Source organism: Andrena cerasifolii, chromosome 1 (genome assembly GCF_050908995.1).
Source record: "Andrena cerasifolii isolate SP2316 chromosome 1, iyAndCera1_principal, whole genome shotgun sequence".
NCBI classification, from domain to species: Eukaryota; Metazoa; Arthropoda; class Insecta; order Hymenoptera; family Andrenidae; genus Andrena; species Andrena cerasifolii.
The window spans coordinates 20845050-21977881 of NC_135118.1; the positions used below are offsets into that span (position 1 = coordinate 20845050).

At 39.5% G+C, this 1132832-nt stretch overlaps 35 protein-coding genes, 2 long non-coding RNA genes and 2 other non-coding genes across 96 annotated transcripts; 18 read left to right on the forward strand and 21 right to left on the reverse strand.

The window, feature by feature from the left end:
* Positions 1–9213: 9213 nt before the first annotated feature.
* LOC143368279 (uncharacterized) lies at positions 9214–10513 on the reverse strand. The gene is made up of 2 exons (XR_013085195.1): positions 9391–10513; positions 9214–9358 (listed from the first exon to the last, which is right to left on the reverse strand). It is a non-coding gene; the product is annotated as an uncharacterized LOC143368279 (long non-coding RNA).
* A 4982-nt stretch (positions 10514–15495) lies between these two features.
* LOC143378235 (uncharacterized) lies at positions 15496–19636 on the reverse strand. Its single transcript, XM_076829991.1, has 4 exons — positions 19483–19636; positions 17957–18185; positions 17012–17320; positions 15496–16935 (listed from the first exon to the last, which is right to left on the reverse strand). Exons 1-4 carry the CDS (start codon positions 19574–19576, stop codon positions 16134–16136), a joined length of 1434 nt encoding a protein of 477 aa, XP_076686106.1. The 5' UTR covers positions 19577–19636; the 3' UTR covers positions 15496–16133.
* A 12916-nt stretch (positions 19637–32552) lies between these two features.
* Positions 32553–193546, forward strand: LOC143378317 (uncharacterized). 5 transcript variants are annotated; one of them, XR_013088186.1, is made up of 8 exons: positions 32553–32931; positions 47712–47807; positions 179122–179199; positions 181762–181943; positions 182833–183031; positions 184108–184214; positions 185979–191391; positions 191595–193546. XR_013088186.1 is itself a non-coding variant. In XM_076830017.1 (7 exons), the coding sequence occupies exons 2-7, from the start codon at positions 47765–47767 to the stop codon at positions 186102–186104; spliced, it is 735 nt and encodes a 244-aa protein (XP_076686132.1). In that variant the 5' UTR covers positions 32553–32931; positions 47712–47764; the 3' UTR covers positions 186105–193546. The 5 variants fall into 5 exon arrangements, 4 of the variants coding, with proteins under 4 accessions (XP_076686132.1, XP_076686134.1, XP_076686135.1 ...); XM_076830017.1 differs by having other exon boundaries at positions 185979–193546; XM_076830019.1 differs by lacking the exons at positions 32553–32931; positions 47712–47807 and adding an exon at positions 162822–162939 and having other exon boundaries at positions 185979–193546.
* Positions 56496–139201, reverse strand: LOC143378049 (uncharacterized). Of its 2 annotated transcripts, none has more exons than XM_076829897.1 (5): positions 138858–139201; positions 66680–66927; positions 62425–65011; positions 61359–61536; positions 56496–58868 (listed from the first exon to the last, which is right to left on the reverse strand). In XM_076829897.1, the coding sequence occupies exons 2-5, from the start codon at positions 66921–66923 to the stop codon at positions 58599–58601; spliced, it is 3279 nt and encodes a 1092-aa protein (XP_076686012.1). In that variant the 5' UTR covers positions 66924–66927; positions 138858–139201; the 3' UTR covers positions 56496–58598. The 2 variants fall into 2 exon arrangements, with proteins under 2 accessions (XP_076686012.1, XP_076686013.1); XM_076829898.1 differs by lacking the exon at positions 138858–139201 and adding an exon at positions 69637–70038.
* A 2409-nt stretch (positions 193547–195955) lies between the features above and the next one.
* Positions 195956–198146, forward strand: LOC143369539 (dnaJ homolog subfamily C member 8). The gene is made up of 6 exons (XM_076813613.1): positions 195956–196090; positions 196439–196597; positions 196675–196741; positions 196805–196899; positions 196967–197106; positions 197196–198146. Exons 1-6 carry the CDS (start codon positions 196013–196015, stop codon positions 197428–197430), a joined length of 774 nt encoding a protein of 257 aa, XP_076669728.1. The 5' UTR covers positions 195956–196012; the 3' UTR covers positions 197431–198146.
* A 6310-nt stretch (positions 198147–204456) lies between these two features.
* Positions 204457–268605, forward strand: LOC143378009 (uncharacterized). 3 transcript variants are annotated; one of them, XM_076829888.1, is made up of 19 exons: positions 204465–204925; positions 219650–219889; positions 220939–221069; positions 221152–221794; positions 222470–223286; positions 223696–223773; positions 223866–224071; positions 224471–224706; positions 233518–233939; positions 236150–241937; positions 242098–242496; positions 258581–258735; positions 259195–259382; positions 259487–259516; positions 261296–261398; positions 261497–261658; positions 263990–264222; positions 265162–265373; positions 265517–268605. In XM_076829888.1, the coding sequence occupies exons 1-19, from the start codon at positions 204864–204866 to the stop codon at positions 265669–265671; spliced, it is 10260 nt and encodes a 3419-aa protein (XP_076686003.1). In that variant the 5' UTR covers positions 204465–204863; the 3' UTR covers positions 265672–268605. The 3 variants fall into 3 exon arrangements, with proteins under 3 accessions (XP_076686007.1, XP_076686003.1, XP_076686006.1); XM_076829892.1 differs by lacking the exons at positions 265162–265373; positions 265517–268605 and adding an exon at positions 264705–264753 and having other exon boundaries at positions 204457–204925; XM_076829891.1 differs by lacking the exon at positions 259487–259516 and having other exon boundaries at positions 204468–204925.
* LOC143378310 (leucine-rich melanocyte differentiation-associated protein) lies at positions 268593–271536 on the reverse strand. The gene is made up of 4 exons (XM_076830015.1): positions 271385–271536; positions 271054–271281; positions 269575–269953; positions 268593–268944 (listed from the first exon to the last, which is right to left on the reverse strand). Exons 1-4 carry the CDS (start codon positions 271442–271444, stop codon positions 268865–268867), a joined length of 747 nt encoding a protein of 248 aa, XP_076686130.1. The 5' UTR covers positions 271445–271536; the 3' UTR covers positions 268593–268864.
* A 29-nt stretch (positions 271537–271565) lies between these two features.
* Positions 271566–271637, forward strand: Trnap-agg (transfer RNA proline (anticodon AGG)). The gene has a single exon. It is a non-coding gene; the product is annotated as a tRNA-Pro (tRNA).
* Positions 271638–271747: 110 nt separating this feature from the next.
* On the reverse strand, positions 271748–273500 carry LOC143378270 (non-homologous end-joining factor 1). 2 transcript variants are annotated; one of them, XM_076830010.1, is made up of 4 exons: positions 272857–273500; positions 272437–272755; positions 272203–272359; positions 271748–272128 (listed from the first exon to the last, which is right to left on the reverse strand). In XM_076830010.1, the coding sequence occupies exons 1-4, from the start codon at positions 273028–273030 to the stop codon at positions 271879–271881; spliced, it is 900 nt and encodes a 299-aa protein (XP_076686125.1). In that variant the 5' UTR covers positions 273031–273500; the 3' UTR covers positions 271748–271878. The 2 variants fall into 2 exon arrangements, with proteins under 2 accessions (XP_076686125.1, XP_076686121.1); XM_076830006.1 differs by having other exon boundaries at positions 271748–272131.
* A 1444-nt stretch (positions 273501–274944) lies between these two features.
* LOC143378253 (uncharacterized) lies at positions 274945–276559 on the reverse strand. Its single transcript, XM_076829999.1, has 4 exons — positions 276273–276559; positions 275908–276157; positions 275578–275755; positions 274945–275458 (listed from the first exon to the last, which is right to left on the reverse strand). The coding sequence occupies exons 1-4, from the start codon at positions 276557–276559 to the stop codon at positions 275040–275042; spliced, it is 1134 nt and encodes a 377-aa protein (XP_076686114.1). The 3' UTR covers positions 274945–275039.
* Positions 276560–280128: 3569 nt separating this feature from the next.
* Positions 280129–319162, forward strand: Cad96ca (tyrosine kinase receptor Cad96Ca). The gene is made up of 8 exons (XM_076829980.1): positions 280129–281188; positions 304932–305182; positions 307393–307505; positions 311388–311805; positions 314036–314212; positions 314424–314774; positions 316080–316385; positions 317335–319162. The coding sequence occupies exons 1-8, from the start codon at positions 281134–281136 to the stop codon at positions 317569–317571; spliced, it is 1908 nt and encodes a 635-aa protein (XP_076686095.1). The 5' UTR covers positions 280129–281133; the 3' UTR covers positions 317572–319162.
* A 2853-nt stretch (positions 319163–322015) lies between these two features.
* Positions 322016–325504, forward strand: Qm (geranylgeranyl pyrophosphate synthase quemao). Of its 2 annotated transcripts, XM_076830002.1 has the most exons (7): positions 322020–322514; positions 322893–323047; positions 323454–323598; positions 323666–323786; positions 323896–324035; positions 324093–324195; positions 324292–325504. In XM_076830002.1, exons 1-7 carry the CDS (start codon positions 322443–322445, stop codon positions 324522–324524), a joined length of 969 nt encoding a protein of 322 aa, XP_076686117.1. In that variant the 5' UTR covers positions 322020–322442; the 3' UTR covers positions 324525–325504. The 2 variants fall into 2 exon arrangements, with proteins under 2 accessions (XP_076686115.1, XP_076686117.1); XM_076830000.1 differs by having other exon boundaries at positions 322016–322514; positions 324093–325504.
* Positions 325505–327282: 1778 nt separating this feature from the next.
* On the reverse strand, positions 327283–423317 carry LOC143378331 (uncharacterized). 4 transcript variants are annotated; one of them, XR_013088237.1, is made up of 7 exons: positions 423042–423317; positions 350156–350216; positions 341443–341514; positions 336055–336194; positions 334522–334673; positions 329390–330270; positions 327283–327974 (listed from the first exon to the last, which is right to left on the reverse strand). XR_013088237.1 is itself a non-coding variant. In XM_076830022.1 (6 exons), the coding sequence occupies exons 1-6, from the start codon at positions 423163–423165 to the stop codon at positions 330199–330201; spliced, it is 621 nt and encodes a 206-aa protein (XP_076686137.1). In that variant the 5' UTR covers positions 423166–423317; the 3' UTR covers positions 327283–330198. The 4 variants fall into 4 exon arrangements, 3 of the variants coding, with proteins under 3 accessions (XP_076686137.1, XP_076686139.1, XP_076686138.1); XM_076830022.1 differs by having other exon boundaries at positions 327283–330270; XM_076830023.1 differs by lacking the exons at positions 327283–327974; positions 329390–330270 and adding an exon at positions 331016–331495.
* Positions 423318–423768: 451 nt separating this feature from the next.
* Positions 423769–426680, reverse strand: LOC143369565 (uncharacterized). 4 transcript variants are annotated; one of them, XM_076813690.1, is made up of 6 exons: positions 426308–426680; positions 425654–426122; positions 425242–425573; positions 424925–425163; positions 424673–424841; positions 423769–424603 (listed from the first exon to the last, which is right to left on the reverse strand). In XM_076813690.1, exons 1-6 carry the CDS (start codon positions 426334–426336, stop codon positions 424360–424362), a joined length of 1482 nt encoding a protein of 493 aa, XP_076669805.1. In that variant the 5' UTR covers positions 426337–426680; the 3' UTR covers positions 423769–424359. The 4 variants fall into 4 exon arrangements, with proteins under 4 accessions (XP_076669805.1, XP_076669796.1, XP_076669786.1 ...); XM_076813681.1 differs by having other exon boundaries at positions 424673–424805; positions 426484–426677; XM_076813671.1 differs by having other exon boundaries at positions 424673–424805; positions 424925–425133; positions 426308–426677.
* A 1392-nt stretch (positions 426681–428072) lies between these two features.
* LOC143369629 (uncharacterized) lies at positions 428073–434783 on the reverse strand. The gene is made up of 12 exons (XM_076813812.1): positions 432426–434783; positions 432211–432357; positions 432050–432138; positions 431723–431956; positions 431485–431635; positions 431071–431283; positions 430789–430999; positions 430520–430713; positions 430192–430451; positions 429213–429396; positions 428782–429057; positions 428073–428708 (listed from the first exon to the last, which is right to left on the reverse strand). Exons 1-12 carry the CDS (start codon positions 434631–434633, stop codon positions 428328–428330), a joined length of 4548 nt encoding a protein of 1515 aa, XP_076669927.1. The 5' UTR covers positions 434634–434783; the 3' UTR covers positions 428073–428327.
* Positions 434784–435563: 780 nt separating this feature from the next.
* Polr1f (RNA polymerase I subunit F) lies at positions 435564–438246 on the forward strand. Its single transcript, XM_076813929.1, has 4 exons — positions 435564–435872; positions 436049–436191; positions 436262–436457; positions 436542–438246. Exons 1-4 carry the CDS (start codon positions 435682–435684, stop codon positions 438166–438168), a joined length of 2157 nt encoding a protein of 718 aa, XP_076670044.1. The 5' UTR covers positions 435564–435681; the 3' UTR covers positions 438169–438246.
* Positions 438247–441880: 3634 nt separating this feature from the next.
* On the reverse strand, positions 441881–513865 carry Cyc (basic helix-loop-helix ARNT-like protein cyc). Of its 8 annotated transcripts, none has more exons than XM_076813865.1 (15): positions 513721–513859; positions 494649–494708; positions 466845–467294; positions 463624–463695; positions 460105–460342; positions 452293–452385; positions 451741–451858; positions 448757–448939; positions 446330–446570; positions 445540–445678; positions 445084–445202; positions 444912–444994; positions 444612–444772; positions 443533–443683; positions 441881–443055 (listed from the first exon to the last, which is right to left on the reverse strand). In XM_076813865.1, the coding sequence occupies exons 3-15, from the start codon at positions 467027–467029 to the stop codon at positions 442871–442873; spliced, it is 1968 nt and encodes a 655-aa protein (XP_076669980.1). In that variant the 5' UTR covers positions 467030–467294; positions 494649–494708; positions 513721–513859; the 3' UTR covers positions 441881–442870. The 8 variants fall into 8 exon arrangements, with proteins under 8 accessions (XP_076669980.1, XP_076669989.1, XP_076669962.1 ...); XM_076813874.1 differs by lacking the exon at positions 513721–513859 and adding an exon at positions 513629–513695; XM_076813847.1 differs by lacking the exons at positions 494649–494708; positions 513721–513859 and adding exons at positions 478112–478601; positions 486522–486656 and having other exon boundaries at positions 443533–443677.
* Positions 513866–513929: 64 nt separating this feature from the next.
* Positions 513930–515770, forward strand: LOC143369755 (uncharacterized). The gene is made up of 3 exons (XR_013085478.1): positions 513930–514117; positions 515010–515336; positions 515509–515770. It is a non-coding gene; the product is annotated as an uncharacterized LOC143369755 (long non-coding RNA).
* Positions 515754–524506, reverse strand: LOC143369720 (uncharacterized). Of its 4 annotated transcripts, none has more exons than XM_076814025.1 (9): positions 524355–524506; positions 519960–520296; positions 519430–519611; positions 517566–517676; positions 517395–517491; positions 516485–516532; positions 516209–516416; positions 515975–516137; positions 515754–515906 (listed from the first exon to the last, which is right to left on the reverse strand). In XM_076814025.1, exons 2-9 carry the CDS (start codon positions 520292–520294, stop codon positions 515887–515889), a joined length of 1164 nt encoding a protein of 387 aa, XP_076670140.1. In that variant the 5' UTR covers positions 520295–520296; positions 524355–524506; the 3' UTR covers positions 515754–515886. The 4 variants fall into 4 exon arrangements, with proteins under 4 accessions (XP_076670140.1, XP_076670151.1, XP_076670132.1 ...); XM_076814036.1 differs by lacking the exon at positions 524355–524506 and adding an exon at positions 520404–521157 and having other exon boundaries at positions 519960–520314; XM_076814017.1 differs by lacking the exon at positions 524355–524506 and adding an exon at positions 520404–521155.
* A 1289-nt stretch (positions 524507–525795) lies between these two features.
* LOC143369747 (nitric oxide synthase-interacting protein homolog) lies at positions 525796–527090 on the reverse strand. The gene is made up of 5 exons (XM_076814089.1): positions 526835–527090; positions 526656–526767; positions 526194–526594; positions 526010–526118; positions 525796–525943 (listed from the first exon to the last, which is right to left on the reverse strand). The coding sequence occupies exons 1-5, from the start codon at positions 527008–527010 to the stop codon at positions 525872–525874; spliced, it is 870 nt and encodes a 289-aa protein (XP_076670204.1). The 5' UTR covers positions 527011–527090; the 3' UTR covers positions 525796–525871.
* Positions 527091–527946: 856 nt separating this feature from the next.
* Positions 527947–529188, reverse strand: LOC143378610 (uncharacterized). Its single transcript, XM_076830451.1, has 2 exons — positions 528984–529188; positions 527947–528622 (listed from the first exon to the last, which is right to left on the reverse strand). Exon 2 carries the CDS (start codon positions 528618–528620, stop codon positions 528168–528170), a length of 453 nt encoding a protein of 150 aa, XP_076686566.1. The 5' UTR covers positions 528621–528622; positions 528984–529188; the 3' UTR covers positions 527947–528167.
* A 435-nt stretch (positions 529189–529623) lies between these two features.
* LOC143369733 (adenosine receptor A1) lies at positions 529624–727149 on the reverse strand. 3 transcript variants are annotated; one of them, XM_076814076.1, is made up of 7 exons: positions 727041–727149; positions 722677–723031; positions 620003–620037; positions 560336–560598; positions 554615–554831; positions 544608–545118; positions 529624–530414 (listed from the first exon to the last, which is right to left on the reverse strand). In XM_076814076.1, exons 4-7 carry the CDS (start codon positions 560589–560591, stop codon positions 530358–530360), a joined length of 1041 nt encoding a protein of 346 aa, XP_076670191.1. In that variant the 5' UTR covers positions 560592–560598; positions 620003–620037; positions 722677–723031; positions 727041–727149; the 3' UTR covers positions 529624–530357. The 3 variants fall into 3 exon arrangements, with proteins under 3 accessions (XP_076670191.1, XP_076670174.1, XP_076670182.1); XM_076814059.1 differs by lacking the exon at positions 529624–530414 and having other exon boundaries at positions 543800–545118; XM_076814067.1 differs by lacking the exons at positions 529624–530414; positions 727041–727149 and having other exon boundaries at positions 543800–545118; positions 722677–723311.
* LOC143369598 (uncharacterized) lies at positions 712068–739230 on the forward strand. Of its 3 annotated transcripts, XM_076813758.1 has the most exons (10): positions 728056–728698; positions 729865–730039; positions 730693–730810; positions 730905–731049; positions 731163–731250; positions 731564–731936; positions 732257–736780; positions 737019–737103; positions 737301–737527; positions 737641–739230. In XM_076813758.1, exons 1-7 carry the CDS (start codon positions 728638–728640, stop codon positions 736175–736177), a joined length of 4881 nt encoding a protein of 1626 aa, XP_076669873.1. In that variant the 5' UTR covers positions 728056–728637; the 3' UTR covers positions 736178–736780; positions 737019–737103; positions 737301–737527; positions 737641–739230. The 3 variants fall into 3 exon arrangements, with proteins under 3 accessions (XP_076669881.1, XP_076669873.1, XP_076669865.1); XM_076813766.1 differs by lacking the exon at positions 728056–728698 and adding an exon at positions 712068–713654 and having other exon boundaries at positions 737301–739230; XM_076813750.1 differs by having other exon boundaries at positions 737301–739230.
* Positions 739231–739803: 573 nt separating this feature from the next.
* On the reverse strand, positions 739804–751978 carry LOC143369635 (uncharacterized). The gene is given in 10 exon segments (XM_076813825.1): positions 739804–743928; positions 744074–746498; positions 746501–749408; positions 749463–749829; positions 749911–749998; positions 750092–750236; positions 750317–750434; positions 750506–750749; positions 750887–750995; positions 751841–751978. Coding segments are annotated over 8 exon segments (4122 nt in total). The 5' UTR covers positions 750975–750995; positions 751841–751978; the 3' UTR covers positions 739804–743928; positions 744074–746334.
* Positions 751979–751993: 15 nt separating this feature from the next.
* On the forward strand, positions 751994–760736 carry Wcy (WW domain-containing adapter protein with coiled-coil wacky). Of its 6 annotated transcripts, XM_076813943.1 has the most exons (13): positions 752637–752994; positions 753131–753164; positions 755221–755461; positions 756440–756525; positions 756946–757026; positions 757463–757661; positions 757796–758137; positions 758222–758445; positions 759388–759529; positions 759626–759849; positions 759943–760070; positions 760193–760272; positions 760506–760736. In XM_076813943.1, the coding sequence occupies exons 1-12, from the start codon at positions 752819–752821 to the stop codon at positions 760269–760271; spliced, it is 1956 nt and encodes a 651-aa protein (XP_076670058.1). In that variant the 5' UTR covers positions 752637–752818; the 3' UTR covers position 760272; positions 760506–760736. The 6 variants fall into 6 exon arrangements, with proteins under 6 accessions (XP_076670098.1, XP_076670075.1, XP_076670067.1 ...); XM_076813983.1 differs by lacking the exon at positions 752637–752994 and adding an exon at positions 751994–752129 and having other exon boundaries at positions 760193–760736; XM_076813960.1 differs by having other exon boundaries at positions 752614–752994; positions 757796–758056; positions 760193–760736.
* A 697-nt stretch (positions 760737–761433) lies between these two features.
* Positions 761434–774206, reverse strand: LOC143369614 (uncharacterized). 3 transcript variants are annotated; one of them, XM_076813789.1, is made up of 9 exons: positions 774032–774206; positions 770706–770939; positions 770331–770637; positions 769992–770209; positions 769529–769914; positions 766741–769443; positions 766164–766707; positions 765926–766047; positions 761434–765840 (listed from the first exon to the last, which is right to left on the reverse strand). In XM_076813789.1, exons 1-9 carry the CDS (start codon positions 774170–774172, stop codon positions 765780–765782), a joined length of 4716 nt encoding a protein of 1571 aa, XP_076669904.1. In that variant the 5' UTR covers positions 774173–774206; the 3' UTR covers positions 761434–765779. The 3 variants fall into 3 exon arrangements, with proteins under 3 accessions (XP_076669904.1, XP_076669895.1, XP_076669913.1); XM_076813780.1 differs by having other exon boundaries at positions 766164–769443; positions 774032–774160; XM_076813798.1 differs by lacking the exon at positions 774032–774206 and adding an exon at positions 772655–772936 and having other exon boundaries at positions 766164–769443.
* On the forward strand, positions 773155–839446 carry LOC143369675 (uncharacterized). Its single transcript, XM_076813913.1, has 13 exons — positions 773155–773246; positions 791058–791329; positions 791417–791734; positions 809433–809669; positions 820299–820511; positions 827069–827301; positions 828492–828703; positions 829632–829846; positions 830742–830945; positions 831033–831149; positions 832178–832462; positions 832876–833374; positions 838006–839446. Exons 3-13 carry the CDS (start codon positions 791683–791685, stop codon positions 838400–838402), a joined length of 2664 nt encoding a protein of 887 aa, XP_076670028.1. The 5' UTR covers positions 773155–773246; positions 791058–791329; positions 791417–791682; the 3' UTR covers positions 838403–839446.
* Positions 839236–842391, reverse strand: LOC143369708 (putative serine protease K12H4.7). Of its 2 annotated transcripts, none has more exons than XM_076813996.1 (9): positions 842263–842391; positions 841412–841652; positions 841161–841342; positions 840846–841081; positions 840640–840775; positions 840251–840567; positions 840050–840182; positions 839802–839971; positions 839236–839713 (listed from the first exon to the last, which is right to left on the reverse strand). In XM_076813996.1, exons 2-9 carry the CDS (start codon positions 841610–841612, stop codon positions 839598–839600), a joined length of 1491 nt encoding a protein of 496 aa, XP_076670111.1. In that variant the 5' UTR covers positions 841613–841652; positions 842263–842391; the 3' UTR covers positions 839236–839597. The 2 variants fall into 2 exon arrangements, with proteins under 2 accessions (XP_076670111.1, XP_076670121.1); XM_076814006.1 differs by lacking the exon at positions 842263–842391 and adding an exon at positions 842138–842155.
* Positions 842392–843360: 969 nt separating this feature from the next.
* Art7 (arginine methyltransferase 7) lies at positions 843361–846481 on the forward strand. Of its 2 annotated transcripts, none has more exons than XM_076814117.1 (10): positions 843361–843406; positions 843658–843838; positions 843918–844067; positions 844152–844373; positions 844450–844682; positions 844747–844876; positions 844934–845160; positions 845236–845794; positions 845852–846012; positions 846090–846481. In XM_076814117.1, the coding sequence occupies exons 2-10, from the start codon at positions 843665–843667 to the stop codon at positions 846346–846348; spliced, it is 2115 nt and encodes a 704-aa protein (XP_076670232.1). In that variant the 5' UTR covers positions 843361–843406; positions 843658–843664; the 3' UTR covers positions 846349–846481. The 2 variants fall into 2 exon arrangements, with proteins under 2 accessions (XP_076670232.1, XP_076670222.1); XM_076814107.1 differs by having other exon boundaries at positions 843378–843562.
* Dtwd2 (DTW domain containing 2) lies at positions 846404–847947 on the reverse strand. Of its 3 annotated transcripts, none has more exons than XM_076814129.1 (5): positions 847610–847947; positions 847278–847439; positions 847026–847206; positions 846756–846958; positions 846404–846691 (listed from the first exon to the last, which is right to left on the reverse strand). In XM_076814129.1, the coding sequence occupies exons 1-5, from the start codon at positions 847777–847779 to the stop codon at positions 846562–846564; spliced, it is 846 nt and encodes a 281-aa protein (XP_076670244.1). In that variant the 5' UTR covers positions 847780–847947; the 3' UTR covers positions 846404–846561. The 3 variants fall into 3 exon arrangements, with proteins under 3 accessions (XP_076670244.1, XP_076670253.1, XP_076670261.1); XM_076814138.1 differs by lacking the exon at positions 847610–847947 and adding an exon at positions 847507–847558; XM_076814146.1 differs by lacking the exon at positions 847610–847947 and adding an exon at positions 847507–847530 and having other exon boundaries at positions 847278–847462.
* A 69042-nt stretch (positions 847948–916989) lies between these two features.
* Positions 916990–918590, forward strand: Emc (Basic helix-loop-helix domain-containing extra-macrochaetae). The gene is made up of 2 exons (XM_076815246.1): positions 916990–917479; positions 917520–918590. Exon 1 carries the CDS (start codon positions 916990–916992, stop codon positions 917371–917373), a length of 384 nt encoding a protein of 127 aa, XP_076671361.1. The 3' UTR covers positions 917374–917479; positions 917520–918590.
* Positions 918591–920760: 2170 nt separating this feature from the next.
* On the reverse strand, positions 920761–925425 carry Psa (puromycin-sensitive aminopeptidase). Of its 2 annotated transcripts, none has more exons than XM_076814856.1 (4): positions 925117–925425; positions 924147–924391; positions 923895–924042; positions 920761–923591 (listed from the first exon to the last, which is right to left on the reverse strand). In XM_076814856.1, exons 1-4 carry the CDS (start codon positions 925243–925245, stop codon positions 921513–921515), a joined length of 2601 nt encoding a protein of 866 aa, XP_076670971.1. In that variant the 5' UTR covers positions 925246–925425; the 3' UTR covers positions 920761–921512. The 2 variants fall into 2 exon arrangements, with proteins under 2 accessions (XP_076670971.1, XP_076670961.1); XM_076814846.1 differs by lacking the exon at positions 923895–924042 and adding an exon at positions 923689–923839 and having other exon boundaries at positions 925117–925422.
* Positions 925426–926104: 679 nt separating this feature from the next.
* LOC143378406 (5S ribosomal RNA) lies at positions 926105–926225 on the reverse strand. Its single transcript, XR_013088265.1, has one exon. It is a non-coding gene; the product is annotated as a 5S ribosomal RNA (ribosomal RNA).
* A 913-nt stretch (positions 926226–927138) lies between these two features.
* On the forward strand, positions 927139–935627 carry Eip63e (cyclin dependent kinase Eip63E). Of its 9 annotated transcripts, none has more exons than XM_076814956.1 (7): positions 927139–927282; positions 930987–931076; positions 931615–931743; positions 932192–932415; positions 932504–932889; positions 932965–933509; positions 933774–935627. In XM_076814956.1, the coding sequence occupies exons 1-7, from the start codon at positions 927216–927218 to the stop codon at positions 933899–933901; spliced, it is 1569 nt and encodes a 522-aa protein (XP_076671071.1). In that variant the 5' UTR covers positions 927139–927215; the 3' UTR covers positions 933902–935627. The 9 variants fall into 9 exon arrangements, with proteins under 9 accessions (XP_076671071.1, XP_076671098.1, XP_076671108.1 ...); XM_076814983.1 differs by having other exon boundaries at positions 927144–927212; XM_076814993.1 differs by having other exon boundaries at positions 927279–927301.
* A 733-nt stretch (positions 935628–936360) lies between these two features.
* LOC143370129 (RAB11-binding protein RELCH homolog) lies at positions 936361–942495 on the forward strand. Of its 4 annotated transcripts, none has more exons than XM_076814824.1 (16): positions 936361–936687; positions 936948–937148; positions 937253–937411; positions 937496–937842; positions 937915–938028; positions 938109–938353; positions 938424–938734; positions 938808–939094; positions 939158–939485; positions 939572–939725; positions 939789–939912; positions 939981–940251; positions 940344–940479; positions 940563–940762; positions 941027–941094; positions 941172–942495. In XM_076814824.1, the coding sequence occupies exons 1-16, from the start codon at positions 936636–936638 to the stop codon at positions 941280–941282; spliced, it is 3108 nt and encodes a 1035-aa protein (XP_076670939.1). In that variant the 5' UTR covers positions 936361–936635; the 3' UTR covers positions 941283–942495. The 4 variants fall into 4 exon arrangements, with proteins under 4 accessions (XP_076670939.1, XP_076670927.1, XP_076670919.1 ...); XM_076814804.1 differs by having other exon boundaries at positions 936363–936687; positions 940833–941094; XM_076814812.1 differs by lacking the exon at positions 937253–937411 and having other exon boundaries at positions 940833–941094.
* Positions 941754–980546, reverse strand: Lpcat (lysophosphatidylcholine acyltransferase). Of its 3 annotated transcripts, XR_013085578.1 has the most exons (12): positions 980042–980546; positions 964414–964559; positions 955802–956019; positions 948369–948481; positions 948058–948212; positions 947115–947252; positions 945772–945897; positions 945528–945675; positions 944334–944432; positions 944114–944258; positions 943024–944042; positions 941754–942800 (listed from the first exon to the last, which is right to left on the reverse strand). XR_013085578.1 is itself a non-coding variant. In XM_076815037.1 (11 exons), exons 1-11 carry the CDS (start codon positions 980165–980167, stop codon positions 943957–943959), a joined length of 1497 nt encoding a protein of 498 aa, XP_076671152.1. In that variant the 5' UTR covers positions 980168–980546; the 3' UTR covers positions 941754–943956. The 3 variants fall into 3 exon arrangements, 2 of the variants coding, with proteins under 2 accessions (XP_076671152.1, XP_076671139.1); XM_076815037.1 differs by lacking the exon at positions 955802–956019 and adding an exon at positions 952025–952239 and having other exon boundaries at positions 941754–944042; XM_076815024.1 differs by having other exon boundaries at positions 941754–944042.
* A 1890-nt stretch (positions 980547–982436) lies between these two features.
* LOC143378698 (uncharacterized) lies at positions 982437–983696 on the forward strand. Its single transcript, XM_076830617.1, has 5 exons — positions 982437–982665; positions 982808–982943; positions 983158–983315; positions 983401–983513; positions 983584–983696. The coding sequence occupies exons 1-5, from the start codon at positions 982520–982522 to the stop codon at positions 983628–983630; spliced, it is 600 nt and encodes a 199-aa protein (XP_076686732.1). The 5' UTR covers positions 982437–982519; the 3' UTR covers positions 983631–983696.
* A 2265-nt stretch (positions 983697–985961) lies between these two features.
* LOC143370153 (sodium-dependent neutral amino acid transporter B(0)AT3) lies at positions 985962–994581 on the forward strand. 4 transcript variants are annotated; one of them, XM_076814886.1, is made up of 15 exons: positions 985997–986024; positions 986698–986838; positions 987763–988033; positions 988608–988809; positions 988934–989049; positions 989126–989233; positions 989877–989960; positions 990033–990194; positions 990300–990410; positions 990496–990697; positions 990773–990975; positions 991047–991248; positions 991326–991485; positions 991916–992179; positions 992825–994581. In XM_076814886.1, exons 3-15 carry the CDS (start codon positions 987848–987850, stop codon positions 993018–993020), a joined length of 2196 nt encoding a protein of 731 aa, XP_076671001.1. In that variant the 5' UTR covers positions 985997–986024; positions 986698–986838; positions 987763–987847; the 3' UTR covers positions 993021–994581. The 4 variants fall into 4 exon arrangements, with proteins under 4 accessions (XP_076670984.1, XP_076670993.1, XP_076671001.1 ...); XM_076814896.1 differs by having other exon boundaries at positions 987766–988033; XM_076814869.1 differs by lacking the exon at positions 986698–986838 and having other exon boundaries at positions 985962–986024.
* Positions 994582–1026215: 31634 nt separating this feature from the next.
* LOC143370282 (uncharacterized) lies at positions 1026216–1087469 on the forward strand. Its single transcript, XM_076815208.1, has 6 exons — positions 1026216–1026651; positions 1060831–1060960; positions 1067089–1067231; positions 1073645–1073786; positions 1080138–1080252; positions 1081983–1087469. Exons 1-6 carry the CDS (start codon positions 1026588–1026590, stop codon positions 1082097–1082099), a joined length of 711 nt encoding a protein of 236 aa, XP_076671323.1. The 5' UTR covers positions 1026216–1026587; the 3' UTR covers positions 1082100–1087469.
* Positions 1087470–1132832: the final 45363 nt, after the last annotated feature.

A 1132832-nucleotide genomic window follows, 5' to 3' on the forward strand; every position in this document is an offset into this window, starting at 1 on the left:
ACGGCTGAAAGGTGCATTGTTGTGGCACACGTGCGTACAGAGTGATCCAAAAGGGGGATCGAAGAATTCAGGGGCACGTAACGCTCGTAGTAATACAAAAAAGTTCGCAATCGATCTACGACACATCAAGTCTCGTTGATATTCTTGATCTTCGAATCTCAACTCTCTAGATTTTTTATGGCGATAAGTGGAGACTAGTTCCATCGTTCCAAACTTACATTATATTATATTGTTCTCTAGAGTACTATATATCGTTAGAAAAATTACATTTCCGATACATCGATAAAATTCAACAATGGTTACTTATTTTTTCTCACACGGCAACATCGAAACTTTAATTCGCGAATTTAAACTTCAAACTTCTGAACGCGACTTAAAACAAGCGTTGTCCACGATCTGTTCCTCAAAATTTATATAAAATAACTTCATACTTTCCTTCTATTCCCGCCACTTCAGCTTTTTCAGGCAGGACTTTTTCTACAATGATTACGAAATATCGGGAAGGCAATAAATTAACTAAGAATGCAAAATGTACCAAAAACTATACATTTAAAAAATAAGATGTTGTTGTATTAAAGTAGTTTTATTTTACTTTCCTCTGAAAAGTACTATATTTTCTCACACTGTGCATAGAGCATTATATTTTCCTGAAAAACGTTGGCAACCCTAAGTAGTTACAACGGCGAATGCAGGATTTCTACGAAGATCTCCAACCTGTATTAAGACAGAAGCTGAACACATGGAAACACTTTTCGAGAATACCGAAGTGAAAATTAGGCTGGAACGCCAATTTAAAAAAAAAATAGCCTTGCATCCATTAAGATTAATCTGCTGGAACCATGCCGGCTGTACAGTTCCGTTGCAATATTCCTCCAACCACTGAGCGCCCCTAAATTGCTCGACGCCTTTTCTGGAGCAGCCTGTATGCACGCGAAACGAGCGCAGGACTTGCCCGTGGACTTTTCCACAAAAGAAACGTAAACTTTTTCGTTCGAATGAGGTCTGGGTGAGTTCAATGCCTCTACCTCTCTCTTTTCATTCGTGGAACAGACGGCGGTGGTTGTATGCTCGGTCGACTATCGAGTAATACGTACACTTCGATAGCTCGACGATTACTCATGTCCGGGCGAGGCGATTAACGCGAAACAGAAAGCAATTCGACCTCGGCCGGAACCAAACTCAAGGACCAATTATCCAGCGACTGGTAGCAATCGTTTTGCGATCCAACATCGATGATGGATATCTAACGTCCGATTCGTTTCGCAGCTGGGCCAGCTATCGCTACGTACTACTCTATCCCAATTCCATCGATTTCCTTCACCTCGATCGCTCTGTATCCTCTTTTCAATGCCTTTAAGCATATCGATTCACTTCAGGAAGAACAACAAAGCGCTGCGAACGATTTAACCCTTCGTGGTCGTCACTCCTTCTTGTAATTACAAATTAGTCACACGAGGTTCGTTGCACCGCAACGACGTTTTTGAGTTACCATTTTAAGATTCTCGAATCATTTAACTTTTCAGTGATAACTGTACACTCCTCGTGGTCTAATAGCTTTTTTTCTAGAAATATAAATTTTGATACGATGAGATTTGTGGTTGAGAAAATAGTTTTGGGAATAAGAGTTTTTTTTTGTTAAAATTCACTGAAGTTTTAAATGTTCATATTAAGATTTAAAAATTTACAGAAATATTGGCAAGGGAAAAAATTGTCTGGGGCAGGATACACCCCGTGTGAACGCGAGGCGTTAAATTACGAACCCTTGCTTGGTCGCATAGTAGACAGACATCCTGTTACATATGTAGTACTACATTTGACACGCTTCTAAATATATTATAATATATTTGAATAAATTAATATATTATGATTAAGAAAGAAAGCAAGTTGCCTCGACTACTGTGGAGGCATTCTCAAATAACCAGTTGACTCGTGTTCTCCAGTTAATAGATCGATCAGCTCGGTGATAAATTGCGTTTCCCGATTCCTGAAATTTCGTCGTGTCATGAACATGTGTACGCTCGCTGACTAGTATCGTTTTACTAGGAAAAAACCACGTGTAGTAAAACTATCTCGGCGATTTCACGCCACGGGATATCATCTCTCGGATTCTTCGTAATCCTTACACGGAGGAATATGCAGCGAGCCAACAACCGGATAGATGTAAGTGAATCTCTGATACCTCGCGATCGTAGATGACATTTGCATCGTCTTTTCCATCCTGCTATATTTAGATGTCTGCGATCTTGCGAGTCCACATTGATTCATCACTTCGCCACCGCCGCCTCAGTCAATCAACACCGTATCACTTCTAGGGATGGGATCAAGTTCAATATGTACTCACGCATCCGCGTCAATTGCAGTACAAAAGTTGCACTTAGTAGATTCGAATACTACTCGTAAGAGGAGCCGTTCCATTCTACGCACTTCCAAAGTACTTAGGTTATACCAGCTTCGAACCTCAGAAAGAGTACCTGCAGGGTTCGGGAATGTACTTCCAAGTACTTCGACGTTTGAAAGAATCGAATCTCGTAAAAGTATCTAATAGAATTCGAACCCTGAAAGGCGAAAGAGAAAACTCCTGGTTAAAATACTCGTGGAAGGTTCGAATCTACTTGATCAGGATTCGATTATACTTGAAAGTACCGTTAATGTTTGTCAAAGTACCTACTTATAGAGAGTTCGAGCCTATCTCGACGAGGTTTGAGACTACTTAAAAGTTCCTACCTACTGTTTTTCTTTTTCCAAGTAGAGGAAAGTTGGGATAGTTGATTGCAGTTTTGCTTTTTTTATTAAAATACTAATAATGGTCTGCTTTGTTTGTATTTAGTTATTTAAGGTGTGATTCTTAGAGTATTCACAATGTACTTGTACAAATTTGAGAGCTGAAAACTAATTTTAATGACTGAATTCAAACATTTTTTGGCAATGACGTTATGCACACGTATCCCTCTCTGAAGGGGAGACTTGATCAAAAGGTTAGGGAGACTTGATCAGTGAACTTTAAGAATAAATAACACAGTAACTTTCTAAAAAAGATTTATTATCTTAGTCAATAAAATTAAATAAAGGAAATATCATAATAAGAAAGTAAACTATAACTAACTTCGAAGAATTACTGAATAAATAAAAGCGAAAAATTAAACTCTATGACATACAGCAACATAAATGCATTCTTAAAATACATTTCACGTAAATATCATCTGATTAAGAAAAGATGACGAAGAAAAGATTTTCCTTATCACTTTCTTTGCCGAATTTTTCTGTTTCATTAGCCGTTCTATGGTTCTTCTTTTTTATACTTACAATATTATAACAATTTACCGAATGTCCTTACTGACAAATTGTAAAGGATCCATGGAAAAAAAATAAAAAAAATGGTTCTTTTTGGGTCATTTTCAGCTGTCCAAGTATCCCACCTCGCACACTGATCAAGTATCCCTCAATGCACTCGATTTGAAAAAGATGAAAAATGAAACTTACCTTAAATATTTATATCAATCAATAAATAGCATTAATATACCAGAAATTGCTGTTTTCATTTAACATATTTCAAATCGTTGAAAATGCAACATTCACTCGAAAAGGACGAAGAACAATGCGACCGAAATATTTTTGGCTGCAAATACGATCGAAGCTTCTAACAACATATTCTACGTTCCCGAAAGAAAACTGCAACGTGGAGTGTTGCGGCAATGTAAACATTTCCACGATATCGCGACAGCAGGCACAAATTTCCAACATACTAATTAAAAAACTGATGCCATAATATATCCCCGCTGATCAACAATCCCCATCAACTATCCCCTAATCGTGAACTGTTCGAAACTATCCAGTCAGATTCGACCCTACTTCCAACGTGCTTCATCCTATCGCTAAATTCACTTCCACCGGGCTTGTTTATAAACAAAAGGCATCTCCCTTCTTCGTGCTCGAAACAACCGCACGGTCGATACTGCGTGTATGTACAATCGAAGTCGGACCTCTAGGTTCTACAGCGCGGGAAATTGCCATGGGATTGACGGGCCAACAACGAGCGTGCCGATGGCACGAGAGCCACTCTGTCAGGGCACTGAGAGAGGATTTTAATAATCACGAGGGCTCGGGATCGCGGTGTTCGTGCGCCGACGACCACGGAACATTCGAAAACGATCCACGCTAGCTGCCGTGGTGTCCGTCGTATGCACACGCCCACGTACGTGCTTACCTGTCGCTAAATTGCGCGCACCTCAAATTTCACTTGCTCGTTCTGCGTTACTTAATACGCAGAGCCGCCGCGGAGATATGATACAGAGATAAGGCGTTGCCCGCAGAAGGTACCGATCAATGCTCCCGAAGTTGGTGGCCTCCGCGTGAAACACTTGTCGCACGCCTGAGGGGCAGCTATGCAATTCAGCTCGGCCCACGTTCCATCGCAGTGACCCGCGGTCTCACCTGTCCCGATTCGTTCCCAATGTTTGTCCTTGGCTCCGCGTTTATCCGATCGATTCGTGACTCGTCGACACTGGGCTACGACAAGGAAGTTCTTTCACTCTTACGCCTGTTTCGGCGGCATTGCCACCGCCACGCACGAACATACCAGCGCCCGCTTTTGGGTTAAGGTAGTCCTCGGGTTCGTTTCTTAGTCGCAGATATCCCGCCTGCCACTCAGCCAGAACGCTTCCTACATATTTAGGCACCTGCTCGAAGCCTTGGGGAGGTAAACAAGGAACTCGGCTCGTTGGTCTAGCAAAAAGGCCAATAATTGTCCGCAGCTTCTTGCAACGTCTCCTTGACACGGTGATTCTCAATTTAACCAGCATCCCGTGGTAATATCGACAGACCCCGCTCCCTCCCCCGCACCTGATTCATTTTTGCAACGCGTTCGAGTGGCTGTACTCCGTCGGAGGGCCATTCAACGAGTTCAAGGAACGCTCATCCTAGTTCCAGTCGCTCATTGTTTCGTACGTGTGCAATTAATTGAAAAGCGCCGAAGCGTGATCGTTTTCTCGTTATATCGATAGTAATCGCGGTCTGGCGTATTCGCCGAGCCCCGGTGAATCAGTCAGAACTTATTCGCGACTGTTACACCAGCGGGAGTAAGGAGGGACTCGCTCGTTGCCGTCGAACCGGCCGGGAGTTGCCCCGAGGAGATTCCTCGGGGGAGGATAATGCTTTCGGGCTTCTGGGTCGAGAAAGTGACCGCGTAATGTTTGATAGTGAAAATGAAGGTCGAGCGAGGTAAGCGGAGAAGCGAGGCTCCCTGCCGCGGGAAAGCCTTCCCAAGCGTTTCCATGATTCGACGATAATTCCAGCCGTGGGCGGGTTGAGCTGCTGGAATGTCGCCGCATTTTATGGTCGAGATGCCCCGAGACTCGTCATAATTCATACCGATCCTCCGAGGGATCTCCGAGCTCCGCGGGCCACTTATTCCGGATAAGCGGACGTAGCCAAGATTTCTGGCCCGCCGCGACGTTCGGACGGGAACGCGGCGTTCCTCGCCTGCGCTGCGCTTACGAAACCGACCGACTGCTCTTGGGACGAGACATAATCGCCGGCTCAAACCGGGGGGAGGGAATGGGAGAAGAAAGAGGCGAAGTGATTTACACGATTATCTTTGGGTCTTGATCCGTGAATCGCTTATTTTCAACTTGGCTCGCCGATAGCGCAGTCGATAGATCCTTGCGTCTAAGTCGACGCGATACACCAATCCAGACTTGCCACGATTATAAAAAAGACGGATACATTGCACCGTGAAACTGTTTCGAAAGGGGGAATACATTAGCAGCAGCGATGTTAAAATCAGTGACTAATATGTTGATCAATATTGCGATAGGTTTTTGTTAGGAGTGAAAACCTGGAGGTAAAAGGCGTGCAAATATATGTATATCGCACGTAGACATTTTAATCCTTGATTCGGAAACAAAGAGGTCTAACAGCTGCACCGCGTTCTCTTCGCGCGACGTGATTAATGGAACGACGGACTTTAGGAAACTGTCCTTCGCTCTGCCTCCTGTGCAAATCCTACCGATCGATCCAATAAAAATATTTTCTAATGCCAGTTCCTACTGGGTAACAGCCCACTGTTTCCCTCCGCTGTGTAATTAAATTGAATATTTTATTGGGCACCTTTGAGTGCAGCAATATCATATGTTAAAGAAACTTGTTAGAGGCACGCGAGCAGCAGAAATTATTGCTTCGAACTAAGTGTTAACGACACACCATTTGAATATAAACTAATTCGTTGGTATCACTCAATTAATTTTATTACACCTGGAACTCGCCTCTTGTAAATGAATTCTCTCGATCATAGGCAGATTTTTCAAGCGCGTGGCTTGTGTAGGTGTATGCCACTGCTGATAGTTCCCGTTCCCCTGCATTTTAAGCAGATTTTTGTAGATTTTATTGCGGTACAGATTAAGGCCCATAACGTAGTTCGTCGGTATTGATTTTTTATGGATAATGTCTGTGTAAGGCAGAGTTGACAAGTAAGGACAAGCGGCGTGCAATAGGTACACGGCAAAGCTCCGCGCTGCTCGTACGGTGCGCCCCGGGTATCAGGATTGTGATATAACGAGGCACGCGTGCTACGTGTGCTTGGCGACCTTGCATGCATCTCGAATGAAATCCAAGACAGTGAGTTGCAAATTGATCATTAATTATTGTAATTATTTAGAATGTATGTAACCGCCGAGCGTTGCGGCATAGTAAACGCGACCGAGTGCCGAGTTGAAAGGTTTTGTGACTGTTGTGCGCGGAGCTGATCGACGGAATCCTGTTATCAATGCTTCTGATTATCTGCCGCTCGAATGTACGAACCTCTAACGACTGCAACTCCAATCGTATTCAATCTCCAGCGAGGCTGCAGGAAAATAACACTTTCGCAGCAGTCCAGGGATGGGAAAGGTTTTTATTTCAATAAAAATTTCGAATAAAGAATATAAGTTAATAAAATTATTCGTCGTGCGTCGAGCAAAGTTAACCCGGGTTAAGGAATGCGCGCCAGAAAATTATTTCACGTCGAATAGAGTTAAGGGGTTATGCCTACCTGCAAGGTCTGAAAACACAAGTATTTTCGGGATTTTTTTTAAAACACTCGAAGACTTTTTTTTAAATAAACCTTTATGTAATCGAAAGTGTACATGTTAAACTACTTGTGGTAATTTTTGCGATGGAAAATATACATAAATAAAAAAAAAATATATGCGATCTCTTGGCAGCGATATTTTTTTGTTAGTAGTTTGCGGTGAACATTCTAATTCTGACCTGGTTCATCTGGAATAAAAAATTCGCGGGAATTTAGTTAGTATATTAGATTATCTTGTCCTTAATCTTTATTATCCCAAGATATTAATTTGCTACAAAATGGCAACTTCTCATAGGAAAAGTAGCGATTTTTACCACAGAATCGCGCTCATGTTTCATCATTTTCCATCTGTAAAATAACAACTACCCAACGGAAATGAAAAACCCACGATTAAGGACAAGCTAATCTAATATACTGACTAAATTTGGTCGAATTTTTTATTTCTGATGAACCAGGTTGTAGCTATAGTGATCACCGTAATAAAAAAAAGCGTTGTCGGGAGATCGCTTATAATTCCATTATTTATTTAGTTATCGCATTGCAAAAAAAAAACCACAAGAACTTTAAAATATATACTTTCGAATATACTACCGTTAATTAAAAAGAAGTCTTCAAATTGAAGAAAAAAAATTCCGAATATACTTGCGTTTTCAGACCTTACAGGTAGGCATAACCCCTTAATGTTAAAGTTAAAGTAACTTTTAATCGATCCGTTATTTAAATAACTTTCTATTTAGTTGATGCCCAACTCCACAGCAGTCCACTGAAAGTGGAAGAATGAATTATTGATCGAAATCAGTTGCATCAAGAAATTCGAACGTCGATCCAGCAAACCAGCAGTTAAATGATCTTTCTGAATTTAATAATATTCCCCGACATATTTAACACAGTCCCCAATGGAATCTTCTCAGGCAAATGTGGCGGTCGGATTTTCCCCGGGAATCTTTTCAAACCGCTTCTCACCTGAGCAGGTCATTCACTTCCTTCTAGAGAATCCCGTGGTTTCAGTTAAATGGCCATCTTCCTCCACGGGTATTTCCGTCTTGCTATCTTCATCGAAAGATACCGTACAGGATCGCCAGTGATAAAAGATACGTGATTTCGTCGCGATGTGTGGAAATGACGCAACGAGCCGCAATTTTAAAACGGATGAATCGCAAGAAAATAATAACCGATTCCTGGAAATCCGTTTAGCTGGCAGAAGGAATTGCATCCGAGCGGTTAATCATAATGATCGAGATTCATCGGTCAGGTGAATTCGCTCGGTGCAGGTAATTGCTCTTTCCACGTATCCTCGGGATTCCGTCGCATCCGTCGTTACATTTTCATTAAAGCGCATTCAATGGACCTGTTGTGCAGCACGCGGTTAAAACAAAGGGTACAATTTTATACTGGACCCCTGGTTTTTGCGGGTAGATATACAGCGTTCTCGGCTCTGCCAAGGTGAACCGTCACAACAATCCCTGACGATTCTCTTCACCCGCTGGTAGTACGCTACTGGTGGCAACGGACTCTTCAAGGATCAAAAATTCTAACATGTACATATGTACGTATACACGGCTCAACGAGTTTACGGGGATCCCGAAGAAAAGGATCGGGACAAATGCCCCGAGTAACTGGGATGTAAACGAGTTCCGATGTTGTTCTTTGACGAACGTCGCGATTCTCTGCTTTTGCTTTATTCGCACTAACAAGGGGAGGACACCATGTGGTAGACATTGGTTTTGATGAGCCTTGGCACGATGGATCTATGTCGAAAATAAGTAAATAAGTGGCCGAGCGTTTCTTCCAGTGGGTCTTAATAATAGAGATATTTACATGGAAATTATTAACAATTTCATAGTGGCCGTGGGGTTGTAGTGGGTAAATATCCCACAACTACCCTGGCGCCCGCGGGGAATTCCCTTCTGGAGGCGTCAGGGTGCCTTTTGATGATATCTTCGCGTTAAAAAAAAAAATTATAAATTATTTTTTTATAATTTTTTTTTAACTTGGGGTAATCTTCAAAAGGCACCCCGACTCCTCCGGAGGGGGATCCCCGCGGGCGCCAGGGTAGTTGTGGGATTTTTACCCACTAAAACCCCACGGCCATTATGAAATTTTTAATAATTTCATATAATTAATTTTATAAAATGTAGTAAATAAGAAAATTTGTCTATTATAGTGTCAATTTTTAATATTTATCTAGTTGCAATAAACTCAATTAACGTACTTCAAATTAACATTATTTAATAAGTAGAGAACCGATGTGAAACCGTGTACAAACTAATAAATACACTTCCATTTTTAATAATCCTTCGTTGCCAACAGATTATTATTTTATGCACCGAGTAACGCTGCTTAACAACATATCGCTCATTTGCTGCAACAACAACGTAACTCAAAGTTCACGATTTTTGGGGAAACGGGTTCAAAAGTTTTGTTAGACGACAGCCGCTTTTTCTATATTAATAACTCGAAAGCTACAAATTTTGAGTTGTTTCGTTGTTGCAGCACATGAGCGATATGGTTTACGGGGAAAATTGTAGGAAAAGCGTAGAAGCTATTAACTCGAGACGCTGCAAAACTGTGCCACATGTAAAGGTGCCACGTATGGGTGACTGCGGGCTGTCACGATGAATTGGCGCGTCACGTGTAACGCGTGGCAGCGAACGTGTTATACATTGGTTCAGAGCGACTCGAAGTATTTTGAAGTATTTTAGGGAATCGGCAGTCATTGTTTTAGAATTAGGAAAAGTGGGTACGTTGGTAGAAGAGTTGTATTGCGAAGGGTTCGAAGGAGAAAGAAAATCTGCAGAGAAGGGTGCCAAAGATGAGAGCATTAAAATCTTATCAACTCACCCCCTTTTAATGCTTTTACGTTGCGATGAAAAAGCAAAAGTAGGACTACAGCTCGTTATGATACTTCATGGAGAACACGTTCCATGAATGTAATCGAAAGCGTTGCGAAATGGAACGCAATACTTTTCTGTACTAAGAAAAATGGTAGTGGAACGTTCAGATTATCCTGCAATTAAAACATAGACGACGTGTATACTGCGATCCTATAGAACCTTGAGGTGTTAAACATTTTTCCATGGGATTGAATTCTTCAACGTCATACTGCTGGTGAACAGACTACGCGAAGGTCCACGAAAATGCCACGGCGCGCACAATTATTTGCTGGTGAAGCATCCCATTCGTACCATTATATTAAGGAGTCATTCTACTTTGATCGGCCGAAAAATGAAGCTATTTGTAAAGATTTTTTCTCAGTAAATACAACGTATAATGAAATGAATCTTTTTGGTATTTTTTAAGCTACTCTTATATTGTACAAAAAAAATTAAAAAGAATTTTTACAATTTGTTTTAATTGTTGTTTTACAACGTCAACATGGCACCTAAAAAAGGAGGTATGTTCACGGCGTAGGTGATTTCCCGACTCAGGCTTATCCGCAACAAAAAATTCCAAAAGATTCTTAATCTGTATGAGTGTCGCCTAGCTCAATTAACAACTTTTGTCGAGAAGTAACCGAGATAATTCTCATGGAACATCCGAGTATAAATTCCTTTGGGTGTTTTGTCAAATTTTTTCCCCAAATTCCCTTACTTTTCAACAAAAATTGTTATTTGAGCTAGGGTCTATAGCGACACTCATACAGATTAAGAATCTTTTGGAATTTTTTCTTTCGGATAAGCCTGAGCCGGAAAATCACCTACGCCATGAACATACCTCCTTTTTTAGGTGCCATATTGGCACTGTAAAAAAACAATTAAAACAACTTGCAAAAATTCTTTTTAATTTTTTTTTAATAATATAAGAGTAGCTCAATCAGTACTGAAAAAAATTATTTCATTACATATAGCCTTTACTGAGAAACATATCTTTAAAAAGACCTTAATTTTTCGGCTGTTGTAAGTAGAATGACCCCTTATGCACAGACAATAGCACGAAAGGAAAAGGAGCAGAATGCAATATTCTCTTGTACGTGGATGAATAAGTGTGTCGACGCTTGCACCTCATTAACGACCCGCGTTACTAATAACACGTCTGCCACACTGCCAGCACCAGATTTAGATGCTTTATTACGTTGCTTATGATTTCCAAGTATCCACAAACGACACGTTCAAGGAAGCAGACATACCGATAATCGTTCGATCTGCCATTAATAATCTTCAAGGACCCGCGCTATGTATTTGGATTACGGCAGAAAATACTCGGCGCGGTAATAAAAACCATCTTGCAATAAATAGAAAGAGTTGACAACTATCCGCAGCGATGATAGCGATCCTAAAGTGTAACTCGCAGTCGAAGCGCGTCTCAACACTCTCAGCGACGTGTAGGAACAGGAGGAAGGCGGCACGAGCATCTTCATTAACCGGGGATCTCTTTGTCACCGAATCAATTACAGGATTATATATCATTCAGGCGCAGTCATCGATCACCATTATGTCCGCGTCTCGCGCCCGATAGATGATTAATGCTTTCGTGGACCCGTTTCAAAGTATAAATAACGATTTGTCTAAACAGATGTGCGGCGTGCAAGTAACCACCTATTTATGGGAGATCGAGTGCCTAACCGGGATAAGAGAATTCAAGGTCTGCCAGGGGCCTGCTCGCACAGTTGCTGGACAGGTTTGCCCACAGCCACGGACCAACCTGTCGCGAAATCACGTGCATCAACGGAGGAAAAGGAGGAAAGAGAAAATATCGCGATAATGGACAGCCGCCGTGCATTATCGTTATCGATCGGCGGCAGGGGATAAATCAATTATGTAACCCGTCGATCGTTACCGTCGATCAACGTTGAATTATTCGCGAAACGAGCCTCCTCGCAATTGCACAAATTGATCTTATCGTTCCCTTTAATCGATCTGTGAAACGAGCAATTGGCTCTTAATAATCCTTACAGCCGTGCGTGCCTCACACTTTTGCGCATGCATCGGTACGTGCACGCGCTCGTATCTTTCCTTCGTTAAAAATACTTGCGCACAAGGGGAGCAATTAACGTCGCTTAGATTTAAGCGAATCAGGATCTGCGCCCAGCTTCTTCGCCAGGATGCTCCGACACGTGGACAGACCCAGTGCGGCCTTGCGCGTTGTTCGTTTGAATTCTAAAGCAGGCTTGTTGATCAGGGTGGTGCCAGCGAAGCCACTCGTTCTGGATTAAAATCGACAGTGATCGAACTCGCTGACGAGGAAACGGGCAGGTGGTATTTCTGAATGGGAACGTTGACGTCTTCGTTTCGGCCAGACTTCCTGCCTCGTTTCCACGAAGGCGATGATAATGTGTCCGTAAGAAGGCCACGTTCGCGGGAATCGACATTTATATCAAAATACATATGTTTGCAATAGGGCCTCTGGTTATCGGCGACTGTCTGGCGAATTGGCCTTTTACTGCGAACCGGAACAGGAAGCACCATTGAAGCGTGCAACCACAGAGCCGAGGGTAACAAAAAAAATCGGCAAATAACGAGGTTCTTTAACTGGTGTCCTTCGGGGAACACCACAAAAGCGACATAAATCTTACTTATTACACGCTTCTTGTAATGTCCCGCCTTTTTTCTTCCAACGAATAATGCATGTTAACCGATCGATAAATCCTGCGAAGTTAGCCTGACGGGCACTTTGGCGTCTCGGCGATTCCAGCGGAATCCTATTTCAAATCTAAACACCTGCCTGATTGTAATCCCGGTGAATCTGAGCTGTTTGACTCGGCTCCTGGTATTCAATGCTCGCTTCTCAGAAATCGAGCCAGGCGAGTTAGTCAGAGAGTACACGGCGCAGGTGATAGCCTCAAGCCAGCGGCTGTTAACATAACCGATGGTCGGCGGAGATCGTTATCCAAAGGAACATGCCTGCCGTGACGCGCGGCCGTCCGAGAATCGTACGTCAATCAGAGGCCGCATCGATATTTCTACGCATTTGTCCCAATAGTGATAGCGAGCACGCGCTGATTGGGGGATAAAAATTGCCTAGAAGCTATCGGTGGAAAAAGTCGCCGGCACAATGGCTCGCTTCCGCGTGACCGTGTGATTCAAATCAATTAACGTTGGGAAGCTTGATTACTAATTGCACAACGATTTACACGGCGATAAGGCGTTTCCATGCCAAACCACGGGAATACTGCTAATAGCCTCACTTTGACGTAGGCTCGTCTAACGTTCGTTTTGCACGAAGGTCGTGGTTGGAGCCCATCGCGTAATTGTCGCGGCGATAAGCAGCGCGAGGGATACACGACGGCTAGCAACTCACAAGGGGAGGGCACCATGTGGTAGGCACCGATTTTGATGAGCCTTGGCAGGATGGATCTATGTCGAAAATAAGTAAATAGGTGTCCGAGCGTTTCTGCTAATAGATCTTAATAATAGAGATATTTACATGTAAATTATTAAAAATTTCGTAATGGCCGTGGGGTTTTAGTGGGTAAAAATCCTACACTACCCTGGCGCCCCCAGGGGATTCCTCTCTGAAGGAGTCGGGGTGCCTTTTGAAGATTTCCCCAAGTTAACAAAACAAATTTATAAAAACAGTAATTTATAAAACAAATTTATATAGTTTTTTTTTAACTGTGATAACATAAAAGTAATTGGAGACATCTTCAAAAGGCATCCCGACTCTTTCAGAGGAGAATCCCCCGGGGACGCCAGGGTAGTATGGGATTTTTACCCACTAAAACCCCACGGCCATTATAAAATTTTTAATAATTTCCATGTAAATATCTCTATTATTAAGGTCCATTGGAAGAAAAGCTCGAATACCTATTTACTTATTTTCAACATAGATCCATCGTGCCAAGGCTCAACAAAATCGGTGTCTACCACATGGTGTCCTCCCCTTGTCAGTTGTAGATAGCTGTAGCAATTAAGCTTGTAGCAGTCAGTAAGCTATTAAGGGGGCTATTTGGGCGGTCAAACCGCTCGAAGACCAAGTATTTTTTGCGAATTAATTACAAGGGGAAGAATACAAATTGTGTCTAGTACTTTTGAGTAATGATTATTAATAATATAAACTGTAAAGAATTTTTTTTCATAATTTATACATGTATATGACGGCGCTACAGTCGTCCGATTTGTGGGGGCGTTTCTTCTGTGGTTTTCCTGATTGTGAAGAATCTGAAGTCCGGATAGATTTGAAATTTTTATGGCACGTTCAAAATACATTCCTTTCTGGAGTGTACCACAGCATAAAGTGTAAAAGCTTTGGTTTCCGCGACAAAAAGCAGCCATCTGTGCACCCCGAAAATCGACATTTATCGTACAAATCGCCTTCTCCTGGTCGCTATTTTAATAATTTTGGTTCAATTATTTTTCAGAGCTTCCCACCAAAAGTACGGGTCCTAGGAGAAAGATATTCTCAGGAAACCGTTGTATGTTTATTTTTAAGCTGAATATCAGGGCAAACTGAAAATCACTCTTTCTAAACCACTGTATAATCACCCTCGTGTTGCGCCATTCATAGAATAGATATGTAGGTAAAAAAATATTTTTTTTACTCTGCGGGATGGTAATAAACATTGCATAAGAGGAAAAGTCTGTATTTGCGTTCATCTCCTCGTAATTAATTCCGCAAAAATACTTGATTTTTCAGCGATTTCACTGCCCAGTTCCCTTAAGCTATTCATTAATGACTGGTCGTGGAAAAGTGTAGAAAATAGCGAGATAAGGTTTGTTCAGTGAATTATCGTTGACATATCAAATTTCGCTCCTTGACCGGCGAGCTATTTGCGAAAATGATTTCCCCAGTTTAAGGCGTTGATCGCGTAACGAGAAGATACGATGGATAGATTTATGACCATCGTTTGCATTGAGCAATAATCGTGTTTGCGGGCAGTGCGCGGGGAATTCGTCGGTTTCCGTTTGCTGGGGTATGTACTATCTGATCGTGTCAATGCGCACCTCGACGAGGAAAGAACCGCTGAATCTTCCACAATTGAATCAAGATAGCGGATGAATTTATAAAGTAATAACGAACGCGCGATCCGCAAGCTATTGTCGTAAAGAAGAATGTTTCTATAAATACCAAAACAATGGAGATACTTGGAGAACGTTTTCCTTTCAGCTAGCCGTGCGTCTTCTAAACGATTCTACGTGGAAAAAGATTTCCAAGCATTTTTTCGACGCGACTTCCTATTACCTGCTCGGTGGTAATTAAATTTCATTAAACCGCGCGGGATTGTTGAAGTTCTCCTGTCGGTTTAAATAACAATCGTCGCGGCACCGTTTCACGTACGCGGCAAAAAGGGAAACAGAAATTTTTAATTATCGCGTGACAATGCGGCTAATTAAGCTTCTCGGTATGTTTGAAAAACTGTGTCGAGCGCTAAGCTCGGGATTTTATGTAACCAAGGAATCGAGGAGCAAAATAGTTCACGTGCGAACGATTCTTAATAATTGCGCAATTCCAACTGAGGCGCGAACGAAGTGCAAGAGGAATTTACGACGCGTTGCTTTCGATTAATTAGTGAAATGTAATTCGATAGAATCCATTTATATTTCTACACTAATTCTATCGATCCATGACGGACCTTGTTGCAAGAATTACATGATCGTTGACTAGAATGCGGTAGCAATACACTTATTGACTACTTAGTTTAATTACAAACACGTCGATGCAGCGTGGATTTTTTACACTAATGTGATCGTTAGTATTAGTATCTGTATCCCTCTGAAATACGACGCGTGGGTCTGCTCGGACCCAGGCGCCGTCAATTGCGAAGGTTAACTACAAATTGTTATTTTCGTAAGTCACTACACCTATTTCGATATATACCGCGGATAAAAACATTAATGTGGCTCTTACTATTTGTATCTTGCTCGTACGTAGTGTTTCCTTCGAGAATTTTATTTCCTTCTTTTCTCCAGTGACGAATGACAGGCTAAGAGCGCAAGAATTTTTATAAAAAACACCCGTGTCGAGCAAGTAACAATAATTCTTGGTATTGCAAGAAGAACGAAGAATCCTGGCGAGGATTCTTGCGCCGATTCACGGAATTTAGAGGAGATTAATTCGTCGAAAAAAAGCACCTCATACCCGTCCGTCGATAAAAATCGCCAGTGCGATCTCATATTCGGCGTTCTTCCAAGAATCACGACGTACGATAGTTAATGAATCTTCTCGACACGCTACTGACTCTGTCGGGCGCCGAGTTGTCGGCCACTATTCTAGTTCTGGCGTTAGGAGCCGCTAGGTAAGAGGTCTCGTTCCTGGACCTGCCCAATGTCGTCGAGTGATCAGAGATTTTGATAGACGGGGGCGCAGGATTCGACGGTTTCGACTGCTCTTTCGATCGGAACAGCCTGAAAAGCGCTGACTCCTCTAATCTTTCTGGCAAGATTTTCAATAGTTTATTTAACGAGCCTTCGAGGAATGAGCTATCATTCGCGCGCATCTCCCCGCTGTTGTTCCCCGGACGCTGGAACTTGATGGAAAATATCGAGGCCTCCTCGGTTGTTACGATGGACGCCGAAGGAGTCGCGCCTCCTGTTGCTTCAAGCAGATCCACCAAGTCGGACTGGTTCATCGTTAAGCCACTGATCCTGACGTCGCATACTGACTTCCCATTGACAGATCGATGCTTGATCAGTGAGACCATTTCCCCCAGGCCGCCCGGATTCGAATAGGGACGATCGATCTCTGCTCTCTTCGAGCAAGCACCATCGCTCCTGTTCGAATTATCGTGCTTCCTAACGATTTCGTCATTCTGCCGTTTCGTGCCTGAAATATTGCCACTTATCCTAGTCGAGGTCGACGCGTCTACGACTCGACTCTTGCGGAGCATCGTCGAGTGATCTACTGGCAAACATTGATCGGCAGCGGGGAAGACTGGAAGATTCAATCTCTGGGTCTCGTCGGCTGTGTACTCTTTGATATCGGTCGACTTGTCGGATCTGCGAATAAAGTTTCCGCTTAAGTTTCAGCAGGGAAAGTAGGATTACAGGGACTGCTGAGGGTTTGCGCGCTAACCTGGAGCAAATCAGCGTCCTCTTCATATTCTTCAGCTTCTTCACAACAATCGATGACTTCTTCCTCCACTTCTCATCGCGCAAATATTTCCGATTCAGAACCAATCCCGGGGAAGTGCTATAATCGGGTGGAAATGATATGCTTTGATGCATCCCGGAGGCCTCGTGGCTGCTTGACCCAAGGGCTCTAGGCTTCGCTTCAATCTGCGCCTGCACCACTATCATATTTCTGCCAGACACTTCCGAGGAGGAATTTGTAATATTTTCAAGCTGGTTTCTCAGCGCGGGCGACCATATTCTCGTTGATATTCTGAAACAGTTGATTACATTAAGGGGTGATGCTCAGTCAGGCGGCCGAAAAAGGGTGGTCTTTGGAAATTTTTTACTCAAAAGCTGTACCACGTTTCTCAAAAAATCTTTCTTCCTTTTAAGGATTACATCTAGCACCGTGCATCGTAATATTTTTATTTAAAAATATTTATTAATAACTAAGTCATTTTCGCGCTACCATTTTCGTATTTTTCAATCTTAACTTTTCAATGATAATTCTATATTCGTAATGCTGTATAATAGTTTTGTTTTCTAGAAATGTAAATTTGGATAGGATGACAATTGTCAAAGAGCGATTTTCCACGGTTGTGGAAGGAAGCGATTTATTTATTTTTTCACGATAAATCCCCTTTGGAAGTAGTAAGGACGCGACGTTTGAATTCGGAAATTGCTCTTGGGGTGCGATACACTCCGTGTGACGAGTTAACTATCTATTATCATCCACTGAGTGAATGAAACTCATCAACCGCGAAATTCTATTTCGTATTTAATCCAGGTAGTATTTCATCTCATTTCGCATTTAATTATATTATTCGGATAACTGAAGGCACTTGTAGATATATACCCCTGATTAATGGAAATGGACCCCTTCGTTAATTAATAAATTCCCCCATACCTGCGTCGTTCGCGGGGTGGTTTCACAGAAACAATTTGTGCTTCTTCCGCGGGAACCGGTTCTGCTTCTTGCACAACCTGCTGTATTTCCTTAGCGTCATTCGAATCGATAGAATTCCGTCTGCAATCGTAAACATCGGAGTAGGTGTCGTTCGTGAGCTGGCTTCGATGGGGATGCGATATCTTTATATGAACCAAAGGCGTTTCTCCCTCGATCGGCTCTCCGGTATCTAAATATTCGTTCTACTTTTATTTGACCAATTAAACGTGCTTGTAAAACCAATCACCGGCATTCCCTTTACTCTTGCCGCCTTATTCGATTCATGAATAAAAACGGCAATGGTATGCCAAAAATGTCCATTCATCAGCCCATTAACAACGTCAGTACAAGGTACGCATCTGTTCAACTTGCTTCTTCATTGTATATGAAATTAAGATTAGGATTATTTATGATTCCATGGATTTTATATAAATGTGCATGGATGAGAAGCGTCATGCATAGTGTTCCTGATTTCTCGATATTTTTTGATCCTCGAGAAATCAGAAATGAGATTATATTTCTTGAGAATTCTCGAGAATTCTCGAGAAATTGAAAAAAATATTGCAAAAATTATATTTTTGGAATAACGTTGATAATATTTAGCAAAACCACAAGAAAACTTTAACTAAATTAATATTCTTGTCTAATTTATACAAAACTTGTGTAAATGAAAAAACAGATATTAAATATAATTGCTAAATTTATTTATTTAATACAAAATTTGTACAAAGCGAAACATTTCTTTTTTGGTTTTAAAATTTATTTTTAAATAGCACAATGCGTCTAATGTAGCGTCAGCGAATCTATTTTTTTTTGTAGCAAAATCTGTCACTGCTATATTTTGACGTTTTAGAAATATCTATCTTGACTGTTAAATGAAAAATGCGTCTTTTGACCCTTTTGGAAGAAATTCTGGATCGTGCAAAAATCTCTTTTCAATATTTCTTCTTTAATAGCCACAAGAAACTCATTAGGTACTTAATTCAGTATACAATTTTTCTAAATTTTTAAATAAGAATTTAACAGCACCTCCAGCAGTTGATAATATCGAATCTTCTGTACTGTGATTTTCTATTGGAATTCATATAGGTTCTGATATTATTAATAAGATGTATTATAAATTGTAGATGTGCTTATACGTTCGCGATTAACTAGTAATACATTCATTTACGAAAATAAATGAGATTTATAATATTTTTCCTAGACTTAAGTTTCTCGAGAAATAAGAAGTAAGCAATTATAAGATTTCTCGAGAACGTAACGTTATATACGTTGAGAATGTAACGGATATATATTGAAATGTTTATATATATATTTTTATATACTCGACCACGTATATTTCACACGCATTTTGTACAATATATTACAGAAAATTTTTAAGCAATGTCTTCGGTTACTTTTACAGAAATTCTTTTATTCGTGTTACTCCTTTAGCACCGCCAGGGGAATAATCACCTGTATACGCAATGTGGTTGGTTCAGACTCACCATTATTTTCCTCCCGCTTCTTGCAATAATACCGTGGCCCAACGCACGCTATGATCACGCTGATCAGTAATACCGTTCCAAAAATCGCGATCATTTTACAGTTTAAAAGGTAAACACCTGTCCTTTCGCGTCTGTAGTCAACGCACGAATGATGAATTGCTACAGGACGCCAATGTATCTCGGCATAATAGCTGGACAAAGAGAAACTGCCAAAGTCAAGCCAATAAACATTGTCTCCATGATTTGACGTATGTTTACATTGATTTCATATACAGCACCAGTTATTACAATTTTTATTGTAACACCGCACGATCCTAATTTAGTTTGTGTTAATATTTCCTCCGGCCGTCCGTTGATATTTGTGAAGTACAGTTTCGTTCGCTTTTACACCTATATCGAAAAATAATTCTTAATAATTGAAGGGTCAAAGGAAAATTAAATAAAAAAGATTTTGCATTAGAAAACACAGTACAACAGCCATCTGGACCCGTAACATTCAATAGCTGTTTCTGATAGGTTTTCGGGCCCTGAAAACGAATCCGCAACCCATTTGTCGCCATCACCCTCAGTTTTTGAGAAAATCGATTTTGAAAAAAAAATGCAAATATTCAGCTTTGAGCATCTTTTGTGTCGAAACGGTAATAGTTATCAGATTCTTCTGTACCACGTGCAAGTGGTACCTAATACTATAGTGTAGAATTTGATTTTTGACACTTACAGTGTTTTCTATCAGGACCCTTCAATTATTCTCAGGGAATTATAGGAAGGTTCCTATTGCGCAACGCTATTGAAGCTCGCGCCTAATATCTAATGCCGTAATGCAAAGGCGTAAGTAATCTTCGACAAGTGGTAATCCAAAGGATTGGATGGTTTAAAACGGCAAAAAATCGGTGACCAATTACAATAATCGTACCATTATGCAACGAACGTTCTGTGATACCTCAGCTGGAAGAATTGAATAGAATTTACGGTGCAAAAAGAACCGGCCACAAATTATTGCTTGTAAACGACTTCAAGGCACGATATTCAGTGAAGTGTAGTAAATGTACGCTTTGAGTTCCTCGACTGTTGGAAGTTTATTTCTATTGTAGGGTAAAGTAGCCGAATTTCACGACCTCTCCTAATATGAGACCCCAACTTATCTCCGCTACAGAACTCTAGAATGTCATAGCGATGCTATTTCTTTACTAAATAACGTTGTATTAGTTGTTTTGACCGCACAGAGCAAGCATGTATTTCTGAAATACGTTGCAGAAATTTTTTGAAGTAGCTTGATTAACTTACAAATACCTCTAAAGTGTATAATGATTTTCACAAATACTGTTGTGTAGTGCTTGGAATGGAGTTTAAGACTTACTTGTTCTATATCGTTAAATGATGAAGACTTAACTTCGAAGCTACTTTGCAGTTATCATGTTATTGTTTCCAAATATGAGACCCGTGAAAGTTCTACTGATGAGAGTGAAGAAGAAATTGCTCTGAATGATGAAAGTGATTAAGAAAGAAAATTATGATACAGAATGCTTGTTTTGCACAGGTCAAAAGTTTCAGGAAAAAACAAACTGGGTCTCATATTAGGCACCCATATTTTTTATCCGCGTATTTGAATGACTTTCGTTTTAATTTTATTATGAAGAAACAGAATTTTTGTTATAGTACTTTCTAGTAGGTTGCTAAAGAATACATATTCTACGTTTAAAACGTGTATCGAATTTTACTAAAAGTGTTCTCAGTCAAGTGTTATGATGTTTTTAAGAAATGGGTCTCATATTCGGCTACTTTATCCTACATGTTATTCATTAAGATGGGAAGATCACCTCCACTTGCGTGCTGTGTAAAACAAATCGCGACGAGTCTTTGCCAGGTGTGTGGTAACCAGAAGGGAAATTTTGAAATTACCTTTGGCTTAGTAGGGAAATGAGGGGGAAATAGTCGTTGCTATTACGATCAAATTGAGAAGTCGATATTACACAGTAGGTTTCTCCCTCTAAAAATGTACAAGTAAATTTCACTTTAGTCGCTTTTACCATTCATGTCAGCCAATAATATTACCGATGAGCAGTTAACACGTGACGGGGTAATTAGAACGATCACGGTATAAAATTTTATCACCCCACAGATCGAAAAGTGGCTTTAGTTTCGATGTAGTCTTGTGAGTTACCCTCGAGAGTGAATAAACTCTATTTTACACAGAATCATATACCTGGACTCCGGAGCCAGAGTGTAAAAAGTGCCATTTTACATGTTTCAGAAAGAGTGAAATTGTTTTAATATGTATATATATTACAGTTATAAATTACATTTGTAAAATTCCTCGATAAGTAGCTGATTAAATTGAATCAGCTTCTTGTATCGATGCCTTGCAGTTAATTGGCAAGCAGGGATAGGTACGTATTAAATCAAGTATGCGACCTCGTCTCATTTAATTCAGTTAACGGCCACTACCTCGTTCGTACAAGTTTATATTCGATTCATTCGCATACCAGGTACGTTGCTTCTGATACGGTTGATCGAGTCATTCCCCTTATCGTAACTGGTATTTGCACGTCTAAGTTATTCTCCTTTAAATATTGCCAAATCACTATTCTGTTCGTTCGTTAGAAGTCTACCAAGTCCGCAAGAAGGTTGATCGATAATCTTCCAGAAATTCCCTCCCACAGTACATATTAAAAAGTACTATTCAAATTCAGTTACCTTGTCAATGGCAACTCCTTTCTATAATAGATTTCCAAGAATACTGACAGCGAAGCGGAATAACGATCGTCGGTCCGATTTATGATGGTGCAACGTAGGAGAATAAGTCAAAAATGCAGAATTTCTAGACTAAACGCCCTTGCCTGATACTTTCCACGCCTACATGCGCGCCATAACTATTAAGAGGAAAATTCTACACATTTTATCCTGTCGACCTGTCACACTCTCTGAACGTCATAATTGGCAACCTTTAAGTTTTCCTCTTATGATTTCGTTCACTCCTGGACATTGGTTCCACAAGCATGTGGATTGGAAACTACTCTACCCTATAATCTATAATTTCATATAAAGTACATACGAAGTACTGTGCGTCAAGTGCAAGCAAATTTTAGACATTCTTCTGTAACCCTTAAAGCAGCGATTCCCAATCTGTGGGTCGCGCAGTGGTTTCTGGGGGGTCGCCACGGTTTTTTTTATATTTTTTATATACATATATTTTTTTATATCATTTAGAACTATATTCTGAAATATCTATCTTTACTGTGTTTTCTTAACCTTATAAATTCACCCTACAAATTTAGTTATTTGAACATTATAAAAGGGGATCGCGACTCAAAAATTGTTAGGAAACACTGCTTTAAAGCGGCCGTCCCAATAAGTCCAAGCAAAATTCAAATGGCGAAGGATGTCGAAGCGCAGAATAAACTTCACTAAAATTTTCTATCCCGTCTTTTCTAAGGGCCCGTCCATTATCGCCCTCCAATTACACGGTTTCACCATGAAACGCGTTATTCTCCAGCGCGGATCGTTATTAAGGGAAAGCAGAGCGTCGAAGGCGATCCCACCGGTGTCGATGAATCATTGAACGTGCCTTAATTAGATTACGATATTCCGAGGCTTTCGAGTTACACGGAACAAAGCCACGCGACTGCTCGAATCCTTGCATAATCGCCGGACACGCGCGCGCGTTAATAAAAGAGGAACTATAGGGAAAACGTTGATCGCCGGCCGATATCGTCGTTCGAAGATTTATAATCGATTTGGTTTAACGGCGGGCACGTTTACAGCCGGCTCATTACGAGAGCTTGAAGTGGAGAACGAGAGAATGAAGTGGAGAACGAGACACGGCTCGGGAACTGGGAGAAGGAACAGAGGAGCGTGCAATTAATTATGCTAACTGCGACCGGATGCTTGGCTATTCATGTAACATTAAAACGATGCTTAATTATTCAAGAAGTCTTTGGACTCGCAGATTACGATCGCGTATCGCAGATCATACCTTTCGTCACGTAGTCCACGGCGCGGACTGCTTTCTGTCGCGCACGCCTAGGGAACTAATTGCAAGTGGTTTAAATGGATCCTTCGATTAATCGTACGTTGCATATGCCAGTATATTGTAAAGTACACTGTAAATATGTTACGTACGTGTCCAAAGACGAGCGAATGCGACAACATATGAATTATTAAATAAACGATAGGTCTATAGGATCGAACGAAACAACAACCCGATATTAGTGATTCCAACGCCAGTAATAAATCAACATACCGGCTATCGCAGCGTCTAAGCACTCCTACCTCCTTGCTGAATGATCATTTTTATCCTTTATTTTACATAATCATCGACCTCGACGCTCATAACGCGTATCAACAACTAGCGGCCACCCGCGAGTGGGAGGATCTATATACCTAAATTCCAATGGTAAACAGGCAACCTAATTAATTATTAATTATTTGTATCGAGAATCGTCATGCACGGATTGGTAGCAGATTCGTTTGGATACTGTGCGACAGACGCACTGAATGGCCTTGCGTTTCAATAGGCAGTGACTAACCGGGCATATCTGATACTGACCCTAAGGGTACATTCCCGCGTAAGCCCTTCAGAAACGTGGGGGATTTTTTTGGAAGAAAACTGTAACGGACGAGGTAAAAAGTCTCTTTGGTATTGATTTATACATATTTTAAGAAGATAGAAAAAAAATTGTTGTCTTTTCTCCGATGTAAAGTTGAATAAATACAGTGAGTAAAAAATGTATTTGGACGGTTTTTAAAATCGCATAACTTTTTTAGAATTGGTCCAAACGACATGAGTTTTTTTTAGAAGCTAGAAGGATTAATTTGCTAAGTGACGTATTTCGCCGTTTTGAAAAAAATGCATTTGGTCGGAATAGAAAAAAAATTGTAACGGTCGTTTTTTTAACTTTTTTTTGTGAGCCTGTAATGAAAATTCAAAAAACCCGTTTGTAGATTGAAGTAAGTTACATATGTACCTAAAATTGCATAAAAATCGGTTAACGTTGCTCTGAGCTATAAACGCTTAAAGATCCCAGAATAAGGTCGAAAATCGCGAAATTCCCGAAATCAATAACTCTGACAGTGATAAACACACCGTGCACCCGATACTTCAAGATAGGCTTATTCTCATCTGAAATCGAAAATAGAAAGTGTTTCTAAAACTAATCGTTACGGCAGATTAATGAAAATTCGATGATTGGTACATGTGTTAATAAAATTGCCCTGAAGCCGGTAATTTGTTACGCTCAATAACATCAAATTGAGTGAACCAACGCTTATGAAAGTTGGTAATACGATAGCGAGTTCATTTAAGAAAGGAAACCCGAAAGAATTTTTGCAAACTCGTCAATTAGTTAGAAAGAAAACGATACAAAAAAAATGTTATCATCTTAAAAGATGTACAAATCAATTCCAAAAATACCTTTTACCCTATGTGTTACAGTTTTGTTTAAAAAAAAAAAACACCCCAATTTTTTTAAAGAATTATACGAGAATGTAGCCAAAGGGATCGCTGGTAGTTTCAACACTGTGGACTCGTAGACCATGCTTTTTCCCTTCTATCGATATGTGGCCTCCGCTTTTGCACAGTACTGAGCGCGGACTGTTCAAAGAAACGATATAGAACAAGGGCAATGTTATTGCGCCACGAGGTTTCCTGCTTACCTAAAATCTCTACAAAACCCAGCTCGCGCGAACTTCGGCGGGGGCGTTTTTCTATGGGGAGGTAATGTCTGCCTTGTATCGGCGGCGCGTGTTCTTCAGGCACGTTTATCGTCTACTTTGTCGATTCATACATCGCCACGATTCGTTAAATTGCGGCTCGAAAAAAAAGAAAGGGAAACAGTCGGTTTTGCGTGCAACGCGGTCGAGTTGAACGGCACCGTGCACAATTTCAGAATTGCTGTTCGTAATGAGCGGCGGCCGACCCATAAAGTCGTCATTACTCATATTGCAGCGACGCGAAACCAGCGTAAAAATTATACTACGCTAGACCACACCTGCGATGCAAGGCTAGATTTTTATCTCGCCGCCAGTGTACACCAATACGAGGCACTTATTTCGCCACGCCTCTATCTAACGCGTTTTTACGGGTTTCCTATCATTCTCTCTATTAATTGCCAAGAATCCCTCCGACTCTTTTCCCTCCACGATGTGCGGCTGCGAAAGGCGCATGAAATTCATAGACGCGATACGGAGTTCTGTGCAATTTATATTCAGCACGGCCAGCTTTAATTGATACCGCGATCGGCAGCGAGTGTGCGCTGGTTTTAATTACTATTTACTTCGCGGTGATCGCGGAGCATTGCGGCGCATATCCACCGGCGATTGTTCAGAACACCCTTTCGCATGGTGTCTCTTTTTTTTTTTTGCTCCCTATATCACCGTTCTACATTGTAACAGGGATATGGTTTTAACGATATCCATCATAAACCCGTCGCTCTTTCTAGTAGAGTTCCCTCACGTTCTGGTAGTTTATTATCCTGAATTTCGTTCTATGTTTAGACGCGTGACGAGCAAACGTGTTTACTGTAGAGGCTGTGGCACTTGGAATTACCACCTTGACTTACGTCAATACTAGTATCATGCATAGTTTTGACCTTACGGAAAAGTAGATCGGACATTGATTGCGTGGTCTCAAGGGTAATATAAGTTGGGCCGAGGGAAATCTTTCTAGGTGGAGGGATATCAGAGGTTCGCTAATGATCTTTGTTTTTTTTCGGAAGGAAATACAATGCACCCCCTGCGGTAGGCTTGTAGTGTACGCCGCTTTTAATGCAACAGCTGTAGGAACACGCGCGAAGAACATCGAAAGTATCTCGTTCGACGGCAATGTATCTCTCGTAAAGAGGCAAAGTTGAGTTTGAATCAGGGTTGCCACCTTATCACCATATAAATCCCGGAGTGCAACACATTCCAACTCTGAGATTCGAATATAAACCCGGAGATGAAAGAAGCAAAAAAGATTTGTTCTCCAATATCCGGAAAACAAATCTGCAAATCTTTTAAACTCAAACAATTCAGAATTTAGAAGTATCTGTTTTTTTTTTTAATTAATAACTATTATTGTATATAGTAGAGTTATATAGGTATATAAATTATTTAATATAAAATTAATCTATATTAGTTACATAACTCTACTTATTACTATAATAAAAAAAAACTTCAATATTACTAAAAAATAATATTAAATAGATTTTATGCAAATATTTGGTTTTTGGGTGTTTAATACAATATAAAATGTACTCTAATTAGTAGAATGGATTAAAAATTAATAATAAAATTAAAAATTTGAAAATCTGGAATCCGATTTCTGGAGGGTAAGCGGATTCCTAGACTTTCTAAAATGTAGTTTTTTCCCTAAAGTGGAGGTGGTCAAATTTAGTATTTTCATTTAGGAATAATTAATACAATATAAAATGTACTCTAATTAGTACCATGGATTAAAAATTAATAATAAAATTAAAAATTTGAAAATCTCTAATCCGATTTCTGGAGGGTAAGCGGATTCCTAGACTTTCTAAAATGTAGTTTTTTCCCTAAAGTGGAGGTGGTCAAATTTAGTATTTTCATTTAGGAATAATTAATACAATATAAAATGTACTGTAATTAGTACCATGGATTAAAAATTAATAATAAAATTAAAAATTTGAAAATCTCTAATCCGATTTTTGGAGAGTAAGCGGATTCCTAGACTTTCTAAAATTTAGTTTATTCCCTAAAGTGGGGGTGGTCAAATTTAGTAGTTTGATATAGGAATAATTAATACAATATAAAATGTACTCTAATTAGTAGCATGGGTTAAAAATTATTAATAAAATTAAAAATTTGGAAATCTGGAATCCGATTGGAGCCGTTGTATAATATCACAATTTCTTATTATCTCTTTTTTTTATACAACTCGGAGATTTCTCCAGTAAAACCGGAGCCTCCGGGCGAAAACCGGAGAGGTGGCAACCCTGGTTATAATTGATTGAACGGGACCAACAGCAGATGCCCTTTCAATACAAAGGAGTGAGAAAATTCGGCTGGTAAAATTTAAGCCAGTTTAACGAGGCACACTCGTGCGACTTTAAATCAGGTAAATTCATCGAAGAACGGAATGCCCGCGAGAATCGCACGTATAAAGCTTCGTCCATTCCTTCTCACCCCTTTCCCGGGATCAAGCATCGCTTTCTGGTCACGCGGCTAACCCACTTCCCAAGCTCTTAGACGTTACGTGAGCTCACCTATGTCACAGTGGACGATATATTTACGCAAAGAGCGATCCAACGTTGACAAACGGAGGAAAGCGGTCGGTCGGCTCGCCGCACTTGGAAAATGTCTTTAACTTAGTGAACGTTTCCACGCAGATTACGTATCGCGAGAAGGAATCTCTGATACACGATCGTTGCAGCTGGCGTGCACCAGAATTCACGCCTATCTGTTGAAGTTTAATGGAATAGCAATATTGCGAAATTACCACATCCTTTTTTTTTTCATTATCACAGGAAAATCACTCGCCTGCGAATCAAGGGCGAACGACATTATTATGCGCGTTTACCACACTTGGAACGATTCGTGTTATATCACGATGCCGTGTGGCAAGCACACTGCGAGGCTCGAAAAAAAAATTCGTAATTCCAGCGAGCCCGCTGGCCAGATTTAGCAAATCGGCGAGCGGGGGATGCGCCATGGGGATGTGGGTCCTTTTGCGCGGAGAATACACGGGTAGACGCGGAAGCGAGACGGATAAAAACCAGCAGGCGAAGATCGAACTACGATAATTATCGGTTCGCGATCACGTGAATAGCGCACACCCATTGGCGTGCCGCTATTTTTTCTCCGCGTATTAACAATTCAAATAGGATTGCCACAATATCACGTACCGGAGGCCTGCCTGGCTGGTGACCAATAAGATCATCGACTGTTAGAGAGAATAATCATCGGTTTGATTGCGTGTTAACTGTCCACCTAGGAGGAATTATTGCTTTCGATGACGTTTGTTAACAAATGCATATCACGATCGGACACTTCGAACGGGATGCATATGTATGGGAGGATTGAGTGCCGCACGGTCGGGGTGGGTGGCGCATCGATTCGCGATGGATCGCGTAATTACCGTTGCACGGCGAAGGGGAAAGGTAATCCAGGGGTAAGTACGAGAACCTCCCTCTCGGAAAGTCTCGGGGATGATAATCGTGACAGGGATGGAGCGAAACGGAGTGGAAAAGTAAGCGGATTCCCTTGCGGATTTATTTTATTCCTTTTCTTAGGTAATTAAGTTCTTCTGCCATCGACGTTCTGCTACTCATTAATGGATGGTGAGTAGAGCGAGGGGTGGATATTCTTGTAGTTTAACTTAAATTGAGCAGTCGAAATGGTAAACGATGTAAGTGCCAGTAGTTAAAATTTTTCAGTAGTAACAAGAAACGTATGTCTGTTCATTTTGTCACTTACAATGATGTAAGATTCATTTATCGCTATGGTGTTACAGTCGCTATTCCACCTTTACTGATTTAGAGGGGAACACAAAGATTACGGCCGTGAAGATTGCTGGCACTTTCATCGCTCTTCACCACAGCGAAATTGGCACCTACGATTTTAGCTCTATCTTCCGATAGCCATAACACACGGAATAAATTATTCTAGCGGTTATAACTTTTGCCACTATACTCCGCATGGAATTTCCATCCTTTTCCACTAAAAAATTATTTTTCATTTTTTTTTCGCACTCACATCGTTTACCATTTCAACTCCTCAATTAATTATCGACGAGTATAATGCTTTCTATCCCTTGAAAATGCCCGGTGCACGTTGTAATGGGTTTTCAGTGTATACTGCAACATAATTGCATTCTATCGAACACGGAAAAGCCTTGAGGAAGGCGTACAGATCATTCGATCCGATATTGTCTGCAGTTGACGGCTCCGGATAATATATGACGGAGTAGAACATAGCATGCGGTTTCTGCTACCTGATTCACCTACGATAATCTACATTGTGCGCTTGGAATGTATGTGCATTGATAGTCGAAAGGAAAGAGTCAGGGGATTTCCCAGAAAAGACTCTTGACACTCACGAAACAAGCGTAGTCGCCTATGCACATACGTAACGACATAATTCTTCAGCTTTCGTTTCATCGTCGCTCTGTCATCGAAAATCGGGGCTTAAGGCTGCCGTCTCACCGGGCCTTGAAGTGCGTGCGTACGCTCGCACAAGCTAGGAAAAACGTGTACGTGTAATGTAGGAATCAAACCGTTTCAACCAACTTTCGTCCTGGAATCGACAAGAAGGAAATCTTTGCGGGTATAGTTGCCTCCGGTAGACATTCGTGCAGGGTGGTCTGGTGCGTTTGAACGAGGCCCGAGCCGAGCAACATTGTACATACATTTCGCTCACCCGTCTAACCTGCCGCCTGAAGTTGCTCGGCGATGAGTCGTATCACCGATTATGCAGAAGCAGAATTTCTTTACTTTTCATCGTATCAGTAGAAAAGTGATTCTGCCGATTAAATCGATAGGAAATAATTTAAGTCGGACTACTTTGAACGAAACGGGCTTTCAATTCTGTAAATAAATTTTATGTGTAATATCGTTAATGATTATGGTTGAAATTATGCCAGGTTTGGTGTCTTTCCATCTTTCCTTCCTACACTGCCGGACTTCTTTATCTTTCATTATTGCTACGTTCAGCTGCGCTGACGCTAGACGCAGCTCTCGTGCCGTATTCCTTTAAGACTTCTCGATAGAAAGAGCGAACTCTGTGCCAACGATAGAGAGAACAGAAGATCTGGCAACTATGCGTCGAAAGTTCGTCTCCGCAGAGTGCCTAGCGATGTCACCTCTGTACAAGTTCTTTTTATCGACCGCGGTAGTTTCATAAGGGTCCGTTTGTTTACTGGGGACGCTTCGATTGATTCGGACCATAACAGAAATGAGACGGCATCCTTAATTTGGGGGAAAAAGGAACTCCAGTAGCGAAATGTATTTTAATAGAAGTTGGAGCACCGTCCCGTTATTACATTAAGGGCTTCCGTAGCACTTTAACGTAGGTGGTATCGTGGTTGAACAATATAGGTTATCCCGCTATCGCGTGATACTGGTATATACACACCTATACAATATCGTGGGCGATAATGCAAAGTTTAAATACCCCATCCCTGTTACCACAATTTCTGCCCGTGATTACTTATGCAATGTACAAGGGACGATGTCATCGCATAGTGTAATATTCACAACCGTGATACTGCTCCTAATCGCTAGCCTATTTTCAGATGCGAAGGCAGTTTACAAGTCTGTTTGTTGTAAGTGGAAAAAGAATATAGAATCGAAAGAAAGAGAAGATATCGTCTGGAGAAGACTCGGTACTCGGCTTTAGAAGGGGAGAAATAATTGTTATAATATTACTTTCATTTTAATAGAACGTTAATTACGGTTGCAATTTCACGAGCGGTCTGGAGATTCTTAATTTGTAAAGACCTAAATGGACAATTGTGTTAAAGGCTATTAATATTACCCTGCTCCTTGTATATAACTATAATTTATACCGTATTTCTTGTGAATATATACGATATTTTTACATTATTTTGATATGTAGAGTCGATCCTGGAAGAATGGTCCACGTTTTTATTAACCCTCTGCGAATTCAAAATTCGAAACTGATGCGATAAATTGCTGGATAGCCGAAAAGATGATCCCCTGGTAGTAAGTACCATTTCTGCTGTTGCGGGTTCCTAATTTTACCACAAGAGGGCAGCCAATTCTTGTAACCATAGACGAGGTATAGCATAGACCTATCACCTTATGGTTGTTCGTGTCGCCACCCAAAACTGTTTTACCGACCCATAATTTGAGGTCTGAATGTAGTGGCTTCTGCTCATGAACAGCGCCCAACTGAACAACTACTCTGAAATGTGTTGAAATCCTGAAAGGTGTGCGCGCACTTGTATACGTGTGACTTGTTTAGAGAGAGAGTTTGACATAGAGGGTAGGCTTTTGCTGCGTTATGCTTTGGTTCGGTTTGTCAACGACTTACGCGGATTTCTCTCCGAAAATCCATTTCGGGGATCAAGACACTATGGCGCACTTTTTTAAATTGTTACTCTAATAAAATCATTTGTAAATCGCGGGTTTCGAATGACTTAATGTTAGACTTCTTGAATTCTAATTCCTACCACACGCAGCGTTACAATCTGTTTCGAAGCTCCACCGGTAACGTTGCATGCGACACAAAAATGATAAGGGAGTTCTAGGTTCCCCCAAACCGGTGACAGAAAAATATATTGGTTGATAGATCTATCCTATATCTCGTCTGTGTTGTAGCAGTTTATTCGAACCGATGCATGGTCGTGTAGTCAGTGGTCGTGCAGTAAAGAAGTCCACGTTATTGTCGTGACAGGCGAGGTATAGAATAGACCAAACATCTTATTACAGGAATAGGATAGATCTATCTCGCTATGTAAGTAATTTTGTGTCACACGCTCGGGGGGAGTCCCCTTACCATTTCGCGTCACACCCTACGTTATCGATTGAGTATGAAATAAGATCACAACGCCACGAGTGGTAGGAATTAAAATTAAATCTTATGGGAAACATTTAAGCACAGACAAAGTATACCTATACCTCGTCTGTGGTGACACAAAGTTCCATAAGGTGATAGGTCTATCCTACATATACTTCGTCGATGCTAAAAACTCGCGAACAGAATGACTGTCCCTCTCGTATTAGATTACTTATATTCAACAACTATAAAATCAACACACACCCTTATCAAATATACACGTTCCGGAAATTTCTAACATCTCCTGAAATGTTGAAGACCAAAAATTCCCACCATTTCCCACCATTACAACATCTGTTACAATAGAATTCCCCTTTTATCATCGTTCAAAGTCGGTACTACCAGCGATCGGCGATCCCTCCATCGATACTAAAGCACCACAGTGACCGCACCTGTTCTCTACATTACCGCACCAGGTACGCCCCTGATTTCTTTGATCGAGGCATTGGCGTCGCTGAGCGAAAGCCCACCAGGCGCAGGATCCAGGGTCACGATCGTCCTATGGGTTGCCACTCGGCAGGAATTTAGTCGGTGCCAGTCCCGAAACGCGTTCACGTCCGAACATCCTGCGGGACACGATATCGAAAATGGCAACAGACATGTACATTTGATAGGGCAGTCCATTTCGAAGGGGAAAGCGACTCGGTTAGAGCAGGGCAGTGTGGGCATAATGTTCGGCTGACGAGGTACGCGGACATGAACGGATCAGCTTAGGGGGCCGGTCGTTGCCAGTTGATCCCTTTGAAATCCCGAATCGGAGGGCAACTGAAAGGAAGGTGGGGGGTGGTGGTGTGATATATTAGTTTCCGTTCGAGTAATTCTGTAAGCAGCCGCCAGCCTTAGGCGCGGAATAGGCGCGATGTGTGGGGAATTAGGCATTCTCGATGGCACGCCCGTAACGAATGGTCCCTCAGGATAAAGGTAAGCGATACACTTGTCGCCTGACACCACTTTTCTCACGGGCTGTCGAAATCAACAGCGAGGCACGCGACTCGATTCTCAAATTCTATGCCGGATGCTGAAGGTCTTGTGAGAATGAGGGGGTTGAATGAACGGATTGTTCGTGGCTCGAGGGTGAATTTATTAGAGAAGTCTGAGTGGTGGAATGGTGTGGAGAAACTATGATATTTTGGAGCTGCGTACTGTTTGAAAGGAATTTGTGTACTTGTTATATTTATGCGGGGAGGGCAGTATGGATATTAATATTATATACCTTGACGCCTTTAAACTGGTTGTTGGCAATGAATAAAAATGAAGAATAATTTTCATTGAAACGAGGAAAGGATGAAGCGTCTATTAAACTGTTGAAGTTTGGTTCGAAACTTTCAATCCTGATCAGAATTTTCTATTTGTGGAAAACGTGCTTGAAGGATTATTGAGGTAGAAATGTTCGTTGAAAGTTTAGTGTATGATCTTAAAGTTTTATCAGTTTAATGAAATTTGTTTGGATTTCTCGCAGACCAGAGAAACTGGAAAGCCACCTGAATTTTTATAATATTATAGAAGAAAAGAAAACGTCCACCGTAAATCTGAGGAGAGAGAACCATACTTAAATATTAATCCTTGAAAAATGGCTAAACTACTAGTATTTCATGAAGGAAATGAGTGTGGCTGCTCAAACTTTCCAAGCTTAATATCACACTGCAATATTTTACATGCGGGCTTTTTTGTGAAGGGGTTCGCATAAATAGTCTGACATTTCTTGCGAACAGTTTTCAATGCAAGATATTTTTCACACTCGATACTCGTCTCTCCTGCGTGGAATATTTAAATTTATGTTTAAAAAATTCAAAGGATCGAACAACGAACGTGGATAGTAGAAATTTCACTGTTCATCGATTTTCACGAGATGGCCAGCGTTTGTCAACCGAATCGAGCCACCAAGTGCTACTTTAAGCCCCTTTCGACTTGCCCGCCTTGCTATTAAATTCCTCCCGGACATTGACTCGGTGATTGCACGTTATCTCGTAAGAAGATGAGAACTAACTAAATTAATTCATCGATCTCGGCGGAGATCTCGCATACCTGAAACTAAAGCTTCAAACTCGATAGCCGACTTTATCTGGTTTGTTTTAATTAATAATTTCTCCCAAGTTGTGCCACGATCATCATATTAGGCCTGTCCGTTAGGCAGATAACGTAAACGGATGAAATTCTGTAATTAAATTTACAGTGAACATTGCGTAATTGAATAATGAAATAAAAAACTTTGGATGTTGTATAATTTGTCACACGGCCCTCCATCTTACTTTTTGTTATTGAAAGTTATTCATCATTGACAAATATTCCCGACTGAAATGTATTGCAATATCATTTTATTGCTAGAGTTCTGAATTTGATTTATTTTAGCGATTGCTAGTTTCAAATATATAAAATGTTATTTATGTATTTTGGTCGCCAAGGTGATTCGACTGAACTAAATTTATTTTTCAATGATCCAATTTCTTCTGCCTGAATGCACGCGTCCACTTTCTCCTTAGAGTCGAATTAGTCGAAGTACAAAGAATTTTCTTAAAATGGAACATTAAGTCTCGCAACATTTTGGACATATTTAGGAAACCGTTGTTAATCCACACAGTTTTCACTAAAAAGGGTGTTCAAAATAGCGTACACATTGGGTGGTGTAAGATTGGGGAACGTACGATTGATCTGTGCAAGCAAGAAGCAAGGTATAAAGCAGCAAGGGAAACAGATCGTATATGGTCAGACGCGCTGGGCAAAGCAGACAGAAACTATATTTCCTTCCCGTTTCATGAAAGGGCTGTATAAATTAATGGGAACTTTCAGAATGTACGCAAATTTAGCAAAGCTAGGAATTCCACTCAAGATTATTCAACACTGTAGGGGAGACCGGGGCTAGTGGACTAATTTTTAACATTTCTAATTTTTATAAATAGACCATTGGTATTTTCTTGACTTGTTGCACAGCAAAAGTTTAGAAATTTCATTAGGTATACAGGCTTAATTTTTAAAATTGTTTTAATTGAGTCTAGGTCGTAGTTTTTATTATATTTAGAGTAGTCAGACAAATAATTCAACAAACCACGGCTGTGGAGTTAGTTGACTTAACATTTACTTTTTAGTTTTAACCCTTTGGCTGCGAAAGGCGTCTATGTGCTGTCACAGTTCCATCAATATAGTATTCAAAAGGCGTACATGTATATCCCAGGACCAACAAATTTTTAAAAAAAAATTTCACTCCTACGCTGTGTAATTTTTTTATTAAGTATCATGGTGTTAGATACTGTAATTATTTTCTACTTGTTTGTTATGGTGTATTTAAAAGGCCTGAGAGTTTGAAGGGAGGATAGGGTATAAAACTGGTAGGGGTGAGTTTGGAGGGATCTGTGGTGGGGGAAGTAGATTTGAGCAGCTAAACTCTTTGTCTCGATTGCATCTTGAGGATAAAAAGTGCATTTTTTAGTGGTATTCCTATGCTTAGTCAAGTAACCCCGTCCGACACTATCAACATGTTAAGGGTCGTACGTACAAAACCTCCACGCACCGGATAAAATAAAACACCCTAAATTACAGTCAATGTATCACGTTTCCACAAAATATTCACGAAAAATCATCAAGCAATACTTAGTGGACAAAAATTCATAAATAGCCGAAAGAAAAATATTTACTTCCCGCTGATCTTTTTAGATTTTTTATTCTCACTGATAGAACACGCAAGCTTTTGTCACGGTGACACATTAAATGGCAAGCTGGTCATTCATATGCTTCAATATCGCGAATCGCAGCGTAATTTATAACATAATACAGCAATTAAAGGGAATTAGTCAACTAACCTCGTTAGTCAACTAGCCCCGGTCTCCCCTATCCTCCCACGCGTATGTTATCTTAAAATGTTTAAACCGCGTAAAAGTTTGATAGCAATTCCTACTAAAAAATTACGAATGCTATACCTCTGTTCACCACTTTACGTGACGCAGAATGTATGTTCTACATATTATTAAAAATTCATTTATATTAAGCGAAGTTTAAGAAAGAAAATTGTATCCAAAAATTTCAACAGACTTGAGGAAATACTCTCTATGTATTTATTAACCATTCTCACTGTGCCACAGTATGAATTATTCTAATTCATCGATAAAATTCCTGTCGTGATCAAAATTCCCTTCCCCCCTATTTTAGACAGTTGAGAAATCGTTGTTTCCCCGTCAGTTTTCTGACATGCAATGTCTCGTTTAGTGGAGGCACACAATCTCCAGATACTCTATTTACTACGTTGCTTTTACAGAACTTGAACGTTGGAGAAATGTTTCTTAGCGATTCCCTGCTTGTGACGGTGCCCTCCGGATTCATTTCCCCGGGACGTATGCCGGGAAGTTTCTTGCTAGAATTCTTTTAAAATTCAAGACAAGCCAGAGATGAAATCCGAATATAGCACAAATAGCTGCGTTACGAGACGCAACTGGGTATGGCTCCGGAATTTATGTATCCATGTCTAACGTAATTTGCGTAAAGCGCGAATAAAGGATAAAATTTATGATAGGAAGATTGCTATCCTACTTTCGCTCGGTATTATACAAGAGCCCTAGGGCAAGGTCTTTAAACGTGTCATTCTTACATTTTCTCACATTGCTCATGTTTACCATTGGACTCTGAATCTTTAGCGATAAAGAATTTACTTCGTGAAGGCAAATACACATCCAGAAAAGTTTCAGCAGATTTGCTGTTTTTAACAGAATTCTAGTATTTGGTATAGGTAATGAGCTTCGCACTTCATTTATAAGCACGTACAAGTACAATAATATCTTGTGTCCTATTTGGTAGGAATTTAATATATTAGAACTGTATTCTTGTAATTAATATTTTTCGACTGCTTAATTGTTTCCAGATTTAGTGCAAATACAATTGTCCTTAGACTTGCACAGGGTTGTGTAGTGCAGAAGAATATTGATAAATTTCAGTTTCGAAATAGAATTACGAGTCTATGAAATGTAATTATAATAATGGTCGATCACGATGTACACTAAATTCTCACTTGCTTGTTATTAATAATTTAATAACAATATCCACGTTGGGTTTTTAGTGAAGTTTGAAAATCCTGGAAAATTTGATTTCCTCGAGAAAATCCTTCTTCGATGAAAGTTGAAATAGAATTTTATTTAGTGAAACCCGTTTAAGGGTAGCTTGAGAAGAAATTCGCGCATCTGGCAGAGCTGTATTAGATATAGCGCAGCTTTCATCTACGTACTTCTGTAACGTGATGAGTGCCCGATATGTAACATATACGGGACACGTTATTAGCTATTCAGAAAAATGAGCAGGCATTGCTGGATATCGGGTTCCGAGGACAGTAAATGTGAAAAGCTATTCTTGCTTTCTACCATTCGCTAGATTACCGGATAATATCTGTCCTCCTTTTCGGAAGCGCATATAAAAGCTACATTTCTCAATAAAACTTGATGCCGAGTCCGTGTACTATGACTTGTGCTCGAATGCAAAACTCTGTTAGATGAAAATCGATCTCCATTCTCTAAAGAATCCTCTAATTCATTTTTAAGAGACATGTCTGATGGAAATGGCTGCTCTGCCACAGTTCTTCACATTCTTTTATAAAATTTCATTTGGGGATGGTATAATACGTGTGCTTCTTGAAGGAATCTAAATTGGATCTAAAGAAGTTAATACTTTACTAGAAAAAAAAATCTCTATTCAGCCTTTTTCCTCTACCATTCAGACAGTACTGGAAATATTTGTTGCATCACTCTCAAATTCACGTAGTACCTACGCACAATTTTCAGAGCAATATGATTCTTTGGCCAAGACAGTGAGCTACACATTTTTGCAATAATATTTTTCTAGTATAATAATAAGAGAGGTATCTGTAAGTGATAACGTGTTTACTCGAGCAAGGCAATAAATACTTCCAGCACTGTATATGCAACCCCTTAATTATTATTTATTATTCTTGATCTGTACGCATGTATTCAGATCAAGTTAATTAGTTATAGCTTCAGTATAGCCCCATGCAGCACCCAGTATAAATGCTTAAATATTTTCTGAACGAACAGTGACTTGCCTTTCACCAATCCCTCGCAATACACACCCGTAAACCACTCTTCGCTGCTTAAACCCTTGTAATTCGCATTAAGTTCACAGAAATTCGAAGCCGCTGCGAAGCTACGTTTTCAATTGGTTCGATTACACTTGCAGGGCAAGTAATAATGTCTGACAAGTGCACAGTAGCTGGCAAAGAAAGAAACCTTGCACCCACCTCGACGAAAGAGCTTTCAAGCTTCGCGTAAAATGAAAATTTAATTCGTTCCTCATTTTCTTCGAAAAAAATGTGAGAAATAATCGTAGAAAATAGGAATATCTGTTACCGTGTGGAACGAAGCTGTTTGACATGCAACAAGTTGAGCCTTGGACTTCTTCCAAAACAAAGGCTTCCTAAAGCACGGTGTGCGATGACGACATATTCGATGGAATTTAACTTTTTCTGCCTATCAACTTGGCGAGCGCTGATGCGAAGTGTACATCTGAAAAGCAAACGTGTCAGCGTGCACAGGCAAAAGCCGGGAGCGCGGCTTCAAAAGGATATTCAGGGGGTATCTTGAACACACGCGAGTTAAAATTCCCTTTTTGCACCAGAGAAGGAAAATTATTTCACGCCGCCACGTGGAAAAGCTCGGCTGAGAGTTTGGCTTCTGTCCCTATCTTATCACCGTCAGACAGATTTTTTAATCTGCAGAACCCTATAAAGCACTAAACAGTCGCGTGTTCACCGCTGTAAATCGTTATTGTTTTTGATTAAAACTAAGGATTGATCAAAGATGGAAACTGTCTGGAAAGTGAGGACCACTGACTCTAAATATTGATTTATGTAAATATGCTGATTAATGTTTCTTAATATTTAGCATAATATTTTCTTAATCACTATATTGTTGTATCTGTTTGAATTCTCATTACTACAAACAAATTATTAGCGATCTTCAACAATAGCCAAATTTATGGTTCCCTCATCTAAAATTCTAATAAGAGATAATACTGTAACTCCCAAGACAATATAAAAACATGATAAATTACCTAATGTGAAACAAAAAACAGATAAGAGGAAGATGCATAAGGTGAATGTCCCAATTTCTGCTGATTTAAGAGGCAACTCGTCATAAAGGTGTGCAAAATTTGTTTGCGATGAAAATTTGCAGAGTAATTGATTAATTCTTTAATAATAAATCAACCAATTGAAAAACTATTTAAGAAAAATATATTTCAAGATGTTTAACTATTAGTAATTTGTAATTAAATATATAAAGCTCTAAATCATGAAAAATAGCGATGTATGTATTGCCTCAAGCCCGTGCAACACTCGCGTAAATGTTTAAATAATTTAGAATTATTTTGTTGCAACTATAGTGAAAACGTGACGCATATAATAATAAGAAAAATACTAAATCAGCAGAAACGGGGACATGAGCAGAAATTTGGACATTCACCTTGTTCAAATAATTAATCATAACTTCGAACAAGTTTCGAAGCCAGTTACTATTTCACATCTTTCTTACATTTCATTAAACCATTCACGCGCCTGTATTTATGCAACCTTATTACCTTATTTTTACTCGCACAGCACGCTGCCATTATTTGACAGAAAAGACCCTGAAACACCCTGTACAACCCAAACACTACAATCACAATCCATCCAAAGTGTCCCCAGCAAAAAGGCCCCAACTTTCAAAGAGCATTCAGACGAGACAGAGGCATCATCCCCTGCCACCCTCAATTTACAGAAAGAATTCATTCCGCCGAAATATATTCCAAACATCCACACTCCACGAAGCACTCGAAAAAGCCAAAAGCGTATCATCCCTCGTCGAGCAAGCCCGAGTGCGCAGGACGTTTTCGTCGAAAAAAAACAAAAAACGAGAGCCCTCCTACGTCGAACAATAGGCGTCCACTGCTCATTAACGTTTTTCCTTGGATCTGTTTACGTCCACCGCGGAAAAGCTTCCTCTGTCCGTTTTTTACCTGCGGGGTCGTTGGCTCGAGCCCCGGGACGGTCGGGAAAAAGAGCGGTATCGGCTCGTTAAAGGGAACCAAAGCGGCACAATCATCGAGTCCTTCCATGGCGACCCTGCGCTGCGGATAGGCTACAAATTTTCGCGGGCGGGGGGTGGCGCGGTCCGGCCGCGAAACCCCATGGAGAATAGGGCGCAAAAGCGAGGCGCGCGATCGGCTTGCCCCGTCGCTATCGGGAATTTCACAATTTCCGGGCGAATCCAATAATTTCCTCGTTCGAGACGTGTTCATTCGCACGAGGAGGGGGGCCGGTTACGGCGGCGGACTTGACGAACCTAACGATGATGAAACGGATTTAAATTGTACGGCGCGCAGCTGCGCGCACAAACGTTCGTAGGATCGATTGAGAAAAATTTGTGGACGCGGATTAATGGGGGCTCGGCGCGGATACGGGGTGCACTTTCAAAGGCTTGCGCCTGGGAGGTCAATAGCGGAGGGATGAATGAACGTACTGGGTGATAAGGGCGAATGAAGGGAGTTGGCCGTTGCGGGACTGATAAGGGAATAACCTGAACTAATAATCGTGGATTCTGAGGAAGCTTGTGTAGAAAACGGGCCTCGTAAAAATATTTTATATGTAATTTCTTTTATTAACCAAGGTTCACATTGAAAGGGTGGAAACATTTTTTAACGTCGAGGCTGATAAACTTATTTGCTCGAATAAATTGGAATTTAAATTTATCCGTAGTTTGTATTCGAGGGTGCAGCTTTCACACAGAAACATAGAAGTATTAAGGTGAATGTCCCAATTTCTGCTGATTTAAGAGGTAACTCGTCATAAAGAAGGTGTACAAAATTTGCTTGCGATCAAAATTTGCGGAGTATTTGATTAATTTTTTAATAAAAAATCAATCAATTCGAAAACTATTTAAGATGGATATTTCAAGATGTTTAACTATTGGTAATTTGTAATTAAATATATAATGCTCTAAATGTCCGTATTTCAACACTCGCGTAAATGTTTAAATAATTTAGAATTATTTTGTTGCAATTATAGTACAAACGTGACGCGTATAACAATAAGAGAAATGCGAAATGAGCAGAAATGGGGACATGAGCAGAAATTGGGGTATTCACCTTATGCTAAATAAATAATTGGAGTTTTTCTAAAGATTCTTCCGTTTACATTTACTACATACTAATCTAGAATGGTAAATATTCTATCCGAGGGTAATTTTGGATTCTAAGTAGTTTCCTAGTGGAAAATTTATGACAAGGAAAGGGTTTCATTTGTTTACATACATGAGCATTTTAGTAATCGTATGAGAGACGCGAAAGAAAATGTGATTGCGCAGTGCTATTTTAATTAATGTGCGAAAGATGTCTTGGATGAAGATGTGCGTTAACAGATTAGATTTAATGTGATATTATATTTGCTCTAGTATATTTGTAACTGCAATTAGGGAACTCTAAAATAATTATTAATATTCATTTAATTTAAAGGCCTTCTTAATTTTTCCTAATTTCAAGGGAAATATTATACAATAATTCTCTATTCCAAACTGTGGTGCTTTTCTATTCGTTCGAATGACAAAGTTTCTACTCTTTTGAATTCAAAAAGTGACGCCAAAGTTGAAAAGTTCGTCGAATAAAGTTAACCCGGGTCACCTTTACGCATGGCGAATAATTATATATAAATTTTATTCGTTACTCGAAATTTTATTTGAATAACAATTTTGCCCATCTCTGCCTAAAACAGCCAGAAATTCTGTCCTCGTGCTGCGTTTGTCCGTCTCCGTGAAATGCTCGAGAATAAAATACAGGTGGTTAGCTTTTGCAGAACACTCGACAGTATTTCCAAACCAATCTACCTAAAGTCTATTATATCATGATTTCATAAACGCTTTTACTTGAAACACAATTTCTCTTCTGACAACTACAATTCACTAATGCAGTTACGAGTGCTCCGCGGGAGTGCATTTTGCTGGAATGAAAGAATTCAGGTATACATAAACGCATCGTGGAAGTATTGTACTGCGCATTGCTCGTTGCATAGGACGTTACCAATCGACTTCAATTTAGTTGGCTGCAGATCAAATAAATGCTTGTTTATTGACGTGTGATAACAAAATGTAGCAGCATAAATCAGCCAATACTATTTTATTGACAAATGAAAGAAGAGACTTTTATATTTCTGACTCAAACAGTTCTTACACAAGACCATTACTATCGTGCATTCATAAAGTGTGAAATTATCCCGATCCAGTATGCAAAAGTAGGTTTTTCTTCATAAACGTTAAAAAAGTAAACCTCCCATTCTCTCGTGCACGCCGTAGCATGAATCGAAACGTCCCCATCCAAATAAGAACACTATTTCATGGCAAATTACAAGAACAAGGAAGATGACCACTACTCAAAACGTGGGTTGTTCGTTTTTAATTCAACAACACCGCGATCCGCGGGTCCAGTCCAAAAATAACCTCTGGAAAAACCGTGTCAACGATCGGCGCGATGAAGCACCAGAATTAACCGTAGTTTAGTGTTTGCCAAGCCCTCCACAATGTCTGGTGAACGAGAAATCGATAGCGAACGTGCAAAAAAAGGTTTCGAGCCTCGAGCCTTTATCGTCGGGCCTGACGAAGTGTGCACGTATACACCGTCGAGCGATGATCGTAAAAGCAATAGTTAGCGTGGCTGAATTGATCTTCCTCCTTTTTCCTCCGCCTTCCCAATTGGCCCCGCAGAGAATCAACTTCCTATCGTTTGCTTATCCATGCGTTGCTCTACCCGCGCATTCTGAAAATTCAATATTCTCCGCGTGTCGACCAAAAGAAGAAAAAAAAAACGAATTTCGTACGTGCGTGAAATTCGATTGACGTCTCGCGACTGCCTCCCGGATTCGAGCCGAATTCATCCCGTGTAATCGTGAATATTGCGTGCCACTGGACGATTTCGATGGGGCACGTACTCTTCGTGTGGAATTTGTCTGCTTCTTGCCATTGTGATCACTAAATTTGTAGGTTCGTTAAATTTGATGATCATTAAGACTGTTGATTGAGAGAGAACAATCTTTGATGGATGCTTGCGTAGGAGTAAGGTAGGGAATGTTGAGCAGTGTATGTGTACGTTTCAAAAATAGGGGTTTATCTTTAACTCTGCCCTGCAGGGTGAAACTACCCTCGAAGCTTTAGGTCGCGAAGGGTGGTTTCTATTCCTTGCGATGACGTTGTTGAGCGAAAGATATTGGCTCTATTAATTCTAATAAATATTCTTAAGGAAAACGTCTCCATTCTTTCTTATATTGGCAAGTAAACACTGGGATTTTGAGACTGCAAAGTAACTTTTAGATACGAACTTACTGTAGTTAATTTAATATCTAAATATGCGGATAGCCTAAAAGTTGCTTTATTTAACGCTGGCTTGCAACTCGAGATGTGTCACAGAGACTCAAACAAATAATATAACGAAAAAATACAAGGCAAAAAATATTATTATTAAAACTTCTCCACGCGAAACGGCAATTCCATATGCGTCAACCTAATAATCACTCAGTTCAGTAGATGTAATTTAAAAAGTAGGCAAATTTGATTATGTCAATGAACGTTCAGTTACAGCATTAAAAAGAATATACCAACTTAGCCTGATTCTTTAATTTGTCAATTCAAGTACTTCAATTAAAACGTTATAACTTGCGAGATGAATGTCACAGACCACTGAGAATAAATTATTTTCTGCAACGCATCTATCAATCACCACAGAATTCATCTGCACCGGTTCGTTAATTAGAAGAAACTCCGAATAATATCATTATCTTTATGCCCTCTTACAGAAATCAGACGCGAAGAGACCAGAAACATGGAGATGGTAACATATATTACCCGGCCTCTTTAACGACATTTATCATGTGTGGCCGAACGTGACGAGACTGCCATCGAAGCTTGTGCTCAGACGAAATACGTGCCGTGCGTGGGATATTCCTTCACAGACGTACGAATCCCGCGAAATCTTGTTCCTCCTGTATACATTTTCGTAAGACAAGCACGGCGATGCCTAAGTAAATTTGATTCGACTGTCTTGAGCAGGGTAATTCCCAAAAAATGACGTAGAATACAAACTGATTCCCATTTGCTTCTTCGTATTGGATTTCGTTGTCATTTGCACTTTCTCGCCTGTTGGTCCTTCGAAAACTCTTTGACAGTGGTCAAAAGAACGTTTAAACTGTGGGCGATAAGAAAAATATAGTCCCCAAAGAAGAGAAGAGTCCCCATTAGAAATAATTATATCTTGAAACTGATGTCCCATCGATTAGGTGGAACGGAATTAAGGGAGGAAGCTAGTTTAGAACGCTGAAAACACGGTGATTTTTAAGAATTATTTTCTCAACAAATATAAATAGAATCTTTCCAAAACTTTAAGGGTGTTTTACTGTATACTCAGACAACAAGAAAACTTTTTTTTATTCAATAATAATTCATTTAATATTGTTTTAATTGTATATCTTCGTAGCGCCGCGCCGCCAGAGTTGTCAAATTGTGTACATCCTAGCGGATCCAATTTTTGCCCGAAATAAAAAAGCTTCCTCTTAACCGACATGAATTTATACAACGTTTCTTTTGGCCATCAATGCGCACGCAAAGCAGAAGCTTCGAATGGCATTTATTTTCCACACACGATGGTCAATTTCTTTTTTTGCTTGGTCATAAATTTTTGTTTCGTTGCAAAAAACACAAAAGCCGCAAGAATTTTACGGCGAGGGTGGAATATTTGAATTTGCCTGTGAGCGATAAAGATGTCATACCGATGCCGGCATCCAAGTGAGCGGATTCAGGTTCGTTTGAATGGTATACGGCTTACAAAGCCAGCCGAACTTAAAAATGGTATTGGCTTGTCCCTTTTACGGGTTGTATTTCCCCGAGCCTCGGTTCGCGAAAGTATCGAGTTTGGATGGGCTTTAAACTGAAGTTAGAGTTTGCAGTGTCGCGTTTCACTATCGCATTCGATCGCTGTCTGTAATGGTAACTTTTAAATTTCACCCTTCGAAGAGCGCGCTGCAAGTCCCCCTACGCGTATCGGATATTCTTGCTCTTTTTTTTTTTGCGCAGCACAGCAACGGGAGAGGCGAACGTTAATAGGATAGACTAGTCGAAAATAAATGTATCGATCAGGTTTTGTTTTTCGAGGATTATTCGGTAGGTACTTTTGCAGTGCTTGAAATGGAAATTATTAGGGTCTCGTTTTTTAAACGTGGCAGGGAACTGAAGAAATTCTAAGTGCAGGCTTAACCAGAACAGAAGATGAATTAGATGATAATGTAGGGGTTGAGAATTATGGTAATATCTTCTAACGCGAAGAAATTTGAAAATGCATAGTCTTTGAGAAGAAATGCTCAAAGGAAAGTATTGCAGGACGAATCTCTACCTTGGGAAAAGAAACGATAATTCTGGGATGCAATAAGCAACGAAATGCATCTCTTTGATCACTTCTTACTTGGAGATTAACTTTCGTTGTATCTTGCTTCGAAGAATTTCTTCTACGACTTCTTGCATGTTCCGTAAATTCTAGGATTGCAACGGTATTCACAGTACAATTTTCTTAATTTCCAGTTCTCGTTGGGGGGAGTTTTTAGCGAACTCACTCTAAGTCAGCATTTCTTGCAATCACTTAACTCGCAACTAATTTAACACCAACCTATGCGCTACATTTTCATTTTGAAAATCTCTAATTCCTCTCAACCATTCGTAACTTTGATCGTTGCAAAGTCAAAGGGCTTTCGCAAAACTCATATTGAGGACCTTGCAGCAACAGGGGTGCAACTCCATTTTTGACAGTTTTTCAGTTATGAAGTTAATATACGCAAAAAAAAAATTCTACATCATTTGGTACGCGTTTGATGCAAATTTTAAACCTGCAACCATTACTGTTTTGTGCAATATTTTTGTTTTGAGCAGCTGCAGATTTGAAAAATTCGCGAAAAATAGAAATAAAAACTTATCAACTCAATAAATACTAGTTTATTGTGTGAAAATATATATTTTTCAATTAGCGTTCTCGTTTTAATGTTAAGTCGGAGCAATTTTTAAAAATTTAACAATTCGGTGAAATTTAAACAATTTTTTCTAATGTATTCAAAGTTGGTAAAGCTGGAGCTGCACCCCTCTTGCTGCTAGCTCCTCGATTTGTGTCATTGTTTTCTGTGCGGGGCAATTATACTTTTATTTCAAACAATTTCTACAAGCTTTGACCCTCGATAATTAGATACCGCAATCGTTAAAGTCACGCGTACAGTTTTGGGGCTTTCGTTGAAATCCCTATCGAAGTGATCACAGATAAAGTCAATTGTGGTGTTGGGGCTTTTACTCTGACAGTTTCCGTGGACTGCAATGGCGAAAGTGTTCAACTGGAAGCGATTGTCTGTTCCGATAAACATCCGTTACATTCGCACGTGTAATCGTATATCCACTGATACAGTTACATGAGCGCGTAATGGAACGTAGCGAGAATCGCGAGACATTAACTGTGCTTTAATTGTGCATAATGTGTGGATTTTTATCGGGTCGGCGAAGGGGATTGGGATCTATTTTCAACGCAGAGTTTTTTTAAATGGGACTGAAATACGGCATTTAGGCATTTAGAGGCGACGAAATTTTATTCTTTTTTGTTGTGACTTTAAGTACCTAAAAGAAAGTATCCGCGGCATGTAATTATAATTTATTCATTTCTTAATCACCAAGAACCATCATCCAAATAATCGTCCCCTTTCTTCAATCATTCAACAAATTGCTCGTATGTAAATATTACATAATTTTTCAAACTTTAAAATAAATGTCTAAAACAAGTGTATACACGTGGACCAGTACTTTCCTTCGCTCCCAGCGTAGCTATAAAATACATGTATTTTCTCCTAGTCCTGTGTTACATATTTCGTTTACAAATCTCTATTTTTGCACATAGGCAAGTCAGATATTGTAAAAAAAAAATATCCTTAAAGCGGTACCCTTGATTATTTTAATTTAATTCGTTCAATTCTCATAAACCCTCAAAGCCGATCTGTCTCTTCAGAAAGACGGAATTTCCTTATCTTTTAAAATTATTAATAAAATCGTGCGGTAAATTGAAGGAAATAAATTTTTCTTTAAGTTCACCTAAGAATTTTTGCCCAGACATGACGGCAGACAATCTTGTATAACTCCGCCATTTTAAAACTTTAAGTAATAAATAATGTATGAAAATAAAGTCAAAACGTTGCCTAACATCTCCTAAGAAGATCCCAATATTTCACTGAAAAATTACCCGAGAAAGTAAATTCTAAATTTCCCCACTCTGTCAGGCCTACAAGGCGGTGTACGCCCTGAAAGCATATTATGTAGGTACGTAGGGGCAATTTCGTTGAATAGTTAGAAACATTAGCACTAACCCAGATCACGTTCCTCTTGCAAGAGGCATAACGGCTGTTCACAATTTTCTCGTTACTCTACCAATTTCCGTCCCCCGTTTGGTTGTACGTACACACGTACGTCCAGGAGTAAACCCCAAATTGAACGCAGCCGCGTTTGCGTGAGAATACACAGAAATACACGCCCTGAACCTACAAGGGCCGCGCGTTTGCGAAACGGGCGTGGTGCACGCTCAAAGGCTTTTGCACGGGGGTGTGCGGCGTGCTTGTGAAGATAGGTCGGTGTGCATAAGAGGCAGAAAGTAACCGAATGCTTTTTACAATTGAATTCCAGGCGGGAGAGGAAGAGAGTGCTTCTCACCTTAGAGAACAAAGGGGGAAGGAAATATGGGAAAGGGCGACAAGAGGGGCATCGCGCAGCGCAGCGACGGTGAGTGTTTGTTTAACGTTAATTGAACAGCGTGCAGACACGGTGCAATCGTTGCACTTCAGTAATTGCATACGATCCTCTAAGCTGGTGCTTTTCTGAATCGTGCTGCGGTCGTGCACCACCAACGAGCATTTTCAGGATTCTTTAATTGTATCCATTATTTATTTATCACCTGGATATTAATTCGTTCGCGAGTACTTAATCGGCCACTTAGATAGTTAGATAGTATTGCCACTAGTAATAAAATAAGCGGTAGAATTTTCTGGCACTCAAAGCAGAAATGTCTCTATATCGAATTTTGAATTTGGACACTCCTTAAGTCTTGAACGGCGGATAGCTTGACCGCAATAATTTCATTCGTGTACATATACCTCGGGATAAGCTTTTAAATTAGGTTTCCATCTTGTTGTCTAAATTCTCGTCTTTTTCACGAAGTAATACTAATATTAAGTAACCCATATAGTTTGATATTTAGAAAAGGGGTGAAGAACCTTTTTATTCCTGACGCGCCGAGCGGTTTTAATAGGGGAAAAAATAAAGAGAAAATTAATCATTGCAGAGTGTTATCGAGAGTGGTTTAAAAATTAACATACAATTTTATAAGAATGAACTCATAACTTGGCATACACATTGTGGTATAATAAAAGCTGGTCAAAAATATTTCAGCGTATCTAACCGCATAATAATTTTAGATTAATATACAGACCCCTATCTGTCCATGAGACGAGGGTCGAAGAATATTTAACGAGGTTGATCCTTTCATAGGCTCGCTCAACTTTCTTCGGGTGTTGTTACTTAGACAGCTAGCTCTTTTATACGTACGGCTAATTATCGCTAAGTTTTACACTCTGTAAGCTCTATATTATGTGCGTAATTGTATACTAAGGGGATTCCCGTTAATTATAATAATAATAATAAATATTCTTGAAATCAATTATTTGCAGCATCATTTTCAACATTGCTAGAATAATATACAGGGACCGGCAGAATAATCTCCTGGGTTTGAAAGGTGAATGAAGTGACATATCGTAGGTAGATACATATTCAAACTTGTACTGCACGACGCGAAAGAGCAATTGTTTTAAAAATCACACCGTACAAACGCTTGCCTATACGCCTTACACACACCTGAAGCCTCGCCCTGAAGTTTCTCATCGCTCGCTTAGTCATTTCCTGTGGTACTGCTGGCAATTGCATGTCGGATAGCGTCTTCGAGTTCCTCGGTTGTCTGCGGCTTATGTTTGAAGACTTCAGCCTTACGGTGTCCCCAGAGGAATAAATCCCCCGGCACTTCCACCCGCCACAAGCACCTCAGTACGGTGATAAGACATTGCTTGGCGGAGGAAACAAAATGGTAAACATTACTCTTTCTGATTGCAGAATACAAGTTTGAATAGTGTGTATAATACCTTCTTCATTTACCTTTCAAACCCGGGAGATTATTCTTCCGGATCCTGTACATTCTCAACGTCACAGAAACTTATACAGAAGTATTGAAATTCTTCGAGATTAAATGTACACTGAAAGCGGAAGAAAGTGACGCGGAAATTAATAACCGTTTCTACTCTACTATCTCTTCGAGTACAGATAACTTGGATTATTCGAGCACCGAACAATGAATTCATTTTTTTTTTTATCTATAATTCGTGTGTTATGTATTTCGTAAATTTTTATTTAGATAAAGGTGCAGCCCATCTCTGCTATCTGATTCTAGGAAGCACTTAGTAGCTCCCTTCTATATAGAGCTAGAAGAAATAGTCGAAGAGAAATATCGCACGATCTCCCAGAACCTATTTTTTACAAAAGAAACGATCGTGAATATGATCTTAGAAACAGGCAGCACGGTGTCTCGTAAAATAATTCGAACGCAAAGAATGTCGCCGCTGGTATGCTGCTCATAAACAACCGTTTCTCCCCTATGTATTACTCTCGAATGAAATTTCGGGGCTTAACTTAATAGACGCGAGAGTCGCCGGCAATATGTAATCTTTTTATTTTCGCGGGGGGAGCGCCTTCGTCGGTGAATTCCGCCGTTGAAACGCGGCAAGGGTAAGGGGGTGACTTAGTGCGTGCGCCAGCTTCAAGAATTACTTACACGCGCCATAACTGTCACCTTGAGAGGAGATGCTCGCAGAAAAGTAAAACAGCTAGACCGTCTAGCCAGTCTCATCCCCGAGGATCGTGTCCCGTTTACAACTTTGCGGAAAAGCGCAGTCGCCCTTCGGTGCACGCGCGAGCACGAAAATTCAGAAGAATTCGATAGCTTCGAGGAGTTTAATCTTGCGAGGAGAGCGTACGAGCTTTTAGTCCACCGAATTGGCCAAAATTTTGCACATAGACGGCCCGTTCCATGTAGGGTAAAGGACCCAATTACTGTCACCTTAAGCTACTTTACTTAAAATAACGAATAAATAAACTATAGTACATAGTATTGATTATAGGTTGAATTACATAATTCTTTTTGTGTACGACTTTACAACGTTTATTTATTCGTTATTTTAAGTAAAATAGTTTAAGGTGACAGTAATTGGTTAGGTGTCAGCAATTGGGTCGTTTACCCTACATATAACATTAACACTGTGTCAAATGCATTACTCCGAATTTTGTAATATCAAGTACATAATTGTGTGTTCTTCTAATCTTGTAAATACAAACATTATTTGTATGTACATTTGTGTGTGGGCACAGAGTGTTCAAAGAAAGGGTTATCCACGTGGAGGGCGTATAGTAGGTACTCGCTAAACTGAGTAAAAAATGCTTTAGTTAGCATAATTAAAAAAAAACAGTATTGTTGGAGACAGAGATTTTCTGTTTCAGTAATACAAGTGATTTGCTTGTGACAAAAGTGTCTATCGTATAAACTGGCTAACCCTTTCTTTAGGCACCCTATATCTATGATATATCCGGGATCACTATATGGATTACAGTTGAGTTGTCACCGCAGAACATTGCGTCGGATTTATAGGAAAATTTTTCAACACTGCGCTCTGCACGTTCAATATCTTATTATAAACATTGCACGCTAAGTATACTAAACATTTGATTGTGACTTAAAACCTGTGCGCATCTCTTTCTCCGATAGACATCAAAGAGAAAAGGAAAATAGCTTCCCCAATGCATTAGCGACAGCTGAAAATTTTACAAGCCGTTTTCGAAACAGAAAATCATCGATATTTCGAGAAACCACACTAGGAACGGGTCGCAAAGGGCGCGAGTATCAATAGTTTGTACAGCGCTGATGATTGAATCCAGGAACGTACACAGGACAAATCGAATCGATGGAGGAACAGACAAGAGCCCTCTGTCTGCGTATTTGCATCCCATTCTCCTGTACCGTATCCTGCCACTCGCTGTCCCGTTTCGTTTGTTCGCTTGTTCCTCTTTGCAGCGAGCAGTGTCCGATTTCTCGCATCCCGTGCGCGCGGCTGAGATGCTGTGCTACGGGCACACCCGCGTAGGCGATATCACGACTAGGGACCAACCACCCAGGAATTCGAATCTTGGCGTAGGCGTCGATTCCGCGCGCTTCCGTTTCGATTCCTCGCCCCGTCGCGACCCCCGAGAACGTGCGAGGAAGGGGAAGAAGGGGCGCGTTGGGTAGAATTTTGAATTGCGTCTGATCGATCGAGTGTCCGGTGTCTTCATATTTATTTACGGTTGAATATTGAGCACTCGGTGAACAGTCGTTCGCTATTTTCCTTTCAAATGGCGGGGCGAGTGAATTTAATTGGAAAATAAAGGAACTAAAGGAATTTTTTCTAAAAACTTAAAGGCTACTTTTGTAATATAATTTATAATTTATTACAGTGAAAGACTACTATTATATTATTTACAATAGCGTAATAATGCCAATGGGATCTTACGATTGTATTTATTTCAATTACCGTAAGGTGATCGTAGAAAAATTATTTACACCCTGGAAGTAACATTCCTTTGTCGCGTTGAAACAGCCAGCAGATGATCCGAGGAGAAGTGAGGTATGATAATTAGCACTTAAGGACTTGTCCCCTCTGCCCCCAGTTCTTCGTCGCGAATGTAAATGCCAGAAACTTATACTGGCTTTAGCTTTCCAGAGCGAGACCGGGGAAAATCTTAATCCAATGGAGGTACGGCTTACGCTCGATAGGTACTCCGCGAGTGCTGCTGAACCGTATAAGCGACGGGGGATACTCCCTTTTTGAATTTCTGCTTCCACTGATTCCACTCAAGCAGCTTGACCCCACCCCTCCCGCGACGCAGCTTTCCTTTTGTAAAGGAGTTCGGCTGTTAGGTAACTTTCCTTTCAGAGACACTGCCACTCGCGCCGCACGAATTATTCCGGCGGATCGAAGTTTCCAGAGTGCTCGAAATCTACGATTGCGCGGCGGATTTTTGCCCCGCGCCCCGGTCCGCGGAATTTTCAGAATTGCAGTTACGTTTAAATAGAAATTGCTTTAGGGGCTCCCAAGGAGGCAGAACAGCCTTCGCGGTAAAAATAGTTCCTTTCCAGCACTCGGTGTTCTGTCGCGTGCGTAGAATCGATGAACCTCCCTGGAGCTCCCACCTCCTCGGGTTATTTCTTGTTCCTTCATGTTCGAATTAAAGGGACGCCCGGCATGTAGGGTAAATTGAAGGGAGGTATCCTTCGAAATAGGGGTTGCAAATATATATTATGTACCGACAAATGTAGGTAGCTTCCCTTCGGTTTCAATCTTGCTAATTCCATTTGTGTAATCTCAAATAATCTCCGCGATCCCGTTGAAAATAATCCAAGCATATAAACTAAATATAAACGTTCCATAAAACCAATCCCATTTTGGATATTTGTCATTAAGAATTGCTATCCGGAATATTTGTCCGATACGTCGGGGAACTTGTTTGAATAAATTTGAATTTTTATTACCTGCTGTAACCGTACGTTGCACGAGGAAACTCAGACAACACATATTTTGAATGTTTTGCATTCGGAGTTTTAGCTTTAATCTAAACTTTCTTTACTTTCAAAAGCAAGGATAGCGAATAACGAAGGTTCGGTAATGCGAAAACTTCTTACGTGCACTTTTCTGATATAACATTCTTTTCCATTAAAAAGTCCACTAATAGCACACGACCACAGAAAAATTCATCGTATCCACGCAGAAATATTGTGAACAAGAAGCAACAGCAGAGGCTTCGACTGTCCCTTTAACAATACTAATATCGTGTTTTGTCGTTAGCTTAATAACAGCGAAGCTAGATGCTTATAAACAAGCAGGGGTAAAAAAGAGCAGGCCCCTCGCACTAAATAAGGGCTCCTAACGGGACTGAACAACCTCAAAGGGAAGTAAACGAAGATATGCTTAAAGGGTATTATCATAACTTTCGCTAAACTTCATCGGAGGTTCGCTGCGTGGATTCCGCGGCGCTGAAAGGACCGCTGTGGTCGGAATTCGACCGAGCAGGATTAGTTAACCCTGCTGCGTCCTTCGGTTCATCTGGACATCTAATACGTACAATGAAACACAACTTAGTAACTACTGCCCTTTATTTTTCTCAAAGTCAAAAAAGATTTAAAAAATATAAAAAAAACATGATTAGGTAAAGAAAGACCCGTAGGATATATCTGGGGCGAGGACACCGAAAATAGGAATAGAAGAAGTGCGAGAAGTTTGAGGAATGGATAAATAGCGAAAGAACCAAAGTTCGAAAACGTGAAGCGAAGACCACAGGATAAAGAGCAAAAGGGTTCGGGGTAGAAGGGTAAGAAGGGATGAATATATACACGAAAAAAGTTGCACCTTGAGTGTACACGTACTAAATGGACCGAAGTGGAAGACAATAGGCAAGAGTTCTCAAGCAGAAAGCAGTTTCTCTTACGTGAAGAGCAGGTGCTTCCTTTTGGACAAAACTTTTTATTTCCCGCTGAAACATAGCCCAATCGTTCTCGCGATGCTATCACGCAACGGGTTGAAGAAAATGTGTCATGTACAATAATAGAAAAGGTAACACGAAGTTTTTGGGGTGTGAAATTACTTGTCCCGTTTATTTTCAGTTGGGGAAGTTATCCCCGTTTAGACAGCTCACTAGGGCCCAAATAAATATGAGAAAGACTATGATGGACTAGATTCTAAGTTACAAGTTAATAATCCAATGCTGAGTTCATTTCTGGACCACCTACCCCTTGTCTTACAAGGCGCCACGTCGACAAAGTGGAATTCGTCCTGTCGCCAACAGAGAAGAAATGTATCGAGAATCATCCATTGTTCGATGCGCGTAGAAAACCAGCGCGTTACAAGTCCAGAAGCGTAGAAATCCGCGAAACAGCAGTGGGCGGAGAGCAATTGGAAGCGCAAAAGACTAGGGAGAGCGTGCTGCGTTGCCATGCATAAAATTCAGGGAGAAACGGAGCAGGGACGAAAGTAAAAGCTGAATGGAGGGGCAAGCGGAGGAAGTTGGGGACGTCGCGAAGGAGAGGATGAACCCAAGTTGAACGCGTATCTGGGTAGACAGGGAAGGAAAGACAATAGCCTTGGGAAGCTTGGTACAGACGGTGCCTAGACGCACCTGCCGCACGTCTCTCGTCGTCGATCCGTTATTGGGATTTCTGCACGTGCGAAACCCCCGAGAGAACGTCCCCGACCTCTGCCACCGTTCAATTATACGAAATTCTCTAAGAGGTAAATCTAATCGCATTCCATCACGCATTTTAATAACAAGATGTGCGGCTCGCTCTCAAACACGGACAACTCCTGGCAGACTTAACTTCAAATAAGTTCTCGCGCCATCATCGAAGCCTCGCTATAAACCTGCGTAGGAGGTACACGGAGGATTTAATTCTACTCTTTTAGGTAAGAGAAATTTGAGGCACAACCCCCTCTCTCGCGAATATGCCATGGAAACAACGATGAATCGAAGCATGTAAGGCCCTGTTCAGAGCGCCCGTGGCGAGTGGAGCACGCCACGTCCACCTGAATCGCCGCCAGATTACGAGTTTCGGTTCTCGTTAGGCAGCAAGATGGAGGGGTTGATGGCATTTTCGGCGTGCGACAATGCGGTTGATTGGACAGGAAACGTTCGCAAGCCCTTAGCTGCTGAATGTCCTCGTTATCGGCCATGGCTATCACGGGGAAAGAAATCGGGTGCCGCAGCCAGAGGACGGCCAGGCAAATGCGAAATGGCGGAAGTCGCGCACGTACGCCGAAGTGTAACAGCGATTTTTCCCTACCGAACGGCTGGGCTTCTTCTCTTTGTTTCTGAGGTATCACGGCTCTCGCAGGCAGCTACTTCGCGGGAACTGATTAAATGTATTATCTCCGCGGTGGCAAAAATTTCCACCACCAGCTGGGGAAGTTGCTGTAACTTTCAGCGCCGAACTGACGTGGTCTGGTCATCAAATTCCGTTGCGGTATTGCGAGAGAGTTCATAGACGCGCGGTGGTTTCGACGAGTTTTGGGTAATTTCGCGAGTTCAGTAATTACCGCCAGTCGATACAACGTGCGTTCTATGTAAATTTGCTAATTACAAAGGGTAGCGTACATTTACCAATTACGTAGGTACTTTTCAAGGCAGTTCCATAATTAAGGGAACTCAGCTGGACTGCTAAGTAGTTTGTGTAAACGGGTTCGTGTTTTTCAAACAAGTAATTTTCAAGATTCATAGAACAGCTTTGTTCTAGGACGACAAACAGTGTAGGTAGCAAGTTTTGTAGCAGGCTTCGTCTCGGTTCTTTCTATTTGAGTTTCAGTTATAATATACAAAGTTGGAGAAGGATATGGTCGAGTTTGTAGGGTACTGCTGTATATACAACAAGATAGTTACAATTTCTTATAATTTTTCCACTCAAGGGGACCTGCCGGACTAAAAGTCGATTTTTTTTATTTCATTTTTCGAATGTTCATCCTTTTATGAATACGTGTTTAAAAGGATTTGTTGAAATTCGTGAAATTCCCGAAGTTACAGGTATTTGAATAACGGCAAATGCATCTATCTCCAAAAGTTATTATTCAATTCGACTGAAACTTTTTTTATTTTGAAGAATATACTTCTGGCTAGGGGAGATACCAAAAATAAATATAAAAATTTATAATTTTCAAAGGCGTTGAAAGGGTGAAAAATATTGGGAAAAAGTGATTTCAAACTTGGTTATTTTCTAAAAAAAAATTATTTTTTATTTTTTCTGATTTCCCCCCTTAGCCAGAAGTATATTTCTCGAAACAAAAGAAGTTTCAGTCGAATCGGATAATAACTTTTGGAGACACAGGTCCCACCGATTTGGATGAATTTTTTGACGCCTTGACTTTAACGACTCCCCAGTGCCGTCAGCAATGATAAATTATAAAACAAAAAATATATTTCCATAATTTAAAACATCCTTAATACAATGCAAAAAGTCCCATTAAATTATATATAGTAGTTTTCCTTTAATTAATTCCTAAAGATCACCTATTTTGTGAGCTCGAGACCGGAACCTCCCCTTAAACCTATCGTAAATAGGTTTATAGTGTGTAAGTGAAGCATGGTCTCCACTGAAACTTATTGGATTTTTGTGGTGGATTTAATGAATTATCGAAATCGTCCTTTGCAAAAGACGAAGTGCAGACTGCTTCTGATTCTAGCTCGGGCAGCGAATATTTTCGAGTGTGCCTTTATAAGAACGTTTTCGTATTATCAAAACCCAAAGGATTGACCAATTAGTACGAAACATATACAAAAAAATAATTTCCTCAGGACTGATTTAAACATTCAGGTTTATAAAGATTTATTGCGTATATTACAGAGATAAATGTTTAATATATTACAGCGATCTAAGAATCTCAAGACTCGTCATAATCTAAGCATATATTCTTCCATTGCGCTCTAAAGTATCAAGTAGAAAAATATTAATTTTACTCTCGCTATAATTCTAGGGTAAAGCAGAAAAAAGGAATACTTGTCATGTCCATATTAGGCGTAAATTTAATACTAATACAATTGCATTCGACTAAAGTGTACCCGAAACTATTGCCGCGTAATACGTTCAGATTCACAGGATCGATCCTCGAATTGTACTTCCTTCAGACGTACCGGCACATTTGTAACTTAAATTTCATTCCACTTAACTCGAGAAAGCTTTGCACGGCGTTACGAAGATAAATATTTCACTATACTACAGCGGACGTCGAAAGCCTATCTATATATCACATGTGAAAAAGCTGCGGAAGTATATAACTCAACGACTACGTACGAATGACAAAACAAAGGGAAGAAGAAAAAAAACTTACTGGTTAATAATTCTACGTTCGTCGAAACACGTAGGGAACACGCTTAATTGCACGTGCGTCTGCAATACCTGCAGATGTCGCACTATTGTTCTCTTTCTCTTTTCCTTTCTCTCTCTCTCTCTCTCTCTCTCTCTCTCTCTCTCTCACGCACACACTCTCTCCCGTTTTCTCTTTATGGCTATATTTTTGCACACTAACTGACTTGGCACCGAAGCTGGCGATCGTCCAATACAAAACGATCAGTTACTCTCTGTTGAATATTGGCCCCCCCCTTCGGAATTGTATCAGGCCTGTAAAGCACAACGATCCCTGCTCCCCTTCGTCCTTTTCCTGCCGCGCTGCTGAAAGGATTCGGCGACCCGTTGCTCGGTGATCAAACGCTGATTACCTGGACGATGCTCGTCAGAAAATTGGCGGGAGGCTGTTACAAGACCTCGGAAAGAGAGGATCCCGGGGAAATACTGCGGGCTACGTTTCGTGGCTGACGTCGCGTCGAATGCTTGTTAGAAGCTCTGAATTCAGCGGTTCCCGAAGCGGAGAACATTGTCCACCTCTCTTCGAGGCTGAAAGCCTCGGCCGACAACGTATTCTATTATTGTATTTTATGTTCCGATATTTGGAAACAGAGATATTGAAAATCTAGCAGAAAGAATGTTTAAAAAAATAATTTTAGTTGAATTCTTTATTCGGTAGCTTCGCGAGGAGGGCGCGGTGCACTGTTTCGAGAACCGCCGACGCAATCGCTGGCTTCGTTAAATTTAAAAGGCCGTCGCGCGACGCTATCTTGGCCTAAAAATATGCGAATACAAAAATATCGAATCTGTAGTGTAACTATCTGCTTCTAAGAACACGAGAACTGCGAAGAACACAAATGGCGCTCCCTCTGCGTCGCGTCGCGGGTTCTTTTCCGTTCCTTACTTTGGAGGCAGTATTTGATTGGGGAACTTGAGTAGGCCCGCGATTTTAATAAATTTTCCGGATGTGAAAAGTTCACGGTGCAACGGATGCTGTTTTCGAAGAACCTCGACACGTCGAATTTTGATCTGTTCTGTGGTGGAAGAGAGGTACACGCGGCGTTACGTGGTATAATTGAGTCTTGAAGATGGCACACTTAAATACACACGTCCGTAATTTGTTTCTGCGGCAAGTCTTCGTGTAATACGTACTTCCATAAGTAGCACTCACTTGACTCGCGCAGAGAATGCTTGGCAGCTATTCAAATCAATTCTTATCCGGGAGAAGTTTTCAAATGACAAGTCGATTCATCCCCAGCGAGCAACTCAGCTTCCCTACCTAACAATCGAGCAGGCACAAAAACACATCCCGCTGCATAAATTTTCAGAAACCAGCCTACCAAATGAAGCATTCAGTGCGTTATTATCAGCCGATTCGCAGATCCAATTACCAAAGTTTTATTAAATCCACGACCCCCCGTGGCCCTCCTTGAAGCTTCAAGTTAAGCTTCCCCAGTAGCTGGAAGTACAATCTCCCGCGGCTGTCGTTCACTGAATCTTTCGGCGATCCACGAAATCTCGGTGCATATGGCGCGCGTCTTACAATCTACGCGATTCTCTTAAAGGTTCTCATCCGGCTCAGCCTCGGCGTAGAATTTCCTGACTTGTTCTTTGGCAGCCAGCTGGATGGAGACCCGGCACGGGTTGGGGTCCCAATTGACACCAGGGCAACCCGTTGCTTCGAAGCACGACACCAGACGAATGTTCTTCCTCGGGCAACATTGGACGACCGCCCAGACGCAGGGTGAAGGACTCTGAGCGGGTGGGCGTTGAGTAGGTGGCACAGGGAAATTGGGCACCTGCACCCCTCCACGAGTCGGATTGATACCCTGCGAAGAAGAATAAACCTGTACAGTAACTCTGCCTACTATTGCTGCTTAAACCTTCGAGTTTGAACAACAACTAGCGACGCGAAACGATAGGGGAGTAGCGGTGAACGCGTACAGGGCGAAGCGTTTAAAATTACCGCCTTCATTTACATTAATAATAGTGCTGCATGCAGAGGAAAATGGTTTAACAAGAAGCTGCGTGGCTTTGAAAGGGGCTCGGTGTGTATCAGACGAGAATTTTGGAGATAGAGTACAAATTCGAAATATATGCAGCGAATTCTAAATATTGGACATTTTTTAGCAGAGTTATACAAATGGACATATGTGTTTGTCGTCTTTGGCCAGTGAGGCTGCAATTAAACGTTAAGAGGCATACTTCCTCCAGGTGCCTCAGGTAGCACATATTATCAGGAAAATATAGTTTATCGGCCAACATTGGATCTATCTCGGGTAACCCATAATTTGCAGAATTTCGCGTATAGTTATAATGACCGAGAACGCGACTATTATACCGCCAATTATTGCCGCGCTACCACCGTTACCATCTGTCTGTAGCACAGTTATTCTTCGTTTAACGATCACCAGCTCGCATTACAAGCAGGCTGATATCGCTGTAACGATCGTCGTTTCCAAAGCTCCCATATGAAATTAGAGTGTCGGTGCAACGGTCCTGCACTATCGTGCGGCATCTAGGATGTCACTGGGCTAGGAAATAGGGGCGAAAGTGCGGTAGGGTAATGTGCAACAGTTATTGGAACTTTCGGATCGAATCTGCGTGCTAGTTGTCAATGATGACAAAGCTTTGAACAATTGCGTAAAACGTGATCGGTGTTTTCACGCGTCCCCTGCCATGCTGCATTTTGACAGTCGTTGACTGGTTGTGGTATTTTGTTTAACAGAATGTGTGCTTTCAATTATTGTTGCGAGCTGAAGAGAATGGACCTGAAAGTAATTGAGATTCTAGGTATTTTATGAAAATTTTATTGGCTCTGCAGAAATGTAGTTCAGGTGGTCGCAATAACTTGGGGTGGAAGCACCCTTTCAAAGAAATTGTGAGATTTCATATTATCGTGCGTATTTACGAATTCGTAAAGAATCTCGGAAAGCATTAAAAATTTATTTCCTCAGACTTCACCCTCAGCACAAATTCCATTCGCAAATTCTTTACCACTATGTTACAGGCCATTGAAAACCGCGAACGTTTGTATTGGACTTTTTCTATACCAAGTACAATTTCTCAGTTATGCTCGACAATGTAGAAACTCAGTTTCTTTAAGAGGGTATAGGACTATTGAAATCTTGAAGAATCGATTTTTTATTATTATTAATTCTGAATGTGAACGTTTACAACAATGTTGCGTGAAGAAATTCGAATAATTACGGGAATTATAGTCCTGAACGTAATTGAATGCACCGTCGAGTAACGGCCTCGCAGAGGTATTGGCGTAGGGGGACTACACTTTGAAGCCGTTTATCTCGAAACTACATTTTCAAACACGGTGTACATCATAACTCTTGAACGAATGAATATTTTCACTTAAAATTTTAACCGAAGCTGTAGAACTCCTTTCTCTATCGTGTGGAATTTCTGCATCAACATTGGATGTTTGTAAAAAATTTTACAAACGATTAAAGACGAATTTTTCCGTAAAAATGTGGGGAAAAATTGATTCGCGTGTAACTTTTACAATGTTTGTTTAAATTCCCCAGCAAAATTTCACACGATAACTATTAGTATAGAAATTACTCACCCCAAAGCATTTTGCTTTTAGACGATGGGTTCACCTAGGACTATGTACACCGATTACAACTGCGCGCTACGCGGGGCCATATTTAGCTTCAAATAACTTGAATAATTTTCAACATTCTGACAAATCTTTTATTTTACATTACTCGCAAAAGCTCACATAAAAAACTGTGAAAAATGTCGGTATGGTGATTATTTGGTATCTAAGTAATGCAACCGGCAAGAAACCGTCGATTTTCAGTCGTTCAACAGTCCTACACCCCCTTAAGGAAGTGTTCCCACCCCCTGACCTGTCTCACTGTCACAACAGAGCCTAGGTATGTCGCCGGTGCCGCCTAAATTACATTCCTTCGCAGCATCAAACTCTCCTGGATTTTCGAATCGCCGAACTTGTAAACATCTACAACAAGTGCCAAATACTTTATCTGATCTATCCAGCAACGAGTGCCAGACAACGATGTATCGTGCAGAAATACACTCCACAGGTGGAGTGAAGAAGCATTCCCCTCAGCTCGCGCAACCCCCAGGTGCAATCTTACTTGGCTCTCAACAGTAGGCACCCCGAGTGCCTCCTATCTGATTTCGATTCCAGCGGCAGACGTGCCACGTGTCAGGGACGGGGGAGGGCTCGAAATTATCCCCGCGACGGGGCGTGACGATAGCCCGCCGCGAAAACGGAGGCGTCGCGACTATGTGACACGCGGCGGTGAACGACGTTAACAGGGAAATGAAAGAGGGCTCACCGTGAAATCGATATCGTTGTCGAAACCAGCCCTAGATACCAGGTCGGACGGGGAGGAAGACGCTCCGTGACGCACTATTATTCTCGCGCTCACAGGCAGCGCGTTCAGTCTGGCCTCTTCCTGTCGCCTCCATTGCTCTTTCATGGCCCTGGTACGCTGCTCCCCGGCCTCCGTCGCTCTGCATGGGATAACAGAGCATTATATTATCAGCGTAGACCGAAAGAGGAAGCTCATTGTGCGCGACGCGACCAAGCTGTTTGTTTCATTAACATTGCTCGTCTCGCAACGCCGCGCTTTAACACTGCAGCCTGCCAGCCGAATGTTTGCCGCGGCCCCTTTACAAGCGGCAACCCGATGGATCTTCGGAGCTACAGGGTTACAACAAGTGACGCGCAGCAGCTGTCCCTGATGCCCAGGGATGTTGGGTGGCAGCGGAGAAGGAAATTAGTACAGAAACATTAGGCGAGTAAGATCGTTGGGAAAAAATTGTCATCGATTTTGGTTTTACCTTGTCGCAAGAGCTGTGTAGCGTCTGAAGAGGCTGGGTCTCGAAGAATTATTGCGAAATGGGTATTGTGATTTACAATTTGTTAGAGTTAAGCAAGAATTAGAATTGTTCTTGATTTATGAAGCTTTTAAGGTTTGGCGAATTATTAAAAGTTAACAGCGTGATCTTTCTTTTGTTCAGTTTTGGTTCTACGGTTAGGAATTTCCAATCTACAGGGTGGATTGCGTAAGGTATTGCGGGATGCTTTCTGGGGAACTATTCACTATCAGGCAGGGGATGAAAATTGCTGTTACACTATGGGACACACTGACTCGTTAGGTCCTTCACATATTCTAATTTCGTGGAAGTCAGATGTTCGAACTAGTGTCGATGCAAGAAGCGCTACTTACTCTTGTTTCCATTCTGGTATAAATTCACCACTGAAGGTGTCTCCGTATTTCACCACACGCGCCATGCAAACGATTAGATATTCCCAAAGCAATCTTTACCACGCTTCGAAAATCACCCAAGTGACTTCATTGCGATTTAACATTCAGTCACGCAACCTCGCTTCCTTACCTGCTCTCCTGTTGCCTCCGCCTCTCAGCCTCGACTCTCCATCTCTCCTGCTCCTGCGTTTGTCTCCCGAGGTCCACGGCTCTCCTGGACTCGTTCAAAAATAAATTGGCTGGAATAAGTCTCGTGTCTTGTCTCCTTCTGTGCTCCTCGAATCGCCTACGTTCCTCGTAGCGCGGCCTCGTCCTTCCAGCCTGACTTCTCCTAGCCTCCTCCTCTGTCACCTCTTTCGCCCTTTTCTCGGCTTCCAGCCTCGCCGCTTCCTGCCTCCTCCGTTGCTCCTCGTACCTCCTCGACTGCATCCGTCTGACCTCTTCTTCCCGCCTCAAGGCTTCCATTCTCTGCGCCTCGCGAGCCCTCTCCTCCTCGATCCTCCTTGCCTCGTCCCTTCTTCTGGCCTCGTGCACATAGTTCTGCGGGTCGATATTCGTGGGGGCTGACGGACCGTGGTTACTTCTTCCGTTTCCTGGTCCCGGATAACTCGACCGATTATTTAATCTGGCATCGTCCGCCGTTCTCCTGTACTCCAACCAATTTCTGTCGTAGGATCCGCTCGCCTTTGGCACGTGTATGGGCTGGTTCCGTCGTATATACTCCTGCAACTTGCGCTCTTCTTCCGCCCTCCTTCGGTCCTCCTCTGCCATCCTCCAGTTCCCTTCTTCCCTCTGCGGGTCCGCAGTGCCGTTCACGTTAATGGGTCGGTTACGTTGCACGTACTCCCTCAGCTTCTGCTCGCGTTCCCTTTCCTTCTGCTCCATCATCCGCCTTTCTTCGTCCACCCTGTACACTCTCGTTTCGTTTGGACTGGAGCGCACGGGATACGCCAGATTGGCAGGTGGTTCGTGTCTACTCTGCTGCCTTCTTCTCTCTTCCTCCGCGTCTTGCATCCTCTTCAGCATCCACTCCCTTCTTCTGTCTTCCAGGCTCCTTCTGTCAAGCTCCTGTTGCTGCCTCCTCTTTATCTCTTCCTCCCGTTCACGCTGCTCCTTTCTACGCGCTTCCTCCTCCTGCACTCGCCGTCTTTCTTCTTCCCTCAGACGATGTTCCTCCCGCCTCTTCAGCTCCTCCTCCCACAGCCGTTGCCTCTTCCTCTCCTCGTCGTCCGAGGAAGAAGTTCCAGGACGAGACTCGTACCTCCCGCGAGAAGCCTGCACCTCCTGCCTCCTACGCTCCTCGCCCTGCCATCGTGACCTCCTCGCCTCCTCCTCCTGCACGCGTCGCCGGTATTCTTCTTCCTGCTGCCACCTGTTTGCTGGGGTTCTTTGTGATTCTTGCTGCAATCGCCCACGCCTCTCCTTCTCCTCCCTCTCTGCCTGCTCGAGCCTCCTCTCGTACTCCTCCCTGATCCTCCCTATATCGGAATTAGTTCGATTCTCAATGTGACCTCGCCGCAGCGCCTCCTCTTGTCTCCTCCTCTCCTGCTCCTGCCTCCTCATCTCCTCGTCCTGCCTCCTCTTGTTATCATACTGCCTCCGCCGTTGGGTCTCCGTCTGTAGCTCGTCGCTCGACACTACCCCCTCGTCTTCGCCGAACCCCCAAGTCCCACGCTTCGAACGTTTTTTATCCACGTGACGCTCATCAACGCCGGCATCGTCGAGCCACAAGATCTTGCGACCTTGATTAGCCGCCGGGTTATCAGCCTCCAGAGCTTCTCGCTTCGCTTTATCGGAATGAAGGTCGCCTATCCCCGCTCCGTTCTCCCTTCGATTACCAGAAACGGGCATCGTCGACGGAACGGCCGAGTCATTGCTGACTCTCGAGTTGCCCAGGTCCCCACGGACGGGCAATTTCTCCGCTCGCTTTTTGTCGTCCCAGGACTTGCCAGCGCGGGTGGCGTCTATGTCGCCCCTGCGCTTCGGGTTCTTCGTGGTGTTCTCCAGCTTCTTTAGCTTCACCAGCTCGTCCATCTCCTCGTACTCGTCCTCTACAGCGGAGTCGTAGTTCATTTCCAGAGATACCGGCGTTATGTCCACCCAGAAGTCGACCGTGTCATCCGCCTTCTTATCCTTCCTGCCGGAGTCTATCGACCTCTTCTGCTTGTGGTTAGAGGCCTCTAAGCCCTCGCAGCCCACCTGCAGCTCTGGCACGCCACCTACGCTAAAGGGATCGTTGTTAGGAGGCACGCCAGTGCTGAAATCATCGAACGAGTTGGACTGTTTGTAGAGCATCTTAGGGCTGGTGGCTTTGTACTCCGTCGTCTTCGACTTCCAGCTCACGTGGCTGGTCTTCTTTGGCGTTTTGCTTTTGTTCTTTGTCAATAATCGCGTGACGGGCGTTGGATCCAGCAGAGGCTTCTCTCTGAGCAGGTCCAATTTGTATATCTCCACGGAGCCGGGCCCTTGATCTTGGAAGGTGTCGTCGGCCACAAAAGGATCCTCCAGCTCGGACGGGGGCTGCTCGCGAGGAGGTAATTCCGTGCCCTTTGTGTTTCTGCCATCGACCTTCTCGTCTGTGAATTCACGGCCGACGATATTACGGGACTGCTTATCTTCGGCTAGGGATGAAAAATCATCGAGGGCGCTGTTACTCATCCGTGGGAAGAGTAAGTCTCTGTCGAAGTACTTACTGTCGATGGATTGCTCCAAGGACTCTGAAAAAAATAGTGGATGGATGTTTATTGGTGGAATCTATATTAAAACGAAATTTATACGATCGTTTGACTGGTGAGAAAATGACGACTCTTTGCTTTACTTAAATTAATATTTGTGTTCGTGCGTAATTAATTAAATTATCCGAGGCCGACCTTTAGTTACCTTATTTACGCGGAACAGAATTTCTACATGTTACCTTCGGAAGTTCGACTGATTTTCGACATAGTAAAGTGATAAAATAACGACTCTTTGGTCAGGGTATTGTAATCGTAATTAAGAGATGTTCCATTACTGTCGAATTGCAATTACTCCTTTAGATATAAAAAGAAAGTTTCGCTTTTGTTCTTTCATTTAAAAATATGTATTTCCAAGGGCTAGCAAACATTGTCCGCTGCAAGCTTGCTGAAGGGCTACCTGAAGACGCGCAACCAGTGGTTTCAGTTTAAAGCGTTCTATTGAAGATTTAAGCGGTCTTGCATTTCGAGACTCAAGCTCTATTATACTCAGAATGGAACCTTAAGTTGCCAGTCGAATTCTGAACAATAGACACAAGGAGCATTTACGTCTTTAGCAGTTCCTTTTCTATGTGAGAAGATAAACACGCTTTAAACTATTTCCATTAGAATACATTTCAACAAACGAATTTTCCTAATATATAATCTGCAACGCTTTCGGAATATTTAAATTCAAATAACAATTCAGTCACCAACTTCTTTCCCACCGAAATTTATCGTCCATGGATAGACTCAACTTCCATTAACATTAAAAAAATTGTTATAAATAAATTTTCACTATATTTTCATTAACATTACAAAAAATTGTTATAAATAAATTTTCACTATATTTTCATTAGCATTACAAAAAATTGTTATAAATAAATTTTCACTATATTTTCATTAGCATTACAAAAAATTGTTATAAATAAATTTTCACTATATTTTCATTAGCATTACAAAAAATTGTTATAAATGAATTTTCATTATATTTCAATACGTATTAATCCCAGGAATATTGAATAAAATTAACGCAAGACCACAAAATTCCATAACACTTTCCTGGGACACCCTGTACATTCGAACTACTTCCAATCGCCTCACAAAGCTACCACGAATACCTACGTTTAAAAAAAAAGCATTCGAAAAATCAACCCACGATTACGCCATTAACCATTCAAGATCGTAATAAGGTTGCAAGTTTCAAGCATGCCAATTCCGCGGTCTCGGTCTGGTAACAGAGAAAGTTGAGGTTGCTATAATAAAAATCGAGTCCCGACGGGCGCCACCAGCGACGGCCCTCTAATTACCAAGAAAATTAGCGCCGTAAATTGCGTCTGATACGGCGGGCAGCATCATCTTCCCAGCGAAAGACTCGGCATTCGTTCCCGCCAATCGCCGGTCCCCGAGTTACCGTGGCTCTGATCAACTTACTGCGCTTATCCCTATCATTCCGTTACAGAACTTCATTACCCGTCCCCACGCCCTCGGTATAAACCATCTCCTAACCCATCCCGGCCCTTCCGCGCCCCTTCTCCTCGGGGCAGCTACATCAGAAACGAGCATGTTAACCAGAACGATATATTACGGCTGTCGAGCTCGGCCGCCTCTGTTTCTGTCGAGGGAGCCAGAGCGACAGAATTAAATTGCTGATGTAACGAATGCCAGACGTACCGGTGCCCGTCGTGATCGACCTTCGAGGGTAGATCGAAAGGTCGAGCGGCTGATTCTCGGCAGGATTCTGATCCCTCCAGGCCGGCCGGCCTCCGACTCTTCGATGAACTCCGTGCCGTCGCGGGGCCAAAGGGGAGTATTGATCGAGAGCAAGGCGGTAGGGGTGGAGGGTGGACGTCCCCACCACAGCCGCGTACACCGCCAGCCAGACCGTGGCCAGAACCACTGTCACCCCCGGCTGCATCCTCCTGCAATCAAACGGATGTACTTCGTTACCACTCCTTTCCCCTGTGAACTAGCGAAAGTGCACGAAGCTCGTGCCGCTCCCCGCGAATAACACGCGAAGCGTGTCCTGAGGGCGCGCTATTGTGTCTCGCGGTGAACCGACCGGGGAAGCGGGATCGTCTTTTGCTCGTATACCCACCCCGGCACGTCTCCGGGACGCGCCGCCAAGAGGGTGGTTTTTTTTAAACGTTTCCGCTTTGGAAAGAGCGTTAAAGGGCGCGCTTGGCTGCTCCGTTATTTTCCAGAAGGCGGGAAACGGGCACGGAGAGGACGTGTGAGCACTTTGCATCGAATGGAGGGCCTTATTAGGTATTCGCGTCGCGTCAAAGGTATGGGTTGGATGTTGGCGAACGACTCGAAGGGGGTAGCGGTTTAATGTCTACGATATTATACCGGCGATGCTACTGAATTTTGATGCAACACGCGGGGGTGTATATATTTACGCATGTTTCTGGATCGAGTTGCCGGAGAAGTGAGCAAGTTAAATTGTATGTCCACCAGGGGGCGAGGGTCGCCCCGTAATTCGAATAATTACTCGCGTTGCTAGAGGCTATCAGGTTTTACAAAGCAGGCCGGGTATCGATTATCGTATTTGTAAGCATCGAAAATTGTCGGCCGTTCTTCGCGGCGCTCGATTGTAATGCTGATTAAAAGGTAATTGACCGGTGAATAATTAGCGGGAATCGGCGTGCTGGGCTTGGTGAAATATTTGTGGGTTGTACTCTCCGGTAAGCTTTTCCGGAACGGGTGCAAAGAGCAATGAAATTTCGAAATCGAGGATTCGAAAGAATCGATAACGATCGTTTAATTTCTCGCTAGTTAAATAACAATTAGTCTTTTACACGTGACTTAATAATTAGTTCTCGACGTACACTTGATAATTAAAGCGAATCAGTGTTAATTAAACCTGCAATAATGAATCCTTTATCATACACTTATTATTGAAATACTGCAAACAGTGTGAATTCCGACGCTCTGCGCAATATAGACAGCGAGCTGTAGCTGCCTCATTTAAATTCCAGAATATTTATTCCCGCAGACATTTCAAACTTTTCTCTAACCACCACTCTACCTCCTCTAGCCTTCTCGCTAACAACGTTCCACTTTTCAAAATAACAGACTGACATCACAATTCTTTCAGCCCTGATAAAAGGAATTTACCCCCCATATATGAGGGTAGATTTTGCACGGTTCACTTTGCTTGAACAATGCGGTCGATTTAACAAATTTGAAGCACTTGTAAACTCGCATTTTTAGCATTCAAAGCTTTTATTTCAATTGCGTCGATATATTGTTTGTAAACAGAGCTTGCTGCACTGGGCCAGAAAAATATTTTTAAAGACAATGAATATTATAATACTTTGTATTACCTCTGAATTTTACAGTAGTGTATAAAGGGAGAGAAGAGGGGCTTCCATTATTTCTCGATCTCCCTTTTGTTTTTCTTTTAAGGGGGGACCTAGTGTAACCGGCAGAAATCAACGTCCTTTTGGGGAATTTTTTGTAAGGAAACCATTTGGAATCATCGCGTTATTTTTATATAAAATATGTTTGTTCACTTCTTGAAGTACATAATATATCCTGAAAGTTTTAAAAAAATTGCATGTATAGTTTCCTTAGAAAAAATTCCCCCAAAAGAAGGTTGATTTCTGCTGATAACACCAAGTTCTGCCTTAAGAGGTTATACCGAGTCAGGCGGCCGAAAAGAGGCAAATATTTGTGATTTTTTTTGAAGAAGTGGAAGCGTATATTTTTACAAAACTTTTTGCGCTTAAAAGAGCGTCGTTTAAAGAAAATTTGGTAATTTTTTCGTAGAAAAATATTTAAGTTTGTAATAAAATAACAAGCGACATCCAAGAAGCATTTTTAAAAATTTGGTTTTGCGGTGAGCACTGCCATTCGGAACCAGATTACCTAAAATCAAAAAACAAAAAAGATTTCCTTAGTATATTAATGTATCTTCCGCTCGACGGAGAGAATTTTCCGAAATATTAATTTAAAACAAAATGTCGGGTATTTAAAGTTGAAATCCTGATTTCTTCATGCAAAAATCACGCGAAAAAATCAGGATGTCTTTAAACAGCCGCCATTTTGTTTTAACTTAATATTTCGGAAAATTCTCTCCGTCAACCTGAGGATACATTAATATACTAACGAAATCTTTTTCGTTTTTTGATTTTAGATAATCTGGTTCCGAATGGCAGTGCTCGCCGCAAAATCAATTTTTTAAAAATGCTTCTTAGATATCGCTTGTTACTTTATTATAAACGTAAATATTTTTCCACAAAAAAATTACCAAATTTTCTTTAAACGACGCTCTTTTAAGCGCAAAAAGTTTTGTAAAAATAAACGCTTCCGCTTTTTCAAAAAAAAATTCACAAACATTCGCCTCTTTTCGGCCGCCTGACTAGGTATAACCCCTTAAGTTTATTTTAACTGACACACTGTCGCTAACTGTCGACAAGCTGTTTCAACACCGGTGCGCAGAATTTGCTTCGTCGCCGTTTTTAAGCGAACCAGTTGGGCCAGTTCCATTGAAATGTGTAAACACTCGCTTTTCAGTTGCATTGCCCCGATTTCGTTGAATCAACCCGCATTGTTCGACCACGGTGAACCGTGCAAATTCCCGTTCAAACTCAGACGCCGCGCAAGTGCCGCTTGTAGCTTCTCACCCTTCGCCCGCGGGAATTCGTGCACGCTCCGCCGATAAGAGTATCACTCGCTCCAGTGACGTCACGGAATCCACCCCCCGAGAAGCAATCGGTCGCCGGTCAGCGAGGCACGTCGCGCGTAGATCGCCCGCGCAAACTAGACACCATGACCTTCCGCTCGCATCTTGATCGCGGGCGCTCGCAACAAGATCACATTCGCTCGGCCCTATATCGATTCCGCGGCACTCGACGCGCTTCCTCCCAGAAGAAAAAACCGATCCCTCTCGCTGACTCCTCGTCGAAGCCACTCCTCTCTGCCGCCACTGTTCCCGCCAGCGAGATTCTTGCCGCTTTGTGCCTCGAGTACACCACTCTGCCGCTGACCCAGAGAAAGAGAAGCAACAATCGACCCTCGACGCGCTCGCAGGCGGGATCAAGTGATCTTGACACACTGTCGCTGCCAGCTAGCGGTGGCTAATCTTAACGGCCCAGCCTCGCCGGCGAACGATCGGCGGGATCGCAGCGCGTACACAGACCGATCGGCGGGCGACTTCCGGCAACCGACGTCACGCTGATCCTCTACGCTACAGCAACGACGCTGCCGGGAGTTCATCGGGGGTCGACGTCGATTTCGATTAATTGCCAACACGCGGCGTTATTCTCCGCCGGCGAGAACGGTCTCGCTGTTGGGGACGTCACGAGCAGGAGGAATCAGGATAGAGGTGAATTTACACAGTTCACTTTGGTGGGACAATGCGGTCGGTTCAACAAAATTGAAACAATGAAATCGAAAGGCGAATGTCGACAGGTTTCAATGAAATTGACGAAGACCCGCCTGGCTTGGAAATTGCGTCCAGGAAAATTGCACGTGTCGGTGTTGAGAAAATTCGCAGGTTACTCGTAAACTTAGTTTTAAGTTGTCTAACTGCCGTGTTATCCGTTTTTGCCGTAAATCTAATAAAGTAGTGTTCCGGTACTCTACGCAAGCCTCATCTCTGATGTCTGGTGACACCATACGCGACCTTGGTATTTAATTTTCTAGGACTTTAACGTTCCATTATCATTATCGACATATTGTTAACTCCGCGTATGGAACACTAGGTTTTATTCACCGCACCTCTAAGTTATTCTGTGGCATCACCACACTTTGGACTCTCTATAACTCCTTGGTTCGTTCTGTTCTCGAATATGGATCCGTTATTTGGGCTCCCTATTATAAATGTCACTCTGTATTAATCGAGAGTGCGCAGCACAGGTTTCTTAGACTGGCATCGTATCTTACTGAATCACCTATGTCTTTATTTTGCAATAACTATGGCTTCATGCTGTCGCGCCTTGGATTAATGAGCCTTGATCAACGCCGTGGGGTTGCGGACCTTTTATTTGTATATAAACTCATCAACCATTCTATCTCATGTCCTCAAATCCTTGAAACACTTAATTTTTATGCACCGGAGAGTTGCCTTTGAAAACATACTCTCTTCCTTCCTGAGGCACATCGAAGACTTTGCGGCTACTATAATAGTCTTAATCGACTTTTAATAACTTCGAATCGGTACTGTAACTCTGTCGACTTCTTTAATAATTCTTATAATTCCTTTAAGGGGAGGCTCCGGTCTAGAGCCCAAAAATATAGGCGATATTTAGGAATTAATTAAAGGAAAATTACTATATATAATTTAATGGGACTTTTTGCATTGTGTTGAGAATGTCTTAGATTATAGAAATCTATTTTTTGTTTTATAATTAATCTTTGCATACGGCCCTGGGTAGCCGTTAAAGTGAAGGCGTCAAAAAATTGATCCAAATCGGTGGGCGCTATATTTCCAAAAGTTATTATCCGATTCGACTGAAATCTTTTTTATTTTGAAGATTATTATTCTGTCTAGGGGGTGAGGGAATCAGAAATAAATAAAAAAATGAAATTTTTTTAGAAAATAACCAAGTTTCACTTTTTCCCAATATTTTTCATTCTTTCAACGCCTTTGAAAAATATAAATTTTTTATATATTTTTTGCTTTCTCCCCTAGCCAGAAGTATATTCTTAAAATTAAAAAAAGTTTCAGTCGAATCGGATAATAATTTTTGGAGATACAGCGCCCACCGTTTTGAGAACACTGTTTCGAGAAAAACGCGTTTAAAGTTTTACGCGAGTGCCGAGTGGCCGGGTGTTACCCATGCATTTGCCGCTACTCAAATGCCTATAACTTCGGGAATTTTACGAATTTCAACAAATCCTTTTAAACACGTATTCCTAAAAGATTGAACATTCGAAAAATGAAATAAAAAAAAATCGACATTTAGACCGGAACCTCCCCTTAATCACTCTGCTCTGACCGCTGTTCGTAGTTCCCATGCCCCTTAACTTTTACTATTATATTTGCTGCTATTATTATTACTATTATTTTTTATATCTACCTAGTTTGTCACTATCATTAATGGTTCTTTTGCGCTTACCTCTCTGCTTTTGTTTCTTTTAATTATATTGCTTTTGTACTTTCTAATTGTTTGTTCTATGCCTGTGTGACTGCGATTTGTACTCTTCATAACAAAGGGTTTATCCCGTTGATATACTTAAGTAAATAATAAATAATAACAAAGTATTGGGATATATATTCTGAAGGATTCTATATATAAATAATGTTCGATACGTTCACCGTTCAGCCTGAACATAGTACGTCATAAGTTCCGGAGCAAGTTAGAGAAGTTTTAATGTGTTTCGAATTGGAGGCGAATTAAATGCACCGAGGCGATTTCAATGTTATAAGAGGACGTTGATCGGGTAACAAGTTTTAGATTGTCTCCACAAGAATTGGTCAAGTAGATTAAGTTCACGGAATCCCATTACTAATTTACCAACTTGATGTTTATTGTCTCGAAAGTGAGTACGTTGTATGCCTTCGTTATAAATACTCCAAATGACATCGATATCGTGATTCCATAAATCTTATAAACGCAGAACCGAGGGGATACATTTTCATGAGCGAGGCTGAGGCGAGATTTGGAGTGGAACGAACGTCCTAGTGGGAAAGTGATTTGGAAAATGGTAGGAGATTAATTGGGAACAAATTTCGTCGAATATGGAAGATTATTTCCGTCAGTATTATCATCTATAACCGTGTACGACGTAGGTGAGTCGCAGAAGGTTTACAGGGAATTCGATGGAGAATGGAAATTTGGTGGAAGCTTAATTGTGTTTGAATTAATACAGACGAAATTAATGATGGAGTTCTGAAGTCATCTATTGGCTATTAAACGATATAATGTAGTTCTTCAGGGAGCCGGTACTTTTCGAAGACTAATGTCTCGTATCGCTGCTCGTTTGTTCACCAACGCATGGTTCTGGTAGAAAAAGAAAGGATTTAAAGGACCACAAATTCCGTGAAATCTGTCCTATTAGAACCACTCCTCCAGCAATCTACTGCCGGGCGATTAATCACTGTCACTGGTATTTTTGTCGCCTGGGGCGAAAGTTTCGACAGTATAATCCCCGCGTTACTTGCTTCTCGCAGAACGAGATTAAGTTGTGTAAACCCACCGTAGAAAATAAGGTACGAAAACTCCTCGAAGCTCCCGATATCCCACTGGCGATAACAATTTCGACGTAGCAGTAATTGCTTTAGTGTGTTGCGCGAAGTGCATTGCCTGTCACGTTTACAAAGGAACGAGGGACAGCTGTATTTATGTAATATTCGTGGTAATTACCGGGGATACAAGACAGCAGTTATTGGGGATGCAGCAAATAATTAAGTGCTTAATTAATCGAATAACGAGAAGCATTGAAAGAAGGGAGATTAATAATAGCGTCGAGAATAATTTATGCCTGGAATTCTCTCAATAATACATTGGATTTGCAGACTGTAGAAATATTAATTCGCGAGGTTATTGGTAATTATTGGAATTCTATAATGAATCACATAAAAACAGTGAATTTTTATATTTGCATCCTCCGTTAATTCATTTGTTCCACTATGTACAGGAAATTACGAGCAATATCGATTAATGCGAATTAAATTACATGCCTCCGGTACAAATTTTACATATTACTGAAGCATTACATACGCGTAAAAATATGATCATAAACGAACAAAATTTCCATTAAATTAAAGACGTGTATAACATTTTTCCTCGCGAATTTTTGTAATCTACTATTGCGAAAGGACTGTAGTGTAACCCCCTATAAATTAACAAACGAGTAGCACAAGAACCTCGGTAGGAAGAGCAGAATCCGTAAAGATCGTAATGTCACAAAATATAATACATCGTTTGATCAAGACCCTTGATAAGAAAGAGGAGTGCTGTAAATGATAAATGATCTTTATTACAGAAACGTGCTACGATAACTCGCCCATTTTTCAGTGGCTCTTTGCTCGTTGAAATATGAGACTCATTGGGAGTCCATTAACATTTTACCGAGAGCAGGGCAAATAATCTCAGCGATTCGCGTATCTCGGATTTTACCGCTATACGAACTTGCGGTACATCCAAGTGCCCTCTTCCTTTTGGCATCCGCACGCAATTAAATTCCACCTTAACGGTAACGGGAGTTAAGAGACTTTAAATTTTCCGAAGGGGAACGCTCAGTTAAAATGCGCAGTTGACACTGCGGTGTCACCAACGAGAGAAGAGATGTTTGAAATGAGCGTAAAAAGTTCATTAGAAATAAAAAAGCTCCATTATTCCGTAATTATATGTACATACAGACGGAAAAGATCCATCAGGAATGAACCACTGGGGAAGAGAATGCTATCGTTTCATTTAATTAATCGTTTCATTAATCCTGAGACGTTCACAAAAGTTTGGTTGTTATAATGCCATTTCCCAATATTTATTCAATTACAACCAACTCAATTACCCTATTTCAAATTAACATTATTTATTAAATAAAGAACTGATGTGCAACCACGTACAAACCGATAAAATACATTGCCTTCTTAATTAATACTTCCTTGTCAATCAATTATTATTTTATAAAAAGAGTAAAGCTTCTTAACGATCTATAGTTTAGGGGAAAACCTCTAGGAAACTACGTAGATGTTAGACGCTATAAGTGTGCATTATTTATAGTATGTATTACGTTCAGGATTTTCCCATTTTTATTTTACACACTCGTGGTAGACACAGATGCAGCAGACTCTTGTTTTATAGCTATGAATTAATTTCGTCTATAAAGGGACTCCGAAATTAGATTCTTCAGTGGAGGGCAATAATTTATATAAATTAACAGCGACGGTGCTTTCACAGTGTGACTAATTAAGAGACTGGCCACCGTGACGCTTCAAACGTCCGGGAATCTTTGGTGAACTAATTAGTTTCTCCGACGTGTCAAGCTACAGTCGGGGGGAAAAAACAGCCTAGGGAAAGAAAAACAGCGAGAAGAGTGCGCCAGGCCGTATCGCTGCCGCGGACAGAAATTTAAATCGTACAAATTGTCGCAGCCAAGGGAATTAAAGTTCCTCCGATAGAGGCGATTCACTTCAGCTACAGATGCTCGCAACTTCCCCTCGTCTTTTTTCTTATCTGCTTAACTCCGTGAAACCCTTTTCGCAGTCCTTTTTCTCCGTCCCCTTTTCTTTTCGCCTTACATTCCCGGAGGCAACGAGGCGGAACGTTACGAGCGCCGATAAACTTTCTTCTCAGATCGAACCCGAAGAAAATTGGCCTGATCGTGTTTCTCCTTCCTGGGAGTACCGTTTGCACGCTACGTCATACGGGGTGTTCCGCGGCCATGGGTAAAAGCTGAGCCGGTAATGGGATTCATGAGAAAGGAGGATAGAGCTCCGGTATAACGCGCACTTGTAGATTAATCGTTTTCGAGGTCTTTAATTTTTTGGGCACTAAGGTAGAAGTTATTAGCTTTTCCTTGTGGCATATAAATTTTCGACAGTTTCGCGAGGAGGCAATCATTTCGAAGCAAACTTGCGGCTACTGCTGAGGTTTGCAACATTTCCCTATTATTCATTGATTTTTAGAAATCGTCAAAGTATTACAGGGTTATTACAAAAGAATTGACCAATTTCAACATTTTATAAAGGGAAGAAATGTTGAAGATATTGAGACGCACGTTGAACTAGTTTGTAGGAATACTCGTGAACAGTTCTTTTCTTTATAAAATGTAGAAACTTTTAATACGTTTCTTTTTAATAACCCCGTATGTTTGTAAATAGGAATTCTAAAATAGAAATCTTTGAACACTTTTTCCAGTACACTTTTATTAGTAATAAATATGAAATACAGTTGAGTTATTCGGCTCTCGGAAAGTAACAGATCGAAATAGTGGCTATAAAAAAACCCATTCGAAAACCAATTTTCTTTATTCTCCTGTGCCTTGCATTTTATGCATTTAAAAACATTCTCCGCGAAAGAGAAATAGGTATGCACGTATTTCATGTTTTTAAATGCACGAAATAGTAGGCATGGGAGTACGAATAGAATTAATTTTGGAAGTGGTACTTTCTGTATTAATTTACTGAAAAGCAGATGCGCTGGATATTTATTGCGCGCGTGAATGTGGAAACGTGGGATTGCATTCCCTCCGATTGGAAAAGGATTTCTACTTAAAACCAGTACACCTTCAGGGTATTTTCTTTCAAAATCCATGTTTACTGAATCTTTCTTGTTTGCGTCGACAGTTTGAAATATTCTATATAAATCTGTAGAAAGTGGTGATTTATTTTGATAGCGATTTAAATAAGGTCGTTCGAAAGGATGATTGAAAGGGCGCAGCAAAGTGTCAGCTCACGTCACCGAAATGATTGGATTTCGCTGAATATTAAGCAACTCCGTTGGTTAGATTTATCGAATACTATGCATGCACAGGAGCGATTGCACCGTGTATCGGTAAATATCATGTATCAACGTCGCACCATTCGACACCTGGTCGATCGACGTGGGAATAAATTGCAGGGTAAAGAGATAATTCTAGCTTTAATATCTTCGTTCTAGAATTACAGAAGCAAGTAAAATAATATATTTGCCCTTCCATTGATACGTTGCACAAACGTATCTGCTGTGTTAAAACAATCTCTTTTGGAGCTAGAGTAGCAAAGTGAAGTCAAGGAAGCTCCAAAGAAGGAATAATTTTAAGGGGAAAAGGAACGTGCGTGGTCAGACAGAGAGTAAAAATACTTCAGTGTTACATTCTAATCCAAGGTAGCCCAACTTATTCACTCCTCGATCAACCAAACTCCTTTCCTAAACGTTGCACGTATTAGAAACAGAGCTTTGAGGTAGAAGAAAATATGATACAACGATTTCAAATAGAACGATTCATTTGATTCCACTTCTCTCTTTATTTATTTAGTTAGTTAGTTAAACGGAAGCCCTTTGATATTTACAAAAAAGAATAATACTAAGCAATGAAGCGTGGATTAGAGAAATAATTATACAAGTACATAATACATAAATAAATTAGAAGCAGAAGCACATAAAGCTGCAAACACTAAACCAAAATAAAGGAAATGGCAGCTAGTTACAAATATGATTGATAACTCTATGTCTAAATGTATGAAATGATCAGTCAAAGAACTCGAATATTTTACATACACTGTTAACACTCATACACATACGATTAATGGGATTGTATTTCTCCATTAATGTTCGATGATTGTCAATATATAAAAATGACTAGTGCCTAAGTTTCCTAGGAGGAATATATAATCTAAAAATTTGTAAAATTTGAGGACACTTAATAACGTGATTAATAAATAATCTAATAAGAAAAAACTCACAATTTATCACACAAATTTTAGATTATATTGTACGTTACCCTAAGGTGACCAACGAAAAAGAGCGAACTTATCTTCTATAGTTTCACGCAATCTTTCCGTGCGTTTGCATCGTAAACTTTTCGCGCGCGATCTTGGTTTGCCTTGGAAACAACCTGCCATTTCGTTCCTTGGTCGGCGAACAAAGAACACAAGCTCTGCCCGCATATATTTCACGGGGCGCAACTGGATTTGATTGTTACCTGAAAGATGCATATACGAAACTCACAGTCAACGACCAACGGAATAATGGCACCCACGGGTCCCACTGGGTGGGCAATAAAAATGGCACAGGGCGACTATATCGTTGTGTCATGCAGACCTTATCGATCCAGCCCATTTCCGCCTGACTTTTCGCAGATAACGTATTGAAATATTGGAGCGTTGTTTCACACCGGCCCCGGTGCCAGAGCGTACAAGGCAGCACCGGCGGGTAACCAGATTTTTTATAGCATTGAGGATAGTCCTTATTACTCTCCATGACAAATAGTCCCGAGTGACAAGTGCCCAAAATATTCCAGGCACAGAAGCATCATTTTCGGACTAGAAATTTTCCGATTTACTGTGGAATATCTGCGACGCGACAAAATCTATGGGACCACTAGAACCGGATACAAGTAGTATAGGAAGAAAAGAGTCAGCCAATCGAATTTCTGAGTGGAGTTTGGAATTTCAAGGTTTCTTGTGGAGGAAAACTACTTCAATCTTTTCTCCATTTAACCCTTCGTTGACACACCTCTTCTTTCGATCAACTTTGACACACCTGGGTGGCTCACACCCAGAACAATTTTTGAACGACTGCCATTCTTATCTGAAGAATACAATCGTCATGAAAAAAATCATGGGTCAATTTTAAGGTCTGTAGAATGTATTCCAATAGTTTTTTGATTGAAATTTCATCACAGTTTTTGTAAAAAAATCTAGATTACCATGTGTCGAGGAAACGCGAAGAAAATCTTCAAAAAATTGTAACTTTTACAAATTCTAATATTAGAAACTAAAAATCTACAGAGTTATTGTTCAGATATAATATTTTGAGACAAAAAATAGTTTGCAAGTCAGCTTTGGAATAAAAGTATTTATTTTACATATAGAAGGTACAGAGCGTCAAAATCAGCTTATGGGTGGCTCACACCCAGATTGTCAACGAAGGGTTAATGGTTTCATGTCTATATAATATTAAGTGATTCGTGGATATGTAATGGTATTTTTATAACGTTCTGATTGGGTAACCAGATTATTCAGAACCAGCAATTTAACGTTACCAGTGGTTGAAATAACTGGGGTCTATATCATTAATGTTTTGCTGTAATTGCATGTTAAGGAAATAAGAAGATATCGTTGCAAGATGATAGCGAATGCTAATGATTTACTAATTGGCGTACTGTTTCGTTCCTCTTTTCCCTAAGGCCTGAGACTTGTCCTCAGTTGGGCTTAGCAACCCCAGGGAGTCTGAGCTGCTTTATTAGTGATGTGTACTGTGGCCTTCAAACTAATAATGGATATATTCCAAATTTATATATATATAATAACTGCAAGTAGAGAATATTCCAAAGATATATTACGCGTTTAATTGTTCTCAGCCAAATCCACTTTCACTAAATACATTCATGCAAAAATATTACAGGTGCTTATTCACAAAATTTCCATATTCAATTATTATACCATTAAAATCACAACCCTTTATTTTACAATAAAACATTAATGAAATTAAATTGAAACGTACCTATTAATTTGTATAAAATCTTTATTACCTAAAAACGTCCAAAAAACTTCGATTATACAGAGTGAAGGAACATTCTTAACGAATTTATTAATTACTATCCCATGCATCGCACGGTTATCCCCCCTGCAGAAATAAATAAATGAATAATGTTGGTACCGAATGCATTAATACATAATGCAAGCCTTGAAGGATACGCAAGCATCTTCTATAGCGAAACCACATGTCACGCAGAGGGGAAAGACGTTCACGGAGCATATTTGGAGCGTAACAGTGACGCAGTTGCGAATCTGCTCATCCTTTCGCAATTCATTATGGCGTTACGGCCCCCCGAAAATGCGAATCATCGCCTCTGAGACTTGGAATACAATTACGCGTGTATATTCCTCGCAGGCGGCGGCTGTCGCCGTAACGCCGTAATTCGGTTACGCCTAACTACTTGCAAGACGATTAAGGCGCGCCAGTTTTTTATGCAGAGAATTACTAAATGCGAAGCAACCTAACTCGATCAAAAATACTGAATATACTTTCGCAAATTAATGGCTGGCGTTGTTCACTTACTGACCCGTGTGCCGAGGGTAGAGAGCCTCCAACCCTTGCCGCTGAATTATTTCACGGTTTAAGTACTACCCATGACAGATAGGGTTCCCTGATGATAGGTGGTCGATAATCGTGCACCTAGATGGGAACGTTAGGAATAAATAATGTCTGGCATCGACGTGTTGCGAGTAAGTAGCCTGAACCGACAAGTTGGGTAGATACCTAAGCAGAGTTTCATACTGAGGAATACTTAGTATTGGTAGATACTGAGTGAGCAAGTTTCTTACATAGTTGAAGGGCAATATCGTTGGCTTGTTAGCAAAACTGAATAAGTCCGCTTTTTTTGCACATTTCGGTCTTTACCAAAATAAAGATGAGGCCAAAAATTCAAGCTTATGCTTCTCGAAAACAAGACCTTCTGGGGAACTATTTTATTCCATATTTTTCCCTTACTTTTTCCACGGAGAATCATTAACGTCACGGTTGTAACGATAGTTAAGTGACAGCCGTATAAAAAAGAAAATTATCTGTAACTTAAATCAGAACAGAAACAGTTTCACGCGATATCATTTATCATTAATGGCTACTACGATTTGCGATGGAAGAATTGCCATTGGGCCGTCAGCCGATTTCATCATAAATAACTATAATTACCACCACACACGATCTTGTTAAATTATACTCGGGGAGACTAGTTTTTTTTAAAGTCCATTCATTTGTATCGCAAATTATTTTGTAGTAATACGAATTATAAACACTGTGGGTATTTTATTAGCGAAATAGAAGATGTTGTAGTTATTTTATTATCAGAGGAAAAGATATTTTGGGTATTGTATTACCGAAGAGAAGGTATTTTGGGTATTTTATTATTAAAAGAAAAGGTATGGTAGGTACATATTTTGACTAACAAAAAAGCTAGATGCAGAAATGATAATGTTTTCACGAAGGGCGCTCGCTGGAAGTAGCGCAATGCCCAAGCAGGATGTACTTGCTAGCGGAGCGATTAGCGTCGGAACTAATTGAAGGTTGACGACGGTCGGGGTGAGGAAAAAGTGTCACCTAATTAACGAGAGCGGCCGCGTCGTCGCTAATCGGTAGGCGGGTTCGCGCCTCAACTGCTAAATGAGATTACTTATTAATGGCGAACGATTTGCACTGGCTGCCAACGAGTGAGTAAGGAGGGTAACGATCTCATTCGTTTGATAATGTAATTGTCGGCTCGGACTCTGTGCCGAGCAAATAAAGGATTACGGCCCTATTGGCGGCCAGTCCCTTTTTATGAATTCATGGAACGAGCGGGAGCGAATTAACTCGATGGATGGACCGATTTTATTTGAACGTCTCCAGTGGGAAGATGCCATTGCACCAATTACCTATTTAATTTCTTACTAAAAGGGTAGTAATTCCTCGCACGTCTGTACTGTTTTTAAAATGTGTATGGAGTGGCATAACAATTTAGGAATAATGATCTCAAGAAAAAATGCACGGTGTTTGTTACTTTGAGTGTTCAAATTACATCTGGAATGTGTGCTTTCAAAACTCAAAGAGTTAGGGCCTCCTCGACAGTTTTGTGGTTTTGTGAAGATATTCACTCGACAGAGACAACTTTAGTTCAAAAACAGATAAAAATCAAGAAATATCAGTTGCTAATTGTTTATGTCTCCTGCTTTTAGTGAATCATTTTTTAATTTCAGTAAAGTGAATTATCATGTTGCAAATACCTATGAAAGATTATGCACTATTTTAAAGTTAAGCGATTATTCACGTTGCAGTAAGAAATTTATATTGAGATAATTATCACTGTGAGCATAAATACTGAAATTAAATTATTCCGAAAATTAAACTCGGAATGAGTTAAGGGTGAATGAATAATTTTTGTCAATATCATAAAAAGGCTTGTCGCATTTCTACTCCTGGAAAGCTGTAATAAATTATTTCTAGGGAAACTGAAATGATAGAACTGGAAATGTATAACCAATGAAGCCAGAAATCTTCCCCATGATGCGAGATCTACTCTACAACTTCTTTCTTCAGCAATTTCTTTGCAGTGGACGTCTGAACTTCAGATACACTATCAGCACGAAGAGCAGCGGAGATGCGATAAACTGTGGAGCGGGAAGATTCCAAAAGTACCTAATGAGATTTCATTGTCGTTTCGCAGGAAATTATCCCAAGCGCGCCATTAATTTCCTGTTATCTAGTGTCCAATGCACAATGCATCGCGGAAGCCCGTACCGAGCAGCGACAAAAATTACACTCAAGGCAGAAACATAAGAAAACAAAAGACCGTCGTTGAAGCAGTGCCTCCAACAATGCCAGCAACGATGACACATAAATTTACACTGATTCAGATTTTAATTTCCCTTTAAATTCACAGAAAAAACAATAACATAAAAACCTGCACCTCATAAATTCCAATATTTCAGTACACATTTCTATCCACTATTATTATCGCCATTATATCTCTCGGAAGTCGACGCCTGGGTCATTTTGGACCCGTATTAACTACCCTGCTAAATACACGCGTTGTGAACAATGATCTTTTTCTTAGAGACGTCGTTTTTTTTTCGATTTCTCAAGTTTTCTCTACTAGAGTAGATGCACCATTTGTGGTCACCTTAAGGTATTGCACCAGTTTCGGCCGCTTCTAAAAAACGTAATATTTCTTCGTGCAAGCAATAAATATAACCTTATATTTCTGTATACTAAACAAAATATTTATCATGTGAAATTCTTCACATAACAATGATCTGCAAGCAGTTTAAAAATAAGATAATTATGCACATGGCCAAAAACGGTGCAATGGCCAACAAACGGTACACCCACCCTATTAAGACAATCGGTAACGTTACGCTCGGGTGCAAAAATACCCAGCACAGCCGGTCGAAGGTTAAACTAACTTTAACGCGCGATTTCGTTGTGCTTTCACATCGGCTTTTATTTCCAAATCGTTGAAAGTATTGCGCGAGCATTTTCGAATGTTTTTCGGAGGTGATTTAAGCAGACCTTTTCAGCACAGAAACGGTATTTCGTCTACCTTTACGCCACTCAGTGTTAAAGAAACCATTAATTTAAATCTCCTAAATTTCTCCGAAGAATTACCAGTGTCAGGATAAAACCACCTCAAGATTATTCACAAGCTGCGTTCAAACGTACATTCTCTCTCTTCGTGACTCTATTTACTAAATCTTTTTCAACTTCCAGCCCGGCTGGATTAAACCCAAGTCTTCTACTTAATCTCAATTAAACGTTCGCCCGTTATCGCATACATCGCCCCCCGAATCTCAGCTCGCGCCGCGATAAATAAGCTGGCCAAAGGCGCGTGTGCATTGGGAACGCATTACGGCGAGCTTCCCCCGGGCTTCTGCTGCGGGCGGAGGCTCGCGAAATGCAATTTCGTATCGCAGTTTCGTCCCGTTGCAAAGTGCGCGCCGCGGGGGCGAAACACGCGCGTACAGGTCGGCGAGCGGGCGCGATTCAAGGTGGAAATTGAAATGCATGGCTCGGTCCCCCCCGCTTGGAATGGAGGTCACGCGTGTCTAGGAGGATGCAACCGCAAATTATAGGATGATTATAAATTAATGCATTAGTATCAGGACGTGGCAGGCGTCAGGGATCGAGTGTTGAGAGGCGTTATCACGTTAGACGCGAGCGAGCGAGCAAAATAATTAGAACGAGCCCGTCTGTGTAAGCTACGCTGGAAAGCCTATTTCCACCTAAACGGATCACCCTCGGGTATTAATCGTGGGCGTAGACGGTGGCCGAAGGTAACGGAGCTGCGTCGAACACGGAACGACCCTCGATTTCTTTAAATTTCATCGTGACTTGCTAATGGGAGAAGATGAGTTAAGTCGTTACTTTAAATGCCTTCGGTTCGGCTGAAGGGAGTCCAATTTTTTTTTTAACGAACCTTCATTTTTTTGTCAGAAAAGGACTATAGGTCAATCGAATCGACTTCGAAAATGTAGGGAATGTATCATAGAATATGCTCTGTTGGGATTTCTTTGCAAATGAAAATAAAACGTTTAATTCTTACACTGATTCGATAAATCAAATTATTGCAATTCTGACACTGATATGATTTTAAAGCACGAGTCACCAAACCATCGTTACATGGATGCCTACGTGATTAAGGATCCATTCTACTTTGTCGGTCAAAAAAGAGACCTATTTTTCACGATTTCTTTTCAACAACTAATGTACGAATTTTAGTGTTGTTTTTTTTTGTGAAATGTTTATTATTCCTTGCTGTATAGAATTATATTTTTCATATTTCCGAAATATAATTACAAGTTACGTCGCAATGTTTGTGCCTCAGTGAGAACGCGGGTCCTCTGCGAAAATCCTCCTCAGCCTCAAAGTGGTCCCAAAATGATAAAAGTAGAATAATTATGTCCTATAGGGACGCACGCATAAAGTGGAGTAGAATTATGGATTTACCAACAGTGGTTTCAAAATGACGGCCGTGTAAAGAAAATGTTAACCCAGATTTTTGCCTATTTTTCGATGTTTGTTTGTGGATGAAACAATAACTGTTTCTAATATATGGACGATTCTAGTCCACTTCATGCGTACACCTCTATGGGACATAATCATTATATTTTTCCTATTTTAGGACCACTTTGAGGCCGATCAGGACTTCCTCAAAGGGCCTGTGTCGTCACTGACAATGAGACACAAACATTGCAATACAAATTGTAATTATATTTTGAAAATATAAAAAACACAATTCCATACTGCAAGGAATAATAAACATTCAACAAAAAGAACATTAAAATAAAAAAATTTCGTTAAAAAAAATTCGTGAAAAATCGGCCTCTTTTTCGACCGACAAAGTAGAATGGACCCTTAACCTTAGACAGCATAAAAGTATCGAAACGGAGGTATGCTCTGAGCAACTAAAATAAATCTTTTCAATTTTTCTCCCTTTATCCTACCAACATAAATACCACAAAATTCGCTAAACTAATTCGTGGCCCTCTATACACGATCTTCCTGCATGCTCAAGGTCCCATCTTCCCAAAAACAGAGTCTCCTTTCCAACCCATTCCATTGCCCATTGCCAGAGAACCACCCCCCATCACGGCGGCACCGCAGCGTAAAGAAACAACAGCGATAGATCAGGGGAATTAAACTGATAATAGAGCATCAGCGGGCAGACAATTGAGAATAAGGTCTCCGTGACGATTGTATTGCCTGGCCGTGGGACTCATGAAAATATGGACGATGGTAGCAGAGTGTGAAATACTCGAGACATCCTCCAGCCAGCTAACAGGCGGCGGCCGCAACAAAGCGCAACGGAAATTATACAGCGACCCTTGAATATTCAAGCGGCACCGTGGGTGGGCTTCTCCGCGCGTCCACGTGGTAGCCGGGCAAGGACAACTCGCGCCGGAGCGGAAGACCCGGGAAAGCGTCGCGGCGACGCTGGAAAAATCTCGTTACAAAGACGAGGCACGTTTTACGACTGGACGGAGCCGAACAGCGCCCTGGAGCACCACGGTCAGGAACGGCCGAACCGTTTTATCATCCTCGCTTGAAACCCCCTCGCCGCGACGTTTACGAGGGCAGAAAGCTCGGCGCATTTACAGCGGTGCTTTATAAGCTCTGTTTAGCCGCGAAGCAATCGGCGTGAAACTGGCCGAGCCGCGCGCTGGTTCTTTGTATCGTTGAACGGCGATAGTATTTACGAGGGTACGCGATCGCTCTTCGAACGACGAGTCCCGCCTCTCCTCGTTGCGCAGCGAGCACGCCGCGAGGGGATCCGCGGGAAGTAGCTGCTATCACGGGAAAATAGAACTTGACGCAGGGAAGTGGGAGTCTGGATTCAAGTTAGATGAAAGCTCCCTTTGCTTTCAATATTTATTCCAACGGTGTTTGCTCGGGGCAGTGAAAGGGTACCGTGGATGAATGGGAAAAATTGTGTTGAATAATAGTGTAGTGGCAGCTGAAGGGTGTGAACATGCCACTCTATGTAGTTTTGAAAATTCCGAGCAAGACTTCAAAGGTTTTCTGTGATTTCTAGTCACTCGGAACTGCAAACCAGAAATGTCCAAATTAAGCTCCAAAGCCTCCACCGGTTTGCGTATGGAGGCTAGTTGATGGACATGGACGTGCTGTATGCAGGTCCTTCACAAACAGAATATGCCATGTGGAGAGGGTCAAAGACCCGTAAGGGGCCCCATTCGTCGACATCGCTGTTTTAACACGTTCAGGATGGTGTGACCCAAATGGTCATTTCACCGTTTTATCAATTTCTGCTTAAAAACCATACGTGTGTATATATAACCTGTGGGAAGATTAAACATCGAGTAAATCTTCAGTAAAATCGAGCCGCTTGGTCCAAAGAGCTGTTTCAGGGCATTCGGGAAAATACGCGCCGTCCTGAACGTGTCAAACAGTTCTCATGGCTACCTAATATTGCCTACTTTTTAGCGCAAAAAATAAAACTAATTCTAATAAAACTAATTCTAATTAGTGCGCAATAGAAAACTACATTCGTCAAGTTTATGAATTCATTGTCGTCACTCAATATAATTATTATTTATCTTGTCTTCTGACTAAATAGTATTTATTGCGTTGCCGATCAAAGGTGCACAACAGAACAATGCGTTCGTATTCTCAGGATTTCAATGTACGGCTTCAAGTTTTATAACAACTCTGTTTGCCGTCTGCTACTTATTGTCTACGTGAATGAAAAACCCAACTGTTTTCCCCCGAATCGGAGCTCCTGCTCCCAAAGCAAACACGCGACCTCTCGCCTCAGCAATCGAGCACGCGAGCGAAGTTTTATCGACACGGTTGTCGGATGCGTCGCGAGTGTGACTTGTCAGTTCCGTTCCCGCATTCACCGTATTGCCAGGGAAAGATGAACGGGCCAGGTACTCTCCCGGCATGAATAGACAGCCGGGCTAGATTCGAGAGGTGTGTCGAGAGGATAATGGTACATAAGGCGTTCGACTCGCGCGACGCTTGCGCCTAATGGGAATTCCAGGAACGTTGTATGGAAATTCGTAAATCGGAATTTGCACGCGAACACCTCGTACGACACTGTTCTATTAGTGGAAACGGCATTCCCTCTCTCGCTCGAGTGTACTGCCATTTCTGGTTGCAGCTAATCGGCGAATTAAATGATCCTCTCGCGAGGAGGAAACGCTTGATATCCTTGGCTATAAAGAAAAACGCAAGTAATCGCGTTACTGGATTAAATTTACGCCAGTCGATTAAAGTCCTTAACACGTCCCGTTGCCAAGTGGGCCATCGATGGCCATTTATTGGAAGTGAAACTTTCATTCAAAGGGAGAACATATTTCTCAATTCAATGTCGAAATAAAAATGCGAAGAAAGAAGCTGCAGCTATGAAGAATATAACACAGCTACTATTTTTCTATAATTGAATGTCGCGATCTACTTTTCTTATCTAGTTTTACAGTCCTACCAAAATCTGAATTTCCACTGTACCACAGAATGTTTTACAAAAAAAAATTCCTTCACTCCTCCTGTAAGGGAGACCGGGGCTAGTCTACGATCCAACCTACGTGTGTGTACATTGACGTTAACAATCGTTTTTTAAACAGTTTTCGTTTATATAGAGAAAAAGTAAATTGCTTTGATACATCGAAATTGATCGTCAAAACAACATTTCTTCATTCATTTTGTATGTGTTTTCTCAAGTTTCCGCTTACTATATATTAAATAGGAAGGACCAAAGTATATTTTGGCATATTTGTTACTAAGTAACTAATTCAAATACAAAATGAAAAAATTGAAAACAGAACAACGCATCAACTAGCCCCGCAGTGGGGTAAATTGATAGATTTTACCTTCGTCTAAATAATATTTTTTCATTCATTTTGTATGTATTTTCTCAACTTTTCATTTACAGCACATTAACGAGGAAGGACGAAAGTATATTTTAGCATATTTGTTACCAAGTAATTAATTAAAACAAAATTGAGAAACATTGAACACTGAAAAACGTATCAACTAGCCCCGGTCTCCCCTGTCTTTGATTAAGAGCCACAATAAATACCACTAAAAACACAAAGTAATTAAAAACGAAGTTAGTTCAACCAACCCACAGTCACACGCACATCTACCAAATATCGACAGCCATTTCGCTCGAAAGCTCCATTATTAATTCCCCCATCGTGTCGCCTTTTATATAACATTCATATTTCTCAATCAATGATATACGTTCCTTTCATCAAAAAAGCGCCATTGGCATCGACTAATCGGGCGTCATAAATAAATCCTTCCCATTAGCGCGCTATTTATCCGCTTAATCTGTCACTCGACTGTAACAAGGAACGTTCACAAATCACAATAAGCAGCGTCTAAACGACCGTTCCTCAACTACGATCACGTCCGTGGCCCTGAACTTCTCGGATCGCCCGTTGCTTCTCTAATTCCTTCTAATCGACGATGCTCACCTAACCAACGAGTGGAGGTTAAATATAAATCTGAACGTTAGCCGGATTCCGTGGAGGAGAGTCAAGAACCACAATCGTTTACGAGAGCATCGCCGCTCTTGAAGTTTGTATGAGCATCCCCTGAGAGATACTCAATCGCCCGTTCCATCGGCGAGCCAAATCAGCGATTTCATAAAATTACAATGATGCTCGGGTCGATAAATTCTGGGGAAGGAAAACGAACCTGACCCGGGATCGCAGTTCGACGACGGTTCACGTCGGTGATAACGAACAATTAATTGCGCGCGGTTGTATGAAACGATGTTGAATGAAATCAAATTTATTGGCCGCGCCTCGAGCCGCCTGGTTTAATTAAAATCGCCGCCTAAGCGAGACCGAAGGGTTTTGTATTAAATAATCTTGAACAGATTGTTGTATCTAGAGAGTCGGAACGGTGAAAACTGTGTGGCTAGTGGTTATTAATAAAAAAAAAAATTAGATGAAAATTGAGTGGGAGCTTCTAACTTGTCTTCGCAATTTCGAATTGTATTCCTCAAAATGACGAATGAAGGCGATGGAAATCCCGCGTTATGCCTGAAGCGACGAATGAATTATCCCGCTAGACCGCCAGAATAATTTGCGAGTCTGATTTGAATGGGAGGCTGATATTAGACTACACTTTGCCTGTTCATTCACCTCTCCCTTTAGGGGACAGCTATTTCTTTGGAACGACAAATGTATTCAGCGAAACAATGAATCCACGCGTAGCGAAACGGAGCATCGATTTTCCATTTGTGCATATAAAACAATGAGAGTAAACCTTCGCGTCGCGCCTTACAGATTTATGTCCTTTCTATTGTGAACGTAATTATTGATTGGTATAGTATACTGAGTGTCCCCTTTGTAACGAATAATGTAATAAATAATATTAACGCTTCGAGTGTCGCAGGGGTTTTGAAAAATGCGTCTTCAAGTGGGGAACGCTTCGTAGAAAATTAACTACGGGGCTGGTTTGTGTTCAAAGTGAATCATTAAGCGTTGGAAAACCCGCAGACGCCACTTGGTGTTAAAATCAAAGGTGAAGTGCATGGAAGACGATTTTTTGTAGAGATATTTTGGTACCACTATTTATAATAATAATAACTATATTAAATAAACGAAACTATAAAGTTTCTACGATACTTGCATAGAAAAGAGACACCTTGTGCGTACATTTCGAAGCATAATGGCGCAGCATTATTCCTGATTGCGTGATTATCAGAATTGATTGTAGCAAATGATAAATTGCGCAAGCACTAAAGGTTTAATCGCACGTTCTACACCAACCGTTCTTTTTTCCGTGTACAGTTTTTTGCACTGTAACTCTGTTAACAGAAATCGTTGTAAAACGTATCGAGCATGTCAACTGCACAAAGTGAAGGAGAAAATTGCGCAAGGAAATTAATTATCGACATTGCTCGCGAATGAAATGCACGAGCGGCGCATAATGGGTACGCGTACGTGCCGCGAAGAAAAATCTGTCCAGGGAAGTTGGGCAACGCTGGTTACCAGCTGGACGAAATGGGATTCTGTGTGAAATGTATTGCAAACTATTTATATCGAACTTTGTAAATACCGGTGGCAATTTTTTTTTTTAACAATAAGAGGGATTAAAATTTCCTGAAATATATTGCACAAACACTATAATAACAGAGAATCTATGTCGATGACTATTTAAATGAAAGTATGAAGATTTTCCTCTATTCAAACGTGAACTTTGTAAATATACAGACCGTTATTTAAATGTTTAACTTATCTCTATTGCTTTAATTTTCATATGTATAACAAAAATTATTTACATCTATTTGTGTAAACGTAGCTTCGTCAGTAAATAAGATATTTAATTCCTAAGAAATATGAACTTTTTAATTCGGGACGTACAAAAAAGTTGTCTCATTACCAATAGACAAGACCTAAATAACAAAAATGACTTAGGGTAACTCGGGGTAATATGCCACCGCAGGTAATATGGCACTTCTCAATAATTTTTTAAATAATGCGCACATGGCGTTACATTTGCACTAATTCCGTTCCATTTAGTGTAATTGCTAAGACGACAATAGATTTTGGCTTTTACCTTCTTTTATTGTCAGTAAATTCTGGTAAGTTATAAAAGTATCGTCTTAATCTAATTTCACACTGTAACTAGAATGCAGAAATGTATATTTGTCTGAAAAGTTCTACAAAAATTCAATAGATTATGATAAAGTATACTAACAAACAAATTTTACAACCTCTCGCACATCAGTTAACACTATGTACTTTGTGGAGAGATTACCAACCCTTCTTTTTATGGCCGTCTGGAGTAATATGCCACATGTTTGTCGGCATAATATGGCACTTGTGACGTATCATTATAACTCTTTCTATCTAATGCCATCGAATTTTTTTTTTCGTATTAGAACCATGTTTAAGAAGTATGTATGAACTTCAAACCGTGCTGCTTGGTCAGACGAAAGTTTAAAGGAAGCCATTCGAATGGTGAAGGAGGCTCGTACTACAATATAGAATAAATTCTGAGAATGTAGATATTTTTTATGACAATTCGACTGATGCAGAAAATGTGCAACTACTGTGCAATATATGAACTATATTATTACGATAAAAAAAGGACCTAAATGTGACTGGGTAAAAACTACTTGTTGCAAAAAGTGGACCCATGAAGACTGCGTAGAGATTGGAGACTGTTTAGTTTGTTAGAAATAGCTTTTTTCAAATATATTTTACGTTTCATTGAGTTCAAATATTTGCTATTAGTTACTAATAGTGTGAAGAGTTTAAAATATTGTTGATTCTAAAAAATTTGAGTGATTAGTTCGCACTTCATAGCTTGCCACTTTTGAGGACTTTTATATTTGCACGTTTCTTATTGAACTATAAAATTCACATATCTCTACTGATTGGTCAATACACCGAATTAGTTACACTTTCATATGGTTTTATCTTTTTCCCCGTATCTACTTATACTTGCGAGTTATCGCGTTTCAAAGTGGCATATTACCAGGAGTTACCCTACACTTAAAAACTGTTATCTTACGAGTCCATAGCATAGTTCCTAAATAATTTCCTCCCCATTTTAATCAGTAGTACAAGCAAACGTTGCCCCGCGAATCTCGCGAATATGCTGCATTATTGAACCGCGGAAACTTTACGATCACGATCGGCTATGAACATGACAATACGGTCGTAAAGGGTTTCAGAAGCGCATTATTCCTTCTCCAACAGAAACAGCTGTTAACGAAGCACTAACAATTACATTTCACGGTACAGGTGCTTTCCACCCGGCCGCCATGCTGCAAGTTCGGCATTTTATTTAAGTGTCCATATTACGGCGGGCATACGATACGAGCGAGCTAAATAGTTAACCGCGTTCTAATTCTAGCGCCCCACCGGGGTGAAAAGCGTCGAACCTTATCGTGCATTAACGTAATTAGCGATTAAACCCAATTAGCCGCTGATAGTGGATGGAACGGCGCGCCTTACTTTACAATAAAAGGGGGCGAGAAGTTTTGTTCCTGTCGAGCGAAAACCCGTGCTCGATGCGATAAAATTTTAGAGGCGAATACATTCAGCCCGCTTCGATCGAGCCGACTGTAATTGAATAGTTATTGGCCGAGCCTTTAAAGTATTCAACGCGCACTAAGCCAGAATGATCGCGCTTTGCCAGTTTTCGACGGCAACGAAGCGAGGGTGAGATCAGCTTGTTGATTAATTGACATGACACATATTTGTGGGAAGTGGTTATTCGCGTGATTGTAAATATAGAAAAAAAAAGCCGCGCGTGTGTTAAGAGCAGACCCGGCTGATTGCGCGTGCAAAGAGCGCGATGCAAAAAGGCACTGCAAGAGAAAGAGCGCTTAAAAGACATAAAAAAATATGAGATCAATTTTTAAATTAAAAATAAATAGCTTGTCATAATCCTACAAATATTATTTATACAGTCTTCTCTCGATATATTCCCGCGATCCGGGACTCTATCGTCGAGAATGAGACACGATTCTGCTCTCTTCATTTGCAATGTATTCGGAAATTTTTTTTGGAAAGCGTCAAACAAGAGAAACACAACACCGGGCCGGGTTAGGGGTGATTTTGTATTTTCTTTGGAGAGTGGGAGTTTCATGCTTGCCGGGTTTAATGAGGTTCGTGGAAGATTTAGAGGGACTTCGGCAAAAATTGGACTAATTTCTCCACAGTTTTAACGGGCGCCATTAATATCAACCCCGGGACCGTCTTATTCTTTCAGTCTGAAATAGCTTGAATAACAGCGCTGAAAGCTTAAATAAGTTCGCCGTGAGACATCGCGGAAACTTTTGAGAGTGGCTCCTTAACCGTAACTAGCTTTAAACAAAGGGCTTGAGTGTGAGTTAACGTTATGATTTTGGAAGTGATATAAACTCTGTGCTTGGAACAGGGTAATGTAATTACAGTATGCTTTATACAGGCTGTGCCCAGAATAATTGGGAAATATTGTAGGGGTGACTTCAGCACATCTAAATACTAATAAAAATTCATATAAACTCACACGTCCTTCGCGTTCATATCTCCTGTTTGATTTTCTTTTTGAGCTATAGCGAATTTGATTCCCAACAAACTTTACCTATCTGCTTACTTTCGTAAGATACAAATTATTGGCCAAAATAGACGCATAGACTTCGTTCCGATCACCGCAGGGGAATCGTGCCTCTCGATACATATAACCATTCTCGTTAATCCCGGTCAAGGGATCACCGTTAAGAAGCACTCTGCCCCATGCAAAAGAAAAAAAAATCGAAATCGCCTGGATACGTATATGCAGCCCCCCTGGGAAATTTTACCAAATAGGCGATGGAAACTGACGTCGCGGAACATGAGCGAAATTGTCTGTTCCCCATTATCCCAGCGCCAATGTTAGGGCGCTTACGGGCCTCTATAACGTAAGAATAACCGGCTATAGAGCATCGGTAAATGTAAATAAGGTCCGAAGCCACCGTCGACGATTATTGTCCAATCTCATTTTGCCGTGTCACGCACGGCACACGGGCCATACACGCGTATGCATAAACGTGCGGGAATAACTCTGCGTCGTCGTCTCTGGACAAAAAATCTCGAGCTTCGATTGATACGCTGTTGGAAATATTTATTGCATCACCTGCGAATGCACGTAGCGTGGTAAACAGCTGATTGGCGAAGTGGTTGGTGCAGAATTTATTTTGGTGAAGATGAATAATAAATGCCGAGTCGAGAATTGGGAAATCATGTATTTCCAATGTTACTGTAAAAGTTGGAAGACCAGTGAATCTAGGAATTTACCGGAAAATTCTAACACTCATCGCTACGAGGTGGAAAAAGCCCAAAACATCCAGCGAAACGTTCAAGCCTCGAGCTTTCACCAACAGACGCTCGTAAATGTCAGGATTTGGAGATCAACCCTGTTGGCCAAAGGCCGAAGTCCAAATATTGTATAAGGTACTTCGCACTTCCACCGCCCCGCAACGGGAAACTCCAAAATTCACCCGTCTTCGAACTTTTACAGTAACACCAACATCGACGCAGTAAGTGGCGCAAAGTTTTGTGAAAAATGCCCCTTCAAGTCGGTCGGGCCGTTCCCAGTGATTGCTTTTGCCGGGGATGTTTTGCATCACTCCCCTTTTCGATGCGTATTAGAACATGTCGATGTGAGAGCGCGACAACACCGTGCACAGGAGTTAGCTCCCTCGGCGTGAAAACACGCCGACGCCACTCGAAGTGTTTAAAGCGTTGACTGTCACGCGATTGTCCCACGTTTTCCGTTCACTTGCATTCATTTAAATGCTTCAGAAATGAGAATGTTCGACGGTTTAGCACGCGATTACATGTGCAGAGTGCTCGCAAGTTTGTCGAAATGAATAGAAGTGCATCGGTAAACATTCATGTGAAACACCCTCTACGTTGTTTCAAATTCGCCTTTTAGATCCCCGTCTATTTCGATTCGCGATTGTTTTCATAAATATGGAACGATGTTGAAACGTCCACCTACGGCTTTTATTTTGTATGAAATCGTCGTTAGCCGCTTCACGCTCTATAAAGCACTCGTTTGTTAATTAATATTCGAGAGCTTCCTCGCGACTGAATGCAGCTGTGGTATTAATCGCTTATTCACGAATTTTTGGTTATTTATTGGAGCCTCGCGACTGTGTACCACTCGTATTGTTCTTCTTTAATTCCAGCTTTCCTTGCAACGAAGTAGATACAACGTATTTATATATTTCTTATTGCCAGAACACCAAAGAATTTTAGAAATTTAAACAAAACAATAAACCTAAGAAACCAAGTTTAGCTATATTATCATAATCTAATAAAAAAAAAGTATTTGTTTGACTAGTTTATAGAAAATGTTGTAAATCCTATAATAATACAGAATTCGTGATTTTCGGTGATATTGTTTAAAAAGGAAAAACAATTGTGCAACGTTTTATTTCTCATTTCTACGACTTACGTTTTCCTTATGCTACAATATAGTCTGCTTAGAAATGGCGTGAAATGAGAGTGTAACATTACCATAAGCAGGAATTATCGCAGTTTAACGACTTCATTTAGGGAATGACTTTGTAGTTGGAAATTTTGTGGAAGCCGTAAAGATTTTCAGATAAACCCGACGATTTGGGATGCAGTTACCCGTGTATAAACATCTTTGAGCAGGAAAGCGTGACTAATAATTTTCTCATGCTCGAAGAAACGCAAGGGTTTCTTTGAGTACAAATTTTCCAGTGAATTTTCATTTGCGTTTTTCATGTCCGTTTTCTCTACACCCTTCAGTTACTCCGTTTTATTAAGTACATTCTTTCTGATCGGTTATATATGTGCAATGGGCATTGCTATTGACTGGAGAAGAGAAATCTTGTACACAGAAACCAAACTTACGTTAGTGCACGAAAATAACACGAAACTAAATCAAAGGGGCAATTACTTTTTTCTACTAAAAGTTCAAAATACAATTTCACTCCTGAAAAGAAGTATAACCTAATAACTTTTTATTTTTATGTATACAGAAAAGGCTTCGAAAACGCAAAATAATGCCGTGAAGAACATTTTTATTTCTCCTCACTTTTCGTTATTTACCGTTTAGTTACTACTCTATTTACTATTACTGGGTAAAGTTTACCACAGGGGCGCTAGTTGCGAAAATATGAAGACTGTTTGAGTGTTTGTTATAATTTTTTAAAGAACTTTAATAAACATTTTAAGATATTTCATAAATTTTCTTTGATTCTTAAAACACTGTACTTTAACATAAAAATTACAAAGTTAAAAAATATATATTCTGAAACCGTGGTTTTTACGTTTCAATTTCGGGTATTTTTGACCCGGTAGCGACAACCTGTGTTACATTATGAGGTGCGCCGGGTGAAAGGAGGGCCACCTAAGAATTTGGATACTTTGCCGGCCATTTCGGTGGCATATATGCATAAATTTTAAGTAAATAAAACTTACAACTGCAAAGAAAAAATCCCGGCCTTCTAAAGGTTACTTCTTTCCACCCTCCATCATACATTACATGTGCGTTAATTGCATAACAATAATAATAAGGGCTTTATTGCACACAGAGTGAATGACAACATGTCACAAAAAGAAAATAAATAATAAAAAGGCGGCGTACAATTTTCTGCTTTTATTAATACACCCTGAATAACCTTACCTTACGATATGAAAAATTTACAAAATTCTATCTCACGCATATACGAACAATAACAATTAATGCTACACAATCTCGTTCATCTGGAACAGACTCGCCGTCCGCTGTCAATAATTTTTAAATCGCACGCTGGACTTACATCCTAGATCCATTTAATGCTATCCTTGATTATTTCCTACCGTTTTAGTATCCTCCGTACGCCCGATGCACACGAACCGTGCACTCAATCGGCAAACCAAATTATTCAGACTTTTGCGTGACAGGTAATAGTAAGATCGCGCCGTCTCCTCCCTGAAGCCCCGCAATCGAACTTTCCGACAGTTACGAAAGTAATTTGCATTTCCTCCGAGATCTCGAACAATAGCAGAAATTGACAATCGGACCAAGTTAACCTTGCATTACGCCAGTATTTGCTACGTAGCGGCTGTCGCTAGACAATATGAGGAAAGCGATTGTTTCTTGTCTCGTAGCAGAGTTCTATAAGTTTCGCAGTTTTGAATGTCAACCTTTCGCGTAATGCGCTTTGATTTGAATAGAAGCTATAAGTAAAACTGATATTTCCAATACATACTGCAGTCGCTGTTTTTAAATAAGGCAGAGTTCAAACGAGAAGAAGTAGCTTTCATTGGATAACAGTAATCATCTACTTCGATACCTATTAGGCATTTAATTCTCAGAAAATGTTATTAAAGAATCTTTGCAACACTATTAATTAATTTGCTAATTTTCACCGTGGGTGTCGAGGAGATTCCCCGTGACTTCGAAAACTCTTTGATACCATCTACAAAAGTGAGAAAAAAAAACTCGAAAAATGAGCCTCCTAAAGCACTTCAGCATTCCGTAATATATTCGTTACTATTTTCGAGGGTACATTATGCAGCTGTTCACTTCATGTCCCTTACTCAGCCCTAAACTTAGAGCATACAAACATGAAGGGATCATGCAATGGGCTAAAATGTAGACGGCAATAGAAAGAGTGAAATATACATGGGGGACACCCTCTCTCTTTTTAACATAAAAAAAACGCTTTCGCCCCTAGCGCCAGCAAGAGAGAGGGTGTATATTCCCCCATATTTTTCTCTTTTTACCGCCGTCTACATTTTCGCCCATTGCAAGCTTCCTCCATGTTTATATGCTCTAAGGCCTTAAACCATATGCATGAAAATTTTGAAGTCCAACCAATCGCTACAATCACAAAATACTTGGTACAGGTGCCACGCAGAGACCGCACCGAATCGTATCGAGAAAGTTGCGAGAGGCGTCGGGTGGAAAAGTTACTCGAACTGCTAGCGCGTGGTCGGAAGTCGCGGCGTTTTCACGTTCCACCCGCTCCGTGTTTATGAATCCAATACATCATCCAAATCGAGCCCGACGTTCCATTCATTACCAAGGAATCACGCGAATCGGCTGGGCCCGTGTAGTTCTTCAATAATGCGATGATTTACGGCGCCGGTAAGTTGCAGCAGTCGCCAGGCGTTGTCGGCTGTTACGAGAGACTACGTCCGCGATTCGGCCGAACGTCGCGCGAACGGGGTGCGTGTCGCGCGGACGGTCTCGGCGAGAACCGTGAAACGACGCCGCGAAACAGTTTGCTGAAAGAGCACGTCGAGCATTACGCGCGAGCTGCCGTTTTCCCCGCGCAAATTATACGCCGCCTGCATCCAATTAGAATAAATCACAATTAAATCGCTGATGATCCTCCCGCGACGGACCACTCGGCGCATATTCAAGGCTGAAGAGGTTTTCGTGTCTCGCACACCGTGTAACGCGTGCCAATTCTTTAACTGTGCGTACATTTCGTTGGGCGCACTCTGAATTATGCGCGTAATTTATTTCAAACGGGGGGTAAAAGATAATGTTTGCAATTATTGGGTGGGCCTGTGGGTGTTTTAGGGAAGGGGGTAGTATGCAGGGGGTAAAATTAAGAGCGTAGAAGAATGCGTAATAGTTTAACCCTAGAACACAAAAGCTCGTCATTTCTACGACTGACGAAACTCTTGGCAGGATAATGACACGTTTTTGCGTTGTTTGTGACAAAGGGCATTAATGGGTTCAGACAACTCTGACCTGATTTCAACTTGGATATGACCTACAATAAGTACGTTTACCGTAAACTGGGGTGACTTTGCCCGCGCCGGGGTGACATTGCCCACTTTTCGGAGAAACTTTATTCTATTTTATTGTGAAGTAATTAGAACATGTGGTGCTTTGTTATTAATAGCAATAATTTCTCCAAGGTGAAACGGAAAAAACAATAGCAAATTGAATAATATGGTAATTTTTCAGTCAGAGTTAAAAAAGTGGGCAAAAGTCACCCCAGTTTACGGTACCTAAAAAAAGTAATTTTGCCATATAAGATCCCTCTCTCTCTCCCTCTCTCTCTCTCTCTCTCTTTCTCTCCCTCTCTCTCTCTCTCTCTCTCTCTCTCTCTGCAATTCATACTCTGAAAACTGAACCAGAGTTGGGCATTATCTAGATAAAAAATTATTTAAATAACGAGTCGAATAAAAGATACTTTCCCTTTAATCGTTATTCGAAGCTTCAAGTAACCCGGTTTATCTGTATTCGTTTATTCGATTTTATCCAGATATTATCTTTGCCCATCTCTGGTCTGAACCCACCTCAAGCAATTATAAACATTCAAGTTTTCTCCAAATACTTATCCGCAATCCAGAACCACTGGAATTCAAGCGACACACAAATTCAAAGACACCTAATCGATCGATCCACACAATTTGATATAATCTCACTCCGACTGAAGCACCCATCAATTATATCACCTATCTGTGTCAATTCCATTTACCTGTCACTCAAACGAAACGAAGTTACGTTTACAGGAAGGCCGGGAAAATAAGCAAAGCTGCGAATCGGCTGGCAATTACGTTCCCGCCGGAAACGCCGATTAAGCGCGAGGAATCGACAGATATTACGATCTCGTTAGGATGTCGACCCTGTCGAGACGGGTGCGGGGGGGGGCGGCGAGGCACGAGGGAAGTGATAAAAAATGCAAATAGTAATGAGGAAAGGAAGCAACGCGGCGGAGGGCAGAAACGTTTTAAGATGCCGAGTGGTAGATGGAGTGGCGGAAAAATGGCACAGAGAAGTGGACGAAGTACGGGAAACTGGCAGGGGCGGGGGGAGATGTTTGAGGGTGCAGCGGAGGAAGCTGAACGGTCAGAGGACCGCGGTGTTCGTTTTGTTATTTTTTAATTCGAAATACGTGCGGAGGGAAACGTCGGGCGAATTGATTTTATGCAAACGCAGCTGAATTCCGCGATAGCTGGCTACGTGCTCGTTTTCAATAATGCCGCGGCGAGATAGCGACGAATGCGCGATATGAATGTACTCTTCGAAATGAAAAAGCAGTTGCTCGAATAATCGGTATTTGCGGGGAAACGCGGAGACTGTGGCTGGGGTGGATCGACGAAAATGATCGGTACGGTCCAACGGCAGGTATTCGACGAATGGTTAAATAAAAGGAGATAGGGGTGCGATGCAGGTGGCTGCCGGTGATTTATGACGGATCCCTGTTGGATGACATTTCCAGGACGATAACATTCAAAACCTGCTCGGCGCTTGCTTTTTTCCGATGCTCCGAAACGATGCACGATAGGTTCGAAAACACTAATCGCTAACAGGTGAAACTGTGATTAATTAGTTTAGCTTGTGTAGATCTGTGATTTGTTTTCTTTTTGCGATGGGCCTATTCGATGTACCGAATGTAGATGATTTATCATTTTAATACGAAACTACTTAGCTGACCCGTTACGCGGTTTCACCCGGGAATTAATTTATGATGTTTCCAAAATTAAAAAGCCTAAAAAATAAAATAAACAGCCTGTAATCTTAACTAGAACGTAAGTAATGTATATTCAAAGCTTCATTGTAATCCGTTCAGCCGTTTGGGCGTGAAAAAAGGACCAGCAAACAGACAACATTTCAGTTTTCTATATTAGTAGAGATAGAGAAGTAGGGATGCATCTATGCTATTTAAAGGTGGATGAATAAATCTTAAAAATATAAATAAAAGTCCATCTGTTTCTGCCGAAGTGCGTGATAAATTTCAATCAATCGCTTGCTAGATTTTTCACGCGATTTATCGGATTTTTAACGAAATTGAAGAAGTTTTATAATTATGTAAATCTAAAGCTTGTGATATTTTCAGTGTCTCTGTAATCTCCCAAGTGGACATTCAATATATATTCGCGTGGATGAAGTGAAAGAAACCCGCTTGTTTTCGTACTGAACGTAATCTTGCAATTTTCGCAAACTTCCAACCATTCTCCCACACAATAATTTCCTCCCCATAATCCATCATAGATACGCGCCACGAATGTTGCTAAAAACTCCTTCGATACCCTGTACAAGGGTAAAAGAAGCAATCACGCGGGACCGCTTCGCGCGAAGTGCAGAAAAAAATTCATAAACATTCCTCAGCGCGCGTACCCTTTCCGCGATAAAAAGAATATTATTCCACGCGTCGCGTTCGCTTCGACCTTGCTCCGCGGTGTAAAGAACAATCTCGAACTTGCCACAAGCAGAAAAAAGCGCATTATCACAAGCCCCGACAAGAAACGCAATAACAGGAATCAACAGCGTCCTAGCCCATCAGAAGAATCATTTTCCAAGAAACTCAACCTTTGTCTCGCCACCAGTTATTGTCCAGACGAAATTTAACGGGTCGTAAATTCTGTTCCGTGTGACCATGATGGTGTACGTCCGAATGTCTTACGGCAACTAGGTGGGATTCCACTGAGGCAATTTTTTTTGGCAATGGGCAGCAAGCAACGCCGTCGCATCTTTTTTTTTCGCATGCAACACGTGCAACCACCCTCGCACGCATCGCAAGGTACCATGTTGCCGTGCGTTGCCTCCGTGGAATCACACCTTGACCGGTTTGTTGGTATGGAAGGAAAAAGAGCGCTTGTTTAACACTATGCACATAAATGGAAGATTATATGTTAAGGGGTTATGCCTAGTCAGGCGGTTGAAAAGAGGTGAATATTTGTGAATTTTTTTGACGAAGCGGAAGCGTATATTTTTACAGAACTTTTTGCGCTTAAAAGAGCAACATTTAAAGAACATTTGGTAATTTTTTCGTGGAAAAATATTTACGTTTATAACAAAATAACATGCGACATCCAAGAAGCATTTTTAAAAATTTGGTTTTGCGGCGATCATTGCCATTCGGAACCAGATTATCTAAAATCAAAAAGCAAAAAAGATTTCGTTAGTTTATTAATGTATCCTCAGGTTGACGGAGAGAATTTTCCGAAATGTTAAGTTAAAACAACATGGCAGCTATTTAAAGTTGAAATCCTGATTTTTTCCTGCAAAAATTACGCCAATATATCTGGCTTCAACCTTAGGTATGTAGGTTGTACAGTGAACAACCTTCGGCGGCGTAATCCTAGTCCTTGCGTTTCACGATCAGCGGGAGATTTCGAGGATCAAGCGGGGGTAGTAAACTCATAGTCTTTAGACTTCGAAAACATTCCGTGACTGCAAGGTGATTTCGCGAATGATAGGTGAAAGAGTTTACAATGTCCAGATGGACGTAAAAATTGAACCAAAAAGTTTCGAGAACCCAACACTTATAAATTCCTGCGTGACCACCCCGTTCACTCTACACCGCGCCCGGACAAATGGCCGCGTATTAAGGAACCACTATCAAAACAACGAACCCCGAATCGATCGGCGGCCGGCCGCGCTCGTAAGGTGCGCGCAAAGATCGCGGAATACAAAAGTCTGTCGCCGGACGATAGCGTCGAGGCGATAGTCCACTTTCCCCCGGCGTTCGATCTAAATCGCACGAGAGGAGCAGCGTATGGTACGTGAAATAACAATATTTCCCGGTCGTCGCGCGAGAACCCCATCGAAATTCAATCGGCTGTTCGGGCGAACGGCGGCGCAAATCGAGTTTGCGGCTGAACGATGGCAATAGAACACCGTAACGCGGTAACCGGGCGGGGGTTAGAACAAAAAGGGATGGACGGAGAAGTCGTTGGAAAGGGGGGCGAGACGTGGAACATTCTCGGGGGTTGACCGGGGGGGAGGTTCCTTCGACAGATCCTTGGGAAATTTTCGGCGCGAGAAACGGGTCAAGCTTTTCGACGGCGCGGTTCCGAGGAGGAGGAACCTAGCTAGCGACGTGCCACACGTGGTGCACCCCGTTTTATTTCGCTCGTAAGGGTTTTAGCAACGCGAACGGTCGTTCCCGCGCGAACTTATTATCGCGAGCCTGTCGCGTTCAACAGGCTATTAATTATACGCCTCATTGCAGCCCCTCCTCTGAAGAGCAGCGAAGGGGTAGGGGCGAGAATATGAGACCGATCTTAACAAGACGCCGGGAAGGAGGCTTTCCTAGACGACCAATTCGCCTCTCTCGCAATTCCCTTTGAGATCAGCTCCCCCGGTCATTCCTCTGTCGAGTTCGAATTTCCACTTAGATCGACCCCCCGCCCCTGCTGTGGGAAATCTCCGCTGAAAACTAGGGAATACTGACTCTCAAATGAGCTCGGGTCGAGTTTTGATTAATTCAATACGGAGTTTGGTAATTGGATGGGCATTGCCAATGGATCAGCCCGGTGAAATGTTGATTTACATTAGCACTCGACGCGCTTAGACAGTGTATTAACGTGCTGCGTGCCACGTGAACCACTGGTGGCCCATGGTATCCATCGGAAGTGAAACTTTCATTAATAGGAGGAAGGTATTTCTGCATTCATTAAATCAAAACGTAACGAAAATAGCCTTAGTTACCTTTTTCGTGACTTTTCATAGTGCGGCTAAAAATCTAAATTTCCACTTTGAAGTGGAAGCTTGAGAACGCGGTTCTAAGGATTACGTGGAAGTATGCGTAATTAACTCTTTAGCGCCGGCAGCTGAATCCCGTTGAAGGAAAAATGTCCCGTTTTCGCTTTATCGTTAAAAAATGGTCTGAATTTTTATGTATTTAAATACAATTATTCTTCAGAGGTTAAAGTGCATAAAACAAACGGGTACAGGGTTCAGGTAGGTCCAGCTTTCTCCATTGAGTAAAACTACTCTAAACATGTACTGCTTAATCTGATGCAAACTGCGAAACGGCAAAGAAAGGGAATGTATCATATATGATGCGTTCGGGGCTAAAGGGTTAACTTATGAATATGTGATCGGGCAACAGTTTTTATTTCCCTGAAGTGTATCCTATATTGGCAATTTTTCTCGGAACCTCACGCTTCATAAATCCAGCAAATCCTATTAAACAAATACGCGACGCGCGATAAGGGGGTACCGTTTCTCGAGTACACGTGGCCAGGTCTTTCGTCTACCTCCCCGTTAATGTCGTGTAACTCGACGCGAAGAACGAAGTAGCAAAGCAAATCTTTGCTGTGCACTATCTCGAGCTGACATAAAATGAGTGGCGCGGTATTAACGACAGTAACCCTGGCTGAAACTGCACGGATAGCGTATGCAAAGTAGAACATTAGCATGATGTGCCAGAACGCTAGATATATCTAGCTTGCCCCACTCCCCTATCTCTTCCCTCGCGTCTAGTTTCTCCCCCTCTCCCTCTCTCTCTCTCTCACTCCCTCCTTGCCAATGCGTCCTCCTATTCCCGAGTATTATTAATGACACGGTTCCAGAGGACAACCCCCCGCCGCCTCGTAAATGTACGTGTAAACACGTAACGAACGTTGTCGGTTTGCTGAGGGGTTCATTTGCAAACAGGAACAATCGACTAACGCTGCTGAAGAAAGATGTCTTTTGACCTTCGCCTCACTTCAATTGCATACATTAATTCGTATTACGTTGTAGATAGAACTGATATGAACGGCAAGGGGAAAAACAGGGAATGTCACGAAACAGCTTTATGCAGAAAATTGTGTTTTAATTCTTTAGTCCGCCAGTAAAGAAGCAGGGTTCAATGAATTTAATTTTCTTACATAATTTTCTTCTGAATAAATTTCTGGTTTTATATTGACAACGGAAGCTTATGCTTAGGCAACGAGTGGGGGCAGTTTTGGTGCGAAGGAAGAACATATTTTGTTCCAGTGCAGAGTGTTTCCTGTTTTTAACCAGTATAGCAAATGTTTAACGTTATCTTACGGGGGTAATTGAACTTTATACCTCTTTGTGATCTGACAGTTCTGTAGTCTCAGTTACCACCTGTAAAATATAAAAAGAATAATGGGTATTCCCAGTTTTTTGTTAATGTAATTATTAGATCGGTGCAAAAGTTCGACGGCTTTATTGAACGGACGTTTTTATTTGAAGTAAAAATACATTACAAGAATTTTTAATTGAAATATTTTCTCGTAAATGTACAAGTAGATAGGTATGGGGAAAGAATAAATAGTAGCAGCGAGCGTATGAACTTTTTCGACCACCTAATAGTATTTCTTGAAGTTTTAGTTTAATGTTAGGAATAAGGGCTTTTAGATTGAGCTGTAATTGCCTCTGGTTCATTTGTCATCGTGGTTCAACTCGGAGGCAAGCAGCTGCCACGAAATGACTTCACCCTTTGTTCTGTAATTAAGAGGGTTTAAAAAATTGCTACGCTAAAAACGACCTATTTCGAAGGTCTTCGAGCTCGTTTGTGTTCGTAGATGCGAACGGCTAGTGAACAAACGCACTGAGAACACTGGGTCTAATCAGGGAGCCTCGATGGTAATCTAACAACGGCCCCTTGTTAGGAGTTTCTTTCCACTATAGCTCCAGTAGCTAAACGAGTCTGTCTGTCACGTTTGACATTGAATAATTAGAGGGCGAAAAAATGTGTGCGTTGGGACTCATGCGAATGAAATAGTTTCCTACTAAACGTAAATATAGTCGTTGCCTATTCGTGGAGATGTATGCATACTTTTCTATCGTAAACAAATCGTACAAAATTAATATCAAACTTGTACCTTCGTATTAAATTCGATGATATAAAATTTGGAAGCTTGAAATATCAATTATTGACTCCCTCAAAACTGTTTATCTAATTCATTAATCATGATAACTTGAATATCGCTGTAAATTACTGTTCTCACAACCTAAAGCTGCGAACTTAAATTTATTATTCTTTATTAATGCATCCGAACTTGCATCAATAATCACAGGTGTGAATTGTCCCTATCCACACTGAAATTTATGAAATTTATTAATAATGATAATTCCAGTATCACTGTAAACTATTGTTTTCACAACTTAAACCTACAAACTTAAATTAACTACTCTTTATTGATACATCTGGCAATAATCACAGGCGTCAGTTTTCATTCCACGTAATTAGTAGTGACATCCTTCGATTTTCCTTTAATATCCTCAATATCATGTAAATAATCGCAAGCTTCCAGTCAGAAATATGAATTTATTTGCTGGGAACGAGTCTCTAAGTACCTCTGCATCGCGTTGCTGCGGTGACTGCACTGGTCACGGTTCTCTGAACGCCAAGCGTAATTGCCCGTAAACCGTTTCGTTCATTGATCTAAGTCGTAGACAGCAGTTACACGTCGGCCTCTTACTCTTTTTAATGAGCACGCGCCGTCTGGCTGGCGTACACGCACCCACTCGCGATTCAAAACACGTGGCATTGATGCTTGAATGCCAATGGACGGATCGATCGGTTGCGCAAAGATGACACAGAATTAAGTTGGTCAACTTGTTTGGGACACAAATACGTGTCTAAACGATTCTTCGGCGCAAAAACATTTGTAACTGGACTTGACTTGAATTTCGATTGATTCTGGACTTGAAAACTCACGTTTATTGAACATGGTATGCTTTTAAACATAATTAGCAATTCCAGGGTTGCGGTTTATCAAAACTCGTGTTGAAGGATCTTTTAAACTAACAATTTTCTTGCATCAAGTGTCGTGATACATAATCGCAAATTATATGGAAAGGGAAAAGTACAATTGCGCATGGAAAGTGAATATGTGCCTACAAATAAATGCATAATAGTATATGGATATTTTATTGAATATGATACTGCATCCTCCCACCACTTCCTTATCCGTCATGAAATTTAATAATAAGGTACCCATTCTTCTATTAGAGAATCCCTCTTGAAATTCTCTCACAGTAACTCGAGTATTATCAAGCAAATAGTAAGCGATATGAATGCGTATCCCCGTGTTCTGCATTTGAGAACAATCGAGGCATTTTGGTACCACGTTATACAATTTACCGATGATCACCAGTGGTTATACAGGTTCTATTTACCACCTTCAATGATTTCAAACAGTAAATGCATTTTGAATAAACGGACTATGTAAATGTATACAGGGCCATTATTACATTCCCTGTGTTTAATATTATTGTTATGAACATTGAATACAGCCATTTTGGTTCGTATTTGTGTAACATTCTTGTGGAGGATAATGTATGGCATAACAGAGAGGATTTACTTGTTTTTACTCTTTTTAAATTTAAGCACAAAATTTACTTATTTTTACTCTTTTTAAATTTAAGCACAAAATTTACTTATTTTTACTCTTCTTAAATTTAAGCACAAATTTTACTTATTTTTACTCTTTTTAAATTTAAGCACAAAATTTATTTATTTTTATTCTTTTTAAATTTAAGCACAATTTACTTATTTTTACTCTTTTTAAATTTAAGCACAAAATTAACTTATTTTTACTCTTTTGAAATTTAAGCACAAAAATTACTTATTTTCACTCTTTTTAAATTTAAGCAAAAAATTTATTTATTTTTACTCTTTTTAAATTTAAGCACAAAATTTACTTATTTTTACTCTTTTTAAATTTAAGCACAATTTACTTATTTTTACTGTTTTTAAATTTAAGCACAACATTTACTTGTTTTTACTCTTTTTAAATTTAAGCACAAAAATTACTTATTTTCATTCTTTTTAAATTTAAGCACAATTTACTTATTTTTACTCTTTTTAAATTTAAGCACAAAATTTACTTATTTTTACTCTTTTTAAATTTAAACACAATATCCACAAGCACGCTTTTATCGAGACATATTTATCCAAATCAAAGTATTTATTTTAAAGGCCAATAATCCTCGTTCCTATAATTACGTTATTTCAGAGGTGAATTTTTCAAATATGTAAATATTCGTTCTGTCACTCGTGATTAATGCAAATAACGTCACGCAAATTTCACTCGCATATCTTAAATTGATTCTTCATCAATACATTACAATATGCACACACGCGTTTCCCAATATTTTGCCGTAGGTATTTCAATATTAACGTGAAATATTAAAATGTTCTACATATTTAATATCACCGTAACAGGCAGCTGCAGTCCACGCAAATTTGCTGCGATTCCCGGCGGAATGTCGAATTACAGTTTCAACCGAACATTTAAAATAAACTCCTCGTAACTTTTCCATTAATGTGTCACGCAGACGTGCTGGGATTTCCCCAGCGTGACTTCTTCGCCGCGTGTGTTGGATAAGTTTCCATTGTTAATACGAATTACAAGATCCGCGACGCGACGAATACTGTAACTGGTTTCATATAACGCAATACTAAAAGCCGTGACCGATATTCTTTTGAAATTACTCGTGAATATTAGAAACGACGAAACAGAGCTACTCACTCACACCTCGTTGTAAGCCTCGCTATCATTTCCTCTGTAGTGGAGGTTCCCCACTCACTTGTGCTCACACATTTCGTTTTTCAGAAAATGGTACCTCGCGAATACTTCTGACGTATTAATTTACTGTATTAATCCACAATATTTCATAAACATTACACCCAATCACAATACCCCTTATCTCTTTAATATTCACAAAGAGAAATCCGCGCCCCAGAGTTGTAGCAAGTAATATCGAGACGTACTATGAATTAAATCACCGAAACTTAAAACAAAATAGAATAAAAATAAAAAATGAAATAAAAAGAATTGCAATACGTAACTCGGAGACTAGTGTTCCTCCCCAAGAATACTAGCAAATCGAACATCAATATAAATGGGTATTACGTTATTGGGACCAGAAGTATTCAAGATTAAATTGTCTGTGACCTAAAACCTGATTACGTGAACGCAGATAAATCAACAACTCTAATTTATTGCGGAGAGAAACGATGGCAAGACATGATCAGATACAAGTGATAAAAAGAAGTTACGCTAACCACTAGTTATAGTCACTACAGTGTAATGCCTACCTTAGATCCTCGACGATAATTTCATACAATTATTGCACGAACGTTGATGTCATGTAAGTGATTCACGTCGCTGCGGTTTAAGTGGATCTCAGATTGCCACTGAATATCAATTAACTTTAATAATGCACGCGTACGTTTTATTTAATGCTCCCAGGGGGTGGTACCATCTGCGCCATATTGTTTATGACCGTTGCAGGGACATTTCTGAGCCGATTGTACATTAGCATTCAAGTGCCCCGTAAGTTGGAATCTGCCCGGGGAAATATCGAAGTCGTTGCAATCTCGTTCGTTCGATCCTGGTTAATTATCCGGAATTACGCAACGCGGGGAATTCCGCCCCGATACCGCGACGAATTTCGGGAGACTCGCTAAAACCAGACGGTCCGCCACGAGGAAAATAATCGGATTATACGGGCGGGCACGTTTCAGAGTGACCGGTTAATTTACTCGTTACAACATTCTGATACGCATTGTCAACGTGGAAATGTGTATCCGAGCACGCCGCCCTTACACCACTTGGGGCAGCGTGGATCGCAATTAGGTGCATTTTCAAGCGATCGCGAACTCGATGAATCAATGTGAATAATCTCAGCCACAATTAGATCGTCGTGGACCCACGTGTCCAGCTCGTATTTACGCTGTTTCAATGGAGTTGGATCAGTGATAGATTGCAGCGTTGTGCGTTGGAGCAGTTCGCGGTAGAATTGTTACCTTAAGGTTACCTTCAGGCTACCTTTGACTGTGAATAGAAATTGTCAGCGAAAGTGCGATAGGGAAAGTTTTTATTCGGAAGTAGGGCTGGGAATATTTGAATAGCTATGCTGGGGTATTTCGCGAGGGGATACTGAAATGTCAGGAATATATATGCAATGTGGATGTGTTCAAATATGTAGCACGATATTACAGTTTTAGACAATTAATAGTAGGATATTATAGAATTATTAAGGACCCTTTTATACCTAACGTTGAACAATTTTCTACGTTATATGGGGGTCTGAAGTGTAATAATAATATTGCAATTTAACACATCAATCATCGATCTGAATAAACGTATATTACTCTAGATTTGAAATTTTATATTATTTTATTTGATGGATATATTCAAATACTCGGACTGCTCGAATATGTGAATAGAGAATAATTTAACGAATAGTCCCAGTTTTCATGTTTTTACTACGATTTTATCTTAAATTTTGAATTAGTCTAGGGCTCTTGTTATTTATTCAGAATTTGAATCTGATCGTAATTCGACCTGATAGCTTCAGCAACGAGTTTTCTATCGCGTCAGTATAGCTATCGCTGAACAAAGAATTTAATTCCATCATTAACTTTAAATCCTCTTCCAAGCGATACGCTTCCAAGCATTTCCCCAGTAAGCTGAACTCTGCGTCTTCATTTTGCAGACATTTAATCACAAAAACAATTTCCTAACAAGCATCAGTATCAACAGACACTAATAAATGAAAAGCAGAGCGTTACGTGTATTCCCTTTTGTAACGAAGGAAAAATGTATATCCGCCTTTATTGAGACGGAAAAGGGGGAAAGAAATTTATTTTATGCAGGAAGATTTCTGGTAGTCGGTGTTTAATTAAAGTCTTAATTAAGGGAAATGTTTGTGCCTCAAAGTGAAAGCGTTTCCAGACCCATGGTTCTATAATCTTTTTTTTTTTCATTCTGGATGCTAGTAGAATATTTTCCTGAAATATAACCACCTAACTCCTGAAATTATCCTTTACTTTAGTGTATCACATATCCAATAGATTAAAATTAAAGCACATGTATAAGAAAAAATAGAACATTTCAATTAGTAAGAAACCGAACCCCGAACCTATCCTAATTTTTTAAATGACCCTTCAGAGTGTATCACAGGTCCAATATAATATAATACAACATATTAAAAAGTTTAGAACATTTTAAATAATACTGTAAAAAAAACGGTAATGCAGTATCATGTAAAGTTTAACTGCACCACGAGATTGGATTACTGGTATGACGAACGTGACACTCTGAAATGCAATTAAAAATCGCAGTGACGTGAATCACTTACCCGACGTCAACGTTCGCGCCATAATTTCACGAAATTATTATCAGAAATTTATTGCGTGAAAAGCACATGCCGCTCGTTTCGCGTGAGACGACTGTGAATTCTCGTTAAGCTCTCGATCAATTGAGAGCGCAATCAGTGATAATATTGACGATATAGAGACGAAATGGTCCGGAATTGTATAAAACTTACCAGCGTTTCAAAATTCGCGACGACAAAAGGCATAGTTCACTGTATCAGGATATAAAAACACGAGGTGTCTAAAAAACTTTGTACAATTCGAGCAGAGGTGATTCCCTCTGATTAATAATTATCAGAAATATGTTTTCTGATAATTTAGAAAACAGATTGAATATGACAATCAGAAAAATGATTGTAATTTGAAAATAATAAACGAATTAATATACACTAATGTAATCTGTTATGAGTCTTTTATTCTTGAGAAATACAGTTTTAGAAACACGCGTGGGTACTAAACACAGTGACTTCCATTAAGCATTCCTTTCGTTAAGTATTTGTAGACAAAACGTACAAGTAGCAACTTTTAACGAAGAACGCCACGTTGTTGATAGTAAATACTGAAAACGGTATAGGTAATTAGAAGGTATGGGTACAGTGTTCAAGGTGCTCGAGATAGTTGCTCTGCTCGAAACACATTCCAGGTACTCGCAACTCTGAAGCTTCTCAAAGCCATTCGAGTCTCACTTAATTTTGATAAGCGATGTGCGACAAAAGTTTCGCTCGTTCCGAATTTCAAGCTGCTCGAATGCTTCGAGATTCGGACAGCCCCAGTTTCATTAGTGTACGATGTTAACAGTACATTCGTTTAGCAGCGTCGTGTATTCCCTAGGCTGCGCGCATGCGGTATTAGTACACGAATCATCGAAACTGTCACTGTGCGAAATAAGTGTGAAAAAAATTGCAAATTTATTAAAGAAGTCCAATGAATTATACCCTCTATGGTATTTTAAAATAAAAGCAGTGAAAAGTATTCGATGCGCACCAAATACCTATCGAACATTTTGTGATATATACTTATGAACCCCAATGTACCCATTGAAGCATGCAAGTGTATTTTAAATATTCGCATTCTTGTATGGATATTCGTTATTCACGGTGAGCAGTGAACGCTGGTCCACCTCGGGGCGGTAAATTAACAAACACGTCGACGCACACACGAATATTCGTTTGCCTCGAGCCACATGAGGTGAACCAACGGGGTAGTTTTCCAATTGTTGGAAAATATTATCCATGCAGACCCCTGTACATAGTAATTACATAAATATTTTAGAAATCAATATTGGAAGCGTGGAGAAGAATCCACGAAAAGTAAATTCTCATCTGCGTGATCACAGAATTAACAAAGCAAACAAAATTATTAATACCATTCTCCTGGAAGCTTTTAAACGAGAGAAAATACTGAATAAAACCAGGCAGCTTTCGTCCCCCAATACTTTAGATTTCTGCCTGCGGAATGTAGAAAATATGAATAACGAATCCGTGGAGATTATGCTTAACGAATATTCGTTAACACGTGTGAGGGGCCAGCATTCGAGTTTACCACTCGGCACGTTTGTCCCCGAGTCGCGATACGACGGGGTGCATCCGTCACAATAACTCCAGCATGTTCTCGATAACTCAGCAACTGTCCCCGGCGCGAAGCTGCGAAGTAACTTCTGGAGCAACTTATGTTAGATAAAGCCCAATTGACTTTACGCGTGCGCGATTGCAAACCTCGAATCCATCCATTAGCGGCACCATTGATGTGCATTTCGGAAAACGGCACCGGCGCCAATAACTGCGTGCCCTTTGGAGAACAATCGATGGAACCACGTAAATGCTAATTACAGTACTGCAGCGCGATCAATGCGGTTTTAGAGCTAAAACTTGAGATACCGGAGCCTCCGGTCCATGCGGATCGATCGTCGTTTAGATATCCGTTAAGCAATCCACAAGGTGAGATAACGAGGCCCTCGAGGCGCACGCTGCGCCATGTAAATCGATATTCCATAACACCTGACCCCGCAACAGCGACCGAGGAACCGTTGTTCACTTTCATACCTTGAATCTTTCAAGATTCTACTTAAGCAGATGGTGGGGTATAATCTTTCGCGTCTGCCTTTGGTCGCTTCAGTGCGATGTCTTCACGAGAGCGCAAGGAAGAAGGGAGTTGCTAATGAGAGTTCATGCCCGCTGGTGTTCTAGGTATACGAATTATTAAGAATAAGTGATCTAATGTCGCGAATGTCCCACGGCATTGATCGGAAGTGATGCTTGAGGAACGCAGTCTTCGAGTTGGCATTAAAGTAAACTGAGCGAAAATGGAAGCTGGAGACTACGAAGGATTTAATCGACCTTCGACTTTTCTATAATTGAATATTGTAGTAACTTTTGATCAGCTTTTAAAGTCCTACAGGGGACCTTAGATTCCACTCTAGCACTCAACATGTTGGACAAGTTCGCTGGGGTGTTACCGCTTTCCGTGCCATCATGGAAATTCAGGATTTTGGCAGTGTCATAAAAGCGATGAGAGAAGTAGATTGCGATATTCGATTATAGGAAAATAGCAGGTGTCTTATGCAGGGTGAGTCAATAAGAACTGCCATCCGGAATCACTCGTTAGTTATTGATTCTAGGAAAAATTGTTTTATATCAAATATATTGTGTTCGGTGGGGCACGTCGAGCAGAAGCGTTTTAATATTTTTATATCTTATATTTTCAGAGACGTCGAGGTGACCTTGAGATGACCTTCGAATGACAATGCCACTTTCTAGTTTCTCTATCTTGAATGATCGCTTCGCAACTGTCCTAATAATTTAACGCTGTTGATAATTCGTTGAAACTGACTTTTACTGATAAAGCAATCTAGCGAGCCCTACTGTATTTCTATCTTCAGCGTGCTTTAAGTGCGAAATAAAGTTATTTATTTCCCCGTCGAACGACGTAACTCTGCGAACATTTGTTCTACTGTCCCTTGATAAAAGTTTACCGAGGCATTGTGTTACTTCTTGCGACGTACGTACGTTGCTCCCTTGTTCTTTGCTTCGAGCGATACCATTCCTGCGCCGCGCAGTAACGGTTCGCTTTTAGTGGCTCGCCGAGTAAGGGTTTTTCGGTCAATGAAGTAGATTCCCTCGTTAAGGCGGAAGGTCGTCAAACGGAAGGGCTCCACGTGGCAGAGAAAAAAGAACGTAAGAAGGAGTCGGACGGTCGGCTCGTCGAAAAATTATTAAGGGAATTAAAATCGACTCGGTCGGAATTTGTAAGAACTTTAATCTGTCTTGGCCGAGGACGCCCAAGAATGGAGCGTGCTCCGGGAGGACGGGGCATTTAGGAGCTTCACGGAAGAAAGGATCAGCCGTTGCGTCTGCTAATTGCTCTGATAAAGATCAAATGAGAACGAACTTGAGATTGTCGTAGCATTTTGTACCTGCAACGCTCGTTTTGTGCGGGAGTAATTCCGAGTGTACCAAGGGGATGAATTTTACTCGAGCTCTTTAAATTGTAAAATTGATAACGCGATGCGATTACTTTTTGTTATTACCAATTGATAAGATTGTTCACAAACGGAGATTTGTATCTGGTGGCAAGTGGAATTTTGCGATGCCAATTTAAATTCGATCGTAGATTTTTGGTACGTGTTAATGATAATACATTGTGTTAAGGGGCACCTCCATTCAATCGAATTGTGTACTATTTTATTATCATGTGGTTGCAATAAGAAAGATGGAAATAACAATGAACAGAGAGCAGTAAAGAACACGTATCATTCACGCCATTATTAGTTATTATCACTGTTTCAGCGTTAACGAAACTTTCCTACGAGAAGGGAGATAGTTGGTTCCAATGCCATTCATGAATACTACTACATCAGTCATGACGTAAAAGTGGAATTAATGGTGCTCTTTAATTAAGCATCAAAGAAGACAGAATGGAAGGAATATGGAATAGCCCGTTGCCTTGATAGTGGCATTCCTATTAATAAACACCCAAACGAGAAATATGCTGTTGGTACCAGTTTATCTCCCTTGTAAGAAGTGACGGGATCAAGCATATTGCCAGTAGCATTGGAATCTGATGAAGTGTGCTCGAATCCTATATGAGTATTTTCATAAGCTAGATGTGTATAATAGCTTTAATAATTTAGGCTAAAAAATAATACCCACAGGGACTATCTAGCTGTACCAAAATACGTTTAAATTTCCTATGACGTAATACCACTGTTCGTTAATAGAAAAAAATTTAATATCATGAACCTTCCAAGAATATAAAAGATACGAATATGACTTCACAACGTTCAAATTAAGATTCAAGTATTACTTTCAAATAAATAAATTCAAGTATTACTTTCAAATAAGTAAATAAATTTGAAATACTCATAAACATACTTTTGAACCATGGAAGTATTTATTTCAAACTTAACTAAATCATAGAATTCGTACACGTTGCATAATTACCGAATAATATCAAACTGAACTTTGGGGATTTATATTTCTAAATTAATATATATATATATATATATATATATATGTATATATATATATATTAATTTAGAGATATATATATATCTAAATTAATAATATATTAATGATTTCTAAATTAATATATATATATATATATGTATATATTAATTTAGAAATATAAATCCCCAAAGTTCAGTTTGATATTATTCGGTAATTATGCAAAGTGTACGAATTCTATGATTTAGTTAAGTTTGAAATAAATACTTCCATGGTTCAAAAGTATGTTTATGAGTATTTCAAATTTATTTACTATATATATATATTCGTAAGTAAACCACACGATCTGTGCAATTAAACGCATATCTGTTGCACGTCCCTAAATTTAGAATGGGCGTCGAATTGATTCCGTCACAGTAATCGAAGATCAAATTTAACCAGCGAGTAATCAGCCCGTGCGGATGAGCAAATCGTTTAACGAGACCATCCGACGGTCTCGATTAGGTGATGATCTTGGACAAAACGAACGCCACGGCTGTGACGTGCAGTGATTGTAAAATCGCGTGCAGATAGGGGATGGCACGGTTTCAATTTATCGAACGTTCACTCTCAGCAAAACCTATTTCCATATTTGCGAAGAAACTGGCCGAGTATATTTGTGTCCACGGTCCGTTCAATTTTCCAAATGGACGTCAGATATCCGAGGCGAGCAGCTGTACCTCTGCTGCCATGGATTTACATCCCCATGCCCCTCGTACAGTTTCCTCTTCCGGAAACGTGTTATTCCGCCACTGACTTGTTTTGCATCCCCAGAAATCTGCTCAAATTTCGAACAGTCAACGCACAGTGCATATAATTTAGGGAAAGCAAATCGATGAAATTAAGTAAATAGTCAAATTACAGATTCTTGTCCAAAATTGACGGGGATGCACGACCCAAAATTTCAATTTTCGTATTGCTTTGGTAAGAAGTAGCGAAAATTAAGATTCAAGCTTTTATGCAGTTATTACGTCGCTGCTTTTCTAACAGAAACTCGCTGACGTGTTTGAAAAGAATTCTTGATAATTCTGTTTTCATCATGAGGCTTCTAAATGTGATTAAAACGTCCAGTGTTGATAATGATGGTGTGAATAGATAGTTGAAGAGTAACAAAAGACATTCAAAGGATTTTTAATTATTTACGCCACGCTTCAGGTAAAGTGTAAAAAAAGTAAAAAATTACGCCAAGTACATGAAATCAAATAAATCACAAAAGAATAGAAGATAATAATAATTAGAATATAAAAAATAAATGTGAAATCAAAATGAGCTGCAAGTACATAAAGGTGCTCTCCAACTGCGCTTAAGATGACACAACTACATATACACAGCTAAAATGCTGTGTTCATATCAGGTAAAGTGTATGGATTTATAAGGTTTTTGCTACTTGTAGTTGCATACCAACAAAATGTACCTACGTTTGTATTTACTGTGCAATTTTTATGTGAATTTACAGCGACCTAAACAGCCTTTTGGGAGAAATGCGCGCCTTTTAATTTAAAGTGCTCAAGTGGCTGTACGGTGCTCGAAACAAGTAGCCAGACCTTGAAGATTTACCTCCAAGCTTTCAAGCATGAAAATCATGCTGAAGAGGTCTCGACTAAGAGCGACGAATATCATTTAAAGTCGCGTGCAAACAGTATCAACGTTTTAAAACTAAAGCTGAGATCCATAAGAGACGCCTTTATCAATTTCCATGAAGCAGTAATTTAAAAATATAGTCAAAGGCAGTTATCACCTTCATTTCTGTCTATTTCCTAAGTGCGACACTAAAACATCTGAGATTATCCATGCTTATTAAAACCACACATCTCTTCACTTAAAAAGCATTTTCTATCATAATCTTCCCCACAAGAGAAAATACATTTTTACATGAAATTGAGCAATTGCCCAGTTTCTTGAAGAGTAATAAAAAATAAGTAAAATCCAAAGCATAATAGAATACTAAAAAATACTGAGAGAAAAAACGAATATGATAAACCAGATAAACAGTAACGCCAATGCAAAATAAAAGTTTTCACAATCTCGACAGTCGAGGCGTGAAACTTTTATTCTACGCGGGCAAGCTGCCTCGGTGGCGAGAAAGTGTTGCATCGAGAGTAGCGGAGTATCTAAAATATCCTTCCGTTTCGTTCTGCTTCCGTTCTATTGTTCAACGGCGGTCTGGTTGCGCGCTGAGGATCTTCGAGCGTCGTGGCGCTTAGAGAATTGCAGGGAGTATTGGTCCCCGTCGAATCTCGCACCCGTGGCGTAACGATTTCCGCGGACGTCGCTCGTTTCCGGCGTTTGAAATCCGTAACAGGCCATTAAACACTGGTAATTCTTGTGCCGGTCAGGCGAGACTAATCAAACGTGCCACAATGCCAAGGAAAAGAAAGTCTGTAAGACTTGACCTACGTATCTAGTTGTTATGCCACGAATTCTAGCGTGCTTTTGTTTATTTAATAAATATGTCGGTGCACGGCATGGTGGTTGATGAGTATTTTTAGAATAATGTACAAAGGGGGATTGTACTAGCTAAGAAATAGAAATGGAAATAAAATAGAGTTTATTAAATTGTTTGTTTGTTTTTAAAAATAGAGTTTTAATTATTAGAATAATGTACAAAGGGGGGATTGCACTAGCTAAGAAATAGAAATGGAAATAAAATAGAGTTTATTAAATTGTTTGTTTGTTTTTAAAAATAGAGTTTTAATTATTAGAATAATGTACAAAGGGGGGATTGTACTAGCTAACAAATAGAAATGGAAATAAAATAGAGTTTATTAAATTGTTTGTTTGTTTTTAAAAATAGAGTTTTAATTATTAGAATAATGTACAAAGGGGGATTGTACTAGCTAACAAATAGAAATGGAAATAAAATAGAGTTTATTAAATTGTTTGTTTGTTTTTAAAAATAGAGTTTTAATTATTAGAATAATGTACAAAGGGGGGATTGCACTAGCTAAGAAATAGAAATGGAAATAAAGTAGAGTTTATTAAATTGTTTGTTTGTTTTTAACAATAGAGTTTTATTTATTACAGTTGTAGTTTGCAGGCGTAGTGGTGCAGTTTTTGGAAAATATGAACAGAGAAAGATAACACTCACTAAGCAGTGTAATATTTATTTTTCTCAATTTTTTTGGAGTGCAAGACTCTGTATAACGAAGTCCTTTCCATAAATTAATGGATGCTGCAAACACTAGTACAAGATTAGCTTACAACACACAAAGTTTCTATAATTACATATGAGACACAACCGGCATTAATCGCTGTCGTAATTTTGTTACTATGCTGGGCAAGTGAAAGCGAGGAATAACGAAAATGTGCAAAGCTATAGGGTTAATATAAAGTAAACAAATATTGTTATTAAGTTCAAGTTAATATTTTGGTATTTCCGGAAGATTGTTTATCGTGTTCAGGGTCCATGAAGTTGGGTTCCCTCCAGAATATACATTTATACAAAATGATTCATGCGTGGAGGAATTTCGTGTTTAATCCACAAAAATATTTTTACCACAATTGTAGCCGAAACATTTGCCAACGTAGCTGGCAGAAAATATCATTTTTTCCCTTGTTTTTTTAGTTGAACTTTATTTCCTTGAAAATTTCCCTGATTGTATATTGGCTATGAAACACGTCTTTTGATATCTTTTCTACACAGATTTTTGAGATGCTTCAAAAGCAAGCACAAAGTCTGAATAACTCAGATGTGAACAAGGATGTTTACGATAAAAAATATACACACTTCCACGTTAGGAAATACTTTTCTTTATTTGAATCCTGCTGCAGAAGAGGCAATAAAGTGTCATTTTTTCTGATCAGCTAAACTCTGCTAAATTATACGCAAACATGAAAATGAAGGTAAGTCAATTAGCACGCAGAAATCGAAATGAATCGATGCCAGAAAAAATTGTTTACAACAAGGAAACCCGAGGTTCTACGATTTTTAGATACCATTCTTGCAAAAGTGTTTTCACCCTCGAAGTAACCTTGATAATTCCGTTTGAATTGAAAAAAGGCGTTCTTATGTATTTATTCAGAGCAAGCCGGTAGGTGCATCCGTAACTAAATTTGTATTCAAACTAGGAAGAACATTGAAATTCTTATCTTTTGCGAAAGAAAAGTTCGATGTATAAAAGATGTGTCCGACGTATGGCGTGTTTATACGTAAGGGGAGGTCGGAATGGAGTTCGACATTGTTTCAAAAGTGGAATAAAATATTCCTGGAAGCTCCGTGTCTGGAAATTATCGAATAAGAATGACTTCTAAACTTACATTTCTGTGAATTCGTTCAACGCCCAGGAAACAGAAAGTTTTAATAGGAATGCATAAATATCTACTGGCAGATAGACAGAATCCTCCTAAGTAGGTCGAAGCAAATGCTACAACAATAAACAATAACACTGGTTCCCTTCGTGTTTCATACTCACATTGTTTTTAAAATGCTCAAAGTGCGATACTATGAAGCAGAAGGTTGACGCAAATTTCATTCACACATTCTGCACAACGAAATACAAAAAGAATAATTCTAAGCCAGACCTTTTTTACCCATTACGCTACACTTAACCCTTCGCGGGACAGGTCGCCTGTGACCCGTGCCTGAATCTTTTGTTTCACAGTTAAAATTATACAGCTCGAGAAGTCGCGTAGCTTGAGCTACGCCCACATTTCTCTTTCTTTTAGCAATAAAATGATTGGGTGCATGCAAGGAGAAACCAGGGGTTAAATGAAACTGTTAACTTTTTTGAATAAAAGTTATTTATCGAAGTTTTAACTTTTAAATCATTTCTTTTCTGTTGCAAGTTAACTTTGTACATTAACATTTGAACTCTGTTGTAAGAGCACAGTTTTAACAGTTATTTTAGGTGCGATTAATAAAAGATCTGGAGGATCATATACTTCAGAGGTAAAATATAAAAGTTAGGAATATTTTTTTAATTGGTATTATTTAAGGAATTGGAAGCAGGATAAATATGGAAGAGAAAGGACATTGTGATTTTGATATAATTATTTTCACCGAATGGTTTAAGCTTTCAACTTCAGATCTATCTATCCTACATTTTCAGGAAATCTGTTGGATACAACTTTAACTTTTTCAAGGCAGACTAAATGTTCCTGTTTAACTAAAACTTTTATCTACTTTCAAGAAAATAAAAGTTTCTTATTTACACAAAACTATATGGAATAAAAGTTTTAGTTAACACAACATTTTATAACAGTGTTCTCAGAACAGAGAAAAATAATAGTCCTAAAATTACAGTCATTTCATAATTAATTGAACATTTTAACAGTTTCATTCGAAAAATTCACCCCTGGAAAAACGCTTTGTAGACAGTATTCCCGTCTAAACAATTATTCCGTAGCACGTGCAGGAGAAAATGTACTACGGGTCAGAATTGCCACAGCGTTCGCCTTGCACGTAGCTGTCTCATCGGGCGCCTTCCGAGGGTTAAATAAAACAAAAATACAAACTAGAGCATGTCCTGAACCAGAGTTGGCCATTAAATAAAAAAATAATAAAATAACAGTGCTAAAAAAAAGTTACTTTACTTCAGATTATTCAACGAATAAAGTTAATTTTTTTATTCGTCTAGCGTTTCAACTTGAGCGTCGAATAGATTTTCCCACATTAAGCCGGGAATCCAACGGAAAGCTATGCTATGCTATGCTATGCTATGCTATGCTATGCTATGCTATGTTTTTAAAAAAATAGCTTCAGTACATTCTTATGGAACCGTTTCCACCAAAAGCTAAGCTAAAACATAGCATAGCATAGCGTAGCATAGCATAACATAGCATAGCATAGCATAGCATAGCATAGCATAGCGTAGCATAGCATAACATAGCATAGCATAGCATAGCATAGCATAGCATAGCATAGCCTAGCTTAGCTTCCAGATGGATTCCCAGCTTTACCTTAACTTTCTTTGATGTGGAATAATTATCTGGCGCGCGTTCTAGCCACCACGGATTAACTTTATTCAACACATGAGGAATAATTTCTTCAACTTTTATTCCTAATTCAAAATTGTATTTAAATAAAAATTTCGCCCATCTCTGATCTGAACACCACCAAAGCGACCACCACGAAGAGGACCTTACATCATTCGTATCTTCATTCACCTGTTCCATTCAAACCTGCATCGATAATCAGTCAATAAACGAACGCTCTCAGAGAGTCGTTTAAAACACTCATCCCCGATATTCCGTGTGCTCGCCCCTGGCAACTTTATCCAGGCCGCCGGAGAAGTTCACTCCTGGGCCATTCGATAGCCGCTTCGATTTTTCCAAGCAAACTTCGACGGATAAAAAAAACGGGGAGAAAGTAGAGGGGAGAAGGGAGCAAGGGGGGAAATTTGGATGGAGCAGCTTCAAGCGCGTCGGATATTTATTGTCTATTTTACAGCTGGGGGGTGCGCGTTCCTCGTCGGATAAATTCGGCCGTCCATTCGAACGGACGCGAGATTGTCGATAAGCCTATCCATGGACATTAATCTGCGCGCGCGAGACCGAGCGCGCAAGGACTGAACGCCCGACCCTTGGCCCTTTCCAATTATTCCCACATTTGTTTCGAGCCGTCTCGTCCGTACACCTTCATAGGGGCCCGGGCAACTTCGCAGGACAGTTTCAACTCCTACTAGGGCGAAATTTCACCAGGAAATTCCCTGTCGCGCGGGCACCGCGTAATTTCGCGCTGGGACGATGAAGCTCATCGGAGGAGGAGGCGAGGCTATCTTATGAGTGGTGATGAGTTACAAATACTTGGGGGTAGTACTTCGAACGCGGGCTGAAGGTATTGAATGGCTTTCAACGGTGCTGGGGAACAGGAATTCACGAAAGTCCGCCGGGGATTCTTGAGTTAACTATTGGTAGACTATTGAGTAGAGGGTTAACTACTGGCGGAAATACGCCGGCGACAGTCGAAGTGTTAATACGATGGCGTGGGCCATCGATGGTACATGCAGCCTGAATGAACTCGAAGTCGATTCAATCGAAGTGATATGCGTTTTCTTGAGTTAAGGGGTTGCCTATCGTCAGGGGGTAGAAAAAGATTCGAATCTTTGGGAATTTATTTCAGAAAGTACATGCATATTTTTATGTAATGTTTTTTTTTATTCAAATGAGGGACACTTTAACAGGTTATTATATTATGTTTTGGTATAAAAATATTTAGTTATTGCACAATTACAGCTGATTTCCCGGAAGCTGTTTTTAGACCGATGACCACGATTTCTCCAAAACCGCTTCACCAATCTTTCTGAAACTTTATAGGTTTCTTCTAGACATTCAAATCTAGTCTTTAATCGGAGAATTTGTTTTTCCAATGCATAGTTTCTGTTTTATGGATGAAAAATGAGAGCTTTTTTCTACGAAAATCGATCGTTTCACTTTAAACATCTGCCATTTTTTCCCAGATTAATATTTTATTAAACGGAACGATTAAAGACTAGATAAACTATCGTACTAACTAAATCTCCTTCATTTTTTTATTTCAGATAACCCAGTTTCGAATAATGTTGGTCACCGCGAAACATATTTCTAAAAACAGCTTCAGGGAAATCAGTTGCAATTGTGCAGTAACTAAATATTTTTATACCAGAACATAATGTAATAACCTGTTAAAGTGTCCTTCATCTGAATACAAAAGCCATTGCGTAAAAATATGCATGTGCTTTCTGAAATAAATTCGCAAAGATTCGAATCTTTTTCTACCTCCTGACGGTAGGTGACCCCTTAATGTAGTTTCACCGTTGCTCCCTTTGCATTCCCAGCGTCATTTTCCCTGAATATAATGGAACGCAGTGTCACACGGCAGAGAATGGCGGAGGAGGACATATAATACGGACGAACGTTGACCAATTGTCAATTAATTCAATCTTGTTAGTGGCAGGCGAGACAATAATCGCGTGTATTCAACGGCCTGTCAATGAACACGTTGAAGAGGTTTCATGTAGCGCGCTTCAAACCATCGTTTCAGCGTCCTGTGTGTTGAATAATTGATCCTTTGTGGTATAATTCAAACTCGTCGCAGAAAAACACTTGAAAATAAACAGAGATACTTGTTAATATTTGGGGTTCAAATTAGCGCGATTAGAGTTAGACAGGAGTTTATAATATTATTTGGACCTCTCAATTTCGTGCAATACTGACGAGATTTTATTTTCCGCAATATTTCGATTATATCTGTCGCATCTGCAGATTGTTTTGTAAATCTTTTTAGACGGCTTCTAGAACAGTAGTAAATCCTCGATGCATCTCCACTTTGTATCGTCCAATTTACGGTGGAATAAGGGAATTTAATTGGCTAGTTTACGACGAGTGGAGTAATTACGTTCAGGAATCGATCAAATCGTCGCCTCTGTCTGAGAATTACAGTAATTATATAACTCTAATTAGTCGTGTACTCTGGTCGAAGCTGGAAAAATGTACCGGAGGAAAAAATTCATTGGTATAACGAGATTTATTTTTCTCGTCAACTACTTTCCAGTTTCAATCGGGCGAATGCCAGTGTTTCCGCGAAGAGCGGAGCGGATTCCCGGGGCTGATGCAACTCGGTGGGAAGGCGAGCAGGTGGAAAGAGCGACACGCTCGTCGGACGAAACACCTTTTCTAATTGGCTGGTCGTCGGTCCGTGCCAGGCAAGGCCGCCCAGGTGCAAAAACAATATTGCCGCCCATATTAATTTAATATTCATTAATTAAGAATTTCATATGCAGCGTTTACTCTTATATCTATAGACGCATAATTTTAAACAGTTATCGTGCAAAAGTGTTTCGATTACAATTATTAGTAGTAAAAAATTTGCATATATTAAACGGCTTGCGGCCGCCCCTATGTTCAGCCGCCCAGGTGCGGAGGCACCTTCTGCGCCCCCGCCAGGACTGGGCCCTGGTGACAGGCGTCGTACGCGTACAAACTTCGCAAACAGAGATGGACGGTACACCGCGAAAGTTCGAAAAAATACAGGGCGCAACACTGGGCGCGGAAATGTAAAGCCGCAAAGGTGCGTGTCCGAGAAGAAAATGTTGCTCCGGCCAAAAAACAATTGAAACGCGCCGCAACAGCCGTGTTGATGCAGCCGTGGGCGCGTGTTTAAGTCCGGCCAGTACGAGGCGTTGCCCGCGGCCGCAACAGCCACGATTCCATAGAACTGAATAGTTTTAAGATTAAACTAAGTTGTTTAAAAACTCCAGGCAATTTAACAAGAATTTATATTCAATCGTTCCTTTGAAACTTCACTTTATACAGCAATAGCGGTGACTAAAGGAGTAAACACGAAGCCCTACGCCCGCATTTGCCCCTGTTCATTTCCCAAGTAAATACAAAGTGATCTCACATTCCACCGTCTAATTGAGTCCCTATTTATCTTTCTTAAAAAGAGACCACCTCTTTGTTTCATCCCTCTGCTGTTAAAAATACAGTATTTTCTCCAAATTTAGAATTTAATTATTTTATTATAATTCACCACAAAGTAACAATTGAAGAGTCTTTGTAGTAAAAACTGTAAGTGCCAAAAATTAAATTCTGTACTATAGTATTACCATTGGAACAATTTCTGATAAAAAACATATATATATATTTAATGTTGGCACTTACAGTCTTACTACAAAAGTAAACGTGATTAAATTATCCCCACTTACTTCTCCTCATTTCTTCTCCAAATTTCCTGTAACCTTTTTTTATCAACTACTTCAAATACATTCCCCATTACGCATCACACGCATAGCACCAAGGCTGGACCAACATTAGTGACGGTTAATAAATAAACGAGCACCTAAAATGAAGCCGAACACGTGGCAGCCAGTGAAGCTTTTTCACCAACGTTTACGTAAACTGGCCTTCAGCGCCGTGGCCTTGAGGAAGGCATCTCGCTGAAGACCACAACCTTGCCACCAGGTTTTGTCCCGCTGATGTTACGTGCATATGTGCATGTATGTACCTTGGGTGACATCAAATAGCGTCGCGTTCTCGCGCAAGTTCCACCGCGGAACGCCTTATGGCATCGAGAAGTCAGACTCCACCGGCGTCGCTGGTTTGTTCAGCGTTCAGTGGCGTATGTTTTCCCAGGCAAGAAAAATAAATGAACAGTGCTCCCGGTGCTTTTCCTTGAGCCGTAATCCCTGCAGAACGAGGTCAGATCGAAGTCCAATTCGATGTTGACACGTGTGCACTATTCTGTTTTATATATGCGACGTGTCAGGTTCTTCAATGGCTCGAGCTCTGTTAATAACGAAAGGGGGAAACAGCAGCCATCTCGTTCACTTGCTTCGTTCATTGTGCAAGTTTACTTTACTGATTCATTGGCGATTAGTTCTTCACGAACGCCATCGTTTTATAGACACTCGTTAGGGTGGACACCGCGACAGTTTTGCTGGAAAGGACACTGCAACCTTGGTTGGAGAATATTTTAGTATTATATTGGCCACTGGCAATGATGCTTTTATTTATTCTGTAATTCTGAATGAAAACTTTGGTTCGAGATGGTGCAGTATTCGATAAATGCTTAAGGATGAACTTCAGTGACAATCTTAGCCAAAAGTTAATCCATTTACAAGATATTAATAAGGCTTTTTCCTGTGATAAAAACCAGTCAGAAATTCAGTTGGATTCGCTCTTATTTTTTATCTTATTTTGCTAATTTATTGAATATTTGATGATTTATCATTAACTCGTTTGATAGAATGTACCTGAAATGCAACTGCTGGAAATGAAATAATCAAACTATAATTTTCCTTTTTACTTATATGAAAAGCAGTGGAAAGTGTGTCAATGTGACGTATTTGGTGAGTGTTGATCATATATATCTTAATTATATTAATAAAAATCTAGGTTAAATAATTTGAAAACTACCGAATCAATTTTTCTAAAATTTTGCAGAGGGTTTTACTATTGCATATAGATTGATGCCTCCAATTTTCAAAGATTTTCGCTTATTTTGAATGTTACTGATGTTCATCCTTAAGCAAGTATGTTGTGGTACTGGGTTTGAGTAATTTCATGGAATGTTGTACAGCAATGAATTATTATATTTTTTCTTCTGTATAATTGTTAAATGTAATATGCTGCGTGGTGATATACGATGAAGATGCATTATCAGCAAAGATACTGAGGCATTGAGAGCAAATTTGAGTTAGTAGCAATAATGTTTTCCAATAGGCTGTACTAATCATAAAAAATAGAAAAATTCATTTTTGTTCAATGCTGGTTAGTTCGTTTTTGCTCTCAATGCCTCAATTGGAGTAACTGTCGTTCATAAACTGGATCGAAGAGTCTGTGACATTCGTGTCCAACCAATGACGACTTATTTCACTAGACGCCTGTAAGTAATTCCTGCTTATACTGTTAACGCTGAAAAAAATGTAATAGGATTTTACTGTTTCGGAAATCTTGAAATATGAAAATGTTTTAACTTACAAGGGAAATTCTACCAACATCTGATTAAGCGATGAAGCTAATGTAATCATTATAATATTGCATTGACATATTCTACTCCGAATTGAGTGCTTTAGTGCACGCATGTAGAAACTTTCGGACGGTAGAGTGTATTTTCTAACGTTTCCTAGGTCCGGTTTTGTTTAAACAACTCGAAGGAAAGTGGAAACTGTTGGCTGATCAAATATTTTTCCTCCCCCGCCAGTTCGTCCTCCCAAACGACTGGTAAGAGTGAAACCAGAAATCAGTGCTCCCGATGAGGTATCCTCGCCCCACAAAATTCAAAAGAAATCCATTTGCCGACGGAAATGAATCACGATCTGTTTTCATCAGCACGGAATTTGCGGCGTGTAATCGACGATCGTTTCGTCACAGCCAAATTTAACTTCGGGAATTATTGGAAAGCACGCGGACGCGAATAATTCACATTGCCGCGATCAACAGGCACATCTGGGCTTGCCAAAAATAAAATGCGAGTGACATCGGTTCCGCTTGCGGGGCAGCGAAGAATAATAAGCTGATGCATGGTGTGAAAAATCTCAATTAATAATAACTCATCGATTACGCTAATCTCCATTCCGCTCTATGGTGAGTCATTGATATTTCTCTCGGTGGAATTTGTAACCTTGAAGAGAGCTTCAATGATCTTTTCACTTATCATTGAGCCTGCAGCTAGATGCACAAGTGGACTAATAATTCCACGAGGAATGATTTATCAATTTACTTCAACTGATTCGGGGCAATCTTCGGGATTGTACATTTCGTATTCATTACAGTATTATTCGCAACATTTTTAATAGATCTCGTTTAAAATTGTTTCAATACTGTACTATGACTGTAAGATTCTAGTTTCTGGTACAGTGACTCGCATTAATATTGGGACACTTTTTAAAATCGTAATAACTTTTTTAGAATTGGTCCAAACGACTTGAGTTTTTTTGAGAAGCTAGAAGGATTAGTTTGCTAACTGACGCGTTTCGTCGTTTTGAAAAAAAAATGTATTTGGTTGGAATAGCGAAAAGAATAGTAAAGGTTGATTTTTAAACTATTTTTGTGAGCTTGTAATGAAAATTAAAAAAAAAAAGTTTGTAGATTGCAGTAAGTTGTATACGTGCCTAAAATTTCATCAACATCAGTTAACGTTGCTCCGAGCTACAAACGTTTAAAAATCGCAGAATAAGATCGAGAACCGCTGATTTCGGGAATTTTCGCTGATTTCGAGAATTTTCGCGATTCTCGACCTTATTATGCGATCTCTAAACGTTTGTAGCTCGGGTTTTTTTAATTTTCATTACAAGCTCACAAAAAAAAGTTTAAAATCGACCTTTACTATTCTTTTCGCTATTCTAACCAAATACATTTTTTTCAAAACAACCAAATACGTCATTTAGCAAACTAATCCTTTTAGCTTCTCAAAAAAAACTCGAGTCGTTTGGACCAATTCTAAAAAACTTATGCGATTTTAAAAAGTGTCCGAATATTAATGCGAGTCACTGTATATAATACTTTTAATACTTTTAATTTTTAACTGAATTTACCAAAGGATTTTTTCGGAAATCAAAAACGGTTCAAAATTTATAAGATTCTCTTCTGCTTCGTTACTATCGAGGCACTATTACCTCCAATAGAAGAATGTAAATCAAGAAAAAGGGGTAAGAAAATTCACCAACGTAACCTATACATAAAATATGAAAACCGTTAATTTCCAAAAAAAAAATGAAAACTTCTCCATCTGATGAAAACACCATTTTGGTTGAACCTGACTCGACATCCCTTGGACGCTAAAAATAGGCAGAGGAATGAGTTAATTTTTAACTGGGCGCTCCTGGAATTAGTTCACCGGCCCCGTTTCGACCAATCACGGTGGCACCTGGATGAATCTCAACTATAATAGTGCCGCTTATCGAACAATCGTCTGAAACGGCGAAGAATGGGCAGCCGCGACGGGACGGAAGGGAGGCGGACACGCGCGCGCCACTATCGTTCGGCAACTGTCAGACGCGCCGAGCAGTCCAGGCCTCCGTGAAAAACTTGTTTATAGAATATCAGCGACGTTCCCCAGTCACCGTTATCGCGCATTCCGGCCGCCGTTTCTCCGGTTCTCGCACGAGCCAGATCTATAATTACACAGAAACGTGCACGACGGATAGTAGTACGATCCAATACCCAAAGCGGGGAGACGCGACCGTTGTTAGGAACGCCCCAGAATAACTACATATCACCGATGCAACCAAAAGCTCGGAGGCCTCAGGACCTCCGCCACTTACAAGGGATATTCGGCTATCACTCCGATTTTTTTTTGTTAAACTATGCAGGTTTGTAGAGCACCTCAATAGAAGTATCGAGCAATTTTTCATTTGTGCCCATTTTCGACTCTTCAGGGTGAAAACACCCTCCAACGGTTAATGAGTGTTTTTTTTTCTATTTTCCAGTATATTTCGAAAACTGTAGTGGATGTAAAAAAATTGTTGCAAAGGAAATTTAATGGTTTCTTATGCTGTATAAAACTGCAAAAATCGAATTGTTTAAAATTTTCGGTGAGGAATATTTTATTGTTTAAATTATAAATTTTATACAATTCGATTAGACAGTTTTATAGAGCAGAAAGAACTGTTTAGTTTTTATTCTAATGATTTTTTTATATCTACCTTTAAGGGGTGTTTTCACCCTGAAGACCGGAAACGGGCACAAGCGAGAAATTGCCTGCACAGTTTAAAAAAAATCAGAATGTTCGGGTAACCCAACTTCCCTTGTTAGTGTGATACATGACGATATCTTATCACCTAAAAGTGACTCCCTCCTATCATCCCTCACCAACGCACCACCATTAGCAACCAAACGCAACATTTCTAGATACTTCCTGTGCACCCGGAACCCTTAGGTACTCTTGGAAATTTGTATGCACAGGGAACCACTATATAAATAAGGCCCCGATGAGTCCCAAAGGCAGAGATGGGCAGAGCTTTTATTTAAATAAAGATTTCGAGTAACGAATAAAAGTTAAAGGAATTATTTCGTCATGTGTCGAATAAAGTTAACCCGCGATAACTTTATGCGGCGAATAATTTAAAGTTAAAGTTTATTTTATCCGATCCGTTATTTAATTAATTTTTCATTTAGTTAATGCCCAACTCTGCTGAAAGGGCACTTACGAGGGGACCGCGCGAGGTGTTACACACCGATTTCCATGAAACTTCGTAGAAAAGTAGACAATTGAAAAATACTTCACCCATGTTCGGCCGTGAATGTAGACACCTAACAGTTCATAAAATATTTCACAATAAAAATCACATTTGCTCGGTGCCTTTTTGGATTCCGACTTTCGACATTTCTACACACAGGTACGATAATTACTAATTGCTACTCGAGGACCCATCCCGCGTCTTCTCCTCCGAAGTGTAGAAGCGTGTTTCATGTTTAAAATAATGTTTGTTATTTAGTTAAAACACAAGTGTTTTCCTACACGGTAACACCGTGTTGTCCGCGTTCCGCATACAGTGCCCATTGGCTACAAGGCACGCCTGTCCCGGCGATTTACTACGGCCATTATAGAGATAATTAGCTGATCGAATGGCGAGTGGAATAACGGTTGTTATCCTACGTAAATTCTAGGGAGCCTGATTGGTGAATGTCGTGACTGGTTGGTATCCGTTGTTTAATTCCTGATGATAGTTGCCCTGCTGTTACTGCCACTTTGTTGAACGATGAATTTGTAAGTGGTGATTAGTCGGTTTATTATATACCTATGCGCTTTTCGTTTCATGTGGTATTAGCGCTTTTACTGTGTACTTCTCGGTTTGAGAATCGTTCTTCGTGATTGGTGGAGAACTTAAGCGTCGATCTGGTAGCTTTAAATGTGTCGAGACTGTGAGTAGCTTGCGTTACATAAAAATGTATAGGGTAAAGGTACCGGTAGTTGACCATGTATCAGTAGTTGACAGCTTTTCAGAAAAACGTGGAAAATAAGGTTTTTAGAAGTGCAACTAACTCTTTTCAACAGCGCGCCGCGGCTCCTAATACCCACAGTTCGCCAGTTCTAAATACCTATTTTTTCATGCTTTTCTGAAAATTTGTCGGCTACTGATACGTGGTCAACTACTGGTACCTTTACCCTAAATAGGGGTTGATATATTGTTTATAGCTGCCGTTGAGGAAGTTTGTACAGGTTGGTCTGATGATACATTAAGGGGTCATGCTCAGTCAGGAGGCCGAAAAAAGGGTGGTCTTTGGAAATTTTTTACTCAAAAGCTATAACACATTTCTCAGAAAATCTTTTTTCCTTTTAAGGATTGCATCTAGTACCGTGCATCGTATTTTTTTTATTTAAAAATATTTATCAATAACTGAGTTATTGTCTATCACTCGAAGGTTCTCTAAAAAAAAGGCTTCTGCGGTGACCACTGCTGCTCGAAAGTCGATCATCTAAAATAAAAAATTCAAAAGAATTTACTTGTTATATTGTATTGTCTAGTATTTGAACGAAGGTTTTTTCGAAATATTGATTTGGGAAAAAATGGCTGGTGTTTAAAGTAAAAGTTTCAATTTTTATCATAAATCATGTCTGATTTTCGTCAATTAAAAGAAAACTAAGCATCGGATAAAAAAATCCTTTGTTCAAATACTAGATAATATAATATAATAAGTAAATTCTTTTGAATTTTTTATTTTAGACGATCGACTTTCGAGCAGCAGTGATCACCGCAGAAGCCTTTATTTTTAGAGAACCTTCGAGTGATGGACAATAACTTAGTTATTGCTAACTATTTTTAAATGAAAAAATTACAATGCACGGTACTAGATGCAATCCTTAAAAGGAAAAAAGATTTTTTGCGAAATCTGTTATAGCTTTTGAGTAAAAAATTTCCAAAGACCACCCTTTTTCGCCCTCCTGACTGAGCATGACCCTTTAATTAACACTCGCATGGAGGATATATATAAAGTCTTTTCGGACCCATCCTAAGTGTCAGGTCGCACAAATTACTTCTTTGATGACGATAAAAACTTTAGACAATAACAAAATCGAAACTTCATTTTCGTGTGTGTGAATAAAATTATTGATCGAAATGGATCCATCGTCCAATGCGCGTCAAACTATCCACCGTCCAAGTTAATTTAATAATTATATCTGAGATGGGGTTGCAATACCATTGGGTCTAAAAACGAGAAGCTAGTTTTTCGATGACACATTAATTTAGAATCGAGGAAGAAATTCGACAGCTATCGTTCCAATTAGCTGTCCCGAAGAGTCGTTAAACGTGTCTCATAGAATCGAACGAGAATTCCTGTTTACCAGCGCGGCTGTGTACGTTTCTGTGTTAAACACCTGCAGCCGTGATCCGCGGCGTGCACGCAAACACGTGTCGTAATCAAAAATTGATTTGCCGCGCGCTGCACCGCCGCACCACATATTACACCTCGGAGACATTTCGATGCATACAATAACGTACGCGTGCATCCGCGTCCGTTCACGTGCGCGCGTATAAATTGTCCAAGGGGCTGTACGTGTGTCAGCTATGGCAACCACCATATCACGCAATAGGAATCGATATTGCCCGGCAGAATTTATGGGCCCGCACTGGGCGAATCATCGATTCGTGTAATGACCTCGCGTGGCACAACTTGCCTGGTAAATGAGACGTTGCATAATACTAGACAGTCACGCATACGATGCGGAAGATTCGCAGGTACCGCGACTCCACCAAATCCTTGCCCATGAAGAGGTAGAGTGTGATATTCGAATGATTTTAATGGTTACGCGTGAATTGCTCTCTTTTTTTTAATAGGTACACAACTTGAAATTCAGCTGGATGTAGTGCACCAGATATGGGCACCACTTTTGTATTAGAATTATGGTAGAACTGGGATACTGGTGTCAGGTTAGTGCAGTGATTCCCCCCAAATGGATCGCGAAGTGTTTTCTGGAGGGTTGCAATTTTTTTTTTTAATATTTTTAAGTTAGAATTATAATCTGAAATATCTATTTTTAATGTGTTTTTTTACCTTATTAAATTTATCTTACCTTATACGGAGGGGGGGTCGCAGGTTATTTGAATATTATAAAAGGGGGTCGCGACTCAAAAAGGGTTGGAAAACACTGGGTTAGTGCAAAGGTGGTGTCTGATCACCAGAGCCCCATCTTCCAAAAAAATTATGATTTAATCCAAATACTATATTTCTTTTTATTTGCCATAATTTTCACGCCACACGCGCGTAATTTGTGATTCTGTTATCTGTACAGGGCGTTCTAGAACGTTTGCCACCTGGGCCTTTTTCCTTAAATCCACCACTGGATATATGTACATACTTGAACAGTTGGAAAGCTGTGTTACCGAAGTGGATGTTTCTCAAAAACATGAAATGCGTCTCAGAGATTGTAGTTTCTATGAGTTCAATGAGAGGAACAATGTAGAAATTACGAGGACTGTACGTGTTTGGGGAGGTGTTGCGGATGAAGAGGGTGTCAATGTTGATTTGCACCTAATTGTAACATTTGTAGATCAAGTGCATTTCGAAAGACCATTAGAAATTGAGCCGTTTATTTTGAAAGTGGCGTAAGTCCATTCATAGCCATCAAACACATATTATTTCTTAAATAGTGTTAATTATGCTAATTGGGATGATAAATTTGACACCCTTGGAAATCCAAAAACATTGTACTACTATGTTATCTGTTACCAATATTTTTAAATTTAATCCAACGCAAACCCTTCGATTCGAACATAAATGGACTTACGCCACTGTCAAAATAAACGGCTCAATTCACGAAAAATGGCCAAAGTTCCCCGAAAGAACGCTGCATTACCAAAAATCCGCGTAAATTTCTAAAACAGTCTGTCTAAAAAGATCCTACAAGCTTATCATCGCTTCAAATAATATATTCTACAACATCTTATCCACTGTCTCGATATCTCCACCTTGTTTATCCTCAGGAGCCTTGAACACGTATTTCTAATACTGAAAATCTTCAAAAGCTGGTTAAAGAGATGGAAATTCTTACAAACAAGTCGAGGATAAAGCCTACCCTGATAACGAGTGTCCATCTAAAAATTTCAGAAACAGCACGTCCACTAGCAAAACTTATCGAATCTGTTGTGCCCCTTCGCTATTATAGCGGGTTAAAATGCACCACTTATCTCACCTTAAGTCACATTGTGCCAGTCACGTACGAAAAAAAAGTAACATATCACCGTGAGATAAAAGAATTTATTATCCTACTCCTTGAACCTTTCTGCAACAGTAATTGCCTGCGCGAACATTTCCGCCTGACCAACTACATCGCGTTACACAGTGGCGTTAACTTTTAACAACATCGTACTGTTGGTGGCGTGACTTTATTCTGGAAAACTGTAAAATAAATGAGGGCGATGTTTTCCGTGTAAAAAAAAGAACATTTCAAACGGGTTGTCGTGTACATTTGCGAAAACTTTTTAGGGAACCTTGCATTTCACATGACGTTTCCGTAAAGTGAGCATTCGCTAGTTTGTAAACGGAAGCGCTTAGGATACACTGTTATTCCAAAGCTGTGTTGTACGAAAAATTTATTTCGCCACAAAATATTCCTGCCTGACGATAAATAAGTGATAATGAAAACGGTGCGGAATTATCTGCGTGAATTTTTCATCGGGGTCGATACTAATGAATTTTAATATTCCGTACCAGTTTCTCGGAAGGGTAGATCGGTATGTGTCTAATGCGTGTACCTAATTGCGCCAGTTTCGCTAATGCGAATTCCAGTGGACTCTGCAGCTGTCTTAATTATAGTTTATCGAGTGAATATCTGCAAAGTATATATCATCTCAGAACGCTTATTGTTTATTAAACGTACTGAGAAATTCGGGATTTAATTCTCATCTTTCAAATAACTCTTTCAAAAAGGTTCCTTACACAAGTTTCTCAGGTAACTATATAAATATAAAACAGTTAAAACTGGTGAAACTATTAAAACAGTTTCATAACAAAATTACTCAGCATAATGATTCATTGAAACCGTTTCTAAGACTCTAACTAAAATTAGATTAGTTTTAAATCAACCAATACAAACAGTGCATTCAAAATCCTGAATCTTAGTATCCAAACCACCGCGTCACACACATAACACCATCGATCGTTTCAGCATTTCAAACATCCATCATACGATATACTCACTGCAAGACACTTGACATACGAGAAACCCCAGGGTACATAATCCTAACAGGATTCCAATCCGTCCACCCTATTCCCATACGATCAACCGTGATCGTTGAAATTTCCCACGAAAACGGGGAACGCGTTCACAGTTAAGCCTAACTCAAGCCATCGACTTTCTATCGATCGACAGTTTCGGCGACGTCGTAAATAGTGTGAGCTTACATGGGGACGCGTATATTAATTACTCGCTTACCGATCCGACAAAATAGTCAAATTATAGACGGTGCAAAATGTGACTAAACTGTTTAGGGAATGGAAAGTCGATGGCATTAGGTATGTAGATATTAAATTACGCTCTCGCTGCACCTCACCACGCCTTGTCTCGTGTTATGCTTCCTAGGTTTCTTTTTAATGCATTTTGTCTCCTCGAGAATATTTTGTAGAAGAGAGGCGAGCTTACCCGTGGATGCTATGTCAACAAAAATGAGGACCTTGCACCATTTTCGACAATTTTTTAGTTATGACATGTAATAAACGTAAAATAAAAAAATTAAAAAGAAGAGAATTAAAACTAACTTCAAAATAATAAAAATGCACTAAAAAGTAAAAAATAATTTTTTCCCTTATTTAATCTACGACTCTCATATATTTCCAGTCGGCGCTAGATTTACACAGTGTAAATGATGAGGCGCCGACTTAAAAAATATGAGAGTCGTAGATTAAATGAGGGAAAAAATTTATTTTTACTTTTTAGTGCATTTTTATTATTTTGAACTCGGTTTTAATTCCTTTATTTTTAACTTTTTAGTTTTATATATAATGGCACTACATGCTGAGATATGCGCGTACGTACATAAAATAATAATAATTAGGTGACAATAGTCTCTATAATAATAAACCAGAACTGGCAAAATATTGGGTCAATATTGATGCAGACAAACATAAAAAAATACATACGGGTCGAATCTATAATCTCCTCCTTTTTAAAGTCGGTTAAAAATACATTGTTTGGTGCATGTTTGATGCAAATCCGATAACAGATGAACGATTTATTGCAAATTTTGAACCTGCACCCATTACTGTTTTGTGCCATACTTTTCTTCTGGACAGTTCCAGATACGAAAAATTCGCCAGAAATAAAAATAAAAGCTTATCAACTCCGTAACTACTACTTACTGTGTGAGAATATATATTTTTCAACTAGTGTTCTCTTTTTAATGTCAAGTCTAAGCAATAATTGTATAAACAGTTTTTTTTCTAATTTACTCCCAGTTGGTAGAGACGGAGCTGCACCCCTCTCGCTGCAAGGTCCTCAAATGTGAACGGAGGGCGAGATAAAAACCTGAGGTGCAGGAGAAAAGAAATTGCGTCTCGCCGCGGCGTAGTAAGAGCCTACCTTAATAGCGGCCGACCAATGTTACCCGCTGCTACCGTCTACGTCACAGTGGTAGTCACGGCTCGCCTCTTACGTTGCCGCCCGGCTATAGGCAGCCCGCGCTCGCGCACACGTGACCAACGCTCTCTCGTCCGTGGTCTCGTTAGGCTACGACTTTCGTTAATCACGATAAACGGCCGGTTGCATGTGCCATATCCCGTGGCCAATATACGCTCGTGTTCCCCGGCGTTTCAGAAGTCGTACGCCTAGGCCGGGGACCAGCGGAACGTCAGAATTCACTCTCGTTACCAAACTTTGTACCGTTCCCAGCGGCACTGAACACTATCCCGTAAGCTGTAAGATAGCCCCGGCGTTTTAGCGGCAATCCAATTTGCCGCGATCGATGCGACGGCAGCCACGCTCATGCCGGGGGCTGAACTTTCCATCCGTAACCCTGTCCTGTACGCTCAAAATCTTTTGGGAACGGGTAAACACGGCGAAGGGAGGCAACGGTCGCGCTTTAGGCTCGGCTGCAACACGCATCGCGTGACAAACAGCATCGGGGAGTTGAATTTGAGAATTGTTCCTCTATCGTAGGCGTACTCTCATGAATCTTTCATTGATCTTCGGGTCTATTGAAGTGGGTATTATTTGAATTTGGATCAGTACAGGGGGCGTAGCCAAAAATAGAGCTACTAAATAGAGAAACGAATTTCGTTATTACATCTTACGTATAGTTAAATAGACAAAGAAATCTGTACACAGTGCGGAATCGTAGTAGGCTCGCGTAGCGGCAGACCTAGCGTTGCCAGATAAGTGCTGCAAGGCACAGCGTTGCCAGAGAGGTGTTGCTAGGCGGTTAGCCGAGGGAACTGCGCGGCCGGAGACGTCTGCGTTGAGCCGAGCCGGCGTCGAGTCGAGAGACAGATTATGTGTACACCTTTTTTTGTAACGAACTCAGAATAAATATCTATTTCATTGTTTAACCCAACATAATTACTTGAGAATTTAATTTATTTTTATTTCGTAATAACTTAATTTAATTTTGGGCGAACGACTAATTTATTATTATTTTCCTGTGGGGGGGGGGGGGAAGAACCCACTCTTGGCCTATCTTAGCTACGTCCAGTACTTAGTAAATAGTGGATGGATGTGCGTAGTTGTGGGTCATCTAGGTAACCGATAAGGAATGAGTTACTTTTTTAAAAGACTAATGGGTATGGTAATCGAGTTCTTCTTTGATCATACGATCTATGTTCCGTTGAATTTACGAATGTTTTCTTTCTGAATGAGGAATTGATGAGAAAATCAATGGTTTTGGAAATATATTCTAGATATAAAGTTAATTAATGATTAGAGTGAATAATTCTTATGATATATTGTGTGCTGGGTTTCTCGTATTGTTTATTCTTCAATGCACCGACTTAATATGTTTCTGAATGTTCAGCACAGTGCAATAAAGTTGCGTATTGAAGTTAACCAGGTCGTAAAATTAACAGGAAGCGTGGAAAAGTTTAGCAGGGCTCCGATGTATCTCTGACGTTATTACGTCTTCACAGTTTCGCCCTGAGTAAAGAGAAAACTGATCGACGAGAATGTCGATTACGAACGTCTTGTATCAATCGCCCGAGTCAGATGAAATCCCTTCTCACTTTCGGAGTAGAGCTTCCCTTCGGCGCAATTCCGAAGCTTTCAACGCGATTCGAAACCTCGTTTGCGGCGAAGCTGGCGCTAGCCGAAGAAGTGCTGAGGATTCTACACGTCTTTCGAAGAATTACGAACAAGTGAAAATTTCGTTTTCACCTCGAAACAGGGGCAGAATAAAACAGAGATTGTAAATTTAATTAACTGCCACAAATAACACTGTAGGATTTTCTATAATTTCAAATAAAATTCATTCCCCTTCCTTCGATTCAATCCCTTTCCTTAGAAACCTAATTCCATTGGCATTAATACTCAACGTTCTGTCACGTACCCCAAGACTTAATTACTACCTCACGTAAATATGTCACGAAATGGTTACGAGCGATAACGTCCCTCATAAATAAGAAACAAACGAATGGCACATAATTATATATTCGCTATTTCTTATTCGCATATTCATAAGCCCCTTCGAATTATGGCAGACTGTAGTCCAAGCTATCAAAAATCTAGTAACAGATTACATTGAGTATATACATGAATAATTTCGACACGTGATTGCACACGCTCGAATCGTATGCGAGGACACAATAAAGAAACGTATGCTTGCAAGCAGAATTTAAATGGAAAATAATTAATAACACTCAAGAACGTATACATGTACACCTGACCCCACCGATTTCGTCTCCGACAAACCGCAAAGCTAACGTTGTTATTATCTTCCCGTTGTCCCGCTTATGTCACAATGAAGTAACGCTCGAAACACCGTGACGTTCGAGGTGCTTACATAACACCATTTTCTCAAAAAGAGGGACTAACACGCGTTTCGAAGATCGTCGTCAACTCTGTAATCGATGATTTCAGGAAGCTCTGCGATTGAAAGGTGTATTCTAGTAGCGAAAGAGGATGTCGCTTAATGAAAACGTGTCGATCAACATTCTGAGCGATTAGCATCTTCGTTAATTAAGCGGCAACTGTGAAGACGTAATGGCAACAAAGAAGCGATAAATTCTTTCGGCATTTTCCAGCATCTTCTATTTGCTTTCACGATTCCATTCTCTTTAATATGAAAATTTATTTCTCCGTGTCGAGTACAGCTATATCAACGCCGCATTAAATAAATCTAAAGACGAAGAAAAAACTATAACAAAAACAGCTCTTTCGCAACTTTCCAAGAACTGCCAAGTACTTACTTTGCTTCATCCGTTACGATAACAGAAACTTAGCCGACTTGCAAAGAAAATCTTAAGCACATCGTAACCAGGATATACCACCCATTCCACCAAAAGTCAATGCACCTTAAAGCTCCTCGAACTCGAGGTTTTACCATAATACACTCCAAGCGCAGTGTACGGTAACTCACGAATTTGTTAACGAAAGACAGTCACGTTCGCTCGACCACGTTACACCTGCAGCCTTATTTCTCGTATTAAGACTATATTCTATCAAGTGATGCTAATCTAGGCACGACGGGTCAAAAGCAAGGCACTGGCTTTCGCAATAACTTGTTCTCCTGAATTTATACGAACAAGCCCGTGAGTCACTGCATCTTTATAACAACTAACACTATTTAGCATAAACCATAATACAGAAGCAATAAAAAAATGAACCTACTCAAAAGCACGTACTTTTTTATCTATATATCAATCTCCTCGTCATTGCGCGATACCACCTTCCAGATAAAAAGCCCCGTTCCCCAAACAACGCATCAAATCCCATTTCCGACGTTTCGACCGACCCAAGTGGACTTCGCATCAGCGAAAGAAGATCCGCTGTGTCTGATTCCTCGTAAAATGCGCATATTCTCTTCGCCGAAGGCCGACGCCTCCACTCGTCTACGTGTACACGGCCGGAGCAACGAATTCATTCGGAATTTATTATTATAATCACTCACGCTCGAATCGGAGTAGCTCCGCTGGCACTATCGATCCTCCGCGTCGTCCCGTGGCAAATCGCATCCGCGGAGGCTCCAAGCTCGACGTATCGTTTGCTCCTGGCTCGGCGAGCACTGCGTTCGCGTTTTCGTCCGCTCGGTAGCCCTGGCCTGGCCAGAAATCGACAAGGGAAGCGAACACTACCGGCGCGCCCCGCGTCGGACACGTGGATCGTGGGATTCCGTGGCGATCGAGCTCGCGGCAACCGGTTGCAGTAGGATCGATCGCGGCCGTGGTGTCACTGGTTCGACACTGGCGAACATCCTCGCGATTTATAAAGCCTCGTCCGCTCTCTGACTTCGCTCCGTGTCGTCCGGCTCGTTATTATTCCCCTGCCAGCTGGCTGATTCCCCCGCCAGGCCAAGTGGAGCTAACATTCCACCCACCGTGTTACACGGGCGCTCGAAAGCGCGAGATCTGTTAGTCGGGCCCGCGCGGCCCGCCGCCGTCCCCTTTGATCCTTTCCGCGGAGAACCAGCGGGGCCCAGGACCTTCCGCCGATGATTTAGGATGGCATTGTTCGCCGGCGAACGGACCTCCCGCTCGAGGATCGGAAGGTAGATAGCCATTGACGTGCCTGTAAGAGAGTAAATATGCACCGAGGATATAGATTTATGTATCAACGGTTTCTTATGCTTAGTTGTGGTTTATGAAGGTGTGTGGTTTGTTGTTTAATGGCGTGGGTCGGGTAGGGCAGTTTGGGAGATGATGTTGTTGGGTGCTTGATCTTACAAGGGAACTTCGGTGACCAGAAAATTATGCTCGTTTTTTTAACTTCGCAGGTTTGTAGGGGAACTCGATAGAAGTGTTGGAAAAAAATTTCTTTCCACTAGTTTTTGGTTCTTCAGGGTGAAAACAATACTTAAAGGCTAATGTGCTTTCGGATTTTTCTGTGTATCTAGAAAATTATGGGGGATATACAAAATTATTACAATGGAAATTTAATGGTTTTTATCTTGATATATAAGGCAACAAGTATTTGCGTGTTTGTCTGTCGCCTAAAAACTTTTGAACGCTAAAGTCTGGAGTCACGGAACGTGTCCCACCTCATTGTGCCTAGCTAAACCAGATGAATGTGACTGTGTTCACATAAAAATATATATATATATTTGAAAAGTAAAATTTTTATAAAGTCAGCATCTGAATTTCGGGCGAAGCCGAGTAGTGAAGCTAGTACTTTATAAACTGGTGCCAACAAATTGTTTAAAATTTGTAGTTTAAGTCAGTGGTCACACTTTTGTGAAATTTCGCGGTGGTCACACTGGGGCGATTTTTAAATAGTTACTGTACGAACTGTATTTGTCCAATCGAGTCACAAAAATTATAGTACACGCTTTGAGCATTTTAGAATGTGGAACAGTCGCGTTTTGGTAAGAAATGAAGTGACAGCATGTAAAAAGAAAATCGGAAAGGTGTAGAGCCTTGAAAAATGAGGTTCTTTTACTAAAACAATCATAACCCTTTTATTTTTCAATTAATTCTCGAACAGATTGTGGCTGATACTAATGAGATGCAGTCCTTTTAGAATATATACAGTTTCTACGCGTTTCAAAAAGGGTATTTATTTTGAGATCTGAAGATTGTCAATTGTGCAGTAAAAAAACACGTTTAATTTAGAAAAATAACGATTTATTATTATTATAATGATTCGTATTGTTATTAAATTATTTCTTTTTATTCATAAGAAAGTAATTTAACGTTGAAAAGAATTGAATCTAGTCTTCTCAGCGCATTCGGTATACATATATATATTCTGTGTTCGTACTCATTATACACACACATAACTTGAGAAAAAAAATATCGTCACAGCCATACACATTACATATTATTGAAGTAAATTTCTCGAATTAGAATAGATTAATTTTTTTTCGGCTGGAAACCACAAATTTCCGTAAAATGTCAGGTCAATGCCATTTCAAAGCCAGAAACTTACCGGTATCAAGCTCCAAAGTTAAAACGCGGGTCTATTTGATTCACAGTGACCATGAAGGGTTAAATAAAAACACGTCCCCCAAATTTGAAACAATTTGATTACACAGTTTTATAGAGCGTAAAAATACATTCACTTTGCAGTCTACCAATTTGTTAACGATTGAGTATCGTTGCTTTTAAAACACTATCAGGTATTGGCGCCCTGATCACTTCTGGTACCTCACCGCGTCTGCAGCTGATAAACGTGACTACAACAATGTAGCCATGAATGGGAGTGTGCAGAACAAATTGTTATGCTATTACGGCGGGAAAGAAAACAGATGATACGAGTAACGTGCTCTGTGCGCGTATAATTATCAAACTTTAGAGTCGAGTTAACTCATTGTAGACGTATTTTGAAACACGATATAGCTGATGCGAGATATCTCGTCCTCGAGTAACAAGTTAATAAGAAGTGTTATTGAAGTTCAACAAAGATTTGATAAAATTACTATAATGCTGGAGCTTCAATGGGCTCCGTTTATAAAAGCTATCGAATAACTACCGAGTTGGATGTTGAACGTTGAATACCCAACGATTACTTATCATATACTATATCTCTAAAATAAAATAAAAAGTCGTGTAGTAATAAATGGAATCGTACAAGAGAAAAAATTAATAAAAAAAACTTCCTCGAAATTCAGTGGAAGTTTTTCCCACTGCAAAAAATTAAAAATGCTGCGTAAATTGCTCGATGTATTTTGCGCATTTTTATGTCTCGGAGATTTGAGGCCGCTATTTATGAATGGCGGTACGATTGCCGCCTGCAGATTGTTCCAGTGCAGACTGCAGACGTTTACACGTTGCAGTGGTTATCTCTTTTCCGACGTAAAAGAGTTCGTTGCTGCTCGTCTGTTTCCTCCCGTGCGTCATCTTGCGTGGGAAAGTTTGTTTAATAAATCTCGGTGGTAGTTATCGCAGTGCCGTCAAACTGCACGCAGTGTCCTTCAGCGCGAAATTCGCTGATATCAGTGTCGAGCACCAGGTAAATGAAGCTGTTTCAATGCGTACAGATTTGTTTCGCGTGCATTCTGTTCTTTGCTCTTGCAATGTATATTATTGTGATCGTCCGCTATTGCATACAGTTTAAATAATTAGATCCTTGAATAATACATTTCCCAAATTCCAAATGATTACGACCAGACTATGCAACAAGTATCAGAGACTGTCGATATTAAAAAATATAAATATAACAAAAGGTTTCGAAAAATTTTGTTGAAATAAGAAATTTTTTAATAAATGTCATAGAAGCAAAAACATTTCTTAATGAATTGCATAGGAACAAGAAGTGATTTAAATTTTTAATACATTTTTAAAAATTCAAACTTTTAGAATGAAATTTATAAAAATATGATTAATACCAAGGTACATTAAGATTTTTTTTTTAAATATTTTCCGAGACGAGTTTGTATTAATGCAAGACGATGCACGTTGTATACAACCACCTTTGATAAAGCAGTTCTGAGAATGTTAACAAATCATCCCACAAGGAACATGGTATCCTATGCAGCGTGCAATAAAGTAATAAAAGCGATGCTGACGCTGTTGCCATAGAGAATGCAATCTATTAGACCGCAGGGATGATATTAATGTCTAAAAGAGAATAATGCAAGGATAACAAAACCTTACGACGACAGTTTAAGGATATTATGGGGAAAGAATGGTTTCAGGAAGGCAATATGCGTTGCATTGCGTTATATTAAGAAGTGGAATCTTCGAGGATTACGAAATCGCTTTGGACATGCAATTTTTCTGCGAACTATGCTATAAAGCTATACAAATTGCAATCAAGCTCGTTGTCAGGTATTCGTATGTGGAATGAACGACAATATTGCAATCAATTTCATAATAAATAGAGATTTTACAAAGGAAAGAAAATATAAGAAGTAAATGACAGAACTAAAGAAGTAATCGCATGAAATAACGTTTTACAGCGGATGTTAAAGGAAACAATTTGCGCTTGATGGAGCCCATCGAATGCCTTTTTCAGCATTGCAGTTGATAAGAAATCGATTTAATGCTTCGACTGCATGGCATTCACCAGGCTATGGGGAATCTTTGAGAATGCTTTGTTTGCAGAGAATTGGAAGCGAAAAGAAGCATGTGAAAAGTTCAATAAAGAAAATGTAATTTTCATAGTCACATTAGGATACTCTTTATAATTAATTTTTTTTTAGGTACTTGTTCGTACAACGCTTAGTGAATGAGACATGAACCAAAATATTTAAGAACACGAGAAACGATTAATTAATGTGCCAATGTAACTTCATTTGATGTCTGTTCATTTTCGAGAAACAAGTGTTTTTATACGCGAAGGATTTTTGAGCTGTAATATTTGAAAAATAATTTATTCTTACAGAAACGTCAAAATATTAATAGAAGGGAATCGGAATGTTTGTTATGAATAGCAGAAAATATGTCCACTTTGCAGAGAACCAGATGCAAGAATATAATTCAAGATAATTCAATATAATGCACCAATCAAGCTAAATATTTTTCTCTAACATGAATATTTCCACTGCAACCCTAAAATTATTCCTGCTTCCTCCTAGCAAGCGTGGCAGGGATTCTAATTCATACAGAGAAAAAAAACTTTCAAAATTTTACCCTGACTAACTACCCTTACTCCTTTTTAAAAATTCTGAAAGGCTTTGTCTAATTTCCTAGTTAAGATATCCTCGGTTCACTTTAAGAACAGTTCGGTTTAATCTCTATTCATGTCCAGTTCAATTGCAAATTTTCTAAATTCAAAATTCGATTAAGAAATATTATATTGTTTCGAACGTTTTGTTAATGGCCTACTGGTTCATGCACGTTTTGTCTGCATTAAACCAGTAGAGTTCATCGATGTCTCGAGAAAACAAGAATATTTGAACTGAATACATAATCAGGATTGCGGAGGGTCGAGATCAACTTGTTAGAGTCAGAGTTGCGGACTATTTGATTTGGATGATAAATAACAAATAAGAATAACGAACAAGCTTTCATCCTCTACAAACGAATATGGTCTCGAGCAAATAGGCATTTCAATATCGTAGGAGGGTGAATAACTTTTCTTCAGACAATTATTTATTCTTTGTTTGCATTATTTCTTATCCACATCTTCTGTTATTCACGTAATAACATACTTAGCATTTATTATTTGCGAAAGCAATAGTTAATCAGCAGACAGGGAAGGTCAGTATTCGCATAATTTTTGAAAAGTTAGTGGATTAAATTGCTCCGTTAAATAATAATGAATAATTATGAATAATTGCTAAGTAGTTATTTAAATAAAATATTCCATTAAATCATGAATTAATTAGATACCATGCTTGCATAATTCATTGTTCACAATGAAGAATTATCCACGTGAAATATTCAAGTGAAGAGAATTCACGTGGATAAGTACCTGAAATATTTATACGAAACTGTTCGAACCTGTGGCGGATTTAAGGAAAAAGGCCCAGATGGCAAACGTTCTGAAGGGCCCATTTTTCGGGAAAATGAGAAGGTAGTTTACTAAAAAGAGGTAAGTGTACAGAAAAGTATAGAAAAAAATATAGTGCTTGGATAAAATCATTATTTTTTTTTAAATGAAGCCCTAGGGGGGCGTTCCGAGCAGGGGCGCTTTTTCGGGAAAATAAAGCGATAATTTACTAAAAACTGGCTCAGTGTAATAACACAGAAAAAAATATTGTTTCGATAAAAATATAATTTTTTTAAGGATGGAGCCCTAGGGGCAGGGGCTCAGGTGCCAGTGCTGCAGTGACCGCCCTGTTAAATCCGCCACTGATTCGAACAATGTCAATTCTGATTAAAATCAAAACACTCTCTTAACCAAGCGATAGAAGGAAAACCTGATGTTTTTGACTCTGAGAGAACCTCAACGAGGAAAGTCACGAAAATTACATTCAGTTGACAGTTAAACATGCCCAGCACTTCCAAAAATAAACGCCAACGGTTCTATTTTGTAACTCCAAGACAGTTAGTAGTTCACATTCAATTTCAATAAACATCGAGGCAAGAATATAAAAGCCACAATATCTTCCCTTCCATTGATTTCTTAAACCCGGGATGTGATTGAAATCGCAACAAAATTATTTTACACTAGAGTGCATCGTTAATTTTGTAGCAAACTTTTTAATTACGTAAAAATCAATCGATCGTTCTCGACACAGAATTTCGTGGGAATGAAGGGATAATTATTTTCCACAGTTGGAGGGGGGGGGGGGGGTTGATCGTAATTTAAATAAAGTGACTGGACACGCTTTGCTCAGTCACCGCTGGTTGGAGATGACCAGCGTTATTAATAATTCATTCATAGGTGTAAATTGAAACGCGGGCGAACGGCGATTCGCTGCAATCGGATTAATCGCTCGCTGTGCTCGGACCGGGTAAACGAAGAATTGGTAACCTCGTAATCGTGCGTGAAGCTGTCAGTAATACAGTTGCACCCTCGTTTTTTGTTTGGAAGCACGATAATCCGCGGTGACGAGCTTTTTAACGGCGGTCGATTTCGTGTGTTCTCCTTAAACCAGAGAACTCGGAAATCGATGGGGATTACAATTCAACAACTGTTTGACATCTATTAATTAGCACTGTTCTATAGTCATTGCTTGGTAGGTCAATGTAATTGTCAACATTACTGATCGTCATTTAAGCATGAATTACAAACGTTCAAGTGTTACGACCGCACGCATGAAATATTCGTGAAATTAATTGAAACCCTATGAAGAGCAATATTTCTCGTTAGGTAGAGTTATATCGCCTGGAGGTAGTAATTGGAGATAATTTCAACCGGGATTCCAACATATTACACACACACACGCAATTAACTCGAATTTAATTGAAACGAAATCTCTTTGATTTCCTCCATTCTTTAATATTCACCTGACGAGTGGATTTGAAATTTGGAACGTGTGGGGTAAACTGTATAATGATTAACACCCTAACCGAAAATCCCAATTGGAATGTCTATATTTTTTTTTATGAATTTCTTATTGAAATAAATCATCTTGAGTACCTATTAAGTCTTTTGTTTTAGAAATATTCAATGAAAAACAGGAATAGGCATAAAAGTACATTCATTAGCATACTTATAATTAATACATTTATTCTCGCAGCGTGTATCAATTATTGGCACTAAACAGCTAAAAAGAAATTATTGACTTTGTAATAATACATTCTTTATTAATAACGAAAAATAAAATAAATAAGAGATCAGACAAAAGAAATTTAATTAAGATCTAGTTAGAGTCATGTGATTCAGGATAATTGCTTAAGAAAGCCATCAATTTTTTCTTGATGCGGAATGCTTCTCTTCTATTTTACAAGTTTTCCTGAGTTTCCTGGGCTTCGACGCTCGAAACCAGCGGGGCCATACAATTTTACCCACTAAGCAGTGACGAATCTGCAGTTCCGCATGTCTAATCAGATCTCTGCGAAAATAACGTCAATCGATTCCTTATGTCTTCCCGATGAAAATGGCCCCAAAAATGATATACGTAATTCGGACCATAATTAAGGAAATTATTTATTTCTGATTTAATCCTTCTGATTTTTATTCGACGACGGACACAGATAAAGTCTCTGAATTTGAAAAGTTATTTAAATAATATTTTATTTAAATAATGCCCGTGTCTAGATACAATATAGAGAGAGTATTGTAAGGGACAGAAAATGGGAGGATAATAGTGGCTGAGAGGGATAGAAAGGAAGTTTAAAAAAAAGAAAAATGAGTTAAATTTTTAGTTTTATAAGTTGGAAGGAGTGTCACAGCGGAAGGGCGAATGAAAAATTTGTTAAACCTAATTTCTTTTCAAGGCCGTTGAGGCTGAAAGTAAATCATATACATATGTATACATTCAGTCTTATATATTTTTGCAAAAGAAGTGAACACTCCTCTCCTTCTGCGACTTGAATAAAAATTTATTTGAATAACAGTGAACTCTGATGCGAAGCTTCATCGGAAGAAAATAAACTGTTGAACGTAAGCTTCCAACCCATCGTGATTCACCATCGATGCAGAAATCCCCAACTTTATTATATATTTAAAATTCTAGCTTAGTCATGCCTCTGCATCGAAGATGCGTTGCGTTTAATAATCCAGCGAGTGGAGTTTATCCGAACCACTTTTCAATCGCGAATGGACCTGTTCCAAGAAACGTGATTAGTGACACTGATCGCTACCCAGAAATACTACAGATTATTTAGAAGCTTTTAAATACCCCTGTCGAGTGCGGTATCGCGAACGTAAAAATTCGTCCGGATTGACGCACTTTTTGATAGGCAAATGTGCTATCGACCAGCATGACAGGCTAATCTATCTGATAACTTCGTTAGTCCCTTGGGAATGGATGCTGCAATATTGCGACAAGTATATTTTTTTCCTGATTTAAATAATGCCCAGACTCCAATGGCCATTAACTAAATAAAGAATTATTTAAATGACGAACCAAATAAAAGTTACTTTAACATTTGGTGATCTGAATTTTAGAGAGAGGGATGTTACTGACTTGCACCGAATTATTATACTAAATGGTATAAGAAAATCACAAAAAAGTGTAATTTTTGTATCTGCGGGTGTGTCTGATTTTAGGGACATTCCATGCGAACTCGCACAGATTTCGGAGTAAGTTTTCGTAGATTGCTGAAATTTGAATACGTGGTAGTCTTTAGTGACATTTAAACGTACCTCAATGGATTTGTCGAAATTTTGAAAAATGTCGTTTTTACATCTGTTTGAAGTTAAGCGCTAACTTTTTTTCAATACGTTATAGCTATGGAAGTAGTAAGCTTTACTACTGTGCTTATAGAGAAGACATGGAATGGCCGCTGCGAGTACCGCGGGGCTGGGCGACGCAGCGTCAACTTTCGACAATTTTTACAGGGCCAATTTTAAAAAGTCCATATTTTTTCAAATTTGTCCATCAAGGGGAAGGATAGAACTATATTCTCCTTTTTCAGATTTTTAAAATCGCGCCCGATGTTAAAAACCTGCATTTCTTTAAAATAATTGCATAAAAATGGTTCATTTTTTTTTTTAAACTGAAATAATTTTTTCTTAAAACTTCAATGTCTTCTCGCTGTGCTGGGCGACGCAGCGTCAACTTTCGACAATTTTTACAGGGCCAATTTTAAAAAATGTCCATATCTTTTAAAATTTGTTCAACAAGAGGAAGGATAGAACTATATTCTCCTTTTTTTTAGATTCTTAAAATCGCACCCGATGTTAAAAACCTGCATGTGTTTAAAATAATTGCACCAAAATGGTTCATTTTTTTTTTAAACTGAAATAATTTTTTCTTAAAACTTCAATGTCTTCTCTATAAGCACCGTAAAGCTCATCTCCATCCGTTTACTACTCCCATAGCTATAACGTATTGAAAAAAAGTTAGCGCTTAACTTCAAACAGCTGTAAAATCGACATTTTTCAAGATTTCGAAAAATCCTTTGACGTACGTTTAAATATCACTAAAGACTACAGCATATTCAAATTTCAGCAATCTACGAAAATTACTCCGAAATCTGTCCGAGTTCGCACGGAATGTCCCTTTGATTACGTGCCTTCGATCGACTTACGACAGCCATGATGGAAATCTCAATGCGACTTATCGCCAGGTATGACGATAGAGGCACACTTGGTGAACGCCCATGACATTATTTACCGTTGACATATCTTTTAATGATATCACTGTTTAAAAGCAGCGTATATCAATGTCTGAATAGCTTCTTGTGAATTGCAAAATGTTCACGCAAGGAGAGCTGCGGGAGTTCCAGGTACAAATCCTGTTACACGAGAAAGCTCTTTCGAAGTTTACACTGTGTAAGGGAATAAGAGAATTCGGAAGTACATACTTCTTTCCCTTCGATCTAATTCGAAAATGTTCCCCTGTTTGCCGGTGCACGGAGTTGTCTGGGCTTGAATTTCGTGGTTAATTGATGGACGCGCGTTGGGATCGCCGGCTGGGTGGAAAGGCTAGGAGTGACCGCTGATTCTCAGAAACGTCTTAAAAATACGACAATTACGATTAATGGAACTTCTTGGATCGCTATAAACAAGGACTGGTGACATAAGAAGCACAGAAATGCAAAAACTTTGCAGCCAATTGGCGCGCTACTGTAATAGACGTAAACGGTTCCAATCACTTTTAGAAATTACGATATTCTGAATAACAGTAGTATCGTGATTGTAAATGTCAGTGTTGTCAACAAGCTTTCGAATGATTCCAAGGGGTAGGAATTTTGGGACTTTATAAATACCCTACGAAATTGTACAACCACTGTTATTTTAGCAGAACTTTCTATTAACCCATTCAATTTATACACAATGCTGTTTTCACTTAATTAACAAAACACATACTAACAACAATATATATATATCTTAAATTTGAAGGGAAAAAAGTTGACACGTCCAATTTTACTACCCTCTAGCATGTACAGAAACTTGCAAACAGTGCAAACGAATCACTGAAATGTTGTATTGGCAAATACTACAAATTTATAAAAAAAAAAGAGGGAGAAAAAAATTGAAAAATTTGCTGTGATACAATCGAGCGAAACAGAAGCCTGGCCAACAATTACGCGACGCTGTAACATGCATATTTCTCGTCGTCGCTCGATGCAGTCACGGGGATTCGGTTCAAGGGTGCACCATGTAAATGCGTGGCGAGGAAAGGATGGAGAAGCACGAGAAGGATGAAGTGGCTCGGGTGAAACAGGTCGTACCCGCACAGAACGCACTACTGGCGAGAGTTTAAGATGCAAGGTCGGTCTAGCCTCGTAATTGCAGTTGACATTGCATCGGCGCAATCTCGACTGGATGCACACTGACCGACCGCGTGTCAATTGTTTCACGTTCCATTGAGACGACCGTTATGATTGCTATTGGACAAGTGACACCAAACCAGGTCTGGGTTAAGGTTTATAGCGCACCACCGATCATCAGCTTGACACTGTAACTGGCGTCCACGTGTTTTCGCGCCGAGGCACTTGCATCCTGTGCACAGTTTTTGCTAATTTTAGGCAGACATTGGAAGTGTTGTCTGAGAGTCAGACTTAAAGATCGTACGAATAAATTATAGAAATTTCTAGGAATTTCATGCAAAAGTACGCGTGAAGTCGTCAAGGATGGTGTTAAGTACATTCGTTCAGCTGCGGCGAAATTGAATGATTTTAGGAATATCCTTTAAGGGTTTTATTAAAAAATTACCACGAAATACTTATTACACATGATTTATTAGTCCATAAAGTGTATGAAAAAATTTGTTTAGAATAATTTTTGTATTAAATTATTTATGATATTTTAAGTTCTTTGGACCACTGCGGATAAACGCTCTGCATATCTCCTTTAACCATCGGTGGATCTGAAAAATGAAATGATATTCTCGTAAAATAATGTTGCCATTATAGGCTGACGGGCCTTTTTTATATTTGGTTTGATTCATTTTTATGCACAATTACAGAGAAAAATTTTGCATGAAAAAATTCATTTCACTTTAAAGTGCTGTAAATTATTTTTTTTTTTTAAATTACTAAATTTGGTCCGTCAGATTATAATAGCAACATCATTTTACAAGAATATCGTTTTATTTTTCAGATGCATGTAACTTGAACATCGGATAGCAACGTCTTCGAAAATGGACTTAAAATTTATAATTGCGAGTTCCTGATAAAGCAAATTAGTAGAAAACACAGATCTAAGTGAAAGGGTCGTGGGGCCATTGATATCTTTGGAGATCAACTCACCAAATGTGTCCTTGCAACTGTATTCCTATAATGATTAACAAAAAGGAAGATGGAAGTCCCCTCATCTAAAATTCAGTGAAAGCATTAGAAAATCCGTCTACTTCATCCACCTATTCCTTCGTGGACAAAGATATGACCACCATCGTGACATGCCTACCTACAAACTTGTCGATGCGCGAATTAATGTGCTTTTCTTTTCCTTTTATCGAGCTTGCGGTTCAGAGCAACACGACGAGATCCCCAGAATTTCCTTGACGAGTTTATGCGAATTTAGTTGTTCACAAAGTGTTAGGAGAGCTTTCAGCAAACGTCTGTGCCTGTCAGAGGTTTCGGCTGCAAAGTCACCTGACGCATGGACCTGAAAACTCCTGGGCGCAAAAGCAATTTGCGGAATTTAATTAAGCTCCGTGCGTTTTTTCCCCCCAACTGCTGGCGTGCACCGTGCCCGTTCTGAGTGAAGTAGTCGTGCGTTGAAGATTTTTAGAGGAAAGATGAACTTAAGCTTGGTGGAACGCCCTAGATCGAGCATTTTCCAGTGGCGCATTTTAATGGGAATTGCTGGAATGGGATCGTTCTTGCCGCGAGAAGATCGAGAATAATGCGTTCGTTCGATGCGAACTCGCCCGGGGTGCAGTAAAACAATTGGCTGAACTAATTAGTTGGTAGGATGATCGGATATCTGATGTGGCGAATAATCGAGCGATTATGTTTTAACGCAAGAGGAATCGTGTATTATACAATACTACGTTAATAAATCTGGAATTACATGAGAGTTTAATTCGATAATCCCCATCCTTCGATGTTCCAGTTCCTCGAATATTTTATACAGCTGAAGCTTATATTTCTCGTGATGTAGCGATCATATTTCCGATATTCATTAAGGATGAACTTCAGTAAAATTAATTCAAAATAGGCGAGAATCCTTGAATATTGGAGGAATGAATTTTTCTGCGATAGTAAAACCCGTCGCAAATTTAAGAAAAAATTGATTCGGTAGTCTTTGAATTATTTAACTTTTAATTTAACGTGTATTCTTATGGGAAAACGCAATACTGAGAAATATAACTACACAATTAAGAGTAAAATATTAGGACAAAGTTTTTGAAATTTTGTGTATAGAAACATCAAGCACCGAACTGTATTGTCACAAGAATTCCGGACAATTGATTAATATCTTGGAAATTGATTAACTTTTGGCTAAGATTGTCACTGGAATTCATCCTTAAAGTCTATACTTCTCTTGATTTCCACTTTCTGCTTCGGAGCAGCTTAACACTTTGAGTGACGCAAGGTTTCGAGGCATGTCCCTTCGAGATGGACAGGCCTTTCTGAACCGAAGATGCGCAAAAGTTTTATTCAAATAAATTTCGAATAACGAATAAAAGTTAAAAAAATTATTCGTCATTTGTCGATTAAAATTGACACGTATTAATTCTCATCGAATAAAAAAATTAACTTTACTCGTCAAATAATCTGAAGTAAAAGTAACTTTTATTTGATCCGTTATTTAAGTAATTGTTTATTTAATTATTGCCCAACTCTCAAAGTGTTAAAATTGCTTTTGAATATTTCATAGCAGTTCTTAAAGAAGCTTTCTATTCCACAGGGGTGTAGGATCCGCAATCTGCGCATTGTCCAGAAGAACTAAGGAAGTAATACTTCTTAATTCTTAAGAAAGAAGAATACTGCAAAGATTCCATTTATTCGCGATGTAATACGATAGCAGTGCAAGCATGAGTAAACTGTTTTCATTTCTCTGTTTTCGTGGTGCTTCACAGCTGAAAAAACAGTCTTGCCTTCCTTAAGATGTATTTTTCACTGTTCGTGGACAGCTGGTATACACTCGAGGTACACATAAACAAGATTAAAAGGAACAGTAGTCACAGTGTCTATCGAGAAGAAACTCGAACTCCTTACGAACCCGATTCCCAAGAGGCGCGCGAATCAATTTCATTAGTTTCGCTGCGGCTGTTTTCAATATACCTAGTGCATTCACTCTATAGAAAGAGATCGCACCGAATGCAATTAAAGGTACTTTTAAAACTTCCCCCAACATAGCTTCTTTAGTTAAACATCAACAAAGAAAGGAAGGGTCGCACAGACCTCTGAAATCTTTTTACTCCCGTGTACCCCTGTACCTTCTTGTTAAAAACATATTTATGTTTCGCGTCTAAGAAATAAAAAAAATTTATATCCACTGAAGAACATTCCCCGCAGATCCTTTATTCCCTGCAAATCTGTGCGCCCCTCAAAATATTCCACAAATCTGAACTGCATTGCGCTAAAATTAATTAAAATCGCCAGCAAAAAATTGCAAATACTTTCAATAATTTTCAATTAATAATACTTTTATTTCGACCGAAATATGTTCAATTACAGATGTTATTAGTTGCTCAAATGTTATTAATAACTTTGCTAAAGAGGAAACTAGTTAGTATCCTACACCAAGCTATTAATTACGCTGACAATAGGATACGCAAATGATATTTCCTCCTACGCGCACAAGTTCCTCGCGCTTCTAATTGCGTGCAGCTTTTCAAACGTGGCATCGTATATTTCCCTCTTCGTTCCGAGAAGGAGCGTTGGTCATAATAAGGGTTTTACCAGGGGCCGTTGGGGCATGGGAGCCAGCTCGTGAACTAATCTAAAGGGTTTTTAGTGACCTCACTCTTCTTAGTATGGCAAACCCACGGATCACTGTTCCAAGATCTACGAGACCGGTGCGCGATCCACGCTCTGACATCACAATAAAAATAACGGAAGCTGATTCAACACACTCTAATCCACGCAAGACTAAATTCTCCTTATAGGTACACCTGCGGTGTTTCATATTATATCGAATTATTCACGCTGCTTTCCTCTCGACGAGCAAGAATAAAACAAAAGGGTTCGGGAAATGCGCTAACTCGACCGGCCTCGTAGTTACGCGTTTTCCTCTCCGCGAGGTCAATTAATACAGTTGCGCATGAGTAAGCGGTATTGATTTATTATCGCCTCGTTAGTCACCTGGCATTAATTTCGATTTTTATGAGGGCACAGCGAGCACACCGCGAATTTCCCGGTTCCTCTGAATCGTTTGCTTATCAGCGAGCGCGGGGAAACAGCGCGTCCTGCGTAAACCATTGCCATTGATTCGATCTCTCGGCGGCCCCCTTCGATCGAACGACTTTACACGCTCTTGTGAAAAGAACGCCAATACAATTCCCGTCTGTTCGCTGGAAAGTCTGATTGTGAGTTACGGCACTCTAGCAGAGGCGGATAATTGCGTTCGCCGCCGGAACTTCTCGCGTTAGCGCTTCTTTCGATACTGCTGCTCGCTGAAAACTACGGCAGGAAAGTGCTCGCTCGGTGGCAAGTGCGCCGTCCTACAGAGATCCAACTTCGACGACAAAAACTACATAATCACTGTAAAGGATACACATCGCAGTATCGTGTTATGTTCAATGGATAGTGGATGAGTGTGACAGGAAATGTTACCACCGAAGATCGATTAGGAAGACTGTATTTCGTAGGGTTCTTATAATCAGCTGATTCACCCGTTCTCGCGCGGTCAATTTTGTGTTGTGAATGCAATTTGAGTTCCTACATAAAGATAGGCTATAATATCGACGGCTTAGTACACAAATATTATATGTCCACTTTTTGGGAAATTTCAGTTTTCACATGCAACAAATAGTTCTGGACTATTTCTATATGCTGTATAAAAATCACATTTGCACCTGGGGGAGAACAGGGCAAAGTGAACCTGGGGGTGAAATGAGCTTTCTTAATTTATTCTTTAACAATAGAATGTGTTTACAAATTTTGGTGACGTAATAAATGTGCGTAATAGCATAATGATAATTATGCACGTTCAGATATCGAAAAATGGAAATTCATTTAAAAAATTAAAAATTAAGTTTTAGAGGCTTCCAGTTGGTTTTCTATTCTATTTAGATTTTTAGATAAATGAGTCTTAAATGTGTTATTTTAACTCCATTTTTTTTTCTGCGTGTTTGTAACAAGCTTATAAACATACATGTGCACGCGTTTGAGAAAACATTAATCCTAACATTATTAAATAATTAATTTTCCACTGAGTATACATTCGGGGCAAAGTGGCCGGGGTAAACTGAGCTGCAAAGAAAAGATGCGCTAGTGATGTGCGCAATAACTTTACCTGTCGGCTAGCTGGGAAACCACGCGGCGTGATGGAACAGAATCTAAACTAAAAAAAATGAAAAATCTGCCACAGTTTTTGACAACCATGGTTCAAAAAAAAAAAACTGACGCGCTACACACGTCATCCCAGCACGAGGGGTTAATAATTACCTCCTATATCCTTAATTAAAACTCGTATTTTATTTCAGCTCACTTTACCCCAGATAGTGGCTCACTTTACCCCATACATGGGGTAAAGTGGTCGTTTTGGCATTTTCTTTTCAAGTTGAATTTTAATATACTTTAGGTTTATTTTTAGTATTGCTGTTCGTCACTTATCAATAGTAATGTTCAGATTATATTATAAATCTATTTCCACACATTTTTATTGAAAGGCAAAACTTTTATTCGACTTCAAACTTTTTTCGCGTCACTTCACCCCGGTCTCCCCTACTTCATAAATTTCTCAAAAACAATATTTTTCTTAATTGTATGTCCCTGTAGGAAAATGGATGATGTACCTACCACTGGGTGTGTAAACCATTTTTTTCTCCAAAACGCTAAAAGTGGACATGCAATATGTGTGCACTAAGCAATCGATACAACGTGAATAAATAAAGAGCATAGGGTTTTGGATTGGTAAAACAATTGGCAGCTACAGGCAGTCAAGCTACAATATAACGACAGCCATAGTTGTACCAGTAAAACAATTGAGAATTATACAGACATTATACAACTGTACTAAATTAAACAGCCTAAAAGCTTCCCCGAGAATTGAAGCGTCGTTGAAGAAAACACTGTAAGTGCCAAAATGAAAAAAGATAAATTTTTATCGGAAAATGTTCTACGTGCCAATGGTAATACTATAGAATAAAATTTAACTTTTGCTACTTACAGTGTTTTCTACAAGGACTCTTCAATTATGCTGTACTTTAACACAATTTAACACGATTACACAAGTTAACACGACAGCTGAAAGATAAATTGCCACGGAACGAAATAAAAATTTGATTCTCGAAAGAAGAGCGGCAGAAAACAATGTCATTAAAATCCCTCTACTGTTACTTTGCAAACCGATTATTTATTATACCACCAAAATAATCCATCTTTTTGCGAAATCTGCCAGGGAACGTTTCTCCACACCTCGTTGTCCAAGGTAAATAATATGGTTACTGTGTCAGGGCACAATTTTCCACGGCTGGCCGTACATTAACAGCATTTACGAGACCCTGATATTTTCCCAAATATGCGGGACATAATTACGCAAGTGAAATTTATGGACAAGTCGTGGGGCATGGCGGCCAATGTTGAGCGAAATTGCATCAACGCGAAGTGCCTTACAGCCGAGTCCCGATAAAATTCACGAGGGTAGTAAAACGTATATGCCACAGTGTAATTGGATTGTAAATTTCGGAGCATTGTGTAAATACCTAAGACATTACCGGCAGATAAATATCTCGATGGGTGGAGGAGTCTTTCCTTAAAAATTTCGGATAATGTGACGTGATATATTAATGCCCATGGACCTATAATTGATATTAAATCTACCGCACTGTTTGAGATGTTGGCTGTGGTACAGCTTTACTCTCATACTCATATTAGTAATACGAATATTATATTCGTGATTTAGCAATGTGGACTCTAATTATAATCTTCCTTTATTTGGGGATTTTGTAGGATCATGAGTAATTAATTTGTTTCGTCCATTTGCATCGAGTGATTATCAAATATTAAATATCATTTAAAGAACTGCAAGTATAATACACGTGTAATTCCTTTGTATAATTTGCAAATATTTCACAGCTTCCAACTTTCTCTGCAGTCACAAATAATGCATCATCCAAACCTACGTCGTCCATATTTGCAAACTTTTGTCATTCTAATAAAAATTTTGTTCCCGTACCAGTAGGTAGTTTGCTTTCTTCTTCTGTCCAATACGCATGCCTGGATAATCTGAAAGAGAACAACCATTTCAGGATTAGCAAGAAGATTACAATTTTTTTTAAAAATTAATCTTTAATCATCGCAACTATTCAAGAGGGGTGATTAATAGTTGCCTCCATTTCGTTCTCCACGGAATATTTTTTTAAACATTTTCTGCAAAGAAAATTTGCCGTAATTGTTCGACACCATTACTTTCAGTTGAAGGTAATATTTCATCCCCCACGAAGTACTCCGACGTCTTAGATTTATGGACTGTGTAATCCTAGAAGGGTTCGTGGAATAATGCTTCCCTCTTCCGGTGGCATACTTGTCAACGTCCTCAAAAGGCGAGCCAAAGAGTCGCCCAATCAAAGGTAACCACACAAATTGACAAACTTCCCCCTGGCTACACGGAGCCAGCATTAAGGCAAAATCTAAAACTAAAAGTTAACCCTCTGCAGGGGTCTGTCTACCGCATCAAGAAGGTCTCGCTAAGAATTGCAACAGAATCTAAAATTTTACAGCTGAATAATATTTGCAAGTTTCTTTGGGTAGGTAATTCATCGAACAGGGTAGTTTTCCCTGCCTAGTAAATATGTTTACGTTTGCAACTGTAAATTCCTTCTAAATTACAAAGTAAATCTAAAAACTGGGCTGTCCCATACTTTCGATTAGAAATAGAGAAAACTAGCAAAGAAAAATGTTGATAAGTTTAAGGGGGTACAGGATTATTGGACAAATAAAACGATGGTTTCTTTTGTGTTGGATTGCTTAGGTACCAAGTAATCGTTATACCCGTACTTTTCACAGTTCATTATGGAAGCATTTCTAAGTAATTACCAAAAAAAGAATTGTCGGAATGTTCAAATTTGTTGAAATTATTAGGCGCTGAAGATGGTCCTCTGTAGTGCGCAGCTGTAGTCGGTGTACGTAGTATCAGGTGAACCAATCATCTGAAAGCAAAATGCTTTCGGGTGAGTAATTTATACACCAAAATCTACAGCATGGAACTTCGCTGGCGAATTTAAACAAAAATTGTGAAAGTTACACACGAAACAATTTTTTCTCCACATTTTTACGGATAAAATCGTCTTTAATTGTTTATAAAAAATTTTACAAACATCAAATGTTGATGCGGAAATTCCACGCTATAGAGGAAGGAATTCTACACTTCCAGTTAAAATTTCAAGTGCAAATATTCATTCGTTGAAAAGTTATGATGTACACGGTGATGTACGGTGTTTAAAAATGTAGTTTAGAGATAAATGGCTTCAAAGTTAAGTCCCCTACGCCAATACAGCTCTGCGAGACCGTTACTGGACGGTGCACTCAGTTACGATTAGCACTATAATTTCCGTAATTATTCGAATTTCCTCATGAAACTTTCTTGTGAATATACACAAAGGATGACACTCGCAGAATTAATAATAATAAAAAAAACGATTTTTCGAGATTTCAATAGCCCTGTACCCTCTTAAGGGGACTAGGCAGTCAGATCGTTCGAAAATCAAGTATTTTTCGAATTAATTACAAGGAGCTGAATACAAATTGTGACTAGTACTTTTGGGTAATGTTTGATAATACTACAAACAGTAAAAAAAAATTATTTATATAGGTATTTTTTTCTGGAGCCGCTGTAATTTTGCAGTGATTCTGGCCGTAAGAAATTTAATTTTAAAATATCCTCTGAAATTGATACTTTTCCCTGGCCCCCATTCTGCCCTGAACCTATTAAAAAAAATCAAAATTATAAGTATAGCGGTTTTAAAACAGCAAATTTTAAAGAAATGTGATTTTTCGCCAGGGCGAAGAACCTTTTTATTTATTTTTTTTGTCAAAATAGGAGCTTTTACAGACTTATGCTTAGGTTCAGGTCGTAACTAGACATGTTTCACATATGTGATTTTTTTTCAAATCGACTTGTACCTCCGTTTTTTCGCAATCACTGCAAAACGAAGAGGAGATATGATTCCGAGAAAAACGCGGTTTAAAGTTTCGAAAGAGGAATTAGTAAAATCCTTAATTTTGCGAACTTTAGCATAAACCAAACGGCATTTTACTCGGGAAGAGTGGTACTTTCGACAAGATCCAACAAAAATATCGAGTTTCTGCCTGCCTAGTCCCCTTAACAGTAGCTAATTCCTAATTTGCAATTGAGTATGTAATACTTCAATCCCTCAAAAAAGGAATCAAAAAATTCCTACACCTTGCACGGAAACCTGCACCAAGCAGCCTCGCGAACCGAACCCACCGAAGTGGCCTAACAACCAACACTTCCACACTCCCCGTGAATCATCAGAGCAGCGCGGCGAAGATTAATTGCTCTATCCCACAAGAAGATAATTGTCGGGGGAGCAGTAGAATAGAAGAAGGAAACGAACAATAACAATTGTTCCCAGTGAATGCCACCGGTATCGGCTGCATCGATCGCTGAGCGAGTCAAGTGTCGATCGCTCGCGACGCGCGGAACGTCGCGGAGCGGAATTTGAATGCGCGCAGTCACCGAGGGGGAAGCAGAGGCCGCTTTGTCCTTGGAGGCGGGAGCCAGTGTTAATGTGACGCGATGAATCAAGAGCAGCAGGACTCGACCTTCCTTCGGTACAGCTGTTCCTCCGTTTTCCCTAGAACTTTTTGCACGCGCCCGAGTGAGCGACGGGGAGCGCGGAAGGGCGTGTCACGCTCGCGACGGTCGGCCAGGACGCCAGCTGCTCCGCTTCTAATTACAATAAATCCGATTTTAATTACGCGACCGACCAGACGGCGCAGGCAAGTTCCAGAACGGTGGGGGTCAGGGGAGAAAAGAACTCTTTGTGCTCCACTAATGGACAGCAGAAAAAAGGAGCGCCTCGGAGGAAGAGGAGGCCTTCGCGCGAAATCGTCTGCAGTCCGCAAGGAAATATCGCTTACCCTCGGTAGTTTTCCACCCTTCGGTGATTCCGTTCAGCGTCGACGAGGATGCGAATGCCCGAGTACCAATGCAGGCTCGATAGGCGCGATCCCGCGCTGCCCACCCCGCGGCCCTTTGTTTTCATACTTTTTCCCTGATTCGTTGACGGTTTGCGCGGTCGATGAACCATGGGCGCTCTCTGAGTCGTAAATCACAGGCATTACGTGTTTTCGATTCTTCTTCCTCCTGCGGGGATCGCCATTAGCAGGATATTTGATACACGCCCACGCAGCTAGCGGCGGGATCGTTTTCATGCCTCATTACGGAGCCATGATACGGGCATCTACGGTTTCCCTCCTAATCGAAATGATCGATCTTGGATGCGTGGTATTGAAAGAGCGACGGGGGAGGATATTCTTTCCGCGGAAACTTGCGGTGAAATGTAATACGGGGGTTGCAGTGGCACTTTGAGTGGCCCGAGATTTTGAAAAATGCCGCTTCAAGTCGGGCGGGCCTACCGTTCGCCTCTGTCGGGAGAGTTTTGCATAAAGCGTTGGAAGCGAACGCCTTGGTTGGTTTCGTTTCGAAGTGAACATTCGGGGGTAATAGTTTCGGTGCTTTATATCGACGAGGATGCGCGGCAATATTAAAGGAACCTATCTTTATCGCTCGCAAGTGATAATTTCTGGCTCGCGAATTGCGACTGCTTTATCTGTCGGGAAACCCTTTTCGCGATAAAACGAAGGTCTCGTTAGAGCAGGCTGTTCCCGAACGTGGCGAACCACGAGCATAAATCGCGTAGAGCCGCGAACGTTATTAACGGTCATTTTTAACAAGGTCTCGGTATATATGCTGCTCACGTGCAGATAGGATATCGCTGGTAGCTTTACAATAATTGCAATCGCAACCGGCGAATTCCTTTCCCACATTTTTGCGGTCTCAACTATTTGAAGCACGCCTCCGAGGACACAATGAATTCATTGACTAATTAAGCCTCGTGTCGTTTAATTCTAGATCGACTGTGACTCTCGACTATAAAATTCAAGGTCCACTATGCGCTGATCGTTTGCGTGGCCGTAAAGATAACGCAGGAAAATTCCTTTCCGCGATTCAATGAGAAAATATTGCCAAAACGTGTTGTGTAAGGAATTATTAACAGACATCAGTTCGTTGGTGTAATCAAGATTCCACTGTAATCAATTTTCACAGTTAAGTGGAAGGCATGTGGTTCCAATCTAAATTCAGTAATTTTTAATAGTTTGAGAAATGATAATGTTAATTATTATCATTATCATTATCATTATCATTATCATTATCATTATCATTATCATTATCATTATCATTATCATTATCATTATCATTATCATTATCATTATCATTATCATTATCATTATCATTATCATTATCATTATCATTATCATTATCATTATCATTATCATTATCATTATCATTATCATTATCATTATCATTATCATTATCATTATCATTATCATTATCATTATCATTATCATTATCATTATCATTATCATTATCATTATCATTATCATTATCATTATCATCATCATCATTATTATTATTATTATTATTATTATTATTATTTTAAACGAGAAAAACCCTTTAGAATACATAATATAACAGGTAAATACGAAGAAAATAAACAGTCTGCGAACCACAAAACATAAAACATAAAACGCTGCAACGCAGTTGACAGATTATACAAAAAGTCGGCTAAACAGTTGATTCCGAAACGAATCTAGTGATATAGTGAATAGATCTATATCCGCGAGTGACTGATTGACCTCCTCCATGGCACCGATTATGGGATCAGCGGTATAATAGTGATAGTCTGGAACCTTCGACTTAAACTTAATGAATTACCCAGTATGTGTTTGGTTGGATGATAGCTCGAAAGAATTTTTAGCAATCATCTTTTAGCTATCGCGATGCTGCGACATCGATTGGTCTCAACGACACTCCTGCCTAACGTTCGAAAATTTCCGTGTCGTAATTTCGCGAGAAAATCGCCACGGCTTTAAGCGGGGTTATTTAAAGTTTCGAAAAGTATTGGGCGTTGCAGAACGGTGCTAAATAGGAGCTGCCGAGAATTATGAGAGATCCTGACCCGCTATTTAACGAAACAAATTAGTTACGGTTGGCAACACGAGAAACTGGAAGCTTCAAGTATCAAGAAATGTAACGAACAGTATTCTGACTTAATGTACAGTGGTGGCCAAAAAGAAACTCGAACACTGATGTTTTTGTCGCAAGATGACCTATGTCTTGTAAAGGAATTTGGCAACTTGAGAATTAAACGGAATTTAATTCTTCGGAGCTTTCAATTGATATAAATATTTTTTAGTCACTGAAACCACCTGAATTACAGCTCTCCAAAAATATAAAAATTTTGTAATTTTAAAACCTATTTAGGAATTTCTGGACGTACTTAGGAAAAGTAACTCGCAACACCAAACATTGCTATATCATTTGAACCACGTTTCTCAAAAAAATCACACTTTTTTAATCCTCCAGTTGCCAAAGTTCCCTCGTTAGTGAAATGTACGTAAGAAATTGGAGTGCATCTGAAAACGACCGCGCAATTGTTACAAAATTGTGATGTCACGTTCTTGGAAGTTATTGCGACGTCCATTGCAGTCCCTCGTGCTCTTCATTTATGGAACTTATAACTGGTAGTGATGCAAATACCGTTCAAGAACAGACGCAGGGTCCGTTTATAGGCAAACACTGCGCAATAAACGATCTATTTTTATTATCGGCACATCAGCGTGAATGTGCAACGAAGAGCGGCTCTGTTCTGTCATCGATGGAATTATCCAAAGACGCATAACGCGAACAATGCGCCCCAGCTACTTGCCCCCCTCGCAATTCAGAATAAAGCTTTGCGTCATACTGTACAGAACCGCGGGCTCGCTTAGAAACCATTCGATTTGCCTACGCCGTCAGTCTCGAACTGCGGGGCAAGTTGCCTCCTCGAGTTTCTAAATCACTTACTTACGCTTCTGCTCCATTGCCGCGGAACTTTGCTGAAGGAAGCGGCGGCGCAGCGATCGAAACTCCAGGATTCAGAACGTCACGCGGCGCGGCAAAAATCCCGCAACTTTAACGAACCTCTTACGTGCCCGTTCGTAAAGTGTGTCGAGTGCTTGCTAACACGATACAAGACGAAATATAGCATCCCTAAATGGAGCAAGGGAATATCGTAATTCGAGCAGCGGTGGAGATGGCTTGAATTGTTCCTGCTATCGATGCCAGACGTGTGCAATGATTTTCCTTCAATTACTACTTTAAATGGCAACTCGCGAACAACTTTATTAAGATGCAAGAAGAATGCAGTGGAATTATTTAGATCACATTTCAGTATTTAAGATATAAAGGTAATTATTTCAGTAGTTCAGTAGTTAAGATATAAAGGCACTCATATAAACGCATAGTACTTTGCTCGCCGGGGTGACTTTGCCCACTTTTTTTACTCTGACTGAAAAATTACCATGTGATTGAATTCGCTATTGTTTTTTTTTGTATCGTTTGACCTTGGATAAATTATTGCTATCGATTACAAAGCACCATACGTTCTAATTACTTCACAATAAAATAAAATAAAGTTTCTCCGAAAAGTGGGCAAAGCCACCCCAGTTTACGTGTACATATTAAAATTATAACTACAATTTTCCTGGCCGGTTTTGTTTGTGAAAAAGTTGGAATAACGAGGATTTTGGGGCGTAAAGTACTAATAAGAGCAATGCTGTAGGTATATCAGAGACTCCGAAATTTCAAGTACAATGGCATAACGGATGCTACGCTGGAAACACAACAATGCTACCTACGTGATATCCCAGAATTACAGAAACACCCTAATCTATGTATAAACCCCTTGACGAGGGGACAGACAATGGGCCCATGGTACCTACGCAGATGGACGGAAGATGTAGACGTAACCATAAGCGAAATCCTAACGGCTCGTGGTTTGCGCCCACGGTCCAACCATAATCCTTCTACCGAATCACGTGCTTATACATTTATAGAGATCGTCGCTGCTGAATATTAATTTCCACTCAACTGTGAAATCCTTTAAATCGTTGGGGAAAGAGCAGTTGGACCTATGTAACTTCATTTTCCCTAGGCGAGGTCCCTTCATATATGAACATATCTGAAGTAATTTATTCGGAATGGGTATGTTACCTATTATTTACGTATTTTTCGATAAATATTTTGATACATTTTATAGTTTCGTGTGCAAGAATTTAGATGTAACGAAGGAGGTACAATTCGTATATAAATGTAATATAAAATCTTGAACTGGAGCTTTGAGAAAATAGTAGTAGGTGATACATAATTGTTTTATAAATGATAACGTTATAACTTAGATAAATTCAATCAATTGGTAACGTGATTACGGATGATTTTTTAATAGTCGTCAAAGAAGGCAATTTATTTAAGGATATTCTAATTACATTTCAAATCCGTAGTATACATATACTGACCGTTCATTTCCTTCTGAGCAACCTTGAAGTTCAACTGCAACAAATGTCACTTGCTATTTTCAAATAATGCATCATCTACTCCTTTCTGCTATTTGACATTTAACTGGTAAAACATGACGTTTTGAGTAACGCAGTCGAGTTTACAACGAGGATGCAATGCTGCAGCTCACGATCACTTTTCATCGAAGTTAGAAACGCAATCTGGTTACCCAGAATATTCAAGCGAACACGGACGTGTGTCCATATTGATGAAACATGAAGGATGCATTACAGTGGTAAACAGATTCTTGATGAACGAGCTGTAAAGGCAATTCAAGTTACAACGAATATCGCAATATTTTTTATTTCACAGTGAATCATAATATTCTGCTTTCAAATCATACGTATATTGTTTTTTTGTTAAGTAATATAGTATCGAATAATTTCTATCCAAAATCAAATATTTTCCTAAGAAATCTTAGTTATAGAAAATTATGGAAATGTGTAATTGAAATTAGAATATTCCTTTTGAAAAATATTTACAATAATACAATTTTCGTAGCAATTGTAATAGAGTAATACTTATAGTAATAGAATAGAAAAATAATAAAATTTTCCTCCCTTTCAAAGAATACTTTGTAGCAAATAAGGCTAGGTTTTAACACGATACATGATTAAACTTATAACATTGTGATCAATTTCTCGTTATCTTATCCCATGCTACATTTACAACCCGTTTATCGCAATGATATTTCTAACATACACATTTCCCAGCTCGACTAAATAACAACTACCTGTAACAAGTGAAAATACCACTCATGGGTCCGGCGACAGGTAGAAGTGTCTCACGTAAACGCCCCAGTTCAATTAAGTGAATAACAAATTGAAACCTAGAATATCCACGAACCGATTAACTTTTGGATATTCGTGTTTTCCTCTTAACTTTAATTTGAGTCCACCATGATTCATGGTTTCGCTCGTGATTTTCCCTCACGAGCCTTGATAGCGACTTTCTACCTAGAATCTACCAACACCCAACATTTCTCTGGAATTCTGACGAATTAATGGAGAAATCAATATATCCCCGAAAAGATAAAGAACATTCTTTCCACAGGTGTCGAGCAACATATCGCCACGGAACGATCTCGCGGGAAACGATGCCCCGTATCAACTCTGACATTATTCGGGCTGAAAGAGAAGTATCGAGCGTGGCAATGCATTAGACACCGCTCGTTTATCGACTTCCTACACGATTCTGGTGTCTCGAGGCTGGTATCTATGCAGCCGTTTCGAATTCGTCCGATAAATCCGTGCCTTTCGCGAAACTTTCGTAACAACCAGCCGCTGAGCTATCGTTAACCAAATCCCCCAACGATAGTCCTGCATTGCGACTGTTCTGAAAATCCCCTAGTCCAGCGTACCTAGCTGCTATCATAAAAATCCAATCGTTACTTTCATCGCCTCGCGATTTGTATCGAGGTTTCCTACAAACCTGCACACTTTAAAAAAAAAAAAAAAACAATTTTCGATTTACCGGAGTTCCTTTATAAGAAGTCACTTTAAACAAATCTGAGCTTCAAGTGACAGAATTCTGTAACGTCAGTGCCTGCGCACTGTTAATGTTAACTTGATTAATTGGTAACGATGAAAAAGAAGCATTGCAGCACTCCACATATTTTCAAATTTAAATGTCCTCGCATCCTGATAGTATCCTCACATTTAATACATCGTATCTCCATAAAATCCCAAGTTATATAATATTCTACATTGCTCTGTTTAAGTTTGATGACTAAAATCTATGAATAAAATAAAATAAAAAATAGAATAAAATCATTCTTTGCACCCCGGGGAAAAGGGGCTGCGATATTTCCCATATTGGACCCGACGTGGCCATATTGTAATGTGTAATCGGTTAAATCCCGCGCGACTGCTCGAATCGCCAGTGCTCACGAGAAAACGGATATTGTCGCATCCGATCGCTGACAAACGCATCGATCGCCGTTGTAAGCAAACCCTTTAGGAGCATCGATTGCCGTGAAAGAAGATTTACGCCGGCGTAACGCGAACACGGCCGGCGCGGCTGCGAACCCACATAGATACGTCCTTTTTTTGTAGAGAGAAATAGTAAACGTCGCGTCAGCACGCCTTTTTCGAGCGCCAACTTTCCATGAAAACGCTGAGAGCTTTCTATCGGCTTAGATGGCGTTGGTTTTCATCCCCTTTTTCCCCGTTTCCTGCCTCGACACGGTCTTTTTCATTCTCTGTCACACGTGTGCACACGTATGCACACTCTACGCGTGTCCCAGGGCTCGGGGTTTGCCGCCAAGGGCGTTTTTACCCCAGCACCATGTCCCGAAGACGGGAATTAGCGAACTAGGGTCTCGACCATGCCGACCATTGCTGAGATCCTGCAGAAAGCTCGATTCGGGGAAATTTCTGGGTATTAATACGTACCGTGGCACGATGGGAATTCAGGTTTCTGGTAGGACAATGAAAGGTAACGAGAGAAGTAAACAGCAATATTCAATTATAAAAAAATATTAGCTTTATGATTTTATATTATATTGATTTTGATAGTGACTGGAGAAGTACCTGTTTCGTCTGACCATCGTGGTACGAAAATTGTTAACCTGGTAACTAGGGAAGGCGAATTAACTCCACGCACAGTGTTTCTTCGCGTTGGGATAAATAAGTTGAATCGTCGCGAAAATTGAAGGTTTGATAAAGGATTTTTTGTACTAGAGGAGTAGATAATAGTGTTCTGCTCGAAGGACTGAGTAAATGGGCACCTAGGGATAAGATAACACCATGACCTGGATGGTAGGAGCTGTAGGAAGGGTGCTGAGATAGGGATGTAATAGGGGTAGGTATCTTACGTTTTGGAAGAATGTGTAAAGGCAGTTTCAGAAGAAGATTTCTTTTGCTTTTTAAGCCTATTTAGCTCTAGGGATTTTTGAGGGGAGATATTGAACCTTCTACTAGTCACCTGGCCATTTTATTTGCTTTCCCGGGGGTAATGGTTGTGCTGCAAATTTGCAAGACATTGTGAGTTTGTTTAGAAAGACTCGATGTAGGAGCCTGCGCCCATCTTATCAGAATGCACTTTAAGAGGTGCACACTAATACCGAGCTTGCGAAAACAGTCTCCTATAAGATCTATATATGAAATTGTGATAGCACTTCTAATATCAACGAAGAAGGAAAGTGCAGCCTTTAGTATCACCTCGTCCATGGATATGCAAATGTGCACCATGACCAGCACGCTACGAACGTACAGCGTAATAACATTTGAAGATGATTCAGTATTATGGGAACCAAGGACGATAAATTTTATGCCCGACTCCCTTAGAAACTTTCTCGGAGTTTACTGAAGGGCAACAACCTCCAGGTTGTAAAAGAACATCTACGCTCCTGAAATCCTTGGATAAAATCCCACCACCGAGTTATAGGAGACAATTTGAAGTTACTACTAACTCACGACGACCCGGGGTTCGCCACTGCTCTGTTTCACGACTACGTAGATTCTTATTATTACAGTTTCAATACATAGGAAGAGCAACAAGAGAATAGTGAGGCACATCTATTACAAAATGAAAGCAGAATGATTTTGAAGAAAATATTTACGAAAATAATTTAGGGAACTCATTATCTTGAGGATAAACGAAGCAACTATAAAATGACTGAAAAGTCTTCTCCCGTTATTCTACAACCCCTGGCAATAAGTTTGGAACCAAACGCAAAAATTTCCCAGACACATTTTGTTTCTTCCATATTTTGTAGTATATAATAAACAAAATTCTTAATTATTTTTGGTGCTTTTACTTTAAATTAGACCAATTTAACGTTACCACGCGTTTCATATATATACCGTTGCATATTATACATAAAAAATATTGGTGTTTCTTGTTAATTTCGTATTTTTGCGTTTGGTTCCAAACTTATTGCCAGGGGTTGTACTTCAATTTTTTATTACATGGTTCACTTTGCAGTCACCTTTTTCCTAAGTGCATGGTATTATCCTATCTCTCTCAAGCACGCGGACACACTCTGAAACACTTTACGCTACCTTAGAAGAAAGAAAAGTATACTTAGAATTCTCGTACCTGGATCTTAGACTATCTACAAAATTTCACGATACTATGCACTTGCGTCGCGTATTTACTGGGAAATAATTTACCTGAGATTTTAGGAATTTTAATGATAAAACTGAGAGGCGTTATTTATCTCTTAATAAGGTACACGTGGTAATAAACTTAATATTCTCGCGTGAAAATGTGCTTTCCATCTTCGATATCGTCGAGGGTGACACTGAAAGGAAGAGTTATTCTGGCTATAATTTAAATAGAACCACAGATAATTATATCCAGCTTGTGGAAAAAGTTTCTATATTGTGGATTATATTGTATATTTATTCTGCAGCTTATCTCTCATTTCGCGTTAAAATATGCGGGCTACGAATGCGCTCATTGAGTTGCAAATGTTATTCACGTGTAAAATGCCCGTTAATTCACGAATGCGTGAATTCGTATTATTCAGAGAATAATGTTGGCTCAGATTCAAACACTCAGGTCACGGTTCTACGGAATTCACCGCAAAGTAATACGTAACTCCATGCCAATGTGCAACTACATACTTTGCTTCCGCCTACACAGTTATTACCAGCACGCCCTACGCCCTAACAATGAACAATAGTAATTTCCAGCAGGAAAATTTTCAGTTTTTCGCTTCGAGTAAAAATACTAGTTGAAATAGATCGTGCTTTTTTGCAACTGTTCTGAAAATATTAATATACCATTTATAAACACTTGTGATCCTATAGTGACTTCCATACAGCAAATTGGTGTTTGGATTACATATTTGCAATGGAAGTATGCCTCTTAGACACGGCACAGTTCAAATTGGAAGCATTTGTGGTTCGCAGAATTAAAAAAAAAATGATTAATTTCGAAGCCATTATAGTATATTTATTCCTATTCCAAAGTTCATTATTTAATAAGTGCAGCACTGAGAAACAGATATCTGGTGGATCGACGAGCAAATAAATTGGAGGGCAATGGGTTAATTGGCTATCGCCGTGCATTTCATAAATCATATATACACATATACCTACGAGCAACAACTTCCTATTGTATTTTTGTCATAGTTGGAATAATCCCCAAAGAAATGAAAATCTATAACGGGGTAAAGAATTAACCAAGAACCGTATTGAGAATAAGAAGGAAATAAAATTTTCTTCACCATAGAAAACAATAACCCTTCACAAAACGATAACAAAACTGTTTAACAGCGACTTAATTATCTCAAACTAATGTTCCTTCTCAAGAATTCTTTCTCGAGAATTTCTGGAGAAATTTTAAAATTTGCCTATTTTTTATTTGAGAAATACTGTTTTTCTCGAGAAACTTAAGTCTAGGAAATCGCGAAAGTATAAACACATCTACAATTTACAATAAGTCTTATTAGTAACATTAGAAACTATATGAATTACAATAGAAAATCTCAGTGGAGAAGATTCGACGTTATTTACTAGTGAAGGTGCTCTTAAATTCTTATTTAACAATTTAGAAAAATTGCATACCTACTGAATTAAGTAATGAGTTTATTGTGGCTATGAAATAAAAAATATCGAAAAGAAGAGACAAAATTATTGTATCCCTTACAAAATTTTTGCATGTGTAATCCAGAATCTCTTCGAAAAGATTCACAAGACACGTTTTGTCATTTAATATCCAAGACAGGTATATACAAAACGGCAAAACAAATTCTAAGTAGGTAGCTAGACTTTTCGGAAAATATAACAGTAACAGAAAAACTTACGAATCCTCAAAATGAAGAATTACCATTAAGAAAACAATTAGAGTTAGCAATCGCAAAAAGCCTCCAAAAATTTAGTATCAACCAAGAAAAAGATAAATTCCGGACTTTACAATATGAATTTCATATTTTTCAGTCCACTGAAAGAAGAACACCCAATTTCCCATAACTTGAACCCAACATCCACTCAAAACGAAAGAAATTTTTCTACAGCTACAAATTTTATCACAAAAAAAAGAAAAGGAACAGATTAAAAACCTACTTTAAATTAAAAAAGTGATGTTTCGCTTTGCACAAATTTTGTATTAAATAAAAATCAATTATATTTAACATCTGCTTTTTCATTTATACAAATTTTGTGCAAATTGGACAAGAGTGAACAATTAGTTAAAGTTTTCTTGTGTCTGATAAATCAACATTATTCCAAAAATATAAATTTTATAATATTGTTCTTCAATTTCTCGAGAATTCTCGAGAATTCTCAAGAAGCACGATCTAATTTCTTATTCCTCGAGAAAGAAAAATATATCGAGAAATCAGGAACACTATCTCAAACGTATTCCTAATAATTGCACATAAAAAAAGTTACCCAAACATTTTGTTCGACCAGTAAATAGTAAATATCTACAATCTCTGCATTACCCTTTCAAAAGCAGAGAAGCAAAATGCTCGAAATATATCACGCCAAAAAATCAACACCGCTAACACGCCGGCCCTTGTCGACGTTTCGCGAACACTTGAGGGTAAACAAGAGGACCAATCACGTCAGAGTGAAGTTGCTGACGCCCAGCGAAGTTACATGAAATTTCACCGCAAAATAATTGGGGACCGCGCTGTCGAATGGTTTTCGTGGCTCTGTGGAGATGCAGCAATTAGATACATGATGCGCATAGCTGTCCGTCCCCGATCGGCCTGGCACTTACACGGATCGTATGAAACCCGCAGAATTGCGGTCGATACGTTTGATCTGTGCGGCGCTATCGAATGGCGGACCACGTACCCGTATTCAAACCACTCGACTCACACGTCGGTGCTTCCAATAAAAACCACACTTTACTGATTTTCAAAGCTGCACACGCCACGGGAATAACGTTTGCACTCCACAATACTGGACAAAAGCTCGTAGATTCGGGCTGCGACTCCTTTTTTTTTTATCATCCCCGCGTAACTATACGAGTACTATTCGTAGTTTGTCCGTCGGATTGCACCCGCTATACGTTAACCTTCTATTGTCGTTGGACTTTACAGGTTCCTATGGCGTTACAGGTCATTCCGTACGTTTTTATTGGGTTTTCGATGATTTTATTCCATCAAGATGTTCATTTCGATGTAACCGGATTGGGTTTTTTAGGAAAGCTGGTTGGAGGGCTTTTCTGAAATATACCTGCTTTAGTTAATATGTCTGAATTTCGGTTGAGTGTATTGGAATTGTTTAAAAATATGCAGAATGGTGTTTGCTTTATATATTTGGATCAAGTATAACTACATACCTACATTAAACGTTTGTATAAATTTTTTTTCGGATATGCAGCGTATTTGAGAAGAAGCCTCTGCTTTGTTCGTCGAAATAGTTGCCTGAAATTTGGCGCTGTAAAAATATTCACTCATTGTTCAACCGACTCGTACGTCGCACGCTTCTATCAAGCATGTTACGTATAAGCATACGCAGTATTTAGTTAGTCAAACTTTCCTTGATAAAGGTCTAAATATTGACCGAAACGTCGGAAGACGATACTTCTTATATTTGCAAATTAGCTTTTATTCTTCTAATTGACCGAGACTGTGCGCCGAAATAATATGTTTTAAATTTTAAAAAAAAAAATTACGGTCGAAATTCCAACTTCATTATTTAAAAATATTTAGACACTGATTCTAAATACATAGGTACATGGTTTTTATGGATTTTTGATAAAAAGAAAGTCGTCTCCTTCGCAGAAGTGCTTAAGGGATGAAACACGCGGCTAATGATGAAGAATATTATGATGATGTAATATTCAATGCAAGACTCGAATAGGCATTGCTATTAAAACGAATGCTTTTTCATTAAAATCGTTTAGCAGCAGAAAATAGGAAGCCTTCTACAAATTCCATTTAACAAATTTAACACTCAAGTTTTATATATCATAATGTTTCAGTTGTTCATCGAGTTGACAAGCAAACAACTCGCAAGAAATTCGAATTAATCTTAAACCCGGAAAGTACATTCTCAAAACTCTTCGAAACAGTTTCTTTATTAGCAACTCTCACAAACGAATAATGATAACTCGAAGCCACTCGACTTTTACACAAGATTAATAACACCGCCCCAGTCTGTTCCCAATATTTGCGCATTCGTCCGAGGTACAGTGCGACAGAATTAATTTCCTCATAGAGACGATGTTATGAAGAAAGTTTCCCCACTAAGATGAAACTGCCGGGACCGCCAAAGGTCTCTGTTGTTCCCATTGTAAATGCTTCTCAATGTCTATCGAGCTGCATCTTTCTCCCCTGCTGTTCGTTTCGCGGCCGTTGCTACTTTCGACTCGTGTCTTAAGTGCAGCCTCCCCTTTAGAACAGCGGGACCTCGTATATTCCCCGTCTCCTCTGAATTCAAACGCCATGCTTCGGTTTACTCGAGAGTCCTGGTGACTCTGCCGCGCCAGTTGGTTACAGTCGCTTCACGCTCCTAACTCAATTTTAACTTCGAAAGCTCCTTTATTCCCTTAAATCCTGCAATAATATCGTCCCAGCTATCGTAGCCATCTTAGCAGTCGAATGGCTTCGAGATCATGTCAGCAGCATACCTTCTAAATCGATTATCCATTCAGAGCCTTGTCTCGTTTAATTTCCAGCTCTATCTCCACTTCAATTCATACTCGTTTTAATTGTCTCGATAATGAAGCCAGCCTATCCATTATTCTTTGTCCAACGCAAGAGCAACGGAAATCTTAATCGAAAGGTGGATAACCGATGAGAACAATGTACACTGGCCTATTCATAACTAATATTTTAATCGATTAAATCATTATTTAGGTAACTTTTTAATTAATTGATCGTTCCAGTAATAGGATCGTTATCCTGCCTTGGGATAATTGCTGTTGAAAATGGATGAATAATTAAGAGAAGTAAGGGGAATGAATAAAAAAATGAAGGTTTGCTTATAATTATGCAGTAAAAACATTATCCAAACAATAATTCAATTGAGAATATTGTCATTTCAACGACACTATATTGCAAAACGAAAAGCAAACCTTCGTTTTTTTATTCATTCCCCTTACTTCTCTTAATTATTCATCCATTTTCATCTATGTATCGCTAGAAAAACATATTTTACCCTGCGACAGGAAGTATTCGTCAACTAATGTTACATAACAATGGAAAAAAAAAAAAAAAGAAGTCAACAAACACCACTGCACACTCTCCCCAAGAAGAGAGGAAATCGTCTCGGAGAGGAAACACTTCGAGTAGTCGAAGTAATGTAACATTAATTGATGAATGCTTCCTGTCGCAGGGTAAAATATGTTTTTCTAGCGATACATAGTAAAGTTTGGCTCGTTAAAGTTCAAAGACAATACTATTTCCTTGGTAACGAATACCCGAAACAATATTACAAGCAAACAGTTGCATTCCATTGAATGCACAAGTTGTATTCAGGAGTTTCTCTTTGTGACAAGCATTATTAGTAGTCGCGTGTCGTATATGGTCAGACAAAGCGAAGTCCAACACGTATTTCCTTTATTCGCATGGCCAACAACTAGTAACTAATAATAATACGTCCTATTACCCTTAGAAATTACAATAAAATAGAAAAGTACTTCCTTCACTGTATAATCTAAATAATTAAAGGTAATTTAAAGCGTAAGAGGCAAGATTAAAAAAAAAGGTGGCTGTCGTTATGAAACCTGACGTTACTGTTTCAATTTTCAATGCAAACTTAAACCACCACAGTTTCACTGTAATATTAACTGTAACTAGTACTATATCTTCTTTCAGAAATACTCGAGTCTGCGAAACAGAGAATCAAATTCACGAGCAAACATGGAAATAAATTAAAACACAAAATGACCGCAGTATCAACCACATGTTCGGCCTTACAGCCCCATAATGCATAGATATTGTAATAAAAAATATACTTTTAGACTGCACATAGTCTACTACACTGAATATTTATTAAGAAAAATATTTATAACGAAATGAAAAATACTGAACAAACATCTCTTTAACACTACGGGTGATCGTTATCTGAATCTTTTTCAATATCATGGGAACTGTTCACTTGAGCCTACGAGGCACGTGTGCAGTGTTAGGTCTGGGTTAGCATCTAGGATCTTACACGTGAATAGAACTATAGAACGTATTTCTTTGACAAGAAAAGTTAGAAAAATGTTGACGTTAGATAAGCGATAGTCAAGTATACAGACCAACCCCTAAAGCGACTAAATGAACCAGAACGAAAAACATGAATTCCAACGAGCATTCACTTTCGGACATTTCTGATGTAAGGGTGCACGAGGTGGGCAGACGTTAAACCGTAATAAGATAAGGGCATTCGGGAACAAATGACCGCGGGAACTACCTTTATTCGTTACAAGTTCGCGCGGTTATGGGGGAAATAACAAGACGACGGGGAGGGCCGTGCTCGTGGCTCACTTTAATCGAGGTTGAACCTCGAGAGGTCAGACAACCCTCTTACGAGCATTTTTAACGATTCCCCTGCCCCTTCGGGGTTACGACTATTAGACCGAAGGCCTGGAAAATTACGTTCATCCTGGATAAATGGGATATTCCAGGCACATTTTGTCCCCTTCAGATTATTGTCCTTCAGTGAAAGTTACCACAACCCCCTTCGCCCTTGGCCGCTGTATCAGGCGATAGCTCCCTGTCTAGAGCGTAGATTCTAGAATCTAGATGAACAATTCGGGACAAATATAACAACGTTTTGAGACCATTTTACCTGACTCGTGTAATTTTTATGAGAGCCATTGTAATGGACAGATATCGCACAAAATGTTATCACTGGAGATAGTTTATTAGGATTTTATTTCGTAGAGGAATTTTATGTATAACTGACGAACACAGTTTCGAGATTTGTGGCTGTAAGAGGGATTTACTGAAAGTCGTGGGATTTTAATGAATTTTGGGGGAAACAATTTAGGGGGCTGTGGGAAAAATCAAGGAACATCTGCATTTTAAGAACTACTAGGTCATCCTAAAACGCAGTTTTTCTGTGAACTAAAATGACACTATAAGTCAACACGAGCGTTATTTATCCACTTACTATAAATACTAGCTTACGCAGGGGTGTTCAGACAGTGTTGTGTCAAAAGCTGACGAGCGTAGATTGCGTATTGAAAATCAATGGGAGTTAACAAAAGTGGAAATTTTCTCATTTAGCAGACATACGAATGTCTATACATATTAGAATTTAATTTAGCAGTGATATCGACAATTGAAACGACACTCGAAATTAATTTGATTCCCATCGATATAGCTTTCGCGAATTTCAGCATTGAACGAGGCTGGCCATCGGCGGTCATCGAAGACAGCCGAACCTCAATTCGCGCGCTTGCACTGTTTTAAATCCATTCCGAGTCGCGACTGCTTTTGCTGCGCGGTTAAGCAACTGATATCGAGCGCGATGAAACCGCCGCGTGCTCGTGAAAATAATATAATCTGCACGCGTGTGAACGACTTTCCCTTTGTGCTGAATTTGATCATGCCAGAAATTAGGTACACTCGCAGATCCTTTGCCAAACCGCTTTGATCTCGTCTTCCCGCCTTGAACGCGCTGCGTAAATTACTCGGGCGAACTGAACGCTGATTGCGGAACAATAAATTTCAACGTTTAGTTTATGCTTCATGGTGGAGGCCGAGCATGTGCTGCTTTGCATTTCGTAACTTACTGGAGAGATTACTGGACTCTATTTTAAATGTTGCTCCTTTCAAAAGTGTGTATTTGGGGAAGTAGTTGATGGATAGACGTTTCTCGTTTATAGATTCAAGGTTTAATAAGGTTTAAACAAATTATTTCAGAACTAGTCGGTTTCTTAATCGAGGCATCGAGAACTAAAACGCGCTACCCCACACTTTTTGCGAAATTAAATTAGTAGCAATAACGTATTCCAATGGACTTTACTAATCATATAAAATAAGAAAAATTTTTTTTTTTTTGGTTATTTTATCCTGTATTTTGGAAATTCGGCATGTGTAAATTAAATGATTCAGTTGTTGGGTTGGATTTGAAAGTCTGGAAAATACTTTCTTATTCTAGAAATATGTTCAGAGATACTTGAATTAGAATTCTGACAGGACAACATGCCGATCTTGATTATTTTTCATTTTCTTCCTACGCCGAATAGTTTCCAAGAAATTATTCTAGAAAATTCGTTTTCTACCCCCAAGTTTAGGGGCTGTTTTCGCCCCTCGGTATGGGCGATTGGTGATAAAAAAATCTTTAATCAGAACCGGCGTGTATGTTCCCTTGTGAGCGAAGGCACATTTTATTTTCAAATTATTAAGAGATCGACCATTAGTGTTGAAAGTCAAAGAGGGGCTTGTAGCAATTTTAGTATGAAACGGTCTGAGACGTAAATTTTCGATCAGGGAGATGGCGGGTGTGAATACGCTGGAAGTAATCAACATAAACGTGTTTCCTTCGCAAAGCCATGAAACGAGCAGCAAATTCGCTTGTTGCGTTTTGGCATCCAGCCCGACGAAACAAACGAAACTTCCATAGTGGCTGCGAGCACCGTCTGGGCCACTTGTTCTGGGAATATATGCAATTCTCTGGAAAAGAGTCAATTGCACTGAAAGGTAATAAAACTACCCAAAAGTCATGCTAATACTCTTATACTGGGTTGGAACTGAGCGCCGTACATATATAGATAATATTGTGCTTTAGCCTATAATAATATTCTGTATATTATTCAGAGACAAGTTGAATGAACTATACGAATTCGTATGAACAGGGAAAAGTAAACTTTCCAACCATATGCTTTAATACACAACAGATTTTAATTGATTAACTACTCTATTCTACAGTTGAGAACAAAGACAAATAGTGGACTTTTGATACACATACAGTGGCTCGTATTAATATTCGCACACTTTTTAAAATCGCATAACTTTTTTAGAATTGGTCCAAACAACTTGAGTTTTTTTTTTGAGAAGCTAGAAGGATTAGTTTGCTAACTGACGCGTTTCGTCGTTTTGAAAAAAAATGTATTTGGTTGCAATAGCGAAAAGAATAGTAAAGGTCGATTTTTAAACTTTTTTTGTGAGCTTGTAATGAAAATTAAAAAAAAAACGAAAGAATAAGGTCGAGAATCGCGAAAATTCCCGAAATCAGCGATTCCCGAAATCAAGTTGTTTGGACCAATTCTAAAAAAGTTATGCGATTTTAAAAAGTGTCCAAATATTAATGCGAGCCACTGTATGATTACTTCGCTATTTTTTAGTTTTCCACCTCCTACAATATCGGAAACTAGATTGCTGCATTTAGAACCTCAGCTACGTCTGCAGAAGGCCAAAGATTTTATCAAGAAAGCCTGTCGGTTTGATGAATGAACAATGTGTTAATTAAAGACGTTAATCTCCTAAGCACTGTATATTTCAGAATTTCAAAACACATTTACAACAACGAATAAAGATTACGGCGGTATTCTGACGTAACTTTGATGTGTTTCAATTTAGAATTTTCGCATCGAACGGAGCCCTCTTTATGCTCTTATTTTCGGAAGATGTGTACCAAGCAAAGAGGGTGCCGCGTCGAAGATGGGGAAACCACGTAGGGGCACCGTTCTGAATTTCAATATGTCCAAACTGTCGAAGTGCGACACGGGACAAATTCCGGATGACATGGCTCCAACGATTTCGTGATGGGACAACGTAACGTCAATGTACAGTCGGTGCACGGTCGTATTTTAAAATGTCTACCCACGTCTACGTAGCTTCCATCGGAGCACTCTCTGCGTGGAAATCAGAATTATACAAATGGTGGTTGTGGCGCCAGTTAGAAGTGAACGTGTCGAAAACGTGATATTTAATTGGCAGTTAAAATCGATGTGAATTTTAATCCATTTGGTATGCTTGACATGTGTTTTTAAAAAATTTAAAGAATTATTAAAAGATATTGGTTTTATAGATCTTTCTTTAAAAGTGGGGCGTATAGTTTTACCCTATTCCAGTTTGAAAGTTAACTTCAGAAAAGTTGAAATGGATGGATATGTTGAAATATCCAACTACCCAACTGTTTAAACATCCAACTAAAACTTGAGTATCCACGCACCCAAGTACCTAAGCTCCCAAGTACCCAAGCACCCAAGTGTCCAGCTCCTAAGTACTCAAACATGTATCCAATCCCAAATATTACGTAGATCAACGTATAACTACTGTCCTCAATGAACATATTTAATTAATGAGCATCCAACCGTGCAATTTAACAGGGAACGAAATTATCTTGACGCATGAAATCTGGTGGTGACGAAGAACGCCACCTACCTGTATAGTCACAAAAGCGTTAGAGACAGTGTGTTATCTGCCTGAAAAGCTTCGAGTTTTAAAGCCCACTTCCGTGGTCTTAAGAACGATTCTATGTTTTACGACTAAGAAGCTTTGTTCACCCTTCCCCGCTATCGCATTTTATGTCAACCAACGTAGACATCCACCGGCAGACATTTCCGCTTTTGGCGGCAACGTTTACCTCCCGGAAATATGTGCCGGATCCCCGATTCCTACTAGCGTGCTTTTATTTTACTGCTTTCTCGTTCCGCAAACAGAAAACAGGCTACATCCTTCTGCGAAATTCCAGCAAGTACTTGGAACTGTACACACGTAAAAGCAAATGCTGCGGTTACCTAAAACGAATAAATGTATGCAAATATGCGTCCGCCTGCTCTGATGCTTCCGACTCTAATAGCTTTACTTTAGTATTACTAATAAAAACTTCATTACCCTCGTCAGCTGTTAAACAAACATTTTCACTTATTATTTCGTTAAGGAACGAAACTACTTTCCCCAAAAACGCCCACAATTCCTAAAACTTTTCTTTACAGACCCAGTACACAGTTGTGAGTGACCAAACGTTTAAGATTAACATCATTATATATATATTTTTTCAAACAATTCTATTATACCTATTCGAAGAATATTCAATTAGTAATAGAGTCGATAAAATATTGCGATACTATAGTATCGCAAATTTTGCTTTCCGCTTAATTTCAATCTCATCACAAATTCGATAAGCACAGTACTCAGTTTTCTCCAGATAAATTGTGTTATACAATTATGTAATCCTTTGTTTCAGCGGGCACGAATCTCATGGGCAAATTTACACAAAGCGTTCGGAGGATTGTCCAGGATGTAAAGGACGAAGGAACTTCAAGTAAGTTTTCTTTAAACAGTAATTAGATCCGCACAATTTGTCCACAACAGAGTGTTGACATTTTCATGAAATTTAAATGGCGAAGCGTCAGCCTGGCGAGCTTTTAAGACTCAAAGAAAAACCTGCCGTTTAAGTTGTTTTGTTGGAAGTGGAACCACCGAAGCACGGCACTTGTTGGTTGAATCCTAGTGCCAGAGAATTGAGATGAAGATAACTGTTGGAAATAAGCTATTGGCTGCGGGCCAGGTAGCTGGTCGTTAGCTTCGTGAATGGAATTGAAGCAGAAGCTCTTATCCTCGATCAGTTGAGCTTAGCAATGCGTCAGAAATACCGTTTGTACCTCAAATGGTCTCTTACTAAAGAGTGAGTTCACCAACGCGAAGTCAATGCCCCTTTCTGTTTACCAAATGGATGAAAAATGTGCAACAAGATAGGTACCTGCGTAAATACACAGGTCCTTCCAATTGAAATTTACTGATCCCTTTGTCTGGATCATAGAGAGTTCGTAAATTTATTAAATATGTAAAATACATAGAGAAAATAGAGTTATTAACATTTTAACTGGTCTTCACGTCGATGACCAACGTTTAGTTTATGCTTCGTGGTGGAAACTGAGCGAGTGCTGCCTTGCATTTCGTATCTTACTGGAGAGATTACTGGACTCTATTTTAAATGTTGTTCTTTCCAAAAGTGTGTATTTGTGGATGCAGTTGATGCACAGACGCTTCACATTTATAGACCCAAGGTTTTAGAGGTTTAATAAAGTGTGGAAACAAGTATATCCTTCAACGTCAATTCCCAACCCTAACAAGCCTAATTTCTCAGCCCACATCGATTCAGCATCGTTTACTCAATTTAGTGAGTAGGTACTAAACACTCCCTACATTTCGAGCTTTTTTTTAGCTCCATACATATCTTCACTTATAATTAGACCTAAGTGACTTCTTTAATTCAACGAGAAACAGTAAATCATCCTCTGACAAAGCTCCGCCACTTCAATTTAAGGGGTGGTTCCGGTCGAGAGGCCATAAACCTAGGTGACATTTAGGAATTAATTAAAGGAAAACTAGTATATATAATTTAATGTGACTTTTTGCATTGTATTAAGGATGTCTTAGATTATAGAAATATATTTTTTGTTTTATAATTAATCATCGCAGACAGCACTGGGGAGTCGTTAAACTCGAGGCGTAAAAAAATGCATCCAAATCGGTGGAACCTGTATCTTCAAAAGTTACTAACCGATTCGACTGAAACTTTTTTTATTTTGAAGAATATACTTCTGGCTAGGGAGGAAACCAGAACAAATTACAAAAATAACATATTTTAGCAAATAACGACACTTGAAGTTTCAAATCAGTTTTTCCATATATTTTTCACCCTTTCAACGTCTTTGAAAATTATAAATTTTCAATTTTTGTATTTTTTTCTGGTTTCCCCCTAGCCAGAAGTATATTCTTCAAAATAAAAAAAAATCAGTCGAATCGGATAATAACTTTCGGAGATACAGGTCCCGCCGATTTCGAGAACACTGTTTCGAGAAAAACGCGTTTAAAGTTTTACGCGAGCGCCGAGTGGCCGGTCGTTGCCCATGCATTTTCCGTCACTCAAATGCCTATAACTTCGGGAATTTTACGAATTACAATAAATCCTTTTAAACGCGTATTCCTAAAAGGTTGAACGTTCGAATAATGAAATAAAAGAAAATCGATTTTTAGACCGGAACCTCCCCTTAAACTGAATTATTCAATACGCCTGCACTCACGCACGAAACATTGAAAGGCGCTTGTAAATCGATAAATGCATTGCAAAGTTCAAACAACCCCGTTTAAAGCGACTATTCATAAGCGCCGTGGGTTAGAAGTTTCCATGAAATTGCCGCAATACGAGACGTTACGGCATTTATTAAGCCAGCGCAAATAGCCCTTTGCCCCTGAACAAGAGCGGCTATGTCCTCCCGCTGCGCGGGTTCGTCGTGTGTCATGCGCTGTAAGAACGATAAGGGAGGGACTTTAATTAAAACTGCAAACGAATTCCCGTTGACGTGGCGGCGACATTAATTTCTCCATTAGACCGTACACGGCACAGTTCAAAGTAATAATGTCATCAAGCCAGCTGGTGAATGGACAGCGGGTGCGTTCGCACGCGTGTGCACGCGGAGATTGCGTTGCTTATTAAGTTCGAAGCTCGCCGGAGAACGGGCGACACCGCGGTTGTAGAATGCTTGAAATAATGACGATGCTTGTTACGAGATAAGACGAGCCTGATAATTATTGACCACGCTGCCGCGTTTTCCGCTAAACAACGGCGAAACATCGGGCTTTCGGGGGCGAACGTTGGTTTCCAGTGAAATTAACAATTATCCCAACGAAACTGGCGGTAGTTATTAATTATGTCATTGTCGCGATATTTCGGTGGAACACGAGGGAACGTTGTGTAATTACAATTTCGTCGCTGCATCCCTGCCAAATTAATTGGGGATTAATTAAAGCACACCAGGTGTTGCTGGGAACCTGGGTCTGATTAAAGGACTCATTGGTATTTTCGTTTCTGTCGATCCAGGTGGACAGACCAAAGAAGAGGTTATCGAGACGAACGAAAGACTGAGAATCGTGAGGATACGCCTGGATGGAAGCTATGAGATCGCGAAACGTGCCCTCGTCGAGCTCATGTGCAAATACACTAACAGCAAGCAAGTCCGAAATGTATTTCAACGCTACAACCTCTTAAAACTTATGATTAAGGTAAATGTGCTTTCCTGCTCGTACCTGGAGAAAGCTGACGACACTGTTCACTGCTATGCTAGTTCGGAGTTTGAGAAAGAAAGTGTCAGAGACAAAATTTGACGAAATTACGGATGGGATACTCCAATAATTATTTAATCCGCACTGTTTAGTGACGTATTGTGCTCGATTAAACAGAAAATCGAATAATCAAACCCCCACTGATATTCTCATTTACCAGGCTTCGATAACTGTTCAACATTAATTCTAATCCAGAGGCATGTTTGCACAGTAAGATATACATATTTGAAATATAGCTAATAATTTCACATGTTCAGTCAGTGATTAGAATCTCTCCTACAATGATTTTCATTTGTACAAAGTAGGTAATAAATTCAACAATAATTTTAAAAAAAAACGCGGTAACTTTAAGGGTTCATTCCACTCCGTCAGAGTAAATTGCCGCTGAAAAATAAATAGCTCCTTGCATACTCAAATATGCTCTGCAATTACACGAAGTTTCAGTAAAATTAGAGTTTTCGGATTGGGAACGTTTTCTTGCCCTTTACAGCCTTCTGCTAGTCCGACAAAAAGTACGGCCTTCCGAGGCTTGAAAAGAAACTCTGTTAAACCAGACAAGTCGAGTAGCGATATATATATATATATAAGTTCCTCCCAAGGTACACGTTACATCAGTCACAGCGGGCAAGAGCTTTCCAAATAAAAGCTGCGGCTCTCTTTGTCGCGGCTCGTTTCGTTGAAAGTGCCATTGCAGATGGAAAGATCGAATGGCTGAAGGTAGCCAGCCACCAAGGACACTAATTTTTCCTCCGCTTTTTCCCCGCGCTCTTATTTCATCCCTTCAGGGCCTCGCTATGTGTACAGCGTGTCTGCGGTTTTACCTTTCCAGGACGTGATTAAGTTAGAGACCCAATACTGGACGCTGGTAGATATACCGAAGCAGGAAAAACAGGAAACCGTGCCTGCCTTTGTCCTGCGCGCGTGCTCCATCATGGAAAAGACCCACAAGAGCGGGGAGGGCGTGAAAACCTCGGCACGTCTCGCCGAGGAGGCCGAGACGAAACGAGAACGCATCGAGAGACTTGAAAGTGAGTTGAAATGATTTTAGAATTCACGCTGCTCGATTGGCAGAAGCTTCTGTGTCTCACCTTGCCATCAGAAATATTTATTCTATCCTTCCGATCGGGCCTATGCGTTGTAGAATTAGGTGCAACCCTGTATATTTTGGAGCAGTCTGTATAAAAATTTCATTGCTTTATTTTATACACGGAATACTCGATCCTTTTGGAACACCAAGTTGTATATTCCTTTTAAAGCATTTATTTCCATTTGGTTTGATTTTTTTTTTGTAGGGTTTTGTTCATTTTGTGATTCGATAGAATTTGAAATGCGCAGAAATGTTATTTTGAGGGATTTGGTGGTGTTCTGTTGATTCTTCTGAATATTGGATTTCTTCGCCGCTGTCCAATCGAATTATTATTCCACATTTCGTGTGTGTTGTTTAAAGGAATCATTCAATATTTGCGATGGGGGAACGTCGAGAATAAAATTCAGGCAAACAGTACCATCTATTTATCTCACTTGAACGCACGATCTGCTCGTTGCACAAATTGCGCGGAAAAGACAGGAATCGATAGCTGTCTTGTCGCTTGGAAACTTTCCAAGCATGAATAATATATTACCGTCCATCATACACGTATGATAGGGGTAGAAGGAGATCAGTTGCGACATTGTAGCACTGGCATACAATATTATTACAGGTTTTGCAAATTTGCCTCTACACAGGAGTAACTTACTTAATTGAAAACAATCCTTGTTGGCTGCTTCGTGTACTATCAATAAATAATTACATAGTTAATAACGATCAATTATAAGCTTGCACGAAAGTGTGAGGTTGAGAGCAACTTTCTGGTTTTTTGCTAATATAGAATTTTTAGTAGGGGAAAAATTATTTTATGAATACACTTCTATTTACCTAATTCTTAAAAAGTCAATTTTTTTTTCTGCTATTTTAACATCACTTAAATAAGTTATTCCGAGTACAGCATTTACATTACTCTGGCTGGTAAGTCCTTCACCCAAAGTAGCTTCTTTTAAACCTGCTCTTGATAAATCACACCCGACAAACACAGACCAATTAATACATTTCTTTTAATGCATACAGGTATGACAACAATCCAGATCGAAGCAGAGAACACCCAAATGACTAACGATCTCTACAGACTGCTGAAAAAATACACAGGACTGAGAAATCTCATCCGAGATTTAAAGGTATTTATGATCGAGTGGGCCAAGTACAATACGATTGGTGCTCAGCTCCCGACACTCGTTGAGGCTCGATAAAGTCAGTAAACATTCCCTGAAAGCGCCTCTTGGAGTAGCGAAACCGTGATGGCTAGAAAGCTTGCTCCGCGACGCCCTCTGCATCCCTATCATCCTCTTTCTATTCACCACGATCGCATTCGTTTCTCCATTCCCCCCAGCGTCGAGGCAGATTAACCATGGAAGGACACTCGACGCAATGAAATAGTGGCCGCCATTTTTGCTCTTCAGAAAACTTATGGGAATCTTTCTCCATCGAATAAGAGGTGGCCCCAGGCGAGGAGCACTCTTTCACGCTATCTCACGGCCGCAAGAGAGTAAATCGCATTATCGCTCGAGGATTCAGGTGTTCAATATCGCGGCGTCCACCAAAGCAGGCTTTCTATCCGTCGCGGCTTAACCAGCCCCATCCCCGGCAATGGTACCGGTCGCGTCAGCAGAAAAAGTCGCCGTAAATCATGTGTATCAGATACAAAAATTCGCGGGTATTTCAGGCCAGCGATATTTAGGTCGTGGGGGAAAAAAAATAGAGCGGGAAAGGAAATACACGTATCCCGCGATGCATGCTACGAGTCGTGGTTTTTAATCCATCAGATGGGCCTTTTTTTCGACCGAGATTTATGCGGGTGGTTTTTCGGTCGGCTTGTTTTAATGCGTTACTTGGAAGGGGCTGTGCTGTACGGTGACTTATTCTTCTAACGACCATGAGGAAATGTAGGACATGCTTTTCACATGTCGAAAGAGATGAACGTAATATCTGTGGTTGTTAGGCAAATTGATATAAGCCACTTGCTTTCACTCTTGAAATATTGCAGCTTCGTGATTTCGATGGCAATTGATTGTGGACTGTTAAAGTACAATATAGGTCTGTTTTCCATTTGACTTTGCTTAATTTTTTACATTGTTATAATTGAGATGTAGGGTAAATGAATGGTATGGGGGAGAACAGGGAATGTCACAAGACAGCTTTATCGAGAGATTTAAGTATTTTGTTCCAGTGCCGAGTGGACATTATCTGTTTTTAACAATTTTAATCAGTACATATACCAAAACTTGAACCTCATCTTACGGGGGCATTTGAACTGTATAACCCTTTGCGATTCGACAATTCTGTAATCCCAGTTGCCACCAACAAAGTGTGCTATAAATCGCAAAGTCACAAAAAAATGTACATTCCTCGTTTTCTCCTTCAAATAAGAATACCAAATGGAGTACTGAAGGTAAGTTTAGACAGAACCACGCAAGTTCGGTGATCTTAAAAGTATTTCGAGCCAAGTGGAACTCAATCAGCATTGTGCTGTTATAAAACAACTGTCTACCTATAATAATACACCTCCTTGCTCACTCCTGGTTCATGCAAGTCCTTTGCATACTCCCACAGAAAAGTAGATAACATAAACTCAATTTTCCCGATCCAAGCAAACACTCAAATCTGTTAAAACTATAACTTATACCAATTTGCCACGCAGCGACAAATATTCTAACATAAACCCATTTGGCCCAAAATCAGGCGCGTTACTCCCTTCCCCGCAGAGGGTAGATCACGCGAATAACTAGAAGTAATTTATTCGAAAGCAAGCCAATTCTGCTCCCCCGACCGAAATCGAACAGAATGGTGTAGCTTGCTTCGTACAATTCCCATTCGAGAAATTAGAATGCAGGCACGTCCTCGTATCTATCGCGTTAGCGTGATTAATGCACTGTTTGCTGCAGGAGGAGTACAATAGCTCAAAGGTGTACCCAATCTTTCCTCGTTACCCGATACTAAAGGACATGATAAAGGACATAATGCACAACCCAGACTACATGGAGGTTTGTCACGAGGTGGACCAAGCATAGCGGCCGGACCCCCTCCACCGTTCGCCACGCATGACCCTGTAAAAATCTACCTATTGTACAAGGGGTCCACGCGTGGTCGCTGGTGAAGGGGGTGAAGCAGACAAACTAAATAAGCCCGTGCAGGGCGCTCTTTCGTGCGGCGATCGATCGCCGTGGGTTCGATATATATTTATTTCACACTTCTCTCTGTACGAACACCTACGCATCGGCATCCACGGCGCACTAATTAAAATAATTTACCCTATCACCTGGCTACGTTCAACCGATACCAGTTCATAAGAAACAATTAGTTACCTGCATGTTCATTATAATAATTGCGCGGATGTTACTTTCACTCGCCAACAGAACGATCTGTCGTAACACGAAGCTGTGTGAAACAGCGGGGATGTAACATTGTTGGAAGATGAAACGAGAGGGTAGAATTTCATTGGGACATTTATAATTAAGGAAGGGATTTTAGAAGTACTTCGCGTGTTGGAATGGAGCTGGGCGACGTGGTCGAATCTCTGTCGCGAAATCGACCACGGTGTTGCCTGCTATTTGGTGACGATTGAGTGGAGACATTTTGAATTCTGAGTACTTTAAGGAAAAGAGGAGGTAACAGTGGAAATTCAAGGTCTTCTTCGTACCCTGCTGCTGAGTAATATATTACGCGGCAGGAAGGGTTGTAATCCAAAGAAGACTACTTAATTCCGCGAAGTTACAATTTTAAGGGTAACGGACGGCAGAGTCGGGGAATATAATTCGAGAGGAGCACCAGGTAGCGGAGAGTAAAGCGATTCCAACATAGAAGAACCCTAGCCGATCACCTTAGTTTCTGATCTCGATCGGAATAGCCGCTTGCACGTTGAAACACAAAATACAAGGTTACGCCCGCAGCGGTTTCGCGTGAACGCTGCGCGTGTTGTAAGGTTTTTATTAAGGCAGCCGATACCGGCCTCGTAAAAGAGGAAAGAACCTGAAAACCGTAGATTTGTAAGATGTATCTCCCCTCGGCGTTATCTGTGCGCGTGTGTGCGAAACTACACCGTGTGCGTGTGCTCGTGAGGTTGAAGATTACCAAGTAAGGGAGGTAAATGTGAAAAGTCGATATTCTGCTTCCTGCTATACGATTCTCGTAATACGCGACGTCGCTGTAAGTATCGTGAACCAATATAACAGTTTGTTCAGCAAAGGAGACCTCTCTTTACCTACAAACAGGACAAACGGTAGGAGTCTAGTTAAATAATAATATCTATCCATGCACCACTTCTAAAGTCACACACACCACGACACGATTTCTGTCTCACCTATACCCGGTAAATTACTTAGCCGTAAAAATTATTAACTCGTGAATTATCGATGTTCTATGTGATAGTGTAACCGACATACTAAACGGCCCACACCGTGTCGATGCTATCGAAGGGATTGCGCTGATTGTTTTAAGTGGACGGTTAGTGTTGAATACCGAGTTGTGGGCGGCGCTGTATCGCGTCGATATTCGTGGAAAAGCGTGTAAACGAAAATTTTGGAAAGCACATGGATTTAATCGAAATTGATTTGTATTTATTGACATTCTTCTTTTTCGTATTAGTTAAGTTATTCCTTACTGAATAATTTCTCAACATAAGTCATTGCACGATTATGCAGCTCTTTTACTTTTCTCGTTCACCAATGCGAATTGATAAATAAAATTGACTGTTAAGGCAGAAAATGAAGAGAATATCCTTTCACGCAGGAAGCAGTTGATTTACAATATCCCACGCACGTTCTTTTTTTTTTAAATCCGTTAAAGAAATTGCACGTCTTCAATTAGGAATATCTACTTTGTATATTAGAACCCTGTTAGCCATAGGTCGCGCATAATATTACGAAATATTAAGACGAATACATGGATATGTACTTCAAATTGTATACGTGTTAAATTTGATGTAACAGGCATATCGTCATTGTCGCATTTGCATACGTATACTGTGGAGATGAAAATAGATGCATACATACATATGCACGTATCCATACGTATTTACATGTTAACATGAAACCGTTCGAATATACGTGAACGGTATGTTTTATAACAATACTCGCAAAGTTCCACGAAACTATAGTTGAACATGACGGTGATAGTACTCGTGTCTTTTTCTTGTGACGTATGTACGTATGTAAATAAGATGCATTCCACTTTGCTGTGTATCGTTTCAAAGGCACAAAGGATTATCTTAGTTTATGTGATGGAGAGAATCTTTGTTTTCTTCCTGACAAAGTATTAACGGATAAACTGAGAATCCTAAGTGAAATTGTTGATAAGTTTTACTCGAAACAATGTTTTAAATAACGCACATATTATAAAAAAAATACACGAAAGAATGATTGAACGGTGCAACCAGAATGGGAGAGAAGCAGAGCGTGAGGGAGCAAGGGAATGAGGACTGTGTATGGTCAGACGCACTTTCCGACCCGATATCACTGGAATTATATCTGTCTGTAACTCTTCAAATATGTATTTCTTTAAAAATTCTTAATTAACATCCTGCTGTACTCTTTTAAAAAGAGCAAAGTATGCTTTTCTATACAGCAAAGCCTCTTTACGCGACAAAGCTTAGTAAAACAATTATGCCAGTATCGTTATCACATTTTCGTGGAGCTCTTTTTAACAGAAATGAAACACGCTATATACAAATTCGAAGCATGTGTCTGCATTAGTACTCGCGGAATGAAGTCTGACAGAGAACTTTTCAAATACACCGTCTATGCTTCCACTTGCTATTAAATAATAGTAAAGGCAATTGCTGCTATTTGAAACGTTCGACTGTTTATATTATCATTGAATGTGTACCACTTCGTTATCAGACACCTGATTAAGTTAGCTGCAATGCTGGCAAAATGTTCAAACGTATTTCCAAAAAGGCGAGCAAGAGCTCATGCTGTGGAAGCTTTAAACATTACGAATCAAAAACAATATTTAATAGAGTTCGTTAAACTTGATTTTCAAATCAAAACAGAGAAACTACTATTAGCATTTCATACAATTACTCACTCGGTGTAGCGAACACGTCACTCAATTACGCACTACGAATTACAAGATCAAACAGACTTGGTATTTCGAGACGTAGGTGCGATTGGAACGACGGAAATTTATATTGAAACACGACGGTGAATAAAATCAGTGTTCGCGTGCCATTTCACAAAGCCAGGCGTTCTTCGCCGAAATGTGTATTTCGTTACGCGCCATTGTGATACCAATTCTGATTTCCGAGAAAACACTTGACAGCCTTTAAGAATCTATAGCGCGATTAATCGTTAAGACCTAGTCGTAAATATAACAAGTAACCTACCACTTAAGTACTATATAAGGAAAAAAAAAATGGCTGATGGCTCGAAATCAAAATGGAAAATATAGTGCGCGACACACATTGGAGCGTCAAGATGATCCACGTTCCTGGATCCCTTGCAATGTGTGACGATGCCGTAGTGACCCACACTGTAATCCCTTGTACTGCATATAAACCACCCTCGCACTCCAATGAAAGCACGTTACGATAAATAGCGAGGCAGATATAATAGAATCTCACATGCTGTCCACGGAAATGCTGGGTACAGGCAAACATAGAGAAGTAATATGAGAAATTCGGTCGTCGAAATGCTGACGACTAATATCGAGAAAGTAATTGATAATATACATTGCCCTTTACTAATTGATCAATCAAAGTGAAATGAACTTTCTACATTTGGGAATTAAAATTTTAAAACGGAAGGGAATATTTTTTCACGAGTGTTCATTTCAATCGCGCGAATTTGCTCTCAGTTTATCGAGACCAAAAATCGAGTGAAACGAAATCACTGGCTTGCCCGATTAACGATTAGACTGTCGCATACTCTCTGATGATTTTATATTTGTGTACGTTTTCGTCGAAGTATTTTTCCGAGAACATCAAAAGCTGAATGGAGTGGACGTTGATGGATGGAAATTTGAAAAAGGCAAAATTATATGGAGGAAAGGATGAACGATATACGTTGGAATTTTTTTTCTCTCTGCATCCAGCAAATCTACGTAAAGACACCTACTATACTGATTGTTTAGAATAGCGCTGTTGTCGTAGATATTTATCCTACCCTATAACGTGCGCGTATAAGGAAACGTGTCACATCTAAACAAACTTTCACGACACAAGGAGCAACACTATCGCTTGGTAAACAGCAAATTCTTTTCTATGAATGTTTCGTAATTTTATTGCCGTGGCGCACAGGCGATATCTTTCGTATGCTGAGCAGCTCTCTGAATAATCAAACATTTGCGTAAGTACGCTGCGAATCAAAAGACGTGTTACCGAACATTTGAAGAACAAAATTGTGTCAAAAAGTCCCGAGTATTATTTTTGTGATGTCAATTTATTACACTGTATTTATACTATTATCGACCAAAATCGTGGAAAATGAAACTAATGCCGCTATAATTTATTTTCAAAAATCAAATCGTCATAATTCTATTTACGAATAACTATACACTATACAACAAAGGTATTTACCAATTATCTTAGGACAATTCAGTCGCGAAGCCACAGTTGATATTTTTTATGCAAACAATACCTTCTTAGACCAATTATCGTACTAATCTAAGGAATACCTAAGGTATAGTTGTAAAGTAAACGTATGTGTAGCGAAAGAGTAAAGCTATAGGGGCAGTTGGGGCAGATTGATGCACATTTTTCAAGCTTAAATAACACTCGACAAATGAATATTAGTGGCACGATTTATATGCTAATTTGTTAGCAGTTTATTCTAATTTTAAAGAACGTTTGGATTTTCTATACGAAGTATGAACAAAAAATAGTTATTAACGTTTCTTTCAGAAATGAGATTTGCATCAATCTGCCCCACAGGTGGGGTACAATGATTCGTAAATTGGGGGTACATTAATACAGGACGGGGCACGTTGAATATTAATAAGGACTCCACGGTTTTTAAATTTTCTTTTATTATTTGAGAAATAAAAATCTGAAGAATAATCTGTCTCTTTTCCTCTTTGAATACTAATAACGAAAATAACGTCATCACAAGTAAGGCAACCATAATAATAAACAAAAACCAAAGATTCTTCGGAATTAAAATCAATATCTTTTCATTCAAAATTAAGAGCGTTTTTAATAGTAATTATTTAATGTAACATTTAAGTATTTGGTATTCATTGCACATAATATTTAAGTACGTAGTTCCTGACCATTTCTGCTGTAAAAATGAAAAAGAAACCGATTAGTAAAAAGGATCAAAACTTTAATTACAATACACTTTTGTACTATACGTACTATTTTTAGTACACAGTAACTTTGTATGTATCATAGTGGCCCAAAGGACACATTCTCAAAATTATTTTTTCAAATAAGTAAACAGGATCGTCAGAAAATAAATAAAATAAACATTACTAGAATCAATAATTTGCCTTTAACACCGATGATAAACCGAAACGAGCAAAACTTTAATCACAATACAGTTTCGTACTATACGCACTATTCTTAGTACACCGCAACGAAAACACGACGAAATGCTTTTGACGCGTTGTTGACTGCAGAGCGACACGCGTTATATTAAAACGATTGCTTACAAGGTGTCATCTTGTGATCATGTTTTGAACTTCTAACTATTTATAGATATCAAGACGCTATTAATATTTCATTGTGCCCCTTGCATCGAAGTGCCCCAACTCTCCCTATTCAAATGCAATGCCTTTGAATTGATGAATATAGCCAAGCGTGCTCGCCTTTTCCATGAAACTAGGAGAGTGCCAAATAGATTTCGAAAGTTTATACGTGTGTGCAAGTAAGAATATATATATATATAGCGTTATACAAAAGCATATATTTGTGAATGTTTCTGTGAAAGTTTTATATAGGGTGCTGTATGTAACATCGTCAACAGAGTTCCATCTTGCTGGACTGATCTCCGTTTATCCATCCAAATTTCGCGCGGCACTAAGCAACAGAGACACGAATAAATTATTTAAAGCTTTATCCGAAAGATTAATTTTCAAAAGGTGTTTCTCATTTTCAAGTTACATTGAACCACACTCATTGTTTGCAAATATTCTACATCGCAGATGAATTATTTTACGATGCGTAAGGGTGGAGATAATCTATCCAGCGAAATGGACAATTTATCGTGTCACGGTAAGCATAATTACGATGAACCTATACAGATTGCAGATATGAGAGATCTACCTAATGTGTTTAAAGAGTGTGCATATGCTAGACGTACTAACTGTGTTAATGTCGTATCGAAATGTATAACATTCAATGGTGCTTTGGTTTCTCGAGGTACATTGTTAAGAGAGGTCTTTGAAAATGCGATATTTCTGCAATAAATGTTTCCACGGCTAAACTTTCCTCGCGCTCTAAGCTACGCGCAACGATACGTTCATAGGCTAACGCGATTTATGCGAGCGACCGAGAAAAAGAAAAGGTCACATCGACGTGCGTTTTTTACGGAAAAAAAAAAGAAATCAGTGAAACAATTAGAAGTTTGTACGCCCGCCTGGCGCAGTTCTGTCTCCCACGGCGAGACCGTTAAATTTCTAATCCAAGCAAATCAGCGATCGTGACTAACAAGACGAAGATGGATCCCGAAATCAAAGGACCATTATCCGCTTGGTTGCATACGCGTAAGTGCACGACGATAATGCTGATCGGCCGGCAAAACGAACTTGTAGCTTTCCGCTAGAACTCAATTAATTGGATATCTTTCGGCGCTCGTGATAAGTGTGTTTGTGAATCCACAAATGGGAATTCGACCAATCTGCGTGTCTATAACCAGTAACTGTGCATACGCTGCACGGCGTACGCCTCGTCTATATGTCTAAACGACTTTTCATCCAAGTGAGATATACATATTCGCTTTATAACGATAAGCTTTTGAGTGCATATCGATAAGTTACATAGATGTAAATTTTTACGGAGAAAAAAAAAATATATACATATATAAATATATATATATATTTTGAGAGAAACTTCGTGAGGAAGTTCGCGGGAATCTTAAGGGAAGACCTTCATCGACGCTGCTCGTCCCTTGCGCGGATCGCAGGCGTCCGTCTTCGAGTAAACAGTTTCGTAAATGAATTATGATGTCCCCGTGATATTTTCCGATTAACGCGACCCACGACGCGGCGCCATGCCGTTCGGGACGTCCCCGATCCCATTATGGAAAAGATTTTTACTTTCGTATTCCACGCGTGGGATCACTGTCCATCGAATGATTCCAAGGAAGCTGGGGGGTAGAGTTTTCTAATTTCATAAGGGTTAGCGTGGCGATTCTAGGCTTCTGTTTCCCTGTCCGCGGTCACAGCGTAGCTACGATAGGCTCTTCTGTATTGTCCTTCGACGCGGTGATTGTTTTCAATTGCTATTAGAGTACCATCGTGTAGCAAGAGGTGTTTAGACGTCGTTAGAGCAGCTAGCTTTGTGTACTTCATTGCAAAACGTGCGGTTTAATAAAGCTGAGGATGTAGCGGAGGGGTTCGCAACCGAATCAATCTCACCGGTATATGTAACCGAAGAATATATCCCACAGAACTGTACTCTACGATCGATTAATTACCATTCATAATTACGCAATTTATATAGTTAATGGATGTCGGCGTACCGACTTGCCACGCCCCTACGTGCAGAATTTATTAAACGCGCACGTTCCAAAGTCGGCAGACGCCTTCGAAACGATTGAAGCAGTAATTGCTCGGCAAACGCTTCTCGGACTTCGATCGTTGGTACCATTTGTCGCTAGTTCGTGTAGAATTTATAATACATGTAGCCACGTATGATAAAAAAAAAAAGAAGAAAAGTGTCAAGCTGTTGTGATGTTTGTGTGTGTTCGTTACGGTAGAACCGTGAGGTCGGATTTGTTTAGGGATGCATAATTGTACAGCTACATTATAATCGTGTATTGTGTTGTGACAATTTCTATCGTTCCTAGTTTGAACACTCGGGAAACAGTCTTTATGGGAATCTCGCAAACGGCACTTCGTCGAATCCGCGAGAGTACAGTTAGAGAACAATGTATAGCTCAACCAATCACAAGCTTAGTTGGCAGAGTGTGATGTAATAATGTGGGAAACACCTTAAGAATAGATTCAGCACAAAAAAATAATCAAATAAGTCGATATAAATATGTGCAGAATTTTGCTCTCCTTTGAAGTTACAGTCATTGTTGAGTTCTAATAGCAATTTGCATCTGCTTACCGCCACAAGTGGCGTCAAATAATTTTTCTAACCACTTTTTTACCCTTTTGCAAGTGTTACTAAAATTAGCAGAACTAAAATTAGCAGAACTAAAATTAGCAGAGTCTTGTTTAATTAATTGACGAAGTTAGTAGTTAAATGTTATTAATTTTACTAATTTATATGAATTTATTTTATCGTTGTTTAGTACTGAATTTATTCTCACAGTGTCTCCAACATATTATATTACAGACTGTCTGCTTAATCTCCAAAATTCCAATAATTTTCAATGCTTTGAAAATGTGTCAAAAGATACAAAGTTTCTGTGCAAATTACGTTAGACGTCGAAGAAGTCGTTTCGTATCTTGAAGGCTGTTGCCTTCAACCTGCGTGCGAAAAATATACACAACACCCTCGTCCAAGAGAACCTTGATGTCCTGACTGTTTCGTGTTCAGCTAACGTTTTTGATGTTTTAATAATTACTTCGACGAAGGAGTAGAATCTTAACACCTCGCTGTTGCCCCACTTATAACTGAAATTCAGTTCAAATCTCGCGAGTATCTCAAACTACCAACATAAAGAAAATTCTTTCCAGAATTATTTCAGCGGAAAATAATTTCACAATTTATCAGAAATGAAAGAATACAAAATCCTTTACTTGTCCGGTATTGCTGTTTTTCTTTAACGAACTTCGATTTTCTGCGCGACAAAACGTTGAAAATAGCAGCTTGTGCGTTGAGATTCTATGGAGGAAAAGTAGAACATAGATGACGAATCGTGTAACGTCGATGTAAGTGAAACTATTAGTTTGCAATACGTGTTACTAGTTAAAAGATGAGCGTGACGTATGTTAGTAAGCAAGGGAAATGTTACAAGGAATATGTGTGTTTGTAATCGCGTTCCTTAAACAGACTGGCCCTCATAGTCTCCAGGAAAAGTAACGCGAATTATGTACGAACTGGTGTTCAATAGTAAAATGATTAGCCATAGACAACATAATGCTACTAGATTAGTGAAACGTAACATATGCTAGATGTTAATAGTGTCGTGCTAGTGTTTCCACCCTCCCATTTACGCATTCTATGTTCCCAGACGGAAGATAGCGAGTAGTTTATGTGTACGATGCTAGATTAGCATTAAAGGCTAGACCATAGTTCATTGATTTGAGAAAAAAAAAACATGGTTCACGCTACGATGTATATTGAATGTACGACCTTTATTTCGTCTAATAGGTACATCTTTGTTACAGCTAATGAAACTTCACTTGTTTATTGGTTGTTAAGCTTTGTTAATAAAATATTATAAAACTTTAAATGACTCTTTATTGAATTCCACCGCACTCAACTCTATTTTAATTCAACGCTTGTACGAATAGTTACTTAAAAAAAGTTGTTGATCCTCGTTTAAGTACAAGCATCGAAGATTTGTATGCTTCCAGAGCAGAGATGGGCAAAAAATTATTTAAAATAAAAATTTCTGTACAATAATTCTATTTCAAATAATTTGTTGCCCGTCTCTGTTCTACAGTCAATGAATATTTTATGAATGATTTTATTAAACTAATCAGTTGTTTATGGTATTCCATTTAGCTTTTTAAAAACTCTGATAAGACGCGTGTAGACACGCTATATTTACATTGTTCTTAATTAGTAAACAAACAATGACAATTACTGTGTTCATAACGCTGATAGGCGGCACCACTATTGATATGAAAGTTAGTAACAATCAAGATGGCTGCTACCAACTCCAATATATCCAGTGATTGTCCAACAAAGAAAGAGGACGAATTCAATGAATTTTATTCAGAAGTATGTAAACATTTAGACCGACGTCGTAACGTTGCAATACCTTCCCGCGCCCATCACTTTTCAATATAATTTTCGATTATATAATCATAAACACATACACTATGTTTTAAAGGTTAACAGACGTCAGTTTATATGCACCTAGCGAGAGGAATAAATACAATTTTCAACACGCTTAGCCACCGTTTCTTCCTTATTTAATAAGTAACACCCGATATTGTTTAAACTGTCGCAAACAAAATTCTTCTCCGCCGAGCGGTTCGAGTTATAAATAAACTTAACCTATGCGAATATACGCGCGCCTAAACACAGTTGTTTTCCTAAGCTCCTACGGTATTCTAATCTTTTCAGGTGAAAGAAATAGAGAAAAGGGATTCAGTATTAACTCCTAAGCAACAAATCGACAGACTACTTCGACCTGGATCGTCTTACTTTAATTTAAACCCTTTCGAAGTACTGCAAGTCGATCCATCCACCTCTATAGAGGAAATCAAAAAGAAATACAGACGTGTAAGTTCGCAGGCCCAGGTTCTCTTTAAGAAAATAGTCGGGGCTACGCAGTGCACTCAATTGTTTCTGTTTCGCAGATGTCAATTCTGGTACATCCTGACAAAAATCAAGATGACGCAGAGCGTGCGCAACAGGCGTTCGAAAGTACGTATTCATCGAGATCTTAGTCGTAGATAAACTGTGACTGTCGAGTGTTTTTCTTCGCAGTTGTTAATAAGGCGTGGAAAACATTGGAGAATGAGGAAACCAGGGCGAAGTGTATGGATGTCATCGAAGAGGCCAAAGCGCGCACAGATCACATGGTATAAATCAAAATATAAAACTCTTATTCGTTTGAAGAAGTACATGTAATGTCCAACAATTTGTCAGATTGCAGAGAAAAAAAAGAAACTGAAAAAAGAAGGAAAGCCCGAAGGCACGACTATGCTCGACGAAGAAACGGACGAAGGTTACAGACACGCTGTCTGGGTTATGACGATGAAACTGTTCGCCGATATGGAACGAAGAAGGTTGGTAACGATCTAAATGATAAAATGAATCTTCTCGAAAGGTAAGCCGCGCGCTTGTGTTAAATAAATTCGTTCGCTTGCCTGCACAGGAGAGAATTAGCTACGCGCGACGCGGAGCAGCGTAAGAGGAAACGAGAAGAGGAGCTATCCGCAGAAGCGCAGGCTGCGTTAGAACGTGAATGGCAAAAGAATTTCGAGGAATCGCGACAATCAAGAGTCGACAGTTGGAAAGCGTTTCAATCCGGTTCTAGTGCTACGAAACAAAAGAAAGCGAAGAAATTGAAAGCTTTCAGGCCACCGAAAACGAAAGCCGAGTCGCGATAAACAAACAATTCTTGTTCCTGGCGCCTGGCATAGATTTCTCCATTCAGCACGGTGTTTTATATTTCTTGCGAATTGAATGTAGTATCAGTAGCGTATTCTCACCGTGCGACATCAAATTTTGCTGGATTCGATAAATACTAATCGGAATTGTTCTCATTTTAAATTCGTTGATTAAAAAAATGTGATCCATAACTAGTTGGAAATACGTTGAATCAGGTGTCAAAATAGGGAGCGTGATATAAACGAATTGACGAGTAAGTTGAGCAGCAGAGAATGAAAATGAATAATGTGTGTATCTTCCATGAGTATTGTTGGTAGAATAGATACAGAGACATCTGTTCTATCGACAATAATTTGTATGCTGATGAGTGCATATGTATATGTGTGTGTGTGTGTGTGTGTGTATGTGTTCGCGCGTACATAGTTGTGATACATTTACATGGCCTGACTAAGTTAAATCTTAATGTACAACCTCGATGTGACAAATTATTTCGAAATTGTAAGAATAATAATGATCGGAATGTATGAAATGTACGGCGATCTACATTAATAGCGTACATCGCTGCATGAAAAATGTCAATTTTATAATATACAGAGGGAGCTTTGGGAAGCGGCAAGTGCGGTTATTCGGCAAGGTGAAGGACATATTAAGGAACTGTTGATATAACAAATGTTCAAATCAAATAGACAGAGAAAATATAATAATACAAATTCAAGCGTGCAGCTTTCTAATATGTCTCGAAACGTTAAACGCAATGCCATTGGTCGCTCTACAAAAGTCACTCTATATATGTATATATCTATACCTCACATTTTTATCTGAAATTTACAGTTAAATGAGGCAATAATTAAAAGAAGGAAGCTATCGGCTTTTCATGCATTTTTCAAATTATTGTGAAAAGTTCGGCATGTCCAAAAGTTCGTTCGATGAATACTAGTTATAATTTAACTTAATGAAATTTAGTGAAATACGATGTATGATAGCGAAAGTGAGTTATAAATATGTTTTCATAAATAGAACATAACCTGCGTGTATATATTCCGAGAAAAACTCGTCACTTATACATTTACGGTACGCTTGTACGAAGTGTAGACGGTCATTGTATAAGGTCCCGTCACGTAGGCATTATTCTATTTAAGAGAAAATCTTACGCGTGTCTTTTACACTCCCGCGATGCAGACAAAATCGCGTGGTCCTTCGTATTTCTTTTTTTCTACGACACCTAAGATTTCGCTTATTAATTCATTTCTTTCTACACCGACGGCCCGTTCTACTCTTAAACGCAACGCGGTAATCGTACCAGCGGCCGCCATCTTGGAACCGATGTTTTCGGTAATTTTAAACGCGCGCATTCTACGACTCAAATGTGTACATAAGATTTCCGCCGTACTTTGTTCATTTTAATCTCAAAATATGCGCATTATTTTCTGTTCTATTTTATCGGATATACCGAACGAATTGATACAACTGTTTGTTTTTTTTTTTTTCAATTTTAAAATCAATGTCACAGAAGTAACTTAACGGGCCATGTAGTCACGACTTCCGTTTTTCCAATGGGTAATCGCGTACGAAGTGTCGCACCTCGACGTACACTTGGTCCAATTGTAATTTGTAAGACTATTTCGTAAGGAGAGGAATTTCTAAGACGTAGGTATTGTCATTGCAAGTAATTTCGAATAGCGTTACTAACATATGAAAGTCAATGTCGTACAAGTGCCGATAGGAGTGAACGTTACTGAGGGTGCACGTGTAAAAGATTAAAGTCGCGAGGAAATTTTTATTATGGAGATATTAAACGGAGCAAGTGGTTGTACGAGGGGGAACTAACCTGTAGGGTTTTTTTCTATCTTTTCTTTTCTAGTTCGGTCGCAGTGGCGGATTCAGGAGCCTTTCTTGGAGGGGGCGAAATATGTAAAAGTACCTAAGTACATTTTTGCACTTCCTTTTACAAGATTTAAAATTTGCTTGTAATTTATATTTTAATATTTCTATCTGATACTATAACCTAAATAATTAAATTCACATAATTATTTATACCGAATACTACACAGTGTCATAATATTTTTTTAATTTTATTACACTTGGGGAGGGGGGGGGGGCGATCGCCCCTATCGCCCCACTCTGGATCCGCCCTTGTTCGGTCGTGAATCAAGGATTTCAACACTTACTATAGTTTCACATAGTATCGAATGTGGGTTTTCCTGCGATGCCATAAACTTCGCCAATACCGAATTCATACGTCTGCGCAATTACTAACCATCGGTTTAGGTAATACAAAATAACGCATTAAATAATACACACTGAAAAGACGACTCATTTATTTATAACACATGTATTATAATTTTAAGTGACAGGAAACAGATACCTACTCATGTCTTTTATTTGTGTATACGAGAATTCTTTTACGTTACATTGTACATATATTAATCTACAGCCACCCTGTAGTAGATAGAACTTTTTGCATAAATTCTTTAGCATTTTCTTTTATACCGACCACGATTTTTCATTCGTCCGTGCGTATGTACATCACATGCACGACTACGCCGTATTATTATTTAATATATTATAAAATTCATTTCGTATTTGTACATGAAAGCATTAACAAGTTAATGATAATTTGTATTGTTCCTTATTTAATTCGACCATTCGTTGTTCAATGTATTCGCCCTGTATGTCATGACGTCCATGGTATATAAAATGTAAATGCAGCACATATTCAGCATCCATGATTCGACAGCTTCAATCAGACTTTGCGAAAGACGTGTCAACCCTTGTGTGACAAATCTAATTAACTGTAAATCATTTCGGATTAAGTGACGCGAAAAATTCACGAGGAAAAATAAATTGAGATGTGTAAATTCCGAGATATGTGGTATGCAAATGAGGAATTAACGTTGCGTGAAAATATATTAAGATGAATTTTTTAGTCTCTCTTCATATTATACACTTAAACGAAAATTTGATAGAAATTAATCCTTCGGTTACGATTTCGTGCGTTTAATTATTTCTTTATAATTTTTCAGAAGAAAGGAACAGCGGGGATTAAATGCAAGGCAGCCGACTGCATTGTAAGTAATTTTGAAGTACATATATACATATATTTCGTTATTGTTCAAGTTTGATTGGAAATAGGCCGGTTTCTCACGATGCTAATGCTCTATTGTGCAATTGATATGTTAAACGATGGCAATAATTTAATTTATTTGAAAAATAAAGAATGTTTTTATTGGAACGCCCATGGTTTTGATATATCATTCGCAAATGAGCTGAACATTATGCAACAGAGTCTTTTATGTGTCATTTCGAAGGCACGGAAATTAAATATTCAATTTGCTAAGAACCTTGTAGCTATAGCGGCTTTCGAAGTTGCTGCACTGATCGTGAGTTACGGTCAAATGCATTTTACGTGACTGTACACTTCCATCCGGAGTGTGCACACGACATGCATACAAAAATCATTTAACTCAATCTATACATATACACCTTATTTATTTACCTAACTCGCCTCGGATATATCTTATTTTCCTTTCGACGTTATCAACGTATTAACATACTTTTTAATATTAAAAATGCATTATTCATTTATTATAATAATTTAGTTAAATTAATTATATTATCTACAAATGTATGTTGATCTCAAATAACTCAATACGTGGTACTTGTTATATCATTCATTTGCAATAAGAAGAACTTAAAGATGTTACTTTTTAACTATGCCAACAATATCTGAATGAAAATATGAATAATATCTTAACGAAAACTTTTTCTTGTTTCATTGTCTAGCGATAATTGATTTTAATTGAAGGGGATAGAAGCGATGTCTAGTAACATCGATAAATTGCCATTTGACGGATCGGAATCAGTTAGAATATTAATTTGTTTGTGCATTTGTAGTCCGCGCATGTGCAGGACAGGTGTACGGGGCGCGTCTCGTGCGCAACAGGTAGCAGTGCATTCTCGTCCTTTCAAATTTTCAATCAGGTCCTGAAGAAATCGGTTTCTCTCTGTAAGAACAATCGCACCCGATCGATTCGCGGTGAAAGACCCCGAGAGTGAAATTCCAATCGGAAGGACAATAACATATCGTACCGATGCAAGTGAACACTGTGAAAAACCGTAGGAAGTAGACGAAATGAATCTATATACACTGCCAATTATTTGCAAGCACTGTGCAGACTGTCGAAGTGTTCTCCGACATATAGATTTCGTATAATATAATTCACAATTATCATTAATCTTTCGTCTGAACAATAAAGGAAAAGTCACTGCTTCTTTTATTACCCGCGTTGCAAAAGATCGACTTAAGTTGTGATTAGCGGAAATTTATATGAGGAAGTTTGAATGGAGCGTGTAAATTATTATTCCCAAGCTCTGCAGTTTGCACCAACGTTAATGAAACAGGCCTGAGGAGTTTTTAGGAAATATGAAAGTAAAATAAAGTCCCGTATAAGACAAAACATTTTATTTCTTTCTAGCTTATATACACAAATTGTTTAAATAGTAAAGGGTGTTTTTTTGGAAACTAAGAGGATCCACTTCAATTTGTGAGGGTATTTCTTTACACTTATGAACAAAAAAAAATATTAGTAAGAAAAGTATGCTTTCGTGAAAATCGATACTTTTTTCCAACTGTCGCCATTTGATCAATTTTGCATTTTTTAAAAAAAAACATTTTGTTGTTTTTTGTGTTTCAGATAAATAGAAAAATCGTTGTTGCTGCATAGCAACTTTTGAAACGGAGCGCCTGATAATTGTATAAATAATTCTTTGAATTAATATATTTCTATGTTAACTAACAGTTTTTTCTTTTGTTTATATGTATAAAAAAAATACCATCACAATTTGAAATGGATCCTGTGTTTAGTTTCCGAGGAAAAAAAGCAAATTTACACATAAATTTGCGCTCGCCGATTGGGGTTCCCCGCTTAAGGGGTAATGCCACTCTGGAGCCCGGAAAAGCAGTCTGATTTTTAGAATTTTTTAAGGGAGTATAGTGAATGGAATTAAAAAATTGTCCGGAAGCCTTTATTGTACATACCTTGAAGTGTGATCACAATTTTTAAAAAAAATTTAATACAGAATGGCGGCGCTACAGCTCAACAAAAGAAGCATCTTCTGAAAAACAGTGTTCCGCGGCCGGAAAGATTTCTCCTTCAATTCTTGAACTGGAATAAAGAAACAAAAATGTTTAAGTTCTATATATGACTATCTCGAGAAGTACACGAGGAAACTAAAAGATACTGCTTTTGTAAGAATGGTGCAAGAATTGAACAAAACATTTCAACAATTTCGAGGTTATGGCAGTTCCGTGTTTTGTTCAATCGCGCAGCATTCTTACAAAAATCAGATTTTTTTCATTTCCTCGTGTACTTCGCGAGATAATCCTATATAGAACTAAAAAAAATCGGGTTTTTGTTCTAGGTCAAAAATTGAAGGAGAAATCTTTCCGGCCGCGGAGCACTGTTTTTCAGAAGATGCTTCTTTTGTTGAGCTGTGGCGCCGCCATTTGGTATAAATTTTTTTTTTTTAAAAAATTGTGATCATACCTCAAATTATGTACAATAAAGGCCTTCGAACAAATTTTGTATTCCACTCACTACACTCGCATAAAAAATTCTCAAAAGCAGGCTGCCTTTCCGAGCTCTACAGTGGCATTACCCCTTAAAGACGTCATTCCTACATTCAAGACGTCTTGAAGACGTCTTATGAAGTCCAAAAGACATCTTAAAGACGTAATTCTTGTACGTCATCCGGACATTTCGATCCGTACATCTTTAAGACGTCCAGATAAGGTCACGAGACGTTCAGACTAAAAAGGGACGTAAAACGAACGTCTTTAAGACGTCGTGTGCTATCTGAGTAAAGTTCATCAGTTCCGCGCAGTGCAGATCACAATGGATCCACAGGAAAAGAGCTCCGTGTCCGTGTGCCTGGTCTCCGCGTGTACATAACAGGCAACATTTTACCGTTGCATGTGTGCACAGGTGAGAGAGACCGTATCTGTGCGATTTTGCACACGGAGCTGAGATAAATATCGACCTATAAGAATCGACACATTAACGAGAGGAAACCGTTCCTCTCTGTAGTGTCACTCACACAGCTCCGAGGCAAGTGTTATTCTCTGCTCATAAACCAGGCAGATGTACGTGTTCGTATATACCTACGATCGGCTCATGAACGGGACTCAACGTGTTCGTTGAATGCGGACCGTTACACGTACAGGGGCGAGACGCCGGTGTGCGTGCCGCGCGCGCGCAGGTAGACGGAAACACGTCTGGAGCGCTCGCCATCGCGGGGAAACTCCGCAGCTGAACGCGTTTGTGCGCGGCCGAAAGAAATGCACTTGCGCATTCCTGCGCGCAACGAAGGACCACCGTCCGCACGTTGTTGACATGGCACAGCAGCGAAAAGGAAAAGGTCCTCGCGCCCGTACCTCTCTCTCACCACTAAACCATAGAAAGTGGTACGCACACAGTGGCGCGAGCCGGCTAAATCGAACACGGCCAGGACGGTATGCAAATGAAAGGGCACACCATCTACCGGAGCCGACGTGCGTACGCGAAAAAAACACGCGTGTCCATCGCCGGACACGCGTGAACGTTACCCGTGCCACAAGCGCGAGCGGTTTACACCACGAGAAACCTGTTCGCACACTCACGAGTCATCGATAAATATACACGCCCGTGCAGACGTCGTCGCGCATGCACAAATACAGGGGGAACTGTCGTGTGCACGTCAAACGTACAGGCGCGCAGCCGAAAGGTAGCGGTGCGTCGCGCTTAAACAGCGTCCCTACGATCGTCGCCAAGCAGATGTGTGAGTGCGGGCAGGTAGAAGGAGCGCGTTTCATCCGCGCGGACGGACGAGCGTCTACGAAAGCGGCAACCGGTGCACACAGGCGAGAGAAAAATGCTGGTGTGCGTGCGTACGCTCAGGTAGAAGGAAGAGAGAACAGTGGCAACAGAGGCAAAGGTGCGGCGTGACCGATCCGCCGCGACACTACACACGAGACTGCAGTGAGTCGGCCGCTGCCGTGCGTCGCTCTTCACCCGTCACTTTTCCAACGAGAGCCGCCAGTAGAAACCGCGATTCGGCCGTCGTGGATCGCCGAGGAATCCGTGGAAACCCCCCAACCTGTTGCTCTGCCCGGCTGGCCGAGGATCGACCGCAGATCAGCCCCAACATCGCGCCGCTCTCGCGGCACCACGGTTGGCGGTGTGCTATATAGCCTTGACGGGCGCCAGCCAACCTGGACACGTACTTAACTTGCACGGGTTTGCGCGCGTTCACACGTGGATCGCAGAGGTGCGCGGCATCGTTGCGTGGATTCGAACCGAGGGGAAGCATCCTCGAGCGTTCGGATGAACGGAGGTAAGCGGCACCGATATGTGACCGGTGATAGAGTGTCAACAGTGCTGGCCAGCGAAGCACCATGTCGACGACAGACGTGTTTTGCATCGCGCAACAGGGACCCGCCGCCGAAGAGGAGCAAGGGTAACGTTAAAACAGTGTTCTTCTTTTTGGGACGTTGACGTGATCGACAGAGAGCGATCCCCGGCGGGGGATAAGGGAGGATGTTGCGTGGCCGGGTGTATCACGAATGATACGAGTGATTGTTAAGATCCACCAGGAATGTTATCGTCGAGGTGTTATTCGTGCGTTGCTCGCCTCGCCAGTACGCTCTCAAAAGTGATCGCTACGAAGAGGGAGCTGTGAGTTTGATTGCTGGGAGGTATGGCCGATGGAATGTCGAATCGCCGTACTGGAATGCCATTTGGTTGGTTTGCCGGAGTTCACGAAGCATTTCGATATTTATACGAATCGATAGCGCGGTCGTTCACGGGTTTCTCGTTTTCGTCGAGCTCGACGAGTGTGTCTCTCTGGATAGATAGTTTGGGGGACATATTTCGAGGGCGAATCAACCGATGAAAATCTTATTTACTCGTACGTGTTGCGACTGTTTACGGTTTATCAAAGGGATTCGCGTTGTACTTTCTACGCAGCTCGAGGCGATGTACCTCGAGGAGCACGAACCAGCGGGAGCGACTGTCGAATACTGAATCGTCGCGTCGGGAGTAAGACGTTTGCGAGAAACCTGTTTTAGCGATACCCGAGACTTTTATGCCAGCTGAGCAATCTAAAACCCGGCGGAATAGCGGTTCAGCGTTTCTAATATGTCGAGTAATTACACCAACCAGCTGAAGCCAGCAACTTCCCCGTCCAAATAGCAATCGATGACAGCAGTCCACCTTTCAGCAGCCGCAATGCTAGGCTTATTTCCCTCGACATGTTCAGCAGAATACTACGCCAAGCTTGGAAAGTGAGCAATCTCATTTTTACTTAGCTAACTCTTTCTGGCGCCAAGCAGCGTGTAATTAGACAAATGCTCGGATGATGCACGGGTACTTTTCAACGTTACTCCATCGTGTAATTTAGCCGGTGTTCTAGTTATTACCGTAATCGCTCGTACATGTTACAATATTCCCAGTCCATCTTCTATTTACATTCAAATGCTATCCTGCGAACAATACCGCGCTTAGATCTCGACATTTTGGTGCCAAGGCTGTTAGGATATGATTTATCACGGGGGACCCGATGAAACGGGTCTGTCACGTACCGATTCCGGAAAATCATTGCCGGATTCACATCGACCTCGCGTGATCAGCAATTCCGCAGGTGGCTGCGAGCGAATAGAAAATGCGAAAAGCTTCCATATAGAGGTAGCAACACGATATTAGTCACGTTTCACGTCGGTCTCTCTCCCTCCCTCTCTCTCAATGTCAATGACTGCTCCCTCAGGGCTAGCTGTGACCCTCCGTGCGAACGAGAGCCTCGTCTTTCTGTATGTCGTAGCGTACAGCCGGAGCCGAGTGGAATGGCGCTTTCACACGGAGGTATAAGGAACCCGCGATATTTATATACATATACAGCGTCTCGATACTTTGGCCCAAGTCTCTCAGCGCGTACGATGAATTTAAGTAGGTGGAGTACATATTATAGCGATTTTCGTAACGTAGAACACGGTGGCCGTTTGGCGCGCGAATGGGCGCCCAACTTAAGGGGGGAGCCTGGTGTAGCGGATCGAAGAAATCGATTTTTTTTTTCCCAAAGCCGCAAAACGAAATTCGAAAAATTAAAGCGGGTATAGCCGGTTTTGCTACGGAGCGCCAGGCTACCACAAAACTTTAAATGCGTTTTCTCGAAACGACAGTTTCACACTTTGCGGGCAATATTACTCCAAAAATATTCAACCAATCGACTTGGCCTTGTGCACGGATATTTGTGAACATTTTCTTCACAGTACTAAGTTATTAGTATAATGATATTGTTTAAATAAATAACTTTTTTTTAGACATTTAAGGCAAAATTTCGTTGGAAACAGTGAACTTTTTATTCAAGAGGCCGCCATTTGTTCATTTTGCATAATTTAAGTTTCAAATTACTTCATTCTGTGCGTACACTCATAAACTAAAAGAAAATTGTTCGATTTTTGGTTTCAGATGAAACCAAAAGACGCTACGTTGCCCGCAGTGCAATAATTGCGTCGCCAACGGACTGGGCATAACTTTGTTATTTGCCGCTCTTTTTTAATAATTTTTTTTTTGTTATATACCTTAACCTGTTAATACAATATCCTGAAAGTTTCAGAAAGATCTATCAAATACTTTCTTTATAAAAAATTCCCGAAAAATGCCTCGATTTTCATTTAGTTACACCAGGCTCCCCCCTTAAACTCACATCTCTGCCATCATTGGCCTTTTTTTTTTAAATGGAATTTACAAATAGCAGTGGATAACTTGTGATTTAATCTGCTTTTCGCTCGCGTCGGATTATTTATTTCGTAGAGGGTCCATTCTCTTCGCAACATTCTTGAAACTTTCATGGAGAAACTCTTTATAGCTGATTAGAGGCATATGCCGATCACTTTTTCGAACACGTTATTGATAACAAGACCAGTTCGTGCTCGATACGACTTTCACCGATAAGCATCCATATGTATGTAAATATTAAGAGTCCTTAGCGATTAGAGTTTTATTTATAGTGGATAATACGAAGAAGTAAATTCTTTCCGTGGGAAGTCAGATGTAATTGTTGGTGGACCTGAAAAAAGGGAATTTTTGTGGAGAAATTAATCTATTTGAGGAACAGGTCCTTTTCTTTTTTGTTTGTAACGCGTGGTACATTTATGATCCTCGGTTCTTTCGACTACAAAACACAATTTTACGAGCGGACTTCGTTCTGCCTGCAGAGAAATCTACATACATAAGCTCGACTAAGCTCGAGGTGGTATATACTTGGAGGAACGAACCTTAAACCTTAAGGTTGACTAACGGGACTCTCGACGTCCATACATATCTATAGTGCATACAGTGATTGTCGTTTCAATTTCTGTGACCTGCAATAACCATATACACGTGGCACAGTGCGAGCAGAAAATCGCGGATTCCTGCCATCTTCTTAACCCTTAAGGGGGTATACCCGTTTGAACCCTCGGAAAATGTATACATTTTGTGGATTTTTTTACAAGTCAACGGTTTGATGCAGATTTCCCGTTTTTTAACTGTGTTTACATAGTATTATGAACTACTTATAAAAAAAGTTTCAGTTAAAAAACTATTGTTTTTCGGAAGTTACGGATACATGTCCGAAAGTCTCTCGATTTTAGACGGCTAAACGGTGGCCCTAAAAACTCGCGCTACGTTCAACCAATTTACTTCAAATTTTGCATGCAGAATCATAATAAGATTCCGCATCGTCCAACGAAGGCTTTTTTTATTTCGATTCCCCGTTTATTATTTATAAAGGAAAAAGGTGGATTTTTCTCTTAGAAAAATTTAACTTTACCTTTGATCTCTCACCATTTCTTTATTTTTCAAAATTTTCAAAATCGCCTTCGTTGGACGATGTGGAATCTTATTATGATTCTGCATGCAAAATTTGAAGTAAATTGGTTGAACGTAGCGCGAGTTTTTAGGGCCACCGTTTAGCCGTCTAAAATCGAGAGACTTTCGGACATGTATCCGTAATTTCCGAAAAACAATAGTTTTTTAACTGAAACTTTTTTTATAAGTAGTTCATAATACTATGTAAACATAGTTAAAAAACGGGAAATCTGCATCAAACCGTTGACTTGTAAAAAAATCCACAAAATGTATACATTTTCCGAGGGTTCAAACGGGTATACCCCCTTAACTGGTATACTGTTTTTGGCAAACGTGACTGGTATACTGGGGTCGTGGCAGACCCCAAATAAAAAAGGGCACAGAAATTTGTAAAGTCGACACTAGAGCAACCACTATGAATATTTTCATCTTAGGTAATGTAGAAAATAATAGAAGCGTAGAAAGTTAAACTATTATTATAAAATTAATTAGAAATTCAGTTTACCAACTTAGACAACCGAAAATTGTACATCGAACTTTGGGTGCTTGGGGTCACGAGCGACCCCAGGATACCAGTTAAGGGTTAATTTACGAATCTCATTAGCATTTTGGAAATCCTAATTTCTAGCCCCGTTAAAAGATTCGGCTTACTATAAAGACGTTGCACATGAAGCTGCAGGTGCACGTTAATCGACAACGTCTGCATAGAACGCGGAATATCGATAGGGAAACGTGTAGCACTGACAGCAGGAGAAATTGTCTGCATAACGATTTGATTTTCTTTTCCCACTTCCAGGCGGAATTCTGAACCAGCGCGCCACCGGCGGTTCTAAGCCGCAAGTGAAATTATCTCTCTAATCAACTGATTTTCAATTTACATATCGGATAAAGGCACCGGGGTACAGTGAACGACGAATATAGTATACGAAATCGTCTACGCGATGATTTCATGTTCCGCCGGAGCACAAGCCAGGCCGCGTAGAATTTCATTGAATAACACGAGACGCAATTGTTACTTACCTCTTATTATGGGTCTAATAATTAATTATTTTAATGATGGGAAAGCCATTGTTCCCCGTTGCGTGAAGTCTAAATGACAGAGTGCAATCATAAGCATGGCTTTGGAGGCAGACACGGTAGTCCGCGTTTCCGCTCTACTTTCCGTGCTAATGTATTGAAAACTTGTCATCGACTGCATTTTCATGCTTTCCTTGCGCCCTGGCGGGGGTGATATGATTGTCTACTTGCAAGGGAGCATCCCGAACCCGGAAATTCGAAAAATTCTGAAACTTTGCGAATACGTAGATATAATACCTGATATTCGAGGTTTAAATTCGTTTCCTGATTTTAAATGTAAAGCTCGGCGATATATTAAGTTACATTATGCGTCACAATAAATTTCTAGTTTCTTAATGTTAGTTAGTTTTTAATTATTTAGTTAGTTATTTATGGTTAGGCTTCTAACAGTATTGTACTGCAGCCTCGCCATTTACTTCGCTTGTCTTTATGTATTATTTTCTTCTCTGGATGTGTCAAGTAATAAAGACGAATAATAATAATAATAACGTAGGGAATTTCCTCCTCATTACAGCGCAACATTTGTTTGTTGCCCAAATTCACTCTAAGGGTGTGTAATTGACCGCTGGAAATCCGGTTATTTTCCGATTTTATGCTACAACCCGTGAACTGTAAAATAATTTTTTTCCACCAAATGATAGATCTAATTAAAAGAAGTAACTTTTGTCTTGAAACTTTTCCCCTACCGTGCACAGATTCCGAGTTACAAAATAAAATCGGAAAATAGCCGAATTTTCAGGAATTAATTTCACCCGCTTAGAGTGAATTTGGACAGCAAACAAAAATTGCGTTGTAATAAGGAGGAAATCCTCTATATATTCACAACGTTTCAGAATTTTTTGAATTTTCCGGTGCGGGATCTTCCCTTGTTAGAAGTCTGGAAGCACCGGTGTCTTAAAAGCAGAGTTGGGCAAAATGTAATCTAATTACAAATTACAAATTACCATTAAACTGTAATTGTGTAATTGATTACACATTATTTTCAGTAATCGTTGATTTAGATAGTTGGCAAGAACAAATGGTCAACTACCTAAATTAACAATTACAGCAAATAATGTGTAATTAATTACACAATTACAGTTTAATCGTAATTTGTTATTTGTAATTAGATTACATTTTGCCCAACTCTGCTTAAAAGCGAGAAGAAATATTGAATTTACCTTTAGGCACGCGTTCAGTTATACGTCAGATTATTTTGATACTTCCCACTGTGGAAAACTCTGGGCAGTGGCGTTATCGATGGGAAATAATTATCGCAGGAAATTCAATTGAAGTACAAGAGATGCGTGCGCCTGATGAACTGCATTTGCAAAAGTCGACGTAACAGGTTATCTTCGTGCACCACAACAGATAACCGGATACTCGTTTCCTCCTGAAGGTGTACCATTTACGGAAAATCGCGACAGGGCCACTCTTCCTGGTCTATCTCTAAAAGGATTTACCGTGATTAGAGGCGTACTTGTGCAACGGAGTGGTACCTTAGAGGATCATTGTCATTTTAGTAACCTTGCCTGCCTGCACATTAATACACGATGGCAAAATGCGGAGAAATTAATGGGAAGCAACGAAAAGGCTTCGTTGCTTGAAACTTCCCATTTAGTTTCGAACAATATCGCTGCCAACGAAGAATCGAAATCTGATAAAAAATTCATTTCTAGTTTCCATTTGAAGACAAATTTCGCCAGCTCTGATAGGCCTCAACTTTCAGGTTCCATTTTCCTGTTGTGAGTATCATTAAATAGTATCATTTTTCAGGATACTTGATATTTTTCTTTTTTTGGAATTTGAAATTTAATATTAAGCCTTTAGCGCCACCAAAATTTATGACCACTTATTATCTTCGGAATTTTTGGTTTCAGGATACTGTGTCGCCCTCGATAATTATAGGTGCAATTAGTTTTCGCGAGGTCGTTAACTGATTTTCTTTCGTGAGATAACCATCGATGCCCATCTAAATGGGAAAATAATGGAAAAAGCAATAAACGCAGCAGGTGTCTGCTTATACCTGGGAGTCGTCTCGAAGCAGTCACGCAAAGTGGCATTCGAAATCGCCAGCAATATTTACTCGTCATTCGTATTCCTTTAAGCGCAAATCGGGGGTTTTACTACTGCCCTATTTATAGACCATTGCCAGCTGCAACTGGTTATCTTGCGCATTCCGTCCAAGTATGTGTAAATTATTTATGCGAATTATCGTTTGAATCGCTGCACCGGTATAGAAACGCCAAAAAATTGAAGGAAACCGATAGCTTCGCCGGATCGTTTCTTTGGCATAAATTATTGAGGCATTGATACAAGCAGATACAATTACGCGATCACGCTCGCAGATTAGAGAGCTAACGCCACTTAGCGCATGCTAACAAACATATTTTTAATTGCGGTGATTAATGCGACTGGCGCTACAATGATCATATACAGGGTGGTTCTTAATTGCTTGGAATATGGAATATTTTAAAGGGAGTACTTATAACACGCAATGAGATGAAAATATTGCTGAACGTAGACTGTACAAGCTCCGCGTTTTAAAATGTAATCTAGTAGGGAAATCTTTCGATGAGAAAATGGCAAAGCGTATATCCGCCGTTTTAGCATAAGTACCTATACCTTGCCGCTTCTGCAATTTATTGTAACAGGAATGAGACATCGATGCTAATCAATTGCAGATGAGTTGCCTCACTGAGACTTAAAAAGAGAACGTAATGACCCGCAACGCCGTATCAGGTTAGAAGGCGTCATAACACGCACCTTTTTTGGATTCATTAGAACACAGAGTTTAAGGCCTGCGTGATTTATGTCCACGCAACATTTCCTCGTGTTTTCTGCTGTATATATGTAGCCTTTGAAACATCGACGTGTAATTGAGGACAAGCCTGCGCAGGTATGGCGTTGAATTGGTTACTATTAATAGGATTGTCATCATTTCGATTACAAATCTACAAAAACATGCTGTCCACACGCACGTGAACTCCTCTGCGCGGAATTATGCAATTTCTTCCCCGTGGAAACGTGAGAAATCCCCATATGAACATGCGTGTCGTGGAGGAAACGGCAAGGAGGAAAGGAAAAGGAAGTGAATCGCGAAAGGAGAAAAAGCTTTGTGTCAGGAAGGTCGCGTGTAATTCGAATTGAGAGTGTTGAGTGTGAGAAAATCTAAAGTCTGACAGCTAATAGTAAAGATAGATTTAATAAGAGAAGATTGATAAGATTCGAAGTTATTTTAAATAGAAGTTGAACACAGATTTATATCGCATTTCTAATTCGACCTTCGACTGGCAAAAACGGAGCGCGTTTATGACGACAGTTCGTGCTCCGTAATAAAATGGAGAGCATCAGATCTGCACGAAGCACTGTTTCCGGAAAATTTACCGATGATGTGAGTCGCTGCGAATGCAGCGAGGAAATAAGACGAAAGCCGAGCATAAAATTAAGAAATGTTAGAAATCGGGATGGTGATGAATTTTACGGTAATGAATCATGACACACGCGTTCGTGTCGTTCAGAGTGCAACTGAGGAAAGATATGAAAACCATAACATCATTGTTTGCCTCTTGGAGATAGTTCTTAGTAATAATTCAGAGACGAGTATTAACATCTTGTGGATATTTTAATTTACGATTTTTGTTAGAAGATAATATTTGTAATATTTGCTGAAAGATATATAGAATGCTTATGCAACTGAGAGTTTCTGTTATTTTAAATATTTTCTAAGGTTTTCCCAACAATAGATTACTAAACCTACAGATGGGGAAAAACTTGTGTATTTTGCAATAGCTTCCTCGGATTGAACTTTAAAGAGTGACAATAAAAATAGTCTCTTTTTGGTCCCACGATTTTGGAACTGAAATTTGTGCCAAATGATACCTTATGATGAGACATCAATCACAACAAATTTTCGAGTTGAGGTGACATTTAGTTTCTGAGATATGGGAGGTCAAATAAGTGAAAATTTGTTAACGCGTCAGCCCATACGCTTCGATGTGCGGACTTTTATGTCAGTCCGATAATTTAAACAATTATTTCCAAGGGTTTTGCTGACTGCTAACAACGAATTTGAACTTAGATTTTAAAACTCACAATGGTCGATTCAATATGGTGGAAGATATATTTTAAAAAAAAAAACACCCACTACACAGATATTTATATTAGGGTGGAACGAAATAAAGGGGCAAAATATTTTTTTACTATTCATGGCTTCTAATAGTGGGCAAAAGTTGCCTTTTATAAAGTTATTTAAGCTGTGAAAGTTTGATCTGGATCAACAAATTTTTCGAGGTGCCGCAATCGATTCAAAAGTCATACAATCAGTAAATATGAATTTTTGAATGGCTTGCGGCACCTAAAAAAAAATTGACCAAGATCAAACTTTCACAGCTTAAATAACATTATAAAAGGCAACTTTTGCCCACTATTATAAGTCACGAATAATAAAAAAATATTTTGCCCCTATATTTCGTTCCACCCTAATTTACATTTCTTGATTTTTATTCTTTTTTCGTGAATTTTGCAAATCTAAGTTCAAATTCGTTGTTAGCAGTCAGCAAAACCCCTGGAAATAATTGTTTAAATTATCAGACTAACATAGAAGTTAGTACATCGCAGCGCATGAGCTGACGCGTTAACGAATTTTCACTTCTTTCACCTCCCATGTCTCAGAAACTAATTGTCACCTCAACTCGAAAATTTCTTGCGATTGATGCCTCATCATAAGGTATCATTTAGCAGAAAATTCAGTTGCAAAATCGTGGGACCAAAACGAGGCTAAAAAAGGGCCTGATTTTTAGGTCACTCTTTGGATCCACCGAAACTGAAGAACCACGGACCCGCTTAGTTTTACCACCGGCGACCGATAATTCCGACGCACCGAAAGAAGCAAAATTCAATTCCCTCCTCCAACTTCCTCCCAAACGCGAGTCCCCCCGAAGCAAGTAGTGCGAACCCAGGAAAAGTGCGCCCTCCCAAGGGAAAGCTGTGCAAAATAGCCCCATTATATCGAGTATCTTGTTGCCAGTCGTTGACATCGCAGCCGGGGCATTGCTGACGTCTAATGTACGTCCAGTCACGCCCCCGCCGGCGTACGGAGCAAAAGCGAACCGAGGCGAACCGAGGCAGAGCGGCGCGTACCGAAGGGACCGACCGGAGAGATCGCGAGGAGCCGAAGTTCGCGGTGTTCCCTCGATCGGGCCGCGCGAGCAAAAGCCGCAAAACCCTCGCCGGGCGAGCTAAACACAACCGATACCTCGTCGCCGATACCTGCGCCTGTGCATGTACATCGCCACGCACACCGTCGCGTGCCCGTTGCTGCTTGCGCGCTGCGTCAGCGATAAGGAGCGCCGATTGGTCGCTTCGCCGGTTGCTTCTCCGCTCGGTTCACTAGCTGGGCCTTAAAGCGGCTGCGCGCGGTCCAGGTACGTACCTGACTCTGCAGCGTTTGCCGTCACTGCTGCGCACCACCGTCGATCGTCTTCGCCACGGCCGGGCATGGCCAGCTACCGCGGCTGCTCCTTAAGCGTTACCTCGATCGACGAAGACGGAAGTGGACGGCTAGACGCGCGCAACCGACGGCCACAACACCGGCTCTGGGCACGGGCCCCCGCGTGCCCTTAATATCGCCATCGGTAATGGTCGCGGGAAGTGACACCACCTCGTACCGCGGTCGATTTGCTCTATTCCGCGAACGAGCATCGGCTGGCTCGATACCGATCCGCGGCGGCGTAGTAGCCGCCTCGATACGGCGGGACGCTTGTCTTCGGGCCGATCGCGCAGCTTGGTCGGCGGCCGCTGCAGGGACGCGTAGGTGTACCCGCGGGGCTCGTTGTTTCGCGTGCTTTTTGACACGGCAGATCGGTGAAAGCCGACTCGGGGAGAACTCGTTCAGCTCGCGTTGACATCGTCGACTCTGTCGGGGCTCGCGCGGCATTGCCTGGTGTGACTTTGGTTACGAGTCTGGTCGGTGAACGATGAACGGTGGCTCCTGCGTACTGTCACGTGTGTTTTGTGTTGCTAATGCTTGGAGAACAGCGGGTCCACGAGTGTACGGTTAGTAAGTGGGGAACGCGAATCTTGGGATAAAAATGGTTCTTGGTAAGGTGGTTGTTGAGGTAGTTAGTTGGAGAAGCTAGATGAATACGTGGATATGGAATGGTTCTTTGTGATATTTGCATTCAAGTAATAATGTATTTTCTTGTAATCGTATCGAGGATTGTTCTGTTTTGATTGGGGTACGTGTGAAATGTTCGTATGTCCAGGTAATTTGTAAAGGTTTCGGATTGCTGAATGGGAACAGGTGATTCGTCGATCGTGGTACTGTGTAGCTATTTAATTATCACGATCACGAGCGCTGATAAAATTTGCTCTCCAAAAGAGAATACTCTGTTAATGGAATGAATAATTACAGAATTAGTACATTCTAGTCACGTAATCGTATCACAGTGCTAATTACTTCCCGAGTGGTAAGGTACAGCACTGCGACTTTATCATCATGGGATCTATCCTCAAAGATGAAGCTGTCCAACCAGCTTCGCAGTACACTCTATTTCCAGGTTCTTCTTCATAGAGGAACTCAATTCTCCGTTATGAGACAATTTTCTTTTTATCGGAAACCCCTTTTGCATTGACTCCTACGTGCATTAAGGATTCTCTTCACTGTGCTGCAATGATCGTGATTGCTTCCATCAAAATTCTTTTCAAAATTGTATTCTTCTCATTTAAGTGACTATTCCTTTTCGGTCCATTTATGTCATCATCGTTATGTTTAAAAATATAAATATTTCTGAACATCGTTCTCACAATTTTCTATAGCTTTATAAGGAGGCTCTCTGTGTCCTTGTTGAATTTTGAGTGGAATGCGAAGGAAGTCTCTTGCACAGTTAAATGTACGCAACTTTTCGTACCCTAAAGGCGGATGCGTGGGCTTGGTACGCAGCAGTTCCTACGGGTTTGCTTATACTACTGTGGCCATCGTCTTTCGCTGACCGGATGCGACTACTGTGGCCAGCCCACCATGCCATTCGATGGATTTTATATTTTAATCCTAGAAACTATTGCAACGCCATTGGTGGCTCGCCGATTATTCCCATTTCTTAGCTCAGGCATTTCTAATTATTCCGTTTTGCAGTTCTAATAAATATATTTAAATTAGATGCATTTACTCTCTTCGAATGTTACCACGCATTATGTTATCTACACAATTATTAGTAAACGTAATTTCACACAATAGTAAATTTAACTGAATTTTTTCTTGAAACGAATAAGAATTGTTTGCAATATTAAACGGTTGCATACGTAAAACATACAACGATGAAGCGTCGAATAATGCATCACATCTAATGAATAATTATAGAGACAGGTACCTGGTGTTTCCTTTCAAATATGCTCCAATGGTTAATTAATGGATTTCACAAGGCTAATGAAATTCAGATTTTTATAACAGTATGGTAGTAAGACTAATATAATTTTAATATTTCAAGGAAATATCCGCGAAATTGTATGATATTATAATAAAGTAATATACTATAAATGATTGCTTTCTATGCTCCGTGATGTGGGAATAAATGTTTGCCCGCGAACTATGTTCTCCATAGACGGAGGTTAAAGGTATGTAGGCTAACGGTATACATAAATAAAAAAACTAACGAAAGGAGTTGAAAGGAAGCTACCTTTGTTTTACATTCATTATTCCCAGTAAACGGAGATTTTCAGAGATAACTCGACATTCTGAATTTTTGAATCTGACGTCATACGTGTACAATGCGAAATTACAAACTAAATTCATAATTTTTTATTAGAAACGCAACCGTTACCAAAATTTCAATGAAATCTAATAAAACTACAGTGAAATTAATAAAATTCTGTAAAAACATAAAATTCGCATTGCGTATTCAAAAGTTGCGCTGAAGTTTAAATATAAAATTCGATTTACCAACTTCGATCACTAAAATTTAATTATTAAACGAGTTCACTTATTTCACAGAACAAAATACACACAGGGCAATGTTTCTAAATTCCAAACTGCCACCAAATAAAAATTCTAAAGCCAGGAATCCACCGGAAAGCTAAGCTACGCGATGCTATATTTTAACGTAGCTTTTTGGTAAAAACGGTTCCATAAAAATGTATCGAAGCTAATTTTCTTAAAACGTAGCATGGCCTAGCATATCATAGCATCGCATAGCTCAGCTTCCCGGTGGATTCCGGGCTTAAAACCGAAGCTGGTGCGCGCTCCGAATAAATGTTTTAGAATCAACAACTGTTGCATGCATAATAAATAATTCAGAACGGGGAGCGCAGCAGTTCCCCCGGTTAGCCTCGGAAACGAACGCGACAGTATTTGAGTGGAAATGCCGGGTGCACGCTTTAAAATTGAATGCACACCCACGAGCAAATAGTTAACACCACCGAGCGTTAAAGTTGCCATTTATGGGCGTGCAAACGCTTATGCATAATATCGTTTCTTCTTGCTGTGCCCGGTGCATACGCGTGCGAGCACGGCGCGCGGATAGCTAACGGGGGAGAGAAAGAGAGAGAAAGGAGAAAGGTATTCGAGTACTTGGTACCGGGGCTATCTAAAAGCCAAAGGAAATATCGTTCATTGTTATTCGGCCGTGTTCATTGCACCGTACAGTGTGTTGCGTTAATATGCTTTATCATTGTGCGAGCGGGAATGGAGACTAGATATACACACCCGATGGAACACCTACGAGATAGTACACTAGCGCAACGTTGGCACCAACCAGAAGGATGTAGCAATCTTTCTTGCGTGGTGCGTCGATTCTTTTTATAACAAAAGGGTCTAGATACAGCGGCTGCACGTTGCTCTGTGAGTCACTGTCATCGGGCCGAAACTCGGGGAGGCTGTCTCTTTGCCCACGGAATATCCTTTTCGCGTGTCGTTGCCGAGTGTCCGTCATCCGTTCTCCAGTGACTCGGGGACTGCTCTAACGTCGCGCAGCTCCAGCGCCGATCGCTTCGCGAGAGCTGAGGCACCGAGCGGAGGAGAGCCCGACGATTCTCCGCACAGCTTCTTCTGCTCGCCTTTGCATCCTCGCGGATCAGATGCGATCGGGCTAGTCCGTGAACGTGGAGAAGTGTGCGCGACGACGGTTTACGTAGCAGTGGCGGTAATCGTGTCGTAATAGAGAATAAGTTTGCAAACACACCGATGTTGGATCACTTTGTATCCGGTACGGTGGACTGCAACCAGTTGTTTCCTCCGCGTAAGTTTAGCAGAGCGATCGGTCGCCCCATGCAGGCAGGCGAATGCTGTAGCGAGTTCGTGCCTCGAGTCCGGCCAGCTACGGCGAAACTGTTGCCTGTCTTCAGGGATCAACGAAACGTTACGCGGGAGAGTTTCGTCTGTAAGCGACGCTTGTCGTCGGTCGTAACTCGCTCGTTCGCAACTGTTCGGCGAATAATCCGGCAGTCGTTCATCAATCGACAGCGCCTGATAAACGGCGGAGGTCGTTAATTAGCCTCTTAGCGGTCGGTGAGCAGGGAGCGATAATAATTAGGTGCGCGAGACCGCGAAACCGAGTCGACCTTTTTTTTTTCGGGATTGACACCAGTTTCCCGCGATACGGTCGTGTAAGAGGGTACGACGATCGTGATATGCAAATTGTACACGGCTATTTTCCCGGCGAACGCGACGAGCTTATTAAACGTTTCGAAATCTGCGCGGTTAAAGGGACAACGATGGTTTATCTAACAAGTGTCACTTAGAGTGAAAGCAAATGAGCGGCGTGGTTTGTTCTTCTTGTTTCTTAGATCGGGCAGTGGGTAAGGGGATCTGCGATATTAACACTTTGAGTGGCGCAAGGTTCTGAGAAGTGCCATTTAAAGTTTGTCAGGCTTTTCCGATCGATTCTGCTGGGAAAGTTTTGTAGACAGTTGAATTAGATTATTTTTTTTTGTATTTCAAAGTAAAATTTCGGGGCTGTGTAAGAATATTTTCGATGCTTTTTAAAAGCATGCATAGACGCCGGTGGAAGTTTTAAATTTGAATGGCCCACGGACGTTAAGATTTATCGTACAATCTATTTCTTCGGACGATAAATTGGAACGTGTGTGTGTTCCATGGAAAATTAACGATATTCGACGTACGTGCCGTAGGTTGTAAGGTCTCTGGGAAAACTGCGGTACGATAAGTCGCTAGGACTGCCCCCGCGAACAGATCGCTCGGAGGATCGTAACGTCGTGGAGACTTTTGAAGTCTCGTTTGGTGCAGAGTTGCACGAGGGTAACGGAAAAACTGTACGTTTTGCAGAAGACTGAAGGCTGATCTGCAATATCTGAGGAGGAGGGGACTGCTGAAGGCGTCGGGCGAAGTATCGTACCAAGGACGCAAGTGCACCAGATGCGGTGCATCGTTTGGTAGATTTTACAACACCGGTGCATCGTGCACGCGGTGCAGGCACCGAGTTTGCAGGCAGTGTCGTATCGAGGTCAGGAGCCCTACCGATAACAAAGACGTCGAATGGATCTGCAACGTTTGCTACAAGATCGCGTGAGTAGTTTTCTGCTTTTCGGGCGTAACTTTCAGAGTTTGGGTGTTTCTTAAGGGGGGAATTCTATTCTTCGCGCTAAAAACATAGGGAAATTGGGGATTTTTTTTTTAAGAAACTAGCGATTTGATTCATCTGAAATTTGGACCATATTTTGATGCATCTTTGAGGAAGCAATAGCTTTTTTATGAATTTTTTTTAATAACAAATATAGGAGTTATACACACATGATCGACCAATACGACGCGCAAAATTCGTCGTCCGCTGGTGTGCATGATGTTTATCTTTCTGGTAATCTAAAAGAGAAAAATGAAACGGCGTTTCACTGTGTACATACGTAGCCATAATTTGATGAGCCAGAAAGAAATACAAAATTTTTTTGGGGAGTGTGGAGAGTTTTTAAATTAAAAGGTCTGAAACTTTAACTTTTGCTATACACTTATGCGCCAATTTTGTTATGTAACCAAAGAAGTGTATAATTTATCGGTATTCTGGTTCATCAAAGTTTAAAGTAATGTTTGTTGGACGTATAGACTAAATTTTAAGGTAATCAGTTCATGCATAACTCCTATATTTATTATTAAATATTAATTTAAAAAATACTACAACTTCTTCATAGACGTATAAAAACATGGTCGAAATTTCAGAATATTCGAATCGCTAGTTTCTTAAAAAAAAACCCCAATTTCGCTATGTTTTTAGCCCAAAGCATAAGATTCTCCCCCTTAACTTTGTTACGATCCTTCGATCCATTTTGTATCATCATCTTTATACTGGGTGTTCCAGAACTGTATGTATGAAGTATTCTGGTTTGTAGGATTAATGAGCAGTCGATAAAAAAATTGGAATTAATATAATTTTACATAGAACAGTTTATGAATTAAAGTTTGTGTTGTATGAGATGCACGTCTCGAATACGTAGTAAAACGGAGGATCGTAATGGAATTACCTTAAGACATCTTCTTATATAATCAAGAAGAAGCTTTTTCGTCACTTACAGAATTATAGTGCAATAGGATTTCTTGGTAATTTTGAATTTTAAATATTTTAGGGAGTTACATGTCGCCACGGACAAATGGCCATTCGAAAGTCCAGTGTCTACAGGATTTATAAATGGAAAGACATCTGCGTCTCCTGTGGAAATACTGAAGCACAGTATTCGACGAGCTTGGACTATTAATGGTACGTTTGATACACGCACTTTGTTTACTTCTATCAAAAGATCTTCTTTTACTATAATATTCTACTGTACCTTTGCGCACAGGTCCACCCACACGTTGGTCAGCGGCAAGAAAGTCTCCAGAGCTGCGCATATACCGAAGTTTACCGTCCCGTCGTCAAGAGTACCGAGAGATCACTGACAAGAACGAGATCTCTAAATCCGTCGACAGAGAAGCCCTGAAGTCCGATCAAAATGACCCAGTCTGCCAAGAAGCCTGCAAGCAAGTCGAAGATCGTAATGATCCCACGAAAGAGGATCCATGCAAAGATGTAGTAACGAGAAACGAAGGGGTTTCCTCTGAAAAGTCCACGCCGCGAGTCGACATCAACGAACGAACGAACTCGAAACATACCGAAAAATTACTCGGTAAACAGGAGGAGGAAGTGCCATCGCCAGATGCCATAAAAGCGAAGAAAGGCGACCGTTCCACCGCAACGACGAGTAATAAAACGAGAACCGAAGAGCAAGAGGAGACGACAAACAGCCAGGAACAGAGTACGCCGAGAATTTCCTTGATAAAACCGCCTAGGATACTGGCCAAGTTTCTTTCACCGGACTTTAAGTCCAGCCAGGCCAAGCATGGGGAACGAAAGTCGAGTATTCCTATATTTAAAAGGAGTTCCAAAGAATTCGAGGACATCAGGAGCCCTCAAGAATCACCGAAACGTTCTCTCATCCCTCAAAGGTACTTTTCACCTGCTAGCCTCCATTTCATCTTAATTTAAATTGTGGAGGACTTGTCAGTTAAGCCAATAAGTAAATATTCAAAATTTATGAATAACCAATCCTGATTTTTCATGACTGTCTATTGCTTTTTAAGTTTCATTTTTGATGAGTATCGAAAGGTTTTTCAGAATTGTATTAGTGTATAAAACACGAAACACCGAAATGGTTGCAAAAACATATAGCAATTTAAGTACCTACCATTCGTAAGCAACAGGTTTCTGTACAAGCAAATTCTCGGTTTAAGAGGAATGCGAAAAATATGCATTCTTGAGCGATATCAGTACCTGCTTACGCTGCATGCTTTTCAACCGATTCTACGATACTGTTACGCTATGCTTCCAACATTATACTTTTAAAAACACTGTCTATAAACAACAGCTCAAATATAATAGGAACGATACTCTGAATATTTTTTTTAGAAGCTACACATCAGATATCTGAACGCTAAGACAGTTGTATAAAACAAAAGTTGGAACACGTGTCATCTCCGCATTCATATTCCTAATACTAAATATCAGATCTTAAATACAAAAATGGAGTTTCCCCACTTTTATTGCCACAAGATTCTCCACGCAAAGAATGTACCTACATAACGCAGCAGGAATCCCACTGAAACCTGTACAATGTTTTCCAGGTACAGAGGAAGCACCGACGATTTGCGGCGCAGTCGCGAGGACATAAGCCTGCCAAGCCTGATCCCGAAATTGCTCTCGCCTCGGAGCAAAGACGAGAAACTGAAGCGGCAGGATAGCAAGGACGACGTGCGCACCGCCGGCAAGTCGAGTCGAAAGGACTCGAAGGAGGAGACGAAAGGCTGGCCCGTTCAGTCGGTGAGCAAGGAGGAGGCCAAGCACGGTATTCGAATATTCCGGCGGGAGAGCAGCCGCGAGGACGTGGGCAGGGACAGCGCGAATTCAAATGCTAGCGCTGGGGCCGTGGCTGCAAAAGGAAAGCAATCGGGCAAGGAGGAGAAACAGGACAGGGCGGAGGAACGCGTGGGCGTCTCTACCACGTCGAAATCGAAGTCGGCGTTGCACGAGCCTGGCAAGACGAAGGTGCCGTGTAGGGGGAGCAGGGAGAGCCTCGATGGCAAGTCACCGAGGAACGACGAGGAAGCTTTCCTTATAGAGCAGTATGAAAGAGTGAGATCCGCGGTGGGCAGCAAGGAAGAGACGATGCTCGACGTCGCTGACGAGAAGCTGCACGAGGATCCAGAAGGGGTAAAGAAGGGCGATAAAGAGGGGAGAGAGGAGAAAGGGTTGATGGTGAAAAAGGAGGATTCGATGGTCGAGGAGGAAGAGGCACTGGAGAACGATAAGAATACACACTCCAAGGAGAACACTGAAGGCTTGCTGGAAAGTCCTGAAACGGATGTCACTGCTTTTGGAATCTACGAGCGCAGAGGTGTTGCTGACTTTGGTCATGGGAAGAAGCCTGATGACTTTCAAGTGGTTAGTAACATTATGGTGTAAAGGGTGTAGCTGATGGTAGAGGAATAATGAAGTCGAGAATCAAGGAAAGTTGTAAGAAGGAGCACGTGCTGGTTATTTGGTGAAGGCATTGAAGAAAAGAGAAAGGAGCCATGCCCATTGTAAATTGGTTTTCATTGATTAGTATAACGCAGAGCTTCTGCTTCTATTTGTTACTTAACTTCATTTTTGACTTCGCTATTTTGTCCACAAGTTCTTCGAAGTAGTATGCATACACTATTTCGTAGTATAATTTTAAGTATAAATAATTGTCTACGAAATAATGTAACACGTGTTTCATTAATCATAAAACTGGTAGTTCCAAGTGTAAAGTTTTATTGAGAAACGAAGCATGTACGGATTTTTAGTTTCACGATCGTATTTTGTTTAGGTGCGGCGAAAGTTCTCAAAAGAGGAATTTTCGAATCCCGATGACACAGACGATACGCCAAACAAACGCTGCTCCAGTGTAAGTTCTCTGATCGTTGATCAACTATATGAAGTATCCATGTGTTGTTTAAAAAAAAATTCGTTTAGTATAATTGAAATGAATGTGTACAGCACTTGTCACCTGAGGCGAGTCCACTGAGCACAAGATCATCGAGATACAGTCCAAGGGAGAGTGAAAGCGAGCCAACCCCGGCACTTCCACGAAAAACGGGGGACTCGTGTTCCGCATCTCAAAGAATCCGGGAAGCAATCACGAGAACTAGGAGGGAATCGAATAGCAGCGCGAGATACGAGAGTAGCGGTAGCGAGAGCGTAAGGTGTGTAATTTAAATCACGCGATCATTTAAAACGTGAAACTCGACGTTACGATCGTCTCCATTCAGATGGAACGCGTGAATCGAATGGTTAATTACTACCGCGATAACCGATCGCCGAAAAAGATTAACGGCGGAAGCGCCGAGTCTCCGTATAATTAAAGCTCGAATTTTAAGAAAGGAAGCGTGCACAAGAAATCTGTTCACGCTTATTAAGTCTAGTAATTTAGTAGTAGTAGAAAAGAGCTGGATGCGAACTGCTTAAAACCTGAGAAATTTAGAAATCCTCTTCTGTAAGATATGGAAAAATATCGAGTAATCTTGAACTGATCTTTCACTCCTCCGTTGGATCGTCAAATTTTTATATCGCGCATGTGATCTTTATTTGTCTCTGCGGATTAGGTTAAGCGAGACTGGTATTCACGGATACGTGGAGTTAACCAGAAAAGTAAAGTTCTTCGGTGGAAACGGAAGCGGGACCGTGCCGTCGACAATCGGATGTGACGAAGTCGTGCAACGTGATAGCGCAACGAGTGCAGGTGAAGATGACCCGCACGACGATAATCATGGAAGGACAGGTCCCGTATCTTCCCAAGGAAGGAGTATGCTTCGGAGAAGGAGGCAATTCGACGCTCAAGGTACGTCAAACTATGAATTCGTATTCATCGCATCAAACTTTCTGAAGGTTCTCGGTTTAGGAGGGGAAGTACGACAGTGAAACTGGAATTTTTCTTAAGTCGTACACTGTGCAAATTTCAAGATTGGATTAATGTCCTTTAATGAAGACATATGGTTTCATTGAATATGTAACTCGTTCCAATCACAACATATAGAGAGAATGACATAAGTACTTGTAAACACCATAAATATATTCGTTGCTGTTAAAAATATGGAAAAATATTTTAAAGGAAAATTGCGCCATTCAAGAAGCCACACCCGACAATGAAAGAAAGTAATTATTACAGTTTTTGCTTATGAATTCTGTGTTGCGAGAAATTCATTCTCCCAGGGTCAGGAGACATATTTCATCCCCTCAACAGCAATTGAAATATTGAACATGTTCAAAATAAATACGAGATACATCATATACAATTCACAACTAACGACTCGAGAAGAATACAATTCCACCATAGAACTTCCTCTTCCAAACTCTTCAATTATCATACAAACGACTTACTTATATCCCCCATAGTTTAGAAGATAATGTACCCCATGGATAAGCCATGCACGCGGCACAACTTGCAAAATCGTTGCCCGCGGATGTCGTCAGGAGCGACAGGTCACGGTGCCCCCCAAACCGTGCACGAGCCAACGGAGAAATGTGATTGGTACTAATCCTGCGTCGGCGAGCACGGGCCCCATTTACATTCTAGCTCTTTAAAAGGCACAGCCATAACTAATAGTCGTAGACATACTAATTATCGTAGGAGTGAGTAACATTTCGCTTTCGCGCGCGCTACCCCGCATTGATGCTTTATACACTCGCGTGCAAGACACTTTAAATCGCGTGCCTGGCGCGAATGTAAATGGAACTTTAATCCTTTTGTTTCGACATCGCGCCCGGCCGGGCCGCGGGCCGCCATTAATATGCAAATCGAAATGGAACGGGATAATTCGCGAATCTATGCCCTGGACTTTTTACGATATCGTAGGCACGCTTAATGAATTACGATCGTGCGCGAGATACCCGTGTAACGCTTAGATCCAGAGATAGGAACCCGAACGAAAGTAGAAAGATTATCTTCGACGCTTCGAATTAACGCGGCCCGCACCCGAGCCGTTTGTTGATCCGGCGAATAAGCGTGTTCTTCTTTGTAACGAGGCTATGAAATTGTATAACGCGGTCGCCGTTACCTTCAATCGTTTCGTACAAGCCGAGCAGTTACGTATTCATCATTTCAAACATTTTATCGCGACGAAGTTTTTTGAAACGTTTAACAATGGAGCCGATAAAATAGGACTTTAGGGACATTCTTGTCAGAAGTCATATTTCTTAAATTACTCCCAGCGATGGTTATGAAACTCGCCTTGCATAAAAGATATTTTTCTACTCTATTTTGGACCACAATGACTCAGTTTCCTTAGAAGGGTTATTTAGAGCGAAGAACATTTTTAGCTGGAAAATTAATGGTTTAAAAAAGAAACTGAAAATTGTGTTTCGTAATCCACTAAACAAATAAAATTTATGATAATACTGCGCTTTGTACTGGGAGCACACGTTACTGGTTTACCAACCAACAACGCCATACGGTTCTCAACGATAAAGCCGATCGATTATCGAAACCTTTGCCGTACCGGTGTACGCACGAAACTAGTCGGTATTCCTCGTGAAACCCGCGAACGACGGAATAGCATTATCAGCCTCGCGGGCCCAGTATCATTTCTGTATCAGCGTTCAAACACGAAATCGCCGATAAGGGAGACGTTGTGAAAAGTCTCGTGTCAGTGAACGCGTGAAAAAGTACATGTACCGAGTGTAAACACCACGAGTCGTTTCTCTCGAGTTCGCCGAGACAAAGTGAATCCCCGATTGGATTTTCCGAAATACCGTTTAAATTCATTGCGCGTCGATGGTTAGGAAAAGTATAGGATAATCGGCAGAACGGGAAAGTATCGTGGCTCGTTGCGTTTAATAGTGCAGAAAAGTACGCGCACCGAATCCACGGCTGTTTCTACGTGTTGACCGTTATCCGTGATTTCGCATGGACACACACAGAGGCGTGACCGTCGGAGTCGAGTCGAATGCAAATCGCACGTTTCACAGTGTGAGATATCCGTCCTATCTGGGAGGCACGAGCATCCTGCGAACATGGACGTGAGAAGAATATGCCAACTATTAATCACAGTCTTCGTCTCCATGTATTTTTTGCTCTTCTACGCCGCGTTCGCCGTGGTTCTTTACTTTTTGTGGATGGGCAGCCTGTCCACCGAATCCACCGAAAAAACGGAATAGAGATCGCGTGGAATTCGTCGAGGATGAAACACAGAAAGCAAGTTACCCTAAAACAGATTTAGAACTCTGGAATCCTTCTGCAAACTCATCGGGAAGAAGTAGTACGGTTAAGAGAACATAGCAAATTACTTTGACACCGCGATTCTCATTCTTTTGTTCGCGAGGTTAGAATTCGTTCCCACAGCCGAGTCATCGGTCACGATTTCTTCCATTTCCTTCTTCCGAAGATATTAAACTGAAATTACACAGTGTCGTTAACCACGGGCTCGTTACTCACAATTACATCTAAAGCAGTTGTAGTACTCAGAAAAATTATGACGATACTATATCGCATAATACGTTAGACGCCAACAGTTGCTGCTTAACCTTCGCGGAGCGGATGCAGGGTCCATTTTGACCCGTCTCGTAGTACTTACGTTCCCCATCACTTATTAGCGGCACTGCTTTAAGAAAATAACGATATTATACCGCAGCAAGTTTCATACCTACGTTAAAAGCATATTCTGAGAATTTCGCGAACAAAATTCATCCATCTCGTGCTACTTACGTCCGTCGTCGCTTATTAGCAGCACTGCTTTAAGAAAATAAACATTTTATACCGCAACAAGCTTCGTACCTACATACGGTAAAAAAGCTTATCCCGAGAATTTCGCGAACAGAATTCTGTTATGGGTCAAAATTTACGCCGTATACGTTCGTAAAGATATCCGCCGTTCGAGGGGAGAGTAACGCGTCCTGGCTTTTAATCCATTATAATTAATTAGCTGCTCTATCGACTAATGTTTCTGTCGGACGGGAGAGATAGGAGGAAACCCGGTGTCTCGATTGTTTCCTTTTGTGCGGCGCAGGTAAATTTTTGTTTTGTAATATATATAGAGGGGCAGCAGGCTGAGCGCGGGAGAAGCGGGCGAGCGAGCAGGTGAGACGAAGCGAAGCGGGGCCCAGGAAAACAGCATAGAAATAATAGTATAACAACGTTCTCTGTTTCGCTCTATAGTCCGCTTACCTGCGACGCTTATACAGGGTGTCGCGATATTTTTCGAGTTAATGCTCGCGGGGTTTCGTTTGGCGTCAGTTGCAAAATTTCAGTCTCAGCTTGACAGTTACATATTCGCTCGTTAAAAATTCGTTTTCATTTTTATCTTCGACACATTTGGTTAGTTACTATTTCTACAAACTTTGAAGTTGCCAGTTAAATTTCAAGTTTAGCTTCGCTTTGGTGGGATCATTGTTAGAATATATGGTTCAGTGTAATATCAGATTAAAAGCAATTTTTTTATGATTTTGTACAGTGGTCAGAAAGTTATTGACGTAAGTAGATGTTTTTCTCGAACCCATTGTTTGGCTTCCTCTGTACTCTTACGTAACCATTTGATCCCCGGATATTAAATTTGCCTTTTGTAGCAAAGTACACCGTGCAGCAATGGTTAATGAGGTTTTGGTAAATAGTTCTTGGAAAATTCTAATTGCTTTTCTTCTGTGGGTGGTACCTACGTCCTGTTTGTACCTGGCAACGCTACTGTAGGAATACTTTCAAAGGACTCTCTCGAGTTTTATTTCCAGCTTGCGTCCCGCAAAACTCCTACAAATTTTTCAGCTACTGTTTAGAATACACTCTTCCACTATTCATCGCAATCTTTCTAATACAATAATCCCAATGAGCTCTTCCAATATCAAAACACTCAAACTTACACCACTTTTACACCCAATATAAAAAAAAGAAACCTTCGCATATACTCTGACATTAAAGCCAATGCACAAACTAACCTCAATTCATGCCCATTATCTAAAACCCTCGCAGCCATGTCTCCCACTCCAATTCTCCGCCTCGAAACATTTTTCCTTCGCTCGCGTTTTAGTTTCAATTTTAAGTAGCTCCGACGCAAGCAAGATAGCATCGCCGCGCATTAATCGTGCCTGTTAGCCACGGGCATTGTTATCGCCGTTTTCACGGACGCCACGGGGGCATGCAGGCCCCCATTGGCCGTTTGTTGCGCGCCACCCGGTGTACACGTCATAATGCACTATAGCGACGCCACCACAGACGCTGTTCGGCCCGTAGTAAGGTAGTGACCGATGCTGTAGGATTCAGGTGTGCCTCACGGCACAGACGCTCTCAGTTTAGCGGCGGTAGCCCACGCGAATCGCCAGTGCTCCCTTTGACAGTGTCGTTTACCTCGACGGGATGACGAAAGCCGCGTCGAAAGTAACTCAGTCGCGTTGCGGCCGACCGTCGCCGCATCGAAGTTTCCCCGGTCGACGATAAAGTTCGTGAACTTGGACGCCAGGTGGGACGATAAGCAGCGATCGTCGAAGGGGAAATGATCGGTCGACAATAGTCCGAGGGGAATTACCGCCTGGAAGGCCGTAACCAGTGACACCGTTGCACCCGACTCGAGCTCGCCCGGTACGTTTCATACCAACAGCGCCGCGATAAGTGTCATTCCCTCGGAGATTCGTGAACCTGCTAAGTGGCGAGGCACTAAAAAAACAGCGAGTCTTCCGTCTGTGTTTTCTGTTGATCTCCATAGAGTGTTGCGTCTCGTTCGAGTTCCCCTTCATTTAGATCCTGTGTCTGCGTGAATCTAAATTTGATATTGGGGCTTTCTCGAGTATTTTGGGGCCAATGGTTTCCGGCGCAGACTATAGTAACGAGCTATCCAGTCAATTAGCAGGATTAGAGATTTTTTTACGGTAGATGTTACGGCATCGAAGCAGAAATAGGATTTCAGAATTTACGTACGCGGCCCCGGATCGAAACGCAGAGCGAGTGGCCGAGGATGCAAGGAACCACGAATGGTTCCTTGCCAGGCCAGCCTTTTTCGAGGATTTCTGTTTAACCGCGTTGCATGTTCTCAGGCGGATAGAGATGGAATGCGGAGATAGAGGGAATTAATTGTAACATATAAACGCGCGCGCAGAAATAATGCCGCGAGTGTGCAGCATTCTTTGTCCCTCAGAAGTAGGTTATTTTAAGTGTGCTACTGCGACCACCTGGAGAAGAAATTAATCGCGCCGAGGGAATCTAAAGTTGCCTAATTGCCTCTGGTTTCCGGTATTACGAGCTTTCTACGTTTCGGAGGAGACCTGCAACACTGGAATCGAGACAAATTTTTTCACGCAGCCACTGCTTCATAGTCGGCGAACCGTGCGATACTAAATTTAGCCCGCGATTCGCGCCAACACCTTAAACGGTCATTTACATTTCCACCGATGAGGAACGTCGTTGGTTTCTCAATTCCCGTCGCCAGCATTGGTAACGTTCGCGACCTAATGCGCTTTCCTCGTCGCCGTTTCCGTTTAAAGTCCAGGTTACTGTCTCTCCTTCATCCTCGGCTCGTTCCAACCCGCCCCCCCCCCTTTTCTTCCCTCCGCTCCCATCGGCGTGGACGCTTCGAAATGGAATCTGAACGCGACCGATCGTGAAACGTACCGTGTACACGGTCCCAGACGTAGGGAATCATACGTACGTGGACAAACGATGGCCCGTGCCATTGACCAGGTAATTCACCAGCGCGTAAAACCGGGCATAATGCGTGCTAGCTACATACACCGGGGGTTCAACTCCTCCTTATATCCGCGCCGCGCCATGTTAGCAACAGCTCCGCTGTCTTTCTTTTCTTTCGTGGACAACAAAAACGGGAATGAGTAATAATTATGAAGAAAGTTGGAGTAAAAGATGCACGAAAATACTTTTGGCTGTACTTCCGAATGGCCCCAGTGGCCGATCGACACGAGATTTGTGGGGAGGTTTGGGGAGGGTGTTTGGACCCTAAATCTAAAATTGTTGCTTCGGGAATTTATTAGTTTACGAGATATTAATAATAAACTTTTAGTATTTCTGTTGACTTCTTCCGACATTATGCATTCCACTTTCCAAATTGTTCTGGATATTAGTATAGGTTTGGGGCTAGATTAGTGCGGGGGGGGGGGGGGCTAAAGTTATGTAAGTTTTGAGATTTGAACCAGAAACCACCCTAGGGGGTGATTCTACAGGCGAAAATAAGACGAAAATATAGAATACAATTTTTTAATATCTCGCTTCGTTTTGGAGAAAATTGGCTTTGCGGAGGTAAGGGGAACGCGTCCAACTGTCCGTAGGACAAATTAGGGGAGGGCAGGATGAAACCCTGTTAGGGCTACGTATGCAGTTCAAAAAAATAATTTGTGAAAAAGAAAATTAACAATATTTTTTTATTAATATTTCGGAAACTAATAAATTCCCGAAGCTACAATTTTAGATTTAGGGTCCACACCCCCTCCCCACCCAACCCCTCAAGCCTCGTCGATCGGACACTGGGGCCATTCGGAAGTATATCCATACTTTTAGTATCTTTATTTTGGAATAGACTTTTTATACACTCGTACCACGATTTACAGACTACGGTGTATAGCATATTAGTAGTATAATAAAATAGTAGAAAACGGATGTAGGGGAGACCGGGGCTAAAAGTTCCGATTTCGATAAAACATAAAAAATGACTGGAAAATAATGCAGTTATTCTTTTCACTATTGACTAATTTCGTGTTAAATTTATTATATTTTCTGATTTTAAGCTTGTATTTAATATATTGTAATAGGTTTTCCATAGAGAGTAATTTATTTGTGGATGATCGAAGCGGAACTTCTTACCCCTATACGGGGCAAGTTGTTATCGCATCGGTGTAAGTTGTTACTAAGATATAAGAGTTGCCTTTTAATGAAATATTTCATTTTCCAATGAAATAAAACAGAATTTCATTAATAATGTTTATTTACGAAGCCTCGGACCAACAAAAATGTATTATCTTTAAAAGAAAACCAAAACGATATAATAACCATAAACATTATATTTGGTATAAAAACTATAATCTACTAATCAGTCTAAACATTGTAGTGTTTTAATAAATCACGATAGAATCATGTGGCAGATATTGAATTCTCTACCGACAGTTTTTATTTATCGTAAAGCGCAGCAGAAACAATTTATACATTTGCGGCGGAGCAAGTTTTTACGGTAACAACGTGCCCCACATGTAGCAATTTCAAAGACTATTCTGCTTACACATATATTCAAACGATAAACACTATTACACCATATTCTTAAATGTCATTCGCTCCATAAGAACGAATCAATCTATAATATCGACGTGAAATAATTGAAATAGACCACAAAATAATGATAGAAATTTTTTTACTTATCTGGTGCGCGACTAATAGGTCCTTGCTTACAACCACACAATTCGCAGTCGCGGACGCTATTACAGTGGGCGACAGAGTGGCGCGATCAACTCTCACGGAAAAAATAATTTAAAGTATAACGCTGTTTTTATTTTGAAGATAGAGCCGTCGGAACAACTTACCCCCGAAACTTTTAGCCCCGGTCTCCCCTAAATAAATGTGACCATTTTTCAGTTTTTTACTGTGATAGTAGTAGCAATAATAATAATAACACTGGTGCAGATTGTATAATTTACGAATGTTGATTATACAAAATTCGCGATCCACAATTTTTACAAATTTTAACTTTTCGTCATTTCACGAGCTTCTGTCAAGAAACAATCCTCGTGCCGCGAGTTGCAACGCTGCGACTAAGGGATTGTAATTTCACCAATTAACGATACCCCCTTATACGAGTCTCTATTTCATGGGATCACGACATGTGCAGCGGGGTAGCCTGAGTCATGCCGTCGTGCCCTCGGAGCTTTAATCGTTAACGAGCAGAATTCGCCAGCGGTTCATTAGCGGCCGCGAGTAAATACGTTCATTACCTCCGAGGGATATTGGTTTAGGATCGTAATTTGATGATGAACCCTGCGATAGGACGATTAAGCTCGCCGAGTCGACTTCAGCGAATTAATCATCTTCCCCCGTGGAATCTTAACAGTTTTCTCACGCCCGGCCAATGGAAAGCTAACCAGACATTTCTCTCATCTTAACTGCTCATCATTTTATCCAATCTCGTCGATAGTCCGTTTAAAAAGTCTCCACCACCAACATCCAAAGCTGCTCAACCTGCAGAAGCCTCGAAAAAACTCGTAAAAATTAGTGGCGGATTTAAGGAAAAAGGCGTGGGTGGCAAACGTTCTGGAAGACCCTGTATACATAACAGACTTAACAAATAAATTCTAGCGTATGTGGTATGAAAATTATGTGGGACAAACAAAAATAGTGTTTGGATGAAATTATAATTTTTTTTGAAGATGAGGCCCTGGGGGTATTTTCTGGGTAGGAGCCCAGGCAATTGCTCATCAACTACCCGTTAAATCCCCCACTAATAAGAATCCACGTCCAAGTCGTGACAAATTCTCCCGAAGTCGCGTTCGTGGAACGGAGGTGCTCCAATCGGCGTGGTCGATAAATCCACGGGCAACGATAACATCGAAATCAATCGCGATAATTGTTGTTAGATATAATAACGGCGATAAGGGGACGTTATCGGGACTTTTTCTCCCGAATCTCCGTCGATCTTATCGGCAAACGCTCTAAGTATATGTGAACTGGTGCGTTTGAAAGGTCCACGACGGAGAGGACGGTCTCACGCGAGGACTTGCTGCGCGGAGGAGCTACAGGACCTGCACGCGCTGCACGTGATCAGCCGCGGGGGTAGGCAGCACAGTCCGACGGGGATTCAGGGTCAGGATCAGCCGATAGTTGATTACAGGCGGCTGGTCTTCATCAGCTCTGACTCGTCCTCCGGCCGCGAGGAGGACGACGCTGACAGCAGCTGCTCCAGTTCCTCTTTCCCGAACGGGCTGCCGCGCGGCGGTAGTCACGCGCAGCCCCTGGAGGACTGCGACTGGGATTACTTCGAGAGCGGCCCCTTGCCTCTGCCACCCGGTCTACCGATCATCATCGGAAGGAGCAACGTCGGCAGGGACACCAGCGGCGGGCAGGATTGGAGCTGCTGCCCTGGACGTGGCTCTACTGCTTGTCGGGTACGTGGTCTACTGGAAATTGTAGAAAGTTGTAGATCTTGGGTCTTCGAACTAACGGTGGCTCTTTGTGTAGACACGAAAAGAATTCGCGAGGTATAGATAGACGCTGCGTGAATGCTTTCATTAGTCGGGCTGATAGTTCGACGAAATGTCACTTGGTTTGAGGCATTTTAAAAAAGTTGCAAATACTGAGGATTATTTAAATGATTGTGTAATATAGATAAAGTATTAATCATTGAATTGTTAAAAAGGAAATTTAGTAATTAATGACTGCTCAAGAGTTTTCTACCTGCTTATTTCAAGGAGCTAAAGAATCTTTGCTGATCTTGACACTTTTGAATGAATAGGCGGGAGCTTATAAGTATTCCTGTAATCATTGGTGACGTCACTCCTCTTCCTTTATTAAGAGTAATTCAAACAGTTGTCTTTGGTCTCTTCGTGCGGTTCGTAAATATGAACGCGTCTCAGCGACTTGGATGGGTGCACACGAATGGCAGGATGAGATGAATAGCGATGGATAATAAATTCGTATCTGATGGCTTCCTTGCAAAATTCATTCATGCGATAAACCCACATGTTTCTACTATTTGCTACGCTGAAACTCGCAATTACACTGTAAACAGGCTAGTGTTGTAATGTATGCTGTTGGTATAGCTAGGCTTATCCACCACTTAAAAGTTTCATGGCTCATTTTCAGATGCTGCTAATTGTCAGTACAAGTCTTTACCCGCGGCCATTCGAATCCATTCACCTTGTGCGACTTTTATTCTAAACTTTTATTGCATACTTTGAAGAGTATAAATAAGCCGCAGGAAGTAATGCAACAATAGTTTTCGAACATGCGGCTACGAAATTAATGGACATGTTTAATGAGCTGGAAATACAGTTACATCCCGTAGATACCCCAGAGAAAAGGTTCTAAGAAAATTCTGTTCAGTGAATCGAAATTCAGAAATTTCTCTGTGGTAAAGACTTGCATACCAATTGATTTACAGACCGATTTCAGGAATTCACATACATAACGTAATACACAAATAAAAGTTGCAAAATTAGATATTATTAGTTTCATCGAATATACTAGTCTTTAACGTGTTACTTTAAAAAACAGTTTGGAACGAATATTGTCTTTAATTGAAGCTCTTGCAAACAATCATTTTAGCGTATAGTATACAAAATTTTCTTTGTTAAACATTGCAATTTATAATTATTTCTATAATTTGATATAGCGTCGCGATTTTTCTGTATACTGCAGGTCTATACCAGTATGGATTAATTTCGTTTATTTTAACTCAATACTGCTCAATTAGTTGAGCATCGTGTGCATAAATACTTCCTATCATATATGTAATTTATGAGCGGCCAATAACGGTATAATATCACGGACTATTGGAAGCACATACTTAGCCTGGTTAAAATTATGGTCAATTTTTTGCGAACCTTACTTCATACATACGAGCATTAATTAAAATTATTTTATAAATTTTTAGTTCAGAAACAAAGTTTATATTTTTAACAAATTTTATTCGAATTGAGGAAACAAATAAAAGCACACTACTCTGTACTTTCGGAATAAAATATTTGATATTTTCAAAATAATATACCTCATGCTAGTTTAAACGAAGACATTTACCACATCTCTTTAAATCTAATCACCATTTTATAAATACTATTGCTATTTATAATACTCACATTTCTTAATATTACCTTTTTAGTACAATTTTATCTTAGTAGAGCCTTCAGAATGTGGCTTTCCTTTGCTGTTCTGGTTATAAATTAACTTTCGTTTACACTTTCAGTAACACGCAGATTCACTCGAAGTGGTCACGATTTCTCTAAGCGATCATAAATAAATTCTTTTTGCTATTTCTACCAACGATCTTCGTTACGTTTTTCTCAGTACCTACAGTAATTTAAAATAACTCTCTGCGTTTACTCAAATACAGATATCTGTTGCACACGAACATTAGTAACACTCTTCTTCCTAGGCTCTCACCTACCCCATATTCACTAAGTATTGTAGAAAATCCTCCTAAACGAACGCTAACCGTCTCAAATGGCCCGCACTGGTCGTACTGCACCTGAGTTTCCTTGATTGTTGCACCCTAGCCTGTTGGTATCTGAGACTCAAGGGAACTCCGTGCAAATTTATGTTGAACTAGTCAGAATCGAATAAGTCAAACGTACCATCCAACCACTATTCTTCTATGTAGGCCTGCGGTGGTTCCCGAGGTGCAAACGTGCTGCCTGTACCAGTGCCGATACCGGTGCCGGTCCCATATCCGGTCCCCGTTCCAGCAGCTCTGTGGACTGGCGATTTCGCAGCTGCCGCATCCTCCATGATAAGCCGCAGCAGCGATGGACACGCTGAGCCAGGAACACTGAGGCTGAGGGGCGACCCAGCCGCACCCTGGTTCGCTTGGCATCCCCGGTTCAACCAGCCCCTTCATGGGACCAGGCTCGACCCAAGGCTCACCGGCGTCTTCGATCCAGCCACCTGCACCTTCAGACCCGACCAAGTGTTAACGCCACGATTATACGGGTCGACTGTCGAAACGTCGTCGTCCATCCCCTCGACGGAGACACTGCAACAGCGTCTGGGAGGGCTGCAAATAAATCACGACGAGAAGGACGATGCCGGACCCTGCCCCGTATCGAAGCCAACGGAGAGCTTCCAGACCGAGGCTGTGCTGGACGCTGCGAACGAGTCGAAAACCGTCGAGCAGCCCTCGGCGAAGAGTCGAGGGAAATTGGACGATGGGAAGAGTCGAGGGAAATTGGACGAGGGGAAGGTGGAAAAGTGCCACGGAGACGATGACGAAACGAGCGAGACGGCAGGTGACGGGGAGGACGGCTGTCAAGATTCCGTGAGCGTGTCCTTCGAGAGCAGGAGGGGGCAGAGGATGTACCAGCACGAAGACTCTGGCAGCTCCTCGGGACGGTCTTCCGCGGACAGCAGCGACTTGGAGGACGACTCGTCCTCCCACAGGTTCTCCAGGGTGTTCGTCGTCAACGATGATTCTCTGACGAGCGATAACGACATCGAGGATAACGGGGACGAGGACGATTCTGACTCAGCTGCCGAGAACGGTATCACGTTGAAGAGAGTGACTGCGCTTCCTGAAGAAGAGCCGGTGGTTCTGCAGTACGTTCGGCTGCTGAGCGAGGACTCGAGCTTCGAGAGCCCTAGCGCGAACCGCACGGAGAACAACAGTAGGGGAAACTCTGGGGAAGAGGCGAGAGCACGGTCCGTTTTTAAAGGCGACACCGCGGAGGGTAATGATACGATGTACGAACGGAACGCGAACGTTCATGAGAAGCGGAGAGCTCGTGGAAGGAAGAATAACCTGGAAGGGAGCGACGATGACAGGGTCTGCCAGCTGCTGCAGCACCGTCTCATACCGGAGGAAATGTACATCGCGAGCGATAACGACTGTTCTGATAATCAGATCGAGCTTAAGTCCATTAAGACGTTGGATCCCGATAGCATCGAGCCGATTACTATTAGTAGTGAAAGTATCGTGACGGAGACGGAGGATACTATTGAAGAAAAATTGCTGGATAACGTGGAAGATAACAGCTCGTATATCCACGGATCGAAGTTATCGAGTCAGTTACTGTACAACAACCGCACCGCGGATGTAGTCAGTGAATCGAGGTCTCTGTCTACGGATACTTGGGACTCTAATATAATTCCAGACTCGCTGGAAATTTCCAGGCCTGACGTTTCCAGTATTGATACTTCGTGTATCGAGAATGTGTTCGAGTCTTCCAAATTTCGTGTTTCGACACCGTTGACGATCCACGGCACAGAAAACGGCACGAATCGTGATCGAACGAGTGGCGACAATAATTGCGAAAGCGGGATCGATAACACCGCCGCTTTATCGCAGATAATGGCCAACGAAACAATAGATCAGAGCAACGATAACCGCGACTTTGATATACCGACCGATTTGAATTCAAACCGGAGCGCGATGGTGAACGTGAGCGCATTCTCGGGGTCTGACAGCTTCACCAGCAACGAGACGAACGCGACCGGCAGCGAGTTGAGTAGCGACGAGCTGCACGAGTACGAAGTGACCCCGGGGGACGTGTCCTCGTGTTACGGCGGCAATGAGTTCTCAGCGGTGAACAGCGAATTATTATCGAAGCTGAACAAAAGGAACGAGGAACGGACGTCGAGACAGTCGAGCCGAGGCGACGATGCGGCGAGAAGCTTCAAGGATACCAGCTATGGCGAGGAGTCCATCGTGCACGCGCCGAACAGAACGAAATGGTCTCTGCAGTACGACAGATCGGTAGTTGAGCAACCGTCGGATAATTCGTACGGCGACGGTGTCGTAAGCGCGCGTACCGCGAGTGATTCAATGCCGATTACCGCGGACGATGATCGATCCGTCACGGGCCACGGCGGGGGGCCGGCGACAATAGAGGCCGAAGATGGCGCGGGATACAACGACCCGCCAGAGAAGCCCGGCGGGATCGAATTGAAATCGGCGGGCTGCGACGTGGGCGACATGATAACCAGCAAGATCCACGAGATGTTCAAGTGCGCGGAGAGCGCAGGTAAGGCAGAATGTGCGCATGACGGCGGCTCGCGGACGGTGAGAGGTGAGAGCGGCGCTTCTAGTCAGGTGGTAGGAGAGGTACGAGGTGGTGGTGGCGAAGGTGGTAGTGGTAGCGATGGTGGCGGTGCCGTTGGAAGCTGCGCCGAAGGGGGGGTATCGACACGGTTTCCCTCAGTCGAGCGACGCCCGTCCACTGGAAAGGAGAATGGATTCCCTCCTGCCGCGTCGACCAAGGATTCCATCACAGACGCCCCACACTTTCCCCCTACGGTCCAGGCGAGCAGTAATATCGGCAACAATAACAAGTACAGAAGCCTCGTGATGATCACCCAGGAGGCTTCGTACCAGCCGGTAAGCGTCATCACCTCGGACACCACGACCTTGCTGCAGCCGGACCAAGTGCATACGGCCAGCCAGGGCCTGGCTGGATATTTCCAGCTGGCGCTGGAGGCCGTGACCGAGCAGCCACACCGTAAAAATGGCCAGGGCCCCAGGAAGCCTCTGATGGTGAAGCGGCTGGCCAGCACGCTAGCGAGCCATTCGGAGCCGGAGGTGGACAGTGGTTTGAGTGTCGGTAGTGCGAGTGAAAGCGACGACGTATCAGTGAAGAATGCCGCTAAGGTCACCGGCAGGCTGGAGAACAGCGAGGAGATCGTGCCGAAGGAGCGCCAGGTGAACGAGCATCGCGAGGGTGCGCGAGCACGTGCCTCCTCGCTGTCCAGCGATGACAATTCGGCCGGCGGCGGTGTGGTAATCTTGGAGGAGGGATTAGCCGATGATGATTCATGGGTGGAGGAAGTTTCCCACGACGAGGATGAGCCTGGCGCTACGACGGCCACCGAGGAAAGTTCGGAGGACGAGGCGAACAATCTTGGGGATCGCGAGGAAGAGCTCAGGGGCTACCACAGGCAGGCCATCGACTTCACTCTGCACACCATCGTCGAAGAGTCCTGTGAAGAAAGCGAGGCAGAGCCTAGCCTGGCCACCGGCAGCCCATCGAAGAAACAAAGACCACCGTCCGCGTCGGAATTGGAGAAATACTTTTTCTTTGGTCTCGGAGGAGATGGCAACAACTCGAGCATGGGTTCGCGCGAGGTCGATAGCCTGTCGGAGACCTCGTCCATTTATTCCGAGGGCCTGGAGTCACTTGGGCAGGACGAGAATCCTAACAATGGACAGGGCCAGGAGAGATCGAACTCTGGCGAAGGGTTCTTGAATTCCTCGAGGTTAGAGAAGTATTTTTTGTCAGAGTTTCTCGGCTTCGATCAAGATAGACGCGACTCTGATGGCTCCGTGGGTAGTGACTCCGAAGGTAGGCCAAGTCCGGAGGCGCAGAGGAGGAAGAAACTGGTACGTGCCAGGGGCACTGGTCGGTCGCACAGTTCTTCTCTGGATAATTTACTAGCCCTGACGCAAAGTTCGCAGAACTTGAGCTCGCAGAATTCTCTGCAGGATCTCAGTCTAAATCAGGATGCTCAGGAAAGTCTGTCGGAAGGTTCTTCTACGGAGACCGATGGCGCGGACGACGGTCAAACAGCCGCCTTCGGGACGGATGGACAGTTCGACACTGTGAAACGGAAGAAGAAGAAACCCAGGAACCTGGGTACACAGAGTCCGCGTGTTCCCGATGACAGGAACAAGACACCAGAACCGAACAGGGAAATGGCTTTAGTTGGAGAAGTGGTGATCGAGAACGAAGCTGAAGCTATCGACTCCGAAGATTCCGACAGAGCGAACACACCGCAGCCAGAATATGTTTTATCGTCTTCCTCTTCACCGTCAATTACCGTTAGCACTTCAACAACTTCCACGTCGCAAGCGGACTCTTCTAGAAACATTCAAATAAGTTCGGGAGATTCATTAACGTACAATCAAAGGTCTAAGCAGCAATCGAGGGACTCGGGATTCGTGGGTAGCTGCGATGACCTTCTTCAGCATCAGAAACTGCCCGACGACGCTCAATCTAACATCGAAGCCAATCAAGAGTCTGGCAAAGATTGTTCCAGTAAAGAGAACGGCGAAAATGCTCAGGACGCAAATCAAACCTCCGTAGAAAGAACCGCCGGGGTGGAAAAGAGTAACGCGGCTAAGGTAGACCATCCCCCGAGTCACGCGACACTGCCACACTTGCCAAACGCCTCCCTCTCGAGGAAGGACAGCTTCAATAACTGGTCCAGCGACGAGGAGACGAACCTGATGATGTCGAAGATGCGACAGTTCTTCAAGACCATGGTCGCCAACACGAACGGGCAGAATCAGAGCACTGCCAACGCGAATTCGAACGGGGTGTCCCCTGCCCCGAGTCCTCGGCTGTCCGGCTACTCGTCGAAAGCCCGACTGTGCTCGCAGAACCGAACGAAACCGCCGCAGCTTGTGTATTTCGAGAACGAGCTTACCAGACTGATGAAAACTGTGCCAGGGATACGGGACGAGCAAGTGCGAGAGATCGTCGAGTACCTCAGTTCCGAGGACACGTGGTCTGACTCGTACGACAGTTCAGATTACACCAGCTCGGACCTAGAGGGGGCGGCTGGTGGCCGTCGATCAGCGCTACAGGAGCAGATCTCCCAGAGCTGTCAACAGATTATCAGCAAATTCGACACCACCTCGGCTGACACTCTGCTGGACAAAGAGAGAGAAGATAAAACCGTGCCAACCGGAATGCAGCCTCCCTGCCTCGGCAGGGACACAGCATTCGTGTACCAAAAACTGGTTCAAAGCTTCACGAAAATGGCCGGTGATGGAATCAGTTCTGACGCAAACTCGACGCCGCACAGCAGCCCGCCGTTGATCGCGAAAGTGATGCACCATATCGGTAGCCGATTGGTAGCCCTCATGCACGAGGTCTCTGAGGGTGGACCAGCTGTACAGCATCATTCTACAAGCTGGAGACGATATTCTCAGCATCATAGAACACCATCCTCGGCGTCTACCACCGAAGACGACGATTCTACCTCGGATTCGACTAATACACCTTCGTCGGCGCACCTGCAATTGCCCAGGTCCAAGTCCCACGATCCTCTCCTACTGATTAATAGTCACCCAACGATTTCTACGGGGCCGGAAGGCGAAGAACGAGAAGCTAGTGACTACGAAAGGTTCTCCTGGCGCGGAAGCTTCGAGTCGGCGCTAATGGCGGCGGACTCGAGGACGAAGCTCAGCCTTCTGGCTTGTTCCGGGGACGTCAGTGTTGGTGCTAGTGCTAGTGCTAACGCCTTGGCGATGGCCGCCAAACGTCGAAGTGCTGGGGATCTGTTGTTCAATCCAAAGAGCTTCTCGCGGGAACAGTTGGATAGGGTCAGGAGCTGCGGGTCCATTGGCGGCGGAAGTGGGGGCGCCACCAGCGGATGCGGAGGATCGGTGGAAGAGAGGATTTGGAGCAACAGGAGGAGGTCTTCCGTTCCCGATGCCAACATGAGGGGGGAATCTGGTTAGTCTCTTATTTCTTGCACACTTCTAACTTACATTTTCCATTAAAACTTTCAAGTTTTTTTTAAATAAAATTCTTCACCGTCGAAAATTCTCTCAGAAGTGCCTGAATTCCATTCAGCTCGTCGCACGTTGGTTTCTCCATGACGATACATTTACAGGAGACGAGGACACGGAAGACGAGCTCGAGTACAATGGCGAATCGCGGGCCACGACACTTCCACGCGGAATGCAGTCCGCCATCACAGCGGCAACCAACTCTCTGCCGCGTTTACCAGCGTCCACGACGCCAGCTGGTTTGACGATCGCGTCAACCACGCCTTCCTCCATGATGCACAAGGCACACAGCGTGTACCATTTCCTGCCACAGCATTCTGGCGTGAAATCGGCCAGATACCGCCCGCCTGGCTTCGCGAGGAACAGCAACGTGGCTGGCGCGATCGGCGGTCCTAAGCGCGCAGTCAGTGCCCCGGGCCTCCAGGTCTCGGGCACACAGTCTTCCGCGGGAAAACGAGATAACTCGAGGTCGAGGAGGCAGCAGGCCATGTCCCTCACGTCTGGTAAGTCACTACTCTTTTCGTATACCCTCGCTTTGCAGGTCCTCGTACCTATTGCTCGGCGCGAGCAAATCGTTAGAGAACCTCGCGTAATGAATACGCAATTGTCTGGGTAATTAAGCAAGGGTCGTGCGCAAGAAAAGTAACGCGCAAATCATTGCCCCATAAACTGGACGTTTATTCGAGATTTATCGCTCGTGAAAATGCAGTTACATTTGACCTCAGGTGTTTTAACCCATTAACAGCTGTTGTTGCATAAACGCAGCATGAAACTTTAATTTTTTTTTTAATTAGAGCAACTGCAGTGAAGAAAAATATGCGATGAAATTTTTACAGTTTTCATTTCAATGCTTCACCGGTAATGAGTTAATTCAGGGAACCTGTATTTCGGAGTGAAAATTATTTTATTTACGCGTGTGCAAGATGAACCGGCTCTCGTGACACATTCATAATTCATTAAACACGTTATTCAATCTGTTTTCGTGGCTGAAATTATCAGGAACTCGTTTGGATTGGGAAATAGTAGTAACAGGTATTCCAACGAATATAACCAAAAATTATCTTGCGCTTTCTCGAACTACGTTAACTTACGAACACTTGTCAACAATATTAAAGTCACTCGTGGCGCTTGCCGCCGTTGCAGAAAATTCATGGGACCTGAACCATCGATGGCGGGTCGTAACTATGCAGTATCGTGAAAGTTATTTGCATGCCGTTTATCAACGAAACTCGGTTTCAGAGTCCATAAGTATGGCGGCAAGTAGGCCGCGGTTCGTTAATGAACGCCTTAGACTGTTTACTGGAGTGTAACAGGTGTAACCGCATCATTACGAGATTTCCCTTCGTTTCTGCTCTTTTTTCGCCCCACTACCCCTGGCGTGCGTGCAACAATCGATACACCGGTGTAACGTTGCCTCCCGCGTATGCGTACTGCCAGACTTCCTCGGCGATCGTTTCTTGTCGTATCACCGATTACACGCAATATTAAAACGTAAACACGTGAAATTATATTATTCTTGAATTTGAACTGTAATAGTAACTACAACAATTGGCAGTGGCACTGGTGTCCGATTGAAACCCAGCTTGAATACCACATTGCAGTGGGCGTTTCGGGTGTTTTGAAGTAGGAGGGTTCGTGGAGCATAGGATTTAAACTACAGAAGGATTTAGAATAAATGAGAATAAGATTTAGCTCTAATCATGGAGTTTGGTCGTTACACCTGGGAAATTACCTTCCATGCATTAAAGCCACTGATTATTAAATTAACAGTGGAGTGGCATTAAACGGTCCCTATCAAAGCACATATAGGCTAATCGTTGCAGATTTGCTTTTACTGTGCTGTGAGTCATAAACGTGTGAGATAGCCTTAATCCAGTGCACTGTATCCAATGTATACCTAGTGCAAGAATATAATTCTTTGCATCCAATCTTTCTGCCCTTTGAAAGGCTGCCGCGATTACTTCGTCTTCCTTCCAAGTACGGCGGGCTCGCGTTCGATAGGCGCCTCGAAAGCAACGCGAAAGCGACACGATAGGAAAGCACTGGCTCTAATGAACACGTCTATATCCGTCAAATGATCGTGACGTTACCACAGATATTACACTGCACGCGCGTTTGCATTCCGATCGCGCGATAACCAAAGCCCGTGGCACGGTACGAGTTCGAGTTTTAAAGCGAAGGAACGACGCAGAAACTCTGGCTGCAAATTGCATTCCCGTCGCTCCAGATTCGGGCCCCGATCACGCGAACCGACCGCCATGCAAATTCGTACGCTCGAGACAAATTCGCCGAGTTGAATCGGGATTCGTGTCACGTGACGCGTTGCTGTTAAAATCGCCAATCTTGAAATCCTTCCTGCAGCCATTCCAATTGTCTCGATAGTTTGGTGTCGTTCGATTAGTAATCGTGGGTTACGAGGATTCCTCCTTTTTTGTTTACAAATTTCGTGTTGTATAGGTATTTACAATGAAAATTGGGTAGCTTGAAAATTCCAAAAAATCTAATACTTTGCAGAAATGTAGTTTTGGTGGTCCTAATGGTTTGTCTATTTTTTGTTCCCGCAACGGAACGGGTCCAGGGGTGGAGCCACCATTTTAAAGAAATTGTTGTAGGTTTTTATGTTATAGCACGTATCTGTGAAACCGTAAAAGATAGCGAAAAAAAGTTAAGCACAACATTTTATAATTCTCAATTACCTACAATATGGTGGTAAGGAATTTGCAAGAATTTATTTTTTTAGAATTTGCTTCCGTTGCAGCTTTCGTTTAGAGAGCTTTATTTCTGCGAAGTATCGGACTTTTTTCATTTCTGAGTTACCGAACTTGTTAGACGTCTGATTTTAATGGCGGTGGAAGAAGGACACATTCGTTTCGTAGACCGATGAAATTGTTTTTGCTGCCACTCCCCGCTGCACTCGCGACTGGCGCGGATCAATAACCGACGAGACTAACGTAATTCGTGAGTGCTTAATTAATTGTGGGTGATTATGGAGAGTGTGGCCAGACAAATGGATTCTTGGCGACGGGAATGTCTGCCGTGTCGCATATTGCACTTCTATGACAACAATTTCTGTATTGTGGATGGAATGTTATAATACTCTATCTATGAATTATTGAAACTATTGTTACAGATAAATAAATAGAATTGGCTTAGTGTGGTAAATATTGGGACGGTGATAGTTTGTGCAATGTTTTTATTTAAATCTTGCAATCGGTTCGTACTACAATAATAATAATAATAAACAATCGGAGCCGGGTGATAGCTGTAATGAAAATTCAAAACCATTTGATATGAATAAGAAAATAATTAATGCTTGAATTAATAATTAGAAATGTTTGCGAATAAATTACAGAATTAAAACAAGTGACGTAACATATGCTCAGGTAAATATTTTTATTCTCCGTACCAATTACTGTTTAACCTTCGGTTGACCACTTATTTTTCGTTCATAGTTGTCGCACTGGGTCGATTCGACCTAGCCAATTTTCAATCAGCCGCTATTTTAAAACTATCTGTTAAATTAAGTCGCACAAATTCTGAGATAGAGTTTGAATATTGTAGAATACATTTTGATGATTGAAAATTAACATTTAAAATATCATCGTGTTTAAACAGTAGTACCATTTTCAGTGACGCCTCACAGATATTTTACCTCAAAGTCAAATTGTCCATCATTTCGACCCAGTGTGACAACCGAGGATTAAGCAACTTGCAATCACTTCTTGGAACAGGCATTTTTCATTCTTCATATTCACGCCACCCAAACTACATTCCAGGAAACACTATAAGTTTTCTTTAACAGTGCACCATAAATTCGCCTTTAACAAAACTATGATTTTTAAATATACCACGCAACATGCCACATAACTCTACAAGATTTCTAACATAATAATTCCGAAAGTGCTCACATACATTCGCGAAAGATTGCTCGAAAAATGTCACGGTCACCCACCTGCGTTCCGTCGGTGAAAATACTCTGTGAAAATAACGCATTATTCTATCATGACTCGTTTTCATTGCTCCGCCCGAATCGAAACTGTGCAGAACCGACGCTGTTAAATAATCACATTCCGTTATGTAAGCGTAATCCATTGTACGTGGAGTGTGGTTAGGTAAACAGCGAGATTGCACGCCCCACCTTGCACTCGTACAATTTTTCTGTACAAGTTCGACGAACCTCCGTCGCTTCTGCCTCTTATTTCATGCTGCAACGTTTGTTATTTACACCGTAATCGCCCACCTATCTGAGGATCTGCGGGATGTATTATTCATTTCGACAAGCCAGTCGTCTGATCTATCAGACGCGATTCCTTTTCGTCAGGCTTCGTGCAGCCTCGCTGCTCGCCCGGCCCCTGCTAACTTTTCATTAGATATCTCCTATCTGTTGTCAATTAGTACAATGCCCTGTCTATTAATCGGAACGATATCAAAGCGTGTAATTCGATCTAAAAAGCAACGTCAAACGCAACATCAAAGAAGCATCGATTATTTATTTACATTTTAATGTTTCATCGGCGAAGTCACTTTAGAGTAATCAAATTTACTGCTTCTGGTCGATTCCACGTTGCTCTAATTATTGCGGTATTTCTACCTTCACTTTGAAATTGAAATTTCTGGGAATTAGAAATATGAATGGAATAGTATGTCGAGCAAATCGTGAAGCAATTTTCACCGAGCAGCAGGTTTATACGAAGCAGTGATATTTATTCGCGATAGAATGATGGTTGGAATGGAATTTAGGCTCATGAAGCCGCGAGGGAACTCGTTCTGCGAACCGTTTGGAGTTCAAATGAACTTGCCAGTAAATTGAGCTCAAATTGGATATTGATCCCATGTTGCAACCACGCCACCGGAAAGTTCACTTGTTTGAGTTTCGATTGTGGTCAAGGCCCGGTTGATTTTTACTTGTATCATAATACACTGGCGCACGTGTATCGATTTCCTGTCTCGCTGATAGTTTGGAGTGCACAGTTGCAAAACCCTTTATCAGAAGGTGTCCCAATTTTTTACACATTTTTTCGTGCCACTCTCAGTGAACGCCCGTAGATTCTCGTTAATTCAATTACGCTTCTTTTTAGACAGAAACGTTATACGAAGGATGTTTGTAAGTAAACGACAGTCTTTCTGTTCTAATTAATTATCTCTTCGCACACAGCGTTTCTACGCAAAGAGAATTTAGCTTGCAATAGAAAATTCAATTTTTAAGAAAAAAAATCTACCGAATATATGTTTAATACCCTGTTACATCATTTTTCGCGTGATGCAATCTATCATCTTCTGCACAATTATGACCAATAAGCACAGTGTTGATAAACAAATGCACTGATTCTGATTTCTCAATGACAGCAGTGCAAGGATAAATATTTATGGCTGTTGCAGCAGCTTATTTCTTCAATTGTATTGTAAACATTTCCGCAAAGTTGCGACAATAATTTACAACCGTTAACAGTTTCTGATCGAAACGATAATTATTTCTTTCCAACAAAACACTCGTCCACAGTGTTTTTGCCTAATTACGTTTACTCAATCTACGTATTGGCTAAAATTCTGCTCAGCAGAATAATAATCAATTTTGCGGCGGAGGAGTGAAATCCGCAGGTTGAGTAGAAATTAAACTGAAGAAGAAATTAAGTAGAAATTAAGCATGTTTCTGTTAGATTGTTTTCTCGGTAGCAAGGCCTGGCTGCGTTCATTCTTCTGCTCTACTAATTCGTCGGCGGCACGATGGCGGCGAACAATGAAATTTCACTTACATGTCAAAGCGGGAGAGTGAGAACACGGGAACATTTTCGTTCTGCCCATTCTGTATTTTCCTTCACGACGGCGCAACGTGAACTACACTCGCGGCACACGCACCTGTAACGGTAACAGGAGTGTGCTAGGTTCGGTTACATAAAATTACGAGTCACGAAGGAACGCGTACGTTCGACCCATGCTCCAGCTCTTTCTTCTCCTAGAATTGTGTAACAGCGAGTTTCGCTGTTTCAACCGTGGCCCCTATCTTCCTTGATCTTCGAGCGCGTTGCACTCGAAAAGCAAAGAATTATAATCCTTCGCTCGAAGTTTCCGACGTTCCAAGTCCAACGTGGAGGTAAAATACTATTTTAAAGGTGAAAATAGTTTAGGCTTGTAAATGGATGAAACGGATCGTGATAGGGAGTGAACGTTTCATAGTATCGTTGTAATATTACATCAGTATTAAAAATGTCATGGACACCGAGTCCTGTTTTCTCTTAAACAAAGGGGAGAAAATTTATTTATCACAGTTCTCGCGAAAGCTTTGCATTGGATATTCATTTTTTTGAACGGTTACAGAAATTATATTATAGTTCGAGGTAGATAGTCAAAACCTTATTCGTACGGCATTAGAATGTCCGAAGAGAATGTACCGAAAGGAACCTCCTTTACCACTACAAAATTTCAATATAAAAAACTCCACGAATTCCAATCATAAGAAATCTTCTGAATTAAACTAAGAGATTTATCTATCACACCATATTCATCACCTAAGGTTTAAGTATTTTAAGAAAATGGAAAGTATGATGAAAGGAGGAAATTTTGGAAAGCGGCAATGTTTAGGGGAGCGACAAATTTTTGGGGAGTATCAAATTTGGGAGAGCAGTAAATTTGGAGAAGCGGCAAATTTGGGGGAGCGACAAATTTTGCAGAGCGATAAATTTTGGGGATCATCACATTTGGAGAAGCGGCAAATTTGGGGGAGCGATAGATTTTAGGGCGCGGCAAATTTGGGGGAGCGACAAATTTTGCAGAGCGATAAATTTTAGGGATCATCACATTTGGAAAAGCGGCAAATTTGGAAGAGCAATAGATTTTAGGGAGCGATCAATTTTAGGGATCATCACATTTGGAGAAGCGGCAAATTTGGGGGAGCGATAGATTTTAGGGAGCGCCAAATTTTGAGAAGCGGCAAATCTGGGGGAGCGACAAATTTTGCAGAGCGATAAATTTTAGGGATCATCACATTTGGAGAAGCGGAAAATTTGGGGGAGCGATAGATTTTAGAGAGCGTCAAATTTTGAGAAGCAGAAAATTTGGGGGAGCGACAAATTTTGCAGAGCGATAAATTTTAGGGATCATCACATTTGGAGAAGCGGCAAATTTGGGGGAGCGATAGATTTTAGGGAGCGCCAAATTTTGAGAAGCGGCAAATTTGGGGGAGCGACAAATTTCGCAGAGCGATAAATTTTAGGGATCATCACATTTGGAGAAGCGGCAAATTTGGGGGAGCGATAGATTTTAGGGAGCGCCAAATTTTGAGAAGCGGCAAATTTGGGGGAGCGACAAATTTCGCAGAGCGATAAATTTTAGGGATCATCACATTTGGAGAAGCGGCAAATTTGGGGGAGCGATAGATTTTAGGGAGCGCCAAATTTTGTGAAGCGGTAAATTTGGGGGAGCGACAAATTTCGCAGAGCGATAAATTTTAGGGATCATCACATTTGGAGAAGCGGCAAATTTGGGGGAGCGATAGATTTTAGGGAGCGCCAAATTTTGAGAAGCGGCAAATTTGAGGGAGCGACAAATTTTGTTGTGCGGTAAATTTTGGAGAGCGTCAAATTTTGGGAAACAAATTAGAAAAGGTTTAAACACAGAAGCTTGATACAACATTAAAAACAATTCACTGCTTTTTCCATACAGCGAATAAGCAATAAATCATATGTGACTTGCCACAGACACTTGTTAGCCTAGGGGCGCCCGATCTCCAAATCCGCCCCTGGATCGAACCCTTCCATTCGCTCTATTTTTCACAAGAAATACAGAAAGAATAATTCAATGTCACCACTTATGAACCAATACGGAATCTTCATTCAGCTATTGGATAATTACAATCTTTTACCGCGCGCGAGTTACCACTTCAAACAAAAAAAAACTGTGGCCGCGCGGCGACGCGCTGGCTATTTTCTCAAAGTATAAATTTACTGAATCTCAATTGCAACGGTGCTCACTATCAGCAGATTCAGCGTTCGTAACATATTCAGACCTTGCTCAGCGTCTATCCCTTTTACCCTATACCAGCGTGCCTGGCATAATTCACCGCGTTCTACTTCGCTCGGTGTCTTTCGCCATACGAGACGTATCTACTGCGTGCACGCTCTCCATGCTCCCGTACGTGTGCGCGTATGGAAAAAGTGGAAGAATATTTCGGTGCGACGGGAAACGCACGGCTATCGCGACCAGCCTACTGCACGGTATTGAATTTAACCGGGTGTCGTAACGTCGGAGGCACGCTGTGCCGTTGCTCGCCCGCGTTCGCTGTTTTACAGAAGCGTAACAGGTATCCGTGGCCCAACGCTCTACGCACGCTGCTCTATCGCGATAATGCTGCGCACGTTTCGCAGCACGACTCGCGCATTATACGCGGGGCGCAGCACGCTCCTAGCATCCGAGCCACGAGCGCCTATGCCAGCAACCCTTTTTGCTCGTTACCCGTTCTCCTCCGATACGACGAAGACAGGTTTCCGTACGATGCGGGAAATTGAAACAAGCGCACTTCCGTTGCTCGATTTTGAGCCGAGCTTCCTGCGGAACAAGCGACGTTCACGGTACCTCGTCGCATAGTTGTTTTTGCTTGACTATAGGTTCCTGGGTGGTGTTTCTGGATTTATTATGTGGGAAGTGGAGATGCTATTTTATTGGGAAGGGTGAATACTTGAGGGTGCATGGAATTTGAGGTCCTCTCTATTTTCTGAGGTATAATATTTCATATATTGTTTTTTTTTGAGGAGTAGATATCTGTTTTGTTTAACAAGGGGAGGACACCGTGTGGTAGACACCGATTTTCATGAGCCTTGGCACGATGGATCTATGTCGAAAATAAGTAAATAGGTGTCCGAGCCTTTCAGACAATAGGCTTTAATATTTACAAGTAAATTATTACAAATTTCATAGTGGCTGTGGGGTTTTAGTGGGGAAAAATCCCACACTACCCTGGGGCTCCCGGGGGATTATGAAGAAGTCGGGGTGCCCTTTGAAGACTTCCCCAAGTTAAAAAGAAATTTATAAAAAAATATGTAATTTATTAAAACAAATGTATAAAGTTTTTTTTTAACGTGGAGACATCCTCGAAAGGCACCCCGACGCCTTCAGAGAGGAATCCCCCGGGGGCGTCAGGGTAGTGTGGGATTTTTCCCCATTAAAACCCCACGGCAACTATGAAATTTTTAATAATTTCCATGTAAATATCTCAATTATTAAGGCCCATTAGCAGAAACGCTCGGACACCTGTTTACTTATTTTCGACATAGATCCATCGTGCCAAAGCTCATTAAAATCGGTGTCTACCACATGGTGTCCTCCCCTTGTAAGTTAAAGGTTGAACTCTAATTATTTCTTTATTAAATTATTTTTTATTTATTTTAACAATTTCATCTCTCGCCACTATTTCCATTGTTTACATTTAGTCGTTGCTGAGACTTTTGTCTGGCGATAGAAAAGTCTCGTGTAAAATCTGATCGTGGATTCGCACCTTAATAGTTTCTATAAAGGTTGTAGAAATTTTGTCGCGCGCTTTAAGACCATTGTAAATAGAACGCAGGGTGAGCGAAAAGTCGTTAGTTTAAAAATTTAATTTCTTTGCTTTTACCGAACTATGAAAATTTATCTAAGCACACAGAAAAATACACTTAGCTGAGATTTCGATCTACATGTCGCCTCAGGCTATGCCGCATTATGTCGCATGTGACAGCTCAGTGCGAGCTCCAATCTGTTCAATACAAACTCCCTTACAATATCAATTTATTCGCCATCGCACATTTTATTCGATTTGTATAAATTTAAAGAAAAGGCTATTAATGAACGTAAATTATTACTGTCTATTTAACTATTCGTTGCTCGATAGTCCAGTAACTCCCAGCCAAAACGCAATTCAGGAATAACGATGTAATATGTAATAAATTCTGCAGTGGGCTGCAGGCAAATACTACGTAAATGTTATGTGACAAACAGGATTGATTTATAGACCAATGTTTAATGACAGTGAACCTGCCTGCGTTTACTTTGTCAATAACGTCACACGCTGACTAAGTGCATGCAGAGCAAAAGCTGCAATGGCCGTCGATAAACACGCTTAAGTCGTAATTCCTCTTCAACCGCGCGAAACTAGGCAATGCACTTTCTGTAACGCTACTCGGAAATGCGATGGACACAGTCAGTGGAGTGGTGTCGACTACTTTTAAAATGCGTGTCACTTTTTTGCGAGATCAAGAAACGTATATGCTTTGCTTAAAACAGAAGGCGCAACCTACTTCTTCGTTTTTTTCATTTGTATTTCTGGAGCTCCAACTACTCTGCTTAAGCGTAGTGATCCTCTAGGTCTAGGCAGTGATCGGAAGAACGTGTATCGTCGCTGATTGGTTGCCGCGATTTGGAGCAAAAGCGGAAGTAGACAGAGAAAGAAACTGTAAAAGAAAAAAGGACAGAAATACTGACAGAAAGAGAGAGAGAGAGAGAGAGAGAGAGAGAGAGAGAAATACTGATAGAAAGAGAGACAAAGAAATACTGATAGAAAGAGAGAGAAATACTGATAGAAAGAGAGAGAAATACTGATAGAAAGAGAAAGAAATACTGATAGAAAGAGAGAGAAATACTGATAGAAAGAGAGAGAAAGAAATACTGATAGAAAGAGAGAGAAAGAAATACTGATAGAAAGAGATAGATAAACGTTTAGATTATATTATTTCCGGTTTTGCTCCAAAATGACTGTGATTATACCAATCACTCCCTAGAGGATCACTATTTAAGGGAACTAGGCAGTCAGATCGCTCGAAAATCAGGTATTTTTTGCGAATTAATTACAAGGAGATGAATACAAATTGTGACTAGTAGTTTTAGGTAATGTTTGTTAATACTATAAACAGTAAAAAAAAATTATTTGAATAATATATACATATGTATGATAGCGGTACAGTTGCCTGATATATAGGTGTTTTTTTTCTGGAGCTGCTGTAATTTTGTAGTGATTCTGGCCGTAAGAAATTGAATTGTGAAGTATCCTCTGAAATTGATACGTTGCCCTGAACCTATTAAAAAAGAAAAAAAATAAAAATTATAAGTACAGCGGTTGTAAAGCGGCAAATTTTAAAGAAATGTGATTTTTCGCCAGGGAGAAAAACCATTTTATTATTTTTTTTTTTGCCAAAATAGGAGTTTTCACAGAATTATGCTTAGCTTCAGGTTGTAGCTAGACGTGTTTCACATATGCTGACTTTTTTTCAAATCGACTTGCACCTCCGTTTTTTCGCAATCACTGCAAAACGAACAGGAAATATGATTCCGAGAAAAACGCGTTTAAAGCTTCGAAAGAGGAATTATTATTCTACCTGCGTGCGCGCAGGAACGGTTTATGCCGCGCTCGACCTTTCCGGCTGTAAAAACCTTAATTTTGCGAACTTTAACATAAACCAAACGGCATTTTACTCGGGAAGGGTGGTACTTTCGAAAAATACAGCAAAAAATCCAGTTTCTGACTGCCTAGTCCCCTTAAGCGAACTTGACAGCGACATCTACTTTAAACGACTTATCTTTTGTATTTCAATTAAATTTATATCGAACTAGCCTTACTACTCGGCTTCGCTCGAAATTTATAATCTGATTTTATAAAACAAAATTATTTTATTTATTTATTTTTTGGGGAAAATAGTCATAATCATCTGGATTAGCTAGACATAACGAGCTGGGACACATTTCGTACCCCAGAGTTTACCTTTCGAAAGTTTTTAGGCGACAAACTCACAAACACTTTCTGCTTCATATATTAAGATCGGAACTTAAATTTAAGAAATGATAACTCCACAGAAAACACCGCACATTCTTCGGGATATTACAGCAAGCAACATCGCAATGAAAGAATCCTACTACAGGTACCTTTATCTAAAAAAAATACACTTCTTTCGCGAGTACATACTACCTCTTCTTTAAACCAAATCACGCTTCGATAGAGTAATTCGATAACAGCTAACCACCGAAGTTTATTCACGGCAAAGGGTGCTGATTCTCTCCTCGTCCGCGCTGTTTTCCATAGTTGCGGCTGTTAACCACGGCAGTGGTTAATTTAATTAGTGGTAGGCTCTCAACGGCGTTTTCTAAAGGAAAAGGCAAATTGGCGCGAGATTCACCGGCATGGCGGACCACGTTAAACGGAAATCGCGTGCTGCCTTTGTGTGCCCGAAAGACAAACTTCCTTGGTCCCTTGTTCCTTCCTCGGTTAAAAAGTATCGCTATATCCCGAGCTTCGTGCCTAGCTTACATTCAACACAGCTTGCGAACAGCTTCGATGTTTCTGTGAAACCCCTGCAGCGCCTTATGGAACGGGATCCTCTAGACCGAGCAACCCGTTGTAGAATCCAAGTACGGATGTAAAAGCGTGAAACCGCCGCGGGCAAGTCCCCTAAACGGGCCGATAAAAAATTTCTCTTGGAAACCCATTGGTACGTATCAATGTCTAGTTGAAAATGACGTTCCAATGGCCATTAAGCTGAACTCTGTAAGACTTTCGCCCACGTATGCATGTGGCTTGCTTGTATCAGCCTCCAAGTACGGTATTTCCCATGCGGGCGTGCGCTCACGCTCGCGTTCTTTCACGCACCGGTGTGCATGTGCCAGAGGTTCACCTGAATAACTCCAGTTACATTTCCCAGATACTTCTCTGCGAGGAGAATCGTCGGAATTGGAAATACTGTACGAATAGGTGCGGGCCATTCCGCCCCGAATCGGTCACTTTTGTACGCTGCCCTATTTAGTTAAAATGTCCTGTCTAACATTTTGAAACAACCGAGAAAACTGAAGTTTTATCATTTACTTTGTACCGTCCTTATTTTCCTTCATTCAAATTAAAACATGTCATTATTTCGTAACAGGCAAATATAATTTTTTGCAATAGGTGTACCGGTAGATGATGTATTATTAACGTACCAATTAATTAATTGTTTTATATAGGATATTATAAGCATTTGCAAAGGAGTTAGGTTAAATACTTTATACTGTTTATAAATCGTTACAAAGCACGTAGAGTTTTCTAACTTTACTTAAAAGGTAAAAGACGCGTGGAACTTTAAATATTTCAACATATCTCAACAAATGAAAGAATGCTAAATAGGACAGTTTAACTACGGAGGGCAGTATGTACCTCGATGTCAGGGATCTTGATGATATACTGTAGGGGTTGTCTTTAAATTACGTAAGGCTTTTTTGGGGAGGGGTCGCGAATTTCTTACGTTTTCTTACAGAGGGGGGAGGGGCGTCAGGTACCGTCTTACGTAATATTTTTCAACCCAATTTTCAATAAATACAAATTCTATCATTAATGTTCCAGAAAAGTAGATTTAGTTTAAATTTCGAGAAACCGAGTTAAATGAATTATATAAACCTTTAACAGAATTTTAATAACTGAAAAAATTGAATGTAAAAAAATATTACGTAAGGAGGGAGTTGCAATATCAAATCTTACAAATTCTTATACTTGGGGAGGGGGGAGTACGAAATCGCTAAAATTACCCTTACGTATTTTAAGGACGACCCCGTAGTCCTTGTGAAACTAGAGGGATGGGGTTAATTCTTCATTTTGCTAGTTTCGAAATTGTTAAAAAAAATATAATACCGTAGAATTTGCTGTTTTAGGAGATTTCTACTGCAACTGCTTTAACAAATGAATGTTGATCTCTGAAACTGTTACGCGTACACATTTTCTTCTTCGTCTCTTTCAATCGCAAAGGATGGGCCCCCCTTACTGAATTTTTTTCTCCCCGATAGTCATTTTTGTAACATAAAAGTAATCAAAATAGTTTCATTCTCAACTTCGATCTTAGAGTCATATTTTTAAAATATTGAAATCATCGTTTCTTTATTCTGTGGTCTTCTGCCTATTTACTAAACTTTTCTAATTGGCGGACACTTAAATTGTAACGAGAAAAGCGTGTAAAAAAAGCTTGTAATGTAATGAGAAATTTCGTAAACTATGATTTCTTTCTCAATGCACGTATTATTGTTTTATGTGGCGAGATGTGTGTTTTTTGGAAAGTCAAGTGCATCGATCGTTTTCACTGTCGCTTAGCAAGGACTATTTCAATTTTATAGTATATTTATTGTTTCACTCTGTAATAAATAATTGATGGTGTTAAACTAATCGATTATTTTTTCACATACGCAGTAAACAATCCTCAATGAGTATACACAAAATTACATGTGCCTATGTATTTCGAAAACTGTTACATAACAGCGGCAAAAGAATTTATGATTTACCAAAATAATTGGTGAATTCGAAGCATGAAATAAACGAATTACGAAAGGCATCTTTCTCACCAGAAGTTCCTACAACCATTCACCTTGACACACATTTCTCGCACTTGCTCGTAGAAATTGCATCTGAAGTGTACACACGATACTAAAAACCTCTATCCTAATCATATAATTAATATACATCGAATCGTTGTACCAGGAGACATAAATTAAGAAAAACAAATTATCCCCTTTGCATTTGTAGATGCAAAAATACAATTCGTATATTTATTCATAAACAATAAAAGATTAGTTAGAAAAAAAATCTAGAATTCCCTTTCATCACAAGCGACAGATTTTTTTTAAAAATAATTAATTCTACTTTAATCAGTTTAATCTGCTAAAAATCAATTTACACTGTTCTTATTTCTAAATTCTCAAAGAAGCATTTCAACACACGTTCATTGAAATTTTCTTCAATATTTAAATGTGTTTGTTCACGCAAACTCTGACAATTCGAGCAATTTTTTTTATAAAAACTGTCCCAATATATTTAAAATCTACTACTCTCTATAATCAGGTAACTAAAAATTCATCGAATTGGTATATTTCTTAGAAAATAAAAAACGACGTAGGTCACTTTCGCCTCCTATTAATTAACGTTCCACCAATCCAGCCGCGATTAAACATCCAACAAATTCGATATATTTTTAGCGCAGGACTTTTAAAGCGTGGGCTCGATATCATCCCTTATCGTAGTTCCGTTGAGGCGAAACCTTGAAGCAAAAATCAGCTTTATCGTTATTCTCGTTCCCCTCGGCAGATTATCAGAAACGGGCATGGAGCAAACGAACCAGTATCGCGAACGTTTCGCTTCGGCGTGCATCTCTTTCAACGGTGCTGCTATCCAAGCTTAAAAATTAAGCGAACAGCCTCCACAAGTCGGAAACTGCGCCAAATTACGTTTACCGAACCAACTGCGCTCGATAGAAGCCAGCAGAAGTGGCATTCTACGTGCTTGGACACTAAATAGAAGTGCACCGTCGCCGCGCGATTTTAATTATTTTCCAATTAACGAGACTCCTTTTCCTCGACGTGGAAAGGACGTCGACGAGGGAACCGCGGAGATCTAACGAACGAATTTTCATAAAACAAGAGTGCCACGACTGAGAAGTCCATTCGGGGCCGTCGGAGTGAAACGAACGAGCATCCGCTCGATTTCCGAACGAGAAGAAAGTGTTGCAGGGAACGTAGAACTCTGCGCAACGGTTGTCCAGCGAGAAGAGTGTACTTAGAGATCGCACACCATACTTTTTACTCGATTATCTACAGCGTTACATTCCACCTGAACAATGGGGAAAAGCGTGCACCGTTTAGCTTCCATTTGGTTCCTGAATTGTTGCCCCGCGTCTTGCTGTTGCAAGGTGCCGTGTGACGCTGCTCCCGGCGAAGACTTGTCGAAAGAGAGAATGCTGCAAAATAACGATCCTCGAGGGAAAATGATAGATGATTCAGAAACTAAAGAGCAGATAGAATTAACGCGTATGCAATCGCGGGACTGGCTGATGGGAAATGAAGTTGGTACAATGTCCGACGACGATTCCATCACGGTGGATGCGATGGGGCACAAGGGACCAAAGGAATCGCAGGAGATCACGTCGTCGTTTAATTGCATCGATCCTGGAGATAAAAGCTACTCGTCGAGTGTCACTTCAGGGCTTGCTAAACGAGCAGACAAGACGGTGCCAATGGTCTCCAAGGTGGATAGGGTGGGCACTTATACTGCCTGTGGCGAGAGGACGGACTCTGAAAGCGGTTACGAATTACCTCCTCTTATGGAGATGTTTCCCAAGTGCAGGCTGAAGAAAACAAACCGACAGAAACAGTTTAGGCTCGGTTCGAAGAACAAAGCAAGTTGGTTCATTCACAGTTTCATGATAAATGGCAACGGGCGTTAATAGTTTCGGGATGTTTTAATTTTGTATGTTGGACAAGTAGCCAAGAGAGGCAGAATTTTTTAACGATTTTGTGGAGTACTTATTAATTCAACTGAAATCTGCATTTCTCATGTATACAAATGAAATTATACGAGAATTTTTAATCGTCGAAATCTTGGAATTTTAATCGAAATGTTTGACTGTGTTACGATTCCATTGCACGCATTACAAATTCCATTATTGCTTTTCTGAGTAATGGCTGATTTATTAATACCCAGATGGTTGTATTGTGATGTTTCTTTAAATTGTTTGTTTTATTGAAGGGGGCGGAGGAACGGATGTTTTTCTGTCTAGATTTATTTAACGAGTAATTAACGTATCAGAGTGTCATTCGAGATTCCTAATCTTCCAATTGCAGATGACGGAAGCAGCTTGTCGGAAGCGTGCAGCACACCGATCATCGGCGCAGGATCACGGACAGGATCTAGTCACACAGTGATCGACGTAGATGACATGGACTCTGGGTTGCATTCTGGACACCATGCAACTCGTGCATCTTTGTCAAGCCTTGGAGTAAGTGCAGCACATGTTCAATTAATTAAAAACAAAGATAGCATTCTTTAGCCAATAACTCCAGAGAATTTATTGTCAGCTCTGAATAATCCTACAAAAGACTCTCCAATTAATGAAGAAACTTTAAGTAACAATATTTATTACACACGTGTAAGTAACGATACACAGATACCTTTATTGGAAATCATTTCATTACTAAATGAAAGCAGCAAAAAAAATTAACAAAATCCTTTACTATGCACTTCACTAATATGCAAATGAAGAAATCGAAAGTTGTACTGTGCTGTAACACTGGCAACTTTAAAACTGTCTACGTATCTCATTCAAATTTCCAAACGGACAATTATGCAGAAATATTTCGTCCCCAACGAGTTGGAGTCGTGTATTGGAAAATAGAATACAAAATAATCATCGAGTCGAGGCAATTACCCACATAAATGTTTGGTATCTATCTTTCAGGCTCGTTCGGATTCAATGGCGTCGGTTTACAGCGGTGCTGGAGAGGGACGATGCTGTCGTTCGGTTGTCGTCACTGGGGAAGTTGAATTCGCTTTGCAATACGATTACAAGCATCTAACCTTCGAGGTGCATGTAACTAAATGCAAGAATCTCGCGCCCGTTGACGTAAAGCGAAAACGTTCCGACCCGTAAGTAACGCATGAATCATTTGCCCAGGAACGGTTTGCCGAACCGATTCTATTGATCTTGTCTGATTTTCAAACTACTAATCGTTCTATTACCTCACAAATAGTTATTGCCAGTTTGTAGGAGCGATTTACACGTTAGTAGACCTCTTTCTTAAACATACACGCTAGACCTGCGCTGTTTAACTTCGCCAAAACATTTAGTCAATCACAGTATCATAGTACATACACTGCTTCTGTAGTTGAAATCGTAGCAGAGTAGAACTTCGACACTTGAGTGGAAACACAAATTTTTACTTGAAAGAGAATTTTGTCGAATTTGTTTCCTCGCGAGACACTTAGTTGTAAGCAGTTCAGATATTTAATAATGGGAGTGTACAATGGGGCCATTTTGTTGCACCAATTTTCTTCTTTTTGTAGTGGACTTTTTAATAGTTTCAAGGGAAAATCCCGAGGGGAAAACAAGGGGTGGTTTTGAAGATAGAGCGCCTTTACGCTAATAAGGGTCTGCCATCCTTGGGTGTGAAATATCATGAAATATTTTAATTTAAAAGAGTCGAGACAATTTCAAAATTAATTCAATATGGCAATTCATATATAAGTCATTGCTAATTCGTTATATGAAAAAAATTGAATTGTTTTTAAAGCTGTATCAAGATCTGTGTTTAAACCTTTTCCAATTTGATTCGTTCAAAATTTGTCGCTCCTCCAAATTTGCCGCCCCCAAAAATTTACTCCTCCCTAAAATTTGTCGCCCCTCGCCGCTTCCCAAAACTAGGTGCTCCCCAAAATTTGCAGCTTCCCAAAATTTGATGCTGCTCAAAATTTATCTCTCCCCAAAATTGACCGCTCCCCAAAATTTATCGATTCCTAAAATTTGACGATCCCCAAAATTTGCTGCTCCCTAAAATTTACCGCTTCCCAAAAGTTATCACTCCCCAAAATTTGCAGCTCCCCAAAATTTATCGCTCCTCAAAATTTTACGGTCTCCAAAATTTGCTGCTCCCTAAAATTTACCGCTCCCCAAAATTTGCCGCTCCCCAAAATATATCGCACCCCAAAATTTGCCGCTCCCCAAAATTTATCGGTTTCTAAAATTTGACGGTCCCCAAAATTTTCTGCTCCCTAAAATTTACCGCTTCCCAAAATTTATAGCTTCTCAAAATTTGATGCTCCTCAAAATTTACCGCTCCACAAAAGTTATCATTCCCCAAACTTTGCCGCTCCCCAAAATTTATCGCACTTAAAAATTTGCCACTCCCGAAATTTGCCGGTCTAGGGTACAGTCTACTTCGCCTATACTCAAATCTGTCTCTGGAGGAAACATTTTTTATTCAAATTAATACAAGTTTCGTAGAATACTAAATAGCATTAAATATCTATCTCTCTGATTACGCTGGGGATTGATTTAAGGGGCTGAAACACCCCCGCCAAATTCGCCAACTGATCTTTCTCTAATCGTTTATTCGATTCTATTTTATTTGTGTTGCACATTGAAGGTATCACTCGACAAAAAAGACTGAAACGTATGCATTAGTTTGCGCAACCAGCGCTCTGTTATTGCAACTTCTGTTCCGAAATGGTAAACACGCTTGATAAGAAGTTTCCCTCCTCGCAATCAAGCACGTCACCTTACTGATAGTACCGTATCGAATTTGCATGTATAAAAATAATCTTCCACTGTTCTATACATTCAAAAACAAAATTAGTATGTTGATGTACACAGATGAACAACCTGATTGCTCGGTGATCTTCCCTCGCATCAGTTTCTCTTCAACCTTATAAAAGCATTGCAAACGCGGACAATTCCAAATAATTCCTACATAAATGGCCCCAGTGTACATTTCTCACGTTGTTGTAATCGGAAACGCTATCCCCTGAGGAATCGTCCATTTTGACATAAGATATTCCGCCAGATACGTGAAGGTGTACCTGCTGCCTGACAAGTCGAAGAGCGGCAAGCGGAAGACGAAGGTGAAGAAGCACACGCTGAATCCCGAGTTCAACGAAACGTTGAAGGTAAAGTACCACGATTCCATACGCGAACAGTTTTGCCTGTTCCTCGCTGTTCTGCATGAGAGTTAGAGCTTGGATGGTTCGCCACCACGACGTTACAGTTCCATATGAGTCTGAGCGGCCTGGAGACCAGGACACTGTGGCTGACCGTTTGGCATTCAGACATGTTTGGACGCAACGATTTCCTCGGTGAGGTCCGAATGCCCCTGGAGAATAAGATCTTCGACGACCCTACGCCGAAGTGGTACCCGCTTCAAGAAAGAGTAAGTTCATAAACCACTGAGCTCATAGAGAATTAACCCTTCGGGTGCTGATATTAATTTGGACGCTCGGTGTACGCCTCGTGCGGGATTCCTCTAGTTGTATCTCTTAACCATAGTCGCTAAACGCCCATGGGCGTTCTCAGCACACGTATATGCGCTCACGACACCCGAAGGGTCAAGTAGTAACAAAATATTTATTATCGATGGGAGAGATATAGTGAAATTCTTTTACCAAGCGTTACGTAAGTACCTACGCTTACAAGGGGTGGGTAATATTTGAACGAGCATTTTTGAGGGATAAAAACAGTTTATATTTCTTGAGGGTGATAGTTGGACGAAAATTCTAGTATGCTAGGGGACTTTAAACTTTAAAGTGACTTCAGACATTTATGTCTCCTTTAGCATGATAGGGTTTACGTGCTTACCTGCAACCCCTGTTGCACCACAAGTAGCAACGTCTCGAGTTACCACTTGGAAGAGGAGAGATCGAATTCTGTAGGGTTACTTTGTTCCATTACGTTCTTATTTTCCTGTCTTGATTTCGTGGCACTAATAATCATAGTATTACGCTCCTCTGATTACCTTGATATAAAAAAGAATGGGATTAAGAAGTTCCAAAAGAACATTATATTTGGAAATGGATTTCTATGCAAATTACAAACCTTCATCTTTCAAAGTAGATATAATCAAGAAGATGAATATTCTTGAAACAATTTTCCATTAAAAATCTCTGCTAATATTCTAGATTTTATTTTCAACAATCGTCCTCTGCATTTAAACTCAATCTCGTAAAAAAAAAATTATATTTCGTAACTTCTCCTCGTTAGTCACTTACTCGACTTTCGCCAAACGCTGTTGTCTCTTAAACTCTGTCCTCTACAATTACATTTATTACGATTCCGGCCACTTATCTTCCTACATCTGAAAGTCTTCGCGCCTTAGTGTACCAGTCCACTATATCTCTTTCAACGACTATACTGTAGCTCGTGCTAAATATGAGAGCACGCGAGAACAGCCCGGGAGAAAGTAAGTCTTGAGTACAGACTCAATTATTCTCTGGCACATAATTAGAGCCCCCTCTGTCTGTTTTTATTTACGCGAACACGCTCGATTGACACACTTCGCGGTAGGAAAGCAATACTGCACGACCTGTTACCTCGACCGCAAGTATTTAGCGTGCCTATAGTTCTTGAATACACATGGAAGATTTAAGTTCGAGCAACAGCATGTAGGCAAACAGTAGTCTAACCCGAGTATCTGTTTCTCAAACAGAAATAATACTTTGGCTGCACTTCATCGAGATGCATTTGCATGTACAAAGAGAATTAGAATTTTCACTTGGTAATTAGTATAATATGAATCGTCTACTAAATAGCTTGCATAAAAATGTAAATAGATTCGATACTGATTACGCAATTCATTGTCCAGCGGAGATTTATTTAGCGTTAATAAAGCTACAGGATTATTCTTGTGAAGTGGTGGTCAATATAATTATTCTCAAACACGTGGAAAAATGATTCATTCGTGAATTTTTTTTTTGTAATTTAGAGCGCCAAGACTCGCGTGTTAAAATTCATTATTCAAAGTCTGAAGCACGCGATGGTCAAGTGATTTAGAAATCACATGCAGCTGATAGATTCGAGATTGAAATATTAACATTTATTGCGAAAAAGAATTTCTTGTGAAATTGAAACCTTTTTCTTTTTGTTTATGTAGCTTCCTGCAAATCGACGATTTTCCGTATTGCTCGTGCAACTGCCGTGGAAAACAACGTTGTATTTATTTATTACTACTTCCACGAGGGCCACTGTACACGGCCACTGTACACGCCCCTATCGACCTACGCCACGCGACCACTGATCACCGAATTGCCGTTCTTCAGGCGTCCTGACCCGAAGTTTCAAACATTAATAACTAAAAGACCAGGCCTCCACCGCAATTTCTTTACTCTTGATTTTCGTCTTATTTTCCCACGTAGAATCACACATTTCATTTTCCACTGGAGACCACTTAATTCGTTGCCTTATCATACCGAGACACACTCGTGACGCGAATTATCTTGCTCATTCTGGAGTAGATGTGAAATTATTGAATTCAGCGAAGAAAAACAACTCGCTAATCGTTGAATGTATTTAAGCTACGCCTCAAGTATGCAACCTGTAAAATTCTCACAAACAAGGGGTTGCAAAAGATCAATTGAGACTTGGCAATGATGTGCGCTAAATTAAGGTGCTCACAGATTCAGCGCGAGCTTTCTTGACTTAAGATAATTATATTTTATAAATTGTTATTTGAAGTGTAATTATTGTGTCGTGAAATTGTAAATTCTAGACGGAACCGTTCGACGATCCCATTGCATATAAGGGAGAGGTGATCGTCGGCTTGAAATTCGTGCCACCAGATCCAACGCAACAGGAACGCGAGCGAGAAGTGGGACAGGACCGTGGTGTCTCCAAATCGAAGAAGAGTTGGAGTCGTGGCGCGTTGCACGTACTCGTGAAGGAAGCTAGAAATTTGCAAACAAGGGCGAAGAATTCGGGCACATGTGATCCATTTTGCAAAAGGTATTCCGCCCGAAATGTGTTCTATTTTTTTTTTTTTTTTTGTAAAATGTTATAGCTGCGTTCAATGCGTAATTAACGAAAGAGATGGTTATTATATTCTCCGAGGAACGGAAATGTAACGTATCCGAGTAGATGGCAGTTCAAAAGAATCAAATTCGTGTTGGAAAGAAATTATTTTATCAGTGTTTATTAAGGAAACGTTAAAAAAATGATCAACTAATAGTTTCCTAGTGGAATTTGTAAGTCCTTGTAATAATAATTCTAAATTTTTAGGACGAATTTTGCCAATTTTAGTGATTTGTAATAGATTTTATGATCTATGATGCAAGATATCTTATTTGAGGAGATAAATTTACGGTCAGCATGACTCGATTTGAATTGTTGAGGCTTCGAATTCAATTGCAGCTTAGACAATAGGTCTTTATTAGTAGAACTATCTAGTTTTGAAATTTTAAACATGCGAAATTCTTTGTTCCCGCAAGGTCTTGCTCTTTCATTTTCAATAACGATGGATGATGTATCATAAATTCACGCAGGTATTAATAAATCCTGGGTCACACACTCTGGGTAAAAGCTTCCCATAAAAAATATAATAAAACTGACTCGAGTTTTACAACAGTTCTATAAAATGTTTCTAATGCAAGATTTCTGAATTCCACGAATTTAACACACCCATAATTTTCATTTTGAGACCTGAACAATTTTTTTGCAAAAGTGTAAGGAAACCAAAACTACATCTCCAGACAGTTCTTAAAACACTCTCAGTCACGATTTTAAATTACAATCAGCACAAGCGTATCGGTATTAAAGAAAAAAGATGTTTCATAAAATACAATTGCCGTAGTCGAGTAACGACTAATTTCCTCTTAACACTACATTACTTCTACCCGAAGAATTGCACAATGTTCCTGGGACATCAGTAGCTCTGAATCTTTCCAGCTACTTACTACCTGACAAGGGTCGCTCAGGAAAACAAAAGACTGGAGTGGTTCGCAGATCTGGTGGCTCGCCAGTATGGGGTCACACTTTCGTTTATAAAGACGTGAGTCTACAGGAACTAGCAGAACGTGGCTTGGAATTGACTGTCTGGGACCACGATCGTATAGCTAGCAACGAATTTTTGGGTGGAGTTCGATTTAACCTCGGCACAGGTACATATATTCAAATAAAGATACTCCACACACCCCATCTCTATTTTCATTCTCAATTGTTCTCATATCTTGTAAAATAACAGCTTTTAACGACAGCCATTGGAACACTATCACAACATACGTAAACCCATGAAAATTTCCAGGGAAACATTATGGTAAACCAGTGGACTGGATGGACGCTACTGGCCGGGAGCTTTCGCTTTGGCAGAGCATGCTCGAGAGGCCCAACTTCTGGGTAGAGGGTTCCGTGACCTTGAGGCCGAACTTGCATAATCACGGGAAGAACAATAGCTCTTAAGGATGCCCTAGCATCTTGGTGATTTCCTTCGTACTTAAGTGGACCTTCCGAGTCTCCGTCTAAACGAAGCTCGAAACGCTTCGGCCTAGTTTAACTTAAATTGTATATACGTGGCTGCCTTAGCGCGCCACACGGTGAATAATTTTCGAAACGCGACTTTTGAAGCGAAAATCAGTGCCTTTAGGAGCGACGCGCCGGCGTCACATCCTGTCCAGGGCACAATCGAAATTCTCGGCGACCCTACGCCCGTCGACGCGCTGTCGGAAGTGACCGTCGCGAGCACGGTAAACTACCCCCTGGGACCTCCATACCGAAGAAGTTCCGAGCAGCCGGACCTCGATTCTTAAAGTAGCACTAACTTTACGTCGAGTTTAATTTGTACATGATTCGCAACCGTTCTATCGTAGCTTTCATTCCCTTTCGACGCGTCATTCTATGGGTACACCACACCCAATCGTGTCTCTGAATCTCTATACGAAACGTTGCGTGATGCATGCTTCTCTGGAAGTCATAGTACTTAAGTATGTCTGTAACTCTTTTTGTTTCCTTCGTTCAGTTTGTTCGTTGTCTCCTCCGTTTTTTTTTATGTGTCTTTTCCTTGGCGTCTAGAGGGAAACGAAGACAGGTCCTAACTAGACGGTCGACGAAGTTAGACGCGCAAAATTCGTGCAATATGGCGGAGGGCGAAGCTCCGTTCTCTCGAATAAGTTTAACGATGGTAGGCGATTGCGTGGGGGAAACTCTTTAACGGGCGTCCGTCCAAATGCGAAGCGGGATGGCTATCGAGTATCAACCATTTGCGTTCCTCGTGGCCAAGTGTATTATCCATGGAAGAGGTAATAACGTTGATTGTACAGCCTTGCTCCGAACGTGCCAGCTTCTTGGACGAAACACTTTTCACTCGCGACGATAAGGAACATAATTGGAGAAGTACCTTCGCAGAAAAATTGTCGCACTTCATCGGATCTTTTGTTAAAGAGGAGGTACGTCGATGAAGCTACGGAAGAGAAGAGAATACGATTGGCAGAGGGAAGAAGTAAGCTCTCGTACAAGAAGCTCCAACGTTTGGAACATGGCTGACGTTGTGGACACTTACCTTTCTTGGTGAGAAAGATGCTTCCAGTGTGTACAATACTCCGAACGATTTCTCGCGTCGAGCATTGCCAGACCCATGGAACGGTGTATTTGAGAAATTAAATACAACCGGTTTCCAGTGCATATAAATATATTCATTATAGATGTTATATTTATACATTCACGTAGGATTATACATATATGTAATATGGTAAGCCACGGGGCTTTGGATCAGCTGTTATCAGCAGAGACACGCGAGCGCAGCATCGGTGTTGTTCCGCGTATCCCGCGTCACGACCGCGAAGTGCTCGCGATAAAAATTCGATAAACCACCGCTGATACGTCCAGGAAGCATCGTTCTAGGAATTTCAGTATTCGAGCGCACTGATCGCGTTACTTCCGGAATGAATCGAAAGGCCGGCGTATTCGTGCTTAACTAATTATACAGCGACGAGTCTCCGGTTATTCCATGTAAGCGTATACATAGCATGTAACATCGTGTACTTATCCGTAAGGCTCTTCCTAAATACAGGGTTAACAATCGTAGCTACAAACTGCCTTCGACGTAAGTTCTCGCGCGCACAAACGCGCGAGTCGATCGGTGGATCGCGTGAGAGGGGGACTGGGAGGCGCGTAGAAAGAGGCTTCCCGTTTGATGGTTGCGATAGGTAGTGAAACGAACATTTTTTTTTGCGCGTGAGAAAGTATTGTTGCGGGACTATGTTGTGTACGTTAAGGACCAATAATACTAAATTAATAATAAAGTCGATAATAGGAAGAAAGAGTGTGTTAAAAATTTACGACATGCGTACTTATGAGCCATTTCAGGCGAGACACTCAGTGACGCGGCAATGGAGCCCCTTTTCACACAGGCTGAGGATCGATTCGTAATACAAGTGGAGAAGGGAGCGATTTCTTGTGCGAAGATAAGTCAAAACTGTAAAACACACTTTATTAACTGAGAAGTGACTGGAAACGTTGCCCCTGTTGTGATAAGTACAACTATGCCTGTAAAGTAATTCGACTGATGTCTAATTACTGCAGTGAAATCCGTGTTAACAGGTTGAAGTCTCGAGTTAAGTTACCGTGGTTTGCGAAAATGTTGACTAGCAGAAACTTGGTGGTCCGATCGAGTGTATCCTCGTAGGCCCATGGTTCTCTAACACAGTGGTAGAGGTAAGGCACACGTATTGTCGCTATTGGCCGAGGCGTCACGTCAACGAATCGGTCAGCAGCGTGACGAAGAGAGCGAGGGGTGCAGCGTGTGCCGCTAACAACCCCTTGCCCCGCTCAGCATCCGGCCGTCAACATTTTTGCAAACCACAGTACGTCCCCAAGCGTTTGCTTTGGTAACAAACGCAGCTCGATGTTCGCTTTGCGCAAAATTCTCACAGAACTTCAAAGGGACATTTCTCAAAACCGCACGCCACTTAGAATGCTAACCTGGCTTCTGGTTAACGAACGATGACTTAACAGTACACGTGAACAGGACTCGATGCGCAAAATCCTCAGGCGAAGAATATCTATATTGTACTTTTCACTTATTTTTACCCAAGGAACTAGTAGCTCGCATCCTGGCTGTATTACGAATGCTATTAACCAGTTCTATACGCAAGAATGAGATAGATGGTAAGCTACAGAGAAAAAGAGGATTAGTGGCTCTAGCGTCCAAGCGTACATCTGAATGATAGCTGGCAAGTAATGTTTAGGCACCTAGTGTCCCGTCTGGAAGAACCTTAGCTCCGTTCGAGGCCGAGTGTCCAGCAACGCGACACCCGATCAATCTGAACGGAGTCGAATCCAACATCTATTTATATGTCACTCATCAGTGTACGTGATAATAAAAATTTTATACGTTTACACGAGTCGATCTATGCTTTATTTGATATCAAAAAGGGGACAATGGTAACAAGCATAAAGCAACGACTTACTCGAACACGCCATCGAGCGCGTACACGAGCTCCTCCGTGTCATGAAAATATTGGGCGTATAAAAAACGATTTGTGCATCAGTTTCTTAACGGTACTTACTCCACGGGCTGAACTGTTATCTTCTCGTTAGCCAGAGAAGCGCGGTCGCAGTTTACTTCCAAAGGTACTTGGACGTACTTAGTCTGCGTTCAAAGATCATTGTTCGAGATGAACCGATTCCCTTCGGAGTTCTTCCCAGAATACCGATATTTGCATTTACCGAAGGCACCTAAATCAGAAACAGATCAACTGCATTCCCGTTAACCGCGCTAATTCACTTGGGACTTCTTCTCCAGCAGTTAAACAATTTAATATCGTTAGAGCGAGTCCTAATACAAATCTAAGAGTAATTAAGAGTTGCATACAATCAGGGGATTTCCATGGAATTTTGGAGTAATCAGTCTATAAACAGAATAATGATCTTGCTTGTGAAATCTAGGGAATTCAATCCCGGGATCTTAATCCCGGCTGTTTTTTTTGGATTCCATTTTCATATTTTTCAGTTGGTCATAAAGTAATTTAGGTTTTTAAAAATTTTCGAAATTCCCGGGATAAGTTATAACTTGATATATCAAATCCCGGGAGTTTTAGAATCCAAAAAGCAGCCGGGATCCCGGGATTCAATTCCCTAGTGAAATCGCTTCTTAATTAACATTATACAGAAATGAAATTGAACATGTTCAAAAGAAATACAAATTTAGACGCGATAGTATGGGGAATATTAAAAACAAGAGAGCCATCTTTTTATACAAGTCTAAATTTGAATTGCTTAATTTTGAAAATGGAATTGATGTCTTAGCGAAGAGAAAAGTCGTACGATAACAATGAAACGTGTATAATGCGACGTTAATAATCGTACCTTTGTGATCGAGAGGGTCGCGAATCGACCTTGGCAGAGGCGTGTAGTGGATGTTGAAGAACATGTCGTCGAACTCTTCCATCGGGCTGGGCACGCACTTCGACGACGAATCTGGTATCAGTTTCACGGTCTTCGAGTACTTTCCCCGGCTTTCAGCGTCCAGTTTCTCTTGCCTGGTGACTGGACGCGAATCGAGGAAACGGAGGCTACAGGGCAACACGTGTATCGCGTAAAGCCTGTAACGATCGTAATCCTCGTCGTCCGTGGACGTTGGATTAGTTAATTGATCAGGGCATCCTGGATTGCCAAGCAGACTCACGTACTCCACGTTCGGGCAGCACTCTTGTATCGCTTGCAATGCGGTATCTATATCGGATATCTAAACAATTTCACCTTGAATAGATCGAGTAACAAAGGCAACGCGACTTAAATTTTGTAAATCGTGTAGAGAAAAGAAGTTTAATAAGGTTTGTTAAAGGCTACGCTCAAAATGCATAGTTTTACCGAGGAGGTATTACTTCTACATTCAAAAACAGAGGGAAAATGTAGAATAACATTTTTTTACTCGAGCTTTCGTTTTCGAGAAAATTGAGTTCAAAAATTCTGCAGACACGTGTGTACTTAGCTAGCAACTGAACGTTGCTAGTAACTGCTGAGTAGCTCTTGTTAGAATTTAGATAATAAATGCAATAGAATATGCAGAATGACATACCTTCTGATTGTAAAAAAAAATACAAAAAAGATCGGAAATTTTTGTTTATTCCAAAAACACACAAAATTAATCGTCTCTATTACTTCCAAAAACCACACGAACTTTCTTAAATCCCTTATAGTAGTGCTAGGAACACGTACTTTATTCGATTTACCGCAACAGTGAGTAAACGAATTATTCAAACAATTAAATTCCACGAAGGAATTTTGTTCATTGAACTCTTTCCTATATCCATATTTGAAAGCGCTCGTTTCGACACCAATAAATACGAGCATCGATTACATCATCGCGTTGACCACATTTATAACGATAACTACGAGGTGAATGACACCAGGATCACAGTGCCAATTTACATATCTGACATAAGACACCAAAAGTGTATCATGCACTCGCGTTCAGAATTTAAATTACCATCAACAACCCGTCAAACCTTACTTCCATGTGTTTCAAGAGATACAGTTACCCGCCTTACGCACACGCATTCAAACTTTAAATTTCGATGGTCCGTCGTACACGATGCGCGTCGGTAAGTATATGCTTTTGTCAGCAACTGTACTCCAGCCCGTAGAACTCGCGTCATATAACGACACGCTACTCGAGATACATGTCAAAACATACCGATTAAAACTAATCTATGGAACGTTTAATTCGTCAATTGAACATATACGTCGCCAGATTAGTTTCCTTCCATCGCTACCACTTGTAATTCACGGTAACACATTTCTTCATCATTCTGCTAAATGGATATGTAAGAAAGAAAAACAAACCTTGTTGTTGTTCACGCTGAGCGTGGTCAACATCGGCATTTGAGGCAACGTCTTAAGGTCCCGCAGTTTATTATTGTCAAGTATCAGCTCTCGTAGCCTTTCGAAGTGTTTGACGGCAGTGATGGAGGTTAGCTCGTTGTAGGAGAGATCCAGACTCGAGCAATCGTAGCCGACGACACCCACTAATCCCCCGGGTATCTTTTCCATCCGTTGCCCCGTGTACCAAACCTAGATCGGCGAAGGCACGTGTGAGAATTTGAACGCACTAGTGTAACGTTGCGACGGAGTAGACGCTCCCGAGTGGATAATAGTTCAAATACACTTTAATTACCCGTCCACATCGCACCGTCAACGCACTCCTATTAAAGTCTTGTTGGCCTCGTTCCGCCATCTTTCACGCACAACTCGATGCGATGAGAATTATCATAAAATAATAAGAGTGATAATGCCAAATCAGCAGTAGAGTCGCCATTCCATTAGATCTTCGTAAATGTAAGAACTATCAACAGCGCGGCTCGTTGGTCTAGGGGTATGATTCTCGCTTAGGGTGCGAGAGGTCCCGGGTTCAAATCCCGGACGAGCCCAGCATTTTTTTTTTCTCTCGTTCTGCTTTTTTTTCTTCTAATGTTTTAATTAAAAATGGTTTATCATATTTTCCGAGAGATGTGAAAAGTAATAAAACGAACTAGAGTGATTCTGTTTAAAATAATTATATTTTAAATATAAAGTAGAAACAGTACTTTGATTAACATCGTTCTAACTTACAGCCGTTTTCCCTGAACATTACATTTCAATGAACATATATTCTGTAACTTTTATACTGTTCTACAGTATAAAGTCGTTTAAACCTTTCTTCGCTTTTTTAATAGGTTTGTGTATCATATTTATAACTCCAATTCTGTTATTAGTTACTTTATTAGGAAACTTTTTCTTCTGACTTTTACTCCTGAACTTTGAAGTCCCTGGTTTCCTAAGCATTAAAATATCCTTGTCCACAACTTCTCGAGACCCACTATTATTGCCATCGTTGCTCAGTGTAATTACACTCTGCCCTGTTTGGTCTGTTTCATCATTGCTACTGTAATACACAATAGTACACTGCTATAAATCCTTCGATCTAAGATTTCGATAATCCTTATATTCCAGTACCTTGTAGCTTTTGTCGACGGTTCGTTGTGTTCGCGTAAATTAAGCGTATTATAAAAATTCACCATTCCTTGGAATGCACGAGCACACTCCGCTACATTGGGAACGGGAATGTCTGTTTTAAGTTGTTCTTCTTTAAAAGTTTCAGTTTCAATGTTCTCTGTGCCAATAAATAAAGTATGAAGCTTCGTATCTACATAGAGGGTAAAGCTGCTTCTCATATCAAGGAAAACGTACTTCGTATTAACTCGGCGCCTTCTGCTTTATATTCAGCAATCTCCTCATCCTTTCTCTTTATCAAATCTACCAGAATTTTGTTCTGACGGATAATTTCCAGTGATGATATACACAAAGGTTTCATTACGATTTCCCCGAAATGGTGACACGTCCCTTTTGTTAAATTCAATGAAAATTTCATTAAACCCCCTTCTAACGGAGCATGCAACTTTATTTCCTCGACGGAAGCTTCGACTATATATTGCGATATATTACTTAAAATATTTGCCACAATCTCGCTACAATTAATAGCGGCAATATTTAAAAGTGGATTTAATTTCTGAAACGCAGAGTAGTTTTATTGCGAAGATACTAATGCTAAAAAATATTTAAAAATTAATTCATTTGTACTTGCTAGTACTATATTTAATAGTTCATTACCCTGCATTTGTCTAGAATGATTTCAGTCGTCAACGTTTCCATCCATATCTCGGTGAGATTGGTCAAAAAAACTTCAGTTACCTCATCTCTTCGTGTTACAGAAATCATGTAAAAATCGTGGCCTATTTTAATATCATTCCAGACTATTCCCTGCTTATACGGGCCAGGAATCATATTTCCTGTAGCCTTTAGTTCCCTCTGGCTTGCTATTGAAATAGGCAGTACAGATTTTCACTTTAAAAAATGCATATTACAAGTGATAAGTTTCCTAACCTATAATTCGGCAACATAACCTATATTACTAAAGCAGACGGTCTCTGTTACGAGAAATAGCTTATATGCTCGATTAGGAAAGCTGCACAATTCATCGTCAAGTGTTGTTATCATAGATTGCAGATGTACAATATTATATAATGTATACTTTCGTATAAACAAAATAAAACATATCTTATGTTTTTACACAGAGTAAACTGCCGAGTAGCAGTTGATATTGAATGACAATATCAATATTTTATGTGGGCATCCATAAACATTTTGAGTAATACTAAAATATAGGACAGACTAACATTAATTTAAAATAGAAGAATCATATCATAGACGAGGTATAAAATAGACCTGTCACCTAACGCGAGTCTCGCCACGATATGTTATTAGTGTGAATATTGGAAAATACTATGAGAGCGCCATCTACTAAAGTAAGCTCTGTAATCGGGTCAATCGCATTACAGGACTGGTGTCACACAAGTATTGAAACAGTGCAATAATGTTTTTGTCATTAAATAGTCTGTTTAATTTTACAAAATCGATCATCAAACAATCGAAATTCCTAATACTGCCAATTACATGAGACAACTAACCCGATTAGAATCCTTAATTTTCGCCACCAAATTGCGTAGCGGAAATAAGAAAAGCCGATACTTTGTACCGTGGCTTCGAAACTCTTGAAACATGAAATGCTGATCCTGTTTTGTAAGTGGAATATCTTGCTTTAAGAAGTGAAGTTGAGAGAATTTTCACCAAATCTCTATTGACTATAGATAAAGAAAATACATATAAAAATATAACAATATACGAATTCTGGAGGCACGCTGTGAACGATTCTTTATTCATTGAGTTCACACCTTTTCTTATTTGGGTTTCGAGAGTTTCGAATCACGAAAAAAGGACAAAATTTTGAATTCTCGAAACACAAAAGTTTCTTGGCTTTCGAGATTTAAACGCTTCGAGAAACCCATTCGTAGTCTTTTTTTTTAAACCCATACTTTATTCATGTATTACACAAAGTTTCTAATACACTGTTGAAACATTTTTAGTAAAGTAATAATAATTCCTGTATTATTTTCTGGATACTATTTGTCTTGAAAATTGTCTTGTCGCCAACACAGAATGATTTAGCAAAAACTGGTTATTAAAGTCTTGCACAAAGTTGCTGTGAAATTGTTTACACGTTCGAATAAGGGACTAATAATTATTTGAGCCCTGTATAACTTATACACACTTCCTTCTACCAAGAGGAATTAATTAAAATTCCATACATCATCGTCTATAAAAAGCAAATTATTCCTCTAATTATTTCTACAAATATTCCTGTAATTATTCATGTACACGAAGTCCAACTAGAAACTATTTAAGCATTACGATTAATACTTTATACATGCAAGTATTAACATTTATCAAACGCATAAGCATCGAGAATAAAATAAAATTCATAGAGCATAGAAAATCATTTCAAAATCGAAGTACAAATATTACACCACTATTGATAGAATAAATGTAACTTGAAATGTTTGAATAAATCCTTCCTTCACCTTCGGTATGAAATAAAGATACGTGAAAAGAGAATTGTGTGAAAAAATGTATTATGTATGAATGTAACTAAGAATAAAGAATACAAAAGTTACATCTGCTTTCTATCACGTTTCACAATTCGAATATTAATGGCATGAAATCTTGTACTGGCTACGTTGTTAATCTGATGGCAATCAAGAAATTGTTTCTGTAAAAATTTCTCTTTTGTGTCCATCTGCAACTTAAAACCAATTATGATTTTTTTTTTTTTAAAAATATTGGATGACAATAATAAATAATTCGTTACACTATATCACTGCTTATATAACTGCACATTGGAAATATTTGCGTATCTTCATTTACATATTCATACAATATGTATAATTCATATATCACTAAATTATAATTATCAACTCATATATAATTATGAAACGAACCGTTCCTCGTGATTCGTCCGAAATAATGGTTGCTTTATTATCACATCGTTTTGATCTTGAAATTTCTCTCCAATTGGTAAAGATCATTGGGCTACACCTTTTTAAATGTTCCTTGTAATTTTTGTTGCTACCGTACCTCCGATGCTTCTCAGTGTCATCAAATTTGGTGAATGTAGATTTTAACATTTCGTTCGAAGACTTCCTTTTACTCATCATTAAATAATTGTAGATAGAAGAGGTACTGCACGATAGTGAATTCGAAGTACTCGTCCTCACGTTCTCTTCGGAATATATTGTTTGGACTTCTTTCTCGTGCTTCGATTTTAAATTTTCTTCGCACATCGTCATTTTATTTTTGTACGTTGTTCCGTTTTTTGCTGGTAGATATATGTATATGTATAAATGGGGATACGAGGAATTATAAATCGATCGATGAGCTGTCCATAAGGATAATAAATATTGATTTTATTCGAAGTAAAATAATTATGATAATTACAATGTCTACTGTATAGTTTATTTGGGACATGTTTGTCCTGGAACGGTATACTGTCAGAGTTTTTAACGATTTGTTGAGGAGTACACTGGGTCTCTGCACTACTAAATAGTCTTAATTTTAAGCAGAGATTCCCTTTACTGTCTATGTACTGAGTTGCTGTTGCGTGCTTCGCAGATATCTACGGTGTGCAATAAACGCAGTATAAATATACATTACAGCTTAAATGATTATTATAAAAAGTATTTAAAAAGACTTTCAAAAGATTTAAAGATTTTAAAAGGATTTAAAAACAATTCTATGCGTGTAACAATCTTTTTAAAAATTAAATACCAGGTTTTGGAGCAGCTGATTTTTCCTTTCATTTCTTTTCGACAGGTAATTTAAAATGTCTTTTGTGTACGTAGTTATTTTATTGGTGATGCTAGACAAATCATTGTATTCTCTTCTAAGCTGTTTAACTAATTCATTATTTGTTTCTGGGATTGATGGTTCAGGAAGATTTTTATTTAGTAGCATGCACGATACACCTACATCTTTTACCAAAACTGCATCTGGGGCTCGACCATTGTTCTTGCTACTCCTGCAGGAGAAGTATTTACAACGGGCCATTATCGTATAATTAAATACAAACATTAATTACTCGTATTTACCATGTACATTAAAAAAATTTACATAATATAAATTCCGGTATTAACCTGTAATAAGGGAACTGGCAGTTATCGTCGATCGTAGAACTGCTGGTCTCATCAAATACGTTACTTTCCATCAACAGCATCTGATCATATTCACCCTTGTTCGCGCCATTGATATAACTGCACTTTAATGCAGACATCAAGGGATCTTGATTAATGGAGGTTTTCTCTGACATTGTAGAACGAAAACTCTTAGAACGATTGGCAGAAATGATGGAGCACTTCTTCATTTGTGGTATGATGTTAACTGATGCATCTCCGCCTTCCGGGGAAGCACTAAGGGCACCCATCTCAAAGCGATGATTGTTAAATTATGTAATATTTAATAAACTAGCCAAAATGTAACGAAGTTATTCGACACTTAATTTCGTTTCGCGTTCGTCTCATAAGGAAATTATTTATCAAAATGCAATAGAACGAAGGATTAAAAGTTTCGAAGTTAACCAAGAGATAACTTTATCAATGCCAGAGAGAATTAATCATTTCATGATTTACCGAAATCCTGAATCTTCTCTGCCCCATCACCGAAAGACAGAGGCACGTATAATGCTTGTAATTCCGTTGAGTTTTGGAAGGGTCCATTACATAACGAAATCTCAAAGTTACCAATCAATTTTGAGACTTCAACGCCTGAACAAGGTTACATTTATGTCAGTTCAATTTTTCAACAACGTATGACTACGTTCCATTCGAATATAGGGAAACAATGTGACGGCTATATTCGTATTGTTCGTACCGACACGCGCGTGAAAAACTCGATTTTTCTTTCAGGGTTGTAAGGCCCGATTCATCTTGCGGGACGCGTGTAGCCGGACGATCCTATCACCCGCCAAACTAATATTCGGTGACTATGTACTTCGAAGTGTGTTAACTCTGATCCATACGATGATAAAAAATTGAGAATTTTTTATATGTTCGTGCTTGTGGTCCGAACGATGACCCGATCAAGCAGTCGAACCTTGCTATAGTAGAGCGCTGATTGAATTCTGCTCTTGTCCACCTTTTCGATGCCAAAGGTAGACAAGGTATCGAAATTTGGAGGCGCTAAAATCCCTGATTGGCCCCGCGTTCCTTGAAGAGGAGGAACCTTCCCTCTGCGATTTCGGTGGTGGAGGAGGAACCTTCTCCCTCTTGGTGACGTAGCTAAGGAAAAAGCGGACAGCTGGCTACCAAATCTCGCTAAGTTGATCGGCTGGAGCGTCTTGCTAGGGTCGCGGTTTATGACCGTATTGTCCCGCAAGGCAGCGCGGTGGTCGACGGTATTTGTCGGTTCGACGTTACCGTATATCACCCGCTGACATAGCAATCAACGGATTTTCTCAGAGCGAGGACGTTCGAGGTGTCCAAAAAAAAATGGCACGATGTCGATTGCCGCCTATTAGACATCTGACAGGCAAACATTCCCTGAAACGCTTTGAAGGTAAGCAATTGCTTGGTAATAAAGATCTTTAAATTTCCGCCTCGCTCTGAGCCCCCTTTTGTTCCCGTAAGACGGAACACGTATCGCTCGTAAATGTGCTTATAATTTAAATATACTTTGAGATGTAAATTAAAATTTGAATTGCAAACAGGAAGAACGTCTTTAAAGATTATGGACGGTGCGCGCTCTTTTCAGCTTTCTTCATGTTCTTACATCAATTTCTGCTTATACAATAATTAAAACTCGACAGATACAATTGCAATTATTCGACTGCTGCTAATAAAATTGTATATTTTTTAAATATATTATGAAATATACATTTGTACTTTTTCCACTATAAACATCATTCTCTTCTTCCTTTTTCTTAGCATTGCTTCAAGTTACCAAACGAATAACGCGAAGCTGTAGTAAGCTACGCAGATTCTGCACATCAAAGTAATTAAAAAAATTAATACTTTATTTTGTATTCCTTAAGTATACATACGTTCTCTTGTCATCCCTTAAAAAATTTAAGATTTTTTTTTGGAAACCTGTAAAAAGTAAACCAGGGTAAAAAGTCTTGTTGGTATTAACTTATATATATATTTCAGGATGGTAAAAAGAATTTTTTATTTTTCCTCGATTTTTCTTTTAAAAAAAACCTAAAATTTTCAAGAGATTACACATGAATCGCGCCTGAAACGCCTGTAGAACAGCAACCGCCTTACAGCCGTGCACGGCAAGTAGCCCAACATCCTCATACATCGTGAGGTAATTAAATAGGAACGCCTAAAGATCTCTATTACCTTTCCAAGTAGAAAAGCACGTGCGAGGAAAAGTTACAAGGTTCAAAATATAATTTTTTAAACGTCCCGCTACATATTATTAAATATCAGAGTATAGAATTTTATTATCGTAAATTGAATCGTTCGTACACTACATAGGCTTACAAGTATGATACAAATTCAACAGTATTCATTATTGCTTGTAATTTACACAGAATTATCTGAATATTTGTTTAATCAATCTTCTAAGAAACATGCTTTCAGTTATAGTTGTTAAGTATTTGTTCACGGTTCACTTAGTTCATTTGAACCTTCGATTTGGACCGACTTTGATCTTCGGGGCAATTATTTTCTACATGTATACAGTATGTATACTTCTAAGAATCTGAAGGCAAGTTAACCAATGGCGTTTTCTCACATTCTATACAACTGACAGTGAGTCAGTGGCGTAGCCTTGCATGGAACTTGAATTAATTTAAAAACTGAATACAAACCTTCAAACTGAATATTATATCACATCAAACAATGCCAGTTAGCAGTATTTTATTTATCCCAAAGTTTGTATTCGTAACGATACAAGAAAGAAGGTAATGATATACTTAAACTAACATTAATAAATTCGATTAACTGCAAACCTTTCATTACCAAATAAGCAGCAGCAAATATCACTAAATTCGCGCCATCTTCTACTGCAAATATTCAAAGTGTTAGGAACGTTACACATACAATATACATTACCTTCGTTGACACACTTCCTTTTTTGATCATCTTTGACATACCTGGGTGGCTCACACCCACAGCAATTTTTGAACGACTGCCATTCTCCTCTAAAAAATCAAAATTTTGTGAAAAAAATCATGGGTCAATTTCGAAGTCTCTAGAATGTATTCCAACAGATTTTTGATTGAAATTTTATGACCGTTTTTGTAAAAAAAAATCTAGATTACAATATGTCGAAAAAAGCGAAGAAAATCTTTAAAAAATTGTAACTTTCACAAATTTCAATATTAGAAGCTAAAAATCTACAGAGTTGTTGTTCGGATATAAGACTCTGAGAGAAAAAATAGAGTGTAAGTCGGCCTTGGAAATAACTATTTATTTTGCATATAGAAGGTACAGAGCGTCAATATCAGCTTACGGGTGGCTCACACCCAGTGTGTCAACGAAGGGTTAATAAACATTTGGGGAATATTTTAAGAGTTAGAGTTTTCCCCACCTCACGATTCTCAAAACTCTTAATGAATCTCACTTCCCGTTCGATATATTACATACCATGGAGTACCGTCGAATTTCCTTACTGTGAACCGTGAAACGATGTTCAATAATAAATTATTTACAAAATCGCTACTAGGCATTCGCTGCAAAGCTCCACGTCCCACTCACGCCACAACCACTCCTATCCAAAGTGAATCAGAAATATCAATTAATCCAGAAATATCAGTTAATCCAGAAATATAAATTAACGTGACCAAGAAATTCGAAATATCTGCCACGAAACCTGACATTTCGAAAATTCAGCTACCATTCGAAGCGATTGGAGTTAAGATAATACCTCGAATCGATTGAAAGTCGGCAAGAGAGCGGGGCAGCCGAAGTGAAGGTGCGATGACCGATCCGGAGGCTACGCCACTGGCGCGCCTTCTTTCAGTTTGATCGGCATGGCTGCCGCGCGGCACTCGTGAACGGATCGCGTCGCGAGGCACGTACAGTCGGTGGCCCGTTCGCGAGCGGTGTCGTAGCTATATCGCGGAGCTCGAAACGCGGCCAGGTTCGATCAGCGCGGTTCGCAGTATCGGTGCACGTTCGTCGAGCCGCTGCCAAGTGACGAAACCCGGACATCGATCAGCCGTGAGGAACGATCGAGAAATCGATTGACAGGCGTGCGGTGGATCGTGGTTTGGTGGCACACTAGCAGGCGGGACCAGATCAGTGATGATCTTTAGAGCCGATGGGAGGCGAAGCAAGCCGGCGATCGGCGTATCGAAGGGGTTTCTCGGAATTCACGCCGGTGACGGCTCGCCAGCCGCGTTCAGCGACGCATTCGTAATAGGTGGTGTTTCCCCGCGGAGCGTGGTCGCTCTAAAAACCTGTGCCGGTTAATTATCCGACTGGAGAGAAAGTCGACGGTGCGGCGGCGGTTCGGTGTGGCCAGCGGCCGGCCAGCGACGTACGTACACACGTCGGTTGCACGGTTTCCTAAGCTAACGAAACAGCGCCGTTCGGACCGCGTTACCGAATCGCGCGACCCACTCGGCCGCGTTAATTCGCCGGGGATCGGTGTTCGCGTGCCTTGCGCCCCACGCGGCCACCTCCGCGGATAACGAACGGGAAAATCGATTTCGAAAACGTGATCGCGGATGGAGGACGAGCCCGTGGGTTAGAATCCGTGGAATGTGCGCGTTTCGCCGGCGACTGGCTCTAACAGTGTCCGGCGGCGACGGATCGACCACGAGGGACGCGACAGATCGCAGGAGAATGACCAACCGATGCCGGGGCCAATGACAGGTGTCCGTCAACTGGAACGAACCGACGCGTGACAGTACGATAGATGTCACCGACGGGACAGGCCCTACCTGTGTTTCGGTATAGCGTGGCTCGGCCCCTGCACACCGAACCCGCGCATCGGCGGACCCAGCGCCGCCCCATTGACATTTAACGTATCGCAGATCGATGCAGCGCGATGTTTCGCAGATCGAGCTTCGTCGTTACGGCGCTGTGCCTGTGGATCGTAGTCGGTAAGAATATTTCCATGATACCTACGAGTACGATTCCGTCGCGCGTGTCTCGCCCTTGTAATTCGTAATCGATGATCTATGGAGATTAACAGTTTCTGGTTGCAAAGCTGAAAGTGTCCGTAATTGTTTGGATTTTAGAGTTAAGGAACGGATCGAAATAATACTTTCCTGAAGACATTCGCTTTGTAGCCTGGGTTGCTTCTTTAAGAGCACTGTTTCGTTTCCTGGAAAGGTAACGGGCGACGATTTCACTTGCAGAGCGATTTAGGAGAAGAGAGGGGGGGGGCTGAGTTTCAGTTCGTCGTCCATATGGGAAACTAATGCTGCGCCTTTCGTTTGATGATCGAATACTTTATGCTGCTGTTTTACGAGGGGGAGAGGATATTGAGGTATCAAGGTTTCATGGTGGCAATTAAAGTGATGGCAGGCTGGAGAGTTTTGAAAGCTATTTTGCCAGCAGCCCGTGGTATTTAATCGTATTTGTGGTTCTTTAGCAGCGGTCTTGTAGCCTACACTTTCTAATATATCCCGGAGAAAGCGTCGACGAGACTTCTTCCGATGCACGCTTCAGACAAGCGCGAAACCAGAATGTAGGGGCATGAGGAAAAATCGTCCAATATTCGCCAATTCGTCCAGGTGAAATATTCAGCGTACTTAGCGTATACATAAGATTATTTCGAAAACTACTCTGCCGTGTTAATTCGAAAGGGCGTATCTAGTCAAAAGGTGGTTCTGAGACAAATGACTTTTAGCGTTCTGTGTTATGCCACAGGTATGATATATAAATCGGATTAGGTTAAATATTAAATCTGGGTAAAAAGGTATCTAAATATTTTTGACAAACCCGTAGAATATTTTATAACCTCCAAAGGAAACGTTGGGAGGTACGTGCAAAATCAGACATCGATTTCAAATACATCCGAAATATAAACTGTTACCTATATCTTTAGTTTTAGTGCAGCTATGGCTTTCTTAATTATGGACATAAAGAAATTGCTGAAAAGTTATCAGCCATTTATAACAATTTATCACTCATTCTATTTAATATTGTGAAGTCACGTCACAGTTTGATTCACCCAAGGAGTTCAAAACTTTCTTTCTTTCTCAAACGAAATAGAATGTTCCTTTATATAGAAACTCGAAAAAAAACTCATCATTCCAATGTCTTAAACACATTCATAAAACCTCTACCTAAAAAAAACAGTATAACATCCTTCCTCTATTAATGATGCAAGGAAGTTGTTAAAAAAGTCATCTGACCCGTAACAAAAACGCCACAGTGATTTGCTTTCATTTACACGATTATTTGCAGTATCACGATACCATAATAAAACTGCCTATCCTATTTATAAATACACGCACGAACGGAAGCGCCTGTCCATAGCAAGATCGATTAAGTTTATATCTAATCAAGTGCGCACGCATCCTTAATAAGCAAAGTTAATTTTCTAACAAACTAATCCCCATTCAAAAAACTAGCAATCTTCATAAAATTTCCAATGTAATTAATTTATTAATCCAGTTGCTCCTGTATTCGCTTAACTTCCTGTAATTATAACTGCACAAAAGGAAATGAAAATTGGATCAAAACACCGATACGTGGCCGGTAATAAAATGCGAAGTGTTTATTTACATTCAATCAGAGCTGGTCGATGGAAACTGATTGACCTGCTCTGCGAGTAGCTATCGGTGTCTATTGATAACACCCTAATTTGGATAAGCGTCTCCTAATTTGGTTGGACTGTATGCTCAGCCCAGGATTACTGCGCGCCATTATCGCGTGTTGCACCTACGCGACATTCCTCCTCTGTTGCATTAACTCGCTGCCTTCGATGCAACAGATTCCGCTTGCTCGCGCGATTCCTTTCTCTTCGAAGCCGATGCTGCAAAAAACTGGCTCGCAAAAATCCCCATTTAGCGTGTCGAGCGTGCCGCCATATGGTTAAACAAGGTAGAAAGGCGCCTTCTAGGCGCGTGGAGGGAATTAATTTTAATGCGTTTAACGCACCTGAAATCCCAGTCTATGATTTGCAGGCTCATACGCGGATTTTCCAATCACGAATGCCAGCTGGCTGTGTACAGTTAAATGATACCGGCGAGAGTTACTTAAATCACGATTCCATTTTCCATATTTGGAGCTACCTAGTTAGAAACGATATCGTCTGTTTTTCAATTCGTATGATTTTCTTTTTCAAAAACGGACGCGTGCAGCGCGATTAAATACGGTTTCTAGGGTTCTACCATTTCCCGCTATTTTCAATGACTTTTGGAAATGTAATTCAAATCTGAATTAGGTGGACTTTTATTTTTTGTTACTAGATTATCTCTGTTCGAGTAATGTCGAAATGCAACGGTACCTACTCTTTAAAATTATATTCTTAACTTAACACTTTGTCTGGCGTTGGCGTCTTCCCACGCTGAGGTGTTCGCATCCTGCGCGTGGTTTTTACGTGTTTTCAAGCCGATATTTTTTAAAATCTTGCGCCACTCTAAAGGCGGGCATTCACCTGGTAGCTAACTATAAGCTAAGCTCAGCTATACTATCTTGCGATATGTCTGGCTGTGCTATAAAACATAAAAAAACATAGCATAGCTTGGCTTAGCTTTCAGGTGGATTCGCAGCTTAAGCGTCTATTGAAACTAATCTTTTAAAGTTTAGCATAGCATAGTTTAGCTTTTAGGTGGATTCCCGGCTTAAGGATATATTAAAGCTAATTTTAAAACTTAGCATAGCTTTCAGGTGGATTCCTAGCTTAAGGATATATTGAAGCTAATCTTTTAAAATTTAGTATAGCATAACTTAGCTTGTAGGTGGATTCCCGGCTTAAGGATATATTAAAGCTAATTTTTTAAAACTTAGCATAGCTCAGCATAGCTTTCAGGTGGATTCCCAGCTTAAGGATATATTGAAGCTAATCTTTTAAAATTTAGCATAGCATAATTTAGCTTGTAGGTGGATTCCCGGCTTAAGGATATATTAAGGCTAATTTTTTAAAACTTAGCATAGCTCAGCTTAGCTTTCAGGTGGATTCGCAGCTTAAGCATCTATTGAAACTAATCTTTTAAAATTTAGCATAGCTCAGCTTAGCTTTCAGTTGAATTCGCAGCTTAAGAATATATTGAAGCTAATCTTTTAAAATTTAGCATAGCATAGCATAGTATAGCATAGCATAGCTTAGCATAGCTTAGCTTTCAGCTGGATTCCCGGCTAAAGTGTCAGGATTTCTCCAACAATAGAAGCTTTCGAGCAACAAAATCATTATACCAATAAAATGGAGTCTACAGTTTCTCAACACAAATAGGAAGTCACCACAGCTGAAAGCTGAAAGCAATGACTAGAATTTCTCTTTAAGACGATGTTTCGTGGGACCGAGGCTGAAGCAGACGCCAGCCGTGTGCATACTGTATACCTGCGAAAGAAGAGGGCCAGTTAGTCGATAGCCGATAACAGTTGCGACACGATTGCGAAGATGCACGACTGAGAGTGGCCGAAGAATGTAAAGAGGAACGGAAGATCGGTAGATAAACTGGGAAGAGGGAACGCGCGGCGTCCGCCAAAGAAATTTACACGTTCTGAAACGCGTTAATAGATACACGAATGTATGCGGCGAGCAGATTCTCCACGCGGTTCCACGATACCCGTGTCTCACAAGGCAACGGTGCTTCTCTTCAAAGAAAATACGTACTGGGTGCCTCCGAACTATAGGTAGCAATTCGATCGGTTAATAGAAAAGCACAAGGTTAAGCGGGTGTTCTTGTGTAACAGCCCCAAAAGTAACTGATATCTATGATTTCTTTTTTAAAAAAATATTTTTAATTTTGGATTAAACTCTTTTGGGATATAAACAGCTGGATTTTAATTTTAGTTTTTATTTATAATACTTTTTTTCGTTGATATAAAGTAAACTTATTAAAGAAAAAATGTACACTTTTTCTTTCAAACGCTATAAATTTTTCAATTTTTCATTTTTTCCATTAAATTAGGTTCAATCTGAGAGTGAACTATCTATTTCTAAAAATTTTTTATATTTTGGCAATTGGACGACTGCAATATGTGCTACGCGTCGAAGAGGTTAACAAGATTCCACAATAATTAATAAATAATAAGAATTGGCACCCAAAAGCATTTCTGCAAGTGTAAAGATGCCTCCTCATATCCCAAAAGAGTTTAATCCAATATTAACACTAGTTTTAAAAAAAAACATAAATATCATTTTTTATCTGTTACACAAAAATTCCCACTTAATAGTTCCGTGTGTGTTTGTATACATTGAAAAATAACAGACAGTTCTGATATTTTATTCAAATAATTTCCAAGTCTGCTTCTCTAAACGGCCACTGTCACTATGCGACCGTCAAAGTGCTAAGACGCTTTCTCTTTTACGGTGTTTTTTTATTCGCATTTTGGGAGCCACTTTGTTTCCGTATTCCTGACCGACAGCACGAGCAAGGTACGTACAGGAATACGGTAGGATAGGACGATATTACGGGACTGATGGTTACGTGATAAGAAACCATTTGCGACACGAAACTCAAGATTCCGCGCGGAGCGTCGCAAAAGACGTGAAAGATAGAAGAGTAAGCAAAGGGAACAGTGTATAGAGCTACAGTTAGACACTGACATCGTTACGTTTTGCAGTGGGTAGACAAGGAATCTAATGGAATAGGCGACTTACCCACCACTATCACAATATAGACACCGTTTTCTCATTCGAACCGCGAATCAAACCTTGGAAACGCACCTTGACAAAAAGCAGACTGTCTCCGAAGAGCACTGAAACTAAAAGAAGCTACGAATTCAAATTGAAAGATTTGCTTTCGATTCCACTTCAAATATGGCGTACCGATTTTCAACTTGAAATGCGATGTTTCGACCTGCCTTTGATTACACTAATCGCTACTTGGAAGGCTAAAATTCTGTGTCACGTACCATTCTCGGTTTTCCCATTCTGCTTATTTGAGATTTAAGAAGTTCATTGGAAGCAGTGAAAAGAATAATTGTAGCGTGAAAGTACCGAGCAGGCTCGACAAATAATAGTGTTTTGATTACGGAAACAAAACATTTGACTCAAGTTACTGTTAGGCTCGGCTCGTCCTCTAGTCAGTGGTGGATTTAACGGACGGCCGATGAGCAATTGCCGCCTGGGCCCCTGCTCAGAAGGCCTCCCAGGGCCCCATCCTTAAAAAAATTATGATTTCATTCAAACTATATTTTTTTCTGTACTACTATACTGAACCCGTTTTTAGTAAACTACCTATTCACTTTCCCGGAAAGACTGGCCCCTCGCAACATTTGCTACCTGGGCCTTTTCCCTTAAATCCGCCACTGCCTATAGTCGCTATAAAGTTGACATGGTGCCCTAAATGGTATTTTCACTGTTGACGTTCTTTAAAGTAAATTTTAAATGAAACATTACAAGTTGCACTATACATGTTTTAATCTGCGAATAAAAAATCAGAGTTAGGTCATCAAGAATCTCAAATAAACGTATTATAAACAAAGGGCGCGATTTGGCAAGCTCGCCTAGGGTGCAAAAAAGGCTCAAGTTGGGCCTGGTTATTGTTATAAAAGGAATAAAAGAAGTATAAGCATCTTCTTTTTTTTTACACTATATCACTAACTTAATACATACTATATAGCCTTTCAGTATTATGTTAGTATCACTAGTCTATTCTAGCAACCCTCCACTTTATGGGACATAAATTTTAAGATATATCTCTTTCTAAGAGAACTTATTTCTCCCACCGATCAAAGTTGAAATTTTCTTTTCACCCCTACTGTACTTATGGAGAAATCTAAATTAGCCTAATTTTTCTACCGAGCGCTTTGGTACCCTCGCTCTAAAATTGTTTAAATAACGAGCGCGTTACCGATCGATATGTTTGTTCGATTGGATGAAAAGAATGCGAGGAAGGTATACCCGGCGGACGCTTGTTAATCGATGATCCAGGAATGTGTGTCCGGGAACAACTTTTCCGCGCTTTTTGCGGTATTCCCGGCTCGCGTTGCAACGGTTTTCTTTCGCGAAAGAAGGGACATGCGTGGAATTCGAGCGGAAAAATGATCCGCGTGGCAGCGCGATCAGATGAAATAGTAAGGAGGTCGGAAACTCGCCAGACGAATTAACGTTTATAACAGCGCGCCAACATAATCGGGTCGCCAGACGCCAAACAAGAACTCGTATCCAACCTTCACCGATAATCGAGCCTTGTGCCTCGATCGAGGCGCACTGCCATCAAAAGGATTGAAAAGAGTCAGGCTTTCAATGAAACTTTCACGTGTGCGCACACAAAAATTAATAATATAAATTGTGGATTAGCAATAAGTAAAAAAGGATAAAATTATTAATCATCGAGGTAAAGAAAATTAAATTTTGAAAATTAAATTTTCTTGTATTAATTGGCATTTTGTAAATTTTAATCAGCTTTTATTAAATTGCAGTGAGTTGTATTGAATTTTTACTCATTTTTAGTAAGGTTTTATGGAACCGTTCACAAGTCACTGTAATTGCATAAATACTACTTAATGCAATAATTGTATGCGTATTAATTATTGCAAATTCTTGGTAACCGAAGGTGATATAAAAAAATCATCGATTCATTTCTTCATTGTTAGACGGTAATGCTCTTCTATGCACTTACAATGAATCGATCTAAATATTGTTGCATTATGAATAATTTCGCGGGCCGCATTTGAAATTAAGAAGTTTGTATTAATCTTGCGCAATTAAGTGTTCTCGAAACGGTCTAGCCGGGTAAGCACAGGGAAAACAAAAAAAGTACCTACTACGTGCATTTTGAAGTATTCAAATATGTATGTTAAGTAGTCGGAAAAGAAACTGTAAATTTTAGGGTTGTTACCCCCATATCACCCTAACAAGAGGGGGTAGAGATCTGAAATTATTTCTCGTAGTGGTTTTTTAGGCAAAGAACGTTATTTGGTATGTATAAATACTAAAATTGATGCTGCTTGGACCGTTCTCCTTATGCTTACCCAGCTAGACTCTTTAATTATTTGTTTTAACCGGAGTTAGTGAAGTCAATAACCTGGCGTTTTACTAAACAAAACACTTTCGTTAGCGTAATCGATGATTATAGGAAGATGTTAATATAGTATGTAGGCAATGATAATTTATTATTAATTGCAGGGGCTGAGTGCTCGAATGTTTAGAATTTTATAGATCACAAATTTGTTATTAAGGAGAAATTTCTAAATTTCCATGGCCACTTGCATATTAAAACAACGGTTACCTATAAGTTTTACCGAAGGTATATAAATTTGTCGTAAACATGACGAAGAATATGATGGTTTTAAAAATAAATCTTCCTCCCTCGTATGTGAAGGTAATAATTTATTATTACTTTGTTTGAACATAATGAAGATGCGATGCACGTGTACCAAAGTACATTTATTATACTTATGCGATACATATAGCAATGCGCGTGGGACGACACTCCTTGTGCGAGCATTCATGTCACTGGGAAAGATGCATGATGGGGTGCAATAATTCAGGCGATGCTCGACTGTATACCACAACTTCATTCAACTTCCTGAACGATCGAATTTATTTATGTGATGTGACTGATGATATTCACTTTATACACTTACACTATGACATAACTTACGTAATTATAATATCCCCAATTAGCGTGGAATTTATGATTCTGAATTCTAATAAGTAAACTAAACTGAAGTAGTTTAATGGAAATTGAAACTCACAGTAGTCGTAATATTTATATAAATACAGAGTTATGGGTTTCGAATAACCTTTCTACTGCAATTTTCATTCATTATTGTAAATTGCATTCAATGAACATGTCTTTCGGAACGTAACGTTATTTGACCGAAATTAAATATTTATCCAAAGGATGTTTAAGCATGTGAAAGTGCATTTAATATCACTAACATCTGAATACTAAATATTCTCCATGCGAAACAGAGCTATTGAGCTCGAATCCCAAGAAGCTATTCACAGTTATAAAGTACCGATAAATTTGTTGCAACCTAATTCGTAAATTATGTAGAGAAGTCTCTGCTTTCGTCGTAGTAATGTTTCAAGCGACCAAATTACTGGAAAACCGATACCTTCGGCGATCGGCGGCAGTCTAAAGCCTTGAAACCTTTTCAACAGACTGCCTTGAGCGGAACCTGGCTCAGCCTATACCCGTCTGGTAACATTATACTCAGGAGCAAGTATACTTTCCGTGGTTTTACAATGTGCTTGAGTTACAATTTCATGAACTTTTTCAGACACCTTAAAGTGAAAATAAGCCCTCCTTCACCCAGTTTCACGCTACACGCATAACGTACCCAAACTTTCTAACGTAAGAACATTAAATTTCTACGACATTAACGATACTTAATAAAGAACAAATGTTCTCAAATCGAGGCTTTCTAATTAAAACGATTTTACCACTCAGATAAAGAATTCTAAACATTTCCAAAGACCAATCAAACACTTTTCAGACTTTTCTCTTCGTCGAATATAAAATCATTCCCTCTTATGCAAAAAAAAAAACAAGTTCTCGATTCTAAAATGGTGGTCAAAAGAAAGTTTAAAACTTATAGTTTTACATATCTGTATAACTAATTTAATAAGTGCTATGCTCCAAGTATTTATCACTGGCCTATTCTGCAACCCCCAAATCTATGGGATATAAATTATAAGATACAATTAATTATTTTAAATGCAACTATCTCAGTTTTGTTACCACTCACTGTCCAAACTTTCATTCGACCACTACTGCACGAATATGTGTAACATTAATTACTTTTACGATTCTAAAAACGAGGTACCAACAATTTTCAAAGAATTCTCAACTGCCTTCAACCACCGTACAGTTTGTATCTCCAATCTGTCTTTCCCATCCTGAGATGGCGCAATATGACGATATAGAGCGACGGACTGAAATACCTGCAAAGGGACCCTTTTTTCGTCAGATATTTGTTCGATACACAAAGGTTCGTTTCTCCTTTCGCCACGAGGCGGACTTTTCGTGCGTGTCGCCGTGCATGAAAGTGAAGCTCCGCGCTAAGGAATATTTAAGGACCGACGATGACCTCACCGAAGTGAAAGTTCTCCGGTTCGGTATCCTGTAGTCGTTAAACGAGCAAAAGGTAAAACGAAAAAGAAGGCGCTCGGCCTCTTTCGAATCCCCCATAAGGCCCCAGACGTATCCGCTTCCGGAAATCGACAAAGATCTTCGTTTACGTCACGACCTTGGGATATACCACGAATTCGATCCTCTCGGAAGATCAGCCTTTAGTTAACCGATTGTCAAGCCCCCTTATTAAGTAACGTTCACACAGCAACGAAATTGCTTGACGAATGGCCGCCATTAGGGTTCCCGGAAATTTGATTTTTAGTCGAGCTACTTTCTCCCAGGGTATATCTTAATGTATAAAGCAGAAAGTGTTTGTCTGTTTGTCTGTCACCTAAAAAATTTCGAAGGGTAAACTCTGGGGTCACGAAATGTGCCCCAGCTAATTATTCTGGTTTTCACAAAAAAAATTTTTTTTTTTATCAAATCAGAATTTAAATTTCGGGCGAAGCCGAGTAGTGAAACTAGTGATATATATGTATACTGTAACGCTGGTCACGGAGATAACTTTGGCACGACGTAAAATTATGCACCGCGGAAAATGGAAATGGTAGGATTTTTTTTCCCAATTTAGTTTTTAGTTGAATTCAACTTTTCTTGTTAGATGATTTTCTCGCGTTGATGTTATTAATGAGGTTTCGCAGTCTAGATTTTATCGGCACTGACAGTTTTTGTATCACCGTTTCTGTTTTACGGAGAAATGGATTATTGAACGTTTCGTGCAAACTTTCTAAAGTTGGCTGCTAACATAGTTCTGGTATTTTAACGATCTCTACATTGATATTAGGTAGAATTCTTTCGTATTTGAAATATGTCAGCCCATTGTGTTTCTATTTTCTAGTTGCTGAAAAGTGTTTGGTATTTTGCGGTGAAATTTATCGTAAGGATAAGAGATCGTAGTAGATTGCAGTGTTAAAGCGATGGAAATCGAACGGTTCACTTTTAGATCCTGTTGCGTCTCAGCTTACTTGCCGACGTAGCTCGACGTAATTCTGTATGAGTTACCTGTCGAAAAATTCACCTGTACTTCCTGTAACAAAAGATTTCTGCTCGAAATTTTTCACCACAAATTTTGGATTTATCTACCCCTAATAAATACATATTAGGTATTAACCACACAGGCATTAACTTCATACCTCGCATGTGCATATCCAGGGAACACACAAAATACAAATTTTCAAAATTCTCAAGGTGAATAAAAATTCCATTCCAATTTTACAAAACAAATTCCTACCACCTAGTATTCAAACCTAAATGATTTAAAATTTTGCACCCAAACATATATTCGCCATTTTACGTGTATTAAAATTCTTCAGTTTCTTCCCACGAGATCTACTAACCAGTTCAATTTCGATCTATAATAATAATAATTAATTTATTTCTAAGTAAACATTCAACTCTCTTTTCTGTTTAGTACTTCTTTTGAAACTATTATTTTTTTATGTTATGATTTGCATACCTTTTATTAAATAAATATATGAATAATACGATATTATATTGTTAAATAAAACTAGTACCTAATAGGTTGGTACTATTCTTTATCTTATAGTACCTTTCTTAATAAACGTTCTAAAATAACTTGTTTCCATGAAACTTTTATTATACAAATTCTACAATACCTGCTCCATGAGAACACTTTTTAAAGAAGTTCCTAAGGGTCACATTTTTTTCCATAAAAATTCCACAAGAACAGATATTTTCTTAACCCTTCGTGGTCACACCTTATAATTACAAATTGGTTATATGGGGTTCACTGCATCCCAGCGTCATTTCTGAATTACCATTTTCGTATTTTTGAATCTTTTAACTTTTGAGTGATAATCGTACATTCGTAATACTCATACAATCATGCTCCAATAGTATTTTTTTAGAAATGTAAATTTTGATATGATGAAATTTATAAAAAAAAAACATTTTTCCCGGATAAATCCTCGCTGAAAGTCTTAAAGGCGCGATATTTGGACTCGGAAATTGCTCTTGGTGTGCGATACACCCCGTGTGTCCACAAACAGCCACGAAATATATAAGTTCTAACAGAATTTATTTAAAAACAAAAGATAACTGTTTATTCCGATCCTTGATAATAAGCATCATCATTATCTTAATATATACCGCAGAAAGTGCTTGTGTGTTTGTCTGTCGCCTAATAACTTTCGAACAGTAAACTCTGGCGTCACAAAATTTGCCCCTGCTCACTATGCCTACCTAATCCAGATGAATGTGACTATTTTCACAAAAGAAAAATAAATATATAAAAAAATTTTTTTTTATAAAATCAGAATCTAAATTTTGGGCGAAGCTGCGTAGCAAAGCAAATTATGTTATAAATACAAAGAACATATACCAGGCTGGCACATTATAGCTGCTTTCAATCCTGGGCTTAATAAATAATCACGAGGCATCCCGCGCATCGCCTGCGATTTCCTTCAACCATCTGGAAGTCCATTACGAGCGCAGCTTCCATTAAGGATGTTAATAAACGAAAGTGGGCCAGGAAGCAGGCGATTCCCGACGTTTCCTAAATCTTCGTCGGAATCCGTGACAAGTCGTAATCGTCCAGTTTCAAGAAACACCGTGTCGGCGATTCCTTGCCCGTCTGCAATTAGCTAAGTGGGACGGATCGATCGGCGACAGTCTCGCTAATGGTCCCGATACCCGCGCGACACCTGACTCGCGAGCAACAAGTAGATCCTGCATTTCCGATGCCGGTGAAAAAGCCGTGATTCGATGGCGAGCGGTCAAACACGCACACAAACAGTGTCAGCCCAGTCGTTTGATCGCACTTTCATCGTCCCACTTTCTCCGTCTTGTTCGGGGCGCGTTGCCCGCTGACCACGCGCCATCTCGGCAACCTTTACGCTCGCTGAGTATTTCTCCCTCTTTCCCCGCTTTTTTTCTTTCTTTCCTTTTCACGGATATCAGAAACGGCGCGTGGAAATCGTCGGGGAAAACCAAACCGGGCTGTGACTAATTGGATGATTCAGGATTTAGAAAATCGTGATGCGGAGTGAAGCTGTTAAAGTTTCATATTACTATCAAACTTTTACAATAACTCTACCCCTTTCTTTGATTTTTTTTTGCGTTATATGGGGTGATGTAATTTAATCTGTATTCGCCTTGGTTTTTAGAGTTTCAAAAGCTTTTAAGACTTTGCTTTGCATAAGTTTTTGATACTAGTAATTTGAAAATTTCAGGGGTTAAAATGAAATTTTGCCCTGACCCCCATTCTGCCCTGAACCTATTGAAAAAGGAAAGAAATCAAAATTATAAAAATGGCCGCTGTAAAACGGCAAATTTTAAAGAAACTTGATTTTTCGCCAGGGAAAAAAGCCATTTTATTTTCTTTTGTCGAAGCAGAAGTTTTCACAGACTTAAGCGTAGGTTCAGGTCGTCACTAGACATGTTTCACGTATGCTGAATTTTTTTCAAATCGTCTTGTACCTCCGTTTTGTCGCAATCACTGCAAAACGAAGAGGAAATATGATTCGGAGAAAAAGGCGTTTAGGGGTCGAATGAAACTGTTAAAAATTTTCAATTAATTATGAAATAACTGTAATTGTATGACTATTCTCTTTTCTGCTCCGAGCAAAGTGCTATAGAATGCAGTTGTATTAACTGGAACTTTTATTCCATACGTTTTGTGTATATAAGAATCTTTTATTTTCTCGAAAGTTGAAAAAAGTTCTAGTTAAACAGGAACATTTATTCCGCCCTGAAAAAAGTTGTGACAAGTAGATTTCCTGAAAATGTGGGGTAGATAGATCTGAAGTTGAAACCTTAAACTGTTCGGTGAAAATAATTATATAAAAATCCTGCATCCAATTCCTTGAATAATGCTAATTAAAAAAATATTCCTAACTTTTATATTCTACCGTTAAGTATCTGTTCAAAAGTATAAGATCCTCCAGAACTTTTATTAATAGAATATTAATTAATTCCGTTTTAAAATACCAGTTAAAACCGAACTCCTACAACAGAGTTAACGCGTTAATGTGCAAAGTTAACTAACAAAGATAATTAACTTTTATTTACAAAAGTTAACAGTTTCATTCGGCCTCTGCTTCTTACTTACTAAACCAAAGACTCTGCATAACCCGGGGCACAGTGCCATACCCCAATTTTTATCATGGATGTGCAAAATTTTTATTTAAATAAAATTTCGGATAACTTATAAAAGTTAAAAGAATTATTCGTCGTGCGTCGAATAAAATTACCTCGGATTAACGAACGAATCACGATTTTTTTAGCTTTAATTCGATATTTGAAATTTTACTTAAATCAAAATTTCGTCTATCTCTGATTTTTGTCTTCTTCCCAATAATAAAGAAACTTCCACTGCCACATCTCTTTTCTATCCCATCACTGCTAACGCCACAAATTCGCAGCGTATCCCCGCCACAGAATAAACTAACACACGTTAAAAGAAAGATTTATTGCTCGAAAGGGCGAAAAGCATCGACCGTGCGCGTAGCTAATAAGTCAATTAGCAGGCTTCGTTGCAGCGCGGACGCTCGTTGGGCACCGATTCACGGTGGACGATTTGAAAAACGGTATTGCCGATCGCAGCCGATAGCGATGGGCGCAGCTTCGAGCGGCGCCTGGCTACCACCGTCCGTCGTCGTTGTACCGTGCCAGGCGACCTGGTTGTCGATAAATTTCATAGGTCGAACGGTCGTCGGACAAATGAACAATAAGCATAAACTGCAGCGTGGCTTTTGTTATTGCGGTCGGTGCATTACAATGCGGCCGCGACAGCGGCGCACGCCGCTTCTTTATTTCCAGGCACCGCACCACCGTCTCGAACGCTGTACAAGCGCAATAGCGGTATTGAAACCACTGCACCGTGAGAATACAGTTACGCGGTATTCCCGTGACTAATGGCCACCATTACGGCGCGGGGGTGGGGAGGACGGGGTGGCTGAGTAGGAGAACGCAATGTTATTAGAACTTCCAATAATAATGCCCTTCCCGCGAAAGGGCAATCAGAACTCTGAAGATGAGGTACCTCGCGCAGGGGTGTTCGCGACTTTGAAATTCCTTTTCAGACTCGTTCGCGACTCTTCAACAGTTTAACCTGTTGACTAGGTCACTTCTCATGTCAGTTACGTCTCCAGTGTACTAAAAATTGTGTGTTTACTATTATTACATTTAATATTATTATCATTATTTACTCCCTCTGCACGAGTGAGGTCTTGAAATCTTCGTGGTGAGTCAACTCATCCCATTCAACGCGGAGGAATTTTTTAATGACGAGTTAACTCGTCTTCTACGGTTAACGGATTAATACAGTGACTCAGAAATCTGTTCAGGAAATACTGTTAGCTTCAAGCACCCGGATTATGTCGATAGTTTCATTTTTCGTGTTGGGATTGGACAACCGAGACGACAATTTTATTGGGAACTTAAGCACGTTTTATAATTGACACTCGTCTGGAGAAACAGGGTCTATTTTGACCCAACCCCCTTACCTTTACGTGATATCACTGTTATAAGAAAATGAGAATTTTAGATGACAATAAGATCGAAGTTTGATATAGTATTCTGATAAGGGAAGATCCCCAACCTGGAAATCCAAAAATTATGAAACTTTATATATATATATATATATATATATATATATATATATATATAATTTTCATAAAGTTTCATTTTTCATTTCCAAAGTTTCATAATTTTATATAGAGATATGCATTTTTTTAAGGGAAGATTTCCAACCTGGAAATCCAAAAATTATGAAACTTTATGAAAATTATGAAACAAAAAAATGCGCAATACATATATATATATCCCCAAAGTTTCATAATTTTTGGATTTCCAGGTTGGGCATCTTCCCTTATCAGAATACTATATCAAACTTCGATCTTATTGTTATCTAAAATTCTCATTTTCTTGTAACAGTGGTATCACGTAAAGGTAAGGGGGTTGGGTCAGAATATACCCTGTTTCGCCAGGTGAGGGTTAATTATAAAACTTGCTTAAGTTCCCAATAAAATTGTCGTCTCGGTTGTCCAATCCCAAAATGAAAAATAAAGGAGGGAATTTGGACAGCAAAAAAATGCGCAATACATATCTAAGGGGTTGAATTGGCCCTTGAAAATCCGGCTATTTTACGATTTTCTGTTATAACTCGCGAAGATAACTATCAGCTCCTACCGACCTTCTTAAGTCTACATAGATTAATTTCTTCGAATTCCTTTAAATGTGTTTTCGTTCGTTTTCTGATATCTTACGCTTGCGTCTTTGTTTTTAGTAGGTGCGATACTAGTTTGCGGGAGTATGCGGCGGGTTAACCGTAGAACACAAAGGCTCGTCAATTTAACGACCGTCGTTTGTTCACTGTCGCATAGAAATGGCGTGCAGGGTATTAGGTCTTCATCTGCTCAGCGCACTCCCTGTTTCCTCCGATAAATGTTGGGAAACTAGTTTGCAACAGTAATCTCTCTCCAGCCTGTGAGAATTAGCTTCGGTCCTGTCAAAGCATGTGTCTTTGATTAACGAGACCACTGCCAGTGATTAGTGCTTCCTTTAACGCGTAGGTTTAACAGGCTACAACCTGAAATGGGAGCACTTACGAATGCTGCGGTTCCAAGTCTTTTGTTTTATTAGTATAATTACTGGAGTGCAGTGGTAGAATTTGGTCGAAGAATTTACGAACACCGTGTGTAATGTGTGTTGCTAAAAACGACAAATGAAATTTTAATGGAATAGTGACCTAAGGGGAGTTTCATCTAAACGGTATAAATTAAATGAAAACTAGTATCCACTATATTTGGAATGGAGGCAAAGAAATATTGTTAACGTAAACAATTATTTTAAGTAGACATTACAAGAAGGTTTGTGGAATCAACGCCAAAGAGGTCGCAAGTCATAATTAATGTTAATGAAGTGTAAACAAAATGTTAACAATTTTCTCATTTGTTCAACGCGTCATCGTTGCCTAATCGCATTAGCGTCTGAACACTCAGTTGGCCATGAAGCGGGAAAAATAAATGCGTGAATGTCGTTTCTCAGTTACTGCGTATTTCTCGATATTTTTAAGGCATGACTGAAAACAAACTGTATTCACAAATGTAATTTATAGGGTTACAGAGATATGAAGATTTTTCGATTTATGGATCTTCATAAAATTGCCATAAAAGCAGGTTCAGAGCCATTTTGCCAGAATCTGATTTATGCTTTTGAAACGGGATACATACTGCGAGAAAGAGAGAGAGAGAGAGAGAGAGAGAGTCAGCGAAAGTGCATAAAAATTGCTAATTTCTCAAATTACGCATAAATTTTTTATTCCACTTGATACTTCCATTTTCAATTTAGTCTAGTTCCTTAAAATACTGAATGACCCTTGGAACACCTTGCACCTAGTGTCCCTTCTCGAGAAATTTTATAATTGCTTATTTCATATTTCTCGAGAAATACTATAATTTCTCGAGAAACTTAAGTCTAGGAAAAATATTATAAATCTCATTTATTTTCGTAAATGAATGTATGACTAGTTAATCGCGAACGATTTTGTATTAAATAAGAAAAATTTACCAATTACATTTAATATCTATTTTTTCATTTACACAAGTTTTGTATAAATTAGACAGGAATAATTATTTAATTAAAGTATTCATGTGTTTTTGATAAATATTATCAACATTATTCCAAAAATATAATTTTTGCAATATGTTTTTTCAGTTTCTCGAGAATCCTCGAGAATTCTCAAGAAATATGATCTCATTTCTGATTTCTCGAGAAACAAAAAATATGGAGAAAATCAGGAACACTACTCGTATTATTACGCAAGGACCAAAACCAGAATACACAGTAAGCTCCAATAAAAAAATATCATCTGGACGTCCTTGATCAAAGATCCTTAAGCATTGATTACCATAAATTTGAATTGGATATCACTCGAGGTCTAATCTTTCACGCCTTAATTGCGAGTCGAGCTGATCCGAAGCCAGTTACAGGCGTTCGCAAATAAACGTGAGAGCGTCTTCCATCCTTCTCGCTGGCCAAGACGACGAGGAAAGTCGTCGGACGGCGTCCATAAATTTTAATCACCGGAGCTTCGAGCTACACGCGAATTTGCCAGTCGAGGCCACAGTCTTCCTCAAATCCAGATCCTAATCAGCGCTCATCGTGTAATCGTACTTGAGTTACTCCAATTAAACGGTTACCGTTTCCTGGGCGCTGCCAGCTCAACCTTTTCTCTTCCTCCTTTCTTTCATCGTTCTCGTTAACCGTTTCGATAATCCGCTATCTGCTGATTTATAACCGTCGTCGGCCATAAGTAAACGAGCCGAATCTCTGCGTGCACTCTTTGCCACGCGCAGATCTGTATCTTTGTTGCGAATTAGACGTTACGGGGTTGTAATTTCATAGTCGATGAAGGAAACAACGTATCAATGATTATTGCGACGATACTGATGTCAGGTATTATCAGCGGATTACTATCGCGGACTTAGTTGCGGCGTTTTTCGTTTGGAATGAATAGGTAAGCTTTCATTTTAAAAGCGAGTTTGCTAGCGCTTGAAACACTGTTTACTCGGAGAAGTAGGTTAATAAATAATTACTTGTTGGAAAATAGGATCTACATAAATATCTCGATCGACACCAGATTTCTGGGGAGGGGTGGGGAGGGTGTTTGGACTCTAAATTTAAAATTATTGCTCCGGGAATTTATTAGTTTACGAGATATTAATAATAAACTTTTAGTATTTCTGTTGACTTATTCCGACATTATGCATTCCACTTTCCAACTTGTTCTGGATATTAGTATTGGTTGGGGCTAGATTAATGCGGGGGGCGCGTAAAGGGATGTAAGTTTGGAGATTTGAATCTGAAACTTGAAGATGCGATCCATCTTATTATACAGGGTGGATACCTATTACTTTATTGATAGGCAATACTCTAGCTAGGGGGATGATTCTACAGGCCAAAATAAGACGAAAATATGGAATACAATTTTTTAATATCGCCCTTCGTTTTCGAGAAAATTGGCTTTGAATTTCAGCTAAATATGCATGCCATTTAGGCGCCTGAGAGGCACGCGGAGGTAAGGGGAACGCGTCCAAGCTCTCCGCAGGACAAATTGGGGGAGGGCAGGATGAAACCCCGTTAGGGCTGTGTATATGCAGTTCAAAAAAATAACAATATTTTTTTATTAATATTTCGGAAACTAATAAATTCCCGAAGCTACAATTTTAGATTTAGGGTCCACACCCCCTCCCCACCCATCCCCTCAAGCCTCGTGTCGATCGGCCACTGGGGCCATTCGGAAGAATATCCCAAAAAATATTTTACATGAAATTTAAATAGCATGAAAGGACGAATACGCCGCGAAGAATATTTTTGGCCCAGGGTCACTTTTTTCGGTGCTTTTAATGTCGACGATGATCTGGGGAATTTTTCAAGTGTAATTTTATTCAAAAATATGAGAGGCTTAATATAGCTTTTGAGAATGTCTTCTTTCTGGAATTAATCCAAGTTGCCCCAACCCCCGCAAAAATGGCAAATGCGCTCCATTGCGTTTATAATTGCTGGCTCGTGAAATAGAAGCTTGTGCAGTAAAAAACGATTTGCAAGGTACGTGGCAATAGTTGCGGAGAACGTAACGTCAACGTGTGGTGTCATTGAAATTAAATCGACGTTGCGAAACTGGCCGATAATGGTATAAGGAAACGGTCGTGTAATAAAGACTTTCTCTTATTCACACGAAAGCTCATTGGTATGCCCGCGTCGAGCAAAAGGTGAACCTTTCGGAGCGGCGAACGGTGAGCCGTAACATTAGCGAATAATTGCTGGATCTTACAGTTTATTAGCGAGCGTGCGGAACAGTCTTTAACTTTACCACTTCTATTTCGACTGCGAAGAAACGTTTCGACGAAAATTAGAGTGTCTTCCCAATCTTCATATTTCCAAACTGAAAGCTGGGGTGGTCGCTAAAATTAAATTCGATGTGCGGGAAATCCCGGACAGTTGGCTCACCAAACATGAAATGGCTATTAAAACTGATACTGATATTATTTATTTTACCAGAGTGAACCTACTGCTTTTAAAATTTTATGCTGATTCAGAGAAAGTGGGCAATATTAATTTAAGACAATATTTGCTGAAAGTAGGGTTGAAAACTGAAGTCATGACATCTGACCATCTCTCCCAGATTTATTCATTTTTCGAGTGTTTTAGGGTACGTTTATGTTGGACCTGCGATAAACAATCAGAGCGACGATAAGAGCGAAGCTTCGAAATATATTATACTGTTTTATAATGGAACTGTTTACATTGGAGCAGCGAGTAGTGCGACGCTTACTAAATAGATGACCAACGATAAAAGCGTCGAGAAAGAAATATTTATTTTTCTTCGCTATTATCGCAGCTCCAACATAAACGTACCCTTAGAAACGCTGTTATCCTTGGAGGATAGATGATCCTTACATAGCGGAGCAAAAGCCCAAAGAAACAAAATCACTGTAAGGAAAATAAGACTGAAGAAACTGGAAAATGAATTTACAATTGAAGGAGAGTCAAGTGAAAATCGTTTCAACGTCCGCCCAGCCATACCAACCAATAACGTGTGCACTTTCTATTTCTATCGCATCCGTTTATTTAATATCGGCGAGCGTGATAGCAAAGCAGTCAATTATTCGATGAATCACTGATAACTGCTTGTTCTAACTTTCTATTCGAGCGTGTTATTCTATTCGAAATTACTCTGTCCTGATAACTTAACGTGTTCCTCTTCAAATACCTACTATGCCCTTTAATTCCCAATTAATTGAACATTAGGGACATTCCATGCGAACTCGGACTGATTTCGGAGTAAGTTTTCGTAGATTGCTGAAATTTGAATGTGTTGTAGTCTTTAGTGATATTTAAACGTACCTCAAAGGATTTTTAAAAATTTTGAAAAATGTTGATTATACAGCTGTTTGAAGTTAAGTGCTACCTTTTTTCAATGCATTATAGCTATGGAAGTAGTAAACGGATCGAGATGAGCTTTACGGTGCTTATAGAGAAGACATTTAAGTTTTAAGAAATAATTATTTCAGTTTAAAAAAAAAAAATTTTAACCATTTTTGTGCAATTGTTTTAAACAAATGCTGGTTTTTAACATCGGGCGCGATTTCAAAAATCTAAAAAAAGGAGAATATAGTTCTATCCTTTCCATTGATGGACAAATTTTCAAAAATATGGACATTCTAAAATTGGCCCTGTAAAAATTGGCGAAAGTTGTATTGGCGAAAATGGTAAGTATTTGAAAAAAAACTGAAGGAGGATAACTCTTACTGTTTTTTATATCCAACATAATACGGTATCTGAATTTTTGGTGCTCGCAATATTTTCCTTGAAACGAGGGTGACTTTCAGTTTTTTTAAATTAAGTATAGTATTATGTTGGATATAAAAAACAGTAAAAGTTTTCCTCCTTCAGTTTTTTTCAAATACTTACCATTTTTTAGAATCCTGCATAAGAATATCAGGTATAGCCGCTTAGCCGCAGCGTCAACTTTCGACAATTTTTACTGGGCCAATTTCAAAATATCCATATTTTTGAATATTTGTCCATCAAGGGAAAGGATAGAACTATATTCTCCCTTTCTTTAGATTTTTAAAATTGCGCCCGATGTTAAAAACCTGCATTTGTTTAAAATAGTTGCACAAAAATGGTTAGAAATTTTTTTTTTTAAACTGAAATAATTTTTTCTTAAAACTTCAATGTATCCTCTCAGTTTGCGGTACTATAGTATTACCATTGCCGCGTAGAATATTTTCCAATAATTTTTTTTTTTAATTTTGGCACTTACAGTGCCTTCTACAAGGACCCTTCAATTAACTTCGTAATTAAAACGACAGAACAGAACTCTCTTTCTAAAGAAACATACGATATAAGCAGCTATTCGTGTTACACGTGACTATCGCGCTGGATCGATGTGCGTGATCTCGAATGCATTTATCATCCGATTTCTTGCACCTCCAGCAGAAGAGGTCGTTCGTGCGTTACCCGTGACGCAACGATATAATGTACGATTATTCGTCGAGCTGGCTGGTTTCTCGGTGGCATAAAATCCCGTTGCACCGAGTATCGGTGTTACTACTCTTTATCTGCGTTTCCAAGCTCTCAATCGGGACTTCTGAATCGGGAGCAGACTGCAATCGCAAAACGACAGGCGTACCTTGTTATTTCTGAATTATTTCGACTTCACGCTTACGAGCATGCTCAAAGACGAATGGTATATAACTAATCACGTTTAATCGGCTCATGATTGCGACTAGTCAGTGCGAGTTAATAGCAGAAAATATAATTTTTTTTAAGAATATCTACAGACTGTTATACTGTATTCTTGTTGATATTCTAATAGTTAATACGCTTCGCGTGGCTGCCACTCGTAAATAAAACGATCTCGCGAAATGAAGGTCAAACGTGAACAGCCTATGAAAGCGAGGAACAGTAATTTTATGTGAACGGTGTATAGTCGTCACGCTGGAAAAAATGTTCGCAAAACAATTTTTACCGAGTATGCACTTTGAACATGATATTAACATGTTAATTAAGGAAAACAAGTCGGTGCAAATGGTCATTTGAAAAGTCCTCCGCGTTTGCTAAACGAATTGGATTCGACGCGAGATTTTCGAAATGTCACTCGTAAAGCGGGAATATGGAAAATATTAGTATCGAAGAATATTGATATTAGGCAGTACTGGAATAAGAATTTTAGAGGCCTTAAGCGCTTAAAAGATTTTGAAGCTCCCTTATACAAGGTGACTCACATTCCTTAATCGTCAATTTTCCCGCATTCTCTCTCTCTCTCTCTCTCTCTCTCTCTCTCTCTCTCTCTCTCTCTCTGTCTGTCTCTCTATCTCTCTCTCTCTCTTTCTCTCTCTCTCTTTCTCTCTCTCTCTCTCTCTCTCTCTCTGTCTCTCTCTCTCTCTCTCTCTCTCTCTCTCTCTCTCTCTCTCTCTATCTCTCTCTATCTCTCTCTATCTCTCTATCTTTCTCTATCTCTCTCTCTCTCTCTCTCTCTCTCTCTCTCTCTCTCAATCTCTGCCTCCCCTCTTCCCATCTTTCTTTTTCTCTCTCTTGTTCGCTCCGATCCTCTCGGCGCTCATTATCATCTTTCCACTGTTTTCCTTCTTTTTTCCCTCGTTTTTCCTATAAACACTTTGCAATATTATTACAGTGTAAAAGATTTTAAAATTCGGAAAATTTCAATTGTGCCCCCTTTCCCCAGATGCCCTAAGCGCGTGCTTATTTTGTTCACTGATTAATCCAGCACCGATATTAGGAGTGCGTAAAATATTAATTGTGCAACTTTAAATATATTCAAGGATTTTCTGATGCACAAGTGACCCAATTAACAGGTTAGAGGTATAGAATCTAAGAAATTGTAAAAGAAAGCGTCGCGTCGCTAGAAGAATGCAGGCTTTTCTTTCTTCAGCTATTTCTGGTGAGTAACAGTGAAAACCTGGAGACCGTAGTTTCGAGTCGAAGCATGAAAGGTTACACTCTACTTGACGATATGAACTCGAAATCCAGGAAGGAATGCATATCAAGGCCAATCTCTCAAGCCACCCGCGGCTCTCTCTCATTATCCTTCGGTAAATCCGAAGTTAATTAGACCTCAAGCGGAAAGCCACTTCGGCCTGTTCGAACTAATCGGATTCGAAGAGATAAAATGGAAGAAAGAAACGCGAGCTTCGATTCACACGATGTTGTGAATCGTGAAGTAGAAATCACTGGCTTGTTTAAACGCCGCATCGACCACGCGATCCACGTTACTAAAGTGGCTGGAAAAATTTGTAGGATCCCGTATCTGGGAAGTTAATCGAATGTCAGGTGACAGAGAATAAACGAAATATCAGAAATAAAATGAATAGTGCAGTGATTCCCAACTTCTGGGTCGGCAAGTGGTTTTTCTTGAGGATCGCCACGGTAATTTGAGTTGACGATTTTTAACAATTATTTATTTTAATATATAATATTTATTATCATAAACGAAAGGATGGAAATATTTACTTTATATGGGGAGAGGGGGTCGCAAAGTTATTCGAATATTATAAAAGGGGATCGTGCCTGAAAAAGCGTTGGGAAACACTGGAATTTTACATAGATATTTGACATAAAAAATTTTTTGGGAAATGGTAACTTGAACAGTAAGAGTACTTTCCAAAAAAAAAATTGCCCAATAGAGCACACAATTCTCGCATTATTTCAAGCAGTTATAATCAGTAGATACTGTAATCCAATTACTCCCACAAAAATGATATTTCTTCTACCCTTATTACGAAAAGTAAGAGAGTTTCTTAATAACGTTCGAACAACTAATTTCTTAAAGAAAAATAAAGTGATACAAAAATCCAGTAACAATATTAACAGAGCCTTTACTTCTTCCAATACAGTTCACAGCGAAATATTAAAAACCGAATAAAGTAGCTACCTACTGCGAAACTCCATTCACTTCCAGATATGTTAATGTCGTCACATTCGTTTTCAACGATATCTACTTATACTTCGCATTCCCAACTTTCATCCATACTTTAGCCGTTACGTTTTACTTGAGTTCCACGATCCATTGAGAGTACAAGGGTCGAACACGAGCACCTCAGAATGGGCCGAATGCAGCCACTAAAGCGATAATTAATTCGCATCGCAGGAAGTCAATTCAGCGACAACACACCGCCCGTGATGTGGATAGACCGAAATTTGGTACTTCTGGACTCGGAGCCCGTAGGAAGTGTCGTGACTAGAGCCCGTGCCGAGGACAATGAACAGGATCAGCTAACCTACGGTCTGGAGCCTCTCGGACACAACTACAACGGGAACGACAGTCCGCAGCCGCCACTCCCTTTCCTCATTGACAATAGGACCGGCATTATCTACGTTAATGAAACGCTGAAAGGCAGGGTGAGTGACTTTTCTAATTACCCTTAATTCTTACCGCGGCTGAATCGACCACCGCGGAACAGTAGACGTTGCCTGTCCTCTTTCCCGCAACGATTTTCTTCTCTGCTGCTTGGCCATTGGCAACAGCTCGACACGTTTGCTCGTCATGCTGTACTGTTCGAATAGCGAGTTGGGAGATTCTTGATATGTAAATCAGCTGTTATCGATACATTGCGCGATGTTAATTTGTAAAAACTCTGCTGGACTGGATATAAACACCACCGTTCGAAAGTTTGGGCAAAGTCAAGTTTTCAATGGTTTAAAAAAACATAGAAGAACATGGAAAAGTTTGCGAATATATACGATATATAAATTTACCAATATCATTGCGTAATATGATGATCTGACTAGTAGCATTATACAGTCGATCCAGTCGATAATGATACAATAGTATCAGATGCAATAAATCGAAACTATAGTAGGCTTTAATTCCACTTTGCAGGTGAACCGTTGCACTTATCGAAAAAGTGAGACCCAAGGAAAATAAAACTTATTTCATCCGTTTGTTTCCCCTACCATATTTGCCTGTCTTCAACGAAACAAAAGCGACAATTCGTTCGAATTGCGTGAAGCGTACCTAAACCTCGAAATAAAACCATTTAATAGCGACTTAGAAGCTTGCAACTTTTCTTTAAAATTCTTGCAATATACAAACCTCCGGGCTTACAAACGTCCAATTGCTATTACCGTCATTAAGAATATATAGAACATTAAATTCATCATTAAACTAAAAAACATTCTTATTTTCGACATACAAATTTGAATCGGCAAGAATGAACGAAAAACATGGAACATTCACGTAGCACTCAACGTGTCAAGTACTCAAGCATTAAGTTGCGAATTCACAAATTTTCAGTGAGACTTTTCTATCACGAGGCAAAAGTCTCAAAGCAATTAAATGCAAATAATAGAATCAGCCGCGAGAGATGAGATTTTTGAAAATGTATATTGAAGCTTGTCTCACGAGAGTCTAGTTCCATGAAAAAGTTATAATTTGTCCATTAATGGAGACACATCGTGAAATTATTGTCTCATGAGATTAACGTTTCATGTGAGACACGATATTTTTGTCTAGTCGTGGATCTGCACCTTTATAGCTGCTATATAACCAGGGGTCCCATGAAACTGTTAGCTTTTATAAATAGAAGTTATTTATCGGACTTTTAAATCATTTCGTTTCTGTTTTAAGTTAACTTTGCACATTAGCACGTTAACTCTGTTGTAAGAGTTCAGTGCTCAAGTTTTAAGGATCATACACTTTTGAGCAGATATTTAAGGGTAAAACACAATAGTCAGGAATATTTTTTAATCAGTCTCATTTAAGGAATTGGAAGCAGGAAAAATATAGAAGAAAAAGCACATTGTGATTCCTATATAATTATTTTCACCGAACGGTTTAAGGTTTCAACTTCAGATCTATGTTCCCAACAACATTTTCAGGAAATCCACTTGCCACAATTTCAACTTTTTCCGAGCAAAATAAATGTTTCTGTTTAACTAGAACTTCCTTCTACTTTCAAGAAAATAAAAGTTTCTTACTTACACAAAAACATCTATCTGTATAAATAAAAATGTAAATGTTCGTTTGTTCAAATTCTTAAATCTCCGAAAGTTCCTCACCGATTGCTTTGAAATTTTTACACAACGTTGCGTTCGAATACCCGCGTATTTTTATATACCTACTATTATATTGATGTCACGCCTGTGACAGGTAAAAACATGCGTTTCTTGAGAAACAGAGCCACAGCAACGCGTGGCTGAGTACAGCTAGTATGGAATAAAAGTTTCAGTTAATACGCAGGATTTTATAACAATTTCCTCGCAACAGAAAAGATAATACTCATAAAATTACAGTTATTTAATAATTAATTCAAATTTTAACAGTTTCATTCGATCCCCGTATATAACTATACAGCTGCGCGTATCCCTGATTTCCGAGACCCGCCACGCAACGTCAGTGGTCGCCCGCTTTAAAAGCCAGACAGCACAGCGTCTGTAGCTCGTCCAGAGACTCTAACTAAAGTCTAACGAGTGAACCAGTCCCCGCTGTCGCACGGGGGCAAAGCACGCACGTATATACGCATTTCTTTCGAGAAGGATGAGATCGTAACACGAGCTGCGCGCGGCCGGTGCTCAGGGATTGAACGATGTTTCTTGCTTCTTCTTTCCAGGGAGGGCAGAACCTGTTCCTTTACGTGACCGTCTCCGACGGTCAGCTCACGACAAAGACCGAGGTCTACGTCACCATCAAGAACACTTCAGGCCCCAATGGAGGACACACGAGGTTGGTTATTCGTCGGGGACAAAATTGGTCGCGTCCGAACCATCGGGGAACAGATTCTGATCGAGCCGCCGCACCTACAGGGTGCTCCCAAACGGGAGGGCACTAGCTTCTTCAGGCTCAGGAAATGCAATTCTGAAATACGAGATTCTGGAGAACTTTCGTTTTGAAATTTATTGAAGAATTTCGTGTATTCTGTTTTTTTAATGGGAACGAGTATGGTGGTCGCTAAGTATTTTTATGGTTGAGGTAAATTGAAAGATGAAGTTTATTTAGTATCAATTGGCGTGGGAAAGAGTAATCGAGAAATGGTATGGATGAAATGGTAAGGTTTTCAAAATCTTCGTTAAATCGGGATTAATAAGATTGTGGATAACACTGGAAGGAACTCTTATAAGTGGTCAGTGTTCTAATCTAAGCAAACAATATCAATGACTTTCATTTATCACAGATTTCTTTTTTTTTTAGAAATTATTAATCAATAAATTCAGAGTATAATAAACTGTTCAATTCAGAATTGCATTTTCTACCAGGTCTCAAGCTATTTAGTTCTCTTTCATTACGTTTTTAAACTGAAACACTTTTTATATAACTGTTGGAAATTCAGTTTTCCACATTAGAAAGTACGAAACCCTACACCGTTCCTGTCTATAGGCAGAAATATTTGATTTGGCATTAAAATTCGATGATTTGATTCTATCGATATTAAAACTCTGTTCTCACGAGCCCTCGCGTTGCGGTGATCACTGCCTTCTGTAAATCGATACAGACGATCGACCCGATTATTCAAGTCGCTGTCAACGACAACTGGCTCCTACGAGTGCAAACTACTGGATGATATAAGTAAATATTCGCGAGTAGCATAAGAGCTGACCATAATGGTCGATGTCTGAAATCATTCGCTCCTACAAATCGATGTCGACGTCCAGTGGGTCATATGGGTTGGTACCGATGACCTCTCGGTTGCACGAGCACGTGATGAAAACCACTTGGTCATACGAGTTTGTATTGCAGGCCATCCTGGTGTAGTACGAGTTGATATGGACCACCATCACTTACAAGGGGAGGGCACCATGTGGTGGACACCGATTTTGGTGAGCCTTGGCACGATGGATCCATGTCGAAAATAAGTAAATAGGTGTCCGAGCGTTTTTGCCAATGGGCCTTGATAATAGAGATATTTACATTGTAAATTAATAAAAATTTTATAGTGGCCGTGGGGTTTTGGGGGGTAAAAATCCCACAACTACCCTGGCGCCCGTGGGGAATTCCCTTCTGGAGGCGTCAGGGTGCCTTTTGAAGATATTTACACGTCAAAAAAAAAAAAAAAAAAAAAAAAAAAAATTATGAATTATTACATTTTTTTATAAATTCTTTTTTTTAACTTGAAGAAATCTTCAAAAGGCACCCCGACTCCTCCAGAGGGGAATCTTCGCGGGTGCCAGGGTAGTTGTGGAATTTTTACCCACTAAAACACCACGGCCACTATGAAATTTTTAATAATTTACATGTAAATATCTTTATTATTAAGCCCCATTGGCAGAAACGCTGGGCACTTATTTACTGATTTTCGACATAGATCCATCGTGCCAAGGCTCATCAAAATCGATGTCTACCACATGGTGTCCTCCCCTTGTTAGTCATGGGGAGTAGATATCAACGACTACATATTTAGGAAAGACAAACTAAGCATTGAGGATTCCTAAGTAGTGTGAACCCGGTGTTCATTGAGACTTTCGAAAATGATCGAAGAAATAGGGATGAAAGTTAAAAGAATTAATTAAAATTTAAGTAAACGTATTATTTCAAGTAACGATACACGTTTCGATTGTAGGATCGTGAAATGATTATACCTAACTTGTAAGAGCACTCACCCGGAGAGGCTTTTAGGTGTTCGCCTCCGATTGCTATGGTTTTTTTGGATATGTTTTAGAAGACCGAAAAACAGCAAATACGTGTTTCTTTTACTTTGACCCGTTTGCATATTTAGGTGGTGAAACCATCCTTCGAAGTTCATACGAAAAGATACAAACGCAGAGTTGGATATTAACTAAATGAAAAATTATTTAAATAACGGATCAAAGAAAAGTTACTTTAACTGTATAGGTTAATCGACAAATAAAGTTAATCTTTTTATTCGCCGAGCGTTTCAATTTCAGCGTCGAATAAATTTTGCAACTTTATTCGTCGAATAAATTTTGCAACTTTATTCGTCGAATAAAGTTAACCCGGGTCAACTTTATTCGACACGTGACAAATTATTTTTTTTTTAATTTTTAATCGTTTCTCGAAATATTATTTAAATAAAAACTTGGTCCATCTCTGTAAAAAAGTGGCTGACGACAAGAACATCAGTCGTACAGTAAGTTATGGCGGAAATAAAATTTATATCAAGTTTTATTCAACACAATGTTATAATATTCTTTAAATTAACAATGGGAACTTTTTACCTCTTCTTATGAACTTTGAGGGGTAGTTTCACCCTATAAATATGCAAACGGGTCAACATAAAATAACACGAATTTTTTATTGTTCAATCCTCCAACTAACACATATCTAAAAACCAAAGCAGTCGGAGGTGGAGAATAGGGTGGTTCTTATTTACTCTTGGTGAAATTTTTTTCAAAATTTTCTTCGCGGCATCCCCTAGAATAGTTCCAAATAATAAAATAAAATCCCGTTATCCGATCGAGCTCAAGCTTTACACAGATTTTCTTTTTATTATTTGGAATTATTCTGAGGGGTGCCGCGAAGAAAATTCAAAAGTCGAAAATAAGAGCCACCCTAGTGGACACGTAAGGATCTGCTCTTCTGGACCCTCCCTGTTTCGGGACCGAAACGTCACCTGAGATCGAGACGAATCTGTAAGTGGCACGCCGGCCAGGGTTTGCATAATAAGAGCTCAGCAACATGTTCGATACACCAAGTACTGCGCCAAAATTCGTTCGGTCAAATAGAGTCCTCCTGTACATGCAAAACGACAAATGACATTTCCAATCCGTGTAAACTCCTCCACATCTTCATTCCGAAGCAAAACAGAGCAAGTAAAACCAACGACACTATCGTCAGGGACCGATCTAGGGGAGTGCAAACAGAGCAACCGCCCAGAGCGGCGGGGCAGCAAAATATGATAGACAGAGAAAATTAAAATCAATAAAAATCACTAAAAAAATGAAGCGTTTTAAGAAAGCGGTAAAAGAGTAGGTAATACATGTTTGAATTTAGTGTCAAACTTATAAATTATTTTTACTTAAATCACTCATATAATTACTATGATACTAGGGAAAGGTGTATACATATGTTAAAGATCTTTACAAAAGGCTTTGCTTAATCAACAACTCCCAGAGTACCTAAATACAAAAGTTTCATCCACAACCAACAATTATATTTTAAAATAATTAAACATCAAGAGCATCGAAAATCATTCCTTAGCTATCGTTTCACTTGCCACCCATCTCGCGTTCCCGAATTACAAGCGCTGGCTGGCGACTCGTTAAAAGATAACCGTGCCGTGGAGAAACTTTCCCGTCGCACTGTACTATCGCCAGCCTCTCCTCTGAAGATGCTCCGAAAACCTTTAAGCTCTTGGTTTTTTAACCGACCTGAGGGGTCGATCTCGCGATTGTCTGAAATAAAGGCATCGGCCCTGGAGTGCGGGGCCCAGCCAACTGGGTAGAAAGTTCCGTCGATAAATCACGAGGAACGGTGCACGACCTTTCAGGGGGGTAGGGAAGGAGGGGAGGGTGGGGGGGGGAGGCGCACGAGGTGGTTCGTTCCATTATTCATGCTCCAGTTCGTTGACGAATACCCTTTCCGACTGAGCGTACCGAAGTGGTCACCGAGCGGCTGCTTGACTCTGCTCTGATTTTTTTTCCTCATCGACAGGAGCCCGTCTCCGGGTCAACACGGTTCTGCTGGCAGAATACGGCTGCCCCTGTTCGGCCTGTCGGGCCTCCAGAACTATCCTCGGCCGGGGTTACCTCATCAGCCGGTGATACCGTCGCCGTCGGTGGCCGGCAACGCGCCGAAGACCACCAAGCTGCAGCCGGAGGAGGCGAGACGGAACGAGGGTGCTGGCGGCAGCACCACCACCGTCGTCCCCGAGCTGCGCACCGACGAGAACGAGGTCGAGGGGCCACCGCTCAGCTCGAAAATCGCACCTGCCGAGGCACCGCCTTCCCAAGACATAGCGATGACCTTGGTGCCAGTCACGGCGGTCTGCATACTCGTGGTGGGCCTCGGCATGGGCGCCTGGTCCCTGCGAAGTAAATTCTGTGGAAGCAGGAAGTCCAAGGAAGACACGGTACTTGCGATAACGTTGCAGACGATGTGGACTCACTTTTAGGGGAGAGTGACTTGTTGGTACTTACATATAGCGCGGAGCTTCCGCAGAGTCTTCCCTTCGATCAGATACGAGTTTTTGCTGGTCACTGGTTTTTCGGGGCATTCGTTGTGGGGATGTTGGAATATACAGGGTGTTTAAAAGAAGGGCTCAAGGCTTTCAGGGGCGCACAGTTCTCACCCAGTCGCGGAGTTTGTCTGAAAATATTGGTTGCCAGCGGACAAAGGGGGGCCCTCCCACAACTACGAGGCTATCGTTTAATTTTTAAAAGAAATAAATAAAATATTCAAAAAATGCATACAGTGGCGGACGAAAGAAAGTTTACAATGTTAGAAACTCGCGTCACTTTTTTAGAATTGGTCCAAACGATATGAGTTTTTTTTTTAGAAGCTAGAAGGATTAGTTTGCTAAGTGACGTCTTTCGTCGTTTTGAAAAAAAAATGGAATTGGTAGGAATAGTAAAAAAAATAGTAAATGTTATCTTTTAAACTTTTCTGTTGTTGTGAGCCTGTATATGAAAATTCAAAAAACCCGTTTGTAGATTGAAGTAAGTTGTATACGTGCCTAAAGTTTCATCAAAATCGGTTAAAGCCGGGACTCCACCGGGAAGCTAAGCTATGCTATGCGATGCTATGCTATTAGATGATGCAATTAGAAATAGCTTCAGTACATTCTTATGAAACCGTTTCCACCAAAAGCTACGTTAAAACAGTATCGCGTAGCATAGCTTCGCTTAGCTTCCCAGTGGATTCCCGGCTTTACGTTGCTGTGACAAAAAATTATCCAAATTTTTAGGTGGCCACTATAGTGGCCAGCCCGGCCCTCTAAAGTTTAAGCGTTTATAGCTCAGAGCAACGTTAACCGATTTTGATGAAATTTTAGGCACGTATGCAACTTCAATCTACAAACGGGTTTATGAATTTTCATTACAGGCTCACAAAAAAAAGTTTAAAAAACGACATTTACTATTTTTTTTTTACTATTCCGACCAATTGGATTTTTTTCAAAACGACGAAGCACGTCACTTAGCAAACTAATCCTTCTAAATTAAATTCATGCCCTTTGGACCAATTCTAAAAAAGTTATGCGATTTAAAAGTTGCAAACTTCATTTCGTCCGCCACTTTCAGTGGCGAAAAAGTACGATAAAAATTTGTGTGAAATGTATATTTATTAGTAATATTGTCTGATGTTTAAGGGGCCCCAGATGGCCCACTTGCCATCGGGCAACCTGGCACCCTGGCTAGTCCGCCACTGTTTCACCGAGAAGAGTATAAATGCTTAATCAAAATAAGTCCTAAAATCAATCCTGTCGATGAAGTAACGATTTTAGGGTTCGTGAATCGAATACTGATAGATCTTAACACTTTGAGTGACGTAACTTTTGGCGGAGTACCGTTTCAAGTCGGCCATTCCTTTCCCGGCGATCAATACCGCGGAGAAAGATTTCCTTGGGTCCTGGACAATCATTTAGAAACTTTTAAGAAAATATGAACTTGAGAACAAAACAAAACCGTGCGGCAGGTGGAAACACGCCCACGCCACCCAAAGTGTTAATACTTCGTCGCAGGAAAGAGTTTTAAGGAGAACATTCCAGCCGCCCTTAATTCCCCGACTCATTATAAACATTCAGCTGGTTGTGCACGTATGTAAAATGGTTCATCGTATTTCAAGAGGATGTATATAGGATAAATAGAACAGAAGATCAGCTATTGAATCATATCTTAGATCAGTAGCTGTTGATTTGAATATCTCGACATGATTCTGTACCCATTAGTTTCAGCGTTTTGAATCATAAAATTCAAGTGACTGCAAGGGCATCCGCAGACTTTTTCCAAAGTGGGAGGGGGGAGAGTAACTTTGAGAAACGGTCAAGTTGTCAGGCGTCGATTGGTTGCTTCTTTGATCCCATTTTGAAGCGCCAACTTAATTACAAATTTAAAATTGAAAAATATTCACTTCATCTAGTATAAACTTAATAAAGATTAGTTTTTAAAAATAAGAAATTGTTCTCAAATCGGAGGGGCAGGCCCCCGCTGCGGACGTCCATGAGCGACCAGCAAGTACATGCTTAAAAAATATAGCACCAATAAGTCACACGGAATTCACTCGGCTATGATTTATAATCTGTTAGACAGGGATTGTATTCTAAGAACTTATTAAAACAATTACGGTTTTTGGTTTCTATAAAGAAGGAACAAGCTTCAGTCAGCGTCTCGAACATATCAGACGATCCGTCTCTTGTCCTGAAAAGATGGCGTGGTCCAAAGGCTCAGAACAATCGATACGAGCCCTGGGAGAAAGAGAATCAACCTGGTGGACAAAGCAAATCAGAAGATAAATGGGAGTTCCCACGACATCGGTTGAAGGTCAGTAATTGCCTGGACCTGAAAGAGGAAATAAAAATTTTAGACACATAATTCTGCAGGAAATTTCTTCGCCTTTATTAAATTCTATGTATAGAGTTGAATAAAGCACAATGAGCATCTTTGGTATTGCTTGACACTTTGATTTCATGGTTGCTTTATTGAGAAATCAGTCTGCATCGCGCATTATCACTGCTTATTAAATTTGCCACAGGTCTTCAATATTCTTGGGGAAGGTTGCTTCGGCCAAGTTTGGAAATGCGAAGCCCTAGACATCGATGGGAAGTCTGGCGCCACGATTGTCGCCGTCAAGACTTTGAAAGAGAATGCCACGGAAAGGGAGCGGTTGGACCTAGCACAAGAGCTGAGGGTTATGAAGAATTTGGATCCGCATCCTAATGTAGTCAGGCTGTTAGGCTGCTGTACAGAACGCGAACCGATGTTCGTCATTTTAGAGTATGTAAGCGGTGGAAAGTTGCAGAGCTTCTTGAGGGCGTCCAGAGAGGAGAGGAATCATGGAGGGCCTGGGCTCACGTCCAGGGATCTGACTGGATTCGTTTATCAGGTATGGTACGATGGAATATTAAGCACAGGATAGGAAACTTAAAAATGGTTATAAAATTGTTTGCAGTTTTGCAGTTTGCACTTGCAATTCGCTGGTTGCACCAGATTAAGTACTATGTACATGTTTAGAGTGGTTTTATTCATTGAAGAGGAATGGGCCTACCTGAATCCTGTATTCATTTGTTTGGTACATTTTGACCTTTCAAAAAAAAAGGGGGAAGAAGAAAAAATTTTACATAAAAATATAAACATACAGACCATTTTTAATGGTACAAAGAAAACGGGATATTTTTTCCCCATAGGGTTAAGGGAGGTGTACACCTAGAGAGGCCTACAAACTTACGTTCTCCTAGTATTTTTTTTTTTTAGAAAGTATTAACTTTATTGCATCCGTAAATTTGTATTAATTATGTCACATCTTTGGCTATAATACTTAATTTTTGTGTTTTAAAATATTAGTCGTATAATACAGTTATAGAAGCAAAGTAGTTCCAAATGCGTCATTCTCTGCAGTGATCTGTGGCACCCACTCCTAATTAAACAAATTTTACATGAAAGGAAAAAGCAAATTAGTTTCTTAAAATATATTCACAAGTGCTGTTTCTGACGGGGCTAATTTTAAAACAGTTAATTTTTTTAAAAAATAGCAGCACTCTGAATGATACGTGCAATTTTCGGACATGAAATCTGGCCATTTTATGCATTTTATTTATCAAATAAAAAATCCGCCCGCCAAAAAAACTGCGTAAAATAGTGTACCACATAGCCACGAAAAATTGGAAATAATCGGTTGAATAGTTTTTGAATAATTGAGAGTACCGTGTTTGAAAACCAGGTTTCGCGAAAAATGCATTGATGCGTTCCTCAACGTATGGCAACACGTGAGCATACTTCATTTCTAATGTCTATATCTTCGATATTTCTACGAATTTCAGTCCCAAACTTTGGGAAAACATTATTGACATATCAAACACTGAAAACATGTAAAAAAAAGTACGATTGTTTTTTACACATCTGGGTAAAAAATGCCCCCCTTAAAATGTTACAAGAATAAAAGTTAGGAATACGATGCTGGAAAGATCATTCTCCTTGAAATCGTCTTTGAATTTCTACAGTCATCAGCATTCTTCTTATAAATAGAACCATATACCTCATTGAGCGACGAAGTCATTTATGCAAACGACGTTTTATTGAACTATTTCGAGCAGTGCGTTTTAAATCATGTAATACCATCAGACGTGGTAAATGAATGAATAACATATATCATTAATGAAAGAATCTCTGAAGGAACATTCGTATGTCGCAGATTGCCAAAGGTATGGAGTACTTGGCTTCCAAAGGCATTATACATAGAGATCTAGCAGCGAGGAACATATTGATCGACGAGAATCGCGCCTGCAAAGTCGCGGACTTCGGATTTGCTCGAGACGTGGCTGCAAATCAAATATACGAAAGGAAGTCCGAAGGGCGACTGCCAATCAGGTGGATGGCACCGGAGAGCTTGTACGACAATATATTTTCCGTGAAATCGGATATATGGAGTTTCGGTGTGCTGATTTGGGAAATCGTCACGCTAGGATCCACGCCTTATCCTGGTTTAGCCGCAGCAGAGGTACATAGTTTTATACAGCATAAAAAAATATTTAATTTTCTATATAACAATTTTTTTTATATCTACTATAGTTTTCAAGATATACTGGAAACTAGAAAATCACACATTAACCTTTAAGGGGTGTTTTCACCCCGAAGAACCGAAAATGGGGACAAACGAAAAGTTGCCTGATACTTCTATTGAGGTCCTCTATAAACTTGCGCAGCTTAAAAAAAATCGGAGTGTTCGGGGAACCGAGCTTCCCTTGTTAGATAGATTGCCCGTGAAGAATTAATAAAATTATTCCTCTGCCATTGTTTCATAAAATGAATAGCGTAAATGATATTTCGTAGGAGTTAGTAATCTCAAAAAATGACAATTTGTGAAAGTATCCTCGATATCTTTCAGCAGTCCAGCTAGTTTTATTTTAAACATTATCTGGAAAGTGAATACTATCATATTTTTAACCCTCGTACAAGGAATGCAGGATCATTCTGATCCAACTCTGACAAGGTCGATGACGATTTTACATATGTGACGGCAATGGCAAAATATAGTATAAGATGCCTAAATTGCAGTAACATTATTTGTAAAAATCATACAGGAGATGCACCTATTTTATGTACCAAATGTACCTACGTGAATATTTTTTTATGTATTTTTTTATTACGTATTTATGTGGGATTAATTCATTTTATAGTCAATTTTTTTCGCGAAACCCGTTTACTATAGAAATGTTGCTGTGGGGCAAACTGACCCTGCATTCGTCTTGCGCGGCCATATCCACCATTCGTCTTCCAAGCCTTAATAGTATTTAGTGTCAAGATAATATTTAAATGAAAACTAGCTGGACTGCGGGAAAGATACCGAGGACGTTTTGACAAATTGTTATTCTTTGAATATTTAAAGCAGATGCGTGAAGATGACGGTGGCGAATATTTGTAGGTGACGTGTGAAATTGTTGTTGCAGGTAATGCGGAGAATTAAAGAGGGATACAGGCTGGACAGGCCTGAACATTGCAAGAGAGAGCTTTATAATATTATGTATTATTGCTGGGACAAGGACCCAGCTTCCAGGCCATCGTTTAGTGAACTCGTCGGCCTAACGGAAGGTCTCTTACTCGACGAAACCGATTATATCGAATTAGATAGGTTCCCAGATCATTCGTATTACAATGTGCTGAATCTCAGTGGAGAGAAATTGTAAGCGATATACCTAAAACACCTTCGAGCTTCGACGACGATGTCCGACCTAAAGTGTGAACATTTGTCGCGATTAAAGTAACAAGCGGACTGATCAAATGAGGCATTGAGAGCGAAAACGGACTAACCCACATTTCTTTGTAAAATTCAGTTAGTGGCAATAATGTATTCCAATAGGCTGTACTAATCATATAAAATAGGAAAAATTAAATTTTTTCTCAATGTGGGTTAGTTCGTTTTTGCTCTGAATGGATCAAATTGAGTAATGAATTGGTGAAAATGTCACTTCTCAATATCCTCGCCTGATACGACTGATTTACACGGTTTCTCATCTCACAGTAATTAGCACTATGATTGGGACGACCAGAGTTGGTATGCAAATTTGCCACCTCGCTACTCAGGGGTGTCTAAATAGGTGAAAAATGGCACATGCCTTCTTTCCCCTCCATGCATTAATTTACATTTAATAGGACGAAACGAAAAGGTATTGACGAGGGAGTGATATCGATTAAACAAAAGATGATCCACGCGAGAAGAATTGGTGACCAGCTCTCTACCATTCGCATATCAACTCTGGTCGTCTCGACTCTAGGCACCATTCCATCTAAGAGCAGACCTACGCCGCGATCGATCTGCGCAGCTCCCACGGATCTAACACACGCGATTGGTCGTAGCGCTTTCCCTGCCGGTTTCCTACCGATCAACAGTATATCCCTGCGCCGAACGAGTCTACTCTTAAGTGGAATGCAGTGTAGTTCTGTAACTAAATTACGAATACTCCTGACTATACTTGTAGTTTTTTTATTATTATTAAATGCTCTTTAGTATGTATGTAAATACAAGGAATGCAATGTGCTGTAAGTTTCGTAATTTCTGAGCAGATATGTATTTTATCCTCGTAGTGGGTATTTCATAATGTGTGGCTATAATTTCGAGGGTTAGTTAGCTGTGTTTGTAACAAGATTTATTAAAACTTGAGAACAAGGTCGGATAAAACAAACATTGAAAATACTCTCTTTCATTACTCTTATATCAGATAATTTGTACCTCGAATTTATCCCCACGTACTATGAAACACCCCATATCCACTGGCGGATTTAATGGGCCCGTGGCCAAAAGGCCCCCATATCCAACTTCAAAAAAAAAATATGATGTTATCCGAACACTATATTTTTCTTTGTCCCACAATTTTCATACCACACGCGCGTAAATTTATCTTTCCCTTAAATCCGCTACCGCCCTATACCATCCAATGAACACAAGCTCCGTGCGTTTTCCATGAACAAATTAAAAGTATACTGAAAGGAATGAACGTCGTGAACTAGTCAGAGGTCGAATAAATTTTTAAGTACGAACGCATTAAATCCCAATTACAGTCGGACGTTGTTTGTATACTACAAATGGCAGCAAAGTTTACTTAAAAACTCAGAACTTCATATTAATGCAAATCGCTGAACATGAGTTAACGAAAGATTACCTTCGTTACAAATATTTTACCTATACCGATGTGAATTGTATGTATATATATATTATGTTTTTTTTTGTAAGTTATTGTATAATTATCTGTTGTAAGAATAAATCGCATTTTGCTAAAAATATAACTGTAATTGTCGCTCACGCCAGTGCAGACTGTTATGATGCAGCCTCGCGATAGCGCATGCCGGTACGTGGCCATAAAATGTCCTTTTTCTTTCAGTTTATTAACGTTGAAAAAGCTGAAATGTCAATTTATACTGCCGCTGACACGGTAACGTTGCGAGCGGGAAAACGGAATATGTAATAATTGGCAAAGTTGCGCTCGGATAGGTCGCCGAGTGTCGGCCGAGCGTCGTCCGAACGCTCACTGATTTTTCCACAGGGGCTGGAAAATTTGTGTTTTAATTATACTCGTATTTTCACAGCTATGTTTCTGCGGATGGATGTATTGATTATCATTTCGCTTTTGTTTTTATAAAGGCGAGGAGGAAAAGATATGAATTAAAATATAGTAGATATAATAGGTCGCTGGCGAACGCGCCTGCCTGCCGCGAGTCATTTGTCCGTTAATGATTAATAATGGGACAAAAGTCGCGGGTTTTGCATAAATCATCAGTTACGTGGAAATGCTTATAATTTCTTTGAAAAACGCCATCGACATTGTTTTAGCGCCCTTGAAACGTTCACCTCTCAACCTCCGAGAGTGTTTCAAAACCAAAATTAACAACAGTCAACGCGAGTGCTGGACTATAAATATATTTAAAATTTTCTTTTGGAATGACGCTTAAAAAAGTAAAACAAAAATTATCTCTATGTTCACTTATTACTTCAGAATGTGCGTTTGAAGAAGGGCCTGATTTTGGGCTGTTGAGGGTAACCTACCCCCGTAAAAGTGCTAAGTAACGATCAGTATTACTTAAAAAAAAAGATCAAATTACAGATTAAAAAGAGCACATACTTGCAGAGGGAGTATTTACATTACATTCATAAGTCAGTACGAAAAAGTTGCTTTAGTCCCGGTGCACGCGAGTGGCCTGCGTCATTTTGCAGCCGCGTGAATGTAACGTTGTGTGCCAGCAGTACATATATTTATATGGAGAGATATATAAAATATATATATTCATATTTTCCGGCAGTATTGTCGCATTGACGCGACTGCAAAATGACGCAGGCCGCTCGTGTGCACCGGGCCTTAGGGTATCGAAAAGTTATTTTTTAAAAGTTGTTTATCATATGTATATCTAAAATTGGTGTTAATATTCATTATATGTTTTGAGACGTTAGCGTGTTACATTCCCCCTGTTACAATCGCCCCGGTCTACCCTGCATATTTTCGCTTCTTCAGGTTTTAAAAATGTGGATAAAATAATAAGGTACAGAATTTTGATAGGTGTGAACAATAATAATAATAATAAAATGTAAATTTATCTAAGTCTAAGTCGCCTTTGGAGTTTGGCTCCTTTTTTAAAGACTTGAGAATAAAAATAATTATCATTGGAAATCGTGTTTTCTTAGCCTACTACATATTATTTAGTGTGCAAAGTGCGCAACCTCTAAATGAGCTGTTTATTTTGAAAGTGGCCTAAGTCCATTTGTCAATTATTTTTTGTTCATTGTAGTAACGTGTACAACTTGAAGTTAGTATTAAAAATTTATATATGAAAATTTTTTAAATATAAAATGGACTTAGGTCACTTTCAAAATAAACGGCTCAAATATTACTCAACCTTCCTAAAATGTGTCAGATATTTTTTCACACTGATAGATATCAGGGAATGAGCAAACTAACAAAGAATGTCATATTTTAATTTTCATCCTATAATATGAAACACCCTATGCAACATGCATCAGCATCTCGGTCTCCCATCTTTCCCCAGCACACCGCCCCGTGATACTTAACTTCGTGATCTAACGAGAACCGGTGTTTTCCATCACGGCTACGGCCGCTGGTGCTTAAGAATAAGTAGCGACTATGAATATCGGCCTATAACTATATCATGCGTGGAAAATGTATGCAAAACATGTGTTTAAAAATGAAACATAAAAAATTGGGGGGGGGGAGGGGGCCGAGATGAACGGATAAAACTTGGGCCCCCCAAAGTAAAATCCTGAGTGTGCCACTGGTTGTCGCAGTCACAGAACGCATCAGCACAGTCTTAATACTGGTGAGTTATTAACTGAAAATGGGTAAAATGTGGTTTCTTGGACTGCGTATTATTTTTTAGATCCGACAGGGGTGGATTTGGGAGTTTTGGGAGGGAGGGGGGTCGTAGGTCTGAGAAATAAACCAGGGACCTTTCCGACATCTTCCTGCAAAATGAAAGTGTTTTTTTTAGTAACAATTTATCATATTTTCCTTCATATTGCTAAGTCAAAATAAATATTTTTCCCTTGAGGGAGAAGCGCCCCCTCCCCCCCCTCTAAATCCGCCACTGGTTTTTACTTACAAAGGTTACCCACATAAATGCCTAAAAAGAATTACTTAATTTTGCCCTAATCAACCCCTAAGGGGGTGGTGAAAATTTGTGAAATGTGATTTCATGGATTCCTCAATATCTCTTGGGCCCGAAGCGAAGCGCGGTGGTATTTTGCTAGTCCTCCATAAATCCAGCCCAGAGTAGTGAAAACAAAAACTAACCACTTAGTAAATCGGTGGTTTAAAAAAAAAAATTTTAAAAAACTACACATCGTGCAACAACTTCGGAATAATATTTACTACCGTCCCTCACAGTCCCCCAAACGTAAAATTTATATTGTAATGCAAATAGGGAGACTTCACAGTATCTTATCAAAACTGAAAATGAATGAGGAAGTAATTGATAACTGTAATACATTCACCAGGAGTAATCCTGCCACTTAATGCGTCGAAAATAATGCCAAAATTTGCATATCGATAGGTTCGCTGCTCACGATGCAAATGTCCCGGCGGAATTAACAGGAGGGGAATAAAAGGCACCTGGGAAGACATTTTCACAGCGTACCTAACGTGCAAAAATCATTCGCACGTGCGCCTTTACGTACGTAACACTCACACATGCCTCGGTCGTCTGCATTTAAACAGCGCGCGACGGAAATCGATACTCTGAAAGCTCAGCTGCACGTATCTCCTTAACGAAGCTTCCGATTGCAAAGCCGTGATAGAGCATTCCGGATCCCTTCCGCCGCGTGGAATCTTCACGCGGTCCGGCCTGTTCAGTAATTTTAATAAAACCCGCGCATCGATATTAACTACACAGCCAGAATACTGCACGTGACTGCGTAGCAGACGACGTAACCGCAACTGGACGTTCGCTGTCACATACCTGCAATTTGTATTATTACCGGTACATCTGCTTCTCGCCTGTGTTACTGGCTAACCGCGGCAATAAGTGGCAGCGGATCAACTAAGCGGCTCCGAGTATGTCAGAACCCGCGATGGACGAGAAGAAGAACATACCTTACTCGCGGACCGGTGACAAGGAGGAAGATGAGGTTAGTTCACGGCGAATTGGGGCTACGGTTTTCGAGGTTAACGTACCTGTCAAACTGACAACGATCGAGCTCCGCGGCGTAGGGTAAACGCACCAATAAATGAACACTTAAGGCTAATGAATGAACACTATTATAAAATTATGTTTGCAGCGTGATTGACTCCACGTGCTGCAAAAATTGTTTGGATCTGAAGCAAGAAATTACAAGAAGTCTCTAATTAATTAGTTGCTTCTTTTAATAACTTATTTTACTCATTTTAATAAAAAATGTCCATTCACTGGTACGTGTTCATTTACTGGTACATCCACCCTATAATACGTTCGTTGAGAAACGACCGACCGCGCAAACGGCTGAAACGTATTATTTCTGTTCTCACAGATACTATTAGAGCCGTTTAGTTACATTCTGCAAGTGCCTGGGAAACAGATCAGGGCGAAGTTAGCGCACGCCTTCAATTACTGGTTGAATATACCGCACGATAAGCTGCGCGCTGTAGGGGACATAATACAGATTCTTCACACCTCCAGCCTCCTGTAAGTATGAGAGACGACCGAATGTAAACAGTGCGATTCCGATGAAGTATTGTTTTTAACCCTACAGTCCACACGTAAATTAAAATTACACCAATACAAACGTTGAACATCACAGGCCCGTATTCCCTAATCTAGGAATGCATGGATATTTTCGGGAAGAAGAAATTTAGACCGCGCGTAATCTATTACACTCCACCTTTATTAACGAAAATATTTAATAACGAAATGAGATATTGAAGAAATATCTCTTTAACACTACGGGCCGTCGTTACCTGAATCTTTTTCTATATCATGAGAATTGATCACTTGTGGCTGCCAGGCCCCATGCGTACACTGTGTGGTTAATAATGGTTTCACGAGACACGTTCCCGTAGCGAGCAGGAAATAATTATCCCAACGCTTGTAGGCTCGATGACATTCAGGATAATTCGGTTCTAAGAAGAGGCATTCCTGTAGCTCATAATATTTATGGAATGGCTAGTACGATAAACGCCGCCAACTATGTTCTATTTATTGCCTTAGAGAGACTAACTGCTCTGAACCATCCAGAGGTGAAGAACGTCATAAAAATATTATTTTCTCTGTTGACTTTGATTGTAATATGATCGATATTGTTAGGCGACGCAAGTGTACGTAGAACAGTTGTTAGAACTCCACAGGGGACAAGGTATGGAAATTTATTGGAGGGATAATTATATTTGCCCATCTGAACCTGCTTATAAGCAGATGACAATACGAAGTGAGTATGGAAAAAAGGCTGTGTAAACTGTACTATATACTCTGCCTCCTTAATAAGATCTTCGTTGTATTCGCAAGTGTAAAGATTACGAGCGTCGAATGTGTTGCAGAAACGGGTGGACTTTTTAATCTAGCTGTCCGTTTGATGCAGCTGTTCTCCGACTGTAAAGAAGACTTCGCGCCTTTGGCAGGGATCTTGGGGCTGTACTTTCAGATTCGCGACGATTACTGTAATTTATATCTGCAGGAGGTAAGCATTGCTCGCGAAATTCATCGACGCCGTAACGCATAACGATGGTCTTTGTAGTACGCAGAGAACAAGAGCTACTGCGAGGATCTTTCTGAAGGGAAATTCAGCTTTCCCATTATACACGCTATACAGAGTCACCCAGAAGATAGGCAGTTGATGAGTATCCTTTATCAAGATCCAGAGATAGATAATCCCGATTTAGTGTCAATCGTCTCTAAAAAAGTGCCATATTGTTCCTTCATTATTACTGGCAAAGATATTCTCAGGCAGAGAACTAAGGATATTGAGGTGAAACGGTATTGCGTTAACCTTTTAGAAAAGTTCGGATCCTTTGCCTACACGAGGACTGTGCTCCAAGAGTTGGATAAGAAAGCGCGGGACGAAGTTCAACGTTTAGGAGGAAACCCTCTGTTGCTAGAGGTTTTAAACGAATTGATGAACTGGGAGCATCAAGATGCTCAGCAGAAACCTAGGAAAGCTACATGTTAAGTTTCGTTATACTTTTCCGTGCTTTATATATGTACATATCTAACGTGTGTATGATTTATTCGTCACATACGGTTTCTGAATACTAAACATTTCATTTCCGATGCGTAACGTTCATGAGAGGAAGAAAATTGTCGGTGGTGCATTTCAGTCGCCTTATTCTATAAAAACAATAAAGTACGGATAGTACACTTTACTATAGCACTTACATAAGAAATTTGGAACGCTATTTTTTAAGGAGAATATGCAAGTAATGTTTAGTAGCCAAAACACGGCAGGCTGTTTAAAAAGTAAGATACCATCCGAGCGTTTAAGCAGAAATTTGAATGTTACCATACTATATGCTTTTACACATTCAGGCAACAGTAATTTGACTTGGGCATGCAAGAATGGAGATACGTTCAAATGTTATAAGATAATAATTTTCAGTATGTAAATATTCTCGATTATACAAAATTATACTATATTGAGAACTACTTTAATATTCTGTCGGAAATAGTACAAATTTAGGCTACTATTTTTATTACATATGAAACTTAACGTTTTAAGTGCATTCCTTATGTTTTTTTTTAAATGTATTCCGTAAAGAACCGTGTTATTGAAATTTGTGAATTACCGATGATGAGAAGCTCGACGAATTTAATTTGCGAGAATTGGTTTTCTCCTTACGCGAATGGATGGAAAGAACGCGATCGTGCCTGTAAGGGAACGGACGCTACTTGATTAAATGAGTTCCTTGAAACGATAGGCGATTGCGTCTTTGTGAAATTTTATTACCAACCACTGGTGTACAATAATTTAGTAATACGTTGTATGATATATTTAATATCCATGTTGTTTGTATCGAAACCTCTTCCTATTGATTTGTACGTCGTGTGATCATACGCTGTATGAAAATTCATAATGTGATAGAACATGTATTGTTACATATAAAACCATTTGTAATGAATATACATATATTATATGCCTGCAGTAAATCTAAACGGATCGTTTGTTATTCATTGGGTCGATCACAATCCCCTCTACTAATTTCTTCATGCACAGCACTGTATACAATTATGCAAATAATAGCGAATTCTAAATTTACTTCAGACACGCAATTATCCTTCGAGTTAAAAACTTTATATTTGAGTAATGAACGTGTTCCGCAATAGTCGCACGTTGCAAAAAATATAAAGTCTTCTAAATGGATATATTCTCTTACCTTGAAAATAAATCGTGCATTATAATGTCAGGTGCGGCACATAGATATAAATATTATATTCAGGGACAAAACTAAAAAGGGACGAGGGGGGTGCGTCTGCCCCGGGCGCCGATTTGCAGGGGATGAAAAACGAGAAATCTTCGCAGAGAAAAGACGGTTTTGATAATTTTGGAAATTTTATTCAAATTTATATATTACGTTGTTTCATTGGGAATAAATACACAGTTTATGGAGAAGTAATTAAAATTTATCTGTTTAAAATCTGTTCAGCTGTTATCAAACAGCAAACAAATTAGGGTACCTGCAATGTATTTGAAAAATACTTATAATAAACACGTTTATTATAAGTATTTTTTATGTAAAGTGTGAACCCAAAGGTGGGCAATATGAGGGGGTAAAATTTGAGGGGAGGACGCCAAACAGAATCCCCGCCCCCGGGCGCTTTGCAACCTATTTAGTTTCGTCCTTGATTATGTTTTTCGGAGGTAGTCCTTCAGTATCTAGTGTCAGAAAATTACGGCCGATTATCAGCGGTGCTGTACATGGTTGGCGCCAAAATCGAGGAAAGCTACTCGATACCGATTCAAACAAATCACTTTTATTCCCTCCCTTTCATTCGACCAAGCGAAAATATAAATAAACACGCATTCACCCAATCGTTAACAGGCGTCGTTTTACATCGACGTGTAAAAACCTATTTCGCACCGAGACACAGGAAATAATCACGCTCTTCATTGAAATCGCAAAGCTACTCGAACAGCTACTCTAGGCTCTATGTGCTATAGTTACTTTTACAATTTATTACGCTTTTATAAATTAATATTACGTTCGTAAAACCAGGTATATCTTTGGAAATATATCACATACTCTATTTACTTATACTGCCGGTCGTAAATTTGAGACTGCCTTCTTCTTCGCTGTTAAATTAAAAAAAAACGACACACGAAAAACACCAATTACCATTGAGATAGAATGTTCATTAAACGAGATGGTAATTGATTTGCATATGAAGTAGCTAATATTTCAATAAGGTGAATGTTCCAATTTCTGCTGATTTAAGAGGTAATTCGTCGTAAAGAAGGTGTAAAAAATTTGTTTGTGATGAAAATTTGCAGAGTAATTGATTAATTCTTTAATATTATTATTCAACCATATATCAACCAATTCAGAAACTATTTAAGAAAGACATTTCAAGATACTTAACTATTAGTAATTTGTAATTAAATATTTAGTGCTCTAAATGTCCGTATTTCTGCTGATGAAAAATAGCGATGTATGTATTGCCCCAAGCGCGTGCAACACTCGTGTAAATGTTTAAATAATTTAGAATTATTTTCTTGCAACTGTAGTACAAACGTAACGCATATAATACAGTAAGAAAAATACGAAATGAGCAGAAATGGAGACGAGCAGAAATTGGGACGTTCACCTTAAATAATCGGCTTATTCCACCATTCAATTGTTTGAATAGGTACCTGCATATGTATTTTTTTTAACAATGATGCTGATACTGTTAATATATATATATATATATATATATATATATATATATATATATATATCTGTCTTATAGTTTTGTGATATTAAATTAAATAAATATATGATATTCCATTTCAGGAAACGGTCAAAGTGGACTTGAAATCAGCTTAAAAATCTCCTTTGCTGCTATAAGATTTTACGTACCTACATAGAAGAAATAGTAAATTTCCTAATTTACAATTCTACGCTTCGTCGATTTTATTACCGTTTAGCAATTCTTTCAAATGGAACTTGCGAAATAATGCCCAGATTAATAATTGCTAAAGCAAGAAGTGTGCTAAAGTAAAGAAGAACACTTTTCGACGAGTTCGAAACATCATTGAAAATATTTTCCAAAAAAACACAGTGTCTTAAAAGATATACATATATATTATGTAAGTGCATCTGGTCTCTTCTTCCTTTCATCTACCTGTTTGCAGTTATTATCAGTTACACCATATTCTCATTAATTAATTCCCTTGTATGCTCCCGGATTAATCATACAAGCTAAGTTCCAACGCGATGGATTTGCATAATTAATTAAATACAGCGATTGTAATGATGTATATTTATACCTTGTTTAAACTTCACAGTTCTGAATTCATTAAAATGATTACCGAATTTAATAACCAATCAAGCCACGGCTTATTTACATTCATGGTACATAAAGTCCCTTCAACTTCAATTTTTAAACATTACACTCAACGCAAATTTGTTGCCATTAAGAGGTACTTTCTTCTAAAAGGCCAATTTTTTTGCCAGTCTTTAAAGACAATGCACAAAAAAACCACACAGTTTTCACCGATGAGCACTATCCACACGTATTTATTAACACTTCGCTTAGTTGTAAAAAAAATTCAGTCATATATAATAATAATTAATGGAGATATGGGTCATCTCGTAAAGTGTGTGCAAAAAAAAGTTGCCTCATGGTACACACGATTCCAGCTGTTCCACTGATCCAAAACAAAAAACCAAAAGGATTCTTAATCAGCAAGAGTGTGGCTATAGCCCGTAGCAGATTTTTGAGAAAAAATTAAAAATTCACAAAATGGCAGGACTTTTAATTTAAAACTCATTTTTTCCGTGTTTATTTTTCGTCTTTAAACGGCGTTAAACTGGTGAAAAAAATTATTTCGCCTTGATTCTGCTACCGACTAGAATTAAATGTTTTCTGAAGGTGTACGAAAAAGATGGACTAGTTTGGCCCACTAGAAGTTGAAATATCATGTGTACCGTCATGATAAATACCGTTTTGAGAAAAACCCCTATCTTCATTAATTATTATTATATAATAATATATATGCCTGATTTTTTTTACTACTTACTGAAATGTTAGCAAATACGCGTGGATAATGCTAATCGGTGAAACCTGTGTAGTTTTTTTGTGCACCGCCCCTAAAAAAGGCAAAAAATTAGCCTTCTAGACGAGAATACCCTCTTAAGGGGACTAGGCAGTCAGCTCGCTCGAAAATCAGGTATTTTTTGCGAATTAATTACAAGGAGATGAATACAAATTGTGACTAGTACTTTTGTGCAAAGTTTGCTAATACTATAAACAGTAAAAAAAAAATATTTGAATAATATATACATACGTATGACAGCGCTACAATTTCGCTACAAATCTTATAAAAGCCGCTGTAATTTTGCAGTGATTCTGGCCGTAAGAAATTGAATTGTGAAATATCCTCTGAAATTGATACTTTACCCAGACCCCCATTCTGCCCTGAACCTATTGAAAAAGAAAAAAACTCAAAAGTCATAAAAATGGCGGCTGTAAAACGGCAAATTTTAAAGAAACTTGATTTTTCGCCAGGGAAAAGAGCCATTTCATTTTTTTTTTGTCAAAGCAGAAGTTTTCACAGACTTACCCTTAGGTTCAGGTCGTAACTAGACATGTTTCACATATGCCGAATTTTTTTCAAATCGACTTGTACCTCCGTCTTTTCAAAAGAGGAATTAGTCTACCTGCGTGTGCGCAGAAACGGTTTATGCCGCGCTCGACCTTTTCGGCTGTAAAATCCTTAATTGTGCGAATTTTAACACAAACCAAACGGCATTTTACTCGTGAAGGGTGGTACTTTCGAAAAATACAAAACAACAACAACAAAAAATCGAATTTCTGACTGCCTAGTCTCAATGAAACACTGAACAGAAGTCTCCCAGAAAGGAGTTCTTAATCAATGAAAATAAATTCCCTTCAAACTTACGTTCGGCAGTATACGCGCTCGCAGACGGTCGCGTGGCTACATCGAGATCGCCCCCACCTCAATCACAAGACCCACTCCCATTCGCGACCTCCTTCGTGTACGGCCAGACCTTTAAAACACCTAAGATTAGAATAGAAACTTTACCTGAAGCTTTCGTACATGGAATTCCTAACGCTGGGTGTCATCGGGTCGCTACTGAACAAACGCTACAACGCTTCCGCGTACATTTATCAAAAGGAACTCTAAACGATCTAAGGCCGACTTAAACACAGCCCCCTCGGAGCAACAGTCTACAAAACTCCAACCAGCGAGCGGCCTCGGGGTCGTAGAAAATTCGAGCTGGAACGAAAAAATCGCGAGTCTCAAGGGAAGCTCTCCACTCCGCGCGTCTCCCTGCCCGCCTTTGATCCCGACCGAGCTTTCGAGACCGTTCCACGCCGGAGCGCGGGTCTCCCCCGTCGCGGAACCTACCCCGAAGAGTTCAGTGTTCCCGGAAACTTTCGCGCGAGCTTCCCAAACGCGGCCCTCTTCCCTTGCGATATTACGTCCCCGCTACCAAGTCGCCCGCGATCCTTTCGCGCGAGCCGGACGAAGCCCGAAATCTTGCCACCGGAACACCGAAACCAGTCCCGCTTCCTCCACCCGGCAGTATCAAGGACTAAGATAACGTCGCTATCTGACATGTCCTCTGTTCGGGTTCACTGTCCTCGTCGGATTCGCTCGCCCACGAGGGCTGACGCTCGTGTCATATTTCCCCGTCGCTGTCCCCCATCCGTCCCGTTGGCCCCGAGACGCCGTCATCCAGCACTTCCGTCACCTTGTACATACCATGCTCACTCTTAGAAATCTCGTCTCGTTAGGCGGTTCAACGGGGGCAGTTGCCCGGGAGGGCGGGAAAGAAACGAGGGGTCGCGTCTTGGTCATCCGAAGAATGTTCCCACGGGTAGGTAATGGGACGGGGAACTAAGAGGGAGGAGGTTGTGTCTTTTTAACCGACTTCAGAAAAGGAGGAGGTGTAGATTCGACCCGTTTGTATTTCTTTCTTTCCTTTTTTTAGAAGAAATATTAGGTACCATTTTTCACCAACAACCCCGCGAACCCTTACTCACAGATTGGAACGCAATTTTGTGGGGTTATAGAGTGAGACAACGCGAGTTTGCAGCGCTCATCGAACCAGTAAATTTTCGTTTGAAAGATTGTTTCCGTCGAATTGTACTTTAGGAGTTGCACGCGGAAAAGTGGGAGTGCCTGTTTGACTTTGACGATAGTTTGTACACCCTTAAAGGGCGATAGGGTAGGAGTGAAACGTACCGTTGTTCTTGTCTTGAGCCACTCAATGAACCCACAAAATTGCGTTGCAATCGGTGAGTAAGGGTTCGCGGTGTTCCCTTGTAAGTGTGAGATGGAAACGGAGAGCGGCTGGACACTTTGAGTGGCCTAGGGTTTTTGAAAAATTCCCCTTGAAGGGCATGCCACTCTGGATCGATGGCTTGTCCCTGTCGCCGCTGTCCCTTCGCTCATCCTCAGTCTCTCGCACTCGTCGTGGTGACTACAAAAGAAGTAGTAGGAATAAAAATGTACTTTTAATGAAACAGGGGAGCTGGATTTATAACGGGGCAACGCTGTATAAGACTCATCCTCGGTGTTGTGCCACTGTCTCGTTCGCAGAGACTCTTTTATTGTTTTAGAAAAGCATTGACGTCAAATAGCTGGAGGTGAGGAGGTCGTGGGAAGATAAACGTGATCGGCGTTGATCATAAACTGCTATTAAACTTTCCTGTGTTGATTCGCTGCGTGAGAAATGTCGTTCGGTGTGAACCGCGTTGTAACGAATTTTACTGCTGGGAAATCCAGGCAGCTGAATAAAGACGCTTCGCGAGTTCACGGAGGGGAAAGTAATTGCAGCTATGGAAAGATTGCTTCAGGAGCATTTCGCGATTCATTACCGCTTGAAAGGTACGAGAAAAATTTGCAGGTACAATGGGCATCGCGCAGTGAATCTTCAGGAGAGGAGGAGTGTGTGCTCAGCTCTTCCTTTCAGGCTGAAAAATGAAGCGTGTTTGAATCGAATTGTTACGAGGAGCAACGCGCGGATGAGAAATGATCGCCACGGAAGGTGGGGCATAACTTATGGTGCAGCCGAAAAGCAAGTGTTTCCTTATGTAAAAATAGGTCGATGATCTAGAATTAATTTCCCTCCCGCGAGACAAGCTATTCGGGAATACGTATTGCGAGGCAAATTATTTTGAAGACGCTTGTACATCGCTGTCAAGTTGTAATAATGTATTCTACGAATTTGAGAATTTCTGTGAAAGTTATAAGAACTTTTAAAAGTACAGAGTTCTTCGCAACATTTTATTATGAATTATTACGAACATTAGTTTGGAAATGTGGGCATTATTATATAGAAGCTGCAGAAAGTAAGTGCGAAGAGGGTAAGGAGGAACTCGGGGAAATAGAACCAAAAGAATATTATAAAAGAGTGATAGGAACTTCCAGGAGCGAATTTGAAGATTTGGTGCTCCTAGACTAATAATAAGCGCTTCCGCCCCTTCCGCGAAATATCATCAAATATGATAATTTAAAACAGTTGAGGCAATTTCAAAATTAATTTAATATAGTTAGTCATATCTGAATCATTGCTGATTCGCTATATGAAAGAAAAAGCGAATTGTTTTTAAAGCTGTCTCAAGCCTCTGTGTTTAAACCCTTCCTAATTTCTTTTGCTGAAAATTTGTCGCCCCCCAAAATTGTTCGCTCCCTAAAATTTGTAATGCCCCAAAAATTTTCGCTCACTAAAATTTGTTATGCCCCAAAATTTTATGGTTCCTAAAATTTGTTATGCCCCAAAATTTTATGATCCCTAAAATTTGTTATGTCCCAAAATTTGATGCTTCCTAAAATTTTCCCTTCCCCAAAACTTGCCGCTTCCCTAAATTTGCCGCCCGCCAAAATTTTTCGCTCCCTAAAATTTGTTATGCCCCAAAATTTTTCGCTCCCTAAAATTTGTTATGCCCCAAAATTTTTCGCTCCCTAAAATTTGTTATGCCCCAAAATTTTTCGCTCCCTAAAATTTGTTATGCTCCAAAATTTTTCGCTCTCTAAAATTTGTTATGCCCCAAAATTTTATGATCCCTAAAATTTGTTATGCCCCAAAATTTTATGATCCCTAAAATTTGTTATGCCCCCAAAATTTTCGCTCCCTAAAATTTGTTGTGCCTCAAAATTTTTCGCTCCCTAAAATTTGTTATGCCCCAAAAATTTATGATCCCTAAAATTTGCAGCTCCCCAAGCTTTGGGCCGCAGCTTACTTAGCCTATACCCAAATCTACCCCTGGGAACTTACGTGGGGAACAAGTATAGGATTGTGAAAATATTATTAACAAGTACATAATTAGTAGAGTCGGAGGGAATCATATTATCTGTCGGATGACCTACTACGCAGACAGGGGAGCATAAAGGTAAAACCCTCTAAATAATTGCAAAGGTTCCGAACGTTCGGGAGTATGGACAGGGCATAATTATAGTACAAAGTGCTAGGATGAGTTACAAAAGACCACAGAGAGTTCGTTTATTTACTGTGCAGCTGTGTTTTTACCTGTCCAGTGGGATGGGCGAGCTCTCGAAATCGTGCTAACGAGAACGAAAAGTTAACTTGTTACCGAGGTTTAATGGTTATATGTGTATAACCGTGGTTAGGGAACATTCAATATTGTTCCTCCACTGCAATAACAGCCAATTACTTTAACAGTTTCTGTATTATACAAGGTTATCGTTCGAAATCAGTGTTATAAAGTGCTCACAGATTCGAAGACAATTTAAAGCAGAAGGAACTATAAAAAGACCGCGAAACTTAGATAATATTCCGTTAAAAAAAATATGAGAATTTATTATTCAGAAAGATTGCGAAACTACTTAGTGCATAGGAGAAATGTGATTTAGCTTCCATTTTCTGATTTGCAAATGAGCATTCTTTATGATAAAATTATTTAATCGGGGTCCCATTGTATTATATTTATCTTTAGAGATACATATACCTAGGTGATAAAGTAAGTCAAGTAGGATATTTATTTTCATGCTTGGTCACTCTTCTGATACGCGTTTTTTAAGCGGCGGTGTTTAGCAACAAATTACCCACTGGACAGGTTAAATGTGCATGAAGCGGTTATGCCACCTTGTGACGCTCAAAACAGCACCAAATTTCTAGAATTTTTTTTATGATACTATGAGATTGAAAATTATTTCTATACCTCTTATGTTTAGGGCATGTATTAATGAATATATTATATAAATATTGCGCAGAAATATTGAAAAAAAATGGCCGAGCTATGTGTAATTCTGTCCTCATGATAATTAATTCAACACAAATCTCGAATGATCCAGAAATCAAACATGCCAGACTCCTTTTCACACAAGACACTTCTGTGGTCCTCAACTAATTTTGAATAATTTTTAATATATATATATAATAAACATAACGCTAAATTAACTAAAAAAAATAGGAAGAAATAGATCTTTAAGTACAGTCACTCACATATTTGTCCAAGGAATATTGCAACATTGGTTCGACCGCATTATGAGTGTAGCCTTATTTATTGTATTAAAATTATAGCTACTTCATGAGATTTATTAATTCAGTCATCAAGCATTAAAAGCAAGATAGTGACTTTCGCAATTAGTTATTCTTCCTAATTTATGCGAACAAACTTCTGAGTCACTGTATACTGAAAATATTATTTGCAATATGTACTTTTACATATGTTATTTAATTTCTATCTCTACTATTTTATCCTTTCTGTTTTCCTATATGTGTTTATGTTTTTTATCTTCTTGCTATTCTTCTTAATCATCTACTGGTGCAATAAAGAATTAGCATTATTATTATTATTATTTCGTGACCCCCAACAGTGTCTCGTGTGTAAAGTTTCTTGGAGTTACACGCCTCACCCCGCGCCTCAACTAAATCTTATTTTCAGCTCGACTGTATCTACCGTGTGTTACGTTTTCCGTTAATTTCGTAACATATACGTATTTAACGAAACTGCACGTTTTACCCTCGTCCACTTACCAGAACTTCCTCGAAACGATCGTAATTCTCGGGCCTCGTGTTCAGCAGGCTCTCGCCCACCGAATCCGTGGCATTGCTCATCTGGCAGGAGACGCGGCTCCCTAAAGCGCTGGATGCAATATGCAGCAAGGATAGCACTGCCAAGAGTCCGGCTGCAGATGTAAAAACAGAGCGGGATTAACAGGGAATATTTCTTTTACCCGGGAGCTATTTCGACGTTATTACTTAGTGACGAGCTACAGCGACCCGTCCGTGCGCGTATTAAATCTTTAATATGTATATTCACAGTACGAACCGTTAAAATATTAATGAGTAAAAATGGTTAACATTATATTTAATATTAAATCTCGTATTATATTAGATCACTTTTCTCTTTCTCTTGCTATTTCAATTTTTTGTATCGTAGGTATTAAATTTTGCTCCGTTTAAAACGGAAAAATATTCATGTCTGCAGGTTTCTTTTTCTCCTAAAAATAATCATATAATCATTTTTTAGGAGAAAAAGGAACCTGCAGACATGAATATTTTTCCAAAATTCTTTTACAGTTGTGTTTGGTTAATCATCAGACAACTATCCCGCACCCAGGCCAACTGAAAATTCAAATTTAAATTTTCGCCTGTATAGTATGATTATGTAATCATTTTTAAGAGAAAAAGGAATCTGCAGACATGAATATTTTTCCAATTTTTTTTTACAATTGTGTTTGGTTAATCATCAGACAACTATCCCGCACCCAGGCCAACTGAAAATTAAAAATTAAATTTTCGCCTGTATAGTATGATTATGTAATCATTTTTAGGAGAAAAAGGAATCTGCAGACATGAATATTTTTCCATTTTTTTTTACAATTGTGTTTGGTTAATCATCAGACAACTATCCCGCACCCAGGCCAACTGAAAATTAAAAATTAAATTTTCGCCTGTATAGTATGATTATGTAATCATTTTTAGGAGAAAAAGGAATCTGCAGACATGAATATTTTTCCATTTTTTTTTACAATTGTGTTTGGTTAATCATCAGACAACTATCCCGCACCCAGGCCAACTGAAAATTAAAAATTAAATTTTCGCCTGTATAGTATGATTATGTAATCATTTTTAGGAGAAAAAGGAATCTGCAGACATGAATATTTTTCCATTTTTTTTTTACAATTGTGTTTGGTTAATCAACAGACCTATATCCCGCACCCAGGCCAACTGAAAATTCAAAATAAAATTTTCGCCTGTATAGTATGATTATGTAATCATTTTTAAGAGAAAAAGGAATCTGCAGACATGAATATTTTTCCAATTTTTTTTTACAATTGTGTTTGGTTAATCATCAGACAACTATCCCGCACCCAGACCAACTGAAAATTCAAATTTAAATTTTCCCCTATATAGTATCGCTCCACCCTATTGCCTAATAGAGCAGCGAAACGAAACGCGATGGTCTCGTTTCGGTCGGTCACTTGAAACGATCACGAGGACTTGACTGCCTCGAAACGCGTATACAAAGTGTATGTGTTTAAGTTATCCAGTTTGCCAAGTTACCCGCAACGTAGGACAACCAGAGGCTGTGCGGCTTCCATGCCAAAATGCAAGATAGTGGCAGATAAAGCAGCGCTCTCCGCCAACCCCTCGTTATCGCCAGGACTCCCGACCAGCAGCACGAACAAAGAGACTCGTCGTTCCTGAAACAAAATGCACGGTTTTATCGGGCTCCCATGACGTTCGGTTCAGGCAGCGGTGGATGTTTTTTCAAATTCTCCGAATTTATTGCTACACAGCTCTACTGGAACAAAGGGTCGATAGTTTTTTAATGGGATGGATATCGTACAAAAGTTATCACCGACACGAAGTTGAACTATTGTTTCGTAGATACCACGAACCCCGAACGCCATATCGCTGCCGAAACGAATTTGGTTTGCGGTTTAACAACTACCCGGTGCGTTCACTTCGACTGATCCAAATTGGAGTGAAATTGGATTAACCAGAAATAGGACGTCGCGCAGAGTTTTTGTGGATGTTTGGAGCAGGAGACGAGGAAGCTTCCAAGAAAGTGTTCTCCTCTGCGTGGATCAGGTTTGATGAGGAAGCAGACAGAGTGATGCAGAGTTTAGGTGACGCGAGGAATGTTTTTGGGTTGAAGTGGAAATATTTGCGCTGCAGGATAGTGCTTGACTAGCAGGGCTCGGTTCGTTGCACCTGTTGAGGCTTTGTTAGGAGTAATAAGGTGTTTTAAAGTGGAAACGGGGATGTAGGTTTTAAATTGATCACGTGGCTGAGGGAAGTTGCACGCTGAACAAGCGATTTTGTACGTGTATGTATTGTTATCCAATAAGAAAGGCCTCAGTGCCAAAAGTCAATTTCAAGAAAATTATCTGTAAACGTTGCGAAGTTAGATATTTTTTATACGTAGTGAAGTTGTTGCGAAATTGTCTATAATATTTAAAAATTTGATGTATCTCCTTTGTAGTTGCATTATTACAATCGGAATTAGGTAATAAATTAATCAGTGGAATTTATTTTGATTATAGCCCTCTCAGGCTCTTCTTGCATAAAATGGAGAAATGTAGAAAAAATGTTTTTTAATATTATTTTTTATTATTTACTTAATATTTGCATAATACTTGAAGAAATATAGTCATAAAAATAGTCACAGATCGCGTCGTGTTCAGGTTGATGTATGTTTGGCTTAGATACGAGTTATAGTTGGCCAGCATCGATTCACAAAATTAAAAGATACGGGAATGAAATTTATAGGGCATATGTAGAAAAAAATTAGGAATCATGCAAAAAGGGCCTGAGTGTCCCGAGGCGGTTCTTGCATCCAATAGTACAATTGACTTGTAGCCATGTGGTCCGGATAATTCATAAAATACTAAGTAAATACTTATTTTGAATTGATTCTGGAAAATGTGGAATCCAGTGGCGACTAATACCTTAATAGTCATTGCCTAAGTACTTATTTGTACCCACATTTCTGGACAGGATTGATAAAATTTTTTTTTAAGTAATATAATGGGACTTAATAATTAACTTAATTATTGAGATATACACGATGATGAAGACAATGTTTATCTTGATGTACACAGGGAATCATTTTCTGCGAATTTTTTTCACGAATTAAATCGATTAAAGACATGCTCGTCGAAGAGTGCGTTTAAATCGTTCGCGAAGAGTTGATGTTATTTTTTTAAATTATTGTTAAATGCTGCACAGAATCATACGTTTTAGTCTTGCGTCGGGCAATATTCGAACTGACAGTTTTCAATTGCAGGCGATTTAACTGCATCGATTTGCAGCGCATCCATTGAAACGGAGATTACTATCCATTGGCATGAAAGTAAAGTGATTTGTCTACAGAACTTGTTAAAAATTGAAATTAACGAAGATCGGCAAGATTCGTGATACTTTCACACGAAATGTCATTGCATCAATACTGGTATATATTATATTTTTATATATTACGAATAGTTGTAAATTTTTTAATTTAATCCGAAAAATCTGTGCCGTTATTGTAAAATATAAAACTTGTACTTTCTGGCATTGCTGTGGGTAGTTTTAGCTTTCAAAGTATTGTAAATAAAAATTGAGCAAAAATATACAACACTTAGAATTTTGTAGATATTTCATTTTATTTAATACCCGAATGTGAAATTATTTTCTGAATGTATTCGATATGGTAAAAACGCAATGCAAATAATTGTGTTGAGATTGGATTGGATGGTCTGACAAATATTATAAATATTGTTGTAACGCATTACCCATTTGTATAATTTGTTTTACAACGCTTTTAATGGATTCATTAACCTTTCCAAGTTTATTTTTCCATGTCCGCGTATCGTGCATTTAATAAAGTTTACATGCCAGCTTGAATAAAAACCGCCGCAATGTTTAAAACGGCTAATAAAAACGAGTTAATTATAGTTCCTTAATTATACTTTTAATCCAGGCTTTCCAATGAAAGGAATGAAAAGAAGATTAAATAATACAAATTAAACGAAACTGAATTTTCTGTCGTACGTATTCCTAGCACGTTTGCTAATCAGCTTTCGCGAAATGTTTTATTTTACTGTTAAAAAAAAATTGAATTTAGTACTGAAGCGCTAAAATATTCCATACAACTGTAAATTAAAAGAAGCTACATTGCACTTAAATTGTTAACGGCATTGGTGGATATTAAAAAATATCAGAATTTGAAAAAGCGATTTCGTTCATTCGTCGCGAAATGTTCATTATCAAACCCAACTGTTTTCAGAGGTTGTTTATTAGTTAATTTACGTTATGTTCCATATAGATCGTAGCATTTTGATGGCGCGCGTTGAAAATTGTATTCAAACATCCCTATAAAATAAAATAAAATAAAAATAATGAGAAAATAAAAATAACATAGATAATTGCAATGCATCACGGCCATCTCGTGTTGTAGTGAAACTAAGCGTGAAACACATTCAACGATGCATTTGACGTTTAATTACTATTATTGGAAAGGAACAATTTGCAAGGGTTATACGTTGCGTGTTATAACTGTCTGACTTAATTATAGCCATTAATTATTACGAGATACATTTATCCAACGTCAAAATCAATTTACAATATCCCTTGTGAATTTGAATGCAATCACGTTTCAGAGGATCAAGCTCAGTCGCTTGTAAACATGAGAAAAAAATTTTGTAATAAATTTCTCTTATTTTTCTCATAAAATATTTATGATTTAAATTATAAGAATCATAGTGCAACAAATAGTCTATTCAAGTCATTTCTCCGTAGCACGTGAAGCTATTCCCGTTTCCCACATTTCTTTGTACAATAAAATACTTCATCGATATAACCATACATGGAACTGTATCCCTTTAGTACTGGTCCAAAGGAAGTGTACACTGTGAACGGTAACGAAACTAAACTAAGTTCCATTAGATAGATTGGGGGTAGTTACGCAGAAATGACAAGATATGAGTTTCCAACTTTCTTTTCACCATATGATAATTTTCTCATACAAATAATTGCTAATACAAATTTGTCATAACAACAATAACACCATCTTCTTTATACCTATTCATATCAAACACACTTCTACTCAATTCTCTTAGAGCAGGCTTTCAATATTCTACTCAACCAGCCCCACAATTTAACAGAAATCCATAAAATTTCCAAATGAAAATACATTTTACACGCAGGTGTATACAACGCCACCACTCTATATTGGAATTTTTTTTGAAGAAGCAGAAGCGTATATTTCTACAGAACTTTTCGCACTTAAAAGAGCAATATTTAAAGAACATTTGGTAATTTTTTCGTGGAAAAATATTTACGTTTATAATAAACTAACAACCGACATTCAAGAAGCATTTTTAAAAATTTGGTTTTCCGGTGAGCACTGCCATTCGGAACCAGATTATCCAAAATCAAAAAACAAAAAAGATTTCGTTAGTATATTAATGTATCCTCAGGTTGACGGAGAGAATTTTCCGAAATATTAATTTAAAACAAAATGGCGGCTATTTAAAATTGAAATCCTGATTTCTTCATGCAAAAATCACGCGGAAAAATCAGGATTTCAACTTTAAACAGCCGCTATTTTGTTTTAAATTAATATTTCGGAAAATTCCCTCCGTCAACCTGAGGATACATTAATATACAAACGAAATCTTTTTTATATTTTGATTTCAGATAATCTGGTTCCGAATGGCAGTGCTCACCGCAAAAGCAAATTTTTAAAAAGACTTCTTGGATGTGGGTAGTTATTTCATTATAAACCTAAATATTTTGCAACGAAAAAATTACCAAATGTTCTTTAAATGTTGCTCTTTTAAATGCAAAAAGTTCTGTAAGAATATATGCTTCCATTTTTTCAAAAAAAATTCACAAACATTCGCCTCTTCTCGGCCGCCTGACTAGGTATAACCCCTTAATAGCCGTGCACCAGGATTGTACCTATTACAAGTTACAAGCAGCCGCCGTGAGGAAGTCTTGTACAAGGACTGTCGTCAACAAACAGAAATCCCCCGTACACAGAAAAAGGTATCTCATTTCCATACGCCGCAATAACAGGGCCGCCAGGGGTGAGGGTTCCGGCGACTCTCTCTCGTGGTGGTTCCTTTTGATATCCTCGACAAGGGTATAAACTCCCGAAACGAGTGGTGTCGGCTGGAGATAGATCGTCAGAAGTTCACTCGGCAATAAAATCGCTCTTCCTTCGGAACTCCTTCCACCGTATTCCGTCGGGCTGTTCTCCTCTGCCTTCCCAACGGGAGGAGAGGAACGGCAGACCCTCTGACTCGGGATTGCCGATGTCCTATCGTGTTCTTGCATATTTTCCATTCGTTCCCACTTTCCGTCGAACCACTTTTTACCCGGCCGTCGAAGTTACGACCGAGCGGGAAAGAAATTGGGCCAAAGTGCGGAGGGGGTTAATTACCACCAGCAGTTTCCATCGCGCCTTTTCTTCCACATTTTTCCAACCCCGGCTTGTAAAGTTCCCGCTGGCCCCTCGGCGTTTTATAATTAATGTTATTGCTAGTAATTGTGAATTATTTCATTGAATTATGTTTATTGTTGTGGAGTGTACTGTGTGTTAATGTTCTTTTTTTAGGGATTTCTGGGGGATTGCGAGGGAATTCTTGTTTCGAATAAAAGTAATTTGCGAGGGTAGTGAATTGTCGGTCATTATAAATTTTTTAACTGCGCAGGGTTTATTGAATTTTCAATTTCAATTGAATTGTATGTGTAATTCCGGGAATTTAAAAACGGGTTCTTGAGCCATTAAATGTTTTTAAAGGAACACTGGCGCTTAGAACAGCCATTAATTAAGCCAGTTCTGTGCATTTAAATCACAGTTACTGTCAACCAATTCTATCACTCTCATATATGCATTGAAAAATATATAGATATTGTAGATGTACTTTATTGAGTGCATGACTTATTAACTATGTATACCTGACACAAATCTGCACGAACAGTGTGATGGCCCACGTGATCTCGAGGAAGAAGATCAAACCAGACGCTACTCTGAAATGGAAACACAGAAAAATTCATATTTATCATTTCTACGACTTATCAATGCACTATTATAGAATACCAATTGTAACATTAAATTGTTACTAAAATCTGTTCGACAATTTCTATTAAATACTCGGAATTTTTTTTATTATTTTTCAAAAAAAAACTTTCAGTATGAATGTAGAGTATAAAACGCGATTATTAGAAGAAGATATCGTTGGCTTGTTAGTAAAACAGATCAGGTGCATCATTCCATTCTAAAATCCTTAAGGTTTAGTGGAAGCAATTAAATAGTTTGTAAGATTTTTACAGCAATAGATTAATCTATAAAGACATCCATATGGGGGAAACCTTATGTCTTCTGCAATAGCTTTCGATTATTACCTGATTTACTGTAACAGATTAAACTTTAAATTTGCAATTCGCGAAGATTAGAAGATATGGCCGCGATCGGTTTCACCAATAAGCTAACGATAATTTCACGAAGTGATAAAAAAATCGTGATGCTTAAGTGAAATATCACTGCTTACTTCGTAAACTTCTTTTCATAATACACTTAATTTTTTTTTAGAAGAGCCAAAGTGCGTAGAAATATATTAAAATGTCAATGTAGAAACATATTACAATGTGAATTCACCTAATCCAAACCTGATAAAATCTATACCCCAAAAGGGTCTAAAACGACCCCAGACGTGAAACTCAACAGGGAATAGTTCTACAATAAATAAAAACAAATTTAAAGCTAAGGAAAGAATACAACTTCTTAGAATACGACAATTTTATTATCTCAGAAATTAGAAATCTTTTTTAAATTGAGGAAAATAATGCTGATAATTTAATTATCCAAAGAATACATACTTTGTGACAGAATTTCCATGAACACAAAACGTTTCAATGTAAACAAAAAAAGATACAACTCTTTAGCAGTGGATTTTTCTCTGCAAAAAGTACGATTTACATCCCGATTGTGTTTCCTATTAAAATGTTACCTTAATCGTTAACTATGCGAGTATCGATAAAGGCGACGGTCAGTTGGAATTAAAAAAGAAGTCGTTCGAGTTCTGCCGCTGGTAAAAAGAGCAGCTGAGCAACGCGACAGCCTGTTAGACAGATATTTCGCAGTTAATTCTGCTTTATGGTCGTCCGTAAAACGTACCGCGAGAAGGGCACTTAATTCATCTCGCAAATAAGTCTATCCCCGTGAATTGCTCGCAGCTCCGTGATTCCCGTCGCTCGGTAAAGCCAGGGCCGTTGCAAAACTGCGCTGCAATGTTTTATACCTTTCACTGCGCATCGAGAATCGTTTATTTCAGACGGGTGCCGGCACAGTGAAACGGAACAGATGCGCACGTTTCGCCCGTGGAATTTCGCAAAATTTAAGAGCCGCGTTACCCGATTTCACGCGGCTTTGAAAGTGAAGCTGAAGCTCGAACGTTTCGCGCGATATAGGATAGGGAGGGAAGCGTGAGCAACCGAGGAACGTTATCCTATTGATGGGCTTTGAAAGCGCTTCCAGTCACTTCGTACATATGATAAAAAATTCGAATCGCTACGTGCATACATGAAAAAATTTCAGTCACTTCGCTTGCAGGCAGAAAATCCAAATTACTTCATAGTTACGGCAGAAGCTGCGAATCATTTCGTACAAAGGACGAAGGAGTCGAGAGATTTCGGATATACAGTGGCTCGCATTAATATTCGGGCACTTTTTAAAATCGCATAACTTTTTTAGAATTGGTCCAAACAACTTGAGTTTTTTTGAGAAGCTAGAAGGATTAGTTTGCTAACTGACGCGTTTCGTCGTTTTGAAAAAAAATGTATTTGGTTGGAATAGCGAAAAGAATAGTAAAGGTCGATTTTTAAACTTTTTTTGTTGTGAGCTTGTAATGAAAATTAAAAAAAAACCGTTTGTAAATTACAGTAAGTTGTATACGTGCCTAAAATTTCATCAAAATCGGTTAACGGTGCTCCGAGCTACAAACGTTTAAAGATCGCAGAATAAGGTCGAGAATCGCGAAAATTCCCGAAATCAGCGATTCTTTAAAATCGACCTTTACTATTCTTTTCGCTATTCCAACCAAATACATTTTTTTTCAAAACGACGAAACGCGTCAGTTAGCAAACTAATCCTTCTAGCTTCTCAAAAAAACTCGAGTGGTTTGGACCAATTCTAAAAAAGTTATGCGATTTTAAAAAGTGTCCGAATATTAATGCGAGTCACTGTAGGTAAACAGATCAAAATCACTTCGAATGTTATTAGAGAAAGTCGAAAGATTTTGGATATAGGTAAAGAGATCCAAATCACTTCGAATGTTATCAGAGATCCTGAAAATTGAGACGAATATTTACAGTCCTCATTTTTTCCATCGTCATTTGACGATTCAAAGTATTTTGAAATATTTTTAAAGTATTTAATTCTAATCCCACGTAATTTTAATTCTAATCCCACGTGTTTATTATTCGTTCCTGCTGCGGAGGAAACAAAAGTCGTCTCAACAGTTTCGAGGTTCCTAAAGACTTTGCAAGTTCGGTAAAAAAATTTAAAGGTACAGCGAAACTTTTTACTGTCTACGTTTCAAATAATATTTTAAGTGATTCGAAGCGTTTTAAAAGCCAGCGATGTTAAAATGCTCGGGTTTTGGAAAATACTAGACCAGTGTTGAGTGTCAAATCGAGTTGGTCACGAAATTCGTCTAACACGTCCGATCCATCGATTAGAGAACTGTCTGTACCACAGCTGACGTGCCTGCGCACGATATGCAGAATAGCTACGTTGCTAGTGACACGTATTATTAAACGAGTTTGGCAAAGTAGGTATTATTATATAAAGTACGTCAGACAAACAGCTGGCTCAATATTTGAGTAAATATAATTTTACACCGCATACATAAACTCAAGATCCTTCTATTTGCATGAGCTGTCTTTCTATTTGCATGGGAAAATAAAATACTGGTCATTTCAATTTCAAAAACCGAAGGCTTCGATAAGAGTGCCAAGGCAGCAAAAAATCATTTATTATACCGAAAGATTTTATTCGTGGAATACCTGCATCGACACAAACCTATCATTAAATTCTTAGACACCGTATATTTCACGGAGGCCAGGGTTGTCGTTCGAATAATTAATCGGCACCCAAAATTAAAATTTTGTAATGCGAGTAAAAACGCTAAATGAAACTTATTACTTACTACCTGTCGTTTTCATGCTTTACTCGTTGTAGTAACAATAAGGATCCTGAAAAGCAGAAAATAATGCATCTTAATATGTCCCTCGCTCTTCCCTTACTTTCACGTTGACTTTATTATTCGGTAAAACGGTATCGAAAGGTGGCCGTTTCGTTTCAGACGCCGGAGCCTTAATTTCGCGCGATGCGCGCGCAATTTCGCGCGATATTGTCTTGGAATTTACGACACGTTTCGGGCATTTCGCGCGGATTGCATTACGCAGTTTTGCGGCAGAGGAGAAGATGTGGTAATGTCATTTGCAGTGTCCACATCTGGTCGCAGGTAAACCGAGCACGGGAAATATGTGCCAGAAGTCATGCGTGCGACCGTTCATAATTACTCGAACGACTCCCCGTGGCGGGAAGCGCGACGATTAGATCAGTGGAACGAAACGTATTCACTCGTACTACTTTAAATCCTGCGTTACAGGCACCAATATACTTATCATTTGCATTAAATTCAAGCAAAAAAAGAGGATGGTACTAATCAGTGGCGCAGTCAGGATTTAATCCTGGGGCCAGCCGAGTTGAACAGGTAAAAATATTTTCAGTGCAAATTCAATAAAATTTATTATAACACAAATTGATTTAAATAATAAAATCGAGTGTTCCCTTCTTGTTACAAACCTCTTGAATTACTTCAGTCGTGGTTACATTAATCTCCTTTTTGCGCGCCACTGGTTGGTACTCATTATACAAAGTAACAAATTGTCCCATTACTAAATGCTCTTAACAATCTGCTGCAAGCTTTTCGCGTACGTCCCAAACACACAAAAATTCCATTATCTCAGAAATATATTTTATTGCTCTAATTTAACTTTCTCCTCGCCCCCGTTAATTGTCAGCATTCAAACACACCGTTACCTCAGTCCTCGTTAATGCGGAACAATCGACTTGATTATCACGCGTAACGAGTCCCTAAAAGAACTCTTAGCCTTAATGTAGCAGATCGTCGCGTCATCAAGGAAATATTGTAGGAGCGCTATAAATCCAGTCGCGTTTCAATGCGTTCCGCGGTGTGGAATATAGAACAGCGGGCTTTATGGATGGGCACGATCGTGCGGACGGTTCAAAGAGTAAATTGAATGTTTTTACAAAGCTTCGGGGAAAAACATTTGGGGGGGGGGGGCGGGAGCGCGGCGATATCAAATTTTCTTTCAATTTTTAATCAACATGCGTGCTCCTCTTAATCTGCAACTTGCTCGCTCGATCATATTTCACGGCGCGCGGTATGCATGCAAAACACAAATTTCCATAGAGACCAGGCGGAATGCAATCTGCAGTGCCACGACGTATCTGCGAATTTGCAATTTACCGAACGCACACCACCGACCACACTTAGAATCGTAATTCTGTATTGACTTTTCTCTGCGGTGCTCCTCTGTGTTTTAGCGCGTAATAGGGCAACACAATTCATTCAATAATCTGTAACGAAGTTTGTTCGTTAAAGCGGACTCGATTATACCAATGCACTTCCCGAAATTGATTGTTTGCCTCGCGCCCGCTATTCAAGCCAGGTCTTGGAATAACGAACTCGTTGTATCCTTTTTTTTCTCACCCTTATTCACGCTTCTTCGAGGAACGATTTGGTTAATGGGGAGGAGAAGGGAGATAGTGACTGAAAGGTTGATCAACAGTGATTTGGAATCATCGTTGGGGAAAGAATTGAGATCGTGTCATATACAGTGACGGACAAAGGAAAGTTTAAAGTTGATATCCGTGCACATGAATATTAGTAACATTAGTACTAGAGTGTTTTCCTGACGTTAGTAACAGTGGCCTAGTCGGCGGGCATTCTCCCATTCTATACGATAAAAAAGTCTATTCTTTATGCGACTGTTTTTCGATATTAACAATCGAGTTGATTCGAAATATGCAGCGGACAAAAGTAAGTTTAAAAGCTTTAATATTGTCATAAATATATCATAACATCATAAACTAGTAAACATTTGTGGATCTTTCTCTTTCTTCCCTTCTATATATGTATTGATTTTAATAATCTTGCGCATCCTTAATTACACAGATAAATGGAAATAATAGAGAATCCGTCGATATTAGGCGCCTTATTGTTAGAGATAGAACAAATGGATTAACATTTAAAGACATTTTAAAAAGGTATGAAATTTCAGTGATGGAAGCTAAAAAATTTGTGATAAAAAAATATGGAACAGTCAATAATTTAATCAACTCTGGTAGACCACGGAAAACATCGCCACGAGATAATAAGATGATAATTCGGGAAGTAAAAAAGAATCCCGCCATATCTGCTCGAGCCGTGCAAGAAAATTTAAATCTTTAAAATTTAAGTCTTTCTGGTATAATTTTCCTTTTAAACTTTCTTTTGTCCGCCACTGTAAATTGTTTATTGCTAGGGAAATATTGTTCGTAATGAAATCTATTAGTTCAGATGTAGGAGAGTTTCTTCCAGTGTTTTTTACTATGCGACATTTATGTACGTTTCTTTAATAGTTTTGCATTTACTGTAATTAATAATACCAGAGTTAATTTATTAGCACATACTCTTAAGTTCAGAATTAAAAGTTGTAAGTAAAAATTGTAAGGTGAACTAAATACATGTTCATATCCTTTCCTCTAGCAACAATTTTAATTTTCAATTTTACCTTAACCCCTACATTTATTATTAAAACTTAATAAAAAAAACTACAAATCCTGCAAAGATGCATAAAAACATGGTGTAAATTTCAGATGAATCGAATTGTTAGTGTCTTCAAAAAAAAAATCCAATCGACATAAAAAAAATATTTTCTGCAAGTTTAAAGATGTCTCCTTACATTCCAAAAGAGTTTAGTCCAATATTAAGAACAGTCTTTTCCCCAAAAAATCGTAAATATCAGTTACTTTCGGGGCTGTTACACGAGAATCCCCCTTAACTGTTCCACGTACCTAAAGCGAAGTTCGACACAAAGTAACCTGTGTTACATGCATTCAAATTACAAGCAAACACAGTGAACCTCGTTTCCATCCCATTCCTCAGTTTTCACAAATTATCAAAAACAGAAAGTCAGAACCTCCCGCTTAACCGAAGAACGGGAACAAAAGCCCTCTTTTCCATCTGGAAGCAAGATCAAACAACACCACTGTAGAAGCTTCTTTCCCATCATCATCCTTTGCTGAATACCATTTCCCCAAAGCACACCCTGTATGCCCCAACAATCTCGTGGCAACGAAGGAATTATTTCCTGGGAATTTCGATCCTTTCAAAGGATACATCGAGTTCCATCCCGCGGCACGTAACCGAGCAACGCCGGCAGAAGAACGATATCCGGCGCGCAACGGAAGTAATGCAATAACGTTGAAAATGTAAAACATTTTTCTCAATTTCCTCCACCCTGCCCGACCACTATACCCTGTACGACGCATCTCAGCGGAAGAATAATGCCAGGGGGGCGATAAACTACAGCCGAAAGTAATTTTTCATCGGGGAATAAGTTCATTGGGACGCTTCGGCGACCCACGCAGTACGCACCGCGTTTTCCGGCGCGTGACCGCGGCACCGAATGCGCGCGGTGTGGACCTTCGATACAGCGCGGGGAATAAGGACAGGCAGGATAGAATATCGAAAAATTTCGATAATCGTCGTGTAACTATTGCTCCCTGGGTAATCGCATTGCGGCGGTTCCGTTGGCTAAAGGTTCCGCCTGGTCATAATCGAATCCGGCTCTGAAATTAGATTTCTCGACGGGGAATCGAATCGCGGCTCGCTTCGTCGACAGTTTTAGAAAAATAGGGGAAGCCTTCCTGTAACCGGCGATTTTTCCTCGGGTTTTCTGATTTTGCGCCCCTTACTGACATTTAATTACGTTTCCAACGAGCGAAACGATTTTCATGCCTCTCGGGGCTGTCGTCGGATCCAATGGCTTCTAGTTCCTCCGTTTCTTGATTAGGAGACCGCTGTCATCGACTGGACGAATTTGTGCCCGAAAGAAATCTCTATCACTGGTTAAGCCGGTCTCCCGATTCTGATACGACTTTGCTCTTTACTGTGGCGAAGGAAGTTTCTGAATCTCCTTGGCGGGGGGAATTATGGTATCAGTTGAGAACTTTGTATGGAATTCGCGATGAAAGATAATGTGGAGTCTGCGAAGTGATTTCCGGTCACAAGAACGTGTAATCACGATTGCCATGCACCTTTCGAGAAGTTTTCGTCAAGAATGATCGTATATCATTTTTAGCTTCAAATTACAATTTTGTAATTTTCGTAAATTCGAGACTGAGCGGGGGGAAACAGTATTCTGGGGTTGTGACGTTTTAATGAATAATAAAGAACACATTTGCTATAGATTCTTTTACAATAAAAAAATCCAGAATCGAAGAGTCCTTAAAGGGTCATGCTCAGTCAGGAGGCCGAAAAAGGGTGGACTTTGGAAATTTTTTACTCAAAAGCTACAACAGATTTCTCAAAAAATCTTTTTTCCTTTTAAGGATTGCATCTAGTACCGTGCATCGTAATTTTTTTATTTAAAAATATTCATCAGTAACTAAGTTATTGATAAATAAAAAGGCTTCTGCGGTGACCACTGCTGCTCGAAAGTCGATCATCTAAAATAAAAAATTCAAAAGAATTTACTTACTATATTATATTATCTAGTACTTGAACGAAGGATTTCTCGAAATATTGATTAGGGAAAAAATGGCTGATGTTTAAAGTAAAAGTTTGAATTTTTATCATAAATCGTGCCTGATTTTCGTCAATTAAAAGAAAACTAAGCGTCGGATAAAAAAATCCTTCGTTCAAATACTAGTTAATATAATATAATAAGTAAATTCGTTTGAATTTTTTATTTTAGATGATCGACTTTCGAGCAGTAGTGGTCACCGCAGAAGCCCTTCTTTTTTAGAGAACCTTCGAATGATGAACAATAACTTAGTTACTGATAAATATTTTTAAATAAAAAAAATACGATGCACGGTACTAGATGCAATCCTTAAAAGGAAAAAAGATTTTCTGAAAAATGTGTTATAGTTTTTGAGTAAAAAATTTCCAAAGACCACCCTTATTCGGGCTCCTGAATAAGCATGACCCCTTAATGTAGAAAACACTGTAAGTTCGTAAACTAAAAAATTCTATTTTTTCGGAAAATGTTCTACGTCCCAATGGTAATACCATAGGATGGAATTTGAGTATTGACACTTAGAGTGTTTCCTATAAGACATAATTCTTTTATACCCTGCACAGCAATGTGATCTCTCTCTCTCTCTCTCTCTCTCTCTCTTTCTCTCTCTCTCTCTCTCTCTCTCTCTCTCTCTCTCTCTCCACAGGATCTATACTATAGTATTTTCCTTTCTCAAGGCGTTTTCAAAGGGTTCGAAATGCAGCGACTAAAGAAAAGTTTTCTGAATACTTGGTCCTTTCGGAATCTGATAATTGAGTTGAATTACGGTACACGCATGTCGAATTATCCTCACGTAACGTAAAGCCCCATGACGTGTCGATGGTACGCCACATCCGCCCCGACGCCGCACACAACTGAAACAGAAAAATACCAGGCAAACGGTTCAACTAGCGGCACCAGCGATTAATTTTATAGTAATTCGACATTCCGCGATACAATCTATCAAACGATTTGTCGCTTTGTATCAACGGCGACGGGACACGATTTATGGGAAGCGCAAGCGCCGCGGATATAAGCAGAGGGATTATAAAACGACATTAATGCGCGGGAAAAGCAATTCGGAAGGAAGATTTATTGTTCACTCTCTACGCGAGGCTAATTGACTAGTGCGAATCGAAGAGGTTAATTAATGTCCTTTAAGCCTTAACCAGTGACGTCCCACTTTGTGAAGTAAACGGTGACGTGGAGTCTCGCGGACTCCTCTTTAATAATTTGACATCGACGAGACTAAAATTATTATTAACGTATACCGGAGTTGTTAGTGACTTTAGTAGGTATATATTTGAAAAAATGTTTCTGCATGTTTTGTTCGGAACCATTGAAAGTTGTCTTCATGACACGACGTATTGTAAAACAAGGTCGAATGAAAAGAAGGGAAATATAGGACAAATAATTTTGCAGTAATTTATTCTTTTTTTTTTGTTTTTGTTGTGGAAAATGTAGGGTAGTCAAGGATGATGTGTCTAATTGTTAAAGTAATATTTAAACGTCACAAAGCTGTGCATCACGTATAGGTGGTAGATTATGATGTGCAAATTTTGTAGAATTAATGATTAGTTTGATGATCGTTGTTTCGTTGTTCTATAGACGTTTCTAGTTGTTAAAGAATATATGATTTGGTAATCTTAGGGGAACTGGGAAAGTAGTGTCTAAGAGGAAGGAAATTCGTGCACCTTTGTGTCTGGTTTGCGAATGTGGTATGTTGTATTAGAAAACACAACAGCAAGCTTAAGTGATTATACCGTTCGACACTATTTTCCACCGATTGGTCACGCGAAAAGTTGAAAGAAAATCGTGTAAAGTAAACAGTGTATCATCTGATGCATATATGGCATTGTTGTGAATTATCAGTTATTAGAAGTAGATGGCATATTGTTTCAAATTTACGAATCAGTAATCAAGCGACAAACTTAATGAATTAGCAATAAATTATCCCTCGTTATAAGTCTTCTAAAGTTGTACGTAAATTTCGTGTACCTATTCAAATTGTTTCCTCTGTTTTATTTACTTCTTCCATGATTTTTAAGTTTCTGAGTATTTATTTTTCAATTAATGTATACATAATTATATATTCGTCAAAAAATAGTGTCGAACAGTATATCCTTTTCTAACGAGAATTATTGGAAACAAAAGTGCCTACTAAATATGCTTTCGTAAGTCTCTTTCAACTCCTCTTACAAGTGCACACAATTATGCGAGTCCCTAAAAAAGTTACTATTATACATTAAATATCGCACGAGTTTCATCCAAGGCCGCATTAAATAATTCCAGTAGTCCTGCAGACATCACTGGAGCAATGAAACCTTCAGGCGCAATTTAGATCCTTAAACTCGAGGCCCCATCGATGAAAGATTACCCGATCCTTCAAGATTACACGTTTCTAAAAGCAAACCTAGTTCCGTAAAATTTCCGCCAGACATATTCTAGGTACTCCCTGTACATTAATGTTTTCGAATTTCCCGAACAAAGTTTCCTTGAAATATTGCGAGGAGCTACAGCGAAACTAGTTTAAATATAAATGGAGTATTTAAAACACATCAAAAGTTTCGCAACATCCCGTAATTACAACCCAGAACTAATGATATCTCGTGGCAACAATTCAAAATTAAAAATTTATCAATAAATCGATCTGAAAAATTATTTCGCAGAGCATATCAGCGTACAGAGTGTACCATCATTATCTTAACAAAAAAAATAAATAAATCACTAGTTCCTAAGTGTGGAAGCACTATGAATTTTGAGAAACAGAGATTTATCCTCCAACAAATAAATGTCAGTAGTTACATAATGCTTTTGCGCGATAAGGTATTAAAATACGTGTGAATCAGAAGCACTGCAATCACCATTAAAAGTGTTATCTTCGAATTAGAAATATATTTGTCGTACGACGTGATTTTAATGACGATGGGTAAAAATCCTTCGAAACTTTTCGTTGCTGGTGTACATTACGTAATCCTTATTTTGCGGCGTCACGTTATTTTACGCAAGAGCCCTTAAAAGACCAGCATCGATGCTGGTCGCTGCTCCATTACTAAGGAAATAATGGAGGAACACCGTTTTCGTTTCAAAAGCGCGGAACGTGGGGGTGCCGGTGCATGGGAAGGAGCGCGTGATCGCGATAATGGTTTACCACGAATATTCCAAACGGATTTGCTGGTCTTGGGTTCGTGGTTCCCCGTACGGCGACTGATATAATCCTTTCAACAGCTGATTGCACGAAGGGTACGCTCGTGGCTGTAAACTTTACACCTACATCCGAGAGAGGTTGCGCGTAAGCGAACATGCATGGGGTTTGGATTCTAAGTAAACGACTTAGCGCCAAGGGTTTTATGCGAGCAAAGGTCGATCGCCTATGGGGAGTACCGAAAAACAACGAAGCCAACGGATACGATTTCTTGTGAAATTAACGCGACGCTCCAGACGGAGTAGGTGGTACGATTTAGAAAGTGAAGATTGCGTGTGAAAAAGTCAATTCAAACTGTGGAATAAGATTGTTTTTTTTTTGGAATGGCGAAATTTGCGGACCTATTGAAAATTTAGGAAATAATGACACGAATAAATATTATTTTTTCATGGGATAAGGGAATGCTGATGTTCAACGTGATATTTTATAGGGTGTCCCGTAAAAAATGGTGCAATTTTGGAAATTTATGATTTTAAGTAGGTACTAAAATTACTGGGAAATGTGGAATAAGATATTTCGAATTTGGAGCCTTATTATTAAGGAAAATTAGCTCTGGATATTTGTCAAGTATTCGCGCAATAGATTGTGCTGAGACTCGATACATTTAATATCATTGTATTTAGGAAGGAATATAACTTCGAAATAAAACTTCACACGCATTGTCGTGGCAGAAAGAAAATTCGAAATAGAAAGCAAAGCTAATTTCCAAGTTCCAGGGACTTCCAGCCGGGGCAGAAAGTTTTATTAAGTTCCCACGAGGAATTTAACTTGTACGCCCTAGGGATGAGACGCACATGTAAATAAAATGTAATCATCGGGCGCGTTATGATTTAAACATATATCGATTTACAATTTTCGAATAACATTGTCGTCTTGATACGTTAACGTGTTGAACAGCAAGTGGGAAGTAAAAATCTATCGAACAGAACGAAAGGAATACACGTACGTAGGTACATCACAATTCTACCTTTTTTACTAAAAGAAGTTTTCTATTTTTCTTCAAAATTAAAGTGAATCAGTTTTATAAGCATTTTACCTTCACTCCCAATTTGACTAAATAATTTGTGATGAATGTAATTGGTGTTTTAGAAATGTTCATAGAAATGCCTACATTCTTTAATATTAATAATAAAAGTTAATTAATAAAGGAACAATTTGGAAATATACGGTTTAATTATGTTCTGTTATAATTATTTTATTACACGGACTAATTAGACGTTATGTAACGTCACGGGTGATAAAGTGCCCCGTGGATGGCCACCAGATTGAATATTGAATTAGAATACAGTTTCACGTTCATTATAAAATTGAATGGTAGGACGTGCAGCTCGTCAAGCAGTGGCTATGTAACCATCCAGAAAGTGGGATGCGAAGTGGTTTTCCCTATGAATTCTTTATACCGTGCACGTGATCGCGACACAAGAATCAGATTTTCCGCTATAAAATCCACCATGACCCGCGGGAATATTTTTCGTTCTGTTTATATTTTCGGAATACAAATAGCACCGTCCAGTATCGACACTTTCCGCCGGTGAAAATAGTTCACGAATGGAGTGCACTGTAATAATTAAGCACAATGCTCTAGTTTCAGTATCACGACTAGGACCTACTTGCATAAAAATAGGTTCGCTACGAAATTAGCTGTGTCGAAATGTACGTATACATTTGCATGTATATTACTGCTCATAAGCATTTGATAATTGGTACATTTGATAAAAGAGAAAATAGCACGCGTTTCCACATGTCTGTGGTCCAACATGAATATTTCTTAGCTCATAGCAATCGTTTCATTTTAATTTGTTATCTTAAAAGTCCTCTTCGAACTGCAATACTATTATTATTATAATTATTAGATTATTATTGACAGCTGTAATTTTTCTCTATTTCAGATACAGTTGATTTTGTTGATTCAAACGTTTTCTCGGTAACAAAAGAATTATTGATTAGATACTAAGAAAAGGGGTATCAATTTGATAAGTACAAGCAGTAACCAACTACAGTGCCGGACAAAATAACCCTTTAAAACAGAATAATGTTTTTAAAATTCATCCAAACGACTTGAGTTTTCTTGAGAAGCTAGAGGGAATAGTTTACTAGGTGACGCGTTTCGCCGTTTTGAAGAAAAATTGCAATTGGCCGAAATAGCGAGGGAAATAGTGAAGGTGGCTTTTTCAATTTTTTTATCCGAGCCTGCAGTGAAAATTTAAAAATCCCGTTTGTAGATTTAAGAAAGTTGCATTACGTGCTGAAAATTTCATCGAAATCGGTAGATTCAGAAACACGCGGCAGGCATCGAAATATGTAAGAATCTTTAGATTTATTACAGTTATAGGCCGAAAACTTTGATTTCCTCCTCTTTCAACTGTTTGTAGCTCATTTCTACGTTACCCGATTTCGATGAAATTTTCAGCATGTATACAACTTACTTAAATCCACAAATGGGATTTTTAAATGTTACATACTTTTTTCCAGAACATCGGTCCGTTCCATATTTATTTCCCAGACACATTTTGTTTCTTCCATATTTAGTATTATATAATAAACAAAATTCTTAATTATTTTTGGTGCTTTTACTTTAAAGTAGACCAATTTAACATTACCACGCGTTTCATATATATACCGTTGCATATTATACATAAAAAATATTGGTGTTTCTCGTTAATTTCGTATTTTTGCGTTTGGTTCCAAACTTATTGCCAGGGGTTGTACGTTGATTTCTCCTTCCCTCAAATTGTTTCACATTTCGTTACTCCCCTCCTCGATTTTTCCATTCAATTAAGCACGCGCTTCTGTCGGTAGTATGGGAAAGCAGCGTAGAGGAAAGCCTGCCACGAAAGGTAAACGCGAAGACGTTGCGTATATGCACATACGATTATAATTCTCGAGAGCAAGACTGAAGAGGCTGGGGAAGAAGGGAAAGGTTTCAGCTCCATTAGTTTGGTTTGCCAGAAGTATACAATCCATCGAACTGGAATAACGTCACTTGTGGAATTCTATCGGCTAATCTATTAGTGAACGCGAATGAAATATTCATCTGTAGTTAGGACTATTCGAATAATTTAATATTCAGGTACTCCGTGACTACTTAATTGCTTCGAAATATCCCTCGGTAACTCGATTATTTGAACGTTCGAGTAGAATCCTAATTCGAATGTAATATCTAATTCCAATCCATGCTTCGCGTATCTCCTGCTCGAATATTAGTAAAAAAAAAAATACAATAGCCCTGCGTCTATCGTACAATGTATCCCAGCAACTAATTAGCCATATTGGAAACACGCACCTCGTATCTAGCTTATTCGCAACCACGGTTGCCAAAAGTTTCATCAGGAAGTGTGCAGTGACTCTATATTTAAATGAACTTATTTTTTTAAATTTTTTCGCAATTCCAGAATTTGGGGTTGCTCGAATTCAATGGAATGTTAAATAGATTCGTTTATTCTAATACCTTCAGAGGCAGAAATTCTTATTAAGAGGTTATTCTAATTTCAAAGAAATTAAACTATTTTTAAAGATTTATTTCATTATATGCTGTACGTAGGCATTGAGAAAACAATCTTTAATTATAGCTTCATTTCTCAGCCGATCAAAGCAGAATGACCCCTTAATATCACTCATACGAAACTGTGCAAGTTACTTACTATTCTGTGTAAATAAATCAGATTATCAGCCGCGTGTGAGTGACGTGGCGACGAAAGTATTAATAGGCTCATCAGGAACGCACCAAAGCTCGCGAATAAGCAATTCATTAATCGCCAATCATCAGTTTAAACGTCCTCGTTACCCCGTCCAAATTTTTACTCGATCCCGATGGAAAGGAAGCGAACGTGATCTGTGTCTCGTTAGCGGTCGTTCGTCAGGGCGAAATCGACGGTTCGACGATTCGATACCGCGTTCTAATTACGCCCTAATTAAAACCTGTTAATCAGCCTCGGCGCCGGTGGCAAACACGGGACGGAAGATCATTGTTCGGGGGAGGGTTTAACAAAACGCAACGGCGAGGAATTAATTCGCCCGCGCCGGACGGCACTCGTTTGCTTTGCTCCGGACGAGAATGGATTACCCGCGGCGACGGAAGAAAAACTGCAGTAAGTAGGCATTCAACGGCGGAGAGGAAATCAATGAGAACCGCCGCCGCGACTCCGCGGAGCACATCCTTTCATCGCCAGACAAACGGTCGTGCATTCACGACACCGAGTACTCTACCTTGCTGAGATATAGTGGTTAACCTGGGTAGCCACTCAAGTGGCGTGTAAAGCGATATCCCTGTGGCTGCAAACCACCAAATGTGTTTTTGCCACGTGTCCATAGCACTGCACTTATTTATTTGGTACAGTAGCGGACGAAAAAGCTACCACTTTTTTCGATCCACTCTACCTCTATTATTTTTGAATATCAACTCGAAACAACAGCATGTGCACAATATACATATTCTGATAGAGAATTGAAAACTGTATAAAACCCAGTTAAAGTTAAATCTATTTGACCAATAAACAAAATCCTTGCATACCATTAAACGCGACAACACCCTTTTAAAGCTGTTAAAAAGTTACTACGTTTGAAAGGTAATACAAAATCTGACATTTCGTGAGGGCAACTTCTGTTTTTTGGACGGCCTAAAAGAATACCAAAAGTGGTAAATGCTTTGTTGGACCTAAAAATGCGATATCACGTTCAATGTCATGATTTTTTTTTGTTAGTTACATAAATTCAATTTTAACTGGGTTTTATACAGCTTTTAATTATGCATTAGAATATGTATGTTAAAGATATACCACAGTTCCAAGTTGATATTAATAAATAACAAAAATTAAGCAAATCGAAAAAGTGGTGTCTATTTTGTCCGCTAGTGTATGTATTACTGCACACTGCAGGGGCTTGAAGTATTAAGGGGTTACGCCACCCTGAAAGTTTTGAAAACACGATTTTTTTTCTTTGCATTTTCTTATTACGTGAAGTTTTAAGAATAATTTAAGTCATTGTAGACGCAAAAATTCCCCAAAATAACCGAGTTATAGGCTTTCAACGAGGCGCGGATGTCGATATTCCGCAGCAGGTAGCGACCATTCTACTTTTCTTTTCTCCAAAACTATTTGTCCGATGGAGTTCAAACTTGGCACGCATATTTTTAATGGTATTATCTACGATGTAGCATATCAGTTTTTTCCACCCTATACCCCATTCGTATACAATTAATGGTTTAAATTCGTTTTTTCATGTGAAAAACGTATAATTTTTTTCACTTTGCTCTCATTTGTGCAATAATTTTTTTTTCTCAAATCCCTATGCTACATCGTAGGTATTTTATTAAGGAACACGAAAATCATCGGGTTTTTGATTTCAGACGAACATGTTCGTTATAATTTGTTAGGTTAGTCCCGCGTGTAACGGCGGACGAGCTTCGCGGGAGAACAAATAACTCGGTCATTTTTTAATATTTTTGTATAGTATTTATACAATATATGCACTAATACATGCTCTACCCATAAGAAGAAAAAAAATAATTTTCAACCTCATAGTATCGGTAAAAAAAATTCGTCTAGTTTAGTGCTGTTTCGAGCGCCTCAGGGTGGCGTAACCCCTTAAGGGGGTGCTCTAGTGTATCTAACCGGTTTTCAACGCCATCTTCGGGAATTTATTTAACAGAAACTATACGTTTATATTCTCTAGCGTTTTACTTGCGTATTAAGCTATGTTTGTAGTAGCACTCAGATTTTTTTCAGTTTTTTTATCGCACGTATACATAGCCGCTGGTGCAAGCTTCGTCAAAAAAGTTCTGTTTCGACCGACGACAGTGTGGGGACTGTTATAGTCATCCAAAATAAAAAAACTATGATTCACTTTTTTTTAGTATGGCTGTCGCTATGGTTGGAACCACAGACGAGTTTCTATATTTTAAAGAATGAATTGTACAGAACGAAAACAGCTAAATTTTTAACAGAAATCGAGCACATTTTCAAAACGCTGGCATTCTGCAAATTTTATTATTAGGGGGCCTCTATGATTTTTCCCTGTGGTTTTGCAGTAATTGCAAAAGCACGGAGGTTCGAATCGACTTGAAATTTGTACAGCATGTTCAAAATTCCTTTCTGCTATGAACCTCAACATTAAAGTGTAAAAACTCTAGTTTCTGAGATAAATAAAGAAACAGCTATATATGTACAATGAAAAGTGACATTTATCTTAAAAATCGCCTTCTTTTAGCGACTACTTTAATAATCTTGGTTCAATTTTGTCCGAGGTTCAGACCGAAATTACAGATTGTAAGAGAAGCATATTCCAATATCTGCATATTGTTAAACTCAGTATCAGTGCAAACCAAAGACACTTTTTCTAAAACACTGTATAATCAACCTCGCGTGGGAGCCATTTGTAAAAAAGATACGTATAAAAAAAAATTCTTTTTTTACTCCACGTGATAGTAATAAACATTGTATAAAAGGAAAAGTCTGTGCTTGCATTAATTTCCTTGCAATTAATTCGCGAAAACACTTGACTTTCGAGCGATTTGGCCTAGTCCCCTTAACGTTCGAAATGTTCTTGGTTTGTTAACAAAACACTGAAGGGCGCTACTGACTTCGCCCTCTGCTGCTCCTGGGACACCACTATGTCGCAGCAAGACATTATACAGGGCCGATCGCCTGATTGTAAGTCCCGATGCAATCACCCTCTGGAAAATGGAGGGTTTACTCGGCGACACAGACACCGAATCCAAATGAAATTCGATTTATCGGGGTTAACGGGCTGGTCTTGCGTCCCGAAGAATTGGTGATCGTTGGGATTAGTGTAAATTTGATCCCTATCAAGAGGAATTCATAAAAATGTAAAAGACCAAAGTGACGACGCTTTGGAAGAAAATACTTACTTTACGAGCTCTTGGATTACAAGAAAGTTTGTGATGCACCTACTAACGAGGGAACATCCAGAAGTTACGGAATAATAGATTTCTCACCTTCAACTTTGGCGGCTGTTCTCGCGCCTTTAACATGGATGACGGCAGTCAAGAAATTTTTTGTAACAACTGCTTTCAATCAAAGTCGCATCGTAAACTGTGATTGTCACCTGGGGATGTTCCCTTGTAAGTTAATTCTACAATGGTGTGAAAAAGAGCGTTTTCGTGTACCAAAAATTTCATAGTGATAAGGCAATTCATTTTTGACATAGATCACAAGTTTAAGGGGTATATCTAAGAGTGTGACGGCTGAAAAAAATCTTAATTTTTCGGGGATTAAAGAAGAAACAAGTACTTACCTATTGCACGTATCATTTTACGCGATTAAATTTTCTGTTTGAGCTAACTACAATTGCTGATATCAGGTCTGACATCCGAGAGGATATTGTTCTCTTTACGATGCTCCAATTCCGCTATAAGTGGAAATTTTTACTAATAATTTATATTATATTCTTGAAAGCTGATAGAATAAAACTACAAGCATGCAAAATGATACGTGCAATACTTGTTTCCTATTTTAATTCCCGAAAAAATAAGTTTTTTCGGCCGTCACACTAGGAAGACCCCTCAATAAATCCAAACAGACTTCAGACTCAATAATCTCACTATTTTAAACCAGTGGTGCAAGTCAATCGTGCTACGTGCCGGTATATAAATTACCTTGAACGTGAAATTAAATTTACTACCACGTCAGACATTTTAATGTGTCACTTTCTATTAAACATGCCTGTATATGCTATGCATATATAGAACCATAATAAAAGTAACAGGACTGGACGGTAACGATGCTCTGTTCGCAAATTTTCCACGATCAAACGCCCCCTCCCCGCAACGTGTTTCCAATATCGCGTGAATATCATGAATTTCCGATCGAGAACACTTTATCGATGTACCGTTGAAGGATGCCTATCGTAAACCTTCCGTTTCTTTGAGGGTCTCTTCGTCAACGCCGGGCTGATGGATTCCCGCGTGCACAGACATACAAATGTACATCAACGAGACCGTTTTTAAAGGATCCATCGCTCGAACCGCTGAAAAACGCCCAGCGTCGCGTCGGCTGCAACGACCGAAATTGGAAATTTAAAAACAGGGCTCGAGAGATGCCCCGCTCGATTACCGTGCACTGGGGATATTTGAGAACGGGCTGTCAGTTTCAGCGACGAGCCTGGGCCTCTTCAGACCTCGATCGAGCGAAATGGAATTACCGAAGCCCGATACGCGTACAAAAGAAAATTATCGAGCTCGATGCTGTTGTCCCTGCATTTACGAGGAAAACTTGCTTCCGCCGCGGCTCATCCCGATGCGAATTCGTCCTTGCCAAGTCTCATTAATATTTTATACCCGATTTTTTACAGAATCGTGCAAGAATACTTCTGTGACCAAATTATTCTCGTTCCAGTCGAAAAAGTGCTTTCAAACTGTGGGTATGAGGTTTTCGGGGAAGTGGAACAGATTTAGAGATACTTTTGCAAATAAAGTAGTGCTTTTAAAGGAATCACATACATAGGTATAGAATTTCGTACGATTGAATATTCTCCTCCAAAATATCGTTTGTTCAATTTCATGAAACTTTATTATATATGATGGTATAGATAGTATTATAACTTTTGGCTTCCGGGAAATGTAACAAGATGAAATATATGTGTTGACCATTTACTACCCCTATATTCCAATTCTCCTCGTTATTGTTACTACATTAATAACGTGCTTTACCGATTACTCGCCCGGTAAACATTATGATAAATATCGAAAGCATTGCTCGTTATGCGTGGTAGGTTTGCAATTGTATTTATTTATAACTGTTCTAATTATTACATTTTGTTTATCGTGCTTAACGTTTATGAAAGTATCGAGACCTACTCGTACTATTCACGTGTTCTAACCCTGTATATTATTAACGATCAATATCAAATAACAGAGCTTTTAATTCGTGCATTTATTTACTTTATTAAGAAGATTGTCTTAAAGAAATGTGAATTATAAATTTAAACGTTATTATATGTTTATAAATGGAGTGTAGTTGCACTTTTACTATTCCATATTTTTAGTTACGCATATTAAGCAAACATTAATAAGTACATAATGAAGTTGGAATTTCGACCGTAAATTTTTTTTTTTTAAATTAAAACATGATTTTGGCGCACAGTTTCGGTCAATTAAAAGAATAAAAGCTAATTTGCAAATATAAGAAGTATCATCTTCCGACGTTATTAATAAGTACAATTCAGATTAAAAGTATGCGGTCATTTACTGGGCTTCTACACGTTTTGCATTTTATAATTTTTTTTTTAAATTACGATAAGAATAAGTAATTATTTTTATAGAAATTTCAAGAAAAATAAATTTAAATGCAATTTCAACAGTTTTTGTTGTTGTTATACATAAATATAATCAAGTATTAATCTCAAAGATCCATAGATTCAACAATTCGGTCATTCACTGGTTGGTTTATCCTATTTTCTGATTAAGTATGTACTTTGATATCGAATTTCTGGGCCATTGACTGGATCTACTTTGACCCACACTCCCAACAATTTTAATTTACATTAAAAAACGATTTCTAGAGCTTCAAATATCAATTGCTTTAAAAAATAAATCACTAAACTGAACCAGTCATACCCAGTCGGCTCTTCTAGGGATAAATACCTCTACACACCGTAATAATAATTAATTCCCTATTATCTACTTGCTTTTTTAAAGCTCACCAACAGTAGGCCATTAAGCCTTGCACACCTTTAGGGTAACTCGGAGTAAAATGCTACCGCAGGTAACATGCCACTTCTCAATAATTTTTTAAATATTGCACAAATGCCGTTACCATTTGCACTAATTCTGTTCAATTTAGTGTAACTGCTAAGACGACAATAAATTTTGGCTTTCACCTTCTTTTATTTTGAATAAATCCTGGTAAATTATAAAAGTATCGTCTTGATCTAATTTCACACTGTAACTAGAATGCTGATTACACATTTCTGTGAACAGTTATACAAATAATCATTAGATTATGACAAAGTAGACTAACAAACGAATTTTACAACCTCTCGTACATCCGTTAACACTATGTACTTTATGAAGAGATTTTTAATCCTTCCTTTTATGACCGTGTGGAGTAATATGCCACATGTTTGTCGATATAATATGCCAAAAACTAATATTTTTATAACTCTTTCTATTTAATGCCATCGAGTTACTGTTTCGTATTAGAACCATGCCTAAGAAGTATGTACGAACTTCAAATCATGCTGCTTGGTCAGACGAAAGTTTAAAGGAAGCCATTCGAAAGGTGAAGGAGGCTCGTACAACAATATAGAACAAATTTTGAGAATGTAGAAAATATTTTTTAAGACAATTCGACTGATGCAGAAAATGTGCAACTACTGTGCGGTATGTGAACTATATTATTACGATAAAAAAAGAACATAAATATGACTGGGTAAAATCTACTTGTTGCAAAAAGTGGACCCATGAAGACTGCGTAGAGATTGGCGACTGTTTAGTTTGTTAGAAATAGCTTTTTTTTAAATATATTTCCGTTTCATTGAGTTCAAATATTTGTTATTAATTACTAGTGGCTTGAATAGTTTAAAATATTGTTGATTCTGAAAATTTTGAGTGATTAGTTTGCACTTCATAGCTTGTGGCATATTACCTCAGACCTTCTGGCATATTTACCCACCACTTGGGTAATATGCCACTTTCGAGGACTTTTGTATTTGTACGTTTCTCATTGAACTACAAAAGTTACATATCTTTACTTATTACTCAATATACAGAATTAGTTACACTTTCATATGGTTCTATCTATTTCCCTGTATCTACTTATACTTGTCAGATATCGCGTTTCAAAGTTAACTGCGGCATATTACCCCGAGTTACCCTACACAAAATTCACTCCTACAATAAATCCTACCCATCGTGATAAATGCCATTTTGTTCCACCTAGCTTATCTATCTGCCAAGCACGTGATTACCGATTTGTACCACTTCTTTCCACCTTAAGACCAAGCAAGAGCCGAGCAGGGACTTATAACTCACCTCCCGCATTCCATAAAATTCCCTCGAACCTTTCATCTGGCACGGAGTTCTTACACGCGCCTCATTCCTCCGTTCAGAATTAAATGTGTAATGCTCTTGGATAGCTGATAGGATGAGGGGATTCTCGCGGAAGAGGCTGCCGTTTAAAAAGCCCGAGAGATTACAAGTGCGCAGGCTCGAAGTGGCAGTGTGGGCTACATGCGATGTATTATTCAAAAGGCGAAACCGCGAAGCTTTAATAAAAGCAAAACACACGGCTGCGGTAGTTTTTAATGCGGCCGCGGGCGCACAGTTGGCGATATTCCTGTCGTCGTGGAGAAAATATTTGCCGGGAATTTTACTGTCTTTACCTGCTCCTCCGCGGATGGCGAAAAGCTTCGCCTCCTCTTCTCGACTTTGTTTCCTTGAGGGAAGACTACGAGAGGCGGAAAATCGCGGGCAAAGGAAATATTTAGTTTATATAAAAGAATTTGTCGCAGATTAACCGTCTAGTGCATACGCCTGCCTTAAGGCGGGCACCTGTTTAATCCAGGAGTTGGGCGCCTATAATTTTTTTTCTCAGAATTCTCAGTTGCCAGCCTTGAAAGTATTTCCACACCGCGCATATTAGCCTAAGAAACATGCCAATCTGACGTTTCGATTTGACAGAAATCTAGTTTGAAGTGCATTCTTGAGCTAAGCATGCTGCGAAAATTATTTGTGAAAGTAAAAAAATCAAATAAAATACTTCCCGACACCGTGCAGCTAAAAACAAATTATTGGTAAGTAGTTTGTGTAGTGATCTATCGAATGGAATATAGATTTGAAAGCAAAAAATAATTTACACCTGTGAAGTGAGGCTTGGCCGGTAGCCGCCTTAAGGCGGTATCATTTTAGTGGATCATCCTAAGTTATAGTTAGGGTGTTAGTTTATCGCCCTAATAATTGATGCGTGAAAATTTTACTTGTGCACGTTTTAGCTCTTTGTTCATGAAATTTGGTACCTATATAGGGGAAAGTGGGGTAAAACGGAACGGGTGGGTAAACGGGACACCAATGTTTCTGTTAGATAAGAGCTGCGAATGAGTTGGTATCGCGTGACATGGAACCAAAGGGTCCTCATAGCATTTTGTGATAGACCATAGACCCCTGCACACGTTATTTTGCCATTAAGAGAGTTGGAAAAATTTGCGGTATCGACGTTTCAATATTGCGTTGGACTTTCGACCACTTTTCGGTACTTGGATTTGGAAAATTAATAACGCGCTTCTTCTGTGCTTTCTTAAATTTCACAATGCACAATAAAATAATTATATCATAAATTTATATTTTTTTGAATATTTTTTCATAGTTTTTCATTAAAAATAAAGTATTTATTTTATAAAAAAAACTACATTTTTTGTGCTTGCTACATGATCCCGCCTTAAGGCGGTGACCCAGAAGGCTGCCCTGGGGAGTCCAGACTTCTTCCAAATTGAAAACAGACATCGGATTCGGCCTTTTCATCCCCGAATTAGACTAGTCTAATTTTTCCAACTGAATTAAAAATCTACGCACTAGAGGGTTAACACTGTTGGTATTGGCTTTCGGCAGAAATTATTTGAAATATAAGTAAAGAATGCAATATAGATCATTCTATTAATTTTATTCTGAAAATAGTTTGGAAATAAAATCCGACTAAATAAATTCCCACAGAATACGACTATTTTATTAAAATTACTTTGTGCTCGTTTTGCGTGTGGCACGTGATTGTTACGAAGGTGCCGGTGTCTATTCAGAAAATCCATTCGAAAGGAATTGCTCGGAATAAAAAGCAAGAAAACAGAATTGTCATTCGAGGAAGAAAATGGCTGTAATGACTATACGTGTATAATAGGCATGGGACATATAAATCTCGATGCTTTTAACGAGGCAGTACTTTAATGAGAAAGCAGTATTGTCTCCATTCCCTTCGTGCCCCAGCGCCAAAGGAAAATTCTGTAACTACCCGCGCTATCAGAAGATTTACCGAGCTTCTGTAGATGTTTGACCGTTCCCTTCTCATATTTCCCTGGTAATAGCCGAGGGAATGTTTGTCCCTCAAGTTTACGGGCCCACCCTCGGTCCCTTACCATAATTAACATTCTCGAATTCGTAGGATAAACTCAAAGGAACCTCGACAAATAAAGAAAGTCGAAAAGTTTTCTCATTCCCAGCGTCTCTTACTCACGCCAGATTTATCTATCGAACCTCCACCCAACCCTGGAATAATAGCAGATAATTTATTCAGTAATACAGCAGGGGGAGGGATCGAACAGCAGCCGCAGAGTTACATATCCCTAATGCTCCCCTTTCTTAATAATAAATCCGCCTTTATCGAACGCCACAGGGTAGGCGAATATTTCTCAATAAAGCCAAGGGAATGCGGAATCCTAGCGCCAGATTTCCCTAGTAATCCAAAGCCTTCTACCAGGGAACTTCCCCTTCCAAGGAATTCTTGTAACTTTCACGCTAAAGGCTAAAATCCAGGCTACGAAGGCCGAGTTAAAGGGGTACGAAATTTTCAAAAACTTTCCAACTCGCCTGACTTCTAACGCGAGATAAGGGCTCTTATATCATCGACCTTTAAACCGACCGACCGTTTACTCGAAATTCTTTGGACCCCGCGTGTGTACACGATGCATCATGCCGAGGCATTTGCATGGCCCCGCGATAAGGGTCGAGGTACCATTTACAACCGCGGTAATTGACATCGATACAGATTTTTATACCAGCGGAGAGGAGTCTTCAAGTGGCACCAGAGCAAAGCTTCGAACGATCATCGTGATAAATTTAAGATGTTCAACTTTCAGAGATATCGAGAGAATCTTATAGTACTTTATTTATTTTGAAACTTGGTATTAAAAGCGTAATTCTCACGTCCCTGTATTGTTGCGTAATTATTAATACTTTTAAGTGTTTTATTTTACAGGAAACTGGTCGCAGAATTGAAATAAAAATCAAAGGGGATAAAATAGAATAGAAAACTTCGATATGTTATTGAAGTACCGGGTGGGAAAAGGTGTTTAACCTTTAACGCCCTGAATCTGTTGATTCTATCGTCTCGAGTTCCTTGACTTTATCCCCCTGAAAATACGTCAGATTTAAGTGGTATAGGCCACCGACGTCGCCGTTCGATTATCAGACCAGTCGAATGCTTTCACCAGAGAGGCTACTGAGATCCGGCCATCGATCCTTTGCCACGCTCCTTCAATGGACATTTCTAAAGGCTCTGCCTGTGACACATGAATAACCATTAGCGGCGATACTTGCGCCGCAAGCATCTCCCCGTGAAAGTGTCACGCTCGAACATTTTCAAATAACCGAACGATTGTGGTACAACAGAAAGTACAGCGCGTATCAGCAATTTTTGCGCACACGAAAATCTCTGTCGCAAAAGAATACGATACTTTGACACCGACGAAGTGTGTTTTAACTTCCAAATTCCCACGGCACACTTTAAAGTTTGTAATGTTAACATTCAATTAAATTCATAGTTTAAAATTTAAATCGACTGTCTCTGTTCAACTCCCCATTTTCTCCTCAAATTTATTGTCACATCAATTAATTTCTAAGAGAGTTTGAAATTGTGCTGTCTGGTAAATTTAAATCCTAGAATCGTTTACATCGATTTGTACATCTATAGAAAATCAAATTAGCAGTATTTCAAAAAGTTTGACTATAAAAGGTTAGAGGAAGTGGAGTATATTTGGAGTACTGTTGGTAATTTGGAATACCGAAGTATCTAATAAACTACTAACGCTATCTAATTTGTAGCACCGCAGATAATAGGGGCTAATGACCTGTTAACTAATGACATTTGTGGACGAACCGCAATTTTAACATCTTCGACTTAATCTATGAAAACGTGAATCTGCAAAACTGTTTTCAGCAAGTATGCAATCGTTCATGGTTAAAATATGTCGAAACTTTAGAGTGAAACACTTTATCTACTCATTTGCATGCCCCTTCTATGGTTAGGTGTCAGTTTTGCGATAATTTCGAGAATATACAGCGTGGCATGAAATTTTAGGTTTCAATGGCATGTTGCTAATTCGGAATACCGAAGGTGAAGGTAATTTGGAATATTCCAAAGCTTAGCAATGCTTTTGTATCACGAGTAACGGCGACCGTCACGCCGGGTTGGGCCAGCGATTTATTAAACGATTTTTAAAAGATTTTATTCAGCTTCGAGCTTCTGCTTGTTTGCATGCATGTATATTTGCTTTTATGTTTGTTTGGTTCAAATATAGAAACACAATTTTCACCCACTTCCATCTATCAATAGACTTGGAACTTTGCAGAAGTACGTAGCTCAGATGACAATACAAAAATATGAAAAATAACCCCAAGTGGTTTAAAAAATTACTCAGTCATCAATAAATATAACCCATTTCAAACGATTTGAAATCAGCCTATAACTACAAATAAAACTTACAAGGGAACATCCCGAACCCGGATATACAAAAAATTCTGAAACTTCGTGAAAATGTAGAGAATTTCCCCCTGATTACAACGCAATTTTTGTTTGCTGCCCAAATTCACTCTAACGGGGTGTAATTGACCCCTGAAAATCGGGTAATTTTCCGATTTTCTGTTACATCTCGTGAACTGTAAAATAATTATTTTACCAGATAGATCTAATTAAAAGAAGTAACTTTTGTCTGGAAACTTTTTTTCTATCTCTTACATTTCGCGAGTTATAACACAAAATCGGAAAATAGCCGAATTTTCGGGGGTTAATTCCACCCCCTTCGAGTGAATTCGGGCAGCAAACAAAAATTGTGTTGCAATCAGGAGGAAATCCCCTACATATTCGCAAAGTTTCAGAATTTTTGGAATTTTCGGATTCGGGATCTTCCCTTTTAGATACTAAAAAATAAGTAATAAAAAAATATATAAAAAAATTAAGTTAAACGATTTTATTTAAAATGCACTAAATTTTTTAGTTTTTAGTGCATTTGAAATAAAATCGTTAACTTAAATATTACTTTTTATGTATTTTGTTTACCTAAGATTGTTCCTATATTGTGACTTTTCGAGAAAAAAAATCAAAATTATAAAAATGGCGGCTGTAAAACGGCAAATTTTAAGGAAACTTGATTTTTCGTCATGGAAAAGAGCCATTTTATTTTTTTTTTGTCAAAGCAAAAGTTTTCACAGACTTACCCTTAGGTTCAGGTCGTAACTAGACATGTTTCACATATGCTGAATTTTTTTCAAATCGACTTGCACCTCCGTTTTGTCGCAATCACTGCAAAACGAAGAGGAAATATGAATCCGAGAGAATCGCGTTCAAAGTTTCGAAAGAGGAATTGGTCTACCTGCATGCGCGCAGTAACAGTTTATGACGCGCTCGACCTTTTCGGCTGTAAAATCCTTAATTTTGCGAATTTTAACATAAACCAAACGGCATTTTACTCTGGAAGTACTATCGAAAAATACAACAACAGCAAAATCGAGTTTCTGACTGCCTAGTCGCCTTAACGAAATCGATACATCCTGACCAAACTTTCAGTTACTTTTTCTTTTTTTATTATTACTGAGAGTTTGCAATATACAAGTTTATTAGTTTTCCTACGATATTATGCAGTTTCATTTGCTCCCATCCTTTGCTGTACTTTTTTATTCGTCTCAAACAAACTGGTAGTCCAAATATACTGCACTTCCTCTACTGTAATAATGTTTTCCTTTAGTTTCTAAGGAAACGCACTTTCAAATACATTACGAAGGGAAGGTCGAGGAATTTCCATTTAAAGTTACACGTGATGGTAAGTCGGGGGAGAGCTCGTTGGAAAAGATTACTAATTCCGTTCACCGGTCCATGGACGTTCAGAGAACAATCCGAAAAATTGCACCTAGGCTATAAATTTGCAATGCAGAAAGCCGAGGAACGCGAAAGTCGCTTCGAGTATTTCTGGTTCGCTGGAAGTTTGTCGACGTCCGGAAAACAATTTAATATTAACGCCTTATCGATTATTCATTCCCCTCTATCGGCCGCTAATCCCGAAGATGTGCCCTGGTACGCTATCTCGCTCAGTTGCCGATTCACGGATTACGTGGCGACGGGCGACCATGGGCCAACGAACGGCGATTGCTACCAAGTGTCCACGAATGCTAACATTTCCCCCTTTTAACACCAATTCAAACAGAATCATCTGTCATCGTGTTCTATCTCAAATTAAACTTCCTTTCTTCTCGCGGTATTCATCAGCTATGTAAACTACAAGTGCTTCCATAAAAAAGAATGACTTTACGGCGTAAAAAATGAGGGTCGTCGCTGAGAATAATTCAAAGAATCAACGAAAGGGAGCGAAGAGAATTGAAGCGATTCTTATGCAGGAATTTTTAAATTGCTGAAGTTGGTGGAGGCTGACACGATACGTCATTGAGCCTAATGAATAAAGTGTGAGCAATTGCTTTTGCTTAATATTTTACTAGGCATTGCTTAAATTCATGCGAATGAAAACACAAGCATTTGCTTTATCTTGTAGGAATTCCTAAACTGCCTTGGAATTGCTTAGAGGAATCGCTTTTCCTTAATTTAGTAAGGAATTTCTTACAATCGAATGAGTAAAAGAAGCAATTGCTTTTGCTAAATAAGCAATTCCTTAAGAATTTTTAAGACTGCTGTACCCCATGCTAACATTTGCTTAAAGGACCAATTTACTTCATCAGTATGTATTAGAGAGCAAGCGTATGAATAAATGGTACATGATCATCTTTTCCCAGTGTTATTATGTAATTTTCTTGTTGTCAGTTTGTGTCATATCAATTTTTTTTCACTTCTGCTTTCATGCTACTAATTTTTTTGGCAACTTGTTTTTTGGTTACAGAAATATTAAAAAAAATTCCATAATGCTCTGTAACGGTTTGTAAAGCCATCTCTTTTTTTAAATTTTTTATTTGGGGTAATTGGGATTTATTAAACAGTACTTTATATTCTGTCAACTGTTGTATAAAAATTAACTGCTTACCAGATTCCTCGGTACCATTAATACCACTCCCGTTCTGCAAAGGCGAATGCGAGTCAGGAGCACTGAACGCGAGCGAGCAGGGGAGCCCAAGAGAGAGTGCTTATACGGTCTAGCAAAGCCAGCAATTCCTTATGATTTTTATTCATATGAACATAAGGAATTCCTTTTTCGTCTAAGTAATTGCTTTTTAAGCAATTGATTTTGCTAATAAGGAATTGCTTAGGTTTTATTCATCCGGCCCATTATCTCAAATAATCTTTTGCCTTCTCGTTCTCCGGACATCTACTGTGAAAGAGCCATTCTTAGCTGCACTACGGTAGGTGTCATGCAGAGATGGGCAAAATTTGTATTGAAATAAAAATTTCGATAACGAATAAAAGCTAAAAGAATTATTCGTCACGTACTAAATAATGTTAAACCGAGTTAGAATGACAGTTAAAGTTAATGTTGACAAATGTACTCGACGCTCAAGTTGAAAGGCTTGACGAATAAAAAAATAACTTTAGTCATCGAATCAATTCTCGTCGAGTAAAAAAATTAACTCTATTCGTCGAATAAACTAAAATTAAAGTAACTTTTATTCGATCCGATATTTAAATTATTCAGTTAATGCCCAACTCTGGTGCCATGCCTTCCATTTTGCTGTCTTCCACCACAATAAATAATCAAACTCAGAGTCCGGGAGGCTTTGATACATACTATATTCCAATCCCCACTCAGACCCAAATCACAGTTAATAAATATCGCTGAATCTATTTTCCAAACTGGCTGTGTCACCGCTCCAGACGCCGCCCGAGTACAGGCCCGCTCACGACCAACGGTCACGTACCCCCTCGAATTCAATTCGAAGCGGGCGAGAGCGCGAAGCACGAGCGGCCGGCAGCGAGGGGAAGGGAGGCAGACACGAGGATCGGAGGATGGATTTATCGTGTGTAAAGGGAAGCCGCGATGAAGAGCGGCTAAATAAAAACGCGAAAGGGGAGGAGGAGCAGAGGACGCTGCAGAGTTCGAGGGGCTCTCCACCGTGCTGCTTATTCCTTGGAAAAACAGCTAAAGTGTTTGGGAAGGAGGACGTGGCCCGTGGAAGCTGGCGTGGAATTAAGTTTTCACAAGTAAAAGCATCGAAATGGGGTAGACGGGCAAGCGGAGAAGGTGCCCGTCCCGGACAAGGGTGGAGCATAACGGCGGAGGAGTCGAACGGAAACGACACAGAGGGACGGACCTTTTTCGCGGATGCCTCTCGGTTCAATGGTGCTCGATATTCCTTCTTTTTCCTCTAATTCCTTTTTCTGTCGCAAGAACGAAGACAGATTGCCACGAACGGTCTCGTTTTCTGCGCTTCCGCGAGTTTCCCCGAGCCTGCTCTCTTTCGTTTCGCCTCCCCACAGCCCCCTCGTTCCCGCCGTTCCACGAACCTCTGCTCCCTGTCGGATCATCCGACAGACAGTTCGTTCCGTTTGTTTGCCCTTCGCCTCCCGCAAAACACGCGGCTTCTTTCCTCCGCCAACCGTCAGATCGGACAGGCCCGCGGTGTATTTAGCTGCGGACAGGATGTCTCCCGTACCCGTGGGCGAGGGTTCGCGATTCTTGAAGCGCGGTTTCAATTAGAGCGACCCTGTCACCCCTTTAGTGCTCTCTGCCAATGCAATTAGCCAGGCACACCACTTCTGCCGAGGGTATCCCTTAAAAGGACTGAAAGCGCGTGATAATTAAGATGCCGCGCCACTTCCGCGAATAATTAAGCACTGACTGCGAACAAGACGCCGGTCGATGCTCCTCCGCTTGCAAAAATTTCGCGCTCCCTTTTTCGTCGGCGCGGCGCCGACACGCGCGTCGAGTGTCCTGTTCGCGCGAGCCCGCTTGCTGCAGCCCTGCGGGTGTTGTGGGCGATTTGGACAGTGCATTGGGAAACATCACTTCAGAAAGTTTGGGACTGGAAACTTTTGAGAAATTTCGTGGGGCCCTAATTTCCCGCGCACCCTGCATGACGTTAAACCAGAGTTGGGAATTAACTAAATGAAAAATTATTTAAATAACAGGTCGAATAAAATTACTTTAACCCTAGATTATTCGACGAAAAATATTAATTTTTTTATTCGTCAAGCGCGTCAACTGGAGGGTCGAATAAAATTTTCAACTTTAAGTTTAACTTTCTTCGACGGCGAATAATTTTCTGGCGCGCGTTCTAGCCACCCAGGACGAGGTCAGGTCTCAACTCATAATTGAGATTCAGAATAAAGTTGAAGATAAAGCTAATGCTAAAGGCTAACGCTAAACAGTACTTTAAAGCTAAACCTAAACAGTACTTTAAAGCTAAAGCTAAAGCTAAAGAGTACTTTAAAGCTAAAGCTAAAGCTAAAGCTAAAGCTAAAGCTAAAGCTAAAGCTAAAGCTAAAGCTAAAGCTAAAGCTAAAGCTAAAGCTAAAGCTAAAGCTAAAGCTAAAGCTAAAGCTAAAGCTAAAGCTGAAGCTAAAGGCTAAAGCTAAACAGTACTTTAAAGCGAAAGCTAAAGCTAAAGCTAAACCTAAAGCTAAAGCTAAACAGTACTTTAAAGCTAAAGCTAAAGTTAAACAGTACTTTAAGCTAAAGCTAAAGTTAAACAGTACTTTAAGCTAAAGCTAAAGCTAAACAGTACTTTAAAGCTAAAGCTAAAGTTAAACAGTACTTTAAAGCTAAAGCTAAAGCTAAACAGTACTTTAAAGCTAAAGCTAAAGCTAAAACTAAAGCTAAAGCTAAAGCTAAAGCTAAAGCTAAAAGCTAAAGTTAAAGTTGAAAATTTTATTCGTCGCTCAAGTTGAAACGTTCGACGAATAAAAAAGTTAACTTTATTCGATACTTGACTAATAAAATTAATTTTTGTAACTTTTATTTGCTATTCGAAAATTTATTATATAAAAATTTTGCCCATCTCTGCATTAAAGTCACGTTCCTCAGAAGCTACGTTGCCATTAAAAGAAACTTGTTCAACATTTCTCCCCTACTTATTTCCAAGAGGAGCACCCTGTATAATCGTCCGAATAACGGAGATGCCACTGTGTAGGATGGGAATGTAGGTATCACGGGCGAGGAAGTCGTCGATACCGCTTATCCTCGATCCTCCGCGGTGGATTTGTCGCAATAAGCCAGACAGTGATAGTGGATGGTAGGTGGTTGCCTATCGGTAGGATCGTTTGGTCGGCGGAGCGATGCAAAAATCACTTCGCCTTGACGGTTTAAGAGGTGGTCGCTGGCGAAGCCCGTATGCGTCAAACGCAGCGCCGCGTTTTCGACGAGGGGGCCCCATCGAAATTGAATTCCCGAGTTTTCAGCCGCGGCGATTCGATTTGTTCTGCGATGTCGTGACAGGATGCGTCAAAACTCTGGGGAGCCGGCGACCGCGCCCGATTGAAACGTAGTCGATTCCGTTCGTGGCCGGGAAGGGGGAGGAAGAAGAAAAGCAGGAGGGAGAAGTAAGAAGGGAACTGGATAAAAAGAAAATTGCACCGACCGTTCCTAGGATATGATAGAGGCCACTGCCGACCAAGAAGCTGGGAGGAAAGGGTTCGTTGTCGTTTGCTTTTCTGCCACGTGTTGAATTACTGCATGGCCCGCTAATCTCCTTTGAGGGAGAGAAAATTAATCCACAGCGGGGGAATTAAATTTAAATATGAATTATGCCACTTCTATCTGTGTTTAATACTGAAATAATTACTGTGGTGTAATTACAATCAGCCGGTTTTCTTAGTCTATAACTTTGGTTTTAAATGAAACAACGTGGCGTTTCTTTTGTGGTAAAATTCATCGAGATTTATAAATTTTATGACATCAAGTTCCAAAGATAATATCCAACAAATGACTGTCATTCGAATTGGTGCAACTTTGGGCTCTTTTTACTGCATTTTTTATTGCGAAGAATTTGTATGGTTAGATTTTCGATTTCGTGTTGGATATTGCCCTTTAATTGTTGGAAAGTCTGTGGGTTATTCACATACATAAACATGTAAGCCTGCAAATAGCCTCGAAGTAAGGAGTCTTCAAACATTCGTCTAAATTTACGTTGTGTTAATTTTTCTTGAAGGTATACTCATTCATCTTTATGGACAATCAATTTCGTGAGTCTCTTCTATTGAAATGACAAAACGTCACTGACATATACCTGAAATTTAAAAAATTAGGAGCTCTTAAATTGGGGTGATGACTTTTGCGCCGCCTGTTATTACTATACTGTGCTAAATACAGTATCGCGACCGCCATAAGATTATCCCACCCCTGAAGGATAATTACTATTATATAAAGAGAGAGCCGATTTTTATGTTCGCGCAAAAGTCAAGACCAATTGAACCGATCTTCCTAAAATTTTAACACGTCATTCCTGGATAGTCTAGGACGGACATAGGCTACGTAGCATGTCTAAAAAAACGCGTTATTAATCATTAGAGGGCCGGGATTTTTTCATTGAAATTGTAAATTTTATTTACTTAAAACTTATGCATACATGCCACCCAAATGGCCGGCAAAGTATCCAAATTTTAAGGTGGCCACTATTATAGTGGCCAGCACAACCCTCTAAAGGTTAATATGGAACAAAGAAGCGCCTGGTATATGTTGCGCTGGAGGGAAAATAAATGTCCGAAATCTTCCGAAATAATATGACGAAATTAAGCTTTTTTTTCAAAATACTTAATTTCCTTAAAAGATATTAATTCTAATAAACATGAATCCCTCATGGTAATATCTCGGGCGAATCCGAGACGGGGGACGCTATAACCCTATAGAATTCTCAAAGGAATCCAAACTATTAAACAAAATACTATAACATGATACACTATCTGAACCCCCTTTAAAAAAAACCGTACTGCGAGTAGCTGTCGCTAATAACCAAGCAGTTGAATGCGACTTTAAACTAACATTTAAAAAAAGTTTGTTTACACAGCCACTAACAAGTACTGTAGTCCCTCAGTAATGAGAAAAAGGAACCTCCTTCCTCTCAAGTTTCCGTACTCAAGTGTTGCCTCTTAGTTTCTCCAATTTCGAAACAAACAATGAAGCTATCGACATAATTATCTAACTCTGTGAATGCAATAGTACTTCACGGACTTCGCGAGTCACTGTGCGTGTACATATATTCACAGGAAGGCAGCGAAGTATTGACTCTTTCAAGCTTGAAATTGTGTAGCTACGAACGCAATTTCTATGAGATATTTGTATTTACCGTAAACGAGGCGATACTTCGAAGAAGAACCGGAGTTTCCGCCAAGAAATATAATTACACTGAAATGGATCGTAATGAAGTCTAATAGCATGTTCTTATAGAAGGAAACTTTTAATTACGGAAATATCTGCAATTGGCGGAACAACTATGCTACAGAGATTTACATGACACTTCCGGAATAAAGGTTGCACGAGGTAAAAGCTGTGTTAAAACTCAGACTAGCGAAACCTTCATTATCACGGCATTATCCCCCTTGTCGCGCGAATATCATGCCCTTTCGTGCTCCTCTTTCCACCGACCTTTCTTGACAATGCACTTTGGCGCCGTTACCGGCGTCACGGCGTCAAATAATGCGGCCGACAATAAAATTAAAACTCTCCCGACCAATCGAATTCAACACGCCCCCGTGCCCTTTCAATATAAGCCCAACAAGAGGTGTCTCTCGTGCCTTTATTGCACGCTCCTGGTTTATCGAACATTTAAGAGACACGGTGCGATTAAAATATGCGGGGCCAATGCACTGTACCGTCGCAAGTGGTCTAATTGCAATAAACACTTCGTATAATAAAAGGGGAATAAAAGCGTGTGAAGTCTATTGGTTTATTTGAAGATTGGAACATTCCCACTGGCAAGGCTGACGAACGCTAACGCGTAAGTAGAAATGGCGAGTAATGGTCAGACACATCAGTCGGATCGTACATATTTAACTATTTACACATGCTCTAACAGGATCTACCCTGACAGGTATACGCTATCGGCATTTTGTCGACTAGAGTATTCAGTCAAATTGAGCATCGTTCATGATGTGACTTTTTTGTTTCGTCGATGAGCAATTAACAGTGTACTATGTGATAGTATCGTTTGAAGTAAAGAAAGTAAGTTTGTTATATGAACTTTTACCACTCCCTCAGTGGTACTAAATCTTTTTGTGACTTAATTCTCTTTGTGTGACGAAGATAATATTTATTGGTGAAGGTAAATTAATTAGAGAATTATTTGTAATTTTTAATGAAGTATTAGATTTTATTTTTCTAATACGTTTAGATTTTGTCGTTTATATTTAAATTAATTATTGGGTTTTCGCTGTGGGGAATATTTTGACGAGCATATTTTCATGGTTAAAATTAGACAGTATAATAAATTTAGGATTGTAATATTGTGTGACGTTGAGATAGCGTACCATATTATCTATGCTTTGTGTTGCATATCAGAGTTCGCCTACCATGTCCCAAAAAATTCTGATATGGAGAGTCAGAGAGAATTGCATTTAAACGAAATTTCTAGTTATTGAAGTTGAAAGTTTATTAGGTATTCTGTTCCTGCTGATTACGATTTACATTTACAATTTTGTCTAATTGTAATTTTATCTAATAAACGCGTACCAGATACATTTTTAAAATTGATTTTCCCGAAAACAAAAGCTTAGGATTGTGAAGAAATTTACAAAAATTAAAAAAAAATGAAATGAACTTTATTTATTTTCCTCAGTCTTAGTAGGATTTTATCCAAAAAGTCATCCCCTTTTCGATTATACAGCGAATTGCATCCCCCTCTATGTACTCTTCATTTTATATGTTATACATAACAGATAATAAAAACCACTCGGGGCTCGTTTTGTTAGACTAATTTTATCTAAGAAAGCGCACACGTTACGTAGAACGATGCGGCACATTCACCAGATTCCGATTCAAGAAATCGATCATTAAGAGGGCGAGGACTTTAACGAATACATCGTCTTCATTACGGTGGTCCCCATCTCAATTAACGGCGTTGAATTGCACTCGGTAATTGCAGCAATGCAGTACACTTCTGAATTTCCACTCGTCCCACAAGCATCCGCAGTATCACCACGATGACTTCGCGTAAATAGGCGGTGCTTCACGTGTGCCTGCTCGTGTAAAAAAATAAATCGTTCAGGCTCCGAGAAAGGGAGGCGTACAATTTACCTAAATAGACGCTGTTAAAAAGGCAGCGAGCATTGAGACAAGTGGAGGTAAAATGAAACTTAAACGCTGACATTTTTGGTTGCGTGTACAGTGTAATTCTGGAATCTGGTCAAAGGTGCGCCCTTTAACTACGTGAAGGGAAAAGACACTGCTGAAAAAAAATATTTCCCCGTTTCTCTTACAATGCTAATATATTAATTTTTAAAACTGTAATGGACACCACTGCTTTGTGCCACTGGTGTTGTGAAATCCCCTTGTGATTGAAAAAACGCATCACACTTTTCAAGTTTTTATAGCCATTCGATTAAATCGTTTCCACTTTTTGAAAGTACGATTACTCTGATTAAGCTCCAGTGAGAGTCATTAATATATGTTTAATAAGCAGGGTAAAGCGACACTTTTCTCAAGGCGAAGCGCAAAAAAGGAATTCTACTTGGTTAAGAATTCTACTTTGCTACTATCACTCAAAAGTTAAAAAATAAAAAAAAAACGCAAATGGTAACTCGAACTTGACGCTGGGGTGCAATGAATCCCATGTGAACATTTTATAATTATAAGGTGTGACCACGATAGGTTAAAACTTTGACGATCGTTGTACCAAATATGTGAGAATTTTTACGATTTTACGATTTCGATTTACTACTACTTTCTGTGAGCCCAAGAAATCGATTTCATTTATATTTATATTTATATTTATATTTATATTTATATTTATATTTATATTTATATTAGTATTAGTATTAGTATTAGTATTAGCATTAGCATTAGCATTAGCATTAGCATTAGCATTAGCATTAGCATTAGCATTAGCATTAGCATTAGCATTAGCATTAGCATTAGCATTAGCATTAGCATTAGCATTAGTATTAGTATTAGTATTAGTATTAGTATTAGTATTAGTATTAGTATTAGTATTAGTATTAGTATTAGTATTAGTATTAGTATTAGTATTAGTATTTGTATTTACAATGTGCTAATTTGACGGTTTTCATAAACCAATTAATAATCAGGAAAAAAATAACTTCACACGGGCGAATTGAAGCTATAATTTTTGCATCGCCACGTAAATAATTTCCTTTCTATGCCAAATCAAACACAGACGGTATTCATTTTTGCGTTCACAAAATGACTCGATACAAAATCAAGGCGTTTCGTTTGTTCAGTTCCGGGTTTCCGTTTCATATCTCGACATCTACCGTAATGTCGCGATACACTTCTTACATTGTACGATTGCTCGGCGTAATGTCCCTCTTAAGAAAATGGCCCCGCGGCTAAAGTATCCATAAAGTTATCCCTACGTGCGTATACGCGCGTGTGAGCACAGGGGCGCTAGACGGTTTACGATCAGACGCCATCGACGTATATATCTCAAGTGAACTTGCGCGAAACCGCCCGAGATATCTCACGTTTGGCTTTTAATAAAGCGCATCGAGTACATGATATAAAAATTACGACGCGTAAAAGCGTATACAGGGCCACGTTCCACGGGAGATAAACCAATAAACGTTGAGGGAGCGTGATACCCTGAAATTTTGTGGGTAGAATGCTTTCTTTCGGAATTTCAGGAGAAAGGACTTGTTAGGAATTAATATTCAGGAGGAACAATGATTTCATTCAAAATTGTCACATTCATTTACTGTGTATTCATAAACAACATGTACTGTGCCCCGATGGAAAGAAGTCGGTCGAGAAACTCTGGGCTCCGAATATCAGGTCCGAGTAGTATATCCTTATCGGCCGGCGCGACAACGTCGACGAATACAAAGTAAGCAAACAGGACACGGGCGGCGGGAGCCAATGCGAGCGAAGAACCCCTCTTGCCCCTGTGACGTTTCAACCGTCTTCTTTCCATCGGGCCGCAGTAAACTAAACTTTACAGCGACTGAATTTGAATAATTTAAGTGATTTTACGGGTAATGCAAAAATCGATTTATGTTGGAAAGCGAAAGTTTTGAATTAATAATTCAGGATGGTAGTAATTTTAAAAATCAATTTCAATGTTACGTTTCGTGTTTTAATAGGTGAAACATTTCACAGGAACTTCGCTGCGTGTAAATGATTTCGTTGAAATAAAATAGGGATGGGCAAATAGAAGAAAAAAATGGATGCACGACGTCCGCTATACGAGCCGTGACGGTGACTTTGGTGAGACAAGGGCGTGTAATTGACGTAGCAATTAATTTAATTGGACCGCTACTAGGATTCGGACGTTTTATTTTGGCGATAGTTTTTCGTCGCCGTTTTGGGCAGTCGTCGCGAAAAATCACTGATCGCGACAGATTCGTTCCTCGTCGCGACACAATGCACACGACGTCGCCCTTGTATTTGTTCAAACGATTTGGTGCGTCGGAACGAATGAAAGTTATATTACTAATGAAAATGGATTTAGTAATTCTTATTGTTTGGCGTGTAAAAAATTGTGCCAAGTGCTATTAGTATTATCAAACTTATGTTGCTATTAAATATTACTGGATATTGTTTTCTATTATTTACTATTAGCAGACGGAATGTTAAATTAATTAAGACTGTTTTCTGTAAAATGTAACTGAAAGTGATTTCTCTTTTTATAAAAAGCAACATCTAACATTTTCACGTGTGTTTCCAAGAAACTTACGTAAATGTTACGTTAAAATATTAAAGTTCGCGATGATAAAGGATTTTTATTCTATAAGTACATTGAACCTTGTAAAACTCCAGATTGTGTACTTAAATAAAATAAATATTAATGAACATTTTCTACCTGTTATTTGTAATTAGAAGTTTCTGTTAAAGAGATATTTATTTTTCAAATATAGGTAGATAATTTCTATTAAGATATTATTTTCGTAAAAATATATCCGAAGGGAATGAAAAAGAACTTGAAATAAAAGATTCAAGGACAAGATTACTTGTATTTTTCATATAAAAGAATAACAATTGAGGATCGTATGGAACCTAACCCGAAGAGTCCTGCTCCATATAAACATCTGAAATTCATGAAAACGGGCAGTCCTACTCCAGCTTCGGAAGATTGGCCGAGGATTCTGAGAGGGCGTTATACTTCGAAAACAGATTTTGCATTTAAAAAGAACAGGAATGCCGAAAATGGCACCAACCTGCGTTCATAAAAATGTAAAGCAGATTTAAAGATGGGATGGAAATCCATTTCTCAGCGTCTCAAATAACGCGCAATACTAACTTAATCCTTCAATTCTAATGTTAAATAATCGCAGAAGGCACGATGGAATTCAATCGTTCAATATTATACTTCATTGTTTAAATTTAGTTATCCTTAACATTCTTGTCTGAGCAAACATTTGACACTAAAATATAAACAACTACACTAAACTATCAAGTGCACATCACAGATGAATATAGAATACTAATTAATTAGCAGGGCTTGAAAACTGTTGTAATATCGATTTCGGTTCTCTAAACGGTTATGAAGAACCTTTATTCTGAATAACTGTTACGAAAATCCGAAATTTCCCACTATTACCTGTTTCAGTTACGGTTCCTATTTCCTTCCTCATATCGGCTCCATAACCGTTATTTTTTCGGTTCTATATCGGTTCCGAAACGCTTCCAGAATCAATTCTTGTAATCGACTTTTCCCTAATTGATATCATTAATTATTGTAGCTGCAGATTACTGTATATATGCATATTCTTTACAAAATCCTTATAGAAAAAGAAGAAACATTTATACATATCAGATATAATAAAGCGTTGAAATAAATAAATCAGCTACATATTTTTTATATTCACACACACACTATATCATTCAGAATAGGAAGTTAAAAGTTTCTCCTGTTTCTATAAGGATTTTGTAAAAAAGAAATATGAACATCTACAGCAATCTACAGCTACGATAATGAATGACATCAATTAGGGAAAAGTCGATATAAAAATTGATGCTGGAACCGTTTCGAAACCGATATAGAATCGAAAAAATAACGGTTATGGAACTGATATGAAGAGGGAAATAGGAACCGTAACCGAAACAGACAGTAGTTGGAAATTTCGGTTCTTCGTAACAGTTATTTGGAATAAAAGTTCTCCATAACCGTTTTAATCAGAACCTTCATATCACAGTTTTAAACAGTTATTTTCGGAACCGTTTCAAGCTCTGTTAATTAGAACTAGAAAAAACTCGAAATGCACTGTTATAAAATCCACCCAAAAGACTTCGCTTTATCTAATATCGAATAATATTTTCACAGGAAAAGAGCTTTCGCCGAGAAATGATTGAAACACTGGAGAGCGAAGAAAAGGTTTAAAAAAAACTTGTACCGTCAAGCTTATAAAGAGGGAAACGTGCACGAAAAGACTAAAACAATTTCGAACAAATTTTTCACTTTTATCATCGCCTGTATGCGTTGTGCGAGATTTACACGGGGCCTGTGTAGAATCGTGAAAAGTTGCTTCCGTGAGATTCATTTTAAAACGGACGCACAGTGGCTGGAAACGATACAAGAAAAACAAACTTTAATCTACCACGAAACAATGATAATGAAACGGAGAAGTTCTTCTGAAAACTTTTTCAGCTGGAATCCCGGTGAAAAGCTCAGCTCCGAACCGCTGTTCCTTCCAACTCCCCTCCCAAGCCCACGCCATTCATACTACCAGCTTCCGTTGTACTTCGAAATTAATAAATGAAATTAATCTGCTTTAGTCGAGTAGAGACTTACTTTTCAAACGAATTTAAATCAACTGACTTAGGCTTTACATCTCAATGAAGCGATGGAGCGACGAGCTATGAGCACGAATATCATAACTTAATTATTGTTCGTGTAAAGCACCCGCGTCTTGAACATTTCCTTGCGAATTTAAACTTCTAACAAGGAATACTGGGCAGCTCGAGAATTCAGGAAAATTCGAAAGTTCGGAGTAATGTTATAGTTCAAGCGATGCTAATTACATAAATTAAGATAAGTGTCTTAGATGATAGCAAGATCAGAATCGAATATCAAAGCTTATTGCGAGGTGTGAGTATGAGCAAAATGTGCGGGGCAAAATGTATCCCACAATGTCACATTTAACGTGCTTACACTGTTCCACAGCCAGCAGCTAGAGAGAGTTAACAATAAACAGCTCCGAGATATCAAGTTCGGAGTCGTAATAACTGTAAGGATCGTGTAGAAGAGAACGTTAGCCAACTGGACGTTGAATTAAGATAACAAATTAGGTTGCACGCGGTTCAGGACCCCTTAAAACCACTGTGTTGTATCTAGGCGCGGTGGTGTTTGGAACTAACAAGGGGAGGATACCGTGAGGTAGACACCGATTTTGATGAGCCTTGGCACGATGGATCTATATCGAAAATAAGTACAGTGACTCGCATTAATATTCGGACACTTTTTAAAATCGCATAACTTTTTTAGAATCGGTCCAAACAACTTGAGTTTTTTTGAGAAGCTAGAAGGATTAGTTTGCTAACTGACGCGTTTCGTCGTTTTGAAAAAATATGTATTTGGTTGGAATTGCGAAAAGAATAATAAAGGTCGATTTTTAAACTTTTTTTCGCTGATTTCGAGAATTTTCGCGATTCTCGACCTTATTCTGCGATCTTTAAACGTTTGTAGCTCGGAGCAACGATAACCGATTTTGATGAAATTTTAGGCACGTATACAACTTACTGCAATCTACAAACGGTTTTTTTTGAATTTTCATTACAAGCTTACAAAAAAAGTTTAAAAATCGACCTGTACTATTTCTTTCGCTATTGCAACCAAATACATTTTTTTTCAAAACGACCAAATACTTCATTTAGCAAACTAATCCTTCTAGTTTCTCAAAAAAAACTCAAGTCGTTTGGACCAATTTTAAAAAAGTTATGCGATTTTAAAAAGTGTCCGAATATTAATGCGAGTCACTGTAAATAGGTGTCCGAGCGTTTCTACCAATGGGCCTTAATAATAGAGATATTTACATGGTAATTATTAAAAATTTTATAGTGGCCGTGGGGTTTTAATGGGTAAAAATCCCATAGTACCCTGGCGCCCCCGGAGAATTCCCCTCTGAAGAAGTCAGGGTGCCTTTTGAAGATTTCCCCAAGTTAAAAAAAAAATATATAATTAAGAATTTATAAAGTTTTTTTTAACGTGGAGATATCTTCAAAAAGCACCCCAACGCCTTCAAAAGGGAATCTCCCGCGGACGCCAAGATAGGGTGGGGATTTTTACCCACTAAAACCCCACGGCCGCTATGAAATTTTTAATAATTTCCATGTACATATCTCTATTCTTAAGGCCCATTGGAAAAAACGCTCGGACACCTTTACTTATTTTCGACATATATTTATCGTGCCAAGGCTCATCAAAATCAGGATCTACCTCATGGTGTCCTTCCCTTGTAAAACATATTCGTGCGCATAAACGTAGGTAGTAAAACAACGCGGTAAGGAACCCTCCTCCAGGCCGCTGATTAAAAACTACGATGCACCGAGGCACGACTGCACAGATGTATATAATTTCCAAAGTACAAGCACCTTTGACAGCGGTATACACGTAAGAGTTCATGGCGTGCTACGAAGATTCTTATGACCGACTTCTTCGGACCTCAAACACGTCCCTGCGTCTACGTACACACGTAACACTCTGTAACACTCTGTTACAGATAAAAGCGAACGCGTCGCGACCGCCCTTTCCTTAGGTCACATTTATTTTGTGTACCTACGCTTCGTATTTACTTCGAGAATGGATCAGAAATTCGAGATGGGAAATGCGGGAGCTGCGTAGAGTTGAATAAGGGAACGGTGTTGGACAGATTTACCATTACGGAGATTATTATTTTATACATGACTCGTGTTGTTTATTTCAAGGATAGATTAGAAAGGAGAAATGCAAAATGCGCGAGCTTGCACGGTGGTCGAGCAAGCAACCATGGACCGATGTATTGACACGAAGATTGTGGTTTTATATAAAATGCGCGAGTCTGTACAGTGTTCAAAATGAATGAAAGAGGTTGAACAGATGGACTGATATGAATATTATTTATTATTCTATACCTACATTCAGAGACTCGCATTAATATTCGGACACTTTTTAAAATCGCATAACTTTTTTAGAATTGGTTCAAACAACTTGAGTTTTTTTGAGAAGCTAGAAGGATTAGTTTGCTAATTGACGCTTTTCGTCGTTTTGAAAAAAAATGTATTTGGTTGGAATAGCGAAAAGAATAGTAAAGGTCGATTTTTAAACTTCATCCTTATAAGCTTTATCTGTTACTCACCACCCGAACCTAGCATTACAAAATTCTTTTCCCCTAAATGGGAAATAAACGCCAATACAGGCAACTGGCAGACACAGAAGATCAACGTCGACTGTGAACTGTTTGGAAACTGAAATATGCTACTCTTCGGAAAACAAATAAAACGTGCTATTTTCGTTGCAGCGTTTGAAATGTGCTACTGCTCGTGGCGAAATGTAAATCGTGCTTGTTCTCGTGGTACATTCGAAACGTGCTTGTTATCGTCAGAAACATTGAAACGTGCTTCTTCTCGTGACAGATTGAAATGTGCTGCTCTTTGTAAGACAAATGAAACGTGCTACTTTTCGCAACGCACGTCGAATTTTACTGTTGGATCGAAGAGCGGCCTCAGGACACCCAGGCCCTTTTTGCATAAATCGTATAATTAGAGTCCACATTCCTTTCTATACATGCCCTGTAAATTTCATTGCCGTATCTTTAAAATTGACGGAGCTATAGTATATTCTGTGAATCGATGTTGATCAACTCGTATCTAAGGCAAACATTAATTAACCTGAACATCGCACGATCCATGACTATTTTTATGACTATATTTTTTCAAATATTATGCAAATATTACATAAATAATAAGAAATAATGTTGAAAAAAACAACAGTTTTTCTATATTTGTCCATTTTATGCAAGAAAGGCCTGAGAGTGGCTGTAGTTAAAATTAATTTCAGTGATTAATTTATTACATAATTCCGATTGTAATAATGCAACTACAGATTAAAATAGGTGAATAAATTAGAGAAAAAAAGAAGTAAATAAATTAGAGAAAAATAGTAAATAAATAGAGAAAAATATAGGTAAATAAATAGAGAAAAATAGGTAAATAAATATAAAAAAATTAGGTAAATAAATTAGAGGAAAAATAGGTAAATTAATAGAGAGGAAAAAATAGGTAAATAAGTAGAGAAAAAATGTAAATAAATTAGAGAAAAAAAAAGGTAAATAAGTAGAGAAAAAATGTAAATAATTTAGAGGAAAAAATAGGTAAATAAGTAAAGAAAAAATGTAAATAAATTAGAGAAAAAAATAGGTAAATAAATAACAAATTTTTAAATATTATAGACAATTTTACATCTTCACTATGTATACAAAATATCTAATTTTTTGCATCCAATAGTGCAATTCAGAAAGGGTAGGTGTAAAATATATGCAGGAGTTTGCATACTGTTCGGAAAAAGGGAAATAATGACACTATTATCGAGCACCTAACTTATATAGCACTTGGAGCTTTCAAAGTATCGAGAACTTTACTCAGCGTGAAAGTTGTTGGAGAAACCAGTATTATTTCGAGCTGTTTATGTTTCCAGAAGCGTTTAGTCTAGAATGTGCTGCACAATTTGATAGAACCCTTGTCCATGATAATTTTTTTACTATCCTGAGTCAGATAGTCGGTCCAAAAATAATAAAAATTTCCCTTTGAAACAAGAAACTAACTTTAGAAAGTGTGTTCCCGTTAGATCAATAACGACACAGAGGCTCCTTTTTTATTTTAGTTGGTGAGTGCCATCACGGTGGACGTTTTGATACACTAACGCAATAAATAGATTTTAGAAAAGGTGAATATCTCGGAAGGATTCGATTCTTAAATATTATTATTCTAATACTTTACTTTCCGAATATTAGTATTCGCTTATAGAAATTATGGAAGAGTGTTCATAGTTCCGTAATAGACTCAAGGAGGCTCATACTCTTCAAAATAATATCATGCGATTGCAAGTCATTTATCTCACAATTCCAGTAAAATAGTTTCACAAACTAAAAAATATCGTGGTTCGTTGTGTCAAATAGAAACGAAGTACCGAGTGTTGCAATTTCTCCAAAAAATATACCACAACTGAAGAAACTACAGCTGATAATGCGAAATCCTCCTTGGTCCCTGCGTAATTGTTTAAATTAACGCTTAAAAGCGACATGCAATATTTGCTTTCAGAAGCGTTAATAGCCGGCTCATCGCAGAAGGTTAAGACATTATGCAATCCGTGTTAAGCGTGGCCACGTTTATTCAAATCGTACTATGCCCAGGGAATTAATAGAAACGCCCGGGTATCTTATGCTTTAAGCAAGTTCTCCATTTCCCTTTCAGAGACTGCTCCCAAAATGTATTATTCCCTATATTCACAAAGTGCTGCCGAACTGGCGGTACAACTCGCAAGGTGTCGATTCTCCGTGTAAAAATCAATCGAAAATGTGGAGTAAAATTATTTTATAGGATGCTCTATTCTCGGTAGCAGTAAAAATAACAAATCTACAGATTAAACGAAGCTTTATGCAAAAAATAATACATTCCAGGCGAATTTATTGCAAAAGAATTAATGAAACACTGTCTATAGTTTTATCATTCATCTTTTCATGAATAAAACAACCGTATCCAAGGTTGATTGGTTCGAAAAGTGTAATAATAATATGAAAGGAGATGAAGAGAGAATGAGATCCATATAGTTGTAAATGGCGTCGACTTAGATAATTTTTTACAAGGACATGTGCGTTGCAAAAATATATTTCTGTATGGTTGGATGTTGTATCACATTTTCGAATTATTACCTCGATTAAGTCTTGCCTTAAAAATTTAATTCTTTCCACGAAATTCTTCCGAACATTACTCTTCTTGTCATATGCAACGTGGACATTGAAATTTCAATTTCTGGTAATAGTGGCGGAATGAAATGTAACATTTGTTTATGCTAGGTTTTACGCAGCATGTGCGCCGGAAACCCTGCATACGAATGATTTTCCGCAAAATTTAGCAGGACCGTTTGGTGCAGCTTGTGAGATCGATTCAGAGCGAAGCTGCGACTCCAGTTTGCGAAACGGAGAAACGCCGAATACTAGGCGATGTTTGTGCTGCAAATAGGATTAGCTGCAATGTTTCGAGTTATCAAGTATATGTTTCGATTCTGCATAAATTAATCTTCTTTACGATTTAACGCAAACTTGCGTTAAAAATCTTTTAAGAGTTTAACTGAGTTAGCACCATTAAAATGGACAAAATAGAAACACAATTGAATCTAAATATTGTTTAAGAAACGAATAATAGGTACTAGTAACGGTGAGAAGGGAGAAAAAAATGTTTTCTTTATATTTATTGTATATATTCTGTACAAGTACCTTTTGAAATGCTAGAGATTCTACTAAAAGGTGGCGTTAATTAAGCTCTGTTATTTAAACATATAAACGTTACAGTTTGAATAGATTTCACATGCGCCACTTAAGCTTTAGAATTGAAAGAAATTATAACTCGTCTTACTGTATCGTATTATTTCATCTCACAATGCTATGGAAATATATGAAGTTTTGCATATATATACGGCGAGCGTACGAGTAATGAAAACATCGTCGACACCATGGGACTGGAAGCAACATTGAGAGAATATTGAGCTGGATAGAAGAAAAAGAGAAACTTGTCCAGGCGCTACCAGGAACAATTCAACGACGAGCAACTTTTCTATTTATCCTTCGCTCCCGTATGTGAACTCTTAATGATACTGAATTATTCATGGCCATCAGCCACATTTCGCATTTACGCCACATTATTCATATTTCCTCCCTTATCTTCTTCCATATTTCCTTCTTTTCCTCGCTACGCAAATAAAATGACACTCGGAATGTCTAAGAATACTACAGCTAAACACCCTCGGTTATAGATTGATTTTTGTTATTCTATTCAGATGCACCGAGAAGCACTCGCCAAAGAAAACGGAAGGCAATGCAAGGGTCTTCTCCCGAGAGACACTTCTGAGGCTCTCGACTTGTATTTCGAACATTTTCGCACGTTCTCTATCTTTTTTTTTTAATATCTTGGAATGTACTTTGATTAAAGATACTTTTAATATATTTTTACTTTCAATGTAGACTTTGGTTCAATAATGAATTCTTTGAACGGTATAGGATTGTCGGTGACAGATATGAAATAGAATTGTATTCCTAGCCTCGTGGAAAATAATTGATCGAAATCGTGATATCACGCGTGACAGTGGCTATTAAAGTGTTCCACGCGGGCTTGCAGTAATATCACAAGTAAACTTCCATCACACAATGAATCTTTCTTCATTTTTTTTTTAATCCTGCTAAGGTGTTTCGTTCAATCAGTAACTTTCGCTAGTAACAATTTCCTTATTTATTTCTCGAGATTATAAATTATTTTAATGCGAGAACGAGAATGGGTAAAAAAAGACTCGGGAGTACAGAGGTTCAAACAGTACCTCTGCGAAATGAATAAATCGAACATACTATCAATCGCGACCTATAGAAGTGTCTCGTTTGAAAAGGCTCTCAGAGCGATTGGTGCCGATTCGAACTCGAAAAGCTCCGACAATAGCTTCGATTATCTCGCTGAGAGCCCAATGGGTTCGAAGAACAAGCGCAATATTCGGAACTAATTATAGCAAGGAAACTTTTTAATAGGCGATTTTCAATGAACTGGATATACCGCGGTGCATTGAAACTTTGATTAATTGCTTTTTGACAGATATTACTCTACGTTTTTTTTTGTAATCTACGATTCTTAGGAACGGCCAATAAATAATAAATTCAATAAGTAATAAATTCAATCTTCGACCAATACTCCTGGGTAAATCTGTGGTTACCATTTTCAGCACATATCTTCTACCCTAAACTAATTTTTTTTTTTAAAAAGTATAAAGTTCCAAACTCGTTAATGATAATTATAAAACTATGATTACCAAGTCAAACTCTTTCCCATTATTTCCTCAATTCTAAATATCTCATCAATTCTAAACAACTTTATCAATCGCTACCTTCGATCTTAGCGTTATCGAAAACTACCCCTTTCATCTGCATTTTTAACCTGCATATATCTGATTTACTACCCCACGGATAATGTCGATTCAGATCTGTTAAATTGTATATGTATGCGTATAATAATATATGACCGAATATCGTCGATCTAACTTGCATTAATTAGTTTGACTAATTACTGTCGTTTGTTCAGCAACTACCAGCGCTATCGCGCGCAAATTCTTCCGGCGCAAATTAGTCGCCACTCTCATAGAAACAAAAGGTTTTGTCCTATCCCTTCGCCGAGTCGAGTCCCTTTTCAGCGGGGTGAAATATACAGTCGGAACGAAACAAAAAAAGCGAGGTTCTTCGCGCACGACACGCGGATGAAAAGCGTGGAAAAACCGACGAAACGAGCACTTCCCATGCATTTGCATTCGAATAACTGGCACGGGATCGCTGTTCTATATTTCATTCCGGTACCACCCACGGCAGAAATTACGACTTAACGTTTAATCGTGATCTAATTGATCGACGAAATGAATAGCGGTCCGGGGATAGTATACAGGGTGATATGAAAAGGGTGAACAAATTTCGGGGCATATATTACTGGTTAAAAGCGGCATAAAATGTGTTCACAAATTAATCTCAAACAAGGTATACGCTGATCTTATAAAATTATAACAATTTTCCTCTCTTCTTCGACCCACTTCGCGAAGCTAAAAGCCGCAAAGACGTTTATAACGTCTAATTTTCAGCACTGCTGGTCCTAACAATGTTTTCGAACCAACTGACATCAATCGTATTTTGCATCATGTTACATTACACATTATTTTATAAAATAGTAAATGTACGAATAATTATTGCTTTCAAAAAGAGTGCTACCTTATTTTCTCTGTATGGAGATTTAAAATAGAAACTTCTAGAAAAGTGTGCTTATATTTTGTTTGGTGGAAATTTATAGAGCAGCGGAATTATAAAAAGATTTTATTGAGTTTAAGTGCCGCACGAATATTTTTCACACCCACTTCGATTTTGTTGGGTGTTTTACATTATCAGCTTTGTACGAATTATTTCTACGAGTATAGTCTCTGACTTAAAATAACACCTGTATTTATCTTGACCATTCCAGCACAGGACTAATTTCCAGAACTATTTCGAGTGGGTTTTTTTTTGGTTATTTTAATGAGCACCATAAGTCCCTGAAAGGTACGAAACATTTTTTCAAACGATTCTGTGTAAAGGGTAGGTATCAGCAAACTGGTGGTACAACCTGAAAGGGCTAATTCTACATGAAAAAGTAAGTGGAAAATGTGGAATAAAACTTTTCGTTTGAAGCTTAAGCGTTTTCAACATCATCTGACTAAAAATTCGCAAAACAGAGTAATAAACGTGGATCAAGCATAGATGAAACGAATGCTGCTACAAAAATAATTCGAAATTATAAAAATACGTTCTTTGAATGAATTTTGCTTTGATTACGAAAAATCGTCGGCAATCATGCAGTTGACTAACTCGACAGAAGAAAAATCGATATCGGTGGACGCGGTGCACCGATAGAAAGAAACTTATTCCATAATTTTCACTTATTTCTATGCAAACTAATATTTCTAATTATTTCTTGTTTTTTCTCCAAAACGAAGTCCTAAATTGAAAACTGTTATTTTACACTTTCCATTAATATTTTTATATAGAATCACACACTTGGTGGTCATAAGACCATTTTGGGGACACATTGTATAATTGATAACCCCGCTTTGATATCGACGCGCGCAGGCCTGAGAAGCTCCCGCGTAAAGAGCTCGGCGAATAGTCCCCTTAATCATCCAGCTCCTCGGATACTTTTCATGCCACAATACCTCGAGCATTTGCTTTTGTGTCGGGTCTTTGTCGGTAGTTAAGCATTAGACGAGGACTTGATGGATTCGATTCCCCCTCAGCAAAGAAACACGGCGTCGAATAATAATGGATTGCGTTTCCGCCTTGACTGCTTTATCCCTTAACCGCGCTTCAATTAACGACATTGCTCCTCGAGCTATTCTATGGGGCGTGCAGTCCGCAATACGTAAAGTGATGGGAAAGCACTGTCGTTGAATGGTGTTTATTACAATTTTTCAATATTCCCCCATAATTTTTAGTTTATAGTTTTCCCTACATAGAATTTAGTCATCAATTGCTCTTTTTAATTTTTGCTTGAATAATGTGGTTATCAATTGCTATTTTTTTTTTCATTTTTACTTGAGTAGTATAGCACATGCTTCATTTCAGATTGTAATTAGCTCCTTTTAGTCGCAATTTATAGTTTATAGGATTTAGTATGTGGAAAATAGTTACCAATTTCTTTTTTTTTTTAATTTTTACCTCGGTAGTGTAGCACATGTTTTATTAGAGATTTAATTAGCTGGTTTTCATTTACAAGACAGTATTATTTTAATTGATTATTGGTATATGTAAGTAATTGAAAAGCAAGGGGGGTTGTCTAGACTGCGGACGGTGTTCAAGTAATTCTAGAGTGGAGTTTTCACGAAATTGCTGCGTAATATGGCGGATCGATTTACTGAAGAGTTATCAAGATTGAAGAATTAGGTATTCGACCGTGAACGTAATGGAAAATGTTTTAAAGCTTGGATGATTTCGTGTGGGATGGTTGTGTAAGATCGAAGACGTAATTCATTTTCCCAAGGCTGTAGTTAACAGTAACATCAGATTCGGGCTTCCACAGAATTGTTTTTAACTTGTAAGCGGGATACTTGGTTAATTAGCAAAATTAAGCCGTCACTCAGAGTAAGCCCATTGTTCCTGTTCTTTGCAAGTTTCATAGAGAGAGGAGAAGGAGGAAGTATGAAAGCGAAGAAACGGTAGTCAAGGGGGATTCATTCTGACTGCGGGAACCTTTATAAATACGGAATGCAAATTATTCCGAAAGAGAAAGATTGTTAAGTAAGATTATTGTCGGGCGTGTAATGCAAAGCTTGTGGGATAAAAAGATAGTGGAGCTGAATAAAAATAATAATGTGCGACAACAGTTTCGCGAAAACAGTTTCACAACTATGAACTTTTAGATTAGAGCTTTAGATTTCTGGACCTTTGGACATTTGGACATCTGAACCTTTGGAGATATAAAGCTTTGGGCATCCACAGCTTTGGATCTCTAGACCTTTGGATTCATGAATTTATGGTTCTCTAGAACTTTGGGCATCTGAAACTTTGAATCTCTGGACCTTTAAACCACTAGTCCTTTGAATCACTGTATTCTTGGATCTCTGGATTCTTGGATCTCTGGATTCTTGGATCTCTGGATTCTTGGATCTCTGGATTCTTGGATCTCTGGATTCTTGGATCTCTGGATTCTTGGATCTCTGGATTCTTGGATCTCTGGATTCTTGGATCTCTGGATTCTTGGATCTCTGGATTCTTGGATCTCTGGATTCTTGGATCTCTGGATTCTTGGATCTCTGGATTCTTGGATCCCTGGATTCTTGGATCTCTGGACGTTAGAAACTTTGATCCCCTATCCAAATCCCCAACCCCATCCATTTACTCATTTAATCTTAAATATTTCTTATTTTTAATTTTATAAAGAAATACGAACATGTGAAGAGTTGGTCAATCTTTTCAAAGTTAAAATATAATTTCCTACCCTAGACAGACAGAACTGAGAATAGTTCCATCTATTCCAACACCCTGATAAAACATTCTAACTTCCAATATCTTATCGACGTTGATATATGTAGAATGTCTGGAGCGCAGAAAATTTTATGAAGTTATAAGAATAGACAGGACTTCGAATGTTTCATTAAAATGTGATGATAGGTAGTACTTGTAAAACATTTCAAGTTAATTACTACGACAGACAGGAGTTTGAATATTCTTGGGGTCTCTTAAGGATAATTATGGAACAGAATATTTTAATAACGCAATTCGTCTAGATATGACTTGAAATATATCCCTACCAGGTGTGCTAAAATAGAACTTTGAATACATTATGAAGCTCTCAGAATAAATAGGACCTCCAATACTCCTGTGTAGCTGCTAAGATAGATAACATGTGGAATGTTTCTGTAAGATTCTTAGTCTGTGGCTTGTTACAAGAACACAGTTAGTGGCTTGATCTTCAACGATATTATTCACGGGTGACTTGAGTGTGCTCAAGTACCTAACCAAAGTCCATCCACTTAGATGCATGTTTGCTGCAGTGTCCATCGTGGGCGAGCTCGAAATTGCAATCTTTAAAAACATTTTATAAACATATTCCCATTCCATGTTGAAAATAAAAATAATATTCAATTCCCCATAACGACAGCTAAACTTGCCATGTGCTGTGACAAAAAATCACTTTACACACTTTACAGTATCTCTCAACGTTTCACAAACATCTTACCCGCAGAAGCTAGACCTAAAAGCTTTTATTAAGCCAGTGCGCAAGTAATCTCGGTTACGATTTAAAGGCTCTAAATGTAAGTAAAGTAGAATATTTTTATTTTATAATATACTATTTCGATAATGTGCGTAAATGATCTAAATAAGTGAATGAAGCTTTCTCCTGGTTACTGAAATAAGTATCTAATTTGTCCGAAAATGAAGATCGACAAAGTACTGCACTCTTTTCTTATTGCATCAAGGAAAATCAGCTGCAGAAGGAATTAGAATTTTTTTTAGGCTTATGGTGAAGGTGCTTTCCCTGAAAGTGTATGTCAAAATTGGTTTAAGAGATTCAAAAGAGGCGATTTTGACGTTAATGAAAATCAAAGTTCCGAACGGCATCGGGAAATGCAAACAAACTACAGGTATTATTGGACGAAAGCCCTGCACAGTCATTTTATGAGCTTCAAAAACAGTTAAAGATTGATCATTTAACAGTAATCCGACGCTTACGTTCTACTCTCATTTTCTCTGTTTAATCAAATTGGAAATTCAAGACTCTTAATATGCCCAGCTCGGGTTTCACAGTGATTTTATAGTGAGGAAATATAATACAATTTAAAAGCGACAGATATCGTTGCTCTGACCCAAACAGACTGGAGTACATCCACACCCAAGGGGGCAAGGGGGAGAAGTTGCCCCCTGGCTTGAGAAAAGGTTGCTTATTTTTATAAACTAAATCTTATTAAGTTTATACTAAAGAAGTGAATATTTTTAAATATAAATTTTTAATTAAATTGTCGCTACAAAATGGGTCCAAACAACTTGACTCTTTCTCACAGTTGCCCCTCCCTGGAAAAAAAAGTCTGCGGACGCCCTTGCACGTCACAGCGTGAGCTTGCATCCTCGACTTCATCTCTAAAGGTGGGTCCACACTACTCGTGCCGCTTGCTAGGCTCGTGATGGCTACTCGTCAGGTTCGTGACCTAACCCTGAACAGTTGCAAGTACTCGCAGCAACCTAATGAGCCAGTCGAGACCATGGCTCGTATGGATCGCCCGACTTTCTGTAGATGGAAATAAGGCTGGCCTTATATCACGACGCACAGAGACGAAAATATAACGAGCGAAGGAAGAAGTAATTTCCAAAACGTAACTAGTACATGTTAAACGATAATATGAGTCAGACGAGTCGAAGAGAGCGAGATATATTGCCCGGTCTGAAGTTGCCTCGCTAACAGCGATCGAGGGGAAATCGGCTCTAAGGCTACGGCATTAAAGTTCACTGGAGGTTCGCGTACCAACTTCAGACCGTCCAATATATCTGACCCCGACCTTAGTAGGAGCACTAGCCAAGCCACGCAAGTAGTATGAACCCACCCTAACATGTCCACTAACCTACATTCCACGTATTTTTGGAACATAACCACCACCCACGACAAACCAAACCCAATTCCCAGGCGATCGACGTCATAGGGCTACTTCCCTCACTGACCAACCTAGACTCGGAAGGTTCAGAGGCATAACCCACCCTTGCCTAGGTGCTTTATCAGGTCAACTAGGGTACTGTCAGGTGTCCAACCTGACGTGGTCCTAGGGGGACCTCAGAACTCACAGAATCCTCACAATCTAGCCACTTGCATAGTCTTACCAGTAGCGAGCTAGCTCAAGTACTAAATCATCCCTAATTCCCATCCCGAGGACATGCTTTCGCGGATGAAATCTCCACGAAACAAGCTTCAGCCCCTCAGAGCAGGATTGGTAGCACAGGCAGTCGATATCTGCGAAACTCATCTCATTATTATATGAATTTAAATACACTCGACCCGATTTCGTTTATAGCCTGGCGTTTGTGCGCAATTACTGCGGTTACTGGAAGGCACGGCAAAGGCGACATCGACATGACAGTGGGGAAGGAAACAGCGGTCTTCAGACGTTACCTGGCGATCATTAAAATGAATGCCAGATCTGAGGGACATTCTTGAGGATTAAGGAAAAAACGAGACTTCAGAAGCTTTTATCTTTGGTCCCCTTTAAGTAAGATCACAGAACTATGCCCTCGACCGTCGTGTATCCGGGTCAAGCTAAGCCTGGAACACTGGGAATCTGAAAGAACGATTACTCGTGCGCGCGGCCGAAATGTGGCCACTGTCTAAAGTCTAAAGGGACATTTTAACGAGGCCTTCTGTACCCCTTTTCTCCCGTGTGCCCTTTTCAATCGGCAACGTTAGCTGTCTGGCTTCCTAAGACCCTCGCGAAAGTCTTTGTAATAATTCAGCGTGGATATAATCACTCTTATCTCGTGAATTAATGCTCGTTCGCTCGTGCCGTACTCTGAATCGTCGGTGTTTTATCATTTCTGTTTGTCTGACAGGATGCCGAGTTCTGTGCTTAACGTAATCAACTCTTTTCAGTTTCTCGTTCGAGGATTTTGTCTGGGCGAGGCAGTGAATGGTATCGTGACGAGTATGAATTGCAATTACTCTAACTTAATTGTGCCCACTTTTCACTAAGCTCTGATAAAAGTTTCGGCGGGAATACTGGAGAGCGTGTAATTCACCCTCCAACTGAATTCAGGGGAAGTTTACATTAATTGTGCAGCATTTGCTTTTAGCCATTTGCAATTTCATTTTACCTCGGATAATTCCCGATGGAAGCTGCTCCTTAACTCGAACAAACGACTCGCGGTAATTCAACGCGAGGGAAAGTATAAATTCTCCAAAACACGAGACAATTTTTCTCAACTGTATTTTCGCCTGAATAAATCACCTGCACCTAGGATAACAAAATTATGCAACAGAGTGGCGCGGTAGGGTCCAAAGAGGAAGAGGATCTAAACATAGAATACATTCTCTGCTGTCGTTTTTAAAAATAACAAGGGTAAATAAAGAATTCCCGTGTCACCCTGCTAACTATGTAATTAGTCGACGACAAACGGTCGCAGCGGAGTGAATTAATTATTAATCCAAATATTTTATCACAGCGAACACGAGCTATCACTGTATCTACTATCTTCGCATGAATCTAATTATTAAATTGTCACGTTGATTTAACCCGCTTTGCCCAATGCAGATGAATTATCTCATATATGGAGGAGTTAATTCGTCTTCCCTCGTTAACATGTCCAACACCATATTTCTCTGGGAATTACTCCGAATGCAGTCTTTTTATTTATTTATTTTCCGTCCTTATTTCATCAATTTTAGTAGACAGGATGGTGCAAAGGCGAGGTCCAGCTGCTATTAGACCTAACCTCTGTATAAGTCTCAGAGCATAACATTAGAATAAAAAAAAATAGAGAAAAATAAATAAAACTAAGCTAAAACTGAAATCAAATCCTAAAACCAAACTAATTCCAAAACTAAAAATAAAACCAGATCCTCTTGCATGTGTTAAATAAATAATCCACGATCACTTGATATGGAAGTAAATGTAAACTCTCCAAAGGATCAACTTGTAATTCCAACTAGGACTCGTGTTCGAATAAATAACCCGCACTGGTATACTAGTAGGCGTAATTCTAAAAGTGCACATAGCAATCGCTTGATCATCGTATGCAAAGCAGCTCTGTTAACTGATTCCCCGCTGGATACAGGAATAAGCGTAAATTTTTCGGAATACGCAACACACCCCTCAACTAGGGTTAACGTTGGAATGAATAGCCTGCACGGGGGTTGACAAAAGTGCATTTCGGCTAGCCTACGCCGCCAGGAGTAATTCTGAATGGGGGCAGGCAATGGTATACAGATACCACCTACTGGTTACTCTCGGCCGTTCCCGTTTCAAGAGCGGGCCCACTCGAGAACCTCGTTTATTCAAGAACGCGTTCATACGTTTGATACAGAGGGACGGGATTCGTATCCTCCGGCCCGCGCAACTTCCAGAAATTTCACCAGCCGCGAAAGTTGCCCTCTTAAGGGCCGGCCGCGATTGCTAATTTCATTGTTCGAAAGGACACTTGTGCGGGCGATGAATTTGCTTTCGACGGCTGTTGCAGGAAGCCACGCAACCAGTGCGCAAACGGGGCGAAGTGTCCTGGAATGTAATCAACGGTACAGATTTCCCTGGACGGCCAATCTAATTTGGAGATCTTGTAAATGCGACGCAGCTAGCAAATTTTCATCGTGCCTAGGCGGAGATCTCTTATTGTCCAGCCATTTTCGTGATACACGTGTTGTGGATAACTTCTTGCCATTTCTTTTTCTATTCATGTCAGAAGTTGCGGAGACCACTTTGGACATACCATAGGTATGTCACTTGTAACAATTGGTTACCTGATCATTGTGCTGTTAAATGTTGAATTGCTCTAAAATTCTCTCAAATGTGTTACTGTAAAAGTGGAATATTCTGTGTGTGGTCAGCCGCGCAATTGGAAGAATTTGCACCACCTGACAAACTGGATAATACAGCTTTATAATTCAAGTGCAAAGTATAGTTGTACTTCTGGTTGTACTGATTTGAAAACTGGTTCTAAGTTCCACGTGTTTCAAAAATAATAATTTCAAATATGTTTAACATATAATTGTATTTTTTTTTTTTTTTTTGGTTCGAGGGCCAGATTTACTCTGTGCCGTATCTCGTACACAAAGCACGCGCGCGTTATGGCAGGACCATCAAAGTACCTACCCCTTAAATGTGGAATTTAGAAGACGATATCCATTTTTTCGTGAAATATAAGTTAGACTAGGAATGCCTCATTAAAACAAAACCTCGAGCACTCTAGTATCGTCCATTGGGAATTACGGGCCTGAAACTTGTAGCTTACGCTCACCAGACCACCCCAAAAGTCTTATTTCCGGAATTGCTTATCGCCTCGTATCTGTTCCTGCCCTATTTACACAACTACGAAGTAAAGTTTCCGCCTCCCTAAACTAGTTTCGCCAAAGTACAACCGGGATCTTGATATATTCTCATTCGTTGGAACAAACTGCCCATTATATGAGAAAACTGAGACTTCTTAGGCGTGCAATCCTACCAATTCATGAAAACAGGTCAATACAACAGGAGGCACAGTTTCAGTAACCGTTGTATTAATCGCAATACAGAGAAATATTATACTGCAATTGTACTTTAATTGTGTACAATATGAATCGCTTGACTCGGGCACTATAAATTGTTCACAAACTATTCGTTGCGTGGAAAAATATTCCCCAGTAAAATCGCGTGGCATTTGGTGGGGAATGTAATGCAGCGAGGAAAGTTCGCTATTTTATTTTCTATTGGAAACTGGAGATCACGTTGAAATTACTAAATGGAGTACCGAATGTTCTATTTTGGAATTGGATTAGTGCCCAATACTGAATAAAACCACTCCCGTTGCTCGCTCAAATGTTCGTCCACCTTTTTTACACGGAACGGTACTGTTATGAGGAAATCAATTTTGCTAAACACGTTTAACAACGTGGTAGCATCAGGTCGATTGTCCTGCGCATCGTGCACAACAAGCACGTCAAGTATTGCGGAGACAGTTCCCTAATCGATGGATTGAACGTGGCGGAGGAATTTCGTGACCAGCTCGCCCCACAGAACTTATCGCCGCATGATTACCTTTGGAGAAAACTAGGGAACGATATTTATCACGAACCACCAACGTCAGCAGGAGGCACACGAGCTGCGTTCATAACTCGGCCGCGGGTACGAAGAAGACAGGAAGCTGTCTAATCTGCCTCAACTTGGAAACAATCTAATCTCCCGCAACTATCATCCGCAGAAAGTGCAAGTGTCGTTCAGACAGCCTTGGCAGGCGATTATTTCTTATTTTCTGGATAAACGACGCTTTTATTAAATGCAGGTGAAACAAGGATAAGGCAGATGTTGAGATGATTTTCCAGAGATCGAAAGTGGTTATTTTGGGTCAACGAATGTCTCGTTGCTTGCTACCCTCGTGTAGCAACAAGTTTTTAATACGTTAATTTGCTGGATACCTAATAACCTTCGACTAATTTTTAGTAGTTAAGACAGATTAAACTGCGAACGGTATTAAAAATATGGTACCTGAAATTAGAAAGAATTATATCTTATATTTATATCCCGTAGAATTCATTAGATTCGAAGGTGCCACTACAGGCCAGTGATGCAGGCATGATAATAAATGTTTAATATTAAGTTAGTTATGCCCATATAAAAATATGGAGAAACCTTATTTTGACCACCACTGTACCTGCGACCTTCCTCTCTAATTATTTAAAAATCAAATCATTAGCTGGCAAAGATCGGGATGATGAACAGTGTCGAACTGGCCAGGATGTCAGCTTGCCCGATGGCAAGTGGCCTGATGAAGTGGCTCCCCTTACACACTGTAATTACTAAAAAATATACGCTTGTTTCACAAAAATTTTAATTGTACTTTTTTCCGTTTATGTATTTTTTCAAAATTTCATTTATTTCGTATGAAAATTAAATAATAGCCTTATATTTATTGGTGGGCCCTCTTTGTCTCCTGGCAGCCAATATTTTTAGACCCAGTTAGACACTGATGATAAGTTTAACCATTTCGCAACAGTAATAAGAATTTAAAAATTGCACACGCTGCACGGGAGTGCAGAACGCGACGAGCCTTTATGCGCACGCGCAGTAACACTCTCTCAAGTTACCACTTCGAATTACCTAATTATCCTATTTAAACAATTATCACTATTACTATTTCTTTACTATTCTAAAAAGTTAATCAATGTGAAATTTTCACATTTACACTCTTTTTTACAAAGACGTATTTTTAAAAATGTTCTACGAGAATTTTTTCTAGTATTCTCGTTTCCAAAGGATATTCACGAGGCACAGAAAAAATCTCACCCAAAGTGTTATATTTTTTGGCGAGTTTTAGCCGAATGCACGGGAAAAGGAGAGAATTTCGTGGAAATGGATAGTACGCCGAATAAAATGTCGACAGTGGGCAGGGTCGAAATGGTCTTCGTTAAAAACCACCCCGGTAAGAGAGATTCAATGTCATTTGCATACTTTTTATGACGTTATCCGCGTTATCTGGCCGGTGTATATACAGTACGAACGAGAGCGTCCGATAAAATTTTCAAAACACGACGTCTACGTATCATGCACGTTAACGGTGGCGCTATATTTGCATAATTTTAATTTCGATGCATCGCTGTGGACATAGATAAAATCCCGGCCATTCGGTAATAGAGCGCAATGCCTCTGGCAATAGTAACGTGTGCATGTACGGAGACAACACAGTGCACATATGAAATCTGCATATCTTAATTCGAATGGATACCTTGCAGGGGCGTCGCGCCATTTTCTATTCGACCACGATAGGCAACTATCCTTCCCGAACGTTTGCTTCAGTATTTACGCTCAATCTTCGACTTAAATGTTAGCTGACTGAGTATAGCAAAACAAACATTTCAGGTGCACTAACGCTGAAAAGTTTGGGTACACATACCGAATTTGTATTCCAATTCAAGCACGAATTACAAAGCCCAATGTTTGCCTCCAAATTAGTTACCTTTATACATTTGCGATTTTAATGTTTAATTAACAATGCCACTGCTGTAGGGTGGTAATAAGCTTCTATCCCCTTTAAAATTATTTATAGCATAAAAATTCTGGAATTTTAAGATTCATTTTTCAGAGTTTGAATTAGATTATGTTTTGTTGTAAGGGATCACTGATGGAAGCTCTTACAGAATAGATAGAAAAGTACGCTACAAGAAAAGTTGTATATTAGTGTTAATAATGCCAAAACTATGGAAAATTCTGATCAAGGAAAATTCTGATCGTAGTTTATTGATTTTAATTGAGAGTCAGGATTAGAATTATTAGAATAAAAGTTTAAGTATACTGTTATCACCAACATGTGTACTTAAACTTCTGAAGGGTGGTGTATATTCTGTTAGGAACCTTCGTCTATTTCTCGAGCATCACGACTGGAGAATTATTGGGAATTTTATAAAGGCAGAAATACAGCGGATTTCACTAAAGTTGCTTTTGAATCGAGTCGTTCGGATGCAATAATGCGCAATGGTACGGATAACGGGGCACAGTTTGCATTCAATTTTGGGATTTTAAATCCCGTGGATAATATAAAAGGGATTTTTGGTTAAATTGTGCAGCCGTGTAGGTGATTTTTATGGAGCAGAATCTCATTGTTGAAATATTCAGTTTTCGTGGTAGAAAAAGTGAAAAGTGTGGCTTCGTATTATTTTAAGAACAAAGGGAGAACCGAGTCTGTTAAACAATATAGATTGTGTCATTGTCAGCGACAGAATAGAAGTCGATCTACAGCCCGATGCCAGAGTGTGGAGAATGTTTAATTAATCCGATTATAAAAGTTTCGCGGAGAATCTGCTAACGATATTGGCACAATTCCTCACTGATCAGCACGTAACACAAAAGTTTTAAATGAGATTCTTACCACAATTCTGCACGTGCCTAAACGATTTATCTATCAGAGTAATAATTACTGCAAACAATTTTTGAGAACGTACGAAAAATTACGAAGAGATATAATTCATACCGTGGTGGTTAGGCACGTCTGACTATACACGGTCCTCTTCTCCTTGCTTTCTTATACGCGCATTGCTACCGTACAAGCCAGTCATAGCTTTTGTGCATTACAATACGAGCATGACACCGCGAATTTTAAGAATTTCAGACAGAACTTAAAAAACAATTAGCACCAATTCCAAATTTAAACCAATAAACTTAACGTCCACTGCGAGCAGAACTAAATTTTGAACAGAACTGGCTATATTCATTTAATCAACAGTATGTGTCCCAAAATTAATTAAATGTGAATCAAATCTTTGAATACCTACTAAATTTGGAGAGATGAAATATCAAAAAGTGTATAATGAGAAATTAAAATTTAATACTAAATTATTTTCTTTAGAAAGCTTGTCGATTTTTCGTAAACTTCACGACCTAGAGAAGGAGTTTAGAGACACGAAGGAAGGATACTGCCACAGCATTGTGCGTATCATATCGCCATAAAGTTACGGGACGCTACAAAACACCACGGTAGTTAACAGTTAGAACGGCTGTAAAGTAGGCAAAGTACAGAGGAGAGTTTCTGCTGGCAGCTTTCTCAAGCTACGCTTTATACGAACAGTTAAATCCTGGTCCCTACGAGCAGCAGTCGTAACTCCATTGGTTCCGTTGAAATTGTCGACTGCCCACCCATCATCCTCAACCACAGAACAAGAAACTTTCGCGAAATTCTTGTATTATTTCCAGATAACAAGGGGGTATCTTATCGTTCTATAAGAATGGCCATTTACCAGCTTATAGCTCCACCATTGCTTACTCATTCGACCTTATAATAGCCCTCCAATCATATTACGTATCGATCACCGTGTCTGGAAAATAAGCTACTCTCATCTAAACGAGTAAAGTAAGTAAACTGTCTACGATCTCCATTTCATATATTCAATACAGGCCCTACATTTAGAAAGTAATCAATTCTGCTTCGAAGAAATAGGTTCGCAAATGCGATATAAAATTCTTTTCATACAAAACTCTGTTTTGGAAAAATGAATTTTCAGAAATATGAAAAGTGGATGTGTTATTTGATTAATCGACTAAAACTCGTCGCCACTACAACTCGATTACTAAAAAGAAGGCTTCGAACTGAATTTTCTCGCTAAATTTTTAGCAGTGCCCCGTATACATGGCACGCACTAACTATTCATAAAATTCAAACCCAATCCAGGGCGCGATCTAGGGGCGCGCAAGCAGGGCAACTGCCCATAGCGGCAAAATTGGTAGAAAGAGAAAATGGAGCTCACTAGAAACCAATAAAAAAAGTAAAACTTTTTGAAAAAGCGGTACAAAAGTAGGTGATACATTTGATTTCTGCTTTGTTACTGTTATTCTATGAACATTAATTTTCTTATAAGACAAAAGGCTTTCGTTATTCAACAAATACCTACAACAAATTTCACTCGCTGTCAAAAATTATACTTTAAGATAATTATTTACAATTAAATATAAAGGGTAGCAGAACTCATTTTTCCACAGAGCGGCGAACAAGCTCGATTGGGCCCTGACCCAATTGAACACTCGCACCTCGCGAATCTCCTTACAAGAAGCTTTACGCCACATACCAAATGTTAAGGATTCGAAAGGCGACGGGGTTTATGATGCGGACGTGCTCTCTTTGCTATTTTTGAACTTAAAATTTCATTAGCGCGATTATTGTGGCTGTTAAGCATCATAAACAGGGGAAAACTCCAAATCCCAGTTATAACGGGTCTTGGAGTTTCTCCTGGCGCTCAATAGTGATTGCCGCATCATAAACCCCCTGACAAGTCGCGCACGTGAGGGTTGTTTCTGCCGCGGGACCTTGGGGCCTGTCTCGGGGTCTCGGTACGGTGTCTCCCACTGCATTTTGTTCATTTGGAAAGGTGGGCGGAGTGTTGACAAAATCCAGAAAAACCGCCAACGTGTCACCTTAAGGACACTGATTGGAAAGCGAATATTTCCACCCTGAACGGACCTCCGTAGCAGACCAGATGGTGGGGCAAACCGAGGTTTCGTTAGAGGGTACGCGACGAAGGAAGAGCAGAACTCAGGCCACAAAAATCCGAAAAGGTTCTCGGCTCCTGTCGGCCTTGGAAACGGCCATACACGTTTTTTAATACACGTTCTTTAATACATTTTACATATTTGTCGACCATAGTAACGGTCATTTATAATAAATATTATTGGTCAAAATCAAGCGTAGTTACTGAACCAGCAGTGTATACACGTAACAATTACGCGAAAACACCAAACACAATAAGTAGGTGTTTAAGGAAAGTAGGGGGACGGACAAGTAATAACGTGTGCCTGATCAAAGATCGTGCTGGCAGCACTGCCATGAATCAAGCATTAATAGGATCCCGATTACCCGAGCTAAAGTAGATCGACTCCGACGCAGCGCGATGAAAAATGGGTGTAACGGCAGAGGAATAATTCACGGCGTATGAACCATGAAATACGGAGGCTGCCGCGGCATAGCGGGACGCTGCTCATTTATGTGGCAATGCGCGATACTACAATGCCGTACGTCACCGTACCCCGTGGTAAACAGAGGCTTCAATGACTCTTCATTTCGCCCGTGTTCGCCTAACGAAAACACGTGAAAAGATAAATCTTCCACGGTGACGTTTCTCGTAAAACGTTCCGGTGTCCTCTCGAAATAACTCGCGCGCCCGAATCATTCAGGCCCCGTTGCATTTTAATGATAATCGAGCGACGGGCAAACGGGTCGTCCGACACCGTTTACCCGACCGGCCTGGTAATCATTCTTTCAACAGTCGAAAATGCCTCCAGACACGGGGCCGAGTCGCGTTTCCGCGCTCAAATGCGACGGAGCCTGAACAAAAAAAAAAAAAGAAAAATGCAAATTAGTGGTGGTTGCGGAAACTCGATTCTATCTGCAACAGAGTTGAACAGGGTTAGTCGCGAGGAATGGACGCGAGCGCCCATTGATTTCGTTTTTGCAGCGAAACCGAACGTCCCTGAAAGTCGGAAAATTATAGAATTGATCTATGGCGGTTGGGAAAGCTATCGACTAGAAACGATAGAGATTTGCTCGAGATATTCGACCCACTGCAAGTCGTAATTTGAAATATACCTTATGATCGAAAAGTATCCGGAATTTGTCAATAAGACGAAAACGGTTCGATTATTCATCGATATTTATTTTATTCCCTTCAAAGTAATCTCCATCGCAAGCAACACACATATTCCAACGCTTTTTCCAATCTTCAAAAGACTTTTCATAGGCCGATTTTGGAATCGCCTTCAGCTCCTTCTGCGAATTCTCCTTTATCGCCTCAATCGTCTCAAAACGCTTTCCGCGAAGTGGTAACTTGAGTCGTGGGAACAGGAAAAAGTCACACGGGGCCATGTCAGGTGAATACGGAGCTTGCGGAACGGTATTAACGTTGTTTTTGGTCAAATAGTCGCGTGCAAGATGAGATGTGTGAGCCGGTGCATTGTCGTGGTGAAGAAACCACAATTTGTTTCTCCACAATTTTATTCCGGCCTCTTGCGACGAACATTCTCCCTCAAACGCTTCAGTACGCTCACATAATGCTCCTTATTTACTGTTAGGCCTGGCGGTATATATATGATTCGAGTTTGGTCTACTTCGAGTGGTTGTTTGAGAAGAATATTTTTTAATTCGAGTCCTACAATGGAAATTCACGTGGAACGTTTCAGCTGCTTCGTACCTGACAAATGTGATAAATGTTTGGTGATTTAGAAGTCGTCTAGTTCTTAACGCTGGTATCTCTAAGCAGATAAGTGTCGGACACCTTTTTGCGTAGCGACTAATAGTTCAGACATACAAAGATATTTTGCAATCTTCTAGTAATCATTGTGCTCTCCACAGAGTGAATAGATGCGAAATACCAGTCGCGTGTCGCGGGAGCGTTCTCTGGCTCACAACTAGTGTTTTAGACTGATTTGTCAAAAATAGTGCTCCGTTAACAAAGCTGAAAGAAGTAGTAAACACGGAAATACAGTGTTGTCTCTGAAATTGCACGCGTTTTCAGATTCTCTATACGCGTGAAGCTATCCCCTCTACTTCTTCCGTAGTCGCCGCACAGTCGAAATACAGAGAATCAATTAATTTTCTTCGACTGAGCGACAGAATTTGGGTATCGCATATCAAAGAAAAACCCGAAGAAGCCGAACGCCGAAGGAAAAAATGACTGCGCATCGCCCTATACCACTCGAGCGCTTGAGGAATCAAAGCAAGCCGAATAGGCTACTCGTCTCTCAAATTGCGTGCGCCCGGCCCCGACGCTCGCGTATATAGAGAGACAGAACTGTACGGCGAAATTCAAGTCACAAGCCGTAGAAGTTGTGCCTCTCACTAGTGACGCTCAAGGGCGGATCCAGAGGGGGGCGATAGGGGCGATCGCACCCCCCCAAGTGTAATAAAATTAAAAAAATATTATGACACTGTGTACCATTCGGTATAAATAATTATGTGAATTTAATTATTTAGGTTATAGTATCAGATAGAAATATTAAAATATAAATTACAAGCAAATTTTAAATCTTGTAAAAGAAACTTCAAAAATGTACTTAGGTGCTTTTACATATTTCGCCCCCTCCAAGAAAGGCTCCTGAATCCGCCACTGGTGACGTTCCAGATAGTGCTCCTTTAACGAAGATAGAAGGAGATAATGCTCGCGAGAATGTATCCAAAATACATGCAACTCGCGAGCCACCCAAGCATCTCGCGTGAAAAGGCTCCGACACTCGGCGGAAACAAACGTCACGAGTTGAAGCTTAACGTTTGAATACCGAAAGGCCTCTTTTCCTCGTCGCGTACAGGCGCGCAACACAGGGGCATTACACCTTTCCAGGGATTGTCTCGTACGTCGAGACAACTGAACCCTATACATCGAGCTTACTGGCGGAAGATCGTGTCGCTGGATTTACTGGCACGCGGTGCAAATAGCTCTTCATAGAACTGCTCTGCCCATCTTTGCACTGTTTTTCGCGACTACGCCGCCCCGCTTTTGACTAACTTCCGTATTCAAAGCTATTCTCCAGACCACTTTCGCCCAGAAAAAAGCCGGCTGCCCGGCGACGTGTCCCTCGCAACTGCTGCGCATCAGATTAGTTCCCCCCTTGAAGTTTCCTCGAAAGAAAACGGAAAGGAACAATCCACGTATCAAACTTCTTCCTCCCTCTGCTTCTGTATTGCTTTTATGGAGTACACCTTGTTTCTTTACCTTCGCAAGGCTATCGCAAACTTCCGTCCTTTCTTCTGGCTTCTGTGTGTACTTTTGGAAACTGCTCCCTAGTCGTGCCTCCGGGAATATTGAATTAGAAACTGGAGCCACACATGCACCATTATCTCCATGGATATAGGGATGTTGGAGGGATGGCTATAAATTTCTTATTGCTTTGTGTATCAACAAATTGTACAGCAGATGTAGGTACATATAATGTTCTTTTAGTTGAAGTATAATATTTTAAAATATGTGACAAATAAAAGGAGACATAATTTTCATATCGCAGAGATATTATTTCATAGAAATCGTATGTTTAGGAATTGTATCAAATTTGCCAGCAAGTAAGCCCCTTTCTGTAATGGCTCGATCCAAACACTTTTCGTAAACTCCTACTGGCGAAACAAGTATGTAATGTGCTGTGCATACACTTTTGAAGCATTCTCAGATTAAATCACATGTGAATAAAAAGTGTTTAGAGGCAATTTATTATGCAGTTCTTTACCATCAGAATTCGTCCAGCAGCCTAGGAAATGCGCGCCGCACAATTTTTTAGAACCGATACGAAACATTACGGTCACAGTCGCACGAAATTATTCCCCACACCGATAAAACGTCCTATCCGCCGTAAATCGGACTTTAAGCCTTTCCTGCTGTACCGAAGAGACGGAGGAACCGCAATAAATCTGCGCGACCCTGCGCGTCCCGTATATCAAGTTAGAATTTCAAACGAAAATCCGTCGGAATATTAGAAATTCAGCAGCACTGCGAAGTGACGTTGTTTCCGTGTCAAGTATACACTGGAGGGTTCCAAGCTATCGCTTCATGCTGCGCGGAACACTATGTAAACAGCACCCTACCGGCTAAATAGTCTTCGCAAGAAAGTTGCCTCGCGAAAATGCACAGTGAGTTCGTTAACTTGGATATTTTTTCACGAGGGGCAGTAGACACTTTTCTATTTGCGATATCTGATTAAATACCGAAAGCTGAGGTATAGGCAATAAGAGATATGGGCAATCCTAATTTTGAGAAGCCAGACCTAACCCAATTTTAATTTTAAGGGGTGAAACGTACCTGTATCATATCGACGCGCGTTACGAAGAGTAGCACGTTTCGTTTTTTTTTCTTACGGGCAACTGCATGTAGAAAAATGAAACGTGCTACTTTTCGTAACGCGCATCGATGTTATCTACATTTTACATTGCTAGTGCTAATTCACATCAAGTTCGATATTCAGCTATTGTAGCATAGCAACCACAAACATTTATTCTATGGCAAAATATTCGTGAAATGACGTTACAATGATATAAATTAATCTACTTGTTAATTTATGTGCATCATCAGTGTCTACTAACGTTCTAATAATCTCGAATGTAACTTTTTTAAAAATGGTCCAAACGACTTGAGTCTTTTTTTGAGAAGTTAGGAGGATTAGTTTACTAGGTAACGTGTTTTGTCGTTTTGAAAAAATATGCAATTCGTCGGAATAGCGAAAAAATAGTTACCCACTGCATTTTTGTTGTATTTATAAGTTCTTTTCCTTCTTTCTTTTTTTGAAAATAAGCAAAATATATCCTTCTTTCGTTTTATTAATTAAAAATTCTTGCATTTAAAGGTATGGATACGTACCAGTGGCTCAAATTATTACTTTTTTTGTCGCATCTTCTAACTTCTGGAGAGAATTAAAAAAAAACGAAACACATCGGTTTTTTCATTTTTTTACTACAATTAGTTCTTTGCATGCCCTTTAATTTGGTGTAAATTTTATCTGCTCCCGAGTGTTCCCACATGAGAAGAAATACATTAATAAAAGGAAAAATTAGACAAATCTATGCTAGAATATTATTTTTAAAAGATACTGAGCTTTGAATTCCTTCAGATTCAACTGATAGTGATGAAGATGTATAATAGGAATGAATAATTTAAACTTTATTATCAATACAAATTATTTAAAAAATTAATTTTATTTTTTTTATAATTGTTTCATATGTTTGCTATTAATTTGTGTTTAAATGTATTTTAAAAAATATATATTTTATTTGTTTTACAAAAGTATGCACGATATGATTAACTAATAAAAATTATGTTCAAAAATATATTTTAATGAATTATTTTATGTTAAAAATTAATGTTATTGTGTACAAATATGGTTAACACATCAATTACATGTAAATAACTGTATCTCAATGGAAAATTGATTTTTTTTCTTATATACTCGTTACGTTACACTGTGAGTCGTGGTTAAACGAATAGGTGAAAGCATCGCCGCGCGAAATGCTCGCCGTCCACACAAAACAAACTGTATTCTCTTATCGGTACATTATCAATTGTCAGACACATTCAGGCCGCCGCACGCGTTGCGTTCCCGAACGCGACCCGCACAAGATATAATTTGTATCGGGGCTCTGATTCCCAGTAACGTAATCACATCGAGCGCGGCCAAATTAGCCGTGGTTTACGCTTTGATACGAATAGCAAATGCGGCCTGCCATTGCCGATAAATTATCGCTGGCCTGCGTAATTACTATCTCATTTCGTCCCTCTGTGATCCCTACAATGTACTTAACTTCACCGACGCCAAATTGACAACACGCTGAAGCGAAGATAAACGCGCGTTGCTACAACACGTCACTTTCCTAATGTGAGAAATTTTCTGAAGGATCGCTTTTCAGTTTAAATAAGTATTGTGTTAAGGATTCGAAAGACTAGGGCATTTATGATGCGGACGTGGTCTCTGCTATTTTTGAGCTTAAGAATTTCATTAGCGCGATTATTGTCACTGTTAGACGTCTGGTATAATAGATAGGGGAAACTCCAAATCCCAGTTATGACGGGTACCCTTGGAGCCTCTCCTGGCGCTCAATAGCGATTGACATACAGTGACTCGCATTAATATTCGGACACTATTTAAAATCGCATAACTTTTTTAGAATTGGTCCAAACAACTTGAGTTTTTTTGAGAAGCTAGAAGGATTAGTTTGCTAACTGACGCGTTTCGTCGTTTTGAAAAAATATGTATTTGGTTGGAATAGCGAAGAGAATAGTAAAGGTCGATTTTCGCTGATTTCGGGAATTTTCGCGATTCTCGACCTTATTCTGCGATCTTTAAACGTTTGTAGCTCGGAGCAACGTTAACCAATTTTTATGTAATTTTAGGCACGTACACAACTTACTGCAATCTACAAACGGTTTTTTTTTTAATTTTCATTACAAGCTCACAAAAAAAGTGTAAAAATCGATCTTTACTATTTTTTTCGCTATTCCGACCAAATACATTTTTTTTTCAAAACGACGAAACGCGTCAGTTAGCAAACTAATCCTTCTAGCTTCTAAAAAAAACTCAAGTTGTTTGGACCAATTGTAAAAAAGTTATGCGATTTTAAAAAGTGTCCGAATATTAATGCGAGTCACTGTATCATAAACCCCCTGGACCGCCCAACGTGCCGCATTTCAAAACTGATTGGTGTACGAACATTTCCACCCTGATCGGACCTCCGTAGTAGAGGTTGGTGGTGGGACAAACCGAGGTCTCGTTAGAGGTTTCGCGGAGGAGGAAGATCAGAGCTCAACTGAGAAACGTCACAAAAAGGTTCTCGACTCTTGTCGACCAGAGCAACGGTCAATTGTGATAAACGTTATCGTTTTAATAATCGAGCATGTCACTGAACCAGCATCCATCCACGTAACAATTGCGCTCAAAGCATATTGATTGAAGTTTGATGAAATAAATAATGAGAGACGTACACTACAGGTGGAAAGTTTGAAATCAGTTTGTGAATTGGGGGGCACAAGGATTCTCTCATTCAACAAATAAGATTAAGTAATTCTTTTAACAATTATTACAATTTTAATGAACATCAACAAGTCGCTTCAAACTTTTAGTTAGTAGCGTATACTATTTTATTATTCAATGATTCCAGTTTTATGATCTTTACTTATTTTAGTTTTATTTTACTTAGTTTTCACTTATTTGTTGGGAGGAAGTATCTCGTTATAACATTCGCTGTTTCACTCCTATCAAAGTTTACTTATGATTTGGGCAAATCATATTCAGTTAATATTCGAATTATATTTTACTCGATACCCCCCTGGTTCCTGTGGTGCATTCATTACTGACATAAAAGCGGCCACCGAATGATTATTCAGACATCAGGCACGGGCGAAATCTTATTAGAATGTAGTAGAACTCCATTTACCCGAACACAGAGATAGACAAAAACGAGTTGGATAATGGAGGCTCGCAGATTCTCCCCTTTCTCGACGTCCTTTGATTCGAACAATACAAGCTAACGTTCGCAAAAATGTATTCAAAGACATTTTTCGAAAGTATATTCAAAGACATTTAATTAATATTTTAAGGGTACCTTAAAGGTGAGATTTTGTGAAGTACAATCTATAAATACTTTGCGAATTAATATCTTTTATTTTTTATTCTATTTCACCTTGATTTAAGATCACGCTGTTCTAAAATTATATAATATAATTTCCATGCTCTGGTTTGAAACATAAAATATTATGCATGACGACCTATCTGAGTAATGGTGAATTCTAACTTAACAATTACTTTCAAAAGAAGAATAGTACAAAATTTCGAATGAAAGAGTGCTATGGTGCTTTGAATGAATACGTGGATCGTTTCCAATTAACCCTATCAAATGAACCTGTGGTTAATGCATGACCTAGCAATATTCGGTGCAGAGAACCGTAGTGCTTCGTAAAAAAATGAATTGCTTTACTCCACTTTTATTTAGAAGTGCTATGGTTTTCACAAATTCGTATAAAAGGCACATGAGTTTCCAAAAAGTAAAGTTAAATGTCAAATGTTGAACGCCACGAATACATTTCAAAGCATCGATCATTCTGTTTGAATGAACAAGCCTTTGATCACCTAGACAGTGTTATTTACGCATGTAGACACAGCTCGAAAATTGCATTCTTTCACATAGCGCATACAAAATGCACACGTTTACTCTTACGTCAAAGCTGTGCAGGTTCCACGCGTTTGCATTTAGTTTGTGTCGGGGAACATACATTATTTAATTATTTGAAATGTTTTCGCGTACGTGTATGATTAAATTATCATAAATATCATTAAATCCATATCACAGTTCGCTAAAGTGTTTGTGTCAAACCGTTCGTAAAATTGAAAACAAAGCTGATTTCAAATGCATCGCCAGTATTCGGCGAACTATGTATAACGATATCGCGAGGAAATTGACGCAACAGCAATCCCCTTAACACAGGACGCGCTATAGAACTAATTAAGCCGCAACGCAAAATGCGAGTTCGTGGAACTTGTTAAATCCCAAGTTGAACAAGTTAGAAACGGAAACTAACTTTCTGTTTACTCCAAGTAAATTGTCGGTGGTGCTTCAGTCGTGCCGTATTTATTTCATTGAACTACGGGTCACTTACACGGAACTCACAACTTTCGGGGACTTCATTGGGATTTCGAAAACGTCTGACAGGATTAATAAGAACCTCTCAACACACGACAATTTTATTCAAAAACCGCCTGTGTCACACCAAAAATATCTGACTTATACGGTAACACTTTTAGAAATAAATAAAAGATATTTCATTCAAAGGATTATTTAACGATTTGCAAAGAAGATCCCTCAGTAACGATACAATCAGGGGTTGTCGGTTTAAAAAAAACGGGTTTAAAAACAGGATTTTATTTATAAATTTGTAAAATTCGAAAACTGGATTTATATACTAGAATTAACATGCAGAAATGAATTAATTATTTAATTAAAAATGTTAGCATTTTGACTTGAAATCGCCTCGGAAAAAAGCATATTGTAAGAGGTAACAGTTTACTGTAAAACTACTCTTCATGAGTTCATATTTTCAGAAAAAAGTACTAAATGGAATAAAGATTTATAATTGGGTACCACCTTTTAAAAAATTTATATTTTGTACGGATTTTAGTTATTATAATTTTTTTCTTTGGTTCTTTATAGATAGAGTATATTTTATTTTGTTATATTTTTGTAATTCCATAATATTAAAGAAACTGAATTTTCTAAAAAATAAATACAAGTATTTATTTACTATTTTAATTATATTTTTTTGTGAAAATTCGAAAACCGGTTTTTTCAAAAGTCAGTTTTTATATAAACCCTAGATACAATTCCCTAATTAATGTCAATTCGATCTAAAAAATTCTTCTGTTACTCCTGCAACGTTCAACTCGCACTCAGTTAACAGGTGACTAATGACTTAACTATCAGAAATGAAAGTAAAAAAGGTATTCCCTCATTCAGAGTGGAAATCAAAATAGAATAGAGAAGAACTGAAATTATAAAAGATATAACAGAACTATTATTATTCTATAAATAAAAGAATAACTGATATTATAAAGGATACAACAGAACTATTATCTTAATATTTAAAGCAGAAAGCTTCTAATATGTTTGTGTGTTTATCTTTCGCCTAAAAACTTTCGACCGATAAGCTCTGGGGTCACAAAATGTGCCTCAGCTCATTATGCTTGACTAATCCAGATGAATGTGAATATTTAAAAAAAAAACTAAAAAAAAATTTTTTTTATAAAATCAAAATCTAAATTCCGGGCGAAGCCGAGTATTAAGCTAGTTATTCTATAAAAAAAATATCTCAATCTAATTTTCTCATCCCCTTTTACACTCCAAGAAACTCAATTCCCACCGCGGCATTCCCACCACAATTTGTCTAACGTTTAACATCGCTTAAGCAAGCATTTACAGAAAAACAATGCAAACGTTTAACAATGGAAGCAAAACAATCTCTCGAAAGTTATTAGCTCGCTATAACTGGAGTTGCCGCACGTTGCCGCAATCTCTCCGCGCAACAACGGCTGCCAGACACGTTCTGCCGAAAAAGGGATGATAAGAAATTTTTAATAACTATGTACACAAAGCGCGGAACGTGTTTGCGGGCTGCAATATCGCACGCACAGACGCGGCGGCGCGATTTCCCAGAGAATGAAACTGTTCGGCAGTAGTAAAGCGTACCATCTCTGACCTCCTTTCAGTAGTTACGGCGCGTATGGCTCAGACAAGCGCGGCAGCTCATCTGCGTGGAAATGAAGCATCGAAAATGCGATACCATTTTTAGAAACGGGATGCCACGCACACGGGTGAGTTACGGAACAGCGTGTCACGGGATTTGCAACGTGAACCGATAGTTAGTATACTATAGGGTGCGTTAGTAATTATGGCACAAGCAGGAACAGGGTGATTCGTAGTGGAGAAATAAATTGAAAATGTGGATTTACAGTTTTCTGTGTTTACTTCGTCAATTTGTATATACATATATTGAAATTTGTCGAAACATATTGATTTCCAGAACAATCTATTTGATCTGCTTCTTCTCGAAATAAATTTTTTAACGAATTATTTATTCAACTAAAATATTAATAAAAATTTAGTCGAATAATGCCCAACTCTGTTGTATACTTTCTGCTCCTTTAACTAAGATCCCCATCTGCTTATGGGGACCTTCCGGTCTAGAGCCCAAAAGATAGGTGATCTTTAGGAATTAATTAAAGGAAAATTATTATATATGTTGCATCAAGATTTAACCCCTTCCTGCTTGTACTATGATTACTGGGACACCCGTAAACTCATTCTCAATCCACGTTGCAAAAGAATTCATTAAAAATCCCTTTAAATTACTAAGGAACTTATTGAACATTCGACGTATGTATCTAATGTTTCGTATTTCAACAATTTTAATATTTCGCTATTTCCCAATAAGGGTGTACAATCCCACAAAGGCATTCGAAGATCATTTAAAGTGGCGGATTTAGTTAGAACAATTTCCAATCCTAGAATAAAACTAAACCATCCACCGTTTGAGAAATATCGATTAAAGCTGCCAGGGATGTGATCAGTGGTCATACAGGGGGAATGGTTGTAAACTGAAAACGGGGAAGACGACCGAGATGGAGGCAGAAATGAGAGCAAATGGGTAGTGTCGGCGTCGACCAATCTACTTGCACCCCGGAGGATAAACTTTCAATTGCTGTAACTCGGTAACGAGGATAAATTGGATATTTTGTTACGGACTTGCAGTTTTGACTTCGCCTTCTCCCGCGTGACCACCGCCACTCGATACTCCATCATCGACCAGAAACTTTTTATTTATTGCACATCGGATTCCACGGCACGCTTCAGACGGCAACGCTACATTTCCTCTTGCACATTAGATTAATGAAAGTGTCCCATTCGAATCTGAGTGGCTTCTAAACCTATCTGTAATGGAACATTAACCACTGTACAGTGCATTTGATAGAAGGAAGCCTTATTACAGAACTCTAATAAGTCTACAGACCAGCATTGCGATAATCTTCCTCGTGCTCTTTATGTGTCCCTCCACGACATCGTAATATTTCACCCTCCAAATCCGACAGGGTGGCTTCCGTCGTTCGAAAAAGAGCAGTAGGTTTTGCGAAATACTTTAATAAGCTAGATAAAGAGCAACTCTACGATTTAAATTAAACGTCTGTCTGCCTCAGGTTACAAAAGATTAAGGGAGTATTCCACTGTCACATGCGATTTTTTTAATTTTTTGGATTTTTTATGGACTTGATGAAAGATTTTTATACTGAACTTTTTACTGTATATTTATTATACCTTAAACTATGAATAATTTATTTTGGGATTGCAAATATGAAATAAGAATTGCGCTACAGCCCTTGAAAACCGAGCACCTCGAAAAGAATTGCTCGATTTGTTGCCATGATTCTGGTCCTGGTTCATCCGAAATAAAAAAAAAGGATTCGGGCATGACTATCGTCGGTAGCAGATTTGGATACGAATTTCCAGAATTCTTAAAATGGCTGCAATTTGAACATAAAGTGTCGACTTTCGCGATTTTTCTTCGTCCATTTCTGGCTATAAAATTAACAAAAAATTAGAAAAGAAAAGTATTTTGGCCTAATTCTGCTGGGAACGATAACGACACATCTCCTGAAGATGTGTGCACAAGATGGGCCCAATCGGTCAAGTAGAATCTGGGATATCAAGCATTTTCTACAACACCGTTTTGAGAAAAATGCGTTTAAAGTTTTGCAAACAGTTCTAGTGGAGAAAATTCTGCTTACACCTAATATTTCCTTAAGTCCAAAAAACTCGTGAAAAAAGTAAAAAAAAATACATGTCACAGTAGAAAGCCCCCTTAAGTTAGTTAACGAATTCCCGATATTTGAAATTAATTTGCTATCACGAAACTTATCGACACAGTGGCGTAATTGAGCCTAACCTCATATTGTTGTTCTAAACAGACTTACAATCAGGCACGCGATAAGAGATTCTATGAAAAGTATATTTGCAATTTCACAAAATCCTTCTACACTTTAAAATAGAAAAATACTGTATGCATATTGAACGTGCGAAAGCTCCTTTCCATTTTCTTCGTCAGTTTTGTTCCACGTATCGCCACGCCGCTGCAGCGGACACTATTTGCGACCCACGCATTTAATCTCCAGCTATAATTCACGGAGATTGAAACGTAACAGTGCAGTGATTGAATTACGAACGGGAGAAAAAATCTCGGATGAAAACTATTTCCCGAATGATATTGTGTTGAAAACGGTTACCAAGCTTTTAATGAGAACCGCGAGAGCTTTCTATGCGTCGAAATGAAATTCCTATCGGCATCTCTTTGTCCCCGCTGAGTACTCGAAGTATGAAAAATTTAATCGCAATTATGCAACTGCGGCGCTTGAAATCGACGCCACACGATATTCCCGACGAAAGACACTCGAATTCTAGTATTTATTACTAAGGGAGGGACCGCGCGAGGTGCTGCGCATCGATTTTAACGTAACTTCGTAAGTAGAGTAAGCAAAAAATGTTGCAACCATTCTTGATCTTTTGAGTATACACTTGACAATTTACGAGGTATTTAAAAATGAAGATGGTGCTTGACTCGCTACTTCAATATGTGCTTGCCACTTGAAACTTCTTTCTAGCAAGAGTATACATCCCAGTGGGTGGAATTGAAGAATTTTTAGATACAGCAATTTCCAGTTCAAGGTTCGTTTCAGAAGATCTAATTACTTCTTCATTTTGGTTTGAATTTCTACGGAAAACTGTGTGTTCAGGATTATTATTTTTGTATTTAAAATGGACTATCTGGTCGTGTCCAAATGAAACAGAAAGATATACAAGCATCTTTATTTGTGAACCTTTGTTACGCGATATTTGTTGTTAAATATCTCATCAACTTTTGAGTGGTTACGTGAAAGGCAAAGCATAGGTGCAATATTTTAATCGTGTAGGTATCTTTCTATAGAGTGTCGTTAAAATTGGCTGGAATTATTTCGCGCAGTCCCCTTGTGAATTCACAACGTTTCGATGTAGCTTAGTACTTCGACAGTAATAACAGGATACAACATTTCATCTGAAATTCTGTCGAACAAGTTTTCAATCAAACTTTCTGCCATTTGCCAAAGGAACAATGCGAGCTTGCAAATGGGACACGAATAATCGTGTGCAACCCAATCGGTTCTTATCGTAATTGAATTTGTTACTGCATCGACATTTCCACAATATGTCCCAAATTATACCAGGTGGCATTTAGCACAGAAAACTAATATGGAAAAGTCCACACAAACGTGCGTCCGAGTTGACCGTGTTTCCGAGGTTCAGCGAGTTTGTTGTAACGTCACGTTAGGTGATTGAGTAACGCCCTTGAGTATCATCCCTCGAGTCAAGACCTTAGGAATGCGTTCAGCATACCTTCTACACTAATGTCCATAAGTATTGATGTACTTTAACCCTGGAACGACACTGTGACACTTTTAGGAGATGCCCGACACCCTGGGGTCGCGGGCGACTGCAAATTGAAATTTGCATATTTCAAATTTCACTTAACGTGCCCGAAAAGTTCTTTTGTATTTCTCTTAAGGTATCTTTAGAGAATATATTTACAGCATACAGGTTTACAGTAAGGAAATCGAAATTTGCGAGTGAAGGGGTCCCAGAAGAAGAAGAAAATCAGAAAAGAGAAAATAAAAAAAATAAATTTATTTCTATTTCATTAAAATTGATCGAATTTTATAAACCGACTTGAATGTCACGCTGTAAACACAGAACTGGCAATACTGTGGACACCCCAGAATTTATTGCGTTTGTGGCAACCATGGTACGCGAGAACTCTCAAAAAATAAATTACAATATAATTTCTAATATAATAATCTAATATTACTAATGATATGCCCATTAAAAATTCATATATTTAAATGCCAATATTTATTTCTTTACTTCTTTCTTTATTATTATTGTTATTATTCTCCTTTTTGGTGAAAGCACGTTATGCTTTTTTTCCCCGGTGGAGAAATTGTCTGGGGCCCCAAAGTATTTCTCGCGTCCAGACCCCTTTATACAGAAGGCCGGCCCAGCATATATTGACACGCTCGTGCGAAGCATTCAAATTTCCTGAGGTCGCCGACGACCCCACAGTGTCGTTCTAGGATTATACCCCTAAGGTGCCCTTAGGAATGTGACCAAATAAGTGGAGCCCGGTAATATGCAACAGAGGACACATTTTGTGGTCACCACCCTCAGAAGCATCGTTTCACCCGCCGCGTAAGTACGCCCCCAGATTAGCCACTAAGCCTCTGCGCCCTGCGAACACCAAACTGCCAAGATTCGCAGCATCATACGAGGCGCAAACACGCCAAGACATCTGCGACTCGTCCGTGCCATTCGGCGAGTTAATAGCCGGTACAGGTCGATTCAATTCCCTGGCCGTCACCTATTATCAATTAAGGCTGCCTAAATCGGGATTGTCGCGGGTAATTAATACCGCCGGGGGAAAGCGGCGATTCAGCGTTTCCTCGACGTCGCCGTGACGATGTTTCAGCAGCGTCGCGACGACGCTCAGCCGCGAAAGGCCCCGGCCCATTCATCCAGGAATAATAGGCTGCCCCGGGCGTTACGCTGCAGGGCAGCGCGGCGCGCAGCTTCCGTCTTCAACTATTTACTGTTTTCAACCTATGAATTAAAGAGGAACTCCACCAGGCCAGCCGCCGTTTCCATTGGGATTCTCGTCGTGCCCCATACACCGCATTCAACAGCGACGACACGAAAACGGTATTGTAGCCCGTTCACCGCGCAGTTACTTTACAAAACTGTTCGTACATTCTCGGCTTCAGCTGCGGACAATTAGCCCTCGACGGGCGCGGAACTTTTTACGCGTCGCCAGCGCTGCTAAGAGCCCGCAGACTTTTACCATTCTCCCTCTGCTTTACCTCCTCGCCAGAGCAAAGTCTGGGCTAGTTATAAACAATTTTATAATTTTATTAACCGCTCATAGGCTGCGCTAACTTCTTCAATGGCAGAATAATATCTCCTTCGTTTCCGAGTAATTTAAAAATATTAGGAGATTATAATCCGAATCACAGGCGGAGTCAGAGGGAGGCCGAGGGCCCCTGGCACCCCCCAGAGAAAAAGGAAGAAGGAGATTAATGTAATCACGGCTGAAGTAATTCAAGAGCTTCGCAGGAAGAAAGGAAAACTCGTTTTTATTCTTTAAATACATTTTTTGCATTAAAAATATTTTCATCCGTCCAACTCGGCTCCCCCCCACCAGAATTAAATCTTGAGTGCGCCACTGGTCCGAAGTGAATTCCACGAGAATTTATTCATACCGCGGGAATATTGTTTATACGGTAAAGAGAAGCTCGTTCCCGTGAAAAAGTTGAACAGTGTATTACGAAATGTAATAAGTACGTTACCGAGGGAACGATTCACCATTCGTCCACTTTTACACGATATCGCGCAATCGATACATTCTCCAATTAACAGCGGAACCCTGTACCAGCATGGACACAGGAGAGAGTAAAAGAACAAGAAGGGGGCTAAAATCGTCGACCCGAGTTGCAGCGCGAGCATCGGCGGTTTCGAAATTGCTCCGCGAAATTCGATAAGCAAACGGTCCAGCGAGGTTTTCTCCCGCGGCGCGTAAAATCCGTCGAGGTACCGAAATTCATTTTTATTTCGCCCGCGACCCCTGACTTCTGGCCCCGGCGTCGGGGTCGAAGGAATTCGCCGCGGACGTAACGATTTCCTCGCGGCGAATTACACCGCGTTCGTTATCTCGTTGCGAAAACAGGGGAAAGGGGAGTATTTCGGGGACGGATCGACGCGTTTCGCGGGGACACCGGCGGGAAAAATATTTGCGGGGCGACGCGCGGGAACGGGAGAAATATGCGGCGCCTAATCCTCGCGATTTTTCTGCCTCCGGGACCGATAGCAGCGCGGAACGATAACGCCGGGAGATCGCGCGGGAGAAACTCGATTCCCTTAAAGTTCCGCAAACACCGGGCGAACGCACGACGTGGTTAGGTCCGGGTTAGGTTGCCCGGCGGGTGGGAAAAATGAAAATCCCGTTGCCACCCTGTGCGGAGGGTGGCCGCGCATCGCCGACCCCTTTTCTTTAGATCGTCGCGTGCAGGGCCAAGCAGGAGCTGTTGCTAGCCTCGCCTATCCGCTGGGGTCTTTAGGGGCACGAAATATTAATAGTCGAGAATTGCTTCGAGCCCGTTTGTGCGATGTCAGCGCGGTAAGCGATCTGGATTAAATGCTGGGGTAGCGTGGCTGATACCTACAAGTTGTTAAATGGGGGACACGGTGGTCCATTTCTCCATGGTATTAAAGTATTTATGTGCTTGTATTATTCACTGTTGGTATTGCTCCTTTGAAAGAGCAGGGGTTTAGATCGCAATAAGGGCAGAATTCAACTTAAGGGGTGATTCTACTTTGAACTGCACGAAAAATTAAGCTATTTTTAAAGATATTTTTCTCACTGCAGCACGTATTAATAAATTAATCTTTTTGGTATTTATTAAGCTACTATTATATTATACAAAACAAAAAATGAAGCAGAATGTTTGCAATTTGTTTTAATTGTTTATTTGAAATAGTGGATTCCCCGACTCAGGCTTATCCGAAACAAAAAATTCCGAAAGATTCTTAATCTGTATGGGTACCGCACCCGATCGCTTCTACTTATAAGTGTAGGGACTGTAAGGAGGGGGACTTATAATAGGTGATTCCCCGACTCAGGCTTATCCGGAACAAAAAATTCAGAAAGATTCTTAATCTGTACGAGTACCACGCTTCTACTTATGAGAAGAGTAGAGACTGTATGGAGAAGTAAAGTGAGATGTTTATATAGGGTGTTCAGGTTATTGCTATCTAACGTTTTTCTTGTAAATCACAAGTATATGGAAGAATATGTGAATGTATAATATATTGAGGTTGTTGATCTAAACAGATAAATGATTCAATCCTAAAACGTTGATGAAGGGAATATGTTCTTGCCTCTGCGAACTTCAGATTACAGACTCATAAAGTATCTCTGCAACATGAGAAGCCAAGATTCACGCCCACGCCTATAAAATTATCATTCGTGTTCGAGCAAAAATAAGATTATCAGCTGCTGAAGGGACGACCTAAATTACGACCCCCTGGCGCCGTTGTTAGTACTCGAGTTTCGTTGCTATATGGCGTATTCAAGATAGTTAACAAGGAGGGCGAAAGCGCGATGGAAGAAACTTAATGCCTCCCTTAAAATATGAGAAACAGAATCCCAGAGCATTGACCCTTCCTACTGCGAAGGCGAACGTTGCAGCGAGGAGGAACTCCAAATTTAGATTTTTAAACACCCCTTCCAGAAGTACAGTTAAATAAAACTGAGAATAATAAGGCATGAAATTGCGTTTGAGTGAAAATAATTGGATATTAGAATTGTGTCTGAAGGCTATAAACTGTTTAATGTAATTGCCACCAGGTGGTTACTGATGGCAACGGGACTTCCCGAATATGAATAAGACGCTTATTTCCTACACATCGGGCACCCTTCCAAAATCGAATTACATCTCGTTTCTGGTATATTAATCGTGCATGATAACCGACTAAATAAATTATTGAGAACACGTATAAACGCAAGTTCTGAAAAGTTTTTCTTATAACGCAAAAGCAAGGATGAAAATTGAAAGCAAACTATAACCTCATTCATACATATTCTCTCCCGCTATTTAGCAAGCGCAACGAGAACGCATTGCCAACCTATTTCATGCAACACTGCAAAAAGTTTTACCGAACAGATTATAAGTCGCCCGATACTTTTAACCGATTGTTAATTACTTTTTACGACTACTTGCGCGAACTCTAAGCAGTTCTTGTGTTGTATATGATTAAAGCAGTATTACTATTCGCAACGAACGTGCATAGAACATTTCTTCCTAATTCAACGAAAAATTATTCGAAAGTAATTCGTTTGATTGTTAAATCCAGTTGTTATTCAATTACTGTTGAAGTCAGGTGTCAAGTACCGTTTCTTTTAAAGGTTAACATATTTATTCGCTTACCAATCGCAGTACACACGCCTAGGATTCTTGTCAACGTAGTGAGATGAGTGTCGGTGTTCCTAAGGTAGGTGGACATGCCGTCAGGATCCGTTGACGCGTTAAAATCCTTTACGTGTGTCACCATATGATAAATAATAGCAAGTGACCGGCTGATTACGAAACGAGAGTACTGCCGATTAAGCGAACGAAATCAGAAAACCGTTTGATGACTGACAAGAGACACGTTTAGCGAACGCGTGAAACACAAATTCTGGCACGCACGACATCCGCTCCCCTTTGAAAGTCACGCGGAACTGAAAGGCTACAGAGCTTTACTGTCCCCGCGCTGAAGCCAGCGCGTGCGTAGAATCCCTGTTATTGTTCAAATTCTTCCCACCTCCGTATTACATTTGCCGGATTTATCGTAATTTGTAAGCGAGCGAAAAGAGAGAGAATTGCTTGAATAAAAGTAAATCGAAAGTTTGAAATACATTTTTTTTCGTTCCACGTTTACTTTTGGGGGAAATTGAATTTATTCTAAGTTGATTCACTTTTGCACTAGGGATGAATAATAATTATTCATTGATGAAAACATTATATAGATCGAGTGTAAAAGAAACTCATAAACCTGCAAAAAAGGTAATAAGTAATAAATAAGTGTAACAAAATAATTATAATTATTATGAGATAATGATGATCTCGGTTAAACAATAAAAGGCCAAATTATTGAAAACAGTGAATAAATAAGTGTTAAAACGTAACACATATCGTATATTTACAACAAGTACGTTTATTACAAATGTGTGCATTACAAAAATATATTCACCTGCGCACGAAAGCGTGTGATTCAATTAAATAACACATAAACATCGAGTGAGGTAGTGACAGTTGCAACAATACATTCATTTATCGAACAACAAGAGTATTTAAAATATATATCTTATTTCTAACAGTGTACAACTTTTCCCTTTGTCTGTAGTTTAAGATATAATTCTTAAAGTTAGAACACGTTTTAATACTTTAACACATTGAGACTTCTTAGCATTATTTAACAATAACAGTGTATTTGTATATTACAGAAAATGTTACTTTACATCATTTCACGTTGCTGCGGTATCACAATCATGATTTCACTCCTTAAAGTTATATTAACGAAAAACGACTCGGCCGAGGATAGAAACGTAAAATTCTTTTTCCAAGTAATTCAATCAAACGTCTGAGCTTTCTAATCTTACACTCGTTCCACTTGCTATTCACACTAGTTGACGAATCAACGTTCAAATTACAGAAATGAAAGTGATTTTACAAAACTCAACGAAACCCAACTAATTGTAATTCGTTATAATTTCGTTTTTAATTGGCTTCTCTTCTTTCTGGCTGTACTGCTTCCAGCATTATAATCCCAATTGGTATTAGATAAGCTTAGCTTAGACGATTGCCCAGGAATTATATGTCTCCCTTGGATTTCCAAAGCTTCGTTATTATCGTGGCTACTTTGTGCAGAAACAGGCAGAGTGGAACGAGATATGGGACTTAAAGGTTTTCTGTTCCGTTGTAGCATTACTGACGACGGCGTTGAAGATCTAAAATTATAGAAAGAAGTATACAAGGTATTATTCATAGGTATAACAACATTAATGTTCTCTACCAACCTATTTTTGCTACTGGGAAGTCGTGAAGTGTCTAACGGAGCAAGCTTTATATTTTTCGGCCACACAGCAGGAGAAACAGCAGCATGCCAAGCAGACTGGTAATTTGAAATTTTTACCGGGGTTGAATACTTTCCTGAATTTTTAAAATAAAGAATGTTTCTACTTGAGCCTACTGTAAAGTAATATTACTACTAAAAAACATCGTGCACCCTGTATTTACTACACATAATCTTAGTAAAACATATTACATGCCTTGGAACGTAGAAACGCTCAAAGGCTGTCCCATGTACTTGATCGGAGTAGTTTTCACAGTAGAGAAACTTTCCTTGGTCGACAAAATATAAGGCACAGGGCTAACAACAATTTTTTCATTAAAAACAGTTCCAAGTTTATTTCTACCAGTGTGCGGCCTAAAAAGTTTATCTTCGATGGCAGACGTAGCATCTCTCCCATTTTTTATCCTATCGTTATCTTTAAAATTATCATATTTTCTATAAATAAGCACAAATTATAAATACATTTCGTACAAAAAATTATACAGCCTTTTCATAAATATATCGTAAGCATACCTGTGACTTTCTTGTACACTCGTGTGAGCAGAATCTCTTATCATCGGAACACCGTGGCTCTCCATCGCCCTACTCCTACTACTTGGAAATCGCTTATCGAGAGGAATGGTCTCCTCGTACCAATGTAACTTTGTACTCTTCGCAGAACTTCTACTACTGTGAACCGACGCCCTGCGTATTTGCAGAACTTCGCTTAAATCATCACCTAACGATTCGATTTCATTCTCTTTATTCGGTAACAGCTCAGACATTATATATTCCGAAAGTATATCAAATATCTTTTCTTGCGGCGTTGTTTGCAATTTATGCTTGGACGAACTTCCCTTTCTTTCCTGTAAGCAACAGATTGTAGATAACTGATTTCTAATATCATCGCAATTAGCCGCCATTAAATGTACAAGATATTCTTCACCTTCATTGAACCGCCGTGTCCTAACAATAATTCTTCATCGTGCGAATCGAAACTAGATTTCGTTTCGCTACTATTTCTATCGACATCCTCGTATCTGCTTTTAAGCGAAAGAAATGGATTCTTCCCGACTACCCTTAAATGCGGTATTTGTGTTCTCCATTGTATGCATTCCTCCAAAAGAACTGTGTTGGTCACTTGCTCCCCGTCCTCGTAAAGTGTGTTCTCGATAGCTTCCCATTGTTCCAGAACTTTGGCAGTTGTGATACCTTCCATTTCCGTCGAGTAAGATAAACATGTTGCGATGCTTTCATCCAAAGTTGATACACGGTCATCGGTATCTTTCCAAATCTTCTTCTTCTGCAAACTTGGCAGTTGAAAGTGATCGCTCGATTCGCCCTCGTTACCCTCATAATCTCTCAGCCTTGGCAAGTTCTCTGGTGCTTTTACTTTATGCGTTAATGAATGTAATCTACAGTAAAATACAAACTTTATCTTCCCCTGTGCGAGCGGAAGTAATTCTGTAGCGTGGAAAAATTACTCGAAATTCATAATGAATCGTGACTTTGAAATATGGATTGAAACAGAATTTTATTTGAAGTGCAATAATGTAAGTAAATACAAGCAAAATGAATGAACCATTACTGCAAAACGTACGTGCTCCGTTTAGCTGTCTTTTTATGCATTTCATGCTTCTTAAGATGTATCTCTACTCAATTAAAGTCACTTTTAATCATTTATCCGAAAACCTTTTCGATTCCCTTATTACGCAAAACCTCCCACGGAGTCCTCGATAATTTTATTGATTATTTTATTAAAAGAACATCTCTGACCTAAACCTTTAATTTGAATCATTCTACCGCCATCGCGTCACAAATCATTCCCCAGTTTCCTTCGGCAATTCAAGAAATACGATTTTACCATCAGATAAGGTTTAATCGACCAAAATTCGTGGTATACACACATTCCGGAATTTATACTACATTCAAAACATATACGCACGCTGGTATGAATTGCGTGCTCTCTATTGGTCAATATTTAAAGCGACAAATTCCTTTATAAGCATAAACTGACTACATATACATACTAATCGCATAATACGCTAATGTATTATTCGAAAGAAAAAAATTATTTCATCTTAAAATGAAATAATACATTGAATGCAAGGTATAACTAGTATAACTGGTATAACGCCCGTGCTTTTCATTAAGCTAGATTTCCCTGCAGGCAACGTCAAGAATTTCAAACTCGATTTTCTCGAAAATGAAGCGCGATATGAAAAAAAGTTACTCTTTCTTTTCGGCTTATAGCAAGTAAATAAGTCGAGAAAAAGGTATAAAATTTTTTGATATTGCGCCTCATTTTCGAGAAAATCGACTTTGAAATTCTTGACGATGCGTCCAGTCGCGTATAAGGAAACCTACCCTAATGAAATTTACGAGCGATTTGGGCGTAAGTGGAATTCGCCCGTAGTGATCGGAAAATGTGTCCGCGTTTTCTATTGGTCGACGTCATTGCTCTCCTAAACCGGAAATAAGATCTACCAATTGGATTTCACAACATTGAGCAAAAAGTGGGATCAGCAGCAAACTTCATTTAATACTGAGGCGTGTGATCTTTGAACTAAGGAATGCCGTAATCTTTTAAAATGTGCCCGCCGATTTGTGACTTCCGCTATAGGACAAAATGGTGGACACATTGCCGATTCGGCTGTGGCAATACATTCTCATTATGCCATAGGCATGTATAGACGCAACATAGCTGAGGGGTTGGCAAGGTTCGCGGTAAGGGGAGCGATACGAGTAAATCGGGTAATGCAGTGGTTATACATGCCGAATGCATCTGAAGCTAACCGACGTGCCTGTATCTGAACTTCTGCCTTTTCCCCTCCAAGCCTACCTTCCCTTCGCCGATAGCCCCAGCTTCTGTTCCGTCTATATATGCCTATCAATTATGCCTACCAATGTCTACAGAAGAAGCAGAAGGCAGTTTTGACCCTGCAGAATGCACTGTTGATGATGAAGGTAGAAAAGTTGACTTAAGTTATAAGAGAAAAGCTGTAACGTTTACCAGTGTACACAACCAGTTTTCTTCGTCTAGATTCAAAAACCTTTTTTACAATTCTTGGTTTAAAAGCGAAGTGAATTCCTAGTGAATTTCAAAATCCTGTAGATTTCTGTTACTTCAAGAATGAAATGCTTATACCCAAATGTATTTGTGGGGAGGCGGCTTTTAAATTCAGTTTAAATAGATTTTAATTATTATTTATAAAATAATTGCAAAGTATGTACATTTTCTTGCCACTAAAATATATTCCGACAATTACAATAAAACTTTAAACGATGTTATCTTTACGCATTATTTAATGAATTTTAAAAAGCCATTCTTACAATTAGTCATATAAATTTAAAATATATACCATAAAATACTATTGTTATAATTAAAAATATATATTTCTTTACATTTTTTATACATATACATATATTGGTCAGTATTTTATTAAGTCTTATTGAACATTAATGAATATTAAAGCTCTCGGCCTGTTTTTATAAAGCCCGTACCAAATATTTTATTATACAAAAAATAATACAGACAATTGATACATATCATTGTATACAAAATCAATAATAATCCCTAGCACTTATCGGGTAGCTAGTATTTCATAAAGTATAAATCATCATCTGGGATTCTGTGAAAATTTTGTATTTAATGATACATGAAGTTTCGATTGTTTCGCATCCGCTGGACGAACGGGAGACTGAAAATCTAACGACACTCTCTTGGAGCTGTTATTTAGCACAATCGGGGATAAGCCCGATGGCTCCCCATAGTAGTGTAGCTTTTCAAGCCGTTTTTGTATCGCCGCGGACCTTGCTGTCGTTGAACTCCTCCCTGAAAGTTCTTGAACCGTACAATTGCCAATTTGTTTATCTGAGTGAAAACTATCGTTAGACGGAATCTTATTTGGCGTGTATTGGTCTGACATTCTCGTCGTAGACTTCTTTTGTGCTTCCTCAGAAATTTCTGCCCCGCACATAGCCACGTACGCGGCAATGTCCTTAAAAACATTTATGATTATTACATTATGATAGTCATCGTTTAAATTTTGCGCACACTATATGTAAACGTACTGTGATTAAACGTTTCAAATCGTTGAATGGCTGTTGAAGATGATTCTGACGAGGATTTTGCGTGAAAGCACTTCTCTCTGTGCAATATGACATTTGTATACTCCACGTCGTAGCTCGTCGCCATTCTAAATTGCTACAAGCAACCGAAGATCCCACGGTCAAAATTTCTGCATACCCATGGGAAGATATTCCTTGCCAAAATAGCACCGACAAATACGAAGACTGAGAATTTGTATTGGGATATGCCAAATACACGGCTTGAAAATTCTTCATACCCTATTCAAGGCAGAATAGACACCAATTATTTGTAGCCTTAAAATGATTACTATAGAATGCACGATTTTTAGAAGGTTCCTCGCTAGTTGCGAGATTCACTTGATCAGAAACTGAGTCAAAGAGTAGATAAAATGAATATCTAGCGTGCTACTTACGTATGGTTCATTCGCAATAGAGACGACAATTCCTACTGTATCAAATTCTCCATATGGTGGAGTAAAAGTAGGTTTGTTTACATCACATATCGGTGTAAATGATCTTCGCGGATAAATTATGTTAGAATTATTGATTTGATTAAATACTGCGCTTCGGCCTGCAGTTAATCGCAGTTCACTACCTCTGTTAAAACAGAAAATTTTGTATACAACGATATTTAGTTAATTAATAGTTAACCCTCGGTTGTCACACTGGGTCAAATTGACCCGGATTTCGACTTTGCGATCAAATATCTTTGAGGCATCATTGAGAATTATACTACTGGCGCCATATAGTAATATTTTCATGTATCCTTTACAAGTAGAGATACTTCCCGACTGTGTGGAAGCGTCAGTGTGTGTTTGAAAGCCGTCGAAATTTGAGGTAGGGTCAAATTGACCCATGTGTGACAACGGCGTCGTTTGTACTCCAAATCGGATACTGTCATTTTTGTGCCTGAAAGCAATCAGAAAAGTAAAAATAGAAGTATTTTCATACGAATTGTTCTTTCTTTTACTGAAGCGACAATCAGAACACATTTGTTATTGTATTACGGGACACAAATGCAGTGTCCCACATGCTTGCGCTCGATGTGCGACCGGCACCGCACTTATTTATGTAATGACTGTGGCGGTCTACAATAGACTTGTTTTTAATTTAACATACTTTGTTACTGTTAAAATTAAATTTTATATTCTTGGAATAATAATAAATGTTTTTTTCCTGCACAAATGCATGAGTTTTTCAACCCAAATGATGCCACCACTCAGTATGCAAAATAAATACCTTTTCTGAAAGCTCCGATATAGGACTATTTTCCGATATAGGACTGATTAAAAATTGGCTGGGTTAAATTGAGCCAGTCTGACAACTACGTTTGAAAATGGAGGTGTGACAACCGAGGGTTAAAAGCGATGAACAAAGACATAAAATGAATACCTTCTACATGAGGGCGTAAGATTACAAATTGATATGTAATTTCCTTCTTTGAAAATATCCGTAATTTCTTCGCTAGGAGACCAATTTGAAAGAATGGCACTTGTACTTTCATCGATTACTCGAATTTTTAAAAGGGGCGTGACTTGCCGAGGCGTTGGTAAACTTGCCTGTAATCGAGATTCTAATTTTTGCCTAATCTGTTCTCTTTTCATACGACATTTGTTTATTAATCGCTCCTGTTCTTGTATCGAATGAAATTCCTAAAACAATGTAACGTACTATTTTTAGAAGATATGAATCAGAAAATATGAATAAATTTAATTCATACCTCATTAGACAACTTTTCACGATCTTCATTCCACTCCATTGCTGCTAAATCGATGCTATCTGGCTTCGTATTGCCTTTTCTCCCTTCTTCGGAGAAATACTCCTCGGATTTCGCATAGAATGCTTCTTTTCTCGATCGACATTCTTTCTTATAAGCGATGTCAGCTTTCTCTTCGCACCTCGCATTACGAACGACTGAAATCGTGAAATGCGAAGGTAACTGGGAACAACATTCAATTACATAGAAAGTAGTAGAGACAGCTATCTTACTAGACTCCCCAGCTAAAGTTTTCTCGTGATACAAAACTGGATAGACTCGTGCAATCAACACTTTAATTTTCCCAATTAAACCGCCATTCAAACAAATGTCCCTTAATTTTATACACATCGGCCTTACAGGTACTACATATCCTAATTTTGTATCCCACCTTGCTCTTCTCGTAGAATTTGTGTGTATTCTTAAACATACATTCTCCGGAACCTATGATTAAATAATTTCTGGTATACTAATCATTATTACAAATTAAAATATTTTTTGGAAATTATATTTACTTCCAATGGTGAACATCCTTGATCACAATTTAACAATTCAGACCCATATGTCATTAGTTTCGTTCCCTCCTTTAATTTACCGGACATTATATTTTTAATCATTGCCTGATCAATAGAGGCCTGTACGCTATACCATCCATCCGTTAATATTAGTCGGTTTGATGGCATTTTCAATTGGTTTGGACTTTTGCTTGTAATAGCAGAATCATCACACTATAAAAAGAAGCATGGATGATAAGTATCCTTAATTATAAGAGGAAAGGCCGTCGCCCATTATGCCGAAGCGAAGCGCGGCGACCAAAGCGAAATGTCCGTCGCCGCTCTTCTGTTATATGGGTTATATTCGCTTCGCCGCGCTTCGGTTTAGTGGACAACGACCTTAATATTCCTGTCGATAGTACAATAAAGAAATACCTCAATAATAGATGATACACATAAAACCATTCTCTTAGACGCAACATCATCTTTCTCCAAAATTTTTCTTAATGCTGGTCTCTCGGATCTATCAATTTCCCGATCGTAACGATATTTCAATTCCCTCATTATCCTATCAGGAGTCAATGCTCTACGAAGGAATCCTTGTGTGTAAGTAATATAAAATGTATACTCTTTGTTGGTGTGCTCATATTACTGATACAATCGAAATTTCTACCTCGATAAAATTTCAGATCCAAATTTTATTCTATCCAGTGAAGCTAACTTCCACACAATCCATTTGTAATGATTTTCCACCCACCCAGCAGGAAGCAAATCGGGATCCACTCCTGGACTCGCTAGAAAGGACCGTTTAATTTCTGATGTTCCTACATAGCCATTTTCATCCAGAATCAGACATGCTCCATCTTCGAATTTTATACCCTCAATATTATTTTGTACAATGTCCTGTCTAAACATATTACAGTGAATTAATTATATAAACGATCTAGTACACGCATATATTACGCGCTGTGAAGAAAACATTACTTTAAACTGTTCTTACCCATAGAAATCTGCACATCGAAATTTATACGTTACAGCATTATTAGCAGTTACATCCAAAATTTCAGGTGGTAAGTTTCGCTGGATAAGCTGATAAAGAAAAAATCAATGCGTATACTTTGATCAATTTGAAATGCAGTATAATTTTTCTTCGACCGTTACCTCTTTATATGTACATGGAACAGGCACATTCCCTTTACTGATTTCCTTCCAAGATACACGATTATTACGATTGCTCTTTCGACGAAGATATAGTTTACTGATTGTTGGCTTTGGTTTAGACTTCTTTTTCAAACTAATTAGTTTTTCCTGAAAATACGACAGTCATGTGAATCAGGATAAAAACCTTTGAGATCTGTATAGAACGCGTAACTCACTTGTTCCAAAGCAGCTTCTAAACGCTTCTCTAATATATTAGCAGATTCAATAATAAAATCCATCATTAACTCAGTATCACTAAATTCATTGGTGACCAAAGTATCATATTTCTCTTCTGCATCCAAACGCTCTGGCTCTTTTGCTAAACTTTTATGTTTCTCTCCTGTAGACTGATCTGACCTTCCATAATTACCATTCAATCCTTTTAAATCATGTTTACGGGCAGATTTGTCTTCTGTAGTTTGTAAAGCATTTATACTTTTCTTTCGACCACCCACGCTTTTTCGTTTTCTAGGAATAAAGTGCCCTCCTATTACAGGACTGGATGGTACATTTGCAACATCATTGCTTTCTTTGCTCTGTATGGGAGAAATCCAGTGGTCGACAATACCTGAATTATTTTCATCGGCTAACAGTGCAACTGTACTTGCTACAATTTCATTTGAAATTAAGGAATTATCTATATCATTATTCTGTTTGCTCCTTTCAGTTCTATGAATACTATCAATCGGTTTATCCGCAGTATTATTCGCAATTGAAACCTCGGTTGTCATCGAAGACACTGTTTGATTTTCATTGCGTTCATTATTTTTTAAATCGTTGCGGGTATTTCTTTGAGTTTCAAACTCGTTACTAAATCGCAATTTCTTAAAGTGATTAGATGTTACTTGTTTCTTTAATGGTACGTCGTCGTCTAAATCCATGATTTTACGTTTTTGCACAGTCTTAGTTAACGCAGGACTGCTTCCGAAATTTACTGATTCTTCGCAGAGTAATGATTTTGCTTTCAATAAAACCTCCTTTGTACCAGAACTAACGCCTTGACTGCTCGCAGCTTGGAACAGAATGTTTTCTACTTGCATTGCAGGTTTAACAATCTGCTTATCAGTTACATCCATTTCATTCAATTTATCTGCGTCCTCAACATCATTTGCAAATAACTGCTTTGCTTGTGATAAAGCCTTTTCGGACACATTAATTGAATTACCACCAGCAGTTGTAAAACCAATCGAAGAGATTACATTCTTCGTATTCTCTACCCTTCCTGCAGAGAGCAATACTTCTGGCAGTGCTTCATTTGTAACTGCAAGGTGTCTATCTGCGTCCTCAAAATCATTTGCAAATAACACCTTCGCTTTTGGCAAAGCCTTTTCGGACACATTAATTGAATTACCACCAGCAGTTATAAAACCAATTGAAGGCATTACATTCTTCGTATTCTGTACCCTTCCTTCAGAGAGCGATATTTCTGGCAGTGCATCATTTCTAACTGCAAGGTGTCGACCACCTATACTTTGAAATTCATTATCTACTATATCTATACTGGATTCATTAGTTTCTTTTTTCATATCATCTTTGAATCGTTGATTTGCCTTTGACAAAGCTGCGCTGGAGATATTAATCAAATTACCGCCAGCAGTTTTGAAGCCTGCCAAAGGCATTGAACTCTTTATATATTCTGTAGTTCTTTCAGAAAGCGATACTTCCACTTGTGGCAATATTGGATTTGTAACTGCAAGGTGTTGACTGCCTATAGTTTGAAATTCATTATCTATGATATTCATATTGGACTCATTAGTTTCTTTTCGCATGTCATCTTCGAATCGTTGCTTTGCCTTCGACAAAGCTGCGTTGGAGATATTAATCGAACTACCACCAGCAGTTTTGAAACCTGCTAAAGGCATTACTTCTGCTTCCAGCAAAGCATCATTTCTAACCGTAAGGTGTTTACCACTTACAGTTTGAAATTCATTATTTATTATATTCATACTGGATTCGTTAGAGCCTTTTCTCGTGTCACTGATAAATCCTCGTTGTGTCTTCGGCAAGGATCTCCTAGAAATGCTATTTGGTCTGCTATTAGCCATCGTAAATGTAATTGAAGAAATGGCATTTTCTGCAGTTTCTTCAGAAAGTAAGATATTGTCTTTTAACGATACTTTATTTGTTACAGTAACGTGCCGATCTTTCGTTGCTCCACATCCGACAGCCGGTATCTGCGCGCCGGACTTATTACTCCGTGATTGCGTCTCGAGCGTTTCTTCATGACCCTCAATTTCTTTTAATTCTTCTGTGAAAAGTAATTTTGCTTTCGATACAGCTGCTTCAGACACATTAATTGACCTACCACTGGCGGTAGTAAAACTAAATGAACTTCCGTCATTCCTTCCTTTGACATTCATGTCTGTTGGAGGTTTGTGGTCCATATGAACATTCTTACTAATTAAATCTGCCTTTCTAGAACATCGGTGATTGTGAATGCTGTTTATTCTACTGCTTCCATTTGTGATTTCGAAACTTTTCTCATAATTAATCGTGGTATAAGTATTCCATTATTTGCCTATGATTAAAATAGTCTTTAACGCCGATACAATTTTCCCACACTCGTGTTATGAAAAGACGCCATCTGACGAGATTTAAAGAAAGTAGAGATGGGCAAAATTTTTATTTAAATACAAATTTCGAATAAGGAACAAAAGTTAAAACAATTATTCATCATTTGTCGAATAAAGTTAATCTTTTTATTCGTCGAACGTTTCAATGTCAGCGTCGAATAAATTTTTCAACTTTAACTTTAACTTTATTCGTCAAATAAATTCTTTTCAAATAAAATAAATTAACTTCATTCGTCGCAAAATTTAAACTTAAAAGTAACTTTTATTCGATCCATTATTTAAATGATATTTTATTTAGTTAAATGCCCAACTCTAACAGAGAGTAAAGTAATGTTTCATTTCAATAAAATGGCTTTTAGAATGATTTAAAAGAAATACCTATTCCCAGATAGCACACGTCGTCTATAAGTCGTCTTTAAGACGTCTTTCAGACTTTCAAGGCGTCTTAAAGACGGCTTATACGTGTGCTATCTGGGAATTATACATACAACAAATTTTAAAATGTGATATTCTAATCTATAATTAACGAACAAAATCGTTCGAAATATTAATGCAAGTAACCATGGTATTATTGAACACGATCTTTTAATAAAACTAATTTTTATCTTATGGCGCAGAAACAGTTACGCAGCGTAACTTACGCTATGATGGGATAAATTCTTCCGAAACTAGGTATATAATCATATTTTCGCCCGCGACCAGAATTTCTCAGTTGACGCCCGTCATTAATTACCCGTCATCGTAGATGTAGCTTATCTGCAGTACCGGCCAAACATGCGCTTAACCCTTGCACGTTTTTTGCTCATGCTACATGTGATTTACGCGCGAGACTAAGTTTTACGTTCGCCGCTTAATTAAAATGAAATTTCAAACGTACACAGGCATTACGTGGTCGGATTTAGAGTTGACGGGCCTGATCGAGGATGAACTCTCCCTCGTTCGTTTTGAGAGGTTCAAAAAGCATCTCGGCTTGCATCCTTTCCACTTGACGAATCTAAATGCCGCGTTGAATGAGATTTTAAGTTCGAATTTAAATTCGTACGACAAGGAGTACGTATCTATTTTACTTTAATCCCAGCGAACAATCGAACATCCAAGATTTTCTTTACGACACTGTTCGGAGTAGATTCTTTAAAGAAACCGTAGTTATTTCTTGGTTATGTTTACATAGCTGCGGTACGTAAAATAATAATGTTCCGTATTTTATTTCTCGATTTATGTTACAGGTTGAAGGGATTTCTATTGGCTTACAAGAATCCGAAATTACTAACGCCGTTGGGAGAAATATTGTACGACACGTGTTTCATTCATGTCGATATCGAAGCAGATTTTTATATATTCAGACCTGAAGTGGGATGTTCGCTGAAGGGTAAAATATTTCGTTCTTACGCAATTAAACAGTTTGGAATTTAGTGGTGTTAACTGAGAAAGGTTTACAGGTACTGTAAATAAAAAGGGACTAGACCACATTGGACTTCTCGTGCATAAAGCATTTAACGTATCGATTCCAAAACAGGATGACGACGAAGACTGGCCAGGCGATGATCTTGCAATTGGCCAAGATGTACGTTTCGTTGTAACTTGCCTCGACATCACTAGTGGGTTGCCATACATTCGGGGCGCCTTAAATGCAAAGTGAGCATTTCCTTCTGCGTGTGTTTAGCGTTTAAATTATCTTAATGCCACTCGTATATTATAATTATTTCTCTGTGCTTTCAGCGAGTATTCACAAGCCAAATTAAGGAGACAGGAGCAAAACAAAACGTCGTCGTTTGATAATAAACCTGTTAAGCAACAATCGTTCTTTCCTACGGATTCTGAACATAGTTCCAATGAAGACGAACCGCAAGCACTAAAAGAAACTCCTAAACAAAAGAGGTCCAAGAAAAAGTATGAACCAGAAGAAGTGATCGAGCATCATGAAACGAAGAAAGAAGGGAAGAAACGTACTAAGAAGGCCAAAGAAGTTAAAGAATCTAAGCCTAAACTGATTACAACGGAAAGTGAACAGGAGCGATACGCAAACAATGTTTCCACGAATGGCAAGTTCCAGAATAATCTGGAAGAAGCTGTTACTCCAAAGAAACGTGCCAGAAAGAAGTCCATAGATCATAGCTCTCAAAGTAGCGTGGATGAATATGATAATGAAAAATATTCTCAGAAGAAAGCATTGAAAGCATTGTCCCATATGGGATCCAGACATGAAAAGAGTGACGTTCAGGTGAAATACTGTCCATCAAATAGTGACTCGGATTCGAGAAAAGGGTCGAACAAATTACCCATTTTGGAATCCAATGACAACATTAGCAATATTAAGTTCGAACAGTCTATGGCAAATAGCGATTTAGAGCAGTCTGAAAGTAAAATCAAATCAAAGAAAAAATCTACGAAAAGAAAGCACTTAGATGATGATACTTCTGCAGACGATTTCACTGCAGATAAGTATATAAAAAATGCGAATAAAAAGAGTAGAAGGAAATCGAAAATGGTAGATACAGAGACCGAAGAAGTTAGTATTAAGACGGAGAACTTAAATGACCTGTATATTGATGAAGTAAATATTGTAGCAGAGTCTCCAAGCAAGAAGAAGCAAAAAATACATAATTCGTTGAAACTAGAAACTTCTGAAAGTGAAGTAGACAAACAACGTACCGAGAAGGCTTCGACGAAAAGACGTTCAAAGGAATCGAGTATATCGGAGTGTGAATTCACGATTGGAAGCATAAAGGTTAAAACAGAGCGTTTTAGTGGCTCCGAAAACACTCAAGACGAGGACCACGAAAAAACGAACAAATTAACCCAGATAAAGTGGAATTCAAAGGCACCTGCGAATAGTTCTAATTGCGACGTGGAGAAAGAGAGCGAAGACAATACAGTTAAAAAGAAACGGAAGAAACATTCAAAGAAGTCCCTTATCGACACTAGCGAAATTAAAATAGAACCTGAATTTGAGGTCATAGTCAAAAAGGAAAAATCTGATAATGCAACTGAAAACATTAGTCCGAAAAGTCCACCAAAAACTACTTCACCTAAGAAAAAACGTAAAGTTGAATTGGGCGAAGATATCACTAATGAAACAGATCAAGAAAATGTCGCACATTTAAAGAAGAACAAAGTAACAGATAAAAATACAAAAACGCACGATGTAAATATAAAAACTGAGAAATCTATAACGAATCACGCATTGGATGAGGATATGAGCGATGCAAACAAACGACACAACGGAAAAGAGAAGAACCGCAGCAAAAGTGTATCAAAGAAACATTTAAATAAATCTAGAGAATTCCTATCCGATACTGATTTCAGCGATGTGGAAATTAAATATGAGACGTCTGTTAATAGTTAGAATATGTATAAACATTTAAATGTATATTTTGTAATGACACGATTCGTGGTCAACATACTTTCCTTTAAAAAAAAGAAATTATTTCGCGTATCGTGTAAGGAACATAAAAAGTATAACTACAAGATATGTTCCGAATGAATATTACTATAAGATATGTGCGATAAATTTATCGGTACGTATGCGTACTAGTGTGTATACTAGGGTGACTCGTATTTTCTTCGGGGTACCCACTAAAATAGTTCCAAATAATAAAAAAAATCTGTGTAAAGTTTGAGCCTGATCGGATAACTGGGAAAGGTGCCCCTGGGCCCTTAAACATTTAAATATTTATTTAACAGCTCACAAAGCCGATTTTCTATAATGTCCTGAAAGTTATTGATTAAATAAAAAAAATTGTCAAACAAAAGTTGTAGATCCGGCCAAGGAGCATCTTTTATGTTTTATTACTTTTTCTCGTGCGACAAACGGTTGTCGAAAAAAATTCGGAGAAAATTTTTTTTTCTCAAATTTTGAAAGTTTATGGTTCTCGAACACTATTTATTTATGAAGGCGAACAAACAAAATGGAATTTTTATTTTCGAGGAATATTTTTTAAACATTGGAGCATATACCGAAATATGCCAAAAAGATAAAAAAAATCCATATTTTCAGTGTTTGATATGTCATGAATGTTTCCTGAAAATTTGGGACCGAAGTTCGCAAAAATATCGAAGATATAGACATCGTGATTTCGAGAAAAACATATTTGAATACCTCACTTCTGATGCCTATAAAATAAAAATCCCATTTTTTTGTTCGCCTTCATAAATAAATAGTGTTTGAAAAGCATTTAAACTTCCAAAATTTGATAGAAAAAAGTTTTTTTTTAGTTTTTCGGATTTTTTTCGAAAACCGTTTGTCGCATGAGAAAAAGTAATAGAACTCCATAAAAGATGCTCCATATCTGGATCTTATGTTTGACATATTTTTTTTATTTAATCAATAACTTAAAAGATATTATATGAAATCGACTTGGTGAGCTGTTAAATAATGATTTAAATGAAAAGGGCCCAGGGGCACCTTTTCCCGTTATCCGATCTGGCTGAAACTGTACAGTGAATTTTTTTTTATTATTTGGAACTATTCTGGAGGGTGCCCCGAAGAAAATCTTGAAAAAAAATTTTACCAAGAGAACACACGAACATTAAATTTTATTTCAATACGCTTGGATTGACTCTGTACATATTTGACATAAGCTCTCACTGAACTATGATAATTAATTAAATCTTTCGACCCCTTCACGAAATATTGTATTTCGTGGTTGTTATGTTTGTACTTACATCAGAGCGAATTTCGCCTCTGTTCACTGCGATTACGATGCAATAAGACATTATATTCAAATAAATATATCATTATTTTCACACAGTGTATATTTAACAAATCAAAGTACAAATATAATTTTTAAAGGCTATGATAATAAAGGAATTTTACGAGGTATTATTCTTTTGTATTCTAAGTATATATTAATTTTAATATAAATGAGGTATTTTCTTCGTATTCTATTATTTTAAAACATTCCCCATTTAAAATCGTTTTTACAAACGACTTTCTAACAAATTTCGTGGAACAGCAAGATATGCTGAAGTTTAACATCCATTGTTTATCCACTCACGTCAAAAGATCTCTTTTTTTTATGTAAAAGCAATAGTTTGTTTATTTCGAAAGATTTACAATGAAAAATTGTATATAAAAACAATTACAGCTTTCGGGACTTTTTTTACACTTAATGGTGTGATCAGATTTGCTCCCTACGTAGTAACATTTATTTTAAAGTACCATTTATATTATATTATATGATAATATATATTTATTTACATATACACGCTTTATGTACATTATTCTTATGTAACACACGTAAATTATTTGTTTAACTTTTCGATTCACTTAGCCGCACAGCGAAATGATTTCCTCGATTCTTTTAGTTTCAACAGAAAGTACAATATTCTTTTACAAAATCGAAATGTAAAAATATGCTGTGGGACATACGATTCCGTCAAAGAAACTCCGTCTAAAGTTTTGTAAATATATAAATACGAAGCAAGATTCACTTGATACAAGAAGATAATAGTAACACAGCAATGAGCTTTACGTGAATGACAATCCCGAATAAAAACTTTCTTTTCATAATAAACTGCATACAGCAAAAGACGAAACGAAGAATCGAGATTCATTGAGGAATATAAAATACTGTATCGGCACACGTTCCTCAGATGTATTTCAAAATTCTCTAGCAATTCCACAAATGCTCCAACGGTCAGTGGCGGATTTAAAGGGGAAAGGCCAGGTGGCAAACGTTCCGAGGAACCTATTTCTTTGCGGGAAATGAAGAGGTAGTTTACTACAAATGGAACCAAGTGTACAGAAAAGTATAGAAAAAAAATATAGTGTGTACATAAAATCATAATTTTTTGTTTTGAAAATAGGGCTCTAGGTGGGCCTTTTGAGCAGAGGGGCCCATTTTCGGGAAACTGGAGAGGTAGTTTACTAAAAACGAGCTAACAATAAGTGTAATAGTACAGAAAAAATGGTGCTTGGATAAAATCATAATTTTTCTTAGGATGGGACCCTGGGGATTCATCGGCCGCCCGTTAAATCCGCCACTGACAACGGTATACAATGTCCACAGATAGATTTTTTGAAGATATTCAATTGAATAGCCTATGTAGCCTCGGCCTTACGTCGTTCGAACGTGAGAAAGTTAAAAAAGAACTTCAATCGCGTCGTCGCAAGACAGCTTCAGTGGCCGTACCAGCATCTTGTGACTTAACGACTCATCACAGCACACGTTGATGGCATCGATCGTGTTCTAATCGCTATTACTCGATCATAAGATCGTGTCATCCGGTTCCTCGGCATCGTCCTAACAATAAGTCCTTAAAAACAACGTATGGCGTGTTTGCGGAACATAAAAGTCCGTTCGCGTCGCGACCAGCGTTGCGGGCAGAACGCGATCCTTACAATTTAATTAGGTACGCTCGACGTCATACATCTCAAGCACTCTATGAAATACATATTTACACGTAACGCCAATTTGTCACCGAGAAGCGTACAATCCGCGCACAGCGATCCCGCTCGCGGCGACCGTAGTTTTCGGAGGAACGTTCCTCAAGTGGTCCATTCGAAACCAGCACTCGACGACAGGGTGTTCCGTTCTACCCGTGGCACGACAAGACATTTATACTGATTACCGTATAAAAGGTTCAGATACATCTATGTACAACATTGACTTAGGTCTTCGTCTTACGGAACGGATAGTGTGCAATGAATGTACAGAGACTTTTTAATTAACTCTCATTGCTGGCTGATGTGCAGGGTGGCCCAATCCAGAGTTAGGAGCGATGGGGCCGCAGTGATGGAGGGGGAAACACCTACAGGAGCGGTGGTAATGCGTGCGTGACTGACGCAGGCGCAGTTCATGCAACATAACCACCATTCCTGTAGGTGCTTCCCCCTCCATTCACTGCGGCCCCAACGCTCCTAACTCTGGCCCAATCCAGAGATGGGCAAAGTTTTTATTGAAGTGAAATATCGAATAACGAATAAAACTTACAAAAATTATTCGTCGAATAAAAAAATGCACTTTACTCGTCAAATAATCTAAAGTTAAAGTAACTTTTACTTGATCCGTTATTTAAATAATTTTTTATTTAGTTAATGCCCAACTCTGGCCCAATCACTTAAATATCGTGGGGTTGAATCTTCCAAGCTCTGTATTTTCCTTAACGATAATAGGTACTGTTCAATTTCTGGCCGCTGACCTCTGTTGCGATTATAAGCAGAGATCGCAATAACGCATTGTAATTGGTTGTTTTATGGTTAATAGATTATAAAACGAATTTTATTATATCATTTATGACTTCTGAGATATTTAAGTAATACGAATTAGTGGACCATCCTGCATGTCAGTCCTGTGGAAGATGAAACTAGGCGGAAGTAGATCGATAGATTGCAATGAAAATTGAGGTAGGAGACCCAATGTTGTTGCACAAAGGTCTTGAGCGACGATTCAAAATTGACACCTCTAAGTAATCGTTTCAACTAACATGATCGATTAGAATTAAAATAAAGTATCTATTCACATATAAAAACGCAAACTCCTAATTACAAGTCCACCGAGAAGCCTTTCAATGATCCACTGCATGTCGTTAAAAAAATATGTTTGATTTTCAGAGGGCATTATGTCTTACGACGATTCGTTCCTAACGAATCGTCTCCGTTGAAACGTCCACGGCCCCATCGATCGCTCAAAGATTGCATTTCCCATTCTCATTCGAAACGGAGACATACGTTCACCGAAGCTTACTCGATTAAGCTGTTCTGTACGTTCGACGTCCTGTTCTTGATCACAGAAATGATACGCCTATAAAATTAAACGCTCGATAATTAATCGATCCTCTAAGCAGCACCGTCTCAGCACCGATCACATTCGTAGCTTCGCTTATAGAAAAATCAAGGGAACTGAAGGTAATGTCCGGACACCAGTTTCCAGGCCGTAGAAACATATAGAAGCGGTCGTGACGTCAGGACCAATGTACTCAAGTACAACGGGGAACAACTTGGGCCCTCACTTGATACTATGTACACACTTCTAGTCTCTGGAGCAGTCAACGTGAGGTACCCGTCAGGCACTGAAGTTCAATTTCACGCCGAGAATTAAAATTTACTATGGAAGTGGCCAGGGCAAACCGGAAAAATCCACGGGTCCACCTAAGCCTGCGTCCGCCTCTAGGAGGCTCATTATCACGGCCATCGCTGCCTCGTCGTTGCCATCCGACGGCACCGGGTTCGGTGATTCGTTTATCGTCGTACCACCGATCATATCCATCATATCCTCGTCTGGTGACGCTCCTAAAAGAATGGGGGTGTTACGTTACGCGAAACAGTCATCAATCTATTCGCATGGTATGGCTATCGATGCTACGTTAAACAATAGTGCTCTTCCAAATGAAAATATACATGTGTATTTATTACGGGCTTGATTGCTGGATGTTCGAACCTCTGCTGGATTAATACGATCGATAAGTTAATGAATTAGCGAGAAAATGGAAAAGATACACTGCCAAACGCGACACAAGTGTTTCTGTCTATCGGTACATATTTGAGGTTCCAATGAGATTTTCTATACAGTGTACAGCGGTTTCAGGTAGTCAGAACGAACGTCCTTTGCCCTGTTTCGTTCAGAGAAAAACAGTAATTCACGTTTAGAGGAAGAGAACAAGCATTACTTGGTCCTGTTTTCTCTGAGCGACCTAATCTTTTCTTGTAAATCCGGCAATCGCACTACACACCAAGAAACGACTCCTTAGAGACAGTAATAGCTATGACCTTGGTCGTTCGCGATGCTGTTCAGCTGCAAGTTGTTTGCTATGTTGTTGTACGTTGGTGCGGGATTACTGCCACCGTTGTTTGCGGTGCTTTTAGTTGCTTGCGCCACGTCCTGAACTCTGTCTGGCGATGCGGTGGTAGTAATCTGCGACTTACGATGGAAACAGTGTGTTATAGGAAAATGTCAGTTGGAAACAGAATACTTGCTATACTTGTGATACATGTCTGTTTTTTTAAACGAGTATCAATGACAATATCGTCAACAGTAATATTTATCGCCTGAGGCGTGACTTAAAACTTTTACAGGAAAACAACGAGATCGTGATCTACATGACGTTGAACCGCATAGTTCCATAGCGTTAGTTACAATTATAATGTATTATAATGCGTACAGGGTGTCTTTGAAAAATATGGTTTCTTTAAGGGAGGTGGTAGGGGAAGTAGGATGGAATGACAAATATTCTGTTAATAGAACATCGAAAATTCATATTTGATTAGGGAAATGTTGCAGACAAACTTTCAATATGTGCCACAAATCAAAATCTTTCGCAAAATCATTTGTTTTATGCAAACTTCAAATCGACGCAAATTTTATTGACTCCGGGATTCCACCCTTTTCTAACTTTCACGTGATGTAAATACTGAGTAGCATTCATAATATCCATGAAGCTAATTACTTACAGTTTAAATAAAGTTATTAATAATAGACATTGATGCCTTGGGTACAGTAAACCCTCCTATAACGCGGTAGTCTCCAACGCGGTTTCCATATAACGCGGTACGAATTAATATGATTTGTACTATGTAATTCAGAGTTTCTTATAACGCGGTTTCCATATAACGTGGTACGAATTAATCGCGTTATAGGATGGTTTACTGTAGCTTCTTTAACAATATCAGTCTCATTAGGCGTCTTCGACGCCACACCCCGTTTTACCCCTCTCACGACATCCCCTAAGGAGGCCATATTTTTCAGAGAAACCCAGTACGATGGTGTGATTTTTGGTAAACAGTAATGCAGCGGAAAGCATAAATTAGGTACGTTGAGAAGTGGTTGGTATCAGTTTGGTTCTAGCTACCTCGGTATTTAATAAAGCAGCTTCCGGTCCTGGCCCGGGACTGCTACCGGCAGAGGAATCCTCACCGCGTCTCTGAAGATCCAGAACCTCTTCCGCAATTTGCCGCCCGATTTTACTTACCTCTACGTGGCTTGAGATCAATCTTTCTAATCCACCGTTACCTAAAATTATAAGTCAATCTTAGGAAATAATTTTTCAATTCAAACGGCAAGATTATACAAGTATAATAAGCTACACTGTGTTCCAAAAGTAGGAAATCTTTACAGAAACTTTGTTCCGTTTACAGTAGATTATTCTTACTTTGCGTGAAATAGTCGTAGTTGCCCTGAACGCTGGAATCCTCAGATCTGTTTCCGCTACTTGTAGTCGATCGAGAATCGCAGCTGCACAGGATGATTTAATTTCAATTAAACTGCTTCACCCACGCTCTCCCGGATATTAGGCTACGGTAGAGAATATTGCCGATACTTACGAAGTGACAGAGTTCTTAGCTATTAGGTACTCGATATCTTTGGTCCACGGATTTCGGAAAGACTTCCATTCGGATTGAAGCTTCACGAAACTGGCGCCCTTGGTCCTAAACCTGTATATCTAAACAAACGTACGAATAATTCAGTAACTCTTCCCTCTCAAAGAAAAAGGACAAACTGTTGAATCTAGTTCAGGATATTGTGAAAATTCAGACCGAATACGAAATGACTAATCTTGGAGTACATTGAACGTAATTTGTTATCATGAAATTATTGCTCATGGGAAGAACTCGTGAACTTTAAATCTTCGATGGAGGATTTAAGATCGGACGTTCAAACTCCAGCAAATCGATAATGCTGAAGAACTGCGTCAATAGCATTTGCAGCGACGGTGGAAATTAAAATTACAAATAAAATGGCCATTATCATTGCAAAAGTGGTTGGATGCTGTGGCTTACCTGCGTGGTGACAGTTTCAGAGGCTTGAAGAGCAGCTTTATGAGATTCGGCGAGATGGGGAATATCATCGTGGTGATAGTACTCGTACATGCTCGTGCCGAGGAGCTCTTGTGGTAGAAAACCTAATACTAAAGTGGCCCTGAAAGTACGTCTGCTGTTAATTTTAGTATTGCTATTCCTGGTGGATACGTCGTGAGTGGTATTAAGCTTGATACTGTCAAGCACAATATAAATAAGTAGTATCGAAGTCTGATGGAACACGTTTGAATTCTGCACGAGTACTTTGAAAACCAGAAACAGTAATAATAAATACAATCGAAGGCTAACAAGATCTTTCGTTTGTTCCTACAATAATTGGAATATATCACAGATATCAACCCTAGATTCAAACAAACTAGCGCAACACAAGAGAAATAAAAACAAGGGGCATATGAAGATTACACATTTAAAATTAATATTTCCAGATATTTTGATATATTGTCAGTTTCGTAGGTTTTCTTGAATTCATAGCGGTAGTTATAATTAAGAATTGGAAGAGAAGGAAGTGCAGTGGCTATCTGCTTGATTTGGTCCTTTTTTTGTTGGTGATGCATGCTTAGATATTTAAAACAACGCTTCAGTGGCTATGATATTCGTTATGTATCGCACTGGAGGGAAGCGTCGTGTCGGGTCGGAACGTAAAATGAAATAAACACGTATTACCGTTAAAAAAAAATAGCTGTTACACTTCCTTCCTTCTTGATCGTGTAATTATTTGAAGCGTTGTAAAAATTGGTGCCAAGATGTTAACCTTTGGTCGACGAAAAGGAATTTCCCATCCATCGCGTGCCGTGAGACAAATTTTATGGGCCTTAATCGTGGCTTTTTGGGCAACGATGCGGGTATCGTGGACTGCAGCCGACCAACCGCTACCAAACAGGACAAATTGCAAGCTTCCCCATCCCCGTCGCCTTCCTGTTCCTCGAGATCGATTTTCGCTGGTGCCCAAGATTTCAGGTATCCGGTGCATTGAATTACACAGTACTTCCAGTCTGCGGGAATATCCATTAAAATTCGTTTGTTATTATTATGTAGATACTATAGCGTGCGAAACTGTTTCGTTCGATTAATTTACATTTTATAGGGAACGAGATGAGCCAGTGCATTGCTGCATGGCTTGTGCAGTCCTCTTTTAGAATTAATCATGTATAAGTACATGTTTCAAATAAACACCACTTATTTTTAAAAAAAAAAGGAAGCGTTCGAAGCCTGTTGTGACAACTGAAATTACATTTGTCAACCTCCTTCAATTTTAATAAAACGACAGTTTGCAGTTTTCACGATCGTAATTGATACTGTGTATCATCTGGCAAGTAATAGAAAAAGGATCAATACGTGGACACTTATTTTCAGAAATTATCCATGCGATTCCGAGGGAAGGATAGGGGTATGGAGTACGAATAGAGAGCAAAAGAATAAATATAAAGAAGAAGAGGTGTAAGGCGATCCTTTCACTACGAAGTCGCCTAAATGGTGTCCACTCTTCAGCTTTGACGAATCACGCGGCAAATATTCTGTAGCGAGGTAGGTATGTATCTCAGAAATGGTGAAAAGGGGCTAGTGACCCTATAAATCCTTTTCTACATGTTTTTAATGTTCTCGTATGGCATTCATATTTTTATTTCAGTTTTCTACGGCAAATATTCCGCGTCCACCTTCAATCTCGATACACAGTGAAGATATTTGTATAATAGCAGGATGATACTCATTTTGTATAAACTTATGTTACAAGCTCTCTGTGATCCTGCATGCAAATCGTTTGCGTCATGGAGTTGGGGTGAGGAATCTAAATTTTTCATGTATTCCCATAAAAAAATGTGTAGTTAATATCTGAAGATCAGAAACTGGAAACTTCCTAGGAATAAAATGTTGCTTATATCGCTGTCGAGTTTGATTCGCGGACCACGGTATGTAGGCTAGACATTTTTAGTTACTTTTGTGAAATATTATGTAAATTAAAGTCTTCGATCATTTCTTTCCAGATCACCCGGTGTATATAGATACAAGTACACGTATACTTAAATTTGTAATTCTTCAAAGTTTAATGTGTAGCTTCCACGAAAAAATTTCCAGAAATTTTCAATAAAACTTGCGTTGCTAGACAACTAAATAAATGTAGCGTCCTATGCAATACACGGCTATTTCATGAAAAGCCAATTTCGGTATACCAACGGATTTTTTATCAAATGAAATGCTGTTCCCTGTTTTATCACAGCGATATGAAATTTATTTACGCAGGTATACAATGGCAAACCTCCTTACTATATTCAAACGACATTATTCATTATCATGAGCCGAACTGCTGGCAAATATTTTCTACTTTATGTTCTCGTACGTCGGGGAAATAAAGGCACACGTCGTCTCTGGTTATTGTTAGTACAGAGAAGCAATTTCGAATAAAATGCAGCGGAAATAACTGCAATTCACGAGCGTCAGAGCGGACAATTATTGGCCCCCTGTTAAAGTTTTAGTTACGTAAAAGCACCCCCCCCCCCCCCGTTCCCCTTGTTCAGCTATAAATATAGTGTAAATGCCAGTGATGTAATTACGAGTCTGTTATACTACTTTGTCTAAACTACTACCTGTCTCCTGTTGTAACGCAATTCTTTCTGAGAAAATACTTGAATATTACAAAAAGAACCTCGTATATAAACAGGGGGTGCTCGAATATTCGATATTCGAAATGTATATTTTGATTTAGTAAGTTTCGATATTTTTATCAGGATCGATTTAGGATCGCGGAAGTTTATTGCCATTTCAGCTTCCATATTCAAAACTTTACAATGTCTGTGCCGAAAAAGAACTTTTAAGGCACTGCTATGCGATTTGGAAGATTATACAAATTCAAATTGTTTTCCACTCGTCACTGCGGATATTTCAGAAACTATCTAAATTTAAGAAAAAATTCAAATCAGTTTATGAATATTTGTATTTTCTTGATGAGCTGGAAATGTACATGTATCTTAGTTTTAGTTAATTTCAAATTCTTGATTATATTAGATTGGTAAACGATTTGTTAATGAGAAAAAGTCAGTTTCGAATTATAGATTGGAAGCGTCTGCTATGAAATTCTCGGTAAACTTGCGATCAGTACTTGAAGTTAATAGGACGGTTTGTTATTTCGCGCGAAAAGATTTAATCATTCCTCGAAGCGTCAGCTTAACGCTGAATTGCTTACCGACGTTTTGTTGCTTTTTTCGCCGATGACAGCCGCTGGTAGTGTCAGCTTCTTCTTTCACTTGCAATTCACCGCAATGAACACCTTCCACTTTTCGCTTCATCCTGCAGAAGAAAGACCTCCGCGCTCCTGGGCACAGTCTCGACACACCCTGGGGCACGTCTGTTTTCACTGGTAACATTGCTGAAGCAGTATTAAACAAACATGAGTATCTGCATCCAATTTTATTCGACACGAAACACGAACTCTATCCGATGCAAAACACCTGAGTAGTTTTCTAATCCTGGCACGCAACAGTTTTTCTATTTGCCATCGTTGCTATTCTATAAAGGGTGCCTTGCAAACTGTCGAAGAACTGTATAAGTGTACAATCTCTATGGAAAAGCAGGTGAAAAACGTGGAATAAGTTTTTTTTCACTTTCCATGTGAAAGTAGGATACTGTGGATTTATTTAAGAGAATTTAACGCAACTCGTACAACTTCACTTTAGAAAATAACAATACTGTGATATAGTAACATACAATTTGTAATATTATTACAAATTCAAAGTGATATTTCCTGAAAGCTAAGTAATCGGACAAATAATAATCATTGCTTATGGATATTACAGAAGTGTCAGCCATTTAGTTTAAACAAAGCTGCATTTCTCGTATTAACTTCTTATGAATTGATTCTAACGTATTTCGAGTAAAATTCTAGCATTCCTTTTTATTGCTCAGGCTTATCTTTTTCTTGTAAAAACAAGTGTTTCAATTTCACCCTTGGAGTATAAATCGACATACAAATAAATACAAGAGTGTTAGATAAAAAAATGTCTTATATACAGTCACATAGACGAGTAGTAGTCTAATATAGAAAATCATATTTCCTGAAAGCTAAGTGATCAAACAAATAAGTTCATTTAATATTTCTCACTTGCCTTTTTATGAGGAATTTTTTACTACTCGATAGCACTGTGATTTACTGAACACCCTGTATAATGCAAAATCCGCAGGGTGTTTCAGAAACAATGGTGCAAATTTAAGTGGCTAATAGAATCCACGAGAAGAGGCGGAAAAGTTTTAGTGCAGATATAAGAGTGAACTAATAGTTTCTTAGGTATTCAGCCTTTTAGGTCGTCAGTAGTTTTCTGTACGATTACTCGCACGTACAGTAGAATAACTGGTATCTTTAGAGTTCGGCGTGTTAACAATGAACCGATGATTTCAGAGTGAATATTTAGCGAATACTGAATAATAGATCTTGTTATAGAATTGTGTGTTTTGTATTCTCTTGTTATAGGTGAGCTTTACATGCAACGTGTTTCCTTCCTTCTCCCTTAGTAGAGCCTGTGATTTTTTTTAAAAGGTACTTATGGTAATTAATTTAATTTGTGGAGGATATGTCAGAGCTATAAGCACAAAATTAAATGAGTAATACCTTTTACCATAAGTAATTAATTTAATTTGTGGAGGATAACTTGAAAATTGACAAAAGGATAGATAATTTCTGACAACGTAATAATATGTAAATTTATCGAATTCTACTTACATGCACAGATAACGAATTTTTACACATATCGATTGTTCGTGAAACAACGAAAAGCAGGTTTGATAATTATAGTACTATAATGCAACATGGTCAATACTTTAAAAAATTGTTTTCACTGTTAAAATTCTATTTCGAAAATTGAAAATACAGGAATGCTTTAAGAGGCGTTCCAGCTGCTATCGCTGTCTTTGTTACTTGTGCAAGTATCGATGCTAGCGAGCAGGGCTATTGAAAAGTTTCTTGCAGGGTGCTTTAAGGGGACGCACGCGTGCGTGGTGCGTATCGCATATTTGCAGTCAACTCAACCTTGACAGGAACGCGAAAGAAGTTCGAGGATACGTGCCCGCGTAATAAATCGAAGGCTGTTTCGTGAATATTAGCGCTTGGGTCGACGCGTGCCAATTAACTCCATCTGTTATCGTGCTCCCGCTGCAGTGATGCACATTTAAAAAACCATACACTTTGCATACACGAGTTTCGGTACTCAAAATCCTCGCACCGCAAAATCAATACTATTAGCAAACTATTTGGAATCATTTTGCGAATTAAGGGGAAGCAGAGTTAATCGAACGAATTCAATCATCACTGAAAGTTAAAACTAAACTGCTTTAAAGTTGCTTTCTTGCTGTGCCACACTTTTCCCCTATACCAGAGTTCTGCAAAGTGCACCATCAGCGAATAAATAATTACAAGTACAGACTTAACACTTGCATCTCATTTCTTCCAAGTTACATAGAGAAAAAAGTCCAATTTTCATCGGAAAAATTCTTAAAAGAATTGCGTTGCCTTTTAACTGTCACAAATTGCAGGAAAATATTTCCCACGTTAATCGACATTACATTTTGTCAGGTCTTGAGTTAACATTCTACTTAGGAATCCTGCCAAAGGGTCGTACAGGTCGTGTCCATTTTTTCCTCGTTTAGACGACTGTTTTGTAATTCTCTTATCTGGCTAATTCGAAGATGTTTATCGACAGGCGGATGCTGCCAGGCGACTGACATTTATAAGGCATAAACAGCATAGTAGACAAATAACGCGTGCCTGCATCGCCTGCGGGCATGGATCGCGCGGGAGAATGTCGATGGGTGTCATAATTAATGGTTCCGCGCGTAGAAAGTCCGAGCTAATCGGAAAAAATTATCTCCCCTAAGACCCAAGTTATGGTGACTTTAATACAGCGCCATATAATATATTCGTCTTCGTTTGCGCAACCTTTGCGGTCATGGTGAAAATGCATAGTTGGTATTCTTGGAATTAGCGACTAATTTGCGCGTGAATATGAAAGTGTATTAATCAGTGCTAATTGAGCACTGATTAATACACTTGAGGATTGTAAATTGGGGACTGATTTGAGGGGATGTGTTTAGGGCGATTGAAAGCATATTTAAACAATTGTTTGGAATAACGAGGGGAATGTAATTAGGAGACTAATTGAACTTGATATTCATACATACTTTTGGCGTCTATTAGTCGTTCACGTGGACTGAGATCCGAGGAGGATAGCTGCTCCTTCACCTTGGCAACATCTTTCGGGTGTAAAATATCGAACCAACTTTGACCCAACAGGTCGCCCTGTGTAGACATAAAGTTCATTCGTCCCTTCCTACACGTTCTTCTTAATCATATTATTCGAATCAAATGGTTTCTTCAGAAATATACGTATGCAAAAAAATTACACGCAGGTATAATATAAATTTAGGTGAAAACGACAGATCCGTTTGACTTATACGCAAATATATATTTTAAGTCGAAAGTCTACTAGAATTTATTTTATCCCCTTCCTAGGTGATCTTCTTAAACGATTTCGTCAGAAATGCAAGCACAGAGTAAATAAATTAATGTTTATTTCGATGAAAAAATCAGTAAGAACACGTATAGATTGATGTTAAAACGGCCGGTCTGTTTGATCCGTACACAATTTGCATTGTAAATCGAACACCAGCTGGGATTTGTTTTATTCCTCGCGCTTTACTAACTACAAGTTGTGAGGAGGGTAGCTAGGTTACCTGAGAGTAATTGAGAGTCTGCAAAACAGACTCGGATACGTAGAGAATTCTTCCACGATCACAGCCCACCACGAAGACAAAACCCTCTGCAGCCTGAAACAAGAGAACCCACCTTCGATTACGTCACCTAGATCAAATATTAATTGCGTCTTTGCAACAAGCGTGGCGGGGATTCCGTGGACATTATCACTGACGATAGTTATTAAACTTAAGAGTTGAACATAGGTGTTACAGGTTTTAGTCAATATAGCGCAAATAGTGTAAACAATGTAATATTTTAGTATAGTACACAGTGTATAATAGTGTATATGTATAGTTTAGTGTATTGCGTTAATGTTTTTTAACCAGAGTTCCTGTATGACTTTTAATTGTTATTATAGTGTTACCTAGTCCTTTTTGTGTTTCGAATAACCCTTACAGCACTTTTCGTTAACGCAGGGCCACCCGATTATTTTTCAACGCTCTCTCTCTGTATCTGCCCGGTTTTTTTCAGTCACATAAAAATTCAGAATAATAGTTTAAGATATAATAAAACAGCCTGCCAAACCACAAATTAATTTGTCGAACCGTTTTTGTACCAAAAATTCGCAAAGAATTACCTATTTTTCGGCCCAACAAGGCGCAATCCCCCCTTAATAATATTAAAAAAAAAAAAAAAATAGTGACGCCCCCTCAGAAAACACTTTGCGACCCACCGTTTGGGAATCACAGTATTATTGTATTGAGTTACTATACTGTTTTTATTAAACACTTATTTATCACTCCCACTTGTTTCCTCCCTTATTTAAAAGAATTGTCCACTTTCAATGAAACAGTTTCTACCATAAACAACTCAAATTCATCGGGCAGGCCAACATCATCTATCACTCGTATAGAAAACAATGATTTTAGGAAACATAAGGATTTCCCTTTAAATTACTTAATATTGTATATCTCATGAAAATTGTCAATATACCGACAATTATTCATTATACATATAATTTAATTTACATTCGCTACCTACCTACAACACGTTTCAGCTATATACTCCAAGCAATCACACTGCGCCATACAATCAAACTACCCGAATCACATTCGAGTTACCCAAAAATTCAAGTTACCTAAATGTTTCGACTTTCCGAACAGCTCTAGTACGTGAACCCACTGACCTACACAACGCGAGCTGCTGATCGCCGAGTTGCCGAATCCCAGGCGTTCCTGACCCGAACTTTAAACATTAATAACTAAAAAGCGAAGCCTCCGGGGATAACTTCGTTACTCCTAATTTTTCTCTTACTTTGCTACGTAGAATGCCTCCTCTCATTTTCTACTACTGTTACCGAACACCCTGTTACATCGTGATCTTGCCCCGAACTGAATGCGTTAGATAAGGTAGAAGCATATGGATATGTGCAAAATACTAGCCACGAGCCACGCAAGTGTCTCACATGTAAAATCCTTTTAAACATTTGTGCTTCATTTCGACGAGTGCCCCGGAAAATTCAGCACAAGCAATCTTGATCACCCGCATGCCGAAGTGGGGTGCCGAGGATACTCAGACGGCTCGTCAGATGGAGATCGACCCGCAATCGAACGTGAAATTCGATCACATGTAAATCGTATACCTGCAACGTCGAATTTACGGCTTCGAGTACCTAGAATCGTGCTGACGTTAATGAATGTTGTATGCGACCAGAGATATATCGTCGCGAGCCTCGCGAGCGCCGATTACGCAACCGAAACGCACTTAGCCAGGCTGATTTACTTGCCGGGAGGTTGACGATACACGTACAGTACACGATATTGACGCGCCTTACTCGCGTTATCGCAATCGCTGGACAAGGATCCACGGGCGCCAGGACTCTTACAAGTCGAACAGGTAACCATCTGGCTGGTTTGACGAACAGAACTCATGTATGTATATTTGCATTGCAATCTACTTACTGGATCCTAATGTAAACATATTTTTCTGCTACTACTTGGAGCACATACTTTTTGTATTTTTTCTGTATTACCCTAGCCTTTGTGTTTTTCACTGTCAATTTTCATTGATGCTTCAGAGATGGGCAAAATTTGTTTTGAAATAAAATTTTCGAATAACGAATAAAAGTTAAAAAATTATTCGTCATGTGTCGAATAAAGTTGATCCGGGGTAACTTTATTCGACAGCTCGAACGCCTGGCAGAAAATTATTTCACGTCGAATATTAAGTTAAAGTTAAAGTTGAAAAATTTATTCGACGCCTGAAGTTGAAACGCTCGACGAATAAAAAAATTAACTTTCTCCGTCAAATAATCTGAAGTTAAAGTAAGTTTTATTCGATCCGTTATTTAAATAGTTGTTTAGTTAGTTTATTGCCCAACTCTGACTGGCATCCCCTTTTCTACATTAGGAAGGTTTAAACCCTGTTGAATTTGTTCAGTTTATTTACTATCTTTCCAAATGGATACCAATTTAGTTTTAGTTCTAAGTTCTAGCTTTTCGTTAATATTTGTATAAGTTTACAGGATGTAAGTCATGCTTCCATGCATTACAGTATGTATGCTGGAGTTATTTTTTAGCATCGGAGTCGATCTTACACAGATTTGTGACTTGTAACCCGTATGTATGACAGATTCGTTCGTTTATCGGTCTTTAACCGACGCTACCTATTTTATTATGTATTCAGATCTTGGATTCTGCGAGTCTGCATCGGTGACTTGTATAGATCTCGACCTATCAGACGACGCAAATCGGACTCGAGGAAAGGGCGTGATTCGATGCGCGATAATAGTGAATCAAAATTTTGCGAAAACAACTTTGATATGTATAGGTGTCTGCGGTATTCTCTTTGCAAGCTTTGCTCAAATTCTATTTTTTTGTCTACTTGGCCTTTCACATTTAGCACTTTATTATACGAAAGCTTCAGGGGTCTTTCCACTACGACGCCCAGATAAAGTGCCGCTGATTGGAACTTTTTTTGTCACAAAAAGAATGTGTTCACTAAATCGAAGTTTTTTCTATTTATTAATACGTGCTTTGAGAATACAAAATTATTTTTTTCATATTTTTTAAGGCTTGTTTGCGCCAAAATAAATGGGTGTAATGTGCGCTGTAAAATATAAGACGCCTCGACTGCGTGGTCGATTTCAGAGGAACCGTGTGGCTGAAATAAAAAAAACAAAAAGATTTGTAATTAGTATGACTGTCGCTATGGCAGAGACTAAGATTAATTAGACTGATGAAGAATTAACAAAATGGCGGACGTCCAAAGTTGAACCATCGAAATTAGCTAAATTTTTTAATCATTCTGCGATGCAAAAGATGAGAAAAAACAACGAAAATGTCTTAGTTCCGGCCACAGCAACAGTCATGCTGCCTACAAACCTCCCTGATACCACCGCCCCCGATGCATGATTCCTCCAAAATCGACCACGCAGTCGAGGCGCCTTTTTTCACAGCGCATATTACACCCCCTTATTTCAGGGCAAGCGAGCATAAACAAATCTGAAAAAAACTTTTGTATTCACAAAACACATATTAATAAATATAAAAAACTTCAATTTAGAAAATACATTCGTTTCATGGCAAAACAAATTCCAAACAGCGGTACTTTATCAGTGCGTCACAGTGGAAAGACTCCTAAGAACTCACACTATTTCATAACTCGAGCTGAGCACAGGAAACTATGAAAGCTTCTGTACTTAACACTCTCGCTGCGGGCTGTGCAAGATTTGCGTGGTATGACAGTGAAAAAGTAACGTTTGTCCTAAATAACAACTTCTACATTTATCGAGATCTGTTAACAATTTTTGCGCAGCTTTAAGCGTAATCGTGTCCACCCTCCGATTTGTCATAAAATTGTACGGGACACATGACTCCTAAATCGCACTCACAGTGGAGCATTCGAATTAATTCCACTTATAACGAATAAATCAATGAACTCCAAACACTAAAACACTAAAACTCGATTATAAATAGACCGAGAACTAAACCCCGAAAACTGAGGATTTTTGTCAAAGTGACAACTGTGTCTCTCATCATCAACAAAAACTGCACAGGCATGTACACTCTTCAGAGCCTCCCACCATAAAAACCTACCATTTCTTAATCTTCGCCCGGCGAATACCACGGGAAGTTACTTATCTTCATAATAAGTTACTACTCGCGAGAAAATAAGAATTCTATATCACAATAAGATTAAAATCTACTATAAAACCTTAGCAACAAAATCCTATTATGCGTCAAAATGGACCCCGCACCCACCGTCGACTATCAACCCCCGTCGTGCAAGGGTTAAACGAACAACTCTGCATCAATCTCAATCACTAATCCCCCCGTGTCATGCTCAATGATTTTTCAACACAAATCTCACGGTTCACAATTGAATTTCCAGTACGAGGAGCTTTGTACCAATACGAACACCGAGGGGATAAAGTACCCAATACCTACAATCAAGGTTCAGAGTTTACAGTTAGTCTCCCTGGCACGGTGGAATTGTTAATTTATCCGTGAACCGGATACCGCTCGCGTATCGGGAGTAATAAACGTGGGGCAATTCACAATGAAAGTTTCTACGGTAATAATGGAGCCGGAGCCAGAGTGTCGATCTGCGCTGGTATGCCGGGTGTGGTCACTGGCTCGAATATTTACTTGCTGCCGGGGGTAGAGCGAAGGAAAGTCCCGATAAAAGATAAACGTATCTGCGTACGTACGCGACAATGAAAAATGTTAACCAGCCGTCGGGCACGTAGCCTGTGCTCAGTCGCGTGACGGAATCCAGAGTGAAAAGGAACTCGTGGCCATTCCGTTTTACGAGACTCATTCTTAAAGACTCGAAACCGCAACGAGCGTACTCCAGACACGCTGCTTGATGGTTCTAGGTGCATGGTACCTTGCAATGATACTTAACGATCTTGTTAGGCTCGCTCCGGTACGTTTGTTTATCGGTGATTTTTAGGAGAGGCAGGGAAACTTACCCCTTAAGGGGACTAGGCAGTCAAATCGCTCGAAGATCAAGTATTTTTTTTGCGAATTAATTACCAGATGAATACGAATTGTTACTAGTACCTACTTTTGGGTAATGTTTATTAATATCACAAACTGTACAAAAATGTCAACATCTTTCAGAGTCAGGCTGTTTTTTAAATTTTTAATTTTGAATACTTTTTTTTACTATTCAAAGATCGAAATTTTAGGTGAAACATGAACTTCTTTTTTCCTAATGGCATTATTTTCTTATTTGCCACAAATTCAAAATTTGGTCCCGATGGCCCATTGCTATAACACCATTTTACAAGATCGTTGTTGAATTTTTATTTATTACTGGGCGTTTTTTCAGGGAAATATCGCGCTGACCAGGAGGCCCTTTTGTTCTTGCAGAGGCTGCTGCAGCCGTGGAAAGTGGAGGCAGAATATGACAAAAGTGTGTCCAATTTTTCTTATATGCACAAAGGTCCCAAAAACAAGATACAATTATAAGATTCTCAATTTATTTCACTCCTCTCCAGTAAAAAATTACTAAAAATTATCAATTAGTTGGCGTCGAGAACGTATGTAACCCCTTAAGTGTTGAGATGGAAACTTTGTTATCTAACAGGTGAGGTGGGGTGTGACATACCCAAATTTTTATTTCTATTTGCACAGTAAAATTGTCAAATGCTTGACAAGCTACTGAAATATGTAGCTGTCCCTAGTATCCCTAGAAAATTTCCTCTCCACTCTGAATTTTCGAGTTCCCCTATTAATTAGTCAGAAGTGGACTTAAAATTTAAATAATATCGAAAGAATTTCTAACGTGCCAATAATTCTACAAGAATAAAGTATCCAAGTGCAAACGAAAGCCCAAATAATGGAAATTATAATAAATGCCCATTATGAAACAGAATGTCTAAATAATGTTTACAATTAATTATTATTATTATAGCACGTCAACAAGGAGCCTGCAAGTTGCCATACACAGCATCTATTTCTTTCTGTATATTTCAGGACATGTCGGTACGTGATTCACACTTTCGTGAGAATCATTCATGAGTAGCAACTGCCTTGTGACAGCGCACCTCGCGATGATCGATGAACCGGGGAGCAAAATGATTTAAGCACCCCGGGCTGACGTGTGACCAGCACTGCACCGAACGTCTAATTGCAGATCTACATGCTTCGAACCCTTCTCTTTCACCGGTCACGAGACCGATCTCTGTGAAAAATGTGTAGCACGCCGGAGAAAGGTTAGCCACGGCCATTAAACACAGTCAGTCTCGTACGGGAGGATTGCAAAAGAGACATGGACGGCCTTTTACAAGCGACGCAAAAACTTTTCTCCCGCATTGCTTCCAATTAGCGGATTAACGACTGCGTTTAACACGATCTGCGCTTGTAAACGCATGGGAAAACCTCTAGGTGCAAAACAGTATTTCAGTTGGATGTAGAGTTGGGACTATTCAAATACGTCGTAATATTATAATACCCAATTTTTTTGCGATGTATGTTCGAATAGTTGGGCTGCTCGATATTCGAATACAGAAAAGTTCGGTAAGTAGTGCCAACCCTAATTGGATGGCGACTAATGGATCGGAATAAGATATAGGTAAGTCTCTATCCAAGTAAGAATTTACTCCAGTAGCATAGGAGGGCGAAGAATTTTCATATCCCTAATTATCATATCCCTAATTAGCAATCTTTGTTTTCTACTGAAATTCACTCAGAGAGGGCGAAATCAGCCCTTAAAGTATTTAAGGCCCTTAAAGTATTTATTACTGGTGTTCGTTTTTTTAATATAACTTTATTTCTCTTTTGGTGGTGCGATAAAGCACGAACAACTGAACGATTCTTAAATCTAAATTTTAAAGTTCCTATAATCTATGTCGCACCGTAACAAAGTTATATTAAAAAACGAACACACGCGGTAACATTAAGGGCGGATTTCACTGTCCCAGAGTGAATTTCCGCAGAAAACAAAAACAGCTTCTTGCATACTCCACTGTGCTCTACATTCACGCGAAGTTTCATTAAAATCAGAATGTTCGGATTGGGGATGTTTCCTTGCTAGCATTCGCTTCCCAAAATAGTTATCAATCAGTATACCTACCGCAAAAATTATCAACACTTAGTCCTTCCATTATTAGGTATTCCAATAATTTTGTTATATATATATATATATTCCGATAAAATTTTCGACAGAAATGAATTTATCAGTGAAGTGTTTATTCCAACCAATTCTAATAACGCCCAACTCTCTACGAAATAAACGACCATTAACAAGATCGCCTAGTCGAGGCTCAAGCATAATTATCAATCACCAACCACTTAATATCTATCATTCGAGCCGAAAAGAAAATTCCTCAGGATTTATGAGGGCGGAGAAATAATCGTATCGATTCCCAGCGGAAAATCCGACTTAAACGATCACCGCTCGTATCTCGTGCCCGTTCGCCGACGTTAGAATCGAACTTGGAATTACGCAAGCGACTCTGAAATACCAGGAAGTCTTACCTGAATGGTATGCACAATCGTATCTATTATCTGGTTTCCCGAATACGGAATCGGTAATGGCGTATAATCTCATCGTCAGGATCGGCCGCTTTGAGACTTTTAGCGAAGCCCGGGATCCTAAGATCCTCGTAATAAAGACTATCAACATCTGCCCGATGGGCGCGCGTTGCGTCATTACTATTTTCCCAGCGACATTTCGACATCGATCATCAACGTGGCAATCGCTGGTACTAGTTCAACAAGGCTGCTTATTTCGAAGTGGAATCGCATTTCCCGGTTCCCCCACCGCCGCCCCTGTACAGAGGCTACGGACTTTCAACGATAGAGATCGTGCACGTAACGGGGGCTTTTCATTGGACTTACTTGAAGTATGAGCGTCTTGAGTTCTTGATCGCTGAGGAACGCCGGCTTGTAGTGACCTTCCGTGTATGAGGTAACTGCCCCCAGGATGGTCTTCAGGTGCTGCACAGCCATCCTCAGCACGGTCAGCTTGTCGAGTTTGCGGGACATCGCGTGGCACATCGGCACCATCGCCGAAAGCTCCGTGATGTAGGTGTTCATCTTATCCCTCCTTCGCTTCTCGATCTCGCTGTGATTCTGTCTGCAAAATAAGATGCGTAAAGAAGCGTTTAATTCTGTTGCTAATTGGCCAGGGATAGTGACGCGACTCGGTTTAAGGTGGAGATGGAATCTTTTTGATATTCTCGAGATTAAAGGTTTCAAGTACTTTGGTATTTTTTTAGGTATCTGCTTGCGTCAATGCAGCTTCTAGTTCTGATGGAAACCTAGAGATTTTAAACTTTCTTCTTTTTTACCCGACTGCGGCACGCAAAGGAGGGTATTGTGTTTATCAGGCTATGTATGTATGTCCATGTTACGCTCTAGAGTCTGTACGGATACACCGATTTGGACAAATGAGGTGTCTTTAGAATTGTCTTGACGTTCCGAATGTTATAGGATATAAAAAAATAAAAAAACATTAAAAAAAAATTAAATAAAAATGAAAAAAATTAAAAAACCCGACTGCTTAAAAAACATTAAAAAAAATTAAATTAATAAAAAAACATTAAAAAATTAAATTAATAAAAAAAATTAAATTAAAAATTAATTTTTTTAATGTTTTTTAAGCAGTCGGGTTTTTTAATTTTTTTAATTTTTCTTGTTGATACTATTGACTGGTCGACTGACACTGGTCGCGATATTTTAAAAATATTCACGCAATCTATTTTTTTCGAATGATCCGTCTCTACGAAATAATGGCAATAATAAGGAGGAAGAAAGAAACGTTGGAAGTATACCGAGGAAGAAATTGTATTGCCTCGGTGCAGTGACTGTCCTCGGTTATGTGTCGAACAACTTAGCTGTAATTTGAGCCAGTGGATTAAAAAATGGAGCGTTTACACGGAATCCGCTAACGCGAAATATTTCCGTGTTTCTGTGTTAATTCCTGTTACAAGAGACCCCAGGGTATTCGATGTTAATAAACTCACCAAATAGCGCAAATCTGCAGTCTACGCCTCTGAATTCCAATGTAAGGAAGGAATACTGAGACGGGCGAGGAAGAAAAGGGTTTGTTGATCGAATAGTCTCTGATGGGCCGAAGGGAAACGGTGGAGCACGTAAAAGTTACTATAAACCCGCGACAACACAGAAATGTAGATAGTTGTGATCGTAATAGTTCACTCAGTTCCTACGTTTCACCCTCATTTTCTGTGGATGAAGGTTTATTCACTTGTTGGTTTATTAACTGCTTCGTCTGACTTCGGCGTGTTTTCACGTTCATATTTTCTGGAGGGTTACAAAAGTGTCGTCTAACTGTGAACTGTGAAGGGGGTATTCTACCCAAAAATTGATATTTTCGAAAATATGTCTCTAAAATATTAAGGTGAAATTCGAAAAATTCCCAGAGTTATAGGGGCTTAAGACCGCAGAGTGGCCGGTAGTCGTTCCCTCGACCCTAAAGAAGCTATAACTGCCAGCAGAGAAGAGAGAGCTGTCCAACATGATATTTTTGAAGCTCAGGAAGGTTTCCTCTACGGTCCTGGTATACCAGATTAGGGATAAGTTACAGAAATTGAAACATGAAAAACTTTAAACGCGTTTTTCGCGAAACAATTTTTTTAGATCGGGCGCACATTTTTCTCAAAAACTACTGGACCGATTGAGCTAAAATTTGACACACATTCAAAGTGAATCTGTACCTATAGCCGGAACTAGAATTATATCAATACTTTTAATACAACCTCCCCCACACCTTGTTTTAGCTCAAGAAAAGTCGAAAAAATCAAATATAAAATTTTAAACAGCTGCGATTTCGGTAACAATGTCCGGACTTGGTTACATCTAGTTCGGGCGATAACTACATTCATATAGATTAAAAAAATCTTTGGTACTTTCGTTTCAGATGACTAGGACGGCCGCAATTCGTGCGCCCGATGGGGCCAGTTTTTGATGACATGACCTGTGCTTAGGCGTGTAACTTGTACAAATTTCAATATAATGCATTCCAAAAATTTGTGTCGATAGTTCAAACACTATTAAATATGTGTGCAAAACCCCTATCCTGTAGGTGCGATAGGTTTTCCAGAATTAATTTCCAAATATCACCTTCAAAAACGAGTGTCTAGAATACCCCCTTAAGCAAACCTTTCTCAGCAGTAACAACTCGAAGGAGCATTTCCCAGAACCTTAAGCCACTGAAAGTGCTATCCTCCAGAGAAGCAGGAGCTGCTACCTGATAAGAAAGCGCGAAAGGGGAAGATCCCCGTCGGTCGTGGACGTTTCGATGGCGAAAATACCGCAAAGGACGTTTCGTCTTCGGCGACGCGGCCGGCATCGTGGTCGTGAATTAGTTATAAAAGGTGATTCAGCCAATAAATAGCGCTTTTGTGATGGGGACGCCACTGATTTGCCTCCCGGGAATTCGCATTCATGCACCAGTAGCGGTGAATTGGCGGGCGGAAGTGGCCGCCACTAGAAACTGGTTTCGGTATACAAGCGGTACCGCGTGCTCATTTATTAATTTGAGAAACACACGGGGGCCCGTTCCGTGAATGAGTTAGTGCGGGCCAACAGCCGCGTATTATCATAATTTTAATGTCACTTTAACGCGCGACCCTGTGGCAATCGTTTCCTCCGCACGCGTTCCTGTTACACTATTACGGAAGCGAGTTAACGCGCACAAAGTGTTTCGGAAAGGGATTACAAAGTCTAAGGGTCTCTAGTGTTCGCTCAACCCGAGGGAAAAGGTGTTGGGGAATATGTAATGGGGAGACTTGATCAAATCCGCTGCAACTGCGGGTAAAACGATTCCTTGCACAGAAACAAGCCAAAATAACCCCATAACTGTCTTTCCAAAAGGTTTCTCTGATTTAGGGTAAGCGCACCTAACATCGCCACTCGTAATGTCTCGCGAAGCAAGTGCTGACATGTGTTGGTAATGAATAAGCGAAGACAGACTTCTATCTTTGCTGTCTATAATAGAACAGGATATAAAATGCTTCTTGGAATGCTCGCGAAGGAGACGTTGAACGCGCTGTCATTCTCGCAATCGTGTTTGCAATGACGCTAACGCAAATTGGATTAGTGACGTTGCTGGCGAAGCCAGAGCAAAGAATCAAGGCAGGTCAAGGTGGCAGTTACCTTGGCAATACCTGACATAATATCGCATAACCGCTGACCAAGATTAAGCTTTAAGGTATAATGCGCTTCTCTTGCCGCCACTAAAACGAAACGTCTAGCGTGCCGCGACGGCTTTAGGTAACATTGTTCTAGCACGAATAGGCTGGCTCCGAGCGTTTAATTATTTCCCCATTTACGTCACCAGCCGCGTCTCTCTGGCAATTACTTAATCGCGCGAAGCGTTACAATTGTTTCACTCACTTTTTGCTGTCGTCGTTTGTGCGAACAGATTTGGCATCGTCTCCCGTGTCGTCCAATAAATCACTGCCGTCGCTGAAACAAAAAGGGCGATTCGAATGAGGCAAAGTCCCCCGAGCAGCTTTCGAACATTTCAATGATATTGCGAGGAATGAGAAGGTTCGAGATAAGGCAAGAAAATACGTATGACGTTCAGCAGATCGTTTGCTGGGAAAATACCTCTGCCTGGAAATGAAATCGAGTGTTGGGGATTGTAGGAGTTGATTAGGAAGCTTCTAACAGTTTTAAATTTACATTTAGTCGAAATTCTCTGTTATGAAATTTAAGCTGCTAAATAGTTAAGCCCCTATTACGTCCACGTGACTTCGGTGTAACATAGTGTATTGTCTGTGCTTCATATTACAGCTGTTAATTCAGAAAATTCACAAACCTTTATTATACAATAAAATGTTTAGGAAATGAAATTGAAATGTACCTGTTAATTTGTACAAATTTCACTTTTCTGTAGAGTTATTTGCATTGGAGAGTTATCCCCCCTGTAGAAATAAAGAAATGAATACTGAATATATTAATACACAGAACATTATTAACAGAGCACTCTAGAGACAAATATTCTCATAAACTTTCGGTGAACTTAGGATTTTAATCCTTTCTGAGGGTTAACGAGTGAAAAATTATTTCCCGACAAAGATAGTGGTTTTATACGGCAACGTGGAGGGATTTTTACAGAATTATAAATTTCGTTTTAGTATGCAGTCGTGGCCAAAGAATAAGGTAACCACATAATAATTGAGGAAGACCTAGTTGAACACTGAAACGGAGAAATATGGAGAAACCAAACGCGTACTACTGAAACAATTTCTTCGGCATACAGCTTTCCAAAGGGTCGTTACCCCTTTGACGCAGAATTTCGCCAAGTTCCGCTCACGTACGTCTTCTTCGTATTTTTTGTCTTGGGCATTCTGAAAGCCATACACGAGCCTTTGGTGGTCATAAATATCTACAATCTATCCACACTTGCATTATTGAAGTTTAAGCGATTAGAGCAATGAATTTATTGTCACATCTCTGTTTGTAATTACAATTTATTGTCACATCTCTGTTTATAATAAACTTCAAAGTTATCCCTTTAGTCCTGCGAATGTAGCGAACCTTTCTATGGAAATCTAATTTTGCAACTTAAGCATAGAAATATTCCTGTGTAAATGAATCAGTCACTAGCAAAATCCACGCTATTAACAGAGAAAGCTTCACGTTTGATTCTAACATAAAGACGAAACGCGAACAGATTGATGTCTAAGGGTTGATCGAGCGAAATGTTCGTTTTAATTTCGTTGGTAGCTCGAGGTTATGAACTCCCTTTAAGGCTCCAAATTGGATACGTATTCCGGTCAGAGGTAACACAAATGTGGCAGTTCTCCAGCCACTTCCCCAGAGACGCAAATCTTCGGTTCTGTTAATGATTAAGTTAACCCTTTGAGCGGGTAACCTAGCCCTGATTGGTAATTACTTGGAGTTGCGGCCGTTTAACAGGAAACGTCACGAAACTCGGCGTCGACGGGGACCAAGAGGGGTGGGACAGGGTAAGAAAGATGTTTGTAGGTGGAAATGTCAGTCTTGAATGCATTTGAGGGGCTTCGCTCCGACGTATTCTCGACGGGTACAGGGTTAATGTGTAACAGACCAATACTGTACGACTTCTCCCTGTGTGTATGCTGCCGAAAGGACTTTACACGGTGTAAAGTGGTGGTCGCAGTTTTAATATATTTTTGAAGAAAGCTTGAATCGTGGTACTTTCACCCTCGCTAGGCGGATGCCGTGGCTATTTTCAACAGTCCTAAATTTTAATGTAAGAACTTATTTTGAGGTGTGTACCAATGAAATTATGGATTAAAAATGAACCCTGAATGCATTGCAACTCTAGCTATCCGCCGTCCAAAGGTTAATACATTCACTTGGATTTTCAAGACTTACTGCTTTGTTGGAAATAATATTTTGGGATAACATGTGTTCTAATAATAATGTTACTGTGGCAATTGCTTTTGAAATGCACTGAGCCTTGTGCAATAGCATATTTTCTGGAAAGATAATGTTGGAAGATAACGTGAATAATATTTGGACTTGCTGACTACGTTTGGTAGTATTATACAAGACAATTTAGTTTCACCTTATTCAGCAGTAGAATGTAAGAGGGGTAGTAATTCGAAAAAATGTTTATTAGAATCTTTACCTCCAAAGTGCTTTGCCCATTAGCAATGTTCTCTATATTAATTGTGTCTCTAAGCTTTTAATTAACCCCAACCCTTTAAGCAAGCAAATAATTTCACAAGTGTTTTATTAAAATAACATCATTTGTCAAAAAACCGTATTTTATTATTTTATATAATTTTATGACCACCAATATGCACCTTCTTATATCACACTATAATTCTATATTCTATATTCTTCTTAGTACACAAAACAAAAAAAAACAAACTACTTCCAACCGGGTGCATTTCATCCATTTCTGTAATATATGTCCCCAAATCCTTCGATTTCTTCCAAAGCAGGTTATAGATACAGCCACCTCCTCCATCACCCTTCAAACACCCACAGATACCCAACTACTTACAACTGAATCACCGTCGATTGTGTTTCACAGTCGTGCCACTTAAACGAGCAAGTGATAATTACGCGACGGCTCCATTCGTCTCGCCGCACGAACTAAGTACATTAGGTTTCTTTTCTATAATTTTTTTACATACGATTTTTGAAAACAGCTAATATTTACTTCAAAATATGTATGTATCTTCCATAATTATTTAAGACAGTTTATCATCTATATGGAAATTGCGTTATACCTCTTTTACAAAAATCTTCGGATTTATCAGTATAAAAAGAACTTATTGCACTCTCTGTGGCCTCTAAAATATTGAAGCTTTTCCCGTGTAGACTGTTTCGTAGTGACCGAAAAAGGTGAAAATCTGATGGTGCCAGATCTGGGACATATGGTCGATGAGGAATAAGTTCCCATTGTACTTGCAATATTTTTTGCAATATTTACAAGCTATTTATTTATGATCTTTTAATTTGCAGTTCTTGCCACGCTCTTCCAAGTTGTTGGCAATATAAATCAGCATTGATATTTGGAAATTTTTGTTTGGGAAACTCATAATATAAAGGAGAACCTACTCTATTTACCCTATTTAAAGAAGGTCACGTGAAATTTATCAATAAGTACTTACTGGCAGGAAAGCTTTCGCTTCCTAGAAATCGCGACGAACTCGTCGGATGTGTCGGTGGTGGTTGGTCCATGGCTGGGGGTGGTGGATGCGCTGCGTTGATGATGATGACGATGATGATGGTGTCGGTGGTAGTGATGGCCGGAGGCGGGCGCCTGGTCGGGGACCATGGCCGGGGGTGTCTCCATATGCTGGGGCGGTTCAGCCCCCGTTACGATCTGCGGGGTGGTGTCGTTGGTGGTGGTGGTGGTGGTGGCGGTGGTGGTGGCGGTGGTGATGGTAATGGTGGTAGCGCAGGTGGTGCTGGGGGTGGCGGTGGTTGTGTTGTTGCTGTTGCTGGCGGGGGTTGGAGTCAGGCTGAGACCTTCGCCACCCCCCGCCGAGGCGGCGGTTACTTCTCCCACCCCCGATCCCGTACCTATGTCGCCGAAGTAAACCGTGGAACAGGAATTTCTGGAAAAACAAACGGGAAAACGATGAATTAATCGTCGATGCCACTGATCCTCTTCTGCGGATCGTTTTTCTAATAGAGGGCGGTGCACGAGGTTCTGGTTCACCGATTTGGTCGAAATTTTGTATAATTATGCATTAAACTCATCGGACGAGGTAAAAGTTCGTAGAGGTAGTTGAGTTCAAAATTTTGATTTTTACACACCCTCGATATACCAATGCACTTATGTTTAAGCACGACAGTGGTAATTTAACTGTATGTAGTAGAAGTAGTAGATATAGGCATATGTATTTGTATTAACTTTTCATTATTTCTATAATTAGCAACTGAAGTTGGTTTCGGTTTTACAGTTTGATTCACGCAGGGTAAGTGCACCGTTTGTGGCCATTGTACTGTTTTTGGCCATGTGCATAATTATCTTATTTTTAAACTGCTTGCAGATCATTATTATGTGGAGAATTTCACATCATAAATATTCTGTTTAGTATACCGCCAGAAATATAAGGTTACATTTATTGCTTACACGGAAATATACTATATTTCTTAAGAAGTGGTAAAAACTGGTACTATACCTTAAAGTGGCCACAAATGGTGCATCTACTCTATGTACGAGATCTGGAAGAGGTGAAACTTCCAAACCGATTATCCTACGAATTTTCGAGTAGTGCAGAATTAGTGATCTGAATCTCCTTTTGTAAGGAGTAAATTATCTTCTGCGATTCAACACTTTCAATATTCTACTTTGCGATAGAACTGTACACGGATTGTGCTATTAATGAAGAACTTTTGGAGAATGGAAAGATTTAAGAAAGTTGATTTAGGCAACCAAGTCCTATTTTCATGCGTAATATTTCCACGTAGAGTACAAAGTACCAACGAACTGGAAAATTAAGTGTACAGCAGTAACGGATTATGGTCCTTTCGAAGCACTCAGGTTTCCCTTCAGACGACCCTAAAAACGACAGTGTTCTCCGTATTCATATTGCAAGACCAGAATTCGAAAGATCAAAGGGTCATCTGTAATACAGCGGCGTGCACAGAATGCAAGAAAACACAATTTCTGACCCTGTCACCAGCGGTCCGTATTTCAACAGCTGTGACAATGTCAGGCGAATGAAAATTAATTGACACGAAGCAAGCATTTCTGAGGAACGTTTCCGGCAAAAGGTTTCGGCCAATATATCGAAGAAACGGCGCAAAGTACATGGTTGTTACGCAAGTAGCACTCGTACCAACGTACGATCGTCTTTATTCTTTAATTACTTTCCATTAACCATGATCTTCCACCCGACTTTTCTTTCAGGCTATTGCCTTCAGCACCTTCTAAAGCATAGTAAAGAAAAATTCAATCGTACAGAATCTTTAATAAAGACTCTTCGAAGAATCTTTAATATAATTAAACGTACTACGAACATCAAGTTTGATTTAAATGATTAGCCTGTTCATTGTCAAATTTTCGACTTGAATCAACAACCAGACTTGCTTACGTAAAATCTGCTACCAGCCATTCACTGTTACCCACAAATCGCTGTAAGAATGGCGAAAGAACCGAATGTATCTAGTCACTCAGCAGTCGCCGATTTTGTTGGTATTAGTGTATGCTTGTTCCTTGGTGGATTTTTCATGAATCGACGCATTTGATTGCACTGTTCCATCCATGCTCCACCGAGCACGAACTTTTTTCCTCCGCAACACATAGACTTGATCTCGTAGTTAATCGGCGTTCGACGTATATTACATACCGAATCGTAATATCGCGGCGCGCGTGTGTGCGTGTTCCAATAGGTTTTTGCACGTTCATTATTACCAGAAAATTTATGTTTCGCTGCAGCCAACGCAGTTACAACATCATCGAATTACGTGATTAAACATATTACAGCTTTCTAAAATAGTAGCAGCGGTATCTGCTTGACGATAGGTGATACTTTCACGTCAAACCAAGTAACACACACACACACAGTCTCTTGAAATTCTTCGGTAAACGAAAAAGTCTATCAATGGAGATATATAGGATTCTCCTACCGATTCTCCTTTACGTCTAGTATTTCTTTTAATATCATACCAAATTTCACGTTTCCAATATTTATGAATATATATACCTGGACCCCAAAGCCAGAATGTACCTATTAGGTCCACTTTTTTAAAAAAAATAATATTTTACATATTTCCCGGATCAAATTTTTCACTCTTTCGGAAACATGTAAAATGTCATTTTTAAAAAAAAGTGGACTTAGTACACCCTGGCTCCGGGGTCTAGATATGTACTTATATTAATTATTTCATTCCTATTAGGCACAAAATGAAATTCATTAATTTATTTAATTCAAGTATGTATACGCACTTCGAGCTATTAATACAAAACCAGTAGAACCTTAAAGCATTCCACAGAACTTGACTAATTTCTGCCAACTTCCTATTTTCTCAACGAGTCAAATAATTACATTGAAGCTTCGTGACAAAACGCACAAAGTTTACTCACATGTAGGTGAGCACGCATCGGCGAGTAAAATGTCATCGTACATTTGCTTTAACGTAATAGTACTACGCTGCACGGTGATTGCGTAAACATTTTAAATGGATGACAATTATCTGTCGAAGCCTGAACGTAATTCTTGTTCCCAGTCGACGAGGGTCAAAAAGCAAGGTCGCAACATTTCAGGATGTCTGATCGTGTTTCAGGAAACGCAGAAGTGTTGCAACGTTATTGCTTCTGATCCCGTTCAGGATGCTCCTGACGATGATTTCCACGATGACTTAGTGACAATTCTCCTCGTAATCGCGGATAACGACGTGACGAAGGTCGGCCACGTGCGCGCGTGAGTACTTACCTATATTATGATGTAACCCCCGCGATTAGTGTAATTCTATTTATTCACGGATGCGTCAGTGCACGCAATGCTCCCGGTCTCGTACTCTGCGACTTTACACGATGACCATAAAGCACACGCGACGTTTCGGTAGTACCTACCTACAGCAGGTGTCGAAAGTGCCCGGACCCTCAGTTTAATGATTTATTGTGGTGAAACGAAAGACAGTGAAAAAAAGGAAGCACGATACTTAACTAGCATTGGACATTAAATGCATAAAAAATTATTTAAATAACGGATCAAATAAAAGTTTCGTTAATTTTAGATGATTTTTCGAATAGGTAAATTTGTATTCCACGAGAATTTATTCCAGAAATAATGTTAACCCGGGTCAACTGTATTCGACACATGTCGAATAATTTTTTCAACTTTGTTCGATTTTCGAAATTTTATTTAAATAAAAATTTTCCCGTCTCTACCTAACTTACAAGGGAACATTGTGAACTTGAAAATTTAGAATTTAATTATACTTCGTGTGAATGTAGAGCCTATTGGAGTACGTAAGGAGCAATTTTCTTTTTCTGCGAAAATACATTCTGGAGGGTTGTAATGTATCGCGTTTTCATTTTTTTTTCTTTAATGTAACTTCATTTTTCTTTCGGTAGTGTGATAGAGCATGAAAAACTGAACAATTCTTATATTCAATGTTTTCTTCTACCTCACACCGATACAAAGTTATATGTATTAAAAAAAAGATAAAACTTTAAGGGCTGATTCACCCCTTCAAAGTAGATTTCCAAAGAAAAAAAAATTGATCACACATACTCCAATATGCTGTACATTTACATGAAGTTTTATTAAATTCAGAATTTTCGGGTTGGGAACATTCCTTTTTAGTCTTGAATAGAGGAATGTGTTTGTCCTATTTCCCTTACTAGATACTTGTCATAAGATGACTTGAAATGTATTCCGCATTATTCCAAGATTGTACTGTTTGTGACATACAGTTGATTCACACTGCCGTTAACTTTTTTTATTTTGCTAGACTGATAATAAATGTTCGACAACTACATTACAACACGCGACACGATTGTCATTAATATTGAAATTAGATTCCCTGTAGCTACTTGCAATACTGATGTTTCTTGGAACGATAAAAATAACCCAGACCTTTTTCTTTTATTGTAAATTACTACCGATAGGTAGATCGCAGTTTTGTTCTACTGTTGTGTAAAAATTCTTCATTTCTCCGCAGTATATATAATTTCTTTTTCATTTTACGTATACATCTAGTTGTCTAATTGACTGTTTGCAGTATCATTTCCTTGATTTCATTAGTAATATAAATTTTATATTACCAATTCCGTTACCAAATTCCCTTGCATTTAATTTGATGTTGCATTATCAATATCAGTTGCATATCTCTCCCAGCAAGAATTTATTTACTTCGATCGACCAGTATTCTCTATTGGAACTTAAGTATCACCTTTCGCCGCGTAAATCATCGACCGTTGCGAAAATCTCAGTAATTACTGTAACCCTAAAACCATGTCCTTCGTGTGCCAGTAGTACGAGGAGAAACTGAGCCAGACCGCAAAGTTAACTCTGCAGTTGCGATACCGACTCATCGGAATCTCGAATTCCTATCGGGGGAATATTCAATCGAGTATATCTCTTGTACGTCATCGCGGATTAAGAAGTGTGCACGTACGAGCCTAGTTACATAAGAACACATAATCTTCGCGAAGATTGCGCGAAGACTGTAGTAGGAGGGTATATATTTCACCAGACCTCCTTTCCTACCATAAACCATAATGATATCGACATACGAGCATTACACGATGCTTGATTAATTTATCGTCGCCTTGGACATTGCTAATTACTTCATCCTGTTTCTCCGTTCTTGATATACTTGACCTTACAGAACCGATCCCCTTCAATTGTAATTTGATACATTCTCGAAACTATTACGGCCACTGGGTCTTTTCTGACCCGCTCTTTATTTTGTTTCTTTCAGGAATCTTGTCACTGAGAAAAATATAAGGAGATTGATGTGCAGCACGAGGGGTTTACTCCATCTTTACCAATTTCGAGTAAATTAGAAAATACTGCTTATAAAATTATTGCTTTGACTTAACATTAAGAAGAAAACACTATTTGAAAATTATATATTCTCACAAAATAAATAGTAGTTATTCAGTTGATAAGTTTTTATTTCTAGTCTTGGCAAATTTTTCAAACCTGGAGAATTGTTTTCATGTATTACACGTTGTAATTCAAAGGTGTAAAAAATGGAACTGCACCTCTGTTGCTACAAGGGCCGTAGAAGGTTTGAATGGAATTCCCGTCTTGTGTGAAACGCTACTCTCACGATATTGAGTAATTAAGATCTCAAGTTACCTAATAAACGTTCGATTGGTGTGACTTGTTTAAGCACGGCAGGAAGTTTTTTTTTTATTCGACAGCCTTACGGAGTCAATTAGTAGCGCGTGAACGCGACACGTTTCCTTAATGAGAAAGCGGGGAATTAATTTTGGTTAATTACAGCACCCTTCCAGAGCCTGTGTAATCGCAGATAGTTGTGAAACAGTGTTGAAATATTAAGGAACATTCACCTTTATGCATTATCACACGTCGACTCGAAATGTGTTTATATACTATTTCATTGTTTACGCAGTGCCGATTATCATTCGAAAGATTATGTCATTCTGTTAATGTGACGCTATCTTATCGAAGCAGCAGCATAATGATCAGCATCATAACACCATATAATCTCTTTCCACGTTTAAAGACATTACGTCGATTTACAACTAACTGTTGAAAATTTCGCAATTTATCGCAACTTGCTTAGAGCTGACTAATTCCAAAGAAAATGCGTATATACGTGAGAGCAAAAACGGACCGACCCACGTCGAAAAAAAAAAGTAATTTGTTATCCTATTTTATATAAATAATACCTACAGCCTATTGAAGATTAACTAAATTTCGCAAAAGAATGTGGGTCAGTCCGATTTGTTTTCAGCGCCTTATATATTCTAAAAGAGCATTGGAATGCTTGAACAACGAGTGCCCAGCGACTTGACTAAAGCCAGAGTGAGAAGTAGGTACTTATCCAACCTTTACTCTACCACGAAACGATCATTCACTCCAAAATGACTAATTGCGCGCGGTCGAATATGACTGCAGACCCCGAGGATTGAACGTGGAGATTCATCGCCTTCGCAATGGCGGAAGAAATCTCAGATCCAGATTTAACCGCGCGCATACAGGCTGTGACAATCGATGAAAGGTGGATTGCCTATAGATCTTCCGGACAATGATAAAGTCTCGTTGCGTAATAAGTTTTACGTATAAAATGTCGGGCATCGGTTCGTCGGTTTCCGCGCGAGGGAAAGAGAGGCGCAGAGAGAGAGAGAGAGAGAGCGAGGGGGAGAGAAAGAATGGAAAGTGAGGCCCGTAGGGCAGCCGCGCGGTTGCGACACGCTTCTCTGAAAGTTCTCCGGCACAAGCGCTAAACTTGGAAGCGGTGTACGGCGGGCAATTATTAGAAGAACATTCGATACCTCGTGGCGCGGAAAGGCTCGTTTAATTCGCTGCTACATGCCTTCGGTAAACTGCGCCGCTAAACTGTTTAAACGGCCGACTCGGCGATCACGAAATACCGACTGGATCCGGCGGTATCTCGCTTGATTGATCGGATCCCACCGCTGATTTATGCCCTCGTCCTAGGCGCTAATTGATAAGAAATCGCTTGGAAAAGTCTCGGTCTACGGGAACAACCAGCTACCAAGAGTGTGGGTACACTCGTCCCGGGATTCGCGCGGAATATTCGTTCCACGTGGTTGAGAATCGTGGAGATGGAGTCTGCCATTACAAAAAAAGAATACGTAAGAGAAAAGTAAAAATATTTATTTCACATATTTGCACAGAAACAATAATAATGAAAGGTAATAACGAAAAACAAAATTCAATTTTAATCGCTGTCGCTGTCGGTATTCAACCCCAAAGCAATCGACCTTTTCTTTTTTATTGGATCAAAGTTACTGTCTGAATTACTTAGGAATATTTGCCACGTCTACTTCAGCTTCGTTGTCAGCGTGTCTCTTTTTTGGATGTTTTTTTACAAAATTCCGAAATCGCGGCCGCAGTGGCGAATTTGGCTTTCGGGAGCGGCGGTTGCGAGATTGAAGGTTTCAACAGAAAGATATACAAAGTGTTGAGCTGCAGGTGGGAGAAACTGTGATCTTCTTTTTAACTTTTGGGCACCTAAGTAGTTTTGGAAAGAGGTTGTTATATTACGATCCAAGCAAGCCACAGATATCAACGATTTAAAGTTTGAGAATAGGTTGAGGTCGAAGAAGTGATTCTAAACGTCAAAATGAGACGAAAATCTGCTTCACCATCGCCTGACTTCTTCCGCGTGCAACGGTGCTAGACGGTTTGCCGGGTTTCAGGCGGATTTCTAGCAAATCTTCAAACGCTCCTAATTAAAAAAAAAAAAGCGTCAACCGCGATTTCGTTATTCTTAATTTTCGTCTCATTTCGACATACAGAATCACCTCTTAAATTTTCTCCCACCTGTAACCCTGTATTTTCTGACCGCGTGTAGAAAGTATCGCGTAAATGAAGGGGTTATTTATTTACCGCGTATAAAAATTACCACGTCGATCGAAAAATGAGTGTATACGTACGCTGATCAATTGTTTGGAGGGCGAGAGCCGACGGTTTATGCGTCAGGGTTTTTCGTGATCCTTACGTAATGGATAAGTCGTAGCAGAGCCTCGATTATGTAAACTCGATCGAATCGTCTGGTTGGAACATGTTTCTTTTTGGAATAAGCGGGGTGATAGTGTATGTTTGAGTGGTGGGGAAGCATGATTTGCGGAAGGTTGGTGAAGAAGAGTGGGAATAAAGAGAATGGTGACGATTATGGTTTTAGCATATTCAGTAAGGGAGTTGATTTTAATAGTTTGCAGTGGGTGCGATTCGGGACTCCTATGCTCGAGGTGATTTTTTTAAATATTGGAAAATCTGCATCGTAGCTGTTGTAACTGTATAAGTATCGTTGGTAATGATTCAGGGAAGTAGAAGTTATTATTTACAGCAAGTATTACGGTTTCGTTGCTATATCACGAAATCTGATGAGGAGTGAGTTCTATACAGCAATGTTTATAAGTTTATATTGAATTTTAGATGTTGGGATTAGCTCCGTTTAGACTCCTTTGTGTACGCGTGTCTGTGTTGATATCTGCTTGGAGGAATGTGGATTTTGGGGCAGTTAGTTGTAGGAAGATTTAGGGAGAATCGTGGGAAGGAAGTTTAACTTGCAAGCTGGGGTCATGAGAAGTGTTGGAGGATTTTGAGAGAATTTGAGAGAGAGAGTACTGTTACTACTTCATTATGTGGTATAGTATTTTATGTTAAGACTACCTTGTTCTTTTACTTTCTACGCTAATTAAAGGCCATTGAAAATAATTTTTAAAGGAAGTAACAAAGTTTCTAGCCACATTAATAATGTAAGTAATAAAACGATGGAATATGTGTTTCTTTGAATATCTGGAGATTTTAACATAAGGGTTAACTTTGATCTGTTTGTTGAATTGCCATCTTGTTAAAACACTCAATAAAGCAACTGTTTATTTCATGCATCGTCATTTGGAATATTTACATATGATTCTGCTATATTTTAATCTCATATTATTTAAAGCTCTTTTTGGGGTTTCCTCCTCAAAGTAGAGTAGAAGCTACATTCGCATAGAAACAAGTACAAACTGTAGTACAGTGAAAACTGCACGGAATTTTCCAATTTTCTAATTGAAATACACCGAAAGGGTTGCTAAGATCGTTATAGATATGGTAGCGTGGGAAGCCAATGGAGCGTACACGCTGATCCTAAGCAAGAATTCCACTTTCTACTTCTCTCTCAATTACATCAATCGCTGCATTGATATAGTTTCTAACTCCTCTAATTGCTACACTTCGTTACGAAAACGAACGTAAGTTCTAAGAAAACTTTGCCAACACATCCTCGAAGTAACAGAAATAATATAAGGTATCGCTTAAAAATTTAAACCACTCAATAGTATTAACACAAAACGACGCCCTTGCGAAATCAGATGATTTAAATACACTTCTAATTGTAAATGCAGGAGAAGTAATACAGTTAATATTAATAAGCATCTGTGTCTAATCGAATAACTATATTTCTCAAAGTGGGTATCTTCTTTTCTTTCCAATCTTCCAAAGGTAACCAGACCTTATTGGATACCTGAAACCTTCAACAAACTTCTTTCTTAGCAGCTTTCGTTGAAGGAAAACTAAACTGTGGAAGATATCTTGCTGTACTTCAGAAAATTGTTTCACCTACTCGCATAAGTAACAATAATTTTCATTTTAATCAACACCACGTCGTTAGCAACTGATCAACTTCTAAATTTCTAACACGAATACATGCTCCACAATATGTAACAAATAACGTAAATTCCAAACTTTCCAATAACAATCTAACTAGCAAAAAGTGCAGAGCATAGCACGAAAACATGTAAATGCATTTAATTAAATCGAAACATTATTTCCCACTCCTACGAGGTAGAGAATCGGATCTTACAGTAGGTAAAGGCAGTCTTTCGCCAATAACGACGATATCACTGTTGAATATTATTCACGAATGGTATCCTACGAAAATTGGCACCAGCCGCTATAACTTTAATCTCAGTCGTCAACTACAAAAGGACCATTTCTTCTTCGCGATCTTTGGTCCGCGTGTAATGCAACCAGCGCAGCGGTGGTTTCGAACGTTCCCAAATGATTCTCGTTGTTACTCAGCAATCGTTCACGTTTTCTATGTCCACGCAACTATCGGATAATTTCACGAGGCAGTACAGTAAATCCTTGTTACGAGCCCGTTTCTACCACGCGTTAAAAGCCCGGCGGCTATCCCCACCATTTCTTGGAATCCTTTGGACGAGAGTGGGGGAACCCGGGAACGAGCGAGAGGCTCTTTCGTTTCCTCTCGCTCGCTCTTGTTTTCTCACTCGCGCCATTGGCCGCGCGGAATAGTGTCCACAACGCGCTACGAGCTCGCTGCCAGCCCCGTTCGTCGGGCTTATAACGAGGATTTGCTGTATTCGCGAACGAATCCTGTTCCACGACAAAAAGCATGGAGGCATTGGAAACTATCACAGAATGAAGTCGATACACAGGAAACATGCAAAATGCTTCTTCTAAGTAAACAGCTAGCCACGATTGCATACGCAGAGCGAAGCAGCCTAACGAAGGGACGTCCAATGGAAACGTGGAGCATCAAGAATCGCTGCGATTAATGAGGTCACGTGCCGATTCAAGGCTAGCCAATACCACTGGTAATCGTCTTAAATCGTGTTTGGTGATACGTCTAGTTACGTCATAATCCTAAAATCGATCACCAAACGTTTCTTTCCTTACCCTTAACTGATCACATCCGACGGTCGAAAGATTCGACGCGCCAACTTCGTCAAAATTATAACCAACGTCCAACATCAACCAGAGAAATAAAGGAACCTTAACTGACTAGGAACCTTTAAACACTTTTTTAATCAAAACAAAAGGATACACAGCGCTGATGACAAGTCAAAAGGAAGATTGAAAGCTGAAACTTAATACCAGACTTTACGTATCGCGCTGGTGTCAGTCTATCCTGGATAACTTCCCGATCTACGGGATATAAATATCAAGACACAATTCTTTCTACCGGAGCTATCTCCTTCCCATCACCATTCACTGTTCGAACTTCCCTTTGACCGCCACTGCAGCGTACTACATAACTTGAAAACTTAAGAACAATCAAACACCGAATGATAATATGCATCGCAAGGAGGGTTGGAGCAAAGGTGGCGGGTAAAAACTAATACACTCATATCATTGCTTCACGACCGACTCGAACATCGAACACAGCGGGGTCGAAGTGGCAACGGACGGCATATCGTTAAACATGACAACAACGCATGGTGTGTGTGTTTTTTTTTTTCACTTACTCTTGGACAGCCGAGAGATTATAGTAACTCCGTGGTTGCTGCTGCTGTTGCTGATGGTGGTGATGATGATGGTGGTGGTGGTGGTGGTGCTGGTAGAGCTGAGCGCTGGTCGACGTCATCGTTGAGATCACCTGGCCGCGGCTGTCGTGGGCATGATGGTCCTGGTGTATGTGCGGCTGTAGTCCCTCCAAGGATATGAATTCCTGCGGCTCCTGACCGGGATGGAGGAGCTGCGTGTACGTCTGTGCCATTTCTTGGGCCACCATCTCCTGCTCCGGTGGTCCACGAAAGCACAGCAGGTCTTCCAGCTCCTCCTCCTGGCGCTGCTGGTATTGCTGCTGGAGCTGAGGCTGCTCCTGGCGGAAACGATGACGCTGGCTGTGCGACCGCTGATGCTGATGGCGGTCGCTGGTGTTCACGCAGGTGCCATCGCCGACCGCAGCCTCATTCTCCACGACACCACCGCTATCTGGCAGTAATCCACCCTCGTCTGTGGATGCAGGCAAGCGACGCTCTTTTACACATTCGGTCGCGACACCGGAACGGCTGCAACGTGCGAACGGCCAAGGGAACGCGTTCGAGCGGTCGTGTGGAACATGACGGAAGCGTCTGGGTGTCTTTGGTCGTGCCTCGAGAACGTCCATCCCCGATAGGAAGGGTCCCGTGGCAGCGATCACTTTTCAATCTCAATGCCGAGCGCCGAGCGCGTAACGCCCTCGGTAGCTAGGCTTTTCGTCTCTCCTAGATTCTTCTTTCGCGATGGAGCCACACCATCGGACCGCGTGGAATTCGTGGACTGCGATAGTTCGAGACCGTTGCGCAACGTTGGGAAGCAAGAGAATACGTCGCAACTATGGCGTATGCACAATAAAGAACGACGTGTTGTTTTTAATACGTGGCATAATATGTATCGAGCTTTTTCGTGGGATCCGAGCGCGGCTAATGGCGCACGATGATTTTACGTTATTACGAAACTTGATAAGATTCTAGCGGCGCAATTATATAAGGCGGCGTGTAATTATTCATTGCAGCTTGTGCCGATGTAAAACACGACTTTCTAAATCGCCGACCTCGTATTTAAGTGACCCGATGGTTTTCATCGAATCCTGAGAAATGGTTCTTGCGCCCGTACCACTCGTCTGTTGTCGCGCGCGACCTGCCGAATTATCTTGCGATACGCGTGGATAGCGAATTACCCATCGCGCCGCTACTGCACTGCGCGTGATTGTTGGCGTACATATCCAGTGCGATTATTTTGCCGAGTGATTATTGCAAGTATGCGTAAAATGGCCAGCCTCGTCGATAAAACGTGCGATAATAGGATCAGCTGGCTACGGTGAACTACGCTACGAAGGAAGCGAGTGACTTTAGCTACGCGGATCGTGTCGACTGTGTGTATGAAACCTGATTTAGATCGATAAATCAAAGCACTTTATGTACGTGTGCGATTGATTCTCATCTGAAGGTGTCTGTGGATAATACAGGGTGTGTTCTAACACGTGGGACTCACTTTAGTGCTAAAAGCCGGACACAGAGGCGATGAAAGAGGTTCACATAGACATGTGTCCTATTTCATTTTGCTCCTAAGTTATAAATTCATTTTTATATTTCAGTGATGCTTAATGATAAACCGAAGAAAGTGTAACTGACTCTACTAAACTGTTTCTATTGAACCTATTCTTCTCGCCTGGCGGATACAGGTGGGTCCAGTTTGACCCACCTTACATTTCAAATTATTCATGTATACCTGTTGGACACGCTTCTTTAAGAAATAGAGATTTTATGACATAGCCAGATCAGGATTAATTATAAACCCTTAACCTTTGCATGTTACGGGTCAGAATGGACCCCGTGTCCGCCGCGCAGTCGACTGGCATCCGTCGTCTAAGGTCGATGCGAGATTGACAGGTCAATTTTACGAAAAATTTCTTAAGTAATTAATTCAGTGAACTATGAGGAGAAGTCTCACTTGATGTACGTCGCATGTGGTTTATGCATAACGGTGTATCGCCACAATCTTTATATTTTTTCTGAGAAATTCTACGATCAGACGATCGCAGGCTTGCTTTCACACATCGAGCATTTCTTATAAAGGTACATTGGTGATTAGAAGAAAGTATCAAACTCATAGTTGTAGTTAAACTTAACCCTAGGCTTGAAATATTAAGTTGCTACCAATAGTCTATTCTGGCAATCCCCCAATCTATGGAGTACAAAAGGATATAATTCTCAAAATCTTACTTTGTAATAGCTCACAGTTCAAACTTTCTTTTATTATTATTCTAAGCAGCTCTGTTACTGGAGTATAAAAATGGCTACAATTTAGGATCAACTTCAAACAGGACAGACGTTTACATGAACTTTTTTCATTGATTTTGTGTCCTCCGTCCACTACTGCAATGACACGCTAATTGAAGTTAAGGTCTACCTGTTTAGAGTGAGAAGATGCGTAAATCAAGGCACCTCGAGTGAAAGTGATCGAGGAAACGCGCCCGTGGCAGCGTGTTATTCGAGATTCACTAAAAAACCATATGGGATCGGGTCACGTCGTTCCCCATTTCACATCGATATCCTACTTACACATTACGCAAAAGCAATTACAAGAAAGAACGGAAATATCGCCCAGCCTGAACCTGAACAGCTGCGTGCAATTCTTTTCTCCCATTCGAACGTGCGAACAGAGGAATATCGAACGTCGATAAGATTGTCCCTCGAAAGCTGAGCTTCAATCCTCCAATCCTTCAGTCCCTTAAGGCAAATAATTAGCCTAGCCTCCAATGCGGCAAACAACGTCAGTCGCTTTTAACAGACAGTGGAGATATCAGGTCAGACCCACGGCACCCAGGCCGCAACGCGAATGAATAGTAAGAATGAATACGTCAAGTTACCATTCTAATAACTGTAATCATTTCTGACAGGGAACAGTTCAAACGTCGCGCAGGAGTCACGTGCGTGGTTGCGCGCGCTTGTTGGCCATTGTGAATGTGGAATGTAAATACCCTCGACTTTTCAATTCTCAATGACGGCGTTGATAAAAATGTCTATTGTCGCGTGGTATCAGATAATCGCGAAGGAGATCAAGAATCCCTTCTCGCTTGAATTTTCAACCTGTCCAACCCGCACTCCACAGCCGCGACAGGATGGCATCCGGATGACCATTTGCAGGATAGTGAGCATCATAGCGATCGAGTATATGTTTAGGAGAGCTCGGGACTTCAGAAACAATTAATCCTCCTCGACAGTCTACTATCGCGGAGCGAAGGCTTCGATGATTACCGTGTCGGTAGCCAAGCAAGAAATTGATGGTTCAAAGGTTCCTAGACACGGTCCACGGCGAACTGTATGGCCTGAGACGCGCATTGATTGCATTCGTACGACTGGCTCACAGACAATTTAGTATTTTTGTGACATTTTATCCATGCACGTGCCAGGTGTGAGCGACCGGCTGTTGCGAGAGCGAGCTGACTGTAGACGGAAGAGAACGTGTCCGCAAAACGATTCGACGCTGCTGGTCAACGATGTGTCTTGAACGGATGGCGTTTGATGTTCTTCTGTGACGTTTCGTCATAGTGAGCGTGGAATTTAATGCGAGAAAATGTTCAGGGTAAGTTTTCGAAATATGTATAGGGTGATTGTTAGGGGTGTTTAGTAGTTTGGGGGGGTCTAAGAAGAGTGTAAGACAAGTAGGAATGTTATGTGAATATACAGTACGTTATAGTACTGTATAATGTTATGCAATATGTATATAATATTATTGTTTAAGCTTTATTTTGTTATACAGTTGTAAGTAGTAATATTATACCAGCTGCTTCTGAAAACTTAATTCCTGCAATGGAAAGCGAATTCGAGAAGGTCTTGAAGCTGTTAGAAGTTTAGCTAACTATTAATTGTGAAAAACAATTTGGATATATTTAAAGGGTCATTCCGATTAAACGGGTTGAAAAAATCGATTTTTTCGAACATTTTTCGAAAGTACATATCCTCCAGAATGTACTGTTAAATTTTAATGGATAAAATCCGATTAGGGGGCGCAGAGGCTCGGTCTCTATAGATGAAAACTTTGAACGCGTTTTTCTCGAAACGTCATTTGTCCACATCGTGAAGATAAAATCTGAAAATCTATCGAACCGATAGCTTTTTAAATTTTACTGCTTATTCCGCACACCTGTGACTCTCGCAGGGAATACAACCATGTATTTTCATTGAGTCTAACCTACTTTTAAAATCGAAAATTCAAAAGAAAGAAGCCGAAAAAACATTTTTCTTGCATATTTGTTCCTCATTTTGCTAATTTTGAAGATAAATCACTAATTATAGTCCGAGCGATAGCGGCAGACATACTGATCAAGAATCTGTTTGGACTTTTTGGATCAGATAAGTCTAACAACTGAAATCGCCTGCACGAGCGAGGTATGAATTTTTAAATACGTCATCAAAAGACCACTTTCAGAAGCATTTGGAAAGCAATAATTTTATTACTTTTATATTTTTTATTTACGGTAGAAATGTAGTTTAATAAATAGAAAAAAATTTGATTCCATTACTATAATTATTTTCGTTGCAATAAATTCCTGAAAGTCGCTGAATTTTTCGGCGGGCTAACCGGAATCACCCCTTAATTTTTATTTACGCGGAAACTTTTAAACTGATGTTTGTTATGCTATTCTATACACTACATTATTCATTTAAATCTGGCCTAATAATAAAGTGATTTATGAAACGCCCATGCATCTACCTACATTTAATCATACAGGAGTGAAGATTTCCTAATTCGCTACACAATCGTACATTTTCTTCTTACTTTCTGCTCTAGATTTACTTCTGAAAGTACTAACGCTCGAAACACTTTTGTGCAGTAAGGGCGTGTAACTGAATTCACTTAGGAGAATCTAGAACGTACGTACAAAAACCTTAGTTGTTTCCGGCATGAAGCAGAAGTTTTATGAAATTGAAAAAGAATCGCTATTAGCATAGAACTTCAATAAATAAGTTGCACCTATGTTCATTCCTGTCAGGCTTATTCAACAGCGACGAACATGTAGCTTGCTAATAACCGATCGAGAGATCTAATCGAGAATCGTAAACAGACATTTTAAACTCACGAAGTTAAATATCGTTACGTAAGTGAAAATACGCTACGAACTCGTGAAATTTTCCACCCAAGGAAAGCAGCCTTTTAATTGCGTAAGAAAAAATAATGCAGCATCAGCGTCATCGGTGAGCCAATAAAACCGATTACGAAAGTTGATCGCGTAAAAAAATCAAGGCGCCTAAGACGCTACTTTCAGCAAATGTCAGTGAAGCGGCTGCATTCACTGGGAAACATTTTTAAATCTACGCTGGGAGTAATCAAGTATTAATGTCTCAGTGGCGGATTTGACAGGCGACCGATGAACTGTTGCCTGGGCCCCTGCACAAAAAGGCCCCCCAGGCCGCGGGGCTCATGGTAGGGTTGCCAACTTTTTTTCGAGAAAATATAGTATTTTACGTCCAAAAGTGATAAAAAATATAGTACATCGTGAAAAATATAATACTTTATATTATAAATATAAGAAATATATAATACTTGAGGAAAGTGGTACAAAATGTAATAATTTTTGTGCATTTTGCATTATTAATTAATTGATTCTCTTTAACAAATATGTTAAACGTTTGATTGCACCGATCGTCCAAATTAGCATTTTTTTATGAGAGACAGACTGGCTCTGTTTCTCTCTTCCCGCCACGACATATTCATTACAGAGTACATCCTCTCTGTTAAAGTTTAATTTCGCAAATTAAAGGTTTGATGTCGCCATAAAATAAAGAAATAAGTAAAAATAGTGGAATTTTATCGATGTATCGGAAATATAGTATTTTTGCGTATTATATATTTTTCCAACAGTATATATTACACTAGACAAAAATATAGTACAATACTATATATTATAGTACGGTTGGCAACCCTACCCACGGTCTCATTTTCCAAAAAATTACGTTTTACGATTTTATCCAAACAATATGTTTTTTCTGTACTACTAAATTTAGCCCCTTTTTAGTAAACTACCTCCTGATTTTTCCGGAAAAATGGACCCCTCGGAACGTTTGCCACCTGGCGTTTTTTTCTTAAATCCGCCACTGTCTCAGTGACATTCCTGTGGTCCGAGTGTACAAATTTTCTATTACAGGAATGACGATTCAAAAGTGTAACCTTCCACGATGCCAAAGTAACAGAAACGAAGCCTTTCCTTCCCGGAGAATAACCAATAATCAATTCTTCCAAACCTTCTTCTAATATATCAATTCTGTACGTAATCCTATTATAAACGAAATTTTCTGCAGCAAGAAACCCTTTCTATAATCGGAAATCAGTTCACCACCATTCCTGAGCAGTGCTAAAACAGCAGACCGATTCTAACGTGAAATGAAATTCGAATGAACCGCCTTTACAGGCCATGTGCGGTATAATAAGCCCGCGGTGTGGGGTATTTAGTTATTCAACGATCTTGGAAAGTAGAAACGCGAGCTAATGACTGCTACCTTCGCAACGATGGCGCAACGTTATCGGCTGTACTTCTGTAATAACGATTTTTGTTGTTTGGAAAACATTTCGCTGACTTTTCCGTTGCGCAAAGGACATTAGGGACCGGCCACCCGTCCATCCTCTTGCGCGCCTCGATACGCGTAATTACGAATGGAGCCGCGAATTAGCGGCATGATGGATCTGCGCGCGAAAGAACGACAGGAGTTTATTTACCGTAATTTATAATCTCGCGTTCAATAACGCGCATAATAAGTGCCACCGGCTTCGACTAGCCGCTAATAAAGCCGCGAACGTTTAGTAACCGAAGGCTAGCGTGTTGCAAGTTCAAAAGATGTAATTGCACGCGGGACACGTGTATTATTTGCGATACTCCTTTTATGAAGCTGGCAATTATGTGGTTGTTGAACGCCTCGCGCGTGACATTGTACCATGAGGCGAAAGCTGCCGTGAAATTCTAGAAACCGATCGTCGCAGGTAAACGCGATCAACGTTGGGTAATAGCTAATAGCACGTCGCGGGTCTCTTGCAACAATTTCGCGCGATAAATAACAGAACGCGATAATGCTCTCTTGCCCACTAAACATTTTGAATATCTGCGTGCACGTGCCGCCAAGGTAACGTGAGAAATAATGGCGCGGAAGTAACTAATTAAGTATTTAAACAATATTAACCCACTATCGACAATAGCGCACTATTTGGTAAACTTGTAAGGGATAAGGCGTTCCTTTCTGTAATCGAATTTACGCGCCGTTCAAGTTCGTGTCTTCCTTTTATCTATATTCCTCCTATCTGCACACGATTATGTTATCAAACGTACAACAACGAAAAGAAATTGAATTATCGTTGCGTGCATTATCACCGCGGCTGCGTGCTCTTGCTCGGACGCGCTCCTTGCACGTTTCTTTCTAATTAGAAGAGAGTTCGCCGGTTGATAAACCTGCGTCGGCCGTCGTCTATCAAAGTCCTGAACGTCCCCACTCGTAATCGCGCGGGAAGATTTTTCTGGTCGACTGTAAGCGTGTGACAAGCGTGCAAGCGTGATTCCACTCGATTCACCTTGGCTGCTTAAGAAAAACCGGCGCTGCTCGATAGACGGAGTGTAATAGCCCGATAAGAAGATAAACGTCACTGCGTGCATCGAGCCACGAGGGAGCAATCGAAGACTGTTATTGTGACTGTATTGAATTGTCGAGCTCGAATTTTCAGAAAGAAGCAGACGAGCTCCTTCGAAGGGAGAAGCATTTGCGATAGAACAGAGGCGGAGAATGGTCCGCCAGCGATCGGCGAGCGAAGACTGGAAGTAGACGCCGAGGAGCTGCGTGTTGCGTCGGTTAGGAAGCGGTTAGCCTGCCATTTTTCCCTGGTTTCGAGGGAGCAAGCTTCTTATCCGCAGACTCCGGGATCGTCCGATTACGCTGCAGCCAATGGAAGCCACGGGCCGTACGCGTTAGATCGCCGCGACGGGCGATCGTGGGTGATGTTAATGAAGAAAGTAGGGAGATACCTTGGATGCTCGACGAAGGGTTCCAAAGCCACGCAGTACGTCGACGCGCGTTAATTCTACGCAGAGATCGGAGCATCCTAGAGGAGCGGCGCACATTTTCATCGACACATGTCTTCCATCAACGTTCACTGAGCCGCGCGACTCGGAGACCACTGCATTATTTCTTTCACTTAATTACAAAGTAAATCCCATCCGTTCGAGGGAACGGCCCAGGTGCTCTCGTTCGTGGAACGAGCAGCGAAAGGACGGTTTCAATTATCATTAACAACAAACTCCAAGCCACGGTCCAAATGGGGGTGGAGCTGGATGGTTACACACTTGTTCGCACGTTGCAGGCCACTTACGTAGAACGAGGAGGTGTTTCACAGTGCGAGCCGGCTTACCGAGAAGCGCGTACATCCACGTCGTCGCCGACGACGAGGAAGCGGCGGCATCCTCGAGGAGCGCAGAAGGCCTTTCGCCTTCCCTCCTCTCGGCCGATGCCCTCGTGCTTCGAGGGTGCCTCTTCGACGACGACGAGGTCGTGCCGCTCGCGGTGGACCGTGCCGAGTATCGCGGTGCCCGTCGGTGCTACCACGTGCTACCGAAAGAAGAGGCTGCCACTCGGAGAAGCGGACGTTGCACGAGGAGGACGTCGCACGGCGTCCGGCAACCTTCGCGATCGTTTACCGTTCCGCTACTGTGTTCCTCGTACCGGTGTCGTTGTGGTGGTGGAGGCGACGGTGGTGGCGGTGTGGTGGTGGTTGTAGGGCAGTGGTAGTGGTGGTAGGAAGCCACTTTACGAAACTCCCGCGCACACTTCGTACGAACGGCCAACGAACACTGAGCGCGGGTGGTGGTGGTGGCGGATCAGCCGGAGGTGGAAGTGGAAGAACACCGATGGAGGATCCTGCGGCGGTGCGGATTACCACTGCCGGACCACGTGCTTCTAACCCACCAGGCGCAGGTGGGAGTGACTAAAATCGTTCCTTGGCTGTTGCGCCCACGCTGACTTCCGTGTCGCGTGTTCTTGATAACCGCTAGATTCGACTGGCGAATTAATTGTACGCTCTCGCCGTAACTCTTATCCAGATTTAAGGGGTTACATCCGCCTAGAGGTGCGGAAGAAGTATACAAGTTCAGGAATTTTTTTTGGGAAAAGTATAAGTGAAAATCATACGCAATGTTTTTCTATTAAAAGATACATCTTCTAATTATATTATTCTAAATTTTCGTGATATATCGTTATTAACTGAAGGAGATATCGGCTTGGATGTGAGTCGTGTTTTTTTTTTTAAGCGTTAGCTGGTGGACATTCCCTAGGACAAACGATGCTTCTGAAAGCAAAAATTCAAATAGACTTTAAAAATAAATAATTTTCAGAAGCATTTTTAATTTTTGCTTTCAGTTTTACATTGAGGGGTTAGCTACCGTCAGGAGGTAGAAAAAGAATCGATTTTTTGGGAATTTATTTCAGAAAGTACATGCATATATTTGTGAAATACATTCATACATGCATACATTCTGAAATAAATTGTCAAAGAATTGATTCTTTTTCTACCTCCTGAAGGTAGCCAACCCCTTAATGGAAATACTTGCAAAGCCTTCTTGAAGAAAGAAAAAAAATTTCCACCGAAATTCGATATTTCAACTTCAAACGGTCGCTATTTTTTTATCTAAATACAATATTAAAATTCGAAGATCGTCAGGTACTTCTGAAAGTTATTTAATTTTTCAAATCCCGGTTGAGTTTTTGCTTTCAGATGCACCGTTTGGCCTAGGGAATGTCCATCAGCTAATGCTTTAAAAATACACGACTCACATCCAAGTCGATATCTCTAACTCATGAAAATTTAAAATAATATAGTTAAAAGGTGTATCTTTTAGTAGAAAAACATTGTGTATGATTTTCACTTGCACTTTTCCCCCCAAAAAATCCTGAACTTGTATCCTTTTCCGGACCTTTAGGTGGATGTAACCCCTTGATGGTACCTGGAGGACAGCGTGTGGCCAGCTTGGCTGGCTTTCGTTGCGACTGCAGGTGTGCAAACGACGGGGATGGACTTTAACCGATACGCTTGAATTATCAATTTTCTATCACATCCAGGAGCTCTCCCGGATTATTTGTATAATTTTCTTGGAGTTGAGAGAGTCGTTCTTGTAAATGGTAATCGTGCTTTCTGAATGCTTTTTACGATTCATTGTCGCTTAAGAATGATTAATTGAATAATAAATAATGAATAAAGAATGAATAATGGGAATTGATGTGCTAGTTCTATGCTTCTATCCGCGTTGCCTCAAGTTTCTATACTCAACTGTCGCATAGTTTCTCCAATTCCAACAGGAATGAAAGTACTGACATAATATCTGGATGTGAATGTAATAGTACTTGTTGAAAATTGTTTTGTTCCCAAAATGTTTTATCGAACCTTAAGCGATGCACCAAGAGATCCTTAATCAGGAGGTTCTTAAGCTAAAGCCCCCAACCTAAAACATAGTGCTACATTTTATGCTTTCATTTATATTTTTATTACTGTATTAGGTTGCAATTTTCGTTCACCAGTGATGGAATTTTGATGTCTTACCATTTTCACTTTCGCCTTGAATTATTCTAAATACAGATCGAAGGGGGATCATTCTTTTTGTGTAAATTCGCGGCAGTCCAGCCACGAGGACGCAGACCACGCGATATTGTGCCAACGGCGTGAGTGGGAGTGACTAAAACCGCCCCACACCCCTGCGCTTACACGACATCGATGGTACCAGGACCATCATACGCAAGTCTAACCCCTTGGGAAGGCTGAAGAGGAGACCAATGAGGTTCGCGCGGATCATCTTCGTTACAAACTACTCAAAATTGGCTTTAGACACGCCTGTCCACTTTGATTGTTCAGAGCGTGCTGAACAGAACACTCGAACACTTTCTGCTTTATATATTAAGATTAAATTATACATTATAAATCACGATAATCGTTTGCATCCTGGTACCTGTTTCGTCGTCCGCCGAAACTGAGAACTACGTACCTACATATTATCCGGTAAGAAGTGACATCGATATCTTATAATTTCACGTCTTATCTCTGCTACGACGCTAATTAAATTGGACGAGGGATTAGCAAAAAAGGCTTGCTCTTATTTCGTTTAGATGTACACAGACTTCGCAAGGACGTGGGGGTGATCTCCAAGTCAACAGTGGAGAACACTTTTATCCTTCGTTCTTGTGTTTGTGCTCTCGTAATGCCTTCTTACAGATTCTGATTTGATGTAAATTAATCGTGACGTCGTTAGGTAAACATTATAGGCCGTTTCTTTGGCGTGATACCTGTCGTTGAAAAAAAACGATATAGGTATTCGCGACTCTACCACCTCGAATTTGGAAGATACTGTGGACGGGAACAATGAAGGCCTCATCCCCAGTTCCTTCCCCTTGAAAGTATAAGGGGTCATTGGAAAACAGCCAATAAGGTAACGCGAGGGTTATTCCCTTTCGGGATACAATACTAGCTATGTCAATCAATGAAGCAGGGTTGAGTAACAGCTATAGAAACCAAGCGAGTGTGACGATGACATTATTAATTTGTGAAGTTTCCAGTAAATTATAGTTAGTATTGTTTGTTTAATAAAATGACGTACGGATTCGTTTAAAACCGCAATCTTGTAATTTTATTCTCTGTATTTGAGTCAGAAAAATTTAACATTTTCATGCTAGTAGAAACTGTTAACTTCAAGGTAACAGATATAAGTTTATTGTAAATGTTAAGATTAAAAACATAAACACCCTTTTTTGTATTTATTCGTGTTGTGTACAGAAGTTTAGTAATTATACACGGAATTTGAACAATTTTGTGAACCATTAAATTGCTATAACTTTATAACAGTGCGAGATAGAACAAAAGTTTAAATATAAGAATGGCCCAGATTTTGATGCTACACCACACTGCAAGAACACAAATTAAATTATAGTAAGAACGCGAAGAAAGACGCGAATAATTTGAGGGCTGATTCCTCCTCTTCGGAGTGAATTTCCGCAGAAAAAAATTGCTACACGAAGTTACATTAGAATCGGAATTTTCGGGTGGGAACGTTACTTTATTATAGAATCTACATCGTTTAGAGGCAACCTTCAGACACGCTGTTGGAGTTAGCGTTATCACCTTTAAAGTGTGCATTTTAAGGTATTTCTCCGCGATATCTACCACCGGAAGCCAGCAAACTGTGAATTGTTCGAAATATGCCAGGGGTTAATACGAGCGCACCGCATACGTCGCGTGTGTACAAGATTCAATAAGAAAAGTAAAAAATGAAAGAAACGAACCTGTTATTCATCGAGCATATCAATTGAGTCTATAAAGTACACGGAAGTTTCTCTAAAAAGCAACCAAACGGAGAAATAAATACAGTGACACGACCCCAAATATTTGTGGTTGTAAAGCAAAATGACATAGTGTACAAATTTTTAGAAAATAGTTTACTTGAGTCTGCGTTACTCGAGGTCTACGAAATAAAATATATATTTTTAGAAGAAAGGGGGCATATAAATGAATTTTTTTCACGCGTTGTAATTTTTTTTCATGTAGATCCATTATTTTCTTCCATTATTTTCTCATTCCAATTTTGAGCTGTCTACTGGGCTTGCCTGAAGCACAATCAAATGAAAAATGAGCTTATATGTTGTTTCGACTGTTAAATTTAAAATATTTAAAAAAAAATTACAACAAGTGACATGTTGTGATATTTTTCCATCGCACGCCACTTTTTGCACTGTTCGCGTACCATATAAGCTGCCCCTTTGGATGTAAATACACTCGCTCTTCCTTTTTCATTTAAATATGCGTGCGCATAGAATTCACGGTATTGTTCCCAATACAATGTAGAAAACACTGAATGAGGTTTGCGGACATCTTGTACAGGCTCCTCGTAAACATAAGGAGTTCGATGGGAAATGCGTGAGGGAGCGTGGATGTTTTATGAAAAAAGTTTCTCCTGTTATTTTGCAGGCACCTCGATATCGTCGATTCCGAACAGGGGATACGGTAAATATTCAGGCGATCGTAGAACATCGTTGCACAAACAATTTTCAAATAGCCACGGTTGAATTCGGTCGATTAGCAATTTTCGAAAAGGAAATGATTAGAATTTAGGAAATGGTTATGTAATTTTACCTACAGGGAGTCTTAAATATTTTATTTCATTTCTAGTACCTACTGTAGACTACTAGGGGAAAGTGGGGCAAAATCGGGTACGCGGGTCAGACCGGCTATCACTGTTTTTCTAAGACAAGAGAACAGCGGTATGAGATCAATCGCAGCGCAAAGACCGTCGTAGTTTTTCATCCAGAGAAGTTTAAAAATTTCGAGTTGAAAAGTTCCAGTGTTGCGTTGTCTGCCATGTGAGTCTACCATAAAGATATGGACCTGTTACAGTAAGAGTCATATAGTAAAGTTAGAAATCTGATTGTGAGTTAAATATGCAGCGTGCAAATAAATAATTCCAGCACAATAAAATAATAATAATAATAAAGCCGGGAACCCACCGGAAAGCTAAGCTATGCTATGCAATGCTATGCTATGCTATGCTATGCTATACCATGCTACGTTTTAAAAAAATTAGCTTCAATACATTCTTATGGAACCGTTTCCACCAAAAGCTACGTTAAAACATAGGATCGGATAGCGTAGCTTAGCTTAGCTTAGCTTCCCGGTGGATTCCCGGCTTAAGTCTTTATTACATTCCCATCTGCATACAATTAACAGAAAATACGAACCGTGCTGGAGTAATTTGAGCATAATCGTACACCGACGTGTAACAGGGGAGATTCAGCGAATTTGCTGTTATTAAATCCAGCACAATCGTTTGTATCTCAAAAGGTGGAAGACTACAGCTGTCAATAATAATCGAATTGCCACTCTTAAGCTTACAAAATAGCATGGAACGATTATTATAAGCGAAGAAATATCTACGCTGGACTATAAACATGTGGAAGAAGTAATAATCGAATAATAATCGAATTGCCACTCTTAAGCTTACAAAATAGCATGAAACGATTATTATAAGCAAAGAAATATCTACGCTGGACTATAAACATGTGGAAGAAGTAATAATCGAATAATAATCGAATTGCCATTCTTAAGCTTACAAAATAGCATGGAACGATTATTATAAGCGAAGAAATATCTACGCTGGACTATAAACATTTTCTCTTTCATCGAACGTACCCGTAACAAATGACCAAATACTTTTGAATGATAGTGTATATACCACCATTTACTAGATCTGTCCTTGTATCGACAAAAATCAGTTGATCCTCGAACAGGATCGCCTGAGATTCCCTGACAGTCGACTACGCTGTATTAATTAGCGCTAATTACGCGAATTAAGCCAGCGCGCGTGTATCGCCGATTCGGCGATCTCCGTTTGTAACGCAGCAGTAATTGTCGTCATCAATACGGCCGTGCCAGCCCCACCCCCGCCCCGATTTATGATCGACATCGAGCGTTTGAAGTGACCACAGGGGGGCCTTCGTCGATCCGCCCTCTAAATCGTCCCTGGATACTCATTAGCGTGATTTTTCAGTAACCAGAGATCAGCCTGCGTCGATTAATTTACTGTGATTTCGCACGCTGCCCTCTCTGTACGCTTATCCAATTATATTCGAGAAACGGGCGCGTTTCAAACAGCGATGCCTCACCTTTGTTAGCGGGGCCCATCGGCTTATAGCGGGGCGTAAACTTTTCGAATGGAACGCTTCGCCCGTTCACATAATCCTGAAATGTGACAAACGCGGATCGCTCCACGTTCACGGGATAAAAAAAATGCGTCGATAATCGCTGTAATTTCCCCCTCGGTGAATTTACCCCGTCTTCTCTTTTTTCCTGCTCTTTTTTATTCGCCCCTTTTTCGTTATATCGAAGCGCCACTTTGGGTAATAACAATCCACGAAGTTTACTCTACGAAATATGTGATATCGCGGAAGAATTTTATTAATTAATCTACTGGTCTGGATGATTAGTAGAAATTTTAAGATCCAGGTTATAAGGTCGTATCTGGAGCTTCTGAAGTTAGTTTCAGGCGGGGTGTTTATTCTGCAGGAAGTTATGGAATTGGCGGTACAATACGAGGAGGGTGATTCTGCATGAAGAAATACGTAGAAAATGTAGAATAACATTTTTCCTTAATGCACTGCGTTGTCGAGATAATCGATTCTGAAAATATAATGTAGTGCAAATGCAACTAAAGTAAATCCTTGTGGAAAAATAAGTCCAAATTTACGATCACTTTTATTTGAACAAGATTTTGTTTTCCAGGAAACAATTCTACAATTTCGAATAATTTTTTAGGAATGATTCATTGTAATCGCAGTTGTACTATATTTATTATTACATTCTGCGAATTCTTACTTAGGTGTCTGAATACTTGTGAAAAATTCAAAATCATTCTTCTTGAAAACTGAACTGTAAATTAAAAATATTTTCCCATATTTTCGACTTATATTCTCGTATAGTTGACAGACTGTGTAAATTCTGATGATAGCCAATTTGACACAATCAGGTAGGTGGGGAATGTAGTGGATTATTTTTTGGATTGCTATATTTTAGCAAATTAAATGTGTAAGACTAGTGTTAGGTATAAGATTCTTTTGCTATTTGATGAGAATAATTTGCTGTTTATATTCAACTAGATAGTTCTTAGCTGGCGATATCAACATGTTTCAATTACCAGTAAGGTATCAGGGTGTGAATTATTTTCTCAGGTTCTAGACTGACCAGACGTTCCCGAATTCTGTTCTCCCCTGTTGATTGGTAAGATAACACTGGTCAACCTTCCGTAACACAATACCACCCCGGAAAAAAGCTGTCCATATTCTTTTGTTCCATAATTATACTCGTGTAACGAGTAAGTGTCAAACACTGAGTAGTATTTGGTTTCTGTTACTTTAATTCAAACACCTTGTCCTCTGTTGGCTTTCAATTTAATCGGTTCTTTTAAGTGCTTCATTTCTGACAGCGTATATTTAAATAATTACGCAGGTGATAATACGTTAAAATATAAGAATCCAAAATGATATTTATTCCTTGGATAATAACAAAAGAAAAAACAAATCAAGTATTGTGGGTGGTAAATCTAAATCTCAGAAAATTGTTATTAAGCTGTAATTAATCTTTCATCATAAAATAATTTTGAAAACTTATGGCACATAATGAATTTCAAAAACGATATTTTGTAACTTATATCCAGAGGAGAGCAACTTGTGTAGGTATCTAATAAGAAGTAGAATTTAATATTATATACTGTTTTAATCAATTGTTCGTAGCTATAGCAAATTATTGATAGCAATGATAAAAATAAGTATCATGACAGATACAATAAAATTAGAAAGTAATGAAGGTGTCTACTTTGTTCCCCTTTAACATTCATTACTCTTATTTCTGACAAAAGCACACAATAAATTTGCAGCACAGCAGGTGCTTAGGCAATACAATCTAACATTAACTTAATATAACAGTGATAAAAAAAGAGATAAGTAATCATACCCGCGAAGCTACTTCGAGTACTTCCACTTGTCCCCTCATTTGGTTGCATGGTCCAGATATCTACAAACGAAAATTTGGATTATACCACAAATAGTTTATCGCATAATTATGAAATTATACCTTATAGGCATGCAAAGATGTATTACACATTCTCAAAAAAATTTCACATTACTATTCTTCGACAGAAATTTTGCATTGGGGCGCACAAAGTGGTTTACGCGTGGACATCGACGTGTAAAAATATTGTATCGAAGTTTTCGTAAAATTTGTCGACCCACACTGAATTCGAGACACGTCCCAGAAGCTACACGAACGTTAAACAAATTTCGCAGAGGAAGCTCGATATTATATTCAATTTAACCGTGGCGACATTGAAATACGAAGTATATGTGTTAGGCAGCGGATAAAATTGCAACGGAGGATATACAGTTCCACGAGAATGTCTCGACTTTCGCGTGTGCGTTATACGCTTCCGTTTATAAATAATTCAACCCTTTTTGTGACCTCCATACGAACGCCGGGTCTTTTTCACCCAATCGCGTTCTCAATTCTGCAATTGCACTACGGCCACCGGGTCTTTCTTGACCCACCCGAAATTTCGTTGCTTTGGAAAACTTTAAAAACTCCAATTCTGAGGAAAAAATGATGCAGCTGTTGGTCACCCGTGTGCTCCTTCTTGCTTCACATTATGTTAATAATAATTAAATATATGGTTGAAGTGAAGCAGGGTTCGTGTTGAGAAAGCTGCGTTGATGAATAGAAAAACGGGACGTCGTGGAACTATAAAGAGTTATTTATCAGAAGCGTCGGTATTTGTATCGTTCATCGAAAGATCGCGAGGCAAATTAGCGGATCTCCTCCCTTCAGGCCATTGTACATTTTTATAATTGGCTCCGATAACTTGTTAATTAAACGCTGAACTGCTCACTCAGGCGTAAAAGAAACGTGACGAATTGCTTCTCGCACTGAAACGAGCAGGACGTTAAATTAAGGAGCGCGCACGTATTAATAAATCAATAAGAATTGAAAAAATAACTGTTAAATTTCATAACGATGACTTGGACGTAACACACTATTGGATACAATTGTTTGTGATGCATTATAATTGTTATCGAATACCTAAGCAACGAGCATTAATTTAAAAATTTGTCAATTTGTCAGCTGAACCTAATTTAGTAATCTAATATTATTGAAGATAAAAAATATAATACCCGAAGAAGGTATTGTAAAGCCAGATTAGTTTAAAAAAATGGATGAACAAGTGTTTTATATATTAATTGATGAAATTACTGAATATATTAATTTTTAAAATTCAAGTGTTTTTTAGAAATCCTTACATTAAACTGAACATTCTGAAATAACATTACAAAATAACTAAGAAATTTTTAGCAAAAACCTTAATAATATAATATTATAGTGTAACTACTAGGTATTATTCATTAAAGTAAAAACAAATTATCTTTATTTTCCCAATTTTTTAATCCAATCCCACAGTGAAATCGAATAAATCGAAATCTGCCTTCATAATAGCTCCTCGTAACGAATCTTCAAGAAGGTCTCGTTCGAAAATTTTTTTAAACCTTGAGACAAAGGAAAATTCAAAATGTATAGATAGTTAGAGGCAACGAGACGATACTGCGTGGTGGCAGCACACATTTTCGTGCTTCTCGCGAGAATGCTGCTGAATTCCAGTTACATAAGCGTACTGACAACAGTACAACAATTTAACCACGTGATTATATAAACGTCATCAAGCCTGCGCCTGACAGATTATGTCTTGTCGACGACATCCCCTATCGTCGCATCGGCGGATCATAAAAGCGGCCCTTACGTTCACTAAACAAAAGCGATATAGAATATGGGAGTCGGACAGGAGCACAGGAGGACAATGCCTGCGGTACCAGAAATATTTAAACAAGTTATTTTTCGCGCGTGCCATTTTCTGCACGTGAACGGGAATTTTAAGCGCAAAAGAAACACACGCGACACGTTCAACGAGCCAACCATAACACGAACAAAGAAATTGTACGTTTGCCTACGTTGCAACTGTCGGCGGATATATTTAGTTGGGAAAGAATTTGTTGACTGCGGCTTGAAAAATGAGTAAGGCGAAAAAACATTCGTCGTTCTTCTCCAGGCGGCTTTAACGCGAGAGCTACGAAAGCAGTTAGAATGTCTGCTGTAATTTCTTTGAAAAAATTACTCAAATTTGCAACGGTGCATTTTCTTTATCTTCTATGATTTTTTTATTGTAATATGCGAATCACACTTTGTTTCTCAAGTCACGTATATTTTTAAAAATAGTTATCTTGATGACAGTTCTAAATGGAAAAATGGAAACTCTTAATCGTTAGTAGCTCAACTGTTAAGTGATTTGTAAATTATATTAATAATGAAAAAGAAGACGAGCATTTGAGCGCCTCATTTTTTAGTGTAAACGTTAAAAAGGTGAATTTCAACTAAATCTGGGGTATAGAATTTACTTTTAAAAGCACAAATTTAGACAACCCTCTCCGTAAAATGTTTCCTGAATACCTAGTCAAGGGTCTTCAAATTACACTGTTAATAAATGTGCTAAGTGTGTAGGTACAATAAAATTAACGGTACATTGCTATTACCATGATAATGCTATCGAATTGTAGGGACTGAAGTGGGCATAATCAATTTACTGTATTTACTTGGAATTATATTTGTACAGGCACACAAGGGTGTCAGGTGGCAATGAAGGGTCGTTAGAATCTTTTCACTTGATACACCGCCTCGCCCGTTTTGAACATCTGTATCCTCGAGTTTTCAAACCCATTATAGCATTCACAGGCCAATAGGGAACGCGTGAGAAGCTTTACATTGTTAATGTTCTGCCGGAAGGGTATTAGATATTAACGATATAGCTGTTACTCATAGTTCAAGGCAAAGCAAACCGTGCGCCAATAAAATTATTTCAAGAATCAGCTTATTAAATTAGCCGCTATTAAGCAGCGAGAAACTAGTCTCACAGTAATTAGCAGATCAATTTCTTCACCAATATATCACCGAAGCCATTCTCAGCATGTATACTTACTTAAATCTACAAGAGGAATTTTTTAAATTTTCATTACAGACTCAGATAAAAAAGTTGAAAAAACGACCTTAACTATTTTCTTCGCTTTCTGACCAATTGCATTTTTTTTTCAAAATGACGAAACCCGCCACCTAGTAAAGGAATCCTTCTAGCTTCTAAAAAAAAAACTCAAATCGTTTGGATCAATTTTAAAAAGTTATCCTATTTTCAAGGGTGTCCCAATACTTTTGTCCAGCACTGTAGTAGTAAATGATTCTGTAGCCCTTTTAAACAAACTTCAATCCAGTCTGTATCTATGATATTAACCCTTGGATGGTGTATAGCTTGATAGTCAATATCACGTGCAGAGTCCATTTCGACTCAATAAGATTTGAAATTCTAATTTTCCTAAACAAGCGATGCTGAGAAAATAATAGGTAGTCGATTCAGTCGATTTAGTTGCGACCTACAGCAGGGGGGAAATGGACCCCGCATCCGTCAGCCGAAAGTTAAGAAAGAGAAAAATGCCCGAATTCGCTTATACTTATTTTCGCCCCCCTGTAGGGTAGGTCTAATTTTAAAACACCCGCGCGTGGACGCAATGCGGCGAAGGAGCGTTCACGAAATTCTCAATGAAAGAAAGAATTCCTTCACGTAATACCTACGCAGAAGGGCGACAGAATCTTGCGTATACATAATATAATGTAACGTAATCAGCAGAGCTGGACGATTCGTTACGCGTGCGAGTCATACGTGTTTCTATGATATAATCCGTTCAGTCGCAAAGCGCTATTCGGCTATTATAAAATCGTCGTAACTTCTGTTATACATGCCCGGCGGCCACGCAAGCCTATGGTTCACGTTAACATGGTTACATAATAAATTCTCAGATGAACTTCGGTGTGATGCAGTCTCCGGCGGTTCTTCCGGGTTCTCGAGCCTCGGCATCCTCTCGATCCCTCGTACGGTGATCTCGGGACAGTGCGCGCGGCTAGGGTCACTGATTGCACTCTTTTGCGCACTATTAACTGCATACTAAACGTATAGTATGCGAAACTTATAGGGAGTACTACTCAAAACTTCGCGAGAAAATCGAGCTTATAAGGTGAATGTCCCAATTTCTGCTCATTTAAGAGGTAACTCGTCGTAAAGAAGGTGTAAAAAAATTGTTTGTGATCAAAATTTGCAGAGTAATTGATTAATTCTTTAATAATAAATCAACCAATACAAAATCTGTTTAAGAAAGATATTTCAAGATGTTTAACTATTAGCAATTTGTAATTAAATATTTAATGCTCTAAATGTCCATATTTCTGCTCATGAAAAATAGCGATGTATGTATTGCCCCAAGCTCGTGCAACACTCGCGTAAACGTTTAAATAATTTAGAATTATTTTCTTGCAACTGTAGCACAAACGTAACGCATATAATAATAAGAAAAATACGAAATCAGCAGAAATGGGGACGAACAGAAATTGGGACATTCAACTTACTTCCCCTTTTCCGAAGTACTTATGGAAACACTCATATGTATGTAAGTACCTACGTAACAACGAATCAAATAGTAGTTCAGTTGAAGTGGCAGCAAATTTAAATTAGCTGGTAGTGAATTGTTTGCTCTAGTCGTGCAAATGTGCTGTTTCTATGATTAATTACTTCAATTTGTCCCGTCCTTACGTGTAGATTACTGTAGATCCACGTGTAGGGTATGGAATAGTGAAAACTTTCAATTCGTTTCTCTCACAATTTTGTTTCCTCACTTTCAAGAATTAGAGTCTATGAGTTCGACACATTATTACACACGGTGTGTATTAGCTACACGCAAAATTTCAGCCGAATCGGTGACCAAAATTTGTTTCCGCGTTAGACACTTATCTTCGCATTGCCTTATCGCGAAATAGTTTCATTTCGATTAATCATTATAATGTGGCTTTCGCGCAGGTATTGCGTAAGACGCGCATTTCGATTAAAACTGTGCCTGGCGTCAGCGTGTTTTCACACAGAGGGATTCGCATCCTGTGCACGGTTTCGGCGTGCTTTCACGCAGGATTTATGCAACAACCGACTTTAAAAAAAAAAAAACGGTTTTCGAATTCTACTATTCCCCAGAAAACGGGCTAGGTCGGTTTTCAAATTTAAAAAGAAAATAATAATTAAAATAGTAGGTACAGAAATAGTTATACCTACTTATTTTACAATTTTCCAGTTTTTTTAAAAAATATTTATGGAATTACAAAAATATAACAAAATAAAAAATATATATATATTTATGTAATTTCGACCTTGCGGTCCAGAAATTTGATTTGGTTTACATCGTCCTCTTAGCCCTTAACAAAATAAAATATACTCTCTCTACACAAAACCAAATAAATAAATAAAAAATTAAAATAACTAAAATTCGTACAAAATATAAGTTATATTTCTTTATTTCATTTAGTATCTTTCTTCAGGAAGTATAAACTCCTGAAGATTAGTTTTACAGTAAACTGAGTAAACTGTTATTACAATACGCTTGTGACCGAGGCGATTTCTAGTAAAAATGTGAACATTTTTAATTAAATACTCAATCATTACATATTAACTCTAGTATCTAAAACCGGGGTTTCTAAATATAAAAACCATCTTCGAATTTCACAAGTGTATAAAAAAACCGTTTATTAAAAACCGACAAACCCTACTTCCACATCGACATGTCCTGAAAAGTCCCGAAAGCATTGTCCAAGTTTCCCCGACTATTTTCTGGACATGAATCGCTCGAAAAGGCCTATTCGACTGAAAGGGGCATTTCTAGAAACCATGCGACGCTCAAAGTGTTAACGATCGAATGCGCCGAATCGCGTTTGCCGCACTCGATAATTGACATTCTGAGAACGATCTGTTGAAACGAAGCAGTGTGCTTCCCCGTGATTCGTTCACTGGCCCCTTACCCTCCAATAGGCATTTACTGCCACCGCGGAGAAAGAATCTTCAGCAGGGACAACCGGATCGTATTTACCAGTCGGCAATGTCAAGGCGACCAGCTTATTTCCTTATCAATGCGTCGTTACGTAACAGACCCCGAAGTGCGGTGCACCGATAGTGCGACTCGCTTCCAGTGTCCCCTATGTGTGCATGACCTGTGACGTAAAACAGGCAGGAACTAGCGCGGCAAGGTCGTTTTAAATATTTGCGAAGCTTCCTTCTAATGACAATTGGACTTCGGTTATCTTCAAAGCAATTGCACACGCGCGTGCTTCCTACCGTCGCGTTCGACGGCCGGTTGATCTATGATTGCCGCGCGGAATACATTGTTTTCTGATAAGTAATTGTTTCTTAATGCCGTCACGCGACTCGCCACTTACGTGATGATGCATTTTACGCCACATGCTCGTGCGGATCGCACATGCGCGTAAATTCCGTGTCATAATGACTATGAGGATCCAAATTGGAAACGAAGCTGCTTTTTGTAGGAACTTCGCTGCCGCTCGTGGTGTGTGACGATTCTCACGATTTCTGGTGTCGATTCGGTTTAACGAAACGTTATGCAATGCTTGGCACTAGCTAAATTGTTTACAGAGTAATGCACCTTAGGATTGTGTAGTTCTGGTAGGGTTGCCAACTTTCTTCGCGAAAATATAGTACAGTGTGAAAGAACATAGTACTTCTCAGAGGAAAGTGGTACAAAATCAAACTACATTAAAACATCTTATATTTTAAATACACATCTTTTGTAATGCACCAGCTACTTTCCAACGTCTAATGGACCATACCCTTACTGGACTCCAAGGCACAGAAATGTTCGTATATTTGGACGATATCGTCCTTTACGCTAGTTCCCTTACTGAGCATTTAATTAAATTTAAAAAACTCGCTCACCGTTTGCGAGAAGCAAACCTTAAGTTACAACCTACGAAATGTAAATTCCTACGTAAGGAAGTCGCTTACCTGGGACATATAATTACCGAGGAAGGGGTAAAACCGGATCAAAATAAAATCCAAGCTATTCAGAAATACCCTACACCTCGCACACCGAAAGGAATTAAAGAATTCCTCGGTCTAACCGGCTATTACAGGAGGTTTATCCCCGAATTTTCTAAGATGGCTCGCCCTTTAACCTCCCTATTGAAAAAAGATATATCATTTGACTGGGGATCGTCCCAGCAAACCGCGTTTGACCACTTAAGATCCGCATTACAAAAGGAACCTATTCTGCAATACCCAAATTTTGAAATGGAATTCCATGTCACTACAGACGCATCTGAATATGCTATAGGGGGAATACTAAGCCAGGCTGTTGATGGAAAGGAATTACCAATTGCTTACGCTTCCCGCCTCCTATTAGTATTAATTAATTTATTGTCTTTAACAAATGTGTCAAAGGTTTGATTGCACTGGAAATCCAAATTAACACCTATATAAGGAGCTTATTTTTTATGAGAGACAGACTGGCTCTGTTTCTCTCTTCCCGCCACTTCATATTGATTACAGAAAAAATCTTCTCTGTTATAGTTTAAATTCGCAAATTAAAGTTTTGATGTAGTTATAGAATAAAAAAGTAAGTAAAACTGTAGAATTTTATCGATGTATCGGAAATGTAGTATTTTTACGTGCTATATATATTTTTTAATAATATATAGTACACAAGACAAAAATATAGTACACGTACTGTAGATTATAGTTCGCTGGGCAACCCTAAGTTATGGTGGATTAAGATTTACATACTTCGTTCTGTTTCAGGGGTAATTTACTCGCTGTCTGACGCATACGGACATTAACTACTTGGAAACTGGCCTACAACTGGCTGATACATACTCGGATGCACGAGGTTCAAGATATAGATGCAGGCTTACGCATTGCTTCCAAATGTATGGCTGCTACTTTCGAATCTACATTTTTAAACACTTCTGTGGTGTACAATAGTTGGTAACACGTTCCGTACCACGATGGAAATGAAGATTTTTGGTAGGACTATAAAAAGTGACGAGGGAACTAAATCGCGATATTCAGTTATAGAAAAATAGAAGTTGTGTAATATTCTCCAAAACTTCAGCTAGTTTCTATCCTATTTTGATTTCGACATTGGATTAAGAAACACCGTTTTCCTTTGAATGAAACTTTTAATGGGTGGCCCACCTGGTACGGAACGTGTTGAATAAAGATTATTTCCAATGAAGGAAACCTTTCGACACAGATGCATCCACTACAACAAAACTTTAGAGATGAGTGTTTCAAAATATACTACCCAAATAAAAATAACATTCTCTCAGACTCTTCAAGCTTAAATCCTACCATCAATCAGTTTAAAACATTTCAATATCATAAAGCAATGTCTACTTCAATATATGTCTGCCTTCATCACTTTACCCTTTATAAAAAAACATAGTTACTAATACTGAAGCAACAATTTATATTTCACCGCTTCTTGACATTCCCCTAGTCTCTCAACAATTTCAAATATGTCCGTTCCATAATGTTTTTCGTGGCACCTCGAGCGAATATCGGTCAGCGATGGAAAATCATAAGAAATTAACGGCTACGTACAAGACACCGTCGACCATGTGAACCAGAGGGAAAGTGAGCACGGACAGTGAATGCAACATGCGTCCAGACGTGACTCGGCCAGTGGTTTAGGAATTTGATTTGATATTCCGCGGCGGCGGGATGCAAATAATTATCAAACGTAAAATGATGTTACGGTAACCAACTGGTCCCGCGTCGCGCAATCACTGGCTGGTATTATGTATCCTTACGAGAGAAATGCAATTTGCATTTGAAATGCTTTGACCTTTTCAGTTCTGTGCGCCGCGGCTGTTTCTGGTTAGCTGAATTCGCCGTCCGCGATCTTGACTGGGTCATATCGCTGCTGCGATATGCACTGGCGGTCGAATCGTTTTAAAATGGGAATGAACGCCCGTTTTCTTTATTTTAATTACTCTTAATGCGAGTTACGTAATTACGTTCTTCCATATTAGGTCGGTGCAAAAGTTCGCTAGCTATATTGAACCAATGTTTTTATTAAAAGTAAAGATATATTACATGGTTTTTTAGATCGAAGTAGTTTCTTTGACTATCTATGACCTTTCGCCACTTTTCTGGTAAAAGTACAAGTAGGTGTAATAAAGTAGACAGTTCCTTACACCTAACATCACCCGCCAGTGAGCGAATGAACTTTTACACCCACCTAATAGATTGTTAGTCTTGGCTGAACTATGACTCGATGGATTTTCTAATTGGAAATTGTATTTAATTCTCTTCATAGATCTGGGATGAAGTCATTGATCATTTTTTATATTAACTATAATAGGTACGATTCTCAGCTGATTTTTCACCCAATTGTGTTCTCACTTTTCGAAAACGTTTTGTAATTTTGAGAAAAATGGAAGGTGACCCAGAGAATGTGGCTTAAGTCTGTCTTCCACCGTTGTACTTAGGAAAAACTAATGTAGACGGAGTCTTGAGAGGCAATGGGAAATTATGAACATTTGGGATTATTGATTTGAGAAAAAGACCTACCAGAAGAAAGGAAAGGTACTCGACGTGATCATTAACATGAGGATTACAGATCACCAACGGAAAATATGTCTAAGGTAGCATTTGTGCAATTTTTACGATAGAATTTATGTAATTAATTAATATGTTCGCTAGTGAACAAGAAAAACACATCGTTACGCTTATGGTGTATCTAGTAATATTTTGATATTCAAGACTTCACTTCCATAAAAATCTAAAATTTGATAATGATGACCTATACCTATACGTGTAACACCCATCAGAATAAGAAAAAAAATGTGACTAACAGAAATTCGATAAATCTTCTTACCATCCAGTACCTAATTCCAGAGTTGGGCAAAATGTAATCTAATTACAAATTACAAATTACGATTAAAGTGTAATTGATTACAAATTATTTTCTGTAATCGTTATTTTAGGTAGTTGACCACAATTTTTCTAGCACTTTAATTGTAATTTCTAATTTGTAATTCGATTACATTTTGCCCAACTCTGCCTAATTCGAACATGCCGTGAGACTTGAGTAAAAAGGTCCACGCGTAGGAATAGTGTAAATAGGGATTAACATCATTATATTGAAGCCTGGATGATAACCAAAGTTTGACGTGAGTATATGCAAACGTCAACCGATACGTGTTGTAACCGCCTTCATAATTCTCATGTACCATTCTTTTTTACGTTGCAGCGCGTATAAACAAACGACTGATGATTGCGGTAGGAACGGAACCTTTTGCTAATCGAATCGAAGATACTGGTTTGCACTGGCAGTCGTAAAACTGAAGATCGGAGTAAATTTTAATAATTACAACCCCATTTAATGAATACGCATTACGCGGATATCGTAAAACTAACGACACTAGGGGAAAAGTGGCTTGCAGCGCTTCCGAATAAACCGTTTATACGTTTCGCGAAGCATCTCTGAAATTGTGTACAAGGAAACTGGGTCACCTACATTTTCCTAGTGTACGCGAGAAAATGTGAGTGCGTTAAGTGTCATTTAAAATAGAACACGCTGAAGAAAGAGAGGTCGAGAGGTTTCTCTCGTATCTGTGAACAACGAGATTTCCATTTCAATAGAGAAGTTTAAAAGAACCTTGCGTACATTATCGTTAACAAGTGCCAGCAAGTGTTAATAATTCCAAATGGATAATGTTTAATATGCACGAAGTGGTTTGGTCTGCAATTGCACAATCATACGAAGAACGGTAAAGATTCTGTTACTTCCATGCAGGTAAAGATCAAGAACGTTGACATTTTTTGTTCGCAGATATGGATATTTACACACTGATTTGAAGAATTAGAGGATCGTTCACACGAATGGCATCGCTCAGCACGAAATTTATTATTTTTATTATTATTTCAATCGTGGTAATGTATACACAAAATACTTTAGTTAAGGAGACAAAACTCTCGAAAAATAGGTGATTTTTATGAATTTTTTACAAGAACAGGTTATAACAGATCCTAAAAAATGTTTTTGGCTTTTATTAATACACTCGTTAGGGTACAAAAAAAATTTAGTTTCATGTTGTCGATCTTGATGCATTTGCAATGTCTGGTTCCTTAGATCTGAAATCGTGGTTGTCGTTTAGGCATCTCTTTTTGGCAGCGCTGCACTAACAATAAGCACCACCTAGAAAATACATCAAGATCGAAAACACGAAACAAAATTTTTTTGTACCCTAACGAGTGTATTAATTATAACCAAAAACATCTTTTAGGACATGTTATAACTTCTTCTTGTAAAAAATTCATAAAAACCACCAATTTCTCGAGCGTTTTGACCTTAAAATAGAAATAAGTGTGACTAGTACATTCTGTACAAGGTAGTATCATACTTTGGGAACAATATTTAATACGAAAACCTTAATTCCATATTATTTATTCATATTTTGCTTATATTTCACTCAGCTTTTTTAATCCTGAATCTAGAAACATCATCCTCTAATTGATTCGAACAGTGTGATATAACATCTATGTAGAGTCGTAACTTAATCGTGGATTAGTAACGGACGAGACAACGATGAGTCTATAAAACCATGTTACGAAGGAATAGATTATATTCCCGGCAAGAAGCGTGAAAACAAACTATGATGGAATAGGAGCTCATAAACAGGATCAATATCGTTCAAAATTGAGAAGAAAGAAAACAGCGGTAGATGTAGAAAGAGATCATTGACTGTAATATACACGTTACAGGTTTCAACTACTTGAAAATTTAAACAGCTGAAACTTGTACACGGCCCCTTGTGGCGCTAAGCTTATTTACAGAATCAAATGTTTGAAAATTATATATCAGCGAACTAATGTAAACCTCTTTCAACACACATTAAGGTACCACTCAAACAACAAAGTGTATCGACGAATGCAACTGCACGTACATTTCTGACTGAGATACTATTCCCTTAAAAATTACAACGACATTTTCGAACCATTTTCGCCTGTTACATCGACCAACGAACAATGATACGGAATCAAGTTTAACTGAACAAATAACCCAATAAAAAATATAAATGGAACTACTGGAGTTTCAACTACATTTTACGGTGCCTCTCTGCTATCAGTCGTTGATCGGAAAGGCAGACGAAAAATCGACGTGTCATTTAAATTCTCAGGAAATCCACGCGTGTATCAACCAATTTTCTGCCTGTCGTATCACCTCAGGGGCAGATTACTTATTCAAGGTTTAACGGGGAAGCCATCGCCCATGTTGCAGCCTAGCAAGTGTAATCGATGATTCACTTTTTTCCCCTCCGATTTATGCTCGACCGATATTGCGTTACGTAAATACCGCGAGCTGGTCGGGATCTATAGATCGTTCCGTGAGTAGCGGCGACCAGCGAAGAAACCGTATTATCGAAAGTGAGGCCTGCTGATCGGAAGTGGCATCATCTACTCGGTATGCGATCACACGTATGTATAAATCGTGGGCTCGTGCTCTCTTGCAGCTTTGCATCGCCAAGGACGTGTTCGCGCCTCTCTCGAATCTGATGCAACGAAAATTGCAGGGTCCCTTGTCTTCGTACGCACTCAATTGTCGAAGCGAGTTCAATGGGAGACTGTAACTGGGTAGAACCGGTCACAAAAAGGCCTGCTGAATATTCAGAGACACTTTTGGGTTTGAAAATCTCTTCCCAATCGTGGGATCATATTGAGCAAAAAGAATTTCAAATGACGAAGCGGCATTTTTTATTGACGATACGGTGATGGTTCATGAATCGAGAGCCACTGTGAATTAACTCTACTCTGGGGGTATCTTGTCGATGCAGACTAAAAATCGCAGACTTCGGTCTATATAGTCGTGGCACATTTGTAATAGAATTTGAAGTCATCAGACATGTCCACAGCGAGGGCTATTAACCCGTGTCTGATCGCGCACAAGGCGATTCTACTTATCCGTCTGACCTATTAAGAAATCAGTTGAAAAGGACTGAAGAAGAACCTTGTCTCCACTTTTCAGCCACTATTTGCTCGCTACAGCCTTTCACTCGCCAACAAATTGATTGCAAACGAAGCTGCGCATTTAAATTCACAAAATTTGCAATTTCGAAACAATCAAGCTCTTCGTATTTTATGATCCACGGGGCATCCACCTAGAAAAAAAAAGAAGAAACGCCACGCAATCTCCCCTTATACACCAGAAATCCAAAAACGCCATAACATTCTCAATTTTTTTAGACAAACCGGCCCGTGGCAATCTTAATTACATACTCCGTCCAATTAACTTTACATAGAAGACATTTTTTCACTGTATTTGGTGGCAACGTCTATCTACTTGGCGCAGACATTAAGTTCAGATTAAAATTGCAAATAGGATTACTCGAGCGTTTAGAATGACTCGCAATGTACTCCTTGTATCCTGTATTTCCCAAGAAGGAAGTGATTATTTTTCAGCGAAGAATTTTTTTTTCTAAACCGGAAACAAGTTCACGCATATCGGCGGCGATAGGGAGGGTAGCCACGGTGGGAAAATGACCGCGCCATACCCGAGAATTGCTTTGATATGAGGTAATGCGCACCGCAAAACACGCAAGACGTATTACGTAATGTTTAAAGTGTGTGTATGGAGCACTGGTGACCGGGTGTAGGTATACTCTGCATATACATCAATACATACACACACACACATATATATATTATTATTATTATTATTATTATATATATATAATCGAAATATATATATATATATTTATTAACGAGCGATTGTAGTTGTAGTTTCCGCCAGAAGGAAACTGTTTCTCGCAATTATTATTATTATTATTATATATATATTAATAATAATAATAATTAGTTAGTAGTTGTAGTTTCCACCAGAAGGAAACTGTTTCTCGCAATTTTTACCTAACCACCGAGGACTTGTACCAGTTGCGGACATTTTGCGAAACACCTTACCGGAATCACTGCACGCATACTCAGAAAAACGATCTCTGATCGCTCGAATCTTTCCGCGATCCATTAATCCGCCGTGATCGAATAAAAGGCTTGACGGAATAAGAAGACAGATCCGAAACGTCGATACAGATATGTATACATTTATACATCACCCGCTTCTGGATAGCTTGTGACCATTTTGAATAGGTCTCTTTGAAAATCATGTGAAACGAAATTCGAAGATTTTGAATAGGCCTTGCGCGAAGGACAGAAGTATACAAGTGTGTGTGGATTAAATCAAAAGTAATGGATATTTATGTTGAAGAAGAATTTCAGATGGAAAGAAGTAACGATGCATAAGTTTGTGGGATAATTGTTGTAAACTCCGATGCTGCCGGATGTTTGAGCGGGGAAATCATAGCAGGAAAGTGCGAATTTAAATTCTGCTTTGTGAAGCTGAAATAATAATCAAATGAAATAAGGAAGAATCATTCTTAAGCAGAAACTAACGATAACAAGAAGAAAATAAATTAAATAACATGCAGAACAGCAACTTATGTAACTGCTAGGTTTGAAATACACTGATTTAAATGGGTATAAATTATTTATAGAAAAGTAAACATGTAAATGGGTAAAAAAATCGGTCGCGAATTTAAGGGACTTGAAATACGACAGAATATAACAGAGGGACATTTTTACTTCATTTAAATGATATTGAATGAGCGACGTACAATGCAAGGTAAAAGTAGTTAAGCTGTATGACAAGCGTAACAGGTAAATTTATGATTACGTTTCGGTGCACGGGTGTGTCTACGAGGTTCTTGCCAAGTGGGGTCAGTAGTTCAGTACGTCTGCACAACAAAGGCGTACTAGGGACGGTAGTGAACTACTGCCAGTTCCTACTTTCTCTCCCACAGGCGCCGTCGTTTAATGTAAAGAATCTTATTGCGATCGAAGTTGCAAAAGAAACATTGCATCAGTAGGAAAGAAGTCGTTTAAGTATGAGTCGTCACTTTTTCGATTTAAATTATGTAACGGCTCAATGTATTGTAATCGCGGTGGAATAGGTATTACGTTAATCATCTACGTAATGAACTATTAGTGTTAATAAACATTGGCGTAAAAATTCTGGGAAAATAAATCATGTTGGAAGCTCAATTCATCGCGTTCTATAATCTTCCGAACAAGCTTAACGGATATTGACTTTGCGAATCATAGTCCTATTACTTGCTAACGACGAATGCTTTTACTTTCAAAGAAAGGCCTGGAGTACCACGACGAGCAAGCAAAAACGCCTTCACAAAAAAAAATCAATTTATATGAATTCCTGTTAGAAATAACTGACGCGTTGGTAACAAGTATATATTTATTTTCATTCGTATCATATTTGGGCATATTTTACCTCGAATATGGGGTCGAACTTAAAGATTTATTATTATCCAAAGGAACTTTGAAATATATTTTTATTTTCCTACATAATTTAAATCTGATTCGTAGGAAAATAAAAATATATTTCAAAGTTCCTTTGGATAATAATAAATCTTTAAGTTCCTACATAATTTAAATCTGATTCGTAGGAAAATAAAAATATATTTCATAGTTCCTTTGTATAATAATAAACCTTTAAGTTCGACCCCATATTCGAGGTAAAATATGCCCAAATATAAAACGAATGAAAATAAATATATACTTGTTACCAACGCGTCAGTTATTTCTAACAGGAATAAACCTTCAAGTTCTATTCGCTATTCAAAGTAAAATCTGCACAACTGTGAATAGAATGTCTAATACAATTGTATATCTTATCATTGTACTACGGTGAGAATACTGCCAGCATTGTCGCGTAGCCTCTATGACCCGCAACCGAGAAAAAAATCAGCAAATCAGTATCCGATTCATGTACCTATATCTCGGCTGCGTCCACCTACTTCGGTTGCAATAGCGTGCTTGCTTGTCACCCGCGCCGTTAGTGTAGAGGCCAACAAATCGGTTCACAATTTGCATACAAGGATTATCAACCAAGCAGATTTGTACAAGGTTACTCGAATATAGGTAGCTAAATTTTAAGAATGTGTTTTCTTTTCACTTAAGAACGAACAAGATCGTATAATATATTGATCCAAAAATGGCTTCTTTTCAACTTACAAGTACATTTTAATTCCAACAAAGATTTACAGATATAGGTACAAATTTGTAAATAGGTACCATATTGACAGTACAGGGGAATAAGAATGGAAATTCATCGATTCTCGATACTTTCCACAGATTAGGCAAAATTTCCATGAGACCCTGTTGTAAATTTTTATTAATCACGGTAGCGACCACCATTTTCGTAAACGCTGTGGGCTAGTGGCATTAGAGGAATTGTGGACGGTATTCACAGTCGCTACTTATTCTTAAGATCATCTTAAGCATTCGGCATCCTTTACTAAGTAGTCTATTAGATTAGTAGAGGATGCCGCATGCTTAAGACGATCTCAGTCTTAAGCGACGACTGTGAATACCGCCCTATGAGCTACACATACTACCTAAGTAACTAATTTCATTTTTTTATTTTTTGAATAAACTTAAGGGTGCATGAAGTGTCTACATGAAAACTACATTTCTGAGGATGGAAACCATTTACCCAATTCTTTTAATCCTTGAATGACGGATAGTTTGACCACGCGTTGGACGCAGTGTCCATTTTTCCCCGTAATTTAATTCGTATTCCTCGGGATAAGCTTTTAAATTAGCCTAAGCCTATCTTTCTCAAAAAGTAATAACGATCCGATTAATCCTAATATGAATCGACTATTAGTTTTGCTATAAAAAACATTGCAACTAAATAAAATAAACCCGATGAACATAAACAATGAGAGATTATAATAATATAAGATCTTAAATTTAATAAAGTTAATATACTCCTAACTAATAAACTTATATGAACCACCGAAGAATACTCTACAAAAACTGGTATACCAATTTGACGCAAACAATCTCAACTAATATAAATCCCCCCAGTGAAGCTAAAAATCCACTTGGACGTTAACCAATAAAAACGACTTGCGTTTATAATATCGAAAGGATGCGCTTTCGGTCCCTTACTTGCATCCCCATTTTTCGTGCTCGAGGTAAGTATAATGCACTGTTAAAGTCAGTCCGCCCGTTTCTATGCCACCCCTTATACCAACCATGTTGATATCGGCGCGTGCAGCGCGACCGAATCGAATGGGTGAAAGAACTGCAGAGATCGTGCGGCATATGCGCCATGCGGCCCGTGCGGACGATGATATAACGTCGTGTCGCCGCTTATCATCTATATACGTGCATGGAAACACACGCACGTATCGTGTTTTTACTCCTCGCGTACGTGTTCCTCGTACGATCGCCGCGAACTATTCGTTACACATGCACTCTGCATCATGGTCGGTCAACCTAGCTTAACCTTCTATTACGTATAGCCACGCGCCATGCACAGTACGTGTATGCACATACACATAAGCGCAAAGTACGGATCCGGATAAATGTACGTGCATGCACGAACGAACACACGCCAGGGCGCGCCAGTGTAGCCTATGCGTTCCGCGATGGTGTGTAGATAGCGTGCAGATGTGTCTTCTTAGTGATATAACAAGGTTTCGCGTTCGGCTCCTGCATACGTGTGTGTGTACGTATGCATACGTCTAATGCTGTGGCGTCATACATGCGTGAAAAAAATGTATAGGTATATTATATCTGCCGAGAAGGTTATCTTCGCCATTTCTGGTATTACTGTGTGCTGATATGTCAGTTATAAATTACTACAAACTCTTTTTCTTATCTACTGTCACGCTTTTAATAGGATTCATGCAATTCGAATTCACGGAAGTGTACACGCGTGTGTTTGTATACGCGTACTTTATGCACAATTTCTATCATTCGATTGTATCATTCTTTGCCCTGTATTACGGTAACTATGTATAACGATACAGTAGTAGGTCAACAATGGCGTGAATGATAATGCCTGTAAATTACATCACGGTTATCAACAAAGTAGATCACGGTAATAAATTTCGCCTCTGCTGCTGCCACCGTGCACAAAGAAGTGTTTATGCTGCGAACTGCTTACTGAAGACTCGCCGTAATAAAGGAGTACGTACTCCTCGACGGACAGTTATTAAACAAAGTTCTTTTCCCAATAATATATTTCAGTTGAAAAAAGAAATACACAGGTATCACTTTGCTTAAATGTAAAATATTTTCTCTACAATTTACCAAATTCGAGACGCCATATCGATGCACGACCGTCGTCCTGTTTAAATTAGCTGCATCGATTGGCATTCGAATTACAGAGAACGCGGTGACAAGCGGTAATCAGAATCATCGATAATTGAAAATCGATTTATTTGACGTAACGGGGGGGGGGGGGGCTATACGCGATCCATGCACTCGCGTACCTTCGTTTGACCCCAAACGTAAAAATCTCTCGACTAACCTTTTTAACGCTTCCAGAACCGTATCACGAATGCGAAATAACTTTTACGTACACGACCGTTTCGTGTGCTCGAGATACAGCAAGGCTGGCGAGTACTAGCAGAAAATGCATGCTCGTGAAAAATGAGATGTCGAGGTGTCCGGTAGTGGGGTCGCATCGCGTTAAACCCGCGAACGAAGGTTACCACTTGAAAACGCATCGGTGGATTTAACGCATGGTGTTTGCTTGTTTTACGCGAGGACACCGTTCTATTTGCCCCCGGCACTCGTGTCAAGCCTAACGAGATATAATTCGACCGATGGCGGGACGCGTCGACATTTGGGTTAAGTTTTGACAATCGCATTATGTCGCTTCTGATAGCTCGCTAATCGATGCATTTGCATGGCCCACATATACGGATCTATCGCAGACGACTTCGCTCGCGGAATTGCTGGAGGCTTACACCCAAAGCCAATGGTAAAGCTACTGAACTATGTATCGAAGTCACGTGAGAGATTTCGTTACAATTCCACAGATGCATTTTCGTTTGCGCGGTGAGATACTCGAGAGTAATCCATTAATGCACACGGTGATCGTGTTTGGCGTCGATTGTCCCGCTCGCGAAGGATATCGAAATTGACTTACCGAGAGTATAGAGAGTTACCGCGTCGTGGCATTGCACATGTGACAATAGAGCCATTCCGGTAAAATGCACACTTACGCCGAAGGACACTCACCTTTAATTTACTGGCGAATGATCATCACGAATTCTTCACTTTTGGGCACACCGTATTCGCGGAAAGGGAATGATTGTTACGGAAAAATCGAATGTTGGAACGCGCGCAAGCACTACGCGAACAGCGAACACTAACGCAACTTCGCAGATTGCCGCCTGGCCGGTAGAGCGCCAGAATTTCGGAACGCTTTAAAAATCCGTGTTCCTTAAGATGGCGACACCTTCTGACGGAAGCCCCAGTCTGGATTGGATCGCGAATCGATATTCCGCGCAGAAGGAATCATGGGATTGGTCTTTTTCTTCTATTTGAAAGGCGCGCGAAAGAACGATTGAGTTCGTTGCTCCGATTGGCTGTTGAATCGTAAAACGGAATAATTACTGTTTAACTTCTGTGCAAGGTTAGTTGACGATCAGTTTTTAACTCGGGTGTTTTAATCAGTTTAACACGTTTAATCGTTAACTGATCTTTCAGCTGTTGAAATAATTCTCTTTGTGTGCATCGTTAACTGAAATAGGACACATTTACTAATTATTTATAAATTATCATACGTACCCATATGTCAAGATAATTGAATGCGTATTCCAAACCATACCTGCAAATTTGTGTGTACATAGTCTGGCATAGATCGTACTGCATCATCTTCTGCTTCAATTATTTGTAAATATAAATAAATAGAAATAGAGTGACCTTTTTTGCTATAGTAAGTGTAGACTACTATACATAATGTGTCCGAAGGAGGTGAGAGTGTATGGTAGAAAGTCTTGTTGGAGTTAATTTAAATGCTAATGGTAATTTAGTGAAAATGAATAAAGAGATCCAATATTTTTAACGCACAATTTATTGGTGTCCCTTTCATTTTTAACCAAGCCTGTGCGTTCCCTTCATATCTATCCAAGCCTGTGCGACCCCTTCATTTCTGTAAGCTTCACATAAAAACTCAAAATTAAAAATAGTTTGCTGGTATAAAAATAAATATGTTTGTAATAAATGCAATTTGTTACAATATATTATTTTTGTGCATGCATGATACAAATTTCCTGAAATTTGTGCAAAAGAATATGCTTCTCTGTCGAACCTTCCAAGTCTGTGCATCCCCTTCATTTCTATAAGATCTACATAAAAAGTCTATTAAAACATTTTCACGACTTACCTTGTTAACTGAGACAATAATTCAGTGTCCTATGTGGTGTAAAAACTCGTGACATTTCATATTTTAACAACTTACCTTATTTGATATTTGCCAGGTTATGATTGATTGACACTTGAAAGGTTATAATTCAATAATATAGGTATATGTACAATGACGGACGGCGATCCCTGCCGAATGATCCCGAGAATCGACGAACGAAACATGTGTTAGTTCCTTTTGGCTGAAGGTGTGCGTGTAACACGTATACGTATTATGTCGACAAAAAATTGGCTGGAGAAAAACAAGAAGAAAATCTTACCATTTTCGTATGATACAGGACAACATATTACGTTATCTCTGTCATGCGTGGACCAATTTTATTGAATTTGGTCTGGTCGAAAGTTTACATGCAGTTTACATAAGGAAAATGTCTTTAAATTTAGGAAATATTGCAGGCGTGATGAGATATTAATGAAATAAGTTTCAGGTAAGGTTGCAAGATTTCAGATGTTTACCTAGCTTTATGAAAATGTTTAAATATGTATCACGGGGAAATTACCTGGAATATAATAAATAACACCGACTCGATAATTCGCTCGTGTTCTGCTGGACGGCTCGGAAATACATGAGGAATTCTAATTAGATACTAACTCTCGTAGGGCGCGTATCGTAGGAATAAGGGATCGGAAGAATAAATGTGACTCGGTATGGTGCCTGGTCAACGAATGAATCCTTTATTCTCTCCACAGCTGGACTGTCGCAAGAAATGCAAGATGCGCTTAGAATTTCAGCTTAGGATGAACGGAAGGATGCGTAGAAATAAAATACACCTGAATGTCCGGGCTTCGTGAAAGGGAGATAAGCAACCCGATCGGCAGGGCTGCGTAACAAATGTCAGTTGTCGTCAAATTTAAACGTAGTTTATTCATATCAGAGTTGAATACACAGTGTACTATAATATATCGTGCAGTTTAAAAATATTTCTTATATTTAATTATCACATTCACCCTTTAAATATGGTGGTCACGGATCGTGCGTTAAAACCTTTCCGGAAACCCTATGCAAATTGCAAATGATTAATGTTTCATTAGATGTGTTTATTGTACATTTATAATTCACACTTACTAGGATTTAGAGGTGGACGGAATCCATACACATCTGGAGGTATTCCCATTGATCGTGGTGGAAATGCTCTGAAAAGTCTCATCATAGGAGGATGTATATTTCCTCTCAGAGGTCCTCGGATTGGGACCCACGGTCCAACCATTAATGGTCTCGGTTGAAAATTCTGAGCAAAGAAATGAATGAGTTTTATATCATGGCTGAATTATCGCATTTTTATGTCAATAAAGTACCTACTGCATAATAAACCGTTACAGGAATTGGTTCAATATAACGCTCTGGGGGAACCCTCTGTTCTCTAGGCCCATCTCTTTCTCTGGATCTATCTGTTTTCTTCCTGTCTCGAGAATGATCTCTGAGCCGTTCTCGATGGTGTCCGTAAGATCTCTCACCATCTTTCCGCTCTCTACTGTGATCTTTCTCTCTATGTAAATAATGTAATAGTCTGGTGAAATACAATTGGAAGAAATGTAATGAACGCGGATACAGGAGAAGTGTAATAATAGCTTTTACCTATCACTTCTGTAACTTCCTTTATGTTCATGCTTAGAATCGTCATATCTGAAAAAGGGTAAACAAATTAGCAAAAAATTCAATTTCCTAAACAATTTCAGATTATAAGGGGGGATTGCGCCTTGTTGGGCCGAAAAATAGGTAATTCTTTGTTAATTTTTGGTACAAAAACGGTTCGACAAATTAATTTGAGGTTTGGCAGGCTGTTTTATTGTATCTTGAACTACTGTTCTGAATTTTTATGTGACAGTGGAAAAAAAACATAGCAGATACAGAGAGAGCGTTGAAAAATTATCGGGTGGCCCTGGCGTTGACGAAAAGTACTCCAAGGGTTATCCGAAACACAAAGAGGGAAAGAGATTCTTAATGCGGCTATGGCTGGTAGTAGATGCATTAAGAAAAATAAAAAAAATGTTAAAATGGCAGTCTTTTGAAGAAGATGAAGGCGCCCTGATTTGAGTCTGAGAAAGGTTTTGCCTCAAAATCGGGAAAACTTGTTAAAATAAAAAAGGAACGGTAAAAGATACGGTAATAAATCTACTACCACCGATAGCCACATTCATATAGATTAAGAATCTCTTTTCTTTTTTGTGTTTCAGATAAACTTTACAGTACTTTTCGTCAACGCCAGGACCACCCAATTATTTTTCAACGCTCTGTTTGTATCTGCAATGTTTTTTTTCACTGGCACATAAAATTCGGAACAATAGTTTAAGATACAATAAAACTGCCTGCCAATCCTCAAATTAATTTGTCGAACCCTTTTGGTACAAAAATTTCATAAAGAATTACCTACTTTTCGACCCAACAAGGCGCAATCCCCCCTTAACACATTTAAAGTAGCAAGTTTTTTGTACATGGTTTACACTTATGTTTCTATTGCAATATTGTGTAAAATCCAGGCACGAACCTGGCATGACGGGACGACGTACGCTTAGGACTGTGACTTCCGGTTCTTGTAGGACTCAAGGACGCCGATCGCCATTTCAACCTTTTCGACTTGTTTTCTAAAAATTAAAATGTCCATATTTGCGAAACAGAAGTGGTAATAAATCTTAGCAATTTAAAATAATAAACATACCTGAATTTTCCAAATTCACAGTTAAGACAGTGCGATGTTCCTCAACTTCTTCTGTTTCATTTATTGCTGTCTTTATTTCTTCTCTATCAAATATCGGCTTGGATCCCTCTCCTACAGTTAAGTAAATTTATTAATAGAAAAATAATCGTAAGTAGAAATCGGAAAAGCAATTAAGCAATACTAGCAGCTGTGACAGATCTTGAAGATATTAACAGCACTACTCCGATAAACTAGCTAGCTCTGAACAATTGTGAGCCAAGTCATTTCGTATTGTCGATTTCAAATTAGTTGAATAAATTGTTGTTAATTTATATGATTTTATATACTAAAAGTATGTACCTATAAATTTATTTTTCATTTCCATAAATAAAGCGTACTTTACAACATTAAAAATGGCTAACAATTTTTTTGAATGCCAGATGTATTATGAAGTGAAGTTTATTTTTAAAAAATTTAATTATTTTGATGACATTATTTTAATAAAATTCTAGCTCTAATTATTCTCTAGCAACTGATAATTTTTAATTTATAATGTAATATTTTCTTTTCTTTTTCACATAGCGTCTACAAATCGCATTAAATAATTTTTCAAAAGAATGTAGCTAAATTCTTGAAATGTTACTCATTGTCTATTACGAATTGATTAGAAAAATATAAACATATCGATACGCCTTTCAAAATAATTCAAATAAAGTAGTTTAATTAGTGTGTAGAAGATTCATGATTCCACAATAAAGTCTTCCGAGATGGTTCATATTTTCCAGGACGATTAAGTAATCTTCCACTTTGTTGAATCGCAAATTCAAGCTTCCGTGATATTCACTCTATATACTTTGCTTTGGAACGCATACTTTTTAAACCAAGTAATTTAAATCTATGAATACTCATGCTTTAAAATTTAGAAAGTACCTATTTCCCAATTGTAGTTATTTATTTAATGCAATCAAATAAAAGATGAATAAGAATAAGAAATTCCACACTATGCATAAATTTGGAAAAATTCTAAGATTTAATATCTGATTTCGTTTCTTCCAGTGTTGGAGCCTAATGTTTAATGTTTCACCATGTCTCTTCAGTTGTTGAATGTCAAGATTTAAAACACCTTCCAAGACGCGAAAATCTCCCAGTTGGTCTACTTTTAGTAAATAAAGCATTTTAAAAAAAAAACACTTATTTGAACATGCACTCATTCCCAAAACCAGAATACAAGGAGAATGTACAAAACGTGTTTGAACTACGTTCTTGGGGAAAAAATTAATTTATAGTAAAATATATTATATTCATTATAGCAGTTAATATAGCTGAAGCATAATTCTTTGTACATGCTCGTAAGAAAAAAAATACAGTACATGAAGCAACAAGCAATAAATATGTTAAGCATAGCAGTCTTAAAACAGTGAAACTAAAAAAAAAATTGTGCTTACACATTGCACATTATGCGATCAATACAGTGATCCAACGTTGTATTCCAAATTTGCTATATCCTGGACGAATCAAAAACTCGTTATTAATTTGATGAATAAAGTTGAGAAAATTCTTGAATATTATAAGTCCGGAATCTTCATGACTGTAGAAATTGGTGAGAAGGATGCCATTCTTCAAATGTAGCACTTGGTAAAATAAAACGAGGAAATATTTATCTAAACTTCAATAATACATTTAAACAAAAACTGAATGGATTCTAAAAAGTGGAAAGTAATATCTCACAGAGAAAGCATTTTTACATTAGAAAGCATACAATGTTCTCAAACTTCAATTTGTTGATCATGATTTCTTGAAATCCCCAGAATCATCTTCCTCATTGGGGTTATTTTCCTTTGTGGTAAAATTCTTAAGAAATTACGGGAAAAAAACCACACGTTACCCGCTCTTCTTTTGAGTACCACATCTTCCTTGTTGGGTATATCCCGCTTAAGTCCATCGGTAGCCACTCTTTCAGGAATGTTTCTATGAATATCTACTTTGATTTTGCGAAGTTCTGTTGAACTAATTTTTGTGCCTTCAGGTCCTTTAAATACGGGCCTTGTACCACTTGATGTTTCAAATCTAAAGTGCAGAATAATATTATTTGTATATATGATTTAATAGATTTGTACTTGAAACTTATAATTTAACATTTTCATTACTTCTTGAAGCATATTTTTAGCACTGTAGTGAAAAATTATATCAACTAAATTCGATATTTTATACAAATACAAGTTAACACTTCAACAGTGAACTTTTCTGGATATAGCCAAAAAAATATTTAATTTAAATGTATCCGTCAAAAGATAAGACAGAAAATTCCACGACCTGACGTTGAAGTGTTAAAATTTTGCTTTGTCTATGAAATCCTCCAGAATGGAACACTGCATCTACTTCAACAGCTAATAATTAAAGACAGTTTATACTTACTTTTTAGAAAGCACAGTAACTTTAGGTGTATAATGCTCAGAACTTCTTCTATGTTGACTAGGTGGAGATTCGCTTCTAATCCTACGAGGTCTGCTGCATCTTCCTTCAGGAAGTGCTAAGCCCATATTACGAGCGCGTCGTATCTCATACTTCATTGCCATTTTTCTTTTCAGTCTATTATGCCTGTCCATTTTTTCTTGTTCGATCATCCATTCGCGTCTACGCCGTTGCCTCTCCTCTTCCGTTCTTGCACGTAGAACCGCGTCACTAACTTCATTACGCGAGGACTTAGGTTTTTCATCACGATGCGAATTCCGCGATGTATGCCGTTTCATTCCTAGATTATATTACGTATCTGGTATCAAAGAGTTTCCTACTTGGTTAGCCAAACGCAAAATTTGAATAAGTTTGTACTTTGTACCGAATTGGTGTAAAAGAAATTACCTTGCTATCACGCAGAAAAATGACCAGCAATGAACAGAGTAACCAGTAAATAAAAGCATAAGAATTAAACGTATGAGTATTATTTATAAACTTTAAGAAGGAAACACCACGCACACGCGCCCACTAACCTAACCATCTAAACCATCACTATATAACCCGAAAGCAACCAACTGCAAGTAAGTCAGGGATCGGCGGGCTTAAGCTACCACTGATGGAAGGGGAAACACTTACAAGAGCGGTGGTTATGTGTCATGACTGCGCCTGCGTCAGTTACGCACAAACATAATCACCGCTCCTGTAGGTATTTCCCTCTCTATCAATGGTAACGTAAGTCCGCCGATCACTGAACCAAGTGCAGCCAATTGCAGCTGACTGCAACCAACTGAAGCGACCTCTAAACTCTAAAGAATGAACTTATGGGTATACTAAAATTAAAATAATGCATATTTGTTAGTATTTGTCTTGTATCGAAATAGATTTTTTTGTATCGGGGTAGCATTATCGGTATTCTTCTAAAATTTGTAAAATCTATTGCTTATTGTCTTCGTTTGTAGTTAATATGTCGGGGAAAAAATAATATGGGTCGCCAAATGGATGACTGGATTTTGCACTTCAGGTAGCTGGCGTACGTAGTGGCGTGGCTCAGACGCTGTTATATATGCTAAGCCTAATTAAAAAAAAAATAGTTTATTGTTGGAAGTAATACATAAATGTTACTATTATACATGGGTTATATTTATTGATGATTGGGTCATTCCCCCCCCCCAGGTTGTTTTTCATAATTTTGTATTGTCATCATAACTACGCACGCCTGCAAAGTTTCAAGACGATTGGATTGATGGAAGTGGGTTAAAATTGAGTTTCCAGATTTGAACCAAACAAACAAACATATATACAAACAAACAGAGGATCGAAGTTGAACAAAATTATTTTATAATTAAAAGAAAAAATAAACACGTACTAAGAGGCGTATTCATTCTTCCCCATACATAATAGGTGTTCCGTTTTACCCCACGCAAAAGTGTTCCGCTTTGCCCAACATGCGGTAATTTAGTAAACATTTAATATTTACACTTCAGCGAGAGGTAAAGAACTGGGTAAAACGTCAAAATGTTGCGTAAGGACTATAGAATCCAACGGTGTTCTTGCCGTTATAATTTTTTTAAATCCAAGTGAAGAAAAGTGGTCGAAACTACTTACATCACAATATCGAAACTTCGATACCGGAAATTGTTACAAAACTGTTAATCCACAAGTAACCTGTGCACAGGTCTACCTATGGTCTATCACAAAATGCTGTGAGGACCGTTTGGTCCCATGTCACTTGATATCAACTCATTTACAGGTCTTATCTAAGAGAAACATTGATGTTCCGTTTTATCCACCCGTTCCGTTTAACCCTACTCACCCCTATATGTAGGTATAATAGAGAGCGTGATGAGTTATCGTAATATGGGGATGGACAGAATGGAAGGGGCTGGAAAATGTGCCAGTAAGATATGCAAAATGATGCGTAAGATTGGACAGATGGACACCGAATTACATAGTATTAAGGAAGGAAACACTGAGAAATAAATTCAAGGTGAGATCAGGGAATAAGGCAGCTAGATTTGAGGAAAAGGTAGAGGGGAGTAGAAGGAAGCCGTTACAGTAAGTGGGGGTAGACGAGACCAAAGATGAGTGCAATGTGTGTGAGGGAAGTTTGAGAGAGATAGTCTGAAGAAGCGTGACTGTCTAGTTATTAAATATGTAAAACTGAGTCCCTTTCTTCGCAGCAATGCCGAAATAAAGATTACTACTACTACTACTTAATATTTAATGAAACATTAATCATTTGCAATTTATACAGGGTTTCCGGAAAGGTTTTAACGCAAGATCCGTGGCCAAATCATATATTTAAAGGGTGAATGTGATAATTAAATATAAGAAATATTTTTAAACTGCACGATATATTATAGTACACGGTGTATTCAACTCTGATATGAATAAACTGCGTTTAAATTTGACGCCAACTGACATAATTAACCATATTCATAAAGTTAGGTAAACATCTGAATGAAACAATTCCATTATTGTTTTCATTACATAATTTCAGCAAATAAACTAATTTATTTTATAAGTAGCCAATGGGGAAGACGACACAAAGAGGGCGCCGCTAGCGCATGACTGCGGTTTTGCACGTGCAAATGGTTTGCGCGCAAATTTTTCATTTGTGGAATGAATGAAGTTGGTAGTTACATAATGTTTTATAACACGCCGGTAACAAGTGGCACGTGTGACCCGCGAATTCTGAGAAATCAAAGTGTGTGAAAATTAGAAATTCTGATCAGGGGGCGCTCGGAGGCGTGTCGATGATCAGTGGTCACTATTCAAACTCGTAACATAATTACTTTCTTTTTACTCGGATTTTCTTACCAAAGAGTGCCACAGTAAACACAAAGGATTTTTGTCGGGGGGGGGGGGGGGAGCCAGGCCCATCTCCCCCCTCTCTCTCTTTTTTTTTATAACACGGATGAAATTCGCAGACGAATTCGATGCGTAGTCGAGGAACAGCTAGGAGGTTGGGTTATTCACAGACGAACCTGGTGCAAAACCAGGGAGCTGTTCGGAGGGTGGTAGATTTACAGACGAACCTGATGCGAGATCAGGGAGGTGTTGGGTACGGACGAACCTGATGCGAAATCAAAGAGCCGCAGGAGGGCGAGTTTTCGTAGACGAACCCGATGCGAAATCAGGGAGCCACTGGCTTGGAGAAGATTTCTTGTGTTTGCACGATGTTGACGCACTGGCGATACGGGGTGTAAGACTTGTTCTTTGAATATGCCCAATTATACTAATGACAACAAAAAAACTATGAAAAAATACTATTGCCTTTCTCGCTAACTCTATCAACTGTTTTGCCGTCTATAATACTGTCGCTTTTATTTTAAAACTTAACATCGGGCATCAACTCTTGTCAACGATTATGTAAGCTTTCATGTAACAAGAGTCCGATGTCTAACACTTTTAAACATTTGTTTACAAGCCTTCTCAAATTTTGCCCGTCAGAACGTTTGTCACCTATGCCATTTTCCTTAAATCCAACTTCAGTATTTACCAACATACGGCTTACAACATGCGATACCCGACTGAAGTACGTATAGAAATATGTACATTATAAAAAAACAGGTCTCGAACGACGCAAATATTTCGTTTACATGATCGGACGGCCGGTACTGGGTCGCGAGATTTCTCGTCCAAAGCGCTAAACGGGCGATATCGGGTCACGAGATGTATTTAGTATCTTCCAATCATGAAAATTTCAATTTCTATGATTTTCGTTCCATCCTTTTTGGAAATAGTACCAATAATGAGCGAAAATACGGCAAATGGGACTAGTTTTAACAATAATGGCGTAATTCGTACGTCTTGCCCTGATCCTTATTCAGGATAATATAATAATTATATTCAAACTGATTACTATTAAAACTAGTGCGATGTAGGTATGTTGTGTTTCGGGTTATATCCGTCGGGGAAACTTCACCAATCCATTGGTACAATTTTCAACAAGATAGGATAGAAATTACGGGACAACCTTAGGCCCGAGACAGACGAGCGAGTTCCCAAAGGTAATTTTGCGGTCGTTAACTTAGGCATTGCAAAATCGACGCTTGGGGGTGTGATGAGCTAAATCTTTCCGAGGACTGCTTCGTGGCCTGAACAAGACAGGCTTTCAGCGACTGCAATGCCGAGACGCATTCATGAATGTACCTATCGCGTTGACGACAACGACGCATCGTTATACTTTATCGGGGAAATATAACATTTTAAACGTTATCTACTGCGTTTTATTCGTTTATTAATCTTACACGGCAGAAATGCTCGCGCGACAAAACTCGGTCGTCTGCAGCATGTTTTATATACCGATTTCCGCGACGGAGATAATTTGAAATTATAATTGTTCATAATTACGTATCTCTTCTTGGTGTTTAAAAGATGTTGGAATTCTTCGTAAACTTCCAGGTACAACACGTGGTACGTGTCACTTTCAATTCTTTGTTCTGCATTGCACCTCTTTACTACAACGGTTCCGCTCGGAGTGTTCGACAGTTCGAGAATCAAGATAGCTCGAGACCTACACTACGCAACTAACGCAACGCACGCGACTAGCGGTACAATCCAGTACAATCCTGACCAATCACTTTTGGCAACACGGCGCAGCCAGTCTGGATTGGATCACGAATCGATATTCCGCGCGGAAGGAATCATGGGGTTGGTCTTTTCCTTCTACTTGAAAAGCGCGCGAAATAACGGTAGGATTCGTCATTCCGATTGGCTGCTGAATCGTAAAACCGAATAATTGCTGTTTAACTTCTGTGCAATGGTTAGTTGACGATCAGTTTTTAACTCGGGTGTGTTTTCGTCGATAAATAACATACTTATTTATTAATTCCTTAAATATAATTATATTCCGTTAACATATTCGTAGTTTAAATATTCGTTAGTGCATTTGAATTATTGTGGAATAATTTTTGGTTTAAAATTTACATAAACGATACATGAAGTACATTGTTCACTTTGAATGTTCTGACAGTTGACAGCCGCTTTTTAAAAAATTGTAGAGGATATTATTCATATTCAATTGTTACGTGTAAGTACCTAAATATATATTTAACGTAAAATATCGAAAGAAAGTTTACAACTTTTAAAATCGCATAACTTTTTTAGAATTGCTCCAAACGACATGAGTTTTTTTTAGATGCTAGAAGAATTAGTTTGCTAAGTGAGGTTTTGTCGTTTTGAAAAAAAATGCACTTGGTCCGAATAGCAAAAAAAAAAATAGTAAAGGTCGGTTTTTAAACTTTTTTTTGTGAGCCTGTAATGAAGTAAGTTATATACATGCCTAAAATTTCATCAAAATCGGTTAACGCTGCTCCGAGCTATAAACGCTTAAAGAATAAGGTCGAAAATTGCTGATTTTGGGAATTTCGCGATGTTATAAAACGACCTTTATTATTTTGTTTTGCTATTCCGACCAATTACATTTTTTTCAAAACGACGAAACACGTTACTTAGCAAACTAATCCTTCTAGCTTCTCAAAAAAAAACTCTAATGTCGACTAATATCGTTTGGACCAATTCTAAAAAAGTTATGCGATTTTAAAAGTTGCAAACTTTTTTACGTCCTCCATTGTATGTAACACTGAGAGTGATGGAAATTGGATATAGTAAAATTCATAAAAATGGCCAAACACAATGCATACATGTAGGAGACGAAGCACTCATATCAGCTTCAATGTTGAAAGTAACTGCGTAAGTTATCTTTTAATTTGTTTAGGAACAATTGATATTGATTTGATACTTTGCCAAATTTTGCTTTACGAGGCACACTTTTCATTCAATGAAGTACAAATACATTAAAACATACATTGTATTACTTTTTTTTACAAGAAAGATTTGTTACATTATTCTGCATTCAAACTTATACATTATGCTTGTAATACTGGCCTCTCGTGTTTACCTTCTAAAGAATCGTTAACAGCTGCATATCCGGTTCCTCCCTAAAAAAAAGTATCAATGTTATTGCTACCAATTTCTCCTGTTTCAGTTGTATTTTTAATAATTACCCTTTGAAGATGTATAATATCTGCTTCGGTTAATGTTGTGCTATCTAAAGGGTTGATCCAATCTTTTTTTATAATCTTTTCTACACATTCCATTGTAACAATATCGCCGCTGAAAAAGATAAAGCAGTGTTTATTTGCAATGAATTCGCGACACTAAGAAATATTAATAAGTAATTATTCATACGTTGTCCTTATAACTGCACACGGAACGCTATTGCTTAAGATATCGTGTGTAATGGGACACATATATCGTGCTTGCTTCACAATAAGAGATTTCTTGTCATCTGGGTCCTTTACTTCAGTGAATTTTACAGGAATAAGATCCTTTATTTTCAACGGCTTTCCGCTGATAGGACAATAGATAGTTTTATCCGGCTTTCGCAATATTATCTCCTTGGCCTCCGGTGTCTTAGAGGGGATCCAAAAACTCGGCAACACTTTATCCTTGCCGTAGCTCATATTAGAGACCGAAGAAGACGATTCATCAGTCGTGGTCTGACTCCTCGAGACAATATTCTTCTCGCCTTTCAAAAATTTTTGCAGCTTCTGTAATTCTTCGTTAGCAGTTTTCTCGTTAGATTGTTCCTGAAAGTACCCAATCGTAAATGATACATGTAAAAGTATTTGAACAGCTCTCTGTGTTTACCTGCTCTTGTTGCTTTTGCTTTTCATACTCCTTCAACTTTCTGGCGTACTCTTTCTTCTTGGTTAAAAAATACTCCAAGATTGCCTCTTTATCGAATAAATAACCATCCTTCCTGAAAACGTGAAACTAAAGACCTCGGGCAAGAGAAATGAGGGATAAATGCCACGCGATATACAAACGTTATGACAGGATTTCTGCAAGGTTGTAATGTAAGGCAGCAACAGTCGAAATCTTTAACAGAATCCTTCCCCACTCTTTGTGTATTGGTTCCATAACCCGAGGATGCTGCGTCTTTCTTCTTTTCGTGATACGTGTAAACAGCACCTGCCGTACAATTCCTCGCGTGTCGCGTCATGTTCTGTTTACTGTATCAGAGCATTCCACATTCTAACCTGCGCGTATTTTGGCAGTTCCACTGCCATTGCGCCTGTGCACTGATAACGTTCACTAGCGCCATAAGTGTTTTCGAATTAGTTCAAACGAGAGTGGTGTTTGCAAGTTTTGCACTCTTCTGCCTTCCAATTTTGAGTTTCACTTTGAATTGAAACGCAGTCACGTACAGTTTTGCTTATCTACATTAGGTAAGTTATATTATTGATGTGTTCAAAATTCTTTAATATTAAATATAATATTACCGTGTTTCAACGCTGACTTGCTCATGATTGAATTCATTACTGACTTCTCTTACTTTAATTTTGCTTCGTGAAAATTTATATTTTTTTTTTGTACTTTCCTCTTTATTAAGCCGTTTTTCGGGTTAAAAATGTTAATTTTTCATATGTTTTTAATTGAAATAAAAATACATGTTTTTGTCCGAATTACGGTGCCTTGAAAATGTCTAGGGGAAAGGTGAGACAGTTGATCATAGTTTTGCTTTTTTATTAAAATAATAATAATGGTTTGCTTTGTTTGTATTTAATTATGTAAGTTGTGATTCTTAGAGTATTCTCAATATACTTGTACAAATTTGAGAGCTGAAACTATAATTTTAATGACTGAATTTCAACATTTTCTGGCAGTGACGTTATGCACAAGTATCCCCCAGTGCAGGGGAGACTTGATCAAAAGGTTAGGGAGACTTGGGGCGTTATTCTCAGCTGTTGCTTATTCTTAAGATCGTCTTAAGCATACGGCATCCCCTACTAACCTCGTAGACGAGACAAAAGGCACAAATTGCCAATATATTAATTAAAAAACTGATGTGATTGTGTATCCCCGCTGATCAACTATCACAATCTTTCCCTTACTGTATTTAGATTCAGTAAACTGAATAATTTGAACAAATTTCAAATTTCTTACAAACTATCTTTATTTCATAACAAAGTACACATTATGAACAGTAGTGAATCATGACTTATAAAGTATGTTTTTTTTTTTTTAATTTTTGTACATATATGAAACTCATTTTCTGAATATGCATAAATGAAGTTTTATATACATTACATTGAAGTCAGTATATACAATTTCAGTGATATTAAACCTAGTTTGTCGGCAGTTATAAGTGGAAGGAAACTATCTTCTCTTGTCATCGTAATTGCTATCAGACTTATCATCCTTTTTGTGCTTCTTATGCTTCTTGTGTTTAGATCTCTTCTTCTTCTTCTTATGTTTATGTTTCTTTTCCTCTTCGCTGGAAACATCTGCTTCGGATTCGCTGTCGCTCGTTTCTGATCTTTCCCGCTTGCTTGATTTCTTCTTGCTTTTCTTCTCTTTGTGCTTCTTTTTAGCCTCCTTAAGCTTCTTCTTTAATTCCTTTTCACGTAACTCTGTCAGAGGAGTGACATAGTTCTCGTCGCTGTCGGAACTTGTACTACTAACATCTAGGACAATTTCTTTATTTGGGTCGACTTTGATAAAGTTACGACACTGGTACGTAAGGTGTCCAGCGTATCCACATTTTTTACACGCTGGTCGTACTTGGTCTTTGTTTTGTGGAATTAGTCTAGAAAGGAACTCTGGATCCATACCTGCAAAGATAGTGTAAAAATGTAATACCATCAATCTGTTTTCATCTACGCTGTATCCATGCAATAAACCGAAGAGAAGATCATAGAATGTGTTAATATTTTTACACATATAGAAAGTGGCAAATAATTTCATAGCAAACTAGATAGAAGCTATATACTCTGTCACATAAGAAGGATCCTGCGCATAGACCTGTTCTGTGCTAGTATTGGCTATACCCCAACCAACGCTCCCTCGGAGCCAATGAGCTCATTCTACACGCGTGAAACGGGTTCCTTCTGATATGGCAAGGAGAATAGTTAATCTAGTAGTTTTGTACTTACATGCACACAATATGCATTTCTGTGTGAACACAATACTAACCTCTGCTCTGATATTATTCAATGTATACAGTAGTAATACATCAGTTAAATTAAAACAACTATGCTTGTTCGTTTCCCTCTTTCCAACAATGTTACATAATTAGGCTGCTACATTCACTACACCCTTCTACAAAATTCAGTTGAAGATACACAACACTCAAAACTGCATATGTGCAAGCCAGTCAGAGTCCAACCTCTGATGCAGCCCCAACATGGGCAACATATAGCATTTTGATATTTGCGCCATCTATCAAACTACATACCTCGTTTAAAAATATATCTAAGGCGGGAAACTTAAATTTCTAGCAGGCGTTGATTTGAGTTTTATTAATGCGTTGATATTTAAGTTACTCACCTTGTTAATGACGCATCACTAAAGCTTTAATGCGTAAATCAATGCTAATAAGAGGTAGAATATTTTATAGAAAAGTTTAAAAAATTTTGCTTAAGAAAAATATTATAACAGCTTACTAGGGCGGTATTCTCAGTCGCTACTTATTCTTAAGCAGATACTTAAGCATTCGGCATTCTTTAATAGCTAATAGGTTAGCAGAGGATGCCGCGTGCTTAAGCATTCGCTTAAGAATAAGTAGCGACTGAGAATACCGCCCCTAATCTTATTAACTCTATGCCTCCATATGACTACGTCTATCTACGTCTAAACCACTGAAAGAAATCTTACACGTGTAAAATACGAAAAATGTTATCATGTGCAATTTATACTGCAATAATAAATGGATATAGAAAGAAATCTTTTATTACAACATTATAAAATCTACATTTACATAACCCACGATAAAATACATTCATAAAATGAAGCGCCGTTTCTTTTTTTATTTTCTCATTTTTTAATAACGTCCGAGGTGACGCCGTTGACAACGACGCTTACGAAAAATACATCAATACGAAATACATTGAGTAAAAAATAAACATATTTATGTCATATATAAATGTACTATAACTAAAGAGTCTCGCATTGATTTGAACAATATCGTGCTAAGAAGTTCGTAACACGTATCTACTCGTCTAAGCTAATAACGATTACACTGATTCTCGCTACAACTACAACTCGATCGAGCTAAACCACGTCTCTTAGCCGACGGTTAAATATTCGGTAGGAATGGACACTTAATCGGACACAACATCGATTTGAATTTTTGACCATTTTTTTTTTTGTTCTCCTTAGTTTACAAAGTAGTAATATTAAAGGAGGTTTACACGAGTATCGTGAACGAAGCGGGTCACAAGATTCTGTGCGCGTTCTCCTCTCGTATTCCGAACACTTCGATCAAGATTCGCTCGAAGGGGACGAGAAACTTTATTGTGAGTTTATGGTCCTCAGAGTTTCAAGTGTAGTAGCTCTTGACAATCTCGTTTAAAAAGTCATAAATGTACCCAGGCCGCCATCGGCCCCGGTCCTCGGCAAAGCCAGCTGAAATTGATCAGGCGAATTGTTTTATTAGGTTCGAATCGTATCAACGGTACATTTCAGTGAATCTTTATGGAAACTTTCTCGATTCGCCAATCGACGATAACCGCAAGCATTTCTACTGAAATTATGGTAGACTCGTATTCTATCCAATTACAGTCTTCGTTCTTGTTTTTACTTTTTAATGTCTGGCTGCCTGAGTAATATGAGACAGTTAGTTTTATTGATCGTATTTCGAGAAGTCAAGTGCCTACATAATATTCGTATAAAGATATTATAAATTCATGAACGTAACGGTAGGTACGCAAACGATCTGAAATATGTATGTTCAACGTAAACGTTATTCTAAAACATCGTGTTAGAGAATTAATAGCACATTTATACAATTTTACTAATTGTAAATATATGTATATAAGGTGGGTCGTAATTCGTGGTAGAAGCGAAGGAAGGTAACTTCTTATAAAAATATGAAATGATATTTTCTCATACGAGACTTTTCTGTTTCGAGAGTCGGGGTTGAAATTTGTGGGGTACCCTTCATAACCCATTAGTTCTATCTACTTTTGTATTTGCAAATATTAACCGTCATATAATTTATGTTTTATTAGTTTGATTATTTCACTCCGTTCTCAGTTTATATCAAGTCATTGAGATAATGCTGTACGGCTTAATATTGCATTAAATGATTTCGTTCTCGTAGTTATTCGGATATTATAGACAAGTGACGTAAACAATAAAATAAAGTATACATTAATTGACTGGGGAAAAACGTGTGCAAAATATAGTAAGAATTGTTTACAGTCGAAAGAAAAAATCGTCAGATTATTCCAGGGATTTTAAATTGAAAATTGGTTAGAATTCGTATTTTTTTCAATTAACTAAAAGCTTTTGAGAAATTTATAGGTAAACGATTCGCGGATAAAATCGAAAACTATTAAGTTTTTCTCGCTACTTTTTTGGTCGTTGCCGCGGCGAATGAGGAGTGCCAGAGAGACGAGAGGCCTATTCCGTCTTTTTTCGATAGACGACGCCGCGGCAGTAATTTATGGTTTGTCGCTGTCGCGGTTCCAGTTGGCTCGTTCTTAGTTCCTCTCACTCGCCACGGTAGAGTGCAAAGGTAAGTTGAAAAGACTATCCGTCTTGAAAAGGGCTCGCGCCCAGTCCGGGTTCTTTTCAAGTGAAAACTATAGTTATCCTATGACGATTGAGGACCAAATTTAGGCGTGGGGGTGACCACTCAAGTTAGGTGGGAGGGGGTATCGTTGGTGGAGGGGGGATTCCTAGAGGGGGAATAGCCAATGGACGATGGCGGTTTGCGTCTATGGATGGGGGAACAGCCAATGGCATAAGAGACGGTGGTGAGAGGTAAGGCGTGTCACCTTGCGGAGATGGAAAATCCCTAGATTGGGCGAACCCACGTCTCTGGCGGTGGCGCTGTCTTCACGCGCGCGGAGCACAAACTCCCTAGAAGAGCGCGAAGTCCGTAATAAGGTATGCGCAGGCGTGGAGGAACGGTCGCGCCCGCGCAAGCGCCATACGCGAGGAGATCGATGCGCAGGCGTGGAACGGCGGTAGCGGCCGCGCAAGCGCCATACGCGAGGAGATCGATGCGCAGGCGCGGAACGGCGGTCGCGGCCGCGCCATACGCGTGGGGATCGATCAGGATCGATGCGCAAGCACGCGGCTGCGCGCGAGAATCGTATGCATATATGCTCTAGCAATAAACGTATTACTTTTTAATCAAATATGTCGTGTTGTGCAATCCCACCACTCCTGGCTCAGTACTCTGTCATTGTTCCATTGTACCGCTACGTCTCACAACCCTTACGACTCAGTCTGCTAAACAATGATTAGCCACATTCCTTGCACACGATAACTCTCAATCAGTCGGTCCGTCAGTCAGGCCGTCACTTTTAATTATAAGTACATTCACTTTTAAGTACATACATATCTGCTGCGTTCACCCCTGGAACGCTAACCTGTAGTAAATACAAGACGTTTTGGGTGAATAACGAATCGTCCATCTGATCCGCTGCGACGTAACAGTGCCACCGATGAGACGTTGATTCACACTTGTATATACGAAAGATTCGATTTACCTAATCATGACGAGTTCCTGGATCGTTATCACTTCTCTTTCTGCGTTGTCGTCGCCGCGCCCGCATTTCGTCCATAATCGGCAGAGGGTAACTACTTCTTTAAAAACCTACCACATCACTAATAAATTTTACAAGTGCAGACAGAATTGATATATGCATTTAGACTAGAGCAAATGACGGCATTATTGGATATGTAAAAATGTAATCGTCTAGAAGCAAATATATTCTATTAAGGTATAAGAAATATTAATATGAAATATTAGTTACCTATTGAGAACATTGGCCCTTTCAGCCTTTAAATTAAATTTATTTCCAAGTACGATATGAATTTTTAGGACCTAATTATTTCGAAAAGAACATCCAGTCTTTCGCCCTCTTTATCTTCCTACTTTCGATTACTACCGATTACGTTATGTCCCGAGCAAAGTTGCCAGGCGATTCCCTACGCGTAGGGAAGGAGTGACGTCATGTAGACCTATATGCACTAATACGACTCGTACACGCCATGCGATGAATTGTGGTGTACGTTACCGCGCCACCAACACAAATATACCGTTATTGCTGTAGGTGATCCATTTTTACTATATACTCCGTACTACGTCATGTCTTCTCTACGCCGCCATTAATTCCCTACGTATGGTAACTCTGGTCCTGAACATACAGGGTGACCGAATAACTCTGTTCGCCTAGAATATTTCCGTTATTTTTAGTGATATGGAAAAACTTTATTGATGAAAATTGTGAACGCCATCTTCCTTACGGTTCCATCCACGAATTACGCTGTACGACACTTAAAGTGATTTAATTGAAATTGCATTTTCAATGTTTTTGAATGATCTCCATATTATGGGAGCAATAGTTTTGATCAGTCGAATAAAGATATCTAAAAATCCTTGGCAAATCATAAAATCGATACCCTTAAGTCTAGAGAATTTTCATAACTAGACAATACAGACGATATTATACTCAATGCAATTTTATGAATATTTAGTGTACTATATTTTCAATGGGTACCTATATGTGTTGACGTTCATCTTTCATTATATTCGACTTTTGTAATCCGAAAGTCTAGTAAAAAATTAGCTACTGTTTCAAAAGTTGAATTATAAAACTTGATACCCCTACAACTAAACGTTCATGATAAAATACATAAATTTTTCAACAAACTACTTAGTAACAAATTATTCCTCCATGCATTAACCTACTCGAATATCTAAAATTTCAAAGTAATTATTCCTTTCGGAAATAGAAGCAGCAAACGTCGATGTGAACGATCGTGTTATGCAAACAACATAAAGAACACTCAGTTTCATGATACAGTATATGATTTATAAAGAACGATGTAATAGTCAGAAAACATTAGGAATGCTTTCTTTGCCATCTACAACATACATATAATACTGCTTCTTATTTCACGAACTGCTATGTCTACTTTTATTTACCACTAAACTACAGAGAAAATGATAGTTGCTTACGAACATATTTAACTTCATTCACATTCGGTGGTATGTAGCATGCAGCACCATGTACTTAATCATAGTGGTGTTCATTCGACACCACGCGTCCTCGAAGATGACTCAAGCAACAGGATAACTTTTTCTATGCAAAGTTCATTGCACCTGTTTGCACCGTCATCTACGCTCAATGCGACGGAAATCATTTTATTCTTACAATTCGCGCAACTACATAGTCTCAATGCCATCGATTGCCTTCCTCGACAGTTTATTCGAATCGACGGTTGTTGAGTTATTTAACGACGCGTTGACTGGTTATTTCACAGTACCAGCATCAAGATATATGTATGTAGGTACATATCAAGGTGCATGCACCTAGCGGAACTATGCATTTTGTAGCACGGAATAGAACAGAGCAGCAATTTATAGGCTACCGCAAAGGAATCTTGTTTTAAATATATAAACTCTTGCAATAAAACACAGACAGTACTGTCGTTTATTATAGAAGGAAGTTAAATATTTGTTGTAATGAAACTATTCTTTAATGTTTCAGATAGATGTCTATTGTATAACATTTGTACAAGTCATTTCTGCACGGATACATTCTCGATGAAATACGTTATTACAAAATAACAAGTGGCTTCTCCGTAAAGTATACCCCTGGACGGACACTGCATAAATCGTGAGTGCGTTTTCCAACAAAACTTTCGTTTATACTCGAATGTAGAATTTAAGAGATATGCATACAATTTTTTGCGACAAGCGATATGAGTACGCATGCAGTGCCAGTCGACTTTCCTCGCGCATATGCTTCGTACGTTAATATTCTGTTATTTATAATTAACGACCGTCGCTAGTCGCGTATTTTAAGCATCACTGGATCCAAACCTTCTCACATTCATATCTATACGCATAGAAAGAGCACATACGTATGTACACATCGCGTACGTGGATAATAGAGTTTCGTAATTCGCTTATTCTATTATATGCACAGGGTGGGAGCAATAACTTTGTCCACCTGGAACATCTCCGTTATTTTTAGACACATGGAAAAACTTCATTTACAAAAGTTGAAATTTTTAAAGATTTCATCTTGAAATCTCCGAATACTCTCCATACACACAAAGTATTACTGGCATGTTATAATAATGTCTTTTCATATCTTTAAAAATAAGGGAGATATTTTCGATGGACAAAGTTGGTTAACCCTGTATAATGAACGAGATGAATGTAGAGATGTCAGAATGCAACAATAAAGAGTTAAGTTAAGACTTTGACTGGCGCAAGATTTTGAAAAATGCCCTCTAGATTTGGTCACGTCTTTTCAAGCAGTCACTGTCGTTGAAGTTCTTTTCAGCTCGAAAGTTTATAGTTCTATATTGTCTATTAAATCTTCATGGGAGCACTACCAATGGATAGACGAAGTTTCCCCGATGAAAATGAGTCCAAACACGGCGTTATTCGAGCGATTTTTAGTTATACCTAATTCAAATCGGTTCCGAATTCTGAAAATTAATGCACACTAGGTACATCATGTGTGATTAAAAATTGCCCGAATGTGGTCGAGTTTGGGCTCATTTTCATCAGGAGTATCTTACCAATCAATTGGTAATATATTCGCGACGATCTAATAGAGAATATAGAAATTGATTATTTATTACTAGCTGACTCATCAAAGTACAAAGCGACCTTCGACCTTGGTTCCTTTTCAAAGTAAACATTCGGGGACTCTCGAACAATAATTTTGATACTCTCCAAAAAATATCAAATTTTTTTAGAGAAAACACAGCGACGCCAGTCAAAGTGTTAAAATTTCACAGACGTAGTAATGTAGTAATATATAAAGTATAAATAAAGTAAAATATAGCATTGCCTATTATTCGACACTATTATGGAATCATTGGACCGATTAGCGAGTTCTCAATTAGCGAATCTCACACATCTTTTGTAAATTGCGTGAAGGATGGTACAGACGACGTTGCATCTTGTTCAAGTGAAATACACATATAATTCCTCATCTTAGGCGAGATATCCTATACACGCAGATTTATGAATTCGTTATAGAGTAATACATCTAGGATCTTTTTTTTCTTCTTCTCCATAGAACATAAGTTTCACGACCGTTACTCGCCCCTTAATCAAAACGAATAGTTACAGACTACTCGTTCGATCCCACCAATATCGTCCGCCTTATCATCGAGATCAGAAGCCTATTGTGCCATATCGACAAAGGGACAAGTTCGTTCGTTGCCCCTGGAACAATGAGCTTCTTCATCCCTCTCGCTGTCTCCTTTGAAACAAGTTTTCAGTTTAGTTCCCTAGTTTCTTCTCTCGACCGTTAATCAGCTTCCGACGACTTCGCTCGTCGAAAATTGGTCCGGAACTGGTGAAACCGAACAGTAAATGGACTAGCGTCGAAACTCACGCGGGAGATCGTCGCAACGGTCGTGGGATAAAAAAAGTGTATAATAAAAAAGTAGCCGGGAAAAGTAGTTACAACAAACATTTTCCTGGTCCCATTTCTCAAGCATTATCATCGCTGGCACTTTTTCTTGCCCCCTCCCCCGGTTTTACTTTTAATCCCCCGGCATCTGATTTAGATGGCGAATGCCCCCCCCCCCTCTTCCTCCGTTGCGAATTTCACCGTAGCCAAGTGTTTGTACTCGTATTCGAACGATCCGTTTTGCAAAACTTTCGGCAAAAGTTTCCATCGCGCTGGGCCATTTCAATGTCAGTTTTAAATTTTGCACGGGAACTTCATAAAAAAACGCGTCCTCTTTTTCCATGTCCACGCTGTTAAAAAACTCCTGATCCGATTCGTAACTATGACGATAGAGTAGTGTAAAAGAAATCGTGTTCTGAAGGACCGAAGGATATTAAAAAAGTATTATTCGTGAGAATATGCCGACGCGACGTCTATCAAAGCGTTAATTTTAAAATTCATTTCAATCAAAACAAGGAAAGATTAATTTTAACTATCAACCATTGATTAAAGCTTAAATATGAACGGTGCTATATGCGAAGGGAGGGTTTACGTAGTGCACGTACGGTTTTATGTGTTAAATGTATTGTTGCATGTTAAAGGAAAATTTTTCAATCATTGGGACAGTGCAAAATTTAAAACTGTAACACGCACTTACGCCTCGCTACTCAACAATCATACCTAAAAGTGTGATCACAGATTGACAGAAGGCATGTAACATACAATATATTATAGATACAGTCAGGAGATACGTCGCTGCGGCAATTATCGTTTAATAAATTGAATTACAAGACGAACTATATACGAGTTATACGTAGAACGAGTGCGCTTCTTGTTCGCGCGAAATTCTGCGACACGCCTCGATCGTACAAAACTAAAAGTAATGCACGTAATAATTTTGTAACAGTTTCAATACGAGGGATAAACGTTTTCGCCTATCACAAAATTCTCTTATTTTACCAAGGATGAATGAGTTCGAAAGTACAGTAGAATATCAGTTCTGCGATTTATTGGAAATTTTTTATTGTGATTAGAATCCAGTGAAGGGTCGATTAGACGAAATGGAGATGAATCAAATATTCGTTTAGCTATGTGTAGATATTTCCAAGTTTCGTGTGAAATTACAGTTTTTGTATTTTATTATTGTATTAAATATTGTAGTCTTCACAGGGTCTCAGTTTTGGAAGGGAAACACTCATAAAATTGTACTTATTATGGTATTCATTTTTTTCTTACATTCATAGCAGTGAAAAAAGAATTACTAGGTAAACAGAAATGATGGAAAGTGTTTTAAAATGAACCTTTAATCAGACTCGGTTAAGAACAAAGAGGTGAATAGTAAATGGAAGTAAATATGGTGGATTCTGCGTGTGAAAATACTCCCGTTACATAATAAATATTCTTTTCTCCATTTTAAATTATTTAATCTTCTTTTAACGCATCCTTTTATTAATTTACATATGTATATTGAGAAATATCAAAAGTCACAGTTTGTGATTTCTAGTTTGTCAGAACACTCAGTATCGGTTAAAATATTTCCATTTGAACAGTGTATTTAATAATCAAATTAAATAACCGACATTCTACTGTATTTTAGATATCTCTACTTCCTCCTACTCTCGCTCATTATGTATGAGAAATATCTCACGGGAAGTTAAATGTATATATTTAAATACGAATAGCTTCATATAAGGCTCCTCACGAATAATATATAAATAATGGCTACAGTTGAAACATAATCTATCCATCCTATGAACGAGTAACATTTTTAACTTTTGGTTTTCCACTATAATGTTGGAATCCAAGCATAGCATGATTAATTTGCCATCGTTATTTAATTATTTTGTTATCCTGTTCGAAACGAGATACTATGTTTATCAAATACAATATTAAATTTCAGTCATATCTCCTTCGGTGAACAGGAATTTTTGATCCTTAGTCCCTTGACATTTTCCTTCCGCGACGTTTCGTAGTGTAGGTACACATATATTATTTGTTACAATTAGATACATATACTCTTCTAATATATTTATTTAGCACAGTTTCTCTGTCCCATCCGGTTCTTTTTTCTTTTATATTATGTACAGGACGACTCTCAATTGCGTACCAATACTATTAGGAATAAATCTAGTATACGAAACAAGAAAAAATGTTACATGAACACAGGATAACCAGACTTTATTTACTGAATTATGATAAGCTATTTATTATTATGATAAAATATTTCGAATTGAATAAAAATATTTATAAATATACTAAACTCAAAATTTGTGTAGTATATGTATATTTTGTGATTGAGTCTCACCTCTTGCATCTATCTCAAGCGATAAAATGGCAATTAAATGGAACGAGTGAATATACTTATGCTGAATTGATAAATATGCATCTAACGCATAGAAGACCTGAACAGTTTCGAAATAACGTTACTTCAAATATTATTTTACTTTATGGTCCTTTCGTTTCTTAAATACAAGTATGCTTTTTTCTCTCCTTAATTCGATTTCGAATGCAATATCTCCAGCTCTTGCAGTCTAGCTTTAATTTTCTTCAATTCTTCATAATTCGGGAAAGGAAACCTGAAGAACGTGTACTCATGACCTGTTTTTTCTCTTGTCACGTTTTACACTTGTCCCGTAAAGTATCGGTGTGCAGTCAAGAACCACTCTGTACTTAACAACTTTTAGAATTCTTCCATTCAGTTATCGGTGCGTTGGTAAGACAGAATGAGAAATGCTTTTGCAGAGGTACGAATAAGGAATGGAATTTCGTTGCGGTCATAGTCAGCCATGAAATGTTAATCGTGTAGAAAATTATTCACTTGAAAAAGTGTTCGACTTATAAAGGAACGTTTGGTCGATAGAAGACGTTCTACTGCTGTCTGGAAACTGCGTGGAGTTTTCGCTTAAGAGGATTCCCGTTTTATGGTTGTGGTTCGCCTCCACTGGCAAATCGGTTGAATGGTAAAATACTTTTAATACCAAAGCGTTACTTTCCGTGTATGCAGTTGCAATAGATGTAAGTCCTTAGTATCAGTCGATATTCTACGTCTATTTGTTTGAAAGGGGAATATATAGAACTTTTATTGTACGATAAACAACGTAACAAAAGTAAATGTTCACAGAGTGTAACCATTTCGACAGGAATGAGAACTTAAAACAAGTGATACTTGTATTCTAAATGTATTAAATTTCAAATAGACACACGGGGTGTCGCCCGAAAAATATAGTTTCCTTAAAAGTGGTAATAGGGAACGTAAAATCGGATAAAAAAATCCTATCAGCATATTGTCGAGAATCCATATTTAATTAGATAAATTTTACAACAAATTTTCGAAATGGCCCTTACAATACTGTATATCTACTGTACCAATGTAACTTGCAGCACTTTTTTTACTTTCTTGTATTGCGAACAGAAATACCGAGTGATATCCATGACTTCCATAAATCTTACCACAGTTTAGATGACGTTACTAATACTAAAATTTCTTTAATAACATCTATCTCGGCAGATTTACATTTTCGACAGCAATTTTTGTAGGATAATCTTTACCCTGTTTTATCTACCCTCCCACCCCCATTTAGGAGACCATCGTTTTCAGAGACACTCTGTATATTAAACGAGCGTAATCGAGTATGCAAAGACTAGCTGATAAAAGAACTCCTGAACTAAATTAACTCGTCGACTTCGAAGTTCGGAACTTTCGGATATTCAAAGTGCGAGAAAAAACTTTCTTCGATTAACTTCGAGCATTAACACAGGTAGATTGGGTAACTCGAACAATTACTTGCAAGAATTTCGCACTTAAATTCTGCTCTTGCGTTAAATTCGGCTTGGGGAAGTAAACTAATAAAAATCAATATTTCAGAGTTTAGAGAGGCTGCTTAAGCACAATAAAATTGGACATTTTAGTAGAAAGACGTACTACGTAATGTAAGTTACTTCTGCTTCACAAAATTTCTTTGAATAAAAACGAAAATTTGGTGTCATCTTAATGAAAATAAAATAAGAGGATTCGTATTTTGCAATTATAGATTGCCCAATCTGTTCCTGTTTTAACAAAACAAATATGAACTGAAATATGGCGGAAAAACTGAAAATGCTTTTATCTCCATGCACACCTTTTAAAAAAATCCACAGAGCATAGCTGGCGACCTCGCAGTTCTGCTTGCTTAAACCACGTAAATTCAGATTTATCTTCGACCAGAGGGTCTTTTGAATCATAAGAGTTAATCCTGTTTGGATTACACTTTTTACGGCTTTCCTGTGCATTTAAATATTACAAATCTCTGTTGAACGAAATACGCGGTTAAAAAGAGCGACAAATTGTGCAGTGAAAACAATACGAAGACACTTTTTGTAAGTCGCATAAGAAAAATCAAGTGGCGCCTTAGAAATTCTGATTTCATAGAATTTCTGACTCTTCCAATTTGATAGGTGATTTTGCAGATGTTCAATCTTAAGACGGGGATGAAATCCTTTCTACCCCACCTACTTTGTCGCGTGGAAATTGATTTTTCGGAGATGGGTTGCTTCATGAACCCCCCTTGCATCCCTCTTTCGGGGGTTGCAACAGTTTCGTTCCTCGGACAAGTAACGGCGGTAGATTAACCATAATTTCGGATTTATCGTCCAGGGAGCTACACCCTCTTCCGTGAAACTTAAATCATGCATGGGGCAAAGGGGTCTAAAGTGTATCAGAGTAAATTCCTGGTCTAGTATGACGGTTTACATGACTAACCACTTCCATCGGGACTCCATCCAGGCGGCAAGATATTATCAGGCAACCTCATGGGTGTGATCTTTATTCTTGATATCGGGCCTGTGCGCTATAACGCGATCAGATAATGTAACGCGTCTAAAGATAACCCTTTCTTGGTGGATATAGCACGCTGAAGATCAGAAGCTAAGATTTCTGGGGAATATTCCGGTTTCGAAGTATGTAAATTAATTTTATCAAATGCATATACAGGGTGTTAATGATAATACACGACATTTTCAGGATCGAGTCTACACATCAAAATAATACAAAAAATTCCTACACAGTGTGCCTGATACCAGTGGCGGATTTAACAGGGCGGCTCATGAGCAGTTGCCGCCTGGGCCCCTGCCCAGAAGGCCCCATCCCAGGGCCCTATTCTTAAAAGAAAAATATGATTCTATCCAAACTATATATTTTCCTTTACTATTACACTGAGCCCGTTTTTACTAACCTACCTCTTCATTTTATAGAAAAATGGGCCCCTGCTCAGAAGGCCCCCCTAGGGCCCTATCTTCAAAAAAAATTTATGATTTTATCCAAGCGCTATATTTTTTCTGTACTTTTCTATACATTTACCCCTTTTTAGTCAACTACCTCTTCATTTTCTTGAAAAATGGGCCCCTACTCAGAAGGCCCCTCTAGGGCCCTATCTTCAAAAAAAATTTATGATTTTATCCAAGCGCTATATTTTTTCTGTACTTTTCTATACATTTACCCCTTTTTAGTCAACTACCTCTTCATTTTCCCGAAAAAGTGGGCCCCTCAGAACGTTTACCACCTGGGCCTTTTTTCTTAAATCCACCACTGCTGATTACGATTAATTTTTCACTTGCACGCTATAAGAGGGTTGCTCTCCTACAGGCGTTTCACGCTCGTGTTTGAAGAACACAGAACAGAAGTGTTATCGAATATATAAGTATACGAACTTTTTATATGAGTCTACATTTCGCGTGGGACTTCATTTTTATTAACACCCTGCGTACACGTAATTTATACACAGTCACTTAAAAAAATTGGGTAACAGGATCGGAGATTGGAATTCTTCGTGGAAATTCATGGACTTTTAAATCTGAACCTTGAAACCTTCGTGAGAACTAAATTCCCCGTATTTCATTCCTATGCACGGAACGCTCTGCGATAAGAACGACTCGCACCAACGAAACAAACTACATACTCCGAGTAAAAAAATAGAAATTCTACTGCGTCGATACGTATACACGAAAACTAAACGACTCTACGCATTTGCGCGAGTACCTTCCTTGATCGTGAATCATTTCGAAGGGATTCCGAATGAATCGTGATGCAATCGCGAGACCATCGCCGAAAGAGCAGCCGCGACGAATGGCGCTTCTATTCTGGCGGATATGTAGAGTATCGTGAAACAGCCAACTGTTGGAAGAGTACAGCCGGAAGAATACAGACGGAATTTGGAAAGCTTTGCGCAGCATTAGAATGAGAAGAGGATAAAATTTCCAATGGACGGCGATTGCCTGTCTCACTGACGATCACAATCTCTTTTAAATAGTTTCGTTCGATGCTCGCATCAGACTCATTGTCAGGGCACTTCGAGCGCGACTCCGTCCGACTTCTATCAACAATGGACAATACCTATGTCGAAAGTAGAAGAGTAAGCGATAGAAAAATCTGTTAGTGCCAAGGTAGTAGTAGCCGCGTCACTTTCCTGTTAAAGCTTTTACTGAACGACGAAAAAGCAGGCTTGTCTACAAAAAAGCAAATGCATATTCTTCCACAAAGATTTTACCGTCCCAAACGCGCGGGAGGTATATATAGCATATCGTTTAGTAAAGTAACAAAAATAAACTATCCATAGCTAAGTTGCTACAGGAATACGAGAATCATTTAATAAAAAAAAGAATATTAGTACCCTCAAGGAACGAAAATGGAACAGCTTTGGGGACTTTCCAAATGAACTTGCATTTCCTAAAAATCTTGTATAGAGGCGTAGATAAATATCATACTGTATTCTTTTCAAGCAGTTCTAATAAATTTGAACAAAATTTCATTGGCAACAGCATTCATTTAATTCAAAACATGTCTTAGGGCGGCATTCTCAGTCGCTACTTATTCTTAAGCAGATGCTTAAGCATTCGGCATCCTTTACTAGCCACTAGGTTAGTAGAGGATGCCGTATATTTAAGCATTTGCTTAAGAATAAGTAGCGACTGAGAATACCGCCCTTTAGGGCCGGCGCAGACGAGCGGTTTGCGGCACTTTGCCGCCGCGTTTTGGCAGAACGCAGATTTATACGAAGCAGTTCACACGGGACGTAAATTTGGGCGGCTACCAGGCGGCATGTTTGCGTTTGTTTTGACGAACGCACGTACCGCTTCACCGCGAATGAACGCTGCCGCAAAGCAGTACATTGTTTTATACACAAGCAATTCGCACGAGCGTTTTGCGTTTATTCAACGCAAGAAAATGTCCGAACTAGATGTGGAAATATTTATCAGCGAGAAATTGCGGAACACGAATCGTGGCGTTGCAAAACCGCTCACGCGAACTGCTAGACAAATTTCACGCGCGTCTCGCGGCGGCAAATTGCCGCAAACCGCTCGCCTGCACCGGGCCTTAAATTACTCAAATTAGGTGCGTCTACTGGAGCATTTGTTTTGGAGTAAAACTTAGGCCATATTTGTCGTCTGTATGTTAATATAAACTGTTTAAAGAATGCGCACTTGAAAGAATACCCCGGCGTTGTAATAAATGCCTTTAACATTTGTCATGTTACACCTTCTTCTAGGTCCAGTTTTGAAAAGATCGATAAGTAGTAAAACCCATAAATATATCTAAACGTTTTCAAATGGTTCCTCAAAAGTATGAGTCAAGTGATTAAACAATCTGTTTGAATGATCCTTCTGTGTCCAATAATCTTCACGAACGTCATAAGAACGACAAGTGAAATAACTAGATACTCAAGGTACTCAAGATCGATGGTATCAGACTCAGCGCACACTATCGACTTTCCACCGACTAAACTGTTTATTTCAACCGACGTCGATTAAACTGTCCGTCGACGAAAAGTCTCCAGCGCTACGCCTTAACGTAACCCTACTAATAAATATCAGGGGAGAACTCTGGAAATCGACTGCGGAAGCATGTATGACCAGGCAGCTTGTCGAAGACGAGAAACGAAAGAAGAGCAAGTTACTACTGGACGGCGATCGTGTTTCTTTTTTTACGTCGACGAGGATCCTTTTTGCAAGTGTATCCGGATCGTCGACCGTGGTGTTGATTTTAGAGCTCGTAAACGTCACGTCCGTTTGGTCTGCCTACGGTCGGTCGGCATGTAGGGCTTGCATAGGAATGGATAATGTGCACCCTGAGGCGTACGTCGCTGGTGTTCCGCCCTCCGTCACCCCGTGTTCGCCTTGAGAAACTCACCGTGGTCTTGCAGCAGCAGTAATGGAAGAGCTTCACGTAGGCGCTGCGAAAGTGCCGGTCCGCCACGCAGTAGAGGAGGTTGTTGAAGCAGGACTTGGAGAGGGCGAACCAGGCCAGATTGTATAGAACACGGGCGCTTATCGGCCAGAACGGGTTCAGGCACACAGAGGCGCCGAATGGTAGCCAGAACAGTAGGAACATCACGCAGCTATACATATTCGCCTTGGTCAGCTCGTAATCCCACGCGAAGGCGACTGGCGGCTTATACGAACCCTTGGTGGCGTGTCGGACACGTATCACCAGCTTGACGTAGAGGAAGGTGGTTATTAGCGTCGGCAAACCTACTAAAATAGTAGCCCCGATTATTTGCTCCATGGCGATCCCGGTAAATCGCCGACGACAGAAATCTGGTCCTAGGTCCGAGGATGATTGGAGAACCACCGCCATCACGGATATCAGCCAGATGAAGATGATTATCGTTGTCACACGGCTTGGCGTCAACATGGCGTACCTGTAAATACGAACGGTATGAAATAGACGCGTAGACGTAACTCGCTGTTTGGCGCTAGCGTTATCGATCATCCTGAAATCGTGCCTCCTCGTCGTTATATATTCCGCAGCCGCTTTCAAAGTGACGATACGTTCGTGTGTTGATCGGACAGAGATATTTCTTGGTGCTTGGCTTAGTAAATGAGGTGATAAAGTGATCGCAATTATTCTAGGTAGTAGTCAGAATTTTTTCTGTTCTTAGAAAATCCAACGAAATCAGGGTATAACGTTAGTTTATACTTTGCTATGCCTGGAGGGGGCATACAGCGACTCGCATTAATATTCGGACACTTTTTAAAATCGCATAAGTTTTTTAGAATTGGTCCAAACGACTTGAGTTTTTTTTTTAGAAGCTAGAAGGATTAGTTTGTTAAATGACGTATTTGATCGTTTTGAAAAAAAATGTATTTGGTCGGAATAGCGAAAAAAATAGTAAAGGTCGATTTTTAAACTTTTTTTTTGTAAGCTTGTAATGAAAATTAAAAAAAAAAACGTTTGTAGATTGCAGTAAGTTGTATACGTGCCTAAAATTTCGAGAATCGCTGATTTCGGGAATTTTCGCGATTCTCGACCTTATTCTGCGATCTTTAAACGTTTGTAGCTCGGAGCAACGTTAACCGATTTTGATGAAATTTTAGGCACGTATACAACTTACTGCAATCTACAAACGTTTTTTTTTAATTTTCATTACAAGCTCACAAAAAAAGTTTAAAAATCGATCTTTACTATTCGTTTCGCTATTCCAACCAAATACATTTTTTTTCAAAACTACGAAACGCGTCAGTTAGCAAACTAATCCTTCTAGCTTCTCAAAAAAGCTCAAGTTGTTTGGACCAATTCTAAAAAAGTTATGCGATTTTAAAAAGTGTCCGAATATTAATGCGAGATACTGTATATATTTGCTCTCCTGGCGAATGTAAGGTTCACTTGGACCTAACTGAAACTTACTTATGTTATTCATTAGTATTAATGCTTTAAGAAAATCAGAATCCAATATAGGAACCTATTCCGCGAATTGTACGAAGGAACTATACGACAGGCCAAAATGGGACGCATATCCGCAGCCAACCGCCTAGCTACTCGCTCCTTAAAGATTATACAATGGGAAGGAATAAAAGTCACAGAAACCCGGGCAATTTTCAGACAAAGTCATGGGGCGTGGGACGCAGACTCTAAGTATTCATGGAATTTGAAGTCTTCACAGAACGACTAATGGCGATGTCATTATATTATACAGAAGCTTTGAGGCAGTTCGCGAAACGCAGCATATACGGGCGCCGAAACTCCATTATGTGTGCTACGGATTCCAAGGAGTTAAGCTGCGGGAACGACCCACACAGAATGTGAAATTAGGAACTCAATCGTGACACGAGTGGAGAACCGCGAAGCGAATCCACATCAAAGTCAAACTGCCGAAAGAGATCCGCGACCTGGCATTACTCGAAACAGCCCCCTGATCGAGGGTAGCCCGATTGTCACCGAGCTCGTTCCTCGGTTCGATAAGCTATCGACGGTAATGGGATGTGACGTAATACTGTCTACAATTCTCACGCGAAAATGTCCTACCCTGTCTCGTCGTGTTTATACAGGGTGGGTCGGGTCGTGTAAGGGGTTTCAAGATGTTTTCTCAGGGACTACTAAGGATTCCGTGGAAATTATTTTTTGATATTCTAGGGCTCACTCGGGGATCCTTTATGTGGCGCGGAAATCGTTATGGAATCGCCCTCACGGGACCAGAGTGAGATTTCCCTAGTCCCTCTGACAGAATGCTATATACTATATAAATTCTCGTATTTAATGGTTCCCCTGGAAGTAAATAACACTGATTTGATACGTATCCTTCGTATTTTATTGCACCGAAGATGAGTTATATAATTACAGTGAGCTTGGGGAGAAACGGAGGCAGAGAATTTGATTTAATTATGCGTACATTAACCTATGGTAGGTATTGATTATTTTATAGGTGTAACGATTCACTTAATGAGTGCAATTGCATTTATTCTAATTGAATCGGTACTTCAAAGTATGCTGTGTAAAAAAGTCTTAGGGGAAGGTATTGGAAAAATGAATATTTTGGCGGTATTTAAATTATTTGTCAAATACTTAAGATAACACTTAAACTCTCATCTTTTAGATTACTAAAAAAAATCGAACTTCTATCGTATTACTTTCTGATGCGAATTTATCTAAAAGAAAGGTGTAACTTTCAACACCGCGAACATCACGCTTCTAAACATAATATTATTTTGCATTTAACAATAGTCTGGTGAACCGAATAAAACCCCGAGTAAGCAATCATTCAAATTTCAGCTAGTTAGTATTCTGCTTCGCCGCAATAGAAAACAATAGTGCATTTACGAACCTGTTTAAACTAGCAGGACCTCATTAAATTCCGCCTTGGCACGTTAACGAAGTGAACTAACTTGGTGATTGCAGCCCCTATAGATCGCGGAAAACCTAGTGATATTTGTTGATTGATTGTTTGCCTTGACTTTCGAATTTAGAAGTGGTATTTGATATAGGTACCTATTGTATTCGTTCAAAACATTCGCAAATACCATTTCAAGTAATTATCTAAAAATAATCTCGCAAAATATATGTGTGTATAATTTATAAACTTTGAGTCATAATTTAGAGCACAGTGTCTCATCTAGAGAACTAATAACTTTCTTTGAATAAAGCGTAAAGACCATTGGAATTATCCATGCGTCGGTGAAGTAATCGAAAAGTCATTGCTCTATTCATTCAATTCTTTTATTCGAGACAGGTAATTCTTTACTGTATCAATTTCAAATAAAAACGACGAACATCGAGCAAATGCGAAACTGCTGAGAATGCTGCCGGTGGAGCTACTTCTCATTGTCAAATATCGTTCTTCCGACAGGATAACGTAAGATGCAGTTTGTCTATCTCGAAAAAGAATACAACAAAAGTTTCCGAAGTTGCTCCGCATAAAACCTTGCGAACTTGTAACCCAGCCAAAACTAAATGTCAGATGCTTCCCTTATCTCTCGTGACTTGAGAAACAGTGCTCCTAATGCTCTAAGACTATGCATTAGATTACCGTGGAAACACCAGTATGCTAACACTACCTTTACTCTGCCAAAGTGTACCCGCGTCCCTTGATTTACGCGAGTTCAGTTTCGCACCGCTAAAAAAATATTTTACTCTGTTTTTAATGCTTGTTATTTATTATGTATCAATGACTAAACATTTCTAACTTCATGGAACTTTTTATATTGTTTTGACCTTAATTACTGCGATATTATTAATTTGATGAAGGACGAATTTTATTACCAAACAAGAAGTCAAATAGAGAACTCTTTTCTAATACCGCTTCGAAATTGTAAATCGTGTTAAAAAATTGTAACACACATCGGTTGCTAAATTAAACTGACTTTCCCTGCATAAATTTCATTTTGTACTGGTACGCTCAATTTACGCGGTTTTTCCGCCACGTAAAAAAACAAACGGTGCGGAAGCTATCCACGCGTAAATCGATGGACTGGTGTGTTCGAAAAGGCAACGTTCACTGAAAATGGAAACTTTGTGTCCGGCAGTATGGAAGCAACGAGTCGGTCGAATATTTTCCTCCAGGGTACACTATGCAGCGAAAATGCGGCAGAAATGAATCGAGCATATTCATAAATTCGGCAGATTCCCTTAAACGTGTAAATTGCGCTGGGGGGCGCTAAATTACGATGACTCTGATAACTCTAAAATTGTCGTGCATCTATTTCGAGCCACTGAACACAATATGTCTATGCATGCAGGTGGATCTTCTGTTGATCGGTAGCTATGGCACAGCTATACGTGCGCGTTTAAGCTTGGCTCGAAAAGCCCTTTAATCCCTCGTGACCGTAGTACCGCTGGCAACAATAGTGCTTGGAATTACGACCGCCTCTGTTAGTGTGTGCCGAAGCAAAAGATGAAGCGGACTTGGGAACAATCGATGCTAGGCTTTTCCCTAACAAAACAGGGACGTTCGTTCTTTAAACATTTGAACTAGTCCAACCATTTATATTACCTACCACTTTGCAATCAAAGTGCATTCCTATTTGCTTTTGTATCTGTCTGAAGCAGTATACAGGGTATTAAAAGCACGTATACAGTGGTGGGCAAAAGAAAATTTAGCACTCATATTTTCACATGTCTGCATAACCAGATTAATACTACGCTTTAAGCAGTGCGTTGGCATCATTAGTCTATCCTGGCAACCCCCTAATCTATGGAATATAAATTTTAAGATATAATTATTTCTAATTGAACTATGGTGTTTTTACCACAAGTATGGATTCTAATAAAAACAAATTAGCTTCGGTGAATATTGTAATAGTTGGTTAGGTGTAGTGTTCCTGATTTCTCTATATTTTTTGTTTCTCGAGAAATCGGAAATGAGATCATATTTCTTGAGAATTCTCGAGAAATTGAAGAAAATATTGGAAAAATTATATTTTTGGAATAATGTTGATAATATTTATCAAAAACACAAGAAAACTTTAACTAAATGACTATTCCTGGCTAATTTATACAAAACTTGTGTAAATGAAAAAATAGATATTAAATATAATTGGTAAATTTATTTATTTAATGAAAAATTTTTACAAAACGAAACATTACTTTTTGGTTTTAAAAGTTATTTTTAAATAGCACAATGCGTCTAATGTAGCGTCAGCGAATCTATTTCTTTGTGGCAAAATCTGTTACTGTTATATTTTCACGTTTTATATCTAGCTTGGCTGTTAAATGGAAAAATGCGTCTTTTGATCCTTTTGGAAGAAATTCTGGATCATGCAAAAATTTTATGCGAGCTACAATAGTCTTATCTCCTCTTTTCTATATTCCTTCTTTAATAGCCACAAGAAACTCATTAGGTACTTAATTCAGTATACAATTTTTCTAAATTTTTAAATAAGAATTTAAGAGCACCTTTAGCAATTAATAATATCCAATCTTCTGTACTGTGATTTTCTATTGGAATTCATATAGGTTTTAATGTTATTAATAAGATGTATTATAAATTGTAGATGTGCTTATACGTTCGCGATTAACTAGTAATACATTCATTTACGAAAATAAATGAGATTTATAATATTTTTCCTAGACTTACATTTCTCGAGAAATTATAGTATATCTTGAGAAATAAGAAATAAGCAATTATAAAATTTCTCGAGAAATAGATCGTTTGTAGCATCTAAAAAATGTATGATAGAAGAGACTGGAGTTCGAGATCAAAATAATTACAGTGTCTCTTTTTGTTCTGTAGGATTTCACGTGTCCCGTGACGTCCACTGAGTGTTGCAATTAATGTTTACTGAGTTATCAAAGAGTTCCCAGTTACATGCGTGCTCTATTGTCGCGATCAGAATGTGTAATTGTCGCGGTTGTACTGCGATAGGTATTTAATTGCATTTTCCTGCTCACAATCAGTGTGTGCTCGTCGTTAATGACCTGCGTATTTGTGCAAGCTGTCGTGATGCAATCTCGCAGAAGTTAATGGTAATACGATTTAAACGAAGTCCGACCTAAATGACAAAACTGTAATTCCTAATTAATTAGCAATAATATCTGCAAAAAGGAAACGAACGTTTTCATGCAACGTATAATTTTTCCGTCGAAACGTATTTCACTTTTTTCGCTAAACCCACATGTTAAAATATGGACGCAAAGAATTTTTACATTTTAAGCTCGTGGAATGTTATTTATCAGAGAACAATGTAGGCAGGTACCTGCTGTTCACCTTTTATTTCGAATCGCAGGATATTTCCAACCGTAACGTTTATTATATTTTGAAAAAATTCAGGAATCTCATGTCGAAACGCAGAAAGCAGCGTAGCAATTAATTAAGCAATTCTTTCGTTCGTTGGGGTGTTACAATTATCTAATGCGCCTGGTTCAAAGGGGCGTTGGTTACGTTCCAAGCTAACTGGGGCTGGATCACGAAACTAATCGGTTTAACGGAGTAATCTGATCAGTACGGTTACGTTAAGGGTAGTCACCTTGACTTTTTCAGAATTCATTGAAATTGCTGAGAATGTTAGCCAAAATCGAGTATCAATTCTATGCAAGCCGTTTTCGAATACGATAATGACCACTTATTCGAGCCTGTTGTTACTTCCTGTTTGATTTAGGTACGCAACAAAAAAACGAGCTTTCTACGATTTTACGCAACTTTCAAATGAAATCAAGCATGGATAGAAGCAGAATTCGTAAATTTTCTGATTTATTATTAGAAAAGGATAACTCGTTCGTCCATACTGTTACCTTCAATTCCTTCTCTATTTAATGAGCATGTAATCAAAGAATTATTCAACGAGATATTATTTCGAAGTGTCCTTCCGTTTTCATGCATGTGAAAATTCTACCTTTCAGCTACGAAAGCACACACGACACATCGAGTTCTTTGAATTTATGTAGGTATAGGTAAAATATCACGCGAATTTAATATCTCGGTCCCCTCGAGTTTTAAAGAGGCGCGCGATATGTCCAAATAGTGAATCGATAAAGTATCGCTACATCACTGTTTGGCTGATTTCATCCCTTCTTTTCGACGTCCTGTTTTCGATATAAACGCCTGGGTCTTAAGATGGATTTATGGTTTCTGTCTTATGCATCGTTTTCGTTCATATTATTAACACGTCCACTGCGATGCGAGGCACGTTGTACTTTCATTCCAGGACAACCACGTGTCTCTGAACCTTCATGGGGTGCTAGAAAGATATTCTTATCATTTTCAAACTTTCTTTGAAGATTAAATTAACAGTACTAATGCGGGAATAGTGCAAAGGAAACGGTTGCCAGCCGGAAGTCGTACGAGGGGACGAGCGAATTTTTAACGAAAGCGGGCAGAAAATGTTGCGGCCGATGTGTACAAACAAATTCCAGAATTTTAGCTGTGAAAAATGGCTTTGAACGTTAAAATTATGAAGTCGTCGGATCGACTTCGTAATTCTTTTAAATAGTAGATCTTGACGAAAGGAATACAAGAGTTATATGCGTTATTGTCATAAGTTTATAATTTAACCAGAAAATTAAATTTTGTGTCGTAGTATAGTCCCTTAACTACGCTTGTGGAGAACTAATTTTCAACTACCGTTCTGCTTAGCCTAGGTTAAGGCTGGGGCAAAAATTGCATTTTGTGGTTAAATTATTGATCCTATGAAAATAGTATTTACTATTTAAATTTAAAAGAAGAACGAAGTCGCTCCGACGAGTTCATAATTTTAATGTTATAGTCATTTTTTATAAAATGGTGGCTATTCGCAGCTAATATTCGGGAATTTCTTTATAAACATCGGGTCCAACATTTTCTGCCCGGTCTTGTTAAAAAATCGCTCGTCCCATTCGCGTCGTCCCCTCGTCAGTACCTAACTAAATATGTTGGAGTAAATATGGAGTGCGCTGACACCCAAAGCCAAACCGTCGCAGCGTTGATTGGAAGCGAACGTACCTGTATTTATCGCCACAGAGGATTGGCTTTCAGGAAGGCGAGATCTTAATTATCTTCATTATCGCCTTTGGAATATTTTAGAAGAAGCTATACACCTCAAAAACTTGCTATACACCTCACCGCTGTATTAAGTCTTTAAAGGCAGATTTGGTAAAGGTAGCAGCGTCGGTACTTACAATTTTATCAGGGACAGACTTTATGGCGCGGCTACATTTGTATGCACCAAATACAGTAAAGTGTGATTAACGATGCATACAATTTCGTCTGTTAAATAAATATTAATATTTGACCAAAAATGGTATCGTGGCCTCAGGGACCATCCTAGTTGTTCTGTCAGTAATATTGTTTGGCGAGACTACTGTGCACCAGAAATGGTACTCACGGCAGTCAACGTGTTAAACTAACGAAATTTAAAAAAAAAACAAATTAGTTGGTCCTGTGTGTCCTGTACTGCCTGGCATGTGACAATAAAATTAACCCTTATCGTCGAATACGAAGGGTCATGAAAAGAGCTGTCGCAGCTAACGTGTTAATAATTCTTTTGTTAATGCGAAGGACAACGTAACATGTTGCCGATGATAATGAGACGTGTTGTAATCACTACAAGGGTATGTGAATGAGGGTATTAAGTCGGTGCAATACTCTGTTCGCTTTATTGATCCAAAATCTTTATTAAAAGGGAAAATATATTAAATGGTTTTTTAATCAAAGTATTTTCGGCTTTCTGTGACCTTTCGGCACTTTTCTGGTAAAGGTGCAAGCAGGTGTAGTGAAAAGAGACGTTTCCGGAAACTTACCATGGCTTAACCGTGAGCGAGCGAACGGTAATTATTTACAAACGGGAAGTCCTCACCGATTTCGATGACCTTGGAATATGTCTGTTATCGAGAGTATAATTATGAGCAACTTTTTCCTATACATGTTGCCATCGCTCGACTTTGGTTTTCGAGATATTCGCAAAAAAGTGTGATCGCGTGTTGGTTAGAGTTAGATGGTTTCAGCCTCCATGAGGGGGGGGGGGATAACTTTTGGGAGATTTAAGATAAAGAAAATTAAAAAAAAATTAAAACCGACGTAAAAAAGTATATAAATGCACTAAAAAGTAAAAAATAATTTAATCCCTTATTTAATTTACGACTCTCATATTTTTTAAGTCGGCGCCAGATTTACACAGTGCAAATGATGAGACGCCGACTTAAAAAATATGAGAGTCGTAGATTAAATAAGGGATTAAATTATTTTGTACTTTTTAGGGCATTTTTATTTTGTTGAAGTCGATTTTAAATTTTTTATTTTTTGTCTTTTTAGTTTTATATATGTTGATGCAACATGCTTAGGAGATATGCTCGTACGTACATAAAATAATAATAATTAGGTGACAATAGTCTTTATTATTAACCAGAACTGGCAAAATATTCGGTCAATATTGATGCAGTGTAGGATGGGACCACCGGGGCATTGCCCTCTTTCGAATAAAAAAAAAGATTATCAAAATCGGTCCATATGCTGAGGAGTTATGCGGGGACAAACATAAAAAAAATACATATGGGTCGATTCTATAACCTCATCCTCTTTGAAGTCGGTTAAAAATGTGTAAATCTCTTAAAAGTAAACCATCTAGCCCAAGCCAACTGCCGATCACCGTTTCTTGCAAATATCTCAAAACTCAAAGCTGAGCGGCGGTAACATACCTGTATACAGGAAAAAGTTATTCAGAATATTAACTTTGACAATATATTTTCAAGGACATCGAAATCGGTCTGCCCTTTTGTAAATAATTACCGATCGAATTTTTGCACCGACCTAATATGTGAATTAAGAACAAAAACGGACTAACTCACATTTTTTGTGAAATTGAGTCAGTAACAATTACGTATTCCAATAAGCTGTGCTAATCATATAATACAGGAAAAATTTTTTTTTTTTAATGTGGCTTAGTCCGATTTGGCTCTCAATGCATCGTATAAATGAATCGCCCTTGAAATTCGTTGCTAATAACAGCGCTCACCTTTCGGGTGGTAGACACAGGCGATTGTAATTTTCCGCAGCTATCGTAGGTAACGTCAGCACCGTGACCAGAAAGCAGAGAGCCTCGAGAGTCCATTCAAATCGGCATGTGTTCAATGACTCTTCATGTCCTGCGAGGATCACGATCACCGATACTGGTATGACGAGGCCCGTCACTAATAGGTCTGCCAATGCTACGTTCACCAGAAATGCATTCCCTGGAACACGAGAATTCGGTGTCGAGTTAATCGAAGTGGTTGGAGATGATTCCACTGGAATCAAGTGTCAGGTACTTCGAATTTAAGAATATCCTGGTATGAGGAAAGTAGAAACACGACAGTGTCGCATAATTGATAGACAATACGAGTACATTGCTTCATATTGCTTATGATTCTAATTAGAAGATCTTGTGTAAAATTAGGAGATTATAGAGGGACAAATTTCGGAAATGACAGAAAATCCTTCTGCTACAGTTTCATGTAGTTATTATAACAGAAGTTTCCTGTTAACTTTTGAGCGCGATTTTTTGCCGATTATCTGATCAAATCATATCATTTTTAACTTCGAAATCAGGTGGAGTCACCTCGAAAAATAGGCTAAACTATTGTGAAATTCGAGCTTTCGAACAAAAGGCACTAGTAACAAAATCGTATATTATTCAAGGAACTTAGGGCAGGCAATCGAGGAAATCCTTATTTGCGTTAACAATACAACACTCTGTATACCTACATTTTTTACTCATCGTCAGCACAGTATATTTTTTCGAATTCCAAAATAGAATGGTCCATTTAACGAACCGAAGACAACCTTCATATTTCAATTTTAACTAAGTTACAAAGAGTTAGTCGCTACGTGGCATTTTTTTTAAATCTTCTTCATAATATATACAATTTCAAAATAACTGAAGATCGTCGAACTAAGTGTTTCACTTTGTATAATACATGAAACATCGACGGTGTAACTATATACGTGGAAGCAGGATTATTACGCACAACATTGATTCTCCAAAATCGATAGCTTGATTGCTGCGTGGAAACTCAAAGGATGGCGCGACGCAGTAAACTGTGTCGAATGTACAAATTGGAAGTTATGCTTAGCGAGACACTAACTGACATTTCTAAGCTACCGTACCATTAACGCCTCTAATCCCGCACTAAACACATTACTAGCGCGTGTGTTGGCGACGAAAATTATTACTCTCATCGGATTCGTACCTTCCACTCTGTGGAGATTCACACTTGCATCGATCAACTCGACCTAAAAAACTGATAAAACTCCATTTCAAGTTAACGCTTTATTCCGCAGGGAAATTGTGAAATCAGTCCTTTTGCAAAAAAGCCTACCCTTTTTACAAAAGTTTTACCTCAATTAGGCTGAGGAATCATGGCTCTTTTGTAATATCTCTAGGGACCTGGGACCAGTTAGACGTTAAAATTTCTGCGTTCAGCTTGCGTCATATTTGCAATCAATATTTTAGTAAAAACTATCTAGAAAACACTGTCCATTCCGACAAAAATCTCCACCACTTAAAATCCCTAATAAACTATTTTACCCATACATTACAAAATCCATAATAAACTATTTTACATTCGTATGGATTTAAAATAATTTGTTAAAAACATAGTATATAATCGATAGACGCGCGAAACGTTCGAAGAAGTGTCTAAAGTCTAATTCCTTTCGGCGCACTCACTTCCTTGGAAAGCCTGCTTCTTCGTAATTTCCAAAGGCAATTTTCAACGCAATGTTAATTGCCTATATACGAGCATCGTTGCGTCACGCTAGTCGCTAAGCAGCAGGTCATGTGGCCCCAGTATCAACATGATGTTTAACCTGGCGTGTACGAGTAGCTGGTTGCATACAGCGCGGCAATGAGATGAGACGATCACGAAATGAATTGCACATGCCCGCGGCGCACGGGCACTCCAGTCGAGTCCACTTCAGCCTCCGCTTAATGGAACGTAATTTTACTTGGCTCGTTTCAGCCGTTCAGTAGGAGTCATTTTTAAAGGCGTATCAGATGTTGAACAAAGCCACCCACAGCGTTGGTAAATTAATCATCTGCACCACCGATTCTGCTGGCTGCTAACGAGACTTTTCCAGCGTTATTTATGTGGGAAATCGACTGATGCGACGACGAGCGTAGAAGAGGAATTATGTTGCGTGCAGAACGTAGATTCTCTCTTCCCGGTCCATTATCTGTTTCCCAGCCTTTGCCATTGTGCAGGCCTATTGTGCCCTATGATTTTCAACTGCCAATAGTATTCGTTCACACGACGAAGGTACCACGCGTGGAGCATTTACATTTTCCTACGGATCTTCACATACCGTATTCTATAAAGCTTTTGTCTGTTATTCGTAGAGGGGATTTTAATAAAAGCGTCCAGATCCCTCTGTCTGTTAACATGTTAAGATCAGAGACAGGACGCGTCAGGTTTTGTTTGACCCAACCCCGCCCCCGCGTGTAACGTGGTTACACGCTTCCTCGTGCGTGAAAATTTTTGTTTAATCGCTCGTATTCTGCAGTTCCCCCTTTTTAATGATTGTACTGGAGTAAAAGAATCGTGTTCATGGTGGGGAATGAAAACGATTTAGGACCGTGGATGAATGATATGCGGTGGTTTTTATGGTGTTATTGTACTTATACAGTACCTATTTCTCTAATCGGGAAATATTTAACAATTATTGCCACGTTAGTTATATCGATATAAATTTGAAACGAAGGTTATTAGAGTAAACAAAGTACTGTGAAGTTTGTTGAAAAATTTGTTAGAAATAGGTTTATTGAAGAGCAGACTGACTCTACACGTGCTGATAGAGCTTTTGGTAAATGTGGCAGAGCAGTGAACGCGTTAAGTCGAATAGCATGCTGCTGCATTTATTGAAATATGTCGACATCCTTCAACGAAATCTAGTAGTCCGATATGTTGAATTGAGGAAGTTCTGAAAATGTTACTCGAAGAAGGATGGAATAATTGTTATTAAATTCAATTTAATTTTAGAGTTCGTCTTTATGAAATATTATTTTAGTAAAAAGGATATTGCGCTTTATTTCATTGGTGCACATACTGCAGCGAGTTTATTCAAAACACATCTACTCCTGTTCCGCATACGAAAGTAAACTTTATGCTTAAATTAATTTAAGTCCTCATTGGAACCGTTACTAAACATCTGCGTGTCTTTAAAATTCTCGTTAATCTGCATAATTCTTACCTGAAATAACGATCAAGATAATCCTATCACGAAACATTACAAAAAGCTACATAGGTACATACATAATTCCCGCTATAACAGTAGAAACCGCGTCTGACCATGCACTGTCCACTTTCACTTGTCTCGCTATATGTCCCGATCTACTACTACTACTAGCAGTTAGCAGTACATACAGCCTTGGAGAACATTATTTTTCCTGAAGGAAATAACTCGAAAGTGCAGACTAAAGCTTTTGCAAGTAATACTTTGTTCCTTAGATTGTTCTCACCTTCAACAAAAACGATCTCATATTTCTCTTCATTCGCATCTCCCTTGCTTGCAACTCTACCTTCAAACCCTATTCCTACATAATATTTAGACACAGCATCGACGTCACGCCAGTACGAACGTATTTAAATTATTTCTACGTATCATTTTCAAGTAGAAATAGCTGAAACCGATCGTCCCACAGTATCGGCGCCTTTCTTCCAGCAAACAAAGAAAGATAACTGTCCCCTTTCAAGCGCGTTCGGGGCAAAGTACAAGTTCTCAAAGGAAATCGATCGGAGGATGTGCCTGTCGATATATGCGAGTATGCTATTGTAAAAAAGAGTCGTCGTAAAGAAGGATTTCCGTGGAAACTCTGGATTCTTCCTCCATACTAAGCGACAGTCGGAGATATATTTGTATTTACTGCTATTGTCACAGTAAAATTGCGAAATTGTTATGGACGATCAGGAGTCCCTCCTCGTTACGGGGACACTGATGACTCTGGCCTGTTCGCGTACCGGGGGAAAGAGCTGAAGTCGAGTAACAGCAAGTTTATTGCCGTGGTAACGACGGAACGAAATTTTCCTGCTGAATCGACTGGCTGCGCAAAACTTGGAATTGTTTACGTTCCTATCAGGATTCGCGTGAAACGAGCTGGCGGTAAAAATCCAGCGATGTGCTTCGCGGAGTGTCTGGTGAGTGGTAGATGGGGAAAGGGAGGTTGTCTGTACAGGATGTTCCTGAAAGGTGGTTCCAAATGCGGGCTTGTAGCACTCACCGAACTAGATGATAAAAGTTTAGTCAACATGGGCAAACGAATTTTTTCTAGCAAACAATTTCCATTATAAGATTTAAACCACCTTTCAGAAACACTGTGTCTATTTACGGAATACATTGAACTAAATTAATTATCAATTCGATGAACCCATAAATTGTATATTATAAAGTTCGAAAGATTGATTTATAAATAATGACATTAGCAATAATAAATTTTGATTTATGTATAAATAACTTAAGAGAATAGCGAATAAAAGTTCAAACAAATTACATATTCGCCATGCGTTGAATAAAAAAATTAACTTTATTCGTCGCATAATCTAAAGTTAAGGTAACTTTTATTAGATCCGTTATTTAATTAATTTTTTTTATTGTCTCAATGCCCAACTCTGGTGTCTATGTATGGTTTTCACAAATGGTTACTTCTACGCAAGTATATAAGTACCAACGATTTCGTGAGAATCAATTACGGCATGAGAGTAATAAACGTCACAGAGATGCTTGGCTCGCTTTGAAGCGGATCCTTGACGTTTATGATCAGGGATATCATTTTCGAGCCTCGTAAAAATGTTCATTTCCAGTTCGGTCGATATTAATAAGAGTTGGTTGAATTTTTGCAACGATATTAAAACGATATTGGTTGAATATTTTTTAATTTCACTTCTAACAATTTGCAATAATATTTCTGTGATAATTTACCCAGAACAGGCAGCGTTACACATTTCCACATATCCTAGAATTCTGAAAGGATTGGCTTCGAGATTTTCTATTCTATGGTAATAGTTATCCCGTTTCGGTTCATTAAATACAAAAGCCAATCTCCGTTACCACGGTGGAAAAAATAGAAGAGCCACAGAGCGTTCCTTTTCTTACTATTATACTTGGCAACGCCGCGCCATATCCGTGCGTAGAAGAATTTTGTCCCTTTACACAGGGGAGCAAGTAAAGGGATCTTTCCGCAACGAGAGATAAAAAGGAACGATTTCACAAAGGAGCGTCGGATAACCGTGTTCCGTAGTATGGGTCATCTTTGTCAAAGAGATTCTTATATGTGCACAAAGACTTCCACCGTACATGCCTTGGACAAATATTTATTAAATCGAAGATTAAACTTTTTAAAAGAATTTTACTGTTTTCTTAATATCGTTCGAATGGAAAGGTGATATTTAGTTTACCACTTCCAGGCCCTTTGTCCAATTCAATGGAAAGAACTTCAAAATTCTATTCCGAGCAATTCTTTAAACTTTACAAGATGGAGATAGTTTAGTTTCAGGAATCTTTAGATTTTACAGACGAACGGTTCTTATTAACATTTTAACTTTATATTCGACGAAGTAACAACGTAGCTAGGTGAAATTTTGTTATATCTGTTGCGCCCGTATTAGGCACTTATCCAGTATAGTCGAATGATTTTATTAACTAAATACAGTAGCAATCGCAACTGGCATTTCTCGATTGAAAAGAATTCAAAGAGTATGCATACCTCGTTTTTTGAGTTGGTCCTCAACCACCACCGCGGATATCATGAAGATGTTACCAACACTGCCACCAACGGCCATCGAGGCTAACAAAAGGAGCCTGGCCACCCTCGACCAAGCTGACGATAGGGTTACCGGTGAAATATCAAGGTCACTGTCCAGAGGGTTTTCCGCTTTATCCATTCTTATCTCTGACTCGAGGCCCATAATTCCAGCCAAAGTGCTCGTTGCACCTGTGTAGGTCGTCGTCGTCGCGTTCATCCTGGAACTGGAGAAATACGGCCATTAATGGAATGGAAAAGTCAGGACGTTTAGTACCTGAAGTGAAAGAACTCGCGGTGGATGCGAGTGCTGCAAACCCGGAGTCGTATAACTCGGGCCATAAAAATTAAAATTATACGGCGCGATGGATCTTACCGTTCATTCTTTTTAATAAACGCTAGGAGTGGGAGAAGCGTACGATGGACTAATAAAATTACGAATTCGTGGGTAGGGAAGAGCGGGGACAAACGTAACGGCGTCATGAAAGTCACACTCCTTCTCCCGCCTTCCACAAAAGTTTCCAAAACGTTTGCTTTACATAGTTACGCGTGTTTAGTGTTTCTTTTGCTTCACGGAGTTACGCTGAGCAATGCGACGATTCGTGTACCGTGGGCAAGCTGATTTCGTTATTTCAATCATTCAGGTAAGTGTCTCCTCTGTTGTTTTTTTTCATAATATTCATAGTTAAACTATAGACATTGATCCAATTATTTGTTAGAGCGTTCTTAGATAATGTCTTTATAAGTTCCTGTATTTGATTTCAATAAGTCTTGTATAGTTTGTACGTTATAACAGTTCTATGCTGGAAAACATGGCTGGGGACAAAAGTAACATGTTTCTGTAAGTTTAAAGATGCCTCCTTATATCCCAAAAGAGTTGACTGCAATATTAACAATAGTTTTTAAAAAAAAATCATAAATATTAGTTACTTTCGGGGCCGTTACACGAGATTCCATATTAAATCAAATATACAGTATCAAAGAAATGTTTGAAGCTGGTTATGTTTTTTTTGTCGTTAGGTACCCTACTTAAAATATGTTTATTTAAATATTTGTTTCTATCGTTTCTGATAATAAAAAATCCTAATTTGCTTTGGAAAAAGTGTGCTACTTAATTCTCCTCAAAATAATTAGTATTACTTTCGTCCTACCCCTGCAGAACAAAAGACAGTCACTGCGGTAAAATTGCCATAACTCTTTGACTACTTATCATGGAAGGCTGAATTTGCGGTGAAATGATAGACCAAGAAACACACTATCTTAAGGCGTAATTTACATTTTTATATCTGTAAGAGGTAATTGGCAGCTAGGCCAAATGTAAAGTGTTACGTTTGTCCCCGCTCTCCCCTACTTTAAAAAATTCTGTAGCGACATGTTGCGCCGCACAGATGCTGCGAACGTATTAAAAAGTACTCTGTCATTGCAGGGGGACTACGAAACAGCCCTGCAGTAACACGATATTTTATTTTCTGTCGTGCGTTCGAAATTGAGAAAAATACTTCACCGAGTGGCTGCTTGAAGAGTGCAAATGGGAAATATTCTAACAATGCAACTGTGCCGGTTGTTTGTGATTTGCCAAGCTTTGCAGTGGATCATTCTTGTATCTTTAAACCGTGAACTGTGTGTATTGTTTCGTTTTCTTTTTATTAATATTTTATAATATACGTATATAAGAAAGATAGAAACTATTTGAATACGACGTAGCTGAGTATTATTTGCTCATCCCCCACGACGAATTTTTTAGTGTAAATAGTCGAAATGTACGAGCTTGTAGAATAAATACTAAAAATGGAGGATGAAAGGTACAAAAGCGGTCTACGTTTTCCCTGCACGCGTACCTCGAAAAATCAAGTAAAATCCAGTCCACTACGAAAATGGGAGGCAATACTGTTCTCCGTTATCTTTTATCCTTTACCTTCCATCCGTTACATCGACGAATTTGAAAAGGAGGCTCGCGAGGCTTGAGTCCGCCAAAGGGATAGGACGTTGCTGAAAATTTCAACGTCTGTAAACACCCAACGAACGGAAGGTCCATTCACGCGCTATACATGGTCCGTTTGGCCCCGTCTGAATCAATGGGGCTCGTCTCCATGGTAGACTTAATTCCGTGTAGTTTCAACAGGCCTCTTTGGAGAGCAGGATCTCGGGAGGAACAATTAGTGTCCGCGTTGAAATGCAAATTTATCCTAGGCGATTGTGCAGAGGATAACGTGTCCCTCGATCGTCCTTAGCCGCCCTAATTGGGATCATTCATCTCTGCGCTTTAAAATTGATTTCGCGCGGCACGAACTTTTAAGGCGGTTAACTGATTCCGCTTGCTGGAAAGGCCAGTTTCCATTCCGCTGCATTCCACTTTTATGAAATTTAATACGCAGCTAACGATGATCGTCGGGCTTGAAACAGGAAGGAGGCCGTGTTGCAGAGACTAGGTATCAAGTTATTAAGCCTCCAGGGGGGCTTTGAAGATTAAGGCTGACACGTTGGCAGCCTTAATTGCAGGGTATTGATCAGCCTCTATTACGCAGATAGTCCGCCGTTTTAATAATCCTCTACCACGAACGGTTCACGATGAAAGTAGTAAGGATTGAGATATACTGGGTGAGGCATATAAAATATTGGTCGTATAAAAAAAATGTTATTAGGTCAAATGTGAAATATTTGAGAGGACCCACTTTTCGGATTAAGGGGTTATACCTAGTCAGGCGGCCGAAAAGAGGCGAATATTTGTGAATTTTTTTTGAAGACGTGGAAGCGTATATTTTTACAAAACTTTTTGCACTTAAAAGAACAACATTTAAAGAATATTTGGTAATTTTTTCGTAGAAAAATATCTACGTTTATAATAAGATTATCTAAAATCAAAAAACAAAAAGTATTCCGTTAGTATATTAATGTATCCTCAGGTTGGCGGAATTTTCCGAAATATTAATTTAAAACAAAATGGCGGCTATTTAAAGTTGAAATCCTGATATTTCTCGCGTGATTTTTGCACGAAAAAATCAAGATTTCAACTTTAAATAGCAGCCATTTTGTTTTAAATTAATATTTCGGAAAATTCTCTCCGTCAACCTGAGGATACATTAATATACTTACGAAATCTTTTTTGTTTTTTGATTTTAGATAATCTGGTTCCGAATGACAGTGCTCACCGCAAAACCATGCTTTTAAAAATGCTTCTTGGATGTCGGTTTGTATTTTATTATAAACGTAAATATTTTTCTACGAAAAAATTATCAAATGTTCTTTAAATGCTGCTCTTTTAAGCGCAAAAGTTTTGTAAAAATATACGCTTTCGCTTCTTCAAAAAAAATTCACAAATATTCGCCTCTTTTCGGCCGCCTGACCGCTATAACCTCTTAAACTGTCTTTTTCGGTTCACGATGGTGTGAATGATATTTCAAAGTCATCGATGTCTTTTTAAAGCGATCCACTCATTTTTCTGGTATATTAATATAGTGCATAAAAAGAAACGAACTTAATTATATGTATAATTATAAATATTTCAATTAATTTGTTTTGTACAAGTACTTCGATATAAAATACTATTTACGTTGATAAAAAATTTCTGTTTTGCGAAACATTGAAGGAGATCTACTTATAAAGAAATGATAGTACTCACTATTAGAATATTAAAGGAATAAAATTCTATTGATATTTTACAGTAAATTAATGGTACTTTTTAATAGATATTGTCGAATCCGATTTATTACATTCCTCGACCTCATTTACAAATTACCTCTCCTTGTTTTGAAAAAATCACTCCCCCGCTTCATGGTTGTACGATGAGCTACAGGCCACCCAGTGTATGTATTAAGAGCGCAACTTGTTGCAGCTTAGCAAGAGAAATGATTTTTTTAAATAGCTTCCGTCCATGGAGGTTCGCACACTTTAAGGCGAGTATTTTCACCGACACCTGTATGAATAAGTTACACTCCATCTTCGCAATTGCTATCTTTAAAACTCCTCTACTTGTTGCACCACTTAAACGGGGACAGATTCTCGAATTCTGCTTCTGGTCGAATCTTTTCAAGCTTCAAATGGGCTTTTAAATTCAATGGGTCGGGACTTATGCACGCTTAACTGAATATTCGAGGAGATCTTTTCATGCCCAAACAGTACCTACTGCTCAGCTTTTTCCTCTGCTCCGTTCACTGCGTTTCCACACTGAATTTCACACTTGCATAAAAATACCCAAGTGTCGTTTAAATATCTCTATATTGATTCTTCGAATCAATTTCGTATCATTTCTTGCAGCAAAATTCCCAATTGATGCGGCGTATAGAATAGACTTTAAATACCCCTAGAAATAAGAATCTAAAGAATTCTTAAGATATATATTATTCTTAATGCGTAGATGCACTCTACAGTACAAAGTGAAGTACTAAGGTCGTGGATTCATGACTCGTTCTGTATACGATGGAAATGTTACACGAATTAGTGACGCTTGCATTCCATTGAAGCCGTTGACACTTCTGTAGGAAGTTTCTATTCTTTCCTTCGCGCAGGCTCGTTTACAGTACATTCTAAAGACTGAATCTCCTTCGAAACACGTTTCCTCACCATTGACAATGAAGAAACTGGTTTCTGGATTAGCGTGCACGTTTGACCGAGATCTTAAGTGTTGCACCCTCGTCGCGGTGGTAGTCAAAAATTCATTACCTCCATTCAACCAAAATCCAAGCCACGACGTATTGGTTTACGTGTTGCGCGGAAGGTGAGAAATTCTTAGCTTAAGGTGGCTGTTGGTTTCGGTTACGCATATCGAGTTCCATGGGATCGATGATGAACAGGATGCAGTTATGGACTTAAAAGTCTACCCACACATATCAATTCCGTGACGATTCAGCGCCGTCAGTGTCAATGGAAATTTATAGTAACAAATTCTTATTAACCGACTTCAAAAAGGAAGAGGTTATAGATTCAACCCGTATGTATTTTTTCTTCTTCTATGTTTGTCCCCGCATAACTCCTCAGCACATGGACCGAGTTTGATGATCATTTTTTTATTCGAAAGAGGGCGATGTCCCGGTGGTCTCATCCTAAACTGCATCAATATTGGCTCAATACTTTACCAGTACTTGTTTAACAAACTAATCAACGAACTCACAAGTGAAGCTAAATAAAAGCTTGCAAAAAATATCGTTTCCTTTTTCTCAAATGGAGCAGTTCACACTTGTTAGTGCTAGTTACTAACACTGAAACAAAGAAACCGTTGATTTGTAATAAGATCGCAGGATTTTCTGGAGAAATATTAATTCGACAACGAAACTGAGTATCTCAATTGAGTGCACCCTGATTTAACATGTATTAAACAAGAGTTATGCTAATGGGAATTGGAATTGGTAATAATTATCATTCCAATATTATTTAGTTAAACATGAGAAATATATATGGCAGCAGTAATGCGTAAATAAAGCAGCGTAATGTTTGCATACCATTAATGTTTCGTCGTTAATGTTTGCATGACCATTTCCTTCCATATTTCTGTGGCTATTTTAAACATTCAGCATCGGTAAAATTTATAGTTAACTTCAATTTAGAGAATACTATGACTGTGTACACAGGAATGTTTATCCGCAAAGTCGAAGTGCGTCTTCGGTGTATCAGCTTTAGTAGTGCAGAGGATATGGCACGAATAAAGAAATTTTATCAGCAAGTTTTAAAGTTTTCTCCAAACTTATATTTCCCAGATGTATTTCCTAGTGTTTACTGCGCGTCCGTTCCAGAAAAATCTCGCATCTGACGAATAACTTTTTGCCTAACACATACACGCAACAAGTCATTCGTGTGCTCGTCTCAACTGTAATAATGTATATAATGTTTTCGTGTCTCCGGGATTCCTTTGAATGAAGGAATTGACCGAAAAACTTTGGAAACGTGGAACACATGTTACATCTATATGTAGACAGTTATTTCAATTAAAACTTGGACATTACAGTACATATTCATCCCTTTCCATCAAGAAAACATTTTCACATTTTTGCTCAAGTACCATTTCGTTGTACAGTGTTTAACAACGATTTTCACAATTCGTGATAATGGAAATTTTTTAAATAAAATTTTAGTCCACATTTGCGAGGTCCATTTTAAACCATAATTCCAAACATATTCATCTCAAAATAAGCTTTTATGTTAGACTTCAATCTTGTTATAATCCAGAAGTCTTATAAGTTGTTTTCAAGAAGTAATACTAATGATAAGCAACATATGCAATTTGATATTTAGCACTATTATTAAAAGCCGGAGCATATTCTTCTTAAGGGGTTAGGCCACCTTGGACGGAGCAAAATTACAGTCATTTTCGGCATTTTTTTTTAGGAAGATATTGAAATAAACAGAAAATTTAATATGAAGTCTGTTGTTGTACAACCCCAGGGCAGGTATTTGCCAATATTTCTATCAATAGTTAGACCTTAATATTGAAATATAAAAATTTTGCGAATTTAAAACAAATCGCTTTTATTCAATTTCTTTTATTAAAATTTCAACATATCAAAATTTACATTTCTAGAAAAAGACTATATTAGATCATTGCGAATGTACAATTATCACTGAAAAGTTAAAAGGTTCAAAAATACGAAAATGGTAACTGAGAAATGAAGCCGGGGTGCAGTGAGCCCCGTGTGACTAATTGTAATTTGTGATTATAAGAAGGTGTGACCACGGAGGGTTAATCCTTCTCAAAACACTAAAGACACACACCCACCTCACCCAATCGTCGATATCCATTTAATTTCATAGAAAAATTCTACAAAGTGTTACATGTGGTATGAAGACATTCTACTGTCACAAATTTCCTAGATTTAGTACACTCTACATATTCTTATTGCGAGTCCCACGACACGTTTGCCTGATCGCCGACTCAGCACTGAAATGTTAAACGCATTCGCGTGGACGAGTCGCGGGGGACATAAAACTGACCATGACTCGCGTAGGGCGAAGGCTGAGAAATTCCTCGATCGGAGCGGAAATGGGGAGGGCAGTTTCAATGGAATCACACGGTTATGGAATTCGTAGCGCGAAGAATTTTGCGAATGTCGAGCACGCTTAGCTGCGAGAGAACAGGAAATTACCGAAGCGAGACGTTACGATGCCGATGCACATTCGACGCATCCTTGCCGCAGACTTCCGGTGGAATCAGTTACTATGAAACTTGGAATCACTTTGAATAAGTATCATTCGAATTTTATGGTTCCATTCAAAGTTCTGGGGGCGCCGTGCGCAGTCGGCGAGCCCGAAAGTTTTGAAATAAAAGAAATTTTATACGGCGCTTACGCCTTGCGAAGTGTTCCCCGTTTTAGGGGTGTTCGCGCGTTGATATTCGCGTAATGGCGCATAATGGAACAACGAATGGTACGGCCCAATGGTTTAATCGTTCAGGGTTATGGTCTCGCTGAGGCTTGCTTTAACCTGCTATATAACTCATTCATTTCTCAAACAGAAACGCAGGCAATGTAATTACGCCACCGTTCGTGAGGCACCGAGCACTTGCTCGTGTTGCGTAAACTGATTATTACTGCAACATGGATACAGGTTTCTAAAGTGACTTTATTATTTAACTTTAGTATATTTACTTATTTGACGTATAATATTAGTTTAACGATCTGCTTCAACCATTTAAAAGAATTAGAAAATGATGAAGTCGTGGGGTGAAATGAATGGAAAAATAAGAAAAGGACGCTCAAAATCGAAGGAAATTCTTTGTTCCATATTGTAGGCAGAAGAAGGAAAATATTTTAGTATCTGCATTTTTTTCGGTTTTCTTGGGAAATATAGTAATTAAATTTTGCAAATACTCTGGAAGACCACTGTCGCTGTTTTTTTATTTAATAAAAGAAAACCCCATTGGTTCACTTGCAATATTACCTATTATGATATGAATACTGGGGTTGAAATTATGCTACCTAGGTATACTTCGGAGGGGATTAATCTAAGTTCATGTGCAAGTTAATATTAGAGATACCGGATGTGTGCATAGTAAATATTGTGATTTGAGATTATCGAACGAAGCATAGCCTCCCTCGTGAATAATGTATACACCTGCAGAGTACTGCATGTCATAATTAATGCTAAGTAGTAAACCCTATCGGATTATCAACTAAGAGGGTGCCATAATTTACACCTCTGACGATCCTTTAAACCAGATTGAAACAAAAGAGCATCTTAATAAGGGATATTATGAATAACGCCTGCAGACCTGACTCTGACGAATATTTTGCGAGGAATATTCTTTAGAGGGCATGTAATTAGCAATCAGCGTGGTAGCGAGGGTTTCTCGAGTGCCAAGTGTGAGTAAGATATTTAGAACTAAGGATTCCGGGAATGTGTGGGGGCGTCAGAATGGCTGACACGTGAGTGGCGGCTGCGGCTTTGGGGGTTAATAGTAGATGCAGGGGGTTTAAGTGTTCATGAGGGTAGCTAGAACGTGGTAAAATTCAGAGTTGTTGAGAGAGTTCAGCCAGTTTACAACCCGAGCTGAGAGAATATAACAAAACGTCTGTGACTAATTTTAATAAAAAAAATAAAAAAACGGTGAAAAGTGCTGGTCATAGTCTTTATTGTACATTTACTTCATCTATAGTGAATTGTGGTGAACACAAATAATTTTCACTATCTTTTCTTAACACAGTTTATATGTGAATAGTCTTATATGTACAGTACTGAAATTATAAAATTATAAAATTACAAAATTAAAAGTCCACGGGAATCTCAAATTTTTCCAATCTCCCCCTGGTGTGCCCCTACTTGTGTAATAAAAACCCCTTTAACATCAGTCGTCGATGTAAAGTTTGACATGAATAGAAACAGAGAAAAATTGTATTTTATCCATTGGACGACTAAGTGAACTTGCACGGTAACATGACAAATTGTACGGCTCTTTCTGTATTCTGGACGCGGAAAACTACTGGAACTGCATACAATGCTCTTTTCAGGCAATGAGCAATTGAATGGAATTTCCCGATGAACAAATGTAAGTAATACTGCCTAACGCAATTTCACTCGGCCAACGAGTTTCTATCATGATCGTCCACCCTCTACTACCCTTCGCCCCCTCGTTCTCTTCTGCACCCATTCCCTCCATCTCACCCCCACCCGTTTTAATAACGTGACTCGACAGAGACCTGGCTGCCTATTTTTATTATGCTTTTATTCGCTCCCCCCCCCCCCACACACACGACGCGAATGCTCGTCGAATTTCTTTCTTGAAAAATTTGCATCGTTAATTTCCGTCAGCGGCTCGAAACGCGTAAAAAAATATACCGCGTGCACTTGACGGCTCTCCAGCTCAATCCTTCATGCCCGTGAGTGTGACGTGTGTTCCTTGCACCGTGATCTGTATCCATGCGTGGGATTATTAAAAAAGGAAAAAAAAGAAAAACGTTCCCTGACAAATGTATGCGCAACTTCATAGTCCGTTTTTCAACGGTAATTTATATTTTAATGGTTATTTATATTTCGATGGATAGGCAATTATTAATGGGGATTAATGTCGACGGACTGGGTGGTGCATTCAATCTACATTTTGTTCGTATACAAATTTAGGATCGTGAAGCTTCACCACGTCTCCACTCATATTCACTGAAATGAGGTAGAATGTTTCGTAAAATAGTGGTCAAAAGATAGTTTAAAGTTCAAACTGTGACCAGTAAGAATAAAATTCATATCTCCATAGGCTGGGGAAGGTCCCATTGATTTAATTATCAATTAAAAGTATGAGTTTTAAATATTCTTTTTGACCACCACTGTAGTAATATGATTCATAATTTACATAACTCCTAATGACAGTAATATTATTACAGGGCTCCCAATTTAAGGGTTCACTTGTTATAAGCGTTCTCAGGAAAGATTGTAAAGTTTAAGGGTGGGTCACTGGTGACCCCTAGGGAAATCAACGTCTCAATGGGCAAAGATTAATTCTATTCTGCAAAGAATTCTTCGTCTGCAGTGGGTGATTATTAATTTGACCCCTTGTGAGGGGGTGATTAGGTTTTAGTAATTTTTATTATTGTTTTCTTATTATCATGTTCTACCGTGGTTGTACGATTAGATGCTGAACTTTGTATGGAAATTAACCCTTAAATGACGGATGTGGGGTTCATTTTGACCCGTGACTTCGTTCATATACATCATAAGATAAGATTGTAATATTAGGTGTTGATCTATTTATGATCTAAAATCTATTTTCTTTGCGGAAATGATAATTTATAAAATGGGTCCAAATTAACCAAAAAGTTAAAGAAAATAATAATACATCTTTCTAACACTTAGAAGTTACAGTAACAGTAATAAATAATATATCATGTAATTTACGTAATTACATAAAGTGTCAAGTGTTCGCAGCATGGTTTAATAAAAATAAACCGCCTCTGTTTTAGACGTACCTAACTCTAAATTGGATTTTGAATAGCAAAACTTCTTGTTTGCCAGGAGACTAAATAGACTCTTCCGCGCGTTTGCGCGCCTAACGCCTCAAATTCATTTGAGCAGAGGTATGCTCGGATTGTGTTCAAAGCTAATCCAGAGTTATGAGCGTGATGTCATTTATTAAAGTTTCTCCCATATCTCGAGCGGAGCATGTAAACTATAGTTACCGCGAAGTAGGATGCAAATCACAACGGCTCGGAGCCAAGGCGAGTCTGTAACTGCCAACGCAAATTTTATGAGTTGGCAGGTATAATTTTGAAACCACAGCACGTTGTTTTGTTAAGCAGATTTGAATATTTAGATTTACACTACGGCAGTGTAAACCGTCGTCAGTGTATTTGTTCATACCCCATAACCCCTTACGATCTAATAAGTAGGTAAGATACTTGGAACGTCTTCCTTCATAGACATATGTAGCACTTACTACCCATATTCTATTCAGAGGTATGTGCAGAATAGAATTGTCGTACATTTAAGGGGTTACCTACTGTCTTTGGGAATTTATTTCAGAAACTACATGCATATTTTTATGCAATGTTTTTTGTATTCAAATGAGGGACACTTTAACAGGTTATTATATTATGTTTTGGTATAAAAATATTTAGTTATTGCAAAATTACAACTGATTTCCCGGAAGCTGTTTTTTGACCGGTGACCACGATTTCTCCAAAACCGCTTCACCAATCTATCTGAAACTTTGTAGGTTTCTTCTAAACATTCAAATCTAGTCTTTAATCAAAGCATTTGTTTTTCCAATGCATAGTTTTTATTTTATGGATGAAAAAGAGTGTTTTTGCTACGAAAATCGATCATTTCACTTTAAACATCTGCCATTTTGTCCCAGATTAATATTTTTTAAAACGGAACGATTAAAAACTAGATAAACTATTGTACTAACTAAATCTCCTTCATTTTTTCATTTCAGATAACCTAGTTCCGAATAATGTTGGTTACCGCAAAACATGTTTCTAAAAACAGCTTCTGGGAAATCAGTTGTAATTGTGCAATAACTAAATATTTTTATACCAAAACATAGTATAATAACCTGTTAAAGTGTCCTTCATCTGAATACAAAAGCCATTGCATAAAAATATGCATGCACTTTCTGAAATAAATACCGAAAAATTCGATTCTTTTTCTACCTCCTGACGGTAGGTAACCCCTTAAAGCATACACAGTACTGGAAATATTTATTGCATCACTCGAATAAACACGTTATCACTTATACCTTCCTTATTATTCGTACTAAGAAAATATTGTCGTAAAATTTATTTATGTATATAGCTTTGATTTTCATATAGGGTAGATGTCCCATTTACTGTCAGTGTCCCTATTACTGCCACTTTATTTATTTCACTTAAAAAAAATGTAACATATAAAGAATATACGTATAAAGAGTGTACTATAATAATAAAAAAAAACAGTCCCAATTTTGTGATAAATTCTTTTTTACACTATTCTTTATACGTTGCGTGTTTATTAAGTAAAATAAATGAAGTGGCAGTAATAGGGACGCTGGTAGTAATTGGGACATTTACCCTACCTAGCATGAAAATTGGTGTCTAAATAGTACGTAATATAATATATAATATTTATTTACGGGTGCTACCCTTTGGTAGAGACATGAGTGGTAACCGGTATAGAGTGTACAATTAAAAAGAACATAATATAATTTGGAATTAATTATTGAGAACTTATATGCTAGGAAGGTATAAGGTTGTCTACTAAGTTAGCTATTGCGCTCTTGAACGTATATGGGGGTCCAGAAAAAAAGTCAACAGCAGGTTCAGCTTTGTTAGCAGACTTGCATAGTCTATTGATAATGATACTATTACGGAAAGTTGTTTTGTAAGAATTTAGATGGAAGATGGGAAGCCTTCTCAAGCGCAATGTGATGCAATAAATATTTCCAGTACTGTGGGTAACCTTAAAAACTTCTTATCATTAGACTCTCAAAGAAATCGCCATAATCATTTTAGAGGCTCCTCTGAAGTTAACTATCGAAATACTGAGTAAACATGTCAATTGTTCCACTAACACTAGTAATAATTAAACTAATGAAGTGGACATGGTTCACCCCTACATCGTTTGCCAAAGTACTCTTACTACTTGCCTTCTCCTCGATAGCTACAAGTCCTAAGATCAGTCGTCTCGAAGTGACGACATCAAACAGGCGTACCTATCTTCAGCTATCGTAGATGCAGCTGCAGATATCGACTGAATTTCCTCGTTCCAAAATAGCATATCAACCGTGTACCTTGTTATATCGGAATTTTCTGTCAAATTAACCAGGGAACCTGTGAAATTGCGATAAAGGGGATATAATAACCTCCTCCAGTATCGATGGGCCCCCAAGGATTAAGGGGTTCACGGGCCAGCGCGTGTCTGCTAGCCTGTGCAATTTATCTGCTGTGTGTCGCGGCGTTTGGCGAAGCGTAATATTGCTGATGAGTTATATTAAAGGGCCAAACTTGAGAGATTCGGATACGTATGTATATACATACGGTGCTTCAAATGGTACAGAGACTCGCCATCTATGAATTGGCCGTAACTCACGGTGGCCGTCCAGCTCCAAATGTTAACCGCGCGTAGACGTGTAAATACGCCTCCACACTCCACGTCCCATCGTTTGGTGACCACTCTAAAGTAGATATGTATCGTGGAACCGTGAGAAGCTCGTGATAATCAGACATCCTTCAACCACCGTGCTAATGCCACGGTTAACGAAACAATTCGAACGTTCACTGTACTTCAGTGGCCGGGACGTGGGAATTGCAGTAAAGTCTTTAGAAGATGGGTGCTTTTGTAAGCAGACACGAATATGAGAGTTTTGTTATTAATTCGGTGTGTATTAATATTTCGTACGTTATGTTTTTTTATTTTTTATTATTAAGCATTTGGAACCTCGGTACGTTATGTTTCGATAGAATTTTAGATTTCCCTAATCTCCTCTTCCTTTCAAAGTCTTTTTTTTAAATTTGTGTGAAAATTGTAATTCCATTAAAATTGCTAGACCACTAAAATTAGAAGCAGAAGCGAATAAGATTCGTACAACTAAAAATCTCGTTCGTTGGGAATTGTAATATTTATCTTATTGAATCAGACTGTTCTTAGTAGGCTCGCGTAAGTGTTATTGACCCCTTGCAAGCAAGTCGGAGGCTGAACTCCAATTTCAATCACGAAAAACAAATACGTACATATTGTCAACGCACATAGAAATGGCTGACGAAAGAAGACCAGACCTCCCCGGGAAGATTCGATTTAATCTTTTTCTCCTGATCTCGAGATAACTGCGCTGATTCCTTCCCATTGGAGCGAAGGGAGCGGACAGGCAACTTTCCTCAAACATTTCAGACGGAAACATCCTGCCGTGATATAAAACTGTTCTAGCTTGCAAGTTTCGCCGGAGCTGTCCAAAGGATTTCTTAACTGTTAGGTGAAGCGGAGCAGCAGGAAGTTGCTCAAGTAGATTTGATTCCGCTGTCGATCTCGCATCAAAGAACAGGACCAAGTTGGACGACGCGCATTATGAAGTTATTCCCGCGTAAAGGAGCTGCGCCCGTAAATATTTGCAGGCAACGCGGAAAGGTAGAAAAAATCCTGCAGCCTGCCCGCGACCAGCGCGGCAAATAATTAACAGCGCACCGAGGGATTCAGTAACGCGGAAGCAACTGAACGTCAGAGTCCTTCGGCCAGCTTCGCGAATATTAATTCCATCGGGACGCAAGTAGCGAAATTTTTCAATGAATATAAGTCTGCTGTGCAGGATGCGGCCTCCTCCATCCGCGGCATTATTCCTTTGAGGAAGTGGAATTTAATATAATGATGTGCCGCAGTGCAAATAAAGGCCCGCCCCTGTCTTTTGACTCCCTGGAAGTGGTTTTATTCGCTTGCACAATACGGCCGGAAATCCTCGCGGAAATTCGAGGTTTCGAGACATCGAGTTCTGTGTTTCGTTATCCTTAACAAACGAATGATGCTTCTCTGTTAAGCAAGGAAGAACTGCTACTTCATTCTTAAGCTGAATTGGGGGGAGGCAGCATGCCAGAGGGAGGAAGGGATGATTACGTAAAAGTCGAAGTCTCTTTGTGCTTCAATGGCTCAATTTAGTCTCAGATTGTGTTCCAAATTGGACGGGACACGTAGACGTCTCGCCTGTGTTGCAGCGTGTACTCTGCGCAGGGCATACGACGCTCCGGATGGAGTAGAAATACAAATCCTGCGAGATCGGCTGCTTCTATTAGGGTAAGCTCATTCACTCGGCAGAGGAATATATTCATTGTGCACTTACGCAATGGAATGAAGTCGGTTGGAGGCTCGCGCGGATAAGACCATCGAGTATCGGAGTATGGGGGCCATGAATAATATACATAGAAGCTCCAGGCTTCTGTTAAGAAAGACTGACGTACCGTCAGTTCAGAATAGTACGCAGCAGGAGTTCTGTCTAATGTCTCTTGTGGTGTTAAAGGGGAAATTATGAGAAACAGAGTAGCATAATCCAATCGTCATCGAGAGATCTTTTAATTTTCGAGGCTTAAATCAGCATTCTGCTGATTTCGAATTTGTGTAAATACAGTCTGTCAGAGTTTGCAATTTTTTTCCATTTTCGTGAACTGGGGGCTATAAGTGATTTTTTGTCCCCTGGACTACACCCCGCGCGAAGTTGGTTCTTCTTTTATTTCAGTCAGAAAGAATTGACCTTTCTGGGAAAAAAATATTTTATTAATTCGGAAAGTTATATTTGCAACTTGAATATTATAGACAAATTGTTTTTATTAAAATGTCGCTTCAAGGATCAAAGAAACTCGTGATTCTGACTATGTCGTAGCAAAAGACGGTTTCTTTCTTTTTAACTCATTACTGGTGGCCCTGATGTCATTACTGTCATGTTTAATTTGTTGTATTCTAGGCAACACATTTCTGAATGAGTTGACTGGTTCTCTAATTGCTGCTCGTAATAAAGGATGCTCTTCGAGTCTCATCGCGGAGCCAGAAATATTTTCTTCAATTGCAAATTAGCCTTTGAAATGCTGAATTAAATCTTCGCCTTGCTTTAGTTCCATATTTTCTCGCGCGTAAATAATCCGTTTTTTGTTCTGTGTTAATAATTGCTTGAAAGGAAGATGAGCTTGGAGCCACTTAATGAAGGACCATACCGAAGCCCAGGCTAGCAAATTCTTTTAGATTAATTCGTGCGGAATCCGATCCACCGAGTTGTCTTTTGTTAAAACTTTCTTAGACTCGAAACAACTGACTTTCGTCAAATATTTAGTATTATAGTAATTATTCACATTGTGAGCATTAAATATTTTCAATTAATACGATTCTATCGTTGGCATCGATTTTGATTGTCCTCTTTTTTGTAATGTCTTATAATTGGAATTATTACATTTGCTAGATCACTTTTAAACAATTTTAAAATGTGTATTATATTTATGCAATCCCATCACCATCATCTAGATTTAAAGGAATGAGCTGCTTCATTGGCGAAGAAACAAAAGGGAGCTCGTAATCGGGTAATAATTGGTGGAAATTCTTGATTTGGTAATTTTTAGTTGCATAGTGAATTATTACGAAATGACCTAGATCACGTGTTGAAATCAACTTGGCCATTGATATTTTCAAAAAGAAAAGTCATCAGTGATCAATTTTACACCCGAAGTATGCATATCCCAAAATTATTAATATGATTTATTCTGTTCATCTCCGACCTCAAAAAAGAAAAAAGTGACACAAGTAAATCCAAACTGGACATCAACATCCTCGACAAAATATTACTTTAACGAACTGATAAATAAAAACCGAAGAATCAACATCTCCACTCAAGTTTTATACATAAATTGTATAACCCGACAACAGTACAGCCTGCTTGAGAATAATAACTGCACCAATGTACACAGCATTGCTCCCTTAATTAACCTGTTATTGCAAGCATCAAAGAAATATCACAGCGTGAATTGCACGAATTTTATAGAAGTACAGCATGGAGGCATAACTGGTGGAACAGTACGAACGTTTCCCTGCCAATAAATATTTGATACAGGAAAAAGAGCGGTGCGCTTCCTATCGAGTCCAGGGATGAAATTACAGAATGCTCTGCGAGCTACCGCGCCAAAATTCGATACGCCCAATAAGCACTGTATACCTACCCGATGCATGTGCGCATGCAATACATTATGTATCAAACATCGACCCAAGTGTGTAACTTCTCTATAACACACTTTGCCTCAGCTTGGAAACAACAGGTACTCTTTCCGATTGAAACATCCACCGGCCCTGTTGCTGCTAAATTATCCCAGTAGCAGGTTCACGGTTGAGGCTATTAGAGAGGCTGGGCTTTACAAGAAACGAAACCTGCTTGTGCGCTCTTCCGTGATAACGTTGCCGTAAATTCGTTGTAATATCACGGTGATACTCTCGTCTCGTGAATCTTCATTTCTGCGCAATTACTATGTAATGAAACTTCAGTGAGGACAACCAAACTGGGCGATTCTCTCACGGTCCGCGTCGCCATTCCCCTGCTTTTAAAAGCACATTATTCAACGGCCACTGAAACGAGTTTTGGATTTGCGGCGATATGCATAGAATTTTTTAACTACTGTTATCGTGGACAGTGGGTGGGTTTGGTTTTAACTTTTAATGAAGATTAGTAGTGTATTAGGTACATGCAGCGTGGGAGATATTGTATGTATATATTTAAACACTACACAGTCTGGGATGTCTATTAGCGGTGGAATTGAAAAGGAGATGTGGAAGGATAAATCGAGAAGGTGGAGTGTAATTTTGCAGTGCGGTTATGTATTCAACGCCACTGAAGCGAGTTTTGCATTTGCAGTGATATGCATAGAATTTTTTAACTACTGTTATTATGGGTAAGGGATGGATTTGGTTTTGTTAACTTTTAATGAAGATTAATACTGTACCTATTGCGTACGGTTACGTGCGTTACTAACGGTCCACTGGCACTATTTTGCTGCCCCACCTTCTACTATCTCCAACCTTCCGACTCCTCAGATTCACTTGAAGCAATTGGTCGATCAACGAGCCCAATGAAATTCTGACCGATCCAATACCATTTGCCCGCGATTCCAGCGGACGCACACGGAAGATATTAATCTCTTAACTGTATCACTTTTCGCCCTACGGACCGCAGGCCTGCTTTTTGAGAACTGTCAAAGCTGAATTTACTCATCTCGCTGATAGCAAATCCTCCGTTTTATTTAATACCGCACCTCCTCCATTGGTACGATCATATTGATTAAACGATTACGTGAAATTCACTGGCCCTGTTAAATGGGGCAGTCCAAATCACGAGCTAACTCGCCCGCTCGCCAAATAACAGGTGAAGCCACTCGTCTGGGAGAACTGTTTCATTTTATTCCCCCCAGCGCTGATATACACCGGGATCTTTTACATCGTCGCGTTCCAATGAAATCCCAATTACTGCGAAGATTTTCCTCCAGGCTTTATGAAATCTTTACGACCCGGACCGAAATTGTGCACGCGTCGCTTGGCTTCACAATCAAGCTCGGATATTGTTTACTTACCAAGAACGCCGAACTTCCGGGGCGAAAATGAGTGCTTCCCCATGCAGGCAGCCAAACAAATGGCTTTGCTAACTCGATTCGGATAGTTTCGTTATGACTTCCTGCTAAGCGCCTACGCTTCCCTCGCCGTTCTCTTTTAATCATTCCTGCACATCTTGTGCCACGGGGAACCGAACATCGCATTAACTCTCGAGGAAAACGTTGTCGGGACAGCCTCGAATAACAACGGCAAGGAAATATCTTATTTCGAGGTAACTATAAATATACCAAAGGCCAATTGTATGAGATTCGGCTTCACCTGAAAATCGTGCAGTTTGCTTTCAAGCTTTCCAGTGTACGGGGTGAGTTATAGTTATAGTTCGTACCTGTAAGTTTAGGAACTACAGGCTGGATTATTGGGAGATAGAATTCATACAATTTTGGGAACTATAACTCAGTTTTAGGGGAGATGGAATTCGCTGAATTTTGAGAACCATAGCCTGGTTTATTGGGATACGAAACCTCTCATTTTTGTTCTTTTACCTTATTTTATTTAGAGATTGAATTTTGTTCATTACCTTGCCTTGGTTTCTTGGGAATTGAATCCCCACAGTTTTGGCAATTATTGCACAGTTTTTGGGTAGATGGAATTCCCTGAATTTTGAGAACTATTGCCTGGTTTATTGGGATACGAAACTCTCACAGTTTTGTTTTCTACCTTAGTTTATTTGGAGATGGAATTTTGTTTGTTCACCACCTTGATTTATTGGGAATTGAATCCCCACAATTCTGGAAACTGTAGCCCAGCTTTGGGGGAGATAGAGTTCGCAGAATTGTTGGTACCTATAACCTGGTTTATTTGGATATCGAATTCCCTTTCACCCAAAATTAAATTTCCCCATTTCAAATGCAAGCCGAATTAGGTAAAGTCCAATCAATAAGTCAACCACGCGATGTCAAACCAAATGCCAAAAATCTCTTACACACCTACAATTGGTGGTATTAAGAGGTTGTTGATTTTGAGGGAGATAATGAAATAAATGGAAAATTCAATATGACGCCTGTCATTCTACAAATCTAGGCGGAAAAAGTCGTATTTTTTTTTAAAAGCCATGATATGCCACATTTTACGGAGCGATGCCTTCCACAGTATTTAACTTTACGGCTATTCTCTACCATGCCTAAAGCTGAAGAAGTATCATATGGATCTGCATGAACATTAATTGAAAGTGAATATTTGTTTTTATAAAAGTGTCAGTTGCAAAGAATATATTCAAGATATCGCAAAATCGGTATGTGCTTCTTCAGTTTTAGGCATTTAGAAATTAAAACTTCTTGGTTTTTTGTTCCCAGTCAAATGGTAAGCCGTGAGCTTAAGGGGTTATGCCTAGTCAGGCGGTCGAAAAGAGGCGAATATTTGTGAATTTTTTTTGACGAAGCGGAAGCGTATATTTTTACAGAACTTTTTGCGCTTAAAAGAGCAATATTCAAAGAATATTTGGTAATTTTTTCGTGGAAAAATATTTACGTTTATAATAAAATAACAAGCGACATCCAAGAAGCATTTTTAAAAATTTGCTTTCGCGGTGAGCACTGCCATTCGGAACCAGATTATCTAAAATCAAAAAGCAAAAAAGATTTCGTTAGTAAATTAATGTATCTTCCGATTGACGGAGTAAATTTTCCGAAATATTAATTTACAACAAAATAGCGGCTGTTTAAAGTTGAAATCCTGATTTTTTCGCGTGATTGTTGCACCAAATTTTTAAAAATGCTTCTTGGATGTCGCTTGTTACTTTATTATAAACGTAAATATTTTTCCACGAAAAAATTACCAAATGTTCTTTAAATGTTGCTCTTTTAAGCGCAAAAAGTTCTGTAAAAATATACGCTTCCGCTTCTTCAAAAAAAATTCACAAATATTCGCCTCTTTTCGACCGCCTGACTAGGCATAACCCCTTAAACACCATGGAAAATGTCACTCGTCAATGCGTTGTATATCATGGCTCTACCGCTGCTATTTTGTACGAAAAAAGTACGACTTTCTCCGTCGAGACTTGCGCAATAACAGACTTCAATTTTCCATTTATCTCCCTCAAAAAAAAAATTGCCGAAAATGCCTATAACTTTGCTTGGTCCAAGGCGACCTTTCTAGAGCAGCGTGGGATATCACACATTTACCATGAATCTGGTTACAGTATGCCCCCAACTTCGTGCTGTTCTAAACTTCGCGTTATAGCGGTTCCCGTAACAAAGTTGCCCTGGTAGGAACTCTAAACAATCTCGCGCATCTTTCCATTAATTATACAAACGCGTTTCCATCTCCGACAGACAACGAGTACATTATTCCGCGCGGGCATTAAAGCGGCTCCAGCTCTCAACCCTCGGAGGTGTCGTGGATCGCTCGCAAAAATGGCTGCATGCGAATTACGGCCGATCGTTAGAGAAGCCCGCGTTCCTCGGTGGCGCGTTTAATTTTCAACCTCGAATGACAGTCGCAGCGCGAACTGACGAAAACGGGGAACGCGATCAAATTTGCACATGCACGGCGCCGTGCTAGGACCAATTGTCTCGAGTTACGCTGTTCGATATGTGCGCCTGGCTGCATGGACAGATATGGCGCGCGCTGTTCCCAGTAACGTATCAAAGTGCAGCAACAAATACACAAGTGTGAAACAATAAAGAGTTCAGTCCTTTAGGCTCGACTCGCGCTAATGAAAAAATTTATTGTAACGCGCACAAATCTATGTATCTAAGTAGTCTGTATATGTAGACTCTCAAGCACTTATGTTGCTTTACTAACTAAAAACATATTAATAATATTTATTTATTTTACGGGACAAGCCCATTATAATAAGCATGTGCAGTACAGTAATTTGCACAGACAATATAGGAACAAACACCGTGTTCGAATCAGCAAAAAACAAGTAAAAATATATTTATAAGGAGTATAAAGAGGTCGGCGTGCCGGTCAGGCGTAGGTCTGGAGTGTAGGTCTGGGTTACTCTAAATAATGCCATCAAGGACTAAGGCTTTCTGAATATTCTGCTTAAAACTAGAGAGGGAATCGGCAAAAAAATTAATGTTTCCATGATACCTGTTCGCGAGATATTAATCAAGGTTTATGTCAATGTAAATTATAATGGGCAATTCTGAATGTAACGTTAGTTAAATAAGTAGAATATGTTATACGTATGGGGTGGGTGGATACTTTTATGAATAACTGTACGGGGTGTAAAAAAAAAATATATGCCATGAATCGCACAAGTGATTCTACACCTCTGGATTGGTGGAGATCTGTTAAACAATGTGCCGCAAAATTGGCCTTCACCTCGAAATTCAAAATCCACTTTTTTTTTTACTTTAATGTGTTCTACTCACTGCGCGGATAAACAGTGTCGAAGGGCCCATTTTTGTCAGTCATTGTTTGAAATATTCTTTGGGAAATAGTTCCCTTTACAGTTTTCTCGTTTTACTGGCAAGGGGAGGACACTATGTGGTAGACACCGATTTTGATGAGCCTTGGCAAGATGGATCTATGTCGAAAATAAGTAAATAGGTGTCCGAGCCAATAGGCCTTAATAATAGAGATATTTACATGTAAATTATTAAAAATTTCATAGTGGCCGTGGGGTTTTAGTGGGTAAAGATCCCACACTACCCTGGTGCCCGCGGGAGATTTCCTTCTGGAGGCGTCGGGGTGCCTTTTGAAGATGTCTCCACGTGAAAAAAAACTTTATAAATTTTTTTTTATAAATTATTTTTTTTATAATTTTTTTTTTAACTTGGGGAAATCTTCAAAAGAGGGGAATCCCCCGGGAACGTCAGGGTAGTATGGGATTTTTACCCATTAAAACCCCACGATTACTCAGAAATTTTTAATTAATTATTAAGGCCCATTGGCAGAAACGCTCGGACTTATTTACTTATTTTCGACATAGATCTATCGTGCCAAGGATAATCAAAATCGGTGTCTACCACATGGTGTCCTCCCCTTGTGAGTCAAACATGTTACAATAAAAGGAATTTGACCCCGAATTTCAAGGTCAATGTAATTTTTGCATTACCTAAATTTTTTTAACAGATTTCTACCGATCCAGAGTAAACCATGACATATAATTTTTTTTACACCCTGTACATTGTATGATATATGAATGGAACACTTCTCCTTTTCTTTAACTGTTCAGCTCTATGAGTTTTATAGAAGTCGACAACACCGCTACAGGCAAAACAGCGTCAGACTGTTTGATCTCGATGTTTGCTTGAAAAAGTTAAATATTCTTCGCTCAGGCATATTTCAGTCTGTCGACAAACTTTCAACTTTCAACCTTCGAGAGTCAGAATTCCAAAGTACCTATTCATCCATTTATAACATTCAGTTCTTGTCTTCAGTCGTGAAACTTTCATACCATTTCGAACAATCTGATTATATTCGCCTTTATAATGCAAGTGTTTTCTTTTTCGCCCGGACACGTTGGATTTATCACCGCCACCTTTGGAAATAAGGGGCTGCGGGTTGAGCTGGTATGTATTTGCTCTCAGGCTTCTCGTCGATAATACACGTCGGGGATTTTTATACGAAATTGGTGGAAACGAAAGCCAATATCATTCCGAAGCCAAAAGACAAATTCGGAGAATGTCAAACCGTCTGAAACGATGCAGAAAAGTACATCGAACTGCGAGGGGTGAGCCGATCGGTGTGAATGGCATTGATCGCACCAAGTGTCTAGACAGCAGAATATTGGGAACAATAGAAACCGTACATCGGCGTGTCATTTACGTACGTACTCTCGCTAAAGCGGAGACTACACTTTGCTTAGCATAAGTAATCACACATGTATGGTATCTCTGCCTCTTTTTATTCTCTTAACATTGTGCGAATTCACGCTATTCTAGATTTTCTCACGCACGTTTGAAAATAATCGAACAAAGACATCAAATTGCGATCGCGAATTAACGGTAGGGTAAGTGCACCTAATTTCGCCTAGTCAAATTCAAATCGTTCTCACTTGAAGGGCAAGTGATTTGCACGGCGGTGGGTTGCTTGATGATGCGGTCCATTTTGGCGCGTAATAGAATTCTACTCACATAATTTTCAGACCAAGCTCTTACCGTAGAATTTTCAACTCGTTATAATCTAAAAATCTTATTCCCTTGAAGGGAATACGTAATGAAAGCCAGGCAGTTTTGGACTGGTCGAAATAGACCCTGCATCCGCTGGGCGAGGGTCAAATATTTGCTCGGTCTTTCCTAATGCTTGATAAATGGCTAACGATAGTAGGTATCTTCAACTGACCCTTCTTACACTTCTCAGACAATGTTTGCAGCGGGGATTTCTCAGAATCGATTAGATCCTTGCCCTCCATTCACCCAGAAATGAAAGGAGAGAACTTAAATAGCAATGAAATATTTGCTCGCAGATAACTGTGGTAATCTTTTCGCGTATCGACCGTGGGAACATCGACAAGTGGTTTGTCACTACTTCAATTTTAGTAGGTGTAAGAGTTTCGCAAATTTTAATAATTACAGCACACTTTAGCAAAAAAAAAAAATTGAACTTGCAAAGGTGCAGAGAAATGATTAAAAAGTGTATAAAGATTGGTACAGATTTTGTCTTCTATAAGACAGTAACAGTCCTGGATATTTTTAAGTATATATGTATGCATACAGCTGGGAGGCACCAGTTTTCAAATAATTATTGTCACTGTCCATTTCAAGCAGCGTATAACATATTGCTCTATATTTTAGGCGTAAAATACTTTTTCAAATTTGAGTAACGTGCATGTGTAAGACAGCTTTATATCAGAAGCACATAATAAGGTTAGATAGAAAATAGACCTGTGACACTTTCTGTGACCACCTATCACTAGATTTATAAAAAATTTACACTAGCAGCAAATAGTTTAACTTGTTAAGATGCTAGGAACTTGAGCGACTCTCTTCGTACCAGAGTTTCTATATTTGCATACACTCTGTACTGGTGGGGCGATTTGTTTTGTTGTATCTAATTTGGTGATCCCTTGGTTTGCTTTTATTGAGAGCACTGACCAGTATATTGTAGAGGAAAGGCAACCCAGTTGTAAAACTGCTAAGACTAGCCTCCTTCCGAGACGTAACGGCCATAAATCTTTGTGGCCAGGAATTTATATTCATAAAGCATTCTCTGCAACAGAAAGCATCCTGATCCAGCAAACAAATGCCTCGAGTGAATTTAGCTTGCTGATTTTTGAAAATTATTCACCTAACCGCAGAACAAATCTTCTGAAAATTATTTTCAATCTACGTCGTTTAATGATCAGTCTTATTAGAACACCTATGATTTATCAAACCTCAATATACGATGTATCATCTAAACCATCTGCAAAATTCTGCAGTACTATTAATATATCAGTGAAGGTATAATCGATAGTGCATCCGACCCGTCGTATTTAGATTTGTTGTACGAAGAGCAGATTTTAATTGAGTTGACGTCGTTACCATCTGTTGCCAGACCGTCGCCATTCGAAAAAGGTACCAAGTATTTATGAAGGTTAATTAGAGCGTGCGATTTTATCGGGATAGGCATGGTATTCGACGGCGTGCGAGTCATAAATTAAGCTTACCCCAGACAACGGGGTGTGTGCCATAAATTTCGTCGGTTAAGCGACTTAACAGCGAATTCTATTCGCACGTCGTTATTATGGACCGGTGAGTGCGGTTGACGATAAATTTGAACGTTATTTAAAACGTTTCCATTGTGAATCGACGAATTGGGGGAGGGGGAACATTCTAGTTCCATCAGTTATTCAGATAATTACGCGGGGGACTTTTGAATCTAAAGATGAACACTTTAAATTGCATAGAGTAGAGCCCCGATTATCCGAAGTGATTGAGCGACATACTACATATTCGGCTTACAGAATTTTTCGTATAATCGAACGATGATGTTCTGACACAAAATCGAGTATTTATTTCACAATGTTCCTATTATTATTTCACTTGGTTTCTATTCTACTCTGTTCAGATTTCTGAGCCATCAGTTGGCATATTGTTCTTTATGGTGCCTTTGGTGGGGTTACTTTCTCTGTGTATTTTGAATGCCTCCAAAGCAGGTGTGGTATTATTTTTCCATATTTCCAATCTATTAGGTTCGTACTATTTGTGTCTTTTTACTAACAAGGGAAATTCAAAGTTTCGACAGTTACAAAAATTGTGATACTTTACAGAAGTGTCAAACTTTACAGATACATATGGTTATATGTATCTTTTATTCTGCTAATGCAACGTGTGTAAGGGTGGAAACACATTAATAAAAAAATGACGAGTTTCCATACAATGAGAAAATGTTAAATATTATAGTTCTCAATTATCTATGACATGGTGGTAAAGAATTTTCCCCCGAAAAGCGAATTTTTCAGAATTTACCCGGCATCGTATATTTTTGAGGGATTTGAGTGTATGATATTGAGTGAAACAATAGAAATAACGTATTACAACATAGAGGGAATAATGTGTATTGAAGGAGAACATCCAATTAACTAATACTGCGAGCAAGATTCAACGGTTAATTAATGTAATGATGTCTAGGATGCGTAATAAGCACGTCCGAAAGATTACGTATGTCCAGTAATTATTATGTACCCTGTTGATGAAAGCAATATATAATTTTCATGAACCCAAATAAGCATGTAGACAACAAAAAAGCAACATGAACCAGATTCTGTTGAATGTCAACCCTTTGGCACGGTATAATGACACGAAAAGACATGAAAAGAGAACGGACAAATAAGATAAAATTAAATTAAGATTAAAATAACAGATTTCAAAGAAAGCATCAGAAAGGGGTGAAATACGACGAGCAGATATTACAAATACATGTATCAATATTGCAACTTAATTATTAGAGTATGCACGGAGCAATTTCTGTCCACCTCGCTGTTTGTTCAGTATTGTATAAGGTATTTTTAAAATATTGTGTATTTTCTATGTAATCACTTGCTGGAGTTTACTTTCAAAAGTATTTTTATGGAAAAAAGAAGGAAGATATTACTGTGATATTCGAAAAATATTTTTTTGATACTATAAACTAATGACCCGTAATAAATAAATATAGAAGTAAATAAATATGCTCCGCATTCACACCCAGTTTCATTAAGATCAGAACTTTCGGGTTGGCAACGTTCCCTTGTATATAAGCAGCGGCAGGTGATATAAAAGATATTGGATAGCCGACACTGAATACGCTCTATGTAGTCCCTATGATGCGCAGTCGACGAGTAAAAGTCACTGACTCGAAAGTCGTGAATTTTAGCAATGCTCACTGCTGGAGGGTGTTTTCGTTTCTGGAGTTTCAAGACTCGGTACCGTCAGGACTGACTTTTGTGCGATTCGAGGGGTATCAGAACCAGATTCCATAAGGCTGGGCTCGTCGCTATCGACCCACACCGACTCTGTGGTGGCTGCTATCGACTCGCACCACTGGGGGCTGGCTGTTGCTGTAACCGACGAGTGCGACGATTCGGAGGTTATCGCTATTGATTCGCGTGATTCGTGAATAGTCAGCATTCCACGCGGCTCTCTTTACATCGTGTGTTCAGCTGATGTGAATTTCGGCGACTTCCGAATCATTGCTGTGGGATCTGGTAACCATTCCTATCGGTTCTGATGGTAGGAGTGTGGTGAACGTTAGTTTCAATGCCTTGGGCGTTATTGGCATTGGTAATAGTCACACGGGGCTCACCGGCGATTTTATAATAGTTGGTTATACACTTAGGGATATCCGTTGGTAATTTTGACGATTTGGTAATTATCGTCGATTCTGACAACTTGGAGGCATTTAAGCTTGAGCAAGAAACCGCTATCAGTCCTGACTACTAGGGTAATCGGTGCCAGGTCTGATGTTTTGGAAAATATAGATACTGATATCAGTTCTATCAGGCTGGAAATTGTGATATGAAGTTTTACTTATTGTTAGATTACAGGTGTGGTGGTTAGTAACGATGGTCATAGTATTCAAGATTGAGAATGTTAGTTATCAACACTCAAAATGTTTCAGCATTAACACGTTGCAACTATGGCTCACTCTAAAAAGTCACACTTTGTAAGCACAGGAAACATAGTTTAAGGGAGGACCCCACCCTGAAGCCACTAACAAAAGACAAAGTTAGGGATTTTTTGTTCGTATAAATAAAAATACAGGGCCTGGATTTTTTATATAATTTTAAAGCAATCTTTATTTTGCTAGAAAAAATTTTTTTATAAAAAATTTGTACAAAATGGCTTCCCGGAGCACTGAAAAAAAATGGTCGACACTTCTGGGAATGACTAGATCATCTGAGGAGGAAATACAAAAAAGATATATAAACTGGAATATATTATCTTCCATGTAGCGCAGGATCTTCTCAAAATTCGAATTGTTTTGGAAATTATAGCAGTTTGAAGTATTGACTTTAATTTTTCACATCAAAATTTACACTGAATGTGCTTGTAAAAAATCGAATAATTGAAATATCAAAAAAATCCGAAGCTACATGGAAGATAATATATTCCAGTTTATATATCTTTTCCGTATTTCCTTCTCAGATGATCCAGTCATTCCCGGCTGTGAGTCAGTTTTTTTTGCAATGCTCCGGGAAGCCGTTTTATTCGCCGCGATTTTGCACAATTTTTCATAAAAAAAAAATTTCCAACAAAATACAGATTGCTTTAAAAGTATATAAAAAATCCAAGTCCTATATTTTAATTTATACGAACAAAAAAATCCATAACTTTGTCTTTTGTGAGTGGCTTCAAGGTGGCGTTCCCCCTTAAGTTTAATGTCAGATGAATATTAATAACTTTCAAAAAAACCTTACAATTAACATTTTCGACGCTCAGCACTTCAAAAGCCAGTTATACTCTGTGACGTCAATGGGAATGGAAATTGAAAACTTAAACAGTGTTAATTAAAATATAATAAAGTTCGTCTTAACATTCTTCTTTAAACTTCTTAAAGTTCTCGTGCTTATCAAAATTCCCCCAAATTATTTCACAATAAGTAAAGATGTACCGACTAGTCGGTTAAGCCAACTATCCTGCCACTTTTGTAATCGGCGACTAGTCGGCTTCTTGGGGGCCGATTAATCGGCTAGTCGGCCAAAACCCTAGTCGGTACATCTCTAACAATAAGTAACAACGACCATGCTTGGAGCAACATATTTGAAACAACTGTACAAGTAATTAATACAAGTACACAACTACCAGGGAATTACAGCGAAGAAGTGAAGAAAATGCAGACTGTGTTGAGTAATAAAAAATAGGAACGCAGAGTATCTTGCTGTCGTTTCGATTCGACGTGGAGACAAATTTCTACCAGAGGAAACGCACCCGTCCGAAAGATTTTGAGGAAATAGACTGTTGTTTGGAACACCCTTTATGGAGCGCCCGAGCGATCTGTGCAATCGTTTCCTTCGCCTGGTTCTCCTTTGGTAAATGTATTCACCGTCGTTGCGCGGAATTAGGTTAACGCTTCATTTCGCGAAAGGTTTCGTGTTCTACGAGCGAATTCAGGATCGAAAGGGAGGACGAATGGAGAGGAGCCTGACACTATAAAGACAGTTGCTTAAAACTACGCTCTTTTATGGGCAACAAAAATGTTTTGTTCGGCGAATGCAGGAAACTGGAAGAAAATAGGTACATCATTTGGTCCAACAGAAGAATCGCCAAGCAAACGAGCAACGTGAAGATTATTTATTCGAATTCTTTGGAAACGTATCAGCTGGACTAACGCGTGATACAAATAAAAATCTGCTCATTCCCAAAGGGAGGCACACTGATGTTCCTTAAAGGGTTATGCCTAGTCAGCTTTCGAAAAAGAACGCGAATTTCAAGATTTTTTGTGGAATATCTACTGTATATTTTATTGCAAGTATTCGCTTATTTTAGAAGTACATATATGTAGCAGCTCTCAGTAATTTTGTTATAGAAAAACATTAAAAAATGAACGAATAATAGCCATTCTCGCGAAAGCTGTGTTGATGTCGGTGAGCAAGATATTTCGGAAACCACTGTATCGATTGGCCTAAACTTTTGCAGACTTCTTTTATATACCAAGGACTAGTACATCAACGAAGGATTTTTTATTTTAACAAAAACTGTATTTTTAATTAACGAAAAACGAACAATTCAGACATCGCAAAAGCGTGGTTATCCGTCAAACAGTCGCCATTTTGTCAAAAACCAACTTTTTGAAAAAAACCTTCGTTCATCTACTGAATTCAACCATATATTAACAGAAAGTTTTTGAATTTTTAATTTCAGCTGATCCGGCTCAGAGAAAACTTGCTCACCGCACGGCGCCTTTATCAAAACAGCTTCCGCGAGAATGACTGTTATTCTTTCATTTCTTAATGTTTTTCTACAACAAAATTACTGAGAGTTGCTACATATATGTACTTTTAAAATAAGCGAATAGTTGTAAAAAAATATACAGTAGAGAATCCACAAAAAATTCCCGAAAATTGCGTTCTTTCTCGAAAGCTGACTAGGCATAACCCCTTAAACTGAAGTTTTCGTGCGAAGGAATGATTTAATCACCACTGCGATATGTTTAAGAAACGTAACGCATTACAATATTTCTCGAAAGTGACAATTTCAGTCAAAAGAAAACGGTATTTCCCAATTGTCAAATTCAAAACGGGACCGAAGAAGCTGAAATTATGAAGAATATAATTCAGCCACTGTTTTTCTCTAATTAAATACCGTAAACTATTCTTCTCGTCACTTTTTACAGTCCCACAAAAAGTTAGACTTTCCACCATGGCATAGAACGTTTTAAGTTATGATTAATTATTGCGAAAGAATTTCTAACACTAACGATTAAAGTGAGAAAATAATTCTACATAACAGTTCAGCCAAGAAATGTTGAAATCTGACTGGGTGAATAATTCTGAAGCAGCTTTATCCCCCGCCTCTCTAACCCCTTCTCTCTCTCAAACCTCATCCAGACTAAAAGTCTACCTATCAATACCTCCACGCAGATCTTCCGCAAAAAAGACTCCAAAAAATCCATTCAAAAGCAGAAGTTGCTCCAAATGCTTAGGCCCTTTTGCCTGCCATTCATCCCTTAATATTTCTTCGATTTAAAGAACTTTGTAAGCGCGTACGCAAGTATTTTGCACGTACTTCGATGCTCATCTGACAGAAGTAAAGGATCGTAGAGAAATCGTAATGCCGCGATAGAGTTGTACACGCGTGCCGGGGTCAAAGCAGCCAAATCAAAAGGACACGGAAAATCGCTCTTTTCACAGTGAGCGCAGAAGAGAAGAGCTGCAGCGCGCGATATGGTAACGAAGCAGGCGGTTCTATGGTTACTGGTGATAAGAACCTTGCTCGTTACACAGGGAAACGCGAAACAGGTTTAAAACACGACGGGTTTAAAACAGAACGCCGCTGGGTGAACTCATTTTATGTGAGCCAGAGGAGCTGGTATCTCGCTATCTATTCAGGAATTCCTGGGGAAAATCCTCCGTAAAATCGATTCTATCCTTTAGAATATTTGCATCATCGAGCACTCGCGGAGAAAGAATCCGCTGTACAAGGGAAAGGAACGCTTTATTGCGTTTAAATCGAACGGGTCATTTAGCGGCGAATGATTTAGGGGCGAAGCCTCGGGATTATTCTGTGGAACTTTAAGCAGCGTAGAATTTCGATTTCTTCGATATTTCGAAGTAACGCAGTATACGTGGCTCCTTGTCACTTGAAAGTTAGGAAATTTTCGGAATTTAATTCCACTTTTAGCCACCATTGAGACCAAGACCTAACCTTCAGTTTAACTCACACGTAACTCAAATTCAACTCAAATCCATCGCAAACCGATCCAAATCTTTTGGAGCTATGTGTATGACAATTTTCTCTTGGGCTCTTAGAATGTTTTTGGCAACAAGAAAAATACTAGCTTCGCATAGGAATGATTTCGTTCATTTTTAACTCTATACCTATACATAAATTTCAAATTGTATATTTTGAAATGCATTTTCTCAGTAAATATTAACTGTGCTCGTAAGTGTGTTATATCATTTTGTTCGCCTTGGCAAGAGGAAGGTTTCAACGGTTTTATTTATTTTTTAATACTTTATCTGACTCACTCACTCACCCATTACGATTTCTCTGGAACCACTGATCTTGTGATCATGGGTGGTAGATCCTTCTTAGCTAAGAAATCCTTTTTAAAATCTTTCTCCCGGGGAACGCCGGGAACTTTAAGCTAGTTTTTATGTAATTTTATTCTATATTTCCACACCAGAATTTTATTAAAACAGCAGAATTTAAATACAGGGGTGACAGAAGATAGTTACTGACGCAGTGAATCGGCTTGGAATACGAAATTATAACCGTACATAATCTGATCCGATTTTTCAGCAAAGCTGAAGGATTGGGAGTGCGCCAGAACGGTTGCACGAATAAGGAACGAGATGAGATGTACATGCTTGACGTATTGCCTACTTGTTTGAGTCGTACGATAAATTTAACAGCTGCAGGATTTGTCTCTCGTGCTCTTCAAGTATCAAAGGGAGCTGCTTTATTGCATTTTGGCCAGCTCTCAAGTAGAGGCACGGGCGTGCCCCCGCTTCATCGTCGTCCCCTTTTTAACCGTCCCTTAATTGCTCGTTAAGTGGTCGCTATTTAAGGAGAATAAAATCGCAATGCTTCCTAAATTATTACCTCGTTACGGATATTAAAAGCGGATTTATCATTCGACCTCTTTTTATTTTTACACAGAAATTTCACCAACCCCATTACCATTAAATTATTTCCTTCATACCTGAGACGTAATAGAACTCCGATGCACTCTTTAATTCCCATGGAATTATCCGGACTGCGGATTAATTACGATTAAACTGAATAAGAATTCGAAAATATTCAGTGAAATTTCTCTAATGTACTCGGGTATTGAAACCACTCTGCAGTTAAACTCCTTTTATAAATCTCGTATTTACCTTGCTAAAAGCGACTGCCGTTTCAACAGACAGAAAAAAAGACGTCACGCGGCACTTTATAAACGTTTGCAAAAAAGAGGCGGTGCAGCATTGATTTAGAAATAGCTTTCGCTAACATAGCGACACCGGGACACTATAATTTAAAATCGATACGCGCCCTTTCATACCTTTTGTACACGAAATCAAACGCGTCGGTGCTGTCCCGTGTGTCCATTCCGCGTTCGCGCTTGTGCAGGCCGAAAGAACGCAATTACGACAAATTAAGGGGCTTTGTCGTGTGATCGTTCGGCCAGAGGAACTTCTTGTGTACACGCCTCGGAGCAATTAATCGACGATTAATTCGTGCCCTTGGAAAATCAACAACATCGTAATCCGTGCGATCTAATTGCGAAGAGCAACGAAAGGGAGGGAGAGAGAAAGATCGAACCGGGGCGTAAATTGATTTTCACGAGCGAGAAGCGAGGCAGGTTTAAGGGGTCATTCCACTTTGATCGGTCGAAAAATTAAGCTATTTTTAAAGATTTTTTCCCAGTAAATACAACATAGAATGAGATAAATCTTTTTGGTATTTATTAAGCTACGCTTATATTATAGAAAAAAAAATTAAAAAGAATTTTTTTAATTTGTTTTAATGTTTTTTTTACAGCGTCAATATGACACCTAAAAAAAAGAGGCATGTTCATGGCGTAGGTGATTTCCCGAGTCAGGCTTATCTGAAACAAAAAATTCCAAAAGATTTTTTATCTTTACAAGTGTCGATATATACAATTTTTGTCGAGAAATAATCGAGATTATTCTCATGGAACACCCGAGAATACATCCTTTTGAGTGTTTTGTCAACTTTTTTTTCAAACCGACGGTATTTTGTTACTTTTCAACAAAAATTGTTAATTGAGCTGGGGTCTACAGCGACACTCATACAGATTAAGAATCTCTTGGAATTTTTTGTTTTGGATAAGTCTGAGTCGAGAAATCACTTACGCCATGAATATACCTCTGTTTTTTAGATACCATATTGACACAGTAAAAAAACAATTAAAACAAATTGCAAAAATTCTTTTTAAATTTTATTTTGTATAATATAACGTAGCTTAATAAATACCAAAAAGATTTAATTCATTATATGTTGTATTTACTGAGAAAAGTATTTTTAAATATAGCTTAATTTTTCGGCTGTTCAAAGTAGAATGACCCCTTAAAGTAGTTAATCTAGTTTGAACGAATATCGATAATTAAAAAATGGAGGTGGGATTGTTAGGAAGGAAACGCTCTCTCTGCTGAGTATCACGTTACGGTGAATGGGAGGCATTTTATTGGAGCGTGTTGAAAGTGTGCGATGATCAAAGAAGGAGTAGAGTAGGACTCCCGTATTGGCTCGTCCCGGGTATTCCGTAAAGGTCACTAGTTATCCCCATCATCTTTTGGGACTAACCTAAGCGACCGACTCTGCAGGCCACTTGAAGTATACTGCCTGCTAGAGATATAGCGATGTCGTAAAAGCAACAGGGAGCAAAGTCGATAGTACCCCGGAGGGCCTTCCCTTAAGGCGAGATCCCAGGGATTTTGCGGCACACTTCTTGGACATCAATGATTTAGAAGCCTGGGGTACATATGCATGCGACATAATAAGTGTAGCTGTGTAATAGGGGACGATAAACACGTTGTTAAGTGATTTGCAGTTTCAGGGACATCACTTTACACGTAGACTAATTGAGTAAGTCTCACGTTTCCCACGGTATCTAGGTACAGCTACTAATACACTTGAAAGCTAAAATACCTACATTTTCAATTCGTTTTATTACTTTCAATAAATTAGCATGGTCATCACTATGAAAATGAAATCAAACACGAGTACATTTAGATTATTTTCTAGTTAACTACAGCAGAGGTGAAACGAAAGTTTGAACAGTGAATGGTAACGAAAATAAGATAGTTTCATTAGAAATATTTTGTATAATTTATATCCCATAGATTAGATCGCAGGGTTGACTACCTGATGGCTCGCGAGCCACCGGAGGCACCTCCGCCTTGCTGCTACGCTGACCGGCCCCCTCAATACCTACCAGACTCTGCCGATCGCAGTCGAAAAGAGAAGGAAAGAAGGAGAAATCCACTGTGATCGTCAGAGTCTGGTAGGTATGGAAAGGGGCCGTTCAGCGTAGCAGCAAAGCGGAGGAGCCCCCGGTGGCTCGCGAGGCACCAGTTAGTCAACCCTGGATTAGAGGATAGCCGCAGAATATGCCAGTGATATCAACATAATACTTAAAGCCTAATATTAAGTTAGCTATGCAGAGTGCAGACATGCAAAAATATGATTTTGAACTGTCTTTTTACCAACAATATTTTATTCAGACAATAACCCACCACTCGTACATTACCGTCATTCCGAAAATTCCTTTTAATTCTTCACTTCTGATTTATTGGAGCACCAACTTGTTACCTCGATAGTCGATAGCAATACCATAATCACCGGCAGCACTTCGGCACTTCACCCGATCTACGATCTCCGATCTTAGAAACTCCGGAGACTGCATCCAGGAGTTCGACTGTTTTCGCCGATGCAGACACAATCGAAATCATAAATAAATTCGACAGTGAAAAGGCGGCACTAATTGAGGCAGAAATGCCGTATACGGAATCCTACTTTCGTCTGCCGTGAATCCTGCATCGGGATTAATGAGATCTGAATAAGATTCGGTACACTTCAGACTGCCTTAAATGAGGTCCAAGTCCTTATCTTATTCTTCTTTCAAGCACCTTATCGCGGTACTCGAAATAAATTTACCTTGAGGTCTGGATAATTTGACGAGTCCCCTATATGTCTACCCACCAAGTATACATCTGCTAATGGAAGTCGATTCTGGTAGATTGAACTTGGAGTAGCGGCGATCTTCGGTTGCCTTCCATTTGCATAAATCTACGAAACTTCAGTGAACGATGTAATTCGACGTGAACGGTGACCGATTACGGGATCCGTGGGGATGTATAGGTGCGTCTGTCGCTTAGAATAATAACCGCAGTTCCCTTGCCGTTCTACGGTCGTTGGCCGGCAGCTGCCGGTGCACAAACAGTTGTGTACTCCTGACTGTCCCATACAGCGAGAAAATTCGACCACTTTCGACAGACGAAATCCAGAAGAGATTTCATTTTATTAGACGCGGAAAATGGTAGTTCCTATCGGCGCTTCCCCTCGTTTCGATGCACCGCGGACGGGATATTCCGTCGCGTCTATCTCTCTGCCAGCGGTATCTGACGCCGCGCCGGTCCCGCGGATGCAGGTAAGTACTTTAACCCTCTGACAGACGTGCCTCTGTGAATTCAACCTATGGGCCAGCAGACGCGAATCTGATATCAGGACGAGCGATCCTTTGACGTAGGTAACATATCTTGTTTCTCGGGCCTATTTCGTCTGTCAAACGCAACTATTACCGCCCGAGGGCGGCTCGTTTCTGATGCCACGTACCGCTTTGCAATTTCGTAGCCATAGGTGCTCTTCCTTTCAACCGTTTTCATGCAGTCTTGCGTTTAGGGTATACTTTCTGTTGCCGGCTTTGTGTTATTGTTAGCTACTTTTTGGGAAACCAAAAGATAGGGTAAGTGCGTCCAATATCGCCACTAGTAATATCTCGCGAAGAATATTCTGACATGTGTTGGTAATGAACTGCGCTAGCAGCCAAGCATGCGCTGGAAGACATGTCAGTATATGCTTGCAACGTCACTTGAGCAACGTCTAGCGGAGAGGTATTCCAGTGAATCTTGATAGTGTAAGAATTTATGGAACCGTGGCAATTTTACACCACGTTTGGAGAAGGTACGCTTAAACATTCTATGAATGCATGAATATTTACTGGGGGTATCTAATTAAGGACATGCTTCAGCAATTTAATCGGTGCTAACAGTTTTGTTAACCGAAACAGTTTTTTTTTTGTGTTGGCCAACGTGCTGCGAGGCAACGCGAAATTTCTTATGTAAAAAAATGCAAAAGTACAATGGAAAAAAAATAGTTTGTGATGGCAGTCACAGAAGTCTACATTAAAAGACGAATATTGTAGTTTTGGTCATTTTTAGGGGTGGATGTAGAGTTATGTAATTTAAAACTGGCTAACCCTTGGCCCTTAGTTAGGGGATGACTGGGGGCTACTGTAATGTTAGGTCAGCCACGACCAGTACCTACGTTTTTGGAGTTTACAGCTCTCATAACATATTCCGTTAATAAAACATGACATTATATTCAAACGATTTACACCCCAAGCGGAATGCACGTGTTAGGAGTTATATCAACCCTCTGCGGTTTGACGTCTACTCCTACACTTCACTGCTTAGCGCCACACAATTGCTTTAATGGTGTTCTACGTGCCCCACATGATTTATTTCCGCTTTAGATTAATCGACCGATGGAATTTCTCGGCGTTCTTGATCGCAGTTTAATTGCAAATTATGAGTCCTGGAACGATCAATTTCGGAAGCGTGCTTTGCCATTACTCAGGGGAAATGTTACACCACTTTTGGAAGGCCCCTGAGCCGTGGACTATTTTGTAAAAAAAGAACTCTATTATTCTTCTCTTAACAAAACTTCATAAACAATTTATAGTTTTTAAACACGAACGCGTTTCATAGTTATATAAGAATACTTTTTTCGTTCTCATTCGAGAGAATTTTAGATTAAATTATTTGCAAAGTACAAGCATTGCTTATGTAAGGCAGCGCCCAGTTATTGGAGTTCATTTTATCGTTTCTGAGATCGCTCTTCCCAAGGAACTGTTTCCAAGGTTCCACCACGATAGTCGAAAATTTTATCTTCATAGCAGATATGACGCCAATGTTCCAATGCATTTCCCTCGACTGTCAAATTCAACGATAAGGGAGCTACCGCAGTGGCCAACCGAAAAATATGGGTGACTATCACGAAATGATATATGTATAGAACTGACCAATACCGGAGAAAGATATTACGTACCGTGAAATATTATTTACTATTTCTGTCAGACGAGTTGGACGTGGCCACAATTTTTAACACAAGTGAGGTTTCCCATAAAGAACTATCAGATTTGGTAAACTTCTGCCTTTTATTGTAATATATTCTTTTGTATACAATTTGAATATTATACAAACTGTGCGTCTACGTTCTGTTACATTATACATTAGCTTATTTATATACAGTATTCTAAGTACTTTCATATCGTCGCGTGATTTTATTCAAATTACTCTATTTCGAAAGAGGCATCTTTCTATTTTTAATAGCATGCAAAAACAAAATGAGTTTCTTTAAGTAAATGTGGTTTTAATCTATTTTATTGTAGGTTTTTGATTAAACCTAATTAACAAGACAAGCTGAAACTTAGTAATGATAATTCATTAAGTCACAGTCCAAATTTAATCAACGAAATATGATATTATTAGAAGAATGTGTTAAAGAATAATTTTATAGTATTAAGTAAAAATTAAATTAAATTCTTTTCAAAATCCGTTTATTAGGACCTGAGACATTACAGATTTCAAGGAACATCTTAATCTATGTTTAAAGCAGCTAAAACAACTCAACTAGTCCAATCTTTCAATTCCTAACAGACCATGGAAAAATTATATCTTTCCAACACAGTCTCAGAATGCGTCGCTGTGCGAAAATTTTCAGGTGCACTCGACGAAGAATGGGAGCGATAATTACGCGCGTTGCATATTCATTACGTAGCAGCCGCCGTAAATCACGCATTGCGCCAGAAATTCTAAAGTGAATCAGTCTGTGCAGCTCCCTAGTAGCCATCCTGCCTGATAAAAAATGTATATCATTGGCGTTACTTGTCGAAATAACGCGAAGTAAAGGAGTAATTTAAATTCTCCGCGGGCGCTTTTCTGCTATATAACTTCCATCGAACTCATCTATGGAGTTCCAACCGGATTTGCGCACTGCGTACTATTTAAAGTTTAATGCAAAATTACAAGTTGAAAATATTCTTCCCGTCTTCCACGACGCTGCAGACTCCTGTCTTTAATTTTTTTCGCCGTGTATTCGCCCTTTCCTTTAATCTGAATCCCTTCGGAGGGCATCGAAATTCCTGCGGAACTCATAAATATTGAAGACAAAATTATAAATGTTCTAGTGGCGTACTATATAGTATCGCGCATAATGGTACTTACAGATTGTCGAAAAACGTTAGCAGCGTGACCATAAATATTCATTGGGCTTTACGAAGCAGTATCGATTAACATGAATGTATTGTTATGCATGAAATATTCAAATTGTATATTAATATTGTCTCTGGAAGACGCTGGCTCGGCAGCAATATGGTGCGGCGAAGGAACTGAAAATTCTTGGAAACTTTCGCCACGTCTTATTTGAAAAGTTTTTTAAAATTCGTTCACGAAACCCCTCGTCTCCTGTTTTAGAGGGAATTTTGAAAGAAGCTTAATAATAACTGGAAGTCGCTATAAGTATTGAAAAATAAAGTCTCGTAGATATATTACTATGTAGCAGAGTTAGCCATTTCAACATTAATGGCATTGATAACACTATTTTGTTCTGTGTCGGGTTATCGATCGCGAAAATTAAATACTAAGTAGTCTGTAGCAGTAGTATTATATTTATGTGTCTTTGTCTTCTTTAGAATATTCGCTGCTATAAATGACACTATTTTATTTAAAGAAGCTTTAAAGCTGTGCATGCTACTAATAAGTAGAAGTTCTCTTGCTTAAATTATTTTACTTTCCAGCAAGACATTCAATGATAAGGTGAAAAACATGGAATATCAGAAAACAGCTTTATCGAGAAAATTAAGTGGTTTGTTCCAGTGCAGAGCGGACATTACCTGTTTTTAACCAGCATAGCAGAAGTTTAACGTTATCTTACTGGGGCATTTGAACTTTATAACCCTTTTCGATTTGACAGTTCTATAGTTCCAGTTCCCACCAACAAAATATGCTATAAATCGCAAAATCACGAGAAATAGACATTCCTCGTTTTTTTCCCTTAGGTACCCTTCATATGAGGTCGATTCAGATCCATCCTACATATCAAACTGCATGTTTCACTTATTATTACCATTACTCCTTGAAAAAAATAAGTACGTTATTTTAATATAAATGCTTACTTTGAGGTGTGTAAAAATGATAAAGAGTAAAATGCATCCGAACTATGGCCAAGTAATCCACCTTTCAAAGATGCGTAACAAAGTTAAACCAGTAACGCTAACAGCAGAAGTAACAAGCACAGTTTTTCTCCAATAACAACGCAACTAAGAACTTTTTCAAATAAACTTCGACCCGCGGAAGCTATGGAACCCACACAATAGCCTTTCCGTCTACACACGTCGAATAAATCAGGCTCCTTGCGGGAAACAAGCAGCCTAAGTAGTAGCGGATCTGAAAAATCTGTTTTCCAGGGACACGCAGGTGACGCAGAGTATATTTTCTCTGGAAGCAGCGTGAAAGCAGAGGCAGAAAAATCTCGCACGGAGTCTGTCACAACTATTTCCTCCGTTTCCGAACGGCGCCTTTCATCCATTATTTATGTGCCCCGATCTCGTAAGTTCCACGATCGGAAGGAGCTGTTAAATGTTGCGCGAAACATTTCCGCGAACGACTTTCCGCCGAACAGCTCGCAAAAATGTTCCTTCATGAATCAGCGTGTTTATCACTGGAACCCTTTGCTTGGGTTCTTTGTAATTATTTACTCGTGCATATAGGGTAAACCAACCAGTAATTGACCGCATACCAGTGAATGGCCATTAGGCAAAGAAATGTCAATTATAAATTGACACATTATTATATGTTTATAAATGGAGCGTAGTTGCACTTTTAATATCCTATATTTTTAGTTACGCGTATTAAGCAAACATTAATAAGTACAACTCTTATTAAAAGTATGCGGTCATTCACTGGGTTTCTACACGTTTTGTATTTTATAATTGTTTTTTTTAAATTACGATAAGAATAAGTGGTTATTTCTATAGAAATTTCAAGAAAAATTAATTTAAATGCAATTTCAACAGTTGTTTTATTGTTGTACATAAATATATTCAAGTATTAATCTCAAAGGTCTCACTCCATACATAATATATTCTCCATATTTTGCCAATGTTATGTATCCTAAGAGATGAGCAAAAATTTATTTAAATAAAAGTACGAATAACGAAAAAAAGTTTAAAAAAATGATTCGTCATGTGTCGAATAAAGTTGACTCGTGTTAACTTTATTCGTTGACTAAAAAAATTGACTTTATTCGTCGAATAATCTAAAGTGAACGTTGTTGGATTACTATAATTATTAAAAGGCAAAAATGATTCAATATTCAGGGAAACCTGAATATAGTAAAAGATAATGATACGTGTGTAGAGCGTCTTTTTGTTTCAATATCTGGCAACGGTGATAAAACAGTCCGTTGTTAGAGAAGAGCTCACTTCTGTTCGGTATACTGTCTTAGAAAGACATTCTTTCCTAGCCGCTAAATAAAATTAAAATATAAAAATAAAAGACTCATTTATTTAATAACCAATTTCCAATAAAAGTAACTATTATTTGATCCGTTGTTTAAATAATTTTTCATTTAGTTAATGTCCAACCGTGGTCCTATCTTACGAACGGCAGTGTACGTACAGTTTTCTGAGGGACTGTACGCAGTGCAATTTACGTTGTTCCGTTTCATCGCAGTAGCAGAAAATTGACACGGCCCCCACCCGCGGGGCCCACGTTGTTAAAAATGTGTACGTGGAAATCAAGCGTATTGTCGGGCGAAAGAAGTTTGAACGACCTGGAGAACGTCCAAGGAATGATGGAGAGTAAATCCCCATCGAAAGTCTAAACTTCGGGGCGTGATGGAGGGGAAGCTCGCACTCCTGTTCCCGCGCAACGATAAATCTCCGATGAAAGCGATTACCGGAAGTCGTGATTCAAAGCCTGGACGAGGGAGGGCTGATTCGGGAGGTTAATCATTCTCATATTCGTGGAAGTCGCATGAAAAACGTTCGCTGCAGAGAATGAAGTTGCCAGGATGTTGCAGCACGCCCAGTCAGCTGTATTTTCTTATTTACGGTGACTGATAATCGGAGAAAGGGCTAACGAAGTGGTTCCACCGTCGAATCGTACGTTTTAGTCTTTGGTCCGTGAAACGAGACACAGCAGCTCTATTGTGATACTTTTCTATTGTTGTCCCGTTTTTTCGAAAGGAACGGCATTCACCGAAGAGGGTGGTGGTTGTACTGGTATTTAGCTTGAAAATTGACAAAGCGAGAATAAAGTAGGTACCAGGAGTCTGTCATGTGAAATATTCTTCATCAGTTCTGTTAACATAATCGCTGTCGGCTTCACCTGACAATTTTTTTTTTAATATTAATTTTTACCTTGAGACTTTACATTTAGGTTTATATAGGTACATCTTTTATTTGAGTCAGTGAGCGCAACAACGGACTAGCCCACCTTCTATTCGAAATTGAGTTAGTAGCAATAACGTATTCCAATAAATTCTACTAATCATATAAAATAGGAAAATAATTTTTTTTAAAGTGGGTTGGTCCGTTGTCACTTTCACTGCCTCGTTTAAACTCTTAATACTGTTAGTAGTACAATTTAATACTTGGTTGAATACTGAAAGCTCCTTTTCGAAATGGAGAGCACTGTTGGTCGACTCTAGACTCTAATAACTCGTCCGACTTCTTCATTTGGAATAATATCTTGGGAGAGTAGGTCCGGCTGTTTCGTTCACAATTTCTGCATTACTTTACAGGGGACACTGCCGAGGTGTCTGGCGCCGAATTTTTTCTCCTTGAAATAGATATGTTGTTCAGCATAAAAATTTAAACGACACGTATTTTTTTATTTTTGCTCAATCTCAAGTTTAAGGGGTGAAACAGCCCCTCGAAGTTTGAAAATGGACAGTTTCCGAACGAAGCGTTCTGCCATTATACGCGCCAAATATTCAATAAATTACGTGTACTTTAGAAGAAATACATATCATAAAGTGATCTTGATAAATGGCGACCGGAAGAGTGGGTGACTACAGAAAGCTGAATCGAAGGAAAATTTACTTCTTCCTTCGATGAAAGCTTCCCTCGCTATAAATATCGCGGGCCCCGGTTGGCACGAAACGCTGAAATACTTCCAAGGAACTTAATTGAAAAGAAGAAAGTATCATTAAATGCCTCGTTTTCGTTCTGTGAAACGCAAAACGCGTGGAAAACACGGAGAGGCCGAAGTTATGCGAGACGTTTAAAACTGAAAGGAACAGGATGAAATTATAATATCTCATTCGAAGCGTCAGCAGCTTTTACGAATTTCTCCGTCTTATCCCCGTAATTTAAAATGAATTACGTGTCGGGGCCCCTCAGGAACTTCACTTACACCCAAGTCTCGGTTCGGCGGGACTTTCGCAAAGTTTGGAGACTCTTGGGATATTTAAAGAGCCGGAAAAAAGTTACAAAGCCGTGTCACAATGGAAGAAGCGTAATGCAGGTGTTTCTAGGCAATCAGTCTTGCTCTGAATACGTCACGAACGACTCCCCTGTTCGACCTGCACACCCTGAAACTCGTTTATTCGATGTTTACACGTCGAACAGCTTGCAGCATTGCGGCACGAGTCGTTTTCAGGTGGCAGAGGAGAAGGAGAAACCGCGGAATAATTATTTCAGCCGCTTCGTCAATGAAACCGTCACTCCTGGTAATGAAAGTCACTTTCTCAGCGGGCTAACGCCGCTTGCGCTGGGGCAGGGCAAAGGAGTCGATTCGAGTTTGTGAAAAAACAGTTCATGGAAGTTTAAATAAATTTCACGCTCCTCCAGGATCCTTAAGTGCTCCCCCTCCAATCGAAAGTTTTAGTTAATCAGATGTTTCGGCCAAGTTCGGGGGGAAGTTTTCGAAACATTGTGAACTATTTGGACAGAGCGAAGAAAAATCACTTGCAATCTTGACCCATCGAACTGTACATTTAGGATCATTGCTATTCATTTACTATACTTTCTTGCTTCGTTCTGTTTCATGGTTTGTGGAATTATGAATGTTAGTTCGTGCGGATTTATAGTACAATATTGGGAATGTAGTATTATTCGCTGCTCGATATCTTGATTGAAATAAATTCGATGCCGACCACTTTATTTTAGCCGTGCAGTTATGAAAATTGTGCACATTATGTAGATTTGTGGATGATGGAGTAAATATTTCCAGTGGTGTACATTAAAATGTTGAAATTGGGTAGTGGAGATTTTGAGGATTTTTAAATGCACGGTACACTTGAAGTTGTGGTTGAAACAGAAATGATTGCGGTGTGTCATTTACATATTATGGATTATATGTGGAGTCTCATTTAATTTTGAAATAACTATACCTATCATTAGTTCACGAAGTACATATCAGCAGATCATCATCCTTAAAATTGCACTCATAAATTTCTAATCCTTAGACTATAAATTTAAGCAAAATTCATGAATCTGCTCGATTTTTGATATTAAAATATGAACATTATTGCTCAGAGTAAAAATCATTAGTAGAAGATGGAATCACTGAGCTCTTATTAGCCATACGCATCATTTATCTAAATATTCTAAATCCTGTCCCTCGAAATGAGTGGGTCATCGGAGTTCTACTGTGTAACTGCAGGGAAGTGCCTGAAGACGCCTAGTCACTAGTGGATTTTCTTGCTGATGCTGCCAAACTTCTCGCTACGATTACAATTACATACTTTCGTTTCGTGTACTGCGTTTGGCGAATGTGCCAAGCAAGAGAGCAGATTACAGAATAAAGAGAACACGAATACGAGAAACTTAATTCTTAATTATTTATTGCAGAGTTAATAAAATTTCGAAGAGCAAATATCCTTCAGAAGAATCTACCATATATTTTTTACACGAAAACGTTTAACGTGTAGTTAGAGTCTTAAGTTATAAATGAGTAGGTATGTACTCTTATATTTTCTCAGTAGTGCGAGCCTCTTATGTTACGAATTCGGACCAAGTGCCTCGACACCGCTGGACAAAGCACGAAGGTCGATAACTTAAAAACTTTCGCCTATGAATTAGACGCGCGCCACTCCGTTACCATCTTCGCGAGTCAGGAATTATTAATCATGCGCGCGGTAGAGCAGGTCCAGGTGGTTGACTTTCGGCACTGGGTCCCGACTTTCTAGTAAAAAAATAATCGCTTGGCCAGACAAGAAGATCTGCACGGCCTCTCCATGTCCATCTACCAGGAAAGCAATCATACAAATAGCGTCTAGCCTCTTGATGAAAATGTAGCGGGATACAGTCCTGCATGACTCGCACACGACCTCTGGTACTTGCAAGGACTTCATCTGGTAATCCATCTAAATGGTCTCCTAAAAAATTGGGACAGACCGTCAGACGAGGTAGAAGGTCCCAGCAAACTAGCAAGAAGAATAGTTGACCATCCTTTGACTGTTTGGCAAGTAAAACTAGGTACATCGCATTGTTAACAAAATACTATTGCATTCATGCATTCAGATTGCGTGGATAGTTTTATTCTCTATATTATAATTGGAGGAACTGAATGATAATTAGTTTAGAAATTAAAGGACTTCGACCACCTTGGCCAGGTCAAGAAACACCGCATTTTGAGAAATTTATATCTGAGTGACAGAAACACTTTTTTGGAATAAAATTTTTCAATAAAGGTAGATATATCTTTGAATAATATATACAATTTTGTTTTCAAGTACTCTTTAAAAACAGATATGGTGGTTGAGAGTAAACCATGGCGTGTACGGTTGGATGGTATACCTACGTTATTTCTGATGAGCAGGTTTCTGAAACAAAATTTTAACAATAGAATTTTAAATGAAACCTGTCTTTTGATTACGGATTTTCTTCCACACGAATGAACGTCGACCGATGGAAAAAATTTGTATATACTATTCAAAGATGTCTCTGTCTTTATTGAAAAATTTTAATCCAGAAAGGTGTTTTTGTCACTTAGAAATAAATTTCCGAAGATGCTGTATTTCTTGACGTAGTCAAAGTGGTCTAACCCCTTAAGGTGGCGCAGATACAAGCACAGTAGCAGCGCAGCAGTTTTCATAATTACCCACTTGAGTGGCGTCAGCGTGTTTTCACGCTGCGAGATTTGCATCCACTGAACGGCGTGTTTTGAAGGGACATTTGTCAAAACTTTGCACCGCTCAAACTGTTCAACTCTCAAGAAAAACCCATCTACCATACAGTGCTCGGGCAGCTACACTCACAAACTTACGCAACTTATATTCTCCTCAAAATTAAAAATGTAGTTAACGAAATAAAAAGGGGAGCGGGTCAAAAAAGACCCGAGGGACACAGTAGCGTTAAAGAAAGGGGATCACAATTGGGTGGGAAATGACCCAGAGGACATAGCAGGGTTAAAATTGCGACCTCCAGGGTATAGCAATTATTTTCATAACTATCATTTACCAAATTCATCAGCCGTAACAGAAAGCGCACTGTACACGATTGTACAGTTTCATAGAATTACGAGGAAAATTTTTTTGCTGTCTTAAAGTTAAGCGAACCGTAAGAGCACGTTCCAGGCGTCTGGAAGTAGAGCCTGGTATACACCTCTGAAGTGGAAAATTGTACAGGGACCCCTTCTTTTTGAGCTAACTTTAAGCCATGGTGTAGGGACACGATGGGCTGCACAAAGCTTTGTCGCGAAAACTTTTTCCCTAATTGCCATAGGAAACGTTTACCTATCCCACGTTGCGACCATCCTTCGAGCTGAACCATGAGGATGGGGGGGGGGGAAATTTGAAGCTGGTTAAGTGGCGCGAAAGGAATGCAGTCTGGCGGGAGGGGATGGACATGACTGTCTAGGTCAGGAAGTGCGGTTTTTCGTTGAAATTTATCAGCTCATTCTGTGGCAAGGATCTTCTGTTAGGGGCGCGGGGGTTATACGACTTAGGAAGAAAGAATTCCAGAAAGGCCAATTGGTCAGAAGAGTCGTCTGGCAAGCAGGAAATCCCGGCTCGAATTCTGGATCAGCAGTCCAATCGGCTGATTCTCCCTTATTGTAGAAACGTCGTATTATGTACGTAGTTGAGAAGTGGAAGGAATCAATACCGTAGCCCTCTCGTGGCGCCAGTGGGAGGCGCCAGGTCAAATGAAAAATATATTGTGCGCACACACGGTGCAATTGTTCTAAATAATCGTGGCTGCGAAATGTTGCAGCGTCTCCATTAACCCTGAATCATAATTTTGAAGTTACCCCCCAGGGACTTGAGAAATCGCGTTGCAAATTTGACGATAAAAAATTGTATAATTATATAGTTGCTAAGGTAACGCTGACAATTGAATTAAAATACACGGAAAACCTTCCAAGGGGGGATCAAGTGGAGTATCACTTATCGACTCGAGGGAACCAGCTGATGCACAACATTTGCATATCGTTTATGATGATTGAACGTTCCTGTCATCTGCCCATACCTGTCGCGAGAAATAATAATCTTAGGATCCCCCTACCAGTGATGAAGTTACGCGTTAAGAATATATTGAATTTCGTCGGGCATCTCAGTATAACACAGCTCCAATAAGCATACTTTTGGACAAGACCCTTGGACGGTGGAGGTTGGAGCACTTCTAAACGTGTGCCATGTGCGGGAATCCTCCAGTCTCATTCGTTCACAATGCTCGCTAATCGCCCATCGGCGTTGTGCGCGTAGACCGCATTTAGTGGTCGAACACGTATATGGGTTCATCGTTTACAAAGGGTTAATCTCCCCGAAATGTTACACAAAGTCTAAAGTCACGTGGCTTCAAATAGCAGATGATATCAATATTTCTGAATACTCAGATTGCATCCCAATAATTATTCTCCTATAATTATTATTATTATTATTATTATATTGTGTAATGGAGAACGCATTTATTTAGGCATCTTCTATCGTAACAACAAAATTTTCTCTTGCTCCGTGATTAGGCATAAACAGGTGGACTGTTATATGTATTATTAGTAGTATTTAAAAAGTTTACGTTGTGTTATGTTTTTGTTATCTATTATTATCTCATCTTAATTTATCTTTGCTATTTTATTTTATATTATATTATTTTATTTTATGGTATTATTATATATATATATTTTTTATTTCTTTCTCTTATTTTTATCTTTCTATGTAGTAATGGTAATAATTTTGTATCTCTGTACACTAAAGGGTTTCCCGCTAATAATAATAATAATAATAATAATAATAATAATAACATTATGAGCGTAATGACGAGGTGCAGCTATGGGTTTCTGTGAACCTAACTCAGACCTATTTAACCAATTGACGGCGACAGTACCGAACGCATTACCAAGTAATAAATTCATTTGGACCAAGTGATCCTCTTATTATTTCCAGCATTGTGCAAATTAAATGCACGCACTACACCATTACCAGCATCCACTATTCATATTCCTCCTAACGCTTGCATAATTCCCTCAATTATCATTTCTCCCGATAGAAATGCCACGCGGTTGCTATTCCTTTCTCCGTTCTAATTATCTCCCCCTTCGCGGCTCAGGTATCGCCGGCGCAATCCTTCACATTGAATTATGTCCGCCAGCGGTTCGTAACCGGTTGTTCCCCACGTAGAGCCCAAGCCACCAGACTAAGGTAAGGGCCTTCTCAAAGACCATCGCTCTCGTCTCACCAGTTTCCTTTGGACATTGAAGCGTTCATGCTGGGGTCCGTTCCTTCTCTCGCCCCCGTCGGCAGCCTGCTTTCCCATCAAGTTTTTATCCCCTTTGCTCAGCACCACCCATGGAACCGCATCCACTAGCTCCTTTTAAAGCGGCTAAGTGAAACAGGTTTTGTCACACGATGGGAGAGCTTAGTGGTTAAATCAGAGGGGAAAACAATAGCTAAACGATGCGTGGAGCGGCAATGGCTGGCCGTGACTCGCAAGATGGGTCGTTAAGCCGCAATCTCGGAATCTCTGCTTAAACCGGGGAAGAGATGCTTCTTTCATTAATACGTATTATCTAATAGTCCGTTCAACTAGTCGAGTCACCAGCTGTAAACGAGGACACGTGGCGGCGTTAAGGGAAAAAAGGGACGTATCCCTCAGATATTGTGTACTATTTATTGCAAATATGAATAGGAATAAACAAAGCAAGTTGTAAACGGTTAATATTCTTTTATTCAACATTTGATTCTGTGCTTGATTCCAAACTACTATCGCTGTCGCTATTATTATTATTTTTTATATTTCTTCGTGTGACGAATTTTATAAACTGATACAACGATTTAGGCGTCTGTGATTAATAATTGACTAGCGTTTGATAACTCGTGGCAGCCAATAACTGTGGTCGCTGCCTTTCCCGCGTATGCACAGCAGAGTAAGGCGTAACTAAATAAACAATTATTTAAATAACGGATCAAATAAAAGTTACTTTAACTTTAGATTAAGATATAAAGTTAATTTTTCATTCAACACACGAGGAATAATTTTTTAACTTTTACTCGTTATTCGAAGTTTTATTTAAATACAAATTTTGCCCGTATCTAATGCAGACTGATTCGGAGTGCCGTCTCTTTTCGCAGTTTTCTTTGTATACAGGTTGACTCAGAATTACCAAGTCAATCGCGCAAGGGGTGGCAAAAATTGATAAAAGGAACATTTTTTGTGTAAGAAACATATATCCAAATCCTCTTTATTTCCCAATTATAAGCCTTTGAAAATGTAGCTTTTAGGCGTCAGGATCTCCTCCCATATTTTTACGAATATATCATCCCTGAAATTATTAATTACTGTTTAAATTTAAGGCTGAGAACGACGTGGTGTTACTTCCAGTTTACATAGCGTGCAAGTTATTATACTTAAAGCTCCACTAATCTCCTCGCGTGACCGCGAATCCAGCTCGCCTCTCAGAGTTAACCTGCATTTTTAATATAACTGAAAAAAAAAATAAACTGAACTAAAGCGGAGTCGGACGTAGGTAGGTATGTTTATTAGACGAAAAGTATTTCTTCTGTCATCCCCTATCACCCCTGCCCGATCGGGCCTGCAGTTCTGCATCAGCCTGTATAAGATTAATGGACGAAGAGTAAGTCAGCGTGTTTATCGCTTGACAGACTCGAGGAGACGAAGATATTGATGTTTCTTGAGAAATTCATTGGCACACGCTGTAATATAAAAAAACACGATTGCTAATGGCCACAGTGCGTGCGTGTAATCCCGATGCAGGGAAGCGATTCCATTAAAATGATCGATCAGATGGTTATTCGTTTCGATCCTTAACTGCGAGATTCTCAGCGGGCGCGGTTTAATTTATCCGCGATGTCCGTTATGCTACTTGTAGCTGCCAGATCGTCGAGTGCCCTCCTTCCATACGTGTTCATCGGCTGCTTTTAAATATCGAATGTCAGCCGTTAAATCGTCGAACCGGCACCGTGGACGTTTTAAGATCTGTTGGAAGTACAGAGGGGTGGGAGAGAGGGGGGGGGGGCATTAAACTTATCACAGCATGAAATTGACACGACTGCGCGTGACAGGTGTATTATTGGTAACTGCGGGATTTTGGAAATCTTCGGCTGCATTACTTCAGCCGTACTGCTTCTATTTTTCTGGGGCATACGAGGACCTCCATTATGCATCAGAATGGTGGCCATCGTGCTCGAATAATCGATTTTTCGGGCAATCGAAGATTTACATGTTGGCAGGAATTATGATAACATCGCATAATATTAAACTTATAAATTAGAAATTACATACTAACAGTTTAATCATTTATTTTTCCCTACAATCCAGTTTCGGTGCAATCACATATTTTGTTTAAAGTGAATATCTATCTGATGTTACTTCTCTGTTGTCCTTCAAGCAGTATTAAAGTTACGCATGTTTCTAAAATTTTAAATACCTTAGAACCTACAGAAATACGATGTGTAACCGTACACCTCGAAACGAACACCCGTGAGACAGTTTTCTTACCAGATGACAGTATTCTGATAACTGAATGGTCAGTTGAACATTATTCGAGTAATTCAAAACTGACTTCAATGCCGCCGCTTTACCGAGGGACTTTCAATATTCCCCCCTTTTAAATCGAAATCAATTCTAAGTGAAGATAACATTTGCATACTACTTTAACCGAAGTGGTAGCCGTCGTTGCAACAAGCCAATGGAAATGGTATATCGATGTCGTCACAGCGATGCCTGCTCTCAGCAGATATCTTCCAGCCTCAATGGAAACGCATGAAGTTAAATGACGTGGCAAGGATATAATCGATAGAGGTGGTTGTACTGAATCACGCTCTCCAACTGTACTCTTGCTGCAATATAACCTTCCCCACGCTTTTCCTTTCGATACCCTTGAAGGGGCAATACGTGTGCCAAGTAGAATCAACGTATCATTGGTCAGACAACAGCTGGCATTCTCGTATCATTCTTAATAACTGTGCGCCGACTCCACGTTAAGTAACGAAGTCATTGGCTATAATTATGCTGCCCTTTATTTCTAATTCTATGGTGAAGAATGTGCCAGGTGGGTCATTAGTGACCCGCCATATCTGTTACAAGTCAAATTTTCATCAGAAGGTAAGAATACCTTTAGCTTCGATATTCAAAAAAAAAATGGAAAAGAAGTACAGTTGAAACTGTGAATAATTTAATGTGAAATTAATTCTTCTACGGATATCTGAATATTATAATTTAATTCTACGGTGACGCTCAAAGTGTTAATGTGGGGGAAATTAGTATCGACATGACATTACATATTTAATTATAAAAGATCAATCTGAATTACATGGATTATGACTGCAGAACAATTTTTTTTTTACTTTAGAAGTGGAATCTAACAGTTTGGGAAGATGACAGAGAAAAATTGTAACCCTACGGTAGACACGTAAATTAAAATTACACCATTGCACACGATGAGCCCTACAACCCCATATCTATAAATAAAAAATTATTTTTAGATTGCACTTAATCTGTATTAAGACAGACATTTATAACAAAATGAAGTACTGAACAAATATCTATTTAACACTGCGGATAATCGTTATCTGAATCTTTTTCAATAAGAAATCTTTTTCAACTGTGCCATATTTATTTATTTATTTAAATTATTTAAAAATTAAAATTTATTTAAGAGGTTCCTTTTTTTATATTCATTTCACAGTTCACTTGCACCTGCCAGGCCCCACGTGTGCACTGTGGAGTTAATATTCCAATATCTTTACGATTAAATGTTATTGTCTTATGACATTTTAACAGAGATAACAGAAACACTATGCAAATGACATAATAATTGTCCCATCCCTAAACAAATTAATTTCGAAGTATCTGCAACAGAGGGACATTGGTTGAGGCATGTGTTTGACAAATCTTGACGTTTCGTAGATTAGATTTATGTAATAGACCCTATTACAAGCAACAGGAAAGATAAGGAGCCATTTACACCCTCCGCCTTCACTCACGGCTCGTGACGATAATTAGGGATTCTGCGGTTGCATTTTTATGCGCTCGTTAAAGATTCGCGGGGGCTTAGGAACGCCGTTTGTACAAGGATCCACGTTAATTGCTGATTGTGAGTGTAGACAATTGCTATCAATAACGATACAAATCCAGGAGTGTTTATCGCGCTAATTAGTACGCTCAGTTGGATCCCAGCCAGTTTTAAAGGACGATAACGTGAAACGATGGAGACGTTTAACAATTCGTTCTGGTAATTAAATGTTTGCAATAACGTCGGCTTCATTGCAGTTGATAACACGTAGAATATTTAACGCTCGGTGTCATACGAAGATAAGGTACTAGAAGGAGCATAACTATTAATCTTTAATTGGCGATAAAGCCTAATTGGAAATTAGTGGTCACCCTTTGCTTCTCAAGGCTATCGTTCTTTCGAGTGTTCAGATTGCCAGTTTAATTATTTAATAAAAACGAAGTGTTCTCGAAATTTTTAATTCTTTAACAGATAATATTTTGTCTACGCTTTTATATCTAGCCTTTCTTCAGACAGAGAAGAAGTGAAAATTTCTTAAAAAAATATCAAAGTAATTTTATAAAATGGGAATAAAAAACTTATTAAAAAGCCGCACGGAGACGGCAGAAAATGTGAGAAAATAAAATCATTGACTGATCATTAACAAAAGATCCCTTATTCTTCCCTAACAAGAACTCGCATCGCACACGGCCCGGCCTAAAATTTAACGAAGCCCTTTTTAAAGACCACTCCAGCACAAAATGCCACTCATTTTCCCGCGAAACCCTTCCCGTTAAAATTCGAATCGTGGAAACGACATTAAAACATGCTTCCCCGTATCCTTCCGGCACTTCAAACCGAGCCCTAATTACGCCGGGGGTACACGCCCATCTCTTACACGAAAGACGTCGTTTAAGCCTGGACCAAAAACAAAAAAGAATAGAAAAGGATCGCAATCCATTTAATGCAACAATGAAACGAACCAGGCTGGTCCGACTTTCTCGTTCGTTATCCGTCACTTTCGACTGTGCTGCTGAAGAAAATAGATGTTTCGCAGAGCTCGACGGCCATGGCCGCGGAGTAACGATTTCTCTTCATTCCTGGCGGCGTGTAGAGAGGGGCTGGAGGTTTCCCACCCACCCCCCTCCCCCCTACCCTTACGTAAACGTCATGTTCACGGTGGAGATTAAAGGGACACACGATGCCCTTGGAGTCGTACCTTCCACCAAGTGGATTAAGCAATGCATCCACACAGTTTCAAGAACTAATGTCCCTAACTAGAACTGGGGCTCCTTCCTGCTGTCAGTTAGTTTGTCTGCCGCCAAAAGTCCGGCGCGAAGGACAACACAATTGCGTCTGTCGCTTCGGCGTCGCCAACATCGACGGTCGTCGTCGTCCCCGGTGGCGACGACCCGGAGGAGGAGGGGAGCAGGGGGCAAAAACTTGCCACATTGTACTGATACCACTGATAGAACAGCGAACGCATCCAGTCCAATCTGGGGAGCCCGTGAATGGAGTGGAAATGTATGAAATCCTGCCCCGAGTTCTTGCCGAGCGTCTCAGAACCTTCCCGCGCAGGAGGCTTCTGTGACTTGCTGCTGGTACTTCGGATATGGTCACTTGGTAGAGGCGATGATGATTTAAAAAAACGTGGGGAAAGAGAGAATGCTCGCGAATATACAGGGAAGGAAATCAGTATAGGAACTAGCTGTTGCTTGATAGAGAAGGATGTGGTGCGAATAGATACGCAGCGCGATGTTATCTTTGGCTTTTTAAGAAGTATTTAGGTAGCTGCTACTGTTTTGTGCTGCGATATTGGGATGCGCTAGTGGTGGAAAGAAAGTGTAATCTGTAAATGGTACCTAATAGAAATAAGGTGGTTCTGTTGGAAAGAATTGTTTCGTGAGAATTTATTTTGCATAGACTGGGGGTTGCCTAGAATGGACCAATAATATGTAGGGTAGACCGAGGGCGATTGTAACAGGGGGGGAGCGATTGTAACGCGTTAAATATCTCAAAACATATGATAGATATTAACACAAATTTTGGATAATGATAACTTACTTTCTCTCTAATCTGTGGGATATAACTTTAAAGATATAATTGAAGAGTCCTTGTAGATAAAACTGTAAGTGCTAAAAATCAAAGTTTTCAAGGAGAGAGAGAAAACTTCCCCGATTTTAAATTATTAACGAAATTTGATTTGTGTTGATTGCTAAACATGCTTAAGTAACAATAACTCAAATGCATCACAAAATTTTCTATTCTTTGCATTAATGTAGTCTAAATTCGTTACAAAAATTGTATTTTTAGAAAACCCTGTAAGTGCCGCCTCTTACAATTAGATACGGAGAAAACTGAGTATGTCATTTATTTAAATTTCCAAGCACTGCAAGTGCCAATCCTGTTTGTCTCTAGTTAATTGGCTCTTACATTTTTTTCTACAGAAGTGGCGCTGGACTTATTTATAAAGGGAAATTGCATTAAAATTCTGTACTATACATAGTAGGGTGACCGGGGGCGATAGTAACAGGGGGGGGGGGGGTTGTAACGCGTTAAATATCTCAAAACATATGGTAGATATTAACACAAATTTTGGATATGTGATAAAGAATGAAATTTCAAATACACACATCCATATCCTAGCAGTATAGATACACAATAGACATGCATAGTGAAGAAAATAACTTTTCGATACCCTAAACTAACTTTTCCTTACTGATTTAAAATTATAATATAAATACTCCCTTTGTAAGTACGTGTTTTCTCTATTTTTTAATATTTAATGTGGCCATTTTTAAAGCAATACTGATCGTTACTTATCACTCTTAAGTGTCTCGTTAATAAAAATTTAAAATTTAAGTTGAAAAAATCCTATAGCACAGCACAAGCAAATCAAATGAAAAATGGGTGCAATGTACTGAATGTAAGGATTCATCACACGAAGAATGCACCAGCCAAAACGTTTTCTATTTCTGCCACAATGGCGACACCGCATAATTGGTTATAAATTTTACTTTTTTCATTTATTATTATAATTAAAATCAACAAATATTTTAATTTCGTAAAGTTAAATTTGTGCTACTATCGACTCCATGCAGTGTTACAACCGACCCGGGGTCAGGGACGGTTGTAACACTTTCTCCGCTTCTCATTTTTTATTAATAACCGGAATATTACTTGACATACAGCGAAACTGTTGTGGCTCAAATATTGCCAGATAAGTAAGTAACATTTTCGTAAAAAAAACTGTTGTTGTAACTGTAATAGTTTTTGCGTAATCGTATTCCAAAGTCAAAGTGTTGCTACCGCCCCCGGTCTACCCTACATATGTAATACGTAAAGTACAAGTAGTGTTGAGTTTGACACACAGGCATGTCAATATATGAGTTTTAAACTTCCTTTTGACCACCACGGCGTTTGATGTTGAAGGAAGTTGGGTCGTGGTAAGTAATGGAGTCTTTGGAAGGGTTCCTTTAGACTTAGATTTTAGAGGGAGAGTGAATGGAAGGCATTCGGCAGAAATTCCTTGCTTGATGAGCGAACAGGATAAATGGAAATAGGAATGGATTTAAGAATGTTATTATTATTAAGTAACTGTATTTTTAAGTTCAAAGTGAATTGTTAATAGTCACAGTACCGAGAGTTTACGAAATGCTTAAATATTTAAAAAAAAAGACAGTTCTGTCACTGATGAGCTATGAAATGTTTCCAAATCGATAGGTACTTCATTCAAGTTTGCATGAAATAATAGCTACTGATATTTACTGAATATTCGGTGTACGCAACGAAGGTCTGCTCATGGAGCATCTGCCCCTTTTTGTACAACGAGGATGACAAATGTGCCTTCCTGTCGCGAGCACTGCTAGCATAAAATAATAATACAAACGTTAGTCGATTGTGCTGCTGATGTTCGATAGTGAACGGTCCACGCAAGAGAGGGGAATAACATAACAATAAGTGGCTAATTTACCAGCATACGGTGAATCCTTGTCATAGAAACCCGAGGGCCTCGCGTTTCGTGTTAACCTGTGGTTAAGTATGGTTTCTCTCTGAAGTAATTCGAAACAAGTCAAGAACCTGAAACTGCGAAACATCGCCACCAGCCGGGAAGCAGATAGTAAATATACTTTACGCGAGTTTCGTGACGAAATTCACTTCCTGCTGAAATTGGAAAGTATGGGAAATCGAATCCTTAAGAAGCCAGGCGGAGTTGACGAGCAACGACGTGGTAATCAATATTTTATACATAACTTTCTTACTTTTATTTCCCTCTCCGCTAGTGGCGTTTCGAATGAAAAAGTTGCGAAGCAACGGATCCCCTTTTCTATGAGATATATAAAACAGTATTCCGAAGATATATTTTAATCTTTCGCACTCCAAGTGCCTGTGCCTCTCAGGGACACCAAACTTTTAATAATATTACACAGTGGTATCATTAAACATTGTAAAACTGACAGAATTCGCGATATATAGAATTGAAATGGGAAATTATTAAATTAGAATTGTCGGGAATTATCGATTTCGAAAGTGTTATACTATATTTGTTTCCCTTCCTTTCATTAAGTATTTAATTGGAGTATTCAGCGAAGGATCTCTGGTCGATTAAGCAGTGAATATATGCGCCACTATATACCAGCCAAACATGTGAAATCACTTCAGCTCTACCAGTTCTTTGAATAAATTCCATAAAACGTGTCGTAACTAGTTCGTTAAATTGAAATTTGTTTATTTTACACGTCAGTCCAGCGAAGTGAATTAACAGCAAAACCAAGTGAATTTACAACAAAGTTTGACTCTTCCCCTCGTACGACTCGGTGTAAATTCCACCTAACATTCCACGTGTTTGTACTCTTCCAACCATGAATTAAATATGCGCATAATTACGGTTTTAAGAGAGTTCGTGGTGCAGCAGGAGCATTTCCTGGACCAGGGGGGCGTATAGGTGATAACTGAATATGAATACTCGAACACAAATAGAAGCAGTAATTGTTAACTACCAGAATTTGCACGTGAAAAGCTCAAAGCTCAGCTACTGCGCTAATAGTCCCCCCCGGAACAATTGTATTCCACCTTTCTGCATGAATTTAAATTCATTCTGAATTTATTTGCAAACTTGCGCAATATCTTCTGGTTGTTTTTTTAAAAGCGTATCATAAATCTCATTATCGATTGCTCACAGCTGACGGGCAGTTGCGCAACAGGTTTGTTAATAAAAGCAAACCATCTCTGATATAATTAAATATCGAATCATTATTGGATCTCTATTGAAACGTTATCTCTGCTGACCAGGGCAAAAGTGTTCGCCTGACCTGCCGTATAATTGAAGGAGAATGATAATATACAATTCGTTATTCAGGGCGAATCTAAAGTAACAGAATATATATATATATATATATATATATATTATAATTTAGTAATTCCAGCATTGAGACAATAAATTTAGAAAATTTTTATTCAGAAATAAGCATTCATAGACGTAATGTGTAATAACTATATTTTCTAAATAATTCGAAAATATAGTTATTACACATTACGTCTATGAATGCTTATTTCTGAATTAAAATTTTCTAAATTTATTGTCTCAATGCTAGAATTACAAAATTCAAGATCCATGAATAGGAAATAATGTAGTGAAGCAATTTCAAACTCAGTAGTTCATTTAATTTGAATTTTTTTATTTTTAGAAGGTTTAATAAAAACACTTAATAATGTCAGTTTAAGGAGTGCAAAGGGTTAGTTAAAGAAAAGTAGGTGTATGATCAAGCACGTAATTGATTTTAGTAGTTTTGTAATTTTGAAAGTAGGTAGTTCAATTGGTTTTCGAGATATTCGATCAAAATGGTTTCTCACCTCCGAATTTGAGATTTGTTTCCATCCCTTTAATACGTGTAAAATATTTTTGTAACAACCACTTTCTACCAAAACCGCGTCAAGATTCGTGATAGTCACTTGGTGATGTTAGGAAGCCTGCTTAAAAATCACCCTACGTCTCCACTCCATGAAAAGGTTTCCTCCGTTTACCTAAATCAGTTTTCTGGAGTAGGTTACACGATCACTAGTAGCGTGGGTTGCTTGTCTCCCGCTGAACAGACGGCTGAAACGTGTGGCGAATTTCGATGAGCCACAATTGAATCGTCCCTAGGAGGATGGAATAGCAATTATCAAGATAGTTGGACCGCCCGTTTCCCAATCTTGTTGGTCACTATAGCCATTCGCCATAGTAGTTCTTTGATCGTTCCATTGCTCCATTGTACGTACATAAACATTCTGTCTTCTATAAGTAGGCACCTTAAGACATCAGCTAAGATGAAAGAATTATTTCCTCTCTCTTTTGTATTTTTATCTACGCTAAGATTCTTTTCGTGTACACTATCTGTCAAGGAGAGTGCACGAGAGCACTTGGGTCACAAATTCAGAACACGATTACTGTAGACCATGTACATTGTACACAGTCTTAAATATCTTAAATGTATTCAGCACGGTAATTTTGTTGCAAGAATTCCGTACACAAATCTATAAATAAGAAAAGGTAAATAACTTTAAATAACTAATTATGGAAATGGTTCTTGAAAATTAGAAAAAGTGTGCACACACTAGGACTATCCTATGGATTACACTTGAGTTTGTAATTTGATTACAGTTTCTTTTTTATTTCCTTGCAAAGTTGCAAGGAACGTGACCTATTTATTTGATACGTAATTCTACTTAACTACATTTTGTGCGAGCTAATGGTAGGTATAAGAAATTTCAGACTAATTATCTCAATATATAAAGCACTAACTTTATAACGTTCCCTCGCGAAACTGCATAAGTCTCAATTATCTTCGATAACATAAAACAGAATTAAACGAGGAAACACACGTCATAATATTCGCGAGATTAAAGTACATTTCAATGGTATTTCCGTTTCTCTAATTAAAAATTGACAAAGTGCGCGCATTCGAGTGATGGTAGGAAGAAGCGCGCGCTTCGCTGGATTATTCGCCGTAGGTACTGGTTACAGTGTTCCCTGTCCAACTTGCGAGTTATATTTTTCGATTTATGCGTCTGAAACTGGCGAACGTGGAAGAAACGACGTTATCGGGCGCGTGGATCGTGTGAACGCGAAGCGTCTATGTATCATTTCGAATAGGGAAATATGGCTGCGCAGAAATCAGATTTAATGACTTTGAAGTTGCCAGAAGAGCGTATGTAACGCTGGATATATAAATGCACGACAGCATGTAATTAAAGCAACTATGCTAATGACGAATTAAAAGCAGCGGCGCAGATAAGATCCACGGTGGATCCTTGTAACGATACCCGCGCCATCACTTAACATAATTATCAGTGTCGTGGACTTTCTGCGGCCCAATTAGTTCCTTTGACGATAAATCCTGCCAAAAGAGCAGCACAGTTTGCAATTTTCACCGTATCACGTTACACGCAGATAAATATTTTTCTGTTGGAAAATACAGCTCCGCCATTTATCGTAAACAGATGCCTGCTCCACTTTTATGACCTACTGCACATATAACCACAGGAGCATCTGCTAATACCAGAACGTGTGAAATACGTAGTCACGCTATAAGACCACAATATTGTGAAATTAACTCGGCTGTGTTACTCGAGAATAAAACCAGCTATTTGTACTGTAAATTTATAAGGAAATATAATATAATTGGAATATTGAAGTTTCCTAATACCAGCATTCCATGAAATCGAATTGACAAATATAGATACCTGAGGACATTAAAAATTCTACGTTTCGAAAGAGAGATGCTAACAGTATCTTAATTTTAGTAAATAGATAAAACCTATTTTACTGTTTCATAAATCGGGTTATAGATTTATAGAAAATATAATCCTTCCGTTTCATATTAGAATGGTATAAAGGGTGTAAGCTAATTATTTGTCGTGGTTTTCACGGGTGAATTTACATACTTAGATCAATGCAGATCTTTAAAAAAATGTGCCGCAAAATTAACCCCGACCTCCAAATTCAGGGTCAAAGTTTTTTTATTTCAACGTGTTTGACTCGCTAAAACGAGGAGTGTCAAAGGAATCATGTTCCAAAGAGTGTTTCAAACAACGAACGACATAGTTCGTTTCTTTTACACTTTGTATCCTCCCAGTGAATAGAATAAAACACAATTCACATTAAAATAAAAAAAAAACTCGGATCTTGAATTTCGAGGTCAGGATCAATTTTGTAGCAAATTTTTTTCACAAATCTCCACTGATTGAAACGTATAGAATCACCCCTGAAAGCAGTGACTATTATTTTTCTAACACCCTGTACATACATACACGAAATCCACGATGCATAGAAATTACACATAGGTATCAGTCCCAGTTAAAAGGTTAAAACTTACGTTTACGAGCCACATGTATTTCAGCACTCCAATTTCTGAAACACAAAATAGAACATTACTCACCACTGTATTACATAATACCCAACAAAATTATTAGCAAATTATTCTATGAAAAGGGTCGACAGAAAATGGGGAAAAATTAAATCTAGCTGCGTTAATCAATCCCCTGTGATAAATATTCTCCATTTGCAAGCTAGTCCTAAAGTAAATTTGCTAGAAACGCAAGAGTGAACGCACTGTCAGAGGTATGTACATACATCGTATAGAGCGTATGTATATTAGTACAGAGGTTGGCTTCTAAACACCCGTGCTCAGCAACATTTATTTCGTATGGTCTACGAAGCATGAAGCAAATACGCGCTGGATGTGCGCGCTTTATGGGCTGTAGTTACGAGGGTATCTGTAGCCAGAGCAATAGGCGCAAAATGAAGTTTTAATATGGTCCGCGGAGTAAGGAACTAATATCGACGAAATATTTTTTTGCATTTTGCAACTTCTTCCTCGGGGGTGTTGCACATGTACGAGTAACTGTAACCTCGGTTTTCCCTCAACGAGTAATATAGGATAAATAACAAACACCTTAATTTCTGTCGATTCCACTGCAAACTTTATACTTTTAATTTTGATATGCTGAAATACGAACGGGGAATTAAAGGTGAAAATTCTGCGCCAGGAAAATTAGTGAAATTAATTGCTTTTGAAGGTCCTTTATGACTAGTATGTTCGTGAGTAATGGCTTTTCAGTAAATTCTGGGGAATCACTGTGCAAATTCTATTTGTGCATTTTTTTATACTTAAAGAGGTAATTTTTAGTCCACGATAAACATTGTATTTTTCAATCTTACGCAGAGATAATTAGGATGTCCAGTGCTCCGAAATCCAGTGAAAGCGTTAACTATTGTACAAATTCGTAAGGTAGAATCCATCGATTTGGAATCTTCTCGTTTAACCGTCGCCTTGCGAATGTGGGGTCTTTTTGGACCCAAGCGAAACTGTTTGTACTGCTTATTACGTATTGGTATCAATGCTTTAAGAAAATAGAAATCTTTCATCATATGAATAATAAGAAGACCGAAGTTTGACGTAGAAGTTTATGTCAAGAATTATTGTGCGAACAAAATAACGTGATGGGTCAAAATGGACCCCCCATTGATTGCCAGGCTTTCCACCGTCTAAGGATTAATATTTGTATTTCCATATACTCGAAGAATAGTCTGAATAATTTGTTCCAAATTTCACAATCGATTTCGACATATGCACGAGGCACAGCGAGTAGCTAATAACAATAAGCAGTCCCGTGAAAAAAATCAGTTTACCTTGAAAAAAAATTACGCTGCTCGTATTGATCCTATGAAGCTATGTATAAGAGATATATTAAAGTTGTATTTATTTTTTATAACTCATCCCGTGTACCATTCAGCAAAGTTCACAACAGTTCAGAGAATGTGAATTATTTCTGATTATACCACATTTTAAACTATTCTCGTAATTTTGCCCCGCATTGCGTTTCGCGGTTCCTTTTTTAATTTCGTGTTTCATGCAGTTCACGGAATTCCACGACGCGCATGTTGTCGAAACGTTTCGCCAATATCCGTGCGTTCTTGTTGCATACCCCAGGCGTTTTCTATACCTGTTAATTTTGCGCGCAACATATTATTACCATCCCCAGCTGAAAATCAGGCATTTAGGCCCAGCTCGAGAAGATGGCTATCATCTAATTATTATCAATAATTCTAATTGCTAAATATGTTTCATCGCTTCCTTTTTATATTAAGAATAAGTACTTTGATATACTACAAGTATTAGTAAAACCTACACTAATAACACTGTTTATTAAAGCATAAGAGATATTCTTAAATGTTACTAAACGAAACGTTAAATACTGAGGATAAAAATAACTAAAAAGTATTGCAACATAATATGCGATCAGTAAATATAGTACTGCAAATATTTATTGCACCACTTGAATAAATGCGTTATCTTTTACACTGCTCTTATTATTAGCACTAGGAAAATATTATTGCAGGATTTATTTATTGCAAAATTGTGTAGCTCACACTCTTGTTGACCACGAATAATTTTATCAATCATGTAGCTATGAAAATTGTGTGCACTACGTAAATTTGAGAGTGATGCAATAAATATTTCCAATACCGTGTATTATAATAAAATTATTAAAGTAATGCAAAAATTAAGTCACATATAAGAACAACAAAAACATAACTGTTATATTGACTGTATCAGAAGTAACTCAAAGCATTAAAGTAACAATAATTAAATAGTTGTCTGCGATAACTTAAACGAGAACTATAGGGACATTCCCAATAGCATTTCCACGTGAATTTTTTTCATTATATCGTAAAAAAACTAATTTTGTTAAAGCACAGGGGGTATTACACGAAGGGAAAGAAAATCGATATAAAACTCGCAGGCGCCCGTAAAGAATGTTCCAACCTGGATTTTGTCCAAAAAATTGCGCCACTTGTTCGCCAGAATGGACGCCATTATACCTCTTCCAGCGAGTGGGGCGTTTAATTTATAGCCACATTGTTTTCGATTGGATCAATTACGCTCGTCCATCGGGGAAAGCAGCTTCTCCGTGATAGAAGGGAAAAAAGAATTCACGCGAGCCCGCCCACGATTTTCCCCAAACTCAGCAAGAAAAGTAAATCGAATCCGTCTTCCTCCGTACTCGCCCTTTACGGTGACCGTCCACGCCACCTTCTGATTTCCATTCATATCAATCTTTACGAGGCTCGCTGGATGCCACCAACTTAGGCGACCACGAAATTTACGATAACCCAGAGAATCACGTTAAAAGCTTTTCCATTTAGAACAGAAGTTTCACGGCACTGGCCTTAAAACATGGTGCCAGGCTCGACTTATCCCCGTGCTAATGACATCAAGTAAAAGATACCTAAAAGCAGGGAGAACGAATCGTAAGAGGAACGTCACACTGCGGAAAGAAAGCATTTAATGAATTTTCTGGTTTAAGATGCTTTAACAGTATGGTTATTCAGATTCGTAATATTGCATACTTTCTTTTGTATTAAATAATATGTTTAACTCTCCTTGGTCACACCTTTTTATAATCAGCAGTTGGAAACAACGCGTTCACTCCACCCCAACGTCACTTTTGAGTTACCACTTTCGTATTTTTGAATCTTTCAACTTTCCAGTGATAATAATTGTACATTCATAATGATGTAATAGTCTTTTTCTAGAAATGGAAATTTTGATATGTTGAAATTTGTATTTTAAAAGATAATAATTGTACATTCATAATGATATAATAGTCTTTTTCTAGAAATGGAAATTTTGATATGTTGAAATTTGTATTTTAAAAGATAATAATTGTACATTCATAATGATATAACAGTCTTTTTCTAGAAATGGAAATTTTGATATGTTGAAATTTGTATTTTAAAAGATAATAATTGTACATTCATAATGATATAATAGTCTTTTTCTAGAAATGGAAATTTTGATAAGTTGAAATTTGTATTTTAAAAAATAGTGGTGGATAAACGCGATTTTTTTTTTATTAAAATTCACCAAATTTTTTAATTTAGTTATTAAGGTCTACAGAAACATTGGTAGAAACATTTCCTGGGGTGCGGTACGCCCCGTGTTACCACGAAGGGTTAATTTAGCATGGGAGTTTGTTAAGGAGTTTGTTAGCGAAATAAGTTTGTGTTAAAGGCAGAGTATAGCATGATTTAGAGTTCCAGTAGCGTAAATGTTCAGGCTTCTCTTCGACAGTTTCTAAGATTTAATTTGTGGATATTTATGCGACTGTGACGTCTCACAACTTGTAAAGTGTATGTGCAAATGATGCAGTGCCCGAGGAAAATTAATGCTCACTATATAATTGCTAGGATCAATACACGTGTAGATTACAGTAGCATTCTATACTGTAAAACGTGTCAGTACAATTCCTATTGACGTATATAAGAAACAGGAAAAGATTACACATAAGATAAAGTTAACATAATGCATTATGCAGATTTGCCAAGTTTCTGGCTTTTAAATTAAATTGAATTCAAGTGGACCGCAAAGATTCATAGATAAAGATTGAAAAGTAGATTCAGCCCCTGCATTCTCTTTATCGACTGGTCTGCGTTGGCCACCAATCGTATCCCGTCTGCGTTTAATCAATTTCGTAATTGCACCATTTCCATTAACCTTAATAATCTGCTTTATTGCCCGCTAGACGTCTGACATTAAATGCAACGTCATAAATACGTGCAGCTTTAAAGTCTGCCCGGTCTGGCATCGATCAGTAACCTGCCCACTCCACATTCATTAAAACTACTTAGTAATTAATTTGACGATGCATCAAGTTACAGATCAATTATCAAACGAAATACCCTGAATTCCAATTCTTAATCATTCCACCTTATACATTTGCATATCTGTCACTTTTAACGATGAAAGAAACGCAATTTGCAAATAAAGTAGACGTGGTCGCTAATGGTCAGCATGATAGCCTTGCCGTCAGCACATGTTTATCTCACAATTAAGTCCTTCTCACAGGTGACACTTTTGTACCTCGCGATTAATATCTAATTGTAGGGTATACCTATTCATAATTCATACAATGTCTGTATTCTCTCTTTTCCAAACCACCCTTCTCTGGAAAGCGTTCGCCACAAAACTATCTCAGGACTAAAAGACCCTGGTCCCACTTCCCCTACGCGTTTCACTTTACTTACAGCGGTGGTCAAACAAAAGTTTCAAGCCCATATTTTTACAGGTCAGCGTAACAAACTTGATAATAGGCTTTACGTATTATATTCGCATTGCTGGTTTATTTTACTACCCCCGTGTTTAATTCACGGGGATACAAATTTTAAGATATAACCCTTCCTTGTGGAACTATCTTTGCAAGTATAGTTCTAAATATCAGTTCCCAATGGAACACACCTATTTTTCTCTTTTCCGATTCGACCCAAACCAATTTTCAATCAGTTGCTGTTTAAAAACTATCTGTTAAATTAGGTCGCAAAAATTCTCAGATGAAGTTTGAACATTGCAGAATATATGTTAATGTTTAAACAGTAGTACTATTTTCAAATGGTGCCTCAAAGATATTTTAACAAGTGAAACTGTGGGCCGTGTTGACCCAGTGTGACAACCGAGGGTTAATACAATTCCATTTCTGTTACCATTTATAGTTTAAACTTTCTTTCGACCACCACTGTATCTGTTCCGATACTTTACCTTCTGCTAATGTTTATCGTTTCGTTTTTCCCCCTTTCGTGGTGAAATGAAATGTATTCCGACCACCGAGCGTGCTCGACCGACATCGCAGTCGGCCTATTTCTACCGTTTCGGCAACGCCTACAAACAACCCGCAGGGAGATCGATTTTTCGCACGCTGGGCACACTCGGTTCCGCGTAAATAACAGGGAACGGCCGTTTATATGAAATTTTTAGCTCGACGCACCCGTCGAAATCAGATTTCGTGCAGGTGTACGATCTGCCTGGCTGACAATTGAAACGTACGCGCAGTTCCGTGTCGCGGATAGGATCGTGTGTTTGCCCCGTCGCCGTGCCACGCGGACAGTAAACGCCTCAAACAGACGCAATAAATCCCCTCGTGTTTGCTCCTTTTCGCTCCCTGTTACCTACAAATCGCGAATTTAATCGGAACCCGGCTGCCCCTTCGGGCACTACGATATTGGCAGCGAGATCGCTACGCCCGGCGAAGAATCAATTTCTCAGATACAATCGCCTTCTGCCACGAGATATTGATTGGGTACACTGTAAATATGACGAGAGTGCAATTAGAAGTTTGTTTGACAAGGAAATCCTTTAAAACAGCTAATAGTTGATCGACTATCAGGTCTTGATCAGGTTTGAACCCACGGAATGTTGTCCAATCCGAAAACTTTGATTTTCAATCAGCCCCTAAAGTTATAGCGTTTATTTAAGTTTTTAATATAACTTTGTAACGGCACGAGATACAACAAAACTTTAAATGTAAGAATTGTTCGTTTTCTTATGCTCTATCACACTACCTAAAGAAAAATACAGTTATATTATAAAAAAAAACGGAAAACGCGATAAGTTTAAGGGGTTATACCTAGTCAGGCGGCCGGAATGAGGCGAATGTTTGTGAATTTTTTTTGAAGAAGCGGAAGCGTATATTTTTACAAAACTTTTTGCGCTTAAAAGAGCAACATTTAAAGAACATTTGGTAATTTTTTCGTAGAAAAATATTTACGTTTATAACAAAGTAACAACTGACATCCAAGAAGCAAAAATTTGGTGCAACAATCACGCCAAAAAAATCAGGATTTCAACTTTAAATAGCCATTTTGTTGTAAATTAATATTTTGGAAAATTCACTCCGTCAATCGGAAGATACATTAATATACTAACGAAATCTTTTTTGTTTTTTAATTTTAGATAATCTGATTCCGAATGGCAGTACTCACCGCAAAACCAAATTTTTAAAAATGCTTCTTGCATGTCGGTTGTTATTTTATTATAAACGTAAATATTTTTCCACGAAAAAATTACCAAATGTTCTTTAAATGTTGCTCTTTTAAACGCAAAAAGTTTTGTAAAAATATATGCTTCCGCTTCTTCAAAAAAAATTCACAAATATTCGCCTCTTTTCGGCCGCCTGACTATTAGGTATAACCCCTTAAGGGCTGATTTTACCCCTTCAGAGTGAATTTCCGCTGAAAAAAATGGCTCCCTGCACATTCGCGCGATATTCCGTTCGGGTTAGAAATTTCTGGTTGAGAACGTTTCCTTGCTAGACAAATCGGGAGACGGAAAGAAAGAATAAATAAGAAAGAAGTTATGGGCACGAAGGACGCGAGGAGAGGCTGCAAGGAATGGCCACGAGGGCTGGTCCCAACTCCCAGCAGAATGTTAGACCCATCCTGAAGTAATACGAAAGCAGTTACCTGAGGTGTTTAAAACTGGGAAGGGGGGACTAAAAAAGGGTCTTCGGTCGAAGGCTTGACGTATACCCACGAGTGAGGTCCACTCTTCATATTGCTCGGGGGTCAAAAAAGGATTTGCTATCCGAAAGTGGAGTAGAGATTTCTATAGTGGGTTATGCGCACTTCTTTGGAAGAACCATGGACCCATGCTCGTGAAGCGCCTGAAGCTGTCGCCGGCCACCTCCTCCACTGTAGGTTTGCTGACTATCTAGGTATATGTACACTGCCTTTCATAAGTATTGGGACACCTGTTCTGGGTGGAATAATTGCTTAAAACGTTGCAAATTTATTGAACAACTCGAAGTTTGCTTTATTTGGTATTTTAAAATAAATTCAGTGAAACGTATTAAATAAATCTCTACCAAATATCACATTTTGTGCGACTACAGCAGGTGTCCTAATATACACTTATGAACGGCAGTGGGTACAGGGCGATCCACCGACTCTGTCCACCTCAAATATCTCCACTACTTCAAGTAATAAGCGAAAACATTACTTACAAAAGTTATAGAGCACACCTGGACCTCGATTTTGATTTTTTAAATAGAATGTTCAATTTTTATAATCAAATTCCATAGAATAGCGAATTCTGTACTTTTATCCTGAAACTCACTCCTTCTGAGATATTCGACTTTGTCCATCCTATTACTGTTATGGTGAAAAATTTCCGAAGCTGTGCTCAGGATGTAAACGTCCATATGCTTTTGCTTATTACTTGAAATAATAGAGATATTTGAGATGGGCAGAGTTAGTGGACCACCTTATACATGGTTACGTTATGTTTTCCATGGGTTCATTTATATTGGGGTGGTTTTGTTGGTATGAGAGCTTCAAGTTCTGCTTTTGAAAACTAAGATCCCTTTTAGGAAGAATGTGCTGCCACGTCCTGTATAAATTAGTAACGTTTGGTAATGCGTTTACATGCAAATGTTTTTAGCTGGCTTAATTTCCCTGCCATAGAGATCGTAGTAACGAATTCCCTCTCGGTTGTACCAGGCAGAAAGCGACAATTTTGTAAAATGCGAAGCAGCCTTTGACGTGTTTAATGCTCACTATCCTGGTTTCAAATTGCCTAACGGTGGCTACCTGGTCGCAGGATGCCTGAAGACTTGTCGCGAATAATTCACTTTCTAGTCGCCCATTACTGTTCGCTTGCAAAAATAATCGACTCCGGTGGTGGATTAAGGAGAAACCGCAAGCTGAATATATCGAACTTCTTTAAACGTCAAGAAACTGGTTGTGGGAATCGTTTAATAAGTGCGTTGGCTTAATGTCCGGTGTGGTATATCGTAGATTATTTTAAATTGCCACGATTATATCGTTATTAACGATCTTGATTGCACGTCCATCTTGTTTTTCATCCTCTAAACTGGAATCATGATTGTTAAACCGCTCTAGCGTGTCCGCTGATCACTTTATCATCAAACACATCTTCCAGTCCTTCTTCTTCATGAATATTTGCAACCACATTTCAATCTACTTTATTCCATATATTATAGTTTTATTTCTCTAAGTGGCGGATCTCCTTTGCATAATTAAATCGAATGTAAAGAAGATTAAAATAATTATAGTCGATGTAACATCTGACGTAGAAAATAAGGTTTAAAGATTCCACTTTCTGTTTCTAATTTATTCAGGAGGGATAGTTTATAAATAATCTGACTTCTACGTACAACTCAAAACGAGTCATATTTTAATTTAAGTTTCGCCATTCAATTTAAAGGAAAGTAACATGGGAATAAAATTTGAAACAATTTCCTCGCCGATGAAATTTATTCAGTTCAAAATTGCTGATTTCATATATATATATAATTATTCCCCTTCAATTTCGTTCCCCAAAGGAGTACAAATTTTAAGGCAGCGGCGAAACACTCTCCAGCGTAACGCCTCTATTTCCACTAATTAAAAATATTCAATCCGACGTGAACGGAACGCTTAATTTCCCTCCACGTTTGCCTTCCTTATTAAACCGTCGAAACGTCTGTGCCTTCGAGAGCAGCCTTAGATTCGCAAGAATATCGTAGCACAAATTCGCGAACGCTGTTGCTCCCAGTAATTGCATTTCTTTTAATCAACACGTGCCAGATTTGCAATTTTACATTCATAATTACTTACCCACCTCGTTTCACGAATTTCTCAACTTTCGCGAGAATCAAACGAAACGCTCGCCCCTTCTACCCCCATTAAGCTCCGCAAAATGTGCTCGGAAGAATGCAGAGAACCTCTGCGCCCGTTGATTCCTTCAATCAACACATTTCTCCGACTGGAGAACCAGCCAGATTTTTGTAATTTCACCTGCTTTAATCGCAGCAGCCTTTTAACGGCCTGAAAGCTTGAATTTCCAGCGATTTTCGGGCGAGCCACTCTCTGCCCAGGCTTTCCACGAAATGGATCGAGCTCTCGCCATTCTCTGCCAGCGGCGTGCTCCTCGTTATGCCTCGCGTAAAACGTTTACTTTTTCAAGAAGCCGGTACTTGAATTAGCGACGAAACTTCGGCTGGAATTGCAGGTGCGTGCACCAGCGCCAATTATCACACCCGCGAGCGGCGCATTCGGCTCGCGGTTGGCACCATTTCTCGCTGGTAAGGGACACGAAAGCCCGGCCAGTAATTTCTCAGAAATAATTATTGCGAAAGTCTCCCGAGCGCCTCGATACATGTGAACTCACCCTGAAGGCGATTAGGTTGGGCACAGACGGGTGTAACGCAACGTGTAATTGAACACGAACTCTGTGGACGTGTCACGAACAGTGATGGGACTCGAGATTGCTTCTGTTTGGTAGACTTCCACAGTCTTACAAATTTTATGAGGTCTTGCGGGTCTAATAGCGGCCGGAAACTTTACCTCGCGATGCACGCTGTAATGTACTGTAATTTGCTTTTGTTCCACGCGCTGTACAGTAGGTACTCTGCTAATTGTAAGCATTTTATGTTACTGTGTGCAATAAAGATGTGTTCTGGGATGCGTGAGAGAGGCAAACAACCCCCTTTCCCCCCCAAAAAAATTCCTGAGTACACACATTTCTTATTCATACAATATGAACAAAATTTTTTTGTTCTTATTTGTATATATCGCAGAAACCTTATGTCACATTTTTAATAAAGTTCATCAATTGCTTTAAAGTCACCTCCAAAGTTATCCTACCATTTCAGACATAATATCATCGTGGTTACCCCTTAAGGGAAGTATCTTCAAAAGTTATTATCCGATTCGACTGAAACTTTTTTACTTTGCAGAATATACTTGTGGCTAGGAGGGAACAAGAAAAAAATACCAAAAGATTGAAAATTTCTAATTTTTAAAGGCGTTGAAAGGTCGGAAAATATAGGGAAAAAGTGATGTCAAACTTCAAGTGTTGTTATTTTCTAGAAAAATGTAATTTTTGTATTTTTTTCTGGTTTTCCCCATAGCCAGAAGTATATTCTTCAAACTAAAAAAAAGGTTCAGTCGAATCGCATAATAACTTTTCAAGATACAGGTCACACCAATTTGGATGAATTTTTTGACGCCTCGACTTTAACGACTCCCGAGTGCCGTCTTCAATGATTAATTACAAAACAAAAAATATATATCTATAATTTAAGACATCCTTATTACAATGCAGAAAGTCCCATCAAATTATATTTAGTAGTTTTCCTTTAATTAATTCCTAAATATCGCCTACTTTTATGGGCACTAGACCGGAATCTCCCCTTAAGGCGGATTCACACACAGTTCCGTGGCGTCGCGGTGGTGAAAAGTATCGTTTCCCTGTTTCGAAATAGAACAATAATCCACACTTATCCGTGTCAGTTCCTCACGCCGAAACAAAGGGACCGTTGACACTGACGGCAGCGAACCATCACGGAACCGATACACGTGAATCCGCTTCAAGGATTCATTACACGTTGCATCGCCTCAGGCTGTGCCCAGCCTTAATGCGGCAGACACTAGAAGGAATTAGCCGCGGGCTGTTTGATAAAAAGTCCAGAAAACTCTGCTGCTATAGCTAAAACGCTCCCCCTCCCTCCCGTATTTACCTCGTCGCCCGGCGAAAGAAGCAAGCCTTACTTACACGAAAGAGGTTGGCTGGTAGTCCGTTAATTAGTCTGCAGAAAGTACTTCAAAGGCGTCATCCCGTTTGAGTAGCGTAAGCGTACCCCTCTCAGTGTCTGACAGTAAGAACGCAGCTCAAGGTTCTTCAACCTTGAAATACACGCTCGATATCGCGTGGCTGACACCAGACGCATCTAGGCCCCTGGTTAACGCTCTCTTTTTAACGCCCACGATATCTCAAAACCCTCGTCCCGGCGCTGTGTCCCCTTTTTTCACATAGGAAATCGATGCAGCCACCCTCGCCGAGGACAGAGCGGACGTAAACGTCGCACCGATCGTCTACGCGGCCCTAACGATTCGCGATTTAAGCCCGGCCGCAGCGTCTGCGGTTATTTCCGTCCGATAAATATGTAATTAAGCCCCCGCGGGGGAACGCGATGCAGGCGGATGACGAGGGATTCGTACAAATATGAGTCAATTATCGCGAATACAATGAGCTTCAAAGGTTTTGTGTTTGATCTCTCAGGTATGGAGGCAATTAATTATTTTCAATGGTTGGAAACTGTGCGTTGTGGCTGGCGATAATCTTGTTAGAGAGAGGAAAGGTCTGTCTATTGGTTGAACACGTTCAATTGGCAGAGCAAGTAGAACGTCCGCCTGACAAACGAAGAATCTGAATTCGAATTCCAATGTATCAGTTTGATCGGGCAATTCTTTTACCACCTGCAGTTCTCAACAGTGGATTTTACCTTGCGTCCTTTTATGTACTCTGGTATACCTGTATTGATTTAAACCGTGAATCGTAGATTTTGGTTTGTCTGATCTTCACGTTGGAATTTTTTTTAATATTTGTTGAGTAATTGTAAGACGTGTTTGGGAGAATGGCGATTTCAATGAACTCCTCTTTAATTTCGTTGAAATGAGAATGAATCGTCGATGTTTCAAATTGAACGTAAATAACTGCTATAATAGGATTCGATAGAAAAAGCCCTCGACGGAGGAGAAAGTACCGAGGTGGTAGTAGAATGATACCGTCGTATTTACGTACATCGTATAAGGTTTCTGTGATCCGCTACAGAATAGCTTTTTTACATACGCACCGTATAATTAGATTACGTTTTCAAGGAGATCTTACATCGAAAGATTAGTCGCGCCTGCACTGTTCCAGTCGAACGATTTCCTAATCGTTTTTAATACCGTCCACTAAGAAGTCCAACTCAAATAAAGAATTATACAATATCGGCGTGAAGAAATAGGTAATTAAAAGCAATTGTTTGAATTGCTTCATCGCTCTTCAATTATTTATATATGTTACAGTGCAAACCTGAAATCCGTCACAATCCGATTTTACTAAGTAGTCAGTGTTAGGTCCCATAAAGCAGAGCCTCTGAGAAGGAATTTCTCAGCGGGTACAGAGTTTCTTTTACGCCCCCTCCCTTCTCCATTAATCATTCTGTTTTTATCGACTACGGTGGAAGACGAAAGAAGGGTGGAGTGAAGCTCTGTTAATTTTCTCCATTTTAACCCTTATGCTCTTATATAAAACGTAATATATTAAATAAATTAAATGAGGATCAGAGATAAGAAAGCATATTTGATTTGAATATCTTTGTTTAGGCTGTGTACTTAATGGTAACGATTTTTGAGATCCCAGGAAATTTTTCTGCACCCCTGTTTGGCTCCTGGCCCCGCATATTGAACCTCGATTACGATGTACCTGAAATCTAGAATTAACTGGGCAGAGCTAGTAAAATCTAGGAACAACTGAGAAAAGCCATGATCTTAATGTGTTTATAGTTTTCGGTATGTGAAACTTAATCATGCTGAAACATCTCGGTTGAAATTGTTTCGTGTGTATTTAGCCCCGCACATATTGAAAGCGTGTTGATTTCTCCATTGGATCTGCGGTAGTTCTGAGTTTGACCCTAACTTCACCCTTTAGCCTGCCACGGGGGAGGCACCGGACTCCCCTCCCGTCAGACTGTTTACTAACTAAACAACTAACTAACTACGTGTTTTACAAACGCTTTGAATAATAAACTTCTTTCCCAACTAGCTTAAAACTAGTTTTAACCATCAGAAATTTGAATCGGGATTATTTTTAACCAGCAAGGGTGAGTATTTACTAACAGATTTTTAGGCAATGCTAGTGATGAAAATTGCATTTTCATCATTTTAGATTTCACTGACTAAAACTGGTATTAACTATCAACGAAGAAGCTAGAAGGAACTAGCTTTAATTAGTAACATTGGTTCTTAACAGCTCTCAAGTTTTCCCAGCTGCATTAATCCAGTTCAGTAATAATATTCACAGTGCGAACAGAAATATCACTAATACGATTTACCGAATCGACTTTCCTGTTCGACGATTTCCTAATTAACTTCCACAACTATGTACTAAAATTAACCCCATAATTCCTCTGACGAGATTCACCACTTCTACAAATGAATTACAAAAGCAAGGTGTAATATAACGTATGCTTTTTAAACTCATGTATCGTTCCACTATTTCCTATCATTTTTATCAATTATCAACGACATCCAGCGCTTCCCACCATACTTCCAATTCCGCTAACTATCCGCATCGTCCGTTCATCCATTTGCCCCTGTCGATTCAGCGATGCTGGTCGTTTGTTTTAAAACGCCTCGGCGTAAATAGCTTGCTCAGAGGAAAAGCTTTTTAATAGCACCTACAGCGAGTCACTTTGTTCATCGACCGTTCCCTTCATCCGCGTTCCTCGTGAAAGGTTGCCCCTGCGAGAACAGCTTCGCGTAGGAAACAGAAAAGCATTCCGCGCGGGAGCGAGTCATTGTGTCTTAACAGGTGATCCCCGCCGTCTCGACGCGGCAAACTATTAGGCACTCACCGTGACGGCGCGCGACGCGTTCACCCCCGCGCAGCATCGCAATTTTTCTGCAACGGTAGGCCGAGAACGCCTCCCAGGCAGGGCTTCAACTATGACGAAGATGCGATGACGCAATTACGTTTGAGCGCGGGCTATCTAGCGGAATGGGCCATCGAAAAAAACTCGCCACTCGACCAAATGGTAGGAACAAAAAGAGGGGGTGGAAACTGCGTCTACCTAGCAAGGGGGTGGGGAACAACAGCGCACGGTTGGCCACGCTTTCCCGCGCGAAACTTTCCCGAGACCTGGTGAAACGGAAGACGTTTTTCGTCCCGTGGCAACGTCCCTGTCAACCGGTATATACACCACGGGCGAAAGACAAACAGCCGCAGACCCCGCTTATTTGTCAGTTCCGCTAAGAGGCAAATATTGTTAGAAGCTGAAAATGGGGCAGCGAAATGATGGGCGGTGATTTTCAGTGGGAGGATGAATTGAAGGTGTGCAGTGAAATATGGTTGCATGAGAGATCTTTATGGTGAAAGTTGAATTTGAATGTAGGGGTGAGTTAAGAGAGTGGGGCAGTTACACGTACAGTATGTAACAAAAGTAAGTAAACACGAATGTTTCTGACGTTTGAATAGATTTTTCTGAAACCTAGAGTTAGGTGTCTTAGCAACGAATACAGCAAACGTTAGGGCGACGACCCCCAATTGTTATTCCTATTTGGAGCACAAGTTTCTTTTACGCATTAAGTTTATTGTACCAAATTAATTGGAGCATATATATTACAAGGTTACAAAAGTAAGTAAACATCTTTGGTTTTTCATTTTGTATTCCGTTCCTGAAATTTATTTTTGAATTACCTCTTTTAGGATATAAACTTATAGATTCTACCAATCATTTTCAAGTTTACCTGAAATTGTTACAAGACGTTATAATTCCAGAAGGGAAACGATTGATAGGAGATGATTTTATTCTCCAACAGAACAATGCACCAATTCATATGGCGAAAATTGTTAAAAAAACATTTATAAGAAAATTTATTTAACATTTCGGAACGGCCTCCGCAAAGCCCTGATCTTTCGACAATTGAAAATATGTGGTATATCTTAAAATTACTAATCGCAGAAAATGAACGTAGAAAATACATGCTCTCCTTACCCGATCGATTAGCCAAACTATCATTGCGGAATGGCCATCATTGCGGATATTAATTTATTATTTAGTTCGTGTTTACTTACTGTTGTAACATGAGTTCTTCACATATCATGCATTTTTATATTTTTTAAAAACAGATTATTAATTAGTGAAAGTTTTATTAGTATGGTTATTTCAGTAGTCTCGTGTAATATCAATAAATGTATACTCTGTTCTATGAAATTAAACACTTACTTCGATACAATCTTTTCTTTGCTGGAACTCCGACTGCTTACTTACTTTTGTTACATACTGTATCTCTTGTTTGGATGCAATTCGAAAAGTAGCATAGAGGAAAAAGTTGAGTGGTTTGAAGAGCAGTAGGGGATGGAGAAACCAGACTACCTGTTGGGGCAAATTGACTCTCGTTGTGAATGGTTTTTAAATTTCCAAACCATTTATTGATTCTTGAAGGGCATCAGAACTGCGTCTTGCGAATAAAATAAAGATTTTCTGATGGCAGGGGTGGATTAAGACATAGGCTAAGTAGGATGCAGCTTAGGGCGGCCAATTTTTGGAAGCCACATATTTTGGAGAGTGACAAATTTTGAGGGTGGCAAATTTTGGGGAGCGACATATTTTAAGGGGCGGCAAATTTTGGAAAGCGGCGAATTTTGGGGAGCGACAAATTTTGAGAAGCGAATGAAACTTCTTCTTAATAGAGTAACTCTCGTAGCAATTTCTCCTCTCTTTCCTTTTTTTTAACATATTGTAATTTGCTTCGCGCGCAATGCAGCTGTTATAATTAGTTCTACTCTTACTATTTTTAGTAGTATTATTTGCTTACTTTCCTTTGGACGAATAGAGCTTCTATCTTAATCACAACCCCTTTCGCATAATTCCATTACTCCACCAGCTCCCTCACTTAAGAGTCCCAATTTGTTTATAAAATTTACCATACCACAAGGCGCATATGATTAAATCTCGCACAAATCGAAGAGTTCGTAATTCACGGAACCGAGTAAATACTGAGTTCTCAATCACTTTGCTGTGTATACTGCGTCCCATTTCGCAGTCCTGTATCTAACAAGTTACCGAGCATAAAGTGCTTCTGGTCCATCGACCAACGAACAAGTTAGAATGTAAAGGGTTAATTTCGCTCGCGAGGTATGTACCTACGCGTACAGTGTTTGATAGTATGTATCGGCCTGGAGCGTCACGTGTACGCAACTTTGGCTTCTGGTGTTCTATTCTTTCACCGACGATTTACGAGCGACGCGTTTTTCGAGGCCTTCGCCCGAGTGTAGACAACGCGTTAGGTAGAAGCTGGATGCAAATTCCAGCTTACTGTGGGGAGGGAGTGGGGGTTGATAAAAGTCGCACGGTAAGGTAACGCTTCGAACAACGCGTGAATTTTAAGGGCGCCTCGAGGCTAGTGGGCTATTATATAGGACGGTACGAATGGGAAACCAATGAGTCTATGTCTAAAGAACAAATAAAAAATGTGGAATAATGGCCCGTTACGGCACATAGGTACCTACCATCGAGGAAAATGGCTTTGAGTATTTGACAAGCGTGCGCACAGTGGATTGTACATCGGTTGAACCAGTTTATCAATAAATTATTTATATTTCCGCTCATACGCGCTTGGTAATGAAAGGTACACAATAAAGCGAGATCACTTTTGGAGGACTTCGATTAATTAACCTGAAACTTGCCACGTACATTTCGCTGTACCTCATACATCTATTTGTTCTTGTATTTAGTACTATAAAGTACACAGTAAAACCAGGCGCTCGCTTTTGGAGGTTTATAATTAATTAACATAAACATTGCCGCGTGGAAATCGTAGAAAAACCATGTCCCTCGATTGATGTATCAAGTCGTACGAAATAAAAATAAAAACAGACGATTCGTGTGGATAAAGAGACGCTGATAATTTCCACACAAAAAGTGTCACATTTGGTACGTTATTTAATATAAACAAAAACAGAGCTAGACTCCAGAGCGAGCCTTGTCGATACGTTAATACTCGACAAATATTCCAGAGTCATTTTTCCCAAGAGCGAAACCGCGTTTGAGCAAATATTGCCGTAGCTTTTTGCCAATGGCGGGACACCCTGTGTTCAGTCAATCGATAGCTGGCGTGTTTTCGAAAAAAAACTGCACGAACGCGCGCGGTGTTCCCACGCGCATCGTAATGGCAAAGCCACGCTTGGAAGGTGGTGGCGTACAACCCGTTGCCTTTTTTCCAGGGGTGCTCCACGAAATAATAAAAGGCCACGAAGGGTTGTAAAAATCACGTTCGCGGTGTTTATGATACGGGGGTTTACCATTAGGGGCGTGTTACGGCAGGTAGCATTGTCTCCTGCGTGCTCTTTCCGCTTCGAATTGGGGATTATGAATATACGAGGTGTTCGAACTGTAATGGATCGAATTTTAGAGACCCACGCATTCCTGTGGTAATAAAGGGGAAAGTGTTCCTGTAAAGCATGATAAAGGAAGGAAATTCTGTAGGGTGGTTGCACGTTACGTGGATATTGTGGAGTTTCTACATTTTCTTGGTTAGCTTATTTTTCTTTTCTGTTTGCTGTAGAAGCTATGCTATCTGCTGCGAACGAGGGCGAAGTTTATATTTCAGTTGTAATCTTTTGGACCACGAGTCGCTGCAAATGGTTGTATTGGATAATTTTCTGCGGGATGTCGGGTTCGTTGGAGTATCCGTGTGATGTGATACTGTAAGGAAGTTGAATGGAGTCGTGAATGTAGGATATCGATCGCCGGTGGAAAAGAAGATACCCGAATGTACGAAAAAGTGATACGAAGAGGTGGTTAGTTTTGAAAGAAGGGATGCCTATTTTTGTTGTCATCGTAATTTTCAAGTTTCTAACGTTGTATCTTTTTAAGTGGACTCACAAGCTTTCCCAGTCTTTATGTTAAATAAAAGTTGAATACGAATTCGAGCAATTTTCCATTTCCTATAAAAAAAAAGAATCTCCCCCCTCAAATCACTCCAGAAATAGGTCATTTTTAGGATTTTATTTAAAGCAAAGTAAACATTATAGTGTTAAAAAAAATTTATAGGCTGTGTTTGTACATCGTTAATGATAATATTTTTTTTGTTGTGGAATTATCTGAAATCAACGAACCAAGAAAATTCTTAAAGTTTCTACGATTCTCCATGGAAGCATCTACGATCATTACTTTTCGTCCAATCTTCTTTTTATAAACATTTTCGTGCGTAAAATTGCCCGTTTGTATTTTTTAAGTTTGTGGTTCAAACGTCTGCCAAAACGTGAGATTACAATATTTTGCTATGACCATAGATGATCCCATGGAGAATCTTATAAACTTTAAGAATTTTCTGGGTTTGTTGATTAAGGGCCGTCCTTAAAATACGTAAGGGTGATTTTGGCGATTTCTTACCCCCTCCCTCCCCAGTATAAGAATTAGTAAGATTTGACATTGCAACTCCCTTCTTATGTAATATTTTTTACATCGAATTTTTTCAGTTATTAAAATTCTTTTAAAAGTTTATATAATTCATTTAACTCGGTTTCAGGAAATTTAAACTAAAACTACTTTCCTGGAACATTAATGATAGAATTTGTATTTATTGAAAATTAGGTTAAAAAATATTACATAAGACGTTAACCACCCCCCCCCCCCCATTGTAAAAATACGCAAGAAATTTGCGACCCCCTGCCCCCCAGCCTTACGTAATTTAAAAACGACCCCTTACAGATAATTCTACAAGGCATTATAAATTCCGCGGTTGCGGACCTTTTTTTGTATCACCAGGACAGCAATATTAGATAAAATATGCAAAAAAAACTTTATTATCTTCAATGATGTACGAATTCAGCCTAAAAAGTTTTTTAACACTATGCCGTTTACTTTTTTTTTTAAATAAAATACTAAAAATGACCTATTTTTGGAGTGATTTGATAGGAGGGTACCCTTAATCCACTTCGTACTCTATCGTAAGTATTACAACTTCACATCAATAGAAATTAAGCTCGACTCAACAATACAACTAGAAGTCTATGAGTGATTAAAAATATATATACCCCTCTGGCACAATATGCAAGCACAGAATCTACAGCAAAACATGTCAGAAGTCGACAGGTCGTGGCAAAGGGAAATACGAAATAACTGACAGGGAGAAAAGCTATCCCTCTTTTTATTCGAGTAATTAATAGGCGAGAGAGAACAGGCCCGCGACAAAGGGTGGAGAGAGTAAATATAGCGAGAACGGGAATCAAAGGATTTAATTGAAGTGTAATACGCCCTTTTAGCGTTCCTTTAGAGCAGCTTTGCCGCAACTAATGGCGAACGACGCGTTCCACATTTAAATTTTTACAAAGGCAGACGCGCGCCGAGGTAAACATTATAATGAGATCTCGTCTAGGGAGAGTGCAGAGGGAAAAACTCAGCCACGCAGCACGAGCCGAGCCGAGGCTCCTTGAGGATACGAGATTACGTAACACGAATCAGACTTATAATCAGAATTTCGCACTGTAGATTGCAGGTTTAACATTTCCAAGGCTGCCCAGAAATTCGCGAACATTCCTTCCCATTCGTCTGTTTGCCAGTCCGCACTTGGATCAGCAGTCAGCTATCGTGCGCTTCGCGCAACTGATTATCCGTTTATCAAACAACAGAATTCGCTAATGTGATTAATATTACTTAAAAAAAAACAATGTGTGAATAATAAAAGTTTGGATATCAGTGAATGCAGTCTTCATGAGAAATGTGATGCAGAAATGTTATTTGTTGTAGACTTCGCAAGCGATTCTACTTACAATTAAATCGATGGAGATGTGTTTAAAAAATGTACCGCAAAATTGACCTCGATTTTGAAATTCAGTGTCCATTTTTTTTTATTATAAGTGTCTCCCGTAAAAATAACCAATTTTAATAATTCCACAATACAATATCGCAAGATCAAATTATAATCAGTAATTTTAAATTACATTCTTGTGTGCCCTAATGCAGTTCTTTGAAGATATTGATATTTCAAATCTGAAGGTATGAAGTAAATGGGACAACATCACGATGGTTCGCATGAAATAATTCAAAATTCGAGGTCCGCGTGCCATCCAGTTTAAATTCCGCGAGCTGCTGCGACCAAATTGCATTTCCTTTTAATCCTGCTACTCTTTTTCTCCCCTTTTAAGCGAAATAACCTTATGCAACCTCTGGAAAAGGTAGAAACGAGTTTCGTCCTTTTACCGCGGTTGTCTGGCGCCCGATCCGCGGGGCCCGTCACACTGAGAACGTGGACGTGGAATTCTTTCGTGACCGCGCGCAATTTCGTCCTGTCCGTTTTCCAATCTTTGATTCGCGGAACTCGCGGCTTGTAATCACCACCGATTACACCGTTTGTTTCGAACCTGCCGATGGGTAGCCTGCTATTACATCCCGGTTTCTAAACGCTAGCTTTTTTTCCGTGAAAATAACAAGTCGCGCCGGAGGGAATAAAGAATAATGGACGTAAACAACGCTGCATTTAACGGGTGACACAAGTCGAAAGATGATGATTTTACATTAAGTAATAAGTAGGGAGTGGAGAATAATAATTTCTGGTTTGGTACCTCGTTTTTTAGATAAGAATGGCACTGGAAATCTATTAATAGTTAAGTAGAAGAATTGTTAGAATATGATAATATGATATGTGTCTTTATTTATAAATTTCGAGCAAGTTTATGTGCCCTTTTTCCGTAAATGTGGTAAATTCGGAACAGAATTGCTTCTTTGTTTCGTTATTTAAATATAATTTTGTTTGCATACTTAGTTACACATTTTTTAAACATTGTTTAAATAAAAAATACAAATTAAAGCATAACAATAAATAAAAAATGTAATGTTTTGAGTAAATATTAGTTTCTTAGATTCTTTACAGCAAACTATCTTGCAAATCAATTTTTCCTTTCCTAAATTAGCTTCTTTCCTTGCGGATTCGATATTCGCCTCACTTTCCGTATTTCCTCGCTTACACAAAATCCTCTATGAAACAAATGTGCTTATTGCACGACAGCACGGCAGCGCGACCGCTCAGCGACTATGTAGCTGCGTATCGATCACACTACGTAACGGAACAGCATCCAGCTAATCTAAGCGCGAGAGACGTAATGTCCTTATACATATACCTGACTCGATTTAAACGATTTAAGGATCAAATGCCTCAGTTACAGGGCAAGTTAAATATACAGTTAGGAAGAAAAGTATTTGGACGCTTTTTAAAATCGCATAACTTTGTTAGAATTGGTCCAAGCGACAAGAGTTTTTTTTTAGAAGCTCGAAAGATTAGTTTGCTAAGTGACGTGTTTCGTCGTTTTGAAAAAAAATGGGTTTGCTCAGAATAGCAAAAAAAAATAGTAGATTCTCGACCTTATTCTGCGATCTATAAGCGTTTATAGCTCAGAGCAACGTTAACCGATTTTGATGAAATTTTAGGCATATTGAGCCGTTTATTTTTAAAGTGGCGTAAGTCCATTTTCCAATAAATGGAGTTAGCTATCTTAATAGTTACATTTCAACATGATCTTTTCATTCTGAAGCAAATTGTTACTAATATATTTAAAATCATTAAAATTTTATACAACGAAAATATGCTGGTTAACGAAGTGATGAAAAAGTTTATTTTGAAAGTGGCGTAAGTCCATTCATAGCCATCAAACACATATTATGTCTTATGCTATGTTATCTGTTACTCATATTTTTAAATTTAATCCAACGCAAACTCTTCAATATCTCGATTCGAACATAAATGGACTTACGCCGTTTTCAAAATAAACGGCTCATATGTAACTTACTTCAATCTACAAACGGGTTTTTTGAATTTTCATTACAAGTTCACAAAAAAAAAGTTTAAAAAACGACCTTCAGGTACTATTCTTTTTTTTTTGCTATTCTGACCAAATGCATTTTTTTCAAAACGACGAAACAGGTCACTTAGCAAACTAATCCTTCTAGCTTCTAAAAAAAACTCACGTCGTTTGGGTCAATTCTAACAAAGTTGTGCGATTTTAAAAAGCTTCCAAATACTTTTTTTATTCACTGCACTTCAATCCGCACAACAAACATTTGAAATGTATACGCGGAAAGTTAATACACGGTGTCAGATAAACTCCGTTCAATGATATCAATAGATAACTAGTGCAACGCAACCACCCCACCCCGGCGCGACCCTCAAATTAAGAACGCATCAGTCTAGACGAGATCGAAATTAGGTGAAACAAATTATTCAGTCGTCCACTGCATCTACCTCGCCATCGTAAATAAATAGGCGGCGTCGTTTACCAAAGAATAAATGTCAAGCTAGTTCCAAGTCATCTACAATATTTCGCGAGATCGTAATTACGTCGAGGGCTTTGTGACACGAAGAATTCACTCTGCAGGGCTTTCCTACCCCATCTAAAAAGAGCACGGAGAACGGTGCGGAAGTTATTTCCTCGGGGAGCGTGTTCCACGTCTCGAAACGTTTTATTTCACGGAAATCTCACACCACCTTAGTCGCATACTAATCGCGCGCGACGTTTTATCCCCGCGCCTTTCGTGCGCGCGAAGATCGATGAACGTGGAGTGTGTGGCGCGTGAGTTGACGAGTACGCGCGTAATAACGTGAAAGGCTTTTACCCATATTCCACGCCCCCGGCCTCTAGTTTCCTCTGTTCTGAACCGCGAAATCGTTTTCTTGGAAATGCGATTTGCCGCGTAAAGTCGGCGATAAATTCGAAATAGTGGAACACGACGCACGCAAGTCTCCTCTTTCTTCCCTTTAATCGGGTGATTATTTATTGGCGGTCATTGCTTGAAGGAAATAAGAATTTTAGATCGTAAAAAAATCAAATTCTGCTATAAAAAAAATTTTCTTCTCATTTAAGCCTCGCCTCGCGAATGCAGGGTCAAAGTAAAACTATTATGCTTGCATTACTAACGCGTAATAGGTAACGACGTATTAGCATCGTCATTTTAAGAGAAGAAATTTTTCATAATAACGAAATCGAAGTCTGAGACGAAAGATTATTCTGATATTTTTATGAAGAAGATTCTATTGTGGGTCAAAGTTGACCCCGTATCCTCTGCCAAGCTCTTCGTCGGCTTGAACTTATTTTAGAACCTGTAATTCATTTAATTCTACGAACCACAAGTTGTTTTACCTCTATAAAATTTAATACCAGTATGGAAGTTTAATTTAAAGGTTGGTTGAGAGCCACACTTGCAGTGCAAAATTTCAACGCGCCCGTTTATAATATGATCCAATTAAATACTGTGAATATAATTCGTAACCCGCCGCCTAATTCTTCTGAATGAATGACCCGCGTTGCTTTGAACGAATTAAGTGGTTGGTATAATTATTTGAGTAAGTACAAGAGCGAAGAGCATCGTTTAAATGAAAGCACTCAACGTGAGGCGTAGACACAACTGGAGTAGCTTCATTAAATCCTCATCGACTGCATAGAGTCATCAATGTAAATGATACTTGACGACAGCCTGACGAAGTTTATTCAATCCTTCCGGGACTCCTGGATAATTAAACGTGGCCATCGCTAATGAAAGGGAAGCTCAGATTCAGACTTTTGAATATTCTGCAACTACAGATGACATTAATGCCTTCGACCTTCGTCCAATATTGTACTGTTGAGTTCCTTTTATTAAAGACATATAATAGTCTTCCTTAAAATTCTTAATTATATTATGCGTGTAGCTTTATTTTTAATATTAAAATTATGGACCAAGTAATGCGAATTTAGGCAAAATAATTATACGAATAAAGCTGTGGGCCATTGTAATGCCTCTCTATTAACGAGAATGTTGAAATAAAAAGGGCTGTAATTGTCAAAGAGACACTGAATTTAATTTATAAAGCTTTCAGTGAAGAATAAGAGTTAATTTATGTAAGTAGTTAATTTTATATTTGTTTAACATGTTCATCAAATAATTATTAGTACATACTATTTGAAGTAACTGGCCAGAATTAATAGTAATATACTCTTAAACCATAGGTTCAAATTCAAAACTAAATACCTACTTAGAAAACATTTGCTAAATATGTACTAAAACTGTTAAAGCAGTAATGAGTGCCACCCAAACTTGTTTTCAATTATTCAATTCAAGTCCTCCATGCGAACATAGAATATCAAAATTCGATGTCTCTTAAAACGCACTCTTCGCCCTTTAATTTCTGAATGCAACTGCAAGATTCCTTTCATATTACGCAACAAGTACCTAATTCCCTATTAATCAAATTGTGACATCAAAATCTGAGCACTGGATAGCAATTTGCAGTGTCACGTTAACACATTCGCTGTGGATTATCAATCACATGCCTTCGCTGATTCCGATCCATAACACTGTAGCATCTGATTCAGTCACACATTAACTTCGATCCTAATGCCACAACAGCAGTGTCAACGCACATGCCCCATTCAGCGTCGTCCACAGCGATAGTGTTAAACATCAAACAAACCAAACTCTTCCATCCATCAATCATTTCTCTCATTTCTGATACTCGCTCCGACCCCCCACCCCCCGTTAGCTAAAAAACACAACCTTCCAATTCTGTTTTTCACGCATCAAAAAACTGGTCGATATATGCGTTCATATATGTTTCAAACAAATTGAACTCGAGCCCAGATATTGGTACCATGTCACTCGTCGGTTCATATCTATCGCTAGTATCGCGGAATGCGCCGTTCCTAAACGAAGTGCACGTGCTTCGAAGTTACAAATTGATCAATGGAATTCCAGGGCCCCATATTGCCAGCCTTTGACATGCAGACCGTGTTAGAGCAGCTAAAGTGGCGTGCAGGGAGTACCTGCGATACAGGATCGTGCCACCTGGCCGCGGCCGTGACGATTTCAGCATTTAATATTCCCAACGACACCCCGGCGCCTTGAAACGCTGGGTCTAAGTAAAATTACCATCTTGGGTGGCGCAAGGTTGTTAAAAATTTCCTTTCAAGTCTCGACTTTCATAAACGATCGCTTCTAGAGAGTCCTGTCCAGCTCGTTTGTCTTTTGCACACATGCCGACACTACTGACGATTTAAATTTTTATATTGTATATTCAATCATCTTGGAAGTACCACCGATGGATAGGCGAGCTTTCTCCGATGAAAATGAATCCAAACACGACCATATTTCGACTATTTTCAGTTATACGTAATTCAAGTGGGTTTCAAAAATCCAAAAACCAGGTGTATTTCACACGTGATTAAAAATTTCCAAATGTGGTCGAGTTTGGGCTCATTTTCATCGGGAGGATCTCGCCAATGCATTGGTAACATTTGTGGCACACTCGGGATTTAATTTTGGGGGGAGCCAAGTTGAACGGATAAAAATATTTTTAATGCAAATTCGATAAACTTCAGTAGGTGATTATAAAAATTTATTTAAAGAATAAAATCCAGTTTTCTTTTCTTTTTACACAGCTCCTTCTTTGGGGATCCCAGTGCCCCCCCCCCCTGGGTGCCCCAATAGGTAACATAAAAATTACATTTTTCATTAATAGAAAATACTAACAAAGTACAAAGCAAACTCTGAGCTTAGATTAATAAATGTTTCACAGTAATCATTCGGTTACTCTCGAACAGTACTTTCGATGCTCTCAAAAAAAATATCAACGTGAAAGCACGCGAAAATCGTGTTTAGGGTTGATTGTACTGGCGTAACAAAAGAATGGTATATTCTTTATAAAAGTACTACCTATGTACTCCCAGTTTCATCATTTTTTTCAATCATTCTCATTTTTCCCTGATGCTCAAAGTATTAATCGCGAAGCAGCTGGAAAATTGCAGACGAGCAAATAAAAGCTTGAAACCCCGGCCCACCTTCTGTACGTTGCATTTGCTCGGCTTGTATCGCGGTCGTATGCATAAAGATAATCCACGCATTACACGACACAGTTCGGTACCGTGCACCTGGACGCACGTGATAATCGAAACACGCCGTATGTAAATCGACCAATTAATGGACAGAAACCGAGCCCAGAAGAAATCGCTGGCTTGTCCGGGCCTCGTTGTTGTACAAAGTTCCGTCGCCATGTCGAGCCGCGATTATCGATGCGCTCGTTGACTGGTACACCTACAACCTGCAAATTGATTGCAGCTAAAGGAATACTTTATCGTCGCGATAAAGAGTCGTAATTGCGGGACGGTGCGGTTCTGAAAAAAAAGAAGCAAGAGTGGCGTAGGAGCGGCGTTGAAATTTAATCCGTTCTGCGAGAGAAAGATGGAAATTAAGGGGCGATCGAGGATGTTGGTTATTTATAAAGGTGAAATAAAATGAATTTCTGAGTGAAAAATAGCGAGGGTTGAAGGTAGAGAATTTGCTAGATGCTTTAGTTAATAACGCCTTCGTGTTTCTAATTTAGAGTTTTTAGCAGAGAACCTTTTATTAAAGAAAGGTCTGTGTTGTAAATTCTGAAAAAAAAAACATTTGGAAAAAATGTATATACAGAATTGAGTAAAATTTCATCTTTCTCCATTGTTTAATTAAATAATTGGGACAAGCTAATTATCTACGTTTGCCGAATAATCGATGCAAATTCTTACCACTTTCAAAATGTTGCAAAATTCGAATTTTTTTAAGAATCCTTCCACCAAGTGCGATATGAAAATTCCTCGGATTCTCGAATTCCCTTCAGCGATGTGATTTCAACTTTGCGCCAAGTTTTCTTCTGGCGCTTTTGTTAAATGAAATATTAATCACACGCCGCCAAGGCCAACTAAATCAATTCTCTGTGATAGTATCGAAAATATGTAACTGCGAGCACGATTAAGAATATTAACCTCGAGGAAAAGCAGTAAATTGTTAATTAAAGTGATATTCTATTTTTAAAAGCACGTTAAAACAGGCGTTTTATTTTCAATCGTATAGGCAACGCGCGGTAACAAGTGCAGCTAGTGGTAGGTGGTGCATGTTCAATCGCACGGTGTGATTTGTGACTTCTCATTATTTTGTACCGCACGCTGTCGTTGGATACAGGGAGCTCGGTACAAGCGCGTGATACAATTACGTGCACGTTTTATTACATTTAATGCCCCCAACACGCCTACGCGTTTAGCTTGTTACGTAACTCGTTGCTGCAAGTTTTGGAAAATGTTGGAGTTACAAAATGGTTGCAGGATAACTGCTTGTTCCGTTAGAGCGTCGACCAGAGCTACTTGAAATTAATTAAAAGCGAGATCTCGTTGAGATTCTTTTCAGAGATTGTGGCCGTTCGAGTTGAGAAGGAGGCGCGCATGAGTCCTCAAGTAATAATCATTATTCGTTGTTAAATGACACCAGTGCGTGTAAAATATCTGTGTCGGTGAATTGGTTTATTTCGAAATATTATTTTTACTATATTACAATTGCAATTAAGGTGCCGTTACAATTGAAATTAATTTCACATATAATTTCAATAATATTTTAATATTACGATCAGTAATATTTTATCTAAAATGTGAAAAATTTAGGAGTTTCTATTAGTTCATTTATTAACGCAATAGGAGAAGGAAAATTTAACTTTGAAGACAGTTACTTCTATTGATCGCGGGGTTGGATTTCGAACGAAGTTTTTAAAGAGAACCGAGCGTGGATACGGTCACCACTTAATGGGGATGCCTTCTTTATGCAAATTTGTTGAGTGCATGGCCATCGTTGACGTCACGCGACTTTAATTTCAAAAAGCGTAAGGTGGCTGATAGGTTTTTAATAACCAGCTGTGCCTCACCACAGTTGCCACTTATTCATAATTCCCCGATATTGTAATATTCTGCGCGTACCACGCATATACCACGAGAGAATACTGAAATTTTTATCTCAGGTCACCTAAATGGTAGTTCCACGATTTAACGACTGAGAATCAGAAACTAGGAAGCATTTCCTCCTTTGGTTTCGAGCAATTCATTTGGGAGATCGCGTTATAAATAAAGTGTATTTTAATTTCTAGCGAGCAAGAATATCATGTAGATATGAAAGTAGATCAGAAAGCTCGATCATATATAGATTGTGCTCTACAAATGATAAAATTCCAGGGATCAATTCAACGCGCAAGTGTAATCAATTTCCCGCGAAAATTACTAACTTACTTAGTTTCCAAAATAGCGCCACTTTGGTTCCTAATCATTCTCATTACAACTTAAATCAACACCACAACCGTTTCCCCAGACAATTGAAGAGTCCTTGTAGAAAACATTGTAAGTGACAAAATTGAGAAAAATTATTTTTATGGTAATAGGACTCTTCAATTAACTGCAACACTTGCAACGTTTAGAAGAATTGTAAGGCAAGAGAAATTGAGAAACTTCTCCTCTTCTTCAGTTCTCAATACGACGAAACATTTAGATCATTTTCATAATCGGAACAATTTTTAGAATCTGTTTAGTAAATAATTCCCATTCCTTATATCTCGTTTATTAACTCCCAGTCGTTTACACGACTACTGTGCCCGTTACACGAGAAATGCTGTTCCTGTAAGGAAATGTTCGTTTTATCGGGAAGCTGCATTAAAGGCACTACCGTCAAGGAACAGGGATGTAGGAATTATTTCAGTGGTTATCTGAAATTTCAGTCGTTAAGTATCAAGTGGCCCGTTAGGTCCAGGAGGATCGTGAAAACTCCGAAAGCGTAGGTAAATTAACCGTCGGTCGTTTAATATACTCGTTAATGAGTAACGGCCTAATAAAACTGTGGTAGAAAGTTTTATATTTGCAGGCTCCGCGGGGCTCGCTGGTATCGAGAGGCATAACATCGATTCGATAACAGGGACATTTTACGTCGGTGCCGGTTTCATTTCGTTAGTCGGCAAGGCCACAGGGAATTTTACTGCCGATATAAACCCGATTTATGCCCAGCTTCCGGCCCTGCCATGAGAATTTCGTGGCTAATCGATAAAACAACTCAGCCAATGGCAGTTTTCGAGTAGACGTTTCCGACATTCCGTATCGGCGATGGAACGAAATCGCTGCACTCGATGTAAAGGCATCTGGTGCTCTGTAATTAATCCGCTAACCAGGCGAGACGAGTATGAATGAGACAAAGACGAGTGTCACTTGAAATTTCAACGATATAACTTAAGTATCAGGAAATGCTGCCAATCCGTAAGTTCTGATTTCGGCGAAACTTCGCTTGAATGTGGAGCACAGAGGAGTATGCAAGGGGCAAGTTTTTTTCGGCGGAAATTCACTCTGAAGTAGAGCTGTAATTATTCGAATGTCTAAATATTCGAATAATTTTGAATGCGAATAATGTCCTCAGTGTCATCGAATTTCGGATTGTACCGAGTATGAATATAGTATAATTTATAATTTTACCAAAGATTAATAACGTTTCAAATTTATTGTTTGAAAAACATATAATTGTAAAGACCAATATCAAAAGAATTTCACGATAAAGTGTGAAAAAATATTTCATGTTCAGATTATTATCTGAAAAATATTTCATGTTCAGATTACTATCTAAACATCAAATATTTTTTCACAGTTTATCGTGAAATTCTTTTCATATTGGTCTTTACAATTATTTGTTTTTCAAACGATAAATTTGAATCGTTATTAATCTTTGGTAAAATTATAAATTATACTATATTCATACTCGGTACAATTCTTTTCCTATTAGTCTTTACAATTATTTGTTTTTCAAACGATAAATTTGAAACGTTATTAATCTTTGATAAAATTGTAAATTATACTATATTCATACTCGCTACAATTCTTTTCATATTGGTCTATTAGTAATTCGGTATAATTCGAAATTTGATCACTCCGAATATTCGAATCTCCAATTCGAATTCTCTGGTATTCAAATATTTGAATCTCAAAGAAATCGCCTCTTTTTGGTCCCACGATTTTGGAACTGAATTGTATGCGAAACGATACCTTATGATGAGACATCAGTCTCAGGAAATTTTCAAGTTAAAATGACAATTTTCTGAGATATGTGAGTCAAAGAAGTGAGAATTCCTTAACGCGTTAACCCACACGCTTCGATGTACGGACTTTTATGTCAGTCCGATAATTTAAACAATTATTTCCAGGAGCTTTGCTGCCTCCTAACAACGAATTTCAACTTAGATTTTCAAAATTTAAAAAAAAATCAAAATCGAGAAATATAAATGTCTGTGTAGTGGGTGCTTTTTTAAATATATGTCTACCATATTGAATCGACCATATATTTGTGAATAAATTCTTCATTCATATGAAGCTTTATATATTCGTTGATATTCGTCTCCCAGTGCAAACTGCAACAAGAATTTGAAAATAAAGAAGAAAACATGGTGTATATAATAGTTACAGCTATGCAAGCAAAATATGCGCAAGCTTCAGGATCGTTCCATATTCTATTACTGTATCGTAAGAGAGGCGGTTAATTAAAGTTTAGTCTCAAGAGGCAAGGAATGCCCGTCTGCCCTTCATAATAGTACGATTGACGTACCTATGTTATCAAATTCTAGCGATGCTTATCGTCTTCCCCGTTATTGGATTACCAAGTTCCCAATTGTCCTTGATAGATATCCTCCAACTACACACTACTCCACGGAGTTTACGCGCATGTCTTGTCAAATTAATTCTATTAAATCCGATCGCTTCCAGTGCAATCTCGCAGTAGACGAACCTGTCCACTTGCCGCATTATAACTCACTTGACTGCATAGTTGGAGCTTAATCAGTGCTATTAAAAGCAGAATCCGCGTCTTTCTTTGGGGGGGGGGGGGGGGATCCCTTAAGAGGACATTGCATTACTCTTTCACGAGTTTAAATAATAACACACTTTCGTGCTTGTAAGCGACCCCTTATGAAAACTTAGTTGCAGGATTCATCACTGTGTGATGAAGAAAGTCTGACTGAGGGAAACAGGAAAACTTAATTAGAACCAACGGGCAGAAATTTCTTCTTAGCTTGTTTTTATGTTTTCGCGATATTCATTGTGCTTGAAAGGAAATTCGGTACCTTGGTGTGCACTTTGGAAAATGGATACAGAGAAATTTTTAGACGGATTGTTAGAAACCATCTGTGCTAGATTGTGCAAAAAAAAGGAATCAGTTAAATTGAAACTGTCGGGAAAAATATTTTACTCGGGTTTTATAACAATAGACGAATGCTTCTCTGATAACACTTGCATAAATTTTGCGAAAATGAAAATAGTAGAATATTGTATTTCATGGGTGCAAAGCTGGTTGAAATATTCAATTTAGTGTGTTTAAAATTCCATAACTCTTATGTAAACTTCACGCTTCAATAACATTCAGAAAACCAAAAAAAATCATTTTCTCCATATTACCTAATTGCAAGCTACAGCACCAGCAAAACTTCATTCCAATCAATGCACTGAATAGTCTCAAAACACCCCTCAAATTACTCAGTCTCCAAACATCTCAATACCCTAGAAAAACAATGCCTGAAAAAATCAATTAGCAAATTAGATAAACGAAACTACAGTTGGCAAGATCATCGTCAAGCATTCAACCACCCCACGAAACTTGTCCTCCTGTACACACGCGCATCGAAAGTGAAACCTCAGATATTTCGATGCGCACAGACCAATACACGGAAACAGTATCTCCGATTCGAAAAATACATCTCAGATCTCGTCCGTGACCCTTCATATCGCGAAGTTCCATCGAACCCTTTGTGGCCATTGCCTACCGGGAACCTATCTGTCCAATTAAACTTGGCTGGTGGTCGCGGTGTAACAACCTATTATAGAAGAGGGGAAGGGGCTTTATCCCGTTTACGCGGTGGGTAGCTCCTTGATCAGCCGTTACGGTCGGATTTCGCTCGTGGCTTCGCAGGATAGCGCAGTCAAAGTTTCTAGCAACGTCTAACCGTCTAACCCAATCAAAGCTTCGGGTGGTTGGCTTATGAGGTGGCCCCTTTATTCGCTAATGGAAATTCGTCGGAAGGAGGGGGGCATTGACCTGTTTAAAAATCGCTTTCCGCGGCGGTGATTAAGGGAGGAATTTTCGAGGCGAGTAATTTTCACAGCTGTCGCCACGTGGCTGGTCTACTATCCACCCCGGGCACATACATAATGGGGTGAGAAGACTGGTCGCTCTTACGCCTGCCACTCTTTTTTTTTCCTCTCAGGAACCAGCGAGAAGTTTCAAGAAGTGCATTATTTTTCGCTGGGTCGACGGTCTGAACGTTGAACAACGGACGCTTCTGTACTGTAAAATGAACCCCCACCCCCATAAACATGACTCATGTATGAAAGAAGCTAAATCCCTTTAATTCACGAAAAAAGTTCTCACGCAAAGATTGTGAAATCATCTTTGCTAATTCCAATTGTACCTTTAATTCACGAAGAACATTAAAAACATTCTCACGCAAAGATTGTGAAATCAACTTTGCTAATTCCAATTGCATTCTCGTTCTCCGTTCGAACACTGATCCCTCTGTCACTTTTTATACTCGACATTCCTTTATTGGCCATAAATCAATTCAGTGCTCAGATTTCCAGCTTCGGTTTTAAGGAATTCGACTTCCTAATTCAACAGATTAGGAATATCTAGATATTCTATCTGCAACATTTGCGTGATATAAATATAATAATAACAGTAATATAAGAATTTTTAATTACACTTGGAAATTACAATATCAGATATAAGCACCTACTGCATTTACTTCTCCTGTGTAATTTACGTAATTACATGTAAAACCAAGTGTAAGGGGTGAGGTTGAACAAGATTTCCAATCATTATTAAACCTCACCTTAAGTTACGTCTGTAACGTTGCCTCAGACACTATAATTTCGTTTATCATTCCTTTCGCCGTTTAGTAATTATATAATCCATTTATTCATGACTTATTCCCAGAGCAGAAAGAATTGTTTCCTCGCCCGAGAACGCTCCATGCAACTTTATTGGCAGCGTAATTTTCTCCCCGCGCGAAAATCACAGAGTCTGCGCGAAATTGAATCATATCGAATAAAGGGGGCGGTTTCGTGACGTCCAAAGTTCAAAGGTGCCCAAGTTGCCGGAAGTTCGGGAACCCGGAGTAGTCGGGGCTCGCGGATCCTAGGAACGATGAAAAGTTGTGAAACCGGCTGAAACGGAGGCAGCCTGATGCGCCGCTGATGATGAAAAGGGCTCGCGCGATTATTTAAATTCGACGATAGTCGCGCCCTATTGTTCCATCTCGCCGGGCTCCCGGGGAAATGAATGGATTCGTTGCACCGTAAATCTACATTCTTCCGGTTATTTGAGGTGATCGTAACTCGCGGCCCACGTGCGAATAAAACCGAAGTGAATCGTCGGAACGATTCGCGGACGGTATAAATTAAACTCGTAGATCTTCGAGGAACGACGGTCGCGAGTACTCGACGATTTCTCGACGAGTAGTACGTGGTCGAACGCGTGCTTCGACCGTGGCGCCATTTGAGTTTCACTTTGGCTTTGAATTCCCTGCAATTGCAGAATGGGAAACGCACTCGCTTTGAACCTTGAAGGCTCGGTATGCGCATAGTTCCCTCTTATTCGAGAAATTCGAGCGGGTACGTGGTGGGAGGGAAACAAGGGGTCTTGAGTTCTTTTTTTTTTTAATTAAATAGGCGAACTTATGTGTAAATACATACGCAATAACGCTCGAAAGTATTTAATCAATTGTTATGGGTACGTCTGATAAAAGAGTAAATAAAACATTTTGCCATATGTTTGCAATCCCACTTGTTGTTAGATAGTTGTTAGCTCATAGGAATCGATTCATTCTATTTTGTTATTTTAAAAGTGATTTTCGAATTGCAATTTGATTATTATTATTATTATTATTATTGTTTGATTATTATTTGATTATTATTCTATTATTATCAATACCCGTAGGTTTCCTGTTTTTTAAGACACAACGGTGGTTGAGGGTTGATTGATAAGTAACTGAATGAAAAGTGAAGTAAAGGGTGACCCAAAAATGAGGCCTTTTTTCGCCTCTTTTTGATCCCACCATATCAGAACTGAATTTTATGCGAAACGATACCTTATGATGAGACATCAATCACACGAAATTTTCAAGTTAAGGTGACAATTAGTAATAAAAATGCTAAAAATGCTAAAAAAAGGCCTCACTCTTTTGGTGGTTCAAATGTTTTTTCCTTGTATACTCAAACATAAAATATAACATTACCAATACTCAGATGTCGTTAAAGAATTTTGGAGTAAAAAAATTGGAATATAAGTTTATTAGGATTTGAACAGTTCAATCGCGTAGAAATCAATAAAAGCCTCATCTATGCATGTAAGTAGTAAAATTGCACGTACACTAAAAAAAACGAGTAGCAATTTGATAAAGGCCAGCAATAATCGACTGTGTTAACTTTTATTCTATTTTCTCCGTTATCAAACGTATCTACATATAACAGGAAATCAAATATGTTTAAGCGGTAGATGTATGATTGAATTTATCATGATACTGTGTCGAATAGTATTTATGACTTTAGTAATCATTATTAATTAAATTATGTATCACCCTTGTAATAGTAGAACCTGGTATTACGAAGTAGCGGCAAGATGAAATCGATAGCACGAAGGGATGAATAATTTCAAGGAGCAATCTAACTCGTGATAAAACATTAATTTTAAAGTGTCAAAGTGTGAGGCGCGACTCGATTACGACTGAACGTGCAAGGCTTCCCTGCCTGGCGAGGGACTTCTTTTATCTCGAAAGTGACCTGTTTGCGAACTCGTCATTAAGAGTTTTTTATTACTTTCCCCTAACCGCCGTTTAAGTTCGAACTTACGTCTCATTTGTGCGAGGGAAGTTACGAGGCAAAAAAGGTTTTCGTCTTTGACGCAAAGGAAAGTGAAGCAAAAGGCAATGCTTTGTAAAAATATCGCAATGGGGGAGTTTAATTACATCCAACACTTCGTCAGGCGCTTGCATTGAAAATTAACATGGCTATGGACCAATGTTGGGCGATAATTTGGTTTAAATAAATATTTCTAGAGCTGAACAGAAATAGAGATAGGTAAGCTACAATTTAATGTAGAAAATACTGTTTTCGTTGGGAAAATGGAAATGTACAGGGTGTTTCGTTTAGATTTAGTCGATCCACGAGAATATCACTGAAATGATAAAGCTATTCTCAATAATGTAAAATAACTTATTAAATGAGAGTTGAAATTCGAGATCGGAACAATTTCTCTTATCCCCTTGATGCTGTTTATTTCTGCGCTGACATTTGCTATATAAACTCTTCGCCTTCCCACTTACAGTATAAAAAAAAGGAGACGAAAGCAACCATCAAAGCCATTTTTTATAAAAGCTATTGAATCCCCTTTTTAAAAAAAATATTAAGTACCATTAGATCCCAGTCACGGTAAAAAGCAAAAAATAGATCCATCTACTTACAAAAATACCACACTTCCCTCTTCAAAGTAGAAGTGAAGAAGTCTGTTTGGGAAGAATGCTCTTGCACGCCGCTGCGCCTCGAGAGAGAGTGGACGTCATAATCTCTTCCTATAAATTCCATTAAAGAAGCTTCCCTGAAGTTCGACCTGGATGCTTTCAGGGCCGGAATTTTCCAACTGTTTATCACTGTTGGTCGCTAAACCAACGCAGATGAATCTGCAGGCTCCACGAGCCCCTTTGTATATCACGACCCACAAAGCACTTCATCGAGTTTGGGGTGATTTGATGCGAAGCCGTAGGGACCGTGGGGTAAAGCGCGACGAAGAGGGTGATATCACCCCGAAAATTACACTGACCACACAGCGAGGTTGGGGATGAAAAGTTTCGCGTCGCTGAAACGATGTCACGATATTATTACCTGTCAGCTCGGCGGGATTTTCCTGCCATCGAAGCCTGATTAAACAGGGATCGATAAACCGTCGCTCGAGCTGGTCTTTATTCAATATTCCCGCGTGATATTGTTTCCAGTTGCCGCGACTTCGCTAGGAGACGCGAAATTATTTGCACCACGGGGAAAACTCATTTTCTCCTGTCAATGGATGTGTTAATTTGAAAGAATCCCGCTCGTGACACATAGGATGGTAAAAAAGTGGCCATTCTCGATACCACTTGAAAAAGAAACATTCCTGTAGGATATTCGAGGCTGTCAGCGCAACAGTGGCGTAAACGAAAAATTTTGTTTCGAGATTATAGCGAATGAAATTATCAACAAAATGCTCGGTGCAAAGACACGTTTTTGTGCTGCCACTTTGTGGATGTTTTTGGAAGTTTCAGGCCACTACAGAATTAGAATTTTGTCCTATAAGAGGTGGTTTAGACTGAAATGTCAATCCACCCAAATTGATGGTTTGGGCCACTATAGAGCTGATAGCCTCATTAAACAGTAACGTTTCAGTTAATGAAAAAGTATAATCATTTGTCTAAAATGTGATGGAGAGGTTATAAGAAGCGAGTGCAAATTTGAAAATGTGATAGCTTGGCTGTACCAGCAAATGAACACGTACCAGTGAATGGACATTTCTTATTAAAACGAGTCAAATATGTTATTTAAATATGCAACTAATTAATTAGAGATTTCTTTTAATTTCATGCTTCGTATCCAAATAATTTTTGCAGCACGTGCAATCAATCGCGCGGCAAACATAATTCTATAATAGCGTTCATTCATTACCCTTAAGTGTTCACTGATTGGCGCGTTTACCCTAATAATTAATCCTCAGAAGGCTGACGTTGTGACTGGGTCAGTTTTGACCCAAGCAATCTTTGAAGATCTGGCGTGCATAGGGTAACTACTTGGCATCATAAATTATTTTAATTTGAAAGGGTCGAGGTAATTTTAAAATTAATTCAGTATGACAACTGACATATGAATTATTGCTGCCTACTTAGCAGGGTCGTCGCGAATTTTGTGTAATATGTGGAGTACTCCGCACTTGAAATTTTGCTGTGTGTGGAATCCCACATTCGGGAATTTGCAATTCATTTTTACCATTTTTTTTATTTTTTTTTGCCTACTACTGTTTTTTAGGCTATCGAAATTTGATCCTTTAATTTGTACTCACCCCTTTCAATTCCACAGTCGGGAAATATTTACTCTGCCGCTACTTAGCCTATATAAAAATCCGCCCCTGCGTTCACTACAGAATGGTCACGAAGCGAAGGGATCAACACGTTCGAATCATATAAACGGTTCTCCTCGTTCGATACGTGTGTAGTCCATACTTACGCTTTTATCGAAGACGTTCCTACCACCCAGATACTGACAGACAGTGGCACATTTATATGCCAACCCCGTTCCGAGGCAATGACAACCTATATAGAGAGACTGCCTGGCCCCATAGAGCCAACAACACTTGTACCTTCCGCTTTCGTGAAAGTCCTCATAAAATTCTCTCCTATTGAGGAGAAGCAATGGCACACGAGCCGACGGGGCAGCATCGTGCTCGTGTCAAGCCCGATTAAAATGGATCGCGCGTGCGGGTTTCGCCATTTAAGATGCTGTTTTCCACGCACAGCTTCCAGCACGTGACCAAAATACCACTCCCTTCCGAGACGATCCGCGCATACCTTCGCCACATAAAGTAATTTCTCACGATAACGTCGGCTGAAATAATGAAACCCAGTTTCGCTGATTTCTTTCGTCCCTTGCCGCTGCGTGGGTCTCTTTCACGAGACAGTGGTTTCCGAATGTGTACGTAGATTTCTAGCCCTCGTCGGACGGCATAGGTGCAATTGTAACTTTTGCGTTTTTAAATTGCAATAACTTTTTTTCGAGAAGCCGGGGAGGGCTGAAGTTTCGTGACGTCTCTAAATTGTTGGTTTAGATTATATAGACCAAATTTCAGAAAAATATCTCAACCCCCTTCCGAGATAGGGGGTCGAGTCGAGGGTTGCATCAAATAACAGCGACGTAGGCACAATGGCGCCCCTATATATTTTGTATGAAGATAATGCAAGAAAAAGAGAATGCGATTTTTTTTAATGATAATGTTATTTTATTATAAAAAGTAAAAAATAGATAATTTACGTTATAAAAGAAAATTGGGGAATTTTTTTTTACTGATTTTCATTGAGTCTAAATGTTATTAATTTATCGTACGAATTATACCGACAGTGAGAATATTCATATAAAATATGTGACGGTGCAATTGTGCCTCTGCCGTCTGTTAACGTTATAAAATTATGCCGTCTGACGAGGGGTAAGGGTAAAAGTGAAACGTATTCTATCGAGCTCGAATAAGGGGTTAGACCATTTTATTTCGATATTTTAATTTTTACCTAACTTACGCGTAAATAAAGGTCGATTTTCTTACACGCGAAACGGGGTTTTCTGCTTCCAAGTGTAGCTATTTTTTTATTTTTCAACTACTCGAAAAAATTGAACGTCGGCCGGTAGACAACTTAATTTTATTTAATATTCTATTGTTGAAATTTTGTTTAAAAAACTTGTCCATCAGAAGTAACGTACATGCCATGGTATACTATCGACTACCATGTTCGATTTTAAAGAAAACATAAACAAAATTCTATATATATATTATTCAAAGATATCTATCTTTATTAAAAAAAAATTAATCGGAAAAAGGGTACTTGTTATTTAGAAATAAATTCCCAAAAATGCGGTATTTCTTACCTAGTTATTATGATCTAACTGCTTAACACGTTTGCCGCGAGATTGCTATGCGCTCTCTGTTTGTTTAGAATGATTTAAATATGTATTATCGAAAATAATATTTTATGGCGCAGTGAGTCTGTTCACGTCTGTATCATTCCGAGAGAAAGTAATACAGTTCAGAAGTTAACGGGTAAGTTAAATCCCCAATTATGGAGTTGCACGATCTTCCAGCACGTACGCTCCGCGCGGTAATAAGAGTCGATTTCCAAGGAGCCACCACGCACGCGAGTCGTTCCTTCAACTTAAATAGCACGGTAAACCATCATCCGACCGATCCGCGAGATCCTTGGAAATGGGGAAATAATTGCCCTATATGCGGCTCACGTGCACACAAAATGGCCTCGCGCCTCTTTGGGAATAATCTTCAGGGAATAATCTTTGGGAAATTAAAAGTTCAGACACGCGTGCAGTGTGTCGGGCAGGAAGCTCTTAGAAAGTTTCGCGTGCGAGAATTAATCCCCTTCTCGCTGTTTCGCGCAACCGAAAATCGCTTTTAGGTCCCCACGGCGATAACGGACAAACTAAGTAGTAGGGTGTGTGAATTTTTTCAATGTTTTAATTTTAAAAACGACTAGTGGAAAAACGCTGCAATTTAAGGTTTAAAATTAACCACTACCTTTAAATTTGGTATAACACATTATTTAGCTATTTGGAATTTCATTTGAAGTTATAGAAAAGTACGAAAATTAGTAAAATTATTAAAGAAAAATTTAATAATTGCGCTTATGAACCGCAATAGAAGCAAACAAGATATCGCTTCTTTGGTGGAATTTGTTAAGTAGTATTAAATGTATTACACAGATGACATATGGCTAGATCTGTTGATAAAGTTACATATATTTTCATTTTGTAATAAATACTAATTTCCACATATTTTTATTTTCATTTTCATGCTTTTATGAAAGCAAGACTCACTTTAACTAATATATGAATATGTTATTTGTAGTTGAATCTTACTTAATTTTCACTTTTTTCAGCTGTAATTTGAAGTAGCTAAACTTCACTCAAATCAATTTCTGAAGATAGATTCAGATTCAGAATTAAAAACAGCATTACTTTGTTACTAGTCGTTTTAAAATTTTCAAAAAATTTAAATTTACCCACAAAATCGACACACCCTACTAAGTAGCGTTTCCCTCGTATGCGAAACAGGAACGTGGCACCATTTTTTCGAATCATAAATAAAACTTATTTCACGAGGAACTTCCACATTTAAGGATGAATTGCACCCATTTTGATTGGATTAAAACAGTGTTCCCCCAACTTTTTTCAGTCGCGATCCCCTTTATAATATTCAAATAACCTGCTACCTCCCCTCCACCCATATATTTATAAAAAATCAGTGTTGCGTAATTAATAGAATATGGGAATGTGACCATATTAAAATAAATAAGTGCTAAAATTTCCCAAACTGTTTTGAGTCGCGATCCCCTTTATAATATTCAAATAACCTGCGACCTCCTCTCCCCCCATATATTTATAAAAAAATCAGTGTTACGTAATTAATAGAATATGGGAATGTGACCATATTAAAATAAATAAGTGCTAAAGTTTCCCAAACTTTTTTGAGTCGCGATCCCCTTTATAATATTCAAATAACCTGCGACCTCCCCTCCACCCATATATTTATAAAAAATCAGTGTTACATAATTAATAGAATATGGGAATATGTGACCATATTAAAATAAATAAGTGGTAAAAATCGTAAACTAAAAATAACCGTGGCGACCCCCAGAAAACACTTTGCGATACACAAGCCGGGAATCACTGGATTAAAGAATTCGAATTAAACCGATGCCCGCTGACCTTTTCTACATCCCTAGAAAATACTACCGTATTCACCCAATCACAATGTCGCCTGACGTTGTCTAAACTCCTTGGCCTTGAAACCTTTTACTCACACGGAAGTGATGTCTATGTTGAAGAGCTGAAAACTGCCCTCAAACTTGGGGACAGGACCTCGATTAAATTTCTCAGAAACTAATGAAGATAAAAAAAAGTGTCATTGAAATTCTGTTTATCGATTCCACATAGGATACCTACATCTACGAAGTACAACCTTAATATTCCACGTTTGGTGGAAAGGTCTCGCGGATCCATTCGAACGATATCTCTGACAGGAAATATCGCACGGTACCCACGGGGCATTTTCGTTAATTCGCTGACGCGGTGAAGTGTACAGTTAAAAGGGCCTTCGGAGGCAGGTTACGCGTCGTTAAACGCGGGGTAATTGTAATGATAGAAGGAAGAAGTGCAGCGTAAGTCCTTTAAAATAATGACTAGCTGGAACGACCGTCATATCATCTCTGAGCCCCCTGCTGCCCGTTTTCTGGTGAACCGAGTCTGGCCTCCAACAACGATCCCATTTGGCGGGCTGAATGGTCGGTGCAATCTTATCTCGGGTCAATTAAACGCGAAAATTTAATTACACGCCGTATTAAAAAATTATACACTACGGTTCACCTGGCTTCACGAGCTTAAATTACCCCCGGTGCCGCTCGTTGCCTGGAAAAACTGTTGAGACAGAAGCTCCGGGATCCAGTGGGGGAGATGTGACAGAGTAATCAGAGGGTAGCAGAGGGAGCAACGAACAGTGATATACAGTAGTGGTGAAAAGAAACTTTAAACCGAGAACGGAAAGAAAATTCGGATAGTTCCATTGGAAAGAATAATGAAGAGTCCTTGTAAAAAGCACTGTAGATGGCAAAATTAAAAAAAAAAAACAATTTTACGAAAATGTTCTACGTGACAATGGTAATAAACTTCCCTTTGTAGATAAGTTACCAATAGTGCTAAAAGATGGTAGCGCTGGTACGTCCAACGGCACTTGCGTAGAAAACAATGTAAGAGCTAATTAAGCGGTAGGTAAACAGGATTGACAATTACAGTGCTTGTAAATTTAAATGAATGGCAGGTTCAGTTTTCTTTATAACTAAGAGGTGGCACACACGGGATTTTCTACAAGTACAATTTTTTTTCATGAATTTGGACTATATTAATGTAAAAAATAGAAATTTTGTGATGCATCTGGGTTACTGTATACTTAAGCATATTGTAGGCGGTTAAAATAAGAATCGACACGCGATCAAAAATATTGTTACAAGTTTTAACTAGATAAATTGCGGTAGAAAAAGGGCGCTATACTGTCTAAAATCAAGACACTTTCGAATATGTATGCATAACTTCCGAAAAACAATAGTTTTTTAGCTGAAACTTTTTTTTTAAGTACTTCATAATACTGTGTAACGATAGTAAAAAAAACGGGAAATTTTGATCAAGCCGTTGACTTGTAAAAAAATCCACAAAATGTACACATTTTCAAACGGGTATACCCCCTTAATGTAACCACGACTGAAGTAATTCAAGAGCTTCGTAATAAAGAGAAGAAAACTAGATTTAATTTTATAAATAACTACTTATAGTCAACTATTCAATTTTATTATTGAATTTGCTTTAAATATATTTTTATCCGCTCAACTCGAGCTCCCCCCGAGATTAAATCCTGAGTGCGCCACTGATCGTCGTAAAGTTTTTCGAAGCAATTCAAGCGTCGATACCCCATGGGCATTTCAATTAAATTTCATAGCAGCCAGTGATGGACAAGCCCCGGGTGCCAATGAGGAAGCGCAAAATTGCACTCGGCACCGCGTGAAAATGCATATCTCACGCAAAACTTAATTACCGTAGGGCGCGTGTTCGCGGTGTAAACCTTAAGGCATGCAAATTTATTCGCGCAGATATGAAACGAGAGCCGTGGAGATAGCGTTGCCACTGGGAAAACGGTTAACCGACTGTTAACGCTTTACTTGCCACTGTACCGTAAACACGAGTGCACGATCTCGATCTATCATCGGTTTTGAAGTTTAAAGTTAGGTTGAAGAATTCTTAGGTATTCGATCCCATCGCTTATAGAAATGTGGCGTTGAATGATCTGTACTCTAGGATGCAGTTGCGAAGGCTGACCAGAATCTACGAATAGATGGTCCTGAGATTTATGGGAAAATTTATTACTGGTTCGCATCAAGGAACCACGGTGTAGGGATATGTTGCTCCGACACGGTGTATCTTCAGCTTCACTTTTAGTTCCCTTTCATATTGAAAGGAAAACGCATCTACGTTGATGCGATCGTAACATAATACTGGATTTAAGAAAATTATAACGTTTGAAATTACTACCTAGGGAGGCTACTACTGGCTAGACTATAATCTTGCTAAGTACGTAATACAGGTTAGCGCTAAGTCTTGCTGTGTATCTTATAGCCTGATACGATTTTCCCTCATCTAGAAAATTACTAGGCTGCCTACTTTGTAATGCGAAAAACCGATTATAATGGAATTACTTGAATTGATATTATCGCCTCGTGCGCTTCTACTAAAATGCTTGCCCCATCATCGTTCGAATTATTCTAGCGTAATGTTAATCAGTGGTCTTACTACTGGTGATTGATAAGTGTATAATTATTATACAGGCAATCTGTTTCCCTTTTTTTGCTAATTCAAGTTTCTCAGATTTTAAAGAATTATCTTTCAGAAATATTTAAGTAAATTGACTTGTTGAAAGATGTGCGATCAATGGAATTTTTTAAATGATGCAAGAAAAAGTGGAACTATTCGAGGGAGCACTAGCATTTTCACATTTACAAGACGGCAGAGTATGCTTATGAATACTGGAAGCAGGAAATGTAATAAATCTCTCACTTCCACTGGGCGATAATCTATATAGCTGTTTTCAATAATTTTCTTCCCTCACTAGAATCCCATTATCACCTTATAATTTAAGACAGGATATATATTAACAAATATCACATAAAGATATTAAGAAGTAACGCCGCGATGATAGCCCAAAAATAGTAGTGTGATTTTGAAGAAATTTATGAACATTATTAAAAATGTAACATGAGGTTCTTATTATTATTATTATTATTCGTCTTTATTACTTGACACGTCCAGAGAAGAAAATAATACATAAAGACAAGCGAAGTAAATGGCGAGGCTGCAGTACAATACTGTTAGAAGCCTAACCATAACTAAATAACTAACTAAATGACTAAAAACTAACTAACATTAAGAAACTAGGAAGTTATTGTGAAGCATAATGTAACCATATATATCGCCGAGCTTTACATTTAAAATCAGTAAACGAATTTAAACCTCGAATATCAGGTGGGAGGGAATTATAGTAATGAGCCGAAATATAAGCAAAGGATGATTCAAATTTAGATGTCAAGTGTGTCGGTATGGAAAGGAGACTTTGGTGTCGAGTAGAACGAGAATTAGGCCCATGGTAAGAAATATTATTGCGAAGAATATTATAGAGATAAGGCGTATCTTATGATATGTATTATATAAAAGAAGAAAATTTTTCAGGTTTTTTTAATACAAAATAGCGGCACAATACGTATTTTCCAGTTGAGTAATTCCGCGGTGGAATTTTTCATTTTGATACCATTTAATAAAGTTACATTTTCAATGAAGTTCATCAATTTCTTTAAAATCACCGCCAAAGTTATCCTACCATTTTTAGCCTATCATTGTGACGATACCCATAAGTTTCCCACATTCGTACAAAAATAAAATATAAAGAAAACTCCTTGCATATACATACATATTTTTCTAGGATTTTAATTTTAACAGTTAGAGGATACTTGCATCTTCCTTCTGTTGCAATGAATTACATCAAACAGCTCTCGAAGGCAGGCAAAATGCATACGCGGCTGCTCCTGCACAAGTCAAACTCGTTCGCGACAAAGTAAACAGTCTGGCGAACATATTGTTAAAACGTAGAGGCTGCCCTCGATAACGAGCACCACTGCGAGCGCAGTCTACCTTCCACTGTCTCTGGGGATAAGGTTAACGAGAGTATCGTGAACATCGTCTCCGTAGGATTCCCGTAACTCTCATTCGTAACGACGGCTTACTGACGCGTGAATTTCTCTGTACTTTCCTCTATGACACGAGCAAAGTCGATTCCCTGGCAGCGTAGGTAGACCAATGCGCTGGCAACAATTCAAACTTCCACGCAACTCTGCTGCGATACTGCTGTGACCTAACCAGTGACGCGGAAGTCCAGTGGCTTTACTGTGGTCTCTGGGAAATTTCAGGACCAATCTCTTGACATCTATAATGAAGAAGTACGTAACGACGTTTCACGAATCTAGAATGAAAAAGTACCATGAATTCTGGCAGCTATAGCAGACCCGTTTGGACTGATTCTATGTCCATCTTTATTATTAGAAGATACGAATTTATCGATTCTAGGAATAAGACCTGTTATACATTAGATGCTATAGGATTTTCGGTAAATATTCAGTGAAGGGGGCCTCAACTCCAACTTTGGTGAATTTCCGATATCTTTTAGAGGGGAGGGTCTTGAGTAATATACATTTTGTCTGAAGAGAGAGACGATAGTGGTTCAAGAGTTATGACAAAATAGAGATGGTAGGTACTTGTTACATTAGATTCTGTACTCACTAATTGGAAGTTACCAATATCCTATATAATAAGACACTTAAGGCGGGATGCCTACCTAGAACGATGAAAACAGCATGCTTCTTTGGGAATTTTTTCTAGAAAAACTAATAAACTTTTATTATTAAACACTAGTCTATTGGATAGAGTACATCTTACGGATATTTCAGTATTTTTTGTGGTAAAAAGTATTGAAAGGTTTGTGAGTTACAGGCGATGCTCGAGAAGTCCTTTTTTTTAGGCGCTCTGCGGTGACAACCGTAGCTCGGTGCAGGATCATCCAAAATTGAAAATTCGAAATTTGTTGGACAATATATGAAAGTATCTAGGCGCTATCGGGCCCGATTTTGGGAGGAATAATATGGGACAAAATATTATTTATATTTTATTATTAAAATATTATTTGTATTTCCCCCTAGCCAGAAGTATATTCTTCAAAATAACAAAAGTTTCAGTCGAATCGGATAATAACTTTTGGAAATACAGGTCCCACCGTTTTGAGAACGCTGTTTCGAGAAAAACGCGTTTAAAGTTTTACGCGTGCGCCGAGTGGCCCATGCCGGTTGTTGGCCATGCATTTGCCGCTACTCAAATGCCGATAACTTCGAGAATTTTACGAATTTCAACAAATCCTTTTAAACGCGTATTCCTAAAATGTTGAACATTCGAAAAATGAAATAAAAAAGAAAAATCGACTTTCAGACCGGAACGTCCCCTTAAGCATTCGGCATCCTTTATTAGTCTATTAGATTAGCAGAGGATGGCCGCATGCTTAAGACGATCTTAGTCTTAAGCCGCGTATTCACCTGCGCATTCGCCCCGAATGTGTATTCGGCGCGCACCGATTTTTTGCTCGTCCGGTGTTCGGCGCGTGTTCGGGGCGCGGCGCGCATTCGGGTCCGAACAATACCATGAAATGGACGCCGCAAATTTCACTCAACCCCGAACGCGCGCCGAATGCGCGCCGAACGCGCGCTGAGCTCCGAACGGGCAAAAAATCGGTGCGCGCCGAATGCACATTCGGGGCGAATGCGCAGGTGAATACGCGGCTTTAAGCGACGACTGTGAATACCGCCTTAAGTTACAAGGAAAAGTTACTCATAGTCATGTCCTTGGGAACCTATGTCAAGGTCATTGGAGTTGAGGCTCCCTTTTCTTCATAGTCATCGGAACGTCTTTTAAAGTCTACCTTTGTGGTGAGAGTTACCCAAGTGGTCGAAGTTATCCCATTTGACTGGGGCCTGCATAGGGAGCAGCTAATAAAAAATCACGTTCCGCACGAGCTCTCGCTTCGATTGCCAATTAATCCCGTTTATCTGGCCAGAATACCAAGAAAGATACGTCAGTAGTGCCGCTCGAGAAGACCAGGTCCCTTAAAATTCCGTGAGCGAGGGCTGCGTCCATAAATCGCGCCAGCCTTCCTCCGCACCGCCAGTTGCCTTAAATTCGGGTGCGTCGTTGGGTGAAACAGGCCGCGACACGCCATTGATACTATTGACAGGAGCTACAGGTAACTTCGGCGGATTGTTGAGGGAGAAAAATCGCCGCTAGATCTTCATCTGGTAATTCCGTTGCCGTAAATAAACATCTCTCGTCAATAAAGGTACAGTTATATACCTAGACCTCTACGGGCGCAGCAAGCATCCACTTTGGGAAACACCAGCACCACCAAGCGGCCTTGTAATCCGACAGTAAACTCTGCAAGGGAATGTTCGTGCAATAAATTTTAACGTCCCGAGGATTTATAGGGGTTATTTAGTTTTGAGGGAATTCGAGGGATTAAGTGATTGGGGCTTGTTGGCGTGGCCACTGTCGGTGAGCATTTTTAAATCGGTGGCATGTGTGTTATGCATTTTTAAACGCTCTGTATATTGATGATAATAATAGGGCATTATTATCCCGCGTGAAACGTATGATAAGGTAAAATTGAGCATCGCGGTAGGAATGGGTAAAAAATAAAAAAGGAGAAGTTTTAATAAGTGGGATAGATTCAGGTGTTATTCAATCTAGCTTCGAATCCATTTTATTGAATGCCAATAGTAGGGAGAGAGTGGGGATATTTGATTATATTACTTGAAAATAGAATTATTGTATCACCAATTGTTAGATCATTGAGTCTCTTCTCAATTCATTGAAGTATCAGTTTAGAGTTGTAAATACATCCTCGACTTGGACGAATCCCGAATCTCGAATTGGACTCGAAGTGAACATTTTCAAACTAATACCATTGTGGCACGGGAATTTCAGGCGCTGTGTGGAGAGAGAGAGAGAGCGGTAGAGGGAGAGTGTGGGAGTGGAAGAGGGAGAGGAAGACGTGCACGAGGTGCAGCTAATTATTAGAGCTGTTCGAGTACTGGGAAAAAGTGAGCCGAGCCTGACTCGGCTCGAAGAACCGAACTCGGCTCGGTCCGAATTTCAAGCTACTCGAATATTGGAGTACTCGAACAGCCTTACTAATTAGACGGATAAGTAGGCTCTGTACGAACGTGATACGTGCGCACAGACATAATTGTGTAATAAAATTTAGAAAAGTTCATAGAGTACTGAGAGTTTAAATTACCACAATAGGTATCATCATTATAACTTTTACCTTCGCTGATCTCATATGTATTATTATATTATTTATTTACTATGAGTAATAAATACGTACTGCTACTATTACTACTACTACTACTACTAATAATAATAATAATATTAATAATAATGTGATCGAATTTGGTGGCATAAACGAGAGAGAGCGGGGGTACCACGAAACGCGTGCGAATGTGTAACCGCGGAGCGAATCGCTAACGAGAGCGGGCGGGCATTCCTGTTGAAAGTGCGTATCACTACCCTTTAATAAATTTATTGTATTTAGTTCCTCGCAATAATAATAGTACATCAAAGAATACCTAACCGAGCACTCAGATCCTGAAATTTCAGTTGATCTGAAGCACGCGCAACCACATAAGTATTTCAAAAATATTCCGGCGATTAGAAATGTAATGCATCATTCTTACCCAGCTACCAGCTGAACTGCGCATTTTCCAAGGCCCTTCTTTCCACATCCGTTAACCTTCCATAGAAATGTAACATTTCAGAGGGCACTGGAGCCTTTCACTCCAGCCACTACATCTGAGCACCCTTCAACGAGTTAATGCGCCTCGGACAGGAATATTCAACCCTTTCAAGCTCACTGTTTCGGTCTACTATTCGACTCCGAGTCGATAACGAATTACCGCCGTCGAAAATCTAAAAAGCTTGTCGTCCAACGACCCGGAGAGATCCTCGAAACCTCTTCATTGTACACTGTACATACCTACGTACCACCAAGTATCAAACCATCGATGCGAAAACAATTATTGCGCAATGACCTCGCAGAAATATTCACCACATTCGTAGCTTGCAGATCGCGGAACCTGCTAATAGGAAATAATCGTGACTTTCACTGCGTAGCAGTAACAGCTGGTTCAAATTTTGCATACACCTACGAATGCGCAACATGTATAATAAAATAATAATGTATCCAGGGTCGGATTAAGACCTTTAGAGGCCCTAAGCACTTAAAAGATTTTGAGGCCCCTTTATGCAGGATGATCACTTCAACGCAATTTTTGATATCTTAAGCGTTTCCGATAATTTGACTAAAAAGTGTATCTAACAGAAGTCAGATTTTAAAATTCAGAAAATTTCTACGGCGCCCACCTTTCTCCTGATGCACTAAGCACGTGCTTATCTTGCTTATTGGTTAATCCAGCACTGAATTTATCAAACTCATAGTATTAGAACATTTTCAGAATCTCGATATGTACAGGGTGTATAAAAAGCAATGGTCACTGCTTTCAGGCGTGAATGTACACCTCTGGATCAGTGGATATTTAAAAAAAAAAACTGCCGTAAAATTTGTAATATCGTGCATACGTGCGCGAAGGTGAGGTGCAAGCCATTAGGCTGCTACAACACCTCGCCTGAACATTATAAAAATTAAAAGACGCAAGCTGAACAGCGAGATGCGATCAGGAAGTACATGTATTGGATGTTAAGGGTCTGGCGGCACGTTTGAGTCAGGACTAGATTATGAGGTCACAAATGTGAGCAGGGGTAAATTCGAAAAGTATCACTTCGAGGAATAATAATTCATAGTAGCCTCCTTATATTATGTTCGTGTTATCATCTCGAAACTGTAGGCGGTACTTCCGTGTACACGTGCCTTTCTCTTTGCATTAAACCCACTTCAAACGCATCGAACACGGTCGATGATGCATTGCCGCATTAATCGATACCCATACGATGATCGAGAACGCGATTGAAACGCGTCTGGAGTGTGACGTGTACAGAGCGTTTCACAAACAAGTGGCCATAACTTCGGGAGCTTATTTTAGACATTTTGAGGATGGAGAACGGTCGTATGATGGTATAAATGCTTGCCCTTCGAGATTGAAGTATACTCTACTGCGCAAAAGTTTGAAATCATTTCCTGAATTAAGGAAGCCTCTTGCCGTTAAACAAATAAATTTGAACAACTTTTTCGAGTGATATGACATCGGGATTTATTGGATTTAGAGATCATCGAAATAGGAGAATAATGAAATCGAAGAGAATAAGTAAATCAGAAATGTAAAGATAATTATTTTGCAAATGAGCTCTATTCTTTTTAAAAACAGAATTTTATAATTTGTCCTATATTAGAAAATTAAGCATTGCACTTCGTTGTACACCATATACTGGGTATTTTTTGTATTTAAATTCTTACGGGAATAGTAATGATTAATCTTGAAAATGGAAAGCCATTTTTAGCCGACTTCAAAAAGAAAGAAGTCCGCGAATTTCTCCGTAACTACTGAACCGATTTTGGTAAATCTTATTGCATTTAGTTTGGCTTCAATCAACTTAGGTCACGGATAAAGAATTATCAAAATCGGTTCAGTAGTTTTGAAGTTACACTAAAAATAAGAAATCTGTTTAATTAACCGACTTCATTATTTAATAAATGTAGTTGTATAACTTAAATGACTAAAAAGTATAAAATAATTTTATTCCTTATTTAATCTACAACTCAATGTTTTAAATTGGCGCCAGATTTACACAGTGCAAATGACGAGGCGCCGATAAAAAAAAATTAGAGTCGTAGATTAAATAAGGAATAAAATTAATTTTACTTTCTAACGCATTTTTATTTTTCGTGAAGTCGGTTTTAATTGTTTTTAAATTCTTTTCTTGCAATTGGTCGAGAAATCCGTGTTACAAAAATACAGCCGAAGGGCTTGAAACGTGTTACGAGTCCGTCAAATTTTTAATTTCTTCAGTGTCAACCGCCATTAATGATGCACAATATTGAGCGACGTGGTTCGCGTTTCAATTAGATCGCGATGAAAGGTTCCATACCTACTGCCATTCTGTATAAAGGTCGCTCATTCTTGAACAGATATCGATCCGGCGCGTTAAGAGCTTTTGATTAAAATAAATGTGACACTTGAAGTTGGAATTTGTTTTACCTCTTTCGTGGTTACGTGTGCTTTTCCCGCATCCAATTCCAGGGGTAGGTAAATGCGGCAGGTAGCCGCTGAGAGAGTTCGCTTTATAGGAGAAGGCGGAATAATTTATTCCAATGCCTCGCGAACTCGATCGATCTTCGAACTGGATATTTTTAAAAAACGTGGACTAATATCGAAAGATTTCGCCACACATTTTCAATGTATTCCCGCGCGAAGGGCACTTCATGCCCAGCTCCACCACCCGGCTTTATCCGCGGAAATGTTGAATTGTTGGTCGTTCCAATTTGCACTAAAAAGATAGCCTATCGCGCGCATTTGTAAGTACAGCAATTTCATTAGCGATGCTGAGTCGCTCGGTATACGTTGCACGCGTGACCGCGCCGCATCGCTAACTAATTAACGTTGAACCTAACTGATCATTCGACGTGCAACGCGGCACAATTATTCACGTTGGACGGCACAATGCTAATCACTTTATTCCCATTGCCATTGCATTTGACAGTCGCGTCAATCAAACCGGGGCACGCTCTGAAGCTATAGCGTGACCAACCTGACACGAACAGTCATCCAGCGCTCTTGTCTAAAGTGCAGCGTCGCTTGAAAAATGGAGCACAGTGCCTCCCACGAGCCATCGGAAATGATTCCAGCATCCTTCGCATCCGTCGCAATACACCTGCAATCTTTTTACCTAACAACAGCGGAGCCTTGATAACCTGAGACCTGACAAACCGAATTCCGCTGAACGCTACCTACGTTCCTTGGGTCATTTTTGACAATCTGTGTCCCCGTGTCTTTCAGATTGAATTTCTGCAGAAAAAAATGCTGCTCGCACGCTCCAATATGCTCTATACTCAGCGATTTTCAACCTCTGGGTCGCGGAGTGTTTTCTGGGAGTCGCCACGGTCATTTTTAGTTGACGAGTTTTAGCACTAATTTATTTTAATATGGTTAACGAACATAGACATATTCTGTTATTGAAGTAACACTGATTTCTCATAAATGAAAGGAAGGAAATGTTTACCTTACATTGTATGGGGGGTCGCAGATTATTTGATTATTATAAAAAGGGATCGCGACTCAAAAAAGGTTGGGAAAGCCTGCTCTGTTCACACAGTTTCATTAAAATCAGAATTTTCGGTTTGGAAGCGTTTCCTTTCAGTGTGGTGAGTAGGTTTCGCGCGGGAGTGTTTCCCAGGCCTAGCTGAAGATTACATATGTACCTCTTTCGCCGCTTGAGTAACATGCTGTCAAGCGTTGTCGCGCAGCAATATAACTTTGCGGCTTCCCTGACCAACGTTCTCTTTTCCTCCAATTCAACACTTAAATTGATCAACTGATGTTGATATCGCTCAGCAATAACAACGAGCGAATGCCAACGCTGTAAACGACCTAAAGAGCTGGAAGATACCTCAGTTTGATATCATTTTATAGACTGTAAAACCAAAAGACTTCTTCCCCACAGCTAATAGCTTGTGTCTTTTCTGGCAGTGGTGAGATTCCATGCCAAGTGGACAGAAGTATTTTTCTAGCATCTAAAGTTATAAAAGATCCGCCGAACAATACTCTCCCTGCTATTTAGTAGCGAATACTTAAAAAGCTCAGCTAAGCTGGATACAGTCTTTAGATTCCCTAGTTCTAGTGAAACAGCTAAGTACATGCGAGTGTGTGCGCTTTGCTTAATCCGATTTCCCGTTAATTCGAACTGGCTTGGGTCCCGCTACCTGGCATTACCAAGGCTCCACTGTACTTGTTTAGCAGTATTGGTAGATTATTCGGAAACGAAGGGATCATATTATTATACACTATGAGATTTGCCTCTCCCCTTTTCCAGCTGAACACTGTTACCAAGGGGGGTTTGAAAGACCCTTGTTCACAACAGGCAGCCTTGGTTGAATGGATTCCATCGGTGACTTGTATATCCTATATCCTCATTTGATTTCACTTAAGGGGTTGTACCTAGTCAGGCGGCCGAAAAGAGGCAAATATTTGTGAATTTTTTTTAAGAATAATCGTGCAAAAATCACGCGAAAAAATCAGGATTTCAACTTTAAATAGCCGCCATTTTGTTTTAAATTAATATTTCGGAAAATTCTCTCCGTCAACCTGAGGATACATTAATATATTAACGAAATACTTTTTGTTTTTTGATTTTAGATAATCTTATTATAAACGTAAATATTTTTCTACGAAAAAATTACTAAATTTTCTTTAAATGTTGTTCTTTTAAGTGCAAAAAGTTTTGTGAAAATATACGCTTCCACTTCTTCAAAAAAAAATCACAAATATTCGCCTCTTTTCGGCTACCTGACTAAGTATAACCACTTAAAGCGTTTGAAAAGCAAGCCTTGTGTTTTTCGATCACTATATTTAATCTTTTGATGTGAAACGTGTTAGCTGATGATAAACACGAAGTATTAATATAGTAAATAATCGTGCAAAATTTTCTCAGTACTGACATTAAATCACACTCTGTATAGAATAATAAAAACACGCATGGTGAACTTTATCCAAAAAGGATTTTATTTCATTCGCAAAACACTGGAAGCCACATTAAATTCGTTCCATTCCTTTTAAAGTAACAAAAGCAAAAACGAGCAGTTAAAATTAAGTATTTTTTAATTAGCCACATTGTTGAGAGAACTAATTTTGTTAAAAAAATAAATATATTACCCATCTACTGTAACCAAGTTTTCCCTATAACGAAAAGGGTAGACAATATTTTCTGTTTCATTTTTAGCGTAATACGTTTCAGAAATTGTAGAAAATCCAAGCAGAGATGTCTATATAATCGAATTGGAAATATCTCGTTTTTAATGGGCACTTCAAATTTAACAAGCGTTATTAAGCTTCGTTAGTACTTACTCTATTCATTCATCACTTGGGAATCGCTTCCGATTTTGTATTCGCTGCGAGAAATGCCTGGTAATCGGGAAATATTCTCGTTATTAAAACGATGATGCATCATTTTTGGAGGCAGCAAGCGGAAATCTGCATATTCGATAACTCCCTCTTCCGCAAACATTAACGTGTTATGGAGATGTAATATTTCAGGGGGAAACGGCGGTTTTCCGCTCCATCCGCCGAATTTAACCACGCTCCAATGAACCAAAACGAATTAAAAAGTGTGGCTATAAAAGAAATCATCTGCCGTAACTATGAAAAGGGGGCTGTTTAACTTCTGTTACATCCACGAAGTGTAATATCCTTTAAAATCTCACACGTTCATATCAGCCAGAGGGGTGGATCCACGCAAATGCCCCTTTATTTTATTTAAACACACATTTGGATAATAGCAATCATACTTATACTCCATTACAAGCGAAACCTCATTCTTGATGCATATTTTCCTCATGAGCTACTCCGAAGAGAAACTGACATTTTCCAATTCTCCCAACTTCAACTACCCAGTAGTAGTAAGACTTCCTCCAAATTAACCCTTTGAGAGTCTAATAAAATTTCACATTCCGCTTTGAAAAGTGTATATGTTTTTTACGTTGTAAAATATTTCCGTTTATTATAAAATGTGTAAAAAAACATGTTTCACAAGTACCTTTTCTTCTTTTCTTTTTCTGTTTTCTTCTTCTGCCCGTGCCTCGCGCGGGATAAACTGTCAATGGGTTAAAAGCAAACCGATCCATTTACTTTTCAATTTTATACATTTAACCCGACGACACGAATAAATAAAAAAATTCAGAGAAATCTACGACCACGAGGATGCCCACGGCCCGCAGTGGGGAAATTTCGCGATTTTATGGCCAAAACCACAAAAATAAATTTTTAAACTCGACAAAATAAATGCAAATATCAATGAAAGGACTAATATGTTTTAATACAAAGCTTGTATAGACCCGCAATTTTTTATATTCATGTGAGGATAGACCGATCGCAAAGAATTAATCCAGATTTTCAAGTTGCTTCAAACACTTATATTGTGTTATCCAAAGATCTGAAAATAATTTCAAGGCATGGATTCAATTCCTGGTGGTGCGTAAGCGATATCTTTTTGTCCTCAAAATAATTATGTTTTGGTTTTCAATACGTAATTTATACAATTTTTAAAGTAGTGTTTTAGAAATAACCTTTTCATATATGAATCAATTTTCAATACATAAAATAGTTATCCATCCCATAATATCCGGCAATGATTTTCATTCCTATTTTACGTTAGACTATTTTCATTCTATAAATGCAATTATTAATTGCTAATAGTTGCTAATCTTGTAATCATATGCACTTTTTTAAACACGATCCAGTGTGTCTTGTCTAACATACGACATAACTGTGACCGAGACTGGTTCACATGTTATACGTTACAAACCTTTTTATTCTTTTTTAAACGATTTTATTCAGCTTCGATCCTCTGTTTGATTGTTTGTATTGATTTGTTTGTCGTCAGAAGCGATAACCGTTCTGCTATGTCCTGCTGCACTGTAGCAAAGGCATGCTCTAACAAAGAAAAAAGTGTATAAATGTAAATAATAAAAAAATCTTTATCGTTCGTAATTTTTGTAAGTGCTGTTTTTCGGATAATTTAGTTTCCCATATATCAAAACTTAAAAGTGCCGAATTTTATATATTAAAAATAAGTTTTCAGGTTCTGACCACGAAAATGGATATATATTCTTCAATTGACATTTGTATTAAATTTGTAAAATTAAAAATTTTCATTTCTGTAGTTTTGGCCAATAAAATCGCAAAATTTCCCCACCGTGCGGCCATCCAAAATCTCGCTGCGACCCACTCGCGAAGGGGTGGGAAGTTGATAAAAAGAAGCGATCGCTGGATGACCAAATAAATGAAGCAGAAGTTGCTCGACTCAGAAGCACCCCCTAGTGCAGCCCTTCGAATCGGACACGTTAATTGCATTAAAATTGCTTCGCTTCCGCTAAATATCGAAGTTGAAAGTCCCATCTCTCCCGAGACGAGTTACTTGAGGAGAGGGGGGGGGGGGGTGGTGGAGGGCACCACCCTGTTTCTCATTTCACGGATGCAAATTTCTCTGCCCCGGCCGTTCCATCCACCCCGTGAAAAGGGCGCGACCGTAATACGCGTGTTTGGAGCGACGGGGCTCGAATCGATTAAGGAGAAAATTAGATATCCACGCCACCGTTATCCTCGTGCAGCGGTGCGTTCGCCGATATTGGAAGGTGCATCGGTAAATCGAATCGATTCGGCTATTGGTATCGTCCGATAGCCCGCGTCGCCGTTAGCTGGCCCGCTCGATCGTTAAATGCCGCGTTTATCAGCCCTTTGTGCGTTGGTATCTTTCACCCGATTGTTGCATTAAATAGCAATTCATTCCGCGCCGGCAAATTGGGATCCAAAAACCGCCGCGCGCCGGGCACCGCTCTTCGGAGAGTAATTAACGGAGCTGACGAGCCCGCGCGCTTGTTCGTTTGTCCTCTGAAATATGTCGCTCGGGGACGCGGCGCAAAGTGCATCGTCCCTGCGCCGAATTACATGCGTTTTTAGAAGGCGCGCGCGATCGACGCACTCCGTCGCGTTGGAAATAGGAACGATCGCGGAGGGATGGGTTTTGGGGGGAAAGGGAAACGTTATCGTGTCGCATTCAGATATCTGAGGATCCTAAAAATTCTGAAGCTTTGGGAATAGAGTACTTCTGTATATGAGTTGGGCTACCCCTGCTTTTTTGCGCGGGATTTATTTCTGAATGAAATTCAATGGGAGTCGTATGCACGGGAAACTTTAACGGCATTGGAATTTTAAAGTACGCGCTGCAGCTGACTTTAATTAAGATTAGCTTGATTACATTATGAAATCTGAAGGTGCTTAAATAGACTACCGAAGTAGTGGCACTCAATTCTGAAGCATGTATTATGGTGTTCTGCTTTACCTTTAGTTGTTCGGTACGTAGGGGAAAGGTGGGATAGTTGATCATAGTTTTGCTTTTTTATTCAAATAATAATAATAATGGTTTGCTTTGTTTGTGTTTAATTATGTAAGTTGTGATTCTTAGAGTGTTCTATACTTGTACAAATTTGGGAAATGAAAACTAATTTTAGTGACTGAATTTCGACATTTTCTGGCAGTGATGTTATGCACAAGTATCCCCCACTGAAGGGGAGACTCGATCAGTGAACTTTAAGAGTAATAACATATTAAATTTCTAAAAAATATTTCTTATCTTCGTCAATAACATGAAATAAATGGAATATCATAAAAAGAAAGTAAATTATAACAAACTTGAAAGAATTACTGAACAAATAAAACCGAAGAATTAAACTCTATGACATAAAACAACATAAATGCATTCTTAAAACACATTTCACTTAAACATCATCTGATTAAGATGATGATGACGAAGAAAAGATTTTCCTTCTCACTTTCTTTGCCGTATTTTTCTGTTGCATTAGCAGTTCTATGGTTCTTTTTGGGGCATTGTCAGCTGTTCAAGTATCTCTCAGTGCACTCGATTCGAAAAAAATGAAAAATGAAACTTACCTTAAATATTTAGCTGAATCAATAAATAGCATTAATAGACCAAAAATTGACGGTTTTACTAAATATATTTAAAATCGTTGAAAATGCAACATTTATTCGAGAATGAAGAAGAACAAGCAGACCGAAGTATTTACTTTTTGGCTGCAAATAAGATCGAAGCTTCTAACAACATTATTCTATGCTCCCAAAAGAAAACTGCACCGTGAAGTGTTGCGATAATGCCAATATATTAATTAAAAACTGATGCGATCATGTATCCTCGCTGATCAACTATCCCGCCTTTCCCCTACTCCTAATTGCCCTGATGTACCTAATGGTGATTATGGGAATTTAGGGAGATTGTGAATGTAGTTACGATCGATTAAATTCTATTACCGTTGCTCCATGTCGATCGGGGTTTATTACTTATCATTTCGTGCATTCTGCACTGCTATCGATTGATCACTGAGCAGCAATTCTGCTGAAAAAGTACAAATTATAAAATTCACAAGTCTTCTTAAATGTTCTCGTACTCTTTATGTCTTTCAACGTGAGATTTCTTTACACACTTTCTTGATGTACAGTCGTTGAAATTAACTTGGAAGTTTAGATAGTGCTCGTTGATTTTTTAGAATTGTTAAACTTCGAAAAAAGCTACATAATAAAATCCACGATTTTATCTACATAGGATGTGCCCTTTAGTTGGAAATTTGATTTCATCTAATGGTTTAAATAACTGGGCCGGTGTTTTGAGCAGGAGAATTGTACTGTCCACTTATAGGACAGACCAGAACACACTTGGCAACGGTACGCTCCACGTCCTGACAGAATTAAATCGCTGACTATTTTATGGATACAGAATCAGATTGACTTAAAATGTTACGTGTATTTTCAATGAACTGGTACAGACATGGAACTTTCTAAACGAAAAGGTCACCTAAATCAGGAGTTCGGTAAAGACTTATCTATCTTTGCCCTTTATTCGAAGGGTTCGTGTAACCCGAATTCTATTTATTGATCGAGCTACAAACACACAAAAGTGTTCCTAGTTGCATGTGCTCCACAAATAAAAAGAATTCGTACTATCACCAGGTATCTTTACCTGTCAAATAAATTCACTTCGAACAAATTATTTATTCATTATTCGTCGAATAAACACAGGTAGCTATAATTATTTTTATTCGATAAATGCAACACAGCTTTCTCTTACTTATTTAATTCGTTACTCGACGTTTTTATCCAAACAAGAATGTCGAATATTTAGGAAATTCACTGCCTCGCGCCCACCCTGGGGATACGTCTTGCCAAGCTAGTAACCTTAAAATAGGTAATTGGATTCCGCGAGCCAGCTTCATCCTTGATTTCGTTCGTAATCTATCAGTACGACTCTAAGCTCCCCTATCTGTTTGATTAACGAAAAAGGAGATTATGCAAAGGATAAAGCTAAATTGCCAATCTTGTTTACAAAATCGAAGGCAAAGACCTCCTTGAAGTTTTAACATTAAATATCTTTTAAACCATTAATCATCTGCCCCGTGAAGGATGCATCATTATCTTCAGTATTCCGAGCCCAATCAGTGCGCAAAAACCTGTTACAAAGCGAGAGGTAGACCTTCTTGCGAGGCCCATTTCAGAAGGAACACTTTGTCACCAGAAACTGGTGTCCACGACACGTTCATTCAGCAAAGACAATGGTATAAGTGAAGAAAAGGTGGAAACACATTGCTGGTGGGACAGACAATAGCGAACTCGTAAAAGCAATAGCGGTCGAAAATGCGGTAGCACTTTGTGCGTCAGACGTCAACGGACCAGGGACCATTACCTTAGTGTAATTTTTGGTATCAATTCTGGCCTCTTGCCTTTTGCAGTCATTAAAATGTTAATAGGTACACGATCTCTACGAATCTTAATAGAATTCCTTAAAAGCATGCTTTTACGATCATAGACAACGGGAGCAGGCAAAAAAATCGATGTCTTTAAAGTTCTTTGTTATATTGCCCCATTAACCCTTGGATAACAGATACTTTGACAATAGAATGCACGCAGGGGCCATTTCGCCCCATAATTTCAAACGCACATTGGAAGCTTTACGATAATTCTGATATATATTATAATGTAAAGTTCTTTTCTTACAAGGGAACATCTCGAACCCGGAAATTCGAAAAATTCTGAAACTTCGTGAATATGTAGAGAATTTCCTCCTGATTACAACGGAATTTTTGTTTGCTGCCCAAATTCACTCTAAGGGGGTGTAATTGACCGCTGAAAAACCAGCTATTTTCCGATTTTGTGTTACGACTCGTGAACTGTAAAATAATATTTTCACTAAGTGGTAGATTTAATTAACAGAAGTAACTTTTGTCTCGAAACTTTTTTTCTATCTCTTACAGTTCGCGAGTTATAACACAAAATCGGAAAATAGCCGAATATTCAAGGGTTAATATCACCCTCTTCGAGTGAATTTGGGCAGCAAACAAAAATTGCATTGTAAACAGGAGGAAATCCTCTGCATATTCACATAGTTTCAGAATTTTTTGAATTTTCGGGTTCGGGATTTCACTTGTTAGAGAATTAGTACTAATAATAAGTAACACGTGGTGGAATTACAAAGTATTAATAAATTATCTTTCGGTTATACAGGTGCATGTGGTACAGGTACTGTCATGCTGTCTCACCATTTTCAGTTACAGTTCCTTAATAGGATTCACAATCTTAATATATAAAGCAGAAAGCTTCTATATGTTTGTGTGTTTGTCTGTCGCCTAAAAACTTCCGAACGATAAACTCTGGGATCACGAGATGTACCTGAGCTCATTATGCTTGACTAATTCAGACGAATATGACCATTTTCACAAAAAAATTTTTTTTTTATAATATCAGAATCTAAATTTCGGGCGAAGCCGAGTAGTAAAGCTAGTATATGTATCGACTATAGAGTGTGCAAAATGTACATTTTCCTATCACTTATCTGAAGAAATGAACACGAATATTAAATGTGCTATCATTTTTTCCTAGACTGTAGTTTATTTACCACGGATTTAATCATGCATCAGCCAACCAAGGGTTAAAACCCCGAGTATAACAAGAAAGTTTTCACTCTGCAGAGCTCTGCAATGACGAACTAAAAGAAAATGTAAATAATTCTATATTCTTAAAATTAATTGTAATTTGTTAAAAATAAAAATCAATTGTTTCTCAAAAAATAATGGTACTGTATGAATGTTCAGATATACCTATTTCTTTCAATTATTCTCAAAGGGATATATGAGTGGAGAATTCAGAAGAAAAAAATGGCTGCAAGACACAAACCCTAAGAAGTGAAGAATAAAGAATATCTACCTAAAAACATTTCTAAGTGAACCGATTTTCTTTAACTCGATCAATAATCTGGGGCATTATGTGAATAATTTGATTCCTTATATAAGAATTGAAGAGGCTGTAGTTGACAAAGATACAAACACAGAAGCAGCGCAGCAGTTTCCACAATAAATTATTCATTTTGCATTTACATGAACTAGCCTCTATATATCTCCAAAGACATCTACTAGCAGCCCACTTGTTTGAGCCGCAAGCAGTCCGCTATACCAATTCCACCGATACAAATCACCATCCACAAAAGTGTACCATGTAAAATCTTAAAGATCCCAAACCATGACATACATTTTCCACTAAGCTAACAGCCCACCCAGATCCTTCCTTCCATCACCACCGAGCCAAGAAAATCTACTAAAAAAAAAAGCAGTGCACCTCGAGAATCCAATAAACTCTTCGTTCATACATACACTCGACGATTCCTCCCTGTCACCAGCGACGTCACAGGAGAATTCGCGGTGCTCAAACGACGCCCTATCTATGCAGAGAGAACGAACGACCGAAAGAAGAGCCCGATCGTCGAACGTGTGTACATAGGTACACACCATATTGGATGCACGATCCCTGAGCGTCTAACAGGTAGTCCAGCACCACCACACCCAAATGACGGGGCGTAGAACGTAAAAGGGAAGCTGTATCGATTGGAGGCTTTGCTGGGTAACCACCGCCAGCTTCCGTCGGCCCTGCACCCTCCTCTTCCCTGACTGCCGGGAGAAGCTGGCGAATTTTACACTACGTGTTCCATCGACCCTTACCCCACGCCCCCGCTACCTCGCCACCGAACGCCCCATGTGCTACAACTGCTATGAATAGAAGCAGTCGAGTGATCTAACAGATTTCGTGATCCCTGTAATTAAGTTAATCGAACCGCGTTTGCGTACTTGCCGCGGAGGAACCAACAACCTGCCACTGATCACGCGACACTTCCAAGGAGTTTCGTCGCCTACGTTTTCGATGAACACGAGCACCGTCGACACCGGTTGTACCCGTTGCTTCCCTTCGGGTGCTCGCAATTGCCCCTAAATCGATTCTATCGGCGCCATGATGGAAAGGTAAACGAAGAACTTCGGGGATAGAGGCCCTTGATTTTTTGTGGCGTGGAAATGGTTCCTTGATAGTTCTGCTTCTGCTGAGTGTATTCAGTTACTGATGCATTTGGTTCGTTTGGAATTGCTTCGAAGTGATGGAGAGGGAGAATGGCATGGGGTGGTTTGGATTGTTTTAAGGTCTTTGTTTGCTTTTGGGTTTTTTGGGGGGGAATGAACGGACTTGGGTTGCTTGGAAAGTCCGTGGCAGAAGTCGAGGCATGTTCAAAGGGAGTGTTTTTGTGCGGAATTAGCACTTTGTTTAATAATGTGTGCACTGTTTGCCAGAAGTTCGTAGTAAGCAATCCTCTTCGAATCCAAGCGAATATAGAGCAGAACCTTCTTCAGTCGCAATCCCTCGTCTGTCGAAAGTGCCACGGACTTTTCGAACTAACCCGATGTGCGGTGAAGATTAATTTGGAGATTCTTCTGATTGGGTGATTAATTGCTATTGAACTGAGGGGAAAGATAACAATTTCTTCCAGAGAATGGACGTGGAAAATATACCTGTCGTTATTATATTTTCAGCTTCATCTTCGGTTTAATAGAAATTACTATTATGTACAAGGAGATTAAAAAAATTACTTAACTTTTGTAATGAATGAAGCATCGAATGTTGGGATCAATTTGTATATTTTTTTAATGGAGGATCTTTCCTCCTTTTAAGTTAAAGTTAAGTTAAACTAAGCTCCACTTTTAAGTTTAAGTAAAGATTATTTTGGTTCCATGGCGGATTCTATTAAGCCTTAAGGCAAGGATGAAAATAAAGGAATTATAATAAAAGGAATAAAATGTAACGATACCTACAGTTCTATGTTCTTCTCAAATGAGAGATATTTCTATATTTCCTCCTTGCAAAGGGAAGGTATTTGGTAATAGCAAAGATATCCAGCTTGAATCGAGGGACATTTGCCTCTTCACGGAAGAGGAGACATTCCTCGTTAAAAATGAACAAGGCCGAATGCAAATTCTAAGGAATTCTCAACATACCTTACTTTGCATAGTGCCACGTTACACAGTCTTCCCGGGAATACGATATCAGGGGTAGAATTTATCGAAAATGATCGCCACCTTTTCCACGAATACGAGGAAGACAAAGTTGTTATCAATAAAATCCCAAAGTACCTAATTGAAAGAAGAACCAACACTACATTGTATCCCCCTAAAAATTCTGAAATTCCTAATTCTAAATTTACACACATGTAGATATAAATATATTCCCATTGGAATTAACGTGGATAATCAAATTCCCAATAAGACTTTAAAAAGTGCTAACGAACTTATTTCCATTTTCATAACTTCATCCCCTGCCCCCGGTTCCGCCTCAACGTCCAATTGCAAAAATAAACTTGCCGTTCAGACGAGAAGTCTCATTTACAATGAGCATCGTGGCCCACCAGTGACCTACATAGGACGTGTTAAATTCAACAGCAGCGATGCAGAAATCCCTGCTGTCACTCTCCGAGCTACAGACCCGAATTCTGGAAACAATAGAAGAGCATTCGATAGAATTATCACGATCGCAGATCGAAATCATCATCGCACCATCCTCGCGTAGTTGAATCGGGGTAAAAAAGCAGCTCCTCGATGTGTACAGAGGCCAATGGAGTTTCAGGTGATTCAGCATGCCTAACTAGTGATCCTTATGCACCACGAGCATGATTTCCATTCGTTAAAGTGGACGGTATGGGCCGCGAACTGTGGCTTCAGCTAGCCCACTAGAAAGGTACAGGCCAGTTATAGCACTACTAATTAGATCGTGTTTCGATGGTTATCCCAGCGAGTGCGAATAGCATGCATGAGAGTACCAGCAGCGTCGATGCCACTTGGCGCACCTCGACATTCAGCCGTATTGCGCGCATTGTGATTTGGAAAGAGGAAGAAATTAGGTTCGATTTAGACGGGAGGCACCGCATGCAAACGCCATTCAACGGGCTGGAACGTGATTGGAACGTTGATTCGCGTTAGGTTTATTTGAGGAGCGTTGTATAATATTCGGAATCGTGATCGTACCGTGATTCGGCCTCCTATGGAAATCAATGCCTAACGATATTGCAACACGGATACGTCTGGCCGCCCCAATGTTCACGTCTCTATAATACGAAATCGCACGCTAGTGGCCACGGAAGCTTCCCAATTCAGGGGAACACGCAAGCTTCGGTGCGCCGCAGTTGCCCTTGTGGAAAGAGAAAATGTTAATATAATAGTGGCTTGCAGGGGAAGGGAAATTGTACAATTGGGGTGTTGGATGACTGCATAGTCTTAAGGGGTTATACCTAGTCAGGCGGCCGAAAAGAGGCGAATATTTGTGAATTTTTTTTGAAGAAACGGAAGAATATATTTTTGCAGAACTTTTTGCACTTAAAAGAGCAATGTTTAAAGAACATTTGGTCATTTTTTCGTGGAAAAATATTTACGTTTATAATAAAATAACAACCGACATTCAAGAAGCATTTTTAAAAATTCGGTTTTGGGGTGAGCACTGTCATTCGGAACCAGATTATTTAAAATTAAAAAACATTAAATGATTTCGTTAGTCTATTAATGTATCTTCCGATTGGCGGAGAGAATTTTTCGAAATATTAATTTAAAACAAAATGGCGGCTATTTAAAGTTGAAATCCTGATTTTTCGTGCAAAAATCACGCGAAAAAAATCAGGATTTCAACTTTAAATAGCCGCCATTTTGTTTTAAATTAATATTTCGGAAAAGTCTCTTGCTCAACCTGAGGATACATTAATATACTAACGAAATCATTTTTTGTTTTCTGATTTTAGATAATCTGGTTCCGAATGACAGTGCTCACCCCAAAACCAAATTTTTAACAATGCTTCTTGGATGTCGCTTGTTATTTTATTATAAACGTAAATATTTTTCCACGAAAAAATTACCAAATGTTCTTTAAATGTTGCTCTTTTAAGCGCAAAAAGTTCTGTGAGAATATATGCGTCCGGTTTTTCATAAAAAATTCACAAACATCCGCCTCTTTTTGGCCGCCTGACTAGGTATAACCCCTTAAAGACACATTAACCCCTCCCAGCAGAATAAAACTACTGTTACTATACGCTGGCTCTTACAAAGCTATGCAACTTTTGTGGGAAACATTTTCCTGAAATTTTGTATATAATAAAATATTTCAGGTGATAAAGGTAGGCGAAACACCTTGTAGACATATATATATACGGTATTAATGCTTAATGCTTCCAACGTCAATTTCATCCTAAGTAGTCCGAATAATATTCATTTTGATCGTTATAGAAGGGTGAACATGATTTCCATATGAAGGGTACCAAAGGGGAAAAAACTGGGAATGTCCATTTTTCGTGATTTTGCGATTTATAGCATATTTTGTTGTTGGCAACTGGGGCTACGGAACTGTCGAATCACAAAGGATTACAAAGTTCAAATACCCACGTAAGATAACATTAAAGTTTTGGTATACCGGTTAAAAACAAGAAATGTCCACTCGACACTGGAACAAAATACAGAATGTCCCCAATCTTTGCCTAAGCATAAGCTTCTGTCATCAAGGTAAAACCAGAAACTATTTACGCAGAAAATTCTATAAGAAAATTAAATTATTAATTTAAGCTTGCTTCTTTACTACTGGACCAAAGAATTAAAACTCAACTTTCTCGATAAAGCTGTTTTGTGACATTTCCTGCTTTCCCCCTTACTGTTCATATTCTATCTCCTACGCCTGCAATTTTAAAAATCCATTTCCTTAAAAGGAACTCCACATTCAAACAATAATTTAAGCCACTATTTGCATTTATTTTTAAACAAAGAATCACTTCCCATTCTATTATATTAAAAAGTACATACACTGCGCCCCGTGTAATCACCAGCGTGCTTACATACCTGTCCCTCAATGTAGCCTTAAAATTAAAACTTTTAATCCTGTTTCACCTGTACCACGCTGCCTCAGTGTTTCGCGGGAGCTGCAAAGCACAGGTACAAGAATAAAAGCTCGTGAGACACTTCTATTACTGGCGCGGGATTCCGTTGAAATTCCGTGTATACACTGTTTTCGTTGCATTCGTAAGGAGATTAGCGCATAGCGAAGAAGCAATTTTCGCGGCGGTTCTTTGCGCGCGGGTCGGGTGTCGGGCGGCACGTAATGTTGACCGGAGTTAACAACGTTAATTCGCGACGCACCAGTTTAAGCATTCAAAGGCGGGAACAGAATGGAGGAGATGGGGATTGGATCGTTACGTGCACAGTAATGATAAGCATTCGGTGCACGCTCATGTGCGTTCGTAATTAAATCAGTCGTGATTGGACTTCGTGTCACGGCAAACATCGCGTGGATCTCCGCGGCCTGGTGGGAAGAGAGGAAATATATTCATAGAGTATAAAATCGATATTTACCTTCCAACAATCTGCGTACGTTTCCCTTCGAAAAATGTTTCGCGAAATAACGGTTTTGGAGGGAAATTTTAATTTCACTCGCAGGCTGCGCCGGATACGAACTAACAATACAACATGCTGCCACTGACAAATTTGTTCACGGAACACTGCCACGTTCTATCGCAATATGCCTGGAGACTTATTTCGGGAATTAAAACTGTGGATCGAGTGGTGTCAATTTAAAATTTAATTAGAAAGCAAAACGAAGTAGTGGTTTTCGCAATTAGTTATTCTGCTTGGTTTGCAAAGTTCTTCTTCGCTTATTTTTATTGCCCAATTTATAGAAAGGTTTTTATATTCTAATGTAAAGGGAAATGTTAAGTCTAGAGGGTGGTTTGTCGCAGGGGTGACTGGTGTAATTTTTAGATATTTATAAACCGTTGGTTAGATCTCACAGAGACGAATCGAACGATATCATTTTTAACCTAGAAATCAGATTTCATCACGAAAGTGACACGTGGAAAGTGACTTTGAAGTTTGAAGTTCGTGCTTTTGAACTATCGAAGAGAAGAAACTCTTAGGCAAATTGCATTTGTTTGGAGGGAGCTTGAGACTTGAGTTGGCACTTCAGGAAAACCCTAGAGGTGGGAATGATGCACTTGCGGGTTGAATTTCTGTGTTATATATTATTCTCAATATTCTTTTGTATTTTATAAAAGAAACCGTGGGGAAAAAGTATTAAATCGGTATATAGAAACTGTTAGATGGTTATAAGTGCATGCGCACTGTCATCTTCGTTCATTTTATACAAGGATTTTTAATTTGTGATATGTCCCTTTCCACGTAACACACCGAAGGTCCTTATTGTTAATTTGAATAAATGAAAAATTCCCAAATTTTATACATTCTCCAATTGAAAAAAACGAGAACATAGCATTAGCCCTTCGTTGACGCACCTCCTTCTTCGATCAACTTGGACATACCTGGGTGGCTCACACCCAGAACAATTTTTGAGCGACTGCCATTCTCATCTAAAGAATCCAATAGTTACAAAAAAAATCATGGGTCAATTTCAAGGTCTCTAGAATGCATTGCAATAGATTTTTGTTTGACATTTTATTACACTTTTGCAAAAAAAAATCTAGATTACCATATGTCGGGAAAACATGAAGACAATCTTCAAAAAATTGTAGCTTTTAAAAGTTTCAATATTAGAAGCTAAAAATCTACAGAGTTGTTGTTCCGACATAATATTTTGAGAAAAAAAAATAGTTAGTGGAGTCGCCTTTGGGAAAAAGGTATTTATTTTGCATATAGAAGGTACAGGCCGTCAAAATCAGCTTATGGGTGGCTCACACCCAGAGTGTCAACGAAGGGTTAATACTGCATGCACGAGAATCCGAACGAATCCAGAAATATGAAAATACAATTTACTCTTTATCCCTAGCTATATTCCCAGAAAATATTTTCCAACATTTTATACATACGTACACAAAAGCAAAAGCTACACAGATCTTCCACTATCCGACAATATATTACCCAAAAACTCTACCATTTAAAATTAAAGAAATCCACTTGTCCAACTTGAAATAAAGGCTCGAAAATATCTCAGACCAGAGAGTGCGGACCAGTTTAAAGTTTTGACGAAAGAAATTTAAAAAAATCGATTGAAACTCGCAGGTCAACCGTGGACGAAAGAAATATCGTGGCTCAGCGATAAAAAGATGTTACGGCGAAAAATTGATAGGGATCTCGTTTCGCGGAGTCAGCTCTTGTGACAGGGTCAGAGACGGGGTGATTAACAGACTCGATAACGCCGTGTCGGTAACCGAACGATTAATCAATCTCCAGCACGTTCACGCATGTAAGTGCGCCGCAGGGAAGCATATCGAGCGGGGTAACAGAAGGGAAGATGACGATCCAGATTTGCATCACAAACGGCCTTGGAACGATTGTTAGGTTCCCTATAGAGCACCGTGTAACGAGGATTCCCGATCGATTGGAAACGATAAGCCAACTTGCGACGCTCCATCTTTAACAAGCAGCCCACTCCTTACTGCATTCGATCCATTTTGCTTTATACACAGAGACGTTACCCCGTTCGAGAAGTGGCTTGACGGCCACAGAGAATACCCAATTCAATGGTGGATAGGTGGTTGGCGCAGCTGCGACCTTCGGGGGTAGATTATCCGAGAATAAAATAAGCTTGACAGGAGACTTGATTTTCAAATTTAAGTAGAGCCAGTGTGGTGTATTGTGGTGAGAGGGAAATGAATTCGAAGGATTTTAATTTGAACGGTATTAACAGCACAGGGATGGTAGAAGAATAAAATTGTGTGCGGAGGGCGAAATGAATTTGGGGAAATTTACATTGAGCCTTCAGCGGTGATTGAAGGTGGGAAAAAAGAAATAAAAATATTTTCATTTGTGTGCAAAGAGAAGATTGAGTTTGAACGAATTTAATTTGAACAGTGTTAAGGTACACGAGGGTAAAAGAATATTTTAAAGATATTTTAATGAATATGTGCGATGGAAAAAATGAATTCTACCAAATTTGCTTTTACATAGGGTTTGTCGATTTTTAAAAACCGGTTTTATAATTTATATACTAGAATTAATATGCAGAAATTAATTAATTATTTAATTAAAAGCGTTAAAATTTTGACTTGAAATCGTCGCGGACACAAACCTATTGTAGTAGATAACAGTTTACTGTAAAATTAGTCTTCGTGAGTTCATATTTTCAGAAAAAAATACGAAATGAAATACAGATTTATAATTTGATACCACCTTTTAAAAGATTTATATTTTGCACGGATTTTAGTTATTTTATTTTTTTTTAATTTGGTTTCGTACGCAGTCTATTTTATTGTGTTATATTTTTGTAGATCCATAAATATTAAATGAACTAAAAAATTGTACGTATTTGTCTGGATTTTATTTTAATTTTTTTTTAATTTGGTTGTGTACAGATAGAGTATAATTTATTTTGTTATATTTTTGTAATTTCATAATATTAAGGAAACTGAAAATTTGTAAAAAAAAAGTATAAATATTTATTTACTGTTTTAATTATATTTTCTTTGTAAAAAATTGAAAACCGATTTAACCGGTTTTTGGGGAATAGTGGAATTCGAAAACCGGTTTCTTCAAAAGTCGCTTTTCGTATAAACCCTACTTTTAAATCTGGTATTTTAATATTTTTACCCACGTGGCGAAGGGGAAAAATGAATTCAAGGAATTTTATCCATGCGGTACAAAGGGGAAAATGAATTCAAGGAAATTGAATTTGAGCAGTCTAAAGGTATGGTGAAAGGTGAAGTAAGTGGTGAAACGGTGAAAAGTGGTGGTGAAAGGAAGTTTATTAGTTGCGCGATCCTGAAAGGGATGATTCCACGCGAGCAAATAAAGCGGCCCACAGACGATCAAGCGTGCTTGTCAATCATCGTGCTTACACAAGCGTTTTGACCGCAGTCGGGTTTGCACGAAGGGTTGCGCAAATGATTGAACATGTTTGATTTTACGCCGCCACGGTTGACGCGCAATCACGATGACAGTATATGCCATCGTTAGATAACATTCAGTATGCTTAGAAGGTGTCACCTGCGTGTCGATTGTACGTACGATAAGTGTAACCATTTTCGATAGAGTTTCAATTCTGGATTCATTCATAAGTAAAAGCAATCCACTGTGGAAATCAAAATAGAACCAGACAAGCTGAATTTGTACTGTTGGATGCAAAAACGACCTCACAAGGGAAGATCCCGAACCCGAAAAGTCAAACAATTTTGAAACTTTGTGAATATGTAGGAGATGTACTCCTTATTACAACACAAATTTTGTTTGCTGCCCAAATTCACTCAAAGGGGGTGAAATTAACCCCCGAATATTCGGGGTTTTTTCAGATTTTGTGTTATAACTCGCGAACTGTAAGGGATAGAAAAAAAGTTTCAAGACAAAAATTACTTCTTTTAATTAGATCTATCATTTGGTAAACAATTATTTGACAGTTCACGAGTTATAACAGAAAATTGGAAAATAACCGGATTTTCAGGGGTCGATTACACCCCCTTAGAGTGAATTTGGGCAGCAAACAAAAATTCCGTTGTAATCAGGAGGAAATCCCCTACGTATTCACGAAGTTTCAGAATTTTTTGAATTTCCGGGTTCGGGATGTTCCCTTGTCAGTGCCAAAAGTCAGTTTCGAGAAAGGTATCTGTGAACATTACAAACTTAGCTATTTTTTACACATAGCGAGGTTGTTGTAAAACTGTGTTTGATATTTAAAAAAAATTATATTTCTCCTGTGTAGTTGCATTATTACAATCGGAATTATGTAACAAATTAATCAGTGAAATTGTTTGAAACTCAGCAGAAGCAAAGTGCACTGTACCAGAATACATTTAAACAATCCTATCCTATGCTTTAGCTCATTCACTAAGGCCCAGTGTTAATAATTAACAATACTATAATCCCCCTTCGGGATCTTCAATAAAATATCACGCTAGAAGTAAGCCACGCGAAGTGCTACGAACAGTTTCCCCGTACATTATTTAAGCCTTGACTATTGTAGTCCTCTTCCTGACAAATGGGATGGCGCTATAGTGGAAATTCTCAGGTGGCCTTGTAGGAGGTGGTTTAAAAAGGCAGACAGGAAGGGTCACAGAGAGAGTCAGTGAAGGACACGAGGGTTGGAAGGAGCGGAGGAAGCTAGGAGGAGGCAGGATGAACCAAGGACTCTGGTGTAGAATGCTTAGGAGGCAGAGGAGGGTTGGGAAGGATACAGATAGTGCCAGAGAGGGGTAGAACGAGACAGAGCGAGACAGGAAGGGGCTGAAGGGTCGGAAGGGACAGGGTGGAGGGCAGGGAAACACAGGAAATGACAGAGAGGGCCAAGCCACTCTTCCTGCTGGATTGTTTCTCCACAGATAAGTAACACTCGTTTAAAATACTTTCTTAACCACTCGTGCTCCTAGAGCTAAGTTCTAAAATGCACAGGTTTGACAGAAGGGTGCCTCCAGGGGAAAGCAACTCTCGTGTGATAGAAGCTTTACGGTAGGCTTGCCAGCGGATGTGGTCAGTTGGCAGGTAGCCGCAAAGAAGACCTTTGCGTGTAACCTGTATACATACAGGGTGTCACCAAATTGATGCCACAAGTTGAATGAGCGTGCGTGATTGTATATGGAAATGTAGGTCGGAAGTATAGAATAACAGTGTTTGGTTAGTGATGTGACTTTCGAGAATAACTCCGAGTCGTGTGTGTATGAAAATATAGATCGAAAATATAGAATAACATTTTCTGATTCGGGATGTGGCTTTCGAGAATAGCTTGGCAAAATTGGTCAGTAAATATGGTACAGTGGCGGATAAAATGAATGCTTGTATAAAAATAAATCGAAATGGTGGAATAACTTTTTTTTCCATCGAGGCTTCGTTTCTGAGAAATTTGATTTTAAAAATCCGGCGCAGAGTGTTCCTAGCATGCTGAGGGAAGGAGTTAATGATCTATTGGGAACTTTTTGCCTCCCCCAATAACTGGTCTTCTTCCTTTATAACGGGAGACATCAAATTTAGTGATTCTGTATAAAGAGGTATTCTTTCCCAATTTTTTTTTTTGCAGCAAAATGGATTATGATCACAGTCAGACTCTTTCCACTCTTCTTCGTAGGGGCACTGGCTCAACATCCAGCAACATGTCGTCCATTAAACTTGGCAAATTGGTAAGTTGATGTGGTTTCCACATATACCCAAACACAATTCAAACTAACTCAAGTTGCTGTCATTACTGTCCTCGATGCTGAAGTCATACATGTATAATTTGGTGTGGTTCTATGGGTATAACACAAACTTCAATCCCCAGGGGCACAGACTCGCGACATGTATCTAAATACATATGTAGGTACTTGTACAATGCAGACACTAATGCAATCGGCATAACCCAGCCCCGCCAAATAAACTATGCTCGAAGGTGGAACTGCGAGGCAATTTATGGGGAAATTTTTATTACAATTTCTAGCTGTAAATATTTTAATCGAGGATTGATTTTGTCAGTGACAAATGGGTCACGAGATCGAAACTTTATATCCACGTGCTGTTAGACGTAAAAATTGTGAAATACTGTGGATGTGATAGGAATTTTAATAAAACACACGTGAGATAACTAACTTTGGATAGCTTTAAAGAAGTTTCTTCTAAAGCTACAGGATGTGTATTATATTTCATTATTCTAAATTAACACACCGACCACTATTAAGGCCGCTATTAAACCACCGCCCCGAACACGTAATTTTTCTTTAGAACGCTTAGAATAAATAAACCCTTAGCTTTGCAAGCTTCCTATCTATATTACTGTTACTACGAATGCGAGGAAAAGGAGGAAGAAAGATGAAAGAAAAATTGAAGCAGAATTGATGGCAAGAATAGAAGCAATCTAGAAGCAGAAGAGAAAAGGAAAAGCTGAAGGGAAAGAGAAAGGAATATAAAGGAAAAGGAGTAATAAAGAATTTACCATCAGGAATGAAGAGAGCTGGGAAGCTTAAATGAATCAATACAGAAAGGTAAGAAGCGAGGGATCCCAGTAGGATATTGACGAAACGTGGAATATTAAAATATTAAAATATCATGTGAAAGTTGCGAGGTAGGTAATAATGAACAGGAGCTCTTAAGTTGCAGCAATAAATGAGAAGAAAATAAAGAAAAATGTCAGAAATATCTGTTTCTTTAAATAACATGCTCTTCGACGAAGAAACGTCATCATTAAACCCTACAAACTTCTCATTCCTGGCGATATTTAAATGAACATTAAAGTCGTAGGTCTGTAAATATTACAGGAGCCATATTAAAAGCTTAATTAAAAAAAATCGATACACAGCACCTACACGAAAAATGACAAAACTCAAACGATTAATGCCTTCTAGATTAATCTAGATTCTACTGCTTGTCCAACGACGAGTAAATTGTATCAGGAGTGCCATGATTTGTTCCACGAGTGACAATGAGAAGTAAGAAACTCTTGCTTATTTCTTACATAGTCGTCCACAGAATGCTCCGCCGCGGTTATGCACCTTTTCCCTTTTCTTTGTGCACCTCGTTATAGAATACCTCGCAACCACACTCGAACCCGATTCTTTGCCTGCACCGCTTTCGTGCACCGTCTCGCTGCCTCTCCCTGTGTTTGGTAAAAGCGCTCTCTCACGCTTCGCGTGACATTCGTCGCATCGTCTGTTCCACTTTCCAAACGACCCCTCTATAGTGTACACCCTGTTAATTTGCCTGCATTCAAACACTCGCTGACTCGCCCGCTATACTCCACTGATTTGAATTGTACGGGGACGTAGGCACAGATGTGGAAACACAAACCCAACAAGTGTTTCTACATGTGTAGGTACTTAGTACAGCTACGCGAAACAACGATATCCAGTCCGTTTGAAGCTACAACAAATCCTCTTCCTCCTGTACAGGACGCTTTGTTTTGGCGCATAGGCTGCACGTGGCAATTTGCAGGATTTTTGAAGGACTAGTGATGATGTAACGGTGGAGGGTTGGGCCCAGTGCGTACTGTCGATTTATCGCCGATCGGCAGTTTAGCTAGTTTTGTAAATAGCATGGATTTATGTGGAAGTACGTACATGTTTCTTGATTGATGATCCCGACGAGCAGTCAAATCGTGGGCGTTGCTTGATTTGACTAAATAGATTTAGTCGACGAAAGGTCGTTGGCAGGTCTTTTAAAAGGGGAAATTAGGGGAAGAGGAGAAATTTTGTATTGAGAAATTAGGGGTGTCCTGAGTTGTCTTAATGGGAGCATTCGATTTTATTTGTATTATAATAAAATATTGTGTATAATACTAAGGGGAATGTCAATATAAATTTACGTAAGAGGTCACTTAAGAAACTCAAGGTAACCTTAATTTCTGAATAAAAAAGAAGTGATTTTAAACACTCATAAATTTTTCTCACATCACAGCAAGCGTTAAAAAAATTATAAGAATTTTTCTGATCCATGATCCACATGATTCTTTCCAGTTCGTGATGCATCTATCCGTACATGCAAAATTTAAAAAAAAAATTATATCATGCATCAGTAACAGTGCGCATGAATCCGAAATAGTGTCCAATCAAACGCATTCGAAAATCTGTTCAATAGTTAACGCACAGACTGTATTTCCAAGTTTTCTAATCAAATAATATTTAGCTGTAAATAATGTTGGAAGGTCTCCTCCACTTCTACCTATCGATTTCTCACTGGGGTTTCGAAGGAACTTTCCCAGCGCCCTATATTTCAAACGTATCTGGAATTTTCCCCCGCGATGCGCCGAACGTTCGCGGAAAATATGTTCTCCATATACATGATGGTTTTCCTATTGCTCTAAGTTATAGACACAGAACGTTTCAAGTGTCCCTGCCGACTGACATAACGATTAAAAGCCAGGCGCCGATCCAAGAAGCCCCGATGCCAGACAACTGTTAAGTGTCTCACAGACTCACAAATTGTTCGCGGTATAATACGGCCACGCGTAGACATAAACTCTGCCCACCAAGCGACGGCGTCAAATTGGTGGCATAGTTTCAACGAAACGCTTGAAACTCACTCGAGCGGTCTATGAAGGGAAATGTGTTTCCACGCTCGTTTCGGGACCCTGCACACCCGAAATGTTTACCCCCATGGTGTACTTGGGATTTTAACGTTTGGGGTGTTAGGGTGGCACAGATGGGTTAGTAAAAATATTTAATGCGTCATTTGAATATTTAACGTGTTCTGTATACCTTACTTAATGTTAGCATTGTATTCAGCGTGTGAATTTCAACACCGAAAAATTAAAGTATTATATTAATTATATGGAGAGTTCACAAAGGAAGATCCCGAACTCGAAAATTCAAAAAATTCTGCAACTTTGTAAATATGTAGGGGATTTCCTCCTGATTACAGCGGAATTTTTGTGTGCTGCCCAAATTAACTCGAAGGGGGTGAAATTAACCCCCGAAAATTCGGCTATTTTCCGATTTTGTGTTATAACTCGCGAAATGTAAGAGATGGAAAATGTTTCGAGACAAAAGTTACTTCTTTTAATTAGATCAATCATTTGGTAAAAAAATTATTTTACAGTCCACGAGTTATAACAGAAAATCGGGAAATTATCGCATTTTCGGGGGTCAGTTACACCCTCTTAGAGTGAATTTGGGTAGCAAAAAAAAAGTGCGTTGTATTCAGGGGGAAATTCCCTACATATTCACGAAGTTTAAAAATTTTTTGAATTTCCGGGTTCGGGATGTTCCCTTGTCAGAAGCCAATCAGTGTAAGTCCAGCTTTCCCTGAAAATGAGTTACGTATGTAGTTCACAAAACCTTTTTATTCTTAAAACTATCACTTGATAAATCAATTAAGTCGCCCCTTTAATACCTAATCAATAAATAGCGGTACTTACCTATGTTGACTATGGAATTACTAGGCAAAATTATTTAGAGAACAACCAGCATAAATCTCCACTTTAAAGGTAATAGACTTAACTGGTTGGCTTCTAAACCCTCCATATTATGATTTGCATAAATATAGCGACGTCCTACTTTCCCAGTGTTGCTCTCACATTCGCCCACCCTTGCACGCGCCACTCCGCCCGCGAAATTCAATACACGTAGAAAACGTAATCCTAAACATACTCCTTGCCTGATTAGTGTCCAAACTAAACTTTCAATGCTTTCCGAAAATATCGACGCGAGGACACGCCCTTGGGGAAAAAGCATAGCGAACACCACTCGAGGCGTCAATATAAATTAAAACCATCGCGAGGGTGAGTGAAAATACGGTGAGACACAGTCGTCCAAGGATTACAGCTCTCCCAAGAATATAACGAAAAATCAAATGCACCCCTGTGCCCCAGAGAATGTCACTTTACGCACCACTTGAGTGGGTCCCTAGCTAATTTCCCTCTGCAATGTACAATACCCTGAAGCTGCGTCGAGTCCGCCTCTTGGCTATCCTTGAAGAGAACCAGGCTAGAGGACGCTATCATTGACTCCCGCTGCTTTCAAGATTTCCCTGTCTCTGTCCCATTCGCGATATCTTTGGACGTCGCCAGATAGCCGGCCGAACGGACACCAAGGTGCCCTTGCGTATCGAAAAACGGGAGCACGTAGCGAAAAGAAACAATGGATTTCCACTTGACGGCAGCTTAGCGGGACACTTTTTTCCGTTTTTTTTTTTTTTTTCTTTTAAGAAGGCTCCTTGCGCGAGGAGCCGCGTGTCGTGTTGCAGACTGAAGGGGGACAAAAGGGGCAGGTCTCGGCGAATACCGGGAATACCGTTTCCGTGCCGGTGGCTCGCAGGCGAACAGCGGTGCTCGACGGCTGCTGTAGCAGCGGTTGTTTCACTCGACGATTACGGCCACCAGCAGCCTACCCGTGAAAACACGCGACGATACGGCCTGACGAAGGACCGCGACACTTTATTTCCGCCCCGTGCGTCTTCTGCTCCCCGAACTCGATATTGCCCTGTTCATCGATGCGACCAAGTGTCCGTGGGAGGATGCCCATTGTTCCGTGGAAGTCTCCTTTAAACATCCTGGGGATATTTACGCCTTGCTACGGGCGCTTGTAGCGCGCCTTCGTGTCCCTCGTTTGAAACAAAAGAGCCAGGGCTATGAAACGCTCGCTTTTTCGTCGAAGCGTTGAGTATAAGAACTTGTTTTTTAAAGAGGGGATGGTTACTAGATCTTGATTTAGAAATGTGATTTGACGCGTGCATCCGGGTTTCTGGAATGTAAAGGTTCGATATTTCTTTTGTTAAATTTTAGCACAGTTGGGTATAAAAATTTATTCGAATGATCTTGAATAAGAATTGCGAATAAAGTGAAGTTATAGTTGCAGAACAGCAAGTTTTAAATTTATTAAAAAATTATTCGTTATTCTCGAATAACTTCATTTTATTCGAAATTTCTATCCGGAGATTATATGTAAAAATTTATTCGAATAATGCCGAACTCTGCCTTGGTTCGCAAAGAAACGTTCCCAAATCAAGAATACTGATTTCAATGAGATTTCATCTGAATGTACAGCATATTGGAGTATGTAAGGAGCAATTTTTTTCTGGGAAAATTCATTCTAACGGAGTGAACGCCAGCCCTTAAAATTATCACGCTTTTTTGGTTTTTTAATATATATATATATATATAGGTTTTTATATATTAAAAAACCAAAATATATATATATATATATAGGTTTTTATATATTAAAAAGCAAAAAAAAAAATATATATATATATTAAAAACCAAAAAAGCGTGATAATTTTAATAACTTTAAATAACTTTCTGTTATATAAAAAAATATTTGTATATAACAGAAAGTTATTTACAAAGTTTGTACAGTACTATGTGACATTTCTAAATACTGTTCTTGAATTAGAATACTTGACAAGCAATCATCTTGGATCCCCCCCAGGACGTTATCCAAACGCCAGGAATACAAGTCACACAATTTCCTGAAAACCAAGAGCAAAGATAATTCCAGATAGCGTCGCGTCGTACGTTAAAATCGTAAAACACTCGTTTCGAGAAGATCACTCTGTAGAACGTGCTGTAATGGCAACACTCGTGTGGGAATCGGCTCTAGATTGGCCAATAAAGGTTTCATGGAAGCCGAGATATTGGGGGAAATTACTCAAACTCGTGTAACGTGTAACTCCAAAAGCAGCTGGTGTATTAAAACACGCTGCTGGGGCGGATTACAATGTGATTTGCCTAAACGACACTTCCGGAATTGCTGAAGTCGGGAGAAGTAAACATTCGTGGCTGGGGTTCGTTATAAACGACGCATGTAAACGAAACTACCCGTTAGCAATTTGATCGCGGTTCAGGAGGCCTTTACGCCCAGCTATACGCGAAATGTCCACGGGGAAATTATAGTGGGCCGAGTGTACAGGGTGGCCCTTGAGAGACGACACAACTGAATGACTTTCTTAAATCTGAAATTACAAAGAAATGTATAATAATGATATTTAGATGTTTTAAGGGATGATTCCTAGTCTGGAGGTCGAAAAGAGGCGATTTTTTTTTTTTTTTTTGAAGGGGCGCAAGCGTGTATTTTTGCAGAGCTTTTTGCACTTAAAAGAACAACATTTGGGGAACATTTGGTAATTTTTTTTGTGAAGGGATATTTGCCTTTATAATGAAAGTGCAACGACATCCAAGAGGCCTCTTTGAGGGCGGTGAGCGGGATATCTCAAGGACTGCTGCACCAATATTTCTGAAATTTTGTCGGCCTACTTTTTGTATAAAAATCTACTGAATGACGGAAGGGTTTTTTTTCAATGCATATTTTCGATTATATCAACGAAAAATGGCTTCATGGTTATCACTAATGGCCGCTTTTCATTGATAAAATCGAGACTGTACAATGGAAAAAATCCCTCTGTGATTCAGTAAAAAGTATGTTTTTAAAAGGCTTCTTGGATGTCGTTGTATTTTTATTATAAACGTAAATATTTTTCTACAAAAAAATTACCAAATGTTCTTTAAACGTTGCTCTTTTAAGTGCAAAGAGTTCTGTAAAAATATATTCTTCCGCTTTTTTAAAAAAAAATCACAAACATTCATCTCTTTTCGACCTCCTGACTAGGTATAACCCCTTAAGGGATGAATTCTCTCCCCAAGATCATTTTTTCAGAGTCACCAAGGTTATCAGTGTTTCTCATTGAGACCATGTGTTTTTATTGCATGCATATTTTAGCTAACGTTAAAATGAGTTTATCAATTACCTCAGAACAAGTTTGAGGTGACTTTAAATTTAGAGAAATATTCAAGTGTTCTGTCTCTTCTGATTCACCCTGTATGAACTTAAAATGACTGCAAATTATTATCGTTTCGATTCCCTACTTGAAGACGCGAATCACTAATTCGCGACCTTTCGCAGCATTCGATGATCTATTCCAATTTGCTGACTCGTCCTGAACAAGTGCTACTGCAGCGGGGACAAGAGCAACTCACTGGAAAGCATCCCCTCGTTCACAATAGAAATGTTTCCGCCATCTAACGTCACTGCCAATAGCAAATAACGTTTTCTAAAATATGTTACAGTGACTTCTTCGTCCTGTTCAAAGGAACGACGTTATTTTTTTATGAAATTCTTGGCTCACCCTGTGAATATATCTGTGTACACGATGCCTCTCCCTTTGAGCTGCAGGAAGTAGTGTAGTGGATTATAGAGGCTTCTAATTACAGCTACCGACGAGTAATGCTTGCCACTGGGAAAAAGAGGATTTCTAGCATGAAAGTAAAGGCCGAATATGAACGAGCAATTTATTTCGTACGAGTTTTTTACGTTCTAGAAAATTAGATTTGAAAATTCGTAGATACGCACTGGGATATGAGTTTAACCAGCCCGCCTCCCTGTAACTAATTTGCAATTATAATTATTCCCCACTGCACGTGCAGAAGTTGCCCCTGGTCGAACAGAAAAACCACGGACTTTCCGACTATGTATTTTGGTTTGAAGGGTTTAATAAATAATTGGAGACTTTATTATTCGATGAGTTATTACAGCTGTCACCCTCGTTTGTAATTAAGGGGTCATTCTGGTTAGACGGTTTTTTAAAACATTTTTCGAAAGTACGTATCCTCAAGAATGTACTGTTAAATTTTCATTGAAAAATTCCAATTATTTTAGCTTCTTCATAGGCATTTTGTAGGGCGCGCAGAGGCTGGGCCTTTATAGATGAAAACTTTGAACGCGTTTCTCTCGAAACGTCAATTTTTCACATGTTGCAGGTAAAATCTCGAAATCTATCGAACCGATTGCTTCATAAATTGAACTGCTTATTCTACATACCTATGCCTCTGACCGGTACTACAACCAAGTATTTCTGTTCAGTGTAACCTACTTTTAAAATCGAAAATAGCACAGAAAACACAGCTGAAATACACTGATTTTTGTATTTTGCCCGCCATTTTGTTAATTTTAAGGATAAATTATTTATTCTAGTTCCGGCCATAGCGACAGTCATACTGATCAAGAATCTGTTTGTATTTTTGGATTCAGATAAGTCCAACTGCCGAAATCACCTGCACGAACGAGGCATGAGTTTTTAAGCATGTCGTCAAAATCGCCTGCGAAACCATTTTAAAAGCAATAATTTTATTACCTTTATATTTTTTATTTATTGTAGAAATGTAGTTTAATCAATAGAAAAAAGTTTTATTGCATTAGTATAATTCCTGTCTTCGCAATAAATTCCTGAAGATCGCTGAATTTATCGGCGCGCTAACCAGAATGACCCCTTAAAGGAGCAGAAGTTGATTTTAAGGCACCCTCATTCTCTTTGCTTTCATTTAGTACTCCAAGGGGAAAAATATTTGATTCAAACGTTGGCAGAATAACATTTATATACCATTACAATTTCAATATTCTCGCTTATTTAGGAGCAAGTCAGGGGCGATCCTAATTAAAAATCGGACGACTCCTATAATGAAGATTCATTTTACAAATAGCCGTTTTTGTATAAAGCGATGACAAGTCAAAGAAGCCCTCACAAATTCTAAGGAGATGCATCAGACTATTTAGAGAAATATTAGAAGCTATGTTTTCACAAAAACTTTAAACCATAGCTTTTAATGATAATAATTACAGCTTAATAATATTAGCTCTTAATTAAACTATTGTTCTAATAAAATGCAACCACGACGCGAGGTTGCGGCCAAAAAGCATGTCGCGTCTGCATCCCTCCATACAAATATGCGTGTGGGTGTATGTCACTGCTAGAGCGCGGCAATCACGGCATCATATTGACGAACTGCAAAATGACGCGTGCTGCTCGTGTGCAGCGAGCCTTCAAGGGCTTGATCGACGTGTTTTCCATGTCTGTGAATTCGAATACGTAACTTCGCCGTTGGAATACATATTTTTCACACTCAGCGTTGGCAAACCGCGGCCAATACGAGCGGCATATTTTGAAATTCAAATATTCCGACGGCGGTGCTCAACGACTATCAGGAATGAGGCAGATTATGATCGAATTCTCTATAAATCCCCCCTCCCGGTCCGCTGGTGAACGCGCAACATTCTCGAGCACAAGCTCTTCCACTTATGAAGGAGCCACTCGGTGTGTTACCCAGCTGTTTTTAATGAAAATTTGTAAGTAGAACGAGGAACAAAAAATATTTTACCCGTGCTTGACTTTTCTCGTGGACACTCGACAGTGTTTGAGATATTTAACGATGGAGGTGGCGTAAGAAACGTGTGTGCAGAGGCACCGAGAACCAACGCCGGGCCCGGGGAAAATATTCTTACCGGGCCCCCCAAATTATTTATATAAAACATCAAAAGAATTGTGAAACAATATCAGACTAGAAATTGAACTATAAATTACACATAATGCCGCTTAAAAGTTACAAATTGAAGCACTTGAAATTAAGAAATAAGAAATGAGTAATTGAAATTGTATTGCACATAAATATTTTTTTTCACAAAAAAATTGGTGCCAATCATCGCCAGTGCGACTCGGCGAAGATGAAACGACACCGCGCGATCGAACGTGAAATATTCATTGGAGCATATTAAAAGATTCATTAAAAAAAATCGTCATTTCATTAAAATAAAGAATATAGGGGAAAGGGCCCAAATTTAGTCCCCGCGCCTAATTTCGACGCCCTGCTTTTCTCGATTCCTATGGTTGTATTTTCAATGTTATTTTATGCGCAATATTAAATGAGAATTAGGAAATATTTTTAACCCTTTCGCTACGGCGGTCCGCTCCGCCGGAGCACCCTCACTGAACGGGGCCTCTCACCAAGAGTGAACAAATTACGCGTGGACAGTCTTCGGCGTTCGGGTTTACCTCTTACGCCTGACCAACGCCACCTTGACATGCTTTTGGAAGAAAAGGGACTTCTCTTTAAAACAAGATATTTATACATTCTGCATAAACGTATCTTCACTTGTTTAATGACACTCACAAGGGATGATCCCGAACCGGAAAATTCAAAAAATTCTGAAACTTTGTGAATATGTAGGGGATTCCCTCCTGATTGCAACGCAATTTTTCTTTGCTGCCCAAATTCACTCGAAGGGGATAAAATTAGCCCCCGAAAATTCGGCTATTTTCCGATTTCGTGTTATAACTCGCGAAATGTAAGAGATAGAAAAATAGTTTCCAGACAAAAGTTACTTCTTTTACTTAGATCTATCGTTTGGTAAAAAAATTATTTGACAGTTCACGAGTTATAACAGAAAATCGGAAAATTATCGGATTTTCAGGGGTCAATTACACCCCGTTAGAGTGAATTTGGGCAGCAAACAAAAATTGCGTTGTAATCAGGAGGAAATTCCCTACATATTCACGAAGTTTCAGAATATTTTGAATTTCCGTGTTTGGGATGTTCCCTTGTCAGTTAACAATTATCCGCAATAAGTGAAGCTACAATCGCCCAACAATTGCTCTACAGTTCGAACTGAAAGTCTTATAACCATTATATATTGTATTATTATTACTATTGTATTACTATGAATCGCGGGACGTCGTTGAGTGTTGAAGAGATCGAGAAAATAAAAGAGTTTTGTCGAGAGCAAATACAGTCGCCCGGTATATGTACATCGCGTTTTGTGGAGGGCGACTATAGTTGTCCGTAGTAGCGAAAGGGTTAAATATTTGTAAGATACCTATGCAACGTGGCTACAAAATAAAGTCCATGAGACAAAATGTGCCACAAATACCGCAACAGGGGTGCTGCGAGCACACCTAATTAAAGGTTAACGAGCAAAACGTGGTATTTATCGTTAAATATCTCGCAAACTATGGTCTGTCTACGCAAGAAGCTAAGCATAGGTTGAATATGTCTTATAAAATTATATAGCTGTCTGATATACCTTATAAAGTTTCCCTAAAATCGATGCGCAACACTTCGCCTAGCCTTCTCATTAGATTCCAACTCCTAGAAGCTGCACCATTGATTCCAAACGTCGCGTGCATTAAGTAAATCATAAATATTCCATTTACCCAAGAATAAAATGATAGAAGAAGCTTCAATTACTCCCACTGTCAGCCAACTCATCGGGATTCACCTTCCACTTTGTTAGCGAAAAAGACGGGGGTAGGTAGCTATCTATCGAGGAAACTTTTTTTGGGAGACTCTTTAGCTTCTGTCAGGCTAATTTGGAGGGACACGTGCAGGCGGTATTCTTGCAACGCTACGTAGTGGTCCACGGTAGCCCCGAACAGAGTTTCTCAAGCATTCCTCTCGTCGCAGCGACCATGTCACTTTCATAAAGGATAATGCAGTCGCCGAGCTACCAGAGCAACGTACCCCCTATGCTATCGAACGTCCAGTATTATATATAAAAGCGGAAGAAATTCCGTCGTGAAATTCACTCGTGGAATCGACAGATCGGACTGTCATTGGGACGAAAGAGAAATCGAAACGCGTTTAGGAAAGAACCTACGCGACAGAAGTGTCAGCTCTACCTCCCCTGTTTGTCTTCCACTTTGTCAATGCTGTGGATGAATCGTGCACCGAATGGCTTCGCGTGCATCACCCTTCAATCACCTTTGAGACATCTCCAAAACGATTTCTAATTTTCTACATGAGAATTAAAAAATAACGTCGTCTTATTTTATGGCCACAATGAAGGGTGCTTAGATCTAGGATTTTGAAAGTTTGTTGGGAAGATTTGTTACCCGGGAATGTCGTTTGAGGACCTCTGAGGTGGAGAATGAACAGCCAGGTGCGAGAAAGGCGCGTCGAAAAAAGGGGTCTGCTGGTCGAAGACCAACTAAAGGACAAAATGGTTCGTAACGAGTAATCGCAGTGCAAGTACTTTGGACCCTAGCAACGCGACGGTTTGCCCCTTTCTCTCAGCAATTGTCGAGCTTCCACGCAAAATGGACATTTCACGAAGCTGCGTACTACTGGTCACTGGATAACAGCCTCTTCGTAGCAGCTTGTGCATCGTCGACAATAAGGAAATAGTTGAAGGGATGCGTGTATGGAAGAAGTCAGCGGATGATAAATTAGAAATGCATATCGAAACAAACGTTACAGGGCGTGAAGCCAAAGGTATAAGGGGTGTCCCGTTTGTTAATACTACTACGAACATTGTCGTTTAGAAATCAAACTTAAGGATATTTCCTTAAAATTACTATGAATCGTTTCTAAGGAATTTTATCAATAATCGTTGGTTTGTGCCAAGAAAATTTTCAATACAATTATAAGTTTATAAATACCAGGGGACGCCTGGGGTTTTTGGGGAGTGATCGAAAGGATTAATGAACTGGACATGAAGATAAGATGCTACAGGTCCTGGGTTCGGCTTAGCGACAGGCCACATCACCCCTCCAATAAAAAATATACACTTTCGTTGAAAAAAAAGGCACGGTCGTTTGAAAGACTTGTGTCCTTGAACGAAGTCTGGTCCGATCGTGGAAGGTTACCCATAAATCAAAAGGCATTTTTTTTGTGACTTTTGTTAGGTAAGAGACGTTTGGAATTATGATGGTGATAAATTGAATGTATGACAGAGGAATGATAATAACAATAATTTTCGTCTACGCAAACTATATGGTGTAGCGCGTGTCCTTTCTCGTAAGCAAAAACTTATTCTCACCTCTCTATCGATTATATCCTTACTTGACTACGCAGACATAAATAAAGAATTATTATTATTATTATTAATGTAAGTTTATTTGTGCAACCTTAAATAATACTTAATTACGCTGCAAAGACCTAAACACTGTTCAGCAGTGAACGTTGTTTAACCTTCCTGAACTCGCGTGTTGGTCTCACAGACCGGCGAATACAAAATTCGCTCATTTTTTCAGAAATCATTAATAGCCCCGCTCCCCCGCGCCTTGTACTTTCCTAAATAGTTATTAGGATGACAACAGTAGCTTTCCGCACAGTCTTGTACGTTACACACTTTAAAATAATTTAAAGTATTTTAAATAATTTAATTTTAAATACTTTTAAATAATTTGGAAGTTTTAATTTTTAGTAAAATGTGTTTCTTTTCAATTGCAAAATTCATCCAAAGAATCATTACTCAAGAATACTTTTCCTCATTTATTCAAATAAATTAGTACCACTGCAAAAGTCCAAGTATATATTATATAACTGGAACGTTACAGAACTTTTTTAATATACACCTTGTTATTCGAATAATGCACTTATCTGCGTTATTTTGCTACACACTTTTTTCAAAGACAAGCTTATACGTTATTGATAAATAAAAATTCTCTTTTTATTCACTCTTTACTCTTTTACGAGTGAAATTCTGACGAAAGGTGTTATAAGCATACTCCTGAGTATCGTAAGAAGTGATGAAGGGGAGAGTGGAGAATACAGACAGAAGGAAAATGAAAAAACGAGCAGACAAGCGCGTAATAATACCAATTGTAATATAATAGGCCAAGTATTGTGTGCGGAAAGACAGTGGAATCGTCAAAAATATGAAAGGAAATTGCAAGGGAAGAATGAAAAAGAGATAAACAAAGGGGGCAAAGAACGAGATGTCTGATTGTTGGCAATATTAGCGGAACTGTAGAGGATGGATCAAAGATGATCAAGAGAGTATAATGAGAGTTGACAAACAAAATAGGTAGGTATACTTCTGGAAAGGAAGAATTTTTCATTAAAAAGAAATTCTTCTCTGTAACATCATTTTATAATCTCAATCACTTAGATAAAATTCAAACGATATTTATACTGGCTGTTTGAGTTAACTAATTAAAAATTATTCAAGTAACGACTCAAAGGATTTATATGATATTTACTTTTCTGAAGGGAAATTTTAAGATTCTGTTATGTGGATCACAAAAATATTTTTTTTAAAGAAACGCAGCCACGTAGAAGTAATACTTTAATTAATTATCTTGGATAGGAATGGATGGGATACATGGCACAGACTGCACACCTAAAATCCAATCTATAAATATCGTTTGGACGATAGAGACGATAGGAGAAATTCATCAAGCATCGCGTCGTTGTGTACAATTATTTTGCAACGCTTACATGCACGGACCGGCGATGTAATCAACTATAACCGGCCCAACGCTGCGGCGTGTGTATGGCAAATGTTTGCAATATCCGCCGAGGAAATCAAGCGTTTGAATATGCATACGTCTGTCGGACGGAAATTCGGTGTATCTTGAAATACCCGCAACGAAATTTTTACAGAATTTATAACCCTGGGGGGAAAAAATATCGCTGCGCCCTTAATTGATGTACAAAGAAACAATTTAATATTCTACGAAATCGAATTTTAAATAACAAATTAAGGGCACCCTAGATTAACCCTTGCCACTCCAACTTATTGAAATAATATGCAGTTATTAAATTCAGAAGTTTGGAATAATGTAATACACACAGTGACTTCGAAGTTATTTACTTACGTAATTCTATAAATCACTAATTCTTTCACTTTTACAAAGCTTAATAATAGCAACATGTAATTCCAATTTAAAGCCCGATGCGCCTGCGAGGCATAATTGACCTGCAAAGACATAAAACTTGAATAAAACTGAAGGTCCATTATATATCAAAGTTAATCCTAAAATGTCGTCGCAATAAAGTTTAATTAAAAATAGCACGGTTAATAAGATTTAAGTGGAACGCATTAATTCAAGAAATCAGTTCTCATTTCTTGACACATGAAGCCATTTTACCCAAGAAAACTATCCCGAGGAAACCGTCGAAGTGAATAAAAGGAATCCTTCGAAATGCCTCCCGCTTAGTTATTCGGTTTGCTCTAGGAACCATTAAAAAGCCGGGTAGGTCTGAGATTCTCGTTCCCACGCCACGTGTAAACTGCGAGGGGGTTATATGCCGGAGTGTACATATATACGTCCAGAGGCATATTCTACCTCTGCCAGGGGGAAAAAAAAAAAGGAAACCAACATCAATTTTAATATCTCGTGCAATCCTCCTGGCAAAGTTATTCGCTCATGCTTGCCTCGTGTCGTTCAATTTTATGTTATGAAACTCTTTATTAAATCTCCTTCGTTTCCCCTCTGCTGTCACCTTTACAAAGTCGCCATTGATTTTCGCGCTTGCGAGCGAGAGAGCGTTACAGGCTGGCGAAGGGAAGAGGGTGGCAATTTTTCAATTCGCTTAGATCCTCGAAGACTAAGCATCTGCCGTGATGGGGAATGTGCTTGGTCGTGCGGTCAGGTTGTTTACAGCGGAGAAGAATTATCCTCGCGTCTCTGGGTTCCGGCCAAATGTCTTTATTGCCGTGCTGTTATTGCAAGCTGCGCTTGGTGCAGAGGGAACTTCTTGCGCTGGCTGGAACAAGGTGTGCGATACAGAACTCGGGAGATGCGGATGAAATACACTGCGTTCCACGTTAGAGCATACTCGTCTCGCGCAGGGACACACTGTTGATTGGTAGTAAACCGGCAGGGAAAGTGCTACGACCAATCGCGTGTGTCAGATCCGCGGGAACTGCGCAGATCGGTCGCAAATCGGTAGGGGCGTACACTCTTATATGGAACGCAGTGTAGAAGAGACAGAGGGAAGGAACGAAGTGGCTGTCCTGTTACTTGCGACAACTGAGAAAACTTGACGGGGAGAATTTAGTAAATACCGGCTTATTCGACTCTGTTTCTCCCAGGGGCGGATTTGGGATTTTCGGCAGCGGAAAGGGCGCAGGGGTGAATCCAAGATTTTCTTGAGGAGGGGAGGCGTAAGTTCGAGAAATAAACCACGGACCTTCCCGGTAATATTTTCCTGCTAAATGAAAGTGCTTTTTTTAGTATCAATTTGTCATATTTTCTCTCACATTGCTAAGTTAAAATAAGTATTTTGCAAATTAAAATAAGTATTTTTCCCTTGAGGGAGGGGCGCGCGCCTCTAAATCCGTCACTGGTTTCTCCTAAAAAACGCCCCGTGAAGTGTGGGATCTTAATTTTTCAAGAAATATTCGAGGAGGGAATTAAGGGATTGGTATTTCTGTGGGCAAAGACGTAGGCTTAGGTCTTAAACGGTGGAACTACGGACCGAAGTTTCGTTTATAGACCGTTTATCTTGAAAACAGCTGCAGATGCAAGAAACTTCTTGCTTGAGAAGAAGTTACTTCTCGTGGCAGTGCATATGTCGCTGAGAAGAAGAGAAACGATGGACTAGTGCTGGTGTGTTTACTTAGAAAATTATTAGAACGTAATTTCTGTGTAAAATGGCACAGTACATCTGTTGATGGATGCGATTCCTTCTAGGAAAAAATAGAGTGAATTGTAGATACTATGTAAAATATACAATTAGTAGTGGTAATAATATGCTTCTCTAAATATGGACGTCGATTCGCTAATTGTCCAGATTCTTTCGTTTTGTAGGACACTTGCGGTGCAACCTGTTGACAGTGGCAAAACAGTAATTTTCTATCAATCTCCAAAACGTCCAGATTGAATCAACCTTCAGCATAAGCCATTCTATTTTTTTCCCCGTTTCCTTTTCTAACAAGGAAAGTTCAGCAACTCCTCCGCCTTAAGGGGGGAGCCTGGTGTAGCGGATCGAAGAAATCGATTTTTTTGTTGTTGCATAAATCAATAGTTGAACATCACGACAATATGTTCCCAAAGCCGCAAAACGAAATTCGAAAAATTAAAGCGGATACAGCCGGTTTTGCTACGGAGCGCCAGGCTACCACAAAACTTTAAATGCGTTTTTCTCGAAACGACAGTTTCACACTTTGCGGGCAATATTACTCCAAAAATATTCAACCAATCGACTTGGCCTTGTGCACGGATATTTGTGAACATTTTCTTCATAGTACTAAGTTATTAGTATAATGATATTGTTTAAATAAATAACTTTTTTTTAGACATTTAAGGCAAAATTTCGTTGGAAACAGTGAACTTTTTATTCAAGAGGCCGCCATTTGTTCATTTGGCATCTTTTAAGTTTCAAATTTCTTCATTCTGTGCGTACACTCATAAACTAAAAGAAAATTGTTCGATTTTTGATTTCAGATGAAACCAAAAGACGCTACGTTGCCCGCAGTGCAATAATTGCATCGCCAACGGACTGGGCATAACTTTGTTATTTGCCGCTCTTTTTTAATAAAATTTTATTGTTATATACCTTAACCTGTTAATACAATATCCTGAAAGTTTCAGAAAGATCTATCAAATACTTTCTTTAAAAAAAATTCCCGAAAAATGCCTCGATTTTCATTTAGTTACACCAGGCTCCCCCCTTAAGGGTACGAGCCTACATGCACATTACTAGAGTTTTCCCTATCCGTTGCATGCCCGCCGCTTCGTTGGCTTCGAGCACCCCCTCCCACGCGACACGTAGAAGACGCTATTGGGTGCTAGCGTCCTCGGACCGCCCACCTGGACTTCGCTGTTTTAGATTAAAACCCTTATACTTATTAATCCTTAACTTTTAATTATTCGACGAATAAAATTAATTTTTTTTATTCGAATAGAACCCGGGTAACTTTATTCGACACACGACGACTAATTGTTTCACCTTTAATTCGTTATTCAAAATTTTTATTTACACAAAAATAACCAACATGAGTCGTGATCAGGGTTGCCACCTTATCACCATATAAATCCCGGAGTGCCACACATTCTAACCCGGAGATTCGAATATAAACCATGAGATGGAAAAAGCAAAAAAGTTTTGTTCCCGAATATCCGGAAAACAGATGTGCAATTCTTTTAAGCTCAAACAATTCAGAATTTAAAACTATATGTCTTATTTAATTAATAACTTTTACTGTATATAAAATTGATACCATTATATAATACCACAATTTCTTATCATCTCATTTTTTTTCTACAACCCGGAGATTTTTCCAGTAAAACCGGAGCCCGGAGATTTTCTTCAAAACCCGGAGTCTCCGGGCCAAAACCGGAGAGGTGGAAACCCTGGTCGAGATAGAACTGATGTTCATATCTATCCATATTTTATTAGATTACGTAGTAGACTTTCAGTGAATTAGTACAAATGACTATACAAGTAGAGTTTAGCGTACATATACACATTCGCATGTCAATACAGAAACATATACATCTATTACATTTATTACGTAACGTAAGGCGAGGGGACGTAATCACTATAACTGCAAGAAAATCGACTGTGTTCTAAACGAATAATGTAACTCGTGGCGGTGAATTCCATTTGATTAAAAGTTGATACTAATTTCAAGGTCCTTCTAATTTTAACGCCTGCCACTCACAATACCAAGTAACACGACACCACCTTGCTAAGTACCGTACAAGGGAATCAGTTGCTAATGTAACGAGTTGCCTCTAATAGCGTTATACGCATAATTAAATGTAAACGCAAAACATGCTCATCCGAGAGGACGCTTCCAAACGGGCGCGTAATTAATTGCTAGGTAAATAGAAGTCAACAAGCTTCTTGCCCCCGTTCGTTTTTGTTGTTTGACATCCACTTCGATCCCGCGTCCCTGGGAGAACGGCCGATGGATAAGAACCGTAATACCGATGCCGGGGATGAATTTCGCAATTTCATTATCCCGAGAATCACGCGGGACGAATCAACTTCTGCAGGCCCCTTAATTCCATTACACCGGCGAACGAATGGCGAGTATTATTCGTCGGCACGAATTACGCCGGGAACCTCCGCGAATCGGAGGCGAAATTCAATCAAACCCTCGAACACTGCAACCAGTAATTCGATGCATACTGATGTTTCACGTTGCGAGTTTAACAGCCGTAAATTCTGCAGCGAGACTTCTGGCCTTAATGCCGCGTGCCCACTTGAGATAAAGCACCATATTCCAACCTCCACGCCGATTTCGTCGTACCCACTCTTTTTCTTCGAACAAAAACGGTACGTTCTTGCTGAATTACGCGGAGTATCCGCGACCGTCCTTTTGCCACCGTTCAAGGATGGTTCGCAGATTTTACAAAGGATTTAGAAACGTTGTGCGATTAATTATGCACATTTTTCACTTCGTAATGTTTTCCGTTCGATCACTTCTTCCACCTTTCTAATATCCTGAATACAAGTCTGTGAAATTTCAGAGAATGTTTCGGGAAAATTTACAAAGAGTAATCAAGCACCTGATTTTCTTTTTTGTAATTTTACCAACGAATATTAGGTAAAGTATCTACGTTAATAGATTGCCATTAGCGGAGATAAACTGAAGCTTAACCCTTAACTGGTATACTGTTTTTGGCAAACGTGACTGGTATACTGGGGTCGTGGCAGACCCCAAATAAAAAAGGACACAGAAATTTGTAAAGTCGACACTAGAGCAACCACTATGAATTTGTTCATCTTAGGTAATGTATAAAATAATAGAAGCGTAGAAAGTTAAACTATTATTATAAAATTAATTAGAAATTCAGTTTACCAACTTAGACAACTGAAAATTGTACATCGAACTTTGGGTGCTTGGGGTCACGAGCGACCCCAGGATACCAGTTAAGGGTTAAGCAGTGCCTTGAGCTGCCGCGACAACAGGTACTACGTACACCCAATTCCTTTCATATATCATGCCGAATGCACAGGATGAGGCATGTATCGAAAACTTTCCGCGAAATGGCCCGATCTCCGATACCGTCGAAGGAAACAGTTTGTATCCTCTCCGATGATTTATCACGCATACGATTTTCTGTTCCCTCCCTCCGACTCGAAATGTTATCTCCACAAGAGCCTCTCGCGGAAAGTTTCAACACTTTCCGCGTGCGCACTTGATCTTGCGCCCCGAAGTCCTCGGGTGTAGCTACCCTTCTCGCGCAGATTGTGCTGAAAGTTTTTAATAAAGAGTAACCTTTGGTGCCTCGGCTTTATAGCCGATGGTAGGCACTTGCTCCTTTCTTGTAGCTGCACCCAGCTTTCCTTCGCAGTAGTGCCGGAAGGTAAAGAAAGGAAAGGGTGGGTAGCATCAAAAAAGCTACGAACGATCGGTAACGAACGCTCCGGTCTGAAGTTTCGGTTTCCTTCGGCGGGCACGAAGAACGCTGATATTGGAACAACATAAATATTCGCGTCGACACAAACGGCCACTATTTAAAGCAGACCGCGAGAAACCGTGTTTCAAGGATCGAAGCTGGCTTCTGACGTTTTCTACCAAAAATAGACGTTGCAGCGTGCAAACAAAGCGTGGACGTACGCAGAGGCATTGTAATTACGGATGCGCCGCGGATCTGACTGGCTATGAATATGATAGGTTTCGAAAAGGGATGAAAGTTTTGTAAAATAAAGGTTATTTCATTCCCGGGACTCATTTGGAATCTTTGGTAGTCATCTTCGAGAGACATCTGAAAGGTGGAAAGAGTTCGTGCTCTGATTAGGAGAATTTTAAAATGAATATTTTGAAATAGTATCATGTACCTTGTACTTTTATTGAAGTAAAAGTACACGATGATTTATTTAGAAGTAACAGTAATTCCACGCGTCATACTGAAGTAGTTATTTCCTGTTTTGTTTGCAGATCGACATCGACTCTTTGAATTTATCATTTCAGTATCATACAGAGTGATAAAGGCCCACTGGGTACGCTAGACACATAGAAATTTGAAGCTAGATTGCAATGAGCCTGTATTCATACGACCTTAAACGTTGAGCTCGCCAGACGCCGCTCCTAAACTTTGCCCACCTATGTATTACTGAAGCACCATGTACCTCTCAATATCAGAATAATATTTCCTCTATCGTAGGCAACAAGTGGCGGCGACGATAACAACTAAAAAAAGAAAACAAGCTCAGAGAAAGGTACGCTGGCCAAACAGATAAGCGGGAATTAATCAGAGGAACATTCCACTTTTCTTACGCATCGTAACAATGGCGTGTGTGCCCGTGTACAGCGAACTTTTCATCGCCGTCGTGACACAAGCGTGAGAAACACTGGCGCAGTACGGGCCGAGACGTATCATCAAACACGTCGCGTTTGTTTTGGAAGGAATCGCGAAACGCGGCTAACGAGCGCTGATTAATACTGGCTCGCCTCGATCGCGAAAGAAACAGTCGAACGAACGTTTCACTCGCGAACCAGAGTGGCCCGTGCGGCGGGAACCGTTACATTCTCGACCTGTATCATCCGAGTGCCGAACATGCCCGATTACGAGAAAAACGGCGAGCCAGCTCTCGCGTTAGACGTTGGTATCAGTGGGCCAGGGCGAACCACGGAGCTTGAGGCGAGCGTGAGTCAACTACCGAAGTGGTCATGGTATGACAAAGGAATTATGTCTCCCGCGTGAGATACGCCTAAGTGTCTTTCTCGCACGCTCGTCAGTGTCACGGACTCGGTGCCATTGTCTGCCTCGAACTTTCGTTACGGACGCTGGCCTGCGCCGCGGTTTCACGGTTTTCCCATCCGAATCACGGTCCACCGCGAACTCGAATACCCAATGGGACCTAACCTCTATTTGGAGACGCATCGCAGCGACTCGTAACTGCGTTATCGATCCTCCCCCCTCCCCATTGATCGATCGAGGCCTCGCCAATTCCGGTCACGTCGAAAAAAACGAAACCAACGACTGTTCAGGAAGCCGAGTTCCTTCCTTTTCCCATACGCTCCGCGGGACACTAGATCGCTCGGCGACTATTATATCCCCTTTAGACAGCCTTCAAACGCGTAGAACACTTTAAGGAATCTTTTCTCGCGTGGCTGCACCAATAACGTCGGCTACCTCGAAGGAACTCTGTGTGCAGGGTATTGTCGCCAAGATGACGCCCAAAATAGCTGCCGGTGGGAAGACGATTTTATGGAAGAGGAAGGAAGGAATAGCGACGAGTGGATCGCGAGAAGTAACGCAAGGTAGATGTGAGACGACGTACAGTAGCATTGGGGGACATTTCGAGGTGAAAGCCGTCGTGAGGTGAAGAAAATATCAACACGGCCGGATTATTTCCTTGCAACCGTGTGCGATGTGTCAGTGTGTGAGGTGCGCGTTTGAGGTTAGACCAACCGTTCGCGAGCCACGTGCGAGAAGTCACGCAGGGCGCGGATTTTAAAAACGGTGAGTAACATTGCTCCACTATTATCATTACATTTGCCATAGTTTTCGCTAATAAAAGTAAGGTGATCGGCTAAGAGTAATTAAATTGACACGTCTACATCGAGGTGAACCGTTCTCGTTCGTATCTACGAATTCTATGATACTATAGAATATTGATATTACGTTTTTGAAGGTTTTTATCGGAATTAGCCGTCGCTACGTATGAGGTACCTGAATGAAACTCTAGAAGGGTGGGAGTGACTGGCTTTAACGCGAAACTTTTCCGCTTGAACATATACAGTTAATATATTCGAGAATTTTTTTACACAATCGACGAGCAGTGAAGGGTAATGAAGCGGCAGGGACGTTAAGCGGTGGAGCAGGATTGGCTGTTTTATACTAGAGTAAAAATCGATGTGAAATTGAAGAATGTACGTGCTAGAATGCTTGACACGCACGGGCTCGAATGTCTGGCCCTTCATGTCACGGCGTGATATTTGAATACGGGTTGGCTGAAAAAGCAAAAAGGAATGGAACTGGACTAGTGGGATGCGACGCGATCAGAAACGTTATACCTGAACCTGTAGAGAACCCGTATGAAATCCTACCGGTTTAAAATTTATTGACCAAAGTATACCATTCAACGCATGCATTTAATTCTCGATTGAATCTCCATTTCCTTTTCAATTTAAAAAAAAATATATGTAGAATTTGATACTGGTAATTCGTGGACTTTATAGAACGAAGGGATTAATGTACCAAATATTTCTGATAAAAAGTAAAAGTAATAACGAACTGTGTGTAGAATTTTAAATACGTCTCTGAATACAAGGGTTATCTCGAACTTAAAAATGAGTCTCCTGCGATGAGGCATAAATGTTAAATTAACTATTACCCCTCGGTCGGGGGTTTCTGGGTCACATTTGACCCAGCATAACGCAGCCGAGTATAATATCGAATAGTAATAGGAAACGTAGAAGATGGAAAACATGAATTACTTTAACAAAAACTACGTATTCTCTTTCCTTTAAACGGTACTTTTTAAGAAACGATATTTAACAATATTAAAATACTTTAGTGACTACTATAATAACTACAGTAACTACAATTCCATTAACCTTCATTAATGTAATCGGACGTTCATGAGAACACGAGAATGCTTTTAATAAACGTGGTCTAACGATAAGTTCCGCTTGAAATGAGCAGCGCTCAGTTTAATAGTTTGCAATTTACTCGTTTCGACGTGCCAGACGGGCATTCAGATCAAACCACGCTCGCGATGCACAGGAACGTGAGCAGGTTTTACTTGGATGCCGGTATTAACAATCAGACCCTTTGATCTATCACGTGTTACAGCAACGTGACACTGCGCATTAAAGAAATCGATAGGTAACACGCAGTGAAATGAAGCCAGACCAGTAAAGCCTTTTCGGATCGTTTCGCGAGCAGGAAAAAGAGGCTCCCTGCCCTGCGCGGTTTATTACTTAACTGTTTCGCCGTGGAATTAAATGGAGTGGATTACTCGGCCCAACACTTTCCCTTTGTACGCTAAACTGATTATACATTGCACTCGTTACTGTAAGAAAACCGAAGAAGGGCGTAGAAATATTCTACGAATTTATGTGTCGCCGGATAAATTCAGTAGAATTCTGTAAACTATTAGAAATATAAAAGAGATTTCTTCTTAAGGTTATAGAGGGTGGTATGTCAGAAACAGAATATTTTTTTCGCTGTTAATGGTAAGAGTCGATTGATTTTATACGAGTCATGATTTTTTTCAAATTTGCATAATTTTATACAGAAAAATAATTCCACGTGAAAAAGTATTCCTAATCTCGATAGCGGTGGTGAAAAGTGTCTTCTGGACAGAATTATTTTCTTCTTTAACTCGCTTTATGAAACTAATAGCTTCACTACTCAGCTTCGCCTGAAATTTAGATTCTGATTTTACAAGAAATTTTTTTTTTATTTATTTATTTATTTTCCTGTGAAAATAGTCACATTCGTCTGGATTAGCTAGGCATAATGGGCTGGGATACATTTCGTGACCCCCGGGTTAAACTTTCGAGTGTTTTTAGGCGACAAACACACAAACACTTTCTGCTTTATGTATATACTAGCTTTACTACTCGGCTTCGCCTGAAATTTATATTTTGATTTTATAAGAAAAAACAAATTTTTTAGGCTTTTTTGTGAGAATAGTCACGTTTATCTGGATTAGCCAGGTATAATTAGCTGAAGTACATTTCGCGACCCCAGAGTTTACCGTTCGAAAGCTTTTAGGCGACAGACAAACACACAAACATACGATATACTTTCTGCTTTACGGTATAAGATTAAGATTAAGATTCCTCCTGGAATATTATCTCTTATTATCAGCAGCGATAGGGATAATTATGAGTTGTGTTTTCTTGCGGATTACCCCGTGTACAAGATAGTTTAATAAATTCAACCTATCGGTTGTGGAGCATGCAGCAAGAAGTTTATCTGCTTCGAAGACGTTTTACTGCAAACGTTATCTACGGAATATAGAGAAGGTCTGCTAAGTATATACAGTCTATCCTAGTGTGTATCAGATGCTGGGAAATCGCGTGCAAATATTTAAAAGGAACAGAAAGCGCAGGCTACGTTTAAGGCACTACCTGCCCCACGAGTTTCTTTTTAACAGTAGATCCAAACAGAATCACTGAAGAGGGCATTGCGGAGCACGTATGTAGGTATGTAAATGGGTAGCATCGCGAGCAATGCTGGCAACTGTACAGGCTGAACCAAGCAAAGGGGTCGAAAAATTTAAGAGTAGAACAGAAACGAAATAAATAAAAGTAGAGTAGAACAGAAACGAAATAAATAAAAGTAGAGTAGAACAGAAACGAAATAAATAAAAGTAGAGTAGAACAGAAACGAAATAAATAAAAGATGATAAGTGGGCATAATCGGTGACGATTCTTTCGTTACCATAACATGCTAATAGTCTTATTGCTATTATAATATTTAATGATTTGAATATTACATTAATCCTTTCATCGGGATCCACAGTTGCTTCCTTCTGTTTGAGCAACCAACGTTTTCTAACTTTTTCCACATGAATATAATTGCACGCAGCACACAGATGTGTATCGTCGAAAGATCGATATATTCGCATGACAGAATTATACGAGTTCATTGACTCTACTTTCGGTCCCGTCTACACGTATTACAGCTTTCGAGTCGATTACGTTCGAAAGCAGCTTGGTGTTGACCATCCTAGATTTAATGGTTCTATTTCGTGCGCGTCGCTGGTAACGGTAGACTCGGTTCGGGAGGAAAACTTATTCCGCACATACGTGTTGTTCGAATGAAATGGAGCGCTGAATTATCTGATTTATTGTTAAGAATATGAAGGAACACGTGTACCCATTTCAGAGAAATGCGCTATTTTTGGCCCGTGTCCAAAAACACATTTCACAGTGAATTTAAAATAGCACATTTTCTAGTATTTGGGCAAGGGAATGTAGGCAACTCCATAGGCACAGTATATGTCGATCTTTTACATTCTAATTTATTCTAATTCATTCTAATTCAAATTTTACTAAACTTGCTACGTCTCCGCTAAGATTCTACCAAAAGATACATATATTTTTGGAGAAGATACATATATTCACCCCTTTCGCCTTGTGATTCAGTTTCTTCAAAGGACTTATTTTTTTCAAGAATTTTCAACATGCAAATGCCCTTAATCATTTATTATTCCCCATAAATATAGCGAAACAACGACCATCTTCATTCTTCAATGAGGAAAGGGTGTTAAACCCTAGTGGTAACCCGTTTCCATTCAAGACACGGCTGCCGGTTGCATACAGGGTGTGGCCGAAATAATGGCACAACTGGTCATGAGGTGATTCCCCGAGGAAGAACTAGTCAAAAATGCAGAATAACATTTTTTCACACGGGGCTTAGTCTTCGAGAAGATCGATTTTAGAAAAATCACTTAGTACGCGCGCACCCGATCAGAAAGCAGAAACATTTATCAGTAGCAATTGTGATAAAACTAAAATGAATCCTCGTGTTCAAATAAGTACAAGTTGTAGAATAACTTTCTTCAAATGGGGCTTTGTTTCCAGAAAATTGATTTCAAGGTGGAACCAATTTTGGTTAAGTACACATGTAGTCTATGGATCCCCAAAATCCCTTATCTGAAAAGCAGAGCTTAATTTAAAAAAAAAAGGTAATTATTTAGAAGTTTCCCGTCCTCACTAGGGATTGCAAACCGGTAAATCGGTAAATCGGTTTGAAGTTTTTTTTTCACTGATAACGTAGTAGATGTCGACGGAATTATGCGCTATATATATGCGCTACATTGCTATACATCCAATTTTTACCGGTAAATCGCCAAATTTTTACCGGTAATTTGATAAATTACGTATTTCTCGATATTTGCCGGTAAAATACGTATTTCTCGATATTTACCGGTAAATTACGTATTTCTCGATATTTGCCGGTAAAATACGTATTTCTCGATATTTACCGGTAAATTACGTATTTCTCGATATTTACCGGTAAATTACGTATTTCTCGATATTTACCGGTAAATTACGTATTTCTCGATATTTACCGGTAGATCGTGAGAAATACGTATTTCTCGATATTTGCATAATTCCGTCGATATCTACTGCGTTATCAGTGAAAAAAAGCTTCAAACCGATTTACCGATTTACCGGTTTGCAATCCCTAGTCCTCACCGATTTCAATGATTTTTGGATATGTTGTCGGGGACACTATTCTGAACAACTTTTTCCCATACATGTTACCGCCGCTCGACCTTCGTTTCCGAGATATTTGCGAAAAACTTCCTTTGACTTATTCCGACGCAACGCATTACACTTTCCAACTTGTCCCGGGTATTAGTATTGGTTGGGGCAAGATCAGCGCGGGGGGCGCGCGCCCGCTTGCGGGCACGTAAAGCATGATAGCGAACTGATGTGAGTTTAGAGATTTAACCCAGAAACTTGCGGATGCCCGTCAACGCCCTGGCTCATACCGGTTCGCTACCATGCTTTACGCGCCCGCGAGCGGGCGCGCGCCCCCCGCGCTGATCTAGTCCCAACCAATACTAATACCCAGGACAAGTTGGAAAGTGGAATGCGTTGCGTCGGAATAAGTCAAAGGAAGTTTTTCGCAAATATCTCGGAAACGAAGGTCGAGCGGCAGTAACATGTATAGGAAAAAGTTGTTCAGAATCGTGTCCCCGACAACATATCCAAAAATCATTGAAATCGGTGAGGTCGGAAAACTTCTAACTAATTACCAAAAAAAATATTTTACAACTTCCACTTATTTCTATCCAACGATTCATTTTCATCCCCAATTGCGCAATATTTACTCTAACCTTCTCCCAGTTCTTATCAAGTGCACACTTACCGTACAAATTTTCGACATCGATTACGAGGAAACTTTATTCCACGCTTTTGACCGATCTCTGCCCAAGCAATCACCTTCCCAATTCTACCACCATTCCGACTGCACCCTGTATGCATGATACCGTCGGCAAGATGCAAACCCTGCGGCCGAATAATGTATGCAAATATATTCAGACACTCCTAGTAGCTGTCTCGCCTATAACGTCAGCGATTTATACTAAAATTCATTAACGATTCGTTATTTTCTAAACTCATGGGAACCGCTAACAGGCGCACTGGTATCTTCTCAGCCACGAGGGAAAACTTCCGATACATAGGGTATAGGCAAAGAGGAGATATAATAAGAAGCGTCACTCCGGGCGGAACCTTTGAAGTCCATACTTGACCTTAGCATTTAAATTGGTTGTCTATTCGAGCGGGATGTTCAAATCGACTAAATGTATCTTACCGCAATTTGCTGATTATTGCCGAAGTTTACCGTGGTTTACCGATCATTGCCGAATGGGCATTTAAATTGGTTGTCTAGTGATTTCCCTAGTTTATGTCTGTCCTTGTCGAGTGACGCCACTTATTATATCTCCTCTTTGGTATAGGGCCCATATACCGGGACATTTAGTGATGGCATGAAAGTTATTCAAGAATTTCAACGTAGGTTTTCATACATTCTGCGAATTTTTTGCATTGAACTGATTATTAAGCATTTCCGTAAGTTCAGGACTTTTTGATTTAAATAATGAAATATTAAAGAGATATTAGTAAAAATGTAAAACAAAATTTTGTCAATTACCGGGCACGCTTAAAGCTTGAGAACTATTTACAGTGCCCGAGCTACCGGACACTGTCTAGATCAGGGCCGTTCCTGGGTTTTGGCCGCTCAGGTGCAAAAACAATATTGCCACCCTTATGAATTCAATATTCTTTAATCAAGAATTTAATATGCAGTGTTTACTTTTATACTTATAGATACATAATTTTAAACAGTTATCAGGCAAAACAGTTTCGATTATTATTCTTATTAATCAAAATTCTACATATAATAAACGGCCTGCGGCCGCACCTAGGTTTGGCCGCCCAGGTGCAGGGACACCTTCTGCACCCCCGCCAGGAACGGCCCTGGTCTAGATGCATTATCCACTTAACTAAAACATCTTCGTGAGATTCTGGTCCTGGTCTTTTGTCCTAATATTTGTTCTTAATTTTGACGTGTAACGTGCTGCTTGGAATGCCAAACTGTATACTGGCTGCATTTACCGAAGATTGATGGGAGGTTTGAACCTCTAATGCTTTGTTATTTGAATCTTTACTGTATTCTTTTCTTACAGTTTTACTCAGATTCAGATCTGCCAAATAAAATTTTTAATGTTAAAAATTCTCTTTAATGTTCACAAATATTGTTACTTTAATGAAAACATCTCCATCGATCCGAAAATAAATTAGATCCTTCGAACGTTCACGAATATCCAGTAACTGTCGAGTCAACACGAATATTGACGGTCCCCGAATTCGCTTTAATTTTTAGAATATTATTAAACCACCTGCATGTGCATTTTTATTATTATTTGAACTTAGTACTATCACTACATAATCATATTTGCACATTATATCAATTGAGTTATTATTATATCGACTCTTAAATGTAAGTGATGCTTAGTCATTTTGATAATGAAAATGGTCAAATGCCGATAACTGCTAGAATGAGAATTTCTATACATTTTTTACATGTTTAACCTACATTAATTATAAAAACCTTCATTTATTTAGAAAACTGTAATTTCAAATGTTATTATAAGAATGTTATATTTTAATTTATATAGCCTGGAGTTTAATAAATCATGAAAATGAATATTGTGTCCGGTAATAGGGGGCCATCCGGTATATGTATGGGTCCTTTACCCTAGTTGGAGTTATCGAGCTGCTGTTAGTCTCCAGCTCGACAGATTTCAAATGATCGGACCACGATACCGACTCGAAAACAACTTGGAAATGGTCATCGACCGGACGAGGTCGAGTGCCTCCCCCCGCGAAAATAGTTTTCATTCCGCGGTGGTCGAGTCCACTGCGATAAAAAGTTTCCCTTCGAAACCGTGCGCGGCTGTTCATCGTTACGTGGTCTGTATTCGCTCCGCGATGAAAAACTTGTATGTACAGGGTATATACCTACACATAGGTACACATATATAGATGAGGAACGTGACCATTGAATATTTGTATTTAAATATAAATATATTCACGAAGCGGGTTCGTGACTGGAATCACTTTGATAACCTTAAACATTGACCTCACTTGCATAAATTGGTGAGTACGCATATGTTGCATAGTCGAGGGAGGGATATAAATGTATAGTACCTACTCTGTGGTCGCCTGTAGTTTGAAAATTTAAGGGTCACCCTCATTTCTATAAATGGGAATTAATATAACTGTTTTTTTTTTCAATAACAAAAGTTTTATATAATATTGAAAGAAGTTTTAGCATTTTAAATAATATCCACTTGGTCTATTGTACTGTGATTTTGAAATTTGTGATTTCTGTTTTTTCATTCTTATCTCTCATAATGGAATTTGCTGTATTTTTTATTTTCTGAAGAGGGGTGAGAAATGAGTTCGCGGTAATGTGAGAAATTTCTTGCATAACCGAATTAATTATTGGCAAAGTCAAGTCACGACTGTCATCAATCTACAGGATTATTGAAATTATGTGATACAACTTGTACATTCAAAATTGTTGGCGAAATGTTACCGTCTGAATTGTTGATAAAATATTCCACCTCTTCCATGAGATCTATTTATCTAGGCATGTTTGCAAGTCTTCGATTTTGGGTGAATGAATTCCGCACGCGGTAGCCGTGCCCGAAATATGCTACGTAAATGGATTACATGTTATTAATTAATTTCTGAATATCGCGAACGCAGCAATCGCACGATATTTGCCAAAGAGCAGAGTGTGCACGTAAAATACAATTCAAAGATAACGAATGTAGGTGATAAATATTGGCTCCTTTGTGACAGACCAATAAACTTCAATTAGTGAGATAGCTTGTTCGATTGTTATTAATTATTCGTACGAATACTGCTTCATCAGAAGTAGGTAAATAAAATTTTATTCCGACGATAATTTATTCAATCGTAAAACTTATCGAGGCAATTTATCATCTGAATAATCACTCAAAAATATGTACGTTGAGATATGAAATGAATACATTATTATCTAATTGAATGCTACGTTACACAGAAATTAAATCGACCCAATATTTTTACGGTGAAAATACAATTTCAATTTATATGAAATTGAAAAATTATACTAAATTTACCGTGCGAATAAATTTTTATAATGCCCAAAGTTTTTCCCCATTTTCACGTCGAATCTGTTTCAATTAAAATCTTCTTTCTCTTAACAGTTTCAAGCTTGACCCGACCTTCGTCACTAAAATCCATTTCATTGTTATTTCGTTGCACAAAAAGAGAGAAATCGAAGGACCCACAAGTTGTTTAATAACAAAAAATGAGTCGTTCGTATCGGGACATCTCGTGTAATAGCAGAATACAAATGATGCTAGTAACATATAAAATATTATTCATATAAATATTATTAAGTCACAGATCTATGAAACTACATACGTAACAGTAACACCGAGAAATATAGTACTCACCATGCAGTCGTCATCCACGAATGAACTCGCCTCTACGCATCAGTCGAATTTCGAATAAACTCTCAGTGTCCGTTCCGTGCCCGCAGTTACACGTGAAGTTCCCACGGAAACGTGAGTTTCGGTATATTTCGCGACAATGTCTATCACAAACGGTACGGAGTAAAGCTGGTTCACTGGCGTGAGCACTTGCATCGGTATAAAAAATAAATCACGAGAAGAAATCGAACAGATTCACATTCTTTGCCGTGCATCTTCACTGCCACGTGCAACTTATCATTCTAAATAGCTGTGGCCCACTCTCTCACGTCGGGATTCGGTACAGCAGATAGCTAGATGTACGAAACGGTTCGGTAATCTAGAAAACGAAAGAACGATTCGTGACCCTCCTTCGCTGTGGAGCTCTGCTACAAATCAGCGAAAATATTCGCTTAGTCCTATCAACATTAAGACCCTTCATACAGTTCTGTGGATTTTTCGCTGTCTCCCACTTTTAGGAAAAAGAATAACGCGACTCGAAGGTTCATATACTTCAATTGATCTACATATGATAAGAAGTATATTGCTTTATTATACGGGGTGTCTTGCAACAAGGTATGTGCATACATATAAAGCTTACTACGTTTTCTTGGGATCATTTCGAGTGGAAAAATTGAAATAAATATGGATTCTGTGAGTAATGGGTTCATCAAGGAAACAAGAAGTATTTTATTGTGTTTATCATTTCTACAGGAGTTCCATTTGATTTGGCGTCATAATAGCGAGTAGATTGATGATAATAATAGAGTCATGGAAGAGGTATGCTGTATAAATTAAAAATGCACTTAGATGTTGATTCTCATTTTCTTGATAAACCACTGCAAATCAGATCAATGTTCGTTCCAATTTGTTGTTAGCTCCAAATGAGCTTGCTGTTACATTAGCTGTGCATTCTGTTGCACAATAGCCATTGTATCGTGGTATATATGCAACGTGTCTCTGAATAAGGGTCGCATGAAATAATTGCTAAATGATTGGGGAGACAAGACACCGTAGAAAAGACTTCTTTCATCATTCTTCCTGTAGAATCTGGTAATGCGAAAATAAAGCTCTTTCAAAGTTGTTCAAGCTAATTTCGAAGTCACTTCTCATGTCGTTATTACGGTAGCATTAAGAACGAGAAGAAATAATTCATTAATTAAATGATCTCGAGTTATCTGTGTTTTATCATGGTGACGTCAGTGTGTATTAATCTTACAACTAAATAATTACGATTCTTTAAGAGTCTAGAGTATAAATCTCGAACCTTGAATTATTATGGAGCTACATATGTTTTCTTCAATATTTGAAAATAAAATATTCAAATTAAATATTAGATGTTTAAATTATTATGCAAAATTAGGGTGAAGCACCCAATTACTGACACCTAGCCAATTACTGTCACCTTAAGCTATTTTACTTAAAATAACGAATAAATAAACTATAGTATATAATCTATAGTATAGATTACAGGTTGAATTACATAATTCTTTTTGTGTATGACTTTACAACCTTTAATTTGTTCGTTATTTTAAGTAAAATAGCTTAAGGTGACAGTAATTGGGTCCTTTACCCTACTTGCATTCAATACAACAAACTACATCCACATGAGGAACTAATATACAGGGTGGCCTTCTTATCATAGTCAGCCCAAATATAAGCATCATTGAAAGTAGTATATTATTTCCTAAGCCACAATAATTAACTGGAATATTAAAAAAATAAATCCAATCACTCAATACTTTGTCAATACATAATGCAACAAATGTGGAAGAATATTAATAGGAGTAACTATATGTTGTTGCAAAACAGTAAAGATACTAGAGAACGTAGGACATTCATCCATATTTTTTCTTATTTTTCATTCGCAATCACGAAAGTAATTAACAGAGACATTTAAACAATCCTTTCCTCGCGTCCTCTCGTATCTCTTTCCATCTACCAATCGTTTCATGCGTCCTTATCTTCACATGCCCCCTGCGAAACGCAATGGATTAAAAAACTACATAATTCCGCGTTAAATCTCTTTGCACACAATCCGCACCTGGCGAGCTGAATTTCGTATTTGGACGTTAACGGTCCCGCGAACACCGAAATATTTTCGTTTTATCACGGAACGTCGCGTATCAAACGCACCGATAACACGAAAACGATTGGACCAGTTACGGTGCACGGGCCCTCGCTGTTTGCAGTTTCGCGTAAATGTTTATGCGCGAAGAGAAATGCTCAGAAACGTTAACAACTTTTTTTTTAAACCGTACATGTTCCTCGAAATTTATATGGGAAACGTAAACTATTCTAACAAATATTGTTTCCTCAGCTGTGCATTAATTTTCAGGCTACATGCATCGCTGAATGAAGTGTGAATTTAAAATACTGAAGGAAAGTTTCGCTGTCGTTATTCTTTCGTAATTACTTGCACTGAAAAACTAATTAAAATGATTTCATTTTAAATTCCTGTAATTTCGCATAAATCGATCATTGGGTTGAATTCTGAATAATAGTGTTATAAAATGAAGCACTAAAATCTTATTCTTAACCGTCACTTCTTAATCCGATTTCGACTGAAATTGAGCCCGTTTTGGTTCTTCAATGCCGAACGGTTCAGCTTCCGTTTAATCCCCTGACATCTGTTCTTACGCGCAACGCAAGGTTGGCCGTGTGTCTCGTAACAGAGTTATATCGCAATGTTGCTTATAGGGTACAACAGTTATATCATGCATATCCCGATTGATAGTATCGGGTATAAATTACTAAGCGCGTGCATGCTTCGCGTAACGACGAGCGTTTTCTGCAGAATCAACAGGTCAGACCTCGAATGAAATCCTGACTTCCCATCGTGCCGGCCGGGCTGGTACGTGATCTAAAGCACAATGCGAGCAGAAAAGGAGAAATAATCGCTCGTTGCCGGTGAATCGAGGTAGGATTCTCGAGCCTTTGCACCGCGTTGGGGGATTCGCTGAATGCCTTTCAAACGTACTCTTCATCCGTGCATGGGCGATCAGTCGTTTCGAAGCGTAAGTACAACCGGCCGAGGTCGTTAACAAAAAAAAAAACTCGTACGAATTAACGCCACATGTCCGGCGAGCAAACATCGTCAGCCGTGTGCAGCTAAAAAATTATAATCACTCCTGGACCGCGTCATTCAGCGGAATCCTCGTGAACGTATGCAATCGCATCGAAGTATCGCTATCTTCATTCACCCGTGTCATGCATCCTCTCCCTTCCATACAAACCACTCGTCACCCCCCCCCCCCCCACCACCACTCGCCCCGTAGCCCCTCCTTTCACCCCTATCGCTCACCCACGCGCACTCACTCGCAGTAAATTCTCTCCCACTTCCTCTCTGCTCGCTTGTCTCTATCTTTCTTCCTTCACCCAGCATTCCTCCCCTTTTCCCTCCTATTCACGTTACATCGCTCCTCTTCCTCCCCTTTCTCGTTCCGACTTTCTTTGTTTCATACCCCAGGCGAGGCGACGGCGACAGCGACGACAGTGGGAACGGAAAAAAGAACGTAAAAGAAAAAAAAGCAGAGGCGCGCGAGCTCTCGAACGAGCGGAGCGAGAGAGCCAACGGACGCGCGACCGCTTGTCTTCACGGCGTGGAAGGGGGGCGGGGGGGGGGGGGATCCACGGTGGCGGAGCGTAAATTGCGCGAGCAGGCTAGAGAACGGAGCGTTCGCGTCACCACCCTTGCCGCTGTGTTATGACATAATTCCTTCCTGCTGGCTCGCCGCTGATCGTTTCCTCGGCTGGCCGCGTTCATCCCCTTTCCTTTCCGTGGCCGTGGCTCTCCTTCGAGCAACGAGAAGCCCGGTCGAGGGCGCAGGAAAGAGGTGGAATTCGCGACGCATACAGGGGACCGCGCGTGAACCACCGTTGGAAGGAAGGACGAAAGCAGCGACAAACGAGAGACGACGATGGTTGCGTCGAGCGAACACGACATGCGAGCGAGCTTGAGAGAGAGAAAGACAGAGATAGACGGTGGATTAGGGCGGAGGGGCGAGAGAGAGAGAGATAGAGAAAGAAAGAGAGAGAGGTAGGTGTGTGTATATATACTGAACGTCGTGTCCCTGTTCCCATCTATCTCTCTCTTTCTCTCTCTCTCTCTCTCTCTCTCTCTCTCTCTCTCTCTCTCTTTCTCCCTTTCGTCGCGCACCGAACCGATTGGCGATGTGTAGCCGCGTGCGCCACCACGGTGGCCGATCGGGAACGACGGGTGTAAGAAGACGATGACGAAAGCGACGACAACAGCAACAGCAGCAACAACAACAGCAATAACAACAACGACAACAACAACAACAACGAGGACGAGAAATAATAAGAACGTCGCCTCTCGTCAAACCCACGTCGACGACGACGCTTGACGTCGGGACTGCTCTGGGCGTCGCGGCGCTCACACATCGGCTCACTGAGCCCCCGAGGTGGGCGACACCGCCGGAACACGGAGGATCGCGGCTACGGCCGACAAGGACCGAAAGAGCAAGCCGAGCTTTCCAGACGCCGCTGCGCACGCGTCCTCGCCATGGCACGTTGACGTTGAATCAATTTTTAGATGTTGAAATTTCCGTGGGATTTCGGATCGATTGTTTCTGCCCCGACACGGTCCGTTTGATTTTCTGCATGAAACAGGCGAACGGAACGCGGGGGAGCTATTTTAGATATCGTTAGAATAGCGACTTAAGGCACGCAGTACGAAGAAGCGTGCACAAGGGACACTCGACGGCGTGCACATTTTTTGTTGAACATTTCTATGTTCATTAAATGGCATAATAAAAAAAAAGTATATGTAGACTGTTTGTTGCAAGCGTTCGGATGGATTATGTTTATTTATTACGTATTTATACAGATATTTATTTTTAAAATTGTTTTCTTCGATTTCGTTTTAATTAAAGGAGCAAGTTTTTAACCCTGCCGGTGCTGGAATTCGAAGAATTAGCATATTCTTCAAATATATATACTCGTTTATAAGCACTCGTATCATAAAATAAAAATGATGTGAATAAACTCGTATTTATTAGTCTCTTTTGCTACACTAATATATTCTTACACGATTGCAATCAAGATTCCGATCGTGCATTGTAATTTATTATACTAGTTTAATCGAATTTCACGTTCCTTAAAATTGGGACGAAACATGGGTCCAATCAATTACTGAAAGATATCCATGCGATACACCCTATACGTGTAGCTGCAAACAATCACGTATATGCATACTTAATTACGAATCTTCCTTATTGAGAAGCCCGTCCGATCTTTAGCTTCGTTAAGTTTCATTTTATTATCGCAATTAAATTCTTGCAGAGGGCATTATACGATGGGGGGATATTTCAGGCGAAAACGCGGAAACGTACGTGCGTGTGTGTATATTTGCAAGCTCGTGTGTCGCAATTACTTAATTGCCGCGTTCTGATTGGCCACCTCCGCGGGGGAGGGAGAACGGTGTTCCCTGTTCATGATTTGCGCGCTACACGTTCGGCGGATCACCATTGGCTGATTTACCTGAATGAGCGACGAATCAGCCATTCGGCTCTAAACCCTCGCCGCTTTTAACCCTCGAAAGAACGCCAAGTATCGAAATTTCACCGTTCGAATTCACCCACATAAAACGCAGTTTAACCTGATCTCGATCCATGTATAAATATATCGTTTCGTGAGAGATATGCATTAACGACGGAAGCGTAAAGACGAAACGAATATTCAGTGTTTACTGCGTCTTATTACACGAGATATAATTCGGCGAGAGCTTGGTAACAGTGGGGTGCGGAGTGCGCGCTCTCGCGGTGGCTGCGCCAAACGCCAGTGTCAATATGGCCGTTGACGAGAGCGCAGTGCGTGTAGAGACGCGGTCGCGATAGTTTCCTCGGTCCCTTAATATGAGGTGCGCTTCAGAAGGGGAAAGCGTTTTTACGTAATACCAACAACTTATTGGGGAAATTCAACAAAATGAATTGTGCCGTGGAAGAACGGATAAATCGCACACAGAGCGAGCACGCTCTGGTGCAAGGTATGTGGCCCTATCGGTGTTTGTTAAGTGTTCCCCGAATGTTGTATTGTTTACGAATATTTAGTGCCACGAACCACGCTAAGTGCTCGCACGCAGCCACCGCAACACGCGTTCGATCGATTTCTCGCTATATTCTTGAATATTGCCGTTCAGTGATCGCCAGTCGAATCCGTAACGACGCAGACAAGCCCTCTGAATGGACACGCGACATTTCTGTAGTGATCGTCGCACAGGTTCTCTGTGAAAATTTGAAAATTGTGCTCAGTGTTCCAAACGCGTGTGTGAACTCACGTAAAGCTACCCCCGTCTCATTGCTCCTTTCACCCGGCGCTGCTGATATTTTCGATCTCTCCGGTTCATAGTTTTAATTGAATTATACAAATTTAATTTGTTCATTTTTATACGTACTCCTCTCTCTTTATTAAATAAAATTTCCGATTTCAACAGGTATTCTTGTATTAACAGTTTTAACCCGATGTTAAGTATTTTTATTGCCGGTTTGCTTCTTTTCAAATTTATATCGACGAGTTTTAGAGAACTTTTTTCAAATTTAACGATTATTGGGTATTGGGTTTTTTTTTTATAAAACAGTGCCGAGGACGTGGAAATTGTTTGCTTCGCCTGTGATTATATTACGTCCCATCGATTTGTGACACTTATTTTTGCAGTCGCTTCGCGTCATTTTTAAATGTTGAACAACTCGCGATACGATTTATCGAGTCTTCTGATACTTCTGTATAAGTTCTGTTTTTGAACGTACGTGATAATTGTTACTGAGATCACGTTGTTATAAAAACACTCGCGTGGTATTATCGTTAAAAAGAAAAAGGAAGAGAAAAGTCACCGTGCCGCGTATAATTTGAAAACAAATAAAAAATTTGTATTCTATAGATTAAAAAAAGCATAAAATCTTGAAAATTACGTTAATGGTGTTATGCGGTTGAATTTCATCAACTTTTTTTTTTAATGCTTTTACACCTGCTTGTAGAAGATGTATGATGTTCGTATTTTAAAAATTTGCTATGCTAATTACATCAAACATGATTTGCATGGTGTTTAATTTGAAAAAAGTTACTCATTTTTGCCAATTCAAGCTATTTCAATACATTTGTAGTTTTCCTTTTTATTTCTCAAAAAAATTACTATCTATATTTATTGATGCACAGATACCAAAAAGGAAATGGTTAAAATCGAAGAGAGGCCCAAATTAAATAATGACGAATCAAAGTCATCAATTTCTGAATTATTCCCATGGATTATAGAATTTAGAAAAATGTGCAGGTGTATGCATACAGACAAGAGTATGGCATCTTTAACAGAACTTATGCAATTTTGTGCGAGGTAATGCTGATATAATTATGTAAATATAAGTAAACTCTACCAGTATCTTTGGTTTACCAGTAACATTTCTTTGGGAACTGGTGTCAAAATCATCATAACACGTATGTTTCAGTTGCATAGACATTATTGCCATTTTTTCCAAACCTACAAACTAAAAAGTCACAGTGTTCATATTAAATATATTCTTCACAAATTAATATTTTTCAATACTCAAATCAGTAGGTTCGCATCATATTAGTTGTACACGATACATTGTACTAAAGGGAAAAAATTTAAATCATTATTTGATTCGTTAGCAGCAAAGTAAAAAATTTCAGTCACAACTCATTTTCTGTTTTCATGGTGAATTGATATTTTGTAGGCTTGTAAAATCGTAATAAACAAAGTGTGTAGACGGTTTAACATTGGGGGTGTTTCATGATATCTTTCAATGAAATTAGAAAGCTATTTAAAATTAAATAAGAAAGAAATTAGAAAGAAAGAAAATTATGTATTCAGAACGGACATAAAGGAATACAAATTTGCTTAAATAACGGGAAAGTTTTGTTGTATAATATCAACTGGTAACAAAAGTTTGTAGCATTTCAGAATTTATTTTGCTACGTTTCTATGAACAATTTATAAAATGCTTTAGTATACGATTTTTATTACAGAAATGTAAGTATCAGTGTAAATGAATGTTATACAAGGCCTTTAAGAGCTGCAAAATTGAAGGATTTCATTAGTGAGACTTTATTGTTATTCTTATATATTTGTCGTGAGCTTTCTGAGGTAAGCACCTATCCTCTAAATTTGAATTTGCTTTATTTTCTAAGTAATTAAGCCTGCTTCTGTTAAACTGAATTGACAAAATTTCATGTTTTAGGATTGCAATAAATCTATTTATTTAAATAATATGTCAGACTTACTAGCGCTGTACATAGACATGGAACTAAAAGCATCTAGAAAAAGCAGAGAGGATCATGATAAAATTTGTGCAAGACTCACTTCCTGTCTTTATGTTTATTTAGGTATGATGATATTCAATTTTATTGCTGTTAATTTAAACATGGATAAATAGACTATACGAATGCGAGAAATTCTAATGTCATCTTTAAAAAGAATTTATACATATTTCTTTCAGAACATTCTACCGAATATTTATTAGATACTTTAATGAAAATACAACTCATGTGTCGCAATTATCATCAGATTTTAGATCCAATAATAACGTAAGTACAATATGTAAATTAAAACAAGCAAAATTCTTAGATCTAGTGGAAATTTGGGAATGAATTTTAAATATAGAATTGATTTAAATCTGCGTAAAAGTCTTAACTGAATGTCTTTTAATTTACGACAGATCTACGTATTTATATACATTTAATGACATATAATAGTTCACTATTGTTTTCTTGCTGTGAAAAATTGCACGTTTTTGGGATAGGCATGAAAGAAAATATAAATGCTTCATATTATGATGATTTTCTTTCGTTCTCAAATTCAATTGATAATAGCCCGCATCTCATCAATTTTTTTCTTCAGGAAAATTATGAGAAACATTCCCATGCATCCAGGATCAAGTGTTATGTACATTCGTTACTTTCTTATCTATCGTTTATGGAGAAAAATTAATGGAGATGTAGCCGTAAGAAATCAAATAATGGCTGCTGCGATTGCATCTCTGGGGCCATTGCCATCTACATTCTCATCATGTATATTAGAAGATGTATTGCCGAAAGTGCCAAAGAGTCAACCAAATTCTACAAAAGCTCTACTGCAGCATAAATTTGACGTTAAAAAGCATTGCGAACTATTTGTACAGTACTGCAAAGAAAGCGATGGAAATTCTGTATGCCAAAAGAAGGACGGACCTGCAACTCCCATTGATTCGTCCAGTAGAATTAACTCACAAATGGTATTTACTTATTTATTACTATTTATTTACTTATCAATTGCATATCGCAATCCGCACTCCTGCTGTGTCGCTTCAGATACGATTAAAAGAATCATTGGCAAGTAGTGCTTTTTATCCGAAGCCATTAATAAGCGTTACACAAAATTATCTTCGCTTAAGTCATAGAAATAGATTTCTAAACATATAAACTTTGCATAAACCAATCAGTAATTCTCTGCTGCCAGCCAACAGAAACTTTGCTTATTACTCGCATACGCCTCAGATAATTTTGTGTCAACTTTGTGATGATAAGATTAATCCAAACTTATATTCGTCCTCAGCCGGAAGATATCGCGCATAAAAGTATAGAACGTATAGATGATAACGTAAAATCAATTATATCAGATAAAATTAGGCAAAATGAATCTATTTCTTTGCTAAAACCTTTTAAATCTCTAAATTTGGATGAACAAACTAGTTTTAAATGTTTAGGTACTTTTCCAAATAATATTTCTACGAAGCATGCTATCCCTAAAACAATTAAATCAAATAAAAACCGTATGCGGCGAAAATGTAAAAAGTCCAATGAAATTGTAATTATCGATTTAACTAGTGACGTAGTACTCGAGAAGTGTATAAAGAAACGGAAATCTAGAAAGTTGCCGTGGTTGGAAGAAGCCAAGAAGAGAATCGACTTGAAGATAGTGAAAGCTGCACAGAAGAGCAAGAACAAAAAGAAGGCTCAAGAGAATATCGGTCAAACGCATTCGTCGACCACTTCAAGGAGCGTTAATCATCGTGTGGAAGATAACACCGAAATGGTAAATGCCACGGGAAGTAGCAGCCCGAAAAATAACTCGAATATATGCCTGGCGATTGACGATAAACATAACGAGAATAAAATGGAAATCGACGACGAGTTACTAGACTACACAGAAACCGCTAGAAAACCGATCGGCGCGGAAGTGAACACTAAAGAAATAAATAGTAAAGTGTCTAACACTGCGCTGCCCTCCACGATGACCACGAAATCGCACCTGGCCGAGATCCTTCCTCCGACAAAGCAGGATCTCACTATGGACGGTAAGCGCTTTGGCAATGACGCTGTTCCGAGGACAAAGAGCGACGAGAAGGAGAACGATAGATGTAATAAACAAACTGTGATTAAGCGACTGATAGAAACAGACATTTTCTCAGAGCCTGAAGCACGTAAAAGAGCTGAAAGTTTAAAAAAAGTCTGTGATTTAGGAGCAGAATGCCCAAGTGTAAATAGTACTCCGATATGTACACAGTACGACTCCAAAGATAATGCTATTAATTCTAATCGTTCTAACCTTAATGTAATTAACGATAAAATAACTGAAAGGGTAACATCGTCAATAATAATTATGAAGCACGAGCGAAACGGTCACGGGGTATTGGCATACGAAGCGTTAGATAATACTCGTTCAAATGAAAGCGCCTGTACGCCTGACTACTCTCGCGAGGCGACTGATTCTGCCGCGAGTCGTGGAGAATTAGATTTAGCTCGTAATGATGATAAGAGCGGGACGAATTTTAATGAAACCGCGGAGCACGCCGGAATCTCGCCTAGCAATGGTGTATCAAGATACGATGAGAAGAAGCTGCAGGCACCGCAAGCAGCCCTTAAGAATTCTGTAACAAGGGACAAGGTCGAGCCGCGAGCAGAGGGGGAATCATCAAAATGTACAAATACGATGGTGGACGACAGAAGGAATAAGGAGCTCCGCGCGCAAACAGAATTAGAAATTTGTAATTACGACGAAGCAAACAAGGGTATAAAGGATGATAAGTCGAGGATCGCTAATATCAGAGAATCTATTTTCGGATCTTGTTCTATGGATAACAAAGATATTTCTAATACAGTTAATGTAACGTGCCCACGCGAGAATATTGAGAATAATGAAAATTCGCGTATCGATACAAACGTTAAGAAGCCCGTAGAGGATGTAGCGAGCGACAAGCGCGATAATAATTACGACGAACGCGTCGACAAAACAAATGTCCCTCTCGTGTCCCATTTATCCCTGGGAGCAACATCGAAAAGGGAGTCGAGCGACGATTTGTACAAAAGAGTGGATAAAGAGCCACGCGGCGTCGCTGGGAGTAAATATATCGTGCAGGACTCTGATTTACAAGACAATATCGATGGTCTGTCGCTGTTGGCCAGCGTCTCCCAGCACGTGCCGCACCTGAAGCCGGAGTCTGAGGTGAAGTGCGATCAAATAAAGGTGAAGGATTATGCGTCCTTGAGGTACGCGTGTTACAATCAAACTACCGACGACGAAACCGACACGAACGACTCGTCCAACACCGTTTCCCAGTTACTTGAAAATCCGTCTACAGATATCATCAATAGAATCGTCGGCATCTACCCCGAGGATGCGCTGGACAAGGTAGCCCTCCACGTAGAAGTAACATCTAACAACGCAGAGCCCGGGAACGCCGACAACGAGTTGTGCAAAGTCGTGTCTTATCCGGAGGCAAACGTGAACTACGACGCGGACACGCTGGCGCACAATTTGGCCCCCGTGGAAAGCAACATGCAAACGGCGAAAGAGAACACTAATGTAATACTGAACGGGGAAACGGTGGTTCTGCTGCAGAAGTCTCCCAACAGTAATCTGTACATTATAAACAAGGCGGTGGAGAACTTGAAGGATCACAGCAACGACGATGAGATAAGTAGGCTGAAGGAGAAGAACTGGATATCCTCGGCAGAGGTCTGCGGGCAATTCGAAGCGGTCGCTTCTCTGGATCATGCATCGTATAATTTAGAGCTGACCGCTTACAGCACAGAATTGCCGTATCAGGAGAGCAAGTGTTCCGTAGGGCGAGGCAAAGGTATCAAGGTGGAGCCAGAGGAGAGCAACTTCTCAGAGGCGAAGTCGTATTCAAAGAAGGTAGCGCACTCGGCCGATATGCTGTCCGTGAATCCGCAAATGTACCAGGATGTGAACGTCATGAGCAAACCAATGGACAAACGGAAGCCCTCTAAACCGAGCCTCTCGTTCAGGCAAAACATTAAGCAGGAGTTTAACAACATCTCCAATCATATAGCCGCGTCGAACTGCGCGATACCAGGGTGCAATGGTATTCACTCGCAGCCACACGAGGTTGATGGTCAACATCCCCTGCACATTCCCGCCTCTCATCCAACAACGTTGCCGCCTATCTACGGGAATTGCGCTGGCAACGGGGACTTGTGTGTACCATATCATAAACACTGCACCTCGGTGTCGTGCAGCCTGCAAATTAACGCCACCACCCCGCTACATCCGCGGGCGAAATCCGGCAGCCCGTGTGGCAGAACGCATTGCTCGTGCTTGAACTGTACGTACGACATCGTCGCGCATTGTAGACAGTGTATACACCCAGCGACGGATACCCATGTGTCTTGTATCGAAAGTAGCCCGTATTTTTTGCCGACACACTCGTCAGTACAAAGCCCCGCCGTCCAGGAGCACGACAACAGAGCAAAGAGCGAAGCGGTCGTAGGTAAGCTGTACGATGATCAATTATTGTGTAAAATAGAGAAGAGCCTTCTGCAGGGTAGCTCCATAGAGAAGGTCGAGGCGCAACGCGACACGGAGAAGCTGTACAAGAAGGACGCGGATAACAAGCTGCCATTGAAGAAGAGGCTGAAGGCGCACGCGATGGCTTACGGGGAGCTGCCGATTAAAGTCGAGAAGGTGGACAATTATCCAGCTGTACCTATGATGTCCATAGCTGCTCTGGAGGCGCTAGACGGCCAGCAGAAGAGATCCGGCCAGATCGTCAGAGCTGAGTACGAACTGTCACCTGGGAATAAAGAGGAGCATACGCGCGACGTCTATCATTGCGGCTCGAACTTGGTGCGCAGAGATTATTACAAAGACGTGCACGTGTCTGGCTCGCATCAAGGTATCGCGAAAGAAAGTACAAGGAAGCTCGAGCGTCAATTTCGATCGGCGAACGATCAATCTAGTAATACAGTGTGCCAAGAGTCTTGCCTTCAAAGGGCATTCAAAACGCCCGCGCAACGGAAAGAGATCAACGCGACGTCGTTGAAACGATTTGGGGCGGAGGCGATGGGACAGGAGGGAACGTTCAAGAAGGTAAAGAAAACGCAGTTACCTCTACGGCAAACGAGAAGCTCAAAACGAAACGTTCCTAAAGTAAATTATTCTTACACCGATGTTGATCCAGAATGGAATCCGTCCGGTGAGTCGAAACGCAAACGTAAAAAGACTAGTCGATGATCGATACCGCTTGATTACGAGAATTCAATATTGTAAAAAGAAGAAGAGACCGAAACCGTTTCACGGGTTTGGAGGGAGTGCATATTGTTCTGTAAAAATTGTGGCGAATGTAAAGTTGTAAATATTGTACAAACGGGGGCAAATCATCTTTGGAAGATTCGCATAGTGGTCACTCCTACACAGTACAACGCTCGAAGATCAACATCAGTGAAGTTATTCTGCGGAATCTTGAAGCAACAGCTCGGAAGATACTTAGCTCGTAGATTATACGCGTGTTTTGTTAGGTGCAGCCGGTTTTGTGTGAAAATGACAGACTTTCTTTTAGTATTCGTGATACTTTCTCTGTAAAATTGCAGTATTGTGTAAAATTTTGTGGAACTTCGATTAGTATTTAAGTTGAGTATAGTTTTAGTTATCTTCGTTTCAATTAAATGGTCCGTGATCTTTTAGAAGAGAGTCCCACTTTTTATAAGGCAGTTTAGATCTTTTATATACCACCCTGATACAAAAAATTAATTTTGTATATAGTGTAATGTATATACATTGTAACAACTTAAAATATTACGCGCTGAAGTTTTGGACCTTATTACTCTTGTACCGAAGGTAAGACAACTTACATTTTAAAATTAATATCAGTTACAATATAGTCTAGTTTCATTCACTCGAAAGAAAATAAAATCTGTTAGACGCCATAAGTATTTATCATAGACTTTCAAATTTGAGAAATAACTTTTTAATGAAAAAAATTACTGAAATTATTATTAACATTGTTTTACTTTTTTTTTAGTATTTTAAGGCATGAGTTTCTTCACGATCTAATAGTATATTTTAAATTTTTCAGTTCAGTGAAAAAATGTATAAATTCAGAGAAATAAGAAGTCCAGGTTGATGATGAAATAAGATTTTACTAAAAACAAATGATTTACGTAAGTAGGAGTTAAAAGAATTTATAATCTTTCATTTTCACAATCAATGATGCGTTTCTTGTATAGCAAGTTTTATAAATAGTTGTCGTGTAAGAAACGGTATCAAATGTAATGAATCAGTTTTTGCGAAATCTTCTTGAAATACGTTAACAGCGAGTAGTATATAACCCAGTAACCCAATAATTATTCCCTCGCAGTGATGAACTTCAGGGAAATATTTAACTCCAGAGTGTGATGTCAATGAATTTGCCAAATCACATAGAAGTAATTGTACCGCCATGCAACAGTAGGACAGGAAACATCCGACCTCTTTAAATTTTTTAATCTGTCTCCTTGACACATATAACAGCATGAGTTCTTACAAATATTCGTATAGATATCAAAATGCAGATAGCGCAGCTAGTCATCGGCTTTTAATTACGAGGTAAAACCACTTTTACTTTAATAAAGAGAAGGAACTGCGATAAACTAACGTGCATTCAAGAACTTCAGGTTAAAAGTTGAAAGCATCACATAGAATTAAACTATGTATTTTAGACTTTGTATACTTATCAAAACGATGGAGCTTCGTCACGAGAAAAGTCATTCGATACGACACCCGAATTTATAGCGCCTTTATATAACTTACGTTAAAAAAATTCGTCGTATATTTTTAAAAATTATTCGCTTATTTTTCCCAAATGCGGATGGAGGTATGCCTCACTGTACAAATACTAATTGAAGAGAGGTAGTAGAACGTTTGAAGTCCCTACGAATTAATCGTAATTAAAACTTAGACCATTGCCCCCAATGTATTTATCACTTCATTTTTTATTTTCAAACATTTTTTAAATAGGCTGTTCTTTTTTATATGTAATATTAAACTCGATGTATACAATGAATTGTTGCCCTAATTTAAACTTATCGTGTTCAGTGTTTTAAAAATATGAAATCATTTGCATACATTAGTGCCATATTCCTCTATTTGGTATTATGTCTGTGATCGTTAGCTGACTAATATTAAACAGATTCTATTGTACAAAAGAGCGTACCTAGTTGAATACTTCATCATGGACATGATGAAGCGCGTAGTTGTCACCTGTCATTAACAAGCGTACAGTTTGTTCTTCTTCGTAAAAGTAATCATAATCAAATTGTACTACTCCATGATAAAACTCGTTTCGTACAAGTAACACTCATAAAAGTTTATTTATCTCAGTTACGAAGCATTCGGATAGCCATTTTTCACGAGAAACATACGATAGTCACCCATATCTTTTCGGGTACCTCTGACTTCTTTTTTTTTCTATTGTTACCATTTATTTCCAAAAAAGATAAGTCTGATAGTTTTAAGCGTAACAGAAATTAGTTCATGATCGGATGTAGTCAAAATTAGGCGATTGAAAAATTGCCGAGTGTTCCTATGTACGTGTACATGGGAACAGATGTGGGCTAGTTATTTATGGATAAAATTATCCCATACGTGAAGCAGTTGTTAAGAGAAGTCTAATATCTTAAAGCGTTAACCTGTTAACTGGGGGAAACGTGTTGACGTATACTCTTATAAAAGGACAAACTACAGTATTATAACTAACTATAGCATCTGCGTTCGTCGAAACGAATTGATTCGGTTTTAACAATTTTATATGAATGTACATTTTAAAAGACACTGGGAACGTCTCTGGCCAACAAATCGTCCCGGTTAACAGATTAATTTAGCGTAGGAGCATTACATCGGATGCCTCATTTATTCGTGTTCATCAACAAAAAAATTTAGTACTGTGTATGTGTAGAACATTTTTGTCACAATGACGAATAAACTTGTATTTACCTATATTTGTAAATTATATGCATTGCGTGATGCATAGACTGGATTCTTTGAGAGAAATGACATTACAAACACATTTACCTCACATTTACGTCCCCAGCGTAAATCTTTTACGTTTACGGTTAGGGGTAGACGTAGTAATTTGCAACAGGGTAATCGTTCCAATATTCCTTTTATCGTCCTTCTTATATATTTAATTTCTTTCGTTTAAATACGTAAAACTATTACTCCACGAGATTTTCATTTAATTTATGCTAATATCTGACTGTATCATTCATTATATTATATAAAATGTATTTTCAATATACTTATTTTACATATCTGTTAATATACTTTCATCCTTGATACAATATCCTCTGAACAGAAACATTTGTTTACACATAATAGTTTCATAATTATTCCTCATGTGGACGTTGCATGGAAAATGAAACTATTTTAAACTCCAAGAAGTACAGGAAATATATATAGTTGTAGTCTTTTGTGTACTTAAGATATTCTAACTAGGCTTGTAAAAAAGAACGGAAGAGGCATAGAAGTTCAAATTATTTTAGATCCAAAGCATGGACATATATATATATAGTTATAACATTTCGTATACAGTAATTGTAAATATATTTACATTTAAGCGCATTTAAATAATCTAACATCTTGTAAGCATACTCCCAACAGTGTAATGAAACGCTAATTGCAATGAACTTAATTTATTAGAACATATTTAGCAAACTCTACAAGACTAAGAATAATATTATATATAAGTCTACAGTACTTTATTTAATTATATATATAGGAAATTTATCATAATGAATAATTTTAAATATTAGTGCTAAAAATATCTAACAGTTGGTGTGCTGCAGAAAGAAAGGGAATATTTTAACACCGGCGATTTCTTTAAAAAAAAAAAGGAAATTTATTTTTTGTTCAGTCTCTGCATTGTACATTGTTGGTAACCTAATGTAAATACATACATCATGTAAGTTACATAAATCATATAATATTACGAACTTTGACTGGCACTGATGTTTGCAAAATAATGGCGTGAACAATAGTACCTACATTCATCCTTTCGCATAGAATTGTTTACTCAAACACGATGGCACATATCTTGTTTTCCATACATATCAATCATATTATTATGGACTTAATGTTATACATACTTACATAAATCTTTTGGGAATCAAAAGCTACAAAATTATTTTAAGTAGCGTAGAATGTTCTCAAGATTTATCAGCTTTGGCTTTTTTAAGTATGTTTCTTTTCAGTGACTCGATTGTGCAATTATATAAACATTCGATAGTACAAAACATTTTTAATCAATTAAATGCATGGTATGAACATTGGTTGAATTAAAAATCGTTCCTGTATACTATTTTCATCAAGAACGTCGTTGATTAATTACAATTGTGGAAGTACCAAGTATTGTTTTTTATGTAAAATCACGTTTTGAACCATATTTTATACTCGGCACGTAGAATTACGGGGATAAAATAATTAATTAAGGAAATACACGTTTTCCTAGTCTTTGCATAGTAGTCTTTTCATTATTTATTAACTATAGTCTTACCGAACAGTTATACTACTTGTGAGATTTTATTTGCGTATTATTAATCCTCGGATAAGGCAATAGGGAAAATACAAATTAATATATGAAAGGTGTGTAACAAATCAGTGTAGCGCTTTCATTAATTATTGTGCAGTAGTTATGCACTTTTCCATTCTTCAACGTCTGTCTTTCTTTTCCAAATAAACAGTCTTAACTGATAATAATAGATTGCCATTATACATGTCTGTTACCGCTAGCTAAAGAACTGTTTGTACAACAATCGAAACATTCTGTCCATAAAATAGAATTCAGTTTGTCGTTTAATCGATGAAAAGTAATCCAGGCACTAGTGGGTTAATGCGTGCAAGATAAATTGTACCACTACATGTTCGTGTAATTAAATATGTATACAGGCGCGTGAATTTTCATATAATTGTTTACAGTTACAACTTTCCAGCGACTATAAAAAATATGTTGAGAGGAAAATGTGTCCGGAAAATATACTTATGAAAGCTCTGTGTTTACATGCTTAAATTAAGTGATTATAAATAAATTTCGCTTTGCGCAACACAAATAAGTAAATATGCTGCACGCTTCTGCCTCATTCTACGCACCTTCTATGCCTAAGGACTCGATAAACATATACTGTGAGATAAGTGTGATTTTCGTAGCGATACAAGTGCTTCTTAATTCCAAACCTTAAATACTCCAATGGATGTACAGCTCTTCGCAAAATACAAAAGGCTGTTCCCGTGCTACTGTACTTACATAGTTATCTACTATTCTCGGAATATAAAATAGCTTTTATTGCGTTTCTGTATAAATTTTAGGCGAATAACTATTTCCTGCTTGTAAATTCGCGTGATACTTCTTCCTGTGGACATTAGTCGGATCTTAAAGGACAGTTCTGCTCAAGCTATCCTAATTACTTGAAAAGTGTAATACATAAAAGTAACAGTCTCGTTGGGAAACTTATAATGTAATTTATGAAATAGTCAAGACTTGGCGATATTCCTTAAGGGAGCAATTGTAGTAAAACAATCGAGTGGAATGTTTGCTATCTGAAATTCGATATCATAAAAGTTAAACAGCAGACCCCTGTTGCTAGAACATAAATCAGTCAAAGTTTAAATGGTACTTATAAAGTGCAGATGCTTAACATCTCTTTCTTAAAAGTTTTATACTACACATAATTAACTCTATTCTTGACATGAAACTATACTATTTGAAACTCGCGTCTTCTATCGAAAATAATATTACCATTCTAATTATTAAGCTAACAATGATTTTTTAATTCAAGTTCAAGAAAACGGTGTATTGATCAATTTAAATCACTCTTGTACTTTGGGGAAACAACTTGATAAGTTTCATTTGGTAGAAAAGAAAAGAACGACCACTACGTTACTATCTTTCATTGCTTGCATTGCTTGTTTAACTTTCTTTTTTTTTTTAAAAAAACTTGCAGTTTCATTGGCTAAAAATAAATGTTTTCCTTCACTATAGCTCTAAGAATACATACTACCTATTGCTAAATTCAATAAAAATTGTAAAACTGTTTTGACACTTCGTGCTTAGTATTGTTATAAATACGTAATATCCACTAATATTGAATAATACTGTTTGCAGTTATAGCTTACTTCAATGATAATGCATACAATTCTAAATGTTTTGTTTATCTTGAACAGGTCAGTGCTCCGTACTATTTGAACGCTACGTAAAGTCCGTCGCGCGTTTTGGCGAAGCGCGACGAAGCGAATCGAAGAAATTAATAATAATTAATTGTCGCTGCGCTTCGGTCATCAATTGTTTGTAAATTTTTCTCTTCGTATCGCCGCATTCGCCAAAATGCCCAACGACCTTTAATCGTCTACAATCCCATGACCAATTATGCATTTTTCAGTTCTATCAATTGGCAATATTTTTTTAGCAACCCTGGTAAAATTTACTGCTTGTAAATAACATGATTTAATATTACTTTAAAAGACGACCAAAAACTTAGAACCATAGACTATGTATGTAATACTGGGCAGTTTTTCCACTTTACGTAACGCTAAATTAATTAAAAAAAATATTCGATAATGTATATGTTTCTTGATATTGTAATTTTAAGGAAATATCCTGTTGTACTTCAGTCTAAAATGAAAGCGAATAATTAATAATAGCCTCAACAATAAAGCTACAAAGAATTAATAAATGTAATCCTAAAACATTCTTGCTCGCAACTAAATAAATTTTACGATTAAAGAAAAACTAACAATAAGTGTAGAAAATATAAGTGAAACAACAACTAAAACTTTAAAAAGTGTTTGCTCTAGAAATTACTGAAGAGATCATTGAAGTGCTTTCTTACATAAACTTTATGTTTAAAAGCATTCTTTGTTATATTATTTACACCTATGTACACTTGTAAATCGAATACTTTGGAAAAAATTGAGAAAGTTTGAAATTATCAGGTATGCAAGATTCAGGTAATCATAGGAATTATTCTACATACTCGTTTAAGAATTTCACTATGTACACTGTACAGTGAAATTCTCGAGCGGGCATGTATAATTACAATATGTATTTTTTTGTTTGTACTAAAAATAGAAATTTTTTCAAGAGATTAACCTGTTGCTTAAAAATTCTTTGGAAGTAATTACTTATTTATGTATAGTCTATAGTACTCTAATCAACGACACTTTTCTTTTCAAATTCAACAAGATATACAGATATGTTTTATTATTGAGAATAGTTACATAATAACTTTAAGAGGTGAAATTATATTTTAATATGTCCGTAATAAAGAAAATCTGATCTAACTTTGAAGGTGATAGTTTTTACCAAACATAATATACAGATAAGACAATTAAATACATGTCTAATGTGTATATAGCATTAAAACAGCTGGTTAAAGTTTTAAGCAAATGCTTCATCTCTTGAAATTGTTTTTACATCTAAATAAAAAATATGTGGTACAAGCTTATTGAAACTGAAAAGTATCGTAATCACAATATCACTAATAAAAGTATGATCATACTACAGAGCTTTCCCTCGATTAATGTTACAATCTTAATAAAGTAGTATGACTCTTATGAATTAGAACAAATATTCCAATTGTGCAAAAATCTACCTCGCTAAAGCAGAGATGTATGAAATTGCAATGCTGTGTGACAGTCGCGAACAGTCACGTTTTGAAAATTTCAAGTAATGCGATTATCATGATCAATTATATAATTTAGTGACAACAATTCTTCTCATCTTTAGAAACCATAATTTCTTTTTATTCGAAAGAAACTTTGTATACCTTTAGATAATGTATATGTAGCAACGTGTCCGTATTGTATAAAGTTTGCAAAGCTTTACAGAAGTTTCTTTGCAAATGTATTTAAAACACGAGTGTTTTATAGTGAGTAAATAAGGCTTACTTTAGAAACATTGTACACGTTTCAGGTCTACTCACCTAACATATTTTTTCTTCTGTTTGAACATATGAAACCTGTAAATAAGACACCATTAAAAATAATCATCTACCACGAAACATTTCAAACAAGCGAATTTTGTTTCGATTAAACAGCTCTAAATAAATAATAATTCTATTAAAAAATGGTTTAAAAATGTATATAAACGAGACATAAACTTACCCAATCGATATGAAATTCTTAACGATAACAAGATTGTGGAAGGCAATATTTTGCATTTTATGTTTCTTACTGTTATTAGTGAAAAATATAAATACAATCATATTATCACTTCCTAGATTCTTTAGATCTTACAGCTATTATAATCTTTGAATATCAATAACAGTCTCGTTAAAATAAATGTTTTTCGTATAAAAATAAATTGCAAGGCACTCAAAAGTATCTTCCAGTGTTGATCTTCCGTGTAGATATTAGAAACCATTTGCTATTACGTTTTTTAAAACATACACGATCAAAATTTCTAATTCAACGAACTATAATTTTATGTAAAAAAACAAAAACATTTTAATATAAAATGTATATTAGAGATAAATACTTTATAAAGATATTTGATTGTAAAAATATATATTGCACACCAATGTTCCTCAAAGTAACGATATACTGAAATTATGCGAGAAATGCGGTAAAGAAAGTACCAGAATAAATTTACCTTTCTTCACAGAAGCGAAATGTTTCTTTTGCACTTCCTGCCGATTCATAGAACAAACAATAGCGTTTGCCCCTAATGTTGCGAATTTAGGCGACAGTTTCTTTTTCTTCAGAGGCGTCTCTTCGTCTACAGTTGCGACCACTTGCTTTTTAACAAACTTCGATGGCTGTGCATCTATATACTGCAACATCCACTTAGCGCCAGATTTCATAAGAATATTATTTGAAATTTCAGTTACACGTCTATCTGTCGTCAGATTCGCTTCGGTAACATCTGCGTCAACTTTTACAATTCGTTTGGACAACTTAAAGCAAGTTTTTTTCTGGAGCTTGAGGTTGCACAGATTCGCGCAGCGCATTTGAATCTTCCGAGATGTTACCTTCCGTGGTGCATTGAGACTTCTCCACTTTGGAGTCTTCCGTGATGATTGTATTCGTCGTGGAATTTCCATGAAAATTCAGTAAAATTTGTTGTTTTCTTTGAGACATATTTCTCAACTGGTGAGTACCTACACATTTCAATTGCTTCTACATATTCTTCGATGGGCATATATAGCACGAGGTGATTTTTGACAATACGACACATGAAACGATAATGGCAATTCGCACGTGCTCTGCGCGCCCTGCGGATTTGAATCAAGGGGTTATTAACCGTAAGCTGCGAGCATCTTAAGCTTAATTCGTCTTCAGTAGGTCGGACGATAGACGAAGGTGATTCTCCTTCTTCTTTCTTCGCCTGTTTAATAATCTTCTTCTTACATCTTAATCTCTGTTTTGATACTTTAAACCAGGGCTGCACAGGGAGCCTTTTTCAGCGCCTAACTGCGAGCAACCAGTTGTACGCCGTTACTAAGGGTAGAATCAGTGAGGAGAACTGCAGTAGGATAGGTGGGGGCGCGTAGCGTAAGTATATATAGCTGGGTTCCTTGTGAGGCCCCAGTGCAGAGCAGGTCCCACAATATAATTCGGTGGGATCATGAAATTTCTAAAACGTTTGCTACTGCCGGCATTTCGTATGACTTGACGGTTCGATTTTACTGATAATAGCACGTTTATTGCTAATAATACTTATCTTTTCAGCGACACATAAAATAATTAGAAAGTTAATACTATACAAATAAATAACTCGAACACAAAGAAAACTTACATGTGCTATGATGAGCCAGCCCCAGATGCGTACTGCACATATGTATATATTTATTGATATATCATGTTCTAGCTTTAATAAATGATATATATCGTTACTTAAAATTATGGTTCTCTTTGTGTCCGAGGTATTTACAGTAATTCCCCGTTATGAGTCCGTTTTTTCCTCCCGTTGACAGTTCAGCGACTATCCCCACCATTTCTTGGAAGCCTGCGGACGAGAGTGAGAGAACCGGACAACGAGCGAGAGGAAACGAACGAGTCGACACAGCCACTGGCCGCGCGGAATCATGTCCGCAAGCCACTATGAGCCCGCCGCCAGCCCCGTTCGTCGGACTCATAACGGGGGATTACTGTATTCGTATAGTATTAACTTTCTAATTATTTTCTGTGTCGCTGAAGAGATAAGTATTATTAGCAATAAATGTTTTATTATCAGTAAAATCGAACCGTCAAGTCATACGAAATGTTTTTTAGCAAATGTTTTGGAAATTTCATGACCCCACCGAATTATATTGCGGGACCTGCTCTGCACTGGGGCCCCACAAGGAACCCAGCTAGATATACTTACGCTACGCGCCTACGAGCCCGCACCTGCACTTCTGCAGGTCTTCTCACTGATTCTACCCTTAGTAACGGCTTACAGCTGGTTGCTCGCCGCTAGGCGCTGAAAAAGGCTCCCTGTGCAGCCCTGCTCTAGACTGTGCGCTAACTTCTATTCTATGTTTCCTAATATGATTTTGCTTCTCTTTGCAACTGTTCTGTATACTCTTCTGAACGTTCTTTTGCTTCGGAGAGTTTTTACATTCTGGCAGTTCGCTCCGCGAAGCTGTGACAATAAATTGCAATCTAAAGGTTGCTCCATTGCTAAAGTACTTGTTCCCAGTTTCTTATGAACATGCTTATGCGACGATGGAGAATCATCTCTTCGACTTGATGTATAATTCATTAATTCATTCGACAGGAGACTATTGGAAGTACACACGTTAGGTGACACGCGATTTATCGCGTGGCTGGAAGATTGAACTTGATTAGTAGTATCTTCGTTACGAAAAATATATGACCTTTCTACTACAGTATCTATATTAAGCTTATCGACAGGACTAGAGTGGCTGCATTTAGGAAACGGCTCCTTTGTTTCGGAAGATATGTCATCTGAATTGGGTAAAGTAGTTGGCTGACTAGAGAGAGAAGATAGATTTCTAATCCACGTGGGGAATTCGTGCGTTTCTTCTCTACTAGTGCTGAATCCAAATCCTAGTAAATCTACGTCACTGTCAGCGGAATCGCTTTGATTATTACAAAATTCGTCTCTCTTTCGGGAAAGCGTTTCTTCAGCGTCATTTTTATCAGCTTCCACGACTTTCCCCTGAGAGTTCAATTCGGATTCATTCTTCACCGAAAATAGTTCGCCCTCGGAACTTTTTTTAATCAATCGCGGATTAACCGCTTGCACGTTGGAGTACATGAAATCATTCGGGGGTGAGTCCATATTCGTTAACTCGAAATCCAGTAGAGAGTTCAATATTCTAGTTGTCCCGAGGCTACCTTCCGGCAGTGGTGTCGAGGCATTTTCTATATCCGGTGTAATGTATCTTTCTTCCTTTTCATTTGTATACGAATGTTCCGATTGCAAGAATTCTGAAATGTAGTTTAACTCGTTATTGGAGGTATCATAATCGATCGGCGACGTCAACGAAGATTGCGAATCTTCAAAAATTTCTTGCTCGTCTTCCCTAGTTATACCTCCGTTTAGAATACTATCCAAAATATCAAAATTTTCAAATTCGTCTAGGGTACAGGTCTTTGTAAAGTCACTTTTCCGCGAGAGACTTTGCAATGCAGACTCGCGACATGCATCTTCATACAGCTCTTCATTGTTTAAATCATATGCGAGAGAATCAGTGGCACGTGGCTGGTCATTTGTTATAGAGACTTTATGTTTATTTCTATTCTTTGACTGATCTGAAAGGACTTCGAAATTTTCACAGTCCTTTTTATTAGACTGCTCTAACTCGGATTTTATGCGACTACACATGAAACCATCGGGCAATTTATTCTCCGTGAAATCAGCGTGATCCTTTCCGTGAGAGTGTAACTCCTTTGTTTGAGATGCCGAAACCATTAGTTTCTTTAAATTTTCTGATTCACATTTCACCTGATTCAGCATTGCATTAGTTTCTTTGTTACCGCATCTGTGATGATCCATAGAGTTGCAGGAACTCGCGAATTCTTTCTTTCCGTATAATTCCAGAATTTTACTGAACCTCTCCGAGTTCGTTAACGAATGAATATTCTGCGCCCACCGTAGCGACGATTTTTCAATCTGATCCCCAAGGACTGTAGTGGAAACGGCGCACATGTTCGTCTTATCCGAACACTCTAGTCGCTCTTTCTCTGCGTGCACGGTCATAATGTGTTCGCCGACGCGATTCAAAACATCCATGCACTTGTCGAGATCACTGAGCATACAGATTACGCTTTTGTCGCAATTCGGCTTCTTATCGCTACTATTATCGTCTACTGCATTTTCAGTGTTATCCTCGTTTTTGGTATTAAATATACTGTAATTGTGACAGAAGAAGGGCTTTACTTCAGCTTTCTTACAGCAACTAGTGCATTCGTGCGCATCGTAAGAGACTTTCTGCCTCGCAGCTTCTGTCGCTTGCGAACTATGACTGCTGTTCATAGATCTGAAGCCATGTAAGTCGCTTCGTACATAAACACATGCATTGCAACGACAAGTATCAGCCCCTGTCGTATTGCAATCCGTACTCGTTGGTAACTCTTGCTTTATAGACTGTGTATTTACAATACTATTTTGGCACTCCTTTGATAAGAGTATTGTCTCTATGGAACTTTTTGGCTGGGGGAATAATTCTTCCTTATCCTGAGTGTCTACTTCGCTAGCTTTATCGGCTGTATTTCTACAAGAAACAGTAAACTGAGAAGACATTACATTCTGTTCGCTGCTTTCCCTAAGTACATTCAACGCGGCTTTTGGTTCTTTAACATTCTGCCCGACAACATTTAAAGGCTTCAATAAAGATAAAACTCTGCTGTGCTGTACATCGTTTTGTCTCAGCGGCGAAACACAGTTATCACATTGTTTCTGCTGAAACGTGCCTTTTAATTGTTTACTTCGTTTATTGCAAATGTAATCGTGCATGTTTTGTGAATGAACGTAATTAGTATTATTCCCAAGAGGTTCTTCCTCCACCGAAGTACAGGGCCCTGTACTTTCGCTAACTTTATTGTCCGAAATTGGTAGATATTCCAAAAGGATTTTATCCGCAGAATTTTCAGAATTCTCCGTGCTATGGGCATCCGCGATTTCCACTTGGTTTCTACACTTCACTTCGCCCACCTGCTTTTGTACTTTGTACTTTTTCTTCATTATTTTCAACCATTCTAATTTTCTTTTGCATCTCTTCTTCCTGTTCTTGTTCGTATCCACTCTCAACGATTCATTATCTTCGGTTAAGTCGACTAATAGTATCTCTCCAGGTTGTAATTTCGATGTTCTTTTATGCTTCTTGAATTTGCTTCTCTTCTTCGCGGAGCAGATTTTATTTGCAAACTTAGTAGAATCTATTGTATTTTCGGAGGAACGTGTATCTCGCGAATTGCACGTTTCATGCTTGTTTAATTTATAATTCATAGTGCTTTCTTGAATGTGATTCGCACCACACGACGAAATAATCTGGAAGCATAAAAGATTAAGCGTTGAAACCAGAGTAAATGAAGAGGAAATTACCTGTGGTTTCTGGAAATGGGTTAAATCGGAAACCATTGTTGAATAAGAATCTTTAAACTGAACAGACATAGACTCTTCAAACGCTAAAAAATTATTGCATACTGTCTTTAGGTCAAAAACATTTGGTTGTAGCAGCCAAAGTGTTTCGTTCTCCTGTCGTATAGGAGGTTTTGGTATGATCTTCAAAAGCTCATCGCGCATTTTTGGCGCGCATGAACCTAGTATCGTTAAAGCCATCTTATTCACTTTCTTTCTCTCTTCGAGATTTTCCTTCATTCTTTCCCACATTTTTAAAGCAAGCAAGTACCTGACATAATCTACATCTGTTAAAGATTCTACGTCTCTTTTCAGGCTGGTAAAACTTCTCCTAATACAAGAAAAATCATGTTCAAAATTAAATTCTTCCTCCTATCAAGTAACAAGTGGAGAGTATTGTACATTAGCATACCTGAATATAGGATCACATATTTTCATATATTTTTCAGTAATATGTTTAAGTTTAAGTAGTACTCTGAAGATATGCTTTTCTGAGTTATCTGAAATAGCAATTAATATTATACGTTAATCCGTTCGTCTTTCTGAGTGTAAAGACATTATCTTAATTTTAACGCCGATTGTTTCCTACTTGCCTAAATATATCCATAATGCTGAAAGAAGTTTTGTAGCTATGGAGGAGGAATCCTTACTGTGCCTAAATGTCTTAAGCTCCATGTCTATATATATTCCTAATAGTACTGACATTTCATTTAGGTATGAATCATAATTGTTAACATACTGTAAAAGAAAACGAATTCATAAGTTTGTCATACCTTATCGTATAAATTACATCTCGAATTAATAGTTTCTGATGGTACCTCTTTAATATCGTGCCAGTAAAGGTGAAAAACCGTTAAAGTATTATTTATATGATTTTTCAATTTCATCATATCAAGTGCTTTCTCGCAATACGTATTAATACTGGTTAAAATATTTCTGAAATGCACAATTTCTTAGATTATTCGTATACTTCTCACTTTGGTCTTTAAAGGAAACTACGATCTTACTGTGTATAAAGGACGAGCAAACGTTCGAGCAGCTGCAAACTTTTACTTCCCACGGACGAGCATATCATTTTATTAAACTTAACAAGCCATGGAAATGTATCTTCGGACGATTTAACATCAATAAACTGACCATCCAATACCTCTTGATTTTCATAACTCTTCGAGACGACGAAACCGCCGTGCGTCCGTTCCAGATTTATTTCATCTCTTTCACCCATCGCTATTTCTTTAGCAGAAAGTTTTTCTACGAAAAGTGTTGGTATTAAGATTATGCCTACTTATCATCGTCCGAGAGGAACGAAACATTGAAAATATAATACAGATACTTGTTTCAAAGTTCTAATTCCTCTCGGGTCATTAACAAATAATAATGTTCGTTACTTGAGGAATCAGTATTTAACGAGTTGTCGTTTGGAGTTAAAGAACTGCTTATATCCATGTCCTGTGTAGGTTGAGCCATAATTGTCATTAAACGTAATCTCTATAAAACCTGGAAGGAACACAAGTACACTTGTCTGACGCTGCTATTATAAAGCGATCAGTTTCTGAATTTCTGTGTACTCTTACGATTACGTTCGTTTGAAGTCAACAAACGTATTACGCAAATACATTCGCCGAACAATGTGCATCAAGCGTAAAGTGACCAGACGTACCGCAACGTGCGGGACAGTCCCGTATTTCAGCCCTTTGTCCCGCAAAGTGTCCCGGATTGGACATGTAACCTTTTACATTGCAGTGGCATAAAGTTACTGTTTCCTCTACTTTTTGTTGTTGTGAAAAAGGAATATTTTTAATTTCGTTTCAATGTATCACTTTATAATCACAAGTATGTATTTTTAAATATATTGTAAATGCTTTAATAAACTACGGAAAAGATCTCCTCACGAATCTGTTAACCCCTTTTGTTTTGCTTGATTGCTTGTCTAGCATTGGAACAGAAAATATCTGGTCACTTTAATCGAGCGCATCTGTAGGGGTAGCGGCAAAGGGATCATTACCTACTTCCTCAGGGCAGATTAAGCGTTACTGTACCAATCGAAAAAAGAGAATAAAATGAAGGTACTCGAAGGCATAATCATACGCGTCCCGGGCATAGCATTCTGTAATATAAGGTGCGCGTATCGCATATTGCGGCGATTGTCAGGCGCGATCGCGTGCCGATGCTCGCAGGACGTCATGCAGAAAATCTGGAGGGATAAGTCAACAACGAAAGTGCGCAAGTTTGCCTGAGCGCGAGCTTGTTTTCGGTAGCGCGTCGAGAGCGCAGAAACCGGGCCAGTCCCCACTCTCTCCTTGCCCAACGGTTTTATGTCGCCGCTGCGTACTAGTACATACCCGTAACAAAATGAAACTAAGCGGGCACGATGATGGTCACTGTTTTTTTGCCGCGAATTAGCGTACTCATCGCTCCGAGTCCGGGTCTCTTGCATTCACTACATCGCACAGTCGCACGCGACACAGCCTAAGTATTTCACCGCGACTTGCGCCGCCTACTGTCGGTGCACTCGAAACTTACGACAATTCTTCGACAATCGAGTGAAACGCGACGCCTCGCGTCGACACTAGCCTAACGCCGCCGTGAGCCGAGCATTTCGGACCGTCGGTGCGGGACTTGCAGGAACAGGTACGGCCGCACCCTTTAAGGCACCCTCACGCACCATCGTAAATAATCTACTTATGTCACTCGTAGTCGAACTTAATCCCTGTATCGAGGCTTCATATACTTCTCCTTCCTTGGTTCATTAAAGTAGATCTCGCTTATTCGCTCTGTGATCGCGTAATTGGTCGTCACATCTTGAAAATCAAGTACCATTCACATCTGATGGTTGAGTCCATTCATATTTGCTCGGGAGTAATACAAACATCTCTCATTGTTACATGTGTATAGATATTTGAGAAGGGACATTAAATGGTATAATACGGTCTACGCAAACTACAAACTCTTATTCGTTGCTGTTAAGATCTTATACACGCTTTACGAATTAATCTTTAAACGGGGGATAGGTATGTTTTAGTTTGTTTTAGTTACCCGAGTATCACGTAAGATTGATTTTAAATTTCGATGGGATTCTAAGAGAAGTGCGAATCGGGGGGCTTTTGTAAAGGGGAAGTTTCATTAGGCGCGACCGACGATGTAATGTGCAGTCGCGGCGAGTTCAGTATGTACGCTCCTGCGGAGAGAAGTTGCACACCGAAGCGCAGACGTCGCTCGAACTTTTCGCCTATTATAACCGCTAGCGGCCGATCACGTATGTGACATGGCGTCCGGGTAGAAAGAAAGTTGACTGTTAAATAAGCGTTAATGTTGTTTTTATGACATTGACCGACCGAAAAGGGAACATCCGAGGCCGTGAATTTCCCACAGACACCGGCATTGATGGTAATGCATGCGAGGAAACCACAAAGGATCAGCGATGGGTAGGGTACCGCCGTCAAATACCCAATCCTGACACAACCAACCTCTACTCGCCTCACCTCTCATCACCAAAGTCCGTCCATCCGACCCACTCGACATCACTACTACCGCCATTCGCGGGAGATTTTCCCCGATGGAAATTCCATTTTCCATCGCGGAACTCCTGCTGTCCGGCGATCTTATTCACGATTCGTTTCGTATGATTGCAGGTACTTCGAAAAGCACCAGGCCCATCCCTATCAGGTAAATATCATTCGAGCAATTGGTGTCGGGGGTTTCGGAGGGGGGTAATTCGTCTACGGTATGATTGCACCAGAGCTGGGTAAAATTTGAAATGAAGCTATTTAAAATACCAGAATGGTATTTTAAATAGTGTTACAGGGAGGTAGATGTAAATAAATACATTATTTCAAGCATAACATGGATACTTGGGAAACAGAATAGTTTTATTTGGATGGTCAAGCAATGAAACAGAAATATTTTACTTTGGATTCGTGCCTTCAAAATGCTGCATCAAGTATCCTATTTTCGGGCTTTACGGTGCTTAAAATCTTTGAATTCCTTCGCGGTGGAGAAAATAAAAGTAAAATAGGCTGTCAATCAATTAAATTAGAAGCAGAGGATTAACTTTCAGAGAAATCTATTTCTTCTGTCATATTAGCGTGTGGGAGACACGAGTTGGTGTCACAGTTAATTGTCCTCTGAAGTGGCAGAATTGCCTTTAAATTTCGTGCTTTTGACAATAACAAATTTAAGCAACAACTGTTTCACTATTGGGATTCATCGAGGTTCAAAATAAAACATTCTTATTACATATTTTGACTATTCAAGCAAAAGTATTTTGTATCACAAATTTCTCTGTTATACACGAAATCTTGTTTCATTTCTCACTTTAACGATGGTTAACACAACATTTTGAGTAATCTTATTCAGAAAAGATCCAAACTTGAATATAACCATTTCAAACAATCATACTTTCGGTTTTACAGCAAAATAAACTAAATAGTATTTATATTTACTATTTCAATTGTATTATATATCTCTAATCATAGTAGATTCCAGCTTTTCATCATTTCTGCCTAGTTTTCTAGTTGCGAAGTTACAATTGGTGCGGATTCTTAATTTACTGAAAACGAGCATTTCTCTTCTTCGCGTTACTTGCATTTCAGGATAATTCGCACTAGTATTTTGTACTTTTTTCTTGTGCGTAAGCATTGCGAATTTCATCTTTTATCAAGAATGACTATTAGAACAGTATCATCGATGCGGTTGCGTCGCGTAGAACGGGCCTGTCGCAAGTATCGTGAAAAATTATTCCTCTGTTTAACAAATATTTAGCAAAATGTTTATATTAAAAATATTCCATTATAAGTATATAGTTTGATTTAATTGTCATTTACTTTCCCACTACAAGAAGTCGAAAGTTTTCATCATAACTGTAAGAGAGCATGGAAATGTTCGATGGTGTATGTTTATTGAACATCTGTGAGGAATGTTTGCTTTGTACAGAAAGTTTATTGCTTTTTTTTGTTATCCGCACTGTGTAAAAAGCATTAAAATAGAAACAACTGAAGTGCTAGCATCTGAAATATCTTTAAAATATCTTTAAAATCCATTAAAACTATAATATTACCCTCGAGTATTCGTCCAGTTAAGTATCATGAGATATATGCATTAATTCTGTTTATTTTCGTAGTGTAATCTTCGCAATTTGCACCGTGTAACGCATAAACAATATGTGGGTTGTTGTAAATGTGTTATTTTTTTCTGGAAGATGAAAATCTTACTTGGTCTTGTAAACATAACCTCACTTTCAGAAAATCAATAATTCATTCTTCTACATTATGCAGATTGCTCATAGTACATTGGTAGTGTTGCACGAGTAGATTAATTAACATTTTAATCCTTAGTAATGTGCTCGTGAAAGTCATAGTTTTACTTGTTAAGAATTTGTTTGTTGCTTAATGCATTGAAGTCACATTCCTGTAAGTTATATAGAACTTGTTGAATCAAATTATGTCCAGGAAAAGAAACTGCATTGCGTGGTATTATTATCGTGTACTTTTGTTAAAGCACTTTTTACTTTTACTGGAAATGATGATAATAATAGGGGGATCTTAATTCTTATTGTAGAGTAACGCCCCTTTATTTTGTTCTCTCGATGTCTGTGGTAAATGTAATTTGTAAGTAGTTCGTGCAAATAAGGAAAACGATAGTTCGAGTTACAAAGCGAGTTGGAATTTCAGGGCAATGGGATGATTTATTTTAATCGCGTGTAATGTTCCGTGCTTATTTCCAGAACGCAAAGTACAGCAGTTCTAAGGGTGGCTACTCCTCATCGACGACATCGTCAGATAGTCGTTACGAAGGACGTATGCGGGATTCCCCAAATGGCAACTCTTACAGTCCAGCAGCGGGCTTGGGTATGGGCATGGGAACAGACAGGGATAGCCCTCGGAACTACACATCCAAGCCCCTTTACAAGAAGGAGAGAGAAAATAGAGACTATAAGTTATCCTCCTCTAGGGACAAGTATTCTGGTAATTGACATAAACATACTTCTTCCTTTCCGTTAGATAATAATGGCTTGACATATTTCTAGATTAATATTTAAAGTAGAATACATTCGAACCGCGCTAAAGAAATATCGTAGCAAGCTCATAAAATACTATATATTGATTAGAAAGTTCAATTAATACAGTTACATTACGATTAGAAATGATACAGTCATCTTTGCTATAACTCAATAATAATGTTTTTATGGAGCACGTAAACATTACATTAAGGGAAAGCAAAGTTTTTATTATTGAAATAAAACATTCTATACAACTGAATAAATCTTTAGTATATCAAAGGAATTATTGTTCAGATAGCAATGTTAGATTTCAACGTAATGTTTCATAACTTTTACAATACTATATATTTCCTCGGATAATCCTCTTAATAGAAGAAAGTGTTGTTCAAAATTAATTAATAATATAATATGACAGTGACATTAACATAGAAATTACATATCGATTTGCAGTTTATATTAATTGCTTTAATAACATTATTCAAAATGCTACTTACAGGTGAATAATTGTCAGTATTACACTGCAGCTTGTATAGATAACTTATGTATTTAGAAATATAATATTTAGTAGGTAATAATTAGCACTATCCAATATGTTTCTATAATACGTATTCAGTTAAAAAGCTAAGAGAAATCTGAAAAACCTGTAAAGTACATTGTAATGCTTACACTTGTTGAATATTGAAAATTGATTGAACATTATAGAGACACGTATCATTATGTATTTGTCCTACTTCATTTAAAGCAGCTTCCGTTTAGGACAATAGGCAGAAGATGCTCTTCTTTCTTAACCATTAAGAAAATGTAGTAGAAAACTGAGTTATGGCAAAATCGGCTGTGTAACTTTGCTTTGAGAATTACAGTCTTAATTCCACTTTCTTCAGTATAAAAACAGGGTTGTGTCTTAACAGTTTCAGCTGTAACATGCTTGCTTGCATATGTGTAGATTGTGCACGATCCCCAAAAGACAAGAGAAGCCGTGAGAGCAGAGATTCAGAACACAGGACCAACCATGATAGGAGTAGTGGAGAGGTAAGAAAGCTATTAGCAATTACTTAATCCATTTAGAGCAAGTAATAATAAACGTTACACATGTACATAAATATATCTTCGTTATAAGTATAATTTCAATACTCTAAACTTTCTAAGATTTATATTACGTATTTCAATATCCGATACAAATTCCGAACGCAGTTATCGCACCGATGTACTTAAAGTTTAACCGCACAAAGTAGTTATAAATATGAATACTAAATTCTTTCTGAGGCAGTCGCTTCAGACCATTCCCTATGAATTTATGGACTGTGGAAGAATTTTCACATGGCCACAGACCTAAAATTTCTTGAAGTATCTTGTGCTTTATCGGCAGCATGTCATTAAACTTTAAGTATCGTATATAAAGATTATATTTGACACGCAATATTTACATAAACTCTCGGTATGCTTTTACAGATTTTACATCCTATAAAATTATCATCGAATTCATCGAGAGAGTCTTCATCTCAAAGGAAGCCATCACACAATTCCTGTCAGGTTAGTATAGAACGTGCTTCAACGTTTATTAGTGAAATCGGGAATAATACACATGATTAATTAATGAAATAAGAAAATAGCTATCGTCCTAATCCATTTTCTTAAACGCAACATTATACGCAATTAGATCTTCAAATTTAATACGAAGCATATGGGCAATTGATTATAAAAAGATTTATTAGAAACTGCGTATAAATTAGTATCATTAATTAATATATGAATTAAAGAGTTCGTCGAGGTGTTGCAATGTAGAAGAAATGTAAAACGTCTTTCTCAAAGTGTTAAAGAGATATCGAAGAATTGAGATTTGATAGGTGAGCAGGATCTACAACGTGGACAAATGTAATTTCAACTTTTCGAACAAGTTTTGGAATGCGCTTATAAATATCTTCCATCCATTCAATCGTTTCCGGAAATTTTAGAACACTCTGTTTAGGACAAACGCGGTGATGAACGAGGAGGTGCAATGGAACGTTCGGCCAGGTTCGGTGATTGGTCAGAGCACATGAGTTCATCGGGCAAGAAGTATTATTACAATTGTAAAACGGAAGTCTCCCAGTGGGAAAAGCCACGGGAGTGGATCAGTCGAACAGATAATCGACAGCGTCAGTCCAATGATTATTCTTCTAGGTCAAGTACGTCTAACAGTATTAAATCGTTAGATTAATCTTAATACAATATCAAACCACTTTACATTCGTAAAATCATATTCTGAATTCTGTAAACTTCGGTACAAGAGATCTTAGTATTCCACTTTCTTGCGTCGCAGGTCATGATAAACATTCCAACTCGCGGTCAAATAGCAGTAGCAGTGTGCGAGATGGCAAATCATCGCGTCAGTCCGACAAACGAGAATATTGGAGTTCATGCAGCGGAAGCGGCGGTGGTAGTAGTAGAGAAGATGTATCGGTTAGGGAAAGGGAAAGGGAGAAGGAGCGAGAAAGGGAACGAGAGCGCGAGAGAGATCGGGAGCCGTGCAGAGAAGATGCGGGAGTGGAGCGTCAAGCCCAGGACATGGACATTTCACCAGGTGATTCTACGCCGACCTCCGAACCTCTAACATCTTGCACTCACGATCCACTGCCGCAAGGCCCTGTTTTGCTGGCCACTGGTACGTCCAGTTTCACAGCGGCGACGACGATGATGATGACGAGGGAATGGAGAGAAGGGGTAACAAGCTGATCGTTGTTCACAGCATTACCTCGGTTAACATCACACCCACCATCTACACCGCAGACACCCGGGAAATTGAACTCACCAACGCAACAAGGAAATAGCAATGCTCCAGGACCACCGGTTTCATTAGCTAATCTACCGAGACTTCTGTCTCAAATCACAGGTAACAAGGAGCAGCCTGACATCACACCGCAGAAGGCGTTGCAGACACTTCAAACAGCCGCGATCCTGTTGTCTCGACAAGTAAGTAATAACTTCAGGAAGAATTTTACGAAGCAAAGTCAAATGACTTTGAGTTGTATAATTTCCTGTTCAATTCAGCTTTATATATTTAATGAGAAAGAAGTGGTCGAGACAAATTAAACCCTTGTCATATTCTCAGGGTTTGTATTTCTTAATGGGGGTCTACTTTCGTCCAATAATTAATAATTGCTGATCTCGATACATAATCAACATTTTCACAAAAGTTTCGTGCAATTTTTATTCAGATGTAATTAAGAACAATTCATATAACTATGCACTAAATTTACCTTATTGATTATTAAGTCACAAGCATTGTATTATAATAATAATTCACCTTCATGAACCCATTAACGTCCGCTTGTAAAGCAGAGGTTTTACAAAAATTTCAAGTTTTAACCCTCGTACAACGAATGCAGGGTCATTTTGATCCAACTCTGACAAAGTCGATCACGATGTTACATTTGTGATGGCAGTGGCAAAATATAGTATAAAATGCCTAAATTGCAGTAACATTATTTGAAAAAATCATACAGGTGATACACCTATTTTATGTATCAAATGTACGTGAATATTTTTTTATGTATTTTTTTATTACCTATTTATCTGGGATTAATTCATTTTATATTCAATTTTTTCGTGAAACCCGTTTACCGTAGAATTGTCGCTATGGGTCAAAATGATCCTGCATTCGTCTTACGCGACCATATCCACCATTCGTCTTCCGAGGGTTAAACATTAGATACTTCAACGTCATTGTTAATTATTTGTCATCAAAATAAGGGTAGCTTCGTAAACTTAAATATTCCAATATATGTTAATGTAATTTTAAGCGAACGCTGGCCATTGATGTTCAGCTTCGTAATTTCTATGAAGCCAGAGATTTTATTTATACATGTAATGGAGAATAATCGTCGAAATTGTTCGGTTACATTATTTGTGTAGCAGTCGGCTAGCGGAGACCGAAATAATAGTGGAAATGATGTAATGGTCCCGCTAAAAGTTGACACGAGCGGCAATGTTACTAGCGAGGGCCCACCTACTCCCACACATTCGGAGACCCAGGATTGCATTGATGTTCGCAAATGTATGTCGGCAACGAACGATAAATCTGTATTACCTATTACAGGAACCAACTGTGCAAGAGTTACGCCCTCACCTCTCGTTCTCTCTTCTTTTACAGTGACGAGCCCTGGGGGGACGAATCCTGGAGTACAAGGTCTGAGCTCGTTGCAAAGTCTTAGCACACTAGGTTCCCTTGGAAATTTAAGTAATACAGGTTTACAAGCATTGTCTAGAGTACAGCCTCCCCTAACACCTTCTTTAACTCCGTCACTTGCTAATCATTATCGGGAAGATTTAACGCAACATGTGCGTGCTTTTCCTGCTGATATCCTTGAAAAACAGGTATATATGTACAGATTATATCTAATCCGCGTAATAGTAGAGATTTCTGGACCGTACTTGATACAAAACGTTTCGGCGATTATGGCTGCGCAGGCACAGAAACTTAGCGAAGAAGCACACACAATGGGAAGTTTGCAGTGTACGAGAGTGTCGGCAGAATTGAAAACGGCACGATCGATAGTGAGGCTGACAGAAATCCAGGCAACGTTACAGGAACAGAGGTATTTCGATGAACAGATGTTACCCCGGTGGTTGTCTTAGACGCTTACTCTGTGAAATAGCCAATTGAACGGTGCCCTAATCATCGGACCCAGAACGATAAACAAATGTTTGAACGTTTCAGGATATTATTTCTCCGTCAACAAATTCAAACGCTGGAGGAGCTGAAATCCCAAAATTCCTTCATGTCTGATGATTCTTAGTGTAAGAAACTTTATAAAGTAATTATAATTACAATCTATAATTAATTCATGCAAAAAAAAAAATAAAACATAATTATTAATATTCTCATTAATATTGAATAATTAAGATTGTACCTAAATTATAATATCATGATAGAAGTGATAAAATAGTAATGAAAAAAAAAAATATGGGCTGCCCAGAGAGGATCGGCACGCTCGGTTTATCAGCTAACGAGTCTTATTATAATTAATTAGGAAACCCGCCTCTCTGGGGAGCACAGGAGGCCTATCCAACACGCAGACACAACACTAAGTAAATAGAAAACGATCTATTCTATCAGTTCATTGCAAACTATTGAATTGTCCACATCGTCTCTTGTATTACCTATGTTATACGTGTCAATGTTTCATATCCCAAGTTTAAGCGGCATTTTAACTAGTTGAAACATTTTTGTTGTAAATCTCGGAATAAAATTCGTGCCAGAAGTTTTTTAATACAGTTCTTTACCGCCATTGTCACACCTAATTCCCACAGATCGTTTGAAAGAGAATGATGTTGCCCATCGACATAATAGAAATCTTTTGAACTACTCAACATTCTTTCTCGGAATTGCGAGATTAGATAAAAGAAACAGAGATTGAAGTAAAAGCCTCTTGTATATAATAAAAATGGTTGAGGAGCGAAATCATACCATTTGTGTAAAACTTGTAAATAATTTTAGAGACTATCATAACTTTGACGTTAACATATATGTCACGTACTGCTAGTGCTTTTAAACAGTACTTTAAATGTGCCAAATTAAACGAGGCGAATGCTTAATGTGACTATGATCGTAGATAATTTCTGACGTCGCGTAAATATTCGTATAGCTGTGGAATTATCAGGAAATCAATTCTGTTGCATTATTGTATAGCTTTTGTAAGCGAAGAATGCATACGACAGTGTGACACTTGGTAATGAATTGGAATATTTAATAATCGCTAGGCTTTCTTATTGTGGAATACAAGCTTTTAATTGTCTTTTATTACTTGTCGTTTGTAATACCTTTTGAGATATGAAAGAAACATATTTCGCCCACTCTATTTTTGTCCAAGGTATATATATATATATAAAAAAAAGTAGTCTCCTTTGCTTGTTCTGTATATAGGATTAAGATGTGTGCTTAAAATAAAATATCTCTAATGTCAGTACGTAGAACGATGTACATATATTATTCAGGTTGACGAAAACCACGAACATTACAGTAAGTTTATAGTATGGATTTCTTATTGTTGTATATTTCTTTGAGGAACTGTTAAGGAGTGAGCTTGGTACTTACAGAAATAAAAGGCAATGTGAAACGTAATCGTAAAACAAATACATTTGATCTAAGTGTTCGGGACTGCGACTGAATTCTAACATTCGTTTTGTTTTTGTTTTTTTAAATTACTTTCTACAAATGCGAACCAAAGGGTTTTGCACTCAAGTGTCGCGCGCAATTCATTTGCTTCTGCCCTGGCGAATATGTACGTAGTAGGATCGAACGAAAGTTTAAAGTGAAATTTTTTTCGATTTTACCTATAGTCAAAGCTCTTTGGTTCGCATTACCATTATCTAAATGCCCTCCTAAAATCGTTATCTTTATTAGCTACAAAATAAAATTGTGAACTTAAAATCATCGTTCTCGATTGATATTTTCATGTATCCTAGTATTGTATAATATAATTATTATGGGTACAGAGGAGGATATTTATCAATAATAAGAATAATAATAAGGATAATAAGAATAATAATAAATGGTAATAATGTTAACGTGAATGTATCCTATCCACGGTGTTTCTCAACGCGTGGCTCAATAGCCCTCGTCATCACAAATGTGTTACGCATTGATGCAACGTCACATTTACTCAATAAATTATACAATTAATATGAGGCTATCGAGATTTCTTTCCATATCGTCACAATTACATGTACACGCGGTTAACCCTACAAGCTATTCCCCCCCGTTTCATTTAATTACGGTATTCTTAGTAAATACAGTATTATTTTCTTAATTTTTTTTGTGAAGCAACCCGAATACCGGTTGTCCATGCATTTCTTAAATAAAACATTTGCAATTTGATAGCTCGGCCTTTCGTTTTTTCATGTCTAACGTAACATAGAACGTTCGAACATTGTCGTTAAGCGTATCACTTTTTCGTGCTCCATTTGTGCGAATAAATGATTGCCCAAATTACGAGCGGTTTATCGGTTGAGAAACACCGATATACTTACTCCCTTTATATAATATTATCTAACATTACACCATGTCATGAGAATGCGATAACATCCCCATAGCACCTGAAGCATACAGTGAACATTCTCCCATGTACATCGTATTTTAATTACAGTCAGTCATTGGACTTATTTCATAACAAACTCTCTCATTTGTGAACATTAGATCATTGATCAATACATATTTTCAATATAACCGTTACAGGATATCCGTGTAAATTCAGTACGATACATAATTTTCCATGGACTAACATTACAATAAGGCCTCGGAACATTTGACTCATTCTTAGACATCTCATAACTCGTAGGACTATTGCGCGTTAAATCATGCTCCTAATATCTTATCGGCTTGATGATAATTGCTAATTTTTTGGGCACAAATTACTTATCGCTGTTATAATGGATATTACTTATTCTCTTCGTTTCCTTGAATCCTGCAAATGTGAGGCGCGGTCAAGTTTTATGGTCCAGCAATTAACGTGCAAATTTGGTAATGGTGATCTACTGTCTACGTGCCACCAATCATTTATAAAGTGGATGGACAAACATTCTATGAGTCATGAGATGTTACATATCTATTGTTGAACGATTTTAATGCAATGCTCTTCAAGTGTTTATGCAAACATATCGCAATGGAGAGTACAAACTGCTACAAAACAATTCCAACATGATTTGCTTTACAATTGTTTAATACATCTACGTCACACGCTCGTTATGTATTTTTTTTTTTAAGGCCATATACGAGATTTAATACAAAAATACTGCCCCTTTATTTAGGTCAGTATTTGATATATTCATTAATTTGGAAATTTGTCTATGGATAGACAAACGGACAACACAGCCTCGACAGAGAATGTTCACAGTGTAAGACAGCAGCATAGACATATCTCAGCGCAGCCTCACTTTACCATTGGTTAGTGTTTCAGCTGGTAATTATTATACAATGTTACAATTCTGTAAGTTATACAATATAACTACATGTGGAAGAACCCTTCGTAGACCAGATCCCTTTTTACAAAAAGAATAACATCGGGTGGTACGCTAGTATAAACTGTTACCCGCCCCATTCTATGCTCCGCAGATGTAATATTAATCATCGAAAGATATACTCGAATAACTGTGCCCGTACGGTTTGTATGTAACTGCCGATGCCATTGTAGCGAAATGGATAACAGGCTACGAAGGGTGTATGCAGAGAACGCGTGTAATTTGTAAATTATCAACATGAAATTAAGGTTTTTCTTCTCTTCCATTTATTACCCTTATTTCTTCAGTAATATACGCAGAAACTAAAAATGCCTTAAGATCTACAATGTAAATATTACACAACATATAGAGTAACAATATGTAACAAAGTTGTTTTGTACCTACATATCTATTATGGCAGAAGGTGGGTCTTGTGCCGAGTTATTCTTGGCTACTGTCAATTTTAAGCCAACATTATAGACATAACTATCCTAATCTTAAATAGGACGTGCATGATTTAATATTAATCCATTAATCATCAACACGTCGACTAACTACTTTCTGCTTTTTTATAGGGACTTCTAAAAAGAAAGTCTATTTTACGGTTCCATAATGCTTTGGGAACAGTTTGGTACTATACTTACATTTACAGAAACTAATATCACTCTCAGTAAAATTGCACTCATTGTAAAAACCTGCAATTCCCCGAACAATGTTATTAACCGTCGTTAGAATGTAAAAATTCTATAAAAGAAATTATATGCATACCTTGGAAAGAAAACAAAATTTCGTGTAAAAATAAAGACACTATAAAAACGTTTTCTCGTTGAAAAGACTGAAAAATTTTATCATTCCTGTCCACTTAGAATTTTTCTCTTCTGGCGACAATTTCTTATAAGTTCGCACGTTATTACTACCGATTTTATTCTCTGATATTGTTAGTCTCGAAGTACGGAGTGATACTTTTTCATGATGTATATTGTAGAAGTTAATGATACAACATACAAAGCTGAGAATGATTTTACAAACACACCATAAAAGTACTTGATTTAGTAACGAAGTTAAAAAAACGAAAAGAAAAACAAATGAAGGAAAAGTAACTCTTTAGAAGCCCCGTAATAATTTAATTCCATTCAACATCAGTTTCGAATCGTTTTTTTTTCCCATTCACACTATGATAAATCACGCAACATTACTATAATTTAATTCTATTAAAATGGCATTCAGTATTTTCTTATAGGATTAATTCATTCAATATATAAAAAAAATATACAATTTCGACTACTCGATGCAATCGTTCAGTAATCGTGAGTTTGTACTATCCGAATGCCATTTTCGTGTATGATACACTTTTCCGTGGACTAGTGCTACAAAAGATTGTAGGACTGCCCATGAAATCCTAATTAAAATATAATTAATGTCTATACGCAGTGGGACTCCATTGATATTTAGTCGATTCACAGAACTCGTAACGTGTCAAAATTCGAAGAACAAACAAATAGGGAAATTCTGACAAGCATATTTTCTTCTGCTTTCATTAAGCTCCTTCCATTTTATGTACCTGGCCGCGTACAAAAATTCTGTATACTGAACTCGTTAAAACCAGTCAGATAAGAATCATTACGCACAGATACAAAAAATAACTTCATTGCAACCTCCTGCGCCATCTCTTCTTTACGAAAAAAAAGGAAAAAGAACTTGATTCCCAATTAATATATTCTCGGCCCACGTTGAATCCTTCTTAACAGTTGCGAGAACCATTGTTACGAGTTGTGAATGACTTATACTTACCTGAGAGGTACACTCCCACTCGTCATCCTCAACAAATTGCACGTATCTAGTGCTTGGATTAGGTTTCTCTATCGAGGTACTCTCCCGTCTCAGCAAAGTCAGTTTCTTGTGTCAGTACAATATGTATAATGTCTCGTTTGGGCAAGGTTGTTGGTAATGCAATGGCATCACGGTCTGTCTCGTTCGTAAAAGTGGCTTCATGCCAACATCAAAGTATTCGCTCGTTATTATCGTATAATTTAAATAATTCATAATTTACAGATCTTGCAGAACACAAGTGGTTGTACGCAAGCATATCCCATCGGCAGATTAATGTATATTACATAAAATGCTTGGTATACCACCACGTTGATGTGACCGGTTGTTATAATTTTTTTTTTCTCACTGTACTATACTGTAACCTCTTTTTTTTTTAGCATACATTCAAAACCATATCCTCCGCACAAACGGTTGCATATGTTAGATGTAAAAGTGCATCCGAATGGTATGTGCAACTAGTGTCATACGTTACTTGTCCTCTACCGCATTCTTCTGAAAGCTTTCTTAATTTTTCTTTGCGCCACTGCTTGAGGTGTACCACTGAAACAAAATGTCACACATTTATGCATACATTTTCCACTATTCGGTCACATTAAACCTATTTCTCCTCGTGTTTTATATGTACCTGAATACGGTAGGTGTATTGCCACCAGTGAAATTAAACGATGGTGGAGTGTTGGGATCGAACGTTGGTGCAGCAGGGGGAGGATTGAAGTTGTATCCTGCGGGTGGTGCAGCAGCTGGTGCCTGGAAAGAATCGCACACATTTAATACACTGTGATTCAGTGTCTAGAGAATTTCGGTAAAATTAAATTAATGAAACTCGATTATGAACTTGGAGACTTTTGCCTCGGTCTACTTACAACCGCGCCAAAATTGAAACCTCCTGATGACGCAGCGGGCGCTGTGGACCCAAAATTGAATCCCGCATTTGGAGGAGCAGATGAAAACGACGCAGGCTGTTGATCCGGAGCACCAGGTGGTGGAGCGCCAAAAATGGAGCTTGTAGTCGGTTGGTTAAATGCTGGCGTTTCAGGTTTAGGCGCGTTGAATGTGAAGCCAGGGTTGTTCGGCGCGGGAGCATTGAATGTGCCTCCGAATACATTATTATTCTGCGGTGCAGTTGCAGTACTGCCAAAGGTGAACATTGGTTTATGGTTTGGTCCGGCGGGATTAGTATTTGCAGAGAAGTTGAATCCAGTTCCTGGCGGTGCTACTGGTTGTGCAGCGGTACCGGTAAATGTGAATAAATTCGGGCTCGGTGCGTTAGTTTCACCTTGTTTCGTAGTAGATGCAAATATATTGGGTTTGCTGGTATCAGCAGTGAATGTTGAAGAAGCGTTGCTGCCAAACACAGGGGTGACAGATGATCCAAAAAGATTTGGCGTAGCTGATGGCGCGTTGAAGGTCGGCGCAGGTGTTGCTGTTGGCGCGTTGAAGGTCGGCGTAGGTGTTGCTGTTGGCGCTTGGGGGGTTGGATTGAACAAAGGCGTCGTCTTATTGTCTGCGCTCCCAAACACAGGGATTTTTGTGTCAGGCGCTCTAAAGATCGAAGGCTTTGTTTCTGTGCTGCCAAACGTTGGTACTTTAGTCTCTGGCATCGCGAAGGCGGACGGTTTACTTGCGTTTGCATCGAACGCAGGTTTCTTGTTCTCTGGTGTACCGAATGTAGGTGTGGCCTTTGCATCGCTATTCCCAAACAGTGGCTGAGCATTTGAAAGGCTCGAGAACATTGAATTTGTAGAGGAGCTGCTTGATAACGCACCGAAGGTCTTGGATGATGAAATTCCATCCGTTATCTTGCTTTCGCAAAATGTGAATGTACTGGATGAAGTAGACGCTGTCGCTGGTAGTTGGCCGAAGGTTGGTACAGTTGCTGCCTGCATGGGCTTGGCTTCAGGAAATGCAAAGGAAGATTGAGTAGATGGAAGACTCGTTACAGCGCTGGAGGTGCTGCCGGTAGCTCCCACTGTGCTGCTTGGTACACGAAACGAGAAGATGCCAGCTGGTTTCGCTTCTTTTAAACTACTTTGAGTAACTGAAGGTAAAGTGCTGGTACTGGTAACAGCGGGGGATGCTGTAGCCTCTGTACTTGACTTTGGAACTTCTGCAACCGTATTTCCAAGCAGAGGACCCTGTTTTCCTTTCTCTACTTCTGGTTGTTTAACTTCAGACTTTGGTACGCCAAATGTGAAGGAAGGTGGAAGCATCGTAGAAGATGATGTACTCGCGGGCTGTTTATTCTTTTCCACTGCCCCACTTTCAGTTTTAGGTATACCAAACGAGAAGGGTGGCGTTTGCTTCTTGTCTATTGTCTCAGTACTTTGCTTCGCATCAGTCTTTTCACTATTCTTTGGGTTCATCTGGAACCCAAAACCGCTTGTCGTAGTCGAAGGGGCACTACTTCCTGATTTCAAAGTTTCGCCTTTCTTCTTCTCATCTTTCTGAATGCCAAATGTGAATTGGCCAGGTTGACTACTTGGCTGACTCTCGCCAAACTTGAAACCATTCGTAGGTGTTACATTATCAGTCTTTTGTTGATCAGCTTTATCTATTCCAAATTTGAAACCACCAGCACCTGGAGGTATACCGAAATTAAACTGTAAATTGGAAGTAGCATTTGTAGCAGAATTGTCTGACTTCTTTGATCCCGGCTTTAAACCACCACAAGCGATACACTCAGTATCGCTTGGTTTGTTTTGCAACATACAAGCGTCACAATTCCATGCACCTTCGGGCTTCTTAAATTGGTCTCCAAATCCGTTTGCGAGTGGTGGAGCAGTTTTGGTTGCACCGCCACTGTTGGGTTTAGCTGTATTGCAACAAGGGCAAGAGTCGACAGTGGTAACATTTCTCACCATGCAACAAGGACATTCCCATGTGTCTTTATTTGGCTTGAAGTTGTCCATAGTTTCGGTTTTCACGAGAGTTGAATTATTTAACGACGAACTCATCGGCGTACCAGTCTTCTGATTAACTAAAGTATTTGTTTCACTTGCGAAACCTTTACCCTTCCTAGGGCTTGCTTTTAACAAATTTGACTTAGATGTTTTACAAGAAGAACACGTAGTGGAACACGCGGAATTTTTTAATTTACAGTTAGGGCATTCCCATGATTCCTCCAAGGATTTTCCGTCTAGTTCAGAATTTGTTAACTTTGTTGTGGTCGACTTAGTTTTGTCCTTGAAGCCGGGTTTAAGTCCGCTACACGCAACACATTTAGTATCGGCTTCCTTGTTCCTCACATAACAGGATGCGCATTCCCATTGACTACTTGAAAGTTTAAACTGAGAGCCAAACGGATCGCTGGCTTTGGTCTCTGATTCTTTGATATTCTTCGGTGCTAATGAAGATTCGCAAGCTTTGTTATCCTTACGACTTGGTTTGGCAGTTTTACAAGCAAAGCATTGCGCTTCAGAATTGTCATTCTTAATCAAACACTCGGGGCATTCCCACATAGTTGAACTGTCCTGCTGTGCATCTGATTTTAAGCTTGTAACTTTTGTAATGTTAGTTTTACTCGCACCTAAAGCAACCGCATTTGTTTTGTTATTAGTGGAGTCTTTATTCGACTGTGATTGTGCTTTCGTTTCGCTTGATTTCTCCGCTGCGATTTTATTAGATTTAGAACACAGTACGTCCATGACGCTTCCTGACTTTAATTCATTCGAAGCAGCAGGAACAGCATTGTCTCCGTTCTTTACCTTCTCTTTTGGCCTCGGGGCTGTAGATGAACCAGACCACATGAAATTCTGCGTTACAGTAGGAACACGACTGCTAGGTGTTGTACCAGATTTAGTACAAATTCTCTTCGCAGGTGAACTTGAATCTGTAGTGTCATCGATTAACTGTTTATCAGCACTAATTGGGCTACTAAATGTAAAGTTATTGATGGATTTTAAATTCTTCGTGGTATTTGTTATTTTTATAGGACTCGCAAATGTAAAGGTTTCATTCTTGTCCGCAAAACTTTTATCTACTGTCTTTGCATTAACAGGTGGTACGAAATTGAAATTTGGTAAAGAAGATATTGGTAAAGGTATACTTGGCAAATTGACCGGTTCAACTGTTTCTTCCTGATCGAGGTTTGTCGCTTTACCTTTAAGCTTTCCATGATGCTTCGAATCTTCCTTTGTTTGTGTTCTAGAAAGCAAAGATTGTATGTAAGTAACGAGCAATTGTGAAAAGAAATTTTTACACAACGCACAGTTTCACCGTGTATACTCACCTAAGATGGTATTCCTGTGGAGGCGGTGGTTCACTTCTAGCTGAAACAATTCTTCTAGCTGCGACCGTTGTGTCTTGTAGTTTCTGACGTCTTCTTAATTTTAATATTTCGGGCACAGTTGGTACAGTTAATTCACGAGTTAGGTGACGTAAACCAACTTTAGCTGGCGGTGAGGTTTCGTCATCTCTCATTCTCTTTTTACCTAGCGATGACATATTATTCGTCATCTTCACTGGAATTTTCTTGGCATCGGTTATGGGCGACGAAAAGTGTTCCAATGCTTCCAATATTTTCTTAGCGGTTTGACTCATGCCAGATGAATCTACACCTGCTGTTTTAGATGGTTTTACTTCAACGCTTGTTCTTCTCGGAACTTTAAGTTGAATCTAGGATGAAAGGCAGGCTCGTACAGTTTAAATGAGAAGTAAATGTTATCGAAGTAAGGATATTTTTGAAAGCCTACCTCATTTGAATTATTAAACAAATTGCGGCCACGTTTGTAAAGACCAGCTGCATTTGCTCCGCCAAAGGTAGTATTTCCACTGTAAAAGGGAGACGACAAGGGCGACGCACGATCCGGCGTGTTTGTCATGACTGACGCATTAAAGCTTGGCCTACGACTACTTAAGGAATCTCGATTACTATCTAAAAATAAAGACCTCGGAGACTGTGCATGAGCCGCTGAAAAGGAGATACATAATTTTTACATTGCTCAATGTTGAGTAGGATCATAAGTGTTCGCAAAAGAAATTGGTGTTTTTAATACGATAATACTGTTCCATAGAAGAGAAATGTTACTTACTGAAATTCAATTTTTCATTATTAAATCTCTTTCTATTGGAGAATGGGGAGTTATAAGAGACATTTGTTGGAGCCTCTTGTCTATTTGTTTGCGGAATAAGAGAGCTACAACCACTGGTGCTCTCGCTGGATTCAGAATTATCGTCCATACCGTTTGTGGTTCCATTGTTTGTGGCAGCAACTAATGAATTTAACTCGGACCTCTCAGCGGTTATATCCCTAATATCCGATTGTGCCGAAGGCGTGGAAGATATTAAATGGCTCATCCCGCTTGGCCCAGCCATTGCAGGTTCAGAAAAATCTTCAGACTGCAATAGATCATGAGTTAGAGTAATCGCTTTCAATTTATCGTCCCACCTCCAATTACTATATTTACCATTTCATCGTGAACCGAATATTGTTGTTTAGAAGGACTGACGTTGTTAAGCGGAGCTTTGGCTCCTGGCTGAATGGAGAATGTACCAGGTGGATGAGTAACATCCATGCGAATACATAGTCGTTTTAAAGGCGGAGGCTTCTCACTGTCTTGCGACAAATTAAACCACTTACTGATCCACGATCTTTGTGGTATAAGATCCGTTACTTTCGTTGCTACCTTTTTTACAAAAGACTGAAATAAGAAATAAAAAGTTGCAGAAGAAATGTCAAATAAATCTTTAGTTATCAATAGCGTATAAATATTTTAACGGAAGAAAAAGACAGAAAACACTGATAAAGAAGGGAGGATTATTCAGCGCGACCAAAGAGGGAGGTGATTCTTCATTTCAGAATAAATATAAAATGTATTATAATATTCTTTTACACGAGGCTTCGCTTTCTAGAAAATCGACCTCCAAGATTCATTACGTGCGCGCGAGGTTGAATGCAACTTAAATAGCATCAATCTACTGTTTCTTACTTCCAGTCATGCGCTAGTATTTACAAACACTAAAAATAACTGAAAATGTTAGCCCCACTCTGAGAAGACACGGGTTTTTTCAGCGAATGAGAAAAACACGAGTCAGAGAAACCGATGTATTTTAATTTCAGAATACTTGACTCCTTCGTCACTGTACTATATACTAATATTGCATGCATCTGATTTGTAGGTCCGCATTATTGGCTACCAGGTATAATTTTCAAAGAAACATTACAAATAAGGAAGATTATGCGACGTCACAGACGATCTTGGTAACCAATGAACCATAATGCTCTATGGTTATTCAAAGCACAAATTTTAACGCGAGAAGAAGACAAATAACTTGTAAATCTCTATCTATATTATTTGTTAATATTTATAAATAATACTACACAAATAGAAATATTAAATGATAGTTAAACCCTAACCAACTACATGCATCCTACTAAATGTCTCGAATTGATTATCTAACAAATCTGCACCTGGAATAAACTTTTTGTTCATTCAACATTTTTGCTTCATATTTTGTAAAGAACCGCCTATCTACAGTTCACCACAAATTACATCCCACCCTATATATACGATACTATTATTTCCCGAAATAAATAATTGCTTCTATTACTTATATATTGTTTTAAACTAAATTTTATATGTTCCACATATGTACATTGAAGCCGAATAGTTGGAACGAAAATAGTGAAACCGCGAATGACAGATAAATGTCAAAGCTGACCACTATAACCATAAAAACTATACGAAAGAAATATGAATAAGAGCGTGCACAGAGTAGCAGTTACGATTAATTAAAAACTGAAATATGTTCTCGGATATTCAGCCGAAACGCTCGATCGGAAAGGCTGGCTCGCTGAATCACGCATCGATCCAGTCCAGTGGAATCAAACGGGCATCACCGTCACCGATGAAACGATTTTTGAGACTGATGACACGACATTGCGCGAATTCGCGTAAACCGCGATATCCCGACGTCACGCGGATCGTTTTATTATATCGACTCCTCGTAAACTTGAACGAGCAGCATGGGGAGCTCCTCGGCGGTGACCTGGCATCGGGATTCGCGTAGATTCGAGGTCGCATAATACGATTCTCAACGATGTTCCTCTCGGTAAGGAATCATGTTTCAAGGTTACGAGTTATAGGTGCCCCGATAGGTATCTGGCGAGCGGAGTGGTATGGGAAAGATTGAGGTTATCGAGTGCACTCACATAACCGTGACATCGTTTAGGCCCGCTGGATGTGCATCTTGGAAAAATGACGGTCGCGCGACGGGCAGTTGTCCGACGGGGGTCCGTTGGGCGATGTATATTCGTTGGGAGGTCTAATTTCGGATGTAAGGCGCGAAGGACCGTTGGGATCGGGGCAGGTTCGTTTCTGTCGCGGGGGACTCGTGCCAACGAGAGGCTACTCACATTGTTTGCGTCGTAGGGCTTCGCATTACGCGACGACGATCGTCTTCCAGTCACACTGTTATTCCCTTTAGCCATGGTGTGGCGCCGGTCGGTTATTTACGAATACAGAACGCGCGAGGACGACTTGGAACGTCGCATCCCAGAAATTGTCAGCGAACCACCACCTTCGTGACTGAAACCCACGAGAGAAAATATGGCCGCCCCAAAGACCGCCACCAGGGCGCCAGGTTTCTCTCGAATATGCGCTCGTCGCGCCTGCCCACGTGACACCGTACGCGCTCACTGCCTTAAAATCGGCGTGCCGCTATCTCCTCTTGTAATCGCTTTCGAAAAAAAAACGCGCACGCCTTCCTACCCTCGGCCACAGATGGCAGCGGGGTCGCGCGGGAATCGCGCAAGCGTGCTTATTCGATTAGCGGACGAACCAAATGTGTTTCGACTCTTTCACCGCGAGCTGCTGAGGGGGGACGCCGGTTTCTTTGAATTGCTACCCTGAACTCGCTGAACGGTCATTCGGAATTTGTAAACCAGCTATTATTTGCTGTTCTACGCGGGAGCGGAGAGGATATGGAGTTTCTTAGATGCGTGATTGGTAAGCGAAAGTAATAAAGATATGATCGCGTTGTTCCTTTTACTTCCAAATGTATAAAACGGACGTTTTGTTGCGTTCAGTTTTAATTCTAACCGTTAACAGCGTTCCAATCGTATTCCTCGCTGAGTCGGTAACGTTGGGCGTGACACGAAAATGGTAATTGTAAATGGTAATCCGGAATCATGTGACAGAAATTTCTGTTACATCTTGGTTCTATATTTTATCTCGTCTATGATGAGAATGCGGAAAAGGCATACAAAAGGTAATTGAACTGTTTCCTACTAAATGTTTAATTACAGACGGGGCATCTCGTCAAATTATCGACAGACAATACGAAGCATACACGATGTCTATAAATTGGATAATACAATCAATTATTTTCATTCGTACCTTTTGTGTTCAGTACTAATGAAATAAAACCGAATAAGGTAAATGGTAACGAAATCATTCAGTAATAAGTAATTAACTGGAAAACGATAATAACAACATTTTAAGAGCTTTCATCGACCAGTGACAGTTCCAGTCTATTAGAATCGTTTTCCCTACTAATGTTACTGATGGTATCTGTATTATTACATTTTTCACTCTCCCTAATATGTCGACGACATTTCTCATTACTCTTTTACACGTGCTCCTTATCGATCACTTGGCGACTTGCATCGCTTCACACTTCTGTCCTATTGATTACTCGTCGCACCATGTATATTACTATCCTTTATAAATACAGTATACAGGGTGTTAAAAAAAATTGATTTCAGACTTGGAGGCTTATATGTAGTACTCACCAAGAGGAGTAAAGAATACTTAACCAACATAGCTCCTAAAGTCGAACCTTTCGATGCAAAACACAAAGGTTTGTTTTCACGTTTACGAGAGGTGTTCGATGCACTGATACCTACAGTCGCTGAAATTCTCCGAATGCTCATTTCTGGATTCCCCTCTGCTATTCTTAAAACACGTTCTTCGATATTAACAGTAGAAATAGACCGTGGTGGTCCGGAGTTGGCACGATGTGAAGGGGAATCAAGTAAATTCGCATAAACGTTGGTGAAGTTTAAGCAGATTAACAGACGGAAAACGATGACTGGGATATGTTTCTGTATAAATACGACGGACTGCAGAAGTATTCCTATTGGCAAGACCGTACATAAACTGTGTGTCTGCCATTTCCACGTAAGATTAATAGGCGAGCATTCATAACGGAGGGATAATAACACTAACCCTGCTACGGATAAATACTGAAGACTTATAGTAGGTTTACGCCTACCAAGCAATCTTCCTCGATATTAATGATACTCTTCTGTTGCCATACAACTTAGAACTAATGTACTTCCAAACCAATTCGTCTCTATGATTTAATGTGTTGCCAAGTCAAAAGTAGATTTTTATCTCGCACACCAATTTGGCGGAACCGGAAAAAAAGCTTAGGCCGCGGTTTCGCGCGAAATCCCACAGCATCAATGACGAAGTCGAAATGGATTATATCGATGAATGTTATTGTTTACACAGAAACAAAATTGATCGTTCGGGCGAAAACGCGTCCACTGTAATCACGGCCTTACGTGAACCGGTCCGAGCGACGCGATTTTATTTAAAGGAAAGAAACAAAATTTTTTTCGCGTACTTAAGTAGTTCTGCAGTAAATGCTTTATTATAGACTAGCAAAATACACCCGCGCTTCGCTTCGGGCCTAAGAGATATTAAGAACTCCATGAAAATACATTTCACTGATTTTCACCACCCCCTTAGGGGTTGATTAGGGCAAATTCCTGAAATTGGTTTTTAGGCATTTATCTGGGTAACCTTTCGAAGTAAAAACCAAATTGATGTTTAATCGGGCCTAAGAGATTTTGAGGAATCCGTGAAAATATATTTCACCCCTTTTCTCTCTCTTAGGGGTTGGTTAGGGCAAAACACTGAAATTGATTTTGAGCCATTTATCTGGGTAACCTTTCGAAGTAAAAACCAAGTTGATGTCTAATCGGACCTAAGAAATTTTGAGGAATCCGTGAAAATATATTTTACCCCTTTTCACTCCCTTAGGGGTTGATTAGGGCAAAACCCTGAAATTGGTTTTTAGGCATTTATATGGGTAACTTTTCGAAGTAAAAATCAAGTTGATGTCTAATCGGGCCTAAGAGATTTTGAGGAATCCGTGAAAATATATTTTACCCCTTTTCTCTCTCTTAGGGGTTGGTTAGGGCAAAACACAGAAATTGATTTTGAGGCATTTATCTGGGTAACCTTTCGAAGTAAAAACCAAGTTGATATCTAATCGTGCCTAAGAGCTATTAGGGAGTCCGAGAAAATACATTTTACCCCTTTTCACTCCCTTGGAGATGGAATTTCCAAAAATCCTTCCTTAGTGGTTGCCTACGTCATGAAAACAATGTATGTTCCAAATCTCACGTTCCTAGATTAAACGATTTGAATTGGGCGTTGATGAGTTAGTCAGTCAGGACTTCTTCTTTTATATATATAGATTTTCCATTTTTTATCATTTAAAAAAAAATCTTATAGGTAGGTAGCTGCTTTTTCCAGGCTCCAAAGTGGTGTCAGCCCTTAAATTACTCCTTTCCTTTCGATATTAGGGGAGACCGGGGCTAGTTGATACAGACGAATTATCTCGACACCGTAAATGTGCAGCTCCATTTGAGCGAGATATATGATGATTGTTTTTCAATTCTTTCCTACGATCCAGCGTACGTGTGTGTACATTCGTATTAATAATCCTTTTTTAACCGTTTTCGTTTATATAGAGACAAAGTAAATAGTTTTGATACATTCAAATTGATCGTCAAAACAACATTTTTTCATTCATTTTCTACGTATTTTCTCAAGTTTTCGCTTACTATACATTAAATAGGAAGGATCAAAGTATATCCTGGCATATTTGTTATTAAATAATTAACTCAAATAAAAAATGAAAAAATTGATAACAGAATAACGCATCAACTAGCCCCGCAGTGGGGTAAATTGATACATTTTACCATCTTTCAAATAACATTTTTTCATGCATTTTCTATGTATTTCCTCAACTGTTCATTTACAACATATTAAAGAGGAAATACCAAAGTATATTTCAGCGCATTTGTTATCAAGTAATTAATTCAAACAAAAATGAAAAACATTGAAAACTGAAAGACGTATCAACTAGCCCCGGTCTCCCCTACTGTGCTTTTGCCAAGTACCTCGTGTCGCATCATCTTTTCTCGCCTCGTTATGGGTGATTACATCCAATCCAATCAGGCGTCCCCATCTTCTTCGAGTCTGATCAATTAAAGATCTGTGATCAACGACCAACATTCCGTGCCACGAGCACAGGCAGCTTCAAGAGCCGACTGTGTTGCATAGACACACGCGGATATCGTCAGATCTCTGATAAACCTAGCTGCCATGCAAGTGAAACAGTCTCCCAAAAGCACACAGCTTATAAAATGCTCAGGTACATCCAGAAACCCCGACCAATAATCGATCCCAAGAACCCCAGTCGGGAAAGTCTTACCGGGCCTTTCCTTCAATCCCGATGTGGGAGGCAGACCCATAAATTCAGTGACACCATTTTTCAATAAGACGATTGCATTTATAGGCACCGGTGCGATCGAGAGGTGCGCGCTACGGAAAGTAGCCCCGAGGAAAGAATAAAGCCACGCCGGATCGCTTCTCTCTCCGTTGGTTCCCCTCTTGAGCGGGGAATTATTCAGGGGACGTGGTTCGCTCGATCGTTCGAAGAAATGTCATCGATATCGTTCACTCCGAGCAGCCACTGTGAAATAGTCGCTGAAAATAAGAGGGCTCGGCGACGGTCGCAGTTTGTAACGTCGGGGATGCGATATTTTTCCTTCTCGAGCTGTCGACGGGACTTTCACGTTGCGCTACATTCCGCGGGACATTATCTCGTTTCGATCAATTTGACCTGCAATTGGCTAATTTAATACGGTGAAACTACTCGGTCTATCGGCGATTTCGCGGCCGCTGGCATTAACGCTAACAGCTCGCCATGATCTTGGGCAGCGTTATCGGGAGTAATAACGCGGCTAGGTGTCGTTAGCAACACATGCCCGACGATTCTTCGCGTACGATGTATTATCGCAGGCTATAAAGTCTGCGATTAAAAAACCGAGTGTCTCCAGTGATTAATTTAGCGCGATTTAAATAATCGGGGGGACGATGGTTTATATCGGGGACCTTTTATTCTGGATCAGTTGGGTCTTAAACAATTATAGAGGAGTATTCGGGCGTTTTGCGTCGCAAACTTGGTGGTTTTAGAATGCTCCGGGATGACTATAACTGAAATAGACTGTACCGCAGAAATAACAGGTGGAGGACCGTTAGTGCAACTGGCTTCGAACTTCCGTGGATAATACGTGGAATTGGTCGCGTTCCTAATACTTTAACGACATGGAACATGCAATAGAAAGAAATTGAAGGCAGTCCCATATACGCAGCATTAAAGAAATTGTTCCTGTTAACATATATTTCTTTAGTAACATTCAGCAGCATTGTAAACGTAAATTAGTATTTGGTAGATTTTGGTAGAAATACAAGTAGATTTGTAATATAATAAAAAGTAAAAGTTATCGAATATTTGGTTAAACAATGCTGGGATAATGGAATTTTGGGGTAAGCAGAGTTGAGATAATCGAGGCTCCACAGTAGTTCGGGCGTCTATGCGATAGCAAACGATTTTTTAATTAGAGAACAAGTGTGTTCTAGAGGTATAGGAGAAAAAAGCTGATTACCTATCTTAAACGAGATCTGCCGCTTTCTGCGTGTTACTGTTGGTTTATTAACTCTTACTTTGTCTTATTTCTTAACCTATATAGAAGGTACGTAGTCGAAGAATCGAATAGTTTCGTAAAATGATTATTAAAACACTGTGATACGCGCAGATAAGTGATAATTATACTTACGTTAGATGCGGCTAAATGGTACCCGTAAAGTATTCGATAACTTCGGTGCAAAAGAAAGTAGTAAAGCAGCCAGCTTACAGCTCGCATGTTTATTTTATCTATAGTCTTTGAAACTCGAATCTAGAAACTGGACCAGGTCGTTTTTCCGAGCGAAAATGGAGAAGATTGACGGGGAAGAGTGTTGCATAATTTACTAATTTTGTATTATTCGTTGTCAATAGATGCAGCTGCAAAGTATAGCTGCTTCTTTTTCGCAAGTAGACCTCCATATTTCCTCTGGCAGAAATCGATTCTTCCCATTATTTAATATGCAAAACTGTTATTATTTTTTTCTATAGAGCTAGATGTGTCTAGATTCGAAGTCTGCCTGGCGATCTAGTATCGAGGCATTACCAGGCTCGGCTCTTTCGTTTTTGCGTACTAGGCGAGTTGGCCAAATTGCGTCCTCTATTTATAATACATTTATTTCAGCTTTGTGATGATCTTACTTCGATTTTTTTTTCGTAGCTTAGTAGGGGAAAGTGGGGTAAAACGGAACGGGTGGGTAAAACGGAACACCAATGTTTCTGTTAGATAAGAGCTGCGAATGAGTTGGTATCGCGTGACATGGAACCAAAGGATCCTCATAGCATTTTGTCACAGACCATAGACCCCTGCACACGTTATTTTTCCATTAAGAGAGTTGCAAAAATTTCCGGTATCGACGTTTCAATATTGCGTTGGACTTTCGACCACTTTTCGGTACTTGGATTTGGAAAATTAATAACAGCAAGTACATCGTTGGATTCTATAGTCCTTACGCTACATTTTGACGTATTAAAAAGTTCATAAAATAATAAACAAACCGTATTAATCTATCCTTCTTTTACGATATTATATTTATATTTGTTTATTTTACGTAATTTTCATGTTATCTAAGAAAATATTTTCTCTTACATGTATAATATATATTTTTGTTATATTTTATTTGCAATAGTTATACCTGAAACATATATTTATAGATTTTAACATGAATGAATACATTTTAAATCATAAAAATAAAGATTTTGTACGTTTACACGATCTTCGAGTGGGTGTTCCGTCTTACCCCACCATTTGAGCGAGGCGAAGATTTCAATACCTCCGGTAAATTTCATTTTCCATCGTTCCCAAAGATTTTCCTTAACAACGACTTTGATTTTCTTATAGTCTAAGGTCCACTGAAGACTCCTGTTGAAGTCTCGTGTCTTTTTCTCCTCCCGATTTAAAGTTATCACCCTCCAAAGTTAAGCGTTCCGTTTTACCCCACACGTAAAACTTTATTTTAAAAAATGCCAACAATGAAACGACCATTTTGCGCCCCTTGTCAACTGTACCCTCTAGACAACTGTCTAATCTCACCTATATGAACGAGCCGGGTCTGGGTATCACCAAAACAGCCAGAAATCTGATTTTCTACGGACTCCTCTGTTTCCCAAGCTTCACTCTTACGAATCCCACTAAAACTCAGTGCACCTATGTATATACCAATAAAAGCTGTTTCCAAATTTATAACAACCTACTTGTGGGTTTACCATGTCTATTGCAATATTTTCCGGAAATATTCACGAAGCTAGCAATTTACAAAAAATACTCAATATTAAGATAACTCAGTTGTTATCGCGAACGCAAGAGATATGACGAAGTCCATCACTCAATCTTGCCAAACGAGATACTCCGCGCCTTTCGCGACGTGTCTTTCTAAGCGAAGCGTCTTCAGGGAAGCTGCGCTCGCGTTTGGAAAGTGAAACGTCAAGGGAAGGTGACAAAACGTTCCTTTTTTTATCCCCTGCGACTGCGCCACGGCGGATATAGCAGCGACGCGGAATTAAGTATTTTGCATGAACGATTTCACGTGAGTCACACGCCGAGCAAATTTGCTCAGCTTTCTCCTGCAAACCGGCGGATGAACAGCGGCCAGACCTTCGTCGTTGATCTAGTTCGACCCCGTTTTCTCGAACTTATCGCGCCTTCGGACGAGATGTGATTTTCACGCTCCGATAGGAATCCGTGTGTCCGATCTGTCGCCCGAAGAGAGCGAAAACTCTGTTGGCGTGTGTTTCAGCTGGATATCACGCGACGAGCCTCTTCCTACGGCAAGGAATTGCTTTCCTTCGGAAAGTTCTGCGCGCTTCTGGTTCGTTCCGAAGAAAACAAATCTGAACATGAAATTCTAGAAAAACTACCCGGTTGGTTCATAAGTTTCGTGGGGTGTAAAGAGCTTTTAAATTCTCAGAGCGACAGAATTTTCTTTTCCTAATAGTGACAACATTACAATGATTTCTTACGATGGTGATTTTCTAATATTTGTGCAAAAGTTGGGATTGAGATGAAGAAAAGTTTTTGTTGGGTCGAGTTATTTTTCACTCGAGGAATCATAAATTTCAGAATTTTCTGATATCATTCTGCGTTCGGATGTATACGCTCGCATGCAGTGGTTGCAACTTAGCTTCGCTTCTTCACTAATTAGCCACAACCGTCACTTCAGTTCCCAGAGGATCGTAACACCGATAAGAACTGTACGACAGAAATAGGTACTTCTGCTTTTTTACTTTTACGCGAGTCTTATGAATAAGCGTAATGCAGGCTGAGACGCGGAGGGAACCTGACGAAAGGAATATAGAGCCATTCGAAGCGTTATGGAACAGAGTAGAAAGTTCCAGAGGGCTGGACATAACGAGAGAAAGTAAAAAGCCTCAGTGAAGTTGATCGATAAGGTTCAATGAATTGTCATCTGATTTTGCAATAGACAGAGAAGGAGGGCTACCTGGAATGAGGGGGCAGAAATGAGTTGGATCTCAGAATTATGATGGAAGAATGAAGAATACAAGTTGAGAATTAAGGTAGCCTTCTACGAATCGTGCGGCAAACGAGCAGGAAAAGGAAGTGAGCATGGGTATCGCAAGGGGCGTTTGTAAAACTAATAGAAAAAAAAAACGGGATATCAATACGGAAAATTGAAGGAAATAATAGGGAAGAGCAGAGGGGTACGAACGGTACTTTAAACTCACTGCTATTCGCCGTGGATCACGGGGGAAATTAAAGAGCAATTGAAACTATGTTATAACAGTAGAGCTGTATTTCTATACGCGGGATGCCCGTTGCGTAATTAAAATGCAAAGTTGCGTTGCCTATTAAAATTACAAATTGTATGAAGATAAAGCTGGAACTCAATGTCAGGAGAAAACTTGTAACGAGGATGGCATCGGCGCAGGCAAACAGTTGGGAAAATTATAAAATTGAACGAAAGGAAGAATTTTAGTGATAAATTGCAGGGTCTGAAAATTTAAAAAAGCAAATCACAAGACTATTTCATGGAAGAATTAAATGATTATTATTAGCATTATAAGTGAATAGGTGAATTATTTGGAGCAGTGAATGTTTAAAATGCTACTGTCTATATATTTTATTTTATACTTAAATAATTTTTAATCATTGCCCTTAATATTTATTTCTGATAATAGCATCTCGACTGGTGTTTTCGCGTTGGTAGTCTCAGGAAAGCATTGGAAATATTGTCCAAGTGTCTTTGAATATTTTCTTTTAAAAAAACAGGAAGATAGAAAATAGCTCTCGAAATGGATAAAAAATAGTAAAAATTTCTCGGAGAACCCTGACCCGACCTGAAACGATATTTCCCCAAAGTTTGTACCACTCAAAGTGTCGGTATAGTTATTTAGTTTCCAGATGCCACTTCTGTCGCAATGTGTTTGTCAGAATTTTAATAATCTCCAAGGATTTAGTTTAGAAATTTAGAAATTCTGTCAGCAGAAATAAATGCACGCGTAACTGGCGGTGACAAAAGATCGACGGTCTAAGTTCATCAGTTTGTACAAAGTAGCAGGCGAAAGTTTTTAATTAAAAGGTGAAAGACCGAAGCGAAGAAAGACGTTCGTCGTGATTGTTACGAAAGTGTAATTTTAGTTAAAAAATTGGAATGATGGTGCTTAACGAAGATTTTCAGTGATTCCACTAAATACAAGTTCTGCATCCTAATTGTGAGAGAAAGCATGCTATAATAGAAACTCGACCTTTTACTTGTTTTGTCATTTCAACTGGCAAACACACGTTAATTTACATTTGCAAAAGTAAAAGTGGACAGAGGGATTGGAGTTCATGTCGTTAACGCCGTCGTTGATAAATCTATTGCGCTTAATTTTTCCTGCAAGTAGGCTTTAATTACCGTTTTAATCGTTGATCGTTGTCACCTTACTTTACAATCATTTCATAATTAAATATTAATTATCCCCTATCTGTTTTCGTTATCCAATCATAATAGCCAACCCGTAAGTCTCTTTAAATTCTATACACACTTTACTTGTCACGCAAGTGGCACGGTATTGCATTATTCCATTTCAGATGATTAAAATATTCCTCTACTCAAGTGTCTTGATAAAACATAAATGTATATTGCATTTTATAAAAGAAACATGTGCTTTCCATTTGTGATTTCTTTTCGATCATTATACTTCATTACGAGATGAACTATGTCTACCTGAAGCCGATCTTTTAGAGTTATGTACGCACAAGGGGGCTGAAAAATGTTCTGATCACCAATTTGGCTACAATTTTGCACATAGTTAGTTCACATCACGTATAATATTGCATTAAATGCACAGGGCCCATTACTCCAAACTTTTTGAGAAAACCGAGTTCATAGTTTCGTCTATTCTAGATCTTGTATATGGATCTCTATGCAAGAACGCGTCCGACTTAAATTTACTTTACTAATCGTAGATATAATTACAAATTAGTGAACACATGTATGTGTATTATTATCAAGCTTTCTCTACAACTTAATTAGACTTTTATTCCTACGTATGGAGACTATATTATTGGGTATAATATTGAGATTCTGGAAAAAGCAAATTTTGTATTTGATTTTCTCATAAAACTATTCACTACCGCGTATATAGTACATAGTTATTTAATTGGAAATTGGAAAAATGTGATGTAAAAATGAAAAATGTAACGTTAGGTTTGTTACCTTGCACCAGTTAAACATTGAACACAAATGTTATTATATTAAAAGTACAGCATTTTCGCCATTTAGATTCATTCGTCTGAATCCTCCAAAAACTTGATCCTCCAGAAACTTGACCCTCTCCAGGGCAATATAATTAAACTTATGGTTGCAAGCACGTATTATAATAAGCACTGTATGCCAGAGAAAGGATACATTTACGATTAGATGTGACACTTTTTTTTTTACCTCTCACACGTGGTGAAAGTGAAATAAAAGTTTCAATTAGTCGAAAATAATTGGCTTGCCAGTTGCCATAACAGACCTTTCGGCAGCCAGCATTCTCACGGGGCCGCGAGGAAGAAAAAAATTCCAAAAGTCCGCGATTGCTAAAACGAATTTGTCGTGACGTTGCGCCGGAGATGGATGATCGTCGAACTTGTGGAAATGAACGAAGGCGGAAATAATGGTACCTCAGCCAGACATAAAGGGGACAGCTTGTTCTGGCGTGACAAGTCGAAAGCGAGAATGTGGACGTTGCCGAGAAACTATTGACGTGGCCGCGCGCTAAGAAGTTAGTAACGGATACCACTTTCAAAGTAGTTGAAATTAATTCAACGTTTTGCTTGCTATTATTATCGGATTCGTCATGAACTATCGAAACTAAATCTTGGGCTGCAAGCGTAGGTGTACGGTAGTTCTGCGAGGACACGGATTTCAATTTTTAAAAATAAGAGAATATATTGATAGAGGACTATTTTTATTAAAATTTAGATATGAACTGGTTGAAATTAATTCTACTATTAATTGCTACTTAGAAATTCAAATTACTAGAATGAAGGAGGGACAATGTTAAGTCTGTAGAGTAATTGTAATCTGAGTGTACTGCAATTTTTATGTATCATTGGAAATGTCTCGTTAATACGAATCGAGTCATATCATTTTTTAATCGAAATCAGATAACATCACCTTGACAAATATCCTTAAAATTGTTTTCAATTCACAAATCATTCTAACTTACTTAATATTTCCCTTTTAGTTTCCTCAAACTTCTCAATTTACTGTTTTTACCTTTTTACCTATTCAGGTCTGGGTTAGCTATTGAGGTAAAAAGGTAAAAACAGTAAATTGAGAAGTTTGAGGAAACTAAAAGGGAAATAAAAGGGAAATGTAAATTGTTGCATTTTAATTTACTCAAACTATTAAAGTTTGATCTATATCTATATATATATATATATATATATATATATATATTTAAATATAATCAATATGAATTTGAAGTGCCATTTTCATCCATTATTCTATTAAAATTCGACAAGAGGCGTTCTCGTGTAACAACCTCATTCATTTTCAATTCAAAATAAAGTAACGTTATCTCCCGAATATCACACGTTTGTGTAAGATGAAATGATAACATCGCCAAGTCCGAAGAAGATGTAAATTTTTACCCACGATATAGTTTCTTCTTCGGGGCACGCGTGCGCCACGAGGCGCAATAAATTTCGCGTTTCATAAGTACGTAGCCACTTACGAAATTCGGTTACTTGATATAATTGAATGCTAATTAATCAGGCAATTAATTAATCAGAATTACACAAGAACGGCGGATAATAGGGTAGAAAAGGCTAGAAATTGTGAGAAAATTATACGCACACACGTTGCGCATGCGAACGGGAAACAATATGGATAACTATACCCGGTATCTAGGATCTCCTTACCCCTTTGACTTTCCATGAACATCGGCTGCCGCGAAGAATCTCGGCAGGTGCTTAAATCGGGGTCACGGTGCTGCTGCGAGCGAACACAACTGTGCAACTATTCTATGGGAATCCGTTGCATATACGCAAGCAATATGCATTTATTTTGTTATACATTTCAGGGAAGAAAATAGGAAGAACATTCGACATCGTCGAAACATTAAACATGCCAATTCTAAGATGCTCCGTATAAAAATGAAGTCGTTTAAGAATAGGGGTGGATCATTAAATAGAAGTTCGAAACAGTGTGCAAATAGAAATGCAATTTCAGTAACGTAATTAAATTATTAATACAATTTTCAAATCTCCCGTTTGACAAAGTATCATTCAACAATTTTCAGGAGCTTCACAAAGTAACTTTAGAGTATTCGATGGAGCGAAAGAATCGCTATTATTTGTGATTGCAAAATAGTAAATATTCAAATAATTTAGTATGCTAGTGAATATACAATGCTTCCTTATTGATTATCATTGTATTACGGTATCCGTGTGATTAAGGATTATTTAATTGCGGGCGAGGGTTGAAATAGTAAGGACGACCACAGAATGGGTAAACGTTCAACGACCCGAAAATTCGAGGACGCGGTCGATCATCGATCGATTCATATGCGCGGAAGAGAAGACCAATGTCATCGATATACAGTCATGGTTGAAGTCCACGACTAACGGAGAAACTTGATTCGGTCAGATTAGACCATCTATTCGGTCGACGACCTTACTTTTACGCGATCGAAAAACCTCTTACCGCTTATTCATTGATCTTCGTAAGACGTGAATGATGACGCACTGGCTGCTGGAATATCCACGGAGTGTCCCAGCAGGGCCGTTTCTGGGTTTTGGCCGCTTAGGTGCAAAAACAATATTGCCGCCCTTATTAATTCAATATCCTTTAATTAAGAATTTAATATGCAGTGCTTACTTTTATATCTATACACACATAATTTTAAACAGTTATCGTGCAAAAGAGTTTCGATTATTATTCTTATTAATCAAAATTTTACATATAATAAACGGCCCGCGGCCGCCCCTAGGTTTGGCCGCCCAGGTGCGGGGGCAGTTTCTGCACCCCCGCTAGGAACGGCCCTGTGTCCCACGCTGATTTTGATGGAACTCTGCATATCATTAAAACAGACGGGGCCTACACATGCAATCTTTTTTCATCGTCAAGAAAGCGAAGTTCGAAAACTACTCGTTTCCAAGGTTTTCGAGGGCATAAAGTTATATTCTTTCCATCCCAGTGGTGCACTCAAGATTTAACCTTGGCGGGAGCCGAGTTGAAGGGATAGAAATATTTTTAATGCAAATTCAATAAAAGTCGTTACGTAACTATACAAATTTATTTAAATAATAAAATCCAGCTTTCTTTTCTTTTTACATAGTCCCTTCTTTGGGGGTGCCAAAACAGAATCAGTTCTTCAAGTTTCCAGAGTTTTGAGTTTCGAAGCCTTAAGGTGCAAATTCACGATGAGACAAAAATATCGTGTCTCACACGATATTTTAATCTCACGAGACAATTATTTCATTATTTTATTTCATGAAACCTTATATTAGTTTCATGAAACCAGACTCTCATGAGACAAGTTTCATGATATATTTTCAAAAATCTCACGACTATTTCTGTTATTCATATTTAGTTGCTGAAATTTTTGTCTCAATACCGAAAAGTCTCGTGTAAAATCTTACCGTGGAGTGGCACCACAAACTTTTTTATTCGAGCTCCGAGAATTTAAAAAATCAGCTTCGAACCCACCCTTAGTACATACAAACTATTTTCATTCTTTTACCCTGTAGAACAGATTCCCCAAAGAATATCCCCCATTTCCACCTGTCATTCTGCATACCAACGACCCAAACGTTGCGCCAGCCACATCTCCTGAAAGAACCTACGTTTCCCCCGGAGTGACTCAAGGTTCAACGATCGTGGATGATGTCTGTATCGAGGCTCGCGGTCCAAGAGTCATTCGGCGTACACTTACACCCGGAGGGCCGGCGAAAAAAATATCGTGCATTTAATTGCGAAAGAGTGTCAGAGTGGCAGTTACGGCGAGGCATCAACAGTCGTCTTTTCCCGTGTCAGAACGATCGGGTACGTGAACGGGGGCCTCATCCACGACGGCGTATGCCGACGCGCAGATGCGCCGTGTGTTCCCTGGTGAATGCACACCTACGTTGGGACCGTTGCGTCTGTATGGCGGTCGTGGTATGTGGGTCAGGAAGCCGATGTTACTAACAAGTGACTCGACACCGCTAGCTTTCGTCGCACCAAATTTCCGCCTCTACCAAATCTGGCCCTACGCGATTCCTCGGGCGCCCGAGATGCTGAAAGTGCCCTAATAAAAGCGCTCGTCACTATACAGTGAGTTAGTGAGTCACCTAGTTCCGCGAATGGACGGTCGACCTAGACTTTGAATTTCAGAACGATAGCCTCGCCCTTAGCCTGATAATTTGGGAGGGCGAGTTCGTTCGGTGTTTGAAGATTCCATTTACAAATTTTATCTGCACAGAGGCAGCGAATAATGCATTCGGTTACCTGAGTGTCGCGTTTACTGTGAACGAGATGAGTTAATTCGCCTGCGATGATTATGGAATTATTTTTAATACGCTAGGGGCATTTTCGATCGGAAGATTACACACGTAATGGGGTGCTGAGAGTAGCCAGCGATTTGGTTGGAGGACCAGTGGAAGGTATGAAATTTAGTCGAAGAGATTTTATTGGAATTCAGGAATTAGTAAATTTGTAGGCACGTACGGTATGGGAATTATTTTTCTATATCGAAATTGTTTTTGTATTCAGTTCTAATTTTTTTTTGTAAGAAGGACACTGTGCGGGGGGTGTGGTTGTTTTTAGATTTGACTATTAGGGATTATATTAGGGTTTTTTTTATAGGAGTAATGGAGAGCTTAGTTTTATAGAAAGATACTGCGGTTTAAGGAGATTATTAGTTGCGTACAATTTTTATATTCAATTAAATTCGATTGAATTTCGAGTGATTCTATTCCGTTCACGGATCAAAATGCAATTTTTGCGGGCTTGCAATGCGGGCTTCGCATACGAGATGCAACTCACATGCTTGTGCATTACGTTTCTAATTGAATATCCAATCGCGACCTCTTCACGAACGACTGACACGGAATGCACCAGGAAAGCAAGACGTCGATGTGACGAGGAACGCAGCTAGGCGCTACATACTTTTCGACTATTGACTCCTGTGTTTTCCAAATGTCACTGGAACGTCGTCGCAGAAGTGTGCAACCAGAATTAGTTCAAAATCATGCTCTTTCTCACTCTGTTAGTCTATGAAAGATACGAAAAACATTACAAAATCGATAGTCAAACTTCAAACTGCCGCCATATTTTTAACTCTCAATCTTTTTCTTTCGCCCTGGTACCAGCTATAGCTGAACTCGTCCTAAGTAAGAGTCAGTTTGACTTTTTTATTTCAGATGAACAGGAGAGCCGGAATCACGGCAACCATGAGAAGACTTTTTTCTGGCGAATGCTTTCAAACGCCACTTGCACTGTCACAAATTTTGATTATTTATCTCTAATAAAATTTGTAAACATTACTGAAACATGCATAAATATATGAAGCAACTTTTGAAGGAAAAAGTTGTTTAGCTGCTTTATAAAAAAATACCAAAAATTGTGTAAACAAACGCGTCTTATAGTAGAATACTCCCTTAAGGTGTAATGCCACTCTGGAGCCCGGAAAAGCAGCCTGATTTTGAGAATTTTTTAAGCGAGTATAGCGAATGGAATTCAAAATTTCTCCGGAGGCCTTTATTGTACATACCTTGAAGTGTTATCACAATTTTTAACATTTTTCTTTTATACAGAATGGAGGTGCCACAGCTCAACAAAAGAAGCTTCTTCTGAAAAACAGTGTTCCGCGGCCGGAAAGATTTCTCCTTCAATTCTTGACCTAGAACAAAGAACCAAAAATGTTTAAGTTCTATATAAGACTATCTCGGAAAGTACACGAGGAAACTAAAAAATACTGCTTTTTGTAAGAATGGTGCGTGATTGAACAAATCGTTTCAACAATTTCGATGTTGTGGCAGTTCCATGTTTTGTTCAATCACGCACCATTCTCACAAAAATCAGAATTTTTTCATTTCCTCGTGTACTTCCCGAGATAATCTTATATAGAACTAAACAAAATTCGGTTTTTTGTTCTAAGTCAAAAAATTGAAGGAAAAATCTTTCCGGCCGCGGAGCACTGTTTTTCAGAAGAAGCTTCTTTTGTTGAGCTGTGGCGCCGCTATTTGGTATTAAAAAAATTTTAAAAAAATTGTGATCATACTTCAAGGTATGTACAATGAAGGCCTTCGAACAAATTTTGTATTCCATTCACTATACTCGCATAAAAAATTCTGAAAATCAGGCTGCCTTTCCGAGCTCTACAGTGGCATTACCCCTTAATAAACAATACTTGGCAATACTTGGATTTGACGTGCCTTCGCGTCGATATTTTCTGGATAGCATCCAGAAGTGTTGTCCCAGTATCCACAAAACTCTCCCTCTCCATTTTCCAAACCCCTTGCGTCACTCAAAGTGTTCAGATCTCCTTGGAAGCAGACCGTATAAACATTCTCATTCACGTAAATACTGCGTTCTCATAAAATAGAAGAATCTATCCTTGAATTTGGTGTAGCGTTACTCACGTCTGCACGCGCTAAGCTCCAAGCACGCCACAAAAGGAAAGAGAAGTTCTTAATCGCGCCTAAGCAGGAAGAACCAGTAGTGTGATTAGCGAACCGCGACACCCTAAACCGGACCGTCTGACCCCCGATGGCCAGGCTTCCTTATTCGAGTTAATTGTTGCTTCTGCTCCGTGCCAACAATGAAATGCGTTCATACCTTCACCTCGGACACGTTGATTAACGTAGCCGTGAAATTTAATAGTCCGCGCGAAAGTGTTTCGCGGGCTCGCGCCACGCCGCTGTGACCGATACTTTTTACATGTAGGAACTCGAACACGTCGTCGATCGATATTCATCGGCAAGAGAGGCGTTCCGTTAGAAACTTCCAAAGGTTCGAGTGCAATTTTCCACTTTTCTTTAAGGTACACTTACGTACATATCCCATGTACCCCCACGTGGTATTGAGAAAGTAGAAATGAGGGGAGGAGGGTGGAGATTATTTGAAAGAAAATATTATTATTGCATGTAATGAAACAGTGTAATAATTAGATCCTTTGGGAATAAATTTGCAAAGTAAATGGTATCATCCCGTTAGTACTATCGCGTGCTGGAAAATTAGTGGAAAATTTTAGTAGTATTAATAAGTCAACGCGTTTAAAGTTGGCGAAACCTGGTCTCTATACATAGTAAATGGCCACGATTTGTGTATTTCGCTTCGTGCCACATTACGTATGGAGTTTAATTGATAATTTATAATGCAGATTATTCCAGAGTTATTAGCTGGGTTACACATGCCGGTTGAAGTAAATCGAGGCACATTATTTGACATCAAACCGTAAAATAAATTCAAGATGTCCCGAGGAAAATGCTAGCCTCTGCTGAAAATTATCTTTCATCTTGGTTAATTAATATCGCATATTTCTCGGTTAACGAGAACCCGATGCCCTGGCTTTATACTAATAATATCGTAGCCCCTTTTAACTAACTGTTCCAAACTTTCCAATGGGAAAACCAATTGAATGCTAGAGGGTGTTCCAAGTCACTGTGGATTTTCATGAAGCAGGTCCTCGCAAATATTTTTATGACGTAATTATGCACTTAGGTAACTGTTTTTAACACGGTTTCTCACTGCCGTAATTATTTAAGAGTATTTATAATAAACACTTTCCAATTCACAGTATTGTGCACGAAGCGAAGTCTTCAAACTAAATAAAAATTAAGTACATTCCAAATTCCTAAATTTCATTTAGAATAATAATTTGTGATTAATTAATATTCACGGTGTCCACGTGGAATTAAACTTACTTCTCCTACTCCCTCAACATTACACAATCATATTATTCTTTCAAAAATGTAGGTACCATAAGAACCCTTATATCATCCAAACAGTCATATTCCCCTGTTACTCCAGGCAACCAAGATGCCTCAGTTCCTCCGCGAATGTCCCATTGCTCCTCACGGAAACGTCCCACGCGAATCGAACTTTTACCGAATTTCGTGCTGCCTCTGCCCGCAGGGGAGTCCTGTCATCCCGTGGCTCGGCGATGTCGCATCAAAAGTTGGCCTGAATACCGAAGGAGCACGTAAGTACAGAGGACGAGCAGTCAGTCAGTCGCACAAGCCAGCCTCGTTCTCGATGGCAACCAGCACATCGGTCGTTACCTGCGCGGAGTGGTGGCAGAGAAGAGCAGCAAGTGGGGAGAGCAGAACACCTGGACGACTTCCTGCCAGGGAGTAAGCACCTCAGTCTTCAGGAAAGATCGTTTCGCATCGGTCGTTCGAGTCCAGGTATCCCCGAAATTCAGCCGCGACTGACAAGCCTTCTTATCTCGAGGAAAGAAGAAGGACAAGCATCAAGGAACTCGTGTTCCCTAGAGGAACGAACGGGCTGCTCGAGCGGCTCCGGCTCGCGCTCGGTGTTCAGAGGATCCCACCGGAAATAGTACCGAAATGACGTTACCCTGGCGGCACATTCGGTGAATCGACAGTCGGAGAGTGGGCCCCTTTGTTGGATTAATAACAATCGCGAGTCGGTGTGCTACTAGAGAAGATTGTTCGTCGATCGTTGCCGCGGTCAAACGGTTGCTGGTCGATCGTCCTGGGGGCTGAAGTTTCACTGGGGACATCAGATTGTGAAGGACATGGAGAGGACAGCTGTGCTTCTGCTGCTCGTCGTCGGTTTGGCTGCTAGAGGTTCGTTACTGCATTTTAATTTCCACGCTTACTGGTACAGTGTTTACTGATTTGTTGTTGGTACAATATTTCATCGCATGAGTCAGTCAGGTGCTCCTTTAACCCTAACATCGCGTGACTTTTGAGTGAGACGTCGAATTGTCTGATTTCTAACATAGAAGCATAGAAATTATGCCATCGCACATTTAGATTTGATTTCAGGAGAATTTTTTTTTTATAAAATAAATATTAGAAATCAGACACCTTTATTTTATAAAAAAAAGAATTCTCCTGAAATCAAATTTAAATGTGCGATGGCATAATTTCTATGCTTACTTTCCTCACAATTTTCTTAGTTCATCTTATGATCTTTGTCTGCATTAGTTTCTGAGTGACATTTCTGTACAGAGTATAGTTAGAAAATGTGATGTCGAGATATGGATGAATTGATCTCGTTTTTAGTCGATATTTATGGAGTGTTTTGGAGGGGTAGGTAGGGAAGATAAGAGAGTCGAATGTGGGTAACTAGGTAACAGCTCGTTATCCCTTATGCGTGTATAAACAACGTGACGAAACTATTCCCAGCCTCAAGATGAAAAGATAAGTTTGTCTGGCGTTGAAGTTCATTGCAAAATAGAATTTACGAGGCCTCCGGTTTACCTATCTTAAAGAGAGCGTCCGCCTGCTCTCCGGGGTAAACGCGGAATTAACTAATTAGGGGTGCACGAAATCCGCGAGAGTTTTAGAAACAAAGCGCGCGCGCCTCTGTTGCGCGAGATAAAAATCGCCTTGGAACGCAATATGGAGTTATTATCGCGATGAAATACACCGGTGCACAATATACGATTGCGCCGGAGATGTGTTATTAAAGCTAAACTCTTTCGTTGGGTAAAACTGACGAACGCAGATTTGGCTCGAAGATTCGTGTTTTGACCAAAGACAATGCTCTATAAAAGTAATATCACATTTCCGTGCTGTTTCTTCTTTTTCCTTTGCCTTCTCTCGTTGGCGTTCTAATCAATTTAGATTTAGAAGTAATCTGAACTTACAATTAGCTGAAAAAAATGATAAAATAAAAACAATTTTAATTTGCTGCGACTTTTGTATAATTTTAATATTGAAACGTATTTCTTTTTAATTCAGCGGTGGTGTTTAAAAAATATACGTGCTCGCGAGCATGCGGCGATAGAAAACGACCTTATCGCTCTGTCATCAGCGTTTCCATTTGTCGTGCTCGCTCGATGAATTATTCTTCTTGTTGGTGAAACCGGACATAAGTCTTGCAAACTGTATTTCCATCTATCGTGGAAGGGCAAATAATTCTTCAGCGTCGATTTCACCTGCTCGACGCTAGCAAACCCGTTCCCTCGGCTTCGATGCACGCGTCCTCGGCGTATAAATCTGTTTTCGAGGTATAACGCGCTCGTCCTCCCCTACGTCCGCATCCAAGTGGCTTTCTATTACTTCTCCTTCGGTGGAAAGATGCGACCAAAGTTATTGCTAGAGCTAGAACCATGTAGGACGCCACGAACGTATATAGAAACCCCTATTGCATTACGCTGAATTGCAACACACGAAACGTTCGTATTTTAGCTTGCAACACAAATGGCCGGAACTGTCAATCTTTACGATTTTATAGGGACTCGAAATTCTATTCTTTTACTACCATAACGTTTTAGTTAAATTACTTCAAGTTATCGACGATCTCGTAGATTCCTTTCAACTAGAATTTTCAAATCTTTATCTCATTATTGCCTTCAATTTCCATTTTCATTAAAAAACGATCTCCAGAGTTCGAAATATCAATTCCCAAGTGATACAGGAGGAAAGAATGGTGCGTACGGGTCAGCACTGACCCAGCCACCCTTCAGCCTCCAATCAACCCCTCCAAGGCTTGCAAAAACTTGCAAAATTCGAAGAATTAAAATTATAATGGAAATATATATCTATTCCAAAGTATTCCAACTTTCTTTTGGAACCCAAGAATGTGACACCTTTTACATGCTGGAAGCATACTCGCAACTGGTCACTCGCAAATGCTAATACAGCCCACCGAAATTATCCACAGATCGTGATTTATTACTATCGAGGACACGATTTCTAAAAGGTACCAGCAAACAGAGAAATTCACATCGCTCCTGGTAGACTCGCGTCACACGATCGAGCCTTTCTTCGAGGTGTTCGTTATGTCCCATTGGAAAAGCTGCCGCAGATCCGGAGATTAGCCTCGCCACGCATTGTCCGCGAAAAGCGGCTGACGAAAAACGGCTTTTCTACGTTTAACGATCGCGATCGCTTCTCATAGTAAAGTGACGGTTGCCCCTTATTTCCCACGTTTCATCGAGCGCCGCGCACCTTTCTGTTACGCAGTCTTCAAGCAGTATGTACTTCCTGAACACGGTGTTCCCAACTAATTACATTCTTCCGTCCGGATCCTTACTCGCAGCCATATCAATCTCATCCGTCCCCCGCTCCTCTATCTTCTATCTTCCATTCTGTTTCCCTTCTGTTTCCCTTCGAGGCCCGCCGATCCGATCCTTGTCGTTCGACGCTCGATTCACACAGGTATTAAATTGTTATCGCGAATATAATGCCTCCTCGCGTCCCTTATTGTGTTGCGATGAGTGTTCGGTGTCGTTTCCAGATAAAACGATCGATCGTACCGGCGGGAATCAATTCAATGAAAATCCAGCGACGCAGGTCTTCTTCTCGCGGAGCCCCTCGACCAACAGTGGGGCCTCATTTTATCTATCGTCGCGGATAAATATCTTGGACTGACAAGTAATCTTATTAGCAATGGGTTCTTTTCGATTTTGACGAGGGAAACTTGAGTTTCTCTACTGTTTAGTGACAACTATATACATATATTTCTTTTGTTAACACGTGAAATACAAATTTTCTATGTGCCCCTACATGTTGCATCATTCAAGTATATCCTTAATAATTAAACATATTGCGACCTTTAGATCGATTCTTCTGTTGGATAAAATTCCTTGATATTATTGAAAATCTTTTGGAACGAAACGTTCGTAGGTATATATGTCCTGAACCCGAAAATACAAAAAATTCTGAAACTTTGTGAATATGTTGGGGATTTCCTCCTGATTACAACGCAATTTTTGTTTGCTGCCCAAATTCACTCTAAGAGGGTGTATTTGATCTCTAAAAATCCGGTTATTTTCCAATTTTGTGTAAAAATTTACGAATAGTAAAATATTTTTTTACCAAATGATAGATCTAATTAAAAGAATTAACTTTTGTCTTGAAACTTCTTTTCTATCTCTTACATTTCGCGAGTTATAACACAAAATCGGAAAATAGCTGAATTCTCAGGGGTTAATTTCACCCCCTTCCGAGTGAATTTGGTCAGCAAACAGAAATTGCGTTGTAATCAGGAGGAAATCCCCTACATATTCACAAAGTTTCAGAATTTTTTTAATTTTCGCGTTCGGGATCTTCCCTTGTTAGATCTTTTTAGAAATAACAGTCTCACGTACAACTCATACCATACTTCCAATCTATAACTTGTTAATATACCCATTTCGGTAAATATGGTTCCTCTTAAAGAAAGACTATCTCTCTATTCTCCCCTCCTTATTTAAAAACTCCTATCTATCATTTCGAAACATCCGAGCAGTGTTGCCAACTCAGATTTTTGAAAATCCGTAGAGAAAAGTTAAAAAATTCCGTAGAATTCCGTAGATCCCCCTTTGAAAAATCCGTTGATCTACGGATTTTCTTTGTCAGTGTTAATTATTACATGTATGAAAGAAGCTAATTCCCTTGCTCATGAAAACCGTCCTTTCGCAAATCCTTTCTAGAAATCTTAAATTTCAAAAAAATTATTGTCACAACAAAAATTCACATATTTAAAAAAAAGTTCACCTGCAAAAGTTGTGAAATCGACTTTCAATAATTCCACTTCGGTACAAGAGCTTTTCTCAAAAATAATGTTTCCCCGAAAGTCGTTTTCCCAAAGCCTTTCGTCCCGACGTAAATTCACGAAAAGGAATTGAAAAAGTTCACACGCAAAGATTCTGAAATAAACTTTGCGAATTCCTATTGTACTCGTTCGAAATGCAGGGTAGTAGAACTAGAAAATAATATATTGAATTCCAGCGATTAAGTGTGATGAAAAGCTCTTATAGTGAAGTAGAATTTAGCTACCCTCAAATTAAACAGTAAATGATTTCTTTAATCAGAATCAGAATCTTTTGTTTTTCATCAATTACGAATTACCTTAGTTTTAAAATTATACATATTAATAGTATTAAATAATTTAAGGTGAAAAAATCCGTAGATTTCAGTTTACAATCCGTAGATCCGTAGATAAAGTAAAAAATCCGTAGATCTACAGAAAAATCCGTAGGGTTGGTAACACTGCATCCGAGAAAACTGAAGTTCTATCATTTTCTTTGTGCGGTCTTTGCAAAAATATAAATAAATCAGACTGCATCTAGATCTCTGCGAAGCACGTGTGGTTTTCTAACTTCACTTAAAAGGTAAAAGACGCGTGGAACATTAAAAATTTCAACATCTCTTAAAAAATGGAAAAATACTAAATAGGACGTTCTAACTAAGGAGGGGAGTATTCCTTCTACGATATCCTGAAGATCACTCGTTTCTAACTCTACCAACTTTTACCACCTCTGTGAATTTCTTTCCCCGTAAATAATCATCCCCAAATAAATAATCCCGGTTGGTGCCAGCATTGTTGATGCGTCCCGTATACGCTCGGGATGGCCAAAATTTCGGAACGCTCCCGTTCGCATTTTGCTCCGACCTACTGACCACTGCCGTAGAAATCGCGAGGAGATCGGGAAACTGGCAGGGCCCCTGAAATTATCGAAAGCGACCAGACACGTGCGGCGTTACACATCCGTACGCGGCTCGGTTACGGCCGCGCGAAACCGCGGGGCATGCGATACGTCGGTTTCTACCTTGAAAACAAAAGGTCGAGGCGTTTAATTAGCCTGGCTCAGTTCCGAATTTCCCACGATTCCGTGAAGTAACGGGAGGCAGTGGCGAGCGTCGAGGAAGAAGAGGAAGAGGAAGGCGGCGCCCGACCTTCCTCTTCTCACCTACTTCTGCCCTGCTTATCCACTTTTCATTCTACGTGGGCGAATCGTCGAAAACCACGTGCTGCGTCACGCTACACGTCCAGGTAGAACTTCGTGCGACGCGATGCCGGCCTGCACGTTCTCTTTCTGTAAAACCGACGGACGCCCCAGATTTTCGGTATTCGGGAAATTTTCCTGCTGGATTTGGAACACTGGGCAGTAGCTGCCTGTATGAATAGCAATAATAACGTATGGTCTTGAAACACTAAAGAGCGAATATGTATTGTATTGGCGCAGCGATTTCAGCGGATCTTTTGTTGGGAAGATAAAATAGGATTTCATAGCGTGAAAGTTGGTTTCGAAATCAGAATTTTGAGTGGAGCCCTTGTATAGTCGTTTCTTTTGGTGTATGGAAAGAGTATAAAGTTTGATTTTGAAGAATTGTGAATGGCACAAATCCTTGGCGGAATTAAATAAGGAGAATCATTATTTCCTTATCCGTAGTACAATTTTCCATTAACCCTCGGTTGTCACAGTGGGTCAAATTGACCCTGAAATTTTTTAAGCAAAAAACCTTTTGGCGGAACTCTTATTGCTTCAATTTTTTTTTTAAGCACGATGACACTTTAAATGTCAACTTACAACGATGGGCATATAGTCTACAATGTCTAAACTTTATCTCGGAATTTTTTAGGCTTAATTTAACGAATAGTTTTTAAGTAACAACTGTTTGAAAATCGGCAGGGTCAAATTGACCCTGTGTGACAACGACGTTCGAAAAAGTAGGTGTGACAAGCGAGGGTTAAGCAATAAATAGCAATAACAACAGAAATGGCATAGTTACATGGATATAATGGTTCTCCTTATTTAATTCCTTATTTAATTCCAACTGAGGACATGTAACTATGCCATTTCTGTTCTTATTGCTATTCAGAAAATTATAATTAATAATCAAGATAACCATAATCAATGACAGATTAACGCATCTATCATTCCTCGTCTTTAAGAAAGAATTTTTAACCAATTTTTCTCAGATTCTTAATATATTTACACTTGTCAGTTCTACTTGGTTGTTTCTACAGATTCTAGATCGCATTTAGGAAAAAATTTACAAGATTTACAGACCATGCGAGCACTTTTCGATTTGCACCGTGGTTGCACAAAAAAGCGCTACTGCGGAATGCAGTTGCCCCGAGGCAACTTGGTCGATAAAATCGCCATGATAATCATTGCTGAAAGATAACGGTTGGAATAGCAGTGACCTAATATTTGCACTGGCATAACTTTTACCCTTTCCATGCAATTGTGACTCGTGTCCACTCTACTGACCCACATGCATAGCACGTACGCGAAACGTAAGCACGCTTCGTGTAATCCCCATTTCTCGAAGAATAATCAAACGATATTCGTCCAGAATAAAAAATGAAGCAGTGAAAATATACCTGACAATGTTGACAAATTACTAAACTGAAAACTGATTTATACACGTACCATAAATTCGTAGTGAAAATTCATCGTTATAAATATTCAAAACTTTCCCCACAGCAGGTACTTTGACTTCTGATACTCGCAGGGTTTTGTTTCTCGTCAATACAACTTCTTTTCCGAAGTAAAAAGGATCCAACCGGATAAACTTAGGGAAAACGGCCGCAGCACAAGTTTTTTTTTCAGATAAAAAAATAGTAAAGTAAGGGTTGTTATCACTATATCACCCTGGCGAGGGGTAGAGGTCTGAAATTTCTCTCAGTGGTTTTTTAGACAAAGAGCATTATAATTATATAAAATACTAAAATTGGTGCTGTGATATATACCACCTGCTTTGTAATATTTCCAAACTATTCTGTTTACACTTCACATCGTTCAAAGGTGCCAGCTTTCCTATTTTACCTGTCTCTTTTCTGTAATTTGCTTTTCTGAATTCTTAATAACTTCGTGTCTCTTTTTGCGAATTAGTATTAAAATCTGAGCGATACTTTTACGAAGTCTGTGGTTTCCGGAGGAACTTAAACCTGTCGCAGAATGATAACAGAAACGTATTTACAGTTGTCTGGTTCGCAGCTAACCATCGCCAGAAAGTAATTAAACTCCGTTTTGTAATAATATCTCTAACGATATAAGAAGAATTTTTAGAAAAGCCGGAATTCGCACTATTTTCAAATTACCGTTTTACACGAAACAATTGTTCCCTTTAATTAAAGACAAAGTACCTCTTTCAAAACACTCCAACATCGTATATTCAATTCTTTGCATGGGTTGTAATCAGGTTTATATCGGACAAACTTCTAGACTTTTAGAAAGACAAATATATGAACATAAAAGAAATATCTTTTCACCTCCCCTGCAACATACTGCTTTAACCAAACATTCGCTAGAGTTTGATCATAGGTTTCACTTTGACAATGTTAAGATTGTTGATAAAGAAACTAATTTAAATCAGAGAATTCTTTTGGAGACAATTCACATGATCAAACAGCCCAGCGTAAATCTTAGGTATGAAACACCTAAAATACAGGAATATTACGCAACATTACTAAAGAAGTAATGTCTTATGATGTTTTTGCTCCATAGAATTACATATGATCTAACTAATTCCTACACATCAGTTTAATTGTTTGTTTGCTCGTTAACACCTTTAAGAGTGTATATAACACACCATATGAGAATTTCGGGGTTTTTAGATATGTTTATAATTGTCAACGGTATTCGCCCCTTTTTCACCTTCTAAAAGCAGATGTGTTGTTCACGGTTTACCTTAGTCTTATTCCAACCGACTCGCGAGTCACACGTTGTGCCAGAGCACGGTGACTTATTTTCAATAGTATTTTAATAGTATTTTAATAGTATTTTATATATGTTTTTAACTTTCCTTGAAGATGATCTAAACCAAGCTCGAAACGTCGGCAACTAATATATATATAATTAATTAATTGCAAACTAGCTTTGATGTATTATTTTAATTTATTAAAATAATAATTGTTTTATCTGACCGATCCAGTGCGCCGATACCATTGTAATTAAATTTCACGGTCGAAATTTAGTTTATTTATAATTCTTTAAACCCCGCGTGCATTACAAGAGCAGTTTCGATTATTAAAGCTAACGAAACATGGGGAAACCGTGTTACGTGGGCATCGATATTTTATACAGATATTTCTGTAACACTTCGGGAGTATAGTAAGAAGCATCCTCCGCGCATAATTGTGCCAACTTTCATGTAGCCGCCGTCGCAACGTCTGCGGATGAGTGTAATTGAGATTCCTGCCAGGCTGGTCTTACCATCTTCGGCCCTTAATTAAAATTGCTTTTGCGAAATGATTTCCGTTTTTATTTAATCTCGCCGTTTGCGCCGCGGCCTGCCCCAAATATCGCGTTTTCTATGTTTCAGTTACAGTTACAACGCGGTAACTGTACGTAACATCAACACTTTAGCATCTCAATGAAGTGCCGTGCGTTTTATAAAAAGTGAAATATGAACGGCAATTGCGATTGAAATTTAGGACGACCGTTATAGCGAGCAGAACACATGTGCAGCACTGATACTTAGACCGCGTATATTTGTAATACGGCGTTAAAATAACGTCCCGATGGAAATATTGGTGGTGTTGGTTGCTCCTCGCTTTCAGCGTACTAGTCGAAGGAATCGGTGGCTCACGTTTCGCGACAATTTAGCAGAATGAATGAAATATTGATAGGGGAGAATATGTGTTATTATTAATTGATAATTAGAACGTATAATACTGCGATTGGGTTGAAGTACATACTTCGAAATTCGTAAAGTGTTGAATATTTTAATAGACGGCAAAGTTATTTGAGTAGCCGAGCCTCTAATTATTTTAAACAGTATAGATATTCCAAATTTATAATTGTTTAATGAAGTCTAAAGAAAATTGAGCATTACAGCGTTGCTCATAGTTATTTCAAAGAAACTAAGTATTTTCTCTTTACCTCGTTATAGCGCAGTTATTCCTCTAGTTAACAATTTCATTCCCCAAAGATGAATGTGTCTTCTATTCCTCGGGTATCGCGGAAATTTAAAATGGGGCAAAATTGTGTCGCTGACATATCGAAAAACTTTCCAGTGATACGAATTTATGTAACATCGATTTTGCATTATAATTTTTTTTCGACTCTTCGTATGTTCCCTGAATTAGTACCTAAACTAGATTTCTTTTAGTTTTCAATGATCTGCTCGTAGAATTTTAGGAGACGCAACCGTGCGAAGTACTTTTCGTTTCGTTTCTGAAATGATTAATAGCCGAACCGTGGTCCAGTTACGAATGGATCTCGCGGCTCGGTGCAAGTTCAGGTTCTGCCCCGATTTGCGGCTTAACAATTACGATGATGCGAGGCAGCAACCTACATTAGGCGGATGCAACGAGCCGTCCGCGCAGCTATACATATACTAAGTAACTTTTGTGGAAAACAAGGTGCTCGATAATCTTCGGCGAGCATGCACGGACCTTAGCGGAAGGAGGTCGCTTACCCACCGCTGAGCATACTAAAAATAATCCATCTATGTATGTATACGCTGAAGAGAGAGAGAGAGAGAGAGAAAGGGAGAGAGAGAAGAAGAAAAAGAAAAAGAAGTAAAAACGAATGGTATTACGAGTGGCAGCCCGCTCGGAAGAAGTTCGAGCAGAATAAATTATCAGCACAGTTTTTGCTGTAACGGGTTTTTACATCCGGTACTCTGTGCAAACAAGGCATTTCATTAATTATTAATCATCTATGCTTAAACTTAGCGAACGTGCTTTGAATATCTGCCATTCAACATTTGGGGCCACTGACTAATAAAGGGAGGTTACTTCGACGAGGTATAGCTGCAGATTGGAGGCATAGCAGAACCTCTGTTTATCCGAAGGATCGTATCAGCCGCAGATTTTGCTGCAGGTGTACCTATATCGAAATGACTGGGGAAGAAAGTAATAAATCTGAAATCAGGATGTTAAGAAAAATGTGTTAATCAACTGGTGGTTTAGGAGGATTACAAATCAGGCCTCGATCTAAATAGGAGGGCGCCAGCAGGGCAAGTGCCCAAGCGGCAAATTTGGGGGCGGTAAAATTGGTGGAAAGAGAAAATTCGAATCAATAAACACCAGTAAAAGAGTAAATTTTTTTGAAAAAACGGGTGAAAAGGAGATAACTGACATTTCTGAATTTAGTATCAAAATTGTACATTGTGTTTAAATCAGTCATATAATTAGTATTGTACATACTAGGGAAAGGTGCGTACCTATAATAAGGGGAGAAGACCGTATAGATCGAACGAAAAATGGAAATATCAATTTTTCCATGAATCGCTTCTAAAACATTTTAAAAATATATTCTCAAGGAATAGGCCGAAATTCAACTCCGTATTGATAATATAGTCTGGTGAGTCAGCGCGACTCTGAGCGCCGAGCACACCTAAAACGCATTTTAAAAACGTTTTTGTCGAAACCACATTTTCAAAATTGACGTCGGAATAACTCAAAAACTGTTTGTCCAATCAACTGCAAATTTTGCATACTTTTAGTGTACAATGTTCCTCAGAATATGAACCACAATGTTTAATCAATTTGTTGATTTTAAGTACTGTTTTTAAACAAATAAAACGCAATTTTTTGGCGAAAATGTTTGAAATTCCGCCATTTTTAATATATGCCATTTTTTTACATCATTTATGGTTCATATTATTACAATTGGCACATAAATTGAAATAAAAAATTATTGGTCTGTTTCACATAACTACCAGAGACGCTCCAACTGGCGCCGTTTTGCATCTCGAAAAAGAACCTATTTCAGATACTGCTCTATTTCTTCTGTATTTATTATAATTTTACTGTTATAAACATTTTTCTTACTTGTTATAATGTTAAATAAAGTACCTTTAAAGTTAGGAAAGGATTATCACGTTAGCATCTTTGCAAAAAATTCCTAAAAATTAATACAAAAATAAACTCTTTGTACGGGCTTCTCCCCTTAAAAGTAATTACAAAAAGCTTTTGTTATTCAACAAATGCCAACAAAAAATTTCACTCACTATCAAATGTTATATTGTAAAATAATTATTTATAATTAAATATAACAGGCGGCAAAAATCTTTTTTAGATTGGGCCCTGTTAAAAAAGCAGTATAGAAACTGAGTAAAATAATTCAATCTTTGTTAATAATGTACGTATGAATATTGTATAGCAAATACTACTTCTTGCAACAAAATGTGGGCTGATCAAGTCGGATTATCGAGGTTCTGCTGTAGTTCTATTATTAATCCCATTCTGAAGTTACTTTTGATAGGATTGATTTTAAGTTTGAATTAAAAGAACAATAGTGGAAGATTTAATCCTTGGTGACTTTAGAAAGCTTATACCTATTTTGATACAGTTTGTGCTGTAAGGTAATCATTCTTGTAACAATGATATCGCTTATGTTTGCAAGTGCTGATTGCACCAATGCTTAATCCCTGAATTTCAGTCGCGGTTTCACTTTTGTCTTCTTTGTTTGCTGGGTCGACGCAAGCATTCCACAGTTGGAGAACACGTAGGTGGGAAACTATGAACAAGCATCGTGTTGGATAATTTTTTGTTAGATTGAAGAATTAATCTTTCAAGAGATCTATTCGATAAATAATCAATACTCAAATAATCTGTCAACAATTCTTCATGGGTAGAAATTGTATCCAAACTATTTAAATCTATTTGGAGTTAAATCTGCATTCGAAAAGGTAGAAATTATTTATTTCATTGATAATTTTTATATTTTCGTTTCAGCAAACTTTCGTTAATAGGAAAAAGTATAATATAGGGTAGATGCACCATTTGTGGCCACTTTAAGGTATTAAATCTACCCTATATTATACTTTTTCCTATTCTAAAACCCTATATTTAATAATCACTGTATAGAACGCAAGATCTCTGGCCGATCTACAAATGAATAAATTGGAGTAAAAAAGCTAAATATTCATCTAAACTGTTCCCTCGTAATACACACCTGAAACTGTAACTGTTTAGAAACTTCCTTACGTTATTACAGCTGTTCATTTCAATATCATTCTAGATTTATTCATCGATAAGGAACACGAATAGGTACAGCAGAAACAGTTGTCTAACTTTCCTAGCTTATACTACTCCAATCCTTACACGTAGATACATAACAAGAACTTCGGTCCTTTTGGTCACCCATGGCAAAGAGGGAGAGCAGGCAAAGTGGTTGATAAATATGTTAATCGCATAGTGTGAACCGTTACGCATGTCGTCGTTCCTATTTGAAACCGTTTGGCCACTTGCTTGTAAAGGAATGCCGTTTCGACAGCTCGGTATATAGTTAACAAGGGGGGATAATTTCGGGGGAATAAATTATACGATTAAACCCGCTGACTCTACGATCACTTTTCAAACCTCAACTATAGCGTCCACGAGTCTCTGTTACAGACACCACAACCTGTAACACTTCTCCCAATTTCTCCAGCAGTCCACAACCTTCCATTTATTTCTCCAACAAAAGTCTTTTTCAAACCGTAGCCACGCACGTGCCATTTCCCATTGTCAACCAAATGAATCGCAGAAACTCAACGCCCAGCTTTTCTGACTTTCCGCAAGCCGACTTATCCGTAAATCTTCGACGCCGTCTTTTCTCACTCTTCGATAAATAATCGACATCCTGCGACGAACCTGAACACCACTACTGCGCAAACCACTTTCGAACGTCATAATTACCTATTTCCAGCAAACACGCCTCGCGTACTTCATTCCTAATTTCACAGGCACTCTGTGCCATTGGTGCCATTTTTTTAAAAAGAGGGAGAAAAAAGAGTATCGACGGGAACGACGTGCCGAGTTTTCCAAGAAAATTTCTACGGTTTCACGAGGCACTTTCATCGAAGCCTGGCTACTTCTGTACCGTTTTCCTAAATTACGAAAGCGTTGAAATTCTTCGTCTGCTCTCTATGCGTGGACCACGGAGTGCAACACCTTCCATTTTGTTTTCCGCGTGCGTGGGGCGTCGGGGTACTTTGCAGGAAGCGAAAAATCACGGCGGATCCACGGAGCATCGGGTAATAAATCCTTGAAAGTGGAGGCTTGCACAAAAAGGCAATACGGTGTAACGACTGGAACGTGATGAAAAAAAAAAAGGAAAGAAGTGGTAGAAATCGTTCGGTTGCCGATACGCGTGCACGCGAGACACGCGCGCCTCGTCTTCGGAATGCAAATCGCGCTAGAAAGCAACGGGCAGCTCCTTCGATTGCCAGAAACACTTGCAGCGTCGTAGATAATGGAAACTGGCAAAGTAATCGCGGGCGAGGAACGTGAAGGCTGAATATATTTACAATAACAAAATTTCGTAATGAGTTTGTACTATATATATACCACGGATCTCAACAAGAGTTGTTCAGTTAGAGCAGTGGCGGATTGGGTAGGGTGGCAGCTTGCCCGATGGCAAGTGAGCCCCCTTAAACATCAAACAATATTTTAAAAATGTTAATATGAATTCAAACGATTGCTCTTAAGGGGAGGTTCCAGTCTAGAGCCCCCAAAATAGGTGATCTGTAGGAATTAATTAAAGGAAAACTACTATATATAATTTAATAAGACTTTTTGCATTGTATTAAGGATGTCTTAAATTATAGAAATATATTTTTTGTTTTATAATTAATCATTGCAGGCGGTACTGGGGAGTCGTTAAAGTCAAGGGGTCAAAAAATTGATCAAAATCGGTGGGACCTGTATTCCCAAAAGTCATTATCCGATTCGACTGAAACTTTTTTTATTTTGAAGAATATACTTCTGGCTAGGGGAGAAACCAGACAAATTACAAAATGACATTTTTTTAGAAAAGAACGACACTTGGAGTTTGAAATCACTTTTTCCCTATATTTTTCTTCCTTTCAACGCCCTTAAAAGTTATAAATTTTTTTTTTAATTTTACTGATCTGGCCACGAGCCAGAAGTATATTCTTCAAAATAAAAAAAGTTTCAGTCGAATCGGATGATAACTTTTGGAAATACAGGTCCCACCGTTTCCAGAACACTGTTTCGAGAAAAACGCGTTTAAAGTTTTACGTGAGTGCCGAGTGGCCGGGTGTTACCCATGCATTTGCCGCTACTCAAATGCCTGTAACTTCGGCAATTTTACGAATTTCAACAAATCCTTTTAAACACGCATTCCTAAAAGGTTGAACATTCGAAAAACGAAATAAAAAAAATCGACTTTTAGACCGGAACCTCCCCTTAATACAGTGGACTGCATGAAATATGCTTTTCAAGTACCTGCTAATGTGTAAAGAGTTCGATACAGCAAACTATTTAAAAAAATATTCACTACTTATTTAGAATTAAAGAGAAAAATTTAAAAATTCATCAAAACAATCTGTATTTACATTTAGTATCTGCTGCACATTGCCAGTGTTCCGTCCGTAGACGGAATTTGGAATCTGGCTTCTTGAAAGAAGCGTTTATTTCAAGGCACTAGTATTCTTAAACAAGGCGCGAGTTTTCCAAAGCGAGGTGCCAATTTTTCTGGTGTGCAAGCGGATTTTCAAAGGCCTCGTTGTGGGTCAGAGGTCCTCGTTAGCTTCCCACATCGCTAACTTTCCCACGCCGGATTTTCCCTTTCCCTAATTATTAGGGGAAGGCCTTATTGACACCCTTGGTGAGAGTTATGTCGGATTGCACCAATAAAAGTACAGAATTCGGTAAAACGAACGGAACTCCACCCACACGGAGTCCACGTTGTGTCGCGTGCTATTCATTAAACTAGTTGTCCAAAAACCGTCATAGGGACAAGCTCAAGTTCATCTCACATAGTCAAGCATTATATATAACCACGAATAGCTATAGTCTTCAATAAAGTTAATAGGATTAGGAGATACTGTAACACAGTCTTTTCAAACTCTCCCTATTCCGTAAAAAGTCCCCGTCGCCATTAATTTGCCGCCGGGAAGCGTCGTCCAGATCCAGGTATTTGACGCGCATCTACGTTGCGAATAAAAACGACGTACGGTTGAAGCAGCCAGTAATATGTAACGTACACTGTAATTACTAAAAAAAATATAGGCACATTTATTTTACAAAAATTTTAATCGCACTTTTTTGCGACTTATGTATTTTTTGAAAATTATATTTATTTATTATAAAAATTAACCTGTGACCTTATAGTTGTGGGTGGGCCCCCTTTGTCCGTTGGCAACCAATATTTAATATAGTAAATAGTTGCCAGACGTTTAAAACACGATTCATAAACGAGCTCGGGAAAAAACTTAAGAATTATATTTAATATGTTCTGCGAATAGAAATGAGTAACAGTACAGTTACTTACACATATAGAACATTAACAGTAATTACTTTTCTTTTTACTACACCTCTTTAAGTTTCTATAACAGTTTCAGTTGTATAAGTTTTTACTTATTTTCTTCAGTTTCATTTCATTTGAAAACACCCTTGTGAATATATATTAGGTTTTTAGTGAGACAGTGACCGTAGTCTTTAGTTAGTAACTGCTCACTAGATAATTCAAACTTTGAAGCGCGAAGCGAGCGTGAGGAAGATCCATTTGTCTTGGACGAAGGTATTAGAAAGTCCACGTGGAATAAATACGTCAATACTTAGCGGAATGCCATCAGAAAGCTGGCGATCCAATAAAAAAAAACAGGAGGAACTAAGACGAAGAAGAAGAAATATGGTCGTCTTACGTAAAACGGGCAAGTGAAATTTCGCGTGGCCAGTCGGTTTTTAAATACTTCCCCTCGGACATCATTCGGGTTAACAAACACGGACTGCATAGCCGATGACTTCCTAGGCGATTGCGCGATAGCTGCAGGATGTGAGCTGCTTGCATTATCGTTTCCGTTACGGGCTCGTGGCGTTTTCTGCGGCTTATCTACCCTTCCTGGCTGCCTGGTAGTTACCAAAGATTATTGATTTAACGGCTCGTCACGCTCGCGATGGAATCTGTTCGTTGGTTCGCAATGAAATCGCGCAGGGTGGTAGCAGGTTGTCATTAGTGTGTCAAGGTGTGGGGGTGATCATATCTAGAATAACAGGGGAGTTCTCTAGACAATGGGTGAACTGAGTTCCGTGACTGATAAAGGATTCTGCACGCGGTAGTTCGATTTCGAATATTACGTATTAATATTCTGGGAATTATTTAGGAATCTCTTACCAAAATGATAGGAATTTTCAACTGGGACCTTAGAAACTATTTTCGAGAAATTAACGCTCCTGAGAAATGCACCTTTTTCGTCACTAATTCTACGATTACCAAATGTTGAAGAATAGTAACGTATTCAAAAATTAGAATTATGAAACTTTTTATTTACTTCCCAAGAGAAGCCTTGGCGATCATTACTACAGTATTGAAATAATTAATTCTGATGTAGGTATGAAAGAATATAGATTGTCAAATGTTCGTGGTCGACTAGACCACAACCATGGTTTATTGACAATACTTAAAAAACTTGCTGTCAAGTTCTTGTCGTGTAATGTGTATAACACCTGTTTTCCTTATTGCTAATTTTCTTCTACAAACTTCCAAATACCAGTGGCACACCCAGGGGTGGGGCCAAGGGGCCCTGGCACCTCCCAACGAAGTGGCTTTGTAAAAGGAAAAGAAAACTGGATTTTATTCTTTAAATAAATTTTTATACTCGCCTAATGAATTTTATTGAGTTTCCATTAAAAATATTTTTATCCCTTCAACTCGGCTCCCCGAGATTAAATCCTGACTAACGTGCCGCAATACCTATTACCATTATTTCTCCATAGAAACATATAAGACACTTGTAGGCAGCATTTGCCCCTAAATCCCCGCAATGACGGCAATAACCGTGATTTCCGCGAACGTGCCCGGCACAATAGAGTCTCCCAAAAACCAAGATAAAATATCACTCGAACAATTACCTTTGCTTACCAAAGGAGCCATTGTCCCTCGATTGTCGATTCGCATTGCGTAAACGGCACGCTGGAAACAAAGGCGCGAAAAGAAGCGTGGATGGATGGATCGGTGAGTTGAATGCCTATTCTCGCGTGCACGGAGGTGACGGGGCTCCTCGTCGGTCATTGAAATCACCGACCGGAGACTCCAACGCCCGGTGAGGCAACGTCCCGCTTCGCCAATGACTTTAATGCATTTCGTGCGTGATGACGCGAGCTGCATATCTCCTTCCTCTTTCTTCCTCCCCGACGCCACACCAGCCACGCTCCCAGTACACCGATTGCCAAGCGAGCAACAAAACGTTGCATTATTCGTGTAATTAGTCGTGAAGGATCCAGGCGCGATCGCAGTCTGCATTAATGCACAACTCTCCGGGCGAGCGAGGATAATTGCGTGACGAGATGCGAGCGAAATTGAATCCAATGATGCCAGCCGCCTTTGCTCGCAACCTCTCCTATTATCATACGGCATTATCATCGTGGCCAAGCATATCGTACATGCCTGATGAATAAAGTCAACGAACACCGCCGGGGACGTGCGAAAAATCCGCTACTTTCGTTTGTTTCAATGTCCCCCTCCTCCCCCTCACCCACTCTATTCTTTTGCGTCTGTCGGATGGAGCCAATGGCGGTGTGAGATCGTTGCTGGTTATTATCAGCGCCTCGGCTCGTTAAATTAATGGTTAGAGTATCAAGGTATGATAAACATAGGTGGTTCACTTGATAATGACGGCGTCTACGTCTGTGTTGCAGGCAGCAGCAGCGCGGGCTGCGGTTACCCCGGGGCACCTGCGCACAGTAGCGTCCGCTTCACGGGAACAGGTGCTCAGGACGTCATAGACGAGGAGGACGCCCTCCTTAAGGACACGATATTTCGCGAGGGCACCGTGGCTACGTACTCCTGCGAGCGAGGCTTCGAGCTACTTGGACCTGCGCGGAGACAGTGCCAGGCGGATGGGTCCTGGACACCCGAGGGAGTTCCATTCTGCGGTAAGTTTGAATATTTTTTGTTCGATTCAGAAACGCTGATTATGAACGTCATAATTTTTGTGAGAAATTAGTGGTTTCGAACGAGACGGAGTTGAGCAAAGTAGCATTCATCCCGTGTTTATTAACATTGTTGTATTCAAAATATTATAAAATAACTAAATACTTGGCTCGTGGAAAGTAATCATCTTTATAGTCTTCTTTCAATCAAGATGTAGTGAATATTACAAACAGATTTATCAGAGTTTTAAAATTGTGTTAAACAGAATATGTTGTAAACTTATAATGAGAATGACGGGCAATTTTTACACTAAATAAAATTATCTTCAATTAATTTAATTTAATAAATTTACTTTTAAATCCAATTTCAAAATTATAATTAAAATAATTTATCCAAAAATTTAATTCAATGTAATTCATAAAACCTATAATAATCTACATTTTGACTTGAATTATTATTTCAATAGAATATTGTAAAAATAATATATTAATAAATTCTTCAAACAGCAATACATAAAATTTAAAATAGTTACAAAAATTAATTATTAAAATTAAAAATTGATAAAAACAGAATATGTTGTGAACGCTGGTCACAGAATGTGAGTCGTCTGCTGATGAAGATGGAGGGCGGGTCAGAATTGACCCGCCTTCGGCGAACGGTTACAGGTCTCCGTGGTGTTTTAGCTTCTTTTCTTGACTGTATCTTAATGAGGTACATTAGTTTAACGGGTATTCAGGGATTCAGCTAAAAATGCGACGACATTGTGTGTAAAAGGCATCGACCACAATGCGCTCGTGACTTGACTAAAGAATTCTCGGAGGAGTTGTCGAGATACGTGTGTAACGAGGAGGTAAATACGTTCGCGGATGTGGGCTTGAGAGAAAGTTCGACCGTTCTCGAGAAACTTATGCGCGCGCTTCCGGTCACGCCTTTATGAAGCGTTTTAGGAACTTGTGAGTCATTCTTTCGAGAAATAGGAGCCTGCTTTTAGTGCAAGCTAGTGGTTCCAATATTTAGGAATTTATGGTAAAAAAGGTGGCAGATAATATCTGAACCGACAGATTTCAATAGTTATGACGTTAGTGAGCCTTTGATCCTTTCAGAGTAAATTAAATGCTAATAATAAAAATCATAATTTCTATGAAAAATTAGAAGCTTAGAAAAAATTACTGTTCTCGAATGAGACAGGGTTAAACGAAGTAGTATTCTTAAATAATGAAATGGAAATAAATCAGGCGATATTCTGAAATAATTAAATGGAAATAAATCAGTTCTTCTCGAGGGAAAGGTCGACATGAATATTTGAAAGTTTCGAAAATTCAGGACACCTGTAACATGAATACTGTATGTCGTTCAATTTTTTAAGTAGAATGTAACGATGAGTTGATTCGTGGAATCTGTTGTCTCGGCCATGCAGTATAAAAATTTTCGGAGGCAAGTGGCCTGATTTCGAGTGTCCTTGACCGAGGAGACCCACGACAGTAGAAGAAATACCGATGTTAGTGGGGGCATAACACCGTTAACTCTGAACCTGTTACCTCCTATGAACGCTCGCGGCCTTCCCAACGTCACGCGCATTCCTGACATTGGCCGTCCACTCTGGTCCATCCTGGTCCAAGTCAGATTTATTTCCATCCCCCTTGAGTCAGCATTCCCAATAAGGTAGCTTGGTATATGTCATTACCAGAATTTTTTTTGCCATAAATAACTATGAGCAATGGGTGCTCAAACTTCCAAAATACATACCAGTATATGTGTGTGTTAATTACCATAATCCGTGCAAATTAGACAATATTACTATTTACCCCTCTGCAGTTTAACTTATTCGTTCGTCGATTGGTCGCAGACCTTTTGCTCAGAGCGGCACTTATTAAACACAAAATTCTGGAATAGTGCAACATATATTTTTTTATACAGCCGTACATTAATTTGTTATTTTCGTGTTGTGGGTATACTTTACTATAAATTTGAAATTAATTTAATTTTAATTTTGATGCGATGGAGAGACATACTTCGAGCGAAGAGGGGGTAAAATTTGTGGCAGAATAAAGAAATGTAGTTACCTACATATGTCTAGATTAAAATGGCAAATAACGTAGAATCGAGAAGAACACAGATTTAATTAATTAAATATTTTTTGCTTGCATGTACGTTTTGTAAGAATGGAAAGTAAAGTGTATTAAGAACTAAGGTATTGCAAGTGATAGAAAAGTTACTGAATTAACAAGAGTTAAGAAAATCCAATCACAATGATAAAACCAGGCCGTATGCTTCCCGAGTTATTCAACCGAAACAGCTACGAACGGTGGGAATCGCGTTTCTTTTTCAAATACAAAGAACAGGTCGATCGTGTTGTATTGTAATGGTTTAATGAACTTGCAGGGGTACCTTAAATTCATTATAGGAAAACAGGCCCACAGAGGGGCCCAAGTGGCGCTTCGAAATGCCCCGGAAGTAGGTCTGTGTGGCACGAATTAGAAGAACGTGATGCTGATACGCTTCGGCGGTCGCAAGAACTGTCTCCACGTTCTCTAGAGTATTTCTCAAACTGACAGCATAGAGTGTCCCATTTAAATCGATACACGCGAACAAAAACAAAGTTAAATTTCACATTTCACGTATGTTAATAATATTAATAATATACCATAACATATATTATTATTATTAAATCATATATTATTATTGCTATTTATACTCAAAACGCGTATATTAATAATACATTATTAAAATATATATAATTCCACTTGCAAAAACAAAGTTAAATTTCACATTTTCTCTAAGATTCCATCTACAAAAGGAAACCTATTTACATCAGAGTACCTATGTTCTGCTCTAACACAATTCAGCTGGTGTTTGAAATATATTTCTGCTTGAAACTTTTACGTGAGTCGATTTAAATATAACATTCCGTATATTCCAGCTGCTCGTGTACGTATTTAGAATATCCGTTCCATCGAAACAGGTCGTCTAACGACTGAAATGCGGGTGAACAGATAAAAAAAAGAAACAATTAAATTCCAACGCGTTTTCTCCGCATTAATCGTCTATAAACCGACAGCAGTAACTGGTGAACTATATATTAATATACAGTGTGTCTTACGGAAAGTAGTTCCGTTAAGAACATCAGTCTATTTACCGTTGCTGAATTCTTCAGCGCAATGCGCGTCTCGGAAAAACGTGCCAATCTATTAAATTGTTCGAGTGGCGCGTGTCTCGCTCGTTAGAAACAAGCAACAGCATTCATCGGCCATTATGCCTGACCACTGATTACGCATAAGGGGAATCTTGCGTCTGTGTATAAAAGAACGGGTTCCTCTCATCAACAAGGAAGACGCAGTTAAGAGTGATAATTTATAGACACCCTTCAATATAGGTAATCATAATTTAGAGTCGCTGGAATCGAATTAAAATTATCATTTGTGTTTGAAAAATATAATTTTGTATTACTGAGCAGTCAGATTCTTGAATGGGATTTTTGAGACCTTTGTGGTTCTTTAATACTCATATTGAAGTTATGAGTTCTTTCAACAAAATTATTTTGACAGTTTTCTGCAATATCCAGTTCTGATTTGAAATATTTGTATATTAATAATAATTGACAATAGAGTGTATTTCTTCCACACAGATTAACATTAGAACTAGACCTCTGTAGATGATATCTACTCTTAAGATATGAACTTTAAATCCATCAATTTATTTTCCCCCTTCCTTCGATTTTCCAAAAAATATATTTATAATATTATACCTAGATGTTAAGTTCACATATTGCAGTAAAAGTAACGAGAAATGTCAGAAAATGCACTGCTGTAAGTTTGAGTAATTTGTATAAGAAATTACAACGATTTAAATTTCTATAAAAATTAGACATTTTTACTGCTTCGGTAGTTCTCGAATTGAAATACATATTTCTAATTCTCTTACCATAGAAACGTTGGGTACCACATTCGATTGCTTCGCAATTACATTTAGGGAGTTTCAGACTTCCATAGAACGAGTTACTACTAGCTCAAGCTTCCACGTATAAACTGTATCCTTCCTGGAATACAAATCCTACGTTTCACCATCAATTCAGCACCCTTCGCCATGTCTGTTGACTCTAAACACTAAATTAATATTGCAGAAAACACGATTTACATTCCAAAGCCTCAATTAGTCCTAATTAAGAGATCAATATTCAGTTACAGAAAACTAGCAAAATGCAGATTAACTTGAAAGGTTCTTTGCACAAATCGTAAAAGACAAGAAGTATTCAACAAGCCAATTTCGTCATGTGGTAACGACGCGTGCGCAATTTTTTAAATTATATCCCTTTAGAAAACCAGTGACGTTACGATTAGTTTGACGCGTCCCCGTTTCGTCGCAAATAAACAATTCGTGATCGCCCCGCGAAATTGCCCTGTTATATAGTTCCCTTCGAGTTGCAGTTTCTCGCAATTTTCTGCCAACCGCAACACTGGATTCCCACTTACGCACTTATGCGTGAACTTGACTTTTCGAAGGTAAACTTCTTTTGCCGCTCGCCAGCATGTGTATACGTAATCGCGCCTATACCGTAATTTTCACTCACTGTGAAGAAGCAAAAAAAAAATAAGCCACCTCGTCGAAGCCATCTTAAGTCCATTCCCGCGAGTTTATTAAAATGCAATTTTTAGCTAGCTTGTAAATGCTTCTTCGCATGCCTTCTTTTAAATCAGAGGCATTACTCTCTCTTAACATCAAACACATTGTGTACCGCAGTGTTTGGAACCCTTTTTGAGTCGCGACACCCTTTTCAATATTCAATATTCAATATTCAAATAACGTGGAACCCTCCTCCCCATATAATATAAGGTAAATAAAAGGTAAATTAAAAATAGATATTCCAGAATATAATTCTAGCTGAATAATATTTAATTATCTTTAATTATATTTGATAATTTTTAATAATAATATTTTATTACCTTAATACTTATGTTATAGATATACTTTCAGCTATTTAATATATTTAATTATCTTATTTAGCGTGATGGTTGTGCATCTAGATGATCAGCTTTTCCTTTTTTCAATATGGCAATGTAACAATATTAAAACAAATAACTGCTAAGAGATCGTCAACTAAAAATAACCGCGACGACACCCCAAAAAACACTTCGCGATATTCTGTTACTTTATGTTTTTTTTCTCTCCCTTTTCTTCATTTTTTAAATGATTTACTTAGTGAATTTATATCAGACGCTTCTGCGAATGGTATTGGAATAAAACTTACGGCGCAGTCTCGTTGTTACTCAGCAAGTGGAATGGAGTTTTCGCGTCTCCAGATGGTGTTACACCTCCATAATTTCTACGCCAACTTTCACTGATTTTCCTTGAATTTTCCCATCCGTAAAAGTCCTAATCATCGTCTTTAAAGCTTTGCACGGATCGCAACAACGGTTAAACGCAGGCATCCTCCACTTGCATTTTTTTTTTTTAAATCCTTTGCGCGGTCGGGACGTACAGTCGTATTATTATGCTTGCGGTTGCTAGAAAGAAGATTATACTGCGAACGGTACCAAAAATAAATTTAGAGACTAGTTCCATTAGAAAGAATTATAGCTTCAAATTTATGTACCATGGAAAATAACGTGGAGGTTGCCAGAATAGGCCAGTGACGCCAGCACACTTAAATCACGGTATTAAATTACTTATGCAGACATTTAAAAATGTATATGACTTTCAAACATCCTTCGGACCACCTATGGACCATTTGAAATACTTTCCACGATCATGAAATAGTAATATTGATCGCCAAGCAATAAATAATAAAACCGGTTTAAAACTGTAAAGCCGTATTTAACAATATTATCTATTCTGCCAGACAAACATGCGCCGTCTGGTCGTAGCTTGTGGAATTTCATAAATCACGGGAATAAATAATTTATAATTTGAACGATGACGTGTATAATGTGTATGCAAATTATTTCAAGACTCCGCGTTCCCGTAAAAGGTGTGGCATCATAATCATGACTGTTTTTGCATTAATAAAGCTTTCACAGTATGCAGGGAATTCGTGATTTAATATTCTCCACCTTCAAGCCCACCGCGGGCGATAGAAGTAGAAAATATATTAGCATCGTGCATATGCGTGACCGCCAACTATTTAGTTATACCTAGTGGTTAATGAAAAATTAAACTATTACAATGAACCAATTATGGTTTAAGCGCTTGAACGCCCCGTTGCATGCCAATTCTGCACACCTGTATTCTAATTGTTATAACAACACTACTTAGGTATGAATGTTTGAATAGCGGGTAAATCAATATGTACCTACTGTGCACGAATTTCTGCCCGTTGGTACTGATGCTGCAGACCGTAACGATAATTTCTGTATGCCACACTGGCACCCGTGTTGCATGCGCGTATATTATATTATAATATGTGCAAGGTAATTTAGAGATAGGAGCAGAGGATTTATGGATGTATAGAAATGCAAGGTGTCCCGCCTAATTATTTTGAATGATCTTAAAATGCAAATTTTAAATATTACAAGCCACAGGTAAAAACTGCAGGATTTCCAAATTCAAAATATCTTTCTGGGACCTGATGACAAAGCGATTGCAGATTTTAAAAATACATTCAAAATATTAATATACAATTCATATTCATAGGATTTAATTTGTCGGAAACTTCGCTAAATCAAAGGTGTATTAAAAAAAAACGTGAAATACCTCAGATATTCGAAATTCCATCGGGGAGGCAGTTTAGAAAACAACCCTTAAATTGTTTTGCAATTCAGCTGAACTAGTTGGAGATTTCTCAAAAGTCAGTTGCACTACCACTTTCTTTAAGTAGATTATTTATTCCCGCGACACCCAGTGTATCTCGAAAGGTATTACACGAATTTGTCACCTGAAGGTTCTTAAAGAATCTTTCAGGAAGTAGGTACAATTGACTTTAAGGGGTATTGTCGCCGCGAAAAGCTTCGTACGATTTCTAAGCACCGTTTCAGAAAGCGGACAATAGGGACACCACCTCACTTTGTTGCACCCGGTTTCCATCTACAGGAACACGGGCGCGTGCTGATGGTCTCGTCGTTTTGTTCGATACACCGGCGTCGAATAGCATGGTTGGGATGAAACCTATCGTAATGGCCTGTATAAGAAATAACTGTAAATTATGACGTGGCCGCGTGTGTGGAGCTTGTGGGAACGCGTGCGGCATACGCTAGCTCACAGGACTCGGTATGTAGGTTTAGGTCGAGAACGCATCAATTACGCGCTCCGAGTGTATCGTAGGCTCAGATAGAATGTCGATTAGCCTGCTCGATCGAGTTCTTCTTGCTTAATGCTCGCGAACACGTCGAACCTTCGGATTCTTCGGTTTTACCAACGACTTTCCACTTTGAATAATCACGATCGTCCGGTGGTTGGAACAGTTCCATCACACTCGAATGCTCCGGCTGCCTGCCCCTCGGAACCGACGTATTATTAAATATAATACAGTCTCAGTGTAGCACAAAATTGCAATGAAAGCAGCGGCAGCGTTGTCCAACTCAATAGGGATGATTTGGGTATAGGCTAAGTAGGCTGCGGCCTACTTAGGCCGGGAAATTTTGGGGAGTGGCAAATTTGGGGGTGCGGCAACTTTTTGCAGCGAAAAATCTTGGAAAGCAAGAAAATTTGGGGAGCGTTAAATTTTGAGAGCGATAGATTTTGTGAAGCGGCAAATTTTTGGGGTGTGACAAATTTTAGGGGGCGGCAAATTTTGAGAGCGACAAATTTTAGGGAGCGAAAAATCTTGGAGAGCAAGAAAATTTGGGGAGTGTCAAATTTTGAGCGCGACATATTTTGGGAAGCGACAAATTTTAGGGAGCGAAAAATCTTGGAGACCAAGAAAATTTTGGGAGCGGAAAATTTTGCGAGCGATGGATTTTGTAAAGCGGCAATTTTTGGGGTGTGACAAATTTTAGGAGGCGGCAAATTTTGAGAACGACAAATTTTGGGAAGCGACAAATTTTAGGGAGCGAAAAATCTTAGAGAGCAAGAAAATTTGGGGAGCGTCAAATTTTGAGCGCGACAAATTTTGGGAAGCGACAAATTTTAAGGGGCGAAAAATCTTGGAGAGCAAGAAAATTTGGGGAGCGTCAAATGTTGGGAGCGACAAATTTCAGGCGAAAGAAATCAGTAAATGTTTAAACACAGAGGCTTGCGAGAACTTTAAAACAATTCCCTTTTTTTCATATACCGAATTAGCAATAACTCATATGTGAGTTGCCATATTGAATTAATTTTGAAATTATCCCGACTACTTTAAATTAAATTATTTGTTGATATTTCGCGGATAGGGCAGTAGACTTAGCCTAGGAGCGTCAACTCTCCAAATCCGCCTCTGCAACTCGCAAATAAATTATAAAGTTCCCTCTGCTTTTCGAACCGACACTGATCATCCCATAATCTCGATTACAGATTCCTAAAACGTTTGTATTTGATCGCCGTGGATTACTCTCGCGCAGCAGCAGGCTCGAATGAATTAGCGACACCGATTTATGGGGGTCGCCGTGGATTAAGCACGATCACGCGTGGCAAAAGGGGCGCGATCTCATTCCCGGTGTGTCGGGGACTACCGACATCGAGGCAGTGCCAGTTAACGCCGATAAAATTCTCACCGTTACGGTACAGTAAAACTACCGCAAGACAGGCAACTTCTTTGAGAATGTGCTGGCACCGGCTGTATACAAAAGTTTGCGACCGAAGCGCACATCTGCGTGCCAAACGGCTATTCACCCGTGCAGCGTGCCTCGTGCGCGGCCTTCTTCTTGCCTTTTCTATTTCTTTTTCTTAGTTAATGGGAATGGCAATGAGCCGCTAGAATTTTCCCATAGCGCGCCTGTCCTTGGACGGCGCGTAGGCGATTATAATATCTAGGCTGCGCCGCCCGATTAGAAAATCCCGGCCCGCCGCGCTCATCAGTGTCGCCTCTGATCGGCGAATCAGCATCCTGATTAGAGCTATCGGAGTAAACTCCGTCGCGGAAAGTGATATTAAACCTTAACGAGTTGGGCGTAATTAGGATGTTCGGAGGCTTCGTTAGTATTTGGAGCATTGTAATTAAGAGCGTTAAGTAAACTGGGACAACGGATAATCATGCTACTATCTCATGCTTCTTTATAGTCAATAAGGCTCTTTCTGTTTCTACTTATACTTTCGGTTTTTCATTTCCTATACGCGCTTTAATCAGCTCCCTGTTCTACCTTGGTTCCTCCCTATTGGATGCATTTCATTCAGAAGGGATTATAATATTTATGACAGAGTAAATGAAGGCTGATTGATGGTAAGCTGAATCTGGCTTGAAGCGCACACGTTTCCCCTTCTTTCTATTTAATTATGTGCTTAACGTAATGGATGAATGGGCTATAAAGGCGGGATAATCGCCGTGGAATTAGGATCAGGTATAACCTGTTCTCGTGCGATTGCAGTGGTACTTACTTTCCAGAAACTGTGCGCGAGTTTAATACGGCGTAGTTTTTGCACATCGCCAGCACGTGTCGCGGGTACCGCAATTCGGGCGGGGCAGTGCGCAGCGCATAGCAATAAGCGCAGCGCATAGCTAGGAATGCGAGTAACCGCATAAGGGGTGTGCGCGAGAAGATACTAATCTCTGCTTCTGGTCGCGTGTCATGTGGTTCACATTTTAATTGCCTGAACGGGGAGCTCGATAGGTACATATAAATGTACTGTGTTCTATTACGAATTCATTACAGCGCGAGGTGTTGCTTCTTTAACTTCTAATATTTTAAGAATTAATGTTTACATTCTATTGCATTAAAAATAAATTATATCGCTTCAGGAATAAGCTTCTGTAAGTTATAGCAAGTACCGCAAAGTGGGAGAACTTTGGCAGTTACCTACTTAATGTACCTATTAATAAAGGAAGAGGATACAAATTTTATGCATTTCGACACTTGTAGTACAATCACAAAAGATGCAAATGTAGAAATGTCAATTTTTTATCTTAACATGTAATGCAGAAAGTTTATATATATTTATAACAGTAAACTCTGGGGTCGCGAAACACACCTGAGGTCATTATGCCTGGCTAATCCAGATGAATGTAACTATTTTCACCAAGAAAACTAAAAAAAAATTTTTGAGTTTCATATAATCAAAATCTAAATTCCGAGCGAAACCGAGTAGTAAAACTAGTATTATACAGGGTGTTCCTCTACCTATGGTCAATACTCTAGGGGGTGATTATATACAGGCAAAAATAAGACGAAAATCAAAAGTAACGAAATTGCGGTAAAGGCTTCGTTTTCGAGAAAATTTACTTTGAGTCTCACCTAAATATGTGTGCATCGAGGGCGCTTGAGGGGCACGCGGAGAAGAGTGGAACGTCCTACGGGCAAATGACGCGTTCTGCTCACCTCCGCGTGCCCCTCAAGCGCCCTCGATGCACGCGTATTTAGGTGAGACTCAAAGTCAATTTCCTCGAAAAAGGAAGCCTTTACCGCAATTTCGTTACTCTTGATTTTCGTCTTACTTTTGCCGCTATTACGCTGTACGTTATGAACGCGTGTGTGCGTTAAAAAATTTTTAAAAATTTAATTGAAGAAGAAGAAAGAGTTTTAGAGATTAATCGACGATTAAATCGTTATTCTCTTTTTCTGTTGCAGTTCTAAATGTTGCTGGGGGCAAAGCACCGATGCAGTCGAGCAGTTCGGAGGGTGGAATCCCGCAGCGCGCTGTCGACGGCAGCAGTGGCCAAGTGTACACCCCCCAGACGTGCACCCTCACGAGGCCAGAGCTCAGGCCGTGGTGGTACGTGAACCTGCTCGAACCGTACATGGTGCAGCTTGTTCGCCTGGATTTCGGCAAGCCATGCTGTGGTAAGTCCCATCGATACCATTACCCACCCCGTCATTATTTTCAACGTGTCTACTCGTCGTAATCTCGCTCAGCGAACACTTTGACTACCAAACGAAGCGCACTAACTTCGGGTCACTGGTTTGGCTCAAACTTTGCATAGAGTTAATCCACAGCATGTAGCTTTTACTACTCCAAATTTTAGGAGAAAGTGATGTTCCAATGTCAGCATTTGGCGGACCCCACGCATGAATTTACAAGTAGGAAGGAAATTATCTGAAGTAACTGATCAGAAAAATTCATAGACTTCTGGAAAAGTTAATTCTCTATCGGTTAATTGAATCTCGCTGCCACTGCAATTACTATTAATTAATAATAATAATATTCCTTTATTGCATCAGTAGACATTACGAAAATAAGGAGTAGATAAAACAAAAAAAACACAAAATCAAATACATATAAGAAAACAAGAAAGAAAAATAATAGAGTTAGAAATTACGATTTGATTCATTATTAGGGTATGAGTAGGTTTTAGTGGCTGGGTAAAGATGAAACTTATTACAGCTTAAGTTACTCGCGAAATTTTTAATGGTACACCCTATGCGTTAATTACATTATTGTATATTGAGCGAAATTTGTTTCCCTCCGTTTTAGTCCTTTTTTCTCAGTGTTTTTACTTCAATTTAAGAAAAATTATATATTCAAAATTCTAAAAAAAAAATCCGGAAGAGTATAGAGCACAGATATTGCAATTATGTTAGTCCTGCTTACCAAATCGGAGTGCTGAACTTAATTTCACGACAGACAGATAGAGGTACTCATAAATTAATGAACGTCGATGGAGGAGCTCGAAGAAGTGACTGCTTAAGGATAAAACGTGTCGATGTCGGTTAATCGTCAGTGAAATCGGCAGAAGTCGTGGAAAGAGCTCGAGTTCGACGCGGTTCGCCGTTTAGAATTTAATTTCTGCGATAAGATAGAACATTCGACCGCTACTTTCATTTCAATGGCGCAGTCTCGTGGCTTTCTATCCATAAACTGGCGTCGACGTCAACTATCGTCAAGGCCTTAATAACGATCGTGATGACGATCAAAGTCAGCATCGAATGCACCGTTAGCATGGACAGTAGATCCACATTTTCATTTCATATCGAGGAGAACAGTGGATTGCATCTTTGTTACGATTCTCACGCCATTGTGTTGCCGATCGTGATCGAATCGGATGGAATTGGTGGATACTTGCTGGTAATGAAATTGAAGCACCAACAGTGTATCAGAGATGGCCGCTTTGAGATAGCGTTGCTGGAAGTAACGTTATTGCAGTACTGTTGCAAATAGCATATTGTTACGTTCTGAGATATCCTCTTCCTTCATCGTACTCATACCACTCCTCCATAACGATGTTTCATTTAACAGTTACTTCGCTTTTCAAATACAATTCTGTGGATTCGTTTAAGGGAAGGTTCCGGTCTAAAAGTCGATTTTTTTTATTTCGTTTTTCGAATGTTCAACCTTTTAGGAATGCGTGTTTAAAAGGATTTGTTGAAATTCGTAAAATTCCCGGTCACTCAGCACTCACGTAAAACTTTAAACGCGTTTTTCTCGAAACAGTGTTCTCAAAACGGTGGGACCTGTATCTCCTAAAGTTATTATCCGATTCGACTGAAACTTTTTTTATTTTGAAGCATATACTTCTGGCTAGGGGATGTATCAGAAAAACTACAAAAATGATATTTTTTTAGAAAATAACGACACTTGAAGTTTGGAATCACTTTTCTCCTATATTTTTCGTCCTTTCAACGCCTTTGCAAATTATAAATTTTCAATTTTTGTAATTTGTCTGGTTTCTCCCCTAGCCAGAAGTGTATTCTTCAAAATAAAAAAAGTTTCAGTCGAATCGGATAATAACTTTTGGGGATACAGGTCCCACCGATTTTTATCAATTTTTTGACGCCTTGAGTTTAACGACTCCCCAGTGCCGTCTGTAATGATTAATTATAAAACAAAAAATATATTTATATAGTTTAAGACATCCTTAATATAATGCAAAAAGTCCCATTAAATTATATGTAGTAGTTTTCTTTTAATTAATTCCTAAAGATCACCTATTCTTATGGGTTCTAGACCGAAACAGCCCCTTAAGGAAATAATTCTGAGACAATGAAGTAGCCGATCAATATTTTAAATTGTACATTTTAGTTATGAAGTGACAAATTGATCCTCCAATTATAAATTAATAATTCGAATTTTCACATACTTTTCTCCCATTTTTAGACTTAGACTTTCCTACTTAAGCACATGCTAATAAATACGAAGTCCATTTACACCAAACTACTGTTACTTGTGTTATACTCCCTTAATGTGGAAGAATGAAAGTAAAAGTAAAGAATGCCAATTCTTTCTGATTAACAAATGAATCATTGCCAGAATAATCAATTGACCAGTGTTACTGTAGTACTTATATTTATTCTTCTTTTCATTCTAACTTCAGGCTTTTGTCAATTCTATAGTTTCCTTTGCTCTAAACCAGACTCACATTAATATACTTGTAATTTCTTCAAACAAACTTCATTCAATGTTTATACACTCAGCTTTACAGTACCACCGTTTGTAGTAACAATGACTTACATAAGAAAAAAGAAAAGACAATTATTTGAATGTATTTTTACCTCATGCTTCCTTCCTTTGCAGCAATAGCAATCAATATAATCCTTTAATAAATACCCACATTGCGCCCCTGTGCTAACACAACTTTTTACACTCAAGATCATTCGAATCATCTGAATGCACAATATAAAAGTGTTCCAGTGCTTTCCACGACAAGAGTGTGTCGCCACGATTAATGGCTCCGGTCGAGACGTGGAACAATATCGTGTCTTTTTAATGAGCCATAAGATTCGGTCATAAATTCATGCATCCGTTCCTTTTTTTTTTTTCGTCGCCCTATCGCTGCCCGCGGGCATTGTTCGCGCGTGAAAAGTTTCAGAAACTTTCCACAACGAAAGTGAGAGTCTTTTCACTTTTGATTGCTAGAAAACGACGCGTTCCTCTTGCCCGTGCGCATCGTGCACGTCTGTGTTAATGCTGACCGAAAGCAGCTAATTGTAATACCACGATCACGGTTATTCTCATTCACTACGTTCGGTTCTGCGCTTTCATTTTACTATTCACTACGAGCTTATCCCGCTGCTTTACTATTCTGTCCATCGGAACATTTCGTGTCCCGCTAATACGTTTCCTTGCGATTAATAATATTCCACGGATAGCTTACCTATCAGTTGCATAAATAATCACAAACATTTTGCTAACATCACAGCCAACCACAGCGCAGAGTTAGTTTCTCCTCTGCCGAAGGAATTATTGTAAAGCAAAGTTCAGATTCCTCGAAAATTTAAAAAGCCGAATAAAGTACCACCCTGAATTAATTTATAAATTCCAACTAAACACGAAGCTGTTGTTGAATCAACGAATCCACAGCTGAAGTATAACGACACTGGAGTTTTGATGACAATTAAAAACAACGAGAGGGTGGTTCACGCAAGTGACTTGACTGCAGTTAAAGAATCCATGCGTGATAAAAATTTGTTACACTGAAAACTCGTGGAAACGAATGATTTTACAATACCATTCAAGAATTCTTTTATGCCATCTGGAACGCGACTTTTACGATCCCAGTTATTTTATCTTTAGTACAAGTTCCGCAGTTCTAAGTAGATTCGCTTACTGAAATCTAACGGCGGTCTAATTGACTGACCAAACAAGGGAAATACTTTCACTGTTAAACGAAATGCCCGATAATAACACCAGGCGTGCTGTTTACACGGAAATAAAGAGTGAGAGTACCTACTCTGTTATTCGTGGAAATGATTCGCTAGCTTCTTCCTTGAACAACGATTTTGCAACCTTTCACAAAGCACCGGCCCATGAATTGTTAACATTGCGTGTTGTACCTATGAAAGACGCTTCATCAGCAATCAGGGGTATTTATGAATTTTTTCCAGACTTAATAAATTCGCCTCTTCTCGTATAGAAAACGTTTAAAAGTGGCCACGAGAAAGCCAGCCTCGAATGTTCCTTTGAAAACAGAATGTAGAAATCACTTCCTCGATTCGACACCCTTTCTCATCCTTTTTACATGGAAATCGGCGATCGTCACTTCGGGATGTTCTCTTGTAAGTGTCAAATAATAATTGTTCCATTATGAGAAAGAAACATTGAATTTAAATCGCCGTTACAGGAGGAACAATAACAGTATAAGCAGCGTTTTCAATCACAAGGAAATCCCTGGTGCATTGCCTCTTTTCACAGTTGTTAATAATATTTAAATCGTTTGAAAATTCAACTACGCATCTTCCAATTTTAATCAATCCACGCCATTACCCTGTTTAATGGCTCGGTCGAACCTAAGACTTTCCTTAAATTATGCAGAAATCATTCGTGCGGGTACACTTGACTTCAACGAACATCTACCATGCAACCTTCTACGTACCAGATCGTCTATCGGTTCGATCGCACTTTCCTTATGTGTTTAAAAATTTGCGTGTCCGTTTCAAAAGAGGAGCTAATACAGCTATCCGTTATCCGCGGATCAAACGAGCAGTCTGCGATGTTAAATCGCTCGGTAAACATTAAAAGACTCCTCGATGCGCTGGAAAAAAAGAAGCAACTTTCACGGTGCATCTCATCGATAAGAAAGCACTGGCAGCGTATCTTAATTATTGCGCGCGAGATCGGCTATCGTTTACTACCGCTAGCGTTTCCGCCGTGCTGGCAAAGAAACGCGGTGGCGTCAAACGGCGGCTTAACTCGCGGAGGATCACGCGCTCTTTCGCTCGGAGAGTGTAAAGCAAACGACTTCCTGCCGAACGAAGATATCCAGATGCCAGATTGGTTCTGAAGTAGAAAGTCCGATTCTTAATTCGTCATTTTAATTCGATCGGTTACGCGAGTTTGGATATAACTGAGGAGTTTGTATCCAAGGGACGTTTGAAGTGGAAGAAATGTGAAATCGAGGAAATTACGCTTCTTTTTTAATTGTTTGAGATGCGCGTCATTTTTAGAAATGATGATTTTAGCGATGTCAGGGGACTCGAGAAATTTCTTTGAGCAGGCTTGAGGATGCTTTTTAATTTTGTTTTATTTAAATGAGAAACTGTCGCAATTTCGAAGACGATTACAAGGTACAGAACGTGGAAAGCATGTAATTGGAGTTCGTGGCTGTGGGCGAAGCGACGCGACGCCTGTCCATCTGGTCACACCTCGGGTGCTTTCCAGGACGAAAGATGTAGTCTTCGCTGAACTCTGCATTAGTAATTCAGATGATTTTATACGTTCAAATGGTATGCTTGCAGTCAGCCTGCTTGTTTATTTCTGTGAAATGTTCGTGATCATCTACTTAGTCTGCTTCTATCATATTCAGAAAGATGAATTCTTCTTAATTGAAATGAAAGAAGCATGAATTCCGTGAAGTTGATAGAGTCGGAGATGAAAATTCATTTATAACCAAAACAAGCAAAAAAGTCTTAAACTTCGACGTCCCGTATTTTATAAACAAATTCGAAAACAACAAAATGATGACTTAAACCCCTCCTAATTTTACGTTGACTATATAATGTACCAATCTTGTCAAAATCCCTGGCATCAATTGCGAAATATGGTCGATTTAATTAAAGTGAAATAACTCTGGCGTGAAGTACGTCTGACCACATACGGTCTGTCTTCCCTGGTTTCCCTCCACTTGGTTCTTCTCGTGCATTCTAGCCGCAGAGACACTAAAATTGAAGAATGAAAGCTGAAGACAAGTGGAACACGTTGCAAATTTATTGAAGAACTCTAACAAATTTTGCTTTATTTGGTAAAATTGCAGCAGTAAAAGAATATATTTAGAGCAGTAAGAAAATAAAAGCAGTGAGCAGTGTTCAATCTGTACTAAATATCAGATTTTATGCAAATGCGACAGGTGTTCTAAAACATATGAACGGCAGTGATAAAAGGAGAATAGTATATTAAAATCATAAAATTTCTTTTTTCGCTCGTTTATTTCTCTGACAAGGCAACATCCCCAACCCGGAAATTCGAAAAATTCTGAAACTTTGTGAATATGTAGGGAATTTCCTTCTCATTACAACGCAATTTTTGTTTGTTGCCCAAATTCACTCTAAGGGGGTATATTTGACCCCTGAAAATCCGGTTATTTTCCGATTTTCTATTACAACTCGTGAACTGTAAAATATTTTTTTATTAAATGATAGATCTAATTAAAAGAAGTAACTTTTGTCTTGAAACTTATTTTCTATCTCTTACATTTCGCGAGTTACAAAATAAAATCGGAAAATAGCCGAATTTTCAGGGGTTAATTCCACCCGCTTACAGTGAATCTGGGCAGCGAACAAAAATCAGGAGGAAATCCCCTATGTATTCATAAAGTTTCAGAATTTTTTGAATTTTCGGGTTCGGGATCTTCCCTTGTGAGTTAACCAGGAAGCAGGATCTCTAAACCGACTTGTGGAATGTAGATCGTTGCGATTTGTACGGGATGCGGCTATCAATTTTGTATTCAACGCGCGTCCCTTGGTTACAGGCGACGTCCTTTCAGGAACAATTGTCGTCCGTGTTGGCAATAATCGTCCAGACTTGGGAACGAATCCAATTTGCAATCGCTTCACCGGCCCCCTCGAAGAAGGCCAACCTCTTTTCCTTCCGTGTAATCCGCCTATGCCTGGTGCTTTCGTTTCTGTGCACTTGGAGGCAAACACGCCGGCGCCCATCCCGGTGCAGCTTTCGTTATGCGAGGCTTTCGTGTACACCGATCAGGTATGATATTTGCTGCAGTATACTTGAAACGATAAATATAAAAAGTAATTCGTACTACATAATATACATGGTAATCTTCAGTGGCGCAGTCAGGATTTAATCTCGGGGGAAGCCGAGTTCAACAGATAAAAATATTCTTAATGCAAACTCAATAGAATTCATTGGGGGAATATAAAAATTTATTTAAATCATAAAATCCAGTTTTCTTTTCTTTTTACAAAGATCTCGAATTAATTCAGTCTTGGTTACATTAATCTCCTTTTTCCGTTTTCTTTGGAGGGTGCCAGGACACCTTAGCCCCCCCTCCCACCCTCTGGGTGCGCCACTGGTAATCTTTAAGAATAGAAACTCAACAAGAATGCACTTTACGTATTAAACTTTTTTCTTACTTACGTACCTACAGATAATATAATCTCATGTACATGTATTTCTCTTCCTTTTGATAGAATTCGATATTAAAACACTAATATTTGAGGCAGTGAGAGCATCAACGGACTAACCCACATTTCTTTCAAAATTGAATTAGTAGTAATAATGTATTCCAATAGGCTGTACTAATCATATAAAATAGGAAAAAAAAATTTAAAGTGGGTTAGTCCGTTGTTGCTCTCAGTACCTCATTCTATTATATAATATTTGTCATATTTATAATATTTTTCATATTTAGAATATTTTTCATATAATATTTTTCATATTTATAATATTTTTCATATTTAGAATATTTGACATATTTATAATATTTTTCATATTTATAATATTTTTCATATTTAGAATATTTTTCATATAATATTTTTCATATTTATAATATTTTTCATATTTATAATATTTTTCATATTTATAATATTTTTCATATTTATAATATTTTTCATATTTATAATATTTTTCATATTTATAATATTTTTCATATTTATAATATTTTTCATATTTATAATATTTGACATATTTATAATATTTTTCATATTTATAATATTTTTCATATTTATAATATTTTACATATAATATTTTACATATTTATAATACTTTACATATTTATAATATATTTCATATTTATAATATTTTTCACATTTATAATATTTTACATATTTATAATATTTTTCATATTTATAATATTTTTCGTATTTATAATATCTTCATATTTTAAGAAGTGTTTTCTCTGCTATAGTTTAAGATATCGAAATTTTCGTACGTAGGCTCTTCCAATCGAGAGGTGCCCACAATTTAGAGATCAGCCACCTGGATCGACGGCCACTTACAATGGGAAATGTTACATCTTCTACAATCGTCAACCAATGATATTCAGAGAGGCCCTGGCGTTCTGTCGTGCGCGAGGTGGCACTTTAGTGGACGAAAGCAACCCTGCATTGCAAGGATTTATTTCGTGGGAGCTGTGGAGGAGGCACAGGTACCAAATTCATTCCAATTAAAATTATTCGATCCTTTACATTCGACAATCCACTGTCTTGACTAAAATATTGTGCAACGTAGACTTCCCCATTTCTTCTAGCTGAAATATTCGCATACATACGAAAGAACACATCGATGGCTTAGTGCACAAATATTGCATGCCCATTTTAGCGTTTCCTACAAAATCAGATACATAAGATTCAGGGGCATGCAAGAAAGCAGAATATTATTTTTGACAAATTTATGAATTAGATATAAATGTGGTTTTTACACAGCATAAAGAAACAATAGAGAACTATTTCACTATTTCACATATAAAAACTCAAATTTCACAAAAAGTGAAAAAACAGTATTTGTGCATTAAGCCATCGACGTGTTCCAGTAATGCAAGGGTAGCTTTAAAATACATATACTTCCTGCCAACATCATTACATTAACCCTTCATGGTCACACCTTCTTATAATCACAAATTGGTTACATGCGGTTCACTGAACCTGAACCCCAGCTTCACTTTTGTGTTACCATTTTCGTATTCTTGAATCTATTAACTTTTGAGCGATACTTGTACATTCTTAACAGTCTTTTCCTAAAAATGTAAATTTTGATACATTGAAATTTGTAGTAAAAAATATAGTTTTAAAAAGACGCGATTTTTTTAGTTAAACTTCAACAAATTTTTAAATTCTAATATCAAGGTCTAAAAATGTACAGCAATACTGGCAAGGAAAAGAAATTGCCTAGGGTGCGATACACCCCGTGTGACCATGAAGGCCTTGCATTATTTAAACACACCTCCAACCTGCTACCAACGTAATTACACAGAAGAAGCTAATCAAGCAGGAAAATTAATTATCATCCAATAACTTGAAGAAGGGTATTTGAGATGAAGACATCTCATCGAAGTAACATGCGTTTTCTCTACGAAGGAGCGACACATCGAGTCAATACTGGATGGGCGCAGTGAGAGATCAAAAGGATCGCTCGGTTTGGAGATGGACAGGAAGCGGCGAGGAGGTTTCAGTTTCTTTCTGGAGCCTGCCCCAGGGCACCGAGGAAGATTGCGCTCGATACGATGGCAGCAGAGGTTGGCTCTGGTCCGATACACCTTGCACAGCTCGATTAAATTTCATCTGCCAGCATCGTAAGTGTCTGCTATCAAATATCCTACTTTCGTATTTATTTCTCCCATTACTATCGAATTTACTTCCGACGACGCTAGCCACCATCTACCGTGACAATAAAGATACATGCCTTCGTAGATGATCAGACCATAATATTATATAGATAAATATATATGTACACGTAATATACAGGGTGTCATCAGATTGATGGTACAATAGAACAGGGGTTAATTCGCTGTATTATCATAAATGAAAAATGTAAAGTAAAATTTTGTAATATTAGGTTTCTTTCCAGAGAAAATTAATGATTGTGAAACTAATTCAGAATTGATAGATAAAATGAGTCTCTGTGCAAAATTGTAAAATTCATTCCACTTTTGCAAGGAATCCTCCCGAAATATTTAACACCAAATCTACTGACACCTACACCACGAAAATCAACACTCAATTTCCTATTTTGCACGATAAATCGTCAAGGCCCAATTCAGCCGATGTAGGGTGAAGGACCCAATCACTGACACCTAGCCAATTACTGTCACCTTAAGCTATTTTACTTAAAATAACGAATAAATAAACTATAGTATATAATCTACAGTATAGATGATAGGTTGAATTACACAATTATTTTTGCGTATGACTTTACAACGTTTATTTGTTCGTTATTTTAAGTAAAATAGCTTAAGGTGACAGTAATTGATTAGGTATCAGTAATTGGGTCCTTTACCCTAGCCTAACTCAGTAGCCTAAGAATTACACAAATTCAACAGGCCTAGAGTAAAATAAAGGAAATATATTCCATTTAATCACGCATACACTTTGATACGACCTAAGTGCTCAGCCACGAATGTATCAATGCTGAATGAAGAAGCTATAAGGAGCAGAAGTAAAAATAAAGAATCTCTCGTGATCCCGTAGAACCACGAGCATGTGGTCGGCCAGAGCAGCCACCGAATTCGACGATGTCGGTGGCCACAACGTCGGATAGGAATTCTGGTAGCGCGTACGACGTCGGTGCAACGGTAGACTACACCTGTAACGCCGGTAGCCTTCTTATAGGACCATCGACTCGCACTTGCCTCGATACCGGCTTCTACAACGAGTTCCCACCGGTGTGCAAAAGTAAGAAGCCGTGACCTCGAAGCGAACCTCCTGCTCCTGAACCATATACGTCGGCTAGATCTTGAAAATTCAACGGTCTCGTTGCAGGTATCGAGTGCGGTTATCCGGCGAGCATAAAACACGGAGGTTACACGCTTATCAACAATACCGTTAGTTACCTCAGCCAGGTGCTTTACTCTTGCGAGGAAGGCTACGAAATGACTGGTAAGGACCCGTTCGGGGGGGTACGTCGGCGCTGATTCGCGAACTGTGGCGTGGGATAACGCGGAGGGGCAAAGTGGCATTAACGAATGCCTAACAGAGCAGGTGAAACTATGGAGAATTTATTCGATGCCTGTATCCTGGGGATCAGCGCTCTCAAGAGAGTACCGATTCTTTCACCGATTCACTTTCAATTGGTTCAGGCCACTTGTGAATTCTTAGCCGTTCTTCGCGTACGTGCGCGCGCTTTCGGATATCCAAATGGATTCTTAAGGATAATTAGCAAAGGAAGAGTTTGTAGGAACTTGCGAGAACACTTTAGACCAAAGGGATATTAAAGTATAGTTGTTTCTGTTTTATTTTTATTTTCTTCGTTCAATGGATTATCTAAATTAGTTAGCTCGAAACATTGTTCGCGAAGGATACTACTGATAATGCTTAAATATGTGTGTTCAATGCTTTCCATTACAAACGGAACTATTTCAAAAAGGATCGGTAAGAAAATTTATCGCTATCGATCCTGGTTCAGTTGGTTCACTGTTACATTGGTGTTTTATTAGGTTTAATTTGGGGTTAAATTTATATTCTTATTATTTAATCATTAGTTTTTTTCATGCTGGGAATTATTTTAAAGATTATTAATATAAACGAGTAGGTATTTTTCTATTAATTTAAATTTATCGTTGACTATGGTATTATTTTTAACTTTTAGTTCTTCAAGATTTTTAATATTTTATTTTCTCTTTTTAAGTATTGATTGTTTATATTATTATTTTGAAATGGGGTTGGGTGTAATGCGTGTAATTTCGGGTTATTATTTTATATTTTGTATATTATTTTTTGTTCCTTACCTTTATTAGTTTTTACTTTATATATTGTTTATATTGTAAACAGTTCTATGTAGATCACATATTTTTATTTCCAATGACTTTTCGACTTTACCTTTATTAGTTTTCAAATATTTAATCAGAAGTACTATTCAAAAAGTATCGCAATAAAATTGATGTTAATACGTTTTATTTGCATCGAAGGGCGGGCAAGATTAACCTGCGACATTGATGAGCGTTGGAATGGACCACCGCCGCGTTGCGAGCCGATCCTATGCGACCCCCCAACCCCGGTCCCGCACAGTTACATCCAGATAGACGAAATCGATGAAACTGAGACGATGCCAGCGAAAGCGAGCGTCAATCGAAGCCTTCTCGTAGGCAGTATTGTCACCTACACTTGCGAGAAAGCTTACAGGCTCACTGGACACCGACAGATTCTGTGTTTGCCCACTGGTCTGTACGATCATGTGGCACCCACCTGTACAGGTACGTGATCCAAGAATTTCAACCCTTTTAAAATTTAATACACTTGCTGTGACACAGATCCTTACAGTAATAGTAAATTCTTTATTACAACCGCCAGAAATTTCGAATATAAAAATACATTACAGTGAACCCCGTCGAATATAAACTGCAGAAACATACAACTCCATTGAAAATCATTTTAACTTATTATTAGTCCAATCCAGAGTTGGGCATTATTCGAGTAAATTTTTATTCAAGCTCATTTGAATGTCCTTGATATCAACAAATATTTTTAAACTCATTAAATACCTCCGTTTGAATTTTTAAACCGCAAAAGTAGTTATTGAAACTCTCCCAGATCTCCCAGCTTCAAATAACAACGAAAGTTCAGCAAAGAACAATTAATACGAGACGCTTCAATCCCTCCATTACAGAGGAGCCTCGCACCACAGTGACTGCACCCTCCAGAGCAACGGTGCGACCAACCACATCCAGAACAAGGCACACCTTCTTGCCACCGAAAGTCAGACCAACTACCTTGTCCACCACCACCACGAGCACCACCAGTGCCGTTCCACCTCGAAAGGTTCCCAGTACCGCCGAGCTGCCAGCGACCGTCAGGGAAACCGTCCCGAGGAAGCCGAACATAGGGCTGCACAGGCCGGCACCTCCTCAGTCCACTGTTCTGAACGATGATAGCAGCGATCATCCCCAGGACAACGAGATCTCCGGCAGCGGCGTGGACAACGCGCAGGCTGGCGTCGGGACCGGTGTCCCGGAACCGTCCGGTCCGTACAGGGTGGACAGTGCCGATCAGCCGAGCAACACTCACCAAGCGAAATTAAATCTAGGCGCGGTGATCGCCTTGGGTGTCTTCGGCGGTTTCGTATTCCTTGCCGCTGTAATTACGACGGTCGTAATACTCATACGCAGGTAAATCTGCAAATCATTCAAAGTACAATCGAACCGCGGCTCAAACGGCAGCCCAACGCCTGCCCGTCTCTATGTAGTATCTGTGATCACGATGCTGAGGCTGCTCCAAAAGTAACGCCTGTTCTAGCGCAACTCTTATGGAACACTTATTGTTGCATGACGATATCTTATACCTGTTCGTCTGTATTTGTGCTGCATCGTGCTGTTACCTTTGTGTTCGTTTGCACGCTGCTCGAAACTGTTAGGGGATCACTATTAAGTCGAAAGAATTGGCTGAGTATTGAGGATCGAATGACGGGTGGGGAGGGGTTTAGAAGTTAGTTAATTAATGGAATATGTTTGAAGAAGTCGAACTGATGAACAGATGCGGGGTCGGTGATTTTCTTTATCTGTCGAAGATAAAACGTCCACTGATAAGAAACGCGGTTCCGAGATGAATGTGAAGATGGATTAAATGATTCCCTCCGAGAAATCGTGGATTCTAAAAAGTTCTAAGGCAATTTTATAATCTATTCTTCTGGAATCGCTGAAATTTCTTCAGCCAGGGAGAAATGAATTTTGGGAGCTCTAGAGGCTGATAAAGGTTTAGCTAAAGTAATACTAATTGTTCGATGCCAATTGATTCTCTAATTGCTTGGAGCAGTGTACGTTTTTAAAAGACTGGTTTCTTGTTACCAACATTCCTGTGAATATTTTTAATGCAATCCAGGTGGAGGTTGCAATGTTCTTGTTTATATTTTAAGATACTTATGTCATGAAACTTAGCGTTTATCATCCGCATTTAGTGTCTCCGTGGGTTTAGAGAAAATCTTGGTGCCTCGAAGTTTCCTAACAGGCATTATTTCTTGGACGGACTATACTATAACTAGCTTTCATATACATACAATACGTTTGCTCTTCGACCTTTACAAGTGTGTATATCGCTTACTCTACATTCGTCCAAACTGTTCTCTACACTATCGTCTGCTATCTTCATTCCTTTTCTCTAACTAATCGCGCGGGACATCCCCTCTTCAAGTATTGTAACCTACACCTTTCCAGGGTTGTAAGTAGTTTAACAAAACGTTTACGCGGACGGTAGTCGCGTAGCGAAGCCTGTACAAACTTGACAATCTCCAAACCCTCCTTCGTCATAGAATTGTACTTCTTGGTGGCTCCTACGTCGAAGCAAAGGGAATACTAGTGGCAGAGTCCGAGTACTTTAATACGTCGTGCTGTACCTTGTTTGTTGTTGATTAGTACTAGTAAAGAAGGATTAAAAGATTTCTACTCATCCTCCATGCACTTTCTCACGTGTTGTTTGTTACATAGTTGCATAGAAAGCTCGAGTGAAATTTTCAACTAAACGGCACTGATATTTTAAACTTTTCAATTAAGAGGAGGGACATAATGTTTTTCTAAAGAACAACTCTTCCATGCTGCCCATTTAGATGTATTTTGATACTGGTTAATATAAGATGATACCGTGGCAGAAGATGTGGGACAAAGTTTCCAGCAAGCTTTCATTGCGATTCAACCACGAGAAACATTAAATTACAAGGAAGCAGCGAACTCTGATTAACCCTTTCATTGCTGCAAATACATTTAACCGCTCTTCTAATCCAACCTATGTACATTTTACTCATAAATCAGCATTCTTAATTAAACCGCATTAAATCGAATTACAAAATTCAAATTATAGCACAGCTATAATCATACTAAAAGCAGAAAATGTTCATATCAATTCCAAGACCGGAGTCTATAGAATACTTCAGCCCTTAGATTGTATCTGCTGAAAGTCCAGCAATGGAGGGGTTACTAGCACTTTGACTGGCGTCAGCGTGTTTTCGAAATTATTGTCTGAGTGCCACAGGGGTGGATTTGGAGATCTGGCAGTCGCAGGCTAAGAAGCGTCTGCCGCCCTTTTCGCGAAACATCATCAAATATTCCAGTGCCAAAGAGTTGGGACAATATTAAAATTAATTCAATACGAAACTCACACATAAGTTATCGCTAATTTGCTACATGAAAAAAAGGACTTGTTTTTAAAATTGTCTCAAGCCTCTGTGTTTAAAGATCACCCAGTAATAAAACCACCCCAAAATAAAAAAAATGGTCCTTTCTATTAAATCATGTTTAATATTTTATTCGCATATTAAGCAAACAGACATATAAGGTACCGCCCCCAAAATGTGCAGCCTACTTCGCCTATGTACAAATCCACCCCTGGCGAGTGTCCCCGAATTTTTGCGCGTGGCGGGCTAAGCGAAAGTTTCTCGTCCGATCGACCGACTTGAAGGGTCACCCCCCGAAACCTGGCGCCACTCAAAGTGCGAAAGGGGTGTAAAAGAGAAGGAGATTGAGCAAGTGAAGCGTGGGGAGGAGGATGTTGATCGATGGAAACTAGGTCGATGAAGGATAACAATTAACACTGAGCCCGTTTGCGTTGCGGTGGCTAGCGGCAGCGGCAGCGCCAGAGGAAGGCGCGGCAGGGGGCTTGGTGGGGTTGGTGCGTTGAGAGGTGGCGGTAGTGGTGGCCTTGGTAGGGGTGAGACTGGGATGCCCTCGCGTTGGTACACGCTACTGGCGCTGCCCTTCCCCGACCAACACCTGGGGCGCCGTGATTTGACGGCTCGTCGCGGCACCGATCATCCCTATTCTTTCGGTCTCTCGGCGGCCCATCGAGCCGGATACTTCTCCAACCCCTCCATGTAGTTACATCTCAACAGACAAATTGCCTTCCATATAAATATACATGTACATACGTATATATATAGATAAATATATATATATATAGCCCACCACAATCGCCCTCACCCTCCACGCAACCACCGCCCACCACTACATCAACCATCACCACGTACCACTACAACCGCCATGCGCCACCCCCGCGAGTGATTACTAGTCAAGGTAAACGAGCAAGGTTTATAATGAGCACCCACATAGAGATAGAGCTCGTTCACCAGCTCACGGATCAAGGCTTCTCGGACGCACCTCGTGGATGTCATGCACACCCCCTAGTCGAGGTCCCTAGTAGCTCTTACCACCGGGGCAGGTGTCGAATTGAACGAGCGGTTTCTTGGGTGGATTAGGATCTGCAATATCAGAGAAATAAGTTCTCGAGTGGTTTCATGGATTTCATTGGAATTTAAACGGGTTTTAAGACGGCATAACTTTGCGGGGCCCTGTCCATAGATATTTATTATTATAAAATTCAGAAGTACATATAGATGTGTCTTTTTTAGTACCGCGTAATTTTGGAATAATATTGGATTAGAAGCAAATGTTAATTAAATGATCATTTCTGCTTTTCACGATTTCAAGCCGCTTCGTGAAATTTTTAAGATCTTGAAACGACTTATTTTGGGGAGACTTTAGGAATTTTAATTAAACAGGTGATGGGTGATCTGGGTTCTTTAGAGATTACGTGTAAATGCTATTCTGGCAAATTCTAAGTCTGATTTTTTTCCTGTGAGTTTATTAAATTAGGATTTCTAATGTCTGATAAAGTAGGGAAAAAAGTACTCAGTTACAGAATTTGAATCTTGATTCAGAAACCCAGATGCATTACCTGTGATTGCTTTGATACTGGAAAGCCACTTGAAATTCTAACAAAATGATTTTCAGGTAATTTAAACGATTAGCAAGCAATAGTTTAGGAGTTATAAATGCTCATTGATTTTTACGTTCTAAAGTCAATTCCATCCATAAAGTGCTCGTCTAAGTCGCGACCTCCCCTTGTGACCAACTGTTCTTACACCTTTCGGGTAGGATACAGCACCATTCTTCTTGGAAAATGTATTTTAACTTGCAGGGAGGTTTGAAACACTCGGGATTTAATCCCTTAAGCGGCGAAGGCGATGATGCAACAGAAAAGAGGATGGCACTTCCTGATAAAATAAGTTGAAGTTGTAGAACAATTTTTTTCTTATTCTGCCATCCTTCTTTAAGAAAAGTAGCTCTGAATATTGTTAGTTTAAAAATTCATGTAATTACAAAATTGAGCTGGTTAAGTTTTAATTTGTATTCAGTCTCCTCGCTTAAGGAAACTTATACTGTAAAAATCGCAAAGCTGTTCTTGTTCCCCATAACGATTTTCTGCACCTATTACTTCTATCTAAATCTTTCGACTACCTCTTATCTTCAGCTTGGTGATGGATTACAACTTATATCAAAAGCTGCTTTATTTATATTCCACTAAGATGCTGACCTACATACGCATATTCCACGATATAATCGATTTGGCTTTCATATTTAAAGTAAAATAATTAATACACGAAGCATCGTCTGCTTTTTATTTTAAACACCACTATCCACTTTTCATAAGACCTCCTTCAAATACACATCTACTTTTATAGAAACTACACTTATAAAGTCATCAGAATCTGGTATTAATTCCTCCCCAAACTTAAAACATCTGTACGACCTTGCAACTTGTTAACAATCAAGAATACTTCAATACTGATGAATCTCTTGACCCACTTCGCTGAAAAGCCAAATCGATAATGTAAGAAAATGCATACATGTCACTTACTACATTTGCTCTACAGCAGAGTATCAGGTATAAACTGTAGCTACAAATTACAAATAGTATCGTCAACTTATAATCCTTTTCGAGATACGATACTAAGCAATCTCTTCTGTTCGCACAGAAGTCGTGGTAGAAGCAGCAAGCATTACCGGCACCGTGCATCCCCTGATTGCAACACCGTGGCCAGTTTCGGTAGCAGTTCCTCGGAGAGTCGAGGAGGCCTGAACCGATACTACCGTCAGGCTTGGGAAAATCTGCACGAGACAGCCGGCCAGAAAGCCAGTCATCCTCCCCTCCGTCGCAAGGAGACCCTGGATGAACCAGGATACCGAGAAAATTACCGTGGTAACAACACCGAAAGGGATGGCTCGGAATTGGTTGTGAGCGACGTCGCCACGTACCCATCCAGCAAGCACGCCAGCATCTCTGACAAGAAGCGTCATCATCACCACCACCACCATCATCATGGTAACTCTACACCGGAATGGAGGCAGTCGCAGTCTCATCACAGATACTGAACGCTGGACAACCCGGCTGGGATCTTTTGTATCCGACTATCCAGTGGATGAATACTGCGAAGAGTGACGGATCGGATTACGAGTAGGCTTCCATGAGAACTGCACATCAGTGAACTCGAGAACAGGATTGAAATAGACGTGGTGAACGACTCAGACATTGCGTATAGTAGACCTTAAGCATAATCGATGGACAGAAGATAGAGGCAGGATCATCCTACATTTATTGTTCTGTTATACAGTAAATTATTTACAACTACCTTGTTACGTAATGTAAATACCGTATATGCAGTAGTATTAAGTGAGAGATAGAAGTTGCTTGCGAATGTAGGAGGATCACTTAGCTGATCGGAGGACATGCCAAAAAGATGAAAGAGTAATATATATGTAATTACTGATCAAACGATTTCTAATAAATACTTGTCGTAAGCTACCGTAGGAACTTTTGGTCGCAATGATATTTTTAATTGTACGATATCTACGTATATCGCATGCTTGGCATGATTAATATCTGATATGGGCACCTTGGCCTCGCCTTAAGGGGATCGAGAGAATTTCTTGTAGGTGCACGGGGATATTCGATGGAGGTATCGTTAAGGAGAGGCCGATGTTGCCCATGTCAGAATCAAAATCTTTTTAGTTATGGTGCTCGTTTAAGACGATGAAACGATTATGCGTATCGAAGTGTACGTCGAACCTGCATTTGCAGACTTCGCGGCATTTACTGGATTATTTATATGTAATATGATATATATTATGTTACCCAATTATTCTCTTCAAGGTCGTCGAAAATAAAATCTAATTAATAAATGATACATAGTTATTCATTGACTGAATTAAGATATTCATAAATTTGTACGTGTATTTCTTCACAGCGAATTGTTAATAGTGCCATCACGGGCAATATTCTTTAACATATCACAATTACATTTCTTGTTACTTAACGTAATGCAGAATAATTAAATGCTAGCTTCAGCCTCAATAATCCACAAAACTAAAAATATTTATGCAGTCTAATTGTATCATAATATTCGATATAGATACATATAACAACAACAAAAAAAATGCAAACATAAATTGTTGAAACATGTTTAAAATAAACTTAATTCTTTTCATATATCGTTACGTTAAGAAGTAAACTAGAATACTTTTTACCATTAAGCAGTCTGCTGATATATCACAAGGAGAATAAAAAATATCACATTTCATTTTGCAGCCACTGACCGATCAAATCTTCCACCTGATTTTTAGCAGCCTTCAATTCAGGTGAATCTTTCTTGGATGGAGGGTATATTATTGCGCAGTGAGCAGCACCTACAAGTATTAATATCAAGTTAACGATATACATGTAGAATATTCCATAAAATATATACAAAATTCCATGCAACTGATATTTAAATACCATTAACGTAAATAGCAGGCGCTTGAGGATTCACTGATTTTGTAATTCCCAGAACGTGCCAAGGGTCAACTGATCCTTGTACAAACACCACGTTTGTAACTTTTATGTTTAATGCCCCGTATAAAATATTCGTGCGATCGATTGCTGACTTTAACAAGTGACTATTATACCTGTTAAAACGTAGAAATGTAATAATTATACCTAGCCAATGGAATCGGAAAGTGTTTATAAGAGGATTTGAAACTAACCTAGGCCCAAAAACATCGGTGCACTGCTGCACGAAGAAGTCTACTGGAAAGGCCTCGCTAAATAAACCTGGCCGTGCGGTAGAAGTTTGAAAGAACCCGAATTCGGTGCACGTTTGATACATCCATTGACGTCCTGCGAAAGAAACATATATTTAAAAGCTAGTAAGTTAATGTAACGATGCTAACAGCAAAAGAAGCTACCTCCTTCTGCCTCTTCGCTGTTCCAGGTAACATTTCGAAGTTCATGAATCATTTTACTGTACATGTAATCCAAGCATTTGTCTTTCGATGCATTCAGTATTTTAGTGCTCAAGATTGCAAGCCTATCAATAGCGATACCTAACTTTTCATTCGTTAATATATCGCATGCATCGTCAATGGTCATATTAGCCATCGCAGAATTATTGCGATTATCCTTATTGTACTGTACAATACCAGCAAAATTACTCGCTATCGTTTCGTACAAGTTAGAAATATCATTGCGTTTTGTGTGTCCGGAATCGATAGGATCGCATAAGCTATAAACGAAGGAAGGCTTTGACAACAACATATACGTTTTATTTAAGGGAGAGACTGGGGATTTTACTTACGCAAATTTTTTAGTTATTCCTTGCTGACCAATGGGATGATGTAACATTATATTGAATTGTTTATTAGCTTCTGCTAAAGCATCGACGCATGTCGGAGAATATTCCCTCATAGAATTTTCGACAACAACGTAATATTCTACGAACAATGGGTATTAATGTACAAAGCTTTGCCAGTAAAGTAATACCTTTTCAGTGTTCATAGCTACCTTGGAAGTCAATTTCTGCCATCAAAGGACCGCTCACGGAGACAGCCCCATGTATTAAATGAGAATATTTGGAACGCAACCATGCGGCCAAGGATCCGGCATACGACCCTCCAAACGCGATCCATTTAGTAGAATTCGGTAACTTGTAAGTATCGTTCATAACTTGCACGAAGTAAGCTAAATCTGCGAGCGCTTGTTGCGACGTAAGATACATCAAATTTTTCACGCTAAGATCTCTGCGAGTATTAAACGTGTGACATCAGTAATGCGAATGTTGGCTTGTAATCAAGATATAGGGTCTGTGAATATACATACGAAGTCGGATGACTCTGTCCATAAAAGCGGTGCTCCACTTGGAAGCATAGTGCTCCATATTTTTTAGCATACTCAATCCATTGACCTTCTACCATCCATTTAGGAGTTATAGCACCCTCCCCTCCTATCATCAGAAACACGGGACCTCCTGTTTTATAATATTCTTCATTCACAAAATATCTCTGCAAAAATTCAATTGAAGCTTGAATTCTTATAGAATCATAAATATCTTATAAACTATATATAAATACCTGCTTCCAAACATGTGCATCGATTGGATTAAAATGATCGAGAAACTGTGTGACCCATTGTTCTTTCGGAAGTTTGTAAGCTTTAGACAAAACAGGGTCACCTACATTGCCATGTTTGCTTCGACCCCTTTTTATGGTTTGTCTTGCTATGCTAATATTTACAAGACTAACAAAGAACAATAACACCAAGAACCGACTCATTGTGGGATGGGCTTAATTTTTTAAAGAGGTATCATGTATTCTGAAAGTAGTAATAACAAGTAATTAATTACTTATATTATACTTCTGAATTTATTATTAAAATGATCGATAACATAGTGTTTACGGTTTTAAGCATATTTAGATATTACCAGGACACAATTAAATGAACGTCAGAATTGCACATTTAGTTATTACATATTATTTATAAGAGTAACATTCAAATCAGGGAAATAATATTCTTCAAACACAGATAATATATTCTGCTTGAAACTAAATTATCTCCCCGAGCGATAAGCACAACAATATGGAGTTGCATATTACGTAGATATGAAAGCAAATAAGTTACCTATACTTACCTGTATTGACAAAGATAAAATGAAATTTCTGTATTAAAAACTACGTGCAATTCATCCATTCCAGTCGGAATAATATACAAATGTTAAAAACTACACAAACTTATAGCGTACTACTGTTAAATGTTCCTATTTGATAAATAAAAAGGTCAAACTGTAATAATAATGATACCTACTTACAGTTGTTAGTGTATTTACTTATTATTTATTTCAAGATGCTTAAAGAACAAGGCACTCTTTAAATTGGTACAAAATCGCAGATGAGAGTCTGTGATAAAATACAGAAATAATACTTACTATAAAAGACGCAGTTAGAATTGTAAACTGTATTATTAAAAATCGAGGTAAACATAAGGATCCAACTGTTCTGATATGTTCCAACTGCAGAAGCCAGCGATATGAGCGACAGTGATGCTCTAGGGAATGATCGGAAAATGTATCCGCGTCTCCTATTGGTCGACGCCATGCTCATCTATACCGGAAATAGAGAGAGCAAATAAATAAGTAGAAAAAGAAAGAGATACCGCTTATAGTCTGCTTAATTATCCTACTGGCCGAAGTAATAACATCTATATACCAATCGAATTCCATAAAACCACAGACGAGGTATAGGATAGACCTACCAACCAATGCATTTTTCTGTCATCGATTTGGGGCGGTATTCTCAGTCGCTACTTATTCTTAAGGGGGTAGATATGTGACAACAAATGTTTAGTGGCTATTTCAGCTTCAAAGGCATCGCCTTAAAGTTGCAAATAAGAGGCGCAGGCCTTTCAATTGTTTTTATTATTCTAATTATAAATATGTTAAAACAAATTTATTTATGTTCTTTTAAAATGTGCCCGCCGATTTGTGATTTCCGCTTTAGGCCAATATGGCTGCGCATTTTCTGATCGCTTCCTTTAGGATCACTAGACCAGAGCGACAGTCAGCGATAACTGGCGATAACAATGGATAACAAACTCAGTTTCAAACAAACCAAGGATAAATTCACAAGGAAAATTTTTGTTGGCAAAATTAGCATCCTGTACTGGTTTTCGATAACACTAAATCATAAAGAGCGGCAAAATTGAAACTGAGTTATGGCACACACGTGGTATAGATAGGATATAGACCACGGTGTAATAGACGAGATAGACCGTATCACCTTAGAGCAAATGGAGCAAATTGCTCTAATTGTGAGATATCTTGCCTTTCTAAATTAATATACCACGATTTTCGATGCCAATAACTATCGATAGTGAAATTAAACGACCGATAGTTTCCGATAGTGGTGATCATCGATTGTTTTCGATAGTGGTGATCATCGATAATTATCGATAGTGGTGATCATCGATAATTATCGATAGTGGTGATCATCGATAATTATCGATAGTGGTGATCATCGATAATTATCGATAGTTCCCCATCATTTAAGTTTTACACGGTTTTACACTTTCTTGTGCGTTTATTACTGCTCTTTTGTCAAATCCATCCTTTTTCGCTCGTAATGTTGCGGACGAATTGTAATACAATTCTATGCAGCCTCTCATTGCATTCCAGTTAATTCTGATCTGTAGTTTAATTTATATTTATTGTTTACAAATAGAATTACTAAGTAAATAAATATTTTCTGCGAATTTCCGAATACTCTGTGCTTATTATTTCAATGAAAAGCATCATACTTATATAAATCGAGGAACTGCTTTGCAGAAACTACATGCTGAGATTTCCTTTCAATCGTTTGACTGTAATGCAAAACATGAGTATCTTCACTCAATGCTTAAATCCTTTGACCGGTACTGTCACATGGGAGGAGAAAGATGAAAACTACGATTACCATCAAGAAGTTGCTAGATCAGCATTCGCTGATATGTTGCACGATCAAGAAAGAGTTAGTGCTATACATTGTCTTTTAATTATTTCTCATGTCTCACTGTTCTGAGAGGTAAATAATTCTTGTGCATTTGTAGAATCAGAAGTATTACATCGGTCTTAAAACTGCAATTAACAGAAAGCATGAAATGGGAGAAGAGGCTAATGTACTTGATATAGGAACTGGCACCGGCCTGTTGTCGATGATGGCTGTCAAATGTGGAGCAGACAGCGTAACGGCATGCGAGGTGAATAGTATATCTCGCGGGCAATATCGTAACTAAGTAGAAATTACACGTGTACAAGCTGGAAACTTAGAGATTATTCTTTAGGCTTTCACCCCAATGGCTAAATGCGCTATGAAAATAATACAAGAAATTGGTTTCGAAGATAAGATCAGATTAATCCACAAGCGTTCCACGAAAATGACTGTCGGAGTGGATGGCGATATGGCCAAGAAAGCAAACATTTTAGTCACCGAAGTGTTTGACACAGAACTCATTGGCGAAGGGGCCTTGTCCACGTTCCGTCACGCTCATGAATACCTTCTTGAAGTACATTTGTACCACAACTTTAATTTATATACTCTCCCATAGTTATAGCTCAACTTACATATTCCTTTTGTATTAGGAAAACAGTATAGTAGTCCCGCACAGTGCCACAGTTTGGGTACAAGTCGTTGAGAGCTCTGTTGTACGCGCGTGGAATACAGTACAACCAATTCAACATAAAACCAAATGCCTGTTGAATCCACCACATTCCGTAAAATCTTGTTATGGCGCAGCTGCGCTACACGATATACAACTAACGCAATTTCCGCATAACGCATTTAGACCCTTATTACCGCCGCAGCCCATATTTAGGTAAATATATTTCAGAAATTAAAGCAGTCCTAAATGATTCTGTACTGTCAAATTAATATTTTAGATTCGATTTTTCTGGTAAAGTGCCTTTGCTGTACGATAAGAAGGTGTGCCTGCGTGTAAAGGCAACCACGAGTGGCACGGCGCAAGCTATTTTTATGTGGTGGGATTTGGATATGGATATAGATAATCAGGTAATTATTATATGTGGAAGAATGCTGTAAGCTTATTTCTAAATAGCTTTTGTATAGGTTCTGTTAAGTTGCGCACCAGTATGGGAACATCCCGATGCAAGGAAGTTGCAGGACGAAGGCTTAAGTCTGACGGAGATAGCTGATCTAATACCTTGGAGGGATCATTGGATGCAAGCTATTTATTACTTACCTATGGAGGTCTCAGTTACCGCTGATAAAGAAGTTAGTTTGATCGGATATCACGATGAATACTCTTTGTGGTTCCAATTGATGAACGAATCGATGTAGGATATTTTAAATGTATTCTTTATTTCAATATTTCTCCTAGCATTTTCCGACTATAGGTCTTTTATTTACAGAAACCAAGTGCCGGATTGCGAGAGACCTGTCTGCAGTTGTGGCATTCATGTAGCATATTCCAGGACACGTATAGGACAATTAAATGACCAGAAGCGAAATGAGAAATATATCAAAGCACTGGAGAAGAAAGTCACATCAGACACAGTGTGTTTATGTTTGTCAGACGGTAGTTTACTAAGCCTCGCGGCTGTTAAATTGGGCGCGAAGAAAGTATATGTTTTAGAAACGAACTTTCTGTCTAGAAAAAGCACAGAAATGTTTGTAAAGGCAAATGAGCTATCTGAGAAAATAGAGATTATTGAATCGATAGACGATTTGCCCCCAGAGAGCATGATCAATTTAATCTTTGGTGAACCGTACTTTGTCACTTCCATTGTGCCGTGGGAAAATCTTTACTTCTGGTATCTTATTTCGAGATATTCGTCTCAAGTACAAAGGATTCCGATTAAAGCGACGATAATGGGCGTCGTAATTGAATTTAAAGATCTGCATAAGATAAGAGCACCACTAGGTATTTGCGAAGGTTTCGATTTATCCATCTTCGATAAACTTGTTCAGGTACGTTAACATACTTAGCGTATAAGAAAATAGATTAATTTCTCACGCACTTTATAGGCATCTAGCGAGAAGAGCGATAGCCCAGTAGAGGCTCAACCGCTGTGGGAATATCCCGCGAAAGCATTGAGTTTACCTTTTGTTATCAAAGACTTCGATTTAACGCAGACTGTGAACGAACAGGAAAATCCGAACGTTTCAGATACCGTTGCTATTTTAGAGTAAGATTCCTCTTCTTTCTGCCCATGATTACTATAAAGCAATATGTGTAATTTCACTGTACCTTCTTCTAATTTAGAAGTGGATCGTGCAATGGTGTCGCGTTATGGGTCGATTGGCATTTGGATCGCGACATCACTGTATCGTCCGGACCCGCTGCAGAAATAGAACCTGGCAAACGGATATCATGGGACCCGTTTACAAGGCAAGGTGTTCATTTATTTAGGAACATAAGAAATGTTTCACGACACGACAGTCTCTCGTGGTCATTCAACTTTGTACCGCAACATGGTAATATGATGTTCGATTTCCACATAGTACCAAAAATTATAAAATAATGTGACGCAATATTTATGGAGATATGTGTTTTTAAATTAAAAAAAACTTTACTTGTTTATCCGCTTTGTTTTTCTTTATAAAATACTATGCTTACACACGTTTATAAAAATTAAACATTTCTTATAAAATGAATCTGCAATTAACTATTATTGATATCTTGTCTATCACTTTAAGCAATAGCTTAAAGGCATAGTCTAATAAGGCAGGAAACGTTACGCGGAGTCCTCGGGTAACGTACGTAATTGTTTAGCTAGCCGCCGTCCTATAAGTTTCGGATAAGTTTTCTGTTTAATAAGAAACTCTTTACTTTGATGGGTCACAGCACCATTTTCTAACTGAAACCTAAAGATTTTACAGTTATTAACCCCGGAAACGATGATTCTAAATTATCATGCTGCAAACTTGCCTGCAAAGATAATGCAAGGGTCCGAGCATTTTATCTTTTAATGCCGGATCTCCTTCCAAAATGGAAAGCGCAAACGCCCCAGTCTCGAGCGTAGATAAGCAACCTTCGGTTGGTTGTGTCCTAATAACATATTCGCTTGTTGGAACGCCAACTAGTTTACAAGCCCTTAGAAAAGATAGCGGTGGACTTGAATGATATATTGCCTAGAACAAACAACCCTTTCTTCGTGAATCTCAAGCTATTAAACGCTTGAAATACTACGGATAGTACCTTCGCTTGTGGCCAGGTTCCATCTAACAGAACAAGATTATATGGTTTCTGTTCGTTAATACCAACAGGAGGTAGCTTATTGAGCGCTATAGCATCAGGAGAAGGATACAATAATATAGTATTTTTGTCATCTAAAATTTCCTCTAGACCTTCGTGTTTGGGCAATGGAAATTTCTTTCCCCTGAAATAAAGTGTGCGGTGCGATTCCTTCTACAGCTTTGATATTGACTTTTAAGATTATTCGTTACTTACCTGAAAACAACACACTTCCCAGTCTCGAGACCTAACGCCAGCATGGGTGCAGTTCGCAAGCAGCGTCTTGCTTCAGCTGGATGCTGTAAAATTATTATTCTCGACGCAGGACAGACGGGGTGCTTCGGCAAACCTGGACACCAACATACGGGCACTGGCCTCCTACAAAAATATAATGCTGATTTCTTTATCGTTAATTACAAAAAATGTACAGACATACATTTCACACCACGGCCATATAGAAAATCTATCGTTTTGTTCGAAATTATACATGTATAAAATACGCGAATCATCTAGAATTATTCAAACATAACCTAGTAATATCTACATACTTGCATTGCGAGCATTTATCCCTTGCTTCTGGAGGATCTGCAGAAATTTCTGATAATTCCTGCCATACTGTTTCTTCATTCATCATAATTATGAAATAAAAAAATAGAAAAAGGATCAAGTGATAATAGCTCGTGGAAGTATATGCATAATAAATAGTGTCTGCTAGCATTGACTGCTGTAATAATAATGCATATATTGGCGAAACTAATGACAGAAAGAAGGTATTTCCATTATATTGAAGAAATATAGAAACGTAAAGAATATGCGTGCTATAATTATATTTGTGTTACAAAAGAGACTTTCGCGCTTTTATTCTACCTAATACTTGGAATTTGAATTTCCCACCTGTTTAATCGAATCGATAGTACTGCGCGAGACACAAGAATCGCAAGCAACTATCGCAAGCGCTTTGGTGAAAAGATTTAAAACGAAATTAAAACCGACTTCAAAAAAGTAAAAATGCACCAAATGTAAAAAATAATTTTTTTCCTTATTTATTCTATAACTCTTAAAAGTCAACTTGAAAGTATTGAGAGTCGTAGATTACATAAGGAAAAAAATTATTTTTTACTTTTTGGTGCATTATTTACTGTTTTGAAGTCAATTTTATTATTTTTTTTTAAATTCTTTAATTTTACTTTTTAGTTGTTTAAGTTATATTACTACATTTATTTAAAAAATACGGGTAGGCCTACAAAAAGAGCTGCTCGTAGTAATAATGAAGTCGGTTAATGAATAATGAATCAGATTTCTTATTTTTTGGTGTAACCACAGACGAGGTATAGGATAGATCTATCACTCAATGCATTTTTCTGTCACCGATTAATGGGGTCCGAGGACCCCAATACCATTTTAATGTCGCATGCGACGTTACCGGTGAAGTCTCGAAACAGATTGTAACGCTACGCGTGATAGGAATTAAAATTCAACACTGGTAAAACCACAGACGAGGTATAGAAGTTCTATACCTCGAACAATAGGCATTAAAGAAGTATAGGATAGACCTATTTCTATACCTGCTCTGTGATTACATTGCGTGATAGGTTTATCCTATACTTCGTCGATGATAGAATAGCCTTGTCACCTTATGGGCTTTCGTGTCTCGTATCCTGAAATACCGATCTCCAGAAAATGCCACTGGTTTTCGAGCGCCCTCTACGTTTCTCTCGCTGTAGGTGTGGGAAACACAATGTCTTGCCTCGTCTCGAGACGTGTTGTCTTGCCTCGTCTCGTCTTTCCTCGTCCTGTCTCGTCTAGTCGAGACCCAAGACCAGTTTTCAGGGTTATTAATATTGATGTACGTACATACACATAAATACTTTCGCTTGGACGTTGTAGTTGACATTAATATGCCATGTTTAACAAAGTGACCTTAATATAACCTAAAGCGTCAGAATTTCTATACAAACGTGATACACCGCAAGAATAACCTATTAATAGGTTTTTAATTAGTTATTATACGAAATGTTCAGAATGACAAATGTCAGTGTACCTCTGTGTACAGGGTGTCCTGATAGGTTGGTGTCAATTTAATACAGCGTATTCAGGAGGTTAAGTAGTTGAAAGAAGTCCACACGAAACCATGCCCCAAAGTAATTTATTAAGGACTTATAAGATAGCAAAGATCTTTTTACCCGTTCAGCAAAGTTGTACAAAGCTTCTCCGTAATGTATGGGCCTGTGGAGTTGCTGATTGATAAACAAATGTAGAATTCTTATTTTTTACACGAACTGTCTTCAACTATTTGACCTGCTAAATATGCTGTATTAATTTGGCGCAAACCGGAACCGAACACCCTGCATTTAAATCCTCCCCGCTATTATAACTTTCATTTCTACCGCTTGTACTGCTGCGCTCTTACTTCACGCTCAGCCGCTAACGTTGGACGTGACACGGAAATGATAATGGGCCTCTCGAGCCCCAAAACAAAAGGGACAGAAAACAGCATTGGGTGAAAGGTTTATACACCTCGTCTGTGGAGAAAGTATCGTTTGCATTTAATATACGAGTCGCGCTATTTTTTAACTTAGACGTTTTTTCGAAGACTTAACTAAAAACGGCTAAGCGCAAAACGTTTTCTGTATCAGGAAATTTTTTCAGCATCGATCGCAGCGAGTCCTTCGAGTGCGTGATCGATTGTACCAGCCGACGAAACGAAAAAAAGAGCATCGCGTCCTTCTGTCGCGGCACGGAAGCCACGATTCAAATAAATAATCAAGGTGAATCGCTGACGTTGCGACACGATGCGTATATGCGAATCCTGAGGCGAATTCCTGTCGCCGACGATTGGGGGAAAAATGCTTGTGCCAGCATCTTTCTTCATTTCCGATCAAGGCCGAAATATCCTCGTCGATCGTTTCTTGGAATCGATAATTCGATATCCAGCTTGTAATTTCCCTTCTCCCTTGGTCAGAGGGAGACGCGCGAATCTTTATTCGAACATGAGATGAAGAATGATGATTTCTTCGTAAACAGTGGATGAATTTTTATTTGACTAACGATCAGTTTGATCAAACACGTTATTTAGATGAGACCGACGACATTTGTTTCGTTTAACTTTCCTGGGTTAACTATATTCAAGCGTGGTATTCTATAGGGTGGCGAAAAGAAAATTTAAAACTCATATCTTTACACGTCTGTATAACAAACTTTACTCTCCGTGGTCACATCTTCGTGTACTCAGAAATTAGTCACATGGGTTCACTGCAGCGTCATTTTTGAGTTACCATTTTCGTATTTTTGAATCTATTAACTTATCAGTGACAATTGTACATTCGAAATGTAAATTTTGATATGTTGAAATTTGTATTTGAAAACTAATTGTGGATAAAAGCGATTTGTTTTGTTAAAATTCAGCGAATTTTTAAATTTTATTATTATTAAGGTCTAAAAATTTAGAGAAATATTGATAAAGTCGTGACTCCGTATGGCCACGAAGGGTTAATATTACGTTTGCATATATACTAGTCCATTCTTTGCGACCCTAGTCAGTGGCCGACTGTCCAGGGTGTCAGCTTTCCCGATGGCCCCGTGGGCCTCTGACGAAGTGGGCCCGCTAAAAACTATAGATTTATTTCACAAAAATTTTAATTATACTTTTTTTGCCACTCATGTGTTATTTGAAATTTGTATTTGTTTCTTATGAAAATTAAATGATAGCCTTACAGTTGTGGGTGGGTCCCCTGCCCACCAACATTTTTAAAGTCCAGCATATGTGACACAAATTTTAAGGCGCAATCATTTCTAATAGAACTATGGGGTATAAGTTTTAAGACACATACAGTCATTTCTAATCTGTGGCGGATTTAAGAAAAAATGCCCAGGTGGCAAACGTTCTGAGGGGCCCATTTTGGGGGGAAAATGAGGAGGTAGTTTACTGAAAACGGGCTAAGTGTAGTAGTACGGAAAAAAATGTAGTGTTTGGATATCTATACCTAATCATATTTTTCTTTTGGTCGTAGGGCCCTGCGGGGGCCTTGTATGCAGGGACTTAGGTGGCAACTGCTCATCAGCCGCCCTGTTAAATCCGCCACTGTTTCTAATGTAACTATCTGATTCCTGTTACCGTTATCAGTTTAAACTTTCGTTTAACAAGTGCTTACTGTACATTACATAACGGTGACTTTTAACGCCACTTACATTTACATAAGAAAAAAGGAGCGCTCACCCTGTCGTACTTAACCGCGGTCTCTCATATAGAAATTACTATTGCGCCGACAGCCAGCGTGCCTTCTCTCGTTAGAAATTCAAATTCTCCAACGCGCCCAAGTATTCCTATTTTTTTTTCAAACCGCCCTTTCGTAAGAGGCGCAGAAAATGCTCGTTTCGATTCATTTGAATAACGCGTCTCTTGATAACCACAGGATATTCTTGACATCGTTCCGCGACATATTCCGCCTATTAACTTAACTCGCCTGTTGTCAATGTCGAGCTATGCAGGCTGACTAAGAAGTAATGACTCCGGCGGCGTAACAAATTTAATAACACCGCGCAACGCTATCACGGCAATGCCGAAGGGATATTTAAACGGCACCCAGTCGAAGCCGTTATATTAACCCATTCCTTCACCTTTTTTTTTCTGTCCTCCCACCTCCACCCCCGGCATTGTTTTACTAACTGGGACATTCCACGCGAACTCTGACAGATTTCGGAGTAAGTCTGCGTAGATTGCTGAAATTTGAATATGTTGTAGTCTTTAGTGATATTTAAACGTACCTCAAAGGATTTTTCAAAATTTTGAAAAATGGCGATTTTACAGCTGTTTTAAGTTAAGTACTACCTTTTTTTCAATAAATTATAGCTATGGAAGTAGTAAACGGATGGAGATGAGCTTTACGGTGTTTATAGAGGATACATTGAAGTTTTAAGAAAAAATTATTTCAGTTTAAAAAAAAAAATTTGAACCATTTTTGTGCAATTATATGGTATACTATGACCTTCAAGGCCGCGCAAGGGTAGGAATGGAAGAAAGAAAACTCAATCTACTAGATAGATAGTTCAATATATTTACTTCATTCCTGGAATGAAAGAAAGAAACTCAATCTACTAGATAGATAGTTCAATATATTTACTTCATTCCTAACCCTGTGTGGCTTTGAATGTCATAGTATACCATATGGTTGAATTTGTCTTGACAGTCGCTTTCATATTGGGTAATCAAATATATAGCATTCCATTTAAAAAACCTGAAAGCCACCCTCGTTTCAAGGAAAATGCGTGTCGATTATGGGACGTCAGAATCCGCTGAATTTTAAAGGGTTACACACCTTTGACTGGTCGGAAAATAGGACCTTTTTTATGATTTTTTGTTCATCTGAAGAAACGTGATATTTAAAAATCAAGATATACACCTTGTTGTGTATAAAGTAAGCTGTATTCTATTAAAAAATAAATTTGATATCTCAAGAAATAGTGGCATAGCAGCTCCTTCTCCCAAGGCCCCTCCATAATTACAGCATCTGCGGTACCAAAAATATCTCAGAGATTACTAAACCGAATTGAATGAAATTTCGTACGTACATTCTTCAAACTATAATATACTACTCGCCGCTGTCGATTTTGAAAGAATTTATTTAACGAAAAATGCCAGCTACTGAAAGTGAAGCATGTGCTTTTCGCCTTCAGTTTTCCTCTTCTTTTCTTAATAAAAACCAAAACAAGGTACTAATCGAAAAATCGTCTTGATAAGTACTAGATAAGAGTCCGAAAGATATCCGTGCAAAATTTTATTCAAATTGGTCCACTAATCTCTGAGATATTTTCGGTACCGCGAATGCTGTGACTATTCAGCAGCCGTGGGACCAACCCTTAAGATATCAATTTTCTTTTCGACGAGAATTAATACCCAACAAGGTGTACATCTTGATTTTAAAATCAAGAATACCTCAATTAATACCCAACAAGGTGTACATCTTGATTTTAAAATCAAGAATACCTCAATTAATACCCAACAAGGTGTACATCTTGATTTTTAAATATGACGATTCTTTATCTGAAAAAAAAATTCTGAAAAAGTCCTGTCAAGAATATGTAACCCCTTAATAGGCATTCCTTCAACCAGCCGGCGATTTCTCGTGTTTCCCAGACAGCGATAGGGCCAAGGGGATCCATGAAGTGTAGAGTTTATTTTCATAAAGGTAAATGACAGTTTCCTTAAACGGGACGCGCGGACCGTGAAATATCCGCGGCTCGCGCGGCGAACATGTTCCGATCCTTAGGCGGGCACGCAAAGGAGACGCGCGTACAGGCGGAACGTTTAAATTCGAGCCGCTCGATGGCCGATAAAAGTTTATTCCTACGTACGTGGCAATGAAAATTTATCGCGCGGCTGTGATATCAAGCGAAACGAAACGCAGGTGCGCCGTTGCCCGTACGCCGCGAATTTACTCGCGGTTTCAGCAAAAACATAGAAAACTCATGGCCCCTTTCACGCGGCGCGGCCCGAACGTTACACCCGTGTCCCGACCTTTTTACACGACAAAGATATTTTCGACCGTTATTACATAAGCGGTGGCATTCCAACGGATCGCCCTCTCTATTCTCGGGCACGCCGATGGAGCGTGACGTTCTCGCGAAAACGTCGAAAAAAAGAAAGAAGGAGGAACGAGAAGGGAAGAAGGAGGACCCATCGGGGGAACAAGGATGCTCTAGAAATTTATGGCCCCGTATCTTGCGTGCTTCTATGTGTAACTGTACCGCAACACCGAAATCAGACCACTCTTGTTGTTCTCGTTATTATTATAATTGATATTATGGAGATTGGTGCTGATGCCAATGTGGCAAAAAAAAGAGGTGCTGCGGACGATTATTGATAAGTGTCGGTTTATCGAGTATGATCGTTAAGATATCGATAAAGTAGGAATAAGTGAATTTGGGCAGTGTGTAACGAACTTTCAATAGTTTCAATGTCATACTTCCTTTTTTGTTTGATTAAATAATTAAATAATATCTGTTTTTAAATGAATTTAATTCAAATGTTTATTTGATTTACGGAACATGATTTTTAAATTGATTAAATATACAAAATTTATTTAGATTTATTTTGCTATTAATTTGGTTGATTTTCGTAGTTGCGATTTTAACATTTAACTTCATTTAAAATAATTTAATAATTTGATGTTTTAAAAATTTAATTTTAATATAATGTTTTAAATAATTGATACTTTGCAGAGTAGTTGTGGTTGCAGTGGAAAGCGTATTGATAGCGATGGTTTCATTACTATTAATAGTACTTGTTACTATACAGTAGTATTTAATTTTTTTAGGAGGCAGGAATCCTAAAGAAGTCTGCAAAAATATTACATTGATGCACCTGAATGGCAGTATCCTTATCTCCCCACGCCTCGAACAAATTTTTAAGGCAGAAATGTCTTATCTTCGACATAGGTCGCTGCTTCGAGGCAGCATAATCCACCTTGCGAAATAATTATACGAAATACGAGTCTCCGCGTTCGAAAAAGAACTTAAACCACCAGGTGGTGCAGAAAGCAGAATGACGAGTGTCACGATAAGAATTTCGCAACCACAAAATCTGTAGGTACATTTCTTCTTGACCCGTGCTACATATAGGGAGTTTAGAGACGACGGTACAGCCCTTGCCGTTCTATTCCCGAGGAGAATCGATTGCAGTGGACGTTGCGCGAGTATAAAGGCCATTACCAGTCCGGAGGAAGAGTCTCGTTACGAATAGGGAAACTCCGGGCCGGCGAAGTTTCCTCGAAAAGCAACGAGCGGGAATTGCGCTTCGCGAGAGCCGTGTTATCGTGTCCTGAGAAAAAAAAGTGACCACTGATAAGGACACACGTGTTCCAAAGACGAAACTAATCGCTCCTTCGAGCTGTATTAACGCCGCGCAATCGAAGAATGTCGCCTCCACGAGTGCACGAGCACCTAAAACCGCGGATACATGTGTACGTCAGAACTCGTGAGACATAATATCGGTTGGTCATCGAGATTGTGCACTAAAAAAAACACAAATCCACGATACAGGCAAAAAAGAGGAAAAGGAACATAACGAGACATTGTACGTAAGAATGACAACTACCCTTCGATCTTCGTATCCTCTTCAAGAGTTAACTTATAGTACAGCTGATGGAGAATGGCAGAGAAACGAGTCTCTAGAATCTAGAAACACAATTTTTTGTCCCGCCAATTTAAATCGAAATATGAATCACTTAAGCTAATTAATCGTATAATTATAAGTAATAAGTAGCTCGTATGTAGGCGACGTCAGTGGCGCACCCAGAGGGTGGGGGTGGGAGCAAGAGGCCTGGCTCCCTCCAAAGAAGGAGGAAAAAGGAGATTAATGTAACCACGACTGAAGCATTGTGAGAAGTAAAGAAAACTGGATTTTATTCTTCAAATAAATTTTTATAATCACTTAATGAATTTTATTGAATTTGCATTCAAAATATTTTTATTCGTCCAACTCGGCTCCCCCAAGATTAAATCTTGTGTGCGTCACTGGACGACGTTAATTTCCTTTCAGGTAGCACTTCTTCGTTCAAAATTAGGCTATTGTAGGTACAGAATGTTACGTCAGGAAAACCCTATCACGTAATAGTTATTAATCATGCTTTGTATTGGGCTTTGCCTGCTTACCTTCTGTAATAATAATAGTAATACTAATAATACTAATAGTACTAATAATACTAATAATACTAATAATACTAATAATACTAATAATACTAATAATACTAATAATACTAATAATACTAATAATACTAATAATACTAATAATACTAATAATACTAATAATACTAATAATACTAATAATACTAATAATACTAATAATGCTAATAATGCTAATAATGCTAATAATGCTAATAATGCTAATAATGCTAATAATGCTAATAATGCTAATAATGCTAATAATGCTAATAATGCTAATAATGCTAATAATGCTAATAATGCTAATAATGCTAATAATGCTAATAATGCTAATAATGCTAATAATGCTAATAATACTAATAATACTAATAATACTAATAATACTAATAATACTAATAATACTAATAATACTAATAATACTAATAATACTAATAATACTAATAATACTGAAAGTACTAATAATAATAGTAATACTAATAATAGTAATAATAGATACTGATTATACTGATAATACTAATAATACTAAAATACTAATAATAATTCTACTACTATTGCTACTACTACGAGTTGCGGGTAAAAAATTGGCTACAAGATTCTGTTACTTTTTAATTAGGTAATGAATGTGTCTACGAATGGCCACGGATAACCGAGGACTCGTTTACGAGCGAGGTGTAACATGCACTTGGGGCTGATTAATATCGAGAATCAATCCTCCCGTATCGCTATCGCTCTACCAACAGAGTATATCTTGCAACAATGGAAATTGTTATTGAATTTTTTGTTATGACACAGATAAACCGAACGATATATTTCCTTATAAGCCCGTTTAACGCACCACTAAAGATCTGCGGGGGATACGAATTACGTATCTTTCGATATTCATCGGTGTTTCCTTGAGAGCGAATTGTTGAAAAATATGACGACGGGTTCGAGGGCATTCTTCCTTTAATCTACAAGCTTCTCGTAGGAACAACACGTTAAGTAAGTGGCTTAATTGGATAAATCTGAAATTGTGTAATACCTATAGATAAAGAAGCGACGGTATCACTTTGAACAGTAAAAACCGATGCAGGATTATAATATCGTAAACGAATTCATTAATTTTATCCGAATTGCCTTCTAATGGTCCTCAATGTTCTTTTAGTGGTAAATTTTAGTCATTAAAGCCACGAAGAAAGTTTCTGCCAAGGAGTTTCAAATAATTCCCTGCATAATAAACTATCACGATAACCAACACTGAATTTCTTGGGACAAGCTTAACGTTGTAAAATGTAAGACAACCAACGATACGGTGGTAAGAAAGTAATGCAGAATTACCGAAGAAGACGCAGAAACGAGAGCGTAATACTGTCGTATAAACCGAGAGCCTCGCCTGATCAAGTACATTAGTACTTAATTACGCAGCCTTATCTGCTATGGTTAAGCGCCATTATCGCTGCCTGATCTTTTAATTTCGTATTTGTCTAGACGCAATATCAAACTATACCTGCAGAACACTCGAGCAGTTGGGCGATTTTCATAAGTATGAATGCAAAGTTCCTTTAAGAATTGAAGAGTCCTTGTGAAAAACACTGTAAGTACCAAATATACATAGTATTACCATTGGCACGTAGAACATTTTTCGCTAGTTTTTTTTCAGTTTTGGAACTTACAGTATTACAAAAAATGGCACTTTAATGTTAAATGAATCTTTTTCACGCAAAATTTTGCTATGTAATAGTGCATAAAAATGTAATCAAACAAAATATAAAGGGAATGGCTCGTCAGACTATAATAGCAACATTATTTTACATTTTATTTTTCACATCCATCGATGTTTAAAGGAGATATCATGAATACCATTTTTTTTCTGCAGTGTTCGAAAGAGACCTCAAAAATCATAAACAATTTAATACCGAAATTATAATATATAAATTTCTTCTTGCACTTCGTAGACTAATAAATCACGTGTAATAAGTATTCCGTTTTATCCTATTTAATAAAATCCCTAAAAAAATTCTAATATCATTCAGCTTCGCCGCGACTAAACTCCTTAACATAATTCCTTGGAGCAGTTGAGAAACTGTTAGTGTCAGGAATAAAATATGCAAGTTAGTAAATGGAGATAATGCGGTGGTAGAATTCTACAAGAATTTAGAAACTTAGTTGTTTACAAAGGCTCTATCTCGTAACAGGCGATGATGCAATCGCCGCTTAATCACCAAGTGCCTTCTTGCACTCTAAGCACTTGAGAGCATCTTCAAATTGTGTGCATGCGTATATACGTGCAGAATAATCGGTGCAAACCGAGTGCATGCCACATAATCGATCTGCTATCGAGTCTGCACACGTTTTTTTTTTCAGCGAAAGAATCATCATTTTTCTATTATCACGGCGATCGTTATCAACCACACCTGGCCGTTGGTCGAAGACTACCTGCGGTTATTTTGGGTTAATTCTTGCCACGTGGTGATAAGTCGTATCGAAATTTGGTAGAGTACGAGCGTACTAAACGTCCTCACAAGGTCAAGTCTTTTCTAAGGAAACACAAGCATATAAGTAATTATTCTCCTTGTACTAGAATAAATACAATTAGAGGGTGCTTGTAGACAGAGCTGACCGAATTCTTAATCTAAATACAAATTTCAGATAACCAATAAAAGAAAAAAAAATTTATTCGTTATTCGAGAACCCCATTAATTCAAGTTATCTTTTAACGAATAAAGTTTTTTTTATCTTTTATTCGTTATTTGAAATTTTTATGTAGATAACAGCGTTGCCCACCTCTGCTTGTATAAAACACTGAAACTGCCAAAATTAAAAAAAAAATTATCGGAAAATGTTGTACGTGTTAATGGCAACAGGTACTGTAGTAGTGTTTCCCAAACTTTTTTAGCCGCGATCCCCTTTTACGATATTCAAATAACCTACCACACCTCCTCCCTCCCTCCCCCAGTATAAGGTAAGGTAAATAATCTCCTCCTTTCATTTATGAAAAATCAGTGTTTGCCACAGCGTCGTTAATAGAATATGGCAATGTGCCTAACCATATTAATAAGTGCTAAAATTTGTCAACTAAAAGTAAATAACCGTAGCGACCCCCCAGAAAACACTTCGCGACTCACAGGTTTGGAATCACTGTACTATAGTATAGAAGCTGATTTTTGGCATTTACAAGGGGAGGACACCATGCGGTAGACACCGATTTTGATGAGCCTTGGCACGATGGATCTATATCGAAAATAAGTAAATAGGTGTCCGAGCGTTTCTGCCAATGGGCCTTAATAATAGAGATATTTACGTGAAAAATATTAAAAATTTCATAGTGGCCGTGGGGTTTTAGTGGGTATAAATTCCACACTACCCTGACGCCCGCGGGAGATTCCCTTCTGGAGGCTTCGGGGCAGGGCCGGCGCGAGAATAGTTGGCGCCCTTATGCAAGAAAATTTTTGGCGCCCCCAAATTTTTGCACCTGTTTTCTATTTAATATGTTTTGCCTGTACGAGGTACAATAAAAAACAGAATTACATTTACATTTTGTTTATGTGGGAGTTGCTTTCCTTTATTATTAAGCGTGCGATATAGTTTTTTAGCGCCCCCTTCAGCTGGCGCCCTTATGCGGCGCATAACTTGCATAACTTTTGAAGATGTCTCCACGTTAAAAAAAAGCTTTATAAAATTTTTTTTATAAATTATTTGTTTTGTAATTTTTTTTTATAAATTTTTTTTAACTTGGGGAAATCTTCAAAAGGCACCCCCACTCTTTCAGAGTGGAATCCCCCGGGGGCGCCAGGGTAGTGCGGGATTATTACCCATTAAAACCCCACGGCCACTATGAAATTTTTAATAATTTCCATGTAAACATCTCTATTATTAGGGCCTATTGGCTGAAACGCTCGGACACCTATTTACTTATTTTCGACATAGATCCATCGTGCCAAGGCTCGTCAAAATCGGTGTCTACCACATGGTGTCCTCCCCTTGTTACTGTTTTCTCCAAGGACTCTTCAATCCACGACCTTCGTATTTATCTCTCAAAACCACGGATTCCGAAAAATGCCACAACTAAGTAGGTAACAAGTTAATTAAATCGGATCAAGATTTTTGTGACGGTAACTTCAGTTTCACTTGCTCCCTGCTCACTGTATGTTAATTTCACTGCAAATACTTTCTCTACCCGGACCTGTTTCCCGGCACCCAGTCTATTTCTCACGGGATAAAGTTTCTTCGGTTATTTCGATTTGGCCTGTAAAGAGAAGCGACTTTTCTTTTAATCTCCATGTATCTCCGCAGCCAATCGCGATAAATCGGGCAAGCTTTTTCATTCAAACAGACGGAATAATAAGGAGCATTACTCAATGACAAGCTCAACATCGAAGTCTCGCTGAAATACGCGCGAATTTTCTTTTCGAGTTTCATGCAGGCTCGATGCAAGCCACGATTAAGATATCGTGTCAACCCAGTATGCAAATGAAGCTCACGATCTCACAAATCTTATAAGCGCGCTGTTATCGTGCTTGTTAAGCACATGGCGGTCCCACGTGTGTAATAAATCGACTCGCTGGGTCGGGGGAGTTTGGAAAAAATGGACCTAGCACGCCTAAAAAAATTCATTGTGTAATAAAAACACAACAATTGAGGAATCGAGAGCGAAAGCGGACTAACCCGCATCGAAAAAGAAATAATTTTTCCTATTTTATATGATTAGTACAGCATTGGGATGCAATTTCGAAGAAATACGGGTTAGTCGGTTTTTGTTCTCATTGCCTGAATTAAACGACTACTTAGGTACTCATCCGTGCGGTTAATAACCGATCAATAATTTGATCTGTTCGATGTCGATACCATGACCTATGTTTATAATTTCCTTGAATCGCTAGGTAATCGATAAGTGGAAAATGCGCGTAACCGATAAGTTTGCTGCGTGTAATAAGTTGTCATTGTGTCGTCAGAAATACAAAGGGATGTGTAGAGGGGTGGAGAGCGATGTTCCGAGAAGCTCGCTGAAGTATTTTCGTTTTACAGGAGTTAAGCTAGCGAGATATGACGAGGAAGAGCTGGCGATAAAATATTGCGACACTACGAGTAAATTGCTTCTCGTACGCTCAGCATTAGACTTCCGTTTGGCATCGTTCCACTGCTGAGTCTTTCCTATCGCAAGTGGAAAGAAACACCGACCACTTCCTTCCTATGCATCTGAAAACCGTCTTCCCGCCAACGAAGCAAAAATATAAGTTGCTTAACGAGGTGAACTGCGACGTTCGTTGGGAACGAAATCGATCAACAGTGATTAGAGAAATTAATTAATAATAAGAAGAATTATAAGAATAAGAATAAGAATAATAATAATTCTTTATTGCACCAATAGGCATTACGAAAATAATAGGAAAGTAAAAAATGCAAATACGTATAAGGAAACAAGAATGGGAAAAAATAGTAGAGTTAGAAATTATATAGTAGGTTTATATAGTAGGTATATTATATACTAGCTTTAATGCTCGGCTTCGTCCAAAATTTAAATTCTGATTTTTTAAAAGAAACTTATTTATTTATTTTCTTTTTGTGAAAATAGTCACATTCATCTGGATTAGCTAGACATAATAAGCTGGGGCACATTTTGTAACCCCAGAATTTACCGTTCGAAAGTTTTTAGGCGATAGACAAACACGCAAACACTTTCTGCTGTATATATTAAGATATGTAAAAGTAGATGTAGAGTGCAAAAGGCAGGTCCAGCTGTCAGTTGTTGTTAAAGCTTAATATGGGCTAGAGGCCCCGTTAGAGAAATAATAACTATTTGAAACACCTTCAACTCGTATTCAGTTTGAAAGATACTCCCATTTAAAGCAGAAAATCGCTTAAGGGTGTATTCTCGGGTAATCCCTTAAAAAATTTAGGATTTTTTTTTAAAGAAAAGTGTAACCGACAAAGTAAAGAGTCTTTTTCATATTGATTTATACATATTTTAAGAAGATAAAACATTTTTCTTTGTTTTTTTCTGCGATGTAATCTTGAACAAATAGCTGTAGGTAACTCTGACGGTAATAAAAACACGGTGCACATGATATTTCAAGATAGGCTTATCTGAGATCGGAAATAGAAAGTTTTTCTTAAAGTATATAAGTATGGTTGTCGCATTACCAATCGTTACTACGCAATAATAAAAATTCGATGATTAGTACATGTTTTAGTAAAAGTGCCCTGAAACCGTTGATATCTTATGCTGAATAAAATCAAATTGAGTGGACCAAAACTTATGAAAGTTGGTAACATGATAGCGAGTTCATTTACGAAATGAATCCCGAAAGAATTTTTTAAATCCGTCAATTAGTTCCTTTGCTTATATGGACACCGGTCTCTGCCTAATTAAATATTCTAATTCAACTGTTTCGAATACCAAGCGTTAAGCCGGGAATCCACCGGGAAGCTAAGCTAAGCTAAGCTAAGCTATGTTATGCGATGCTATGTTTTAACGTAGCTTTTGGTGGAAACGGTTCCATAAAAATGTATTGAAGCTATTTTTTTTTAAAACGTAGCATAGCATAGCATAGCATAGCATAGCATAGCATAGCATAGCATAGCATAGCATAGCATAGCATAGCATAGCATCGCATAGCATAGCATAGCTCAGCATAGCTCAGCATAGCCCAGCATAGCTCAGCATAGCTCAGCATAGCATAGCATAGCATAGTTTAGCATAGCTTAGCATAGATTAGCATAGATTAGCATAGCTTAGCATAGCTTAGCATAGCTCAGCATAGCATAGCATAGCATAGCATAGCATAGCATAGCATAGCATAGCATAGCATAGCATAGCATAGCATCGCATAGCATAGCATAGCTCAGCATAGCTCAGCATAGCCCAGCATAGCTCAGCATAGCTCAGCATAGCATAGCATAGCATAGCTTAGCATAGCTTAGCATAGATTAGCATAGATTAGCATAGCTTAGCATAGCTTAGCATAGCTCAGCATAGCATAGCATAGCATAGCTTAGCATAGCTTAGCATAGATTAGCATAGCTTAGCATAGCTTAGCATAGCTTAGCATAGCTTAGCATAGCTTAGCATAGCATAGCATAGCATAGCATAGCATAGCATAGCATAGCATAGCATAGCATAGTATAGAAAAGCATAGCATAACATAGCATAGCATAGCATAGCATAGCTTAGCTTCTCGGTGGATTCCCGGCTTTATCCTAATGAATAAATCTACATTGCCACAAACATTCGATACTCCCTGATAGTTCGTTCAGTAAGAAAATACTTGAGCTTCTGCACGGTACTCGTTATGAAACATTCAAGCTACTTGCGAAATCGATTGCTCCTGGAACAATGCCTAAAGGTTTCCAAATGTTCCAATAGCTAATGGGCATAACAGACGCAAGGACGCGCGATTTGCATGACGGCCTCACCTAAAGTCACGGTCGCCGTGGCGCAAATCTTATAAATATCATTTGTTAAAAGGTCAGCAGCCGAGAGGGTCGAGTCACAGTCGCGCACCGTTTGCACGACAATGCCCTGCACAATGGGCGTAAAGGTAGAAAGTGAAGGCGCGCGGTGTACGCGATCTGCTCCCTGAATCATTATGCCAGGATAAACCGCTTACATCATAATCAGTGGCTCATTATACCTCCCTATTACTCATTTCGCTTCTTGCGCTTTCGCGTTGCATATTCATGAACGACCCTTTAAGGCTGCCACCCGTTGCGTTTTGTTTTCTCTTTGATCCCAAGGTCCGAGACGGAAACAATATAGCGATGCAACGTTTCGCAACGCAGATTTCATCCTAGCAACGTACACATCAAGCATTGAGAGCAAAAACTGATTAGCCCACGTTTTTTTTTTTGCGAAATTGAGTTAGTAGCAATAATGTATTCAAATAGGAAATTCTGTATTTAAATAGGAAAACATTCTTTTTGCTCTCAACGCTTATTATATACTCGTCGATGTTCGCGAAACTCTGCACGCTTTTAAAACTGAACAAAATAAGGGAATAGTTTTTGTTTCGTTACAGGAAGTTGTTTATGATTTTAATGATTTTTATAATTGATTTACAAAGATTGTACTTTTCTCTTTTTTTGCTTACTTTCTACCTCGGCACTACATATTCATTTTCCTCTTTATTTTGTTCACTTTTCTCTCTACTGGTTTCCTCTATTTTCTACGTACCAACAGGTTGTCCCGTATAAATAAATAAATATTTTAAGGAAAAAGTTGTAACGATGTACAGATCAGTAAGATCTGAAGTAATTTGTGACAACGAATCGTTTTTATCACCTTCATTATTGAAGTTGATAATCAAGCTTTTGAATTTTGATAAAGCAGAGAGTGAGTTGCTTTTATTCTGACAATGAGTTCGCAATCTGCCGGTAGTTTTAGTGACTAGTCATGGGCGTGGATTGAAGTGGGAATTACAAGCAATATTACGTATCGATTTCGATAAAACTTCGTAGACAGATAGGGCAGGCCTGCGTTAGTTAAAAAAAAATAATGGCTATTCCATTGACTATTCCATTTTCATAAAAATATCGAGAATAATTTCTAGATACATTATCACAAGTACTGTTCAGACTTTTCCACCTACCCGATGATCATTCATCGGTGAAGAGTGCCAGGTATTCCACTCTTACGCGAACGCAGCTCCCTTGACGCACTTTACAGCCCTGAAGAGATCCCGCTGGCTGTGAAACATTTCGCAAGCTCCAGCAACATGGGAAAATTGACCGGGCAGATGACTTTTTCAGAGGAAATATGCTCGCGGCCCAGGTGTCTGCTTTACATTTTACATGGAAATGTAACGCTCGAGAGCGCCGATCGCCTGACGTATTGTCGGTTCCGTGATCGTAAGTCAGAAATCGATGCCGATACGGCAATGGAACGGTAAGAGCAGCGCTGAATCGTAATTACGGCGAATGCAAATTGCCGTGCGCTCGGCCGGCATGAACTGGTCCAACGTGTCATTATTGTTTATTAGCGCGAACACTTGCTGTTTTTATCGCGGGCCCGAGATGCAACGTCATATTAAGAATAACCGCCCAGGCCATATACGCGCGTGTACTCCAGCGATAATCCCACGCTCTAGGCTAGCGCGATTTGCTTCGAGGAGATAGATAACTGCGAAAAAAAGTTCCCTATTCGTATATGGAAAGACGTGCGTTTAAACGACATCTACAGGCGGGGTATTACCGTTGGATCAACTGAATTGAAAATTGAAACCTTCGTGCCGAGAGTCGCGAAAGTATTTAACATATATAAGTCTTTATATCGTAGAAGAATCATTTTCGGACAGAGTGATCATTAAGACTTGGGAATCTACCATTAAACTGGGTGGTAACCCAATAGAATTTCTTTATTGAATAAAGTTATTGATACCCAACATTCGATTACCCCTTGGTCCGCGGGCACGGGGTCAATTTCGACCCGTAATATATTTATCTTCGTCGATTTTAAATTTATAACCTGAAGTTCTTATAAGGGGTCATCCTTAAATTACGCAAGGCTTTTTGGGGAGGGAGGGGGTCGCGAATTTCTTACGTTTTCTTATAAGGGAGGAGACAGGCGGGTAGCGTCTTACGTAATATTTTTTTAACCTAATTTTTAATAAATACAAATTCTAACGTTAATGGAAAAGTGGTTTTAGTTTAAATTTCCCGAAACCGAATTAAACGAATTATATAAACCTTTAAAAGGATTTTAATAACTGAAAAAGTTAAATGTAAAAAATATTACGTGAGGAGGGGGTTGGGATATGAAATCTTATGAATTCTTATACTGGGGGTGGGAGGGGGTAAGAATTCGCCGAAATTACCCTTACGTAATTTAAGGACGGCCCCTAATCTTGAAGTAGCGATGCTGACAATAAGTACTGTAAACCGCGAGAATATTCGTATGCTTTCGGAACATTTTGCTATATATAATATAAAGTAGCATTTTTTACATTTGCTTTAAGTATCTTGTCAGAACGTTGCATCGTTAAACCCCAGACAACCCCCACTCTCCAAACTACCGAAACCCATATATATTACACGCAATTCTTCCTAAAATGAGCACTTTAGTTCGACCAGTCTCGACACGATAATCTAGTTCTGCATTAAGAGTCCATTATAAGTACTTCTATATTCGTCTAGTTTCCGTCATTTGCATCAAAACATTATGAAATATAATAAGAGACATACTAAGTTTCGGAATACATCTTTAATAGATGTTAAAAAGCTGCCAACGTTACCCCGTACTTCACGGTATCCATTAGTAGTGGATGGGTCAAAATGGACCCAGCATCTGCCACGCGAGGGGTAAATGATATTTTCGATCGAGCATTTGGTTAACACGTTGCGTGCCACATGGACCACCAGTGGGCCACCGCATTCTCCAAACGCGAAACTTTCATTCAAAACAAAAATATACGCAGGGGCCTACCTATTTCCCAATTCAGTGTCAAAACCAAAATAGAACAAAAAACCTTGAAATTACAAAGAATATACCTCTTGTTTACTATTTTCCTGTAATCGAATATCTCGATCTATTTTTCTCGTCAGTCCAGGGCCCGATCTAGTTGGCCGCAAGGAGGGCAACTGCCCCAAAACGGCGAATTCGGTTAATTGTTAATTTATGAATATTAAATTTTGTATAAAACAAAAAGCTTTCGTTACACGCAATACTTAAAATAACAAATACTAAAAAAAATTATAACAAATACTAAAAAAAAATTATAACAAATATTAAAAAAAATTATAATACTAAAAAAAAATTATAACAAATACTAAAAAAAATTATAACAAATACTAAAAAAAAATTATAACAAATACTAAAAAAAATTATAACAAATACTAAAAAAAAATTATAACAGATACTAAAAAAAATGGTAACAAATACTAAAAAAAAATTATAACAAATACTAAAAAAAATTATAACAAATACTAAAAAAAAAAATTATAACAAATACTAAAAAAAAAATTGTAACAAATACTTAAGCAAAAATAACCAATTTACACTATCGAAGCTTATATTTTAAAATAACTATTTATAATTAAATAAAAAGGGTGGCAAAAATCATTTTTTCCCAGAACGGCAGAATAGCCAAATCGGGCCCTACAGTCTTCACTGATTTCCCCAGCAAAGATTTGCATTTCCACTGTGGCAGGGGACGCGTTAAACGATCCCTTGGATGATCAATTATTCCGCCGTGGCACGAGCTCCGCTTTCCTCCCAGTGTCTTCTCATTAGATTCCAGCGACCACACGCGTCCGAAGGAAAACGGGCGTGTAAACGGCGATCGATAGGAGAACCGAGCGTAAACATCGAGAAAGAGCGGAACGATGCTCGTGGTGTGGCTGGGCGGTCGTAAATAACGATACTTAATTAACGTAATCGGGCCGCAGTTGGCGGAGTTGTCCGAAACGGACAGGGACAGGCGCGGGACACCGCGGCGCGCGCATGTGTAGGTAGGCCGCGGCTGATAACGCTTATCTAGCGCGCGCCACGCCGTGGCTGAGTTTGCATATCAATGGGGGATTCTTAAGAATAGACGCTCGCGTGTCGCGTTCAACTGGCACTCACGCGCGTTAATTCGCGCGATTACAAGCTGTTGTTGACTTTCGGTCTCGCGTTTCTTTCGTCCCGGGCTCCCGATTGCCGCCAAGCGCCGTCTGCAACTTGCCTGGCGCGACGGCCGAACAGGAAGCTCCGACGAGCAGAGCCCGACAGCACGAGGTCGCAGAAGCGCGCAACGCTAGCGTTACGTCAAATGCTGCGAGTAGAATGTAGCGAGTGATCGATCTACCATCTTGGGAATTTTCTAGCAATTACAGCGGTGGCCAAAAGAAAGTATAAACAGCGTATTTCTATTTACAACGCATTAAAGACGAGGCCCAATCTAAGGGATGCCGATTTTAAGATATAAGTCTCTGTAATGGAACTGTGTTACCTATTTTAGTTTCCGTTCGAGGTTGAAATTTTCTGTTCAGAGCTACTGTCAGTCATCGCCAGCATCAAATCGCGTCGAATAAAGGCTCCCCCAAACCAACGCGAATATCCGCTCCGCGCCGCGGATTAGATAAAGGCTCCCCCAAAGCAACGCGAATTTCGCGGCGTGGAGCGGTTCCGCCGCGGATTAGATAAAGGCTCCCCCAAAGCAACGCGACTTTCGCGGCGCGGAGCGGATCCGCCGCTAATTAGATAAAGGCTCCCCTAAACCAACCCGAATTTCGCGGCTCGGGGTGGATCCGCCGCGGATCAGATAACACTGCCCATAAGCCACCACGTATAAAGAAATTGCTGCCTTATCTGATCCGCGCGGAGCGGATATTCGCGTTGGTTTGGGGGAGCCTTACTACCTTCTCGAAGCAGCTCGAATATTATTTTACTCCCCGCTCGACGCGCGCGAAATTGACACTGAAAATTCTGTTTAAGGCGCGCGTGGAAGCATCACCGGCAATTCTAATTCCATTCGAAGCCCACGTGTCTACTGGTGGCATTAAAGCAACCCATTACCCCGTCCTCGAAATCGTGGCCGCGACGAAGCACGCCTTTGCTGGCGTTGCGCGGATTCACGTCGCCCCGTGGTGCCCAGAGGCGTAATCTTCGCGCGGCGATTTCACGAACAAAGGGGAACGGAAATAGGAAACATAATCCGCGAGTAATTACTGTAACGGCGCTTTCTCGTCCGGCTGTCCCCTCGTTCTACCGGCGCGGCTCGGCGCGAGCGTGTCCCGACGGCTTCTTCATTTTTCGCGGCTAGAGATCCGAACGGGACCGAGGAAGAAATAGAGCCCGCGCCGGAGAAACCGCGAGACATGGAAACGAGGCTAGGGGAAAATCGAATCGAGAAGCTGCTCCACCTTCGGCGTTCCGGCTCGTAAAGTGGCGGAAGAGGAGGCGAGGAATTCGTTTGGTCCCTGCGCTCCTGGGCCGGTAGGAAGAACGAGAGTTGCACGTGCAGCCCGCGGACGAGGGATATTTGCAAACGTGATTAGCCTTCGTATATTTAATGCGGCCGTTGCGGCAAACAATTACGCAACGCGTATAGGAACAACCGGCGTGACGTGCGCGAGAATTCGTAATTGACTTGGCGGGGGGGAAAAAAAAGAGAGAGGGGAAAGTATGCAGAAGATTGAAGCGTGCAGACAAAGCGGAGGTGGCTCGTTCGCCGATTGAACATCGTTAATCGGTCGCGAGACACGTGAAATCCAATACTCGCGACGTGAATGAGCGTAGTATCGATGCTACGGATTGCAGTGTGTACCGGCGTCGTATTTTAACAGGCTGAATAAACAATTATGCCGGGGATCCACCGGGAAGCTAAGCTAAGCTATGCTGTGCTATGTTTTAGCGTAGCTTTTGGTGGAAACGGTTCCATAAGAATGTATTGAAGCTAATTTTTTTAAACGTAGCATAGCATAGCATAGCATAGCATAGCAGAGCATAGCATAGCTTAGCATAGCTCAGCATAGCTCAGCATAGCTCAGCATAGCATAGCTCAGCATAGCATAGTTCAGCATAGCTCAGCATAGCTCAGCATAGCTCAGCATTGCATAGCTTAGCATAGCTTAGCATAGCTTAGCATAGCTTAGCATAGCTTAGCATAGCTTAGCATAGCTTAGCATAGCTTAGCATAGCTTAGCATAGCTTAGCATAGCTTAGCATAGCTTAGCATAGCTTAGCATAGCTTAGCATAGCTTAGCATAGCTTAGCATAGCTTAGCATAGCTTAGCATAGCATAGCTCAGCATAGCTCAGCATAGCTCAGCATAGCTTAGCATAGCTTAGCATAGCATAGCTCAGCATAGCTCAGCATAGCTCAGCATAGTTTAGTATAGCTTACAAGGGAACAACCCGAACCCGGAAATTCAAAAAATTCTGAAACTTTGTGAATATGCAGGGAATTTCCTCCCGATTATAATGCAATTTTTGTTTGCTGCCCAAATTCATTTTAGGGGGGTGTAATTGTCCTCTGAAAAGCCGGTTATTTCCCGATTTTCTGTTATAACTCGTGAACTGTAAAATAAGTTTTATACCAAATGATAGACCTAATTAAAAGAAGTAACTTTTGTCTCGAAACTTTTTTTCTATCACTTACAGTTCGCGAGTTGTAATACAAAATCAGAAAATAATCAAATTTTCAGAGGTTAATTTCACCCTCTTCGAGTGAATTTGGACAGCAAAGATAAATTGCGTTGTAATCAGGAGGAAGTCCCCTACATATTCGCAAAGTTTCAGTATTTTTTTAATTTTCGGGTTCGGGATCTCTCCTTGTTAGCTTCCCAGCGGATTCCCGGCTTTAGGAAGCAAGCGAATCTTGGAAGATTAATACGCTTCGTCGTGATAGACTCCTGCTTCGTTGTAATTGATTATTATGTACGTGGATGTGATTTAATTGCATCGTATGGAAATACTTTATCTTGGCTTGAAATTGACGCTACTGGTTGACGAAACTCGGGACAACACCGGATGCTTTCAAAGTAGCGCGTCTTACGGGCATCCAGCAACTAATGACCTCGACAAAAAGTCGATTAATGATAACGTTTATTCGGGTAGATTGCAGTGCTCGGTCACGTTCAATTATAGTTGGAATATTAATCAGTCTAGTTGACAGTTAAATGGGGGGAAAATGACCTACGATGGTCTCGAAGTATCTGATTATTATTTATTAGCAGGATCCACAGGAATCCTGCGCTATTTCAGCTTCCAAGTCACTAATCCTGATTCATACACTAAAAAACAAATCTTGAAACCTCACTCTGTCTGCCTGGGCCCAGCTCCAAAAGGTCCCCAAAATCTCCTCCTCTTCTGTGAGCCTTCTCTGCGCATTCCTTGCACTGATCTTCCAATAATACATGCGCACAAAACCGCTAACAACAATCTTGCTTGCAACAATCTGAATTCACACAAATCTGTGAATTAAAATGGGAAACAGCCACGCTAACAGTACCTCTTAAAACTGCCCAATACCCCCCAATCAGTCTGGTCACCTAACAACACGTTACCTCTCGCAGCTACCCCAACAAACAAAATTCCTAAACAAGGTAGTACCTCCAGCGTTCCTTATATCCATCGCAAAGCAAGCCCCGTGCTCCTCCGTCGCCCCCATCATCTCGGCAATCTCAGCGGGCCCCGGTGAGCAGAAAAAGCTGACGAAAAAGAAGCAGAAAAAGAAGAAAGTATTGCCGAGCCAGATGCATGACCTTTTCGGTACCGGCTCCGTGGGAGATAACGATACGAGGAATGCACTCGGCCGATTTGTGTCTGGCCGCTGACAGCGCAAGGGGAGCTCGGGCCGAGTAGGTGCGGCCCTGGCTGTCGGCTCGCAGCTTCGGCTCTCTCGGCAAGCGAGTGCAGGTGCGCGGCCGCCAGTCTGTCGCCAGGATCCCCTCCACGGCGCGCCGTGGTCCCTTCTTCGCCCCCACGTCCCTCCATGCCCCACGGAAGGACCCAAGAGATCGCGGACCCCTCCGACTGCCCCCCCTACGTCGCTTGCTCACCAACCGAGGGAAGAAACGGGGCCCTCGCGGCACCTTCTCTCCCTCTCGCTTTTTTCCACCGACCGCTCGGCCTCTCTCTGCCTCCTCTCGCTCTCTCTTGCTCTCCTGCTGACGCTGTTTGCAACAGGTAGTGCGTACGAGGGCCGCCTGTGAAACGAAAGCGCTCACGCCTACCGCGCTGGCCACCAGATTTGCCTTTTTTTTTAAATGAAAATTCGTTTCAGCGACCTGATGGCGAAGGCTAGCGGATGTAGATTGAACTTTGACGCGTTGCCAGAGTAGTGGACGAAAGTTCTATTAAAAGAATTTTATCTTATATCTTTAATTCCAACTTGCGGAGGCTCTCAAGCTTCATGGAAAGACTCCAAAGTTTTTGAGATTGAATTTAGCAGTTTCCCTTCGAAATATGCTTGCCAGATTGCGAACAATGCTTGATGCTCCACTTCGGAGGCTCTTTCGAGTTGCTGCTGGTGTTGCTAGTGACTGGGATTGGTGGTAATTCGGGAACAGGAATGGCAAGCGATGTAAACGGCAGTAGTTAAATTTTTCAGTAGAAACTAAATACGTGTGTCTGTTCGTTTTGTCAATTGCATCGTTTATCGTTTGTTTATTGCTTTGGACTTTCAGCGTATACCGCCTTTGCAGATTTAGAGGGAAATAAAAAGATTGGGGCCGTGAAGATTGCTGCCACTTTCATCGTTTTTCACCACAGCGAACACACTTGGCACTTACGATTTTAGCTCTATCTTGCGTTAGTCTTAACAGTTAAAATAAATTATTCCAGCACTTATAACTTCTGCCACTGTGTTCCGCATGGAATTCACAACCTTTTCCACTGAAAAAATTATGTTTCATTTCTGCGCCACTTACATTACTTATGATTTCAACTCCTCAATTATTTCAGTGGAAAAGAAAGGTTTTTATTTCAACTAAAATTTTCTACAAAATACACTTCCCAGTACATTTACTACGTTACGACTTTCCTCACTTATAATGAGAATGACGGACAATTTGTGCACTAAATAAAATTATCTTCAATAAAATTAATTTATAAATTTACTTTTAAATCCAATTTCAAAACTATATTAAAATAATTTATCCAGAAATTTAATTCATGAAACCTATAATAATCTACATTTTGACTTGAATTATTATTTCAATAGAATATTACAAAAATAATATATCAATAAATTCTTCAAACAGCAATGCATAAAATTTAAAATAGTTACTCCTATCGTGGATGATCAATTAATTCACAAATTCCTCTAAATAAATAATAAAGCCGCCACATTTGTTAATTTTAATGATGAACATTTATATCTATAATTATAATAGCCATTCATATTTATATTTATATTCATAATTATAATAGCTATTCATATTTATATTTATATTCATAATTACAATAGCTATTTATATTTATAATAGCCATATAATTACAGTAATTTCATAATTAGCTGAAAATTTTAAGAGTTCCATTCGACCCTTGGATACACCCTTAAGGGGACACAATTTTATTAATCCCACCGTTAGATCTGTTTCATGGTCCAGCCTACATATTCGCTGGCGTTCCCACAACAAGTCGCATTTCTCTTCTCGCACAGAAATCGGTGTACCAGCCAGGCATAAACAAGCCGACGACGCGCGAGCAGCTTTCGTTACGTGGAGCAGATGTCAAGGCAAAGGAACAAGCATGTAACACATTGTTATCAACAGGTAGCCGGGGCTGCGCTTTGCAGCGAGTAGCGGCGCTGCTAACAGGCCATGGCGCTTGGTAAAACTGCAGGTAAAGCGAATAGATTAATGGCGCGATGGTTCGCAGCGAGGACGATAAATCGAGGGGGCTTCTAAAGGCAAGACGCCCCGAAGATGCCGGGTGGCCGTGTGGGAAGGCGAGAGGAGCCGGGCCACGTCTGAACTCGTCATGACCTGTGCGTGAGCCGAAGAAAAGGAATGCAAAGAAAATACTGGATTCTCCTACACCTTCAAAGCGGCCCGAGTTTCGGCCAGTTGAAATTCTTCGGTGGCTTAAGTCGCTACCTAATGTTACCTGGTAGGCGTACGAGGGCCGAGACTTTACGGTCAGCGGAAACAAGGAAACCGGAGTTCAGATACTTTTCGGAGTCTGGCGTCGTGGAATATCCACAGTGTTTACGAGCGATGCTATAATAACTTTATTGTAGGACACGCCGTGTTGATTTAACTGAGTTTCGATTCTAGACTCCATCGGGACTCGAAGATACTGCATAGGTGCAGCAAGTTTCGAATTCTAGAATTGGGGAGTTGACAAAATTTTTAAAAGTGTTTAAAACTGTTCGTTATGATAAAATATGCTTGTAAAAAAATATTAATTTTTTGCTACACCTCTAACATGAAAAAAATTTAATTTTTATATGAAATAAAAAATTGCCGCAAAAACGCACTGCACGGTCACGTGACCGTTTGTGACGTCAACGTGCAGTAAACACAGAAAGTTGTGGTTAGGGAAAGTAAGGAGTGAATTTTTCTCACAAAAATAATGGCGAGTAAAAATTATTATCAGTACTGTGATGTTCCCTGTTGTGGGAACACTTCGATACGTGCGCCGAAGAAGTTTATTCGGCAGAACAGAAGTCTGGATTTGTAGCGAAATAGCTAACCACCATAATAGCGTACAATGTTGGTAAATTTGTGCTGCCACCTTTAACGAAGTTCTTTTCCATTGCCAATAATAATATATATATATATAAGTGTCATTCGTCGCTATATATAAATCGCTGTTTACTGCACAATGACGTCACGCGCCGTGATTGGCGTTTGAGGTCACGTGACTCAGAACTTAAAAACGTGAATTTTATTTATTAAATTTTGGTAAAACGAATAAGTGTTTTATTAATATTTCTATCATTTTAGGCTTTTCATTAATAAATCTGTAGATTTCACTACTTTTCCCTTTTTTTTCAAATACTGGCAACTCCCCAATTGGTCAGGATTAGTAGAATGTCCCTTACAAGGGAAGATCCCGAACCCGGAAACTCCAAAAATTCTGAAACTTCGTGAATACGTAGGGAATTTCCCCCTGATTACAACGGAATTTTTGTTCGCTGCCCAAACTCCCTCTAAGGGGGTGTAATTGACCCCTGAAAATCCGGTGATTTTCCGATTTTCTGTTAGAACTGCTGAACTGTAAAACAATTTATTTACCAAATGATAGATCCAATCAAAAGCAGTAACTTTTGTCTCGAAACTTATTTTCTATCTCTCACATTTCGCGAGTTATAACAAACAAAGTGGGAAAATAGCCGAATTTTCGGGGGTTAATTTCACCACCTTCGAGTGACTTTGGGCAGCAAAGAAAAATTGCGTTGTAATCAGGAGGAAATCCCCTACGAATTTACAAAGTTTCAGAATTTTTTGAATCTTCGAGTTCAGGATCATCCCTTGTTAGATAATTTCAACAACGACTTCGACATGCGTCGATGAAATATTCTATAAAACAATGCATTTCCGAAACTGTAGATATAAGTCCACGACATTTGAAACAAGGAGCAGTGTTAAACTCCACTGCGAAGATACAAAGATGACCTTTCTAAGATCGGCAATCAATGAAAATAAGAATCACACGAAATACAAAGTATTCACCGCTTCCTACTATTAACACCCTCTTTCTAAATTACCCAGGATCCCCAAACTCGCTTCGACGAAGCTTATTAACGTATTCCGCCATCCGCGTCAACGCTGACGCCATACCGAATCGATGGCCTTAACGTCACTGTTTTTTCGTTCGAGCCCGTGCCACTTTAGCAGGTCGCGTTTCAGGACACGGAACAGGATGTCCTTCGAGCAAGCTACGAGAATCGCCTCGGCTGAACTTTACTCTCCATTTCACAGTTTCGGGCCGAAGAAAGGCAGGTGTCGGTCGTCAACTCTTTTTACAGCCGGTGGTCGAAGACCGACCCGCCCGGGTTCCTTCTTCCCTTCGAGAGAATCTCGGAGCGCGCGCGGTCCTCGCGCTGCCGCGCCAATGAGACGGGACGAATTGTCTCCGCGACGGTGGACGTGACTCAACGCCACTTTTACAGCCGGTTGCTCATTTCGGTCGGTGAAACGGGCCCGTCCTTCGAGGAGGTCAGGCCCCGTGGAAGAGAGACAGAGGCCGCTTTATGCAGCGTCAGAAACAATGCAGGTATCCATGGCGCGACGAAAACGTATCGGCCGATCCTCGGAGCCGGGCATAATGGCATTGTCATGTAAAAACACGCGGGGGCCTGCGTCGGCGAAAACAAGGAATTCACCGTTTACGGCGGTGGGCCACGGTGCCGTTAAGAGCCTCAGGTGCACCGACACCTCCGATTTTTCGGCTGCATACCTGCGCGCCGATCGTGTTACATCGTTTACGGGCATAAATAACCGATGGATCGAGCGTAAATAATTTATGTCACGATCTGTTTTGTACAAGGTGCCTCGGAACCGTAGGTAACAGACTTAAATGGCGTTCCACGGAGCGCGCTAAAAGGGACTTGTCTCCACCTTGCCTGCTCCCTTCGCCTCTAACTTCGCGCGACGCTGTCCAATAGGAAACTCATAACGCAAATCGGAGGCAACATTATCATCGTTGGAGTTTTGTAATGTAGGTAGACCGGGTCGAATCGGATCGAAATAAGAATTTAATCCATATTTCTTACATCGCGATAGAAATGAGCATTCCGATCGTTCGTAGTACCTCGTCTCTATCCCCCGCACCATTAATAATAGCGAAAAGAATAGTAAAGGTCGATTTTTAAACTTTTTTTGTGAGCTTGTAATGAAAATTAAAAAAAAAACGTTTGTAGATTGCAGTAAGTTGTATACGTGCCTAAAATTTCATCAAAATCGGTTGTCGTTGCTCCGAGCTAGAAAGTTTAAAGATCGCAGAATAAGGTCGAGAATCGCGAAAATTCCCGAAATCAGCGAACGCTTTTTTTTTTAATTTTTATTACAAGCTCACAGAAAAAGTTTAAAAATCGACCTTTACTATTATTTTCGCTATTCCAACCGAATACATTTTTTTTCAAAACGACGAAACGCGTCAGTTAGCAAACTAATCCTTCTAGCTTCTGAAAAAAACTCAAGTTGTTTGGACCAATTCTAAAAAAGTTATGCGATTTTCAAAAGTGTCCTAATATTAATGCGAGCCACTGTAACTTGATTCTCCAATTTACCAGGGACTATTATGCCACATATATATACACTAAAGATAACGTCATTATCAATAATATTTTAAGCATAGAGGACGACTACGCCAAATATTCCCTCACTACCGGATATATTCCTCCACAGGTGTTCACCTTTTTGGATAAAATAGGTTACACCCAAAAGGAATACAACATACCTACAATATATCATTGGCCCAGACACAAAACAAATAAGAAAATCACTTATGACCCGTTGACGAACCCCTCAAACACTCCAGAGGCCTTTATATACTCCACTAGCCTTCCCCCAATCGATTTCTACAGCCCAGCGCGACTCAGAGAGAAATATTGGTGGCTGAATGTAAACTGCACTTATCTCAGTGAGTTAAAAAATAGAATTATTAGACAGCGGAATAGACAAATCACTAACAGATTAACCGCGGTGTTTATTAAAAAGCGATAGGCCTACGGTCTCTGTATATACTCATGTACATATCCTTGGATTAATTTAGGCCAGGTTAGATTTAATTAGGTTTAGAATTACACTTAAGACGCTCCCACCAAAGTGACCTCCCTGGTTTAGAGCCGATTTCTCCAGGGAAAACACAGTACACCTGCTCTATCGCTGAAAAGATAGGGAAAGCAAACTAAGTGGAATTTAACTTATATTCAAAATTAAGTACCTATATTTTGTTTAAGTACGAGCGCTCGTTAGAGACAGATACCTAGAATATATTGTTATTGAAACGAGGTGCCAATTCGGCTGTGTTTATACCTAGTAAGCATTTATAAAAAACTGTTACGTATTCTTTATGGCAAAATAAACAAGTTTCAAAAAAAAGCCTCTACCTTCGCTCGAGATGATCATTAAAAGCCGCGTTAAAACTCTGACGAGAGGGCGAGTTTAATCCTACATTTACACTGTTTACGCGAGAGTCTTAAGCTTCTGCGACGAGTTAACCCGTCCTCCCCAATGCGGTGACGTTTTCGACCAACTACTTAACTCACCCCCCTCCAGCAGTTAACAGGTTAAGCAGCATTGCACGCACGTGGTCCCCAGCAAATTCGTCTTCGTCGGCGCGACCGGCGCGGCGGCTGTTTCTGGAACGCAGCCGAGCCCGCAATCTTTAACGAGCGATAAGTCCCGAGCCATCGACGGCGTGTAATCACCAAAACGGTCATCGTTGCCGCTGGTTGACGGGGGTTTCACCGCACCGGTGCCAGTTCCCGATTCAGAGAGTGCCCGGCGTACCTGTGCCGCGCACCTGTACAAGCCCCGGCTTTATCGCCGACCGTATAACCAGCCTGCCACCTGTGCGGCAGAGATGGTCGCACAGGTGTCTTTTAAAGCATTTCATTAATTACAAATAGGAAACCCAGCGTCGGCTCGACTGGCAATTCGCGGTACACCTGGCCGAACTCTCGGATTTTCTGCTGACGGCCTCGGGACCCCCTTCCCGAAACCAGCCCCGCTTCCTGGTAGCTGGATCGAAAGGTCGCAATAAAACGGCCACCGGCTGGAATAACGCGGAGGTAAAACGTCCGACGTCGCGACGTGATTTTCGTTGAAGCTCGACAGCCGACAGGAAGACGAAAGGGAAGACAAAAGGACGATACTGGCAACGCTCGCGTCGGATTAAACGAAAGGGACACGTCAGGCCCCCCCCCCCCCCCCACCACCACCGATGGGACCGCCGCGCCGACTCGTTTATCGCGCGTTACGATCTTCCCTTTTTCGCACGGGACTCTTACAGCGGAGCGAGTTGTTGGCTGAACCTCGGCTATTCGCGTACCGCCGCCGTCCCATGGTCGCTAGGCGTTTTAGGTAGCAATTTGCGTCGCACAATGAACAGCGTCTATATAAACATAACGGTAAGCTCGAGAATCACCAGGTGTTGGGTACCGCAGCACCTGGACGAGCACTCGAATTTTCTCAGGGACCCCCTGCCTATCCGGGAGTTCAAGGCCTCCGGGACCCCACTGAGCGCAGATGTAGACCGAGAATGTGCCCCTAGATTTTTGCGTAAGGACGAGCCACGTCGCGAGGAACATCTGCGACGACCGCTTCTTTCGCCCGGCCGCGGGAATGGCTCTTAATGTTCTTACGCAACGGACGCGCCAGCGCGTGTGACGACACTTGACGGCTTGTCTGTCACGAATCACGGGCAGCGGCTGGATGCGCCCCGGAGAGTTTGTAAGTAAATGCGACCGCCTTATCGATCGCGTTCGCGGGCGAAAAAGAGGGAACGCCACTTGTCGTGTCTTTCTGTCCGCGGGATGCACGAGCGCAGCTGTGCCGCGGAATAGAGAAAGCTGGACACGCCAGCTCGCCCGGAGACCTCTTTAGACTTTGTCTAAGAGGCTGAGAGGCGATTACCAGTGCGCTTGTTTTCGTGCAACTTCCGCCGGGATCGAAGCCGGCTACTCTCGCCAAGAGTTTTGGGAAGATATGAGTTCTCGTTGGGACATTGACCCTGGCTTGATGGGATGAAGTCAGAGCGAGCCAGCTCTTTATCTGAATTCCTCTTTCGATCTTTAACCTGATGGAGAATATCTATAACCAGATATCGCTTATCCGTCTTCCTCAGACCGAGCCAATTTACACTCAGGATTGTCAGTTATGTAGTAGGTACTTCGCCCTGTCAATTGAACGTTAAGCTGGCCAGATAACGGGGCATCCCGAAGATGCTAAGCAAGTGTACGAAAAGTGTTTACGTTGTGGGAAGAGAAGCATGAGCGGCAGACCCGAAACGGAGTGGCTGCGAGACATTTTCCACGGAGGTTTCTAAGCTGAGGCGCGCACCTGAGGAGGGCCAAGCAGACGGTGTCGCCTAAGGCGTGTTCTCCAATCTTAGCAGAAATTCGAGCTCTCCCTCGCGGTCGCCCAACAATAAAACAACGGCGCGGGGCCCGTGGTCGCGATGGAACAGGGCAAGAACGGAAAACAGGCTCCCACGAATCCCACGACACTCGTTTTGAGCCGTGAAGGAAAGGCTGCGGGTCTCTCGGTGGCTCCGCTCAGCGAAAGCTGCGATCCCCTCGCGAGCACGATCAATACTTCAAAGCGCACTAAATCTCAAAATATTCCTCCCTTTTATTCTGCAGAAATAAATCCTATTCCTCATGACTTTCTTTTCTGTAATTAAAGGTACGTGTCCACTTGACAGTGAAACTCGCGCGAGAAGCTCTCGAGAGTATTTCTCGCAAGTGGACTAAATACGAACCAGGTTCGTATTCCGCGAGTGCTGTCGCGAGAATAGGTCTTCTGAGTTATGTAGTAGGCTCGCGTCGCGAGTAGGGAATTCAATCCCGGGATCCCGGCTATTTTTTGGATTCTAAAACTGCCGGGATTTGATATATCAAGTTACAACTTATCCCGAGAATTTCGAGAATTTTTAAAAACGTAAATTACTTTATGAACTGAAAAATATAAAAATGGAATCCAAAAAACAGCAAGGATCCCAGGAATCCGGGATTACGATCCCGGGATTGAATTCCCTAGTTACGAGGCACGGCGTTGCCAGAGAAGTGTTGTTAGGCGGTTAGCCGGGAGAATAATTTATATAGCACGTTAAAGTCAAACGTTGTTTTTAATAAATAGACATTCTTCTTATCAAATTAAAAAAATTATGATTTCGCGCTTTTTCTGCTTTTTCTTAGTTCACCCAGAAGAAAGATATATGAGCATTAAAAACCATTTTGATTCTTTCACTTCAGACAAGAATTACAACCAGAATCCTTCCCGCCAACTGGAGACTGCAGTGGCAAAGCGCTCCGAGAATCGGCTGATGAATCCGCCATATTTTATAATTTTACAAGAAAATAAATTTTTTTGTACTCCTCGAATACATGTTCAAACATACCTAAAAGTTTACGAAGATCAATTGTTCCTTTACCTTTAAAAAAAATTCGCGAAAAAATCATTTTTTTTTACTTTGTAAAGCAGGACACTCCCCTAAAAGAAACTGAGAGAAACTGCAGAGAGTAGGCGCAGACCAATTTCTAGTGGACACGGTTCAGAGAGTTCTATCGGATAGTAAGCTCTCGGCGAGTTTTCTATCGCCTACCTGAGAGTAAAAATTTTCGAAACTGCTCACAAGTGGACACACCATTTGAGAGTAACTATCGAGTCTAACTTGCGCGAGTTCTCTCAAATCGACACGTACCTTAACACTTCGATCAGCGTAGGCATATTTCTCGAATATTTTCCCCCCGCGAGTTGACGCAAAATTCTTTGAAAAATTCCTTTAATTCGTTTCTCCGCAGAGGGAAATATTAATTTGCCACTGTTCGCGCGAACCTGGGGACAGAAATGCAGCGGAGGAACTTCGGCGCGCCCGTGCACGGTTCTACGGCTTCTAGATCGCACGCACACAGCCGCGCCTAGCACGACCGACTTATGAATGGTATCTGCACGCGTTCCCACGTCACTGAATGAGTCTCAGGTCTCTCACGTCCGGCAGGATTATCGTACGGGGCGGCTCGCGTTCTTCGCGTAAACCGTGCGAGTCCCCTTTCACGGTTCCACCCTTAGACCCCCTGCTCTAGTTTTGCCTCGCTCGGCGGTGAAAAAGAACCAGGAGACTTCGACTCTATAGTCTACCAGCGAGAAGAAAGGTTCGCCCCTCTCTTTCAGTCGCTTCCTCGCCGCGGAAGCGAAGCCAATTGCGTAACCGCATTCCGTTGCTAGACAATGAAACGTTGCTTCCTGGAAGCCCGTGAATTTCTAATCCCCCGATGTTCATAAAAAGAAATATCGAGAACCAGTTTCGACGATGGCTCCTTGGACTGCGACGCGCTGGAAGCCGATTGCATTGTGGCGATGTATTGAGCCTAACGAATAAAGTGTAAGCAATTGCTTTTTCTTAATGTTCTACTAGGAATTGCTTAAATCCATGCGAATAAAAACACAAGCATTTGCTTTATCTTGTAGGAATACCTAAACTACCCAGGAATTGCTTAAAGGAATCGCTTTTCCTTAATTTTTTAAGGAATTGCTTACAATCGAATGAATGAAAGAAGCAACAATTGCTTTTGCTAAATAAGCAATTCCTTAAGAATTTTGGAAAAAGGACCAATTTACTTCATCAGTATGTATTATAGAGAAAGCGTATGAATAAATGGTACATGAAGCTCTTTAAACGATAATTAATTGCAGCCCTTTTAAATTCATATATGTATTATACAGGGTGTAACAAAAATGTTTCCGTTCCTTAAAGGGGGTGATTTGTGGAGTGATTGCAAACGATTGCGAGCCGCGGTTCCACGCCCGCGCATCTCGGCTCACGGGCGGCCTACAAGCGTATTTGGGTAACTTCTCGATGGTCGGCGTTTCTCCATGAAAAGTTTCCTTTTCTGCATGCTACAGTCGTAATTTTGTTTACGCTGCAATAACGTATGGGAATAGCGCACTTTTTAAACGTCCGGAAAGAAAAATTTTATAATGTGCGAAAGAAATGGAAAAAAAATTGAAGATTTTCGAAAATTATATCTGCAAAGGCGGGCGCGAGTCAGGAGCACTGAACGCGAGCGAGCAGGGGTAGCTCGAGAGAGAGTGAGAACGTTACCGGCAGTCACAGCTACCTTTTACTTATACGGTCTAGCAAAGCCAGCAATTCCTTATGATTTTTATTCATATGAAAATAAGAAATTCCTTTTTTGTTTAAGTAATTGCTTTTTAAGCAATTGATTTGGCTAATAAGGAATTGCTTAATTTTTATTCATCAGGCCCATTGTCACAGCGGGGTAATAAAATTGTCACGGATCTGACGACGTGTGAAGTGGTAAATTTAGATCGTTAGGTTGTCAATGAGAAGTCGAGCTGTCGTTTGACAGTATGGGGATGAATAATATGTTTCGCGAGCAACTGCTGGATAGCCCTTATCAGTGGAACGCTTTGGTGACTCAGGACTAACAGAAGCATGGTTATCGGGCACCGCAAATGAGTCTCTTAACCCTTTGCGCGTTACATATGCTACCCAAGATTTTACTGAATCTTCTGCTGTAAATACACCGCCCGTAGTTACAGAAACGAAATTATTCCATTGCACTGGAATTTAATTAGCGTGCATTTGAATTCGCCCACCGCTGAACGTGTAACAAATAATAATAGCCGTTTACTGAAACTGTGCGCGCGCTAACGGCCACGAGACATCGCTGCGAAACTACCAGAGATAAATCGAAATGATATGTTTTGCCAAGTGCGGCACGGAGTAGCCAGCACGTGCGCACTGCGTCATTCGCGCGCTAGTGATTAACGTTGCAACGATGATTACGTTACACTTTCAAACGAAATTCGAGTTCCTTCTATCCCCAGAAAAAAACTAAAAAAAATTACGCCAAGTATATGAGATCAAATAAATCACAAAAGAATAGAAGATAATGATAATTAGAATATAAAAAAAAATGTGAAATCAAAATGAGCTGCAAGTACATAAAGGTGCTTTCCAACTGCGCTTAAGATGACGCAACTACATGTACACAGCTAAAATGCTGTGTTCATACATTCCATTATCGCGGACGTTTTAATAATGTGAAGATAAAATGTTACATCTAGACATTTGCCTAGATGTCCGCGGCCTGGAAGTCAAATACTTGGCGAGGCCAGGCAAGGTATTCTCAGATCATCAATACGCATACCTTCCCTCTCGCAGGCTTTGAAATAATTTGTCAATTTAAAACTCTGACAATATGAGTACATTTGCATTATATTGCGTTTTAAAATAATTCTAAGATCATTCAACGACACCGATACCTTTTTTCCTCTCACAAGCTTTCAGATAATTTGTCAATTTAAAACTGTGCCAATATGAATACACTTTCGTTATTTTGCGTTTTTAAATAATTCTTATTCATCGACACCTTGACCTTGCCTGGCCACGCCAAGTATTTGTGTCATCTTAAGCGCAGTTGGAAAGCAGCTTTATGTACTTGCAGCTCATTTTGATTTCACATCTTTTTTTTATATTCTAATTATTATTATCTTCTATTTTTTGTGATTTATTTGATTTCATGTACTTGGCGTAATTTTTTTTACTTTTTTGAAGTTTTTTATGGGGATCTCGCTTCTTTTTATAAAGATAATTTGCATAGGAAGTGAGTTCAGATAATTTTTAATATTATATTTATTATTAACTTCTATTTTTTTGTGATTTATTTGATAATACTCTTTTTCGTCCTTGACTTCTTTATGTATGTACTTGGCTTATTTTTTTACTTTTTTGAAGTTTTTTGGGGGAGCTCACTTCTGTTTACAAATATAATTTGCGTAGGGGATGATTACAGATAATTTTTAATATTATAAATTACAAATTATCACGGGACAGAATTAAGGACAAATCCAGTCACAGCATCATTTTACGCTTCGATTATATATATATTCTGTCCCGTGATAATTTGTAATTTATAATATTAAAAATTATCTGTAACCATTCCCTATATATATATATATATATATATATATATATATATATATATATATATATATATATATATATATATATATACACATATATATATATATATATATATATATATATATATATATATACATATATATATATATATATATATATACAAAATCCTCAGATTAGTTAAAAATAAAAAACAGCTTGATGATATTCAAACACGTCGCAATTCAAATTTCGGCAACTTACCTTGTGTTTGAGACTGCATTTTGGTTGCATTTCAATGGTACAACGATACATATTTGTAAAAACACGTTTACAACTTGGTTATAACTTGACGGTAAGCTGTCAAAATTTGGAGTAGATTGCATAGTGAAGATAGCGATTAACGAACGAAACACGTGTTAGTTCCTGTTGGCTGAAGGTGTGCGTGTAACGCGTATACGTATTATGTCGACGAAAAAATTTCTTGGAGAAGACGAAGAAAAATCTTAAAATTTCCGACTGATACAAGAGACGATATTACGATATCTCTGTTATGCGCGGACCGATTTTATCGAAATCGGTTTTATTCGAAAGCTTATATGCAGTTTACATAAGAAAAATGTCTTTAAATTTAGGAAATATTGCAGGCGTGACGAGATATTAATGAAATAAGTTTCAGGTTAGGTTGGAATATCCCGACAACGAGTAAATGATAGCGGTAGCGACAGTCGACATATACAAGGTGTCTTTTCCATACTTTCTTTCCTGTACTTGGCGTCGAGACGCTACCGCGTCTCTAGATATTACTTTCCACGCCGAAGCTCCACGTGCGTACACCGCATACGCACGGAGTGGTGCAAAAAATAATTCAGAGCCGACGGTGGACCGCGGGGGACGAGTGACGTGGCGAGCGGAAGAGTTGGCCCCGGCGCGATTCTCCCAGAGATGGGAGGTCACGTATCCACCGTTCCGATTCGAACAAGATCGATTAGCTCGCGGGCGACGAGGAGGAAATACGGATTCCCGGTCACGTTCCGGCAGTGGGCGAGAAAAGGAGTTTAAAAGGAGCTCGGGGGCCGCTTTTGCGCGCGGACGTAGGAGAAAACAGGTGCTTCCGAGAAAAACAGGTGTCCGCTCGTAGCCGTCGCTACGAGGCCCCGTCGGCTTAGATTGCGGCACTGACAGACGTGCCGACCGCCGGACGAACGACGGACACCTGCACGCCTCCGATTGTACGTAAGATCGGTCCTCTCGAGTCCCTTTTTCCCCCTCTCGCTTCCCGGGCCCAGCTTCGTTCGTGCCTCGTTCTTCCTCGATCTCCCTTTCTCAGGACCCGTCGGGTCCTTCCTATTCGAGGATGCAGCGAGAAACACGGTTCGCAGGGGGGAGGGAGAGAGGAAGGGGCACAGAAATCGTAGGAAAATCTACAGCGGAGAGGGACAGGGACAGAGCGGCCCCGGGCCCGGCGGAGTCAACGAGACGCGGCTACGAACGCGGGACAGGGAGAGAGCGAGCCGCGCGGTACCGGCTGAGAGAAGGACGAGCGGCTGGCGCAGCCAGCCCTGGTGGACGGAGAGAGATTTCTGGGAGAAAGACGAGGAGCTCGGCCGGCGCGCGCGACGAGGACGGACGACGTCGGCGCGGTGAAGACGGAGAAGGCCGGTCCGTGGGACGAAACAGAAGGAGCAGGAGGACGAGAGGCGCGAGAGAAAGGAGGACCGAGAGCGGTTGAAGAAGGACGAAGGGATTGGGTTATGTCGGAGGCGCCGTGATTCAACCGAACGCGCAGGTGTGCCGCAGACTGGCCGGCGCCTCTCTGGAATGCGCGACCCCTCTCCGCGACCCCCTTCGCCAGGCTGCCCTCTCCCACCCCCCAGCCACCTCTTACCTCCTGCCAACCCACCCTGGCTCCTCTCCACCTCTCTCCGCCGCACCGCCACCCAGCAACACACCGCCGCCGCCACTACCACTCGCGATGCACGATCGAGACCGCGAATCCTAGCGATGGGACCGATACGCGCGTGACTCCCGAGCTTGCACTAAAGGAGAAGTTAGGTCCCTGTTTTGGGGATACTGATGCTTCGAGGTGTTACTGTACCCTGTTGTTGCGATATTAAGCGCGACATAGAAATTAGAGGACCCTGTATTCAAGGGACTTGATCCATTCGTTGAGGACCCCGTATTTTAAGGCCCCACTGCGTCATCGATAAGACTGTCCTTTTTTACCCTGACAAGTGTCGTCGAAGTGAATCGCGCAAACAGGTACAAGAGGCACCGTAGATTAAACCATGCAGCCTCGTAAAAGTTGATAGGGCCCCGGAAAAACGGCGCGCTGCAAGCACTTTAACGAGCGCTGCGACGGCAACGTCGAGCGTCCCTGTAATCGACTCGCGCTCTAATTGCACGCCACGGAGTAACCGTTGTCGATCGACCTGAAATCGTAACGACGATTCAATTCGAGGCTCCCGGATCGCGTGCTACCTGGGTTCGCGTGCGGCGGGCCGATTGAATGAACGGTCCGGGGGATCAGCGAACCGGGTCGGTCCCATCGCTAGAGGCCGCGGGTACACGAGGAGTAAAAGACACGTTCGTGTTGCATGCGCGGCTGTGTGGCTTCGACGACGACTACGTCACGTCCTCTCATGGCAATCAGTGCAGCTGGCCACCAACGCGTTCCCACGGGGCCAAACCAACCAGCCCGGCCAGCTTCGGTCGCCTTTGCGAACGCGCCTTTTACCTCCTCACCTCCCTCCCCGCCTCGTGCCCTCTCCCCTACGACGCTGTGTCGCCCCCTACCCTCCCATTTCTCGCCCGTTTTTCTCTTTTTCTCCGTCCCTTTTCACCTCGGCTTCATACCTTTCCACGTTGTTTCGTGAAGATTACTCACGCTAGCGCAAAGTTTTTTACGCGGAACACTTGGCCTGTAACTCGCAACGGTTCTACTTGCCGTATCTGCAAAAAGGACGCGCGGCGCCCTGATGGCTTTTCGCCGCGGCATATCGACTTTCCGTCACGAAACCCTTGGCCCCATCCGCCCCCGACGCGGATGATGAGGATGATTCACGAAAGGATCGTTAGGATTTCGTAGGCGATTAAGCACGATCCGGTGTCGCGCTTATGAGTTCGAATATTCGAAGGTTCGAAGGTTCGAACGTTCGAAGAAATTATTCGAATTCTGTGGTATTCGAATATTCGAAAATTCGTTACAGCCCTAGTCAAAACGATTAGATGAAAAATTTAGTTTCATCGATTCTCTTAAAAATTACAGCATTTGTCGATAACCTTGCGAAAACAAAGTATACTGAATTTCAACGACCTATGTCAAATTGTTTTCGAAATATTTAATGTTAAAGTTTCGAAAATTCAAACTAAATCGGCTGACGCGTTATCACTTATACTGTAATATCTCGGTCATTTTTAAAGATAATGCCACCGTCTTATATTCATTTTAAAGCTGAAGGAATTCTTTCTCAAACCGTATATAATAATTTGCTTATTGTTAATAAACTTAACAGTAATCGATGTCAAAGATTCAAATCGCGATTTGAAATCGTTCCCACCCACGGTTCGGCTTGAAAAAAATACCATTCGATTCGTTAAGTCTTCAACTAATAGAAGCATTTTTCAAAAAAGTGGAGAGATTTTGGGAACAGTTAAGAAAAAAATAAAACTTACGATAGTGCACACCGCTTGGAACTGCGCGGATCCCATGGTCAGTCCGCACGCACGCGTTTTCAAAACAATAGCCTAGAGTAGGAAAGTATTTATATACGATGGGTTAAAACAAATTTTTCATTCGGTGTTTTCGGTATTCTCGAGAAAAATGGTAGGAATATCCTGCTACCTACTATTGCTAATCTTTTATATGGTGAGCAGATATTTCTACTATTTTTCTCGAGAATATCGAAAACACCGACTGAAAAATTTGTTTTAACCCATCGTATATAAATACTTTCCTACTCTAGGCTATTATTTTGAAAACGCGTGCGTGCGGACTGACCATGTGATCCGTGCAGTTCCAAGCGGTGTGCACTATCGTAAGTATTATTTTTTTGTTAACTGTTCCCAAAATCTCTCCACATTTTTTAAAAAGGCATTTATTAGTTGAAGACTTAACGAATCGAATGGTATTTTTTTCAAGTCGAACCGTGGGTGGGAACGACGTCAAATCACGATTTAAAACTTTGACATTGATTACTGTTAAGTTTATTACCAATAAACAAAATATTCTATATACGATTTGAGAAAGAATTCCTCCAGCTTTAAAATGAACCGAAGACGGTGGCGTTATCTTTAAAAATGACCGAGATATTACAGTATAAGTGATAACGCGTCAGCTGATTTAGTTTGAATTTTCGAAACTTTAACATTAAATATTTCGAAAACTATTTGACATAGGCCGTTGAAATTCAGTATACTTTCTTTTGGCAAGGTTATCGACAAATGCTGTAATTTTGAAGAGAATCGGTGAAACTAAATTTTTCATCTACTCGTTTTGACGTGGAATAGCTCTTATGCGAGCGGATTTAATGGACCGGCGCGAGTAGCCGAGGGACCGCTCCTCCTGGAACGGATAGGCATTAATTAAATATCTATCGCGGTGGATAGCCGGCGATTAGAAATTCTGCGGCTGGCGCTTTGTTCCCCGTTGCTTTGCCTGACGTCTGGCGTCCCGATCCTATTCAATCGCGATTGTAATTAAACAACAGAGCGGACGTCGTAAAATCGCTATTGTGTCGGGCCGTAACGCACGAGGTGTCCGGTTGACGGAGGTATTGCAGTGGGACTTCCATTATCCGAACTAATGGGAAGGCAACGGCGTTCGAACTGGGGAACATTCTGATAATATCATTCTCTTAGGTAGTTCGTCAGTTTGCGTTTTGTGCGAGAGTAACGCGGACCTAACGGAATTGAGAAAATCGTACGTAGAAGTGACTTCTTTAACGCTTCCAGTGGCGCAAGGTTTTGGGAGATCCCCTTCGAGTCCTCTGCCAAACGAGTTTTGCTTCGTTCACCCCGATAAATTCGAGGACGCTCGGACAATAGCTACGATTCTTTTAACGTATCCACGTGAGAACACTACGACGCCACTCAAAGTGAGAAGGATTTATAGTTTTCATACCTTCCGATCTGCTGAATGGGGTAACATGTGCCTTCTCGGAATCTCGCGTAAAGTGGCGTCCTTAAGGGGAGGTTCCGGTCTAAAAGTCGATTTTTTTTTATTTCATTTTTCGAATGTTCAACCTTTTAGGGATGCGTGTTTAAAAGGATTTGTTGAAATTCGTAATATTCCCGAAGTTACAGGCATTTGAGTAGCGGCGAATGCATGGGTTACACCCGGCCACTCGGCACTCGCGTAAAACTTTAAACGCGTTTTTCTCGAAACAGTGTTCTCAAAACGGTGGGACTTGTATCTACAAAAGTTATTAACCGATTCGACTGAAACTTTTTTTACTTTGAAGAATATCCTTCTGGCTAGGGGGTACCAAATTTTTTTTTAAAAAAATTAAAAATTTATAACTTTTAAGGGCGTTGAAAGGAAGAAAAATATAGGGAAAAAGTGATTTCAATCTTCAAATGTCGTTATTTTCTCAAAAATGGTCATTTTTGTAATTTTTTTGTTTTCTCCCCTAGCCAAAAGTATATTCTTTAAAATAAAAAAAGTTTCAGTCGAATCGGATAATAACTTTAGGAGATACAGGTCCCACCGATTTTGATCAATTTTTTGACGCCTTGACTTTAACGACTCCCCAGTGCGGTCTGCAATGATTAATTATAAAACAAAAAATATATTTCTATAATTTAAGACATCCTTAATACAATGCAGAAAGTCCCATTAAATTATATACAATAGTTTTTCTTTAATTAATTCCTAAAGATCACCTATTTTGGGGGGCTCAAGACCGGAACCTCCCCTTAAGGGGCCATTCTTAAATAACGTAAGGGCTTAAAATGCCAATATTACTTGAAGAACGCAAAATTGTTTTTAATCCCTCTGATGAGAAGAACGGTGTTGAATCGGCGAAGAGGTCCAGCAAGAGGATTCCGCGGTATCGGCGGTGCCCGAAGAGAAAGGGGGTACATGTATAACAGCGACGATAAATTTATTTTAACGTCTCCACCAGGTATCCCGTATAAAGCCTCCCTCCCACGAGCACGCCCGTCGCGACGAATTCAGCAAGAAGTTCCCGCGCGCAATGTTACGGATGCGTATGCAGCGCGTCTTTCGCGTTGGCCGGCAGGTACCGCGGCAGAAATAAAGGAAACAAGGCATAAAGTAAAAAAGGCAGAAAAGAATGGGAAGAAGTGAAGAGGATGAGCCCCGGGGAAGGTAAGAAGGCGAGGAGGGAGGCGATAAGAAAGAAAGGAAAAAGAGCACGGGAGGACCCCCGTGTTCGTTCGTTCCTCCGTTTGCGTTTCGTTTCGTGCGCCGCAGGAATAGAGTTGCAACGAGCCAAACGGGAGACGTGCGTGCGGGTATTTTTAATGAAACGCCAATCGCTCGTTGTGTCTGGTGATTAGCGCATGCGGAACATTTTAATGACACGCGTGCCCGCTAAACGCATTAAGCAGCGGGGTTAAGTTTGAAATGCACGCGTCGCGTCGCGTTCCGCCGAGCTCCCCGGACGCGTATTTTATTGGCTATGTTACGGTACGGAGCTCAAACCTTTGCCCCCCATTAGAATATTACGATTTTTTCCAGGTGAATATTTCGCAGACGGTGCTGCAAGCACGTGTGTTCTGCGGTTTGACCATTATTCTTAGTATTTTCCTAAAATTACTGCAGAGTGGCACAATTAAGGGTTGAAATTCACAGAACTATTCCCACGATTGTAGGTAAATTATTCTCCGCGTATCGTGATATTACACAGTGCCGCACGTAATGGACAAAAATCGAAGTAAACAATATTCAATTCTGATATAATTATCCTACATAACCGTTATTCCGTAAATAAGGAGTATTATTTGAGTATGTATATATATACATACTATTTCCAGGGGTTTTGCTGACTGCTAATAACGAATTTGAACTTAGATTTTCAAAATTCACGAAAAAAAATCAAATGGCCAATTCAACATTGTGGACGATATATTAAAAACGCACTTACTACACAGACATTTATATTTCTTGATTTTTTATAAGTTTTTCTTCTTGATATTTCTATTATTATATTTATATATTTATGTATATATATATATATATATATATATATATATATATATAATAGAGAAATAAATTTTACTTTAACTGAGTTTTATTACATAAATATAGTTTATGATAATATTAGTATTATCAAATCACTAAAAAACACACATATATATATATATATATATATATATATATAAAGTAAAATTTATTTCTATAAAAATTAATAATATATATAAAATAATAAAACTCAGTTAACTCAGAACTACTTTTAATATAAAAATGTGAATTATTACCACATTGTATGTATTCTTAATTTTTACCCCCAATCCCCATTCAAGTGCCGCACTGTGTGTTACGATGAAGTAAAGTGTTCTCTTCCATATGCACATTCCCAGCAATGCAACGAGAGCTTTGACATTTAATTATTTATCAGTCTCCCGCACCAGTTTCATGTTTCCCACCCAGCGATCATAATTTCGGTGAGCTCGTACGAACGGACGAAATAGCTTAGTTTCCTTCAGCTCTGGATTTTCGATATTTATGCGTGGCGCATGAAAAAATTCGGTACGCGGCGAAGATATATCAAGCAGAGAACAGAGGTGGCCCTTGTGATATACGCCGTTATCGATCCGAAGCGAAGTAACGCTGAGTGATGTCACGAGGGTGCCCGGCACGCACTTTCGGCCCTTTCATGACTCCCGAATTTTGATACGCGGCCTCCGTGGCTCGTTTTCAAGAAATATGGTGACAGGGGTTACAAGGGTTACCGTAACCAATGAGATTCTCCATCCCCTCTCGTGATTCGTCCCCTTTATCGCCGTCGCTTTTCCAGTCCGTAATCGCGAGATAATATACGTCACAAAAAAAAGAGGAAAATCAACAAAATGAAAGTGCCGATTACATTTCTCATTATCCCTCGCTGCATTAGTCCCGCTCATTTTTCAACGATCAACCCTGACCTTCGCACAACACTCAATTTCAAAACAAAAATAAAAGAATTTCAATTTCCTTGAATCATCGTCTCGTCTACATTTCGTTGCCCTGAAAGCACAGAAAAATCGGAGTGCGAACCTACGAGGATGCCAGAACGTGATCCGAAGAATGACAATGGGGTAAATTAAACCTCGTTCGAGGGAAAGGCTTCGAAGGTGGCGGTCGAAGTAAAAGACTGGCATGGGCCGGTAATTCGGGCTTTCAACCCCTTTCACCTACGCGCTCTTATTTCCAGGGGTACAATTATCGTCTCAGGAGCTATTCTCCGACCAGTTAATTCCCTGAACGCCACAATTCCAGGCGCTCCTCCGTGTGTCTGTTGCGTACCTGGGATCCACAGGTACGACGACCACGCCGGGTAGCCCTTGTTGTATTTGGGTGAAAACCGCACGCATTGTGCATTGTGCGACACAGTCGAAAGCAGGACGGGTGCGTCGCCCGAGTGCGCCAGGAACGAGTGTTTCTCGGGCAACAATGTTGGGAGGTAACAGAGTATTTTGGGACACCTGAGTTACCTGGCCGGATGGGGACCGGGGCCCCAGAAATCCTGGAATCCCACTGGAGGGACGGTATACGTATCAGCAGAGACGGACCCAGATATCTGACTCTTTTAAAATTAATTCCACAGCGAAATAGCTGTGCCGAGGACAGTGGAAACGAGGCTACGCGCGAAGATAGGTAGCTGCGTAGCTTTTTGCGATCATTAAATCGAAGAGGGAGAGGAGGATACGAGTAGGAAAGTATTATGCAGGCCTGCGAAAGTTTATGGGCAGCTACATTTTTCCTTCTGGCTAGAAGGGGTGAGCTTGAAATGAATATTTAAGTAATATTGCAATTAAAGTACGAGGGGTGGAAGAAACGGAAGCACGGTCTAGAAGCGCTTTTTTTCTATTTATGAGGACATTCGGAGGCCTGAATGTATTATGTATTATTGCCAAGTGGGGACTTGTAGCAGCTCAGGGCCAGATTTCGTATCTGCGACTCGGGGGGTGTTAGTTTACGCGCGTATTAAATAATGTTTACCGCGAGATTGGGGCGGCAGTTAGTTGAAAATTCCGCTTAAGCCTTAAGGCTGTATACGGAGGTGATTAAGGGGACTAAGAAATAGTCCGGAGCTATGTAAATGGCACCGAGCCAACAATCAGTGGCACAGAGAGCGCAATTAACCACTGGTGCCTAAAAACTGTTCCCACGACCGGAAAGGCCCAAAGCGTCCATTGTCCTAAGGATTAGAAAGGGAGGAAGAAAGCTGAAGGCTGTACGCTAAGGTCGTCAGTGACATTCAGGAAATTTCGTAGCTACCTAAACGGCAATAAACGAGCAGATGAGTGGCCGAGTGTGCGCAATTATTCACTGGGCCCCAAGAAGTCCCCTCGAGGGAAAGGCCCATCGCCCTAAGAGCAATAAACGCGGTAACAAGTCACAAGTAACATCAAGGAACTTCCCCAAGTCACCCAAACAACAGTCCTATAACAATCGTTGAGAGAAACTACCTACGCAATTAACCATGGGACCCTAAAAATTGGTCCTACCACGGGGAAGGCCCAAACAGCTCAACAAAGGTGGGCAGAACACAGACGCGTGAAAACTCATGCGTGAGTCCGTGATTCCAGTCCTGAACAGCTAAACGAACATGCAATTATCCATCATCCCCTAAAATCCCCTGAATCGCGGGAAAGGCCCAATCTAGGCACCGTCTTAGATTCAACAGAGGAAGGAATAAATCGTATAAATAACCGTGCACGCATAACCAGGGGCGCACATAGAATTTAATCTTGAGGGGAGCCGAGTTGAACGGCTAAAAGTATTTTTAATGCAAATTCAATAAAATTCATTAGGTGATTATGAAAATTTAAAATTTAAAGAATAAAACCCAGTTTTCTTTTCTTTTTACGAAGCTCCTTCTTTGGGGAGCCATGGTCCCTTGGCTCTGAGTGCGCCACGGCACGTAACATTAAAATATAAAATTCAATACCCAGCCGGATAATAATTCGGTTGTTCTCGAACGCAAGCCGTCGGTTAGAGTCGTCGTACCTAGTGCTCTAGATCTCCGTTAAGCCCGAGAGGACAGGCCACTGCCGGCTTGCACACCACGAAAACAGGTCACGAAGTGCTCCTCCCCGAGCGTTAATGACGGTGCGTGTGCATCGTTGCCGAGCCGTGCGCGCACACGCACGTGCACGTGTGTATTTTAAAAACGAGCGACTAGGTATGTAGTATTTTCGCGGTTTGAACAGCTGCGCAAATAGCGGATCCTCGCGGACACGACGCGCCGCGATTTTTTGTCTCCGGTTTCGGCCGGCGTATTTTTATTATGGGCCAATCGCTCCGCGTTCCTCCGAAATAATCGGCCCGTATAAATTAACGCGGACGGGGCCGACCGGTTATTTTCGTACCTCGGATCACCGTAAACGAATGAAACGAAACGATGCTACCTACTCGCGCACCCTTTCTACCCCCTTGGCTCTAAAACGCCACTGCGATGGACGAGTTGACTCTCACCTGGGTGGGTAGGTAATAAAGCAACGTTTCTTTCAATCCTTCAGGGTTTTACTGTAAGAAAATACGTTTTGCGAATGAAGGGTAAGGGGAAGAACCGGGGATGTTCATTTTTCATGGTCTGCAGTTTATAGCATACTATTCAGCTTTACTACTCGGCTTTGTCCGAAATTTAGATTCTGATTTTGTAAAAAAAGGATTTTTTTATTTTTTGTGAAAAGTCGCATTCGTCTGGATTAGCTAGGCATAATGAGCTGCGACACATTTCGTGGCCCCGGAGTGTAACGTTCGAAAGTTTTTAGGCAACAGACAAGCACGCAAACACTTTCTGTTTTATATATGTAGATTTTGTTGGTGGTAAATGGGACTACAGAATTCTCGAATCACAAAGAGTTATAAAGTTCAAACAGCCCTGTAAGATAACGTTGAAGATTTGTTATACCTACTGGTTATAAACAGGAAATGTCCACTCTGCACTGGAACATAAAATTAAAAAAAAAATTAAAACCGACTAAAAGGTGAAAAATTATTTTTCCCCTTACTTAATCTACGAGTCTCAAATTTTTTAAGTCGGCGATAGATTTATGCGGTGCAAATGATGAGGTGCTGGCTTAAAAAATGCGAGAGTCGTAGATTAAATAAGAGAACAAATTATTTTTCACTTTTTAGTGTATTTTATTTTTTTGGGGGCGGTTTTAATTTTTCTTAAAATTTTTTATTTTTAACAGTTTAGGTTTACATATATTGAGACAGCATACTGCGAAGTTATGCGCGTACATACATAAAATAATAATAATAATTAGGTGACAATAGTTATTATTATTAACCAGAACTGGCAAAAATATTGGGCCAATGTTGATGCAGTGTAGGATGGGACCACCGGGGCATGGTCCTCTTTTGAATAAAAAAAAAAAGATTATTAAAATCGGTCCATATGCCGAGGAGTTATGCGAGGACAAACATAAAAAAATATAAAAAAATAAATACTTATGGGTCGAATCTACAACCTCCTCCTTTTTGAAGTCGGTTAAAAATACGAAACGTCCCCCTCTTTGTCTAAGCGTAAGCTTCGGTCAAGGTAGAACAAGAAATTATTAAAGAAAAAAATTAAATTCATCGATCCCTGTTTCTTTACTAATGGACTCAACTATTAAAACTTAATTGTCTCGATAATACTGTTTCGTGGCATTTCCTGTCCCCCCCCCACTCTTCACATGCAAAGTAGTGCGTAAAAGAAAGAAAATCGAAAATGGATATTTGTCGTGCGGGAATGAATGACGAGGCCTCAGGAAGTACAGGTGTCATTGAAGCGTGTACCTATGTGCAGCGTGCCACGCGATATGTTAATACAACTGGCAAGTTCGCAATTGTATACGGCGAGATGCATGGGGTTTATTAAAGAGCACAGTGCGCGTGTCGCTACGAAGAACCGCTTAAAGCCCCGCGGAAGCTTTTATGGAAGCAATCTTCGCGGACCCACTGATTGACGAGGCTTATTAGAGGAAGAGGGTTGAATCATTCAGATTTGTCTCCATAATTCGAGGCGTCAACTCTCGCATCCGAGCAGTGACGTCGAACCCCGCATCTACTTATCTAATTCTCCAATTAGAAGCCCTTTAGCCTGCCCCCGTCGCAGCGAATCTTCGAAAACAGTGCTCCCTCTCTCCGCGGCGTTCAGCGTCGCGTCGATCGAGCCTGAATGAAGCTCCCGGGCGAGAGAAACGGACGGAAGGATCTTGGTTCGATGCTTCGATGGCGAGTCACGGGGGTCCTGCGCCGAAACCGCGCTGGCAGATCGTAGATACCATTTAATCGGCGTCGTTGTCGATTCCACGGCTTCTCCGCGTGTTCCTGCCGATCGGTAACGGCTGAGAAGCTCTGCGCTTACAATTAGCACCGTGTTGGAATAGAGGAAGACAGAAGTGGAAAGAGGAGAGCGGAACGGGGAACGGGGATTGCCGGCCGGAGAGCGAGCGACAGGCGAGGAGGGAGCGACGGAGGCGAGGCACGGACGAGGCAAGTGTGGGTATATAGTTATAGCTGCCGTGGCCCTGATACGATGTTACAGTCTGTAGGCAGTCAGGAATCGGGAGGGTCGCCCCACAGCTAACACGTGCAAGGCGCACGTGCACTCCGAGAGACCACTCTAGCCTCTGGCGCACAATCATCGGATGCCAAGATACACTCCACGGAATAATTTTCGAGGGGGCACTCCCATGCCTTCCTCCATCGACTCGCGGCCACCGCGAAAAAAGAAATCAGCCACGAAGGAGAACGAGTTTCGTCGATTTAGCGAGCTGCGCGCGGCTCGGAGATCCTTGGCCAGAGTCGACGCGTACATCGCTCCTTGCGACGCGAACGGGATCGCTTTCGGGACAATTATGAATATGGATATGTATCCACTCTGATTTTAGAATCGCTGGGGTGTACTGCAGGGCGATGAAATTGAGCGAACGTTGGCATCAACTGTTCTGTTTGTTTTATAGATAATTAGGGTAATATCAAACACATATTCCCATCAGTAAGAATAAACCTGCAAATTCTAAAGTACAAAAAACACCCCTCGCTAAATTAATCCTCTATGAGCAGCTACGTTTAATACTTACAAAAATTACTTTCCAATCCGTTTTGTTCTTTAAACACCAAACCTACTAAAGTATCCAATATTTATATGAGGTAAAAATATACTACTCGTACCAAAGATATCAAAGATTTATCAGAACTTAAGGGGGAACACCACTGTGACGGCCGGAAAAGTAAGCCATTTTTTAAGATTTTTTTTTCAGGAATAATTCACAGTTTTCATAGAAAAAATTTATTACCTACCTTTAGTACACTGTCTTAAGAGACTATGCAAAAAAATAAATAGAAAAACATCCATAAATTTTAATATATTAATTAATCTTTCAGACCCCCCCACGCGAGCTGATCGAAGGTGTAACTATGGACCAGCAGGTCCGAAATCAGATTTAATTTTTTTTTATAAACTATATGAGTGTAGTTCCCGTTGTACGTACGGATTCTTTGATTGAGAGCAAATTTTTTGAAATACACTCAAAAAACTGTCCATCTTATTCGCTGATTTTCGAAACTTTTCTTCTAAAGCGCACCATTTTTACAAAAATAATTTCTTTAAGAAATCGGTAGGTACAACGGAAACTGCACTCATATAGTTTATAAAAAAAAAATCAAATTTGATTTCGGACCTGCTGTTCCATAGTTACACCTTCGACCAGCTCGCGTGGGGAGGCGTAGAAGATTAATTAATATATTAAAATTTATGAATGTTTTCCTATATATTTTTTTATATAGTCTCTTAAGACAACGTACTAAAAGTAGGTAATAAAAATTTTCCATGAAAACTGTAAATTATTCCTGAAAAAAAATTCTTCAAAATAGCTTACTTTTCCAGCCATCACAGTGTTTTTTCCCCTTAAACAACACTGACTAGACTCCTACATCCTTTCCATCATTCTTTCCTCCGCGGCCTTATCTCCAAATTCGTTCAATTCCCTAAATCCCGAATCCTCCACTTTCGGACCAATGTGCCGCCCGGTCGCTAACGGCGCGTTACACGCTCGAATACCTACGCGGGCGAAGTGATTCATGCGTGTTCCGTAAAGCTAGGCGGCACGCAATAACCCGCGGCTCCTGCGCGCTTTTTGTAAAAAGACGAATCAAGTTGGAAGAGTCGTGTGCAAGCCGCCGTCCTTGGCGGCAGCGGCGGCGTTGCGTCGGCGTCGTGGCACAAATTTATTCGCGCGAGTGTACGAGGCTGAGTATACGAGGTGAGTACCTACGCAGGCTATCGCGACGGGCGGCGAGCGCGATGCGGCAGGAAGCACACGATTACGGACCCGCTTTGGGGTCGTTCGTACCCGGCGCTGCATGTGCGGCAGCTGCAAAGATGCGCGGCAGTCTCACCGGTCGCAATCTCTTCGCCGGCCCGATTTCCAAGGGGCTGAGCACGCAAGTGCGCTAATTATAGGTGCCACATACTCTAGCCTTTCTTTGCGACAAATCGCAGCCGGGGTGGGGGAGGGGGAGGGGGGACGCATATACATACAGGATGTCCCGAAATACGTAGCGCAGAACCGAACGCACGGGATTTCTCGGGGGAGAAAAATGAATTGAAAGTGCGCGGCTGGATTATTTCGTGCCACGTGTCTGTCGCTTTCCGGAGAACTCGCCGAGAGAATTTTCTTTCCCGCAGATTTCGTGGACGAAGTGGGGGCAGATTTATCGAAATTCACGGATTATTAACCCTTAACTGGTATACTGTTTTTGGCAAACGTGACTGGTACACTGGGGTCGTGGCAGACCCCAAATAAAAAAGGACACAGAAATTTGTAAAGTCGACGCTAGAGCAACCACTATGAATATTTTCATCTTAGGTGGTGTAGAAAATAATAGAAGCGTAGAAAGTTGAACTATTATTATAAAATTAATTAGAAGTTCAGTTTACCAACTCAGACAACCGAAAATTGTACATCGAACTTTGGGTGCTTGGGGTCACGAGCGACACCAGGATACCAGTTAAGGGTTAAATTCGTAAATTCTGCTTTTTTTAGTTTTTTTTTATAGAAGTTGGGTTGTATGAAAAATGTTATTGTATCAGATATTTTCAGGCACCTCGTGCGTATTCTTGTGCGCGCGGCTTTTACAATAGCTAATTGCAGCGTGTCACTGGAACTGGAATCGAAATTCCTGCGGCGCGGGCGAGTCCAGCCGAGGAGCCGTGTTTTCACGCGTCGCGTTGATTAATGTGCCATTAAACGGACTTTCAGCGTCCGAATTAAGCGAAACGACTCTGTAATTATGGGAAATATTGGTCGGTCGCCGGCACGTTCCGAGCGGATAACGCGAATCCTGTCGCTGCTCTGCGTTACAGAGTCTGATTTTATCAAAGAATGGATTGGAAACGATTGATTTTACGACCCACTTTGATTAACTATGTTTTTTTTAATCCTCTCATTGTCCGCGAATACTATCAGCCCCTAAAGTCTCGGACCCTTATTTTTTAAAACTAAAGCACTCCCTTATCCCCCCCTCGCAAGAGACGAGAAATGAAACGACCCAGCCAGACAATTTACAGCAAATTTGCGTGAAGTTTATCGAATATCAAATCACGTAATGCAACAATGTTGCGCGCTTTGTGAGTGCTCACCTTGGCGTTAAATTGAAGACATGTAATGATGCAATTAGAACAGAAAATACTGTAGCAATCTTTACACACTCGATGAGGATATTCTGTTCAGGTCATATTTGAATCATATTTGAGTCATGACGCGCTGCTAATATTTACACGAAATGAAAAATTATCCGATCATTCTCGAAAGCGGATTGCGAACGTTCCCGCGTCAGACCGTCATCTATTTACCTTATATTTGTGCAAAATTTACCTACAGTTGCGCATTGAAAAATAGGGATCATATTTGAATCACATTTGCAACAATCGATGCAGCACACAATGATTGCAAATTACCATCATCACTTTACATTATATTTACAACATATGTTTTAGTCATATTTAGTAAATTAACACGATTCTAACGATGTAGCAATATTCATCAAACATGTAGTAAATGTATTGGTTCATTGCACGATCAACAATTTAACTCATGATACGATGTAAAATTTGGGTAAACTTGATGTTATATATTTATTCAAACAGAGTTTACTGTACATTGCTTCAAATTCTCGATAAATTCATTTCGGCATCTCAGGACGATCTCACGAATTCACTTTAAAGTCTATCTGGGGAGGGTAAGAAAAATTGATCGATCGAATGAAGAATTTGCCTTGTCAACGAACTACTTGTCGCTGCTCTGGGCAAAAATCATTTCTGCCGCCCTTTATATTTAACCCTTAACTGGTGTACTGTTTTTTCAAACGTAACTGTTATCTTGGGGTCGTGGCAGACCCAAAATAAAAAAGGACACAGAAATTTGTAAAGTCGACGTTAGATCAACCTCTATGAATACCTATTTTATTCGTAGGTAATGTATAAAATAATAGATACGTAGAAAGTTAAACTATTATGATGAAATTAATTAGAAATTCAGTTTACAAACTTAGACAACCAAATATTTTGCAGCGAACCTTGCGTGCTTGGGGTCATAACTGACCCCAGGATACCAGTTAAGGGTTAATTATAAAATTTAACACCAAATACTGTTTTACCGTTTTTTTTTCTTCAAAAAGTTCTACTTCTTCGTTGGTTTCTATCGATTTTAATTTTCTCTTTCTAGCAATTTCGCCGCCCCGAAATTTGCCGGCTCCGGCCAGTTGGCCCTCCCTATATCGGGTCCTGCTACTTGCACGTAATACCTAGACCTTTGCGATCCGAATAGTTCCGCTCATTGTTCAGCACTCGCTTATAAGGAATCCTGCGATCGCGCGATAAGACTGAGACGAGGAAAGACGTCTTCAGGACCGCGTCTATAATTAATAACCGCGCGGGGAACGAGCTCCGTCAATTTATGCGTTTCCTTCGGGCCCAACGATAGTGGAACGAAACTGCACCGCCGCACGGACGATTACGTAACCGACCTTTCAGCCTTTCGTTTATCATAAAGCGTTACGAAATGTTATTGTGCTTGAAGGCGACCTTCGAATCGAGGCGAGACGAGTACCCGCGCCAAAGATCGAGCCGCTGCCTTTTTCCCCCCTTCGAGGAAGGATTCCTCTGCCGTTCGATTCATGCGGCGCGGGAGTCGACATTTGGTCTCATTCGTCTTCTCCTCCGAGGCCCGTCATTTCGCTGGCAAGGTTCTCCCGTCGTTACGTGAAAACGAGAACGAAAGCCAAAAATGGGAGCGGATTCTCGAAGGACAGTAGGATCGTCGCGATAGCGCGCCTGATCTCTTAATTGAAAAGTGTAGAGGATGTCCGATAAAATCGCGAGGAACACCTGTTTATCGGGAGCACGCCAGAGCTCGTCAGCTCTATCGAAAACTGTCCAGGAAGATCTGCTTCACGATTACCAAGTGCAAAATACTTAACCAGCGAAGGTGTACTTGATAACACTTGCCCTCGCATTCAACGCTGCTCCGAGAAATGAATGAAGTTCTTCGGAAGTAGAGTTTACATAACACGTCTAATTTCATATTGTTAAACTAGACCTGTTAGAGGCTCACGTTTTAGGAAACTATCGCGAAATTTGCCTGATATGCTATGTTTTGAATAAAATATATATAAAAAAGAATTTTAAGCTAACGATTTTATTAAAAATGTAGTAGAAACTACATTAAAATGCACTAGAAACTAAAAAATTATTCTTTTCTTGTACTTCAATTTTGATGGTGTTAATATCACTTTAAATAAAATCGTGGGGCACGGTATTTCGTAACAATAAGTAAATTCTTTTGAATTTTTTATTTTAGATGATCGACTTTCGAGTAGCAGTGGTCACCGCAGAAGCCCCCTTTTTTAGAGAACCTTCGAGTGATAGACAATAACTCCGTTATTGATAAATATTTTTAAATAAAAAAAATACGACGCACGGTACTAGATGCAATCCTTGAAAGGAAAAAAGATTTTTTGAGAAATGTGTTACAGCTTTTGAGTAAAAAATTTCCAAAGACCACCCTTTTTCCGGCCTCCTGACTGAGCAGGACCCCTTAAACCGATTCTCCCGCGTGGACCTCGGGAATAAAATCGACGATTGTACGCGTGAGTTACGACTGAAAGTTAAAGACGACGGGGAGGCTCCCTTATCGGGAGCAACAAACAGGCAAAATTGAAAGAAATACATACGATTTCGATTGCCTTATCGTAAGCACGGCTTGAAACTGAATAGAGGTGTAGAGGTAAACGTGGCTTCGCGTTAACGGAGGGAACTCCACGGAATTTCAGTCCACCTGTACTCGAAACTCGGCGATGGGAATCGAGATTTCTTATCGGCTCGATAAGCCGACTCTCGGGCGTAAGAGCGGGCCTCGTCCGAGTGCGCGACGAGTACAGGCGACCGACAGAAGAACACCTGGGTGGTCGAATCGACCGAATCATTATCTTCGGTGAATCACGCCGGCTGGTTAGGTGTTAACTCGAGGTCTTTTTTTTAGTCATGACGACCTCTTCCGAGACGCCTCGTTCGTTTTGCATTCTGGCACGTAGCTTGTTTTTGCGCGTAAATTTCAACGCGACTACATTTCGCCGGGCACACGTGCGCGCACTGGCCGATCGCGGTGCTCTTCGGTGGCTGCACCTCGAAACTCGGTGACTGCACCAAGGACCAGCATGTAGGATAATGGAATATTGGCCTGATCTTAGAAAATTCACTGGCGAAGTCGTGATTTTTCTGACGTTCTTTCGTGCCAGTGATAGATATTCAGATAGCTTCTTCGAAATGGGTGGTTAATCCGGGGAACAATAAGTTTTGAAAATTTAGATTCGATACATCCTCACGGAACCTATTCCATCAAGAGCTAAGCTAAGCTGTGCTATGCTTCTGTAGGAAGCTAAGTCAGCTCGACGTAGCTATGTTTCCGGAAAGTCGCTCGCGAGGGAATCTCGTGCTACGTCGAGCTAACTTAGCTTTCGAAAAAAAAATATAGCACGGCTTAGCTTAGCTTTTGGTGGAAACGGTTCCATAAGGATGTATCGAAACTAATTTCTTTAAACTTACAAGGGAACATCCCGAACCCGGAATTCAAAAAATTCTGAAACTTTGTGAATATATAGGGAATTTCATCCTGATTACAACGGAATTTTTGTTTGCTGCCCAAATTCACTCTAAGGGGGTGTAATTGACCCCTGAAAATCCGGTTATTTTCTGATTTTGTGTTATAACTCGCGGACTGTAAAATAATTTTGTTTACCAAATGACAGACCTAATTAAAAGAAGTAACTTTTGTCTCGAAACTTATTTTCTATCTCTTACATTTCTCGAGTTATAACACAAAATCGGAAAATAGCCGAATTTTCAGGGGTTAATTATTTCACCCGCTTCCGAGTGAATTTCCTGATTACAACGCAAAGGAAAAATGCGTTGTAATCAGGAGGAAATCCCCAGCATATTCACAAAGTTTCAGAATTTTTTGAACTTTCAGATTCGAGATCTCCCCTTGTTAGCGCAGCATCGCGCAGCATAGCCTTCAGGTGGATCCCCAGCTTAAGGTCCTCTGAAGCATTAATGAGAGTGGTAACAGGGGACAAGGCTAAGTGACCTCTTATCCATCGGGCAAACTATGCTCGAAGATGCAGGCTTTAAAAGACCACGTACACAGAAACTTTAACCTGAATGCAAAAAATCGCCTCGGAATGGAAGCAACCACCTCCCAAGAAGCAACCACCTCCCAAGCTTAAACAAAGAAGCAGCGTCATCGATCAGCCAGCAATCACTCTTTGCAGTCTTACATATCGCGTGAAGCGTTCCCAGAATCCCATCGTGCTCGCGAAACGACGCGCGAAAGCAGCTTCTGCGAGTTCATACGCACAAAGGCGCGAGAGCACGGGTCGGGGCTCCAGCGACTCCTCGCCCAGCCCAGGCAGCTTGACACGTACGTTTGCTCCATTTATTCCTCGCTCCCTGCCGCCGCGCACTCTCTTATCGCGATATCTCAGCCGCTCGCTCTCCTCTGTTTCACGCGCGCGACCGAGAGCGCCGCCGATATTGCTGATAAAGCGCATCTCCGTGCGCACGGACGCGCGGTGCCGTCGCTTAGCGCCTGGCGTAAGAGGAGTTACGTAACGCGCCCGTACAATCCGTTGTTTTCCCGCGAGCCGCTTAATCGCTTACGCAAACCCGGCCCGAGCAATTGGTTCAGGTGTTCCCAGCAGAGAGAGGGAAAATAATGCCGTTAAAGCGGTGAGATATGATTCTGTTTACATGCACCTCGTGCCCGCGCGTCCAATAACCGTCGGCGGGGCGACGGCGCGTTTCGACATTACTCCCCGCCGTCACCCGCGCCGACGTGTCGGGAATATCGTTCTTGGAAACGGTACCGAAGGAAATCTATGATTTTTACAAAAGCAGGCCACGTAGACAGCGCCGCGATTCTTCATGAATCATTCATAATGCATGAGATAATACCGACGACCGGTGAAGTCAGCCGTTGACGAATGCGTCCGCAGCGGCCGCGCGTTCTCCTTGCCGAGGAGCAGTGGAAGATTTCGTACACGCGCCGGTGTGGTTACTGGCGACTTTTAGAAACTGCAGATCGCAAAGGACAGTAGCAGGCTCGCTCTTCTGCTTCGAGGGAATCGTGGATACTTCTGTGAAGGAGAAACGGGTGCTTTAATAAGGGGTCATGCTCAGTCAGGAGGCCGAAAAAAGGGTGGTCTTTGGAAATTTTTTACTCAAAAGCTATAACACATTTCTCAAAAAATCTTTTTTCCTTTTAAGGATTGGATCTAGTGCCGTGCATCGTAATTTTTTTGTTTAAAAATATTTAGCAATAACTAAGTTATGGTCCATCACTCGAAGGTTCTCTAAAAATAAAGGCTTCTGCGGTGACCACTGCTGCTCGACAGTCGATCATCTGAAATAAAAGATTCGAAAGAATTTATTTATTATATTATATTATCTAGTATTTGAACGAAGGATTTTTCGAAATATTGATTTGGGAAAGAATGGCTGATGTTTAAAGTAAAAGTTTCAATTTCTATCATAAATCTTTCCTGATTTTCGTCAATTAAAAGAAAATTTACTAGATAATATAATATAATAAGTAAATTCTTTTGAATTTTTTTTTTCAGATGATTTAAAAAAAAATTACGATGCACGGTACTAGATGCAATCCTTGAAAGGAAAAAAGATTTTTTCAGAAATGTGTTATAGCTTTTGGGTAAAAAATTTCCAAACCTCACCCTTTTTTCGGCCTCCTGACTGAGCATGACCCCTTAAAAGATTCGTGAAATGGGAGAGGACGGTAATAACAGCTGAAAGTGTGAAATGAAATTTCGAGGAAATATAGTGTTGCTAATGCTACTACCGTGGAGTACTAGCGTCTTTGATAATCGCGCGGTCACCTTTCAGCGGTGACTTGTTAAATATGGAAGCCTCGTACGAGGAGAGTGTATTCTATAATTTCGTCTGACTCTGTGCTTGCACTAGGAATTACCACTGTCATTTGTGTAAAACAAGCGATGCCGCGCAGATGTAACGAATAATAAAGTAGCAAAGTTAGCCGAAGTATCCGGATGAAAATTCCAAATAAGTCCCCGGCTCTGCTCGCAAATAATCCTGAGTTTTTTTTCCACGTTAACCAGCCCAAGCAACAACCATCCACGTCACCGCGAAAAATACGATTCCTCGTGAATCATTTATTCTATATTTCACGCGGCAACGTCCACGCGCGTGAATGGGCGAGGTTAATGGCAGCTTCGCCTTTCCCCGTGATTTATGTTAATTATACCAAGAGACAGGTAAGCGACGATGCGTGCGTATAAATCTTCCGCCATCTGTCCTATTTTTCCAGTGCCCGCGAGTGGCACTAATTGTCAACGCCACCGGCGGGCCTCGATCGCTGGATCCTTTTTATCCCGCGATCCCGTGAAATGACGGACCTCTTCCTTTTTTTTTGGCCGGTCGCGAGCGAATTGTAAAACAAATAAAACGCAGGGGTGCGGGACAGGGGAGGGCGAAAGCGCGGCGATCGATGGATTCACGGTCTGATTGACGGTGTTCCAAAGCGTACAACGAAACTGCATTTGAAGAGTATTCGTGTACGGCTCGTGTTCGAGCGGCCGGTGCGATTCGATTTGCGATTTTATGTCGAACGGTACCTGCCGCTGATCCGACCTTCATCTCCGCGCACTGTTCAAGCTCGTTGTTTTTCAAGGAGCTTTAAACATTTCCCTACCCCCATTCGCGTCCGCCCATCGGTACTTGTTAAAGGCGGCACTTCCGCTAGTGGTGCTGTGGAAAAGCATATAGTTATTCACGAAACTACCTGCCCATCGCATTTAATCAATTTTAAAGCTAGAATTACCATCTCTAATTAACGTTAGTGTCAATTTTGATTGATATGCTTTTAGGTAATACTATCATGTAAGAATGTTGAAATAAATTTTCTTGATAGCTAAAAAGGCTATCAAAATCAGTGCATAATAGATTGAAAGTTAGGTAGATATGACATTGCTATTAAGTTTGTATAAATTAAACGTTGAGTCACGGTGAATACCTTTCTACGCGTTCTGCGTTACTTTTTCAATTTCCTGCGTCCTAATTTAAAATACAGTAACTAAGGTCTGTACTAGTGTGAATTGGAACTGAGAGTTCTAGCATTAATATTGATTAAATATGTAAAGTATGTTACGCACATGGGGCGAGCGGATACTTTTGTTAGTAACTGTACATTTGTTTTCCTACCTGTGATTCTCAACCGATCAGTTTGCTTCAGTACCAGTCTAGACGCAAAGGCACTGCGATCCGTTTTAATTTTTTCTGAAATATTAGCATAATTGTAAACGTAAAAAACTGCCAGGTACTGACACCGACAGTGACAATGGCAGTTGCCCCTCCGGCTTGAGGAAAGTCACTAATTTTTTAAAACTACTCTTTATTAAGTTTATATTAAAAAAGTGAATATTTAAAAATTTTTAATTAAACAAACAATCCTCACCTGTCAACTAGACTGTTTCTCAAAGTTGCCCCCCTTCCCGCGGGAAAAAGGTCCACGGCTGCCCTCGGATATGCGTGAACCCGCCTTTACGATAGCGTTAATAACGAGTACCTACAAGAATCATTAAATTTAGAGATGTAAAACAAATTCGGAGAAATATTAAAATTGCTAAGAAAACTTAATCTTCTTGTTCTTGTAATACCAGTGTTACGTACGCAGCCCTATCTTTGAACTTTTAAACCCTTTCGGGTGTCCGGAATGCACGTGACCCGGCGGGGTCACAGTTTCCTGCAGTGGTGGGATGCAACCGAGTTTTCCCGGAGAACCTAATATTCAATGAAGGTATTCATATCCCCACTACTTTTTAGCCGAATTTCGTGATATAAAAAGGGCCACGAATCAATACTCGGGGGCTCACTTCAAGTCTAACACGCGTAGACGAAAAAGGGCTCGCTAGATCAAGTAGTATTTCTCCTTCGAGCATTGTACCAACTTTTACCATACAGTACGTAGAGTTGCTGATAGGTGTTGTGACTGTTAACTCTTATTTTTGAGACCCCCGCATTTCTGAGTGCGTGAAAACCGCGAGGTGGACCTAGGTACCGCGATAAAACGAATACAGAAACATTTGTAAAGACTGAACTTACAGAATATAATTAGTTATTATAAATTCAGTGTTCTTTTCAATCATCATCCGAATTTCCTCTTTGAGACCAACCCACAGAGATACCCCTTTACCGCTCAAGGGGTATCACATTATAAAGTTACGAGGCTAAACTAACATTCCTAGTGGCTCCCGGGATACCAGACCCCGGTTCGTCCACGACAATCACCTTCCTAGTGGCTCCCGGGGATACAGACCCCGGTTCGTCCACGACATCCACCTTCCTAGCGGCTCCCGGGGATACCAGACCCCGGTTCGTCCGTGAAACTTTACCTTCCTAGTGGCTCCCGGGAATACCAGACCCCGGTTCGTCCGCTACTAACAAACTCCAACAAACAAATTCAATCCTCGGCCTCGCAGCCGCCACTCTCATTGCCCTCAGCCTCGGCTCGCAACACCAGCGACAACTGCGTGTCACTTTGACAATTTATTCCACCTTCTCGTTTCGACGACAGAAATCTACTGCCCGAATGTATCACACGCGTATTAGATACTACAGGTACCTAGATCAGTTGCGATTGCACGCTGCGCCCGGGCGTTAATGGGAAGTCCCACCTTTCTCGAATCCATCCAGCGAGCCCAGCGACGTGGTACCTGAATTTGCAACCCGATTCCTATTGACAAGTGTGGTAACATAATCATACGTCCGTGCAGAAGAACCTCGAAGACAAGAAGTCATCGCTATCTTGATCGATTTCGCTGATCTGATCGCGTTTCACGGGACTCGTGGCGATCGATACACACGGGGAACAGTCATTTCTCTCTCTCTCTCTCTCTCTCTTCCTCTCCCCCTTCGTCGCTAGAAAGTCTCATCGAGCAACAGACGCGTTTTCATCCGCCTGGAAACGTGGCCGGGCGACCGCCTCGTTATTTATGCGGCTCCTTGGCGCGTCGAAATAGTCGATTAACTCGTTATTCCCGACGCTTCGAAAAGGATTTACGCAACGCCGGCCGGTCGATTACGGTTTATTTAAACCCCCGTGCATCGCGCGTTTCGCGTTGCGTCTGGTCACGGTTAAAAACATCGCGGCCGATATCGGCCCCCGGCGGAATGCCGTGGTTATTTTCGATCCAGTAGCAATCCAGTACCTCGTTACGTATAAAACCGATTCTACTGCGAATTCTATCTGGCCGCAGTCAATGGAACGTCACCGGTGATTTACATAATCTGATTTATGCCCCACGACCTGTGCCTTTTATCGATCACGCTCGGAAACGGGCTATCCGTCCGGCGTCTTCGCCCGTGAAGCGTCGCTGTTAAGGCGGATTCACGCGTCTCAGCTCCGTGACGGTTCAGCGGCGTCAGTGCGAGCGGTGAAAGAATATCGTCTCCCTCTGGATTGGAGCAGTTCGCACTTGTACGTGTCAGTTACTGACGCAAAGATACCATAAACACTGGCAACACTGAACCGTCAAGGAACTGACATGTGTGGACCCGCCTTTATCCTTTTTTTTATCGCAGCCTCGTCGAATCGGCCCTTCTGTTCCTCTATACAGGTCTCTGGTCAATTGTAATGGATCGGTTTACAGTTTATTGACGACTCTTTTAGGCCAATCTTCTAATTCATGGGTTTATAACGAGTCAATCCCTCGGTGGCGTATTCCGCGGGTTACTATTCGGTTTGCACAAACAGAGACTCCTGTATTCCGAAGAATTATGCAGTTTATAGATTTCTTGATTTACTGCGCAATCGAGACCCGCGGCAACGTTTTCTGTAAGAAGCACCCATTACAACTTAGGATTAAATCGATCTGACGAGACGTAAGAAAATGATTTAAGGATAAATAGAGTACAATAGAGAATAGACTTATGCAGTGGCGGGCTGGGCAGAGTGTCAGCTTGCCCGATGGCAAGTGGGCCCTATGGGCCCCTGATGAAGTGGGCCGCCTTAACCCTTCGTAGTCGCACCTTCTTATAATCACAAGTTGGTCACACGGGGTTCACTGTACCCCAGCGTCATTTGTCGAGTTACCCTTTTCGTAATTTTGAATCTTTTAACTTTTCAGTGATAATTGTACGTTCGTAATACTTATACGATCTTGGTCTAATAGTCTCTTTCTAGAAATGTAAATTTTGATATGATAAAATTTCTAGTTGAAAACGAGCAAATTTCCACGGTTGTAGGAAAAAAGCGATTTTTTAATTTTTTTTTTATATTTATTTTCTTGCGATAAATCCTCTTTGGAAGTCGCAAAGACACGACATTTTAACTCGAAAATTATTCTTGGGGTACAATACACCCCGTGTGACCGCGAAGGGTTAAACATCAGGTAATATGGTAAAAATGTTAATGACCCTTTAGTAGCTTGAAAATATAATAGAAGTTCCAATATTATTACTGTGTGCTAAAATGTACAATTACACTAAAGTTTATAGTTGTGGGTGGGCCTTTTATCCCTCTAAGTCTAGATAAATGAGCTTTGAAAATGCCATCGTATGTGCAGCTTTCTGTGTCCCATACGCACCGAGTGTTTTGTACAATGAAGGTGGCGCTTGGTAATCAAACGAATGAGTCTAGTTCTGCACGAATTTCCAACCTGCAGTGGACACTATGCTAACGAGTAACTTGTTTTGGACAGAGTTGCCAGGCAGCCAGCCCTTATCAAGCAGATATCCCAGTAACTAACAAATGTTAACCGAAACTTGGTCACCCAGCACTATTGCATGCTTATCAACAGCCCCTAGTTCCCAATCCTCGATTACACTCGAACCATCCGGATAGTCAATGAAGATCCGGTGCTCGTAAGGCGCCTACGTGTCCAGCATTCAAGTCACTTCCTCCTCGCGTTAGTATTCCCCAGAATCCCCATGTAACGCGTTACTATTCCGGTTCCCAACGCCGGGCATCGGTTTTTCTCCCCGACCTGAAACGAAGCCCAGCGTCTTAACGACGATCTATGCCGAAAGCGCGTAGGTACATCCACCGTAGTAAAGCGAGGAAGAGAGCTCGAAATAGGAGCCTCGAGAATAATTATCTCACTGAGTTGAGCGGAAAATGAACGTTTTCGACGGTAATTAACTCTGGAGCGTCACCAGTGTCGCGTAAAACTTGCGAGCAAAAAAAGGGGTGAGGAAATAGCAGCTCGTCTATCCGGCTCGGTGTAAATCCTGGAGTCGACGTTTCTTTTATTAATTGAACTCGAGTAATACTAAATGATGGGCAACCTCCAGATGCATTAAGGCTTCATTTGGTGTACAACGTAATTGATAGGGAAAGAGCGAGATAGAAGCAGCGAGGGTGATCGATTTGACGATTAATTAACGGAATTAAGGAGGCTGAAGGTATTCCTGGTCGCCGGGAGTATGTAACCGGTATCCAGCGCGACCCCGTAACGACGACAGATAAAAGGGAACAGCGTGGGTATATCGAGTTCCAATTACCGAGTAGCGCTTAATACGTTTGCTTAGCAGCTGTAATAGAGCAGTGATACGGGCCGAAGTATAAATAAGCGTCGGGCCAGTGATACTGCCACGGGGCAGCGGTTTCGTCAGTTTATTTATTCCCAGGTCAAGGGAACTCCATTTCTTCAAGCCGAAGGTCAAGAAGTCAATGAGATCCGGTTGCTCAGGTATGTAACCGCGCAAGTGCCCGAGTCTCACGGGCGTTTCGTTCGATTTTATTCCCTGTAATTTTCCATGGAATCTTTAACGATGTCCGTCCACGTCGACAAACACTTTGAGTTTTGTGGGAGGCCGTGCTCCCATTGGAGCTACATTACGTTCGTCACTGTGACGTTGATTCTTGTCTGCGATTGTGCCATTCGATCTTCTGCATTCAAAGGAAGGATCGTTGTATCGCATAACTTGTTTTCTCTTTTATATACAATTCTTGCACCATTTTAAGCAGCATTAATTTCTTCCTCCGGTCTAAGAATCGTTTTTTTTTATTTTATTTCATTTTTCGAATGCTCATCCTTCTAGGAATACGTGCTTAAGAGGATTTTTTAAATTCGTAAAAATTCCCGAAGTAACAGGCATTTCAGTAGCGGCAAATGCGTGGGTAACACCCGACCACTCGGCACTCGCGTAAAACTTTAAACGCGTTTTTCTCGAAACAGTGTTCTCAAAACGGTGGGACTTGTATTTTCAAAAGTTATTAACCGATTCGACTGAAACTTTTTTTATTTTGAAGAATATACTTCTGGCTCATGGACTGACCAATAAAATTTAAAAAAATTAAAAATTTATAACTTTTAAGGGCGTTGAAAGGAAGAAAATTATAGGGAAAAAGTGATTTCAAACTTCAAATGCCGTTATTTTCTAAAAAATTGTCATTTTTGTAATTTGTTCTGGTTTCTCCCCTAGCCAGAAGTATATTCTTCAAAATAAAAAAGGTTTCAGTCGAATCGGATAATAATTTTTGGGGATACAGGTCCCACCGATTTTTATCAATTTTTTGACGCCTTGACTTTAACGACTCCCCAGTGCCGTCTGAAATGATTAATTATAAAACAAAAAAATTATTTCTATAGTTTAAGGCATCCTTATTTCAATGCAAAAAGTCCCATTAAATTATATGTAGTAATTTTCTTTTAATTAATTCCTAAAGATCACCTATTCTTATGGGCTCTAGACCGAAACAGCCCCTTAAAGGAGAATGGTAGAAAGGTTAATTTTGGACCTGGCTGGCAACGAGTTTTTTGCAGCATATGTTTCTGCAGGTCTTAAGAAATCCGAAATGCATACTTGTTTACCCTGGAGACGATGGGAACGATATAAAAAAATAAGCGTAAAGTTCGGAATGTCGTCGTTAGTAAAAATATTCCCAATAATACGCGATATTTGTCAGAAAAATAATAATAATGTTAAGAAACACCGTTTGCGTTAATGTTTTATTGTGTAATGCCATAATAACCGAGTAGATACACCAGCGTGGAGATTCGAGTTGCATTTCTTTCTCCTCACTTACCTATTCCTTTACTTATGCGCTTGTAACTCGTCAATTACAAAAGATATCGAAAAAAAACATTGAAATAAATGTTGTACCGTTTCTGAAGGTCTATACATCTGTCGGAAACAATTTTCGAAAAAATAAAATTTTCAATATTCCCTTATTATTTATAACTTTCCCATCGCCTGCAGGGTAAATAATTATGCATTTCGAACTCCGTAAGACCTGTGAGAACATATTTTGTAAAAAAACTTTCGTCGCCAGCCAGGTGAAAAATTAATAAATTTCTGTGATTCTCCTTTGAATAAAAAAAACGTAAAAAGATACGCGACTGAAATATTCCAAATACAACTTGCAAGCTCCTCCATTTGTCGCAATTCCTCGATTAGCAAGCGTTCATGAATTACATATGTGCTCCGTGTTTCCCGTTACACACCTTCTTCCTCTGGATCGCTTACTTCACGCCTTCGCCTGGCCGAGAACGCGAAAAACCTGCGTTTCCATCTCGGCCAGCAGCTATTCCCCGTATCTAAAATCTTTATCGCGACGGGATTTCGCGCGCAATGAGGCGCGCCCCGTTATGCTTTGCATTTTCGATTATCACACTCGCATCTCTACGTTCTCCGCTCGGCACTCTAGCCACGTATGCACTCCTCTCGAGCGTAAGTGCGCCCCGGGATTCTATAAAACATGCCTCTACCATTTTATCCGATGAAACAGCTTCTCCCCTGCCCCCCGCCGTTGTCGCCCGTTTAAAGGTTTAAACGTATCGAAACGGACGTTTATACGGATAGTAAAGAAGCAGCGTCCCACAACAATATTCGACCACCTCCTTCTTTGGACAGCGGTCGCAACGAAAAGCCACCTTTACGGTACTCCCGCGGGAGATCTTTCGACGGTGTCGGATAACACGCTTACCTCGGGATCTTCTATCTGTACCTCGGTTTCGGGTCATTCCACGCGAAGTCGGACACTTTTCGGAGTAACATTTCGGATTTAGGTGCAACTTGGATATGTTGTAGTCTTTAGGGGTATATAAACATACCTCGAAGGATTTTTCGAAATGTCAAAAATTGTGGATGTTACAGCTCTTTGAAATATAGTGATTACTATTTTTCCAAAAATTATAACTGTTGAACTAATAAACTGATAAAAATCACCTTTTGGGTGCTTACAGTGCAGATATAAGAGTAGCTAATAAAAATTATTTCACTTAATAAAAACGAATATTTGACCATTTATTTAGTAATTGTTCTAAGCAAATGCAATTTTATAGTTGAAGGCACCCTTTTAAAAATTTGGAAAAAATAGTTTCAAACAATAAGTGCCATCGACAGAGAGTGAGTTTCCAGTAACTATTAACGGTATTAAACCTTGCAGCGGTCCTCATTAATACCCTATATAAAAGTGGCAGGTATAGCCGCTTGGCCGCTGCGAATACCGGACGGCCCGAACAACCAGTCGAGCCGGTGTGATTTGACGCAGCGTTACATTCAATTAATTTTCATTTGGCCAATTTTAAAACGTCCACGTTTTTAAAACATGTCCATAAAGAGGAAAAACAGGGCTTTATCCTCCTATTTTTTCCAAATTTTTAAAAAGGTGCCTTCAACTATAAAATTGCATTTGTTTAGAACAATTACTAAATAAATGGTCAAATATTCGTTTTTATTAAGTGACATAATTTTTATTAGGTACTCTTATACCTGCACTGTAAGCACCCAAAAGGTCATTTTTATCAGTTTATTAGTTCAACAGTGAATTTTTGGAAAAATAGTAAACACTATATTTCAAAGAGCTGTAACATCCACAATTTTTGACATTTCGAAAAATCCTTCGAGATATGTTTATATACCCCTAAAGACCACAACATATCCAAGTTGCACCAAAATCCGAAACGTTACTCCGAAAAGTGTCCGATTTCGCGTGGAATGACCCTTTTTACCTTTCCCTACACCGCGGTATATGTCTCTGCGAAAGAATCCAGCGCCACTAGTATTTAGTCGAGTAATAATTTCAGAATCGCAACCCTCATTAAGCAGGTGAGTATATATTCTGACTCGATGTCGCAGCGGAAGAGAAAAATCTGAAAAAAATCATGAAAAATATAGCACAACTTTTAACAACAATTTAATCTTTACAGTAACTCATAAGAATTCATAGAAAAACCAGAAATTCAGCAGAATCATCCTATCATTTCATCAGAATCCAATCACCAAGATTAGCGCAAGAGCGCCAATGGTGCACCCTCCGCTCTTCATCCTTCCAACATCAACACCAGCTGACGTTCCATTAATGAAGACAAACCAACCACGAAGAAAAAAAAAAACGAAGAAAAAAAAACAGTCCCAGCAAAGTGATCCCTATTCGACCTAGCACAAATCCCTCGCCACCTCGACTCCGTTCCCCGTGCAGCCGGCGCAATTTCGCCCGGGCTATCCCAGGGGACTCGTTCCAAAGCCCCGCATAATAAAGGGACTCCCTCGACTGTTCTGCGCCCGTAGCGCCGGACATCGCGGCTGGATTCCCGTCCCGACCGGGTATCGAGACGCCGGCGAGTAACCAGAGTCACGGCGAACGGAGCAGGCGCGCTATCTGGCTAACGAACAACGGACAGAGAGCGACGCGGCCCTCGGCGTGTGCGAGTATATACGCGCGAGCACGCGAGTCAAGAAGGCAAGAGTCTCGGGACGACGCGACGGCGTTGGCACCGCGGCGGATCGCGTACACACGCGTGCACGCACACGTACGCGCGCGTAGAGAGGAGCGGAGAACCGTAGCCGGAATCATGGTGTACACTGTACAGGTTGGCGGGTGCACGGTGCCGAGCCCGTGAACCATGAGGACGTCGGTGGTTGCCGTCACCGGGGTGGTGGTAGTGAGACGACGCGCGTCGGTAGTGGTAGCCGTGATGGCTAGTGGCTGGCGCCGCCGGACGTTCAACAATGGTCGTGTCTCCCTTCTCTCTCCTCTCCACCCGCGCCGCGAACCCTTCACGCACACACCGTCCCCCGCCGAACCCTCCGCCCTGCTCGCCCCCTCCCCAGGCGACTACGGTGGTTCGCCGCGGCGTCGCCCTTCTCTTCCACGCCCGGCTTGTCCCGCCGACGCCTCTGGTCCCATGGTCGTCAAACACCCCCGACTACGGTCGGCTTCGACCCGAGCGATCTCGCTGGAACAAGTTACAGCCACGAGGGTGGGACGCACGGGGCGCGTCTGGAATTCTCAGCGGCAGCTTCGGTCGGCCTGATGTGCTTGTAATTTGCGATGTGTGTAGCTGGTTTGCCTCTGCGAATTGAGAATATGTAAGAGCAGTATAGACGCGATTGGGGTCATTTCTTGGGTATAGAATAGCCGCTGCCCGGTAGTGGCTTGCGTGTTGTTTTTAGGAAAGATTGGGCCTAAAGGATCGAAGAATCTTTGGGGGTGTTTAGTTGGGAAAGTAGATTAATTTGGAAGAAAAGAAGAAGAAACTTTGCTCTTATTACTTTGAATAAATTATTGCTTGTTCGTAACAAGCCGAAGCAGAGTTGTGAAGGAATTCAAGAGAATATGTAACATTTTGCCGGCGTTACTCTTCAAAGAGAGCTGTATGTTCCTGCTATTATATCGACTGGTCGTTTTTATCTATTTTTACAAGTACTTTATGCCCCTAACTTCTTTCCTTTTTAATCAGCATCGCACTCGCGCATTCTGACACCGCACGAAGAAGATTATCACCACCATTTGCACTATCATCGATCGTGAACATCGAAGTGTACGTCCGGTAGAAAAAAAAAAGAAGTAGTTTGATGCGAGTAAATATTTACGAATGTATATACGCGTTATAAATAGGTCAGATAAGAATCCGTTTCGCGAGCGATTCGAATCCAACGCTATTCCATTCGGGCAGCGATTGCGCGGCGCGGAGAAGTGGAGGCGTCGCGGGGGTAGCAAGCCGCCGCGGAGTGGGGGGACGCTATAAGAGCCCGCAGGTGAGGGGCGGAGGCCAGTTGACTTCGATCCGCCTGTAGTGCAACGTGCGCAACGTACAGACTAGTCTCTACAGTCCACTGTGAACCGACGAGAGTCTACTTTCCTCGTCTCGCCGCTAGCCAAGGGATCTTTACGAAAGATGGTCCTCGCGAGTGAAACCAGCTCGTGATAATAAACGACGGTACGCTGTGTGTGTGCGCGCGCGCGTCACGTTCGTGCCAGGAATCCTCGTGAACCGAGAACACCGGAGTGCACGGACAGCCCTAAGGGACTGGAAAGCAGCTAGCAGGCTCGGCTCTGTTTCGTGCGCTCACTTGGGCGGGTTTGGTTCGATCGATAAACACACGCGGGGGTGCGTGTACGTGCACCAGCCGTACGACGGCCAGACAACAGTCGCGAGAGAAGGTGTGCGCGGCCAAATTCTGATCTACAACCTACGCCGATACTATTTTCCGCACTTCTCGCCACTTAGCCGGAGCGATCAGCGAGTGCACGCGTCTACCCAGGGTGCGAGACAGATCCACGCGACATGAAGGCGATGGTGGTGAGCCCGGTGGGCGGAAGAGTGCCGCCGAGCCGCGGTGTCCTGCACAGTAGTTTGGGGATCAATGGAACTCGCCGCGATCTCGAGGCGGAAGAGGTGGCTGCTTACCTGACGAAGCTCAGGTCCTTGGTGCCAGATATGCCGAGGAAGCGGAAGCTCTCGAAGCTCGAGGTCATTCAAAGGGTGATCGAGTACATCTGCGATCTGCAAACCACCCTCGAAGAGACCAACGTGCATCACGAGTCCAGCGTGACGAAGACGACGACGCGGCAGCCCCTTCAGCCACTGTTGAACACCACGACGGCGGCGCCAACGACGACCACCGCGTCCACGACGACCACGATGACGGGTCTCGTCGCGGAACGGTGACCTGTGTCGGAGAGCCAGCTCCAGTAAGGTCCAGGTCGCTGCGAGCTCGTCCTCGTTGGGCTGACGGGAACGACCCATCGCCGTTTCTGCTTGTCGCCCAGGACCGCTCGAGGAGTACACTCCTCTTCGGGGAGTCGATCGAGAACCACGGGTCTTCTTCACCGACGCTCCAGGGCCGCTGTTATCTCGAATGTACAGATTTCCGGGAAAGACTCGACGAAGGCGAAGCTCCGCTGGGAGCACGAGGAAGTAAGGCTTCGGGCGTTCGGAGGGAGCATCCGCGCCTGAAAGGAATGGAGGACGAAGAGGAACGATAAAACGGGCCTTACCGTGGCCGATCTAGCTTCTTTCTTCGAGGAAAGATGTAAATACCTGTACATAAAACTCGCCGCATTCCTCGCACCGACCTCTATCATCGTAATAGACTGCTCACTTCTGCGTCCGCTGTTCTTTTCATCCCTCCCTCCCCGATCATCCTTGCAATGTCCTCTCTGCGATTCCTGTTTTAACCGCGTTTACACCGTCTCTCATAATATCGTAAGATCGACGACGATCGCGCGATGTTTCTTTTCCATATTGATTCCTCTTGGCATCGCCACCGCTCTGTGTAAACACGCCTCGAGAAATCGTAGATTTCATTTCGGCGCATTTCAATTTCATGTTCTGTATCTTCACTTTCGTTGTTTAGCCGCCGTCACGATCAATTGGAAGAGAATCATACATGTGTTTCTTGTGGTATTTCTTGTCTTGAATTCTCGTGGCGCTGAAGTTCCAGAATGCACCCCAACCTGAAATTAAATTAGCGATCCACGGTAGAATCGTCGTATACTGCCCAACTGGTCGTGGATGGATCTTATCGTTATTTTTCTCGTGAAACAGGAACATGTTTATTGTCGCGTCGACCAGAGAGCCTGTATTATTTTCAACATCCCCCCCCCCATGTAGATAATAAAACACGCGAATTCTTTGTATTACGATTATTATTATATTAATCGCAATGTCGATGCTATATTATTATATTATATTATTATTAATTATTATTACATGATTATTACCGTTGTTATTGCTTTTCATATTATAATTTTAGAGATCTCTCTGTCCGTAACTATTGTATATTCGCGAAGACTGAAAGGCTGTAAAGTTGTAAGTAATATTGTCGCGCCGGCGTATTACGATCGCGCACGCGAAATAAATGCAAACTGTGTCCATACGATTAACACCTGCGTGTATATTGTTCTTTCGTTCGATCATCACCTCTGACCCCATTGCGAATTCCTGCGCGCACGAAAATGCGCGGGTCTTTTCGAATACTCGGCGCCTAGGGGCAGCTTCTCTACGCGAGTACGCAGGATTTTGGAGACTATGAATATTTACAGAAAATAAATATCTGCGATCATACGCGAGCGGAACTATTTTCTAATAAGATTTCTTTTGTATACATGAATTCATTCAGTGGCCGAGGTGTTGGAACGTCTCATAGAAGGCAATGAACGCGATGCTGTGGAGCACGAAGTCTGTCTCTCGCAAAGTGACAGTTGAAGAAACTAGGAAGTAGCTTTTAGTCGAGTGGAATGACGACTCGTAGCTCGCTTGACGATTCGAAGGCAAGTGAAAGTAAAAATGTAGCTTGGCAAGGTGTACTTCCTTCTTAGATATTCTAAAGATTCACTTTGAAAAGCGTACAATCCAAGTCTTAACGTATTAGATTTATTTATAAAACTAAATCGTTCAACTTCTTCTCCTTATAAGAAACTCATGGTTCATTGCAATCCAAATTACTAATTACAACGATGGTAGGTATTTGCATATGATTCCTTTAAAACCCACGCAGTCGATCCTATACTGAAACAAAAACCAGCTCCAAGCAAAAACTCGCAACCACCATTTCCCTCTACTCGCAAAAGCTTGTTCGCTAGAAAAACGTCGCCACCCGCGCGAGTGATACCCTCGAACGTCGCCACAGACTGGATCGAATTCGTAAAGGGCACGGAGGGGGTCGATTGCCAGCGATCGAATTAACGATAGACCATCGGCATCAGTTTCTTGTCAGGTCGTTCCCTCGCTTCCTGCATCGCTGAAAGCGGTAAATCCGCGACTGTCCTGAGATCTGTGCACCCTACCACGAGGTGTGTCGCGGGGTGGGGTTAAATGGGCACACGTGCACGTAATAATCCACGCACACGTGCGAGGGAGGAGTCTCTCTTTCTCTCCCCTTCTCCCTCTGTCCACGGTGGCGTTGTCCTCGTCAAAGGCGAGGGCCTAGGCGGACGACGGCACGGACGATGTATCGTGTCGCAGGGTGTAGGAGTTCGCAAAGTTGCCGGTATTGATCGTGTACCCTGCTCCCCGGGTCGCGTGCGCGTTCCTGGGAACCACGGGTTCACGGGATACCCACGGGAACTGATTCCATCCGACTGGCTTTCGTCCCTTCGGCGGCCACTCGACGGAGCTCGCTTCGTATTCATAGCGAAGGACAGAGGGATGGGGGAGCGAGAAGGAGGGACAGAGAAGAATGGATAGGAGAGGGTGGCCGAACCATACTCGACGGAGGCGAACGGCTGCTGGCCGGCCGCTCGACGGTACACTATATACACTAATAACGAAAGTGGAGGCTGACTCACGACGGTGCAGCGCACACTCTCCTACGCTAAAAGGGCTGATCGATCCGAAGGGGATAAGGGCCGCCTCGACGCACTCCGCGACTGTCAGCGCGTCCCTCTACCCGGGATACGCGGTGACTTATGGTCGCCCTCGCGAATCTTAATCGCGCGATTCTAGGGGGCCGACGCGACGACCTTACGTACAGGGATCCTTGCTAGCTAGAAACAGAGGCTACATTATGTAAATGCTTCAGAATTCAAACGTTCTGTTAACTGTGAAGAGAAAGGAAGAGAAAAGGGCATACCTTTTTTCATTGAAACTCTTGGTTTTTGTAATTGCAAGAGTAATCCTGAGAGTGGAGTAGATTTTTGTAGACATCCCAAGTATAAGAAAGGATCTGCGAGTTTAAGGAACGCTGAGATTCACTTGGAATAGTTATGGTTTTTCTTAACCATCATGGATCCGTCTTTTTATCCTTCTACTTGCAAACGGGTTCCTTGTTTTTCTTAAGTGCCTCTGCTCGTTTCATGGCTAGATATTTGCAGCTCGATTGCCTCTTCTTATAAAAAAAAAGCTGTGGACTTTGAGAACAATCAAGTCTACGTTCACTAATACGTACATTATCCAATTAATCTTGTGCCTAAAACACCGTTTACAATGAGTGGTATGACATTTCGAAAGAACAGATTTCTGCAGTTCCTGCTGAAGTAGTCGTCGCAGTATAGTAACTGTACTTACATACGTTCCTTAAATGTGGACAAGGTATTCTATAAGTACTCGTTCCAATGCAAGCGTAAATGTATTTATTTCAATTTCCTCGATTAATGGTACGTGATATAAATGTGTACTGCGACTACACACTTGCCTTATCCTTTTTTCCCTGCTTTTTCGCCCCTTTTGCATTTTATTCATGATACAATATAGATAAACACTAGGTGCGCGAATCTGAAGTACTCCGAAAAATAAACGTCCCGCGGCCCGTGAAATCACGGGACACGGGGGGGAACTAAATGCCAATAATGAATGCTGTGATATTTTTCGTTTAAATGCCATCGGCAAGGTGATACAATAGACACCATAAAACAGTGTATCTTTCGTACGCATTCACTCGAATGAATGTTCAACACAAGTGAACAATGAACACTTATATATCGTGTTTCTCCAATCATCGTTCCTCGTAAATGCAAATCCTCTGACGACCCGTCTGTTCTACGAAACTGTACTTCCCGCGTCTAAACTCACTCGCAGAAATTTTTGTAACCCTTTCGGTGCTGGTGTCGCTAACAAATACCTCGGTCGATCGACGCGCGCGGTGAACGCTCATGGGCGTCCAGTGAACACGGTTAACGATATATGGCCAGCGTTTTCCGCACACGGAGTATGCTACGTTTAAATCTCAGCACCGAAAGGGTTAGCACGCCCTTGTGACAGCGTTACGCGGTACCATCCTCTCCATTTTCCATTGCATCAGACATTGTAACAAGGCAGAGTCGAGACGTGACTCTGCGCGACGCATGAAGTGGCTCTTCATGCTAATACTAAACGTGCGCGGCCAGGTATTCCTTGATAGAGTCTTTATCTCTAGCCAGCCATGCCGCGTTCAGTCTGATTGTCTCTAGGCTCTGCTGAACCGTCCTCTCGGTTCCTGGCATCTGGTGCTCCTTGAAGAAGTTCTCGACGTCTTGGGCTTGCTCCTCGGTGACGAAATCCTCCACTATTACTTTCACCAGTCTCGACATCAGGAAGCCGCCCTCGTAACGATCGCGGAACGTCTGCCAGTGCTTCTTGAAAAACTCCCAGGCCAGCAATCGTCCCTTGTACGACATCGACACGGACATGATAGGGCACACCGCGTCCTGAGCTCTGACTTCGTCGCTGATAGCGAACTCGAGAACTTCTGCCAACAGACCCTCGTCTTTTATTTCCCCAAGGGATCTCAGTATTCTGTCCTTCTCCTCGTGCAGCTCCGCTTCCCGATAGAGCCTCAGCATGGTCTGGTACGTTTCAGCGCCGCCGACAGAGAGCACAGCTCTGTAGACTGGGATTCGCAGATCAGCGGGCAGTGTCGTTGTGTGAGAAATGTGCAACGCGAATCGCCTCTTCGCTTCCTCTATGGTGTCTTTGTCGTTCAGGGACGCCATGCGGGCCAATATGCTGGACCGTAGGAGGTTGTCACAATGGCTTTCGCTAGGATTAGGATCCCAACCCAGTTTGTTGGCGATGTCGCGCATCAAGTTGCGCTCGAACGTCTTGAAGGACTCTTGAAAGTCCAGGTGGGAGATGAGGGTCTCGAGTTTCATTAAGCTATTGTCTATACTGCACCATACCGTGAAGTTGTCCTCGTGCTGGAACGCCTGCATCAGCTGAAGAACTTCTACGGTGGAGGCGTGTCCAGCTTGAACCATGGCGAATAAATCGTCCAGAAGGCCCAGTCTATCTACACGAGGCAACGCGCGATCCTTGACCGCGGGTAAGAACAAAGACAGCGCCTCCGGACTGTAATGAGTCCTGTAGAAACCAATCGTCCCCGGGTTGACCTTCACCCAATGGTCCTCGGGCACGTCTTTAATCACAAACTCGCTCGATTTCTCGTCCAGCAGCGCATTCAGCACGCATTCCTCGGGATTCTTCGATGTGCTCACTCTGATTGGTATCATCCACAAACTGTTCCCGGTGTCCGCGGAGCCGTCGGCCAGGAATCTTTCTTGGGACAACGACAAGACTCGGTCGTTGCCCTCTTGACGGTATTTAACTTGAACGACAGGGAAACCTTGCTGCTCGGTCCACGTGGACATCACGCTACGTACATTCTTGCTGCTAGCTTCTTCGAGAGCGTCCCAAAGATCACCTGTCTCCGCGTTCCCGTAACTGTGCTTATTCAGGTAGAGGTTCATACCTTTGCGGAAATCATCGTCGCCGATGTAAGAGTGCAACATTCGTATAACGCAGGCGCCTTTGTTGTAAGAAATGTCATCGAAAATCTCGTCAATCTCGGAAGGATGACCGACTGGCACCTCGATCGGATGACTGTTCTTCAGAGCGTCCAGTTCTAACGCTTTGATGTAGATGTCCATTACGAATTGGGTCCAAATGTCGTACTCTGGGAACATGTGAGCGACGCATAGGAATTCCATGAACGACGCGTACCCTTCGTTCAGCCACAGGTGCGTCCACCATTCCATGGTTACAAGGTTGCCGAACCACTGATGCGCCAGCTCGTGCGCTACCACCAACACGATCCACTGCTTCTGTCGGACGGACGTATTTTCCACGTCCACTAGCAGGCAAGTCTCGCGGTACGTGACTAGACCCCAGTTCTCCATAGCACCCGACGAGAAATCAGCGATCGCGATGAGATCGATTTTCGGCAGGGGATAGGCGATCCTGAAGTATTTTTTGTAATAAGGTAAAAACTTCGCTGCTATTTTCAACGCGAATTTTCCTTGTTCCGTGTTCGCCTTTGGTGTGTAGACTCGTACTAATACACCATCACTGGACGTGTCCTCCACGTAATCGAATTCACCAACGACGACTGCCACCAAATACGTCGACATGATCGGTGTCCTCTCGAATATCAATATATCCGTTGAACCCTTTGTCTCCTTGCTTTTAACAGGCTGAAACAAATGAACGAACGTTCTCTATTGTAATTCCACAACTATTACATCGATCTGTATTTCATGGAAAAGACTGCTGATACTAGGCGCTGCTTACCATATTGGAAAGTGCTGTAAGACCCGATGGTACATTTAGGGTAATATCAAAGGTGGCTTTATGAGCTGGTTCGTCCCAGCATGGGAAACAACGTCTAGCATCTGTCGCCTCAAATTGAGTTACAGCTGTGTGCTTAACGGTCCCGTCGGGTCTGCAAGCATATGTAAAAATTGTCGTTAGTTCAGAGATGCTCGACCGATGCTTACCATGTTCGACAAGCCAACAAGGGGCGAGTCGCGAGGGAGTACAAGCTGTATCGTGAAAGCAGCTTTTAATACTGGTTCGTCCCAGCAAGGAAAAAGTCTACGTGCTGATGTAGGGCATAAATAAGTTACAGCATTCCATCCAATCTGTCTACCAAATGAATTAGAACCCATAGCTTCATAATACAAAGGCGTGTACTTTCTTTGTCTACGTGCAATACGCAGTCATATTATGTGAAATAAAAACTGTAGTACCCGGTGTATTTGCTTCTGTAGAATCCCTTCATTTTATTGTTAATTTCTCCCACAAAGTCCAAACTCAAGTATCCGCTCTTTCCCAGTGGCAACTTTTCTGGAAATACCAAAGTGACTGTTTCTTCAGGTACAGAGATTTCGATCTTCTTGCTCGGCATAGTCTTTCCATCGTTATCGTTGAAAACCACACTCTTTATATCTATATCCAGTGAATTTATAACAATAGTGTCTGTACACTGCTCCACCTGTAAACATTCGTATATTATTACTAATAGTGTTACATACTGAACGATGACAAATGTTCCTCCTATAGTCAGTGGTGGATTTAACAGGACGACCGATGAGCAGTTGGCGCCTAGGCCCTTGCCCAGAAGGCCCCCCAGGGCACCATCCTTAAAAAAGTTTAGACTTTATCTGAAATATACTTTTTTCAGTACTACTACCCTTAGCCCGCTTTTAGTAAACTACCTCTTCATTTTCCCGAAAAAATGGGTCCCTCAGAACGTTTACCACTTGGGCCTTTTTTCTTAAATCCGCCAATGCCTATAGTTACTATATTCTAGTCTTTAATATTTGTGTAGAGTAATAATAACTAACACACTTGCAGCCAGAATCTCTAAGCGTGCAGTCTAAGTATCGCAAATGTATTGGACTTTGTTAAAAAGTGGCAGTTAAGAGTAGACTAAGACTAAGCGAACAATACAAGGTGTCCACTTTCGAAAATGAAATGTTTCTTTTAAAAACAAAGCTGTTGAAAAATAATCGTATTACTTGATTAACTACAATAAAAAAGCAGTCCATACGTTGCATACTAGCAACTGCATGCTCTGAACCACGCGATTAGTCCTGACCCATATAGCACACGGGTCAGGGGAGGTGCGAGTGAAAACCTGTACTGACCCGTATCTGGGTCAGGGAGTTGCGGACGTGTCAATACCCTAAACAAGCGGTCTAAATTGATTCGACTTACGTCGATATACACGTTCTCCTTGCCGTCGAAGATAAATGTCTCGAGATTCGGAGATAAAACAATATCATAATGGTAGGGCAGAACGTCCGTTGGCAGCCGGCGAAACGGTGGCTTCTCTGTGCTCGACATCGCTCGATGTTGGATCGCGATACGGACAAATCTTAAACACCTAAAATACCTTAAGAGCCGTCTTTCAGCTTTCCCTTTTTGCCGACTCACAACGCGAAAGTATGCACTCTAACACGAAACGCCTGAAAGCATCGCAGACGCATGCGCGAGGCATGCACACGGGGCAACGAATGTCCGCGAATTAAAATGGAACTGTTTTCGCGAAGAAAAGAGCGAATCACGTGTTCTGATGTCACTACAAATGTAAAGGCGCAACATTCAATTTCGAATTGCCTATGTTGGTCGTATTTCAACGTTAATATTCTTGTCTAGCTAAATTCGAATTCAATTTTGGGATAGTTGACATCGTCTTAGTGTCTACAATTGATCATTTGGCTAATCTTTTATTGATCGAATGAATGATTGCATTGAAACTTGCGGAATAAGAGTACACATGTGCACGTGTCGGAATGATTTAAAGTGAGCAGAAATAGAAGTTGCGCAACGTGGTTTAAATCAAAATGAATTGTTAGGACCATGAATCAGAAGGGCGGTGCAAAACTGGACTTATGGACTGTTATGGATGCTGCCTGCTAGAGAGTTGCTGCGAGTGCAGCTGTGAGGGAAGCACGAGGACAAGGTTATTCAGCCATCTTAGTATGGTCGACTAGTACTGTCATCTATGTCAGGCTGTGGTAAACTTTAAAACTGCACACTTGAATTACACAAATTTTAAATTAATCTGTGAATTACAGATTGACTTTGTCCCTACGCGCCCAGTCCAGGTTGAATCAAAACATCGTAATTAAATATAATATTGCATAATACAGTGAATAATATGTAGTATAACAGCAAAAACGAAGCGGTAAGAAAAAAAAATTTCCAACAACACGCGGTATTCCCAAGCGGTCACCCATCCAAGTACTAACCGCGCCCAATGCCGCTTAACTTCAGTGATCGGACGAGAACTGGTGTTTTTCAGGCATAGTGTGGTCGTTGGCGAGAATACAACTTCATTTGTCGAAGAAACTTCTACATTCATGCTTTGTAAAGATATACAGTATGTAAATTCTTACCAGAATATACTGATAAGTATATGTATTTGTATTAGTGAACAGTAAGGATAGAGTATATATATGGTGGAAGATTTATATGTCATAACCATATCTTCCTTTTTTGAGCTAAATATTTAATAAAAACTATTAAATGTGAAATTTTCTGTGCTCCATCAAGGGTAAGACATTTCTTAGGAATAGTCCTCACCACCGGTAGACCATCTCAAAGTCTCAAGGTCGATTCCCCTTCCGTCTTTCACTTTACCCCGCGAAACTATGCATTGTCTTTCAGGTCCATGGTTTCTCATAGCGTCTCTCGGGAGGCAGGAGTGGGGTGATCAAGTATTTTGTTCAACGTTGTACACTGTTTTCAGTAACATGTCTCATACATGAAATTCATAAGTTCCGTAGACGAAGTCTTCACTGAAATATTAAAGAATTCTAACGGAACTGTCGTAGAAACAAAATCATTTAACTTACGAAACACATGATAGCGACAATCAAACATTCCAACCTCATATCTCGGAATTAATAAGTTTTCCTTGCAATAAATAACATCATCCTTGCTTTCACAACAGACGTCATCCCCTAATTTCAAACATTTTCGCAAATCTCTAATTGTTAGTAACCGAAAACGCCCGGAGCCGGACGAACAAAGTCCAGAATAAAATGTCTTGACAGCGCGGGAGTTTGAACTTCTACACTGACATTTCCATCCGCAGGCTGATCCTCAACGAAACTCGCTGAGCCTAACATAAGGATCCGCCTCGCGCGTCCGAGTTGCCGTTCTCATTGCGAAGCGCATACACCTGGACCGATGTAGATCGGCCAGATTCAGACCAATTCAGACTTTGTCTGTGGCGCGAGGCAGTGGGGCTGTGGGAATAGAGGACTCCTCGGGAGAAGTTTGTTCTCGCGGATGAGTTGTTCGAGGTAATGGTGGCGTGCGCGAGCACCCGCCATACATCCAGGAAGCCGCGACAGAGGCACCTCGGTCGCAAAGGTTATTCACGATCCTCCAGGTCGAGTGTAGGCGTGTAAACCTTTTTACACGCGATTTAACCGGGGGGGGAGGGGGTAGGGAAATCTATCGGTGGCGCGTACCGTTGCCTCACAGCGCACGGGGAAACGGCGTTGTTTTTCATGGCGATCGGTTCCTTAGAAATCTGTGGTACACCGCCACCCATGTATAAAATACGACAAAGGTGAAGGTGGTGTTCGCCGGACCTGACCTGCCCGATAGGAAACACCACAGAGCGTAGCATCTCGCATCCCACAGACACGTACACATACGCGTTTACACCCGCAAGCACTCACACACACACACACAGTGCGTCACCGCCCATATGTGATGTGTTTCGTGCGTGCGAGCGAATGAGTAATCATGTACTGTCAGGACAAGGGCTCGACCGCCTCGAAGAGCAAAGAGGGTAAGTTGACGCCCGCGCGAGCTCCGGCTACCACAAGTAATTTCTCTGGCCTCCTATCCCCACCAGCCCTTCCCCCTGTCCCCCTCCCTTGCCGCCGCCTTTCCCATTTTTCCGCAGCCTTTGACTCTGTGTGTCCTCGCCGCGCACCGCTTTCCGCTCTTTTCTTTTTATTACCCTCACTGCTACCGTACACGCATCCTTGCTCGTTTATCCGTAGATTTTCGGTCCCCTCCTCCCCCCTCGGTGCGCCGTTGCACATGTGGACGTCGGCAAAGCGGGCTGGAGTAGATCGGGGCAGTGTCAAAAGTTGTGCGATTCGTGGGGGTGGACGTTTGCCCGACGAGGAGAGACAGAGTGACAGGGGGGCCCCACGAGAGAGTGCGGCAAAGAGGGGAAAGCGAGGAGAGTGTGTGTCGTTTACAATCGAACGGGGTGGGGGGTTAGCAGTACGTTATTTCGATGAGAGAAACGGATCCGTGTACATTCTTGGCGAAACTTTTTTTTTATCGAACTTCGGCCGCGGTTTAGACGAGTTTATCGCGCGTGATATTGCATCAAGGTGTCGTGCAACCGTCGTCGCCGGCGTGGATTATCAGTGGTGCAATTCGATTGCCGCGAAAACGTCACTCTCGTAGAGCGCGACAGATGCATGAATGGAGAAAAGTGCTTTTCTGCACGGGGAAGCATGCGGAACAACGTGAAGCGGGATGTGGAGTCAGTAGCCAGTCTAGAAATTATCAACGTAATTTATCTATCGTTATTTGACACGTATTACTAAACTTTATTGGTTCGTTGACCCTGTGCCGTCAACACATGTGTGTATACAGGGTGGGACGCTCGAGATCGCCAGTTTTCAATTCACGTCAGCGATATTATCCCCGGAGAAAAATCGGCGAAAGAAAAGTTGCGTAACTTCGAAGAGTACATAAGTCGAGCGGAATGAGATCTTTGTAGGTGGAGGCATTTCTGAGATGCAAAGGTGAACTTTGTTCTCTCAAACAAGAATACACAAAGCTTTCTCATTTCTCCATACGATCATCCGACGCGATGCCTGTGGAGTTCTTTGTACGCGGCTATTCGAGAAATACAATTTACACGCAGGCTTTCGACTATTACGATTAACGTCAAACAGATTTCGCGATGCGAAGCAATCGTGATTATGAATGTTTTGTAACACAAATGTTTGTCACGTTGAATATCTCTCGTAAATAAAACTAACATCGTTAAGAAAGTGACTTTTCCTTCTTGTTATTTCGTCTTCCTTCAAACAATGACTAGCGCCTCGTTACAAATGTTTGCTGCGGTTCCATTCAGAACAATGCACGTTACAATCCTACTGCAAAGATACGTTTGTTTAAGAAGCGAAGGTCTCCTTCAAATTTCCCAGGTGCCTCCACTTAGAGACATGTGCATTACAGAAACGTTCCATTCAATTTATATCCTCCTCAAAACTTGCAACTCTTGTTTCGTGCAATTCTTCTCTAGTGATGGTAATACCAATAGAATCGCGTGGCAATTTCAGTTCACCCTATATATACAAGTATGTGCATTGTAAATCGCATATAAATATGAATGCGACTTCTAGTACTTGCTGCTTTTTAGTAACAGGATTTACACGTGTACGGCGTACGAGCATGATTCCATTAGAATGATTAATGCATACGCCACACAATTCGAAAGTACAGTTATTTGCTCTCAGTAATTTATAATTTTTTAAAGCTCGTATGAAGGGTAAGGGGAAAACAGGGAAGGTCACAAAACAGCTTGATTGAGAAAATTAAGTTTTAATACTTTAGTCCACCAGTAAAGGAACAAGGTTCGATAAATTTATCTGCAATCTTCATAACGTGAAATTTATACCCTAATTAGGTATTAGAAAAAAATAAGCAGTAAAATAATAATTGTTTTATATTATTTTAATATTTTTTTTTAAGTTTGAACAGGGTAGGATTCCAAAACAAAATAAGCAATTTATTATATTCTATTATCATTAAAACAAGGAAAGCCACTCATTTTATTAATTGTCAGATATTTTATTTCTCACTTGTTATGCACGAGACGGTGTCTCTTAAAATAGCTGAGCCTTAGGATCGCAAAAGTTTTTTAAGATCATGAAGGCTCCGTATTTTGCTGTTGATATAGACAGGAGTTCTGTGTATACTCTATTGGGAAGTTCGAATTCTCCTTTTTTTTTTTTATTACTGCCTCGTCTTTGTTTTTTAATGGTGATGAGATTACTCAGCCAACAACCACCATTAGGGTAAAGGTGAAAAATAAGGTTTTTAGAAGTGCAACTATATCTTTTCAACAGCGCGCCGCAGTTCCTAATACCCACAGTTTGCCACTTCTGAAAACCTTATTTTTCACGTTTTTCTGAAAACTTGTTATGTACTGAAACATTGTCAACTACTGGTACCTTTACCCTATATGCAGATGGTTTGATAAAAAATTTCAGGTAATATTCGCATTTCCTTCACTTGCTGAATGGAGAATGGGCATTCCCTTATAATTTCTTGTTTTACCTTCACGATAGAAGCTTATGCTAAAAAAAAAATTAAATAGTAAAAAAAAATTTTTTTTATAAAATTAGAATCTAAATTTCGGGCGAAGCCGAGTATTCAAAAGCTAGTATACTATAAATCAGAAAAAATGGTCATTTATCATTATTCCCCCTACCCTAATTTATAATTTTGTAGAACTCAAACACGACTTTCCAGAAATAATTACCATTGTATGCTACTAAATTAGAGATTAATAATTTTACCAGTTTTACTCTGTCGATGCAGCGAACAACTGCTACTATTGTCTCTCTCAAATGGAGCACATACGCTCATATAGTACATTAATTAAGGAAGAATGTCATTTGCATCTGCACAAATAATTAAATGCTCCTTTGCTGTACCGTTTCTTTGTTTGAACAAATATGTTATTACACGGTATAATCTTCCCTTTATTTAACAGAAAGAAAAATATTATTATCTCTATAAAAGAGACAGACTTTCACTTTCTTATTTATAGAAGTGTCCATTGATAATATTGTTATACGCAATTCACATTATCCACGACAAATATATAGCACACGCTTCCTTGCCACCATTAATCATAAGATTGAGGAACACTGGCATTACACACTGCATGACGTCATCGCATATGTAACACTTCATAATGTTTGAATTATTCTGAGTTTCTTGGCCATGTATCGTAGCGCGCAAATGCCTGGATTCATATATCTTTGTTTTGATTTACAGTTGCTAAAGATTCCACTTATTATGCACAGGGTCTGTGACAATGCGAGACAAGAAGGGCGGTGCTCTTAGCAGAGTACAAAAGCTGAAAAAACGGCTTAGCCACAGTTTTGGAAGACTTTGTAAGTATTATTGGAATTATATAAAATTTCATGTACAGAATTATGAGAAGAATTAGCTTGTATAACGAGAAATTTTACTAGTAAAGAAAAATTGCAATTGCACTTTGTATATGCATTTCTACATGTTTATACAACTTTGCCTAAATTTTACTTAATAAGTAATTTATACCGGAGTTGATGAATTTACTCTGTATTTTATATTTTTTCATTTTGCTTTGTTATTCGAATGTAATTCTGCTACGCGAATACTTTTTTTATCACATAATTCTACATTATAAAAATATTAATGCTCTCCGGAGTTATAAAAGGTTTCAGAAGCTTATATTCAATTACCACTTATCTTACATTATGCAATAACATCATTTAATATTTGTAGCTCTCTGCATTATTCTAAAATTATACTCTATTAAATATTGGTCAGTCTGAGATTCATGTACAGTTGCATTATGGCGCAACTATTAATATGTAATTCTAAGAATTGCTTTATCAAATGGCAAGTTATCGGTATATTATCTCTTTATCATTTTATACTTTGTAGCAATATCAAAAGAAGAGGCTGATGATGCTGCGAACAGGGGTCAACTGCCATACAATGGCTATTCCGAGGAGTTCCTAGACCGTTTAGAACCAAACGGTAATATACCTGAAGATAAGGATCGTCGTTTTGGTGAGTGGAAAGGAAGGTTTTTTAGTAGCCTAGTAACGTGCGTTCAAATGTTCTGAGCGTTGCATTGAAGTTCGCTGAAAGATAGAGTATGAAACGTAGTTTCATTTATCAAAGAGAGTAATTGGTTGTAGTGTACACAAACACTTATCAGAGAGCTAAGTATTTTATGTTTCTTATGTTTTTTTTCGTACTAGAGATAACAAGTTGTATGAATGACTGCTATAAAACGTATTTGCACTGGCCTGGTGATAACTATGCTGTTCAACATTTATTGCTTTAGTAATTAATGGCAGTTAGCTATACGATTTGTAATCGATATTATATTGTATCGATCGAAGATGATGCACTGTGTATTCTGTATTGTATAAATTATATTGTTATGTATCGATGAAATATTGAGGAATTAATGATTCTACGTGGATTCCTATTGCTGTTATTTTAAAGAAAGTTTTAAGGACGAAATTGGATGTCATAGAATGGACAGGTATGGGCGACCATGAGAGAGTGCATCGGCAGCTTTCCGTTTCTAGTGATTCCAAGCTTCTCGATGAGGATATACGCGAAGAAGCAAGAGTTATCTTGCGACCTAGGCGTCCACCAAGGCCCAAGTCAGAGGTGTTTCTTGGGCCGGATCCACCTCCTAGGAGAACCAAAAGATTTTCGGCATTTGGGGTAATGCTATACATTTAAGCGTATTTATTCCATTCGCTTCTCGAGAAGAAATGCTGATACTAAAAGTCATTTATGCTTGCGCTTACAGGGTGATTCCCCTTTCGGTAAATCAGAGGCGTATATAAAACTAGAACAGCTAGGGGAAGGGTCATATGCCACAGTGTTCAAAGGCTACAGTCACCTTACGAATCAAGTGGTGGCACTTAAAGAAATTAGACTGCAAGAGGAGGAAGGTGCTCCATTTACTGCCATTCGCGAGGCAAGCCTTCTTAAAGAATTGAAGCATAGCAATATTGTCACCCTGCACGATATAATTCATACGCGCGAGACTCTTACTTTCGTTTTCGAGTACGTTCATACCGATTTGTCCCAGTACATGGAGAGGTATGGTAGCGGCAACGGAGGCTTGGATCCACGGAATGTTAAATTGTTTCTGTTTCAACTGTTAAGAGGATTAGCGTATTGTCATCGCAGGTAAATGCACGCACGCGAGCGCATGACGTTTAATTCGATATCGCCTGTGGCTAATTTGATTATGGATTTGTTTAGGAGGGTATTACATAGAGACGTGAAGCCACAAAATCTGTTGATCAGTGAAATAGGGGAACTGAAGCTAGCAGATTTCGGTTTAGCAAGAGCGAAGTCTGTACCGTCGCATACGTACTCGCACGAAGTTGTGACACTATGGTACAGGCCGCCGGACGTTCTTCTGGGTTCTACGGAGTATTCTACCTCGCTCGACATGTGGGGAGTAGGTTGCATATTTATGGAGATGTTGACTGGTGAACCGACATTCCCAGGTGTACGCTGTACGTACGACCAACTTGATAAGATATTCAAAGTATTGGGTACTCCTACCGAAGAGACTTGGCCCGGTGTCACTCACCTGCCGGGATACAAACCGCATAGTCTGGGATTCTATCCTCCACGAAAATTGGGTCTTTCATTTCCTAGACTCTATGATATTGCTGATGGTGATAGTATAGCATCGTCGCTTCTCCAGCTAAATCCTGATCAACGGATAGGGGCGGAGGATGCGTTAAGGCACCCTTATTTTGCCTCTCTTCCTAGAAAACTATACGAGTTGCCTGATGGTAAGCTTCAGTTACGTAAGTTGTCGCAGAACTATAGATACAGGCTTAACTCGCCGAGGAAATAAATGAGTTTTGATAAACATAGGAAGAATAATTTACTAAATGCGTCATTGTTGTTTTTTTTAAACGTTTATATATAGATACGATAAAGCTTGTACTCATAGTTCTGAAAGATCCTGTATCTACGTAATTATGTAAGATACGTATGTATATTCTACTGGAATTGCTGTTTGCTAATGCTTGCCTTTTGTTCATTTTTTACAGAAGTATCGATATTTAGCGTTGAAGGTTGTTATTTGTATACAAATACGAGGCACGCGTGTGCAGACTCGCGTCATACGGCTCAAGACTCGAGGTTAAAAGTGAACGCAAAAGAAGTAAATAATAAGTAATTCCCAGATTCACATGTTTGGTGAAACGTTCATTATCACACAGATCAGATTCACTTAAACAATGTTTCCACGCGCGTCGTTCGCTCTTTCTCAGGGCTGTTCCACAAATTCCAATCATCTCACAAACACACACACACGCACACTGACACTAACACACACACACACACACAGCGACAAATGTACACCTACACACGTGTATAATACACGATTAAGAATTTTCGTTAGCGTTTTTCTTTTTCTTTATCCAAAAGTCTATTAACACGTATCAAGGAAATTAACGAAAATGAATTGTAACTGGCGAAGAAAATACGAAAGTAAGCTATCAGTGGCTAAACGAAGTAAAACGATTTTATGAGATTCGCACGCTCGATTTAGAAAGCAAAAGCACGCACGACCCATCCTCGCACTTCGTCCAAATACTAGATTTAGATTGATACCAATCAAAAAAGAAAGAAAAAGAAAAAAATAATTACTACGCGTCGAATCCAGGGACGGCGGTTGCTGGGTAGAGAAGAAGAATATAATGAGAATGATTATATAACTTAGAAAAATTCTGGAAGACCTGTAATACTTTGTATAAATTTTATGCTGTTTTTGACTTTTACCGTTGGTTGCTGAGACAATTGAATATATTGGTATATGTAACGAGAAATCATTGTTCGAACTAAACTAGTTGTTAATTATATGACGTGATGATAGGAAGTAAATAGAAACGTAAGGGATAATAGGAAATATCAGTATGGATCAAGTGTCGTAGCTACCAACCACACCACGAAACACGGCAAAGACTTGCGAAAATCTTTTATCGCTGATAGAATCGACGACGGTAGTGATCTAGTTTGTAAGAATTTAATATTAGCGTACTAGCGTCGATCGATCTTTATATCGACATTACAAAGTAGCATCTATCGATGATAGTGAATGGAGAACGAAGTAATAATTTTAGGCTTAATCAAATCCAATTTGTTCAATCGCTCGTACGAGATACGAAGAAACAGCCAATGGTGCTTGAACGAATTGTAGGGGAAGAAAATGTTAATAATTTCGTATTAATTATTTAGAAACAGATCGTTTCGGCTGATATTTTCTTTTCGAATGGTCTACCGCGGCCATAGATATAAACGAACCAACTTTAAAAATAACGTTGCAATAGTAATATTAGGGTAACGTGAAACGGTGTTACAGTCCTTCCGAGTTTTGTCTAAGCTGCGACGATTAACTACGGTAATATTACTCCTTTAGTAGTTACATTTATACCGATTTTTCAACACACTTATAAAAATATCAACGAGGCGAAAGCGAAAACGAGAGGAAAAAAAGCTGAAAAAAAAATATTTCGATGAAATTTGAGACACGTTATTACTACTATTATTACAGTTATTACGAATATCATTTGACAAAAGACGCGCTGAAGGTAGATTGTACATAGAACAACAAGGTTCGTATTATTGATGACGCTGAGATAGCTGAGCTGAGACTAATAAATGTGACTTTGTAATAAATTAAAGCGTAGTTCGGTACACTCTTGGACCCTGTTTTTTCGTTAGGTTATCCATGTGCAACAAGCTACAGAATGTATTTGTAATACTAATTCTGCTTAAGTATTGATTTTATACACCTTTATTTCCTTACGATTATATTTTATTTGTAATTTTTCTAAGGAATTATTGATATTTCAAATTGCTTCAAACTTGTACTGAGAAAGATAAAGAACTATGTTTTTGAAGTACCTGTGTATGTTTGAAAATTTCATACCTCACATATCATGCGCGCTTAAAATATTCGTAATATGTATAACTTAAACTGTCTAGATTTATTTCAAGTTTTTTTTAAAAACATTCTATAACAAAGCGGACATAAAAATTCTTTATGGCCGAAGACATCGAAACATCGTTTATCGCTTTGCATGAGATCAATTCAAAGTTTCGATTCAAATTTTACGTGGACATCTAACATTTAATCGTACTTAAAAAATAAAGCCTTGAATTGCAAAACGGTAAATGCCATTTCGATTCCTTTTAGTCCGAAGAATGCCGTTTCGGCTCGCAGCATAATTTTCGGACATCCTGTATATTCCAAGTGCGCTAAATCACTGACATCACGGTAGCATGGTAGCAGCGATGCCACAATCGGTGGGCGTGGGACAAAAGCCCTTGATGCGAGTTGAGTCATGAATAAAATCAGCAAACTTTGAAAGTGCTTTGCAAATTAATGATCTTCAAGTTTCCAGTCTACTCGTGAAAAATTAGAAAGTAAAACTGGAGAATTATTAAGGAAAAAAAAAGTAAACCCGCCGCAACGGGATTTGAACTCCCAACTTCCTGATTGCGATCTAAATATGCGTCCTCGAGTTTCGGTAACGTGAATTTTGTTGGCGAAACTGTACAGTACGCACAGGTAGAAATTCTACCGCAGAATGTACACACACGCGCGAATAAAAGTTAGGGGTGTACATGCGTAGTGTGAAACGCTTGATCGAGGGAGAGGGTAAGATTTTGCCCCACGTCCCACGTCTCGCGATTCTGGCACCGCTGTACGGGGGGCTAACATCAAGTAACATGGCTTTGTTGTCATCGCGAGTGATGCGCTGTGTCGCGTAGAGCCAAACTGATTTCTATTAATACACTTAATTAAATTAATGAAACCACGGCACGCGCTTGAGTGGGTTACTATTTCACTCATCAGCCTAGATGGACATGTCATTCTCGGTTGACGTTCGAGCAAAGTGAAAGCTATGGCTACTGCTGTGCAGGAGGTTAGAGATCCTCCGTCTCTAGACAGTAGAGGTAATAATTGCATTTTCCAGCAGTTACTTTCGTTAAAGAAACTTCCAGCTCTTTGGTCTCGAAAGTAATATCCGTTTGCAAGGCGAAGTAGCAAAGAAACTTAAGTAAGGAGCTGTTTAAACGGCACATACACCAATTGTGTCATTGATACTTCGTCGTGAACTGTATACACGTCATCGGTGCCTGGAACAAATTATCGTGTAATAATACGACACGTTCTATGGAAATATTTTATGAGGAATGTTCATGTATCGTTCTAGGATGCGCGGCCGCGAAAACGGCTATATCTTACGAAGAGATCGCTACCAAGCTTTTGAACGAGAAGCTTTTATTAACGGCCTTGGAGTTACACGCGGAATTATGCGAGGCTGGGAAGGAACTGTCCGTTTTGAAGGAATTCTTCTCGAGCCCAAGCCATTTTGAAAATCAAAATATCAAACCAGAACCTTACACTTCTATGCGTACGTATAATATCGTGCGAGTAATTTGCCTTTTATTTTCACGGAGGCGTATTAATTTTAAAGTGATGTCTGTGTAGTATAATATTGGTATTTTAATTCGCTAGCTAGGTCATCTAGTCAGGCTACTTTAGATTCACTTGACATGACGAGGTATTCAGAGGATGGCGCAGGGGTTGACGAAAGAGTAGCAATCTTAGAGTTTGAGCTAAGGAAGGCTAGAGAAAATATTTCTGCTCTCCGCGCGAATCTCACTGTAGTGACAGGTTTTTCTTTTTTAATATCGTTTGGCTAATCAGATCTTTCATCCGAGTATAAGAGATTTCAAGCTGGCGTGTTTTCTATTTCAGAGTCCGAAGGAACTGCGCCGGATAAATGTTCCGATAAGCACTTAGTTAGCGATCTACCCATAAAACCCCACGAACAAAGAGCTTTAAGCTTCCTTGTTAATGAATATTTATTAGCGCACTCTTACAAATTAACGTCCATCACGTTTAGCGATGAAAATGAAAATCAAGACTTCGAGGATTGGCAGGATGTGGGATTGAACATTCCGAAACCTGCGGAATTGTTACAAATTTATAGGGAGTATGTGAGAGCCAATGGATACGATAAGTCGCCCTCTGCGAGCGTCGGTGTGCAAACAGATTTCTTCGACGCGGAGGATAAAGCGGAAAATGATGAATTTAAACAAATGGTCTGTCGAAATCATTTGTATTTGAAAGTTTACCAATTAAGAGTAGTTCCTCAACGGCTGTATCATTTATAGGTGAAAGAAATAGAGGAGCTTAAACAGCAAACCGCGTTGTTGGAGCAAGAGAAAGTGGACCTGCAGCAAATTATTGCTACCATGAATGAGAATTTATCTCAGAATCCGATTAAGGTATGAAACAACTGCGAAATATTTTTGGAAAGATATACTTTGTTTTCTAGGTTTACGTAATCAAAGCATTCTTTCTGTAGCAAGGTAGTAGTGGAACGATACAGACAATAAATTCGAGTTCTACGACTCCAGATAAGTTTGAACTGCTTGAGACGCCGCCGCGAGATACATCCACTGCTACTCAGGAGCCAGAGGAGGATGACAGCGTGTCTGTTGTTGTCAGTCTCGGCGAAACTGACCCCGGAGATAAGGAATGGACGAGGATTCAATTACCTAGAGTGGACGTTACAGAAGGATCGTCTATCCTTCCGAATCCACCGTCTAGGTACTGCATTCTCGCGAATTGTACGCTAGTGCAGTTTCTATAGAAATAATTTCAAACATTTCACTTGCAGACACGTACCGTTGAAATTTAAGATGGAAGTGATATCACATTGTTTGGTAAATATCCCAAGTTCTGTAATTTCTACAGCGGAGGAGCCCTTCAAAAATGGAATCACGCGCGACACTCTGGTTCCGATCCTAGCACAAACTTTACTTCGTATCGTACCGAATGTTATACTAAATAAACGCGAGGAAGTGATACCGTTAATATTAAGTGTAATTCGACTTCATACTGACTCCGCGGAAAGGGAGAAGCTACTGCAGCTTCTGTTTAATTTAAAGAAGAGGCCACAGGAAGATGAAAGACAATTAATATTAGCTGGTAATGCACATTATTGCCAGCAACATACGGTAACACAAAGATTACATCATTTACATATCTATCTTGTTGTTAGGTTTCGTCGCAATGGCGAAGCTCGAAGACGAACCAATGGAGGGCGAAGAAATATTGACCATTTGCTGGGAGCAAAGTCAGCACAAGTATCCTGAGAAGAGATTGTTAGCTGTTGAATGTTGTTCTGTGCTAGCTCCGTATATGTCAGTCGGCATAAGGAACTCGTTAATGCTCTCAATGCTGCAACAAATGTTACTCGAAGACAAAGATCCTGTAGTCAGAGCTAGCGTAGTAAGAAGTCTTGCACTGCTTGTAACTTTAATGGATGACCCTGACAAATACTTTCAGGTAATGTACGCCACAAAACTACTTACCGTTTGCCAAACTTATCGACGATAATTATTTCCACAGTGCGAGGAATTAGCATTAACAGCGCTCAACGATACATCGCCTATCGTTGTGGATGTCGCGGCTTCTCTACTCTTACCAATTCTAGCACAATGGGCGCTAACTCTGAAAAGATTACAAACGCACCTGTTGCCCCGCATAATATCTAAAGTAAAGAATCATTTGAAGTCCGGGCACTCTCAACAGTCACCTAACAAAGATCATATAGACGAAGGAAGAACAGTGTCATCGATCGGAGTGTTGCAGTATTTACTTCCGCACGTGATTATATTCGTGGCAGACACTGATACAGTTCGAACGCACATGGAGCACGCAGTATCATCTGACTTACGTGAGTGGGACAAATTTGAATGTAAATTCTTTTCACATGCCAGCCATTTTATTTTAAACAATATATATATGTATTCTATAATACAGCCGACGTGTTCCTGAGCTTGTGTCATTCGAATATCGTTAATCCAAAAGTATTTTACGACGGGGACGTAGACATAGGGGCTCTTTTAAACATATTTTTCGCAAATACGTGGGAAAACGATTCATGGCCAGAATTGGAATGGTTTACAAATAAGCTGTAAGTTTAATTAAAATCAACTCTCTGTGCACTGTATTCTTTAAACATGCTAATATGTTTCAGAGTAATGGAAGTGTTGGAGATGGTGAAATCCGTGGATATTGTACAAGAAACTATTTTACATGCTCTTTTAACGTACATTAATTCCCTGTGTTTGGGCTTTGGGCGGTACATCACGCAGACGCGGGTACGTTTAATAAATTAGTCACTTTTAACTGCTATGTTGCAGTTACGTCTAGAAACGTCGTGTTTCAGATTCAGCCGATATTTGTGTCCGAGGTAGCTGAACTTGAGCAACAGTTAACGATACTGTCAGCAGACAAAAGGCATATGAGCTTGACGTTGATACCAACATATTTAATCCTACTCTCCACTTTAAATGGTACCGAGGTCTCCAAGTCTTTAAAACAGTTCTTGGTTGCTTTGTCCATGAGCGGTACCAGTATTACTAGTTTGCAAATTGCTGTAATTATGTTGTGCGCTGAAGAGCAGATGCAGGAGTATGTCCTTAGTGGTCTGTGGGATGGTTAGTTTTACCCGACATTTCCAATAGAGTTTCGTTACCTCTTTACCGGGATTTTAGTAATTAAGTTCCGTCTTTCTTCCCGTTTCTCGTAGGGGTAGTGCACCAACGACCTATCGTTAGATGTGCAACTGCAACACTGTTTGGTTCCGTGATAGGTCACGTTTCTGATCGGTTAGCAAGTGCTAAGGTAGTCCCAGCGATTGTAACACTCGTTAGCGACTCCGATGTGTAAGCTACATTTGCAAATCCGTTGCCAGTTTCGAAATAGTAACCACAATCAGCATAACATGGCAATCATTCATTTTTTTTAGAACCGTTCGATCTGCTGCAATTCTCTCTCTTGGTCGTTTAATAACAGAATGTAAAGTCAGGGAGGTGCGTGATAAAGCGCGTTTAACTTTAGAAACCATTGCTAAAGACCCCCAGGGTGTACCGTCGGCTTTAGCGCTTCCGTTGGTTTCAACGTTAGCATTCATTGCTCCGAATTGCCCCCAAAATTACATAGAAGACGGTGAGTGTTCGTTGGCGTTCCTATCTCCAATTATCGTCGCGTGTAATTAACGTTATTAATCCCTTTGCAGTTATAGCTACACAGCTAACTGGAATAACTTCATCGGCATTGCAACAAGGTCGTAAAGTCGATCTTCTCAGCGCTTTAGTCGAAGCGTACTCTGTCTTGGTTTATTGTCCGCTTAGTAATCAGTGTGTGTCTGGGGTGTTGTTGCCGGGTTTGAAAAACCTCGAGCAATTAGTTAACCAGCATTTACCTCAACAGAAGGAAGCTGTTCGGTCGCTGTTAAGAGAAGCAGAATCTCGGCAGGACCTTTCGAAACCAATGGAGAGGTAAATATTGCAATCATTAACACGCGTCCCTACATTTTGCAATATTCTAAGTACTGCTTCTGTTTGTGTCTCCTCAGGTCAATATCAATGAGTTCTGGGCTCTCGTTATCAATGGCCACGGTAAATGTAGGGCAAGGTGTAGAAGATATGAGACAGAGAGTGAGCAAGATATTCCAACAGAAAGCTAGTTCGCCAAGCATGTCCAGTATTTTCAGAAAGAAATAAGGCGAATCATTTGTTTCAAGTACATCTATAAATTGGTGCCTCCTCCTGTTCCACGTTATCGATTCGTCTTTAGTTGCTTTTACGTAATACTATCGAGAGTCTAACAATTTTTGTACTTATGTATTTAACGGTACAAGGTGATGCACAAAACTTATACGAATCAAAATACAATGTTGTAGAAGTATTATTAATTACAGTCGTGATATAAATTCGAGGATGGTCTATACAATGGTGTGCCTTGTAAGATGCAATTCGAAATCGTGACGACCGCGAAGTTCTGTTACGTTGAAGATTCAGATCCTCGAGAAGTCTAAGAAGTCAATAAATAACAATAATAATTTCGACATTCGTCTGCCCAAGTAAACATAACACCGAACACTCAGATAATTATAACGCTTTACACAATTACTTATTTTTAAAAAACTTCTATCAAGTGAGATTGTAGCTTGTTATTTTATATTACACATGGTACAGTATATTTATTAACAGAAATCTCAATCTATCGTACTGTAGATATTTTATGTATTATATAGTGTCATCGTGCTCTTACAAGAAAGCTTAAAAATATATCCTGCCATAATGCGACTTTTCGGAATAAAATTATAAAGAGTTTGATTAATTATCTATTCCAATTATATTAAAGTACGCTGTAGAATTGTCCAAGGGATCGGTTGTGATTATAAATTGTTAATATCTTTAAGGATTATCTCATTTTTGTATACTTTTCGACATTCGAAGTGAAATGCTGTTCATTTCAATCGTGTCTATGATTTTGTGTGATACCATAGAGCTGCTATATTCGTCGCATGTATATTTGTACTTAAACCATCCGTAATGTACATCAATATCATTGTTTTCTCGCTGTAAACAAGAAGAAATCAAATTTATTTAGAAAAGTTTGTATCTTGTAAGAATATTTTATTGTATCTATATATACAATTATATATTTCCCATATATACATATATATTGATATACAATACATGTATATAATGTGCGTATGCATACATATAAATATCTAGAAATATATATACATATATATATGCATACGCACGACGCCTAATAGTTTATTATACTTCATGACCAATGTATTATTAATTCACACACACATACGTTTATTAAATATTAAATACTGTAGCATGTATTATTACCGTGCAAAGAATAAATTTTATAATATATTTATTCTAAATGCAGATCCAAGTCCTAAACACGCTCGGCTTCCTTAGACGCATTAGAAACTTGGATAAGTTCGTGATTGGGTGGACAAATGCCCCTCGGTTACAACGCGCGAAATGTTTAATAGCGTCTGAAATTCTTCTGAACCCTGAGCAATCTAGCATACTTTTAAAACTAATAATTACTTCCGCACGGACGATTCGCCCACCATGACTATAAAGTCTGCGCATGGGGAGGGATTTCGCACGCTTATTTCTAAGAAACCTTCGATATAATACTATGTACATGACTGAATTCGAATGCAAAACTTTGTAGGGGGGAAAGATCATAGACATATATAGACGGAGCAGAAGCTGGGACTATCGGCGAGGGGAAGGTAGGCTTGGAGGGGAAAAAGCAGAGGTTCAGATACAGGCACGTCGGTTAGCTTCGGATGCATTTGGCATGTATAACCACTGCGTTATCTGATTTACTCGTATCGCTCCCCTTACCGCGAACCTTGCCACCCCCTTGGCTTACGCTCTGTCTACATATGTCTATGGGACAGATTTTATATTAAGCTCTATGCGAGCGACATCTCGCGGTAAATCTGTATCCTAAACCAAACGTATACTAGTCAGAGGCAGGGTCGCCGCGGCGCCTGCCTCGCTGTACTGTCATCGAACCAACGAAAAGCTAAGTATATCACAATTATTACATGTATACGAACAGTGTGATGAATACAAAGGCAATGTTTCTCCCCCCCTTTTACTTTTCTCGTGTCCTATATCTATTCGTGCATTTGCACTATCGAATCATGTATGTATGAAAGAATAGCGTGATATAAAAGTTGAAGTTTCAATAAGTTAAAGCAATTACATTGCAGCAAATGAAAAGTCAATGAAAGATGCTCGAAAGGAAATTGTACAACGTGCGTATCTTATAGCGAATTCGGTACCTCGCGCTGACTCTGCATTCATGCCAAAAAATTCGATTGGTTGATTCTTACAGAGGCTATCTTCGCTTCTATCAGAAGCAACCAATCGAAGACATTTTCTGGCACCAGTGCAGAGTCAGTGCGAGTTACCGAGTTCGCTATTACTTTCTTACCCCCCGAGCATTAACATCTTCAGGAATTGACTTCGCTCGTGCGATAGATGTTCTTCCAGGAACGAAGAAATATACATCTGCCTCACACGAGCGCCAGGCGACAATTTGTTTTACATATTTAATACAATCCTTAATGTACTGTGTCGATCTCCTCGTTCCGTTTCACTGTTAATCCTCACGAAGACGGCTTCTTGCTTCGTCAACGACGTAATACTAAAAAGAAATGGCTATCTATTCGTTGAGAGGTTAGTGATGTCAGCAAGAATAGAAGGGAATTATACAGGGCTGGCGCAGATCTGGTTAAGGAGCGGCCTGCTACAAACGCGGTGTGTCCTGCATCTTCGATGGGCATGGAACGAGTCGATTAAATACTCTCAAATGTTCTTTTTCCTCGTTTCAGTGTTACTGACAAATATATGGGCGAATTCCGCTCGCGCCGCCAGCGCGGCTAATACGAATTCTGTTCAACAAGATCACAGGTAGAGGCGAGAAGTGATTATCGCTATGAATACATAAAACGCTGTCGCTTACCAAAATTCACCGTCGTATCGCCGGGATCAATTTTCGCATGGTAGAAGATCTTATCCGATTCTTCCGGCAGCACGTGCAGCGCTAATTTCAAAGCTTTCCTCAGCTCCATTTGACCGAGGCACGATAATGATTTAACGCCGCACACCTGCCAATTATATGGTAAGTGGTAGCGCACAACTGACCGCATTTGGCATTAAATGATAGATTTATTGATACTCACTTCGAACGCTGTCTCTACTTTGTCTAATTCAGAGTTTGCATTTGTCGTGGCTAATACTATGAACACGTACTCCTCGAAGTCTATTTTACCCTTTCCATGCTGTAACAGTTGAAACTCTCAGTTTAATAACCGAAGCCATAAACATAGTTTTTATCTGAATATTTCTTACGCCTAAGGCAGGCCCGGTTGACAAGGGGCGCAAAATGGTCTTTCCATTGTTGACGTTTTTTTAAAATAAAGTTTTAAATGAAATATTACAAGTTGTACTGTAAATGTATTAAGGGGTCCGGTTCGAAGGGTTGAAAAAAATCGTTTTATTTTTTTAAACATTTTTCGAAAGTCCATTATAAATATTTCGATTATTTTAGCTTCTACAGAGGCATTTTGTAGGGAGCGCAGAGGCTTGGCCGCTATAGGTGAAAACTTTGGACGCGTTTTTCTCGAAACGACATTTTTTCACATCGTATCTTCGCTCAGATTTTATAATTAAAATCTCAAAATCTATCGAACCGATTGCTTTAAAAATTTTACTGCTTATTCTGGACACCTGTGACTCTCGCAGGGAGTACAACCAAGTATTTTCATTGAGTCTAACCTACTTTTAAAATCGAAAACAGCAAAAGAAAAAAACCGCCAAAAACATTTTTCTAGCATTTTGCGCGCCATTTTGTTAATTTTTAAGATAAATCACTAATCATAGTCCGAGCGATAGGAACGAACATACTGTTCAAGAATCTGTTTGGATTTTTGGGTTCAGATAAGTCTAGCAGCTGAAATCGCCTTCACGAGCGAGGCATGGATTTTTAAACATCCTATCAAGACCGCTTTCGAAAGCATTTTAAAAGCAATAATTATATTACTTTTATATTTTTTATTTACCGTAGAAATGTAGTTGAATAAATAGAAAAAGTTTTATTCCATTACTGTAATTATTTTCGTCGCAATAAATTCGTGAAAATCGCTGAATTTTTTGGCGCGCTTAGCGGAATCACCCCCTAAGCTACGAATAAAAATTCAGAGTAAGGCCATCGAAAAGCTCAGATAAATGTATTATTATTACTAAATGAAGGGTGCAATTTGGCAAGTTTGCCTAGGGAGCAAAAAAGGCTCGAGCTGGGCCTTACCACAAATGTCACTGAATTTCAACGAGGAAAACAATTTTAATTGCAAAAGAATGTGCCAAATGATACAAACCTTGTCGTGTATCCGGAAAAGCTGCTGAGTAGCAGGCTCCTTCTCATCGATCCGGAGGATCTGCGCGAATTCGTGCAGATCAACTTCCTCGGTCAGTCTCTCCGTTTTCTTCTGAACTAATTCCTCTTCTGTCTTCGCCGTTACTAATCTACAAGAGCAAGCAATCTTACGTTATTCTTTCCAATATAATCTCCATTTTGCGTTCAACCCTTTCGCGTAAATACTTATGTGAACGGCGGCGTACCCTAGTTTATTACGAAGCTTATGGGCTTCCACTATGGTGGATGCGTGCGGTATGTGCAACTGATGAGCTTTACTAATAATTCGGCAATCGTCGTACGTGTAATCTGATACTGGAATCTGTAGCGCTCTGGAAAACAAAATCTCAGCTTAAACAGTGATGACTTTTCACGCGATATTCCCCTCGCCATAAAATGTTCTGCAGGTAGGTCTCGATTAGTGCGAGCACAAATACTACTGCGACATTCCATTCGGTTCCGGTAGAAAAATTCATTTCTTTTATTTCATTTTTAGAATCTTCAAGCTTTTAAGGATGCGTGTTTATTGCGGACAAAAGTTCAGTTAATGCGAGGTTCGGGTGGATTTCTTTCATTCGGCACAACTGTGGAAACAGTTTAGTCTTTTGGGACTTGGGCAGAGGAAGGGTTCATCACCACGTATACATACGAAGATATGGAGATGTGAAAGTGCAACACGATTAAAATGCGTTTGTGCCATTATAATTTAATCAAATACGTATGAAAGGGTGGATTAAAATTTTTCATTGTAAAATTTCTTTAAGGGGGGATTTTCTCTTTTTCACATTTTCTGAAAGACATACGTTTCAAGGATGCTCTCTGCAACTTTGATGAAGAAATTCGTAAAATTTATGGAGATATAGTATTTTCCGCGGAAGTTTGACCGCGTTTTTCTCTGAATAACATTTTTTAACCGCGTTGACAGTGTACAGAGAAAACTATACGTTCAATTGACACGAGCAAGGCCATTTATTGAGGAAAAACCCGTCTCTATTACGTGACGATCAGTTTTCTTTTTAATTAACGGCCTCCTCCTATTTTTTTTACTAACATTTTTACCCCAAAAAATGATTTTTTTCAGTGGTCCACTATTTTGTTATTTTTTGCGATATTTACATTCTTTGATCGTCACGTAATAGACGTAGGCTGCTAGTTTCTAAATATTGTTGTCTTTTTGAATTAGGATTAACCATTTGGCTAAGGCACTGTGCACTGTTAACGCTGCAGCGCACATTTTCACGAAGAGTATAACGAAAACGGATTTATGAATTTGATTGAAAAAATTTGTTGTTCACCCTTCAATATGTACATATTAATTATACTAAGCAATACATTGATTTACTTGCGTTGTTTGGTTGAAAAAATTCCCCAAAAACACCCTAACTTTCCAGACCATTACAGAGGTATCCCCCCTTAAATTAGAACCAATTCTTGTATTTCAAGTATTCGATTAGTTCAAATTGGAATAATGAATTTCTAGGACTTACTACTCGCACTAATCGAGACCTACCTGTATAGGATCTCTCCGCTCCTAAGAATCTATACTCACTCTGCCATAAGGCGACGCACGTTGTTCGCGTACAGTTTGGGGTCCGTTTTCTCCGCTTCGCTTGGCTTGTAAACGGGGAGGAACTCTATTTCGCAGCTGCTATTCAGTTGGGTCAACGTAAGCCATAGCAATTTTAATCTGAAATCACGAGCCTTGTAATCTAAGCATTTTATCCAACACTTTTCCCTTTCGAAGTTTAAGGGGAGGCTCCGGTCTACAAGTCGATTTTTTTTTATTTCATTTTTCGAATTTTCAACGTTTTATGAATACGTGTTTAGAAGGATTTTTTTGAAATTCGTAAAATTTTCGAAGTTATAGGCATCTGAGTAGCGGCAAATACATGGGCAACAACGTAAAACTTTAAACACGTTTTTCTCGAAACAGTGGTTTCGAAACGGTGGAACCTGTATTTCCAAAAGTTATCATCCGATTCAACTGAAACTTTTTTTATTTTGAAGAATATACTTCTGGCTAGGAGGGACACCAGAAAAAATACAAAAAATTGAAAATTTATAATTTTCAAAGCCGTTGAAAGGGTGACAAATATAGGGAAAAACTGATTTGAAACTTCAAGTGTCGTTATTTTCTAAAAAAATGTTATTTTTGTAATTTTTTCTGGTTTCCCCCCTAGCCAGAAGTATATTCTTCAAAATAAAAAAAAGTTTCAGTCGAATCAGAAAATAACTTTTGGAGATACAAGTCCCACCGATTTTTATCAATTTTTTGACGCCTTGACTTTAACGACTCCCCAGTGCCGTCTGCAATGATTAATTATAAAACAAAAAATATATTTCCATAATTTAAGACATCCTTAATACAATGCAAAAAGTCCCACTAAATTATATATAGTAGTTTTCCTTTAATTAATTCCTAAAGATCACCTATTTTTGGGGGGGCTCTAGACCGGGAGGTCCCCTTAAACCGCTTCAAATAAAACACTCACGCTCCAGGACCTTCCCAGGTCCACGTCACCGTGTCCAGTTTGTTGGGGTACCTGATGCACACAGGCTGCACCGGGACACCAGGATAGAATGCGCCTGATTTGAAGGTGATGAGGCACGATCGATTTGTGCAGGTACCTTCTGGGAAAATCATCACCTGGATGGGGCATTATTTACCAGTGAATATTTCTCGAGAGCCTAGGGGTCTGTATAAAAAAAAATCTGATTTTCACGAAGACATGCTCGTGTCTCAACTAAAATAGAAAAAGGTTGCGAACGAAGGGTGTCTCTCGTTTTATATCGCTAACGATACCTGTGGCCAGTCCTCTTTCGAAGTAGCCCTTTCGATAATTTCCTTGATCGTGTTCTGCCGTGAATTCGGATCGTCCCTCCAAACATACACCGGCTGCGTGTAGTTGATAAGTTCTGCGATCGCAGAGAAATGAATTACAACACACGAATGCGCAGGACTTTCAAATCAAGTTAATCTTTATTATTCATTAATCTGTGTGGTGTGTTTGATTTTGGTGTTTCTGTACGAATGTTACTTCAAGCAGACCCTAATCGAACGTTAAATTAACTCCTACGTCGATGAGGATCATCTTTCTCTCATTCTCTGTATTAAAGATGATACAACATACTTGCTTGAAACTATGCTTCCTTTTCTCTCTCAAAGCAATCGATATCTTATAATTAAATGATAGGTATATATTGTATATTGAATTTATCGAATGTATTAAGATTCGGTTTCTAGAATAAGATAACAGGAATTCTCTTTAATAATCCGTGAAATAAAGCTCTCCTGCTATTTACGTGCATGGTGGTGAATGGGACAATCCTTGCTTAATTAAACCCTTCGATCGATAAAGAACACACGTGGAGTGCGATGGGTACAAACGACTACTGACTCAACAGTGATGTTCACATGCGATAGAGAGCCGTTAAACACTTATTCATCTACAATGTTAACGATTAAATAATTACTTTTAATATACTCTAGGTATAGTTGTGCACATTTTACTGCATGTTTAGTAGCAGAATCCATTACGTGGCTACTCTGCTGTAAACTTCAATAAACCACAACGAAGATACCGAGCTGCACACTCGGGGTATCATTTTTTCTCAACAGAAGTTAGGGGTGTCTTGGTGTGAACGTTACATCCTCGAAGAACACTTCGATTATACCAATGACTCCTGTATTCCCATGTTACTAAGAGCCGCCAGAAGCAATGCCACTAAAATGATTCTTGCAGCAACAAAAGTTTCCTCGGAAAAGCTGGCTCCACTAGTGTATCAAAAAACACGTGCTTCGAATTTAAGAGAAGAAAGCGTGACAAGTGAATATGGAGCATGGAAAATCGTTCGAGTTTGTTACGTCACTTTTTACCCTTGTCCTCTAATCGTTTCAAAGAGTCCATTCCAGCTCCAATGAAGATTCCATTAAGAGAAACTATTTTCGTTGATTCGACGGGAAGAGAAAGCTAATCTAACGCTTACGGTATTGGGTTGTTCGGAAACGTTCGTGTCGTTTCTGACGGCTGTTGCGGGGAGCTGCCACCTTGGACGCATGAAAAATCATAGGTTTATTTAGCATTTTTTCCCTTTAAACAATAGAAAACCTTAATAGAAAATCTGATTAATGGCATTTATTATAAATCTCTTGAAGATTAAAAAAAAAATTGGTTCATTTTGTTTGCAACAAAATCGCGGTGCTAGCGCCGCTGCGCTGATGAATTACGATTTTCCTGAACTAAAAAACCAGAAATTTTCAATTTCTACACGAACTGAAGAGATATATACGGATATTTCGAAATAAACATTTCTATGGGAATGCTGAGTATTTGAAGAAAAATTGTGATTTATAGTCGAAGAATTTGGTTGCAAAAGTGTACGTAGCTAAAAATATTTTCAAGCAATCGTAAAAACCGCATGGGCATACTTCTTTAGATTAACATAAAGGGAAGATTCTCTAAGAATTTCAAGTCAATCGGATGAATAGTCTCTGCGATCCGCGCAATTGTAAAGGACGCACTGCGTAGCGGCTCTAGCACCACCATTCTGTTGAAAAATATATATATTTTAATCTTCAAAAGATATACCCATAACAAATGTCATAAATCAGATTTTCTATCGAGTTCATTATTCAGAAGAAAAAAAATTGCTAAACAAAACCCACAATTTCCATGCGTCGAAGATAGCACCTCCCCTTAAATCAGGGCTGCACAAGGAGCCGTGTCTAGCGCCTAACTGCGAGCAACCAGCCGAGCGTCGAGCAGTCGAAATACATACAGGGTCAACGTTTTATCCTGCAACCCGCGCTCGCGCGAACAGGTAAAATGGCAACAGCGCCTCACGAACGCATTCCACTACAACCATGTCCCGGGTTTCGGAGAGCTGCCAGCGACTGCTGGACAGCAGTGATACCCGAGCTTCGAGAATTTTGGGATGGTCTCTTTCAAATTAACGTCGCAAAGAGCAATTCAGAATTTCCCGGCCCGGGTTGAAAAATTTGGGGCCTTTTTCGTATAACTTTCGAACTATAAATAATTTAAAATATTTTCCATTTACTTAATTTTTTTTCTATCAATTTTTTAACCACAAGTGTTGTAAAAAGCTGTTGCAAACTGTTTACTTGATACTGTATTTAATGCTGTTTTTAAAATTCGTGGTGTTGGTAAACAATAGGCTAGTTGTTTCTGTATCGTTACTTTCAGAAATTGAGAAATTCAATTTTTATTCAGTTATGTGTTAGTTCTGCAGATCTCAGAATCTATTGTTCTGGTTTTCTTTTTTCTGATTTTATCCTTAATGCAGTGCATACCTAGATCAGACGTAAGGGGTAACTAATGGGACGTGTCTTTGATTGTAGCGTTGTTTGAATTTTTTTCCTAGAATTTTTGTGTCTGACTGTCTTGGCTACTCAACGCCACGCCAATACCGGCTTCCGTTAATTTCATTTTTGGAACGACGCTGCATTATTGTGGCTTTTACACGCAGGTGGCGAAAAATCTCTCCGTACAAGGGTGTAGCGCCGCGGTCAACCCCGTCGTAGCTAAAATTTTTTAAATTGAGACGGGTACGAGATCAGTCGACATTATTTTCAAACCTCATTACAGTAATCTGAGGTCCGAGTGGTAAACGGATCATAAAAGCGGAGCGCGCGGCTCGATTACCTGGGGCCGGAAATTCCCAATAGCTCTTTGCGACGTTAATTTGTAAGAGACAGTCCTAAAATTTTCGGAGGTCAGGCATCACTGCTGTCCAGGCAGCTGGCAGCTCTCCGCTGTGCCGGTGCATGGTTGTAGTCGACTGCGTTCGCGAGGCGCTGTTGCCATTTTACAAGTTCGCGCGAGCGCGGGTTGCAGGATACAACGCTGACCCTGTATACTTACGCTTCGTGCCCACGAGCAGGCACCTATACTCCCACTCATTTAAGAAGGAACCCGTTTCGCGCATGTAGAATGAGCTCATTGGCTCCGAAAAAGCGTTGGTGGGGGTACAGCCAATAGTGGCTTCTCCCGGCACCAATGAGCGTCAACCTGCGCAGAAACGTTCTAAACTCGTCGGTCGGCAGGTTCCTTCTTAAATGACACGGAGTATACACTACTGCCGTTCCCATCACTGATTCCATCCTTAGCAACGGGACAGTTCGACGCTCGGCTGGTTGCTCGCAGCTAGGCGCTAAATACGGCTCCTTGCGCAGCCCTGCCTTAAATGCACCGGACTCGACAAGTTTTGAGAAGAAGCTGAGGAGCTTCCAGCGTCATTTGGAAGAAAATGCGCGAAAGCTTATTGTCAACAGCGCCGCGAATTTTCCGAGCAGCCCGATGCAAATGTCGAATGAAGTTTGCGTTAAACCATAACCAGGTTCCCCGTTACGTGTTCAACGGCAGTGCCGGCTGTGGTTAGCTGGCGCAGATTAATAAGGGAAGCGGATGTGGAAGAATCGTTCAATAATTTGGCACATACTTCCGATAAACGGGTTCAGCCCCGATTCTCGTCTTACGATGATCGAAGGAAAGCCAGTTATGTAGACAATCCCTCCGTCCATGAAGGTTGAATGGGGTGCGACCACTAAGATCGGCGCCTCCGCCCTCGTTGCCTGCCTTCCACGCACAACGATTCTCATTCCTCCTGCTTGGTAAGTCAGCCGGCCCATAAAGCACAGCCAGGGCACTATTTTGCTGCAGGTGTCAATCGAGCAATTCAATCGTTAACGCATCCCGACCACATTAGCGCGCTCTGCGTCTCTCGCGTCGTGATTAGTTAGGTACATACGTTCGGGCTACCTCCAGCGAGAACCCATCCGCTACGATTTCCTTATAAGGAAACAGCCCTCCGCCTTTTAAGTTTCATCCGTTTCTGCACAATGGCAGACATATGGGGTTTAAGGTGTGTATAATGCTAGAGGTCGGGGCAAAAGTCCGGTCGCTTTGTTGAACCAAAGTCTTCGTTAACCCTTCCTGGTCACAGCTTCTTATAATCAGAAATGGGAGCTCACTGCACCCCAGCCTCATTTTTAAGTTACCATCTTCGTACTTTTGAATTTTTTCAGTGATAATAAAATTGTAATAGCCTTTTTCTAGTAATGTAAATTTTGAAATGCGATTTCTTTCGCGATAAAACCCCGTTGGAAGTCGTAAAGGCGCGAGATTGGAACTTGAAAATTGCTGTTGGGGTGTGATGCACCCCGTGCGACCATGAAGGGTTAAAAGTAAAAATACAAGTTTTTTTTAACGAAAGTATTTTGTGGTAAAAGAGTGCGTAGGTATCCGTATATCTAGCATCAATTATTTAACGGTGAGCGAACGAACTTTTCCACCGACTTGATATAATTAGTGGAAAAACGTAACTGGGGATCTATACTGTCAGTGATTGATTCCTTCCTCCAAATTACTGTGCTTTTCAATGTTTTGTTATGCTTTTATTTTGTATTGCAAAGACTGTAAGTGGAGACCATATAGTTCAGGAATCAGCAACTTTTAAATGGCAACAAGACTTGGTACAGCCATTATGCAGACGCTGAAAGTTAGAAGGGGATGTTTGGGACCATTCCCCTGCCAGGCCTCAACCCGTTCAACGTTTTCACACATTCTACACGCTCGAATAGCTTCGACAGCCGTTTCTATTCGCGATTCCCATAGAATTTCCCTCTTTACATGTTTTCCCTGGAATATCACGTTCCCTGCGTTTCAATTCTGCGGCGACTATTTTCTGCGACCGCGTATTTTCTACCACCGGTTTCTTTGCACAAGAGTGAGGCTGCATCTGGGCCACGTGACGTTCTACCGAGGAAGCTTACGCAGTTGTAAGTTCGTCATTCCGCTGTTTAATCTTTCGTTAACCAACCTTGGGTATTTATCAGCTTACGGTTAATCGTTCGCTTTTCACAAGATCATTCGCGAGGTAGAATTTGACGTGTAAATGTATCAGAGCAGAAGAAAACAGTGAGAAGGAAATAGAATCCAGAGAGAAACGACAAAGAGAGAGATAGAGAAATTAATGTATACGAAGCGCTCGACAGCATTTGTTAAGCGTTAAAAAGAAATGTAACAGCGAAGTACGCTCCTCGGAGCCGCGCGGTAAAAATAATTGTGCTCCAACTGTGCGCCCGCCACGTTAAATGGTGTGTCAGTTAGGGGCGTAAGGATTCCCATTATCCCAGATTTTGTTAGTAACCATGTAGGTGTTCCCATTCACCACATACATACATACAATTTTCCGTTAGCGTATTCCAAGTATGTTCTGTTTCCTTTAACACGCACGTATAGCTTCCTGATATCGAGTTGCACGGCTTTTACAGTCGAGCAGTCCGCACCGTGCGCGATAAATTGCCCGATCTCCAATGTCCGATGGAATTGCGCGCTTAACAATCTTTTCAGTGTCAGACTGCTCTCCTAGACCATCGCTGATTAACGCTCCTGGCGAGCTCCTTCCTTGCAATCGAGCATCATTACGCGCGTTCGCTCGTGTTCCCCGTAAATATAATCAGCGGAATGTGTTCTATATAAAGAGTTAATTGTAGAAAGTTTACGCGCTTGCGAGTCCCTGCACCGCTCCTCCCTTAACGAGCACCATCAGCTGATTACCCCAAGAAGTACGTACAGTGGTTTAGAATGCGACTCTAGCCGAGCAAAATTATTTTTCCCATTAAATTCTCGTGTACCTACATACTTTACTGGTACACATTTACTCATTTTAGTATTTTTAATTGTTTTTTTTTTGATTATTTATGATTATTTTTTGCTTGTTTTTGTTTGTAAGTAAAAGCAGAAGTGTTCTCGATGAAAGTTAATATTTCCAGATTATAGTCAATTGTGCTTCAGCAGAAATAAAAAATGCGTATAATGTCTATGGAATAAGAATAGTGCGAAGCATTAGGAAGCGCTGCAATATTTAGGTTTTCTGGAAATTTAATAAATACATTAACCTTTTCGCTTGATATTTTTAAAATATATATTCTCTTGTACTGTGATACTTAGCAATGTTCCCCGAAAAAATGAAAAACTGAAAATTAAAAACTGTTTTTATTGATGTAAAATCGACACTTTTGAAGAATCGCCAGAAAATTTAAATACGCAGCGAAAGGTTTAAAGTTTAAGGACAATTTTTAGTGGTTTCTGCAGGTTATTGAGAAATTGATTTTTTTTTATAGGAAATAGCTGAATTTCGTTATAAGAAAAACATTGAAAATAATGAACGAATAAATGCTATTAAAGTATGTAGGTATATACGCACAGGGAAAAATAATGACAGAAATAATTCTGCTCAGCTAGAGTCGCATTTTGAACCAGCGTGTCCGTGTTCTAGAGTTCAATTTACAGATTTATAGGTACATCGTTACCATGAAAACGCTCGCGCGTGCTGTGAAAATAGAAAACGCGAGATTTCGCGTGCCTGTAATGATGTCGGAGTCGCGTTCCATCCTCTTACGTCGCTCAAAATAATTGGAGCATCGTCCACTCGCGCCGGTAACCCATACTTTCGGAGTTATCGATTCTATAAAAACGACAAATTCAACATCAACTCTATACAATAAACAAACAATCATCCCCCGTTCGCCGCATTTTAAACGCGCGTTTCTCTAATTCGTCCATTTATTTTGAGCAGCTCCTACCGTCACCACGACGTGTCCGATGAACTTCCAACTCTCTAGGCGGTCGTCCTTAAATTACGTAAGGCTTTTCGAAGGAGGAGAGGGGGTCGCGAATTTCTCAGGTTTTTTTAAAAGAGCGAGTAATATTTCCAGTCTCGCGTAATATTTCCCAACCTAATTTGCCAATAAATACAAACTCTACCATTAATATCCCAGAAAAGTAATTTTATTTTCTTTCCCAAAGCCGAGTCAAACGAAATTACATAAACATTTAAAAGAATTTTAAAAACCGAAGAAATGCAACGTAACTAAATATTACGCAAGGGGGGTGGAGCACAAAATCTTACGAATTCTCATGCCCGATTAGGGAGGGGGTGAGAATCCGAAATTACCCTTAAGTGATTTAAGACCGGCCCCTAGTCACGTTCCTTTTACTTCTACTTGGTAAGTTGCAGACTCCTTTTCCGTCGTGAATGAGTAGAGTGGGGTGAAATGCAGACGTTGCCAGAGAAGTGTATCGTTGGTTCGTTTGTTGTGCGCTGTATGTATGTACGTATCGAGAGAAAGGGGAAGAAGAAGAAGAGATGTTTCCTGGGGATGGAGCGGGGACTCGTGTGCGCGGCGTGACAGAGCATAAGTGGGAGACCTACTTCCGAAAAAAGGGATGCGCCCGGTCTCCGCCTTGGCGACGATGCTCGGCCCGCCGAGGTATACAACCGGCAGTGCGTCGAAGAAGCTTGAATGCGGGGCTAGGGCTAACACGGGTGCATCCTTTGTTTCCGCTTTACGACCCTTGACCTTCAGATGGTGAAATCCCCCGCAGACGAACAACGCTCGCATCATCCAGCAGATCACGATTCGAATGTCTCTGTTTTTCCAACCGTTCAAAATAGGAACCCTTTTTGTACATATATTCATCACGAGGACACATTTTTCTACTCTACATCGTGCGATCGTTTACTTCCTTACGACACGCAAGCCGGCTAAGCAAACGCGCTCGGATAGCGAGCGCAACACTGCCACAGGGAAGCGCGGACGGAAATCGAGGATGTGCGAGCGGGATTTGCATTCCGTGGCTTGCCACGACGATCGTGCTGCTGCCTCTTCCCCGGTTTTACAATTCCGATTAAACGTCCCGGGCTAGTTTCTCCTGCCAGTGCCTCGGCAATTTGTAGATGCCTGATTTAGTGGGTTTCGGGATGGCGAAGCTGGGTCAAGCGGTGCCGAGGGTGGATTGAAAGGAGCATATTTTGTAAAAGGCGCAGCGATGGGTTTTGGCTGATTCTCGGCTGTCTCGAGACAATTTACATATCACTTATGCAACAAGTAATAAACAAAGGTGGTGCGTTTGCAGTGGCGCACTCGGGATTTAATCTTTCGGGGGAGCCGAGTGGAAGGGTTAAAAATAATTTTAATGCAAATTCAATGAAATTCATCGGGTGGTCGCGGGAAATTATTTCAAGAATAAAATCCAGCTTTCCCTTCTTTTTACAAAGCTCCTTTCTTGGAGGTGCCACTTGGACCCATCTCTGGGTGCGCCACTGTGCGTTTGAATAGAAAGTTTTACCCCTGCGGTCTTCGGAAGGGCTTTCTTTTCAGACTTGCGTTTGTACATACGACACTTTTCACTCGTTTTAGCGACTATTGGACGTTCAAAGGGGGAAATTTATTTCACATTTTTCACTGGAATCCTGTTTTTAAAAAAAAAGATTCGTCAAGCGCGACATGCGTGTACTTTCGTCAAGATATCGTGCGCGATTTATGTGACTTCGGAAGATTTTTAAAGATCTATGGAGTGGTATTTAAAGAAGGCAAGGTAGGAATGCAATATTCTCATTCTGAAAGAGACGAATATCGTGAAAGTTGACATAGAAGTCGATGCTGAGTGCCACGGTACTTGTTAGCCTCCAAAGAATGTTCCAAAGTGAACGATAAAGCAGTCTGTATAATAATCGAACGCTATTATTCCACGCATTACGTTAGTGCTTCGAGTAATGTTGCAGAATCGGATACCACCTTCGAAACAGCCAGCTACTTTCTAAAAGTTTACAATCAATGCAACGAACTTTGCGCTATGCTTTTAAATTATTTAGTAGAAACTACGAAGGACTTGTTCTAAGAAATCGTTTTCATTGATTATTGCGTGAATAAGTAAAGCTGTCGCGGGGAACCTCTGCTTGGTAAACTGGAGAAGAAAATTTCTTTCGTGCCTTTTAATGTCAACTATTTCTGATCTTTTCAATTATACGAATTATAACCACGTTAATGCTATCAATTATTCGCGAAGAACAGTTCTTACTAATGATTTTCTGACAGTCACAATTCATTAATTATTTAACTCAATCTATCGTTCAGCAGCCAACAATTTATTCTGCTAGCATCTCCTTTAGCGCGAAATGTTATTATTAAATTTTAAAATTGAAAATACGATCCGAAGAATAATTTCGAAAGGCAGACAAGCGCCTATCCCTGTTTCCTAAATGCTGTTCGTAGATATCCATAATTTTAATATTTATAGAACCCCATGTGGCGAATTGCCTGCAGCACGTGCCCCATCCACAAACGCACGAAACAAACAATCGATGCTCTAAGCCTGCAACGCGAAGCTTTGCATTTCTTGTGAATAATAAACATCGAACAGCCGTAACTACACGTGCGAAGTACATACAAGTGGACACGATAGTTGCAATCTTAAGCAAAGCAGCTAATAAGAGCATGCGAAACAAGATATCCCGCTAAAGCAGCTCCTGCAATCCATTATATCCTCGCCTCGTCCGCGATAATTTATTATCCCGATTAATAGTAAGCGCGTGAAAGCATCGACGAAAGTTCTACGGCACACTTTCCGATACGAATGCTCAGACAAGTAACCGCTTCGAACTTCACTGTCAAGAGCGTAATCGATCTCGGTGGAATATTTCGAAATTACTCCCCGCGCGCGAGCGAATGAACAGACGAGACCTATAAATTATACTCCTCGGTGATTCAATAACTGAGATTACCTACCATGCACTTTTTGTAGAAAGCGTAATAATTCACGGCTCGAGCCCGAGGGAAAATGAGGCTAATGGGAGGAATGCTCGAAACTCAAAGATACATCGGTTGTCCGAAAAAGTTCGTGCCGTTCTTTTGGTATTGAAAGAAGAATTTTTCAAACTTCCCCATTGCCCCCGGATGATCGAGTATTGTCTGTGGTGAGCAGTGCATCTTGTCGGCTAAATCGCGGGTCGTTTGACGAGGATCTTCCAGAATTAAGGGGAGGTTCCGGTCTAAAAGTCGATTTTCTTTTTATTTCATTTTTCGAATGTTCAACGTTTTAGGAATAAGTGTTGGCAAGGATTTGGTGAAATTCGTAAAATTCCCGAAGTTATAGGCATCTGAGTAGCGGCAAGTGCATGGGCAACAACCGGCCACTCGGTGCCCACGTAAAACTTTAAACACTTTTTTTTCGAAACAGTGTTCTCGAAACGGTGGGATCTGTATTTCCAAAAGTTATCATCCGATTCGACTGAAACTTTTTTTAATTTGAAGAATATCATTCTGGCTAGGAGAGATACCAGAAAAAAATACAAAAATTGAAAATTTATAGTTTTCAAAGGCGTTGAAAGGGTGAAAAATATAGGGAAAAACTGATTTGAAACTTCAAGTGTCGTTATTTTCTAAAAAATGTTACTTTTGTAATTTGTTCTGGTTTCCTCCCTAGTCAGAAGTATATTCTTCAAAATAAAAAAAGTTTCAGTCGAATCAGAAAATAACTTTTGGAGATACAGGTCCCACCGATTTTTATCAATTTTTTGACGCCTTGACTTTAACGACTCCCCAGTGCCGTCTGAAATGATTAATTATAAAACAAAAAATATATTTCTATAATATAAGACATCCTTAATACAATGCAAAAAATCCCACTAAATTATATATAGTAGTTTTCCTTTAATTAATTCCTAAATATCACCTATTTTTTGGGGCTCTAGACCGGAAGGTCCCCTTAAGGCCTCCAATCGATCTTCGTTGAAGACGCGCGGTCGCCCGGAACGTGGCTCGTCAGAGATATAAAAATTCCCGTGCTTGAAGCGTGCAAACCATTTTTCGAGCTGTTTCCTCTGCGTTGGAGTCTTCTCCGTAAACGGCGGATATGTTTGAGCAGCTTGGAACGTGGTGCAGCTTCGATTAAACTCGAATAACAAATGGTGTTGGAAATGTTCGTGTTTATGGGCAAAATTTTTTTGAAATAAATTTCGAATGAGGAATAACAGTTAAAAAAAATGATTTGTCATGTGTCGAATAACGTTGACCCGGGTAAAAAAAAATGTCAACCTTAACTTTAACTTTAATTTCATTCGACGCCGAATAATGCGCACCGAGAAATGATTTGACGTCGAATAAAGTTAAAGTTGAGAAATTTATTCGACGCTGAAATTGACACGCTCGACGAATAAGAAAATTAACTTTATTCGTCGAGTACAAAAATTTACTTTATTCGTCAAATAATCTAAAGCAAGTTCTATTCGATCCGTTGTTTAAATATTTTTTTACTCAGTTATTGCCCAACTCTGCTACCAACTTGGCACTGCATAGTGCAGCGAAATAATGGAAAAGCAGATAAGGAAAACTTAAACGTAGTGACGTGGAGGAAATTACAGGCTTTACAATCGCGCGAACTTGAAGTCAACATATAAATTCTTTCTGGCTTCAAATGCTCAATAAAAACATCACGAACTTAGTGGACAACCTGGTGCATTACGAAATTCTGATCAATTTAAAACGAAATTAATCAGATTTTTATTAACATTTCCATTTTCTTCGGCTATCTTCAGTGATAAACAGTAAATTTCAAGGGGGATCTTAAAAGCTGCACTCGAGCTTTTCAAAGGCTAAAGGGTTACACCATCCTGACGTTTCCAAAGGAGTGAAATCTGTTTCTTTTATTACATGCCAGTTCGGATCTGTAAAAAGAATGCGAAGCTCCCATTGAAAAGTTCGTTGTAATCACAAAGGTATGGCTCATAAATCGGAAGCCTGCACGACGAACTTTAAACTTTAAACACGTTTCTTCGAAGCTACACTTTCCCACCTGGTGTGAGCAATATTTCAAAAACCGTACAATCAAATCTAATGATATTTGGTACACAAATTCTCAGTGACATTATCCACCGTATGACGTACAATTTATTGTTTTACTCAGTTCTCAAGATATTTAGAAACCAGGACTACAGAAAAGCCACCCCATCTTTAAAATGCTGTAATCTCTACGATATTTCGAATTTCAAAAAATGCGTATGTCATACAATAGAGAGCACCTTTGGAACTAAGAAGACTATTAAAATTTTAATTTACAGTTACTGAGAAAGTTGGAATCACCAGCGTACCAAGCGCACCGATACGTGCGTGGGAATAACGCAATTTCTCCCGTTATAAATAAATATAGACGATTAAAAAAAATTTTGGTTTAAAGTTCACTAAATGCTTCGTACATGGTGAGAAGGTCATTTCAACCAGTCGCATACATTCCCTCTAAAAAATTCGCGAGTGTACCGCTCGTTTTGACCCAGTCAAAGTGGTGTAACTCCTTAAGGGGTCATGAGGCCGAAAAAAGGGTGGTCTTTGGAAATTTTTTACTCAAAAGCTATAACACATTTCTCAAAAAATCTTCTTTCCTTTCATGGATTGCATCTAGTACCGTGCATCGTAATTTTTTCATTTAAAAATATTTATCAATAACTAAGTTATTGTCCATCACTCGAAGGTTCTCTAAAAAAAAGGCTTCTGCGGTGACCACTGCTGCTCGAAAGTCGATCATCTGAAATAAAAAATTCAAAAGAATTTACTTATTATATTATATTATCTAGTATTTGAACGAAGGATTTTTTTATCCGATGCTTAGTTTTCTTTTAATTGGCGAAAATCAGGCAGGATTTATGATAAAAATTGAAACGTTTACTTTAAACATCAGCCATTTTTTCACAAATCAATATTTCGAAAAATCCTTCGTTCAAATACTAGACAATACAATATAATAAGTAAATTCTTTTGAATCTTTTATTTCAGATGATCGACTTTCGAGCAGGAGTGTTTTTTTTTAGAGAATCTTAATAATCACAAAACTGAGTTTCTCTCTGTGTAAAAGAGTTTTTTTTATTTTATTGTGTATGTTCTTATTTACAACTATTTACAACTATTTACAACGCTTACCTGTAAAAGAGAAACGACATTAAATGTCAATTACTCCCCAATTACAATCTCTATTTTCTATTGTCTTTTAATTCGTGGAGCTTTGTCCTTACACTGGTGTTTACTCCTTAGTCTTTCTAATCTCCTCAGCCAACGCGCCGTGAGTGCGCGGGCTAATTTAAAAGGGAGTACCCCGTACTTTCTTTCCATATTTTTAAATAAAAAAATTACGATGCACGGTACTAGATGCAATCTTTAAAAGGAAAAAAGATTTTCTGAAATATGTGTTATAGTTTTTGAGTAAAAAATTTCCAAAGTCCACCCTTTTTTTCGACCTCCTGGCAGAGCATGACCCCTTAATCCGCCGTATCTTCAAAAGTCTTGTACAACTTCTGTCGAGCCGATTACGTCCGAGATGAAAAGTGTCGTTTAAAAGTTTAAAGCATGATTGGAAAGCGTACTTAAATGCTGCGTCTGTTCGTAATCGAAGGTCGTGGCGGCTGATATTCACGCCACGAACGGACTCCCATATCCGCGGGATGCCTGCCGTGGATTCCATCGATTCGGCGTCTGCAGAGGGACGGACGCGAACTACTTGCCCGATGGACACTTTCTCCCGTTACTTATTCTATTTATCGTATCCTCGGTATCCTCGGCCGTTTCTTTCCCGTGGCCATTCATGCTCTCTCTCGCGCCGCTAGCATCTTCAATCGTTTCAAGTACGCGTTCATGAAATAAAATTCTTAAACGGATTTCCGCAATTTACCTTCCCCCGCTTTGCATCAACGGCGATACGTCTTCCCCGAGAATATTTTTACGCCCGCCACGGAGGAGTACATCGCCGGCTCGGTAGTGAAACTGACGAAGTGCATATTCCTCAATTTCTGGCGAATGCGAATTTAAATTGCACTTTAAAGTTCAATGCGCCACGATGAATCAGGTGGGCAATCATTCGAAGCTATTCTGAAACGAATAAATTACTCCCGATATGGATTTTTATTAAACTGTTGTAAAAAATTTAGAAAGTAACTTTGGTGTACGTGGTGTTTAATAATCCTTGAGGATTTTACGATGCGATGATGGATTTGGCCAGTTTCACCAACAAGCCAACGATATCGTTCCCTGTAATATCTTTCGATGAGCATTTCACCGTGGATTCAACGATCTAATACCTTCTATACTTTTTTCTGCTAAGCATTCTTACTTTGCCAAAATTTTACAGGAATTTATGCTGACTGTTCTACGCAAAGTTCGAGCGCTAACATCGTAACTCAGCTGTTGCAGCTAGGCGCCTACACTATCGCTCGTAAGTAAGGCGAATGTCCCAATTTCTGCTCATGCCCCCATTTCTGCTGATTTCGTATTTTTCTTATTATTATAAGCGTCACGTTTGTACTATAGTTAGAACGAAATAATTCTAAATTATTTGAATATTCACGCGAGTGTTGCGCGAGCTTGGGGCTAATCATAGTGCAGCATAAGCAACGAAAATCTTTTAAAATGAGAGACTCATGATTTTTCGACTATTGGTACTCGATAATTGGGCATAGAATAGTTTTTGCAGTAAAATTTCTTATTTAATAACAAAAATAGATACCGTATTGTACTCTGGATGTAGATTTTTTTTACTATTTTGGATTATTTTAAGTAGAAAACAGGTGATTGGGTTTAGGGTGAAGTGAATCACCGTCGTGTCCGCATTTCTACTCACAAAAATTTTAGCAACAGAAGCTCACAATTCAATATATGCTGTAACCTCTATTTCTATTCGAAGGCATTTTATTTTTTGTTTACGATTATTTTATGCGTTACTCTTGTGTTATAAAACATCTCCATAAAAGATGTAACTTATTTTAACCCGAAAAGGCAACATATTATGTGAGCAGAAATTGGAACAAATGGTGAGTAGAAATACTGACATTTAAAGCATTATATTTAATTACAATTTACTAGTATTACAATTTATTAGTATTTAATCACCTTGAAATAGCTTTCTTAAATAGTTTTCGACTGGTTGATTTATTCTTAAAGAATTAATCAATTACTCTGCAAGTTTTGATCATAAACAATTTTTTTACCCCTTCCTTCTGTCGAGTAACCTCTTAAATGAGCAGACATTGGGACATTCACCTTATTTGATGATTTATCACAGGTACGTTTGATAAAAGCGAAAAGAGAATGTTTCTCCACATACATGTGGCCCAAATTAGCTATATCTTAGCTCACAGCAACGCGTCATTCTGTCCTGTTAACTTAAAACTGTTTCCCCAACTAAAATTCGATTATTCTCATTACCATTCGATTATAATTAACCAGCGAATTAATAGGCGATCATAAAATCTAACACCACAATCCTCCAAACGTCATTAAACAATTGCGAAGTGAGAAAACAGTTCGTTCGCACGAAAAGCAACAATAACCATCGTCGTCCATTAAAGTGGCAAAATCTCGCATACACAACGAGAAAGGGGTAGCAATTTGATAAAGACAAGCAACAACCAACCAGGTCACGATTCATTCTACTCTCGCTGCTACCAAAACGTACATGCGATAAGTCACGGAGTACTTTTCAGCGGCGGTGTACGCACGCTGGTTTTCCAGCTGCACAGAAATCACGCGGCTGTTATCCTCGGTTTTTCGAAGCCTGGCGAACAGGCGTCGCTTATTAATCCCGACGGCCCGCAGCGTCGTGCCGAGGTTTAATGCAAATGCAAACTGAATGCGATGCGACTACGAAGCGGGTGAGAATTAAGGCAGGTATGTGGAACGATATGATTGCGTGGCCGAGAGCAGCACGGTCGGCAGAGGTGAAAAGTAAAAGTGTGATTAATATAAATTAGAAGCGGGGGTGGGGGGGGGGAGGGTGGGGGCTGCCAAAGCGGTCGCGGATGCAGGGGCGATACGCTCCGAGTTCTATCTGGACGAGACGGCACTCGAGTGTGAATGGCCGCGTACTTGGCCGCTGCCGGGGCGGAGTTTCAAGCTTTCAGACAGTTTATAGAGAGTATCGAAGCTTCGTCGGTAAAAGAGGAGAGGTAGTACGTACAAAAAGCGCCAAAGGAAGAATACGTAATGGTCGGGCTTGATGCCTTACCGTCTCCACCCTTTCAGAGGGGCTCGACGGAGATCTTCCTCGGACAATCCAAGGAGACCTAGACAAGCGAGGAGCCAGGCCATGATCACCAGTGCCGTAATTGCAGCCAGTCTGAATGGCAGAAGAGCTACCGTCAGGAATGCCGTCTGAAACACGAAGCACTTCCGCTTCAGCAACTGCCGCGAATGTGTTACTTTACTACGTTCCGGGAAAGCAGATACATAGAAAGCAGTGGGTTCGTTAGAATTCATCGCCAGTCTCACATCCGCGGCCAATTACTCGTTTAATAATATCGTTTACTGCGCTCGCTCGCGCCTCGAATTAGGCGATGTTCTTTTCTTTTCTTTTTTTTTTGCCGCCACTTTCATCGACCAGGTTGCGAGGGTACAAGCTTCGCTGCGTCTCTTGGCGACGAGTAGTCTATGATTAAAATCGGGGGTTGAAACGGGTGAAGGGTCTGTTTGAGAAGTTTCAGCTGAATTTCAGTCGAGGTTCAACGGGAGGCGCTGCTCTAAAAGTGTCGAAATTTCGATTTTCTTTCATTTCGTTCATCGAGCGTTCAAGCTTTTAAGAATACGTGTTTAAAAGGGTTTTTGGAAATTCGAGATATTCGTGAAGTTACAGGCAGCTGTGGCGAATGCGTGGGTATAGCACAGTCACTGAAATATTCTGAAAAGTTATTATCCGCTTCGATCGAAACTTTTTTTTATTTTGAAGATTACACTTCTGTGCAGTGGGGAGACGTCTAATATTTTAAAATTTTGTATTCTTTAAAGGCGTTGAAGGGACGAGAAACATAGAGAAAACGTGATTTCAGATTTCAAGTGTCATCTTGTCAAAAAATGTCGTTTTTCTAATTTTTAAAGTTACGCCCACTAGGGAATTTCGCGTCCTTTAATAATCTGACATTGCTCCTTATTTCAGACCAATGGTTTAGGTGCTACAAGTCCCACGGTTTTGGATGAATTTTTTTGAGCCTGCGCTTCGACGAACCCCCAGTGTCATTTGCAATGATTAATTAGAGAAAGATAAAATATATTTCTATAGTTCAAGACATTCTTAATACAATGCGAGAAGTCCCATTAAATTATCTGCGATACTTTTCGTTTAATTAATTCCTAAATATCATCTATTTTTATGGACTCTAGCACCGGAACATCCCCTTAATTCGAAAGATTCGGTGTTCGATTTAGAGAGATTCGTGCGATTCAATGACTCGATGAATATTCAATTTCTACGGGTAATCCGAAGGAAACGCGCTTCGCGCAAAATCTTTTAAGTACACCGACACCTTGAGCGACGCTGGAAAGTGGTAACACGGTGGATGTAGGTCGTCTACTCCAAATTACGTCGCCCCAAAAAATCGTACCTCGTATCGAAGAGATCGTGCGCGGGCGCTTTATCCTAGAACTGCTGAAGATGCTTCGCGACGGTTTTGTTAGTTGCTTGCTAACGGTGACTCAAGTGAATGGACCAAGTTCTTGCCGATAAGAGCAGCGATGCCTTGATCAGCGCGATCTTCGGCTCTTCGCGGACAATAAAGGGCGACGGCGGTTCATTTGAGGTGGCAGCTTATTTTGTGCGATAATCGATAGGCATCGATTGCTTTCGAAGGAAGAGTAGAGGGCGTTAACCTTCCGCTCCGATTGTTCACCTGACTTAATCCCCTTCCCACCAGCCTGCACATTTTATCTCGTATTAAAATCGCCACTGTTACACGTACAACAAGACATTGCTTTGTTGCGCACTAAATTCAATTTATGCCAGATCAAACGGGCAGGAGATGATTCCTCGTGCAAACGCAAAGGAGAAGAGGAGAATAAAATTTTTCCAGCTAGGGCTTGGGCTCCGAGGAAATCTATTTTGAAATTTTATTGGATACGCATGCGCTTGACTAATAATTAAGTATATTAGTTCTGCACATGTCTGTATCTAGTGTTCCTGATTTCTCGATATTTTTTGTTTCTCGAGAAATTAGAAATTAGATCGTATGTCTTGAGAATGCTCGAGAATTCTCGAGAAATTTAAGAAAATATTGGAAAAATTATATTTTTGGAATAATGTTGATAATATTTAGCAAAAACACAGGAAAACTTTAACTAAACGATTATTCCTGTCTAATTTATGCAAAATTTGTGTAAATGAAAATAGGTATTAAATATAATTGGTAAATTTATTTATTTAGTACAAAATTTGTACAAAGCGAAACATTACTTTTTGGTTTTAAAATTTATTTTTAAATAGCACAGTGCGTGAAATGTAGCATCAGCGAATCTATTTTTTTGTGGCAAAATCTGTTACTGTTATATTTTCACGTTTTATATATATCTATCTTGGCTGTTGAATGAAAAAATGCGTCTTTTGACCCTTTTGGAAGAAATTCTGGATCATGCAAAAATTTTATACGGGATATAATAGTCTTATCTCCTCTTTTCTATATTTCTTCTTTAATAGCCACAAGAAACTGATTAGGTACTTAATTCAGTATACAATTTTTCTAAATTTTTAAATAAGAATTTAAGAGCACCTTCAGCAGTTAATAATATCGAATCTTCTGTACTGTGATTTTTTATTGGAATTCATATAGGTTCTAATTTATTAATAAGATGTATTATAAATTGTAGATGCGTTTATACGTTCGCGATTAACTAGTAATACATTCATTTACGAAAATAAATGAGATTTATAATATTTTTCCTAGACTTAAGTTTCTCGAGAAATTATAGTATTTCTCGAGAAATAAGAAATAAGCAATTATAAAATTTCTCGAGAAATTCAGAAAGCATTCTCGAGAAGGAACACTATCTGTATCGCTTCTAAATTATTGTACTGTTGAATGCAAGAAGCTGCCAAAAGTCTGTTTCGAGAAAAGTAGAGGAAGCGCAGCATATTTGGAATACCGAAGTATCTGATAAACCACTAACGCTATCTAATTTTTATCACCGTAGATAATAGGGGCTAATGACCTGTTAATTAATGACATTTGTGGATGAACCGTCATTTTCACATTTTCAACTTAATCTGCAAAACTTTTTCAGCAAGTATTCGATCGTTCCGATCATGGCTAACACGTGTCACAACTTTAGTGTTTCGTTTCAGTTTTGCGATAGTTTCGAGAATACGAAGTGCGACATGAAATTGTTGGTCTCAATGCCACGTTGCTAATTCCGAATACCGAAGGTGACGGTAATTTGGAATATTCCAAAGCTTATCGATGCTTTTGTTTCACGCCTAACGGCTACCGCTGCGTCGATTTGAGCCAGAGCTGTCCATGTATAGTTACCTTAGATTATTCCTATATTGTGATTTTTGAGCCTGATTACATCATAAAAGAAAATAATTTTATTGTCCACACGTTTTTTTTTTAAGTTTATAAAGTGAAGGTAAATTCGAATATACCGGTATTCCAAATTACCTGCATCCTAACGAAATCGAGAGTTTGAAATATGAAGGTTTATTAGTTTCCCTATTATACTATGCAGTTTTATTTGTTCCCATCCTCTGCCGTAATTTTTTATTCGTCTTAAACAAACTGGTATTCCAAATTTACGGCACTTCCTCTATCTGCGAGCATAACGGAGTTAGATATTTTTTGTACATAGTGAAGTTGTTGTAAAACCGTCTACACTATTAAAACTGTGTATTAATCTAACGCACTTTGTTGGTGTAATAAAGACGTAGTATTATTATCGTTATTTAAAATTTTCATATGTCTCCTTTGTAGTTGTATTATTACAATCGGAAGCAGGTAGTAAATTAATCAGTGAAAAAAATGATATAGAAAAATGTTGCTTTTTAACGTAATATTTTCTTTATTTAATTTTTGAAAAAAAAAAAATAATAAAATATTGAAACAATATAGTCATAAAAATATTCATAGATCGTGTCGTGTACAGGTTGATGTATGTTTGGCTTACAAGGGAACATCCCGAACCTGAAAATTCAAAAAATTCTGAAACTTTGTGAATACGTAGGGAATTTCGTCCTGATGCAACGGAATTTTTGTTTGCCTCCAAATTCACTGTGAGGGTGTGTAATTGACCCCTGAAAGTCCTGTTATTTTCTGATTTCGTGTTATAACTTGTGAACTGTAAAATAATTCTTTTACCAAATGATAGATCTACTCAAAAGAAGTGACTTTTGTTTTGAAAGCTTTTCTCTATCTCTTACAGTTCCCGAGTTATAACACAAAATCAGAAAATAGCCGAATTTTCAAGGGTTAATTTCACCCCCTTCGAGTGAATTTGGGCAGCAAAAAAAAATTACGTTGTAACCAGGAGGAAGTCCCCTACATATTCGCAAAGTTTCAGAATTTTTGAATTTTCGGGATCTTCCCTTGTTAGGTACGAGTTAGTTGGTCATCATCGATACACAAAGTTTATCATAGCCCTGTCAATTTTAAAGATCCGGCAATGAAGTTCAGAGGGCATATGTAGAAAACAATAAGGAATCTAATTATGCGTCTTAAGCAAAAAGGGCTTGAGTATCCCGAGGCTCTTCTCGCAGCCAACAGTACAATTATATCAAATTAATAAATATGTGATTTAAAAAATTGTTTCTTTTGAAATTCCCCGGATTCGAAGGGTTAATCATGAAATCGCAAGGAATTTATAATTCCGTATGAAACGTTCGTTTTAATAAAAATGAACCAACTTTTAAAAGCATAATTGTCATCCCAATAAACGAAATTCATTATTTCGTAGGAATAGTAATACTTCAGTTTTCGCTCATCTGAAAGTTAATCGATAGTGGTTCAATTTACAAAAAAAAATAATAAAGAAATATCAGTGGGAACAGAAAAAGTGTACCTATAAAAAATGGATGTCGCGATGCGGGTTCATTGAACGGACCTTTCTCCCGTTCGCGACAAGAACGACTTTATTCGTCAGTGGGCCAAGGTTATAGGAAGGGAGAGGATTTAGGATGCTGGTGCCTGGTAGAGAGGAGTGAAGGAAAGAGACGTGGAAAGATGGAGGAGAGAGAGCAAAGAGGTGAAAGAGGAAAAAAGGAGAAACGAGTACCGTTCGTTCGCGTTCCGTTAGGCTCCATCACCTGTTAACTTCATTTTGCGGTGTGTATATACACGATACGCGCTAGTATTTACGTAACACGCGGACGCGGCTCTTTCAAGATCGGGGTCGCAGCCAAACCGATGCTTTCGATACTCCGGATTCCTAATAAGTGTCCCTTTACGTCTTCCAACGTAATTACCACCATTTTTTCCAAAGCAGCAAAGAAATAAGCTCTTTTAAAGAATCAATTTTACACACTCTGTGAATTATTTCTTCTGTATAAGTAGCACGAATTAAATTCAATGCTTCACCTGCTACGTATCCTTTAATTTGAATACCGAATATCAAAGTTATGAGATTTTTTTTCTACTCAAAATGAAACACCCACTGCAAGAATTAATTGGAGTGTTGTCGGCTGAGGGAGGTAATTAATATCGCAAAAGTTAATTGTTAATTATTCCGACTAAAGATTGCTTTCTTTTAGTTCCTTTTAATGGCGTAGAATAATATGTACATATGTATGTATTCAGAAACTTTCGAATATTTTCCAGATTCCAGTCGTTCTATTGAAAGAAATTCCTAACGCCTCTGCGAGATTTACATAGTCGATAGATTTTTTAATAAAATGGCACTATTAAGGTACGCGATTGAAGAATCTGGATTTCCCAGAAAAAGAGGTAGCTTTTTACGGAGACTTTGAAAGTAATTAGTTTTCTCCTCGTCTAGTGTTTCGCCCGTTCTCAGCAGTCTGGTCAGTCTTCAAACGGGTTTATGAATAATGCACGTGCTGTACATAAGTGACTTTGAAGATCGAGGTTATGACCGAATAATTCTTCTGATTCCTTATCTGTTATAGGAGGCGGCCAGCTTCGTTCCATTCTCTTTCTTTTCGTCTTCGGAATTGCATCATAATGATACACTATTTTTTGTTATTAATATTTAGCCGTGCATTAAGTGTTGCCATTCGAAATTTCATCCAAGACGCTCGTTGCGATTTTTCATATGAAATCTGCTTGTAGCAGCTCCATTAATTTGTCAGAAAAGCTACGTTTATTTGAAAGTAACGCTCGTCGAAGCACGTATATTAGCTGTGGTTGGAGTAATAAATAAAGAAATGCATGACTATCGTTCAAATTATCCATTTTGTGTTCTCATTAAAGGTACTTTCTATAATTCTATACAATCACGCGAGTGCTCAGTAGGGCTGAGACTGTTTGTCGAATTTTTCGATATTCGAATATTCGAATACTTCAGTTGCTCAATTATTTGGCGAGTATAATTCGAATATCCAAGTATTCGAATACCATTCGAATATTTAAGTATTCGAATACCATTAAAATATTTAAGTATTCGAATACCATTAAAATATTTAAGTATGCGAATACCATTTGAATATTTAAGTATTCGAATACCATTCGAATATTTAAGTATTCGAATATCGTTCGAATATTTAAGTATTCGAATATCGTTCGAATATTTAAGTATGCGAATACCATTCGAATATTTAAGTATTCGAATACCATTCGAATATTTAAATATGCGAATACCATTCGAATATTTAAGTATTCAAATACCTTTCAAATATTTAAGTATGCGAATACCATTCGAATCTTTAAGTATGCGAATACCATTTGAATATTTAAGTATTCGAATACCATTCGAATATTTAAGTATTCGAATATCATTAGAATATTTAAGTATGCGAATACCATTCGAATATTTAAATATGCGAATACCATTCGAATATTTAAGTATGCGAATACCATTCGGATATTTAAGTATTCGAATACCATTCGAATATTTAAGTATGCGAATACCATTCGGATATTTAAGTATTCGAATACCATTCGAATATTTAAGTATTCGAATGCCATTCGAATATTTAAGAATTCGAATACTGATGTATTCGAATAGTATGGTGTGAATTATAAATCGAGTTCTTTAGGTTCATTTCTCAGGGTGAAATCTTGTAAGCTAATTTTTTACCCATTTTAAGTATTCGAATAATAACATTCGAATACTGAAATATTCGAAGTTCATTCGCAGCATTCGAATACTTGTAAAATATTCGAATATTAAATTATTCGAATAATCCCAGCCCTAGTGCTCAGCCCTACTTTCGAGTTTGTTTGCAACAATGCATCTACAATTGCAGCGATCCTCCGTGACATCGACTTCTGGCAATTACTTCACATAAGTCATCGACTCCAAAATTATTGCATTTGGGTCAGTTGAAAGTAGCCTACAAAGCTACCTACTGTCTTTTACATGCCGCTTTCTTTTATTCGCGTTCTACTCATATTGGCGTCGAATGCAACCGCGTGTGAGCTTAAAAGTTCAACAGCGTCGGGATTGATCTGATAATCAATATCCCGCAGAGAAACTAGCTACGATTTCTACTTAGTTTCCTTTTTAACCCAAACGCTCAGTCCTGTGGCAAAACTCGTTCGTCATTGCACGGGCAGCAGCTCGCCGAAGAAGAGGCAGAGTCTCGTGCGTAAAGTGTAGAAAGTTCCTCGGAAAGACTTAACAGTGTGGAGCCTTTGATTTCAGCTTATTCGAAACGGCCGTTTTTACAGCATATTTCTTGCCCCGCGAACCCGAAGACAATGTGCGAGGTAAAAGTCCGCGTTTATTGGAGAAAGTGAACGGTGAACTGTTAGAGATATCGCACGCTGCGTACCCCTTAAGTACTAACATCTCGCTAAACCGATTCAGAAACTACGTACTTTAACCAGTCAGCATGACTTTCTACGCAAAGAAAACTACTCTGCTAGGCTCAAGACCGATTTTACTCAGTCATGATTATTTTCTAGGAGACACTTGTTTACACTGAAAATGTACATTTGATGAGAGGTGACTCCTCTTATGGATTTTCTACCGCTGATTTTGAAAATCAAGGTTAAATTTCTTTGTTATGGAACAGTTTTTAAGATATTGTGATTTTTAAAATTTGTTTACCTTTTCACGGAAAAAATAGAAACCGATAAAGAAACGTCCGGTTTCTCTTCGTATGCGTAAAGCTGATACTTTTACGCAAAAAATAACACCAACCAGAAGAAAATCGACTGAAAAATGACTAAGTTATTAGCGACTGAGTGAATAAATCCAAATCCCACATTTTGACAAGTGGCCGGCCACTTTCTTTTGAACCGCTTAACTAATTAAAGATCCCATTGTACATATTTGTTCATCATTTCAATGTCTTTTATTTGGTACCAAGAACGACCAAATCGGGCACATCTAGCTCCAGATATGGTTTTTAAAGTAGAGAGGTAAAAAAATTTTAAAAATCACAATATCTTAAAAACTGTTCCATAAAAAAAAATTTAACCTTGATTTTCGAATTCAGCGGGAGAAAATCCATAAGAACGGTCACCTCTCATCAAATGTACATTTTTAGTGTAAACTAGTGAAATCATTCGAATCCGTAGTGTCCTCGTTTTTTCGGATCGCACTCTTCTTGGCCCAGAGATTCGTAAAATGAACTTGAATCTGAAAAACAGGAAACATCTCCAATCCGGAGGATTAAAAAATTATGAAACTTCGGGGATATGTAGAGGATATATAGATATGTATTACGTATTTTTTTTTGCTACCCAAATTCACTCTAAGGGGGTGAAATTGACCTCTGAAAATCCGGCTGTTATTAGATTTTGTGTTATAACTTGCGAACTGTAAGAGATAGAAAAAAAGTTTTTTGACAAAAGTTACTTCTTTTAATTAGATCTATCATTTGGTAAACAAATTATTTTACAGTTCACGAGTTATAACACAAAATCAGAAAATAACCGGATTTCCAGAGGTTAATTTCACCCCCTTCGAGTGAATTTGAGCAGCAAATAAAAATTGCGTTGTAATCAGAAGGAAACCCCCTACATATTCACAAAGTTTCAAATTTTTTTAAATTCTCGGGTCCGGGATCTTCCCTTGTCAGATACACATCGTGAACTCAACTGTCGAACGGTAACGTAATTATTATAAGAAACAGCGATCCGTTGAAATGAACGCGACCGAATCAGGTCGGCGACGTTGCAGGCGCATTCGCGGTCAGCAATCCATTACGAGATGTTTCGACGAAATACGCGCGAGTGGGTCGCGCGAAGCGCTTGTTAAAAATCGTGATTAGTATTCCAGAAGAGTGGGCGGCGAGTACGTAAGTTTTCGCCCGCGTACTTACAATGAACCCGTCAATGCCGCGCAGGATATCAACAAGATCTAAGGCCGTTCATTGAGCATCGGCGATGGTACGTGTCGCGTGTATCATAGATGGCAAAGCTCGCCAACGGATGGAGTCACGAATTTAATTTCGCCCGTATAACGTTACGACACGAATTAATGAACTTGGAGCTGTTTCGGCTGACCGTCAGGAATCGTGTCAAGGCTCTTCAGGACGAGGAAGCAGCGCGGCACACGTGACTTAAGCCTGAGAATTCTCAAAGACACGTACGCCGACAACGAGCGCTCTACGAAGCCTCTTATAACACTTCCCTGCGATTTTTCATTTTGCGAATCAAGTGCCTAACGCGTGACCATTTTCCACGAAGGTAATTCTTATTACCACAGATTTATTCGCGAGGATTACTCGCGAGAGTAACTAAGGAGGACAACTTCTACGAATACCTAATAGCTTTCATTTTTAGCGCTGCATAAAAGCAACTTTCAAAGTGCAGCGTCCCATTTAGGAAGCTCCAAGTTACAATGTCTCTTCAGCTGATAGTTTGTTTGCAAATGTACTTGGCACTTCCTTCCGAAGGAGGTACTACGTCAACTAGCGATAGATGGGGTTGCCGGCAAAGGAGTGCACGAGTGGAGCGATGAGCAGAGGTGAAATATTTAAGGAGATATAAGATGTATAATGTACATCTTAAAAATAGAAATAAATTTAAGAAGATATCTTTAAATGGCGTACACATGCTCGATACGTTCTATCTTTGACCTTTTATAGGTCACTACTTATTGTATTTCGATGGTGCGACCAATATTTTCAAGTATAATTTTCTTTCGAGTATAATTTCTGTTATAAAAAAATTTTGGCATTGTTTTTTGTACCCCCGCTCGTTCTTTGTGAAGAATGTGCTCCGCGAAGTGGGTTCTTTGCGCGCTTATGACCCACATTTCGCCGAGGCAAAAGACTTGCTCCTCTCGCAGTAAAAATCGGCGAGAACTGTTTTTCTAGGCTTTTCGCATCGCTCGTTTCCCAGGCACTAGGCCAGTTCTACGCTACTGATAAAGAACCATAAGCAGGCACAATAATGATAAAGGTATAATAATGAATGAAAATAATGGATTTTTTATGTATCTATACGAAATTACTACAATTCTGTAAATGTTACAGGTAGTTTGAGTTTGATACCAGTTCACAGCCGTTATAAATATCAGGACACCAGCTGCGACTGCACAAAATGTCATATTTGGCATTTATGCTTTCTATGGCTTTTAATTTAAAACACGAAATAAAGTGCAAGTTGTCAGAGTTCTCCGATAAATTTGCAAGGTTTGTCGGGATGATTTCACACAGCGTGGGAATAATTCCATCAGGAATGCTATCGAAACTAAATGCTTGGAAATGTAGCGACGTGAAGTGGGAAATTTGCAAGTAAAATTTCACGTAAAATTGCGTGCAAAAACAAATCGTCGCATCACTGCACGAACATCCTGCTTCTGTTTCGAAAAATTCAAACGTACGATGGGCACTGATTTTCCTGAATACATTTCGACTGGCAGAATTTGGCACAACAAAATTATCTCATCTTATCGGCAATTACAATAATCACTTATCGTCTGCTATCAGACGTTACTCGTTCTACTTAGGAGCAGTGCCGTGTTACGCACACGCGACAAAAATGTCTTTTCAACAGAAAAGAAGCTCGCCCTAGGAAGCGTGTAGTTGTGAAAATGTATAAGAGGTGCAACGTGAACGCCACCCAACACGCTATCGCGAGATTTTCTCGTAATAGTTAAAGAGATTTTCTTTCCAACGGAAACGATAGTTGAAGGCTTCGAAATTCAATATTGCTTAGATACGTGTTAACACTTCATTCTCTATTGGTGTAATACCACACTGTTGTAAACCATTTAAATCCTCCTGTTACCTATCTATTCATTTATGGTTTTTAGATGTTACTTTCAAGCTTCCATTCCAATTTATTGCGATCCTATAGTTATAGAAAACAGTGGAGGCAGTGGCGCACCCAGAGGGGGCCAAGGGGAGTCCCCCAAAGAAAAAGGAAAAAGAAGATTACTGTAACCACGAGAGAAGTGATTCGAGAGCTTTGTAAAAAGAAAAGAAAGCTGGATTTTATTCTTGAAATTTTTAGAATTACCTAATGAATTATATTCTATTAAAAATATTACCCCTTCAACTCGGCAACCCCCAAAATTAAATTCTGAGTGCACCGCAGGGTGGAGCTATAGTTATAACCACAAATATTCTTTCTTTCCCCTTGAAAACGATTTTTTCCATTATAAACGTTAATAAGACGATATTCAAACTTTTATAGTACCTCATCGATTATTGCATTATTGCACTAATCCTCAGTGAAAATTTACAGCAAGCTTGCTGCACCCTTTAAAATGGATCTTAACGAATGTTACACAATCATTATAAATAGGATTCAATTATCGTATCACGTAATATTCTCACTCCTCTACAGTGTTTTCACGCAAAGCACGTGGAATCCTCTACAATACTGATTTGTAAACACCAAGCATAGGTATGTATCTTGCGACTTTAATCGCCTGGACTACACGTCCCAATTGTTATGATTTCAGAACACCTGTTTACAGCTGGAATTACCACTGACTGATGTATCGAGCCGGTGAGACAAACTTCTATTGTAATTTCAGCTTTTCTTATGCTACTATCGGGTTCCTGTTACATAATACCACCGCAACGGTGACACGAAGAGCAACGAAAGGTCGCACGTACCTATTAGGGTAAAGGCAGGTAACATGGAACATCTGATTTTAAGAGTTTGTCAAAAGTAGGGGAATTTGTTTTTTTTTTAATAAAACTGACGTGAGGGGATGAAGGAACTAACGCAGAATCATATTTACATAGCCACGTGTAAAATAATCCAATTGTTTTGCAATTATAGTAAAAGAACTGAAAAGAGTGAAAATCGGGCCTTCGATAAAATGGGTCCTAATATGGAACACCTAGGAAATTTGTAAAGAAAACTCAAAAACCTTTACTTTATGATATAATTTATCATTAAATATGTGTGTTCGTTTTACTAAAAATGAAGATATATCTACTTCATTTTACTTGATTTTACTAAAAATGAAGATTTATTAAAGGTACAAATAAATAAATATACATCAATTTTGGGAATTTATTCTTGCTTTCTGCGTCTCCTACGCGTTGGGCACGTGAATAATACGTCGGAAGCCCTACATGCTTCGTGTGCCCACTGAGAGCAGCGAATACATTGGGTCTACTTTTCATTTTCTTTATTTCTATAATTACCATCGCGAAATAAGCATCGTCATTATCAACTTCATCTATGTTACTCGGTATGTTCCATATTACGTACACACATGTTCCGACAAGAGATTAAGAATTATACTAAGAAGAAGAAGGTAAATTAACTGGTAAACTATTGTTGACTAATCAAGAACACACATATTTAATGATAAATTATATCAAAATAATACTTTGTAACATAGCTTCGCTGCAATATTTAACTGTTTGACGAACGTTTCAGAAACTTTTACACCCCACGAAAAATATAAACATTTCTCTTTCAATAATAAATGACCGAGTGATGCTCAATTGTCAGTATCATCGTCTATTGTGTCTGGGGATCTGGTATACACGGTTGCCTGAAGAGTTCGTTATTTCTTTATCGAGATTTTACGAAGTTCCATATTACCTGCCGTTCCATATTACCTGCCTTTACCCAACCCCACGCGGACGTCGGGTTTATCGAAATTTGTGTTGGCTGGGAACGATTACTTTTTCTTGTTAATTTCTTCACCACGCAGGGGCCGAAGCTGCCCTGAATCCGGCGTGGCCAGTTCACTTCAAACGGAGAAAGTTCGAGCGGAGCGCGCGACCGGATAGTTGAAAAGAAAATTAACTTGCTACGACGAATAGGAATTTATCATCGGCGTCGTCCGATTCCAGGCGTCGTGTTAAGTGCGCAGCCTTCGCCGAGTAAATTCACCACGAACCGCGAGCATTAAGTTTATAAGTCGAGAACTGGAATTTTATTAAAATAAAATAAAATCGTCCTTTATTTTTGTCACTTTTCCATGCGAAGTTCGCGCGCGCGAGGCATTTCATTTGCGAAACGCAGGAAAATGTGCGATTTTAATAGACAAGGAGATTTACACGTGGATCATTTTGAAATTTCCATGCAGGTGTATCGTGACTTGATGCAATTCTGATTACTGTGAGCATTAGATGTAACGGTAGTTAGGAAGATCAGATGGTGCCGTTAAAATTGCAGTAAATGGGCTACGATTTTCTTCCTGTATTTGATTAGTCCTAGAAGATTGCAAATTTGGAACGACAGTGATTTACGCGCCCTAAATCACTAGGGAAGCAAAAGAAGTCGTAATAGTTGTAGCCAGTCAGTTTTATATTTGTAGCATAGAGAATATAACGAAACGGAGAAATTCGCGAAGAAGAAATAAATTTTATATTCACGTGTCTCATATAAACTAAAAACACATTCAAGTCGATTAATATCATCAGTGACAGTATCAAGAGAAATTTTATTTAACGATTTAATGACGCGTTGAAGAATAGTTATAAAGTTGCTGTATATGAAATTTCCTTTCTCCCAGACTGAATTGGTATTTAATTATCAATTACACACAATATACGTGGCTCCAATTACCAAATACACAAGCTTCTTATAGGTACTATGCGCGAATTAGCTTTCGAGACAGATTCCAGGTGCGTCACTTAATGCTTCCTCATTTATGACACGATTGCCGAGTTGTTCGAGTGAGTTCTCTTATGAATTACAAATTGTGCTAATTAGATCCATTTTGTTACATAATCGCAATTCCTTAAATTTTTATATCGAAGTGGCGAGCCTGAGCAATAGCGAAAATTGCATAAGAAATGGGATGGAAGTAACAAAAACGAGAAAAGGATGCTTTTAATCTCTTGCTAAATAAAAAATTGGAACACATGGAATCGTCGCTGTAAATCCAAACGATTTACGTACTACCGAAATGCACGAGCATTTCCCGTGCCTATATGCGACCGATGCACCTCGAGCCGCGTTTAAGTCATGCGACTGTGGAACGACGTGTAAACGTATTAATTAGCGCCCGGAAGAAAAAAATATGTATATATAGGCATGTATTTGCTAAACATGCTCGACAGATATTTACACACTGCCAACTATTTATGATTTTGGCTGGCAGACGATATTGACGAAATCGCCAATTAGTGATTTATGAGCCACGTGGTTCACTGTGCACTGCTTACCTATGTCTAGTATGTACATTCAGGAATATAAACGCGGCTTTTATTGTTCAATAGGTTCCTACGCTTTTTTACTTAATTATCAGATAATTTTGCAATCGATATTTTGCAATCGATATTTTGCAACGATTTCATACGAGATCCAATGGCTTTGCACGTGTTCAGTGTTAGAAAAGTAACTCGAACTGAAGAGTTCTTGTAGAAAACACTGTAAGTGCCAGTTAAGCAGCCCCTAATCTACTTGCACATTACGTCGTTTTATATACTTCGACTGTAAGCCTACGCAGGTACAATGTAACACCCCTTTCTTTTTCCATGGGCCTTCGAGACTCAATTACGTTGCTATCAACGCAAGAACGTCGTGTAATAGTTCACAGGGAACTCGCGAGATAAGACGCCAGTTAGTCCCTCAAATTTTACCCCCGTACGCAATAAAACTTGATCGCGTCGAAACGCGTGCAAACTTTACGTAACTGCGTGCAGGGAGGATGAAACAGGGTCGCGATTGTCACGGATCAATTGAAGCACCTAAAACAGTGGAGCTTTGTCATAGAAATTTACCACAGACTACATCTTCGCCTCGAAATTGCCCATCGACTTATTTATCATTTCCGCGCACTCTACTAGATGGAATTATGAAATTGGGAACATTAAGAAACGTTTTATAAGGGGAGAATTCCTCGCAACACGTGGTCCCTTGTGAGCTGTCCATCCCTCCAAGTAGGCTACTCGAGGATAAAGAATTTTACATTCGGTAGTTAGTCGAATGTTGCGCCAAACGTCTATAACAGATCTGCGGAAACTGTCCCGCGAGACCCTCGCCCCTTTTTAAAACACCCTATATATCGTTCCCCGCAGCGAAACTTATCGTAAGACGACGGGCGACGGTGCCGTGGAACGCAGAATGCGGCGCGCCGATAGAAAAGACCGCACCGTTCTATTTTTACGAGAAGACAACGTTCAAGTTCATCTATACCGGCTTGTCTGTCGGCCGGAAGGAGCACGGGGGAGAGACGTGGTCGTTTCTCCCACGATCAAATTCCCCGCCCCGCCGCGACGCGTCGCACAGCGCCCCGCCCTCGTCAACCCTCAAAAACTAGTCGGCCGCGTGATCATCGATCCCGAGGGAGAATTCCCGTTTACGGTAGGATTCGGCGAGCTGACTGACCTTGAGCTTGTCGTAGGTTGTGTCCAGCTCCAGACGGTGTACGAACGGGTTCAGGATGTCCGCCCCGAGGGATGCAGCGTCCATGTCCTCGTGCTTGCCCCGCAGATTTCCGTTCGCCTCATCCATGTTTCCTTCCGATACGGGGATAGAGGGAGAGAGAGAGAGAGGGAGGGTTGGGAGACGGGGCGAGACAGACAGAGAGGCGGCTGAGACGCGTCTCGGACGTGTGTCACGCACTGCTCTTTGCCCGCGAGTCGTCGACACGCGCGTGTATCCGCGGGCACGTACGCTCCGACGAAATAGTCGAGGCTCGTGGGAACCGTGGCCGTAGCAGGATCGAAAGCCAGTGGTAAACGGAGGGAGGAAACCAGGCAGAGAAAGGGGGAGCTCCGGCTAGCCGCGGCGAGACATAATCACACACGAAGGGGTTGTCGGTCGGCGGTCTACTGTGCACTCGCGCTCGCTCGGTTCGACCGAACCAACCGGCCAAATCGTTCACCGACACTTACCGAACCCTACCGAGCGCGCAGGGGGATATACCGACGGTTGCGCGCGCACGCCGCCGTCCCGACGAAAGCCCGTTCGGCTGCTTCCGTCGGCCCGCCCCCTCGCAGCCGAAGTGTAACGAAGAGATTGCGCCCAGGGAGCTGTATGCTCGCGCGGGTACCCTGTCCCTTGTTGCGAATAAACTGTTAATATCGTGGCTTAGTTCGATAAGGATTATAGCTGATCGAGATGAAAATTGTTTGCTAGAATTATGTAGGTAAGCAGGTGTAGGCACGTTCTGCTTCTATTTTATTAAGTAACGCGACGTGGAAGTGAAGAAATTTGAAGAATTAGTGAATTATATTGTTTATAAATATTTATATATGAGCAGTTTATTTTGAAAGTGGCTTAAGTCCATTTGTCAATTTTTTTTTGTTCACTGTAGTAACATGTACAACTTGAAGTTAGTATTAAAAAATTGTGGATAATTTTTTTTTAAATATAAATGGACTTGGGTCACTTTCAAAATAAACGGCTAATATGTATCTGCAACTTCGTAGTAGATATTGCTGAGGTATTTTTAGTTTAAACGCTTTTGTTATTGTAGAAGTTGCGGTTTTATTGATGTTACTGCCTGCGTTATTATTTAATTGAAAAAGAAAGATGGAGGCGTTGCGAACATCGGTTCGTAGTTGAAGGATTTTTATTCTCTTCTTCCTAGAGGCTTTGGGTGTTTAAAAATTAAAGGTCTTTCTATAGAACGTGGCAGCCATGCACGTGTAATCGAAGAAATTTCCTTAGGTCAAGGGAAACCGATAATGCGGCTGCTTTGAAGTGTTGCTATCCAATTTTAATGTAAACATTACTGTGCGACATATTTGCAAGTGTGACTGTTTCGTTTCAGATGCGTATTAATAACTTGCAATTCTACTTAGTAGAATGTAAATAGTAGCGATCATCTGTATTAAATTATAGAAGAATTCTATGTTTAATTGTCAACCCTTCTCCTCGATCTCTCCCGTGAATTCGAAATCCAAGATTTCGTGTTATTTCTACGTTAACTTCGTGGTCACGAGGGTAAACGAACTTATACTATCAGTTTTATATGCTTCGTATCAATTTAACTTGGAGAAAAACCATATGGCAGTGACCTTCTGCTTAAACTGAATTATCAATGCCGCGCGAAATTGGCGCGAAACGTCCGTAATATAAATTATGTAATTCAGTTGCGCTGGCTGACTACGTTTGACACAAACGATAAACTAACTTCCTTTTCCATTAACGTAAAAGTAGCATTGTGAAAAAGAAATAGTCTTCGCTATAGCCTCATTAACAGCCATAGAAATAACTTATTCGATACAAAAGGTATGCAGATCATATGATCTTTAAAGGAACGTATCAGAAAAGCATTTCAGAAATAACAGTTCAATGTTTCTTAACTCCGGTAAAAGTTTTCTATTGCATTTTATTGTATTACTATATTTACTGCTTGGCTTCGCCCGAAATATAGATTTTCATTTTATAAAAAAAATTAATTTTTTTTTGTGAAAATGATAACATTCATCTGAATTAGTCAGGCATAATGAGCTGAGGCACATCTCGTGATCCCAGAGTTTATAGTTCGACATTTTTTAGGCGACAGACAAACACACAAACATATAGAAGCTTTCTGCTTCATACATTACGATTACTATTAAGTTCGCTCTTGAATATTCGATATAAATATTCGACAATACTTTCTCTTCATTTATGAATCTCACAATGAATTACTGTGATTTAATTACTTAACATACATTCGCCATTTGAAAACTTATATTTCTTTTTCAAGCATGATATATAAACATTGAAACAAATGTTCATTGCGATATTAATGCAAGAATAATTCATATGGAAGTCGTGCCGATATTTACGTCAACTAGCGCACTCTGGTTCCCGCATACGAGGAACGTGCGTTACAAGAGTCGTTCGAGTATAACCTATAAATACAACGACATGGCGAAGGAGCTACATAAATCTCTGATTAATTATTTCTCGCATCTGGAGAAAGTGGACTGCAAATGGAAGGAACTGTCCGAAGAAGCCGAACGACCCCTGCAAGCCTTAAGGAATCAATCAGAGCAACTCAGACTCGTCACGAGGTAATGTCGACTTTCTAGTTTTTTGTTACGGCTGTACCACAGGTGCGCGTGTCGCGTCTGTAGTTTCTAGAGTGGAAACCCGACCAATAATTCTGAATTGCGCGAATTCACTGACTCACCGCCAGATGTCGCTTTATTACAGTAAAGAGGTCGGTAATGCAGAGCTCTGCGAAATAGACGAGCTGTACGACAGATTAATCTACAAGATTCTTATGGGGATCGACAACGAAATTGTACTTCTTTCGGACATTTCTACACGCTTCAATAATGTTAATCAAGTAAATAAATTTTGTTTTCAAACGTATATATTCATTTTCTATCCGTCAGTTGAAAGACATTGGTTTTCCTTCGCCAATCAGCTTCGAGAAATTATAAATCGATGTTAATTTCTGGACTTTACGACTTTGAGATGGTGGACTGCACGGATATATGGAAAAAGTTTCACGACAATGTCTTTTTATTAATCTTTTGCCAATTGAAATATTTCTCTAGGATTTGAAGAATCGTTTAAAAAATTTGGAAGACGCCCGAAGTAAGGTGTCATTAAATGAAGACACAATGAAGGAATTAGTGAATGGAACTCCCTGCAGACCGAAATTGAATTTGCTTTTGGAGTGGGCTGTAGACGCCTCCAACTACTACTACGAATTGTATCCTTCCATTGCAATAATAAATTAAATTCCTATTCCATTTGTTTTTCTGGATTGTTTTATTCCTGACTCATAAACACTTTAGGCACCTTCAGATCAATAGGAGCATAAAACAACTTGATTCCAAAAGCGAAGAAACGATAGAGAATTTAACGAAGTCTTTCATTCAGGACAGATACAAGAGGGCCCGGATCGATCGTAAGTACTCTTCCTTAATTAGCATTTTAATTATTTCGCAATTTTTATTAATTTGCATTATTTCTTCCAGGAATACTCGGTTTCACGCAGCTCCTGATAAAAGACACTATTCGCTGAGAAATATTATTTACAATTAATACGCTCGAATGAAGTAAATGTTATACAAAAGAATTTTTTAAAAATCTATGTCAATTTTATTTACCCCCTGGGTCCTCATAAATTTCCCTGCAAATTCCTTTGCGAAACTTCCAGGTTCGATGATTTCACAGAAATTCTAGATTAAATACGATAATTTAATCTATTATCATTGAGGTGAATAAAAATTTCCATTAAAGTGTTGCTGAAGGTAAAAGAAGCATCATTTCGTAATTAGCATTCGCAGGGAAACAGGAACTGCAAGTAGTTTAAGACGTTGTATAAGCTGACGCTCACAAGTGGTATGTTATACTACTTGTCTGACTAAACGCGGGTTTATCTACTGAAACGGTGAACAAGCCGCTTTTGTCTGCGACTGACGGCTATAAACGAGTGTCGCTGTGCCGTTATTGAAAACCAGTAATTAACGGCTCTTGATCAACGTCATTATTGAACAAAAAGATTTAATTAAATCTTCAGAAACCGTCGCGTTCCTTCCTTGTAATTAAAATATAGAGATAACTCGATCGACTGGAATCGTCAAATTGCGGAGGAGAATAACGATTTTTGTTTGAAATTTTTAAATTACTTATGGAAAACCTTAAAGAGCTTTATAACGTTTTCGATCTTCCACGAATATAAACGCGTTTACGCTGTTCGTCGATGCAAAAGCGCGCCGCTTAATTGGAACGAGCGTCGAGATGAAACAATGTTAATTTATAATTGCATTACCGTCATCGAGGTTTACCCTCTTCCCATCGATTGTCCATAACACGAGCAACCGATAATTAAACGAAACAGCCATTTCTCGAAGGATAATTCCTTCACGTAAGGCGACTAACGCTAACACCAGAAAGGCATTAATCAGTACATAATTTCTAATTTTTAACACTAGAATTTCTATCTTTAGACAATATCTGTATATAGAATATAAAAATATATGTTAGTTGCTATCGATTCAGTTTTCGTAAAGGTCAAACGCTTCTGCTTGATCTCCCACAATGAATGTACATATAATTATATATATATATATATATATATATATATATATATATATATATATATATACAGTAGCGGACAAAAAAGTTACCACTTTTTCGAACCACCCTACTTCCATTACTTTTCAACATCAACTCAAAACTGCAGTATGTGCCTAATATACATATTCTGAAAGATAAGTAGAAGCTGCATAAAACGCAGTTACAGTTGAATTTATTTAACTAACAAACACTACCCCTACATAACATTAAACAAGGCAACACACTTTTAAAGCCAACAAAAACTTACCACTTTTGAGCATTAATAAAACAATCTAATATTCTGTGGGGGCACTTTTGCTTCTAGGACAACCTAAAAAGTTACTAAACGTGGTAACTTCTATGTCGGTCCCAAAAATGTGTTACCCCGTTCAATGTCACATAACACTTTCGTTCGTCAGTTAAATAAATTCAATTATAACTGGGTTTTATACAGCTTTAAATTCTCCATCAGAATGTGCATACCACAGTTCCAAATGTGTCTACGCTAAAAAATAACAGAAATAGAACAAATCGAGCAAGTGGTAACTTTTTTGTCCGCTAGTGTATGTACATGTCCGGAGAAAAACCCACGCATCTGACTGATATATCGCAGTAGGTGTATAAATTTTGGAGAAACTATACGGTGTGTATATATTTAGAAAAAAAATTATAATACATATTTAAACAAAACTTCCCACCATATTATGCAGTCGTACGTTAATTTTATATCGAGAATATTTGCGTACAGGAATCGTGACGAGTCAAAGTAATGATTATTATTATTATTATTATTATTATTATTCGTCTTTATTACTTGACACATCCAGAGAAGAAAATAATACACAAAGACAAGCGAAGTAAATGGCGAGGCTGCAGTACAATACTGTTAGAAGCCTAACCATAACTAAATGACTAAAAACTAACTAACATTAAGAAACTAGAAAGTTATTGTGACGCATAATGTAACCTTATATTTCGCCGAGCTTTACATGATCTATCGCTGCCGTGCCTAGACACCCAAGGATTCCCAAGGAACTACTCTATTCCTCAAGACACTAAATTCATTTTTCATCCCTTAATTGATGGTGACATTCTGCCGCGATGGTATCGCTCCGATTCACTGTGTTCCCGTGCCTGCTTCGCCGATCATCGACCAATCTCTCCCTCTTGGCAAAAAGGGGTTCACGCATATTCCGGTCTGTAGGACACGGAGGCATTGGGGCGCCGGCGCCCGCTATTGATTCCGTCGGATATCGTGATTTCAAAAGTTACCATCGTAGTAGAGGGTGCCACAGTAGCTAACTGCCCCTCGAGCCATAAGGAGGCCCTCGCGCTTTACTTTCTCTCACCCCAACAGGTCAGTTACGAACTCCCAACGATAAATCGTGACTAAACATTGTACGTTCTCTGAATCGGTTAGACCAAAAATTAGTGGGAAAATCACCATCCGTCGTTACTCCGAATCTAAACGACCGTTTCGCGAACCACGGCGCGGCTTTGTCACCGTCAATCGAATTCCGACGGGCCGACGAATGCAGCCGCGTTGAATCTCAATTAAACGGGAACAATTAGCAGACGAACGGGGACAGCGGACGTTTATATAAATTCACTGGAGATCTCCTTTCGTCGGGGGAGTTTTTTCGTCGAATGAAAAATGTCGTTTGATTGGTGCGCCCGTGACGTCAATGGGAAAAGAAGTTATAGTACATGTCACTCGTGTAGAATTGCCGCCCAATATGTTATCGAATGCCTCGCGGATTGGCGATGAAAGTTTCCTCGGCTTCGCTCGATAAGCGGACGTTCTTTGGAAATGTGATTCTTCTCGTTGACGCGAGCTTCGTTTCCGAGCGAGTTTTTATTCATGAAATTGGTATACAGTGTCAGGGGGGAGGCATATGGGAATGATATTCGGCGGGTAATACGTGGGGCGTGACAGGGGCAAAGAATTTCGTTGCGACCAGCTTCGATGCAATTACATTTGCAGAATATGCTACGATTCTTGATTTACTCTCACGAGACATCTCACATAGGAGGTCAGGGCCGTAATAAAGCTGAAAGGCAAACATCTCTCCCTCCTTCCCGGCTGGTCTATCGACGGGGAAAAAAGCGACGGTGCCAGGTCCTTCGTGGAGAATTGTGAAGACATTTCTGTCAAGTGGTTTACTTAGGGGGTAAAGAGTATTTAAGCGGGTGAACGGGGGAATCGGGTGCAATCCCCTAGACACGACCCTTCATCGTCTATTGTTTACTTGGGACCCTCTTATTTCTGTAGAATTAATTTACACAATTCGGTGTTTTATATGAAAACGCTTCGGTCACAATGACCACGTTCTCGATTTAGAAGTACATGTGTTATAAAAACTTGGATGAATGCTTTTACGAGGCCACGCTGTGGAATAAACACTGCAAAATTTTACAGACTTTAATAAAGCCTTTGAATATTCTTGCTTCGAGTTTGGAGGTTTTTTTTGTAATTAAGGGAACTCGGGACGGTGTGCACGTGAAAGGAGCAGGGGGTTGTAGGTAAGGGTTTAAAGGTGCGACTACTAATACCTTGGAGGCGTTATTTCTCATTTAATGGGAAAAGGTGGATGATATAGCAGCTTAGAATAAAAACAGAACGAAAATTATTCTGGTGGTTCATTGTGAAGTTAATTTCGTTCAAGAATAGTATTTGGGCTTTGTCGTCTCCAAATTTTATGAAATGAATAAATTTACACTAGGAATTTAATAACGCGTTAGGTTCATGCACGTGCAAATGCCGTTTGGCGTAGGGAAGTTTGAATAGAAATATTTTTCCCCCTTTAACTATTTTATTTACTTTACTTTTTTGAGTCGCTGTGACATTTCTCAAGTACTAAGCTAGCAAATTTTACGCTACCTCAGATCAGGCAATTAAAGTTGAGAATTGTAATTTAACTTTGATTCAAGTTTGAGAAAGGTAATTTAACACGGGGCAAGTGTTTAATCAGTGCAGCTGGACATTCTTGGATTTCCAAATGTCGCCTGTTTACCTTTCATATCCCCAGCTTCACGCTCACTCTCAACTCCCAGTGTATTAAGAATAAGTGCGATAATTATTGTCCCGTTCTTAGCAGGATGGAGTCCATAGGCGCGTGCGGTGTCTCTGTTTGATCTTCGCAAAAATACAGAACCGCGTTCGCACGATAAAATAGCAGAATGGCGAACACGGCGCACCTCGTCCGCCGGCAAAGCTCGCGCGACTTGAAGCCCCAAAAAAGCGTGGACAAACTCGAAATGAAGGAAATGAGAGGGAGACTAGTGGTGGACAACAGAAAGAATATCACCACTGCCAATTACGGGGCCACGAACGCAGCATTTGAAGACTCCAGTCCTAACACCAAGGTGAATAAAGAAAATATCCATCGTGAACATACTAGCACTTTAAATTCCGAAGATAACTCTATCTTCAACTAACTTTTCGCCGTAGAATTTCTCAAAATTAAAGCGAACTGAGAATTAAAAAAATTTAATTCCTGGAATATTAACCCTGCGTGGTTTCACCTTCTTATAATCACAAATTGGTCACATGGGATTCACTGCACCCCATCGTCATTTTTAAATTACCATTTTCGTATTTTTTAATCTCTTAACCTTTGAGTGATAATCGTACATTCGTGATACTCATACAATCATGCTCTAATAGTCTATTTCTAGAAACGTAAATTTCGATCTGTTGAAATTTGCATTTAAAAAAGTAGTTGTGGATAAAAGCGTTTTTTTTTTTGTTAAAATACACCAAATGTTTACCTTCTATTATTAAGCTCTAAAAATTTACAAGAATATTGACAGAACAAGTCCTGGGGTGCGATGTACCCCGCGTGGCCACAAAGGGTTAAAAGATACCAAAAAAGATACTTCAGATATACACATTTTGTCGAATATTCTACATTAATTGTTCAACGTTGGACAATTTCAGTCATTACAGAGCAAACCGAACGGGGGTGGGGGTAGCAAGTTAGGCAGTAACGAGGGGAAAGCAATTTTTCGACCGGAGGCAGGGGAGGATGAACGGGAGAACTGGGATAGCAAGCTCACTTTTCTATTAGCTACCGTTGGATATGCCGTGGGACTCGGGAATGTATGGAGATTTCCATACCTCGCTCAAAAGAATGGCGGAGGTACGTTATCGTGTTTAAAAAAAAAGAATGAAACAACTACAATATCCACTTTATGGACGCTAGAATATTTCTTCCACCTAATGGACAATACTTAAAGAGAATGTTTCTTTTGCTCGGAGAGCAGGTGCATTTTTAATCCCGTACTTTGTAATGCTGGCTATCGAGGGTATTCCCATATTTTACCTGGAACTGGCAATTGGCCAGCGATTACGGAAGGGCGCTATCGGTGTTTGGAACCAGGTGATTGTTGCACGACTGCGTACGATAACATTGCATTCGAGACACGCTTACGAACGATGCATCATTTCCCAAAAAGGTTTCTCCGTACATGGGTGGTATCGGATTGAGCAGCGCCGTAGTTTCCTTCAACGTAGCTCTGTATTACAACACCATCATCGCTTGGTGCCTCTTCTACTTCGTTCAAGTAAGCAGTCTGATTACAGTGGCGAACAAAAGAGTTACCATTTTTTCAATCCACTCTGCCTCTATTACTTTTTAACATCAACTCAAAACTACAGCGCGTGCCTAAAAGCTGTACAACATCCAGTCGAACTTGAATTTATTTAACCAACAACCAAAAACTCTGCGTACTTCCAAAGGCTACAAAAAAGTCACCAGCTTTGAGAAGTAATAAAAAGTCTAATATTTCGTGGGGGCACCTTTTGCGTTTAGGACGGCTTAAAAAGTTACCCAAAGTGGTAACTCCTTGTGTAGGCCCCAAAAGTGTGTTCTCCCGTTAAATGCCAATTACCTAAGACGTTTGTTCGTTAGTTAAATAAATTCAACTTTAACTGGGTTTTACACAGCTTCCAATTCTCCACCAGAATATGTATATTCAACACATACCGCAGTTCCAAATTGATGCTAAAAAAATAACAAAAATAAAGCAAATAAAAGAAAATGGTACCTTTTTTCTCCGCTACTGTAAGCTTCGCTGTAGCTCTCGATATCTTTAAATCTTGCTTCAGGAACTGTCCGGTAAATCCTTGAGTAACAATTTATCTGACTAAGTTTGATTAGTTACCGAGGTGTTAGGTACCATCGCTTATCAAGAATTCCACTTTTAGAGCTTCCAGTCACAGCTACCGTGGGCGGAGTGCCCCAACATGTACTTCCAAAACGGATCGTACGCGCCCGAGCCAGAGTGTCTGGTAAGATTGATTAAATTAACGCCCTTAGATTAATCCAGGCGATCGATGTTGCAACCGGTACCCATTCTTCAGGCCAGCAGTCCCACCCAATACTTCTGGTATCGAACAACCCTGATGATCTCCAACGACATCAACACCCCGGAATTATTCAATTGGAAAATCGCTCTGGCACTGGTGATCGCTTGGATCCTCGTTTACATGTGCATGATCAAGGGGATAGCGTCTTCAGGGAAGGTATTCTTTTAGAGTGTCCAATCACACGACTCTACTATGCGGGAGTGCTTGAAGCTAGAGCGGGTGTCTTCCAGGCAACTTTGTAAATTCAAGTGTCTTTTATAGGTCGTGTACGTAACTGCCACGTTTCCGTACATCGTTCTGATAATTTTCTTCTTCCGCGGGGTCACTTTGAAAGGGATGTCCGACGGCCTGCGCCACCTTTTCACTCCGAAGGTGATGCACAGCTGATTCTTGTTACTGTCCCCGCTCAAATGACAAAGTACCATTGTTTCCTGCATTATCAACGTGATTCTTTCAGTGGTGGAAAATAGCGGATCCAGTGGTCTGGTTAGAAGCTGGTACACAGATATTCTTCTCCCTGGGTCTAGCTTTTGGTGGTCTAATAGCATTTTCCTCGTACAATCCTGTGAACAATAATTGTTACCGAGACGCCATTATGGTCAGTATGACGAATTGCTTCACGTCGATGTTCGCTGGGATCGTGGTGTTTTCCATCATTGGTAACTATTTCTTCAGCTTGCTGATTAATTTCAAACGTTCCCTACTAGAACTGAAACATTTATATCCATCCGTAGGATTTAAAGCTACCATGGTCTACGAGCAGTGCCTGTCCGAAAGAAACGCCACCCTCATCAGTATCTTTGGCGAATTAGAAAAAATACCAGACGAAATACCAATCAGCGGCACGCTTTTAAACATCACCACAGGGAATGGAACGTTGGACAATTTAATCATGCCGGAACTGCCCGAATGTGATCTGGAAAAGGAACTGGACAACGTGAGTTATCCAGTCTGAACCCATAAATCTCTGAACTTAATTGCCGCTCACTTTTACTAATTACGTTGCAGTCAGCATCCGGCACAGGTCTGGCGTTCATCATTTTCACGGAAGCGATCAACCAATTCCCTGGAGCTCAATTCTGGTCCATCTTGTTCTTCCTCATGTTATTCACGCTGGGCATTGACTCCCAGTTCGGTACCCTCGAGGGTGTCGTCACCAGCATCGTGGATATGAAACTGTTTCCGAATCTGCGAAAGGAAATCCTCACAGGTTGGTGAGATCACAGCATCACCTTCTCATTATTCAATCCACGTGAGCTTGAAATATTCTTTTCATTCACGAATCAGGTGGCATTTGCCTGGTCTGTTGCATGATATCAATGGGCTTCGCCCACGGCGCTGGTAGCTACGTCTTTGTGCTGTTCGACAATTTCAGTGGAAATTTCCCCCTGCTGATCATTGCTTTCTTCGAGTGCATCGCTGTATCATACGTGTACGGCCTAAAGAGGTACGCAAAGTATACGCAATATCGTGGAAAATATTCCCAAAATTCAGAGAATTCCGGAACACTGAATATCCTCGTGCAAAAAGACGTCGAAAAGTCCTTTACCGTTTTGGGATCCGAGTCTCCGTTCTCGAGATATTAACAGTTGAACATTAGCGGTGCAACTTCCGGGCCGCGCAGTTTAAAGCCGGGGCAGCCGAGTGCGGGCAGCGACCTCTAGCACGCACAGCTGACTCGGCTTTAAACTGCGCGGCCCGGAAGTTGCACCGCTAATGTTCAACTGTTAATATCTCGAGAACGGAGGCTCGGATCACAAAACGGTAAAGGACTTTTCGACGTCTTTTTGCATGAGGATATTCACTGTTTCGGGATGTCCCTGAGTTCACCCTGTATTTCAAAATTTCTTCAATCACGCCTGATGTTTACTCCTCAGATTTGCGGACGATATCGAACTGATGACTGGCAATCGTCCAGGCCTTTATTGGTTGATCTGTTGGAAGTACCTCAGCCCGTTGGCTATGCTGAGTATTCTAATTGCCTCCATCGTGGAGATCCTCGTCGACGGAAGCGGATATCCAGCTTGGGTTGCCAGCAAAGGTGTCACGGAGAAGCACGAGTGGCCGATATGGTCGTTGGTTCTCATTGGTGTTCTTATTCTTGCGTCTGTTCTTTGGATTCCCACAGTCGCCATATGCAGGTAAAGCTCCCCGCTTAACAGCAGGGGCGAATCTGAAGATCTGGCGCCCTAGGCCAACAAACGTCTGCCACCCTTCCCGCGAAGTTTTAATTTAATATTTTAATTTAAAATACTCGAGATAATTTCGAAATTAATTCAATATAGCAAATCACATCTGAGTCCATTGCTAATTCACTACATAAAAAAGTGAATTGTTTTTAAAATTGTCTCAAGCCTCTGCGTTTAAATCTTCGCCTTCTTTCGCTCAAATTTGCCGCTTTCCAAAATTTAGCGCTTCCCAAAATTTGTTGCTCCACAAAATTTATCGCTCCCCAAAATTTGATGCTTCCCCAAAATTGCCGCTCCCCAAAATTGGATACCCCCAAAAATTTGACGCCTCCCAACATTTGCCACCCTAGGCTGCAGCCTACTTAGCCTATACCCTAATCCACCCCTGCTTTACAGTGAAATTAACTCGAACTTTTTAATACCTGTTATCCCTCTATAAGTATTTGAGATCGCCAACACAGGTTGCACCCTCAAGATTTCACTGAAAGCAACTTCAATCGACAGTAGCGTTGTTGCTGAAAATTGGTTGCAATGAAATCTTGTCGGGTGATTCCAAATTCCAATGCAACGCCACTCATTACTGATTCCCCGATCCAGACTATTCGGAATACTGATAATCGAGGATAACGAGAAAGCCTGGTTCCCCGCGGCTGATTTGAAAGAGTTTCACGGGATCATGCCACACGAAGTCACACCTGCTGAGACCTTGTTGTTCTGCATAAGAAGCGACGGGTCAGAGGGGCTGTGCTGCCCCACCGGTGGCCCCAGCGATGACGACGAGGACCTCACCTAGGAATGGTTGTCATCGTTCACGTTGGAATAATATGTGTTTAAACGGTTCATAGGCCGAGAAACAGCATCTTTTCACATTGCACCGGCATTTCCAGTATTAGCGGTTCATTTAAACGGGACTAGGTCTTACGTCACCCACTTTCCATTGCAGTTTATCGTTCGTACTTGACGTTCCCCGGTTACTTTAATAGAATACGACGGGAATACATCGTGTCAATTACTCCGAGGGCGGCGTTTACATCGCGACGTTCGTCGAGATTCTTTTTTTCAATGGACCTCTTGAATAAGGATCAAAGGACAGCGAAGGAGTTACGTAGAGTTGCGGTTTAAATATAGGGTGGTTGATTTCCATCTCTGCGGCGTATCTCTCTGCTGTTTCTCGAGTCTCTGAACCAGTTGACGACGCACACATATGTCAATATTAAGTCGAACGGTAAGTAAACGAGCGTTGAACATCACGAACATTTCCAGTCAATAGGTAATTTCCAATAAAATTCCAATAAAACGCGGAGGAACGACCGTTCGCGGATAGAAATAAATAAGGGACTGCAGGTTGTGTCTTCGTGGCCGTGCGGGATTTGTATTTTCAGGTCGAACCTGCAGTTTCTTCGCTTACGTTACGGAAACATGAAGCATTGCATAGGATACATCTCAACTTTATTGGGCTCGGTTTGATTTCTTTCATCGCGATTGTACTGATAATTACCATTAACCGGATTCCCCATTAATTTGGAAAATCAAGAAGAATTTAAATGCGATAAGAAGAAGATTAAAAAGCGTTGATTAGCCCTGAGAAAAGACGTCGTTGCTCTTCAGCGGTGTTATACAAATCGAATCATATCTTTCGGTACCATTCGCGAGATGTATCGTATACGCAAAAGGTTTACTCAGCCCGCGGCAAGTCATCCGAGCATTTGCAATACGTATTCGCAAAAGGCAAGTTGAAAGCTTGTGACAGGGCGCAGGTCATTAAAGGACTCTAGGATAAAGTTATAATTAGAAACGAGATACTTTTACCGCTTAGCGATCGCAAATAATGTGAAGTTTAAGGGTAGAGTAGGAGCCGTCCAATGGTCGCAAAAAGGACGCTCTCGAACCGTTGCATATCTATTTCCGTTTACGGCATCGAGCAGTGCTGCGCTGCTGATTGATTCTGGGTGAGTTACCTGAATTTCTAGACTCCATGGATTAGTACAGAAAATTACGTACAAATTTTTTAACGATCATATCAAAAGGAGCGAATTAAGACGATAGGTAAAGTATCGCCTGGAACAGGCCTTCCCAAGTAGGGGAGATGCACTCCTAAAACAGATGTTTCGGTTCTCCCTCCACCGGTGCGCCTTCAGCTAAGGTGGGACGACTCCTACAACCCTCTCTCCGAGGAGACAGTAACGTCGCTGGGAAGCATGTTGGGCGCTTTAGGGCGAAAGTACCAAATGTGTCAAATTTTTATAGGAAATTTCATAATGAATTACAAATAGTAGGAAAAATTAAAATTTAAACTAGCATTTCAAAATGACGTAAAAAGAATTACAAAAAATGTATTACATACATTGTTAAATTAAAATTTAAACTAGTTTAAATTTAAATTTTTAATTTTTAATTTAAACTAGTTTAAATTTTAATTTTTAATTTTTAATTTAAACTAGTTTAAATTTTAATTTTTAATTTTTAATTTAAACTAGTTTAAATTTTAATTTTTAATTTTTAATTTAAACTAGTTTAAATTTTAATTTTTAATTTTTAATTTTTAATTTAAACTAGTTTAAATTTTAATTTTTAATTTAAACTAGTTTAAATTTAAATTTTTAATTTTTAATTTAAACTAGTTTAAATTTTAATTTTTAATTTTTAATTTAAACTAGTTTAAATTTTAATTTTTAATTTTTAATTTAAACTAGTTTAAATTTTAATTTTTAATTTAAACTAGTTTAAATTTTAATTTTTAATTTAAACTAGTTTAAATTTTAATTTTTCCTACTATTTTTAATTCATTATGAAATTTCCTATAAAAATTTGACACATTTGGTACTTTCGCCCTAAAGCGCCCAACATGCTTCCCAGCGACGTTACTGTCTCCTCGGAGAGAGGGTTGTAGGAGTCGTCCCACCTTAGCTGAAGGCGCACCGGTGAAGGGAGAACCGAAACATCTGTTTTAGGAGTGCATTTCCCCTACTTGGGAAAGCCTGGCCCTGGACGACCCTTTTCCAAATTTCACGACCTCCGAGATTTCGTCGCAGATCGGGTTTTAATAATATCGATTACTTCGTCGAAACTTTAACATATCTCACCTGTCGGACTTTATAGGCTTTGTTTTAAATAACAACGGTTACGGAATGAAGAGAAGGGAAGCGAAGGGAACGGGAGCAGTGGGTGTGATAGCTGTACCGCGTTGAAAGTATATCGATAGAGCTGGAATCGAGAAACGAGACGAACGCATATCAAAATGATATATCAATCTTTCGTAAATTAATTTGCAATTCTAGCGCGTGCCTCGTCGGCCCGAAGGGGCGGCGAGCGTTCTAAGGTATAAGGACAATAAGAAGTTCTCCCGAGTCCTCCGGGGCGAGGAATCGTACGACAATAATGCGATCCAGTTAATCGAAATTAATTCGACAAACAATTCGACAATAAGACGAACGTTTGCACTGCACTTGTTACACATTCACAGGGGCCTATAAAGCGGAGGGTTGGCGCGTCTGTCGAAGGAATAGAGCGGTTTCGTTCTGATATTTTGAAATTTCACGTGCACGGTATACAGATTTTACACGTTAAGTTACCACTCGCGTAAGATAGGATATCTTTTGGACGAATTTTACACTGGCCAGGAAAAATCGGTGTAAAAAGCGAAAATGGGAACGCGCTGCGTAGACGCTACGTAACGGGGCGGTAAAAGTTTATTACGTAAGTGCGAGGGGATCCCAAATGTTATCGTTAAAATTGGTACTTCGCGAGGAGGCTGAAAAGCGGATCTATTCCTTCGAAGTGTGAATTGTCTGATAGCAGAGACTAGAGCAGTAGCGGGATATGCTCTAACGGCGTCTATTTGTACTTTGGATCTCTCTATTTTGTATGCGCGCTTTTGGGTATGGTACTTTCTAACAAATTGTCGATCGCAAATCTGTCATATCTCAACAGGATTTTAACTGAAGCTTGGCCGAGAAGGAACAGTAGATACGTATCACTCTGCGACACCAACGATAGGTCTACTCACTATCAGTAATAACGAAGGGATTTAATTTTGTCTTCGGTAAACTGTAGTATTCTTCTTCTTTAATACGTACCTTCCCATAGATGGTTTGTTTGTCTCCCAAGAAGGTGCTAAACTATAATAAGATAAGAGTAATTTAATACAAAATGATATATATATATATATATATACATACATACATATACTGTGAACAGTCGTTGATAATATTACTTGTTAAGATCCTCTTATCGACCTAATAATTCCTCTTACGAGATCCATTACGTTGATCCTGTATGATTAGTGGTTTACTTATATTCGCATATCACCAGGGCCCGGTCTAGCTCTTCCGCCGCTCTGGGCAAAAATAATTTTCCCCGCCCTTTATAATTAATTATGAATGATGATTTTAAAATATAACTTTCGACCGTGAGTGAATTTTTTCGTAGGTGTTTGTTGAGCAGCGAAGCTCTTTGTTTCATAAAAAGAACTTGCAATTATATGGGTAATTTTAAAACCACTTTGATACCTGCTAAATTCAAACATGTGTATTACCTGCTTTTTCAAAAACTTTTACTTCTTTTTTTTTACCGATTTTCATTTTCTCTTACCACCGATTTTGCCGCTCTAGGCAGTCGCCCGGTTCAATCCCCCTTAGACCGGGCCCTGCATATCACGATTATGCGTATTAAAATAGCGGAGCTGTAAATAATCGTCGAAGTGTCTTTTAAGCTGTAAACTGACAATAAGTGCGGGACAAAGACCTGCCGCGTAAAACACGAAGAATCTTCTTTACAATGAATAGTACAAATGTTTCTTTCATCGCCATAGGTTTCGTAGGCCATGCGCCCGAGACGTGCAAACATCAGACAATAATCTATTTGGATTTTTCTCCCCGTATCAGTATCGATAGCTTCAACCTCGAATGGTGAAACGGAAAATGGAATAACGACTCTTGGTAGTCTACGATTATTCTCTGTGTCTCGAGTTCGTTGCACTTCTGTTCGTTCCTTTCATTATATATATATATATCTACATACATACTTGAATCGGTTTGGAGGTATGTACGAAGACTCGCGCGTCCATCCATATTTAAAAAGCAATTAAGCGTGACGTGAGAAGGTTGTCTATTCGAATAGGCACGGATGTAGGGGCTGTAAAGTTAGTTTCCAGCGATGAGTCGCGGTTACCGAGATTTTATTAACGAAACATCGTATCAGAGATAGCCAACGTCGATGTAGCTTGCGCAATAATAAATAAGATATACTGAGGTGCGAACGGTAGCTAATGTTACAAACTATATAAATATATAAATACAATGAGTATATATACACCGATATTACGTATACGTAAAACTGTACATATATATATTGTTGTCAGTTGAATGTTGAAATAAATACCGTGCGTGAATGTGGTTTGTTAACATTCCAACTCCCACCACGTGAATAAATCTTTCCCGTACGAAGGAATAATTGCCACTCTATTACTTCGGTATATAATAGATCAAGCGACACCGTAGGAATAATAATCGTGGCATATTAAATCGAATTGCATAAACGAAGGCGCTATTAATTTTCATAGCAAATAGATACCACGAACGAAAGGTAGGTAAATCGCGCGAAACACGGAATTTTCCACGGGGTTAAAAAATATCGGGGGTGAGGGATGAACTGGGAATGTCCACTTTTCGTAATTTTGCGATTTATTGTATTCTTTTAATTCGAATCACCATAAAGACCAAATGCTCGCGTACGATAGCGTTAAAGATTTGGTAATACACTGGTTACAAACAGGAAATGTCCACAGTACAGTGGAACAAAATTTGAAATGTCCCCACTCTTTGCATGAGGGTAAGCTTCTGTCGTGGAGGTAAAACAAGAAGTAATTTAAGAAAATTAAAGTCATTGAATCTTGTTTTTTTTTATTGGTGGACAAAAGTATTAAAACTTAATTTTCTTAATAAAGCTGTTTTGTGACATTCCTCGCTTGTCCCCCTTACCCTTCAAATGTGGAGCAAAAAGTGGCCCCAATTCGCATGGTTGCCACCCATTTCAAGTGCACTTGCACAGGTCGTGAATACGATCTAGGATGGTGCGTTCTGACAAAAATATTCAGTTCTATCGGAACTTATATTTCCAGAAAAATTTTGTAAGCTTTAGTCACTTTGACCTGTTAATGTTAGCCCAGACAGTAGTCGGAATACCAAACGAAGATATTAGAACTTGGAATATGTACTTGTGCGAGTTGCTGACGCAGATAGGACTCCGAAAATTTTTAAAGTCCTATCTGCCTACTGAAATATTCTAAATTCCACCTACCTTCCTATAGTTATTAATACTTCGTGTAACTACGCAGGTATAATAAATTTAAGGTAACGCTGCTTTTAGGGAATACGTACTTTATTTCATAAATTGTACATTTTCAGGGAATGGTTGATGTACTTTTACATAGTGTTCCTGATTTCTCGATATTTTTTGTTTCCCGAGAAATCAGAAATGAGATCATATCTCTTGAGAATTCTCGAGAAATTGAAAAACATATTGCAAAAATTATATTTTTGGAATAATGTTGATAATATCTATCAGAAACACAAGGAAACTTTAACTGATTATTCCTGTCTAATTTATACAAAACTTGTGTAAATGAGAAAATAGATATTAAATATAAGTAGTAAATTTATTTATTTATTTATTTACAATAGCCTTATCTCTTGTTTTCAATATTTCTTGTTTAATAACCACAAGAAACTCATTAGATACTTAATTCAGTATACAATTTTTCTAAATTTTTAAATAAGAATTTAAGAGCACCTTCAGCAGTTAATAATGTTGAATCTTCTGTACCGTGATTTTCTATTGGAATTCATATAGGTTCTAATGTTATTAATAAGATTGTGTTTATATGTTCGCGATTAACTAGTAATACATTCATTTACGAAAATAAATGAGATTTATAATATTTCTCCTAGACTTAAGTTTCTCGAGAAATTATAGGATCTTTATTATCTGTTACGTTTGTACGACGGGGGAAAGGAACAAGCGGAGCAGGAAAGCTTTTCGCAAAACTATTTAATCCTTGGTACACGTGATAAACCGCGTGTTTGTCGTTCGGAAGACGGCAGAGCTCTGTCTGTTCTCGCGGTCGCGTAGAAGGTCGTTGCGTCCTTCGCCGTTGTGTTTACCTATCGCTAATGTTTTGTCAATAGCGGCAATCGGCAGTCGACACTCGGCACTCTCGGCAGTCCAAGACTTTTCACAGCGAGTGAAAAAGAGTGAGAGCGAATGAGCGTCGCCTTTCACGCTGGCGTGAGATGATCCTACAGCGAACGATCTTACAGCGAGAATCAGAGCAGAATTTTAGGAAAGTTAATGGGAACACACGATGTTGGTGGAGGTAGCAGGAGCAGATTCAGAGCGAGAGAGACCAGAAAGCACGCGCGACATAGATGGTGCACGTGCCACTAACTTTGGTCATGGGCGCCTGGTAATCTATTAGGAGCGCACGACGCGAGGAGGTAGAATGACGCGACTGTGCGAGAGAGATGGCAGGTGCGTGCGACAAGGATGGCGCTACTGTCGCGCCACCAACTCTGGTTATGCGAGCTTGATACTTCTACACCGCGAGTAGCAGGAGCGCAAGACGCGGGTTGGATCACGTTTACAGCGAGAGGACGTGCTATTTATTACTAACTAGAAAAAGACGGAGATACACGGAACGCGCGGTTTCTTAGGTATAAATATTAGACTTTAAACAATTTAGTAGGTTTAGAGGGTTGGTGGAACTTAAAATATGTAATAAGTAGAAAACTCAAATAGAGGGATAAACGTTAGTTCAACATTTAAAGTCAAGAGAGATATTTAACAATAAGATTTAAGTCAGTAATCGTGGTTGATGTTAAGTAGCCACGAATCGTCTCCTGTCGGGAAGTAAGCCAACGTAATTACGCGCGGCAATATAAAGAATAGAAAGAATACTGTTTACTGTTACTTTCATATTACTCGCTTGCAATTCAAGCCCGTTGAATATTTGTTTATTTTATCTAGAGGTGAAATACTATGACATATTCGCATTAAATTATATAATCTCGTAATGTGTAATTAATTATTTAAAGACAGTGTATATATTATTAGAATTTTATATTTGTTAGTGATTTAGAATTATTAGTAAAATCACGGAGGAGGTATAGGATAGACTGACAACCTTGTGGATGTTCGTGTCGCCACCCAAACTGTTTTACCGACCCATAATTTGAGGACTGAATGTAGTGGCATCTGCTCATGAACAGCGTCCAACTCAGGAACTACTCTGAAATGTGTTGAAATGCTGAAAGCTGCGTGCGCGCTAGCATACGCGTGACTTGTTTGGAGTGAGAGTTTGACATAGAGGGCAGGCTTTTGCTACGCTATGCTTTGGCTCGGTTTTTCGATTTCTTGTAAGTCGCGGGTTTCGAATGACCTAATTTTACGCTCCTTGAATTCTAATTCCTACCACGCGCAGCGTTACAATCTGCTTCGAGACTTCGCCGGTAACGTCGCACGTGACACGAAAATGGTAAGGGGGCTGGTGACACAAAATTACATTGCGTGATAGGTCTATCCCAGTCTACCCTATACCTGGTCTGTGGTGGCGTCTGTGAGAGCAGAACGAAACAAAATCTTTAAATTCAATTCCTTCCTTACCCACAGAATTTATCATTATTCCACGGGCGAGGTATAGAACGTGTATTTCGATTTTTAAATGTTTCACTGGATCCATGTTCTTCTATCTCATGCTATGCCTCGGTGCAAAATATTTTATGTTATATAAGTCAATTTATAATCGTAAATAAGAAGCTGAACGAATATGTACTCGAAGTTAAAGTAATTCAAACGATCAATTCATCAGATACTCAAAATCGCATTCAAGTAATTTGTTTATCGAATAATTACATCAGCGCGGGTAGAATTTTGTACACTCAATTCTTCTTAACATTAACACACAAAATACTCAATTCAGCCCTAAACGAAATCGCCCAGGTGCCTAACTGATTAACTTTCACGTGTCTTCTATGCAGCTTTCATATAAGATCTAATTAAACGCAAGATTCGCGTGGAATGAAAAGACAAACGCAGGGGAAGACCAATATAGAATCGAAGTGTGACCATAAATTATACACAGGATAACTAACAGGAGAACACTTAGGGCAGAAAGTAAACAGAAAATAGAGTAAAATGTTGTGATAAATTGAGTGCTATTATAGTCCCATTTCTTTACTAAAGCATTCGTTTGCTCCGATTTTCTTGTATTTCCTATTTACTGTCAAAATGACTCTACTACGACTTACCATTTAATCAGCGTTCAAAATAAACCCGGAAGAACAGCGAAACTGCCTCTACTGACTCGAAGAAGCATATATTTTCTTCTAAGGCCAAGTTCCACAATTAGAACGCTGTTAGAAGCGTAGGAGCACTTATGACTCTGGTTGGAAGCTCTGGTGAATTCAGAATGTTGGTTTGACAACATAGTGGTGGAAATTTTTCTAGGCCAGATGTGAAGTAGTGGTCTCCGAATTTTGTGCCAGGGATAAAATAAAAATGCTGATCTAGAAAAGTGGTTCCTTTTAATTTCTGCCATAGGGGATAACTATGGGTATATGTAACTAATACTATTATAATTTCCCCATCGCACACTGCGGCATTTGAATGGGGATTTGGGACAAAAATAAAAGAATACACACAATGTGGTAATAATTCACATTTTTATATTAGAAGTTGCTCTAATTAAGTTAACTGAGATTTATTACATAAATATAGTAATTATAATAAAAATTATATTAAAATAATTATAGTCCTTATTTACGGAGTATGTAATGGTTATGTAGGATAACTAGATCAGAATTGAAAACTGATTATTGGTTCTATGATATACAATAATTGATTTCTGATTCCTTAGAATTTACAGAATAATTCTGCCAAAGAATTTTCTATTTTCGATAAATTCCAAAGACTCGTAAATATCATTTCTAAACAGTCCTTTCTAAATGTCAGACATTCGTGTGCAAGCGTTCAATCACGAGTTCCCCTGAATTCTCGGTTCTAAGTTCATGAAATAAAAATTCCTTCTTTCCCTCTCAATAAAAGTCGAATCGGTGAAAATCATAGACGGCGATGTAATGGCCGAAGCAGGGATCGTAAGGGCGATGATTTCTCTCCACCGAGTTCTGACCATGATTATTTTTCTCCTTTTCCCTTGCCGCTGGAGAACTTGGCACCGTTTCCCATCCGTTTCTGCTATCTATTCAATTTTCGCCAAGTTGGCGAACTCGTTGCCAAGAAAACCGACGAAACGTTTTGTCTTTTCCCCGAGCTTCAGCGGGTGCAAAGTGGAAAACACAGACGGGGACGGACGGCAGGGGTCGCGAAAAAATAATTTAGTGGGATCCTCTTCGCCCGGCGACAACGAGAGATCGGCAACGTAAAAAAGTGGGTGTTCAGGTGGAACCGGCGAAAACTGCTTACCTTCTGCATTAAGAGCGAATATTCGTTCTTAAATTCAGCGAGTGTGTAATGTTTCTCTTTAATATTCGTCGCTTAGAAAGGAACACTTCTTTACATATTTTTTTATCATTAAAAGCAACGGGGATGTTTTAGATTCCGATCTTTAGGCGATGGGAAAAATTTGCATTTAAATAAAATTTCGATTGGCGAACAAAAGTTAAAAAAAAATATTCGTCGTGTGTCGAATAAAGTTGACCCGGGTTAAAAATTTATTCGACGCTCGGGTTGAAACGTCTGACGAATAAAAAATTAACTTTATACGTCAAATAATCTAAACTTAAAGTAACTTTTATTTGACCCGTTATTTAAGTAATTTTATATTTAGTTAATGCCGAACTCTGCCCGAGACTGCGTGAAGAGTTCGCGAAGCTTGAGTGGGAGGAAAGCTTTTACTAACTATCTTTTGCTCAGCGAAGGTTTCGGGCTGAAACAGGGGAGTTCGCTGGTTGGCAAGGATTAGAGCGTGAAAACCAGGAGAATTTGGTGACTCGGTATAGGTAGAGTCGTCTGGATCTACGAGGTACCTTGGTTTAGAGTTTTGGCCACGTTTACAATTTAATTCCATGCACGTGTGGAGGCCGAGCTGAAGTTATAGGCGTAAACTAGCATAAAATGAACTATTTGATAGACATACATATATTTATCGTGCTATCTTTTGAAATTATAACGGTAGGTACTTTTACGTTTATTTTTGCTACCATTTTTCCTTTTTGTTTTCTGCATTCCTTTAGCATGAGCACATACCACGAATGTATATCATATCACATTTTGCGTGGGGTAGAACGGGGCTAAAAGTCCGGTGGGTAAAAAGTCCCGAATTCAAAATCTCTATTCCTAAGCAATGCATTGAGTTTCACAGTAAGGTAAGGGCAGGTAATATGGAACTTCGTAAAATTTCGATAACGAAATAACGAACTCTTCAAAACCATAGTGGAACCAATGGGGGAAAAAGTCCCTCAGACTGAAAACATATATTTTATTATTTGTTTTCGTAATAAGATGGCCAAAGTATAAAGAAATGATGCCAAAGTCTTTAAATAGTGTTTTTGTTTTAGTTGAGCGGTTTTTTTATAGTTTTTAGTTCAAAGTGAACCTTTGACTTATATATTTATTTTATATTAAAGAAGTCGTGCTTTTCTTTCAATATTATATCTATAGGTACCAAAAAGAATTGGTTTAATAAATATTTGTTGATTTGAGAAGAGATTTTTACAGATTCAGTTTAATATTACACGAAAAGACATTAGGGACTTTTTGCCCCGCGCGTGGGGCAAGAAGTTCTTTTTGAATTGACAAACATTTTGTGGTATAACTCAACAGAAAATAATATCAACAAACGAACTTAGATAGTAATAGTTTATACAAAATAACACCGGATATTTCTAGATTGTTATTACTAAATTTTACATAGGTTTATATGAAAAACGGGACTTTTAGCCCCACCCTACCCAATACAGGGTGGGTCACCTAACATTTAAATGTAAAATATCTCCGTTGTCTTTTATGATATGAGAAAATGTCTGAGGAAAAAATGTTTGCTTCAGATGGACAATATTATGGCGATGGAAAAGATTTTTGTCTCGAGGTAATATTTTCTTTCGTTCTGCCATGAAATTGGAGGTTGCCAGTTCATCGTCGCACCTTAACGAAACTTTCGCACGCGACACTGCGCAGTGACGATGCTAATCGGCGATTCGTGGCTCGTGCAGATCCGAAAGGAGGTAAGCAAGCGTGTGAGTCGCGAGTTTCGGCTGGAGCGATGGATAGGGTAGAAGCACGGGCGCGGTGAGCAGAGAGAGCAATCGGACCGGTACAGAGGAAGGTACATACGAAGGAACGAAATAGATAGCGTCCCAGGGGGAGAGAGAAATCCAGTTCCTGGCAAACTGGCTTGCTAGTAGTCCGAAGATAGTTTCGGATTCAGATTCCCAGGAGTTAGGCTAAACCGCCATCCCGACCGAAACGTTCCCTCTGTTCTCCGCGGAGACGGCTCTATGCCGACTTTGAAACGAGATCTTCTAAATGCTGAACGTCTGCGTTGGCTTTTCCGCGGAAGCAATCAGAGGAGCAGCGTCGAATTTCTTGCACGGGGGCATATCTCGTTTAGTGTGGCAGCATGTCCGACATTTTGGTCCCCGTGATCCGTGGGTGGCTGGGTGATTAAGGTATGAACTTACTGTGCTCGTTGCGCACAGCTTTGGAAGATCGTATTCTTTCCTTTTCTTCCTTTCCGGACGATAGTTAAGTAGGGCATGGTTTATTAATCGCTCCTTGGGGTAGTTAGGTGTTTCATAAGTTTACAATGGCCATTTTCTGATATGTATCCACGATATTATGTGGTTGTGCGCAGAAGCTTGCTGAGATGGGTTTGGGAAGGGCACTAAGTATATTTGACAGCTGGGAGCTTTTGAATTTATGGTATTTTTTAATTGAAAAGGGTGGGGTGGCTTAAGAATAATTGAGAATAGATTTAAGGGAATTAAGGGGCGATGCACATGTAAAATAGTGTCAGGTATAAATGGGCTCAACATCTTTGATTTCTTGGCTTCGAGATTACTTTCAATGGATATTTAATTATTCTGATGCTTTTTGAAGACGATAGTGGCGTGTAAAGGGGTTCGTTAGGTTTTGTGTTGGTGAATGCAATTTGTTACATAGGTACTGAGAAAGTGAATGGTATATGTTGCAATGAATGCAAGGGGGAGGCTCGAAATTGCTCTGAAAGGCAAAGTTACTACGGTGAGATTCGACTTAAAATATTCTACTGCAGTGGAAAGCCTCGTTCATGTCTCTGATATATTAGCCAGTGTTGAGCTGGCCTCGTGAATTAAATAGTCGGGATTCGCGATAATGTGGGATTGCCGAAGTTGTGCGTGGTCGCCATTGGACCAGCAATCTTATTTGGCAGCTGATCACTTTGCCATACTGAAATCTGAATGTAGAAGCGCAGCGTTTTCAGCTTTCCTTAGCGAAATAAAGGGGTGGCATTGGCTGGATTGCTTGAAGTGTTACTATTTGCTTCTCTTTAGGGAACTATTAAGGATAATCAAGGGGAGGAGATATTAAAAGATTTGTCGATAGGTATTATGGTTCCTAATTACCACGAAATTTGAATATTAATGTAGATATTATCTATACATATAAAATTCAAATCATATACAATATTGCAAAGTTTTTATCACAATTGATATACATTTATTAAAAAATTCAAAAATATGTTCGGTTTTCTGTTTATAATTAAAAGTCGAAAGGGTGTATGATTTTGAGATATCAAAGAATATGCAACAGAATTTTGTGTCCACGTATGGTGACTAATTATTCCTGTTCTTCGTTAATTATATATATGAAACTTTCAAAATGTTTAAATTCCCAAGACGTCGAAGTTTGTAAAATATGTGTACGAATCAACAATAATGGAAGCATTTTTATTTAGCAAAATATAAAATTATGCGCAATACCAAACTTCCGGATGATAGTATAATCTTCGTCTAACTTATTTTGTGCAACTTATTCATTAATATTTTTACAAGCTTCTTATACTAAAAATCTAAGAAACACCATTATTCAATTGCCAGGTAGGTCATATAAAAGATTTTAGGATACTAAGTATAAGCGAGCAGATTTTGAAAAAAAAATTATGTGGACGCAGTATTAACTTCGATTTTGAATTACTTTTAGAGTCCTCGGAGCATCCTGATAGTAGCATTCCCTGAAAATTCGTTTCTCCACGTCTTACAAGTTTCTAAAGCAATTTGTTCTCGCAAGTTTAAAGTTGAATACGAAGTTCAGAGAATTATATTCACAAGGGGAAGCTACGATAGGGACAAAGGTTTTTCGAACGAACTGGGGATCAAACTGCAGGGGGCGATAAATATAAAAAGGATTCAGAGATATTAGCTGCTAACACTTACCATCCTCTACAATAAAATACGTTTAAACGCAAAAATTTAGAAATCATCGATGTCCCCTTTTCAAGTTCCAAAACATGGTAAAATTAGCTATACCATTAATAAATTTCATTTCAAGTATATAAAGAAATAAATTTACGAAATATTTACCACTATGTAATAAGTTTAAACAATGAAACTAAATGCAAAATAAATTTCCACTTTCAAAATTAGCAAACCTCTTTCAAATTATCATAGCGAAACCAAATAAAACAATATCTCCACAGAAATCCCATAAAATTCCTCGGAAATCCAGAATTCTGCCATTCTCGGATCCCTCGTTCTCGAAATCGCTCGGAAGATAATTAAAAAAAAAGAGAGAGACTGTCAGGAGGAAGTCGTATTTGAAGAATCGTCAAGTCGTTCCCCGCGAGGCCGATCCTTGGCCCTTTGAAGATCAATTAAAATTCTCCATTAACGAGCTGAAAGGCAAAAGGCACGATGTAATCTGTCGTAAGTAAGCGGGGCATAACTGGAAAGTGACAATCGCCGCCGCGGCAGGGACGAGGAGAATAGGAGAGAACGATTTCGACAAACAGGAGTTCGATTAAACGAACGGCAAAGGAATGGGACGGGAAAAACCAATCTACAAAGCGTTTCGTTCCAGCTTCCTGAAGCGTTTTCTGCTGGAGATCAAAGGGTCCAGTTACGGTACCGGCGCAAGTATCAATTGGTTCCGGTAGAACGGCGACACTTTTGGTCGTTATATCCACGGCCATTATGTGTAGAGACGTATCATTGAGAAACGCGAAACGACCTATTAACGATTGACGCCCGAGTCTTCAACGTCTGCACGTTTAACGGATAAATAATCTCTTAACTATCGGCCCTTCTGCGGCGTTCAATCGACGCACAGTGGTTCCAAATCGTCGAAAGGCGGCAAACCTCTCAAAACGTACTGTACTTCAGTCAGAAATCGGTGCTCGGGGGTTTTCGAGGTCGCTGATTACGAATTTGAAATTCACAATTTTTAAAACAAAATAGCGAATCCAATATGGCGGACCCGTGTATCCGAAACATATCAAATTTGGTCTAAACTTGGTATCCTACAGTTTTCGAGGTCGCTGATTACGAATCTGAAGTCAAAATTGCAACAAAAAAAAACAGATGGTGGATCTAATATCCCTGGTATGAACGTTGTTTTTAAGTTAATTTTTGTGAAAATTGATTATTTTCCGATTCTTGACTAAAACGATATAATTAGAATGTCGAATTTAATGTGAACGTTAATTTCAAAACTTTTTTAAAAATTATTTTGACAATTTTATTTTTTCCGATTCTAGTGGAAAAAAACTCAGCATTTCTGCGTTGAGTAGGTCACATAGTTCAAGTATATTGCCGAAAATGATAAAAGAAAACTATGAATTATAAATGTTGTTTGAAATAACGAATGCTGTTTTATTCATACACTAAATACACTTGGCACTTTAAATTTAAATATCTTAAAAAACCGCAAATTTCCGCGAATTTTCTCAATTGGATATCACACTTGACATGTTACTTTATATCAAGAAAATTGTTACAGCGTGACACTCGGTGACACTCATCTTTGCTTTCCTTCCACTTCATTAAAACATGACTTGGATTTATGACACATTGAGAAGAGAATTACAAGGGTAAATTCAAAGATATTTTACTTTGTCTCTGTGTAAAATTTATCTTTATAACACCTACTCTAATGGTAAACTGTTTCACACATGGATCTTTTCAGATAAACTTTCTCTGACACATTAAACATGCTCCCATTTCCAAGACATTAAGGAGCATGAAATTTCGTCAACTTTGACGGCCTATATCGCAATAACCAATGAATATATTTTAGAAATTCAAGCGGCATTTGATGCACTGCTGCATATACAACAAATCTGCTATAATAGCATAAAGCTGCTACATACTTCGAAAATTGATTTTTGGCCAGCTTTGGCAATTTGCGACCACTGTGCGACGTCCGCTATTCAATCTACGTAACTCCCATGCGAAAGCGTTCACGCGTCATACCGCACACATTCGTATTTTTCCCCCGAGTAAAAAATATTCAATTAATATCAGCCGGTTATACATTACACTAAATTTTTATTTATATTTATTGCGGGACAGTGCACAGCGTGATATTGAGAAATCTGGTAGAATCGTGAAAGCGAAATAATTGAGTAGTTTATATTAAAATACTTTGCATCGTGAAAATTTAAAGCAATCGAGTTGCTTGAATTTCATTTAAAAATATACAGTTGCACTGTATAATGCAAGTGCTTTTTTTAGTTTACCAGAATAAAGTGACGCCACAGAGAATTAAATCTCATTGGACCATTCAGTCTTCTTGTGCGCCACCTTTTTTTTTTAGCTTTATTCGAAGAGGATATACAACTCGTTTTTATTGTGTGATTTATCCTGCGTAGTGAGTACTTCACCCTGCCAGTCGAGGGTGAAGAGATTATTACGTAGAGCAGAGAGGATTCTGTGAGTAAAGTCGCCACGCACTCGTCGCACGTGATGTGCACCATTTAAGGGGTGGATTCCGTAAGATTGAATTGTTGTTCGTGACCCTGGGAATGATTTAACGAAAGCAGAGCCACCGATAGGAGGCTTTTCCCGGTGCCGGCAGGCTGGATATCAAAAAACTTTCAAGATAATATCTTTATCTCGGAGGACGTATCCGGCCGGCCCTTTAAAAAAGTTCACAAGTTGAAATTAGTCGGAGCTTTATGGCTGAGCATCTCTTGCGCCACAAGGACACTGATATTCTGTACGAGCTGCGAATTTCAGCAACATGTTTTCACACAATAATTCCTTACGAGGGGTCTTCAGATTCGTTTAAGGTGAATGTCCCAATTTCTGCTCATGTCCCCATTTCTGATCATTTCGTATTTTTCTTATTATTATATGCGTTACGTCTGTACGATAGTTGCAACAAAATAATTCCAAATTATTTAAACATTTACGCGAGTGTTGCACGAGCTTGACATCGCTATTTTTTATGAGCAGAAATACGGACATTTAGAGCATTATATATTTAATTACAAATTACTGATGGTTGAACATCTTGAAATATCATTCTTAAATAGTTTTTTAATTGGTTGATTTCTTATTAAAGAATTAATCAATTATTCTGCAAATTTTGATCGCAAACAAATTTTTTACACCTTCCTTATGACAAGTTACCTGTTAAATGAGCAGAAATTGGGACATTCGCCTTCTGTCAATTTTGATTAGATCTTCGTGTTTCATTCACCAACACTTTCAACAAATTTCTTTTTACTTTTAGGAATATTATTCTTGATGAAAATTTGTTCTTATATTTTCATTGTATAAATTGTCGAAATGTAATAATTCAATTTATGATCGAACTGTTACTATTTATTATGTTAAAAATTTAAGTTTCAACGCCAGTAAAAGTATCACAGACTGTCTGGTTTATTGCGGTGATTCGAGATTTACATATCTTTATAAGCTAGAGGGTTCCAAGAATTTTATTATACCCTTGCAGGATAAGGGGTGAATTTTCATTATATCACTTGCAATATCTTCAACCTCTGATATACACTATTTTGTACTTCTTCGATACAGGCAATGAAATAGGTACAAGTATTTTTCCGAAAATTTAAATCACATTTTTCATTACATTAATTCGTGTACTCATAATGGCGATCAAAAATGTTGCTACAAACATTTTTTCGAAAATCTTTTAGCATCGTTTTAGACACCTCAAACCTTTCATTCAACAATTCCAGTCGTCCAAAATGTATTCTCTTTCCCTGGTTCTAAACCATGTAATATATTTACTTATCGTATCACGATTGCTCTATCGCTATACAGAAGGCTAATCGCGTCAGTCTTTCGCAATCATTTACCCGTTAACGACGTTTGAATGACGTATGCCCGCTAGTAAATGATATTTTACCGGCGATGGCGATAACATCGACGCTCCAGCGACGTGGATTCGGCCAAACGCCGTTCAAATTCAATCAGCGAAATTATCGTGACGAAACATCGAGTCGGATGCACGTGTGTGCATAAATGCGTTTTCGACAATGTTTACATCAGCGGTTTCACGTCAGCGGCCGCCTGATAATGTCACAATCACGTCGCAATTCGCGCGTAATCGACGATTACAGGCTTACTGTTCTATTTTATTGCGAATCAAAAGTCGCAGTTCTCTAATGATTGGCGAAAATCGAGCAATTTCGGGCGCCCATGCGGACGCTTCGACCCTTGCCACTGTGACAGGCTTAAATTGCGAAAATTAATTCGCTCATTAAACTGTAAGGTCGTCCTAATCACCTGTTAATTATTTATTCTATTCTCCCTAATTTTCAACGATCTTTTTTTAAATGACGATTACGACATTCTCGAGAATTTCTCGAGAAATTTTATAATTTCTTATTTCTTATTTCTCCAGAAATACTATAATTTCTCGAGAAACTTAAGTCTAGGAAAAATATTATACATCTCATTTATTTTCGTAAATGAATGTATTACTAGTTAATCGCGAACGTATAAACGCATCTACAATTTATAATACATCTTATTAATAACATTAGATCCTATATTAATTCCAATAGAAAATAACAGTACAGAAGATTCGACAATATTAACTGCTGAAGGTGCTCTTAAATTCTTATTTAAAAATTTAGAAAAGTTGTATACTGAATTAAGTATCTAATGAGTTTCTTGCGGTTATTAAAGAAGAAATATTGAAAACAAGAGATAAGACTATTGTAAATAAATAAATAAATAAATTTACCAATTATATTTAATATCTATTTTCTCATTTACACAAGTTTTGTATAAATTAGACAGGAATAATCAGTTAAAGTTTTCTTGTGTTTTTGATAGATATTATCAACATTATTCCAAAAATATAATTTTTGCAATATTTTTTCAATTTCTCGAGAATTCTCAAGAAATATGATCTCATTTCTGATTTCTCGAGAAACAAAAAATATCGAGAAATCAGGAACACTAGTTACACGTTCTCCAGACACTCTTTTTAAAATTCACAAAACAGATGTTACGCAAGACGCTTGTCTTTTTCATCCCTTTTTATAAGCACCATTCCATAAGTTCACGTGCACTAATAGCACATACCACTGGATTTTCTGCCACTAAATATTAATTTTATAATCCCCAGTTATTACAATGTTGCAACGCGGAGATTCCAGCCAAACGCGAATTACATTCCATATATCGCGCAAGAATGTTAACGATAATTGAAAATGTATAATATAAAATCCACGTCGGAGAGCGTGTGTTGAATTCAGTTCATAATTCCTCGCCCCCCTTTAAATGTATCGAAACCTTTTATTTATCGACCGAGAGCACGATCCCCTTTTCTAATTAAATTCGCAGATGTTCCGGCGCCGAGCCGGCCGTCGCGAATATCTCCAGGGAATTACGTTTTCATACGGATCAGCGCGTAATTGAAAGCGTGTATATACAGATAATCAGATGCAATTATCCAAAGATTTGCGCGGAATCCATTAACCGCCGTTTACATTTCACTTAAGCAAAGTATTTCACGAATCGCTCTATGGGATCAAGTGTTCCCGCGGAACTGGGCCACGTCTCGTAAAGGGGAAGCCCCGGCTCGCTCGCCATCCTTCGTTTCATTTTTCCTCTCACACTGCCGCCCCTTCCTTTGGGATGGTCCCTATAAAAGGGAAGCTGAAGGGGATGACCCATTCCACGTCAAATCAGGCTTCGATAGGATTCCATTGCATAGGTAGTAAATTCTTATCAAACGCGTAGCACGTAACCGGAAGACTGAAGAAAATAATTCACTTAACGCTTTGGCACTTCTACCTTTAACATGGGTTTCGAAATAGCTTGTTGGGTTGGGGATACCAAGCTTCCGAAAAATAAGGAAACTTCGAGATGGTGGAGGGATGCCACACAATTTATTTCGTCCTTTTCGATCTTGACCTATTGTGAGATCGTGCTTTCTGTTTGTCGCCGCTAATCTGTTCGATTAAAAGTAGGTTAAATAAACATATATGTTATTTATTTAATACGAATAAATATTAGATTGTTGGCTACTAATTGTGAGTATATGTATATCTATTTAACGCACTTACAATGTGTTTTGTCGAGCAATAGAAATTCCAAATTTTACACGAACCTGTGATTTTTAGGTTGCGAGAAAGTAAAGGGTGCTTGCATAAAAAGCATGTGTATATAAATGACGGACGAGTTAAAACGTGGTGATTCAATTTTTTAATAAACTGGACTGATGAAGGAAATTTAGCTATATCGGAGGCACAGTAGACTGCAAGGGCTTGATTACCGTTAATTCAAAAGTTGAATTTTACATCCCAGAATCGACACTGCTTCCATATCTGGGTCAGCTCGAACAGCGCACCGGCCGTTCCGCGGATTCTTGGCAGGGATCTTGGAATCGTAATTTAACGCGACCTTTGGAAGTGGGTTTCTAAAGACAAATTTGATGAAACGCCCTTGCATAGATGGGTGAATTGGTCTGGAGGAATGGAAGGGGAGACGGGAGTAAGCTAAAAACCAAAAGGACGCCGGGCGCCACGATGCCGCCGTCCAGACGCGCGGCGTCGGCGTCGAGTGACGTGCGACAAGGATGTAGATGAAACGTTGTGACCAAGAGCCCGGAAAGTGAGGGAAATGAAAAACGCTTGGGATCAGATCGCCAGTTTTCGTTATTCGATCTGAATAGAATTGCTATTAGAACAGAAAGAATAGAAGGAATTTCATTAAGTAAAATAGTAATAGTAATTTAATTGATAGTAGAACAGAAAGAATAGAAAGATTTTCATTAAGTAAAATAGTACTAAATAGGAATCTAATTGGTACTAGAACAGAAAGAATAGAAGGAATTTTATTAAGTAAAATAGTAATAATAATTTAATTGATACTAGAACAGAAAGAACAGAAAGATTTTCATTAAGTAAAATAGTAATAGTAATTTAATTGATACTAGAACAGAAAGAATAGAAAGATTTTTATTAAGTAAAATAGTAATAGTAATTTAATTGATACTAGAACAGAAAGAATAGAAGGAATTTTATTAAGTAAAATAGTAATAGTAATTTAATCGATACTAGAACAGAAAGAACAGAAAGATTTTCATTAAGTAAAATAGTAATAGTAATTTAATTGATACTAGAACAGAAAGAATAGAAAGATTTTTATTAAGTAAAATAGTAATTGTAATTTAATTGATACTAGAACAGAAAGAACAGAAAGATTTTCATTAATTAAAATAGTACCAAATAGTAATTTAATTCATACTAGAACAGAAAGAATAGAAAGATTTTCATTAAGTAAAATAGTAATAGTAATTTTAAGTTTCTACACTGCAAATTAAGTATTATAGTTATATAGTAATAGTAGTAGTTTTCGGCAAATTTTCTACGCGTTTCAAAAAAGAACGCAGAATAGCAAGGAACGAACAAGCTCCTCTGAGAAAGCGTGCAATCCCTTGCTTGCAAGCGGTTTTAAGAAATAGCTTTCGTATCAGAAACTCGAAGGTCCGAAGAGATTTAAATTAAGGGAGAAGCTGTATTAACGACTGGCTGGACCGAAACATTTCATTGTTCGTGGGACAAGGAAATACGAAGACGCAATATAAGGGGAACGATGCGCGTGTGGTAATTTTATAAAGAACAGGAGAAGTTTGGCGAGCTGAGGAAACAGGGGGAAGTCGTTAAAGAAAGAAAGTAACTGTGGCAAAGTGAGATTTAACAACGCGATGCACACAGGATACGGGCTAGTCGCTCGTAAGTCCTGTACTTTAAAGATTAAAGTGTGATAAAATTTTGAACGAGATCGCGGGCGAAGGGGTGAAAGTGCGAGAATGGATGTTTAAAGGGGTGATTCTACTGATTAGTGAAAGGACGCGAACTAAGACAGGAGGAAAATAGAAATGCAGCATTAAACTGTGGAGAAAGACAGATATGCGATTATCTTTCCACGATGATTAATTATAAGAAATCAAGGGAAGCAAAAACATAACCAACATGCAATACATATTTCAACGGAAATGTTAACTCGATGAAAACCCAGTGTTACATAAGAAAATTCGGAAGAAATTCATCCATCAACTACTTTAACACAGCGACCATCGCATTAATAATTAAACACTCTTAAACATTAATTAAAATTTCCTCCCGACAACGCCGCAGAGTTCCTCCGCCTTGGTTTTCTTCAACGAAGAATCGCGGGAAAAAATTCTCCCCCAGTCATCAAACTACCCGGAGCGGTGAACGGTGCATACAAAAATAACGATAATTACTTTACTTCGCTGGGTGATTATAACGGTGCGCAATTAAGCAAAATATTCGAGGCACCCCGAAGCACTTAAGTCGATTGTATCGAGCCGTTTCAGCATGTAGCTGTGGGCGGCGTGTAGGGAAGCAACTAGCCATTACGCGGACGCGCTTTTATTATTCCGGCGCCAGGGAAGCGACGATTTACGCGACATTCGGGGAAATGGGGCGGCGAGGAATGTAGGAGGAAGGTCAACTAGCCCTTGTGTTTGTTCTTCACCCATTTTCACCCGGCGCCAATCCCGGCGAGACGTGACGTTTCCCAACGAAAGAATCCTTGGCCCTCTGCAACCCCAAGACACCGTTTCCATTATGTTATTGACAGAGGAGAGCGAGCGCGACGGTTCTGACAGTTGTATAAACACGGCAGGTCTGCCGTGAAGAATGTCACTGGCTGATATCTCGAAAATTGAGGGAAGAGCGACATTTTTCTCCCCACAGGAATTAATTAATGTTGCGCAGATATCAAGTGATTAAAATTTTCCAGGCAGTAATTTTGTTTTGGAGGTTTTGTGCGCTACAATTGTGTAGTAGCTGGTGGTATTTTGGTGGCCCATACCAATTGGACGTGTAACAGTAGGCGTATCTACATTCTACACTACAGCATGGAAGGTTTAACTCTGTCTGACCGCGCACGGGGCGGTTCTACTTATCCATCTGATCTAGTGCAGAAGCAGTTTACGTAAGGAAGAGGAAGAATTTTTTTTTATATTTTTAAGTACTATTTTCCTCATTGACGAAGTCAAGTTAACTTGAAGAACAAAGCTCTACGTCAGACTCGAGTTTTAGATAATATCATTTGACCCTTGATATACAATCGCAGGAAGGAAGGAGGATCTCCCATCAAATTTTTATTAAGTAGAAATTCACAATTGCAGAGCGCTTGTGTATTTACCTGTTAATTACACCCGAGACTGCACACGCAGGCTTTACAGCTACCCTCGATAATACTACGAAGAAGCAACTTGCGAAATATTTTACGCGCGCCACCCAGTACATGCAACGCTAAAACGGTAATTATAACGAGCCAGTAGTGGCGAATATTTGCCATTTACGACGACAAATAAATGCTTTATCGCGTCGGGTATCTGTAGGACCCGTGCTCTCGAAATACTTTTCTGCAATTGCGCCCGGGGAGTATGCAATCGTCGTATGGTACATAAAATTAATTTTGAGAAATTAATTTGTTCCGGCAGCAAACAAATGGTGTTTGGTTCGGCTACGTGGGACGGAATCCTTTTGACCGTAGCCCCATTTTAATTATTCCCTTTTACATCCGCGCATCAATTTCAGTTGTAAAAGCGAAACAGAGGGTGGCGGGTTGGGTGGCTGCAATTACTTTATTATTTCGCCAGTTCAAACACTGCCCTGTGATTTTATTACGGCAGCACTTGTTAAGTACGCCGCAGCTACGTTAATTTGTAATGTCTACTTTACCTGGAGAGTGCATTTACATATGCAATTAATGAGTCGCAGTAATTTCGTGGAGGGCCAATTTCGCAATTGGAGGCTCGTGGATTGCCGCGGGGGGTGGGAGGGCGGGGGAGAGGGGTAGAAAGGTTGGCGAGTCGTGACACGGTGGGAAATTTTATTGGTCGTTAAAAAAAAATCAGGCGAAGTTTGCGGGTAAACGGGACTGAAGTTGGCGGAGCTGGTGGAAATTCGCGTGCACGCATATTTGTCGAATAAATGGTGCTATTTATATTAAAAGCAGGAAAAGTGCCTGGGGTATTCAGAAAAATTTGCTGGATCACTTTGTAAGTGTACCTATGGAATTGTCGTTATTATCTTTCGATGGTACAAACGCAATAATCCTTTGAAGATGAACGTAAACAGTAAATTGAGCAGTAATAGTACCAGTTAACAACAGCACGTATTATAAAAATGTATAATATTTATAAAAATCCGAATACTCTATAGAATTTCTCGTAATTCAAATGAAAATAAAAGTGTCCAAATCAAAGGTGATAATCATGAAATGGAAAAACACTGTGGGAAATAAAGCAGATATTTAAAAAATAAATGACAGCAAGCAAACGTCTCGTAAGGAAAAATGTGATACTTTTTAACCAGCTTTTTATCAAGCCACAGAAATGAATGGAAGCAAAAGTGATAGTAAAAACATCGTAAAACGTTTTGCATGAAGCACTTATTAAGCACGTAATTAAGCATCTCAAGTTTTTGCTAATCGGCAAATCGTCCAACGCAAATACTATACGTGGCACACTTTTTTTTATCGATGAGTGTGTCAGGTGAGGTGAGCCTACAGCGAATGAGCAGCGTCAGTATCGTACGATCGTGTTTGCGTAAACCGAAGATCGCAGTGGTGGTGGACAGCTCGAGGAATCGCTGGCTTTCACAAGTTCATTCACATCGCGTCACGCTATGTAAGTAATTCCTATCGTGTGACGCAATGTTGTCAATGATAAACGTGTCTCTTTAAAACGTATATCCACTTCTAATCAAAGTGCTCCGGGAATGCTGCGTTTCTTTATTGCAGAATAATATTATTCACATTAGTAGACGTTTCTACTTGCAGATACTTTTGCAATAAAACTACAGACGCACAGAGGAGACGTTTACTTCAAAGCTTAACGTCATTTGCGTTCAGAATTGTTATTAACCCATTACGCAACTTTAAACTGAATGCACTCCATTAATTCTGCTATGAAATTATTAAGGATTCGAGAGGCGACGGGGTTCACGACGCGGGCGCGATCTCTTCGCTATTTTTAAGCTTAGGAATTTCATTAGCGTGATTATTGAGAAAGCTCCCTTAGAACTGGCGCTTAATAGCGATCATAAACGTATCGTAACTGAGTAAAATAACAAAGTAATTCAGAGAGAAATGATTTGTTTATTGAAATGATTTGCTCGAAAAAAATACCTGGTCAATGAAATAATTTATTCTTTCAATAATTACTTTTATATATTTTATTCAAGAAATTTTCTGACCCGTCTATGAAGGCGGATTTTATCATTAAGTTACAGTAAGTACTACGTGCAACGCATTTGAATAAAGTGCAATAGCTTCTCTCGTATCCATAACAACGAATTTTCAAGCTTCGTCAAAATTAATGAATTATTTATGAAAGGTTAGTTTGCACAGCTAAACTCTCTATAAATATATCTGATACTGCTAAACTACAATACCGTGGAAACATCGTTCTGTCCCACGTTATAATTAATTTGAACTATGCGCGTCACATCTCTTTTGCGTCCACACTTGAGAATCGTCAGGACACGTGTCAACTTTTTACGAATTTGACCTCCGTTTTTATCCCAATTTTTGTGACTTTTCACCAAATCATTCGAGCATGCCATGCTTATGAGTATTATAAATATGTTTTTTTTCAAATTTATCGCGTGAAACTTTATTTGCATACCTTCATACGAGGAAGTGTTGCTGCCTACGTTCGTCATCGCTTTTGCTTTTTTAATCGTTTTTTTCTAAATAAATATATATATATATCCCTTTTCGACGATTCCAAGATACATATGTATTTTCCATTTATGTTGTATCGTTCACAAAATACTCTCATCTCATGTCCCGCCTTATCTCTATAATATTCTTCGCAATAATCTTTCTTACCATGGACGTAATTCTCGTTCTACTCGACACCAAAGTCTCCTTTCCATACCGACACACTTGACATCTAAATTTGAATCATCCTTTGCTTATATTTCGGCTCATTACTATAATTCCCTCCCACCTGATATTCGAGGTTTAATAAAAATTAATTTTAAATGTAAATTAATTTTAAATGTAAAGCTCGGCGATATATAAGGTTACATTATGCGTCACAATAACTTTCTAGTTTCTTAATGTTAGTTAGTTTTTTTTTTTAGTCATTTAGTTAGTTATTTAGTTATGGTTATTCTTCTCTGGTTGTGTCAAGTAATAAAGACGAATAATAATAATAATAATAATAATATGTAAATCTAAAACACAATACTTACGCGGGATTAAAGGGGCGGGATTTTTGGCTACATGGAAATTATCGCAGAATATCGAAATCCTTCGTAGAAAGTCATCGTGATATTTTACAAAAATGAACCTTCCTAAAAAGGCAGGCTACAATTGTACCTCAAACATAATACCACTCTGCAGATACATCGTTGCACATACACGGGAGAAAGAGATCATAGAAAATTAAATTACATTCCACCATTCAACTTTTCCGTCCGTCACAGTACTGTGCCCCCATCCAAACATAAAGCGCGACTCATCCCATCCAATATCAGAAATCCAAATACAGTAATGGTCAAAAGCTACCCCTGACCTACGAAACATAAATTTTAAGATACCTATAATTCTTTGTAACGGGAATCTTATTTTTTTATCGTTAATAGTTCAAACTTTCTTTTGACGATTACCGTGGGACAAGCGAGGCACCAATGTCCTTCAAACACTCTACAAACTCGACTGCTAATATATTCCAACTATTTTCCATTTCGAGGCTTTGATCCTGCGTTCACTTCTCTTTTAAACGACAGATTTAAGCCTGAATTTTTTGGTACTCGCCGTTCGCCCTATAGCTACCCTTTTCTTAAGGAAAAGAATTACACCCTCTTTCTGTTCGATTTTCTCGCAGCCCCCTCCCCCCTCGATTTTCAAGCTTCATACCTACGTTGCTCGCGTGTGAACCGTTCCTTTTTTCGCGAACGGGTCGGGATTCGCGTTCGTATCGTAAAACTTTACGAGCTTCGTTCTCGCGTCGATACACCCCGCCTTGCCATGGCGGCTTTCTGATGCGAGAACCTGGTCGTCCTCGGCGCGGCACGTTCTTTGTTCCATTTAATCCTTTATTGTCCTGGATGGCGCGTACGCGCGCGCAGCCGCTGCTGGTCCCGCGCCCGCCGCTGTTCCTTGTTTACTTTTGAAATTCGTAAATTGCACGCTTTTCCGGCAATATATCGTTCGATTGAAAATTGTCCGTTTAATTCGGACCACACGCTGCTCGACTTGCCTGCCCGCTGTTACAACTTTACTGCGCTTGTCGCAAAAATACGTTTCGGCGTTTGTTATCAGCGCTGGTGAATTTAAACGAGAAAGGCGAATGTTGTTTATGCGTGAATCCGGATATATTTATCTCCGCGATATAGTGCAGCCTCCAGTGTCCGGGATTCACATGGAGGCACGATTGCCTGTTTATTTGATTATTAATAATTCGATAAAAGAATGGTTTATCGGGGATAAAGTTTATATTTTCGAAATTACTTATTGCGACGGGTTTCTTTGCTGACGTACAACTATGATCACATCTATCTGTACTAAAATCGATGCTACGAGGAGTATATTGCAAAGATTTGTGTTATATTCGATCAAACATCGGACTTGTATTTGATTCAGCGGAAAGATGAAATTGAAGAGATGAACTCTGTGTAGAAAAGGAAGTAGAGTGAAATATAAAGTTCGAAGAGGGGAGACAATAGAATCGGTGGCAGCATTCTAAATTTTCTACAGGAATCCCGAGGCTTTTGCCACGATAGACGAAGTATTGTATGATCATAATGATGCACAAATTAATGATAAAATAGGATGAAACAGTTGACCTAAATTGTGCGCAACAATTAACCATGAGCAACAGAGGTTCATTATGCAGTGCATAAAGGGATGCTATAGGATGTCTAACACAGTGGAAACTCATAACATGGCATATGTTTCAATTAAGACTCACCCTCTGCCTACACGTCAAGATTCAATCTTGTATAGACCTGATTAAAGCTTCTAGAATCGTTAACTAATTTCAATACGAATAATAGTTGAGCTAGTGCAACTAATTCCATTAAAATATTTCCAAAGAACACTTCGTATTTTATGTGCAGCTTTGCTGTGCCTGTCTTTCTCCACGGTAGATTAATAAGGAAATTTTGCTTCGACCTTTCGGTGAATTAATTAAATTGGTTTATACAGGGTGACGCTTAACCATATTTTATTTGCGTAACCGGACATATTTTCAACACGAGACTTTCCTGGTTGGGTTGATTCGCAGATCTGAATCCACTGAATTTGCATTTGTGGGATGATTTTAAGTGAATTATTTACAGAACACTCGTTGGTAACATTAATGTGTTTCGAGAATATGTTGAACTAGGTTTAAAAGATGTTCTAAAAATTCTTAGAATATTCGAGTGGTCGTTCTGAGAATTTAATACGAAGGCGGGGCAAATATAAGTCGCTGGAACATGAAAATACCTGTGCCCAATTCGGAAACAAACGATCCATATGCAGGGCTTGAAACGGTTCCGAAAATAACTGTTTAAAACTGTTATACAAAGGTTCTGATTAAAACGGTTATGGAGAACCATTATTCCAAATAACTGTTATGAAGAACCGAAATTTTCAACTATTATCTGCTTCGGTTACGGTTCCTACTTCCCTCCTCACATCGGTTCCACAACCGATATTTTTTCGGTTCTGTATCGGTTCCGAAACGGTTCCAGAATCAATTCTTGTATCGACTTTTCCCTAATTGATATCATTAATAATTATTGTAGGTGCAAATTACTGTATATGTGCATACTTTTTACAAAATCCTTATAGAGACAGAAGAAACTTTTAACTTCCCATTCTGAATAATATAGTGTATGCGTGTACAAGTGCGTGTGTGTGTAAAAAATATGTACCTGATTAATTTCTTTCAACGCTTTATTAGAAATCAATGATACGTATAAATGTTTCTCCTTTTTCTATAAGGATTTTGTAAAAATTATGCACATACACACATACAATAATTAATGATATCAATTAGGGAAAAGTCGCTGCAAAAATTGATTCTGGAACCGTTTCGGAACCGATATAGAACCGAAAAAATAACGGTTATGGAACCGATATGAGGAGGGAAATAGGAACTGTAACCGAAACAGATAATAGTTGGAAATTTCAGTTCTTCATAACAGTTATTCCGAATAAAGGTTTTTTATATTCGTTTGGAGAACCGAAATTGATATTATAACAGTTTTCAAGCCCTGCCCATATGTCCCTGCGAACCTTTCTCTACTTTTCGACGCTATCTCAGAAGTCAGTGCCGCTCGTCAGAGTACAAGAAACAAAGCTCGCTAAAAATAACGACACCCAGTACATCGTCGATGCACTACAAAATACAAACACCGAACCTAAATAAGACGCGGATCATCAGAGGCTCCACTGACAAGTTTCCGACGGTAACTACACGCTCCTTCGACCTGAGCATGGCCAATCGGCTAACCTCTCGAACCCCTAAAATATTCCCTTTAAACTCACTCCGATGCAGCTCGGAAATTCGAATTTCCGTACTAGCCGGCAACGAAAGCTTGGCTATGTTTCGTAGCCGGGATATTATTTTCGTGGATCTCGTAACGGGATTCGAGGGAGCACGGCCCGCGGTTCCGAGAGCAGAAATTAATCTGCCAGCTAAGTTACGATTTGCTCGAATTATTTCCCGAAATTATTCCGTTCCCCCGCGGACAGAACTCGCGGTCTAGCCCCGCCTCGGTCACCGGCTTGATGTAATCAAATTGGACATTTGCATAATGCAAATCCGACGAACTAGAAAAACAGCGACCGGTGAAATTTCATCGAAACGGCGAAAACGTACGAGGGTAGGTCAGTTCATCCCGCGTGTATCCACAGGGGAGAGTATCCGTGCTCAATTAAAGGGGCAAGTGGGGAAACGTTGGATGAAAATGGCGCGCGATTTAAAGGGGTGGAGGGTGAGTCTTTGGTGAAATGGTTCTGGAAAGGAACCAAAGAAAGAGAAGCGCTCTCGTCTGTTTTCATTAGATTCGTCTTTGAGCTCTGCCGTTGACAATGGAATGGGGTAAGACGCTCTCCTCCTGTTCTTTTTTGCGCCGCTTTATCTGGCTTCGCGATACCCCTTTGTATGCGCATTAACGCTGGCTGGTTCACACTCGTGGTCGAATGGGAATTATTTCCAGTAATTTGAATGGCTCGACGATTGCGCGGAAGAGGAAATCATTCCCAGTACGCGTCCAATAATTTCCGAGGAGCTTTCAGCGCGTCGAATACCCGTCACGTATCGGTCGAGTGATATACAGGGTGAGGCGATTTAATTTGCGTGTCAATAATGTCAGGCGAGGGTATTTGAAATTATAATCGCGCTGCCCCTTTTCCCGCCATATTCGCCTCTTACAATAGACGGTGCGTGGAAATCTATCCGCCTCCGCTAATACGGATGTGCGTTTCAGTGCGAGAGTGTGAGAATTCTTTTTTTGCAAGGGAGTTTTAAAAATGGTCACCTTCCGGGGTTGATCGCAAGGGTTACACTGATAAACTTCTAATTAATAAATTTCTAATTAATTGTGGAGTCAGGTGTAAAGCTGAAGGATTTTTAGCAGATAAATGGAAGCCTTCGAAGGACATGAGGCGTTAGAAAAAATAGGTGTAAGCGAATAATGGATATTTTTATAATCATGGTGTTTGTTGAATTTATATTTCAGTAAGTAAAGAAGATTAATATAATGTTCCTGGAGGTCTCGCAGCTAGAAGTCTTTCCACATTATTCTTTCCGTTATTTCAAACAAAGGACTCCCTAGTATATTATTGAAAAATTTGATTTCTTCAGGGTCTTACTGACGTGAAACTTCAAAAGAAATGTACTTTCCCGGTTTACAATCTTAAGAAGATTAATCCTGCTGCGGTAACAGACATCCAGGTTCCCTTTGTAATTCTCCTTCAGACAGCTTCCTTAATTGTATTCATTAAACAGAACGTCCACGAAACATGGAAAAATCGGAAAAAATCGTATTCCACGAGTGTACATAAAGAATCTTAATTCTTTGCTTCAATTTTAATTTTACAGAAAGGAAGCCGTTGGTTAGTCATCACACATTCGGACGTTTCCATTTCTCAAACTATTTTCCCTTGTATTTCTACATTAAACATATGTTTCTGGGGGTTATAGTGATTTTTAATCAAAATTCAAATTCATTTTTTCAACACCCTGTACAAGCAACTGTCGTGTGTACGTTGTCATCGCGTGTTCGTGCGCAAGTCAGTAAAACGTAGATACTCGCGTTTCTGTGGCAAACGTAATCTACTTACAGAGGAAATCCTCTTATCCCGTCGCCGTTAGGAATCTCTATTTGCCGTATCGGTTCGAATAACGTATTCGTCGCAGTGCTTCGATTCACAAGCATCCCTGTCACCCACGCATCCAAAAATTGTATCGCTGTAGTCTAAGAGATTATGTTCGGACTGAAACTGTTCGGACAGTTTGCAGTTGATTAAACATTAGTGCAACTAATGGCAGGAATTACTAGTTTCCTCTCGTTTTACAATAAGAAATGATTGCTGCAATCTAGGCGCATGTTATTTACATTTTTTTACGCTCATTAACAGGATTGCATCGGTAACGCAGCAATTAGAATCACAGCGCACACCGGAGAAGAAAGTGCAGTAAAAAAAAGGAATATGTTATGGATAGAAGAGTAGAGTACACAGTACTGTGCGTTGCTGAAAAGATGGCAAGCGGAAGGAATGCGGATAGGATTGTTCATTATTGGCCAACGCTATAATCGGATCATATAGCACCGCGTGGCGAAGAGTACCACGCTAGACATCTTCTCAGCAACGCACAGTCTGTATGAAATTACTTGTGCCCGTTACGACACGCAAGACTAGAGAATGTTTAACTCGGCGGGAGGCGCTACTGGGTAAAATTTACCACAGAGGCGCTAGTTGCGAGAATATGAAGACTGTTTGAGTTTTTGTTACAATTTTTTAAAGAACTTTAATAAAGATTTAAAGATATTTCATAAATTTTGTTTGATTCTTAAAACACTGTACTTTAACATAAAAATTACCAAGTTAAAAAAAATATTCTGAAACCGTGGTTTTTTACGTTTCAATTTTTGGTATTTTTGACCTTGTAGCGACAACCTGTGTTACGATATGGGGTGCACCTTCCGCCGAGTTAAGGGGTGGTTCTCGTCTAAACAGCCCAAAAAGTAACTGATATTTAAGATTTTTTTTTGAAAATACTGTTTATCATATTGGATTAAAGTTTTTTTGGGGATATAAGGAGGCATCTTTAAACTTGCAGAAAATATTTTTCTTATTTAATTTTTAATTATTGTGGACACTTGTCCACCTCTTCGACGATGTAATTCCTGTTGGCGGGAAGTGTAGCACCTATCACAGTCATCTGATTGCAAAAGAAATAGAAGTTTCTTAAAGTTGGATAGTTCAAGCTGGGGTTGGTCCAATTTAAAGAGAAAAAATGAAAAATTGATAGAGTTACAACGTTTGAAAGAAAAAGTAAGTTTCTTTCTTAGCTAAATATTTCATATTATTCTTTATATCGACGAAAAAAGTATTATAAATACAAACTAAAATTAAAATTTTAGGTCCCCGCGTAAATTATTTAACTTTAAGAATATTTTCTTCTTTTTGCAATCAGATGACTGCGACAGGTGCTACACCTGACGCCAACATCGTCGAAGAGGTTAACACGATTCCACAATAATTAATAAATAATAAAAAGGATCGACATAAAAAAATCTATAAATTTAAAGATGCCTCCTTATATCTCAGAAGAGTTTAACGCAATATTAACACTAGATTTTTCAAAAAAATTATAAATTTCGGTGGCTGTTACTCGAGTATCCCCCCTTAAATGAGACAATTGTTAGGTTAGGTAAGGGAAAGACTTCAGTTGTTTTTATTATTCATCATTTGATTCTTCGCAATCATCGTTGAACACGTTTTTACCCCCACCATAAAATTCACTCGTGAATAATGCAACTTACTAGAATCATTCGAAAATCCAGAATAAATGGTTATCATATTTTACCTGTCGTCCATCGAACACATTAAGATTCGCCGAACTTGGCCCGCGCCGATGTCCCAGCATTCCACGCGACGCGCCCCGTGTCAGGGGGGATCAGTGACGTCTGCGTTGCAACGCGCATCACCGGGCGTGCCTGTATTTCGCCCGAATCCGCTAATTACCTTGTCACCATTGTCCATTGACAATGAAACCCTGTTCATAATTAAATTCCATTCGTAAGGCGGGTGGGCGGGGTGGACACCGTCGGTTGTTCCGCGAAGGCGTTCAATTAATGATGTAGCTCGTCGCTTCGACGAAACCGCCCGTAATGATGCCGGCGCCAAGGCGCGCAGTTCGGGGCAAAACAGCGGCAGCGTTAACAGAGAAAACGTGGAAGGTGCAGCGAAAGAGAAAGAAGCAGTCTCTCGCGGTGCCCCACCAAACAAGTCCGGTGGCGTGAGCGTGTCGCGCTTGCGCGTTTGGCGCACGCCTTTAAAGCATCGTGCCGCCAAAACGCATTCCCCCGAGTCAGTCGTGCACAGCCGGTCGCGTAGTACGTGTCGTACTGTTATCGAACGAGAACGTCCGACTGGTTCGTGTGAGTTTAGAACTTTTGCTCGTCGTGCAGACTAACGCGCGTGTGACGCGACAGATCGCTTTCCAGATCTCCATTTCCGCGGAGACACCCAATCACCTTTGCGTTTCGACGAACGTTTTCCCGCCCGCCAAGCGGCCGATTGCTTCTGCAGTGCTTGAACCGAACTTGCCGTGCATTTGGCACTGCGCCTCGCCTAGTGAGGAGAATCTGTGACAGATTCACCGAGGACTTCTAGAAATGAGAAATATGGTGGAGAAACAGCTGTCCTGGCTTGCCCTGCTCGTCGCCGCGTTCTATTCTCGTGAGTAATTTTACGCTTACTTTTATTGGTATCCTCGTGTACGTTGAGGTCAATGTTTCCCGTGCGAGCTCGGGCAGGTTGAGCATAGTATATTCTAATGGAGAAGTCTGACGTGAATGGAAGAAGGGCTGGATTCGTCGAAGCGTATGATTTCGCCAGCAGAAGACTCGCGCGACTGGAATGGTTTTTAGAGGTTAGAAGGTTGAAACTCGTCGATCGAAATGCTAGACGAACGTTCGATGCAGCATCGGTGCTCTATGTTTAGCTATTTTCGCTCTATTCCTGGCGTGTTTAGCGCGGACGATTTTAATAGCCCGAGCATCGGATCTTGGTAGATACTGCGCCTTCGTGAATCTGTAAGTCTGTTTACGTTCTTCTCAGCGGCGTGTCTCGATGACTAACGATTAACTGACCTACACAGTGGTTCGCCCGTCCTTGTTTTCATTCAATCAGACACATCCCGAGCGCGCGCGGGCGCGTTCTGCTCGTTACGCTCGTAAACAATCCAATTTAGGCGTTTCGACATCGGATTGTTATCTGGTACGTCAATGATCACTATTTGCGTATGGAGTATTATCTCTTCGTTACTGCATCCCTGTTCGTAACATCGCGGCTCAAAACATCGCGTCGATGGAAATAACAAGACGCTGGTCGTAGATGACGTCCCGAGATCATTGTTGTGGCTTCCCTCGCGTTTAATAGGCCAGTCGAAGGGAGCAGGGTGCACAGTTACAGTGAATCGTAATCGTTGCACATGCCATATGCTGCGACGTGCAGTCGCAACAAGCGCCGCAGCTGGTTTACAGCGTTCTCGTGTGATCGAAGTGATGCTGGATAAAAAAAATTCAATTTCATAACGGGGAGAACGCGTGTCCTCGTCGTTAGATCGGGCGGAGGCAATTAGTCGTCGTGAAATTCTAGAATGGTCGTTGGTGGGGGAACGAGAGGCGTGCGATCGGTAGATTTTCTCGCGGTTGCGATACTAAAATAGCGCGACGCTTACCACGTGGGTGAGTCTCTCCGTTACATCGTACGAGATGACGTCGCAGCCGCTGATTGGCCGACCGGATGGGCGTGCGCCTGGCCTTACCTCGGGCAGCGAATAGCGATGGGACGAATCCTCCGATGCTTCGTAACGTTCGAACAATTTCGTCGTTAAACGGTTTCCCCGGGACATGATGCAAGAAATGATTTCACTTTAACGTGTTTCACTGAAAAACATTAATTGTGTAGTTTGTTGCGGAAAAGATGGGAAAATTTATCTGGAACTGGAGACCCGAAAATAGTGATCGTTAGTCGATTTATCTGATCAGTGCGATGTAATTTTTTCGCGTTCATGGTAGAAATTATATTTCTTCTTTTTTAATTAGTTCCTCATATTTTAGAATTAAAATAACTGGTTCCTCCGACAATTTGGGAAAGTTATATTAGGTCGCATTTTGCGATGTCCTTTATCATCCTTTTTGTTAACTATTCCATGATGGGAAATATAATTCGTGTACTGTCGAAGTGAAATTTAAGAAAGTACATAAAATGCGTTGTATCCTATTTGTACACTACTTCCTGCAGTTTAGTTTTCCCGTCATTAAAGTGACGCTTGGTTTTTGGGTGGCCTTTCAAGAACAGTTAATTGAAAAATGTTAGGACACTTGAGATTACGTAATGCGTGCATTGATTCACAGATAACTGTATTATTCAATTAAGCACATATCTTAAATAGCATCACAGATATTTCAAAAGATTATATTCGTCGCACCACACAGTATATCACATGATACATACCGGTTTTCTTTACTTTCAAATCTGTACTATATGTAGACTGCAGCAGAAAAAGTTTGAAAATAATATAAATTAAAATAGAAACATTTATCCGTCTCTGAACATAAAGGTGAATGACCTCGTTATCTGCCATAGGAGAAGCTGATCATTGAAAACTATGTATATTTAACGATGTATAAAAATCCTTGTAGTGTGGCACGGAGTTTTCACAATGTTGATCTTTCATTCTTCAATTAAATCGATTTCCAAGCCTGATGAATTGATAAATAGGTAGACTACATTTGACTGTAACATTTTAACGTTCCGCTCTATATATTTACATGTAACTTTTAATAGAAACGTAGAGTAAGTAGCGCATAAAGAGTCCACCTTCGGTAAATTAATAATATGACAACTATCTGCCGCTAGAAGAATATCTCTTCAATATACAAGTAACTTTTTCTTCTTAACTAACGTTCCATTCGAATTACAATAAAAAAAAATAAACAGACCACCTCTGAAACCCACCCCCAATTCCTATTGTCCTATCCATCAGTTACCATAATCTTAAGTTTTAAAAATTTCCCCACCCTTGTGAACCGCACATTAAAATCACTCCCGCCTTGCACCCCATACCCCGCACCCCCTCTTATTCAATTGCGATCCACAGAATTTCACAAAAATTAGCCCCGCAGGACATAAACTCCACTTTACGCCAATAGCCTTCAGTGCCATTTGCCTCGAGTTAATGGGGATCGCCCATTACGGGCTAAGAAAGATAAATTGGATCGCGAAAGGTTAACTGCAGCGACTTGCCCCGGCGGGTCTCGGTTCCGTCACTATTGGCGACGAGTACGCGAACGAAATAGCGCGTCAAGGATATCTCGAATCCGCGCAGAGGATGGGTCACATTCACGCCACGAAAACATCTTCGAGCTCTTTCCCTCTGCGCCGGCCGTTCTCCGGAGCGGCGCGGGGAGCCGGTTTCTTGCGGCGCATTCCACCGAGCTTAAGTTCTCCTTTCGTAACCAGCCGCGTAGGTACGCGCGCGCCTGCGCGCCACAGCCAAGGCAGACGGACGTCCGGTCACCACCGTTGCTATTTCTCCTTCCGCGGGGACGTTTGGTGGAACTCAAGGCAGGCCTCCTGCGATCCTCAGACTCGTTTCGCTTCCCAGAGAAACCTGCTTTACCATCACCTCGTTGAATTGTCCCTCTCGACGATGGGAAGTTCCATTTCAGCGGTTGCTCAATACATACGTATCCCTTAACCTCCCATTGGCAAATATTTGCGGCGGCCACGTTTAGTGGCTCTTGGAGTTGATCACCTTCCGTGACACTCGCTGGCGTGGATTTTCAATTCTGGCTTGTAAAGGACAGGAAGTGTATATCCGATTTCAGGCTGGTTTGTGGGGGATTTCGTGTTTCGGTAAATGCGTCACTGCCGATTGACTAATCTTCTGAAATTCGCGTTTGAGATTTCGGAATATGGGAGTCGAACGTTTAGAACCGGTCATACAGATCGCAATATTAAATTATCGGCGAACTTCGAGTGGCAAAATAGACTCGGTCGGTATTTGCGAATTTGTAAGGATTTTTACGTTGGTCCAATAATTTATTCGTTCGCGTGGTATTTTGGGATTACTTAGACTGTCGCGACAGGCTAAAATAACTCGAGAATTATTTGAACTCGCCGTAATTAGAGGGAGCGAAAATAGTTGCTTTTGAAAATTTCACTACTGCGAGGGACAACATTATGTGAAAGATTAAGCATAGTTTACTCGTTTCACGAGCTTGACCGCGAGTCATTTAGCTCTTAATTGGCGGGACACGCTTTTCAAAGGAGCGGAGCCAATGTATGTCTTAAAAAGGTTTCCTGGAAAGCTGCGCGCAGTCGCTTTTAACCACGGTCTACCATAGAGTGAACTCTTGAGGCGAAGGGGTGCCGTTAACCCTTTCAAAGGTATTGGAACTGCGAGACTACGTACACCATCCAGCAGGGGTGAGAAATAGGGCCATCTGTTACATAAAAAAGTTTCCTGGAACCTTATTACAAATGTACTATCTTCGACTTACCCCTTTTCGCTTTTTACGCCCCTATCGCAACCCCTCAGGTCCATCGTCTCGAGGGGCTCTCTTCGCTCGCGATAAATTACCAAATTACAGCCGTCTGTCCTAACCAGTTGGCTTCGAGGAACGGCGAAAGAAAACTATATCAGGAAGCGGGTGAAATGTTGCTGGAAGGCGTAGCCAGGATTCCTTTGGCCGGGCAAGGATAAAGCAACGTGCGCTAAATTTAATCACGCTGAGAGGGTTCCCCGGCAAACCGTTCATTAGGGAAGGATATTAGGGTAGGTCAGCGCACCGAATGAGCCTTCCCCGTCTCGTCTGACAACTGCTTCACCCCTAGGACCCGGAGCTCCGTCAACCGTGGGAACTTTAGGCTCCCAATTACACATGTTTATAACTAACCGCGCTGCGAGCTGCCGTCTATGTACCTTATCCGTAGAAATTGTTCGCCCAGCGAGCCGGGCAATATTTATTTCCTTCCCGCCCCCCTCAGTCAAGCAGCCGTTGCTTTTGTTTACGTTCGACTGGTTCACAATCAACGAGCGCAGCGAGAATTCCCCAGCGAATATGGAAAACAATAAAGTCGGGGAATGCCTCGGCATTCGACCTTCTGATTTCGAGCGGTGCCTGTTTGTATCGCTGATTCTACTGGCTCCCCATTTCCTTCAGATCTGGGAGGATCGATCAGAAATTTCGATTCCTCCGGCTCCCAGCGGTCCTGCGGTATGCTGGGTCTGCTTTTAGAAGGTTACTCAATTTGACATTCTACCGAGTGGAAGCGATCGAGCACTTTATTCTTCGAGTACCTAAGCTGAATATTTGCGAAATTCTAGCTGCGGGGTATCCTGCGTAGGTGAAATTTTCTACCCAATCCACGCGACTAAAGGCGTCCGTAGTCGAAGGTAGCGGGATACAGTGCTTCAGCTTCGCTATATTTTTCTCGAAATTAGGAAAACTTTCAAATCGGTCTTACCAAGAAAGTAGCAGCTTAACTCGTTGCAAACGTTGTAGGATTGTTCAAAGCTACTTTCAATACCTTCCATACCATATCGGCGTGAAAACACGCCGGCGCCAAAGTGTTAAAAAAATGAGAACACGGCTGGAGTATACAGCGCCGTAAGAGGGTTACTTTAACCCTAGGGTTGAAGCTACATGTTCGGGGCAGTTAATGACGATCGTGTCCCTCGTTTAATATCGGCGAAGTTCCGTCGCGGGTTGTGAATTGTTCGTCGGTTTTTGCGGAAGGTCGCCTGGTACAGAGCCACTGTGTTTTACTATCAGTTACCTAGAATGAACCCCAGCCAGGTATTCCACCGGAACATAGGGCTTATAATTAACTCGGGAGTTTACGCGCAACGTGATCGTTTCGATGGGAAATCGCGCGGCTAGGAAAGTTTTGGCACGCGAAAACCAGGGTCGTCCGTTGGCACGGGCGTGCATCTGCTTCGTCGTGATACCGTTGACAGGTGCCAAGAATGACGAGGAGACTCGATTCGATGTCGGTCATTTTTACTTATGAGGGACTAACGAATTATACGTAGGTACTTTTTACCAGGATCATGATGCCCGTGCAATTATTTCGTGGCTCCTCGATGCGCTAAGGCGAATTTACGCGGTTCACTTTGGTGGAATAATGCGGTTGATATGATAAGGGGCTAATGGTGCAATCTTCAATTATGAATTCTAAAGTTAAAGAACCCGAAATGGGGTAATTTTAAAGTTGTGGATTCTAACACAGGGTAACTCTAAATAGTAAACCACAAAATAAGGCAGTCTTTATTAGTGAATTTCAAAATAAGGGAACTCTAGATAAAGAACTCTCGAATTGGGCTACTCTGAGTAGTAATCTCTGAAACAAGGCTATTCTAAATAGTAACATCTCAAATAGGGCAATTCTAACAATAAGTAGTGAGTAGGGCGGAGCGATTCTATGTAGGCGAAAATTTAAATTTGAATTTTCAGTTGGCATGGGTGCGGGATAGTTGTCTTTTGAGTAACCAAGCGCAACTGTAAAATTTTTTTGGAAAAATATTCATGTCTGCAGGTTCCTTTTTCTCCTAAAAATGATCATATAATCATACTATATAGACGAAAGTTTAAATTCGAATTTTCAGTTGGCCTGGGTGCAGGATACTTGTCTTTTGATTAACCAAACGCAACTGTAAAAAAAAATTGGAAAAACATTGGTGTCTGCAGGTTCCCTTTTCTCCTAAAAATGATTATATGATTATATGATTATGTGATCATTTTTAGGAGAAAAAGGAACCTGCAGACATGAATATTATTAAAAAAAAAATTTACAGTTGTGTTTCGTTAATCAAAAGACAACTATCCCGCACCCAAGCCAACTAAAAATTCAAATTTAAATTTTCCGCTCGGCTCTAATAGAGCGAGCCCTAAAAGTGGGTAACTTCAAATACTAACCCCTAAAATCTCGCGTCTCCAAATACTCACTTCTAAAAAGGTCTCGTATTAAATTCTCGGAAAACACGTTGCCACATCAGAAATTAAACAAAATACTCCGACGACGATGGAAAAGTGCGCCTTTCTTTCACACAGAATCACCTATCGAAGGGTGGATTCGATACTACCGGTACACGCGTCCGCGGCAACGAACGCCAGAGGGTTGGCGTTTCCAACTTTTTCCGGAACGCGACTGCGGAACAGATCCATCACATCGCTCGGTGGGCACGGCGCAATTTGGTCAATGAAAAGGTCATCTCTCCTGTCTGGTTCGCGCGTTATCACCATCATTACCGGGTTATCATTAAACCCATGCAAGCGCGATTCGAAGTATATTCAGCTGACGCGCGGGACGCTGTCACCATACGATGACAGCGTTGTCGTCGCCGTTTTGTCTACTATGCCGAAGATAATGGACGTCCCTTGCACGCCGGACGTTGCCGGTGACCTGGTAAACCAGACGTTCATGGTCAACTTTACAGTGTTTGATTAATGTGGCCGTCGATTACAAATACATTGAATGGTTCACACCGCGATGATTTTTCTGTCTATTTTCGTTTCCCCTGCAAATTGTACAATTTTTTCACTTTGTACTTTTTCCATCTAATTCCAACATTCTGTCAGTTTCTTTATTTTTGTTTTATTTCTTTTATCTACGGCGATCATTCAAAGACGGAAGCAGCTACTTAGATGTGTGGATTTCTTGCAGCAAACTTTTCGAGTCGTTCGCCGTGCCTTTTATACATTCAACAAACGCGAAAGCTTTTGGGATATTTGTTAAAAAGCTCGAGCGACGTAATCCGCTCGCTCGGAGTCCATTAAGCGAATGTCGTGCAATAATTTACAGTGGAACAAAAAATCTGGCAGCTAAATCGCGACGGATTTTTTCATGTCGTCGAAATGGAATTTTTAATAAGCAATTTACTATGACGATAAAAAAAAGTGGCTCGCATGTTGCGATAAATAATGAATCGACGGGTAACGAGTCCATTAATTAAAATGGGTCAGGTAGAAAGTTCGCGGTTCAATCCATGTAGTTTTGGCGAATTTGTTTCGCAATCTGGAATTATGCATGGTCCTATAGACGACTGAATTCCTCGTCCAGTGACGTTACAGTTGTTTTCAACGAAGAACTCTGATGAACACACTTCTGTTCCACAGTTCCCGTCGCGATAATGAATAACAGACGCATTTTCCTGTAATTGTGCACGTTGACGTTTCAGGCTGCAGAATTCCATTAATGTACACGTCATTATCAACCGTTTCGTACGTACGATTCGATGCGCAACGATTCCATTTTCGCATTGTTTTATCTGCATTAACGCGACGTTAATTCTCCCCGTCATACTTCCAGCTATGCTTTATCGAGCTTTGTTTTTAATTCGCCCACGCGCCTGATAAGTGAACCACCCTCGAGTTTGACGACTGGCTGGGACCCCGCGCTATTTTTTAAACAGCTCCGCCGCGCGATGGTCCAGCAAGTTTATGAACGTCCGTCGCTGTTTATGGTTCGCAATTTCCGCGGATGGTCTAATTTTCTTTCGGCGAACACAGCGGCCGTGTTGCCGTCCGAGTGAATTGTTTACGTGCATCGCTCGATCTTTCGTTGAAACGACTAATTAAAAGGGTGAATAAACCGTTTGCGAACTGCAACGGTATTGTATCTGCGTAATAATTACCTCCATTCCTTTCACCGTCTACCCTCCTTTTGTTCCGTCGAAGGCATTGTGTCCTTTTATGCGGAGGGTGTCGAGTGACAGGGCCATAAAACATAACCAAAATTATTATGTAGGGTTTGCGTAGATTGTGTCTTAATTAAGTCACACGCCATTTAACGCATATTCGGACTCGATTCTGTGGCCCACCGTTCACGAGACTCTCTTTAACTAGTTATCTAATTTGCAAGGGATTTAGACTCCTTTGAGTGTTATACCTTCGGAGGCTTGCATAGTCGACGGCAATTTAGTACAGGTATTGAAAAAAATCGGGGTGCTATTGGGACCACCTGAACTGTATTTCTGGAAAGTGTCAGATTTTTTGGAATTTTTGGTCCCGAAATAGTAGTAGATTGAACTGAGAAAGTGCAGTGGGTTTTAAGCTTCGAAAGCCGGAGGCAGAGTCCACTTGGACCCGACCGGAACTGATGTTACTTATTATTAAGTATCATCGCTTTAAGGGGTTATACCTAGTCAGGCGGCCGAAAAGAGGCGAGTATTTGTGAATTTTTTTTGAAGAAGCGGAAGCGTATATTTTTACAAAACTGTTTGCGCTTAAAAGAGCAACATTTAAAGAACACTTGGTAATTTTTTCGTAGAAAAATATTTACGTTTATAATAAAGTTCTTTAAATGTTGCTGTTTTAAGCGCAGAAAGCTTCGTAAAAATATACGCTTCCGCTTCTTCAAAAAAAATTCACAAATATTCGCCTCTTTTCGATCGCCTGACTAGATATAACCCCTTAAGAGAATAAGAATTTTAGGTCGTGAAATCAAAATGTAAGATGAACAGAGTGCTGCGTAGATGCGGGTGATTATATATTTAAGTATCTACAAGTCTATAATTCCTGAAACGTGCGAAGCACTTCCACGACACGAGGGAAAGGGTTTCCCCACGAGCAGTATTTGAATTAGGGTCTCCATGCTGCGAATTCAATGCAATTAAGTAGTTAATTTGGTACACTAGAATTAGCGGACTGCCATGAATGGCCGAATGAAGCACTGACCATACTCGACGAAACATTCTAATGTAATTACTCATCTCTGACGAGTGCCTAATCTCTGACGAGTGATTCATCTCTGGCGAGCGTTCGTAGTCATAATTGCACGATGAATATCGGAGGAAAAATTAAAATTTCCATCGCACCTGTTGTCATCTATGTAGTCACAGTTTTTTCCCTGTAATTGTTGAAACTTTCAAGCCGTGGGAACGTTGCGCGCCTGTCCTCGCGAAGTCTCGCAAAGCGGCGTTTGGAGGGTCAGTCTGCAACACGCTGCGACCCCAGGCGGACCATTACGATGTCATTAACAGATTTCATTAACCTAATGCACTTTCGTGCCCTCATCGACGGTGTTGTTCGACTAGTAATCGTGCATGCATGAGATATTCGCCCACCAACCACGTAGGCGTGTTATTGTCACGCCGTTGACACATATCGTCGAGGTCACGTAAAAGTGAAACGGTGTTGTGGTTCAGATTATTATTGTTTCCCTCGATGATTCCTTTGAAAAAAAAGCTTTCAAACAAGTAGAGCTATTTCTATAATTTATAACAGGGCATGCGAAATTCTGATCAGAGCTGCTCTAATAGAATAATGACGATTGTACATTATTGGGACATTTGTACACACATGTGCGTTGGATTCGAATAAAAATTTACACGCAACAGTTATCGAGCATGCTTGTTCCTTGTTCACGGATAAAAGGGTTCGCAGCACTCGGGGGGCATTCTCCCGGCAAAGCTGACGAGGCCCCATACGTAACACGAGATTACGCGTATCTCGGACAGTCGTCTGCGTTTAGTCTACTCCGTTGGAGTGATAACGGACAGTGAATCCCGCGTGAAAGATTTCAAAGGCCTTTGATACGTTTCCACAGCGCGCTATCGCGTCTGTGGGGGCCTGCAAATTACCTAATCGACGTACGTCTTATTTTTCTGCCATGCACTTACCCTTTACGTCTGACGAATGCTAATTAGTCGTTATCGCGGCGTTTATGATGCAGATAGAAATTGATTTAAGGGCAGCTTAAATCAGGAAGACGTGCATAATTACGTGCGATTCAACAGCTTTAGAATCTTTAACGCGATTACTCGATATGCAAATACATTTTTCATTTAACAGCCAAGATAGATATATATAAAACGTGAAAATATAACAGTAACAGATTTTGCCACAAAAAAGAAATGGATTCGTTGACGCTACATTAGACGCACGTATCTCGGACAGTCGTCTGCGTTTAGTCTACTCCGTTGGAGTGATAACGGACAGTGAATCCCGCGTGAAAGATTTCAAAGGCCTTTGATACGTTTCCACAGCGCGCTATCGCGTCTGTGGGGGCCTGCAAATTACCTAATCGACGTACGTCTTATTTTTCTGCCATGCACTTACCCTTTACGTCTGACGAATGCTAATTAGTCGTTATCGCGGCGTTTATGATGCAGATAGAAATTGATTTAAGGGCAGCTTAAATCAGGAAGACGTGCATAATTACGTGCGATTCAACAGCTTTAGAATCTTTAACGCGATTACTCGATATGCAAATACATTTTTCATTCAACAGCCAAGATAGATATATATAAAACGTGAAAATATAACAGTAACAGATTTTGCCACAAAAAAGAAATGGATTCGTTGACGCTACATTAGACGCATTGTGCTATTTAAAAATAAATTTTAAAACCAATAAGTAATGTTTCGCTTTGTAAAAATTTTGTATTAAATAAATAAATTTACCAATTATATTTAATATCTATTTTTCATTTACATTTAGTTAAAGTTTTCTTGCGTTTTTGATATATATTGTCAACATTATTCCAAAAATATAATTTTTGCGATATTTTTTTCAATTTCTCGAGAATTCTCAAGAAATATGATCTCATTTCTAATTTCTCGAGAAACAAAAAATATCGAGAAATCAGGAACACTAGACACGGGTAATAAGCTTATCTCTGAGGGTAAATGGTACAATTATTGTATTAAGTCCTTTTTGTTGGCTTATCGGAGTGACTGTAATCACGTAATATATACTAGTGTTTTTGATATGGTTACGCGTATTCTGTGCTGGATTCAAAAATTGTATAATTGTTTGGGTTATTGACTGGTAAGTTATTGATAATTTTCAAGGGCTTTGAATAGTTTTTAGTGAATTTTCTGCTAGAAGAAAATTTGAAATAGAAGGTGTGCTTTCGATAGAAGATAACCCAGATCTGGTTACCAAATGAATGCAACAGGAACGCATAGAACTCCACGGGCACCAAGATTTTATCCATCAGAGATTCATATTTATGTAATTACTCGTATCGATTGTAGCTCGAGTTAACAATGTTATCGACGCTCCGCGCGATCCAGTAGTAGATCAGCCGGTGGAATCCATCGTAATAAGATTTCATTAATTTAATGAAGCCCCTCGTTGCCTGTCTTACAAACAAGCGCGCGGTGCGCTCGTTTGCGAATCACGTTACGCCCTGCGATGTATGTATAGCAATTATACCGCCAAACTTTCCGACCGAGTTAACAATTCAAATGAAAAATAAAACTGGAGATTTGCAAACAACCCATTCAGATGCACATTACCAGTTTCGCGTTATAATCCTGCAGTACTCGGGTTTCCTGTCGAAATACTCCTTTTACAATTAGCGGAATGAAGAGGAGACCTAATGTACAGTAATTAAATTTACACGGCTAACAATATCAGGTACTTTTTATAAAATATAATATCTCGAACTTCGGATTTGAAGCGAGCACTTGGTATCTTTCATCATTTCACTGATTGTATTATATTACACGTTCGAGATTTCGAAATTTGACAAAGTCAAGCGCCCATTTGTATTTATTGAGTTAAACGTTGAACAGATGCTTTAAACGATTTTATTCAGCTTCGATGCTCTGTTTGGTTGTACGTATGTTTGTATGTTTGTTAGTTCAAATCTGGAAACTCAATTTTAACCCATTTCCAACTAGCCACTAAGACTTGAAACTTTGCAGGCGAACGTGGTTTGGATGACAATACAAAATTATGAAAAAACCCGGAGCGGTTTAAAAAATTGCCCAGTCTTCAATAAATACATGTAACACATAACCACGAATCCAAACAACTTGAAATCAGCCTATAACCACAATTCAAAACTTAGACACTATAAAGTAAATAATAAAAAAATATATAAAACATAGTTTTAAGTTAAACGATTTTATTGAAAATGCACTAAAAAATAATTATTTTCTTGTACTACAATTTCAATGGTGTTTTTTTCACTTTAAATAAAATCGTGGAGCAGGACGTGTCATAACAGAATATGAACCAATAAAATTTAATACAGAATCAAGCGTCGAAATGAATTTGTTGTCGTAACAGAATATGAATTAATAAAATTTAATACAGAATCAAGCGCCGAAATAAATCTGTTGTCGACATATCCTGCTCCACGATTTTATTTACTGTGAAAAAACACCATCGAAGTTGTAGTACAAGAAAAGAATAATTTTTTAGTCTTTAGTGCATTTTAAATAAAATCGTTTAACTTAAATATTCTTTTTATATATATTTTTTTATTTTAACTTACCCGTAATATTTTCTATTAGATATAAAACGTGTAAAATATTTTTCAGTTTCACTTGCAGTACATTGTCTGCCATAATGTCTGACATATACGTCCTAATACTACTTCCATGCCATAAATGCCCCACTGGTAGTACTTTACGAAACTTCTGTGGGGCGTTTATCCCATTGGTAACAAGGAGTGTTTCCTGATACCAATATTCAAATTCATATTGTAAGAACCTCTTAGTTTTAGGTATATAGTTTTCCTTTATTATCAGCACAATTCGCGAAGATCTCCTTCAAGAGGTCCGCTTCGTGACACGCCTAACGAACGAGCGTCTCCTCGGTCCGTTGTTTGATTCTCAATCAACGTTTATAAAAGTGCCGGGGGTCTGTTTACAGTTACCGGGCCTTGCCATAAACTGTCGTCGACGCCGAACTTTGGCTTGTCCGACTGCCCGATTGCCTTATTTATTCTGTGCTAGTTCTACAATACACAACAGCTCTTACACTGTTGCCCGTCTCCTCTTAGGGCCCTTTCACACGAGACACATTCCGCGGCTTGTCCCATGAATTTGGGACCTACACAAATACATACTTCTTACCTTACCACTATTCCTCCCAACAGTGTCCAGCGCGCAGATCTGAAATGCCAGTCATGAGTCCCAAAAGTCTCTCCCCTGAAAAGGCCCTACGAGAACCCGTAGCAATAAAAAAAACTGGAAATTCAATTTCACTACTAGACTAAAGTGACCAGATATTTTCTGTTCCAATGCGGGACAAGCAAGCAAGCAAAAAAAAGGGGGGTTAATAGATCCGTGAGAAGATCTTTTCCGTAGTTTATTAAAGCATTTACAATATATTTAAAAATACATACTTGTGATTATAAAGTGATACATTGAAACGAAATTAAAAACATTTCTTTTTTCCCAACAACGAAAAGTAGAGGAAACAGTAACTTTATGCCACTGCGAAAATGTGAGAGGTTACATGTCCAATCCAGGACACTTTTCAATGCGGGACATCTGGTCACTTTATACCAGACCGAAGGTCCCATAATGGTCCCCTGAGGCGCCCAACGACAGTTCAGACCGAGCAAACTCACCTGAGAACTGGCTAACGATAGCCTATCCGTTATCGACCCATCGATGTGCATATCGAGTCATTCCCTGTCCGTTCCCCGTTATCAGCTGCAAGCGGAAGCTGCGGGAGATCAAACGAGCCAGCGACACGAAGACGAGGACCTCGCGTCGGCTAGAAAGTTTCATTAACCCGATACACTTTCACGGTGTGTTATCGTCGGCGGGCCGCAGCGTGGGCCGCCACCAGCGTGGCGTGCTGCCCTCCCCTCCTTCGCCGCCTCTTTGTCGCACTCTTCCTGAGCCCGAACACACACGGCTGTGACTGGTGCACGTCGACGTGTGTGTATCCAGGTAAAACGTACGCGCTGACGCAGCGATACGTGGCCAAAGCAGGGGAAGATGCGGGGAGGGGAAGTGATTGTCGCGAGGGGGCAGGGGAGCGGTTCTTATTTATAACGAGACGGGACCATCGTACGATGCAGCCACGACCAATAGCAAGGCATCTCGTGGTCTGGCCTTGCGGGGACCGCTTCACCGCGCACGTATGTGCACGCGTGCCCGTGTACGTGCATACACACGCGCGCAGCCGTTATTCAGCGACCACGTCACGAAAGCCCTCTTCTAGCCTGTGACGCGTGCCGTGGCGAGACCTCGTCGCGATTCCTCGATTTTCGTCGTCCTCCCCCTCGCCCCCCTTTTTTCGTAGGTACGTTAGTGCTACTTTGGGCATCGCGCGCTCAAAGTAGTGATACATAGTTCGCAAACGCTAGTTAGGGTAAACTCGGGTAAGTTCGTGATAGTTTTAGAATTTGTCTATTAACTGCTAATATTCACATGTTCTGAAAGTGAGTCTACGAGATAATGATAGGTCAGACATCGTACAAACATATAATAGGTTAGGAGAAATTTACTAAGTATATTTAATTGAAGATATACAAAATTAGATTTTCACGACGTACTTGGTTGTTCCGTGATAGCTCTAGTAACTCCATGATAGTCCACGCTGTCCCGATATATGTTCACCAGATACTTGTTTATGTTATTTTATATTATTTTAAATGATTTTATATTATTTTAAATGATTTTATATTATTTTAAATGATTTTATATTGTTTTAAATGATTTTATATTATTTTAAATGATTTTATATTATTTTAAATGAATTTATATTATTTTAAATGAATTTATATTATTTTAAATGATTTTATATTATTTTACATGATTTTATATTATTTTAAATGATTTTATATTATTTTAAATGATTTTATATTATTTTAAATGATTTTATATTATTTTAAATGATTTTATATTATTTTAAATGAATTTATATTATTTTAAATGAATTTATATTATTTTAAATGATTTTATATTATTTTAAATGATTTTATATTATTTTGTATTATATCATATTATTTCATATTATTTTATATTATTGTTATTTTGTGTATAATCCATCGTTTCAGGATCGTTAGATGTCTGAGACGTAAACATTGTTTCTGGTATTGACCATCAAAATTTCTCAAGCAGCGCAATCAGAAACGCAGTCCCAGGCACACGAAAAATAAGAATTTAGTTACTTTTCCAGAATAAGACTTGTTAAAGTGTGATTTTACCATCACTTACCTGCAGTTTGAACTTTCCATTTATCTTCTAAAGCACATATAACACATAAACAAGCGATCTTCCACAACTAGCACGAAGAATTTCACGAATAATGCGCTGCTGGAACAAAAACGCTCTCTCCCTCTATCACACTCACTTCAATTGACTAATTATTTTACCGCAACATAAACTAGAGGATCCACGCTGTCTGTTAGTTTTTGGCCCATCTAAATTGAGTCCGACAATTTTGAGTTGCAGACAAATCAAAAAGTATCACGTAGTAACCAGTACCACGAACTTACCCGAGTTTACCCTACGTAGAGTCTGCAATTTATTTTGTGCCCGGTGTGATTTGTACAATTTTTTTTCCTGCAAAGCTCGTCCGTGGAAATCGCAGGGCTGTGTTGGAATTAAAAATATGGTTCTAGGGACTCTGTGGGAAATTTTCTACTTAATTATCTCGGTGGGAATGGGTCAATCGGAGTTTATTGAGAGGACGTTCGCAGGGCCTCGGAGATGGTCACTGGTGATTATTGATAAGATGTTTTGATAATTCCGATGATGCAAGATCGATCGATGATGTAAGCTGGGATTAGGGAAATGAGTTAAAATACGAAATGTACCTCGATCTGCCCCACTCGCCGGGCTTGAGGCTTGTTTCATGGGTGATTATTCCTTGGGAGCATGTCCCTGGGATGGGAACTGGTGAGACTATGCAAGAACCTCCACTGGGAGCATTCCAAGAGCAGCCACCTCCATTTAGACATTTTAGGAATGTTGCAGTGTTACGTTGCTACGCGTAGGTATTCTGGCGAGAAATGGGATGGGGCTTCTGGGCGATGAGACTTGAATGATGTAGAATGAGAGCAATATGGCAGAATATAAAGGGTGCATAAATAAATTCTAAGTATTTGCAGTTACAGCGAAGTATTTACTTGCATTCTGATTTTTTATGAATACTAAAGAGCAATGAAGTTTGAGATAACGCGAATTTAACGTTCAACAAAAACGATGTCCGGTTAATTTGAATTCATAGAATAATATAATACTGTACAGTGTACCTATTGTACTTTTTGCTGCTTACGTAGATTTCCCTTTGAATTAGTGATGAAAGAGAGATGGATGAAACCTCTGTCGTTCATTGTGGAGGTATCCCGCAGGTATTCAATCAACGAATGGGCAGCCCCCGCTCCCAATTTAATACCTTTCCCTTATTTAATACTCTACATTTTACAATTATATATCATATTAAATCGATCGACAGTTCGTGAATGACTGAAAGATTCTTATCTATTAACACCATTTCGTTAACCTGTTAGAAATGACTTAGGTCATTTCTCGGTCTCAAACGCGTCCTCAAGATTTAAGGAACGTACCTATATTTGAGGCAGTGATGGCGACAACGGACTAACCCATACTTTTATCGAAATTGAGTTAGTAGCAATGACGTATTCCAATAGGCTCTACTAATCATATAAAATAGGAAAAAAAAATTTTAAATGTTGATTGGTCCGTTGTCGCTCTCACTGCCTCATTTCAGAACTCTTAAATGCGAATCAATTCATTATACTGATATCACTTGGTCGACACGACTCGATGCTATAATTCTTCTTCTGCGCGAGCATGATTAAACTTGAATAATAAATAACCTCGTCTTATCAGATTTACAGGTTATTCCCAAATGACGAGTTGATTCCTCTTCCTCGCTCAAAAGGTTAAGTCTCTCGTATCTTCAGTTTTACTTCCCTGGCACACCAATGCAGCAGTGGAATGCAAGAAATTGTACTATCCTCACAACCCAGAAATTTCTTTCCATTACCCTGCAAAAGTTACCTTCCCATATTACCTTCTTCAAAGAGAGTTCCACCAGTTTCCACAATGAAATCTTTACAGAACGAACGTTTGCACAAGACTCGTGAATCCAAAGAACATGTTCCAGAATTATTCAGATTTCTTGCCTGTCTGGAATCGTTTAACCATTTAACCTTTCCATTATCTTTCCGACGATTGTTCCTCCGAGAGATGAGATTGGTTAACGTTCCTCTGCCATTGCTCCTCCTTACTCTCGCCGTTGTTGCAGGTCCCCGATCCCATGTCCTCGAGCTACGCAATCAGTTTAAGCTCATTCTTACTTAATTCCGTGCGTATATCTGGTACGTGCATAGATTCGCGCGATCGAACGTGATGCACACACGGATGCAAGTGGTTACGTCTGGTATCAACCACTAATTACACGTCTGGTACGTGTGTCTACCGCATCTGGTCCCCGTAATCGGCTCGAAGGACGTCCTCCGCTATATTTGCGCTCATGCCAGAAGAGAGTGCTCTTCGCAAAGTAGTGGAAGCAGAGTTCTGTCCTATAAGTTCTCGAAGAACTCGTGTGGACACAGGTGTGGACTCTAAAATGCTCTTTGGGAGATCGAAACTTCGCCACACCGACCGAGCGGTCGATATGCAAATCTCTTTTGCAAAGGCTTGTATAGATGCATATTACATTATGCAACTAGTATTATCCAAGTGTCTCATACGTCTGTAACGCAATATTCTGTGTCTACTTTAGTCTTTGTGGAAAGGAATAAAAGTACATACCTATCATTTATCATCTTCATCCTTGCTTCATAACACGAAGTGATTCATGGGTTATTCTAAATGGTGTTTGCTTGGATGGTCACTCTGTCTTTATGCTTATGAACTCTCTCGTATTTTTTCGACGCTTCGTTGGAAAGAAGGAACACAGCAGTGTGTCGGTGTAATTTATAAAAATTAATAGTCAAAGACAATAAAAGTTATTAATATTGAGGTAACTCAAGATTATCTATTTCCATCGTCAGAATCTCATTAGTATGTTAAAAGCACTGTCATAAAACTAATTAAAGATCTTAATAAAAAAATGCAGTCCATCTTTTTGACAGCTAAAAATATTTTCTCTTCAACTGTTTTCCATTGAGTAAAATCACGTTTCTCACAATGCCAGGGGATTCATTCGCGTCCCCAAATGTATGCATGTTTGAAACGAAGCGAAATTGTGCTGTCTCCACGCTACATATTCCTCGCCAAACCGAATCCTCGGCATGGTAATTGAAACAGATGAAATTTAATTAAGGTCGTGATCCCCGATCATTCTAATTCAACATCTTGATAATTACTGCGCCGGGTTAAATTGGAAAATATCCCGAGTTCGGTTCACGTTAAGTGTGCGATCGTCCACGAGGCCAGTTATTAAAGCAGTTTTAATAATTATGCAGCGTTGAGTAGTTTTGTCAAGCTCCGAATCTAGATTCTTCTTTGGTGAAACAAATTTCTTAGACAGATTACTTTCTAGGAATAATTAGTGACCTGAAGCCTACGGCCACAGTTTAGAAATTCATCGGCGCAATATTGTGTTAATATCGCATGGTATGGTTAGTAATCGTGAATTAACGTTCTCAAGTAGTAAAGTGTGTGTTTAGCAATTGAATTTTCTCCCTTATCGATTTATTCAGAAAGCTGAGGTTTATTTAGCAGTACTTGCAAATTTTATTTATACCTTATTGGTTTCTTTACTTTAATGAGATTACGAGGCAAGGAGACCTGTTACAATTGCAAAAATATTAACGCAAGTCAATAATTACTTAAATCCCTTCTGATGAAAGCAGTGAAATATCCGAAGCTTCAGATTAAATATTTACCGCGCCATTTAATGAAATTTAATTCCTTCGGAATTAGAATTTCAATTTCAAACCAAATTTCCTTCTATTATTACAATTCTGACTCTGCCTCAATACAATTTCAGTTTCTCAACCGCCCATTTAATTATATCGATTAATTTCTACATGTAACCACGAATTTCAAAACTTTAACCACTCCGTGCAGTTATTTAACATTCTACATATTTGAGGGCCGAGCGAAAGCTGCCTCGCGACGGAGAGTAACTCGAAATGCAAATTTTTCCCGCGGCCTCCGTGCCCGAAGTGGGTCAAAAACGGCGACATCAGCTTTCCACCATCCCCATGCTCCACCCACTCCGACCCTCGCCTCTACAGAGCATTAAATCAACCGACGAAACCTCAAACAAGGTGTTCCCAGAAATTTCCCTCGCGCAGCGGAATAATTAGTCGGTACTTTGCCAGGTTCCCGAGTGGGGGGGACGATGGTTCGCCGCGATGTTCTCCTTCCGTTTGTGCGCGAACAGATTCGAGAAGACGCTCGAACAAACTTAACGAGAGCGCAACTTTCCTTCGTTGGCGTATTTCCCTCTCGCGGGCCGGCGGAATATCCTGGCCAAGGCTTTATCCAGAGGGAGAAGCGACTGGAATTTTGCTAATTGGTCCAGTTCTACGCGTTCACGACGAATTTTCACCGCGTTCCGCGTATGTAAGGGAGGGTATGGGAATTACGAACACTTAAGGGAAAAGTTAAATTGAAACAAACGTATTGACTCTAATCAGATTTACTTTATAGATTACAATTGAACTTTGGTTAATTATATACAAAGGCAACGGAAAGAATTAAAGATACTTTGATAAACAAATTGTTTCTTGAAAGAAAAACAAAACGTAGCTAGGGGAGTAAATACGAACGGCTGCTTAAAGAATTTGATCTTGACTAAACACTGGTTTTCTTCCACACTGTGGGTCTGATACAGTCTTTCTTCTTGTTTAATCGAATTTTGGCCGCTTGAAAATTTAATTGCTGCCTGACGGATGCAAAGTCTTTTATCTTTAACCTCATTCATGGGTATTTCAAGATTTTTCCACGAATGTGTACGTATATTCTTCCTAATATAATTCCGGGGTATTGGATACATAAAAAGCTGCGAAATGTTAAGAGAAAAGGGTGTAAATGCCATCGTACGTAATAGCACCATACACGCTGTTCGTAATTACCCCAAATGAACAGAAGTTAAGAAATTTCAAATAAAACAAATACGAACGTGTATAAGGTGAATGTCCCAATTTCTGCTCATGTCCCCATTTCTGCTCATTTCGTATTTTTCTTATTATTATACGCGTTACGTTTGTACTATAGTTGCAACGAAATAATTCTAAATTATTTAAACATCTACGCGAGTGTTGCACGAGCTTGGGGCAATACATACACCGCTATTTTTCATTAGCAGAAATACGGACATTTATATATTTAATTACAAATTACTAACAGTTAAACATCTTGAAATATCTTTCTTAAATAGTTTTTGAATTGGTTGATTTATTATTAAAGAATTAATCAATCACTCTGCAAATTTTGATCGCAAACAATTTTTTTACACCTTCTTTATGGCGAGTTACCTCTTAAATCAGCAGAAATTGGGACATTCACCTTATATACAAAGTGATCCCGTGATTTGATTTAGAATTAAGTAACGGAACGACGAAAAAATTATGCCTTGTTGAGTAGTATAGGTTCAATGCACTATGGGCTCAAAATACTCGAGCGTAAAATTATAAGAAAAGCTACGAAAACGTTTCACGGCCATTATCTTTGAAAAAGTGTTTTTGTTATTTTGGATGTGTCGACGGGGTTGAATGTTGGTAGTTTGAGGAAGTTGAAGATAAGAATGACATTCTTGTTTTCTTAACTCAGAGTGGGTTAAAATGGAGCCTGTATTGGTCAAGTGAGGGTTAACCGAGAAAGCTAGCCGCCAGCTACAGCTTCGATGTAGCAGTTCGTAATGCGGTCAGCAAGGGTTCGATTTAATAATTATTTCTTCCGCTTTTATGTTTATTGCGTTGATACAAAAACTAGTAGCTTTTAAAGCCTCCCCAGAGAGGGAATGCCGAGAAGGCGGGCGTGGGCGATTTAGATTGCCGTTCGCCGAGGAAAGGGATGATTCCGTGTTTTGCATTTTTACGTTCCTCGAATCGTAAAGTTTAGCTTTTACTGCCGCCAATTCCGAATTGAACACAGCTTTGGCGTTCATTTAATTCCGCCGTGTCGCATCTATATCAGCGAAAGGGGGTGGCATGTATTCGTGCGAGTGCACGTACGCGATATGATTATAATAATCCTGGCAGTAATTATAACGCGCTTGTGTACTTCAGAAACCGTAGATTCTTTTGAAAATTTCAATTTAATACTTCTGTATTCTGTGGCGTTAGTAACATATTTAATTACAGCTCCGTGTGCCTGTACATATATTCCTTTTTAATTAAGTTCCGGGAATTATGTGCCTCTAGTGTTGTTAACACGTCACACGCCTCTGTGCCCGCGCAATTCACGGCCACAGATTTTTCGGAGTGGCGCGTTGCATTTGGTCCCGCGCAAATAGGACGCTTCAAAGAGCTTCAATTCTGTTTCTGGTTTTGAAAGAGATCCCTGGGAAAATGTGTTCCGCGCTCGAAAAATACTGGGTCACACACACACACACTCGCGGCCCGTAAATAGAAACGAGAGAATAATGGTGATAAGAGTAATATTGACTTTTTTGAGGGAGTGCTGTAATGTTCGGCATTGTTCCTAGTTATACGAATTTTTAGGGGGTGTAGTGGCTGTTTAAGGATTTAACGAAAACATGGAGTGTTATTATTCCCCGGATTACTGAAAATATTCTGGAATAATAATTTCAACTAACTTTCCAAATAATAATTTCACAGAAAATTCGTCTGGAATATTATAATCCCTTTCCTGCCGATAGTAAGTATATTTAATCGCCTGTAGGTACCTACTAGAGAAAGTGTGAGTTCTGGGACGCACAACCGGGATTCTAGGAAAACTGCGTTGCTTCTAGTTTTGCACGGCTAATACACTTTATTCCTCGAAATTAGTTAGGAAACAATAGTTGACGAGTTTTCTCCAATTAATAGTTTTCGAATTAACTCCTCTCGTGACACTGATAGCTACCTAAACCTGCAGGATTTGGATTCAAATTTTACTTGTGCACGTATCATCGCGATACCATTGATAGCATGAATAATAAAAGTCGGAGAATGGGATTAAAGTGTGTTATTAAAAAACTCGTGTAACAAACAAAGAATATTTACATTAAATCCTTCGTCCTGCTGAAAAAGCACTAAATGTGAGTCGTTGAAGTATTCGAATCAAAAATATTGAATTTACTTAGATACTATTAGCCTCGAGGTGACATAAGTGGGCATATAGACGAAAGGAACTTAAACTTTAGAATTTTTAACTGTAATATAGGTAACTTCGTCCATATAATCCATAGAATATTTGTGATTTTTTTTGAAGAAGCGGAAGCATATATTCTTACAGAACTTTTTGCACTTAAAAGAGCAACATTTAAAGAACATTTGCTAATTTTTTTGTAGAAAAATATTTACGTTTATAATAAAGTAACAACCCACATCCAAGAAGCCTTTTTAAAAATTTACTTTTGCGGTGAGCACTGCTATTCGAAACCAGATAATCTAAAATCAAAATACAAAAAAGATTTCGTTAATATATTAATGTATCCTCAGATTGACGGAGGGAATTTTAGATAATCTGGTTTCGAATGGCAGTGCTCACCGCAAAAGCAAATTTTTAAAAAGGCTTCTTGGATGTGGGCTGTTACTTTATTATAAACGTAAATATTTGTGCACGAAAAAATTACCAAATGTTCTTTAAATGTTGCTCTTTTCAGCGCAAAAAGTTCTGTAAAAATATACGCTTCCGCTTTTCCAAAAAAAAATCACAAACATTCGCCTCTTTTCGGCCGCCCGACTATTTAGGTATAAACTCCTTAAGTCAAAATTGACCCTGGATCCGACAGGGTAGGATTAAAGGGGCACAAATTTAAGCAGTATCTGTTACAAGTGAAACATACAAAAATTATTTCCTCCCCTCCCCTACGCAAATACACACACGTACCACAGAATTCTCATGCAATGGAATCAATAGATCATATTTTCCAGTTTGACTTATTAAATGATTCAAACGTGTTCAGATTTCCCGATTAAAGCGCTCGAAACGATACCCTACGTGTTTTAATTGCTATCACCAGCAGCCCCGTTTACGACTTCCGTTAAAGGACGAAGCACGCTGCATTGACTCGAGCAAATCATGCCAATTCGAAGTTTCACGTGTGCACAGATAGTGTCTGCTGCGCGGAATTACGGTCGTCGGTCTATCCGTTTCGCCTTTGACGCGTAATACATACTGAGCCGAACCTGATACAGGCAGGTCGTTTATGTTCATTGACTCGCGTATTGCTCTCGAAACTTCGAAACAGTGAGAATTGCTTTCCCCACGAAGTTCAAGATCCCCCTTTAAGCATCAGGCAACTCAGTATTGTCCTCTATAAATCGTTTGAAAATTCCATTGGCTGGAACAACTTCAGCTTTCTGTTTTATTGATTACTTCTTGCTTCGCTGAAATCTTTCCGCTATTTCTTCTATTTTGTAGCGCAAAATGGCACCCTTTTGGACACCCCGGATGCATCTTTGTATTACTTGTGTGTTTTGTTATTTATTGTAATATATAAATTGTAATCAGAGAAAGAGTGATGCAGGCTTATGTATTAATTCTTATTTAAAATCTGTAGGAATGTGTAATGAACATTTTCATCAAGCGTTGTCTCTTGAAATTTTCCTAAAGAGTTATAAATCTGTTTACAGTACTCTTATTTAACCTGAGTTATATGAAGTATGATTCGAAAGTTACAAAAATTTAAATCAATATTTTAAACATAAACCTATTCAAATAGCATAGTATTTCTCTCCACTTAGTCTAAATTAGAACATATTTCAAACACCCTTTTCTCTAGTCTTCATCTTGTCTTCTCCATTAAAATAAAATAAGAAAACTAAGTAGATAAAACCACAAACAATTACCACAGCTGCTACTTTACCACTACTGCTCCCATTCAAATCTCCGTAGTTCTATAAAAATTCAGAAGTTCCACGCCAGCACGTGTCAAACGTGTTCACCCGAATTTCTCTGCAACAGTAACAGACCAACACTTTGCCCCATTCACACGAGGCATGTGGGATACGTTCTCAAATACGCGAACAACCCCTCGTTTCGCGCGCCCCAAAGGTCGCTACAGAAATTTTCTACGTCGAAGACGTCCCCTTTGCGCCACTCCAGCCCCACCCTGCCCACTCTGCCGCAAGGGGGTCGAAGTGGCAGGCTAACCAGAGGGTGCGAGCCGCGCCAGACGCGGAATTAACTAATGCTCGGTCGCATAATGCGCTCGTAATTTTGGCCCCTTTGCCAGCGCCATAACACCCCCTGCTTTAAAACGCCTCTGGACGTTGCGCAGAGGGTTGTAGCGCGTGGCGCGCGGAAAAAGATTGGCTCGGTTTCGACGCGAACGAGAGAAGCTCCCGGTATCAGGATCGTCGCCTAGTTACAATAATCTGCGCTGTCATGCGCGAACTTAATCTTGTGAAAATGGTGTGATGTTCAGATAAGGGGCCGGGAAGACGATAACGCAATTGTTATCTGTTTAGTTTACACGAGGCACTGACACGCACTGCATTCCCTTCTGTCGCTTTTTTTTCTTTGAAGGTAGACATTGATTCTGTGGAAATTTGTGGAGGATGTGTTGTGACTTTGTGGGTAGAGTTGCTTTGCTTGATTGTGATATTTAAAGCTTTCATTGGTTACTACGTGACTCTACAGGGTTTATGTACCTTTGAGAAAACTCTGTGAAGTCTTATGATTGGAGCAGGAGTAATAAGTTTTGTAATAAGTGCATTCAGTCACGAAAGTCTGCATATAACCCCCAAATTTGAGATATTATAAAGAATTCGATCGCTTCGCAAATTCTGATGAAAATAGGTGTATGTAGACTTCTATGAAATTTCAGGGAGCTGCAGAGGATATTTTACAGCCTTATGAATTTTGTGCAGCGAGAGATGTACACAGTTGTTTACCGATTTGTAGCTGACAATCAGTCCACGCGCGAACGGCAACAAAACACCCCGATTGCTCCCGTTTTTTTCACCCTTCTCGTTTCGCTTTCATCCCTCTCCGTGATTACGCCCTCTTTCACTGGCCTCTAATCGGATTTGACATCGGAAATGGAGTATTTTTGACCGAGGGGTGGACGGTTATCGGGTTCGTTTCTTGGTGGTCGAATTTCGGCTTGCCGGAAATAGTTGACGTCGTTCGTCAAATATTAATTGAAGTGGACTACAGGGGACTAGGGATTAGGTGATACTGACGAAGGTTTCACTTCGTTCTGATTCTGCAGTTAAATGATTGGTGATTTATTAATAGTATTGTGGGATATAGATCTGGATAGGCGATGCCGGAGCTATCAATATTGTAATTCTATTATGAGGTAGCTTGTGGTGGGTAGCTTGGCTAACAGAAGGAAAGCAACTGATTTTTTAAGAAGAATTAGGTATATTCCACTTCTCCAGGCAAAATTATTTCCTGCAAAATCTCCACATTCGAATCCCATAAACTATTCCTCCTAAACAATAATTACAGACACAAGGTGCCCTGTAGGGATTGCAAAATTACCGACTTTTTCAATTACCGGTAATTCGGTAGAATTTTTAATCAAAACCGGTTTACCGATAATTTACCGGTATTTTTTAAGGTATTGAAAATAAAAGAGTAAACATTACAAAAAAACTTTTTTTAACTCTAATCGAGCATTATAAAAAATATATGGAAATAAAATTATTCTGAACATAAAATATAAAATATTATAGCACAAGATAGATATATTTGTATAACTATTGACAATACTTATTAATATGGATCGTCACCACGAAAACAATGAAAAGAATCTTAACTTACATACATAATTAAATATTTTTTATTTAACATTTCTTTTTATCAAATAAGCACGCAAAAACATACCTAATTCGTCTAAACTTTGGTCTCCTGATCGCTACCTAATTTTTGTACAAAATAATCCAGCCACGGATAAAGCGCTCTCAGATTCTACACTTGTTGGCCGGGTAGGCATTAAGAAATCATATGCCATTTATAGTATATATTTTCTCCTTACTTTTTCTACTTGAAAATACGTCCATTTTTTCATGACTGATTCAGATTCTTAGTTTTCCTTTGGATCAGAGTTGGTTCTTCATGAGATATTTCGGTTTTCGTCTTTATTAGTAATTGAAGTGTTTTTTTTACTGATAACGTAGTAGATGTCGATGGAATTAATGAACGCATATATGCGCTATATTGCTATATGTAATTTATCGAATTACCGGTAAAAATTTGGCAAATTACTGGTAAAAATTTTAGGGTATTTCTCACCGGTATTGCAATCCCTAGTGCCCTGCAGCCTTTTCTCCCCCCCCCCCCCAATTTGAACAACTTGCAAATTGTATGGGCTACCCCAAAAAAATCAGTATAAAGATCAACGGAAATTGTACATGTACACTACTGAAGAAGATAATTGCTCCTATATCGACACGACATCTCTGTGCGAAACGTTTCCGAGGTTCGTTCTCCGCGAACGATAATCTGTAATCGATTTCGCCTCTGGACGCCGATCCTCGACGGTCGTACGTTGCCGGGGCGGTCTCACCCCCTCGTGAAAAAGAGAGATGGGTGGATTAATGACGTCGACAGACGGAAATTATCGAGCACCGAGGGAAAAAGAGGATTCGACAGTGTGACTCGTGCTTCGACAAATACCTCCACGGGCCCTTCCGATCCTATCGTTCGATTTTTACACAGCCGCACTCCCCAGCCCCTTCTCATGTTGCATCCATTCTCGTTTTCTCTTCTTTTCGTTTCATCGAGAACAGTCAACCCTGGCAAACATTAATTCCGTGCGCTACGATAGAGAAAAGGTGAGGGGGGTGGGGGAGGAGAAAGAGAGGGGAGAACTAGGGAGGAGTGAAAGAAAGAACTAAGGGAGAGAAAGAGTGGACAAAGGGAGAGAAAGATAGAGCTAAGGGGCAGAAATAAAGAATCAGGGTAGAGAAGAGAGATTTAGGAGAGAGAGGTCTAGGGGAGAGAAAGAACTGGGGGAGAGAAAGAACTAGAGGAAAGAGAGACTTGGTGAAGAGAGAGAAGTAGGGGAGACGGTGTCCTAGGGGAGAGGGTGACCTAGGGGAGAGAAAGAGGGAACTATGGGATCGAGAGAGAATTAGAAGAGAAAAGGAGAGGAGAGAGAGAGATATGGGTGGGGGTATGAAGCACTGCTTCTGCTCGGGCACGATCATTAAAATAACGAGTGAAAGGATCCTCTGGAGGGCCACCCTCGAAGACGACCGCCTTTCGGGTCGAGCTGCAGCTCCAACTCAAAAGGAAGCTGCGGAAACTAGGAATTTGTATCGCCGAGACCACGGATAGTTCCGGGGTAGAGGGATGCCAGATAATCATAAAGCGAAGACGTACGAGGGGAGCCGTGATAAAGGACGGTTCAAGTAATCTGGCCAGAGGGATCAATGGGGAAACCGGAATGAAAAGTCGGTGTCCCATCTCTGTGTACATCCTGACAGTGGTTTTTATGGTTCGTTATCTGGCTACCTCTTTCGTCGTATCTCGCTGGATACGAACACATTTTCCGCCGTGAATGCGAAGCGCCTTTTAACATCGCCCCGTGCACAAGTGCTGCAACCTGCACTTGCTCGACCCTTGGGCAAATTGACTAGTGACCGTCGCCTAAGACTCTTCTTTATTTATGAATGTCGGCGATTTTACGAATCAATTCCTAGGCCGAGGGGTGTTAATGTACTCTCACGCGCAATTTATCAACCCTAAAATAATAACAGGCTAGGTTTCTCTCTCAAGTATCGCGTGGCAGATATTTCATAGATGTTAACGCTATGAGCGGATGTTTTACTCGACTTTAATAAAATCTGCAACCTCGCTTACGAACACGCGGTCGCTATAATCGACGCATTAATACTCACAAGGGAACAACGTGACAGAGAATCAAAAGGGTTTTCACCTCAACGCTATTTTCTGATTCCACATAAAATTCTGACGCAAATTGCCCGATGAAAAGCCAGCATTGCCGCGGGAATACCTCGACCGACTCGCGGAATCGTGACTATTTAATCTAGCACGTGTGCTTGGAGCTCGGGAAATTGAATTAAGCCGCGCGAAGTCATACGCCACGCGTGCAATTGAAGAGAAAAATAATACCGTTGGACCCGATCCGTCCGGCTGTAAGTATGTCGATGCAACACGGGGGTCGTGCAGTTGGCGAGTGCATTCCCCGTGATGCATCGGGGTGTCGCTATCAAGCCTCTGATGGGAGCGAAGCTGCATTCGACGCTGAAACCGTGCAGCTACGACCACCATCTGCCGCCAGCAGGAAAAAGAATGCAACGATTCGTTCTTCGGTTAGCCCGCGGGTTTCTTAACGAAACAATTTCATTCCTACTCGACGAAACTGTACGCAGCCGATCGCTTGAAACAGATTTCACAGTATCGAATTGAAATTCCGCTGGAAATTCGCCGCGTACCCTGTTGAGTCGACACAGCCGTTCGTAAGTGCTTGCACGCGTAATTTCGTTTGCCGCGCAATGATAGGAGACCCAATGCCACACGGTTAACCATTTGATCATTGGAGTCGGCTGAGCGATCGACGATTAATCGACCGCCTAGTTTTAGCGGTGAATTACCTTTTTCGCCCTATGTACATGCTGTCGTTTCACTCAATTTTCAGAGCGTTCCGATCGATTTGGCAATTTAAGTGAACAGTATTTGCTGCTCCACTGTCGCCGTTTAACATGAATTAACCGGCGATTCGTTGCGCCCGTTGCAAATTCCAACGCCCGTACCCTTAGGGAGAAGGAAATTCGGGGAACAACCGAGCCTTTTTGCGTTTAATCGCGAGAAATCCGCCGACGGGGCGTGGGCCTCCAGGTTAGAATAATTAATCGCGTAATTGACTAATTTGCCACTCGAAGGGTGCGAGGTCTCGAGTGAAATGCACTTTTCGTTGGGTGCTCGATAAAGGACGGTTGAAAGTGCTTTAAACCGGGGAAAGAACGGTGGGATCCATTAGGGGCAATTAAGTGTATCTCGGCCGGCACGGATAACTCAGCGACCGACCGTCTTTCTGCAAAAACTTTTTTAAATCAAATCTTTGCTTAATCAAACCGGGCAACGCTGCCTGCTGAAACCGTACGCCATCTAGTCGACGCTGGAAATGACGCGAGGCCAAGTGTTTAGAATGCCTGTTAGCTAACGCACGCTGTTAGCAGTGGCTAACGAAGGAGGCGAAATGCAAATTGAAACAACATATTAGCGTGATTCTGTCTGCGTTGGAATAATATTTTCTGTGCAGAATATTCTCCAAGCATCTGCATGTTTTAATCGTTCTGCAGAATAGTATTTTAATACATATCTCGAAGTCAAATTCGCGTGCTAAAAATTATTTCCTTTTTGCTTCATGGAAGCAACGTAATGTTGTCCTCGTCTTTTGTTTGGAGGCGGGAAGCAACAAATTTGATTTGATCGAAGGATGGAATCGACGAAAAATCACGCGACGAGGTCGTGCGTGAGCAAATGGCGCAGAAATTCGCCGAGACTTGGCGACGGGCGATACATTTTCCGTGCTCAGCTCTATTCGACGACGTGCTCGGCTTTCCACGACGATATAGGTATAGCGCGTTATTCGATAACAGTCAATCTCGTGGAAAATAGGAGGGGAGGCTGAAATTTACATTCAAATTCTGCGGCTTCTCCTTTTCCAGTGAGATCGAAAATTAAACCGTCATCGCGTGTACGCGTGTATATTTTTTCCGCCCCTTTCGGCTCCCCTGCGCATTTCCAGACACTTCCCTCTACCAGCGGTGCGAGTGTGTATGGTGAAAATGCAATTCAGCTTCAACGAATCGCATTTCGCGTCGTCGGAGATTCCTTCTTGTTTTTGTACGATATCTATGAAAAATTCCCAGACTCCGAGTTTAATAATTTATCGCCGTGGAGTGAAAGACAGTAAAAAGAAAAACACGATATCTACCTTGGCATACCCGAGAATGGCCCTTTCACAGCAGATGTTGGAAGTGTCCACCGTTTTCTTGAAGGCATAAGTTCGCCCATCGCACCACAATAAATTATTTAAAGTCAGAGCCCGGGAACTTCTGATGCACACTGTACAATGACAATTTATTTTGCAGCTTCAGTAAGTGGTAAGAAATAATGGTGTGAAATTCCACTATTGCAAATGTTTAATGCATCGCTCGAATGTTTAATGTATCATTAGAACGAGGATATTGTCGGTAAATTATTTTGCCATCGAAGTAATCACAATCAGAGCTACTGTACATCTTCAAATTCCGTCTCAATTATCGAGATCAGTTTTGTCCACGTTTTATAAAAGTTTTCCAACGATTACAATGTCCATTGTGTCCTCTGACAGAACGTGGCTTTTAAATTCCTTTCGAAACAAAAAACAAACAAAAAAATCAGTGAACGGTTCATCGTATCTTCTGAAATCCTTTTTGTGTTGGAGTCATCGATCTGTGATCACCAATTGCCCCGGCGAGCGTCCCCCTGAATCGCTTGTAGGGCAGTGGACGAACAATTCAGTGGTCCCAGATACACGGAACACAGGAAACGCATTTCGGCGATGCTTAATGATAACGAACGAGCGCGGATATTATCACGGGGGTTGCTTGTGGGTCGGCGGCAGGTAAAAAACCATTCGTTCAAATTAAGAAGTTGATTCGGATTTAATGGTGTTTTGTTTGGCCGGTGGGCACGAGGGCAGGCCACGGGGTCGGTTCTCCCTTGCTCCTCGCGATTCAGGCTCCCGCCCTTTTGTGCCGTTCTTGCCTTTTTTTTTGCGCGCGCGTCGCGCACCACAGAAATTGGGGTAAAGCGAAATCCAGCCGTATTTTGCACGCCGCCTTTCATTCTCAATTCGTTTTACTTGCACGCCCCTCTGCACCTTTCTTCGGGCTCTCCGTTTCCTGCTCAAAACTAAATCAACAAACTTCCTCCTTTTTCGGCTGCTTCGACGTTACACTGGTAGTAAAAGGAACGCTGTCAGAGATGTTTAATTAAATCGTCCATTGGCTAGTCTCCGTCTTACAGGGAAGGAAATTTCTATTGACTTTCTTCCTCCTATTTGTGACGTTACCGTTTTGTGTACAGTTGTAAAGTACTCTGAAGATACTGATAACAGAGAAACGAGAGAAAATTTGCTTCCACAGAAAACTGTTTCAGAAAACTTTGATCAATAGTTTGGATACGACTTCTGTGCATTAAAAGGAGAAGAAATGTGGGTCAGAATAGACTCAGACATAGTCGTCCAAGAGTTAAATCTCATGCAGGACAGTTTGAGCGCTTGTTGTAAAAATCAAACATTTCCAGACACGTGTACACGCGAGCTTTTTGTCTTGTGTTTTACCACGCAGACTTCGTCCCCAGTGTTCTATGTATTTGCTTCCTTCGACGCGAACGTGTTTGCCAAATGACGGGTAAGTCAGAGGACCTCGCTACAAGATCCCACTTGTGTCACACACGTGTGTTATTGTGTAATCGCCGGTTCAAACACGTGGGAGCCGTCTGTGCTATGTTAGGTAAATTCTCGTTAGGCCCGGCAGCCGTTGGCCACGCGTAAGCTGGCTTTAATCCTCGCAAAAAGACGAGCCAAGGCTCAAGTGGATCAAGCCCGGCATTGCTCGGGCGCTCAGTAGTGCATCCATATGGACGCAACCCCATTACTCGACGACTCCATGTCCAGGGTTAGCGTGGATTTATCCCTCGTGCCTGTACTCGTCTGCACCGACGGCAGAGTCCGTGTTTTATGGGATTCATCGATTGGTTCGCATCGTAAATTGGTAATGATGGAATAGAATAGGGGTGGAGATGAATTAGGGAACAGGGAGCGCTCCATTGTGATGCTAGTTTGGAGGATGGGGCTTAGGAGTTTGTGACACGAACGAGACTGTCGTTTTCGAAAATACTGACAATAAGTAATGTTTATTGGAAGGATCATTGTTAGTTTGCGATCTATGGAAGTCGAAACCAAAGTTAAGATTTTCTAGAATTTAGGTTTTATACAGATAGTTCTTACTTACATTGCAATTAATGACAGTTGGGGATTCTTTTCGTTTTTAAAATTAGTGGAGTTGATAGTTCTAAAATGGATAGGTTTATTTTATGAATAGAATGCAAATTATATTTGTGAGATAGTGTTCGATACTCATATCTATAATTTAAGTCACTATAGATGATGATGAGGGTGGTTGTTGATACTCAAATTTAGCATCGTAAATTGATAATAATCATAGACTAACAAGGGAAGATCCCGAACCCGAAAATTTAAAAAAAATTCTGAAACTTTGTGAATATGCAGGGGATTTCCTCCTGATTACAACGCAATTTTTGTTTGCTGCCCAAATTCACTCTAAGGGGGTGAAATTAACCTCTGAAAAATCAGCTACTTTCCAATTTTAATTTGTAACTCGCATTCCGTAAGAGATAAAAAAAATTCAAGTCAAAAGTTACTTCTTTTAATTAGGTCTTTCATTTGGTGAAAAATATATTTTACAGTTCACGAGTTATAACACAAAATCGGAAAATAACCGGATTTTCAGGGGTCAATTACACCCCCTTAGAGTGAATTTGGGCAGCAAACAAAAATTGCGTTCTAATCAGGAAGAAATTGCCTACATATTCACAAAGTTTCAGAATTTTTTGAATTTCCAGATTCGGAATGTTCCCTTGTAAGTAGGTAATATAGTAGATGTAGATGAGAAATGGGGGAAACACTGTACGTTATTTAGTATATGTATATATATTCTGGATTTTGTTATTTACTTCGCTAAAAATTGTTTCGATGAAAGGCAATAGTATTACCTGGTGGCGATGGTTTGCGCGAGGTCAACAGCGAGTTTTCTTTGTAGCCTTGGCTCTCGAAGAATAACGATAACTTTCGAGGGACACGATGACGGAAGAGATTAGCCGGAAGTGCCACTCTTCAGATCAAATTGAAGCGTCTGAAGGCTGTCTGCACACCGTTTTGTACGTCTCTTCCTATATATTCTCATTCTTGTCTCTTCTACTTGTGGACAAACTCATTTATACATTATTACTATGTCTCCTGCGAGCATTTCATGGTCGTTTCCAGAATTATCTATTATTACGATGAATCTTTGCAAATTCGAAGTACTTATACTTGTAAATTAATTTGAAATTAATTAGTAATTAAAATTTACCACAGAGGCGCTAGTTGCGAAAATATGAAGACTGTTTGAGTTTGTGTTACAATTTTTTAAAGAACTTAAATAGAGTTTTTAAGATACTTCATAAATTTTGTTTGATTCTAAAAACACTGTACTTTAACATAAAAAATACAAAGTTAAGCAAAAATATTCTGAAACTATAAAAAATATTCTGTTTTTTACGTTTCAATTTTGGGTATTTTTGCCCCCGTAGCGACAACCTGTGTTACAGTATGGGGTGCGCCTTCCGATGGGTTAACTGATTCAGAGAATCGACAAAGGTTGTTTAAAAATTGGTAAAACAAGTTCGGACAACAAATTATGCGTACTGGCGAAATTAAAAACTCTTTCGCTAATGAATTGTTCACGAGCAGCGACATAATTACTAAACTCTCAACACCCCCTTTTCTAACGTCTAATTATTATAAAATAAAATTCGAAGGAAAAAGTCGAGGAAAGAGGTAATCAACATTTGTAGACGTTTTGTACCATACCTAGTACGTGATAACATCGATTAAGAATTCGGCGGACATCGCTTCCGTCGAAGATAGATTCATAAAATATTAAATTTACGATGTGCTTTCAAACTTTATAATATAACGAGGACTTCAATTACACACTGCTGAAGACAATTACAGAACTATCCATTCCAGTGATGCATTAAAAATGAAAACATATCACGCAGTATCTCTGTTAAATTATGTTCCCATGTTATTTCACTTATTAATTGTTTATACTGAAGTTATCAAAATTGACTTTCTCGAAAACGAAATCTCGCACCAAGAAACCTTATTCCACACTTTCAGTTTACTTTTCTGTGAAGGATCCTCTCCTGAGGTTCCACCACCAGTTCCATGCCACCCCGTGCAGTCCAGTCGAGACCCTTCTAGTAACTTAACGACGATATCGTGTTTGTTTTCCAGTGCTTGGCATTTGTCGCAGCCAAGAGTGTGGACACGAAAGGCTGGTGAACTGCGGCAGGCCCCTCGAGAAGATCAACAGCAACGACCTGAGTTTCGCGATTAAAAAGGAGACGCTACAGCAAATGTGCATGTAAGTTTTCAGCTGGCTTCAACTCTTATATTAACCGGGTGGTTTAGCTTCGTCGCGCGGCGCCTTCTTTCACGCGGCCACCCCGGCTTTTCAGCCACTTGGAGGAAACTTTTTACGCAGCAAGGGTAAAACGTTTCTGATGAAGCGATCTTTCTCGCGGAATTCAATACTTCATTCGAGGGGAGCAGTAACACCGGGCCATTTTCGTGGACGTGGAAAAGTTTCATGCTGAATTATTCCTTAGGATTCCCAATGGGGGTTAAACGAAGGCAAAGGATCGAGAACGAAGTTTCTTTCGTCGTAGCAAGAAGTCGCTAGGCCGAATAAATACACTGCCCTAAATAATTGCAGGTTTAACGTTCCACGTGGGAATGAGAGTGCTCTTTGAAGTGCTGGAGAAGGAAATGCGTATAGGTAGTAGGATAACTGGTACGTGGTCCAACTCGATTCAAGTACCGCCTGATGCTTCGTGACACAAACCGTCCAAGAATTAATCACGAATTAATTGAGTTTAAATTATTTCAGTTTGTTCGCAGTGAGAGAAGTTTGTGAAAATTTGTTGATCGAGTTTGAACTTCAACGTTGGAGATTCTTTCTCGCTAGACTTCCTTTCGAGTTTCGATGGCTCTCAGGAATTGGATTTTCGTCGATCGTGCCCCATAATTAGATCGATTGGTTGAAGCTTTGATACCAGTGAAATTTTTTTTTAAACGCTCGCTTCGACGGCTTTCAACCATTCGTGGGCTTATCTTCGCGACCGTGGAGCTCGGTGGAACGGGCACGAAGGCTGAAAGAGAATTCTAACAAGTCTGCCCGCTAATTCGCGGAAAGTTTAAGGGACGAAGGACTCGGGATTTCTTCAGAGCTTTAAATGGCCTTTTAGATTGCTTTTCCTGGTTAATTTTTGAAAACTTCGATGATCAACCCTTTCCGGGAAGAGATTTTCTTCTCCCACTTTGTCTCCAGTAATTTCTATTAATTTGGAGCATAAGTGTAACCTTAAGTGTACAGCGAACTTGAAGAATCGATTAATGTTCCACTTCTTGCACAGTAACTTCGGCATATTTAATATTGAGATTGAAATAAAAGTTATTATGTTCAAATATAATATTGGAACATCGACGAGTAGTTGATTTGGAACCGTATATACATTCCTCGCCTTAATGAAATTTTTATTACCGTTCGGTAATTTTGGGGGAATTAAATTCTGCCCGCAGAAATGCGAATTCCTGTGTGTATTCAGCAAGGTTTGGCGCTCGTCGATTTTTATGCAGAAAAATAAGTGAAATCCGGCCATTCCGATATTAACAATTATTCATTCATTTTTTCAGTGAACGACTGAAAAATATTTGGCATAGAGTTAATGAACGATTCAACAAAAATTTGATAACTGGGGAGAGGGTGTATTTTTGAAAATGAAATTCAATTACTATTTTGTTTATTCGCGCGATTTCTTCAAATCGCTTTAAAACATTGCTATTCAACCTCTACTTTTTCATCCACGATGGATTTATAAATACTTTGAACTAAAACATTTCGTCGACATACGAGGTCTTTATACCTGAAGCTGAGCGTCGAGGCTCGATCGATTTGTAATGTGGAATAAAAATAACGAGAAGAGGAAAATCTTTAACGATGCCACGAGTCGGGGAAATATTGAAACGTTATCGAATTTACAAATTCGTAAAACTACGAGTGAAACGAATTATTTAACAGCTCTTAATTCGGGATTGAATTGAATTGAAATCTTCAAACTCTTCGCCTCCTTGACAGGAATAGATCTTAATATCCTTTTTCCTCGCAGCAGTACGAATCATTAAACTGGTGGTGATAAAACGGGGAGAAACAAATTGTTTAAGAATCTACTTAATCGCTGTGTCGATTGGATTATTTCTCGAATATACATTTTTGGTTGAACTCCTTCAAACTTCCTGTTCGGGCTACCAGATTCCTTTGGAAACTCGAACAACACCTCACGGGCAGTTCGCCTTCTGTTGGAGCAATCTTATCGAGGAATTGGACTTATATTTCGAACTGGATGCTAGCTTTAATACGAATTTCTCGCGTGATCGATCAGCCAGGTTCCGTGGCAGGCTGCTTGGGACATTCAGTAGATTGAGGTTATAGTACAAACGAGAGACTGTCGTTTCTCAGGATACAAGGCTGTGTCGATTGGAAAAGGTATCGTTCCCTTTTGATGCGAAGAAATCCAGGCTAAAGCCTGGCACTGGCAATTTGGGTTACTTAATTTCGTGCTTAAAACTAACGGACCCGATAGTTCTGTAGTGTCTAAGCCCCGTACCGCATCCTTTTCATTGAAAACAGGTTGAGCAGTGAGATATACCTGAATGTTTTTACTAAACACCATGATAACAGTCTCAGAGATTTGTGCCGGTGATTTTGAAAGTGCTGTAAGTCGAGATATTTAGACTGTTGCGTTTGGAGGTATTACTAAATATTTATCCATTATTCAGCAAAATGTCTCCCAAATTCCGAAAGTGCCCAAACGTAGTTTTTCGATGTTCACAATTTAAAAACTTCAAACATTTTTTCGAAGGAAAGCAATTTTTATTTTCAAATACCTTGCCACTAACGAGTTTCCCATTTTTGGGTAATGTAGTCTTTACCACGATCTCTCCTAATTTTTTCATATTGAGGGCATAATTAAGTATACTTCGCGTTTTTCTTTATTTTCTTGCCCCACATCTAAGGTTAATGTATAACACAAAAATATGTAATTATTTCCTTTCTCACAAATTACTTATCTGCGCCACTATTGAAATGGACGTGAAACTGTCGCAGGTCATTATGAAAGAGACACTATACTTACTTCACGGCTAATTTGCAACAATTCTTTGGTAATATTGAATTATAAATTCATAGATGTTACATAAAATAAGAGAAATCTGAATTTTTCGGGTCTGTTGACTTACACCACTTTCATAATCACCGGCACATTTAACAGAATACAGCGAGTTAAATGCAGAAACAATCCCCGAATAACGTCTCTACTTTTTCCGAGTAATAGAAGTAATGTTAAAAACGTAGAAAGCGATATTACTCGCGCAAAATAAGCCGGTGCAAGACAGACGATTTTCTGCCAAGATTCGAACGGCGTCGTTTAGAATCGCGGGAGCTTTTACCCGAATATATCGGATTCGCCCCCGGGTCGGAAGGAGACCAATACAAGTGTTCGAGTAATGTGCAGCGAATTTTGGGAACCCCGGCGAAATCGGACGGTGGAAAGATAACGTGCTCACGTGTACGTAAAACGCTCGAATGTACGATCGCGCGTGATTTTCGGAGTCGCGCGGGGCTGTTTCGGAAAACCATAAATTTCCCAGTGGCTGCTGGAAATTTCGCCGCGATTTCCACCCCTCCACCCTCTCCTTTCCGCGGGACCGAGACTCGAGAATAGTAATCTCGAAACGGCGGGAAATAAACGGAACGGGGAGGAATTTAGGGCTGGTATTAGGTTTCGAGTATTTTCCCTGAGATTGTTTGATGTCGAGCAGCATTTCTAATAGGTTAATTTTTTAAGTGACCATATTGGCCGGTCGTAGCATCGCCTATACGCGTGGAAAATGGGAAAGTAGGATTAACACTTTGCTCTCCGCAAAATTAAGCGTTTTTTAAAAGAATTTTTTCAGGAATATTTTACAGGTTTCATATAAAATTTGTATTATCTACTTTTAGTACAATGTCTTAAGGGATTATAAAAAAAAATAATAGACAAACATGCATAAATTTTAATGTATTAATTAATCTTTTAGACCCCTCACAAAAACATAGTTGCTGGCGGGGTATGTTAGTAGGGAACAGTAGCTCTGAGATCAAATTTAATTTTCTTTTTGCACGAACTAAATGAGTGTAGTTTCCATTGCACGTATGGATTTTTTGATCGGAAACAAATTTTTTTAATTACGGTCAAGAAACTGTTCATCTTTTATTGCGGATTTTCGAAACTTTTTCTTCTAAGGCGCACCATTTTTACCAAAATAATTTCGTTAAAATATCGTGTAACGGAAACTACACGCATATAGTTTATAAAAAAGGATTCAAATTTGATTTCAGAGCTGCCGTTCCAAAGTCACACATTCCGCCAGCGACCTATTTTTTGTGAGGGGTCCAGAAAATTAATTATTATACTACAATCTATGCATGCTTTTCCATTCATTTTTTTTAAATAGCCTCTTAAGACACTGTGCTAAAAGTAGTTAATATAAATTTATACGAAAACTGTAAAAAATTGTTCTTGAAAAATTGTAGTTCCGTAGTAGTATTATTGGATCCTGTGGAAATGAATGAATTCATAATTTGTAGATCAGTTAAATTACTGGTTCTGCAATTATGCTGCAATACTACTGACGAGGTGCAGGGCGGAAGTTGGCAGAGGGTAGGATCGAAAGGAGAAAATGAAGGAAATGTAGCGTGAGAAGAATATTACTGTAGTATGAGGAGAATATTGCTCGAATTTCTAACGATGCACGGCACCACAGTACATCATGTAAACCCCATGTTAAAACCTCTCAAAGCGTTGTTATTAGTTTATCATGATGCATTATTTCGCGTGTTGAGTCTCCGTAATCAGGCTTCGAGCGACCGTACGAATAAAAGGCGGCCCAAGTACAGCCCACTGCAGCTTTTCGCATTAAAATTTCAAATTTCAATTGCGGTTCGAGCTGTGAGAAAGCGCCTGGATTCGTTTTACTCACGCCACCGCGGGATTACTGGCCTGCTTTTGTGAAATCTAAAAGTCTGGGAAGTTTTGTTAACTTCTTTCATCATCGACCACTCTCCCCCCTCCCCCTATTTAGCACTGCCAGTGCATTTGTTTATCTCATTGAAAATATTTGTAAAATTCTATCGTGGTCTGACTTTTAACGACCCTTCTTTTTTTAGTCGACAATGTTTTTTGAGTAGTTACGCCACTGACCCTATGTGAACGTCAATATTTTTATAGTTAATATTTACACAGCTGTGATGCAGATTCTTTTATTTTTTTGTAACGTGGTTATGTAAAGTGGGTGCTAATAGGTGTTACCAGAACTTAGATAATTGCAATGTTTTTGTTGCCTCTGGTATGGGAGACACTGGAATTCTCGCGGAGAAACTAGATTCTCAGATGGTGCAGTTTCAAATAATCGCCTGCCGTAGTACTTTAGATTACTTGAAAGCGATCGATTTCTTCCTACGATAGTTACTACACCTTCCGGGAGAAGAAAATGCTATTTAATAGATACGAAAGTACTAAGAAATGCAATTTAAAGTTCGAAGTGGGTAGGAGCAATCGGTGTGCAACAGCGGATTTCGATAAAATGTGGAGTGGATAGTTTGTATCGTTATTAAAAACTTTCTCTGATCTTTTGCTGAGATTTTCCCTTTAATCAAGAACCAGAAATATTGCGATAATTCGAAGGCTTGTTCAAGTATATCGTCTTTTTAGTTTTGAGATATAATAATACACCAGCAAATTATGGGAAATTCTTTTTTACTTGCCATGTATAGCAATGATTTTTATTTTTACTTCTATATTATTCTACAAAATATATTTCAAAATCTTAACAGCAGAAAAGTGTTCCACTTCAACGTCGTCTTCCGTCTAAATCGTTACAATACAGTTAATCAAATGCTCTGAATAAATTTCACCCAGTTCTAACGATACAAGTCATAATTAGTGATAGAGTGAAGAAACGCGACTTCGGTGTTCCGATTTCAAGCAACGATACAGGAAACAGTCCTAAACACAGAAGTTTTCTTAACGACCGTTGTTTCGCGCGGTTACAATTCGACCAATCTTCGAGGTTGAAGGGTTCTCGGTGGTGGAGCTCGTTACCACAATTAGATGTCGTGAAAACCAGGAAACTTGTGAGCCCATTATGCGATATTCTTTCCTTGGACGAAGATGACGGAGCCGCAATCGGCAAGCCGAAACCGTTTCCTCGTCCTGCAGAACAATTTCTATCCTCTGGCTCTCGTTGAAAACGGATTCACGTGGAACGTCTTCCGTCCCTTGTCGTTATATTAAATCTCCGAAGTCTCCTCGTTTCTGGCGCTCGTGCCATTCCAGATTCCAATTAGCATTGTGTCCTGAGGCTCGTATCAAGTATTATTTCTTCTTCTTGCAGGAACTTCGAGGCTGGCATGAAGTGCATCCAGACGTACACGTTCGACTGCATGCAGGAGAAGCAGCGGGAGCACTTCAACTCTCTGTACGCTGGCACCAACAAAGTGGTCATGGAACTCTGTCAAGAGGGCCCTTATCAAGACAGTAAGTCGAACAATCGTATTCCTCTATTTCACATTGCTGAGAGATGATTGTAAGAATTCGAGCCTAAAGGTATTTCGCGATGACGAGTTAACTCGTCGTCTGAAAATACTTTCTATTCGAGTTAGGCGAGTTAACTCGTCATCAGGAAATGACATCCCTTCGAGTAAGACGAGTTAACTCGTCGTCATAAAATGACCTCCCTTCGAGTAAGACGAGTTAACTCGTCATCATAAAATAACTTCCCTTTGAGTAAGACGAGTTAACTGGTCATCATATAAAATGACTTCCCCTCGAGTAAGACGAGTTAACTCGTCATCATAAAATCACTTCTCTTCGAGTAAGACGAGTTAACTCGTCATCATAAAATAACTTCCCTTTGAGTAAGACGAGTTAATTCGTCATCATAAAATAACTTCCCTTTGAGTAAGACGAGTTAACTCGTCATCATAAAATGACTTCCCTTAGAGTTAGACCATTTAATGCTTTTTGAAACTTTAGTAATTACACTTTTGCAATGGGGAATATATAGTAATGTATCATATCGAGAAAACTCCGTTTTTGTCATACTTGAATACACATTTTAAAATGTACAGCGAGCATTTCTAGTAAAATAAAATGAGTTAAGTTGGTTACGGGTAAGACCAGTTGACAGGTTAAAGAAAAGCTGCTTTAAGTACCCATGTACATTGCAAACACATAGGTAGGTTGAGGTATCATACAAGAAATCCTGGCGGATTCTCAGAATTCTAGCCAAGAAGTTAGTTAAGTCAGTTAATAAGTTTGAGGCTCAGTTATACGAGATAATACAGGATGTTCTCGATTCAGTAGAAGACGGTTTGGTTGCTGTAACAGCAACTTGGAACAAAACTGGATTTTGGTCTTAGAAAGGAGTTAAAGTCTAGTTCTGGATACATTGAATTTCGACAAGCTTTTAATTAAGTTTAAGTCGTATTAAGGTAGAAGCTTGATTAACAGCTCACGATAATGAAAGAATCAAATTCACAATTGCATAATTCACTCGTTTACCTTCCTTCTCTTGGAAACTTGCAATGTCACGCTTAAATGGCGGATATCATGTTAACAAGTAGGTGAAGTTTACTACTGTCTTTAGATTCCAGCTTCTTTTTATCACGTTTAGCCTCGTTATAACGTGGCGAGATTCGTTTGTTCAGTTTCTCGCCAATCAATGTCTTGATTTGATCGCGATGCAATGAATTTTATTGCAGGCGACTCGTTATCGAATGGAATATCTTTTTTTAAACCGCAGCCCGCGTTTCAGTTCTGCATCTGGATTCCGGTATTTTTATAGGCAGCCGTTTGAACTCTGAATAATTGAATTCGGGCATTGACGGTATTTACTCGAAGTGGTGGAAACGCGTCTCAAATGGACTGAGAATCTAAAAAGACGGACGCAGCTATGATATTTCTGTAATGTCGAAAGTGCATATTTGCATTATTCAGCCAAATTCATTGTGGTTCACCCCTGTTGGCCTTTCGATATCCCCAAATCTGTTGACCTAGCCTCGGAGGTCGTGAGAATGCCTTGTATTTCGGTTGACAGGATTAATCCTGCAGTATGCAAGGCGTCTTACTTTAGCCTGGAGATATATACGTCGAATTAAAACTCCGAATTCGTGAGCAATTATAAATTCACGAAGAGTGGTCAGTCGGTGGCTATGTATAGCGAGAATATTCCGAAATTAATCCAGTTTTACTTCTCGATATCTTTGTGAAGAATTTATACTTTTTTGTGACGTATAATAATGTTTCAAAATTTTAAAATAATTGGGGCAAATCAAACTCTTCTTTTCTTTAAATTTCTTATATGAGTAAAGTAATTATAAGAATTTGGATATGTAAAAACGTCAGTTCGATCTCGTCTGAAAGAGAACCATATCGTGCTTTGTGAAAAAATACTGCTACACGTAATTGGATTTTTCTAAACCATTTGATTTATCTCTGTAACATTCTTATCCATCTTCAATCGATGGAAATGCATTATCTGTTCCATCTGTGGCAATTTACTTTCTATTCCCGAAGGGATGAATACAATACACAATATGACGTAAATTAATTGTGTAAGATCATCATGGAATTATTATTTTACTCTTGACTACTTTCGTCGTTCAACATTTTTAGAAGCCTTTATTATTCTTATCCTCATAAATTGTTGCAAATTAATGTGAGATTAAAAATACAAAACTGTTTCTAGTGATTTGTAGTCAACATTTAATAATTTATTTTATATTCAAAAATTCCCATTACTGTACAGACAGTTTGCCTAATCACTGCCATAAATATGACAATCTAGTCATTATTTAAATCGAATCAGCGTTAGTCGTTTCGCTATCAGTTAAATCTCCCTTTCCCATTCAGCTTATGATACCTGTTTAATTTTACCAATATCAAACTTGTGCATCTCAAGTGTACAATATACATATGTACTTCTTAGGTTTTCCAAAATTTAAATTGGAGTTACCTACACACTGAAGTCGTTAAATCTTATGAAAGTGGAAGGATTCGAGATTCGTAGAATTCAATGAATTATCACTACGTACATCCCTTACCTGTTGAACTTACATCTACTGCTTACACTCTTCCATTTTAATTTCTATTACAAAATTTACTCTAACATCCCCACTCTCCCTCTCTCTCTATCTCTCGCATACCTAGTTTCTATTTAGCTTATTTTATGACTTATTCTATTCCTACTCCCTTTTTCTCCCTCCACTTTTGCAACTCTTCCGTCCATTTACCCTCCCATTCCATTTCTTTTCATATTCCTATTCATTTTGTATTCTTCATCCCTTATTGCGCATTTCTCCTATACCAAAGTTTTGTATTTAATACTAAACTACTACTTTAGCATTAAATACTAATTACTACTTAAAGAAAAGCACAAGGGGTTGGCACCGCGTATTATGCAACTACATTACCTATACAGGGTGTCCCACTAAGGAGTGGACAGCGCGATATCTCTTAAAGTATTGTCGATAAAAATATAAAAAAAATAGGGAATTGCATGGTTCGAGGGGGCCCATTTATTAGCGCGAACGAATTTTGTTTTCGATTATTATTTTAAAAGATACGATGGTCAAGTTCGGTTTTTCAAATGGAACTATTTTTTTTGAACACCTGAGTTGATAGTGCGTTCCAAGACAAATTCAATAAGCTTTAATGTATACACTTTATTTCCACTGGTTTTTAAGATATTGCGCTTGCAAAATTACTGATTTTCACTGGAAGAAAACCCTCTGGAATAGGAAGGACCGGGGTCGGTCTTACTGGCGCTACGGGTGGCATTGCCTGTTGAAACTGATACCTACCTGCCAATGGTCTACGACAGGGTTCGCAGGCCCAAAAGCTGGACAATTCTTTTCCGTCAGAAATGCTACCTAGGGTGGTACATCTGCGGTATCGAGAAGCGCATCGTTACTTTTATTTCGCACTTGCTTCTACGCTCGGATGGCCGGTTCTTTTGGGAGGGATGCAAGTTGGATTGGTTAGGTTAGGAGGAGTGAAAGTTGCTAGACTAAATTTCAACCATAGGGAGCAGATTGTGTCAAAAGAAAAGAATTGTCCAGCCTTTGGGCCTGCCATTTCTGGCGTAGACCTTTGACAGGTAAGTATCCATTTCAACAGGCAGTGCCACCCGTGGCGCCAGTAAGACCGCCCCCGGTTTTTGCCATTCCAGAGGGGTTTCTTGCAGTGAAAATCAGTAAATTTGCAAGCGCAATATCTTAAAAACCAGTGGAAATAAAGTGTATACATTAAAGCTTATTGAATTTGTCTTGGAACGAACTATCAACTCAGGTCTTCAAAAAAAATAGTTCCATTTGAAAAACCGAACTTGACCATCGTATCTTTTAAAATAATAATCGGAAACAAAATTCGTTCGCGCTAATAAATGGGCCCCCTCGAACCATGCAATTCCCTATTTTTTTTATATTTTTATCGACAATACTTTAAGAGATATCGCGCTGTCCACTCCTTAGTGGGACACCCTGTATGTTACAGTGCGACTAAAAATACGTTTATGCGACTACCCAGCTTATACAATATATGCCATAGCGAGAGGACTTGCAGTAGGAATTCTTGAACACTAAAGGCCAGTAGATTGTCGATATAGTACCTGTAATCTCCAGAGTGCTGAATACATTATTGACTGTAATGGCCGATGGATTTAGCCCCGACAGATTATGCACGAGGCCACAGACATACCGCGAAATTCGCTGCAATAATCGTGCGAAATGCATCTTCCGTGGCTTCCCAATCTGACAGCTGAATTGCAGCCTGTTCCTCCGCGGAACGGTTAATCCGCCACACTTTACGGAATTTTGTATTTTCGTTCCGCCACGTTTCCTCCACTCTGCCGTTCCGAATTGAACGCGCGCACTCTTGGCGAACTGAGCAGCGCATCCTTGCGAGTGACGTTCATTTATCTACTCAATTACACAGGGATTTCTCAAAATCCTGGAATATTTATGGTGATACGTATTCCTCCATCCAGTACTCGCGTTTCCACTTACCCTCTTCCGCATCAATGTTCCTCGATTGAGTTGTGCATTCTCATTTCGAATTTAGAACGCCAAGAAAATCGATATCGCCGATTTCAAATTCCGTTTATTCGATGCTTAATATTTCGAAATTGCTCTTGCACGATTTTATACCAGAATTCAACAAAATAACGAAATTATGGAAATTTGGTACGTTGAATCGGGGGAGATTATGGCTTCGCCAATAATTTCACAAACACGCGAGATAATTGATAATTTTTCTGTACTTCCTTGAAGCCCAAGTAAGTACGTGAGAAGAATTAAAAATTCCCAGAACAACGCGCCATATGGATTATGGATATACGTACATACCCCTTTCGGCGCGTGGGAGGGCGTGGAATTCGTCATTGAGTGAAGCGATCATCGAGCTGCATTGGTCCATGGTTGCATCGGCCGATCGGTCTATACATCTGGAAATCGGTTACGCGATTAGTCCCTCGTTAAGAGCGCTACTAGGCAACGCGGGGCGTAATGAGCCCGATTATCGATATCATCGAACCGGGGCAACGAGTTTATACGCTGTTCACGCGCGTGGCCGCTTTCGCGCGTCCGAGTTAAGTCTCTCGCTTTTAATCGTTGCGTGGTCATCGAGAATCGATTCACCAACGGCCAAGCATCTATAAGCGACTTCGCGGGCGCGAATGTTCCCTTTGCCGAGGGTCAATATTGGTAATCGACTTCAGAAATGGTTGGTCCACTCGCTTTTACATTTGGAGCCTATTACTAGTGTTATTATGTTTGACTAAAAGGTGTGTAAACGATGAGTGTGCCAGTGATTGCATGTGTTGCATGTGAAAAAACGATGCGACGATGTTGCCAAAAATTGCCTCAGTGGAATCCCACCTTTAGCTTTCGATCGAACTCGATGCCGCGTGTGAGCGATGCAGAGAATTGCCGGAGCACCGTGAAATTAATAATGTAACGTTGAATGAACGACGTGTTCGTCATTGAAATGGTCGCTCCGTAATTGGGTATCGAGGGTAGGGCAGGTTTGTGATTTTAGTGTCATTATTTTATTTTATTTCTATTATGTATTCTGGTGCAGTATGCTTCTACATTTAAAATGGAACAACTCTGGGCAAATTAACTGTCTAGAATTAATTTTAGAAAGGATATCTCGTTAGGTGTGTTTCATCTCGTTCGTCTGTTCGTCGGTAAGAACGAAAAATACGTGTCTAGTTTTTCTTTAATTAATGTTCTGCAAAAAATCGACCGCGAGTCTACTTGGATACCACACTCGGTCGCATCACTTTATTCTCCTAAAATTAGGGGTACGCGCAATAATTTAGGGGATTCCCTGGAGTATATCTGTTGGCGCCGTATACGTTTGCAGCTCCTAAAGCACGTCTAGGTTTCAAGGGAGATGGCCGTTCGGCGAAGGTTTAACGCTACAACCTAGATTAGGACTAAGTGGAACTCCATAAGAAAGCATACAGAACCCCTCAGCACTCGGAACTTTAACAGAACTCATTTGGGCTTGAAGCAGACCTCATTGAAACTTCACTAATTCTACTAAGAATTGGACCAATCCTTTGTACTTTGTATCAGGAGCATTCCGCCCTTGAATACGTCTGGTCATTAACCCCTATGAAATTTTCACACGCGCCACTCGTTTGTTAAAATCATTATGGTCATTGAAGTGTCCGCCAAAATAGTAGTAGTCTTCTATTATTTAGTACTCTCCGACTTGAAACCGTTAGGGCACCTTAAACTGGAAACATGTTATGTTTTAACAAAAGAATTGACTTGAAACTTAAAGTCGTATATCAGTGTCCCTGACATTTACGGAAAAGAGGGATTATTTTTTGTATTTTTTGCACCCCCAGTTCATCAGCTGGTGTTTTGTTTTGTTTACAGAATTCCTGAAACACGCGCCTTGCATGCAGGAGGTGCAGCCCGAATACGAGCTCTGCTACAAGAAGTACCAGAAAACCACCCAGGAGATCGAGAGAAAAAACATCACCGAAGCCTCAAGCGATTCTTTCAAGTCCCTCTGCTGGTGAGCGAAAAATCACAATCCTCCGTGGATTTTTCTGTAACTTGTTAAAGCGAGAGTAATTTCCCGGCCGAGAAACTCTGCCGCGGAGAATTAAGTAGATATGAATAATGCGGAGTGTGCTCGATTTCCGCAGAATCATTGCGATTAATGCAATTCGACTCGAGTGAACTGAAACAGTGCTGCGACAATAGGATGCAGTAGATAAAAGAATCTATTCGAACAAAGTTACGTCTTCAAAGAATTCTTGGATAATAAAATTACTATAATTATCACTATATTTATCAATTTTACGGAAGCTTAGAAATATTATTTCAGTAATTATTCAGAGAAAATGTTGTTTAAAGAAACTGATCCCGGAAATTAATTCTTATTCAAAGGGAATATATATGGAAAGTACAAGGAATTGATAATCCAAATTTATTGTGTATTTTTACTTCTCTAACATTATTTTCAGAAGTAATAAGTATACTGCTTTTCTGCTTGGCGAATTACATTTTTATTCAAGACTTGGCAGGATCATTGAAGAATTTAAAATTGATGGAAATTCTTCTCGCGACACGCGCCTCTTCCTTTTCCCTTTAGTCTTGCCTTCGAGGTTAAAAGATCCTGATGAGACTTTCGTCTTGAAAAGCAAGTTTCAAGACTCCGCCATCCATCCACGTCGCGGCTGGAATTTTCTAACATGCAAGACCAAAGTTGGGATCTTATTCTTCCTCTGCCATCTTTATAACAGTCACTTGAGTATACTCAATACGATAAATTGAGGCAGTTGAGAATTATCGTAGCATCTGATTTTCTATAATTCCACAAGGTTTTGTAAATTTGATATTTTATGACAATTTTTATGACATTATTCCATATATGATGATTATTCAATACCGAGAAACTTATTAACGTGTACAATATTTTTCACCCAGCCAGAGTTCAGGAATTGAGCAGTTCGTCTGTACTTCAATTAATTTATTCTGGTAATTTTTCCCAACTGAAAATAATGGTTAAATGGAGTTTGCATTTCTATGGCACTACATTTATATGGCGTTGAAAAAGTTCGACAAAATTCCCGTGGCTCGTGTATCGGTATGCAGATGCCGGAAATCGTTGACGGAAGGAAATATTTCATAACAGATTGCCCTTTACATCAAACATGTCTGATATGACTGCAATACTTCCTGTCACCTTACCATGACGCATTCCTTTTCTGTTGCACTCTTGTCACATGCGGCTGTGATCGTACGCATATCGCAATTAATATTAATGCACCTCTGCGGATGGCATAGTAGAATAAACTTGTAGGAAGACCTTGACTTTTGTTAATATGAATCTCGACTGCATCCGCTGTTTAAAATACCGCTCGTGGTAACTATACTTATCCGTGTGCACTAATAGATTCGCTAGGAACTCTGCAGGAAACATTAAATAGTTTCTAGAGTACACTCTTCTGTAATAAAAATTGGTTTTTCAATAATCCTATCCAGCAGACATTTCGTTAGCTGAAACAGCTTCTCCGCTTCTGCGTGGAGAATTTACAGGGGGATTATTTCAGTCGTACTCCCCTGGCAGGTAAAGTTAACTTGTAGGTATATAGGGGTAATGGTGAGTAGAGAAATACATTCGTCCCGATTCCAATCCCTTGGTAATAACCCCCATACCCAGTATGAACTTTCATTTCTTGACAGAGATTATAAGCATAAATCAGGGCTTTTAAGTTTTAACTATATTAGACTGAATTATTAAGACTCAAGGTACCGTGCTTGGCAGAGATACGACTAATCTGGGACCCCGTCAAGTGGCGTGCAAAAGCGTTATCCCTAGGGGTACGAATCACCAAATGTGTTGCACTTGTTTAGTAATATTTCTACAGACCCCAGAACCTCGGAGCAGCAATATCCAAAAAAGTATACCGAAAATACATTCTAGAGTGTTTACTTAGAGACTTTATGTCACGCATTCAAGGGTGCTACCCACATTGTCCCCCTCATGTTTTTAGGTCATCGTTATATCGCGCATAAAAAATTCTCTCATCACTCACCTTCTGGCAATTAATTTCCGAGTTTGAAGGCATGGGGATTTTTAATTAAGGTACGGTTAAAACGTCTTCCATCACTGTCCTTTCTTTGTGAAAGGTATTTCGAGAAAAAGTCAGTGTTATTGGTCTCTCGTAGTTCTATGAATTCTTACTGCTTCCTCCGCGTTCGTGATTTGTCAGTAAGACACCCTGTCCCCTCATTTGACCCTCTTCCGCTTTTACGTAACTATATCCCTGCAAGGTACTCTGCTTGAGAAGTCAGTGCTTATAGGTAGATATTAGTAAAACAGCGTACAGGCCAAACAGTCGCCTTAACGTTGAGATCGTACGTGGTTCGGTAATGGTCATTTAACCCGGCGCTATTTCAACGCACCCATCTGTTTTTAACGCGTCGTGAATTAAAGGAATGAAAGCTGGCCGGCCAGGAGCTTGAAAGCATTTTCTTTGACCGAGTTATTCCATTAAGCACATTAAACGCAATAGGACGTGTACAAAGATTTAATATAAAAAGAGCGCGTACAGCCGGAGGAGGGTGCAATTGAATTTACGAGGTAAGAGTGTTAAGAGTGAGTCGTGTTCATACACGGCGGATGTGTTTGAAGCCTTTTTCCCCCCTGCTCCGTTCGCGTGCTCAGCCTTTGCCACTCTCCCTCTACACTCACTTTCTCCTGTCTCCCCTTTGCACGCCGATTTTTTCCCCCTTTCTCCCTCCGCATCCCGTTTCTCTCTTCCCTCGCTTCATATTTCCCACCACTGTTCCTGCCCCGTTTTTTTCTCGCCTGTGACTTCTGCCTCTGTCTGTTTTATTACGTTTCCATTTTATTTCCCTGCGGTTGTAATTGTTTTTTCCTCCCATTCCTCTTTTCACACTCATCCGTGCTTTACATGCGCCAGCTTTCACTTCCTCTATTGTTTTCGCCTCTATTTTTATCGCCACGCGTATTTCTTCCCTAACATCGAATCGATTTTTCCCCACCCTCTTGTTTTTGTCTCACTTCTATGTTGGCCCTTTTTCCTCACTTCGCGACTATCTTTCTACCCCCCTTTTCCATTTCTCTTCTATTTTCATGTTTCACTGTAGTTCTCTCCTGTTGTCGTCACTCCAGTAAGTAGGGGAGACCGGGGCTAGTTGACTAATTTTTAACATTTCTAATTTTTATAAATAGACCGGTGGTGTATTGTTGACTTGTTGCGCACCAAAAGTTTACAAATTTCATTAGGTATACAGGATTAAATTTTAAAATTGTTTTAATTGAGTCTGGGTCGTAGTTTTTATTATGTTTAGAGTAGTGAGGCGAATAAGTCAACAAACCCCGGCTGTGGGGTTAGTTGACAAATATGATGGGGTTACTTGACTTGACATTTACTTTTCCGTTTTAACCCTTTGCCTGCGAAAGGCGTATATATACGCTGTCACAGTTCAATCAATATAGTATACGAAAGACATAAATATATATTCTACGACCAACAATTTTTTTATATTTTTTTTCACTCCTTCACCGTGTTATTTTTTTTTATTATTAAGTATCATGATGTTAGATACTGTAATTATTTTTTACTTGTTTGTTGTGGTCTATTTGGAAGGCCTGAGAGTTTCAATGGAGGATAGGGTGTAAAACTGGTAGGGATGAGTTCAGAGGGATTTGTGTTGGGGGAAGTGAATTTGAGCAGCTAAACTCTTTGCCTCGACTGCATCTCAAGGATAAAAAGTGCAATTTTTAGTGGTATTCCTATGCTTAAGGGTTGTACGTACAAAACTTCCACGCACCGGATAAAATACCCTAAATTATATATCACGTTTCCACAAAATATTCATGAAAAAAAAAACATCATACAATACTTAGTGAACAAAAATTCATAAATAGTCGAAACAAAAATATTCACTTCCCGCCGACCTTTTTAGATTTTTCATTCTCACCGATAGAACACGCAAGTTTATGCCACGGTGACACATGAAATGGCAAGCTGGTCATTCATATGCTTCAATATCGCGAATCGCAGCATAATTTATTCCATAATACAACAATTAAAGGGAATTAGTCAACTAACCTCGTTAGTCAGCTAGCCCCGGTCTCCCCTACTCGCCTTTTCCTTTCTATTCCAGTCTACATTCCAACTCTTCCGTTCTTCTCCCGATTCTACTCGTTTTCAACCCCCATTGATGTTTTTCTCCACCTCCCCACATTATTTTTACCTATCTATGATTTCGACTTATCTCCGCTAGTAAACACCCCTCCACTGTTATCATCCCCCTTTCCATTTCAGGCTACATCCCTCCTCTCTCCCCCATTCTCTCTCCCATGTCTGTCCTTTTTTCTCTTTGTCCCCTTTCTGCTTACCTCTCTTCCCTATGTCCATTTCCGATCCTCCCCTGTCCTCCCTCCTTCTTTCCCACTGTTCTTTGTGCCTTACTCCCTTTTCTACCGGTTAGCGCATAATTTCAAAAGCTGCAACAGACCGTAGCGGAGATAAGCTAATGACATTACGTCCCGCGCGCGGCCGGCACCGTGAAAAGCTGCCTCTCTCGTTTCGTGTTTACACGAGGGATCGTCAAAAAAATGGACTCCGCGGAAAAACGACAGTTGCGAGCACGTTACTGCTGTGCGGGTGGACGCGCATCGAATATTATTATTCTTTATGTTTTTTTTTTCTTTGTTTTCCCCCTGTCCACATATCGATTTATTTCTACACATCGCGGTGGTTTACAGCCCCGCGCATTCCCATCGAGCTTTTTCAAGTCGCCACCTATAAAACTCTTTACGTACCCCCTTTTTATATCGTGATATTATCTATTGTTATTGCTGCGGCAGAGAGAGGTGTCCATGTTGAGGTATAAAATCGCTGTACCCGATGGAACGGCGGGGTTCGAAATTTTGTGTATCACTCCGGAACACGATGTAACGACTTTTCATTTTTAATCTACATTTTTTCCCCCACTGAAAAAATCTGTTCCGCGGATTGGAGCCTCAGTTTTCGCGGATCGAAGTGTACGCGCGGGTGGTGTATACCCCCTAGTAGCATTTCTGGTTGGCCCACTGTATCCCCAAGTTGGGAATTAGTTGGCCATCAAAATCCCAACAATAAATGTTACTAGGGTATGTACTCAACAAATATTTGTTTGCTCAAATGTGGGGGATTATTGGAATATATGAATAGCTTGGAAATTAGTGGGGGTTCATTAACGGAGATTATTGTGCATATATTAATACGAATTGTTGTGATTCGTTGCTTGTGGTTATCATACATATGATAGCTCTATAGATGGTGTTTTTCGAATTTGGAATCGACTGTCTTTACTATTATCATTTTACGCTGCAAAGTTCAATTTTATATCTTCCTCTTAAATAGAATTTCATCTTCTTGATACTACAATTGGCACGGTTCCTCAATCTCAGTCATTGAAATTAAAATTTATTACTACAGGTTGATCTGGAACCTGAATAGCCATTATTTGAGACAACCCCTGCATAGTTTGTAAACGGCGATTGGGACGAAACTGTTCGACTCGCTGTCCGCCTCGCATTGCACGGTTAAACAATAGAGGCTGCCCTGTTCAATCTGTTACACTTTGATAAATGGCGCGCGCCACGCATTCGGGAACTCTGATGGGAACTTTTATTCCAAGGAGGGCAGCATTACAGGGGTGTCTCATTGTGACGTCGATTTATGGCACCACGGACGACTCATGTATTATACCGACAGCCTGTAGATCCATCTTCAAATCAGTCTACTTTCTATCTCCCGCGGACAAGCCCACCGTAGTTTCAGACTTTAAATGGAGAAAATCCATCGTATTCGGATCGCGTAAAATAATCCTAATTCCTGCGTTTGCCATTTGGTCGTTCGATAGAAAATCTTGTAGAAAGAATGTAAAAGGATTGTAGGAAATATGGGAAAATAAAGTATGCATCGTTGATGGATTATAAACAGAAAGTTGTCTACTCGCAACTAATAGTAGAGTTCAGAATTCATTCCATTTAGTCCAGAATTTCATTCAGGAAGAGGCAATATTGAATCAAATTTTGTTATTACATCTTACGTATAATTAGATAAACAAAGAAGTATGTACGCAATGCGGAATTACTTCAGAATTTAATTTATTTTTATTTTGTAATAACTTAATTTAATTTTGGACGAATGACTAATTTATTATTTTTTTTTCCTGTGTCAGGGCGGAGGGGGCAAACGCCTACTCCTGCACACTGACACGTGCAATAGGACCTTTAGCCTAATACGTCGCGGAAACGCGGAATGATCTTCGCGCGTAGAAAATGATTCGTACTTGTGGAACGTAATGAAAGAAGAGTTGTGCATGTCTGTTGCAGTGGCTTCAAGGGGTATTTGGCGTGCTCGCATCATACAGTTCGCCGGCGATGTGGTGATGACACAGCTCAATTTACAAAGGAGTTCCTTGACAGAATGGCGAGCTCGCTTTTGAGGGTAAATATTTGCCACTCCCCGTTTGGGGAGGAACTGTTGTTACCGTAACGAGATACGTCCGGTTATGTAGTGCTTTACAGCGTTCCTCAAATCGCTCGAAGGTACTAGGCAGTCGTTCCTGCCGAAAACGAAGCATTTCTTTTTCACTTAATTAGAAATAAATAAATGGGAACTGAGCCTTGTCCTTTGGCACAAAGTTTATTTTCATCGTAAGCTTTTAAAAAAATATATTTGTTTAGTAAAAAGTGTGCATTGTATACTAACTACTGCGACTAACATTCGATTGTAGAGAAGCAGTTGTTTCTTTCCCTGACTTGTTTCAATATCACTTTGCAAAATAAGATAAATATGCCTGATCATATTAATATTGTACTGTATACAGGGGGGTCAGATAAGAAGATCGAAGAATTTAAAGGCATATACTACTTAGAAAATATCCAATCGATTTAAGTCTGTAAATTAATCTTCTCGGTGTTCTTTGCGGTTATTAGTTTCAGTAATGGAAATAACGCATTTGCTTTTAATAATTAAACACTGCATCGATGCTAGGGTGATTATTATTAGTTACGTCAAATTTTCGTACAATTCTATGAGGCTACCGTTTATGTTAGTAATTAATATCGAAACGTGTCTGATCGCTATTGTTTAATCTATCCCCCATTGGCTGCACTATTCCGTGTATTTATTATTTTCCGTTACCACATGATAAATACCTACGTGTAACCTCAGTGTACCCAAATTCAACGAATGCGCAGTAAACGGCGAATTATTTGGACAGTAATGATTCGTGGATCAAAGTTATTTGCATATATTTTTTTCAAAACTGTCACTACTAAACGCTCCCAAATTTTTCGATCTCGTTCCTAATCAAAATAAATTCTTTACCTCAAGTCGCTTTAAACTTTAGCGTGCATTGTTCTTTGAAAGTCATTACAGATTTAAAAAAATCGATACAGTCGATTACGTTGCAAATGTGAAGTAGCCAAACTTTGCTCCCTTTCATTTTTCTCATACATACTCTGGATAGTAGAGACCACGGTATGGTACGTGTAGCAAAAAGACACGTGTACACGGGTACACGTGTATTACATATATCCGTACCTCGATCCGTATAGCTTTTAATACACGGGTACCCGTGCACTATTTCACGTGTATTTAAATACACGTGTATCAACGTATTTGTTTATTTTCATCAGAATTGGGCATTAACTACGGGAGAATGGGCAATGGTGGTCACTTAAGCAATAAGTGTAATAAAACCGAGTGATGTTTTTCAATTTTAAGGATTATCGTTGCGCCTAAAAAGAAACTCGCTTATTACCAGTAATGCCTTAATTTTTTGTATCAAAATAGGTAATCGATTAAATAAATCTTGTTAATTTTATAATTGTGTTATTACTTGCAATCTGAAAATTTGTAAAACCATACTTTCCGCATATTATTCTAGTAAATATATTTAAATACATTAATTCTTTTATGAATTTCGCAATCCCTCAGAGTTCTGGGATATCTATAGATATTAAAAATCAGACGAATCAAAATACGGATACGTTAATATACGTGTATTTATAAATACACGTGTATCTAAATTCACGTGTATTTAAATACACGTGAAATAGGGATCTCTACTGGATAGTAAATAACTTGAACTGCCCTGCCCTGTATAGGTCCCACACTGCGGCTTAAGGTCGAAATCCAGCTAATAATCGAATTAACCGATTTGATTGCAGGTGCACTGCAAGCCGTACACCGAGGAGGTGTGCGCGATCGGCAGCGACGCCAGCGTCTTCAGGGCGCCGACAATGGTAGCGTTGGCGCTGGTGCTGCTCTCAAGGTACTTCACGTAAGTGGTTAAGCAGCACTCGTAGCCGGAAAAAGGGGACGATTTCCGTGCACCCACGAGCGCCGTGCTGAAAACCCGGGGCCCTCCGTTCGTTCTCCACTTCAGATCCGCCAGAGCACTTTTTTTTTATTTCCCAAGAGAAGAGAACCGCCCGAAGGGGGACAGAACGAAAGAGGCACGCGGCGTGCCAGCTTCGAGCATATTATCTCGGGCATCGAGAATGACGGAGGTGGAGGTGAAATGAGAAGGCAGAGAGGGGGGAACAGGGACGAAGAAATTTGTGGAAGCCAGGGGTAAACCAAGGGAAGAAGACGATCAAAGCGACGACACACTCTCCCAGCAGGTGAAAAGAAGAAAGTTCGTCGCTTTGCTCCGTACGAACTTCCTCCCTGCGCTCGTGTAAGGGGGGGCGTGTTCCTCTTTGACGCGAGACCCTCGACTCTCGCGACGAAAACAAAGAGGAGAACGTGCTTTCAGCCGGCGTGACGAGCTTAATCAAGCAATCAGAAGGCCCGTCGCGCGTCAACGTGTCCGCTGCTCCATTACAGCTCCGATACACTTGGCCCGGCGAGATTGTCTTTGTTCTATCACTGGTCGAGGCAGGATGATGCTCAGGGAGTGGATGAAAGTTGGGGCTGTTGAAGACCTGTCGTACCTTGGCTACGTTCAGCTTTTATTTACCAAATAATTATTCCAATGAAGTATTCGTCATCTGCAGGAAGAAAGCGGAAGATGTTGCTGCACACGTGCGGCCAGGAAGCCTCGTGCTCATCAAGACATCTGCAAGAAACCGTTACTAGCCGTCCAGTGGATAACCAGGATGGTGGATCTTCCATTCTGAAGATCTTCGTTATCAAAAGGGAAGAATATATGGCACATTGACTGGAGAAAATCTAAGTTTGTGTCCAAGTATACAATCTATGAAGAAAACTGACCAATATTAGTGTCTAAAGAACGTCATCGACGATCTGTATTAATTTCTCGTATGAGATTCCTGGGATCGAAGAGGGAAGGTCCCGACGAAAGAGTGATTTCAAATATCTCAGGGAAACTCTGGGGGGGGGGGGAAAGGGCGCAGAACGTATCTGTTGACAAGGAGGACCAACGAAAGCTGAGTCTTCCTTTCTTCGGGCGGCGCAGAATTACGTTATCGATTCGCGCGCTCGAGTCTGAAAATTCCAGCGACTCGCGGGCTCGCGGGGGAAAGTCCTACCTAGGGGCGTCGAACGTTTGGCGGTAGAAGAGATGGAAATATCGATTCCTGGTCTTCGGGGATCGATCAAAGTCGACTGGAGATGTTCGCGTGAAAAGTGTCATCGTTGGAAGTTCGGCGGGCTGCTGAAGCCATCCTGTCTTCCAAACCTGATTTCGGTCTGCTTGATCGAACTGAAGATTGCTGGTTCTCTCCAGCTTCCTGTGGACCTCAAACACTGGGATGCCTAAACCAAGTGCAGTTTCCTAGGATGCGAAGCCTTTCCACTATTCGCAAGGTGTAAACATAAACGAACGAAGCAGACGAAAGTTGAAGGGGGGAACTGTTACATTATATCTCCGGGAGCACAGCCAAAACGCATTTCGCCGAAACAGTTTCATTTCCCGCCTTCCAAACAGAATATTCCTGATAATGGATGTGGGAAGCGACGGCGAGGGGGAGAAGACATTCGATATCGACGAAAAGGAAGCCGAAACAGTGATCGAAAGTGAGATGTCCTGCTGCAAGTGGCTCCGTCTTCGAGAAGCCCTTGCGTGCCAAACAAACTCGCCAAACGAAGCTGGCATCGTCACAATGAACGCCCCCATCTTCTCTGGTAACGAGAACGGACCCCTTGTCGCGGCGAGTGGCTGCTCCTTCAGCGTCGAACAAACGCTCAAGGAACGAAGCAAAGTGTTGGTCCATTGAAAGGGGGAGCCGAAGAGGGAGGACGCGTTTCTTCGAATCGCGTATGGAGAGGCAGGAAAAGTGGCTGGACTTAGTGCTTCTGAAAGGGGTGCAGGAAAAGGGGAGAAGATGGCCAGCGAGCTGGTGGATGCACGAACGGGATCATTTTACCCGTCTGGAAGCACCCTTCGACTAGTTAGAGGTGGCTTCGAAATAAAGATGGCTAGGCGAGGATTGGTGGCACGGATCCCTTGATACGTGCCTTCCTGCCCCCGACAAAGTGAAGAACTAGAGATATGAGAGCGGAGACGAGACTACATACTTCACATGCAAAACGCTCCGAGCCTTTCAGTTCCTCGATCGCTTATGCAGTCGTTGGGTGAACACGCCGCGGGTGGGATAATCGACGGGTGGAAGGAGGATGACAAGGAACCAATAGCCTACAATCTCGTGCAAAACTATTTCTATGGAGATATTCCCCTTGGAATCGTTTCCTCCAGACCCCCTCCTCTATCACGGAAATATAACCTCCTGGATGATGCTTAATGCGACGGCACGGGCTTAAAGACACCGCAATTGCGGTGGCTTTGGATTCAGGAAACTCTAGCGAGTTGCCTTTCATCTCCTTGAAAACTAGACTCAGTTCTTCCAACACACTTCCCACGTACATACGTTCGCTTGACTCCTCGTTCTTCCATACTGCTTCAGTCGAGTTACATCTACAGTAAGAATTCAGGATCAGTGTGAAACCTGACCGCTAAAATCATGCAGCAGATGGGGAGGTCTCTCGGCGTGGCAACACGCTCACGCCAGCCTCGTTGTCCCGCTGCTGAGGACTCTAACAGGAATGCCGATAGGCACCACTTTGTTAGCCAGCGCCCTCGACTTTATCGTTCGTCCAGAAAACACCCCCGAAGAATGCTGATATCGAAAGGAACCCGTAGCTATTCTTTATGCGCTCGTTGGAAGGGTGTGCATCGTGCATGGCAAGCGAACTGGAAACGTGGAAGAAGAAGCCGCGGCAAGAAGAGGACAGTGTTCTTCCGGTACGTGCGCCGGCTATCGTCGCGAACGGGGGTAGATAGCGGGTCGAGCTTTCGAGAAGTCGATTCCAAGCGTTGAAAGGGAATTACTTCCAGCGCGATGGGCTCGCTGGAAGTTGGCACCGAGGGGAATCTGAGGTGTCGGAAGCGGGTCTGATGAGCTTGTGGCCGCTGTTGTCGACTTTCCAGCTAGACCCTCGACAGAAGCATTCGAATAGATTTCTTCTATTAATGAACAGCAAGAACACTATTGCTCGGAGGTTCGTTCACCTCTGTCAAGAGAAGCGGACGTGACGTTGCCTCTTTTTCTTGGGATTTGATGGAATAAATCTTCAGCTTGCCGAACCCCACGAGGAAGCGGATTGCAAGAAGGAAGTATAACTGATGTTGGAAAAAGAGGAATCATCGGATCCTTCAGTTTCTGAAATCGACAGCGTCGCAGCAAATTGCAGGGTGACATTACAAAGGGCGGAGAACATATCTGAAAGAATAATCAGATATTTCTCGTGATATTACTGACAAGACAGATTAACGTTTCCTGAGATTCTCTCGTCAACGGTGGACGACTGCTAGAGGTCGAAAGGAAGAGACGGAAACGGACACTGCGAATGGGTAAAGGGGTGGGAATGGATCGAGTGTCAGCTGCTTCGACGAGGTCCGATTTTCCCGCACGTGCCGTTTCTACTTCGGCTCGAAACGCGCCCTAAATGGCAAGCAGCGCGCGGCTCTGAGAAAAATCACTTTCGTCGCGGGGATCGCGCGACACACGTGCCACCCTCGCGGAAAAATCACAGCCAGGAGAGGAGGGAATCCGCCCTTTTGGTACGTGTCGTTCCTATCTTAACAGGAAACGTGGTCTGTCCGTAGCACGGGGGAAATATTATCGTCCTCCAACAACGTCCAACCGACAACCACCTATCCGTGAAGCGATTTCTCGCTTTCCCTCCCTGTTACTGCGACGTGTTGCCTACCACTCTTTAACCCCTTAAGGATTCAAGTGACAGGGGGAGCTGCCAACTCGAAATTTCTCGTTTCAATGAAACTTAGTGACTCGTACTTACACAATCTTTTTGTTTCATAGTACATACACAGACATACTGAAAGGGTGAAATCAATTCTTAAAATTATCGCCTTTTCAAAACACAGTTTTTTTTTGTATACTTCACATAAGGATTTATTAAGACCAGAATTTTTGGGTTGGCAGTCTACCTTTGTATAATTCTAAAATTGAAATTCTTTCGAAATACTTATGATTTCCGAAAATATGAGGAAAGGGGAAGTGTATCAACGCCAGAAACGCAGTGTTAGAAAATTTCAAGGTGGGTTAATTCGTCCTAGTGACTTATATGCTTCAAATTCCCTTTAGCTGAGTTAAGTTACTAGTGCTACCAAATATTCGGTTCATTTCTCTCATTTCGAAGAAACATAGAGAAACCAAATTTTTACGTATGAAGTATTTCATTTATTCCATCTTTAGATAGAATGTGTCAGCCATACTTTAAGTAAAAATTATATTAATGAAATTTCAAAAGAGGGGGGTGTCTGTGTTTTCATATGCGGGAAGGTATTTTCTCCATTAATCGGAGTGTATCTCAATGGTGAAGTGGGAACCGCGTCGGTACGCGAGATGTCGATTCTAGCAGCAACTTCTCTGTCGATGGCACGTTCGCATTTTCTCGGATAGAACCACTGTGCCGGTGCAGTGTGTTCCGTAAGCCGAGTGATGTTCCACTTTCGGTTCCGATTACTTATGCAGTCGCTTGAAAAACGGGCGAGAATGAACGGGAGTGGCGAATTTGAATGTGCTAATGGAAGGGTTGCAGCTGGCTTCGGATATTTTTCCATTCCCCCAATTTATTATTTACAAGACGAATTTAATCGTCTCTTTTTTATACGATATTCCAGAATGGTCTTTAACGTGGGTAGCTATAGAAGTTTGTTGACAGATTTGTGAGGCCTCATAATGGTGTTGCACCTAGAGCCTCCAAAAGTATAAATGCTCCCTCAATAATGTTCGTAGTACAATAGCGAAGTGTTTGAGTTGCAATTTCTATACACCAGCTTTCGGAGACGCGGGATGCACGAGTGGATCCGACAGAATCAAGGATCCGGTTCACATCTCGAAACGGCACAAGGTGTACCTGGTGCGTGTAATTTATGCATGCTTCCATCACGTGATAAGCCTGGAGACGTATCTTGTAATGCGTGACGAATAGATCGTTGTCTTTGACACGTTACCTATTGTTGATCCGGCGGCTCCACGGGGAAGTCGATACTGAAGTCATCCAGTCGAATCGAGAAACGGGAGCCCGTTCATCTTTGATCTGTCTGCAATTAGAGGGCGGATTAAACCTTGATCGAGTTGGAGTTCGTCCCTTAATCGTTTCTCGAAACAAACCCCACACAGAAGAAAATCATTCTCACACCCGTCACTCTGAAGTTCCAATAGCTTTCATTGTTCCTCCCTTCCAGGCATTAAAAAAAAAGAACACTCAAACTCATGTCGGGGTGTAGATTTAGACGATGATCAGAATTCAATTTTATTTACTTAATTATTGCACGCGCGTCGAAATCTCGCGGAATTGCGAAAAAAAGAGGGAATCAAAGGGAAGGAAGAATGGGAGAAAGTGCTGGTCGGCTGGACTTTCATTCAGTCATCAGGGCTGTAATTAAGTGCCCGCACTCGTGGACACAGCGGAGTAATTATCGTGGCGGTAAATTGACGCGAACAATGCACGGTCTGCGCATCAAGCGAGTAGCGTCATAACATTGGAATCCAGAGGCTTCATCGAGAGACTCATCTTTCCAGGGCGCCGTGTTATCTCTCATTAACCCCCTTTTCCAACCCCATTTTCCCCGTCTATCAGTAATCGATGGAAATTCCATCCAAGGATAGCATATATCGTTGTCGAAAGTTGGATTATAAAAGAGGGAATTATTTTATTATCCAAAATTTTCCTGCACTGGGTGTATTTATACCATTTTCATTCACCATCCGAGAATAACGCTGATCCAACCCTTAAAACACATTGCAAAAACTTGTACTTTGTATTAATCTATGAAAATTAATTTAACGCATTTGGTAGCTCTAGTAATTAAATATTGATGAAAAAGAAACGTATCCGTGTCAGGACTACTCCTTTTTCACCATACACTTCCCCAAATGTTGAGTAAGTCCAGGTGATACAATGTTTTTATAAAAGACGAAAAATACTCCGTCAGGGTGGCGTTGCATTATTCCACGGCGGTGGTTGTCGTAAAAGAGGACGTTTTCTCGTTTCTCCGTTGGCGTCCCGTTTGTCGGCGACGTTATCGATTTACCTTGTAATTGACTTTTAATCTCGCAAGATATACCGAGCGCCTCTATTTATTTATTTTCTTAAATTATTATCTGAAAACTGCTAGTCAAGTGTCTCCCGAGTTCTTTTTTCTCGCCGATGAATACGTCGAAGCGCTTTTTAGTCTGAAGAAAATTCATCTAATGGAACTATCGTATTTTTGTTATCCTTCGCAGATTAATCTTTCCTTCGACCACTACTGTAAATAGTACCTAATGCAAGAGAACTGAGATAGAAAAAATTAATTGCTGGGACAAAGAGAAGGTCGTCTAAAATGCTTATAAGACATTTATTACTACGGGTCTAAACGGACCCAGGCACCGAATCTTGTGAGGTTGTTTGGACCGTTTGCCGTTAAGTAACTAATAGGGATGTTAACCCCTATTGGTGGAGAAGATAACCTGGGGCGGAAAATGCTGTGTACTAGTTCACTTTTCCAGCTGTGAATTAGACTTTCTATTTGAAAGACGGAGCGTTTGTGTCTGTCGATCAGAGATGGGCAAATTTTTTATTCAAATAAAATTTCGAATAGCGAATAAAAGTTAAAAAAATTAATCGAATAAAGTTGAATCGGGTTAGCATTATTCGCGTCGAATAAAACAAAATAACTTTATTTGTTAAATAATCTAAAGTCTAAAGTAAAGTTTTATTTGATCCGCTATTTAAATATTTTTTTATTTAGTTAATGCCCAACTCTACTGTGGATTAACGTTTTTATCTTTCAAATGTGTTCAGTGATGGTGGAAGTAGGGAGATTATGAGGTAAAGTGGTAGGGGATAGCCCCTTAACGATCTTGAGCAGCCAATATTGTCTGCCTCTTGCAGAATGTGACTTGCCCAGGTTGTGTCCATTTGTTCGCATGAATTGATCTGATATTATATTTACGTTATGAAAGCTGTTTCTATATGAGGAATGCTCGTGTGCGTTAATATATCTCGAGCTAACCGATTACGAATTAAGGATGTTAACAGGAGGAGACGAAACTACACAGGGTAAGTTGTGCAATTGAGATTGAGTTGTACTTATTTGTCACTTGACTGAACAGTTAAAAATAGTAAAAAAATAGTAGTATCTTATTACGACCTTAGTTTTTATTGTAAATGTATTGGTAAGGTTGTAAAGTACCTGCAGTTGCTAATTTTTGGAACACCATGATTTTGTTTTCCGATTATTCAGTGGACGAAAGTTGAAAACGAAATTGTATATATTTCGTGAAACGTTTCGTACTTATCAAATTAAGATTGTTGCTAGGTAGGTTTTCATAATTGATTCGAATTCGTTGTTTTAAATCCTCAACGTTAACAAGTGGGTGTGAATATACTTCAACTTTGAGATTCTTAAAAAAATATGAAATACACCCAGAATAATTGCGATCTCAAAAATCCTTTGCGACAAAGAAATTTCGTAAATCTTATCCACGGAATATTCAGAAGAATCGATTTTACACGAAATATGTAATTCCATAAATAGCCGTGCAATGACATTATAAAAATTGTGGTCATGAAAAGATACTCGAAGCAGAAAGTACAAATTATCTCTGCTGCACGATTTGCCCTGAATTCGAACACTTAACCGCGTAAAACAGAACTCGAGAATGTGACGAAGAAGCATGCATTTCGCGAGATAAGTATTCGACGATTGCACAATTAAACAAACTGCCGATCGTGTATTCGATTCCCCGTGGAAAACCAGTGAAACCGAAAAATACGTTGTTTTTCCGTGAGCGAGAGATCCAGCGCGAAAACTTCCACGGGACGGAATCCAAAGCTTTAACGATTAGTTTAGATAATGCGATTCTTGGCTTCCGAACGAGAAGGGGCGCCAACCCCTAACCGCCGGCGGAGAATGTTCATCGAAGAATTCCGCCGAAACGGGGTCAACTTATTAAATTTACGTTTAATTTATTATTATACCTATTTATTATTAACTGTAATACTTTACTAGCTGCCACTAAATCGAATAAATTAGACTTCCCTTAAACACTTCGTTAAGTAGCTATCGGCTAAAAGTGCCAGTTAAAAAACAGGAAGAAATTGGGAAAATTGTAACCGAAATTAAACGAGAAAATTTACGTATTTGAAATCAAATATTGCGCATGCATTAAGCCAGAAACTATATCGCAGAAAGGGTAACGATATTACCCAGATTTCCGTGAAATTACTCTTATCACGGAATTCGTAATTCTCACGTTCGAAGATATAAAACTCTTCGCTGAGCGGCGCTACTATTTGCCGCGCACTGAAACTAAATTATACTGAATTTTATAAGGGAAGCCTAATAAATATCGACAAATATTTAACTCGCTGCCTAGCTGCTTCAATCACCGCATTAACAAAGAGAAAATAAAGACAGGAAAATAGGGAACAAAATGGCTCGATAATCGTCGCGAACAAAGAGAATTAAATTCTAGTCGCAAAATCGTTTTTAGTGGCACGATAGTAGGGAAGGGTTGAAACGAGTGGTGCGGGGTGGTCTTCGACTCTGGCGTTGAGAACGGTCGCAACTATTCTAATTATTTTTGTACCGTGTACATATTGCGGACGAGGATTATCAAGTACCTAAGTCCGCAGGATTGCTTCCTCGAAGCTCTGCTATTCTGCTGTCGGGTGCTTGGTACCCTTCGTCGTCTTTTTTAACTCAACGTTCCTTTTTATGGTTACTGATCATCGTGGGGGGTGATCGGTGGCTCCCGATAACGGGAACAGGGCACTTGTCGCGATGAAACGAGTGGTCGGATACCCATCAGCCCCCACGCCATTCTGATAGTCTCGATGGCCGCGTACGGCTGTTAATTATTAACGGATTTGTACATAGTAGATACGCGTTGATTCGTCGATGGAAATGGGGACACGAAGCGGAGACTATAGTTGAGTGTCCTCGATTGATATTTTGCAGTTTAGTAAATGTCTGTGACGGCGAACGAAGTTGGCTTGTTGAATTTAAGTGGGATGTTTTAGGGACGGTGCGCCCTTTCATAGGTTTGTTAGTATGCGAATGTTGGGTGCCTTTGGAAAGTATTATGTGTAGAGAAATAATGATTGTAATTTGTAGCGAGCATTGATTGTTGTGCAGCATACAGGGTTGAAGATGCGTGAGTGGTATTCTAAGTTCATTAACGAGGATACATAAGTGTTCAGTTATGAAGGATGTCAACAGTGATCTTGCTGATGATTGCTCGAACCATTCTGGGTATTGGAGCAAGTGGGCATTAGATTTTTAGTAGGATGTGTATGTTCTATTTTTTGCTCTATGCTTGGAAAAGTTACAAGTGATAATATGGCCGCTAATAATTCGGAAAGGGAGTATTCACTTACTTTTTTTATTTTCAACAAGTATCTTGATTACTCACATACGTAAGTAAAATTGTTCCCAACTAGATTCTTCTGAAATGAGTTGTTGAAATAATACGAATTCATTTATACTAGCTACTTAGTACATCTGTTAGGAGTTAATTGATGTAAACTTCGGAATAAGTAGGCAAAATTTTTTATCTCCATCCATGGAACAGTGAATTTTTGAGTCAACTTTTTGAGTGACCCTGAGGAAATCCATGAATACTTCTAATACTTATAAACTCTGTACGTGGTATCTTTTCAAGCAAATATCATCAGGCCAACAAAAGAGAATTTTATTAACTCCCAATCTCTAGTGCAATCAGAGTTCACTATCGTTCGAGCGGTTATGAGCTACATTGTATACACGTGGTTTGGAAAACCGAACGTTCCTGTCTTGAAAAATGTGTAACGCAGGAGAGCGAGTGCGTGATAACGACGACGCGTCAGAGTTCGGAATTATTCGAATGATCTCGAATGAGAATTGCGAATAAAATGAAATTATTCGAGAATAACGAATAATTCTTTATTCGAATAAATTTTTATCCGAAAGTGCGGTACGTGCCATACGAAACCCTTACTCGCTGCTTCGGATACATTTTTATTCGGAATAAATATAAATTTGTATTCGGAATAAAAATTTATATTCCGAATAAAAAAATTATTGGTTACTCTTTAATAACTTCATTTTATTCGCAATTCTTATTCGAGATGATTTGAAGAGAAATTTATTAATGCTAAACTCTGTGACGCGTTCATTTATTATGGGTGGTGCATATGCACTCTGAGAAGTTGGACTTAATTTTCGAAATGCTTCTGATCGGGGAAATTGACGTAAGTTCGCAAAGAGCGTGCGTAAACGTACCAAAGGAAATGGACGTCTGCCTGCGCCGAGTGTGTAGATACTCCTTGGAAAACTAGACGTTTATGTGCTGGTAGACAGAAATACGTATATGCAGTGCTGTAAAAAGAAACAAATGATCATTTTTGATGGTTAGATGCACTCCAAGGAAATAGAACACATATGCATACTTTAAAGATGCGGACGTAGTGTAACTCAGGCTGGAAGAAAGTTACACATTTTACAAGACGAATATTCGACTATGAAAAACACGTGTATAGCATCCTTTAAAGCAGAGTAGTTTTTTTTTTAGGAATTCTTTGAATAATTTTTACACGAATTTTAAGTAAATGATTCGAATGGCTCGTGCACTGCGAGAGTTACAAGTGTGGGACCACCAGCTTTGTGAATTGAAAATTTAATGGAGAGAATCTGTAAAATTACAATTGTTTTACTGCAGAAAGTAGACCAGATGATTCAGTGAAATCTCAGCAAGATTCTCTATTTTTCACCCGTTTTCATTTTAAGAATTGCTTACTATTCGTCTTTCATCGCGTAGTATCCCAAAGTTTAACTTACCATTACGTAATGACATCATTAAACCTTTAACAAACCTTGTAAAACGACACGAACTAATAATTTTGAGATCACTCTATTCCAGAATTTTCTACTTCATCATTAACCCTTCGTTGCATAACTCCTTCGATTTTGGAAAAATACATTTTTCGACTCGTACAAGTGATAATAATAAGAAAATAATAATAAAAAAATAAAAAATTGTTTCTCTTTATTTTTCTACTTTTTCATTTAAAAACCGCGGAATTACAACGTTCAGCGCATTGTTTATAAATGTTTATAAATCAGGATATGTATCTTTCATGATAAAACAGTTACTTAACACAACAGGCTAGTTAAAACAAAAAAAAAAATAATAAAAAGAAAATATACATGTTACATATTTGCAACAGTATGTAACGAAGGGTTAAGCAAAAGTGTCTCTAGCCAATCAACAAGCAAGTAAATTAGAGTGCAAAGGATAATAACACATCTAGAAAGTAATATCCCTTTACTCTCTAAAAAAAATACAGCGCTGCAGCAGCTGCGTCTCTAACTTGTAGCCTGCAGTTGCGTACGCGCGTCCACGAAATGAAAGCGAATGAAAGGAGCTGTGGGATAACATGAATATATTCGTCCTACGCCTACGTGCCATCGAAAGTCTGGGATCCCTGAAAAGTTGAGGGGGCCGCGAATACATGCATCATCGAAACTTGAATTACAGTTCCTGGACAGAGTTGAAAGTGGTTCCTCGCCCGAGAACTTCTCACAGCCTCGCCAACTTGTTCCGTTCTTGTCACAGACACGTATTTAATCATTCATAGTGTTCTGTACATAGTAAAATGTTCGATGATATGTGAGCAGAGTGTTGAGAGACTGAGAGAGAGAGAGAGAGAGAGAGAGAAAAAGAGAGAGAGGGAGAGAGAAAGAGAGAGAGAGAATTGTGCGTATTCTGCCCTCCTTAGTTAAAATGTCCTTATCTAACATTTTGAAACAACCGAGAAAACTGAAGTTTTATCATTTACTTTGTACCGTCCTTATTATCCTTCATTCAAATTAAAAATTGTGGCCTTTTTTGTGACAGCCTAATATAATTTTTTGTAATAGGTGTACCGGTAGCTGACGCATTATTACCGTACCAATTGATTAATTGTTTTAGATAGGATATTATAACAATTTGGAAAGAAGTTAGGTTAAATGCATTATACTGTTTATAAATCTTTACGAAGCACGTATCGTTTTCTAACTTTACTTAAAAGGCAAAAGACACGTGGAACATCAAATATTTCAACATATCTAAATAAATGAAAAAATGCTAGATAGGACAGTTTAACTAAGGAGGGCAGTATTAATGTTTAAGAACACACATCGTCCGTGGACTTTAAACACACATGTCGTTCATTCAACCAAAGTCCATATGTGGGAGGGGGGGGGGCGATGTATGATATATGGTTAACACGAAGCATTATCTGTATCATTAAGTTTTCGATATCCGCAGTCTATCGTTGAGGTCATTCCGTCGCGGATGTATAATGACTGGTTAATCGATGCAATGTATATCGATGGATGTTACTCAACAGCGGTCCTCGAATTAAATAAACGGGGGGTGGGTGGGCTGGGGGTGAGGTGGCTGTGTTGTTTTCGTGGAAAAGGAAACCGATCGCTGGGGATGTAAAGTATTAACGTAGCGAGAAGCGACGTCGACGAGTTTCCACTCGAAAACAGGGGGCTACCAAAATGGCAGACATATCGGAGGATTCGAGGATCGCTGTAACGGACTATAGAATAAAACTAAGACGGATAGAATTCCGCGGCGGATAGTTTAAGCTATTTATCGTATGCGTTACTCGTACATGAATTATATTTAACGATCGTTGAGATGGAATTCTTTTCAGAGGCGCGTGCGTGCTGCCTGCCGTTGTGTTGTATATGCATAGTTTGTTTTTACGGACAGTGGAGTGAATCGCGTGGATGTGTTCGTATTTTCAGCAACGGGAGGTATTATCGTTCGCGAAACTCGTCCGTTGTATATTTTACTCGCATCGCCGTGTTTTAGCGATAGAACTATATAGAACGAGAGAGAGAGAGAGAGAGAGAGAGAGAGAGAAAGAGGGAAGCATGCTTGTCGTCCCGTTTCCCTCCCCCGAGGATAAGTTTCCCGAGCGGGAGAAAGCGTTTCGTTCAGGCGGAACTGGAATTAGACACGGAGGAGCTCATTGAAATCCTTTCAACGCGTTAAGGCGCGGGGAGGCGCAGACGACGAGCATGGAAGAGAGAATATTTATTTGTAATATAGTCGAGAGAGAGAGAGAGAGAGAAGCCGTGTCTCGTTCGCGAGCTCGAAAGCTCCGAACGGAATGTAAGATAACTTAATACATTCGCAATAAAAGTCGACTATTTTTCTTTAAACCAGCGTGGCTCACTTTTCCTTCCTGGGGGTTGCGGGGATGGATGTACTCATATGATCGAAACAGGTAATTCACGTTTATCTATGTACGTCACTATCACCTCATATCGCGTCACTAGGTATATTATACGTACATAGTTGGTGTACTTCAACCCTTAACTGGTATACTGTTTTTGGCAAACGTGACTGGTATACTGGGGTCGTGGCAGACCCCAAATAAAAAAGGACATAGAAATTTGTAAAGTCGACACTAGAGCAACCACTATGAATATTTTCTTCTTAGGTAATGTAGAGAATAATAGAAGCGTAGAAACTATTATTTTAAAATTAATTAGAAATTCAGTTTACCAACTTAGACAACCGAAAATTGTACATCGAACTTTGGGTGTTTGGGGTCACGAGCGACCCCAGGATACCAGTTAAGGGTTAAGATAAATATCTTCCGCGTTATTTTACCGTGTAGCACAGTATCTTCGTTTTTATCTAATACAGTGTCACAATTTTTGCTACTTTCCAATCGATTTATTTATTAAGGTGGATGTACCAGTAAATGAACGCGTACCAGTGAATGGACATTTTTTATTAAAATGAGTGAAATAAGTTATTAAAAGAACCAACTAATTAATTAGAGACTTCTTGTAATTTCTTGCTTCAGACTCAAACATTTTTTGCAGCACGTGGAGTCAATCGCGCTGCAAAAATAATTTTATAATTCATTATTTTCATAATTTTATTCATTCATTAGCCTTAAGTGTTCATTTAGTGGTGCGTTTGCCCTAGAAACATGTAGATAATCGAAACACGTTCTAATCGAAACAAGGGAACCAAGAAGATACCGCTTTAGCCTCGCGAATCCATTTATGAAGTATTGAGAACAGAAACGGACGAACTTAAATTTTTTGCGAAGTTGAGTTAGTAGCAATAATGTATTCCAATAGGCTGTGCTAATCATATAAAATAGGACATTTTTTCAATGTGCGTTAGTCCGTGGTTGCTGTCAATGCCTCATATTATTATCAGTTCAGCCAGTGCACGCAGCCCATGCGGAGAACGCTCATAGGCGTGGATCGAATATGGTTGACAAGTACTACTGGGAGATTCCCCCACGCAGCGCACGCTGAGCTATTGAATCTCCCGGGATCGACCGCGTGCAGTGTTGTGGATCGATTTCAACGAAACTTAGTAGCTAGACAGACAACCGAAAATATTTTACCCATGTTTGATCGTTTGCATAGATGTTTAATAATTTATAAGAGACTAAATAAAACAGAGAGCGTTCCTTCGCTGCCGTGGTAAATGCTCTGCAGCTTCTCTCAAACAGAGCGAGATCCCACTGGTTAGAGTGAAAGCTTCATGGCCTAGCAGCTCGAAGCTGAATGCTTCGCTTCAATTTGTATAATACAAAGATAGGTAAGGAAACACAAGCTGAGCCGAATATAGATTAAATACTCCTCCAACCCCATTTGTCTACTACAACATTTCGATAGAAATCACGCGTGTCACGAAAATGGGTAAGTACAAGTGAAAGGAGAAAAGAGGAGAGGGAAGGCCAGGTAAAATCCTCGATGAAACGACTCCGATGGCGGATTTAAATCTTCCCGAACACGTCTCTTTTGTGCTGCTACTAAAAAACAATATCGGCGGAAAAATAATGACGAGTGGAGGGGGGGACAAAGCAGAAAAAAAAACGGTTTGCGCGAGCGGATAAAATACGGTTCGCAGGCGCTCGAAATCTGCCGTCGAAATTGTTTTTCCCGTGTGTTGTTACTTGTTACCTTTTTCCCAACCTCCATGCTCCCTTGCTCCCCCTCCCCTTGCGATGTTTCGTTAAAGCGCCACGGTTTATCCGTCGTTATACTGACGCGTGTGACACCGTTCAAAAGTCGGGGACGCTGATAATTTACGAGTTTCCCGGAGGTATTACAACAAAATCCGACGGCGCGTGATCGACGGACAAAGGGGGCGCGCGTGTTCCACGATTTTCACGCGCGCGAGCATCAGGAAATTGCGGGGAATATCGATTCGGTGCGGAGTTAATCGTTGGTATTGGTATTCTCGCGGGTGGTTTCATTCGGATCGCGTGAACTTGCATGGGATCTTGCTGACAATGAGACACGGCGGTTAATGTGCCATCCACAGTGCACGTATTTAGGGGGTGAAGTTGTGTAAGGTATTTTAGAAAAAGTTGGAACTGTAGGAACGTGTTCTACTCGTCATAACTTTGGGTGCTGACAATTTGAACTCTCGGTGTACGTCCCGTGCGGGACTCTTCTAATCGCATCTCTTAGCTACAGTCACTGAACGCCCATGTGCGTTCCTCGCACACGCTGTATGCATCGAACGAATGGTTGTGTAAATCTAGTTGAAAGTGGAATGAGGGTTCATGCATGAAGGAGTTACATCATTTTTTAGTTACATTATAGTAGCTTGCATGGTTGATGGGTAGTGAAGGACTAAATGATTAGCTTTGTTAAGCTTGTGTAATGGTATTTCAACACACGCTACAAGAAATCATCTTAATCGATCCTTCTCTTGCAAGTTTTCAATTCTATACAAGCCTACTGAATATTCCTAGTGTCTACGGCTAGATCCAGAGATGAGCAAAAATTGTATTTGAATAAAAATTCGAAAAAGGAATAAATATTTAAAAAGTTATTCGTCGTGCGTCGAATAAAGTTAAATCTGGTTAACTTATTAATAAGTTGAAGTTGAAGTTGAAAAATTTATCCGAAGCTGAAATTGAAACGCTCAACGAATAAAAAAATTAACTTTATTCGTCAAATAAATTTTCGTGGAATAAAAAATTAAAATTAATCATCAAATAATATAAAGTTAAAGTAACTTTTATTTGATCTGTTATTTAAATAATTTTTTATTTAATTTATACCAACCTCTGGCTAGATTTTACTGACGAGTCCGCTATTAGGCCCACGGTCCACGACGAAACTCTCACCTTCTTAATTCTCCTCCATTTCCTTTTCTCCCATTTGTCACTTTGATAGCTCGCACACATAAATTTACGAACTTCGAGTTCATTTTTCAAGGATTACTCATTTGAATTTCAGAATGAACTGGGATCGACTTTATTCTCTCGACGACAACTGTTTAAATTCTGCATAGTATGTAATCTTGCTCTTTGACCATTTCACTCTATGGATTCATTATTACCTTCTCCCGCTCTCTTGTCATAACAAAACGAATACCGTAACGCGGTATCATGTTTTGGTGAATAATGACGCAAACATTAACTGTTTGTCGATCCTCGATAATTAATATGTTTGATAAAACTCGGTGGCGTTACACGAATAATTAAATTTAATCATCACAATGCCAATATGGTTACTCGACCATATGAAATTTGATTCGCGATCCTCAGCCTAATAATCTACGCGAATGGACGAGCATGGAAATCAATGTTAATATAATGCCACCGCGGGTAACATTCGACGTAGGATCATGTTTCTTCATTTTACGTGTTTCGCGTGTCACGAACCACTCCGTATCGCGTTAATATTGATTATAACCCACATCTTCTATAGGGAGGTAAATACAAAAAAAAAGAATAGACGTTATTTTACTAAATCCACTTTTCATCGGAGGTAGTAGCGGTACCTATATTATTCTCCAAATTCCAACGTTGGAATAGTGAGTATTATATATTTTAATAAATTCTCTGGAAAAGTGGAAGAATTAGAAGGATGAAAATTGATAGCCACGCTATCTTTTGTCTGTTTCAAATTTATGAAATAGGGATGCTTTATCTCCTTGCAAGTTGCCCTAGTTAACATAATGTCTACTTTTCAAATCTCAGTACTTATTTGGGGATGTGTTTGAAGATATGATGTCTAACTGCACTTCTTGTGTGAAACAGAAATCAATTTCCTTTGGAGGGAAGACTATGTTTATTGGCTCAGGATTGTTATTTTGGTGGGACGTAAATGTGCAGGTGATACAGTGCCTTAAATAGCAAAATTGATAAAAAATTTACAGGTAAGAATGGTTACGTATCATTCCACAGTAGACATTGATATGTAAACCAAAGGCTTCTGATATTAAGTTATTTACGTAAGCATACTTATTATTTTTAAACTTCCCTTCGCTACCTCTTGCTCTATTTTCTGATAAATTCGCAAATTTGTACAACATTATTCCACAGCGAATAAATATTTAAATTATACTTATTTTCAACTGTTTTCATTTTTTCCTTAAAGTTTAAACATAAATGTATCTTTTGGTAACAAAAAAGTCTGTGATTTGAGGTTTTATTACGTTAAAAATACATATTAAATTGGGAAGCCCCCTAAAATGATTAAAAACTACTTAGCTCCTTAACGCTACCAGCTATTTATTAAGAATGTCAATCGTTTATTAACAGTGAACAGTAGTATACCATTTCAATTAAATCGCCATACCTAAGTAATCGTGCATCGATTAAATTCGACCGACGAACGCAGCTCCTCCACCTTGTCGTTTATTCCGCTATTCATTGGGAATCGTTGCCCCTTTTTGCTCGTCCGTTTGCAAATATTCAATCGCGCGATGCCAGCAGCGATAAACACCGAACTCGCAGAAATTGAATAAACTCGCGGCGGGGGAAGGCCGGTGAGTTTAGACTCACAGATTAAGGCTTTTGAAATTCAAAACCGTGGCGCCTTGGATTATACTCCGCGGGGGAAGAAAAAAAAAATTCATTGCTTTGTTTGCTCGTCGCGTTAAAATATCCTGCCGCTAACTTTCCTCCTCCTCCCACCCCCCCCCCCCCACACCCCACCCCCTCCCCCTCAACGGACGCGCGAATAAATTTAACGTGCGCCAAATGCATCGCGAGAAGCTTGCGGAGAATGCAAAATGGGGGAGCACTGTCACGAGCATTTCATTCTGCGCATTTCCTTCACTTTGATGTTTAAATTGTTTACCCTCTGTATGATATTTTCCTTGAGCTTGCACCACAATTTACCCCATTAACTCATTATTATTCATTTATTTTATGCTCGGGGTAAACCGTTTGATACGAAAGGAAACAAGAGAAGTCTGATGAACAAAGAGATTGTATATTGTAAAATAAAATGTGCAGCTATGGTTGTGAGGAGGAGAGGTAATGTTAAAGAAAAAGACAGAAATATAGAACAGAGGTTATTAAATTGCATGTAGCAGAGGGTACAGAATGTTTAAAGGCAGGGAATGAAATACTGGCAATGTCAGTATTTACTGTAAAGCGTTCGATAAACAGTTGAAGAAATGTTAACTGAAAGGGGGAGTAAAGTAAATTATTTTAGTTCAATTTTTAAAGGAACGCATATTTATTAGATTTCTGATACCTCGTCTGCTTTACATTGCTTTTTAGTTACAATTCGATTTTGTCTGTTCAGATCCGTTTACTATTTCTTTGTTATGTAACCGAGTCCGTTCTTTGATTTTCAGGCTAGAATTTATAAGTATCTGCCTACCTGTTTCCGTTTTTAATCATTCTTGGTATTGGAAAAGTTTCGCTGAAAGCTTTCTTCGTTACTATGTTAGAGTCTCTTGTGGGAGTAAGTTATGATACATTCGTGGCTGACTAATGCTTGAGTTGTACTACTTGACTTCTGCAATTCCTGCTTATACTACTGGCCGAGGTTTCCGTGGCCCCTGAATTTTCGTTCAACTTTGAAAACGTACTTTTTCGAGCTCGTTCCTCCTAGGACAATAGCAGTGACGTTAATTACTGAAGTACTTAGTATAAGAAGCACCGATAGAACCAATTTTTACTCTTTTATCCGAGAGGTTCCTGAAACAGTAAAAAGTAAAGTGTCACAGAATGCCTGCATATTTATTAAAGAAACAGGTAGGGCCAAAAACTCTGCTATTTCCTACAAATAGACTATACAATGAAGAAGAAGTGATAAAAACTATTCTCTGAACCGTATGTTAATTAATGATGAACGCCTCGAACATTCAGCGTTTCCCTAAAACAAGTTTCAATTCATAGGGGAGACCGGGGTAAAGTGAACCTCGGGGTAAAATGAGCTTCCTTAATTTGTTCTTTAACAAAAGAATAAATTTACAAATTTTGGTGACGTAATAAATGCATGTAATATAAGAATGATAATTATGCACGTTCAGATATCGAAAAATGGAAATTCATTTAAAAAATTAGAAATTAATTTTTAGACTTCCAGTTGGTTTTCTTTTCAATTTAGCTTTTTGGATAAATGAGTCTTAAACGTGTTATTTTAACTCCAAATTTTTTCTGCGTGTTTAAAACAAGCTTATAAACATACACGTGCAGGCGTTTGCCAAAACATTGATTCTAACTTTATTAAATAATTAATTTTCCACTGAGTACATATTCGGGGTAAAGTGACCGGGGTAAACTGAGCTGCAAATGGCTGCTAAGAACCAATGCGCAAGTGATGTGCGCAATATCCTAATCTGTCAGCTGGCTAGAAAACTACCCGGCGTGGTAGAACAGAAATTAACCCAAAAAAATGAAATATCTGTCACAGTTTTTGACCACCACGGTGGAAAAAAGCCAGAAGCTGCCGTGCTAAACATGTCATTCCACGGGGTTAATATTTACCTATATCCTTAATTAAAGTTCTTATTTTGTTGCATCTCACTTTACCCCGGATAGGAGTTCATTTTACCCCATACCACTTGCATCGTTTCTTTCAAGTTGAATTTTAATGTACTCTAAGTTTATTTTAAGTATTGCTATTCGTTATTTATCAACAGTAATATTTAAATTACATTATAAACCTATTTCCACGCATTTTTATTGAAAGGGACAAATTTTATTCGACTTCAAACTTTTTGGGGCTCGCTTTACCCCGGTCTCCCCTAAATCTAGAAATACATTTTGAATTTCCTAAACAATATTACTGTCATCAAGTGAAATGTAAATTTAAAAAAAAATTACCAATTTATCAAATGCTCTTACTTTTGATCATCCACGGTTGAATCAATACGATCAAATGGCAAACATGGAGCAGTCATTTGAAACCCAATCCGTACTAGCCCACTGACACTTGCAAGTTTAGAAACACCTCGTGCTTTCATACTTGTTTAATACACTCAATGTCTATCACAAAGTTAATTACCAAATCTCCCACCGCATACCTATTTTCCAGCGTGCAAGTCCAGTCTCCTCGCGTTCCTCTCCAAAACTAAAAACCGATCGGACATGCAGATAATCCCCAGCGAGCTCATTCCTCGAATTCATCTGAAAAGCGTTGTTTCGCTAGCACACAGTGGCCTCCTTCGTCGAGCGCATCGCGCGCGCGTTAGATCGAAATCACGCGTGATAAAAGCGGCGCGCGATGTGACCCCGCGGCTGAATGGAAACTGGCCGTATTACAGCTGCGCTGGATCTCCGGCCGCCCGGTTCCGTTTTTAAAGGGAAATTGTGGCCCAGCCTCGCTGCCTCGATCGTTCATCGTGTGTATTTTCGAGCTCAGCCGCCATCGGTTACATTACATCGTGCGTTACGGCCTCTTTTATACGCGCCGGCGATCGATGGATCAGCAGCATTGTCTCCGGGTCCAGGGCACGTGAATAGGGACGACGGTATCAATCGGGGCGCCGGGGAAAGTCGATCGGTTCGGACATGGTTCTTCATCGCGAATGCGAGTGGGCGTTTGATGAAGAGTAATCCCGCGATGGGATCAGGAAAAAAAAAAGGAGCAGGATTGGACGAGGCAGAGGCTCGGCGAAATTAACCCACTCTTTATTTCTCTGGCCGTAGTTGGGCGCTGTTGGAGCTTTCAGTGTTGCTTTCGCGGCTGTTATTAGGGTCCTTTTGTGTTTCGGGCACTGTTCGTGTTACTCTCACGGAAGGAGGTGAAAAGGAATGTTGAAAGGTGGTTTTTTGGCGCAGCTGAAAGTGGAAGGTGTAATGGGGGATGAAGGGAATTGAGAAGCTGTGAGGGAAGAGGTTATAGAGGCTAATTACTAATCAGGGTTGCATCTCTTGCTTGGTTGTAGGTACCTAATTGGTGGACAGCGATAGAGGGGGAAGTGGAATGCTTGAAGGATTAATTTTTTATGATCGAATCTTTCTCACAAGTGTAATCACGTGTGTAGAATATGCAGCTGCATCTTTTTTTTTAAATTTAGTTGGTAAAGGAATTTATTTATGCGGCTCAGGTTTTGTTTTGAATTGGATATTCTGCGATAAGCTAGTGACCACGGTGTGACAACTGAAGTCTTGTGATATTAAGTTATTAATGTAGGGGAAACCGGGGCAAAGTGACGCGAGGAAAGTTTGAAGTCGAATAAAATTTTTCCCTTTTAATAAAAATGTGTGGAAATAGATTTATAATATAATTTGAACATTACTATTGATTAATGACGAATAGCAATTCTTAAAATAAACTTTAAGTATATTAAAATTCAACTTGAAGAGAAAATGTCGAAACGACCACTTTACCCCATATATGGGGTAAAGTGAGCTGAAATAAAATACGAGTTTTAATTAAGGATTTAGGTAATTATTAACCCCTGGGATGACGCGTGTAGCACGTCAGTTTCTGTCTTTTTTTTAACCGTGGTTGTCAAAAATTGTGGCAGATTTTTTATTTTTTTTAAGTAGATTCTGTTCCATCGCGCCGCGTGGTTTCCCAGCTAGCTGACAGGTTAGGTTATTGCGCACATCAATCGCGCATCTTTTCTTTGCAGCTCAGTTTACCCTGGTCACTTAGCCCCGAATGTGTACTCAGTGGAAAATTAATTATTTAATAATGTTAGGATCAATGTTTTCTCAAACGCTTGTACATGTATGTTTATAAGCTTGTTATGAATGCGCATAAAAAATTTGGAGTTAAAATAACACGTTTAAGACTCATTTATCCAAAAAGCTAAATTGAAAAGAAAACCAATTGGAAGTCTCTAAAATTTAATTTTTATATTTTTAAATGAATTTCCATTTTTCGACATCTGAATGTGCATAATTATCATTGTGGTATTACACACATTTATTACGTCAGCAAAATTTGTAAATATATTCTATTGTTATAGAATAAATTACGAAAGCTAATTTTACCCCGAGGTTCACTTTGCCCCGGTCTCCCCTAGATACAGTGGCGGACGAAAGAAAGCTTGCAACCTTTAAAATCGCATAACTTTTTTTATAATTGATCCAAACGACATAAGTCTTTTTTTGAGAAGCTAGAAGGATTAGTTTGCTAAGTGACGTGTTTCGTCGTTTTGAAAAAAAAATTCAGTTAGTCGAAATATCAAAAAATAAAAAATAGTAAATATCGTTTTTTAAACTTTTTTTGTGAGCCTGTAATGAAAATTCAAAAAACCCGTTTGTAGATTGAAGTTAGTTCTTTTCATGCCAAAAATTTCATCAAAATCGGTTAACGATTCTCTGAGCTATGAACGCTTAAAGATCGCAGAGTAAGGTCGAAAATCGCTGATTTAGGGAATTTCTCAATTTTCGGGTTACAAACAGATTTTTTTAATATTCATTACAGGCTCACAAAAAAAGTTTAAAAAACGATATTTACTATTTTTTCTTGCTATTTCGACTAATTGCATTTTTTCAAAACGGCGAGATACGTCACTTAGCAAACTAATCTTTCTAGCTTCTCAAAAAAGACTATGTCCTTTGGACTAATTATAAAAAATTTATGCGATTTTAAAGGTTGTAAACTTTCTTTTGTCCGCCACTGCATATACGGAAAGATTGTTTTCGAACTTCCGTTCGATAATTGTCGCAAGTGAAGCTAAGTAATTTAATAATAATTTATAAAAAGTACTCCAATGATTTAGACGAAAAAATTGAGGCAACTTTATCTATTTAAACTTCGGCTTCGATATAAGAAACCAGTTTTAGAATTTATCGCGCATGAAAGCAGTTCGATAAAACGGTGGGCAACGATAGGAGATTTGCCATTTATCGACGGTGTTTAATACATCGTCCAGCACTTCGACGCAACTGGCTCCGCGAGGCGCGTGTTTTTCTCTATTTAACCCGTACATATCGCGAGAAAAGTAACGGTATTATAAGTTTGCCGGTTTTATGAAGCAGGCCGCAGGTGGAATCGTTTTTCCGTTAAATTATCGGAGAACGCATTACGTAAACCGGTCGAAACAGCAAATCACGAAAATATAAGGCGTTCCGTGAAATTGGGGTACATTTGGAGTTGGATATCGGGTGAATATTTGAACGAAACCCGATTGAATTTTCAATTGAAAATTAACCAAAATTTTCGAGGAAAACTTGACCGAATTTTCAAGCGGAATTGGGCTGAATTCTCCAAGAAAAACCTACGGAATTTTCGAAATGTGGTCGACCGAGTTATCGAATGAAAATTGATCGAATTTCCAAAGGAAAATACATCGAATCCTCGATGGCAAATCGGTCGGATTCTTGAATGAAAGTGGGTCGAATTCTCGAAGGAAACTTGACCGAATTCTTGAAGGCAGATCGATCGAGTTCCCGAATGAAAATTCGTCAAATTTCCAAACGAAAATTATCCAAATTTCCGAACGGAATTCGGCCGAAGTCTGTAACGAAATTTGACAAAAGCTTCGAGTGAATATCAACCGAGCTTTTCAACGAGAATTAATTGAATTTTCTAACGAACAAATAAAAAACAAATTTCCGAAGGAAAATCGACTGAATTGAAAATTCAGCAAATTCGCCAACGAAAACTAGCCGAAGTTTTCAATGAGAGCGAACACGATCATTTCGTGTTAGCGCACGATTATTAATCATTAGCGGTTCCAGTGGCTCACCGCGGTTGGCAATATGTAATGAACTTCGTTCACCCACAGCGTGTATCGTATTGTTCGATTTTAATAGACAATTTATCGCGGCTTGTATGCGTGCCACGTTAAATCTTGATTTACGCAACGGCTAGGTTGAAATATGCTTTCGTTTGCATCGGCTATTAGCCGTTATGGGCACAAAAGCTTTAGAAACAATGAACGTGAAATTATCGCCACCAATTTATTATCAATTCAGAAACTTTTAAGAATTCCAGCCAGTGACTAAATAAATCAGCACCATTTTAAAACTGTCCAGCACCAAATTTGTAGAACCCAATGATCTCCACTTCAATAACTAAATAACGCTTACAAAATTTGCGATGTCGTGAAAATGTGAAACCCAATGAAATCTATAAAATTAACCAGTCGAAATGTTTTCAAATAATAATTTGTATTTTGTATTTCCGCGTGTATATACCATGGGGAAGAGTTTCAAATAAAGAGCATTTTTAAAATTTGTTCGCCTCGAAAGTATATCGTGCAAGAAATCTTTTAATAATTCAGACAGAAAATTTCATGGAATGTGCTGCTACGTTTTGTGAGACGCCCCGTATATCCCCGACGTGCATTTGAATACGTACTCGACCATATCACGGCGAATTCTCGTTTTTCAGATTGCTCCCAAAGGAAAATCGTTTCCGGCTCGCTACGCTGGGGGTTTCACCTTTTGTTTTCCCGTATTAGCATCGGCATTACGACATTTCGCTGTCCGTTTTAACGATTCGTTTTTGCACTGCGCCAGTTTCGTCGCGCGACACGTATAGGGTGTATCGTAGCCGATGGTGCAAATAGAACAATCGTGATTTAACATGGAAGAATAGGTCGAAAATATAAAATAAAATGTTTGCGCTGATGGTATTTTGAAGATTTGCTAGAAGTTTTTTTTTTAAATAGAAATTTATATTGTTCTTGTGGTAAAATTATCATAAATACTTACTGGCTTGAATTAAACCATCATATATCTCATCGTCGAACTCTCATAGTTAATATTCTCGGTTACAGGGTCGACTGATTTTACGCCCTTCATTTTAACATCACGTAACTTTGAAAATTCCCTGACCTGAGAAAAATCGGAACCAGATTATCTAAAATCAAAAAACAAAAAAGATTTCGTTTGTATATTAATGTATCCTCAGATTAACGAAGGGAATTTTCCGAAATATTAATGTAAAACAAAATGGCGACTATTTAAAGCTGAAATCCTGATTTTTTCGCGTGATTTTTGCATGAAAAAAATCAGGATTTCAACTTTAAATAGCCGCCATTTTGTTTTAAATTAATATTTCGGAAAATTCTCTCCGTCAATCGGAGGATACATTAATATACTAACGAAATCTTTTTTGCTTTTTGATTTTAGATAATCTGGTTCCGATTGGCAGTGCTCACCCCAAAAGCAAATTTTTAAAAAGACTTCTTGGATATGGGTTGTCACTTTATTATAAACGTAAATATTTTTCTACGAAAAAATTACCAAATGTTCTTTAAATGTCGCTCTTTTAAGTGCAAAAAGTTCTGTAAGCATATATGCTTCCGCGTTTTCAAAAAAAATTCACAAACATTCGCCTGTTTTCAGCCGCCTGACTAGGTATAACCCCTTAAGCAAGCCATTTTCCCCAATACACGATTACCTGCAGCACGAAGCCCTTAAACCCCGGTCCCACGCAGCCCACCTTACACCGAAATTACCGTAAAACGCGCATCCTTCCAATCCAGCTAATCGCGACGCAGAAATCGGCGATCACCTCAATTGCCGTGTAAACCACCAGGGAGTGGTGATCGCGGGCTGTAGCGAGGTACCGTAACGCGCCCCTATCTTGTTCCCTGTTCAACCCCCGCTGTTCCGTCGCGACCAAAAACTCGTGGAAAAGCCTGGCGGCCCCCAGTTTCGTCCACGCCTAATGAAAATTAATGGCACACCCTGCCCAGCCGCCGCTGGCACGGGCTAAAAATCGCGCGAACAAGGGGGCGCGGGCGGGCAGCGATCATGATTTAATACGTCCCAGCAGCCACCAACCCCTTCTGTCGCCCCTCGAGGGGGAGGGAGTAATACGCCGTAAATAAAGGGGCTGCCCCGATGACGTATGAATATTCGACGTCGTACATCTGGCGAACGTGCTTCCCCACCCTACGAAGAATTTCGCCCCTTTCCTCGATTTCCGAAGGAGGATCACGTTTCCGGCTCGAGTGCCCGACCGGATATGATGCATCGAGCTGTTCTGGGGGACGGTGATCCTCGAGAAGCGCACCCTCCCCCGCTTTTCCTTCCCCAAGATATCGGTGGATGGGATGGAGTTTGAGTCATGGGGTCGCGTGAAGGGGAGCTGGATAGCGATGAGCATTTCATTCGGGAAGTTTTTTTTATAGTATTTAGGTATTTATTCCAGAGCATTGGAGAGGACCACGGAAAATTTGTACTGCTCTAGATTGTTTTTTTATTATTTGAATTTTTTTATAAAAGCAGATGACTGGATTTTTTTTTTTGAATACTAATTCTCAATCTTTCAACACTTCATCACCAAATACCGAAACCAGCGGGGCGCCACTGATGCGCTAAGCGCATCATGGGCCGTTCCCAAACGGTTCGAGGGACTGCACGGAAGACGGTGTCTGGGTCAGTTTTGACCCGTAGTAGCTGCGCCACTATGTGTGTTTTACTGTGGTTTGCAACAATGTTGACTCTCTGCTGCGGAATTCCCCAATTCTCCACTTGTACCTACGAGTTCTTAGCGGCACACGCTGCATCCCCTCTAGCTCTCTTCGTCACGCGGTGCTGCTGACCTATTCGTTGACGTGACGCGTCGGCCAATAGCGACAATACGTGTGCTTACCTCTATCACTCTGTTAGAGAACCGTGGGCCTATGAGGATACACTCGATCGGACCACCAAGTTTCTGCTCGTCAACATTTTTGCAAACCACAGTAGATGGCGTTCTTTTTGGTACACAGAGTGCGTTTGATTCTCGGACACGAAAAGCACTTAAATGGCAACAGAACCTCCTAGGCGCTGCCTCTATCTTCCTTGCGCGATGCGCGACGGAGGGGCCGGCTCTTTCCTTGCATGAGTGCGGTTGGTGTCCGCAATTTGTTGTCTCGTCCATGAAACTCTCATTAGCCTTTCCCCTCCGTGCCTCTTCAGTCTTCTTCGTACCAATTTTCATACCACTCCGCTACTCCGCATTCTACAGCTTCCAGTCAGTCACGTCTACTCCTTCCCGTCGCACCTCCAAATTTCAAGCCTCCTTCTTCTATACCTCCGCGTTCTTTTACAACTCCTTCTCGGGTAACGCTTGTTCTGTATCAATCCCTATCGTCCTTTTAAAGTGCCCCTAAAACCTTTATTTTTCACCACTTTCGCAGCTCTTGGTCTCAATCTGTTTTACGTTTTAATTTTCAAGGTTAGGTGCAAAGAACCACAATGGACCTCGCATTTTACACATTACATTTTCTACATTGCTTTATCTTTGTTAAAATTGTATTTAACCTACTTTCTTGGTGCGATGTAGACGTTAATAATAATAATAATAATAATTCATGCTTTTGATTTTTAAGGTTTTCTCTGTTGTCCTCGGTGGCGGTAGGTACATTTGGGTCCGAAAGAACCTAGACACCGCTCGGCCAAAGGGTAGCAGGTCGACTGCCACGGGGGTGGTTTGTACTCGGTGCTTGCGTTTTTTCGTGTTAGTTTTGGCTGGGAGTAAATTAAGTGTATTCCTACACCAGCTGAGCATTCGTTGCAAATTCCATGCTTCTCTTACATATCTATCGTCGTTCTAAAATTCCCTCCCCTCAGATTTCCACTCTCCCGTCCTATCTCCCTTGCAAACCGGTCGCCAAATTCTACATTCTCCAACACAATACCTAATTCCTCTCTAATCCCCATGTTACTCCCACTATTCGGTATCCTCGCTTCTTGATCGTTTGCCTTGTGCCATCCTTACACATTTAGATTTTATAACAGCCGGCAACTGCACCAACCCCCATTTTCTCTACGATGCGCACTAATTTAGAATTACTGTACTCCTTTTCTAGTACGCATGCAGTCGATATAATAGCAATAATTACAAGCGTGCGAAGCTTAAGGCCAAAACCAAATATATAAATATCAACCTTCACAATTTCTACCCTCCTTCCTCAACCTCTTTACACCTGCGGACCGGCGAAACTGCTTAAGAGAAATATTTCGCGGACTGGCTGACGGCTAAGACAGAAATAAAAACCGATGTATAAATAGTATTTTATTTATTAAATCTAACGTTATAAAATTACAATTTAATTCAATTTAATTTCTTTTTATTTAATGTAGCAACTACATGCGTCGGACGAAATTGTTCGCGGACTGGCACCGGCAACTTTCAGCTCCAGAACCATATAATACATTCGCCAAGCATATTCCCTTCGCTCCATTGAGTACCTACCAATTCAAAACAACCCCTCGCAGCCCTGTATTCTTCTGCTACCACCCTGACGCCACCGAACGAAAGCGAGAACCCAGCCGTGCGTATTTCGCGACTGATCATTTCGGTGTGTCCACGGGTGTCACGTGACTGTCAAAGAGCGCGACGCGGCCTGTTACAGCAGCATCATTTTATCGAAAAAGCTGCAGCACGTGGAACGGGAAGATATCTTCCTGTATCACGATCGTACGGCTGACGGGATAATTGTCACAGAGTAACAGCAACGCCATCTATTAATAAATCAGTAACGGGTGGCGCTTGCTCGTTGCCCTTTGATTTCGCGAACGCCCCCCTCAATTACGTTTAATCAGGGCCATTTCGCAAAACTTGAATCCCCCCCCGACCCGTCCAAACGAATCGCTCTCGCTGCGATCCTGAAAGCGCCTCGACCCATCGTGTCCGTTCGTTGAATTCAACCGGAAAAGCGGCGATTCGAACGCACTCGGCCGATGGCGCAACCCCCGCGCTCTAATCAACCGGCGTGACTTTTTTAATCGACGATGACGATGAAATAATTTTACAGCGCGCTGGCGGAACGGGCTCAAATGGACGGGGGATTTTTATGCACGCGCGCTGGATGATACGTCGGGTCGACGGTGGATCTTCAATTTTTGATTTCATGGCTGCGAGCTCTCGTATTTCACTTTCCGGGATGAAAGTGTGCTTTTTAGTGTACCATGAAACGTGGAGGGTTCGTAGAAATGTTGGACGTGTCTGAAAGTGCAGGTACATCGTTTGTGGGTCTTACGAGTTAGATTTATTATTGTTGTATATAGGTGGTTTGTTGCTATATAAAATGAAAAGTCGAACAATGTGTCGGAGCCGGTGAAATGGATTTCTGTTCGAGTTTTGTAATACGAATAGCTGTGGTAATACAATTTCAAGGCCACTGATTGAACAAATTCAACGAATTATTGTGTCTGTTAAATTGTCTTAAGGGGTTATACCTAGTCAGGCGACTGAAAAGAGGCGAATATTTGTGAATTTTTTTTTAAGAAGCGAAAGCGTATATTGTTACAAAACTTTTTGCGCTTAAAAGAGCAACATTTAAAGAACATTTGGTAATTTTTTGGTAGAAAAATATTTAAGTTTATAATAAAGTAACAACCCACATTCAAGAAGCCTTTTTAGAAAATTGCTTTTGCAGTGAGCACTCCCAATCGGAACCAGATTATCTAAAATCAAAAAACAAAAAAAAAGTTCGTTAGTATATTAATGTATCCTCAGATTGACGGAGAGAATTTTCCGAAATATTCATTTAAAACAAAATGGCGGCTATTTAAAGTTGAAATGCTGATTTCTTCGTGCAAAAATCACGCAAAAAAAAACAGGATTTCAAATAGCCGACATTTTGTTTTAAATGAATATTTCGGAAAATTTCCTCCGTCATTCTGAGGATACATTAATATACTAACGAAATCTTTTTTGTTTTTTGATTTTGGATTATCTGGTTCCGAATGGCAGTGCTCACCGCAAAACCAAATTTTTAGAAATGCTTTTTGGATGTCGGTTGTTACTTTATTATAAACGTAAATATTTTTCTGCGCAAAAATTAGGAAATGTTCTTTAAATGTTGCTCTTTTAGGCGCAAAAAGTTTTGTAAGAATATATGCTTCCGCTTCTTAAAAAAAAATTCACAAATATTCGCCTCTTTTAAAAGTTTAAGATATTAATGTTTATCGTGATCTTGGCTCAAAAACTGTTTTTATTACACTTAAGCATTGAAATATTTTAAGATCGTGAGGAAGAGTAATGATGATGTAGGCAAGTTTAGGCCTTTAGGGTGTGAAACACTGTTAGACACAGTTGACACAAAATATACGAGTAATAGTGCTTCACACAATAAAATGTTGGAAGATTTTTTAATTTCTTTTAATTCCTTTGTGTAAGGAACTTTCTATTACGCCCCACCATTTGTAGAGACCCCGTATGTCTTAAATAAATATTTATTAGTCTTCTAAGTTCATATTCTTATAATAGTTCTCCAAGAATTGTCGCTAAATTCAATTTTTCTAATTCTGACCTTCCTAATGTAAAATTACTGAATAATGCATCGAAGTATGATTCCGCGATAATTTTGATTCATTTATCAGCACAGTGGTAATATCAATGTTTGCATGGAATAATATATCTTGGAACACCGGAACTCCCTTGTTTAAACAGCAATCTAATTGATACTAATTTGGCTGCTGGTCAATTTGTAGTCACGTACTGACAGTTTACATGTGTAATAGCTAATAGTGCATGTTTCTTTCTGTCTCAAATTCAAATATCTACAATCCACTTCAATGCATGCATCATGCAGAATAGAAGCACCCCATGGTGAAGCATAATTCGCGCTAAAATCGAAAAGTGCCTCTCCCTCTACAAAACTAAGCAAGAAACGTGAATTAAAATCTTCATAGAAAATCGCTGTATTTTTAAAAACCAACGTTACGTATTGGCTGGACACATAAATCCCTGAGAGATTTATCGATCAAGTGCATAAAATCGTCGATAGCTTATCAGATGGTTCTAAATCGAATTCTCGCCGGACGGACAGTTGAACAATTTCGTGTTCATTCAAAGTCCCCAGCTGCTTAACATTCCCGCGTCTTGAATTTCTCGTTGACGCGTAAGACTATCGCCTAATTCAGCTTGGAAATTCCGCGCTGCAGCGGTGCCGCATAAACTGCAGGGGCAACATTTCACAAGCACCTCGAGGGTTAGCTGGCGGCCTGGAGCTGCCACGGGGGCGCATAAACCGACGATAAACACCGTCCTGGCTGTGGTCCTTGACGAGGAGTCGCACGGGAATTAGGGTGCAGACAGCCGACGCTTTATGCCCTCGTTCTCGTCTGCGAGCGTCTCGATCAGACTATAAGCGGGGCACCCTTATGACTCGGTGACTTGGAATTATTCAGAAACTCTTCATTTAGGGATAGTTTTCCTATACCGATACCGGGGTTAGAATATTCAGAGGATGAGTGTGTCTGTGATGTTTAGTGTGGTTTGATTGGATGGAGTTACTTTACGCTTTAAGCCTCGGTTCTCATCTAGGAGTGTTTTAATTGCACTCTAATAACAGGAGGGGGACTTTCCACTCGTTTATTCAGAAAATTTTCATTTAGCAATATTTTTCTTACACTCATATAAGAAGATTAAAAGAATTGAGAATTTTAAAGAATCAGTGCTCCTGTAATGTTTGGAATTGGGACCTCTTTGTTCTGTGTAATATAGACAGCGGAATACAACACTTTTATATATAATTATGGTATTTAATATATAATATATAAACTACGGTATTTCTGTTACTATTCACATTTAGACACTCTTTTGACGATCACTGTCTATTAATAAAGTATTTTCAGTTATCTATAATGAATATAACGGATGGTTTCATTCACCAACATCGTATTGCAGACCTTTCTAAATTCTTGCCACGAATTTTCTCACCCTCTGATACTTTTAATTGCACTCTTGTTCCTAGAGTCAAGTGGGCCTTTTAATAAAATCTTGGCGAGCTTTTGGCATCCCTGGAAAAACGGAACGTTAGCATGTTGGAGTATTTTTGAAGTGAAATATGTGCGAAGTTGAGCAGATTTCCTGTTTTAAAGCAGCGGTTTGAGAACTAGAGAACAGGTGGCCTGCAACTTTGCTTTCTCTCTCTCTATCTCTTAAATGAAGCCCATTTTAGTTGAAACTCTTTTCAAGGTGAGTGTATGTACCTACATAATGTAGCAGAAAATTGGAGCAACGTTAGAAATACGAACACTATTACGCAAGAGAATTGCATCTGCATAAAAAGAATAATTTTATTGCTCTCGCAATCTGAACAATTTCTTTCATTTCGTATTACCAATAATAACAGAGATCTTTAAGACGATCGAAACCAGCTGATTACTCTGTATAAATCTCATTTTTCGATCCTGAAAGCGGTAGGTATATTTCACTGTCTATGATTCCATCTCTGCTTCGTGCTTCATCCCTGTCGTTTGTTTAAACCACTTTTTCAGCATTCATCAACGTCACTAGTTTACTCTTTTAATTCGTTCGTGTCTGTTTGTAGTTTATTTTCTGCCCCATTGTGTTTTAGTTTCATACATACATAGACTTTGTTTCAAATAATTTTTCCACTTCGTATGCAAATATTTTTGCTGATGTTACGAAGGGATTAAAAAATTAGATTGCGATACTCAATGATAGAAAAGTGACAGCTGTGTTGGATCCTTCGTTATAATAAATGATTTTTATTTCAACATCGAATTGAAGAATACGCTCGTGTGTTCGATAATAAATAAATTGGGTCATGAGTGAACCACGTGGCATGGAATTTGTTATACATACGCATTAGTATTTTTTATTCCCTGTAACCAAATGGTCTCGGTAGTTGCTTCATTATTCGTCGACAGAAGCTGTAAAATTTCAGTGGAATAGAATATCCCCTTGTTTTCCATTTGCAATGCTGCATACTTATATACTACTTATACTGTCCGCGTATCCTCTGCTCTCGATAGCTTCTTAGACTTTTCAGGATTCGGCGTAAGCTAAAACCAGTCAAGTGTACAGGACCCTCGCCGCTCAACTGTGAAACTGATCTCCTGAGATTTTAGTAAATACAACATCTGAGGTATATTTTCGGAGAAACATTCCAGCTTGACCGAGTTCCTTCGCCAGTGATAACGGAATAAAGTGAATTCCACTGTTAATAATTATAATTTAAACCAGAGTAAGATACAAAAGATGTGCCTCTGACAGGGAAACAAGTAATCCGAACAATTCTTTGACATATCCTTGAATATATAAAATTGGAGGCAGGGAGCACAGCGTGGAAAAGCTGGATATAATTATCAATGCAGTTTTAATTGAGGCGGTGTCACGAGTCAGTGCCTCTATTCGAGTTTCATTCGAATTCACTTCGAGGCAATTGTTTTGTAACTAAGAAAGGGGTCGAGTAGTTGTGGTATACTTCAAGGCTGCATTATCTTCTTATCATTATCCTTTTACAGTAATTGTTATTTGAAAATTGGTAGGTGCATTCTATACCTCCGAGTTAAGAAACAAGTTTTTAACATACGTGCAATGTTGCTTTTAATTGAAAGATATGCCCACGTAAGCTGATTGTTTTGGAAAATATCAGTGATCATCGATTAAGTCAATTCCAAAAAAAATTGGATGACAGGATAAATATGGCGCCCGACTATAACTCAGTTTTCCTTGGTCACAACTTTTGGAACTGTCACTGTCACGTTTACCATTATTCACTTAGTTTCACAAACTCTCTTCGCTGGCCTCTCCAATCAAATATTTCTCTTGCAGTTTATTACGAAAGAGAAAGTTCTATTTCAAGAAACAGATAATGGTTGTTTGACGCATCATAAACTGTCTGAAGCTGCGCATTAATAGGAACTGCTCCGTGCCACTTAAGACAACCTGTTTCCAGTTATTCAATTAAAGTTATATCGGAAGTTAATTAAAAAAGCTCAGTCGACGTCTAGCGTCTCGGGGTTTCCACTGTCTTCCTGCCTGTTAGCTTTTCTGCTTCTCAGTTCCGTTGTCTCTCTCCCTCCGGTCCAGACTTTCCTCTTCCCATTACTCTTACACCTTCTATTTGATTCTCTCCCTGTGTGTTTTACACTCTGTCTCTTAATCTCCGCGAAGCTTCTCTACCCTCTTCTTTTAACATCTCTATTTTTCCTTGTGTTCCTCCCTTTGCTCTTCATTTCTCTTCTCGAAGATTTATCGGGGAATAATGTACTCTGGCGTGAAGATTTAAAGCAAACCCGAACTGCAATACACTTCTCGAGTTAACTGCTCGTTGTACAAGTGCGTCGCAGGGTTTATACAAGACTTTATTCGCACACGTAGCCGATGGAAATTCTCATCGATCGCCATACAGATTAAGTAGTTAAGAGGTGGGTACGTGGCATTCATTCATAGTCGCGACACACGGCCTAATATGTATATTATGTTATTTACTGCTTGTGTATCAGTGAAATTGTTTAATTACCACGACGTACCTGTCAACTTGCCTTAAAGCGGATAAATTTTTTAATAACCAATTAACTCAGCTTCGCCGGTTAGCAGGTCAACCCTCGGTCGATCGTTGCTGCGATGCAGGAAAATGAACAAATTTACTTTAATTATGAAAAACGCTTTAAGAGGGGAAGACGTGTAACACCGAAAGTTCACCAGGGCCTTATTTATATGCCGTGGGCGCTAGGAATTTCTAAAAGTAATCGTCCCTTGTCCGCAGGAAGTGTGCGTAGGAAAATAAAGGAGGGTTACCGACTTTTCCTCCGGTTGCTTTTGCGACATTGATATATCTCTGCAAGATACAATACTTCCCGAGCGTAACCATTAGACGTATAATATATTATAAATTAATTCGGTGCCTTTACATTGGACCAGGTATATCTCCATTCTGAATTTAAATATTTTCCCGCCCTTTTGCGGTTTTCAATAGTCCACCTTAATATTTTGAAAATAATGGGGATTATTTTGAATATTAAAATTCTACTCGTAAGAAATGGCACCGAATTAATTTCCGCACTTAAGAGGTTATACCTAGTCTGGCGGCTGAAAAGAGGTGAATGTTTGTGAATTTTTTGAGAAAAAACGGAAGCATATATTCTTACAAAACATTTTGCGCTTAAAAGAGCAACATTTGAAGAACATTTGGTAATTTTTTCGTAAAAAAATATTTAGGTTTATAATAAAGTAACAACCCATATCCAAGAAGTCTTTTTAAAAAATTGCTTTTGCGATGAGCACTCCCAATTGGAACCAGATTATCTAAATTAAAAAAAAAAACAAAAAAGAGTTCGTTAGTATATTAATGTATCTTCCGATTGACGGAGAGAATTTTCCGAAATATTAATTTAAAACAAAATGGCGGCTATTTAAAGTTGAAATCCTGATTTTTTCGCGTGATTTTTGCACGAAAATTAATATTTCGGAAAATGCATTTTGTTTTAAATTAATATTTCGGAAAATTCTCGGCTGCGTGGCTAGGTATAACCCCATAAGGGGGTATTCTTGTCTAGAGGGACGAGATCCTCTATTCTCTTTAGGGACGACCCACAAAAAAACTAAGAAATTTTTACCGATAACCATTATTCACGCGTATTTACTAATATTTTAGTAATCAGTAAACAAAATTTCAGTCATATATAATAATAATTAATGGAGTTATGGGTTTTTCTCAAAACGGCGTTAGTCATGACAGTTATATACGATATCTCCACTTCTAGTGGGCCAATCTGGTCCATCTTTTTCGTACACCTTCAGAAAACATAATTCTAGCGGGTAGCAGAATCAAGGCGAAATAGTTTTTTTTCCACAAGTTTAAGGCCGTTTAAAGACGAAAAAAACACGGAAAACATGAGTTTAAATTCAAAGTCCCTCCATTTTGAGAATTTTAAATTTTTTTTCATAAATCTGCCACCGGCTATAGCCACATTCTTACTGATTAAGAACCCTTATGTTTTTTTCGTTTTGGATCAGCGGAACAGCCGGAATCGTGTGTACCATGAGGCAACTTTTTTTTTGCACACGCTTTACGAGATGACTCATATCTCCATTAATTATTATTATATATGGCTGAATTTTTTTTTACAACTAAGTGAAATGTTAATAAATACGCGTGGATACTGCTCATCGGTAAAAACTGTGTAGTTTTTTTGTGCATCGTCCCTAAAGGAAGGCAAAAAATTGACCTTCCAGACGAGAAAATCCCCTTAATACTTAAAGGCCCTAAACGAGACAAGATGGAAAGTGAAAGACTCTTAGATTCTTGGGTCCCTGCATCGAGTAACGAAAAACACAATTACCAACTTTTACCCTCAATTATATACACTGTTGCATAGACTACTTGATTAGACCTCGAACAGTATCCTAAATCTGCTCGACCAGTCGCAACGCATTCCACTGATTTCACCCTCGACTAACGTGCATTGGCCAGGCGTTCAAGGATCATCAAGCTCCATCCACCAACTCCTGACCCCCGCGTGCATTTCGAGTTTCCCCCCTTCCGCCCCTCAGAGATGTCCAACCAGTGTCCCGTAATTTATCGGTATCCTGGAGTATCGCGAGCAGTATCGCCGGAAGTAATCTTCTCGCAGAAATCACCTCGTATTTCAATTTCCCATGCAAATAACTGGCATTAATCGTGGAGCATCCCCTGATCGTGTCTACCCGGAGAGGGGGCACTCGCCCGGCTCCCTCTTTTTATAATCGAGAACTTTACCTCCCCCCGCGCCCCGTTCGTAGCCAGGTCTCTGGCTCTTATCTCGCGAACATTTATTCGTCGAACAATTCTTCGGACTTATATCGCAACGGGGCCGTTTCTAGACGTCGACATAAATATTATTCCTGCGTATTCGGCTTGGCATCGCAGCGAACGATAACTCATCGTGGAACGTTTCAGTTTCTGATAAATTCCCGAAGTTTCTCTCCTGATGCCCCCCTCCATCCCCCTCCGTCCAACCCCATCGAAAAGTTACCCACGGTTTCGTTCGATCCTCCTCCGTGATCCTTTCCTATCGGTTGGATGATATTCGAAGCGAGGGACGATAACGAAACGACGGAGCGTATGCGGAAAGCGTAACCGGGAACTCAGTGGACGTTTATGCTCTTCGAAACGCTGCCGCGTGGTGGAGTAGGCGAAGTTACATACTACTTCAGTTTCATTGGATAAAGAACTTTATTCGGAGGTCACCACCCGGGATTATACGGTATAGATACCTCCATAGTTATTTTGCGGAGGAGAACAGTGACGGGTGACGGGTGACAGGTGACAGGTGACGTGTGCCGGGTTGTGCAATGGGTTCGAGGTTCTTAATCTGTTTAAAGGATACCCTTAAGGCGAGTTTAGACTTTTCACTTTGAATGTGCATCCCACCAGCGGCGGTGGCCGTGATGGAAAACACCGGTTCTCGTTAGATCACCGAAGTTAAGCATCACGGGGCGGGTACTGGGGAAAGATGGGTGAACGGGGACCACCTTTCTCCCGGTGCGCCCGCTACTGCTCTGGGACCCGAAGGAGAGAGAGGAGGAAATGGATAATAAAGAAAGGAGACACTATACTTCGTTGGACAATATAAGCGATAAGCTTGAAACGCCATACTGTTTAAACACAGGAAAACAATAATGAATGAATGAATGTGCATCCCGGTGAATGTAAAATACGAAAGCTGAAGTAGGAGGTATTTATACGTGTTCAGTGGCTAAATTCAATTTACTACTACTTTTAGTTCTCAAAATTTCTGACTGTCACTGCCGGTTGACTACGGATGAATCATCCATTCAGTTCATCGAAAGTAGGGAATGCGAATTTAAACTGTACACTTTGGATCTGCATCGCGGATGATTCTTCCGTAGTGAATCTGAATTCATTAGATTAAGTAGAGGCTGGTTCTACTTTGTTCACTGGTCACTTTGGATGAAATGCAGATGAATTCTGCATTTGTCCACAATCTGTCACTGTGGGTGGTTTATCCCGGATGCACATCCAAAGTGAAAAGACTAAATTTGCTTTTAGCATGCCAAGGTGGGGATCACTCAGGGTCGCCAATACTCTACATGTTTCTCTAGTGCCTATCGATAAATGTTAACCCATTGCCAGAGATTCTTTTATGTGCTCCATTATTAACCTTTAGACGGCCGGGCTGGCCACTATAGTGGCCACTAGTGTTCCTTCTCGAGAATGCTTTCTCGAGAATTTCTCGAGAAATTTTATAATTTCTTATTTCTTTTTTCTCGAGAAATACTATAATTTCTTATTTCTTATTTCTTGAGAAATACTATAATTTCTTATTTCTTTTTTCTCGAGAAATACTATAATTTCTTATTTCTTATTTCTCGAGAAATACTATAATTTCTTATTTCTTATTTCTCGAGAAATACTATAATTTCTTATTTCTTATTTCTCGAGAAATACTATAATTTCTTATTTCTTATTTCTCGAGAAATACTATAATTTCTTATTTCTTATTTCTCGAGAAATACTATAATTTCTTATTTCTTATTTCTCGAAAAATACTATAATTTCTCGAGAAACTTAAGTTTAGGAAAAATATTATAAATGTCATTTATTTTCGTAAATGAATGTATTACTAGTTAATCGCGAACGTATAAACACATCTACAATTTATAATACATCTTCTTATCACCATTAGATCCTATATGAATTCCAATAGAATATAACAGTACAGAAGATTCGATAATATTAACTGCTGAAAGTTCTCTTAAATTCTTATTTAAAAATTTAGAAAAATTGTATACTGAATTAAATACCTAATGAGTTTCTTGTGGCTGTTAAAGAAGAAATATAAATAGAGGAGATAAGACTATTGTATCCCGAATAAAATTTTTGCATGATCCAGAATTTCTTCCAAAAGGGTCAAAAGACGCATTTTTCCATTTAACAGCTAAAATAGATATATATATAAAACGCTTCAAATTTTCAACAAATGCGTACAGAATTAAGGAACTCGCAGCAAGAGGGGTGCAGCTCCATCTTTACCAACTTAGAATAAATTAGAAAAAGCTGTTTATAAAATTATTCCTTTGACTGAAAATTATAACGAGATAAAATTACTAATTGAAAAGTACATATTTTCACGCAATAAGTAGTACTCATTGAGTCGACAAGTTTTTATCTCTATTTTTGCCGAATTTTTTAAATCTGGAGCATTCGTATTGCGCAAAACAGTAATAGCTGCAGATGTGGAATATTTTTCCGTAATGCATTACACTTCATAACTAAAGAACTGACAAAAATAGAGCTGCACCCCTTTTGCTGCAAGGGGGTGTAGAAGATTCGTGAAAGCAGTGTAAAAATTCATGTTGCAACTTCTCACAAACATCGATACATTTCAATTGTCTGGAAGCTCATACGAGGAGTGGAAGTCGCAGCTTTAGTAATTACCGAAGGTCATTACTATTGCAACAGCGAGTACATATGGCGTTTTGGAAAAGGAGACTTCCCTCGGCTCGTGGACACAGGTACCGAGGGCGAGGATCCCACAATCCGGACACGTATCGCGCAACCGTATCGCCGCGTTTAACAGGTTCGAGTTACGAACGATACCAGGGACGTTCGATCCCCTTGACTCTCCGCCGTCCCCCATCGACTCCTCGTTACGGTCCCCGGGACGTTGCTCCAGGGCTGGAGGGCCCTCGTAAACTGCTTACAAACTCGTCGCTCTTATTAAGAGGGAAAACAGACTGGAGAAGCTATTCCAGATTGTCGGGATTCGGGACGAGTCGCGTGGAGACAAGATCAAAAGCGTCGTTATAACGTTTGACTCGAGGTCGGTGCTGTCTGCAGATATCGGTGCTGGTTAAAGGACGATTCGAGGCTGGCACTCACTACCCGACTAGCCAGGGGCAGGTAATGATACATATATATAGGTACGTTGGAGTATTCCGAAGCAGATTTTATTTACATGGCGGTATTTGCAGGGGCTGTTACTTTTTTCTGTGGAAAGGTTTGAGAAACTTATTGAAGAATGGTTGGTCGGTTGGTTGCTTACCTTAAATTAACTCAATACTCGGATATTTTTTCTATTGATAGGTATTCTTGATTCCTATTTATTTATTGATATTTCTAAATTATTATCTTCAGTATATGCAGATGGAAACAGATGATAATTAATAAGGGATAGCTTGCAGAGATTGGTTTCGTTTCGACCAGAATATGATGGAGTATCTGTTTAGGAAAATTTAAGTAATGACTCGGTCAATGAACCTGTCACCTGCCAGTCTTGCAGTTTCAGCTGCCAATATAAGACATTTCTAAATTCGAAGCTCACCCTTTGCTTGCCACGTTGTAGTTAATAGGAAATTAATTCTCAAGATTTGAAAAATTATCGATAGTACAAGTATAAGCGGTACGTTGTTATTTAAGTCGTTTGCGTTCCATTTAAGCTACCCCTTTGAGCTTCACGCCATGGATGTCTGAAATGTGTTTCTATATAATGGTTGGTTGATTGGTTGCTTACCACGAGGTACCTAGATAAATAATGTATCCAAACTTTTATTCCTAATGTTAGTTTGGATATGGAGCGGTAGGAAGATGGTTAGGTACGTAAGAAGAAGGACATATTTTAGTGTTAATTTTGTTGGTATCAATTCTATCGTGGTTAATTTATAAGCTCCACAGGGGCCATGCTTAAATTACGTAAGGGTAATTTTGTCGATTTCTTACCCTCTTCCTCCCCGAATATAAGAATTCCTATGATTTTATATTCCACCCCCTCTCCCTAACGTAATATTTTTTAAAATGTACTTTCTCAGTTATTAAGATTCTTTTAAAGGTTTATATAATTCATTTAACTCGGTTTCGTGTGTGCGGTGAATTTTTTTAGGCTACTCACTTTGAGAATTAAGTTAAAAAAAACATTACGTAAGACGCTACCTGACATCCTCTCCCCTCTTGTAAGAAAACGTAAGAGATTCGCCCCCATTGCCTTCCAAAAAGCCTTACGTGATTTTAGGACGACTCCAAGTGTCCGAAGTTACCTGGAAGATACTCACAGTACTCTACTCAATATTTCAACCACTACGTCAGGTAATGCTAGCCTCATGACGAATATTTCTGCTCCCACACCACATGGGGAGACCGGGGCTAGTTAATACAGGCGAATTATCTCGACACCGTACATATGTAGCTCCATTTGAGCGAGATATGTGAAGTTTGTAGTTCAATTCTTTACTACAATTTTTTAACTGTTTTCGTTTATACAGAAAAAAGTAAATAGTTTTGATACATCCAAATTGATCGTCCAAATAACATTTTTTCATTCATTTTGTATGAATTTTCCCAAGTTCTCGCTTACTATACATTAAAGAGGAAGGACCGAAGTATATTTTGGCGTATTTGTTATTAAATAATTAATTCAGATAAAAATGAGAAAAAAATTGAAAACAGAATAACGTATCAACTAGCTCAGGTCTCCCCTACCTACCCATATTTTCCTACCAAATATCGCCAGGTTCCTAGCACACATTCTTAGTTCCACAGCAAATATTGTAATTTATCGTAATTTTTCCCCCCCAGCACTACGCCATACAGAGCACCCGTGCGATAAAGCCCTAAGAGACCGGGCAGCAAAGTGCACAATCGAACGGGATACGGTCGGTCTGCGGCGAAATCGAAATTCGTGTCCGTGGACCAGATTGGTCGGGAACTTTGCTGGAGGTCCGCTTTTACGGCTGACTCGCGGGTTGCGGTCGAACGCGCTCGGTTCATTTGCGAATGGAAATAGGCCGGCAAAATTGGCTCAAGCGGGCGCGGCGCTCGGGTTCGCGCGTGGACGCTGCATCTGCTGAGAATCTTTCCAGCGATTTCTTTTACAGCGGCCGGAATTGGAGATTCTGCGTTGCCTTTGGCTCTGCTTGCAGTCTTATTCTTCAGCCCCTCGAAAACAAAATAGGGCAGAGTCGTACAGCACCGGCCAAAGCTAATGAAAATAAAGCGGTGATGTTCTTTTTTCTTCAGTATTACCAGAGTTCTAACACGTTTAACGCTTACGCTGGTGTTCCGCACGAGAAAAGTTTTTATTTTAAAGATTTTTTATTTTTCAGGTAATTCAATAATTTTGTCATATTATGTACAGTTTTTTTTTTAGACTATTAGGTATACATAAATGCCCCGGTTTTTGCTTGGAATATAACGCATCAAACGTAAAACTTTTGCACGTGCTTGTAGTGCAGTATCGGTTAAATTTTTTCCTATAATTAATGGCTTCAGGTTTTTCTTCTTTGTTTTTCTGCAGAAAAATGCCCGAAATTAAATAGAAAAAGGAAAATGGATGCAGAACGAGATGAATGCGGCTTTCAAAATACAACTTCGAAACAAAATTAGATTAAACTAAACTAAAGTTGAAGTAGACTTTGATGACCAAGTCACTGAGTGCAGCATTTGTAAAGAATCCTTCAACGAAGATTGAACGTGCACGTGGAATGCAGAGATCAAGAAAATATTGATCGTTTTATCTGTGATATTTGTAGACTAAAAAAAAAAATAAAAGTTCTGTTGTATTAATTCTATTCTATTAAATACTAACTAAGTAGTTGAAAGACAATTTTTCGTTCGCTGAAAACGATTTGTCCACTTTCATTAAGCACCGTTTGTCCTACAAATCACTTTTTTGAAATTTGATTTTTACCAACCCAAGTTATAGTACAACAACTTTGAGTGGCCAGTACTGCGCGACTCTCCCCTACACAGTACTGGAAATACGTATCGCGGACATTGAGTGGTTGTAAGCGCATTAAAGGTAATTCTCCCTCCCACCAACTCACTCCAAAAATGAATCATATTCAGGATTTTATTTTTAAAAAAAGTAAACGTTATACAGTTAAAAACATTTTAGGCTGTATTTGAACATCTTTGATGATAATACAAAAAATATTTTGCATATTTTATCTACTACTGCTGTCTGTAGATGACTGTGATTGCTCTGGTAATACAAAAAAAAAGTTTCGCATCTGCAAAACTGATAACTTTTCGTAGAATTGTCTGATATCCACAATCACCGAAAATTCTAAAGTGTGTATGCATTTGCCTCAATCCGAGTTCCTGATGATTCAGACCGAATTACATCTCCTTTACTTTCAATTAAGTAGCGACTTCTTGCTCCACTTTGAGCTCCCTTTCAAAATAACTCATTGTAATGTGCGTATTCGAGATTGAAACAATCATTACTATTTTTTAAAGGCGAGCAATCATTATTACCTTTGACAGAAAAATTTAAAAAAAATCTTAATCTACTTCAAATCAAGTCGGATTGATTGAGCATCTCGAATATTTTTATTCAATCACCATCCCCCCAATTTTGCTAAGCCATTCTTCGTGTAAAACTAGCTTCTTTTTTTCGTTCTAAGTGAGAACTTTGAGATTAAATATATTTCCTTTGGCGGAGCCGTCGTGATACACTCCCGTGGGCAGTTGGCGCAATATTAAGTCCGTGCGGTGGTGGGAAGCGACGAAAGTCACTTTCCAGCGGTGGGAAAATTGAAAACGGGGAGATCGATTGTCCCTGGGATGGTACGCGCGATTGAGCCTGTGAACACAGTGGGTGCGAGGTCCGCGGCGATAAAGCCGCAAAAATACATTTGATTCGATCAGCGGTGATCGACGTTTTGGGATCGTTGGCCGTGGCAGCGAAGCCGCAGTTCCGACGCCCGTTTACAGGCTGGAATTCGAATCAGAGCGATTGTGATGGGCGAACCACGGTAAATCAGACGATATTCTTGTGCCAATCATATATAGAGTGCCAAATAAAAGCATACTCGCCTGGGATCTGACAGGAACCATAATTTCGAATAAAAAGTGACAGTAAACGTTACACTTTCGTAAATGCTTCCTAAAAAAGTTATTAATTAACCGTGCACCATACTTTTTATGTTCAAGAGGCTAAGGAAATTTTAATTAAAATTATAACCAAAGCACACCATTTTAAGATTTTAAGCAAATACTAAGTTGAAAACCTTGTTTTTTGAAAAAATGTTTATTAATAGTTAATAACTTTTTAACTTAGAATTTGCTTAAAAGCTTAAAATGGTGTGCTTTGGTTCATGGACACTCTGTATACACATATTTATAAATATTCATTTCAATTTGTTACGTATCGATCATAATAATTAATCGACTGTCGGCACTTGCTGGATGCATCCCATTAGGAAACGTGTTTCAATAATTATTACGAACTCTTGTTTGTGATTACACTTGTTATTAATGTAGTACCATGGTAAATAATTAATTTCCGCACACAGTGGATCACGAAATGACGCAATGATGCTGCGGTATGGCTTTGATTCGAAATTGCATTTGGTGTACTGAATTGTATTTTTACTGATCGAGAGTATGATAATGGGAGAGTAAATCTTCAGTGTATCATATCAGGCTTGCTTACTATATAAGTATACGTTGCTATCATCTTTTAATATTTTTCATTTGATTACTGTGGTAATAATTTCATCGAATATTTATTCCAAAATTCTGAGTTGAATGAGTGGCTTTGAGGGAGTTTCACTATGACATTTTGACGGTAATATCTTCCCCTATGGATTCGTCCACAGTAATCACTGCTGATCAAAAGAGAGGATTAAAAGAGGAATTTATAAAGCATAATTAATATTGAAAAATAATAAACACGATGTACCTGCATGAAAAGCCACCCACGATCGTGCTGTTAAATAAAGGAAAAGCGATACAAGAGTTTAAAAAAGCAAGTATGACGTAGGTAATTGAAAACCTTGAATTTTTCACTTTTCAAATTTTCAGAAGCTTTATTAATCAAATAAGTACAACTTAAATATCTCCAAGGAACCTAAGCTGATTAATATTAACATTTTAACTGCAATTAACTGTCCTACTTAATTAAAAACCAGCACTATTCATTGCAAATGAAACCTTACTCGTGCAAACTTACTTGGCAAATTTTATCACTGCTTTCGCGCAGAAACGCTGAACAGCGGAACAAATTAAATTCCCGATTAGGGAAGACTTAAAGCGCGTAATGCGAGCTCCAGAAACGATCTGACTGTCGCTTGTAATTACCGTGAAAGCAATTAATTCACGAATTGGCACGTTGCGCGCGTCAGGCAAACGGTGAATTAATATTCACGTTATCACTATTGCCCGGTGTATAAATGCGCCTGGGGAAATTGGCGGATATTATGTTTTCGCGGATCGGCGCGGTGGAGAAATGTGATTTCTCTCTTTCAATCCTCCGCGCACGCTGACGATTAAAAGATTTCGCGGCCGAAGCGTATTTCGCGGCGCGTTATTTCGTTCCGCTGGTTTAGTGACCGTCGCGAAATAAAAGAAAACATTGATAGCAGCGATGATGTCCGAAGCCCTCGGGCAGAACATGAATGACTAATGAACAGTTGAAATCGATCAAAGCGAGAATTCAAACGTCACAACGCTTCCCGCGCGTCGTGATAACAATAGCGCGACGAAAAAATTGGGAAATCATCGAGAACCATGGGCGGTCGAGCGTGAGGGCCAGATAGTGGTAAAAAAAAATTCTGTTTCGATGCCCTGGTGATTCGCACAAGTTCTTCCTCCGCGCATTTGTTATCGCGGTCGATGGACCGTGAACGCTGCAAATATTTCCCTCGCCTCTGCCAAGCAATTCCACGCGAGTTGCTGTTTAACAAATCCGCGGAGACGTTTTGTCATGCATTTTAATAAACGTTACCGCGGTCGTGTCGGCGTCACGAGGCGCTGATCGAAAATAGCGCTATCCTTGTTTCCACAGGACTCCTCGATAGCAACCTTCGTCCTAAATGCGACATCAAACGGAACTGTCAGGATTTCCGTGATTTCTACGCTGGAATTCGTCAGTGCTTTGACACCTGAAGGTAATTTCGATCGTCGCGCGCAGACTCGTTGACGACCGCTTTAAAATAGTCGCGGCTGCGAGCGATGGGTCGTTCAAGCTTTACGGCGCAAGTTTCGCGATCTTTCGAACTACCACCCGCGTGAAACGTATTCTTACCGCTCCCCCTTTCACGTTTCTTTACGACTCGTGCTACGGACGTTTAATATTTCGGGATATTCTCTCAAATTCGAAACTTGACACGGTCACCGAGGTGTACGGAGTGGTAAAAAAGGGGGGTTGTTTTAAGTGATGACTTCCACACTTCGCTTTTTTTTTCCCAGCTTTTGTACGGTTACGGTAGTGACGGTGCCTGCTTTCAGCAGATCAGTAAAATTGACTGCTTAGTTGATGCGTGAAATTTATATTTAACGAGTAAACGAAGGGAAGCATTTCTTGAAATAAGGTGAGCAAAATTTGGAACACTGGCCACTCTGGTGTAATCGACAGAATTCAAGGTTCTTTTGGGACTTTTTTGTAATTTAAGGAAACCATGCATTCACTCTTTTTAAAACTTTCAGGCTATATTGTTATGTATTTCAAGAAGTGAATAAGCATTTTTTGGTATAAAAATTACGTGCTAATTCCAAATGGCGCAAGTGTTTCGGAGCGGTTAAGTTTTTCTGGGTAAATGTAGCCTGAAAGTTTTAAGAAAATTGCATGTATAGTTTGCTTATAAGAAGTTTCCAAAGGCCGGTATTCATAGTCGCTACTTATTCTTAATCAAATGCTTAAGCATGCGGCTTCCTCTGCTAACCTAGTAGCTAGTAAAGGATGCCGAATGCTTAAGCATTTGCTTAAGAATAAGTAGCGACTATGAATACCGGCCAAAAAGAACCTTGATCTCTGCCGATTACATGTTCCCACCTTAAGGGGTGGTCAGGTAGGAGGCCGAAAAGAGGGTGGTCTTTGGAAATTTTTTACCTAAAAGCTATAACACATTTTTCGAAAAATCTCTTTTCCTTTTAGAGATTGCATCTAGTACTGTGCATCGTAATTTGTTTAGTTAAAAATATTTACCAATAACTAAGTTATTGTCCATCACTCGAAGCTTCTCTAAAAAAAGGCTTCTGCGTTGACCACTGCTGCTCGAATGCCGAGCATCTAAAATAAAAAATTCAAAAGAATTTACTTATTATATTATATTATCTAGTATAGATAACCTTTTACCTTTTTTAGAGAACCTTCGAGTGATGGACAATAACTTAGTTATTGATAAGTATTTTTAAATAAAAAAATTACGATGCACGGTACTAGATGCAATCCTTAAAAGGAAAAAATATTTTTTGAGAAATGTGTTATAGCTTTTGAGTAAAAAAATTCCAAAGATCACCCTTTTTCGGCCTCCTGACTGAGCATGACCCCTTAAATTAACTCAATACTCAGATATTGTTTCTATTGATAGGTATTCTTGATTCCTATTTGTTTATTCTGAATTATTATCTTCAGTATATGCAGATGAAAACAGAAGATAATTAATAAGGGATAGCTTGCAGAGATTGGTTTCGTTTCGACCAGAATATGATGGGGTATCTGTTTATGGAAATTTAAGTAATAACTCGGCCAATAAACCTGTCACCTGCCAGTCTTGCAGTTTCAGCTGCCAATATAAGACGTTTCTAAATTCGAGGCTCACCCTTTGCTTGCCACGTTGTAGCTAATAGGAAATTGATTCTCAAGATTTGAAAAATTACCGATAGTACAAGTATAAGCGGTACGTTGTTATTTAAGTCGTTTGCGTTCCATTTAAGCTACTCCTTCGAGCTTCACGCCACGGAAGTTTGAAATGTATTTCTATGATCGAGCTACAATAGGTGTACCTATATGTATACAGGGTGCCCCGTCTAAATGTAGCCACCTAAATATTTCCTTCAATTGTGGCGATACAAAGAATATTTTCCCAAGTTCATTTCTTTCGGAGTTCCTATCTCCCGAGTCCTTCTCACACGTCCCTCTAATATCTGCATCCAGTGGCTGACTCGGTCTAAATATATTGGTTGTCAGGACACAAAGGGGGCTCACCCACAACTAAAAGGCTGTCATTTAATTTTCATAAGAAATAAATACAATTTTCAAAGAATATACAAGTGGCAAGAAGTGCCTGCAATTAAAAATTTTGCGAAATAAATGAAGGATCGAGCGATTGGAATGAGTGAGTCGCGAGAAGCCCGAACGGTGAAAGAAAAGAGGATCGTAACGGCGACAACGGGCGATCGGCGTCGACGGTGGCGTTAGCAGTCGTCGAAAAATGATTTTACTACATTTTTTATTATTATTAAAATAGTAATCGGTACAGCGGAAATTTTAGGTGCATACAGCAATAATATTGAAACTTCTATTATATTTCCAAGCTACTAAAAGGTCGTTAACATCTTTAACATATTGTCTGATGTTTAAGGGGAGTCATTTTCTCGTACCCCACAATAACCGCATCCTCGTGTGCACACATCTAGCTGAAAATTTCGCATGGAAATTTACTGTTGCCCCGCGTCAAGTTCCGCGATCTACAAGCACTTCCTTCTGAATGTCACGATAGCTGCACATTACACCAGCAATGCAACGAACCATACATCACACTAATGAGGAAAGCATTTTGCACGCTTCTAAATTCAATCGCGAGCCCATCTCTACAGTTCGGAATCGAACGGCCCGCGCAGCGCATTAATCACGTTCGTTCCGCGTTGCAGAAAATTCGTTTATAATTCGAAACGTTGCTAGCTAGACGCCCGCGCTAATTTCTGCCGTGGGATTTATCGCGTTCTCGTTTGATTACGGGATATGAATATTTACGCTCCCGGTTACAGCGGGTGGCGGGCGAAGAAAAGAGCGCGGATTGTGTCATTGTGGACGGAGGTGGACGAGAGGGGGGGGCGGGGGTGGGGGGGTTGCGGAGGGTGGACGAAATAAAATTACAGTTTCAATTAAGAAGTCGGCAAATGGAGAAGTAAGATAAACGGATGAAGTAGCAGGCGCTCGCGTTAAATTCCGTTCTAATCCGCGGGGGAGGAAAGTTGCCGCCGAGGAGAAAAAGCAACGACGAACCTGCGAAATACGGGTCATATCCGCCTGACCGCCGGCAAAGATAAAGTAATGGTTATTTGCCGCTGGAGATAAACATTTCTTGCGCCGACGAGCTGCCAACTGACGCAGTTTCTTTGCTAATCCGAAACAAGGTGCACGCCGAAGGACACGGCGGTGTTGTAATTTCGGCACGCGAGGAGCAATTAGAAGCTTTTCTCAGGAACTGAATTCATCTTCCAAATAGGTACTGTCTTCCAAGGTGTGTGTGTGTGTGTTTTTTTTTATTGTGTTTAAATTGTTGTTAGTTAGTGAGCAGATCTGTTTGGGCTTTAATTTGTGAGATTAAGAGTCCTTGTAGGAAACACTGTAAATGCCAAAAATCAAATTCTATACCTACTATGGTATTACGGTTTCTCAGAACCGATAAATCGTATTTGTAATGCTGCAAACGCTTTTTGGCGATTCTCTTGATTTTATCACGGAATCAACCTTTCCTTTAACAAGGCTCTTGATAAACTTATGTAAACTTATGTAACCTCGTTGTGTGTGGGTTTATAGTGTGTGAACCATTTATTTACTTTAAATATTGTATGCTTTTTTGTATGCGCTGTGTGTTGCTATTTCTTTTTTCTTTTTGTCTTTTTCTCTGTTTTTTGCTCTTGTGCACTAATGGGACTTTATACCTTATATATTATAATAATAATAATAATAATAATAATAATAGTTACCATTGGTACGTAGAACATTTTCCAATAAAATTTTGTTTTGCTTAATTTTGGCACTTGTAGCGTTTTCTACAAGGACTCTTCAAATATGGACATTTGCTATGCGAGTGTGGTGATAGAGGGTTGAATGAGTTTATTATTATTTTGCGCCCTTCAAATTTCAAGACACTGAGATTTTAGTAAAACAGTTGCATTATTACTCGAGTAAATCTGTCGTAGGATTTTTCACACATACTGACTCGGCTATCTTGCGTGGGTATAATGGCTCTGTAAGGGTTGAAGTCTTAATTGATTGGATGTTTCAAAGAAAAGGTCACCCAAGCTCGGCTAGTAAATTCTGACTATAATAAACAAGCCAATTAGAATTGCTTCGTCTCTACATGGTGCCTCAGTGTGAAAATAAGAAAAATGTCGTATAAACATAGAGCTTGTAAATGCTTTATTAAAAAGTTATAACAAAAATACGAAATGAAACCGGATTGGTTTTTTATTCAGTACAGCGTGGGAGTAGATTGACGATATTCATCCAATCTATTTGAACAGGCTTTGTTTACTAATTGAGGTTGTGGAACGCTGTATTAAATGAAAATCCAGTCTGTTGTTATTTCGTATTTTTGTCATAACTTTCTAATAAAGTATTTATGAGCCTATATTTATGCAATTGCGTACCTAGAGCGACATGTAACTATAGAAGTTAGAAAACTACCTATGATAAGGTAAACAATGTAATCCAAACACTTACATATCTGCACATACCTACTCATGTACGAAATAAAGCTTCATTAGGTTTAAAAAAAAACATCCATTTAACCCTCCGTGGTCGCAGCTTCTAATAATCACAAATTGGTCGCCTGGGTTTCACGGCGCGCCAGCGTCATTTTTGAGTTACCATTTTCGTATTTTCGAATCCTTTAACTTTCGAGTGATAATTGTACATTTGTAATAGGTACTGATACAATCATGCTCTAATAGTATTTTTCTGGAAATGTAAATTCTCATATGTTGAAAATT

Coding starts and splice junctions, on each gene's coding strand:
- LOC143378235 (XM_076829991.1), bottom strand. CDS start 19,576: ATGATCGCGATTTTTGGAACGGTATTACTGATCAGCGTGATCATAGCG. Junction 18,186..19,482: donor GAAGCGGGAGGAAAATAATG/GTGAGTCTGAAC, acceptor ACGAATATTTAG/ATACCGGAGAGCCGATCGAG. Junction 16,936..17,011: donor AGGACGCTGATTTGCTCCAG/GTTAGCGCGCAA, acceptor CTTTATTCGCAG/ATCCGACAAGTCGACCGATA.
- LOC143378317 (XM_076830017.1), top strand. CDS start 47,765: ATGGGAAAGGGCGACAAGAGGGGCATCGCGCAGCGCAGCGACG. Junction 179,200..181,761: donor AAAGGACGAAGGAACTTCAA/GTAAGTTTTCTT, acceptor CTGTCGATCCAG/GTGGACAGACCAAAGAAGAG. Junction 181,944..182,832: donor TCTTAAAACTTATGATTAAG/GTAAATGTGCTT, acceptor TTACCTTTCCAG/GACGTGATTAAGTTAGAGAC.
- LOC143378049 (XM_076829897.1), bottom strand. CDS start 66,923: ATGCAGCCGGGGGTGACAGTGGTTCTGGCCACGGTCTGGCTGGCGGTG. Junction 65,012..66,679: donor GTCGATCACGACGGGCACCG/GTACGTCTGGCA, acceptor TATTTTTTTCAG/AGTCCTTGGAGCAATCCATC. Junction 61,537..62,424: donor CGGAGGCAACAGGAGAGCAG/GTAAGGAAGCGA, acceptor TATCCCATGCAG/AGCGACGGAGGCCGGGGAGC.
- LOC143369539 (XM_076813613.1), top strand. CDS start 196,013: ATGGCTGCTACCAACTCCAATATATCCAGTGATTGTCCAACAAAGAAA. Junction 196,091..196,438: donor TCAATGAATTTTATTCAGAA/GTATGTAAACAT, acceptor TAATCTTTTCAG/GTGAAAGAAATAGAGAAAAG. Junction 196,598..196,674: donor TCAAAAAGAAATACAGACGT/GTAAGTTCGCAG, acceptor TCTGTTTCGCAG/ATGTCAATTCTGGTACATCC.
- LOC143378009 (XM_076829888.1), top strand. CDS start 204,864: ATGTCGACGACAGACGTGTTTTGCATCGCGCAACAGGGACCCGCCGCC. Junction 261,399..261,496: donor AGTTCAACGAAACGTTGAAG/GTAAAGTACCAC, acceptor ACGACGTTACAG/TTCCATATGAGTCTGAGCGG. Junction 265,374..265,516: donor TCGATTTAACCTCGGCACAG/GTACATATATTC, acceptor GAAAATTTCCAG/GGAAACATTATGGTAAACCA.
- LOC143378310 (XM_076830015.1), bottom strand. CDS start 271,444: ATGGCGGAACGAGGCCAACAAGACTTTAATAGGAGTGCGTTGACGGTG. Junction 269,954..271,053: donor TCAGCGTGAACAACAACAAG/GTTTGTTTTTCT, acceptor GAAATTGTTTAG/ATATCCGATATAGATACCGC. Junction 268,945..269,574: donor CGACCCTCTCGATCACAAAG/GTACGATTATTA, acceptor TTTCTGATTTAG/GTGCCTTCGGTAAATGCAAA.
- LOC143378270 (XM_076830006.1), bottom strand. CDS start 273,030: ATGATTCCTGGCCCGTATAAGCAGGGAATAGTCTGGAATGATATTAAA. Junction 272,360..272,436: donor AGGCGCCGAGTTAATACGAA/GTACGTTTTCCT, acceptor TTATTGGCACAG/AGAACATTGAAACTGAAACT. Junction 272,132..272,202: donor CCGTCGACAAAAGCTACAAG/GTACTGGAATAT, acceptor TGTGTATTACAG/TAGCAATGATGAAACAGACC.
- LOC143378253 (XM_076829999.1), bottom strand. CDS start 276,559: ATGGGTGCCCTTAGTGCTTCCCCGGAAGGCGGAGATGCATCAGTTAAC. Junction 276,158..276,272: donor TGCCAGTTCCCTTATTACAG/GTTAATACCGGA, acceptor CTTCTCCTGCAG/GAGTAGCAAGAACAATGGTC. Junction 275,459..275,577: donor TAAACTATACAGTAGACATT/GTAATTATCATA, acceptor TATATCTACCAG/CAAAAAACGGAACAACGTAC.
- Cad96ca (XM_076829980.1), top strand. CDS start 281,134: ATGTTTCGCAGATCGAGCTTCGTCGTTACGGCGCTGTGCCTGTGGATC. Junction 305,183..307,392: donor ATGAAACGCTGAAAGGCAGG/GTGAGTGACTTT, acceptor TCTTCTTTCCAG/GGAGGGCAGAACCTGTTCCT. Junction 307,506..311,387: donor CCCAATGGAGGACACACGAG/GTTGGTTATTCG, acceptor CCTCATCGACAG/GAGCCCGTCTCCGGGTCAAC.
- Qm (XM_076830000.1), top strand. CDS start 322,443: ATGTCAGAACCCGCGATGGACGAGAAGAAGAACATACCTTACTCGCGG. Junction 322,515..322,892: donor GTGACAAGGAGGAAGATGAG/GTTAGTTCACGG, acceptor CTGTTCTCACAG/ATACTATTAGAGCCGTTTAG. Junction 324,036..324,092: donor GTAATTTATATCTGCAGGAG/GTAAGCATTGCT, acceptor TGGTCTTTGTAG/TACGCAGAGAACAAGAGCTA.
- LOC143378331 (XM_076830022.1), bottom strand. CDS start 423,165: ATGGTGACACACGTAAAGGATTTTAACGCGTCAACGGATCCTGACGGC. Junction 350,217..423,041: donor AGGCGTGTGTACTGCGATTG/GTAAGCGAATAA, acceptor TTTCTGTTTCAG/TTGTGTGCGGCGTCGGGGCG. Junction 341,515..350,155: donor GTCATGGGGCTTTACGTTAC/GTGAGGATAATT, acceptor TTTCCATTTCAG/AGTAGCGTCTGGTTTGATCT.
- LOC143369565 (XM_076813690.1), bottom strand. CDS start 426,336: ATGCATAAAAAGACAGCTAAACGGAGCAC. Junction 425,164..425,241: donor AGTGTACAAGAAAGTCACAG/GTATGCTTACGA, acceptor GCTTATTTATAG/AAAATATGATAATTTTAAAG. Junction 424,842..424,924: donor GAGCGTTTCTACGTTCCAAG/GCATGTAATATG, acceptor ACTTTACAGTAG/GCTCAAGTAGAAACATTCTT.
- LOC143369629 (XM_076813812.1), bottom strand. CDS start 434,633: ATGGACCACAAACCTCCAACAGACATGAATGTCAAAGGAAGGAATGAC. Junction 431,000..431,070: donor AAGGATGTTCACCATTGGAA/GTAAATATAATT, acceptor ATTTAATCATAG/GTTCCGGAGAATGTATGTTT. Junction 429,058..429,212: donor CTATTGCGAATGAACCATAC/GTAAGTAGCACG, acceptor TGCCTTGAATAG/GGTATGAAGAATTTTCAAGC.
- Polr1f (XM_076813929.1), top strand. CDS start 435,682: ATGAAATTTCAAACGTACACAGGCATTACGTGGTCGGATTTAGAGTTG. Junction 435,873..436,048: donor TTAAATTCGTACGACAAGGA/GTACGTATCTAT, acceptor TTTATGTTACAG/GTTGAAGGGATTTCTATTGG. Junction 436,192..436,261: donor AGTGGGATGTTCGCTGAAGG/GTAAAATATTTC, acceptor AAAGGTTTACAG/GTACTGTAAATAAAAAGGGA.
- Cyc (XM_076813839.1), bottom strand. Junction 446,571..448,756: donor AAAAAAGCAACAAAACGTCG/GTAAGCAATTCA, acceptor ATATTCCCGCAG/ACTGGAAGTACTGTGTAATT. Junction 444,773..444,911: donor CTACGACTATTTCACGCAAA/GTAAGAATAATC, acceptor TTATAATTTTAG/GTAACGGTGGATTAGAAAGA.
- LOC143369720 (XM_076814025.1), bottom strand. CDS start 520,294: ATGAAACGGCATACATCGCGGAATTCGCATCGTGATGAAAAACCTAAG. Junction 517,677..519,429: donor GGTACTCAAAAGAAGAGCGG/GTAACGTGTGGT, acceptor ACTTAACTGTAG/GAGAGGGATCCAAGCCGATA. Junction 516,533..517,394: donor ACGTCGTCCCGTCATGCCAG/GTTCGTGCCTGG, acceptor ACCCTTTTTCAG/ATATGACGATTCTAAGCATG.
- LOC143369747 (XM_076814089.1), bottom strand. CDS start 527,010: ATGACGCGACACGCGAGGAATTGTACGGCAGGTGCTGTTTACACGTAT. Junction 526,595..526,655: donor AGCAAAAGCAACAAGAGCAG/GTAAACACAGAG, acceptor GGGTACTTTCAG/GAACAATCTAACGAGAAAAC. Junction 525,944..526,009: donor ATATTATACATCTTCAAAGG/GTAATTATTAAA, acceptor ACTTTTTTTTAG/GGAGGAACCGGATATGCAGC.
- LOC143378610 (XM_076830451.1), bottom strand. CDS start 528,620: ATGGATCCAGAGTTCCTTTCTAGACTAATTCCACAAAACAAAGACCAA.
- LOC143369733 (XM_076814059.1), bottom strand. CDS start 560,591: ATGAACGCGACGACGACGACCTACACAGGTGCAACGAGCACTTTGGCT. Junction 554,832..560,335: donor GGACCAACTCAAAAAACGAG/GTATGCATACTC, acceptor CTCGTGTTCCAG/GGAATGCATTTCTGGTGAAC. Junction 545,119..554,614: donor CTGTGTCTACCACCCGAAAG/GTGAGCGCTGTT, acceptor TCGTATTTACAG/GTACGCCATGTTGACGCCAA.
- LOC143369598 (XM_076813750.1), top strand. CDS start 728,638: ATGAATTGTGCCGTGGAAGAACGGATAAATCGCACACAGAGCGAGCAC. Junction 728,699..729,864: donor CGAGCACGCTCTGGTGCAAG/GTATGTGGCCCT, acceptor ATTGATGCACAG/ATACCAAAAAGGAAATGGTT. Junction 731,050..731,162: donor CTGTCTTTATGTTTATTTAG/GTATGATGATAT, acceptor TATTTCTTTCAG/AACATTCTACCGAATATTTA.
- Wcy (XM_076813943.1), top strand. CDS start 752,819: ATGACATTGACCGACCGAAAAGGGAACATCCGAGGCCGTGAATTTCCC. Junction 758,138..758,221: donor CCCTGTTTTGCTGGCCACTG/GTACGTCCAGTT, acceptor CGTTGTTCACAG/CATTACCTCGGTTAACATCA. Junction 760,071..760,192: donor GCAACGTTACAGGAACAGAG/GTATTTCGATGA, acceptor TGAACGTTTCAG/GATATTATTTCTCCGTCAAC.
- LOC143369614 (XM_076813789.1), bottom strand. CDS start 774,172: ATGAGCATTCGGAGAATTTCAGCGACTGTAGGTATCAGTGCATCGAAC. Junction 770,940..774,031: donor AGTATTCTTTACTCCTCTTG/GTGAGTACTACA, acceptor TTCTTATTTCAG/TCTTTTGTAAAAAAGGTAGC. Junction 766,048..766,163: donor GTTTCAATTTTGGCGCGGTT/GTAAGTAGACCG, acceptor GATTCTTTCCAG/GCACCAGCTGCTGCACCACC.
- LOC143369675 (XM_076813913.1), top strand. CDS start 791,683: ATGGAGAGGACAGCTGTGCTTCTGCTGCTCGTCGTCGGTTTGGCTGCT. Junction 830,946..831,032: donor GTTCCCACCGGTGTGCAAAA/GTAAGAAGCCGT, acceptor GTCTCGTTGCAG/GTATCGAGTGCGGTTATCCG. Junction 833,375..838,005: donor GTCGTAATACTCATACGCAG/GTAAATCTGCAA, acceptor CTGTTCGCACAG/AAGTCGTGGTAGAAGCAGCA.
- LOC143369708 (XM_076813996.1), bottom strand. CDS start 841,612: ATGAGTCGGTTCTTGGTGTTATTGTTCTTTGTTAGTCTTGTAAATATT. Junction 841,082..841,160: donor GGACAGAGTCATCCGACTTC/GTATGTATATTC, acceptor TAATACTCGCAG/AGATCTTAGCGTGAAAAATT. Junction 839,972..840,049: donor ACCGATGTTTTTGGGCCTAG/GTTAGTTTCAAA, acceptor ACGTTTTAACAG/GTATAATAGTCACTTGTTAA.
- Art7 (XM_076814117.1), top strand. CDS start 843,665: ATGCTGAGATTTCCTTTCAATCGTTTGACTGTAATGCAAAACATGAGT. Junction 844,068..844,151: donor ACAGCGTAACGGCATGCGAG/GTGAATAGTATA, acceptor ATTATTCTTTAG/GCTTTCACCCCAATGGCTAA. Junction 844,877..844,933: donor ATATGGATATAGATAATCAG/GTAATTATTATA, acceptor GCTTTTGTATAG/GTTCTGTTAAGTTGCGCACC.
- Dtwd2 (XM_076814129.1), bottom strand. CDS start 847,779: ATGCTAGCAGACACTATTTATTATGCATATACTTCCACGAGCTATTAT. Junction 847,440..847,609: donor GATAAATGCTCGCAATGCAA/GTATGTAGATAT, acceptor ATATTTTTGTAG/GAGGCCAGTGCCCGTATGTT. Junction 846,959..847,025: donor GAACCTGGCCACAAGCGAAG/GTACTATCCGTA, acceptor TGTTTGTTCTAG/GCAATATATCATTCAAGTCC.
- Emc (XM_076815246.1), top strand. CDS start 916,990: ATGAAGGCGATGGTGGTGAGCCCGGTGGGCGGAAGAGTGCCGCCGAGC.
- Psa (XM_076814846.1), bottom strand. CDS start 925,245: ATGTCGAGCACAGAGAAGCCACCGTTTCGCCGGCTGCCAACGGACGTT. Junction 923,840..924,146: donor TACAGAAGCAAATACACCGG/GTACTACAGTTT, acceptor ATATGCTTGCAG/ACCCGACGGGACCGTTAAGC. Junction 923,592..923,688: donor TTACAGCACTTTCCAATATG/GTAAGCAGCGCC, acceptor CATTTGTTTCAG/CCTGTTAAAAGCAAGGAGAC.
- Eip63e (XM_076814937.1), top strand. CDS start 928,355: ATGCATGAATGGAGAAAAGTGCTTTTCTGCACGGGGAAGCATGCGGAA. Junction 928,452..930,986: donor CCAGTCTAGAAATTATCAAC/GTAATTTATCTA, acceptor TATTATGCACAG/GGTCTGTGACAATGCGAGAC. Junction 932,416..932,503: donor AAAGATTTTCGGCATTTGGG/GTAATGCTATAC, acceptor TTGCGCTTACAG/GGTGATTCCCCTTTCGGTAA.
- LOC143370129 (XM_076814804.1), top strand. CDS start 936,636: ATGGCTACTGCTGTGCAGGAGGTTAGAGATCCTCCGTCTCTAGACAGT. Junction 936,688..936,947: donor TCCGTCTCTAGACAGTAGAG/GTAATAATTGCA, acceptor GTATCGTTCTAG/GATGCGCGGCCGCGAAAACG. Junction 939,486..939,571: donor CGCAGTATCATCTGACTTAC/GTGAGTGGGACA, acceptor TCTATAATACAG/CCGACGTGTTCCTGAGCTTG.
- Lpcat (XM_076815024.1), bottom strand. CDS start 980,167: ATGGATGAGGCGAACGGAAATCTGCGGGGCAAGCACGAGGACATGGAC. Junction 944,433..945,527: donor TTTTCCGGATACACGACAAG/GTTTGTATCATT, acceptor CAACTGTTACAG/CATGGAAAGGGTAAAATAGA. Junction 944,259..944,333: donor AAGTAGAGACAGCGTTCGAA/GTGAGTATCAAT, acceptor TATAATTGGCAG/GTGTGCGGCGTTAAATCATT.
- LOC143378698 (XM_076830617.1), top strand. CDS start 982,520: ATGGCGAAGGAGCTACATAAATCTCTGATTAATTATTTCTCGCATCTG. Junction 982,944..983,157: donor GCTTCAATAATGTTAATCAA/GTAAATAAATTT, acceptor ATATTTCTCTAG/GATTTGAAGAATCGTTTAAA. Junction 983,316..983,400: donor TCCAACTACTACTACGAATT/GTATCCTTCCAT, acceptor TAAACACTTTAG/GCACCTTCAGATCAATAGGA.
- LOC143370153 (XM_076814869.1), top strand. CDS start 987,848: ATGGCGAACACGGCGCACCTCGTCCGCCGGCAAAGCTCGCGCGACTTG. Junction 989,234..989,876: donor GCCTCTTCTACTTCGTTCAA/GTAAGCAGTCTG, acceptor TTCCACTTTTAG/AGCTTCCAGTCACAGCTACC. Junction 990,411..990,495: donor GCCACCTTTTCACTCCGAAG/GTGATGCACAGC, acceptor TGATTCTTTCAG/TGGTGGAAAATAGCGGATCC.
- LOC143370282 (XM_076815208.1), top strand. CDS start 1,026,588: ATGAGAAATATGGTGGAGAAACAGCTGTCCTGGCTTGCCCTGCTCGTC. Junction 1,026,652..1,060,830: donor CGTCGCCGCGTTCTATTCTC/GTGAGTAATTTT, acceptor TTTGTTTTCCAG/TGCTTGGCATTTGTCGCAGC. Junction 1,080,253..1,081,982: donor TGGCGAGCTCGCTTTTGAGG/GTAAATATTTGC, acceptor ATTTGATTGCAG/GTGCACTGCAAGCCGTACAC.